This window comes from Penicillium solitum (genome assembly GCF_028829755.1).
Source record: "Penicillium solitum strain IBT 25940 chromosome Unknown utg000003l_segment0_segment0, whole genome shotgun sequence".
NCBI lineage: Eukaryota > Fungi > Ascomycota > Eurotiomycetes > Eurotiales > Aspergillaceae > Penicillium > Penicillium solitum.
The window spans coordinates 1,273,008-2,222,263 of record NW_027072123.1 but is presented as its reverse complement, the minus strand read 5'-3'; the positions used below and the strand labels follow the sequence as shown (position 1 = coordinate 2,222,263).

Genomic DNA, 949,256 nt, shown 5'->3' with positions numbered 1-949,256 from the left:
GGTTGGCTAGGAATTAGGGCTTAGGGGGTAGTGTCTTGATTAGGAATTCAAGTTCTGAAGTCTATAAAAGAGGTCTTGATAATAGTAAAGAGCTGTATAATAATCTCCAATTTCCGGCGTCTTCTAGTTTCTCAACCGGTAAGTGTTCAGTTCCTATTTACTGCTTCTATACTATAAAACTGTAAAGAGTAGGTTTCCCGGCTCCATTTCACCGCACAATAAATAAGCGCCATCCGATGGATTACCCAGACATCATTGTACTATGGAGGTAATGACGATCCCCTTCGGTTAGTTGTTTTAGCCCCTTGTATATTGTTCATCAATATGGTCCTGTGATGCTAGTGAGTTTGGCCCCCATACGCCACCGCAGCGGGTTTAACGGCACGGAGATTCCTGGAGCACAAGCATTCCCCGCCGAGCAAATCATTTGAGAAAGATGCAATAAGCGAACGGATGGGGCGTAAGCCTCGAGAATGACGTCGCTTTGTAGAGGTGAGCACAACGGTTGCAGGTGGATGGATGCCCTCGGCCCCGGCAGATGGAGTTATCTAATAAATACTACTCCGTACATTATTATACAATATACAATGATAACCCCGGGGCCACCAAGGGGTACGGACTCTCAATCAAGTTATGAGGTGGAGATTCCGGGATCAGTGTTGGTTTTGGTGCTGGGGTTCTTGGGCTCATGGAATGTTTTTCTAGCTGAATACGTCGCGAGATGCGCAATCAAATGGGGACCCTAGGGGAATTTCGGACAGAGAGGGAAGAGAGGGTCTGAAGTGGATGGATTTATATCCTGACTGGCCCCCTTTGAGTGTGGAGTTTACCAAGACTTATTGGCCGAACCGTTCATGGCTTGAGTTGCTTGATAGATTTAAGAATAGCGTCTAAGAGTGAAATTATAAATCTATTCCCCCAGCCCTGCTGGCTCGCCCAAAAGCATCATCGTAGGAGAAATCTATGAGCACTCTTCAACGATTCAAATGACTTACAAAAGTAGGTGAGTACCCCCATCCCTCACATTTCGGTCCTGAAACTCATGTGCATTCAGCAACGCCCCCGGTCAGAAATCTGTTGGTCTCCTGGTGATCTAATTGGTCTTGCATGGGTTACCCTTGTCTACGCACGCACCCTCTTCCCCATACACACCAGGACTTTACCGGATAAGGACAAATAGGCTGTGCTTGTCACTTTTAGTTTTACGGATACGCACTTGAAGTGAGAATCAATGCAAATCATACTAGTTGAGAATGGAATTGTTCGTAAGGGACAGTAAGCAGCAAAAAGCAAAAAGTAGAAAAAAAAAGGGAAACGCGCTATGAAATGCAGATGGTAGCATTTACGTAGTCAAAACCCCCCTAGTCCCCTCCACATCATTCTGATTCATATCGAAAAGTACTCTGCATTGATTATTTGTTGACCCATGTCAGGCTAGTTCCATTTTTGGTTAATTTCCGGTCCATTTGGGGCTATTTCCATTCGAGTTCTTTCTCCGTACGGAGGATGTTATAGGTCGGGTTTCGTTTTTTCCCGAATAAAACATCCGATGGATCAGACTAGCTCCAGGTAGGGCTGCGCTCGGCCCCTGGTTCCATAGGGATGAAAATGGAGATTGAAGTCTTGGACTTTGCGTATATTGTAGTTCGGTTCGCTTCGACCGATGTCACGTTTACTCGCATGTAGGCATCCTTTGAATCCTTTGATCTCCATGCGAGTCAGGACCTATCTATTATGGTGGGTCCAGGCGTCCTTTGACTCGAAAACGCCATTGTGATCGGCAATGTAGCGTTAGCGTGGAACCCATCCCGGCGAGGGCTGAAGGGGGGGGGGGGGGGCCGCTAAGAGGGGGCCGTCCTGTCCCCGCGGGGAGTCCCCGGGAAGGGCGATTGGCCCACGAACATCCGAAGATGTGGGCCACGTTGTATGGAAGTGTAACCTATCCGGCCGACGGCATCGGAGCCAGCGTCAAACAGGGCCTCGGTTAGGACGGAGAGGATGAAGGGGGTAACTAAGGCGAGTTTCATGAGTGATATTCAATATGATTTGACGGCCCCAAAGGTCGATTCATTTATGGTCTTACAATGGGGGATAGGGCACGCTCAGTGGCTCACCTAGGACAAAGGAGAGAAAGACCCTAGGGCCACCAGCCTCTCCCCATTTCCCCCCGTTTTCCCCCATGGAGAGTATGGAGGGTCGGGCGAGATTCCTCTTGTGGCGGCCAAAGAAGTGATCTACCTCCGCGAGGCCATACCAGCCTAGGATGAGACAATAATCCCAGTCAGTAATTTAGTATTCCATTAGATTAATTTAATCCATGTCATTATTGCGTTAGTTCAATTAATTCCAATTAGAATGATTTCTTTGATCCCATGTACAACATACAAACAGAATAAACCTAACTTAACCATCTACTTCAAAATCTTCCCCCAAATATCCAACCTTAACTCTACCATCTAGATGAACGGGTGGTCCATTATCCTTGGCGGGAGCTTCTTTGCCCTTGGCAACGGGCCAATCCTCGGCCGCGAGAACCGAAAAGTCTTAAGCCTCTGCCATGACTCCGTTCACATGAATGGGGCGCTTGGCCTTCTTGGCGACCCGCGAGACTTGCCCCTCCCCATGTCCTTCGTCCACTCACAATCCTGGCAAGCCCTCAGCCCCCAAGGCGCGTCGCGACACTTGCCTACGGTCTCCAAGCCGCCGCCGTCATCTTTAAACTTCCCTCCCCATGGCGGGACCAACCGATGGAGAGCAGTGGAGCCTGGGGCCCCTGATGTCCACAGACACAGAAATGCAGACGCATACATCTGAAAAAAGATACAAAAGCGTCACCCATCCCCCCCCCCCGGAGTCTGTTCCTGTTCTTTCTTTGTCGTTTCAGTACCTCCTTATCCTCCCTAGTTTAGTTAGGTAGAGGCAAAGCAGCATCGCAATATGTGGACAACCAACTCCGGCCTCCGGGGCAAGAAGCTCCACTGGGCCATCACCCTCACCTCCGTCGTCGGTTTCTCCCTGTTCGGTTATGATCAGGGTCTGATGTCCGGTATTCTGCAAGGTACATCTTTCATCGGCGAGTTCCCTGTCCTCGATAAAAACGTTCCCGGCAACAGTTCCGAGCATGTCTCCGTCCTACAGGGTGCCGTCAACTCCTGCTACGAACTGGGCTGTTTCTTCGGCGCGATATTCACTCTCTGCTTCGGCCAGCGCACCGGCCGTACCCCATTGCTGGTCGCCGGCGGTACTCTCATGGTGATCGGTACTGTCCTCTCCACAGCTTCCTATGGCCATTCCTGGGGCCTGGGTCAATTTGTGATCGGTCGTGTAATCTCCGGTCTTGGAAACGGTATGGATACCGCCACTATCCCTGTCTGGCAGTCAGAGTGCTCTAGGGCCCACAACCGTGGTTTCCTCGTCTGTTTCGAGGGTGCCATTATTGCTGTTGGCACCTTTATTGCCTACTGGATCGATTTCGGCCTCTCCTACACCGATTCCTCTGTCCAGTGGCGATTCCCCGTCGCCTTCCAGATCCTATTCGCCGTCGGCGTTATTGTCGGTGCTATTATGCTACCCGAGTCTCCTCGTTGGTTCATTATGCAGGGCAAAGATAAGGAGGCTCTCCAAGTCATGGCTCAGCTCAATGATAGTACCGAGGACGCCGATGACGTCCTTCGCGACTTTAACCTAATCAAGGCTGATATGAGGGCTGTTGAGGCCCAGCAGTCTACCAGCTGGAAGACCCTCTTTACCTTTGGAAAAACCCAAGAGTTCCAGCGTATGATGATAGGTTGCTCCGGCCAGTTCTTCCAGCAATTCACCGGTTGCAACGCAGCTATCTACTACTCTACCCTCCTTTTCGAGAACAACCTTCATATGGATCATAAGTTGGCTATGATTATTGGCGGTGTTTTCTCCACTGTCTACGCTCTCGCTACTATCCCCTCATTCTTCATGATTGAGAGAGTCGGACGCCGTAACTTGTTCTTTATCGGTTTCCTCGGCCAGGGTCTTAGTTTTATAATCACTATGGGTTGCCTAATCGACGAGACAGCCCAAAATGCCAAGGGTGCCGCCGTCGGTATCTTCCTCTTCATCTGCTTCTTCGCCTTTACTACACTACCTCTCCCTTGGATCTACCCTCCCGAGATCAATCCTCTTCGCACCCGTACCATGGCTGCGTCCGCTTCCACTTGCACCAACTGGATTAACAACTTCGCTGTTGTCATGTTTACCCCCGTTTTCTCAAACCAGAGTTCCTGGGGTCTCTACCTGTTCTTCGCCCTGGTCAATTTCACTGCCATTCCCTTCGCCTACTTCTTCTACGTTGAGACCGCCGGTCGTGATTTGGAAGAAATTGATGTCATCTTCGCTAAGGCTCACGTTGACAAGAAGTGGCCCTTCCAAATCGCCCAGGAGCTGCCTAAGCTCACCGTTGAGCAGATCGGCCAGATGCAGATCGACCTTGGCTTGGCCACCACCGACCACCATGCCGCTGAGTCGGAGAAGGTTGAGGTTGCTACTAGCAGCGGCGAGAGCGAGAATAAGCGTGAACTGTAAAGCAAAGGAGTGTGAGAAGGGAGCGTTGGAAATAGCGTGGTAAATAGCCATCGCCATGTCATATAGTTGTCCTGGGTATTAGTACCCTGTCGGCAAATCGGGCTTCACTGCCTGATAAAGCCATGAATTGAAATTTATTTACTTCCTAAAATCACTGTCTCGTTGATAAGTTTTGAGGTGCTTCCACGGACTTGAAAATGGTGTTTTTGTAGAGTGTAACCGGCAGAATCAAGCATCGAGAGTATGTAATCGTAGAATAAAAGCTTCTATGTTGACCGCGAAGGGAGTAATATGGCAAAGATAGGATTTCCACCCATCATCAAACTTGCAATTAAATGGCTCATCGCGTCTGAACTGTTATTCTGACTTGATTTGACTGTGAGAACCCTTTTTCTATCAACTCCCCCAGAAGACGTCTACTTCTTTTCTTCCACCCCTGCGGTTTCAAGCGGTGTTAGGCGCCGTCTGGTAATCGTCGAATCCGATATTAGTTTGACAATCATGAAGCTTGTGATCCATTTCCTCGTGGTTTGAGGTCCCGAGGTTCAAAAAAGTGCACCTGGGCACCTCGGAAGTAAACAAAGAAAGATCCTTGGAAGCAAACAAATGATCTCGAAGCATGTGACAGGGCAAACATGCAATTGTGACATCGGAGGCTTTTCTGAGGCTCTTCTGAGGCAGGGGTACATAAATAAAAAAGGTAAATGTTAAATGGGATTTTTAGTTGCTAGAGCATCACATTTCACATGGTGAAACTGTTCTTCTCTGCCTTTGTTTCCAGGCTGCAAAAGTGATGTTGAAGTTAACTAACTAGTTAATCACTGTCCATACCTTGAGCGTTCACTGAGACCCCGGGGCATGGTGATTGTATACTCCCAAGATGCGGATCGCGAAGATGATTAACAACCAAGCGAGCCGTCTCTGAAGGGCAGGTGTAACTAACTCATTAATAGTACTGTCTGATAGGAATCGAGGAACTGCGAGCGCTGTCATTTATGATATTTCTGAAGTTCATGAAATACATAGACTCGGCCTGAGTTCTTGGCCAGTCGAAAGTCGTTCAATTCATAGTCTAAGGGCATCTACCCTTTAGTTCATCTTGAGGAACCCACGGCCCGGTTGAATATGAACATCTTAAAGAATGTTGCCACATTTAGTATATATTTGATCAGTTATGAATATTCAACAAGTCATTAAGATAATTTGATGCCATATAACATATAACATGGGGCCTGGAGTAAATGCGGGCAAAGGAGAACCTTGGGAAAGCTGCCCCGCCGATAAGATCCTCAAATGATTTCCGGAGAATTTCTTTCCCAACTTTCTCTTGCAATTCATCTCTCTGCATTTCTACATTTACAATATCCACCAATACAAATTACACCTTTAACAATGGGACCACCTCGCCGAAAGATGCTGGCTACAGCAGAAGGAACCTTGACCCCTCCAGACGAGCTCTCCGACACTCAGCAGATCGTGCGAGCAATCAAAGCCACAGGAAACAACATCTACTTGGTCGAACAGACAGACAAGAAGCAGATGCTCGTCGAATTACCTGCACGATTCCGCTCCGCTATCTGGATCAAGCGCAGCTCGTACGTCGTGGTCGATACCAAGGGCCAGGAGGAGCGGGACAATAAAATTCGTGGAGAGATTGTCAATATCGTCAGAGACGAGAAAGCCTGGAGAAAGGCTCCCTTCTGGTATGTGTTTTTGATTAAGATTAGCCATACACTCATTCGCTAATTGGCATTGCTTTTCCCCACAGGCCTAAGGAATTCGTGAAACAGCCCGTTGTATTGGCTGCTGACTCTGACGACGAAGAGGAAGAGTCTCGTGTGGGCCGAATGCCTTCCTCGGACGAGTCAGACTGAATGATCGATCGCCTTTCAAAGGCACCAAGCGTTTGTTCAATGGCAGTCGCTACGGTACACAGGGATTCTGGGCTATCAACAATGATTCTCGAAATATGCACGTCTCAGTATGAATTGGGGTTGGGGTATCTCTCATTTTTGGACAGTCGTCTTGTCGCGACTGCTTCCCTTGTCACTCTTCTTATCTACCTCGCTCGAGCCATTGAACAACACGCCAAAGACCTGGACCGCGAGCGACAACACCACAACCGCCGAGCTTGCGTTTGTGCTGGGGAAAACGTTCCAAGCCCACTCTTGCAGCGCCCATACGGCGTATATAAGAACCGGGTGGATACCTGCGCGCCAGAGAAGGAAGGGGGTCGCCCACGCGAGATACGCGAAAAACTGGTAATGCAAGGACCTGGCGCAAAGCAAGCCGATGGCCAGTGAGCTCAACATGACAGTCATAGTGAAGGATTTTGAGAGTGGAACTGTCTTTTGGCGTCCCTGGAGAGTGTCCTGGAGGAAGCGAACCATGTTCGCGCCTGAAGGTTTTACCCAGTTTCCGAGGAAGATAGCCAACAAGGATATATGCAGCACTATCAGACCCACAGAGAACTCCCTTGTGAGAAACGTTTCTTCTCCTACAAACCGCCAGTTCACTGTCCATTTGAACATGAATTGGCGGGATAGCTCAAATGCCCGAGAGAGGTAGCCTGTAGTGTTAGTCTGGAGAAAGGGAACCGCAAGTAGGACCTGTAGTTTTTTTACGTTAGCCGACTCCCCAATACTCAATTGACCTTCCAAGTACCCACCTGGATAAGAACAGCCATAATCCCAAGGGAAATGCTTCGCAGCAACCCCAAACTGAGAAGGGTGATGACCGCAATAGCAGGCACAAGCAACACGAGTGTCATTTTAATCGCAACCCCGAAAGACCACACCGCAATCCCCGCCGTCCAATTGCGTCTCAGACACAGATATATAGCAAGCCACATAGCGAAAGTCGCGACGCCATCATTGAACATGCGCAAGACGAATATGCTGTGTAGCCGTTTAGACAGAGCAAGGAGCGGGAAAAGGTATGGAGGTGCCCCCGTTTGTCTGTAGCAGGCAACTACCACAGCCAGTGTAGCCAGGTAGAGTCCGGCGAAGAGTACCTGCCCGAGGAGAATATCACGGCCTTCATCGGTGAGGTGGTAGAGGAGAGTGTAGATGTATACGTGGGCGGCGGGGTAGACGAGTGGACCGGTTGAGCCTTTGATCAGGGGGTAGTCGCGTTCGCCGGAGATATATAGAGAGACCTGTTGCATGTATGTCGACCAGTCAATCTCAGTGTCTGTGGTTGTTGCTTGGTTAGCTGGGGTTGGTTCAGTACGCGACACCTGGACGCGGTCTTACAAGCGATCTTCCATATAACGAGGGCGCAGAGTAGCGCGTCGCCTAGAATGAGGAGAGGTGCAATCCATCTTGTATGTTTCTTATTAGTGAGCACGTCGTAGACGAAGCTCTTGGCTGTCAATGCCATGGCGAGATACCGATGGTTGACAGGGAGAATAGTCGAGGTGGCCGGAGCTGGCTCCGCCTACTACGTAAGTGTCTACAATTGCATTTAAGTTGGAGACAAACATATTTTGGCCAAGGCAATTATATACATGTAACTTTTGACTATGTCTAGTCTTAATATAATTGGTATTTGTTTTATACATCTCAGTGTACATAGGGAATACATATGTTGTAGCTCTAGCTCGCATTGGGACCCCGATCATGGTCTTTCTTCTGAACATCCACTGGTACACCCAACCCTTATAGTCAAAATCCATGGTATCATTAAACAGTCGAGAAAACAAAATGCAAAAGAATCGAAGGAGAGAGTGTCGATGTGCGCGCATTATCGGTCTCCTTCTGACAGGGCGGTTTGCTGGTGCTGGGCATTCGCTTGGATGTCCCGGAAGCCCAGCAACTCCCCCAAAACACCCTTGGGTTTGGGAACGGGGCATTCTCGATTGATGTGGGAGAGATTCTCTGCTTCCGCCTCCATTTGAAGGAATGTTGAGACCTCCTCGTCCACGACAGCTGGCATGGGCTGATCCGGCTGACTGCCCTCTGGGCCCACTTCGAGATCCTTACGCCGTCTGCGTCGGAAGCGTGGTACTTGTTGTCCATCGGCTGTCATGGTCATCTCCGAATCGGCAAAGGTGCGACGTGGGGCCGGACAGGGGAAGACGTGCGGCATTCCGACAACTAGGAGAGATGCGAGGAGGGTGCCAGCGAATAGGCCGGTAGTTGACCGCGACCGGGGATGTAGATGTGGTGGCATTGTGTACAAAGTGAGAGAGAATGATTATTGATGTTCAATTGAGACGAGGTGGGCGTGGCCGACTGTTTCTGGAATTTTTCAGGCCATCGGAGGGCTTCGGAGTGGGCTGACTGGTGTAGTTGGACAGAAAGGGAAGAAATAGCGGGCAAAAGGAGGTCAATTGAATGTTCAGTGAGAATTGTTCAAATTGACAAGCTTCTGAACCTCCGACAGCAAATGTGAAGGGAGTTCTCAAAGGAAATCGTGGGGAGAGAAGACAGCGAAAGGCTTTGGGTGCATCTAATCTTATCTGGCTCCCGCGTGATTGGATGTTCCGCTTTCTCTCAAGTCTCTGCGTCGCGCATCATAGCTTCGCGAAGATGAGACTGTATTTTTCGGAGAACTGAGCCATCTGATTTCTTTTTGGGGATTTCTCGACTTCGATACAGTCCCCCCCCTTCCCTTCCCCCTCCCTCTTTCGACAATATGAGTGACCTAGACCGGTATGGCAGCAACCCCTCAACGCTCTAGACTCTCCATCGTTCACCGTCAAACTAATGTTTTGTGTAATAGGGCGATCGAGCAGCTGCGGGCCTGCCGCCTGATCCCCGAAAGTCAGGTCCGCGAGCTGTGCTACAAGGCGCGTGAACTCCTGATAGAAGAAGGCAATGTCGTGTCCGTCGACGCTCCCGTGACCATCTGCGGCGATATCCACGGCCAATTCCACGATTTGATGGAACTATTCCGCGTCGGCGGCGACGTTCCCGACACCAACTACCTTTTCATGGGCGATTTCGTCGACCGTGGTTTCTACTCCCTTGAATCCTTCCTTCTCCTCCTTTGTTTGAAAGTCCGATACCCCGATCGCATCACCCTGATCCGCGGCAACCACGAATCACGCCAAATCACAACAGTATATGGATTTTACGACGAATGCATCCGCAAATACGGCAGCGCCAACGTATGGCGGTATTGCTGCGAAGTATTCGACTACCTGGCCCTGGGCGCGATCGTGCTCGGCGCGAGCTCAGAGCTAGAACCCTCCTCCAACACAGCACTATCAAGCATGCCGATCGATGACAGCGAGCTGGAAACAGAAGTACTGAATTCCAGAGGCGAAGTCACGATGAGTACGTATCGCGCGCGACAACGTTCGTCTTCCGATGCATCCACAGACTCTAGAAATATCTCCCCGCCACGAGACATCTCCGCCGCCCCAGGCCAGGCTGCCGCGCCCTCACGATCGGGTGCACCGGGGACAGGTGCGAGCGGCGATGGCAACGGTAGCGCCACAACTAGCCGGACTGGTGCGGTGCTCTGTGTACACGGTGGATTGTCACCGCTCATTGACTCTGTCGATAAAATTCGGCTGATTGACCGCAAGCAAGAGGTGCCACACGAAGGTGCCATGTGCGATCTGCTCTGGTCAGATCCGGATGAGATCGAAGGCTGGGGATTGAGTCCTCGTGGAGCTGGGTTCCTCTTCGGCGGAGATATCGTCAAACAGTTCAACCATCTCAACGGCTTGTCTCTTGTCGCGCGTGCCCACCAGCTTGTTATGGAGGGATACAAAGAGATGTTTGATGGCGGTATCGTCACTGTCTGGTCTGCTCCAAACTACTGCTACCGCTGCGGCAATGTTGCCGCTATCCTTGAGCTGGGTGAAGACTCAAGTGGCGGTGGCACTGTTGCTCGCAGTAACGGCGAATATGGTCGGAGCAACGGCATCGTTACAGATAATAGAGTTGTCAGTCCTGGAAGGAGATATCGTGTCTTTGAGGCTGCGGCGCAGGATACAAGGGGCATGCCTGCGAAGAAGCCTGTCGCTGATTATTTCTTGGTAAGGTCTTCTTTCTTTTCCGTTGTGACTGATATTATTTTACTAACATCCATGCCATGTAGTGATACCATCCCACGCACCTTTTTTTTTTCCTTTTCTTTTTATATGGTTCTCTTGGAAGTAGCATTTTGCGCCTTGGTGTTGGTTTTTGAGAACTAATGATCATCTATGACAAATCTTTTGATACTTGCACCTCTAAATGTCCTTGTTTGTAAATTGATCGTAAGATTTTCAACAGAAACAAAATTGTAGATGACATATCCATAAACGCCCGCACAAGACAAAAACCCCCTAAAGTGGTATCAAAAATCGAATGAGATATGTTCCCATGAATCAAAAATCACGACGTCCATGCGTTATTTCCACCTATCCTATCTCCATACCCAGTCTTGTCATCGGGTGACCCAACTGCCGATACTCCCCGGGGTGCTTGGGGCTGCTCATCGCCAGGACTAGAAGGATGAGCAACAGACATGAGATTACCATCCTGGTATTGAATGAGAGAAGGCTGGTTTGGGGGAGGAGTATTCCAGGTACCACTGCCACTCCAACCATCCATCCCGATGCCGTACGCGTTAGCATTTCTGGACCACCAGTCCTGGCTCTCTTCAACCAGGTTCTCGGTGCCGTCATACCCAGACACGGGCGATGCAACCGATGTTGGCGTTGCGTTTTGAGGTGAGATATGAGCCCCAGAGCCATCGTACCACTTGTTCGAATGGGGAGAAGAGGGAGCTGGAACGGATCTTTGGAGGGGGGTGAATTGGTAAGCCATTTGGGGCCGGAGATATGTTGGTTCGGGAGGGGCAAACTCGGCCCGCTGGGCTTGGTGTGGATGCATTCCTTGCATGGAGGGGAACGATATTGGGGCAGCGGCAAGGGGTCCATATTGAGGGCCCATTGGTGGATCAACCATGGCGATGGGTTCGGTGTGAGAATGTGGGAATGGGAGCGCAGATGGTGAGAATTGGCTTGAGCTTGGAGGGGGTTGTAACATAGTTGCGATAGGAGAGTCGTCGGATGTTGAGGGGGAGCTCGCTTGGTCCCAAGAGCCCCAGGATCCCCATTTGTTATGTGTTCGTTCAAAGATGGAGATTGCTTCGGGTGGTAACTCTACTTGCCATTTATTTGCGGATATGTCGAGGATGCGGAGGGTACGTCGAGCACAGAGCCAGCCCTCTGCCATTTCTTCGAGATTCTTGAGGCCGTGTATCACGTCTCTTTGGGCATTTTTGTCAGGGAGGTTGAGAAGATGGACGGTGCATGCAGTGTGGGCAATGTAGACGGCGATGTTGCAGATCTGTTTCAGTCCATATCCTCGTTTGTATATGCGCAGCAGCTTGGAAACAGTTGCGGCAGCCTGCGTGCATATCTTGCGAGGTGAGACATGGGAAGGAAGTGGGGTATTGGCCTTGGTGTACTTCAGGAATGGTCGGTACAAATGGATTATCTGGAGCTGATACAGCATACTGAGATAAGAGTTAGCTGAGGCGACACCATGTGCATAGGTGTTAGGTGTGTGTCAACTTACTGCATGACGAGCACTTGTGGTAGCTGTCCTTCTTTTGCCATCAGTTCCCTGGGCAATTTGTTTTTCCACGCCTCAAGTCGGGTGTGAACATCGCTCAGTTTCTTCAGCTCCGACTGTTTAGGCTGGGAACTTTCAAGTTCGGTTGGGTGGTAGAAGAACACAAGTACATCGCTGCTGATCTCACACAGTTTGGATATTTGGAGCGCGACAGCCCTGGTTCGTGAAGCTTGCGTGTGCTCATGACCAACTCCAGAATCAGTGTAGGGCGACCATAGCTCTATTTCTTCTTGTGGCAACACATCAAACTTGGGCACGTTGGCGTTGATTGAGGTCAACTGGGGTTGACGACCAAGGTAATTTGACCAACATCTGTAGAGTGTTAGAGGGGCATTAGAGATAACTAAGGCAATGGAGACTGACTTATCAATGAGATAGCAACCCCAAAAGGTGATCCGCCGAGCATCAATCTCTTCGTCGCTAAGACTGTGCGCCCCAAGATTTGCCGAATCAAGATTTAACCCTAGATCAAAAGCCATGCGGAAACTGAGTCCACTATAGACCCAACCCTTTCCTTCACGGCCACATCCCGCCTCTCGGACAGACATAAGTGCGAATGCCTGGACAGTGCATAGCTTTGCATTCTCATGTTCGTCATTTTCCAAAACTAGTCGCTTCGCCTCTCTGAAGAAATGATTTCCGGCTGTTGCAAGATTCTGGGGATCATCAAAGGCACCTTGCCATGAGCTGAAATGGCAGCCCAGAGCTAGGATAGCATTGACGAGTAATGCGGAGCAATATGAACTGGAAACACCGCGGATGTAATCCCGATAGAACATATTCTTGGACAACGTAGTGAAGAAGGGATAGTGCCATGTAAAGTACATGGTCATCAGATGGCTGATTAGGGAGTCGTCGTCTGTCACTTCAGTCCACCGGCTCACAGCGTGTGTTTGATTATCGGTATCGAGGAGGTTGTTTTGAATCGAAGCAGACTCGTGCAGCTCGGATCCTGGCGGCAAGAAGATGAGGTTCGAGGTACCTCCAATAAATTTGCGAGAACCATCAAGCATGAGCTCACTCATCTTGCCAGCGAGCTCTGACTCGAATTGATCTATCTCAGCTATATTCTCATTGCTGGCTGACTCCTTTGCTGCTTGGTCCGTAGACATAAGCCCCTTCTCCTGGGCGATCACCGAAGTGGCTACATCTTCAAGATCGTCGCAAGAGCGAATCTGACGTACTAATTCGAAAGCATCCGACTCTTCGTAGTTTAATATTGCCTGGATCAATGTCTGTAGGGTGGTGTTTCGGGTCCGCAATGTATCGGCGTCTTTCTTGTAAACACCTTTGCGACGGTGGTCCGAGTTTGGATCATATACACCTATGAAAGGGTTAGCAATGATGGTATTGCTCTTTTGTAAAAGAGATGTACATACAAGGTGTATGATATACTGAGGAGCAGGCTGCACAGCTGGGCAGGTTCCCATCACACTACACGCAGATATTATCAGTAATCTGACATCTCGATACCTAGGTACCAGAATGTGAAAGTCCAACCTTTGACTTCCTTTTGCGGCAGGCGACACAGGCTGTGCTGACGCATCGTCTTTTGGACGGTTGGGCGCTCATAATTTCAAATATTTTGATAGGTGCAATTCAAGAAGTGAGTATGACGGTTTCTCCGCGGGTTCTCTTCGCATGCCTAGTGGTCGTGTTTGCCGGTGACTGGTCCAAACCTCGACATGGGATGTCCATCTTTTAGAGTACAGAGCTCGTTAATAAAACATGATGGCTTGCTAGATCGAGGGTGCACACGGTGGCTATGTCGGCATGTTAGTCTCCCGGACCATCCATGGCAATCCGGTCCGTCTAGCCAGGCGCTAGGATCGGAGATTGCGCCTTACAACGAGGAAATATCAACGCACCAGCTACGCTTGAAGATCTACACAGGCCTGGTGGCAATTGTAGAAGGAATGTAATACCCCACGATTGCAATGACCCGCAGTGGAGATGGGGACGAGCTCAGTGCAAAATTTGGTGAGATTGGAGATTGGTGACGCCCTCGAAATGATTGGATGCAAGCAGGACGACGCAAGATGTGGTTATCGCCGGCCTCTGGATGGCTGTGCAGGTGTTGGGATGTCCATTTTCGATAAGCGGCTGACTAATGTCTTCACGTGGGGCATCTACCCGTTCACGGGTGGACAAAACATATGATTATATTGTTGTAATTGTTATAGAAAATGGAAATCTATTTAGATGCGTGCCAAGTAATTCCCAGGATATTATCTCCGATCCATGTTACGGATTCCACTTGAAGGATTCAAGCCTTCGGTGGGTTACATAGAGGGATTGAGGTTACATGTCTATCGTACTTCCCCCCCCAGTGGGGGTTTTCTTATTTGAGCTGCCGCTTTAAGGAGGGCGGACCAAAGTTTTCAGAGTAGATATCAGCACGGACTCGGTCACGTGTATGGCAATGGATTCTACCATGTTCAAAAGTTATACCTTTTTTACCGCCTTTATATACACCTAAAAAGATATGTAAAAGGACCATCTAAAAGACCATCTAAAAAGACTACACCACTAGTCTTCCGCACGACGAGGAGGGGAAGCCTCTGGATAAATACCGCGTCGATAGAATGTTAGCCACGCTCAAGACCCATGCCGACGCTCGGCGCTACGATCAAGCAGAGAAGATCGCTACCGATTTCAAGGAGTTGGCGACGAAGGGGTACACTGCCGCGTACACGGATCCCATAGAGAGGCCGCCAGTGCCGGATTACAGGAAAATTGACGCGGACCAGACCATCAGCGATAACGAGGACGCAGCGGGGTTTAACGAGGGGATGGAGCAGTGGATGAGGAAATATGTCGCCGTGTCCAATGCGGCGAGACAATCACCAAGCCATATCCAGGTTATTTACAAGGCGGACGATGTACATAAACATATTGTTGAGGCTTGCAGCGCGTGACGCACTCTTGTGTTATTTTTTAAAAAAGAATCTGCATTGGTATTTACTATTATTTATTCAAACGCAAAGCCTTTGGGAAGTCTCTCCTTTATGTAACACTGATTAGTACAATATCGCACCATGATCCGCAGTCGCAGCTTGGGTGCAGTGTGTCTAGCATGTTTCACCCACGGGTGCTGCTCATTGGGCAAATACTGGTCCATATAGATATACTCTTGCTCCGACGGTTGAGGCAGTCAAGCGGAGCCCGGGTTGGTCCCAAGAATGTCGAGATTTCTGTCTCGAGCCGACTGCCACATGTATGCGAGGATAGTCCATTCAGCTTTGCTTTTCCATATTTCCACGGCCATTTTGAATAGAGAACTGGTAAATGTTTCGAAAAGCGGTTGCACGACTGGTTTCTTTCCCAATGCGTGTTTCCGGTATAGTGCTTGGAATTCCCTCAACCGAGCCTCATCGTCAACAATCGACCATCTGAACAGGCGCATCGCCCAGCAGCCCGAATAGACCAGACCTCAGAGCAACTTCCTTGGTGATATGCAGAGAAACCCCCGCCATGGCTATGTCTAGCCTGCTGCGTTGACCTTTCGCCCAAGGTAGGATATCGACCATTTCGCGCACGTCATCAGCTCCTTCTCCTCTACAGTGATAAAAGATTTTCGCGATGTCCGATATGCCGAAATGAAAAGGGTTATGGGTGCCAAGCGCATTAGCATCGCCAGCGCAATCCAACACTGCCTTCAAGCTAAAAACGTGAATAAGATCTGCCGCGATAGAAGGCCGCATCCCAAGATCCTTCGCTTGCAATAGAAACTCGTCGACCCAGCCTGGAGCGTCGGAATCAACTCCCCAGGAAGCATAGGTCAATCGCGTCCAGTTAAGATGCAGCACATCTCGATGCGGCTGCACCCATAGCGACTCCATGATTCTCACATCAGCCGGCTCCAATAGGCGTCCTTGCCCCAATGCAACTTGCCGAGACTCGCTGTTGATGTATGCAATGGCCGGCAGCTGCGCGTTTTGGAGTGTCATGCGTCGGTTCCAGCAGACGTGTTTGGATTGGTAGCCGTCGAAAAAGCTGTCAGGGGTATCTTCTTCTGCTATTCGATACGGTAGACAGTGCATCCAGATCATACGGCGTAGCTCTAGAGGCAGCTTGGAAAAGTAGTGGAATACGTCGTTGCTCATCTTATGCGCTCGCTCATTTGTTAGCCACTATCATACTAGGTGCGAGTATCAAGAAATTAGATAGAAGACAGATCAAGCGGCAATGTTACCGTCAACATTATTACCTAAAAAGACCATCTAAAAAGACATTTAAAAAGACATGACAAGGCCGCATAAGCGGCCGACTATTCTTGTCTCATGTCTCCAGCTCCTCATGTTTGACTTGTTTGCATTATTACTCCTTACAGTGACGATAAATGGACTCGTGACCTTGAATGTAAGATGCTGTACGGAGTACGGAAAACAAATATTATGACAGGGATATCAATACTCCTAATCTAGTCCTAATATGGTATAGTATGTTTTGGCATTAGGGTTCGAAAAACAATCGAAGAGAGTACATGATGACGCCAGTCCTTTAGGATAGACTTTCCCATATACATATTACACTGTGCTTGTTACAGTTACGAGACAAAAGAAGCTTAATGTATTCAAGATTTGATTTGAGTTGAATAGATATCTTAGGTAGTGATCGAAAGATCGATCCGAAAAGAAAAAAAGCAGCCATAGAAAAAGCATAGCGCTGTCAAGGCAGAAATGGGGGTATGTAACAAGAGAGAAAATATCTGCGCCGAGCAGGAAACCGTCCTAATCCAACGCCGCGCTTGCAGAGGATAACCAAAGATAAAAGCAAAAAAAAAACAAAGATGTATGTACTGAAGTGAAGTGACTAAAAAGGGAGATGTATCGTGCCATACATATCTTGCGCTCTGCGCTAAGACAGGCATCCATCAAAACCTTTATTTCACTGGGCTGAGACGCCCACCCACCGGGACGGAATGGCGTTGTCGTCTCCGTCATCGTATTGTCCCGATAAGTGGTAATTTGTCTTGCGCGCTGGCAGCCAGATGCGTGCACGGGCGGGGATGTCGTCGCGGAGTTTGCCACTACGTCGCATGTTCATTTCAAGAACGACCACGCGCAGGAAATCGCTGTTCTCGCGAATTTCGCGCTGGCGTGACATGGACGGGAGTTCCGGGTCGAAAGTTATGTATTTCTGGTCCTTGCTCGCGATGTGGAAATGGTCTCGCCGGTTCCCACGGCCGCCGGCTCGACGATATGTCTGCATTTGGATTGAAACAGGACACGTATTGGAGGTTTGTGGCTTGTCATGGGGATGATCATGATAGACATACATCTCTGCCGGTGACATCGGGGTTGGGTTCATGGGAGATGGATTCAAGTAGCGTCGGAGTGCTGGAGAAGGCGTTTCTTGCATCGGCAAAGGACGGCGATCATCGGTCATCTCTGGTGTGATGGTAAAGAGAGACCGGGTGAGGAAATCCTCGGGTTGAACGGAAGGTGTCGCAAATGTCGAGACTGACTGGGCAGCGGATTTGATGGCCCGTAAAGATGCTGTGAGGTTGGACTTGAAAGTAGATCCGAGGCGCCCGAATGATGCAGCTCGCTTTGCGGGTACTGTGTCGGGTGTGGCGGGCTCATTGTCGTCCTTGATTTCGATGAATTCACATTCATCGAGTTCGGTTACAAGTAGAGGATGGTCCAAGGCACACTCCTCGCAATTCGAATACCGAGGCTGTCGTCTCTCCACCGGACTTCGGTGGCTAGAAGGGGTTGGCGGCGAGAGAACACTGGAGGGCGATGCGAGGCTATGGTCTAATGACGGCATCGAATCACTTGATGTTGACCTCACTGAAAGTGGTGATTCGTGCTCGGAATCATTGCAAGGCAGGTGTTTCTCGTTATCGTTATCGGGTGGGCTGAGAAGGATGTCGAGAGGCGAGTAGGCGGTCCCATCCAGGAAACCATCTTCTTTCGACTTGATATCTTCCTGTAACATGCGCCTAAAGTCTTCTTCATGATTTCCGCGAGGTAGTTTCCGAGGTCTGCGGGTAGACCAGTTTCGTCGCGGGACAGGAATGGCTGTTGCATCTAACATCGAGGTGAATGACGTAGGGACCGGGCGCTCATTGGACGAGCTGGAGGACCGGCGAGAGGATTCTGAGGTTTTCGATAAGGTACGTGGACGAGTATCTCGACGTGCCGATAGAGTCCGCGAGCCACGCTTTGGGGGAATTACCACTGGGATAGTGTTCATCGGTTCGCGGGTCTCAGTGGAAGTGGGGAGACGAAGGCCAGAACGATCCTCTGGGGTGAATGGCTCCATGCCATGAGACTGAAATGGTTTCGGCGGCGGTGCCGAGCTGAATAGAAATGCTCTTGGGACCATCATTTTGACGGTTGTTTCACCACACGAGCACAGTTGCTATCGAGGGCTTGACCGGATGAAGCGCTCTGGTCGAGTGTCTGAGCGAGATACATGGATGAAGGAGAAAATTGTGGGAAGGGAGATGCTCCCAGAAAGTCAGATGAGAGAGGACCGGCAACCAATCCGAGAGTGTATGTGTTGGCCCAAAGAGATGTAAGGGAAGCGGATAGGGCCGTGAGACAAGGGTATGCAGGCACACACGCGAGCGGATAAGGTGACAGAGAAGGGCGATAAGGTAGAAAATTTGGGAGGAGGATGGATAGGGCGTAGACGGATATTAAATGATCAGGAAGGAGGATAATAACAAGAAATAGAGAAAGAGAGGTAGAAGTTAATTAAGATAGAGAGAGAGAGAGAGAGAGATAATGGGGGGAGAAAGTGGTGATCTCAGATAGATAAGCCGTATTGGGCAGGTAAACGCATGTAAAGATCACGGGAGGCGTAGGACAGTAATTTATTTTACGGTGTGAGTGATTGGTTGTGCGGGGGACAATGCCGGGATCCGGATTGTGTCCGGCGATTGAAACGGTATTTCTATAATTTTTCAATACAATTACCATTACTCATGGAACATTCCGCCGGTGGAGTCCGGAAGGGAAGGAAAGATTTTTTGATATTTTTAGTGATTTTAGTGATTTTAGTGATTTTATTATTCTTTTATGATAGATAGTATATAACCGCTTACAATATATACTCTACAACGTATGATTAGCTCAATGCAGTAAGACATACATATGTATCCCGTATACATATATAATCATGTAGTATTATAGATAGATGTATATGAAAACGAATCACACCCATCCCAACATTTCAGATCAGTGTTGAATAAGATGTGTGGGCCGTTTAAGGTTGCTTTTAGTGCGGTGCGGGCAGATGCACACCGTTCTCCCCAGAATCAAGACCAAAAAAAAAGGGAAGATCGATTTTCACACTTTGATCATTTGGACTGATCTTTTTAAATTGCTTATTTTACGGGATAAGAAATGATAAACATAATCATATATTTGAGTCACTTTGATAGATCGACAGGAGCTCCGAGGCTCCCTCCGGCTCTTTCAGATTTTAAGGGGAAAAATATTTAAAAAAAAAAAATATTAAAAAGGAGCGGGTGGCTGCAGTGTCCCAAAACGTCAAGTCGAAGAGACCCTACGTGGCTAGTGGACCGCCTTTAGCGAAAAGAATTGCATTAATAATTGCGGTGAACCCCCCTATTTTCCGGGTTATTTTCTTTCCCTATTTTCTTCCTTATATTGGTGGCTTGTACGGAGTAATCGTGGCTTAATAATGATATTTCGCACTTCCCGGTTTGGATCGTTGCTTCCGAAGCACTCCGTAAACAATTGCCTATTTAAATAATAATATTCCATGTCAACTGTGTTATACATGCAAACATCAAGATAGGCCTTGAAAATCAAAACAACCTTGAGACCCACCTACGTTGTTACCTAAACATCCTTATTTGACCCGTTCGAGGAAATTTCAATAGATCGGAATTACAAAGTACAAACACACATGAAAAATGTCCACAATCCCAAAAAGCAAAGTTAAGACGTGGCTGGTGGAGCGCCTTTAGCGAGGGTAATTGCGGTGAACCCTTATACGAGGTATAGATGTATACCGTGTCTTTTTTTCCGTCTTATTGTGAGGTTAGGCAGTCATACATGGATGGTTTAATTGTGATTTGACCTTATCTATTCGGTCTGTTTTGCTTGCGGCTATACAAGGTGCGGAGTACGGAGTAATATACCGGATAATGCATCTCCCTTCCATTTCAGTGCTCACCTCTTGTCGCCTTTTAATTTTGGACTAAAAGAGTAAATTGTGCACCCTATTATCCTATTACAACATTAAAAAGGACGCGCTTTGTTATCGTGACCGTTCTAAATAATATCTGCCTACGGAGTATATATCCGTGGACCGGCTTTTTTTTCATAACCATGAACGACACTTTCCAGCAGTCAATCTCCATCCTGACCAAGGGCCATTGCTTTTTGAATTGCAGTTTTGATTTTCAGAAATATCATCCTGGTTGTTAGTCCGCTACAGCACTGATGTTGAGGGCTTCTACAATATGTAGGCCAAGAAGTGGGGAGGGAGAGAGTTGATTGCTATGGAAGAATCTACCAGCTACCTTTACCCATTGAGGGGTTGATGCCTGAGACATCATCTGTGTGGCCTCAGGCCACCACAACAACTGACCGTAACTTATCCGAAGATAATGGGCAGACTGTGGTCTACGGTCCACGTTATGGATCACGGCCGATCATAAACATACCTCATCTGGTTGGTTAGGCACCCGCCTGGGCGTGAGTGATTATGGGTCCATGACCACCGAGCGCCTCTTCATCCCTTTGCCCCACACTTCCATTGTTATAATTCAAACCTCATCCAACAGCACTATGAAGCCCGCAGATAGACTCATGTTATACTGGAGTGAGCTCAAAGCGCGAACGCATAGATAGTAGAAGAAAAGCAATTTAAGCAAGATGTAGATGTAGATGTAAAATGCCTAGAGATCGGGTAAATCGGGCCCCATTTTACAGAGTTCTGAAATTGATGGAAACTTATGGACCGTCGCTGCAATAACCTAGTCGGGTTCCAAGGGTTTGAGCTTTGTCCCGCGCTTTGTCAGGGTCTGTGTATAGCAAACCTTCCCCCACCAAACTTGTGTCGTCGCTTCTCAATATACTCAAAAATGACGGTCCCTGCCAGTCTTGGCCATGTTGACTCCCTATTTCCTCATATTGAGAAGGATTGGTGGAAAAAAGCTTACAATGAGATGTACCTCTACACCGACGGCGACTGTGTCGAAGTTCCCGCTATCACAGAAACCGAATGCGACGAGCTCGTCGGAATCCCTTGTGTGCAACAGCTATTACAAACTCAAGGGTCTCAGATCAAGGTGTTAGATCTATGCTGTGGCCAAGGCCGACATAGCATCAACCTTGCCAAACGCTTCCAATCGGTGAACTTTCGCGGCGTCGACCAAAGCAGCTACCTTCTTGGCCTTGCTCGAGAACGAGCGATAGCAGAAGATGTGCAGGGCAACACCAGGTTTCAGGAAGGAGACCTTCGTCAGATTCCTGAAGCGGATTGCTCCTTTGATCTGGTTATGCTTCTGGGAAACTCTTTTGGGCACTGCAATGATGAAGGAGACCTAGAATCCCTCCGCGAGGTCTCTCGGGTCCTAAAGCCAGGGGGCATCTTCATCATTGACTACGTGGATGGATCTTGGATTAGATCCAACTTCAGTTCAAGTGGATGGGAATGGCTTGAGGGCAAAAAGACACTCATGGCCTGTCGGGAACGAGAGCTTTCTCCAAATAAAACCCGTCTCGCCAGCCGAGAAATTGTGATTGATTTGGAAGGCCCTACAGTCCTCCAGGATCTTTTCTATTCCGTCAGGCTTTACGATATGGAGGAAATGGACAATCTTTTGCAGAAAGTGGGGTTAAGTCTTCAAGCAGAAGATGGGTTGCAGCTGATAACGTCTACGCGAGAAGGTACCATTGACATGGGCATGATGGAGCGAAGGCAGTTAGTCGTTGCGCAGAAGCCAGCCGAGTCCAAACCTGCCAATGCTCTTGATAGAGACGCGGATGTCTATGTGCATCCCAATTTGGTACAATACTACAATAGCCACAAAGGAAGATCCCTACAGGTCTCTGCACCTGTGCCAGCAGGAACCACAATCCTCGCGGATGTACCATATGCTTTGATCCCGTCTCTGGATCCATCTCAACCCGACGACCTAATTTGCAGTAACCTGAAATGCCGCCAACGGGTGACACAATACAAAGCGAGCGTTCGTTGCCAAAGCAATTGTATCCGAGATGTGGCTTGGTGTAACATTGATTGCCGAACTGCAGATCAGGCTCGGCATAATTTTGAATGCGCTTGGTTGAAAAACCAAGGAGAGAATCTTCGTCAAAACGAGGGTCAGTATACTTTTGCTATGATTTGGATAGTCCTTCGTCTTTTGGCGGGAAGATACCTTGAGCTCCAGACAGGATCTAAGTCATCAAAGCTTTATTCCTGGGAAGATCGGTTCAAGCGGGGATGGGAATCCGTTGATCTACTTCACAGTAACCGGGAGCATTGGCCCCAGACGCAAATTCAGCACTGGAAAAGGCTTGCAGAGTTATACCTGACTCATGATATTCAGTCAGACCTCACTTTCGATGACATGGTGGACCTCATCTGCAAAGAAGAGTCTAACTCGTTCGGACTATACCCACGGGAGACTGGGATATTTCCCATTCCGGACCCCCCACTTGACCGAGGCTTGGATTACGGGTTGGGTATCTATCCAAGAGCCACAATCATAAACCATTCCTGCATTCCAAATGTAAGTTATCCCGTGAAAACACTGTCAAAATCCAAATTCTCACAAATATCCTAGATCACCTGGAAAACAGACAGCAATGGTCGAATGGTTTTCACTACTTCGCGGAAACTTGCTGCAGGTGAAGAATGTCTCATTTGCTATTTTGATTTACCCAAGTATGTAGACGTCAAAGCACGGCGAAGCTTGCTGCAAGAATACTTCCTATTTCCTTGCGCCTGTGAGCGATGCACCCAGGAACTAGCCGAGGAACTATAGTACATTAGAGAAGCTAGGTCTACTGTCTTAAATTCTGACTCTAATATCATATTATGAATGTGTCACGAAACATTGGAGAAACTTCCATTCTGTTGTCTCAAAACTGAGAAAAAAACATTCTATATTTTGTCAAACAAGCTTCGCAAAAGGCAATGTCAGGAATGTCTAAAACCACCTACAACGCAAAAGAGTACCCAAAAGACTATCCAAAAGACTACCTAAAAGAGTATCTAAAAGACCATCCAAAAGACCACTCAAAAGACATAACAAGGCCGCATAAGCGGCCGACTATTTTTGTAGCTACTAGAGACGAAACCTAGTGTGAACAAATCAGAATAACCCGAACTATTCCACCTCCTCCGTAGTAGGACCGTCCCATTTCCCATCGTTAGTATCAGCAGGACCGACTGGATACTTCTCGTCCCCCATCTGTGCACCCAACCCAGTACAAGCATATCTATTAAACCTCCACACCGGAACCTGTGCCTGGAACATCTCATCGATATCCTCCAGCGACCTTCCCTTTGTCTCAGGCACAAAAAACCACACGAAACCCAGCGCCGCAACTGAGAACGCCCCATAGATAAACGTCACACGGCCGCCGATACTAGCCTGCACATAGGGGTTGACAAAGTTGATCGGAACGGACGTCAAGAAGCTACCCATAGAAGCAAGGAAGATGGTACGCTCACGCAACTGACCCGTTCCTACTTCGCCGGTGACGATCCAGCATCCCGGTCCCCAAGTAAAGCCGTAAATGCAGTACCAAAGAATCAAAAGGGCTGCACAAGCATTCTTGGCTTGTATGGATAGGTTGGCTACAATGCTGCTTGATTCGATGGCACCACCTGTTGATATCATTGTCGCTGCTAGTCCAATCGAGCCGAGAATCAGTGACCAGCGACGACCTAGTTGGTCGAAGGTTATGAATGTGATGATGTGGCTGGCGAACGAGCGTCCGGTGACTAGGACGTTTGTTCGGAGGGGATCCGGGAAGCCGAGTTGTTGCATGAAAGTCACGATGAAGTTTTGGATAAATGAGACACCTTGGGCTTGTTGTAGGATCTGAACGCCCATGCAGGCGATTGTTCGGGGAAGGTTAGTCCCTTTGAAACAGTCTAGCAGGGAGGTGGCTTTGTGAAGTTCTCTTTGTTCTTCGATTTGGAGTTTGAGTATTTCGACTTCTTGTGCGATGTTGTCCTTTTTGTAGAGTCTTCTCATTACCTCTTCTGCTTCTTGATATCTTTGCTTGTAAATGAGGAACCGCGGTGATTCGGGGAGGAATGGTAACTCTATGAGGTATCCGAGTGGGACGAATAATTGACAACAGATGACGATACTATCTACTATTTTAGCTATATGTAGGCAGACAAAGGATGGAAGATAAGGGTCCTTACAGATATTGCCATTGATCAGTGAAATTCCGCGACAGGTACACCACCAACGTGGCAACGAACACCCCGAGCGAAGTGAAGAAAGAGTAGAGCGCAAGGAATGCTCCTAGAAAAACAAAAACGGGTTAGATATGGCCACAACAAAGGTCAATGGCAGCAAGGCATGACAAACCTCGAACACGTGGTGGCGAGCACTCAGATAGATAAGTTGGGACAACATTTGAAGCGAGTCCAATGCCAGAATAAACAATAATTCTACCAACAACAATCTGCCAAAAAGAAGTCACAGCGCTGGCTTCCAGCACAACGCCAAGCGTGATGAGTAGCGACAGGACCAGGAACCCAGCCTTGCGACCATATTTCGAGGTAATAATTGGAGCAATTATGCAGCCAATAATGATACCAGCTGAACCAGTGCCAGTTCCAACATACAGCCTTTCCGATGGGATGCTCCATTCATCCAATGTCGGATTGTATGAGCCATATTTGCGCTTGAACTCGGAGAGTCCTAGAGCGCTACCCCACCATCCATTGTCATAGCCAAACCCAAGGGCACCGAGGGAGGAAGTGAATCCAACGAATGCTAGACCCCAATTCAAGTCTTCGTATATGGGGAGATTTCTCAGGGCAGCTAACATATTGGGCGGATGGAGTAATTGCAACTGGTGAGCCGAGGGATGATTGATAACAAGTTGCTTTTATATACATTTGAACTCCGTGCTTTCTTTGGACTCTTGCAATTTACCTAGGTAGATCTAGCTTTCAAACCTAAGTCTAGTGACCTCCGGGAAATTCGCGGGGAAATAGGTGGAAACTATAAACGCGGGGTTCCCAATGAGGCAATGGGAACCACACCTTCCTGTCCTGATCTAGTTGGGAACTAAAGAGGATATACAAGGCGATGATAGATCTTTGTCCTTTTTACAATATCTGATTTAAGTAACGCACCGCATTTTGGGAATGGTATCAAATTATCTTCATCACCTCAAGCAAAACCATGCCATCCCTCGTCACCATCATCGCTCAATCTGCTACCCTCAAAGCATTCGCCAACATCACTGCTCAAATACTACAACAGTTGCAATCACCAACGCCGATTTCACTCGACTGGAACCGAGTCCTTGAATTCGCGGTGTTTGGAATTGTATCCGCCCCCCTCATCTCATTGTGGCAGCGATCTCTGGACGAGACCTTTCCCACTCAAGTCGCAGTCCAGTCTCAGAAACGAAATGAGAAGAATTCCCGAATAGATTGGCCCAATGTCCTCTTCAAGCTGCTACTGGATCAAACTATCGGATTGTTTGTGGCGAATGTTGTCTTCATCATATGTACTACAGGGGCAAGACTTCAAAGTGGCACTTTGATTCTGCAAGAGGTACAGGCTCGGATATTTCGGATCTTGTTGGCGGCGTGGAAGATTTGGCCTGCTGTGTCTCTTGTCAATTTCCTCTGGGTGCCGTGGCATTCACGAGTTGTGGTTACTTCACTGGTTGGCTTTGGTTGGAATATTATTCTCAGTGTATTGTCTAGTGCGTGATAGAATTAGAGCAATTCAGGAAATTTGTTCACATTTCGCTAGTTCATCCTCTTCATACATTCGTTTTCGTATCACGTCTGCCATGTAAATATTGTTCAATTGCAAAATAAGCCACCTACGCAGTGAAATTGCATTGGTATACTTCCCCACGCTAGCCTCCCCCCACGTTCACCCCCCTCGGAATTCCGGCCGATGAGAGAATGCAAGTAGCCGTTGCGTGCTTCCAGACTAAATCCCAAAACGGCATCTTTAACCACCGACTAAATAGAGGTTGAGGATGGCCTCAAACCAAGTATTTAGGAACTGTAAATTGAGCACATTCTCATTCCTCTCTTCGTTCGATAATTGATGTCTTCAATAGCCAGCCAAAATGCTCCGCGTTGCACGTTGGCTGTGTCTAGGCGCACTTTTGGCAACCCTCACACTCTGCGCTCAACCAACCCCAAAGCCACGTCTATTCCTTTTGAGCGACATCGCCAATGAGCCAGATGACGCACAATCGCTCGTGCGACTCCTCCTTTATTCAAACGAGTTACAGATTGAAGGCCTCGTCGCTACAACAAGCTTTTGGCTTAATGATACCACCCGTCCTGACCAGATGCGAGATATTGTGCAGGGGTACAAGGAGTCGCTAGAAAATTTGAAGACTCACGCTTCGGGATGGCCGGAGCCAGAGGACCTTTTGTCGCTCATTGCCTCGGGATCGACAGTCTACGGCATGGATGGAGTAGGAAATGGCCAGGACAGTGAGGGCTCGGAGATGCTAGTCAATGCAGTCGATGCATCTGATGAACCTTTATGGGTTCCTCTGTGGGGTGGAGCAAATACTCTCGCCCAGGCACTGTGGCATGTGAAGGCGACGAGACCGGCAGACATTAACTTGTTCGTTTCCAAATTGCGAGTGTATTCCATCTCCGATCAAGATAATGCCGGCCCGTGGATTCGGCGAAATTGGCCTAATCTGTTCTATATCTCCAGCGTGCATGCCTTCAATCGGTATGGCAATGCTGCTTGGGGAGGTATGCCTGGCGATGACTATTATCACTTCCCCAACAATGCAAACAAAGAAGTCATTTCGCCTTCTTGGATTAGGGATAATATCCAAATTGGACCATTGGGTGCGAAGTATCCAAATAGTGAATTTATCATGGAAGGTACATATTTATATATTCTCCGCGGGTGTTGAATTTGACCTAGGTCCAATGTTAACCTCAAACTACAGGGGACAGCCCTTCTCTGTTATATCTTATCCCCAACGGGCTATCAGATCCCGAACACCCCGAATGGGGCTCATGAGGAGGCCGGTACGGCCCCGTTGCATGGGGCGAAGGTCACTTTGCTGACAGCATTGATACCATTGTTGACGACAACGGCAAAACAATGATGGGCTCTCAAGTAACAGTCTGGCGCTGGAGAGAGGCCTTCCAAAATGATTTTAAATCCCGGATGCAGTGGACTATCAGACCACACTTTGAACAAGCCAGTCATGCGCCTATTGCAATTGTGAACGGCAGTGCTAGTCGCGAGGTACTCCAATATGTTGTGCTTCCAGAGCAAAATGTGGTCCTTGATGCATCCAAGTCATGTAATCCTGATGATCATGGTGCACTTTCGTTCAAGTGGTGGCAATATCTGGAGCCCAGTTCGAACCTGAACACACCAAAGCGAGATGTTACCGCTCTAAACCTGCAGCAGAGCAATACAGCCACGGTGACGATCGAGATTCCATCGGCTGAGACTCTGATGAGGGCTGGTAGGGGTATTCATGCCGAAGCAGACAAGCACTTACATATCATTCTGGAGGTGTCGAATGGAGGGCAAATCGCTTATCGCCGAGTGATTCTCACGATAAAGGGTAACACTTCGAGCGAGAAAACTGAAGAGAGAGAACAAAAGGGTCATGATGAACTTTGAATAGCAAAAATGGATACTAGGTATAATTAGTATAATTATTCTTTTCGCGACCGTATCAATTTGGTTATGGTAGGAAGGGATAAGTTATCTTCGTTATATGGAACAAGAATAGTCGGCCGCTTATGCGTAGCCAAGCGATAATCTGGTGCCTATGTATGTACTCTGAATTAACTATATCAGATAGCACGAATAATGACTTACACTTGGGCGATACACCTGGGAATACCTTGCTTGCTTATATATTCGTGGACCTGCTCATCATCACATTCGGCTTGTCAGCCTACCAGCCCCAGCTTTTTCTTAGTCTGAGCTAACGTGTATTGGCTAGAACAATCCGTATTATACTGGGCTGTGCACAGGTGCGTATCGCGGACACGTCGGAGATCAACATGTACCAGTATGCAGATACTGAAACCCGAAAAGTGCCTGGAAGTATGGCATCGAGAAGAGTGCGGCGAAAAGAAATGCATCGTTAAGCGCGCTTTGGAAATTGCGCACTAGATACTCTTGGCAGCACCCAGCCGACACTTTTCAGCCCCATGTCTTATTAAGACATGGCTGGATGAGCCCTTGATATTTTATAGCCTAGCGGTGTCGATCTGTCTAAGACCTTGTCGTGCACTTACTGAGATGTCCGCATCCTCGTGCGCATTCACTCAAAGGCCCGTATAGGCCCGTATATATTCTTTTCACGATTCTCGTCGCGCGCATCTCCTGAGATGTCCGCACGAACTCTTCTCGCGATCCTTGTCATTCTTCCACTTGTTCGCGCAGATGGCTGGGACGACTTCTCGAATAATCTCGCAACCGATCTCGCGCCATTTCTATCCCTCTTCGGTGAACAAATAACGAAGCAGTACCTCAGCGAGAGCATTACTGCAATTGATTATTTCATTTTCGCAATGGCCCCAATGGGCATTCTCACAGCGGTAGTTTCTGCAATTCGTGTGTGTGGGACCCCATCGCTACGTGCCTTCATCGGCAGAGCTCAAGAAGGAGCGGGAAACGCAGAGGCCGAACTGTGCTCCTCTACGAGTCGGGACGTGTGTGAGCTCTACAATAGTGGTGGCATTGCCCGCGTCTTTGGCCGTCCAAAGATTCTAGAGGTTGTTCACGATCCTGATCACGACTTCAGTGATTCGAACGATGTCACAGCGGGAATACACACGTTCCAAGATTACGTTCTTGGAAAAGGCAAGGACCTGTGGAAAGAGGAAAAGCCAAAGATTAAGCCAAAGATCAAGCCAAACGACGCCGAGTCAGCCCTCAGATCGGATCCTCTCTGCGAACCGGATGCTGCCTATACGTCGTTTGCTCCGAATATCTCTTTGAACATCGGAATCAAGAAACAATCGACCGCTGTTTCCCTCGCAATTGCTGTAGTTGGCTTGCTTCTGCAAGTCGGTGTTTTGATTTTCGCTGGCGTTGCGACATACTACCTGAAATGGGATAAGGATGGTAGTCCACCAGAATCCTACGCATGTCCACTTGTGATTACCGGGACTGTTCTTGTCTGCGGTGGGATGTTTCATTGCGCATTTCTTGTGGGCCAGAGCACTAAGGAAGATGTCTGGCATCGGGAAGAGAACCAGACTGCCAACCCATCTATGTATTGGATACAGCCTGGAGGTCAAATCATTGGAGATCAAACCTTTGATGCCTTCTCTTACACCGACCATGAGAACAAATTGAAGAAGTATACGACTTCAAGGAAAGACGGGTCCAAGGAATCGAGATTTGAAGTCTGGGCAGCTATTGGAACCACTATCTCTGGCTTTGTCTTACAGTTTACCGGCCTTCGGGGTATACACTCAGCAGTCTCAATAGCCCAGCTGGGAGTCATTATGGTCATGAGCATGGCAAGAGCTGCACTCCGCATGCAGCGATTGGAACCTGATGACAACTGCTTTGCTAGGTTTCCTGATCAGGTTCTGGGCCACGAACTAGACTGGCTTGCCTTGCGTATTGGCCGAAACGATATTGAAAAGGACGTCAAAAAGCACACGGATCACCCGTCACCAAGGTCGTCATCTTCTCCTAGCCAGTCACTCACATCATCATTTGTCTCGTCTTCTTCCGATGCTGATCTTCAATGCCGTTACTTCTGGAGACTCCGCGGTGCACCTGAGACGAACAAAATCAGCCGCGAGAATCCATCTGCCCACGAGCCTAAGAAGGCTGCTGCCAAATTATTAGCGTATCGAACCCGTCTCGCATCACTTACTATTTCATCTACCGCTCCCGCGAGCAATTTCAAGATTGAAATGGTCGAGGTTCGAAGCGAGAGTCAGCAGCTGGCTGTTTTGATTGAGGCCACCGCGAACACGATTTTCTCAAAGGCCGAAATCAAGAAAGAATGGAAGGATGCCACATCAATGTTTTGGGGCATTGATTGCACTCTCTATAAACAAAATAAAGACCTTCCAAATTCTTGGAAGAACCACACAGTTTACCTGGAATTCACTCAAGACCCAGACAATCCAGGAAACCCATGGATGCTCAAAAGCAAGCTGGAACTAGAAGGGATACTAGGACTGTGGGTTTGGTCGCTGAAGTCTGATCCAGCAGTAGAAACCGAAGACGCGGTGACCGGTCTCAAGAGATCCACGGCTGATGATATCCAGGCACGGCGGATCGTCCCAACTGACCAGGCGAGGAAACCAGACCTAGGAATATGGCTCGGTGATGAAATCAACATCATAACCGAATACAATCTTCACCATACACCCGTTGACATTGGAGACGCTGAAATTGGAGATGCAAGTACTGTGTGGACAAAGACGGGCGAAAAGGATGTGAAGTACATCAAGATTCCGTCAGCTGCGCAGCCGGGCAGCCCACCACGGGTTCGCTTTTTTGGTTGGAAAGGTGCGCAGTTGTCGCAGAGTCCAGACCCTACGACATCCAGCCTTTGGTCCGCTCCGATAAAAGGTTCGCTTGTGTCAACGTGTGCTCAAGAAGTATTTGCGTCATTTATCACGAGTATGCTTGACATCGTGAATGGCGTTGGACCCGTTGATGTTCAAGAAGTCGAACCTTTTCGACTCGAGAATAGCCTCGTGACTGATATTGTTGGACTGTTCACGGAGATGGGATTGGGCTCAAGACAGGAGGCTCTATTTTGCGTTATACCTTTGATGTTACCTCATCTCAAGATGCCTCCTACAGAAAGCACCTTGGTGGTAGCACGAAAAAGCGCAACCCAGCAACGACGACGCAAGGAGTGGAAGAAGGCAGAAAAAATGCTACGATGGGCATGGAGCACCTGCACTCAATCCCAATCTACTTGTACAAACCCGGCTTTGGAAGACGGAATTGCCGAGCAAGCGACAATCGCTCTGGGCGAGTTATACCGATGGGCTTTAGTGGATGAGACCGAAAAGTCATTCGGCAAGGATGGAATCTCCTGGCTCGAGCAGCAAAAGTCTGGCCAATCGGTATCCACGTGCGAAGTTATCGATCGCTACGTTGATATTGCGAATCGATTTGCACAATATGAAGCTAGTGACGCTGACCTTCTCACTGCGATGGAAAAGGGCTGCTTGACTTCATCACTACTGCTTCTCACTCATCCAGCATCCAAGATGCCGAACAAACAGAAAAGGAAGACACTTTTCTTGGCGGCGAAGTACGGATGGGCTGAGGTGATACTTGTGTTGCTCGAATTAAGAAGCGAACCAGATGTTAAAGACGCGGCAGGCAGAACGCCATTGTCATACGCGGCAGAGAAGGGGAACGTCGGCGTCGTGAGAGAATTAGTAGATTCGGGAAGTTTCCCAAACTCGGAGGACAACGAACATAGGACACCTTTGTCATATGCGTCAGAAGCAGGGTCTTACATGGTGACTGAGCTATTACTCAGAGACAACCGTGTTTCTCCGGACAATAGAGACATCAAGGGGCGGACGCCGCTATCGTGGGCGGCGGAGAACGGATACGACACCGTCGTGAAACAACTCCTCGAGACCGATGTCGATGTAGACGCGAAAGGGGATTCTGGACGGACGCCACTATCGTGGGCGGCGAAGAACGGACATAGCGCCGTTGTCAAACATCTCCTTAAGGCTGGCGTCGACGGGGAATCGGAAGACGATTCTGGACGGACGGCACTATCGTGGGCGGCGGAGAACGGATATGGCGCCATTGTTAAACAGCTCCTCGAGGCTGACGTTGACGTGAGCCCGAAAGATGATTCTGGACGGACGCCGCTATCGTGGGCGGCATATCGCGGACATGCCGCCGTTGTTAAACTACTCCTCGTGACTGGCAGAATCGACCTAGAGGCAACGGATAAGTATAGACAGACGCCACTATCGTTAGCGGCAGCTCACGGACATGCCGCCGTTGTTAAACTGCTCCTCGAGACCGATATCGATGTAGACGCGAAAGGGGATTCTGAACGGACGCCGCTATCGTTAGCGGCAGCTCGCGGACATGCCGCCGTTGTTAAACTACTCCTCGAGACCGGTAGGGTCGACCCGCACGCGGAAGACGATGACGGACGGACGCCGCTATCGTTAGCGGCAGCTCGCGGACATGCCGCCGTTGTTGAACTACTCCTTGAGACCGATGTCGATGTAAACGCGAAAGGGGATTCTGGACGGACGCCACTATCGTTAGCGGTAGATCACGGACATGCCGCCATTGTCAAACTACTCCTCGAGACCGGTAGGGTCGACCCGCACGCGGAAGACAATGACGGACGGACGCCGCTATGGTGGGCGACACTTCGAAAACATGAAGCTGTTTTCAAACTGCTACAACCCTCCACTTAACTTCTACGACCACCTACTACATGCATGTTTGATATTTTATCCATATGTATTAAATGGAGTGCTAGGAAGCCAATAGTTAATCTAATTACTTTTACTGATCATATCAAGCCACGAGGTAGAGAATGGTCACACCGGGTTGCCAGATGTGGGCGATGCTTTGATGCCGCCGAACGTTCGTATATTTGAAGAGATTCCTAGGGTAGTACGCTTGCTACAGCGAGCTAGCTACCGATGTCATCTGCGACATAGTAAGATATCCATGCACATAATGTATCAAGTTACAAGTGAATACACCCATCTGTCCTGGGTAAGAACAATACAGGTCCTACGATACATAACATGTATGTATTATGTACTACGGAGAAACCTCATTATAGACTAGTGCGTCTTGGCAATTAGGGTTCGAGAAAGTATGAGTGCAACTTGTCAGCCCTGGAGTTTCGAGACTTATGTTAGTCATTGATCAAAGTCGCGCTGTTTTATGTAGGCCATGCTTGCTTCGTGTAGTTATTGTTTGCCGGGCTGGCTATAAGATTAGAATAGGCCAAAAAGGCTATCTAGGAACGTTAGAGATGATATCAGAGACCGCCTACTAGCTTGGCTATACTTTCTTTGTCAAAGGTTATAGTATATAGAAAAGTCTCTTACATAGAATATGTTTTTTTTTACCGCCTTCGTATGCATCTCAAAAAGACATCTAAAGCGAACATCTAAAGAGACCACTAAAAAGACACAAGGCCGCATAAGCGGCCGACTATTCTTGTACATACCTAAGTACGGAGTACGGAGTAGTAAACTCTTATTTAGGCAATCTCAGATTAACTTTGGACATTCCGTATTGTGACATCATCATGCATCCCACGTGGCCATGACATGAGATCACCCCGCGTGGTCTGACGAGCCTCGGTGGTTTAATATTGGGCTCTTTGGCCATCGTAATAGCCACAGGGTTCAAATGATACGGTATTTCTACTCAGAATATGGTTTATTGGTTTAACGGGTAGGTGATTTCGGCTACTCCCGTATTTCTCCAATTTATTATAACTTCGCTGGTTGGCTCAAGCCAAGTCAGATGATCCATAGAACGTGACTTGTTGTACTCCGTGGTTGCTTTCGACTCGCTCACTTTGAAGACATGGACATGTCCAGCGACCAAAAGAGGAAATTGGAAAATGAAAGAAATGCGTAATGCATCACGCGATTGAACTCAGCTCTCACGGTTCATCGCGGAGCTGGGAATCCTGCCACCAGAGCACATGTTAGAACGACCCAAAATACCAAAATTACGGAAATCATGTTACAACTTACTCTCTTCGTCTAGCAAAGTGCCATTTTTCCAGCATTCTTCCACCCAGCCCATACTGACAAGATGCGGCATTTTTACACCCGGTTTCTCGGCCAGAGACTTCCGGAGAGATGATATGTCCGCCGAAGACAAAGCCTCTGGGTCGACTATCACATGTGTGGTGCCCGAGCTCTTCAACGAGCTGGCAGTCTCGGCGCCTGCAAACCGGGCTGTGTTGCGAGCAAAGTGGAGGCGTTGGTCCTCCTTCCTCAGTTCTCGGGAGGCGGGTTCATCTAGCTGATCTTTATTTGAGTAGAAGTAGAACTTCAAGCCTCGGAAGAGCCATCCACAGGGTACTGTGTAACCAGCGTTTACCTTTTCCTGGATGCGAGCCTCGACCCTCTGGATAGTTTCTGGGTCCGGGGTGTGGTCAGGCCGCTCTTGGTTTTGTTCCATTTGATTGAATATCTGCAAGATTGAATAAACGTTAGCCAAAATCATGGTTGTTTCCCGGTATTTCTCTGGGGGTGTCATACATCCTTGAGCTCGTCCGCGGTTGTATCACGGGCATAACTATCCATGAATTTGTCAACGTTTGCTGCAACCTCTTCCTCTTTGTCCTCTGTCATGAAAAACATGTGTCTATAAAAGTCGATGGGTGTTAGCCCCGTATATATATGCATTTCTTTTAGCTGTCAAAACTTACCGTGGCTCGAACGGGAGAAGAAGATCCGGCAGTCCTGCATCTATTTCATTCTGTTTGACGCAGTCGATAAGCCAAGATGGTCGAATGATGTTTTGCTCTCCACTCTTTTGTAATGAAGCTACTTTGACCGTTCCTGTCAAAACATTAGCTTGGGGTTATTTGATATGTGTAAAATGGGGCTCACTCCGCTCGGCAATACAGAGCGTGTCTACCGCAGCTGTCTTGGTTTGATAGATCTTGCCACCATTAGCCTTCACGAGTTGTTCCAGTTGAGGTTTTGTTTTCTTTTCTGGGATGGTCGACTCGGTCATTATGACTAGAAGGCCATTGGATTAGTATTATGCATGATAGGAAGGGAACACGATCAAGCCACATACAGAAGTTAAGCTCATCGAAGACATGCCCAGAAGGTCCAAGATACTGGACATTGACATTATCGTCATATCCAGCAACTGTGAGTGGCTTCTTAGTGGTCCTCTTTACTCGCTTCTTTCGAGAGTTATCAACAGAGAACTCCTTCTCCCGGTGTTCTTGCTCTGCGTTGGACTTTAGGTCAAGGAACTCCTGAACCGAGAGCGCACTTTTCCAGTCTTTGTCCTTGCGCAATTTCTTGAAACGAGGAAAACGCACCGTCAATCCCATGCGGAATTGATCACTGATTGCGACAGACGCAGCTTTCACACACAGAACAATCGAGTCGGATGGTTTAATCCACATATCTGGACGTTCATTCTGGGCGTCTCCACCCGCAAGTTCGATAAAGGTAGTCGGTGGCTTTTTTGCATCCCACGCCTTCCACTTGCCATCTGTATGGTGGCGGACCTCCTGGTAGTCAGCAGCAGTAAACCCGCCACCGACCTTACAAAAGGACCAGCATTTCTCTGCTGCTTGTGTGCTGTCGTCAACACGTAGTCCACATAGAAAACTGGACAACGCGCCACCTCGATGACCCGAGCCATAGTATCCACCAATCACAACGACATCAAGAGACTCTCCAAATTCGGTCATATAGTCTGGTTTGACTTTCATCCAGTCATCGTGGCGTTCGTTCAGTCGATATGGAGAGCGCGGGTTCTTCAACACAAGGCCTTCTGATGCCTCAGCGACGACCTTCCGCAGAGCCGCTTCAACTTCTGTGGTCGTAGTGGCTTCCTCGTAAGAGTGGATTTCAAAGCGGCGATGCACAGGTCGGACAGTTTTCTCCAGGGCATTGCGACGATCACGAAGGGTATACTTCGTTAGATCGCGCCCATTCAGATGTAAGATATCGAACACGCGGAACAAGGGCCGCGGGCCATTTGAGAAAGGATTCCGTTGTTCCGCCAGCGCCGCGGTTTTGAGCGTGCCAAAGGGAACCATGGCGTCCTGTTCAGGATCCCAGGTGATCATTTCGCCGTCGAGAATAATACTCTGTACTCCATCCACAAAAGCATCTTGTAGATGCCTTGTCAGAGCACCGTTCTCATCATAAATTCCATTTCCATACAGATAGGTATATTCCTTCGCTTTGCGCGACCAGAAACCAAATTTCCGACCGCCTTTGGTTGAATCGTCAGGCGCCATGTGGAGTTGCATACGCTCACCATCCATTTTCTCCTCAATCCAAAACACATTGTCATCTTCTGTTGGTTTCATACGAGCAATGATTTTCTCGAATGAATGCATCTGGAATTGGGCTAGCTGCGGCTGGAAGCATTGCATCAACGCGATGCCGCGCTCCTCTCCCTCAAGCCGGATATTGGGATCATGCAGCTCCCAGCAAACACGCCGCAGACTACTAGAGATGCTGTAAAGATTTTCGGCATCGGGGTGCCAAACATCAAAGAGTGTTCGTTCGGTAGCACCAACCTTCATCTGCCGAAGTATAATGCGGATGAGCCACAGAAGCTCTTCGGGGTTCATCCGCCGGTAGAACTCCGTCAAGATTGGCAGCTGCTCATCCTCCTTTGAGGCAGCCGATAGCTTATCCAGCTTCTCATTGACCTCGTCGATGGTCATATCACCCGGCTCGGTCCGCATAGGCCGCTTCGAGAGAACGTCAAAGCATCTTCCAGCAAAGTCACCTGCCATACGTGTTGTAACACCCTGGCCTGGAAGCTTCCAATTCAGAAGATTGTATCCATCTTCTGATTCTTTGTTGATCTTCATGATCTTGACAAGCATCTTCCCGATGGCCTTCTCCTTGATCCCGTACATAGGTCGATCGCGGTCTTTGTCGGGAAGAATCAGTCGAAGGGCGGGGTAAATGTCGTCGCCGACATCCTTGCGCCATCGCGAAATGAAGCGCACAATCACATCGCGCCGGCGCTCGAACGGGTTAAGACTCGTAGCACCTTTTCCGTGAGGGCCAGCTTTTCGTCGAGCTGGAGCAGGCCCTGACGGCTTCTTCTTGAGCTCACTTAGTGGATTGAATAGGTTGAGGTACAGATCGTGGAATGGCAATGTCGGGGCCCGGTTGTGAGGTCTGTTGGGGTATCTGCCAACTACTATCAGTGTCTACCCAAAATATCATTGTCATTAGTCATGGGCTCACTTTTCGTCCAGATCGTCTTCTTTCTCTGGCTTCAGCAGATCCTGCCCTAGAATCTCGTCGGAATCCATGTTTGGAGAAGTTAAGAAACAAAAGTTGGAACTTGAACTACCCCAGATGATTCTAGGCTGCACTGCTGATAAGATAAGGGATAGCCCCACCCATTTTCCCTCGAACTATACGGGCAACTATACCAGACTATGGATACATTTATATCACATATCACTTCATGTCTTACGCCAAATTTATATCCACATGTATCCTACCCTTCAAAATTTGTTCAATTATATGATGCCCGTTACGAACCGCGTAACTGATTGGAGTTCGGCGGTAAGGATCTTGACGATCTGGAGCTCCACCCTGCTCTACCAGGAATGTCACCATTTTTGCTGAACCAGACCGAACGGCGTAATGGAGTGGACTGCCGAGCCCACTTCTTTCATTCATATCTATGTACTAAGAACCTATTAGTTTATTAATAAAAACACATACCCAATTGTGGAATCTTGCCATAGAGCAGACCTCCATCCTGAGGTATCTACATTTCCCTTCTATATCTCGGGCATGCATCTCGTCAATTCTCACTTTTTAGGCGAGGATAACGTTTACGTTATCCGTCTTCATCCGTTTGTCCAGCTCACTGATATTTCCAGTATTCTTTAGGCTAGCACAGCTGAGAGACGTCGCTTCGATTGATTTTAATAACACTAGGTACATTTCTTAGACCTCCGTGCCCATATCACCTGGGCAGTATAATTGCCAAGCTGCTTTATAACAAGCCCTAACGGTGGCTTAGCAGGCAGCCAGTTGTGTACTTAGATTGACAGAAGTGGCAGGTTGCGATCAAGTCCTCTAGTCAAAAGCCGATCATGAATTCTGTCCCGTAGCCTCCTGACCTCTGTCTGCTGGAGCGATATATAAGAGGTGGCTATTGTAGGAAGTTGAGGAGATTCGAGATTCTCAGCATGTTGGAGAAGGGGTGGGGGTGGTCGAGGGATTGTGGTAAAGCTTAATGGCTTCTCGAAATAATTTCAATTTTTTGGTTTGGGAAAGGAACTGCTGGCTCTCAGCGATGTTCCCAGTTCTCGATGGTAATCTTACCACGAGGACAGAAAGTGTGAAGGCTTTCTCCACTTGGCCGTTCGATTCACGGAGCCAGAATTGAACATCTGTTCAAGTTTGTGCCTTGTTTCAGAGCATCTCGCTTCCACGATCACAATTGTGGGTCACTTGCGGCTTCTGTGGCTGCACATGTGGGCAATTCGTTGGGTGCTTAAAATCGGGTCTCTTTTTTATAGTGTCCCCTCTGACTTGCATGGTCCCTCTTGGTATAAGAAGGAAAGCCTTTCTGTCTTCTGCACCAAACATCGAAAATCGTGGTAAAAGGTTCGAATGGACACCTAGTGGGTGACGAAGTCCATTCTAAGCAGAATTTAGGAGTGTATAAGGTTATAAGTCCAGAAGGTAAGGTCGGAGAGGTTGTTAGGAGTTCACGAAACACTCGGGGAAGGAACCTTCCAAGGTTGGAAGGCACGTCCACAGTTGAAATACCTAAATACATATATGTACGATATGATGCATTTTGGGGTTAATTATTCTAAATATTTATGTAAAAACAAATTAGTTATATGGAAATAACATCTTTGTGAACCCTATGTCCAATTTATATATTACAAGAATAGCCCGCCGTTATGCGGCCTTATCGATTTATTTTTTAGATGTCTTATGTCTTTTATTGTCTTTTTAGGTGTATACGAAGACCATAAAAAAGCCATACTCTATGCAAGAGACCTTTCTATGTATAACCTTTGAAGTAGACAAAGAGACCAACACAGACACTAATATACAGAATAAGAAACGTGTTTATTTGCCGTAGACCTCACTAAAATCAGACATGCTCAGCAGCATCATGTCGATGATTCTGTTCCCAAGAGGAATGATACGAGCTCAAATCCGCTAGCCGCGTCAAAATAGCCACGAACTTTTTCGAAACACTCCACGCCGTCAGGCCCGAAAGAATCTCACATCCAACCCGCAAGACCCTCTCCGGACCCTCAGCCCCACATATATCACCAACACCAGTAATGTTCCCTCTCATAGCATGACCCTCCCTCACAAAAAGCTGCACAAGCTCATCATCACACGGCCGGTCAAGATGAATGAAACTTGGTTCATGGAGCGGCTCTGCACGCGGACTGGACTCATGGGACGTATGCGGGTGACATGATCCGTACGCCCACAGCGTCAGCACAGCGATGAACGCCACGACAGGCTCGTGGAAAGCATTCGTCGAGTAGCGACGGATATGCCAGAGAGTGACACCGGCGTGGATGATTGAAAGTCGGGCTTTGTATTGGTCGTGTTTCATCCAGCGCCAGATGTGCTGCCACTCGAGGGACTGATGTCGTTTGCTCCAGCGCTGCTCTTCTGTTGCTAGGGAGGTTGCGAGGGAACGCATTTCGCGGAACGGGGCGAGGAGGAATAGTCGGGCGGTGTGGAGGTGGAGGATGGTTGGGTGCTCGAGGCCGGCGGCTTTGGCTACGGTGCTGTTGGCGGTCCAGTGGAGGATATCGAGGCAGTCGCATGCGCTGTTGCGCCATTTTGAGTATGAAGGGATCCCTGGGAGCCAGACTGAGCCTGTGGGAATGGCGGTCTCGCATGATTGCTTCTTCGCTGTCGGGTTCCAGAAGGATAGTGGGCGGCGGAAGTAGTCTCCCACTTCCCACATTCGGTGGTAGAGAGCGTGGATGAGTAAGATGTGACTGAATTCTCCTATCCCAGGTACTACTCTCTTCTCAATGTAGAGGATATGGACTGCGTCATATAAGGATTCGTTGGCTGTAGAAGTTAGAGATTGGTCGGTTTTGGGGTCTGAATATGAGTTACCAAATGATTTCGCCCACAGCGGCTTCCATGCTTCTGCGGATGTTGCTTGCCATAGCTTCTCGTGTGCGGGCAACGCAGCTTGTCCGTCATCTAGGGAGAGCAGAGGCCGATCATCAAAGTAATATGCAAGAGTACAATCGACAAGCTATCATCGTCAGTAAAGTAAAGGCTCCATTTTTCCACAAAGCTTACCCATATACAATAGCCGGTGCGTCTCCTGAGCTCATCTTGAATCCAAGATGCCCAAGCTGCATCTTGTGACCCCTCATTGAATTTTGTTCGCATCGGTGTCAACAACCGGGAGGTTTTCATGAGTGTCACCAAGTCACTAAAGGTGCTCAAGGCCGAGACCTTTTCTCGCTCGCTCTTACCATGGAGAAGTCCAATGCAGTTGAACAACATGGCTTGCAATATCTCGAGAGAAGCATGGCTAGGGCGACTCTTTTCTTTCTGGCAGTGCAAAACAATTAGTTGGAAACGAATGCATGGGGGTGCGAAGGCCTTTCTCACCTCAAGATAGATACCCCGCCGAATCAGCTCGTGGAAAGCAGTTGCACACTGCTCCATCTTGGACATGTGGGACACATGGCAGCCAAGTGCTACTATTGACAAAGTCAAGAGCCAATGGCTTGTATTAGGATCAAATCTATGAAGATGTAATATTGGATAAACGGCCTGGAATGAATCGAAGAAGAAGACGATGAACTGGTTGCATTCATCCACGGTGGGGAATCTTTCCGATTCGAACACCTCAAAAAAGGGAGTTTCATTGCAGCATAGTTGAACAAAGTGCCGATAAATCCCATCGTAGGTGGAGGTTTCAATCCGTTGTGCGAACCGGGTTATATCTTCCGATATTTGATCTGTGTGCAGTTCGGAAATTATAGGGAAGTTGAACCGGTGCTCTCCATCTTCAATGAGCAGTTGCCTGCCAGTATCCACCGGCTCTACAGATTCGCTGGGCCAGGGTGTGTGTTTCTTTCCGTACTTTGGGAGTCTGGATGGCGCACCATCGACATAGTAGTCTGCCGATCCCCTAGCGGAACCCACTGACTCGGTATGAGGAGAAGGCTCGCTCATCCCGTGGGAATATTGATTGGGGCTTCTCATGTTGTTTCCTAGAGAAACATGCACAGAGGGTGTCTGGTAGACCCGCTCTGGTTGCAAAGAACTGGGTTGTCCAGGGTTGACCGGTGGTTGCCACGTTGTACGAGAGAAGTAGGCACTTGGGCTGAGAGATTGGCTGTATTGCGAGGAAACACCAGTGGACTGTGGGTGGCAATTAGGAGCACCGGAAAGCAACTCACTAGGGAGCCAATTGATGGTTGAAAGCATAGATTGGTCAAAGAACGCGGGATCAAACTCTAGTGGTACCCCCAGATTATTTGCCATGGTCATCTCAATGTCACCTGCTGGATTGGTCATTCCCGGCTGGATATCCCTCATCTCAGAGTCTAAGTTGTTGGTTGAATCAACTGGAAAGCCTTTGGGGTTGTCGGAGCTCGAGTTATATGCCTGGTTGATGTCTCTAGAGTAAACCCCTGGTGGCACTGTTTTAGACGGCCCTTGTGCCCCGTTCGGGAGATAGAAACGATGATTAGAGGCGTCTGCAATGGTGTGTGCATTTTGTGGTATTCGTTTTGTGATATCACTGCCGGGCGTAGACGACGCATTGAGCGATGCCGGCCCATTTTGTAGGTGTATAGAAAACTGGCTCTGACGAGAAGCTGAATTCAACTCTTGGTGCATGGGGTTGAGGTTGTCGCTTTGCAGATAGGCTTCCTGCTCTGAATCTCTTCTGTCTTTTGCTTTAGACCGCCTTTGTGTGGGGTATTGACATTCGAGCGAGCGAGTGTCGCACCGTCCACATGGTGTGCCACCGCTACATCTTACTCTTGCCGTTGCACAACTAAAGCACGCCCGGAATGTTTTGACGGTAATCCGATGCGTGCGATCTTTCCCTCCTGTACCTGGTGCATGGTGGCTCAATTCATGTCGATGGAGGGTGTCACTGGGGGTTGATTAGCATATGACTCTCGACGCAAGGATAGCTATAATCCAAGCGCGCATACGTTCTTGAAAAATGCCGGCCGCACTGGGCACACTCAAACGGCTTCTCCTTGGTGTGACTCCGCAGATGTCGTTTCAGATGCTCTGGTCGTCGGAAGGTACTGCTACACACTGAGCATTGAATGTGGCCAGCAACCAGTTCGTCTTGATTCTGATCTGTATCTCGAACTTCGGATCTCCGTTCTGTTCCAACATGATAATCCTCGGGATTATCTTTACCCGACATGGCTCCGATTGTGCTTCAGAGAAGCAGATAGCATTTCCCCCAGCTAAGCTGATATGTAAGTCACATTGCAGATGCAGTTGGAGAGGGGGGAAGCAAAGCGGAGAACGGGTGAATAAATGGCGGCTCGGTTAATTAAAGTCTGGGGTAAATAGTGCGGAGTTGACGAAGTACATTCGAATTGTTAAAAATCTATAAAATAGAGTGAAACCATCCAGATAGAACATCTGGAAAAAATTTTAATCCTGATATTCGATTTCATATGTGTGCTCCGTAAGATGTACACACATATAGTTGCGTAGAAGAAACGTGTACGGTCGCGTGCACGGCCATTTTCCGTCGATATTTCCCCCTAAACATCTCAGGGAAAACAAATCAAATCATATGAAGGATCATCCTAGTCATCTTGATCATCTTGATCATCTTCATATAATCCTTGTTTCAACTCGCATCACCCGTATACTTACCGAACTTTGCGGGGAATCGATTCCATGAATGGCGAGGCCGCTTCCGCGAACCAGCGGTTGGGTGTGGCCCGGAATGACGCTCTACAAGGCGCCACGCTCGCATTCCAGCACTCCAGGGACGCCTCACCCAATGTGAGGGCTACCAATGTGAGGGCTAGTTCTTCTGCTGCAATGGCAAGTGATCATCGTCCTCTGAGTCGCCAGAGGACTGGATCCGATGCCCCCGAAGTGGGCTCCGTAAAGGATAAGATTGGGAGATTGGCCAGACCACTTTCACCTCCAGCCAGTACATCATCAAGTGTGAGAGGACGACCCTCAGCCGCCTCTCTCTCCTCGGCATCCCAAATTGCGGCACGGCTCGCTGCGTCAAGGTCCCCTGGGCGGGACACCAGTGTTCCGTCGACAACCGCCAGACTTGGCGCAGGTGCAGTACGAAGTGCGAGTCGTGTGCCACCCTCACCAGAAAAGCGACAGCTACCAGCACCAACCCCGCTTCGCTCGATCCAAGGGAGAGATGGTCCCTTCGATCGCATGCTGCACGAAAATGGCTTAAAGTCCGACTCAGATCTACCTATTTACAGGCGCTCTCCATCCCAACAATCCAGGGCAACTCTAAATTATCAAGATGGTCGAGAACCGAGCCCCCATCCCTCCTTTGAATCTCGGAATTCTTCTGTACCGCCAGATGAGCTGAAACCAAGGCTTCCTCCACGTCTGCCTCCATCACGAGGGTCTATGAGAAACCATGGAGCTGTCACTTCGACCCCGAGCGAGGTATCTATATCAAGCCAGTCACATACGACAACAAGTACCTCCAGCATAATAGATGACTCGATTGGCATGAGCGAGGAATCCCTCTCCAATGCTATTATCGCCTCATCCCTGGCATCAGCACGAGCATCCCCATCTATCAAGGCTCCCCCGCCGCTTCCTCCGCAGCGACGAGGGGCACGATCCATTTTACATTTGACACACCAATCCAAGAGTGATCTATCAAGGACACCCAGTCCACCGAAGAGCATGCCGATGACACTCCGCGGCATGCCGAAACCCACCCATGCCGACCACCGAAAACACAGAAACCCCCTGCACAAACACCCCCACAAACACAAGGAGGGCGACCGTAAGCGCTGGCGACGCGAGGTCACCGAGAAAGAACGCAAACGGTACGAAGGTGTTTGGGCTTCTAATAAAGGGCTTCTCATCCCCCCCGATCCCGATGGAACCGGGCCATGGCCACCTAATGCCTCGGATATGGTTCTCAATCTGGTGGTCCGGGAAATCTGGTCCCGCAGTCGCTTGCCAGAAGCGATTTTGGAGCAAGTGTGGGATTTAGTCGATCACCAACATATCGGACTTTTAGTGCGTGAGGAATTCGTGGTCGGAATGTGGTTGATCGACCAGTTCTTGAAGGGACACAAACTCCCTGTGAAAGTTCGGGACAGTGTCTGGGATAGTGTGCGGCATATTGCGGGTATTAAGCTACCCCTTGGAAAAGGTAAGGCCCATGCTTAAGTCTAATGACGAATCGGATTATGCACATCCCTGTGGATAGTTTGACATCGATCGACAATGCCTAGCATGAAAATGTATTCCAAATCATCTACTCCATAATCATTGTAGCCTATATCGTGAGTTGCTTAGTGATTGGTTAAAGATCCACTCTATTAAAGAATGATTTAAATGACCTCTCCGAATTATGTCCGAATCTTCTGTTTGGTTGGAAAAGATCACCGGGGGCCCTTTGATCGACAGATCATGTTAAATCTCAAAGCCTTCAGCCTTCACGATAAAGTACATAGACTAAGTCTTCAATATTAAATGGCTACATCATCGCGCTTCTATGGCGCAGAAACGGTGGATCCACGTGATCGACTGTTTCAAATGAGTAAAATTACATGTCTCTCCCACACCACAGTGGTTAATACGGGTATTTATCGTATCGGTACGTTCACACCCGAACTTTGAAATCCCTGGAATATCAGAATTCCCTCTTTCTTTCTCTCTGTGTGTCTCTCTTTTCATTTCCAAGACCGCATGTGTCGAAGAAAAAAAAAAGACTATAAAATGAAAAGCATCATTTTCGATTATCCTGCATATATACTGCATTCTGACACCATCTCTCCAATTTGGGGTTGAACTTGATCCCTCTTTGCTTAGTTGCGAAAAGCAAATCCCGAACCTCCCCACGGCTCGGGATTTGCGAAGATCAAGCAATCACACGGAAGTCTCTATATCAGCGCCCTTTCGGACTTGCGATTTTTATTCAGCCGCAGAATGCCCCATTTCAACTAGTACTTGGTTGCAAAGACACCCAGGAGGTGCAGTTTCAAATTAATGGTTTTGTAGTTTATTTGACCCCATATTAAGTATCACCATGGTCGATACTTTGCACGACTATAACGGACTGGCCTCGACAGCGCCTCGATCGGTTCGCAAGAAGTTTGCTAAACCGCCAGTTAAGGTAGCATGTCTGCCTTGGTGAGCAAATCCCGTGGGAAAAAAAAAAGAGGGAACTTCTCCACTAACCTTATTCTAGTCGGGCTTCGAGAACACGGTGTGGCGGCCAGATGCCATGCGCGAATGTACGTTTGCTTTGTTCTTTGAATGCTTTGGGGAGCTTATTTATTGTGGATCTGAGTTGATCCATGTTCATTGTATGGAACTGACATTTACTTTAGTGTGTTAGCAAAGACAGAGAATGCTCTTATCTACCCAGCAAACGAGGTGGGCCACGCAAAAAGAAGGAGAAGTCCTCCCTGTCACCAGAACAAGAATCGAGGCAAGATGATGCTCTGTATAATGCTGTCCCTTCACCCCCGGAGTTTGAAGAAGGTATGTCATTGTCCTCATGTCCGAAAAAAAAAGCGACATGCTAATCAAATTTTAGCACCGGGGATGTTCAACCAAATCGATGAACTCTCTCTGCCTGGCGCAGGTTTGAGGCATCTAGATTTCCACTCTGAAATTCCCTCCATGTTCCAGAGCTTCTTCACTGGCGATGGCAGTCAGTCGCACATGCAAGTGCCCCTGATATCACCACCCTTGAATAGCTCTCAGCCATTCGTAAGGACCTATGGAAGCGAGCCCGAAATGTAAGTGTCCGTCCGCAGTAAGTTCCATATATGGTCTAATATCCCCAGATTGAATGCCTATTATGACTTCATTCATAACTATTTCCCCATTCTTCCTCCACGGGCATCACCACCGTGCCGAGATCGACCATTGAACTGCTCTGTTCCATGTTCGAGTACATCTGAACCGACAATGATGTATCGACCCCGTTCGCCTCTAAGTCTTGCCCTGTCTGCGGTCTTGGCTTTGATCCCGCACCCAAGTGATCTTGAGCCGTCGTCTGCAGCGTCTGTGTTCCAGCGCAGACAATACGCGCATACGTTTGCCCAACTCGCTCATTCAACAGTCGAAACAGAGTGTGATCTTGATCTCTCCGCGACTGATCCCGGACAGGCATTGTCTGCCGCACGACCTTTTGTCGGACGGGAAAGATTCCACTCGCAAACTCCGGTGGACTATGAGAGCCTCCTGGCTCTCCTGGTGCTTTCAGTTTATGAATACTCCCAACGCGGTAACTTGCTCAAGATGCGATATCGTGCTGGCCAAGCTCTTGCAATTGCTTTGGACAAGTCACTCCATGCTCAGATGGGGAATGATGAATTTTCAGAAGCTCGACGGAGAGCCTGGTGGATGACGGTTTGTATCCTTCTTTTATTTCCTGGTTCTTAAACTGATTGTGGTTTAGTATTATTGTGTGATGCAAGGATCTATTGTTAGCACAACGGTGAGTAATACAGCTCTGCAAACTTGATCTGGAGCTAATAAAGAACTAGATGCCTGCTATTGTTATCAATGACCCGCAGTTCACGACTCCATATCCATCATTTTCATCGGATACCGAGGTTTGCACTCCAAGACCTCTTGATCATCTTCCATCTGCTAACCCGTCTTCAGGGCTGGAGTATTTTTATACAAGCTCAACAAGTGCTTGTATCGGCAACCCAGTTTATTGGTGATCTGAACAAATGCATTGCATCCCAATCCGGGATGTACTATATGTTCGAACGAATGCAGCAACTTGATGCCTGGACCCAATCTGTGATTGCACAGGCGGAGCTACTCCCTCTTCTACCCCAAACATCAGATTTCGGCGATCACAACGAATCTATTACAGCCCAGAGCATACGCGCAATATCCCGAATCAAACTATCCAGGTTCGAGCCAATCAACCTCTCATACCTAGATCAGACTAACAAAGACCCCAGTGCACAAATCAAAACGCACCGCTTCCGAGCTTTCTCAGACATCCCTCTCTTCATCAAAAGACATTGCGACCTGACAGCAGCAAACCCTAACAATGCCCCCACAACCGTCAGCACCAAACCCGCCGGCCTCCACAACGTCACCTGCTCCTGCTCAAACCTAAGCTCCTTCGAACGAGCAGCCTCAACAGAATACATGACCCCATCCGATTCCTCCACTTCATCCGACATCCACACCGAAATCAACTCATACGCACCTCAGTACTCGCAATATCCATTCGCAGCCGGATTCCCCTACAGCACGCAGCAGTCCGCAAAAATCTGTCTCCAAGCCTCACTGGTCATCTCCCGCATGTTCCACAGTCTGCCAGTCCCACAGCCTCTCTTGGACCCACAGCAGCAGCAGGGTCGTCCGTTGCCTAGGACCATGCCCTCCTTCGCATGCTGTCTGATGCAAAGTAGCTATGCGATGTTCATGATCTACTACAAGGCGCGCGTGGCAAAGCAGCTTGCGCCTGACAGTCCGCATAATGAAAATGGCGGTGATTCAACTGGCCAGCTCATTGAGGAACTACGGCAGGGTTTAGAGCGGATTATCGGGGCTGTGTCGAATTATTCGCTTGCTTTTGAAGCGTTGGATGGGATGAGAGGTTGGTTTTCTGTTTTTTTTTTTTTTCTGCTATGCAGTCCTCATGCTAACATTATTCTAGATGAAATCGAAGGTGCATATAAAACGGCGTTCCCACTAGCATCTGTTTAATTGAGGGGGGGGGGTTCTTTTTTTTTCTTCGGCCGTTCTAGGCTTTTTCTTTTTGGCACTGCCATTTGCATTTTTTATAATGATCCCCTCCTCTCTTTCACGATTGGATTCTCCACTATTCTTATTCCGTGCTCAATCAACAGAATCGGGGCGTTTTTTTTTTTGGGATATCTCAGGCATAATACAAATATGATTACCTTCGTTGGTAGACTGGTTAATATGATAGAAGTTGTATTTCGTATGCATATTAACCTGTCTACCATCACAGTTTGGTCAAGACCAAGAAGGGGATGTGTGCACTACGAATGTCGTAATTAAATTTCTATGCAGACCGGCAGCAAGTACTTAAAAGAGAACATGTATTTCCATCCAATAAACCGCTAATATCAAATCCCCATCCAAGCAGGATACATACTTTCTAATTCTTGACTACCAAGCCTAGCTAGAGCTTCGACCGGATACCTTCTAGTCTAAACTTCACATCTTTCAGAACCTTACTAGAAGGTTTCCAGTCATCAAATTGCCTGAGCAATTCCATAGTTTCGTCGTGCAGCTCTTGGCGCACATATTCCTCCTCCAGCAGACCGCGCATAGCGAAGGGGAGAATGTATGGGTTTGGCGTGGCGGAGCTGCTGGCTCGCTTGACGCTGAGCGCAGAGTCTGGGACGGAAGACGTCTCGAGTGCGAATTCTATGGCCATGCTGGAAGATGATGTCAGTTTTGGACGTGGGTAAGGATTCATGACTGGTACATACAAGTACACGGCTTCATCGTCGTACAGCCGAGAATGTCCCTCTCCTGAGTACAGACTTCCTGCTAGCGGGGTGCTCAGTTCGCGGATTAGACCATGGTCTGGGACACCAAGGTTGCGAAGCTTGAGGGCGAAGCCAACTAGATGAGAGAGGCTGTGTTTTCATATTAGCATTGTTGATATGGGATAGGTGTGGGGGTGCTTACAAGCTTGGGGCGTGGACTCTGCCATCCACGAAGACAGCGCGGTAGACGTAAGGGTGGGCTATGGGGGTGAAGAGGGAGGACTGACGGGGCCAGTTAGTAATTTGATAGATACTTGAATATCAAGATATGTACTCACCTCCAGTGAAACGAGTTGGTCGTCGATACTTCCAATGTAAGATATGCGAACACCGAAATTAAGAGCACATTTAAGAGCAGCTTCGTACTCTTTCGAGACCTTGCTGAAAGGCAGTGCAAACTCGAATAGCTCTCCAGCCGACCCGCTGATCCATCGAGAGCGATAATCCGGGAATGGGCCGAGGTTCACACCTGCCATAGCGCAGATGCCGACTCTTTTGGCGTCAAGACAGCCAAACTGTATCAACTTTGCAACTAGCATAATTGTGACTGGCACACCTTGACTGTGACATGCGAACATGACGAAATCAGCCTTGCGGATCTCCTCCATCCAATTCAGAAGCAGCTTCCACAGGAGATCCACTCGCTCCGTAATGCGGCCTTCTCCTTCCAATGCGATCTTTTCAATATCACACGAGTAGCCATGACTCTGGGTGTACTTCCGGATGGCTTCTGCTGCCATATTGGAGAACCGGATAGAGGTCCCTGTGGGCTGTCCAAGTAAATTCCGAATGAAAGGAGCGGGGAAATACCCATGGACACCAATAGCCAAAGCACGTCTCACATGCAGCGGATCTCTGACCCGGCTGACGTGCCTAACCTCTGGTCCTTTCCCATAATGCAGGATTCGACCGAGGCTTTGCAAGATGGAGGGGGATTGCTCAAACGGATAGGTTTCTTCGAACTTTGGCAGTACTTGGTTGGGAAGAATTTGCTGTAATTGTTTTGAGGCGGCGGTGTCAGCAGGTCGAGGTTCAACAGGCGGCATAGATGTAGGAGTCCCTTCAATGGTGGACCCAAATACATCTTTGAGGCGGTTGTCTTTCTGAGATTTGATTTTGATACTGCCTTTCTGGGTTATCTTGGCATTTGAATCTGTATTTGGTTCAGGTGCTGCATGCTTTGATGGTGAGTTCGGTCCCATTGACACCTCAATGGCTTCACCTTCCTGTGGTTTGTCGGAGGGTCCATCTTTGTTTGGATCTTTGGACCAGAATGACCAGCCAGATGATCTCGTAGTCCCGACTGGAGTCTGTGATCCGCCAGCTGGTTCTGTTGGCTCATCAGGGGGATCTTGTGGTGCCATGTTTGCGTCGACAGCCTCAATAGAATTATGATTCGTTGAAGGGGAGATCGTGGATTCTGTAGATGGTGGGTCTTCTTGCTTGCTCGGTGGGTTTGTACCATACCACATCTGAAGCCACGATCGCTTCTGGGATGCGGGGATAACTTCAACAGCACCAACAGCGTCTTTTGTCTGCTCCGATTCGGGTTCCGGTTCTTCTTCCCGTGCCGTATAGTCTTTCACGGTAGGTTGATCACCCTGCTCTGCCATTTGGTTTTCAGCTGACGGATGTTCCACGGCTTGTGTAGATTCTGGGACATTTGCAACAACTTCAGGCGTAGCCGATGGTCCATAAATCCATGAGAGCCAACCACTAGATTGTTCAGTGCCCTCTGCAGATCCCGCATGCAATATGCTGGGATCGGCGTTAGGGGTGGCCTTCTGTTCCTTGGCTGGTTCCTCTGGCGGTTTGATATCACTATCGTCGTGTGTCTCTTTATCGGATGTTGCCGGTTTTACAGCTCCGGATTCTTCGGTCTCGTCGGCAGCCGTAGTGGAAGCCGAACCATCCGATGCAATGTTGACTCGAGTGGTGGTAGCGTCAGCGGGCAGAGACCTAGTTGAGGCACCCACTTTTCGCGTAAGTTGAATGGAGGAATGTCGATTCTTTGTTGGGGTATCAAGAAGAGAAGTCGATGAGTTCGTGATGTTCGATGCTATAGCTTTGGCCGCTGAAATGCTCTCACAGGCAACCTCGGTAACTGGGGCAGCTTTAGACACTCTCGCAATGGAAGACCAGGACCCAGGGTACCATCTCTATACGAAAGATAGGTGATCAGTAAATATGACAAAGGGACTGGCTATTCTGGTCACAAAGAGCTTACGGCATTGTACCCCCGTGACTGGGAGTCTGAGCGGTCTCGGCCATCACCGCTCAGTCCAGCGGGTGAGTCCACGCCGGAGGGGCTGGTCTTCACTCTCTTGCGAGATCCCTTGGGTGTCATGGAGGTAGGGTAAAAACATCAGGTCTATAGTTTAGACGGTCAAACAGAAGTGACCAAGCATCTACAAAGCGCCACAGGTGACTGGGGGGGATGCCTGAGTGATATCACGTCACATGTCTGGCACTTACTTTGGCCTCAGGCAACAAACCGGAGAACAAGTTCAAAGGCGGTGAGCGATAAGTATTGCAACTTTTTTTTTCTCGGATCCTCTTCCATAGAGAAAGTATACATTCGTTCTATTTCCCCGGTCATTTTAAAAGGATTTTCTGGTCTATTGAGATCAGCTATCCTTCAAAATGGCGATCCAGAAAAAGGTGTGCTCGGTTTTATCTCAGCTTGCATTACTTCATGTACTGACTATTTGCAGCATGGAAAAGGTCGTTTGGATAAATGGTATCGACTTGCCAAAGAGAAGGGTTACAGAGCTCGTGCCGCGTTCAAGTTGATCCAATTGAACCAGAAGTATGGATTCTTGGAGAAAAGCAGAGTTTGTATCGATCTTTGCGCTGCGCCTGGTGTGAGTATCCGCAAATTCCACCTTCTATCCAAAAAGTCTTTCTCTAACACCCAAGTAGTCATGGTGTCAAGTTGCTGCAGAGTACATGCCTGCGCAGAGTCTTATCATTGGTGTCGATCTCTCCCCCATCAAACCAATTCCTCGAGCCATTACTTTCCAAAGCGATATCACAACGGACAAGTGTCGCGCAACGATCCGATCCCACATCAAGCACTGGAAAGCAGATGTCGTGCTTCACGATGGTGCTCCCAACGTTGGTGCCGCCTGGGTTCAGGATGCTTTCTCTCAGGCAGAACTAGTTTTGGAGTCCCTGCGACTGGCTACTGATTTCTTGGGCGAGGGCGGAACCTTCGTTACCAAGGTCTTCCGGTCCAAGGATTACAACCCCCTCCTGTGGGTTTTCAAGCAGCTGTTCAATTCCGTCGAGGCAACCAAGCCTCCTTCGTCCCGAAATGTCTCCGCCGAAATTTTCGTCGTTTGCCGCGGCTTCAAGGCCCCCAAGCGCATTGACCCGAAGTTCCTCGACCCGAAGCACGTCTTCGCTGAACTTACCGCTCCCACTCCCAACTACGAAGCGAAGGTTTTCAACCCGGAAAAGAAGAAGCGCAAGCGTGAGGGTTACGAAGAAGGAGACTACACCCAACACAAGGAGCTTCCCGTGACGGATTTCATCAACACTACGGATCCTATCTCTATCTTGGGTGGCTACAACAAACTCAGCTTCCAACAACCACCAGGTGGAGATCTTGCGTTGTCCACACTAGACCGTTTGGAGGAAACAACAGATGAGATTCGAACTTGCTGTGAGGATTTGAAGATCCTAGGTAAGAAAGAGTTCCGCAACTTGCTCAGATGGCGTATCAAGTGTCGTGAGAAGTTCGGACTTGTCATCAAAAAGAAGCCTACCCAAGAAGGCGAGGCAGAAGAAGTGGCCGAGGTGGCCCCTATGGACGAAGAACTGCAGATCCAGGAAGACTTGATCCGCATGCGAGAGGCGCAGACCACCAAGGGCAAGAAGGAAAGGCGCAAGGAGAATGAAAAGAAGCGCAAGGATATCATTCGAATGCAGATGAACATGACCACCCCCATGGAAATTGGTATGGAGCAGCTTGGTATGGGAGGCGACGACTCCACGTTCACTTTGAGACGTGTCGACCGGGAGAATGCCAGAGATGCAGTTGTCAATGCTCGTGATCTTCCCGCCGAGAGCGGAAGTGAAAACGAATATGAGTCTGAAACCGAAGAGAGCGACGACGAGGAGGACCGCCTCGAACGGGAGCTCGACCACATGTACGAACAGTACACTGGCCGCATGGAAGACAAAGATTCGAAGCTGCGTGCTAAAAAGACACGCAAGCAATACGAGGTTGACGAGTGGGAGGGCTTTTCCGACAGAGAGAAAGGCAGCGATGATGAAGAAGAAGAAGAAGAGGAGGAGGATTCCGATGAAGAAACCGCCACTACAGCTCAAGCACGTGAGGCTAAGAAACTCTCAAACAATGCCTCCATGTTCTTCGATCAAGATATTTTCGAGGGGCTAGAAGAGGCCGAGGAGGAGGAAGAAGAGGCCGAGGAAGACAAGGCCGAGGAGGAAGAGGAGGAAGAAAGCGACAACATCTTTGCGATGGATGAAGATGAGGAGGAAGAGGAGAAGACCCCTGCCCCCAAGCAAAAGAACAACAAGGACGCAAAGAAGAACGGAAAGAAGACCTCTGAGTGGGTCGATGAGTCCGATGAGAGCGAGGCAGAAGAGGCCGAAGGAAAAGACCCACTAAAAGCGAATGGCCAGCTGGGTAAGTTGTTGCAACGATGCCAAAGATGAATAAAGTCCTGACTAACATTTGTTCCTCCCCTACAGACATCGACATCATTACCGCAGAAGCCATGGCCCTTGCGCAGTCAATGGCTACTGGAGAAAAGAGGTCGACTGACATTGTTGACGATGGCTTCAACCGATTTGCCTTCCGCGACGTGGACGGCCTTCCCGAGTGGTTCCTCGATGATGAAGGCCAGCACAGCAAACCAGTCCGGCCCATCACTAAGGCTGCCGCGGCTGCTATCAGAGAAAAGATGCGTGCCATCAATGCACGCCCGATCAAGAAGGTGATGGAGGCCCAGGGTCGCAAGAAGTACAAGGCGGCTCAAAGACTGGAGAAACTGCGCAAGAAGTCAGCGCTTCTGGCAGAGGACGATGCTCTCAGCGAGCGGGACAAGGCTGGCGCCATCGCAAGACTGATGAGCAGGGCAACCAAGAAGAAGCCCAAGCAAGAAGTCAAGCTCGTGGTTGCCAAGGGTCCCAATCGTGGTATCTCTGGTCGTCCTAAGGGTGTCAAGGGCAAGTACAAGATTGTCGATGCTCGTATGAAGAAGGATGTTCGTGCGGAGAAGAGACTGGCAAAGAAGAAGTCTAAGAAATAGAGAGAGTGTGTTCATAGTTCAAATGTTTGAATCAGACAATTTACATAGCAAAAATAATTATGATACCCCAGGGTTCATTCTTCCACAGGTACAATCTCAAAATACATGTCAAACTTTCAGAATTTCACGATTTTCTTTTTGGCGATATGAATGTAACAGCATGCAGAGCCATATAGTTAACTAACTAGACGCCTATAGAAGACATAAATGAGGCTGTATACACAAGCGCTAAGGAGTGCCAAGGAACGCGGGATCGCGTGGTTTCCCCGAGTGGCGCCTTAATCGATAAGCCCTTTTCTTTTCTTTTCGATTCTCCCACCTCCTCCATCTTACTTACATTATACTTCTTATATTCTTTGACTTGTTTTTATTGCATACTTTGCGTACGTTATTTCCTTTCTGCATTAGTTTGTTTATATCTATTCCTATCCATATGGGCTTTTTCGACCACCTTCAGAAAGGAGGGGCCGGGGCCTTCTCTCTACAACCAAAGAAAGCGCAAATTCGCAAGGTCGTGCAGACTCGACCTTCAGCTCCTACGCGATCGGTCACACAACCCTCGGATACTCGGTCACCTCGAGTCCAGCCCTCGACGGAGCGGAACCGGAAGGCGCAGGCGTTGAAATCTCGATCGGTCTCCAGTGATTTAGAAGCACGCCCGGCAAAACGACTCAGTGCTTCCTCGCGCATTCGGAAAAGGCCGACGCCCGAACAACGACTCTCGAGTGATGATGACGTGAGCGATAGCGAGGCCTCATTTGAAGTGCACAAACGTGCGAGGACCAGCGCTAGCGCTGAACCCGACCCGGAGCGGCGTCTCCGCTCGGTGAAAGCGTTTTCGGAAGAAGGATCTCGCCCGTTTAAAATGATACATGCCGCGGATATAACGTCGGGTCAGAAGGCCGGCAAGTTCAAGCCCGCCTTCGGCGCCGAGGGCAAGCCCAAACAGATTCTCCTGCAATACCCCAGTGCTTCACAGCAGGAGAGGTACGTTACTTAGTTGGACAGTTGATTTCTGGGTACTGATGTGCTAATCTATTGCTCTACCAGATATGACTCTGTGGTTCCCCGCGAAAATGACGAATTTCGACCTGTCGACGACATTGTTCAGGTCATCGAGACGGTCTCCGATAATTACATCCCCAGTGAGGAGGCGGATCAGTTTAACGATGAGACGACCGGGATCAAGCGTCGATTGCGCCGGGCTCTGGCTGTAACATCCGAGACGCAATTTCGGGAAGCTGTCGATGATTACAATAAAGCTATCCAGCGGTTAAGGACCAACGGCAGTCTTGCGAAACATTTAGATGCAACACAAGGCCTTGGTCTACCTTGGGTGGAAAGAATTCTCACTCAAATTTATTCGCGCACGGTATCCCCTCAAGTGGAGTCCCTCCGACAATACGAGAATGGCACGGACAACGTCTACGGAGAGCTTCTCCCTCGCTTTATCAGCACAATCTTCAAAGAAACCAAGCTCAAATCGCGGCAGGTCTTTGTAGACCTTGGCTCCGGGGTAGGTAATGTCGTTCTTCAGGCGGCACTTGAGGTTGGCTGTGAGAGTTGGGGTTGCGAGATGATGTCAAACGCATGCGATTTGGCAGATTTGCAGCAATCCGAGTTCAAGGCCCGATGCCGACTGTGGGGAATTGCGCCAGGCAAAACTCATCTTGTTCGAGGTGACTTCCTTGAGCAGGAGAGTATTACCAGCGTCTTGAAGCGGGCTGATGTGGTGCTTATCAATAACCAAGCTTTCACCCCACAATTGAACAATGAGCTGATCAACCACTTTTTGGATATGAAAGAAGGCTGCAAAATTGTCTCACTCAAGTCTTTTGTGCCCGCTGGTCACAAAATCCAGTCTCGCAACCTGAACTCTCCGATCAATCTCCTCAAGGTCGAGCAAAAGAATTACTGGTCCAACAATGTGAGCTGGACCGACGTTGGCGGTACATATTTCATTGCCACCAAAGACAGCTCTCGGCTGAAAGCTTTCATTGAGAATACGCCATAGTCTTCAATGGATGCTTGGCTTGATATCTTGGCATGGCACATAGATCTTTCGTTTTTGTTACTTTTGTACATTACATTGTCCGTTCTTGGATATACTTTCCCTGTTGAGTTTTTGTACGATACCATTTTCCGACAATCTGACCTGTACAAAACGGATTGTCTCTTCAAGTTCAGGCCCTTATAGTAAGAAGTTCGAGCCTTCCTACCCCTCGATATTCGATCGGAAGTACGGAGTATAAACATTCAATTTGGCGTGTCATGAACCGCATGCGGGCTTGGTACAGCGTTTGCTGTTTGGGCATTTAGTGGAAGGATTAGCAAGCCTCGGTGTAGGCCGGATGATCACGTATCTAGCGCTTTCACATTCCATCTAAATAGCTAGCTATCACGATCCAGTATCCAAATGCCAGAAGCTATGCTCCGGGCTCTTCTAGCAACGTTGCCTTGTCAGCTGCTCGGTGCATTGAGGTGAATCAGGAATACTTTGATTCATCATTCATGGCCTCAGCTTCTTGTCCCATTCTGGCCATCCAACGATCAACCAAGTCTTGGTTCTCATTTTTAAGTCGAGTTGATCGTTCTTCGGCCATATTGAGTTGAAGGTTCAGTGTCGCCAGTTCATCTTGGAAATCCTGCAGAAATGCACATAATTCATGTTAGCCACTTTCCCTCGCCCACCCCTGCGTGATTGGAAAGCCTAAGTAAACATCAAAACAGCCTACCTCTAGCAGCTTGGCCTTCCCTTTCAGCTCCGAATCTCTGTCTTTCAATCGTAGCTTTAGTTGTGCCCTCTCGCTTTCCAAGGCGTTAATTCGTCGACCCTCTTGCGAGCTCTTCTTACGAAGTGTTTCCACTTCTGTATTCACTCGATTCAAGCGATCTTGTAATTCTGAGCGAAATCGCTGTGCCTCGGACAGGTCTGCACGAGTGGTATTGAGAAGGTCAGTCGGGGTAGAATCCGGCCCAGTCGATCGTTGCTTTCTGGATGGTGGAACTATAGGAGATGGAACATTGGGTAGAGCTTCACTCTGTGCTGTTGCGGGACTGCCGCATTTTGCTGCTGTTGCTAGTTTGCTAGTACGATCTGCAAGCTGGACATCTAAATTTGGTAAATGATGTCAGTCGCAATCGCTCAACACAGAGCATAATAGACTGACAGGCATCGTAAAGGGTAGCGTTTGCTTTCTCTCGTTGGTCTCGTACTGTCAGGGCAGCCAAGTATTCCTCCCTCCAGTGGGCCATAAGCCTTCCCAAGCAAGGGGATGTGTATGAATGTGATGAAGTGGAGTTGATTGCCGCCTCGGGCGCGAGATGCGGTGCTAATCGTTATCAATTGCCCACCGCCTGCTCCACCGCCCAGGCCTCATGCATCATCGAATCCGGCTGCAACCCGACCCCAACTCTCCTGACTTGTCCTTATCTGTTCTATAAAGACTTAGTAAAGACTGATCATAAGTCTTTGCTTCATATTGAATTACGTGTTTATCCCTCACACATTTACACTCGGTCACTTGGCCGATTCCCAACCATGGCGTCAAGGAAGAAGGTCCTCCTCAAGGTACAATCTCCGCACCTGCTCCGTGTGACGGACACCAAATGCTTCAAATGGGGGTATTTTTGCTGACCGATGTCTTTTTGAAAATCTAGGTTATCATCCTTGGTGATAGTGGCGTCGGAAAAACAAGTTTGATGAACCAATATGTCCGTCCAACCTCGCCCCCAACTAGCACTCTGCGGCCGTACCGCGGTCAGTCGAAGACCTATAACCGCTAACATGCAACTTTCCGAGATAAATAGGTCAATAAGAAGTTCAGTGGAAGCTACAAAGCCACTATTGGAGCCGATTTCCTCACAAAGGAAGTTCTCGTCGACGACCGACTGGTGACAATGCAGGTGCGTGGGAGACTACACAATCGTGATGAGGGGCAATAACTGACTCGGATGTGTTAGATCTGGGATACTGCAGGCCAAGAACGGTTCCAGTCATTGGGAGTCGCCTTCTACCGTGGAGCCGATTGCTGCGTCCTGGTCTACGATGTGAACAACTCCAAGAGTTTCGAAGCTCTCGACAGCTGGCGTGATGAGTTCCTGATTCAGGCAAGCCCGAGAGATCCAGAGAGTTTCCCCTTCGTAAGTGGTGTTCCCGCATTCCTTTTCCTTATCTCGTGCGCCGCAATAGCTGGCAAGAATGATATGTTGGTCCGTGCTGACGGTCATGTGCAGGTTGTCATCGGTAACAAGATCGATGTAGAGGAGAACAAGCGTATGATCTCCTCAAAACGGGCCATGACTTTCTGCCAGTCGAAGGGTAACATCCCCTACTTCGAGACCAGTGCCAAGGAAGCTGTCAACGTCGAGCAGGCGTTTGAAGGTGAGTGAAATTCAACCACCTAGCTGTTTTTCTCAAAAAACTGTTCTCTTACAAGGTTGCTAATCAATATTTAGTCATCGCGCGCAGTGCACTTGCCCAGGAAGAGGCTGAGGAATTCAGCGGTGAATTCAGCGACCCAATCAACATCCATCTAGACAATGACCGTGATGGATGTGCCTGTTGATATACCCCTGAAATTCCCATGTTCCAGCGACCTATTTCCTTTGTCTTTCCTTTTTCATACTACTATTTGGTTGGTCTCCGGTCTTGAGTCTGTAGAGAAGACCACGGGGTTTTGATTTGGATAACCTTGCTCTTCCCCTGGTGTCTTGTAGATGTCTTATTTCGAAGTATGGAATTCACCTGAGAGAGAAACATCCTACTCAAACCTTTCTCGCTTCAGCCTGATACAGAGAATGTCTTTGCTGGGCTTAACGCAATACCATCTTCATTTTTCCGTAATAGGCAGTTGGTCGCGCATATCAAAATTCACCTGGGCAGTACCATCAGATGACCCATCATCATCAGGACAAATTCCTCCTAATAAAAGCCAATGGACATGTGTACTTATCACATGTGGCTCATGGTAATTTCTACCATAAATTGTACAGGGTAAATGACAGCGTCAAATAACATCGGCCGCGACTACATTTCTCCCCACCCGGGACCCTTATCTCGCCAATGCTTGGCATCTAGCCCCGTGTTCTCTTCAACCCGCATATCTTTAGGCAGGAAGTCTCGTGACAATCATTTGTCTCTGCTGGACATCTATTGCTCGTTGCGCTTTAGATGACAGCAGTCCGACCGATACCCCGTCCAACTCGGCATCCTCGGCTGCAAACGTAGCGATTGCGACATCGGCGACACGAGGTTCCTGACCAACACTACACCCTGACGAGTCGCGCAAATCAACCTCCTCTCACAAACAACTATAATCACCATGACCTCGACCACACCCGAGGGACCCGGCAAGATGCCACTGGGGATAGCGCGACGAACATTAGGAATCATCCTGCTCCTAGTGGTGGTTGTGCTATGGACAACCTCGAATTTCCTTGGAAGTGTATGCGCGCCCTCTTCTTGAAAAAAACTTTAAAAACATTAACCCAAAGGGCATATATGGATTTGCAAACATTTGGCTAATAACATATCGAATGTCATACAGACCATCTTCGCCGACAAAACCTACCCGAAACCTTTCTTCGTAACTTATACGAATACCTCGATGTTTATGATGCCCCTCCTTTTAATCGTCGCTCGTCGAACATGGGGTCTTTGGCGTCTCGGGAAACTCTCTCAGATCACTTCGGTAAAGAGCTTTTTGAATCATTTGGATTCGCATGACCCCAAGGATGAGGAGGAGAGCATGCTGCGCAGCGGCTCCGATGAAGAAGACGGTGGACGATTCCCGCGGGAGAGACAGGATGCTCCAAGCGGAAAGCTAGGGCTCAAGGCAACAGCTAAACTCAGTATTCAGTTCTGTCTTCTTTGGGTAAGCACACAACTTTGAGGCTTCGATAGTATGATCAGCTGGCTAACCTACCATAGTTTACTGTATGTCGTACACCTCACGATGTGTAGCTTATGTGTTGGAAGTGAACTAACCAAAGCTTTTTTTTTGGACAGGCAAATTACTTCGCCATGGGGTGCCTTCAATTCACAACAGTTGGAAGCACAACCATTCTGACTTCCACCAGTGGTAAGGATTCCCCTATTTAGATATGTTCAAATTTCAGTTCTCACACTCATTCTTCTAGGTGTATGGACCATGGTCTTCGGCGCCCTGCTCCGAGTTGAGAAATTTACTATGCGCAAATTCATGGGTGTCATGGCTTCTCTGATTGGCATTATCCTGATTTCGCGCGTCGATCTCTCCAAGCCAGACACAGGCGATGCTACAGATGGCGGTGAGGGTTCATTCCCACACAAATCATCAGGGGAGATTGCCCTCGGTGATGCCATGGCGGCGTTCAGTGCCATCCTGTACGGTCTTTACACCGTCGTGATGAAGAAACAGGTCGGGGACGAGTCCCGGGTCAACATGCCTCTGTTTTTCGGACTAGTTGGATTTTTCAACATTATCTTCCTGTGGCCTGGTTTCTTCATCATGCACTGGACTGGACTGGAGCCCTTCTCTTTGCCCGAAACGTCGCGAGTGTGGTCAATTATTCTGGTATGACTCCAAGCCCTGTTGTTCACCTTTTATTATTATTTAGCTAACCTCACGCTCATCAGACTAACGCGTTTGCATCATTCGTCTCTGACATTGCTTGGGCTTACGCTATGCTTCTCACCACGCCGCTTATTGTGACGGTTGGACTCAGCATGACCATCCCGCTCTCCCTAATTGGACAGATGGTCCTACAGTCCCAATACTCCAGCCCTGTGTACTGGGTTGGAGCAGCCATCGTGTTCTTGTCGTTCTTGGTTGTGCAGCACGAAAGCAAGCCCCAGGACGACCTCACCACTACTGATGGAGCAGGCGGGTCCTTCTCTGCTGAGTATAACAGCATTCCCGTTGAAGAAGAGGAAATGCGTTAGTCTGAGTTCTGGGAGGTTTTTTGTATTTATCGCTACACACTTATTGTAGCTTGTTCACATAACAGTTTCGGTATCTTGTCCAGCAACCCTTGGCTACCTAGCGAAAGGGCTGGTATCCCCAATATAGATTATAGAATTATTCAACAACATTCTCATTAATTATACTTCCGCCCATGCATTTCGGTCGACCTCTCCGCAAAATTTGTCATCCAATTGTAGATGGATGATTTGCCGAGTCCTAGTGAACCTCAGAAAGAGTCACAGATGGGATCTCTCACACTCGAGATTAGAGGGTTTCAGCCAAGACCAGCCAAAAGCTTGGTTTGATCAAGACAAACCTTGTGATATATAGTCACACCTTGAAGTTATATATATATATGTGTAACATGCGAAGAGATATCTAGAATAATTACAAATCTAAGCTTCTAAGGTTGAATAGTGATTTATTTTATTTTATAATGAGTTAAATATATATATCTACATACACACTGGATCTTATCGCGCCACGTTTGTTTACAGCATGAATAGCAAATCATACATAACCAAGATTGCACATCTCAGGTTTGTCCCCCGAACAGGAATACCACAACAGGAAAGCATTCACACCACGAGGGTCGAATATCTTCCCATCGAGGCGCTTGAAATAGCCAGAAATAGCTCTGAAGAGGTTCGGGCGCAGACCATACTCTAAAGCAAAGAAATCGTAAAAGATTGTATGCCTCAAATAGTCAGATACAACGATAGTGCGAATGTTGTTGCCATGACACCGTGTGGTGCGTCGGAAATCCCCCCGATGCTTTGCATTTATTGGGCCTTTGGAGGAAGGGAAACCTATGCGAAGAGGAAAGAGAACCGCTTGCAGAAATGTTTATCATTGCGATCAAGCTAGCTTGCATGTAACCACCTAGGTACTCGGATGATTGTTCCTGCTCTCTGAAGTATCGGCCATCAAGACCCTTCTTGAATGGGAAACTGGATTGGTACTAAGTAATCTTTGTATGCCTTGAACCCCCTTTGGCGTGGGATACCAGTTACCCCATGCCCAAGAGGAGATTGGCATTTATTGTTCTGTTTTCTGCGATTGGCGTGGAAGATTGAGAAATGGGAACCATTCGGTTTCCCCATCTCCTATTTCAGACGTTCCTGTCCAATGGATAACTGGTCGCTTGTATATGCCTATTAGGGCACCCACCAAAGTTCTCGCGAGAGCTTGCGCCACTGCGCTAGTCTTCGTTCATTGGAATCCTGCATTGCATAGTCCCGAGTCATTAGATAAGTCAAATGCATGGTGAGGGCGTGTCGTCGAATGAGCTATATCATGTGAACAGGATGTACTCCGTACATCTGGTAGCATTGAATATGATTATCTCGCTGAAAAGGGGCTGGACGTAATGTTTCTCATCTGTATTATATATTATGCACTAAAGTATTACGGCTTGAGGCAATATGATACATAATAGGTGCTCAATATAGACACTGGAACGGAAGAAGACAGACGACGGATAAGGGAGAATGTCAGACTCGACGGTGAGAAGCATGAATGCAATGAGAATGCATCGCCTCGATGAATGAAATCAACAGAGAAGGGCTTTGGAGAAATGGAAAGCAGGAAAAAAGCTGGGTAGCTTCGTGATGAAAAAAGAAAAAATCCCCTCGCCCACCGAAGGTGCACGAAGGTACTAACGCCAATCGTTTCTTGAAGACCCGAAGCTCACCACGAGACGAGTGGTCAAAATGAAATCATCAATCTGGGTATATTGAAAGAAAAAAAGGTAAAGGTAAGAAATGAAGAAAGGGGATCGCTGAGGTGTAGGGAATATGGAGTGAAGGGAATAGGAACAGGCAGAGTAATGAAACAGGCTAAATCTACTCCGTAGCGCGAGAGGCGTTATACAGAAGTGCCCAGACCGGGATCTAATCTTCTGCGCGCAGCGAGAATGCTTTTCAAAGAGCCCAGCCAGCGCGCGAGGGACTCTTCCTCTGGAGCGCAAAGTCGATAGGTCTTTTCTTCGGCGATGATCTGCATGCAGAACGTCTTTGATCTCGACAAAGGGTCCACTTCTGCGGCATCAAATACTTGAGACATAGGGAGGATCTTGATAGCAGCGTACTCCGATTCATCCTTGTAGAAGGCCAGACTCTTGGGTCGAAGCACAACCCAGTGTCGTTTCCACTGGCGCACGGTCCCTTGGATGCGCAGCCCCTGCAGGTACCCCTGACAGATGACCCGCTCTGGGTCACGCAGGATGCCCAGGTCTGTTTGTTTGTTGGTGTCTCGGGGTAGAGATGCCGACGGCCGGGGTCCTGTTTTATCCTCTGTTGCTGAAACGGACAATGAATGGATGGAGGGCATAGATCGTAGGTTACTGTTGCGTGTTGGTGCAGGTCCATCGGAGAACTCAGAAAATGAAGTCATTTCGTTGCCGGAGTAATCCTGGATGTAAGGGAGTCTCTGGGCATTTTTGCTGCGTGGGGATAATGCATGGCGTGGCTCGGGAGAGCTGGCGCGGCCAGTGTGATCGAAATCGGAGTGATCGGTTGTCTCGTCAACGAGCTGTTTGTGGATGGCGGGGGGTTCGCGCTTTTTGCTCAAAGCCAGGAAAGCTTGCTCGTCCTCGTCGCCCGGGGTCTCGGCGCGAATGCGATCGATCCAGTCCTCCGCATCGCGTGCACTCAGGGCTTCGAAGCGGTAATTCGTAGATGGGGTAAAGACACCGAAAACATGGCGCCGGGTCGATCGCGGAGACTTGACGGGCGCGACGGCGGTCACTTCAGATAGGGAAATGGAGACTCGAAGGCGGGTGGTTTCTTCGTCTTTGTATACGGAAAGGAGGTTCGGTCGGAGGACGAGGTAGGCTGGTTTCCATGAGGCGCGAAAGACGTGTTTGTGCTTGACTCGGCGACAGACTCTCCCTGTCTTCAAGACTCGATCGAATTCGAAGCTTCCATTTTCGTTGACTGGCGAAAAAGGATCCAAATTTCCACTGTTGTGAGGGCCTCGGAAATGAGATGAGGGGCCAGGTTCCGGAACTTTGATCGCGGTTCTGCCCTCGGAGAATGAGGGCCTTGTCAGCACTGTATTCATGTTGCCCAGGTGAGGTTTAGTAGAAGGGAAGAAAAGAAAAAAAGGGGGAACCCCACGGTGGTGACTCCATATAGTTTATTGTCATGCGGAGTTGTGATGATGGGGGGATGACGGGGGATGATCTTGGCTGGAACCAAGCCTTTTGACCCTTCGGCTTTTCAACTGGCAAGTTAGGATCTACAATGTGCATGGGAAATTAGATGACTTTGATATGCAAGTAGTGATATATTGTAACTAGAATATATTTTGGCTCTTGGAAGTCTGTTTTCCCTAGGGGTAACCACGCACACGGGCAAAGAAACTTTGAATATGTAGTCCTATGTAGGTACTATGTACACCGGTATATATGTACGGTCCTGCATGAGTGGTAGGTAAAATATAGGGGAAGTAGGTGAAGTGATATATAGGAGGTGATATAGAACATATAGGAGAGATAACAACATTATACTCCGTACGGAGTATATGTGTTCAATATGAAAACTTGAGCCGTGGCCTGGGTCCAGACCCTAGTTGGAACCCCATCGACGATAATGAAATTTGCAATTTGCAATTTGCAAATTTACAAATTTAATTGAAAAGCGAATTACATAAAATACAATACCGTATTTACATCACGTGTATGTAGATCTTATGTATGAGATTGGAAGGACCCTGAATGGGGGATGACACGTAGTATGTACCCAATACCTGTGTAGACGCTCCAACTAATATGAAATATCATGTATCAGGTACTTAGACGACTCAATAATAGGCACATATAAGAGGCTGAATGCGAACAGATAACAGGGTCAGCCGTCCCCAAGAATCATCACAGACACTACTTTCGGATCTAACGGCCAGAGAAAGTTTGGGCCCTCGATCGACATGCGCTAATTCTACAGATTGTATTGGCTACATAGAGACAAGTGAGACAAGTCATCCTAGGAGGGCTCTGATTGAGGTTATCCGGGTCAATTTTGGAATGAGGACCATTTTAACCAACTGATACATTCTAGAAAAGCCAAGCATCCATGCCCGTACTCATCGCCTATAGTGTATATTATATGTGACATTGCCCCGTAGGGCCGAACAATGGTGGATCAAGTGGGCTAGGTACAATAAGCCGTACCATCAGATATTCTTTGGGGATCCAGGTACAAGAGTTTGTACACATTGTAAAGTACACGAGCACAAGCATAGTCCCAGCAGATGGGATCAAAATGATCGCACAGAAGCTTTCTTGGTTAGCTTGGGGGGCTAATACAAGTGGCACTACCGTTTAAAATCACCTGGCCCCCTTAGGTAGACCACGCCATGAGAAGCCAATCACGGTTCCGGTAAAAGAACAAAGGGGACAAGAGCATCAAGTCCACGTAAGCCCCACATGTAGAGGATATACCCGTGGGCAACACTTGAAAAAAAAAGAAGTAAAGGAGGTAAATATTTGAAGGATACAACAATATATCTTTGAAATGTCAAAGAGGCCAGAAGCACTGGGCCCAGTACGCACAAAAAGGAAAAATGATTACAATGCAATACCATACAATACTGGTTATAGCGCCACTCAATAGTAACTAGGGGTAAAATAACCGTCTTAGGGTGACCATCGAGAGGCCACCGGACTTCGCCAAGACCAGGGAGGCGCAAGCAACCTTTGGAACCCATCCCATCTTCCAATTCCCCATCCCGTCTTCTCTCTCCCATCATCCTCATCCTGTTTTGATGTCCCCGATCTCTCCTCTGTGTACCTTGCTGTTCACAGTTGCCCGCGTTACTCCCGACGCTCTCCCCATTTATTTACCGTGGGACTGAGAAAGTTGGGGGACGAAAGGAGGCATTCCTCCGGCCACTCGTTTTGCTGTCATTTTCTCCATTGTCACTTCTCGAGATCTCTTGACTTTCCGATCTTCCTGTGAGCCATACGATCCGAATTCCGTTTGATCGTGTGCTCACCTCTTTTTTTCCCCGTCCAGGACGCAGTTCTCTTCTGATCACACCTCCGACACAATTTCTCCGCTATCTCCCTAACGACCGCGTGCTGTCGCTTGGGCTTGACAGCTGACCTCTACCATTATTCGGGTGATCTCACCACAATCGCACTCATGAGCTTCATCCAACGCATCACGAAACGGCTGCCCAGTGCGCCGAGTCTGCCGTTGGAAGATGCTCCCAGCGAGAAAGGCCGCCTCCATCCTAGATTCGCCTTTTTCCGGCGGAGGATTCGCCTAAAGGGCAACTCATCTATTTCTATACCCCTGGGTCTTGTTTTACTATTTCCATGCCTTGTAATTGTGCTTATTCTGCTTCTCTTTGTCCGACACCCTGCCTCTCCTGGGGGGATCTTAATTCCAGCGGGCACTCCGCCTTCTATCCGGTTCGTATCGCCCTCTCAACCAGTGGTGTGTGTGTGATGACTAACCTCCTGCGCTTTATAGAAAAATCAGCGAAAAGCATGACAAAGTCTTTGCTACGGGCTGTATGCCTATTGAGCCCGATCAAATCGCAAAGGCTCCCCGCGCCAATGCCGCCTTCGTCGTCCTTGCTAGAAATAAGGAGTTGGATGGCGTGATCCAGTCTCTCAAGTCGATTGAGAGACACTTCAACCGGTGGTGGCACTACCCCTATGTTTTCCTCAACGATGGTGACTTCGACGAGGAATTCAAGGCAACGGTGAAGAACTACACCAGCGCGGAGGTTGAATTCGGCAAGATTGACAACAGCATGTGGGGATTCCCCGATTGGGTTGACCATGAGGTTGCCAAGGAGGGAATCAAGAAGCAGGGTGATGCTGCCATCATGTACGGTGGAATGGAAAGCTACCACCACATGTGCCGATTCTACTCAGGGTCAGTCGTCAATGTCAGATTTAGGAGACGTGGTTACAAAGCTAACTCTGTGATAGACACTTCTACAAGCACCCTCTCCTGATGAAGTACGAGTGGTACTGGCGTTTGGAGCCCGAGATCAAGTACTTCTGCGACATCACTTAGTAAGATACCTACTGTGGCATGTCTTTCTGGTCAATTTGCTGACTTTGACTTTTAGTGATCCATTCCTCAAGATGGCCGAGGCAAACAAGACCTACGGCTTCACAATTGCAGTGAAAGAGCTTCGCGAGACTGTCCCCAACATCTTCCGTTATGCGGCTGCTTACAAGCGCAAGAACAACCTCAAGTCTAAGGGTCTGTGGGAGATGTTCCTAGAGCAGCCAGAGCAACCAGAGACTCCCGAGGAGAACAAGCAGGATAAACTGCCAGATGAGATTCTGCAGACCGACCCCGGTGACAACAATCTGAAGGACGTGGACCCAGAGGCCATGGAAGGCGAGAGCTACAACATGTGCCACTTCTGGAGCAACTTCGAGATTGCCCGTCTTGATTGGTTCCGCAGCAAGGAGTATGAGGACTTCTTCACCATGATGGACAGAAGTGGAGGATTTTGGAATGAGCGGGTATGTTATATGTCTTCAAACTTTGCCAGGGAATCTGTGCTGACTGTACTAGTGGGGTGATGCTCCTATTCACTCTCTCGCCGCCGGTGCTCTCCTCGCGCCTAGCGATATTCATTACTTCCGTGACTTTGGCTACCGACACACCACCATTCAGCATTGCCCGGCCAACGCTCCGGCCCGCCAACTCACCCGTATCCCCTACCTCGAGAAGACTACCGATGACGAGAAGAAACGGATCGAGGAAGACGAGTACTGGGCGAACCCTGACCAAGTCAAGGAGAACGGTGTCGGTTGCCGATGCCGCTGCGATACTGACATTGTCGATGTCGAGGGCAAGCAAGGCAGCTGTCTGAACGAATGGGTGGATGTGGCTGGTGGCTGGGCCTCGCCATAGATCTTGACTCTGATGCCATAGTGATCAGTGCTCGCCACATATTCCTGCGTCTCCTTTTCCCCTGTCTATTTATTCGGCTGTGTGCATCTCTTGGGCCCGCCCTTGGGAGGTTACAGCCGGAGCCTGCATGTTAAGTTGGTCATGGGGTTTTCTTTCTGGGCGGCGTTCAACGGATCTGAGCTTTTTTTTATTATCGGAAGATGGTGTCACCATTTCCATCATCACTGTTGACACATTCATCAAGCATGCTGTGCCACTGGGACTGGCTGTTGTGATTTATCTCTTGGTTGCATTGGAAGAAAACGTGTGCGTCGTCGGCAGTGGAACATTGGTCCCGTACCTTGTGGGATCCCCGAGGCTATCTTGAATGGCCTCGGACAACCTTTATATCCAATGTTTTCTTTAGATTTCATTGTTATATCCTCTGTTCTACCAAGAGCACATCTTCATCTCCGCGGTAGGAGACCATTGATTCGGGGGCCGGGAGTAACGCCCAAAGCAACTCCCGCCGTTTACTTTGACGCCTCTTCGCCTCTTTTCTTTTGCTTCCTCTCGGCCACTTCTCCCCCAGCTGCTTTTCCCCTTTCCCAACCCCGTGTGCGCAGTTTTGTGGTTTGTCTTCCAGCATGCATTCATGAAATGTACATACCTTTCCTCTCTCCCTACCCGTCCTTGAATCCGTGGCATACATCCACGGATTGTTTTCTCGCATTGCCCACCCTTGACCCTCGCAAATACCAGATCGAGCATGGTTGTCTATAGAGTATGGAATAATCACCAGGTCAGTTACGTGAAGAATGATATCAGTATAATGCACTTTATTTCTTCGGATTTTACTGTGGCTTGGATTTTCCATTTAGAATAGAGGAGTTGTGATTTCCAGCTGTGCTACTCGCAACTTGAAGTGAATTGTATAATTACCTCGAGAGGCATGTCAGGATCTTGTGCTTAAAATTTCGGGTGACCGGAGGAGCCCTAGAGTGCTCCTTTCTCCGCTCAAAGCTCGTAACGTCTCGACACTTCTTATTAAGATGGGCACCACATCTACACTGCCAATCTACATAGCCTTTTGCCCTCACAGAACATAGGATGGTAGCATAACCAAGTTGGACTATCTTTAAACCTCAAGTCCCCCCGTTTCAAATTACAACCAAAAGAACACATAGGACGATACTCATCTGCCGCCGAATCCAAGTTCCTTCTGGTCGGATTGTTCATATAACTATTCAACACAATATATTTATATCCTATAGCTCCATTTCTGTTGGAAATAGACGTCGGAGTGAATAATAGATGTGAAGGATGCAGCAAAGCTCCCACGCGCCAGGACAATGCCCCAAAGCCACTTATTCGGTAACCCACTGCCACGCATTTGTCTTAATATAATTCATCATACCCTCGACCTGTGCAGATCCATTCGCCTTCTCCAAATCAAACGTATCCTGGTGAAGCTGAGCCAATCTTTGATCTGGATGTGATTTCCCATCAAATCGATAGAACCTCACTTTCTTGCCAATAGCATGAGCGCCAAACAGTCTTTCCGTTCCCGAAGAGTTCGAGTTTAGCGAGAGGTGATGAAGGAAATGGTTCTGCATGGTATCATCCCAATCTAACAGAGTGTCGCTGTCGCTAGATGGACGCTTGCATAATACTACTGTATGAAGATTGGGTGTTCGATCCACTCAAATGTGACTGCAGGTATCTGGACCACCTGAATAACTTGGATGACGGTACCATCGGGCATGTTATTATTGGCTAATATTGGAACTTTGATACCCCATTTGTAACCATCGGAAGGAGCGGACCATTTGAGATACAATTGTCTGCCAGACCGCTTGGACTGCTTCTCCTGGGCTGTTTGGCTTCATCAATAGCATTGTGTGGAGGAAGGCGATGTTGTTCTTTAGTGACGGGGTAGAGGTCGCCATGGCTATGATGGGGACGTTGAATAGGGATGCTGGTTTAAATAATTTAGATATAGCTAGTCGTCTTTAAGTGATGTCTATTGAGGAAATCCAAGATGGAGCGGTGGTGTTGGATGGAACCCCGTTGCTTTGTTTTGCCACGATGTTTACGGGTATATACATCGTGTAGACCGCCATTTACTGCCTCTGATGTACCAAATCTGTCAACACCTTGAGATAGCAATTACCAGCCTGTGGAAGTTAGGGTAGAGGATAAGTTTGTTCTCACCAAAGGTCATACTAAAGGCATCTGAGAAAGACATCTAAAAGAACACCTAAGTACCGCCAAAAGACTATCAGAAAGACCACAAAAAAGACGACAAGGCCATAAGCGGCCGACTATTCTTCTACTTTATGCTAAAGGTTTAATGGACAAGTCGAAAGATAGCCGGGAGTAAGGAAGTGAGTAATCCATCAGGTTCACCTCTAACTTCTATAAAGATCCTATAAAGATATGTGTAAACTCATTTCCCAGCAAGCACTACCAAGTGACTTGCTACTCTATTCAACGTGCCCACAATATATTCAAGCCGACTTTGTTCAGAATATGTGAAACCAGCGTCTTCAAAGGTTCCAAGGATTATCGCAACAAGCTCTTTTACTTCAGTCAACCGACTCAAGTCTTTCCGCAGCGTGTCTAGCGCCATTCTATAGTCCAAGAAACGGGCTGCAGTGCCCGGGCCTGTTCCTGGGGAAAGAAGACCGACCATTCGTGCACGAGTGGCACTAAGGTCAAGCTTCACGTCCAGCACCGCGACACTCTCGAGTAGGACATCCAGAAGGATCGCCAATGCCGGCACATGCTCGTCCTGAAGTCTATTCTTTGCATCAAGCAGATGTCGTGCTTTCTTAGGCGTGAGAACCCCTGGCTTATCCAGAATGGTGAGTTTCCCATCCAACAACTGGAAATTCCTCCGATGCACGTTTTCCATTTCAGCTGCCTTTTGACCAAGTTCAACGGCGGCCAGGTAAACCTCTTTTGTTTGGGAAGAAGTAAATTTCGGCTTTTCTAGTGTCCCTATCCGATAGGTTTCCAGTTTATTGCGAATCGAAGAGTTTGTCAAATGACCGACTGCCTTCAAGCTGTCGGTAATGTCTTGCCCGCTGCACAACGCAATAACAGTATCCCCTCCCGGATGATTTTGCATAAATGTGCTTGCGTCGTATACACTACCCTTGGCCGAGAACCAATAACCAGATTCATCCAAGTTATGTTTGATGAGCTCGGATACAAAGACTTTGTTCGAGCTGGGTTCAGTATCCGGATTGAGTTCATCTGGGTCGAGACAACTGCGTTCCAGACGCGCCTTTTCCAATTCTTGATCAACCTCATGCCATGGCTCTGCCCTGCGCTTGTGACCCAGACCATTGATCGTTGTGCTTCGTCCAATTCTGAACGAGACAGCGAGAAATCCGAACACCTTTCGCCGATGGAATCCTAGTAAACCGTCATTGCCGTGATATGAGGATGTAAAGGTTCTCCAGAGGCCCATTAACTCTCTATCCTTGGACACAGCAACGTATTCCGAGACTGACACTTCCATCATGGCCTTGAGAAACTGCCGCCAATGAATTGGATATGTCGCTCGAACAATTTGCGCTTCTTGGCCGATACCAGTGAGATATTCAAATCGTCCGGTAAATTCATCCATCATGTGAAAGAATGGATGTGCTGTACCTGCTGCTCCAACCATGCCTTTCACCCAAGGGATTCCTAAATTCCCTACGGTGAGCGTCCACAAGACGGGATCGATATGGGTCTTGTAGGCTCGGCTCGCATTGAGCTTACTGAGAATCCGGGTGATTTGTCTGATGAGTGAATGGAGACTTCGTATTGCGTGTTTGAGCGAGGAGGGATCGTTCGCCAAGACAGATCTCTGGGCTTCGATAATTTGATGGAGAATCGGTATCGTCTTGGCATTTATTTCAATCATTATGCCAATGAATGTGTGCTCTTCTTTGGTACCGAGAGTTGGAACGAGTAACTCCAAGTTCTCAAGTGTCACACCACCGTGTGATGAACTGGCTGATGTGAAATTGGCCACCACCCCGTCCACATAGGTGAGAGCCGGGGCTGGTCGTCCAAGACGTCTGCACACTACCGTCCACGGGATCTCAAGAGATGGTGGCAGGATATCGCTATGGCCGTTGTATTTTAATGTGAGAGGCTCGCTTCCTTCCATGCGGACAAACACGTGGGCTGTCATCCCGAGGATGGTGGCGGCCCGTTGGAGGTAAATGTCGGGTAAAGTTTCGGGGGATGCATCAAGTAGTGGAATCTTGGTGACAGCATCTCGGACGGTCTGGGTTTGGATCAGGTGAGGTAGGTCGGCAACAAGTTGGTCCCATGCTGCATGGGAAGGCGGAAGTTCCTTCATTGTTCGGAGAGGTGAAAATCCTGCCTCTTTGGATAGGAAGCCGGCGTTTTCATGTCCATTGTGACGGTTTGTCCGTTCTGCCTCTTCGATTATTCTCTCGCAGGGTGGTGAGGTAGACTGTGTCTATAGAATGTGAGCACACGAATCTTCATACATTATTGCAATATGGTGCATACGTACCTTCGATATCACTAATCGTAGGCAAACAAAGAAAATAACCGCGAGAGTCAAGTTAACCGTGTAGGACGACGACGAATCATCTTGAGAGTTCTTGAAGATTGTACTAGAGTTGCCGTATAGTATCGTGGATATTTCACTGACAGGAAACATCATAACTTGCTGTGCAATATGGGAATAGCATCGAGTTTGCAATCAATTCGACACAGTCCATGCTACCTTAGCTCAGCATAGTTCATATTCTTTTAACTGAGACGAAACCAAGCACCATCTTGGGCATCAAAATATTCCTTCGCACCTTGGCATGTCGCCACATCGCGCTGCTAGTGGCCAACGGCCAATAGAGTGGCTGCAGATATGGTGAAGAAAGCAATATGAGCTAGGACTACGAATGCACTGATCAGGAATATGGACCATGCAGTAGTGCTTACCGGTTCCTCACATGTGCATGATACAAAACCGCCTACTCCGCACTCCGTACGGAGTGCGGAGTACTATATTAAAGCTTTCCTAGCGCCGAGCTAGGATTATAGCGCTAAGTCAGGGTAAAAGTGGAGGGAAAAAGACGTGTCACGTTAGTATCAGTACATGTAACTCCGTACATACCGGGGTACGTATGTCACTTGAGACAACCACACGTAATACGCCGATATTAGTCCGCTTGGATAGGGGTTATATTCCATCACGAAAGTACGGAGTATTGTGATGTTATTCTAGCTAACTAGTTATTATCTTCCAAGGTTATCATGTAAGTTAAAGGTTCACAGTGGAATATTGGCACTGTTAGCGTAGATGTTTTGTACATATTGTAGTTCGCCATATTCAAATTGTCCCAAATTGCTCAATATGTTGCCCCTTCATAGATAATCGTACAAAGTACACTTGTGTATAATGAGAGAGTGAGACATGGAACAGGGGTCCACTACAGCTTAGATAACTCCGCCCCAATTTGGTTAAGCATGGCCAGATGATCCTTGCTATAAGTGTCACCATTTTTGGTGATCACCTCACGCACCCAAGGCCCACGCGGATTAAACGAAGCCTTGAAAGGCAGGGCCCGCATAACGAGACCGTAGGTGCATGCAAGTGGGTCAACGACGATCGGCTCGCCGGTTTCCTCAGACAAGCCAGCCTTGATGTCAAATGACCATAGCAGCTGTGCGACGACGATCCAGATAACATTGCGGGCAAAATACCGTCCAGGACAGGCCCGCCTTCCATAGCCGAAGGCAGCAGCAGGAAGATCCTTGAGGGTTTTGCCGTCCTCACCGAGCCAACGATCCGGTATGAAATCATCGGGATCCGCCCCGAACACGGCCTCTTCTCGGGAAATTGTCCAAACGTTGGGTATAATAACAGATCCTTTGGGAATGGTGTATCCATTGTAAGTGGACTCTTCCTTGTTCAAGTGAGGGACGCCCTCGGGGCCAGCGGGTCGCCAACGGAATATCTCTTCGACAATCGCGGTGATGTACGGCAGGTTGGGTTTATCATCTGGGCCTGGGAGTCGGTCGTGCCTGACGACAGCATCCAGCTCCTTGCGTGCCTTAGCGACAAAGCCTTGATCTTGGGTGATGCAAGCCACCACAAACCAGATCAAGCTGTCCGTCGTGCCGTCCAGCGCGGCGTCGATCATGGTACCAAGCTCAAAGGCTAGCTCGTTCAATGGCATATCGAGGTTATCCTTTTCGACGGTCTTTTTGAGATGCTTTGATATATTCCATGCATCTGACTCCTGGCCCCGCCGGAAGTTCTCGTCGCGCAGATCATACTTGGTCGTGTAGTGGTTCTCAGCCTTTGCCTGCCATGGAGCTAAAAAGCTGGGCAGATTATTAAGAACAGGGAACTGGTCAACAATGTGTGCGCCAACCTGGATAAACTCAGAGAACTCCTCGTTGAGTTTAACAACGGTGCGAAGTACTGGGTCGTTGGGGTCTTTGACGCGGAAGCCATACAGCAACGTATGGATGATGCTAGCGACAGCGCGCTGGAAATGTCCTTGAACCTCAGCACTAGCACCGCCCGCGTTCTCTAGGAGGTCTTGCATCAATTGCTGTGATTCCAGAGTCTGGAAGGGGAGATAGGCGGCTGCCGGCGTCGCGTTTAACACCGAGACCTGTAGCCTCTGATGTTGTCGGAATTGATCGGTGTAATTCATCATGAGGATATTGAGTCCTTTCAAGGCCAACTCCGTTGCTAACTGCAATTTCATATTAGCTCATTGTTGCACATCCAAGTCGAGGTGAGTGGGGCCTTACAAAAAGACGAGGTCTGTCTGAAAATATCGCTCCACGCTTCGCTAGCAGTTGATGAGCTACTTCAGATGTAGACAAAATAATGACGGGCTGTCCAAGCATGTTGACATGAACAATGGGTCCATACTGTTTACTCCATTCGCGATATGTCTGCCAGCCGTGGGACTTGGGAGCTTGGTGGACATTGCCAATTATCGGCAATGGCTTGGGACCTGGCGGAAGGGGCAAAGATGATGTTGATTTACGTCGTGTGACAATATAAACGCCTACTAGCAGCCCGACGAGGGCTATGAATGTCGCTAGATGCATGGTTGAAATTGGAAGACTGAATAACCAGATCTAGAGTGTCGGCGACAGAGGTAGGTTTAACTACCCTGAATGGGTTGTGGAGAGAAGAGAAAACAAAGGTAATCAGGTAATCAGACAATCAGACAATCATGGCTCCAGTGCCTATTTTTGTGAGCGTTTTAGAATCCTAGTAAGTACGTAGTTTGACATTGTATAGGGAAATTGGCGCAATTGATTGTTGAAAACTCATACAGGGGTTCAGTGCAAGACGCCACGTAATCCTTTCATCTCCGTACAGTCCGGGGTATTTTGAATAGCTTAAGGTCATCAGGATATTCATTGGATGAGGATGTGCGTAAAAGACCGTTGGAATATCGGGCAAGTGGGGGATGTAGATAAACCACATGGGCACTACCCGTCTTCCCGGACCACCTTCCAAATTCAGAGACACTCCGGTGAACCTGGGAACTACAACATACAAAGTACCTAACTAGTTAGTTACCTACATAGGTATGTTGTAGGTACCTAAGTGGTGCCTGTTATCTGCCAAATTGTTGGGGATACGAATGTTGCCCGGTCTTTTTGCACACTAATTTTAATACACCTCTACTAGTAGTATCATCCTTGTCTTAAACAGTGGGCATACTAAGCTTTACCGCAGGCGTGAAATACTGTGCTGATTAAGGTTTAATTTTAATTAGAAGGAACTAGCTACATCAATGTCTCTCCTATTCTGTACGGAGTAATATGTAACCTTACCAACTAGTTGTTGTAGCTGAGGACATTGAAGACGCCCCACCCCAAATGATCAATGTAATAGTCCACGTGGTTTTCCATTGGGCTATTCGATGCCAGATGTAAAAGAAGTCTCATTAATTGGGTGGAGCGGAAATTATTGATTAGCGGTTCAAAGCTCAAAGGATCCGAGGGCGTTGAAACAGTGGGTAAAGGAAAGCGGGTCGTGCATCGTCGATCGTCACATGTGGAGGATCGTAGCTAAACATCGATTGTCGGATCCGGACCTGCTGGGTTTCTGTAATACTTGACATGTACATTGTAGATCGCGTTGTTTCTATACTGAAGAGAGGTAAGACAGTACGACAGCCAGTCCCCCCTTAGAACAAGATGATCTAACACTAAACTAAACACACTAGACGTTTCAAAATACATAATATCTTACACGTATTGTTGGACCCTCAATACTTTACGCTCGTCCGGTGGCTTCCCCATATCCGCCAACTCGTCTAGTTCAACGTATTCATGTGCGCGGACCTGTGTGTGATCCGAGTTTGAGGTACTGGTTCCTCCCAGATTAGTTGTGGATTCCGAAAGCTTGGACTTGGTGTGTGATGAGGTTAGCAGTCCAAAGCGGCTGCGCAAAAATCCTGCATGCTTGGTCCAGAATACATGAATGGCAGGCGTGCAGCTGACCATGAGGACGACAGCGCTTTCAATTACACTAGTTGTGGGATTGTCAGTGAGAGGCTCGCAGGGGGTTGGGGTTGGGGCCGGGGGCGGTGATGAGGTTGACAAACTTACGTGACAAGCAAAGCATTGGCAAAGTTGGTAGAAGATTCCGTGGACTGTGCTTCCTGAAAATACAACCCCAATGCGCTAGCTGCAATGGCGTTATTGCAGGATTGCGGTCAGAAAATTCGCTCGAGTCAATAGGGAAGAAATAGCCGAGCTTACAGAAGGCCCGTGGCAAAGGCAAATGCCACTCCAATCTTCCTACGAAGTGGCATATTAAGATTCACGATAACTGGAATCGGGAGGATGAATGCAATAACATCGATGGCCAGCGATATAGACCCACGGGCAATGGTCGCGTCTGTGAGGGCGCTGATGCATGAGAACAAGAATGGCGGGGTTGGCTCGTGAAGATCCGGGCTGCAGGAGATGCCAGCATACAACAGTGTGATCACGCCGCCCAGAGTCCCAACGACGATAAGAAATATACAGGTCCAGCGCAACCAATGCTTGACTCCAAAGATTCGGATGAGCATGAAAAGCAGAGGCAACTTCGCACTGTAAATTGAACTGTTGCCCGAGGTGATTCCAACCGCAACAAGCTGCGAGGGGAATATTAGCAAACAGCGCCTGATGAAAGGGGATAACCTGTATAGAAGTTATCGTGGCCATACCCTTGTAAGGTGTTCAATTGTTACATCGTCAGGGTTCGAGTTCAAGACTATTTTGAACTTGGTCAGTTCCTTCATGTGTGGGCTCACATCAAGATAGATAAAACACGTACCATCAAACAGTAGGGAGAAGGTGACAGAATTCCATATCAGGAACAAAAGCGCGAGAACGCTTAAGTCTGCCAAGGTAAGCTTGGCTAGCCATGGACACTTCCACTGGAACCAGAAAGGCTATACGTACAGTCATCAATATAGAGCTTTCGAAGGTGGTTGAAATTGGTCCAAAGCCGGATTGCAATGAGGCTGCCAGAAAGTGCACATAGAGCGCTCGCCAATCCCACGAAGACAGGGGGCTTCAAGGCGGTTGGCTGTACAATGGCCGCAACAGGGTTCATGCCTTCCATTGTATTGATTTAGCCACGATGTCAAACATATACACATAAATCACTGGCCGTTGGAAGATTGCAATGGATGGTCTCTTGGAAGAGGGCCGAATTGGACAAGAAAAGGGATTAATTAGTCCCAGATCTAAAGCGTAATTCTCAATATCGACATAATGAGTGGTTATCTAAGATTGGTACTTACGACCTACTAAGAGGGGGGGTTTCATATTCTTTTCGCTACTACCCTGATTCCGAGCTAGGCAAGTTTTAGTAAGGGTATGTCATTTTGATACAGTAGATGGTTTGACATTTGCATGTAAATAACCACATAAGCACTACTCCGTGCTCTGTATACTATTTTTTAATATATAACATGCATATACTCCGCATACGTGCAGATTACACCCAACTACTTATGTACTCCACAGTCCGTAATTTATTCTTTCCCCTGCATATGTAGTATCAAAATGACGATTCGTCACCTTAAAACGGTAAAGCAATATACCAATCTGGCCTTCTGCATGTCGCAGTGATGGAATGGGCCGAGGTCCCGCCATATTCCTAATCAGAACGTCCTACGTACTAGTGCTAGCTTAGGGGCGAAAGATTAGGCACTAAAGGAACACTAGGATGTAAATCAATGTAAAATATTGCGCAATCACATTGTTGAATTTTCATATAAATTACATTTTTATCTTGTTCCGCCAATGGTCTGCTAGTGGGGTTGATATTATGATTCTCCGCAACGTACCTATTGCCCTTTAGGGTCTTCCACGTGGTACAACAGGTGAATGTGTCCTTTGTATCGGATTAGTAGAATAATTGGCTATGTAGTAAAGATTTCCTGTATTTTTATGCTAACGGCGGCAGTCTTATATGCACCTGGCAAGCGCTTATCTCATTCCTTGAAACTCTATATACTTGGAAGTTCTCTGCTAACGGCCTGAAGAGGATTTCAGAGTTACAGGTAGTTTGAAATCACAAGTCATATGTCTACACCGCATTTCAGAATAAGTTCAGAGAGCAGTCCAACCTTATATGAGCCCCACCTTCAGCAAAATATATACTTTGGGTATATACCGCCTATCCTAGAGGACAAGAACATTAACAGTCACAACTTTGCACCAGATATGGCTCTCCTAGACCAGAACAAGCCAGACGCCTGGCCGTACCTGCAAAGTCACCAATTGACCCACCAACACCAATACACGACAACTGCAATCAAGCCTACCACGTCTATGGCTTCTGCTCCTGCTCCAGCTCCCATAAACCAAGCGATCAGAGACAACTATATTAGCGAGGCCAATCGGCAAATTACACGTCTTTCTAAAGCCATTGGACAAGACGATGTCACGCGAGAGAAGCTGTTGCACGCCTTGAGGTTTTCCGGGGGTGAATGGTGTCAAAATGTCATCCCACAGAAGTTGAACACATCAGCCTGGGTTTCCGACGTGAGCAATGACCACTCACCTTTTGAGTATTCATTGGCTCTATCCCAAGCGACTGGAGCATCTGAGCTGCGATTCTTAATTGAAGCTCAGCCCGAGGAAAGCAGCCTAGCTGCCCTGCAAGAGAGAACCTCACGCTTGACCGACGACATCGCGACAGAGTACGGCCCCACAAAGGTATCCCTGGACCGCCTGAACCTCGTTCGAGATCTGTTTCTCCCCTCAGCCGCCGAGGGTAACCTAGCCTCATGGCACAGCTTCGCTACCTCAAATACGCTGGAGAAGTGGAAGATATACCTGAATCCACTAGCCACCGGGCGTCAAAACGCTTTCAATGTCACCCGAGAGGCTCTGGAGCGCTTGGGACTGGCCAACTCGTGGAAATTATTGGAGAACATCATGACTGGCGACGACTATCCCATCTACTTCTCGCTTGGCCTGTCGCCGAACCCAGAAGACGCCGAAGTCAAGGTATACGTTGCACACCGTGGCGCCTCTGCAACGCAAATCGCGCAAAAGCATGTCAAAATGGATCCCAATTCCAGCATCCATGCTATCGAGCTCTTCTACTCAATTATGGCGGGTGGATCGCTTGGGCCGTACCTGGGGAAACCGGGACTATCCTGTTTCCATTTCAAGAACAAAGATCCATCCAGGCCGGCGGCCCGTACGGTCCTCTATCCAATGGACAGCTACACTGCAAATGACGCTGAAGCGCAGCAACGCATCGAAACGTATATGGATGCTATTTCTGCGCCTCGGCTCTACCGAGAGAGGTATAGAAACGCTATCAGCGCTGTGCAGCGCCGGACGTTGGAGGCTGGTCGTGGCATCCATAGCTGGGTGAGTATGAAGGAGAAGTTGGATGGTACGCGGTCCAATACGTTTTATCTCTCAGCCGAGCTGTACGGGTGTCTTGGGGAGGACGGCCCATCGAATGGTGGCCGCTGAAAGGCATTTTCAGGTTGTAGAGTTGGTTTGGGTGGTTTACGAAATCTACGAAATAGCCAGGATGATAGACAATGAAATGCGCATATTATTTTTTCTTTGGTTGGCCTTTTTGCAAGTTTGGTTCAAGAGCATGTAGAGATATATACGTGGCATTGGAGACCTTTTCCCTTCTATTTTAGTGCTCAATACGGGGCGATGGAATTTTTTTGGGGGACTTGTTGCGTGGTCGGAATTGCAAAGGGATCCATGGATAACGCATTGGCTCACAAACTGCGCTTCGACCGCGGCATGTGTTTTTGAATCGAGTATAATGCTACACAGATTGATGAGGGGCGGAACGATGATTGTTTAAATTGTGGCTGCATTTACTGGCACACGTAGACATTGATCAAACATGTCACTTGTGTCCGATGAAAGGGCCTGTAGCCCTTTGTTCTGGTCCTCCAGGATGTTGAGTATTGTTTCGGATTCAGTTAGTCGATCATCGGATTCAAGTATGCCTCCTGCTTCCAGCTCACTGCAGTACATCCGAGAATTGTAGGTCACACTTGATGTTGACTGGCCTGACTTGGCTGAGCCGGGTGATTTTGCACGAGGGACATTTGCAAATCTGCCCGTCTGGTGTTCCGAGGTGGTGGAAGTGGATTTAGACAGTTTGAGAGTGGATTTCTTGGGATTGGGGGTTTCAGGATCGGGTACTGAGTACTCCAACATGATGAACGAGTTTTCTGCGGCTGGAATCTCGGTACTGCTCAGGTAGCGGGTGAGAACAAAGTTATCTCCAACCTCACTGGAACTTGACGGGTATGCCGTCATGGGAAGGATGGAGTGCGAGAGGGAAAGAGGTAAGGGAGGAAAGGAGTATGGGGAAAGAGCGACCGGGCCGCTCCGTAGGGTATAGTTAATGGGTGGAGTTTCAACGTCCTATATCCATTACATCCATGGATGTACATATCTATGGATGTATCTCTCACATTGAGGTACGGCTATAGATCTACCTGCTTACGGGCGACTACCTAGGTAAGACCCGTGAAATAACTCCCTTATTGGATAATGGATATTGCCAGGCAGTAATTTATGCAGTTATCCTTCCTCGCGTATTTTTTATGAAAAGTCATGTCTAAGTTTCACCTATAGAAAGGAATCGAATGGCACAGTTACTGAGTATCACACTACGACTCATGTGATAACCCGCTCCTTCAGCTCAATGCTAAATTTATTTTTTAGTTTGTCCCGCAACAGCCTGGCAATTTCCGCACTCGACCAAGGCGCCACCATACCCGTCGCCGGAATGCGTCCCTCCAACACAGCCAGAACCCCTACGGCACAGGGAAGTCCCACAAGTTTCGCCATCGCACTACGAGACCCCGGACCAAGAGGCTCCCCATATTCTACTAGAGTACTCGATCTCTTTTCCACTGAGCCATCCGCATGTTCGATATCAAAGATGTGCTGCAACACAATCATATCTCGTTCTCCAGGCTGGTAGGCCATTCGGGTCTCCAGCACAGCACAAAGCGCGTCAAGAGGTGCACCATATCCACTAACAGGAGTGGGATCAAAGAGACCAATCCACCGTAGACCTGACAATACACGATCGACATCGTCTTTGTCCGTGACGAACGCCTCAATTTTCTGCCTAACTACATTTTCAACCTCCTTCGGCGACGAGGACTCCGAAAGTCCAAGTAGGGAAATAGTCAATTGCACCCAAGTTGTACCCAACCTCTCCAGCACAGCCACTCGCTCCTGCGAGAAGTACCCGATGGCCACCAACGCGCGAATTATCTCAGGGAACCCGGCATATCGTAGGGTTCCCCGAAAGACGGTGTGTGCTTCGGGGATGTTATAAAAATCGCGGAACCCGACTGAGTCTCGGCTGGGGTATCCAACCAGGTTGAAACCCGGGAAAATGCGCTGTGGTGAGGCAGCAGCCATCAGATTCTTCCCGTCCACGGTTGCGATGTCGTTATCGCGGTACCATTGTGCGGAGTTGAGAAGGGCATTGAGACCTCCTCGAGGACTCCAGGAGAACTTGTAGCCCAGCGGGTTGTCGGAGTTCTCTGGAGCAGGGATAGCACCACAGTAGCTCGTGAAGGCTTTCACTTGTCCGCCTGCTTTGTGGATGTCGTCAATTGTCTTTACGGCGTAAAGGTGGTCGATGCCAGGGTCGAGACCGATCTCGTTGAGGACTGTTATGCCTGCGGCCTTGGCTTGGTCGTCGAGTGCCCAGAGGGCGGGCGAGATGTAGCTCGTTGTCACGACTGGTTTGCTGTATTTGATGGCGGCTGAGACAACTAGGGCGTGGTGGACGTAGGGGATGAGGGAGATGACGATATCTGTTTGGGAGATGGCCGCGCTGAGGTTCTCCGGCTCGTTGACTACATCGAGGGCTATAGCTGCGGTAGACTTGTAGTTTGCGGTGAGGGCCTGGGCGGCACCTAGAGTGCGGCAGGCTACGGTGACCTTGACGCCCGCTTCGGAGAGCGCTTGGACGGCGGGCTCACAGACAAAGCCTGCACCCAGAAAAAGGGCTTTCTTCCCGATTGCAGAAGGCATTGCAATGATACTTTTTGGGCTTGAATCGTGCTGAGTCACTGTTACTGTATGAGAAGCACTGGATAAGTTTAAACCCCACCGAAGTTTACAGTCACGCCGACGATGGGACTATGTGTAGAATGATCATTGCATTGGTAAATGTGGCCCTTGAGACACTTCAAACGAACTCCGTAAAGTTAAGGCTATTTTCCAATGTATTCAATCAAAACTGACGGATTTATTGTCTGTATGTATACCCTTAGAAACATCAACAATAATGTCCTTGTCCAACTTCCGAAACATCAACCAAAAGCCAGCCGTAATAGCAAGTTGTACACATGTCAAACACCCGTAGAAAATAGTCATATTAGGATCTTTTGCAGTCGGCGAGATCGCAATGCCCAATGCATAGCTGATCGAAGCCGTTCCCACAAATAATGCCTGCACGATAGATTTCATGCTCCTTGGGGCTCGCAAATAGCAGAACTCTGACCCAGTAGTCACTCAGAAGATCTCCCCGATAGCCATAAGGACGTAACACGGCACTTGCAGAAACACATTGATATGCTGCGGGATGGTGCCGTTTTTCGAATCCGGACAGGCCAGGGGATACTTAGGGGTTGACCATTCAGCGCTGGAGCCCTGGAGATCGGCGGGGCTGACGGAATTACCCGAGCCAGGACCTGCTGCCAAGCCTTTTGTATTCAAACCACCCTGCTCTATCCCGTCCGCGATCCCATCGCTATCCCATCGCTATCCCACATCTTCACTGTCGGGATTCAGCCTAGTGTATATCGCCATATCTTACATTCTGGAGTATACTATCGTCAATATTCCAACATTTAGGCTTAAACAACCTCCCGTACATTCTGTTCAGCTCCATTTGTGATTCCGATGACAGCACAACAACCCCCTTTCCAATGCCACTTTCCCGGGTGTGGCCTAAGCTATCGACGGAAAGAACATCTGACCCGACATGCTAAAACCCACTTTCAAACAGATCATTTCGAATGCTCCTTCTGTGATCGCGTCTTTTCCAGGAATGACACGCTACGGCAGCATGTCCGCACTCATCACAAAACCAAAGAGCTACAATACTCCCGGGCAATTCAAGCGTGTACCTATTGTCGCTCACGGCGGTCAAAATGCGACGGACAGTCTCCCTGCGGCGCGTGCTTCCAGCGAGGAATTCAATGTTTATATACCCGAAACTCACGAGGCCGGCCATTGGAACAAAATCGGCCTCCAAATCCCCGCACAAGCTCCATACCTTCGGTAGAATCGGACGATGAATTTTATTCCCCTCCGACAGAATCCGCAGGCCCTATCCAACGTTCAGAAACGATTGAAAATAGCCCATGTAGAGTTGCGCCATATGTCCAGGCTTATTTCGATGAGTTTCACCCAAAATGGCCATTCTTGCACCCAGCGACGTTCGATCCCGACAATGAGCTACCTTTTCTTGCTCAATCAGTAGTGATGATGGGCTCGTGGGCAATGATGGAAAGCAATGCACAACAGACCGCAAAGGACCTACATAAAAGACTGACCTTGTCGATATACGAGCAAAGAGTCAGTTTAGTCCTTCCTTCTATCTCTCTACATTTCCGTTTTTGTTACTAAAGAGCTAGTTAGAGAAAATGGGACATATCGAATTACCATAATGAGCCACACTCGCAACACCATGGAATATCCCCATCTAGTCCCACACCCTGGCCGATGGCAACATACCAAGGAATCCTGTTACACCTCATCTTCTCCCTCCTCCTCAACCACGACAAGTTAGATCTGGAATTGACTCAAGTGCTCCCCGAGATTCCCTCCCAGCTTCTCATTTCCCTCGTGCGCACCTGTTTGAATCAGCGCATGTTCTTCTATCCCTCAATGTTGGCCCAATTCAAACCAGGAGTTGACCCCGATGTTTTCATTTGGCTTGGTATCGAGGAAGTCAAGCGTTTTGACTTGTCATTGTACAGAGTATGCAGGCATGCCCGGATATGCGACACCAAACTCTTGGATGACGCGCCGGATTTTAGCCATCGACGTGGACCTCGATCACCGGGTGGAAACCTTCTTTCTCTGACAGACCTGCAATTTGCGGTGCCGGACAGTGATGAGCTCTGGCATGCTACTTCGGATTTGGCCGCGAAAATCACAGGAAACGAAGCTGCATATACCAATGAGAATATTGAAAACAATTGGATTTCTCAGACTGCACGAGTTTTGCAGCCTCGTGATCAACAATTTCAGTGGATATAATAATGTTTTAATGAAAAGGACGTTGCCGTCTATTTATATACATATTTCACTTGTCAAACTGAATGTGGAGGTCTTTAGTGATAGTGGGTATATGTCATGGTGCTGTAGCTCCGTGTTTGTCGCATTGGACGTTGTTTCCAACTCCGGGATAGCGGTAGCCCTAGTGGGATACCGTGCATTGTTCAGATATCCCGTCGCTATCCCATCGGTATCCCATCGGTATCCCATCAGAGCTGCGGGTTCGGCATTCGGCAGCCCATTGCTATCCCATTGGAATCCTGTTGGGGGCGGTATCCCATCGTGATCCCAGATTGTATACATCCTAGGTCTACTTTCATCCCATCTAGATTATTTACCCATAGATTTAGTCATGGCGTTAATTTACCTAGGTAATAGATCGCTTTCAGGTCAATAGAATTTCTTATAAAATGGTAGCGCATCCAATAATTCAAAGAACCTCCATATCTCTCGCTATATTTCTTTCTCTGCAGAGTAGCATCAATTAAATTGCATAATTCTGTACGACCAATTGCAATGACTGAACATCTCAAAGGAGATGGTGGTGAGTCGGGGACTCACCCCGTTCTGGCAGAGGCCCACACCCCCAGCTCTATCATGTCCCAGCTCAGTACGAAGCACGCCGGGTCTTCTGATATGGAGGAGAAAGAGGAAGTGCGAGCCATCACCGGATTCAAGGTTTGTAAAATTTATCCGGGTTGGCCTTCTCATAATTAATTTTGGAAACATCAGTGGATTTTGGTTGTCATTGCTATCTTGTCCAGCCATATGCTCTTCGCTCTCGACAATACCATTGTGGCTAATATTCAACCGGTCAGTACTTTGGCGTCATGTTAACGAGCAAGTAACGCTAACTTCCCCTGGATTATCAGGCCATTGTAGCGCAATTCAATGAAGCTGATCAGATTTCATGGCTCTCTGTCGGGTAGGACTCCTATCATATCCGGGTTAACTTGTATAATATTTCTCACAGATCGATTCTCTTTGCAGATTTACTCTTTGCTCGTCTGCAACCGTACTTCCTTGGTCTAAGGTCTACGCGACTTACAATGCTAAGTGGCTTTATATCGGGGTAAGTCGATGAGGCCCGATTATCCCATCCGAGATAGAACATCTCTGATCATTATTTAGTGCGTCGTCCTGTTTATGGCAGGTTCCGCTTTGTGTGGAGGTGCACCAAATATGAATGCTATGATTGTTGGTAGAGCAATGGCTGGCGCTGGAGTGAGTTAATGTTGCATTAGTTAGATCCTGCAACCCTAAATACTAACAAAATTCTCAGGGAAGTGGCATGTACTTCGGCGTCTTGACGCAATTGTCCGTCAATACGACAGTATCTGAACGTCCCTTCTATATTGGATTGACGTACGTGACCCACGAGTTGGCTCTCTATATATGCTAATCAACTTCCTTTTCGATAGTGCTGTCTCGTGGGGTATTGGAACAGTCACTGGTCCGGCCATTGGAGGCGCATTCGCTGAAAGTGCCGCCACTTGGCGTTGGGTAGGTTCTCAGCGATTTTAGGATATAAAACCATATTGTACTAACCATGCCTAGGCCTTCTACATCAATCTTGTGATTGGAGCAGCCTTCGCTCCGGTGTATTTCCTTCTCCTGCCTTCATTCGAGCCCCTCCCAAATGCCACCTCTAAGGAAAAGGCAATGAATATCGACTGGGTCGGTAGCGTTCTTTTTATTGGCGCCTTAACAACCTTGATCATGGGCATTGACTTTGGAGGTGTGGAATGGAAATGGGGCAGCGGTCAGTCAATTGCGCTCTTCGTGGCGTCCGGGGTGCTCTTCATCATGTTTGGGGTACAGCAGACCTTCTTCATCTTTTGCAATGAGAAAACCCGACTGTTCCCAATTCACTTTCTCAAGAGACGCTCCCTACTGCTTTTATTTATTCTCAACAGTGAGTCAGCCCCTCTATGAATTAATTGCCTTTGTGGTACTCCGCTAATTCATATCCTTTATCCAGCAAGTGCCAGCAGTGGCCTATTTATTGCGGTTTACTATATCCCATTATTTTTCCAGTTTACACAGGTCAGGATAGCCACTTTGATCTTCATATATAAGGTATAGGAGCTAACATTATTACAGGGAGATACGGCTGTCCACACGTCATTACGTCTTCTGCCTTTCGTATTAGTTCTTATCTTCACGATTATTGCCAACGGCCACATGATGTCCAAGTTCGGTTACTATATCCCATGGTACTTCTTTGGTGCCGCTTTTGAGCTTATCGCCGCTGTTTTGATGTGTATGTTGCCTGGAAATCCACCCTTATTCTCATTGGGACGTATAGACTTGATACTTACCAAGAGTCAAATTTAGATCGCGTCAAGGCCGATACCTCTGCTAGCGCAATCTACGGATACACAGCTCTGATGGCGTTGGGCGTGGGTGCCTACAATCAGGCAGGTTATAGTGTGGTGCAGGCAAAGGTACCGAAAGCTGAGATACCATGGGCCTTGGGCTTCATGATGGTTTGTAAGTGCACCTCGATTCATATGTTCATTCTTTGTCTTAACTAATATTCAATAAACCAGCCCAACTGGGAGGCATTGTCTTAGCCTTGGGTATGGCGGGTGCTATCTTCGTCAACAAGACAACAAAGGGCCTTCTACAGCTGCTCCCAGATGCCAATCCTGCCGATGTCAAAAATTCCATCGCGGGAACGTCTAGTGGATTCTTCAACACCCTGACGAGGGCGCAGCAGACCGCAGCTCTTGGTATTATTGTTTCAGCCATCGATGATGTGTAGGTCTCTCTTCTTTGCAAAACAACTTATTCGTCGGCAGTGCTTAGTGATCTGCTCAATTGCTAATCTTTGCTTCCTAGATATGTTCTTTTAATCGTTGCCGGTGCGCTCGGGGTCCTCCTCTCTCTCTTCTTGAAGGTGGGCTTTCTCTACCATGATTCATTACCACGCCACTGACCTCTTTTCTATCTAGCGTGAAAGATTGTTCATGGAAGCGGCAGCCGGTGGTGCCTAGGATTTATATTTCAAGGCTCAAGTGAGAGGTTTATTTGCTGCCATAGCTCAATGATTGTCTGCTCCCGGTAGAGTGTACCCACCATAGAGTAACTAGAATCCATGATTCCATTTTAATTCTTAGATATTTTGTTGGTCTTTCAACAATGGCGTTCGTGGTTTGCGGCGGGAACTATTTTCTTATTTATCCCACCTGACCCAAATGTTGAGTTTACAGATAATGATTTATATAGTACATGCGATGGCTTCTACGAATCTTATTGGCTCTAATAGGCCTAAAGGACTATATCTTCTATGTTATAGCATTTCAAGGTATATAGGTATGGATCACCCGATTCAGTGAAGCAGATTTATTGTGCCAAAGCCGTACGGTCTCTACGCAATATATGCTGCGGCTAAGGGCTGTTTCTAAATAAGCCAGATTCATCTCCGAATTTTGCCTGGCACCCTTAGCATTCCATACGGTTCAAATTGACATTGCTTGGTGGTAGGTTTAGATCGATACAAGATCGTTTCACTCTGCCTCGGCGAGACGACCAACCACCTTGAAACTCTGAAATCTCCCTCTCAATAGGTTATGGATTCATCTCGGGTGCAGCCAAATTTATGGACGCCACATTCTCCAACGCACGAGAAGTTAAGAATTGGCATTCTCTTACCGTTCAGGTCTTCCTGGCCCTTTGAAGTCTTGACCAGCCTTGACTTTGGTGGCCCAAGAGGCCTACTTCTCACGTCCTTGACAAGGCTTACGTTTTATATGGCATCTGAGCCTTACCTATTTATCAGTATAGAGGTATCATATTATGACGGGAGGTCCGTACTTTTCGGATCTAGCGGTGGCTGTGGTCTTTCCTTTTTTTTTTTTGTCGACGGATCGAAGGGGGAGCGTATCAATCGAATTGGGGTGCCATCAATTCCGGGATCCCATCCGGAAGTGATCCTTGGTGGCTTGCAGGTAATTCATACGTTGACCTAGGCATATATTCATGTAACATTCTAACTTCGTTTCAGGTGTCAACAAACTATGGACGAACTGCGACTTTCACTCCTATTCGCCATCGGCTCAGTGCAGCTGTTGACCCCATACCAATTTCGCCGCCCAGCAACACCATCACTGGACTGGTTGCCTTTGAGATGGAATTCATAAAGCAGGTCCAGACAGTAGCTATTCAGTCCCAGGAGTGTGGCAAACAACCTAACATACCAGATATTCTGGATCGTGAATGCCATCAAGTACCTGACGATCAGCTGCGATACGACGAAAATTTCTCTCATTTCATATACAATAAAAGTTCCGCTAACTATCAAACCTATGCGTCGCTGAAGAATGTCCGGAAAATCCAGACATCCACGGGCATACAAGGTCAACCCAGGTCTCGAAGCCGCATATCCGGTTTGAAGCTTGAGTATCATAACCATCCAAGTCCTGGCATTGTCGGGCAATGGATGCATCAACTCGATGATGGGTTTGAACTGTCCCAAGACGAGGACATCCAATCCTTGACTATCTGGCTGATTCCGACGAGGTTCTCTTCTCAGTCTCCGGGGATGGAAATAGGTCAAGTTGCAGCCATATAAATTGAGACGACACGTTCTCTCTGGACTTCAAGTCCACCTCATCCCAACCGCTGCAACACCACCAGTATCAAGGTGACTCCGAGGAGAAACTCACAGCTATCTCTTGGATATTGAATCTATCCTCTGAACGCGTCCGAGCTGTCATTTCTACGAATGGAAGCCGTCGAAAAGTCCTAATATTGGTCCCCGAACAAGTACATCCTTTTGACCAGCTTCGGAAACTCTACTTTGAGAGAAAAGATGATGATGACTGTAGAGAGACCATAATCACAGCCGAGGTCTACTTCAAAAACGGGGCAATAGTTGGACTAGTCTTCGTCTATACGTCAGGTAAAACAGCGAGCACAGGTGAGCTCGATACCGAGGCCCATCAAACCGTTCATTTTACACTGGATGTTCGGATTGTTGGCTTGTCGATTGTGGCCACAGATCACAAGCTTATGGGAATCGAGTTCGAGATTGAACGGAATGAGCAGCCTCGGTACGAGAAGCTTAGGCTTTCTGCCACTCTGCCCAATGACCTGGCCCATACCGTTGGTTATAACCGGCAGGAGGTGTGGTGCAAGGATGATGCCTCTGCGAAAGGCTGCCAGCGGCTGTTAGAGTGTGACAGAGTATACAAGCCCCCAAGTGGGTCGAGGCTTGTCGGTATCTACATGTGCTGTCAGGAGTTCTACCGTGTTGGGGCATTATACGAGCCTGATGTTTCTCAAGAGACATAAAAAGAGCTCCAAAAAGAGCTCTCAAGTCAATCCTTGGATACGTTCTACATCAGGATCAGGATAAACCGCCATCGATAATAACATTCTCGCCCATGGTGCCGACTTTTCTACCAGACCCCATAGCGATCAGCAGATCCAGGGCTCTAGTTGGAGATGACCGCAATACTCCGACGGCGGTTAACCTGGGCCTTATTACTTGACACATTCGCATTCGGGCACTCAATGAAGACAATGTTCGCCTCCTCTTGAAACTTGGTGCCGATCCTGAAACACTGTACACGGGCTGTGTCTGGTGTGTAACCATATCACTACACAGGTGTCCACGGGTGTCATGACGCTGCTGTCTATATCTTGCATAAGACGCGGGTGGATCCTGCGTGCAGGGATTCCTCGGTCATATGCCGATGGACCCTGCGGAGCGAGGTGGGTTTCAGGATAACGAAACGATGCTTTTATATGGTTAAATACCTCATATCGAGTAAGTGAAGCGAGGTCAATCCTAGATAGGCTTTTGTCAGTTGCGCTTCATTTCCATGTAGACTTTTGAATGTATGTATGGACGATGTAAATATTCGGCGATCATGGTGGGGCATAGTGGAGCTGTATCTGATCAAGTATAGAACAAGTATAAGAATAGTTTCTTTACGGGAATAATGAAATATGATAGGTTCCAGAGGTCGGTCCTTTCTTTAATTTGGAGTGCAGTTGGAGTTGTACATCGAAGAGGGGCAGACAAAGGACCTTGCAGTTAGGTATCAATGTTGTGACTGGTACCTAGTACTTCCATCACCGCAGGGTTCACCATACAACACCCAGGTACCCTGTACTACCCCGCCATTACTGTCACTTTGGGTCATCCATTCCAACTGTTCTTATCGCAACACATCCTCTACATCCCCTACATCCCCTTCATCAGCTTCCACTTCTACGTTTCAGTTCTCTTTTTATGCTCTTTATCTTCATTACTGTGTTTCTTTGCCCTTCCAACATTCTCACACCTTTTACCTTAGTCCGCCCTTACTTCCAGTCACGCACCTGACCCATCCTGACCCATCCGGCTCCCCGCAGACCCACCTTATCACTCTATTTGGGCTTTCTGAGTCTCTGCCTAGGACTCTCTGCCTAAGACTCCCAGTATCTTCCGACCCTCCCTTTTCTTTTTTATTTACCTGCTCTATATCTCCGTCTCTGCTTCTAACTCTGCTCTTTTTTTTTGACCTTCTCCCTACGGCTTGGGCTATCCCTAAGCTCCTGTTTCCGCCGCACCCGTGTGCTCTATGAAGTTTACATCGACGAAATGACTGACGATCCAGACTCGCCTCACAGGCGTTTCCTCCGTGCACAGACTGCTTCGAGTCTACAATATCCGACTCTTCCACCCCTGACAGCTTCTGTCGAGGAGTGGTTGTCCCGTTCACGGCCTACCAATATGACGTCAGATCAACTTTCTGACCATTCACCCAAGACCCTGAGTGATAGCTGGGCAACTCTGAGTGTGTCTGATATACGCTCAGAGGATGGCAGTCACTCCGAACAAACCGATACAGGCTCGTTGATCGACCAGGCCATCCCTGACGACGTTGCAAGCCTCGACGAACGCTACAGCGGTAGCGAGGCCGAGGCCGAGGCACAGGATGAAGGCAACCAAGAGGATGATGGGATAATCAGAGATGAAGTGCAGTGCACTGAATCAGTCTCCCAGGAGCTGCCTGCCCTCTTTGCCGCCAGACGAACCACTATTGATGACAGCACCACAACCACGAAGCCCTCCTTCCCCCACACCAGTGATTCGATCGAATTTGTGGAACCCGAGAAGTGGCCTGAGATCGAAAGAGTGGAGCTCAAGCATACTATCCGCATCTTCGAAGGTGCTGCAGCCTCAGAATTAAAGAGTCGGCTGCCCTACAATTCAACCGACTCCATCCTCATGGCTACGGTTCAACAGACCATGACGAAGCAGAGCCTCGACCTGGATAAACCTTTCCGCGTGCTCTATGTCGGACAACCAGGATTCCGAAACATTATTCTTGACAAGATCGGCGATGTTCTGGTATCAAGCTCGTGTACTAGTTCAGAGACCAGCTCGGCCGAATCTTCCCGATATCATGTCGTACCAACCTCATTTGGCGCCGGGGCTGTCCCCAACTTTGCGGAACTTCTACCGATTCATGTTCAGCTGGTGGTTGACGAATGTCTGGAAGCCACGGCCGATCCCCACGCGGATCGACCCAATACACTTCACCTGAAGTTCAAGAATCGACCTGTCTGCACCTCGGCTTGGAATGGGTCTGACTACCATGTAACATCTGCAACAGATTGGACTCTACCAGATGTGGCAATTCTCTTTGTCTCCGGCCTCGATGATGCAGCAGCCGTCAAGACCCAGCGCCTTGCCCATATGTTCCTAGAACGGCATGGAGTCCCGGCGATGGTGATTTCAGAGGAGCCACTGTGGAAAATGGCCGGCGAGGTGATCCCTCTTAACCACAACAGTCTGCACACATGTTTGGAATCCCGCCATCCAGTTTCCGGCGAGACCGCAGTCCTCCGACGGTATCCTATCGATTTGAAGACTTTTGAGAGCATCACGCCTGGTCAGTTGAATCGAAACCTGGCTTCTCTCGTTGGCTTGTATCCAAGGAAAGCACATAAAGTCACTGCCGATACTCCCAGGCCTCTTCAGAGGCACATATTTGCGGATCTCGAGAAGTATCCTGGTAATTGGCTCCCGCCTTCGTATGCCACACGGGCCCGAGAGCTGGCCCCCACGCTACGTCTGGTTACTTTGACTCTCATTTCGGCCATTGCCCTATCTATTGGGTATGCGGCTGTTAGAGTCTTGGTCGTCTTTCTAGTGCAATGCTTTGCCGGATCGGCTTTGTCCAATGCGTCCTTGCCAGTGGCTTCCCATATCTCCCCCACCTCTGTTCTGACTCTGAATCGAGTGGTACAAACCTCAATCTCCACACGGCCGTCAGCTCCTATGCGGGTATCATACGTGCCCTCTTGGGGAAATTCAATCCCCGAAGGTGTCAACGTGCCAACTATTTCTACCGCTAAATCATTGGGAGCGACGAACGAGTTTGAGATTCAGGTTGTTGGAGACTGCCATGTTATCATCAAACCCCCACATAAGTTTGCGACGTCCAAGAAACAGCCACAATTCAATGTTAGCATTCACAGAGAGAACAATCCCCTTACATACGAGCTGTCTCAGCTGTTTGATGGAGTCTATACACTGAAGTTGAACCGCGAGGATGCGTACGGGTTAATCAACTTGACGATCACAACCAAGTCAAAACAGCCAATCAGCCAAACCATGGCTGTTGACTTCGGAACTCCGTGGCTGAAGATCGCAAACTGGAAACGGGCAGCACAGGGAATTTCTTCGCAATTTGCGAAGGAGATGCATACGGCTCAGACTGGTTTGACTGAGGTGTGCGGCCGCCTCTCCACTGACTTACAGGTGATCGTGGGAGATGTGGTGAAGAGAACCCATCTCTTGCGCCACGATGCCGAAAATCTACGCCGTGAAAGTCTGAATGCACGCGATGCTGTTTTATCACGGTCGAAGCAAATTTCAGAAGTCTTGACTCGCAATACTATCCAGCGGTTCCGAAGTGTTTCTTCTGTGCTGCAAATGCGGTCTAGTCGCGTGAACAAGGAAACCAAGGGCCTTGTTCATGATGCATGGAGCCGAATTGGGAAGTCAGCGACGAAGATTGACCTTCGCAGTATGATGGATCGAGTGCGCAACGTTAGGAAATGCAATGCGCTGGATCGGGCTCAGTCGCGTGCTCGACATGTTATGGGATTACGGCCCGGCAAACCCGAGGATTGCTCAACCCGTGGCTCGAAATGATAAACGAACTTCCTTTACGACTTTGTATTTGCTTTTTTTTTTTCTCTCTCTATTAATGAGTTGGCTGAGGACTGGTTTTTGTTTATGGCGATCAGGATTGGTGGGTGGCAACTGTACTGGAAATGGGGTTTCACGCGAACTATTCAGTCGGCGCAATGGTATCTCTTATTTAAACCGTACTCCAACTTTGGCTTTATCTGATAGCACCCACTGAAATAGAATATTTATTTCTTTTCTTTTCTTTGATGTGTGTTTCTGTTTCATGTAGTTCACATTTATATGGAGTACACTATATTGGCAGACGAGAGCGGTGGCGGGTTCTGCCAGATATGGGACCCAAACTAAGTATTAATTTTTCCCCCCTCATCGCCGCTTTCTCTGATCAACAAACACTATCTCTTACTGAAATTCCACTCTATCTCCCGTGGATATCTGCCATCTCTCTTTTTATCCTTTTAAAACAGTCCTCTTGAACTCCTCGCCATCATGTCTGACATCACCGAGACTAAGCCCGACCCCGCCATCTCTGCCTCCGAGACCAAGCCTGAGGAGACCACCCCCGCCACCGGCGAGGGTGAGCAGTCTACCACTGAGGCCGTTGCCGAGACTGCTACTGAGACCGCTGAGAAGGCTGTCGACACCGCCAAGGATGCCGCTGTGAAGACCTCTGACAGCATGTTCTCCATGTTTGGTGGCGGTCCCAAGAAGGAGAAGAAGGAGGAGGCCGAGGAGCCTACTGATGAGCCCTCCGGTTCTTCCAAGGCCCAGAAGGCCACCGACGAGGTGAGTTTAATGCATCTGATGCTGGTGACATGGGTGGTTGTTGTTGGACGTGTCTACGATGGGGGGCGGGGTGTTGTGCCCCTTTCTCCCGATAGTGGGGTCGTCGCAACTAAGCCAACCTATGCATACTATGCCAGTCCCCGTGGATATTTTCGCTCCGCGCATATACTGACGATGATATTTCAACGCAGGAGGAAGTCGAGGAGTCCGCCGATGTCCACTTCGAGCCCGTCATTCACCTGACCGAGAAGGTTGAGACCAAGACCAACGAGGAGCTTGAGGAGCAGTCCTTCAAGATGCGCGCCAAGCTCTTCAAGTTCGACCGCGAGTCTAAGGAATGGAAGGAGCGTGGTACCGGTGACGTCCGCCTGTTGAAGCACAAGGAGAACCAGAAGACCCGCCTCGTCATGCGCCGCGATAAGACCCTCAAGGTCTGCGCCAACCACTACAGTAAGATTACTGCCCGGTCATATTTTCCGAAGAAAGTCCAGTGCTAATATGTATTTTCAGTCGTCCCCGACATGAAGCTGAGCGCCAACGTCGGCAGTGACCGCAGCTGGGTCTGGAACGCCGCCGCCGATGTCTCCGAGGGTGAGCCCGAGGCTCAGACCCTGGCCATCCGTTTCGCCAACAGCGAGAGTGAGTGGTTTTTATCCCAACTTGATGTCGATCTTTTTACTAACCATAGTTTTAGACGCCAATGCTTTCAAGGATGCTTTCGAGACCGCCCAGGTTGAGAACGAGAAGCTCTTCAGCGCTGAAGAGTAAACAACTCTTCTTCTCTCCCCTTGCTAACTCTTCGAGGATGAGGGTCCCCCATCACCATGCACTTGGCATTCCAAGGCATTTGGGTGCATCATCCCGGAACTTGCTCTTGCAAAATCACCACAATTTTCGCCCGTTTCACACCGTTACACCCAATCATCACCCCCAAATTCATCCCATTCCCACCCCATCCCCTACGACGCGACGAGCGAGGCAGCAGTTATGAAGATGCTCCTCGCATAGCTATTGCGAGCCATGCAGTCTACGAAATGGAGGGCAGTTCCCTAACGTCGGTGGTTCGGAAGTAGATAGACATTCCCCATCCAATATACCTGCACATCACCCCATACCCTGAAGATATCCGAAGAAAAGAAAAAAACAAAGAATAAAAGTAATGATGAGTATGCCTTAAAAACAAGTGTATGCCTAAAGCAATAAAAAGATTTTACATTTTTCAAATCAAAAAAAGCAGAAAAATCCTGTAGCCCATATTTTCCTTTTGACTTCTCAAAGGCATGATGATTGCAGATAACAGAGGAACAATGCTAGGACTTATTGTAAATTTGTTTATAGCTGTGTCTCTCATTTGATCTCAACAGTCTCGAATCTCTGTATAAAATGTATATATATATAAAGAAGTAAATCACGTAGAAAGTGAAAGTGTGTCAAGGTCAAGTGAACATAGTGGGCAACCCTGAAGATATAGCCCACTCTCTGACCTTGAGCTTAATTCACCGCTTCATCGAATTACCTTGAGAATATATCCCAAGACCCAACACTATATACGAGTTCTCGCTGCCTAGTTACATTGAGGTATTGAGGTATTGTCTACACATGTGTGTAGTTATGATTTCCCATGCTCACACCCCCGATAGACCGCGCAAACTTGTCTCCGAGACGCCCACCTCTCCGCACGTCAACGTCCCCTTTCGGCCTCAAAACCTTAGAACCTCACGATTCTCTCAAGTGACGACTCGAAGTCACTAATAAAATAATCATGCCTGACGTGAGTTTACTGTCCCCTCATCAACTATCGCGAACTTGCATCTATGCTCTAGCACTGTGGGTTTGTCGCTGTGGCCGGCACAGCCCAAACCTGGTCTTTTCTCTGTTTCCAGCGCAATTAAGCTTGCATACACTAACACTTCTCCTCAATAGGTCAAGCGCACTGTCCGTCTCATCACTGAGCAGAACATTATGTATGCGCACCCCCTCTGTCTACCTCTACATCCAGCTTCCCTTCCTTCGCAAACCCCGGTCTGAGAAGAGGCGCCTGGAGCTACTGTCTCCTCCCACAATCTCCTTTCAACGCTATTCGCCACTTCGGTCCTGTGGCTTGCAGGACACGAGGTTGATAATGCGCTCAAGGATGAAGGGAGGCGCGATTTGCAGGCCACTCTTCTCTTCGGACCCCACACCCATCTCTACACATACACACAAAACACGCTACATTAGACACATTGGCTGACTTGGACTTTCTTCCCACACTGCAGAGATAAGCCATCGGAGGTCGAAGGTTTCCCGCAACGATCTTGGCATATTGAGGTCTGGCTCGTGAACGAGAAGGGCGCTTTGGTCCCCGCGAACATCTTCGACAAGGTCACCTACCACCTGCACCCCAGTTTCGGCGAACGCGCCACGCAGAGTATGTTTTGGTCCCTATTGGTTGTTTTTGAATTTAGTCTTGGCGACGCCTGGGTTCTCTGTTTCCAGAATCCCACGGCCAGCAAGATTTGGTCGCACAGTGCTCTCTGTGTACTGGTTTTCCGGATTGGAAGCTAACGTGGGATAATTTCGAATAGTCTTCAAGCAGCCGCCGTTCCGCATTCAGGAGGAAGGATGGGGTGAATTCGATATGTCCATCGAGCTGACGGCCGACAAGTCGTACACCATTCAACATGACCTGAACTTCGCCCAAACCCGTTATGAATCTAAGCATGTGCTCGTGAGTTTTGATTTTGAAATCCCCCCGTTCGAGAGAAAGTATGGTGTGCTGATCAATGGCGCGTTTTCTTTTTGCCCGTACAGACTTTCAAGAACCCCAAGCCTGCTTTGATGGCCGCGTTGCGCGAGTCCGGTCCCGTCCCCGGTGATGAGAATGGTATCAAGCACAAGCGCCCTGCTGGTGGCGAGGAGAGCGCCAAGAAGAAGAAGCGCACAGATAAGAATGTGAGCTGTTTCTGTGATATGGGATTTGAGATTGGCATTGCAGGACTAACGTACTCTCAAGGTCGACATGGACAAGCTTGCCGACGGGCTGCAGAAGCTGAACGAAGATGACCTTCTGCAGGTTGTGCAGATGGTTCATGACAACAAGGCGGCGGACTCATACACAAAGAACGATGTTGAGCGTAAGTTCCTCTCTATCCCCGGGGTATCTCGGGGGGATAAAAGGAAATCATGGCTTTTGCTTGACATTTACTCTGAACAAAACGCTAACTTATCCTCTTTTTTCTACAGTCGGAGAATTCCACGTGGACTTGTACACTCTCCCAGACGCGTTGATCAAAATGCTCTGGGATTTCACGGCGGACCGCGGAGCCCTGTAAAGGACAATCGAGCAAGCGGAAGGGGGGAGAGAAACCAGGGCGTGGGAGTGTCTATTCTGTTTCTCATTTTCTTTTCTTTTCTCGAGTCTTCACTTCTTTCTCTCTACTGCTGTGTATCCTCGGTCTCTCCACGACCATACGTCTAGTTACTTTCTCATGTTTTTTTCTGTCTTTGACACGGGGAGTTAGCGGACTACCGAAGGAAATTGGATGGCTCTTTTTTCACTTCTTTTGTGCTTTTGCTGGTTCTAAAAATGCGTATTCTTTTCTCTTGCTCGGGGAAGGATATGATGGATTTGATACTTTTCACTCATCTCTTGCTTGAGGAAGACCGATGGGATTTGAGGGAACCTCGTAAATGGGTTTCCTTTTGATTGATGCTTTGCACTGGATACTACGGATCCTATACCAATATCCAAACTCATTTCACTTGGGGGTTGTCTCATTGCTCTTTGTCTCGGTCTACAGACAAGACATATCCCCAGTACAGACAGAGACCTTGCATATGAGACCGTGGGACTACAGATGTCTACATTCCAGCTTCCTCGACTAGTAATGACTCTAGTGTAGACATCAGTCTTAAAGCTACGCGTCTAAAACTTGGAATGTATCAAGTCACTATCTAGGTAGAGGGGTGTGTTCCGTGGGATCCGCCAGTGACTATGGAGCCCAAATCCTCAGCCATGACTTTATCAAAAGACTCGCACGAGAACTGGTATTCAATGTTGATGGGCATCGAGTATATGGTATGACTTTCAGCAACTGGGTAATGCCGATGTCCCTCCATAAGTGTGCACGCACCATGTGCTACGGGACCCTCCGCCTGCGCTGTCTCGTGGGTGGTTACGGTGAGATGGCGGTCGATAGGGTTGGGGAGAGGAAGAAGAGAAAAGAAGAAGAAAGGTGGGAAGGGGGTGGGAGGCCTTTTATATGTTCACATCCCAGGTACCTTCCCAAAATGGACGGCTGTTTGCTCCTTCCCTTTTTTACTTCTCAGGGTTATTGGTTATAGCAAGTGACCATGCGGGACCCTAGTTTACATGTTTTCTCGCGAATGCAAGACTTACTAGAGTCTAAGGGGATTATCAATGAGAAAGAAGATATAGCAGTAAAAAGTAATAACAGCATGGGATATCTCGAGTAAATCAACATCAAGCCCGGTCCCAGCCGGGTTGGAAATAGTAGGGATATAATCAGACAAGGAGAGAAGAGAATCGCAACGTGTCCCATTGACTTGTCCAATGGGACATGGCAAGATAGTAACCAGACTATCGATCAACCGAGTCCAAATCCATCCACCCCATTCTAGTGAGCAACGCCGTTTCAAGATATGTTCTTGGTTTTCCATGCAGTAATGCATCCATCAAAGATATCAGAGACAAAGAGATATTGTAGGAGAGTGTTTGAGAGAGTAAAAGAAAAAGGAGAGACAGGTCAAATCAAATAATGCAGAGATCACGAGGGAACAACCAAGACGCCTTGCTGCTATGCCAGTAAATGTGGACGGCTGAAAACATAATAGCAGAGAAAGTATCATAGCACACGGTGTCTGTAATCATCAAAAATTAGCATACGGTCCAGTAGAAAATGAACAAGAGCTCGGGGATACACACAGCTTCAACAAGTCCTCAAGACTGTCGGCACTGCAGCTACGGCCACGAGGAATGTTGCGCAAGACATCGACGATAGTAGCAAAGACATCGCCGCCACGGTATGCCAGCAAAGCGGGAGCCGTGATGTGATCCATCTCCGCGATATCCTGGTGCATCTTAACGAAGCGGACAGTTGGTTGTCGACGAGCGATAGTAACAAGACATTCTTCGACGATAGCACTGTCATCAAACTATAAAACCAACCAAGTTAGCAACTCCAACCCCCGCAATTACACAGGAGACCAATTCCACACATACCTCGTGATCATAGATACAGACAACAACAACGGTGTCAGACGTCACTTTCTCAATAGCATCGAGGTACCCCACCGCATCAACGGTCTCAACTGATCCAAACAGTCTACCCCGCGGACTGGGACGACGATTATTCCGGCCCTGCAGCTCATGCATACGCGACTGACGCCATTTTCGCAGGAAGCGGGCTTCGTCGTCATCCTCGCTAGCGGAGGACTGGTCGCCGGGTGCGAGGGGTGCGTCATCACGAGTGGACTTTGAACTGAAGGAGGGGCTGTTGGAGTCTAGCCCCGCGACGCTAAGGAGAGTGCGACGGAAGGACTTCTTTCTTGCGCGTTCGAAAGCCTGGGCGTCGGCGATGACGCCCTTGGGACCTGTGTTGGCTTCGTAGACGGTGTTTGGGACGTGGTAGTTTGCATTTGCGGTGCGGGAGGAGACCATGTCTGCGTCGTCTTCTTCGTCGGAGGAGTCGAGTGTTTGGCGGGAGCGGAGGCGGGAGGAGGGTTCGTCGTCGGAGAAGTGGGGGTCTGAGTCGAGGTCGTGATCTTCGGGGTGGGAGGTGAAGCGTGAACGGTTACTGTTCACCAGCTGGTTGAATTCTTCTTGGGCGGACATATTGAAGGAGAGGGCAATGGGGCGGGTTTTAGGTGAAAGGGGGGGGCGGTTTAAGTTGGGAGATCTGTCGGGCACTGGTATGTTTCGGGATTGACTAGGATCAAGGATCGAGGATATCCAGAGATTCGAAGATTGCCCCTGAAGTTGAAACGGAGGTGAGGCTGAGGTTGGAAAGAGATCGTCGTGAAAGGCCGTGGAAGTCATGAAACGGTGAATCCCCCCCCCTTTTTTCGTGTTTCAGGCTCCACATTCGAACATCCGAGCCCTGGAGATTGTCAAGGTCAATGCAAATTGTTGGGATTGTTCTTTACTTTGTCTATTCGAAAATAAATGTATTCCTCTGTGTAGCATATTGGATATGTTGTGCATATATCATATATCTTATATCACGAAGCCTATATCAATCATATCACATATAAAGAAAAGCAAAAAAAGAAGAAAAAAAAGGCACGAGGCTATACTTAGCATACTTAGCACATTGAATAGCCTTAAATAGCCTTCCATCGGTCAATCGCATTTATCCCTGTCTTTTCTGAAACGAACCTCTACTAATGGCATTCAGCACAACTCCCGAAACTATGTGACGTGTCTACGGCGAAGTGTCTACTTTAAGGTAGCCCCATTCGACTATGTAGATCTTTCTGTCTCCACCGAGGAATATTCCAAGTCTAGATGTTTCTATTTTCTTTTCTTTTTTTTTCCAAGACGCAGTATCTTCGTATTCCCAATTTAGTTTGATATGTAAGGGTGAAACTTGCCTCTGTAGATAGCGTGGATGCTTATTATAAGGATAACCACAGGGCTGATCCTGTTTGTATCCTTATTTCGAGTATCGGAGTACCCTCTAACTCCAAGTTTCTCCTTTAATTATCGAGTGGGTAACTCTCTCCAGGATCAGTGGTTGATTCTCCTACCCGTCGGTCTGTCTTCCGTTGTTTCATGTTTCACTTCAGACGTTCCAAGGCTGTCATGTCCCAGGTTCGGTGAGCTACATGTTAGGCATCAATGTCCACTTGGGAGAGAATGAGGCCGGAGTGACTGATTTAGACTGACATGCGGACATGCGTGGCGTGGCTGTCTTATTCGTGGCCCGATATATATGGAGCCGAAGGTCGGACATCTGTACACTACCTCCTCCCTCCCCCCAACTGGGTACCCGGAGACTACCCGCTCGATGTTGACCCCGGAGACACGGCACGTTCTACTCTACGGCTGGACCGAGGTCCAAGGCCGTGTACGCATGCCCTGTGTCTGATACTCGCCACGCTCACATGTTGCAGAGAACCAAGCCAGGCAAGAAACAGCATGCTACCCGAGACTATCACCTTGAGTGGGTACAGAAAACCAAAGATGGATCGAGTTTGAAAAAAAGTTCACAAATGGAAATTGGAGCTGCTCGAACCATTATCAAAATCCGACACCAAAAGAATCCCAGAGCAAGAGATTCCAACGCAAAGACAGTTAAGTACAACAGACTATTTCTTTAGAGGAGACACAAATAAGGGGGGAGATAGGAGAGAAGAAAGGATAAATGGGAAGAGAGAATAATAAGGTAACGCAGAGGTATACATTGGCGAAAGAAATCCTGGCCAGAATCCGGCAACCAGGTCCTTCTTTCGGACTTCGCCAACAAAATACATGTCGAGACCAATGTGGAGGAAACCCAGAATGAAATGGTAAACAGAAGGGGGGATAAAGAAATTCAAGAAAGAAAAAAAAAAAAGAAGGGGAAAAGGGCGTCATCGAGAAGTCAAAGGGGAAATCAAGGGACCAGAGAAGAGGGCGACGGTGGAATTGTCAGATGGATCGACTCGTTCCAGCATTTCCTTCCGCTGGCAGTCACTGTACATCCATCGACAACCCAGGAACTAGTCGTGCTCTCATCATGTCCAAACAAGTATTGTGTCATCGCTATCGTTTGTTCGCCGGGAGAGTATCCCAGAGCGCTCACCTCCACCTCCATCACCTTCCGTATCGCATGCGGCGACGATGTCTGCGCCGCGGGTAGTGTATTATCGTGAGAACCCAAGGGATTCCCCGGTAATTGATTATTATCGTACAATGGCGGAGATTCGAACCATCGAGCCTAAAAAATTTCGAAGAAGAGCATTGCAGAATGATCGACAAGGGGTATCTTGCGTTTTGTTTTTGTTGGTTTACCAGGCCCAGACCTTGAGCTGTATGAGAGAAGATCGGAGGTTAGTAGATGCATTTGAATGAATTGCAGGGGAGAAAACTTACAAGGGAATCCCAAGATCCAGTGCACAGACTGATGCCATCATTGCTGACACCGAGGCAGCTCACGCGGTTCTCGTGGCCGCTCAACGAACCAACCTTGTCGCCACGCAGAACATCCCATACCTAAATGATGGATTAGCATTTAATCATATTGTTAGAAAAAAAAAGGTTCTGCGTACCTTGCACTCGAAATCGTCGTAACCTGCGAACAATAACCGGCCAGAGACTGAGAATGCAACGGAAGTGATACCACACAGAACTTGGTCGCTCTAGAATAAAAAATCCAAATGTCAGTTTCCGTTAATCAGATCGGTGTCTCGAGTAAAAGATAATTACCTGGTAGGTGTTAAGCTCGCGGTCGGCACGGATGTCGAACAAACGGCAGGAAGTGTCATCGGAACCAGTACCGAAGGCGTTGCCATCAGGGAAGAACTGAACGGCGTTGATATCGGACTCGTGGCCGGCGAATGTCTGGACGGACTTGCCGGTGCGGATATCCCACAGCTTGGCGAAAGCGTCGCATGCACCGGAAACAAAGATGTTCTGGTTGGTCGGGTTGATGCTGATCGACATCACGTCACCCAGGTGGTCGGCGAATTCGGTGACCTTAGTTCCAGACTCGATATCCCACAGCATACAGGTCATGTCGCCGGAGGAGGTAATGATACGGCGGTCGTTGATGAAGCGACAGCAGGAGAGATATCCCGAGTGTCCGGAGAGCTCGCGCGCAACACGAGTTGGGCCTTCGCGCGACGAGAGGTTATAAATCGAACAAATATTGTCGAGACCACCGCAAGCAACGTAGTTTCCACTTGGGGCATAGGCACAGGTCATGACCCAAGATGAGCGCAAGGGAATCGCATGGACCTTATTTGTGGTGTAGGCATCCCAGATGATGAGCTTTCCGTCCTGCGAAGCCGAAACGAGATGGCGCCGGTCGGTGGACCAGTGCATGGCATAAATCTTGGCGAGGTGACCTTTCAGTGTACGTCGGGGCTTCATTCCAATTCGTGGTAGGGCATCGGTCTGATTCTGCGCGACTTGACGGACTAGACGGGAAGGGGAAAAGTCAGCAGGGCAATTCAAATCCCCCAGAACAATGCAGCTGACAACATTCTAGGAGAAAAAAAGAGAGAAACCCTCAAAACATAACAATGGGTGATGGGGGAGTCGCACGGGAGGTATCGGCCAGCTCATCCTTTCTGCGCTTGATCTTGTCCTTCAACCCCTCGGCTTCGCGCCTGGCCGCAGTGATCTTGGCCTGCATCTGTTCGCCGCTCATATCGGCCATTTTGTCAAAACGGTACCCCGGAGAAAAACAATTTTGATCGGAAAGATTGGTTGAGGGGAAGGGTAGAGAGGGGGCTGAATGGGAGTGGAGTGAAGCAGAAAGAGAATCGAAAGGCGGAAGTTAAAGCGCCTTAGGCTTGGATCATAATATGAGTTAACCAAAAGTAAAGAAGAAAAAAGGGAGGGGGAAAAGAGCCAACGGGAACAAAAAGAACAGACCAAGAAGAGAGAGAAGGAGAGGGAGAGGAACAGGGGGTGAAGACCGAGGAGGGAGAGGGAGGTCAGTGTATTACTAGTGGTAATGACCTTGAAATAAGAAGGGTACCTCGATTTGCTATCAATTTATATGAGGCCAGAAGTACCTTCTTTTTTTTTTTTTTAATATTGCCAATAAAATCATTGTAGTGCTCGATACATTACTATGTATATGTATGTTGTTTGTATTTTGTATAACTCCGTAGTCCATCTTCAAATGATTTTCAATCCTCCAAGTTCTTTGTTTCCCCAACTCCCCATAAGTGGAGTTGGGCTTCCTGTATCTTCTGGTTGGCTACAATACACCCTCAATACACGTATATATCGCTCTCTCCCGGTACCTGATGCCGGTTTCTTTTCTTTTATTGATATTCGAGCCAAAGCTGACGTACATGCGCATACCTAACTAGGTACAAGAGTACTCGCTAGGTACTTATGTACTTGGATTCAAGTCAAAAAAAAAATAACCTCCTGAACCCTCATCTCAGGAGGAGATGAGAAATTGTGGCGTTGAGGATCGGCTAGGTGCTAGGACCACTAGCCCCAAGACCTGAAGACACAATTGTAAATCCAATTAGTTATAGTTATATAGCGGCAAATTTGATTTGAAGGGTTGAGATTTAACCGCCGGCGGCTCTTGAAAACAACTTGTATGATGACTCTGATATATCTAGTGCAGTACGCCATACATTCTTCACGAGCTAAATCGACTCCCTTGCGTCCCCCTTTCCGTTTACATCGAAGATGATTTTTAGGGAACTAACGGAGATTGGACTATCCTGCATGTCCATTCTAGGTAAGATGGAAGTGTATTACTCTGTTAAACTCTCTATATGAAGAAAACTACACTATATTCCATACATGAGTCTAAATACTTACATTGAAACTAATATATCTACTTCGTATTGATTCCCCTGATCTCCCTTCGATCCCAAACTCCCAATCTATGCATGCTTAAACAATAATATACCTACAGGTCCAAGCTTCACACCTGGTGCGTTCGTTCAAGCGCACGGCCCTGTGGCTGACCCATTGTCTTGGTCTGCAATACTCCGTACCTCCGGATCTATTGGCTATTCCAGTGATCCAAATCACTCTTTATTGGATATCATTCTAGAGATATATATAAATGGCGTCTACTGGCGTCAACTAGCGAAGTATACACAGCATTAGCCCTACTCGAGAGCGTGCCGTTCGGCTTCAATGCCCGTTCTGGCGGGTCCAACCGTTTCCAGTTCATTGGTAAGCGGATTTCATCTAAATGAAATAATTGGAGAGCAGGGTTTTTTTTTCCCTCCAAAACTATCCGGCACCTGCCCACCTGGACTGTCTGGGCCCCCTTTTCTTTTTACTCCGGCCCGGGAGAATCTTTTGGCTTACTCTTGGCCTCGTCGATCATTATTTGCAATACTGCAAAGTCAATTTCAGAAAATCGGCTCGATATACCGAGTAATTTTCTCTGCATTGCATATACGTTAGTCATCTACGTCGTATACATCCATCTATAGGGACAAGATGCCCTTGTCAATGAATCTCTATGTGCTTTACACTCCCCAGACATACATCACAAGTCCTGCCAAGACCCCCACTCAGGATCTTCAATATGGCGTCTGTCATGCAATGCTCATCGGAGATTTGCAACGAGATTACTCCGGAATTACAACATAAATATATATATTAAAGCACGAATGGGCAATTGAGCCAGTATAGTGGGATCCCGAACCTCCTCTCTTGGTAAAAATCTATTGGTCTTAAAGCCATGATTACCTGTCGGCCTAGCATGGGTTAATATGTACGTACAGTCATGATCCAAATAATCGACTAGAGGGGTGACCTCGTCTTAGCTCGGGGCTGCAAGGCATATGCCAACGCCGAGATGATCGAGATGATCAAAGTCTAATAGATTATTTGAGTCATGACGGGTACTAGGATTGGAGTCTGGAACAGGTCTCAACGTACGGCGTTGATATTTCAGCAGCTATATTCTGACTCATATCCTCAGTAAGCAACCCATACAACAGTATACAAAAATATACAACATTATAAGCAAGCACCCATTGGCAAAGAAAGCAAATGAATTCGAGTATGAAAGGCCGCCAATATGTGTGTCACAGTTCCTATGCCGTCAGCTTCAGGGATGAGCTTCAGCCCAATTCAAGCAGAACCAGTTATAGTTTGTGTCATATCACACGATACAACCGAATCCCTGCACTGAATATTCCGATTCGAGAACGACATGGTGGTGATTATCTCAGAAACGGTTCCGAGCCAACCATGGGGCTCTGCTGATGAGGACCAGTTTCTGGCCTGAGTACATAGATGACCACCAGGTTCCGACCTTTTCTTGTTTCTTAAGGAGGGGATGATGCATGTCAATATCACGTGCATTGTATATCGCCTTAGATCGACTCCTGAGTAAATGGCGTCTTTCTAGTTACTCAAATGGCAGGCGATCGGAAGTCGATGTATGACGAGTGTGTATATGTTTCAAAGGGCACGTTGTCGGTATCGGTACGAGACTGTGTGCGCAGGTTCAATTCGCAGTTTTAACTCCTTACACAGAAGTGTACCAATGGTCTGATAAAATTATGTCTCAAAGGTAGTTGTACTCGCCAACTATGAAATAAGGAATTTTCATATCAACGAATGTTGGAAGACATGTTACAAAGGACTCCGGACTGTGCATTGTATCCCAAGGGGGAATTGAAAGCCTAATGCAGGCCACTCGTCGAGATTGGAAACTTCCTAAGATTATTTTGCATGAGCATATTTTTGCTATGCCGTAGGGAGAATGCCTTTCATGCATTTGCATAGTTTACACTTTTTACCACCTTCATATACACCTAAAAAGATATCTCAAAAGATATGATAACGCTGTATATATATCATTAGTATTTTGGGATATATATTTTTGAGCTGCTCCTCTACAACAAACCTGTCTTTATCCTTGTTCCTGTACTTCGCAATCAAGCTCGGCATATTTGTAGAGTTTATACGATGGATCGAGCTGTCCCCTTTCTATAAGCAAAACAGCCAGAACGAAGATGAATGTACGGAGTATGCATAAGGCACAAGTGGGCCTCGCTAGTACTACTCCGTAGAATAATCCCCATAGTGCATACAAGCACTTTTAAGTCGAACCTTCCAAGACCACTGCCGATGGTAGACCGACCACCCGTTCCATAGTTAGATTACTTATCCTGAAATTTGTTAATGTGGGGCTGGGCTTAGGGCAGATATCTACAACGTGTTATTCCTACCCTAACCAATGGACGTAGCCACTATTTGTTTGCTAGTTTTCTCCAAGCACTCCTAGGATGAAGCGAACCAACTTGAAACCCCAGAAAAGGTTCGAGGTCCAAACAGGCGGATATGGATTTCCGGCAGTTCGCAGGTGTTCTAATCTTAGTTCGTCCGTGCGCACAGTTGCAAGCGCGTGTAAACCCTGTCAAGATGTGATAGAGGCACCTGGGGGCCAATGCTATCACTTGTGCGGGGATATTCGATTGGTCCTCGACAAGTTGCTGACAATTGTCTGTTGCTAAGTTTAAACACATTCTCAAAATAAACTACCCTGTTGAGGGCTGATGAAACGGCGCCAGGAAGTATCAAAAAGGTCCACTCGCATATATTACACATTATAGGGTGTAGGCATCAGGGGTCAGAAGGTCCAGGCCATACGGAATATTTTGAAGACTGTGTTTCACGGGCCGTTTCTACGAAACCCATTTAGACTATTCCAAATGGTCCATTTATATATGTTGTAGGATCAATAGTGACGGAACGTATATCATACTTTGAGGGTGTGCAATGAACAGCTTCAACATACAATAGGAATTGAAATTCCCTCTTTGATTTTAAGACTCAGCCATTTAGTCATTTTAGGCTGTTGACATTGACGAAATTTAGTTGTAACACAACTCATTTCTGGTGTCGAATCACACTTGTTAGGAGAATCCAAGGGATAGCAACTATAACCGGTCTGCTTCATCTGTGGGGAATTCGGTCTGAACTTCTTCGAGTTAGGACAAAAGACCGAAGCTATTCAAATAGTTCATCGGAGTTATTGGTGGATTGCGATGGTCACTGCTCAAGATCTACAGCCTCCGCTTGTGGTGCCGTCTGTCATATCAGGCGGCATAATCTAGAGGGTTTGGCAACGATCGTCTCTCGAGGCATACGTATAATATATGTTGCACATATTTTGACCTGACAGAAATCAACCGATCCTGTGGCAAGGATGTAATGGTATGTGAAGCAGATTTTGATCTTTGTCGAGTGGCAACTCCGAGGTCGGTACCCAATGTGACAGAGGGGGGTCGAGGATAGATGAAGATGAAGAGATTTGTAGAATATAGCAAATGCGATAAAATAAGAGAAAAAAACAAAGAAAGAATATAATTGTGCAAAAATACAGATCAATCACTAAAAACAATAAGGAGAGTAAAAAAGGGAGAAGAAAGGGTACCAACCCCCAAGGTGGCGCCAAAATACTTGTCGGGTACAACCCATATTTGGTAATATTAAGGAGGCACCTGACGCTCTCTCCGCTTTTGCCTTCGCAAAAGCCTTCCTCTTCTCTTCCCCCCTCCATCGACAATTCTCATCATATCTATCGAATACTGCCATAGACGCATCTATCGTCTTGCATATTGCATTTGGTCTCTCTTTCATTTCTCCGTTCCTTAAAAAAGTCTCACCCTCTGAGTCTGTCTGAGTCTGAGTCTGACTTTTGGTTACCCTTTCGCCCCCTTCTGGTCATTGGGGATTTCTTCTCTCCGACATCCCAAAACCCCCTATCACCTCTTCATTCACCCGATGTCTTTGGATTGATTCCTCTCAGCGCGAGTTACTAATCCGCAGTGGGCATCATCCTTTCTGGGCTGAATTCTACAATATCGTCAAGGTCCTCATCTTTTTGCATTTGATTCATTCCTGGATGACATCTTGCATCGATCGATACTACATTTAACCTCTCGCTCTTCATCACATTCCCGTTGTCATTCATTCATCATGCGGGAAGTCAATTTTAGTATTCCCAATGTGAATAAGGCCTCGGTCAATATCACCACCACCCTCTATGACCGTCGGGCCCTTGATTGCACATCGACTTTGCCGCTCATAAACTCTCTCAACCATCTTGCATACCTCACAACCTCGTCTGCTCGGATTCGAGATATCCTCACCGTCGATGGCGGCATCGAGCGACTGATATGCATCCTCAAAGAAGGCCGGAGCAATGATCTATTGGAAATGTGGAAATGGAGCCTCGCCTTCCAATGCGTTGTCAATATCGGCGTTCGGGGCTCTGAGAGTGTGAGGACAAGAGTGGTGGAAGCCGACATGGTCCCCGTCATTGCCACCTTTCTGAACAATTACATCAAAGTGGTGGACAAGGTGCGATCGCGCAACGATCTGGAATCCGAGAAGCAGGCGTCTTCTAGGCAGTCAAAGCCTAGCGGCAGCCGAGATATCCCTATGGATGCAGATACCCAGACCGAGTCACACCCACAGGTCGAGTTGCACCAACCGCGTCGACAAGCCCCTCCGCCGAGTATCGAAATCCCCCAGCCTTTCTACCAAGACAGCCAACCCACCGACTCCGATGCCATGGATATCACATCTCCTCCTCGTGTCCCTATGACATCCCCCCCGGAGCGCAGTACATTTGGCCAAGAAGCCCATAACCACCGGTTGAACGATGGGCGGCTCCCACGTGCTAGCAATCGCCTGCGGTCAATGCAACCTCTTGCCACAGCAGTTCCCTCAATGGACACCACGGATGGATTCGGATTACGTCCTGTGCGTGACGCCGAGCGTCTTCCTAGCATGCTCCCCGGTCTGCAGACTGGGATCGTCTCGCAACCCGATTCTCCGACTACCCCCAGTGGCCCCCTCCACTCACAACCTCGCACCCTCCCCCAAACTATTGCCGCCCGTCAACGTCCTTTGATCCGCCAGCAGCAGTCGGCGTCCGGTGAATCGGATGATGCCAACGGCGAAGATTCGACCATGGGAGATGATAGCGCCATGGGACAGCCCGCTGAAACCATCGTTGGACTCCCGAACCGGATGGAACTTGACAGTGTCGACGAGCGGGGAACAACGATGCTAGAAGGTGTCTCTAACACCCATGATCTGACCGTCACTGATCCCTCTGAGGAAGACGGCCCGGAGGTGGAGACTTTCAACATCACTCATCGTTCGACTGTCGACGGTAGCATCATTAATAACGGCAACACACAGGCCAACGGCGGACTCGGTCTCTCTCCTACCCAAGCCACCAACAATCCTAATTCTCCTACTCTCCCTGCGAGCCCCTACGCCATGTACCTTCGTGACCGTCCCGCGGCCCAGGGGGTCTTGACAACCATGCCTCGTGACGAGGATGTCCTGATGTCCCTTCAGCTACTAGCATATGTCTCCAAATACTGCTACCTCCGATCATACTTCCAGTCATCCCACCTTGTCCCCAAGTTGAATATTGATCGCGAACTCCATCTTTTGGATGAGAACGCCGAACCCTCCTCGCCAATTGATACGTGTGAGGAGGAAGACGAGTACTTGATTCCCGACGATTTCAACATCTTTCCCCTGGTGGAGAAGTTTACTGTTCGGCATCACACCAAAGACATGCAATACTGGGCATGCGTGGTCATGAGAAACCTCTGCCGTAAGGATGAGGCGAGAGGTGGCATCCGCCAATGCGCCTACTACAAGTGTGGCAAGTGGGAAGAGTTCCAGCGTCAGTTCGCCAAGTGTCGGCGTTGCCGTCGCACCAAGTACTGCAGCAAAGATTGCCAGAAATCCGCCTGGGTATACCACCGGCACTGGTGCCATACGACCCCTTGATACGACCCGATGACCCCAAAGGGGTTCCATTTTGATTTCCATGCATACCGACTCGCATAGCGTCATATCCGTCTTGCGTCTCCCTTCCATTCAGTTCCAAGGTTTCTCTCACGCATGGCATTTGAGAATCTGGCGGCGTTTCCATTTCGACCCGAAGATACCTTTTACATGTCTAGCCTTTTCATATTCCCTTTTTCGCACAGCTTGCCTTCATCTTGGTTCATTGACGTGGGGTCGTCATTTGCAAGCCCTTTTTTCATTGCTCATATCCACATTTGACCATTTATCATGACTGTATATCTGATTCTAACCACCTCATCAGGGGCAATACTCCCTTTTGCCTTTTGTTTATTTTTTTTGGGCCATTATGTTTTCTCTCATAACTAATTGCGCTGTCACGAGTTTCCTATGTCAGTAGATGGGCATCATTGCCGACAACTTGGGCCGTGTTATGGTCATCTGGAGCATTTCATTCTGGTGCACATCCCATCTATGATTCTCATTTATGTCCGGAGGACCTGTTTTCCTGTGTTTGCACTATGCCACAACGGCACCGGCGTTTTACAATATATTCCCAGTCTCACGAATGACTCTGTTACATCTACTCAATGATCCGTAAGCTATACGTAGTCGGTAATCCAGACTTAGCAGGGCGCCAAATATTGAAGTTCTCCGATCCTATCCTAACCTTCACTTCTCTTTAGTAAATCCATACGTAGCCTCCAATCTTGACATTAGATGTTCATGCGCCGTCAGAGGCCTCTTCCCAGGCACCAAATGACCCGCCCCACCCCCAAACCCAACCTTCCCATCAGCAGCAACACCCCCGGTCCGCTCCCGATGCGCAGCAACAATCGCACTAGGAACAGGCACCAACTCCGTCTCATCAATAGGATGACAGAAATAAACTAGCGTATACCGATCCTGCGGATTCGGGCTCCGCTGCTCAGCAAGCGGGAAAACAACACGGTGCACAGTCGACTTCAGCAGTCCATCCGTCCAGTAACTCAACAAGTCGCCGATATTCACCAGGATCGGTGGGAACGGATACCCCTCCGCCTCGGCTGCGGTGCCGGGCACGATGGGAACGGGCGCCCAGCTGCCTTCTGGAGTTAGGATCTCTAGGCCTGGCTGGCCGGGCCGCTGGAAGAGAAGCGTGATGCTGCCGTAGTCAGAGTGCGCGCCGGCTCGCACGTCCTTGTCGTGCTTGTAGGATGCGGTTTCTGATGAGAAGATTGATGGGTACCACAGGTACCGTAGGATACTTCCTGTCGAGCCTATGCTTGGGTCGTGGCGGGTTGTGAAGAAGTCCTCTTGCATCTGGGTTGGGTGGTTAGTATACATTATGCATTTATGTAAACATGGCACTGGTGGTGGATATATAGATCTGGATGGACGGGTTACGCACCTCTAGACCTAGGGCTAGTAGAGCCAGGATTCGGGTGCAGGTTTTGTTGCAGATTTCGGCAAAGCCATTGATCTCTGCTTCGTGGGGGATTAGTGACGGTGGCAGAGGCTGTTGAGCTTTGCCGTCTTTGAAGTCGCCGAAGTTCATGGCTCTGGTTGGGTGGTTAGTTCATTGTTGTAAGCATTTCAAGGCTTGTAGATATGGGTAATTCATACTCTTTGAAGTCCCCAGTCTATTTACCATATCCAGCGTTAGTCTTCGTACTCGATGCCAGGGAATTGGTGAGTCAGAGCCATTACTTACCCGCTGATGCTCGGGGTCGAGGGTTTCTGTATGCATTCCGGACCAGCCATGGTTCTATAGATGTTGGCGTTAGATTAAATGTGCTTGTTCATCTCTTAAGTCTTGTTACGGACATTAGGCTGAATCCGACATATCTCTTTCTCCTCTGCGGGAGATGAAAAGAACTTCTTTGACTATAGGGATGGTCAGATGCTGTACATATGGGTATCAATCAATTGAAATGTATGTCTTACCAATCCGAACCCACGGTCCACATCCTCCACGGTGAAGTCGGTGCCTTTGCTGTTGACATATAGGAAGCCATACTTTGCAGCGGCATCCAGCATGGCCTTCCCCACGGCGGGGTCATGGGGATTAGAGATGTCAATGACAGGAAGCTCAATTGGGACTGTGGTCTCTGCCATTTTGGAGAGTAGATATGTAATATGTAAGAATGGGTTATTCAGCAGTTAGGGTTTAAAGGTTGGAGTGAATATATAGTTGAGGATGGGGTTGAAATTACTGTTAGTGCCCATGTGATTGGGCCTATCGTGTATTCCAATACGCGTATCCATCCATGGATATCAATATCGCGATAATCAAATCGGGTTCAACCAATCTAATTAGTCGTTTAATAGCCGGCCCCAGTCAGTGCTTTTTGGGTTAGTTCTGGACTCAGGCGATATCCGACTTGTGGACTTGAGACTTCCAAGGTTGGAGACCCTGTGTCATTCCCCCCCCCCCCCCCCCTTATACATCTGCTCAGGTGGGCTTTGGGTGACCTCGGGAGTTTTGATATAAATAATTAGCAAGAAGATAACCACGTACATACCTAGGTACCTAGGTATAGCTATAAAGGTTCGGAACATTTATTATAGACTCCATAATACATTGTGGATTTGTGGATTTGTGGGACTGTTTTGTTTCTATTTAAACACATATTGGAGATGACTTCATTATAAGCTGTACATTCTTCTATAGAACACAGATAAACAGGTACCTGAGTTCAGGTAGAGCTGAGCATAGAATAACCAAGTCAAATACAAATCAAACAAAGTACTAAAAACCCCCAAATTCCAAACAGAAGTGGTTGAAACAAGCGAAGAACAAACTGATGTGATATGCATTAAAGGCAAAAAAACAGAAGTCCAACTCCAACTCCGCCTTCCCCCCCTCGTGATCTCCCTCTCCCCCATTCCAAAAACCCAAACAATCCCAGCTCCGATTCATCATATTCCTAACGGAGCTTTTGATCTGCTCTTATCTTAGATTTAACCTCTCGTTCCCCACCTTCGGGCTTTGATGCCCGGCGTTGCCGTGCTTTCAGCCCGTGACAGACAGCTCCAGAACCATGCCGAGTACGCCATACCAAAGCTCCACAATCCGCAATCGCATCAGCTAACATTCTATCTCCATGACTAGTCCGTCCTCTCGATGAATGGGTCATCGGCCGCACCCAGTCCCTGCCCCTCTCCGCGTTGAAGGGCGCCGTTGTCGGCATCGATGCGTCCCACTACATCAACCAACACCTCGTGAACCAGTCAACCCGGGAAGCGCTGCTAGGCGCACTAGGCGGATTCCCGTTCGCCTTGAGGACCAACATCGAGAAGGAATTGCAGACTTTCAAGAACCTGGGAGTCGGTACCATCTTCGTCTTCAATGGATTGGATTTCGGCAAGAAAGAGCACCGCACTCAGCCCGCAGCGTCGCGTTCATTCGAACAAGCTTGGGAACTTTACGACCAGCAACAAGCAGACCAGGTGGTTGATGCCTTCAGCAGTGCTGGTATGATATCCCACTATGTTTATTACGAACTCTCCCCAGTCACGGACCCGTCGAGCCCTTATCGTTACTATTTCGCACAGCGAAGCTTCTCATTACCCGCTGACACAACCAAACCCTCAGGAACCCCGCCCCCGGAGACCCTATTCAAGTTCCTGCAACGGATTCTGGCCCAGAACGGAGTGGAATTCATCGTAGCGCCATACAGCGCCGCGGCTCAGGTGAGTGCCTACCCTATGCGCCATGGTTGGATTGTTCAGTGCTAACCAACTTCTCCGAACAGCTCTCCTACCTCGCCCGTGGTAGCAACCCTGTGGTCGACGCTGTTTTTGCCCCCTCAGAAGCCCTCTTGTTTGACCTTGACAAGCTGGTCACCCGTATCGACACCGAGCCCGCGCAATTCTTCTGGATCACGAAGCAAACCTGCCAGGAGGAGCTGGGTCGGCTTTCCAATGAACAATTCTTGGACTTCTGTTTACTACTGGGATCCCCTTTCCTTCGTTCCCTCCCACTTTTCGAGAACCCTGCTTACCCCGGCAAAAGCCCCACCATCCGTGATGCGTTGCCGATGTTCAACGCAGCTGGACGCAGTGCATTGACACTTTGTGCCCAATTTGAAGAGGATCGCCGTATGCAGGAGCTTCAATACGCGGATCTGTATAAGCGAGCGTATATGATTGTGAAGCACCATGTCTACATTGACGTGGAAGGTCGAGTCGGTCCCATGGATCCAGAGAACACCTCGTCAGATATGCATGAGCTTATTGGGCAGCGCCTCCCGGAGGAGCTGTACTTTTATCTTTCTAAAGGTATCATTGGAGCTGACGTACCCAACTTCCTCACAACTGGCGAAGTTCGCATCTCGCTACCGTTGGGTACCGAAGACACCGAGATTTACCGCCAGCTCGTGGGTGAAATTTTGACACCCGTCCGCACTCAGTCAATTTGCCTTCTGGCAAACTCGCTTCATCGATTCTACCAAACTAAAGTCATTCGGATCCGCCCGTGGTTCGATGAGAACTCGGAGCGGTCGATCAACCTTAAGGGTATCCCATCAGTCAAAGACACCATCCATCCCTGGAAGATCCACGGAGAACAATTCCCCGAAAGTATCAAGAAGCTCCAGGCGCCGCGTGGATCCTTTAAGTTTGCCGTCCAGAGCTTAACCGACTCCGACTTTGTGTCCAAGTCATTTGCTAATAAAGAAACACCTGTAAGTTTTGCCCATAGATCTGACGTTGCTTTCGATAACTAACAGATTCCGAAGGTCCTTTCATCGCAAGAGGATATCTTATCTAATGTTACGTGGCGCTTCCTGCAACTACGTGGATACGTCGACGACAAGCACAGGCTCACCCCTTGGGGCCAGTGTTTAGTCCAGGCATTATCAGCTATCGATCCTGCGGACAACCTCGAGGAATCTATATTCATTGCCATTGAGATGATTCGTTTGGGCCTGCTCAACACCAAGAACTGGTTTTCACATGTATCTGGCGGTCCCATGAGAGGGTCCGAAGACGACAAGACCTTCAATATGTTGGTTTCGCGTGTTGCCTGCGTTGCCAAGCTTCAGCACAAGAGCATTGGATATTCTGGACCTCTTAGCCGTCAGCTTCTTTCCTACCGCTCTTTGATTTCCGAGGTGCGCTCTGCACTGAGAAATCTGATTGAGGTGGTACTGGCTGGTCTGCTGCTCAGTGGTGACGCTGATCGGGACCGCAACGACTGGACTGAGATGGCTATCAAGTATGTTCCTTCTAGACTAGCTATACTGTATCTGGATTGTTGTTCTAACCTATTCTCTTAGGCTTCCCTTTATTGATGATAACGACTGTGGACTTGGAATTGCGGTTCGGACCTACCTCGACGACCTACCCCTACAGGCAAATCCGACCTCGCCTGAGGCTCGATCGGATGTGAAGGCGAAGGGCAAGGAATGGTTCCAACACAGCGAGAGCTTTATTGGAAACTTGGATTTGGCATTCAAGCTGTGGGATGCGGTTCGTATCGCCCGATGTTGAATCTTTACCTTGACCAAAAGCTGATTATCAAGATAGGTTTACGCAGGCACACAGAGTACGGGCAAGGAGTTCAAGGAAGCAAAGTTCTGGGAAGACGCAAACAAATGGCTGGCAGAGAGACGATGAGATGGGAAAACTTTGCCAACGACACCAATCAACAACCGCGGGGATTCTGGGTTAACAAGCGCAGCTTGCAATTGAAGTTTATGCCAACAGTTCCAATATTCCCCAAGGAAATGCGATACTGGGGGCAATTATCCAGTGTATTACTAACTACCCAGGTAGCAACAGAGACAAAACAAATCAAGAAAACGAACAAGAAACCCGATATTACCCAAAAGGAGAATAATTAGAAACACAGCATAACGGAAGAACCTATAGTATTATCCATGGATGTCGTATGATAGATGTCAGCCTTGGAAGTAGATGGATCTGCGGAGCTGTGGAGTCACCAAGTGGCCTCTTCGGCTTTGTTTGTCATCGCCTCCCCGAGCTCCAACTCCGTCATCCAATTTCTTTTGTGAACTCATACTTTCCCCGAAAGTATACTCACACATAAATCCATATACACAATGGCACGCTTGAGCTTCTTGCTCCTCGGAGCCCTCTCTACCCTCAGCGGCTTCGCCACTGCAAGCAACTCCGCAGTGAAAGACCTAATCCCCACCAACTTCGACGAAGTCGTCCTGGCCGGCAAGCCCGCGCTGGTCGAATTCTTCGCCCCCTGGTGTGGCCACTGCAAGACCCTCGCCCCAGTTTACGAGGAGCTTGCGCAGACCTTCGCCTTCGCTGAAGACAAGGTCACCATCGCCAAGGTTGACGCCGATGAGAACCGCTCGCTGGGCAAGCGCTTCGGTATCCAGGGCTTCCCTACTGTCAAGTGGTTCGACGGAAAGAGCGACAAGCCCGAGGAGTACAATGGCGGCCGTGATCTCGAGAGCCTGACCGCATTCGTCACCGAGAAGACCGGCATCAAGCCTCGTAGCGCTAGCGCGCAGAAGGTGGTCAGCAACGTTGAGATGCTGAACGATGCTTCTTTCAAGACTGTTGTTGGTGGAGATAAGCATGTGCTGGTTGCTTTCACTGCGCCGTGGTGTGGACGTGAGTTGATTTTCTCCAATTGAACTGCCTCTGGTCTGTTTTGCTAATTGTTCGTCCTTAATTTAGACTGCAAGACCCTCGCTCCTACCTGGGAAACCCTCGCCAACGACTTCGCCCTCGAGTCCAACGTCGTTATCGCTAAGGTTGACGCCGAAGCTGAGAACTCCCGTGCCTTGAGCAAGGAGCAGGGTGTCACCGGATTCCCTACCATTAAGTTCTTCCCCAAGGGCTCCACCGAGGCCGTGCCTTACTCCGGCGCCCGCTCCGAGGAGGCCTTTGTCAAGTTCATCAACGAGAAGGCTGGTACCCACCGTGCCGTCGGTGGTGGTCTTGACAACTTGGCCGGAACCATCGCCGCTCTGGACGAGATTGTTACTGAGAACGTTGCTGCGCAGAAGTTCGACAAGCTCGTGACTGAGGTTAAGAAGGCCGCCAAGGGTCTGCCCGACAAGTACGCTGAGTACTATGTCAAGGCTGCTGATAAGCTGAGCAAGAACGAGGGCTATGCTGTCAAGGAGCTCACTCGTCTCCGCAAGATCCTGGCCAAGGGTGGCTCTGCCCCCGAGAAGTTGGATGATATCCTCTCTCGCAGCAACATCCTCCAGCGCTTTGTTGGCCAGGATAAGCGCGATGAGCTTTAAGCGCTTCTTATTTCTGGATGTTTGTATTGTTCCTCTTGGATTATTGGCTTAAGGCTGTAGTCACTGTGATTCTACACGGAGGACGGGGACTGCTACAAACCATGGATTCAATGGAAATGTATTGAATTGTATACGAAAATATCGGCTTGATGCCTGTATATTGTACGAATTGAGTACCAACTTCGAGGCTTACGCTTTCAAAAATGTCTATGTGATATATGAACTAGATCCACGCCACTGAATAAAGAAATATGGTTCTTCTGTATGAGTATCCTCGTTTGATTGTAGGGTATCTATGAAATCGTAAAAGCATAAGTATCAGAACCAGACACAGGCCAGTTACATGGCCGTTCAATGCAGAAAGCATCATGTATGCCATAAGTAAAGTATGTGTTGGGTTATTGGTACAGGGGTTCAGCAGAGCTGGACAGTCCAAAAATGCAGCGCTCATTGCTCTCCCGCCAAAAACGCCACGTGAAAAAAGAATGCAGAATGCAAAAAGTCGGAGTATGGGTAGAAAGCGTGCGTATTTATTTTGCCTGACTCGGGGCGCCGGCACCAGAAGATGCAGCTAGAGACGCCTCTAGCTCATCAAGCCGCTTGGTCATGTCATCCACTGCGTATAAACATAGGTTAGTATGTCGTCGCAGGTATGTGATAGCGGAGGATAATTGTGGCGACTCACGTTTCCCGAACATCTCCGTAGAAACATTGTCGAATTTGCTCTGGAGTTCATTGAGCAGATCGTCCACGGCTGCGGTAAGCTGGCCTTGGGCATCGGAGTTCTGGGGATATTTAGTTGGTGAGGGCGATAAGTGGGGGTTGAAGATTGTGGAGGGTAAATACCGGTTGGGATAGGAGAGACTCCCCCTCTGGTAGGGGAGACAGCTTGTCTGGAGAAGGGGATTTGGAATCGTCAACCATTGTGAGACTATGCAATCGCTGTACAGACTGTATGGGACATCTAGAGACAGAAAGACAGTTGACAGGGCGGTGGACTCGATAAGGGATCGGGTCATGTGTATTTCCGGGATATTGCTATGTGTGGACTAGCGTGGTCTTATCGGCGGCGCTAGCCTGATCAGGACTGGTGCAATTTCAAAAAAATCCCGTGGATTCTCTGATGCGGGTTTGATAGCAAGTTGCTTTCCTCTTTTTCAATCCCTTTCACATTACACAAAATACAAATTTCTCTTTGTATTTTAACACAAAGCAACAATGGGCAAGCGCAGCAAGTTACTCCAGGCTCTCGATGCCCACAAGGGCCGCGACTTTGACGCCGAGAAGCAGAAGAAATTGATCAAGACCGCGGAAAAAAAGAAGGCGAAGAAGACTACTGCCGCCCCCGAGGACAAGGTTGTGGAGGAGGAGAAGGAGAAGGAGGAAGAGAAGGCCGCCAGCTCTGACGCCGAAGAGGAAGAAGAGGAAGAGGTCGACCAGGACGAGGAGATGGAAGATGAGGAGGAAGAGGAAGAAGACATCCCGCTCTCCGACCTTGAAGAAGACGAGCGTGAAGATGTCGTTCCCCACCAACGTTTGACAATCAACAACTCTGCCGCTATCCTTTCCGCCCTCAAGCGCATTTCCTTCATTGGCCCCAACACCCCATTCTCAGAGCACAACTCCATAGTCTCGAAAGAGCCGATCGAGGTCGAAGACGCCAATGACGATCTGAACCGTGAATTGGCCTTCTACAAGGTCTGCCAGGCTGCTGCTACCCAGGCCCGTGGTCTGCTGAAGAAGGATGGCATTCCCTTCACACGGCCGGGCGATTACTTCGCGGAGATGGTGAAGAACGATGAGCACATGAGCTTGATCAAGAAGAAGCTTTACGAGGAGGCTGCTGGCAAGAAGGCTTCTGCTGAGGCGCGTCGCCAGCGTGATCTTAAGAAGTTCGGAAAGCAAGTCCAGAACTCCAAGTTGCAGCAGAGGCACAAGGAGAAGCGCGATATGTTGGAGAAGATCAACACCCTCAAGAAGAGTATGTTTCCACTTTGTTTTACTTTTGATATCTTTCTATGAGTTTCGCAGTCGCTAACCTGATTTTTCCACACAGAGCGCAAGGCTGACGGCTCTGCCCCTACCGATGACGCCAATGATATGTTCGACATTGCTATTGATGAGGCTACCCAGCCCGAGAAGAAGCGTAGCCGTGGTGATGGCCCCGGTGGCTCGAAGCGCCAGAAGAAGGACGCCAAGTTCGGATTCGGAGGCAAGAAGCGTCATGCTAAGAGCGGTGATGCCGCGTCCAGTGGTGATCTGAGCAACTTCTCCGCTAAGAAGATGAAGGCTGGCGCAAAGCGACCCGGCAAGAGCAAGAGAGTCCAAGCCAAGGGACGCAACTAATCGTTTTAACTTGATGGGTTATGTTGTGACATTGCATTTGTATCGTGCATCATGTAATTATTTTTTCTCGCTTGGGTCTGGATAACCAAAAAATGGCAGTTTTGATTTATTATCTCTATGACTTGCGAATGTGAGACTTTGTAGCTATAGCTGAACTATGAAAGCGACACGAGGTGAGCTCCAAAAATGAATGGTTTCGGGTTGTAGATATTATACGCTAACTACCTAGGTACATACCTAGGTGTTACATATAATGCAAGATATAATACATAGTACATTGAATTGGGTTGATATTACAGATAGCACGTCTATATACAAATGCTATATCATTTTAGCGACACTGTAGTCTATTGAGCTGCTTCAGCTTCAGCCTTGGCAGCTCTCTTCTCCTCCCACTCTGTCAGGAACTTCTCCACCTTCGGTCCCCAGACCTCTTCGCCAGCGTCAAGGTCCTTGTACTCCAGAACCTGATCGGGGGAGAGTTCATAGTCACCTTGACGACTGCGCACTAGCTCGCTCATCAGAGCACAGCTACCAACAGCTTTACCCAGATCATGTGCCAGCGAGCGGACATAGAAGCCCGATGTAACAGTCATCTTGATCTTCACCGCCGGAGGCTGGGGCTTAGGCTCCTCTGCAGGAACAACAGGGACCTCTGTGGTAGCAGGTTCGGGGGCAGTAGGCTCAGGTGCAGCAGCAGCAGCAGCAGGTGCCGCCTCGGTCTCGGACACCTTTTGCTTCTTAGTAGCCTCCGCACTATCATCCTTCACCTCATCCGCCGGGGGTGGCGACTTCCGCTTGGTAGAAGAAGCTTCGGGAACTTGGCTCGTAGCGTCACCCTCGGCCGCTGGCTCAGGTGCGGAAGCTTCCTGATCAAGAAGCTTCTCAGCAACAGCCTTCTCATCACCAGTCATCTCCTCCTCGGGCCATTTGTACTCATGTGTGCCAGGCTCGTACCACTCCATAATCTCCATGTTCAAAACCTCAACAGGCCGGTGCTTAATCTCAATCGGCGGGACCTTGCCCTCGCGCGCATACTCGTACAGCTTCTTTCCATTAACCCGCAAAGCAGAGAAAATGGGCGGCTTCTGCATGATATTACCACGGAACTGTTCGAGCGCCTTCTCGACTGCCTCGCGCGTGATATGTTCGTAGGGCGCGCGACGCACGATTTTTCCAAGGCGGTCGTAGGTATCCGTCTCGGCGCCGAAGGTCACAATGGTCTCGTAGCTCTTGGTGCAGGCCAGGAAATCCTGGAGGGACTTTGTGCCCTTTCCAATTCCGGTGATGAGCACGCCTGTCGCGAGCGGGTCTAGGGTTCCGCCGTGGCCGATCTTCACGTCGAGGCGTTGGTGGCGACGGCGTTTGCGCTGGAATTGGCTCTCACGGTCGCGGCGGGCGCGTTCCTCTTCTAGCCATGGTCTGAATGTGTTGGAGGGGTTGAAGTGTTTTTGCAAAGTGCGGATCACGTCGGCGGAGGTTACGCCTTGCGGCTTGTGGACGGCTGTTGAAGTTAGATCGAGGTCTTTGCTTTAGGAGGAGTCAGGCTCACCGAATACGCCTTCGAGGATCTTCTCGCCAGACATTGTGTTGCGAAAAAGGCGAAAACCTGGAGGGAATGGCATCTGGAGAGATGGGAGTCGAACCAAAATGGAAAAAATGTTATTTTGGTAGAGATCTGGCTCCCGCCTTTACGGCAGTTCTTTAGGACAAGGTGATTGCCCTTTGATTGTGATATGATTGATATATAGGGGTTCAGATCATCAATGGGAATATCTATAGATATTACAGTACTATACACAGGAAAAGACCTCAGTATCATGTATTTTAATGTCCTTCGAAATGCCATTTTTCATATTATTTTTTTTGCCTTAAGAGCAGATGGAGGATAATCGACCTACGACATAAGAGTGAAAGCCAAGATTATAATTAAATTCCCATTTAATAATTAAGGCAATTCAGGACACCATTGTCGCGATGGTCTTCTCTGTACTATGCTAACTACATATGTATAGGATAGTAATTGATACTTCTTACAGCTATGAACTAGTTTGATTCTATACAGTTGGACCTGGAAGGTTGAATCCCATATTACGTAATCCTGAATTCCCGGTAAATCAGGCAGAAGCCTGTAATTAATTGCGGGTAACTCATTGTATCTGTAATTTACTGGTCGATGACTTCGACTGTTGACAACTACAAGATTCCATACCAGGTCACCTTCTTCTTGCTTTCATATCCTCAGTGACTTAACCTCACCTACCTTTTACCACCTCTACATACATTATCCTCAACACCCACCATGCCAATTCCACCATGACGTCCCGCGAAGAAACCGTCCTAGCTCCCACCGATCCCTCTATTACCGATGAGAACGATTGGTGGGAGTTCGGCCTGACCGATGTGAAGGTCCTAAAGCCTGGGAAGATGCTATATGCAAATCTACTGGATGCCACCGAGCAGAACCCAGTGCAAGTTATCGGCTGCTTAGAGCCACTTCGTGAGGATCAGGAACACTTAGGTGTGTATCGATGCAATTACAAGCCCGTTATCAATGCACGTTTATCAAGCAGCTTGCTGACCAGTCACTCGCTCACTAGTACTCAACCCGGACAACCCTCCTAAGCGCATTATTATTGACGAAGTTACACACTATGCCTACGGCCAAACCGAAGATAAGAGCATTGAGCTCTGGGTTGCTGGTAAAGCGGGCTGGTACGACATCATTTCGCCCGCCAAGGGTTTCACACCTACCTACAATCGCATGGTTCAGGCCATCGATATGCTGTATTTCCTAGTCGATAAGCATCAGCAGGGGAAAAGACAGATCAATCCCTCTTTTAGGAGTCTCTGTGAACAAGTGAGTCTTTCGATTGTGGGGTACATGCTATACAAACTGAGTCCTAATATGCATCCACTCTTAGTACACTTACCACACATATGGCTCATGTGAGACTCGAGAACAGTCCGCTGAGGTCTTTGCGACACACGCTACCTTCTTGCTTCGGTGCATGATTCAAGAGGATGCAGATGTGGAATGGAAGAAGACGAACGTCTTCGTCCACCTGCGTCGCCAATTTCATGTAAGCAAAGAAGCACCTTCATTTACAATAGCCTATAGGAATACATGTACTGATAATAAGCCTAGGATGATTATAATAGGCTGATGGAAGAACTTTCGCCCTCTGAGGAAAGCGAAAGCGAACCCCAAGAACCAGAAGTGGCAACTCCTCGACACCAGCCTGTAGCAATCTCAAAATCACAAGCCGATGCCATTTACCAGTTGCTTAAGGACCTCAGAGAAGAAGGTCACTTGGCAAAGCGTCGCCTGCATATTGACCTCCTAGGAGAACGTTTGGCAGAACGATTCTCTTTCAGCAACGAAGATGCCCAGAAAATCATTGCCATCAGGGCAAGCGCCGTGCTGGAAATGATGGACGAAGAAGAATTTAGATGGCCTCGCTATGTCATTCATAGGGAACTCACACATGCATCCACGAAATCCGCTCCTCTGCCAGCCTCACTCCTAACACCCCTGGATTCGCAGGAGGAATCCAGCGACGATGAACGGTACGGCCGGACCCAGAAATCCGTGCTTCGTCCAAAGGTCCACACAGTCTCCAACAAAGTGACCGGCAAGCGAAACCGCAATGCCTCCACAAACCAGCAGACAGTCGAATCCAACGACGAGGAGGACCAAGAGGACGCCGATGAAATCGACGATATCGAGGAAATCGAAACACCCAGCAAAACCCGTGGCCATGAATTAATCCGAGATCCATTCTCGGCCACAAAGCCTCGGACTCGCTCGTTCTTGTCAGCCTCGAACGGCGCCGGCTCCTCTCTTATGAAGAGCCTGTTCAAGGACAATAACAAAAAAGACAAACTCCAGACTCCCCCCGTATCTTCATCGCCATTACACCAAAGTCCTCAGACCCCAGAGCGGGATCCAACCCCAGATACGCCACAGGAAATTGAAGAATCCACCGACGAGACATCTGATACCTGGACCTGTCGCATGCCCGGATGCGAGAAGGTGATTTCGATGACCGACAAAATCGAGCGCAAGAAGCTTGTTGGCGACCATGCCGGAGAGCACGAGTGGGAGATGCAGATGAAGGTCGAATTGATGGAATCTGAGAAACGCATGCATTCTTCCTTCCCCGTCAGCAACCTCATGCAATATGTCGTTGATGCGCATGTGTTGCAAATGCGGGCTGCATTCCCGGAGTTCTATTCTACTAAAGAGAATAGCACGGCTCAAAATGGCGAACATCCCCTAGATGGAGAGACATCTATTCCAGGGGCCGAGGGATTAGAGGAGGAGAATGACGAGGATGAAGAGGATGATGAAGATCAGGAGCTCGAGGACCTTGCGAACGGTTATACCTGATCTGATCATCCTGAAATTAACGATCGTTATGTGCCACGACGTTCATCGGAAATCGAAAACACGGGTGAACAATCAAGACCTCACATTGCTGGACTTTGATGATTACAAAAATCGACAGAGCCAGTGGATGAACACAGCGCTACACTTGGAAAGCCCTCCTCCCAAGTATGTTATCAAATTGCTTCTTATTTGCAGCTTTCAGGAATACTGTCTAACGATTTTCTTTGCGGACAGAGATACCCACAAATTTCAAGCTTTACCCGACGCTGGTTGAAATAAGGCGGTTGGCGTCAGAAGGGACCGAACGGAGAGAATTTTTCCTGCAGAATGAATTTGCTAGACATGCGCAGCCCTAGGGGTTTGTTTGATGGACACTTTGATTTGCTGATTCTTTCGGATTGGGCTTTTTATTTCTTCTACTTGATACCCCCGCCCAAAGTAGGACAGAGCTTGAAATAGCACAAATGAGACAAGTTTGGATGTCTTTATAAGTGTATACGAAGGCAGTAAAAAGGCATACTCTGTGCAAGAGACTTTTCTATGTATAGCCGTCGATATATATTCTCTCCTTTTTGTTTCATCGTCTGGTTAGGGAAGAATATGGTAGTATCTTGCGTCTACTTGTCTCCTCCGAAACCGATCGCACTACCCCGAAATCCAATGTATTACTAGCAGTCAGCACAAGTCTTGAACATGTGTCAAATACACATTCCAACTTTAGTATGCACCGAGATAGCAAGCAGAAAACATATTAGAATAAAAGGTTCTAGAAGTAAGCCAAGAGAAGAAGAAGAGGAAGAGAACACAGTGTATTGAATAGAACACCAACATTCTATGCAAAGACATAGAATGTGTATGCAAGAGCAAAAAGCCAATTAAGAAAAGTGATCAAAAAGGAGGGGCAAAAAAAAAAAATACTGTCTGTCTGTACATGGCGAAGAACAGTAGATTTGTATTGAGAGAAGTGGGAAAAAAAGAAAAGAGAAAGAGAAACTCTTTTGACTCGGAGGGGTATACCAAGAACACGCCACATATATCACAACACATGCACACCGGATTGAGAGATAAGAGAGAGAGAGTAAAGATATAGAGATACAGAGAGGATTGTAAGAAGAGAGATAAGAAATAGATGTCGGAGGTTTAGCAAGATGCGTGTGTGTAGTTGGGAAAGGAAAAGGAAAAAAAAAGGGTGGGCGACGAAGGCCCGAAGAGAATGAAAGTATGGAAGACAGGATTATCGGCGTGAGGAGTCCTGTCCTTTGACCAATTGGGAGGATTATTGCTGGTGGGCACTGTGAGCCTCGATGAGAGCTGTATAGATGATTAGTTATTTATTTCTTGGAATTTGGAAGAAAATGCGATCGCTTACTCTGAAGAGCGGAAGCTTGTCCCTGTCTGGATTCACAAGCACACTGAAGCGTATTTCCATCTAGGAAGTCGAGCAAGATGGTGTTGGGCAATTCCTGCATGTCTTCATCAGGAAGACAAGGAGTGCGGAACTCAGTGAGATGGTAACGTTTAGTCATGTTACGAGTGGTGGCATCGTTGGTGCCGGGCGTGAGAACAACGTATCCCTGTTCATCGATGCGCATGACCCGACGCTTCCACAGAAGAGTTTCTGGGAACTGGACGTTTACTTCGCCAATGTCAATGGGTTCTGAAGTACGCGAGCTAGTAGACCCTGGAGCCTTAATAGACCCATTTGTGGAGGCGGGAACATGCTCCTCTTCCTTGACTGGCGAACTGAGGGCTCCGATAATGCTGCGGCGAGAGTTGGATGTGATCGATGACATACGGCGCATGAGTCGCGAGGTGCGAGACATCTTCTTATCCTCGGATGTGGAAGAGGCGGATTGGACGCTGTCATCAGTCCTAGAGCGCGAGGGGAGAGAGGGGCGACTTCCGGGACGGCTGTCCGGACGGCTGCCGGGGCGAGACGTCGTTTGGCGACTAGATGTAGTAGATGAAATTGACGGGCTTCGGTCCTGGGGAAGGCTGGCAGGCTCGATGGGCGAGACCTGAGGGAGTGGCGCCTCTGCTGTCTCATGCTCCACAGTCAAAGGACTAGCCTGAAGCTTGACAACATCGGACTCCGAGGGCTCAAGTCCGGAAGACCCGGGAGAGATATCTGCATCGCGCACGATACGGGCTTTCACAGAAACAGAGCTAGTTGGGCGCGTAACGTCCACAGACACCTGACGGCTGTGTCGACTCAGGCTCGGCGCACGCGTAAAGTGGTCAGGGACGTGAGCAGAATGCATTGTGCTTGGTGGAGTGCTTTCTTGGTTCCCACTGGGCAACGAGATGGATGCGCGTTTGCGAAGGTTCTCGAAAGACGAGGAGGCTGATGGCCCACCTACCGCCGGACTCGCACCCAAGGGAGTGCCTTCGCGGCTCGAGAACTTTTCAAGAGCCTTGATACGACTAGAAATTCCAGAGGAGACGTTGATCTTCTTGGCCATGAGTACCGGCGTAGACGGGCCATTTTCAGAGTGAGAGCTAGAAATGGACCGCCCCACTGCGAGAGCTTGCATACCCGACGATGAACCCATTGAGAATGGGCTAGAGACCGCGCGTGAATTCCTCCAGGCGTGATCGACACCGTTGGGAGATTTCACAGATACTGGTCTGGCCTCCTGAACAGTAGCCGAGGTTAATTCCTCCATGAATGAATCGTCGGAAAGGAGGTTGTCGTCGTCCGAGAACTCTAGAGTGGGCACTTGAATAGGCTCCAGGTGGACCCTGCGCCTCTGATCCAGGGTAAGAGGCTCGGCTTTCTCGGAAATTGGGTGATCAGGGGTTGGCTCATCCGCCTCGATTGAGACAAAAACGGGGGCGGTTGGGGTTTCCGTGCCAGTGCTTTCTGGAGGGGTAATGGAGGGGGGAGAGGAAGGAGGAACCGCCTCGAGGACCTCTGATGAGATAACCACCTCAGAAGGCTCGTCAGTTGGCACATCTGCAACTGGCGAAATTTCGAGAGGGGTTTCGGGGACGTCCCCTGAATCAGGTCGTTGGGCACCCGAAGGCTCATTTTGGAGGGGAACACCAAGATTAAAGGTAGGTGGGGCGAGACCAGGGATTGCGGAGACCTCGTGCTCAGTGCGTGTTTCATCCTCAGGGGGTGTCTGCAGCGTTTCTGCCTTAACAGTATCTAAAGGTGTGGCAGCGCAATCTGCTGTGATAGGACTGTCGGCACCTACGCCCATATGCAAGGACCCATCATCGGCGTTAGCAGGAGGTAGATCAGCGATCGGTCCTGATTCAGCCTCAAGAGGCTCCGAGGGCTGCTCTAGTTCAGGCGTCATAGCAGACTCAACAGTTTGTTCGGCGGCTGGTTCGAGGACAGCCTCGGAATTCGAGTCAACGGTCTTAGGGGCAATATCAGAAAGGGGCTCAGCAAATGCCTCGACAGGCTCGGGAGCGGATTCAACAATGGCCTCGGAGACGGGTTCGCGGGAAAGTTCAAGACTGTAATCATCAACAGGCTCGAATGCGGGCGCGAGGACAGCCTCGGGCGTTGGGCTAACAGACCCAGGAGCAGGTTCGGGAATGCGCTCAGCAACTGCCTCGACAGGCCCAGGAGCGGATTCAACAATGGTCTCAGGAACAGACGCGGAGACAATTTCAAGAGTGGAGTCATGAACAGGCTCGAAGGCGGTTTCAAGAATAGATTCGGGAACAAGCTCAGGGGCGACCTCAAGAGGTACGGGTGACGTGGCCGAATGAAGCTCCTGTTGATCTTGTTGAATTGTCTCCGGCTCCGACAGCAGCATTTCAGAATCAGGATAGTGAATCTGAATGAGATTTTCTTTATCGTCATCCAGATCCTTGGCAATATCCTTCACTGGTTTGAGCTCTCCTTGCTCCGAGATTTGCTTCTTCTTCGTTTCCTCCGCACGCTTGGCCATATTTTTTTTCCTTTGTTGCAAAGCCTTCATCAAACGTTCTTTCTCAGGGGTCAATCCCGAGGAGGTCGACAACGCACCAAGAGATTTTGCGCCAGGGGAAAGTTGAGGTCTCGAAATAGGAATGGAGGGGGGTGGAACCAGCAAAGGTGGGACTGGCGGGACACGACTGGTGGGCTTAGTTGCGAAAGTGCTCCCCTGAGATCGAGGGCGGGGTGCATCACCATTTTGCTTCCGCACAGAAGAAGTGCGCATATTTGTCGGCAGGGAGGCCACGGGGCGCTGGTCTACATTTCGAGAACTGCCTGCTGTGCGGGGTCTTCCACTGCTATCCACGGACGGTCGGGGTCCCAACTTAACCTTGGGGGTGTATCCCGCGGCCCGTTCCAAATCTCGGAGTGAGGGCCGGCTGGATTGGGTGGACAACCGGGCCTCTTCCGAGGGACGAGGGAATTCATCCAAGATCGTTCGGTACCTGGAACTGGAGCGAGAGCGATCTGATTTTATGGATTTGGGGGACATTGTTGCTGATTGTGGTTCGATGGGACTTCCTCGGGAGATTGTGGCTCTGGAGCTCGCCCGGGATGGAGGTGGCATGAGATCGACTGATGCCTTTTCGCTTTCTGGTGATATCGGGGGTAGTTCTGGTTCCACGGGGACCGGGGGTTCAATGGGCGACGGCACGAGGGTAGCTTCCGACTTAACGCTCCTTGGTCTGTGTCGGGCCTCCGACTGGGGAGGTGGGATTGGTTTCGGTGCTTCATCTTTTGTGCCATTTTCCTCGGCATCTTCCGTGATTTCCATCAGCCGACGGCGGCGAAGAGAGCTCGAAGAAGAGGTAATTGAGGTCGAAGCGGTATGGAGGAGACAAGCGGAGGACAAGGCGCTTTCGGTGAGATCGGAGGCTTTGGATAGAGGCAGTACGGTGTCGTTTGGGGTGAACTTGTCGGTGACGGACTGGAATTGGACATTGCTTCGGGCTGGAACAGATTAGACCAATTTCTATGGGGAAAAACCCCTCCGGGGTTGGATGGGCATACCTAGTATGAGCCGGGATAACCCCTCCGGCATGTAGCGGATGATCACTTTTCTGCGCCGGTATTGAAGGAAGCCATAGAGCGGCGAGCATTCCTCGTAGCCCTCAATGGCATTCCGGATCTCGGGCACCCCGCCGGTGCCTCGTTCGTGAAGGGCAACCTCATCTCTTGCGATGTAGTGTAGTAGAAACCTTAAACATAGGGGTGTCAGTGACGGGAGTTCATGTAAGTGTCGCAAGTTGAAACACCGGGGAAAGGGGGTACTCACCACCCGCCCGCGTCGGCCAAGGCACTTTGGTAGGCTTCAAGGACGGGGGCAGTATCGAGCCCATTCAAAGACATGGCGTGGACCGCATGGATGCCAGAAGAGGCGCAATGCCGAAGGTAATGGATGTGAAGAAGAGAGAATAGGAGGGAAATGTGGCCCCAGAAAGCGGGTAAAGACACTAAAAGTTGACTTGGGATCGGATCTTAAAGATCGCGATGTGCCCAATCAAGGCCGCAGTGCCAGATTTGGCTTGTTTCATGAAAACAAAGTTGGTTTAGGCGAACTCTTCTCAGGGGGGGGGAACATGTTCACATTTGGCTCCACCTTTTGATTATCCCAATTTAAAATATCCGAGTCTTCATTTAGACCAAAGTACATATCCATGGATGTACTCCGTAGCTAGAGGTCGTACATAATGTACATTTTGTCATGGAATGCATGAACTTGTTGACATCGTACATATGTATCCAAGAGGAAATAAGTCAATGTTGGATGTTGTTAAACTAGATATGAAATAACTACATGATAAATATATAGTTATAGTTAACTAATAATAGTATAACTAGTTAGTATAATATATACAAAGTAATAGTACAATATATAATAGAACTTAGAAAACCATAGAATACAATTCCCGCTGTTCTCCGCCTCGGCGTCCTCCGAAAGCGGAACTGAGATATCGATCTACTTTATACAAAGTACTTAATTGCAATACATGCCCTTTACAAAGTATATTCAATAAACTACAATAAACTACACTATGGCAGACCTTCCCCCACTATCGACGATCCCTTCCCTACCCCAAGAGACCCAGCTTCGGGTGCTCGATACCCTCTTCGAATCCTCCCCAGAGCTCCACCGACTGATGATCCCTGTGCTGGCCAACCAGACCTTCTCTTCATATACCAGTCTCATCGATGCTGTAGGGGGTCGCATGTCTGCACTCTCAGCCCCGAATTCTCCTACTGATCGGGACGTGCTCTTTGGTATTCTGGGATCGCATCCGCGTCTTGGCCGAGCCCCAGCCAACCCAGAACATCTCAGCGAGCTGAGTAAGAAGGAACAGGCCCAATTGAATGAAGGTGCAGAGGAACAGGCGGAGAAATTACGAGCACTGAATGCAGAATACGAGGAGAAGTTTCCAGGGTTGCGGTTTGTGTAGGTCCACGTCTCTTGCGCCGTTGTGTATACACATATTGACCTGAGATATTATAGCACATTTGTCAATGGGCGCAGTCGCGACGTGATTATGGTCGAAATGCGCCAGCGCATTGACCGGGCCGATGCGGAGAAAGAGATTGAAGAGACCATTCAGGTAATGTTCTCTTATCGTCGAGTGGTTTGCTATATATTATATATACTGACTTTGTGTACTTTCGATAGGGGATGTGTGATATTGCAAAGGACCGAGCGAGAAAGCTTCAATCACACATTTAACGTAATTTTATACCATTTTATACATTTATACGTTCATACTTATACTAGTATTAATATCCTTATAGTCCTTATAGTCCTTACAGTCTTATATAGTTCTCATAAAATAAGCACTCGAAGGGTCCAAAGTCTCCACCCCCATCGCCCCCATTTGATGTCATCTATTCATCTATCCGGTCTTTGCCGCTTTACTTCGCTTTTTCTTTCTTTTCTTTCTGATTCAAGTCTTTTGTCAATAGTGTACATTTACATTTTGTATATTACCTCCCCTTCATTCCACCCCCCATGCGACTGACTACATGGCGGAGGGAAATAATCTCCAACTACGAGTCGCGACGACCCCCGCGATAACCGATTTGACCCCCCTCGGAACCTCGACATTGCCCGGTAAGTTCAATATTGGACTTCGGGTTTTCTGGATTTTGAGTCTGGAATATTACAATAAGAATTTCCAAGCTTGAAATTCGAAATTCGAAATTGATCTGGCCTGGAAAACTCCAATGCGCCACTGCCACTGCCCACTGGCTCTCGGCGGTCCCCTTTGTCACGCACCAAAAAAAAGAACAAAAGAAAAACTTGTTAATGGAAGATGCTGACGGAACCCTCAGGCTCGGCAACATCGGATGTCCCCTCAGGCTCGACCCATAGTCTCCAAGATGCCCGAAATCCCAGACGCTCGGTCATTGGTAGCTCTCTACGAGATTCGACCTCGCATACTCCTCTCGAGAAGACCGAGTCAAGCGCCATAGATCCGTTATCGCAGGTAAGCCCCCAGAAGGAGACCTGCACCGAATGGGCCGACACTCCTCTCGGTCCGATCATGTGCTTGTTTGCCTTGTCCGACCCGCATCTGAGATGCAGATGCGGAGATGCAGGAGCCAAGCTGACAGGAGGGCCGTGCTCTGTCGCTATTGTAGCACATTATCCAACGCACCAATACCCAAAAATCAATTCCCCTGAAGTTACTGGGAAGAGCATCATACGAAGCAGAAGCCGTGGGCTCCGAGTACGGCCAACCAGAGCCAAGCCCAACACGGGGAGATGCATTGCCTACAAAACCTCCCAAAGAGAAGAAGTGAGTTTTTAGACCTTGTCAGCCTGCATTAGGAACTACAGTCACGCAGACAGTTTGTGTGTCGCCGACACTTGTATGCCGGAAGTTTCTTTGCGCCCCCCCGCATGTTCCCTTTGAGAGGAATTATCCCCAGGACTCTCGCAACAATATACATTATATCATCAGCGACTGACCCGTGGTTTGCTCTTCTTCAACTATAGAAAAGGTGTCTCCTTTCTCAGCCGATTCATTGGAAACAAAAAAAAAGAACACTTGTCGGAGGCGGAAGATGAGACCTCGGAATCCGAAGCACACCGCATGTCCGTTGACACTTCGCATCCAGTTGGATTTATACCTCGACACCTTGCTCCGTCCAAATACTTAAAGGTGCGAGCCCATTACAAAAAGGATAAGACGTTCAACCGCGTGTTTCTGGCCCAGGAACTGGAGGGCAGCGGCCCACCGCCCAAACCCGCAGATAGACGGATATCTACGTCCTCGGCATTGCAGAATGGCGATCACACCGGGAAGGCCGTCTGGGCACTCATGTTTTCCAAAGATGGTAAATATCTCGCCGCCGCTGGCCAGGACCGGAAGGTCCGAGTATGGACTGTTATCGCTACACCGGAGGAGCGGGAGGATGCCAATGGGGACGAAGAGGCAACGCCCGTAGACGCACAAGATAATTCCGGATTGAGGGCGCCTGTGTTCCATCCGGAGCCCATTCAGGTTTACGAGGGACACACGGGAAGTATATTAGACCTGAGCTGGAGCAAAGTATGCATGCCCAGAACATTTAGCACGGTGGGAAATGGCTATGCTGACGTATGACCCAGAACAACTTCCTTCTTTCCTCGTCAATGGACAAAACAGTGCGACTATGGCATATCTCTCGATCGGAATGTCTTTGCTGTTTCAAGCACAGTGATTTTGTGACTTCGATCCAATTCCACCCGCGTGACGACCGCTTTTTCCTTGCTGGATCGCTCGATACTAAATTGCGACTCTGGAGTATCCCGGATAAGAGCGTGGCTTTTGTGACTGCTGTGCCCGATATGATTACTGCAGTGGCGTTCACTCCAGATGGTCGATACTCCATTGCCGGATGTTTGAATGGTATGCTTAGCATTTATGACACCGAGGGCCTGAAAGTATCAGCCCAGATTCATGTCCGATCGGCGCGTGGGCGCAACGCCAAGGGTAGCAAAATCACTGGAATCGATACGATGGTGACTCCCAAGGACGATGCTAAGGATGGTACCGAGGGTGATATCAAGTTACTGGTTACTAGCAACGACTCCCGCATCAGGCTGTACGACTTCAATGATCGATCGTTGGAGGCTAAATTCCGCGGTAACGAGAACACCTGCAGCCAAATTAGAGCTACATTCACCAATGATGGCAAGTACATCATATGCGGAAGTGAGGATCGCCGGGCATACGTGTGGCCAATTGGGTCTGTGCAACGAGATTCCGAAAAGCAGGCGGTGGAGGTATTCGAGACACAGTCTGCTATGGTAACAGCTGCAATCATGGCACCGACTCAAACCAAGAAGGTCCTGGCGCTATCAGAAGACCCAATCTACGACATCTGCAACCCACCTCCGGTAGCCCTGATGGGTCCGGAATCAACAGACACTTCAAGGAAAACAAGCCCAGGCAAAGAAAATGGAAACCCCCATAAGCGCTCTGCATCAACACCCCGCCTATCCATCGTCAGCAAAATGGCCCACGAATCACCCTCGTACCTGGCTCGATCCAGGCATCCAGGCGGAGAGATAATCGTGATCGCCGACTACTCCGGGAAGATCAAAGTCCTTCGACAAGACTGCGCGTATCAAAAAAGACGCTACGAGAACTGGGACGCCAACTCCACCATCTCACGCCGGATCCTCAAACGCTCCAACTCCGCACGCCGCAGCATCGCCTCCTCCGGAAAGGATTCCTCCCACAAAACCCCCTCCGAGCGCATCGTCTCATGGCGCAACTCCGTCGTCCGCCACGGCCGCTCCAGCACAGAAGGCACGCGCGCCGGCTTCAGAACCCGCACCCCATCCCCGCAGCACCGCCCAGCGATTTCCAGACTAGCCTCGTCCCGCCCCTCAAGTCTCGGTCCGAACGAATCACTATCCGTCTTCACTACATCACCACCGCCATCACCACCACGCCGACCCCGCTTCGATAGCAACCGCACAAGCGAAGACATGAGCCGGGCAAATGGAAACAATAACGGTCGTGTAAACGCCTCGAACTCCAAAGCCCAAGCTCCCCGAAAAGTCGCCTCGTCCGCAGCAGACCTTCTAGCCGCCAATAACTCACAAGAAAACCCGCTCTGGCTACAGGGTGATCACAGCTACGCGTACTGGAACAAGATCACGCATGATGCGATGGCTATCCAGTCCCGGAATTCGAATGACTTGCTCAGTCCGGATAGGATCCCGTCACGCGAGCGCAAGTTGAGTACTTCAGTCGGTAGTGTGCTGAGCAGTGACTATACGTCTTCGATTGGTGATGCAGAGGAAGATGTGCTTAAGTGTGATAACTGTCGTGGGACGAGTTTCCGCAGTGTTAAGGGAAGGGATGGGAAGCATAAGCTTATTTGTTCGGAGTGTCATCGGCCTGTTTCCTGAGTCCTTTGTTCATTTACGGCTGTCTGTGGATGCATATATGATCTACGATCTACGATCTATGATTTCCGGGATGTACGATAGTTTTTGGCGTTTTGTTTTAGCATTTCGGATACATATTGGAGGAGGGGTAGGATGGGTAGGATGGATATGTTGGATGTTTACTTATGTAGTTATGATGTTGATATGTTTGTTTAATGTGTACATTTCGGGGGCCTTGATAGCAGGCCATGTATTAGTATCAGACACTGAGAGAGACGAGACCAGGTACATTGTATAGTAGTCCAAGATTCGAAATTTGGAATATTCTTTCCTAACCATGCTTTCCCATTCTCCCGCGCCGCATTTCCAACCTAGACTTCGAACTAAGCCCTAAGAAAAGTACTATAGACACAGCGATCCCCACTATCTAGGACATCTTGGTCTCCTCAACAACCATAACCTTCATCCTCTCCTGATCCCAAAACCCCGCCTCATCAGCCTCAATCATCGCCTTAGCCTCCGGCGTATTCAACGCAAGACAGAACCTGCCAAAGGCCGCCTCATCCTCAAACGACATGGTCACAACGGCATCGTAGGTCTCATTGACGCTTCCCGCTAGCAACATCGGGGTAGATTCCGCGTCGTGCTTTAGATACGACCGTGTGTGTGAGAGCGGTGCTGCATCGCCGCAGATTTCCGCTACCATGCGCATGTGCTGCTCGTAGCGGGCTTTGAATTCCTCGTGGGTGATGGTGGATTTGCGTGAGGCGAAGACTATTATGCGGTATACCATGGTGTTGGATGTGGGTATGGTATTTGCGAGTGTTGATTGTGGGGGATTGCGAGGAGTGGTTATGATGTTAGTTGGAAGTATGGTCAAATAAGGCATCTCCCACCGGAAACGGAAGTGGTTATATACATAACAACGCCCTGTGTGGAAAATCCGGGAACATTCTTGTGGTCTCTAACTGTTACTTGGATCTTCTAGAGTGTTCTTGATTATTTCGAGCGACTTCTTGCATCTTCTAGGAGGTTCCTGGATAGGCTGCCATGTAAGCCCTAACTATATGGATGCATCTAGGGGGCCGTGTGCATCAGCTTCCATAACCGGTAATAATGAACGTAGATAACCAACCTATCGACTTCATGTATAACTACTGATATTTGTTTGATTTGTGTTTGTAGTACTGCTTTTATGAATTACCTGAGCGAGTACACCGATTTAGGCGATCTCGTGAAAGAAGCCAAAATATGTGATTTAGTCCTCTCACTAAAGATACAGTTCAAATTATATACCTATATTATTAAACATTCCCTCCTTTATTTCTAGTTTTACGTGGTACAAGAATAGTCGGCCGCTTATGTGGTCTGGTCATGTCTTTCTAGATGTCTTTCTAGACGTCTTCTTGGGTATATACGAAAGCAGTAAAAAAAAGCAATTTTCTATGTATAACATTTGATATTCAAATCACACCTTGGAATACTTTCAACACAGTAAATTTAGTAGAGAAAGATCGTGAATTATATATCTCAAGACTAGCATTCGGGCGTCACTCCCGCTATTATCTTGGATATACTCGTTTCGCACATCGCGCACCACTCGAACCCGCTAGGAAAATGAGTCATCTGGACACTGCCCCGGCCAATGCTAATTTCCAGTTGATATTTGATAATCTGAATCGCTGAATCTATCATTCTCTGTAGGTTTATCCAGAAGAGACCGATCACGCGACTCTCGTTTGTTTGTCACCAGAGCAGAAAGACCTACTGGTACTCGACAGTGCCAGTTAGAAAGGCGCATGAAAGGGATAGTCAACTTGTAATCATGGGGTAGCTCGCTAGAATAGTTGATAGTCTTCGGCGATTTTCCTTCCAATAGGCTTACACGCACTGTAGGAGTAACCGGTGCAGCTTTCAATATATCGACGAGTCGGTCAGCTTTCTCTCTGAGCAGCCGTATGGTTTGATCAGGATCTTTGTAAGATAGCAAAACGTTGAGGAATATCTCTTTTCCTTCGATTCTTTCATGAGGAAAGGTTTGAAGGTGTTTTCGGACGGCTTTAATGTTCTTTAGTCCCCGCCATTTGACGGACATTCGGTTAGAGATCAAACGGACATATAGCCACTTTAGGCAGTCGTCAGGACCTGAAATTCGAATTTCATGTCTCATTCCTTTGTAAAGGTGGTCGGATATCTCTTGGTATAGGTAGCGGTTGCATCGTAGAATGGATAAGACGCGGGGAGCTGTGTGGATGTCATAGAAGAGGTACTCCCATATCAACAAGCGGATTTCAAGTGGTAGCTTTGCAAAATTTCCTAGTTGGGTAGAGCCGGGGACTTGACGATGTTGGTATTCGTTGCTATGATCCATGGCGTTTTGTTGATCTTGTCGTTGATAAACAGTATGGCGACTGTTGATGAAATGTGATATATTGTTGATGAGCAGCCTTGGAAAAAGCCCAGCGTTCTACCTAGGTAGATGTCACCAATTGTTAACCTATTAGCTTGGAATGGTCTAGTCAAGCTGTGAGTTCCGAGTACTCGAAATGGTTGCGGCCCTCTAAACCTTGTGAGGTATGAGCTTTTATCTTTGGGGCATACGTTATGCATGTACCTAAGAGCTCCGTCATGGGTGTGCTACATGGCTTGTAGAAAATCTTTGAGGAACTTTCGATTATCATCTTCTTTGTGTAGTATGTTCAGATTGAGCCAATAAGTAGATGCAGTTGATGGTGGACTTAGCCCTCGCTCTCTCATTTAGGGCCAATGATCATATTCAATTAGACCTCAAGTAATGGAATTAGCGTAGGAGAACAGATGAATATTATTTGTATTCCTCTTAATCGTGAAATATCTCATTCAATGAAGACCATCTCGAAGTGTACATGTATAAATTGCGGAGTGAACCCATATTGATGCCAAGACATGGAAAAAGCCGCCAGCACACTGATAACACCTCCACACTCTCTCTCCATCCACCAACTCTCCCACCAATTCCTCTTCCAAGCCTTGAATCTCAGCGGATATTTCCCGTCGATCCGCGACATTTCATTCTGAGAATTCCCCGCGACACCGAGACACCCACCAACCTGCGCATCCCACCCTCTCAACCCCAAAACCGCGAGCTCTACAGACGCTCACCACCACTCCAAAATGCCTTACCTACCCACCTCCCAGGCCTACCTGGAACAGTCAGCGCAGTTATTACAAGCGTACCCAGACACAGTAAGCCACCCGAACCTACCTCCCATGTCCAACCAACCCGTCATCCAATCTTCCACACCGCGTCCCCCCACAGCGGGCAACAATGAAACACCCCCAATCCCAAATCCAAATCCAAATACACCAAACTAACAACAAATCCCAGACCCGCATAGTAACAAAATACTCATTCCCCACAAACCGACGAGGAAACATAATCCGCGCCCACAAATCTCAAGTCCGAAAAGACGCCGCCAAAGCCACCGATGCTCCATCCACCACACCCGCACAACCACCCACCGCAATCGCAACCCTCACGCTGAAAACATTCAACCCAACCACCGGAATCTGTCTGCACTACCGCACAAACAAGGCGCAGGAAGTCAGTCGCCTGATTACGAGTCTGGGAAAACTGGCTGCCGGTGCTGATGTAGCGGGGTTGGGGTTATCGGCGGCGGTACCTGCTGGCGGCGATGTGGAGATGGTTGATGCTCCTGCTCCTGTTGAGGAGGTGACGCCGGCTGCTGGTAAAGCGCAGGGTCAGAGTCAGGGACAGAGTGCGAAGGGGAAGAAGAAGGGTGGGAAGGGGAAGCGGTAAATTAATTTGGGTTCTTTTTGAATGAAACTCATTTGCTATCTTATGCTTCTTTCGCTTGTTACTTTTTATGATGCATTCATAGATGTGGGAAATCCATGGACGGTCTTGTGGATTAAATGGAGTTTCAAGAGTTCGAAGTAGGGATCAGACTGGACAATTGACAACGTGTATTTAAGAAGGCCATTGGCGTTATCTAGTATATCCACAAACATATTCAGACATATTGGAGAAGTGATTCGAAGATTTAGATACAGAGAATCCGCCCTTCATCCATGGACACCCGAGTCCAGGACAGACCAAGAAAAAAGAAAAACAAGAAAAAAAAACGCCATTCCCATGCGAGCCTTCAAACAGAAATTGCGTCAATCAATAAAATAACAGAATAAGAAAAGCATAATATCACGTGAAAGGGGAGAGGGTATAAAACAACACAAGGGGAAGGGAGAAAGACGTCGTCTAGAAGTCCTCATCGAAGTTAAGACCGTCGCTTACGACCTTCTCGCCCTCAGCGTTGACCTCCTGCTTGGTGCTGGCCATGACACCAGCCTTCTGGTAGTCACCGACACGCTTCTCGAAGAAGTTGGTCTTGCCAGCCAGGGAGATGGACTCCATGAAGTCGAAGGGGTTGGTAGCGTTGTAGTACTTCTTGTTGCCGAGGGCCACCAGCAGGCGGTCAGCGACGAACTCAATGTACTCGCACATCAGCTTGGAGTTCATGCCAAGCAGACCACAGGGAAGAGCGTCAGTCAGGAACTCCTGCTCGATGCCGACGGCCTCGACAATGATAGCCTCAACCATCTTGGGGTCAGGGCGGTGGTTCATGTGGGAGAACAGCAGACAGGCGAAATCAGTGTGGAGACCCTCGTCACGAGAGATCAGCTCGTTGGAGAAAGTGAGACCGGGCATAAGGCCACGCTTCTTCAGCCAGAAGATGGAGGCGAATGAGCCAGAGAAGAAGATACCCTCGACAGCGGCGAAGGCAACCAGACGCGAAGCGAAGGTTGACTCGCGGTCGTTGATCCACTTGAGGGCCCAGTTGGCCTTCTTGGCAATGCAGGGAACTAAATCTCAAGTTAGACAATTGAACGACATAAAAGGTTAATGGAAGTAGAACTTACTAGTATCAATGGCATCGAAGAGGTAGGTACGCTGCTTGGGCTCCTTGATGTAGGTGTCGATAAGCAGGGAGTAGGTCTCGGAGTGGATGTTCTCCATCATGATCTGGAAGCCGTAGAAGCAACGGGCCTCGGGGATCTGGACCTCGGAACTGAAACGCTCGACAAGGTTCTCGTTGACAATGCCGTCGGAGGCGGCGAAGAAAGCCAGGACGTGGGAGATGAAGTAACGCTCATCGTCGTTCAGGCGGTTGTGCCAGTCGTGGAGATCCTTAGAGAGATCAATCTCCTCGGCAGTCCAGAAAGAGGCTTCGGCCTTCTTGTACATTTGCCAGATCTGTTGAATTGAGGGACATGGTTAGCTTCAATGTTCATGGTGGCAGGACATCCTTGACGATATCCACTTTACGCGTGAAACGCGTCGACGACGTGACTTACCTCGTGGTACTTGATAGGGAACATGACGAAACGGTGGGGGTTCTCTTGGAGGAGGGGCTCTGTGGCTTCAATCTCCTTGATGGTGAGAGGCTTGGACGCGAGAGCCTTCTCGGTGGGCTTCTCAATGGAGGCGTCGACAGCCTTGAGAGGCGCAGACGCGTCCTCCTTGCCAGCCGACTGGAAGTCGAGCTTCTTGATAGGTGAATCGCTCATCTTGAGGTTCTCGAGGGAGGAAGCAGCCTAAGAAAGAGGAAATATTAGCTCAAACGAACTTCACGACGCGTCTGACGCGAAGAGGCAAGAGGCAAGAAGCGTGACATCACGTACCTGCTTGGAGGGAGTGACTTGAGCGGCCATTGGAACAAGTATGTGAGGAATGTAATATCACAGAACAATTCTTGAGAACAAAGACAGCAAGTAAGAATGAGACAGAAGCTTGGAGAGTGGGATGGGAAATTTGGAGTTGGGCGAGGGAAGAGAAACTTGATTAAGTACTGCCGATTTCTCTTTAGCGCGACGTGCTAAGTCACGTCGCACGTGACTGCGCGCAGCACTTAGGTAATATACGGCGCGTCCATCGGCCTTTTTTTCCCAGCCCTTCTTTCCTATTTGGGCGATTCTTTTCTCATGCCACTTGGATCCCAGCAACATCCGAAAGGATAGTCCTTGGCCGTGCTCCATTCCAGCTCCATTCTTGTGCATCCTAATATGGATTTTCGTACTTTGGATGTAGGTTTGATAGATTTAGTAGATTCCGATCTTATCTGTTCTGTACATCTGTATATCACTACTTCTCGAAAGAATGCTTTTCACACTTTATTCTGATAATAGTGAATATCCAATATCGCAATATAGCAATTGCCACGCCACTACCTCTAGAAGCCAACAACCTAAGACATCAATAACTCCCACGCGTCCCCAATTTTTTCCAGTCCCCACTATTGATCACGATCAGATAAGCCAGAGAATCCACAAAAACGCGCGACGCGACTAGGAAAACAATCCGGATTTACGGATCTAATTGGTTTTGTTATTGGTCTAGATCGAGGCTTTAGCATCTCATTCGCCAATTTAGAGCTCATTTTCCATGGCATGGCGTAAGGGTGTGCTCAGCTCCCCACACACGCGTTCCATCTGCTGTACTCCGTACCTATTCTAGCATGCTCCAAGGGTTATTCTCGTCCATTGATCTCGACATGATACATAGGTACATAGTTTGTAGCATTTCAAACAAGGCTAATAACATGTGGCAGCTCCTGTCAAGTCCCAGGAATGAAGGATCTTTTGACCCCTTACCCCATAGGGAAGTTTCTGGGAGTGGATCCGCGAAAGAAAAAAAGAACGCGCCGATCATCTTAGCTGCGTCAGTCTAGGCAGCCAGCATGTTAAGGTTAGGGGTCTTTGTTTGACCATTATTTACGTATTCAAGTTGTATTGGGTTATATCTACGGAATACAGAGTACAAGGACCCAGGTCGTCTCTATTGTACGGTATATTGACACTATTCCCAAGGGTTGAATGCAATGTGGCGAGTAGTCCCTTGCAAGTGCCCATCAAAACATCTCCACCTGCCAGGTTTGAGCTCTTGGTGCACCGGCAACCCCCACATACTTTTAGTCTAGTAGACTAGTGGGAGTAGCAGGGGAGTGCCTTGCATCACCACGTGCTAGCGCGTTCTCGTGTTTCGTGATTTATGCCAGGGAAACCAACTGTCAGGGGAATCAAATAATGCCAAAGCACATATCCAAAATATTTCCCAAGGCTTATATGTGAATAACAATATGTACAGACTCAAAAGGTTACTCTACCAAACGCCATATATATGCCCAGTCAGAAGCAATTGTGCGGCACAGAACATTCGAAAAGAAACCCCAGCCAGGCAATGCAGATACTGGTAATCAAAATGTATCTCATACGTTGCTTAGATTCCCTCACGGAAAGAGTCGGGCAGGATCCGGTCTTCGACGCGGCGCATCAGCTTGTTAGTCTGCTCGGCCAGACTCAGAGTCAAGATCTAGAGGCCGGGTTAGTTTATGAATGACAAAGCAAGGCTCAACTTCAGTCACTTACAGTGTGGGGAAGGATGCGGGCAAGATGGGCGAAGAAGCCCTTGTAAATGGCAAGGGGACCCTCGGTGCGGATAGTCTTGAGCAAGCAATCAAATACACCACCGTACAGGTTACCTGTCTGGTTGTACATACGAGCCATGATCGTGTCTAGAAGAAAGTCAGCGAAGAACTTATACCCCACGTTTGAGATGACATACCAGGGGGGTGCATGAAGCAGCACACAACGAAGCCAGAAGCTGCGCTACTGGCCAGGTGCAAAGCAGGACCCTCCTCCATACCCAGGTGGCGGGTCAGACGGCGCTTGGCAAAGAAGTATGTGGGGAGCTGCACGGCACTGCCGAAACTAGTGCGGATCATAGCAGCGCCGACACCACGGTAGATACCCTTGATACCCTCGCCCTTGTAGATCTTGCTAAGGCCATCGAAAGAGTTCTTATAGTTGTGCTGGGTGCCGACAGGGAGGAATGGCGAGTAGGACTGAAGACGGGTCTTGACAAGGAAGAAAGGCGATCCCGCGGCGGCACCAATGACACCTGAAGCAGCTCCAGCAACGACATTGGCAGCGAGGGATTGGACCTTGGGGTCACTGTATATAGCAGTTGTGAGGTTCGAGCGGATAGGTTCGTAGAAGCCCAGACGGCAGCCGTTAAGCAAGACCTGGTAGATATACTATATGACCTGGATGTTAGCTTGGTGCACCTTTATATGTAATTGCGAGAGGTTATCACATACGGCAGATCCAATACCCCGGAACAGACCCCGAGGTCCTTCATTCTGCAAAATGACCTTGATGCCGTGCAACGGGCCCTTGTACATCTTCACTGCCTGATTTTTGGTCTGCAATTCACCCTGCAGCTGAAGCCTTGTAACCAGTCAGTATCATGGCAGCATATTCAGGGTATTAGGAAACCAACCGGATCTTCACTGTCTCGAAACTATGGGTGACAGTGACTGCACCGCATGCTGCAATGCCACCTGCAATGAACGCACTATTCCCCCACAATTGCTGTTAGCGCACGCTCTGTACATCTCCCCCGCATAGACATAACATACCCTCCAGTAGTAGACATAGCGCCTTATATGTGATCCTTTGACCGTGTGATGATATACTCAGGTTTGTCGGTTAGCGGAGGAAGATCGGACCCGCAGGATGAAATAAATGCGGCCAGTAGCGGGAATTCCGCGGGATATGTGCAAATTATCGAGGTGGTATAGCCAAGTCAAAATTTGAAGTGTGAGGGAGAAATATAAATGAATGCACAATAATTCCACTCAGGGCCAGATATTGAACAAAGTTGAGTCAACACGCGCCCTGAGATAACCGTGGACATAAAAGCTTACATGCGGCGAATTGAAACTCGGCTAAACGCTCATTGGTCAATTGACCCAGGGCCCTCCGGCGTCGGACCCCGGAGTTTTTATGTCAGCCGAGGCGGTGAGGCGCGCAGAAAAGCCCAGTCGCGGAGCTTCATCTCGGAGCTTGCGATTTCTATGTGGGTAGCTCTTTCCTCTTCCACACATTCTCTTCACTTTATTATTGTTTGCAAGTTGCAATCCCTTCCCTATAAATATATTCTCAGTAACCTCTCACTTCTTCGCTTCATCGTTTACCCACACCGCCATGACAGAAGGCCAATCAACGCCGCAGCAGGGTCCGCCCGCCGCCCTAGCCCAAGCTCCCCTCAAGTCGCAGAAAATCACGGATATTATTGACACTTTCCGCCCATCCAAGGTAGGTTCAAGTTAAGATTGAAGCTATGGTGCTATTCTCATACGCCTGTTCGATAGGGATTCCACCCTTGTAAAAAAGACCCATCCAAATACGTGACTTCTTTGGATTTTGACGACCAGGGTGATGTCCTGATCGGCGCCGGTAACGATGACAGTATGCATGTTTACGACGTGAAAGAGGGCAAATTCAACAAATCTGTTGCTAGCAAGAAATACGGTGTTCATCTTGCGAGATTCACGCATCACTCCCGCCAGGTTCTCCACGCGAGTACTAAGATTGATAGTATGTGACTGAATGGTCTTGCTTTTGGCTACCTAGCTCATCATTCACAGATAATTTGCGGTTACTCGACCTGCATAACGAGGGATACATACGATATTTCACCGGCAATAATGACCAAGTAACTTGCCTAGCTCAGTCCCCCGCCAGCGACGCCTTCATGTCCTGCTCCAAGGATGATACCGTGACATTGTGGGACCTGAATTCGAGGAATCCGCAGGGCAAGCTCAACCTTGCAACACCATACCTTGCTGCCTTTGATCCTTCGGGTTCAGTTATCGCAATCGCCTCTCAATCCACAGCTACAGTGCTTCTTTACGATTTCCGCAACTTTGACAAGTCGCCCTTCTCCACCTTCGACCTTGCGCCATACGAGGAGAGATTTACACCGTCAACACGGGGGCGCGCATGGACTAGATTGGAGTTCTCCAACGACGGGAAATATTTGATGCTTGGAACAGACTACCACGGTCACTATGTTCTAGATGCCTTTGATGGTACACTCAAGGCCTTCCTGGCTGGCAAGAGTGGAGTTTCTGGTCGTGCGGCACCAGTGTCTACGACTGGCAAGCCTCTCGGACAAGGCGATGCTTGTTTTAGTCCCGACGGTCGATACGTTATTGGAGGAAATGGTGATCAGCACGGTATGCTCGTGTGGGACTTGGGACAGATCGGCGGTGGAGACATCACACTGCAGCCCTCGACTAGGTTGTCTGGTCCAAGCTGTGCCGCTATGGTGGAATACAACCCGCGTTACAACATGATCGCTAGCGCCGACAAGGAAATTATCTTCTACGTCCCCGACGACCACGGGAAATCTTCGGAGAAGTAAATCAAATTTGATGGCGCGATGGAAAGGACCAGGTCTCCGATTTTCTCTCAAACTCTCAGCAAATCACCGTCTACAAACACACTGGATGACTGGATGTCCCGTAGAACAGTGGCACCGTGTGAAGAAAGTATCAAGGTCATAAAAAGCACTTTCTATTCCCACCGGTCTAGCAGATGAACCTCTATGCTTATGCTTTCCGATCTTTGTCTTTGCCCACCAAACTCCTTGCCGTGTCACAGATCCAAACGTCAGGGCCTTCTAGGCCATCATCACCTTTTCGGTTGTCCTCAACGGTGGCCTCGATTTGCTTGTCGATTGTGCGATTGCTGGAAATGGTCGTCAAACCGGTGACCCAACCGTACAAAAACACGCTATGGTTTATATCCGATAGTTCTTTCCCAACTTCATGTACCACTGGGTGAAGGTTACCCTGTGTCTTGGCCGCATCAATCGCTTGCTGGGATTCAACCACCTTGATGGGGAGTTTCCAATGTGCGGGGACCTGATAATCAGACAATTCTTGAAACTTCTGGAGAAGAGCCTCACAATCGAGTTGTTCGTATGGTGGATCTCCCAGCAACATGCGAGTCCGGCTCTTCTCTGTCTCTGTCCCAATGGTCTCGACAATTTCCCGGAAGCGCACTGCAGCCTCTGTGGTGGATAGGAGCTCACGACCATCCATCGCCGGCCAGAGCTCGGAAGTGAGCAGTGGTTTTTCCCGCTCAACTTCGATTTGTCGAACGATGGCTCTATGGAAATGGGGTGATAGCGGGATGTCCTTGACGTGAGACAAGTCAGACACCAATGCAAGGAGCAAAGTGCAGTCGACATTCAGAGTCGAAGTGAAGTTTTTGAACGGTTGAGGCAGGAGATGGGCTAGCCCGGTGCGAGTCTCTGCTAGCAGACTGCCCTGACAGTCAACCCGAATACCATAGCTCCGCATCTCGTTTAAGACAGCGTCAATTTCAGGAACACTTCCCTCTTCAATCTTAGGTATAACAACCCGTAGCCGAGGATGTCTATATCTAACGCGCGTAGCATCAGATGCCTTCCTTAGATCCTGGGCCAACTTAATGAGCTCCAGCTCATCATCATCGTCGTCCCCATCATCATCTTCATCAAAGTTCTGCAAAATAGTCCGCCCTTTACCCCCATCAGACCATTCATCCTCATCACTATCACCCTCCCAGCCCTTCTTCGCCATCTCGAACAAAAGACGGCTTTCCGACATAGTAGACACCTTCACCCACTCCTCCCCATCATCAGCAACAATATCCACAAACACACTCTTGCGCTTATCTTTGTTGGGTTTCTTCTCCGCACCCCCGGCCTTCCCTTTCCTCTCCATCGCCTTCGTCTCCCCACCCCAGTAAAACCTCTTCCCTAGCGCAACCAACCCAGAACAAGACCCACTCGCAATTCTCCAGACAGCCTGGTAGAACGGCAAATTGGACGAGCGAAGCGCATGCACCAATCGCATTTCTAGATCAGGGTCACGCGACTCTTTCGGAAGTGGCTGTGTTGTCACCCCATCTTCCGTTTGACTTGTTTCTGGTCCTGCACTTGGCTCTCCAATTGCCTCTTCAATCTGCTTTCCTAGCTTCTCCAGCATCCTCAGCTCGGAGACAACGCTGGAGCGGAATTGGCGCACCTCGACGAGCTGTGGATTCCGCAGTGTGGACGCGAGGAGGGATTGGTAGCTGTCGATCTGGGAGAGTAGGTCGTTACATTCTTGGTTTAGCTGGGCTGAGAGGGCCGTGCTAGTTCTGGAGCTTGATTCTGCTGATTGAGGTTCTGGCTTCGCGGTGGCTGTGCTTGTGTTGTCATTGACGCTTTCTTTGTCGGAAGTGGAGGAGGGAGGTGCGGGGACGTGGGGATGTGTATCTGGTGTCATTGTGGATGCCTAGACATCGGTTGCGTGCATGTGATGTTTGGAGATTGTGATACTGGCTCGCATATGCAGGTGAGATGTTTGCTAGGGTTGTTGGTTGTTTGTGTTTGAGAGTTGGAGCTGTTGTTTTGCGGGTTTGCGGAGCAGGAGCGATAAGATTTCTTTTATCGGTTGGTAGAACCTTGGAAGTATAGAATCAACACATTTGAAGGGTACCCTTCAGCTTGGAAATATTAACTGCAATATTGGAATGAGTCAATTTATAGCTTGTGAGAGGAGGAAGTACACTAGGGCTCCACATGAGGCTCTGAATGACTCAAATGCAAGGTTTCTATCACCTTCTAGCTCGGGAGAAAGACACCTAAAAGACATCAATTGATGCCAGAAAAAACACACTCAAAAAGGTTCTCAATAGTTATAATGTCTTGAGACTCATCTAGGCTCTCATCTAGGCCAAATTTATCAGGTTGTTGGGAAATATTTATCTGACCTGCTACTACAGTTGTTACTTTAAAGATTCTAAACTGTTATGGGATATGGATATAGTAGATGTATTCGAACATTCCCTATTTTAGTGGCCTGGGGATATGTATTTGGGAATGGCTGTAGCTAGGAAACACATATAAGCCAATAATATAACTAAAAAGCGAGCTAGGAGAACTAAGTATTTGACATAATTGTGAAGGAAAGACCAACGCCATGACATGCTTGCATCCTTGCCCTAAACGCAGGTTGTACATTGAGTGAAATGACAACCCCATCAATTTACCAGATGTCTGTTCGGTGATTAGACCTTACACTAACCAGGAACAACAACCCAAATAAAAAAAGATGAGTCAATCTTCAATCTAATCCTTGTCTTTGCCGGTGAGTCTCTGTCTCTCGCTTGAATTGCGAGGCGACTCTTCATCATCGGACCACCTCTCAGCATCCTCTTCACCGACTGCGAATATTGTCTCTTCGTCGAGTGACTCACGATGACGGGGTGCTGAAGAGAAGGGCTTGGGAGGAACTGGGGAGAGATCGCGATGGCCGGCGGCGGCTGAGCTGCCAGGATAATCCGGGGGAGCATCATAGGCATCTTCTTCATCCAAACCACTGCCGAATGATCGGATCTCGAATCCATCGTCGTCTTGAGCAAGCTATAAGAAATATTAGTACTCTGATTTTGCTCTTGGTTATTTAGGGAAGAGCTCCATACCTCGTCACTCATGGCGAAGCGACGGTTGTTGACAGTTGGTCGCCACAGATAAGCCACAAATGCGATATCGAACAAGTAAACCAGGTTGAGCCAGCCATCAAGAACGAACCATCTCGCCTTCCAGTGCTCGGGCACAAAGCTGGCGTCACTGGTTCCAGCGAAAGCGAACGAGTTGATAAAGAAGAAACCGAAGATCACAATGATGCTGCCGAGGATACACCACCACAGCTTCTTGTACATCATCGCCTTAGTCTTTTGCTTTCTGTCGATAAGGTCCTTCATCGTCGCGTTCAGGGAATTCAAGGTCCAGACGTAGAAGGCTGTCAAGGTTCCGGCAAGGGGTAGGACGATCAGAAGCACCAGAGGACCGGCGCTATCAGGGGTGATCGAAAGACTGGCAACCGAGTAGACGACCGCGAACACGAAGTGAGCAATGGCCAGGATGCGAACATAGATCATGGTTCGGCCTAATGAATGCTTGACCACGCCGTAGCCCATGCAGACAATCAGGAGGAGGAAGAAAGAGAAAGCATTTCTGCCCGCGTTGAGCACTGCTACAATGACCATGAGCGCCTTTGCGCCGCCATTTAGGCCATGGCGGTTTTGGTATTCTAGAAAGATCAGATGGAGTCAAGCAAGGTATCGATTGGTGTCTCTTACCATAGAATCCCCACGTCATAAGCTGCTCGACAATCAAGAATACCACAATGGCAGTGATATAGTTTTGGACGGGCACTATCCAGTGTTAGCATAGCTCGAATAGCCACAGGGAACCAAACACAACATACAGATGTCATAACGGTTCTGCACATAAAGGAAGGCCCAGAATCTAAAATTATGCGTAAGCATCTACTCGAAAACTTATCGAGTCCATGGGTTCTGCAAGTGACATACGCTCCAATAACAGCGTACACGATGGTCAAGGCCCCATAAAATGGAAGCTTTGCGATTTGTGCAGCGGGAAGCTCGCCGTATGAGTTTCGGAAGGTAACCACTGCCTTGTAGTCCTGCCCGGAGTACGCATACGTGCTCACACAGTAAAATCCGGTCTTCCTGACGGGGTATTTCACGGCGTCGGGGTTGTTTAGGTGGATTGCTTTCGAGATGATAGGGCTTTTGGAGACGTCGGTGGCATTGCTGGTGAGAACAAAGGAGCCCAGCTGTTCTTGAGTGCAGATCTTTGCTTCGACGTTGGAGGCATCGCAAATTGTTTCCTTGACCTAAACCCAATAATTAGCCGCGTCGGTTGTTCCAACGGAGTTGACAGACATACCTCAGCATCTTCGGACCGGTACTGGCCAATCAATCCCTCATCTGACCATTCAAAAATCACCAAACTAGCCAAAGGATCACTTTCCTGAGCTTCAGACTTGGTAAATTTAACCAAAATGAAGGGGTCAACATCTCCTCCCCAAGCTTTGCGACTGTACATCCCTGAGCATCGTTGTCGGTGCGCATCGTCGGATTTCTGCAGAACAACGTTAGCCCCCGACATTTACCGATCGAATGAAGTGAGGGAATGAGGGGACATACTAGTTCAGCATCATTAGCAAGTGCATGGCTTGCCAATAGGGCTGTCAAGCCCAAGGTCTGAAGCCAGCCCTTCATGGCGACTGTAGAGTTAAAGCGAGACTATGCTCCTGGATTCGAGATGAGGTCTTTAAGACCACACAGCATCAAAAGAATGATACGAGCAAGAATATAGCAGGCCGAATATGGTTGTTGTTTGTTATTCCGTTGAGAAAATTGTAAGGCTAAGGTGTTCTTGTTAACCCGATGGCCCCAAACCGGGGAAGCCGCGCGTGGCCATTATCTAAGCGGGCACCGCCACTATTTTTTAGTTTGCAACTTTGGTCGACTTTTTTTCGATGTCCACTCCAGAGCCCAGGTTTAATCGTCAATACCTTTACAGCAGTCATTATGCCAGCAAAGGAACTGAACAAGTCATGCATGGAATGCAAGGATGCAGAATTTGAGCTCACTGTCCGCAAGAGGCAGCTTTGCAGGTATGCGACAAGTCGACAATCTACAACCCCTCCAGCTCATAGTTTCTAACTTTTTCTTTTCTTTCTAGCTTGTGCTTTAAGCGCTTTATAGCACATAAGGTTCAATCGCGCCTGAGCGTCTACAGAGCTTTTGGTCTAGACGGCCCCAAAACCCAGTTGCTTCTCCCTGTGTCTTTCGGTGTTTCCTCCTCGGTTTTGTTGCACATATTGAACACCGATCGGCAACATCGCCTGGACAATGGACGCCCTCTGGGGTACGACTTTAAGATCTTGGTCATCGAACCTTCAACAGTTGCGGCTACAGGTAATCCCTTCGATCAAAACTACGACGCTCTGGAAAAGAATTTCCCGATGCACACTATTAGTCGGATACCTTTTCATAGCATCTTCAACTATGTCCCGGAGATGGAAGAGATCATGCGGGAATATGCAGGCTCAAGATTCATAGACGACAGCACTCGGTCGAACGAAGAGCGCCTAGCAGCATTTCGTGCATCTATTTCCACCCCCACTTCCAGGACGGACGTCGACACGGTTTTGCTGACCAGACTGATCGTTGAATTTGCGAAGAAGTCTGGATGTGAGTCTGTGATTTGGGGTGACTCGGACAGCCGTCTCGCTGCGAAAGCGCTTGCGGGTGTCGCCAAGGGACGTGGGGCTTCCCTCACCTGGCAGGTATCTGACGGCATGTCTCCTTGGGGTGTGAGGTTCGAGTATCCGCTCCGTGATCTGTATAAGGCCGAGTTGCTCCAATATGAGAGTGTCTGTGCCGAGCTCTCTGATATCGTCATACCCGATCAACCGCCCTCCGACAATGTCCTCACCAAGAACCTTTCCATTGACGAGTTGATGCTGCGATATGTCCAGAACCAAGGCGCAAAGTATCCAGGTGTCATGGCGAATGTGGCTAGAACCGCAAACAAGCTCAACCCATCCACCTCTGATAATGCGCCAACGTGTGCTCTTTGTGCTGGTCTAGTGGGAAATGTGAAGGGCAATTCCGGAGTTACTGTTGCAAATCAGGCAGAGGATAATCACAGCTCTCAATTCTGCTATGGATGTATGCGGTCTCGACCTGAGGAGCTTTGCTGAAGAAAAACACTCTTGATTCATGACAAAATTAAATGAACTAACGGCACATCCCAACATTACCTGAAATTATCGACATACAATCATGGGGTATCTGAAATTACGATCTCAATGTCTTCATGCACCACGCGTTACCTCGCACCACCTCGCTCCAAATCGTCTTCTGGATGACCTGCTCCGCCAAACCATCTGCCCAATGACTTATTCCGGGACTGTTTGGCCGGCTGGGGCCTGGTTGGACCCTGGGTAGCAGTGCCGTTCCTTCCTCCATGGCCTGATGGTCGCGCGTCCTCATAGGCCGGTGGACGGTCGCCAACAACTCCCTCTTCTTGTCTGTCAAATGCATCGGGGAGACTGTGGTCGACTTCGACTATCGGCTCCTGCCTTCTTCTGCTCTGCTGCGAGGCCGCCTTGGCTCCCTTTTGGCGCAGATGAGTTTCGAGAATGACGGCATTTCGGGTATTCGCTTTGTACACTGCATCGGCAAGATCACCAATGAAAGGGACGAGGCCAATGACGAAGTCGAGTATCACATTGATCAACATCTTGATGCGCAAAGCAGGAGGGAGTCCACCCTCAATCCCTTCGCAAGATCTCACTACCATCATTGCAAGTGCAGCATCGCCAACATCGCCGATGCTGCGGTTCATTTGTTAGCATTGGTCTCCCGGTGCTAGTGTAATAGATCCCGGTGAAACTCACAATGGAATAATTCCAATCACACTTCCCCAGCCAAAGCGGATCCCGCACAAGCTGAAAAGAGCATAGTCCAGCTGGTATGCCCTGCGTTTGACCTTGGTCAGGACTTTGGCATCATGCTCAGAGAGGCCCGGCGGGATCGCTTTGCGACGCTTTTGGGTCTTTTTTCCAAATGTACGACCGAGGCGTGAAGCAGGAACTTCTTCGAAGTAGGGGTCCTAGGTAGATAGGAAAGATTGGGTCAGCCTGATTTCTCTTCACAAAACCAAATGAATGTTGGCCGTTCAAGTAAACTCACCTCAGTACCAAAATGATTCTTCGCGGTTTCACCAAGCACCTTTTTGCCAATCAGAGACACCAGGACATTCGACATATTTGTTTTGGATCACAGTACTTCACTGGAAGCAAAAGTAGTTGTAGAAATTGAAATCTTCCCGGGAGAAGTGCTGAAGAAATAGACGAATGTCGAGCAAGGGCAAAATAGACTATGTATAGCCTTTGATCCTTTCAGGCCCTAAACCCTTCCTGGTTGGATGGACAGTGGTTTCGGTAGGCGCTCGTTTCACTTATTTTTAGCGAGGACAAAGGGCGCGTAGAGGTGGTTGAAGAAGGTGCTTGATTTTTAGAACCAGGTGGATTGATCTAGCAATCCCAAAGAATTTAAGGGATCCAGGGAGATCAACGCTTTCGCGCGACAAGGACGTCATAATCCCGAGAATCTTGGAACCCGTGGCACAGCCACATTAACATGTGGCGCATTATTTTGGATTTGGATTGACACCGCCACATATTACCTTAGTCACCCGATCACCACCTTGGGCAGCTCCGATCATTGCTCTGTTTCCCAACGCCTTCATTCAACTCTTTTCTCTGACTTGATTGGAACCTTGACTATCTTCGCATACTGCACATCCTGCTGAGATTAGTCTCTGCCCCATTCCATTCACCGTATCCACACAGCCCTGGGTTGGTCTGCCCTCCCTAGAAGCTGCTCCCTCCACTATCTCGCTTGCTTGTTTCGACCGTTTGCGCTGTCGGATTGAGTGAGCCGTTATTTCTCAACCACCAAGGTTTTGAAATGCCAGAGCCTACCTACCGATATGACCGAAACAAATATGCGGTTAGAAGATTGTGAGTGCCTGGTTGCTGATGGATCGGAGTGACGACAGGCTGCTGACCGAGGCCGGTGGGCCGTTGCTAACAGGGCTGGATGATCTTTGTGTCCGTTTCATTATCAACCTTCCGCGCGAGGAGCTTGAGTCAGTCGAACGGATATGCTTCCAAGTCGAAGAAGCACAATGGTTCTACGAAGACTTCATTCGTCCGCTTGACCCTGCGCTACCGTCAATGAACCTGAAGACATTTGCTATGCGCATTTTCCAACATTGCCCGCTTATGTCTTCATGGTCTCATTACCATCATGTGGCTGCCTTCCAGGAATTCCTTGATTACAAGACACGCGTGCCGGTCCGTGGTGCGATCATGTTGAACCAAGATATGGATGAAGTCGTTCTGGTTAAAGGTTGGAAGAAGGGTGCCAACTGGAGTTTTCCCCGTGGTAAAATCAACAAGGGAGAAAAGGATCTTGATTGTGCTATTCGTGAGGTCTACGAAGAGACTGGGTTCGATGTTCGGGCCGCCAACTTGGTTAAAAACGACGACGATGTCAAATACATTGAAATTACTATGAGAGAGCAACACATGCGACTCTACGTCTTTCGAGGTGTGCTCCGTGATACTTACTTTGAGCCGCGCACCCGGAAGGAAATCAGCAAGATTGAGTGGTACAAGCTTTCCGAGCTGCCAACGTTGAAGAAGAATAAACAGCATGATGAAGGACTCGCAGTCGCGAATGCGAACAAGTTCTACATGGTTGCCCCATTTCTCAGCCCACTCAAGAAGTGGATAGCGCAGCAGAAGAAGCTTGATGCAAGAGCCCAGCCTGGTACAAATCAAGTCTCACAGGCCGAGGGATATGCTTCTATGGATGAAAATGGCCATACCAATGGTACGCCAGGCATATCCCTCGCAAAAATGGCCATTCCAAGTGATCTTCCTGAGGTGACCTCAGCGCAAGATGCTTCAGATCACCTCAAGCGCCTTTTGAAGATCGGCGCCGCACCGGTGCAAGGTCATACACCAGGCCTCGAGTCAGTTCGAGCTTCTGCCGTTGACCCGTCTAAGGCGAATGGTCTCCTTGCCTTGTTGCAGCGTGGACGTCAAGAGACATTCACTCAGGACTCCCACAGTAATCCGATGGCGTCACCTAATACATCTCAGTCCAACGTCCAATCTGCAGAACAGCGGCCTCATTTGGGCCCGAATTTCTTCCCTGGCTTTCCTCAGCAGCAACAGAATATGGGTCCATCTCCTTTCATGCGGCAGAACTCGACACCATTCCACACTATTCCATCCCAACCCCATATCCAGCACTCCCAGAATGGCCCACAGGTTCTTCCTGGCAATGCATTCCCGACTCCTGCGCATAATTGGTATCCGAAACCCCACGCGATACCGCAATTCCCTCAAACCACCATGTCTCAATATCAGCACCATAACCAGCCTCCTATGGCCCCTGGCGTTCTGAACCCAAGCAATATGCCCGCGCCGTTTCAACGAACAGGAGACCCTGAGTTCTCTGAATCCGCTCAGTTATCTCAAACTCGGGGCCCAGTCGTCCCGCCTGCGAGCAAATTGCCTCCCCCGAAGCTCACAAGCCATTCCCTGGCACTCTTGGAAGTCTTCAAAGTCAAGACCCCCAAGGGTCCGGGTCCAGCGATGTTGGCGGCTCCCATCCAGGGTTCTTCCCACGTCCGTAAGACGTCTCAGCATCAGGATAGTCTTTTGGGTTTGCTCAAAGGTCCCCAAACTGCCCATGTTTCCGAACCAGCGGAATTGTTAGGCAATCCTGTTGTGCCCTCTGCGGCGCCTTCGGAGAAGCAGATTCTTCAGCGTCCTCGCGATCACCACAACCAGCCCACGCACCAGGCTGGTGCAGGTCAAACATCAGCTACTGTGTCTGGGCCGTTGAATACGCCACAATTTGATACATTTGCCAAATCGCACAAGTCAAACGCTGCAGCTCACCGAAAGAACCATGCGAACAGGCGAGAGCACCCCCAGCCACAGCAGCTATCCTCGCCCATTACCATTCTATCGCGACCTCATTCTGCCAAACGCGAGGTATCCTCGTCGAGACCCGCTGCACAAGCAACCCAGGTTCTGCCTGCGAAGATGCCCGAAGCGCCTGAGCCCATCAAGAATTTCCAGCCGCAGATTTTACGTCGATCCGAAAAACCCGGATACGAAGCATTGATGGCGACGGCTCCTCAGGCAGAAGCTATTGAACGCAAATTGAGTTTGCCGGGAGTTGATGCCCAGGGCCTGGCCCCACAGGGCAACTTCGACCGTCGACCGAGTCAAACTGCTGAGCAGAAAGCCTCACTTTTGTCACTCTTTAGCAAGGCACCTGTCTCTCCGTCGCCCGTTTTTGCGAGCCCCTTCGACCCCCGAACTGTCAACCAGCAGCCGGCAGCATACTCAGGCTTTGTCAGCCCGATGTCGTCCCGAAATCGTCCGAGCAGCGGGGATTCTATCTCTCGTCACGGCACGCCCTCTGATGGTGATGCACATGCTAGCGGTCAAAATGTCTCCTCGCCGAGCAACAAGGCGTTTTTGCTTGGGTTCTTGGAGGGAGTGGCCAAGGGCAATAAGTAGGCCCGTGATCGGCTGATTACGAGGTTGCCCAGGTGTCTTTTCAGTGGCCCCTAACTAGGTGGTCGTGGCATACATAGCAATAGTGTAATATTGGAACCAATTATTCTTACGTTTCAAGCGGATCGTACAATGGAAAGTTACAAAGCAGCACCTGGAATTGCAATAGTAGGTTGCACATAGTTTCTTTATTTCTGCCCCAGTTCACCGCCCAACGTCATCGGACGCTTTGTAAAGAAATAGATCAACTCACATTGGCTCCGCTACACCAACTCAACCATGATGCGCCCGAGCCCCTCGGTCTGTAGCCGCTGCCTGGTCCGCCGCAGGCTATTCTCTACCACAGCGCAGCGTACCGAACAGAGCCAAAATGCCCCCTTCCCGCCGACGGCAGGGTACAGCCGACTCACGAACCGCGGACTGATCTCCATCACCGGTATCGACAGCACAACCTTCCTCCAGGGCCTGATGACCCAGAACATGCTAGTCGCCAACGACCCGAACCGAAGCATTCGACGCACAGGCGCATATACGGCATTCCTCAATTCGCAAGGCCGAGTCCTGAACGATGCCTTCATCTACCCGCTCCCCGGCGCAGAGGCCCAGGGTGTCGACTCAGGCTGGCTAGTGGAGGTAGACAAGGACCAGGTCCCGATTCTGCTGAAGCATCTCAAGAAACACAAGCTGCGTGCGAAGCTCAAGCTCCGGGCCCTGGAAGAAGGCGAGCGCACAATCTGGTCCTCCTGGAAGAACCACGCCGAGCCGCAACGGTGGGCTGCATACAGTCTAGAGTCGGAATCGCCGTCGCCCTTCTCACCTACCTCTGAAATTGCCGGGTGCATTGACACGCGTGCTCCGGGCTTTGGGTCCCGCATTATCACGCCCGGCTCGGACGGTCTGCGCACTTACTTCCCGGATGAGGCGCAGGTCGCTGGGCCCGAGGTCCAGCTAGACTCGTATACCGTCCGTCGCTTTCTACACGGTGTTGCGGAGGGCCAGGCGGAGGTTATTAGTGGATCGGCTTTGCCTTTGCAGTGTAATATGGATATGGCTCATGGTATCGATTTTCGCAAGGGCTGTTATGTCGGCCAGGAATTGACGATTCGTACCCATCACCGTGGAGTTACGCGGAAGCGTCTTTTGCCCGTTCAACTTTATGATTTGGGTCAGGATGGACAAAGTGCCCCTGATACCCTCACATATGATCCGTCTTTCCAATTGAGTGTACCTTCTGGTGAAGCGGATATTGTTAAGGCTGGTGTCACTACTCGCCGAAACCGCAGTGCGGGGACGTTCCTTCATGGCATTGGCAATATTGGACTTGCGCTGTGTCGTCTTGAAGTTATGACCGATGTTGCGCTCATGGGTGAGGCTCCTGCTCGTCCTCATGAACATCACTTCAAGCTATCCTGGGCTCCGGAAGTCGAACAGCCTAATGAGGTTGGAGTACGTGCTTTTGTTCCGCCTTGGCTTAGAGATTTCATCTCCGGTGGCAAAGAGGAGAAGCCCGCTTCCCGTAATCCTGAAGCAGAGGGTGAACGGGCACGGGAGTTTGTAGAGCAATTAGAGGAAGAGGAAGAGGAAGCGGAAGCACGCCGAGACTAGACGTCGAAGTGTCTAATCTAATCACTACTCCTGTATAATATAACACAACACAAAATGATATGATGTAAATAGCTCATCTATCTCTATTCAACTCAACATTGCAAATACAACGTGTTCTAGGGTATCTCTTAAATCTAAATACAGTGGCAAAATTTGGCTGGACCTATTCGAAAATGCAGAACGAAGCTAGCTTCCTTGAAGCGCGAGAATTAGGTGCCTTTCGCTGCCGCTGCTTCTGCTGCGTCTGCGGCCTCGTCTTCTCGTGTCAGTTGTTCTTCGAGGGCTTTGCGCTCCTTATCACGCTGCGCGTTCTTCAACCGCATCATCATCACTTCCTGTAGACTAGGCGCGGCTGGAGCCTTATTGGATGCATTGAATGACGTTGCACTCGGGGCAGCTGCCGCGGCAGATGCAGAAGCGAACGAGCCAAATGAGGGCGCTTTGTCGGATGGGGGTGCTGTTTTCAAGCTCTGGAAGTTGAATGATGGTGTAGGAGGCCTGCTGGAAGTGTCGGTAGAGGGCGCTGGTGGTGCAGGTGCGGGCTCAGCCTGAACAGGCTTGAATGATACATCCGGACCTAGATCAGGTTGGCTGCCGGAGGCCCAGAAGACAGACTCGATGAAGCCCCATTCGCCATCCTGACCGGCATGTTGACGAAGCTTCTTCTCGCTATCGAGAACGGCAGTGTGAGCGCTCACAATAGATGTGAAAACCACCACACCCGTGGCAACAGTCTTCTTCTCTTTGTTATCCCCGATCCGTTGACGTTTATCCTTGAGCGCAAAGGTATTCTCAATCTTCCCGAAAGGCTTGAATAGCACCGCAAGCTGCTCAATGTCAAGTTCCAGCCCCCGACCCTCCCGAACCCAGCGTACTTTCACCGCACGCTCGAGCTCAGGGACCTGCGCGCCACCACCCTCCTTCGAGCGGTCCACGCGTTGACTACTCCGGTCTGCCGCCATTCGATCCTCCTCTTCCTGCTGCTGAATCTTCTTATTTTCCTCCTCAAGCTCCTTTTTGAACTTATCCTCAGCCTCGCGTCGTCTCCGCCGACCATCCTCCGCAATCCTGTCAATCTCCCGCTGCAGCTTCTCTTCCGCATCCTCGTCCCCATCTGCCGCCCACGATCTCTTCACGCCCTGTTTAGCACCGGCGCCACCCATTTCAGCCGCGCCTGCCCTCTCCCGCGCTTCTAGGTCTTCGCGCATCTTTCGTTTCGCCGCTCCCATCATGTCCCGCTCGCGCTGTTTGCGCTGTCGCGCATCCCGCGCATTGTCGTACAGCTGTCGCACTGATGTGTCGGAGAGAACATCGTAGGCAATCTGGAGGAAATGGAATTTGTCGATGTCTGCTGCGGTGGGGTTTTTGATCTTATCTGGGTGATACTTTAGTGCAGTGCGTCGGTATGCGCGGCGGATCTCGGTTTCGGTGGCTGCCGGTTGGATATCTAGCAGAGCGTAGAAATCTTGGTTTGAGGCGGCGTGCGCCTTGAGATCGTCGTTTGGCATCTTGATGGTTTATGCGACTGGATGTCGCCTGAGAGGTTTGCGGAGATAAAGTGGAGCGTTTGATGTTGCTGGTTTCCACTCTGTGGTTGTTGGATAATGGCGTAGGGTAATACAGAGCACAGTGATGGTCCCGAGGGGGAAATAACCCTAGATTCGAGCTCTTGAAAGTGAGGTTGTTGTTGAGATGGAAATTTGTAGGTTCAAGTTCGGAGCTTGGGCGGTGGATCTGTTTCGCCTCAGGCCGCCAACTGGTATACTATAAGATCGCAATTGCAAAATTATAAGGAAAGCTATTATTTGCTGTAATAAATTGGCCAAATAAACCGTTCAGTACATAGTTTAGGTTGGCTTTTGTCTCATTCTTTTTTTTAAAATTGTTATTGTGGCCAAGATTGGAAGATTGAGGCAGATATATATAATCAGGGCACGTGTATATCCTGTGAGTTTCTGCTGTCGATCAGTAGATGGCAACCTTTTTATCCCAAGCCATGACCCATTCGAGTCCATTGACAAGATGACGACTACTTCGCTTTTTAAATCTGGTGTTACACCCCCAACCAAGCTTCAATTAGCCCTAGCATTGGCTGTTGTCAAAGGAAAACCACCAGGCCAAAGCGTGAAAGGTGAGGCGAACATGCAGTTTCTACACAGCCAGACCATTTTATTATTGACTATATATTCTAGAATATAATTTGCAGATTCGACAGTTCATTAAAAAGACCAAAGATTTAGACCAAGGTGTTACAACAGACAAGTTCTTCGACAGCGTCTCCTTCTGGCAACAAGCATACGAACGGTCCGAGGCAGGACAAAGCAAGCTACAAGATCAAGTCCATGAGCTTAACCAGCGTATTGAGGGCCTTCTTGCCAAACTGCATACCAAAGTCACTGGAAATGCCAATGGGGCCTTGCCGGCGAACAAACGAAAGGCACCTGCTGTTGGCAAGAATGCGAATAGTTCGAATATGGCTAGGAAACGCACAAAGCTACCAAAGAACATGCAGAAAAGCATTCCATTGATAGATGAGGATGACAACTCGGGGGAAGAACATGGTACTTAGTTCCCCTTTCACAAACCAGTCATCTCATAATTAATGTCATTGCAGTCTTATGCCTCAACAGACAGCTGCATACCGTCCAGAAAGCCCTCCAAAGAAAGGCAAACAACAGTTCTGAGACCAATTCCCTGGCCGTGGATGCAGTCATCCTCTGCAAATCTGCAGAGCAGAGACTAATCCAAACCATCCAGAATGAGACCAATATGGCGGAACAGAAGCATTCCCAGACCGAGCAGGCCAATACGCCGGATACAGATACAGTTATGAACGGTGTGAGAGTTGCTTTCCATCTCACGCACAAAGCGTTGCACAAGATAGCCGGAGCCGAGAATGGCATGCAGCACCAAGGTCAGACCATCTACTACCTAGTAGGTCTGTTTGAATCAACCATGACAGCACTCACTCGGCATTGCACTGCAATATCCAAGCAAAAAGCAGTCACCAAAACCAAAACCAAATCGACCAGAGACCCAAAGCCAGTCACCGGAACCAATGAACAAAACAAACATACAAAAGAGAAGAGCTTACCTACCAAGGATGAGATAGCCTCACACCTCGCAGACCTGCTCTGCACGATGGCACTCTCCCTCAATCAAACTCGTCCTGAAGACCAAGAAGTAATGGAAGGATTTCTCTTCCTTGTCCTCGATCGCATGGGAAAAATGCTAGCTCTCCACGTTTTCCATGACCTGCGACTGCCAATGGGCCTCTGCCCCGGGATGACATTCCCAGATGGACTGGAAGCAATGACCGACGAGGGTCTTATGCCAAATGAGGCACAACTCGAAGCCAAGTATCTCGTTCGGCTGCTGGATAGAATGCTTAATGCCAAATCCTTTCAATCGTCCCTCGAGGCATCGGCTACTCGTCAATTCGTCGTAAATGCCAAAGATCGCCTGCAAAAGACTCTCCTCCGGGCTGTATTCGGACCTGATGATCGTTTGTTTCGGGACGGTCTGCGGCGTCCGCATACTCCGCTTCCTCAGGTACTTGATGGTCAATATATGGATCAGGAGAAGTTTTCGGATTGGCTTACACAGGAGCTGTGGCAGATTGTTGGTTGGGATGTGTTGAGGACTGTGCTTGCTCCAACCTAAAGCCCCGGATCATGGAATTTGTGCTCATGGTACTATATTATTTTATACTTGTTCCCCTTTATTGTCTTATACCCCAGTTGTTATTGATGTGATTATATCTGCAGACCAGTATAACGATATTTATGCTAGATAGTATATGTGCTTATTCGAGTTTCAAAATACGAGCAGCATTGCCACCCAAAACAGCAGCCACAGCCTCTGTTTCGCCCTCAAAAGTCGCATCAATAGCCTTATAGTTGGTCGTCACACTGAGCCATTCCTTCTCACCCTCATTCAGAGGCGGGAAGAATGGATGATCGGTACCTGTGGAATATATTAGCTTGACGCAGTCCCAACAATACCAACAATAGAACTAGAAAACGTACCAAACATAAGACGATCAGTACCCCCACCAGCAGCAACAGCAGCCTTAAGCCCAGCAGTACCATAAACAACAGCATCAAGGAAGATATTCGTCTTCAAAACCTCCCAAATACTCCTCTGCGGACCAGGAACATCACCACCATTCTCCACAAACTTCCGTTCATGCATAATACAACTCTCGATGCGCCCCGCCAAAAACGGCAAAGTGCCACCCGAATGCGCCAACAAGATCTGCAGCCGCGGGAACCTGTCAAAGACACGAGACAGTAGCATGCGGGTAACCGCAATAGTCGTCTCAAGCGGGAACCCAAGAGCCAAGGGGAGGACATGACCGTAACGCTTTGTCACCTCAGCACCACCAAACGCCTCATCAGGAAGACCATAATGAGGATGTAAGAAGAGAAGGAACTGCGTTTCCTCTAACGCAGCCCAAACAGGACCGAGCTGTTCATCATCGAGACCATTTCCTAACCCGGAAGTCCCCATAATCACACCACGGATATGAGGCAGGGTCTTAAGTCTCTTGATTTCATTAACGATGATATCCGCACTGGGAGCGCTCAGCGGCAACGTCGCAAATGCAAATAAAGTCGACCTCCCCTGCAGAGGGAGATTGTTATCTGGATTAGAGGATTTATTGTTCTGGGCACAGGTTTCCTCTAGATCGTTGTTGATGCGCTCGGCCCATTGTTGGGCTTCGGCGGGATCGAGGAAGTCTAGCCAGGGGTTTGCGAGAGAGATTACGCTGCAGTCAATGCCGTGCTGTTGCATGAAGGTTAGTTTGACATTGATGTCGGAGTAGGATGTGTCGACGGGACGGCCGCGCTCGTCGATTGGAATTGATGGGTCATCGTCTGATGAGAGGATTATCAGGCGCGGTTCTCCGCTCGCTGGATCGTGGATGTAGGGGACTGTTTTGCGAGCACGGAGCATCGCCATGTATGATGGAGGGTAGACATGGGTGTGGACGTCGACTACTAAGGGACGAGACATATTTGGGATATGCAGATGGAATAGAATTAATTGCAAGAGAAAAGGAAGAAGAAAGGAATAGTCGAGACAGGGGTTATAGCCAAGTGAGGGGATAATTAATTTGTACTCCGTACGGAGTACATGCAACATAGATAAGACCTGTGAAGCGGGGATGCCCCTCTCCACCTGACGAAGGATTCCCCAAGCGATGTTACAATTTCTTTATCTCAGATAAGTCTGCTTGTCTTTTGATGTTACGTATTTTTCGTTAAGGATTGCAATTTGAAAGAGATATACACAGTTTCTCATTAGAAATGCCAAGTCCCTTCCAGTTTCGGCCGTTATAATCCAAATCTCATTGATTCATTGGTAACATGCATTGAATAGTCGCTGTACATCAATTTCAGCACCCAAACACTCATCAGCATAAAATTGCACATACACTCTCGACGACCGATCACAGCTGAGAACCAGCCAAAGTGACAGGCTTCACGTTGGTGAAGTTGGGGATATCGGCAAACACCCCCGCAGTGCCAGGGTTCTGCAGAGCAGCCTGCACGCTCTCCTGGCTCTCCCACTCGAGGGTGGCCATGATCAAAAACTGAGATGGGGAGCCATCGAGCGCGGTGGGGAACTTGGTGACACGCCAGCTGACCAGGCCGTGGCTCTTCCAGACGCTTTCGACAAGTGGCATGTGAGTTTTGATGTAGTAGGACTCATCGAACTTGATGTCGGCCTCGTTGGGGTACATCACAATGGCAGTGTAAGTCATTTTGGCGGTTGGGAAATGTATTCAAGGAAAAAGGAAGAGATGATGTATATTCGAAATGAAGTTGAAGGAAGAGAAATAGAAATGCAATGGAATGGAATGTTTTGGAGCTGTGACTCTCCAATCGAGCTTATTAATAGGTTGAGGTGGACCTCCCTAGGTCTGGAAGCTTGGAATCTTCGTGTGGGCCACTGCGTCGCCCATACACCCATGAGATTATTTGTATAAATGGGCTGAATGCTAAGGAATCGTCACTTAAATCTTTATTTCATTTACCACTAAACATAGTATAGAATGCCTTCTTTTTATATGTAAACGGTGGACCTGTGAATTGCCTTTTCAAGTTAGCTTTACCGTTTTGGGTTTAGCGCCCAATACGCCGTCACATAACCTCCCTTCAGCATAGATATTAGGATGATTCGTGGACACTTTAGATTTACAAGCAATCTAAATATTATTCTACGAGTTCTAACGAGAGGCTGGTGGCTGAGTTGCTTGCAGATGACATAATAGTTTACGTACTCCTGTAGAGCCCGACTTTCTAGTTTGGGCCTGCTACCTAATTGATACAATTGCCTTTTTGGGACTAGTGGAATTCCCAATCTGTACAGCTGAGTATAAACTAATCATAGAATAAGAAAATGATGTGAAAGGTCTATTTTGAGATGAGAATACTCCAAGAACACGTTCCCATATTTATTTCTGACTATTCCGAGACTACCATCCAACAGTGTTGAATGATCATATTACCTACCTTGCCCTGATTAATACCACAACGATCAAATATATCACTACTATACGGAGTTGGACATCTTTGGGGAGCCTCCTCCTCGCGCCAGGAGAGCTTGTCGCGTGCCATTACCCCTAACATGATGCTACACCCGGATTGTTCGCGGCGACAGATTGCATCGAAAGCAGATGGCTCTACAGTCGACCTTGGAAACGTACCGATCACATTAGACGAGCTCGACATTGATTTGTACCCGGTATCTGGCTCCCATACAGAAGGTCAGTATGCACGTGCTCTCAAACTTGTGAACTGAGATCAATCCACTCATCATGACAAACAGGCCCATGCTTCGCTCAAGAGAGCGTGATTGTCACGTGGGATGGAGAAGATGACCCCAAAGATCCATACAATTGGTCCATTTGGAAGAAATGGCAGGTCACGGGCATTGGTTTGCTGGCGAGCTTTGTCTGCTCGATGAATGGGACCATCCTAACGGTGGCTCATACGGCCATTGGGGAAGAGTTTCACGTTTCCGATGCGACCTTCCCCAATTCCTACTGGCTAACCACATCCTGGGCCATCAGAGCAGCGCTGTGTCCGCTCCTTCTGTTTCCTGTGATGGAGGATTTTGGTGTCCGACCTGTCCTTCTCGCCACCTATTTTTGCTTTATTTGTTTTTTGATTCCTGTAGGGCTGGCACCGAACTTTGCCACCCTGATTGTGGTTCGATTCTTCAGCGGAGGGTGTGTCCCGCCGATAAGCGATGCTGTTGCCGGTATTACATCAAATGTCTTTCACGGCGATCGAGCCCGGAGTGTCCCAATTTGTCTGTATGTGACCATTTATCTGGCGGCGACAAGCCTGGGCCCGGTTGTTGGCTCTTCCATCCTGCAATTCCTGTCATGGCGCTGGATTGGCTACATCGAACTGATATGGACTGCTGCCCTATTTCCGATCCTGATCTTCGGTCTGCCAGAGAGCCGCGGACCGGCCATCCTGCGCGTTAGGGCCAAACGACTGCGCAGCGAGGGGAAGAACGCCTACACGACCGAGAAGACCGATCGGGTAGCCTTGTCTCAGCTTATCCTGCAGAGCGTTCAACGGCCTCTGTACATGCTATTTACGGAAGGGGTCGTGTTCGTTGCGACGGTGTGGGCTGCCTTCAGCTTGGGAACGATCTATCTTTTTACGCAGTCGGTCGAGCAGGTATACAAGGAGCTCAATGGGTGGGATCCCGTCCAGTGCGGGTATATCCAAATTGCGATTGTGATCGGGGAACTCCTGGGCGGTGGATTTTGCATCTTAACTAATCCCTGGTACTATGCATCTGCTACCCGCAATACCGAGGCACCCGGCACGCCGATCCCGGAGGCTCGGCTACATGCATCGATCATTGGTGGATTCTTTGGTGTCACGGGCGGCATGTTCGTGTATGGGTGGACATTGTACACTTCTATACACTGGATGGCACCCACGGTTGGCCTGGCGATGGTGGGGTTTGGAACGACAACGGTTATCGTTGGAAATGCTAACTATCTCGTCGACGCGTATAGCAAGTATGCTGCGAGCGCTCTCGGGGCGGTGGGTTTTGTCGAGAACATCTCCATCGCTTTTCTCCCGCTGGCCGCAGCAGCTATGTACACGAATCTTGGATTTCAGTGGGCCAGCTCGCTGCTTGCATTTGTGTCTTTGGCCCTGGTGGCGACTCCTTTCGTGGTCCTCCAATGGGGCAAAGAGATCAGATCTTACAGCCCATTCATGCAAGAGGCCACTATAGAGCGGCGGCGAGACAGTGCCGCGGCTGCAGGTGTATAAGACCCAGACCGTACTCGGGCCGTCGCACCCCATGTCTCCCCTTCGATCGTTACGGACTTTACTTCGAAGTCATCGCCAATATGCCCAAAAGCTTTAAGGGTTCGTATAGAAAACCCGGGCGAGGACATAGAACCATGAATGTTCCTTTTCCCGTGTTTTGATAGTTAGACAAATCTACATTTTTACATTGCATTAAATTATTCATACCTCCCAGATCCACCATTATCAAAAGCTGACCGTGGATGCTAGATGACCCGAGACATTTGATAAGTTCCCATCTCGCTTCAGCTCGTTTCACTGTGATGCAAGGATGAGAAAGTCGTCGGAATACTGAGATATCTTAAACTGCGTGAGTCCCAAGGTCTGACTTGGTTGTCATCTTCGACAGCTGGCAGATAAACAATTCAATCAAGACCTTCAATAAATGCGCATTGGCTACATATGCTAGAGCGATCGCTGCACAACGAGATTTATTTGTGTTTTTATTTGGATCATCCAAAGCAAAGCCGCATTTGTAACGGATAACAAGACGCGGTGTGTTTTCGATCCACGACGTGACCCCACCACACGTTCTCAAAGCCCTTCGCCTCTTGCTCCGCCCATACCTCTTCAAGCAACGGGATGGTGCTCCCGAACATCTGATAACGCGTCCGGTCATTCCACACCGAGCAGAACTGCACGATCTTCTGCCGTACCGATAGATCGCGCTGTTCGCAGCCCGCGAAGAAGAGCGGCAGCAACGCCTGCCGGGCGACCATGCTCTCATCTCGACACGCGACCACATGGTCCACAATGACCCGGGACAAACGGACAACGTGCATTGGAATCGGGCTTCCCGGCTTCCATCGGAACACGCGGTAGATATAGAGCAGCAGGCCGTGTCTCCACGCCTCCGAGCAGTGCATACAATCTTGGTCTTGTTGGATATCCTCTTCGCTACCGAAGGCAAGCGCGGCAGGGGAGATGTGATACCAGGACTCGAGCGCTTGCTCGATTTGGGCAATCACTGTGATGTCGAAGGTCACGTAACGCATGGACAATGATTGGCGTTTTTCGGCACTCAGACGCACAACTTGCATGACCAACGCAACCACACTGTGTGGGCACCCGCAGAGATCAAAGAAATTCCACTCCCGATTATCGGTATTCGATAGGATGGCTTCGACGTATGCGTACGGGAACACGCAGTCTTCCCGGGACAAGAGACTGGTGATGGCATCCCACCTAAATAGTTTAGCTGGAAGCACCGGGCCGATTTTGCGTAACATAGGGTGGGGTTATATACCATAACAGCAATCCTATTTGAGCGTCTGCCCGAGCGGACGTGGTCCATGCTTCGATTCCCCCGCACGCTTCAATAAGGCCATAGGCTCCCTTTAGATGTGTACTCCAGTATCCAAGGGTGGATTGAGTTTCCTAACTTTCATTATCAACTTGGATTAGGTCCGAGCAATATGAATGTGCAAACTGACGTCGAAGGAAAATAAGATCATAATCGCATCAAGCATAGAGGAGCCATCTTCCACATTGCCGGATGCGTTGAGGCTCTCGCGGAGGAGTTTTAATGCTGTGTAGCGATGGTCATCGGTTGATGGACTCTTAACATGATGACCCGCTAAAGCCATCACTGCATGGACCAGAAACATAGGTTCCGGGACGATAGTTCTGCGGTATCGAAACGGATTCATCCGTAGGTCGGACGTTAATGGGATTGTGCAGAATTCCATATTGTCTATGACTTGTTAGTCGGCATTGATGTGAGCGGCTGGGAGCAGAATAAACGAACATCTCTTAAGGATAGGCCCAAACCGCTGGTAAATACTATTATATAGTACACTCGGTGGCATAGATGTAGTAGTGTTGGGGAGGTCTGAAGCTGCCACGGGACTTGGCTCTGGCTCTATAGTAGTGACTTGACTCGACCATTCATAGAAGTCGTCTCCCTCAGCTAATTGTAGCTGTCTGTCGTCTGTCGAAGTAGATGAATATGGAGATTGGCCTTGGTCTTCGCTGTTATAGTGGTGTAGTTTTAATTCAGCCGTCCTGGAATCGCTCTCGGGGTCGGGGGAATCAGCAGCCCTGGTCGGCAATGCATCACCCGAGATCCCAAATGGCATCTCTACGGATGGGCTGGCTTCCTCGGAAACGTTGACTTGAGAATGAGTTTCAGGTTAGCCCACAACCGTAGATTATTACTATTAGTCTTGGGAAATCAGACAAAGCATAGGTCAATACCACCAGGTTCTGAGCCTTTTTGCCTCGTAATTAGTGATTGGTTCAACGGGCGCTCCGGAGGGCGGATAAATGATGGCTGGTGGAAAGTGTATGGTCTTATGATCTCTCATAGGGTGCTCTGCAATAAACACAAATTGCTGAGGTCCATCTGCGATTCCCAAACGACCCCTATTGGTCCTACGGGCTGTTGACCTTCTTACGGGCCTATTGGAGAGAGAATATCCTGGCTTCCAGGATAGCTGCATTTTAAGCGTTCCGTGGATACCGAGTAGGGTATTGCCCGATCGGTCGCAATGTTCGCATTGAGCATGGACGCATACCTTGTGAAAAGGGGTATTCTATGAGGGGCGGTTGCGAGCAGGGATCAGGTGAAGTCGCCGTCCATGGCCCCGTGTGTAAAATTGGTAGGCTGAGTCATATGATTTCCTGGCAAAATACCCTATAAATACATGTATTCAAGTATTATTAGCCCCGCCTAAATAGGGTACGAATCTTCCTCAGACACCTTCACAATGACTCGAATCCTCAGCCCGCGAGCTGGGATATGGGCTCTGATTGTGCTCGTCATTGGCATCTTGTACAAAGCTTACGTGCACAACATCATTTTCCTCACAATTGGCATTGGCCGAGAGATCCAATCAATTGACGATTTCCCATGGACCTGCACTCGCCTCCAGCATCCTCTCTTAGAAGGATGTGAGGATATGTGGTTAGACGACCAAGAGCGAAAACTATACGCAGCATGCAATACTGTAGACTCCAGACAGGGATGGAGTCCCGGTGGCAGCAAACTCAACATCTCCGCGAGATCCCGCACGGATCATATCGCAGTGTTGAATATTGACCAACCCGGCGCGGACGGGCTGTATGGCCTCCACAAGCTCAAAGTCGGTGGTTATCTCGGCGATCTGGATCTGCATGGATTCGACGTGCGCAGTATTGAAGGCAGACTTCGATTCTGGCTGATCAACCATAGACCCCCAGTCGATCCTACAACAGGGGAGTTCCTTGATGCTCGAGTTGTTGGAGCGAATTCCACAATTGAGATATTTGATTTGGATGGTGCCTCAGAGACACTTGAGTATGTCAAAACCATCGCCAGCCACGCGATAATCTCGCCTAACAACTTGGCCGTTGATAAGGATGGTCTGGGGTTCGTGGTTACCAATGACCGCAACGCCAAGGTTGGCACTTTCGCAGAGTTGGATATGTTGATTGGCGGAGGAAGTCTCACCTATTGTCACTCTGACACAGGAAAGTGCAATGTCGCTGCCAGCAAAGGGTTTTCCTTTGCCAACGGGATCGTCCAAGAGAACGGGCTTTATTATGTGGCTCATTCAGTGACTGGAATCGTGACTGTCCACAAATTAGTTGGCGACAAGCTGATTCAAGTTGACAAAATCTCCACGGGATATCCAATCGATAATCTGTCGCTCGACGCAGATGGGAATCTCCTGGCTGCTGCATTTCCGGACTCCATTGCATTTGTGAAGTCTATGGAGGACCCATACAAGGTTGTTGCTCCTGCTACCGTGCTCGCTATCAATAGAATAGCCACTCAGCTGAGAACTCGCAGCGGAAAGGATTGTAAGGTCTCAAAGCTTGTGGAGGACAGAAATGCCAAATGGCTTCCTAGTTCGACTGTTGTGATGCAAGATGTGAAATCGCACCGGTTGTTCCTTGGGGGAGTCTTATCGCCATTCATCACCATATGTGAGCAGCATATTTAGTTTTGGTACTTTTTTGCTTGCTCTTTAGAGTGACATGAGCGGAGTGAGCGCTATTTTTGGCTTTGAGCTCACGGTCCGAGGATTGGTCAGGGCATACACCGTGCTGACAATGCAGGGCCATTGTGGAGGGGTGGGGGAAGGTGTGGATTGATCTGCGCTGTCAGTCCAGGTCAAGTCCAAATATAGCAATCAAACGAAAAGTTTGTCTGATAGCAGCTAATTGAATAAACGTCAATACATACAGTCAAATCTAATGTAGATGTCACCTTTCAACGCTTATCTGATGGCTTATCTGCCCACATGTGCTTATCTTTTTGATGTATGCAGCTGACCTATAATCTTCCCTTTCCCCGACTTTCCCCTCTTCTTTAGATCTTCCCTTTGCATTCGGACAGAAACCCACTTAACAGGCTTTTATCCTTGTCTCAGTTTCCTTCTGACGATCCATACCAATTCCCAGGAGCCGTGCAAGCAATGGCCTCCAACACGTCCTCTGAAAGTGCTGCGTCTGCTGCGGTAGATAAGGATGATCTGATGATACCTGTATGCTTTGTCTTCATGTTATCTCAAGCTACGACTAATAGAATCTGTTCTAGCTGATCGACTTCGGCCCATTCTTCACAGGGACCCCATCCGATAAGCATAAAGTCGCTCTCTCCATAACAAAAGCCTTCAAAACATCCGGCTTCCTCTACCTAAAGGCACATGGAATTCCGCCGTCCATTGTGTCCGGGGTATTTGCGTCATCTGCCCGTTTCTTCGCCCGTCCCCAGAGTGAGAAGGATTCGTTGGGTTGGACAACCCCGCAGTCCAACCGTGGTTACGTCGCTATTGGGCGGGAGAAATTGACCACCGTCGACGAGACAACTGGAGTCGAGACTCTGCGTGCGTCCGCACCGGACATCAAGGAGACCATGGAACTTGGTCGTGAGGGAGTCGAGGGCCTGCCCAATCGCTGGCCCGATCACCTCGACGACGAAGGAAAACATTTCAAAGAAACCATGCAGTCATTCTTCGAAATGGGAAAGACTCTACATAAGCACATCATGCAGGCCATTGCATTGGGAATGAATTTGCCAGAGCACTTCTTCGACGACTCTGTCAATGCCGGTGACAATAATCTCCGTCTGTTGCATTATCCTCCCGTTAACAAAGAAATCTTCAACAATAACCCTAACCAAGTCCGTGCCGGCGAGCACAGCGATTACGGTTCAATCACTCTGCTTTTCCAGGATCGACACGGTGGGCTGCAAGTGCGCAGTCCCAAAGGGACATTTGTTGATGCGACTCCCATTGCTGATACCATTGTTGTCAATGCCGGGGATCTGCTTGCTCGATGGTCCAATGACACTATCAAGAGTACCCGTCATCGGGTAATTCAGCCACCCGTGCCCGAGGGCTCTGAGGACGACGCTTCGGATTATCCTGCTCGGTACAGCATAGCGTATTTCTGCAACCCCAACAGCGATAAACTTATTGAAGCACTCCCGGGAACATTTGGGGACGAAATGCAAACGGAGAAGAAATACTCGGCGATTACTTCAGGCGATTATCTGGTCCAGCGATTGACGGCGACTTACTAAATAGCCGGACCATGGATTTGAGATTGGCCCGACGAAGATCATTTTCGTCTGCTGCGTTTTATTTGCCTTGCACTCATGAGCGATTGAATATCGATATCTGCGAATCTAGCAATCTATATATTTCTATCTTCATTGAAGTTCAAATCGGTACAGTCTATGTATACCCAAACTGCACTTAGCCCGATCGAAACACCCCTCAGTAGACAGCAGGCGAAACAGAAATTCGGCCACCATCAGTAACCAAGATATTACCATTGATATAACCACCCGAGTTACTAGCCAGCCAAACAATCAAACCCGCAATATCCTCCTCACTACCACCACGAGTAGCAGGAATCATCTCCTTGGGGAACGAGCCATCCGAAATAGCCCGACCCTGAATACCCGAAGCCTGGAAGATATGGTTGGCCATATCCGAGTAGTAAAGACCAGGCGAGAGGCCATTGACCCGAATACCGTAATGAGCAAACGAAGTCGAAAGCAACTTAATCAGATGCGTCGTAGCAGCCTTGGAGGAGTTATACGCAAAGCTAAACGGCACTTTGCGAATAAACCCAGCAATCGAGCTAGTGATAATAACCTGTGCAGTCGGGGCAGCAAGAACATCCTCCTGCGGTGCAGGACGTCTCTTATTCGCTGCCTCAAGCAGAGGCAAGAACGCCAACACCGTATAATATGACCCGGTAACATTGACATTCATCACTTTATTAAACTCCTCCATGGGGATATTGAAGAGTTCATCGCGGACTTGTGATAGAGGCGGGAGGGTGCCGTCTTCTGCGGGCTGTGGGGGTTTCATGAGCGGACCCATTATGCCGCTGTTGGCGATTAAGAGATCGACGTGTGTTGTTTGAGCCGCGACGGCTTTGTAGGCTGCCTCGAGAGATTCTTTTGAGGTGATGTCGCATAGGATCGGGATGACGGTGCCGTTTATGGCTTGTGAGGCGGTTTCTTGGAGTGCGTCCTCGCGTCGGCCTAGGATGAAGATCTTGGAGACTTCGTTGGCGTCCAGGGCTTTGGTCATGATACGTCCGAGGCCTTTGTTTCTATTAGATTTTATGTACATTGTTTGTATCTTTGGGGTGTGATGGGTTGGTTCTTACCACTTCCGCCTCCGGTGATCACGACCACCCGGTCTTTGACTGAGAAGAGATTCGATGCTTGGAGATGGGCCATGGCTGTTAGTTTGGTAATGTAAGGGGGTTGGATAGAGAGAAAGACAATTGAAATTGATGTTATCTATACCAATCCCCCTGTGATACCGTCATTCTGGAGTTTCCCCTCTTTGGATCGGCGATGTTGCCGAGAATACCTTACATCGGACCAACGCCGACTTTCTATTTATTTCCGCATATGAACAATGTGCCTTTTTTGGGATGCATGGTTTTTGCGGACAGTTAGTTATATTGAATATTGAAATTGTCAGTATTATTGCATACATCTAGGGAAGATCCATACTTTCGCCTTTGAGTAGGGTATACATGCCTATGTAGGCTTCTTATTCACAACAAGGAATTGTGATTTTTCGATATTCTGATACTCCGTACATAACAGCGGTGACGCAGATCGTGACTGGGCCCAGGCCACTTCGGATGCTTGCCTAAATGCCCAAGGCCAACTGTCTGCAGGCATATGTAGTTTTTCATAGGTCACCCCCAAAGCCTCTTGGGCGCAATGCATGGGCGTTGTTAACTTGATATAAGGCTACTTATGATCTACGCGGATAAACTCCCCCGAAGAAGAAGAACATACATACACCAAGTGAAGATGTATGCCCCACTATTTCCTTAGGTCTATATTAGCCCACTTGCTTATATACACCTATAATATGCCTAGGTAAATCGTTAGTATAATTCATTTCCCAGTTTTTCATATCACCATCAGTCTGCTCAACTTGTTAGAGGCTTCTAGTCGATTACACGGACCTATGCGAGCCGTCTAGCCTGCATGGTAGAATGGCTGCAGTATCTACCCAATACGGTTCTCTACATGATTTATTGAATATTGCACAACGCACCCAGTAGCTAGATGATAGTACCCCCAGGCCTACCTACGTGATAGTGCTAAGCATAGAACATGTACTCCGTACATAAAGCCCTATTGAAATGCGGAGCGGAGACTATTTGCGGGAACACTTGCCGATCCACTTTGCACCGGATAGAGCTTGTGAGGGGTCATATTCCTGTAAAGTCAAGGTGCTAGGCTCTTCGTGCTTCTAGACACGGGATTAATAGTTTGATGTGATTTGCTCTTACGCTCGGTTAAAGAGTCCACTCTTTTCAACTTAACCTTTCGGTAATGCTCGTATATAACATAGACTAACAAGCTGCATAAGCGCTGCCACACAACGAGAAAACCAGAACGAGCGGTGAAGAAACGAAGTTGAAGCTGTGGTGGAACATCCATTTATGGTATAGCTGGATATACACGAATATAGCGGTAAATGAGGCATCCACGGCTTGGCTACACGGCAAATCCCTCATCTTTGCTTCTTCTGAATAGATACGTAAATGTCACACAAAAGAAGCAAATCCTCCCCAACTTCTTTCCCCACTTCCTCCTTTTCACAGCTCTCAAGGTTCCCTAAAAATCCAGTAAGTACCTGTCTCTAGAAAGATTGCCGACCTGCCCACTGACCATCTAGTCATGCCTCAATGGATCGGATCCCTAACTAGTCAGAATGGCAATTCTCTGGCTGGTGTATTCATGATTAATGGTGAGCCATGGGTATTTGAAAAGAATTCTCGAGGTCAACCAGCGGCTCCATTTCAACGGGCCCCTGCAGTCGTGAATATCCCTTGGAAGGAGCTCGACAGTATCCGCCAGTCACTGCAAAGTTGTGAGCCTTTCACGGCGACTATTATGGGCTCTACTATGGAGATTGTTTGGTCTAATGGTGTGAGAATCACTGCCAATGTGCCCCATTGTGACACCTATGGTTACTTTTCGGGAGAGGGTGGCTGGCGGACGCAGTGAAGTCGGGTGCTTATAGGGTTAAGTTGATGAACTACTCGGGTATTTTGCACTCTGATATTGCGGTTTCGGGACTATCTATATGGGGAAAGACCCCATCTCCTTGGATTCCATCGGCTGAGCAATTTTATTTCTACTCGACCACTTTTCATTCTTATATATTTAATATGCTGATAATTTACCTGAGTTTCGTATAGCCTTTCCCCTTGTTCCTTGAAAAGCCATCCGGCAGCGTCCGGCCGGATTCGATTTCCACCCCGACAGATATCTCAAATTGTACTTTAGTCTGTTCAGGTCCATGGAATGTTGGCAGGGGAAGCTTACTCCGACGTCATCTGTTGCCGAAGCATCCCGGGGTTGTTGTCTAAGAGCGAATTGCAGTGTCTTGCAATTATTCAACCAGCCTAGTGTACAGAGAACGGCCCCTCCGAGAAGAATAAATTGCCATTAAAATTACACCAAAGAACCTTAACATTACCATGTGGCAATTTTGCCAGTCGGAATTCATCCCCGTTCAAAGCTACCCACATTTTAGTCCTGAAGATGGTGTCCTCACTACTGTGCGACTTTCTTACATCAAAACCAAGGACCCCAGACTTTGGATTGCCTTGGCCGGTGATTATTTATATGCTGATATTGGCTGAACTATATGCACTCTACACAAGGTCCGTACCTATCCGACGGCTTTTACACACTACAACTAACTCGATGCTTTGATGACCAGCGATAAGAAGCATTTCCCTGTCTTGAATTGAATTCCAACGTTCAACAAAGATGGCGTGGAAGAGTGTCATTCTATTGAGCCTATTGTACTCAATGCCTTTCACGGCTGCTTCTCCAAGGAAACACCAACAAGATCCAAAAACAACCCTTGACCCGCCACTGCCGTCTGCAAATTTATCGGCTTCAGCGCCGCCACTTCGAATCTACAATAGCTCCAGACTGTATACACCTTTTACTGGAACTCCGACAACTACAGGTGCCCTGACGGCTTCTTCAGTCGGAACGGGCATCTCGCGTGGAGGCGTTGCACCCGCAGCAACAACATATTCCGCTGATGGAAATCTTCATCATTCCGAGCCTGCTCCATATGTCCCAGCAGGTGGTGTCGGGACCAATGGAAGCACACCTGTCTACAATACGAAGAGTGATTTTGACTACGAGTCTTTGGTATGTATTCACACTAAATCTAAATAGCCGTCTTGTGAGCCGGAAGCTAACCTACAATCTACAGGCCCTTGCTCTATACCAAGAATGGATTGAGCTCGATCTATTCCTAGACGGACTCCGTCGGTTCAACGATTCAGCCTTCCGAGCCGCCGGATTGACCGCTTCAGACCGCGAGTTGATCGCATTCATGGCGCAGCAAGAGATAGGCCATGCCACTATGCTCAGCAACATTCTTGGGGCCCGTGCCCCACAGCAATGCAACTATATCTACCCATACACGAATGTCAAGGAATTTATCGACTTCTGTCAGAAGCTCACTCGCTGGGGCGAAGCTGGCGTGTATGGGTTTTTGGCTCATCTTGACTCGCGTGAGGCAGCCACTCTTTTGACCCAGTCTATCACCACAGAAGCAAGACAGCAATTGATCTTCCGCCAGTTTGAGGGTCTCTTCTCGATGGTTGAGTGGTTTGAAGTTGGCATACCACAGTCCTGGGCTTGGACGCTGCTGGCACCTTTCATCAGCTCTTGTCCTGAAAATCAGACTCGCTTGATTTGGCAGAATTTCCCGACGTTGATGGTGGTTAATCAGCCTGATCCGTGGACTTCGGGGACTGCTCGCAACTCTTCGTCGGGTAATAACAGAACAAATGGGCATAATTCCTCCGGATACGATTCTACTGGGTATGATCCCACTGCGTACCTTTTGAATGGGAATAATTCCACTGGGCACAATTCCACTGGGTTCAACTCTACTAGGTACAATTTTACCACAAGTGCCGATCAAATTTCAAGGCTCAACATGACTTCCGGGTTCAATCAGAGTGCAGGATTCATCTTCAATGAGACCACCGGAATCAAAAACACTGTCGGACCAGGCGTCAGCATCCCCAAGTCACCCAAAGGCTCCGGAAGATTCAACTCGTCTACTTCAGCTAATAGCTGCGGCGCCTCTGTTAGCAAGATTCGCCCAATACCTCTCACGGCCGCCGGTCGTCTGGTACTGTTGCAGTGGGATCTTCCTGGGAAGAAAGTTGGCCCCAACAACAGCTACGTCACCACAACGGAGACAAAAGCTGGCAGTGCACAGTATGTCCTTTGGGTGTCGCAACTGAACATTACCTACACCCCTCTGCATGTTGTCAGCGGAAGCACTGGTACCACCGCCAATACCACCAATGGCACCAATGGCAGCAACAGTACGAATAGTACCACTGATACCATTCGAGGATATACTACCCAGCCCGACTTGGAAACGTACCAAAGTAACCCGGCTTTCAATGGTACCATTTTTATTGCTATCACAGACAGCGCTCCATATGTAAGCCCGTTCAATCTGAGCTTGATTAACCCGCATGTGGTTGCCGGCCCAGCTTTGTACCAGGCTGGTTGAGTGGGTGATCCGTGTATTTACTGGGTGTGTGTCGAAGGGTCCAGAGAATTAGCAGGAATCAATTTATAAAAGTTTGTTTTCACATTATTATCCTAAGCCTGAGAAATAGAAATATACATTTAAATGTAAGTCAAACGTAGAGCTGGGAGCCAACTGGCAATCACCTTAACCCCGGTGGATGGAGCTTATCGCCGAGCCTCAACCTCATTTCTCCACGTCAGTGTTAACTTTTTTTTGCCCGCCACTCATCGTCTCTCCACACCAACACACCTGAACGAGATGGAGACCCCCAGGAATCGCAAACAGCGCCGTGCGGCAGCTGGATCCTCTACTAGAAAAGATGAACCCGAAATCGCCATGGCCCATCCCCAACGCGATGATCCGACCAAAAACAAAGCAACCGTCGAGCGCACACTTTATGACATCATCGCAGAGCGACAAAACGGACTGCATCAAAAGAAGGGAGCAATTCCAGCTTCAGTTGAAGCACAGGGCATACCATCGCAGTCAGGGGGAACGCGATTCGTGACGGTCGACGCGTCCGGGGAATTGGTCGACACCGACGGCGACATCAGCAGCCATCTCTCAAATCCCTCGCAAAAGAATACCAAGAACAAGAATACTCAAAAGGGTACAAATGGCACAACTCTCAAGCAATCGGACTCTGAATCCGAACCCGACAAACCCCTCCCGCCATTTCTCGACACTATCCTCCTTTCCCTGCCTCTCACAACCCTCCACCTCACCCTGGGCTACCTGGCAGCCCACCAATACGCTGAAAGCATCGACTTGCCAAAGCTCTTCAAAGAATCCGTGACAATCGCGTTTCCTCTCCTTACTTTCTTCGTCCACCTAGCACACGGTCATATCATCTCCTTCAAGAAGCGCAATTCAAAGGCGGAGCCTACTTCTCTTTATTTGTTCCCATTGACAAGGGACAAATTAACCTTTTCATTCCTACGAAGGCTGGTTTTCCCGCCTACACTGAAGACCCTGGTCTTTCTCCCTCTTTCTGCGTTGTTGGGCGCACATCTTATCGCTATCACGAATGGAGAGCCGTATTATGCGGTTATGAAGAAGGCGCCTGCTGTTGGGACTATTTGGATTTGGTGTATTCTGGAATTGTCATTCGGGGCGGCTGTGCTTGGGGCGTTGGGACCTTTGATCTGGGGGGTTTGGTGGATGGGTTATGGTATCATTTGAGACTGGGGATGGAGAGTATGCATTTACCATTTAGAATGGTTGTGGGGATAGTACGGAGTAGTTGCATTGGGGAGGAATTTCGACCGTTTTGATGAAGATTGGAAATGAAATCTCAAGATAGGTTTATCAATCCATCCTAATTTGTAAAATAGCAAAACATATATTAAGACATCAACATATCCAACTTTGAAACATAAGCCACATCCAACGCAGACATACTGAAACAACCACGACAAAGACATCGTACAATGGCAGCAGAATAAACAACGCCCCTTGTCCAAAATATCAATTGATATCAAATAAGTAATCAAGCCGTTCGAAGAGCAGTAAAATCCTCTACAAATCTTCCCACCAAATCCAAATAACCGAACGCCACCATGATCGCCTTCTTTACAACTCACCTCTCAATACGACCCTGGACAAGAAATCGTCGACACTATTTTCGGTATACGAAGACTCGGCTTAATTGTCATTACCCCTGCACAACCTCGTCGTGCTGGCAATCCTCTAGCCTTGGCGTTCATCTTCGTCAAATCTTTTCTCACCGACTGTGACAGCCATGACATCCAGTGGGGCCTCTTCGTAAAGGTACACCCAGGCGACAAACCTCGATCCAGATATATATCGACACGTATCCAAGCGGTTGTGCCTAAGAAAGACAGGGGTATCCCCAGGAAGGGCATCAAGACTTCGTATTTCCTATGTATGTGCTCCACTCAGAATCCTGGTGAGAGGAATTGGGAGTTGGATCGACATATCACTACGGAGTAGAGCTACTAATAATCCCCGAGGACTGATTGAGGAGTTTACAGGGTTATCTTTCATGAGCGTGGGTTCGACGTGTTCTAGATGCATGGACAGGACGAATTCAGTCAATTTTAATTTGTGCCTAGAATTTGATTTTTCTCAGTACTTTGGGTAATTTGAGTACTTTGGGCACTTTACGTACTTTGTTCTCGACACCCATGTTGAGAGCGTGGATTTGACATGTCGTAGATATTAGGGCCGAGCTTCTCCAGCGCACAGGTCAAGCTCAACAAATGCAAATGCACCTACACCTACACCTACACATGACTAGAAAAACAAATATTGTAATTCCTCGGCAGAGGAAACTGGCCTCGTGATTCGGAAGATATTTACATGTGTTAAACTTGACACATTTCCGCATTTCTATTCCCGATGACATGTTCCTCTGAGTCACATGTATCAGTTTCCCAGAGGGGTGGGAATCCTCAGAATCCTTGTCTTCGCCTCATGCAAGGTGCGATATGATATTCCTCCTCATACCCTCGGAAGGGCAAGACATAACCCCCGAGAAAAGCAAGGACAATGATGCAAACCCGTAGACTTGGTAAAAAAAACAACAACCTGACGTGCAAGACTTGACGTGCAAGACCTGACGTGCCAAAATCCCAATCGGGCCGATGTAACATCCCGGAACTTTGTCAAAGCGGATGAAACCCGACAATAGCGGGCCGCGGGAACACTTCTCCGTCTGCTCCGGAAATAGCAAGAGTGCAAAGCCACAGCACCAAAAAGAAAAACACCGGAAATAGTAAGAGCAACTCCAGCTGGAACAGGACCCGCTGAACGGAGTACTCCGTACCTTGAATATTGAAAAATAGTGTAGTTACCTATATAGTGAACTTAAACCAAAAGAAAAAAAAAAAAAACCTAACCAAGACAGTTAATGCAACCTAATCGGGGTCCATCAATAATTAACCTATTTAGCTCCGTCGATCCCCGCTCCGGTACCAAGGACACGACCCTTGCAGGGAACCTTGGAACCTTGGAAACGGAACGTCGACGGTGTTCCAAGGTTCAAGGTTCCCACTCGACATGCATATATTGGCGCGGATGCACTTCATCGTGGGATTTTCCCATCGGTCTCGGATTCGGATTCCGTACGACACCCCAGCCCCACGTACTTTTTACATTGGGACCTCGCATGTGCATGATGCGAACTGGATCGACGTGGGGCCGTAAAAAATATATAATATTTTAGTTTGCTTTTTTTTGTACTTTTCGTCTGGTGTTATACATCATATTTCTTCCGTGCAGCGGGTTTTGCGGATGCAAGCCGAGATCCGAGATCGAAAACCGAGGCCTTGGGCTGGGACAGGGAAGTGGGACTGGAAATGCGGTGTGGGATGTTCTAGAGTCTCACTGCATGATGCAGAGGTCGTGGTTCGGAGGTTGGGGACCAGTAGATGGGTCTAGGTTGTTAGGTTGTTTACTTTGACAACTTGATATGTATACTAGGCTGATGGTTGTGAACGGGGATTTGGTGTTATTTGTAATTTTTAAATACAAATAAAGTAGGACTATGTACGGAGTAGAGAATCTATTATTATCTAGGTAAAATTCTGGTGTGAATGAATAATAAATGTCATTTGATTTGGAAACTATCGTGAGAATATTGAATCTAAGTCATGAGAATAAGGATGAGAACCACCCGAAAAGAAAAAAAATGAAAAATAAATGCAAAAACCCCAAAGGTCCGAAAACGCCGTGTTCTAACCCAAACGCCATCCCCTGTGCCATTCACCGTACCACTTCACCGCCGAATGAGTGAGATACAACTCATATGCGATGTAGATAGTGCAAAGATACCATGCCCCGCTTTCTTAATTTAGACTGCAACCCGTCCTTCAGGGATGAGTCCCACATGCGACATCTCAGCCGCAGCGGGTAATCCACGTCGAGCCGCGGTGGCTGCAGCAGAACTGTCACCGTCGAATCGGGATAGAAGGGACGCCACCATCTCACGATAGGAGTTCATCTGCGACAGTCTGAAGCGCTGGATCTTTCCACTTGCAGTGCGCGGGATCTCTTCCACGAATACGACACCTCCATCGAGAGATTTGTATGTAGCCAGTTGCTGGCGTGCGTAGGTGTAAACTTGCTCGGCGGTTACGCGGCGCACGGATGGGTCGCGAGAGCGAACGATGAAGGCGCGTGGAACCTCGCCGACACCATCTTTGTTGACGCCGATCACGGCGGCATCAAGAATTCCCGGGTGTTGGAGGAGGATGCTTTCGACTTCAGCTGGGGCTACTTGCCATCTGTAGAATGGTTAGTATGTTTGTTGAGTTGATGAAGAAAATAGGGCTTGATGATAAACTTACCCTCGTACTTTGATAAGCTCCTTTGTCCGTCCGACAATGTAATATTGGCCCTGCTTGGCGTACGCCACATCTCCTGTTCGGAACCACCCGTGTGGCTCCAATGCGTCCGTGCGGCCCTTGTATGCACTGAGCAGACCCGGTCCACGGACGTACAATTCACCAGAGCAACAATCGCCCTGCACGATTTTGCCATCGGCTTCCACCAACCGGGCCTCGTACCCGGCAATACAGGTACCGATACTTCCAGGGTCGCCCTGCTGGCCCCAGCGAGTCTGGAATGTCACACCCACTTCAGTCATTCCCCAGATCTGGCAAGCGTATCCCATAGGGTTGATATGGCCGCGGAACTGCTGCATGGAGTGACCATCAATAGGAGCGCCCGCAACACCAACATAGCGCAGTGAAGACAACATATCACCGATGGGTACAGATGACTGGTTGATAGCGTGAATGATAGCAGGGACGAGGTAAGTCTCTGAGATCTGGTACTTGTGGACAGCAGCCAGGAACTCATTGACCTCGAAGCGCGGCATGACGAACAGCGGGTGTCCATAGCGAACAGGGAATAAATGTGTCCAAAGGGCACCAAACAGATGGAACATGGGCAGCGAGATGAGTCGACTGACTGGATGTGGCACGTCGTAGTAAATGGTGCGGTGTTGTGAGACAAGCGCATAGTGGGACAGGATTGCCGCTTTGGGAAGTCCACCTGTACCGCTGGTCGGGTACATGGCTGCAGGTGTGGCTTGTGCGACGACAGGGTCGGCGAATTTCAGCCAGTCACTTTCGCCGTAGCAGAGTAAATTTACGAAATGGTTGTGACGCGCGTCGCCATTCATTGCGCAGAATTGTCCTGCCGATGAATATCCTAGTTCGTACCACAGGAATAGTTGTGCGCAGTGGTCGATGGCTCGCTCATCCACGAGACAGACCTGTGCTGGGTGGATGCCCCGGGCTACAGAGACATCAAGGACGGAGGGGAGGGCATCGCGAGTTGTGAGGATCAATTTGGGCTCGGCGAGGCTGAGGATGTGGTCGAGTTCTTGGGGGGGCTGCGGGGGTTTGATCCCATATAGACACCACCGGCGCCAATTATACCGAAGAACAGTGCGGGATATAGTATCTGTTGCATATGACAGGCCCGAGTCAGCGATGGTTCTTTATTTTCCGAGAACAATCATAATCCAATATTGGATTTGGATGATTTGAATGATTGATTCTCTTTTCTTTTCTTTTTGTTTTTGAATTTTTCTTTCACTCACGCTATTTCCTAAGTGTAGCAATACACAATCTCCTGGCTGGACATTGTGGGCTTTCAAACCAGCGATCAAAGTCCGAACTAGTTGTCGGAATTGGACACCTGTAAATGATCGAGAAGGATCCTCTGCATCAATGAACAGTGGTTGGTTTTGGTTGTACGGCTTTGGGCCATCGAATGTGAAACTCAACAAGTCAGAGTAAGCCTCCTGGGAGTGCATATTGTTTGAAGACATAGTTGTATTCCAACCCATAGTGTGTGAGAGATGTAGAAAGAGAGAAGGGTAAGAAGGGTGAGGAAGATAGGTGTAATTTATTTCGAGTACTAAAGCCTGAAACCGTGAAGTTCGGGGGATTATATAGGTAAAATGCAAATGTATATTCCATTTTGTCCCTTTGATTTGATTTTACCTTGACATGCCCCCCCGGGGTCTGTTCCACCTGTTCCAGGATTTGGAATACATGCTTATGTAATGTCCGCTAGTGCTCCATTGGGAGTAAGGTGGATTCTCCATATACTATAACTAGTTATACTACAATCTACAAATTAGAATTCAAGAAATCAAGAAATAAAATCAATAGACACACAAGGAGCTGAAAGCACATGAACTCAAACTTCCAGAGTAAGGGAAAAAAAAAAAAAAAAAAAAAAAAAAAGAAAAAAGGACTCAGGACTATGTCATAGAATGGAATTACAACACTATGGCACTATGGAGTATCTCCACCAAACACCTAACATGTTCGACACTAAAAGCTCTTAGCGCCATCCATTGTGGCGGGTTTCAAAAATCCAATAAATAGATTAAATTTAAAATTAAATTAAAACCAATCCGGTTGTTACTAATTCACTAGCCTTTTTGAAGAGCTGAGCCACACACGATTAGATCGGCTTTTGATCGGTGTCCCCGTGACTCCCGAAGGTTTCTCTTTGCCTTGCGTGAGATATAGTTTAGAAAATGGGTTCGTAGGATCGACCGGATCGTGAGATATGCTCCAAACTTTAATCGGATGAACTCACATTCCCTTTTTAAGGAAATTCAAAATGTCATTTTCGTCAAGGGCTCCCACGAGCGTAGGTAGGGAGTGCCTATATCCCGTGTTCCGCCGATATGGGCTTATTCGTCTAGAATCCTTCCACGGGGTAATTTTACCCCTGCCAAATCTCCCCGCTGTCATTCACCTCTGACGTCCCCCATGTCAGGAAGGGATGCACTCTCCTTTCACTTGCCACTGGTGGTGATGGGGCCCAATATCCCCCAATAGATACCCAAAACCTGCAGCTGAGATTCAGTGGAGACCATCTCCTCTTTGCTTTCCCCCTGTGGAGTCATGTTAGTCTGAATCTCAGAGCGGCTTCTCCTCCCCGGAACCAGATCCAGATCGAACTATGTAAACATCGGCTAACGAAACCGTGCTCCACTTCCCAGGTTATGTACTGCACCCGTGCATGCTTGCCCACTACCTCGGTGCTGGGTGGGGGATTTAGCGTCAGAACTTCACCTTGCCAGATAAGAGAGGGGCGGGAATTGGACATAGCGCGAGAATCATCCTTCAGCTGCATCTTGATGATCGACCGCGCGTTGAAAAAAACAAAAAACAAAAAAAAAAGACAAAAGTCGGAAAAAAAAGCAAAAAAATCCCAACAAACATGAACTGCTCTATCATCCGGCGGCTTATTGCATTAACTCATGGCACGATTCCGCCACACCTCCCATAGATCCACATTGGCATTGTTGATGGCGCCTCGAGTGCGCATCCGGTCGAAGGGGACTTGTGGTCCGTCAAACGCCATCCCTAGGCTGCAGATCGGCTGTTTTTTATTGAAGGCTTTCTTGACCGTATGATCAGGTGCACTGGCCCATCAGATCCGGCGCTTGCATCCCATCAGGGCTAGTCAAGTCGGACCCTGGTCAGGTTGCACTTGGCCCGTGATAGTGATTCAGTGCAGTCCTCACCTTGACTGGTCCTCGGTTGGTTATTTGTGGAGATGTCGAGGATAATTAGGTTGCAATCAAACTTCAATGAGCACATTCTTTGATCTCCCTTTCCGGTTGATCCCCGAAAGGAGGTTCCACTCCCCTTTGGATGGACGACCAGACAAAGTTTTGACAGGCTACAGCGTGGGTCGAGGTTGCGTCAAGACACTTCCCCGAGGTGTATCTGAAGAACCAGAAGCAGCTGAAAGCAAGGGAGTAGGATGGTTCTTTGATTGCTGATTGGCAAGAACCACTTGCAATAGTGTGAAGGTCTCGGCCCCGGAGGTGATAGTGTCATACATCATCCACCTAGAAGGGTCAAAGGAAAAAAATAATGGACCAAATTATAGGATCATATGCAATGCATTCCTGATTTTCAGAACCAAACTCAAAGGGAGAAAAACAAAGGCGCTAGATTGGACGAATAGAATGGAGAAAATGGAAAAAGGGCGTCACCGTTCGCGGTGATGCCCGGTGACGCCCAAAAGGGACAGAGGAAACTCGATTGGGAAAAGAAGGATGCGAAGGCAGGAGCCATGCAGAAGGGGAGACATGCGAGGCTGATCGTTTGGTGGAGTTTGGAGAAGAAAAAAAAAAAAACAAAAGAAAAAAGAAAAGAAAAAAAAGAAAAGAAAACAAAAGATAGAGACTTGGGGTTTAAACATGCTTCACTTCAAAAATGGAAGACTCGCCCTGGTTGGATTGTCAACTATTTCTTTCTTTCCGAGGAATCCCTGTCTTCATTAGTTCATTCATCTCCGGTCATCTTTTGAACCTTTTTATATGGCCGTGAGAGAACCCATCATAGTTATGTCAGAGAAAAGCCCCATCACTATGCCTCCAAAGGTAGTCGTTGCGCGACACACGCCAACTGTGAGTGAGGCCACTCTCACCAATGGAGACAAAATCAACGAGAAGTCCGAATCCAAAGAAACCGAATCTTTACACCTCGACCTCTCAAAGGAGATCGATGTGGAAGCACAGACCCAACAGAGCACCCAACGCAAACCCAAGGTGTTTGCATCTACCCGATATGCCATTCTCACACTATACCGGCGTCTTTTTACGCTAGTCTTCTGCGCCAACGTTGCAGTCTTCGTGTACGTCATGAGCACGGAACAAAAACTGTTGGCCCTGGTCAATGCCACAGCTGCCAATTTGCTCGCTTGCGGTTTGGCCCGCCAGCCACTGGTGGTCAATGCTATCTTTGTGGTAGTATGCTCAATGCCGCGCTCAGCGCCGCTTCTCCTCCGTCGGATCGCCGCGAAGGTTTACCACTATGGTGGTGTTCATAGCGGCTGTGGAGTCGCTTCCCTCGTGTGGTACGTGGGATTTGTCGGCGTGTTATCCCACCAGTATTGGAAACCATCCATGGATGGTCCGGAAATCGGAATTTCAGCAGCGCCAGTTGCATTAGCTTATGTCATCTTGGTGTTGTTGTTGGCGATAATCGTGGTGGCCCACCCCGCCTTCCGGATGAAACGGCATGATTATTTCGAACTCACCCACCGTTTTTCGGGGTGGCTTGTCGTGGCCTTGTTTGTCGCCTTATTGCTCGTATTCTCACGAGGCGCTAGTCAGTCCATGGGCCAACCACTTGGAACATTCCTCGTCGAACTCCCCGCATTCTGGTTCTTGATGTTCACGGTTGCGGCCATCATCCAGCCTTGGCTATTCCTCCGAAAGGTCGCGGTGCGGGCCGAGCCACTATCGACCCACGCCACCCGACTGCATTTCGACCATGCTGTTACCACTTTTGGAAAGGGCATCCAATTAGCCAAGCATCCGCTTCGCGACTGGCATGGTTTTGCCACTTTCCCAGACGCTGCTCCCGCAGGTGTCCATGGCAACCCAAGTTTCTCTTCCTTGGTGTCCAAAGCTGGTGACTGGACCGCAGAAACTATCCAGAACCCGCCTACCCATCTTTGGAAGCGCGGTGTGTTGATCTATGGCTTCGCATATGCCATGCGGGTTTTCAAGCGAGTGGTAGTTGTCACGACCGGATCGGGCATCGGGCCCTGTCTCTCATTCCTCGGTGATGATAACCGACCCGCCCTCCGTGTCCTCTGGCAAACTCGTGCGCCTCGAAGGACCTACGGTGACGGGGTGATGCATATGGTCCACAAGATGGATTCAACACCCATCATCCTTGACACCGACAAGTGTGGGCGTATGGACATGGTGCCCATTATCCTGCAGCAGGTCAAGCACTTCAACGCCGAAGCGGTGTGCGTGATCAGTAACCCTGTGCTGACGGCGCGAATCGTCTATGAGCTTGAATGTCGAGGGACCCCGGCCTTTGGCCCGATTTTTGATTCCTAATTCATAGTATTGTTATTTCTTCGTCTTTGAACCGTATATACCTGTTTTTGCACTTCTTTGTTTTCTTTGGCCCCTTTTTTGTTTTTTTGTTTTTCTGATTTAGGAGTTTGTATCTTTCGAGCATCGTGCCATATATCCCCTCCGGCTCGCGGCGTTTATTGGCGGTATACTGTTTGTTTTTCTTTTAATTCGATATTTTCGAAGGGATGTTGAGTTGCAAGACTCCTATTCAGGGGGGGCCTGTTTGTGTACATATGTCAGTGCTTCCCAGGGGAATTTGGAATCCGGCGCTATGACCCTGCTGGTATCCGTTAGACAACTTCTCCTTGAACAACCTATAAAATGCAACCATGACAAACTTGACCCCTATGAAAGACAATGTTCATGTATGTGATAGCCGTACAATTCCAAATACATACGAACCTACTCCACCCGATGGTTTGGGGGCCAATTATAGTGGCTGTGATAGTGATATGGGCTTAAGTTTACATCAAGTAGATTCTTTGTTTAATTTTGTATCTGTTTTTAGTCTATCTTCGTCTGTCAATATCGATATTTCATGTAATCTAATTGAAGTTGGATTTCGTGCATGTTCTCGCATACAGAGACAAATCCCTTCCTATATCTTGTGGTTGTATAGTCAGTTGTGGTCGAGGATATATATTTATGATCTTGGCGGCAGCATTACCCAATCAGGAAATACCCACGGAGTCCGTATCTAAACTATGAAGTATACGAAGCCAGATATATATTTCCCTTCAAAGACTATCTAAAAATAAACAAAATCAAATACTCAATATCCAAATTCTAAACCCAAACCCAAATCCAAATCCTACAAACCAAAGAAAAAAATCCATCCCTGACCTCAAACGTTACACCGAACCCACCGCAATGTCCGAACCACGCAAGGTAAGCACAGCCCAAACCAGCACATACATTCACACCCATGTCTAAATTCCCCTCGAAAAACCACATCCCCACCCACGCACATTAGCGTGTCCCGGGGTTTAGTAATGGACGACACAAAGCACATGAGCAGATTGGTACGTGCATTATGAAGATGACTGCCAATGCAAAAAAAAGCAAACCCCGCTAAGAAACCCCGCCATAGATGCACTAATAATCAGCACTAGACTAGCCGGTCTGGCAACGGCGCTGCACCTGCTCAAGCAAAAAACAATCTCACTGGCGTGATGTTATGTAAGAGCTGCGTACCGAGATGACGACTCGATGGCGAAATTGGAATCGTGTCTAACGGCTTACGGTTGTCGGGGTGTGTATCACGACCTCCGAGCCTTTGGGTGTGGTGGGATGCAGCTGATGCTGCTAGGGTACCTAATTGTTGGGCTGAGATAGGGATATGATTGGTCGTGGTGAATTCCTTCAAAGGTAGCACAGCGAATTAGAATGACGTTGTGTGGGGTTTGCGCGGGAGCGTGCCTTATCGGGGTCTGGGGATAGCCGTGATGGGTGGGAGGAGATTCGCAAGGGCGAGATTGAGTGGTGAAAGGATTATGTGCTAGAGATCATTGAGAAAGTTTGCCGTTAGTGGGGTGGTGTCAAGGATCATGTTGAAAGAATAATAGTCCGTGTGGATTGTGGATCAAGGAGACAGCACTTGGGGTGTATACGAGTGTTTCTAGAGCTTTGGTCCTGGATAAATGGAAAATTGGACACTGGAATTTCGTCTATGATATTAATGAGGTGGAACTTGATTGTATATTTCGTTAGTTAAGGATGAGCTTTATAGAGCTGTTCGTTTTCTTGCTCCTGGGGCTTATGCTATGGTATCACGAGAAGGCTAACGCTGAATGCGAATTTTCAAACAGCCTTCCAAAAATCGTCAGAGGGAACAGTTGTGGTCATAAGATGGTGGTATCTGATTAGAGTGTGGGTTCCATAAGCTTCTTCAGCTTACGGAGAGAGAGAGGTTTGACTAAATAGTCGTCGATACCTGCGGTCAATGCCGCTTGTTGCATGGTATCCGAGGCGACACCTGTAACAGCCATGATGCGGGAGGGTTGGAGACCATGGTCCTTTTCGTGTTGTCGGATCTTACTGGTTGAAACCAGCCCGTCCATTATAGGCATTGATAAATCTAGAATTGACAACCACACAGTTAGCAATTTCGGAATGAGGGGTGTTCAGCACACTCGTAGACTAACCCATCAATATCAAGTCATATCTTCGACTTGAATTTTCAACCTGTTCCAATGCAATCCGTCCATTAGAAGCCGTGTCGTAGCTACAGCCCAGCTTTCGCATGAACGTAGCCAGGATCTGTTTCATGGTATAAGTCAGATCACCAGGGATATATTTAGGGGGATTATGCCCGAGGAAGCGATGACAACCTTTGCGTAACCGAGTTTGCAGTGAGCCAACTTACTTGGAGGTTGATGTCATTGTCGTCTACTATGAGAATATGCATATCGTTCATTTGACCATTCGACCAGATCGGCAAGCTCCCGATAATAGGACCCCGGGAGACCAATTCAACTGGAGGTAGTTGTGAAATGTCTTTTGATATTTCCACCAGGCTCGATGGCGTAGGTGTTGACGGAAGAATTTCATGGTTTGTTGGTAAAACGGGAATTGGAGCTTCAAGACCGCCGGTTTGAGCTTGTGACTTGTGCAGATACATGATTCTTTGAGCGGTTTCGCAGATCTTCTGAGGTCCATATCTGCATAGAAAGTTAGCTCAATTATTTACGAAAATGGTGAACTCTGGACGTACGGCTGTGACAACAGGATAGCGTTCAGAGGAAGAGGGTGAGCTCGTGAGGATGTCGCGCTGGCCAAGACAATGAAGAATTTGAAATGATGGCCGGCACTTATAGTTGAGGGTGATTGGTTATTCAACATAGCGTTGAATTTCGCCTCCTCAATGACCGCGATGTCACCCTCTCCCTTCTCAAGTGACTCTGCCAGTATGATGTGCCATCCTAGTTGTACCTTGAAGACATTGGCGAGAGTGCTTTGAATAGAAAGCCTTCGTTTCGCATCGGAGCTCAGGATACCAGTGGGCGTTTCCATCAAATCGGGATAGCCATTGAACCCAATGAGACATGCCTTCAGACTGTCCTTGTGTCTTTGAATTCCTAGCAAGGAAAGATCGTCGAATAACTTAGCGGGAACATGGTCCTTAGGACGCTGTGCGGGAATATACACATCGACCTGGGTACCAACTCCGATTTCGCTCTTTATTTTGAGATCACCACCCAGGAAAGTCACTAGCTTGTGCACGATGCTGAGTCCAAGCCCGACACCCTCTGACAGGGCGTCTTCCTGGGCGAATGGAGAGAACGCCGAGTTTCTAAGAAAGTCTTGTGATATTCCTTGGCCCGTGTCTGTAACGCGAAGATGGACAAGGTGGGTGTCTGCTTGAGTCTGAGCTGCGGCTTGCGACAATGACACCTCAATGAGGCCGGTCTGCGTCCATTTCATTGCGTTACTGAGGATATTCATGACGATTCTCCTCCAGGCACCAGCGACAGATCGGATATTCCAAGAGCTGGACTGCTCAATGTTCACTATCACTGACAATTCATCCTCATTTCGAGTAAGACGAGGGGTGGGTTCAAAGGCTGACGTTGCAATAGCTGTTTCGCTCGCAAGAGAGGAGATAGGCCCAGGTACCTTTCGGCCAGTATGGAGGATAACAGCGACTTCTTCAACCAAGGAATCGAGGTTGAAGTCGGAGACAAGGGTTGTTCCAGAATCTTCAGTGTTGGTCACGCTGACACTCTGCGTGGTTGCCAAGTTGTTGATTTTACAGTAATCCAGTCTGGCGCAATTGTCAGTAAAAGGTCCCTTTGAACGGACCGGGAATATAACCTACAGGTGATCTATTGTGTCTAGTAAGGTCAGTCCTGATGTTGAGATCATGTTCACCATGTCACGCTGCGCAGTCTGAAGCGGAATATCACGCAGCAACTCCGCGCTCGCGAGAATTCCGTGTAGTGGGGAGCGAAGCTCGTGACTGATGGAAGTTACAAAGTCGAATTTTGAGTTTTCACTGGCGGTCCAGTGTATCCGAGATACTTCGGAAATTATAGAATCTCCAAAAGCTTTAAAGTAATGCAGGTCTTCGGTGTTCAGGGGACGATGGTTTCCGTTAACCCAAACCAGTGTGCCTGCAAGCCATCGGGATTTGTTCCAATCCCACAAAGGATAGAAAAGCACACACTTAGCTTCAGGGAGCCGATGAGCGAGACGATGAGAGATTTCCCGAATGATTTCGGTATTGGGAGCAGAGATATCCGAATTGCTACTTTCGGAGTCCACGGGGCTGACCAGATTACTCCTGTCTATGTTGAAGATGTGACCATCTGGAAAGTGTGTGATCAAGGAATGCAGTAACTCTTCGTTGACTTTGAGTTGGGGTTTCGAGCCATTGCTCCTGTCTGACCGACGGCTTGTAGCCTGGCCTAATGAGCTACAGTAGCTTTCTGCATCTTTAGGCGAATGTGCATTAGGAAGATCCCAAGACTTGGCGCGTGAAGCAATGAGAGAATCTGGGCCAGAATTCGAAAAGGCATCCCAATCATCATGGCGCCCAGAAGATTCGCTAAAATGGAGTTAGAAAATGACAATTATCCAAAGAAAGAGTGACTAACAATTGCGGGTCATTTCGGTGGGCATCAAGAAAGACCACACCGTCCAGATCCAGAGATTCTTTCAGTAGAAGACTGGCGCGGGCAAAAATCGCAGCTATGCGTTCAGTGATAGGCACATTTTCTAGCACTAATGATTCCGGGGGTCCTTCTACGGAAGAGGGAAGCGGCTCAGCTCGGTCCGAGGTTCGAGAAAGCGATGACTGTAGTGTATAGTTTGACGCGACATGTATGTTTCGAGAAAATACTGACGCTTCCTTTCCGTTCAGAGTTGTGGAGGACCTTTGATCAAGGGGTGAATAAACACCAATATCCTTTTCTGTGGACAAAGAATCTAGCGTTCCATCCACCTCCCCTGGGGTGGATATTAGCTCCAAATCTGTATAATTGAGCTTCTTCGCAGATGCCTCAATCTGACTTTGAGTGGAGGAGCTAGTGGGGTCAAATTTCGAATGACTTTTGACGAAGTTTGTCAACCCTTTGACCAAGTTATCTGAACGACGATGGTATTGCACGATCCGTGCATTTTCAAGGTGGTTTGAAATCGAGTGGGCAATATCCTGAAGAGCAGCCACATCCTCGTCTCCAAATTTCGTTCGTGGCTTGTCGTCCACCACACAATACGAACCTAGTACGAACCCGGAAGGGCTGTACAATGGCACCTCGGCGTAGAATCGAAAGAAAGGCCAGTCAAGCACATACGGGCGATCTTTGTAGAAATCCTCCTTGGTAAAATCGCGAATGATGTTGCGTGTCTGGTTGGCCGTTATATTTTCCGTGTCTAGTATCCGGGAGGGATCTTGTCCAGTGAAAAGTCGAATGGCGTGGGGACACACCCCCCATTCCAAGTCAAGTGTATTTACACCCAGGAAGATGCCATCATCTGGGCGATGAAGATCTGTGTTTCGAAGAGAGATTGAGGCGGTTGCCTCTGAAATGACATGCTGACTTTCTCCATCGATGATTGAAACAAAAGACCGATTGCATCCAAAGCGATAGACACCCAGTTGTGTTAGGGCGGTCAAGGTGATATCATTTGAAAGACGAGGGGAGGGTATATCCTGTGGGACGTCATGCAGTTCGTGGTCTGAGCTTGTAGAGACTTGCTCAAAAGTACAATAATATCTGTTGAGATCGGGGGATGCGTTAGTGGGGATTGCAATCACCGGGCGGGGGAATCAACAAACTTTGATAAATCCCGGATTCTCTCTTGCTCGTCATCCACCGACTGACCCATATTAGATGGGTCAGCTAGGCTATAGCTTGTTCACTTCCACATAGGAAGTTAAGAGGTTCTCGAAATATGATATGTTGTTAAAATAAGAGAGATAAAAAAACGGGTTAAACCTGTTTTTGGGGAAACCCATGTCTGGTGGGGCTTAGTGCCTCGGTAAGAGCTTGACCTTAGCCAGACATGGGCTGGTCTAGACTTTAGCCCCATATTCATCCTATACCTATAGCTTCAAGATGGAAGAATAAAAAGGGACAAAACAGGTTGCGTTTCCCAATAGATACTTCTTCTCTCCTTAACGCACTTAATATTTCCAGGTCTCACTTCCAAAAGGTCTCACTTCTAGCAGGTCTCCCAGGGTATCGCCTCAAGGGTGCACGCAATCCCGCTACCCTGCGCAATTATGGGATTTCTAGATCTCCCGTTGCAGATTATGTATCTGGCGCTAATGTGAATGGTAGAGATTGGGGAGGTGCCCCTGCTCTTGTTGCGGCTATGTCATTTCCGCCAATACTTGACATGCTCCTATCTCGAGGAGCAGATTGCCAAGTAGTTTTCATGCTCCCTAAGCGCAATCCAATCGAGTGGGCCATTGAGAGTGGAAATGTTGCTTTGGTTTAAAAACTGCTCGACCCCGGTGTTCCATTGGAAGTACCCCCAGAAGCGGCCAACGTGAGAACGGTATTTGGTATATCCGGACCGACCACGACGAGAACGATACTTACCCCAGAAGCTACAGGAGGAGCCTCGATGCTTCAATTCCTGTATCCATACGGTGTGATACCTATTCCCGGTCATAAATGAGATCTGCTGTGAGAAGGGGGGACTCACAAACCACAGAATATCTCCTCAATCAAGGGTTTGACCCGAATCACAGGGCTTTTGAACGTGGGGCTTGGTACGCAAACAGCTACGACTATGACGACTGCCCCAGACCATACCTGGTAGATGCTGTAGAAGCCGACGATGCTGAAGCAGCAGCAGCGACTGTTGATGTACTTCTGCGTCATGGTACGGATATAAGAAAAGTGGATTTACCTCCTCGTTGTTAGTCAAGCCAAGAGCCAAGTAATACTCACTCTAGTCCTCTTCCCAGCGACACGTTTGGCTCATCAATGCTGGCACAGGCAGCAGAAAAGAATCACAAAAGGGTCATTGAGTTGTTGCTATCCTATGTCGACAAACACGCCCTTTCCCTCGATGATCTGCGTCGAAATCTGCTCTTGGTCGAGGAACTATCGAAGCAATGGGAGAAAGACGGTTTTGAGGGAAGGTGGTATACCATCAGACTCTGGAGGCAACTTTATTGGCGGAAGAGGTATCCTGTACCCACATGAGGACTGCATACACCAGCTCACCAAATAAATTTGACTAAATCTATCAATAATGAAGCATGTTAGAATCCATATCGCCGGTGGTTATACGTAGAAAGGTCCTTTGTGCGCTTTATGCCTTTTGTCAACATCGTATATTGTCGCAGAGCCTACACTGTGCTATCATTCCGATTCCTAGTTGTACCTTTATAGGTTATTATCATCTTTCTACCTATAACACCGCGAAGAAAGAGTATGTAATAAACAGGACGTAAAAAGACATCCGAGTGGTATCTTACATACTTACATCCTTTGAACCATATAAATAATCCTTATTTCTTCTATTAGGTCATACTGCACCTACGTCGGATATTCTGCTTTCAAGATAACCTGCAGACTAGTGTTAGATTGCAATCCACGTACAGTGCATTTCCCATATTCAAGGGCAAAAGAAAAAGAACGAAGACAGTGCCGAGACTAACACTTCTTCGCATCTGCCTCCTCAACGCTGAACTCCTCCCACGCAGCCCGATCAAATCCGTTCGGACGACTTGACCGCACAAACTGATTATCCACTCCGCCAATAACTGCAACTGACTTCACAACTTCGATATCCGCACCATACGCGCGCGACGACCATAGCTCTGTCAATGGCTTGCGGCCTTCCGACTCAGAACCGGCAGGCTTGTACAAGTGCGGGAACCGCTCCTGCATGCCTTTCAACACAGTCGACGAGATACGGTCAACGCTGTCGCAGTGACGCAACTTAAAGAACTCGGGCGGCTGCACCTTGCGAAGCTCCTCTTGCACATCAGCGGGGTATTGGCCCATTGCAAAAAGGAGAAGGTCGTAGTGCATCAGCGAGGCTTTGCCGTGGTACGAGCCGCCGGTCTTTGCGCGATGATAGAGACCAGTCAGCGCGGCGATAGCGCCCATGCAGCCTGTGCCGTAGTCGGAGATGGGGAAGGGGGGTACAACGGGGTTTGAGAGGCCCATGAACTGGCCTTGGGCCCAGGCGATTCCAGTAACCTGTAGTTGAAGTCAGTATTGATCTGAATTCTCTGAAGATTTGATCTAATAACTTACGCAGTCTGCGATCTGCTGCCACCCAGCGCGGCCAGCCCATTCGCCTTCGTATCCGAAGCAGTTCTCATTCACGTAAACGATGCCTTTGCCACGCTTCTTGGCCAACGCAGCCATAGCCTCTGCTCCGTAGCCAAGCTTATCTAGTGCTCCGGGGCGGTAGCCATCCACGATAACGTCCACATCATCTAGGAGTTTCTCAAACTCCTTTCGTCCAGTCTCAGTCTTCAAATCAAGATCTGCTGCAAGCTTGCCCATGTTACCATCGACTTGGAAGAACGGCACGTCGGAAAGGTTTGGGCTGGTTATCTTCAAAACATCGGCACCATACTCGGCTAGAATACGGGTAACAGTTGGGCCTGCGATGATACGGCACATCTCCAATACCTTGACGCCCTCAAGGATCCTCTTGCTGCCGTTGCGTCTAGCTGGAAAAGGAGTTGGAGGAAGATCACCGGGCAATTTGCTGACTTTCCATGCAGGTTCCTCGACGTTGAGTTTTCCCTATCAAAGGATTAGCTTGCTTGCTGCAGTCGGATACAGCACTGTGCAAAACTTACATGGGGGGTCTTGATGAAGTCCTCATGCTTGTAAGCAGTTACACCGGCCTGGCGTCTCTCCTTGTTCATCTCTTCAAGCTCTGCAACTGTGTATTGCTGTACCCTGTTCTCAATAACCTTGATGATTTCTTCATAGTCAGTCAAGTCTGGTCGTTGGCCCTCCAGCCCAATCATGTTTAAGGTCGTCGTAGCCTCCAGTGAGCCATGAATATGGAAGTATTCGCCTGGGTTCTTAGTCTTGTAAAGGTTTGCCGACATACGTCGGTAGCCGTTGGATTGGGCAGCCAGCAAATCCGTATCTGTTACAGTCAATATTGTTTTGTCGTTTCATGAATCAGTGCACACCAAAGTACATACTCTTAAGCTTGGATTTCACAGCCGGGTCCAACTTCGACAGACCATCAACCTTTGCCATATACGCTTGACATCCGAAGGCAGTGGCAGCTTCGAGATTGACTTGAATGCCCCGAGGTCCCGCGCCAGCACCAAAGCGCAGGTCAGCAATGGCAGCGGCCACAGAACCTTCGATGCCCTTCAGGGCAGCGAGAGTCTCGGTCTCTTTAAAAGGAATGGGGAAGTAGATTTCATTATGACTGGTAGAGAATGAGACGAGGTCTTTGTTTGCAAGCACCTCGGGTGGTAAGTCGAAGCGTTCCGACTGCTCGCACAGTTCAGAGAAGATGCGACTGGTCTCAAGGACCGGAGAGTACATGCTGCCTGCCATGTTGTTTCTTTCGCGCTGCGTAGATACTTGCACTTGGATGGTTCACGGTGATTTCTTCGATTTCAGATCAACGCGAATCTTGACTATTGCCACGTGAGAGTACGTAATTAGAAAGCACGAGATGTGCAGAATGTTTGTGGGGAAGTGAAGTAAGAGTAGGGCGGCTATATAAGGGTCCATGACGACTTCTGATAATCGGGTCCCAAGAGTTTGGCCGTCGGGTGGCCACACCCGCGACATTACCCGTCGGCTTATATCTATGTTGGGATTTACCTAGGTACCACTACTTGGCGGGAACTATAAAAAATATATGCTGATTTTGTTCCGAATATCTCTCCCCACTACTTTTAACTTTGAATTATCTCAATAGATGGCGGATAAAAAGCACATCTCGAACAATCAAGCTGCACCCCGCACGATGCAGATCCGAAAAAGAGCGCTATCCGGCCCCGGGATCGGATGCGATAAGATCGGAACAGTCACGTGGGGAATTCAGGTTCTTCAATGTTCGAGAGAATGTATGTATCTGTTTAAGAGATGATGGATATCAAAATTCAGATCATTTTGCGACTTGCTTATTGATGTTGTTTGACTGATTCAACAATGGGATGAGGCAGAAAAATGGGACCTTTGGTCAGGGCACATGATATATATGTGTATAGGTAGACCAGTCCTGATTATATCACCCGTAGTTTGACAGCCATTCCAAAATCACTTCGTTCGTGGTCTTGCACCAGATTTACCTGTATTTTTAGCAGTTCCTGGATCTCCCTGGGGCAATATAACCCCTGCATCTAGAATCGTTCCATGCGGTCACGTGACCTCAAAAATGTTAACCCCGAATCTCCAATCTCCGCACAGTTGCGACTTTTCCAGTAGACGACGATGCTACTACTCCGAACCAAATTGCGGCCGAAGGTGCTGCAACTTACAGCTTATCGCCCGACCCGTTTCAAGTCCGAAATCCCGTTCATTCGCATTCAAGATGGAACTTTTTACAAGAAGTATCCAACCGCCGAAGACCCGTCCAATCCACCTCTCTTCCCAAACCTGAACTTCACTCTACCCGCTATTCGCGCTCCCGGCTCGGCCAAGGCGGCAAATTTGCAACACTGGGCTATCATCGGCCCATCTGACCGAACCGACTTCCTCAATACCCTCCGCGGCGAACACATCTGTATCCCGCCCAACGCACGTTCATATCCATACCTCCTCACAGACGAGATCGCCGCCAAGGACCCACGGTTACGTGTCGTGGAAAATGCCGTCCAATATGTTGGATTCAGTGGCGAGGGCTCAGGGGCTATTGGGGGAGTCCGTGGCGCATACCTCAGTGCTCGCTATGAGAGTTATCGGGAGGAAACCGACTGGACCCTGCTGCAATACTTGCGTGGCCAGACCTCCTTGAACCCAATGGAGGGCGAGGAAGAAGGCACGCTACATGATGAGGATTTCCTTCAGCGCACCGTTCGCAGTCTTGAACTAGGAAATCTGCTCACCTTGCCAGTCTCGAGTCTGAGCAATGGTCAAACCCGCCGAGCGCGAATTGCAAAGGCGATTCTTAGCAAACCGGAGCTATTACTTCTTGACGAGCCATTCAGTGGGTGTTCCGAGTTCATATTTTATGGCTGTGAGATTCTAACCTCTACTTAGTGGGATTGGACCCAGTGGCAGTGAGAAAGATCTCTAAACTTCTTCATGAGCTAGCGAAGAAAAGCGCCCCACGGCTCGTTCTGGCCCAGCGCCCTCAGGATAAGGTGCCGGACTGGATCACACACATTATGGTTGTGGGCAATTCCCACAAGGTTCTCCTGCAAGGGCCAAGACTGGCTATCGAGGACACGCTCAATGTCTGGAGCTACGTTGCAAATAAGTCTAAGCCGGACTCTCTACCCGAAGAGCAAACAAAAATATTGAAGAAATGTAAAGCAGACTTGAAGGCTGGTGTCTTAGACCAAGAACTGCTTACGGATTTGGTGGCGCATACGAATTCTATAAAGTCCTCAGAAGTCCAGGCGCCATTGGGCGGAGAGCCAGTCATTGATATGGAAGGTGTTCATGTCCAGTATGGGGACAAGGTCGTACTCGGTGATTGGCAGCAGAATGTGAATGGGGAAATAAAGGATGGGCTACACTGGCGAGTTCGTCGGGGGCAACGCTGGGCTATCCTCGGTCCCAATGGGTCAGGCAAGACGACCTTACTATCAATGATCACATCCGACCATCCGCAGGCGTATGGGCAGCCCGTCAAGCATTTCGGACGATCCAGGCTTGCGGAACCTGGCAAACCAGGAATTTCAATATTTGAACTGCAGTCCCGCATTGGACACTCATCGCCGGAGATCCATGCGTTCTTCCCGCGTCAATTATCAATCCGCGAAGCGCTTGAGACTGCTTTCGCTGAGACTTTCTTGTCAAAGCCGAAGCTGAACATTGAAAGAGATCAAGACATATCTGCAGCCCTGCATTTCTTCAAACCCCAGCTCGATCCAAATTACACCACGAGCGAGGTGCCAAAAATATCGACTGCTGGCCTACCGACCATGACGAAACGGACTCACGTCAGGCTAGAAACATATGCACTAATGGATCACGTTGTTGGGTACGCGGATGAAATTCTCTTTAGTGAGCTCACTACCGCGCAACAACGTATTGTGCTTTTCCTCCGGGCAATCGTCGCCAAGCCGGACATTGTTATCCTCGACGAAGCTTTCTCGGGTCTATCTGCAGCACAGCGTAACAGGTGCTTGCAATTCTTGGAAATTGGCGAGAGACCTAAACGCCGTGCCCTTAATGCCCAACCCCGTTCTCTGATGGAGTCGAAATTCCGGTGGACTGGTCTCTCGGAGGATCAAGCCTTGATCATGACTAGTCATGTGGCTGAGGAGATTCCTGACAGCGTCCGCTACTACATGCGACTGCCGTCTCCTGCAGGCACCGTCGATGCACTTGATTTCCGCTTTGGCATTCTACAATCGAAAACTACTCTGAGACAACCTCAGACCTGGGAGGCAGCCTGGTCTCCTCCAGAGGAGTTCACCAAACATGCTCGCAGGACGTGGCGCCGCAAGCAACATACTTTGCCGGTACAGGATATGACTGAATTCGAATGGTGGTCGATTTAGAGGTATAAACATTTAGATTTCATCTAGCATTCTTGGCGTCTGTATTATAGAGCTTCTTGTACATTTAATTAAAATCCCAATTCATCTGCACTTTTCATAGCCTTCAAAAAATATAAAAGAGATCAAACTATCCACTCGTGCACAACCAGACTCGCTAAACTGCAACTACCTCCGTATCACCGTGCCTGTGCCTCTTACAAATCCGTCATCACCTAGTACCGCCTAGGGAATTCCTCCAGCAAAACTCGACTCGGCGTCAGCCAGTTCCTGCCGAGAACTCTTATCACTCCTAGGCTCATCTTCCCGTCCATCTTGCCACGTTGAGCAATGGCGACAGCGAAGCGCCTTCGAGCAATTAGCCGAGGCAAAGCACACATAGGCGATCAAACCACTTACCGATTCACCGATATACTGCTTGCAGTATGGACACCGGACAGTAGGCTTGATGATCTTGTCGTGAGAAATCCACATGTACAAATTTCCGACCGCGTACAGAGTAAGGCTGACACCCAGGAAGTTGAGAACTGTCTCAATAAACACTCTGCATGTATATGTGTCAAAACTGACCGATAGAATACCTTCAGTTTGTAGCTAAGGTAGGTAACTATACATACCCATAAGCCAGAACCAGTGCTCCATCTTCTCTGGCTTGGCGGAGAGTATTATACCCATACTCCTGGTCGAAACTCGGACCCTTGGATAGGACGGCAAATTTCTGATCCATGTTTCGGTTCAGAAATGGCAGTAGAGAGACAATTGGCAGAACCATGTCTGATACGAAAGACGTGACGACTTTCGTGAACGCATTAGCTATGCTTTAAGTCGAATCTATATGTTAGCAGGGTGGTTAGGTTATTATGCAAGAGGGATAACTAACATTAAACCCAACGCAACCTCGAGAACATTGTCCCGCGCCGCGAAATTGATAAATCCATCCCAAGCATGTCGCACTTGCTCCTGGGCCTTCTGGCCAGTACGTAAAAGAACGTCGGTACTTTCGTCAAGACCGCGCATGTTGATTTATGGTGCAGCTTATATATGCTGTAAATTTTTGTAAAGCTCAAAAGAGCATATTCAGGGAAAAAGCCAAAAGAAGGAGAAAACGCCTCTGAAGGGGCGCCTTTATCGGAGCTTTGGCGTCCATGCGGGTCATGTGGGTTAGGGCGCGGGGATACAATTAGGCTATCTTGGCGCTTCCTCCATAGATGCAGTAAGTACTCCGTACATGTGGATCATGTAGTTTACTATTAAGAGTTCAAGTGCACTGTAACCACGCCGGTGTGGAAAATAAAAATCCATATCTAGGCGTGAAGGCGTTGCCTGGGCCTCAAAATGCTGGGTTTATGCTTTGGTATACTTTAAGTACCCGGTACCTAGTAATACGCGTCTTATTATGCATTGTGGTAAGTACCTAGTACCTTGTCTGGGATTAGTGCAGATCACCAAATAGAAGTGTAACAAGGGATAACCGCATTGACATTTGCCTCTGTTACTACAATGCTATATGGCTCTTTAAATATAGCCCATTCTGTTTGTAGGGAGAGATCAGAGCCCAGTATAACGAAATTGCGATTCCTTTCTCATCACTAGAGCGATATAGCATCCATACATGAACCCCGGATGAGCACCTCTTGGGCCAATCTTCCATGATGTGAGCAGATAATCATAACTTCCCCACGCTTTATGGTCACGGCAATATTTTCGGGCAGCACGAACGAATTTCTCGAATTTCTTTTCAACCAATGTCGTTGAAATGATGTGGTCGAAAAGAGCCCAGCAGTGGGCATGGACAACGAATCCGACATTTTTGCCTTTGAAACAACTCGGTTGTCTTTTGATGCTTGCTGCATAGAACTGAGCGAAGGTACCATCGTCGTATTGGAGGTTTCGTTTTCTCCCACCGATTCGCACTATGCTGCGGTCTTTTGGGATGAAGTAAGGATGCTCGGTTTGAACTCCGATTACAGTGGTTCCACTCAGAAAGTACTTGGTATTAGGCCCTTTGATTACTGACTCAGTTAGAACGGACTAGACTTAGAACGCTTTGATAAGACTCACTAGCTCGACAAAGGCATGACCACATGCTGGGGAACTTCGCGAAATCTACCTCTTCGACCTCCTTTGATGGGACCATCACATGCCCCAGTTCGCCTTTCTTGTGATGTTTCCACTTGCTTCTTCTGAGCAAGATATCGCAAGGCGTTGGATTTACGTTTGGGGAGTAACTCGTCCTGGAAACCCCCAACCCGCATAGAAGGCAATTTGGGTACGGGTTGACACCCGAAACATAGACCATGGATAGTGTTTAGTTGATATAATTATAATCATGAATAGTTCTATCGAAGTTGGTGCGATATTTGGAATATATACAAAGATAGAAACCCTATCTAGTGATGTAACAATGAAGGCTTGAATTTAGAGTATGCTTTTCAGAACCAGGGTCAAGTGAACATCCAACAATGGTATGAGCTTGATATATTAGGTTGGTTCGACCTATTCTATTCAATATAATATAGCACTTAGCTCTACTAAGCACTTAGATAGTATAGATATATAAATGTCCACACTGAAATTGTTGCCTTGTATTTGCTTCGATGAGGCTATAAGTACGAATACGAGAGAATGACTAGAACCAGTAAGGCGGGGTCCACTTATTACACTTCTAAGGTCTAAATACATATCAATCTCGTTATAATGCTGCCTATCTTCTATTTTTGTCTGCCACTGTTCAAAAACCATCTTTATAACCCCATCTGCTGCGTCCCTGGACGAAAACTAAATCTCAACCCCAATTATCGCAATCTCAACTTACGCCGAAATTTCCAGCATACATCCCATACAGTCTATTGTTGCCGGATGCTGATGTGTAACTTTGTCTAATTCATCGAGTATTCTCTGCCGTGTGACAATATGGTTCATTATTGGGAAGACACGAAGCACTACTCAAAATTGGGCTTCGATAAAGCATGGGACACTCTTGACAAGCTGGGCCCTCCCGTGAATCGTCTCTCCAACAGACTAGGTGCCGAGGCCTTCTGGCCAATGTCCATCGACAAAGAGAGCGAGAAAGCTGCGCGGATAATTCGCAGTTTCTGCAAAGATGGCTTCTACGCCCCCGAATCCCAGAATACTACCGATGAAAATGGCGAGATCAATCAGCCCAAAAGCAAACAACGTGTTATCAAAAAGATACCGCAGCATGTTATCAAGAATGCAAAGGGATTGGCTATCTTCACCACCATGCGCACTGGTCTGTGGTTTAGTGGCGCCGGAGGGAGTGGAGTGTTGCTGGGACGCATTCCCGGAACTAATGAGTGGAGTCCACCGTCTGGTATCCTCCTACATACCGCTGGCATTGGCTTCTTGGCTGGTGTGGACATTTACGATTGCATCATGGTCATAAATACATACGAGGCGCTGGAGGCGTTTACGAAAGTCCGTTGTACTATCGGTGGTGAATTGAGCGCTGCCGCCGGCCCGGTCGGCATGGGAGGAATGGTAGAGAGCGAGGTTCATAAGCGACAAGCGCCCATTTTGACATACATGAAGAGCAAAGGTCTCTATGCCGGTGTCGCATTGGACGGTACGATTATCGTTGAGCGCTTTGACGAGAACGAGAAATTCTATGGGGAGCGCATTTCAGCCCAAGAGATTTTAAGAGGCAACGTCAGGCACCCGCCTAGATCTGTTTCCAACTTAATACAAACAGTCCATGCAGCTCAGGGAGATATCGCAGACTTCGTACGTCTTGTTTCCTCGCCTGGCGATACCCCCCAACTTAGCACCGCTAAGTGATCTTGACTATAATGCATCGAGCCTCCGACCGCTGACGTCTGACAAAAACACAGGGAGAAAACGTTGCATTCTGAGGATCTCTTCACACGCAAGACCGGCAAGGCAATCAAGATTTCAACAATTCAACAAACCCCAAGAAAGGCCAGCTCCCCCACAAGTGACTTGGGGATAAATCATGTACAATCCTGCTTTTTCTGCTCCTTCCTATGACGATGAACAGCACCTCCAGACAAATTAGTCTCCCCCTAATATATATTAGCAGGGAAGTTGAAAGGGCATTTACCCGTGTAACCCAATGCTTGCGGAATTCCTGGTGGAAACCTAGAATCGGACTTCGCTTCAATGGCAATAGCATTGACGGAACTTTCTTCTTCATCGCCGTACCAAATAGAATAATCTGGCCGCCCATTTAAGCTGCATAGCTCATGCTTCCATCGAACAGGTTTATAACTCTATATACGTTTGGGCTGCACGTAGATGGGTTGCTCTTGGTGGAGCGAGATTTGTGGGAGTGGTCATATCCGTAAAAGGTCAACTCATTCAGCGTGAATCGATTATGAGCTTCGCTATTTGGGGTGTTACCAACAACGTGTTCGATTTGTAAGAGATGTTTTCCTAGCGTAAGTTAGTTAACTCTCACTTAGGATCTCAAGTTTACTTACGTAGTTCAGGAGGTAATGAGATTGGTTTAAGATCTTTCAGTTCACTCTCTCATTTGTTTTAAACCGAGGCTTTTTTTCTTTGGATGTCATTGCTTCCGAACGAAGAAATTGGTAGACTCGGGTAGCTTTGCTGACAAGTACAATTTCTGGTTTGGAAAGCTCGATGGAAACTCACAGGTAAGCTTATTCAAATCATGTTATTTAAATCGCTGGTCATATGCTAACACTACCAGTGGACCCAACGAGTTGCAATGACTTATAAATCCGAGTACGGGATTCACATGATGAATAAAGCAACTACTATCTCTCGCCTTCCCATTCGAAACTTCCCTCCAGTCAGATGTCCCACGAGAGTTCGAGAGAATCCCGAAAATCGAAGAATGAAAGAAATAGCCAAAGGGAGACCAGAATTGATAATAATCCTAAATCACATTACTCATATAAGAATTTGAAGTTGTCGCCTCTGTTCTTGATGACGCAGAATTTAATATTCTGATCTATGTGGCTCACGATGATATAGGGGAAGTTAGATGTAAGATAACACTCTGATATTCTTTTCAGCTGTCCATTTTATATATTCTTTCTTATATAAGAACCTGTAGTTTGTTAAGTATCTTCTTTCCTCTCTCTCTCCTCCTTTCTCTCTCTGTCCACTCCGCTCCATAGGAACCATACACAGTTCGTCTTTCTCTGCATAGAGATCCCTCGTGTTGTGGTCTCTACATTTACTGACGCACTGCTCCCATTATCCTGCAGGTAAACAAAATTGCGATAAATCTATTTCATGCCAGCTAACTCTCGTTAGTTTTTTGAAATCCATGCCATCCAAATGGAGATGGATCGCAGGGTTGGCCCAAATACGTTTCCTATGGTGTGTGGAATGCAATATTGTGCTAATAACTGCCTCAAGAGAAGCACACCTCGCAAACAGGGAATATGCCAATCTACATACCTTTCACCATCGAAACGGCAAGGAAAAGGCCACCAAGTTCTTGATCGCTCGGTGCAAGAGGACGGGCCTGGAAGGCAGGGAATCTGTCTGGAAAGAAGAGGCTCGGCAGTTGCGCCATTGATGGTATTACTACCGTGGGGAAATTCATGCGGGTATTAAGTACTCGGATGTAAAAAAGGATGTTGTTGACTTGGCTCCGCGTGGTGTTAAAAAGGGAGCTTGTCTCGATATTCAAAACAAAAAGGATCGGCGTAAAATCGCGAGAATCTTTGATCATATCAGGGACCACCATTGAGCCCTAAAGGTGTCATTGTGGCTAAATCCATATTACGAATTTACACATACACATTCTAACACAATATCTCAATTCCATTGATACATCTATACACGGAATTGGTCCTGGATACGCAAAGACGTAGACTCAAGAAATCCAGCAACCCAAAGATTCTCTATCTCGCAGCGTTGAACCTTTTGCATCAGTCCCTCTAGACGGGCCTCTATATCATCGCATTCATCTTCAAATTCTGTCTGATCTGCGAGATCCCGGATGAACCAATAGCTGCGTTTTTTGAGAACGAGAGAGCATCTTGGGGTCTCTGCGACCATATCAAGTCCTGTGTCTTTTACTCGTGCTATTCGCCACAATAGACTTACAAGCCCTTTGTAAACCCCGCTGTTAGGCTCGAATTCATGGTTGTTTGGGTGCTTCCTGGCGTGGTCAGCCGTGGCCTCTGCCCTTTTTACAAAGGCGCGACACTCCTTTTGGAAGGTTCTCTGGTATGGTGAGCGCAATTGCTCGCGGTGAGACATTATTTTGCTAGGTAAGTAGCTCGGGTTAAAATTGGACTTACCTAGTTTTTGTTGTTAGTGATTTGGAATCTATCGAACTGAAAGAGATAGAAAGGGCGGACCTTGTTCTTGGAAATTTGGATGTGAGTTGCTTGATTGATCTACTCGGGAAATTGCTGGAACATAAGCTACTTATGATTTCCGGTTAGTTACTACCTAAGCTATGCATTGAAGGTCTCTTAGTAGAGAAAGAAAGATACCAAAAGCTACAAAAGCCTTTGTTTTGCTGTGATCCATTTCTCTTCAGGCGGCTGGTTATTCAATTGATTCTTTCATGTCTTTGGTATTCCCGGTTGTACCGACTTAACGGCTTTGTCGATTGGCTGGTCATGGTTTAGACAAAATATGATAGCATTTTTTGGATTCTTTGTGCTCTTTTCCTCCTGATTAACACGTAGAAGGTGCTCACAAAACGATCGTGGCTTCCTTGTATGTAAAGAATGACGAGGGCAAAAATGAATGAAATAGTACCTCCTCCGTTCATAGAATGACAAAAGAAAAACTCCTATCCGTATAGGTGTATATAGTTTTAGCCCCTGTCTTACACAGCAGACTGGTTTTGAGTGGGCGACTGGTCCAAATCCCCACTAGCACTGGGAGAAATACCTCCTTCGCCGGTTGGGCTAGGGGTCTTTCGCGGCCAGTCACCCTTCTCATTGATCTGCGAATCGCTTGTATTGCTCGTGTTGGTGGCATATCGGCTAGAAAGCCTAGACCAGACCTTGGTGTGCATGACCTTAAATAAAGGCCGCATATTTGACAGACAGGCTGCGACAATTCCGACAGCGGGCTCGATGCATGTCCATACACTTGCTGGGACTTCGTTATCTGTTTGAGTGTTAGTGGGAACTTCTCATAGATGTGATTTGAGAGGGAATTATGCGTACAGGTAATGTCGTCACCCTTAGTAGAAAGCTCGATCAGAACGACCAGCCGAATAATATCGAAAATTAGAGTCCTGCATTATGTTAGGGAAATGCTTAGCATAGAAACAGCAGGTAAATCTTACAAGAATCCCAAAATAAAAATCCCAGAAAGACCCAACTTCTGAGCCTTGGAGATGGGGAGGTTCCACACAATGTGCATGGGCATCAGGAGGATGATTGCGTCCGTCGCGATGTTGGGGATCTGAAGACCGTAGTAGAACTTTGAGAGATTCATGCAACCACCTTCTATCATGGGGTGCCATAGCTTCTCTGTTGGGATGCAAGTGAAACAGCCTGCGAGAATACCGCAGGCAGCCCACAGGATCACAATCAGAGATACAATATTGACGGCGTATTTCATGGTCTTGACGGGGAAGAGTCTGCGGTACAACATCAGGATGGATAGCTTGATACTTGCAATGCAGCCGGTATAGAGGATCGAGCCTGTGAACAATGTCTGTGGGTCTATCAGTACATGATCTACGCATGCGATGCACATCGATGGGAATGCAATGTCATACCTTCAGGTAGACAATGATCTGCTCTGGGGAGAGCTCCACGATATGGGTTCCGAGTCCATTGTATAGTACTGTGATCTGTTAGGTTTGGCTGGTTTAGGTGTGAATCATCTCAACGTACACACAACTCCTGCGATTGATATACCGTATTCGAAGATCTGTTTGAAGAGGTTAGCGCTAACATATAAACGTTCGATGCGTGCTTCTTACCAGTGCCAGAATAATTAGCCAGTCATCCAAAAAAAGACCGCTTCCATTAATCGCCCGAGAGATGATGCGGAAGCCGACTGCGGTAGTAGACAAGATGAAAGCAAAGCAAGTCGAAGTGATAACCACATGGCGCAAGTTATCATGGTCATAGCCATGGACGTTCTGAGCCACTGAATCTGCCATATTGCACGTATCGACGAAGTATAGAGAGTGACTTCTCAAATGAGCGGAAGCACTGACATCAGCGCGATACAGGAATCCCAGATCCAATATATACACAGAAGCGAACCAAACAAAACTCCAAAAGGAAATGAACAGGTTTCATATTATCTAACTCTAATATTTTGATATAATCTCGTAACCTTAGAAGAATGACTTCTCTTCCGCAGCAGTGGCTACCAGGTCGATATATATTCCATCCTTGCATAGTAGCCGATCAACGCCCATGATCTACAACTAGTCAAACCCTACTCTAGGAACAACATAAGCTCTGCCAATGAATCTTTTCCGGAGAAGACATTTCCACACATACAGCAGCCTCTAGGAACCATCCCGAGTTAGGTATCGTGGACTTGCGACGTGGATATATCTACGGTCCACATGCGCATCTTCAGTACATCGCCTTGCATATTGCCGTGGCTAACTTGACAACTGAAGGTATGAAATCGGTAATTATGTACTCCGTACAAAGTACTGCATGCTTTCAGACTCTTCAGCGAACTAGTGAGCCACTTGGTGGATCATCGTGGCGTATTGATCCATCCCCTTGGTGAGATCTGGGTTGGCAAACCCGCCAATGTGGTTTGCCCGATCGTGGGATCGTGTGATCTCTCTTGGGTTTATTGATATGATACATACATCCCCGGGGTAGCGATTACTACTTCGCCTTTCAGTTTAGACTTGGGAGGTTCGGTTGGGTGGCCCGCTGTCATCGCTTGGAGTCTCCCGTATACCTGCGGGTCTTGCCTTAATGTTTGGTGGGTGAAACTCTCGATGTTATTATGTAAAGGTTTAATGATTTCATGCTTGTCTGGGAGACATATGCAGTAAATCGAAAGGGTTGGACTATTGGGTATAGAACTTTGACGTTGGGTGGATCTGGCGATGGGGTTAAATGTTGTGGAGGTAAAATAGGCGCTTAGAGATGAACAGATGGATTTTCTCGTTGATTCCGCTGGAAATAATCAATTCTTACTCTGCTTTTGTTCTGTGTTCTCTGTGTGTCTCAACTAGGCCAACCAACCTGCAGTCACCCCTCACCATACCCTATTTACAACGTAGTTGGGAATGTGATAAATCACATTTGAAGTGTCACCAGCATACAATTATCAGCAACATTAACTAAACAAACCTTGGAACCTTGGAAAGTAATAGATTTACGTAATAACCAGCCTTTGATCTTCAAGGTGAATATATCGCTCTCGCTCTCGCTCTCGTACCTATACATAATAGATTGGCAAAGCTGACAAGCTACGGAATACTCCGTAGTACAAACTCGAGACACATCAAATAACAAACGCTATTACATCACAATGCATAGACTATATACACAAGACTCCATGCCATCGAACTCTGCTCCCTGGCTAGACATAGCGCATCACTTTGGTGGTGGGCCATATGACATTGGTCCAGGAGTAGTATACGGCGAGAGCATAGTCGCACTCCGTTCCCTAGCCGCACGGGATCGATACTCCTCACGCTTCTGGATCTCCTTCTCGTCCTGAATCAATGTGCAGCATGTACAACAGGTCGCCCGCACGCAGTCCGATGCGATACTACCTTGGATGCCATATGCCTTTCTCGTTCTGGTGTGTTGGACTGTGGCCAATAACCCTGTTGTGCTGTTAGATGGATACTCTCTTTTGCGGGTTGCTCGGTCGCGATGTTTTAGATCTCACTCAAGCTTGAAACGGCACTTGAACTTACATTGACATCCGCATAGCACTCCCATTCCCGTGCATGACCCGTTGCAAGTCTCGTATCCGAGCATATTGGTCGGGTCCTCCTTCTTCGATTTCATCGAGAGTCGGTGTTGTGTCCTCCCATACAAAATGCACGGACATAGTAGTCCCAGACAGCAGATTCCGAAATTCGAAAATTCACACAGTCCGTTGCTCCATCCTCCTCCCTTGATCTCCTGATTTGGATGGGTGGTTTGGCCAGGCTGGTGGTATGCGCTCAGGTCATCGGGTTGGGCAGCGTGCGATGTGGTCGCTCTGGTGGGTGGGGGGAAATACGGCGACTTAGGCGACTGTAGGGGATTTTCGTCCGGAACAATGGGCATGGTTTCGCTCCGTGGTGGCGCTTCGGGGTTTACTTTCAGGGGCAGTGGCCCTGGTGAGTTCGGGGGTGGCGAACTGGGAGGTTCGGTATACGAGGCATATTTCTGGGTGGGTATTTCGATGCCGCGCGGTTGTTCCTGGAGGTGGGTGTACGATTGCATTGCATATGGATGGCTCGCATATGAGTGGGGAGATATCGGGGCGCTGTACTGTGGTTGTACGGGCACGTTCGCATACTGAGGGGATATGGTCATGCCGATCTGTTGATGCCATTGGTGCTGCTGTTGCTCTGGTATGTTTGTATACGACTGAGTCGCATATTTCTGAGCAGACGTGGTGTGACTTTGTTGTTCGGTTATGTTTGTATATGACTGGCTGGTATAGGATTGGGTATAATCTTGAGCGGCGTGCTGCTGGTGCTCGGGCGCAACTTCGTACGACTGAGGAGACATTGAAGAGTTATGTTGTTGCTGTTGTTGCTGCTGCTGATTATGCACCAAAGGCGCATAATTGGCCGGGTGCTGCTCGATGGGCGGACAGTTTGCATAATCCGGGATTATTCCTTGATGCTGAAATTGCTCTTTCTCACTCGGCGCATATGACCACGCTCGTTGGTGCTCTTTCGGAGTTTCTTCCACTGCGGGATGGGGCGGGGGCGCACTCTGGTCCGCCGGCGGAGGTGAGGCTAGGTCCCGTTGGTAAGATGATGGGTGCATTTCGAGTGGTGTTTCCATAAACGAATATCTCTGGTGGTTTCCTCCTACTGTAGTGTCCACGTTCAAGCGACTCATTTTGAAGTCAAGACAGTAGGTTTTTCCCGTGAACTGGTTATCAAATAAATAGATATAACTCTGATCGAGATTCCTCCAGAGTGAAATAGTAGATTTAGTTGATCGCAAGGTAGATAACTGAAAGTGGGAAACTGTATGACACGCGACTCAACGGCTTTCTCACGGGGATCAACATGGGTATTAGGAAAAGAAGCACTTGCTAAGGAGCATGCGATCGATAGTGGAAAATGGGATGTATAAGGTCCCAGTGGCTATAAGGCCTCAAATGTGAATGAAGGCGCATGGTGGAAGGAAGCCGGCATCGAACTAAGGAGTGGAAGACCATAGGAGCCTTGTAAGCGGGGAGTACAAAAGTCAGAGGTCTGCGGGGATCTGCTCTCTTTTTCTTCTACGACGAAGCTGGTTCGTTGAAAAAACCATCCTGGTTGGTGGTTGGCCCCTAATGCATCTTCTTCACCTCGCTGAGGATTCTGGTTGGATTACGACCCGCTCGGCTCCCAATCACTTTTATCCCATCACAATCACACTTAGGCGCTGTTGGTTTTTGACTAGGAACGGCATAGTTCGAGCTTGGATTACCTAGGTATGTATTTATGTATTTATTATTACTAAATATCTATTATTTATGTTCAAGCTTTTGTGAAATATAAGACTATGATCTTATCCAACATTCTATCCAATACTATATATATTATGTGTATACTCTGAATAATTTACAAACATATACTCCGTACTAAGAGTACACCATAGATGATATTGTACCGAGTCGATAACATGATACTAAACAGGCAGCAGCTTTGAGGATTTTAATTCCCAAAGTATACCGCTTCGTCTTGGCCATGTACTACCAGTTGACATCTCTTTTCCCCGAGATAAGGTCATTTTCGTGGCTTGTCAAAGTGGGGGCAATTAATTTGAGACGGCTTTTTAGTTCGTTTAGTTCGTTTAGTTCCTTTATCAAGGACATATAAGCCTTGGTCCTTTTAGTCATTTTAGTCTGTGAGCTTAACGGGTATTAAGATATTAAGATGCTACTAGTACCTAGGTAAGATGTTAAAATGTTATGTTACCGAGGTCATTAGAGGTGAATCAAGGACACCTATTAGCGATCGACATGGCTGCACACTATGCATTGAGACCGGTGATTGGTAGATCATACAAGATAGGAATCAAAATAAGGATACTGAGAAATGCCAGGGAAAATATTTAGGCTTGAAGCGCAAGGTATAAATCTTATGAAGCCTACGGAGTACAATATATTGTTATAACCCCAGTATATCATTTCGAGATCTCTAATACGCAACATATGTTATATATATCTTTATCTCAACACCCTAGGAACCCTAGCCAAAAGATCCAACTAGTTAGAATAGAAGCTCTGTAAGACGTTGCACAATAGACCGAGTACTTCCGTACTGGTAGTCTTGTAGTACTTATAGGAAGCTGCCCAGGTGTATATTCTTCACATAAAGTGAGAAAGTGAAAGAGGCAAACTCCCCGCTCAGATTTCTTTTTTTTTATAACTTCATCATTCTTCCGTATTCTTTTCCTTTCTCTCTTTTTCTAATTCCAAGATCAATATCTTCATCTTTATCTTTTTATCTTTTTATCTTTTTTTTAATCTTTTTTCTTTTTTCTTTTTTTCCTTAATCGGATCCACTCAAGGGCGGTGACGATCAAAGACTGTGTCTCTCAAACTTCCCCATCTCCCTTTCCCTTTAACTCCTTGAACTCTTCATCCCCCCGGCATTTTGACCGATTTGCGGCTTTTCACTAGCCTGTAAGATCTCTCTCTGCCTAAACGTGCCCCCCCATAACTCCTTCCCCCCACCCCCTTGAATGCAAAATAGTTGGAAATTCTTTCTGACGCCAATCTTTCTTCCTCAAGTTCTAGGCATCTATCTTAGTCTTAAATCCTTCCTTTTTTTTTTCTTTACGCCTAAACCACTCCGGTTTCCGCTTCCATACCATCCCGTCCTGTACTTGACCAATGTCCTCCCCATGTCAAACTCGCCGTCCGTTCCCGAAGATACCTTCCCTAGTCCCCTGGTGACACCTGCTACGCCTGCCCAACATGATTGCTCCAATATCCAGGGTACCCCACGTCACCACTTGGGGCCCCAGCATCTGTCCCAGGGGAGGGAGGTATTGTCACCATCGCGCGCTGAATCCCCCACCCCTTCCTGGTCTCAGCCCGCATCCCGTTTATACCCTCTAAAAAGAACCGCGACCACGCCTCCGGAGAATACCGCGCACCCGGATATTGTCTACAGGCCTCAGCTGTCAGAACGTGACAGCATTTTCGCTACTCATTACCTTCCCTCAGATAGTGCCGCAAATACCCCACAATTACCCCCCGAAAAGGCCTTGGGCAATGAACGCCAGGTCAACTTGATCCCTAGCCTGGACGATGCATCCGTGTCTCCAAGTGCATTCTCCAAGGTCTCTCCCCATCGTTTTAACGTCGACCCTTCCCGCATGGAAGTTGACGTCCACAGAAACTCTCCATTGCGTTCCTCTACTCTCTTCTCAACCGATCTCCCTCGTTTGTCTCTCCTGCGCGCATCCACCTCGCCGACTGATCACTCAAAGAAAACCGAGGTAGAGACGGGCGTGCAGGCTCAGTTGGGCGGATCTCAGCGGTACAAGGTGCCATTGGATAACACAGGTACGAAAACCAGTCGGTTTCAAGGCACTTTACCTGAACGGAATCTCTTCCCGTCCACACTAGATGATGTCCCTCGTACCTCTCATTCTTTGACCATCCCATCCTCTGGCCAGGGCTCTCAGGTCAGTCGGGATCCCTTATCCTACAGCCCGAAAGAGGAAACCCCCCAGACCCCTGTGGCGGTCGAACGAAGCCCCAGCAGAGGTCGTCGTGGTCGAGTTGACAGCTCAATTGAAGCCAATCTGACCAACGCGGAGCCGGCTTCTAATGTGCGCAGCCGTAAATCCAGTCACTACCTGGGCCTTTTCAAAGAAAACACCGCTTCTTCACCGGATCGCAAACGACGGGAGGATCGCGGCCGACCACAAGATGAGACGGAGTTGAGGGATCGCATCATGGATTATGAACAAGAACCACATCATTCAGAGCAGGAAACTTCGCTTCGTAAAAGCACATCACTCTCCGCACTTGATGATACTACATCTTTCCAACCTCCATCTCAGGCTGAGTTGCCCCACACCATACACGACCGTGAGCCCTCCAAGCGTCACCCTACATCGTTGCCTCGCAACTTACTGGAGGAGATCCGAAACTTTCATCTCACGCCTGGCGGTCGCCATGGATCTTCTTTCTCGAAAAGCATTCCAACTCAATATTCAGAGCGCAGCCGGGACTACTTCAAGAAGGATCTTCATGTCGAGGTATCTCCGTCTGACTCTTTCGAGGAAGAGGACCGAGGATCAGGACAATTTGGGGTTGAGGAGGAGGAAAATGAGCAGATCTCCTCTGCCGTTTACTTCCCTCACGAACGTACAGTGCCTGATGGGGTTGATGGCCTACAACAATTTCCCGATGGCCCTCTCGATGTGCAGCCGGGTCAGGTGTCGGCTGCAGAGAAAGGTCATGAGCTGATGTTAGTACCCCAAGAGCGTAGCGATTCTCCCGAAAAAGAAATCAGCCATGTGGATATATCCTTTCGATCTAAGAATGAAAGTAAGATCCTTTATGGGGATATCCATTCTCCACGAGACAATTTGCCACAAAAGCCTTTGAGTACCATCTCTGAATCCGGTGATTCAATCTACGATTCCGAAATCGAACTCCCATCAGCAGATGAAAGTATACAATCTGTTGACGAGGTGGAAACCCCGACTGCCACACCGACCCAGCGTTCCCAACTTCTTTCTCGTCCCCAACCCCCGCCTCCGGGGCCTCTTGGTGCCGTGGAGTTGAAACCCTATCGCCATCAGGTTGGCGGGCACACAACTGTTTTCCGCTTTTCCCGACGCGCTGTATGCAAGCAGCTGAACAACCGAGAGAATGAGTTCTATGAACGCATTGAACGGAGGCACCCAGATATGCTTGTATTTCTCCCAAAGTACGTAAAATCAATTCCACAGAAAGCAGACGGTTATAAGCGTATCAAATACTAATATTCTTGTCAGATACATCGGAGTGCTGAACGTTACCTTCTCCAAGACATCTAAACGAAAAGATCAGGTTGATTCTGCCGATGGAATAATTCCAGAGACGACACCTGCCAATGGAACTTCAGCGCTCAGCTCTCAGCTTCTCGAGTCAGCAGAATCACAGGAGCCACAGCGAATTGTTAGCCAGTCCCAAGTCACAGGGGTCATTCCCAAGGTCATTCTTGAGAACAATCGCCACATCATTCCTGCCGACCTTTTTACCCACCAGCAGCGACCGCGGACAGCAGACGCTTCGATAAACCGCGCACGATCCGTTGACGGCCTCAAGGGTATGTCAGCGGAGTCTGATACATCGGCTCTGAGCAAGCGGGCCAAGATTTGGGGCGCCACGACCGTCAATCTCAAGCTTCAAGAGCAGGTTCTCCGCGAAGTATTCAGCCCTCCTGCCATTCACCATCATCGACGACATGCTCGAGGTCATGTCCATCTGCCAAGAGCTAATTCCGACATGCCCGCCACTGCCCACCGCCGAGAGAACCTATCAGAAGACCGCACAGCTAGCGATCGACGACCAGTCCCTGGGCCAATCGCAGCTCTCAAGACAGAAGCGATTGACATAAAAGCACCCCCTAGTGAAGGTCCTGCTCTTTCATCGTCAGCTTCCACTGCCCTAGATGCCAACCAAGACCGTCTAGAGAAGATCCGGACCGAAGAAGAGCCTAACCGAGCAAGCTCGGTCTCTCGGGCTCCTCACAGACGGCGGCATTCCGGGAGTGGCCTCCGGAGACGTGGCAGCATAAACTCCCGCAATAATGGAGAGCTTATGTTCTTTGATGACGATGATTATGGTGGTGACAAGGAGGATGAGATCTTCTCCATGGAAGCCGATGCTTCAATGTCGAATGCTTCTTCCACCGCGAAGCGGTCAACTTCGCCAGTGTCAGAAGGTAACTCGACCAATGGTTACCACGCCACCGAAGCTTTTGCCTCTGGTAGAACTTCTGATCCATCCCGCTTCAGACCACAAGAACCTATCAACTCGATCTTGCCCAGCAACCCTAAAGAGGCACAGCTGAGAAAGGATGAAAGAGTGCAGTTCTTCCTTCTCCTTGAGGATCTAACAGCTGGTATGAATAAACCATGTGTGCTAGATTTGAAGATGGGCACTCGACAGTATGGTATAGAGGCGAATGAGAAGAAGAAGAAGTCGCAGCGACGGAAATGTCAGTCCACTACCTCGCAGCAGCTGGGTGTGCGACTTTGTGGTATGCAGTCCTGGAACGTCAAGAAGCAGGAGTACATCTTTGAAGACAAGTATTTCGGACGCGATTTGAAATCCGGTCGTGAGTTCCAGGATGCCCTCACTCGGTTCCTTTACGACGGAGTCAACTATGCCAGCGTAGCCAAAAAGATCCCTGTCATTCTGGAGAAATTAGCTTTGTTGGAGCACATGATTCGACAGCTGGGTAGCTACCGACTCTATGCTAGCAGCCTCTTGATTCTTTATGACGGAGAACCACAATCTCCACCTGATCAAGAACCGCCTCGCTCTGGTGAACGCACGTCACTCAAACATGGAACCCCCAAAGACGGCCAGAGCAAACTGAACGTTCAATTGAAGATTGTAGATTTCGCTAATTGCGTCACTGGCGAGGACGAACTTCCTTCAGATACACCATGTCCGCCTCACTCCCCACACGACATTGATCGTGGATATCTGCGTGGACTGCGCACACTCCGGATGTATTTCCAGAGGATCATGAAAGAGGTCAGTCTGGATGAATTTGTGGAACGTGGTGAAGGTGAAGCTATCGCGCTGGGCTCTCAACCTGCGGCTCGTGAGAGACCCTCTGCTCAGTATTGGGATGAGACCATGATGGAAACCGACGCGGGCGAAGTCAGTTTCTAGTTTGTTTGTTTGTTCTTTCTTTCTTTTCGCCTTTTCGCCTTTTCGCTCTTTTTGCTTTTTTTTATCTTCTCGGCCCACTGCCGATACGTGGCGTTCGGAGGATAGACCCTTCCACATGGGAACGCCAGCATTCATATGCACCAGTGCCTGATCTCGCCTGATCGACACTACGAAATAACGACCCGGCCCTTCATTGGGTGTTTCTATGATCCCCGTCAACGCTTGGATGCATTTAGAGTCGTTTTGAGGTTTTTTTGCTCTTTTGTTTCACAGAAGCCTTCTGTTTTTTTCTCGGGCGTGTATCAGTTTTCTCGGTCTTGTTTTATTGATATTGATAATACCCCCCAATGTCTCCAAATCCTTTTTTTTTTCGGTTTCCTTCATGGGTTGATACTATGATCTTACTTTATTTGTACATGAGTATCCTTTTCTTTATTTTTAGATGGCCAATTTCCCTTCATTTCCACTATTTCACAATATCCATTTCAAATTGACATGATCGGACCACTCTTGAAGCTTTTCCTTCGACCAAGGTTGTCTCGTCAACTTGAGAATCTCCCATAGATGCGCCCAAATATTTAATGGGCTCTAATACCCACTTACTGTGTACCTCCGTAAGCTAGATACGTACATAGTAGTTTTGTGGTTGAATCTAATAGTTACATAACTTGACCGTCGCAATCGAACCCAGCTCCCCTATAAAAGAATTTCTGTTCTAAGAAAAAGCAGTACTTCAACTCACTAACAAATTTATAGACCTCCCTCCCTCAATACGTTGCGTTGCATTGGATGCCAATGTCATGTGATCTTATGGGGTAAAATACCTTGTATGATGGATGTATTCAATATTCACTTTTGATATCTACATACATACCTGAAGTATGTATACGTGAGTACATGTACCTCATTAAGGCACTTCCTAAATAGAATTACTAGGTATTCTGAGAGTTGACAACCTTTGGATCACATTTATTACTTTATAGCTTCAAAGCTGTACTCCAATGACGTAGAAAGCATTGAACAGCACAACATCCCGGGATCCACCCAGCCGACACCGCTCCCCGCCCTTGAAGCTCAATCACACGGACAATCGTGCTCGGCATTCCATCGTCCATGCCAGATACTTCCCATCTTTAAACGCCTTCTCGTCTCCCATTGCCCATTTACACCTACCTCTCCTATCTTACCCTTCCCCTCAGCAAAGGGTCGGTTACACCGCCTAGCACAACCGGTGCGGAGAAGCACGATGACGATCGATAAGCGCGATTTCGACGCAAATCGTGCGCTCCTCCAGGATATCGATACAGAACAAGATACAACCGACCGAAGCGCAGAGCCATCGCGAAGGCATTCATGGAGCCCCGCTAATCACGAACTTGGTCAGAGTGATGATGGGCTATTGAGCGATGTCGTTGGGGAGATTGTCGAGCGAGACAGACGGAAGATGCAGAAGGAGGTTATCCGAGTACTTAGCTTTGGCTGGGGTGTTGTTACTTGGTATGGAAAACCTTTCTCCTTGCTGTTATATCTACGAGAAGATCTTGATTGGGGCCCTGGAAGCTGACCCTTATATTCGTGTCTTGTAGCTTGGGAGCCGGCAGTATCACTGCGTTCTCTCTGTATGGCCATCTACTCCTCACCCGACTCCATTACTCGCAGCTCCAGGTCAATGCCGTTTCTATCGCTGCGGAAATCGCAATGTACCTCCCCGTCCCCTTGTTCGGCTACTTGTGTGATCGGTACAGCCCGTCGCCACTAGCCATGTTCTCGGGGCTGGTCTTTGGCGTCGGGTATCTCCTCGCTGCGTTCACGTATCAGAGCGGCCCGCCTGCTGATGCGGGTGGTTCGGGATGGCCGTTCTGGGTGATGATCGTGGCGTTTATCGCCATTGGTATGGGGACTAGCTGCATGTATCTAGCGGCTGTTGCGACATGTGCCAAGAACTTCGGCAGGGGAAAGCACAAGGGTATTATGCTTGCTGTTCCTATTGCGGCGTTCGGTCTCAGTGGTATGTGGCAAAGTCAACTCGGGACGTATCTGTTCTACGAACGTCTCGAGGATGGGAGTCACGGTGATCTCGACGTTTTCCAATACTTCGTCTTTCTGGCGCTGCTATTGCTGGGAATTGGGATCATCGGTACCTTTGCATTGCGCATCGTGGAAGACGATGATAAGTATATTGATGAGACGGTTGAAGAATTAGAACGCAGTGGACTACTGGAGGAGAGTGATTTCTTCCAGCCGCGGAATGAAATCAGACAAGCGGTTGAGTACGGCACATTCTCTGATGCATTGGATGAGGAGCAGTCAACCCTGTCCGATGAAGAGCGCGAGCAGCAAAGACTAGAGAAGGAACGCGAGGAAGAAGAGCGCCGGAAAAAGAACTGGCTGCTCAACTATGAAACCCGTGTCTTCTTACAAGATAACACCATGTGGTGGTTGGCCGCCGGCTTCTTCTTGGTCACCGGCCCCGGCGAATCGTACATCAACAACGTGAGTTTGTCTAAAGTCTTACCCTCCTCCTCCACACCATTAAGCTAACTTATTATCCAAACCAGTTGGGCACAATTATCCCAACCCTCACACCTCAATCCTATCCCACAGGCGCATCACCCCCAGCCGGATCCCCCTCAACCCACGTCACAACCATAGCCCTAACCTCGACCATCGCCCGTCTCCTAACAGGCTCACTTTCCGACTTCTTCGCACCCCCAGCAGCACACCTCTTCCCTTCAATTCCCGAAGGTTCCCGAAACACATCCCCTGCATCCTCACGCCTCACTCTCTCCCGCATGACCTTCCTCATCCCCTCAGCTTTCCTCCTCTCCATGGGCTACCTCCTCCTCGCCTCCCCCCTCCCATTAGCCCACCCAGGAATTTTCAACCTGACAACCGCACTAATCGGATTCGGGTACGGCAGCGCCTTCTCCCTCGCGCCCATCATCATCTCCGTCGTCTGGGGCGTCGAGAACTTCGCCACGAACTGGGGTATCGTTGCCATGATGCCTGCGGCTGGCGCCGCGCTCTGGGGTATTGTCTACTCCGCTGCTTATCAGAATGCTATGGATCGCGGCGACGGCGATGGCTTGTCTGATGGCCAGTGTCATGGATGGCGATGCTATGGGTTCTGGGCTGTTGGCTGCACGGTTAGTGTTTGGGTTGCTGTTTTGGCTTGGTTGGCTGCTTGGAGGGGGTGGAAGAGGAGGGGGGTTGTTGTGTAGTTGTTTATGTAGTAAGGAAAGGGTTGGTTTTGTGGTTTGTCTTTAAGATGTCTAATCTGTTTGATATCTGCGTTTTATATCGGCGTTGATAATGGGTTCTACACATGGATTTGGTTTCGCATTTGCATATAGCTAGGCAGCTTTTTATTATTTCGGCGCTTTCTAGCATCTTATATTGATGTTCAAATATAATATTTGCATGGGAAAGAAAAACAATGGCTGCATTTGTAGGTGGTGTACTACTCGGACTACCCTATACCAACTGGCACTCCGTCGATAGCAATATCCCCCATAAACCAACCGGACATCTACTTCATTTGGAGGACAATATCCAATTTGCCAGTCAGAAGGGAAGAGAGGCGGGGGGTATTAGAAGCCCAAGTAGCAATTAACCAAGAGATAATCCGACGTGCCAATTGGATGCAATATCCAGAATGCAAGAGGCATGCTCTGCAGTAGCTCAAGCTAAAAATGGCAATCATAACCAAAATTAAGCATGAAGACAAAAACAAACCTAAATATCCGTGGAACTCGGATCAAGTCCAGTGAACACTTTGTACAGCCGCCTACTAGCAGCGGGTCCAATGCGCGCGTTCGTCAAGGAGCCGTTTTTGTTCGCGGATTTCTACAGCAGTCAGCAAGAGATTCCAGTAGAAAAATAAAAAGTCAATCTAGATACTAAACAAAAGCCAGTATAGAGATTGAAATAAAAAAAACCTACCTTGATATCCTCCAACATCATAGCACCATGCATCCGCATTCCACGAGTCAAGTCCGCAACACAGGGATACTGTCCCGCAATCCCATAAGCCATAGGAGCCGTTACGCGATTGACCTCCTGAATCATCTTGATAAAAGTATCCTGCTTATCAACGCCCGTCTTCACCTGTCCGGTATCCATACAGAAAGCAGCATTGTTTGCTTCCTGTCGTTCACGACGGTATGGCACTGTCGAGATGTGCTCGGTGAAGTTCTTAATCCATTCTGCGGAATCGGCTAGCGCGGTCGTGTGGTGAATGAGACATGAATGCGTGACCTGCAATTCGAGGAGAGCGTCTTCGACAGTCTCGTCGTCGACGAGGGGCGCCGTGTCGGGTTTTTTCTTTGGTTTTCGAGCTCTGCGCGTTGTCGTTTGTTCTTGTTCTTCTGGTGCGGTTGTTTCGGCTAGTTGGCGTAGGACTTCGGCTTGGAAGGCTCTGTTGCGTGCGTTTGTGTTTTTGCGCATTAGGGCGGTTAGCCCTTCGATTAGGTAGATGGGTTTGCAGTCTGGGTAGGCGCTTTTTATTCGGAGGACGTGGATTTCTAGGGTTTCTCTTTCTTCGTCGTCTGGTGGTGGGGTTATCATGTTGATGAACTCTTGCGCTGGCAGCAAACACAGCACATGGTCTTCTTTTTGGATGAAGGATGGACAGGGTTCCCAGTGGCGTAAGGTTCTGTTGTACGTGGCGTTCATTTTGCGACGCCATTTGACTACGTTGGGAATTGCGCTTGTGAAGAATGTATGTTGGACGCCGAGTCGTTTCATGAACTCGACGGTTTGAGTGCCGACGCTGCTGTCTTCAAGAGATGTGGCCATGTCGACGATCATCTCTGGTGTAGAGTCCTTTTTGTTCACTTTTAGCTTGTTGACGCTCGCGATATCGGCTGCCCGTTGTTTCTCTTTTGCTTTCTCCTCTTTGAGCTTTAGCTTCCGCTCTTTCTCGAGCTCGCGGTCTCGTTCTCGCTGTAGCTTTGTCTCTTCGCGTGCTTTGGCCTTTGCTTCCTTTTCAGCTGTAGTAACTTTGCTTGTCTTCTTTGCTGTTTTCCGGGGTGCTACTGGTTCGTCAAGGTCATCTTCGGAGAGGATCTCCACAGCCGTAGATTTCAAGCTGGTGTCTTTCTGTTTTCGAGCACCAGACTTTGCTTTAGGGCCTGAAGTCTGTTCATCGCCAAGGCGAGATAATAGGCGAGCAGTTGACTCGGAGAAGATAGGATTCGAGGCAGTCGGTTTTTTCAGTAGGTCAGAAAACTCTGGCAGAGCAAACGGATCGCTGAATTCATCAATATCACTACGCCCTCGGAAACTCGAGGGCGGAGGCTTCATGGGGTCTGACAATACGTCATCGTCAGCAAGCGCAAGAATATCCCGGGTTGAAAGATTCGTCTTCCGCGATGGTTGCTTTGGCAAAGGAACGGGGGCCGAAGAGGTAAAGACAATTGGATCCGACTCTTCAACACGCGACTGGGATGGTTTGTTCTGCGCGGCGGGGTTTACTGGCGGCAGGTCAAAATCATCATCGGAGATTGAGAACCAAGGCTCCGCGGCAGAAGCTGGAGCTCGAGGTTCATTTGGCGTGATGCTTTGTCGCGGAGAAGAGGTGTCTTGATCGCTCACTCGCCGTTTCTTGGTGGGCTTGTCGAAGACATCTTCGTAGTCGAACAGGGATGTATTGAACGGGTCTGACGAAATCGGATTGAGCTGGTGGGATGGACGTCGCGACGGAAGCTCGGCTGGCTGTCGCGGTTTTGGTGGCTGGGGCTTTGCTGGAGTAGGGGGATCGGAGGATAGGAGGTTTATTACTTCGGGCATGTTGAGAGACCCCAATGCCACTAGGGCCGGCAATTAAGGATAATGATCAATTGATGGAGGGACGCGACGTCACCGCGAACAAAACACGAGGTCATGTGACTGATATGTGAGAGTGGTTATGTGAAGTTGGGGGTGAACAATGTTAGGTACGGGAGATGGGCGAACTGGTTTAATTTGAGAAAAGGTTTAATTTGAGAAAAAGTAGATTAATATAAAGTACACGGATTTAAATGCATGAACTATGGATTATATCGCTCGAAGTAAAATCGCAGCCATCACTGCGAGAACAGCCCCAACCAATGCGAGAATGGCAAACACCTGCTGCCACCCATTGAATGGTCTTCTTTCAGATTTGAGCATGGTGGAGATCTCTTCTTCTAGCCTATCACCCATAGCAGTGAGCGAGAATTCCTGCTGCGCCCTGTTCTTGCCAGCAAGAGCCATGCGCTGAAGATCCTCCCGACTCAGTCCGTAAAGTGCCTTGTCCATCACAGCAGTCCACTCTTCATCTGCGTGAGCGTCGCGGAGCCAGCCCGTTTCACCCTCGACAATCGTCTCCAATGGACCGCCAGTATTAGATGCTAGTACTGGGAGGCCAACACGCATTGCTTCAACGGGTACAATTCCAAAGTGTTCGTTGATCGGTGTATAGAGAAGGAGCTTAGATTGCGCCAACAGGGTATCTTTGAATGCAGTGGGAACAGAAAGAAGGAAGAGGACATCAATGTTGTCGGGGATTGAAAGCGCAGATACGACTGTCTTGGAGGTTGCGGTCTTCAACCCGAGACTGGTCGCGAGCTCATCCAGCTCTTGGTGGTAGTGAACATTCTCGTGGACACGATTATCGTAACCGCCTGCAAAATACCACGTTAGAATTCATACAAATCAAAAATCCATGCAGAAGTTCTTACCAGCAATCACCAGCCGCGTCCCTTTCCTCTTCTCCGCTCCGAGTCCATTATAAGCGCGAATCGCCAATGCCATATCCTTCTTGCGCTCGAAGCGATTGATGCTGAGCAAGATCTTCTTCCCACCCCAGAGGGGGTCTTCCTCCACTTTCTCAGGCACTGACACCGGGGAGTCCATATCGACACATGGATAAACCACCTCCACGTCACCCAACTTATCCGAGCCAAAGACGTCACGCACGACCCCACGGGAGAAGCTAGAGTTCGCAACAACCCGATCCGACGCGCTCATCGCCCATCCTTCAAACCAATCAAACGGAAACCGGTACAGGACCTTCGCTAAGCGAAGAAGCGAGCCACCCTCATCTCGGCGCGCGAGCAATTGATCTGGGAAATGACAATAGAAGAGAATGCGTTGGCGTCGGGACTGGCGCGGGCGGCCAAAAGACTTCAAAAATGGCACGCAAGCTGGCAACTGGTCCACAATGAAGATATCATCGCCGTCCTCCTCATCGTTGGTGGTTGTGGTAGTTGTCTCCGGTGTCCCCCTTGTCCCAAGCTCGCTGAGTAGTGACACGGTAAGATGTAGCTGGCGCAGCGCAGCCATGAGGATGTGAAGTCGGCCGCAGATATGGGCAGGGAAGATGGTATTTCCGCGCACGCGGACGTCCAGCGTGCCATCGCGCGCTTCGTCGAAGCAGTGCGCCTTATCGCGGTGGGAGGTGTAAATCGTTACGCGGTGGCCTCGGTTCTGAAGAGCTAGGGCGACGTCGATTATTAGCCGCTCGGCTCCTCCGATACCCAGATCCGGGTGGATTATTGTCACATTAGACCGTTGGAGGCCCATGATGAATTGTTTTTGGAACTTGGAGATCGGAGCTGTTGCGACAAGCTTAAAGACACGTGGGGTATACGCGTCATGTGATGCAAATATGCTACGACTTCGATGGCACTATTAGAGATAAGTTATTTATTAAGAATTATGGATTTGGGAAGCAAAGATTGAATTTAAAAGTGTAGAAATTTACTATGATCAGTGTTAAAATTATTCTTCATGGCTATATCTCTCATTCTACCTAGTTACATACATATATGTACATGTACTTCGTACCTATGTTGTACGGTAATTCAGTCGAGATAGACCGCTGCGCTTTCCTTGGCCAATTGCATGGGGCCTTGCTCAGCCTCAACAGAAATCATTTCCCAAGGTGTATGATTTCACTTCTTTATCTCACTCCTAACAGATGAAACTGCAGAATCCGAACCATGTCAGGCTTGGAAGCTCTGGGGATTGCTGCTAGCATCATTCAGGTTGCTGACCTTGGTACCAAATTGTCGGTCAAGCTATTTTCTTTCTATCGGGAGCTTAAAGGTGCCAATGAATCCATCCAAAATCTATCTAGCGATGTCGCAATTACCTCCGCCACTCTACGCGAGCTAGGAGAGAGCTTGAAGAACTGGCTGGTAACATATACCTATAGATAGCCTTAAGCGCTTCTAAAGTAAAGGTAATATCTCTTTAGAGAGATAATTGGAATAAGAGATATTAGTTATCTAATCTATAAAACAGAGGCTGTTTGAAAAAGAGTACGGAAATAAGAGAATTGAAGCCAATAGAAGGCTTTAAAATAAAGGAATTGATAGGTCTTAAAAGCTATAAAAATAAAGGGTATATCGAATACTAAGTCTAAATACATAGTAGAAACCAGATATTATATACGAAGTTAGGTAATTTGGAGTACTCGGTTTACCATACAAAAGTATATATTATAGTTAGTCATCGTTACCGCACAGATTGTTGAAATTGCGGGTTTTGTCATTTTAGTTAGAGTTCTTCATATAACTAGTTATGCCATCTTACCCATAACTACATTGCAATACAGACAGATTTCTATCAAGATACGCTAACCACATTTAACATCCCAGTTCTTCAGCTCATACTTTGTCTGCGTGGTTCTTTACCATGGCTGGATTCCACAAATTCTATAACTGAGATGAAGCCGAAGGTTGCATTATCTATCAAACCAAGTTTTAATCCTAGGACCTATCCGCACAATAGGAAAAATGTCGAGGGAAACAAGCAGACATTCACGTCGATAATTCGTTCGTTGTATACAGTACTAGTGAACCACAGGAGAGAAGTGTTACGGATATGCTAGTCACCAATCAATTGTGCAGACCGCAACTACTAATGGGCCACAGTAGTGACGGTATCTGAATCCTAATCTATGGCCAATAACAACTACCAGACGAGTAGTAAGGGTTGTAGCCTGCTATTGACCCGTACCATAGTTCTCAAGCACAAAGTCAACATCTTTGTCACCACGCCCCGAAAGATTGACCAGTATCCGTTCTGATGAAGGGCGCTGCGATGCCAATCGGATCGCGAACGCCACCGCATGCGCGCTTTCCAAAGCCGGGATTATTCCCTCGACTTTTGCCATTCGGAAAAAGGCACCGATTACCTCCTCATCAGAAATCGCTGCGACGGAAAGCCGACCAGTTTCATGAAGCATCGCAATCTCCGGCCCGATGCCCGGGTAGACGAGCCCCGATGCCACGGACGAGACGTTTGCAGTCGTACCGTCAGCTTGCTGCAGCACAATCGATCGAGCACCATGCAACGTCCCCGGTCTGCCGTAGGACAACGTCGCCGCGTGTTGGCCCAGTTCATCGGATTTGCCCAGCGGCTCTACTGCGTGCAAAATAACACCTGGGTCGTCAAGAAAGCCTGAATATATACCCATTGCATTGGAGCCACCAGCAACGCAGGCAACAACATGCTCGGGCAAGCTACCATTCGTGATGAAAAGAAATTGTTCGCGGGCCTCTTGGCCAATGATACCCTGGAAGTCCCGAACAATCAGGGGGAAGGGGTGTGGGCCAATAGCAGATCCGATAGCATAGAGAGCATACTCATGCTGCTCTACGTACGCGTTGAAAGCCGAGTCGCTAGCCTCCTTCAGGGCAGACTGGCCAGTGGTCGCTGGCACTACGCGTGCACCGAGCAACTGCATGCGCCCAACGTTCGATCTCTGTTTACTGATATCGATCTCGCCCATGTGGATCTCGCATTCAAGACCAAAATAAGCAGCTGCAGTTGCGAGTGCGACGCCATGTTGGCCAGCGCCGGTCTCGGCAATCAGCTTCGTCTTGCCCAATTTCTTGGCGAGAAGTGCGAAGCCAACACAATGGTTGATTTTGTGCGCACCTGTGTGATTTAGGTCTTCTCGTTTGATGAAGATCTGAGCGCCTCCGACCTCCTTCGAGAGATTTTCGAGATAATGGATCGGTGTTGGCCGCCCTTGAAGCCCGGTGCGCACCTTCTTGAGATCGCGCTGGAATTCTGGGGATTGACACAGTTCCTGGTAAGTGGTGGCCAATTCTTCTAGGGCTGGCCGAACCCCAGGTGGATAGTGATTGCCACCAAACTGGCCGAAATAACCTTCGGAATCAGGGTAGCTTTGGGAATGGGAATCCTTGACGCTCGACATTGTAACTAGTCCTCTGGGAAGAAGAGCAGCGATGATGATTATTACGGTTGGTCGCTATCGAGACAGATCACTAACTCAGCATCTAACTGAGCCTGATGACCATCGCGACAAAGAAACTGGACCTAGGGGAACGACACGTGTTCTGGACAAGACGATTAGGGGATGGCCCAATCAACATGCGAGCCCTGAGAGGAGGTGTGTCGGTCGTGACTCGCGCGACGCTAGAGCGGCGCTTATGATACCACCCCGATTTTTTTTTTTTTTTTTTTTTTTTTTTTGTTTTCTCTGCTCCTGTACTAGGCTCTTGGGAAATGAGCACTGAACAAAAAGCCCAGTCTCAGAGCTAAACGAAACCAACAAAGGAGCTGCAGAGTGAACATGTGGTCGACAAGCCCGCTTAAATTGTCCGATCGCGGTGGGGCTGGGAAGCCGAGCCTCAATCAGTCTAGGGCTTATGCTTTATGACAGAAATCGACGTGTACGACAATGTATGTCAAATTGACATATGTAAAAATCTCTAACTAAATTTGACAAAGTCCGCTATTTTCTAATCTATATAGACATCGCTGATTAAGCAATGTATGTACTTTTGTATGGTACCGTTATGATAACCGTCCATTGATTTTCCGAGCTGTATTGACACGGTAATTTCTACCATGCATCATGCATAGTACTCGACATTCTTGGCAATATTTCTCTTAGTGCCGGAACTGGGCCGCATTACGTGGGGCTTTACCCGCCCTTGAAGCCCAGTCCCACATCATTCTGCCTTCAAGTAAGAGAATTTCGGGTTATGTATAGTAGAAAGAGTCCGGATATTTAACGCACTGAACTCCTTTACAAAATGTATGTAATTTTCTTCGGCTCCCAAATAGATACTGTAATTATGCCTGTGTACCTTTGTCAAGCACTGAACGAGACTCAAGAGCCACTACCCACAGCAAAATTAGATATTTAGGTGATTATCAGGCCAATTTACCAAATATTGTAAAATGAAATATGCAAAGCTGTAGCAATAGCCAAGGGAATCATTACTCGAGAGTGACTGTGGGAGAGAGAGAGATGTCTTGCCCAATTCCACCTTTGGTATAGCAAGCTGGCCTCCCTTACACACCAGATCCATTCAGCCATCCAGGATGAAAGAACGGGAAACAGGGAGCTTCCAGTAGGGAAGCCACGGCGTATTATTTGTTACATTGTACCCTTCAAATGAGAAATGATCAGTCGCTCGGAGCAGACCCAGTCTGTAAGTACAGCGAAATTTCGGATCAATTGTGTGGTAAGGGGTCCGAGATATAGATAAGTTCCCTCTACATACGTATAGGGAGTCAACACAAATGGTCAATATGATTAGGTAGCCACAAATGATGTCGTTATTGTAGTAGATCAAGGTTATGCAAAGCAAAAGCATGTTAGGTTGTGCAGGTATCTCCACAGGGGGTAGCCAACGCCGAGCTTAGTTGGAGGTATAAAGTGTGACATGATCAATTAGAGGGTCTTGACTGAAGCTTTGGAGGACTGGATCTGTTATAAAGGGACTGGAAAGCAAATTAGGAAAATATCCAATGAAGCGTTATAGTAGACAGAACACATACGTGAATCCTCTAGCGATTATACCTGGAAATCTGTTGATTACAGTTCCACCTTCTCCGTTAATCTGTTTAATGTAGGTATTGACCTGCTCAGTGATGACCGAGTCTTGAAAGGTTACATGTCTTAGTGGGGATCGTAAGAGGCGAAGGAAGTTACGTTACAATATAATTCGTAGACATTTTGTCTTTTGTCAGGTATGTGTAGATAGCGTGGACTTTTGGCTGAATGGAAGAATTAAGGCTCAGAGGTTGCAGATTATTTCCCGACGGTAATCAGACTGCGTATCTTACTAAACTTCACTCAGGCTGGAACCGGGAAATCAGAACGATGTTATCGCAGAGGGAACCTTGCTATGGGTGCGAGACTATATGTGACCAATGAAACCTACAAAACTTTAAACAAATCCAGCTTTTTCTTGGTACTCACCGCGGCGTCGATATATATGATTCTGTGGCGAGGTTTTATACAGACACATTGTATCTGACAATACGCTAGAGCAAAAACTCAATAATCAGGAAACTGAGTTGCGCATATTTTGACTCCGTAGTTGCAGTTGACGTCACGGAAACTTGTATGATGATTTTGCCGTCTCGTTAAAGACTAACTAGCGACCATAATGGACTGTACAGTAAAGCAGGTTCTTAATCCGGTGCCCGGGCTACACTAGATGCTTAAATGAAACGGAAGTCTGAGCATCGGCGAAGCGAAATGGAGGAGGGTTGGTGGACTTGCTCTTTGGTTCTCTTCTCACATTCAGTTCATTAAAGTAATGTTGTAGTCATATCGACATTTTCCAAGCTTAGAAAATACCGCTCCTGACATAAATGTCCTAATACTATCCGAAAACGGCTTTATATAAGAACAACGTAGGAATATAGTCCGTGTTGAAACTGGTGTCACCACTTACACTATATGATTACTTCTCCAACCGTAATTGCCAAGATCCACCAGTCAGTGTATATTATTAAAGGGTATGTATTTCTTCGTCTATACATATGTAGTAACCAGATCATTCATCTCAGTCCTCGGGTTACTGTTTTTAGGCGTTCCGTAATAAATGACTGACGTCATAATCAGTGCTGGAATCGTGACTCTGGGGTTGTTTTCAAGGTTAGTGTGGTCAATCATGTTCGAAGGAACCCATCATTCCTGTTATTGTCATTCTGCCAAGGCGGCTCTCCAGTCCATGGTCTCATTCTGTAAGATATGTAATGCTTTTTGTGAGTGGAGGATATCTAAGCACATACGTTCTAAAATTAACATCTCCAATTACTTGTCTTTCCTAATAAGCATTGCCGAGATCCCGTCATCGTCGATGTTTGCCATCGGCGGTTTGTTACCTATGTAGTATATATCTAGAAGGGCATGGCTCAGAACACGCCATGTTTGAAGTTCGTATAGACATTGCTTGAACCCAAACCATTTTGTCACTACAGATTTATATGAAGTGTTTCATGTTACGCCAAGAGCAAGGCTACGATGTTGGCAGCCCAATTCTACGGACGCAATGATATTCGCCTCGACAAGGTCGAAGAGCCGCCATGTAGTAAAGGGCAAATCAAGGTATTGATTGGGCCTTATCGCATATTGATATCTCTAAATCCATCCTATGAAACTTGCTGATTGTGTATTCTGCAGATGAGGCCAGCCTATGTCGGAATTTGTGGTAGTGGTAAGCACGCATTCCCCAGACCGTGAAGCATCTCGGCTGTCTATTAATATCTATTAATATAAGAAGACCTCCACGAGTTCACAGCTGGTCCTGTTCTTATCCCGAAAACCCCACATCCTATCACAGGTTCCAAATACCCCGTTACTATGGGTCATGAATTCAGCGGCATTGTTGTCGAAGTTGGCGACGATATACAACACATCTCCGCGGGCCAGCGAGTAGTCGTCCGACCGACTATTTTTGACAAAACCTGTTCTTCCTGCACAGGTGGGAACCGACATTGCTGCGATAATATTGGGTTCATCGGTCTAAGTGGTAAGTGTGTCGTATTTTTGATCACGGGCGAGGGCAAATCTAATTTGGGTAATTAAAGGCTATGGTGGTGGTTTGGCCGAGTATATCGTCGCCCCTGCTGAACACTTTTACCCTATTCCAGACAATGTCTCCTTGCAGTCAGCGGCCTTGGTAGAGCCACTCGCAGTGGCTTGGCATGGGGTCAACATATCCCCTTTCAAATCTGGTAACAGCGTTCTAGTCGTGGGCGGAGGTCCTATTGGAATTGGTATCGTACAAGTCCTTAAGGTGCATGGCGCCAAAGAAATCATGGTGGTCGAGCCTATGGAAAGTCGCAGACGACTAAGTAAAGACTTCGGCGCAACGCATTTGCTAGATCCCCACAACGTGAATGTTCCTGAGACGGTGCTTCGACTGACCGATAACATTGGTGTCGACGTTCTCTTCGACACCGCCGGTGTGGAGGTAGCACTAAATGGGGCAATACCAGCATGTCGCACCCACGGAACAATAGTCAACGTTGCGGTCTGGGAGAAAAGACCCGCCATCCGCGTGAATGATTTGATGTATAAGGAAGTGAAGTATATGGGGGCGGCCCTCTATGATAATGCATCCTTTGAAGATGTGATCAAAGCAATAAGCTATGGTAAGTCCTATTTCTCGGTCAACAGACATTGTTTTGAGACACTAATAGATCTTCAGGCCAATTGAACCCCGATAAGATGGTCACTTCGAAGATAATGCTGAGCGAGGTGGTGGAAAAGGGATTCCAATCTTTGCTTAAGAACCGGGACGAGCATTGTAAGATCTTGGTGGATATGCGAGTCTCAAGAGATGCGGAGCGATAAGATGCTTAATAGAACTGCCTTGATATAAAGCTCGTCTAACCTGATCTGTGCACATAGAAGCCGTTCAGTGGGTATAATATGCACTTATTAAAGATGTATCATGGTAATGGGCCTATTAGATTTCATAGTCTCCAGATCTTAGCCTCTACAACCACTCAATGCATATCTCACATTACACCATGCACTTTGACGTAGTCCTCCCTTGACAGGCCCACTTTCTCCGATCGCTCGGAAAGGAGTGAAGTTGACGAGGCTTCTATTCTCTTTGGATCTGGAGGTGAAATTAAGGTCCATTGTCGTCGTATATGGATAACATTGATAAAAAGGACCAAACCCCAAATCCGAGACTGGGACGCTTGCCACTTGGCGATTACCCAGCAGCCGCTAAGATGCTACAGTATAGTAGCCACATAAAATTCCTGGATAGCGTTACCTCCACGGAGTATGTTTATGGTAGAGCGTGCGGTACTATGTTTGAAATTTGACTTAAATCACCTTTGGACAATGATTGAGATATTGGCTGGTAAATGCTTCACGACTTTTAGAACGTATTCTAGATCATTCAGATTTGGCGCGAGGTCGATCAAGCTGTGCCAACTCGCATCATTCAATTAGTATGCTAGTTTATGACAAAACGAAGGCTGATTGGTACATGAGTTCAGGCCTGTACCTTGAATCATCCTGTCATCCTGTCATCCTGTCATCCTGTCATCCTGTCCCTTTGTAATCCGGGTACAGGTTGCGACTGGCGTTTTCTTGAATTATTCCGATTAATTGACTACTTGGAAATGATATGCTGATCTTTGTGCATGACATATGCCAAGATTTACAGCGCGCTGGCTCTTAAACAGACTTGATGTCATCCGCATTATCAGTTCAATCAAGCTCGCTGAGACAATGATTTCACCTCTTGTCACCGACTCGGAATCTTTTTTTTCTATTGCACTCAACGAATACAAATTCACATAGGGGTTCAGGAAACGGAAAGAAACTTAGTAAAATCTTGATCGAAAGTGAAAACAATGGCGCCCTATGCTCAAAACCAGCGGAGACCTATAATTGCCTCGAACCGCCTTCCACTTTCTGTTAAGCCTAAGAACGGCACTTTCGAGGCAATCCCATCCAGCGGCGGATTAGTGACCGCTCTAAAGGGATTGAGCTTTTCTGACTATCTGTGGCTAGGCTGGCCTGGGGTCGATATCAATAGACGGGACAGAGAAAGTGTTGATAAAGCCTTAGCCAAAAAAATTGCCGCTGCAGTATACCTGGATGGGGATTTGGCCCAGAGTCATTACAATGGATTCTCCAGTACGTGACCTATATTCTCGGTTTTATTCACCACATCGCTGACCAGGAATATTTAGATGGTGTTTTGTGGCCCACGTTACATTATCAGTCGGGAGTGTCCTTCGACAACGAGACGTGGGACGCGTACCAGCGTGTTAATAAGATCTTCGCTGATCGAATCAGTGAGGCGGCGGATGGTGACCTAATATGGGTGCACGATTACCACCTGCTCCTGCTGCCACGTCTACTGCGTGAGCTCTTACGTGTACAAAATAAAAGATGTGCTATTGGATATTTTCTTCACACTCCTTTCCCAGCAGATGATTTTTGGAGAGGTCTTCCTGTTCAGAAACAGTTGCTTGATGGTGTCCTTGGTAGCGACCTCATTGGCTTCCATACCGATGAGTATAAGGCGAACTTCGCTAGCGCCTGCGGTTCTTACATGTAAGACCCGAGGAGTAGCAACTAAATGATAAGTGACTAACTCATTTATCAGTGGTGGTCACATATGAACATGAGATATATTATTGCTGCGTCGAGAGTTTAGCACTGCTCGTTCTAGAAATTCCTTATGACTTACGAACCTTGGAAGCAAACGTTGAAACACAACGTGCGGTATAGAGGTGCCCAGGTGTGGGTCAGATATTACCTACATTTACTCATAGCAAGCCATGCAACAGCGAGATATATTACTAACTACGATGTTACCAAAAGGAACTACAGAATTACTAAATCAATAGTAGAAACTAAATCAATCATAACCTATCAAATGTTTACTCTACAGTCTGAGCGAGATAGAAAATAAGTCGACATTGTAAACTTCATTGACAAGAATGTACGAAACAAGCAACTCAATATGAACGAGCGAGCATCCATATGAAATTCAAGCAGAGAGAAAAAGCGACTGAGGGCTGATAAGATCCCCCAGATTGCGACACAAAGATTGAAAGCCGACGGAATGTACAATATCGAGGTTATTCAGCGTAGGGACAATGAAAAGATCAATGAAAAGATCTACCACCTGGTCATGAGGGATTCATGAGTGCGAGTAGAAAAAAAAAGGAATACGTGAAGAACGGAGATAAGATAGAAACAGGGTGTGTTAGGGGCTATAGGACAAGGTATTGACGGAATCGACGGGGGAAAGTGACAAAAACGTGAAAGCTCATAATACAGGGAAATGGGTGAGAAATTGATTGGAATCGAATAAAAAAAAAAGGGGGTATGAAACAAGGGCCGAAGAAAGATAAAAAAAAGATGAGAAGAAGAGTAACAAAGAAGGTAAAAAAAGGTGTACAAGCAGAGAAAGAAACGATAAAGACAGATGATAATGCGATTGCTTTTGATGCTGGGCAAGCTCAAGCTCGAGCAATGTCAAAGTCAAAACCGCCTAGAAGCAGTTGAGGGTGCTCTTCTTCTTTTTCTTGTTGAGGGCGAGCATGCGCTCTTCGAGTTGAGCGCGCGCAGCCTCGGCTTCACGGCGGGCACTGCGCTCCTCTTCGACGGCCTGGAGGGACAGACGGGCAGAGCTGCGTTCCTTGCGGAGGGAGGTGAGTTCATCTTCGAATCCCCAGGCCTTCTTCTTCCAGGCCTCGCAGTCGCTCTTAACCTTGGTGCTCTGGGCTTCAAGGTCGCCGAGGGCCTCTTCCAGGGTGGCGGTCAGCTGCTTCTCGGCGTACAGGTGCTTCTCGATTGTTCGAATTCGAGCTTCCTGGTCCTCAACCATTTGGACGTTGGACAACTCTTTGCTGGCATGTCGAGAGCTGGGCGGGGACACACTACCGTTGGTGTGAGAGGCGATGGTAGGGAGGGGAGGGAGAGGGATCGCCGGTGGAGGCGAGGGAAGAGAAGCAGCGGAAGAGCTCTTGCGGAGATTGGATGTGAGAGAGCTGCTGCGATCGTGGGAGCCGTCGGAGTTTCCGGTGTTCTTGATTTGAAGCTCAAGCTGCTCGATCCTCACTTGGTAGGTCTCGATATCGCCTTCGTAGATAACAATCTTGGCCTTGGCGTCTTCCAGGGCCTGATCACGCTCCTGCTGAATGACGGACAAACGGTTGTGGTGTTGATCGAAGCTGTTGGTGATTTGTTCCTCTAGCTCCTCCACGAGACGAACGCTCTTCTGCTTTTCGATTGTGATCTCCTCAACCAGGGCTTCCTTCTTCTTGACCTGTTCGTCCTTCTGGCGAAGAGTATCCTCCAGCGTAGCCACTAAGAGAGCCAGCTCATTAACCTTGGAGTCCTGGACATCGTTCTTCTTGGTTATCTCGTCCAGGCGGCTCTCGGCGTCCGCATTGGCCTCCAGCTGCTTGCGAAGGTCTTCATTGGTGCCCATGAGCTCAGCATACTTGTCTGAGAAGTGCTGTTTCTGGCTCAAAACGTCTTGGATTTGATCCGTCAAGTTCTCGGCTGAGACCTCGGAGTTGAGAAGAGTCGACACAGCCTTGAGCAGCTTTACCAGCTCGTCACGAGACTCGGCAATATCTTTCTGCAAAGTTGCCATGGATTGCTCATGCTCGGCATCCTTCTCGAGGAGACGAGCATCGTACTCGGCCTGGGCAGCAGCCTTAGTCCGCTCCTCCAACTCGATCAGTTCACGCTTGTGAGATTCCTGGAGGGTATCCAGCTTATTATTGTGAGAATCGACAACCGATTTATGGGTAGAGATTTCCTGCTCAAGCTCGGCCATGCGAGAAGACAGACCCAAGTCAACAGCGCCGGCATTGGTTCCTTCTTCGACAGTGGTCTGCGAAGCCAGTTGATCCCGGGCATTAGAGTGAGACTTTTCCAAAGTGGCGATTGTAGCAAGCTGGGTAGCAATAGTAGACTTGTGATCCTCGATGTTCTTCATCAGGCTATCCACAAGCTCCTGCTGTTCGGCGCGGCCACCCTCAAGCTCTCGAGCAGCGCCTTCCTTCTCAGTAGAGTCAGTATCGGCAGCAGCACGCTCAGAGCGCATGGCAGCGACCGAAGCCAAAGCACCCTCCAGCTCAGAGAGAGTAGTAGTGAGCTGCGATTCCGAGGACTGGAGGGACTCCAAAGCACTCTTGTGCTTATCTTGCCACTCTGTGAGTTCTCCCTCCAGAGCACCGATCTTCCTGTCTTGCTCTTCAGCGCCAGCGTCCATTGCCCGGGTAGCGCTTTCCTGGGACTTCAAAAGACTCTTCAGAGAATCAATCTCGGTCAACAGCTCCTTTTGGCGGGATTCATGGGCGTCGCGAAGGTGATTGATCTGTCTTTCTTGGGAGACAACCTGATCGCGCAGTTGCGACACCAGAGCCATGTCCACAGGCGAGGCACCCTGCAAACTCGACCGTTCTCTGGTCAGGCCAGAGATAATAGTCGCTTTCATTTCCATTTCTTTCTTAACGCCTTGGTTCTCAGCTTCAAGGGATTGGAGGCGCTCCATACGGCTTTGCAACTCGTGCATGGTTTGGTCCAAATGGTAGTCGAAGTTGTGCATAGCGTCCGGCTTGCCAGCAAACTCCTCGGACGCAAGGAGCCGGAGACCGGTAATGGCTCGGGTTGCACGGTCAACCCCTGACAGAAGGTTCTGGCTAGTCATGCGGCGGATCATTTTGAAACCGGGGGTTGCAGGGGGTGAGCTCGACTTGGCGCGTTGAGCCTCGGCCTTCAGCTTTTCGACCAGTCCAAGAATCTCTTCATGCTCGTTTTGCAACTCAGTATATTTCTGAGTCATGAGCTCAGCACTCTCCTGATGCTCGGCGAGCATCTTGCGCATGCTTTCGGACTCTTCGGAGTCCACCTCACGGGTCGACAGCACCTGCGGGGTTGAGGGCGCGGACGAAATTGCCTTCGATCCGTCCTCATAGGATGCGCGCAAAGTGGATTGCTCCCCGACCGAGGATAATTCCGAAGAGAGTGATTGCGAGGATGAGTGTTGTGGTCCAGCATTCGAGGTCGGAGTGCCTCCATTTCCTAAAAAAGTCACCGGGCGCGGCGAAAGTTCGTTTTGGGCGTCGGGTGCCGGGTGACGGGCTTCGTCAATTTTATCCTGGCGAAGCTCCTCAAGGGCCTTGAGGACCTGCTCGTACTTGGATTCGAGATTCTCAAAGTCACCAATGGTGTTCTCATGCTGTAGGCGCAGGTCGAAAAGCTCCTGGGTGACAGTCTCAAGCTTGTCGGCAACGAACTTGGACTGGGCGGGACTTGCGAGGGGTTCCTCACGAAGAGCCTCCGAGCGACGTGCCTCCAGCTTGCTGGTCATGGTTTCCAAGACCTTCAAGTCCTCACCCGTCTCATGCTCGGATTCTCCAATGGATTCAAGCTCGGCCTCGATAGTTGGCTCAACAAGATCCTCGTCTGATTCCGGAATGGCTGTCTCAACTGCTTCGCTGAGAACGTCGAGAGAGGGCGTGTGTCTATGAGAGGCCTGAACACTCCTGGGCTGGTGATAGTGTTGGTAGTCAATGCCGTTGGCACTGTCGTGTCTATCCCCACCATCTTGTTGGTCCAACTCGCCGAGTAGGCGGTCTAGCTGCCCGAGGCCTCGCTGGCGCTCAATGACATGTTCTAAACGCATCACCTCGCGCTGCATAAGTTCCATGTCCTGGTCACCCTCCGCAAGTCGTTCTTCAAGCGTCGAGATGTATTCCTCGCAGCTGGCTTCGCTGTCGCGAGCCCGGCTCAATTCTTTGCGCAATTCAGCAACAATAGCAGCGTGTTTCTCTTCGCCTGTAGAGTGGCCATCAAGCTTAGACTCCAATTCGTGGAGGTAGTTCTCAGTGTTGAGTTCCCGGTCCGTCAGCTTCTGGACACGGGTCTGAAGCTGTTCTTTGACAGTCTCGATATAGGCGCACTTAGTCTCACGCTCGAGTAAATCACTCTCCGTGATAGAGAGGGAGGCGCGTGTCTCAGAGAGCGAAGACTCCAAGCTTTGGATGGTCTTTTCGTACTCCAGAACCATCTGCTCCACAGACTCGGCAAAGGACTTGGACCGCTGCATTCTCTCAACGGAGTTCTTCCCAATTTCGGAGGATGCATCGTCCATTTCGCCGTTGGGATGCGACTCCGAATCATTGGCCATATTCGAAATCAGCTTGGCGTGGCGCTGGCTGAGAGAATTGTAGCTTTCTTGGATGTCCAACAACTGATTTTGCAAGTGCTTTTCACGTTCGTTCTTGCGTTCGCTTCGTTCGGAGGATCCTCCTTCACGTCGCTCGGATCCTTCGGAGTTGCGGATCTGTAGGCGCAAGAAAGATATCTCGGACTTGAGTCGCTCAATCAAAGCCTGCTTGTCGCCGTCGTCTGCAATTTGTTGAATGTGGGGTTTGCTCTGAATAGCTCGGGCTCGCTGAGCATATGAAATTGTGTTCAAAGTCTCGCTGAGGTGGAACTCGGCAGGAGTGACACAAGCAATCATGTACGTGTAAGCGCTTCCACCGAGTGAATCCTGGAGTAATCGGGTAAGCTTTGAGTCACGATAGGAGACGTGAGAGCCCTGTTGACGTGACGAGAGTTGCGAGATGACTTTTCCGAGTGCAGCCAAACCCGCGTTAATAGAGATACCCTCCCTCGCGCGTTCTCCGGAGGCACCAGTGTTCTTCAGCCGTTCGCTTCCCGCCAAATCCACGAAGTGCAGTTTGCTATCAACAGTTATTGATTCCCCGGCGTGGAACGTGTCGACTGGCATCGACATGCGCTTCTCCTTTATGGGGCTCGGGGTCGCGTGATTTGGTGAAGACTTGCGCTGCACAAGGTTCAAGCTGAAGACGGCATGCGACCGAGATGATTTGGCGTTGATTGCGGTGGAGTCCGTCTGACGGATGGTCGAGCCAAAGTTCAGGGCACCGATCAAATCGTCAAATGAGTTAATATTGACTTGGTGCAACCCAGTCAGAATAATGCGGCCCTTGGTATCTTCACGAATCGTCACGTTGCTGCGATCGTTTGCGGCGGTCGATTCGGGAAGGAGCAAATCTCTCAGGTGCTCGTTATAGATCTGTGGAACAATAGTCAGAACAACGCCGCGCGAGCAGTTTCCTAAAACAAAAAATAAAAGCGCACCTCCACATATGTAGCCTTCAGCTGCCAGGTCTTATCTTTCTCCTGATTCAACTTCCCAAAGCTTGCAGCGGAAGTCATTGAATATCGTTGGGGTGTTCGGAGGCCAGTAGTCGAGTGCGACCCAGTCCGATTATGTTTTGAGGGGCCTTCTAATTTATCGAACAAGACCTGCGCAGCACGTGGGATGATACCTAAATCAGGATGAACACGCACGGTTAGTCCCTGGGTTGATTGGTAAACCAGCATCTTTCAAACTCACCCATATCCTGCATGTTATTCTGGTCAATGGGACCCGAGGTACCCATTGTGAAGGACTTTCCCGCACCGGACTGGCCATATGCCATAATCGAGACATTGTATCCCTGAACAAATGAGTCGACACTATCACTGACATATTCCCAGACACCCTCCTGTTCAGTAGTTTCGGGGAAAACCCGATCAAACACAAACAGTTTGCGCCCAGCGGACACATCGACGGCCAGACTAGTTGGGGCGGTGACTTGGACTGTGGACTTCTGGAATCGCTGAGGAATCAAGTCATACCCAGGATCGGTTGGTTTCAGTGGTGGTCGCACACGGACAGCTGCGGTCGGTCAGTGATGAATTTAGTTGCTGGCTGGGTGTTGTGTTTTCTTTGATTGCAGGTATCGGGTAACCATGGAATTGGAGGGCGATCAGGGGAAGTATCCCAAAGAATCCACATACCGACTTTAACTGCAGTCTTGCCATCCTCATCAGATGCACGACTTCCACCTTGCCTGCTGCTCATACTTAAACGACTGGTACTACGCGGAGTGCGCATGACGGCACTGATAGGACGCGGGGCTGCGCCAGTGGGCGATCCTGGCGGTGAGACGGTCATTTCTCTCCCTAATATCCCCAAGAGGACCACACCAGGTGGAATAGAAATAAAAGGAATTCGAAGTGTTAATCGATAGGCGTAGTCATGAGGCGCAGAATAAGGAGATGTCTGGAATGTGGAGAGGGAAGTGTCAGTCTCTCCCTTAATTTTTCTCTCTCGTATCGATAAGAACACAACACAACACAACGCGTACCTGTTAGTCCCCAGTCCCCTTCTGTAAATTGTGCAGGAGAAAGTAGGGAGGTAGAATATGACCAGATAACAAAATAACAAAATAACAAAATATGGAAAGATGCTGGAGTGATTGACCACCGTGCACCAGCTTAGAATAGTTTAGCGTTTTAATTTAAGATGAAGGACGATTTTATCTTTTCCCAAGGGGGAAGTTGTCTTTTTTTTGGTTCAGGGGTTGACATCGGGAGTTGCTATCCAATGAAATGTACTACTCCGTACTTGTCTACCAAGGTTGAACTGGTTTATTTCTTTATTTGTACCTACAACATATGGTGTACGTTAGGGGGGTTACCCATAACACCCATATTAACCATATTAACCAGGGAAATATCTCCTTTTCAGTAAATACTCCGGGCACATGGTTCAATAGTCTCATGCCTTACATCGGGTCTTCCGATGCGAACTAGCAAAAATATGCCTTATGCCTTTCAAAGCTCTTATCTCCACTGAAAATAAATTAAATTAAATAAAAAAAAGGCCGAGTGTCTCGAAGCTCCACGTTGTGTCCGTTCGTTTCAAGTTTGCTTTTTAGCTTCAACAGGGTACATGTTGGGGGGAAAGGAACCATCCAGGCTCGATTTTCCCTTCAGTCCTCCCAATCGTCCATCTTCATGGGTCTCTGGGTGCCGATCGCTGCGCGTTCACTTCCAGATGGAGCCTAATCGTGTCAGAGACGGGCCAGCCAAACCAATCCAGTAGTTCGTTGGCACCCGGGATCCACTCCAATTGACCGCGATGCGGAGTCGGAGGTTCATCGCTTGATGTCCACCGTCCACAATGTGAAACGGGGTTGACTCCGTCTATGTACTCCGGACCAAGTAGAATGCCTTTAAGCTTGAACCATTCAGCTAGGAACCTATAATTGGCCCTAATTCATCCCGAACCCGAGATATTTACTCTTCCATTTTTGTCATCCACGTGGAAATTGCGCTGAAACAAGGGGTACACAAATGTCATATTTGGGACTTTTTTTGACTTTGGTTCCTGGATTGATTTTGAAAAGAGGTCCACTATCATCAGAGAAACCGTTGAAGGATCGCCGAGGGCTTTTTTTCGATTTCTGGGCTAATAAAACCCGTTGCATTGCATTGCATATGCCAGAACCCGAACCCTAACTAACACCTGTCCACAGAGCACCATAACAAACAAATTTCTTTGTTCACAACCTGACATGGGGTGTTTTAAATCCTTCAATGTCCGTCCATTCTTAAATTCCTTTCTACCATTATCTGCAAATACAAGACTTCTCGACAATAGACAATGCACCCTTCTCCGCCATAATGATAAGTACCTCATACAAAGCATGTGCGACAGCTCTACAAAGAAGAATGAGTCGGCCTGTTCGACCCAGTTTTTGAAAGGCGTATACAAAGCACGACAAAGAAAGCATGTACATCGTCGACAACTCCGCATTGGTATCGTAGGTCGGTGCTACCTCGATGATATCTACACCAATCAAGTTGAGCCCATCAAGACCACAGATGATCGTCCTCAGTTCACGATCCAGTCTCAGGGGTACCAGTGACCGGAGCGACTAAGGTAATCAGGTACTGAGTATTGGACTAGCCCTCTTCCAGAAATAACACTTACAAGCAGGATCCAAGGGATCGATATCAATTCAAAGATATACCGGGTTGTCGGTTCAGAGGCGATCACGGATATTCTTGATGGCAGCGACATCACTATGAGAGCCGCTAAAGGCCTTGGGCTTCCACGAATCCCTAGTATTTACCAGTCATCCAACCTGCTTTGTTGAGCGACGATCATCCATTGATTTCTCACAACTGGCTATCAAGATGAATAACCGCCACAAGATAGGCCCACGAGCCCTATTGATCTTCCGCAATAGGGGTAGCATGATACTATGACCACCGCCAAGGGTGATGACAGGAGGAAGAGTCTTTCCAACCCGCGAAAGACCGTGTTTATCGAACCGATAAAGGGCTTGCGCATCAGTCTAATGTTGTGCCCTTCCTCAATTTGCTTGGTATCCCAGGTATCATCGCATTGATAGTCAGCTTTTCGCTCTTTGTTCTGAAGATATTTTTCGTGTTCAAGAGTCAAGGTTCAGCAACATATAACATGGCCGGAACATCACTACACCTCAAGATCCCCATCTTTCAATCAAAAGGGGGTTCGATGACCGAAAGTCGAGATTGCAGGAAAGGCCAAGTCGGCCGTTGATTTTCAGTCTTAAAGTACATTTCAGACATGTAGGTAGTGTTCTCACTAGTGTACCGCCATCGCCCGGCAGTGCGTCTTACCAGAGCTATTGGTATGGACCAGCGAGCTGGGCCCCGGGGACTGACTGTGATTACGTACCATGTGCTGTAGCCAGAACAGAGAGGGCAGGCCAACCCACCACCCAAGTGATCATTGCATTGCCGTCAAAGTGATAAAATAAGATACCAGTGGCTAAGATATGTTCAGTGTGGATGTAAGCTGTTGGTAAGCTGTTGATCATCACAGCTTGGTTCAATCAGCAGCTCACTGGGCGCTCCCAAGGGCATGAGCTGGTCTGGATTTTCAGGATCACCAATCCAGAGTACTGCTCCTAAAACTGGACTGAACTGACCATTGCCAAACCCTTGAACTTCTGAGGGCGGGATGGCGATCGAGCACTCAGATAGGCCGTGGGCAGCAATTAAGTAGACAATCTCCAAAACACGTAGTAAATGCGATAGAGTACAGCTTCATGTTTCAACCACGATAACTTAATTCAATTTCCTCTATTGGTAGATAGCTATTAATAAACATTTGTAGCAGCATATATCAATTTTGAAGAAATTGAACACTTAGATTAATTGTTGTCATATTACATCGTTGGAATCTAAATATATATATATGTCTCAATCAACAAATCATTCAATTTCTCGAAGCTCCCTAAAGTGACCAGATATCACATGGAAACCATTAGGCTAAACAGAACAGTTCCAATAAACCACCGTTGTTGAGATATCAAGTTTTAATTTATCACATTTACTATGTGTTTTGGCGATGGTAACTCATTATGAAATGCATCACGACATAAAGTTAACTCAGCCAACATGTTTGTACTTGATGTCGCTAACTTCCCTCTCGTTGCCTAGATCTAGAATCAATCGTTAAGACACCTCCATCTTTAGCCCCTAGGCACAATTTTGGAATCGATATTGGAGACACCGTGAGGGGTTCTTGGTTACAGCCAGATGTCTCCTCCCCTCTTCTCCAGTAACCTTCCCTTTAGGAAATATATACTAAAATTCTAGTTTATTGTTGAAGCATTAGAGAATACAGGCTTGGTTAGAGGTACATTGTACAAGACGTGATTTACCTCAACCTAAGCCGGGAAACCGGGGAGAAGGAATGGAAGACAGAAATTAGAGTTGAGAGAAGACAGGGAAGAACACTGTAGATTTTATTATATGGGGCCGGGATTAACAACCGCTGCTCATTAGCCAAGCTTGATCTATGAAATCCTCGTCGGTTGATGTATTGTCCGGCATCGAATGTATAACGGGATTAAAGCGTTGTATTCTTGTTTGGCATGAACATTTTGAGCATAATGGCAACATTGTATCTAACATGACACAGATTACAGTATTGGAAAATAACTAGTAATCAATATATGTATTCACAATGGGCTTTTTATGTTCCACATGCCGCAAGAGTTCACAACCAGCAGATAAATTTCAAGGAGAATGCAAATTTATATCCGCTTAAGCGAGATAAATATATAAATTAAAGTACACCAAAAACCCAAAAGGAACTCACAATCCCTCACGCTCGGTAACCACAGCAGTTTCCTCCTTCGATGTTTGGATGCCTGAGATACCGTAGACGGTGATGAACGCCATACCAAGGAAAGCGGACACACAAGAGAAAACCATTGCGACAATTCCCTTCGCCGTGAATCCGGCAGGTAGCCACGGAAGCTGCTTGTTTTCACCGGTTAGATCGAGCAGATCTTCCGTGTTAGCGGCAGCATTTCCCTCGTAGGACATGTTGGCAGCTTTGCAGATGTTAATTTCGCTCTCTGTCAGCGACAATTGCTGTTGGAGCTGCTTCGGGGCTTCGATGAATGACATCGCCAAGCCCTGTGACATATGCCAATCGATGTGGCAGTGGAACAACCAAACACCTGGGTTATCGGCGACGAACCGGACAACAAAGTTACCCTGGGGTGGTGCGACGAAGGTATCTCGGCGAGCAGGGTATTTCGGGAAGCTACTGGAGGGATTCTCGGTGGCATTGTAAGGGAGTGGGTCACCGTCGGCGTAGTCATTGAAAGAAGGACCATATGACGGAGTGCGACTGACGAGTTGGAAGTTGTGCCCGTGCAAGTGGAAGGGGTGCGAACCGCCGTCCAGGTTATTGAGGACGACCTCAATGACAGCGTTGTGCTCAAAAATGAACGGATGTGTGTATTCTCCGTAGACCGCCGGGTTTGTGGCGTATTCCCCGGATGTGAGGACGGTGTACAATGTCGGGACCTTAGGCCTCGTGTAGGAGATATTGTTGAAGAATGCATAACCTGCACCGTCGTTCAGGTTGTCCATAATAACATCGACCTGAACGATCATATCAGGGTCTGGGAGAAGCTCCATCCGATCGTGAGCAACAAGCTTCATGTCATCGTATGGAACAAGATCGGAGGCAACATCCACCGTCATCACAGCTTGCGGGTGCGCCGCACTGCTATTGTACTCGAGCCAGTTGGTTTGATTGAGCTGAAGAGAAGGCTCGATTACATCTAGTAAAAGCGAGTCGGCAACCGTCACGATCGGATAGTTTTTATCCGTAGAATTTTTCATGGTGACCAAGATGGCATAACGTTGCGCAACGGCGATATAAAGTGTATCGGTCTCTTGTGCGTCAACGTATACTCCATCGATTTCAACAATGCGGAAAGTATGATCTTCGATGTAGAAATACTGCGCCACAAATGCACCAATATTGATCAATCGCATTAGATAGGTCTTTCCGGCTTCGACAGGAATGTTTGTGTTCAAAGTGTCATTGAAGAGAAAAGAATCCGGAACAGGCTCAGCTCCCGTCGGGTTTTCAACGCGAATGAACGGAATATCCTCAACAAGCTCATGGTACCAATCACTCATCGTAACAGTAACTTCATGATCATACATGTCGTTGAAATATGCGTCCTCGTCGTGCACAATCAGAGCCTGTCGATAGCCGTCGGGGTAGCAGGCGTCGGTATGACAGTGGTACCAATAAGTACCATTTTGGGGGATCGTGAAGTTGTAGGTAATGGAGGAACCAGGAGCGACTGGGCATTGGGTAACCATCGACGGACCATCCATGTTATTGGTACCATTTTGGAACATGCCGTGCCAATGGATGGAGGTCTCCTTGTCCCCAAGCCCGTTATACATATTGACAATCAGGCGATCGCCCTTGTCCACCTCAATGACAGGTAGCGGCCACTGGCCGTTGATCCCCACCACCTTGCGCTCATGGAGGCCATCGGGGTTTGCATTGACCCAGGTGACATTGAAATCCAGATTCACCGTCTTCGCTTGACAGTACTGCACAAGAAGTAGTACTGTCGTAAGGCGAATCAGCATTCCATGAAAAATAGCCATGCTTTGAGATTTCGCCTGGTTGCGCCAGGGAGGAAGTAGGAGAAGAATTTCCGGATTCCGGACGAAAAGAGAGGGCGAACAAAAAAGACTAGGTAGCTTTGGAACGGAAGCTTGTAACAATGCTAGCGCAGTACAAGATTGATAAGTGGAAAGCTAATCCTTCCCGAATATCTTAATCAATCTTCTTCCGACCGTGCCCAGGTGGGAACCTTTGAACCCTGGAAGGAATTTTCATCCTAATCAGATGTAACCCGGAAGTCTATTGTATATCCACGTGGGTGGTTGTCAATTTTGTATTGGTTTATTTCCTGGTATACCCTGGTGGAGGAGAGTCATAAAGCGGAATGGGGTCTGCTTTATCAATCGTAGGCGAATCAAAGAGTCACAAACCTCTGCTCACCTGCCAAATTGGGAGAACATGGTATGATCGTTATCTCTTCTGGCGGGGTATATTTGCGAGTCAAGAACTCAGGTGGCTGAATCCTCGAACATGTGATGGTACAAGTTTTAAGACATATCCACTGCCGCCAATCATAACGCTAAACGCTTAAGAAAAGCTTCCTATACGGATACGGGTGAGCTTACAAGAAGCCAAGCTCAACCGGATAAATACAGAGTGGGTCGTCAAACGCTTGTTCAAAAGACCTTGGGAGGTCATAGCCCATGTAATTTTGAATTTTGAAATTCCAACAATACAGAGAATATGTTTCGGTAACCGGGTTACAAGCGGCCTTATCCAGGTGCTCCTTGACTTTCTTTCTAGTGACTTAAGATTCTTTGAATCTCTTCTCCTTCAAAGTCATACATATCGAGCATCATGGGTAGCAACAAGGTTTTTGCTGTCACCGGTATAGTTCATGCACTGCTTTTTGGAAAACACAATTGCTTATCAACTCGATTCAGTGTTTTTTATTTGTTTTCGAGAATGTCTCGAGACGACGGTGGTTGTGTCAGTTCTACTGGCTTTCTTGAAGCAGTCGCTCTACGAGAGTGATCGCCCAACATATAAAAGACTGGTGAAACAAGTATGTGTGACCGACTCTCCCAATGCCATTGAAGTTCATAAGCTAAAAGGAAATAGGTTTGGCTGGGATGCGGCTTAGGACTATTTATTTGTCTTGCAGTCGGCGCAGGCATGATCGGTGGTTTTTACGGCCTCGGAACAGATACCTTCTCCAGCACTGAGGATATTTGGGAAGGTGTTCTGGGAATCATCGCATCGATCATTATCACGATTATGGGTGCCGCCCTGCTGCGCGTGTCTAAACTTCAAGACAAATGGCGTGTCAAGCTCGCCAAGGCACTCCAAACAGAGCATGATCCTAATGAGACAAAGAAGGGTCGCGTCAAGAGATGGTTGGAGAAATATGCTATGTTTATCCTGCCATTTATCACCGTTCTCCGTGAGGGTCTCGAGGCCGTTGTCTATGTCGGTGGTGTTGGATTAGGGCTTCCTGCCACCTCCTTCCCCTTGGCCGTCGTCTGCGGCCTTTTGGCCGGTATCGCAGTGGGCTATGTTATCTACCGGTATGTGGATTCAATTGCGTTTGAGAAAGATACAGGGCTAACACGCCGATAGAGGTGGACGACAGACTTCGATGCAGATATTCTTGATTATCTCCACTTGCTTCCTCTACCTCGTTGCCGCCGGTCTTTTCTCGCGTGGTGTCTGGTACTTGGAAAACAATGCCTGGAACAATATTATCGGAGGCGACGCGTCGGAGACTGGCTCTGGTGCCGGATCCTACGACATCCGTCAAAGTGTCTGGCACGTGAACTGCTGCAACCCTGAGCTAGGAGGTGGCGGCGGTTGGGGTATCTTCAACGCGCTTCTTGGTTGGACCAACTCCGCCGACTATGGCTCCGTGATTGCGTACAACTTATACTGGATCTGTGTCATAATCGGCTACGGGCTGATGTTCTACCGTGAGAAGCGCGGAGCTATTCCTGTCATCGACCCAGCTATGAACAGAGCCGCAAGAGCCAAGGCCAGAGCCAGAGCCTTTATTCTGCGCCGTCCCTATGAAGATCCGACAGCACCCGTGGAGACAACCGCACCCGTTGATACGACCGTCCCCGTTTCGGAGAAACGTGCAGAGACTGGTGTTTCAGCTCTTTAGATTTAATCAGTCGAGACGGATAGATCAGTTCCAATATCGGAGGGGGTTATATGGGCGAGAGGAGAGACTTCAGCGGGGCCACTGGGCGAACGCAGGGTCATTGGGCGAAAGGGCCGGAGGAAACGAAAACGAGGAGCTTTTTTAAGGTTTAATTTTCGTAAATTAGAAAAACTTGAATTATTTCGAATTACATATTTTGAAGTATTTTCAGATATTGAACTAGTAATTTATACCGTTTCTGCCAAGCGGCACTAAGCTTTCATGCAGGGTCTCCCGAAGTCTTGGTGTCTCGGTGGACAGAGCGTGTACTTCCCCACCGGAGCAGCCAAATCCATACCTACCTACCTATGTATGTTCCATGGGTCAAAACGTAGTCGAAATGCTTTCTCTAATTTATTTAATACAAGGCTTCTTGGGAGCAGATGGTCTCACTAAATGCGCTCTGAAGACATGAATTTTTCTCACGACTTGACCAGCCAAGTGAAGGATCCGAAACATCAACCCATAGGGTTACTTCCCACAGGGATCCTACCTACATTGTGGAATTTTCTGCCCCGCACTAGTACAAGACATGTGGACTCCAGGGCTATTAGTATTTAACTGATTGATAATCTTATCATAATACGGTGGCTTTACGTACGTCCCCGCTCAACCCATTCGGAAACGAAGGAAAAAATTTGTCTATCGGACCCTGTAATTTAAAGCCCCGGTTTAACCTGTACACATCGAGCTTTCATCAACTGCATAGGGTACCATGCGTCAATTCCCTAGTTTGTATCTCAGGGAAATCATCCCGACTAGTTATTCTACAGTTTGTGACTTTACCACTGCCAGCCAGGAGGTTTATATGGCCTTCTGCGTGAAAATGATATACTACTCTGCCATGCCAAGGGTTATGATGCACACTGCTGACACCTTTATCTCCGTGTTCCACAATTAACGCCACCGAAACTTCTATGGAAAGATAGGAAACTAGGTAAATCGTCGGCAGCAATTTTAATCAGATGCCAGAAAGCGTTTTATCTGATTGATTAGATAAATTTAAAATTTGAGTTTTCATACCCATGGACGCCCCCACCCTTTATAGCATCTAGGCACACGATAAAAAATTTTCACGGCTTTTACAGCCAATGTGACTCGCAATTCACTTCATATTAGCCAGGTAGTTTCTTAGCTAGCGAGAACGCACGAAATGCCAAGACTTGATGCTGCCCAATGACCGAAGCGTACATATCTTTCATTCCGGCCCTATCAGAACGTGAGAAGAGTAACTACACATTTTACGGAAGAAAATGGTTATAGAAAACATTTGGACAACCACTGAATATATAGCAATTATTCATTAGCCGTTTGTTCTGTGCAGGCCTACCGACAACAAATTTACAGCTGGACGACCGCCAAAGCACCGCTAAACGTCCGCTAAATATCCGCTGAGCAACCGCTGAAGGACCGTCGATGAACCGTTGAAGAACCGTAGAATAACCGGCAGTGAATGGTTTTATTTGTTTGAGATTGGGGGAAAAAAAACCAATGCTCCTTCAACCGTTTTCGGTATCCCCGTTCTACCTTTCAACTGGCGTTTGTACGCTGCATATGATATTCTAGTTATATTTCCTAACTAGGAATAAGAACGGTCCTCGGGACATGACGATATAGGCAATGCTCCGCTTGACGTAGTCTTTAACCTATGAAACACGGAAGTAGGCCGAGTACGTATACTGAGCAGTAGTGGAGCCTTGTTCGTCCTCGTGCTCTTGGCACAAATTTCTCCGGTGTAGTTCCAATGAGAGGAAGTAAGATTAATAATTGACCTCCCGGTCAGGTTGTGTTGATACTGGAGATTTTCCTTTCAAGCTTCCACGTTGAGTCTGTCTGCAATCGTTAGGATGAGTGAGCCCAAAGCCGAAAAGGCTGCGAAGGCTGCTGCAAAGGCTGCCGACAAGGCATTGCGCCTGTCTAACAATGTGTGGAGTGATAAGTATCTCGCCATCTCTATTGGTGTAATCATGGTTCTTTTTGCCGTATACCACTGGTCAAGTGTGATTCACTTTCATTATGGCCGAAGGAAGAATCATCCCACGTTGACTCGGAAGTTTAGGTATGTTCATTGCTACTATGGGCTAAGAATAACGCTGATTATCTGAATCGAACAGACAAGTCAGATGCTTTCTTTCTAGTTCAACGATGGGATTAAGGACAGACCGTTCTATTCTGTATATCATCTACTGGGCTATCAACTTGATTCTCACTTTGACAAATATTGACGTTGCAAATATCACCTATGTGAGCTGACCTCGTTCATTCCCTGGCCTTGGTATATGCTTTTACTGACAAATCCCTAGGTTGCCAAACGACTTGGCTGGTATGTGTTCCAGATACATTCTACTCCTGCGGTATAGAAACTGACAAGTATCAATAAACAGGATTTCAGTTGCAAACTTGGTGCTTTTGGTCTTCTTGGCCTTGAAGAATACGCCCGTCGCGCCCTTGACAGCCACATCCTATGAAAAACTCCGCCCGCTACACAAGGTTGCCGGTTACACTTGCATCTTCACCAGTGTCATACATGCTACCGTGTACCTATCTGCCTGGTCACAGAGTGGGAGCTTGTCCAAAATGGAAGAAGTAGACAATTTCGCCGGTGCAATTGCAGGTTTTGCTATGGTCATCATTGGCTTTTCAACTATCACATACTTCATGCGAGGGTATTATGAGTGTGGGTCATTCCTTCATATCCTACTATAATTTCCACTTCTAACATCTACAGTCTTCTATATGCTGCACATAATCATGTTCATTTTGATTATGATCACAGTCGGAATGCATCGTCCGAAATTCTCAACCCACTCAGTGATTATCGTCATTTTCACTGCCTGTCTTTGGGTCATGGACCGCATCATCCGCAGCGCAAAAATACTCTGGAACTTCTTCGGAAATTCTCTCACTGTCACGGCTTTGCCCAACAATGCTATTCGGGTGAAACTCAGCCGTCGCATGCACTCCACTCCAGGTTCTCATGCATTCTTGTGGGTTCCTGCCATCCGCTGGGTTGAAAGCCATCCGTTCACTCTGTTGTCTTCGAACCCATCCGAGTTCGTGATTCGAGTGTACGATGGCTTTACGCGGGATTTATATAAAGCCGCCCAGGCTTCCCCTGGGAAATCTCTACGCTGTTCCGTCGACGGTGCATATGGTCAAGTCCCCAACTTCAAAGTGTTTGACAAAGTTGTTCTTGTTGCCGGTGGCAGTGGTGCTAGCTTCACATTTGCTATTGCACTAGACCTGATCGAGGCATCTAAGAAGGCAGTGAAGTCGATCGACTTTATTTGGATAGTGAGACACCAAGGTACGCTAAAGGCTGACAAGGAAACAATGTTTATATACTCGCCAACTAACCCTGTCCCACAGAGAGTCTCGAATGGTTCGCCCAAGAGCTCAAACAACTTCAGTCCCACCCAGAAGTGAATGTGCAAATTTACGTCACCCGCCAGACTGACCTGTCCGGCGCATCGTCACCCACATCCCCAGACTCTTTGTCAGAAAAGGTATCTGTAAAGGATAATGTAGTCGTCCCAGCACAACCCTCTCTGGTCTTTTCAACGAATGACCCTGAGAAAGGCGTTGAGCAACAGCCCACAGACAATATTTCTTCTTCGGTCAACCAGATGTTGCCAGGGCGCCCAAATATGGGCAACTTGATCGCGGCTGCTGCCACTGGAAGCGGAAACTTAGATGACCGCGTCATTGTTGGTGCTTGTGGTCCTAGCGAACTTATGAGTACAACACGGGAGGCTGTTAACAATGAGTTGCTCAATGGCGGACCATCCATAACACTCTACACTGAGGTAAGCTAATGATAATCCCATTAGGGAGAAACTTGACTAAAATTACAACGCAGGAATTCGAGTGGTGATATCCATTATTCCAAGGATACAATGGCGCCAATTCATTGGAGCTTGATGAAAAGGGTTGGTCTGGAGTACGGTATCTGATAGAAGAGAATAAGGATGAGAGATGCTGATGTTGGGATTGGAAATATAGACGGCGACTGCATCTAGCTATTCCTGTTTATTTTTAGCGTTATGCCACAATGATCTACTTTTGCGTTCCAACTGGTTCTGGTCAATAAAATCATTAGGATGTTTTCACGTAAGACAAATCGCTCGCTCCAAGGCCTTTTTCTTCGCACGTTGTCTATATAACTTTCGGTGATTTGCTCAACTCCGGTGCCTTGGTGCGTGCATGGGTCGTCTTGGCTCGGATTTTGTTGCTGGGCTATGATTTCGACATTTACTACTCCTTACATAGCCTCAACTTAGGTATGGGCCTCACTAATATCAATCACTATTTTTCTATCTTCTCTCCAAAGCGATCTAGATTGGCGTGTATGTGAGTCGGAAACAAGGAAGGCTGAAAAAAAAAAAGATTAGGTACTATAATTAATTCGGTACTCTATCGCTTGAGTATTGACAGGTATTGACATGTCTATAAACAGGTGGCTCGAAACAGAGCGGTATATGTAAAAGAATCCAACAGTAAATCACCCCAGCGCTGTGAGAAAATGCCGGCTATTGACCAATAGAAAAGAAAAAATGGCGACCAAAATGACGAGTATACCAATATAGGCGCAAAATGATATGCTGTCCCCTTCAAGCCTGTTCGCTGGCCTTGGCCTCAACCTGAGTCTGAGACAGGCTAGGAACGTTCTCGCCCTTCAGGTAGTTCTCAAACTCGCCGACCTGCTTACCACCCTGAACCCAGCGTTCACGGTAAGCCTCACGTCGCTGGTCAGCCAGCTGGTTCAAAGTAGGCCAGTAGGATGCATGGTCGTAGCGGAATTCGACATCACCACCCACAGCCTTCATCAGTTGGCTAGGTGGGACGTGTTGACGGAGGTCCTCATTGAACTTAAGCTTCTGTCGAGTATTGGGGTCAATCAAGGGTGTGATCAACTTGAAGAATCCCCAGATGACGAAGGGCACTATGGTAGGAAATTAGTAACTTGTCATAAGATAGTCTGGAATATGAAATCACTAACCGTTGATCACCAGTGCCCGACCGAGTCTCTCAGGGTAGTGGTTTTGCAGGAAGCCGAGCGTCTGCTTGGCCTGACCCAGACTTGCGTTCTGGCCAGATTTTGTCTCTTTGAAGTTGACAATTAGAGCAAGAGTATCTTGGCCAGGTCCCGTGAGATCAATGGCCCGCTCCAGCATGAAGACAAGATGCTCGAGCTGGCGGTCACTCTTCTCCGTGTTCTGGTTGGAGGGCAGGAGATACAGACATGGGCGTCCGTGGATATCATAGCCCAAAATGACCTGCTTGCCCGTTTCATTCTCAATTGAAATATACTCAGGTGTCAATTTCTTCAGGTCGTACTCGCGGCGCCATGTGAGGGTGCTCTGGAGCCGTGTCTCCGCCTCGGAGACATCCCACTTGGTCGCGCGTAGGTAGCGCAGAAGACAGTCGCGGGTCAACCACATCTTCTCATCCTCGGTTATGGGAGACGTCGGGGCATTCTTCTCGGCCTTGGTAGCGACTGTGGTCCATGATGAAGCAGACTTCAACACAGCCTCGTACTTGGATTGTTGTTCCGGAGTAAGCTCCGCGGGTGGTGTTGGCTTGGCTGTGTCCAGCGGCTTACCGAAAGGCTTCTGGATGAGACCGTCTGCAGCGGAGGTCGGTAGCTCGAGGTCAATTGGTTTCGCGGTTGAAGTAGGCTCGCCCTGAGCGTTCACGGGGGCTGATTCGACCGGTGTCTGTATGTTCGTATCGGACACAGTATCGCCATTGGTGGGCGCATGCGCAGCAGCGCCTTGTTCAGAGTTGGACATGATCTTGAATGATATCTAAATTTATAGACTATACAATGACACGTGGAAATCTAGAGAATGAAGAATAAATTTAGGGGCAATCAATTGACCAATTCCTGCGATCGACAGGTCCACTCCCGTCAAATGCTCGAATAATATTACTCCTTTAGGCCGCTTAGGTCAGCGACACGGTCTCACGCGTCTTGCGCGTATCTGCACTTTCAATGTCCATTGCCCTTCCACGATACACATCCCGCCACAATGGACGCTGAGGGAGAGCTCAATGAGATTTTTGCGGGCTCATTCCCCGATGGGATCCCCAAAGATATCCTTGCCGAGCTCCTCTCCATGCTACGGGTGCATTCGATCCCCGCGGAGGAGCTCTTCTACAAATGGGAATCATACAGCATGAAGATGGGCGAGGGGGTGACCTTAACCATGCAAACAGTTCGAGGCTTTAAGCAAGATGTCCAAGAAGCTTTGGAGCGTGAAAGTCGTGACAAGGCTGGCCGCCACACCGAAAAACGAAGCGCAAACACGGCAACTCCGCGGGGCGCGGCCGCAGCTGGCGGCGATATGTTTGGGATGTTCGATCAATTGACACCAACTGCCTCGAATGGTCGAACTGGGAATGGATTTGGATCCGCAAAGCGCAAGGCCGAATTCACCTCTCCCGCTACACCAAGAGTCAGCAAGTTCGAGAAGTTTGGATCACAAGCCGGCACAAAAACGCCCACTGGAACGCCTGGCGATGGAATGCAGTATGTGTTTCTCGGGAGTATAGGATGTGTTAAAGATGCTGACATCAGGAACAGAGCAATTTCCTTCTCCGATCGACCCAACCCTGGCCAGACGGTGGAAACCCTCAATGCGCACCTATCCTTGCCAGAAACCCCAATGGCGCCATTTTCCGAGCCACGCATTAAGCCCACCGCGAATACGGACCTCAAAAAGTTTGGCTACAAGCCCATGGGCATGAAATTGTCAGAAGCATCGGAGATTCTGGATGATCGTATCGACGAGTTCGCGACTATATTCCAGGCGGAATTCAATTCAGACGAAATTACATTCGGGAGTGCAGCCATACAGAGCACAAGCGAGATTATTGCTGTTGGACGCATCGCTTCTGACAGTCTCGAGGGGAAATTGAACCCAGCTTCCCTCGTACTCGAGACTTCGCGCCGCACCGGAGCCGGCAGACGAGTCCCCTTGAAGGTGGATTCCGTACCCTCGGTGAACTTCTTCCCGGGCCAAATCGTGGCTCTCCGAGGAATCAACCCTTCTGGTGAATATTTCACTGTCAAGGAAGTACTCCCAATTCCTCTATTGCCACCAGCCGCATCTTCAGCTGTAGCGCTAGACAACATCAACGAGCGACTTGACGGAGATGCAAACCCACCGCTGAATATCATTGTTGCAGCCGGGCCATATACAGCGGACGACAACCTAGACTTCGAGCCATTGCAGGAACTATGCCAGAAGGCAGCCGAAAGCTACGCCGATAGTCTGGTGCTGATGGGACCGTTCCTGGACATTGAGCACCCTCTTCTTGCATCGGGCGACTTTGATCTCCCAGATATCAAGGGCCTCGACCCGGACACAGCTACACTGTCCATAATGTTCCGGCACTGTATTTCGGTGCCACTGGCACGACTTGCAGCCGCCGTCCCAAGCATCACGATCGTGATGGTTCCGTCTGTGCGCGATGCACTCAGCCGACACGTCTCCTGGCCCCAGGAGCAGCTTCCCAAAAAGGACCTTGGTCTGCCCAAGCAGGTTCGCATTGTCTCGAATCCCGTCACATTATCGTTCAACGAATGCGTTATTGGAATGTGCTCACACGATGTGCTCTCCGAGCTTCGCCGCGAAGAGGTCTTGAATGGTCGGCCCGCAGAGGGCAACTTGCTCACCCGTCTACCCAAATATCTCGTCGAGCAACGCCATTTCTTCCCCTTGTTCCCTCCGACCGCGCGGTCAAATCTTCCCAAGCCCGGGTCCGAAGGTAGCCTGGCTACAGGCGCTATGGTGGACCTGCCCTACATGAAACTGGGAGAGTGGTGGAATGTCCGTCCTGATATTTTAATTGTGCCTAGTATGCTGCCGCCTTTCGTAAAGGTATGTTACCCCTAGCCCAGTCTTTTTGTTCCCAACTACCGTCAACAGTTCTAACCTTGATATTTATACAGGTTGTCGACAGTGTGCTAGTCATCAACCCAGGCACCCTATCAAAGCGTCGCGCCGCAGGGTCATATGCCAAAATGGGCGTCCACCCCCGACTGGTGGCAGAGGACGAGCGCGAACAGAAACAGCTGGGCCACAAGCTGTACGAGCGGGCTCGGGTCGACATCAATCGTATCTAGGGGAACGTATAATCATATCGCATTACGCGCGGCGTTAAAGCTCAGACTCAACTAGGTCTGCAGCCATTTGATATTGGCGATTATTGGAACAAAATCGCAAATGGAAACGAATCAATGATCTTCAGGATATATAAGGATACATCCAACGTGGGTATCATAACGAGGCTATCCAGCCCCCTCCAAAAAAAAGCTCCAGTAAAAGAAAAATGCAAGTAACACAAGACACCCATTTACCTGCCCATACAGGTACATAGGTAGAAAGCTCGCGGCACCAACCCTAGTGAAAGGCAACCCCGCAAAAGTTTCAGTAAACCTTGATATCCATTACCGCAACCCAATAACCCTGCGCCCACCCATCCTTCGCCCAGAATCCTTGACCCTAATAACAGGCGCCCCGGCCACCGCCGCACCACCCCCACTACCCCGCAGCGTAGCTCCAGGCCCAGAGGTCGCAGCCCCGGCAGCACCAGCACCTCCAGGACCAGTCAAAGGGCCAGCATCAGGGCCATGCCCTTCACCATTAACGAGCGCCTCAAGACCAAGATCGCGCCACACAGTATCCCGTCTCCGCTCCATAGCGCGGGTAATGCCGAACGCCGCATGCTGATCTGGTACGACATCGTCCTCGTCTTCAGGGTTCGGGGGCTGGTATTGCGGCGCCACGTAGATGTCTTCGATTGGTAGGTATGAGGGGATTGTGGAGGGAGAGGTCGAGCCGTATGGTATGGCGTTTGCGGCCGTGCTTGCTGCTTCGCGGTTTGCGGCGGAGGCGCTGTTGGCGTTGTGGGGGTCTGTTGTTGAGTTGGTGGCTGTTGAGGTGTGTGGGCGTGTAAATTCTTCGAAGAGGTCTGCTAGCCGTGGTTGGTGCATGTGTAGATATGAGGCGGAGGAGTCTTTGCTCTGGTGGTGTGGTGTTAGGTTTGTGGCCTGAAATTCTGGAGGTTATGGTTGTGTATTTACCATTTTGAGGGACTTTTGATCCTCTTATCGAGATCTTGAGGGATGTGAGAATATTCTGTCAAGGGACTTGTTCGAGGAAGCTCACCAGTTATGGCTTATCGGCATGGTTGTTGATGGCAGAATAACCATTGTATACACCGCCAGGATCACGTGGGTTGTAGATGATATAATCATAGGCCAAGTCCATCCATGGTTATCAAGAGATCTCTGTGGACTATGAGGCTGGGCTGATCGTTATGGAGTCTGAAGGTAACTACTTTTACAACTGCTACAAAATGAGATTTAAATATGTAGATATGTAGAGGGAGGGATGAAAAGCAACTATCTATAGAAAAACAAAGACGATTATATACATAACCACATATGCTCTTCCCACTGTGAGAAGGCGATCTAGTATTGAGAAAACATCACATGAGAAAATCAACCAAAAACCATGAAATCTTCCATTTACATGGCAAATATGTCTTTCATTAGTATTCTGTATCGATACATACACATAATCCATCCCTTAAACAGGCCCAAGAGCGTTGCCAAACTACATGCAGCCATCTTTGTAGTAGCATTCTTCACGAAGACAACTAGTTATACCATCAATCATTTCATACCCAAGGCGATGGAATTGAATGGGAGTATTCCTTGTGGTCACATGGAATTAGGGGGGTTGAAGCCAGTTCAATAGCAACACTATTGCTTGAGTAGATGGAAACTGGCTTCTCGAGAAGACCACCAATGGCAAGTTCAATCAGCAGCTGGCCCTTGGTAGTCGATAAAGTAACCCAAGGCTGCCTGTTCGATGTCGAGGAAAGGTACAAACCCGTCAGCTTCCTCAAGCCTTGTGCAGGAGTCGTCTCGTTCCTCTTTGAACATCCATCGGATATGCTTAACACCGACGGCATCCAGATGCACAGAGAGTGAAGAATGGAAACTGCCATTCTTGTGGCTGTGCCGAAACACCGAGAAGACAGAGGGGGAAATGGCCAGACGATCTGTGGAAGATAAATGCAAAGGCACACGCGGGCGGCCAGAGATGAGACACTCGACTGATATGAAATAGGAAATTGAGGTGTTGCGGGTCTTTGCGAACGATCACGGGTAAATGGAAGCAGAGGGCGAAGCCATGGTTAAATCTGTTATGAAAAGGGGTCCTATCAGCGACTGCATAATTATCGAGAGGATAAGCCTTCACTGATGAGGCCAAAGGGCTTATTTCGAGAGTTTGAGATCGGGATAACAAGGTCGAGGCGATCGGGGTGATCGAGGTGATCAAGGTCGTGGGAAAGCTCATTGAGGTTGAAATTGTCACAAGACGAGCACACGCCAAGAGGCTGTAGATGTAGACACGACGGAAACGGGGTTATACTATGCAGAGACTCAGGGGTGGTTTGTGCACGCGATGCGGGCCAGTTCTGTTCTAACAAGGTACCGACAGAGAACGCGTTGCTATTATACGACAGTACAAACAACTCTTCTCCAAGCGCCCGGACAAGCCGAACAGTTGATGAAAAGGTGGTCGCGCCCTTTGGGGTCAGTGTAAGCCCAATGGCACAGTGCAGCTCAAGCCACCTGGGGGTAGTGTAAGCCCAGCGGGACAGCCCTTGCGACCCAAGCCACGAGAGACAAAAATTGGTGTTAAAGTCAAAAGCCCTCGATCCCTCTATAGCATACTACATTCTAATGAGACTGGGGAAGAAAGGGAAGAAAGAAAAAGTGGGCCTGCGATCTACTAGTGGGGCTTTTTTATACCCCCACGACTCGGATTATATATAATCCGAGTTGGATGGTTTATCCGGAAAAGAGGCTCCTGACATAAGGTAACCTGGAAATATCAATAACTCATACCACTACATACTATATTATTTAATTTTGAAGTGTCCAGGAAGACAAAGAAACTCAGAATCACAGCTGCTTTGTTGTATTTATATTATTCTCTCGCGAGGTTCATTCCTGGCAAATTTAGCGGCTCCTTTCAGTTTGTATAGGGAACCTTGGAAATGTCTTCATCCACTCCAATATCTTCATGCATGCACATATATTGTCAATTTACATGCATATAGATTGTATTGTACTCCATAGAGACTAGGGTGAACTTGAAATCTTACCGAACAGATATATTAATGGCAAGAGGGAAGACATGCAAATCTTTATACTCCCCACGGTGTTTGATTGGCAGTATACAAATAGCCTGGCACTGTTAGGTAGTAGTATATACATAGTACGTTTACAAGCAAGCGAAGATAGCAACCACTATCTGCAAACCATAATACGTAAAAGAGAATCTATTGCCTATTTATTCCTGTTCCGACAAACATCACCACATGTCGGGATGGGCAAATGCATTCCAACCCACAATCCGTCGATAAAACAACACTGGAATATAAAAAAATGCGAAAATATCCTAGTAACACCTGCATGGTTAGATAAACTAGGACAAATGTCATTCAGAAGGGACCCATAAGAAGAGAAGGATAAGAAAGAGAAAAGAAAAAAAAAAGACCTGGAAATCACGACGCGTGGGCAGTCGGAACCATTTTCATTGCTTTTAATTTAGATTACAGGTTGCATACGCTCCAGATTCATGACCATGTTGCAGAGTAAAAGCGAAGAAGTTAACACATCACAGGTTTGTCACCATACGGTGGACAATCGGAACAGCACTAGGAGGTAGACTGCCCATCTCAGTAATAACCATGTCAACATATTCCGCAGGCGTAACATCGTACATAATGTTCAGCAGCTGCAAATTGGGAGTGTTGTGCCAGTTCGCAAGAGGCGACGAAGAGTTCTTGTGGGGGGTAACAGGAGGCTCGGGAGCCGGGGTGCGGTTTCCACCCTTCTTATTCTCAGGCGGAGGGGGCACATAGGCATCTGCCGGGTCGGGGACGACGAGGGAGACGGGGCTGCTCATGGGTAGCAGCTCGTTGGCATCGGCGATCTCGTTAACGACGATGCTGTCGAGGGCGACGCGGTCGGTGAACTTGATTGTCTCACAGCAGACAATGACAGGGATTTCGACGCCACTGGCGCGCTCCTTGGCGGACATGGCGACAAGGGCGGTGCCGACACGGGAGTACAAGCCACCGTTACTGGTCATAGCGTGGGCGCCGAGGAAGACCTTTGTGGCATCCTTGATTGCGTGGGTAATGGCGTGGACGAGGGAGTATTGGACGTCGAGCCCGCTCTTGGCGAGATCGCGGGCGAGGCTTTTGCCTTCGAAGAGGGGCCGTGAGTCGATGATTGAGACGCGGAATCGCTTGCCTTGGTTGTGTGCTAACAAAAGGGTCTGCTTAACGATGCTGCTGCCGGCAAATGTCACGATCACGTCGCCGTCTTGGACCTTCTGTGCTGCACTGTCTGCAATCACTTGATCGGCGACGGTAATCTTCTCACGGATAAAGCTGTCGATGTACTCGCAGAGTGAAATCTTGGCGCTCGCCTCGGGGGTAGAGGGATCAATGCCAGCGATGAAGAGCTTCAAAGCACGGATGGCATTTCCCTGGCTGATGGAGAGGGGTCGACATGTCGAGAGGTAGGTGATTTGGTACGAGAGGTGTGTGGTCAGGTGGCGAGCCAGCGAGGTGCCCATAGGGGTTGTGTAAGATTCAATGACCTTTAGAAAGTGAATTGTCAGCATACATAATCACGGTGGTGTCTTGTTGACATGAAACAAGAGAACAACATACTCGTTTGAAAGCAATCAACGTGGCGACGCAGCGCGCACTGCTGCCACAGATAGTGTAATCCATCAACTGCATACCCAAAGCCAGGATGGCAGGGTGCACTTCCTTTGTAGCACCAGCGACAGTGACGCGGCGCTGTTGTCCGTACAAATGTCCAAAGACGGCAACCTTCTTATCATCTTTCTTTTTCTTTTGCTCCACAAGAACAGACCCAGTTTGCGCGATGGGACCTGAGCCACGGCGCGGGGGCGGCGCTCGCGGTCCCTTCTGTGCAGAGCCAGGGCCAGCAGCATCCTTCTTCGGTGTAGTTGGTGGACGAGCCTGGGCTCCGGCACCAGGAGTGGGAGTGGTACTGCCGACGGGACCTCCTTCTTTCTCAAGTTTCTCTCGGATGCGCCGGGCAGCCTTATCGGCCTTGGCTTTCTTCTTCAGCTCGGCTGGGCTAAGCGGCTTGTCTGCGGCGCCGTCTGTGGACGCGGGCGCATCTCCGGTGGGTTGGGTGGGTTTTGAGTCGCGGATCGGGAGAGTTTGCGGAGTGTTTTCGGTCGCGGGTTGAGCTTGCTCCGGTGCCGATGAGGCAGGAGTCGAGACTGGCGCGGTGGGCGCTGGATCAGAGGGTCCCGCCATCTTGTCTGTGAATTAATTCTCGTGTGAGAGTGGATCTACGAAGATGGTGGGGAGAGGGAGGGAGGGTTGACTCACGGAAAAAGAAATGATGCCATAAGCGGCCCACTGAGCGGCGCAGCCCTAACTCGTGGTTCATCGCGCGTTATAAACAATGTGTATAATTGTTGAATTGTTTTTGAGTAACGCTGAGCTTCTATTCAGTTGGGTACTTGATTCAGACGGCAATAATTTTCTACTCCCAATTAAATGACATGACCTCCATATAAGAGTGCAGCCTGAAAGAAACTCGTGATACCCAATGAGGGTAGTTGACATTGAAACATGCATAACATCAAGTGTCTCATTATTCATCGCAGGGGCTCGCTAGAACAGAAATAAGTACATAGGCCAAAACTAGTCTGGTCCAAATTCAAACAACGAAGTCCGAACAAAGACTTCAAACATTCCAAAGGGCACCGCAAAAGAGCAGACAAAGAGATCGCCACCAACACCATTCAATCCCTGTACACCCAAAAGATAAAAATAAAATAATATCCACATATTAACGATTGCTGACAATGGTTCCCAAGGCACGTCGCTTCCGAGTCGTATGCTCCTCGATCGGACGAAACCGTTCATGGTCCGTGGCCAGCTTTCTCTTGAAGACACTCAGGTCGCCGAGAAGTTCATGCATGTGATTTTGCATTTGTTCGGCTTCTTGCTCGGTGACATCATCGGTGATAGTATCGTCATCTTCCCAAACATCCATGTCAGATTCGGCATCTGATACCAAAGGAGAGCCCTCGCGGTCTTCTGGATCGTGATTGGGCAGCTGGTTCTCATCTTGCAGGGACGTAAAGCTAGGCTTTCGTTGCTCGAAGGTGATGGGTGGGATTGGGTTCTTGAGACTCTCAACCGCTAGCTTCAGATGCATGCGCAAAGCGTCGTTTTCTGTTTGCAGTTGTCGAATCTTGCATTCACTGACCATCTTATTCTCCTCCATGAGGCGTTGCATTTTCTCGACTTTCTGCTGATACTCTTCGAGCCTTTCATCGGAGGCCTCGCTTGCCCGCTGGTTGACTGCTGCTTGGCTCACGCTGAGTTGGAGGGTGCGAATGGTTTCTGTCATCTCCGCAATCTGTTGGTCACGCTCAGCGGCGGACATTTGATCTTGGTTGACTCGTGCCCGTGTCCGAATATTCTTGGCCTGGTCCGCATAACGAAGAGTCGAAAGCGTCTCTTCATAGTCCGCAGGTGCGATACAGGCGATCATCGCAGTCTTGGAGTTGCCGCCGAGACTGTCCTTCAATAGCCATGTGAGGATCGAGTCACGGTATGGTACTTGTTCTTTGCCCTTTCGTGGACCCCGGAGTTTCTTGGGATCTGCGAGCGCTGCAATGACACGTCCTAAGGTAGTCAAAGACTTGTTGATATTTGCACCCTCGCGAAGTCTAGCACCAGTTGCTTCGGTAGATTTGGCACGCTCAGAACCTGCCAGATCGACCAATCGAATCCGAGCAGTGCGCTCAGTCGTTTCGTCTGTTGACAAGTCGTGATGGATCTGTTTTAAAGTGATGGTAAACACTGCATGAGATCGAGACGAAGTGTCGTTCATCTTTGTGCTAGCTGTAGTTCGTGAGACATCGCCCTTTCGCATAAACTTCATCAATTCAGTGTAGTTCCTTGCGGTGACCTCTGTCAAATCCTTGACGTATGGACCTTCTGACGGCGATTCACGAATGCGGAGATAGTGCGGGGGATCCGTTCGCGGGACCAAAAGATCGCGAACATGCTCGTTGTATACTTCGAAATAAGACACTCGGACGTTGTAGCTGATATCGGGAGAAGGTGAGTTTTCAATGCGCTGGAACAGATCCTCGCAAGTTCGAGGAATCAAGCCGGGCCGATCTGGTGTTCCCATCATGGTGTAACTCTTCCCCGAACCCGTCTGTCCGTATGCGAAGATACACGTGTGGTATCCTTCGAAGTTGTGATCCAAAAACTCCTCGCCGAGAGAGTTGTAGACATCCTCCTGGTGTGCGTAATGCTCATCCTCCTCATTGTGAGACCAAAAGGAGTTATCGAATGTAAAAGATTTATCTTCCAAGATCTTGCCGCGAGCCTGTGACTTTGGTTTTCCTTGATCGCCGGGTTTCGGTTTCGGTGCCTGAAGGCAGGTCATCTGCGTGCGCGGGTCCATCGCAATCAGACATTCTGCCTTGCGATCGATTTCTGTAAGATGAGGTCAGAATATGCCCTCCACTTGCGGGTTCTCGCGCCTCCCCGCGTCCTTCCCAGATAACACCTACCTCGAGGTAAGAACTTCCGGACTCGTACGACGACGCGCACATTTCCCCCTGGTGTTGGACTAGCCATCCCATCTCTGGTACGAGATATTGCGAACCCCTCTCGCGCGCGGAAGGAAGGACTGGAAGCTGTGGACCGGAGAGTGGCGGCGGAAGCGGAGGTGGAGATAATACTGGGGGAGGTGATTCCTGTGGCGGCTGATATGTCGGATGAAGCGGCTGAAGATATCGAGCCTGGGCCCGGATGGCCGATGTGGTGATAGAAGCGCGGATCGAGCGCCATGTCCCTACTGCTGTCGCTTAATAGCTGCACACAAGCGGTGACGGCCTCGCGTCGTCGATCAAGAAGAGAGTGGTACATGCAAAATTGATTACATGGAATAGGATTGACAAAGGGGAAAATAAGAAATAGATTTGGAGAGGGAATATGTAGACTGGAATGAGTGAAAGGGGGGGGGGTCGGTACTGTTGCGCGTTGTTTCCTTGGGAAGTTCAGTTCATTGTAAAACACAATGAGTCTAGAGCATATTTGATGGAAAGAATGTATGATATATAAAAAAAAAATAAAGAAAGAGCGAGATTGAAATTCAAATTGAAATTGGGAATATGATAATAATAGTAAAAGGTGATGATTTCCCAAGGTTCTACAACATCAAAGTGTCACCGTCTATAAGGGCTGTTGCCATAGCAATGACCCGCTTAAACTCCACTATATATACATGCCCTCTCTGCTTTGGACTGAAACCTACATATATGTGTTGAAACATATTGAAACCTGCAGTAGATTGCTTTCAAATGTAGTTAATTCTCTTCTTAATGTGTACTAGTATGTAATTATTTCATTTTCGGACCAACCCCTTCCCCCATATCAAATCAATCTCGCTCAATCTTGCTCATGCTCAAATTCTTCAGTCTCCGCATTCATCGCCTCAAACAAATCGGCATCCTCATCAGACTGTTTTGTTGGGCCCCAACTTGGATCGTGTACTGGGTTGCCAGAAGAGTCCATGTGTTCACTCAAAAGTTCAGCAGGGCCCATCTCGCTGTGGGAGGCCTTTTGCGTAGCGTGGGTCTTGGCTCTGACAGAACCAGCTTCCTGGCCCTTATTTTCACCTTTCTCCTTAGGCATGATGTCTTGACAATGTTAGCGAGAGTTCCTCTAGAGCATCGCATCCTCCCCACCGTCAACTCCCGATGCTCTTCTCATGATGTACAAGGGCTGAATTGGGCTCCATACCAAGAGTTGTTTGTGATTATATGTAGTGTTCGTTGAGTGTGTGTGATACGTCCTCTTAACATCTGGAGAAAGCAGTTCGTATTTATGTGTTTATAGAAGGTGGCGGCAATGACTAGACCATGACGATGACATTCACCACCACTTTGGGTCCTTCTCCGCACTTGCCATTCAGATGCATCTATTTGTGCCACCGATTCTATTATGTTCTGAGATCTGATTTACTATGGGCCAGTCAATTGGGGGCTGGTTGTGAGCCGTGGTTGTTCTGAGGTAATTCATGGATGCTGGATGTTTGGATATGCTGTCATAGCGCTTTTGCCACAGAGCTCTGTTTGTTATGATTTTTGGTGCCCCACGGATAGTACCTTCCTTAACCATCTGTCTGGTGGCAATCAAAATGCATTTATTCAATTGGCCTAATGACTACCCTGGTTGGGGGTGTTTCACAGGCCTGCAATCCGGTCATGTGTAGGTGGAAGTGAATGATGGAGTACATGACGCCGAGATATCACTTCAAATGTTCTTTGTGATCTAGATCCCCGATACCTAAGGAATGAGCCTGAATGGAGAATAATTCACAAAAGTGTTACTTTTATAGTTATATTACAAGAAACCACTAGAATGCATTGAGGTTGTCGGTAACTATACGGATATGTTCAGACCAGTCACGTGCATAATGATCAATGTAGAGTGAGTGCCCATTAGATGCTCACTACGTTTCGCTTTTGCCAAAGAGGTTATGTTTGTTATCAGCCGTCATAAATAGGGAGGATCTGCATGTGGATTTCGGGGGACATATGCATTTACTCGAGAATCTTTTACACCTCTTACATCGATATCAGACAGCTCATAGAACAACCGGGCCGCTGCATATCATTCTTTGTCAGCATGCAGGATGTCCTACAAAACTGTTAATTTCATAGTTGCAGAGAGCTTGTTTTGATATTGCCTTCCTAGTTGGTTTCCAACATTTATTTGGCTTTCCACCTCTGTCCTTGAAACTATGAAACATCTACATATTGTTTTTGCTTCAAAGCGGGCAATTAGGAGAGCCTAACCGGAATTCGACCGACTCTGAAGTCGAGAATCCAGGGCAGAATATATTGAAGTTATGTTTGACATCATAGTATGGATAGTTGAAAATCTGGGGCACCGAATGTCCTCCTAGAGCCACTATGCATATATATATACTCGGCTCAACGTCTGTCAATCCCCATCTGAACTCGAGCTTGCATGATTTCTTACTTCATAGCCAGAGAAGGCTAAAATTGAACTCGGAATATATGAGATGTATATATCGATCTATGCACATAGAAAATCCATAAGGTTCGTGATAAAATGCGCAAAAAAACAACACTGCGCAGGTAGGCGTTGGTGGGCTTAGCACGATTGGTGATATCGGCAAAACTCCGAGTGAGTTTGGGAAGCCTTCACCAAGGCACAGTTCGACCAAGGTAATCAAGGTATTCAAGTCCGGGTCGTTCTTGCTTTGCAAGAAGTACATTCACTAAACTGGGAATGCTTTCTTCGATAGTAAGCCGAGCATCGGGACCTCCCAACTCAGTTTTGACCCACCCGGGAGCCATCACCACCATTGGATGCGATACGTCCTGACGAGACGCAAAGCTTCGCATGAACATGTTCAGCGCGGCTTTAGTACCCCGATACACCTCTCGCAGACCCGTTTCATTGTTGCTGATGCTTCCCTGTCCCGATGACATCACCCCGATAAGACCCTTTGGAGTCACATGATGTGCCAGGGTTTCTACGACACGCATCGGGCTGAGCGAATTTGTGACCATGACATGGATGAAATCTTCCGTTGATACATCGCCAATGTTTTGGGTTGGGTCGCGATTTGTTGTTCCGGCGTTCACAAACAGGACGTCAAATGTCTTGCCCGATACTGATAAGCGATTATCGAGCGCCTTGATTTGATCGGGTTCGCAAATGTCCAAGGTCAAAATGTCAACCCGGCCTGTGTACTTATCTGCTAGGTCGTGGAGTAATGTTCGTGACCCTCCGCGGACTGTGCCGACGACGTTCCATCCCTTTTCTAGGAATTCTGCTGCCATGGCATGGCCGAGGCCACGCGAAGCGCCGATGAGAAGGATTGTGGGTGAAGCGGACATCTTGCTACGTTTTTTGAGAGTTGATTAATGTAATTGAGGGGATTGGGGGGCTTTTAAATCCAACAGAGTCGGCTCGGCATTTTCTAGTCCCAGGTTATCTCCGGGTCGGATTTCCCTTGGGGGGAGCCGCCGCAGTCTCGTATCAGGAAACAATCCCTAGCTGCATACTTATAACGTATTGGATGCCAGCGAGTCATGGAATACTGCAAATACAGCATTTTGGCTGATAGGCAACCCCACCAAGTTCACAGTAGCGGGGCCCGCGCCGCTAAAATCTGCCCCAATTGGCCATTCGGTATTATCTCCGTATAGTATGGATATCACGTTGAAATTTTTTAAAAGGTTTCATTCTTTGTTGCCATATACTTGCATTACATTACTGAATATAGGCATTTAGTCAATCTTTTGTTGGATTGGGAGAAAGACAATTTATTGTGGGACTTACTACCATACTTGCTAGAGTTTTTAGTCAGGTAGATTGTCTGTCTTTCTAGACTGAGCATAGTGAAATATTATGACACGAATAACGTAATATAAACTTGTGAAAACCCTTGAAACTAGTAGCTTACGGAAGATCGATTTTGACAATGAGACCTCCGGTAGCAGTGCTATTCTTGGTGAGTGTAGGGTCGAGAATTTCTGCAGACGAAATGTACAAACAATCTCGATCGAGTCTTGCCCTTCCAAACGAAACCGCGGAGGATGATGCTACATAGCTCGAATCAACCACGACCCTAGCAGTCTTCCCAGGTACATCGACCTCAACCAAACTGTGCTGTCCATTCATAGCAATCCACGCCTTTCTGCCATCCTTCGACATTGTGAAATTATCACCAGCTGTATTATTGGCAATCATCTCTGTGGGACCAATCGCTGTACCGTTGTGTAATGCCATTGGAAACTTGGCAAAAATCCCTTGATTTAAGTTGGTGAAGTATAAGTCGGATCCGTGAACATGGATGCCATTGATAGCAACCTGTAATCCGGCCGCTAAAGGTTTCATTGATATCTCATCGATGATGGTTTCATAGGCGCCAGTTTCGACATCGAGCTTCACAACATTGCCTGCAGCAGAATCGGCGATGAGCAGCATTGAGTTGTTGTTCGGTTCCAAACGGCACATGCCGTCGAGCAATTGAGCACTGGTAATGTTGGCGACTAATGAGGCCGTTGCCAACAAACAAGAGGCTCTATTCCGTGCGGAGCATGGCCGAGATCCACGAAGGTCTACCCTCCAGATGGAATTTGAACCAGGAGTAGCGCTGACTGTGCTGACATTTGCTGCTACAACATAGAAAAAATCCTGTTCCAGTTCGGCAATACCAAGCAATCCAGTTGTCCCAGGTATATTGGCAATTGCAACTGTTTCATCTTCTTCAACTGGGGATACTTGGTAGAGTATCGAAGACGTGACAGAAGTGAGGATGAGGTGGCCATTGTGACGGGTCGCAATATTCTCGAAAGTGCGCGGAATAATGAATTTATCGACAACCGTAAGAGGGTAGGTGGTTGTTTGGGGAAAGGATGACACGACAGATGCTTGCAAGAGGAGTGTTACTACTCCTATCGCTGAAAGGGTCTGTTTGGGGCTTCTACAATATGTAGGCCAAGAAGTGGGGAGGGAGAGAGTTGATTGCCATGGAAGAATCTACCAGCTACCAGCTACCTATAACTACCCATTGAGGGGTTTATGCCTGAGACACCATCTGTGTGGCCTCAGGCCACTACAACAGGGTCGGTGCTGTAACGAACATGTCAAAAGTTGGGAAGAATGATTTAAGGCGGAAAACTCGAATGACCAATTTTGCTCTTTATAGTTGAAGCACTAGTGGAACTGTGTGCAATTAGATTGACTCTCGCTTTGAGGAGTTGGCGGACATAACTAGTTCTACTATATAGTCTCTCGGAACTTCGCCGAACTATCGGGAGAACTTCGGGCAACATTCCCTAGTGATTCTTCTTCATGCCCCCGTGGCCTGATATATTTACCTAAATAGGTGCGGCGACCTCGGGAATGGCCCCGGGGATCCACACTCACCATTTTTTTTTTTTCAATTTAACCTTGGACCCTTTGCCGTCTCTGTTAACTCCGAGAATTACATCAGATAACGCCAAGCCTGCTAGTAGCCGTGAACAGCTTGAGACAAATCTCGTGGAGTTAGAAAAGGGACCACTACCAGAGGAGGTTGTACATTCTCTAGATGATAGATGGATGCAAGTCCGAGCCGGTGTTTTCAAGTACTGGCATTAAAGGGAGATAACTTATAATGAACCGAGGATACCACATAGATAGTACCTAAGTAGTATAAGCATAAAAAGCAAGTGAAGGCTCCACGGTTACTTTCAAAGTGACGTCATTTACCTGTAATCAACAACTTGGAGATGGAGATAACTGGAGATAATAACGGGTCTAAGGAAGATATCTCCTGTATTCCAACTTATTACCAAATTGTTCAAGGATTTAAATGTCAAGTATTACCCTGGAAGACATAACCCCAATATTCCTTATTATTGACATTCAACCACAATTTCGTTTCGACACAAAGCCGTTACAGTAGCTTCTTTTCCAACTGCCAACATGGGATTCCCACCCTTCACCCTAAAACATCACACTGCTCCCTACCCAGGGATTGATCCCAGCCTACCAGCTGTGAGTGCCGCCGGCAAGACAATTCTCATCACTGGCGGCGGATCAGGAATTGGGCCTCGCATTGCCGAAGCATTTGCAGTTGCAGGAAGTACACAGATTGCTCTTCTCGGACGGACCCAATCAACCCTTGAAAAGACCAAATCAACCCTGGAATCCTCACATAGCGGATTAAAGGTCCTCACCTTCGTGGCGGACATCACCGATGCCTCGGCTGTCAATGCTGCCTTCCAGGACACGAAAGCAAAGTTCGGACCCATTGACATATTTATCTCAAACGCGGCATTCCTACCGGAGACGGTGCCAATCAAGGATACGGTCGTTTCCGATTTCGCCCAGGGACTGACCACTAATGTTGTGGGGAACCTTGTCACTACACAGGCCTTCCTTGCGACCGCCGCCCCGTCCAATGCCGTCCTTATCCACGTCACTAGCGGCGCCGTTCATATGCCCTCAATGCCCAACTATTCAGGTTACCAGACGAGCAAGACTGCGGCGCTGAAATTCTTCGAGGCGGTACAGGCGGAAACCCCGGACCTGCGCGTCATGAATGTGCATCCGGGCTATTTAGCTACGGATATGAATGTCAAGTCTGCCAAGGGGGGGCTAGGCAGTGACAACTCCATTCCATTTGATCACATCGACTTGGCAGGACATTTCATGGTCTGGGCTGCTAGTCCAGAGGGGGCCTTTTTAAAGGGGAAGGTCATTTGGAGTAACTGGGACGTGGAAGAGCTGAAGCAGCGGAAGGAGGAGCTCCAAGGTGGGGAAAAGTTGACCATGGTGTTGAATGGATGGCCACGGAGTGATTGAATATCCTTTTTCCTTTTACTAGGAACGCTTGTATCCTTATTTCTTGGTTCAATTAACTCATCGCATCAAGATCGTTTCAATGGAATGTAATTATGGGATCAGTTGAACCGTTTGCTATATGCCTACATAGGACCCATGTTCGCTTATAGCGATCTGCATAATTGGGAATTGGCCTGATCACTGGTCATCCATTTCTACGCTAAGTGACAGTACTTACTACTAAGGAAATGGTCTGGAATCGCACACCTTAGCCCCCATTTTGTAGGCCTTGATTGCACGGGCTTTCTGGCTTGTCTCTGTATATCATGACGCCACTAAGACGTCGGCGGGTGGTCCAAAGCTACCGCTGGTTATGAAAGAGTGACAAGGCCATAGAAGTGGACGACTATTCTTGTTGCAATTTTAGGGAAAATAAAGATACGCGCACAAGTTCAATTCAACTATCCACTAGATGTACGGAATCTAACTACAGGCGATGTATCACATCTATAGCACAAGTAGTCTTCCCAGCTACAGAGACGGCAGAGAGAAGGGATGGTCTTCCCTACTCTCAAAAAGAAGATCCAAAGTGTTCTGGATAGCCTGCGACAACTTCTCAACCTGCTCTGGGGACAGAACTGACGTCCAATAAGACACGGAGATGGAAATTCCATCATCACTGTCAACGACGTAAACTGAAATTGCATACTATCGTAGTAGAAAAGAGATTAGATCTCGTACTTTGTTAGGAAATTGAAAATGGACATTGACTTACCTCGTCTGTCATATATCCTCGAACTTCGTCAAATTGGATACTGCTCTGGGAGTAGGGAGCCTGGGCGGTCACGCGCTGCATGTTGAGGAAGGTGTTGAAGAGAGGCTGCTCCGCCTTCACTGCGTGATGTATTTTCTCCAATGAGCAGTTTTGATTCTAAGGAGGAACAAAGTAATATCAGTATTTGTAAAAAGAGCTTATATGAAGATGCCTGGGTTCTTACCATCAAGATCCCAGCGAGATTTGTCTGTAATTCAAGGAACAGGCTTTCAAGCTTGGCTCCCTGGCTAATCTTCACTCGACATGGCATGAGGTTCATGAGTGGGCCGGCGATGGCATCCACTAAAGGGATGGGAGCATCCCGACCGGAGAGCATGAATCCAAAGCAGACATCATCCAAACCGGTATACTGGCGCAGGACCAGAGCCCAGACTGCCTGGAACAAATTGGCTGTGGTGATTGCGTACCTTTTCCACAATGCCCGGACTTCATCTGTCTTCTGGAAGGGGACTGTAGCACTGGTGAAAGACCCGGAAATCTCGGCTGCTGAATAGCGATTTTCTTATGGTCTGGCTGATTGATAATTTTGAGGACACTATCGTTGCCGTGGCCATCCCGGGAAGTCGCCAGCTCTTGCAAAGATAGGACAGCCACGAGACGGTCGCGCAATTGAGGCGACGAGCGTGGAAGGCGGGCCGCAGCATGTTCGATACATGGGATGCGAGCCATGTTCAGGTCGATATCCCCAAGCTCAATCCGATGTCCATTGACTTTGACTTGAGTGTCTTTGCGTCCCTGGATGCAAAGAGATCCATCTGCGTTGTACCGTGCCAGGTCTCTGGGCTTGTAAAATGCTTGGTGGCTTCCAGTGTTATTATCCGCCCATGCTGGGTCACGGATGAATGCTGCATTCGTTTTCACATGATCATGAAGATATCCTCTTTCCAACGTTGGCCCACCAATGACGATTTCACCCCTAGCACCGGTTGGAAGAAGTCGATCGTGGTTGCGAGGATCAACAATCCACAGAGAACAGCCGAGTCTACCTCCAATGTTGGATGTGTCTGCTGTCGTCTGTACGCCGATGTTTGCATTCGTCCAAATGGCACATTCTGCAGGGCCGTAACTGTTGATGAGACAAACACCAGATCCTCTACCCCATGTAGCCAGGTTGTTCTCAGTTGCATGTTCTCCTCCTAGAACAAGGGGTTTGACCGTGGGCACTTGCTCTGGCCGTACAAGAGCAGCGACAGTTGGAGTGAGGGACATCCAGTCAACTTGCATTGCGTTAATCGCATCGGCAAGGCGGTTCAGCCTTTCAAATTCTGAAGGAACACATATACAGGCACCCACCATGAGAGTGGTAAATGTCTCAGCGATGCTCAAGTCGTAAGTGTATTAGGCGAACTGTAGGACTCGAGATCCCCGCTGGATACGTAGAGGTGTGGCGTGAGAGCGCGCACTCGAGCAAAATGCGCCGTGCTCCACCACAATACCTTTGAGAGTACCAGTGCTGCCTGAGGTAAAAATGACGAAGGCAGGATTGCCGTGATGGACTGCTTGCGCTAATGGAGAGACACCTTGGTCTGGAAATTCGGCCGAAGGGATGAACATATCTTCGTTGACTGGCAGCACATGGGAAACCAGATCGATGAATTTGGATGCGTGTGAGGGTGCCGTCAAAATAACTGTCGCCTCTGAGTCACGTATGATACTCTGTAGCCTCTGGATGGGATGGGATGGATCCAAGGCCACACAAGCTCCACCAGCTTTGAGGATGGCAATCATGACGATAGGTGTCAGAGGAGATTTATCCATGCAGAAGGGGACAAGTGATTCCGGACCAACGCCCAGATTGGTCAGAGTCTTTGCCAGTGTATCCGCCATCTCGTTGAATTGTCGATAGTTGAGTGACATTGACGGTTCTGTCGAATATACCGCTGGCGCCTCTGGGTTGGTCAGTGCCTGTTGCTCAATGGTGTGATGTATGCATTTATGGATGGATTCAGGGATTTTTGCGTTCCAAGATTGGAACTGCTGCATTTGTTCTTTGCCCACCATTGAAACAGCCGATATCAACTGGTTCGGATTCTCAAGAACGGAGGTAATTGCAGTGCGAACGGTAAAAGGGATTGGGCTTGCGGCTCAGATAGGCAGCGAGCCCAGTAGCCCAGAGAAAGCCAAATTTCACTTCCATCTTTAATATTCATGGCAATTTCATACTAAAAACATGCAAGTCAGCAATGGTCATAATCGAAGAACACTGAAAAGCATGATGTGGGAGATTGTTTACCTCGCTGGGGTCATGGCCCATTTCTGGGACAAAGAAAATATCACCAGCTGCTGCCGTATCTCCAACGGTGGATCTCTGGACATTGACAATTGTGTTGAACAGGGGAATTGCCTTGAGGCCCAAAGCATGGTGGATCTCTCTGTGTTGGTGCGGCCAACTACGGGCGAACTCATCTTGCATAGTTTCCATTAGGCCAAGAACGGTCTTCTTAGACTCAACTTCAGCCTGCCGAGTGATCATAGTAATCATGAGGCCAAGGATTTCGTGTGCACCCTCAATCGGAACATCCCGGCCAGAGGCCAAGTATCCAAAGGCGACGCGATTGCAATCGGTGCCTACGAAGCAGGACAACACCAATGCCCAGATAGTTGACATAAAGTTAGCTAGGGTGGTGTCATGCTGTCGGCAGAAATCGTGTAATTGGTTGCTCTGGCCATCTGGTAGTTCCACTTCAACTGTTTTGAACGCCTGCGAGTCCGCAGACTCTCGCTCGTTAAGAAGAGGGAAGTGACACGGGCTTGTCTCCTTTAGCATCTCTGTCCAGAAGGTGACGGCCTCATTTTGAGATAGAGTTTGCAGGTGAGCGATGAAGTCGCTGTATTTGGGTCCAATGGGAGACAGTTGGTTATTGTATGCAAGGCCAAGATCTCTGATCAACAGGGCAGTCGATGTACCGTCGATCAGGGCATGGTTGATATCCAGGCGCAAGTAGACATCATTGTTTGGAACCTGACAGATAGTAAACAGGTATGGGAGGCCGGGGGCCTTGCCACTAGCTTCCTCGTGCGCAGTGACTTGCTTGAGATCCTCAAGTGTGTTGAAGTCAACCAGTTGTACACCGGAAGTAACATGTTTTAGAACAAGCTGGAGGAAGGATGTGCCATCACGATGCGATTCGGCAAAATATCTGCGTAGAATGTCATGACGAGAGATCACTCGCTGAGCCGCCAGTTTTAGCTGATTCACGTCAACTGCTGATTCAGACGAGTTTATAGCCACTTTCCAAACACCTTGCACATCGTAGACTCCAGATGTTCGTGATTGACTCAGTAGAATACCTTCTTGCATGAGTGAGCAGGAGTGAATGGACTCAATCTCAGCCCAGCCGCTGCAGCTAAGCTCGATATCCTCGCCCAACAAGGATGCAGGTGCGATATGGTGAGATGTGACATAATCTCAATTACTGCTGTGAAGGAATTGGGTTCTCACATCACCAAGAAAGGTTGCGACGTCCGCGGAGTGATCCAATGCGCCATGGTTCTTGCAGACTCTCCCCTGGAGACAATGACAGCGGATAAATGGGCTACTGCGGCCGCACCCAAAATCCAAGGCTTATGGAACCTCCACGAAGTTGTGGGCCAGAAACTTGATTTCTTTGTTCTCCTATTCTCCATTTCCGGCATCATCGGCAACAGTGCACAAGCCAACTATAGCGTCGGAAACACGTTCGAAGACGCACTGGCGGCTCACCGACGCAGTCTTGGGCTTCCAGCCATAAGTCTTTACCTTGGTCTCGTCACCGACTCCCGGACCGCAAATAATGTCGGGGGAACCAATGACGCCGATGACTTCCTCCATAAATTCCCACACCTCGCACCTGCCGTGGTCAGCATGCGCGAGGTGCAGGCAGCACTTGGGGCCGCCATCCGAGGTCAAGGCTTGAATGGCGTCATACTGCCGCCTCAGATAGTCGTTGGTATCTCCGATCGACTGCACCAGGCAGGGTCAGATGATGATTTGCAGAGGCGCTGGCAGTTTGATCCAAAGATCGACCACCGCGTTGATAAACAAGCTTCAACTACTGCCGCAAAACAGGACAAGATTGACCATGCAGCCGCAATCCGTGGAGCCAAAACAACTGAGGATGCTAGGATGGTTGTCGAGAATGCACTTTGGACGAACGTTGCTAGCGCAATATCCACTGATGCCGATAACGTCGACGTAGAAAATCCCATCACTTCTTACGGAAGTAAGTTAATTTTCCATTCCAGGATTCACATATACATTCTTTACTAATCCATGCACCTTAGTTGATTCACTCAAGGCAACCGAGGTTCGCAATTGGGTGTTGAAGGAATTCCACAGTCAATTGTCCATTTTTGATATTTTGAGCCCTATGCCCATCTCACGTTTGGCTATGGCTATTTTGAAGAAATCTTCTTTGGGGGAGTCGGCTATGGACATTAGTGAATAAGATATCCTCAAGGCGGATGCACCCATGCAGGAATTCGGTTAGGGTTTAGTGCGCCATACATAAACCAATCTACTTCTATAAGATGATCCCATAATTTTCAAAGTTCTATAAACTATCGCAAGGTTATCATCTTTTGAGATGTCATACTTCAACCTCTTCGTGTGGTTTTGATCCCTTGAATATAGTTTCTTTGCTATGGGTCCTATCTATACTCCCCCCGGATTGTATCTATTGTGACAGAACGTGGGTGCAGGAGTCTGTATAGAACCCAGAAAGGAACCAGCGAAAGATATCTGAAATTGAGGCTAAGCATTGACTGTGAAATTTCTCCTGTAGCTCCACCCGAGACCTGACTGTATGTTGTAGTACTCGGTACACTGGTTCTGAATATATTCATTCACATAACACCTGTACTCATAAGTTCCCAGAGTCATGAAGTGTCTTAAATCGTGAATCCGTTGACATAAGTGCCCCAGGCGAGTCAAATTCCATCAGAGTACCGTTGTCTAAAAGAGCAATACGGTCATAATGATTGATAAACCTCAGCCGATGCACAACCGCCAAGACGGTGTGAGTCGAAAATTCAGTGTTGATGATTTCCTGCATGAAATTCTCGGTTTCGTTATCAACGCTGTGGAAATGCATTGTTAGTGTTAATCCGAAAGATTTGGTTGAATGGCAAAACACACATACCTGCTCGTCGCTTCATCAAGGATCAGTACTTTTCCTTTTCGAACCATTGCACGGGCGAGACAGAGGAGTTGCTTCTGTCCCTGAGACCAAGTAGTGACTTTCATCGCCATATCAAGCCCACCCTCTTTTTCAATCTTCCCCCATAGTCGCACTTTCTGTAGAGCGCTAATAATCTCATCATCTGATGCCTCCTCGAAGGGATCGACGTTGAACCGGACCGTGCCAGCGACCAAGAACGGGTCTTGTGTAATGACATTAAGTTTGGTTCTAGCTTCAGCTCTGGAGTAATCCGACAAGTCGAGCCCGTCAATACAAATAGTGCCTTTCTCGAATTGAATCATGCCAAGCAGGGCGAGGATAAGTGTTGTCTTCCCGCTACCAGATGGGCCGCAAATGGCGATCTTTTCTCCTGCTCGGATGGACATGGAAATACCTTTCAGAGAGGGGGGAAGTTTGGCCCTGATAAATGTAAGCATTCAACCTTCCTTCCTATGGGAGTATGTAACTCACGAGTTTCTTGCGACAACGCTTGAGAACTCGATGGCCCCGGCAGTTGGCCACTGAGTGGGCAAAGACGGCGTTGAATCAAGTGCGCTTTCCTCCAACTCGGTCGTGGTGGCATATACCTTCACTCGAGACACAGCCCCAATGGATGTCTCCATATTCGTCTAATCTTTGATAAGCTGCATCAAAACACTATTGAAGGTCATAACCATCACCAGGGCGACACCAACTTCACCGGGATCAAATTTATCGCGGAGGAACACGACTGTAGCCACTAGGATAACAGCCAGTACAGCTACCAGCATATCCAGGAAGAAGCCTAGACATTGTTGAACGCAGTACATCAAGTACACTGGACGCTGAGAGAGATTGAGTAGAGTGATACAGGCTTTATCGAAGCTTTCTTGCCATTTATAGGCGCGGACCGTTGCTGCTCCACTAACCAGCTCAAGGAAGTGAGTGTATAATGGAGCCTTGGCTTCAATATCCAAGAAACGTAATTGACGGAATGTGCGCAGATAAAACTTTTGTGTCATGTAGACAAGGGCAGCGGCGAAAGGAATGACGATAGCCAGGTACTTGGCAACGACGGCCAAGATGATCAATTTCACAAGACACGTACATCCCCTCTAAATCTTTTGTCAGATGTATTTAATAAATGGCCGTTCATGCGGCACTTACAGGCGATAACGTTGAAGACCTCAATAGGTAGGCTCATGTCGATGAGATCCATATCTTGACTGAATCTATTATGTAGAGAATTGGGGTTAGCTTTTTCCAAGGGCAATCTTGATTTCCAACTTTGTCCAATTGGAATAGACCACGAATTTATCGTACCTGTTCGTGATGCTGCCAATTTCGACATTGTGGAAGAATTGAAATGGGGCTCTAGTGAAGCGAAAATTAAATGTCCTGTACATATGAAGATATCCAAACATGAACTAATAGAACTCACCTGAATGTGCTGGTCAAAACATTTTCATGGAGCTGAAGTGCTGAAGATGATACAACATTGACAATCAAAAGCCCAAATGGATTAGCATCAAATGTTATCCATAGAAAGGATATCCAAAGAGACATGACAAGGCCGCATTAAGCGACCGACTGACTATTCTTGTTGAATGTAATCAGAAAAGATGGGAATATCCGCTTACCAGGACACGATGATCATGAATATAATACTGGCAACCCCAAGAGCAATGTATACTCCGAGATACATGGCAATGTGAGAATTACCACTCTTCGCATTGGCCGCTGTCCACATGCCCAGCCACACAGCTATGTGGCCATCAGCATAAATTCAGCTTTTGCTTCGCAAAGAAAGTCTTACTCGTGAATTCACGGCAGAATGCCCAGAACAACGCGAAGATCAAACATGAAATAAATGTAAGTCGTCCAGATGCAGAAGCATAGTAGGAGTAAACAGAAAAGTCTCCCTCTTGGCGATTCAAGTCATCGTATGAGCCTTGATTATCCAGCTCGTCCTCGGCAAAGTCTTCATCCTTCTTATCGGGAAGCAAAGATGGTTCCACTTTGTCACTAGGGCTGATGCCACTGCTGTTGACAGAAGAGGTTGCTGATGCGGTTTTCAACTCTTGAATGTAGGAATTGGGAGTTTTGAGGCTATCTAAACTCCCAGTTTCCAGAATGTGCCCATCTTCCAGGACGATGACATTATCCGCGTATTGGAGAAGGAACACTGTTATTAGACCTTGTTAGCCGCCATATGAGCAATGGTTGGATTCCAGACTTGTCTTACTGGAATAGGTGGCAAACACTACTGTAGTTCGCATTTTCCGGAGTAGCCCTGTTTTACTGAAAATATCACGAGCAATAGCCTCCGTGGCACTAGAGTCGATACCACTGAACACATCATCTAGCAGAACAAGCCTGCTTCGAGAGTAGAGAGCTCTCGCCAATGCCTAGAGTTACAAATCAGAGTCAGAACCAGTATTCCAAGGTTGTTTGCATTAACCAAATCATTTTCACTTACAATTCGCTGTTTCTGTCCACCACTGAGTGTCATTCCGTTACCGGCAACGGGTGTTTGGTCCCCCTGACGAAGTCGAGTAATATCCCTCTCAAGCCCACAACTGGAGATCACCGTTTGATACCAGACTTTGTCCATTGGTCGGTCTCTAATAATGTTCTCGCGGATTGTTCGACTCTGAATCCATGGGATCTGAGCGCAGTAGGCCACAGATGATAGGTTTGTGCCAGACCGATCCCCAGCGGTAAGAGTATCCCCGAGTATGCTCTCTATCAGAGTGGACTTTCCGCAGCCGATAGGCCCCACAATCATAGTTATGAGACCATCTGGGATTTTCAGACGAACATTGTGCAGAACAGGGGATGCATTCTTATCCCATCCAAAGTCTTGGCCCTTGAACTCAATCACTGAACCATCGGGACGTAACTTGTCCATTTTGAAAGAACCCGGAGATTCGTCTTGAAGATTTTCTCCGGCATCGGGGTTCTCGGAGTTGTCTTGGGCATGCTGTTTACTACAATACTTCTGTATCCTGTCGAAACATCCCACACCTTGTATAACCGCGGGAATCGCCTGGATAAACGTCAAGACTGGTGTGGTTACCAAGGAGATCAGGGACATGGAGGTGAACGCCTTGGCAGCAAGAATTGATTGATCGTGTTTCTTCAAGGCAATGATCGTGTAGACAACAAATGTTGCGATGGGAGCCAAGTCGGTAGGAGAGTTGGCTTTTGAGTAGAATGTAGTCAGTTCACTGTTGACAGACATTGAATTGGCTCAACTCACAAATAACAACCCTGACAATCAAAAGCTTGCGGAACACTGCCGATGTAGCTACCTCGGCCTGTCGAAGCACCCGGATGATGGAGGAAATCTTTTCAGATAGGCCCAGCATTTTGACCTCTTTGATCTTTTCGAGGGCAAGTGAGGTCATACGTAATCGATCCTCAACTTTTTCAACCCAGGACCGCTGCGAGGTGCTGCTAGCAGCTGCTAGCTTCATTGTAGCGGCTACAAAGACTATCAAATTGCAATTGTTAATATAATATTGCAAATCACAAGGCGTGCATGCTTACCGATAACGATCACTGCTGGAACTAGACAAGCCACTCCAAGCTGTCTTTCCAGCAAGAATATTGCTACTGCTATATCAACGAAGCCCACATTTCGTGGATTGACCGGAAGCCACTCGCAATCCGTTCGACGCCAGTTCCCATCAGAGTAATTGCAGTAATTTCACTTAGATCAACCGCTCGGGCTCGAACAGTCTGCGTATGGATGAGCGAAATCAGGCCACCTCGAAGCCGAATCGTGAACCGGAAAGTGTGATATCCATATAAAGCAGTGAAAAACCTGTAAACCCATAGGTTAACATGTGCTATCAGCCACTTCAAAGATCAATGTCGACCCACAGCCATTCCACTATAGGTAAGAGCATACGCTCCAATCAGGGCTTTGCCAGAATCCATGGCAGCGTCTGAATTTCCAACCCATGATACGGTGGCATTAATGAGAAATGGCTGGCAAAAGGTAAATCCCGATAGAAATAGGCGTGGAATGACCGCAGAGGTGAATGGAGCATGGTAGGCACGGAAGCAAGCGACAAGCAATGCGTAATTTTTGGACTTGTTTTCTGCATATCATAACCGGCGAATATGAGAACTGGAAGCTTGTCACATGCATCGTAGAAGCGCGCATTACCTTGTTTTGACCAAACACTCTGTAGCCTATGAGCAACAACCTCGGTGTCTAACCGTGGATCAAGATCGGGAAGGTCGTCAACGGAAATGACTTTGGAATAGCCCAGACGAAATGTTCCGGCAAGCCAAGCGAAACTGGCTTGCTTCCAGAAGCCACTGAATGGTTCTGGAGTGGCAGGCTTTTCTGTTTCTGGGATGACGATGGACTCTTTCTCAGAAGATTTGAATACCAAAGAAATCAAGGTGAAAATGAAACCAATCGTAAAGACAATAGCCTTGGTTGTTTCATCTGGGATGAGCCATAGGGTTCTCACACGCGCGATACCAACAAGGGACCGAGCAGAAAGGAAGAGAGTGAGTAGAGTCGACGGTCGAATCGAACGGCAATGGTGGATGTATGACAGCACTATGGCGCTGGAGATAGCCACTACTTCGAGAACGTCTGCTGCCAGCGAGGCGTTGGTTTGGATAACAGTAGATCCCAAGCGACGTAAAACTAGAAAGGCAAGTTGGCAGGCAAAAAGGGTCACGAGAGCTGCCTATAGACTTTGTTGGCCGTGATTCTTGGGAGAAAAATTCATATAATAGGTTCAATGGATGAACAAATGACATGACCTACTATCTTACAAAGCAGTCGCGTAGACCGCTTGATACGACGGGGCTCGTTCCACAACAGCCACAGGCAGGCAGGGAGACCTAATAAGAATAACGCAGTTGGCAGACAAACGAAGAATAAATCTTCGAAGTAGACCGTGAAATCAAAGTTTCGACAGGCGACATTGACACGGGGCCCAAGTGCGGCATCGGCCACACTCAAACAAACCGCTCAGGCCGTCGAGACCATAGTAGCGGCTAGCGCAGGTAGAGAAAAGGTCTTGGTCTCTCCGAGCAGACAGAGTCACGAATAGGAAAGAGAGAAAAGCAGGCAGGGAAGAAGAAGGGATGACAGAGCAAGAGAGAGACCGTGGTGCTGTCACGTGGATAAGTGTTCCTAACGGAGAACTGGGCAGCAACAGAGGTCACTCAAGTAACACTCTAAATCTCGACGGTCAATTCCCATTCGAATACTAAGCTCTGCGGGGACGATCGTGGTGATACCTAGGTAGTCCGGTGTCCGGACGCTTGTTACGGCCAATCATCGTACATAACAGGACTTCGAATTAGCGTCCAAGGTATACCCAATGATATGAACCGAATGAAACAAAGTGTAAGACATGCACTGACTCACCAAGTCAATCAGTTCCTAGGTCTAGATGAGAAAGGTTTAAAAAGACTGTAGTAGACTCCCTATATAAAAATCTATATTAGAACAATTGGACTTGGACCAATGTATACCTCTTTGCAACTCAATTCATACCTTAGGCACCTTTGCTTTAGATTCCTCTCATAGTCATAGTCATATCTGTAGTTGTAACACCAAACATCCAAGGAATACCTGAATCGGAAATTATTAACATTGATTGATATATGCAAATCTAACTATAAATCGTAATCTACTCAACCTCTACAACACCAGAACATGGTAACCCACATCACCGAATAGCCGAACGAATCTATTTCGCCGGCGCAGCCTTCCAGAACAACCACCCAATGGCAGCAATAAACTTCAAACCAGCAGCCATCCACAAAGCAGACTGCATACCACCACTGCTACGACTCAGCCACCCACCGACGATAGCACCGATAAGCAGACACACAACACCACCGACACGACGGTTGCGCTTAACGTTCGTATTCGGCTTATCGGTGATCTTCGGATCCGACGCAATGTCAAAGTAAACACTGGTCAAAACCACGGTCGGGATTTCATTGTAGCCCAGCGCACGACTGCAGGTCATTCCACCGGCGGACTGGAAAGCCAGCAGACCGATCGGGATCAACTCGAGGAACAGCGGGCCGCCGGTTAGGGTGGCGTCGGAGGAGGTGTGGGGGATGAGATCGGCTTCGATTAAGGCGACGGCGATGATGATGAGTATGGTCTGCACGAAAAATGAGACGAACAGGGTTCCGCGACGGAGGGAGCCGACGCTGCGCATTGCGATTGAGAAGATCATTGAGCCGAAGAAGAATGACGCGATCGAGACGAGGGACTTGAGCCAGCCCCATGGCTTGTTGTTTGGTTGGTTTGAGGCGCCGAGACCGAGGAAGATGGTGTTTCCTATTTTAGAGGAGAGATTGTTAGTTTTCTGTGTTTCGCGGGGGATGTTTGTTGGTGGTTTTTGGCTTTGCGCCCCCCCCTTTGCGGGAGAGCGATGGCTATGACTCGTACCTGTTTGCATTCCCAGGAAGCAGGACCACGCATTGTAGGCGCTGCTATCGCATAGACCGGTGAGGAAGGTGAGGAGCAAACAGACCAAGTCTGCGTGAGTGGGCGACAGGTTCTGCTTCCATCGTTGAGCGACACTGGACTGTTTTGCGGGGAGGTCTGGGGCTTCGAGATCGGGGGTGACCGGGGCCTCTGTCTTCTCCATTTTGACCGAATGTGAGAGTGTGAAGATGTACTCTGTACAGGGTAATAAATAGATGTCACCGGGAAAAGCCCGAGTTGTACAGAATTTTCTCGTTCCTGAACGGCACGAGGCGATTTCCGAGGGGAAAAGTTAAATTTTATCGTTGGGGTCTCTTGGGGTCTTAGGGTCCGATTACGGTCTTTTTTTTTTCACGTCAACCCATTTGGTCTTCTTCAGGCTATAGAATAATACATAATATATATAAAATATATAATAACAAATTCCAATTATTCCAACTAAACCCCTTTCGAATTGTGCTGCCTGGAAGCTCGGCACGCAATAGTGGAGAGTTCTGATGTGGTCTCGGATAGGGCTGAATTAAGGTCAGAGATACACAGCCAACCACGTCCTCTCTATATTACCCATTTTTGGTCACTGTTGGGACATAAGTACAACTGTCATTTATATCCTAGGTATTACTGGTTACACCAGAATGATACATATAAAGGGGGGGTTGATATTCCAAGGTTATAATTATGGCTTACACCCGCCTAACCTACGGAGTACATCATTTCTCTATCAATTTTCTCCATCCATTTCTTTAGCAAGTAATTATCAATTCTATTACCAATTCTATTGATATACCAGGCCTCCTTAGGTCTGAGTTATCTGCTATCAGACTCAAATTCGTAAGGTTATTACCGAGTCCCTATCCGGGTATTTTACCCGAGCCCATACCCGAGTCCCTATCCGCTATACCAACCCGTGCCGTCGATATAGGCCCTACTACACTCATTGAGCGTCAATCGCATATGCCAATATGCAAGAGTTGACCTGGAATATGGAAGCGATGACCAGAATAGGTTCAAGGCCGACGCTACGCGAAGGGATGCAGTGCAGGGTTACAACAAACTGTCGAATCACCCGGAAAATGTAAGCCCAAACTACTGTTCGTATTCACATGCTTGTAATATATAAGGAGCGGGGGATCGCAGTTTCCGCAAGGAGGATTCCTGTCTTACCTACGGAGTAGAATATGCATAATCCTAGTAAGTATCCCGCATCTAATGCAGCCACAGTTTGAACTAAGAAATAGCTGCAGCTTCCACCATCTTCAACCTCTTTATCTCAGCTTCATTATCTTCATATACCTCCATATATTTTGGTATAAAATACATACTCCACCCCAGGAACCACTGATAATTATAGCGTAATCTTCTTCAGCTCTGGGGTAAATATACAAGGGCAATCCCGGGGCGCCATGATCTGCAGCCGGATACCAAGGCGCTAGGCATGACTCACCGTAAGCTAAAAGGAGTGCCCAGGTCAGCAATTGAGATGTACTCCAAGGAGTGCCAGGTCCTTGGCAAATGTGAGTATTTCGGGCTTGCGGATGTTTTCATTATCTTCCGTGAAACCGAGGAGATCTAGCCTATGCGTTATGACCAGTCGTCTCGAGGTGTGCACAGTGAAGGGCCTACACGTTCCTCGGTATACGGAGGCAACTTTTCTTTTTGTCTTGTGAGACGGCTTTTTTCTTGCTATCAGAATATGTACCCTGGGACTTGTTTGCCTTTTAGCCTTTGTCTACCAGTGTTGAGGCACCCTTTACGCCTAAGACGGATAGCACCTCTGCTCCTTCCTTCGTGTTAGATAATTCCATACATGTCTGCTTGTTTGTTGGCAGACTAACCAATTTGTTTGCTAAGCTGGGGGTATAAATACCCTGCTCCTGATAGATTGAATAGATCGTGATTCTTCCTTCTCTCTCTCTCCCCCCCCCCCCCCCCGCGGCAGTTGCATGTAGTCATAACAGTCTCTATCGCTCAACAAATACCGCTCAACAAGCAGGCAGAGGTTGCAAAGGTGCCCGCAGTCATGACGGAAGTCGTGCTAACAACAACAACAATAACAACAAAGGCAAGAAAAAGATGAAGACGTGGCTTCTTACCATACCTCCAGCAAAGACATTGAGGAATATACGCGCGAGAAGCACATCGGTAACCAAGAACAAACCCAATCAAAGGATCTGTTGCAGATATCCCAAGTACCCCCAAAGAAGTACCCTACCATGACCCGATCCTTGTCCGCTGAGGAGATGAAATCGAGATGTTGACATTTGTTACGCCACCGAAGAATGCAGAAGTCAAGTTCTTTGCTTCCTCGCCTCATTCCATGCTCACCTCACTTACTGTTCATTTTCCGTATTTACGACCTCGTGTGTCAGTTCCAACCCGACAACAGAGCGTGTAAATCCGCTCGCACTTCTAAAAAGCTTAGGAAGACCCCCGCTAATGCCGCACAGGGTCTGTCCGAGATAAAGAACAACGAAGCGCGTGGGACCTACTAGACCTCCTACTCAGATTATTCTGAACGGATTCCAATACCGACAGAAAAGCTATTATAACTATACCTTTTGCATATCTATCCATTTCTAGGATACCTTCCCTCATCGGCACAGAATTTGTCAAACATCTACCTTCCTCAAAATATCTCTGAGGGGCATCAGGGAGCCAAAGGAAGGGGGGAATCAATCGAGTTCTTACCCGCCACAATGCGTTTAGTTTTTTCCGATTCTCTAACGACCCAGGCCGAAGCGATCAGTCGCAACTTAAAGATATTACACGCCTGAAAAGTCCACATCTCGGATGTTTCAAAGGGAGTATCTGTTCACTCAAAGAGTACTTCCTGGACATATTTTGAAACCACAAGATGATACATGCAAAATATTTCTTCGGTGACTGGACATGAGCATGACACCCTGATAGGGGAGCGGAATATTCAGCTCAGGATCTCGCCGAAGCAGCCGCAATCCGTAGGTCCAATACGCTTCATCAGCTCTAACTATCGTAATTATTCTACTTAACTAACTCCAATTTTATATAGTGTCCACCTGGCCTGTGGGATAGCCTTGCGCGGCCACGCTGAGGATGGCCGGTATCCATATTTATATGTACGAGTTATACCTCGATCATGCATGTCCTGCTGGGAAAATGGCAGATAGGACAAGCATTTGAGAAATAAACGAGACAGGAAAGACTGTTGGCACTGTCATAAGACAGCAGTCTGCAAAATTCCTAGAGAAAATCTGGAGGACGCAGCGATATTGGCATCCAACACTGAAGAAATGGATACGCAGAGTTGGGCCACCGACTTGGCGGTTTCCCAACCTCATGGGAGACGAAGTCGTTCATCTTGTACACTTCGAATCCCTCAGGCTCTGATCAGTTCTTTTTTATTTTCTCGGGTTTTCCAGAACCCCTGGGACTGGGTATGCAAGCTGTTCAGGGGAGATTCCACTGACTCTCCTGACCATTGTGATGCCCCGCCTCCAACCACTGAACCCCAGGATGGGGAATTCGAAGAAGGGAGATTCCATCCACAGCAGAGGAGCGTTGGACGTGCTCATCAGCTTGCCGCTGCTTATTCATCTCAGCCCCATCCTGTGGTTTCAGTGGAATTTTCGAGTAGAACAGGAACCTTATATAGACAATCGACTGCCTCGTTATCCGTTGGACGCAACATCCTTGGTCACTCAAGCAAATTTCTCAAGACTGTAGACTAAATACATCTCCTGATATCATCAAATAGAATAGCCTTCCCGATGTCATTCTGTATTCCTTCAGTTCAGATACGTACTCGGTTGCTTGTGGTGTTCCTAGCTTGCAACCTTGGAGATTTTAAGTCCGGTTAAGTCCAGAGTATTCATCTTAACTCCGTTAAAACCAGGGCTTCTATTCCAATATCAGATATATATTGACATTTAATTCTCTCTCTTCCGATCAATATCGACTATTACATTGCAATATCATTCATCCTTCCCAACTTAAACATCCCCGCCATGGCCGCCATAACTAAACCCTTGATTTTGATAACCGGTGCAAACCAGGGCTTAGGATTCGCAACTGCGCAACGGCTGGCCAGCACCGGCCAATATAATCTCCTTATTGGCGCCCGCTCCCAAGAAAAAGCCGAAGGAGCAACCAAGAAACTACAAGAGTCTAGCATCGATATCTCTTTGACACCTATCATCATCGATCTAGACCAAGACGAATCTATCACAACTGCAGCCAAGTTCGTCCAAGACCGTTTCGGATCACTGGACATCCTCATCAACAACGCCGGCATTAACAGAGCATCCGATCCAAACGCTACCCTGCGCGAAACCTACTGGGAGGTGTTTGAGACCAATGTATTCGGCGTGGCAGTGATGACTGCCACTTTTCTACCACTACTACGCGCCTCAAAGTACCATGACCGGCGTATCGTTAATGTAACGAGTGGCCTGGGTCAGATTGGTATTGCATACTCGCCTACTTCAGAGTACAGTGCTAAGATATGGGAGCTGCCTGTCTACCGCAGTAGCAAGTCGGCGATCAATATGATCAGTGCCGTTGATGCTGTTAGTCTCGAAAAGGAGAACATCCTTTGTGTTCTGGCTGCCCCGGGATACTGTCGCACCAATTTCGGGGGCGGCCAAGGTGTCAAATCGGCAGAGGAGGGGGCTCAGCCTATTGTGCGGGCTGCTATTGAGGGTAACCCAAAGGGGCTGTTTGGAAAGCTTGTTGATGATGAGAATACGTTGGTTGAGTTTGGTTGGTAGAATTGCATCGTGGGGTTGATTTAGCGATAGGATATGAGGACTTGACAAAGGTTGCTGATATTTGAGCGAATGACACTTATCATTCATTAGAGCAACACCCTTAGTTACTCAAGCGAAGTGGTTAACACTACCTATAGGTATATACTAAATATAACAATCACCTCGTCAAATAGAAGTAGACTTTCCCCTGCCACTCTTTACTCTCAATACACCCGGCCACCATATTATGTTTCACAGCTCGATAATGGACCATCATTGGTCGCTTATCGTAGACCAAAGTCGTAGAGACGACTCCATGGTATTTGATTTCACGTAGCTGTCCAGAAATGAAATGTCAGCTCTCATATCCGGTGCCAAATAAACACAAAATCCAAAGCCACATGTGCATATAGCTATGCACTATGTGCCACTAGAGATGTATCACAAAATAAAGGAAAAGGACTCACAGATGCACGCCCCCAATCCTCAAAGGGCACCCGCTCCCCGTTCCGCGCAATAGTCAGCGGCGCCACGTCGTCGGTGGAATAAAATGTATTGCCGAACCAATTGAGCGTGTCCAGCTCCTCTTCAAATGGATGACCCGTGTTAAGGATATATCCGTCCCATTCGCCGATCAAGTCGTCTGGCCGAAGGGGCTTGAGCTCGTGAAAGACGGTGTTGATTTTCCCATCAGTTACCCGGGGGTTCTTGGTGAGAGAGACGAATCTCTTGGCTGGACTTGGCTGGAAATAGTCGAATGACATGTTTGGGAATTGGATTGTCATCTTGTGTGTGTTGTTGGCTTAGGTACAGCCTGAGGGTCTTGAAATGCGAGGTCGAGTCTGTGGTTTCTGGCCAGTGGATATATGTGTTTCCTCCATCTTTGTGTGTGCGTGGACCTCCTGTACTAAATATGATATGTGAGTGAAAGGTTCCTACAGAATGTAATTTCTATAAGAGTGGAAAACAGGCGCTTCCAGCGGTTAAGGCAAAAATCCCCAAGTATGTTACGAACTTTGATCTAGAAGACACTACTACCTATTTGAGGGCTTTGTTGACTCGTTGTTTTATCTGATTTGTTCGAAGCGAACCATCATATCCTGTCAGGAAGGGATCCTCGCATGGGAAATGCTGCTAATACCCCAGGCCGCGAGTACCCGCACCCGAAAGTATATCAGATCTTTCTGGCACTGGGTTGCATACCACGAAAAGAATACAACTTATTAATGAACGGGTAAAATATGAGATATGAAGATTTTCTTGCCTGGTTGCCACATTCCAAGGGTGGATTCGCCCCGCTCCGTGCCTGTTTTGCCTGCGTTGATCAATGATTGATAAAGAATGGACTGTTATGGACCGTTATGATAGAGAGGTGGAATCCTCGCTAGAACCTCCTTTTTGGCGGGTAAATTATTGAAGACTACGGTGTTCAATAGTGGCCAAGGAAAGGAAGTATCAAAAGACATGCATCCCTATATGGGAATGGCGTGATATTCCGAATACTCTACTATTTATTAATGGCCACTGAGACATGGGAATGTACGACTAAACTCAATACCCGCCACATTTTGACAGCAAGGCAAAACCGCGACGATTCAGGCATCTCTGAACACTCCCATAACCTGAAGCAAAACACGGCCACATTCTTCGCGCTCGAACCCCCTAATAAGCTCTAACCGCAAAAACATGCTCTAATGTAGAGAGATATCGATAGCCAACCTTGGCCCGAAGTGAAGGAATGGCAGTGACTATGAAGGTTAGCGAGGTAGACTGCTACAAAGAGAACGCGGACATACCGAAGAACTGGTTCTCAATCTACCAAAAGTGCTGGGCATTGCAGATTGTCTCACAGTACGCGTTTTGAATACTGTGCCCGTTTAGAATACCACTGCTGCAGTTCCCAATACTACGCGTGATTTCAACCCATAGCAACCTCAACCAGCAAAACACACCCACGACGACAATTCACAGCGCCCAAGTCCTCACGATCTCACGAGAATCCTTTTCAATATCATTCCACCCCAGACTACTCCACCTCGCAGGCCTCTCGATAGCATCAACAAACTGCCTCAACGCAAGCACCGTTTGCACCGCCCAACGCTCCTTACTAACCTTCCCAACCCCAACAGCCAAAGGCGTCATAAGAATCTTCTCAATCTTCCCCTCCCCCTGCGCAGCACGATTATGTCCCTCGACCTGACACAACAAGCTCCAAACACACTCATAGACAACCTCCTTGTCCCAGCGGACATCCTCAGGCTCACGCATCGTCGGACAAATAGCCACCCATCCACAGCCGTATTTATTCTGCTTTAGATCATCTGGGAACTCGACAAGCGTGCACGAGCCTGGGGGCGCAAAACCGCGCCATTTCTCATACAGCACTGTTTGCGCTGCGCGCGTCAGAGCATGGTAATCCTGTCGTGGGCTGAAGGTCATTGAGATGGCGTGGTCAAAGGCTCCGTCGAGACGGGCGTATGAGTTTGCTGGTGAGACGATTAGGTCGAAGGTTGTTCCTTCTGGGAGGGAGTTTAGACGCTCGTGTATTGGGGTGATCTTTAGTTTTGCTGGGTCGTGGTCTGGCCAGGTCTTTTCGAGGGCATCGTTGAAGGCTGTTAGGAAGATTTTGTCCATACAGAGCAGGACGATCTCGGGGATGTTGGTTGTCATCTTTCGTTTGGTGGGGCTTTTGATGAAGGGGGGTTTATTGTGTATTTGATGTAAGTTGGCAGATGTAGGACCTAGGTAAGGTTAAATAGACAGCCTCAACCTTGGAAGGCATCAGCGATTTACACAGCCCCGCTCCACTACGCCTGGTGATGACTGTGGCTTTGGCTATTAAAGAGGTACAGATGTCAATCTCTTAGAGGATGAATCTATGTATTATATACTAGCTGTACTTCAGGGCAGGCTACTAGGTACCTGTGGCACCTTCTGGAACTACAGGGTGTGGCCATGATCTGCAGGCAGAAATAAATATTCAGGCACCAACCTGTGACGTGGACCCACCTTCTTCTTTCGGAAGCATATGTTCTCACTGCCAAGGGTAATTCATACAAGCTATGTGTACCCGCAGACAACAAAAGACATTCATTCATCTATTCCAATATCCCTCTCTTTCCTGAGGGTTGGCTCCTCCGCCAAATCGGCATCACCTCTCACAGTCCGACTGTCCTCTTGAGTTGACACGTACCGAATCAAGCTTTCACACAACCGATCCAGAACCCACTCAGGCTCTGTCTGTTTTGCCAACATGGGACTGTTCTCTCCAATCCAGTCCCAATTGAGAAGTCCATATTCATCTTCATCAGTAGGGATGCCTTCCTCGCTGGCCGGCTGGTTTCTCTGTGATGATGGTGGCCGAGCTCGCGGATCGGTGAACTGAATGAGCCGGGTGAACTCGACCCATTCTTCGTAGGAGTATCTTGTTCGTTTGCCTTCTCGCGCCTGTTTTGAGGTGCGGCGAATAGCAAAGGCAAGTTGCTGGGCAAGCTCGAGTGGGGTCGGATCGCGGACAAGTTCCTCCAGTGATCGGTGTGGATGAGACTCGGCGGGGTCGTCACTTCGAATATTAGATTGACCAGACTCCTCGGGGTCCGCTGTTTCCCCATTCTCGGATTCATCAGCTCCCTCAAGTGGGAAACCGCGCTTTAGTCGCATTTTCTCTTCGCGAGAGAGTACGAAATGGGAAACCCCGGGAATCCGACCCAAGCATGTCTTGTAGACACGAGATTGGGGAAGCACGAAATAATCGGCGAATACTTCAGTGGCGCGCTTGAAACTGGCGACAACTGTATCGCTCATCTCGGAAATGAGCATGGTCATAGTTGGGATGGCGATTAGAGACCATACCACAAAGAAAGGCTTCCCTGGGTTCGATTCCGGTGTGAAATCACCATAGCCGATGGTTAGCAGAGAAGTGAAGCAAAAGTAGAGTGATTCAAAGTAGGTCATGGCTTCTAATTTCCAGAACACCACTGCTCCGCAGGACCACACTATTCCGAATGCAACGATGCTGATGATTAGATTGTTCCAACGACGGAAACGCATGGTATCGTGCTGGATACGGCGCATGGCGTTGAACCGATCTTTTTCTTCACGCAGAATAAGGATTCTGGGTCGGCGAGCCGTGGCAATGGCGTTGATGGTGTTGCGAATTGGCCGATGATGCAGATGGCGATTAGGCTCGGATTTTTGGCGAGCAAGACTCGGAGGAGTGATAACTTCTCCATTATTCAGGTGTTTCTCTTGAGAAGGTTCGAGCTCGCCAAAAGCGATTGATCGCTCGAAAGTGGATTGCCGCTTCTGTTCAATGTGTTTCCGAACGACGTTGTCGTAGTGAACCTCGCGAGCAAATTTAAAGATGCTTTGCACCACCAGTCCCAAAATGATAATCCCAATGACTGCATATGGCCAAATAAGTCCTCGACCAACGGCAGTGGTAGCAACTATGTTGCCATACCCTAATGTGAGAACGGTGACATCGGAGAAGTACAATGCATCGCCGAAAGAGATCCCGAGCACTCGCTGAAACATAGCAGCACCGATCAACAGCCAAATCACCAATGCAGTCATTTGTAGGATCAGGGTCCGTTGCTCGTCGGTCAGCGCAAAGTGTTGCGGGTATTTACCCAGGAAATAGCCTAGCATGTTGATCATCAAGATAATGCTCAAGACAAAGTAGAGGATTGCCGCAATGACGGCACTCCAATAACCCTGCGAGTAAACCCTATCAATGCCTACCGGGGGAGCATAAACGTGTGTTGCTATTGTGATCCCAGAGAGCTACAACCAAGCGTTAGGTCTGGGACATACAAAACCAGTGCGGATACTCACGATTCCCGCGGCTATGAACCACAAAATAATCGTCACGGGCAAAGCTATAATATAGCGTACGATCTGAGTAAAATTGAACAGTAAAAATGCATTTCCCACAATCCCGCAGACAAGCGAAACGGCGTTTAGGACAGTGTCCCTATTCGTGGTGTTAGAGAGACCTGATTCAGGGTAACACCCTCTTGCTTTCTACTCACCAATGAGGATCTGCATATCCTTCTTGAATGGAGGTTCCAGCAGCGGTGTGTTCATTTGAAATAATTTTGCTTCGCCATGGCATAACCAGCGCAACGATTGACGTGACATTGGCGAGTGGTCCCGTTGTAGCGGCAACCAGGGGAATGGCCGTCGATGCAATCCACCACGACTGGGGCTCGTCATCTTCAGACGGTCTCATGTGAAAATGACCCCGGATCCATTCCCATGGTGACAACCTATCGGAATTTTCGTCGGGCATCTCAACTGTCGTAGATCCATGTTGCATCGTTCATTCAGCATGACCATGTGCCCATATCGGAGGCAGCCGCAAGTCGAATGATCCTTGTAGGTCTGAAGCTAAGGCTTTCAGATACCTTGGAACACCAGTTCACTTGCAAGAGCTAGATGTTTGGAGAGGGATTTGAATAATCGCATCCTCATCTGTTCTTGGTATGGTGAGATTGCATCAGGAGACCAGAGAAGACGGGTAGGAGTCTTGGTAGTTGTTGACTCCCAAGCAGGTCTCTAAATAATATGTATCGACTCGAATGATATCTCAACTAATCATCTTAATTCGAGGGTTCAAGCACTAGGTAAAGCAGCGCAGATCAAATGATGTCAACGATCAGCGCTGACAGCTCGCGGTCCCGTGACCGTTCCACGTGCGTCATCCCTGGGTCATTCCTAGGTTATTCTTCAAAGTCAACAACACAAAACAGTTGAACTACAAAGTATAGAAGTTATTGAATATGAGAATTCTGAACGAAGCAAATATGTTCTAAGGAACCCCCAAAATAGGTCTGACGGGGCAAATAAGGTTGCATGACCACATGAACTTGCAATCCACCTCCCAGGGCTGGCCACTGTTGGTAATCGTATGGCCTCTGGCCTGAGCAATTACATATGCATATTATTTTATCTCAAGGTCAGACTGCCATGAGCTTTCCATCTCATGTCTCCCCAAGAGTGTCCACAACATGTTCAGAAATGGCCGGCTCTTTTCTCCGGCTCAACCTTCTGAGCCAACGTCTCACAAGTTCGGTATGACTCCAAATCAAGAAAGAGATTCATAAACCAATCTTGGAAGTCTGCGCTAATATATAAGCTAATAACTGGCTCATAATCTATTTAAGTTACTTATCATATACCCAGCAAAAGGAAAGAGTATCACTTCCCCCAAAGCTTCGACCTATATCAAATCAAACATCTTAATATCAACCACCATAACTATATTTAATAGCCATCACCATGCGTTAAAAATAATCCCTCAAACCCAGGATCACCATGCAACCCAAGACAAATATGCACGCAACCCCCCACACCCCTGCCCCTCATCTGTGATAGGGTCGCCACGTCCTCGGGTGCCCCCAACCAACGTGCATGCAGCATTTGAATTTCGAAACATAGACCAATAGCAGCTCCGATCACCTGCATGAGAAAAAAAACGCAAGTTGATCCCACGCTGGGACCTACACTTATATGAAATGTGACATCAGCTGCCATCATCGGAGTCATAGTACCTGCTTTGGAGGGCGTACAGCCAGTAAACGATCAAGTAGCTATGTATTTAATAGGACTGAGCAACGACTTCGAAGCGATTCTATGGGCTTTCGATGGTTCTACGGGGCGGGGTAGTGATCCACAGCTGTACGATGTAGGTACTTGCATGGCGCAGGCGCTGGGATGAGGGGTAGCTCTAGGGCTATCACATCGATTTGGGTTTTTTAGGTGGATTTGGACTACGTGGAAATAGTATTTGATTTTACATTACATTTGGAGTTGGTCTTGGGTAGTAAAGAAAGTATAGAATGAGAAAAAGTATTAACGAGCGTTAGGGTTGGTCTATCAGACGTTTGGGTCGTGTTGGTTCTATATACAACCCGGTTCCTCCGACCCAACATCAAATCAAGCAACAGGGGAAAAATAGCAGACAGTTGTAATGCGAGTGACAAAGGAAATAAAAGACGGAGGTTAAAAAAAAAAAGCAAACAAGCACGTATATAAGAAATCGCAAGATGGTATCATCGAAGCAGAGTGACACGGACTTCAACGGCAAGACAGAACGGACTTGACGGCCAGAAATGAAAAGATTAAACAAGGACGCCAGAAATGGAATAGAATGGATCAAAAAGGGCGCCGTCCTATGAAGGAAACGATATCAAACGCAAGGCGCCGGCACCAGAAAAGAAAAAAGCAAAACAAAACAATAACGATGATCTTTTGTGTCGAACCCTGGGCAACATCTGCCGATGGAGATCGAAAAAAAAACAGACAGTAAATGCGACGAGCAAAGCCAGCCGAAGCCAAAGCAACACGCTCCAAATGCGATTCAACAAATGTCAAATGCTCCAAGTGTAGATAAGAAAAGCAATAGTAAGAAAGTCTCTGTCTCTTTTGGGGGGGTATCGCTCCCTTGGCAGTCTGTAGAAAAAAAAATATAAAGATAACATCCTATGCAGCCGCCGGTCGGCGCAGGATGTCTTCGCAGTTGGCGTCGAATCGCATATTCCAAAGACGAATACTATTCATGAGCTTCTCTGTGTTTTCAAGCTCACGGTCGCGACCGAAAATCGATTCGACAAATTCGCAACCTGCATTGCGACCCATTGATACGGGTCCTTTGCCACCTTCTCGCTTGGCGGCCTTCCACATGTAAAGTTCGCAGCCCTTGAGGAGCTTCTTGAAACGGGACCAGAGGCGCTCGCCACTTTCCAGGAAATCTTCGACGACTTCCTGCGCATCCACGCTTTGGATGCGAGGGAGACATTCATCGGCCCTCTTTACTTTGCCCGCCAGCTTGATCAACAATAGCCACAAGTCGCCCGCGACGTCGGCCATGGGTGTCGATGCCCCATGATGAAAGACGGTCCAGTCGTAGATCCACTTTCCGAGAGAGTTCGCATCAAACACACTACCAAGCAAGATGATCGGTGCCTCGGTTGGGTCCCAGTTTTTGATTGAATAGCCTGCCGGGATCCCTGCGGCCTCGGCGTCATCTTCGGTGGCGACGGGTGGTGGTTTGGCAGTAGCAGGAGGTGGTTTTGGTTTGTTGGGAGTGCGAGTTGATGTGGATTGGCGCCTTGTGCGGGAGCGTCTGGCCGCTTCGATATCCTCGTTGTTAGGAGCCTGAGTGAAGTAAAAGTGAGAATCAGCTGGATTTGATTTGCGGTAAGAGGTCGAGGTGGTGCGACGATGTTGGCCTGGGCCATCTCGAGTAGGGTTCGAGGCCGGGGGATGGCCTGGGCGACCGGTACGGGGCTCGCGGGCGTTGGTGCGCGGGACATCGAATGCTTCGTCGACCACATCTACGAAGATGGGTCGAGTCTGCGATTGCGACGGGTGGTATCCGTTGCGGAGGCCATCCCCCGCAGGGTGACCGGTCGAGGAATATCGGTGTTTGGGCTTTCCCGCAAAAGAAGCACTTACATGATCGTGCTTTCGCGATGGAATCCCATAGTCTGGGGTTGCTTCATAGTACCCTTGAGGGTAGCCCGATGAATACCATGGTGTTTCTTTGGTGGCCGTGTAGCTGGCTTTGCGGTTGTGTCGTCGCGAGGTGCCCCGGGGTGAAGCGTAGGAGTTGGCGAACTGAGAGGCGTAGTAGGCGTATTGAGGTGAGGTGGGAGGTGATTGGGTGTAGTCGTAGGTGGACCACCCGGGCGGTGGACTGGAGTAATGATACATTATCGCACGAGCATATGGAGAAGTCGATCAGATAAATGTAAATGGGAGGCGACAAGCCGGAAATGCAAACAATCCAAAGGCAGTTAAATGAAATCAGCAAAAAAAAAAGAACACCGAGTATATTATACAGGATATCGTGCACCCAAACAGAAATCGACGCCGACTTTAGAACTGCAGGTCAGATAGGATTTTTTTTTTAATAGTAAGACCGTCACCGTGGTACGGTTTCTGATCGAAGAGAGGAGGGTTGAAACTGAATGTGCTGAGAGAGCATTTGAACGTTCTTCGGTCAATCCGAGGAAAAGAGAGAGAGTGCGTTTAGGGGATCCTAGGACCCAATATCTCCTATTGATAAAAGGAGATTGAGGAAAACAAAGAGCAGAGAGACCCTCCGCTCCAAAAGATGTAATGGCTTTGAATTCAGTGGAGATAGGTGGAGAGAGAAAAATTTCAACCCGATGAAAGGGAAAAGGAAGATGGATCCCAATGTCAGCGCGCCGGCGATATTGGCGCAGGCCAATCAGTGCATCCGCTAGTGACCGGCGCGTGTGAGTTGGCGTTGTGGGCTGTGGCGTTTGGATTCTTTCTTACGTGTATTGAAATTCGACGAATTTCAAGGTATTCTATTCATTTCTGAATTTCAGGTTATTTAAATTTAGTATATAGTATTCCTTCTTCTGGATGATAATCCATCTATTTTATACCTTGCGCTCGAGGTCAGATAGTACATATTATGACTCAACTTCAGGTGCCAACCTTGCAAATACACTCTAGTCATCATTCTGGTAGAAACTGGTACTTGCTATTTGCCTCCTTAGACTACCATAACCAAAGTACCATCAAGTCTTGATGTCGCTACCCCTCAAGCTAGTCCAGATGGAGACGCTTCCATTGGACGCTATATGGCAAACCGCTTGGCTGATGGCCCCTCAGGTGAATCGGGCAGCGGACAACTGCATTTTCCTCGGTGTTTTTGACTTTTATGGTCTCAGGGCAACTAGATAGCGAGACTTTTCTGGCTTTTGTAGACTGACTCACTCTGAGTAAAACAAACAAAAAAAAACCAGGCGTGAATGTCGCCACTAAGACGTAGTGTGATTCCATAGACATCTTACTGGCTGCCTTACAGATGTCCAGCGATGGAACTAATTTAGGTCACCCCTCCATCAGCTGGCGTGTCATGGTTGGGTTGGATGAGCGCAACGCCATGTGCTCGACTTCCAGAACTAGGCTTACATTTTCCATGCCTCGTACAGTTCATCTGCATGAACGCCATCATTAGTTGCAGCAACACGGAGAATACTATATACAGCAAAATGGTACTTTATATCGATCATATGAAAATTTATCCTCTACTAGTAGTAATTCCCGATGTAGGTACTCGCTATAGGCAGCGCTCGATGTATGCAGTGCTCGATCCAGCAAACTAAAGCCGGTTCCATGGTTGGACCGACGGCATCCCAGATTTCATGACGGCCCATCCCGTCTCGTCCAGTGGTTCAGACCCCACTAAACCCCCCAGACAATTCGGACATTATTCCAAGGTTACTTTAATACTATCTTGTAACATATACGAACACGTTGCCATGGCAAGAGAAACTAATGAGCCCCATCGGTATATCTTTTACACACACATCCACTTCGCACTGCCATCTTGGGCGACATCACGGGCCATGCATGGGCTTTACCGCTGCGTCGCTGGGCAGCAACCGCCATTTTGGGCAAAAATATAGAGAATTCACAGACCGCAACTTGCTTCTTGGGTCTGACCATCAATATCTTGAGTGGGCTGAAAAGTCTTCCGAGTAGTAAAAATAGTATAACTTATTATCAAGTATGAAATCAAGGGATGCGCAGCGGTTGTGTACAACGCGTTAGGATCGAAGCCGCATAATGGGGGGCAGTGTCCTTCAACCATACATAAAATGAAGTCATATCTAGATCACCAAACTGTTATGTATCCATTTTTGACATTTTGGCTGCCGATAGTTCATTGTTTCAACGTGGGGCGACGAACAATAGGCGACTCGCTATCGTTGCGATCGCATACAACTTCAAGCCCTAGTCTGCCTTTTCGGGACTGGTCTGACACCAACCAGCGCTATCAGATATGCAGTGTGCGTCATGACCGGCAGAGCTATATAGACTACACACTAACATTACAACGGCCTCGATAACAACTATTCTCTATTCTATGAAACAAAGCACATGCCTCTGTATGTTCAACGTAAAGAACAGGACCACCGCAACTTTGCGCAGCCACCAATACCACCAATACCAACATAGTTTTTATGCTCACGCACCAAGTAAAGGGATGAAAGACGGAATTTTCAGCGCGTCCTTGCTGCCCACACAAAAGAATCCCAGGTCCACCCCTGATTCGAGGGTTTTGTTTTTCTTGAATGACTCAACCCTTCGAGAATCCCCCCTGTCTTAGCCAACCAGCCAAACAGAAGGCAAAAAGCCGTCCTGCACCGCCGATCATCTAGGGTTGCACATGGCTTATTTTTTATTTATTTTTTCGAAAAATGAAATAATCAGTCACCCGCCTAACACGTCTTTTTGATCGTATCTGCATGATAGATCTCACATGCAGGCAACAGATTAAAAAAAAACAAAAACAAAAGAAATATAGACGTATCTGCTCACCATAGATAATCCAGCGTCTAACAGATCTTACTCGACAACACCCCCCTATTTCCTCTTCCTTTGCCACCCAAACCGAGCTGATTTCAGCCAGCAACAAAAAAAATAAACCGATATAATATTAAATTTGATTAGTGCGGAACGCCGACTCGCCTAAGACTCATGGAATTTCTGGAACAAGGTTTAAAGCCCAAAAACCCACACCAAGCCCGCTAACAAGGCTGCAGGGGGGGGCCAACGGGCTGGAAGCCGGGACGCATAATCCCTCGGCTGTAGGAACATAACCTTGAACAGGCGCACGGGGACACGCACACAAATGTTTGTACACCGTCCCCCCCCGAGCGAAATAATTGGCTCTATCTAATTTATATCCCGTGCTTCTCGTGCGACATGCGACTCACACAGTAGGTAAGCTTAGTATGGCCTACAGCTAATGTATCATCTAATATTCACACCCCCAAAGCGCGGCGGTTTAAACGGCTCAATATCCTTGCGAGACAATCAGGTTTTGGATATAGGGGTTTGTGGACGCCTACATAGATTACCGTGTGGATACTGCGTACTTCCGTTCTCCGTGCGGATTACTCCGTACAGAACCCTGGTAGAATGCGGATTTCAATGTGGGTTTGATTGGTAAAATTTGCTTTTTGATATCAAGCCCGCCAAGTCTGGAAGCACAGGGGAGTTGGTACTCCGTACTCCGTAATGATAACAGCCTTTCACCTACACTTGCAAAGCACCTACCTCCTCACCCCCTAGATATCTAATTAAACAAACATGCACGCACGCTCTGGACAAGATCCATAAAATTATATCACATGAAGAGTATTTCCGACAGAATCCTATCTATCTGCCACCCCCTTGCACGGACGGACGTCGGCTGTGCCGGCGGAGAATCAAAACAAAACCTTGAACCCATTTTAGTGTTTGTTATTGGTATTCTAGGCCCCGTTGGAATACTAGCGGTCGGGAAGATCCTCGAGGGTAATTCGTACTTGTATTGTTCATATCAGGCTTGTGTATTGAGCTTTTCAAGTTTTCATTGTGCGTGCTGATCATATAGGGTTTGCATAGCTGCCCTTGCCCTGTGCCCTATAAAAGATGTGCTCCGTAGGCGCCTATAGATCTAGGTTTGGGCTAGGTGTTGGCTGGTACTTTTGTCGTTGCGCCATTAGATTTGTGATAGGGGCTGGGGGGCTTGCGTTGGGTTGTTATGTGGTGGTCATGTTGCGCCTTTTTTTCCCCTACTTTTTGCGCATACTTCGACTCGGTGTGGTTATCTCCGAGTGGCTTGGGCCAGCCCCTATCTGGACTTTGGGCCTTGGTGGTGTAGGATGTAGATTATATTCCGTACGTATTACGAAGAACTTTTGTTAAGGTGGAGCAGATGATTGAGAACCCCTTGTGAATAATGGGCGAGCGGTGAACCTGTTGCTTCATGGGTTCATTCCATGGACAGGGTTATATGACATGGTTTATATTTAGGTAGTTATCCTGATTTTGTAGGTATATGTACAGGCATGCATGAAATTCTATTTAAGCTCCTAACAAACCCAGAAAAAGAAAAGCCAGTGTATACAACGTAGATAGTATCGGCTAGAGGCAATATTGCTGCATATAGAATGAATGGTATCATGTTTGTCAAAACCCAACACGCGAATCGCTGATCCTCGAACAAAGAAAAATCCAATGAGTCCTCCCACCAGAATGCTGTAAAGCTGCAAACCACAAGCATATATCTTGGGCGAAAATTAAAAAAAAAAAAAAATAAAGAGAGATATAAGATAAACGGTCTATGCAACCATGTACTCGCCGTCGCCCCGCTTAGCCTGCATAACTCGGGACCAACGGAAGGCCTGCGATGAAGCTGGTGCCCTGCCGCCAGCCAGTGGAGGCGGGGGACCGAACCCGCTAGGATAAATTGGAAATGAAGATTCTTCGGAATTCTCAGCCCAGATCCGCTCCAGAAGCTCTAGACAGGAAAGGTTGTTGATGAAGCCAGAGTCCTTGGAGATATCCTTGCAGCGATTGCGGATGATCGACCGGTGATCGTCCTGGACACACTCCGAACCGACAATGAATAGTGGCCAGAGAAGATATACGTCTGATTGCACGGTAATGATGCAGTGCATGGCAAGCTGGACAAGATGCTGGATACGGCCATGAGATGATGGAAGGGTCGGCTCGGCTAGACGTTCGCAGTAGAGAAGGGCAGCATGACGGAAACACTCCGAGATCTGGTAGACGTCCTGGAGATTCTCGGGTGCCACTTGGTATGCTGATGAGGAAGTCTGCGGCGTCACGTAGGTAGTAGAGTTCCAGGTCATTGTAGATGCAGATAAGGGCGGAGAGGGAAAAGCGGCCTGAGCAGGTGGGTCGAATCGCCAGGATTCGAGTCGCTGCCTGAGCGAATACCACTCTGTCCAGAATGCTGGAGAGGAAGGACGACGGCATGAGTCACTACTTTGCGGTGGCGTGAGAAGAGAGAATCCGTATTCAGGTGCGGAGCCCATTCCAGTGTTGGGCACTGTTTCCCATCCCGGGAACAGCATATTAGGAGGGAGGGACGCGGTGGAGATAGCAGCGTCACTTGGGCGCGATAGGTTGGGCTCTTGATCCTGACTCAGAAGATTCAAACGTCCAAGCTGAGAAATCAGCTTGAACAGACGACCATCACAGCCGGCCAAGTTCTCCAGCCCCCATTCTCCATCGGTTATGGAGCTGATCTCCAAACATGTTCCGCGGAGTTGCACATCACGGTCATTTGTAGTTGCCGTCAATGTGTCAAACCACGAGAACATGCGGATGAACCATTTGAGGTCATCCGTTACAACACGGGAATGGCGCATTCGGATCGCCAGTAGTCTTGTTACTCCAGCAAATTGTGCACGGAATCCGGCAACGCCAGTATCACAGCCGTGGAAAAGACAGAGAATTAACAAAGTTGCCAATACGGAGTCTGACAATCTGCGACGAGGGTCGGCCAAATCAGCATTTAAAGCCTTGACGGCCATCCCTCGATGATGATTTTCTTCTCTCATATACCCTTCCACCATTGAGATACCATATCGATCTTGGAAATCTTCGTCGGTGAGAGCGCGGTGAGCCATTGATGACATACGTGCCGGCAAAGTTCGTTCCGTAGAGAGGTGATTGTGCTCTCGCCTCTGGCGCAAGTTGCTCGTAGCCAACGTTGCAATCGCCTCCTGCAGAGCCTCACTCTCCATCGCCAATTGTATAACGTGAGTTCGGAATGGATTTGTCGGGGTATCAAAGGCAACAATCATAGGGGCAATAACTTCGGCGTAGTAACTGATGAGATAACGAATACGCGGGGTTCGTCCCACGGATCGTGCCAGGAGGAGCTGAGAGAGTGATGGAGAATGGGCGGCGTTCCAAAGCACATGGTAATTAGGATCGTGTTTGACATCCTCCTCATCTGTGTCTTGTGACGCTAGGGGACTAACGGCCTGGGATGAGAATGCAACTGCAGTCGGCGAAACCAGAGATCCAGAATTAGCCGTCGGGCTTGGAATGGGAGCATATAGCAATGGCGACTCCGGGGTCATATTCTGGCTCGTATTATTTGGAATCATTGGCCGACTGGGTAATGGAAGCCCTGAAATCGCAGGCGGGGCGGCAAGCGTGCTCGACCACGATTGTGGATCTGGCATGTCCATTGTCCAAGCCATATTTGAAGACATGTCAAAGGCAGCTGGCATCATGGGCGGACTATCTTCCAGTTTCACACTCGGCGTGCTGCCACCAAACGATGTCATTGTAGGGCCGGTGGACGGAGGCATCGGGGCCGCAGCATGGGCGGGTACCCGCGAAGAAGGCGGGTCGCCGCTGCTTGAGGCCTTTAGTTGTGATTTCGCAGCATTCTCCGTCGATTTCTCTTCCGACTCCATCACCGGAAGCTTCTGGCCCCGGAGTTTCCCTCGACTTGCGACTCCAACACCCCATGTTAACGTCGTCTTGTATCCGGAACAATCGCGGCCGAGGTCGAGGCACTGGGAGCAATATGGTCGGCGCCGGTCACACCGCGCTCCTCGCTTGGAGCAGGCGAAGCAGTCATCGGGGGCTCCGCTGACCACCGTTCTCTTGCGGCGTTTCCGGACCGGAGCGTTTGGGTCGGTTTTGCGGGATTTTCCCTTTGGCGCGGGGTCTTTCGCGGGACGATCTGCTTTATCGGAGGCAGGGGCCATCTTGGACGGGCGTGGGCAATGCCCGCACGGAGTCCATCCGTTTAGACCCTGAATGACTTGTTTGATTGGAGTAATAGATGTTCACGGGGGCGTAGCCCTTAAGGTCACCTCGGGGGGTTTGAAGATTTGTAATGGGGGCGAAAATGTTGAATGCCACGAGATCGGCGAATTCTAACAGGGGTTTGGGGGGAAGGGGTATTTAAATATATATATTAAATATAAAAAAAAAAAAAAGTCAACTCTCTGAGTTCTGCAGACTGGAAAAGAAGGAATAATATGACGGAGAAGGGTTGGGGGGTGGATATACGATCTTCCCCAGTGGAGGCTGATCCGCGCTTTAGTGGTTTAGCAAGAACTGGGTGGATTGGGGCGCCTTTTCGAAAAGGCAAATGGTCCAAGGATGATCTTGAATCAAATATCCCTCAAGTGTCTCACATGTGTTCTAATTCCATCCATAGGTTTTTCTTGAAGTTGGCTTGATAATGTTTTGGTTAACAGGCCTCGGCTTTCAGGTACGGAGTGCATTTCACGGTGTTCCCATACCTTATATCCGAGATTGAACATTTGAAATCCTTCAAATGAGCCAGTATCAATTCTGTAGATATAGATATAACAAGAATAACAAGAACAAACATAGACAATGCTCATCCCAAGTGGTGTACGATGGAAATATGTCGTACTCTTATTGCGTTGGCGTGCCAAGCCCAGTGGGCTAATCTGCTTTCCGCCCTCGGACAATGCGCCACAATTCTACAACAACTCGGCCATCGCGCTCGGTGAATCGATATATAAACCTTTTCCCCTCCTTGACTTGGTGGAATCCGATCGGCGTGGCCGTGCGCCGCTCCCTAACCCCCTGAATCAAAGCGCTGTTGCCCGAACTATCTAGCAATAATGAGTGCTTTTCGAACTGGGAGAGCGAAAGCGCTCATACTGGCGATGCTCGCTCTGATTCTAGTGTGCAGCGTCTACTTTTACCGATCCCCGATTACCGCGTCCTCTGCCGTCCCCTTAGTCCCAAACACAGCGTTCGAGGTTCCCCTCCCGCAACGCCAGAAAGACTTCTGGAAAGTCCTGCGACCCATAATTGAACGCCACAAACCGAGTTGCCCTTCCCCGGAAAAGCGCGGCGATGTCGCAGCTCTACACTTTGACCCCACAAAAGAACAGTCGCGACCTGACCTGACGGGCATGAGCGAGGGAGATGTACACAAGATGGAAGAAGCCCATGCGGCCTTCATCGAGGATATCAAGAAATCCGATAAGGAGCTGAAGCCGATTCATACCCCAGGCAAGCGAGGACTGGTATCGACAGCTGGTTCTACGTACCTCCCGGTTTTTGTCTCATCGCTGCGCATGCTCCGCCGCGCGGGGTCAACGTTGCCGGTTGAACTCTACATGAAGGATGCCACCGAGCACGAGAAGCAGGTTTGCAACGAAGTGCTTCCCAAACTCGATGCGCGGTGCTTGGTTCTGGCGGACGTAGTGGGTAAAAACATCATTGAACATTATCAACTCAAGATCTTCGCAGTTCTTTTCTCGTCCTTTGAAGAGATTGTCTGGATGGATGCCGACTGCTTCCCTCTTGGCAAGCCTGAGGAACTACTCGACTCGGAGCCATTCAAAACCAACGGTCTTGTCACATGGCCCGACTTCTGGGCCTCCTCCGCATCTCCACTGTACTACAGAATTTCACGCCAACAGGCACCATCTATGGCTGCCAGACAGTCGTCAGAAACTGGCGCGTTCTTAGTCTCTAAGAAAACCCATTCTCTAGCTCTCTTGCTGGCGGCGTATTATAACTTTTATGGCCCCTCGCATTATTTCCGCTTGTTAAGTCAAGGAGGACCTGGCGAGGGAGACAAGGAAACCTTTATCCAGGCTGCCTCTGCTGTAGGCGCGCCTTTCTACACTGTCAGTGAGAGGGTGCAAGCCATCGGACACGCAAATGCGGATGGGCTGTCTGGGTCAGCTATGGCACAGTCAGATCCACGCGAGGACTTTGCCTTGGTCCAGCAAGATAAGTGGCGTGTAAAGGACGAGGCTGTCGCCCCCGCACCGCACATTTTCTTCATCCACGCCAACTATCCCAAGTTCAACCCTGGTGACCGGATCTTCGGCTTGGGATGGGAAACAACACCTACCTTGAAGGAGGACGGCTCACCTGGACGCGCCTGGACCGCACCCCCAGATACTATCAAGCGATTTGGCTACGATGTCGAAAAGGCTTACTGGGAGGAGATCAAATGGGTGAGCTGCGAGCTTGAAACGGCGTTCAAAACGTGGGAGAACAAAGTGGACCTGTGCAAGAAAGTCGAGGAATACTGGGGCCATGTCTTTGCTGGTCCGCATGACGATGATCCCAAGTTTACTTTGGATGGTTGATCTCAGGTCTCACCGGCATATTTTGTCCATTGGGCCGCTCCTCCGCTTGCCCAGCCTCCCCTCCCCTCTCCTCCGCCTCCCGATCTGGATTCCGGTGTTTGGCTGACCTCCAAATGCACGCCGGATATATGCCCCCATTGTCTCGGTATCTGTGGCGATAGCAGTGGAGGTCTTCGATCACTCAAGCCGTTTTCTTCTGGCTAACACGCCAATCAGACTCTTGGAACGGTTTCAGGTATCTGACGCCTGTTACTTTGGCTTTGTATAGGCTTGTACAACAATAGCTGGGCCCTTGAAATCTCGGGTCTCGTACATATCACATATTTGTGTTTATAAAGCGATCTCATGACATATGTTCTATTTATTCCTACGTTTTACAATGGCATACCTGAATTTGGTCAACATTTTACTGTTTCATGTATACTGCTACTATAGAGGTTCTGGCTTGTACGTTGGAAGTGTAAATGATATATGACGCCACTTTCTGTGCCCCGGGCAAGTGGAAGTCGCATCAGACATCTGGCACGGAGGCCATTCCGAGTGAACACAAAGTCATTGGATATATAACTGCTTACAGGTAGGTAGGTACTTGCTACAATATTTCTTCTAAGTTACTGTATACAAACGACACATGTGTACACATTTCCAACACCCATCTGTATTATCTTCAATGTAGGTATTCATTCAGCGGCCCGTTACTCATTCAAGAGAACGTTAGACCAGATATCATTATTATCGTACATCATGTTCTACCACCAACCCCTCCATTCCCGACTATATTCAATTCCAATCAGGAGACATGAAGGGGGGGTATTTTGTTTTGTGTAACATCAAAAACCAGCATTAACGAATTTAGTGCTTAATACCCTTGTCTTGCAGACGCTGCTCATCCTCAGCCTTGAGCTCGGCATCAATCTTAGCACCCTTGGATGGAGCGTTGCCATGCGACCTAGCCTATATAGAAACCAAAGTTAGCAAGTGTATCTCGATCAAGGCTTTCATGCGAGCCGATGTTTTATGTAACAACTTACAGGCTTGGTAGGATCTTGCTTGCTCAACTCAGCCTCGGCGTCATACTCGTTGCGGTGCTTGGAGGGGTCGGACTTGTTCTCCTGTGAGGCAAGCTTGTTGGCAATGGAGCGGCCGTCCTTGGAATCAAGGTTCTTGTGGCTATGGGGCATGCCCTCGGCGTAACGGGCGCGCTCTTGAAGCTCGGACACAGGGGCATTACGCTGATCACCTGCTTCATAGATACTGGGGTTTCCAACGCTGGAATGACCCGAGCCGGACAGGTTTGACATGTTGTGTAGATGTAGAGTGGATTTGGGAATTGCTGAGAGTTTTGAGATGCTGAGAATAGAAGGAGTTTGTTTGAATGGAGGAGGAGTTTGATTTCAATTTTGCCATTGCAAAAGCTCGATCTTATACTTGCCTTTATGCTTGTGATGTCATGCTGGAGTCACTGAAATCATAGTGGGGCTGAGTCCGGTTTAGGGGCAATGACAACAGATTCTTGTTCGTTTCTGATCGCGCGTGCTCTGGACCCTTCTTTGGGGTTCTGATTTGGAAAAGAAATCGTTGCAATCAAGGCAGAGCATTGCTTGATGACATTGCTGATGCTTTAGGGTTCCGCTGGTTAGTGTCCGCCCCACTTTATATTTCGTGTAGAACGTTGGTAACTTGCTTATACTTTGTAATACCTAATGTGTAAATTAGCTGGGTTATTTTCGTTATTCATAGTATGACTTAGTGTGGATATCTTTGTACCTATTGGCTTCTTCTTGTATATTGTTTTCGTGGATGTGTGACCTATCCAGCAATCGATGTATCTTTCCGATGTAGGAATTCGCAAATGAAATGCAGTACCTGGTATTTTTTGCGATATTTCCTCTTAAATTCAATAGCTCTCCATCCTTTACCTCTCTAGAAAGAAAATAAAAGAAAAATTCGAGGTTTTATACATTGGATATCATACTCCGTACTGCCTTGATCTGCAGCGACCCACTTCAGCCGTCGGAGTGCACTGCGATTGATGGAGAGATCACCAACTTTACGTTGTATTGAACACTGTAATTGTACGCTCTACGCCATGTTCTCTCGATTACCAATCCGAGCCAGTAAGCTGCAGCTGCAGCCCAAAATCTTTTCAATCCTTCTCCCATACCAACCGCCAAGAACAACCATGAGTTTTTCCACCGCAACACCGGAGGTCCAGCCCCGCTACCGCCAACTTTTCACCGAGCTAGAGAACCGCTTCAAGACCACCAATCTAGGCAACGATAAATGGTACATCCTAGCCATTTCCACTCTAGCCGCCGGCCCAGACCCAGAGCGAGCAGACCAGCTCTATCTCCACCTCACCCAGCAAGCAGACTATGCGACCTCAGCTGCCCGGCAGGCCCTGATTCGCCGGCTGCGCGAGGCGCTCGTCAAATCCGTACCTATAGTCGGAGTATGCAAGCCCATTGAGGCAATTCTGGCCATTAGCGAGGTTGAGCGCGACGAGGATAAGGATTTCACCTTCACCCGCGAGGGATGGCAGTGCGACGAGGCAAACCACGAGCGCGGCACGGGGTGGATGCAGAAGCTGTACGCGCGTAACACGACAGGCACGCTGGATTTGTTCAGTGCGCATAAGGACTTTTCTTGGCTCTCCAAGGAGATTACTTACGGCTTGTTTTTGTCCGATCGTCAAGTCTTGAATGACCTTGATACACAACTTGTTGTGCTGCCGGGTATCATGAGTCAGAATCTGCCTAAGGAGACCCATTGGCATATTCGTGGTACGAGGCGCATTGGTGTTCCAAAGGAGGAGGTTCAGGTTATTTGGGATTGTGTGCAGCTTGTCGCTCAGTTCTTTGATATTAAGCTTCATAAAGTTCCGACTGTTGAAGCGGTGGAGTACGACGTTTAGACTTGAATGCTTGATTTCGAAAAGCAATGGTTTTCGGGGTTTGATATATTATAATTGCATAGTATCTGAATGCATATTTGCATATTCTTACGAAGCTTCTAACGCTCTAATTGTTCAGACTTTGGTTGTGTATTCAAATGTTATTTATTTAATCCATATATATTTTATGTGCAAGTATGGCCATTGCACCCTTAGACAGCTTGTCAACGAAACCCATAGACTAAAAAGGCTTTTCCCAAGTCTTTTGAAGACTCCTAAATACATCTATAATATATAGCATATTATTATAGAACACGCGAATCAATTGATGGCCCCTGGGACCTGGGCAGCAATGACCTACATCCGCGATAACAACCGATAAGGAAAAAAGTTCGAAAGCGGCCGAGCGCGGGGCCAAGATCAACCTTTGAACTTCAATTCTACCCAATCCCAGACAAAAAGCACCTCAATTAGCACAATATGGTTAAGCGGAAAGAACTCGGTGATGTCACCATGGGCGGCACCAAGCCAGAGGAGTCCGACTCCGACGAGGTTAGACTTGTACCCCGGACTGTGTGCCGTCGGATTGCTAACAATAATGACGACTGTAGGACATGGACATGGTCAATGTCGAATTTGAATGGTTCGACCCTCAGCCTATCGATTTCCACGGCCTGAAGAACCTCTTGCGTCAGCTATTTGACAATGATGCTCAGATCTTCGACATGTCCGCGCTGGCTGATTTGATTCTCTCTCAGCCAACACTGGGATCAACAGTGAAGGTTGATGGACATGAATCGGATCCCTATGCGTTTTTGTCAATTCTCAATCTGCAGGAACACAAGGTTCGTGATTTCCCGATCTTCGTACCTTCGTCGCACTAACACTCTGCTCCTAGGACAAACCTGTCGTCCAGGACCTGATCAACTACCTCAAGACCAAATCCGCCTCCAACCCGTCCCTCTCCGCCGCTTCCCAGCTCCTTTCCCAAACCCCGATCCCTCCCATCGGTCTCATTTTGACCGAGCGGTTGATCAACATGCCCTCCGAGATTGTCCCTCCCATGTACAACATGCTGCAGGAAGAGATTGCCTGGGCTGTTGAGGACAAGGAGCCCTACACCTTCTCTCACTACCTGGTTCTCTCTAAGAACTACGAGGAAGTCGAGTCCAAGCTCGACCAGGAAGAGTCCCGGCCTCAGAAGAAAAAGAAGAAGGGTGGTGAGCAGGAGCGCTTCTTCTTCCACCCCGAAGACGAGGTTATCGAGCGCCATGCGCTGTGTGCTGGCTCAATTGATTACACCCACAAGTCCGACGAAGGTCACTCAGACTCCAAGCGTGCGTTCCAGGAGCTGGGTATCCGGACGAAAGGCAGTTTGATTTTGATTGAGGCGGCCAAGTTCGAGCCTATGGTTAAGGTTCTTACCCAATATATGTCGTAGTTAATGTTAAGACTTTGTAGTCTGATGCATCTCATGCCCAGTTTACGACAAAAATATATTCAATTCTAGCTTGTTTTGCTTCTGACTTTTGTCTTCTGTGTATCACCGGGACAGTGTTGCGTCGGCCACATAATTCTCATAATGGTTGCTCATAAATGTTGACATCTGAAGGTTTGATCATACCGTAACCATACATACGTTAAGATGCATATGTTAAGATGCTGTTTATTCCCATTGTGTGCCCTTGAGTCTTTGCATGAGGTACTCGACCTCAACAATCTTGGTCAGTGGGATGACACATTCCTATTAGAGTAGCACAAGTCAGCGATCATACACCCGAAACCAAAACCCCAAAATGTCTCTTCTCACCTTGTACATAGCAACGACAGCATCAATGTTAATCTTGGGACCATTCTCATCAGGCAAAGCAGGATCAGTGCCATAAGTCTTGGCCTTGAGACCCAAGCGCTCAAGAACCTTGAGCTCAACCGCGGAATTGGTAATAGCAGCATCGATACCCGCCCGATCCTCAGCCTTAATCAAACGCACAAAAGTCTCAGGATCCTTCTGGAACTTTGACTCAGCAACGAACTTTCCGAAATGAATGCGGCGCGACAGCGCCTGCAAAACAGCAACATCACAGGTCGCCGCGGAGCCGTAGTTCTCCTGTGTTTCGCCACGGTCCTCCCGGCCAAACTTGGGGCACACTGCCGGCAGGACCTCGCTGATGTACCGTTCCTTGATTACGTCGTTGACGCAGACATCGTTCTCGTGCAGGATGCGCGGGTATTCCAGCGGTTGCAGAATGGGCTCTTCGAGCACGTCCGGGAAGAAGGGGTACTCGTCGGGCGACTGGTAGCGGCGTACTCGTGACTGAATGCGCTCTTGCTCGCGGAGCAGGTAGTCTAGCAGACTGAGCTCGCTGTTGGGGATCTTCACGCCGCCGGGGGCGTAGACGGTCTTGTTCAGCGGGAATTGAACCCGTTCGATCAGGTGGAAGGTAATTGTGTCTTCTAGTCGACTGAGGGCCTGGAATGTCAGTTACCAGCTCTCATTGTGGTGGGGGGTTGGAGGTTCAATAGAAATGCAGTGTTTCGGGGGTATAGTGTGTATTGAAGGTTGTGGCGGGGGTGGGGGAAAGAGTTGGGCAGTCTTTTGGGAGGAGGAAATGTGAGAGCTCACATCAACTGGAAACGAATATTAGCAAGGTCCAATGCCTTGAGGGCATCGGAGAGGTCAATGGCGGTATCCATGGCTTGTATGTGGTGATGTGTAGATGGAGAGAGTCTGCGGGACTGTAAAGTTGTTTCTGAATGCCTCAAGTCCACTCCGCTCGTGCTCCCATTTATATATCGCAGAAGAGGGGGGAAAAGAAGGGATATATGCTGTGTCAGAACGCCTACATAGTTTCTCATATGCAGAGTTCAACAATTACGAATAGAAAAAAAACGGTGAATAAACATGATCAGGCTCCCCATAATCTGGCGCATTTGGTACTTTGGACCATATGCGACCGAGGCACTTGCAGAAACACCACAATCGAGCTAAAACCAACACACTTGAACATCCTTGCACTTTGATCAAATATCGATCGAAATCCACATTCCGACAGTCGAAAGCGAAAGAACCTGTGCTGGTTTCAGCTCGTAAAAGTACGATACGGCAGTACCCGGGGAACGCGGTAAATCCGCGTGGGACACCAAGTCTCCTACTTCAACCTACCGCAAGCTTCCAACTTTCATCTCCTCGTATCGCATGGGTTTCGGTTGAGCCCAAGTTACTCTCCGTCTCATGGAGAACCAGCGCCGCGACGACTCCCCGTCGGGTCTGTCAGATATTGTCGAGGGCGATGGCCTTCTGGGCACCGGCTTAACGGTAGGCTTTTTCCCACCTCCGATGGCGCACCCCCCACCAAACTGCAGGCTGACTGGATTTCATCTGCGGTGATTACAGACTCGTCACCTTGAGGCATTCGGACGAAAAGTCACAACGACCGCAGGACACCTGATGGGACCGGGCGAACAGAACAGCGCCCACTTACACAATGCTATGACCGACATCCACCGCGAGCTCCGGCGACCGACCACGCAGCGCAAGGTGTTCTCTCTAACGCAAACAACACCGACCGACCTCGTCCGCTCGAAGCTTTCGACTACCGAGATCCAGTCGCGTGCGCTTTCATCCCTCCCGGATGATCTTCTCGCCAACATTCCCGAAGACAACAGCTCCTACTCCCTTTTCCAAGGCTTCCAGGCCTCCGTTCCCGAAGAAGAGCACGAGAAGAAGCGACACCGAAGGCGGAACTCCAAGGGGAAGCTTTTGAAGGATGTTGAGAGAGGTGGCACCTTGACTGCTGGCCCGGCCGGGTTAAAGGGCCAGCGGAAATCGCTGAGTCGCAAATTGGAGTTGATGGGAATCAGGAAGAACATGTGCAGCGCGGAGATCCATGAAATCGATAACAAGGTCGCCAACTTGCATAAAATGCGCAAGATTGTTCTCGATCGATTGGCCGGCTTGGAAATGGACGAAGCGGGATTGGAGCAAGAACGTGGGTCAACATGTCGACACAAACGAAATCATGGGAGAAAACTGATTAACGTGGAACAGTGACGGATCTCGATAATAAATTGGAAGATTTCCCAGAAGAGGAGGAATCACAGGACACACCAGTTGCGACGCCACGGTCAGACGGACAGGATGGTTCTATCGCATCGTCGGGAGATCCAGCGATGGACGCTTCGTTCATGTCAGAATCGATTTATGAGAAGATCCCCTCACCTTCATCAAAAAGTCTACGACATAAATCTAATCGTATGAGATCCTCCGGTCTGGTATGCGTATCACAACTGACAACAGATTAGGGAAACGGTCGATGCCAATTCTACATGAACACTTCGCCCCGGGGTCTCTGATCAAGGAAATAGAAGCGCACACCGACATGGTCACAGCCATCGACTTTGACTATCCATTTGGTACTATGGTCAGCGCTGCACTAGATGATACTGTGAGAGTTTGGGACATGAATGTCGGCCGATGCTCCGGTTTCTTGGAGGGACACAATGCCTCGGTTCGATGCCTGCAGGTCGAGGATAACATCGTGGCCACGGGATCTATGGATGCATCTGTCAAGCTGTGGGACCTGAGCCGTGCTCGGCCCGCGACCCGGGATGGACGCCTCAACAAACACGAGCGGGACCAAGAAGAGGGAGCCTCAGAGCACAACTTCCCACCACCGCCATCCTCCAACCTTGAAGACTGTAATGTATTCTCGCTAGAGGCACACGTTGATGAGGTGACAGCGCTTCATTTCAAGGGTGACACCCTTGTCTCAGGTTCTGCAGACAAGACACTCAGACAATGGGATCTAGTCAAAGGCCGCTGTGTCCAAACTCTGGACGTTCTGTGGGCGTCCGCCCAGGCATCGTCGTCCATGATGGGAGATTCCGACTGGCGACCATCGGGTCGCATGCCCGATGCTTCGGCCGACTTTATTGGTGCAGTGCAGTGCTTTGACGCTGCGCTGGCATGCGGTACAGCAGATGGTATGGTCCGTCTCTGGGATTTGCGCAGTGGTCATGTCCACCGGAGTCTTGTAGGACACACGGGACCGGTCACATGTCTTCAATTTGATGATGTGCATCTGGTCACGGGTAGTCTCGATCGCAGTATTCGGGTAAGCACTCCATCCCCCCCCCCCCCCCCCTCTCTCGCTTGACCATTGTTTCTAATTCTTCGTAGATTTGGGATCTACGTATGGGCTCTATATACGACGCTTATGCCTACGAGAAGCCGATCACCGACATGATGTTCGATGCCAAACGAATCGTGGCCGCTGCCGGAGAGGGTGTGGTTAAGGTCTACGACAAGGCCGATGGCAACCACTGGGACTGCGGTCCAGGTGTTGGGCTTGACGACGATGGGCCATTCCCTGCGACCATCGAGCGGGTTCGTCTTAAGGACGGCTACCTTGTGGAAGGTCGTAAAGACGGCACCATGGCTGCCTGGACCTGTTAGACATATAAGATTTTCTTTTAGGAGGTGCATACTTGGGGGGAGGTTCACTTCTTGCTTTCACCTCAGCCTTTTTGCGACCGTTGTATAGTATTCAATCTATGTCTTAGTAGCGACCGGGCGAATCAGGAGCAGGACCACGTTGGTTATTCTGTACACATGAACAAAGTCCTTCAGACAGGGGAGTAAGATGAAACAAAAATAGCAAGATTGTAGCAGTCCGAGGCGCAAGAGTTGACAAAGAGACCTAAGCAACAAAGACTATGGAAGTGAGACTGTACATATGTAGTCTATAAAGAACAGCAGAAATATAAAGAACATGTCAAATTCCAAAGTCCGATGTTGTACATATATATACTCCATATACTCCAAAAGTCGAGAGTTGAGATTCTTCAGTGATCTTCAACATTTGCGCCTCCACCCTTTTTCCCCTACTTTTCACTCACTTCATCCCTAACCTTCTGACTTCTCCCCCGGATTCCTGGCAACTCAAACCCATAGTGTTTGCTATTCTTGGAACAAAGTGAACACCTTTTGATCTCTCTCGGGCGCATCACCTTCGGAAGCTGCTGGTACATAGCTACAAGTCACGTTCCCGTCGCGTCTGCGCGTCTCTCCGGGGTCGCGATCTACAGGCTTCGGGCATCTACACACGGCCTTTCGGAGTCTGCATTTTTAATCCGTTCGGTGGTAAGTCTGAAGTCATTGTCGCTCTATTTTTTTTTCTAGCTTAATACTGGTGGCAACCAATGGCCTTGGTCCGCCATACTTGTACATGTTCCATCCTCGTGAAACCATTTCCAGTTTATGTCGCATTATGTCTTGATACACGAATGTGTGGATATTCCGTTTCAATCATTGCTTGGTATTTCCAAGGTTTCAATTTACACATTGACTATGCCCCCTTGTCTGGGTTTGATTTGCTTTACTTGTCCAGTCCAAAGCTGATATCGAAACTAGATACAAAACAAGAACAACATATCGTCATCTTTAGAATCCATTCTACAGGTTAAAGGTACAGATGCCGCCTAAACGTGCTACGCGCCGGGCTGGCGCGACTCCTCAGCGGCCACATCCGGCGCCCGAGTTTGAGTCCATCCTCGACCTTGTGCAAGGGCCTGTTTTGCCCAGTGTTCCAGTCCAAGCATCGTTCAACTATGGCGCTACTACCACCACAGCATTACCCAAGCGCATGTCGATGCGGCCCAATGTTGGGATTGACCAGGCAGTTGGAACAGTCGATGCCCATCTTGAAGTTGCTCGGAAGCGAACAGCCGCTACAAAGAAGCAGCAAGGCCCCCAAGCACGCCAGTCAAAGCGTGAGCCAACACCCGACGAGGCTCAGCTTCAGCAGTCGCTGCATAATGCAGCAGACGAACATTCCGATCAAACTCCTTCGCCTCCTGTTCCACATTCGGTATCTACGGACTCTAGTCCGGACGCTCAACCCCCATTACAACGCCCCTTGTCGAACTCTCCCCTGTATCCATCACCGCTTCAACGAACGGGATCTCCTCGCATTCACAGTCCTCTGGGTAGCAGCTCGCCATTCCGCCACAGCTCTGTTGATAATGCTTCTGTGGCATCTTGGAATCTGGAGCGTGATATTAACGAAGATGACCTTCAAAGAACGCGACCAAGCAAACATGGACGCAACATCACAGCGCCCCCTCGACGAATTTCTGGCCTGGCTAATGTTCTCGAGGAGGAGGATGAAGAAGAAGAGGATGTCAAGTTTGAATCGGCAATATATCACGATTTAGAGCCCGACGTCCCCAAGGAAAGCTTTTTGCGTCGATGGCTAGGATCAGTGCGACCCCAAAATCAGGAGCCCCAGAGTAACAATGAAGCCCCCAGCGAGGTACGCCGAAAATCCTGGATGCAGACGTTCGGGGCAGTAATGGAAGGCCCCTATCAAAACTGGATTCGGGGTGGCTTCTACTTGCTTTTGTTCTTGAGTTTCATTTTCATGCCCCTGATTGCCGCAAAGCTTCGCGTTTATCTAGATCATGGTGTTCTGGATTGGGACTTGTCTTCGAACGTAAACATATCGAAACCGGAAGTTTTCCATAGCCTTCGGAGCGAGGTATCAAAAATGGACGTTCAGATGTCATCCCTGTCGAAAGAGATAAGCTCTGTTCGATCAGAAAAGTCCATTCATGATTCGAAACCCACAGATGCAAGCCTCCATCGGAACCCGGTTTATAAGGTGAATTTCCTTTCAGTGGCATTGGGGGCAATCATTGACCCAGCGAAAACATCACCGACTTTGGGTCCCAAGCAGAGCGCTTCCCTCCGAGCACTCCTCTGGGCGACTTCGTTTGCAACAAGACGAGCCCTCCGAGCACCGCAATCCCCCCTGTCTGCCCTTAGCACGTGGGAAGAGGTAGGCGACTGCTGGTGCAGCGCCCCTCGCAATGGAGTAACCCAACTATCCGTCCTTCTCGGCCGCGACATCGTGGCAGAAGAGTTGGTCGTTGAGCACATTCCCGTGGGCGCTTCTCTCGAACCAGAAGCGGCACCCCGAACAATCGAGCTGTGGGCTCGCTTCAAAGTGAACCCCCACAAAACACCAGTCAAAGCCAAACCAACACCCGAGGCTCGACCTGGCCGTGGCTTCCTGAAACTCTTCGGAGATGCCACAGTGTCACCAGCACCACCCTCAACTCAGGCCCCTTCGTCCCGCGAAACAGGACTTGGAGGATTCCTAATCCCTGGAATCGGTTCACTTCACGGGTTAGTGATGGATCTATTGCGTCGGAGCAACCCCTTCGAACCTCCAAGCGCTTACTCAGACGACCCAATTCTCGGCCCTAACTTCTACCGCATCGGAAAGCTCGAATATGATCTCCACAGCCCGGACTACGCGCAGGCATTCAAGCTCAACACCATCGTCGACGTTTCAATGATTCGTGTGGACAAGGTTGTCTTCCGAGTGACTTCGAATTGGGGTGCCAACCATACTTGCATCTACCGATTCAAGCTACACGGGCACCTCTAGGCCCGGCTACAGATATTCAGTCATTGAGCTTCGTTGAGCTTTGATCCGTCTCCTACACCTCTCTCATGTATTTAACTCCCAAGGAATCAGGTTCTGGCTGGTTCTAGAATTTGGACAAAATGTGCTTTGCGATGATACCTTGCATGGCTTCGGCGGCGTTACTTGGTTTTCCTTTTGGGTTAGTTTTTTTTTTTTTTTTTGCCTCGAGATATTTATCCTTTAGAGTCATATCATATTATAGCCATGATTCCGTTCGGGTCTGCTTCTTCTTCTCTACAGGCGCTTTGTTCTGTCAACAGCACGTTCCCGTGCTTCTCTTGTCCTTCCTAGTAGTTTCATGTTTTCTCGTCACACACAACTTGCTTGCAACGAGAGCCTAATACGTTGTAGGTTGCTTTGTGTTACTCAGGCGTCGATGGCCATGTATATATGGCTTTGGATATAGGTTCATATAAGTCGAGAGAACAACGGGTGGCTCTTACCAACTCACTGAGAGTCGTCCCTTCCTACTTTTTCATTCACAATCGCCGATTCCTTCAGTACCACGGTTGCTATATCTCTTGTACTATACCCCTGGGTGCGTGGCACATGGTACACGGCGACCCCCGAGTCCCCCTGCTCTCTAATCCTTCTAGTATAGGGCAAAGAGTGCTGTCTGCCAGGCTGCGACGGGAGTATTCAGGTAGTTGGGAACTTTGAGTGATGTTTTGTTTTACTTATATTTACTTGTAGGTCCTCAGTCTAAGCGCGTACTCCCGTTAACACGTTTGTTCCCAAGTCATCTCTCAAAGGATGTTATCCAACCAACACCGGGAGCAGGAGTTACTGAAACAGTTGGGTATAGAATACTCGCCAACTAGATGCTAACTTTCTACGTAAATGTGATAGACGATGTGATGCACTGAATACTGCTATCTGTTAACGGCATGAGCTTTCTGAACAATGTCCCCCGAAGTGTATATTATGTCGATCCCTTTGCAATCTATAACTATATAACTATGTATGTTTTATCCAGTAGACGTACCCCGCACACATGTGATATGTCAGTGCGAGTGTGATGGATGCGCTGGCTTAGGCGCCAGCCGCAACAATACTGGTTATATTATATAAGTACTGCCCCAAAATAAATTACTCCTTTGCCACCCAAATATTCACAGTCACATCGTCAACATGGGCGACATAAAGAATTCAGAGCCCGTGGCAGAAAGGATCTCGCGGTTAGACCTTGACTACAAAATCGGACATTGTCGCTTGGCCGAACCTGGGGAGGTGCCAACCCAGGAGGAGGTGAAGGCAATTATCGACAGACTCTACGAATCCGGTGTGCCCTTTTTCACCAAGGAATTAATTCAAGGCATGTGGGATCAGATCAAGCAAGACCCAGTCCAGGGAGACAAAATACTTACCAAAGACATAACCGGCGCGGTTGTTGAGTGTGATGTCGAGACAGGGAAGGTTCGGCAATTGCGCGTGGATAATATGGAATTGGAATATGTGTGGTGAGTACGTGCGGTTAATATTAATATTTGTATTATGGTGAGAGCTAATATTCTCCAGCAAGGAACTGGTCCTCAGTTATCAGTGCCGAGCATCTCTCAGAAGGGAGCTTGAATGGAAAGATTACACGTTCCAGCACTGGGAGCCCTGCTCAGTCAATATTATGCATCAGACACATGAATGGGATAGCAAATCGGAGAAAACCATCCCTCGGCGTGGCCCCCTGGGCCGTGTCACAAAAACCTTCCAAGACAAGACCCAAGAATGGAAAGAGAGCCCAGCTTGCGAAAAGCTCAAGACAATTCTCTCATCTTCAGCAAAATATCATGAAATCGACAAGGTCATCGGTTTTGCTCTTGGCACGATGTCGCGCGAATGTGTCAATGAGGATGGCACTCTAGATACTAGGAGTGCGTGGCGATCTGCGTCTCAGCACGCGCTTCTCGTTACCATGACGGAATGGCTACAAGAAAGAGATCATAAAGAGAAAGTCTTATGTTACTCACAGGATCCGGATTATAGCGAGGTGGACAAGAAGATTCTGGACGAGGCGGGCATCGAGGTGATTGAAGATCCGCGTGGTTGGCTCGAGGTGGACGAGAACTCGATCGTACTCTCGATAGCACCGAATGTGCCTGTCAAGGAGATTATTACGGACATTGCTCGACCCGCGGTTATTATTTGGTGTCAAGTGAAGTTCGATGATGGGCTTGTTCGGGGTTTGTGTGTATCATGTCGTCTTCTACCTTCTTTTCAATCTGCTAACATCCTCCTTAGAACCGATCCTGACTCTTCGCGGGTTAGAGCAATGATGGAAGGTTATGAGCTGCATGAGCTTGGCCCTGATGAAGAGCTGTTCTCGGATATTGCGCTCTATATCCGGAAGTCGGTGTCTGCCCCAGCTCCTAGTTCCGACGGAAGATTTTCCTAGATGAGAGTTCATACCTGGGCTTTTATATAAATTTATGCCCGAGGAACTAGGTGTCAAGTCCGGGTGTGTTACGGCAGGTTTTAAGATGCCATCGCGCTTGCCAGGCAGAAAATTAAAAGGTTACATATAGAAAGGTCTCTTGCGCAGAATATGCTTATGCTTTTTAATGCCTTCGTATTCACCTAAAAAGAGCATCCAAAAGATATCATAAGTCCGTATAAGCGGCGGACTATTCTTGTAAATAATAAACTAACAATCTATACTCATAGTATGGATTTCACTTGTACTAAGATCATGACTATCTAGAGAAGGGGATAGAACATGTCTGCCTTTTACTCCTTGGGGCATCTTATTCTTCCTAGAAAAGAAGCGTCCTTCCATATCCTTTAATATTACCGATCTCAATCTCTTCAGTAATGGCTTTTTAGATGGACAAACCGAGCAATCATATGGGTTGGCGCGATGGCATCTAAAGCGTGGGGTATATATCCATGTCGTATACATATGTACATCGTTGAACAAGGATCATTCGAATGTTCCCGTACGCGTACTTGCATCCCATTGGAAATAATTAAATATTATAATCTGATATGAAAAGAAGGAAAAAGAAAATAACACATGTAAATTAAATTAATTAAATCTCCTATTAGTATCCCCTTTTTCCAATCGATTTCAATCTGGTTGCGTAGGATCCCTCTCCCCCACATATCGAAAGGCGGAAGATCCTCGACTCGGGACCTCCCATCTCTGGTCACGCGCCTTTCGTGCAGCCTATCCTCGTACCTACGCCCCCAATGGCTTCCGAGCGAGCGATCGATCGGGAAGAGCGACAAGGCCTTGTAAGTCTCCCTTTTTGCTTTTTCAAAAGAGGGAAAAGAGGGGGAGGGAACCCCTCTTTATACCTGACGTTGGACACTGTGGGGGATCGGACATTGTGAACGTGTTTCGGGGCATGGGTTCACCAGTCACCAGATCACCTGGGGTCATATCTAGATCTTGACTAACGCAAACAGCGTGCCATTCGCGATTTCCTCAAGGCCCGAAACTCCTACGATGTCCTACCGCTCAGCTTCCGACTCATCATCTTCGATACGTCGCTTTCCGTCAAGGAGAGTCTGAACATTCTGATTCAAAACGGTACGTTTTTCGCGATCCCTTCACATCCTTTTCTACAAAATTGCCGAACTCCAGCTGACTATGAACCGGGGAATCGGGAGGTACAGGCATCGTTTCAGCTCCGTTGTGGGACTCCAAAGCCTCCAAATTCGCAGGTCTTCTGACCACCTCCGACTACATCAATGTCATCCAATACTATTTCCAGAACCCCGCCGCACTGGACCAGATCGATCAATTCCGCCTGGACAGTTTGCGAGGTGCGTTGGGCCCTCCCCCGTGCCGCCGCATTTCCTGGAGGTACACCCGGCTAATGGGAATATACAGAAGTTGAAAAGGCGCTAGGTGTGGCGCCGCCGGAGACCGTCTCCATCGATCCAGAGCGCCCTCTCTATGATGCCTGTCGGCGCATGCTGGAATCGCGCGCTCGCCGTATCCCCCTCGTCACCAGCGATAGCCAGACCGAGCGGCCCCACGTTCTCAGCGTCATCACCCAATACCGTATCTTGAAATTCGTCGCCGTCAATGTCCCCGATACGCAGCAGCTGCGGCGTCCACTGGGGGAGCTCTTGCTTGGATCGTATGATAACGTTGCTACGGCTTCAATGGATACCCCGGTTATTGATGTCATCCATATTTTGGTCGAGCGCAGCATATCCAGTGTCCCAATTGTGAACTCGGAAGGCGTGGTGTACAACGTATTCGAGTCGGTCGATGTCATTACTTTGATCAAGGGTGGTTTCTATGATGATTTGAGTCTCACGGTTGGGGAAGCGTTGAAGAAACGTTCTCCGGTATGTGACCCTCCGTCCCTGATGATATCAGTTTGATACTTACCTATGTACTTTCTCCGCAGGGTTTCCCGGGTATCTACACATGTTCATTGAATGATGGACTGGACACTATCTTTGATACTATCCGCAAATCACGGGTGCACCGTCTCGTTGTCGTGGATGAACACTTCAAGCTCAAGGGCGTTCTGACTCTGAGTGATATCCTGCACTATATTCTTCTCGAGGGAGAGAACGAGGAAGCCTGATCGGCTTCGAGTTTGAAAGTGACTTTTCCCATAGATATTCCGTTTTGCATGGTTCCGGCGTTTTGATCTGCCCTGTTCTGGCTCTTCGAGTGAACCCTCGAAAGATGAAGATAACATATGAATTGCCTGGGAGCACATGGGCCCGGCGAGGCCATGCTTGTTCTTGGCTATTATTTTTGATTTTGGGCTTTACGAATGTACAGAGGTAATGATATGGATTCCAAAACTTTTGTTTTTTTTTTATTGCTCAGAAATAGACTTGGAAGACCTGGAATGTTTGAAGCATTATCTTATATTATCTTATATTGTTGGTTGAACCTTGACCTTACATCTGTAATGTTGTTAAGACGTACCTTCCTGTATCTCAGCTCCTTCCTCAAGGACAAGACCTTGGCCAAGTCAACCCGTGGACATCCCCGGGCCCCCATCCTAGTTCTTACTTGATCCCCATCTCTTCCTCTCGTATACATTATCCAAACGTAATCATGCGGCGTCTTAAAAATGCGTTCCGGTCCAGATCTGAGACACCTGACCCTGCTACATCTCGTGGTGTCTGGCCACGACGGCGCCAGCCATCTGAAGGAGATCCATTGAAGCCTCAGCCAGAAGCTGCTTCAAATGAACTAGGCGATGAGCCAACAACCGAAGCCGGACCCAGCGCAAACAAGCCATCTGGCTCGGCCGCAGTAGCCCCCGTTGACAATACTGACAACACCGAAACTGGGTCGAATGCCCAACACACTCAAGACACTAGCGAACTCCCCCCTCGGTCCAAGAATGGCACCAGACGTCTGAAGAAAATGGTTGCTCGTTTGCGTGGCAGCTTATCCCACGAAGATGATCCTATCACAGACACACAGCCTGAAACTGCGCAGGAGAGTTCCCGCAAAGAGAGACCGAGCTCTATACCTTTGTCCTCCAATCCAGTTGAGCTGGATACCACTGCCGGGGAGTCGTCTACGGCCGCTGGCAAGTCTGTCAGGTTCGATGACCCAAAGTCGGGGCGGAAGGTCAGCGCTCAGACGACTCATTCTCAGGAGTCCAGCCAGACTGAGGAAACTGTTTGCCGAGACCCTGCCCGACAAATCGCGATGCCTATCCAGGAACCTTTGGAGGAGTGGGGATGGCCGGGACTCATGCTGTATTACCCTGGTAGTAGCAGCAACCCCAAGACTCATACCAAGGAGGCTTCGGACCCGTTCTCAGATGGGAAAGCCGCCGACGTCAGACAAGCAAAGCCAGGACCTTCAAGGCATAGTGCAGGCACGAGCCGAGAGGAATCATCCAGGGCTTCTGAAGGGACACTGGAGCCTATCGCCGAGACTGATTTTGACAGAATCGAACCTGTCATCGAACCAGCCGAGCCTGAAGGTCAAGATGCTCAGAGGGCAAGTTCAGCCAACAGCCAAACAAGTCGAGTTAGTTGGACTAGCACACTTGACTCACCCAAGGCGATATCGGCCTTCAATCGCATGGCATCTCAGTTTGGCATTCCGATTTCCATTCCAGGTGATGAGACTCCAAGTCCACGTAGGTTGTGTATTTTCTTATGCATGGATTGTCACTGACTGGATTCTAGCAGCCGAGGGCAGTCCCGCCGAGGAGGAGGGCACGAGTCGTGGATTCGGATTGTTGGGTAAAGTTCGCAAGGTGCGATCCAGTTTGGATGCCAACACCACCCCTTTAGCGCCACCTCCTAAGCTGCGACGAATGAAAACATTCGCGAATCTGCGCCGTCCGACTCCAATGACTTCGTTGCAAGGAAAATCGATCGAGACATTGGCCCGTCTGGGAGGATATGGCTATCTTATGCTGACGGACCTGGCCCCTTGTCCCGTGCAGCTGCCCGCATACGTTGTGGCAACGCTGATGTTTCTGCACAAATATGGTTGGTGGCTGTTTCTTCTACGTCATGACTTGACTGACCCCGGGTTCCTGCAGGTGTTGACACTCCCGAGATCTTCCTCCAGCCCGGCGATCTGAAAGCCGCCACTCGGTTGTATGACCACTTTGCTAGCCAGGTGCTTGAGGCAGAGAAAGATGAGTCGAAGATTTCCCTTACCATGCGTGTGGTTTCCATGCCGCAGCTCCGTGAAGACTTGGCGCCCGTGTTGGGTGTGGCCTGGGCCTTCAAGGCCGTGCTGGCGGGGCTTCCAAACGGGATCCTCGGGAGTGTCCGGCTCTACCAGGTTTTGAGGGCGATGTACTATCACTCCATCCCCGATCAATCCCATCACCTCCGTGTGCCAGATTGTATCGCTGAGGCGAGCCCAACGACTGCCGCCCGAGTTCAGCTGATGTGTCTTGCGCTGATTGCCCTTGCTCCTGAGATGCAGCGCGACCTTATCTGTGCGGTATTTGGGCTACTTTCCTTGTTGGTGAGTGCGGAGACCAACGTCCAAGAGCAACCCGGGATGGAGCTCCGTGATCCAGAGGCGAGTCCGAACTTCCACGAGTTGGTGCGGGTGTTTGGACCGCTACTCCTTGGGCCCAGGGGGCAAGAGAACTCAGAAGGGGCCTCGACAGAAGTTCAAAAGGAGGTTGATGATCAACGGGTGGCGGGTCTGTTGCTCAATAATTGGCATTTTGTGCATCGACAGTTGCGACACTGGACAAGTGGACGGTACTTGGTGGGCAGGGAATAAATAATTGGACAAAGCCCTGTTTCATATTGAGAAACCAGGTTGGGTTCTCTGATTGGATTTCTAGAAAAACCTGTATACTTCTCTCTCTCTCCACCCGCCCAACCCTGTTTTTTTTTTTTTTTTTTTCCCCTTTCGGCTTTGAATCCTGTTGGATACCATTCTTTTTGTTGTTTTTTGTTTTTCTATCTCTTACCATTATCTGTTATGGTCTTTATAGTCTAGAGAAAGTCTGGACTTGGATAAGTCTAGGTCTCTACAGGGTTATGAAGGGAGGGGGGTCTTAAAAAAGATAAAAATACATTCCTTTCCACTTTGATTTCTGTTTTCCCTTTGGAACATTCCCATGGTGACACCAAACACAATCCCCCCCCCCAATATCCCAATTCTGTGCCCATTCGCCCGGATCTTCTGGACCGCAGGAAGTCTTGTCCGACCGTGGCTCCAACCAGGTCGACCGCAACCTGGACTCTGCTCTTCTTCAGGCACCGACCAAACCCTCGTGAATGAATCAGTGAATCAGAGTGAATCAGAAACACAGAAACACAGAAAAAAAAGGACAGTGAGACTTTTATTTTTCTCTCTCTGTTTAGGGTTATTAGGGCAAGAGAGTCTGTCTTAGCTTCCTTAGTGTGCTCTCTTGGTTTCTCTCTCCATGTTTTTAGAAGGAACATAACTTTCTTCTCGAAAGCTTCTCTCTCTCTCTCTCTCTCTCTCTCTCTCTTTGACATGTCTGCCAACCTCAAATCTACAATGCCATCAGGTCTACCATCAGGGTTACCTCCAGGCCTGGCAAATATCAACATCGATCCATCACCATTCACATCTTCCTTTTCAGGTGATTTCCTAGGTCTTCCCATTCCAGACGACGACCAACTCTGGGGTCTGAGCCCCGTCTCACCAATGGCCACAGCCTGGGATAAACCCGACTCGGCAGCATTTGCCAATTCCGCACTTGAGCGGGACCTCAAAAACGCCCAAGTCCGAAATGGCCAACCAACCCCGCCTCCATATGACGATCAAGGCCGCGACCTCTCCCTCGACATGCTGGAAGGCGCAAGCAAACGACGGCGGGTACGAGAATACAAAACCGCCGCTGCAAGCCTCAGTCCAGATCTCGACGACGCCCCACACGAACGCGCCAAGCGTGCCAAGTTCCTAGAGCGAAATCGTCTTGCAGCAAGCAAGTGTCGCCAGAAGAAGAAGGAGCATACCCAGAAGCTGGAATGCGACTTCAAGGAACAGTCCAAGAAGAAAGAGCAGCTTATCGCGGAGATTGCACGGCTACGATCGGAGATCCTCGGATTGAAGAATGAGGTCCTGAAACATGCTCAGTGTGGAGATGAACCCATTAAACTTCATCTCGCGCAGATGGTAAAGAAGATTACCGATAAAGATGGTGCCCCACCTGCGACCTTGCCGGATTCGCCCGTCAGAATCTCAGATAACAATCCCTCTGTTTCCCCGCTCGAACCCACCCCGGCTCCGGTGACCGCTGCGGTGTCTGTGTCTGCTCCGGCCCCGGCCATGTCGTTTGGCTTTGATGATCCCCTCCAGCTTGAGCCGGCGGCGGCCGCCGCCGCGGAGGCGTTTGAGCAGCAGATGCGTCGTGAGTCGGAGGCTTCGCTGGTCTCGGAGGGGTCTTATTCTTTCTCGGCGGAGGATACATTTGATGATTTGATCAATGTGTGAGTGTGAACAGGAGTGCTTATGTGATAACGAACTTTTTATGTGGAGGTAATGAGGGGCAGCAGGTCTGTCTGGCGTTGTGGATTTTTTTTGCAAACCTTTGAATTGCGATCCAGTGGAACTGGAGGGTGTCTGGCGTTTTGATTCCGATTTGAGTAAACGGAAGCTTTTGATATTCGGTACTGTGTTTGTCAATTCTAGCTGCCTTGAGGGTGATTAGCTAGGGGGTGGATTATTGCTGTGGGCAATAGCCTGGTTACCTGGGATGTATCTTACAATAACATGGCAGATGGAAATGAATTTGTTTCTATCAGTATATACATGGTAGATAAAAGAGAACTGACCATATAACAAGTCAGGACCGTCCAGCGGTTGACTCGACATGCGCAGTCTGATGCTTGGAATGCACTGATTTGGCATCAATCTGCGCATCTTGATGTCTTTCAGCAGGTACATGCGATGCAGCATCATCATTCAGACCCTTCCACCCATGCTCAGTATCCGGACCAACCCGATCGAACAACCCATTAATCTCCTCGAGGGACTTGCCAGCGGTCTCCTTTAGACAGAAGTAGGTAAAGCCCACAATCACCACATCCAGCAATCCAAAGAGCAAGAATGTCCCCCATCCCAGACTCTGCTGAATATATGGTGTCGAGAAACTCCAAACAAAATTAAACAACCATTGCGACCCAACACCGAACGCAACACCGGGCTCACGAATGCGCGTCGGGAAGATCTCACTCGCACACGGCCACGGCAACGGACCCCAACTGAAGTTGTAAGCGATGATATCGAGGTATATCAAAGCAACCGTAGCAATCCCCGAAGAAGTAACCGTCCCATCTCCAGGCTGGGGACAAGTCTTGACAACCACCGCAGTGGCAATCATACAAACCGCCATAAATGCCGCACCACCACCCAACAGCGGCCGTCTCCCAAACCGATCGGACAAAAACACCACAAAAACCAAACAAGCAACGACCTTGATCGCGCCAAATATCCCCGTCAATAAAAGTGTCTTATCACCAGCTCCAACAAGCAACTCGAAAAACTGCGGCCCGAAATACGCCAACGCCGTCGACCCCGTCGACTGTTGCGCAAGAAACAACCCACCAGCAATCCCCATCCTCTTCAAATTCCCCCTTTCAACCAACTCCCAAACCCTAAACCCATCAGTAACCTCCCTCTCCTCTTCCAATCCCCGTTTCATATCCTCAAACTCCATTCTAACCCCCACCCCCTCGCCACCCCTCACCCAAAGAAGACTCTCCCACGCCTCCACCCCCCTCCCAACCGCAAGTAACCACCTAACACTCTCCTTAACCCCCAACATCCCAACCCCCATCAAAACCCCCGGCACAAGCTGTAGTCCAACAGGAACCTGCCACTGCCGCGCACCCATCTCCTCCCCCATCATCTTAACCCCATAATCAACCCAATACGAAACAAGGATCCCAACCGTATACGTGAGCTGATAACAACTCCCCAATCTCCCACGGATCTCCTTCGGACTCATCTCGGACATGTAGATCGGGATCACGGTTGCAGAGCCGCCGACGCCTAGTCCGCAGATTACGCGGCCGAGGTAGAATACGGACAGGGAATGGGAGTCGATTATTTCGAGGATCACGCCTAGACTGAAGATTGCGGAGCAGAGACCCATTGCGACTCGTCGGCCGTAGTGGTTAGTTATTGGCCAGATGAGGAAACAGCCCGTGAAGGCGCCGGCTTGTTGGATTCCTACGGCGATGGCGCTTGTGTGGGTTTTGTTGGAGGCCGGGATTAAGAAGGAGGTTTGGAAGGTTTGGAAGGTTAGGACTCCGCCTTCGTGATATTAGTGTGAATTTGGAATTTATTGGAATGTTGGGATGGGTAGGATTGGTAGGTAGAGAGGTTGGAGGGAGTGTAGGTGTAGTGTAGTGTTACTCACCAATTACGCCCGAGTCATAGCCGAACAAGGCGCCGCCGGAGCAGAGTACGAGCGCGAACCAGTATATGCGCCAGTGGGCTTTTGGTGGTTGGGTTGTTTCTGTTTCCATTGTAGGAGCTAGGTCTGGAAGGTTCAATTGTGGTGTTTGGGGGAGCTGTGAGTAGGAGGTGGCCGGTGTTGAGGTCCACCAGGTATGGGGGGTTTTATACCATTTTGAGAATGAGGAGGGAGATATAGGGTTTACATTTGACATGGTCTAGATAGAAATTGAATCAAAGGTGTCATAGTATGTCCGAAAGAAGGAAAGTAGGGTTGTATGTGGTAGATCGGGGGGTCGATGGATTATGTCACTACTGTGATTGCGTGACATTCTTCCCAGGTACCTGATGTCTACAACATATACTTCTTAACTTCTTAACTTCTTATACTATTATACTTCAGATATTGCGTGATTACAATGTCATTGGCCCAATTCTCCCTTTTCTCCTCTTTCATAGTCCACATCTAACTAATGTGGAGACTAAATCCCCGCATTTCTTGCCGATGGCCGATGGCCGATTGGCGATCATTTACATGCGTATGATGCTTGTTAGGGTCGGGTCTGCTAGATCCGATATAAATATTGACTTACCACTGAAACCCCCTCACCTTCTCTATTCAAATGTTTCTTTTAAACAATGGCAGCTAAACGCCCCAATTTCCTCGTCATAGTCGCCGATGACCTAGGTTTCTCCGATGTAGGCTGTTTCGGCGGAGAGATCCGCACGCCCAACATCGACCAAATCGCCAAAGAAGGACTCCGGTTTACCGATTTCCACGCAGCAGCAGCATGCTCGTAAGTCCTCCCTACTTGGACTATTAGCTCTCAATAAAGCTCACAATCCCCAGTCCCACCCGCGCCATGATCATGACCGGCACAGACCACCACATCGCCGGTCTAGGAAACCTAATCGAATGGACCAACATCTCCGGCCAGAACGGACCTAAAGGTTCAGCCATGAGCACGGCGCCGCAGCGCGGCATGCCCGGGTACGAAGGATACCTCAACGAGCGGGTCGTCGCACTCCCCGAGGTCCTACGCGATGGGGGATATCACACAGTGATGTCAGGCAAGTGGCACTTGGGTCTAACACCAGAGCGATCACCACACAAGCGAGGCTTTGAGCGCTCATTCGCGCACTTACCTGCCTGTTCAAACCACTATGCCTTTGAGCCGGAGCTGAAAGACAAGGATAAGCTCCCAACTTTCATCGAGGCGAGCTATATTGCCCTGCACATGGAGGATGGGGAGTATGTGCGCCGTCTCCCAGAGGACTGGTACTCATCTGACGGGTATGGAAATAAGATGGTGGATTATCTGAAAGAATGGAAAGCTAGTGGTGGGAGTGAAGGTCCCGATGGACAGGGAGACCGTCCATTCTTCGCATACCTCCCCTTCACAGCACCACATTGGCCGCTGCAAGCTCCGCGCAAGTACATCGACCACTACCGTGGAGTATATGACGAAGGCCCCGACGTGCTCCGCGAGAAGCGACTACAGCGTTTGAAGGAGTTGGGGATGGTGCGGGATGATGTTGAGCCACATCCCGTGCAAGCGGAGGAAGTTAAGGAGTGGGAGGAGTACAGCGCGGAGGAGAAGAAAAAATCCTCAGTTGCGATGGAGGTATTCGCAGGGATGGTGGAGTGCATTGATTCGAACGTCGGGAAAGTAGTCGAGTACCTCCGATCAATCGACGAACTGGATAACACATTCGTGTGTTTCATGTCAGATAACGGAGCCGAAGGCGCCGCCTACGAAGCCTACCCAATGGTGAAGAGCGGCGTCATGCCTCATCTGCAGAAATACTACGACAACAGTCTAGAGAATCTCGGAAACGGGAACTCGTTCATCTGGTACGGTCCGCGCTGGGCGCAGGCTGCTACCGCGCCGTCGCGTCTGTATAAGGCGTATACCACCGAGGGCGGCGTGCGCGTCCCATTCACATGTCGCTTCCCTGCGAACTTCAATATCAACCCTGCAGATGTTGCGGTCGGTAAGGGCGGGATCACGGATCAGTTCGCCACGGTTATGGACCTCGCCCCGTCGATCCTGGATATGGCGGGGATCAAGCACCCGGCGCCGACATACCAGGGTCGTGAGATTGTCGAGATGCGTGGACGGAGCTTCCACCCCTGGGCTGTAGGTCAGGCGGAGCGGATCCACCCGGTTGAGTTTATTCAGGGTTGGGAGACGTGTGGACGGGCTGCGTTGCGTTGTGCGGATTGGAAGATCGTTTTTATTCCTAAGCCTAAAGGGCCTGAGAAGTGGCAGTTGTATAATCTTGTGCAGGATCCCGGTGAGATTCACGATCTCGCAGATGTCGAGCCGAAGAAGTTGAAGCAGTTGCTTAAGCTCTGGGATCAGTATGTGCTTGAGACGGGTGTTGTTCCACTCTGTCCGGATCTTGGGGAATTTTTGGAGGCGACTGAGGCCCAGATGCCTGAGAATGCATGGATGGAATTTGATTATTGGAAAGATGGAGCGAGAGATGAGCCGGAGAAGTTCACTCGTCAGCCGCCGAGGTTTCAGCGGACTGTGAAGCCTTTCTGAGGGAGTAGTAGAAGAATCCCTGAATCATTCAAACAGACCAAACAAATAGAAATGACTTACAAGTCTGACGCCTTTGTTTCAGAACATGCAACTTGCCGATACCTCCTGAGTAACCGCGGGGTAAAAGGACTTCACCAGGATACATAGACATCTATCATAGGCACAATAATACCCCCTGAACGCCAGCACTCCCCATTCCAAGAACACCATGAATCCCAAGATGTCACCAATCATGAAAGGCAAACTAATGTACTTCGACGAAGTAGCCTGGGACAAAAGCGACGAGGAACTATCAACCTGGAAAACAACCCTCCTGACCTCAGACTCCATGAAAAGAATAACGACGTTAATCAAGACCCACCGAAAAGGCATAGCAGACCAACTCTTCACCCCGCAAAAAGGCTCCTTCAACATGATAATCCGTCTCCGCTTCATCGACGGCGCCTCAGCCATAATCCGCTTCCCAATCTCAGGCTACTCAATCTTCCCAGACGAAAAGCTCCACCACGAAGTCTCCGTGATGCGTTTTCTCGAGCGTAACACAGAAACCCGCATCCCGCACATCTTTCACCATGGCAGCAGGGCCGAAAGTCCGCTTGGTCTCGGCCCGTTCATTATCATGGAGTATATCGACCATAACGCTGATCTGGTCGATGCACTGAATACACCCGGAATACCGGATGAAGAGCGGCCTGTTCTCGATCCTGATATTGATGAGGATAGACTGCGCTCGGTGTATAATCAGATGGCGGGGTTGTTGCTGCAGGTTGCCAAACATTCGTTCCCGCGTATTGGATGTATATCTAATTCTGCGGAAGACGGGTTCGACGATGAGTGGGTTGTTGAGCACAGGCCGTTGAGTATCAATATGAATGAGCTTGTGCAGGTTGGTGGTGTTCGTACTGAGGATCTACCGGAGATGACGGAAACATTTGCAAGTGGTGCGGAGTATTTACTTACTCTTGCGGAATTGCATATGACGCATCTTTCCTTGCAGCGGAATGACGCTATTGACGATGCGGAGGATTGTAGGACGAAGTATATTGCGCGGTGTTTGTTCCGGAAGCTTGCTAGGGAGGGACGGCTTTGTTGGACTAGGGAAGAGGGGGTGTTTAAACTATTCTGTGATGATTTACGGCCGGCGAATGTGCTTGCCAACTCGGGCTTTGGGTATAAGATATCCGGGGCTATTGATTGGGAATTTACTTATGCGGCCCCGTTGGAGTTTGTGTATAGTCCGCCGTGTTGGTTACTGCTTGAAAGGCCGGAGTACTGGGAAGACGGGCTTGATGACTGGGAGCGGGTGTATGAGGCCCGGCTGGAGGTTTTCTTGCAGGAGCTGCGGGTGCGAGAGGATGTTGATATTCGGTGTGGGGTTATTGAGGAGGAGAATCGGCTTTCTGGTCGTATGCGGGAGAGTTGGGATAATAGCGGGTTCTGGGTTAGTTATGTCGCGAGGAGGAGTTGGGCTTTTGATGTTATCTACTGGGCGAGGATTGATCGGAGGTTCTTTGGGGAGGGGAGCTTGGAGGATCGGATTGAGTTGTTGACTGTTGAGGAGAGGGATGGGATGGAGGAGTTTGTGCGGAGGAAGTTGGCTGAGAAGGAGGAGGGGGGTTTAGGGAGTTGATATTGCAATTCTATATCTCTTTCAGATGTATATAAAGGTTGGAATAGGGTTATTCGGTATGAATACTAAGCTGTCTGTCCGATCAACATACTACATTCTTCATTCAGATCATTCTATCTGTAGTTGGTTCTACTCGGAATCGACAGGGTTTTCCTTTCTGATGTATTTTCTACTTTGAGGTCGCAATGGCTCTTCAATGTGCGGTTTGGCCTATATTTTGCAGCTGCTTGCACCTTTCTATGTCCTCGACATAATTTTTAGCTGGAAATGTGGCTTATTACGTAGATCATGTATCCTTTAGGCATGAAAATGCAAGTATATATATATCATATTTTGTAGTACTTTGTACATCAATAGTCCCTAAAGTGGCGCAGTTCTGTGTAGATCACCAGTCATAGGGAGTTGTGTATATTAGCAATGTCCTAAGGATCTTCTAGAACCTCTACAACTTCCCAATCTACTCCGTAAATTCATTTCATTGTCAATCTCATTTGGAATATTCTCAATTCAATCTGATGACCATCCGAGCTCGTCATCGTATCCGCGAGAACGTGATTGCGGGGAAACCAGCCACGTCGAATTTCTTTGCGACGACTCCGTACTTTGTATCTTGTACGGAGTATGCGTTATTTAGGTTCCACCCGGGCTTGATCCATCATGGAGGTAATTTGAATATTCCTCACCTTGTTCCTGACCAAAACTGACCCGTGAACTCTTATCCACAGGTGCCAAAAGCCCGGGGAGCTGGCAGGTCTGGCCCGCGTCGACGGACAGGGTGCCTGACATGCAGGGCCCGTAAGGTCCGGTGCGACGAAGGGAAACCAAACTGCTCCAGTTGCGATCGACTGCGTCTACGATGCCTTTACAAACCACCTATCGCCCCCAGCGTGGGGTGGGGCTCATCATCAACTCGTCCATCAAACATTACAACTACATCGCCGAGTAACACAGCGGACCGAGGAAGTTCAGGCTCCTCCGCTGCAGCCGCGTCTGTATCCCGCTCCCCCGACGTCAATTTCTTCAGTACCGTTCTCCGCGCAGATGGCCACCACGCAATCCCAGCGCCGACAAACACACTTCGGCAGCTCCCTACAGACCAGGAATCCTACCCATCCGAGTTTGATATGCTTGGATTTATGGGCGGGATCACTTCTGAGCTGGAACAGAAACACCTGGACTTGACAACCGGACTCCCGATGACTTTCACCGCTAATCCGGCGTCGCAGTCGCTACCCGCGACACTCACACCAGGCGTGGATGAAGGGGACTTTTCAGCAGACCGTCGTAGTCCACTTACTCCAGATACCCCGTCTGTACCTATTGGTAGGACCTCAATTGGAAGCGGTTCGGACGTGTCAACTAAGCGGCGGAGCTTATCCGACGCAGGCAGTACTTCGTATGAGGATCAGCTGCTACAGCACTTTCTGACCATTGGCCCGCCGGCTGCTCTTTTTGCACCGATAAACATCGAGTGGAAGTATATGCGGCCAGCGCTGCTGGCTCATGCGCGAGATTCTAGTCCACTTTTAAATGCTGTCTACTGCTATGCAGATGTCCATAAAGCGATGATGGAAGGGAAAAGATGGCGCTGGGCGCCTGCTTTTTATAGAGTGTCCAGTTCGGAGATCCAAGCTTGTATTCATGGCGAGGTGACCGATTCCACACTCATCAAAATTTTGGGTGCTGTTTTTCTCTTAATGCTATCCGAGGTATGTTCTGCTTGGTCTCGAGATCGAGCGGACTTGGCTCATATTGTCCCAGATTCTCTCATCTCCCGAAATATGTACCGGAACGTCTTATATTCACTCCGGGTACCTTATCCTACAACGATTCCATGACCGTACCCGACATTGGACCGGTCTCGGTCATCTCCTGGTGTCATGGGTTTCGCTGCTAGATGTCAAGTCCCTGATTGCAGGCCGAGATGGCGATCCTCTCGCTGAGCTCGGCAACATCCCAGAGCATAGCATACCATTGAAACCACTAGATACACAAACTTCCCAAACTCGCCACATAACAGCGCCAACAGACACAAAAGAAGAAGACAGCATAGAAGACCCATTCCTCAGCCCCAACTATCTCGTCTACGAAGCAATCGTAGGCCCAGCATTCCGATTCTTCGCGCAAGCCCAACAAGTCGTCAGACGAATAGTCTGCATCGACCTCCACCACCGCAGCCGTGGAACCCTCACCGACGAATTTGAAGTCCTCCAATTCGCCCACAAAATCGGCGCAGACCTTGAAACACTCTGGCACCGACGTCCCTCCGTAATAGACGTCTACGGACGACCAGAAGCTCTAACAGATATCTTGAGCGCACCTGTGGCATCGGAAATCTGTCGCACATTCCGGCAATACATGGCCAACTTCTTAGCAAATTTTATTTACTTGCACCGCGTTGCATTTGCAATCTATCCTCGCACAGACCGTGTCAACGGTGCCGTCGATCAAATCATTCAACTGGCTACCGTTGACTCTACCGGGCCAAACCATCTGCCTGTCAGTTTCCTGTGGCCGCTGTTTGTTGCTGGCCTCGAGGGTACGGAAGACCAGCGCAAGTGGATTCTTCATGAGATTCAGCGTATGGCTGCTGCCCACGAAGCTGACGCGGCATCTTCCGTCACTCGTCACCCAACTGCTGATAGGGTCCTCGTGCTTGTGGAGGAGATGACGAGGCGACAGGACGTGTCACGCACATGGGCGGACTCGAAATGTGTGAGGCGGGAATTGTTTTCGGACTTTTTCATTGTCATTTAGACTCCATGTTCGAGACGAGATGTATAAGACTTTTTCTAATGGCTCGGCGCTCATGTAACCAGCGAGCTTGCTTTTCTGGATGACTTTTGTGACGATTTTGTTCATACACATAGACATTTTCTCATGAATTATGATACAAGAACTTACGTAGAACCACTTCAAATGTTCTAAACCGAACCAGATTCAACCGCTCGATATAACACTTTATCCCCACCCATACACCGTGATCGATGCAGTAGATGACCTCGTTCCTTGCGCACATACGCCGCGAAACAAACAGCAGCGACCGCCACAGCCCCAGAACTGATCATCACGGGATACCCGAACTGCGCCGGCAGCGGGAAAGCAATCGTCGAAGCAAAAGAAAGCATCTCGAAAACATTCTGCAGAGCCATTTCCGTCGCAGAGAAGCGAGCACGAGCATGTTCCTGGATATTCTATATAATACCGTTCGTTTAGTACACGCAACGCACAATCCAATAGGTGAATGTTAGAGAAGCCACTTACCTCCTGAACAAGGAACTGAACCGATAAATCAAATCCCCAAAGCCCAACCCGACTCAAAGCAACGCCCGCAATCAGCGTACCCGCCACGAGCCGCGAGCTCGAGTCCCAAGCAACAAAGGCCACAGCAGCACCTGCCACGCAGACAAATTGCCAGTTGAGGAACCACAGTCCGGACCGAATGGGTCCGATCCGGTTCATGATCATAGGCGCTGTCCATGTGCCGGATATCTCGGCGGCCACGGCGCCGATGCGCATGCAGCTAACCTGTAACGAGGTGAAGCCCGTGTCCAGCAGGTATGTGGTCATTGTTGCGCCGAAGGATAGGACTGTTAGGTAGAGCAGGCTCAGGGCGAAGGATGCTAGGAAGACGGGGCTGGCTATGTATTCCTTCCAGGGTACTAGTGTCTCTGGTAGGGAGTTGAGGATCTTGCGAGATGTATTCTGGTGGGGTTCAGAGGTAGTCTCGCTGTTTATATCATCTGCTTGTGTTGTAGGAGATTGTGTCTTTTTCAAGGCTGGGACGGATTGGTAGACCTGGGCAATGGCCATATATTCGACTAGCATAGATGCGGTGTTCAGAGTGAATACTGTCCAAATTGCGTATTGGGTTGATATGCTGTCAATCAAAGAGATGAATACTGGTGCTAGGAGTTTGCAGAAGAGATCGATTCGTCTCATTGAGGCGTTCAAGTCTGCCGTTCGATCGAAGTTAGATATTGTAGAGCTGCAGGTTACTTCAACTTCCTCACCTTGTCGGGGGACATTAATACTATCCGAGATCACAATTGCCTAGTGTCAAATTATCAGCGATGTCTCTAGAACAAAAATGTATAATGGATGTATCGAAGAAATTAGAAAATCCAAATACGATTCCCAGTACATACCCAGTCCCGTTCCACAGCCACCGTATTAGCCGTAGCGGCCAATTTCTCCATACAAGCCAGCAAGCCCTGCACAACGAACAAGGCAATCGTAACCGCCCAAGAGACCATGGACACGGTTGCCACAAAGCACAAGCACGACACCGCGACGGGGACTCTTTGCCACACTACTCGTTTGATCAGCCATTGGCCCTGAATGGTAACACGGCGAAACATAACACAATGCAATACTCAAATCAACATCGACCTACCAATAGAATGTCTCACAGCCACAAGCCGATCCGAACGATCAACCTGCGCACCCAACCAGGACGACAGCGCGACGGCGGCAAACGCCCGCACTAGAGCGTATATCGAAGCATACAGTAGTGTCCCCGGAAATATCGAAGCTAGGAATAGCACAGCGCCGAATTCGAACATGCGTGAGTTCCATGCTGAGAGTGTGTGTGAGATGTATAGGCGTGTTAGTACTGAGCGGGCTTCTGGTGCTGGAATATCATTTGGGGGTCGTGAAGCATCATCATCATCCGCCGATGTCGGTAACAAATTGCTGCAGGCATTGGTGGTGCTGATGCTTTCTGATGAGCGCCGGCTAGGCTCTAGGGGCCTTTCGAAATTCATCTAAAAGCGCTGCTGGTAATTTACAGCAGGTGTGCAGGGGTCTAGTCGGATGTTTATGGGGAGAGCCCTGGAGATTAAGTTGGGTGACGGATCAGCAATGCCGCGGGTGGGCTGAGGACCTTTGGAAAACTTTCAGATGGGGTGGAATTGCGTGCTATCTGTACGGTTTATGTTTTATATATAACAAAATATATCGAGGTCTCTATATTTGGGTAGATCAGTTGAATACTATATCTTTTCTAGAGAAGACGATCAATAATTGCAGATCCAGGAAATGCAATAAATGGTATGTGGTATATGGGCCCAATTCCCAATAAATTCTAATACACAACAATAAAAATTACAAGCTATAGACGGTATCCCTCTCTTTATTGCACCCACTTGAGTCCTTCGGGAGATGATGTCGTCGTCCGTCGGGCAATCACCTCGACGACCTTTCGGCGCACACCCTCGCGGTGAGCGTATTTTTCGAGGAAGTAGTCGACCACAGGTCTCCGCGATGCGTGGCCTTGGCGCACAACCTCCTCAATCTCTCTCTCAGAGGGAAGAGTGAAGCGGGCATGAGGGTAGTATTTGTAATCTCCCTCGCTCAGAAGCGTAAGGCGGGATTGCTTGTTAGGGATCTCGAAGAAGTTTTTCACGGTTTCATCTGAGACCTCTTCGAGGGTAGCGGGCTGCCACTCGGCCTGGCGGGCAGGCTTGGACATCAGACGGGCCTTGACACCCTCAACAAAATCAGGGTGGCGCATGAACTTGGCAGCAACCTCGTGCTCGCGCTGGAAGGTCTCTGAGATGGACCACTTCTTGCCAAGACGCATCTGGCGCAGGGTCACCTTCAGAGAGGTCGGGGAGCGGCCTGACAGAGTCTCCAATGTCTTTTGTGCCCACTCCTTGTGCTCGGTTTCCTTCTCTAAGGCCTGGATAATCTCCTCCACAGTGTTGAATCCGAAGCAGCGGTCAATGGCAGTGCGCAGGCTACCAGCCATGAGCATAGGCTCCTCCTCAAGCGGGGGGAGGCCAAGGGAGAACTCGGACATGGTCTTGTTGACAATGTCCAAACGCTCAGGAAGCTCGACGTGGTCGGGGAAAGTCAGCTCGGAAAGACGCTGTGCCACACTGCTCAGAACACTCGAGTGCAGGTAGTGTGTGGCAATGCCTGCATACAGAGCCTGGACACCCTTCAGGCGCTCTGAGGTCAAAGCCAGGTATGTGCCGGTCTCACCATCGAGACGCGGGAGGAAGAATGAGCCGCCAACGTCGGGGAAGAAGCCAATGGTGGTTTCGGGCATAGCAAAAACGGTGCGCTCGGTCGCAATTCGGAAGGGGGCGTGCATGCTGAGGCCGACACCACCACCCATGGTGATTCCATCCATAAATGAGATAACAGGCTTCGAGTATGTAGCGATCAAGTGGTCGAGGCGGTATTCGAGTCCGAAGAATTCTGTCGATGCTTGTTGTCCTTCCGCTCCACTCTCATTCTGCTGCGCCAGGATAGCAACGTCGCCTCCTGCGCAGAGAGCCTTGGTGCCCGCTCCGGAGATGAGGATCATGTTTGCAAGGTGAGATTTCTCCCACTCCTATTCATCCAACGCTTAGTATTGTATGTTTCTGAAGTTCCGGGTGTTCATTCTAACCTTCAACCGAGGGAGAATCTTGCGAGCCATCGAGCCGTTGAGGGAGTTGAGCTTCTTGGGTCGGTTGAGCTCAACGCTGCGGATTCCGTAGATCGAGTTAAACAGAACATCATCGCGCTCATCGCCGGGGAGCTCTTTGGGAATATCAGGAGTAGTCGACATCTAACAATAGTAAGCAAGTAAACACTGGATATCGGGATTCTCTCCGAACAGGGTGCGTACCATAGCTGTTGCCCGAAAGGCAGGGTTGGTCACCTTGGCGCGTAGAGGCATTGCTGAAGGAACGCGCGAGATCCAGCTCGGCGAGGAGACGCGATTGAATTGTCGAAGTAACATTAGAACTGGAATATGACGAGAACCAGAGAAGGGGGTTATGTGGTGACAATCAGGTGTTTCTCCGCTTTCCTTGACCTCGGGAGTTTTTCGCTGGATTTTCTTTCCGCTCCGAGGATCAACTCTCCGCCCATAACCGACAAGCTCGGAGGTACATTTCGGCGACATCACCGCAAATTGATGTCATTCTTTTATATACTCCAAATAGAAACACATAGTATGACTGTGATATAATACAAAAAGCCAGCTAATTACTGCATATGTTGTAGCCACCAGGCTGACTCGGAGAAGTGATAACGTTCGAAGTATAGATGATCTATTTGTACACAGCTAGATAATGCCAAAAAAAAACAAGTAACAGAGAATAATACAATTAAACGTTCTTCCATGTAGCCTTCATCCGGCTAAAGTCCAGCGGATACACCTTCTCACCGTTTGCTGAAGGCGAAAAGAGAGTGTCCACCTTGGCCAAGTCCGTCGAATGCGAAAGCAGGATCTTGTGCAGTGCATTCTTCTCAATAACCAATCTTGCTGTCTCCAAGACATTCTTCACATCCAAATCCTCGACGCTGATGGTTCGTGCGTGGTTGCCGAACTTTTCGACGGCATCAGAGAACATCTCATTCGGCTTCAGTGTAACGAATGTAGACCGGCCCTTCTGATACCAGCCATGAGCTTTGACGAGATTTCTGATGAAGAATGGACTGGCGGCTTCATCGATACCGATGCTGTTATCAACAACAATCAATTCGCCGCGTGAAAGTCGGTGGCTAAGGGCAATGCGCCAGGCTTGGTCGTAGATCTTCCGGGGCAGATCGGTCGAGAAATCACGAGGGTGAGGTCCGAAAGCGACACCACCACCTCGTCGAACTGGCGACATTTTATCACCCGCACGCGCACGACCGGAGCCCTTCTGCGCGTACAGCTTTCTGTGACTACCGTGCACATCGTCCCTCCACTTGGTGCTGGCTGAACCTTGTCGGGTGCTATCACCCTCGTAGATGACTGCGCGGTGGAGAATATCGTGACGAGTAGGCATCTGAAGTAGCCTCCGGGAGTAGTGGACCAGACGCTGGGGTTCCAAGTCGGGCCACCGGTAGGTCATGACTTGAACAGGGGTTTGGCCCCCTGGCCGTTGAGCCTGTTCGGCCTGGACTGCATCTGTAGTTGCCACTGGGGGTTGTGTTGTGGCTTCGGTTGCCATTGAGCGTGTGAGGCATCGTTGCTGTATGATTCGACGCGCTGTCAGTAAATGCGTCCTTGAACCGGACCGAGAAGAATTCATGGAGTGCACTAACCGTCACCTGCTTCGGGCCTGACATGAGTCCGCCAGAGCTGCGTGATAACAGTCTCAGCGACCGCATAACATCGTTACCTGGCATTGTGAAATTCGCTGGGTGATCGACGTATATGTTGGTGGTGTCCGGAGTCTTGAATGGAGCAAAAGTTGATCCCGGGCGGTGGGTGCTAGCAGAACCGTCGCGCTACAAAGTATAGGATTCAACTACTAGTCCAATTTAGGTGACAACCTCATTAATTCTGGCGTCATTGCTAGCTATTTCTAATGTCGGTCTTCATCATCTTCGTTATCTTTTTCTTATTCAAAACCACAATAATCACAACCACTTATCACAGCCTCAAAGACAACTTCAGAAACACAACTCAATAACACAATGACTAACAACCTATTCGATGATACCGAAGAAGCTGATATCGAAGTAGCAGATACCTCCACGCTACATACTATCGGACAAGGATTTTGCGGCACCGTGTGGGCATCTGAGACCAGTCCTGCATTCAAAAGGGAGGATGGTGGGCCTCATCGATCTTTGATAAACGACTTTGAAATGCACAACCGAGTTACCCAAAGCTTACAAAAGATCCTAACCTTAAAACTCCAAATCCAAATCCAAATCCCAACCTGCTATGGTTTTATAAAGGCAACGGACCAGAAATGGTGGTCCGTAAACTATCGAACATTCTCACCAGGCTATACGACACCATGCAATATGATCCAATCTCAACGTATACCGCCTTTCCCCGATACTACAAGACGACTTCTTATCAAGAACTACTGTCCGCCAAACCTTGTCTAAGAAATCATCGCTAGCGGTCCTAATAAAGACTGCTTGGTAAGGCCATACCTCGGCCGAAGACGAACACAAAAGTCTCATACTGCGTCGCGATTCACAGCCTTTTCTCTATGGAATTTCCCACTTCATATCGATCAATTAGAAGAATTCGGCATAACAACGAATGACATAAATCAGTACGCATGAGTTATGGCTGAAACACTCGCCATGATGCACTGGATTGGTGAGATTGATGGGAATGATATTGAGTTTGTTCTTGCACCGCCTTCTAAGGGTTCCCCTCTTAAAGCGGAGTCCAACGTCCTCGGAGACCATTCGATGTGGGTTCTTGACTTTGATTTATGTAGGAGGATGGCAATGGATTCAAAAGGAGTCGAACAAGCCGCCGCTACTTTTTGGAGAAATGATCGGTATTATCCCCGACCAGGCCTTGAAACTGATATCTTATTATGGATTGTGTTTCGCGAACATTACCTCCGGATTAGTGAAATGTGTATCGGCATTGTCAATGAGCCATACGAGGCAGAGAGACGATGCGTCCTATCAAGGCAGTTCATTGATTTGGTGGAACAGAAAGGGAAGACGAGCAAGGAAAAAGAGCAAGACCCGGATATGAATTGATCGCACTATTTTCAAGCTTGAAAGGTTCCAGGTTGACGTTGACTAAGTCCTTCATAATGTAGAACTATAAATCTAACCTCGGGAGTTCATTTGGCTCAGCTCACGTCAAGACACTTCGATGTGTTTTTGGATATTCTTTTTGGATATCTTTTTAAGTGCATACAAAGACAGTAATCATAAACCATACAAGAGAGCTCTATATATAACTACATAGAGATGTATAATTTCCTACATGATGTATCCCAGGTACCACTAAGAGGGTCACGTGATGTGCTAGGTCCGAACAGAAAAAGTTCCCCGGGTAGACAACAACATCGGATCCTCAAGGCCAAGCCCATCATAACCCCCAATTCCTCGAATCATGGCCCACTGCGAGCGGGCTTCGAAGCCTCTGCTCCAATGCCTTCGCAATACCTACTCTAGAGGCGTGGCTGGAGTTCAGCTACAAACGCGAGCCTTCCAGTCGACCGCGAACGTTCGAGAGCCCGAAGCTGAAACTCCGAGCCAACCTTTCCACAAGGCACCCGATCCCTCTCTTGTGACGAGTCCCCGTCTTGAACGACGGTTGCTCCGACAGGGAACCACCCCCATTGGATCTCGTCGTCGCCGTGCCGCGCTCCAAGATTCCGAGAACCTTCCTTTCGAACAGCTGCCCTACCAATGTTTCCAAGAAGCCCGGAAGATTTTGCTTGCGGACCGCGAAGAAAAGTTGAAGGAGATTGAGACGATGAGACAGCGCCTTGCCAGACAGGAGGCTTTGTCTGTCGAGGAGGCCGGAGGAGAAAAGGCGAAGAAGTCTCGTGTTACTGCGATGCAATTACACTTGGAGCGCCTCAAGGTTCTGGCCGATATTAACGACCCCCTCGTCAAGCGAAAGTTTGAAGATAATGAAGGTAATCACCTCTGGATCAACTAATCAAATTGGGCTGAGGCTAATGGTTTGTTTTCTATCGATTCAGGTGACATGTCCAAGCCCATCTACCGCTTTTTGGCCGACCGCAAATGGCGCGAATACCGCCGCAAGGTTCAGGTCCAGCGTATCACCCAGATGAACGTCATTCCCGATGTCCTGCCTCACTGTGACCCCGTCGTCGAAACAAAGTTGTACTTCGGCAAGCGACAAGTCCAAGCCGGTGAATTCGTCGAAGCGAAACTCAGCACAAGCGCGCCTAAACTCGATGTGCAAATGTTCGAGGGTGGTGAAAAGTTGGTCACCATTGCAGTTGTTGACCCTGATGTCCCCAACATCGAGAACGACAACTTCGATTATAAGACACACTTCCTGGCCGTCAACGTCCCCATCTCGGCCACCGCTACCAAGGTCGATCTTGCGCAGCTTTTGGAAGATTCCCAGGTCGTTCTCCCATGGCTACCACCTGTTGCCCAGAAGGGAAGTCCCTACCACCGTCTTTCTCTCTTCATCATGGAGCAGAAGGATTCCCAGCCTCTCGACTTTGCCGTCGTGAAGGCCAAGGAGAGCAGCCGCGACAACACTCTGCTTCGCACTCTCCAGTCCCGTTACCACCTCAAGGCCATCGGTGCTCACCTGTTCCGTACCCAATGGGACGACACGACCCTGGAGGTTATGAAGGAGATTGGATTCGACGGTGCCAATGTGGAGCTGCGCCGCAAGAGAGTCGAGCCTCTGCCATATAAGAGACGTAACCCCTCTTCGTTCCGCTGATCTTGTTTGTCTTCAAGCCTTTGTATTGTACAATTTGATATATGTATGAATATGCACACTGTTTTAATCCTTTCCAACCAAACTCCATGCGTATGCTTAAACAAAATGGGCCCGAGTGCCACACGTCGGCAACCCGTAATCCACCTGTCTGGTATAATGTACATCGTATAATCCTCAAATGTTCTGGGAATCCAGTTGCGCCGGTTTCAACGGATTGGTCACCCACTCCGCCTTCGACAAAGGCCATACCCTGGCAATTATCTTTCCATTAATGAGACCCATGGGCACTGGACCGTAATTCCTCGAATCCCTAGACCAGGGAAGATTGTCGCCGGCTAGAAAGACATGACCTTCGGGGATCTACACAAAACATCACAAGTCAGCAATTGAACCCAACCAGAACCAAAACACATAACCCACCTGAATCATATTCCCCTCCTTGCCAATACTCGTACTGAGCGGTTTATCTTGACAGACAAAATCCCCAGGCATTCCCACTACCCGCTTGGCCACATGGACGCCTTGAAAGTTTGGGTGACCGTAGCGCACAACATCTCCGACCTCGATTCCTTTCCCGTTGCGGTGGACGCGCGATATCAGGAGCCAATCACCTCGTACGTCGAAAGTAGGGTACATCGACGGGCCCTCGCTGAGCTGGACAGTTATCAGGTGCTCCCAGATCAGCGCGCAAGCGCAGAACGTGCTGGTGCCATTGAGCGCAAGCCGACCAATGGTGCGCAGATTGGTAGCCTGTATTGCTGACCGGATTAAGTGCTCCATCTGTGGTGAATTGGAAACATGGAATCTTGCTCAGATCGAGCTGCATCAACTGTTCCGCGGTCGGAATCAGTCATGTGACCGCAATGAGCATTTAAATTCCATTTTTTTGCTCCGCTTTTTCCTCTTCTCCCATCATCAGTCAATCTAGCCTGTGTCTTGAACCAGCAATTGACAGGATATTGCCGTTGCAGTGGATTTTGATATCCAGGAGCCTTCCAGTTATATCAGCTGCCCATTAATGTTTGGGTGCTGGGCTGAGAAGGACCTGGATTTTCATTCATTCCTCGATGATAATTTTGAGCACCTCTTACAATCACTAGAGATGCTTAAACAGTCGATATCCTTTACATATACACCCCATACCCATTACCCCTACCCCCCAATCCCTTTCGGGATGTTCGCTTCTCCAAATGCTAGAGCTTGCCGTCGCCGAAATACATAACCAGGACGAGCACGTGTGGAATATGAAGCAAGATGAACACAACCAGCCTATCTTGTTAGATAGACTGTCCCCCAGTGTGCCTCACTTTGACCCCATTTCATTATGGGACTGGGCTCGTGAGGCATGCACAGTGGGGAGACATCTCTCAATTAGACAATTTATTATCAATTTCGATTTCTCATGCTCCCTTAGGTTCTTTTGTAGCATCCTTGAACAATATTAATTGACATTTATCCATTTGTCAAATCAAGTTCGCTTTTTGAACCACGAATCAGCATCTAACAATAATGTCAGCCCAAGTCCAAGCAAAGCCAATTAACAAGCACAATACATACCGGGATGCTTCTCGACCGCCTCAATGCCCTCCCTCTTCTTCGCCTTCTGGCGATGATCCACCCCATACCTCTTATTCCGATCCTCCAACAACGAATCCAGCCCCGCAGGATGAGCTACCTTCACGCTCTCATTCGATACAAAACTGCCCATCAACTGCGGCTGGCCTAGAGGGACAGGGTCTCCACGATCAATCTGCCAGAAATGATAAGTCTTGCCATAGATAGGCGCAACGTCCTGCATCTCCGCCGTCTCGGCCGCTTCCCATACAGCATCGGGCACACCAGCCGGTGCTGGCATGACCAGCATACCACTCTTGACCTCGAACTCGTGCGTGTGCCAGAGCTTACGCTCTTCGGTGGGAAGACTCGTGAAAATGCGCGGCGAGATCATGTATTCCACGCCGATGAGGCGGGCGTTTGCATTGGACGAGTCGTAGATCAGGCATTGGCGGACATCTAGGTGAGATATTAATGTCAAGTACTTAGGTCATTCGGTGCTTCTTGATCTATAAACATGACTGTTGTTACATACCCTCTGTTAAATGAGTGCAATAGTGATTGGCTTCGACGCATCGGGTTGGATCGTTGGCGTAAACGTGGAATGCATTGAGATGTGCGCAGATTTGTTTTACTGGCGTGAAGTCTTGGATCATTGCAGCTCCGCTTTCGAGGACTCGACTCTTCATTGTTCGTGGATCGCCTGGGAGTTCGTTTCCATCGGCGCAACAGCTCTTTCCGGGGGTTGACATTTTGCCGTGTGTACGTTGAGTTCGAAGGTTGTATTCGCGAATTGTGATGAGTGTTTGCTAATGGAGTCTTCAAACGACACAAGCTAGAATTAGTACTTGAATAATATAAATCCGTGAGGCAAGATACTTGAATTATTTCCATTGCATTGACGTCACGATGATTGTTGATTTCCCATTTGGGACTATTTTACTATTACAGCTGCCCGGGTATTTAGAAGTGGCTACGGAATATATAATTGGTGGAAATACGAAAGTGATGATATCTACTGTAGGTAAGTTGTACTTCAAGCCGTTAACAGTAAAGTTATATATATTCACATTGAATTCCAAGATGAAGTGTTGTACGAAGTATATTTTATGTTATTCATGGCATGGAATACGTGCATATACCAGAAACCACCTCTCCTTCATAGGGCAACACCTTATTGGAACGGCTGCGTCAATTGCGCTTCTGATATATTCGACTTAATCTGCCTCGATAGCTCAAGCGATAATCTCCTTTTTCTCCAACAAGTCATAAGTTGGAGCCTTTCTCATATCAAAATCCCCCCGACCATCAAAACGGTGCTGATCTCTCTTCCGTTGGCAATAAGCCATTGCTTCATTGCGCACTGTGCTCCACTCAAGTATGCTCGTGCCTAAAGCCTTGTGATCGGCCTTGAGCGTTTCCAAAGCCTCCTTTACCCACGCAACACAATTCCACCCTGGTCGACCCTGTCGGACAGGCGTATTGCGCATAATTTCGGCTACATGATATCCATCCAATACCTTCCCAATCATGATACGAACAAGTAACATGCTAGTAGCGCTAAGGGAACACTCGATCTCTTCGAAGTGCCACTCAGAGCCTCCTCCCAACTTTGGACTCTCGTTCGCGTGGTAACAGAAACCCGTGCTATTCTCTCTTTCAAATTTGGGCCCTACAATCAGGGACCAATGGTACCTAGTCAAGATATGGTATTAACCTTGCTGGCTGCTTGAAGCTAAACAACATCATGGATGGTGATCTCACGTGTCTTCCTTGCCTGGCATGGTTGATCTGCCTCCTCGTGCATGGAGAACAACATATATCCGGTCTTTGTTAGAGGGCATTGCAAGTAACCTTAACCGAGATGGCTAAATATTCTGCTAATTCGGCCGATTATTGCTGAAAGATTGGTCGCAATGGGGTTCTTCTTTAAATCTAGTCTATACCGGGCTCTATGGAAGTCTTTATATTTTCGTGGCTCAATAGTTGCTCGAAGCTTTACCTAAAGCTATAGCCGCTTTTGAATACGATGTGATTGTGATTCGGGTTGCAGTAGATCTTCCGATAGCTCCTCTTAAAATAGAAGCGAATTGGGCACTTTGCTCGGATATGTGCCTCGTACGTTGAACCAACAAAAAAAGGGACCAATTGCATTTCCAGAAATTCCAACCAAACAAAAAGCCCCTGCGAACAGGACTAGGCGCAGCATAAAAATAGAAATTTAGAACAACAGGCAATTAGCGGCTTCGCTAGCGTCGAATCGGCTATTAGCGTCGTGCCAGTGCATCCAGTGTTCACTGGGCAGATGCGTAAGGTGTACCTTAGGGGATACGTACATATACGGACTACATATGTACGTACACGGGTATACATAAATGTTGTAGCCTATATGTTGGCCTTTGAGGTGGGAATCGGGGGTAAATCAATAACTCACACGCATAGATACGTAGTGCTGTAGAGTACCGACCAGCATCTGCTGGCTCTTTTACCTAGGTATCTAGGTATGGAGCGATACATCAAATTCTAAAGTCATAATGGAAAACCAACGTTGCTCATAGTCTGCAATTATTCAAATCACCAAATCACAGGAATCATTCATAATAAAAGTGCGGTCAGACCCGACCCTTCTTGGTGATCAAGTACTCCCCATCAAAACCATCCCAGCCAAATTCAAGCTCTGCACCATAACAAGCACCGCTAATCCGCTAATAGCAATCTCTTCCTTCAATGTATCTGATAAATTCCCGACCATCTCAAACGACCCAACCTCCTCAACAGTCCAGAGCCTATTCCTAAATCGAGAGAGTACCTGACCACTGTCCTGATCCACAAGCTTAAAATCGCCTGTCAAAGCGCCATCAGCTTCCCAGTGTAGGGTACTTCCTTGAAGCGCAATGCTTTCAAACCCATAGGTGCGTGTGAAAGCGCTTAGACGTTGAAGATGGACTTCATGGCCATGCAGAGAGAGTTTGACGTCCATGCTGAGCATCTTGAAGGATGCAGTACAGAAACCGGCATTGCCATGCGCAGAATCTGGTGACCTGTTGAGTCGGACTAGTTGCATTTGAGGTGTTTCCCGGCACACTTTCACGGTGTAGAGAGATGTTTTGTTGTCCGAGTCCAGTAGTAAGAGGGACTTGGTTTTGTAGTGGATGTGAATCATCTGGATTGGGGTTGACATGTCGATAGGTATGAGCTCTGACCAGCCACAAAGTCTTGGTATAAATGCGGCAAAAGTTGAGAATCGGTGTCGTTTTGGCTTATATCGGTTGGAATTGCGTGTCCTTTTATAGACCACGACCGAGGATTCTACGTACTACACACAACCGCTACAGAGCCAATCCTCTTCTGGGAATACTTCCATCCTAATAGGGACTTCATCCAGCTGATATACTTTATACATAAGCATGATTGGCCGTCGAGTATTCATTAGCGAGCAGACCAATGAGATGGCGTAGTCTGTTGGCCCCCAAATTTCTCTTGGCTGCAGCCCACCAAATAATCAGATATTGCGTCATAGTCATGACCATAATTTGAATATTTATCCGTTTATCTTTGGCTGCTTTGCGTGAATATCATCGTGGGGGATACTGTATGCACAATCCCTCCCGCCCCCAATGGGCAACTGAACATGCCAGTGACAACAAAGAGATCCCGAGGCCGAACAGGCTGTCGGACGTGCAGGTAAGTATCTTGATATATTGCTATACTCTATATTCAAACGTGGTAATAGAATCCGGAAAGTTAAATGTGACGAGGCGCGGCCTTCCTGCGAACGCTGTACTTCCACGGGACGAGCCTGTGACGGGTATGAGCTACCCAGTTCTGATGTCCGCAGAGAAGCCTTAGAAAGAAAGGGCAAAAGACCCCTTTATCCGCATGGGGGACAGAGCTATATAACTGGAACCCAACTATTTGGCTCTATTCAGTCTTTCCCAAGTCTCTCTCGCATTGAATACCAAAGCTTCACCTTCTTCCAACGTTACACAGCAAACGAAATACCAGGATGTTTCAGCTCTCAACTGTGGAATCAGACGATCTTGCAGTTTAGTCAGTCTGAACCCTGTATTCTTCACGCTGCCGTTGCAGTGGGTGCCTTGCATCGCTTCATGAGAGGCCGGTGTCCCTCGCTTCAGGTTAGTATATTACTCGAGCCGGGAATGCCATTCGCTATAAGACAATACATCATATCCATGGATCTACTCCGAAGACGACTTGACCAGGCACGAGACTCCTGTGGCCAGGTTGCTTTAATATCTTGTCTATTGTTTATCTGTTTGGAAATGTTACAAGGGAATAGAGTCGGTGCTATTGCGCATCTAAGGACGGGGCTTCGCGTTCTTTTGATGCTAAAAATGGGCCGACAGACAGATATGTTGTGCTTCGCGTCGACTTCACCCGTTGACGAGGTAGAAAGCATATTCACCCGACTGGACTACGAATCAACCATGTTCGGGGAGCCAAGTCCAGTTCTGAGCCTCGCGTCTTTTAACAGCCCGCTGCCAAATCTGATTGCGCTAACGGGCTTCTCTTGCGTGACGGAAGCCCGGAACTCTCTGGGCTTTCTATACAATGCTGCCCTTCGCTTTCGAGGGGAGCTGATCCGTCTCGCTGCTGTGGGGATGGAAGACCATAACTTGGATTTGGCAGCTCGGCATTGTATACACCATGCACGCACGAAAACAGTCGACTTAACATTCCGGCCTGATTTGATAGGGCGACAAGCTGGTTTGCGGTTTGAGTTAGAGAGGTGGATTTCCCTTTTCAAAGAACTTTCTCAAAATTCATCATCCGCCTACGCGCAGTCGGTCATGCTCCTTGAGATCCAACACTTCTATGTATACTTTATTGTATGCACCTGTCGGAACACCCATGAAGTAGCTTGTGATGAGTTCAACGACCTCTTCCGTCGCATTGTCTACCTATCAAAGCTATTCATTCATGGAGCCAGCACCACACCCTTATTGCAATCACCCGTAACGTTCACACTGGAATCAGGCGCAGTCCCTTCCCTCTACCTCATCGCAATGAAATGCCGCGACCCAGCCACCCGACGCGATGCTATCTCGCTCCTCGAACAAACCAATTGCCAGGAAGGAATGTGGGAAGGCCAACTGATCGCGAGATTCGTCACCGAAATTGCAGACTTAGAAGAGGAAACAATAGGCATCACGCCACTCCGCTCCACTGAAATACCCGAGAATAGCCGCTTTGATAGCATCGTTATGGCCACCGACATACCCGGACATGGCCGGTTAGTGTGTACGCGATATCAGCATGAGTTAGCGGGATCGCTACAGATGACGGAAAGAAGGTTCCGACTGTAAAATGCACAAGTCTATGACGATCGCGTTGGGGAAGAAAATCCTGGAAATTCTACAATGGAATGTGCGCGACTTAGAAATTCGAAGACAGCCTTTTTTGCTCATCCATCCAGTCCAACCGAAGCTCCCCGGGGCTTCTCGGTTTGATCACGTAACCCGACCGGTACACCGCTCTCTACAAACCACGTGGCAGCTACAAGATATCATCCTTTTCTTCCCCCTTTGCTTCCAGCATAATAACTGGTAATATGTCGCGGTTACACTGGATACACCAGTAATCTAGAGCGATAATCTGACTTAGTTTTGCTTTTTCCTACTTTAGTTTTACACCCGGTACTATCGGTCCCCAGTGCTATGGGATGTGCACATCAACATCAACAAACCTTGGTAGCGCCGTATCAAGCGCTATAGGGACAATCCTGCAAGTAGCACCGGTATCTAGTGCTGCAAGACGGCTCCATCAGTATCAATAAACCCTGCAACGCTGGCGTCTCCTGCCGGAGTAATTTCCCAACCCTGTCACACCAACCATCATTGCAGCCACCCAGAGTTTTAGCGGCCGATACCACCCACTACCAATGCCGACATGAACACTATAGTGAACTGAATAGCGGGTAACCGCTTCGACGGATCCATCCAAATAACCAGGGTGTGTCTATCCACCTATGTAGGCAGGCCAGACACTAACACCACACCTATCGATAACACCCTACCCCGGAAAATCAGTGTATCCGGTTTTCTAAGCTATGACTCCAGCACACACCGTCTTGTGAACAATGTCTTCGTGATCTTCATTCCTTTTTTCTTTATTCCACTACGGAGTAGATGTTTCCATCCCGGCCGGCGCGGCCCGCTTGTCGGTCACGGTATAGTGGGTTGTAAGGATGCTTATCTGCCGCATTGAGTGGTAGACCCGGCACGTGCGCGGGAAAAGAAGAAGAGTGAAATTGGTCCTATGATAAGCAAGATGCGCTTATTTGTTTTCAATCCAATTGATCTTTGTAGATAAGGGGCAATATCAAAATTATCCAGGTATGTTCTCACTCGGTTACTAGCGGCCCCGAAACTTGGCAAGAAGCGGTATGAATAGATTTGCGTGTTTCCTAGTGTAGTCCACAAGATTGGGCTAGCGGCCCGTTGAGACTCGTAAGACGCTCGGCGAGACCTGAAACATTTTAAGCCCAGAGCGACCTGGAATTAACATCCTTGAGTGAAAAACTAGAGTCGCTAAACCCTAAATTGGTGATCCTTATAGGACCTTAATGAATATGTCTTAAATGAAGCGCCCTAATAGAGAATAGATCGCTGCAGAGGTAATATAAAACAAGCGTTTTCTTCCTGAGTGGCTTGGCCTTGTTCCTAATTGGGTTACTCGAACTTTACAATTCTCCTTCAACGTTTTACAAGTCTCCACGAGCTGGAACCCACACAAAATCCCGCGAAGAGATCTTGCAATTAGCTGTATTCATTCATGATGCCGCAATTGTGCGTTTTGCTGATAGGATATTCGGATAATTTTCGGCTCTACACGGGTGAAATTGTGCTTCCCGTGGTCGGATCTTTTACTGCCTTTGGAAGACACTGCTTGTATAGTTCTACTATACTATACGTCTGGGTTTGTAGTGTGGATCTTATATTAAGGAGGGGCACAACTGATCCTCCTCTTATTGTGAAGATAGGCAGAAGGATCATATGTGAAAATTCCGCATTTCCCGCGGTATTCACTTCACGTACTTGGCTATAAATAATGTAAAATGACAGTCTGATAAGGAAACAAATATTCTAAAAAAGAGAAGAAGGTACCACTTCTCTTCCTGCCATTTATTCCTCCTTGTCCTGTTGCTGGATGATTCTTTCCCGACTCCACCTGCCATCTAGAAAGTGGTGATCAAAAAAAGCAAACTCCACTAGCTCGCCACAATAACAATGGCCAAGGAAGTTACCCTCGCGGAATATCTTTTCCTCAGACTACACCAGCTTGGAGTACGCAGTGTACACGGTGTTCCTGGGGACTACAACTTAGTTGCTCTAGACTATGTTGAACCTTCAGGATTACACTGGGTTGGTAATGCCAACGAACTCAATGCTGGATATGCAGCCGATGGCTACGCCAGAATCAAAGGGTTATCAGCATTGATAACCGCATTTGGAGTTGGAGAATTGTCTGCCCTAAATGCGGTTGGTGGAGCATATGCAGAGAAGGCCCCGGTGGTTCATATTGTCGGTGTCCCGTCGACCGCATCCCAAGACCAGGGCCTTTGCCTACACCATTCATTTGGCGATGGAAATTTCCGCCTGAATGCAGACGTCTACGCCAAGTTCACATGTGCCCAGGCAAATCTGAGAGATAAAGAGGCTGCGCCTGCTTTGATCGACGAGACTCTGCGCCAATGCTTGCGCCAAAGCAGACCTGTCTACATTGAACTACCTACGGACCTAGTCAAGGCTCGGATTCCAGCTGCCAAGCTTGAACAAACAATTGATCTGTCTGTTTCTCCGAACGATGCAGTTATCGAAAATGCTGCCATTAAAGATATCCTCAAGCGACTGTATGCTGCGAAACAGCCCTTTATTATTGTCGACGGCTTTGCCCCTCGGTATGGAATAAGCTCTGAGGCAGATGAGCTCGTTCGTGTTACCGGATTCCCAACCTCAACTACGCCATTTGGAAAAGGAATCATCAACGAGACATATCCGAACTTCCATGGCATCTACGCAGGGGCTGCAGGCAAAGAGGAATATGTGCCTTGGGTGAACTCCTGTGACCTCGTTGTCCGCATTGCACCGTTAAACGCAGACACCAATACATACAGCTTCACTACATTGACGAAACGCAACTTGACCATTGAGGTGCACCAAAACGGGGTCGAGGTCTGTGGGGCGTACTATCGTGGTCTGAACACCAAAACCCTCTTGCGGAAACTCCTGGACCGATTGGATACATCAAAGCTGCCGCGACTCAGCCCATACCCGGACCTCGGGAATCCTAAAAAACAGCTCGATAACTTAGCAAAACCGGCCCGCGATGCAATCATTGACCACGATACTTTCTGGCAGCGCATTTCAAACTTCTTCCGCTCTGGCGACATTCTCATGACCGAGACCGGCACCTCGTCTTCCGGTGGACGAGACTTCGTCTTGCCACCACAAACAACAGTGATTAACTCCGCTCTCTGGCTTTCGATTGGATATATGCTTGCCGCATGCAGCGGTGCGTCCCTCGCTCAACGCGAGATGATCTCAGAAAAGAGCCGTCCGGCCGGTCGAACGATTCTGTTTGAAGGCGACGGCAGTCTCCAAATGAGTGTGCAGGCTATTGGAGATATCATTCGCAACCGCTTGGATATAACTATCTTTGTGATCAACAACAATGGGTACACCATTGAACGCTATATCAACGGCATGCACGCAGGATATAACTGGGTCCAGCCCTGGCGGTATCTGGAGTCCGCGCGCTACTTTGGTGCTCCCGAGAACGATCCCGAGTACCCGGTGTTCAATAAGCGAGTCGAAAACTGGGGCGAGTTGTTGGATGTCATGCAAGATGAGCAGCTGAAAGCTGGCAAGGGTTTCAATATGGTGGAAGTTATCATGCACGAAGAAGACGCGCCGACTTCATTGAAGAACCTTGTGCGAATGGCGGCGAAGAGAAATGAGGGAGGTGCTGAGATCCCAGCGGCGCGTCAAGAGTCAAAGAAGTTAAAGAAGAGGACGGCCAGAGATGATGATGTCGTGGTTGATTCTACTACACGCAAAGTGAATAAGAAAAGAAGGAATCAGAATTGACTGGTTTAAACCTTTTATCCCAAACAGCAAGTACCATTTCTTAAGTAATGTCATAGACTTGCCTCTTTCCAGACCTTTCGAGAAGTCTATATACCCATGAGACCTTGATTGTATACCTTTCCCTTCTCTGGTGGTATCACAATACCATATGTAAAAGTCGTATGTCCAATCCCATTATGACCTTCTGACGGCGCGAGAACCTCGCCCCATTTCAGATTTTGGTATGCCAGCCCCGGAGGGAATTTTTCCTGCACAATCGAGGAATTGTCCGGCTTTTATAGGGGCTGACAAGCAGCAACGCTGGCAGTACAACATCCAGCTAGAGGCATGCCGCCGGCAAACCTTTTGAATACAGCGAACGATGCTAAAACAACACAAACCCCTCCAGTGACTGATATGTGATAGAAAATAGTTTGCACTCAGCAGAAGCCACAAACACAGTTTGGGCTGGGAGATATGATGTAGGTTGTGAATACTCGGAGTGCTAATGTTAGCCCAACGGTGCCTCGCATGAGCCAAATACACTTCACGTCTAATGGGCGAATTCAAGCATCGCATAGCAAAGTTGCCGGAAGCTGCCTGGTCTCCCAGGTTGCTTATAACTACGTTGTATCTAGTTAGACTTATTTCTACGGTGCCAATTTCCAGCCAGGGCTAGAACTAGAATCTGATTTTTGGGTCAATACCCTATATTTAATCACGTATGTAAGCATGATATTCGACAGTCTAGCCTACCTATGAGAGCCATCAATATGCGTGGAATTTGGCCTCGATGGACTATGATGCTTATCAGCCCATTCGCTCACAGCCTTTGAATTCTTGCACTGATGATGAGAAATCCCCGATCCTTCCACCTGGAACTGCCGTCCATCTTTCTGAACCCTTGGACGCTCCATGGTTAGATCGGCATTTTACATGATGCTCTGCACCAATTATACAGAGTATTGATGTGGATGGTGGTTATAGGTCTGTTCACGAACCATTTCCTGCCGAGCATCTTAGCGCCAGCTATTACTAACGGCGTTAACTAGGTAGATTATAATCCCAGGCTGCCAGCAACCCCTGTTCCTATCACCTGACCAAAGAAATAACCCCTCATATATCTTTGCATCTCGTGAATCTTTCTCCTTTATTTTTCTCTCATCACTCTTTCCTCTGTTGACCAACAGCAACATTCTGCTAGTCCATCAGCTGCATCTACCATCATGGGTTTATTCCGCTCTGATTGTCTGGAATACCGTAGTTTCAACTCTCCTGAGGATGACGACTTCTTCCATTCCATCCAGAGTGATCCGGTTTCCTTCACAAACTCCTGTGCATCACTCATACGACCTGTGGACCGCCAATTCACCGAGAACATCAAAAAGCACCTCATTGAGAACTCGCTGTTGTTTGTGGTCATCTGCAAAACTACCGATAATTCAGACAGCCAGATTGAACCTGAGCGTATCGGCATACTTTTCTTAAAATCTCCAAGTCCAGATATGGCTCACCACCGTTGCTCAGAATTCGGTATCGATATAAAAACAGAATATCAAGCCCAGGGATATGGCGGCGAGGCAATAGACTGGATGCTTGATTGGGCATTCAAAAATGCTGGTTTGCATCGCGTGGAATGCAATGTTCTCGGTTGGAACACTCGTGCACATAAGGTTTATCGGAGATTTGGTTTCAAGGAGGAGGGTCGCAGAAGGGAGTGCTTGTTCAAGGATGATAAATGGTGGGACGAAGTGCATTTGGGGATTCTCAAGAATGAGTGGCAGGGAATCAGACAGTTCCAGGTCACCACATCAATATTTGCCTAGTACCCTTACTGCGGAGATTCACCTGGAAGCCAAAATCATCTTAAATAGAGGGACCAATGTAGTCATTCATTCAGCACTCTTGACCGCTGTACACTCAGTGAAAGACTAGCGTCATCATCAATGTGGTGATCCGCACATGGCAAATTTGCCCCTTAATGTCTGCTGTGTGATGTCTTTTGGCTCCTGGGATCTTGGTCCTGATACACCTTATCTATCACCTACAGAAGCCTTTACTTGACCAAAGACCACACTAGCTCAATAGATGTTATTTGCTATCTACTGATCTCAGTCCAAGGGTCACAGGCACAAAAGCAGCCCCATCAAGAAAGGCATCTATCCATCCAAGTTCTTCAAGTACCGGTATACCTCGACAAAACTGACGAGCCATTCTTTCTCCATCTGATTGTGAGGATCCCAAAAAAGTGATACTGGCCGACAGTACCCATTGTTATCACCAAATTTGAACGCAGTGAAATAGGGCCCTTCTAAAGATACCTGTTCATTTCCACCAAACGGTTCGGACCACGGAGTATTCGCCGTTCGAAGAAGATCGCCGTCTTTGTTGGCTGTAGGCCTCCACGCAAAATTGGCTCGTTGCTCTGCCGTCTCCGGAGGCGAGATATAAAATCTTGGCATTCCATCAATAATGGTTTGCACCGAATCGATGATAGAAGATGGGTGCGAAGTGCCATCAGTCAAGCTGGCTGTGTTGCTCGCCACAATCTTATCACCTGCTATCAGACCGTGCTTTTGCATCATGTGCAATAGTAGTTCCAAGGCCGAGTCGAACGGAATGATTCCCAGGAAGTCATAACGGAAATGCTCGGAAAAGACGAACCTCTCGATCGGAGACCGCATGATTGCATCGGCACTATGCCGCAACCGCGACACGATGTGTGCGGTATTTGGCCGAACCTCCTGTGTTGGGTCCAGTGTGCGCTTTAGGATATCCGAATTTGCTTCCAACATATCAGCGGTCCAGCGAAGCTCCGAAGCCCTCAACTGGAATAAATTGGCTTTTGCTTTTTGTATGTCATGCCAACATTGTTTCTGCTCTTCGAAAGAATGGAATGTCTCGAGATTTCGATCCTCAATAACGTTGGAGTAATCAGGAGCACCGAACCGAGTCAGGTCTGTTTTGCACCAATGAATATTGAGTTCATCATGAATGCGGTACTTCATATAGTTCCAGATATGATTCTCTCCATATTTATGAGGCCCGACGCAGTGAATATTTGTGCCAAGATAGTTAACTCCACGCCAGTGATCTTGTACCAGTCCCTTTCCCACTGCCACGAATATGTCTTTGTAGAGGTGGGCAGCGAATTTCCACTTGGCGAGAGTTTCTGGGTCGGCACCGAACATGTTGCCGCAGATTGGATGGGACATGATGCAGGCGTCCACTCGATCATTGTTGTAGCATAGCAGCTTGAGGACGTCCCATACTCGCAGGTCATCGATGATTTGATGAGCGAGCTCGGTCGGTATCGCCGCTATATTGCTGACTATGGAACTGGTTGGCGTTTTTTGATAACTCATTTTGTCACGGCCGTTGTCTTTGAAAAATGTCATGACAAGAAAGACAAAGGAAAGATCGCAAAAGATCACAAAAGAATGTTGTGGAGCCTCATGCGATGGGGCTACGTAGTGGGGGCTGGGAACACTAACCTGAGTCATTTGCATTTAGTCATCCCAGGCTTCTACCTACCTATTCATCTATGCCTTTCTATCCTGTTCGGTATTTTGTCCTGGGAAAAGTTCAAACAACAAGATGAAGGAAGGGGTCCCAGAATTGCATCTGTCAGACGCAGAGACAATCGCACAGCGCTTGCGACAAGACCAGCAAGCCTGCAGAGAGAGAAAAGTGCCTAGTAATCTCGCAATCCAACTATCTTCTGTTACGGAAGATATCTTTGATGAAGTAGCCTGGCATCTCACTCCACAAAGCGAAGTCTCCAAAGCGTTGCGATCGACTAGATGCAGGAGCATTATCAAAGGAATCAAGACCTACCTAGGCCAATTGGAACCAATGACCAAATCTGAGGAACACATTTCCATGGATAGTATGCATGTCCCAACATCAGAGGAGTTGGAAACGGCACTCAAAGTGCTAGACTACCTTCAAAAGCATAAAGTTGTTGCTCCAACAGAGCCTTTGTCTGAGGTTCTTCTAGCCGTCCGAGCCCAGCTCTCCATGGATGACAACACCCGATACACACAACATGAACGATTTCAGAGAGCCGACCCACCAAAAGCCTCCGATGTGAAGAAAAGATGCTACATCTGTCGGTACCGCTTCTCGCCCACTGAGTCTCACGAACTATACCCGTCACTATGTCGCCAATGCGGCATGTTTAATGTCGGCTGCTCGAATCTCTCCCTACCAGAAAAGCTAGACCTCACTGGTAAAATTGCGCTCGTTACTGGCGGGAGAATAAACCTGGGTTATTCCACTGCATTGAGACTCCTCCGCTGTGGAGCCAAAGTCATCGTATCCTCTCGGTATCCAGCGGACGCTGCAGTCCGATATTCCACCGAGCCAGACTTCGCTCAGTGGGAGGTAAGACTGAAGGTAGTTGGTGCAGACTTTAGAACAGCAAATGATGCGTTCCGGCTGGTACATATTGTCAAACAATTACTCCATGCTTGGGATGGCGAGACTCCATCTGATACGCCACAACCCCTGGACATACTTATCAACAACGCCGCGCAAACCCTCACCGATCCAATCAAAGGGGAAATGAGAGCTATTTCCAGAGAGGATTATCTAAAAGACCATCCACAGACCATGGCTCTACTTGCGGAATCCGAGAACGACAGATACACACCCCGCGTAAGAGGAGGACAACAAGCAACCTGGATCCCACACATTACGAACAACAAACCCCAGCCTCAAATTGAAGGTGCAAGCAGTACCCAACCTACAAACCAAATAGCCACAAAAGGCCTCCGAACAACGGAAAATGAAGATGAAGAGCCCTCAAAATCATCCTGGGTCCAGTCTCTCCACGAAATCCCTTACTCGGATCTAATAAGTGCCCACTCGGTCAACGCCTTTGTGCCTCTAATCCTTTGCCGTGAACTCCTCCCAGTGATGGGCACTTCACCTTCGCCCTCCCCTCCTTCCCCCTCGGCCCCATCCACACCGGCGGGGTACATAATAAACGTCTCATCTCGCGAGGGAATACTAGAAGATACGCCCCAGTCAAGCAGCAAAGCTGGACACCACGTGCACACGAATATGTCAAAAGCAGCGATCAACATGATAACAGAGACAGAAGCACATGCTGCATGGAAGGGACGACGTGTTGCTATGAATTCTGTTGATCCGGGATATATGAGTGCTGCGCCGGAGTGCCGGACTGACGAGGGGTGTCCGATTGGATTTGAGGATGGTGCTGGGAGGGTTTTGTGGCCTATTGCTGTTGGGGAAGTTGAGGGAAAGGCTGTTTGGGGGAGGTTTATGAAGCATTTTCGGGTGGGAGTTGCCATTACGCGGAGGGGGTAAATAGAGTAGATACATATCGATAGCTGCAAGTAAGATACATCACAAAGTATCAAAATCACGGAAGATTTCTGTTCAGATGATCCCATCTCCCGTTGTTTGCTGACAGTCCGAACCCTTCTTTGTTAGATTCAGGGTATCAATACCCTGCTCTTCCTAGATTAAATGCACAAGCATTCTTCTTCTTCTGCTTCTTCCTTTGCCTTAGTAGCTAGAAGCTACGATAATCTCTCATCCACGGCACCTGAGGTGATTTTGACGTTCAGATATTCTTTAGCGCCAGGCTAATCCCCACAGCTCGAGAAGCACTTAATCGTCCTCTTTCCTCATCAAACTCCACTTGCTTCCCCTTCCTTCATTCATATTAAACTACGACAAAAATTGCTCTATCACTCCTCCCAGCTAAATTACTCATATCCATCACCGACCACCTCTCATCTCCATAAGACCTGAATTGCCTAGCTCAAACATCTCGCCTCTACCAAATAACCAACCCCATTCTCTACAAAAGTCAGATCCTCCACAATGAAAGCTCAGCCTTACTATGGGCTGCCGAACGCGGCAAACTAGCCCCATGCAGTCGGCTCTTGAGCGAGGGCGCCAATCCCAACATCACAGGCTCATTTAAAAGAACTCCCCTGTCATGGGCATCCGGAAACGGACACGCAGATGTTGTTTCGATCCTTCTTTCCAGGGCACTGACGGACCCTAATCCGTGCGACACGTATTTCCAACCCCCACTTTTCTGGGCGGCTGGGAACGGCCTACGTTCTAGTGCCCACCTCCTTTGGCGTCGCCCCGAGCCCTCATATGCCAGGGAATCTGCGACAGCGGGTTACCTGGTCATCGTGAAGTCGCTGCTGTCTACCAGAAACATCCAGCCCGATCTCCGGAACCACCACGGGGAAACACCCTTGTCAGTTGCGGCCGACGAGGGGGAAGAGAGCATAGTAGAGGGGTTACTGCGCATGGGGAACATAGATCCGAATTCCAAGAATCGATTTGGGGAAGTGCCGCTGATGGCAGCAGCTAGAAATAGGCATCTGGGAATTGTCAAGCGCCTCATCGGTATTGAGGGCTTGGAAGCTGACGCCAGATCCCTCGATGGAGTCAGTGCTTTGACAGGCGCTGCGTGGAATTGACATGCGGAGATTGTGAAACTTCTTCTTACTGTGCCTACCGTGGACCCAAACCAACAAACTGGGAGTGGATACTCGGCTCTTAGAGGTGTTGTTGCTGAGGGACACGTGGATGCCGTGAATGTGCTTCTTGCTAACGAGAAGGTCGATCCTAATATGCCGAGTGGCGGAATTACGGCGCTTGCGGTAGCTGCGAATCACGGACAGAACGGTATCATGCGGTCGCTTATTGCTAGTGGGGTGGAACCAGATGTGAAAGACATTGGTGGGAAAACGCCTCTTATGATCGCTGTTCATAAGGGGAATGTGGAGGCGGTTGGGATTTTGCTTTCTACGGGGCGAGTTGTGGCTGATTCTGATTTGACGATGTTGGGTGTGTCATTTTCTTGTGAGTCGAGGTTGAATGAGGCCATAGTTATGCTTCTAGATAAGTATAATAGGCGAGGCCGCGGTGCCTCTGAGTCGAATATGAAGACTTGCTGGATTTCGTTCATTTCTAGAAGAATCAAACAAAGCCCTGGACTACATAGAATGAATAAATATCGACCCCTGATCATCCACGTCAATAGCAGCGTCTATCGGTATTTCAAGAGACAGGGAACCAGTCAAGATGAAGGCAAAGAAAGGACAAGTAATGATCCTTTCCACATTAATCGAATTCACCAAAGGTGAAACGAACCCCAAATGCTTGCTCGCTCCACTGTCTGCATATCTATATACCATCATCCTCCTGCTCAGCCGAACTCTCCGTGACATATGCATCCCACGCCTCACAAGTAGAATTTAAAGTATCATAATCAATCAACTTCCGCGCCTCCGAATACCTCTCCAAGAACTGAATAGCAAATCCCTCCTCAGTATGCCATCCAATATGGCAATGCATCAGCCAAGCGCCGGGATTATCAGTCTTGAACCCAACAACAAGGTACCCAGATGCAGGGAGCATAGCCACATCCCGACGGGGCGGATTCGTCAAACTCGTGATATCAGAGGAGCTGTACGTCCCCGTTCCCTGCGCGAGAATAAAGAAGTCATGGCCGTGCAAGTGGATAGGATGCGGGACAGCCAGGGTAGTTTCGATGACAACGTAAGACCACGCATTTGCGCGCGGGAGCACGACCACGCCGCTTTCGGTGGTGAATGATGTGTCGTTGTTCCAGACTTGGAGTAGTGTCGGGTTATCCCAGTATACTTGCATCGATGTGCCGTTCATCTTCCAGCGGAAGAGACTCTCGGAATTCGTGCCTAGTGTGACTGGCTCGCTGGAGTTGTAGTATGGTGCCGATGCGCTTTGGGACAGGTACGGGACGAGATCGGAGACATCCTCGTCATTACAATCATCGGTGTATGTGTATGCGGTCGTGGAGGGTGTGGAGGCTGTGCTGCCGTAATAAACAATTCCTTTGATGTTGTCTGTGCTGTCGTTGTCGGAGCAGGCGGCTTGGGGGATTGCGCGCATCCAGAAACTGTCGCTTCCGGTGGATTGATCGGCGTTGACTACAATATCGTACCGCTGGCCTGGATGGGAATAATGGTTAGTAAGATTTTTTGTAGCTGGTAATTGGTAGGTAAATGGTCCCTTACCCATCCCGATGCTCAAGACAGTGGTGTTGAATGGCTCGATTGGTACCAAGTCCATAGCCATGACCGTCAGAGTATGATTGTCAATTGAGAACTTGAAGTGGGTGTCAACCGCAGCGTTGAGGAGACGTAGACGATAAGAAGTGCCTGCAGTGAATGATGTGTTGAAACGATAGCCTGTTTGGCTGGTTGAATCGTCATCTCCATACACATTGGTGCCGTTGATGAGGCCATTGTCCAATGTAGGTGGGCCACTGGCCTGGGCAGTGGCATAGAGCTCATCAACAGTCTGGTGACTCCAATCGTTGAGGAATAAAACTCCTTTGTCCACATCATAGTTCTCAGTGGCAGGTCCGTTGATCACGATCCCACCGAAGACACCTTCATAGGCTTGCAACCCGATGTGAGAATGGTACCATGATGTGCCATATTGTGTGGCTCTCCACTTATAGGTCGTTGTCTGTCCTGGAGCAGTAGGACATTGGGTGATGGAGACAACGCCATCGTTCTGATTGGTATAGTTCTGGCGGATGCCGTGGAAATGGATGCTAGACCCATTCACTGAGGTCAGACTGTTGGTGACGTGAACGATAACATTGTCACCCCAGTTGGCCTCAATGGTAGGGCCTGGAATTGACCCGTTGATTGCCATTGCTGCACGAGAGTAGCCATCGGGAGCAACTGTAACATCTTCGATGTTGAGGTAATACTCTTTGGTCACGCCCGTAGTGGGAACAACATCATAGTAATTGGTGCTCACGTCGTAATTGCACCAGCTCTGTCTATCACTGGCAGTGTTTCCAGAGCAAAGATCCCGTCGAAGCCTGGTGTGTCTGTTGTGATGGATCGAGGTTGCCGAGGCTACTCCCGCGATGACCAAAAGAGCGGTCCAAATCTTCATGATCGCTTGAGGCCGGTTAAGAATGCTAGCAATCGGAACTGTAGCAAACAAAAAGAGAATAAATGTATAGAATAATGGAAAACAAAAAAGAAAAACGGGAATAACAACGAATGTGATATTGTTGGAAACGACTGTCGGATGATTTGTAGGGTATTGTAGCTACAAACCACCTTTTATCAACATATAGAATTTCCCCGGTGCTGTACCATTGCAATGCCTCGTAAGGAAAATTGGAACTCGTCTCGATCCTCCAGAGGATCAACAACCTAGCAAAATCCAAGACATCTGATTGGACTCGGCTTGGATGAACGTATAAGGGTGCGTAAGCTCAGAGCTAGAGTGACCGGTCCGTGCCGGTCCATAACGATCCAGAGCTTGCCTATTTGCGAGGTTATTTTTAACTAGTGTGAACTGCACGCGACCATCGATCTAGATGTAGGCCTGCATGATTGGAGATCAGGCCCTAATGCAGGCCACCGTCACGAGATACGCGGCGTAGAAGATCTAAGATAGAGCAGAGATACAGGATAATTTCCAACCCTCATGAGAACATCTCAATTGGAAGAACGGTTCGTTAAAACTGTGACTATCGCTGTACGTTGGGTGCCCTCCCCCAATTGGGGATTAATAGACTACATATGTACCTACAACTCAACCAGGGAATGCTATTGTAGTGTATTTCCTCTTATTTAAAGAAATTGCGACATAGTCCGAAGACTGCAAGACAGCTCTAGACAAATTCCCCGCGCATTCTGCCAAGCTAATTCACATCGTGCAGGTACCAGGTTCCAGGTACCACGCGGACCACCCGCAGCACTAACGTCAGCCAACGCGCGGCCGGGGCTCGTCCACACCCAATTTTGACAACTTCCTACAGATCTATATTTTGTGATAAGCCATAAAGAATTCTAAACGGCGATTGGGTACTACATATTCACCTGAAACTTTCACTAAGCGGAGCACTGCCTCCCGAGGCCGCGACATGCAAAAGGACTATCTATATAGAGAATGAGAACAAATAGACAAGTTCCTGCAAAATCTTATGCAAAGTCAAACAACAAACATCAATCAACTTTCTGATTATCTACTATCAACCATGTTGCGTTTCTTAGTCTCCTGCACCATGCTGTGCCTGGGAGCATCCGCGTACGCTCCTGCAGTCGCGCGGAGAGCCCCCAGCACGGGTGAGCAGTTCGGACTTTATGCGTACGGAGAGGCGGTCGGTGGTCTCTCTCTGTTCTACGCAGATGGTGAGCCTTAGCATTCACCGACATACTATACGGAACCATATTGACAAGGTGCTAGGCCAGGCTCATATTGGCGACCCAGCCAACTCGACTGCTTCGGAAGTCTCAAGTGTATACTGTTAGTGAAATCCTCCACCTTACAGTCATGATTATACGTTAATACGGGACATACTAGTCGAGTCCTCGGATAGCACTTGGGTCGGCAACCCGAACGGAACCACCAGTGGAAACGACAGCTGGTCCGATCAGATGCTTTACATCCCCGATTCATCGTCTTCGAGTCACCAAATGGGTTTCACGTCGAAGAATATGTCTAATGTTACTACTACGGGTTTCATCTTCTATGGAAATTGGGTGATGGTGAAATCGGATTCTGGCGAGATCTCTTCCAGCTTCTATGTTAGAGAGAACTCCAAGGGCGAGGGCATTTATTCCTTGCTGTGGAATGTGTCTGATGAAGCAACTGCTATCCCAGTGTCCTTGCGTTCTACGAAGCCTTCTAACGCTTGAGATACTGGTTGCGAGGAGAAACGGCGATGCACTTAGACATCTACGTAGCAAGCTATCAAGGTCGCAAGGCCTGCTTGCAGTTAGATAGATCTCTCTCTTGGTTCCCATGGAGCATATGAGGGGCTCCATGCCAGTAGGTAGATTGTCATCAGCGTTCACTTCTGTCAATCACCTTCTGGCTTCCACATTGTAAAGATATAGCTGAGTATGTCCATCAAACGGGGGTTTGCTGCAGAATGAGATCGGACCTGTGCGCAGCGTGGATAGAATGACTGATAAATGGAAGAAGATGCGCGCTGTAATGGTACAAGATGAAGGGCCACTTACATTCAGGGAAAACTAACTCCCTGCATGTGGTATATAAATGAAGATAGAATGCACGAGTTATTGAGTGAAGCTGTAGGCGGTACATTAAGCCCTCGTAGAATACGCAATGTATAAAAAGATAGGTATATAGATCCAGTCGGTAGTAGCAGTCCTAGATAGCTGACGGTGAGTCTTGTGTATATCGTGATGTGAAGCTGTGGGATTCGATCTACAACATAGAAGATGGGAAGAGGATCAAATATATGGTGCTAAACCCAAATGGTAAAACTAACCGGATATATCCATAACCCCAAACGCCAAGTACCGCCAAGACCACTAACTGTTTTATAATTTCTCCTAAAATCCTTGATTTTAATGAGGTGTGACCGTAGATGCTTTATATATTCTGCCGCTTGAGCCATCTGCGGGGTAATTAGTGATTTACTCGATATCATACCATGAATTATTTTAAGCTTTTAGAGAGGGAAGCTACGGTGGGAAACCGCCGAGGTGTGATGGAAAAAAAATCCCGTCTACGCATCCTCGCTTAACTCTCTATTGTTATTCAACGAGCAGATGAAATTAATTTGTATCAAAATGAAAGGTCTGAGCCATGCTGGGTATTGGGAAATTCTCTTCACTTGGCGATCCTCTAGTTTCTAACCCGGCCCCCATTCCCTAGATGGTTTCAGGTCGCATTGACCACCGTCAGCGGCAAGAGCGAATTCGCTATTAGTCCACATCACTATATGTGTTAAAACAATTTTTGTATCAATTCTGTTTATTTATTTCGCAGTGCGCTTATGAACACTCCTCTCCTCTTCTGGGCATCAATATACCGGAGAAACTGGAGAGACCGACGATAATGATAATATGTGCTACGACAGGTGCGAACAAGGAATTCAATGTACATAGATCTATATCTTTAGGGCTGAGCAGTGTAACCTCAAATAGAGACTGAGGGGGCAATTAGGAAATTGTCTATTACGGATAAGTGTTCCGCGGTGCTTACTGTGTAAGCTATGTGCTCCGTACTCCGTACAAAGGTAGATAATTACCTATATAGGAAATGATCAATGGCCTTGGCATTGTTTAAGTGTTTACATACTGTCGAACTAGGAATACGGCCCGGCTCTAAACAGGAACCGAGGTTTTTGTTATGGTCTAGTGGTAAATTGGCTGTATTATTTCCCGCCCCAAATTAGCACTTTTCAAAGACCATTAACAATGAAGTTAAGCGAGATAAAAAAGAGAAAGCAAAAAGGATGCGTGACAAAATCCTCACCAATGAGCGAATCTAGACAGTTTCATAGCAGAACCCTTACCACTTTCTTAGAACGGCACCACAGGACTTAAGGGAAGGACTGTATTATCACCCAAGGGTTTCTGCTTCCAAACGAACCGACCATGTTGTATATTCCAACCTTGGAAGTTGCCGCCAGTGCTGACTAAAATTACATTCGCGACCACCTGGGTACAACATACATATAGGTCCAGATCGGTATTTTCATAAAATGAAAGGGGCAGTGCATGAGGCTGAAGACGAGAAAGAAAACCTTGGAAAGGCAATAAGTGGGGCCGAGAGTCAACCTTGGAACCTCAGAACCTTAGAAGGTCCCTGACGGCCCCAGGGCAAACCCTTGAAGACAAAACTAACCAGAAAAGGAAGTGAGTAGGTCCCAAGTCGGTGTATTCAGATTACATACTCTCTCTCACTCTCTCTCTCTCAAATACCAACTACTCACACAGTACCTTCCGGGCCATAGACCTTGCCTTGCGTCTATTCGGATGGCTTCAGGGCCTCTAGCTTCAATATGGTAGCTCAAGAATGCTCTCCTGAACGGTTGGGCAACTATGCCTCTGTTGCAAAAGAGGAAAATGAGAACGGAGGTCATCGAAAACTGTGGGCACCGTTCTTTCTACGCCGTCCGATCATGATCGTATTTTTGTTCAGTTTCCTGTCACTCTTCGGCACACTAATTGCGCTTTATGTGTACACCCAACGCCAGGGTCGAAGTTTGGGAATTAAGACTGATGGTGATCGATACTATTATTTATGGACATATGGGCCGACCGCAGGTATGTAGGCCTATGACTTGACTACAAAAAAAGATGATCTAATGTTGGTTTAGTATTTACGATCCTCACAGCCGGCTGGATGCAGGCTGAATACCGTGCCGCACAGCTCATGCCGTGGATTTTGATGCACCGGGGTCTAACACCAGCTTCGCAGAGTATCTTCCTCGACTACATGTCGAAATGGAACGTTGTATCGCTATATCAATCCCTCAAGCAAAAGCACTTTCTGGTATCTCTCTGTGTGGCAGGCTCGCTGCTCCTTAACGGCGTGACGGTTTTTTCAACGGGTCTCTTTGAACTCGATTCAGTACCCATCACTCGTTCCTCGAGCCTGACCGTTCCCAGAGCGTTTAGCGGGGCCAATTATACGGCGACTCTTTATGACTCCCGGTCATATGCCGCCTGTTCTGCATTTGCTGCCCGTAATTTAACGCGTCCTTTCGGTCTCCATGAACCCTACATCTACACGCCTTTTCAACCTGACAGCTCATATGCGACCGGAAACAATACCATCCCAATAGGCCCGAAATATCAGGCGGATATAGAAGTCATTGAGCCTTCCCTTGATTGTCAGAACGGGACTGTGACTTGGGGGTCCGGCCTCATACTGTCACCAAACTGGAATGGTACAGGCGACCGAACATACGTGGAAAGAAACACCACAATATGGTCAGGCCCGGACGGATGTACTTATAAGATTCCCGCCAGCAGCATCGAATCGATACTGAACAAGGAGAATATCAGTATTGAGATGCATCTAACCGCATGTGGAGGTGAAAGCGCCAACGCCTACGCTGTCGGGAAGAATTTGCTTGTCGACTGGACCGTTGATTGGCGAGTTTGGGCGGCTGTCGTCAATACAGTTGGCGTTAAGCTCCCGAAAAATCAAACTCTGCAATCGGCATGGAATGTCCCTCCCATTCACCTGGTTGTCTGCAAGCCTAGGTATAATGCGTATCGCGGCCCAGTCAGAATCTGGCGTGAGCCTGGACAGAGTGCCATATCAGCGGACATCCAACCGCAGCACTTGAAGGTCACAGAGGGAATTGCGAATGTGTCACCAGCAAAGATTTTACATAGCAGCTTCCGCTCCTTGAGTCTTAGCGAGGCCGATGGGAGTGCTGTTATTTCGGAGGAGGAATTTCACTTTACCGGACACAAGAGCACTCCACAAGAGGTGTATTGGAATGATATGCCAGCGTTTACGGATGCCATGCAAAATGAGTTCTCATGTCTTATGCGGCAGGTCATGCAGTATGAGCTGCTTCAATCTGACCCGCGCAATGTTGAGGGAACGGAGCAGTTTATTGAGGAGCGTCTATTTGTGCGTCAGTTGTCATTCTGGCTGATGGCAGCTCTACTGGTTTGTTTGATTGCCATTGCCACCACCATCCTTTGTTTCTTTGTCCCAGTTGCTGTGTGCCCACGTGACACAGGATCCATTGGGGGAATGACGGCTGTCTTTGCCCAGAGCCCAGAGTTTATGACCTCATTCAAAGGATCACAGCTCAAGACAGAATCGCAAATGGCAGATACTAGGCTGGGCCAGACACTTTATACCTCAAGTCACACGGATGAAACGTTCAGGCTACTTCCACAGAATAGATCAACGGATGAACCGACGCCTGAAGGCGTCAAACCTAGTGAACTTGAGACCTCTTCGCCAACGTGGTGGTATCCATTTTCGACCACATGGCTCATAAAGATTTCTGTGTTTTCCCTTCCCATCGCCGTGATTATAGGCCTCGAGGTTGTCTACCATATCTCCGCCAGTACACATGGTATCACCCTGGTCGACGGAAAGTCACCTTATATCCACTATATCTGGACCTATATCCCGGCATTGGTCATGTTTACCATCCGTGTCGTGTTTGCATCCGTCGAGTTTGGCGCACGAATCGTCCAACCCTACACTCTCCTCCGCGAAGGCTCTGCTCCACCACAGACAACCATATTCGAGAACCAGCTTCGCAAAATCGCCCTCTACGGCGTATTTGACAACCTTCAAAAGAAGCAATGGGCCCTCGCCGCAGCCACAACGTCTCTCCTTCTGGCAGCAATAAACCCAATTGTGGTATCCGGTCTTTATACCGCGGAAGCCTCGTGGCCCACATCCCCTATGCATATCACGCAAACCACCCGCTGGAATCTAGGAGACCCCACTCGTGGCGACAAGTTAAAATATAATAAAGTGGTGGACTTTGATACAGACAAAACGGCCGGCCTTATCATCAACCTCAATCTATCCGAGCCCCAATGGACATACAACAATCTTGCCTTCCCGCAATTCGCCCTCTTCGACACCACGCTCCCCTCAGGCGCAGGTTACATCGACGCCCGCATCCCCGCCCTCCGCAGCCAGCTCACTTGTGCAAAAACCCCAGTAAACTGTTCCGTTGCAAGCACTGGATACTTTTGCGCCTCTGATGATCCCTGCTATAAGCATAAGAGGGGAGGAAACCCGTTGGACGACACGACATACTTCCTTCGAGGTACTTACCTCCTCCCGGCCGAAAATGCAACCTCAAACTGCTCCACTGACAACATACTATACGGCGTATATGCCGACAAAGTTTTGTCGACCAAATACTATTTGCTCAACTGCAATGCGACAATAGAAGAAGTAGACGTCGACACAAGACTTCAGCTCCCTTCCTTCTCCATCGACGCCGAAATCCACCCCCGGGTTGTCCCAAACACAAACAGAACAGTCTTTAACACGACCATTGACTCCTTTCCTCCACTAAGCACAATCGAGAATTACCTCTTCAAAACAGACCCTAGCATCAGAAATATACTCCTCAGCGCTCTAACCGATGGCATCCACGGCGTCCCTGCCGAAGAACTCCTCGACCCGACTGTCCTAGCAGCGCGTCTCAATACAGTCTGGGGCATCATCATGGCGCAATTATTCAATTCTAATGGGCGGGAATCTTTCGATGACCCGCTGAACACTACTTGGTTCGTGGAGCCTGCTACAAGCCACGCACCTATTTATGAAGGCGTCTTCCATGATGGCCGGAAGTATCTCGTGCAGAGTGAAATCTCCACGCGCATCTTGGATGGCGTATTGGCCGGGATGGTGATTTGTGCACTTGCTGTGCTTTGTGTGATGCGGACGAAGGAGGTTCTGCCTAAGAGTCCGTGTAGTATTGCTTCAGTTGCGAGTCTCGTTGCTGAGTCAAGGTTATTGGAACTTTTGAGGGGTACGGAGTATTCTGATGCGGAGTTGAGAAAAAGAGGGTTGTTTGAGGGCACGTTTTCAATGGGGTGGTGGGAGGTTGAAAAAGAGACGAGTCAGTCTAATGCTTCGGTTTCGAGTGGTTCGAGCGTGTCTAGTGTTCGGGATGAAACCCAAGATGAAGGGCGTACCTCGGCGGTGGAGAGTAGTGATGTTAATGAACGGACTGTTGATAGACGCACGAGATTTGGGATTGATATCGATGGGAACACGCCGTTGTTGCGTGATGTTTCATGAGGCTTTTCGAGGATTTTATGTTATATACGATACCCATATGAAGGCCATGCAGTATGGCGACGAAATCCAAGTCCTTTCGTCATCTTGGAAAAAAATCAGACTTGAATCATTGACCTTTCACATTATTCCCATGGAGGCTTCTAAGTCCGAGGGAAGCGGCCTTGGAAATATAGTTTGCTTACCAATAACAGGTCACTAACATTCGTACTATCTAGAGCTAGCATATACATCCATACATATGGACCAGATTACAGATGTAGGTAGCTTTCCTTTTCCATTTTAGTGCTCACCTCTTGTCGCATTTTGCTCACCGAGTAAAGGCGAGCACGCCTTAGCACGCCTTAGGACTCACAAAGCATTATATGTACTATGTGTGAGGGAGTAATACATTGGAAAGGCGTCATCATGCGCGATAGTTGCCAATTTCCCCCGCAAGAGAAACAGACCTGGCGATTGGCTCTGGCTAATCTTCGGCATCAGCTTAAAGATATAAGCATTTGTGAATTTGGTGGATGTAAAAGTAAACATTCAACCAAACTTTGAAAAAAAGCTCTACTCAGCAGTTGAGGTTGAATATTAGATCCTAGGAACGATACAAAGATAGAACAGTGAAGCGCCTAGCATATATTGTTCCTTTTTAATACATCTCGAAATTTCGATGCTTGAGAGTTGCTCGGAGCTCATACTAGATTGATACACAAAATCATATTTAGTATTTAGGAGCGTGATACTAGTAGATATGGCACCATCAAGCCGACCACTCTCTAACATCAGCCAGGATTCTATCAGGATTAAATATAAAAGGCCGTCGGCAACTAAATGGCAGTTTGAATGAATACTGGAAAACCGGGCATGATGAGCGACATTGCTAAAACCCCGGTTGTTGAGACAACTGCTGAGAACCGGGAGGAGTTCTTGGCTAGCTTCAGTTCACAAGAGGAGAAACATATCCGACGCAAGGTTGACAAGCGTTTCCTTTTGTTAATTGGTTTGATGTACATGGTTAAGCAGGTATGTCTTATCTTACTATCCCCAGAGTTGATCCAAAATACTAAGAGTCAGATTGACGTGAACAACGTCTCCAGCATCAAAGTCCTGCAGGTTGGGGAGAAGTCCAATATTCTCAATGAGTTGAATATGTCTGCTGACCAGTATAACTGGGTGTCTTCGATATACACGGTATGTCTCTTACTCCATACCCGAGAATAATTCTAACAGGATAGATTGGGTATATCATCTTCGAGACACCGAGCAATCTGCTGTTAAAGAAGATGACTCCGAGGCTGTGGCAGACACGAATTTTCTTCACATGGGGGATTGTTCTAGCTTGTCAGGCAGCTGTACAAAACCGTCAGGGCTTGCTCGCCCTACGCTTCCTACTGGCAGTCCTGGAGACCGGCTCCTATCCAGGAATCTTAACACAGCTCAACTCGTGGTATCCTAGCGACGAAATGGCTACTCCCGTTATGTGGCTGCTAGGCATCTCCCAATGTTCATCGATTGTGGGCTCGCTGCTCTGTTATGGTATAAGCTACATGGATGGCATACGGGGTCTGAGTGCATGGCGATGGTATGTATCTCCCTTCGGCACTTTGGCTCTTACGTGTGATATCAAGCTAACGGAGAACGGTATAGGGTATTCATCATTGAGGGTATCATCACCGTTCTCTTCTCGGGTGTTATATTTCTCGTGCTCCCCGATTACCCCAAATCTCCGAGGAGTAACAAATGGCTCAGCCCACGCGAACAAGAATTTATTGAGGCTCGGCTGGGTGACCGTGCTCCTAAGACAGCCGATCCGGCCTTCAGCAAAAAGGAGATCCTCGCTGCTCTCCGATCGCCCCTTCAATGGTCTTTTACATTCTCCCAAATGCTCATTAACCTCGGAATGTACGCGCTTCAGTGGTATCTCCCAACCCTTACCACGAGTTTCGGCTTTACAAAGCTGCCAGCCAACCAGTTGCTCAACATCCCACCAGCTGCCACAGGCATCATTGGCGTAGTACTGGGCTCGTTGATCCTGCGATACGCTAGAATTTCGAAACCAATCCAGCTAATGTATGTCATTTCCTTGTGTCATGGGAGCATTACTAACTTCCCAGGGTGTATAATGTGGGAATGATCATCGCCTTCATCCTTTTCTTCGCCGTTTCTGCTACACCCGGTCTATACGTTGCATGCATGTTAGGTACCTTCTTCGTCAATATTTATTACATTCCCTTCATCTCGTGGCGCTCGGCTACTATGAGAGGGGCCACGGGAACGGCCTTCGCTTGGGGTTTACAGAACTCCATCGGTCAGCTTGGTGGTGTTATTGGACCGCAGCTGTTCCAGTCTAAGTGGGCGTATAACAGATATAAAAACAGTTTTGCCATTGCTCTAGCGGGGGTCATTTCTGCCATAGGAACCAATCTTGCCTGTTGGTGGTGGACCAACAAGCAGGAAAAAGAGGAGTTAGAGGCTTCATCTCAACCGTGATAACGCTGGTCCCATTGATGTTCTATAAATATGGCCCTACAGACATTCAGTTCGAGAGGAAAACACGAAGAGGCAGCTACAAAAAGAGTCTCCGTTTAGCTTCGCCCGGGTGTGCTTTCTAAAAAACGCATCAGATCAAGTATAATCATTGTGACCACAATAGAAACAATGGTTCCCCTAAGACAAAATTTCTCAAAACATTCTATTCAAGCTGTATCAGATTTGTTTTTCTTCTAAAACATTGGGCCACATCATGACGGAGCCCAATCAAACATCGTTCAAGGTTGCAGCGAAGTCATCGAAAAGAGCCTGCAGCCGTTGGCCCTCTTCATCCGCAACTTGGCTGTGGGTTTTGGCACTTCCGATTGGATGGTAGGGGAATGGTCTAAAAGGTTAGCAGTGATCCCGCAGTCGGGAAATTATAGAGTACTAACCCATATTCTGGCACAAAAACAATCCTTTCTGTTGCTCCATCCTTGACGCGCGAACGGATGACATCCTTCCAAATCCTCTCAAAGCAATCCTTTTCTTCTCTGAAGACGAGGTTCGTAGGTTCCGGGCATTGTGATGCTTGTGTTGTTCCAATTCTTGCGTGAATATGGTAAACCTAGGCCAGTGTTAAAATCACAGCCTGCGCTTGGGTGGGTGTCCCTTACATGCGGTATTATTGCGTCCATCATGACTTTATCGCCTTCGCTGAGGTCCAGAACTCTTTCACATCCAACCATCCAATGGGAAAAATCGGCCGTAATCCGAAGCCTAGGGTAATGTCAGCACTCGTTCAATGGTCGAATAATGTAAGGCAAAGTTTTTTCCTACTCGGGAACAGCCTCTAGAATGCGTCGTGTGGCATATGGCGTGAAAAGTGATCGGTTTCTGTGAGTCTCGTGGTAGACACGACCAGATATCCCAAGCTCGCTGTCGATCTGGATAGTCCCTTTGTAGAATTTAATTGACTCTTCGACGTCCCAAAGGTCTCTTTAATTAAATGTCAGATAAAATATCCAATGATCAGGCCATAGAATTATCACTTACTCGCCTGATTGGAAGTTCATAGTCGATGGCTTCAATTTCTGCACTGATTTAAGCAGGCTTCGATAATTTTGCAAATGGTGGTCTGCTTTGGTACCAGCTGGGCGGGGTCCGAGATACTGAAACCAAGACGAATGTATCCTGTTACACAAATTAGCAAGCTACATTGTTTTTCATCCTAGAATGCTCAATCACTAACATTAACCCAAGCTCTAGGCCAGTCTGGTTGCATAGTTCCCTCAGACGAGGGAAGTCAGTACTTGGCTCCAGCGGATGAATATCCACTTCCACACCATCTACCAAGATGATGTCAACAAATTATTCAAGCGTGGGGGGATGTGCACATACTGTAACCTTGAGCTTTTAGTTCTGGAAACCATTGAGCCCAATTGTCCATGTTCGGACCAGGAGCAATTCCCCAGGCAGATCGGAAACGGTCGATTTTCATGGTGTAGGATAAAAGGCGGATTGTGTGTATTGGAGAAGTTTCAATTGAACTGGAGAAACGAATTCATTTATGTTTTTATGAAAGCTCAATGTATACTTCTCCTCATCGAAAGTTCGTGTGCTTAATAGGTAAAGTTCCCCGCGTTAGTTCTAAGGTTAGGCATTCGAGCCAACACTGTCATTGGCTCCTTCCATTTTAGAGTGACCCCACTGCCAAGGCTCGATTGGCCCGAATTGGGTCACTTTGCGGGGGAAAATGCCATTTTAAGGACGAGACTCCCTGGAGTGATGTCAGACAATGCGGGACATATTCGTAGCGTTGGTCAAGGCAATACAAAATCATTGCGTGATGAGGTTTCTTCTTGGGAGGAACGTGGTTTACATTTCGTATCTCTCCACTAGGCTGTGATTTAAGAAACAAAATTCCTTCATGCTCAAAACTGAAGATGAAATGAGTACAACCGACACGATAATAGATGCAAGGATACAGACCTTTCTAAACAATAGGTGCACGCCTGAAGCTACGATTATTCGCCTTGTGACATGATTTCCTGAAAGGATTTTTTGGGCTACATATTGACGGTGCTGATCATGGTACAAATTTCGATCGAACGCGTGGGAATCATCTAATTCTCCCACAGAATTGAACCCCGACCCCAAAGACCTGCCTATGGTAAGGTCGAGGGCTCCAGAAAAGGCAACATTCCCCGCGTCAAACCAGTGCGGGGATACTGCAGCTCCCCCTCATATCACTGTTTATAGCAATGCAAATAATGAAGAAAAGCTCCGCATTAATCATTAGGTACGCATTGGCTGAACTGTGAGCTACTGCCGTGATAATTTCCTACAAATATTCAAACACCCCCGCCGAGTGTGCGCCTCAGCTCCTCACGATTTAATTACCCCGACGAAACACAATCACGATGGCTACAACAACTATGAAAGCGCTTAACTACCTCGGACCTTACAAGGTTCGGGTTGAAGATGTCGAAAAGCCGAAGATGGAACATCCTGATGATATAATTGTAAAGGTGACTACGGTGAGTGATGTGAAGACACTGATAACTTGATAATTAAAAGCAAACTAATCGGGTATGAAGGCTGCCATTTGCGGTTCGGACTTGCAGTGAGTTTTCCTTCATCATGCCCAAAGCGCTTTTTTCTTCGATACTGACTGTGATACAGTATGTACGAAGGAAGAACAGCTGCCGAGCCCGGGATTACATTCGGTATTACTTCCTCGCCTGAAAGATTCGAAAATTGTTAAAAGCGCTAACCCAAGCGCAGGTCACGAGAATATGGGAATCGTGGAAGAATTGGGAGAGGGAGTTACATTGTTGAAAAAAGGAGATCGTGTCGTTATGCCCTTCAACGTTGCGGATGGTCGGTGTCGAAACTGTGAGGAGGGAAGAACTGCATTCTGCACCGGTGTCAACCCTGGTTTTGCTGGTGGTGCCTATGGTAAGACCCCAAACTGGGGCTCCAATTACGTTGGGTTAACGAGACCTAGGATACGTCGCAATGGGTCCCTACCGTGGAGGTAAATTTTCCAGGAAAGATTCAATTCTGATACAAAGACCCCTAACAGTGAATGCAGGCCAGGCACAGTACATTCGTGTCCCATACGCCGACTTTAATGCTCTTAAGTTGCCCCCGGGTAAAGAGCATGAAGCAGACTTCGTTCTTCTAGCTGGTGAGTTTGATAATTTGACGTTCGTCTCTTCGCGATTCCCCATACTAACGCATGTTTTGTTAGATATTTTCCCAACCGGTACTATCAACCCTTTTATCCCTACGATTGAAGCACATCTCTGATTCTCATGATATGTCTATAGGCTGGCACGGCGTGGAAATTTCTGGTTTCCAAGCAGGTGAAAGTATTGCAGTATTCGGTGCTGGTCCCGTGGGACTGATGGCCGCGTACTCCGCTGCTCTACGAGGAGCATCTAACATTTACGTTGTTGATCGCGTTGCCGAGCGACTCGATGCCGCCAAGAAGATTGGCGCTATTCCTATAGACTTCACAAAGGGAGATGCCGTCGATGAGATAATCAGTCACAACGGGGATATGGTTGATCGCTCGGTAGATGCTGTTGGATACCAGGCTGTCGATTCGAATGGTTCTGCTGAAAAGGCGAATATTGTGCTCGAGAATATGATTCGGGTGACACGGGCTTGTGGTGGGATGGGAATCCCTGGATTATACGTTCCTAGGTATGTGAACTAAAATATTCTATTCCCGAGAACTTATCTAACGATTCTATAGCGACCCTGGTGCATCTGACGCTGCCACCGCAAATGGAATGATCAGCCTTAGCTTCGGAAAGTTGTTTGAAAAGGTAATGTCCTCTCTACTGTTTCATTAGACCTACCTAACCTTTTGTAGGGTCTTTCCCTTGGTACTGGACAGTGTAATGTCAAGTCTTATAACCGATACCTCCGAGACATGATTATTGCTGGCAAAGCAAAGCCCAGTTTCGTGATCTCCCATGCGATTGCACTTGCAGATGCCGAGACTGCTTATGAGAAATTTGACAAAAGGGAGGATGGGTACACAAAAGTGATCATCCACCCAAATGGTGGGTTTTGAGAAATTGCCTTCTGATTGAAACTCTGTCAAATAGCTAGAATACACCAGATTTATTGATATACAATGACACTAAAGCTCTTGTCCATCTGTGCCAGAATACATCTGCTTGAATAAACCTTCTCTGGGAAGAAGATTTTGTGGAGTATCGAACTCAACAAGACATTCAGCATCCAATACTGCAATTCTATCGAAATCTATGATTGTGTCAAGCTTTTCAACAATTAGTTTGCGTTTAGGTAACAGATGGGACAGGGAAAATACTCTATGAGCGATGCTGAACACAGTGCAGTCATGGAAAGCCTCTCTCATGACTTTCTGCACTCGTCGGTCTGTTTGGGTATCAAGACTGCTCGTGGCTTCATCCAGGATTAGCACCTAACATCCACCATTACTGGTTTGTCTTTTAAGAATTGCCCGTGCCAGACAGAAGAGTTGCTGCTCTCCTTGCGACAGTGGATGGTCCTCCAGGAATGCGTCCAGGCCCCCGCGGCTTTCAATTGCTGCCCAAACGCCAATCTGCTTTAGCACAGATATAATCTGGCTATCACTGGAGAGTCCCATAATATCTGCATTATAGCGGATGGTTCCCAAAAACGTGAACGGATCCTGCGGCACGGCCATCAGCCTCTCTCGAATTGATGCCGGGGCGATCTTGGAAATGTAACACCAAATAGTAAGAAGCGATGCTGCCAGTGCCAAAACTGCGTAAACAGATAAATAGAGAGGAAGCTGTCCACATCCTGCTGTGCTCCATTTGCTCAGCCACACTTGGGGAAAGTTCTCGGCGAATGCTGAGAAAACTTGCCCAACAAGAAACACGGCGGAAAGAATGGGGCCAACTGTTCGCACGTAGTAATAATATATTGATAGATCTCCGATTTGCCGAGTCCGATCCATATTTTCGATATCACTGCCTGTCATTTGAAGGTCAACTCGACCATCTGAAGTGAGCGAAACCACGCTATCTGCGATTCCAAGGAGTCAGGCTATAATCGAAAATATTGCCAGTCAGCACTCCCTAGCCGCAAAGGTTCAAAGAGAAGCATACAGTTGTGAGTGGTCAAAACTACGGTTGTGCCCAGCTGGCGAAATATTCCATCACGAGAGAGAAGTCGTTGGATGATCATTTCTTGTGTTTGCGCATCCAACGCGCTCATAACATCGTCGAGCAAGGCTATACCATGGCGGCTATACACCGAACGAGCCAGGGCCTGCAGAGGAGCATTAGCATTATCCAAGATGACACAGGTCCTGGAATCGTTGCATACCACTCTCTGTTTTTGACCTCCCGAAAGGGCAAGACCCTTACTTCCAATCTCACTTTGGTCACCGTCAGGCCAACGACGAATATCCTTATCCAAGCAGCATGAATATATGACAGTTTTGTACCATTTATCGTCGACCTCGTGGTCCGAGATACCAGTTACGCTTTTCTTGATTGTTGTATTAAGCAACCATGGATTCTGGCTGCAATGGGATACTTTTCTCGAACTGATAGACACAGTGCCCGACAGGCAACTAAGCTCCCCTAGGATGGTCTTTAGCAGTGTAGTTTTACCCGACCCAAAAGGGCTAATAACAATCACCAGGCTGCCACTGGTGACTTTGAAAGACACATCAGTAAGGGCGATACGTGCAGTCTTTTGTGAAGGTAAGATGGTGATGTTATCCAAGGCGATGGCAACCTCTGGGTCTGTCTTGTCCGAAGTAAACGGTAGAAATTCTTTCTTGCCAACTCAGCTATCCTTCACCGGGTCAGATACCATACATTCGTGGATCCGCTGGAAACATCCCATAGCAGCGGCTATCTGGGGTAAGACGGCGAGTAGTCTTTCCGCGGGCGTGGTGACGGGGTGATAATACTCAGAGCAGTGAAAGCTTTCACGGTCGTTAAGGAGTCGTCACCCCTGATTTGTGCCTGTACAGCGTACACAATGAAGGTAATCACAGGCGACCATATCCTAGGCAGACTTGCTGGTTGATATCAGCGGAGGAACAACACACGAAGACATGTTGACTAACGTAGGCCATTTAGCCACATGATCCCCTTAAAGAATGCGCGAGACACAAAGAGTTCTCGTTCGCGGTGTCCCTGGAGGGCCCGTCCTCGTCGTAATCCGGTCTGGTGTCATCGCCTTCTTCGCTATGGATATCATGAACGTCTCCATTCAAGCCGTTTTTGACAAACCTCCCTACAACTTCACTATCCTAGAGGTGGGTCTTGTGTACCTGGCCCCGACGATCGGTTACGCCATTTCGTCTGTTTTCGGAGGTCGCTGGATAGACCATATTATGGTTCGCGGGGCGACGAAAGCCAATCGATACGATGAGAGCGGAAATCTCAAGTTCTTCCCCGAGGACCGTATGAGAGAGAATATCTGACTGGCTTTGACACTGTACCCGGCCTTGTTAATTTGGTACGGCTGGTCCGTCGAAAAGGGTGTCCAGTGGGCGGTCCCCTGTGCCGCATCTATCTTCTTCGGGCTAGGCATGATGCTCGTCATGGGCACTGTGCAAACCGCTCTGACGGAGTTCACTCCCAAGAAAGCATCTAGCGGTATTGCTGTGGCAAAATTTGTGCGAAATCTCCTCGCGTGTACGGGTGCCGTCGTCACTCAACCCATGCTCGATGGTATCGGCAACGGATGGATGTGCACTTTGATTGGTCTGGTCGCGTTTGTCACAGGTATTTCGGCCATTCTTTCTCTCCGTATTTGGGGGCCCCAGTGGCGGGTGCTGATGGACCGAAAGTTGAATGCATTGAAGCCGTAAATATGTATGCCTAGTGCTTGGTGGGAGGCCAATCTCTGTTATTCTCGGGTCGGATGTTAATTTCATCTATATAGCTTCTCATAGATTAGCGTACCAACAGTTATATTTACTCGACTCAAAACGACAGCGGTCTAGATAGTAGCTATCAAATTAAGTATTAATTATCGTTTTGCAAAATATCGACTTTATAAAAGGCTGATCCTCTTTTAGCGAGAAATATATATGAACTTACTATTCGAGGTCGAAGCATTGGCCGTAATTTACTACCCTTGCCCTGCACAGGCCTCAGGACTAGACCCCTCGATAGGAGGTGCCCGAGATCTCATTGCCAACTGTAGCTTACTAGCGCTCTGACGGTAGTGCTTCGCATTATACAAGCACGAGAGGCTTGTCTCTGTTCCACTCCTAGCAAAGTTGATGCGGACGCTGGTGACATAATAGGTGGTGTCGACGAAGCTCAAAGGGTGAGTTAAATGCACCTCTCCTACAAAGCTATACCTTATCTCGCACATCTAGACCCGAATCAGATATTGGCTTGGTCAGGAACTCGAAGCCTAACTACCTTGGACAGTATTCTGCCCGAATACATACTCATATCTCCTGTCGAGCACAATATTTCACTCATTGTATGTGTCAAATCCTATCATGTTGTAGACACTGTACAATATCCTGCACCTGAGCAGGCTGAGGAGAAACCCCATGATCAAGTCATTGATTGGGGCTGTGGTATAATCAGATTGGAGCTGGTTCTAGGCATCCGAGACCAATTGAGTCGAGGATCGTGCCCGGCCGCTTTGGCCTCACCCATTATCAGGAGGTTCTTGAGGATTTACAACAAAATTCACCGTTAGCCAGATGTTCCCGAAACATGCTCAAAGAGGCCCCCCGGGTTCACGTATGACGGCTGCTGATGCTTTGGTCTGCTTTACAACCCCACAACCAAGCAGGGAATCAAAATCAAACAAGAGGAAGAAGTCGACACTATGCTAGATGATTCATATGATTGAATTTTGACCTTGTCAGTTCAGGTTGAACAGCTGGCTAGTCTCTTCTGTTTCCGGATATACATATCCACTGATTCCACTAGCTTCTGTGGCACATCGATGAACACGGATAATTGCGCCAAGGAAACCCAAGAATAAGATTTAAGGAAATTAAACTCAGTCGCACGCTCCCCTAATTGGGAAATTGTCCTACGTAGGTCGCAATTGAAGACCGACTTGGCTATATCCATTCCAAGAGAAATAGCTTCGTCCGCGTTCTTGCAAACAAAAGATTCAAGCGGTCGCAGATCCCAAACCTACAACGTAGTATACACGCACATCCAACCCAAAAAAATATATTTCTCAAAACAGCCACAGCGCAACACCGCAATACCGTAAGCCCGCTACAGTTAACTAATGCGCTCCATTCACCAAGACTCTGTACTCCACACTTGACCCGTGATCTACGAGTTTACACTCAGGTAAAGTGTAAAAAAATCCAGTCTACTGCAATGGCTCGTGCCCGAAATCAATAATGCGCTCATGGCTCTGCGTAGCACACCTATTTTGTATCCACTGTGTCGCTGTTGGAACGGGAAAGAAACGGGAGAGGGACTCCGTTGGAGCATTTGTCCGATATGGAAATGATACTCGGGTTAGGTGGGGGGCAAGTTGGGTAAACTGGGGCTTTTCGGGGTGGGTTATTTCCACTGATAATGTAGTTTTTTTTTTTTCTTCAGATCTTTTTTTGGGTGGTTTTTAGAGTGGGATCAACTATGGAGTTTGTACTCCGTATACACGGAATATCACTTAATTAGTGTAGTGTTGGTGTGTTGGAGGTGCATATGTAGGGGGAGAGTTGGAATGACAAGGTGAAGTAATGTGGACTCGGTGCATATTATGGAGTACATGTAGTAAGTAGATGGGCGCATCGGTATACAACATACAACATACGTTGTACACACAACACTGAAGATGCAGACTTCCTGTGTGTGTGTGGAGAGGTACATAGCGGAAGCATTGTATATCACATCTGAGTGTGCCTCGGCATACTGAGCTTGTGGAACGATAAAATTGCAGGCTCGATGGAGAACGCGGTGAAGAGGAAAGCGGGTGTATATATCCCAGGTACGAGAGTCGAATCGGAGCTCGGGGTGATAGGCAAGATTCTGATGTCTCAAAATCCTTAACGCGAGTCCGGGCAATTACATTTCCTCATTTAGACTAGTCGATTAAATTTATTATGGAGAGCGCGGGAGATGACTCCAGGGCTTGAGCCCCTCTCATTTTCTAAGCAGAAAAGAAAAAAAGCCATGGGAAAAGATAGAATTACATTGTGGATATGATTTCTTTTGCCGTTTAAGCACTAAATGGCATTTTGAAGCACCTCTAATCTCAGGTAGAATATTGCTTACTCCATACGGAGTACAGTAAATTGCTGTGGTCCAGAAGGGCAAATCTCTATCACAGACACATGATAACTGCCGAGAATCAAGGTCGGGATCATAGCCAGTGATAGGATTGTGTTCCCCCGATACCCTAGAAATGGTGTGTCATCTCACTGCAGCTGTTCGTTGCATATACCCCTGCCATTAGCTGCACCGGGCTTATTCTAGCGACACCTGTATGTCAAGGTATGTATAAGCTAGACATGTCGACTGTTGGACTATGATCGTAAATAGTAATAACATACGGAGTACTCCGTACGGAGTATACTCCATAGTAAATAGTCAGTCAATATGGAGCAACGTAGTATACGAGGGGCAGCCCCTCAGGATCAGCCCCTGCATGTGTACGGAGTACAGGGGATCCCCAACTCATTGATCTTTTTGACTTTCCCTTATTTGGAACAAGATCAGCGTACTAAGGAGATCAGCACCTGAGTTATGAAAAGGGCGAGTGCATAGACCAAGAATGTGGAACTTGTGACGGTTGAGTACCGAGGAGAAACGGGAAAAAAAGCTGGTTGCAAGTAAATTGATAAATTGGGTAGCTGAAGTGGGATTTTCGAAGGTTTTGGAGTAATTTCGATCGATTTCGGGCCAAGGAGTGTGATTGGCCCAACCTCTCTGAGGAGAACCACGTTGGCTTGACCGCTAGGCGCCGTCATTGTCTCTCTTTGACTCAAACCATTTCCCCCCCTCATCAACAACATCCACACACACAACCTGGGTTTTCTGCTCCGCCACCAGTCACACGTTTGACTTCAGACGGATAAGGAATGTCTCTCCCTCCCCCCCCCCCCCTGCTGGACCTGGACCTTGCGTGGCGTCAGGACCCAACATATCCGAGGATGGCAGCCTGCATTTATGAATTGCGCCCGATACACATCTTTGACTTTTGGGGATCTGATTATGGTTCGTAGAGTTAAAGAGTCGATGACGAAGGATAACCGTGAGGCTGCAGCCTTCATCGTGCATCGTGCATTAGACCTTACGTGTCTGTCCAGGTGTATATCCCAGCGGTGTCACACGGCCCCCCGAAGGTCTAGACTAGGATTGAAACAGCTTGTTGGAAATCGCCCAGTTCTGAAGCACCAGCTGATTCCAACATAACCTATCGGGAGACGGCAGGGCCCTCACAAAGTTTCAACCTTGAAGACATTTTGGGTATCGGAACGATAATCCCAACGATCGCCGAGTCCTAAGATGAGCCCCGCCAATAATGCTGACCAACATCTGATTTTGGGGGATAGCGACCGAGACGATAGAACATAATAATTATTATTTTTTTCTTTGTACTTTTGTATGTTGTAGTTTTTATTATTATTATCTATATACAAGTACTTCATATCCCTGTTTAATCCCATCACATTTCCCAAAACAAGAAACAAAGAAACGCACGGGGACCAGGGTGACCAGGACATGTGCATCCGATGCTACACCGTAAGGAGCTGATGACATGGCGCTAAAGCAAGCCAAATTGACCTGACCCGCAGCTCCCGCTGCATTCTTTGGGGCTAAGAAGGGGAACCGGGCAATCATAATTCCCGACTTAGAGACTTGGAACGTCTGGAAGGATGAAGGAAGCTGGGATCGGCTCCGCCTTGTGTTGCCCCAATAGTGGAGAGAGGTGGATTCGGTAAAATGGGAAGTTCGTTAGTTGATTATAGAATTGTCCCTTAGTGGATATACAATACACGCCCTTTCGGAAGTTACTATTAAAGCGAAAAAGAAAAAAGAAATAAAAAAAAGATGCAGATTTGTGATCTAGCGCCTGGTCTCGGACTGATTGCTTGATAATGTTCCATATGTACTAGTACTAGTTCACTATAGCAAAGTAGATTATATTGAAAACACAAACATGGTACTGGGCCTCGGATCTTACCCGGCATGCAGGGTGGGAATCTCGTATTTGTTAAATACTGAGGCCTAAACGGAGGACGGAGTAGTCCGTACAACATAAGCTGAATCCTGTGAAGATGCCTCTTTGTACTCCATATGTTCAAGGGGTGATCAGACCAGGACTTTCCTTAAAAAAGAAATCCCAATGTGCCGCTGTTACGGTGTGCTCAGCCATTCCAGAGATCGGCATTTTTCAGATGTCAGCGGTTCCACTAGAGAACTCTGAACAAGACAAATCGGACACATCTGGCCTTCTGGAAAATTGTCTCCAATTATTTCCGCTTTTTCCTTTCCCTTTTTTATGGGTGCATGAAGTGGGTCTGAAAATGCGTTCCAGTGCAGGCTTGGATGCCGCGTGATGGGCATTGATGTGTTTTGCATCGAGATCGGCTCTTATTTCATAGATTAGTGACTTAGTCTTATATATTGAACTGAAACAATGTTTTTTAATATGTGTTCCTTGATTCTCTCTTTCGTAAGAGATGTAATATTTCAATTTAAATTGTTATCTCCCCAATCCTGCCAATATAGATAGATTAGGGAGAAAAAAGAAGAAAACGCCCCTGACCAAAAAGGTCCGGGCTTTCGCCGGGTATTGGTTTGGTTGGGCGTTGGCAGAGCCCTAAGCACGATCAGATCCACCTGGCCACGTTGTGAATGGCTCCAGCTAACTCCTTTTTCTGACGGGTTGGGTTTTCTTTTTTATCGTATGTGGTTCCATTCATTTTAGTTCTACGTTAGTCCATGCCAAGTTTTTAGCAATTGGCGCCAATCTTAGGGGACTTGGAACTGTCTGTTCGACTTTCAATCTGCAACCTGCCTATATTAGTACGGGGTACATTGTAAAGCTGCAGGTGATATGAGATAGTTATGAAGACTCATCACATTCTAAATACATCTTCAAACGTCATTGAAAAAAAAAAAAAAAAACTCCGCTTAATCAGAACTCAAAATTCAAGTTCAACGGGGGTTCAACCGCTTGGGATAGCCGAGCTTCCCGCTCAGAGCCCATTTAATTTTTACTAGGCTTTATACTAGGCTGCTTTCGAGATTGTCTACCATGTTGTATTCTCATCTTCTTATTTGGTGGCGTCTGTGATGGGTTTCTGTGCCACGCCCCCGATAAAACAGGCCCACAAACGTTGAGGCAATCGATACGCTACTACGTATTTAGCTATAATTTTAGTTAGCGCCCCTCTTTTCTTTTCTTTTTCTCAGGTGATACTAGAGAATGACCTCAAATGTTGATCCTGCAAAAATGCAGGTAGCCTAAAACCTCGCAAGGTCCAAGTTGCCGTTTTCGATTCAGCCAAGCCGACCTAGACGATTGGCTGTGAACCTGTGACGAAAGCCGAGTCGAGCAGTCTATTTCTGGGCTCGGAACATTTAAATGAGGGAAAAAAGTCAAAAAAAAAGAGTCAGAGTAAATGAATGAATACATCAACAAAGATCATGGTGGCAATGTTGCATCTCCTGCATCATGTACTCCGTACTCCGGGTGGTAAAAGAAGAGGAAGTCATGCAGAGAGAATAGCAACCTCACATGCGGGTATGCACGGTACAAAGGGAGGGACGACAAGTTCTTTAATCTAGACTTTAGGAAGGGCAATGACGATAATTATCTTAAACTCCACTTACACCCCTGTCGAAATCCAAAAGGGCAGTGCGTAGTCGATCTCTACAAGCCCATCACATTGTAACCCTTGCGTAACGAGCTCGGTAACGCTGTAATTGGGAAAAGGGAAGGACAAGGGAAGGACAAGGTGTCCTGTACGGAGTAGATTAATGCACATCTAGCCGCATTCTTACTATCAGAAGAAAGAAAATAGAGACAGACTCAGCCTTGGAAGTGTTGGCCGCAGATCGGGCCGGATCGCGGGTCCAATAGGTACATAATGAGCATTCCCAGCGGCTAAAGGGTCAAGGATCCTTGGGGAATTTTGATTTTTCGTCATTTGGCTTTTCTTACCCAAAAGGGGAGAAACGTATAAAAAAAAAAGGAAAAGAAAGAAAGAAAATAAAACCCAAGAAAAACGGGAGCCCCAGTCTAAGGGTGCGTATGAGACTATCCATTGGACTAGTTGAACTTTTAGCATAATATACCATACAACACTATATCCACTATACACCCTATACACCCTATACATTATATTATACTTATTATACTTACACCTATTTAATTTAATTAATCTATTTCTTCCCCATGTTCGCCTCAAAAAGCATGTTCCATGTTCCCACAGGTCCGATCCCACCCCACTCTGCTATTTGCTGCACTCCGGAGTATTCCCTATGGGCCCTGGTCGAAACGGTGGAACTGCCCTGATTCATGGATTCGGTTCCAGGTTGCCCTTTTGTTTTATTTCTGTTTTATTTCTTTTTTGTCTAGGCTCCTTTAGTGTCAACGTCGTGTCATCTTAGCATGTGCGGTGGCATCGTAGATCCAGGGCTCCCTGGATTCCCTTATAAGCCTGCCTTGCCTAGTAACGGGATCTTCACTGGAATTAAATACTCTCACCCGTTCCTGAACGGGAGCATCGGCTCTTTTTTTAAAAATCACATCCACTCTTTATTCAACTCCACACTACGTAAGCTATTTGCTGTCTACCACAGTTGATTATATACTGACTTGATTCCCCTTTAGTCAACTTCCTCTCTTCAAGCTTTTACTTTTTTACAGTTTCTTATATGGCCAATTATTCCTGGCAACCTCAGGCCCCTTCAACAGGCTCTCAATGGCTTCAAGATCATGCTTCTTATAGCCAGCCCAGCATGCAAGATCTAACTCATGCTTTCCCTCGACCGAGGCACAGTCGCGTCATGAAGCCTCGTAGTGCAGGCAACAGTCCTTCATCAGCAACTAGGAGACGGTCAACAGTGAATCAAAATGTGATGCATGGACTGCCAACTCAATATCAGTCAACCCTGGAAGAAGCCCTTCTCACCTCAGCCGCCCGGAACTCACGTCCGATGAGCTGGCATCCTTCATCAGCAAGAACTCGCGGTCTTTCCAACCCGTACATCTCAGATTTCCCTTCGGATAGCTACGCCGGTATGGGAGCTATGCCTGATCAGTACCTCAGCTCAGACATCTACTGCGACGACAACTCCATCTCATATCCCATGACCGCGGACCCTTCGTTCTCCCCCAACTACCTCCCCGTCTATTCAACCATGCAAGAGGACTTGCCACTTCCACAGCACACGCCAGCGCTCATGACACATATCGACCCGATGGGATGGGAGGCCGCCGCCATGTCCACTGATATGTCAATGATGTCGCACCCAGCCTCCGACAACTGGAACCTCGACATGCTATCAATGGGCACCAACATCCCCCCACCAGAGACAACATGTCCAAGCTACGTCAGCGTCCCTTCCCCAGGTGAACTGAGTGGCCCATCAACACCGGACTTTCTCCCTATTCAACAATTTGAGAATCCCTTCCAGGTTACCGCTGAGCCTAAGAAGACCGGAAAGGGCGAAGAAGAACTGGTCGGCATGGGCCTCTACAGTCAACCCAACGGAACACTGGCACGAGCCCCGCAGAGCAAATCAGGCGAGGGCTTGAAGCTCGAAGAAACATTCACCCCATCCGACGAAGACAAGGACGACGAAACGGATGAGGTGGAGATCATTGGACAACGCGAGGTTCCTCAGCAACCAACCTACCATGAATCCGCGCCTACCATTCGCCAGTCGAACTTCACTTCCAAGCAGCAGCCCAGACAGGCTCTGAACTTACTCCAGCGGTCTTTCTTCTTCGACAACGATGATACGGACCAGCAGCAGATGACTGCTGCACAGCCTTTTGCTGGTTTCAATCAGCCTTGCATGAACTATGGATATGGGTGGATCTGAGAGGATCGCCTAACGGAGGGGGGGGGGTTTTTTTTTCTGCCTTTTTTTTCCTTCGCATTTCTTACTGTACCAGCGGCATAGCGTGGAGTTTTTCTTTCATCATTTTTATTTTTTTGGGAGTCGGATACACGGAAAGGATACCCTGCGACGAGACGGCTCGCGACTCGCATCTAGCTACATTTACTTTAGGTGTACTCTCGTACACGATCTGATACACAATCTATCTCAATATTTGCTACCCATCATTATCTCCACTTTCAGTTGAAGTTAGAACCACAGTATTGAATCATTGTCGCATTTCATGTTCTCTCGAAGTATACAAATTAGCCCTCTGATTGGCTGCGGAAAAATTAAGCTTCGGCAAAACTTTCCCAAAGGAACAACAATCCCCCGAAAATATTTCGCAGGCTATCAACGAAAAGTCAAGCAAGCAAAAGGTCACTCATCCGGTGTCGAATTTAATTTCTAATTTGTCATTTCAAACTCAGTGCCGAGAATGGCAAAGGTCATTTTCACCGCTTGGAAAACCAAGTCTCAGTTGCTGGAAGTGCGGGACGAGTTTTATCCTCCGTCTGCGTACGCTGGACCCGATTTGCGTTCCCATGGCTGTGCAGTGGTATGTTACATATGCATGGACAGAATGAGTGTGATGTCCAGCTGTGTATGTAGTTTGCTAACGATGTCCGAAATTAAAGGTCGAAGCTTGGAAACTACGCGGCAATGTACCGCACCATGTTGAAGCCACAGCCTTGTTGACAGATGCCATTCTCCATGATGATGCGCAGAGGAATTCCATCTTCTCAATTCGTGCTACATATTCCGCAGCTTTCTGTCGGTGAGTGTTGAGCCTACCTGATTCTCGTTTTTTTACATTTATGGGAGAAAAAAACCCCCACTCTGAATCCCTTGAAGATGATGTCTCGAATTCAAACTCCCCATTTCACAAAGCACATCCCGTTTTCAAACTAACACCAGTTTAGCTTCGTAACCGGTCTCGTGGACACCAAGATCCACGGCGTTCGCCGAACAATGTTCCAGCGCGCCACAGACCTAGGCCTCCCAGCCTCCTTCGTGGAACTCCGCCACGAAGCAACCCACCGCGAGCCGCCGTCGCTTGTCGTACTGCGTAAAGCTGCACAGCGCTCGCTCGAATGGCTGTGGGACAATTACTGGGCCGGTGTTGCTGATGACTCCGGTGCGTCTGCATCAACCCATGACAACAGTGCGTCTGTCAGGGCCACCTTGTGTGACGCTCTGCGGCCTCTATCCGGTGGATCGATGGATCCTGTGCCCAAGAAGCGGAAGCGGGATCAGGCTGTTTCGGTCGCTATGCGGCTTGTCTCGGTTTGTAATATCTCGGCGTCTGGGGTCAGGCTTTTGTCTTCTGTTTTGCTCGAGCGGGGATTCTTGGTGCCTAATGGGCGGGAGTGAGTTTTCCCTTCCCCCCTCCTTTTTGCGTTTGTCTCGGCTGTGTCGTCAGGGGTGCAGCTGTTTTCGGGGAGTGCATGCTGACTGTGACATTTTTTCTGCCTAGACTTGGGGATTCGCTGAATGATACATTCAAGGAATGGAACCCGGTGCTGCAAAAGGTTGCAGAGAGTCATCCTGCGTTTTTGAGGCATTTGACCGAAGATCTCGTGAATGATCTGGCTTTTAAGAATACAACCGATATATCGGCAGATGCTTCTTCCGAGGCACTGTATCTGTGGATCGCGCATATCTTGACATCTCCTGCCTGGGAGTTCCACAGGCAATCATGTCCGCAGAGCTATGTTCTTCGAGCTTGTGATGAAAGTCCACACCACTGGACAAAGATGTTGGGAGATCAGTTAAGGAAGCACGCTAGTAAGCCCAAATCAGCTCTTGCGGCTCGACCTGCTTCCAAGAACCGAGTCTCGAAACCCAAACACGTTAGAAATGACTCGCAATACGCTCCAACTCAGCTCTCGGATAAGTTGCTGGAACATGGATGGGGGTTCTTGGAGAAATGGGACAGTCGGCCATTGGGCGTGGTATCAAGTAATTAGACAAGCTTATCTTCAATTCAAAAATTCTTACGCTGCTGGCAGCGTAGAACCCCAAAGTCAATATCTCTTATACAACCTTGGAATATACACAGCTGCGTAGTAACGAGCAACCAATCAAAAGCGATGGCATTACTAAAAGCCGTCAAGCTAAAAGGGGAAATAGTTCTTCCGGATGACGTTTGTAATCCGAGAGATCCACAGGTGTACCTCTTTCAAGAGCTCCCCGCACTGTTTTGATTCATTGTTGGTGATGAACTTTCTAAGGACACAATTATTCGGAACTAGCTCGCGTCTATTCAAGTCACAAGTCAGAGCCATGCATATCCAATCGATTCCTATGTGTATGTTGATCTTCAGATCCCGTCATATAGATTACCAATCAACAGCGGCAACCTTGGGATATCGCAAGAAGAATATTTGCTTATTCTAGGTAAATTCTACAGGGACGGGGAAGGGCAACAACTACGCCTACCTTGTGACGGACGAATCGACTAAGAAGTCGGTTATTATTGACCCGGCCAATCCTCCGGAGTGAGTTGAATCTTTAGATCGTGTTGGATCTACTGGATGAGCTGGAACTGATTCTATGGAATTGCAGGGTTGCGCCGGAACTCAAGTCTCAGATTGATTCTGGCAAGATTGAACTGACGGCCATTGTTAACACTCACCAGTATGTGGATTGAACTTTCATGGGCAGGTAAAAAGAGGACAAAAATATAGGTTTTCTGACATTTTCTGAAGCCACTGGGATCATGCTGGCGGTAATAATGACATTGTATGCATGCTTTCTCGGGATATTGTTACCTCGATCTAACATTTTGCACCAGTTGAAACAATTCAAGGGTCTTCAGGTCATTGGTGGCAAGGACTGCGCATCTGTCACGAAGACTCCCGCGCATGGCGAGGAATTCAAGATCGGAGATCGTATCTCAGTGAAGGCATTGCACACTCCCTGTCATACGCAGGACAGTGTCTGCTACTATATGCAAGATGGAGACCAGCGTGTTGTCTTCACCGGCGATACTCTCTTTATTGGCGGTATGTGTATCATTTTCAAGCCTCCTACCACGTCCATGTAGTGCCGTGAATTAATTTTGATATCAGGATGTGGTCGATTCTTCGAAGGAAATGCAAAGGAGATGCACAAGGCCTTGAACGAGACCCTCGCGGCTCTGCCCGGTGACACCAAGGTTTATGTATGGTTGTCTTTTCGTATTGGTGCAGGGCTTATACTGACTCCTTCTAGCCCGGCCACGAGTATACCAAGGCCAATGTCAAGTTCTGCATTGCAGTGTCACAGTCAGAGCCTATCAAGAAGCTCCAGGCATTTGCGGAGAAGAACAAGGAGACACAAGGGAAATTCACCATCGGCGACGAGAAGGTAAGAACTAGACTCAAGTGATATTTCTCGTCGAGACTGACAGACATTTAGCTCCACAATGTGTTCATGCGCGTCAATGTAAGTTCCTTGTCCTTTGCTCCTGTATCTGCCGTTGCTGATCTAGAATACATAGGACCCCGAGATCCAAAAGGTAACTGGCAAGACTAACCCTGTGGATGTGATGGCAGCATTGAGAGAGATGAAGAATGCTATGTAAAGTACTGGAGTCAAGTTAGCGAGCAAATTTACTACATGACATGTTCCGATATATATCCATGGAAAGCGTGCTTTCTTGAAAACAGGGTATTCCAACTAGACTAAATTGCCGAGATAGAAAAGTGTATAGAACCCATATAAACAAGATCTCCCGCAAATCAAGTCATTCAAGAGATTCACCCCGGAAAATTTGGCATGTGTTCTAGAAGTTGTCTTCTCAATGACCTGGGGAGGAAACGTGTACGTCATACTCATGCCAAGCCCACCGTTCCCCAAAAACGTAGAAATTAGGTATCTTTTGTATGTCTTTCTCATACAAAAGATACTTCTTATGCACAAGATAGACATAACAAGAAATTTCTTGTCCATAACCTAGTTGAGGCTAGATGAAGTCTATTCTAGTATTCTTTAGTACGAGGGTGGAAAAAAATTGAAGTTATGTATATGTATCTTTTATATGAGAAGGCCATACAAAAGATACCTCTTTTTGTTTGCGGCGCACCAAGCACCGGTGGTGGGGCACCAGCTACCCAGCTACCCAGCTACCCACTTTCTTTCACCCCGGAGCTCGGACAACTCAACCATGACAGAGTGACCAACAGGGAAACTCCAGTACTTTTGCGTGATGGATAAGGCAGTTAAGGATGATGTAAGTGCTAATAGACTGCCCAGGTGGACCTACCTCGGGGGTTATTACAGTGACTAATGCCATCATAGAACAATGGAGGGGCGAGCGATACGGAGGCTCAGAATCACCTGGAGGTAAGCAGTTTTGACTCCATGATAGTTCCATACTAAGCACATGTTGCTACCCAGGTCGTGTTCTATCCCGACTCGAACCACCGTCGCAAGTCCTCCCTTGTTAAGATGGACAAGCCGAGGGTCCAGCCTCACCCAGCTCAGGATGACAGGATGACCGCCTGCTACGTCCACAACCTCATTTCGAGCGAGTGGACCTCACCCCCTAAACACCTTAAAGATACGGAAGACACAGAAGATGTGATACGGACATTGAGAGAGGACGAGAGTCAACCCGTGACAAATACCAAAGGTATCGAGCCAGAGGAACTGGTCACAGTGGTCGACCCTGACAACAAACCGATACCCACAATCATCGAATCCCGGCATCTCACAAAGAGACAGCTATCAGATATGGCTTGGAACGTGCGCAAGCTATCCAAGAAGCTGGGCAGTATCAAGCTCAAGCTCACCGTGAAGAATATCTTCATAGTAAGCAAGGCGCAGGACCAGTCGCTGGTAAGTCTGACTCGAAAGGTTACAAGGTGGCTACTATCCACGGACCGGGACTCTCTATACGTGGTCTACGTCGAGCGGCGCCTCGAGACGCATCCGGACTTCGGTGCGTCACAACTAGTACAAGACGAGCCCTCCGCCGAAAGCCGGCTCAAGTACTGGGATCCCAAGCTTGCCCAAGAACAACCGCATTTGTTTGACTTTGTGATCACGCTCGGCGGAGACGGAACCGTTCTATACACGAGCTGGTTGTTCCAGCGCATCGTGCCGCCCGTACTCTCTTTTGCGCTGGGCTCACTGGGCTTCTTGACCAATTTCGACTTTGCGGATTATCAGAAGAGCCTCGATAATGCATTCCGGGATGGCGTTTTTGTCAGCCTACGGCTACGATTCGAATGTACCATTATGCGCAGTAAAGCGCGGATAAGAGACCCGCATGCGCGCTCTCTATCAGACCGTGACCTGGTAGAGGAACTGATCGGAGAAGAAGGGGAGGACACATTGACGCATACCCCAGATAAGGTGTATGAGATTCTCAACGACGTAGTCCTCGACCGGGGGCCAAACCCAAGTATGCCTTCCGATTTCTGACTCCCCTCAGTGTTATGTGTCAGGTTTCACGACAGAAACAGACTCACAGCTAACCAATCTTCGCTAGCCATGTCTCAAATTGAACTCTTCGGGGACGACGAGCACTTCACAACCCTACTTGCTGACGGAATATGCATTGCTACCCCAACCGGGTCGACTGCTTACAACCTCGCTGCTGGCGGCTCTCTTTCGCACCCGGAAAACCCCGTTATACTTGTCACCGCCATCTGCGCCCACACGCTATCCTTCCGGCCGATTATTCTACCAGACACCATTGTCTTGCGCATGGGTGTGCCGTACGACGCGCGCACGAGCTCATGGGCTAGCTTTGATGGACGTGAAAGGTGAGTTTGTTATATTCGTTGCATCTGCCGTGTCACGATTGGTTTGGCGCTTGGATTTGTTGTCTGACTGACAAACCCCAGAATCGAGTTACATCCCGGTGACTACGTTACTGTGTCGGCTTCGAGATATCCCTTTGCCAATGTCTTGCCTCCCGGTGGACAGGGTGAGGGCTGGGTGCATAGCATCTCCAAGACTTTGAATTGGAATTCGCGACAAAAGCAGAAGAGCTTCAAGTAGCTGAAGTGGAGAAAACGCTTCTTCAGCATGACCTCTAGCTCTCTCTGCCTCTTTTTCTTCCTCTTCTATGAGCATATTTGGTGTCTATTTGGTTTGATTGCTTAGGTTATAGCCAGTGGTTGGTTCATATATGGGCGTATAGGCTTTTTTTATATCAGAATATACGAAAATGATATGACCTGGGATTAGTTAAAATAAAAACAAAAACACTTTGAATTATTTTAGCTAATACTAATTAGCTATAATTAATTCCCAGCCATTTGTTTTTTTTTTTTTTCTTCTTTTCTTTTTTTCCAAGTGGACACTCTTTTCTTTTTCGCTTGAAGCTGCGGCTCCGCTCGACCCTATAAAAGGCCATCGCCCGGCCTGAAAATTCTTCTTCTTCATCTTCCTCAACCAACTTGGTTTCAAGGTCTTAATGTTGGCTTTGAAACTCCCCGTTGAGCCCGACAATTTCACAAGGAGTATATGTGAATAGAATCACATATACTCTTCTTAACTGACTTGGTAAGTTATTGCAACTTTTTTTTTCCTCTTGCATTGCATTCCCCCCCAGCCAACGGCCTCGCGCCGTTCGATGATGAAAATCTTCCTACATTCGCAGTTTCCACGCTAGCCGTCGCTTGAACCCAATCAAGGCGGCATTGAGCGGAATATCTTCCTTGGATGTCTGAGAAATATTTGGCTGTTCCTTAATGAATTCTTTTCATGTCATTGCAGTCGAGACGGTTGCTAATTGTCTCAGAAATAGGATCTCTTTTTGGTTACATTCGATCTTCGATATCATACGGAATATCATCGCTTTGCAGTGTCTACTGTCTGGCTCTATAGCTAGTTGCGTTGTTGATGGTCGCTGCTTTGTTCGACTGGACGGGCTCGACAGGATACCTTGACGTGTGCCGTGTCGGAGGAGTGGCAGTTCAACAGTTAGGACTTTTAGTATATCAGTATCAAATGAATGACAGTTTTTGTCCACAAATCTCTTCCAATCAGATCTTCTAGTATTATTGTATAGTCCACCTCGTAGATTCTCGTCTCAGCGCAAAAAGTAAAATCTCGCAGGATTGCACCCGAGGGAGTTGTGCTCCGCCGTACCGCATCCACTACCCCATAGCCAACGCTAGCCAACACTTCATAGATACCTCAACTTGACCAGATCCTCAAGCTCCCAAGTCAACATTTCCCGGTTCTGAGCTCAAATTACAATACAACGCCATTCCCATGGCGGCACCACCCCGACATGCCACGATGCAATCCATCAGCAATGGCAGCACAGCGCAAGTGACCGACAGACCACAGACACAGCAAACACAGCAAGCCCAGCTATCACAACAGTCCCCTGGGCTACGTGTACCTTCCAATCGCAAGACTATTTACGACCGACACCTGAATCGAAGTCGTAATGCAGAACTCAGCCGGGCAAGCTTCGCCTTTCTATTCGGGGAGATGGTCACATATGCTCAACGACGAGTAACAGGTATCCAAGATCTGGAGAAACGGTAAGAGACAACCCCTGGTTCAAAAACTGGAATCCTCTCCCTCCCCAGCCCTCTCAGAAAACAATCATCACCATGTAGCTGCCGAACAACCCGTGGCTAACAACCCCTCCATCCAGGTTAAACGAACAAGGCTACCCCCTCGGCCTCCGCCTCCTCGACCTCCTCTTCTACCGCTCAACCTCAACCTCCTCCTCCGCCCTCTCAAGTTCCTCCACCTCCTCTTCACCCCCAAACCGACCCCTCCGCATCATAACCCTGCTGCACCTGATCCACGGCCCCCTCTGGCGCCTCCTCTTCAACCGCGCCGCAGATGCCCTCGAGCACTCTGTGTCCCCGGACACCCCCAACGAATACATGATCACCGATAACGACCCAATGGTCAACACATATATCAGTGCGCCCCGCGATATGAGCATGCTCAACTGCGCTGCCTATGTTGCCGGCATCATCGAGGGTGTCTGTGATGGGTGTGGCTTTGAGACGAAGGTCTCGGCGCATAATCAGCCTACGGAACTCTGGCCTAGTCGGACGGTGTTCTTGGTTCGATTTGGGGATCCGGTTATGGAGAGGGAGAAGGTGCTTGAGAGGGCGGGTGTTAAATAATGAATGAGCTTGCTTTCGGGGTGTTTGACAGGCTGCAGGCTGATCGATATGTGCTTGTTAGCGCGATAGATCTACGGCGTTTGAGATGTGATAGGGTGGTTATGAAGCTCTTATTTCGCGGCTCTTTGGTTCTTCGGTTCCGGCACCGACATTCCCTTCACGAAGTCATGCAAGTACAAATCTGGACGGTCGATATGAGGAACTTGTCAGCGGTTTGTTAGCAGTGCTTGGAATCTGCTATGGATCTGTACGCAAAAGTCCTTGATTGTCGGCCAGCAGATATCACACAATACAATTCCTCCAGGAGAGGATATGCTATGTTACGTACATGTACATACAGAAAGGTATTGGCACATTGGTTGCTCGAAATTCAGATATCAAGAAGCAGATCCCACCATGCACCTTGTGATAGACTGGCGCCCCAACGCCAGCAGCAAAGTAGGATATCAACAGCGCGCGCTTGACCAATGAAACCAATCATGAACTGTCCACCCGCCGACGTTTCTCACGATCATCGTAAGGCGACGGACTGCGCTTCCGCCTCTCCCTAGACCGACTCCTCTCAACCCGACCAGAATCTCTATCATCACGCCTGTCCCGTCGAGGCGAACGCGACCTCGACCTGCGCCGAGGTTTAACAACACTAGCATTCGCACCCGTGGGTCCACGATCCCCATCATCACCACCGCGACGATCAGGCATAAACCGCTCATCCGTAACACCCTGAGGCGGCCCATCCCTCCTCTTCCTATTCTCCAACCCATCCCCAAACCTCCCCGTATCCTCAGACTTAAGATCCCTATAACGCGTGCGACCCTTCTTCCCAAGCTTCGTCATATCCCGAACCTGCATGTACTGCGGCAACGTATCACGATTGACATCATCCTCGAAACGCGCACCCATAAGCGCACGCCGATCAAGACCCTCAGCTTCAAGATCATCACGGAAGAAAGCACCCTTATGATAATACTTCTGCATAAAGCCTGTCTGACCGCGCGCAGCATCGCGGTCTTCCTTCTGCTGCGCAATGAACTCGCTATCTTCGCGCTCCCGTTCTTCAGCAGTGAGGTTCCGCCGACGCTCGATCTCTTCGATCTCTTTCTCGTGGGCTTCGATCGCTTCGCGGGATCGTTGAACGCGTTTCAGTTCACGCAGTTTCCATGCTGCATACTCGGCTTCCGGGTCTAGACCGTCTGTGTCGTCGATGGCTTCTTCGTCTTCGGCTTCAACGAGCTCGTCGTCGTCCCAGGCGCGATTCGCGCTTGATCGTGCTATCGCTTCTTTCTCCAGTTGGTCGCGGATTAGTTGGTCGGCTTTTTCTTGGCGTTGTGCGGCGCGTTGGGTTTCGGCTTCGGCGGCTCGAGCTGCGTCCGCTTGCGCTTGTGTTTGTCCTGCTGCTGAGGCGGCGGTGTTGCGCTTGTCTTTTTTGATGAATGTTGGTCGGATGAGCATGCGTCGGGGTACTTCGTCTTCGGAACTGCTTTCTTCTTCGGAGCTTTCTTCCTCTTCTTCTTCCTCCTCCTCTTCCTCTTCTTCTTCGTCGCTCTCCGCGGCAGTTGTGGATACAGTAGGTTTTAAATCGTCGTTAGGATGCGGTACTGCTTTCGGTGCGGGTGCGGGTGCGGGCTTGTCATCTTCTTCGTCTTCGGTGACGAACCCTTCCTCGTCGTCATCCTCCTCAACCTTTTGGCCTGCTACGGCAGAGGCTGGGAATGAGCTTGCTTTGGGCGCTTTTGCTCGGCGCAGTGCCTCGGCTCGTCTGCGCCGCTCTTGTTCTCGTCGCGCCTCCCGTTCCTCTCCGTCATCTTCTTCCTCTTCCTCTTCCTCTTCCTCGGATGAGGGCTCCTCTGCGATAGCCTTTCCAGGGCGGTAACGAGCAGGCCTGACAGGGTTTTTAGTCATTCCCCGGTGGGAAGAGGGGAACGGAGGAGGCATTGTGGTATGATGTGTGTAGAAGGAAGGTGGGTGTAGGTTGTGTAGAGAGATATAGAGCTCCGTTGCCTAGCTTGCAGTTCAAAGCCAGAAAATTGCGCCCGGTCTGCTCTGTAGTATGGTGTGGTGTGGACTCGTTGAATTGACGTATCGGGCTGAAGCTTTTGCTGGAGATTGATATGTGATCACGTGATGATATCGAAAAGCTGCAGGATGGCAGAAGTGGTAATTGACTGCGTCAACTCAGTTGTTGAGATAGTGCACCTGTGTGGCTTTTCTCTCAGCGCAACCCAGAACGCAATTCCCAGTTAGAGATGTTTTTACATAGTATTGCCAGATATCCAAACCAAAAAGTCCACTTAGCCAGTTCATACTAATTAATCACCACGTGACCACGCGTTTCCGCGCCTCGCGTCGATCAACCTGACTTATTCCCCGCCGTTTTCCAGCATCAAACTAGGACAACGAAAACCCATCACCTCAACACTGTCAAATCTTGAAATCCCAGACAGTCGAGAAACCTTCCAATATTCAAAAATGTCAATCCAAACTCCCCGCATCCTCCCCTCCCACCTCCACGCCTTCCACCCCTCCAGCACTAGCTCGAACACCGTCCGCGTACTGGGCACCATCACCGCGCTCCACGGGAACACCGGCACACTCACCTGCGGCAACAATGGCGATATCACTCTGATCTTGAAGCCCGACGGGCGTCTGCAAGTCGGGAAGTTGGTTGAGATTGTGGGGAAGGTTGCTGATCTAGAGGATGGACAGGTATGTTTAACATTTATTCTGGAGGGATATGGACTTGATATCCTGAAATTGGGATTTCATGGCTATCGAGAGTTAATGCTAATGATTTTCTTGCAGGGATACGGAATCCGTGTACTTGGCTCGACGGAGTGGGGTGACCCAGCCGATTGCGGTATGTGTTGAATGCTTTTCCCTCGGTGAATTGGACTAGAGACTGACTGCTGTGTGTTGGGATTATAGATTATAAGATCTATGAGAATGTTGTCAATGCGACGCATAAAGTCAAGACTATCTTCTACGACTGATGGGTCATGAGTTTGAGGGATTTGAATATATGGCCATTTTTCTGAGGGATATGTCCCGGGTCTGATATGAGCCTGGTTATTGTGACATTGTTAGCGCCCTCCACTAGAACCTATGGGACATATGCCTGTTTGACCGGACCTGGGATGCTGATGCTGATGCTGTCACTGTGATTCTCCCTTTGTGATTCCCCGGCTTTTGCGTTTTACATATGAGGTTATGATCGAAGCTTCTCCAAATCAAGAATTTACATTGAGCTAAACTTATCAAGTACTGAGAGTAGATCTGGATAATGGATTCGGGTGACTAGCTGTACAGAGAATGGGATCATTTGGGTGATTAGCTCTACAATGAAAGAAGATGTGATTAAACACCCCTAATGTATTCCGTGGGACTTGTAAGTGGCTATAGTGCCCAAACGCTTAGCCACTTGTCAAAGAACACACACGAGAAAGCCCCGTTTAATTTGGGTGTGGATCTGCATGGGCCTCAACATTCTTGATGTCTCATGCATAGGCACCCGGGTTGCTACGGGGCCTCCCCCCTATGCTGTCTCATAAGGGCTACGGTGAGATGGTGGTCGAGAGGGAGAAGGCTGGAGGAAGAAGAGAGAAGAAGAGAAGAGGAGGAAGGATGGGGTCCTTTTATATGGTCACATCCCAGGTACCTTCCCAAGATGGATGGCCCTTCGCTCTTGCCTTTTTTACCTCAGGCAGGGTCACTAGTTTCCTATGTATAACTAGGTTTGGTTTTTATACATACTAATTAATAGAGTCTACGGCAAGCTAGGATATAGTTATTGTGATTTTTGTTTTTATTTAGTATTTCGTGCTATCATAAAAGCTACATAGGAAGGGTATTATCCCAGACAAGCACCGCCGCTTCCACTTCAGGGGAATGCAGCGAATGCAGTTTTGGAGTTCTTTCAAGATACTCCAGGTCATCAGTTTGAACAAATAATAAAGGCCATGAATTTCAAGGTGGAAGCCAGGCTCCGTTGGCAATCAACCCATAAACCGAACGCCGTCGCTAAAAGAACAGCAAAAAAAAAATAAAAAATTAAATAAAGCAAAGATAATTGAGTGGACATGTAGGAAGCACATCCATGGAGTCGCTCCCGGTCTTAGACAAGAGAGATAGCCTACTGGCGTTCAGGTTCTTCACCAGCGGGTTGACTCTTGGGTGCGTCGGTGGTGAGCGCATCCGAACTGAAGAACCCGGAGTCAGGAATGACAACATCATTGAAGTTGAAAGGGAGGAGGTCGGGGTTGAAGTTGTCTTTCTCATTGGGGTTGTCCGAGAAAAGAGCGCCGAGCAGCTCGTTGGCAGGAGTTTCGCAAGATCCAGCAGGGGAGACATAGTCCGCCGGAAGCCACTCGGCCCAGTTTTCACCAGTGAACTTGCTGTTCTCCATTTCGAAGAAAGCATCGGCCTTGTCGGCGTCATCGAAAATGTCAAGCATCATGCCATCAAAGGACTCGAAGGATTCCGGAAGACTGTCGTTGGCAGGCTGTGGTGCCAAAGACTGTTGCTTAGCCGGGGACTTCTGCTGCCGTGGAGATGACTGAGGACTTCCGTGAATTGATTGGATACGCTGCAGGCGCTCTGCGGACAGCCGAGCTGGAGACATAACCGAGCCTAGATCCTTGCGTTTGTTGAGGCTTGGGGAGTTTGCGGGGAAAGAGAGACGCTTGTCAATCGCATTAATACGCGGGTTTCGTCGGCGAGGAGTAGGGCTTGCTGAATCAAATCCAATTGACGGACTTTCGAACAGATCATCGAGGTCATCACGCGGAGTGGGTACCATGTTCTCCTTCTGTTGATTTGGCTTGTCATCTTTTGTGGAGGCAATGCGAGGACTGCGACGTGGGGAGCAGTTGTTCACCATAGAAGAATCAAGCTCCTTTAGAGGCCCGTCATTCTGGGAATTCTGGAAAAGTGACCTTCTCAAAGGCCTGGGGGTGAGACTATTGGCATCTGTCATTTGAGCAGAGCGGGCGTGCATACGGCTCACTGGACTAGACTTAGTGGCGCGTGCCAGTACCTCTCTGGCGTCCTCCTTGGACCATCGGCGTCCTGGGGTGTCAAACGTCCCTTCCAACTCGGCACTGGTGGCCCGAGGAGACTCGTTGGGAGAATAATCCGCTTCGCCGTCGTGATCATCGTCATCGTCATGGTCCATTTGGGGAGTCTCCCCATCGGGATGGACAGAAGAGGCTTCAGTGGGTGCTGGAGAGGAAGCCGAAGGTTTCTTTGGTGCGGCCTTGCTTCGAGTTCTGGCAGCAGGGCAGGACTTGGCCTGACCCTCTCGGCTCCTTGAAGGACGCTTTTTGTTGTTTTTCTTAGCCGGTTTCGCTGCTCCTGGCTTGGTCCATTTGTCTTCTGGGCGCATTTGCTTAAATTTGTGGAGCCACAGACCACATGGATTGCAGAAGGTCATCTGATCCCAATCATGGTCGTCCTGCTCGAGAGCCTTTTTGTAGATCTTGAAACATTCCACTTCACCCTTATCGTTTCGGTCAACGGCCTCCCAATAGAGCATGGGGGAAGACTTCATCATCTCTTCTGCAAGGCTCTCGCCACCCTTAACTGTTTTCACCCACGCTCGGCGCCAGCTGGCGGTTTCGATGGAGCCGCAATTCTCGCAATACGGCGGAATTAACCCGTTGAGAATAGCATTGTCTAAGCGTGCCTTTATGTTCTTCGGCACCGGCTTGGACCCTTGCTTTGTCGATGACTTTGACTTCGAAGGTTGCTTCGACTGCTTGGAATTGGAACTAGCTGTCTCACACGGCATGAAAGTGACATCCACAGGCGCAACAGAGCGAGCAGGAATAATGGGATCACTAGCGGGGATTGCGCGGAACATTTGGGGAACTTCATTGTGGTAGATGTGTGGCGCCGGTGCGAGGGGCTTGGGTGCCAAGCGTTGTGTGCCAGAGCTCGAAGAAGGTCTCGAGGTAGTAGCTGTGGGCGGACGGGATGTGGGACGGGATTGAGCAGGGCGAGAAGGGGGAGCATGAGACATCGGAGGCGGCGGCTGTTTTGAAACCTGATCCGTTGGATTATCATCAACGGGGAGAGGATCATTGTTGGTTCCCTGCGCAGCACTGACAATGCTGGCTGGGGAGTTTGCCTGCACGGTAGTGCGGACAGAGCACTTGTCTCGGGTTATTCCACGAGAGACTGCCATTCTGGGGTCATCCAAGGGGATAACGGTTTCATCATCCATGAGTTCGTCCGGTCCAGCGCTCATGAAGCCGGAGTCATTGTCCAGAGACATGGTAGGCAAGACGGGGCTTGATCTACTTGGTAACCGGCTGTCGAAAACTGGAGGTGAGGATGGCATGTTGAAAGATGGCTCGAAGAGACCCTGGTAGCGAGTGTCCTCAGGAGAGGGACCGGCGGCGTCTGTGGTAGGAATGTCGTCGCTCATACAGTATGGAGAATTGTACGAAGCAGGACACGAGGCAATGCTCATGCTCGACGACTCCCGCAATAAGCTACCCGTGGGTCGGCTTCGACGGGCGAAATCGGATGGTCGAGATATAGGGGTGGGTGGACGGACGGGCTCTTCGTGGGCATGCTCAACCGCGAGAGCAGGGTTTACGGGAGTTGGGCGGTGGATTCGTACAGAGGCCGCCGTGCTGGCTGCAACTCGAAGCGAGCTTGGCTGTCTTTCGATGTTCATACCTGACTTTCCGGGCCAGTTTGCTTGATACACCTTGGCTCTCTTCCGGGCTGGGGCCTCTGTTGATTCTTCATCACCACTACCGTATCCTGACTGAATGGACCCTCTTCGAAGGTTGTTCTGTGAGACGTGTGAAAGCTGGGTCTGATTGTCGCAGTCCCGCATAGAGGCACTTGAGGACGGGCGAATCATATCACTATGGGGAATGCTCTGTTTGGTGTAGGATTGATGATAAGCTGGTGTTCGACATCCACCAGGTGTTGACACTCGACTGCCAGCGTATGAGTGTGAAGGCGATACCGAGCGGACCGATCCATTGTTGTGGAATGTAGGAAACTCTCGTGGCGTTGAGCCTTCGCTTAAGAGCTGGTGGAATCTCTCAATACCAGATTGATGTATCGGAGATCCGGCGTTGTCGTTGTGACTCTGGCTTCTCGAGGACTCTAGGAGGGCGGGGCTTTGGCGAACAAAATTGGTCCATGACTGGGTGTCAAAGTCGCCTGAATTGTCATTTGTCAACGTCTGATGCTGCTGCATGCTAGTGAAGTACTCACTCTGAGTGACGGTCGGGACAGGCACCAGCCGTAGTTTGACCTCCAACGTCTCCTGGGCACCTTTGGAGAAGAGACCACTGAGAGGGCTCTTGCAAACTCGCCCAGTAATCATAGTCTTCGACTGGCTGTTGGGTGTCTCGGGTGTCGATGAGAAGGTGGCCAGCACCCCAGAAAGCATGCCTTGTCCGACAAGAGGGGTCTCGAATTCGGAGTAGTCATAGGCGTAAACAGTATAATCCTTCCCTAATTGACCGACAAGCTCCGGGCTGAACAAGGAACTGGGTAAGTATGCTGTTTTGGTCATCCGAGGGTAAGGAAGTCAAACCTAGCAGAGACGATTGCCTGGATGCATGTTTTCAACTCGATCACTCCAACGGGAGTGTTCTCGTCTAGAAAGGCCGTTTGGATGTCAAGCACGTGTGGCCACCGAGCAAGGCAATTGGTCTTATTTTCGTTGTCGAACGTGTAAAGCACTTTCACTGTAGGATAACCATGTTTAGTTGCCACTCAATTAACCTCATTAGAACGGTAGTGGAAAACATACGCCTCATAGGGCGGACATCAATACCGTCCTGAGATTCCATCTCATCAGACTTTGTTGCCCACCATGCAAGACAGTAGATCAAATTCTGGGGTTGAAATGAAGGATAGCGAGCGAAGAGTATTCAAGTATGGGGAAAGGTATGAGGGTCGAGGTCCGAAAAAAATATTGACAGGTAGAAAGAGGGGGAGAGAGCGGAGCGAAATTGTCGATTAAAGAAAGCCCTTTCACTCAGGACCGGGGATGCACCAGAAGGTATTAGCGAGCCAGCCGATCAGCAGTGCATTATCTAGGATCTCGTCGACCGGGAGAATGGACAGGTTATGCAGGAGTATGTAGTGGAGGGGTCTTTTTTTCTGCAGGCCTGGAATGTTAGCAATTGATTTGCATGTCCTCGCAGAGGGAAAGCATAGGCACTAGAAAAGGGAAAAAGAAGAAAAAAGTCAATTCATACCAATTAAACAGAAAAGAGCAGCAATAGTCTCTCCACTAGCTCTGCATGAGCAGACAAAAGTGGAAGAGAGAAAAGTGAGGAAGGGATGAAGTTAAGAAGCCTTACATGCGCGGGTCAAAGCTATCTCGAAAGATCTCCAAACAAGCGTGACGCGACGTGACGGCAACCAATCGCGACTTCGGGAAATGGCTGGGAGTTGGTGCCTGAAGTATAAGGTGTTGAAATTTTCCTCAGGTGTTTGCCAGAATTTTCACGTGACTTGAGCTCTCCGCCAACTTCAACTGTCACACTGCTGCATCAACGGCATCTCTTGACTTCAACGACCTTTTTATGCCCACCATGTCGACCGCTCCCGAACCCCAGATCCAGTATGTTACTCTATCAATGACTCATAGCTCTGTCGAAGACCAATCAGCTAACAATCCGAACAGGGACCTTCTCAACAAGCCGAAGAGCGAGCTCACGTATGTACACCCGTTACATTGGATTTACCCCCCTCCCTTCCTATGCGGTTTTCCTCATTATGAGTAATCAATTGTTCCTTGACCTCGGGAGTTTCTGCCTGATTCTCGGACTCGCGGGGTTTGCGTACCACGCCCGCATCTCGGAAACTTTGCGACCGACATCGTCACATTCTTCTGCAAGCTGCGCAAAGCACATATAGCCGGGAAAAAAAAAACTAATCTTGCATCTTGCATCTCAACAGCGAATATGAGGTCGCTCTCGTCGAGGAGCACGAGCTCACCGCCGGTCCCTTGTCCCTCCTCCAGACCGCTACCCGCACACACACTCAGGTCCTGATTTCCTGCCGAAACAACCGCAAGTTGTTGGCCCGTGTCAAGGCTTTTGACCGACACTGCAACATGGTCCTCGAGAATGTCAAGGAGATGTGGACCGAGAAGCCCAAGGGTGCCAAGGGCAAGGGCGTGAACAAGGACCGTTTCATCAGCAAGATGTTTGTGCAAACCGTGGACGGATATTCGTCCCTACTCCCTATCTTTGAAACACTCATTAACTTTACTTTCTTATCTTCAGGTTCCTTCGCGGCGACTCCGTCATCCTCGTCCTGCTCAGCTGAGCGATTCGTCACACTTTCCTCGCACACTTCGATTCCCACGTTGACATGATCTTGATATCTTCGATCTACGGGATGATCGATGTCCAGCTATTTGCACAGCATCTCGAACCCATAACCATTTTTCGTGGGCGAGTTATCATGTAATCGATCTCGATACCCTTTTTTTTCTTTCCTTTCCCCTCACATCCCGCTTTTCCTCCCTTGCTTCTGGTCCCCGCCAGAACACTGTTGACCGATCCAACCACAGTCTTGATTGGTATGGTTACTTGTCCCAAAGTAACCATTGCATGTACAAGACTGTTCTGGTTGATCTTGTCTTGTTTTTTTGCTCTTCCAAGGGAGTGGACTAAAAAAAACCTGTTGGCGTTCAGATCTTTGCGCGGGCTGCTAGACCCGTTGTTTTTTTGTAGAGGGAATCCTCGGGCGGCGTCAACCTGGGCAGAGCTGGTTAGCAATGAATGTTATAGAAAGATTTCATCAGACATCAGTAGATGTTCGTAAGCTAGTAAGTTACCATAGGTCTTGTGATCCATATTCCCTCTGCGAGCTCGTCATTCGTGACTTGTCTCACTCTTGCGAGTTAGGGTTCATCCAGCCCCAGCCCCGGCCTTAGAGATGTAGATTATTGTAGCTTATTCCGCCATACTGGGCACTGCGTACACACAAGTTAGGGTTCGTCTACCAGTCCCAAGCCCAAGGGAGGTATATATTATTATAGCTCATTCTTCGCCATCTAATATCAACCAAATAAGAATATCATTATCATCAAATGATCATATCAAGCTATATCAAGACACAACCATGAGCAACAAAAGAGAAAAATAAAAGGGCCAGGTATGTCGCTATGTATACAATCACCCCCGAAAACCCGCAACCCGCAACCCGCAACACCAAAAACACAACCCTAAACACCCTCCGCAAGCCCCGTCAAAAACTCCGACAACCCAAAAGCCCCGGGATCAGGAATCTTCCCAATCCACTCCTCCTCCCCACCAACATAAACAGTCCTCCCAAGACTCGCCTTCATAGCCTTCGTAGACTCAGTCCCCTGCTGCGCCGCCGCCGCAGCAACCCTAACATCCCCCGTCTCAAGCAAAGTATCCACAAACGGCGCAAGCGCATCAATAAGCGTGCGATCACCAGGCTTAGCAGGCGTGTATTTCCCCAATGCCGCGAACGAAGACTTCAACGCCTTCGCCCACGTCTCTGTCGTGATCGTCGAAGGCGAAGATGTGTTCTGCGCTAGTAAACCGTGTGCTAGGGCGTTCAGGAAGATCGCGTAGATCGCGCCGGAGGTTCCATCCATTACGTTCTCGACGACTGTCACGATTCGCGCGACGGTGCTGACCACGTCGTTTGTTAGGGGTGGGGTTGCGTTGGTTAGGAGGGATTGGATTGCTTCGGCGCCGCGCTTTAGGCCGATGCCGCAGTCGCCGTCGCCGACGATTGTGTCGTAGCGGGTTACTTCGGCTTCGGCTTTGATCACGCGCTCGAGGCCGGCGCTTAGGGCTTTTTGGAGGACGGTTGGGTCGACTATGGTTGGGTTAGTTTTTGGTTATTGGAGAAGAGATGGTGGGATGAGATGGGATGGGATGGGAAAGGAAACTTACGTTGAAGGTTGCTGTGGATGTCTTCCGTCAGATTAGATGTCTTCAGATCGGCGGTGTCTGCATTAAGGTTCTTTTCCCAGGTAGAAGTATTGACCGGGGCAGACCATCCAACCGCCTCGGCGGGTGCATCGAGAAGCTCAAGCATGGTAGCTTTCACGCCCAGACCCGGGTCGACCAGCTTCATCAGCGAGATACTGAATCCGAGACCGTTCAGACTGGTAAGGAAAGTTCCCTGGATCACGCGGACCATGTTGACCTGGTAATCACGCTGGAGCTGGCGGTAGACTTCGTCTGTGATACCGGCGATCTCGAGCGGGCTAACGCCGCCAAGATTGTTAATCAGCAGCACGAACTGATCGTCCGGCTTACGGGTGACGTAGCAGCGGTCTGGGTCATTGTGGTCGAGTAGCTGTAGAAGCATTCCCTGGACCAGCTCGACGAGATCGAATTTCACGCGGTGAGAGCCAGGCTCGTTGTGAATTCCCATTCCGACTTCGACCTCGCCGTGCGGGATCGTGTCTTCGGGTACACCGCGACCTGGTACGTGAACGTGTTCCAGTGATGATCCTAGTGAGACCAGGTTTGCGTTTGCTAGCTGAGCTAGAGCGTAGACGTCGTCCAGAGAGCCGCTGTGGGAGGGATGTTAGTATTGATTCGATTGTGAGAAAAGAGGTATAACATGTAAACATGCGATATGCAATGCAATATCAAACTCACCCAGCTTCAGCCAAAGCACCAACCATCTTCAAAATCAATACACCACCACCAATACCACGACGACCGACCTTCCCACCCTTCTCACGACCAACACCGACATCATCATTGATAGCAAAGAATTCCGTCTTGATACCAGCAACACGGGACTTCTCCGTAGCCATACCGAAATTCAGTACATCACCGGTATAGTTCATAGGAAGGATCAACACGCCGTTTTCAGTGGGGACGCGATCGATCACCGCTCTCCGGATCTGCTCGGCAGACGGCGAGGCAAAGATTGTGCCTGCGACCGAGGCATCGCATAGTCCGTGGCCGACGAAGCCTGCAAATGCGGGTTCGTGGCCGGAACCGCCGCCGGTCACGATGGAGACTTTGTTTGCTCTGCGGGGCACATCTGGGCGGCGGAAAATGATCTTGTTCTGGCGGTCCAGGGCCAAAGATGGGTTTGTGAGTGTAAGCGAGTTAAGCGCGGTGAGGACCAGGTGGTTTGGGTCGGTGAAGAAATGTTTGGCTGGGAAATGGTCAGATTTGTGGGGAAGATCTGGGGGGATCAGAGGGTGTGGAGAGCGTACTCTGCATTGTTGATCAAAAGTGGACAGTTGGGACTAGTGGATATATTGGAAGAGATCACTGGTTTTTGATCGGGTTTTCGAGTGGCTTTAAATGTTTCTCCAAATAATCCAAATAAAGGGGACTGTTCGCTTTCGCCAATGAGGATATAGAGGCTTCCCAAGATTCCAAGATTTTCGAACTTAGTCGACGCCAGCGAGAAGCTCTCGGATTGGATTTGAGGGTGTTTGAAGGCGGGGAAAAAGTGGGTTTCTCTGGGGATATGATGTTAGTGTACTTGTATTCCTTGTATAGTTATATAGCCTGGACAAGTATATTGTTGGGACTCACGTTGTACGGATAGTCGATAGTCGGGGGAGAGGATGTGGGAGTACAAGGTACGTGTTCAACTGTAGAGGGCACCCTCTCCCTCTTTAAGGAATCCAAGTACGTACATCGTGTACATCGTACAATGAAGTACGTACTCTTCTTCTTTTCTTTTTCCTTTTTTTTCCGCTCACATGAACATTCAAGGCCTGGATCTGCGGTTCGGCTTACCCTCTAGGGATATCCCGCCAGGCACCGCATTCCAGAAAGGTGTCTTCTATCGTCCGAATGGGCGTTTTCACCGCCAGAGAACATTCCTGGAACGTAAGATTCGATGCATCCAGAGCTTTACAATGTACTCTGGTCCACTCCTGGTCCACTCTCGTCCGAGTGGACTTTTGTTCGAACCTCAACTGGGTAGGTGTGCCGGCATTCCTGGTGCACCTACCACCTCTTACTTGCTATATACCCATGGACGTTTATGTTGTATATAGATTGATGTATTCCAGGGATAGCTATCCCATCTTATAGGATTAGTCTCAGCTTCTATCGAGATACGCTCTCGCCATAGTATCTACAATATGGTACCTCAATGCCAATGCCAATTGCCAGGGCAAATACAAACACTGGGATACCGCAAGTCTCAAGTGGAGACATCATGAGACCTCGAAAAAAAAAAGGATCTACAAAAAAAAATGAAAGGAGCATCCAGCCTCGGATCTGCTGTCAGATCCAGGGGTGTTGTGGGGTCAATATATGTATAGTTCTAGGTCATGGGGTGTTCCTTGAATGTCGTTGATCTCATAGGGTCATGTCTCTCCAATGAGGTTCGAATGGGTGATGACTGTGGGGATCAGGTGCATCCGGCTGTTATTCCGTACTTTGTACTTTGTAGTTACTTTATAATGATATCCATGATATTCATGATTCATAATATTATCCTCACGTGTTCCATTATATCCAATATCATCCGTATGTCTAACGACTATCCTAAGTATGTACAACGGTGGCACGGATTTCCTCTTTGGTCTACCCCTCTACCTGATCTCGTATTCTAGTGGCTTTGACTTTTGGTTTAATTAACCATCGGCGCTGGCCGAGGGTCAAGTGCTACTTTAAGTGGCTAGGTGGGACCGGAGCTACTCCGTTATTTTCTCCAAGGGTATAATCAATTGCCGAATACATGTTAAATAGTTCACGCACTCCAAAGAATCAAACATAAACCAAATAATCTGTGCATTCAGTGAAATAAAGTACCTACTTGCAACTCTCAACATGTAAAAATCATGCCTCATGACACGTAGTTGTATTGATTAGTTCCTTCTTTGCGCTCAATGTATTCCTTCTCAATCAACCTAGAGGGAAAACAATGTTAGACACTCGTGAACGATAACCGGATACGACAGGTACTAGCGAGGACACATACTTCTCAATCTCTCCCTTAATCTCCGCAGGTTGAAGAACACCCCGGCTCTTAGTAGCATTGATAACCTCTGCGATCAGCTCGGCATGGCTGAGAGCTTTGCGACTCTTCATAATGCGCACGATGGCAGCTTGCGTCTCGAAATGGCGATCGGCCGCAACCCGCTCGTGCGTCGTCTTGGTCTCCTCTTTGGTCTCCTTCAGCTGGATCTGGTTGATCTTGATGCGCATTTGCTTGTCGCTGAAACTCGTGTTGTACGAGAATTGGTCGCTAGAGTTCACATCCTTGCCTTTGGGGGTCTTGGATAAGACTCGGTACTTGGCGCACGCCAGCGACTGGAGTGTTCGCTTCAATTCTGGGTCCGCTGTGTGTTATATTAGGGATTGTTCGACTCTTGGGGGGGTGGTAGATGGTCCACTTACACAATCCGGTCGCTTCTTGGATCTGGGGGTACTGCATGCTCTCACCATCGGGGATATCGTTAAATAGCAGCAATACGATCGCTTGGAAGGAGCTGACTACTAGGTTCTTCTTGCCAAGGGGGAAGTTGGCTGTCAGCTGACAATGCGCCAGTTGATGTTTCCAGGTGAGCTTGCGGCCTGTATGTTTGTTGTGGTAGAACGTCTCGAATTTGTTGATGGAACGTGCAATATTTGCGGGAATCCGTACGGGGACATCGGGATATGTCGGCCAGGAGGCGGCAGAGAGCACGTTGACTTCGAATTCGAACCGGCCCTTCCGCTCCTCCTGTTGCGACCGTCTGAAGGCCGTCATTTCATCGTTAGCAGTGTCCATGTCGTTGAACATGGACTCGAGGTTATGAGTGAAGTTTGACCCGCATTCTGACCAGACATTAGCCAAGGCGCATGAATGTAGGATCTTCGATGCGACAAACCGTTCTTCAGACGAGCTAACATGCTCTTTTCCGCATCGTTGCTCGCGCTTCGTTTCATCAAGAGACGCCGGGCAAGGTCGTTCTTGTAAAAGGCTTCAAAGACGGCCTTGCCATGTACGAACCGGAAGAGGTCGAGAACTTGATCAAGCTGCCGGTCAAGCTCTGCATCGTCGGACATTAGGCTTACTTCCTCTGGATTACGACCAGGTGGCAGCTTGTAACCGCCCTTGAGCAGCCTATCCACATATTTGGCGATCATTTCACCCGACTTGGGGTTGTCAGTGCCACCTGTAGAGTCCATCTTCTTTCCGCGGTTCATAAAGGTACCAAAGGCTTCGCGGACCGTGTGACCCAATTCGTCGTTCGAGTCGAAGGCATTGGCGCAAATATCATCGACCTTTTGCTTAAATTGGAGCAGGTGAATGACCATGTCAGCCTCCCTTTCTTGATCAAACACGATGCCCTCACCCTCCTCGATGATGTACTTCCTAAATGCAGGCTTCAATTCGAGACTTAGATCTCGCCGGTCAAGCAACCCGTATAGTTGTTTCAAGGCGGTCTTGTTTCCGGCTCGCATCAAACTAAGAACTTCACTTTCGCTGGTCAACACGTCCGTTTGTTGTGTAACTAGAGTCTCATCCAGGAGCTCGGACAGTTTGAGCTTCGTGCTTCGATTGAAAGAGAACAGCCCGCACCGTTCAACTTCACGTTCGATCAACTGGTGAGCATTCTCGACGTATGCGGCCAGGGTTCCAGCTGCTTGTTGTTGAGACCACTCCTTCACAAACTCCTCGGACTTGGCCATGAATAAAGGCTCAAAGTCACTCCCATACACATCGAGGCTGTGGAAAAGCTCCATGGCTTCTCTTAGCAGAGACGCATCCGCCAATGCCTTTGTAAATCCGCCTCGATCCGCCTCGATCAAATCATATGCTCCTTTCAAAATCTTTGGCTTCAAACTGGCGTCGGAGAAGATGTATGACCGGAATTGAATCAATCCCATTTCACGTATCACCGGTTGTTCTTTGGAATGCAAGAGGAATGACTGGTCGAGATAATAGAAGATCCAACGAACAGTAACCTGGGGGAGCGGAAAAGTTAGCTGTGAACCTCCATTCGAGGGTATTTCCTTGCCACATACCAGCCTCGAGTGCCAGGCGGACCATGCTTCAATCACAGTCCGTAATGTACCAACATCAGTGCTACCTCCAGCTCTGGTAACAAGATTCGTGCGCATTTTCCCATTGACAAACTCTCTGCATCGATCCTGAAGCTTCTTAGCCAACAAGGCCGCCCGCTCCTGGCGGCACACGTTCTCCCCGCCTTTATATAGCTCTTCCAGCGAGCTCTCGGGTTTCCTGCCATCAAAAATAGCGGTTAAAGCCGCATCCAACTGCGACCACACCTTATCGAAATATGATTCCTGGTTTAGCCGTGGTCCGGTACGGAGGTTCTTGACGACGAGCTTTTTCGCGCCGGTGTGAGGAGAAAAGTTGTTTTGGCGGGTATTAGCGTTCAAGCCTTGGGATCTGATAGAACCATTTGGCCCAGACAGTCCCCGACCAGGCGCGCCATTCTTAGGCGGGGAGCCGGAAATCGGATACATCTTATGTGGGACCGTTTGTGTGGAGGAGGGGCGTGACGGAGACAGCGACAGGCGAGAACGTTTACTTATTTGCGAATCGAGGCTCTGGTCGGGTGAGTATCGTTGGGAGAGGAGCTCGGAGATGGTCTGTTGTGCCGGCTGCGACGGCTCTCCTTGATCAGAAAGCTTCCTCTTGCCGATCGATTGGCGCTTACCGCTCTGCTCGGTGTCGCCTCTCGAGTTCTGCGGCATCTACCCGGTTCAGCCCGACTGGGATTTTTGGGTCACTCTCAATATGTTGGAGATGATGGAGAAAAGTGGATTCGAAAGACGAGGGGAATTGACGTTGCGCGCTTGGGCTTTGGCTCCGCACGGCGATAAGATACGGAGCTACCAGCCCTGGTGAACTGGAGGTGAACTGGACTCTTATGAGGACTTTGATAAAATAACTGACTTCTACTTGTTTTTATTCACATTTCTTGACTCCTCATGTCTTATTAGGTATGTACATATATCAACTTGCACATTTGCCTCCCAACGACATCCATAACCTTACAAACAGTACATTGATTGCAGTCTAGTGGTATATCTGATATATAGGAGGAATTCAATTTCTAGTACGAGGGATCCTTGGTTCTGGGTATTTACAGCTTACATGTATAGTGTAAACGGCGGACAGCTTGTGACTGGCAACTTTTGTCAAATTTACTGGGCCATAGTAAATCAGCCGCCCAAGCTATGTGCTCGATCTGTATATGATTGATGGACTGAATCCGGAAGGCAAGAGACACATAATAGCCAAAATGACCCCTATTTCCGATCGAAAATAAAAGCAAATAAAAACAAAAGGCCGCCGACTCAGGTCGGTGTGATAGAAAGCAACTAAGGGACGTCTGTTGGCGCCAAAGTGCGTGTCTCGTAGATCATCTCGCGTGGAAATTCCCGACTGATCTTCCTCCCTGAATCTTCACTCAATTTCCGTATGGAGAAGCATCGTAACCGAGTATTCCTAGTTCCCTCGTTTACAGCGAAGGGATGTGAAAAGAAGAGAAGACAAGCGACGGACTATCCGGGAAGAACAGAAATTGGCGCAACGTATCCGGTCGAAGCATCAGATAAAGAACCATCCCTGCACGCTTTCTCACGGATATTCCCAATATGGCGAATAGCCAGTGCGCTGTGCTGAAAATACTTTCGGGTCGCAGTAACCCAATTCGATTACTCAATACTTGAACCCAGCTTGTCTCTGTGGTGGCCGCAGAGTATGTCCTGAGCTTCCCATCGATATACCGCAGTTACAACCAATCTCGCACCCGCCATCACATTTGCTTTGATGCACCCGCGAAATGGAAAAGCCCACTATCTCATCAAGCAAACCGCTACCGGACTCAACGAGTCCAGCACCCGCGTCGCAACCAGAGAAAAATGCCGACACACCACCCAACCTAACGGACGACGACCTCCTCGTCACCTGGGACAGTCAAACGGACCCCTCCTGTCCATTCAACTGGTCCCTCACCCGGTGGTGGGCCATAACCCTCCTCTGCTCAACGGGGGGAATGGTGACGCTAATGAGCGCGTCAATGCTCGCCCCAGCACTAGGCTCCATAAGCACCGACCTCTCAATCACCGAAAGCGAAGCAAATATGGTCGTTTCAATCTTCGTCCTAGCATTTGCCTTCGGCCCTATGGCTCTCGCGCCCCTTGCCAAAGTCTTCGGCCGTCGCTGGGTCTGGATCCTCTCGTCGACCTGGTATATCCCGTGGAATACCGTCTGCGGCTTCTCCCACACGCGGGGTCAACTCCTCGCTGGCCGGATTCTGAGTGGGATTGGTGCCAGCGCTGAATATGCCATAACCACGCCTGTGCTGGCAGATTGCTGGCGGGCAGAGCAAAGGGGTCAGTCGTTTGCGATTGCGACGTTTGTGCCATTGCTAGGTCCGGCGATTGGGCCGATTCTCGGCGGGATTATTACGGAGAAGATTGGGTGGCGGTGGCTTTTTTAGGTGTTGTCGATTTTTGATGCGGTGCTAGGCTAAGAGATAGAGGAAAGCAAAGAGCGAAATGGAAGGTCTTTTTAGCCTAGATTCAATGTCTGATGATAGATATCACTACTACCCGCGATGATCGCCGCGAAGGTGGGTGCAGAGGTAGAAGTTCCATCCACGAGCCTCGTTCCATTCCACACAGTAACATATCGATATCCTTGAGTGGCGACATCAGGAAAGGAATGACCAGAACGGTCGAATCTTCCTTCGTGCAGAGCTCCAATTGCATCCAGGTATCTTCCCACGCTGTTCTGGTTCTGAAAAGAAGGTCGCGGGAAATAGCTACTAAACCCACCACCAGAAACAAAGCCATTGTTTGATGGAATATCCAAGTATTGAGATGGAGAAAACTGCGGTCATTTCCCATTTTCCTTTCGATGATCATGAGGAAAATGCGTGATATCTTTTCATGATTCAGATCTCGATCTTGATAAGTGCCGTCCCAGGATGGTTCGAGCCCCTGGTCCCTGGTGAGATCATGTATTTATAGAAAGTTCCTACGGACGTGATTAAGAATTTGTTTCCTATATCTAGTTGTCCTCACTTCAGAGGGGCATTTGACCTTTGGCTGCTCTGCTCCTTCGCACACCATAGTCATACATTACAAAACAGATTCGGCTACTTATTGAATGACCAATGACCGAATTCAAAGATCTAATCAGGCTTCAAACAGTGAGTCCATCAAGCAGGTTGATGAAAATAGAGAGAAGTTTATTAGTAGAAATAAAACCTACTTTGAAGGTTATTATGTAGTTCATGATATGTATTCAAGTAATGCAACGCTGGTAAGTACACGATCGTCAATGTAATATCCATATGTTTTTGATGAAGCTTTGTCTTCTGAAGAGGAGTCTGAAAGTGTGCAAGGGAACCATAAAGAAGGCGTAAACTCATAAAAAAATAAGCAAAGGAAATACCAATCAATCAACACGCGGAGGACTCCTCGATTTCTTCCCCATAGGACTGGCGCTTGTTCTGAAAAGAAATTCCGATATTAGCATCTTGCTTCTGTTCCCCCTACTGCACCGTGCAGCTAGGTTGATCACGGGTGACATACGATCGTCGGCGCTCGCCTTCTTTCCGGAACCCTTCAATGATCTTCGCCATCTCTTTGCGAGAAGCATTGGAATCGACCTTCCGCCCTCCGAGACTCATACTCACTTTCTCGTGTGCGCTCGCCATCAGCAACCGCTTCATGAGAAGATGTCGCATGTTCATACACACGTAGACGCCGCAGTCGCTGCCGCCGTCTTGCTGGGGTGAGTCATTCAGATGTAGGAACCTAATGGGCATGTTTAGGAGGTATCCAAATTTGCGAGTCACCGTGTCTGCCTCCCAGACGTTTCCTTGGTATAGCGAGTCGTAGTGGAATGCGATGCGGTCGACGACCGAGATCAACAAGAGGGACCAGTGTGTACCTCCTTCTGCCTGGGAGACATTGCGACAGTCGTTGATGGGGAGGAAGACGTGGGTGGCCCGACTGAAATCCGGGAGTGCTTCGCGGAGGGTGCGTGGATCAGGGGTTTGGAGGATCATGAATGACATGCTAGGGCGGAGAAGGATGATATTGGAGGATTGGTATCGTGAAATAAATTCACGTTCGAGATATCTAGAGCAAGAAAGTCGGAGATCAGTGCGACGTTCGGTACTGTGAAGTATGTTGGACCGGCTCTAGGGACTTACTCCTCCCAGAATGAAATGATCTATGACAAATTAGCTCATATGCCCCAGCTGGAAGGATTGTCTCGCCATTCAAACCCACGTTATCTGTGAGCCAGTCGTTCTTAAGAGTTTGCATATCCTCTCTTGTCACTGCGGTGTTCGTTAGCCCACTAACCCTTTCTTGCTTCGGGGATTAATTCCATACATCGCACGTCGTAATCTAAGAGCACCCAAGGACGACTTGTAAGTAAACCGTACGCGATCAGTAAGGTGACAGATTCTGTTCTCGAGACTTACAACTCAAAAAGGCATCATCTGGGTTCAACTGCGCAAGTCAGTATTCGTGTCGCTAATGCCGAATCGCGCCAAACTCACCTTATCGCCAAACCGCCCGCGCACCTTGCGCAACATGATGGCGATATGATATGTCGACGTTAATCACAAACCCACTAGAATATGAACACCGTGAAAGGTAGTGGCAAGCTATACACTGCGCCACAATGGAGAACGCGCAATATGTGCTAGGTTCCCTAAGTTCCTCAGACAGCCAAGCCAGACCCCACAATTCGCGGTTGAGATAAACGGGGCAGATCTTTGTGCAGAACTTGAGAGCTTGGGGTGCCCCCGCGCACAATGTAAATGGGATGTAATCTGCAACCTCGTTTCAGTGGCAAGAGGCGAAAGAGACGGCAATATCCCGAGTGAGAGGCTCGAATGTGTCCCCCCGTTTCTGCACTGGCGGAATGGAAGTGGGACCGGTCGGGACCTCGGGATTGGGCGCTTCGGAGGGGGGAGGCCGTCAGCCTTATAGGTGGCGGAGAAGGGAGGAGGATGGATTGAATGCTTGAATGCCGCTATTTTCAATTGCACTTCATGGACAATGAGGAGTTATGCGAAAGGTTAAGAGTAAGTAGATTATAACATTGGCAGTGGTGGAAGATCACCCGAGTTGGGGAGGTTAGGCCGAGGCCGCATACACATCAACCTCAACCCCTGCCAGATCCCTCAACTTCATCATAATCACAAGTCCTAGGCCATTTGACATGGCACAGCTAAACACGGCAGATTATAAAATCTTTGATGTGTTCTATGGGGTAAAACCACCGACTAACATCCGCCAGCACGAGTTGGGCCACGACATCGACGCCAATATAGCCCTACAAATTTAGTAAATATATAGAAATATGTATAGGATTCCCAACACTTGGACTAACACCTATTAGCATCACGGGCAAGGGTAGATCATAATTTTATAAGCTATTCGTAACTAACCCGGTCTAGGGAAGGAACGTAGGTGAACCCTATATACCCCGGTGTAGGGATCAGTTAAATAATATTGGACACGCTATCTGGCTTTCTTTAGAGAATAGTATGCACATTAAAAGGAAAGCGGCGAATCTGGTATTGTTGGTAAAGATTCAATCGTACTTATGATTTGGTATAAAACTGCAGGGATTTTAGGATTTTATTAAAGAATTTAATTCATAAGAAAGAGGGGGTATCTAAACGTGCCTCCCAGAGCTCCAGTAGAAGAAGAAGAGGTTCAGACGATGCAGTGAGATGGGAGGAAAGGAACGGAGGTCGGGCGAAATGGACAGAGAGATCAGATAAAAAACAAACGGGGAGAGGAAAAGCAACTGAAATGAACAGAAACAAGAAGAAAAAAAGTCCATAAATCATCAGCATGAGATGACGCCGAATGAAGCCAAAGCAGATCAAAGCAACAAAGCAGCAACTAGTGTAGTCACTTTTGTTTTGCCCTGGGTCTTCAGGGGGTATTATTTTGAAGAAATATGAAAACAGATCATGCGAAAAAAAAAATAAAAAAAAAGATTCAGGTAAAAGAAACATGGAATATCATCCTGTAATATCCTGTAGTTAGTATGGAACCTTTTGTGTTTTGTCGTGTTCGTGCAGATTTTTGAAAAGACATTGGGCGAATACATCGAGAACATGGCGTGAGGTTTTCTGATTTAGGTGCCGAGTCGGGCAAAATGTTTGTTCCAAATCCACCCAACTGTTCTGGTGGCATCGTCCTGATTGCGGGCAAGCCAGAGCTCGCCCTTCTCGCCTATGACGTCGAAAATATCCCCGGAGGCGTAGGTCAGATAGGGATATCCGCCCTCGGTGCGAGTGTCGATGTTAAAGTCATAAACACTCGCCGCACAGAACAACGCCGCAGGGCCCATGGGAGGGGGGCTGCGTTCAAAGTGCCCATCCACGACAGTATCACTTGGGACATCCGACATGGGCATGGCGGACGAGAAGAATCCCGAGTATCGATCAGTTGGGGAAGTCGGCGCATTGCTCGAGTGCGAGGAGCTGTTGATCACATCCTCGAGGAAAGGTGTGTCTAGACTGAGTCTCGGCAGGCTTGGGAAAGGCTCGACGTCGCTGGTCCTGACAGGGGCGGGGGAGCTGGTGACTTGTTGCAGCAGTTGGCTGGGAGTGTCTGGGATCATTCGGCCAGATAGAATGGAATCAGCCCGGTAACGGCTGCTGCGGCTCGAGTGGCTTTCCATCTGGGGAGACTGGAATGGCTGGCTACCGACGCTGAAATCCCGGGACATGTTTGGTGAATCATCGGTCATAGACCCAGGTCGCGCATTTGAACTGTTCACTGTAGAAGGACGGCGAGGCGACATGGGGTTTTGCTGCTCACTCGGTGAAAGGGGGACCAAATTGAGCGAATGGGCCATCATCGACCCGTTGCAGGAGCTTAGCTCCCCCATTCGTGCCTCCATCAGAGTGTGGTCACTATTGAAGTCGCTAATGAGCCTATCAAGGTCATTGGGGAACAATTCCACATGAGCACCAATCTTTTTCTGTAGAACACTGTACCACACAGTTTGAATTTCGATAAAGTTCTTCAGACACGCTGCCATCAGTTTGGAAGTCAACGAATATAGTTTAGGCAATTCATCCTTCAAAGTATCGTTCAAAGCTAGGAACTGCTCGCCCTGCTCGGTGGTCTTCTTATCAGGTTTGTCGCCACGGTCTTTGATGGCTTTGTAGCGAGCATATTCCGGGAGTCGCTTGTCGCGCTTCCGCATGACTCGCTGGGGTGCATTGTAAAGTCCTAGTAATTCAACCATCGGATCGATGACCGTTTTGCGGACGACGGCAAGCTGCAATAAACGTTAGTATTCTGTTCAAAGTATAAACACGATACAACATACATGTTCTGGGAGAGCAGTCGACACAAGTTCCTGCACTGTCATCTTGAACTGATGCCATTTGCTCTCCAACTGTGGATATGGAGAAGGCGACATGCCAATAATCTCTTCGATCGAATCGGCATACTCGTTGAACTGGTTCACATAGAGTTGCACATCCCGGGAGTAACTCTCAGCGTCACGCATAACAACCTGCAACTGGAAATAGCCGTCGCTAAGTTTCTGCGCTAGAGAATCGTAGGTTTTGTCTTCAAACAAATCGGAGAGGCCAACTTGCTGTCTGAACTTCTCCGTGCGGCGACCAAAGGCTTTAGAAAGACCGGTACGCACATCTGACTGGTTGCGCTTTCGACCGACAGCTTGACCAACAAGGTCTACTCGTTTTTTCAGTTCATTGATACGATGAGAAACATTTGTCACCTCTTCCAGGGCATTGGCAATTGCCGCTCGGTCCGGGTGGTCGTTTGGCGTTGATTCCAATAAGTCGCGGAGAATAAGGGGATACTTCAGGATTCTTTGTACCGGTTTAACGAGCAAAGAGTCCAAATCCCAGGCGGTCGTGAGATCCATAGCACCCTTCTGACATTCGCTCAGCCAAAAGCCCACTTTTGGACTACGCTGCACGACCTGAAGTTTCTTGTTTGCGGCATCATGGTTCTTCAAGTAGTCGGTGTACACCTTTTCCATCTGCGTCATGTGGGTGACAAAAATCTGACCAACAGATGTCGCACGATCCTTTTCAAGCTCAGACATTCCTGCAAGCTCGGCTACTTCATCGGATTCTGGAGTTGTGGACTCGGCAGGCTGATTATTGCGCTTTCGCTTGCTGGTCCATCGCAGAGCCTTTGGTATGACGTAGATGCTTTGAGCTGCCTGCTTGAGATCATACAAGAACTTGTCGGAGAAGGCCGCGACCTGATCGGAGTTGCCGAAGAGAACCTTGACATCATCGGGATCCAATACCGTGAGCGAGGTCCTCTTGTAGATGTCCTCGATGATTATCATATCATGACCAAAGGTATGTTCCGTATCAACAAGTTCTTTGATGATGTGGCGCCGCTTCTTGAGACGTCGTTGTTCTGGAGAAGGCGAATCCTTCGGCTCAACACGAAAGGTTTGCTCGGTGGACGGAACAAGGGAAGTAGCGGAGGAGTCAGCGGCCACAGTAGATTGAATAGACTCCAAATTTCGGAAAGAGGAGTCCTGGCTGCTGCCCGGGCTGTGTCCCAGACCTCTAGGAGCAGCCTGTGTACTGCGATTGAGTCCAATGTAGCCCGAGGGCTGACTTCCAAGAGGCTCATTATCGGCTGAGTGCGTTGTTGAGGGCGGGACGAATGCCGATGAAGAATAAACATGAGACTGAGCCTGCTCGTTGGAAGCTTGGATATCAACCGAGACTCCAAGGCCGTTATTCGTACTCGATGCACCAGCGTCGTGGTGTGCTGAAGGCACCAGACGGGGTGTGAGCACCCCTTCGGTACGCATGCCATCGGTTTCGGTATTAGGAGTCAAGACCTCATCTTCAGCCGCAACCTGCATCCAGTCCATGATAGAGGGAGATGCATGTTCCCAATCATCACGCCCAACCAAACTAGCCGGCTGTGAGAGTCTTTCTGATGTTTGGAAATCCTTGAATCCTGGCACGACAACTGGGTCGTCAGTCAGACTATCCGGACGCCCATTTGTACGTGTATCGGTGGGATGAGATCGAGGCTCGGATGAGGGCTGGATTGATGAGCCAGGGTGGTGGCTCCTGCCTCGCGTCAACTCCTCCAGGTAGAGCTGAGTGACACGCTTCGAATCCCATCTGCCCAATCTAGCCAAGCTTGGTGGAGTAGAGAAGGCATTGGATCGGAACTGCTCAGATGTCTGCAGTGTATTCGGTCCCATTACACCGTGGTCCTGAATTGGAGCGGGTAGTTCATCGTCCGCTATGGAAGCTGGCCTTGTTGAGACAGCTGAGCAAGTTTCAGTTGGTGGTTCTGTTTCACAGCCTTGTAGGAGAGAATCATCTCCACTCTCGTCACACTGCTCGTCACAGGTGGAATGTTGGTTTTGTCCAGAGGACCATGAACTCATGCTCCACCGGTTGTGAAGATGGGTTCTATTTTGAGCCTGGTGTATTGATACACGCTCAGGCTCTTGGGTATTGGTGCTACTAGATGAGTTGTAGTAGGTCGTATCTCCAAGCATAATCCGGATGGACTCCCTGTCGTCGTTCTCTGAAAGACTGCAATCAGGTTCGTCGCATGAGTCGTCACTCGGGCTGGACCCGCGGATTTGCATTATTTGTTCCAGAATGGTTCGATGAGAAACGCTGGGATCGCCCTGGAGCAGCCCGGACTGCGGCTCTGGATCAAAAGTAGTGACATGGGTACCGTCGGAGTCCGATGTGGCACCCGAGTGTGTCGTGTCTTCATTGGCAGGCTGCCCCTCACCTGAAGTCGCTGGATTCACACCCTGTGGGAGGCCAAGGGTGGGAGAGTCCATTGTGGTGTGGGGCGCTGCCATATCTGAAGCCGGCAAGGCAGTGTTGAGATGCAGCCTAGGAATGGCTTGAGCCTCATTTTCCTTGTAATCAACCGAGCCGGTCGACTCTTTGATCATCGTAGCCATCTCATCGGATGTCAGGGCGTTGGTCACAGGTGGGTTAGGGGTAATTGTATGTTCATCCATCAATTGCTTGGAATCTATATGCGTCTCCTGCTCTCGCACCAGAGCGTGACGTCGAAGCTTTGCAGCAGCTGGTCTGTCCGGTCCTCTGTCATTCTGGTTCACTTCAACGCCTGGGTTGCTTGAATGTCGGTTGATTGCCTGTTGAATGTGCCGGCGACGAGCGTCAAAATCAACCTTACCCAATTCGGGTAATTTGCGGTCAGGACGAGAGCGCGAGTTGCTGTGGGTGGCGTGTTTTTGTAAATTCAAAACTCTATCTCCGATTTTGGATCGTGGAGAGACCGCGGCACCATGTGAGACCGGTTGTCGGGGTCGTGAACTGCGCAACGGGGGCGACTTTTTAGCCGGTGGCTCAGCGATGTAGGCCTGAAGTCGCCGACTGGATTCGGACAATTGATTGCGGGTTCGGCCGATTGTTAGATCCCGCCTACCACGTGAGGTTGTCGCGAACGAAGCGGGATCATCTGCTGGCATGCGGGGAGGACTTTGCTTAGGTGACGGAATAGGAAGGCGGCTACTGCCCTTGGGCGGCGAGGTAATGGCGGCGGATCGGCTGCTGAAGGTTGGATTGGAGGATGGTGATAAGCTTTCGGGACCGGAAGCAGTAATGAGACGGTGCGAGGAGACAGGAATGCGAGACTTGGAATTTGGACTGCCCGGGGGCGATCCATGATCGGGCTTGGTCCGCAGCAAGGGCGCGGGTACCGCCATTTCAGGATTCCACGGTTCTGCAAGGGGTTCTCTTATTTTATCCAAGTCACTTTGAACCCGGCGATGTTTGCCTGTGGTATTTATCCCGGCGTGGACTGCCTCCAAAGAAGTTGTGTGTCCAAGGTACCATGCAGTGGGTGTGAGTGGCGTTTTTGTGGGATATTGATCGCGATTGTCAAGGAAGGCTGGGTTTGGGCTTGGAATACTTCCATCCGACCCGCGGCGTTGTTGTAGACGCGATATGACTCCGTTGTTCAATTGTGTGTTGATCGGTAACAGTTCACCAAACAATGGCCGACGAGAATGCGACTCTGTGGTCCGTTGAAACAGAGGCGGCGGATAAACACTCTTTGTGTCTAGGGGCGGACCGAATCTATCTGTCTCTGGCGACGATGGGGTTGAATCAACCAGCGCTCGAGGATTGCTGGTGATTGACTCTGGTAGAGAATCACGATGCTGGCGACGACGTGGCAACACCCGATTTCGCTCTGCGTCAACACTTCCGGAAGGGCTCGGTGCCCTTGAGGCTGGACGAGAAATAGAGGGCAAAGGGAGGATCTGATCAGAGGTTTTGTTGAACTTGTTGACAAGATCTTTGAATGAGGCCTGCCGTGACCTTGTGTTTGCGTGTAATGGAGGTATGTTGGCCGAGGGAGCTCCTAATGTTGGAGAATCCGATGTTGAACGATATGGTTGACGTCTAACGCGCGATGACTCCAACATGTTTGTTGGCAGGGGTGACACTTTGTCACCGACTGCAGGATAATCGGCCGCAGCCATGCCCGTTCTTACATCGCCGAACCCCTCTCTTACATTGGATGAAGTTCCTGGCAGGGATCCACGCTGGCGATAATAGTCAGCAGGGTCTGGAGACTCCCCTCTACGATCTTCCAATTGATCGCCCGACAAATGGTCCGTGGAAGTGGAGGGATTGTGGGGTCGAATGAAGCCCGACGATAGTGGAGAATACGTGGTCGATGATTGTGCCTGGGGGGAGAAAGAGACGGTCGGCGAGTCACCTAAAGAGGTGGTAGTGTGACCATTGACAGATTGACCAAATACCGGAGCCGACGATTGTCGCCCAAACGGAGGCGGATCGCGATACCGGACATCAAAACCCTGCTCGTCACCGCCAGACATTTTGCATGCTTCAGGCCGACAGGTCGACGTGGACTGGTCGCGGCCTTTCGGTTCTGGGCGGGTTGAGCTGGTGCGTTGTTCCGGGATGGTCGCCCAACGGGAATGTCGCAGGTGAGTCGATTCAGGCTACAAAGCAATCCTCTCGGGTGGCGCACACCCATTCAGCATTCATATTTGAGACACTCGCAAAACAAAAAAAAAAAAAAAATCCTGCGATATCGAGGGGATATGTCCCCCGTCGAAGCTAAATCGAAAAGGTTTGAATGGAGTTCGGATCGGAGGGATCGGAGGAGGGTAAAGTGGTGAGATCGATGATCGGCCAGTTGCCGAAATTACACTGTAGCGAGGGGAAGGACAAATAGGAGGGTCGAGCTCAGGACTGACGTTTTGTCTAGCAGCAGCGGACGCTGATAGGTGATGGGACCTGGGTAGTTGAGGGGGGTTTGAAAGCGAATCCTAGCGGTGGGCCGGTTTGTTAGCTCTCCGGGCCAATCCGTTTTGACGGGCTGACATACACTAGTGACAATGTGAAGTTACAGTGTCGATCTATTTTTGACTTGTGTTGGATAAATGAAATTGACGAGTTCGAAAAAAAGAAAGAGAAGAGATGAGAAGAAAGAAATTTGGGGGGGTGGATAATATGTTTTAAGGTGAAACTGGATTTGGGAAGTGGATTTTCGTGGATGTCGTGGACGTCGTGGATATCGTGGATTTGGATTTCTTTGTCTTTTGTTCATTGTTGTACTTTGTAGGGCTGTACTGTATGTACAATATGGGTAATTGTATGCATATATTTTCTGGTATGTATTCCTGTTTATATTGTAACTAATGAAATACTTCCACCAGGTATCTATAACACCTACAATACTGTAACTAAATGTATGTTGTACCTGTACCTAGGTAGTGTACCTCTTCAGGAACGTGATTAATTGACCCATGGATGATGCAGTGGAGACGCAATGGCCAGGTATCTAGACCGCCCGTTCCATGGTTCACTCCGATGTTTAATTGGTAGCCTTGATTGGTTTCTCCAGGGCTGTCCGGTTCCTGTTTCACGTGAAAGCTTTTATTGTATATGTATTATACCTAGGTACTTCTATGTATGTTGTATACTTCAGACACCTTCAACAGTTGACGTTTCATGTGTAGAAACTACTAACTGGGAAGGTGCCCGAATTTGAGAAAGGGAGGATTCGCACAGCTGAACTTCCTGTTTGCTGCGGAACCTTGACGCGTCGCGCGCCAGGGAACTCGTCGCCTAAATCTATCGACACGCAATGGAGTAAAATCAACCTTGGGAACCACAGGGATCTGAACAGAAATTACTTTGTACACCTCAAATCGCCTAACATGGGCAAAAAGCGGAAAAGACCCATGAAGGACGGGCCCACGTCCTCGTCTCACATGAGTATCACCACATCTCCCCGCCGTTTCAGAAACCCCCACGCGCCAATTTCCCTGGGAACAGAAACAAGCCACCCCGTTATCTCCCTGTACTACCAACATGTCGTACCCTTGCGGGAGTACCTGCTCCAGCAACTTCCCGTGACCTCCAAGTCGCGTCGACGTCGCATCCTAACATTGGGCTCGCGTGAAGACCAAGACCCCAATGCACAATCTCAAACATCCCATACATTGGTGCAGCTGCTAGACTCCACCCTGGTGGGTGTGCTGAAGGAATCTTCTCCGACCCTCAATTCGGAGCGACAAAAGCAATACTCATCTTTTAATGCGTCTCAATTGCGGTCGAGTCTCGTCAGCACCGATACGGGGCCGACCTGTCCGCAGTCTGAGGTGCGCCCATGACGTGCGAATTATTTCTAGGTATCCGACTGCTAACCCTTGTTGCAGGTGGTTGATTTTGTGATCTGGAAACTCTTCAGTCAGAGCAATGGGTCCTACCAAAGGCCCGAGCATTTGCTGACGCATGGCTTCCATCGCCCGTATAATGGGCAAAATGCTCAACAATTCCCGAATCTGAATGTGCGGGTTCTCAAAGAGGGTGCATGGGCGAAGGTCCTCGGCTTACTCGGTAGCAATGGCGAGGAAATTATGATGCAACTCCTTTTCGATTGCGGAGTTTTTGCCCCTATTGACGCTCAAAAGGGAATATACTACCAACTCAGTGGTATGGTTTTGTCAAGGCGTGGAGAGGGACTTGAGCCTAATTAGCTGATCTTTCTTTAGGTCTGCCACTCTCGGTACTCGAGCCTTTGAGCGATGCGTCCTTGGGAGCCAATGGGTCTGCGGCTACAACACAAGACCCAATGCCTACCACTGATCAGAAACATCCCAAAGAGAAAGCCGATCGCAAACGGAACCCCGATAAAACACTCCAAAGTCCGAACAGCATTGTGTTTCTACGACGGCGTATTCTCTATGGGCGCGTCGAGTCCAAAAAGAAAGTACCCTCTGGACTAGGACAGACACGTACGTGCTTCGCCGTTTGAACATCGAATTCTAGATCTAGGCTAATTTCCACTCTAGATGTTCTTAGCCGCTTCTCATCGCTTGATTCAATGGCGCAAACAGTCCATGTAATGAAGTACATCTTTCCCCGGCAATTTGGCCTGCGGAATGTGTTTAAGTTGGACTCGGATAGCCGCAATATCATGGATGACTCGAAGACTTTCATGTTTCGTGAGAGTGAGATATCTCGTTTGGAAGAAGAGAAACAACGCCAGCGGCCTCAGTCCAACAATGAATTCGCAGATGCAGATTATGCCGGCGTGAGAAGTTTCAAGGTACCTAAGAGGCTTCGTGGAATTACTATAGAGCTTGTCCGGAAGCTCCGGAACCGCAATGCACAATGCTCCTACGGAGAGTTGCTGCGATACTATTGTCCAACCGAAGTGAGACACTTTTGTTTACAATAGCTAGGATTGTGTAGCTGACCTTTGGCAGCAAACCGGACCTAGGAGACTTGGCGCGTTTGCCTCCACACCTGATGCCAAAAAAAGCGAGCCTATCTCCTCTCTCCGGTCAAATTTAGTAACACAGGTGCAAATTAACCACCCGTCGTCAAGTGATATTTCGGCGCAAACCTCAGGTGATGTCTCGAGGTTAGAGCCACATATGGCCGTCGACGCATCTTGTAAAATAGATGCCGAGAAACCAGTGACTCGAAAACCTCAAGTCAGTCTAACTGATTATGCGACTCCGGCGTCTTCCGTCTCAGCTTTTTGTCGAACGGTGATCCAGAAATTGATCCCCCGACAATTTTGGGGGGTTGGTCCGGATGGTATTTCGAACTTAAAGCTTGTTCTCAGACATGTTGACCGGTTTATCAAATTGCGCCGATTCGAAAGTCTAAGTCTCCACGAAGTATGCAAAGGTATCAAGGTTGGTCATCGTTTGTACTGGACTGATCGTCTGAGACAAAGCCGTACTGATCGACACGCTAGATAACAAGCGTTCCTTGGCTAGAGCCACCCCAGGTCCAGACTACTTCATCATCTGAGACAAGATCGAAGATCGCCTTGTCTGACTTCCACAAACGCACCGAACTATTTCATGAATTCATGTTTTGGATTTTTGATTCAATTCTTATCCCTCTCATTCGTTCGCACTTCTATGTCACCGAGTCTCAAACGCACCGAAACCGCCTTTTCTATTTCCGCCATGATATGTGGCAGCAGTTGACCCAGCAACCTTTCGGGGAGTTGAAGGCAACGATATTCGAGGAGCTCGAACCAGATCAAGCTCAACGTGTGCTGGCACGTCGATCTCTTGGGTTCGGTGCTCTCCGTTTGCTTCCCAAATCTACAGGCCTCCGGCCCATCTTGAATCTTCGCAAACGGGCTTTGAAGCAATCGTCATGGGGGAAACGGCCCATGTACCTTGCCGCCAGCATCAATACAAGTATTACACCTATCTATAACATGCTGACCTACGAGCGACAGCAAGCTCCTGCCAAATTGGGTTCGTCGATGCTCTCCATTGGAGACATGCACCGCCGATTGAAGGCGTACAAAGAACAATTGTCCAAACGACTGTCCTCAGTTTCTAAATCTTCGAAACCCAAGCTCCCACAGATGTACTTTGTCAAACTTGACATCAAATCTTGTTTTGATACCATTCCCCAGAAAAAGTTGCTTGATCTGATCGAAGAGCTGGTCTCTGAAGAGAGCTACCGCATCTCAAAGCACATCGAATTCCAACCACCCGCCCCAACTACGCAAAAAGGGAAGCCCACACGAAGATTTATGGGCCGTGCTGCGCCTGCGACGAGACCGCAACACCTACCGGATTACGTCAACAGCGGAGGCACGGCGCGAAAGGCTAATACCGTTTTTGTTGACTCTATGGCTCAGAAAAATCATGATACTGATAATCTTCTGGCCCTCCTCGATGAACATGTTCGACACAACCTCGTGAAGATAGGCAAGAAATATTTCCGCCAACGCAACGGCATCCCCCAAGGCTCCGTGCTATCCAGTATCCTTTGCAATTTCTTCTACGCTGAGTTAGAGCGAAAGGTACTGGGTTTTATCAAACCCGAGGATTCTCTACTCCTGCGACTCGTGGACGACTTCCTCCTGATCACACCAAATGCAGCCGTGGCCATGCAATTCCTGGAAGTAATGATCCGGGGCCAACCAGCGTACGGCGTACAAGTCAATCCAGCCAAAAGCATGGCCAATTTCAGCGCAACAGTTGACGGGATTTTACTCCCCAGACTAGAAGGGAGCCCTTTATTCCCGTATTGTGGTAGTCTCATCGATACCCACACGCTAGAATTCCACCGCGATCGAGATCGCATCCTAGAGGGCGGCGAGTCGGCTGCTGCTACTCTCTCCAACACCTTAACCGTTGAAGCCACCCGCCTCCCCGGCCGCACCTTTCACCGTAAAGTGCTCTCCTCATTCCGTCTGCAGCTACATGCCATGTACATCGATGACGGGCACAACTCGCGCGGAGTTGTGCTAGCCAACCTCTACTCCAGCTTCATCACTTCTGCCATGAAGATGTACCGCTACATGAAGTCACTTCGGGGCCGTGCGCATCCCGGCCCCGCGATCATAACACAGACTATCCACGATCTAATTTCGCAGACGAATGGCACGATCCAGGCCCGGCGTGCTGGTAATTCGGAGTCTTCATTCTCGTGTTTCATCCAGCGATCCCATCTGCAGTATCTAGCCTCTGCGGCGTTTCGGTTTGTTTTGAAGCGCAAGCAAACGCGGTATGTGATGGTGCTCCGCTGGCTCGACGCGCTGATCAAAGATGCTCGACCCACATCAGATTCCGAGGCTTTAAGGATGACGCAGGTTGTGAAGAAGGGAAATGCAATGTTTGAGGAATGGCGGTTCTAGAATAATCCTGGAGTGTTGGACTGTGGAATGTAATGTCGGCAGATCCAAAAAACCAGTGTAATTGTACGATCAATTGCCTCTCAACTTGTACAATGTACACTTATCTCCTAGGGCCAATTAAACACTGTAATGGTATGTGTACATACTGTGCCACGTCTATTCAGGCCATCTTGGGCGTAAATCCGACAGAATCCGACTAAAAGTGATCATGGTTCAGGGGTTCAGATCCATATATCTGTGTTCAGAGTCTTTCAAGGCTGTGTAAGTCTATCCCTTCCCATCTAGGCAGAGATCGGTTTATCTCCAGAAATGTATTGAATACTTAATCGGTACTTTCTCATCCCCCTTTTGTACTAGTGTCGTGAAGTATCGCCGAGGTACCCCCCTGTTCTCGGCCAGACCGAGTGCGGCCCTGCCTGAGGCTCTCCGCTTGCAGTCTTGAGCATCACGGTTTCTTCTTTTTCACTTTCTTTGGAATTTCTTGTCTTCGTCTCTCGTTTGAATCTTTTACTTCTTTTCTACTTACTTTCAAACCTTCACACTCATTTCTCACCTTTTTTGTTTACACTCCAAACCCCCTGGCCCCCAATGGTCACCCCGTAATCTTCTCTCCTGATCCCTCTTTACAACGATTACACCTGATCTGGATTTCATCAGGCTGCGGCTGTGCCTGCAATTCGCTTCTACATTAATCGACCTCTATTGCGGTGTTATTGTTTCCTGTCTGAAACCCCTCGACCACTCTCATCCAAAACCCCCGATCTTCACGTTCGTTGTTGACCCCTTCCGACCATCCCGTTGATTTCCTCCCGCCCTGTGTTTTTTTCCTGGGTAGATCAGAATTGTGGGGGATCAATACGTCTGAATAATTACATGAGATCATGACCACCGTTTTACCGACACCCAATTCTCCCCCCGAGCTCTCCGGGTCCAAATCCTCCAAATCCTCCTCGTTTCATTCCTCCTCCCACCTGGACGGTCCGGACAGTATCTTTACCGACATCTCGAATTTCGAAGACATTGGCTTGGAAGATGACGCCGACTTGTCATACGCAGATCCAACAGGCTCCTACGGCCGGTCTGGGGTAATGTCACGGTCGCCTGCCCCCAGAATGTCAAGCAAAGTCCCTGCGACCTCGACTCGCGACTTGACCGCGACGCCAAAGCCTCGCAAGCGATCCCCCCTGCCCCCGGTTCACAGTGGATCGGCCAATGCTTCGGCAGGCTCCCTCACGGCGAGAGCAGCAAACCGGACACATTCGAGCAACACACTGCAGTCACCCGGTTTGACACCAGCGCAAGCTCGCCGTTCACGGTCTGTCTCACCACTACGGCCGACATCCAGTCGCTCCACCTCGAGCACCAGCCTAGGTCTGTCTCCGGTATCCGCACGAGTACCCATCCAGAAACAAACCTGGCAACCCAATCGCAAGTCCCTCAAAGACCTGGAGGAAGAATACCATGATTCGGACGATGAACTACCGGACGATGCAAGTCTTTGGAACATTCCTATCTCTCCGCGGCCAGCCCAAGAACGGGCTCCATCACGGTCTACCAGTCCAAATGGTCGCAGCCCCGGGCGGCGACCTCTGCCTATCCAGCACACCGTAGCGGGAAGCGATAAGCCAGCGTCACCCGAAAACACGGCTAAGGCATCCCGCATGAAGCGTATACAGCGATCTAGCTCCGCAGGACCGGAGCGTGGACAACTCTCGCCACGCAACCCTCGCACCTACTCGTATAACAGTTTTCTATCTGACTTATCCGAGGAAGCAAAGATAATCACTGAAGCTCTGGAGCTGCATGCTGATGATAGGGATCGCAAGCGGGAGGAGCATGTTCAAACTGGTGCTTCGGGGAAGTCCAGCGAGGACTCGCATCGCGCATCTCATGATGCTGTCGCTTTACCACCTCTGCAGAAATCAAATATCATGATCGATCCGCTGCCAATTAGCAAGGAGAAAGAAAAGGTCCTATCGCGGACACGCCCAAGTTGGCTTCCGCCTAAAGACCAGAAGGAGGAGAAAAAGCACCTGAAGCAGTATCAGCAAATGATGGCCCAGTCTCGGGAACTCGGTATGTGCTCAGACAAGATCCCTGAAGTATTGTCGGCGTTCTAACCGGTATTTCAGAGAAACGCAAAGCTGCCAAGGTTGCAAATGCGCAGTGTGAAAAGGACAACACTCGAGCAACACTACAGAACATATGGGATGAATACGTGTATCCGAATTGGGAGCTCGCTCTCCGCGAGCCCCGAATTCGCGAATTATGGTGGCGGGGAATTCCGCCTCGCAATCGGGGCACTATATGGGAGCGAGCTATTGGCAATGAACTAGGATTAACCGAGGAAACCTTTACCAAAGCGCTTCAACGAGCAAAGGATCTCCAAAGCAAGAAGGATGGAGAAAGCGAGAACAACAAGCGACTACTAGACTGCTTTGAGGCAATCGCAACAGACGTGCCCAAAGCCTTCCCAGATCTGAACATCTTTCAAGAAGGCGGTCCACTACGGGAAACCCTCATTGACGTCCTGAAGGCATATTGCATGTACCGCAGCGACGTAGGCTACATCCACGGCCTGCACACCATCGCCGCCCTCCTCCTTTTACAATTCCCCACTCCCGCTTCTGCCTTCCTTGCCATGGCCAACGTGCTCAACCGTCCTTTACCCGTCGCTTTCCTCACTTGGGACCGTGGCGCCATGGCTCGCTCCTACACATTGGCCTCAGACACCTTGCGCTACAAGTTCCCTCGTCTGCACACTCATCTGACGGAAACCCTCCACTTCTCCGAGGCAGAGATCTGGGAGCCGATCTTCCGCTCGCTCCTTACAAACGGCCTGGACCTCGAGCGCATCTCCCGCGTCTGGGACTGCTGGGTCTTCGAGGGCGACCGCATCATGATCCGCTCTGCCGTCGCCGTTCTGGGCTGTCTCCAGGCCCAGCTGTTCTCCTTCCACCAGACCGATGATCAGTCCCGCCTTGCTGTGCGCGACGTGCTGGGCTGGGGTCCCCGCAATCATGGAGTAAACACCCAGAAACCCAAGGAGCGGCACAGCGCCCCGGCTGCAGCTGGCTTTGGCGGTGGACAGATTGAGAACCCCGGCGTTGGTGATTATTGGGTTCTTACTGCTGCAGGCAACGAGGATGGGTTTATGAGAGCCGTCCGAGAGGCTGGGAAGGTGCGCCAGCCAACTCAGCCAACTGAGCCAACTGAGCAAGCTTAATAGGCCAGCTGGGTATGACACACGCTGTGTTTGGATACGCCTTCACATTAATACCAACCTTGTGTTCTTTATTTTTCCTCCTTGCCATACCCCCACCCCCCACGGTGCTTCATCAATCTTGATATCCGCTCGCTATCCCAGAGGATGCATAGCACGACATCAGAGCCTAGCCAACACATATGCTTGTCTTACTATCTATTCTCTACCCCATATACACACATGTCACTCGCTGCATAGCCGCTTTGTCTATTCTCTATATCATGGACTGCATGAGAACCATTCGTTTCTGTCTTCTCATTATATTATCTTCTTTTTTTTTCCCCATCCAGAAACCCCAATATTCTTAGCTCATTGATTGGTCTTTTCTCTCTTCCTGCTTTTCCTACCTCTCCATCTTGTATTTTTAGCCATCCTGACTTTCATGCCCTGATGCAATCATTGTTTTTCATCGTTGGTACGTACTTGTTTAGTGGTATTACAAGCAATCCAGGTCTTTTTTCAATCTTTGCATCATTTTCATTGGCGATATATATATATATATATATTACACCTCATACCTCGGGAGGTAGTGTTGGTATATTCCAAGGCTGGGTGAGACTGATACACATCTATGCCAGTTTTCCAAATTGTGCATTCAAAAGAAACCCAATTGTGTCAATCCTAAAAGGAGGGACTAAAATATATATATACGCACTTCTACCAAGGAACAAACATATAACAACGGCTGCATGATTCGAATGCGCCCGCGAACGGAATTGATAATAAGGTGTTGATTCTAAGAAATATGTCAAGAACGTTCTAATCAATCGCCTTATTGATGTCTTTGTTTTCCACACTGCGCCTCGTGAAGGGGGAAAAAAAAACCCACACCTTTATACTTGATTTCCTCTGCCACTTGGCGTTCTCTTTCCATTTTAGTGCTTAGTTAGGCCTTGGCTTGCATTAGTGCATTAGAGGACAGTGCAACAGTGTATTACTACAAAGTAGACTGATTAAATAAAAATAAAAATCAATCAATGAAGAGTTTGATAAAAACAAAAAGATGAAAAAAAGAAACGATGGTTCCAGAGGGGGTCGAACCCTCGACTTTGACGTTATTAGCATCACACTCTAACCAACTGAGTTATGGAACCTGCTGATATGTTTTGAGGATGAAAATTTACATCTATCAATCTTCTCTCAGATACTTCGGTATAAGGCCTTGTTATTATGCTAATGTTAACACCCTACCAGTAACGATTTCAAAGCAAAGATGAAGAGATTGAACCATCTCGAGAGAGATTGCAACAGGAATCTTAATGAGGAGACCACGGGCCTCTGGCTCACTCAGAGCGAGCTAGAGGGCTTGCCTGATGCTATCTTAGCTCGACTCAAAGAAGGCGAATGCATCCAAACTGGCCAACTGTGGCTCCCCACCAAAGTCCCTTTCAGCGCCCCGGCCATGATGAACGTGAAGAAGGAGTCGACGAGGAAGAAGATTTATTATACCGTCGAAAACAGGATGGCAGGTAACGTCCCTCTCTTCCGAGAACTTGTTCTTCTCCGCGATGAGACAGCCAGGATGCTTGGGCATCCGAACCATTTCGCGCGGAAAACGAGCGACAAGATGGTTCAAGGTCCTCAAGTGGTGGTTGATCTGCTATCAGAGATTCGGGAGGCGGTGGTTCCTCTAACTACGAGCGATGCAGAGGAGCTTCTCGTGCTCAAACAGCAGGAAGCAGCCGCGTTCGTGGAAACCGCAAACAGGCTATTTTACTGGGACATCCCGTACTTCACGCTACGGCGCATTGAACGGACTGAGACGCGGGAGACGACCGTGTCCGAATACTTCGAACTCCATATGACGCTTCAAAAACTACTTCAGAGGTTTCAACATCTCCTCGGAGTAGAAGTCCGAAGAATTGATACTGCGCACTGTGAGGGTCTCATCTGGCACGAAAGCCTGGAAAGTTGATGGCGAGACGGATGAATTCCTCGGTTACGCCTATCTGGATCTTTTCCCTCGACATGGGAAGTATAGCCATTCCGGACACTATCCATTGCAATTTGTACGCATTTCATCACAGGCAACAATTCCGAGCGCTGCTCAATTGCCAATTTTCTTTGCATCTTGGAGAGATTTAATTAAAACAAAGGACTGATTACTACAATAGGGCTACCAGCGACCTGACGGAGATCGTTTCTATCCATCCTCGGCCTTAATCATGAACTACGTCAAACCGCTACCCGATCAACCCACTCTTCTTAGCTTGGACGATGTTCGAAAATTGTTTCACGAACTCGGACACTTATTCCATGCCCTGTTCACAAGGATTAAATACGCAGGGCTCTGCCCAGTCGATCGCGACTTTGTTGAAGCCTCAAGCAAGATGTTGGAGCAATTTTTCTGGGTTGAGAGTCATATCAAAGACATCTCCTATCATTATTCATACATTAGTTCATCAATGATGTCTGCTTGGATGACTAGTAATGGAAAATTAGAGGAACAAACTTTGAAGCCACCGCCCGTTCAACTCGATGATAACCAAGCGGCAGCTCTATCCCGAAGAAACAAAAACGGAAATGTCCGAGCACAGCTTAATAACTTATTCTTCGCCACATACGATTTGCTTATCCATAGCCCTGCTTCGAGGGAAGAGTTGCTGCGGACTAATCTCACGGAGCTGTTCAACAAGACGCGCTCGAGTATCTCTGGGATTCATGGAGGGGAGATACTAGGGGAGGGAGGGATGGGAATGGGGCCATGGGCAGACAACTTTCCGAAATGTGATTAACAGATATGATGCTGGATACTACAGCTATTTATTGTAAGTAATCTACTGCGTGGTCTTTTTCCCGGCCTGTTTTAACTTCAGAAAACTGACGACATACTCAGAGGCACGGTACTTGCTTTTGATATTTTCGAGACTGGATTTCGCCAGGATACAATGAGCAAAGAGGCCGGACGGCGATATCGTGACATGATTCTCCGCGTAGGTGGGAGCCAGTCTGAGATGAAGACTTTGAGAGATTATCTCGGCCGTGAGCCGACTACTAGACCCTATCTTGAGTGGCTAGGAGCTAGACCTCGGCACACATAATACAGCTACATAGGTATATAAACAAAGCAAAGCCCATAAGAGGATATACTACATCTAGGAAAGGGAGAAGTGTCAAATGTGATATTTTTTGATAGGTAGTTAGTTGTGTTCATTAAATCTATGGGCAACACGCTCAATTGGCATCTTTCACATTTTCTTTCGGTAAAGCCATGAATCATCGTGACAACGAACTATCAAAGTTGGCGTATTGCTTGTGATTACAAATGATAAAAAAAACACACATAAAGTACCCCGAGGTAGGGGGGACCAGGCAATGAAGCAATCTAATATGCTCCATGATAAGTGTATGTATAATGTGACCAATTTCCTGGTTTGGATTTGCAGCCATCTTGGTTTTCTTTGGCGGTTTTTCATTTTTCATGAACAATCATTTTCATAGACCCGATTACCACGAGGCCCAGGCCACAGGTCCCTTGGGGAACATCCGGACCAAGACCTTTCGCAGTTCATCCATACAGAGGACACCCAGTGCAAGACCAAGCGGGATGCACCAGAACTCGATTGGGACCGAGGCCGTGCTGAAGAGATTCTGGAGGCCGGGGACTTCAGTGACGAAGATAGCGATGATGAACGAAACGAGCATCGCCAGAGGCAGCCATGGGTTGCGACGGGCTGGACGGATCGGATCGGCTTGGAGGATGGACATGCGCTTGCTGCGGACAGACAAGACGTTGCCCCATTGCATGATGACCAGAGTCACGAAGTAAACACACTGGCCTACGCTGACGAAGTGGTTCAATTCGTCTGCGGTATATCCGTGGAATCCTTCGGCGTAGCCCTCGAATGCAAAGATCAGGTCGGAGAAGGGGATACCGGCGTGACGCCACATATATAGGAAGAACATGGCGTGCGCGCTGAAGGCTTCCATGACTCCGACGAATAGGTACGACTGGCCATAGATGCGGAGGTTGATGAGATGGTCCTTGGTTGGACGGCGTGGGGGAAGGCTGAGGAGGTCGAATTCTTCTTTCTCCATGATAAGTGAAAGAGATAGGAACAGATCAGTGAAGACACAGACGATGATCATGAGGAAGGTGCTGAGTGGAGAAGGGCAACCGAAGAAGACGTTCATGATCACGGGCCAGATCTCTGACCAACTACCTGCTGGGAGTAGGTAGGCGATGACCTTCTGCAGGTTCTGGAAGACCAACCGACCAAGGCGAATGGCCTCAATGATAGAGTCGAACTTGTCCAGGAGTACGAGATCAGCTGCCTCAATTGCCACATCGCTGCCGGATCCGACTGCAATACCCACGTCTGCTGCGCGCAGGGCTGGGGCATCATTGACACCATCACCTGTCACAGCAACCACGGAACCGCGAGCTTGAAGTTCTGTCACAATGCGAAGCTTTTGCTCAGGGGTGGTACGAGCAAAGACAATCTCATCGTAACCGCAGACTATTTCCCAGTCCTCTGAAGCCAACGCCGACAAATTGGGTCCTTCAAGAAGCAAGCTGTGTCGTGACTTGGGAACTTTGACTTCCATTGATGGGTCGAGGCCATCCCTCAACTCTGCGATGGTATCTGGCTCAGCTTGTCCATCATATATTCCAATCTCGCGAGCGATGGCAGCCGCGGTCAATCCAAAGTCACCGGTCACCATGAAGAAACGGATACCCGCCTTGCGGCAAGCTGCGACGGTCGAGGCCGTCTCCGGACGTGGTGGATCGACAATTCCGAAGATACCGAGGATTGTGAGATCCTGCACACCATGGTCTAGTATCTCGTTACTGAAATCGTTAGAGCCAGGGACAGAGTGTGGGATGTAACGACGTTGGCAGATGACAATCACCCGCTCTGCGCGACGTGATAGTTTAGCCTGGAAGTTGGAGAACTTTTCCCGCGCCTCGGCATCTAGTGGACGCACTGAATTGTGAACGGCAGACCAATAAGTGGCGCAACGATCCAACAGCACATCTGGTGCTCCCTTAACGTAGAGAATAAACTCCTTGGTAGATTTGGGATCACGATGCAGGGTAAGCATCCATTTGTTCTTTGAGTTGAATGGAATCTGATGCACACGTTCATATGGCTCCAGGGCAGTCGGGGAGGTTAATCCAACACTGTCACCCAATCTCAAAACTGCTGCATCTGTAGCATTGCCATTGACGGCACGTTCATTAACGGGTAGATTCATCGTGGTCGGGTCGAACATGGCGTCATTGCACAGAACAGATGCTCGCAGCATATTTTGTAGGCCTTGGGGAAGATTAACAGTGTCGAACTCGCCAGGAGCTAAATCCTCTAGGCTGTATTCCCAATCAACCATTCCAAGCGACTTGACAAACATGCGGTTTTGAGTGAGAGTGCCAGTCTTGTCGGAGCAGAGTACATTCACACAGCCCAGAGTCTCAACGGTGGAAAGTCCCTTGGGCAAAATGTTGGTATGCTTCATCCGTTTGGCAATCATCATAAGGGTCAATGCGACGGCGACAGGCATTCCCTCGGGGATGAAGGCAACAACACACCCCATGACATTATTCAACATGGCTACAACACTCATGTAAGAAGGGTGATCCTTGCGCAGCCATCCCAGCCAGGTGAACAGGATCAGTAAAGCCAAGAACACTGTAAGAATGACAATAATCGTGACGAAGCGATTGATCTCGCGTTGGATCAAGGTTGTCTTCTGCTTGACACCAGCTGTCATGGACGCAATACGGCCCATCACGGAGCGAGAGCCCGTCAAAACGACAATTCCAATAGCATTGCCATTCGTGACACCGGTTCCCATGAGGGCAATATTGCGAGTTTCCAAAAAGTTGGTCTCGGTGCAATCAACGGCGCCTTCAACCTCATCCGACTCGCCTGTCAGAATGGCACGGTCAAAGCGAACATCGCCCGAGCTGGACAAAATACGCATGTCAGCTGGGACCTTGTTTCCAATTCCAATGTGAACAATGTCACCAGCGACCAGTTCTGTGGCAGGGAGATGAATGAGTTTCTCATCCCGCATCACCATGGCTTCTGCGGGGAGGAGATCTAATATCGAGTTCATGACACGCTTCGTGGACCAATCCTGGAAAGCCGAGAAGCTTGCCTGCAAGGCAATGACGATCAGAATGAGGACAGCCAGGGAAAGGTTTTGAGCCGAGGGAGGGTTGCTGAGAGGCTTCCAGCAAATGAAGAAGATGACGACTCCGACCCAAAGAACAGAGCAGAATCCACCAAAGACGTAGAAGAAGATCTTCTTAAGATAGTTCTCCCCATGATGGGCAATGACGTTCTTGCCGTCTCTCTGCAAACGTGTGGCTGCCGAGGCCGAGCTCAGTCCAGTACGCTGATCGACATTGAATTCTCGACACAGGCTGTCGGTGGATATAATATGGAAGTCCAAGCTCTCGAAGTAGTCTTGGTGGGGCTGCTTCTCCTTTGTTTGGACAATAGCCTCCTTGGGGGCGTTCTGGGATTCCGAAATCTGGATGGAGATGGTTCGGAACTCAATTGGCAGTTCGGGCATTCCCTGGACGCTGCTTCTGGTGCTATGGATGGTATCGCGACTTATCGAACGGGTCCGATTGATCTGAGTCGGCTGGTAGATAGACCGAGCCCCCTCTGCGGAGGTAGATCCCTCGAAGGTGATCTGCCTGGAACGTCCAGTGCGCTCATCATCTTTGAGAATACCACCTACTGACTCGACGTCGATGTCGGTCTTGCTGTTATCTGAACTCATGGGCGCCATGGATTGAACCTGAGGGTGTGTAGGAGAGGATGGAGGGAAGAGGGTGAGAAGAGTAAAAAAGAGAAAGGTAGGAAAAGCAGATACTAAATCAAGCACTGCAAGAGTGACGATAGCACTGGAGGGAAAGCAGACTAAATAAGTACACCGATGAAGAGTATTTGAAGGGTCAAGGGAAAAAACAGTGTGCGACCCCCTCAGCCTTTTATATAGGCACCAGGGTGTGTGTAGGTAGGAGGCTCCGATATGTCTAGACCCAAGCTGGTTAAGCTCAGGTATGAATTGGGAAGGTTCTCCCTGACGCAAGAGATGTTGTATCACGCAGCCACGCGAGTCCACGAGGGACCTGCCGGTTCTGGTTGAGGGAATAAAGGGAAGATCCCATCCATACATGTAGGGGCCCACAAGGTACATGGTCAACTGCAGAGGTTTGCATATTAAAGCCAGGTACCACCAACAGACGGTACCTTATATATATCGAGACACCCATCAGCTGTCATCGTGCTATATCCATATATTACATATATATACAAGATTTATCGTAATATTACCATAAAAAAGGCCCCATGGCCAATCATTAACCAGTAAATATGAACATTGACAATACAAAACACAGCCCTAACTTTTCTCTCAGCCACAAGTTCAAGTTTCCCTGGATATGAAACAGAAGAGATCTCTTGCTTTCTAAAGGTTGGAGTAAAAAAGATAAGAACAAATGCCGCAGATTTCCTAAAACAGGTAAAGTAGAACAAAAAAGAAAAAAGAAAGTACACAGCCACCAAAGTGCGGTGTTAATCCCCGGCCATGAGGGACCATGAGGGATTTTTCCTCTCCACAGATTTCAGTGCAGACTCAATTCTGACCTCACACTACTCACCGGAATTATACTATGCCCTTCCGCAGTCGAATTTTTTCCTCTTCAATTTCGCTAAGAGCGGGTTCGAAGGATTCGAAAAATTTAAATCGCTCTTTAGCTGAGCAGTTTGTCCTGTCCAATCGCAGAATATCCCAATTGACTCGAATTGAATCTGGTCTATGGATGATGTAGGCATTGGAGTTGAACATTCTTCCCCCTCCCTGTGCTACCCTTATTGTTCCTCCTAGATCTGTAAGGGGGGAACTCACTCATTTACCTTAATCCTACTCTATAAAAGGGCATTGACTTGATGCCTCGTTGAAAATATGATGTTTTTCTCTGTTCAATATTTTGGAGTTCTCCTACGCGGTAACCACCTTGGCCACATACAGGAAGGGACATGACCACACTTGTCCAATAATTGCCATGCGTCCTCCAGCCCAGACCGTCGATCACCACCACACCTTGATACGAGGGAAGCTCTCAGCTGGACACTACCTGTCCAATGGTAGCGCTATCAAAAACAACAATCTACCCCTGTTAGAAGCCATCCCAACAGAGGAGCAACCCTTGTTAAGGCAAGACTCAACGCCATCAATATCTACCCAATCACAATCAAAATTCCCATCGCCAAACCTCCCCTTCATAGACAAATACGGCCGTTATCGCCATATGGTACACTATGGCTGTAACAGCACAACACGTCTACATGAAAGCAAAACAAATAAAGCAAGCGATAACCAACTTGTCGCAATCAAAGTATACCGACGATCCATCCTCAGAGGTCCCCCAAGCTCTTCCCACTCAACATCCCTGCACCCAAGCCACCCAAACATCCTGCCGATCCTAGATATCCTCCACAACGAACGCGCCGAGCTCTGTCTGGTCATGCCATACTGCGCCGGTGGCGATCTAAACACCCTTCTATCCCGCAAAGGTCCCCTTCCAATCCAAGAAGCGGACTGTATAATAACCCAGATCCTATGCGCGCTTGCCTTCCTACACGACCACGACACGGCACACCGCGACGTCCGCCTTGAGACAATTCTACTCACTGCCAACGGAGCTGTGAAGCTGGCCGGGTTTGGCGACGGACATGTCCGGCGGATATGGGAGGAGTCTGCTAAGGTCCGGGGAGGAGGAATGCTTCCCCCGCAACCACAGCCACCTACACACAGCGCATGGTCGTTTGTGCTACCGTGGCCGCTGAATTCATTATGTCGTCAAAATTCTGAGTCTTCTTCTGGCAATGACAGTCAGGCCGTCATTGCGAACTCACCCACTGCTTCATTTGTGGGTATGAGGCTGCCGTATATTCCCCCAGAGGAATTCAAGCTTCATTTTCAATCACGTTGTCATGATGAACATGGTAATAGTGGTGAGTCTGATTCTCGCCCCGCTGATGTGTGGGCCACTGCTATGGTTTACATGGCGCTTGTCACCGACCGGATGTTGTGGCGTAGCGCGCGCCCTGATCAGGAAGACGCGCGGTATCTGGAGTATCTTCATTCTCGTAGCGAGGAGGATGGATACCCGCCAATTGAGACTCTGGCGCAGGTATGTTATAGTGTTTTTTGGGGGGGGCTCCGGCGCAGAAGACAAGTAACTAATATCTAGTCTCTAGAAACGACGCAACGCTATATATGCAATGTTACACCCCTGTTATTGGAAGCGTATCACAACTATGAAGCTGTTGCGATCAGAATGGATACACGGTGTGGTGGTTTGCGAAGCAGGAGCAAAAGGATATTGAACAAGGCCGCAATTTGATACCCCTTTACAATGCGTACTTGGTGGTTTGAAGATGCGTCCTTTGACATGTTCCTAGCTTTCCTTCAGATACCCACAAACAAAGAGCAAATTTGTTATACACCACTCCTACCATCCAACTTCCAATCACACAGACCCAGCAGCAAGAACATACCCCCCATCAACAACAACACTCTGCCCATTCAAGTACTGATTACAAACTGCAAAAATCACAGCACTGCCCATATCCTCATCCCTCCCAGGTCTAGCAGCAGGAACCTTCTCCCGATACCTCTCAGTCGGAATATAACTCTTCTGCATATAATCACTCTCCCCAGCAGTCATCTCACTAGGAAAAACCCCCGGCGCAATATGATTAACCCTAACCCGCAGCTTCGACGAACTAACCTCATGCGCAAGCATCTTCGTCAAATGAATCGCCGCCGCCTTGGAAGCATTATACGCAAAATGATGCTGCGAGACCTTCACAATCCCCGAGATAGAAGTCGTATTTATCACGGTGCTGGACCAACCATGTTCGATCTCCGAGCCGCGCTGCAGCAACGGCAGGAATGCCGTTGTCATGAAGAAGATCTGTGAGACGTTCGTGCGGAACACATCATCCCATTCGTCGAATGTCGCAGACGGGTCATCGAAGAGGGACTCACGGAGCTCGGATGCGTCCTCCGCCTCGGTCTTTTGCGTTTGGTTGGATATTCCGGCGTTGTTAATTAGGATTGAGAGGTGGCCTTCGCGTGTGGAGATCTCCGAGACTAGTTTCCTGATCTCGTCTTGTTTGGTCACGTCGGCTGGGAGCGGGATTATTTTGCCGCTTATCTCGTCGTTGTCGTAGAGTGTGGATACTCGATCGAGTTTCTTTTCTGTGCGCCCGGTTATGTATACTTTGGCGCCGTTCACGGCTAACGCTTGCGCGGCCATTAGGCCTATTCCTGAGCCGCCACCTGTGATGAGGGCCACTGGTGTTGTTAGGATATGGTACACTGGAGTGATTATATATTGCTCACCTTTGTTCTTCACATTGAACAGATTTTCCAACTTGAAGCTTTGGTTGCTTTCACTGACTGCCATTTTGATGTCGTCTGAAACGGGAGCTTTTCTGGTGGGGATTACTCCGAATTGACGACAATGTAGGAGAGGGGAGAGTTTGGATATTCGGATTGATGGAATTGATGCTAGAACTGTCTGGTTCTTGCTGAGAGCTGGTTTGTAGAATCGCGACATGACGAATGGCTGTATATATATATATATATATATAGACGATTTAAAATGGGGATAAGTCGTGTATGACAAAAGCTCAAACCTGTTCTAGTCATATTTTGCCTGTTGGGTCCATGAATCACTTGTAGGTCATCTGTTACTCCAATCAGTTGCTTGAATATCTTTCAATTCCTGCTAAATCTTGAATATCAAGGTAGACCAACGTGGTAAACCGGGCTCGATATATCAGAATGATGTCACTTCAACTGTATACTCAAAACGGAGCAGAAAAACTCAAGCTATCTACAGGTACCTGCTATAACTATGTATGTAGCTAACTATTATCTTTATCTAAGTTCTTTAGATTCTTTCTTGAAAGGGATGAATTAAGCTAGTTATAGAATAAATACTAGTATTACATACTATCCTAAATATTCGATGACCCGGTAAGAGAGACTAAACTATGATGGGATTTAAAATTCCAAAAAACAAAAAAGAAATCAAGTTGGTTCCAGAGGGGGTCGAACCCTCGACTTTGACGTTATTAGCATCACACTCTAACCAACTGAGTTATGGAACCGATTATGACTATTGATCGATTTTAACCATTATGTTCGAAAGTCAAGTTTTATCTACCGAAATCAAAAAATATATCTAACCTATAACGACGAAGTAGACAGAAAACAGAGAACAAGAAGAAAAAGAAGAGGAAAAAAAAGAAGCTGTTGGGATATATTTTCCTGCTTAATATTAAGCTGACTTCGATTATAATTTTTTGAGATTTACTCAAGCTGGAAATAGATTTAGTACCTAGCTAATAGACAAATACGCGCTATCCATAGATATACTCAGAGCTTCGCCTTTGGAGCCAATTCCTCGCTGATCGGTGCCACCTCAACCATCATCTTACCGGTGTTAGCACCAGCATAGAGGTCAATAAGACCCTGAGGCGCCGCTTCCAAGCCACCAGACACGATATGCTCTTTGCGCTTGAGCTTACCCTCAGCCAACCAAGAGCCGAGCTCCTTGAGCGCAGCAGGGTATTGCTTCGCGAAATCGAAGACAATGAAACCCTTCAAGGTGATCCGTTGCGACTGTCATCAATTAGCCCGAGGTCCCCAAAAACATAACACTCCCAAACCCAAGAAGAACTCACAATGACACTCATAAAACTACCCGGACCTTGCGGCTTAGCAGCATTATACTGACTGATAGCACCGCAGATAGCAAAGCGCGAGTTCTGAGCCGCTCTCGCCAAGCAAGCATCAAGGATATCACCACCGGTATTATCAAAGAAGACATCAATGTACTCAGGCGTAGCAAGCTTAAGCTGCTTCTTCCAATCCGGATCCTTATAATTGACCGCCGCATCAAAGCCCAATTCCTTGACCAAGAAATCACACTTGTCCTTACTCCCCGCCAACCCCACAACACGCTTAGCGCCCTTAATGCGCGCAATCTGGCCAGCCACCATGCCCGTGGCACCCGCAGCACCAGAAACAACAACCGTATCACCCTTCTTCACCTGCGCGATCTCCACCATGCCGAAGTAGGCCGTCAGCCCGGTCATGCCAAGCACGGACATCGCATCCGTGGGCCGTCCGCCAGCCGGCACGGTTATCTTTTGTGCTTCTTTCGCGCTGACCACCGCGTACTCCTGCCAGCCGGAGCCGGCGACGACCCAGTCGCCCTTGGTGTACTTGGATGTCAGATCGCTGCCTACGGCGAGGACTTGGGCGATGCTCTGGCCGCGCATTACAGCGCCTTGCTCGACGGGGGCGATGTAGGAGCGCTTGGCGGTGAGCCATTGGCGCATGGCTGGGTCGAGGGAGAGGTAGTGTACGCGTACGAGGAGCTGGTCTGTGGGGACATCCTTGGGGATGGGGATGGTGTTTAGGCGGAAGGTGCCATTGCTGAGAGAGGGGTCGATGGCCGGGGCCGGAGGGGTGGTGTAGATGATTTGTTTGTTGGACATTTTGGAGGATGTTTTGGGGAATTAGCAGTTTAGAGAGAAGCTGTGTTGTAAAGAAGGGAGAAAAGGCGGAGATATAAAAATATCTATGTAGCATCGGAGACGCTCCATATTAGGAAAACTGCTCCTTGGACCTCGGCTTTACCCCGGCTCAAAGAAGAAGTTGTTGAATAATCAGTTTCTTGGAGATGCATTATTTGCGTTTATTAGAACATAAAAGGGATATATGCATACATAGATATGTATCCAGCTAGGTGATATCTTCAGCGCTAACAAACCGATTTATACAATCTGTATGCCCTCATCATGACGTCATTGCCCAGGAAGTATGAACCGAAGAACTACGAGAACACTCAACTACATTTCCCCTAATAACACCAGACCAACAAATAATCATATATTTATCTACAATCATGTCACGAACCTACCAAAGCTACGAACACCCCGATCCGACCCAAACTTACCAAAGCTACGAACATGTCGATCCGACCCAAACCTCCCGCGGCGCAGTGGGTGGCGGCTCCTCAACGGGCGCCCCAGGCCTCCCAACAGGCCTGCACGATACACGATCCCAGTATGACGCAACCAAGGGCTACAATCCGGCTACAGGAGCTAGTTACTCGCGGTCATCAGCGGGTGGACCAACTCAGACCCGCCAGCGACCGCTCTCACCGTCGCCGTCTCGCAGCGATGATCGGATTGTAGGGGATGCACCGCTCCCGCACACAGCCAGTACGGCGCAGCGGGCGGAAATGGAGGATTCTAGAGCTGCCCGGGCTGGTGAGGGGTTCGGAAATAAAGTGAAGGGCGTTGCAGCGTCCGTTCATGTAAGTTGATATATTTTTGATCTTGGGGAAATGGGGTTCTGATGGTGGTATAGGGTGCTGGAGAGTCATTGCGTGGGGCATTGAATACGACTGTTGATCGGGCTTTTGGGTCTAATGAGGGTGCTGAGAGGAATCAGGAGATTGCGAATAAGGGTGCGGAGGAGATTCGGACTGGTCGGTTTGGGAGGGAATAGATAGTTGTATACGAATACGAGTGCAGAGCTATTCCAAGTAGGTAACGTGTTGGCTTATTAAACAGACTCTATCTCATTCTCACATGCAAAAGACAAGACACCAAAATTTAGGACATCCCCCGGATTCAATAGGAATGTCGATCATGCATGTACATAGTTGAAAGAGATAGGTTCATACATAAATCCATGTACCTTGTTAGGCCAAGCATTTGGTATTTTGCTTAATTCTTGACAATTTTTTAGACATCCAATACTCACTAAGACTAACTAAGCAAAAACCGGGATATCATAAACTTCCAAGGTTTTTTGTCACCATCCGACCGACCCGAGAAGGCTGTGCTGGTGGAACCTACCTGTTTCCGGCCTTTATGAATGCATCTCTTCGAAAAATAAAACATTGAACACTCTTCTTCCAAATATACCTTGTACAATATACATCAGGGCCAAGCTCTTTAAATTCTTGCTCCACGTGCGGCCCACATTGGTGCACCATCCAGCCAATGCCAAGTGTTGGGATAGTTACACACTCGTACGACCTCATGCTTTGAACTGGGTTCAGAGCTTTTCTCTTTTCTCGGCATAAATCGCCATGGCTTCAATCCCCGCCAACCGACCCTATCCTCCACGTCTGGCCCCGGAAACCGCTGCGGCGGCGGTTGCCTCAACACACCCGCAGAACCAGACATTGTACTCATCGGAGACATCCTCGAATCTGGTCGTCTCAGACTCCCCCTCCCATTATTCATCCTTCTCCAGCTCCGATAGCGACGAACCAATCCCACACTCGATCGAGGTCACCGATGAAGATGCCGCCGGCGACGTGGTGGGGGTTAGCATTGGGCGCGAGCAGAGCCGCATGAAGGCCCGAGCGACCCCCGTGGCAGAGAAGAACCGCGTGCTGGAACATCAGGGGTCATACTTCACCACCATACCGGATAATATTGGCGAGGATGGCCTATTTGCATCGGAAATCACGACCGAGCCGGAGTCAGTGGAGCCCAAGCTCGAAACAGCACCAGCACCACCACCAGCACCATCACCATCACCGCACGAACGGAAGTCCGGACACAAGCCTCGGGCATCATACCCCTCTCCGCAGTACAGACAACCCGAACCAGGCCTCGCGCATGGCCCTCGAAGCGATCTTTTTGCCACGGCCCCTGAAAAGGCTGGGTCGAAAGATTCAGCCGTGAGCCAGCGGTCTGGCTTTGTCGGGGCCTTATTGAAGAACACATTGCCTCGTCGACCACGCGCCTGGTCCGGCGAGCTGAAGAAATTTCTCCCTGATCTGACCTCCTTGAGGAAACGGCCTTCTCTCTCGTTCCGTGCGCCCAATGGCCAAAACCGAATCCGCAGCCAGACGGTAGCGCCCGCAGTTAAAAAGAACTCGGGAGTGCCGAAAAGAACTTCATCGCTGGTCCTGCGCTCGCCGCCGTCACCTCTTGCACCAAGCAGCTCTAGCGTTGATGATGACGGAGAAGCCGCTCAGCCGATCCCTGAGCTGCGCTCGCCGGATGGAACCTCAGCCGCAAAACATTCCTTCATACGGAGGCCTAGTTCAGCGATGCCCGGTCGACCACCAAGTCTGCGGAGGTCCTCATCGGATCAATCGCTGTATCTACGTGCGTCGTCCACGGCATCGTCCCTAGAGCAGCGACCATTGTACGAGAATGTGCATACTCAGGTGAACAGCCGGTTCAAGGCAATCAAGGATAGTCTCCAAGACTCGAGTAGCAGGCTGCTCAGCATGCCGAATCTCCATTTACAGGATATCCGCAATGATTGGGGCTCTCGTCCGTTCCTGTCAGATCTTGGAAACAGTTCATCAAGTAACAGCAACGGTGTTAATGGTACTGCCAAAGGAGAACAACCACCGAGGGCTGCAACCCCACCGCTAACTCCGCGGAACAATCCTAACATAACACATCCAGTCTTGGAAGAAGCAATGGCAGATCTCACGGGCGATGTTGTGATTCTAGGAGGCTACCGAGGATCAATCCTGCGGTCTGCTAAGCCACCCCATCGTCAACTTTGGGTGCCGATGAAGGTTGGTCTGAATCTACGGAAAGTAGATTTGGAGGTCGGTCTGCACCCGGAGGACGAGGAACGCATGGAAGAGACCATCATTCCATCTGGGGTTCTCTCCCACGTTGGCCCGGTGGACGTCTGTCGACGATTGATGAAGCGTTTGCGCAAGAGCGAAAATGCCCTGCGTGGCGACATGCGTGTCCACGATTACGGATACGACTGGCGCCTAAGCCCCGAGCTGCTCTCACGCAGACTCATCGCCTTTTTAGAGAGCCTACCATGCAACCAGGAGCCTGCACCGGGTGAATCCCGACGCGGCGCTACAGTCATCGCACACAGCCTGGGCGGTCTGATAACCCGACACGCGGTCAACGAACGACCCGATCTCTTCGCTGGAGTCGTGTACGCAGGCGTACCCCAGCACTGCGTGAACATCCTCGGACCCCTCCGCAGCGGCGACGACGTCCTCCTTAGCTCCCGCGTTCTAACAGCACAAGTAAACTTCACCTTCCGAACGAGCTTCGCCCTCCTCCCAGAAGACGGGCACTGCTTCATCGACAAACAAAGCAAAAAAGAATTCCGTATCGACTTCTTCAACCCCCAAACCTGGGAAGACCACCGTCTCTCCCCTTGCACAGGCCCAGCCCTCCCCGCACCACCAACACCAACAACCCTCGGCTTCAAAGACATCCCCATAATCGGAAAGCGCTTCTCCATGGGTCCGCGCGAGGACTCGGACGAATTCCTCTCCCAAGACCTACACAACCACCCGCATGACGAACAAGCCCTCACGGGAACAGAAAAGGACATCTACGCCCGCAATAACAACACACCGCATAACCCAGCCTCGTACGCTGCATACGCAGCCGAAAAAGCACAAAACCCGGCGGACGGGTTAGTCGGACCAGGCGCACACCCGCGCAGCAGCGCCGCAACCAACAAAATTGCCACGACGAGCACTATCCCGCTCCCCGCGGCGAGGGAGTATCTGCAGCGCGCGCTGGCGGATACCAAACGGTTCAAGGAGAACCTTGCGTTCCGGCCGACACACCATTCCGAGAACAGATACCCGCCTGCGGCAGTGCTGTACGGGAAGACGTTGCCGACTGTGTATGGTGCGCGGGTTGTCTCGCGTGAGAGTATCAAGCAGGTTGATGCGTATGATGATCTTGCGTTTGCTGCTGGGGATGGAGTCTGTCTTGCTTCGGCTGCTATGTTGCCACCTGGATATAGGATTATTAAGGATGGATTGGTGAAGAGTGATCGTGGGCATGTTGGGTTGCTTGGGGATCTTGAGGGGGTTGGACAGTGTCTTAGGGCTATTCATCGGGGGAGGAAGGAGGGGGTTGGATTGGGGGAGAAGGAATTGTGATGGGGGTTTTCTTTTGTTTCTGGCGTTGGCCTTTTCTTGATGATTTTTGATGATACCATTGCCATATGTTTGATGATTTTTGATTGGTTATGTGGTTTTCGGCAGGGTTTTTGGATATGGCATTAGGGGTTTAGCTGTATCATACTGGCATTGAATCTGGTATATTCTCATTTTTGTAGCAGGGGAGGATGAGGCTATTTATATAGAAATACATAGAAAGATAGACATCAAAGCTAGAGCAGAGCTCAATATACGAACATGGATATATCTCCTTGCACACACGCTATGTAATCCTATCCCATTCCATGTTTGTGCTTTTTTGTCCAATACCCATTGGAATAGCGAGACAGTCTCTATCAAAACCAAACAGAAGAAAAGGAACCAGTATCCCGGAAAAGTCCATCACAGTATATAAAGTTAAAAAAAAAGATCATGAGAAGAAGGATGCTATAAAAACCCCAAAAAGAAAACAAATATCATCATCAAATCTTTAATCCGTGCGCGAGTTGGCAATGTTCATAACCAAAATATCACTCGCGCCAACCTTAATCAGCTCATCCATTACCGTAGCAATGCGCTTCTTCTCCACCATCGAGCTGACAGCAACCCATCCCTCCTCCTCGAGCGCGGTGATAGTAGGCGCGCGCTTACCAGGGGTAATCTTAGATGCGACGGGCAGCTGATCACGCGGGATGTTGTATTGGCACAGGACGAACTTCTGGGCGGTGATGACACCACGCAGACGGGAGGTGAGGAGGGTGAGGATGTCGCTGTTGGACTGGCGGGACTTGACCAGCACGGCGGTGCTGGAGACGACGGTGTCAATTGCCTTCAGACCGGCGGCCTTCATAGTCTCACCAGACTCTGAAAAGAAGATTGAATGTTAGCGACGGATTCCAGTATTTCAGTTTGACTAGCGCTTATCACAACATACCAACAAGATCAACGATACCATCCGCGACGCCGAGGGCGCAAGCAGCCTCAACACTACCGCCGACATACTTGATCTTCGTGGTGAGCTTCTGGCCAGCTTCGGCGCCTTCCAGGTTACGGAAGAAAGCCTCGGTGAGGGCAGTGAAACTGGTCACGACGTTGCGGCCAACGAGGTCCTTGGCCTCCTTGAGCTCACCCTTCTCCGGGACCTGCACCTGCAGCTTGCAGGCGCCGAAGCCTAGGTCGAGGATTTCCTCGACGCCGGAGACCTCGCCGGCGGGCAGGGTAGCATCGTGCTCGGCGACTTGGTCGCGGCCAGTGATTCCGAGATCGACGCGGCCTTCGCCGACGAAGGTCGGGATGTCGGCGGCGGGCAGGAAGATCAGCGCGATGGGTAGGTTCTTGACCAGCGCGATGTCGAGGCGGGTTTCGCGGCGGAACTGGACGTCACAGCCGGCGAGGAGATCGAGGGTTGCTTGTTGCAGACGTCCTTCTGTATAGTGGGTTTGCGTCGTCAGTGCTGAGTTCTTTATCTTTGTTTCTTGGTTCTTGTTCGTGTGGGTATCGCTGCTCGCAGAGGTCTGAGTCACGATTTGGGGGGGAACTTGCTTTTGGGGACGGCGAAGAGGAGACGGCCTTCCAGGCTATTTAGAATAGGTGTGTTAGCAGGGATCTCAATGCGGTTTGTAATTCAGGTCGACTCACTGGTTGACGAGATCCATGGCGATAGAGCGGTGCGGCGCGGGGTTTTCAAGGGTTTTTGGCGGGGGAATAAGCTGATCGGGGATCAATTGACAAAGAGGTCAAGTCAATTGAAATTCTGAGACGGTAAATATATCTCGGAGAGGAGGTAGAACAATTGATATAGGCCGGAGGAGTCAGAGGGAGAGAGAGACCGGGGCTTCTTGCGGCAGAAATTGGAGGGGCAGATTACTCCGGTAAACTAGTGACGGGACCAGAGGAGTATGTACCGTGTTCGCTGGACAGTATGAGCCCACGTGATATAATTCTGTGGTATATGGCTATTTGGATTGTCTACAGGATATGCTTGGTAGTCTTCAATAAGTTTTTTTAATTCGTTTTATAGGATAATTGGCTGTGGAAGCCACAATTGTCTAAAGGTGACGCTGAACGATATCGGAGTTCAGCGAAAATATGTTCTGCCTGAATTTGCCTTATTCTGCCTGATGGCCCAGGTGTCAACTTTTTTATCCGCTGACTCATATGCTGCCTGACGGCTCAGGTGTCCAGCCCTGAGCCCTCGCGTAATTTGCACGAACCCACACAGGCCAAATTCCACTTCAACACTCATTTACCTTCAGTCCAACCAACTCCAACCCTCGAGCTCAACGCCCTCTCCAGACCTCCAAGATGGATTCCAGCAAGCAGCCCGTTAAGCTCGTCAAGGTGACCCGTGTCCTCGGCCGCACCGGTATGTGCCTTCCCAGCTTTTTGAAGCTCCAAAACCCACAATTCGATATTCGATATTCGCGGGGTGCACCCATTGCGCCCCGGATCGCCCGAAACAAACCGATGAAAACCAGACACTTGGAGGAATAGCAATGGCTAATTTGTGGTCTATTCATTTAGGATCCCGTGGTGGTGTCACCCAGGTCCGCGTCGAGTTCATGGACGACACCTCGCGTTCCATCATCCGTAACGTCAAGGGCCCAGGTATGCGACATTGATTTCCTTGAATCCGTTCGTCTTTTGGGATCACAAGAGGAGGAAGCACACGGGGGTCTATATTCATCATACAATGAAAAGAGGCCCCCATGTTGAAATATGGAATTTTCGAAAATCGACCCAAAAGACGAAAACTTTACCGAACCACATCACTAACATATATTCCTCCGCACCAGTCCGCGTTGACGACATCCTCTGCCTGCTCGAGTCCGAGCGCGAGGCCCGCCGTCTCCGTTAAAATCCACCAAAACGAAATTTCGCTCGCGTCGTCTATTTTGTCTCTCTTCTTCTCTCGCATATCCCTTACGACCGGTTTTTCATGATTACTCTTCGGCCAAAATCGAGTCCCCCGCTTTTCTTTCTTGCCGTACCATCAACCTCCTATCTTCCTCAGCCCTAAACCGCCGCGCTGCTCAACCCATTGCCGCCTGCCGACTCGCGGCCGTTTCTACGATTTCCGACGTTTCGACTGGAGGTGATGGTTTGTGTGGATTGACTTTTTGGTTTTTATAACGCCGAAAGTCCCGGAAGGTCGATTATGGAGAAACGATCGTGAGAGAGAGGAGCAGAGAGCGCAAAAAAGATAATAGAAAGCCTTTTTTTTTATTGATACGAGAAAACGAAATCAGGTTCTTGCGCGAGGGCTGGTTAGTGGACTTGTGGTACGGTCTGGTCTGGTTTCGATCTTGGTGTTTTACTACATACACACACGTCAATCTAGGCGTGCTTGCATGGGCTCAATGCGACAAACGAGGTTGTGATGTTGTTTCCTCTCTTTTCTTCCTCGTACCAGATTCCCCCCATTACTGGTACTTAGAAAAGACAAACGCCGATTCGAACCGGACCCCGATCGACAAAAAGAACAATGGAATCCAAAAAAAGTTTGAAAACTTAATCTTCCAGTTCAGCCTTGTCGAGGTCGAGGTTTTGAAAGCGTTCGTAGAACATCTGGCCAGCGTAGTCTATGTGGGTTTCTAGATCAGATAGATATTCCGGGGTTTGACTGCTGTCTGGGGTTCCCAAGGCATGTCTGCCAAGTACATGAATGTAGACGGTAACTGTGCCATGTGCTTTGGTATAAATTGGAACCTCTGTACGTCTTACGCGCCTGTTCGTCTTTCTTCCTATAAAACTGAGAAAGTCAAAGGGACATTTAAAAAGATGTCGTGTTTATATTATGTATAATGTCCAGAGACATGGATCAAAGTAAGAAAAGAATGACCAGCATTGAGAACCACATCAAAACCCTAGCTAGCTCTTCATTCAAATACCAAGCCAGGAATCGAGCTCATCCTTGATTCCGTCTTCAATATCGCATATGCTCCCAAACTCAATACCACCGTGACATTCAAGGTCTTCTCCATCGTTTGCCCAATACACATCGACATATTGGCGATTCTGATCAATGTGCCCAAAACTTCCAAGGGAATCTGAAAATATCTTGTTCGCGATCTCATACGCAGGTGCCCTGGCACCGAAAGTTCGGGCGATGCCTCCTAGCCAACGACCGGCGTCGTAAACGTCTGACAATATTGCGCTCATTATCACCTTCCGGAATTCTTCCAGAGTGCTTGGAAAAGAGCCTTCTTCATCGAGGAGCATCCCGTCGCTTCGTCCACGTTTGAATACCTCTTTGAGCGATACGCTGTGCTCCAGGTAGCTCCTCGGGATTTCCCGTTCGAACAAATACTCGTATTCAAAAGCATTTGCGTCTTCGCTGTCCATGAGCTGCTGTGCAAGTTTGCGAGCATGGTGAAGCTTCGTATTGGCGTCATCCGGCACGAATATTATCGCGATCCATATCTCTTCTGGGTCCTCCGGGTCTTGCTGCGAAGCGTATCATTTTTCCAAGGCGCGATATAGCGCTTCAACGGGACGGAGAATCATGTGGTTGCTGAATTCACGAAGCAGCTGCCCCTGGGATAGCATTCTAGGGACGTGGGGGTATTTCCCACATCTTAGTGCACCGGCACTGGTTGAAGAATAGCAACGATAAAAGTATCGACCCTTGGGCGAAGGCTCCACGCTGAAAGTAAGGCCTTCACTATTTGGGACTACAGATTATGTTATAGCTTCTGCTATACAGATCGGGAAAGAGAGGGGGAGAGGAAGCAGAGTACATATTTATACCCTGAATCTGGCAAACAAGCCATCACCCCGCAAGCAAACAAGCCTACACAACCAGGCATCAATGGAATGACCCAATACATTCTCAGTCATTTCCCAAATACGTATGTGCATACATACATAAAGGTCACTGGTATTGGATTCCGTGGCTTTCCCCAAACTCACAATTCTCTTACGCAAGCATCAGCTTCAACAACGACGCTTCCTAGGAATATTTCAGGGTAATGCGGGCCCATAGAGTTCATAGGGTGGATCAGTCGACTAACCGATAGGGGTCCAATGTTTTTTTTTATGTCTACATGTATGTACATAGGCTACAGCTCAAGTCAGATTGCTAGGAGCTAGGCAGGAAGAATATTTCCCGATGGAGCCGCCACTTTATAAAGGCGCTCAGGGTCCTACTCACTAAGTATTTCATAGCATAGGGTGATCACTTGGTGAGTATCTAGGTACTTAGACTATACTTAGTAACTAGGCATACGGACATTGTGGCCTAAAATAAAAGCCTACAACGGCCCAACTATGTACGGAGTACGTGAGGTGGGATTAGCCCACCTCCACTTATATATTTTAGCGTATAAATTAGCGTAGTATTTAATATGGTATTTTACAGATGCGTATTACGGAGTACAACATAGGGCAACATAATCATGTGATATGTGGATCATATATCAGCCATCTATTCTGTGATAGTAGTCTACTCGAAGGCGAAGTAATAGCAGCAGAATTTGCTTGGTGCTGTAGTGCTTGTCAAGGCCTAAGTAGTATAAGAATGTATATTCGCTTGGATGATAAGTATCTTTACGGGTCAACACTAGCATAATGAGGCCCAATATACCCCAAACATATAGCAAAATATTGATATATGCAAATTCTCGGCATCATCACATAATCCGGTTCCATAACTCAGTTGGTTAGAGTGTGATGCTAATAACGTCAAAGTCGAGGGTTCGACCCCCTCTGGAACCAGCTTATTTTTTATCTTTTTTTTAAAAAAGATTCCATCATAATCTCTCTAACCGAGTCATCAAATATTTATAACGGTGCCAAGCGCCCAACACACCCCTGTGTATTGGTACGCCCAGTAGATAACCATTTTTCATCAGATAACCAATCTACAATTTAATGCCTTTCTTATACAGATGGTTCTTTTATACCTTATAGACACTATGCAAAATTTCTCAACTTTCGAACTAGTTAGGGAAGATATAAGCAGAGATATATAGTTTAAAGGAAGTCTATTTCATTTAATAATAGGTTGGTAAGGAATATCAAGTAGACTCAAAGAAAAAAAGCACGTAGTATAATCTCTCTATATAACTTCATAACGTAGTGTCGTTTTTTAAATATTATTCTTTAATATAGTGTCTACATAGTACAAGGTATATAAGTATCGTTTGTATAAGAAAGGCATACAAAAGATACTTAAATTGTAGATTGGTTATCAGGTGAAAATGGTTATCTACTGGGGCGTATCAATACACAGTGTGACAGGGGTGTGCGTTGGGCGCTTGGCACGGTTATAGCCTCACCCATCCTCGTTTAAGAAGGGGAAAAAAGATCAAGAATTTTAGATAAAGGTGGTACTATAATAGCTGGTTATAGGCAGGTAGATGTTATAGATTAGATGCCTATTTTGGTGCCTATTTTGATAAGCACTAGATAAAAATGTGGTTTTCGAACATAATGGTCAAAATCCACAATTGAACATAATCCGGTTCCATAACTCAGTTGGTTAGAGTGTGATGCTAATAACGTCAAAGTCGAGGGTTCGACCCCCTCTGGAACCAACTTGATTTCTTTTTTGTCATTTCTTTCTTTTTTTTGACCCTACCTACTAGGGAGCGTACGTTGACAAACGTCATCGAGAAGAGTCTGAACACCAGATGAAGACCGAATGGGGGAGAGAAGCACATTAGCAAGCAAATTTAACCTTCGACAGTCAAGCATTTGCCTTCTTATCCACTAACCAGTATATGAATCCCAACCCGGTACCACTTGACAAACGGTGGGTGGTAGATACCGGCGGCGCCCAAGTCCACATTTGTAGCAATAGAGAGCTGTTTGTGTAGGAAATACCGAAACCTGGGTTGTAGGGAGAGACACTTTAGTGATCTATGGTCAGACCTACCACAAGCAAGCTAGTAGAAATGGAACTGTACGATATCAAGTACTCACCTCAATTCTATAGTAATCTGATATCCTATGGATTGATGATAAAGAGCGGGGGTATTCGCAAATGCCAGGAAGAACCAACTTGAGACTATTGATAGTTAGTATATAGCATATAAGACATACTAGGATCAGAAGCTTCTTTGGCTTATACAGCCGGATATAAAGCTTCTGATGGTAGTAAAGAGAAACTGGCTAAATGTTAAGATCCATGTATTCACTATAACAACGAGCGGAGCGCTGGGAACGAGGTTGAATTCATGAGCGAAAATGAAGATTGTACTATAGAGTATGCTTCACCTGGTTTACTAGGGATGAACGTGCCGCGGAGAGATCGGGAGGAATTATCGTCCGTACCGATCAAGCACTAAAATCCGACACTAAGCTTCCGAACGAATTGTGGCTAGAAGCTACATATGCTGCTGTATATATGCCAAATCGGACTCATACGAAGGTAAATGGTTAGTGGATTATACAATAAAAGGAGTTGATACGCCCCTAACGGAGTCAAAGATGAGATCGTTAACCTGTCAAATCTGACTATATGGATTCTTAGTATAGTCGAGGATCATCAAGCGGGTGCAGCCAGACAGGAAGGATGTCACCGGGTGTAGAGATCGAATATCTGGTTAGATACGTATCCAAAAACCTGTATAAAGTATAATTCCCACACAAGAAGGCACAAGATGCTGTATTTAACTAAAGTCGTCGATATGGACCGGATCTAGACCTGTAAGAAGGTCCAGCGATTAGTAGTCTGATCAATGATGAAAATCCCACAGTTCTCACTTTGGGTGAAGCACAAAGTAAAATCTCAGCCATACTAGATACACCAATGTGAGTAGGAAGGATAGCTTTTCAAGATGAAACTGAGCATACTAAGCAAGGTGAAGCTCCAGATGCAAATGCAGATCTGGATCTGCATCTGGGTATTTGGGGGGGTAGAGATGCTAGAGAGAGGGAGATTACCCCAGTAGCAAGCTCTTTGAAATCTGCATATTGGTTGCCATTGACACCGGAATCCGAGGTCAGACCGACACAAACACAGTGGCAAACATGGCCTCAAGGTAGCCTCCCAGAGAGCCTCCCTATATATATATATTCACCTACCTCTCCACCACCACGCTCCACACCACAGGATTCGGATTCGTCAAGATTCACCTCGATTCCTCCGATTCCGTCAATATCATCGATTCCACCGAATCATACACCCCGAAAAACCCTAGTCTCGGTGCTGCAGGGCTTCTCTTTCCTTTCTTCTCCGTTTCTAGCTTTCTTTACAATCAATACGTACATATTTTTTTCTACTTCTCATTGAAACAACTCCATACCACGCTCGCAACACAACTAATGTGACTGCCTAAGCATCTCACAGGGATATAATGGATACCCCTAGTGATGAAGCCGTGCAGGCTTACATGGAATATTTTCAGAGAAACACAAGTACCTGTCGCTTTCTACCGTTTCTAAAAGACATGGTCTACTTCCTTGTTGATGATTTTGATATTAAGATTGATGCAAATGCTCTACCCACTTCTGCGATCGAAGAGACAATTTCTGAAGAGACAGTCCGTATTCAGGTTGTGGGGCGATTGCTTGACGAGTTCAAGGACAACTTTGACGACCCTCTCGGTGAGCCTTTTGGTATGGAAGAAGAAGGTCCTGAAGGATATGCGTACGTGAAGACTATCGATGTTTTCTACTTCTGCTTGAACCGAACACAGCGGCAGCCCTCCAACTTGAACCGAGGCCCTTCCGTTAAAACAGCCAAGGAGCAGAGAGACGAAGATTGGAAGGTTCATATCGAGGAGCGGAGCTACATCGGCAAGGAAAGCGTGGTGTCCATGAATCCACCTCTCGGGCACAGAAAACATCTCCATTCACTATGTTGAGACGGAATTCATGGTTTGAAACAGCAGATAGAATGGAGAACGACAGCGGTGTTTCAGCAGCCATTGAAGCTAACTCACGGCCCAAGAGTCCAGTGCGACAGACACAGATGGTCTTGGAACGAAATACCGGTGGCTTTGATGTGCGGATAGAAGCGAGGCTTCCACGTCCCTTGGACCTCATACCGGTTGATCGACAGAATTATTCCGAACATCTACTCCTGAAAGTCAATGAGCTCCATTCCAACCGTTACAGAGAGGTCCTGGAGCGGCATTCAACTGTGGACATATGCGCAGAGCTTGAGAATAACCTCGCGCCTGGTGTGAGACTTGTTAGCGATGGGGGGCTGTTCTCCCTGGATGGGTAAGTGGATGTCTTGAGATTCACGGGATTTGCCCGCAGATTCTAATAAGCTCTTGGCTAGATTGCGGTCGATTGGTGGGGATATCAAAACAACTGCCGCTGGCATTTACATGCATATTCTCTGGCCCCCGAATGATCCCCAGCATTTTTGCCTGTACGTTGGCCAAGCAAAAAACTTGGGAAACAGGATAGCAGATCACAATGATAGGCTATATCGCAGAAAACATCCCAGCCTTCAGTATCACGTTTGGGATTCGCAAGAAGACATGTGTTCTGAGTTCGTTATACTTGCGGTATTTAGCGGTGAAGCCGAAGGACAGAATCTATCTAGGTATGAACAATGCCTACTGAACTTGCTAGAGATGTGGATGGCCTGTTTGTTCAGAACCCTCACTGCCAAGGACCTCGACACATATTTGCCTCCATCTGCGGACCGTTCATCCGCTGACCGCCATCTCAACGTCGTACCGCCCATATGGCAGAGGTTTCATGACGAGAATTTGCCGGCAAGAAAAGAAGTTTTTGACCGAGCAGGGTTCGAAGCACTGATACGGTCGGATGACCCTGCCGTTCGATCATGGGCGCGGCAAGCTACAGCTTCGTATAACGATCTCAGGAACTCTCCCGACCCGCGGCTACGCCGCTATTGGTTTGAGAACAATCAGAGGCAGCTCCAGCAGGCTTGGGATATCAACGAAAAGAGAGCCATTGATAGGATGAAAGTCTATCAGGTCGAGGGCAAAGAGAGAACTATACGTTGTGCTCCAGGCCGTGATCGTGGTTATTTCACATGTGGGAAATTTAATATTCCTCTACCTCAATCACTTAGCATGTCACCTGATAGTAAAATTTTTGTCCAATTTCATCTCTATGAGATAGCGGTTTCTCACCGCTACGCGTCTGAAGCAATGCCCTGCGATCCAGCGAGTCGACTTGCAATATCGATCAAAGGCTACAATTCTTCCGGTAATGAAGTCGATGAATGGATTCAAAGCTCTGGGAGCAAGGCCGCTATGAAAATAAACACGCTAGTTGACATGCTAGAGGGTATCACTCTCACCGAGACTCGCTCGTTTTGTCGCCGTTGGGATGTGAGTCGCACTGAAAAAGGAGCACCGCGGAAGACCAACTACACGAACGAGTAGCGCTAGTGGTGTGAAGGCAGACAACCAGCAATCACATACGCACGACTAAAGTGAGCTGTATGGAATGGCCACATTATGCCGATGATTTTATTTAAGAGGTTAACAAAGTCGTCAGCGGAAGGAGAATGCTTTTGTTGCACTTAGCACGTTAGCCAGATGACTAGTTGACCACCAGTGGCTAGCGGGTCACCTAACCCACTAAGCCAGGGTCCATATCAGTAGCTAGTAACCCCAAGGAATATCACCATTATCTTCGGCATTAGAGAACCCTCCATTGTGTAACAGCTTTCAATCGTCGAAGCCGAGGTTTTGAAAATATACAACCTTAAACGGGAAGATTTACCTAGTTATAGCTATATATATACATTATGTCCTACTAGCATCAAAATCGAATCACTGGCCCAATATAATATAGAGCCTTAGCCTATACCCTGCCTTCCTCTACTACTTTACTAACTAGGAGATAAAGTACCCACCGTCCATTAGATATGTGAGGATTTGAGAATAGTCGTGCCAAGCGCCTAATATACCTACCAGGTATTGGTGCCCCAGGTAGGGGGATACGTATATCAATTCCCTCTGTTAAAGGCATGATTTACACTATTTTAACTCCATACTATGTGGGGATTATACCGTTATCTAAATTAAAAGTACAGCACAGTATTATAAAATAGATTGATGATCGGTCCATCTCTCAGAGGGCCATGTAGGGAACCCTAAATTCAATGAAAATTTCGATATAACGAATATTTACCCGTAAAGGCAGAATGCCAATATATATATGGGCTATGAACACTCAGAGCTTGTCCGAAGCCGCGTCCTCCAATGCCCCATGGATTAAGCTACGTAATAAATACTATTATATATCCTAAATATAATCTTCCTACTTAATCTAATTTTATAGCAGTATAAATATTCGATGACCCGGTGAGAGAGACTAGACTATGATGGGATTTAAAATTCCAAAAAACAAAAAAGAAATCAAGTTGGTTCCAGAGGGGGTCGAACCCTCGACTTTGACGTTATTAGCATCACACTCTAACCAACTGAGTTATGGAACCCGATTATGTGAATTTCCGGGAATATTATGCATCATAAGCCTAAATCATTCAAACCAGACATAATCACAATTTATATATCGATTAGCAAGCCACCTAACTTCAATTTGAACAAAATTAGGGCTATCTTGAAAGGAATCCCCTTGAACTGTTAGTCGAACCCATTCTCCACTCCCCTAAACCTATTGAGCCTCTTATAGTAATTGTATTTCCAATAAATTATCCCGGTAACAATACATCAGTCCTTCACAGCGTTAGCGGCTAGGAACGATAACTACGTACTTCTATTACTATGTAACCCCCTAGCCCCCTAGCAAAGTGAAGTCACTAATGTTTCCCGCTAGCCTCACCAGTCTACTCAGTGGGGAAAAAGCGGTACAGGGTGAGCACTGAAGCGGAAAATGAAAGCCATCTCGGCCTAAAACCCGGTGTATATGTAACTGTAACTGTACAACCGAAAATTCCTAATGCCCGCATGATGTAAAACTACAGTTGCTCCGCACTAGTCATAAGCCTATTAAGAAGGCTATCAGCACCAGCAGATTCTCCATCGAGACCACTCTTATCATCAAGCACCCGACCAACCGCCCCCACAAGCCCAGCCAAGCGCTTCCGCCGGATAGACTCTTCCAGCTCAGCACTCTTCTGACGGGCGACGTCAATAACAGTCGAGGGCAAGTTCGCCAGCCGCGCAACGTTCAACCCGTAACTACGATGCGCAACTCCCTCAGTAACCTCGTAGAGGAACGTAATCTCCCCCTCCCCTTCCTTGTCCTTGTTACCCGTCTCCGTGAACCGCATATGGACATTACGGAGAGCTTGATCCGGGAAGGAATGCACCATCCGCGAGAGATGCTGGTAATGCGTAATGAAAAGGGTCAGAGATTGGATCGACCGAACCATATAATCCAGCACGGCCTGCGCAATAGCGACACCGTCATGCGTCGATGTACCGCGGCCCAGCTCGTCGAGAATAACCAAGGATCGAGGCGTGGCTTGTTTGAGGATATCTGCTGTTTCGGAGAGTTCGACCATGAAGGTTGATTCGCCGGCGAGCATGTTGTCGAAGGCTCCCATGCGCGTGAAGACGGCATCTAGAAGACCGAGTCGGGCGGAAGCTGCTGGGACGTAGGATCCGATCTGGCCCATGATTGCGATTAGTGCTACCTGTCGCACGTAGCTGGATTTACCGCCCATGTTGGGTCCGGTGACGAGGAGGGCGCGCGTCCCGGCGTGTTGGAGATTCGTGTCGTTGGGTACGTATGTGTCTGTGAGGAGTTGCTCGACCATTGGGTGTCGGCCTTGCTCGATGTGGAGGCCTGCTTCTTCTGTGTATTCCGGCTTGACATATCCCGGTTGCTGGGCTATGTCTGCGAGAGATAATAGGCAGTCGAGGGTTGCGAGGGATTGGATGCAATCCCGGAAGGACTGGTACTGCGCTGCAATATCAGCTAGGAGGGTTTTGTATGCTTGGTCGCAGGCTGCTGCTAGGGCTTCTTTGTACTGATCACGCTCGCGGATAAGCTGGATGACTTCTGGCGTGTGGAAGCGGGACACTCTTTTTGTGCCGCTGACTTTGACCCACGATGCTGGCACGCGCTTGAGTGCTGGGGAGTTGTTTTCGATCTCGATCAAATACTCAATCCCAGAGACTGTCGAGTATTCGACTTTGCCTCTCCCGATTGTGGATGCTGCCTCTTTGCGGTGTTCCAAGAACCCATGTTCAGTGTTTCCAATTTGCAACTTGAGTTCACCGATCTCCTCTGTCTCCTCCGCTTCGCGAAAGAAGGTATATTTGTCATTGGTTCGCGCAGCATGCATGTTGATCTTATCCAAAAACTTGACGACAGACGCTCGAATCGTGGGCAGGGAGGCGATGGCATCGCTCACTAGCGATGATTGAAAGCCCGTCTGGGCAGGTGATTTGATATCTGCAAATTCCATTGCAATCATCTGCATAGCTTGTAGAACAGTGAGGAGTTCGGGTCGTTCGCACTTGGATCAAAATCAGTACAGGTGTGGTCATCGCAGAAGTATTACCTACCTTTCCATAGTAAATGCGGATCAAACTCTTTTCAAGATCACTCTTGACTTTGTGTAGCAACCCTCGCACTCTCTCCACCGGAACCGCTCGCGCAGGATCAATAAGCTCTTCCACGGCATTCGTCCGCTCCTCGAGGCGCACTTTGTCCAGCAAAGGCCTGCCCACCCATTGCCGTAACATGCGTTGTCCGAATCGCGTGTGCGTCCGATCTAAGGTCCAGAATAAACTACCCTTTGTCGAATGATCTGTCTGATTCTGGTAGATCTCTAGACTGACCAGCGTGTTTCCGTTCAGAAGCATATGCGAACGAGCCGAGAAGGGTTGGAAATACTTTGTGAGATCAAACACATGTTCCAACCCATATTCGGTCATATGTTCGATCATAGCAGACAAACAGATAGTCACCTGTTCCGGGAGGCCAAGGACGTTTTGAAGCAACTTCGCAGCTTGCGTATCCTCCTCGGTACTGGTAGCCCTCATTTTTCCTGCATAAAATCCCGACACATGGCTGTGTGCCTCAGCGGCGGAGGTTTTCTTCTTCTGGGCGCGTTCGAGGCGCACGGCGTCCCCAAAGACATTCATCTTGCTTCCAGATAAATGCTGCACGAGCTTTTCGCTAGCTCGAGACATTTCCCCAACAATCAAAATCTCACAGGGAGCGATATGCAATAGTCGTGTCTCGATCTCGCTCCGCATGAAACCATCCTCAAAGTCATCGTAGATAACGTCACCTGTGGCCGGCTGGACAGCGACAATCCCGACATGGACTCGCTCGTCATTCCCGGGGCCCTTGGCATTGGTCTCCGTCATACAGAGCATGTACCCGGTGGCAGGGGAGGCACCTCCCGCCGCCGGCGCAGGACCCTGCAGACCTTCCGCGTCATCGATATAGGTTCCTTTCGTGTAGAGGTTGGTTAATTTGCGAACAAATGGCGCATTGCGATTATCACCCGCAGCCTTGAGCGCAGCCGTCTCGATCTGTCGCACCACGCCGACCTTGTGGCCGGCTGTAACGAGTCGCTTCACATGTACGTGTAATCGGTGCACGGGGATACTGGCCGAAGCAAATCGGCCGATGTGCGCCTCGGATGGATCTGCGGTAGGTCATGGCATTAGTATGTTTTCGGCATGGCATGCAAGAGGTACTCACGTTCGTCGAATCTGAATTTCCCTGGGATACACACGATTCCCAACTCCTTGGCCGCAATGCGCGCATCCTCTCCGAAGAACCGGAACTTGTATCCCACTTCAATAACTAAGACCGTATTCACATTCTGGCGCTTGATCTCAATGACCTGCTTCTCCATGGGTGTGAGCTTGCTCGTGGTCTTCTTCGCACCCTTGCCTTTAGTCGGGGGTGGTGGTGCAGGCTCATCATCTTCCTCGGCCTCTGCAGCGTCGGCCTCCGCGCTGGCTGCATCGCTCACTGCGATTCTCCCAATCCCAACCTGACAGTCTGACCCACCGAGCTTTCGGACGAACTGCTGGTGGAGTTTCTCTTTCTCTTTTTTCCGTTGTTCCTGCTCTGGATCTTCCTCCTCTGTGGGGACTGGCGCAACAGCAGGGGAGCTCTGGAACTTGAAGATATCGGTGCGTTGGCTGCTGCTTGCCTGGGAGGTGTGCTCAAAGTGTACGCTGGTCGCAACTCGGATTGGCTCCTCCGCGTCTGTGCCAGTGGTCTTAGCTCGCTTTGGCGCTGGTGCTACAATATCCTCGTCATCATCGTCATCGTCATCTGCCAGGGTGGTATCGTCTTGCTTCGGCTCGATCTTGTTGACTGGCGACGCTTGTCTTTTCTTGGGCGCCTTGGCCGGGGTCGGTGCGGAGTCTTTTGGCGTGGCCGAGGATGCGGGTTTCTGGGTGAAGAAGCTGGAGATGCTTGCTTGCTTTCGTTTCAACGATGGAGAGGGTGCGGAGGACTGCGAGGAATGAGGTGCCATCTTGACGAAGGATAATTCCAACTGCTCCCACCGCAAGTATGCGAAGTGGAAGTGGCGTTGGACGTAGGGGTTCTGGGTTTGGTTGGGGGAGATGGGCTTCAATGGAATTCAATACATGGATATTTCATCTCAGCTTGATCTCAGGCTAAGAAGGCTTCCAATCGAGTTCCATGTGAGTTCTCCGCATTTTACTCGGAGCTCGACGCGTACGGAACGCGCTGGGGCGTTAATTGGTTGCTGACTCAGCACTAGTATGGACCTGTCCCTCGGGAGGGCGTTCCCAGATCATCATGCTTGATCTTCCAGGTTATCAGATATCAGACAGAAATGTGCTAGGAATAAGATAATATCCACAACTTGAAGCATTGACTTGAGCATCAAAGGCTGTTTCTATGACAGTCCCATCGAATATGCCCAAGGGGTCCATCCTATCTCTAGCTCATCTGTACCCCTAGTTCACAGTGGGAATAGTTATTTGCATTAACTAAGAACGACTTGAGTCAAAGTTGTATTACAAGAGAAAAGGTATATGTCCACAGGTCCATGTACAAGGAGTGAGGATCGATATGATTAAGATTTACATGAGTGAATGTGTATTGTTACTGTTGAGCGTAAACATCTACGACCCTCGAAAGAGAGAGGGGGGTGGGGGCAGGGGGGCAAGAGTTAATGATAGCTTGACATGAATGAGAGAACTGCCATGAAGCCATCTGTATAGCTTTATGGGAACAAATAAACAAAGACCACAAAGCATCAAGTACTGAGTGCAACGGTCATCAGGCATGAAGCACATATGTATTCAGAGGCAAGAGACACAAAGTATAGTCATGAAGGGACCATGAAAGAAGGAACCTTCAAGAGAAGAGAATGCCCTCGGAGAATTCCTCGGACAACAGAGCGCTGTCTCTGTACGATAAGTTCCAAAAATTTGCCCGTGCTCAAAGAGCACAGAATTCAGCTCACAGGAAGTGGAGACCCCAGGAAAGTACGGTCTGTATCCACAGAGGTCGTGGGGGGAACGAGTCCGGGCCACGAACGACATGCTTCGTGCCATTAGACTAGAGCCGAAGCCCCAATCTACTGTCAGACTAACCTGGACCGCGGCACTTACCCGGCGTCGGGATAGTGGGGGACCACGATGTGCAATGTGGACCCGGGGTGTTGAAGAAGGAAGAAGAAAGAGGAAAGAGAAATGGGGGGAGGGGGTATTTATACCTTCCTAGTGGCTGAAGGCGATGGGGGAACTGCAGGTGGGGTGACGACTTGTCCGTCGCCCAAAAAGGGAAGAAACCTGACCAGGTATCTACGTGACTACTAGGCAGCTTTAGGCAATACATATGTACGTATGAGTTCTTTCTATTCGTCTTGTAGGGCATCTATCCACTGATATTTACTCTAGATACGTATGATCATGGAGAATTCTATTCATCGTGTCTCCTCTAGGCACAAGACTCGTCATCACCACATCCTCCTTCCCCTACCGATGATACTCTAGCCTTGGAATTGACTTGCCTGGATGATTTTATCTTCCACTGACCTTTGTAGTTTCCCTAAAATAGCTTAGTACAACTTAAACTTCTGGCAGCTCAGCCGCCTTCCTATGGGGTTATAATATGAGTAGATCATGCGGGTACAGTTCAGATGGGTGCAAATGACGCCTTGGTGAGGTACGACCAGACAATAATCAGTCAATCAGCTCAGCTCTGCTTACGGTGGGATGTATGCTTTCCAGTGATTTTAGCAACCTGTAATCAGTCATAATATTAGGTAAATGCTAGTTTCCCGTATCCTATGAGCTAAATCTACTGTGTGATTCATTATTTGATTGAAATGTGGGTAGTAGCTGGTTATATATTTATATGGATGTGTAGTGCATACTGTGTCCATACTCTCACTCTCGTGGTTGGAGAATACGGGACCAAATCAGTACATAAAAAAAAAAAAAACCAAGGATAGCACTTGATATGGAACAGCATCTATATCTCGCTGTCTGAAGCCATCAAAACCAGCAATAAGCGTGGTTTTGTCTGGTGCGCCTCATTGTTCATGACGAGCGGTTATCTTCAAATACAAGGGGTGCATTATTGCCATAATTGTTACATTGGTTATTCACGATCCCGTAGCTGTAAATACCTTAAGACGAGACACGAGAAATCGGGAGAGGTCATAGCATAGCTTATTTGCTCTTTGAAAGGGGGGGGTTTCACCTGGTGAGGAACTTCGGCGACATTCCCAGGACGTAAATCTTTAAGGAATTCGCTCATACTGAGCTCGAGTACAGACTGCATCATCGTTATAAACAACGTCGAAGAACGGTTATAGATGATATTCGTCGAGGGCCAAGGAGCATTGAGTTGAAGTCAGAACACAGACTCAAACGTCTCCAACCAAGTTGAGTCGTAGTCAATGATTGACTGTCGACCATAACCCATGAAGCCTATATTTTGGTCAGTGAAGGTTCTGTGGGTATTATCATTACAGGAAGTACGTGATTGAAGGTGCATATCCGCTCAATGGTCGGTGCCATATGATGATTATGGGTTGGGACACCGAGAGAACAGTTGTTTGATTCTCCCTGCAGAGGTGGGACTTAGCAAGTGTATGTCATATATTTATATATGGGGTTAGCTTGTGCTTGTGCGGCATTTCGAGATATCCTCGGTATGTATTTCTTTGACTTAGTATGAAATTAGGGTGCTTGTACATACAGGGACTACAAGAGAAAAACCAGGGTAAAAAGGTCCGAAACAGCCTTGGAGCTGTACAAGACAAGAGGACCTCTAAGATGAATGGTTTACAATGCCAACTTTTTGAAATGTATCATAGTCTCTCTAACCAAGTCACCGGATGTTTATACCGCTATAAATTTTCTTTAAAAACATATCTAATCTATATATATATCCACGGCCGATGTATAACCAGTTATTACAGTACCACCTTTATCTAAAGTTCTTTAAATTCTTTCTTAAAAGAGGATGGATTAAGGCATATAATAAATACTACTAATAAAAAACTTGGTTTTGGAATATAATGTCAGAACTCAACAATCAAACATAATCCGGTTCCATAACTCAGTTGGTTAGAGTGTGATGCTAATAACGTCAAAGTCGAGGGTTCGACCCCCTCTGGAACCAGCTTATTTATTTTTTTCCTAATTTTTCTCTTTTCATAGATTCTTGTGCTTTTCGAACATAAGCGTAAAAATCAACAATCAGACATACTCGGTTCCATAACTCAGTTGGTTAGAGTGTGATGCTAATAACGTCAAAGTCGAGGGTTCGACCCCCTCTGGAACCAGCTTGTTTCTTTTTTTCTTTCTCCCTATTAAGGCACGGGAAACATTTAAAGCACATTCCTTTTTTTCTCTTCTACATTAGGGCACGGAAAACATTCATAATGCACATTCTTCATATTGATACTGGCTAATCATGATATTGTACAGCATATCAAACAACCCAACAAGGATGAGAAATACAAATGGACACCCCCATGGATAATCACAATTGATGAAAGATAGCAATCAGCCTGGGTGTGAACAAGGTACGGTCGTCGGGTGAGGGCAAATCATGGTAAAGCTACCACTGTCACTGTCTGGGTTTTCGGTTCTGGATATCCATAACACCTTCTGTCATTTCGGGAAACATCACGTAGTATTGCTGTGTCGCAGGGTTGACCAGCAGATTCATCTGGGGTTGATCAACAGGTTGGTGAGGTTTAGTTCGCATCAGTAGTCAAGTAGTAGGCATGAAACATGTGGTCGTCTTCCGGGATGGTTCCTTCGGATGGAACCGTCTGCTCCATTGAAAGCCAGCCATTATGGGCTGCAGTGCTTTCATGCTCCTCTTCGTAGTGGCTGTCATAGAAAGGATGCTTCGAGGGGACTTGCAGAGGGTTGAATCGATACCCAGCCTTGTCAAAGTTGTCGTATGGATTGTATGAATCGCCAAGATCGGGAAGGTATGGAGGGCCGTATCCAAAGTCGTCAGGGTTAGTGCGATTGGCAAATGGGGACTGCCAATCGTGGGGGCCAATTCGGCCTTGGGGGTTCAGAATAGGTTCCATGTTTTCCTTGTCAACGGGTTTGTGCCCAATTCTCGAGGCATGAATGCCGGTGTTCGTCTTTCCGTTCAAAACAAGGCGAGTGGGGGTCAATGTGTCAAACTGCGTTCGGTACCCCGGTTCCTGATAAGCTGCTTTAACCTCTTCTTCTTTTTCCTCGTCAACAAAAACGTCGAAGCCACCCCTCGGCCGCTTGCCAAAGGTATTAACAGTGAAACCAAACTCGTCATCGTCGCCAGCATAAGAGTGAGTACGGTCTGCTGCGCGGCGCGAGCGGCGGGGAGACCTTTGTTCTTCCTTGACCTTCTCTTCTTCTTCCGTGTTCTTGCGGTCTTTGTCGGCTTTCTGTCGCTTTCTGTCCACAGCTCGGGGCACGTTGGGGTCGGCTTTAGTCAAACGAGTACTCCTGGTACGAGTGAGGCCTCGCCTGGGAACTGGAGTCTCTCCTTTCAGTGGACTGTATTCCTCCACATTACCCGTGATTACACGCTCCTTCAACAAAGTTCCGTGTGGGGAAAAGACCAGTTCGGTTGGCTCCACGAGCGAAGAAGTAATTTCCATGTTCTTCAACACGGCACTATCCTTCTTCTGGTTGCGCCGACGACGCATCTGCACCGTAGCGGAATCAAAAATATCCATGCCTGGCCACAGAACTCCCTTCAGTCTTGCGATTTCTTCAGCCCGAGTCTTGTCCGTCTCGGGATCACCCGATGCCTGAGTCTGATCACCGGAGTCGATAAAAGGATCAGGGGTATCTCTGGCGGAAGTCCAGGTTCTTTCCAAGGGGTCCGGTTTACGTCGGCGCTGTATCGGTGTCACAGGCAAAGCCAATGGTCTGCTTTCATTGCCGAGTCCAGAAGCATCCACTGGTTGCAATCCGTTTGAATTTGTGCCATTGGACGATCGCATTGAGCGGAGGACAGGGCCCGATCGAGATTTCGCATTGTTGTTCGTTGCAGCCAATTGGTTTGGCGTAGTTGGTGTGACGGTTGTATCCGCATGCTGCTGTTTGTCATTGTTGGACTCGGCCAGGCGGGGATCGAGGCAATCAGGGATTGGGGTGGTTGGAACTGAGACAGTGCTAGATCCCTCAGGCTCGAAATTGGATGCTTGGCTTCTTGTGCGTTTGGCAGTCTGTGAAGTCAATGCTTCATCCGACTTTCTCTTCTTCCGAATCTCTTTGCTGGCCATGCGAGCAGCCAGCTGCTTCGCAAAGCCATTGGCGTCAAACCAGTCGTCGTACTGTTTGAGAAGCTCGATTGCGTTAGGATCGTCGGTGCGGAGCTTGAGCTTGAAGTGGCTGGCTAGATGAGCCTTGGAGGCAGCATGGGTCAACAGGTGGGAAACATCGCTGAACTGGGGTTGCCCAGGACAGATGCTGCATAGGAGGACAGAGTCATCCATGATGCAAGCCCCGCAGGAAGCAGCAAAGTAATAGAATGAGATGTAAATGGAAAGGGCAAAACAACCAAAGTGTCAAATGCCAAGAAGGTGGGTGTGAATGAAGCTGGTGAAGGAGCGATGGAGGAGGATGGGCGTTATAAACACGTCAACAAGGCGGACGGTTCTGACTGCTTTCGTTATCAATCAGCTATTGACATCCGAGGAAGGAGCGTCCACGGGTCGGTCACGGGATGTCATTGAGCTCAAACAACTTTTCATTCATCTTCATCATTATCTTTAGGTGCACAATCTGTATACAATGTGTATGTCCCACGATTTCTTAACAGCTCTTTGGCCATTGTAGGGGGATATGAAGCGGAATAAGTCAACGTGGTGATTATTCTCCTCCCGCATTGTATCCCATAGTCTATAGAGAAGAACGATGGGTTATTAGATTGCGGGAGGGTTCATTATGGATGGATTGATCATTGATCCATCCATTAATCAACTGATCAATTACCCTGCAAGGCATTTGGTAGTGATTGATTTAGGCATGCAACTATTCATTCAAGTTAGCAAATCACCCAATAGCTAGAAAGAACATAGCTCACTAAACAGCATCTATTTCTTGGAGACCATTGAACTTCAATAAACTCAGTCCTGCAAGGCTGAAGTGAGTGTGATACACATCCACCATATTTCCGGGTCGATCAGCAAAGCCACCAGCATCCGGGTCCTAAAAAAGGGTTAGCAACAGATTCCACCATACACAATAGACAATCAACTGACCTGGCATTGTAGAACAAATGCGGCGAGCTTTTCACCATCGATCCAGTGCAGACGGTCAATCATGGCAAGGCTTGATCCAACCCACCAGCTGTAGCACGCATCTGCAAGTTTTTCTGGTCGGCCATTGAAACCACCGCTTTCAATCTGGCGCTCGCTGAGCCAAGCTCCGAGTCGATCCTTGTTTACCAAGTCCAAGCGACCAGCGATGGCCAACGCACCAATGCAAGTAAACACCTGGCCAGCGTGGGACTCGGCACCGGGGCGAATACCATAAGCTCCATCCAGGTTTTCACAACTTTGAATGTGAGAAACGGCTTTGGGGACATCGACCAGGTCCATCAGACGCAATAGCGACAATGCATTTAGGGCACCATATAAGAACCGGGTATCTGTTTCGCCCCACTGGTCTCCCATGAAGGAGCCGTCTGCATTCTGTAATTTTGCAATGACTGATGGTTTAGTAAACAATTATTGATATTAGTGAACGTGAGGGAGTACGTACAAGACCCAACTTTCTCCTTGCCACCTCGGCCCCGCTTCTCGAGTTCATCGACAGCATCAATAGTTATGAGGATCTGAACGGCAGAGACGGTGTACAACATGTGAGCATCATGACCTGGGGCAGCACCGAAGCCTCCATTATCATTTTGGCACGAAAGGACGAATTCGATGGTCTGATCTCGAGGTAACGTATCCGGATGACCTAGAATATGGAGGGCTGTGAGACCCCAGTAGACACCATTTAGTCGTAGGTGCTCGGTCAGCCAATATTCCAGCTCATCTTTCCTCTATGTTGGTCAATTATCACCATTCACCCAACATTTTCTTTCAAGGAGCACGCACAGTGTCCAGGTTCTTGATGTAAGTGACATGCTTTGAGGTGTGTAGTTCAGAGTCTGCGGGGCTAACCCCAGCTCTACCAGGGCCCGATACTAGGGCCATGTCTTGGAACGATGGGGGTAGATGATTAGAAGACGAGCACTGATTGGATAGGGATGTACAGGTTAGTAGATCGAAGATCTGAGAGCCCGTGAAACTATTGTTTTGGCACAAGGCGGTGAAGCTGCAAGCTAGATCATTTATGCACCACTGATGCCTGCCATGCACAAATTGTGGCTTAACCTAAGAATACGGTTATGGGGTTTCCCGGACAACCCACCGGATAATCTATAGTCCATACACTCTCACGTGAGCATAGCGATAGCACGTGCTTCGGCTAATTCCAAGCCCTGGAGTTTATTTTATCAATTTGATAATACATCCACCCTAGACAGGCGCTAAAGGTTCTGTTACATTCTGTACTATTGTACTCAATATTTGATTGGTAGAGACTCAATGATATCCACTCAACTGTCCCGTGCACCACGCCAAAAGCACTGTCGTCCCCGAGGCGCTAGTTTGACATCTCCAGCCATGTTTCAGATTGGATGGAACCTCAAGTGGAAAGATGCGAAAACGAGGGCGGTGTGCAAAAGAACCTTGGAAGAGCTGTGTCAAGCAGAAAAGTGTGCTAGAAATAGTACATACAACATAAATAGACATGTTCGCTATAGGACTTTAGTTTACACCACAATTTAAGCCGTTATAGTTACAGTATCTATATTTATCCTCTCTATAGGATAGTGCCCCGGAGTATTGTCAGTGTTGTAGCTCCGAGTCTTCCCATGTTATACAAGGTTTTTTTTTGGTTTTTTTTTTTGGTCAACAATGCACACCGTATCACAATCGTAGGCAATGGAAACTTTCTAAAATTGTCTCTAAAACAGGAATTCTCCACATGAGGTAGTTATCCATGGTGTGAGGTCTTTATCCGTAAGCGGGAATATGGGTTCCAAGGTTGGATCCGAGACCAGGCTAAATTAATTTATAAAAAAAGTGGACGCGACAACTTCGGACACGGACATGTTTGTGCATTTATTTAGCTCTTACCCCTGATATACATATGAATAGGTTTCTGTTAAATACATGGATAAAACCATTGTTGCTTATTGCCTTGAGTACTTACTCCGTCTAGATCATGGACTATTACATATCTATAACTACGGAGTAGAGACATACTATATCTAGGTGCATATGCGACCTGGGCATAAACAACCACAAATACAACCATGGATCTTCCGGCAATGGAAATCAGGTACTGGTTTATTGTACTGTCACTGGTTCCCTGATCAACCAATGACAGACCACATCGACTGCAACGTAAGGCAACACATTTCGTGGCTCTGACCTACAAAAGTGGAGAGCTCCGATCATTCGTGTACTCCGTACGGAGTACAGCCCACTATAATCGTATCAAGTACCTTTGGACGCGAATAGAATCTAATCCCGCAAAGCTCCAGTGTCCGAGAGTTTTTTTTGGGGGTGATGCGAGCCAATGCCAATTGAGTAAGCCTAAATTGTTATCGGAAGTTGATGATGATGAACGTTTATGACCATTTACGGATATTCATGATGCTCCTCTACCGTCACACTCGGATCATCCACAGGTGTTCCCTGGGTCTACCAAAGTGACGTTTCGGCCTTCAGGGGGGATCAGATATGGATATTTTTTTTTAGAAAAAAGGATATTCCACTCTTTTTTGTGGTCTGTACCCATAGAAATCATAGAAATTATAGAATTATTTAGGTGCCTAAGTAGGAAAAAGATAATACAGAATGTGGAACGGTTTCAAGTTCTCTCAAGACCCCCAAAAACAATAAAACAATATATATGATTTTTGATATTTTGATATTTTTGATATGATCTAATAATTATGACTTCTATAATACTGGCGTGGCTTGTCTGATAGTCTCTACTCGGACTAGTGTACCGCTAAGTCTATTAGGAGACACTTGGACTTTGGCGACATTTTTTTTTGTTTACAATTTCAATTCTTCACCTTTCATAACCCTGACCCCTACGGAGTACATCATACACCATACATCATACCTTCTTCCAAATTGAATTATTTCATCGGTTTACCTTGATCCACCGCGACTCCTATCTCGCCCCCCCTTCCGCCCTGCCGATCCCCGAACTTCGAAGCGCCTAAAAAGAGGGGGGAAAGTGAACTTGTACTAAGCAAGTCCCGATCTCACAAACCTGGAGACGTCGGTGGAAACAAATTGAAACCCCAGAACATGAGGAATTTGGTGAGTGATCAGCTGAATCAAGGAAACCCGTTCATTGTTTCTGCGATTCGTTCCTGGCCTTGTCTGTCAACAAAGAGTCGAGGTGTGGCTTCTTTTAACTCGGGGGGTCGCCTGCATATGTCACCTGCGGTCTCACCTCTTGTCTTGTCTTTTTTTTTTGGTTCTTCTGCTTCTCCTTTCACATGTCTCTGATTTCGCGCTGACCCTATAACTGGCGCTTCAGATCCCACGTCCTCGATACTTCATTTGATCCATACTACTTTCGTCATTACACTTGACGTTTAGGTAGACAACATTACCTATCTCCCAGTACTACTCGGCTTTGAAAGTCGCTTCGCCCCCCACTACACGGTCAGACCTCGAGCATTGATACCCGTACGAGCCTCTCAGCCGCATACGTGACTTGGCTTTCAGCGCTGACCAAGTACATATCTAGCAGCCCAAGGGCCAATTCATATTCATCTGAAGCTGTGACGGGGCATAGAACCCACAAAATTTTAACCCCCGATCCTTCACATTAATACTGGACTGGGTCCAATTGCCGCCCAACATGTCAAACCGAACTTCAACAGTGCCCAACCTCGATCTGAGCTCGTGCAAGACTGAGTCGAAGAAAGAGAAGGGTTCATCGCCTGTGACGCCAGGTGACCACAGTTCAGACGGACCGACCCCCTTAACACCCCGTTCGCCCAAGTCTGCATCAAGCTCTCCACTCTTCAAAGGCGCAACGATTCGCCCTGTCATGCAAGACTCCGACAGCAAGGCAACCAGCCCTACTCTTCCACTTTCTCCTGCCACAGGCTCCGCCGAGCCTACGACACCCGGTCTCACAGCCATCCCTCAACATTTCCCTTCTCCCAAAGACTCAAGGCATACGCGCGATGCCTCGAAGTCATTCTTTGGCAACCTCAAAGCACCGAAATCATCACACAAGTCACAACGTTCAGATAGCTCGGAGAACTCCACCGAACATCCCAAGAGCAGAGGCAGCTCTAGGGAACGGAAGACACCAATGGCTTCAAAACAATACGAGTCAACGCCTGACCTTCTAGGGGAACTTGCCCGTACGGATGGAAGCGAAAGGACTAGTGAGTTCCCCTTGCGATATATATGGACCCTATCTAACAGAATAACCTACAGATGGACTCTCAGGCAACAATAGTTCGCAGCAAACGAGCACCAAGAAAGTCGCTACAGATCTAGAGTCCGCTGCACCGAAGAAAAACAAACAACGATTTGCAAACCTTTTGACCCGATCTCGCTCTATTCGAGTTGACGACTCGTCCGGACCCAGACCACCACGCCGACGCCCCTCTACTGGTCTGGCGAAACTTGAAGAGTTCAACCAAGGCGCAACAACGACCACGAATCCACCCCGTTGTGCGACCGCGACTGCGACCACGACTGCGCGACCCGAACGCACCGTCCGGGGAGGGTTGCAGCCTCCTGAGCGCCAAGCTGATACCATGTCTTTGCGAAAAGAGCGTAGCCACGGTAACATTGTTGCATCGGGTTCGCTGAGTCAAGTTTCTGGTGCCGGGGCTACCATCTTCAACAATCTGAAGTCTTCATCAAGCGGCACTGCAGATCGTATTGGCAAGGCCGGGAAAGGATTCTTTAGCAAGATCACTCGCAGCGGCAGCACCAACGAGAGAGAAATGATCACTGATGATTCGTACACGTGTTCGGTGATCAACCTTCCGCTCATTGAGCAGGCGAGAAAGACCCGCATTGCGAAGAAGCTCGAAGACTGCCGAGACAAGACCGAGTTCTGGATGCCTGCCTTGCCATACCGCTCAATTGATTATCTCAACTTTAAGGGTTGTGAGGAAGAGGGCCTTTACCGTGTACCCGGCAGTGGCAGGGAGGTCAAGCACTGGCAACGACGATTTGACACAGAACTTGACATCGATCTCTTCGAAATCCCTGATCTTTACGACATTAATACGGTTGGATCCCTCTTCAAAGCTTGGCTTCGTGAGCTTCCGGATGAGCTTTTCCCCAAGGCAACGCAAACGATGATTGCTATGAAGTGCGAAGGCGCCACGACCGCACCGCAGCTACTCAAAGACGAGCTCTCCAAGTTACCACCATACCATTACTACCTCCTTTTCGCCATCACATGTCACCTCAACCTCCTTCACTCATACGTGGACCAGAACAAAATGGACTACCGCAACTTGTGCATTTGCTTCCAGCCCTGCATGAAGATCGACGCATTCTGCTTCCAATTCTTGGTATGTGACTGGAAGAACTGCTGGCAGGGATGCTGGACCGAGAAGGAATACCTTGAGATTGAGAAAAAGATGGACGAGCGCGACCTGCGGGTCTCAGTAGAGCAAGAGGCCGCCAAGGCAAAGGAACGAGCCTCTGCCAGCCATGAACGCGCTATCTCGTCTTCCAGCAGCAGCGCTGGGGAAGAACGTCGGCAGCCTGCTCGTGAGCCAGCTCGCCCGGCGACCTCGACCTCACGTCCAGCAACCACTCACCTAGAACCAGCTCGCCCAGCAACCGCTCGCACCCGAAAGGCTCCGCCGAAGAATATTGAGACGACACACAACCGGAGCATCTCCCAGCTTCCCGAGCTTGGCCCACCGCTATCTCCTATCAAAATCTAAATCCGACAAACGTCTTTCCTCACACAGAATTGTCCCGGATGAAAACAGCTTCACGTCGTTATCCACCTTTTATGACCTGCTTCCAGTCTGGCTGGCCCGATTTCCGTTCTATCTGCAGGACCGGATAGGACTGGACAAGTTGTTCCAGAATGGCATTCCCTTCCTCCATCACGACCACTTTCTCCTCTCCCCATACCTCTGATACGATACGATACGTCCATCGCCCGCTAGCCGTATGATTGTCGATATCCCCATTGTCATTTGGTCTCAACCACATATTGAGATCAGATGCCCCATCAATATTCCTCTTCCATGTGTACATCCTTTGCTCTCCTGGCATCTACTCTGAAATTGGCGAATGGCGGGCCGTTTCGTTTACTCGCGCCATTTGGCTTACCTTGCATTATTATTCTCTCTTTTCGCTGCCTCTTGTCTATTCGGAAGCGCAACAAATCTCATTCCATGCTTTGCTTGATATTGCGATCTCTCCAGATTCCCCTCTGCAGTTGACATTGATTTCCATCATCGCTATTTGCTTCATGCGTGTTTGCACCGTTTTGCAACGGGGGTTTACATTTACATTTTCACCTTTTTTTTTGTTTGAAGTATTTATCTGGCGTTTCCTTTCGAGGATTGTACAATAAAGAAAGTGAGAAAGGCACTTTTCGGTTCGAGCAAGATCATTTCTGCTACAATAATCCCCGTAGCCTCACACAGATAAACCAAGGCCATCGAGCTATCGAGTAGAGGCCATCGATAGATGCAATAAGAGTGCTTTTAGTGAATCACGGTATGTCCACAATACATGAAGAATCCCATTCGACTCCCAACCCCAACGCCAGAGATGTAAAAAGAATCAAGACAGGAAGAGGCCAGAGGCCATAACATAAACGTGACAAGAAAAGAAAAGAGCACGAAAGAACCCGATAAAAACAAGCTCAATTAACGACCGCCTCTCATTTCGCACGAGCAGGGTTCGACCGCTTCTCGTTCGAGCGTTGCTTACGCTCATTACGCTTAATGCGATCCTTGCGCTCAGTCCGCGAGATACCACGAATGTTACCACCCTCAGCATTGGCCTCAGCCTCCTTCTTCCACTTCTTCTCATCAACCTCAACAAGCCATTGGTTCTCGTCGTCCTTGTTCTTGCCCTTGTAACCCCAGCGCGGCACCCACTCGCCAGAAGCCTCGTCGTAGGTAAGCTTCTTGCGGCGCTCCTTGTCCTGGCCGGCAGCACCGGGCTTCTGGCTGAACTTGCCGATACCCTTCTTGCGGGCGAACAGCTCCCATTTCGTGGGGGCCTTGGGGACGGGAAGCGGCTTGTGGCGCGGGAGGTGGATGTTAGGCGCTGGCAGGGTGAGAAGCACACCGTCAGAGACGGAAGTCTTAATCTCGCAGGTTGTCAGGAGCTGGTTGAGGAGGACCTGGACGCCATCACGGGCTGTGGCTTTCAGCGAGTCGTTCAGTTTCTGGTCCGCGGGGAGCTCCAGGGGGTTGGGGTCGTTGACGAGCAGGTGGCCCAGGTCGAATGTGTAGGGAGTGGGCTTTGAGACGGTGATAGGTCTGGATTGGGATGTTAGTTTCTATATTTTTCTTCGTTTTCTTTTTTTTTTGGTCGTGTATGCGGTTCGGGAAGACGGTTTCTTACAGTCTCTCGGTCTTGGAACCAGCCGCAGGCGCGGAGTTAGCCATCTCGGTATCAGACATAGCGATACTAGTAAGTATTGGTAGACTGTTGATGTTCAAAAGTTGGTATCAGCCCGAAGAAAAAAAAAGTTGGTTATCAGATACAGCCGCTTTTACTTTTCTGCCATGACTAAGGCATCCCGACCGCCTTTCCTTTCTCAGGGCGGGCGGATTTCGCATCAAATTATTGACCGAAGTGTTAACTGCTGTTGTTTTCTCAACTCAATTCCCACCCACCTCTCCATCTCAGCACCGGTTGTCCCCTCACTGGCCGCGCCGGTGTTTCTGACAACAATGGCCTCCTCGTGGTGCTGGAATTGCCTCTCGAGGCTTCGCCCGACACCGCGAGCACTACTCCCGCCGTCCGCAACGCCCCGGATTTCGAGCGCCCCCTTCCACTCCACCGCCGTGCACTATGCCCAGCCGGCCAAGAAGAAGGGAAACAGCTTGACGGTAGTGAAGCACAGACAGTCAACCAGCTTGAGAAGGAAGAAGAAGAAGGTTGCTGATCGCGGCGGCCGTCCCCCGGCCGTGGGTGAGCGTAAGGCTTTGCGGAAACGCATTGTCCTTAGCAATCCTAATGCCCTTGAGATTGAGGGTATGGCGGAACTGTCTCCGGAGACTATGGTGGACTCGCGTCTCCGTGGTACCGTTCTGGGATTGCCTGTGCCGATGATCGATCAATTGAGAGCAGTGCAAGCCTTCAAGCCCAAGCAGGGCTGGTCGATATTCCGCCGACCTGGAACAGTCCTCCGACGCGATACCATTGAGATGGGTCGTTTGTTTGAGCAGATCTCTGGGGAGGGCGATGCGGCCCAGAAGGGCAAGGTTGTCAAGAAAATTGTTACGGGTATGAAGGGGTCTGGCAAGACCGTGCACCTGCTGCAGGCCATGGCCATGGGCTTCTTGAAGAAGTGGGCTGTGGTCACTATTCCCGATGGTAAGTAGGAATATCTGCTGGTGTATATTACAATCTTGCAGCTACTAACTTGTCGATCTTGCAGCCCGAGACCTTGTATCCGGTGACACCGCCTACGCCGCCATCGAAGGTAGTAACCCCGTGCAGTATGTCCAGTCTAGTGCGACCTCAGCTCTGTTGACTCGCACCGTCGAGGCCAACCGGGAGCTTCTCGCTAGCCTGAAGGTCTCCCAGAAGCACCCGGATCTGAAGATGCTGAAGCCTTCCTCCACCCTCGAAGACCTCGCCAAGCTTGGCTTCAATGATCCTGCTGTCTCCTGGCGCGTCTTCCAGGCTCTCTGGACCGAGCTTACTGCTACTGCCCCCGCCGCAGGATTGGAGAAGGACTTCAAGCCCCGTCCTCCTATGCTTGTTGCCGTGGACGGTCTGGCCCACTGGATGACCGAGAGTGCCTACCGCTCCGCTGAATACAAGCCGATTCACGCCCACGACCTCGCCTTCGTCCACCACTTCCTCTCATTGCTGAAGGAAAGCGATTCCCTGAAGAACGGCGGTCTCATCCTTTACGCCACCTCATTCTCGAACAACCCCAACCCCACGGCTCTCAAAATTGCCCTGGACCGCCTGGCCGCCCACCAGGCCGGTATCAGCGCCTCCTCGCCGGAATACCCCCAGGTACCAGCCTACAGCGATGCTGATCCTCGCGTCCTAGAGCTGCTCCAGCCCGCAGAGAAGGCTGTCAGCCCACTCGAGTTGCAGACGCTGGGCGGTCTCACTCGCGACGAGGCTCGTGGTTTCATGGAGTACTTTGCTCGCAGCGGCTTGCTGCGTGAGATCATCAATGACCAGTGGGTGAGCGAGAAGTGGAGCTTGTCTGGCGGCGGTATCATCGGCGAGCTGGAGAAGTTCGGCCGTCGTGTTCGCGCCACCGCTTCCGTCTCGAAATAAGGGTTCTATCTTGTATTTCTTTCTCTTGTCTTATCTCCTCCGGCTTTCAAATTTGTCTTTCACGTTTACTACTGTATATCGGATCCTGGGGTTTTCCTTGTGTGTTCTTTGCCCATGTATTTTACAAATCTCACTTGGTCCGCTTGTGTCTGTATGCATATAATGGATTTGTTTTTTGGAAAAGTCTTATATCGTTTGATTTGGTACTTCATGATTGTGTCATTGGGTTAGTCTCTTCCACAACTAATAAAATACTAATCCAAACAGCATCATTCAAAGCTTAACGTTGAATCCAATGCCCTCAAGCATCCAACTTCTTCGGCCTAGGCCCACGCACCAAATCGGGATAATCAAACTTACCCCCAATATTCAAAAACGAATTCCCCGGATGCGCCTCCTTAACCACATCATCCCCCCGGAATAAAAAGTTCATCGGGAACCCAATATCAAACTCATAAGCCGCTTCAATCTCCTTCAGATCCTCATCCGACAAATCAACCCCAAGCCCCTCAATATTACTCAACAAATGCTCAACCTTTCGCCCACCCACAATCGGCACCACATACGGCGCTTTGCGCATCACATACGCCAACGCAACGCTGGTCAACGCAGTCCCATGTCGCTCCGCAACAACCTCCAACACCTTCGACACAGCAATATCCCGCTCCGTCGCAGGATTCTGTCGTCCGGGATTCCCGCTCTGCGCAATCTCTTCCCGTTGCGCGGTGGTTTTGAATGCGCCGCTCCCGAGTGAGCCCCAGGGTGCGAGGCCCATGCCTTCGGATGCGGCCATGGGAATTATGTCGCGCTCGAAATCGCGTGTTGCCGCGTTCCATTTGCCTTGGTACACAGAGAAGGGGCGGAGACCGTGATCGCGTGCGTCTGTGGGTTTGGTTAATGACTTGAATGGGGGGTAATGGTGTGGTATAGCTAGCTGTAAAAGTAAAACTTACATTGGTTCGCCTTGGTTACGATCCACGCTGGTGTGTCACTGATACCCAAGTACAGAACCTTTCCGGATAAGACTAGCTGGTTGAGTGAGGTCATTACCTCCTCGATGGAAGTGCTGAAATCCCACCAGTGGACGTAGAGCTGTTTATCCGGAGGGTATTTGTTAGCAAGTATATCCGGAGAAGTAAGCCCAAAGAAGTAAGCCCAAAGAAGTGGGCAGGTGCAGCCACGTACCAGATCAATATAATCCGTCCTCAATTTCTTCAAACTCGCGTCGACAGACAGCTTCAAGCTCTTGGCATTATTGCCGATGAAGTTGGCTTGGATCTCAGACTGGTTGTGTATACGGTAGGGCGAGGTATACTTTGTCGCGAGGACGATTTGGTCACGCACGCCGCGGACTTCCATCCACTCGCCGAGCCATTTTTCGGATTCTTCCGCTTGGTAGTTATTTGCTCTTTGGTGTTTTGTTAGTGATTAGATTCATTGGGGGATATTCCAAGGCTGATTGATTGGGGCTATGCATACGTATCGATGAAATTGCCTCCATTCCCGTAGTATGTATCCAGGATCTGGAAAGAGGTCTCTTTGTTGCATTCGCCAAGACGGTCTTTCCTGTTTTGGTGTTAATTGCTATACAATTGACATTTGGGATATCCATAAATATGTATAAGTAGGTATTCCACGTACCAGCCATCACCGAAGTTCATCGCACCTAGGCATAGTGGGCTCACCTTGACGCCGGCAGTGGGTGCTAACAGGCGGTAGCGGCCGAGGTAGGATTTGGGAGTGGGAGCACTGGAAAACATGGTGTGAATTGAGGATTGAAGTTGATTTGGAGTGGAAATGAGGATTGGGGGGATCTGGAAGGGTCGGGGGCTTTTATAGCACACCATATGCGGGGCTAAATGCGTTAATAACCTATGTAGGATGGATGTCCTCAAGGTGTGCTGTATCGTTAGTATAACTATGTTGTAAAGGTAGTATGACCTCTTTAACTCCTAAGTCCGGCTAAATCTGGTTTGTAGGGGAGTTTAGGGCTAACTCCGTTGGGATACAGTATATGCTAGTACAGTATATACTACATTTTTACTTATTCATATGTCCAAGTCAACAGAATCATTCGTTCTTGTTATATTAAAGCTCAGAACCCGCAGGACTTCGATTGGCCACCCGGATATACAGGGCCAGGGCCATCCCCAGCCCCATCTTCAGCCTTAACGCCCTCGGCCTCATTAACGTTAGCCTCCTCACCGCCATCATGCTCCCCCTCGTCCTCGTCCTCATCGTCATCCTGGGATTCCGTGTCATCGAGATCGTAATATTGGTCGTATATATCATCCACAATATCCCGATACTCTTTCATATATTCATCAAGCTCAGAATTGTCCTCTCCAAGAACACCACCCCAAGTTTCCTGCTTTGGGGGAATCTTCACAGGTCCTGGTGTCCAATCAACGGCCCCATCGTCTTGGATGGCATCACTACCGGACACGGATTTGGCCTTTCCATTATCAACAGGAGGAACAAGCCCTCTGCCTTGGCACCTGGGACACTCGCAATTCTTTCCAAACAACTGCACGGCGTGCATATTGAGATCGATGCCTTCGCCGACAGGATCAGCGACCCTATAACGTTGATACGGAATCCTAATCTCTTCTCCAGCCTTGATATCCTTGTTCGCCCAGATGACTATTCGGTTGGGAACCTTGTCGTCGTATCCCCACAGTGCGTTTTCAAAAGGGCGACAGGAATGATTGAACATGCTTAATCCAGGGAAGAGGTAGAAGTTTCTGAATGATGGCTCCATTGCCGAGAGATCTTCGATTCTCTCTTTCATTCTAGACTGCAGGGTTGGGTGTAGCACAGGCTTGGGACCATCCCGGTCATTGAATGTTGGGTTCGCACCTCGCCGTTCATGTTCCCAGGGAACAGCATTGACCAGCAACTTTCGCAGCACGGTCTGAATAACCCAAGTGTCGAACGAGAGGTCGCTGAAGATGTCCACTCCAAGATGGAAGAGGATATCGAAAGGTATCTGGATATTACCAGCCAGAGTGAAAGGGAACCAGCTGTCTCTCCACGGCTCGTTCGTGTCAGTACCTGCCTCGAGAACGAGGAGTTCGTTAATTTCATGCGCAAGAAGATTAGGGTCCTCTTGGCGGCGGTGGAGCGTGAGTTCGAGCACGCTCTTCAAGAGTAGACTTAAAACAGTCCCGTGGCGTTCATTGGTGTGAGTGAAATACTGCGATCCACCCCATGTCACTTTATTAGGTCGCATGGCATCGTGCAACCAGCCCCAATTGAGGCCACAGAATTCTTGGAAATGGTACGTCTCGCGTGCAATGGCTAAGCAATGGGGAGCAACGCCGTCTGATATTGCATCGTTGGAAGAACAGAATAGCAGAGCGCCCCTTGTAGCTCTGAAATATCCTACATCCGCACTTTTACACATCATGTCAAGACACGCGCAAGTAGGCGGGTGTCCCCATCCTGGGCGGGACGCCGGATTGCGAATGGAGTCCCAGTTGTTCTCGATATGCCGAACCTCGTCTGGGTCAATCACCGCTTGACAGTTGTCGCATCGTGGAGCATGGAGGGGATCTTCGCTTTCATCATCAAGCAGCCTGTTGGGTATGAGATTTCCGCGAATAACGGGTTCCTCATAGTGAATTAGGGTTCCTGCTTTGATGTTTCCCGTAGCAAATACTCCCAAGCCATTGAAGGAATCGTCCTTTTTGAGTGTTGGTTGCACCTGACATGTTTGTTTGGGAGACTTCCCGGGACAGGCATTAGCTGTGAAAAGATTTGCATTAAGTGCATTGATGAAATGTGGTGCTTCGCGTCTCACGTCCGCTTGGTCGTATGGATATTTATCGGCGCCTGAAATCCATCCTTGGCTCCATTCGTGCCCATAAAGGGATGGATGAAGCGCGGAGGGATTCTCTCTCCTGTGCTCGATCTCTGCTCTCACGGAAGCGCTCACTGTCATGCGCTTTTTGGGGACTGATACGTCGCGGTATGGCAGTGGCCTTTGGAGTTGACTCTGCATATGGTCTTCGAAATCATCCCAACAATTCAGTGCTGCGAGGCTGAGACTGGTTATACTGTGAAGGGAATTTCTCAGAGTTGGAATGAAATAGTTGATACCATTTGCCTTCCGCATTTGCAGAACTTCCCTTGTCATTGGGAGTCCCTTGATCTTCAATTCTACCATTAGGTGCTGCTGAATGGCGTCCCAAACTCTGGTATACATCCCAGGGCGCTTGTTCCTTTGCGTTGCTGTCGTCAACACTTCACATAGAAGTTCTCCGCGATAGGCGTCTCCAATAGCGAGATCAAAATGGCCCAGCAGATAATGACAATATGCACGGCTGTTCCAGTAAGTTGGGCTGTACGGGCTCAGTTTAATGGCCGCGGTGTACATTTCAAGTGCAGACATATCTGTTCTCGTAACAGGGCTCATTACAGGCCTTGGTTCACGATGGATACCCCAGTGACTCAGGTTGCTTTGTCTCGAGACCCCAAAGCGCTCATCACATTCGTATTCCCATAGACGACGTTGAAGGTCTATTTTCCTCCCGTATGTGCTTAAACCCCTTGATGTCAGTTCGTCTGTGAGTGCATCTTTCGTCCAAAGGTCCGGGTCTCTGACGTTGAGGCCGTGGACGAACACTTTTTGTTCCATAGCGTCTAGCCCCTGCACGCCATTATACGTCTCGTCCAAGCCCTCCGCCGTGAATCTGGCTCGTGCATCCTCGCGAGAAATAGGCAGAAGTGGATTGCTCATCAGGTGCTCATAGACATTGTGAGCCAATGCATGCATTACCGATTGTTTTTCTTCGGTTGCTCGTGTATAAGGGCGGTTCACATGCGTCTTCCATGCACGTCCGAGGGATTCATCGGGCTGCTGCCAAAATCGACGTGCAAGAAATGCGTCGTCTTCAGTCAACGCTGGAGCTAGAGGCGCTCGATTGAAGACATCCGGACGCTTTGGAAACGGGGGTGGGTGGACAATATCTCCACCTGGGTAGACTTCGTGTAGTCGCTGCCTCGGATCCATCTTGATATCTTGGTGTATCAAGCAATAGAAAACAGTTGTAAGGATGACTATATGAAGGAAAGAGTATGGTAGGTCTCAGGATTTCGGTTTCCTTAGATCGCATGAGACTGTGAGGCCGACACAGACCCATGGAGTTGCCATGAGAGTATAAATGTTAGAGTAGTTCTCACACCTCTCGTAGGTTACGACTGAAAGAAATCCGCATATCAAAGATTCCCGGAGGACAAAGAAAGGATAAGATCATGGTGGTTTATTTTTGGAGGTCAACGCAGTTGACTTGAGTATAGTTCAACAAAGAACAGCGAAAACATGCGTTCTTTTGAAATGAACTTGCTTCTACGACAATGAAAGCCAGCAGATCCAACACCAATATGCAATGAGCAGAGAGATCGGGATCCTCGGAGGTTCTTAAAATCCACTCCACCTTTTAGTGGGAAACAGCCTTGGGGTATAGAGGAATGGTAAAACAAAGGATGAAACGCCAACCATGCATGGCCTATGGAATTTTTTCGAAGGCTTGTAATCCTAAGCCATGGGTCAGCCTTGGATGCATCAGTCCCAATAGATATAATATACACATATATGCCCAACGGGTAGTACGTTGTAGTTGGGAGGTTGCACTGGGAGTCTCGTGGAGGGGGGTGAACCGTGCTGACCCAACCCCCAACACAGCCTTGGAGCCTGGAGGAATCCTTCGACACTTTTGAACTGGACTTTTAAAAGGTTCCCATGTCTTTCTAAAGTGCATAAAGTGCTCCGATTCATCTTACCATGCACGGACAGTCGAATCATCCCGATCCTCCCTCACAGCCAGAATGGCGACTTCCTCCGCGTCTCCCCGCGCAGCCGTCGCAGCCAGGGCCTCCTCCTCCCCCTCCTCCCCCGCGCCCCCCAGTTGCTCAATATTCACCAGCTGCTCCATATTCCCCGGCCACCTATGGGCCAATTTCCAATCCACAGAGACTGCCGTCACCGAGTGGTGCGGATACAACCACGTGGGGAGTCCGGTTCAACCAGACCTCCGGTCCCCCGTTGCCGGCAAGTCCAACGTTGGAATGTTAAATATAAACAACTAACAGTCGCATAGCCCCGACCTTCAAGTACCAATGAGCAACGATATGCCTATGGGCAATCTCAGCCGCATCCACCTGTCACAACTCCTTTCCACGGCACCCAAAGCCCTCCACCCCCACCTCCATATACACCAACACCACCTGGTGTTCCACAACCACCCCCAAAGATCCCACAAGGCATACAACATGTACCAACCCTACAAAGCGATCAGCCCGGGCGCCCTCCACTGCTCGCACAGGGCGCAGGACCGGCTGCGATGACTGGATCTTACGAATTCCGCCCTACGCCTATCAATACAAATACTACATCTGCCGGCGCATCGGCTCTGGGCCTTGGAACACCATCGGATTGGGAACACCTTGGACCGACCCCTGGACACTTTGATGATGCAGCGTGGTTCCCACCTCGCAGGACGCCCCCTCTGCATCACGAAGGGTTTCAGCCACCACCAAGTCTCCCGGTCGATATTCCCAACATGTTTGTGGGAAGCGAGTCTGACATGGTCGCTCGCCCGAGAACAGATACAAACGAGACGCTTTCAAGTACTATCTCTGGGGCGACACAGTCGGGACGCGGTAACTCAAATTCACCCGTCAGTCCATGCACGACACATGGAATACCAACACCGCCCCCACTGGTTCGCGTGGAGACCACCGACTCTGCCTTATCTACGGGTGGACGCCCAGAAAGCATTGATAATGTAATAGACGCATGGGTCCGTCCATTATCGCCCGCGCATAAACCAGTTCAACCGGAACATCAGGGCCAGCCCGGCGCATTCTATCATAATAGCCCAGTAGAGCGCTCACAGTCAGCGCAAACCAGCTCGTCATACTTCGACCACTTGCGATCGACCTCAAATAGTTCTGCACGAATGGTCGAAGGACCCAGAAGGGCGGCTACGCCGAAAAACCAAGACCCCTTCGAAGATCTGGACCCCTGGTCCAAATCATCGTTGGAAAGATACGTCGCCATGCTACGTAAGGAGGCAGTGGCTGACTTGGATGAAGAGCGATATAAGATTTTCACGGCTTTCATGGCTAAAGAGACCAAGCTCCGGGAGATTCTTTATAATATTGAGCATGAGCCTGAAAGTAAACCGCTGGCTCCGCGAGCTCCGGACCCTGCTCCACCACAACCACTATCTATTCCCAGCAAAAGCGAACCACCTGTTGAGTCGGGGCTGATACCCGTTGCGTCAGAAGAAACCCCGCCTCCCTCGGCGGCAACAGCGACAGAGGATGAAGATCTCGATGATGTTCGCAGTGAGTACAGTTCAGGCGGTCGGCCTCTGCTCGCTAAACAAGCGCAACGAGCCTCGCAATTCGTTCCTAGTTTATCTACTGTGCCCTCGGGCACAGAGTCCAGTCTGTCAAGACCCTTATCGCTCATGTCGGCAGATACGCATAAGCAAGTCTTGGAGCCCCTCACTACGAACCCCCCGCGACCTATATACACGCCATTCCAATATACAGAGGGTCCTCAGCGAGGCTCAGACAACCTCACCTTCGCTCGCCCGGCCTATCAAGCCTACTCTGATCTGCGGCAAGCTGCTGTCAGCGGGCGAGTCATGTCAAACGCACCGGGACATACATCTCGATCGAGGTCAAACACTGCACTTGCTGCTCCGGCTCAGAACGAAACTGACGAGACCTTCCTGGGCCTAATCCGTCACAAGAGCGTCGCTTATTCTAAACCGGCTGAGCGAAGATCTCCGCCGCTTCCATTGCTGCCAGAAACTCTTCGCCAAGGCCGGCCGAGGGGCCTCGTGGAAGAATTACGCACCATAGTATGGACACCCTTGGGCAAACACTCTGAAAGCTCCTGGCACATCACCACTCGGGAAGAGCTCGAAAAATTCCCTGATGATTTGTCATACATCGGACGGACCGTTGGTCAACGGGAAGAAACAGCGAAAGCCAGACGGCAAAAGCTGGAACAGGAGCGCGTGGCTCGTCAGGATGAATCTGAGCAGCACATCGATGATCTTTTCAATGGGAAAGAGATTGGGTATGCAGACATCAATACCTTGGAAGAAGACTTTCGGCAAACCGAAGCTCGGGTCCAATTAGAGGAGGAACGACACGAAGTAGATGATTTTGTGACACATGTCTTCAACCCCTTAGACGAAGGCCTGAAAAATGAAATTTCGGCGCTTCGCAAGTCCTACGACTCTGCTCTCAGTCAACTCGACCGTGATCAACAGGGCAAAGGCTCACCAAGCGGGCGAGGCAGCCCATCTGTGACCATGAAAATGGTTAACGACATTCATAACAAGCTTGAGATTCGATTCCAGAAACGGCTTGAGATGGCCCTTGATTGTGAGCGACGACGGAAGAGGGCTGAGCGGCGACCACTTGTGGTCATGGGTGATATAGCTGGTCTGCAAAAGCTAGACGGAGAATTTGACCAGATGGAACGGCGAAACATTCTAGAAGCGTGCAAGGATCGTGATGACCGAGCCAACCGACTCATGGATTCATTCGACGACGCAATCCTGAACGGGCTAGGTATAAATCAGACCCTCCTAGACGAGGTTGCCTCGAAAGCAGCCCGGCTAGATACCGCCACCCTCCGAGCCTCCGGTCTACCAGATTCCGAGATTGAGCAGATTCTCAAATCTGCAGCAACCTCTGCTGCGTCCCTTAGAGCCGATTCGGAGGCCATCATCCGCAGCGCTGGGGTTGCAGATATGGCCCTAAACGACGCCGACTATGGAGTCTCCGTGGCCGAAGCGCGATATGCCAACTCAGATCCGGATATTTTCCTGCGGCTGGGGGATGAGAAAAAAAAAGAGGATGAGAAAATCCAGGATGAGCTGAATTCAAAGTTGCAGAGCATTCAAAAGGGGCCTGTGCAGATTGAGGCCACAATTCAACGCCTCCTCCTTGGCTTACACAATGACCCACAAGCCGCTGCCCCGGTATCTCCAGTCCAAGGCCCTTTCCCAACGAGCCCATCTGATGAAGTGCCTCCTCTACCTCTAAGTCTTCGTCCTTCGACTACTGGCCCAGGTCCATCTGCTAGCCCAGCGCCCATGAGCCAAAGCACGGATGATGACTTAGAACATAAACAGAGGCTTCTCAGAGCGCTAGAGGCAGCCAAGCAGCGCAACGCTGCCAGGAGCCACCATTGAGCGGGTTGGAAGCGTGCCGAATGGAACATTGATACAATACGTGTAAGTTCATAGAGAAAGCACTGTATGTATTCTGGTGGACGAAGAGGAGAAAGAGAGGACGAGAGAGCAGGCAAACTATCTGGGTTCTATTTACATGTGATGCCTTAGGCATCCGGGCATCCAACATCCCCCTCATAGAATCCTGCATGCACTCCCTATCAAGATCTCCAGTTCCGGCATACATAGTAAAACTCTGCAAATTTCTTGTGGATTTAGCACATGCCAATTAGCTCGGTAAAGATCTTGAATTGATCCTTTGCAAGAGCCTTGGTAAATCCATCTGCGGCATTTCGCTTGGTGTTCACTCGATGAATCTCAACATGTCCTTGCGCCACTGCATCTTTGACAAAGAAGTAACGAAGATTAAGCCATCTGTTCGCCGATTTGCCTCCTTTCTTCGAGAGAAGCAATTGTGAGTTGATGTTGTCAGTGTAGATCTCTGTAGGACGCTGCTCTGGGAGCATAAATGATCGTGCGATCTTGTTCAACCACATTGCATCACGACTAGGTTGATCCAGTGCACACCACTCAGCAACTGTCGTCGAATTGGCCGTGATCGTCTGCTTCTTCGTAGACCACATAATAGGTGATCCGGCAAGGTACCAGACGCTTCCTTCTGTCGATTTGCTATCTTCCCAGTCTGTATGTGAAGCATCTGTGTGTGCATAGAAGCGAAGTTCACCGGTTCGACCGAGGATAATTCCGATGTCAGGTTTTCGTCTCAGATACTTTACAACATGTTGCATTGCTTTGTAGTCAGAAAGGGTGGGATTTGCTAGTCGATGCTGTAAGCGTGTCACTGCGAAGCGAATGTCTGGTCGTGTCTTGACTGCCAACCAGTTTAACATCCCCACGATAGACTGATATTGATCAAAAGCATCGTCATCTAGTGCATTGGTCGCATCGGCTGGTGTCTCTCTCCATGCAGCTGGCAATGGCGTGTCTTTCCAGCCAGAGGTTTTAGCCATACGTAGCACCTTTTGCACGTACGCTTTCTGTGACATAGTGATTGTCCCGTTGGCGTAGTCTCTGTCGAGCGCACAGTTCAAATACTGCTTTGGCTCACCGAGGTCCTTCAAGTCGTAGTACTGACGAAGTTCGCTGACAACTTGCTCAATGTCATCGTCGGATGGTGCAGCAATGATGAAATCGTCAACATGGATCATCATAATAGTCAAATTCATGCCTTTGCCTTTGATATAAACGCAAGGATCATCATCCAGCGGACGAAAGCCAATCTGACGTAGTTTGCAGTCCATCTCTTCGTTCCATAGGAAAGCAGAGTCTCGCAATCCGAAGAGCGCTTGATTGAGTGTACACACCCAGTGTTTCTTGTCTCCTTGTGCATCTGCGTACTCAAAACCTGTAGGTTGTCTCATATAGACTGTCTCCACATCTTCACGTGAAGCATTGAGATATGCAGCAGTGAAGTCAACTTGCCTCCATTTTAGACCATACACTGCAATCAGTGTGAGAACGATTTTGATCATACATTCGGCGACGACAGGGGCATATGTTTCTCCATCATTTTTGTCTTGGAAGTTGCCACATACCACCCATCGTGCTTTGAAATCGTAGACTTCATCTCTGGTGTTGGATTTGACAGTGAATCTCCATTGTCCTGGCAGTACCTTAGCTTTTGACGGCTTAAGGATCAAGCTCCATGTGCCTTTAGCCTCGAGATCACTAAGTTGTCTTTGCATAGCCTCTTGCCATTGAGGCCAGAAAGGGCTCTTTTGCGCTTGCTTGTACGTAGATGGCAAGTCAACGTCCTTTGCGCATAGCGGCTTTCCATTGTAGAGAAATGGTTCGTCAATATCGACTTTGTCCATTGTCACATCAGCTGTTGCAGACATCGCACTAGGTCCCGCAGACCCCTGTCCATCACCCTCCGTCACGTTGTTACCGCCCGAGTCCTTCGCCTTTGCCCTTGTGGCAGCTCGTTGAATATCTCGGTCTCGTTTCTCGTACTCGACAGCGAGGTGTTTCTGCTTTGGATCGTGGTATCGGTCAGGTGCAATCCCGATATTCGCTCGTCTCGATCGGCGGGGTAGGGTGGGAGCCGGTGTAGCTGGGTCCTGAGAGATAGGATCTGGCGATGACTCAATTGAGATGATCTCACGGCTTGGTGACATCTCTGATCTCGCAGTAACCGGTGTGTTCTCAGTGCTTGTCGTTGTCTCCGTTGTATCGATAGCCTGTGTGATCTCACGACTTGGTGACACACTGATTTGTCGAGCGGGTGTAGCCTGTGTGGTCTCACGACTTGGTGACACACTGGCTTGAGGAACTGGTGGAGCTTGTGTGATCTCACGACTTGGTGACACACTAGCTTGTTGAACGGGAGAAGCTTGTTGAGTGGGAGATGAGAAAGGGTATTGGTAATCTGTTCTCTGTCGCTCTGGAGAAGGAGTCATATCTTCTGATTCCTCGGTGACAGCTCTCTCAATGTTGTCGGTATCTCGACGAATATCGTCCATACTTTCAGCAAGTTGAGACACTTGGGTTGACAGTTGTTGAAGTCTTCTTCCGAGATCTTCTTTCTTCCGCTCAATGTCCAAAACCTGTGAGACGCTCTCAGTGGTAGGATCCGTGATCTCAGTGATTCTCGCGCCTGTCATCATGGGCTCCTCTCCCACAGTTGGGAGAAAACTTTGAAAGAGTTTGCGCTGTTTTATTGGCGGAATGATTGTTCTCTGCGGTGGTGCCTTCTGTGGTGTCTCAGGCATTGTAGATGCACTGCCATGAATTGTTGGAAGATGAATTGTAGACGGCGTAACAGGTGCTTGTACAGCTAATCGTGTAGGGGTTTGTACCTGTAGTGTACGTACTACTTGCTGCTGCTTCTTTTCTGGCTTCGAGATCTCGTCTTCTTGCGACAGTGAGACAGGCATGAATCCGACGACATCATCATCATCATCAGGATCCTTGGGATCGGTGGGTGCTTTGCTAGCTGGTGTTGGTCCCATACCATCGTCATCTCCAGGTTGCGGAAAACCAACATCACGAGACACTACCAGTTTCCTCGTGACTGGATCCCACACTTTGTAAACATGACCACCGTTCCCCTCATAGCCAACAAGCATACCTTTCCACGCTCTGGGTGCTGCTTTCCTAGCCTGTGTCCTCTTAGGCTTCGGAATGTGGACGTATGCAGCTGATCCCCATGGTCTAAGGTGCTTCAAGGAAGGCTCTGGGTTTGCAATTTCAAGTTCTTGACGCCAATGTGTGAGCGGCGAGATCTTAGTCTTTGGATTGACTAGTCTGTTGTAGATGTAGATGGCTGTGTCTGTCGCATACGGCCACATCTCTTCCGGCATCTTCGCATCGATGATCATCGTTCTCTGTATGTCATTGATATGTCCACCGAAACGTTCCACCGTACCATTTGGCTCTGCGGTGTAAGGTGGTGTGGTCTCAAAAGTCATACCATGCTTCTCACCCCATTTGATGAACTCTTTAAACTCTGTACCGCCATCCATTCGCCAGATGCCTGGGTATCTGCCGGTGAGTAATTTGATCTTCTCACAGAACGCAGTAAGCTTATGGTAAGCATCACTTTTGTTCTTTAGCATGATTCCCTCAATTAATCGAGTAGCATCATCAACGACTGGTAGCCAGTAGTTCTCTCCGTTTGGCCCAGTGGGTTTCATTGGCTGTGTATCAACGTGGAATTTCCATGCTACATCTTGTACCCTCGCCTGTTGTTGACGGGATATCTTGAGCTTTGACTTGCCTTGAAAACAGGCGTCACAATCGAAGTGTTCCGTGCCGTACTGCTCATCATCACCTAGTTGTTCAGCATGTTGTAGTGTGGAAGCAATGCGAGCTTTTCCAGCATGTCCGAGACGTCTGTGGATCTCGTACGCAGTCACTTTGTTCACAAATCCAATCTCATCGTCATCGTCGGAATCTGTGTCCGATTTGATCTCATTGGGGTCATCATCGTCCTTCGGACTGACAAGGTACGGGACACCTGTTGACGTGTCTGCATACCCTAGGATGTCTCCCCTTCCATTTGTGAGATTCTTAGTGCGTGTGTCGTAAGAGATATCTTGTTCTTCAAGAAGCTTTTGCATGCCAAATAGCTTGCTGTGTCCCCTAGGAGTGTAGTAACCAGTTGTCATGAACGAGTACGTCTTTCCATCTAAACCTGGTAGGGCAGCCCTTACAATGACTTCACCGTGGCCTAGCGTGACGACTCTATTACCAGAGTAATCCTTGTACGCATAAGCTGTGTCAGGGTGATCCAGTTGGTATGTGTGGAAGTCCTCGAGATCGTGTGTCAATGTCTTGTCAGAACCAGTGTCTAGCAACCAATCATTCTTCCTGTCAACAGAATTGGCAGCTGCAACAACCATATTGTTCTGTCCATCTTGACGTTGAGTTCTCTGGATAGCCTTTGAATAGGCCCACAAGTTGCCGGACGGTTCCCACGAGGCTGGTGGGTTGTCACTGAGATAGGCACATCTCTTTGCAGTGTGCGGTCCAAAGCCGCAGAATGAACACATGTTATTGTCATCCTTTTGTGTGCCATTACGCATCTCTTTTGCGTAGTCATGAATGTCTTTGCCGTCGGCAGGCTGCTTGCGAAGACCTCTCTTCTTCTTCTTTTTAGCAGTGGCTACGTCTTCGTCGATAGCATTGATGTCTTTGCTGGATTGGGTGTTATCGTCTTTGTTGTGACCGTTGTTGTGACCACCTCGGCCACCACGGTTTCCTCCACGACCACCTCTTCCATTGCCTCGGCCACGGCCGGCATTGTTATTGTAGACAGCATTGGTGACACCTTCCATGTCAGCAGCTGCTTGGAGTGCTCTCCAGTACTCCTCCACCTTGTCGAGATTGAGTTTCTTGGGTTCGAGACTTGCGACTTCTTCCCTAATAAACTGGACCTTTTTGACTTCCAATTCAAGGTTTTGAAGGACTTGTGATAGGCCGTGTGCTGGGTGCGGTGCTGCCTTGAATCGAGCAAGCACATGGTACTGTCGCTGGTACTCCTCAATGTACTCGCTTGCTGAGTTGTAATCCGATCGTTTCATCTTATCGAACTTCCTCATCTCAAGGAATGCAGTTTGCATCCGGTCACTGCCTTGTGTCATAGCCATAAGCTCATCGTACAATTGATCAGCGTACTTAGGCATCTTTGACAAATTGCGCAGCTTGTTCTGTAGTGTGACATCGATTTGATTGTACATCCAGCTTGCAACTAAGCGAGACCAGTACTTCCATCTTTCAAACGAAGCATGCGACTTGGGAGGTCGGGGAATGTCGCTTTCTAGCAGCCATTCCAAAGCGTATGGGATCAACTGGTAAGCCAGTGCCTGTTTCCAACCACTTGGATCAGTGTCATTGTGCTCCAGTGTCCTCACTTTCTGAATTTTGGTCATTGCAATCGTTGGCAGACCATGTCCCTGATGGGACGGCTTGTTATCCTCATCCTCGCTGTCACTGGCATCCTGCGCAAATTGGATCGGATCGTTCAAGGACGGGACTTCATTGGGATCAATCGTGTTAGGCGGTACGCCGGGAGGGGGGGTTTGTGGGTTGGTGTCCCCCACATTTCCGGTCGCGACGTCTGCCATGATTGGATTGTAAAGCTAAACGGAGCTTTTGCCGGCGGGGCTCGAAGGATTTCCTGGATGTTATTGGCTGGATCCGAATCCGTGTAGTGTACCACGCACAAAGGTGGATCCACTGTGGGGTCAGATCGTCAAAAGTCTCCAGATGAAAATAGCTTCAGAGAAAAGAGTTGCTAGTGGTCCAACTAGCAAAAGAGGCTCATAACCTGATACAATACGTGTAAGTTCATAGAGAAAGCACTGTATGTATTCTGGTGGACGAAGAGGAGAAAGAGAGGACGAGAGAGCAGGCAAACTATCTGGGTTCTATTTACATGTGATGCCTTAGGCATCCGGGCATCCAACAAACATCCATGACGCGACGAATTGCAACGAATTTACTTGTGCTTCAATAATATACCCTTTTCTCTTTTGTCCTGTGCAATGTTCCGCTGGTTTGTGTTTCTGCTACTACGTATTTTCCAAGTTGATACCCACTTTATGCAATCTACTAGTTAAATCAAGACTAGGCTAATTTGCCTATTTTGATCATTTTGTCTCGCACACTTAGATTAAAGCCAATTCTTACTATGTGGGCCTTTACTCTTGTCCGATTTCTTCACAGTGGTCTGGTTTGTAAAAAAAATCCTAAACAAGATTATATGGATATTGAAGTTATATGCCAAGTTCGAATCAACCAAAATTTGACGGAGTCTTTTTCCCGATGTTACACGAAGATTCTTTTCTCTTAGCATTCTGATCTTCCAAGGTTGTCTTGTTGGCTATAAACACCAGCACCATAGCATTCTGTCTTAACTACTTCCAGAGTTCACAGGACGACTTTGATGATAGACCTGATGCTTGAAATCGTACATTTTTTCCCTCCCCAGAAGACCCGTAAGGCTCCGCTGCATTTTGAGGGTATGCTGATGTTGTTTCTCCTTCGCGCCACTGTGGCTGCGTCATAGACAGGGGCCAAATTCAGTCAAGTGATGCAACGTGCAGGAAGGGGGGGGGGGGGGGGGAAACAGCGCACAGACGATATCTTCGAACCCTAAAGAACCATGCTTAAGAAAGTAGGCCATCACCTACGTCTTGTGTGAAACTGACCGCAGTGCAGAGCCGGGCACAATTTTTTAGGCGCCGAGGGATGGCGATTGGCAGGCGATAGCCAAGCCAGTGAGCTAAACGCCAATTGCTGCCGATCAACGGTGTTGCGCAGTCAAAAGTGCCTGCCGCAGCTCAACAGGCCCTGTCTCGAGCTGCCCCCGGTGCTTGGGCCGCATCAAATTGCAGGGATAGACGATTACCTCCAAACCCAATACCCAATATGGCGGGTCTTGCTGTGCCGCACAGTTCCCTGTGTACCGCGCTCGGATTCGCTGCGCCCTCGCACTATACGATGGAGATCGATCCCCGGACAACTTGCGGCCGAAAGAACGCCCCAGGCAACATAGTCTCCTGCGCAGGACTTTTGAACCACTTGACATGTCGTCTTGTTCGGTTACACTTCGGTGATCCACTTTCCAATGATTGATGGTTTCTCTGCGCGATATGCAAGGCAGACCCTTGCTATCACCAACACATCTTTGATGATCCTGGAGACATCATATGGCGCCAGAGAAATAAGGATAGTTCAGCGTATACCTCTTGCCTATGCTCGGCTGCGCTCGCCATTATTGGGGGATTGGAGCATCGGAATTCTCATCGGGGTTCCCGCCGTGTCCGCCAAGAAGTCCTCATTTGGAATAGTCTGTCACATTCAACCCACGTTGATGAACAGGGGGTTTAGTGCGCTTTCTTTGTTTTCCTTTTTGAGGCATGGTTGTCGCGTGGACTGGCTGTGTGGCGCCTGGACAAAAAAGAGCCTCGGGTGCCCGACCTACCCGAGAGCCATGGCATCCTAGTAATTCTCCACTACGGAAAATACAAGAGTGCAATCATAGTCAAGGAAAGGGAACTTATCCGAGTGGCGGGTCCGAGTCATGCTGTTCTGGAGCTTCGAAACAATTTCCAATTTGCTTTCGGTTGCTCGGGCGGCGATCACAGCTTGCGCCTCTACGTTGTGAGGTATGGGCTGGGCTTTATCTTGTACTGTATTGGGAGTACAGTGTGTCCCTATCCTCGTTATCTCCCCAGCTTCGGCGGCATCGTCCATGCGCATTTTCCCTGCATCGGGGTCAATATCGAACTCGCCAACAGCGTCTACGCATGCGAATACGATATGCGAGCTTTGCGTTGACCAATTGTAGAATCAGCCACCTTGTGACTCTCGGGGATCTACATACACATACCAGGATTTTAACTTTCTATCGATCTAGTTACATTCTTTCCAGTCGCATGCATTGCTCTCAGACAAAAACAGCGCAGCATCTTTACGAGACATGGCCCTGTGTCCCCGGAGACCGCCGTAGCCATCCTTGGGGCCACAATCTGTTCCCGGTTGCCAGCCACTAAGCCCCAGATCTTTCCACAAGATCCCCCATTAGTGGATGTCTGTGCGTTGCGCGATGATGCTGATCCCATGAGATGGTGCCAGGTAGGATTAAACGGCGCAGCCTTGTTGAGACATCACCCCTTCCTTCTCTCCTGCGGCACCTCCAATTGAGCCTCCAAATTTCCCCCTCTTTGCTACCTGAGCACTCACCTTTCACTACGCGCTGTTGGGGGGGGGCAAAAAAAAAAACCCCCTGCAAAAATCCAAAGACCGAACCCCGCCACCCGTGAAAGTTGCAATTATTTTGCGCAGGTGAAATGAGGACAAAAGCATGAAAAGCATAGTGTGTGTCTTCAATGGCCCCTGATTATTTAAAGCGGGCGCCAGGGAAGCCCGTTCCATGGTTCAGTGTACCCGCTTCCGTCCATGGGTCGGGAGAACTCTGTGAGTCTACGAAAGTCCACCGTGTGGGAAAATACGTCTGTTCTTCGCAATCTGTAGCCCCTCTTTGATTTCCTTAAGGGAAGCTTGTCTTCTCCCTTTTCTTTTCGCCATGTCCGCTCCAACAGGGCAATTTCACAGGCTGTCTATTGGTCAAAACATGCCAGATACAGTCCTGCCTGCTAGAGCGGCCCGCGCGGGGCGGTCGGACACTTCCAACGACAGTGATCGTGGAGAAGACGATAGCTCTTCAGAGGAAAGCTCCACTGATGGAGAAGAGGAGGATGACGATGAAGAAAGCAGCGATGTCGAACAGTCCGAATCGAATAGCGCCTCCGTCCTCGCAACGTCCGGCATCACCTATGACCTCAGCCAACTAGATTCCGAGTCTGAAGCCAGGGCTATTGTGGGTTTGACCGGCCATTTTGATGTCGTCAACTGTCGCTCTACTCCCGCTGGCTATGATTTTCAGCTGTCGGATCGGCCACAGGTGCACATTGGCGCGGACTCGTCTACCTGCACTTGTGCCGTCTTCCAGGATCGACCGGACGGGGCGTGCCAGCACATCTTTGTGAGTATGGCCTTTTGGGAAAGGAAGCTTGAAAGCTGAAAGGTTTGAACCGACAATACTAACCCCTCATCCCCTGAACAGTGGCTCGTCGACCAACTACACGGCTGCTTCCTCCCGACGCCTCTATCGACGGAGGTGTCACTGACTCCAGACGGACGTCCGGACCGCCTCCCTCGCATTGAGGAACTCCTAAAGGGTAATCTAATTTCAATCGCAACGCAGCTTAAGTGGCAGTACCTACGAGAGGAGGAGGATGGGATGACGCGGACAGAAAAAGTCCGGGACATCTTCTCTGCGTTCAACCGGACTCTCCCAGAAGACACCCGCCGGGACTTGACGGAGAGCACTGAGCAAGCGCGAACGGCAGAGGAGTGCGTGGTCCAGGGAGATTTCGAAGCGACGATGTTCCGGCTTGCAATGCACGACGACGGGGTTTTCAACAGTCTCTGCAAGGCGATGCCCGCAGGCGCGTGTGCGGCCATCTACTTTGACAAAGTACAAGAACAGTCACGCCGACTGCTCAACGACTTTGACCAATACTGCGCAACCGGCGAGTTACCCGCGGACCCCGTGAGCCCAGGACTGGGCGTAGAAGTCAACGACGTCGTCACACAGCTCCAGCGTTCTGTGTCCCGGATTGAAGTCAACATCGCAGCGCGTGCCCCGCACGGCTCGGAAGGCGCCGCCGAAGCCCTCGTGTCTCTCCTAGAGTCAGTCGTGGCTCGCAATAATGATCCCCTCGAAGGCAATCCCCTGGGTCGGCAGTCCTTCCACGGTGAAGACGAGGACCAGCGCAATCTATACCACTTGCTCATCGGGTCGGTCGAAACAGACTCCGAAACAGACGCGCGGCACTTTGTCCTTCACGCGCTTGATGCCCTGCCGCCGGTGGACCTCCACCAGTGCGCCAACCGGCTGCGCGACATCCTCCGCAAGATCGAAGTCAACCGTGCCCCGAAGCCATATCTTCTCCATCTAGGATCGTTGATCCGTACCGCTGAATCTGCCGCTGCCATTGCTATGGGATCGGGACAAAAGCGACCGGCGGCTGGGAATGGCAATTCCGCGGGATACTCTAAACGAACCCGTTGAATTGTGTTCTCGATCTTTTTTTATACATATGTTTGTTATCTTGTTCTGGGAGGCCATCGTGTTCATTCATTGCAATACCCCGCTGCATCGTGTCTTTACGTTTCATCAGCGACGAATCGCTCCAGTTCTATTTTGCTTCACAGTCATGTCATACCATTCGTTTACTATTTACGATCATAAGAGCTGTTAGTATTTGCCATAGTCATTTTCATATACAATCACTATCACAGGCAGCACGAACAAAGTTTTCAAATCCACTGGAACCATCAACATCTATGACCACGTCAAAAGCAAAATCCAAGTCCCATGATTAACATGTCGTCATTCCCAAACCCAACACTACGGCCTTGGGTTTCCACGTCCATGGTACGGCCCTGTAAGCCGGGTGTCAACCGCCCATGTGGACAGAGATGAGCTAGCCCAATTTACGACGTTGAACCATGGAACGGATATTCGGTAGGCTGTGGGTCACCCACACTTTGGAAATGTCTCGTTGATTTTCGTGGTTTTCGTCGCCCAACAAATACACGAATCAGCAAGACCAAAATATAATGCCAAGATCAAGACCGGGGGGTCATCCATGGATACATAATTCCAAATCTAGATCTTGAGTTCCAGATCCGTCCGATCGCTTTGCTTCGCACATCCGATGATCTATGTATTGACGGAGTACTCCGTCCTAACATTTTGGATACGGATACACATAACTATCGGGGCCACACGGCATCTTAATTTAAAATCTGCCCCTCAATCCACGCCCAATGCACAAGTTAAGTTCAATAACGCTCGCCAATAACGCGCCGGCGAAATGCGGTGTGCCAATCGTAAGATCAGGCATAAATTCTACATACTGTACTGTATATTACACTATGGGAGTTTATCAAGACAAAGGATTCCACGTGCACAATCAAAAGTGGATATTTTCATGCTACATTTCTGCCCAGGTATGTGATTAGAATTATGTACATATTATTATTCGAATTCAAGCCGAGTTTAGGCCGTGAGAGTCAATATTGGGCCGTGCACACGGCTGTGACCCTGGATCCTTTGGATCCTTTGGGGGCTAGTTTGATTAGTGCCGTGTTTAGCTTATAGGGTGGCCTTGTTCCGGTGTATGTAGGTGGACACCTGCGGCAAGGGTGTTGTGTATATTGACAATGGCATTGTATGCAGGGATCTGTCTAAGTAGTGTCAAAGGAAAGAAGGCGAAGGTGCAAGGGTGCGATAGGTGTATGTCAACCGTGAGAAAGAACTATATCATTCGAGTTCTGCTAGCAGCAACTGGCCAATTTATAATGTTGCCTGTCTGTGACAGGACACCGGCTTAGCCATAAAACGAGCAAGGATTATATGGTAAAAGTCTATTTATATTAACGGGCCAGACTAATTATGTAGTTCATGTCTGTCCACAGGTATAAAAGAGCCCTGCAGCTTTGCAATATATAGTCACCATGCTCCGAAATAATGAACTATTGATCTAACTTCTATCTACAACACCAATAATGGGTGATAACATCCAAAAAAAGGATATCGTAGTGTTATCGTAACTATAATTTCCGTTATATCATCTTAAGTGAAATCAGATTAGTATTAAATTACATAGTCAAGGAAAGAGCCCCATAAATGGCCGACTATTCTTGTTATGAATAGTATATTAAGAAAAAAGGAACATTAGAGAGAACGGCGAGGTTTACTCCCAAGGTTTGGACTGACGTATTAAACCTGGATCTATGGATGACCTCCGACACCTATTTCGGTAATTCACTCACAATTAGACACCACTCCACTCCAGTGCACCCTGTTTACTTTTCTAACATCTACAAACCAACCACAAAAAGTTAACCCATCATCAAAGGAATATTCAAGCAAAAAATGAACATGCGGCGAGATCCAGAGGAAGGCCCCGAGATACTCACCCGCAGCAACTGGAAATCATGGAAGAATGAGATCGAGAAACACGCCCGGAAAGAAGGGGTCTGGAAGTACTGCAACCCCGACGCCCCAGGTGAATACTACGCCGAGCTCCACGAACCCGAGAAACCACACATTTCCACGGTCCGACCCGAAGCAAAATCCATCGTTGACCTTGGAGAGGATGACTTCATCGAGCTGTCCTCGATTGTGGACCAATACTGGAAGCAGATGCGCGCATACGAAAACATTCAAACAAAACTGCAGGTCATCTTTGAACTTATCGAAAACCATGTCGATTATGAACACTTCAGTCTCATTAAACACGCGGAAACGCCGCTGGAGCAGATGGCTGTGCTATCTGTTAAGTTCAAGAAATCTCGCTTAGAAGATCTGCAGCCAAGATGGGAGCGTATACAGGAACTGGCTAATAAGCCGGATGTACAAGCGCTATTCAAACTATGGAATTCCCTGTTTACGGACTGTGATGGGTATCTTTCTGGTTCTGCTCGAAGGCGGGATGTCTTCTGGGACTGTGTGGAAAGAGCGGGAGATATCTCCTGGAACTGGCTACCTCTTACTTCCGAACACTGGATTCAAAACCCCGAGCATGAGTCGAAGAACTATGGGGATGTATACCCTCAATCTCATTCGCCGGCTAGACGTGATTCTATCACTTCCCAGCACTGGATTGAACACTCCGACCACGTTGAGCCGAGGAATGAAGATGATTGCACTCAGCCTCGTTCACCAGCTAGACGGGAGTCTACCACTTCCCTGGGATAGGTTAAGACCCCCAAACATTATGAGTCGAGAAACTGTAGGGATGTATACGTTCAACCTCGGTCACCAGCTATGCTGGAGCCGGAGGCTGCCACCTTCCTAAAGTGGATTAGAGCCCCTGACAATTTCGAGTCGAGAAGCTATATGGATGGTTGCGATCAGCCTCGTTCACCGAACTCTATCACTTCACAGGTCTGCATTAAGACCCCCGATCATTCTAAGTCGAGGAACTATGGTGACGATTGCGCTCAACTTCGTTCACGGGCTAGACGAGGGTCTATCGTTTCTCGGTACCGGCTTGGCTACTACGAGCCTGTAGTGTCGACTGAAAGCGCGTCTATCGCTTCTCAGCACTGTACTAATGACTACGAGCCTACCGTATCGACTGAGCGCACTTCTATGAGTCCTCAGCCTGGTTCTGTGGCAGCTCAGAGTGATCAGCGTGAAGAGGTCTTTAGGGACGATTTGGAGATAACGGGTCTTATACGATCGTTGAAGCTGCCTGGGATGGAAGAAAGCGAAACCTAACTGCAATAATCTGCATGAATGGTAAACAATAATTGCTATGGTGCATTTTATCTGGGTGGATTTGGTGCTTCGAGGTGGAACATTTGTGTCTTTTCTCTTTGACCGAAACTCAGCTCTTAGAAGTTTATATAGCACTTTGCTCCTGGCTTGCTGTTACCATTGCTTGATGGGGCCTTGATGTTACACAAAATCAAAATCAAAACTATACTCTATTTTTATTTGTTTCTTAAATTTTCCAAGATCATTGAATAGTCGTTGATGGTCTATGTTATGTAGTAAAACAGAAATCAACAACGTGTTTCTATTCGATCAGCTCTTCTTCTCTTGTCAGCTGCTCTCTCCGCCATTCTTCAACGGTATTCCTTTTTATTTGATCCAGTATCATTCTTAACAACAGGTTTTGCCTATGGCGCACCATGATCGAGTCGTCTCACTCCCAGCGTAACTCTCGTTTTCCACGGAGCATGATAATGGATGAGAGAGAAGGAGTAATCTGTTATTCTCTACAATAAATTCAGGCGGGCTAAATAACTAGCCTCTGGGAGCCTGAGAAGGATCCGCCTCAACATTTCGCATAAAAAAGAGACATCTAAAAGGACTTTAGCGTATCATCTTATATATGACCTCCCTCATATTATCGTCAGGCAGATAAATCAGATTATTAAAGGCTAACTACTCTTTTTTGAAGATTGTGTTTTCTTTGATTCCGTATAACTTAGGGTAAGGGCAATATGCTCAGGTATTTGTTTTTGGTTTATAATGCACATTTTGTGAAACTTTCACAATAACAAGGCCGGCTGGCCCAATGGCAAGGCGCTTGACTACGAATCAAGAGATTGCAGGTTCGATCCCTGCGTCGGTCACTTCTTTTTTTGTTCGTTTTTTAATTCTCAAATAAAAAATGTATTTTTAACCTGATTTTTTTGCATTTTCTTGGTCGAAAAAACACTTGACGGAATGGAAATTGTTCTCAGTGTTTTCGATTAGAACAACCTATACAATTAGTCCGAAATATCGAATGTGGCACTTAGCCAAAGGAGATATATATACCCCAATCGTAATATCACACCCCACCCTGGTCAACCAGTTATAGAATTTTTCACCAAATAAACGAAAGGTTCATGGTCGCAAACAAGATAAAGTTAGATTTAATGTCCTACATACACAGCGTTCATTCAGAAAGATCTAACACAACCCGACCCTGCAGCTTCCCCTCCTCAATCTCCTTGAACACCCCGGTCAAAGCATCCATCTTCTCAGTCCGATAATGCACTTTAATAACACCCCTCGCAGCAAACTCCATAGTCTCAATAGCCTCCTTCCGACTCCCAACCGCCGACCCCGTAATAGTCCACTGCTTGCCAACCATCGCAATCGGGAACGCCGTCGCAATAGCCTGCGGGTCATTTTCCGGCATGCCCACGCAGACAAGCGTACCATTGAAACGTAGCAGCGGCAGCGCCTGTGCATACGCCGCATTCACAGCCGTACAGACAATCGCCGCGTGAGCACCCAGCCCATCCGCCAGCGAATGGACATGCTTGGTCAGCGCAGCGCCATTATCGTCCCTCGGGAACTGCGTGATGTCCACGAAATGCTCCGCCCCGGATTCCTTAACTAGTCCCTCTTTGCTGCCGTGGTCGATACCGATTACCCGCAGGCCCATTCCCCGGCTCGCGAGCTGCACTGCGAGGTGGCCTAGGCCGCCGCCGGCGCCGGAGATTACCACCCATTGTCCGGGCCGCGCGTTGCTGCGCTTCAGTGCGGAATATACGGTTACGCCGGCGCAGAGGAGTGGTGCCGCTGCGGCGGAGTCGAGTCCGTCTGGGATGGGGGTTACGTAGTTTGCTGGTCCTAGTGTGTATTGCTGGAATGTTCCTGGGGTGTAGTAGCCGGAGACTTTCTGGTTGAAGCATAGTCCGTCGGCGCTGGCTTGGCAGGGTTCTGGATGGGGATGATGTTAGGCTTGAGGTCTTGGTTGTTGAGGAGAGTAGAGCGTGTACGTACGGCAGTGCCCGCATGCGCTGGAAACCCATTTCACGCCTACCCGATCGCCGATCTTCAGGTTTGAGGATTCGGTGCCTGCACCGAGCTTGACTACCTTACCAACACCTTCGTGGCCGCCGACTTGGCCTGGCTGAGTTGGGTTTGGGAACGCACTCCACTGGCAGGTATTAGTTAGTGTTCGGCACATTAAGAGAATAGGATGTGTGCATACTTTGTTGGTCATAATACTGAAGTCCGAATGACACACGCCCGAATGTGTTCTAGCATTGTCAGTAGTATTCTAGGATCAACCTCGCGATAAATAAGGCGTACAGATTAATCAACACCTCGCCGGTACCAGGCTCTGGGACGTCTAATTCCACAACCTTTGTCGAAACCGTCCCAGGCTGGTCGTAGATGACGGCCTTCTGCTTGGCGGGGATTTCAGGAGCGGCCATATTGACTGATTGCTGGTGATAGATAGAAAAGAGGTCGGATATTGAATTGTGAAATTAACTTCAATTGGGGGTTCCAGTAGAGATATATCTGCAGAGCGAACGCTTAATCGAACAATGGCATGATTCTTAAGTAGATTATTCCTTATCGCGCCAAGTACATAAAAGAGGAGAACTAGATCAACGAATTGCGGGGTTTGGGGCCTTCGGATCGACGGATCATTTGCACACGCTGGTTAATGCAGCTTGTATCCGGATGCACGCTGTGCATGCCGAGGAAGCTGGCTATTCATCCATGCATTATCATAATGTGGTTCTTTGTGTCCGAATGAATTGAGGGGAAAGATGCGGAGTCATGGAAGGACCTCGGTTCCATTCAACTGAATACATCCATTATTAACTGCATCCATTGCTGAAATAAACACTAGAGTTAGAGGAGAATATTGTAGAGGAAAAATAGAGAAATGGAAAGGGCTTTATATACATCGGAGAACCACTAAGGTCCTCTCATTGATGATCACATAGATTTTATAAGATAATCCCCCCTTCCGGTTTGGGACTCATCCCTTGCCGCTTTGTTACATGAATCCATCCATGGCTGAGATCCTGTAGGTCCATGGATAAAGTTTGAAGGTTAACCAATGTTAGAACATGATTGAAACAGCTTCTGCTCACGCTATTCCTATTTGGGAATACTTTAGGTGCCTATATACATACATATATGTATGCATACGATGTACCCTGTGTGCATATTTAATTAGGGCGGTGTGCTCTGAAATAAACAGCAACCTTTGAATGAAACCCACCTGGGCAGCTTTGTTTATTTACATTATGTCATCCACAACATAACCTTATTCTTTGCGTTAAACTTCTACAGCCTCATCCATTTCTATCTTCACAATGGATGACTCGAAGCAAAAAATTCGCCAGCGTATCATCTGTCATATCCCAGATGTTATACAGTGTTTCCTTCAAACCGTTGATTCAACGCCAATTCGAATCCTTGGCGATACCCCCAACAGCCTTCTCGACCCTGGGGATTATCTGGGGTCGATACGTCCATTTGTGTCAAACCTCGAGGATTCCATTCATGAATCTCACCCAGACAGTCAAACTCGCTTCCTAGCAGTGAAAATATACCCCGGAAAGCATTCATATTTCGTGGTAGACCTCAATAATGATGACTATGCCTATGAGACTGCCCATAAAGATATGGCTCTTATCCCTACCTACATCCTCCGACTATCGAAGAGACCTACGATTTTCCGAAAACAAACCCTAGATAAGACACTTGCTGAGACACTGGCAGAGCTACACAATGGACATGGCCAGGAGCCTCTACCTTTTTTCGAGGATTACAACCAGCTTGTTCAATACGCAAACCCACGCAGCCTTCAGCGTTAATGTTTGACGTCTTTCGATGTGCTCTCTCTGCTTGCTCCTGGGATCTCGGTTATTCTATAAATGCTTTGTCATTGTTATAGGCCAATTTTTATGGTCATCCAGGGATATAACAACTGTTATCTATCACGTAGTCCAATTTTTAGTTTCTTAAGATGATTATGGTAAGGAACAGAGGGATCTAGAGACTAGGTACTATTAACGCAAGGAGGCTCTAGAAAACCCTCCCTATGTGCATGATGAGATGTAGAGAAGACAAACTATGTACAGAGGGAACCGAGAGTGAGAATGCCTAGCGACTGAGATAAATAAACATTAGTTGTGTAGAAATACGAGCTCTGTGAATCTCCGATATCAAGATGACCCACATAAGTTGTGGGCTCGAGATGATGGACCGGTTAATACATAAATGCTAAAATGGCTTTTATACTGTAGGAGTATGACCCTGACCCGTAAATGTACGATTGTATAAGCATTCTAGACACACTTGGAATACTATTGCGAATATCAGGCCACTACATTGGTAAGAATATTAGATTCGTTGGCTGATGGGGCCGTATAACCGTATATCGTACACGGGATATGGGATACGAGATACGGATCTATCGTATCCCATCCATCGTACTCTGTCCATCGTACTTCGTATTGGATAAATCGAGCTTGCAAGGTATTAGAAATGCGGTATCGATGTCACCCACCCAATGGTTGTATAAGAGTCTTCCGGAAGAGCTCTTAACGACGAACAGACCAAAGCCATTATTCCAAAGCGCGCAATAATATACAGGCCAACCCCAGCCTGTTTTATGTACATATGTGTGTCAAATATCCTTTGCCAATGGGTATCCTCAATTAAAAACTCCATAAAAGAGGGCAGCCTTTTGGCAAGCTTTAAATGTAGCAAGGCCAGGTATGCGATATTAACCGTGCTAAAGATACATACGGCGCCTACAGCCACGAAGCAGAAGACAATCCAAGATATCCATTCCGCTCGGGTTGGGAACGTGTAGTTCCAACTATAATGGTAGCAGTTAGCCAATCTATCTAAATGTATCTTGTACCTCTCTCGACGAAAGAAACTCACGCAGCAATATGGATACCACAATATGACAAGCTGGTAAGACCGAACAGTATGACCGCTATATGGATAATCCATGATGGTGTCTCTATAGGTCTTTCTTTCAGTAGCTCAACGTCTCCTGCATTGTCTGACAGAAAAGGTGTCTTCATGGCATCCCAGGCTATAATTAGGATGTGTTCTTCCTTGAGAGGTGCGAGACGGTGCGTCCATCCAGTGGAATGCATAGCATCGTGCAGGTCCCCTGGTATATTGTCGCGATCATAGTGTAGAGGCACTATAATCGGTGCACCCATGTCTTTTGGTTTGAACCACCAAAAGCCATATATGACGATCCCCAAAAGGCAATAGGCGACGGTAGCCAACTCGAATGGTGATACTGATACATGGGATGCCCATCTTGTGATTATGTTGCAGATAAACCAAGAGACTTGGAGCAAGGTAAAGAGCTTGCCCAGCCAATCTTGTTTGGCATGTTCTTGAATATCTCGCTCCCGGAGATCCAATGGAGAAACCATGCCAGATTGGATAAGCAATACCATTTCATCCTCACAGGTGACAGTGTAGATCCAGTCATCTTGTGTCTGCAAAGCCAATCCTCCTGCATTGATGCAGAAAGTCTGAGCGAAAGTCCATTTCGCAGCGTTTGGATTTTCAAGGACTCCATCAAATGGTTCATTCCGTAATCCTCCATGTGATATTGATCTTGCTTGTCTTCTGATTTTTGCCTCTGCTTGGACCACGTTGTATTTAGCCCTGGAGTTTATTACGTTGAACAACTCTAGAAAGGCAAAGCCCAGAATCAACTCCGGGACCAAGAGGGCTATAAGCCACGTGCGTACGCACATGAGTTGTTGTCGTGCCTCAGAAACCTGTCGACCAGGTACATCTGAATGGATGATCGTCCAGGTGCAGGCAAAAATGGTAGAGGAACAACTCCAAACAATGTCCCATGTGGAGCGGTTGTTTGTATCGAGCTGCCAGCTAAGTAGTCCGCTGGATGCAGAGACACGATGCTCCACCGGAAGGAGAAACAGCAAACACAGCAAAGTCAGCATTAGGCACTCTGTACACGAAGCTTTTATGAAGAGGTTCGATCGCAGCTTACAGATTCAGCTGAGGTGGGATATTTCCTCACGTGAGAGCTTGCAGGGTGTTAGAACTAGTCCAAATAAGGCACCTTGATGCTGCCGATCGTTGCTTATATTTAACCCGAAATTCCCTGGAAGTATGACTTTGTCAAAAGTGTCCAGGTTGATATAGGTAAGTAATTGCATAATCATTGTTGGCTAATCTCTTACAGTTATTTCTGCTAAGGCTCGACATGATGGTTTCCCATATAAATTGTTGTAGGAAATTCAAATTTGATGGCAAGTGCCGAGTACGAGAAGCTCCACTGTATGCTCATGCTCAGGGATGATCACCATCTTGACATTTATACCCTCAGGATCAAGAGTGGACAATATTATAGTACTCTCAATACTATACCCGGTGTACTCCGTATATCATGTTCTTCATGTTCTTTTGCTTAATTTGTGGTAAAGGGCAAAAGCCACTGGAGAAGATCCCCGAATACGAATTAGTTTAAAAATTAGCAAGATCTTGCCCCACCATTGGTTACTTATACGAGAAAGAGGCTGGTACGGTGCATAGTTTGCTTGTGCTAGAAGATCTAAATATTGAGAATAACCCACAGGAAAAGTTAGACTCAACCACCTATTCTTCATGTATCATTTATTAGGACTACCCACCGAAGTTATTCTGTGGGTTTTCGAGAGCTTCGATAGTGTCAGAGACGCGCTTCACCTGTCTCAATGTTGCAAAGTTTTGAACGGATTATTCAACCACCCAAGATATCAAGCAAAGATATTAGAATCGATCGTGATAGGTGTAATTTCAAAGCACCAATCTGCACACGAGATCTCGCTAACTTTGCCAGAACGAATTACCTTTTCCGAAAACCCCTGACGCCAGTTGGCTTGAAGCCCACTTCGGGGCCGGCTCGCTCTGGAAACCCACTGAATCGGAGCTCCCCGCCAGGCTCACAGATGCAGCCACGCGAAGATTTCTCACAACCGTTGGGTTTCCATTAGTCCAGTGTACTGGTATTCAATGGGACCCGAGTGGATTGAAGAAGAGTGTAGATGCCGGTGTTGAGCTATATGCATACGATGCCGATGAAATATTTGGCCGTCGGTGGGCGGATGACGATTCTCCGCCAGTCAACTTCTGTTATAACTTCGGTTGTGTTGGAGGTGATGTTGTGGTGATGGTAGATGCCGAGGATGGTCTTATCATTCACTACGACCTAGGCGGTTACGGTGACCAGGCCGATAGAGGTTTGATTGCGGGTTCCCTGCCTTCGCTGTTGGTGCTATTAGGGACGATAAATATGGTCATAAAGCGAATAGGGGAGGCACCGCAGGGGTTGAGCTGCGAAGCATTTGAAAATCTTCGGCGCACGATCTTTTGTCAAGTATACAAGATAATGGCGGATTATGATGACTGTTTTGAAGGTGACTCTCGCTTTTGGAATGGGTTACTCGAATAGAGCGCAAGCACAGTCGACTTGGATTATACACCCTTAACAAATTCTACTATTATGATGGTACTGTACATGAGCCGAATCTTGGCCCAAAGTAGTTCCCATCTTCCATCTAGTAAGGCTAGCTGTATGTAAGACTAGTGAGACTATCCATGTTCTCGCACTCGGTGATCGATGTGGATATAACATTCTGCTAGGTAAGAAGACCCGACTGATATTTGAACAAAAGCATGTGCTACCCATGTGGTCTTGTCCTGCATAACACACGTCCTGGTTGGCAGATCAAGGGATACTGGTTTGCTGTGGCATGATTCGTTTTGATACAGGGTCATTTCGTCGATTTGTGGCATCTACTTTGTTATTCCGCTGTACGACTGTTACACAGAAAGGTGGAATGTATTTGATGATAGTGATAATATTCTCCTATCCTAGGAACTAGCCAACAGTGATAGAAGGAGGGGACCGTGATTTCTGGTGGAGTTATGCTAGTTGGTGACAACGACTCTTGCCTCAATGCCTCAATGGGGAATTAATATCAGCGTTGGAAAGCGCCTTCGGTCTTGGTTATACCGAATCCGTCAAGTAGGTCGGTACGTCAGGTGGAGTAGAACGCAACTCCAGTATTTTGGATGTCGTTCTGGACGGCCTAGGCTAATAATTGCTTGCCTATGTCCCTCTTATACTTGGAGATAATATGTCCATTGATCTATGTCTTGCTAACCCTGATTCGCTTATATGCACATGTAAAAATCCCGAAAGATATCAATACTATCGCAACAAAACTCACACAAAATGCCACAAAGCTCATGCATAAGATGCCCAGCCTATTGAAAGTTAGTAAAGTGGCCGATGATCAAATATGGAAAAAGAAACATACCGCAGTACAACAATGCAAGATTCTTTTCATCGCATGCCTGCTGCACCAATTCATTGACAGTAGCAGTGACACTGAGCGTTTTGCTCAGTTTTTTCGCCACGACAGTTAACGCACGATCAGCTTCACTAGGTTCGTTTTCATTTTCACTCTTTGAGACAAGAGGATCAGCTGCACCGGGCAGGGCTGGAGGTCCATCACCGGCTTGGTTGTCTTGCATTTGCATTTTCTTAACCCGAAGCGGGGAGACAGTCCAACTATACAACGGATCATAACGTAACACGTCAAGGATCGTCATTATGCTGTACGATTCTTGGCGAAGGGCTTCCAGGGTAAATTCGCAACAGCGCCGGAAAACGCCTTCGGTTTTGGTGATGCCAAATCCATCGACCAGATCACGCGTCAACCGGAACGGTACCACCTCAGGAACAGGTAGTACACGACCTTGTTCAAAGGCCACACCGAGGTCAATGTGCACCACTTCTCCGGTCTTCTCGTCTAGGAGAATATTATGTCCATGTCGGTCGCCGAGGCCGAGGACATGACCGAGGATAGAGATCGCAGCGGTACTTCGTGTGTAGGCTAACCGTTTGCTAAACCAGTCATCGGGGTTGTTGAACTTCTCCATGAAGAAATACTTCATCACTGGATGGAAATGCTCGGTTACCTGTCGGTAAGTTCTGACGCGTTGCTCAAATGATTTGGTCTGCACATCGGCGATGTGTTTCCGACAAGAGTTGGGTTTCATGTCTTTCGGGAAGTATTTTTGATGTGCGGGCATCAGGTAGTCATGCAGGGGAATTGTGTTTGGAACGAACTCAATAATTCCTGCGCTTGGTGTCAATGGGAGAACCTTGTATGTCCGGATGCCTAGGCTCCGCTGGCGTGTGGGTTGGTGGTCCTTTAGAAGACTGCTAACTTGCTCAAACACTTGCTCCATGATGGCATCTTGTCGCAGGTCGTCATTTCCTCCCTTGTACTGTTGTTTTGTTAGTTTTTGGTTGAGAACATTCGTTGGCGGACTTCAAATAAAGATAAAACTTACCAATTGCTTGTAGCGCTCGCCGTTGGATGCAACGGCGGTCACAATTTTCGGGGCACTGACGCCGGAAGCAATTGTGAACTCGGGTTGGAACTTCGTGACCGTAGGAACGTGACTGTAGTCGCAATCTGCACGGAGGTCGATTTTCATTGTCGGTGGTGGTAGTTTATAGGTGATGGCATCTTGTCCAAGGCGCTGACCCGTAGCCAAGTTTTTCAGTGGAACTTTAGCACCGCTTTTGTATTTGCTGTCTGGTTTGTCGATTGCAAATCGAACATAGCTGATGTTCACATTGTGGACAGCAATCCAAGTCTGACCGATGTGACTATCGTTCTTCAGACGATCCACAAGCTGATTCGCAGCACGGAAACGTGAGTGAGATGACTGATCTTTTCCTCCTTTGGACTTGCTGCTGGCGAAAATTTGGTACATGCCATGGAAAGGATGCTCAACACATATTCTGAATACCAATTGAGTGAGCAATTTCTGGAAGTCATCAGAGACATCGAGCAGACGAGAGGATAGCTGGTTCATTAGTGGTGCAAATTTCCGGCTGGGTACCTCGTTGAGATACCGAGAGACAGCTGAATTTGCAGTCTCACTGTCTGATTTGTCAAGCCAGAGTGCACAGAAACGTAGAGCATCGTTGTTGTAAGTGTCGCTTTCCCTCAAACTGAGAAGGTAATTTTCGAGGCACTGCTGCAGGAAAGCCTCCCGACTTCGCAACAAACGTTGATATTCGCGGTCGTCAAGGTCGAACCATTGCTTCGCTTTGGCTCGATAGTTCTTCAAGTATTCTCTCTCTTTGCCTGTGGCATTCTTCATCAAGTCTTCCAGGCCAAGGACTTCTTTCTCCTTGCGATCACGTAGCTGTTCCACTCGCTTGAAATCTTCAAGTCCATCGGGGTTCAGTAGCTGCTGATCACAAAATGTTGCAAACCCGTGATAGACCCGTCCGGCCTCTTCTCCGTCAGAGCTTCCTTTCAATTCCTTGACTGCAGGATATAGGTACTCTTGAAGAATCGAGTCGGGCTTTTCTAAGCGCGCTTCAGCAACGTGGTGACCCTAAACTTGATATTAGCATTTTGGACGGAAAATCTTTTGGGGTTCCTTTCAGCCGCTGCTGAAAGGACATCGGACTTACCAAAGTCACGAGAAGTTCAGCCCGACTGAGGGAGATTGCCTGCTTATGAAGGTCATTCTGGCCCTTCAGTTGCTGGAGCATGCGAATGGACGCGGTCATCTCTCCTTGATCCCACAGAACATTGGCAAGATCGAATTTTGCAGCTCCGTCAATGTTCATTCCCAACTCTGCGCACGGTTCGGCAAGCTTCGAAAGGCTCATTGCAGATTTGAGCGATGCTTGGGAGATACCATGAGTTCTTGTGATTTCCAAGGATTGTCGAATGACTTTCGCTTCTAGAAGTCGTGAATCCCCGAGACTCAGCTTTGCCCGTGATTTGAGGATGTCATTTTTCCTGATCGATGAGAACAACGCCTCATGCCACGACAGAATTTCCCCAACTTCATGATAACTGCTCTAGTCAGTATGTACTCTATAGACAGGCTTGGAAAGGGAAACACGCACCTCTCGGTTTTCAACCAGCTGCTCCTCGCCATAATATTCTGCCACCCTTCCTCCATATCTTCAGAACATGCGGAGTGCAAAGTGTCGCTGATCTCAGTCATAATTCCCAACGTGCGCATCGAGCTTCTCAACTGAATAGCGGATCCACTGGTTTTGAGAAGAGAGCCCAATGTTGTCAACAGACCGCTTTCGATTGAGCCAGTGACCTCGAGTAGAGAGCCTGAGGTATTGAGACTTTGGAATGTACGGAATACAGTGGCAGATGGCGATGCATCCAGAGGTGATACCGGGATATCCCATTTCTGAAGACTAGTTGCAGCCTGCAACATGCTGTCAAAGGCAACAGGGGCATCGTTTGCACTGCTGGAGGCGGAGAGCATCGTATTGGCAATGCCTTGAAGGTTGGTAGCATTCAAAGCCTTCAACACTCCGTACGATTCTGCATTGTCGGACATTTGTATTTCACTGTCGTATTTTGCACTCTGGAACAGGAGATTTTTGAAGCCCGAGCTTTCATACTCCAGCCGTTCCATGACGCTGTTCAAAGATGAGCTCTGCTGAATGCCATAAAACAAATCTGGGTCATCAATGTTTTTGAAAACATCATGCAGTAAAGCAGGCGGTGGCTCGTATTTAACGACAGATGACCGACGAGATGTCGCAACAACTCGGGATGTTTGTATTTCCAGGAAAAGAAGCGAAGTTTTATGCAAACCGCAGCGATGTGCAGCCAAAGATGCCGTTCCAAAGTCAATATCAAGCCATTTATCGCGTTGGACTATAGTTGATTCATCTGGCACAGGTTGATTGCGAAGGTATAGAATGCAGTTGATCACAAGCTGAGCGTGAGGTAGTGTTTCTTCGCCAGCCTCAGACAACACCTGTTGGAAAGCAGCAGAGATATCTTCTCGGACCTCTCCCCTTTCGCCTTTATCGTCCCTTTCTGAGAGCAAAACATCATGAACCACGTATGGCAACAGCTGCACTGCTAAGCCAGGAGTCACGTTGAGAACTTTGCGAAGGGAGCCAATGACTGGGTCTTCTAAAGCAGCATTCGATAAGAACAGAGAAACACTGCGAGCCCAGTCAGCAACTGACAGCCCGGAGGCGCTGGTTGCTGCATTTTCGCATCTCTCCTGCTCTGAGTTTGAAAGTAAAACGGCAGGACATGTGTATGGATTCCAGATAAGGGCTTTCATCAGAGATTCGGGAATCACCTCGCTGCAACCTTGGAAATCCGGATAATGCGCGATATTGCTGACGATCAGCTGCAAAGTACGCTCAACCAGGCCGGCTTCAAAATGACTTTGCACGTGTAGCATATCGCAAAGCACCCGAAGAATTCTGGCTTTAGAATGGCAGAAAATATCAGACGAAAGAGAAGACTCGGGGAACTGAAACAGTGAGAGATCCTGTTCTCGCAGGAGCAATTGATCGATTTTCCCAGTGGCAGCGAAGGATCTTCCAATGACCCGAGCGGCCCAAAGTCGATACTGAGGTCCTCCATTGGATGTTTGAAGTGTGTGCCACAGAGACACAACATGGGAAGCAGAATCCACATCTTCAGTCGAGACCCAATTACCAGTGTCGGATGTCTGCTCGAATTCGGGACATAAGAGCGACAGAACAAGATCTGCCACAGGCTTACTCAACAGCGAATTGACAGAATCCCTGTCTTTGAGAACTTCGAAGACCAAATTTTTCCCAAGCTGTCCGCCTGAAGAGTCCTCAGATGTTGAGAATTTCTCGGCTAGTGAAACAAGCCGATCAAATGATATTTTCGTCTCTGCATCCCAATCGGAAGAACGGAGCTCTCCAAGGAGCTCGACCAGCCATTGGTAGAATTTTTTTGCATTTGACTGCACTGTTCTGAACTGACTTTCCTGAGTCGTGTTTTCAGGTAATGACGAAAATATTCTACGGAGAGTGACCAGTGTCGAGACAGCAATGCCTGCAGTGAATCCTGGTGCGACCTGGAGATATGGTTTCCCTGCCCCGAGTAGATACCAGAAAACTCCAAGAGCATCCTCAGAACAATGAATGTCGCCCAGGAAAGGCCGCAAAGAGCTGAGTGTCATCTCTAGAGGGTAGTCTTGAAGTATGATGGGACCAGCCACACAGGCTAGAATTCTTATTTTGCGGATGACAGAACAGGCATGAAGCGAGCCAAGGGCGGGATGTATGGATTCAAGCAGCGAACGGCACACAAAAGACACCAGTGATGGGGTCCAGATTGACTCAAATTCAAACCCAGTGCGTCTGCAAAGAAACTCAATCTCATCCAGGAGATAGCGTGCTCGAAAGGAGGGCTGTTGATTTGCTGGCAGTGAATTTTGAGAGGTGCTTTTGTTGATTATTTGCGCCTGAATGTCGAGCGCATAACCGAAGTTTTGACGCTTTGAGAATGCTCGTTCGATCTGGTCATAGTAGTCGAGGGATTTGAAAAATGTCGCGATAATCAGTGGGAACTGGCTCTCGATTTGCGTCACGAACTGGTCTGTCCCCAGAAGTTTCCGCAGACGGATCTCAACACCCTTGGGCTGACTACCCTGCCCCGGAGGGGTACTGATATCTCGTGCAATGCTGTATGCCTCGGCCTTGTGAAAAGAGGTTGCCAAGAGCTCGAGATGTGGAATCTTGAGGTGTTTCGCAAGCTCAATTGTCTCTTGTTCCTTGGCACGCATCATCATTTGCCCAACGATTTCATCTTTGACATCCACTAGCATGCTTCGAAGGCTGTCATATCCAAATATGCTAAATGGCATAGACATGATACTTTGTGTCTCGGTCCATGTGTAAAGAATTTGAGACGAGAAAAGTCGAAATAGTTCTTTAGCGTCTTCTAGACCGAGAGTCCGAGAAACAGACATCATACATCTCTCGGCGTACCATAGTGATAGCGGGACTTGAGCTGGGGTTTCAAATAAATGGTAGATGCTTCTTCGCAGCAAAGTGTGCCATCGAGAAGCCAACTGCGAAAGCACAAAAAGGCGGACTGCAATTCCCTCGATCCATTCCGGGTCTCGCGGGAGGCTTTCTAATACATCATCGAAGATGGCATCGTGGTCTTTGAGAAGAAACCGCTCAAATAAAGCAGGGATGAATTTTGCAACGCTGAATTTGACCTGAACACCACCTTCTCGGAGGATTGTGAATAAACTTGTTCGTGGCGACGGAAGAGACTGCTGATTGCCGTATGAGGGGCAAGTGCCAATCACCCCCTGGATGAGCTCGGCTAAGGCAATGTAAACTTTCGGCGCAGCTCTTTTCCGAGTCAGCAGCACTTCCATAAACCAATTATACAAGTCCATAGCCGACTCTTTCAAGGTATCGTCAGGCCCGTTTGTCCAGGAGTCGACAAAGCTAGTCATCATGCGGATGCAAACGCAATGTGAAGCCTCACATCGCTCCATTTCATAAGACTGTAGACACTTTTCACCCAAATCTTCCAGGATGGAGAGCAGTTCTGAGGGCTCCGATTTCGAGCAGAGCTGGAAAATTTCAGGTAAAATAGCTTGGGCTGCCAGGATATCGGCTTCATCCAAGCCTGTCAGGTATTCAACAACAGATGACGAGTGGGAATCTGCTTGGGTTCTAAGAAATATCGAGAGTTGGATGGTTACACAGCGTTGATATGCGACAGGGTCAAGGAAGACAGACAGAGAATTCCGGTTCAAGGCAAGAATAGTCTCATCAGTCGCTACTGGGGTTTCGGCCATGAATCGGTCGTCCAGATCCATAGGATCTTCGGCTGTAGATGGACTATTTGAGCTCTGGCGGAAATGCTCTAGTGTTTTTGAGAGTGGAGCAACAAGCTCTTTAAGACTAGTCTGGATGGCAGGCGGGGTGTCTGAACTCGTTAAAGAACCGAGGAGCGGAGACAGCAAGTCTAAGAAAGATTGCACGAAAGCAGGCTCTTGAGTATGAGCTGCCAAAAAATCGCATATAGCGTTCCACAGACTCTGACAGTTCTGATGCAGATCTTGTGATCGGGATTGAGATTGCGATGATCGAGGAAGACATGCCATGAAGAGGGAAACCACAACACAAAAGGACGCCATGATCTGTAAGTTATCCGGAGTGATATGTGATTTTTCTTCATTCATAGCGTGCCATGCGTGTAAAAACGACTCAGATCTCACTCGAAGTAGATCCAAGATCACTATGTCATCAGGGTCTTGCCTAGAGAAAAGCTCCAAGGACCATGTTTCCTGCAGACCCCAGGGGTTTACTGCGGCAGAATTCGTATGAAAGCCATAATCCAACAATTCGCGGTTCTCGTGTAGAAAGAACCAAGTGCGGGCTATATGCCCTATTGGTCCTGTGACCTGGTAACGAGGAATGGCAAAGGATCGGTTAGTGCACGACAAAAAAAGGTCTAGCAAGTCCAACGGACGGGCATATGCAGCTACTCGAGCTGTCTGGATTCGATCGGTCACCGAACCTGCGGAATTTGTCAGAGCTAGAAATCATAAAATAACCATTTTGGGGTGTCATACCAGCCCAGACTTCTCTTAGCCAGCCGCATATCTGTATCGATGCCTGCTGGGCCGACCCAGGATCAAGTTGTGTCTTCATTCGTGCAATTGAGGCCAACAGCCTTAAAGACGAGTCTGAGATAGCAGATGGTCCATTGGCAGAAGTCAAGAGTGATCGCGTTGTCTCCATAGCTATTGAGTAATCCAATAAGTCTGACTGCAAAACCATACTCAATAGGTTACATGCAGCTCTCGATGTCACTGGAGATGAGAATGCACGCGTAGCAAATTCGACTACTCGTGGCCAGTGAGCCCTAATTACAGGCGATTTGGCAGTAGCCCCGTTCGCAATACTGTTATTATGTTCAAGTTAGGGCGTTTCTTCTTGAGCTTTTGGTAAGGTACCTCTGGGTGTATTTCCAGAGTCCTTCCAGGTATTCTTTCCAGTCATGATTTATTTACGTACCTCGTCAGAGCAACCATTGTCCAGGATGACATGGCGCCATTGCCGTCAGGAATGTTCAGAACAAGCTGCTTGAAGAAGGGCTCCTTCGTCTCAATGTCAATCTCGGATTCGAGGAATGGGATGAGTTGTAATGCGCATATTCTCCTTGTACCTGTAGCCGAGACCGCGTCTCGAAATACATCCTGGATCTCAGAACTGAAGCGCTGCCTTTTGCTTGAGCCGTCGCGTGCTGAGCCAGACTTGATTCGAGTATGTATACCGTCTGAGAGCTTCAACAACTCTGCAGTCAACCAGAGGTCTGTCCAGTTATGCTCTGATCTAGCAGTTCCGAGGCGAGGTCCATACACTGGTCTGCTCTGGCATACCTCATTTTGATAGAGTGCTGTTTCATCGATTTGTAGGATTTCCTTTTCTGACCGTTTGGCATACTCTGAATGAAGTGTACTGGCCAATCCTTCGATGTCATGTGCCAGAGATTCAGATGGGTCTTTTCGAGCAGTGTCCACGAGGACGATCATGGACAGCATCAAAGTGGCAAGTAACTCCTCTTTGAGAATCTGTAACTTAGTGGCCCATAGGCGTCGAATTACTGGGATCAGGCCCAAGAGAACAGAACGGACAAGCTCGGATTGATCAAACATGACTTTTGTAACGACTGCATTGATGCTATTGAAGGCGAGCTGGTGTGCATTTCCAGCCACAGATGACTCGACAAACTCCGAAAGCCCGTGAAGTATGTTTTGGGCTGTAGTTTGAAGAGGAGGGTTCGGACTCGTTGTCAAGAGTTGAATACAGTTTACAACTTCTTCAATGACATTTCTATTGCCGTTGTGCCTTTCCCTGCTGACTGGGATGGCGGCGGTTACCCTTGAAGGAGTAGAACGGCTATCGCTGACATCTTGATCTTCGGGAACGGATCGATAGCCGCTTCGAATACTCAATTGGCTTTCTTCGTTCTCCCGGAGGCTAATACTGGCAAGGCAAAAGCTTATGAGGTTTTCCCAGTCTTCCCCGTCAAGATGCTCAGTGTGAGGACGGTAGCGTAGAAGCGAAGACAGACATTTGATATAGTCCAGGCTCAAGGGTTCCCACAGACCTTCCCCAGGGACTGGTATGGTTTCAGTAATGTGATCAACGATAGCGCGGACCGTCTTGATTCTCAAATTCCTCAGAAAGAGGTCAACGGCCATTCGGAGTACGGAAGCACATGTCGAGAGCCGCGATGCAGAAGGGGTGTTTGTGGATTTCTGGGCTCGATTATATATTGACCTTTCTGCTGCGACGAAACGGAATAGTGATTCGAAGATCTTGTGGCAAGCTTTGTCATTGAGTGTTTGTCTAGGTAATTGGAAGCTTGGTTAGTCTTTGATAGCTTGCATGGTTCCTTTGGGGGTAGTTGACTACGTACAGCTTGGAGCTCTTCTTATTCTGCTGGAAGATGTGCTTTAAGTCTGCCAAGTGAGTTAGCACCGGCATTTTTGCAATGAGATGATATAGAAAGTATCAAACCTGCCAAACCATCCGAGCGCGCCTTCTGCTTGTCTGACGAGAGCAGGCTAATCGTCTTGTCAAGAAAGACCTCCCCCATCGCGTCTTCTTGGGGGGGGGGGGGGTTGTGGTATTATTTGGGTTGGTTGCTCGTATCTTTTCTCGTATTTTTCTTCGGCGTGAAACAAGCCTCAAAACATTGAGCGTCAACAATTCTGCTGGCACTTAGTAGAAAAAGACATCTCAAATCAACCAGTCTGCGCAGCTAATAATTGAGTCGATAAGCGCGAGGTGATTGTAGTGGAAAGTGGAGTGGCAGTACTTGGGAAAGCTGTCTACCGCCCGATTTTTGTCGCGTTCCGCCTTCCTGGACTCTGGAACAAACAGAGAGCTCGAGCTTCACTTCCCAACTTCACCCCGCCGTCATGGCAGAGCTCCAGGACACTCGCAATGGCCTGCGTGGCCTGTATCAGGATCTCTCTGCCCTTTCGAACTCTCAACTCCCCAACGTCGATCGCTTGTGTTTCGAATTGGAGATCCATATTCAAGACTTCCGCAAACTCCTAGACAAGCCCGCAAAGAACAATGCTAGCCGTCAAGCTGTTCTCTCGGGTAAGTGGTCACTTGATGTCTTGGTTATCCCAAGAAGCTCTGTTGGTCCATCTTGACAACCTACTAACGTCAAATGCGATATCCTAGGGAAGATCACCGTTGCCGACGTTGAATACTCGGTGAATCAGGATTTCCAACAAGGCGCACTGCAACTTGCAGATGCGCTTGACATCGATGAAATGGAAGCAGCAGTTATGTTTCTGGCCGCCCAGGAAAATTCACAAGCGCTGGACAGGCCCCCGCTGATCGCTGCGATAATAAGCTTCCACGAACGCCGCCTTTTTACCCTCGAATGTCTACGTCTCATTTTCCGAGAATCGCGCGAAATTGAACATGAAACGACCCACCCTATCATGCACGAAACACTGGCCCACGTTCTGGAAATTAAAAACGGCCCTCTGCGGAATGCCTCCCTCTTCGCGCGAAAAGCCTTGAGTTCCATGGCCGACATCCAGAAATGGCTCTCGCTTCTTGGAGATCAGGTTCAAAAAGCCTCGGTTGTTGGGCAGGAAAATGACCGCGATATAATGGAGGCCATTGAGTTCCAACGTACGAGTCTGCAACAGCAGCATGAGTCACTCGGAGCGATCCTATTCTACATGTTTAAGGGGACATACACAAGCTCCGAAGATTTCCGCATACTCGTGAACCAGTTGAAGAACATTGATCGCTTTGATGGACTCTTGTTCCACTACATCCCAGTCACAATTGTGTCTTTTGTACAGCATGGTTCTCCAGAGGGATCTGGATCCGAGAAGGAGGCACGAGACCTGCACAAATTAGTCACTACATCCAAAGATGGCCAAGGCTGGAAGCTGTCAAATTTCCACGCCGCCCTTGTTGCTTTGTGGCTCTCGGTCTACAGTGGATGGTACTTCGATGGTCTTTCATCCCCATCAGTCGACGCGGAGAAGGAATCCGAAGAGCGTACGAAGATGTTTATGTCTTCTCTCGACGATGGCGCCCTTGATTTCATGCTTGCGATCTGCTCCAGCGTCAACACCGAGGAATGGGCGGACCCCGCGCGGAGCGAATTAGTGACATTACTACTCAGAGAAAGTGTCGTATCATTGCCTGACCCCGAGCCATGCTCTGGATTTATGAAGGAGCTTTTGATGGAAAACCTCGAGGTCTTTGTGGAATCATGCGTTGCAAATATGCCTGACGCGGTCCGACAACTGAAATCGGAAGAGGACTCACAACGACTGGACCAGATCACGGCACTCAGAGATGGCCTCACTTCTAACCTCCACCGTGGTTTGGTAGAGGTGCGGACTCACCTTGAGTCCCTTCTTATGATAATCTCATTCGCTTTTGAGCACCGGCAAGAAGCCGCCCAAGAATTCTGGGCTGACCCTGATGGGAATCTTTATGGATTCCTTCAGTGGGCGTCCAAACGGCAAACTGTTCCTCGGGTGAGCGCTTTTTGCGAAATGTTGTGTTCGATATCCGAAGGCGAAGAAAATGCAGCCGCGGCGCATCGATTCCTGTCGGAGGAAGACAAATTTATGGCCTCCAAATTTAAACGATCCACAACAATGAATTGGTCGCAAATGTTCGCTGAATTAAAGCTTTACGCATCTCGGGTCACTGAGAAGCCTTCCACTACAACAAGCCCCCAAGGGCCGCAAGGGATCTTTCGTCCACGGAAACCAGAGCCCGTGGAGATGAATGAGCCTGAGAGCCCAGTGATGCTGACATGCTACCTTCGGCTGATAGGCCACCTGTGCAAGCAGAGCCGACCTATCCGAGACTGGATGCTGCAAAACGAATCCTTCAATGTAGTTAGCACGCTGCTAGACCTTTGCAGTGGGCCGATTCCATCGCACCTTCGGGCGACTACGTTTTCAACTCTCTCGGCATTGATGACTGACAAAGTCTCCACCGTTGGAAACGAAACGTGGGCCCGTCTCGATGGGTGGCTATCGGGAGGAACTGGTGCGTCCGGCATTGGCAAAGTGCCTTTGGTGTCCAACCCTGCCGTCTGGCACCAGCAACAAGCCTTGCAGAAGATTGGAGAGAGCTTTGACCAGACGAATGCATTTGTTGTTCTTATCAATGCACTTACTGCTCCCTCCTCCGACGCAATTGACGACCCAATGTCGCTTCCTTTCCCGGAGACCCTAGGTGGAACTTATCGCATGTCCGGGATTGAACCTTACATCGATTTCATCTTGGGGCATGCCTTTTCACGGAAGATTCAAGATCTTAACGAGTATCAATCCCGCATGTTGACCTTCAACTGCCTGGACTTCGTTGTAGCAAGCTTGAAATCCTTCAATGAAGACCTAGTGTTACTTCTGAGCCAGCCATCCGTGTCCGATTCTCCGACGCAAACTTCATCGCTGCTCACCTACGTTCGCTCGCACCCGTTCGCCCGCGTGGTGGACTGGCTTTTCAACGAAGATGTACTCAAATCTCTGTTTGCAACCTCTAAGCAAGACGTTTCGGACGTTGCTACCGCATCACCTGACTCTGTTTTGGTTCTGACCTTGCACCGGAGTCTGGAGGTTATGAACTTGCTCGTGGACCTGCAATCGACATACTTTAACATTGTCAAGCCTTTGGTACACTCTCAGCCCGTACCATCCCGGACCATCGTCGCAAACTCATCGCTTGCTTCATTTGAGGACACCGTGCTGAACAATCTGACACTCATCCCGTCACTCTGTCTCTATTGTGGCACGGCGCATGAACAACTCACCGTCATTTCTATGGCTTTATTGGAAAAGCTTACTAGTTCCAGAAAGCTCAACAAGATGACTTCGCCGGAACTCGTCAAGTGGCAATCCTCGAACAAGATTGTGGAGGTACTTGCATCTGAGGTCGATGTGGACAGCATATCCCGGCCTCTTGTGCTACAAATGGAACCTGATGTGAGAGAACTTGATTTCGGGCCGAATGCCGCTGGCTATGTCATCCGGGAGAGCCTTCTTGCTCTTTTGAACAGCTGCCTAGGAACGATCACAGATCGCCCGACGGTAGCTCATCTGCTGCTGGGCTTCGACTGCGTGGGCAATATTCTTGATGTGTCATCGGAAGGGCTATTTGCAAATCAAAGTTCCTTGCTACATGCCATCGTGAATTTCCTAAAGTCTTATCCGGAGATCCTCGACGGTGGCATTGTATCATGGGTAGTTCACCTCAAACGTATGGCTTTTGAAGTGCTAAAGCATTTGTGGTCATCGAAGCTGGCAAGCTACTACACCCTTGGTGAAATGCGTGCTCAGGCATTCCTGCGCGAGATGTTTGCCTACCAACCGATCATTGGCCCGAGTACGGCCTGGAATGGATTCCCTATCGACTCAGAGGAATTTTGGCTTACAGACGCTGCCACTGCCTTAGCAGAATTCCTGCTTTACCGAAGTCACCTCTTCACATATGCCGCAACCGAGGTTCGATCGACAGCAAAGGCTAGATCACCGGCTCTACATGCCCAAATTCTTTCGGTTTTGCTCGGAAATACGCTTACGGATAATGGTGAACCAATCTCCAGTCCCTCCGTGTTTGATCTTTTCGATTTCGCCGATCTTGATGTCGGACGCGAGTTCAACATGCCCCAGCTTTACTTGCTCGGTGATGTTGCTCTTCATTTAGAAAGCAAGCGGGAGGATGGCGTGTACAGCATGGAAGGGGTAGAGGAGATGATACAAATGCGGAAAGCAGAACTCACGACCAATGGACCGCTTCGCCCGCATGATGAGGAGCAGTTGCTAGCTGAAGCCAATGATCTGAAGTTGTTCATTCTTGCAACAAAGCAGAACAACCTGATTCAAATTAATCGCTATCACGCTCTCCGTTCCTGGGTAGAGCTCGTTGCTACGATGATCACTTGCTCTGCTATCGATGAAGGAAGCAGACCGGCTTTCATTCTCCATTCAATCCAATTGATTCTCCCCAAGCTCACAACGGCAATCGAGGCAGATCTTCCCGAGGCACTTGAACTGGCACGGTTGGCTGAATTGTTGATCGGTAGACTTGCGTCGGAGCCATCGGCAACAGATGCGTCTCGAAGTGGAGATGTCATTGACGAAAAGCTCCACCAGCTCTTCCAACTCTGCATCCGAGGTACGAACCTGGCAACAGGAAATGTGTTATTGAGGGAAACACTTTACAGTATTTGTTCCCACTACATAATACGCATCACATCGTCGAACAAGGGCCACGAAAACCTACGACGTCTTAGCCAACATGTCATCAAAGCGGCCGGTTCTAGCCTGATTGAGACCATGTGCGATGACGCCTATACTGGCCAAGAGTCGTGCCGTGCATCTGCTCTTGTGCTATTGAACAGTTTAGCTGTTCTAGATCGCCAAACTGATTGTGTTTTGGCCGAGTTAATCTCGAGGTCAAACTATTTGAGTCTGTTCCTAGATGCCTTGCGGTCTCTTCCCGTCGAACTTCACAACGCCCAGGCAAGCGGTCAGTCATTTCCCCTTCTAAAACAGCCACGTTATTATAACTAATCCAAACTTCAGATACCACGGCACTACTGGCATACTACGAGTCGCTTTTGTCATTACTTCAGCGGCTGTCTCAAACCAAGGTCGGAGCAAATTGTGTGCTCAACTCTGGTCTCTTCCAAGCTGTGCACGAATCACGACTTTTCGCTGCTGATCCAGACATCGGCATTGGTCAGTCAATCGTATCCAACTCTAATTATACCTTGCTGACCTCCTCAGACATTGAGAATCCCGATGCCCTTCAGAGGTATTACGATCTTCTCCTTTCGGTCCTTCAGGTCATTGTATATGCGGTGTTCTCCCGAGGTATCCACAACGAACAGCTTAAGGAGCAAACCCGGATATTTTTGGCCGAAAACCGGCCATGCATGGTGGGAATCTTCAAACGATCAGCGAAGATTGGAAATACATCAACCGCCCACCACGAGACTTTATGTGAACTAGTCAAGACATTCATGGCTCTTGTTACTGCCACGGATTTCATGGAGGTACGTTTTTCTTTTCTTGCAATCTATTGAGCCGAATTGATGTTCGTGTGACTAACTGAGTGTAGTTCGAGGAGCAGGAAGTCCAACATATCGCCCGCCCAGCGATGTTCTCATGAGTCTTTGTCCACTGATGCTCACTGGAAAAATTGAGAAGAAATGCATGTATCATTATGACCCGGTGGAGTGCAGGCGGTTCCCAGGTTGAGCGATTTTACTTTGAATTTATTTGCATCACATTCAATCTGTCGTGTGTAAGACGCCCGTCCACTTCGACCGTTCGGGCCTTGCTGTGGCTATATGTTGTAGAAATGGGTGCTATGCTTGCTCTTGTCGAAGTAACAACGTCAACAATTAAGTTCCTAGGTCGAGCAGCTATAATTTTTTGATGGATATAACTGCATACCCAGAAAATGCCCGAACCTCGCATTGAAGCTTTCAGCGCATCGTCCTTAATATACTTGGTAGGGGCATTAGTCATGTATCTTTTTCGATGTCTTTTTTGATGTCTTTCGTGTTATCTTGTTAGATATCATGTTTGCTGGCTGTTTTCGTCTTCTAGCCAGCACAGCAAAAAGAAAAGACATAAAGCAGCCTTAGAAAGAAGAGTATAGTTTTCCATTGAAAGGAGGGTGCTTCGGTCCCATATATAATCTAGCCCAAACTTCCATCAATTTGATTGTCCCGAGTTGACTGTACATATGGATCATCTTGGAGTATATCCCCAAGTCCATACATGCAGTATGCAGTAGTATATAGTATGGATATAGTAGTGATGCCATGGATGTTCCTGCCTTTGGTGAGGTCGTAGTTCCTTTGCCCTAACTGGTTTCCATAGCCACCACCCATCGTTCCTTCCTGTATAGCTTCATCATATTCTGTTTACCCATCTCATCGTACCTTCCTGTTGCCGTTGCCCATTGCCCGTTGCCATAGAATATCTCAACTTGTTATTTATTCCCCCCAGTCCTCTTCTCCTCTTTTCTTTTTCTTCTCTCTTCTCTCCCCATGCCGCTGGCTATTTTTCAATTGCTCTTGCTTTTGACTACCAAAACCATTTCTTATTGCTTTCAAAGCTTTCATCATGCACCCTTCTTCTTCTTCTTCTTCTTCTTCTTCTTCTTCTTCTTCTTCTTCTCCTCCTCCTTCTTCTCCTTCTTTTGGCAGAAGGCTTCATCCTTCTCGCCTCCGACTCCTTTCTAAACACCGCCCTGCCCCTCTGAAGTCATGCCTCGCTGCCTCTGACCGGGACTCCGCCCCCTCTCAAGAGCCTCACGTCCGGAAGACTGTACACTTCCCCGAGGACAAGCTCTTCCTTGAGCGGGTCAAGACAATCCCGGCTCGCAAGGATCGGGACAATAAGACCATCTTCAAAAAAGGCCAAATCGCGGAGACGAAGTCGTTCCTTCTGTACACTTCAAATCCGTCGGGTTCGAACCAGCGGTTCCTCTCCAAGCTTCCTGGAAGCGATGGACCTCAGTACGAACGCCATTCCCAGTGGATGAGTGTTGTCCGTGCTCGCCAACTCGCCGCTGCGTATTCGTCTCAGCCCCATGCTCCGCGATCCGCACCTTCCTCCGATGAATCTACCTTCGACATGGCTTCCCTGAAGGACGCCCTACCTGAGCCTGCCTCCGGTAGCTCACCACATGGGTCTGACTTCGACATGTCCTCCCTGACCGATGCCTTGCCGGACCCGAATGACACCTTCGACATGCGCTCGCTGATGGATGCCCTGCCTGAGCCTGATGGTTCACCACGTGGGCTTGCCTCCGACATGTCCTCCCTGAAGCGTGCACTTCCCGACCCTGATACTCCCTCTGAAGTATCATCATCCCTTGCACTTGCGCCTAGGTCTGTGGTTGCTCCCCACTCCGGCGATATACCTGCAGAGGTCCATATACGTGCGATTCACACCCACGTGCAGGTTGGCCCCTTCTCTGCCACCTGCTTCTACAACCTCTGTGGGCTCTGCCTTGTGTTGGGGTTCTGCTTCCCATGCCTTGCACCAGCATTTTATGCTGCGCTTGTGCTCCTGTTCTTTTATGGGATGTACTTCCTCTCATGCTGCCGCTGACGGTCCATCTTCAGTGTCCTCGCTCCTTCTTGACTGACTGGCTTCCTCTTTTTTCCTCCTTCCTCCTTTCCTCATGTTGTTCTTGTTGCTTTTTGGGTCTGCTTTTTTCGACGTTTTGTTTTGTTCTGTTGAGGCTTTTGCCGTTTGCTTTTGTGAAGACAAAAAACCCCAAAAAAATTCCTTTCTGTGTTGGTTATTGGCGTTTTGTTCTGTTCTGCTGAGGCTTTTGCCGTTTGCTTTTGTGAAAACAAAAAACCCAAAAAAATTTGCTTTTTGTGTTTCTTGTTGGCGTTTGGCGTTTGGCGTTTTGCGTTTTGTTTTTGTTTGGTTTGGGGGATATGGTAAGTACTTTGGGGGCATGGGGACAACGTCTCTGTCTGTGAACATGCGGAAGGCAGCAGAGCGTGTGGTGGCTCAATTGGATGGCGACGAGGGTAAGTCTTCTCAAGCATCTGATGGCTTCAGGCCCAAGAGCTAACATGACGATCAATTCTAGGTGGCTGGCGGGCATCGAACCGACCGAATGAAACGTCCCTGTCTGTGAACATGCGGAAGGCAGCGGGACGTGTGGTGGCTGCACTCTTTTCTCCTTCAAGGTAAATATCATTCCACCCCCGTCTTTTTTGGCTTGCTTCATACTAACCGCATGTCTCCCGGGGAAGCGGTTTGGGGACGTCTCTGTCTGTGAACGCGCGGAAGGCAGCAGAGCGTGTGGTGGCTCGATTGGAGTGGTGACGGGGGTAAGTATACTCCAGGCCTCTGATGGTTCTATGAGCTAACATCCATAGTTGGTTGGTGGGTATCGTCGCCACGAATCGAACCGATCGAACGGAACGTCTCTGTCTGTGATCGCGAGGAAGGCAGCAGAGCGTGTGGTGGCTTCATCTTTTGGCTTCCAGGGTAAAATATCATCACGCCCTTTTTGCTTTTTGGTTATCACATCCTGACCGAGCATCTCTTCTAGGGAAGGGTTGGCGAACGTCTCTGTCTGTGAACGTGCGGAAGGCAGCAGGACGTGTGGTGGCTCGCCTTTTTGGCAAAGGGAGTACGTTCATGCCTTTGCCTCTGGATTTCTGTGGCTGCGCTAACTGACTTTGGTATCCTCCTACCTTCTTTCTTTTCTTCTTTTTTCATCATGTGTTCTCGCAGTGCGAGGGGTATGAAGAAGAAAGGATGAAGTTGAAGCCGAGTATAGTATTTGAGTGGTCTGTGCTTGTCTCAAGTATAACCCTGAAATGGCCGACCACCGAATACGAAACTAGGCTTACTATTGCTTGTGTATAAGCAACTGTCCAGACCATCATACGATGTCTATCCAGACATCAGGTATAGATGGTCTGGTCCTAGCAATTCCCGTCGTCGCGGTCGGCGCTGGGTAATTACCTCTGCATTACCTATAGGGTTCCGGTGCCTCTGTTGATCCCGGTGTCACTGTGCGTGAGCGTGTTGGTCATGTCAGGCACTGTGGCAGTTGAGACACCAGTGTTCTCGATTGCCGTCAGGAATCGCGAATGGAGCAGGATCACCTCCCGTCGAGGACACCGTTGAAACATCCCTGTTTGTACCTGTGGTGTCTGTATTCATTGTAATGCACGCGCTGTTTGTCCCAGTGACGGAGATGGAGATGGAGATATCTGGAGATGGTGCTGGTGCTGGTACTGGTGCTGGTGATGGTGATGGTGATAGTGATGGTGATGGTGACGGTGACGGTCGAGGTGAGATGAGCAGGACTGAGTGATCCTCGTCAGTATTTGGCCTACTGTTCTTGGGGGTATTTCCAGACTCACCAATCAATAAGAATCAGTATTGTGTTAACATTGTTGCCTGTAGATTTGTGGCTGAGGTGGCAGCCTTCGCCAGGGAAAAAGGCAATGGGAGTTGATTGTCGATGATCCCGTTTCCTCGCGCTGTTAAGTTCAAGCACAGTTATTGGACACAGCATGGAAAAAAAAATACTTATACGGCTGGCGGTCCTGTACGAGAAGGAATTGAGATTAAATTCTGATCATGTGTCGTCTCAAAAAGTAGAAAACAAGAGTGATAATCGAGGAGAGAATGGATTAGTACCTTTTTTTGTCTACACCGTCACAGCATCTTCGAACAGCCAATAAACCATAGAAGTGTAATCGGACTCTGTTCAGTCTGGAGCCAAAGCTACATCATGTATCATGTCTTCCATGTGTGATATAAATATGTATGATGGGTATTTCAGGGAAGCTTGTCACTTAGGGCTAATTGTAACAAAGCCCGATGCCGAGACCCGAAGCCTGCCCTGTAGTGTTTGCCTTGCCTAATTTTACGTAGAATTAGCTTAGTTTCTATTGTCGGGATGAAGCCTGGGATTCTGGTATCAATATCAATCACTGCTTGATGGTCCTCCCTATAACATGCAGGACTCGAAACTCGAAGGTCGAGGATTGATATACTCGGACCACTCCACGAATCCACGAGACTACAACTACAATAAAAATACAGCAGGAATGAAAGCAAAGCATATTAGGAGGATATTCGAGACTACCCCCAAAGGACGACACGTTAATCTGTAAACAAACTCGTGATGCAAGAAAAGCGCCAGCATAACACCAACCCATGAAAAAGATAAAAGACAGCATAAACTCACAAGACCAGTAACAAGACCAAGTAGATGTTTATGTATGTTGCAAGAAGGGGGAATAGTTGTAAAGAGACAACCCGCAAAGCCCGGCCTGAGAACCAAAACTCTATACAAGTCGTGACGTGTAAATGCGCTGAAACAGATCCAGAGAGGTGTAAAGGGTGTGTGAGTATGAGGTGACGGGGGGAGAAGGGTATGAGACGCCAGAAACCGGAATGGATACAAGGTTGAGTGCGAGATATGAGATAAGCAAACGCTCAACGGGTCGAGGATAGCAAAAGAAATATGGGGAAAGATAAGATGGGTGGATCATGGACCGGGGAAAGAAAGGAAATATGCCATGTGGAAATGACAAACTCAGGTATCCGATGAACGCACTACGGTGGTGTCGGAGTTTGTCCGAACTCGGCGTGGTCGCGAGGCTTATCGCGGGATCGCATGTACATGGCATCAGAGTATGTGTCGGCTGGGGGATCAATCGCGCGGGGAAGATTTCTGTGCTGTTGCTGCTGTTGGGTCACAACCTCTCGTGCGTAGAACTCTACGAGCATGGTCCCGTACGACTCTAGTTCTTCGACAGTGATGGCGAGGCGGAAGTCGTTCAGAAGGAGGAACTGTAGTTCCAAGTGGTTGAGCTCCACTAGTGGAAGGCCGCCAACCTGTATATCATGATTAGTGGTGATCCACGAGTCAGATCAGGATTCACATACCTTTGCATAACGCGAATTGGTATAGAAAACATCAGAGAAGAACTTGCTCGCACAGGTCACGGCAGCAATGACCAGTCGGTGGATATTAAAGCTATCGACGACGAAGAAATGTGAAAGTGCCTCAGCATCCGACTGAGGTGAAAGGCCGGGTGAAATGGAAGTATTCGACCCCTGCGAGTCCTGCGCAGTAAAGCCTGTGGAGGGGGGAGGTGTTGCCATTAGAGAATCCTGCATCTGGTGGTCTCCCGGAGACTCGGTAGATGCGGACGAAGATCCGGATTCCTCGGCAGAGTCCCAACGTTGGTGCCTGTGGTCGAGCTGATCGCGGTTGACCAGCTCAGTCATACGATCGAAGTAGACCAGCAAGCTTAGGAAGACCTCGTAGGTTGTAGGGCAATATTTGTGAATGCGAGTCAAGTAACTCAGGATGGTGATGGTCGGGACATTCTTTCCGTGGAATGCGAGTACGCTGGTAGCCTGAGGGCTAAGGTTGGAGGTGCCCTCGGGTGGCGGGATGTGGCGATGTACATGTTCGTGATGCATATCATTTGTAGTTGTGATCTTGGTCAAAAGCCCAGCGACCATCTCGATGATCTCCGTGACCGGCATGGAGCTAATCTCATACTGTCGTTGCTGTGACCCCGTTCCGGGAGTGTGGGAGCTCCGCGATCCCACCAGATCCTCACTGGCGAGACTCTGAATATGGGACAAGCTTTGGACGCGAATGCGACTTGGTGAACTGGCTTCGGAGCCTGGCACAGACTGCATGGACTGGTATGTGGGTTGGAGGCGCGGTGAATCCGGCGCTGACTGATTAGAAGAGTATGGGTTGCTCCCGCTCTGGGTTGGTGGGGTATGTGTTGAGGAGTAAGGATCCGGAGGAAAGGCATGGTTGGGATGAGACGTCATCGAGGGCGGTCGTGGGGTGAAGTTGGGAGTATCGGAAGAAGCACGGGAAGCTTGAGGTGTGTATGAGTTGATGTAAGCCGGTACATCATTCGCATGCACAGGAAGCCGAGCAGAGCCTACGGACGGTGGGGCAGTAGAGGTGGGGGTATTTGAGGAAGTCGAGTGAGTGTCCATTGGCTGGGCGAACGAGTAAACTGAATCTGAATTGATTGCGCCTCCCAACATGTCGTTATGATCCGACGGCACGTGGTTGACGACAACGGAGCCCATGTCAAGGCTATCGTGGTCTGTTTTTCTGCGGGAACACGGGTCAGCAAGGCGGTCGCAGCTCGGCCATTAAACCAGACACAAGGTAGAGAAAGAGAATAGAGATAATAGAGAGAATAGAAATGATAGAAGATAGAAATAATAGAAATGATATACGCAATACAACGGAAAAGGGAGAGGGGTTTACATACACTTTTGGATTACCACAAGGGCTAGACCACAGAATCAGGGAAAATCCCCGGTCTAAAAAGGAGAGGCGAAGGATCAACAACTGTGGATCGAATCCATTGAAAAGGAAGATAATAGAACAGAAGAACAGAAGAACAGAAGAACAGATGAACAGATGAACAGATGGGCAGGATAAGGGGGAAAAGGACAAGTAATATGGAAAGATATGGAGAGAGATATGGGGAGTTGGGGAAGGGGAGTTTGGGTCAAAGTGAGGTCAGTGAGGTCAGAGTGTATGGCCCCGAGATGAAACAGGATTCAATTAATTAAACAACATTGAACATTCAACTTGGAACTTTTATAGGGATGATTTTGGTAATTCTTGTTTGGACTAATATAAAGGGAAATGTATAAAAAAAAAAGGGAACATACACCCCTTCAAAGAGATTATCTACCTGTCATCTTAATAAAAAGTTGATATAAAAGACGGTGTAGAGGGTCTATAGCTCAGGATATATTGACGAATGATAGAACGATCTGCGAGCCCGTGTCATGGATGATGATTCGGACATTGTCCTAGCGTTATTTACTTTTGTACCCTCAGGGGATGGGATATTTAGGTTGTAGTCTGGGGATGAATGAATATTAGAATGCTAATGTGGATATTTCCCGAAATATAGAACCATGCATTCCCCTTCCATATAAACTTGCATTAAAGAATAATAATGGAGAGCATGGCAGTTCATATGCTGCATGCGGGATGTGACATGTTCTTTGCCTATCTAACCTTAGAAAGTCTAGGCAGTACTCCGTATTAATGGAAACTGCAGATCTAGTGTTCTGTTTCTGTGTTCTACAAAGTACTACAGTATCAAGTCCCTCATACCATATTGTCATAGACCAGGGTATCTAGATCGGGTGTTTTCCCCAGTTCAAAGTATATCACTCGGCAGTTATGGGCCAATAACCAGTTGGCCGAACACTTCCGATCTAGTGCTTCTTGAACTGCTCGGTCCCTTTCGCCCTACATAGCCCGATGATAAAGGTGGGGGGATATGGCAGCACCCGTGGACTAGTGCCGGACTTGTCATATATTCGCGCTCAGACACTGTATATCCCCGGTGGGGGGCGGATAACAAAATGCGAAGACCGGAGAACTGGGATCATGAAACCATTTCATTTGGAGATTGACGCAATATTAGAACACTTATTAATTCGTCACTCCCGGCCCGGTGTAGCCGTTGTCTGGCAGGTAGAGGTGTCTCACGGCACCGGCCTTGGTCAGGACCACGAGACGAATGACACCACCGGAGCTGCCGTCCCACTTAATCGCCTCCTGCAAAGCACTCCGCACGAAATCAATGCCTTCTTCCTCTGTCATCTGTTCCCGCCAGTGGGCATCGGTATAACCGTAGATGTAGGTTGAGCCCGAACCGCCGATAGCGAACGACTGCTTGTGAAGGGATCCTCCCAAAGGTATCGAGTACACCTGACCTCCGTGACGTGCATCCCATCCGGCAAGGATGATACCCGCACTATTCTTCAGTTAGCGTGGATTTTGAAACCAACAACCGACGATGCCAAAGGCTCGGGTACAGACCTCAACGCATCCTTGTTCTCATAACACAATTCCTGGAAGAGTGATGCAGCAACTTGTGTGGTAGGGGCCTCGGTGTTCGTTACACCGTACATGTTGAGATGGTAGGAGACAATGTCAGCCACAGCCTGGGTGTCTGCGGCGGAACCCGATCGGCAGCACCAGATGGTGTCGTGCACCTGTGTCAATTTGTCGGTGACTCGGTTGGCAATGTAGGCACCGGTGGTTGTTCGACTATCTGCACCCAGAATGACTCCGTCTTTGAAGTTGATGGCCATGCTGTTGGAATGTTAATGGTGATGTTTCGAGATGGTAAGGTTCGAGAGCTCCAGCTCAACTCACATCGAGGTTCCCAAGCTGAAGGAAGAACGAGAGGTTAGTACATGTTATATAGCTCCACGGCAGATAATACCATCATAGGATTAGCTTACTTGACCTCACCAGACTTCAGGTGGTTCATGTCGACGTGAATGCCATCTGGAGAGATGTTAGCTGGTTGCTGCCGGCGGATGACGATAGCTCTGCTAACCTTCACCAAGCATTCCTGATGTTCCATGGGGGGCGACCATTTTGTGCTGTGTTCAAGAGAAAATAGGGAAAGTATAAAGATGACTTCAATAGACCAGATAGAAACGGCAAGGAGAAGAAGGAGGTTAAGGGAAGAAGTAGAGGTGATGCTATCATGAACACAGGCAGAAGCTCACAACGCGGCAGCTCGGGCGGTGAGGCCCCAGCCCCTGCGATCGACTTATTATCTTCTCCCCCGCGACACTCCTGAAGCTCAATTGCCCTTTTCTTCTGTGGCTGTTCCTATTAACCTACTGTATCCATCTCTGGTCGCATTGGCCATATCTGCTAGTCGATAATTTTGCAATACCAGAATCTCCCAGACCTCCTTTTGTCGCGTTCTCTATCTGGTCCCCACTCTTAAAGTGCCAACTTGAGCGCCATGTCCGACTCCCCTCCACCTCCAGCTTGGAGCATCAGCAGCATGGCCAACAGTGCTGCGCAGTTCATGCGGCTACCTGTTCTTGCGTCATCTGGTCTGGCTGTTGTTGCAAGTGGGCTCCTCTACTTCAAGCAAAAGTACGGTATTGGCATCTAGGCCATTTGTTTACAAAGCTAACCACTTTGCCCAGTGAACTAATCTACCCCCGCAATGTCCCAGTGGATGCGCGCACAAATGTCCCCAGTCCTCGCCAATTTGGCATCAGCGACTTTGAAGACCTCCAGATCCCCACGCCCGACGGAGAGTCTTTGCACGCCCTTTTTCTCCGGCAACGACCAGGTCGCTTCTCTCGCAACCTGACAGTCCTGATGTTCCACGGAAATGCAGGTAACATCGGTCACCGTGTCCCTATCGCCAAAGCTTTGCAGGATACGCTTCAGTGCAATGTTTTTCTGCTGGAATACCGCGGATATGGGATGTCTACAGGCACACCGGATGAAGCCGGTATCAAGATCGATGCTCAAACCGGCCTTGATTACCTACGACAGCGCCCGGAGACAAGGGACACCGAGATTGTTGTTTACGGACAAAGTTTAGGTGGCGCGGTGGCTATCAATCTAGTTGCCACCAACGAAGAGCAAGGTGATATCGCAGGACTGATCTTGGAGAACACTTTCCTGAGCATTCGGAAGTTGATTCCAAAGTATGTTTTCGAATTATCAGCAAGATTCCCGGGCGAGTAAAACTAACTTAAACCCAGTGTCTTCCCGCCAGCACGGTATCTGGCACGTTTCTGCCACCAATATTGGACCAGTGAAGATGTGCTGCCTAATATCACCAAAACTCCAGTTCTTTTCCTAAGTGGACTCAAGGACGAGCTTGTTCCGTAAGTTCGTCTACTCCAAGTGCGGCGTTCTCATTGCTAACCTCCCTTAGTCCGTCCAATATGACCCAATTATTTGCCGTTTGCCAGTCCGAATGCAAGATCTGGCGCACACTCCCGAACGGCGGTCATAATGACTCTGTTGCTGAGCCAGGCTACTTCGAGCACATTCTTTCCTTCATTACGGAAGAAGTGCTATCTAATAAACAGTAAACCGATGTGACTTATTCCTCTTGCTTGGGGTTTTCGAATCCCATCTGGCGAACCCTTTGCCTAAGACCTCCCCTCTCAGGTCTGCCTTTCCGCCAAGAAGTGTAAATACTTCAAGCTTTGCTCCAATGCTTGGCTTTCAAACCCCTTTTCGACGGCCAATCTAAACGTCTGGTTTCGGTCCCTACAACACAAGAATCAATTAACAGTTCCTGTTAATTATGACCATGATACCCCTGCCACGCAACCAAGACACGAATTTTCCTTTGCATCCGTTCAAATGATCACGGCCTGCCTCTTATGGCCCATATATGGCCCTGACGACTTCTTTTATTGACCCCCCAAGCCCTCGGGATGAAGGGCCATACCTCCCATTTGATTGAGAATGGCTCCTTTCTTCTTTCTAACTCTTCTTGTCCAATCTACGTTTGATTCTTTTTTACTTGTTTCCTCCTTGCTCACTGATATCATACTCGCGGTGTTTACAATATTGGCTCAAGATCGAGCGTTGGGCGTGTTTCTTTTCCCTGCTTATTTTTCTACGGACCTTTGCCTTTCGCCTTGCTTATCAGCTCCGGCAAGTTTCCTTCTGTGCAAATACTAAACGGAGAACCCTTTGCAATCCGTACGAGTGTAATAATTTGATTCATGAATATTTCGCTGCGCAGTCCTGAATACCCATCAACAACAGATCTTATGTTGACATTATCCGATGGTCCCCAAATTCCCAAGGTGGAGGCCTTGCACACTCGAGAACCACCAATTACTTGCTTAGGTTGCTTCGGTGCCCGGATTGTCAGAAAAGGGGCATAGTAGGCAGCAGCCACGTCCCCGGAGCCACCCTCCTGCTTATCCGTATGTCAAGGAACCTTTGAAGATACCCCAAGGGCCTAGAGAAACATAGAGCCGGAAGGGAGTACTATATAATATAGGGTGTCACTTGCTCTACACTCAATGCTATATACACTTTGCTATATATATATATATAAATTGTCACATAACACTCCTCACCCACTACTTTACACGATCTCAACACAATTAACCCTTAACCCTAGCTGTACTCTTTCTAGTTAATTTCCCAGAAATCTTCTACTTGTTCCTCGCACCATTCCAAGTACAAAATGGAAACTTCAAGTGAACAACCAACCATCATAACCCCAGCATGCAATACAATCGAATGGTATCGGCCAACCCTAGAACAGCTCCCTGCACCAACCGTAGAACTGCTCCTACAAAACACAGGCCTGAAATCTGAAGACGAGGTCAAAGATCACATACAAAATTCGCGACAAAGCATGGCAGATGTAAACAAGACACTCTTGAAAACACCCCAGAATTGGCCACCATGCTTTCTAGCAAAGGCAACGCTAATATCAAAGTCCCCATAGCCATCCATACCCCTGCATCGGACTCTTCCGTTTCTTAAACTTCAGCATAAGCCTCTCCCCAATCTACGCACAGGTAGTAGACCGCGTACGCAGGGGACAGACCCTACTCGATCTAGGCTGCTGTTTCAGGCAAGACTTACGCAAGCTAGCATTTGATGCCGGGCTGTCTTCAGCCACGAATCTGATCGGAGCTGATATCGAGGGGGATTTTATTCAATTGGGGTATGAACTATTCCGAGATGAAGGTTCCTTCGGGGCGCAATTTGTCACTGGGAATGTCTTTGACGAGGACTTCATGGCTGATCGTTGTGACTCTATTGATATGATTTGTGGAACTTTTTGCATCTTTTTGGCTTTGAGAAGCAGCGGGTTATTGTTGCTCGCCTTGGGAGGCTTCTTGCTCCCAGAGCTAGTTCTATGGATTTTGGACGCAATATTAGTGCAGAGCAGGGAGGGCCATTTATTATAGGGAGTCTTAGATGGGATATGTAGCGGCATATGGATCAGACGATCGAGGAGCTTTGGAGCACTGTGGATGTTGGGTTGTGGGAAGTGTATAGCCAATTGTCCGGGTATGAAACTGCGACGAGTTTGGGGGAGAGGTCTGGGGATTCGCAGGGTGGTGATACTAAACATATTAAAAGAAAGATGATTGCCATTGAGTACACTGTTACAGTTCGAGACAAGTTGAGGTAGAATAAGTTTTGATATCCCGCAGCAAGATATATACTATACTAGTTATATCTACTAATTCGATTTCAGTTTGAACAAATTCATCAATAAGGAGTTGATAATGCATACAAATCCGCAACAACATTTGTGCCACTTGTTTATATATCAGAATACCAAGGGATTGGAAAACAATTTCATTTTTCATTTTTTACATCCGTTCCATGCGCAATAGCCAATTCCCTGGAGACATCTGTGTCTATTATTGAAACCACAAGAGCGCAAGTCCCAAAGATCTATAAAAACATCACACAAAATGGAATGGGGTGATACATATAATACAAGCCACAAGGTTTAGTACAACAGAAACAAACTACTGAAGTTTCTCGGCTTCATCTACCAATTCCTCAACCTTGAAGTTCTCAACATCACCCCGGGTGAACATGCGAACAAGCTCACTCTTCCGACCAGAAGCCTGTCCCTCAAAGTCATAGAAGCGTTGCACACAGCTAACAAGCCAAGTGGCCTCGGGTGCCGAAACACCGCCATCAGGAATAATCTGACCGTGCATAAGAACCAAACCCTTCTCATCAGCCAGATCAAGGTGGTGAGTAATGGTAGTGTGAGGCTGAGCAAAAGCGCCGTGCATCTTATAAACACCCAGATTCGTGAAGATCACAGTCGAGGTGTGGTTATTAGAAGGCGACAGAGTGGACCCCTCAGCAGGGGGGTGGAAAGCCCATTGGAGGAAGTGAATGTCGGCAACGGTGCCAGCTCCCTCGGGCGCTTCCGCTGCCTCTTCGGGGGTCTGCGGACGCGGAAGGGGCAGGATGAACTGCGGGTTCTCGCGTGCGGCCTGCATAATGCGTTTGTATGTGTCGAGGGGAATAGCAGCGGTGATGGCGTGCGAGTTCTCCGCGAAGCGGAGACGCCAGAGCGCCTCGATCTCCTTGGCTGGGAGCTCGCGGATCTTCTCGACGTCCAGGTAGCTGCTGAGGGGCTTGACGGGGCTGGAGTCGCTGGAGACGGCGCGTGCGGCTTTGGCGGTGCGCGATTCCTGTGGGGGAGGGGGCACTTGGAATGCTGGGGGTGTGCCTGGGACGGCGGTGGTGGATGTAGGAGTGCCGGGCTCTGGGGTAGCTACAGTAGATGCTTTGCGGCGGAGCTCTTGGATTTTTTCGTCGTAGGCTTTCTTCAAGGACTCGACGGACTCATGTCCCTCTCTGAATAAAATAGTTAGCATTGAAGCAGAGAAATAATTGTTGAGGAAGGTTTGCTCACTCCTTGGCCTTCTGGTCCAGCTTGGACCGATACTTGTCCAAGACATACTTGGGATCGTGGTGTGAGGCGAGGAAGCGGACGTCGTGGACCTGCGCCCACCGGCGCTGCTGATGACGCAGCAGGTGGGAGTTGCCACGGATCACCGATTGAAATCCCTGCAGTCGGAATGATGGCATTTTGAGTATGTAGAGTAAATAAAATGAATATCCGAATCTCCAGATAAGAGAAATGCCGGGCCGGACTATCAGATGACATAATTACTGACATAAGCATATTATTTAGTGCCAGAAATATGAGGCATAAAATAAAATCATCAGGCATCAACATTGCCTAATTAGGAAAGATATGGGTCCATTATATTTCACTGTAGGGTAAATATTTCTGAATCCTCATGGGTAGACCAACCGTTAGCCGCTATTCTTTCTGCGAGCTTAGGGCGGGGTGAGCAGACTGCCATATTGGGCCGGACCGGCGAGACCGATGCACACGTTCAACACTGCGTCCGAGGATTCATTCCTTTTTTAACCCTTTGGACTTTAGAGTAGATGCCTACCACACAAATCAAAGGACCACCAAATACTATACTATTATACAACCAAAGAAGCCGAAGTAAGGAAGGTCTAGCTTTCTAGCATGGTCTCACTCCATCAAATCCCCGCGTTGAGATTTGCAAGCTACACCTATCGATCCCTTCATCTGGGGATTGTAGCCACAAGGCCATCTTTTCAATCTTTTGATTTTCAGCATTCGACCTGAAATGGAGACTCAAAAAGCAAAAATACATACCATCAACATATCATCGTACAATAGCCCGAACATGCCATTTCTGTTTCTCCATAGGATGTTTCCTGGTTGGTGCATTCATAGGAATTAATCTATTTCCAATAAACAAGATAAATACCAGTTAATCATTTGCATAAGTCTTTTCTAATATTTTGCATCTCCATACATCCATATTCATATCAAAGTGGATCCATCCATATTAATTAGTCATCATTCCACTGCCCAACCATGGTTGCCCATGTGGACTGGGCCCCTGAAGTATAACCTTAAAGGCACCGTCCGCCTTGGTCGCTCTTCAGAAACAACCCCCTCATCTCCCAATATTCCTCATTTCCGAATATTCCCCATCTTGCCACGTCCCCATCTCCCTTATCCCATGAAAAGGAAACCAAGAATAACCCAACAAAAATGCCAATCCATCAGAAAGAATTCTCTACCCCACCACCCCATCCACCAGTGGGTACACCCAAGGACTCCCCATCCGCACTGCCCTGGTACTCCATCGCGCCGGGGGTATGGGAGTTCCTGCTAAACGGCGACGGAGAACACAAAGCTGTGTTGCAGTGGTGGGAGCCAAATACCGTCTCTGCACAGACAGAGCCAATAACACATACCTACATCGAAGAGGTCTGCACGCTGCGCGGCGGGCTGGAGGATCTTTCGCTCGGACAGTCGTGGGGTATTGGTGCTTATGCATACCGAGAACCTGGAATGGAGCATGGACCGTATCGAGCGACGAAGGAGGGGTGTCTGCAGTTTGTTAAGGTCGTCCCGGTGAAGAAGTAGGGGTCTGGCTTTCGAGTTTTGAGTGTGTAGCTGGGATCTATGGAGACTAATAGCCTACGTCTTTTGGCTATTTGGGATCTGCGTATTGATAATTTGGCCTTTTTTTGAGGGGTGGTTTTCGAGTTTTCTAGCTAGATTTTGGGTTTTTTTATTCTTCTTTTTGCTTAGCTATGCCAAAATATGATGCATGATGCGTGTGACGCTTTCGACATGCGATATTGAATCGTATCGTGTACGATAAACTCCAAACTCCAAGATGAATGCAAGTGGCTCCGCAAAAAAATGAGAAATGGCCACCAATGTTGAAACACATTTCATGTTGTTTCTCAGGTCATCAATCATCAAATCCTGTCCAAAAGTTTAGACCGGCACATCATCTGTAACAGATGCTTCAGCCTGAGTTTCTTCGACCTGAGTTGCTTCACCCTGAGTTGCTTCACCCTGAGTGGGGCGATCGTCCACAGGAGTCTCCGTCTCGGGGGCAAGTTCAGGCTTTCCCTCAGGGTCCTCACGGACAGATATTTCCTGGTCCTGGTTCTGGTCCTGGTTCTGTTCCTCCGCTTCCTCTTTCTCTTCCTTCTCCTCAGCCTCTTCCCAATCATCAACAACCTCAGGCGCAGGTGTCTTCGCACGCAAAGACTTGCCGACCCCAACACCAGATCTAAGAACCAAACGCTCCTTCTTCGCCCCATCACCATCAAGAGCAGCATAGATAGACTTGCTTACCCACGGGTTCTGAACCGGAGTTCCAGTCCTCGAACTAGCCCCGCTACCACCCCTACTCTTCGAAGCAACCTGAGCCCATCCACCATCTCCAGTACTAGCCTGTGCCTTAGCGGCCTCACGGGTGGCTTTAGCCTCGAGAGCGGCGACACGACGCGCTTCTTGTTCTTTACTGCGCTCGCGCTCGCGGAGCTTGACACACTCGCGCACGCTCATACCGCCGATGCCGATGGTCGAGCCGCTGCCCATGCCGAAACGGGGAGGTGTCCAGGCAACCGGTTTCAAGACGAAAACGTGGCGGTGGGGTTCTGGGTCATGGCTTTCTGTCACGAAGCCCCAGTCTGCGGCGAGGGAGTGCGCGAATGCGCGGAGAGTAGATTTCGCCGGTTGGAAGCGGAATGAGCGGGTGGGTTTGTCTGCCGCTGCTAGGGCATGGAGATTGGATTCGTAGGTTTGGAGGGTTGATAGAGGGACCGAGCATGCGAGCTGGACGTATTGGTTTAAAGTCTCTTCCGAATAGGGGAGGTTCTCTGCTGTGATGGTTTGAAGCGTGGTTGTCTGGTTGATGTCGATGCCGAGAGCGCCCGCCAGAGAGCGGTTCCGCTCCAGACGCGTGCATTCGTCGTCGCAGGTCAACGGGGTCAATTCTGGGTGGCGCTGGGGCGACTGCACTTGGCCCTTGGAGGTTACGGCCTTAGCGGCGTTGCAGCGTCTTTCTTGTCGCAGTCGTCCACAGCTACATGTCACTGCGATCTTGGAGGAACATGGTGTCTTCTCGGGACACGCGTACGGCGCATGGCATTGCTCTGTGCAAGGATGGCCGCACATGGTCTTGTTCTTTCCACAGGGTTGGCTGCAAGGTTTGGTTGCGTCTTCGCAATCCTCCGGACGATGACAGTCCTTCCGGCAGTAATGAGAGCCACACTTGAGCATCTGCCCGCATACTTGACCGCAACGCGCATCTGCCAGCCAGCAGGGCACGTTTTTCAATACCTTCTTTCCACACAGACACGCCTTCTCGGTCAAGAATGGACACTTCGGACAGCTCTCCTCGTCCGTGTGGCAGGTATGTGAGGCTTGAGGGTGACCGCATCGCTTTGGACGCTCACAGGGGAAGTTACAAGCAGGTGGCTTTGCGCCACACGGCTGCGGGGGATACAGAACAGATCTTCCGCAATTACACGGAATCTCTTCAAATATTGCCTCCCTGCAGGTATTGCAAGCACCCTTGTGGCAAAGCTCCGGACATGTGTGCCTTCCGCATTTCAGCGTCCGGCCACATACGCGAGTGCAGATATGTTCCGCTTCAATGTCCTCATCAGCAGGCCGGAGATGGGGCCTGAGTTTACGACGTGCAGCCTGGCGCTCGTTGGCTCTTTGCTCTCCCGGACAACACCTTTCAGTGCATGTGTGTCGACCACAGTGAAGAGTCGCCTTGCATGTGCGTGGGCACTGGGGAGGCTCATTCTGGCCTTGGTGACAGATTGTGAGGTTATTAGTACGACCGCAGTTGCACTTGATGTGAACATTGCGCAAACAAGCGCCACAAGATCCAATATGACAGAGCTTCTCGCAAGGATGACCACATGGCAGTGTCTTTCCGCAAGGCTTGGAACAATTCAAGATAGGGTCTTCGCAGGAGGTACGAGGTGTATATCCCGGGATCTCAGACAACGGTGTCTTGCCACAGGCGCAATCGACAATGACGTCCGGTGACTGTGGACAGTGTGCAGGATGAGGATCTTGCGGGTGGCAGTTCTTCTGGCATGAATGTTTGCCACAATCAAATGGACGGTTACAAGACTCTCCACAACCGAAGCAGCCGGTCCACTCATCTTCTGAGCCGTCATCGCGGACGATTCGACTGTCCTCCTCATCATCCTTAGACTTACATAGCATCTCCGTCTGCAGTTTTCCACAATAGCAACGGGCATCAATGCTAACCTCGCAGCCACCACACAATCCCTCATGACAGGGAAGCGGACATGTATGTTCCCCGCATGGCAGCAACTCACCACAGATTTCTCCACAGCTCCATCCATTCTCATAATTGGTATCCTGACAACGCTTCTGCGACGAATTAAGGCCACAGAAACAATCTTGCATCGGGCCCATCGCAGTACAAGGCGTACACGGACCAGCATGACAAGTCGTATCGCAAGGATGGGGACAATTTTTGCGAGGCCGTGAACAAGTCTGACCACACGAGTGCGGAGGCAAACCAGGAAGCGGTCTAGGATCGACTTCTTTCTCACACCAGCAAGAGTAGCTCGTGGGGAAGTTTTGCTGAGAAAGATTGCAACCTGGACAACGCCAAGCGCGAGGAGTGGAGCTTCCCTGCCCGTCTTCTTGAGCAGAAGCCCTCTGTGCAGCTGCACCTTCATTCGTGGACCATTTCTTGACGCAGCTCAGATGGAAAACAGTCCAACAGAGCTCACAAGACCACACCTTGGACCTGCGACCCAGCTCGCTGCAGCAAATAGGGCATTCGTATAGGTTATGCGAAATATCTTCATGGATGCGAGTGGCTAGGTCGTCGGCTGTGGACTTCGCCGTGACTTTAGGTGGTGGCGGTGCCCTAGGCTGTCTGGCCTTCCCTTTCCCCTTTGAAGATGGCGCCGATTCAGCAGGTTGTCGTTGTTGAGATGACGACACGCCCGGTACAAAATCCGGCACATCTGCTCTTAGTGAGTGGTCATGTAAGTGCCCCGCACCGTCCAAAGTGGCATTTTCGGCCTGGTCTGGTCTTGTCAACTGAGCTTCAAAGCCACGCGCTCTCATTCCACGGGTTCGCGCCTCTGGTCGTGCCTCTTGGCTTTCAGCTCCTCCATTCTGATTCTGTCCATGCCGGGGAGGGTTCCTTTGTCTCCGGCCTCTTCCTTCTCTATTCCCCCCTCTCCGCGAGCTGGACGGTGCATCCTGTTGACTAGGTTGGGGTGCTGTATTCGGCTGTGGTTGAGACTGTGTAGGCTGTGCTTGCGGTGCAGCTTGATTTTGGGCTTCGCCCGCAGGTGTTTGTTGTTGACCATCACGCTTCGCAGAGCCCCGCCCTCTGCGTCTAGATGGTCTGGCAGAACGTGGGGGTCGTGGCCCGGCTGGAATTGAAGTATCTGGCTGTGGTGTTGCCATGGCTGAGAATGCGGCGGAGGTCTGACTGGAGACTCCTGGCGTACTCATATGCTTCCGGTGGATTTTCTCACTGGCGCTTGTTTTGAAGATAGTACCTGGTGGTTGGCTGAGTGCGTTGGTCTATGTAGGTTGAAAAGATACGGCAAAGTGAAATGAGCGTAAGCTAGACACTAAATAATGCAACGAGGGAAAAACCAAAGGCAAAAGCCTGCTTATCGAATGAAGAGAGAAAATTGGTGGCACAATGAATTATCTAGGCGGCGATAAAAGCTCGCATGGCAGAATTGGGCGGTGCAGTAGGCGGTGACACAGTGGCAAGCGCCTCAGGTGTGAGTCAGCCCTGAAGAAATTACACAACATGAGTCATTGTGCCCAGATAATGTGGGTCGGCGATCTATGAATTCGAGCCATGCTCGTATCACTGAGAGATAGCATGAACTGATGCAATTCATTGGTCTTGGCTGATGCATGTAATCACAAAGTGAGGGTCCACGGGTGTTTGACTCCACTTTATGCCAAGACATCAAACAAAGACCCAGTGCAGGAGGCTTATATCTAAAACACCACCTTGCAGCATATTCAAAGCGCAATCGGACTTCGGGAATATGCTCGATCTTAACTGAAACACGGTAATTTTCATCGATTCCATGCGTGTTACAAAGGAAGAACATCGGAAAAGACAGCCGAAACACATTATCAATGCAATTTAGTCCCAATCCTGAATTAATATAGACAAAAATGTATCGAAGCCAGCGCATCAAAAGAAACATGGCGCTATGCAAAAAAAACCAGCCCATTCACCTCGTAACAAAGAACTAAACAACACACTGCCATCCTATCGTTTGATTGAAATCATACACACCGAGTCCATGCTTTAAATGAACACAACGATCTCACCACGGTCATTGCGTCTGAGCCTCAGCGCACGGAAAAGATCCTTCTCATCATCAACTCTGCGTTCCCGGTCCGCCCGGCTGCGCCCATTATCACGACCACGATCGGCATCATACTCATCTGAGAGATCACGGTGGAAGCGCTTAAGCGCCTTGTTAACGGAGCAACCGCGCTCGCTATGGCTGGCAACCAGCGAAAGGAAGTGATGACCCAGCTCGCGCTGAAGATCCTCGTCCGTGCGCGCCGGCGGCCGCGACTGTTTGTAGACAGTGACCTGGTGACCGTGGGAGGAGTCGACGGAACCACGACGCTCGTCGATTTGCTTAAGACGGCGGGAAGGTCTGTCGCCGTCCATGGGGTTTGAGCTCTTGCGCTTGGACTTGCGGGAGTCATCTTCGTCTGCGCGTGAGCGGTGCGACTTCTTGCTCTTGCGGACTTCGAGCTGGCCGTCGCCGCTGGAGGAGCTGCCGCGGCGGGCGTGGGCAACAGCCTTGGAACCAGCCTCTGAGCCGTTGGTGCTAGAGACGGCGGAGCCGCCGAACATAGAGGAGACGAGGCGGCCGGCGCGGTTCTTCATTGAGATGCCGAGACCTGGGTCGCCGTTGCCGTTGGCTTCTTTTCCGTTGCGGCGGCTGCGCTTGATCGGGGATGAGGTGTCTTGGTAGGCGCGACGGCTGGTTTCTGGGCTGTCGTCGCCATCGGGGGATGCGGAGCGCATCATCCGGTTCAGGCCGCCGGTCAGGCCGGAGTGGTTCAGCATGGGTGTGCCGGCGTTGTTGATGATGCTGGAGGGGGCATCCATCATTGGGGTGTCGACTGCTTCGCCTGGGGTGCTGAGCACCTCTGCTTGACCGCGCTTGCGCTTCTTCTCGCTGACGGTGCCGGGGGTCTTGCGGTCCTTCTTTTTCTTAGGTGCGGGTGTGACGAACTCTGTTGTTGACGCGTTCGGGGGCGAGGCAGAGTGCGGGATGTGGCCGGCGCCGTATGAAAAGCCATTTTCCTGGTATGCGACATCGTAATTTTTACCCTCGTCATCAGTGTTGGGGTTGGTCTCGACACGAGTGAGGGACTCGCTGGGCTCGAAAACTGATTTGGCATTGGGGTTCATCTTCATCTGTTCCTTGGGCGGCTCCACAAGAGCGACCTTGGATACGTTCGGGGTCTCATCGGCGACGAGGTAGTCGAACACATTGACAGGCTTGTCGTTGTTGGCCGGGGCAGGAGCAAGAGCTCTCACCTCACCGGCAGGCGGGGGTGTAGGGGCAGGGGGAGGAGGAGCGTCCTCCACACGGGCTTGTTGGCGGCCGTTGGGGGTTTGGTTCGGATTCTGCTTGTTGTTTTGTCCTTTCTTTCCTTTCTGGGGCTTCTCTTTATACAGAGCACCCTGATACTTTTGCGCCTCGGTCATGCATGACTGTAGTGACCAGGCTCGTTAGCGCATGTCTCCCTTGGTGATCAAGAGTTGGGACTCTAGTAAAGTAGGTCCACGACCAGTATGCGAAAATGCTACGCGGATCCGACGTACCGTATGAGCTCTATACTCCAATCCGTAGAAATGCACCATGCAATCGATACAGGTGAAGGAGGCGCCGCGACATTGGCCGCGATGGGGATCGAGCTTTTTCTTAGTGAGAACATCACCACATGCCTAGGCTGACTGTTAGCAGCGATTCAAGCGCAAGGCATAGACCTTAGACAGCAGATAGGACTTACCTCGCAAGAGAAGGAGACCATTGTTGACACTAAAGATCACCCTATCAGGTGGGCGAACAAGTGTTTGAAGAGAGTTTTTCAAGAGGGGGGTTGTATCCCTTGAGAGAGTATGCCAGTAGAAATCGTCCAAGCGGGGGAATTCGCTTTGATACGAAATTCGATATCTCGGCTTTTCTGCTCTTTTTTTTTTCTTTTTCTTTTCGCGTCGAAATTTGGCGCGCAGATTCACACTAGTCTAAATTGAGAACTGCACTAGGCTAGTTCGGGTAATATGGATGGGCTGGGCGCGTCGAGGGAGCTGAAACTGTACTCTTCCCAACTACTTGGGGAACATTTTATCGCATAAAATAATCAAAAAGCAAGCGCGAAACTCCATATTTATCATCCCTCAACTTCGTATATGTTTCAGGGTAAAAAGGCGCAGATGCCACGCGGACATGGATAGCAGGCTTGTCAGGAGACCCCATGCTTTCATTTGTCGCTTCTTCCTAGTTGAACGGGCAGACGCGGGGAGGATCCGAGCAGTCAGACTGGCCAACTGGCCCCTAAAACACACCATATCGAAGGCCTTACTGCTATTTTTGGCCCAAACTCAAACACTCCTTCCCGGTTATCCCTTCATCTATACTAAGATCCGTGATATATCGCCGTTTGAGGGTTCCGTCATGCCACATGAAACTAGTTGATCTGATGGAGGGTTGGTATCACGAGGGTGCAACCTGACAACATCATCGCTGTTGCTCGAACAAGACAAAGTTTAATCGGGGTTTTCTGATAAGACAATCGAGCTTGGTACGACGGAATGCGCCTTTTAGTCTGCTTTGCCGTCCAGGGATATACTGGCCAGGCCTCTTTGGTCATGCGCACCATCTTTCACGCTTGATCACCAGATAGGATGATCTTTGCGCGTAGAATGCTAGGGTCATGCACTTTGGCGATCGGCAATCTAGAGGATGCGGGACTTGTACACCTACTAGTCGTTGACCATCTTGTATCTTGTTATCATTCACATTTTGTTTCTAGGAATAGGGCAAGCTCTTGAAGTATCTGTGTTCTCTGACACGAGGGAATGTTATTGAGCATATGCCCCAATACATGTCCTTGGAAGAGAGAGCTAGAAACCAAGATGGGCCCAAGGGTATCTACAATATCAGTACAATGCGAGCATCAGAGGCAGATACCTTGAGATACACCCCTCTTTGTACCAAAAGCCACATGCAGAAAACAACAAGGGTATATTGATATATTGATTGATATTGACATAGTCAACTGACATTTTATTATTGTACAAGGGAGACCAGCTCCATAAGTATGAGCAACAAGGTGTCTAAGCACCCAATCGCTGGGCACAAACCAGATAGAATGAGGCCCATGGAGTCGAAAGTATAGTCGAAGATTGTCCTGTCAACCGCGGGTCGTCCTAATTCAGACATTAGCAACCAAACGGCCATAATCATTGCGCCACAACGGGAATAACTAACTCTTCCTTCGATATCTCCACAGCAGGGCCATCATGCTGCCCCGTAGCCACCTTCCCAGCAGCAGACCGAGAAGCAGCTGCCCCCTCCTTGCCCTTACCCTCCTCCTCGTCCCCACCGCAACCACAATCATAGAATTCCCCTAGATTGGTGCAGTCAAATTCTGGCTTATCAAGCATGGCATTGACCTCATTATGAACGAAGCAAGCCCAGCCAGAAGCCGCATTGCGCGACGAAACCTGAGGCGGATACTTGCTCAAATGTTGCATAAAATGCTCAGCACATTCTCCACTGATGTCATCAACCGTTAGCCTCCGATCTGACAAGGAGCACATAGGAAAGGAATCTCATTACCAAGGATATAACCGAGCAAATAGGTAGATATAAGAGCGCAGCGCCTCCTTCTGATCTTCTGTGGGTGTCTCGGGGAACCGCGCCATGACAGTATGGAAGTACTTCCAAGTCGCACGACCTAATTCAGCCCTGCAAAAGCCAGCAATTCCGCAATCAGCAATTTGTCCCACATCGCTCGTGTATTTCCCATTGTGTCCTCCCCCAGAGCGCCTTACTTGACCGTCTCGTTGCCTAGTTTCGGCATCACCACGTCGCCCTTCAGCGTGCTATCTTGGATGGTTATCCCCGGCGCGGATGCCGGAGCCGTGTGGTCGATATGGCCTGGGGCGCGGACAGCGGGGCTCGGTGGCCCCTGCGGTCGAATGAAGAGGAAGAATATGAGGCATAGTGCGATCGATGCGCTGGTGACAATGCGCCGTGTGATTTGTCGGCTTGCCATGTTCGGGGGCGGGTGGTGGTGATGAATGGGGAAAAGTAATGTCGCCAAGGGTCCGGTCGCGGGAGCACCTGGGACTTGTGAGCAGGGAATATTCCCGCGCGGAATACGAGGTAGATGATTTCAGCTGAGGATTCGAGAAATGATTGCCAAAGGGAGATTTCTACAAAGCGGATTCTACGTTGCCTACTTGGGCCGGGGCACGATGTGGCTTAGTCATGGATTCGCCGGGCCGCGAATATAGTAACCCTGGAAGAGTGCTGAAGTGTCTATCATACGATTGATCAGTATGGGACAACACACGATTTAGAGAATCTATATCCTTGCCAGATGAGCATTCCTCTACGCTGGCCATACTCCGGCTCTTCGAATCATACTTTGTAGACTCAGCCCATTTAGACCCACATCGGATGTGGTCCGGCGGTTTACTTCTGATGTGGCAGGGTGTAGCCTGGCTGCATAGAAGGGTTGCTAGACCGCCACAAAGCATTCTTAATTATTGGGATTGACATCTCCAACTAGTACATTATTGCGTTGAAGTCCAAACTTGTCTACATCCCATCGTGATCTCCAACTGCAGCAACCGAGTCGCTCAGACTCGGAGGTAAGTCCTCCTTGCGTGTACCCCAGTCGCTCTCCTTGTCCCCAAGTGTCAGCTCCAGCGTCATACCCCGAGCAAAGAACTCGTGTCCAATCCAGCTCTTGGTATAAGACTTCCCATTGAGCTTAGCACTCTGAATATAGATCTTCTTGTAGGTTTTGTCGAAGTTAACATTTCGAATGGTAGCAGTTTGATTAGTTTCAGGATGAGTGATTGCGACGGCCTCAAAGAACGGAGGAATAATCAAGTACACGTTCTGCCCGGGATTCGGGAAGAGGCCCATCAAGCTCCATGCTAGGAATGATCCCATGGCCCCCGAGTCATCGTTGCCAGGTAGCCCGTTGTGCGTAGCGTTGAACGAAGATGGGATGTAAGCATGGGCCCGACTGGCGGACAGACCAGGGCGTCCGGCGTAGTGATAATCGTACACGGTCAAGAAGACAGGTTCATTGCCCATGTCTGCCAAGCCAGAGGTGTGGAAATAGTCCAGCCGAGACACGAAGGACTTCGGCCCGCCGACCATCTTGATCAACTTTGCCATGTCATGGGGGACGAAACTATATATGATTAGCTTTGGAGGGTTATTCGGGAGAAAGATATACGCACAATAGGTACTCCCAGATGCTGGATTCGAATGTCTCTGAAGGGTTCGAGGTAAGAGAGCACCACGACGCCAGAACACTGCAGGCAATAGGATCCTGATAGCCCCAAGTTCCGTTGATGTACTTTGGCTGAAAGAACCCAGTAAAGCCAGTATCTGTTCCATTCCCTAGTAGCGATTTCTGGTCTTCTTTGTATAAGTTTTGCCAGTTGCCAGACCGAGACAAATAAGTGGTGTAATCCTTTTTTCCGAGGCCCTTGGCGACCACTGATAGGGCATAGTCATTGTATGCGTACTCCAGCGTTCGCGAGATACTCCGTGAATTGGTTCCAAAGCCAATATAGTCGAAGTCCAGATATGGGATGTAGTTGAGGTGTTTCCAGCTCTGCAGACCACCACGCCCTTCCTGTGACCATTCGAGTGGCTCGTTCTCTGCATCGTTGACCATAGCTTTATAAGCAAGCTCCCAGTCGATACCAGTCAGGTTCTTCACGTAAGCATCTGCGAGAACAATATCGGCATTAGAACCTCCCTGTGTCCATCCTTTGCAGAGACTCATGCGGCAATCCGGCAGCCATCCTTCGTGTTTGAAAGTGTCTAGCAAGCTGCGGACCATCTTTGATTGTGCCTTTGGGTCGATGATTGTAAGGAATGGATGCTGCGCCCGGAACGCGTCCCACAGGCAGTAGAAAGAGTCAAAGTATGGCTCATCACTTTTCCAAAGTGGATTCTCCCCAGTCAGATCTTGAGGAGATAGCATGGTTCGGTAGATACCACTCCAGAAACTGCTGATCATGTCTTCACTAGCACCGCCTGGCGTGACCTTGATAGGACTGAGCTTCTCCTTCCATGCGGCCTCTGCACTTTTACGCAGCTGATCAAAGGAATCTTCCGGTTGAGGCACTTCTGCTTCGGCATTTTTGCAGGCTTGATCCGAGCTAATAAAGCTGACGCCCACCCTCACAGTCACGACTCCATTCTTTGGACGATCAACGGCCATATAGCCTCCGGCTTGAAGGTAAAAGTTATTGAAGCCGCGAGTGACAAACAACTCCTGCACTGATCCAGCTCGGTCATTGACCCATATCCCGCTGTCATCGACCTCAGCATCGCCGAAATCAGCACAGAAATATGATTTGTAAGAGCCAGCCCCGAAGCTCGGCAAGAAAGTACCGTTGCCTTTGATTCGACCTTTATCAGCGTCAAGGCTAATGGAAGCATTCTGCCGACTATCCCACAGGTCAGTTAGATCCACTGAGATCAAAGGATTCAGGTCATCTCCATCCGCCGTCTGCCCCTTTGGGAAAGTGAATCGGTATACCGCCGTGCGCCGGGCCGCAGTCATCTCAGCCTTGATGCCATTCTCGAGGGTCAAGGCAAAGTACTCAGGCCGCGCAACGACTGAGTCATTCTTGTAGCGAGTTGCGCGAGCAGCTTTAGGGAATTTGCAATTATCCACGATATTGTCTTTGCAGTACTGCGGGAACAGGGGGAAATTCCCCATAGACGGGTTCCCGCCTGTGCCACTGTCATGCATATGCGAGAAGCCGGTGACGTTGCTCCCATCAGTCGAGAAACCTCCAGTATTCTGGCCATCGACGTCTGCGACAGGTTTTGCCATGCCATAGGGAAGGCTTGCGCCTGCGAAGACATTGCCGCCATTGGTTGACCCGATCAAGGGATTGACGTAGCGGAGGTCATCCTGAGTTGCTACTGTACTCAGGGCACATTGGAGAAGTAGGAAGCTGTACAGTGTATTCTTCTGTAAAATCGCCATGGCACTCTGGAATGTGAGGGTCAACACACGCGTAATGACGCGTCGGGTTTGTGGATCTGGGCTGTGAGCAATACGATGGATGCAGAAGGCGGGAAGAAGGAGCGAGTACCTCCCCTGCAAGGAGGGTGTTTTTCATATCACCGTGTTGTAACGTCGCATGCTTGTGCGATCGACGACCTAAATAGTGTTAGTGTTGAATGTCAGAGAGACCTTTGGGTGCGGGGTTAAAGTTCCGCGTTGTATGAACAGCCAAGAAGGTCAGATCATGTTAAGATATTATTAAATAGCGTTACGTTATAGTTGACCTAGGTAGGTACTTGAATAAGAATTAATTATAAGTACACTCTCTGAAAAGTACACAGTACTACCGAGTTTGGTATGTAGGACCTGAACATCACCTTGATCCTCTCATTGTATACAATGCCTCAATTCTTCATAAACAAAGAGTTTAAACTGTAGTGCAACAGGAAAGCTTTCTCAAATGTGAATACACGCTGAGTTTGACTAAAGTAAGTAATGGAATAAATATTATGGCTCAACGAGCCTGGCAGCGTGAAGCCTTGGGCTACGTTGCTTTTAGAATATCTTTGGCAGATACTAGACCTTCCGAAAAGCTGGCCTAGACTACTAATAACTTATCTAATTCACATCATAAGTTTGGTTTTATCTGTATCACATGCGGCCGAGCAACTAATGTATTAACCTGAAGGCACACAACTGGGAGAATAGCGATAAATCCGAGTAAGCTTGAGGTCTATGCAATTCCAAATTTCGGGAATACCATTCTGTAAGTTAGTGGGTTTCATGGGAAGAGGATATTTAGACCACTTGCTCTGAACCGTGAATAGGGGGAACGCAGCTGTAAGCCCGTGCCTTTAGGCTGTTGGCACTCGGGGCACTTGCCATTGTTAAGCCATGGTAAGTGTCGACAACATACTAGGCTGTACTATCTAATGAAGAGGTAAATATTCCCTAAGCGAGCAATATAATCGTACTCCGTAGTCATATGAATTATCCATGGAGTGTCAAACCAGCAAAGGCTGATTGGTAGCCCCGCAGTGCCAATTAAAGATGGAACTCACCGTTCATAGCTCACTGTCTTGGATAGAGACATATATATATATATATATATATATATATAACAACACGGTTATGGCACGAAACAAACAATCGACGGACAGAAAAGTATGACCGGAATCCTTCCAAAGCCGTAGATACCTTGAGAGACCCAGGGGAAAAAGCAAAGAATGAGAAGAGTGCGAATCTAATGTTTCCGTTATCAGTGGCCGCTTGACTACCAGGAACTCCGCTTGGTGGCGTTGGTCAGGTGGGTCTTTTTGGCAGAGTCTTTCGGGATAACTCTGGAGACAAGAAATGCTTGGGAAATGCTTGGATTAGCTTAAGCGAAATAGGATTAGGACTTGGCAAAAGCTTATGTTCAGATTTCTGGAACCTCCAAGGTTCGGTATAGCATAGAAATTGAAACAATTGCCCTTTCATGGCTTAGTTATCTCCACCCAGACAAATACTATTTGGAATCAGGTTTGTCATGATGGTGATTGAGAAAAGACGCGGACAAAGTCACGGACTCCGCCGGTGCAGCGTCCTCTGATTGTGTTGGTTTTAGCCACTTCAAGCTCTCCATCATTCAAGTAGGATGGCTCTTGGTCAAAGCGCAGATAAGCCGGCCAATGAATCCCACGGTCTAATCTTGTGGAGTGTGTGGCAAGGTTCAAGTCCTACAAATTCGTTTGCAGATAGGCTAGCGTGGAATCCACTTATTGTCTTATCCAAGAAAATGGATGAATGAGACGCCACACTAATTTCTGATGAGAGACCTACTTCTTCATGGGGTTCAAAGCGGTGAATCTGGCTTTGAACATTTGAATGCTACTCTACGGCGCCCCGTCGGCGATACTGAATCCAGATGGGTACCTCAATCTAAAACGTGCAGTGACCTCGTCTTCTAGGGAGGTGTGATTGGTCTCTCTTATCGTGTAACAAGCTGGGTTCTGTAGTTAATGGAAACCTGAGTGTCAAGTGCGGTGAAACCAGGTGTTAGAATGGCAATGCCACTTCTTGCGTGACTTAATCATCCGTGATATATCAGAAGACCTGGCCCGACAACTTTTATTGACCCTGGCTTGAATATATCTCATTTTTGACCCCTGGGGCATCACAGAATTTGTCAGTTCCTCGACATGGAGGTGACGCCAACCAAAACAGATAGCCTGGTTGATCGTGAACCCTCAACGGGGGCGAACAGCGAAAATCTTGGGGAAAAGGGCGGAGATATGAATAAGGTCGCTTCTATTCAGGAAGTGCCTCTTCAGTATTACGATGACGCTGAAGCCCTCTCTAAAGAGAATGCAGCTCCCCTTACAACCGCGGAGGAGATAGTCACTCATGTCATTCATGTTGACGATGACCCAACACTTAATCCATGGACCTTTCGCATGTTCTTTATCGGTGAGCTCCTTTCATTGTGGTGTCTCTTTCTTGTAATAATCGAGCATGTCCGCTTACCATAAATCAGGTCTTGGATTGTCCGCATTCGGAGCGGTCCTACAAGAAATCATGTACTTCAAGCCCCAGGTTGTTTACGTGTCGGTAATGTTCTTGACTGTCCTTGCTCAAACTCTGGGTACGGCTATGTCTACCTTCATCCCACGAAGAGGTGTCATTGGTCGTTTTCTTAACCCTTTTCCATGGAACCGAAAGGAACACACTGCAGCAGTCCTCATGTCATCGGCGGCAGCCGTCTCGGCCTTGTCAACAGAAGCTTTAGCTGTACAAAAGCTCTGGTACGGAGGATATCCTAACCAAGCTGCGGGAATCTTCATTACTCTTTCTTCACAACTCATTGGGTATGGCGTTGCAGGTATGATGCGAAGTGTTTTGGTGAACCCCACCTCAATGCTGTACCCCATCAATCTACCCATTACGACTGTCATGGAAACCTTGCACAAACCCAAAGCGGAGACCAAGCAGAGATTCAAGATATTCTGGATCGTATTTGCGGCAATCTTTTGCTGGGAGTGGTTCCCCGAGGTACGTTCGCTCAACCACATTGATCCACGTTACAGGCTCTGATAATATCCAGTATATCTTCCCACTTTTGTCTGCGGTTTCCATTTTCTGCTTGGCCGACCAAAGCAACCTCGTCTTCACAAACCTCTTCGGAGGCTCCCAGGGTAATGAAGGCATGGGATTGCTGTCAGTTTGCTTTGACTGGAATTATATCGCTGGATTCGGATCACCACTCTGGATGCCGCTTCAAACCTTGGTCAACAGCTTCATCGGTTATCTCGGAGGGATTGCCCTCTCCATGGCACTGTACTACGGAAACGTCTGGAGAGCCAAGGATTTCCCTTTCATGTCTCAGCTTCTCTATGACCAGACCTCAAACACGACCACTTATGTCCAATACGATGAGACTGCAATTATGAACCCAGACTTCACTGTGAACAGCACTATGATAGATCAGGCCGGAGCACCTTATCTCACCGCGACATACGTGAACTATCTCATCACATCCAACGCTGGGCTCACTGCCACTATCGTTCACATGTTGCTCTGGAATTACGCCGAAGTCAGTCTTGGATGGGCTTGGATAACACTGAGCAACTTGAAGAAGGTCTTGGATCCTTCCGTTTATATGTTCTGGCGGCACACTGGTGTTCGAACTGAGGAAGAGAAGGAGCGAATTCGTCAGGACCCTTCTATTGACCCTCATTATAAGTTGATGGTTGACTATGATGAAGTCCCAGGCAGCTGGTATTTCTTAGTGTTTGCTGTCAGCTGGATCGTTGGTCTTGTATGCTTATACGTGATGAAGTCCACCCTTCCGTGGTGGGGCTTCATTATCGCGACCATCTTTCTTATCGTCTTTACAGTCTTCTTTGGGGCGCAGTATGCCATTACGGGCTTCGCATTCAACTTGCAGCCGATTTTCCAAATGCTTGCTGGTTACATGATGCCCGGACGTCCCTTGGGTATATTCTCCACTGTGCTGAAAACGTTTGATACTTTTCCACTGACAAAATTTCAGCTAACATGTATTTCACCACCTATACCTACAATGGAATCTCGCAAGGACAGTTGCTTCTTCGTGATCTGAAACTGGCTCAACAGAACAAACTGTCACCAAAAGCTACGTTTGTCACTCAAATCATCGGTTGTGTCATGGGCGCCCTTCTCAACTATGTCATGATGATAAGGTAAGTCACAACCCTTGTGAGATTGCCACCTAGTCTAATTTGTCTTCAGCATTGTCGAAAATCAAGCAACTATCCTCGAGTCCGCCGAAGGAACGAACATTTGGTCCGGATCTCAAATCCAGCAGTTCAATACCCTCGCCATTGCTTGGTCTATTGCCCCCAAGATGTTTTCTATTGGTGCTCGCTACGAATGGGTCACGGCAGCTTTCTTAGTCGGCTTCCTTGCTCCATTGCCTTTCTATATCATGCACCGTTGCTTCCCGCACCAGCGAATTTGGTCATACCTCAACTCGGGCATTATTCTGTGGTATCTTGGAGAACTTTTTGTTGGTCTGAATGCCTCTCTCACCAGCTACTACATTCTGGGAGCTTTCGGTCAATTCTATCTGCGACGTTACCGTCCGCAATGGTTTGTGAAGTGGAATTACCTTTTGTCCGCTGCACTAGACGGTGGCACACAAGTTATGGTGTTCATAGCCACATTTGCAGTTTTCGGTGGTTCTGGAAACTCGGTTGCTTTCCCCACGTGGGCAGGTAATCGTGCAGACAATTTCGACTATTGCGCATACAATGCCCAAAGTTGAATGTTCTTTGAGCCTATCCGTTGCGTTTCCGTGTTTTTACTCATATCGTGGCATAATTATATGTTCTTCCTAGACAAGCCTAGAATAGGACGAACTGGTTATACCGTTAAACACAGATCACTCATTTGGCAATATCGGTCTTGGATTATGGTCTTTACCTCCACGGCTGACATAAATCAAAGGCGTCCTACCAAGGTTGCTCCAATTCCATCCAATTCCACCCTCTTGAACTCTAGATTCGTTCTAATTACCGTTGGAAAAATATTTAAGGGCGTCTTCTCCATCTGCCAGGTCTGAGCACTAAAAAGGAAGGGGAATGCCAAGAAGTGGTAGACTCTCTATCAAAGCTTAACTGTTTGATCTTATGATCACTGCGTCACAACATTGTATTCTCATTTGACACCAAATCCCCGAAAACAGAGCCTACAATCCAGCGTGTGATTAATTTTGCCATCTACCCAGGAATACACCAAATCTCAGTGATCACCAGACTACAACATACATATGGGTCCGATTTGAGTCGAGTGGAGTACCACCCCACCAAGCTTTCACGGATGAACACTTCAAAATGGACCAAAAAAAAAGACAAAAATACTACCTGATCTCCCCCTCGAGCTGTGGATCATGATATCCGACCACTTGTCCTCTGTCGATATTGCGTGCCTCGCGTTGTGCAACCGCCGATTGTTGTTTTCCTTGGGATCTGCATGCGACGACCTCCCAAAGAGCTGCACTGGGGGGCTTGAGGACGGGCCGCGGGTTGACTTTTTGACACGATTTTCTCGTGACTTGCCACAATACTATCTCTGTCACGTCTGCCTACGACTCCATCTTTGGCACAAAGTGGCTCTACCAGGTCCCAAATTCTAAGTCCCAGCCTGCGTAGACTCCCTAGATCACGGCGTTCATCGCCTCAACAGCCTATTTATATTATCCATTACCCGAGCCACGCATATTACAAGTTCCATTTTGTTCATCTTCAACTTGTCATGCGAAGGATTTACTACGGAGCTCAATTTGGAATCCCCGTTCAGTCCTTGCTCTATATAGAGGTGGGAACCAATCCCATCACAAGTAAAGCGCTGAACTCCACGAAACCGCACGACGAAGAGGACTTTCAGTGCAGTCATATGACAACTCTCTTGTCTGTTGATGCTCGAATCTGCTCGAACCCTCCGAGCCTTTACTTACGAACCCAAGAGCTTGCGGTAGTGAGGAAACACAATCTATCATTGTTATTCCCATATCCCGAAAACGATGCTATGCATATTTGTATGCATATTAACCATATCTTTAACTTGAATTCTGTCGTTCACAGTCTAGTCAACAAATATCGCTCTGATACGACAACAAAACCCCGAGACAAAGGGCGTTGCGATGAATGCAATACATCGTGGCAAATTGAGATACGGAATATGGGGCTGAAAGATGTGTGCCTTGTTCTTACCCGGTGGCTTGACTTGGGACCAGGATTAAGCCCAGATGATGATCGGTGGAGGTGTCACAATGACCACGAATTTGAAGTCAACTTGGCAGAGCATGAAAAGGCTGATTCCCGACAGCGGTTTGAAAACGATTCCATACAAGACAATTCCTCAGATGCGCTGTCAGAAGAGGAAATGTATTATCGGAACATCCAACTTATTCAAGACCAGACATATCGAAAGCTGATGACTCGGTTTGGGGTAGTCAGTTGGTGCTTACACGGAGAAAAAAAGCTAGATCGATCTTCTCGATGTGTTATTAGTTGTGAGAACTCAATAGAGACAAGTGCCACGAAGCTGGTCATATCTGCCATTTGTGACCTGACTGCCTCACCGGTATTGGGATATTTGAGCAACATAATCTCTTTTATGTTCCTGGAAAATTTGACCTAAAGTCATACATACATACATATGAAAGGTGACGTATCATAACAGCTTACCATAGTACATCGTTATGTAGCCAATTGACTGGGCAGTATTGATCGTCTACAATATAAATTGTATCATGCATTATGTAGGCCTCGGCGCTAATGCATCCTGCTGACAAGCCCCACCTGGCCGATGGGTTGATGCTAGTTCACCACCCTGGAAGGCTGACAGTGCCTTGCATCATTACTTGGCCCAAAGCATTCAAGTTGCAAGTAGAATCCATCCAATTAGGCATATGTAATTGCCATATCATATATCGGCAAGTATTGCTGCACTCAACGAGTATCATCCATACGGCATGATGTCATTGTGGTTTCGGTGTTTAGTGGGGTTGATGACACCCCACCTATAGAATGTTCGGAGTTAGGCATTGGTACATCCGTTACTGATGACGATCACCAGGAGAGATTCGTACGTCCGTCTATTTCTCTTTGTGATTGGATTGAAATGCCCATCTCATTTTACATTTCACGTATGACATGGTAGAAAATAGCCATTGGAACTTGATTGGAGCAAGCGGAGTTAAGGCTCATCAGGAAAACCAGGACGACCCACTTGAAGGCTTAATTCCGGGGACTATGCGTATTATGTATATAAATCTAAGCTCAGTGCCACATCCTGCCAATTCTAAAGCAACAGAAATTAAGAACCACCCATCAAATTATTCAGCCCAGTCAGCATGGTCAAGACACTCCCCTTCGGTGACATTCAGATCCCAACACCGGGCTTCGGTGCCATGGGCTTGAGCTTCGGCTTGGGTAGTAACCTAAGTCTCGAGCAAGCCGAACCAGTCTTGCTGAAGGCAATTGAATTGGGATGCACATTCTGGGATACTGCTGTTGTCTACCAAGCTGGCGTGAACGAAAAGCTTTTGGGAGACTTCATCAGGAAGCACAACGTCCGCGACAAGGTTTTCAGTAAGACGTCGCGCCACAAGAATAATTTAATTGAAACTAACTACTGTCGCTGATAGTTGCGTCCAAGTGTGGGTTCGACGTTATGGGAGGGAATGGCGCCGTCACCAACTCCGCCTCGCATATCAAGGAGTACATCGAAGGAACTATTGAGAGACTTGGATTTACGCCTGATTTGTACTATCTGCACCGGATGGACCCCAGTGAGTCGAATACATACGTGGCCATTTTCCAACCTCAAATTGCTAATTTCAATAGACACACCCTTGACTGAGTCTATTCCTGCCCTTGATGAAATTCGCAAGGCAGGCAAGACCAAGTATATTGGACTTTCCGAATGTTCAGCTGCCACACTACGCAAGGCAAACTCAAGTGCGTTTCTATCCAGCCAAATTGCGAATATTTTACTAACCGTCAATAGTTGCCAAGATTGATGCTATCCAAGCTGAATACTCAGCCTTTGAGACACTCCACGAGACAGACGGCTTGATCGAGACAGCAAAGGAGCTGGGCATCGCTTACGTCGCGTACAGTCCACTGGGACACGGTTGGCTCGTCGATAACTTCGATTACAAGTCCCCGGATGACTTTGCCCCTGACGATTTCCGCCGAAACTGTAATATATACCCAATCACAAGCATCCTAATCATAGGCTGAACAGACTCGCTAACACTATCCTTTTCGACAGCTCCCAAATTCCAAGGCGAGAACTTCTACAAGAACCTGGCCATCGTCGAGGAAATAAAGAAACTAGCTACCCGCAAGGGATGCAAGATTAGCCAAATCGCGCTTGCTTGGGTTGCCTCCCAGGGACTGATCCCCATCCCGGGAACAACCAAGGCGGCCCGTCTGGAGGAGAACTGGGCGTCTCGGGATATTGAATTGACCGAGGAGGAAAAGCAACAAATGCGCAAAATTATCGATGCTGCTAAGCCACACGGCAGCCGATATGGTCCTGTGCACCAAGCTATGGTTGGACATTAAGCCGAGGGAAATTTAATTGGGAACAAGTTGGGCTTCCTCGCATCATCCACTTCGGTATGGCTACCAATAAACTCAGATATTCCATTGGATTAGAGGCGTAGAGCACAATTGAATTTGTTTCACAACCCTTCGCCGCATTTAGACCAAAGACGGTCTGTAGAAAATTGCACAAACTAATGGACAGGATCCTTACAGGTTCCATTCAAGGCAAATTGAACGGGAATTCGGACAGGATTGTGGTAGCGGTAGGCTCCACATAGTGGCAAGGGATGTCAACATCATCCGCAATGGAGGGCATCATCAATAGGAGTATTGAGGGAAATTAGTGGATTAGACAAATTGAAGATCAGATTAGATGAAATGAGGCGATTGATTTGATTGATTAATCTAAATTCGCGCAGACTAAAATGATTGTTGGTTCGTTCAAGAGTTTCCTGCGTCACAGCGGATACAAAAGTCTTACTCTGATTCGTGCGGTCGCACGCGCTCATTGGAGGGTGTCAACGACTGAGTGAATGGGCCGTTCGTACCTGCGAAGCGCCTCGGGCGGTTGGGGAAAATAGGATCCAGCCCCACGAGGAGTTGGACCACCTTGCTAGTCCGAGCATCCCGAAGGCAGAATCTGCCTTGGGAGGCTTGGCTTTTTGGGAAAGCCAAGGGAACACTTAAGAAGCTTAGGTTAACAGCGTCATTAATTTTGGTTGTGCATATCTGATCGATCAGATAAATCAGAAATCAGATAAGAGGGCGTAAAAGTCAAATTGCGCCATGCACCCATGGACCGAGGAGCCGAAGGCGAACTGTTCCATGAAGTTCAACCGAGTTGATATGGTGACCTTGTAAATAAGATGATTCATACACGAAGTCAATTTGCTTGTTTCTTTGGGCACATATTGGGGGCTGAAAAGATCCTGAACTCTTTATGTATTTTAAGCTTCTCATCTGGCAACCTTGCGCTGTACATCGCGTGGATACGCAAGGGACAAACAGGGCGGGTAGCGTTTTGTGTTCGAGGGTAGTAAGGGGAAAAAGAAAAGAGTGAGACAGATGATGGCATGACTCGCATACAACAAATATTGGATAATGTCCCTTTGGGCGGTTGAGACGCAAACGGGTTGCCGCATCAAGCAGGTAGCCCTGAAAAGAGAGAACTGTGACCCTGGAAACTTTAGAGCGAGAGGCACACTAGTCTAAAATAGGAGGCGAAGTTCAATGTTGGCCAATCAGGGATATTACCTCCACACCGTCTAGGGGCGAATGAGCGATGATCGCCCGCCACTACAACCCCTCATTGGGTCAATTATCAGCTTGACCCACATGAGTAATCCGCTTACCCCGAGATTATCTGATCCTCTCGTCGCATCGGAGCCTCCGGTCGAGAGCGAAGGAAAGTAAAAAAAAAAAAAAAAAAAATGGAGACGGTGCTCTGGACCACTCAGGACTTTTTCGTCTGGAACCTCCCGGGTATCTGTCCCTCCAGATTATAGAAAACAGTGCCTCGCCAGCATCGCAGATCTTTCGTCTCTTCTTTCCACCCCCCTATTGCGCCCAATACTCAATTTCTGTCTATCCTTATATAGCCTCCCCGGAAACAATTGAGGATCTGGCATCCGGATTGGGCCTCCTGTGAGCGGACGAAGGGGATATACAGCGATGGGTCTCCCGGCGACCGCTGAAGGTCGCGATGACAGCAAAAATATCGATCGGGCTATACTTGGAAAAGAATCATATAACTCGCAAAATGTGAAATCGGAGGCAAACGGTGCCAACGGCGATAGGTCCTCACAATATGATCCCGAATCACCGCCCGAATCGGACGGTTCTCATGCGGGCGATACGTTTGACGACGAGAAGGAATTGGCACAACACCCCGATAGTGTCACAGAGGGCGCTCAGTTGGGTCAGCAGAAGGCGGAAGCAGCGGCGCTCGCATGGAGCTGGCCAGCTTTGGTTGGGATATATGCTTGGTAAGTAGATCTCACCCCCATTCGTTCCTGTGCCCTTGCGATGGAACCTTTTCTGACAATGATTGAACTTGCAGGATCTGGATTTGCACATTCATGTTGGCATTTCACTCGAATATAAGCGGTTTCCTCATCAACTATATCCAGGGAGGGTTCAAGACCGCACCGCAGGTCTCAACGTCCTATATCCTCGCGAACATTGTGGGCGGCGTTCTTAAGCTGCCGCTTGGTAAGACCTTGAACTTGTGGGGTCGTGCTGAGGCCCTGGTGGTCTCGACCAGCATCTACCTTCTTGGTATGATCATCCTCACCGCATGTGATGGTCCCAATGGATACGCGGCAGGCTATGTGCTATACTGGATCGGGTACTACTGCCTATACTTGATCTTGAATGTTTTCGTCGCCGATACCTCGGGGCTAAGAAACCGAGCGTTCGCTTTTGGCTTTATGCAAACTCCGTTTATCTGTACTGCCTTCACAGGCAGTATTGCAGCAAACTCGATATATGCTAATTTCGGGTGGCGCTGGGGTTATGGCATCTTCTGCATCGTGATGCCGTTTGTGTTCTTGCCACTCGCCATGGCTTTCAAGTATTTCGAGAAGAAGTCAGAAAAGCGAGGCATATTCCGCCGACAGCCTAGTGGTCGCACTACTGTACAGTCTATCATCCACTATGTCCATGAATTCGATGGTAAGAATACCCCAAACGAATATCGGGAGACTGACACTAACGTTCCATTACTAGTTATTGGTGCCTTCTTGCTCATGGCTGGTTGGGTGATGTTCCTCCTGCCATTCAGTTTGGCACAATATGGCCGCTCTACGTATTCAAGCGCAAAGTTCATTGCTCTCCTCATCCTTGGAGTCTTCATGCTGGGTGTATTTGCAGCATGGGAGAAATGGGGTGCACGAACCCACTTTATCCGCTACGAGTTGATCAAGCGTCCGACCATTCTAGGCGCATGCATCCTAGCTGCCGTGCTGTTTTTCAGCTTCGAACTCTGGGATCAGTACTTCTACAACTATATCCTGATCTCCTACGATATTACCCCAGTCCATGCAAATTACATGATCCAGATTTACAACGTCGGGTCTTGCTTCTTTTCTCCCGTCATCGGAGCCGTCATCTGGGCCACTGCGCGCTTCAAGTACATCTGCCTGTTCTTCGGAGCCCCACTCATGATCCTCGGCTCTGGGTTGATGATCTACTTCCGTGGCGCAGACCACGGCATTGGCTACGTTGTCATGTGTCAGATCTTCATTGCCTTCGCCGGCGGTACCCTCGTCATTGGCGAAGACATGGCTGTTATGGCTGCAGGTGGCCGTGAGGGCACTCCGATGATGCTGGCCCTCATCGGATTGTTCTCGAATATCGGCGGTGCCATTGGCCTGGCTGTTGGCGCTGCTATTTACAACAATGTCTTTGTCGATACCCTCACGACACAATTGCCGGACAACCTGAAGGCCAATGCCACCCAGATCTACCTCGGCGGTATCACTGTGCAGTCAACTTACCCTTGGGGAACCCCTCTCCGTGAAGCTGTCGCGTACACGTGGGGCTATGCTCAGCGCCTGAACTGCATTGCTTCTACTGCTATCTTGGCGTTGACTATTCCTTGCATCCTAGTCTGGAAGAACTACGACGTTAACCTGAAGCAGAACAAGGGTAAGATGATCTTCTAAGAAGACTTTCCGTTGCACAGTATACCCGCTTATGATGCACGGGTTGGGAAGCCTTGTTCATGTTTCGCGTTATTTCTGGTGTGCTGTATTATCTGCTGTGTGGAGCACAAGCCACTGCTTTAGTGTACATTTGTTGTAATTATCTTGGTGAGCGTGAAGGAAATCAATATATATATATTTCATTGTGCTACCGCCAAAATGGTCGTTCATTCTCGCAAGTATTTAAACCGAATATTTTATTCATTCATTTCCTTTGTCTCCGTGGTCCAATTCGAGATATTATAGTTACCTTGAATCCCCCCTTATACTTCTAGAATTCATTACGAAAACGAGGCAACGGCAAGAAGACCGTGGTGGGGCTTGACCCGAACCCCCGATTGGTGCAAGACTCATACATCCAAAGGTCGACTTTCATTTCACCCTCCCTTCCTTGTAACCATTGACTACACCCTCAAGGAGAGATATCGAATTGTTTTCACCATGCCCCAGTCCGCAGCAATGAATCTGCGCAATTCCTTTGGCGATCGGAAGATCCCCGATATTTCACGCAAGATCACTGCATGTGTGTTGTGTCGCAAACTCAAGGTGAGGACCACACGGTGTTCCAAAACGAGTACCACGCACTAATACCGTGGCACATAAAATGCCATATGAATGATAATAACCCTCCTTGCAATCGGTGCAAAGTACGTGGGCTTGCATGTTCGGTCAATAAGAGCCTCCAGATGCTCTTGGAGAATGATGCTTCGTATGTTGTCTCCATGGCTTCAGGCACAACTTTTGGTTTCAATAATCTAATGAAGAGGGTTAGATGGAAGGAACAGGTGGAGGACCGAATTAGCAGACTTGAACAGTCTATCAAACAAAACACAACTCAGCCATCTAGGATTGCCTGGGGAAATGCTCCTCCGGCACAGCCATTTAGCTACAACAGTAGTGAAACTGACACGCCTACCATGTTACCTAATCCTTTACATCCCGAGCCTTCTGCTATAGTCACCTTGAATCTCTCATGCAGTCTTGGCGCATTTCCAGCATCGTCAATGATCAATCTTACGTTGGGTGATATTGGAACAACCCCAGGACGAAATCCTGACCCAGTGTCATGCGGAATCATCCCACAACGAATAGCGGAGATACTCTTCGTGTTCTATAAGCAAAACCTGGATCCCTGCATTCATAATATCCTCGCCGATAACGACACTTTCCCTGCAATCTGTACACGCTCTCCTCTCCTCACTACTGCAATATGCACAGTATCTGCTTTTTGTAGTGGTTCCGAGAGCTACGGCGCCCTACTCAAACATTTCACTACCCAAGTCTCGGGGAAAGTATTTTCGAGCAACCACACATTCGACGATGTCCGCGCTCTGTGTATTGGGGCTTTATGGCTAAACGAAGTTTCCACCGCGCTGAACAGTTTAGGTGAGAGATAGTGAAACCAATGATCTCCAACTTTGCCTCTCAGTATACTAACAAACGACAAGCCGTTCGCATTTCTACAGAGCTAGATCTGCACAGATGCATCACCAAAATGCCCCACACCAAACGAGCCTGCTACGACCGCACTCGGCTATACTGGCTGGTATACCTCTGCGACCACCACTGCTCTCTCATCCACGGAAGACCTCCGCTTACACGAGACTTCCACTCATTAAGAAGACCAAGGGACTTTCTGCAGAGTTATTTTACCATTCCTTCTGACTTGAGTCTCATCAGCCAAGTTGAGTTGTGGTCTATCAGCAGTCGTGTCTTCGACATTTTTGGCGCTGATATTGAATGCAAGGCCGCTAGCCAACGGTCGGATAAGCTGATGCAGCTCAGTGCTAACTATGACGGATGGTTGGAGGAATGGATTGCCATGCTTTCTTTCACCGACGCGCCGGCCACATTTTCACGTCGTGTCTTTGATCTTTACTTCCATTCAGCGAAGTTGTATCTTTTCTCGCATATCTTCCGAGGCTCGTCGCAGGATACAAAACTTCCGAAAGCTGGATTTGAATGTGGATCTGATACTGGTACGGAGGAGTTCGCACATGGCGCGGTGAGAAGTGCGTTGGCAATTATCAAATGCATTGTCGATGATAACGAATCATCCTCATGGCTGGGAAAGCTACCAACCTATATTGGAACCATGGTGGCATTCGCCTGTGTCTGCCTGGTGAAGGTATCCGTCCAGCAAGGACCATGGGCTCCTGACTTGCAAGGCGAGGGTATTCCCAGCTACCTTCAGCGACTAGTCCAGGTCCTCCTCTCGTCCCCAGTCATCAATCATCCCACGCATCCGTTGTTGAGCATTGCCAGGAGCTTAGAGACTGCCACTGCGGTCGCTGGAGGTGTGAATTGTGTAAATGGTCAAGACTCTCTTGCCTCAATCGATATGCGGGATTTGGACCTTGATTTGGGATTTTTTGATATGTTTACCAGCGACGCGTCAAATGGATGTCCTGATAGCCACAGTGCATTTCCTGGGATGTGAGATCAATAATACAGATAAGCTGTTTGATGCAGTTGATTTCTTCAATCACACCGCATATTGCAAATCGAATCACAAAATGAGGCGAGATCCCTGCAGCTAAAATATATGATCTTCTCTCATTACTCCGTAGGTCAAACCTTAGAATGCCCGGCTCGGCTCGCTTCTGCGTTTCTTGGCATTCTGAGCATTTCAAGAACTTTTCCGAGCATTTGAACTCCCCTAAATTCCAAGCAATGCTCCTGAAAGACACGTAATTCATTTACCGAGCTAACTACAGCTAGCAGCTGGAATATGCTCTAGATCTGCTATTTCTTAAAATAAAGCATACAGAGCAATAATTACAATTGAAAAGAATAGTATTTACCTTATTTAGCTCGATTAAGATCATTTTAGGTATGTATTACTTCTCTACATATTCCACATTGGGCTCTTTAAAATGATATGTATTGACGATACATAGTAAGGTATTAAGCGAGCCGAGTCGAGCATCTGACCTTTAGCTAAGTAGGTCTATTATAGTTAGGTAGCATAGAAACTGAGAAACAAAACCAATCACAACGCATGGCTGCCCTAACGTAAGATTTTAGGCGCATCACATAATCACATAATTGCAGGGCCAAGGAATCGAGACCTGAAGCTTTCCCGGTGCACAACTTTTATGTACATTGGCCAGTCCCGCCGTAGAAGTGGAATCTGGTGGACCTTTTCTTTTTGCGGGGAACAAAGCTTGGATTGCTAAATGCCAGTACATATTCCAAGTACATTCAGAATTCCCCCGACTCCAAGGTTATGTATTCGCTGTTATGGGATTATGTGTTGCATCCCATTTTATTTTATTCGGCATAATTAACTATCCGACCATTAAGGACTAGATATCTCCGGTCAAATTAATGAGTTTACCCGGGTATTGGGGATTGGCTGCAAGATGTACCCCCCTTGTAATGCAGAATAAGAAAATTATGCCCGCGGGTGTTCAAAGGTAGTTCCGAAGGTGGCCCTCGTTTATAACAGGTAGGTTCCCGTTGGCGTTTGGGGTATTGCTATTATCGCGCTCATCCCCTCTCCTTTGTCTTTTATTATTTTGACTGAGAGGATCGTCCACAAGCCTATTACTATTCTTCGAGTGCCCTCAATTTCCGACCTATATTAATCCTGGAACGAGAACAAATCCAACCTCCAACGAGTTGTGACGCGGGCGTGCGACTTTGTATTCTTTTTATATTGGTGACATATCTCCCAAAATGAAAGACGGCTCAGGTAAGGATTTCACTATTTCTTTACTTTCCGTACCCGAAAATGATCTTCACCACATAACATGAGCGAAGAGCGCAATATCTAAAGTGTTCATGCAGAAACCCCTTCCGTCGATGGATCGACAATAAGCACGAGCAACCGGGAAAAACTCGGAGCAGACCTCGAAATCGGCCCCCTCGATCTGAAGGATGTCGCAAAAGAGGAAAAAACAAGAGATCCAAACATCGTTGATTGGGACGGACCAGATGATCCCGAAAATCCTCTCAACTGGACCTCGGGAAAGAAGATTACAGCGACATGTTCTATTGCGCTGATCACGTTTCTGACGTATGGACGGTCCTTTCCAATGTCATTAAGATAGTAAAAAGCTAACTTCTGAAAACCAATAGCCCTCTGGGATCATCCATGTTCGCCCCCGGCGTAGGTCAACTAGTCAAAGACTTCAATGTCACCAGCACCGAGCTGGCATCGTTCGTGGTATCGGTATACCTGCTGGGATACTGTTTCGGTCCCCTGCTCATCGCTCCTCTATCGGAGTTGTACGGTCGACAGTACGTCTACCACGTATGCAATATCCTCTACGTGATCTGGACCATTGCCTGTGCCTTTGCGCCCGAGATGGGTAGTCTTGTTGTCTTTCGATTCCTCGCTGGCTTTGCCGGTAGCTGTCCGCTGACTATTGGCGCTGGCACGATTGCGGATATGTTCGTACAAGAGCAGAGAGGCGGTGCGATGGCAGCTTGGGCTCTTGGTCCCTTGATTGGTCCAGTCGTTGGTCCTGTTGGTACGTTAATTTCCCTCATGTTTCCTTGAGTTGACAACTCGAGTGCTAACTCTGCATAGCGGGTGCATATCTGGCACAGGCAAAGGGTTGGCGATGGAGTTTCTATGTGCTGGCGATGGCTGTAAGTCGAGACTGTGACACCCAAAGGTAGATGATATACTAATAGAACCGACAGGGTGGTGCTATCACCGCTAGCTCCATCATAACCATCCGCGAATCCTACGCCCCGACTATCCTGGCTCGGAAGACCAAAAAGCTCCAGAAGGAAACCGGGAACATAAACTTGCGCTCTGCACTCGACACAGGCCGTACACCGAAGGAACTATTCCTATACTCCATTGTGCGACCGACGAAGATGCTCTTCCTCTCCCCGATCGTCTTCCTTCTTTCGCTTTACGTCGGCGTCATCTACGGATACCTGTATCTGCTTTTTACAACCATCACCTCCGTATTCGAAGAGCAGTATAATTTCTCCCAGGGATCAGTTGGACTCACTTATCTGGGTTTGGGCGTTGGCTCTTTGGTCGGGTTGTTCATTCTCGGAGCAACATCCGACAGACTACTCAACTATCTATCCGTCAAAAATGGCCAGAAAAAACCCGAGTATCGTCTCCCGCCTATGATCCCCGGAGCCGTCTTCGTCCCTATCTCGCTGTTCATGTATGGATGGACTGCCTATTACAAAACCCACTGGATTGTGCCTATCATCGGTACCTCCTTCCTCGGTGCTGGCATGATGATCACATTCGTAAGTTCCTTTCCTCCTATCCGTGATTCCTTTTTGCTGCAAATTGACCAGCTGACACTTGGACTTGTTGTTTAGATGTGTGTAAGCACATACTTAGTAGATGCCTTCACAGATTACGCCGCTTCCGCCATGGCAGCCAACACGGTGTTCCGTTCACTGGCCGGTGCCATGCTTCCACTTGCCGGCCCGAAGATGTATGAGGCTCTTGGACTTGGTTGGGGTAACTCGCTGCTTGGGTTCATTGCTTTAGCATTTTGCGTATTGCCCGTGATCTTTTGGATTTATGGCGAACGCATAAGGACAAGTCCAAAGTTCCAGGTGAACTTCTGATCGGGTGGCAGTACTTGCTTCGAGTACTGTTGGATTGTCGCGTCTATTTTATTTTTCTCCATTACAGTTCGGACTTATAGACGCGAGAGAAGTTGAATATAGATATTATTTAAGGGTGTGAGTTGGTGCCATGGATGTAATAAACGTGGGAGACGTTGAAGACGAATATCATTCGAGGTGGGTTGGTGCCATGGGGGTTAGAGCAATAAAGAATCAGCCGATTTATTGACAACTTTGAGAGTTAGCTCTGTAGACTGGATGACAGCTGGTCCATTCAACGAAGTCGATCGATAACGGGCTGTTTTCCTCCCGCCCTGACCGCGTTTCCTGGCTGGCTGATTGGCCCACGTAATTTCCCTGCGTCTGAAGGTAACCAACCTAACCAATCCGAGGGCGTTGTGATCAAATCAGGTTCCAAGGTTGCACCACTGTGAAGTCGGCTATGGAGGTATGGCGGGGAGTGGCATAAGGAGACCTCGTACCACGTTGCGCATGGTTAATCCAACCTAGCTTTCCTCGTGAACGCTGGGTGCGTAGAACTGGGGTTGTCTCCACTGGCAGACCGAAGATATCGTGACAGCGTAGGAATGCTGGAGGATTTCCAGAGCTTCTGATGCGCTGAACATGCAGGCGACAGAGATGGTTACAACCTAACTAATCTCACATCATTATGCACTGCCTCGGCATGTATTCTTTACACTCTTCCGACGATGCCATGCTTTCAAAGACTAGAAAGAGAAGTTAGCCAAAGGACAAAATTCCAGTAATTGTTACAAGGATTCGACAGTAACAGATATCAAGTTAACTCACATTCCCTTTTAGCTTGCTTACTCTCGGCCGTGTCGTGCCACAGCCTCAACAGCCATGTAGCGACCAGTGCATCCCTCGAATCCTGCGACATACTGCTCGTGACGGATAATTTATATCTGTCATCTTCTTTTTCTTCAACGGCGACCTGTCTGCCATTGGAATCGCTCCACTTGTAGCAAGTTCGACCGACTTTCCAGTTTGGTTGGATATCAAACAATAGGAGTTGTTGCGTACCCTCGTAGAATAATGGCCTATCCGAGGCGGTCTTTTTCGCACTTAACATCGCCTTAAAGGACGTCTTTTGAAACCGTGCCTCAGAACTCTCGAGGCGAATATTGCCCACCGTCTCGGGCACCGCAGATGTGATGTAGTACTTAGCGGGTATATCGGTTCGGTATTGCGCATTCACAGGATGTGCGAGATAGAAAAGATGTCGCTTGTGTCGCGTGCCAGGAGTGACACTCTCGATCTCCGTCTCGGAATCAGGTATATCTTGCTCGACTCTTTCGAATGCCACAGATGAGTCCTTATTCGAGGTTGATCTGATGTCACTGTTCAATTGGTAAAGTGGGATTGAAGTTGCAGAATCCGCACAGACAGATTGACCTGACAAAAAGAGGACGGCAGGCTGAAGGATTTCCGTCGAGGTGTTTCCACCGGTTTTCTCGTACAATTCAGAGCCAGAATCCATTGCCTTGGGCACCAGGTTCAGTCCGTATCTGTCAATATTCCAAGAAATATAATACGTGATTATCTGGTAACGAATGGTGCAAAATATCTTCAACAATGGATATAGAAGGTGGTAAGCAGTATGGTTTGGGGGTTCAGTTGGAACGTACGGAGTACTGGGGCACAAATAGAGGGCGGGACAAAGGTTACCCCGGTTTCCCACGTGGGGCAGCCCCCCAGGGCCGGGCAATAACATGACGTACATCAGTCTTGGCCTCCACCTGGGCGGGGCTATCCTGTGCGTACAGTTACATATACATAACAGATTTGGTATTATTTTCCTGAAGTCTTCTTTCCCATATCAACGACAAACCTGCTCGTTTTCCCCTTTACGTGCAATGTATAGAGCCTGATTGCAGTGACGATAACCATAAGAGTCCAGCGCCCTCCCAACGCGCCCGACTGACAGTCTACCACCTCAAGAGTGAACGCATGTGTCAGACTGGGCCAGGCCATGACCCATCCAAGAAAGGCGACAATCTCACCATCTTTGCCTGCTAATGGATATGATGACGAACATGGTTTTTGGCCACTGCTGCTGCCGCTCGGCTGGGATGATTGTTGGCTAGATGAGAGTCGAACCAACTTGAACCCATTTCTCTTGGCTTGATCTTCCCCCTTCTTGACCTTCCTCCATGCAAACTCCTCCCTCTGCTCTTTGTCGCCTACTTCAATAGAAAAGTGGAAGGCGATATCATTGTTTGTACCAGGTTCGGCCCGTAGCAGTTCTGTATCCATGCGATCGGACTTTGAGACCGGATCAAGTGGCGGTAAGAAGACAATGCCGTCGGGATTGAACGCATGAAGCCCGCGCGACTCATCGCCAGCGACAGCAAGAAGTGGATCCTTCGTGCTCATCCCATTTCGAAGGAGAAACCCTGTTCTCATCCCAAGCGGAGCTTTGCCACTATAGCCAGTTTGCATCTCAATCAAACACAGACGATCCTTGGCATTCGAACCACCACAGAGATTCATAGATTTCCATTTTGTCCACTGGCCATGTACGCTCATAGTTGACGGAAGCGGACCATAACGAGATAATGTTGCGGGGCAGCTCAATGCCTCATGATAGGCGGGCGGGGCTTCATTTTCTTGAATACTTCTTTCGTCTTGGGTGCCCATGTTGGTATAATCGAGAAAGAAGATAAATATAGGACCCTGGTCAATATCATTGACTCTGGCTCATGGGCATTGATTTTACGCGCTTTACATAATGTCCTCCGTCTCATATCCATAGTTACTCCGCCACTGTAGACTATTAATGTTTTAGTGGGCCAGGTACCAAGTTGAATCATCGATTGGCCTTGATTGGTTCTCCCGAAATTAGGAAGATATGCGGATCGCTGTTCCTGGGGGCCAAATGCACTACCTTTGTATCTTGGCTCAATAATTCAATCTACTCGATATTAAATCAAAGACTTTGCAACAACTTTTCCGAAAAGGTAAGTTTCAAACACAGTCAGTCTATTTACAATATAAGCCGCTTATGCAGGTGACCCATGTCCCCCCAGGGCCTACCTGTCCCTCTTTGGCCCCCACGGCAGATTGACAAGAAACCCCCACCCATGAAAATTTTGTGAACATTAGAATATTATGGACTGGTTTGAACTTACCAAATTTATTTGTATGAAGAGAAGAATAGTTGGCTGTTTATGTGGAATCTATCCTTGACGAAGTTGAACTAATAATCTAATATATTTGGCTTAAGGTGGGTGATATTAGAAACTTTGTACGGAGTATTTAAGATGACACGAAGAACAATCCCGCTACGAAGAACTTGATTTGAATTTCAGCGCCTTTTCCGCCTTCTTATGCTTGAAGAGAGTTATAATATCATCAACAGCTGTCGGTGAAGTAATCTGACGAAGACAGATCGATCTTTAGGAATGGGATACAACCCTCAATCTGCAGCCAAGCTGGAGGTGAATGGCGATTAGTTGGCTATGGTGAGGGACTTCCCCCTTGGAAAGATTTATCTGGGCATACCTATGTAGGTAGGTTGTTGAGTATTCAGATTATATAGCCCTACGGGTTACGTTTGTCAATTGAGGGCCTAAGGTGTAAATATTTGATACCTAAAATGCCCGGCGTCTTCTATGGTTTTCTCGAAAGTCTGAATATTGGCAAATTGCTGTGTTATGTGAGGCTTTACCAGTATCCATCAAGACCATGATTACATAGTTGAAGAGATCGACGCTAAGTCGCTTCTTGAAATACATACAACCTTCCCTTAATAATATGATTAAGCGATATCTCGCCTGAGCATATTTCTGATCCATACTTTATCTCATTACCACTAACCGAATGCCCGAATACACAAGTACAAATTGGGCCAATCTCAAAGCGGGGCCCGCTCGCATTTTTATAGCCTGATATCATGCTAAGCTGGGTTCGAATTTCAACTTTGTTAACCATAATTCAACTCAGATCAGACTATCAGCAGGTGGAAACTCGTTTCCCACAGTATCCAATGCTTTCTGTAAACTAGTTTGTCTGTTTAATTTATCTGGCATCCTTCAACATTGAATTGAAAGTCGAAGCAGAACAGTGAAGATGCCGAACAACTCTTCTACATTTTGCACCAATAAGGGATAATAAATTAGATATATAACTTTCCATTACATACACAGAAAGTTATTTTTGAAAGTATGGTTTTTTTTATCAGATACGAAAATCCTGCAATGGGTGTTTTATAGCATGTGATAGCAAAAGTTCAATATGGACCGGTGATCCCGTGTCGGCAATTTGTTACTCTGAAGTCTCGACTCGAAACTGCTTAGCCACCAGCACTGCTGTCATTGGTATCTACTTCGTACAAGGGGTGCCTCTCTATATCCAAGGGTTATTTCCTTACTAGAACCCCCGAAGTTCCCCCCGCCCTTCTGCCCACGGGTCGAAGTGATGATTATATAAGCCACAATGAGGCGGGCCCCGGGGACCTCGGGAACCCCTTAGGGGCCCCAGGGTCCCGGCCCGGTGCTCCTTCAGGCACCGTTTCTGCCAATCACGCGGTGTCATATGCAGATCCCCCAGAAAGAACCGAGGTCGGGGCCACTGATCTAATTTCAGAGATATGAAGCGAAACTGAGGCTTGCTGTTTTTCTTTTCGTTTTCTTTGCTGATATCGGATCACTTTGATTCCTTTCCTGAATGGCAACCATCAATGCCATCGCGTCGTAGTCACACGAAGTCTCGAAAGGGGTGTTTGGAGTGTAAAAGGAGACATGTAAAGGTTAGTGTCAGCAAGTTTGCTCCCCTGAACCCGTCGGGCGTGTTGGATGTGGCTCAGGCGGCCTTTCTGGACGGCAGTAACCCACCAGCGAATACTCATATTCTGACACAACGGTCAGTGTGATGAGAGCATCCCAAAATGTACTCTGTGCAGAAAGCGAAAATTAGACTGCAAATATCCTCCCCCAAACGAAGACGAGGACAGCCCCGGGGCATCATCCAGCGCCCATGATGAAACAGATAGTGGCATTGTGACCCCATCAAGGGATTTCCCACAGGCAACACGCTTGCTTGAGACGAGATTATTCCACCAGTATATGACTTCAACGTACCACACTCTGTCACAGGATGGACTATCAGCATACCATCTCTCCATGACGATTCCTCGCATGGCCGCATCTTGTCCGTACCTGCTTGACAGCATCCACGCGTTTTCAGCCTTACACTTGGCCTCGGTTGAAACTGATAATCGGACTTCATGGCTGAATCATGCCGTGCAATATCAGAGCCAGGCATGCGCTGGATTGAGCAAGGTTCTGCCGGAAATCTCACCACCGGATTACGAACCAGCATTTGTCTCGTCCATCATCATAATGCTCTTTGCTATGGGATCTCGAGTATTATCCCTTGAAACGCGGCCTCTGGACCCGCTTTCGGTGGTTCTTGAGGCTCGCACATTGATGTCTGGCCCCGCCATGCTTCTTTCCCGGATACTTGAAGCCGGGGTTGGCTCGCAGCTGGATGGATGGCTGTGCGCTCCTGACACACAAGAAAATCTCGAAGCTGGGAAACATGATCAGTATGGAACTTCTTCCCTCTGATTCATTGGCGAGGGCTGGATGATAACACGAAACAGTGGCAGCTACCCAGTCGAGAGCACACACGTATTATTCACCCTCCACAAGTATGTTCCAGTGACGTATGGAATAACGGTGTAGGGCTTGCCAAGCTGATCATCAATACAGAGACATAGTGACGTCGCTGGTTCGACTTCATTCGATTATTGACACAAGAAAAGAATCGGACCAACCGATCTACCTAGCCACATGGCAGCAGCTTCATGAGGCCATCGAACCGTGGCCAAAAATCGGACCGCATGGCGGCCCCCTTGCATGGCCCTTATTCCTCTCCGACAAGTTTTCCTCACTACTCAAACATGGCGACTGGATTGCCCGAATTCTGTTTTTACATTTTGGCATCTCTATGCGTCTCTTGTGCCATCGATGGTACGTGCGCGACTGGGGTCGTCGGTTAGTATTAGCCACGCTGGAAGCACTGGACAAGGTTCCTCAGGAGTGGGAGGAAACTGTTTCTTGGATAAGACGAGCCGCGGCGAGGGAGGACTAGCCGCGGCATTGATACCATGGTGAACGTGCGGGGTATAAAGTACTTGGGTTATAGATTTGGGGTATCTTACATAACAAAAGATAGGTCAACTGATGACCGAATCATATCGAAGGGAGATAAGATGCTATAGATGGAGTATGGCGTGTGATCCTGTTGACCCCGAAAAACTTCCGACCCATAACATTTGCCCCCGACAGCTGCCCGACAGCTTATCAGCGGGGTCGGGGGTTTTAGAACACTCCGCTACGCAGTAAATTAAACGTCTTGGAAGATAATCTTCTAATCCTTCGAAATGTTCCATCTGTCATTTCCTTTCCTCATTTCTTATCTCTCGGTGCTGGCTGTATTCGCCAAGCAACCTGGAGCGCGCTGATCCTATACAAAAGTGTCGGGAACCAAGACGACTCCAATCGTGATATGCGACACCCCTGTCAGATCAGCCAAGATGTGGAGAAGGTAAAGCTATCTTTTCCCTCTCCGTTACTACCTCATTTGCGCCCGGGCTGAGAATATTAATATCGGATGCCGTAACAGCTTGGGGTCTTGCCAGCCTCTTCTTCTCCGGGATCTACTCCTGCGCAACATTCCATACCGCGGAGAAATTGGAGGCAGACTCTTGTCAACATGTCGCAACCGATGAAACTCGGATTTTTGGCGATTTTGTCACTGCTATTGATCGCAATTCATCTGCCTAGTGCAAATACCTCCCCCTTGGAGTTCTCCGAGCGAGCCCCGAATGCCGACCTCGGGTCGCATGGTGGAATTAGCCCTGGAAAGCTGGGCGCTGTTGCTAGCGAAAGCTCAGTCTGCTCCCGTCATGGATCTGATATTTTGAAGAAGGGCGGAAATGCTGCTGATGCTGTGAGTATATCCATCCAGGTGGGCTTTGGGGTGAATCTCGGTGCTGACAATGGCATAGTTGGTTGCAACCGAGTTTTGTATTGGTGTCATAGGTGAGGCTACATTCATTCGGTTAATAATTGTATCCCAGCATAGCTAACGGATATTAGGGATGTACCACAGTGGGATCGGTGGAGGTGGCTTCATGCTCGTGAGATCAGCAAAGGGTGATTATGAGTTTATTGATTTCCGAGAGACGGCGCCGGCTGCGGCATTCGAGGACATGTACAAAAACAACGAAGATGCTTCCGTATATGGCGGACTGGCAAGGTAAGACAAATACGCGGAGCTGATGGGAGCCAAGCTAACAGCTATACAAGTGGAGTGCCGGGCGAAGTACGAGGTCTTGAGTACCTTCACAAGAAATACGGCTCGCTTCCATGGTCGACTGTTGTCGAGCCCGCTGTCCGCACTGCCCGTGACGGATTCCCTGTCACAGAAGACCTTGTCAAATACATGAAATCTGCCGTTGGCAGCGGAGAGGACTTCTTATCTAAGAATCCCACATGGGCAATTGACTTTGCTCCGAATGGAACCAGGCTTGGGCTGGGCGACACCATTACCCGACGCCGGTATGCGGATACCCTCGAGGCTATTGGGCAGCGTGGCGCGGATGCATTCTACTCGGGCCCTATCGCAGAGACTATGATCAACGCGCTCCAGCGCGAAAACGGCACAATGACACTCGAAGATCTTAAAAATTACACTGTGGCTATTCGGGATGTCTCTCAGATAGACTACCGTGGCTATAAGATCACGAGCACGTCGGCCCCCTCGAGTGGCAGTATCGCCCTGAGTATTCTGAAGATTCTCGGGACATACAAGGATTTCTTCTCGACTGAAAAATCTGTGAATTTGAGCACCCATCGGTTGGACGAGGCGATGCGATTTGGATATGGCGAGGTATGAATGACCGACTGTTATCTCACCCGTGGACTCTGGTCAATGGTCGCTTACATGAAACGCAGAGATCTAATTTTGGCGATCCCCTATTTGTTGACGGCTTGGCCGACTATGAGAAGCTGATTTTGGATCAATCTACGATTGATGACATTCGATCCAAGATCTCGGATGTGCGGACTCAAAACGTATCTGCTTATGATCCAGCTGGGCTGGAAAGCCTGGACACGTAGGTCCTACTTGATGCATCATTTTTTGACATTATGCTAACGGCGCATCAGCCCTGGAACTTCCCATATCGCAACAGCTGACCACACTGGCCTTGCAATCTCGGTAATTACCACAGTCAACCTATTATTCGGTAGCCAGGTCATGGTCCCAGAAACCGGTATCATCATGAACAACGAGATGAACGGTATGTTGAAAAAGCCAGTCCTAGGTCACGGAGTCAACTAACATCTTCACAGATTTCTCTATTCCTGGATCGTCAAACTCATTTGGTTACATCCCCTCTCCATCCAACTACATTCGCCCTGGAAAACGCCCTCTCTCCTCCATCACCCCCGCGATAGTTGAACGATCCAATGGTACGCTGTTTTTGATTGCGGGATCCGCAGGAGGAAGCCGCATCATCACTGCCACCGTCCAGAGTATCATTCACTCCATTGATCAGGGACTCTCCGCTGCTAAAGCATTGGCAAAGCCCCGTCTTCATGATCAGCTGGTGCCAAACCAGGTCACCTTCGAATACACTTATGACAACGCAACTGTTGCCTCCATGAAGGCACGCGGCCACAATGTTACTTGGGTTGCTCCGGGACAGAGTACTGCCCATTTGATTCGGGTCTTGCCTAATGGAACATTCGATGCTGCTGGAGAGCCGAGGCAGCTCAACTCGGCCGGGTATTCTGTATAGAGTGGGATACGTTGGCACTGTGGATGCCAAAGTACATACATTGTCAAATGCGTACATACCAAGGTACAAAAGCATTACTATAAATAAACAATCCATCTAACAAGTTCAACTCTTTCGCAAATGCAGCCCTTTGTTGTAGATTCTTTGACAGTGGGTAGATTGGCGTTTCTTTATCGGATGGTCTGTGCTTTCAATATTCACTTTTTTGATGTAGAGAGCTCCAACTCACTTGACCTTTTCTTCTCCTTTAAAAGTCTAGACTGACGCGAAAAGTTGATCTAAACTTGTCCATTCCTTAGTTTTGTTTTAGTGGTTTCATTGACACGACATCGCGTCACCTTATCAAACTTACACGTGAATCGACCTCCCCGCGTCACAGGGAGCTAGGAAGCTTTACTCGCGATTTCCCCGAGACCAGGACGCATTACACTCACATAAGATACTCGCCGGTAATTTCTCTTCCTCTTTGTTTTTCTTTGTGCTTGTATTAACCAGACGGCTTTTCATCCAGACAGTTCACACTTAATCCAACCGCTACCGCGATATGTCTACGAACCCTTCGAGCTTCACCAACTTCCTACCTTAGAGAACCTACCATCTACTGTGGTATCAGGAATACAATGGCTCGACTCAGCAAGGTCTCCGTTGTTGTTCCCCTTCCATCATTCGACATCGACCCCCTCAAGACCTTTGACGAAGGGTTCTTTGACCGTGCTGTTGACAACATTTTGTCAGAGGAGGCGAGCTTCGAAGAATCCCGGGACGAGGTGATGGACGGTAACACTGGCATGTCGAGTCCATTTGGGTATGACGGTGCGTCTGACTCCTCGAGGCTCAACGTCCGTCGTAGCCAAAGGACCGGAGCCAACTCGGCGCATTTTTCTACAACATCGACCTCATCACCTACAACCACCTCGGCAAAAAAGCCCAAGTCGAGAAGGTCTTCCAGAATACGGAAGAGTATTACAATGGAGGATGTCAATGATCGTGTTGAAGCCCCTATGAGCCTCGCAGACACCACACAACCTCGGCGTGAGGGCGAAGTCCTACAAGTTAAACCTTATCCCAGTCACGAGGCTAGTGATCGCCCCTCTACAGTTCCTGAAATCACGGAGTCCGCGGCAATGCCCACTGGTGACAACGAAATGACGGCGGAAGAGAAGATCTTTGCTTCGGTGGACTCCGAAAAGCAGATGGAGGTGTTGAAGTTCGTTGTATCACACTCTTTCATGACAGAACAAGTTCAACCTGTTCGACGTTCGGCCCGGCGAGAATTCACTGGTCAAGTCCGAGGCGTCGCCGCAGAGGCTGGAATGAACGACACCGCCATCGATGCCTTGGTTGACCACGTTCGAAAGACCTATCTTGAGGACCGTGGAATTGCGGTAGCCGATGATGCCGACTCTGCATTTGGTGATGAAGTGGGCATCGAGGAAGAAACACACACCAAGAGCTCGCACCGGAAACGGCGCAAGAGCAGCTCGGACCAGCCTGAGGACAAAGAGCATAAGAAAAGCAAGAAACGACACTCGGATAAGGCAAGACGGCACAGCCATGATGCTACACAGCATGATGAGCCAACCAAGGCTGTGGAGGCTTATGTCCCCCCCGGTGTTCTTCCTAGGGGCCAGGACAATGGCTACGTTGAGCCGGAGGAACTGAAACATAAGGACAACACGCCGGATCTTCCCAAAATGCCTACGAACATCATTCGGGCTAGCTCCAGTACACCCATCAACCTGACCAACTCTGCCCCTTATCACGAGTTCGCCCGTGAAGCTGATGTGGCTCCACCTCAAACCCAAAAACCTGAAGTCATCCGGGAGATCAAGCATCTTCAGGACAGCAGCAAAAAGGTTACAACGCCTCACTTGTCACTTGACGCCCCGACGAAGATGATTCAGAGTCCATTGCCTGAACAAGTGGTTCGACAAAAGCAGTTGAAACGTCGTGAGCCAGGCAAAGCATCACAGAGAGACAAAAACAAGCGCAAGCGCGAACGGAGGAAGGAGCGCAACAAACATCGAATGACGTCGGGTGGACAGCAGCACCCTCAAGGCGACTCCGTCGATCGAGCAGATGAAGACTCAATTCCGCCTTCCATTCCGCAAGAAACCCCTTCCGATAGCCCAAATGGAGGCAGACGGAGCTCCAGTCAGCTCCCGCTACCCGCCGATCCATCCGAGTGGACGGTGGATTTTTGAATACCAGTGATTTGCCAGGTGTGACTCCAAGTGATGAGGTTAAGTCTAAGTATTTTTTAGGAGCCGGCAACCCCAATGTTGGCTCGAAAAACAAGCGGGAAATGGCTTCTTCGCTGTACGATTTGTCTATCCCACCCCAAACCCGACAGCTGTTGAAAGATTTGAATCTACCTCCGGATTTCTTGTCAGATTCTTCCTTGAGTGATGCACCCAGTGATTTTGATTCCGATCGGGACGCTTTAGATGATCCCCCGTCGCATGTTCAGATCCAGTTATCGTCTCCGAAAAGCCCCTGTCTTGTCCCCCAATTCACAACCCCTGACCCTCAAACTCCGGTGAAATCCACCTCTTTCATTAACCCAGAACCCATCAAAACCCCCCAGGCCAAACCCTTGAAGCATTCTCCTTATTTCCCACGTGTGCCAGTTGATCCTGAATCATGTCTCCCCTTTCCCCCCATCGACGCATCGTCTTTCGGACTTATTCAGGAGCAGCTTGCACATGACCCCTTTCGTTTACTCATTGCAACCATTTTTCTCAATCGAACCCGCGGGGGTGTTGCCCTGCCGGTTTTGTTCCAAGTGTTTGAACGATACCCTACGATTAAGGCAATGGCCGAGGCAAACCCACCGGAACTTGTATCGATGATAAACTGTCTGGGCTTTCAAAATCAACGCGCAAAGAAATGCATCGCATTGGCACAAACATGGCTATCAGACCCCCCGAATAAAAGCAAAAGATATCGCAAGCTCCACTACCCACGAAAGCTTGATGGTCGAAATGTCGGTCGTGAAGAGTGCATTGACGAAGAAGATTTGCGAGTGGCATGGGAGATCGCACATCTACCCGGAGTTGGAGCATATTCCCTTGATAGCTGGAGGATCTTCTGTCGCGACGAATTACGGGGGAAAGCCTCTGACTGGAAAGGAACGGATGCGACAGAGATCGGATTTGTGCCTGAATGGAAGTGCGTTCTGCCACACGACAAGGAACTACGTGCTTATCTTACATGGATGTGGCTGAAAGAAGGATGGATTTGGGATTACAACACGGGTGATCTGACACTTGCGAGTGACAAGATGATGAGAGCTGCGCAGAGTGGAGGAGTTGCTCGTGAAGAAGAGGGGAATTGGGTACTAGAGACCTCCCCTGTCAAGGCTGTGAATGGATTACATGAATCAGATTGATTCCAAGTGTTGATGTACATGAAACGCTGAATCTCAAGTTTTCAAATCCACATACTTGTATATGTAGATGCCTCAGGCAGTAGAAATCTGTGTTCCCTCAGAAGGGTTTCAGCTGAGAGGGCTATGTAGTCTTTATATATAGATATATATCTCCCTCCCCCAGGACCCGATTTCAGGCTTCCATGCAGCAAAACCACGTCAGTTAAAAAGAGCGGGGCCCAGATTGCTCACCGCATAATCGCATAGTGTGCTTCTTTCCACTTCCAACCATTTCATGCGTCGTACCTGAATGAGGTTATTCTTTTCTTTTTTTTTTTCCAACTCATATCCCTTTCTTTTCCCCAGACCCCAGACACACGGAATGCCGGATTGGTTCCCGCACATTGCGACGTTAAGCGACCAGTCACAACCAGTCACGACCAGTCACGGCCCGAACTAAGCGCCAGGACAATTGGAGACAAAAATAGGATCACATTCCCCTCAGTGGCGGTGCGAGCCTAGACAGGTAACGACGACTCTTTCGCGCGGTCCTCAACACGATACGGATTTCGCCATGTTTCCTGTTAGACTAAACCGCGACGATAGGAAGTCGAAGACCGTCAAGGCCAAGACAAACAAAACAAACAGAAAGACCTCAACCAAGGACCCAGAGGATCCTACCACGGCTCGCTCATCAACTTCCCAACGCAGGTCCTCCATGCCTGGACTCGAGAGATCGGAGGCCTCGTTCCTTGAATCGAGAACTAGTCTACCGTACCCTACTTTCTCCAAAGCTCACAGCAAGGAAGGCGTCCGAGCCAGCATCCCTACACCCGACCCGACCGATTTGACACATGACGACGGGAAGAACGGTCACCGCGAGAATCACCATGCGCCTCCTAGTCCGCCCCTGACTGGTCTCGACCAGGAGTCGAGGAAGGGCAGTATCGTCAACGAGGATGAGAAGGAGGCAGACAAACCCAAGAAGAAAACAAATATAAAAATCAGAGCCTCCGAGGTCAACAGGTCCTCATCGAGTCTCCGGTCGAAACGCGATGATAGCACCAAGTCCAAGTCCAGCAAGACGTCGCGAACAGAGACCCCTACAAAGTCAAGACCTAAGGATGAGACTGAAGCTTCGCCTCGGTCATCAAGCCACAAGACCAAGACAAAGGTCTCTGATGATAGGAAACTACCCAAACGGTCGAGTCGCTCGACGATGTCTGCCTCACAGTCGAACGTTACGCTTCGTGATATCGGCGCAGAGTCAGTCAACGGGTCCGATGCGACGTCTATTGCGCCCAACCAGCAGCACTCGGTGCCACGAAAACCTTTGACCCCACCTACGAAGCCTCCCTCTCGAACCCAGAACCGATCGGCCATGTCCCATCGTCACACTGCAAGTGACGAATCCATCGATTTTGTGAAACCAGTGAATCCGAATTCGTTTGGCGCACCCCCGCCTCCCCCACCTCCGCCCGAAATGCCTGCTACTATTCCCCGAGTCGATTACTTGCTGAAAAATGGTGGTCTGGAAAATAAGGTCTCGAGGGCGCTCCTGGCTAGCCTCGGGCAGAAGGATCCCTTTTCGCAAGGACAACCTCAGTCCCGGGCTATCGCCGGCAAAATCTTCGATCCGTATAACCGTTTACTAGACGACTACCAAAAGGTCATGAGTAAGAATGGATCCCTCGCTGTTGCAACAGGCTACCGGTCTGTCGCCCGCCGTTTATTGGATCGTCTCGAAGCAGTTTTCGCGCGCGATATCTCATCCGAGCCATGTAGCTGCCAGATATGCGACCAAACGGAGACAGATGATCAACCAGATGGAGTGAGCTGGGGCGAGGTTTTGGAGCTCGTGTCTGGCCGCAGGGAACTTCCCATGTGGCCGCCCTTCACAATGGCACCAAACACCGTGGATACTGGTGCGCCAGGCGATGAGCATGTTCCAATGCAGAAGCTTGACGTTGACGTTCCTGAAGAATACCGCGAACACTTCATTCGGCAATCTCGTAAGACGAAGGTAGCTGTCGACAAATGGCTTTACGAGCAGAATGATCCAGGCACCAGCGCTCCTAACGAGGTTGACGATGAGACGTTGACCTTTGCCATGCTCACTCATCTCGAACCCCACCAGCGCTCATTGTTCTGCTCTTTGCTTGGCATCAATTCTTCTACTCCTGTCCCGCGATCTGACGACGAAAAGCCCCGACCGAAACCTTCCGCGCTTGTCTCGTCCGCCTCTGCTATCCAGCGTCTTTACCGACTATCCTCCCTCCCTCGCGACCCAGAAACTGCTATGTACATGCTGAATAACCCTACCCTCCACCATGTCCTCGCCACCCTCTCCGCTATCAGCGATGACGAGTGGGAGATCCTCATCTCTGGCCGCTTCGACGGATTCCTCCGTAGTGGCGCAGAAGACACAGGTCCCACCGCGAATGCCGCCGGGGCTCGTTGGAACGGCAGTCGCTCCAACACACCCTTGGGCGGCGGTATTTCCCGAGGACCGACACCCAATTACATGGACGGCAGCTTCCGACCCTCAAGCCAAGTCAACGGCGCACCTTCATCCCCCGCCTCATTCGGCGGCCCGATCGCCCTCGACGAGGAAACCGAAATCGCCGCATTAGCAGAAGTCGAGCGCGACATTTTCCTCGGAATGGAAGCCCTCGAAGACGCCTTCGAAGCCCTCCACTGCAAGGCCGAAGTCGTGCGGCGCGCACTACGCGAACGTGGCGCCGGCCTCTCCGTAGCAAACCAAAGCCGCCGGGGCTCGTTTGTCGAAGCGCGTCTCGGCACGCCCTTCTCGGGCGTCGGTACGTGGGAAAGCGGCGGCGAAGACGACTTCCTCGACGACGAGCGCTCTCTTGCACCCGATGACTCGGCCAGTAATATCAGCTCGAACCGCCGTCGCCGGCCTAAGAGACGCACTGAGCGACGCACACCTGCGCCTGTCGAGGAGGAAGACGAGGAAGATGATGGTCTTGGTCGTCGGGATACGCGAAACTCGAGGCGGAGATAGATCGGTACCGGGATGGAATGGGAATAATTCTTTTCGATTTACGATCTACGTGCAGCGTTGGAATCATTCGAGGACTGTTTGCTGGATAGCATGGGATATGGATATAACTGTTGCTGTCGCAATGGGCTTGACGAACTCATGATACCCCCCCTTAACTTTCTTGTCCTGGGTGTTTTTACTATGTTTCGAGCTTGTTCTTTTTGCATCGCTTTTTTTCGCGTTTGGGCTACTGCCTACCCCCCTTTTTATATTTTGCTCTTTTGATGATTTATGAATGCCATGAGCTTCCTTCCCACGACCAATGCCTGGCTGTGCGTTTAGGCTATGATACAAGTTTTATTTAGCATCTCCCACCGGTTGGATTCTTAGTATTGTGCAATATAAGCGAACTGGATGTAGGTATTACAATGATCTATAGGAGATTACAGACAAGTCCAAACAAGGGTAACCCCGAAATAAGGATCCATAGCAGCCTATGTCCACGGCTCTAAGTCCAGCTGAGCTCCAAGTCCGTTAACGCGACGGTTAACTCTCATGGAAATCCCGATCATGCCACCACGGTTAACCCTTGGCATGGGGAGGCGCTGCTAGTAGGGATGTACTGTAACCTCGCTCTACTACATACTACAGGGGTAGTAGTATGATTTACGTACCCCGCCTAAGCCTCAAGTGAATGCGCCTACTAAGTACAGACTGTTAAAAAAGCTAGAAAGATCCTCGACTACTACAATTGTAGGCTTTTTGGTCGAATGGGAAACTCCAACACAGATATGTATCGAGATCGTGTGGATATATTTCGTACGACTGCGCCGTGGTATAGCACTATGTATATACTCCATGCCACTCAACTCGATATTCAACACGGAAAAGACCGAGTCTCAGTCTTTGACACTTGCCGTGGACAGAATTGGCCAAATGGGCCACAGTCATGCGCTTTCCTACCACAACAACCCAGGCGTTCAGCGCCGGGCTGGCTAGCGGGAGTCCGTCCAGGAAGCTCGCATCTCCTAAACCAGCACCCCCATTCCACCACTTGTCATCAGCTACATCTTACGACATCATCACACCGAATGGACCTCATTTACTAGGCGTACACTACATGGGTGTCGTGTTGTAAATTACCGATAGTAAGTCTGTGCAAGTGTGCGGCATGGGCGCCAGTCTCGGCGACAAGCTTCTATCCGATGAACAGGTGATTTATGGCTATCTTCAGGTTCTCTTTGCTGATAGGTTGGTTGGGGGATGAAATTGGATGGAGGGGGATGATGCTATTCGAGAGGACCTCACGCAGCACATAACAGACGATGTCCGTGACTTACTATTGTCCTTGCGGTGGATTCTTCTTTGTGCCAGAAACATACAATTGACATCATGCGACGACTCTTTACATCCCTAAGATGAATAGCAAGATGTCAACGCACCGATGTTCAATGCCCTTCAAGCCCATTCCAGCCCACTCGCATCGACACTAAACGAGTATAGGCCAGGTGGTAAATCATCAAGTTAAAGATATGATAGAGGAAGACAGATAGAGAGCAATACGGGAAATAGAACGAATGGACGAAATAAGTAGAGTGGGCACTCTATCAAAGAACAATTGATACTATAGAAGGGTGATTTTCCAGAATCAGGAATTGCACATTAGGTCACAACTAACCATGATCCTACCTAGGTACGAGTTTCAATGAAAGCGGAGAAAGCAATCATCCACAGAGGTGAAACCGAAACAGAGAGGATGAGGGAGGTCTTCCACAACCCAATATACAAGGTGAAACCGTAAAACTAACGGCAAAAGGCAACTGACAGGGTCCTGTTATGTACCTACATTGCGCAGAGTATAAACCATGTCTGACATGAAGCCTTTTGTGGGTTTAGCCCGCTGTGGGACTTGATTGGAAATCCTTCTTCGCCCCGTCGCGGACCTCGGCATCTCTTTATAACCTCCCTCCCACTCTATCCCCTGTCGATGGGGCAAGGTGCATAAGTGAGTTCCACTACTACCCACTGCGGTTTATGGTATTCCTCACCGACACGTACTCCGTACTTTGCACAAAAATGAGAGACGGGGATTAATCTGCTTATGGCCATTCACACCCCTCCTACTGTTAAGTTGGTGGAGACAATGCATTGCTGGTGCGCCCGGAAGTATCCATAGGATTTTCCTTTTCTGCAAGTATTGATGTACTTTTAGCCTTTTGTGCAAGTAGATCTGTCGATGCTATGTATTTCGGCCTACGGAGTACATAATGAGCATACGCTACCCCGTATTCCTTATGCACAACAGCAATAATCGCTTTCGAAGGATGACTATTGGCGATCACATGGCACATGGGCCAGGAGCGGAAGTACTGGCAGGGTCGTTATGATTAGAGAGGATCTACCCAATAGTCTCTATTCGCTACTTATCGCCACGATGTACGGAGTAAAAGCTCCGTATATACGGGGTACAGGAGATGTTAATGTCGATCACCAGTGTTCCGAGTCGCAGAATTCGGAGATCCCGGAGATGATCATACGCTATTGATTACCGAAGTCTCAGGGTATGATTTGAGTGGGTTTGGGTTGGAGGAATTACATGTTTTTGATGTACGCTAATGATCGATAGGCTAAGGCTATAAGGTTATTATGTTGTTGTCTTCAGCAAAATAGGAAATTTGGCCCCTTAGTCGAAGCTTTAAATATGACAGGCTTGTGTGTGTGCATGTACACGGCTCGGAACAAAGCGCTAGGGCGATTATATACTTTCCACAAGATTGAAATTGAATTATTAATACGGAGTAGATTGATTGGCGTATGTCTTAGACTTGTTTGGGTTGTTATTGCACGATGTGCTCGATCTTGATATGGATATCTTGTATGTGAAGCAGCGTGGAGTTAATATGTATGTTTCAGGAACCATATATCATATATTGCAAGCTGCTCCAACCTGAGCGGGGAGCTCGGGATGCCGTTCCCGCGTCAAGTAACCGGATACTCTGTACTCCGCAGTGGAGGCTATAATATTTCGGCGAGTCAGTTGATTCCGAGGAGAAGGTTAAGTGGCAAAACAAGGTTAAGGGGGTTTACCCCAAATTCTACCGGTAGAAGCTAATAGAACAACAGCCGGTGAACAGAGTTTTCCTTGTTTTTAAGGAACCATTTAAGCTTTCATCTCATTCTAGTACAGACATACAGACATGCAAATTATTTCCAAAACCGGGCCTTGGCCTATACACACAATGTGGTCGGTGCTGCGCTGGAATTTGGATCGGCAATGAGCGGGGCGAGGACTGCCGTGGGAAGAAATCCGTTTGGAATGAGACATGGCGTTAAGGGTGTTTTAACCCCGGGAGGGTTTCAAAATATCCGAGGAAGTATGTGCCGCACATTCTGTATGTTGTATGCCGTCGAGGATATCAGGGTATTGTTTTACGTTTGGGTACCTGACATCCTGAGAGCTCAAGCTGTCAACCAGAATTGGGTGCATATATAAATTCGGATGCTTCCGATTACCCCTTGAGGCATACCTGAGACACTTCCAAAATGTGCGCATTACCTTGTGGACTTCCCGCTCGAACTCGGGGCCAAGATTCCTTCCTTGGCGGGCCACTATTGCCAACTCCACGATCGCTGCGGCTCTAAACCAGACCGTGGTGCGTAATCATCCTTTCGGCGATTCTACCTTGTTGATCCCATCCACTAGGGGAGCAAGTCTCCACTAGTCCGTCCTAGCCGTACTACCCAGTTGGAATCATACTGAACACGAACAGTCTCCTTTAGCCAGTCTAACCAGTTTCTCGGCATAAACAAATCTTGGTTAAATTAAACCGCCAATAGGGGACCAAACAAAGGCCTGCCACCCGCGTGACCTCCACAACCGACATTCTCTTATGCGGACAACATGAGAAAACCTTGCGTTCAGTCCTGTCGACTCCATTAAAAACCGGTGATTTTCACTTGTGGTTGGAGAATCAAGAGGCGGATCGAAGCTTAACCTGGTCCAATCGCATGGCCAAGAGGTTTAAGTGTCCACAAGTGTCCTCTATTTCTAAATAATCCTTTGTTTTTTGGACGTTTAACTCTTTCTCCCGTATCCGCATCCGGCTTATTGTGTGCGGGGTGGATTACACATAAAATCATTTCTTCCTACTTGCTGGGGTCACCCCCCGGTCACCCCCCTGGTCGCCCATATTGTGCTTTGTATTCTTTTTCTTTGTTGATTTGATGATATTGAATGTGATATATCCCCGGTAGATCAACTTTATATTGTAAATGCCTCTGAGCGGTTCGGACAGAGTTTGCTGGTGACTTTTATAGAAAACCCTGGGGGTGTTTTTCAACATGAAGTAAAAATAATAAACTTGCCCTAATTGACCCCCGCTAGTGTTCCAGAAGCCTCGCCCCTGCAGCGAACATAGTGTACTAGCGATCTGAGCCCCCTGTCAATGGCCCAATGTGCGCTTTGGCCTTGAGACGGAGAACACGGAGCTCGTGGGATCTGAATGGATTTTGCGCCTTCTTAGTGGTTCTAAAAATTGGAGGTTTCTTTTTCCATGCAGTAACGTTTCTAAACGGCGAATGCCCTTCTTTGGTATGTACTTTTGTATGCAACTAGACAGTTCGCCTTGTCTATCGAGTGGACTGGTACGGAGTAGACTAACTAAGCTAAGGTTTGTGGCCGATTTATTCGGCATCTTGTGCGAAACATGCGTCCTTTTATCCACCTGAGCGTCACATCTGGCCTAAAGGTAGGCTAAATAGGGTAAGTGGAGCACAATATACGTTGTTATACAGGGATTCACGGCTCTGGACCGTGAACTATTATGGAGATCGCACTCTCTCTCCCAATTGTCCATATTTCCCGCAAACAATTCCACTCTTCACTCAAACTTGTCGTGGATCACCCTGCTATTGACCAACAAAGAGGCCAAATGGGTTTAAGTCTCATTCTATTGTGTTTGCCTATCAAATTTTGAGTTTAATCAGTCCCAGTAGTTTGGGGTGCTGTTTCTTGTTTCTTTCTCTCTCATTGCCTCCAGCTTTCAACTTTTATGCCTGTGGCCTTTCCTCCTCCCCGAGATATTGTTTATCTTCCATTGCGGGCGGTTCACGGGGTAGGTAGTGTTTAGCATATTCAGCTTGTCATTCCTTGGCACTCGTGTCGGCCTTATATATCGCTTTTTGTTGCCCGGCGTCGATCAGATTCTGGACCTCAGGAACGTCATCTTGCAGCCTTTGATTCTACCATTCAACCAGGCAATGATAGCAGACCCTGGAAACTGAAACAAACCGACAAGATACTCCACCATGTCAGCACTCATTCTCATGGGCTTGATGCCTAGGAACAATGAGCACTCACTGGCAGCTCGATTGACGAGCTCCGTCGAACTTGATATCGACCCTCTTCCAGAATCGCACCGACGAGGTTTAATAGCGATCGCAGCTATGGCCTTCCTGTCTCTCATTGCAACATCAGTGCTCCTCGGTTTCATCACATATCGACTTTTTTTCTGGCGCGGCAGCTATACACGTTACATCGGTTACAACCAGTACATCATTCTTATTTACAACCTTGTTCTGGCGGATTTCCAACAGTCGCTTGCATTTATTATTTGTTTACGATGGATTCTGAAAGATAAAATCGAATCTGGTTCAGCCGGATGCTTTCTCCAAGGGCTATGGCTGCAAATTGGAGACCCCGGCAGTGGACTTTTCGTGCTTGCCATCGCCTTTCACACATTCCTTTTGGTCGTCTGGGGACGCAAAATGTCCTACAAGTTCTTTGTCTGTTTTGTCGTTGGCGTCTGGGGCTTCGTGGCTTTAATGGTAGTAATCCCATTAGCAATGCATGGTGCCGACGTCTTCGTGCCTTCCGGCGCCTGGTGCTGGATCAGCGATGAATTCGAGACTACCCGTTTATGGACACACTACATTTGGATTTTCCTTGCCGAATTCGGCACAGTCATTCTCTACGCCGTGATGTACTTCCAACTGCGCCGGCAGATCGCCGCCTCCGCCATCCTTGGCAACAGCCAGCTGGAGAGCCTCAAGCGCCTGCGCCGCGTTGTAGGCTACATGACCATCTACCCAATCGTCTACATCATCCTATCGTTACCGCTCGCCGCAGGCCGCATGGCCACAGCTGACGGCGACGCACCGAGTATCATATTCTTCTGTTGTTCCGGCGCCATCATCACCAGCTCCGGGCTGGTCGATGTCGTTCTATATACCCTCACCCGGCGCAACCTGATCATCGATTCTGAACCCAGCCAGGACCACTCCTACAACAAATTCACCGGCAGCAAGGGCAGGCGAGGCGCCGAGACCAACTTAACCACCATCACGGCCGATCCCAACCGCAAAATGGGCGGCACTTTCAACGATGACCTTGACCGCGACGGGTCAACGGATAATATCGTTTCACCCAGCGCACACGGCCACAACGGCCATGATCATGAAATGACCCCGATCGGAAAGGTGTACCAAGAAACCACCATTGAGATCACGCACGAGCCTGCTTATCCTAACGATCTGTCCAGTGAGCGCTCTAGCAAGGAGGACTTCTCCTCACCTAGACCGCCGCCTCATGCAGGATGGCGGAGATGAATGTTTCTCATGAACCTTCACATTTCTTTTATTCTCGAGTCATTTAAATCGTTACCATTTGTATTTCCCCGGGGTGTGATGCCCTCGATACCCCTTTTCTGTCACTATAACATGTATTCCTTCCCTCGCAGCCTTATCCCTACGGTTTCATGTCTCATTTTCATCCCCTTCTTCTTTCTCCCTTTTCTTCCTCTTTTATGTCTCTCTATACTCCCACCATCCACTTCTATAACGGAGCCTTCTATGTATATATTCTTGGAAAAGGACCGACACGTTCCTCATGCGAACCATGGCGATTCGCATGTGCTACTTAATGTTTTTTGAATTTGAAGACCCATGACTTGGTTTCGACTGGAAGAATTTCCCCGTAAGTTGTCGCATCAGAACGTGTTGAGCGTAAATTCATCCAGGGCACCACTAGTGGGCATGATTGATCTGAGTCTAAGTCCCTCCCCCAAAATGCTAATGAACTTCATTAGTGGTAGGAAATCCTCACTAACGAAGCTTCTTATAGAAATATACACGTTCAAACCCATCCTCCATTCTTCGATCCGTTTCCACAAACCCGAGTTTTGCATAGAACCCGAGATTCTCAAACATCTTCACATTGGTGAATAACGTTACGCTGGACAGCCCCTTATTTTGAGCTTCCACTTCCGCATACTTGATCATATGATACCCGTAACCTCGACCCTGCTCTCCCGGATTGACTACCACGTTATTGATTTTGAGTGAGGTGGTCTGCTCATCCTCACGGAGGGTGATAGAGCCCACGATCTGCTCGTTGTCTCTCAGAACGAGAATTTCATGTGTGCGGATCACTTGGTCCCAGTCTTGTGTCATAGGAGCTGGTGGCTTGCCAATGCGTTCAATATATCTTGAATAGGCGGCATTGACCATGGACTGAATGGCGGGTATGTCTTCGATTGTAGCTTTGTCAAGTTTGAGCTTGCTTCGCGGTGGGGACGTTGAGCCGAGAATTGTCGCCATGATGATAGAAGGACAGATGATAAAGACTATTGAATGTCTTTCAAGGAGACCGTTTGGTAATGTGGGATGTAGGGGCCTTTTGAGGAGAATATCGTCGCTCGTCTATATTGTGAGTCAGAACTACCCCGCTGAACGACAACTATACACGCCTTTTTCCCCCTTGTGATAATATAGTTTTCAAAATGAAAGAAATTCGACATAAGCTTAGATCACAATCAGTTCGACACGTATACTTCGATGGAACCGAATACGAATGTGTCACAGTTGAGAATCACGCAGGAGGAAGCGCAAGCTTCCCAGACGACCAACGTCCCTGAGTCCACACATACTCCGTAATTGCGGAGATTTCGTGACCGGCCTGGAAGTACACGCGAACATCTGGGCGCGAGCCATTCATCCAGCTGATGCAAGCAATCTGGGTCCCGGGTATACAATCCGCATGGAAATGTCCTTCCGTCCAGGACATGCCGTCGTAAACCATTTCAAGCACCATATTCGCAGCATTGAAGAAGACCCGAATTCCTACAGTTTCTGAGCTAGTCATGTAACTAGTACAAGCTATGGAGGTTCGGGGTTGGACTTTTGGGAACTTGGCGGCTCCGTCATACTAGCCGTGCTTGCTGTCGTAGCACTTTTCTATGATGCCGTGCTCCATGTGCTGGAAGTAGACACTATCAATACTTTTAGTATTTTGTGACACAAATTTCGACGACATTACTTACCGGATCTTTGGTTCCGAAGTCTTGAGTACGGTGCATGCTATGTCCGTGCCGGGCATTGCTGAACCCAGATTTGACATTTTCTCCCAGTTTCCATCATCTGTATTCTCCTATGAGTGACGACAAAGCTATCATGGAATAAGGACTTACCCTTTACTCCATACTCCTGAATCGTGTTGTCTGCCATCTGACAATACACCCTGATGGTCATACCGGGTCCCTTGAGGCGACAAGCGGCCAGCTTTGAATATGGCGCGGTCATCAAGCGCTTCTTTCCAAGGTTACCCTCATGCCAACCTTTTGGTTTATCATATCCAGCCACTCCGACAGACCTATGATATATATCATGTGTCATGGAGTCCAAGCGATATACAGGCTACCATTTTTCAAAAAGCCAATCTCGTATCCTCATGAGTCGTTTATTTCGCGATTTCGATAACGACTTTGCCGATTTGTTGCCCACCCTCGAGTCTTTTGTACGCCTCGCGGAATTCCGTGAAGGGATAAACGCGATCGATTATAGGTCTGACTTGGTGCCGTTCCATAGCCTGAAGCATAGCTTCGAACTCGACCCGCGAACCAACAGTGGATCCAGTTACTGTGAGGGATCGAACGAGGATATCAATTGGCGGAAGGCCGCCACCGAAACCGCTTGCGAATCCAATCAGGATGACGACGCCAGTGATCTTGGTTGATGCTGCGGACTTCACGATAGTCTTCTCTCCGGCAATATCCAGCACCTTGTCAACACCTTTGCCACCCGTCAGAGCAAGGATCTCCTGATCCCAATCAGGGGTGGTACTGTAATTCACAACGGCATCGGCTCCAAGTTCTTTAAGCTTAACGGCCTTCTCATCCGAGGATGTGATTGCCAGGACACGAGCACCGAAAATCTTCGCAAATTGTAACGCAAAGAGCGAAACACCACCAGTGCCTTGGATCAGCACGGTCTGGCCCGGCTGGAGCGGCTCAACTTTGTTAAGGGCCGTCCAGGCGGTAACAGCCGCACAAGGAAGGGAGGCAGCCTCGACGTAGGACATATAACGAGGGATGCAGACGAGTGCGTCTTCGTTAAAAGTCACATATTCAGCCAACAGCCCGTCGACAGTGAAACCAACACTACTTGAACGATATTCCGGGGTGTATGGGCCAGCAATCCAATTTGCAGTGCAGCCGACTGCGACGCGGTCGCCCTTTGCGATCCGTGCGATATCTGTTCCGACTGCAATAACCTCTCCAGCACCGTCAGAAACAGGAATACCGTTTTCCTTAGTCGGCGCACGATATTCACCCCTCAACAGAGCCGTGTCGCGGTAGTTCAGTGAAGCAGCGTGGACCTTGATCAGGACATCGCGCGGACCTGGAATCGGCAGAGATTCGTCACGAAGTTCGGCGGTAATTTTGTCGCCGGCTTTGGCAATGCGAACAGCTTTCATTTGTGTCATGTTTAGGTTTTTGGTTTTGGCTTTCAATTGATGAAAAGATTTCGAGAAATTTAGAGTCTCTTCACATTTAGCATAATGAGGGGAGTTGCCGAGCTAAATATCTTTTTGAGGTGTTAGGAAGCGTTCGGTTAGGGCAAAAATAATGACGTTGCCGTCTCCTAAATTCCAAGTGAATTAGTGATGAGATTACGATAGCACCGTTGGAGCTGACAATTTCTCTTCGGCTCCCACCGGCATCCCACCAAATCTCAAATAATATTGAACAGTGCTGATGGAGATACAGAATATGTCATTAGCTGTTCCAAATTTTCTCTTTAGAGATTCATGTTAGTATTGGTTACGTCATTTGTAGCGTCCGTTCTTTTTTCGAGAGCCATATCGGCTGGAAACAAGAGATGTCAAATGTGAAGCGTGATTAATATCAAGAAAGAAATAAAGAGACTCAAGGCTTTAGCTTGCACAATTGTACCTAGACAAATATGACATCCATAAAGAGATACGAATTCACACAAAAGGGGTACCATCTGATTACCAAGGATTATGTGGGCGATGTAGGACAAAAGAGGGTTCCTATCATGCCCGAAGCGGAAATCGAATTTTCGGATGATTCAACCATTAATATTTAGCTAGTTACCCTGAACCGATTTATCAGCCTATGATACTGTCATTAGTTGGTCACAGTATTCTGTAGATTATATAAATATCACAGTAGCCATGCTGGTCTTATACATTAGACCCTATTCCCAAAACTATTTGCGTTTTGTCTCATAGTCGAGCCCCCCACCTGAAAGCGTACGAAGGAACCTCGGCTATCTCATCATGAAGGAAGCGATTGTTAGGAAGGACACATCAGTCGATATCGTCGATTCACCCATCCCAAAGCCGGAACCTGGCCATGTGTTGATCAAGGTTATCGTCGCCGGTAAGTACTAGATTTTAGAGGACCTGCAGTGGTCAATATGTGCCACTAGACCATTCGTCTCTGCATGGACGGCGTATATGCGTCACGGCCCCAGTTGTTTGATCGGCAGCTAACGCGAATTATTGAAAGGTTCCAACCCGAAGGATTGGAAGCTCCCCATCATTCGCGGTACTGATATGAACACTGGTGACGATATCGCCGGTACCGTGGAAGCCGTGGGAGATGATGTCGTCGGATTCAACAAAGGGGACCGCGTGGCCGCGTTCCACGAGATGATGACCTCGCATGGGGCCTTCGCCGAGTACGCCATTGCACCCTACTACACTACCTTCCACATTCCCGACTCAACAACCTTCGAGGAGGCTGCCACGATTCCTCTGGCCGCCTACACATCCGTCTGCGCACTCTTTCAGGAGCTCGAGTTACCGGAGCCCTGGTCGCCACTCTCCAAGGCCGCGGGCAAGGAAGGCACTAAGCGTCCTCTCTTAATTTATGGAGCCAGTACTGCCACAGGAGCTTTCGCTATCAAGCTTGCAGCGGCCGCCAATATCCACCCTATCATTACGGTTGGCAGCAAGCGGAGCGAATTTATCAAGCCCTTCCTCGATGAAAGCAAGGGAGACGTCCTCGTCGACTACACCGCTTATCCCACTGAGGAGGAGCTGATAAAAGCAATCCAGGAGGCTGTCAAGAAGGGAGGTGCTCCAGACGGCCGCTGCTGGAAGGCCTTTGATACCGTTTCCGAAGATGACACGGTCAGGCTCATCACTAAGGTCATTGCTGGCCCGCCGGACGCTGCTGGTCGGAGGCCAAAGGTGACTAACATCTTTATGAAAACTGAGGTCGAGGGCTCTGACCCGAGTGTTGATACCGTCTTCTCCATGGTCGGTCAGGTTCACTACGAGGATGAGAACGACAAGCTCATTGGCGTGGCATGGGGCGCAGCGTTTGCCCGGGGTCTGCGCGAGGGTTGGCTCACAGGCCATCCTTACACTATAGGCAAAAACGGTCTCGAGGGATTGTCTGAAGGCCTAAAGGGTCTTAAAGACGGAAAAATCCGCGCGCAAAAGTTCTTGACGCGCCCCAGCGAGACACCAGGTGCAAGCGATTGAGCCAAGCAAAGCGAGCTAACAACGCCCGCCAGGCGGGAGACGTGGTATGGTTGCATGTCAGGGACAGGTTTGTAAATGACAACCTTGTATTAGACATAATGTATAAAGTGTTTCATGTGTCATATTTACGTTCTATTCCGATGCTAGATGACCTAACTAAACGTTGACATTTTCCAAGTAGCTGTACCTTTAGGTAAAAGGAAATCAGATTTATGTATAAGATCTTAATGACTATAGAGCGCCTGGACATATTACGATTACTCTTCAACTCCAATCGTATTGCGTCACCCAACGGGCAATATCGCTAACAAACCGCCGGGCTCCTGCTTTCACATCGCGGGCTTTCTAAATATTTTCCCTTAAGGTCCCACTACGCGTGACTGATACCAGGTAGCATATTTTTTTGACGGCTATGTCGAGAAGTCCAGGAATAGCAATGAGGATTGATTTCATTGGCTTATCAGCTTCCTGTGGGAGCGGGTCTCTGCAGTGGCTTTCATTGGGCGACAATATAACAGCGCTGCGGACGCTGCACCGTGACTGAAAGCAGAGCCATCTCCTTTCTTAGGACAAATAGCTGCCACCCCGCCCTGTCGCACTACCACCCTCGATCTCGATTGTTAGGCCAAGTATACGAAAGCCGGTGACCAACGTATCGAACACTTTCTTTCAGAGCCTCGCACATTAATACTTTCCCATTGAATTTTGGCCCCGACGCGGCCGGTCCCAATACACCGCCACACAGCTACCGAGAATCCGTTTTGAGATGAGTACTCTATCGCAAAGAAAAGTGCGACAACATAACACATATTGTGGCAGGGTAGCAGCGATGCACGAAGCAAATTATCTAAGGGAACAGATAGCTGCGCTGTGCTGACATCTTTAACCTAATTGGTCGGACTAAAGCGTGGTTACAGATCACCTGGGCATACGCCTGGGTGACCGGCGATATCTCCAAAGTCCGAACTCATGCTAATATGAGCCTAGATTACCCTAAACCGGTAGTGACCGTAGGATACCCGCATTGTGATGACAGTGATGATTTAAGTTACTCATCTTCGCATGCTAGTTTGAGATACTACCCTCGCATTGTAATCATTATTTCTCCTGCGATCTTCTCCCATTTCCCTTTAAAGATGTCATCTCGCCCAGGACTCACTTCGACAGGAATTGACGTATGTACGTACCTAAAGTTATCAAATTTAGGTTCTTCGGGGGCCACTTTTTGCGATCGGATAGCTCTCCGGGAGTGTGAACTTGATCGGCCATCCCATGGGACGGTGATGACAGAACTGCTCTCATTGGCGGAACCACGACGAGTATAATAGGGTGGCACATAATCCACACTATCGTTACAATAATATTCAATTGGGATGAGTGGAGCTTTCAAGAAAATGATGGCCGAGGTGAGGTGTAGGTGTTAATACACTTGCAATAGCCAACTACTCTGCTTTCGGGTTATTCGATAAATAGCACACCGAGTTACGTTGTTTCTAGTACGCATGATTCTACCTCATGAATCTTCTATATGATATTGTGGCCAGACCCAAATCTAGCCGATTGTTATTTGTGGACCGCGTACACGGAGACTAATGCAGCTTGATGACAGTGGGCCCGCCATATGCTTTCCAAGGTTATGAGACAATAGATTTGTTCTCAGTAACCCCAATTACTGGAAATAAAACAGGAAAAACACATTGGTAGTGACATCATGAGGTTGTCAGAAAATGTGTATATACTTGACTTTCGCAAACCTAAGTTCGAGTTGCCTCAACCCGAATTTTCATTCATCTTTTCTCTTCTCTTTCCCCAGTGCCCTATAATTGACTTATCATGGCGGATATTTGGGCCCCAGCTCCGGAACCAACTACCGAGTTGGGACGTTACCGGGTTCTCTCCTCTACGGCTGGAATTCGTGTCTCCCCTCTGCAGCTCGGAGCCATGTCCATTGGCGATGCGTGGTCGGAAGCAATGGGTTCCATGAGCAAGGAAGAGTCCTTTAAACTTCTCGACGCATTCCATGGAGCCGGCGGAAATTTTATTGATACGGCAAACAACTACCAGGACGAGCAATCCGAGACCTGGATTGGGGAAATGGATCGCCGAACGCAAGAACCGCGATCAATTGGTGATTGCGACCAAGTTCACCACAGACTTTCGGTCGTATAAGCTCGGCAAGGGAAATGCCCCGAACCATTGCGGCAACCACAAGCGAAGCCTCCACATGAGTGTTCGGGATTCACTGAAGAAGCTGCAAACTGATTGGATTGATATCCTATATCTCCACTGGTGGGATCAGACCACCTCAATCGAAGAGGTTATGGACAGTCTTCATATCCTTGTGGAACAAGGGAAGGTACTCTACCTGGGTATCTCGGATACGCCGGCGTGGGTTGTGTCTGCAGCAAACTTGTATGCCCGATCGCACGGAAAAACACCTTTCAGCATCTACCAAGGCAGATGGAATGTCATGCTCCGTGATTTCGAACGAGAAATCATTCCCATGGCGCGCTATTTTGGAATGGCACTTGCGCCCTGGGATGTTATGGGCGGAGGAAAATTCAAAACAAAGGAGGAAATTGAACAACGGAAAGCTCAGGGACAGGGCCTCCGTAGCATATTGGGTGCGGAGCAAACCGAAGAGGAAGCCGCAATGAGTCTTGCACTTTCCAAGGTAGCCAAGGAGCACGGTATCAAATCCCTCACTGCAGTTGCTCTGGCATACGTGATGGCGAAAGCACCAAATGTGTTCCCTCTTGTTGGCGGCCGCAAAGTTGAACATCTCAAGGATAACATCGAGGCTCTCAAGATCCGATTGACAACGGAGCAAATTGAATATCTTGAGAGCCAAAAGCCATTCGACGTTGGCTTCCCAGGCAACTTTATCGGCCCGGACCCCAAAGTGACTGGAAAACCGTCCTTCCTTCTGGCTGCGAACGCCCCGTACTCCTTTGTGCACGCACCCAAGTCTATCACCAGCCCAGAATAGAGTAGGTGATACTGGTCAACAGCCATTCGTGTGTGTATTATGCATCGGTTAAAAACAAAATATGAGGGAAAAATAACATCAAAGTTATCCGGATGATAATTCCTACCTTATTTATAGCGCACAGCCTCCAGTTAGCACACAACCGCTTATGCTCCATATGTACCATTCTCTCCCATACGTAACCTGATACATACCATCATAAGGTCTGGAAAGCGGGATTCCTGTTCGCCCCGCCTTACTAATTCATGTACCCAAAGGATGGAGGTTAAGCTTCCACTTCTCAACCCACTCCCCTGGGATCACCCGAACACGATCTTCCTCTGGATACCCCCCTGCGTAGCACTTTGTCTATATAGATACTGTAAAATCATGGAAGCAACTATATTGAATTCGCCTCCGGTAGGGGCCACGAGATCACATTAGAAGCGCAGTCAATTTCCAACTTCTGTACTACATCCCTCGCCTATCGTGAAGGGGGGCTTTGACTCCAGATGAGACTCGCTCGGCTAAAGACTAAAAATATATAACATAAGCTAAAATCACAACCTTGGAAGCTAATGCTAAGCCTAGCCAAGCAGCGGGCGGCGCCAACGGGGATCAACCAGCCGTGTGCAACTAGGTAGGACTAGCACAATGACCGTGCTCTGCCGAGCCCCGTCTTTGCCCTGATCAATTCAACGTTCTGTACTAATGTTTGTTTCTCTTAGAAATTAGAATAGATAACTACTGGATATTGCTAAGCTTTCCTATTACCAAACTGTTGGCTGAAATTAGGTATCAGCTTAAAGTAACCAATGGGGAATAAAGTTATCTTTAAAGACATCCACTGAGTCTAATATTATTAACATTATATGTAGGAAAATCCTTAGGCCTATTCCAATCAACTACCTATACCTGCTTAGGTGTGATACAGACTCAGACACCCCAAGTATAGATTGTGAGATCAACAGGGACCACAACTAAATACTCAGCACGGCCCCAATTAAAGCCCAAATCACGAATACGAGTTCGGGATCGTATTCGGCTGATGACCAATCCTGCCGATTAAGGAGAAAGGGTTTCACCCAAAATTGTGTCATTCCTCTGTCCGAAACCTTTTAGGCTTCCATATAAATTTAACTTAGGCTCCAATCGAGCCAAGATTACACCGTGGCCGGATTAATAGTGCGTAGTAAGGCTAGGCCGGTTGTCTGAATGCTAGACCGGAAACCAGACCGAGATGCAAGAAATTGCATTCGTACGCTGTTAACACGAGAACAGTTATATACGCGTCGGATAGATAATGTAGAATGTTTTGGAACCAGACATGGGGGAAACTCAGCTTTCGTCGGAACTTCGCGAGCCAATATATGGGCAAGTATGTGAGCCTACCCAGGTGAGGCTGTTCTTCTCTTTTAGATATTCGGATGCCTCTGTGGAAGAGATTATAGATTATAGAGTAGGCATCATTATGGTTAAAGTATGATTACGTCTTTTTAAGTCCCTAAAAAAAGGAAACGAAAAGAAAGCATTGCTAAGGCGACTGCAAAGAACGTTGTCGAAATTTTGTATAATGATTCTTGTTTATTCAAAATTAAAATGTCTCGATTCAGATAACCAACTTTTACCGCAAGAGTATTGACAATTTCGACCCTAAACACAACCAAATTGAGATCCGTAATGTACACACTATCTTCTCTACTCCATCTTGCCACTAGGCGCGGAAGAATGAGACCGGCGAGATCCGAGAGATAACCCATCACTATCGCGAGTCTGAGTTGTACTCCGACGTATACCCGAAGCTGTGATTGCGCGTGTATAAGCATCATCTCGGCCCAAAGAAGTGATATCGATCTCTGTAACAACATATAAATCGTCAGAAATGGTATGTTTCACGCTTCGCAAGTGTAACACGTTACCTTCATCGAATACCCGAGAATCCTTCACATTGGACGTTTGTTCCACGTCTTGATCGTGACTTTTGTGTTCCTGGCGATCCAGCCCCTGCAGGGCCCGCACTCCGTATGATGCCGTTTCGCTCATATACCATACAGCTGAATCCCGCGTCAGTACCTAGGTGGTGGATACCGAATATAGCAGTCCACAAAGACCGAGAGAAATCTGGAAGTTGAGCAACTCACTCTTGAACGGCAGTACGGCAATCTTCCCACAAGCAACCGCAGACCCAAAGCCCACATTCTTCGCCAATTTCATAGCCGTCCCCGTTCGGGTTTTATATTTCTCGACCTTCTGGTCCGTCGGAACGGGTACATCATTCTGAGTCTGGACGATAATGAACAGTCTGGTTAGCTGTGGGTGCACTGATGGATAAATGCCATTTGGTTAGGCCAAGTTTGGACGCTTTACCTCCCGTTTTTTGTGTGCATCTGCGATATGCGACACGGTAGGTTTGATGATGGCTTTCATCAGGCTTTTGGATACGCCTTTTGCATCCACAAGGAAGGTGGTGTGACCTTTTTCTTCGCTGAGCTCGGGTGATTTATCTCGTCTTGTGTGGATTGGGTACTCATCCCTGTTTATCGTGGTTAGTTGCAATCCTTAAGTTCGAACCGGATCAACCAAGAGGAAAAAAACACCTACGGTTCCACGGGGGACCCGCCTCCCCTTGTCGAAATTACTCCCCCATGAGTCTCGACCCTGCTCCTAACTGATGATTTCAATTGCATACGGTAGACCACAGGCTCCGTGTTGATATCACTGCATCGAACCTTCTCCCATTGTAGATGGCGATAGAACGATTGAACGGCGTTTGCAGTGCCGTTCTCCTCTAGGATCCTTTCGCCTATCCTCGAAGCAACTTGTTTTACATCTCGTCGTAAACAATACTGGAATGCCTCGACAAGAGTCTCGCTGCTGAGCGCTTTCTCGCGAAGTGGAGATGGACCGAGGCCTGCGTTATAAATGGTTGTTGCCCAGAAGGGTTGGCTAAAAAGTCTCATTGTTAGGGCTCGGACTCTGGGGCACACAGATAAGCCGGAGTAATTTGAAAGTAGCGACTTACTCGCAAAGAAGTGGTAGTGAGAGCATCGGTTTCCCGTTTTGAACACCTTGCTTTATCGTTGGAATGTCTCCACTTGTTAACAACATGGAAACTCTGGGGATGAGCCATTCTTTAACTTTGTTGAAATTTTCAGTTAGGTTCATCATTGCGATAGCGTATCTTTTATTTAGAAATGAATGGACTCACCATTTGGGTCATTCTCTAGTATGAAAATCTTAGGCGCTTCGGAAATATCAATTGCTTCTCGGAACCCGCTCGGTAGAAGAAGATAAACTCCGTGTTTTTGAGAAGCTTCCACAACATATTGAACGAATAACTCCGGACTGTTCAATTGGGTGATATCCAGTGCAACAAATACAGGTTCGATTGCGGACTGGAGAAAGTTTTCCAGGGCCTTTGAAGGGATGTAAGGAGATGGGCTTTTGATATTGGGGTAGCCGGAAATATCTAAAGATTTGTGTCAGAAACAATCTCGGTTAAGTCCGAAATTGCATGTGCGCATACCAATGGTGTCATCCCAGTCCTCCGGTTTAGGGAGAAATCCGGAGGACCACAGATAAGTATGAGGAATCTTGAACTCTCTCAAAATCCCGGCTCCGGTGGACAGAGATAGCTTTTCTAGACCTAGAACCGCTTTTCGAAAATGATCGACGACACTGTAGACTCTAGAACTCTGTCAATGACCATATTTCTACGGGTAGATCATTCGTGGGTCAAGATGATACTTACTCTTGCCACACAGATTCTCCAACCAGTAAATGAGACAGATAATTCTGCAACTGATAATCAATCTCACTTCCTGTCTCGATCTGTGCTAGTGGATGTACGAATCGTCTCGTCGGTGTCCAGGGGCTGTTAGACATGATATGAAGCGGGATGGACAATCTCTCCGCACAATGGATATGAGCATGTGCAAGAGGCGTTGCAATAATGGCGTCCGCGATAAAAGGTTTATCTTCGTGCGAGCCGGGATGGGTGCACGCTGTCCAACATTCTTTTAGTGTGCTGAGCAAAACCTTTTTGTTTTTTAGGACCTGATGCTTGTCAAGACCACTTGAATCAGGCATGAGGGCTGAATCTTTTGCCTGTTACTCATGAGTTTTTTGTTTAATCCAAAGGTGATAAGGGGATAAATGGGGATTTACCGCGATGGGATGCTCTGGGTCGTTACTGATGGAGAAGAATTCCAGTCCGGCCCTATGAACGAGTGATTGGAAGATTGAATGTGCAGCGACTCGAACTCGGTGGCCATGTTGGTGGAGTTCCTGGCCGATTAGTATAATTGATTTGGTCTCCTCTGTGTAGTGACCCTGTATTAGCGGTGCATGCGTAAGAGTGCCCTTGGCGATGTTCTTACCTCTGCTTCCCACAAGCATCAGAACAATATCTAGTGGGATTTCATGAGTTCCAAGTGCATCTTTGACATCATCGGTGCTTTTGGCAGGTGAAGTTGACCTGGAATTGTTGGCTCGAATTTCTATAACCTGGGGTCGTTGGGCAGGTGATGAAAATTCTTGGATTAGCGTAGATGTGCGAGTTCCCGCGCTTAAATCTATGCTAAAACGGCCGATATCTAGGTAAATTAGGTTCTTTTAGCAAACGGACTTTCAAATATAGCCTCTTCCTGCATATTTCATACCTGCGATTAGGATCGATTCGCGCCTTTCATCCGTGGTGGTTGGCGATGAAAGTAGTAAGTCTTCGGAGAAGAGAGAGCTGTATGTAGGTGGCAGCTCGTCAGTGAGTGAATCTTCACCCATTTCGTTGTTCTCGAATATGTCCTCTTCCAGTTGTCTCAGCTCGTGTTTGGACGACATTTTGCTGAATCTTGAAGTTTAGCAGTGAAAACACCTTCGTATTATAAAGATGCGCCAGTGGCGTATGGTCCCTTAGGCAGCCTCTTTTATTTGCTTATCCCGAAGGCAGCTGTGAAGGATTTTGATCCTTGGGGAACCTTCTAACACGAACCCACAGGCATTCTAGAACATAACCATTCGTTCGGATCAAATACGAAACCCGAATCCGAGGCCCACATCTGGTTAAGGTTAAAGTGGAGCCTTTGCGTTCGTATTCGGCTTCGGATATCAATCGCAATAATAAGCACCACTAGATGTACTAAGATTAGCACAGATAACCTTAGATTTTAGGTGTTGGTGCTTTCTAGTAGATAGCATACAAGCTTTTTCTGCATCGCCATGGTTCATCGACCCTTGGAACATTGGAATCTATGTTGCCTGAAAAATATATTGAAATCTTGGGCGTCCGGAAATAATGGCCTATATATTTCACATCAACCCAGGTCTTTTATTGTCAACAAGATCAAAAGTTTCCAGTATCGATACCAACCGTACTTTCGACTTTGTTATTACGATTCTCTTCGCAAATATGGCAAGCTCTACCTACGTCCTTTACAATTACACGCCCAGTCTGGTGGGCTCAGTAATCTTTGCTGCGCTTTTCCTTTTAACGACTACTTTCCACCTCTACCAACGGATAAGAAGTCATGCAAAATACTTCAATCCGTTCATCGCTGGAGGGTTATGTTAGTTTATGCCATCTTTATCAAGGTCGCTTCAATAGCTCATAAATATGTCCATCGCAGTCCAAATCATAGGTTATATCGCTCGTGCCGCCGCTCATTACAACCAAACATCAACCGTTCTTTATGCAATTCAGCAACTCTTGATTTTGCTGGCACCGATTCTTTACGCAGCTTCCATTTACATGGTTCTCGGAAGAATCATCACCTTCCTCCAAGGCGAACATCTGAGCTATGTACCTGTCCGTCTTATGACGAAGATCTTTGTGGGTGGAGATATTCTTTCCTTTATCCTCCAAGGCGCAGGTAAGCAATCAATAGAAGGGACGTTCGATTTAAGATTTTTAAACTGACTTACTCTCTTAGGTGGCGGTGTTATGAGCAGTGGATCTGAAAAGTCCTTAATTATTGGCCAGTGGGTCATCATCGCGGGTCTCGGTGTCCAACTTCTTTTCTTCGGTACTTTTATTATATCCTCCGGTCTCTTCCATATGAGAATTCTCCAGTCACCCACACAACAGTCGGAACGGACAATGCAACTCCGGAGATCTATCTTGCCCAGAAATTGGCCCAGCCTTCTCTTTGCATGCTATGCTGTTAGTCTGTTGATTGTCGTTCGATCCGCCTATCGTCTCATCGAATTTGCGCAAGGAAACAATGGCTACGTTATCAGCCACGAGGTTTTCTTGTATATTTTTGATGCTGCCATGATGTTCTTGGTTATGGTGATCATGAACGTGTTCCACCCCTCTGAGGTTTTGCAGAACGACCGACCTGCCAACTCTAGTCCAACCGAGAGTTCCGTTGATCGGCCGAAGGAGCAGGTCTAGGAGGTAAAAGGTTTATGATTCAACGAATATTCAGGAGTACAATTGTCAGCATCAGTTCGGTATATTTTATTCTCTCTTTTCCAATGCCGAGTTCCCTCTTTAGACACATTCGTATTTGCTTTAGATGCATATATAAACATACAAGATGACATTTCTTTTCGAATTTGTATCATATCACTCAAGTTACACCCTACGTGAAGGCATACTATTGATGAGTGGACCGTAGGCAACGCGTCATGTAAAAAACAACGTGGAATAATACAGATTACTTCTTGCTTGCTAACTGTTTACTATGTTAGCTTTTCATCAATGTGACGTTGCTTCATTTCTATGATTCTAACCATGCGTTTCTTCTTTCTTTTCAAAAGGAGGTTTCGGGATACTTGTATAGATGGTGAGTGTGGGGATCCAACTTAAGGTAAGCTAATTAATATTTATCAATGAATACGAGGCAGATACATTGCTTAAAATGGGTTGTGAAAGTTTAGTGAAATCAGCTAAAATATGAAATAAAACATTGAATGCAGACCAGGCTATTTTAGTTCTGCTTCTATTCTAGATCCAGTTATGCCATATCCCCACGCATGAGCTCCATATCGTCAAGTTTACGATGTCCCTCAGAAATGATTTGACTTGGGTGAAAGACTAGGAAAATGATGGTGACCAAAAGCATGAGCGCAGCATCGAAGATGTACGCAAAGTACTCATGACTTTGCAGAAAGCCAGTCGATCCTTGAATATACTCGATAACTCGGTAGAGACAACGGATCATAATCAAAGCGCTTGCAAAATACAGTACAAGCATGTACCGGTGCCAGTCCACCGACGTAGCCATTGCTGCGGAAGTGGGATCGCCCGCCATCCGCTTATGAAAGATGACCGAGACGGCAATGAAGAAGCCGAAGAAAATTATTTGGACAATCAAACCGACAATGATGACATCCTCGCCGAGTTTCAAGCTGCTGGCTGATTTGGCACTAGACATAATTCCGCCTCCTGTGTATGAAAGTTAATAAGTAATCCATAGTGTGGGGAGGAGCTACCACTTCTTACCTCCACTCTGCATGAAAAATGCTAGCACATCGCCCAGGACGAAGATCTTGGTCAACCTTGTTGCACGAATAAGAGATTTGGAATCACCATCCAGCAGACGTATGATCCGGCCAAGGATCATATAAATTGATGCCGCAAACAGGGAAGGAGCGAGTAAAACAAAGAGACTCTGTAAGGCGTATGGCATTGTCGAGTAATTTGGGGCTTCGTGGGCGTTGAGTGCTCGTGCTCCATATCCAACAGTTTCAAATAAACCACCGATGATGAAGGTGATGAAGAATTTTGTCTTGTGCTTCCAAACAAAAAAGATGTGCCCAATCGTGATCGCGTTAAAAAGAATCAAGAAAATGATTGCGGCTGCCAGCGAGGGTATATAGTTGTAGAGAACGTAATCAGACATGGTGAATAAAAAAGACGAAAGTGCGATGATTCGAATAAGGAAAAGCAACGAGCGACTTGAGAAATAGGTCCAATAGTTGAAATGATGGATTTGGGAATGGAATGCTTTTATATTGGGAGGAAGATGGCCAGATCCGAAGTACATTACGAAGTTATTTATGGACCAGACTCAAACACTGCTTCTTGATCCGTTTTTGCGATAAATAATTTCCACGTCAGGCAGCCAGAATGAAGTGCTAATTATGGAGTTACAAAGCTTTTTTCAACAAGCATTTGGTATATAGTTCAGCAGATAGAATTGGCTCGGAAAAAGCCGAATACGAAACCGACGGTCCACTTTCCTTTCCACGACACTCCATAGGCGCTTGTAATTCGAAAAGGTGGGGTTGTTTTGTTGCTCCTCTATTTAGCTGAATCAAACTAGAACTTGAGCCGCATCACAAACAAGGGAGCATACTGATGCCACCAGCCAAGATAGTGGTATGGTCCTGAGCTGGTTGAGTGTATGCCGCCTTACGCGGATGGGATAGGAACGCGACAATTGCAAGGTCATTAGAAATAATTCGCATCCACTTCTGTGACGTTAAGGGTAGTCCGGGCTAGCATAAAAACCTTGGAAACCCTCTGAGTAATTTTTAGGCATCCATATTATGTTTGAAGACGACCACAATAGTTTCAGTGAAAAGCCACTGAAAGAAATACACTGCACGTTTCTTGATTTATGGACGTTTTTTTTTTCTTTTTCGTGACTACTTAAGAGGCTTTAGAGCCATTCAGATCAGGCCTCAAGTCATCTTTCAAAAATTAATTTCAATATATGCACAATGGTCAGCAATTCTGTTATCATAATTATCGTGCTCGCTTGTGCCCTCACGTCCGTCTCACTCGCGGCGGGCATATTTACGGTCGTCAATCCTGACCAAGAAATATTATGGACGCCGAGTCTAAACCAACAAAAGTACATGCGAGAGGTCAGAATTCGGCACTTTCGTCTTCTACTAGGAGAAAGAACTGTCAGAAGTGACAATTTCTCAAGGTAAGCGCTAGCCTCTGCTACACTCTTGTCCTCTTACTCTGACAATTTAGCAGAGCAACAGTGGACATTGAAGACTATGCAGGCTCGGAAAATATAAACAAGGGATGAATCAGGAACTGTTTTGTTTTGAACTGAAAAAGCAAAGGATATTGATAACGGGGTCAGCGACAATATATTGCACCAAGGGACAATCTCGATGGAGGTCGGAAAGGACGCGGTCTTCGAGACTTGTGAAGAAACAAATCCTCGGATGGAGTGGTCTTTTCCAAGGTACTCTACCATACCATCTATCACCATCCGGGCAAAAGAACTAGGAGAGCCTTTCACAAGAGTGTGACGACTTCACTGTTTTCAAATCTATTTCATATTCTGGGAGCGACTCGGATGTGGAGAGTTAGATAGTTGAAAATGTGACTCCTGTTGATAGGTCTCGACCTAATATCATACTTTATGTCAAGTATCCAAGAGCAGTTGATAGTTTCAGGAAAACCGAGAAGGATACAGATAATGAATTTGACGAGACTCGGCCGTCAAATATCACGCAGTGGTGGAATGACAAGCGCGATGTACGCCAGTGGTATCCGTTTTGGGTCGCCATCTCTTTGACCGTCTTATTTGGTCTGGTGCAGAGCATCGAGGTTGACTTGCAGTTTTAAACGGCGTAGAATCGTTATATTTGGGAAAATGCATTTAATGATGCATTCAAAATCATCATTTGTCTGTTTTGGTCTGGTTTAATCGTTGTGTTTGCAATCGATAGACAAATGGAAGGTGTAATATTGAGACAGGTAGACAATTTCTCTTTTGCTCTCCCAAAGGCGATAGACCTATACTGAAATCCGTGGATTGCCCATCTTAGAAGTCTCGAAAGGTTCGGTTTTTAGAGCGTGGTATCCTAATTATCAGAACAACTCTGATAGAGGCGTACTACACGGTAGCTGGAAAAGGTTGTATGTAATAAACAGGCAGTCTATCACCACCAGTATTACAGACTAAATGTTAGAACCGACCTGTGGAATTCGTGCGAGAATTGTTCGACCTGATCACGGGGTTTGCGAAATAGGGGTTGCTTGTCAGAAGCAAACAATGTAAGCGTCGAAGTGGCTTGTTGCCCTTGATGATCCAAGCGTTACAAGGTTTCCAACATCCCAAGTGAAAGCCGTCGACACCCCATATAAGGCCCAGCGATAGTGTAGAGTCAATAATGCTGAGGAATAATTAATAGATTTAAAAATATGGAGTGAACATGGTGATGTACAGGCAAAGCAGTCAATCAAGGAGGCTTAACCATTCGGCGCGTCGATGCTGCGGACCAATGATGCTTCTTGAGCAACCATGAGTCATGTTGATTCATGTACACTAATCCGAAAGTGGGTTGCGCGACCGGGGGAGTGGGCCATCCATCAATTAGAGTTCACAGACTATATAAGGTTGTTGTCTCCATTTGTTCAACTCTTCCAATTCGAACCACCTCGTTATTTCAACTGCCGCAGCAAATGGCTGAGAAGCCTCCCATCGAGGATCTATGCGCCCCCGAGGCAAACAGCCTGTCGGCTACCGACAGCGGCTCTTCTCGAACAGATGTTGCGAGCGACTACGAGCTGACTGGGATTCCACTAGTCCTGGTCATCACTGGACTTTCTCTTTCTATATTTCTCATGTCGCTAGACTCCTCCATCATTTCCACGGCTATTCCTCGGATCACGTCAGAATTCAACAGCACCGGTGATATTGGCTGGTATGGAAGTGCATACTCGTTTGCGATGTGCGCTTTGCAGCCTATCGCAGGTAAACTGTTTGGAAGCTTTCCTATGAAGGTGAACTTATCTAAAACTCCTGGTTGGAAAAAAAAAAAAGTCCTAACAGTATCAGGTCATTTTCCTCGGAAGTCTTGCTATCTTTGAGCTTGGCTCATTGCTCTGCGCCCTTGCTGTCAACAGTCCCATGCTTATCGTCGGCCGTGCTATAGCCGGAATTGGAGCGGCAGGATGCTTTACAGGAGCCTTCTGTATTGTTGCGGTTTCTAGTCCGCTCGTCAAGCGACCCTTCTATATCGGAATCCTTCAGTCAACCTTTGGCATTGCTACCATCATCGGACCGGTACTAGGTGGTGCATTCACAGAGCATGCGACCTGGCGCTGGTGTTTCTGGATCAATCTCCCTATCGGTGCGGTTACCATCCTCTCACTACTCTTCTTCTTCAAGCCGCCTATGCGCGACTCGATCAAGGGTCCGTCCGTTCTTCGCAGACTGCAAAATTTGGACTTGCTGGGCGCTATTCTTTTCGCTCCCGCCATCATCATGGTCTTTTTGGCTCTTCAATGGGGAGGCACTGAATACCCTTGGAAGAGTGCTACCATCATTGGGCTCTTTATTGGAGGCGCCGGTGTCGGTGTTGTCTTTGCTCTCTGGCAAATACGAAAGGGTGACGATGCTATGATTCCGCCGCGTCTGATCTGTGAGCGCACGATGTTCTTCTCCTGTTTCAGCGAGTTCTTCGCCATGGGCGCTGTCTACATTTCGATCTACTACCTTCCCGAGTGGTTCCAGGTCATCAAAGGTGCCTCGCCAACGAAATCTGGACTCATGTACCTCCCTCTCGCGCTGTCCGATGTCCTCTCTGCGACCCTGACAGGCGCCTCACTCAAGTATCTCGGATATCCTAATCCCTATATGCTCCTCGGCACAAGCCTGATGAGTATAGCAACGGGACTCTTCTCCACCTTCTCTCTAACCACTCCACACCAGCACTGGATACCATTCCAAGTCCTTCAGGGTCTCGGAGTAGGAATGACCCTCTCAATGCCCTATGTTGCGACACAAACAGTCCTGAAGCCCGAAGATATCCCTGTCGGTACCTCATTACTGCAATGTTTCCAATTCTTCGGAGCTTCCGTGAACCTCGCCATCGCGGAGGCCCTCTTTGATAACAAACTTAACTCGCGACTGGCCAGCTGGGGATTTGACACCGACGAGGTGAGGAAGATTATCAGCGCAGGCTCTGCCGAAGCAAGGAACGTGGTTTCTGCAGCAGACCTTCCAGGCGTGTTAGATTCATACAACCACGCAATCACCACGACGTTCTACGTCGCAACCAGTGTTGCCGCCGTTGCATTTCTCCTTTCCCTTGGCATCCGTTGGAGGAGTGTCAAGCCAAAACCTCAGCCTGTTATTCCCGATGAGGAAGCTAAGTCGTCAAGTCAATAGCATTCAGTGTTTAAGATTAGTCCAAACAAAACACGGAAGATGGATGTCTGGAATGTGAGGCCTTGGGGTATGGACATAGTCAGGTCTTGCAACTCGAGTTATTATTTAGAGAATTTAGAATAATGATGTATATTTAATTGTTTCATGCAAAATATGAACACGATCGTCCCAGTGCGGCGGTCGTACGACTTGATACTCGCCCAATTATCTCACCTACATTTTATCATTTTCTCTCACGCCTAGCCTGATACGTACGAGCATATGGTGTGCAAAATAGGACACCCCGCCCCCTACACCTTCCTTGGGCCACGGGCCAAATGCCAGCTTGAGTAATTATTTCAGCTTAGTGGTGAAGAAACAGTCGATTGCGGGTTCTCGATCATGCGACTCTCAAAGCCAACCTTCCATTAGAATGGTTCATGCACGTATGTGGGATTCAGGACGTCTTAGAACTGTAAGCAGGGTTTTTAACTGATATTCCTCAACTCTAGGTTTCAGCTTAAATTTCAACATCATCTAATATATCCCATTGCCGTTGTAGAGACTGGTAAGCTTTTTTCATGGGCCAGGCATGTATTTCCATGGTTTGGTTCATGATACCAAGGAGGGCGTCTCTCTCCTCTTGATCGGTGAAATATTCACCGTACAGTGTAATTGCCATAACCGCATTAACTAGAGCAGGCTGACATCGGGGATGGTTTGATGCGATGCCGCAAAGACATAGGACAATAGTCCGAACTTGTGCCTCCGTTTTGCGATGCAATGCACCCCTTGCGTTCCTAAAGATTGATGACGTGTTAGATATAACGAATCTTTAATAGTGCAAGATTATCTAGCTTGACTTACTCGAGATAGGGGCTTTCGGCAATTAAAATCATTTCAGCCAATTTCAAATGTTGGATCGCCGTCACCTGCGCATCAAATGAGTACCATATAGTAGGAAAGATGTTCCCTCTGGCTCGATCGGCATCTTGCTCCAAAAGTGGTTCCAATTCGGGCAGATAATCCTGGTGAAGCTGATGCTGTTTTGCCTTGAGCTTCTCTAGTGCGACGAGGTATGTTAGTCATTTGATACCGCCACCTTTGATTATTCATGCCAAAGTTAAAGGCTTACCCCATTCCCGGGGCTGTTTCAGCCCCCAGCGCCACTTGGCAACTTCACTAGCGAATACAATCATTGTATTGGCAACAGAGGTGTTTCGAGGGCCCTCCAAGTCAAAACGAACCTGCGGAGCCCGTTGTCTAGTCAAAGCATAATATACCTCCTGTCGGATGGCAATCCAGTAGGCCGCAGTGGCGAGGGAATGATCAAGCGGGGTGGAGATCATGGTGTCAATGATTGTTTGGGTGATGGCCAGGAAATTGACTCCCTCATATACATGGTTTCCAATCACCCCTTCCTCCATCTCCTCTTCCATTTCCTCATATTGTCGTAGAATGACGGTGGCCGCCATAATATTTTCCTGGTGTATTGCATCCTGGATTTCGGGGAATTGGGTCAATTCCGGAATACATTTCAACATGTACTCAACCGACGTCGACTTTGTTAAGCCAGGCAAAGCCTGCCCGCGGTAAACAGTTCCTCGGGATGTTGTGTACTGTGGCAAACGGCAAAGATGCCGGGATGATACCGCAAATACCGCATTTCGTAGAGCAAGGCAGTTTTTAGCTCGACGAGGGACGACTAGTTGAAAGTGACGTCGCTCATCGCAATGATCAAACTATAGAACGTTATTTTCAAAAAGACCCAGAATAAATGATTTGACGCACCCATGGAGACAGCTCTTCGATGAAATACCGCAGTAAGCAAGATTCTTGAACATTCCTATAGCCCTCTGCCCAATCTTGATGGTCAAGATAAGATGTGTTGACAGATCTCAATGTGGCTGTATGGCAACCCAGTTCGGCGTTTCGGGGATTGTCATCGCTATTCGTCAGACACAATTGTTTCCTTTGTAATCCATTGCCAAGGCGTGGCGATATCAAAGAATTCGACAAATTGGTTGATGGGCCGGGAGAGCAAATTGCCGGCCTTCCACCATCTACACTAAACGAGCCCGCATGTGAGGACTCATTCTGAATATTTTCGATTGCCTCAACGGATCCAAAATTTATCGCACTCAGGTAACTGTCAGCTTGCCTTTGATGCTCATTTGACAGGCCGCCCAATGTGAGTGAGCTCTCGTGATGATCTTCGTTTGACACGGACGTGCTAGACCTAGATTGGGATAACCGAGCTGAACGTGTGAGGGGTCTCCAGTGTCTAGGCCTGCTATTCACCCATGTTTGGTATTCCGTAAAGTTTGCATCCAGATTGGCCGTGGAGCCGTGTCGAAAGACAGTCTTTCGTTGCGCAGGTCTACAATCGAGACCTTTGATCTCACATCTCAGGCAAATCGGTTGCTTCCGATCGCCTGCAGAGGGGAGAATTAGCACACATGAAGATAAGGGGCACTACAGTGTTTTTCTGTCTGGGTATCGTACATTTCTGATGCCTAGCTGTACCACATATTAGCGAAGATTAGGACCATAATAACCACAGGGATTATTACCGCGGCAACTCGAGCAAGGTGTCTTGGCCAATGAACTGCGCGTTGACATATCTCACGAAATCTCTTAGGTCCAGAAAAGGGTTACAGCGAATATTCGAGTAAATTGGAGGTTCAGACCGTTAGAAGATATGGCGGCGCCACCTTCCTTATACAGTTAGGCTTGATTACCCCACATGTAAATTCCCGTGTTGGGTATCCACGCCCGCCGATGCAGCGTTTATGTCCACATTGGCATGTGGTACTTTGCGTCATCTTTAATAGAAGGAATTGAAAAGAAAGTATTTGCTCATTCTGTCTGAGGCCTTCAAATTTGCACCCTGCAGTTCAATTATAATACCTAACCCCTCACGCGGCCAATTCCTAAAGTTGAACCCCCGAAAATATACAGTCACGTGATTTCCAAGACCAGTTTTGTACAATATCACACCCGATTCGAATCATGTTCATACGCTATATTACTATATCTTATGGTATGCATAGTACATAAAGCTTCCTATTGTATTTATTTGTTATAAGTAGTGAGAAACGCACAAGGTTGCGGTTGGTACTCATGATATATATCTTCGTATGAAAGAGATATATAATCTATAAATGATCACGTTCGAATGTCAACTTGTTTGTACCAATCCAAAAGAATGAGGTATGCAATGGTCAATCAATGAAGTAATATATACACCTTACAACCTACCGACAAGCAAATTGAATATCGGCTCATCCTGTTGAGCTGACATCAAAGGTTATACATACAAAAACCTCTTGCGCAAAGTATGTTTTTTTACCGTCGTCATATACACATAAAAAGGAATCAAAAAATAGCATCTAAGAGAGCACCTAAAAAAACGTGACAAGGCCGCATAAGCGGCCGACTGTTCTTGTGCAATTTAAAAACAAAAGTTCGCGGTGGCAAATCTCTGATGCCGTCAACTACCATTTCCGTTTCTAATTCACCTTGATAAATAAGTCGAAAAAATTACAGAGAGTGTGTGACAGCAAGTGTTTGTTTCCAAGTACTTTGTTTTACTAGACGAAAACTTATCCACACCGCTATATACCAGAATATCCTAGTTCAATATTTCCCCGCTCTCATTGAATCTTGTAACTTCCCCAGTCAACAGGGCTTTCTGCAGGGCCTGTCCAATCTTCATAACAGTGATTCCAGTTTCAAGCTTAAGAGGGAGCTCCTTGTTTTTGACAATAGCTTCGACAAACTCATTGGCCTCCAACGCAAACGCATCCTCGAATCGTTGCCAATACTCCAGCTGAACCTCGTGTCTCATGCCAAGCTTGTCGGCAAGGACAACATTATTTTGCTGCGGAACGACATTGACCATCAACTTTCCGTGGGTTCCGGTGATCTCGGTGCACACATCATGCCCATGGGCCTGGGTGCGCGAGCAATAAAAATATGGCATCTAGCAATTTCCCACATGCGAAATACGAATCTATGCAAATCGGGAAACAGACCGCAGCGTTTTACCTATAGCGAAGTATAACTTATTGTTTTAGAACAATACTCTCGAATTTCTCAACCCCTCCCCAGAGCAGCGATGGACCACAAATGTAGAGCGCACGTTGAAAAATAAAACTGAACAAGTAAGCCAGCTCTTGTTGGAATAAGACGTGTAGTTCCGGAATTCCTAACGGAGGGGGGGGGATCGGGCAGATGTCTGGCCAATTCATTCGAATAGTCTCTGACGATGGCATATTCGATGAAAAATGCGCATGCTTAGCACGTATTATCTTCAACCAATGAGTATTTCATGTTCTTGGGCATCTCTCTATTTTTATATTTTGCTTAGCATTAAATCGGCGTGGGGAAAAGTTGGAGAAATCAAATTAACCTCGGGGTGAAGTTCCACAAGTGTCGGACAATTGGCTAGGATCGAGTGCCCAGCCAGCCAGCCGAAATAACCGAAATAACCGTAGCTAGTAGCATCCCCTCGGCTCATTTGGGAGTTGGTATTAGCTATTTAACGTAAGAAGTGAATTTATAACCGAGTATAAGACTAGTCAAGTTACCATTTGACAAGTAACCATACAAATCCAATTTTTGTTAAGATTCAATACGCTCACAAGGCACACGCGCGACACTATGGCACCGAAATCTATCCAATACCCCATTGTTGACGTGTGGGCGAACCTTCCTGGAGTAAGTATAACTTGCCTCACCATTGTATAGTTGCATCACTGACATAGAATTTAGCTGGGAGCGGCAATCCCTGAAGTTGCTCGTCTCTTCGCGTACAGTCACTCCGACCCAGAGGTCGCTGACAAGAAGCGATCGCCCGAAGAGGTCATCGCGTTGATGGACGAAGCGGGAGTTTCCCATATTTGTTTATCCGCATGGAGTCGCCCGGGGAAGATGATATTTTCCAATGAAGAGGTCGCCCAGTACACTCGCGCCTACCCGAAGCGAATCTTTGGTCTAGCTGCTGTTGATCTCCACAATCCCGTCGAGGCTGTCAAAGAACTAGAACATTACGTTCGAACCGAGGGGTTTGTCGGGTTGAGGGTGGTGCCTTGGCTATGGAACCTACCCCCAACTGACCCGCACTATTGGCCTCTTTTCGTCAAGTGCATCGAGCTTGACGTTCCGTTTCTGACCCAAGTCGGCCATACCGCACCTGCCTGTCCAAGTGAGGTCGGGCGTCCGATCCCGTACATCGATACTATTGCGCTGAAATTCCCGGACTTGAAGATCATCATGGGCCATATCGGATATCCTTGGGCCGCGGAGACTACGGCAGTTGCTTGGAAGCACAAAAATGTCTATATAGACACGAGCGCATGGTCCCCAAAATATTACGCCCCGGAGTTTATCACGTTCGCCAACACCACGGGCAAGGACAAAGTGATGTTTGGAACAAACTTTCCGCAGTTGGGATGGAAGGGCTGCGTTGATAAAGTCAATACCCACCTAGTGGGGACCAAGGGTGGCTTCAGAGACAGTGTGGTGAAAGGCTTTATGGGTGGAAATGCACTCCGAGTTTTGAAACTGCCGGAGACACACCTGGAAGGACCCCGATCGAATCTTTGATCACTATTCGGATGGGTATTTGGTACTATGTAGCAAATCAGGGGAAAACCGGAATAGCTAGTAAACATATACTTCGGGGAGTTTGTCTCCTTCATAATACAACTGTCAGAACATTCAATGCCTTCTTTGTATGTATGTAAAGCTGTGTCCTGCGTATTTTCTCTCCCCCGCAAGGAGTTCATTCGGAGATTTTGCCATCCGTTTCCTCTAGACCCAAAAACACACTATAATGTTTCTACATATTTATCTAGAGCTAGCAAATATGTATGCCTGTTGAAGTTGTGTGAAGTTGCGGGCCATTTGGGAACTGACTTGGGCTTTTCGTGGAACTTTTACTTAAAGCGCTAGGAACTTTGTGAAAAGACCTTGCTGGGGAGAACTGACCGCCTAAACCGAGCTACCAGCCACAAATCAAGATACTATCTCCTTTGGCATCGAATCAAAAAATGGGTTCAAGGTCTAAGAAGTCAGCGGCTGCCCTCGGCATACCAATCGCCCCCACGGCGGACCGATCGTCGTTGATCGGAGTGATGTGGATACGCTTTACAGAATCCTCCATCTAGAATGTTTATTATAGTTCACCTGCTAGTCATCTCCTCTTTTATAATACAATAACCAGTGCCTTTTTCAACAATATCATCAAAGTTCATTTTGCTATACATTACAATATACGTTTGATATTCGTGCAAACTGTGCGCATATCCTTTTAGAGTAAGTGCAACAAAGTATCTTAAGCATTGTGATTTAGCCTAACACACTACACTTTCGCAGCACCCCAATGGATCTAGGAGAGTATTTGTTTCGAAGGCTTGTCCAACTGGGCGTTAGCTCTATTCATGGCGTTCCTGGCGACTACAACCTTACTGTCTTGGATTACCTCGAGCCGGCAGGTCTCCACTGGGTTGGTAATGCCAATGAGTTGTGTGCTGGATACGCTGCAGATGGCTACGCCCGAATCAAAGGGATTGGCGCCTTGATCACCTCCTTTGGTGTTGGAGAGCTTTCAGCTATCAACGCTATTGGCGCAGCCTATTCTGAAAAAGCGCCCGTGGTGCATATCGTTGGTACACCGCCGCGAGCTGCCCAGGAATCAGGCGCCTGTTTGCACCACAGTCTGGGGGATGGCAACTTCAGGGTTTTTGCGGATATGTATAAAGGTGTCACATGTGCGCAAGCCAATCTTGTGGATGCCGCGACCGCTCCCCAGCTGATTGATGCCACGCTGAAGGAATGTCTCCAACAAAGTCGCCCGGTATACATCGAAATACCTACCGATATGGTCCGGGCTAAGGTGCCAGTGCCACAGTTCCCAATTGACCTTTCGATCTCTGCGTATGATGAAGCTTTCGAAGACAAAATCGTCGACTCTCTTGTTTCTCGTATCCAAAGCTGCAAGCGGCCTTTAATCCTGGTCGACGGATTTACCGCTAGGTTTGGTGTCAGAGACCATATCAACGCCTTGGTCAAGCTCACAGGCTTTCCTACTCTCACGACGCCATTCGGCAAGAGCATCGTTGATGAAAACGTACCCAACTTCCACGGAGTCTATCTCGGATCGGCGGGTGGGGCGGTCTATCAGTCATGGGTTCAAGGATGCGATCTGGTTCTCCGCTTCGGAGTGCTTGGATCTGAGGTCAACACATTTGGCTTCACTGCTCAGCCACAGCCTGGAGCGACGGTGACATTCGACAAGTACTCAGTATCCTTAGACACCACAGGCTCGGTGACTGTCAATGCCCGCCTGGTCTCCATCAATACCGTACTCTCGAAATTATTGCGTTGCCTGAACGGCCTGGACCTCCCTACCACAGAGCCGTATCCCGAAGACCCCTTTCTCCCACGTGAGATGCTGAAGAGCTTTCCCGAAGCTCTTGATACTGCATTGATAGACCAGTATTCCCTTTGGCTTCGTATGTCTCGGTTCATTCAACCAGGAGACATTGTCATGACCGAGACTGGTACTGCATCATATGGCGGTCAGAGCTTCGATCTTCCGGAGGGAACGACATTGATTAACTCTTCAATTTGGTTATCGATTGGATATATGCTTGGTGCCTGCCAAGGAGCTGCTCTAGCACAGAGAGAAATGGTTAAGGGTGGCACACGCCCCCCCGGCCGAACGATCCTGTTTGAAGGCGATGGAAGCCTTCAGATGACCGCTCAGGCTATCAGCGACATTATCAGGAATAAGCTTGATGTGGTAATGTTTGTGCTAAACAACAATGGCTACACAATCGAACGAATCATCCATGGCTTCTCAGAAAGCTACAATGATGTTCAACCGTGGAGGAATCTCCAAGCACCTTGCTATTTTGGGGCTCTCAATGATGATGCCGCATACCCTATCCGAACTGAATCCGCTCAGAACTGGGGCGAGCTGCAGACTATCCTACAGCGACCTGATATCAAGGAAGGGAAGGGGCTAACCATTGTGGAGATATCGTTAAGCATGGATGATTCACCAGAATCTCTGAGCAAATTCGTTGAGTACCTGAAGAAACGAAATAGTGGGCAGCTATAGGTTACTCTTTTTGCTCTGGTCTTGTCGCCACAAAACGGGTTGACAACTTGATTTGCCCAAGGATAAGTTGCAGATAACAATTTTTATGAATTGAATGAGTGTGGGAATAGGTTAGAATTTTACCATTGAAGTAAATATTGCCCCATTTACGGATTGTCCGTTATACTTGGTAAAGGTAGAACAAAATGAAATACTATATGTGCAATTGTTTGGACATTGACACGATCTTGCTTAGAGTAACCCGAGAAGGGAAATAAGATAAAAAGGTGTTAAGGGAGGTGATTAATTTACCAAGAGAGAAGTGCTGTGCATGCCTGCTGTTACTGTCCTTGTAATAGTACATAGACGTTCAATGAATTGGCACTCTCCGATAACAAGAGGCTAGTATTTTCTCCAGCTGACTTGCCTTCGAGCTAGGTTAACCGGTTAATCGCCTACTTCATATCGACTAGGTCGGACTCCTCCCCGGTCAAAGTAGCTCCACACCACGGAGCCGGCTCCATTGTACTCCGTAGGTGCACCAAAGATACTCCTGGGCCGAAAAGCGGAAAGATGTGTTTGCACGCAATCTCCAGCGTCTTCCTTTTGTAACCGCTATGAACTTCGTACCGACAGTGTCGGAGCCTTGTGGGGCATCCACGTTGATCGGCCCCACTCAAGTCCGATCGGTATGCTAGACCCACCTAATGCCGACGCGCACTCCGATATCCCGTACATTGATACTTGCTACAATCTACATATGCACATTTCATGAGTGGTATCTTATATATGGTAAGCATTGTCAAGTGATATTTCTGCAAGGAAAATCTGATCGGCTTATTTTCGACCCCTACAGCCAAGTTTGCACTGCTCGGCCCAAGCCGACTTTCAAAATGTCTACCCGCCAAGCATCTAGCGAAGTTGACGAACTCCTGAACCTTCAACCGAAGCGCAAGGCGGTCGATCCCTCACAATGGGCAGTGGCAGCTCCCTGCACTAGCGAACAATTCAAGACCAGAAGGCAGCAGGACAAGCCTACTGCTCGAGAATGGAATCGTGAGTGACCTCCCCTTCCTTCCTAGTGCTGTCGATACTTCACCCGGGACAGAATGCGACGATTTTTATGTAAGTTGCTGAGAGACCTATGCAGATTATCTTAGTTCGGAGTCTACGAGTCGGACGGGATCGACCCTTAAAAACGCCTTCAAACACCTCAAAACCCCCGGTATGATCTCCTTGGGAGGGGGCCTCCCTCTGAGTGATTACTTCCCATTCGAAAGCCTATCTTTGACCGTCTCTTCACCCGGAAAGCAAAATTCAAAGACCGTTGATTTGAACGGCGCAAATGCTCCCTTGAACGCTTCCAAGGGTGATATCACCCAAGGTCGTAGCATTTACGACCTTTCTGTGGCCTTGAATTACAGCCAAGGAAGCGGGTCAGCCCAGTTTCTACGATGGATTACAGAGCACTCGGAGATAGTACACGACCCGCCTTACGCTGATTGGCAGTGTACAATGACGGTCGGGAACACATCGGCCTTGGATATGGCCTTGCGAATGTTTACTCAGCCTGGAGACTACGTTTTGTCGGACGAGTACACCTTCGCGTCAGCGATAGAAACGGCAAAACCGATGGGTGTCAAGTTTACAGGCGTGAAAATGGACAATGAAGGCATGCTACCGGACAGCCTCTCTCAGATACTTGAGGAATGGGATCCGAAGGCGCACGGAAATTCCCGGAAACCTTTCCTACTATACTCAATCCCCACGGGCCAGAATCCGACGGGCGCAACACAGAGCCTGGAACGTCGCCGAGACATTTACCGCATTGCCCAAGAACACGACCTCATCATTTTGGAAGATGACCCATACTACTTTCTGCAGATGAATGCTTACTCGCCGGCAAAAACCCAAGGCCCAACGGGACTAGGTCCCCAGTCACCAGCAGAGCTGCTTAAGGTCCTCGTACCGTCGTATCTTTCCATGGATACCGATGGGCGGGTGGTTCGCATGGACTCCTTTAGCAAGGTAGTCAGCCCAGGAGTCCGGTTGGGATGGCTCACCGCGCCGCAGCAGGTCATTGAGCAATACAAAAACCACGCCGACGTTTCAACTCAAGGCCCTGGTGGCTTGAGTCAGCTGGCGCTGTTCAAACTTCTAGATGAGCACTGGGGACACGCCGGATATTTGGAATGGCTTACGCACATTCGCAACGAATACACATATCGGCGAGATTTCATGATACGGGCTTGCGAGCGCTATCTACCGCGTACAATTACCAGTTGGGAGCCTGCTCAGGCTGGCATGTTTGTAAGCTCACCATCTCTCTTTCCTGATTCACCGAGTATACTAATATTCTCTGGTAGCAATGGCTGGCAGTAGATTGGACAAAACACCCCAATGCAAAAATTAAATCTGCCCGGCAGATCGAGGAGGATATTTGGCTCAAAGCCATCTCAAATGGAGCGCTCGTTGCCTGTGGCAGTTGGTTTTGGGCGACAGGAGACTCCACTTGCAATGAAGTCTTTTATAGGACAACGTTCGCAGCAGCATCATTAGAACAAATTGAGCAGGCTGTGATGCGCTTTGGGGAAGCTTTGAAAATATGTTTCCGCCTGTTGGATACAGTCGAATGAATAACTTTGCACCGAATCCGCCGACAACGGGATGAGGTGTATCAACGCCAAGGTTGTAGTATGAAGAGGAATGTACATATCTAGGTATATAAATACAATCTCCACGATTCCTCACCGAAGCTTTCTCTCTTAAAATATATTTGTTCCAAAATCGAATTGCACTAGCATATGGTATCCACCCCAGAGGCCCGGCCCCGAGGGTGCCCTCGTCTACCCGCCCGCCCCGGGGCCGTCCCCAAACATGACTAATCCAACGACATCGGGCGCCCGCGCGCCCACGCGCCCACGCCCTCACACTCGCACCATGAGCTTCCGCTGTATCGAGGAGCCGGGTAAAGAGTTTCCCCCTTTTTTTATTACCCCGGCTTTTCGTAGATTGAACGTGTGTGTGCCTTGAAGATGACTGTTAGATCCGTCGCGTGCGATCCATGTCGGCGGGCAAAGTTGGCCTGTGACCATCAGCGGCCTACATGCTCCCGGTGCCAGCATCGGGGGCAAAATGACTTATGCATATACAGAGCCCGCCCATTCCGGAGAAGAAACAAGATCAACAGAGGCGATGGGTCAGTGTGAGTCGTACTAGTCTGACACGTATGGCGGTACCTCAGCGCTAAAATCCATCTTTTAGGGAGGCACTATCAGAAAATATGGCTGGGTCACTACCAGTCAGCTCCCCAGACGAAGAAAATTCAAACGCTTCATCCCTGCCGCGTCACTATCCGAACCCTGGTTATCTTGGAATGTCAAGTCATTCCACTATTTTCAACCAGGTCTTTTCATCAACGACAGCGCATGCCGCGGCACCTCAGCATGATGTGCAGCAACCTGCCCCGTCTATTTCCCCTGTTCTAACCGATTCCATCCAGGACTTGACCCTCTTGGAGAAGGGTTTGTTCGCATTAAGTCACTTGGATCAGCTGGACATACCTAAACTTTCATCTTTGGTACGATCTTGGCTTGATAGGGGTGTCAATCTCCCCTTGGCTGCGCCATTCGTACCCCAATCTCTAAAGGCTGTCGCAGATTGGAGCAACCACCCAAGACCTCCGTGGAATATCTCAGATTATAGAATTGATGCCCGTCAGCGGGTAAGACTTCTCTTGGAAAGCACGCAGAAGCCAGTTGTCGTACAGCAGGACTCAAGCTTTGAGTTATTTCTGAGTCAGATTCTCGGGGAGAATTTACGACTGGAGGCCCTGGGAATTTTCCTTACAGCTGCAGCACGAGCCACTTTGGACACTTGCTCTTTTCCGGCACTATTCGCAACTGATCGGCAGCGTCGCGAGCTTACCAAAACCTTATCTCTTATTGGAGACTTTTGTTTGGAGACCTGTCTTGCCCTCGATTGCTTGAACGATCTACAACTTGTTCTGCAGTACGAAAACTTTATAGTGCACTCCCAAGTCGATGGAGATCAGAGTCAGTTACTCCACGCTTTATATGTTGCAAGTTCACGTTCGGGAGAGCTAAAATTTAGACCAAGGCTACCACTCATGGCGAAGGATGGGAGACGTCGCGAGCTCCCTCTTTGCCCTAGGATACCATGAGAAAATCGATGAGGGTATGCATAACATTCCCATCTTCCTCGCCGAGTTGCGGAGGGCGTGTTTCGCGCGTATTTACGCCGCCGATAAAAGTTTGGCAATATTTCTTGGACGACCGCCACGAATCGTCAAGGAATATTGTTTCTTCCAGCTCCCGACCCACCTAGAGGCACGAAATGACGAATATACCGCGGGCTTTAACAACCTGACTCAATCATCCCTTTCGAATGTCAACTGGGGGACCAGCAGCAGAACTCAAGACAACCCCGAACCTATCAACTACACTGCAGATACACGTTGCTCGGCCTTGTTTGCGTCGCTGAAGGAGGAAGTATTGTTGATGTTCCGTAAGCGCCACCTCAATGAAACAGAAAGGATAAGGTCAGCAAATCGATTCTTTGCAAACTCTACTCTACCCATTATGCTGATTTGAAAGTGAACTTCGATCACGTGTTGTTACCCAATGGCAGGAGCTTCCAGCTCACTTTCGTCTCGCTACCAGCCTGAAGGATTGTGATTGGAGCCCGTTTGAACGGGACTTCCTTGCCGGAACTAGGCTCGATTATTTACACATTCTCCTTCTACATGGGCTAGTCTCACAAAAGAGAGCATCGGAACTAGACCAGTTTCTTCTTGAGGTTGCAGGCGAGATGCTTTCCATAACAGTGGAAGTAATCATTCTCCGTGATCGTTTGGTAAATTCCGGAACATCTCTGATTTGGAAAGTGAGTGTATCACACGCAATCTCTGTTGGCTTCACCTTCTTATCAGATAATAGGTTGCACAATACGGCCTTCCTGCCGCAGGAATTGTTTCATTGGCCCTTTTGCATCCGATAAGTGCTGGTTGTACACCATTTCCACGGTCGAAGATGTTACAAGATTTAAGTACACTTGTTGCAGAGATCTCTATAGGCGCATGGATACAAGCGGGGGAGCCAAACTTTGCCCTTTTTACTCGCGCTACTCAAACTATTCGGAGCTTGCTGGATTCTCTGACTGCATGGAAACCACATACCGAACTCTGCAGTTCACATCAGAACGAGAACACTGATCTTACGGAAGACTGGAATGCATTCATTGACTCACAGCCTTGGGAATTCGAGATGGACTTTTGGGCTAATTTGGCAGAACATCCAACTTTAACTGGTTGATCGTTAACCAGGCAGATGAAAGTTGCACCGGATTGACCGTTAAACCATTTGTGCCCTGGGGCACTGCCGCGTCACTGTTTGGCAACCGAGTCTCATTTCGAGTTCTGTAAACGTGTCTTATTAGTCCCAATATAGCCATTGTTTTTGGTTAAAAGGAAAGTCTTAGGCTACTACCGCTACAATGCACTGCCATTCCGCCTGATGCCTCGGATTTGACTGGGCGGATACTCACTAAAGATTGCGGCAAACTTGGACCTGATGCCAAGAAAACCGCTAGAATGCTAGAACCAAATTCCTTTTGTGATAATCGGTCTGTATATTTGTGAACAGGATAGTCTATATTTACCCTGCTAGGGTGGCCTAGTCTCGTGACCAACAGTATTTGCCGAGGGTCAAAATAGACTTCGTTAGTCCCCGCAGCCCCAGAGCGTTCGTCACCAACCCCGCATTTCCCCAATACTTTGACCTCCTTTGATCCTTGATTCACATCCTATGCATCGGCAGACATTTCATATCGCCGACGTGGGTCAAAATCGATTGAATAAAGTCCACCAATAAGCACGCTACATCCAACCAATTCCCATGAACCCTGTCAAGATATCAAATCCTGGGCTAGATTCTAATTCCATGCCACCCCCAACCAGGATCCGCAAGAGAGCACGCAAGGCGTGTCAATCCTGTCACGTACGCAAGGTGCGGTGCGATGTTTCAATTCGGGGCTCTCCGTGTATGAATTGCTCTCTTGATGGTGCGACATGTATTGTCAACGCCCGCCCATCGAAACTGTAAGCTGGAGACGTACTCGGATGCTATCAACCCGCGCTCATATAACAGTGTCCGAGTTGAACCCAATACACGTGATGTTGATGTGTATTCACCGACCCCTGGCTTACCGGGCATGCCACGTGTCCCTGACACGGACGCGGTTGAACAAGACTGGGAATGGATGGCGCGAGATCGGCCGGACTCCACGTAAGAAACATCTTTATCCTCAATGAATGAGACTAACTGAACGAGCAGGGAAAATCATGACAGCTTTGAATGGATAAAGGATATCCTTGATGGCCATGTTAGTGGTATGTTCCGTATCCCTCCCTAGGATACTGTGCCTGGTTGGTTGATATTATATGAAAATATATCCCCTCATGTGATGGCAAGCAGTCGGCTAATTACCTTGATATAGGACCAAATAAACGCCCGAGCTCTGAAAACCTCACCACACCTGGCCATCCGTCCAGTTGCGTTGATAATGTCCGGATCCATGCCAGGAATCCTACACATTCCCCTGATATTCTCTACTTCCACTACCCATTCCTCGTTATTAACAATATTCGCAACATTCCCCCACACGACCTCAACTTTCTGGAGCTTCAAGGCTGCCTGCGGGTTCCCACGCGAGATCTGTTGTACGAGTTGGTCCAACAATACTTTCTTCATGTACACCCAATTCTGCCGCTTATGAATGAAGGCGATTTCTGGGACGTTTATTTTCATTCTGCCGATGATCCACCCACAAAGCCGATTTCATTATTGGTGTTCCAGGCTATGTTATTTGCATCGTGCAACTTTCTATCTGCATCTACGGTTCACTCGCTTGGCTTTCCCAGCATACGGGTTATGAGAGCTGCATATTATCGTCATGCTAAGCTTTTGTATGACCTCGGGTCCGAATCCTGTCCAGTTTCAACTGCCCAGGCAAGCCTTCTCCTCAGCTTCGCATGCCTTTCCGCTTCCAGAAAGCCTAACATATCGTGGCTCAGTATCGCCATCGAAAACGCCAAAATTGCTGAGGCGCACCTTTACGCATCAATCCCCGCAACGTCCATTCCACCTGAACAGCGAAACATATTGAAAAGAGTATGGTGGTGCTGTATCATCCGGGATCGTTCTACAGGACTTCTCATGAAGCGCCCGATTCAAATCACAAAACTTCACTTCGACTTTGCTTCCCATTATCTATGCGCTGCAGACCTTGCGGAAGAGTTTGAACGGTCGAGGGTGTATGACTCTGCAACCAAGAGGGGACTAGCCGATGTTTTAGCTCAGTGGATGCAACTCAATATCACGCTCACAGATATTCTTACACTTGCTTTCCCGTTGAACGAGGGGCAAGCCGTGAGCCATGATAAGACGCTTTCCAACACCAGTCAACTTTGGGAGTGCAAGTCGGCATTAGAGCGATGGTACAAATCTGCCGTCCCTCGGCTTCCCTTGCCATTCCCCGCACCCAACACCCATTCATCAATTCGTCCGGAACCCGACACAGACAAATATCATTCATCTCTCATCCTCTATACCAACCTTATGCTCATGTATTACCACACATCACGTGTTGTGTTGAGCCATTACGAGGTGCTCCACGTGGACATGTTGCAAAGGCATTCTCATGTGAACGCAGCACTTTGCCAAAACCTCTCAACCATCGTGAAGTCTCGACAGGAGTTGGAAGATGCCGCCTTCTGCCTGACTCAGTGCCACAAAGAACTCGTTAGCCGGGGACTTGACCGGTGGCTACCTGTCTCGGCTATTGGTTGCACAGCCCTCCCACTTATTCTTCATATACTAGACACCAACCTAGCCCCTCGGGTCGACCGTGTGCCAGCGAACACCAATATACCATCTGGTGAAAAGCAGGACCAGCTCAATGTTCTCGTCCAGGTCATGAAGACATACCAGTCCCAGTACGATGGAGTGGACTGGGTGACTGACATTCTCCGTCACATCGTGAATCTCGCTCAGCTTGATGAGCCAAGTCTGAGAACCGATGGAACCGGCATCCATTGGACTGATATTCTCGTCTTTCAGCCAAGCTCATATCTCCGTTTGACGTTGGTACTGGACCTCAGTCTCCGAAAGGGGAGGTTAGCCGAGGATGGAGACTTCCCTGCTAGCCTCAGAGGTTTGTTCGCTGCCGAGCTTCGTCCCCTGAAAGGCCTGGCTGAGGCCAACATGACAAACCGTATCGAACAAGCCCGTAATGACTATATTTTGTCCCCCAGAACACTGGATCCTTCTACGCTTTTGTTCAATGACGAAGGGCCTGAACCGAAAGAGCAGTATCATGACACGGGTGCTCAAGATAATACTCTAGAAGGTCTAGAAGAACAGATTTATTTGCATTTGGCTGGCGGGATGGCAGACAAAGACATATCCTTCTCACACGATTCTAACATTTTCTACGCCTGATCCGAAGAATTTTGCTACCACCAAATGTGACTTAAATTAGGTCGTCCATCTTTGAAGGTCGATGAGGCTATTGTGGGTGCCCGAGTGGTTTACATTGCGTACTCGCAAGAGATTTTTAACCGGGAGAGAGAAAATATACTGTCGCAAGGTAGTGATTACATAAAATCGAACACCTATTCTGCTCGTAAGAAAGAGGACCATATTTGATTTGCTAGGATTCGCGCGGCAGAAGCGTGACATCCAACTCCGTGCTGCCTAGAGACCACTGCGGTATGAAGCTAATGTTTCTTCGCTGTCACCCAAATGCTTTCCGCGCTGGTTAAAATCTTATCGTCACTGTTGACAATCTCAGCCTTTGTAACCCACTTTCTACCCTCTCGCCTAAGCAGCTTTGATCGAATGAGGAAGATACCTGGCGTATTCACAGGAGCCACATAAGATATGTTCATGTTGACAGTGAAGTGGAGGTCCCTCGGCCCAGGTTCACATATATTATTGTTATGTAGCAAGATCAAGTTCCTCATTATTTCGTCAAATATTACCGCCTGAAAGCCTCCATGAACAATGGAGGGATGTGAGTCAAGGCCCTTGCCAAGCGACATCAGACAAATAAGTTCATGTGGGGTAGTCCGATCCGGGGCAAGTTTTAATGAGTGACGTCCGGAATGTGAAATCAATTGAGGACTGTCGAGGTCTTGGAGTTGGAGTGCCAGAAGATGGGATATGGTGGTGTTGCTGTTGACAGTTTCAGCGAAGAAGCGATTTTCCCCCGTGTGCTCGTTGAGATGACGCGAGAAAAATGGGATGGCTTTATAGGCTTCATCTTCGATGAATTTTCGTGTCCAAAGGAAGGAGCTGAAGTAATCAATGGTGCTCGGAGAGGCTCTCTGGTCTTTCATGAAAATCTCCAAGAAACCCGATCGTTCCACGACATTCTTGAGCGTGGCAGTAGTGGAAAGGTGATAGCAGCCAATCGATGCTCTGTGTGCAAACAGCGGACGGGTGGAAATGCGCCAAGCCATTGTTCATGAAATGAACATTTTCTGAAATTGAGGAAGGAGTTCGACATACATTGTCTATGAGGTTGTTCACCTGACGGGGGGTTTTCTCCCCCCCCCCCCCCCCCCCGGCAATATTCATCGATTTGTCTCCAGCCATCCAGCCAAGAGAAAGCAGAGCGTATGTCGAACTTGTGTCGCCTGCTGTGGAGTTAGCCTGCGCTCTAACCTTCCCTAACCTCGGACCGAACGGATAATTCGGGAGTGGCGGCTATTGGGGAATTTCCACAATCCCCAGAGAAGAAGTGTCTCTTGGCGGTGATTGCTGTTTTGGGAAACGATGGACATGACATAATATCAATACTACAATATATCCTCAAATCCCTGGTTATATATAGGAAATTATTTTGTAACATATGTGTTTCTGGTCGCCTTCGTATATCATAATAAGGTCTACTGTGTATTATTATCCATTCTATTTTAACAAGCTTAAAAAGCCGAGAAGACAAGAAATCCCGAGAAAGGTTCAAAGAACATTAAAAAAGAGACCCAAAAAGACATCCAAAAGGAACGTTAGATTGCTTTCTGACATATAAGGTTCATTAAGTGATCTTGAACAACGTACTAGTTCTAGGAAAGTGAGAGTATTAAAGTCGTACATCGTGAAGGACAAACGTAGTATACGCGGTGTCTCAGGTCCCACATTATCTTGCGTTTGCTTGAATGGCATTGCTTTCTATTCAAAGAGAGGTAAATTTCAAAGCTTATGGTGGTCGTCTTCGAGTCCGCACCATAAATATATAACTGTGCGTTTCACTCCGTAGTTTGCGTAAACATGCAGCGTGGTCAAGGGCACATACGTGGATTGACGAGTCGAACACAGTTTGATAGACATACATGCAACGTACCATTTGTTTACCGACGTCCCTTGAGACCTTGCCCCCTCGGCCCTCGGGTGATTGAAAGTGTGCAGTGTGAGAGATGATATATTGTTTGGACTTTCCGTCGTAGCTCTCTCTGCCAAATATTCTCCGAGGTATTTACAGTATCTTGGAGCTTCTCTATTTTTATTAGCATACGCTCGCGCGAGATTCTTTCCATTATCAATTCGAGAACATTATGTTCATCCAGTCGCAATATGAGCCAGTCAAGATTCCTGAAGTGGACCTCTGGGATTTCATTTTCGAGAATGAAAGACAATTTCTAGGGGAGAAGCGTGAGTCCTCCGCACTCAAGAGAAAACTACATAACGAACCTTCTTGCAGCGATATACATAAGCGCCCTCGTTGACCTCATGGATGGGCTGGAATGGTCCTCCCTGGCGGGCTTTGTGTATTATGGCCGCGTACCGATAGCAGCTGAGCTCGTTGACTGCTCTCATCCTTTTGGGTAGAATCTCAACGTGTGACACCAGGCCCGGAAGCCGAACCCTCAACGCAGTGAAAAATGCAGGGTCGACAAGAAGTTCTTCCTCTTCTCGTTCTATGGTTGCCATTTTCTGCCGGAGTTCATCATGTGTTGATCTACCACCGGTAGTGTACAGTGCCTTTGTCACTTGAAATTCTCGATATAAGGCGTATGATCGCAGATCACCGAAGAACAGACGCTCGATACTGTCCAACCGAAGGATATCCTCTACCACTCGTAACAGATACTCAGGAGTAGGGAAATATTGTGATGTTGAATTCACCACAGCTAGCTCGGGTGTATTAAGGTTTTCCATGCTAGTAAGGTCCGTGACGGTGCCAGTAAGTACCTCGACCTTGCCTCGCAATGGTGGCACTGAATGAGCCGCCTTGTTGGCGAAAGTTGCAGCCTTCTCCGCGAGTTCAAAGCCAATATAGCCTTAAGTTGAACAGAATCATTCCACTACCAGTTCCTACTTTCCAGACATTGCGGGGCTCGTTGCCATCGAGAAGTGCCGTTAAAGTGTCGTCCAGCCACTCTTCCATCTCCTTCTTGTCGATTTCACTTCCATCATACATGGACGTCCATCCGACAAAGTCTCTTCCTAGACTTTTGGGATCCATATCGTCGATATCTGCACACGCAGTGACATCGAAATGACCCCTCCACGTGTCGACCTGTCCTTGCTCGCCGGTGTCATCCGCCTCCCCCCACTCGGAGAGACCTTGTCTGTCCGAAATGGTGATGAAGCTTATCAACTCCGCATCCTGCTCAACGCCGTCCCGCACTACCGTCACAGCTTCACCGACGGACTCAAAAGTGAGCAATGCATGCTCCACTTCCGGTAGCTCAACACGGTGTCCTCGTATTTTTACCTCGTAGTCCATGCGACCAAAGAACTCCAGTTGACCATCACTTGGCCTGTATCGCACACAATCGCCCGTCCGATAGGCCCGCACCGATTCTCCGTCAATGACCACCTGTACAAATCGATATTGATCCCGCTCCGGATCGGTGTACCCCCTGGCGACGCCATCTCCCGTGACGACGAGCTCACCTAGGACTCCGATGGGAACAAGATGCTGCTGTGGGTCCATGACATATGCGCCGGAATTATCCACCGCCCGTCCAATGGGCACACCATTTACAAACATTTCATTTGGCGGGCAATAGTTTGGGGTGACCGCAAAGGAGTGCATCTTCTGTTGCAGTCCCACTGGTAGCGTGATAGCCATGCAGACGCTTCTACAAATTGAAGATAGGATCTGCGAGAAGCATGATTCTTTACCCAAATAGGAAATAGAGGTTGATTTGAGACCCCTAATATGGTATCGCCAAGGCAACACAAGTCAACACAGTCGTCGCATGTGCCGCTTACTAGCTGCTTCTCCACTAAACAAGGATCTCACGCACCCACAAGGGACTTTGACCGGTCCGTTCCGTGATCCCCAGCTATACAGCTCGATCACTCAAGCCGGGTGGACTTATTTCAAACAGTCGCCTGTATTGAGGCAATAATCAATAGTTAATCGACCTCAAATGGCTCTGCGGGCTCTGAATAATCGCCTAACGGCTCAATTTGTGGTGTAAGTCAAGCACCTTGGATACTTGAACACCTCGCTTTGGTACATACCCCTAGTCCTTGCTAAAATCCAACTGACCCACCGATGTACATGTCCAAACACCTCTATGGGCGGGTTTAGACGTCCTCAGGGTGTCCGATAGGTGGACGGGAGGCCCCCTCGACTCGCCCATTTGGAAACGGACAAAAGCGGAGATACTGTAACATGCAGGGTTCATATTAATACTAGGTAACCATGCCAACCACCTGCTATTGGTGCCCTCTAGCCAACGATAACTCCCTCTAAACAATAAATTTTAACAGTACGTACATCTTGTATGGCGTCCCTATACAAAAGGTACATCTATTTTTCTCAGCCCTTTATAAATATATATCTGTATTTATTGTTTAAAAGTGCTTCAATTAATCTGCAACTAATATAGGTAAGACATATATATCAAAGAAACAGAATACACAAATTCCACATGAAATCTTGTGGTCCTTTGGAATATGTCAAACTTTATATTAATTTTGATATTAGTGCTAGAGCTACCTAATCTTATACCATATCTTAGTAGTCTTATTTATCTTTTAGCAAGTTAGATTGTTGATAAAAACAGAGATTATGAGTTTAGTATCCTAGGTACCTTTTGTATGGGGACGCCGTACAGAATGTACCTGATTTCATTATGAAATATATAACCATTTCTCTCACGAGAGTAGTGTCAATTTACGAGAAACCCCACATCACGCCACTCACATGTCAAATAATCACGAACAAGAGAGAAAATAAGTATTCTCTTTAGGATAAATGACATCCCTGACGCTGGGGTCTTGGATCCGCGAGTCTCTTAGCATATGCCCATCAATAAAATGCCTGTTACGCGCTGGCTAGACCGATAAGAACCCCATTTTTCACGCTTGAAACGACCAGGTTCTCAGCCAAACATAGGTACGATACATCAGAGTGGCGGCATCCCATTGGTGCAGCTGTATCTAATACCGATAAGCCGTAATCGAAGTATCGGGCGTGTTAAAAACATGACAATTGGGGCCAGTATCGTGACAGTCGCGTGACCGTTGGGGGACTTATACTGAAGCCAGAGTATTAAGTATATTCTTAGACAAATATCAAGGTATCATAACGTATTCTCGGTCACCTGAGCAAGGAGATGGGGGATTGGGGATGAGGGAAATGGAACGTAAACACGTTTTGTGACGGGACTCGCAGGGATCTGTCCCCCTTTTAGATAAATATTAACCTGGATACTACCTCAGAAAATGCGGAGATCACTCCATATTTAGGTATCTGCCTGGTTTCCTCGTTTTCTTGGCGAATGCTGGGCCCGACGGCTCCCCCGTGAAATACCATATCAATGTCAAGGCTCATTTACTATTCATATCACGTCAACATTGACTACAATTGCTAAAGCACCTGTCTGAATCATGGAACGCTCAAGGAAACGTTTACGTGCTGCATGCAATGAGTGTCACGGATCAAATGTGCTTATTTCATTCCCGCTCATGTTCACCCGAGGGTTTCGCTAACAACCCATTAGATAGGTTAAATGCAGTGGCGAAAAGAAAGGCTGCAAGAGATGTCTCAGTGCTGGTTAGTGATATGTGTTGTTGCATACTCATTGCACCCTCTCACCTACCACTTCTAGGACACGCCTGTCAGTTTGAAGTCTCCATGGTTGGAAGATGCTCCAAGGGCCCCAGACGCCGCAAGGCACCCACAAACACAGAAATCACGGATGTCACCAGCCGTGACTCAAATTCAGACTCCACGGTACTGAACTTGGTAAGAGGTAGCAGCCAGGAAGAGTCCAATAGACCTTTGCCGGCTTCGGTGTTCTCCTCTACTGGCTCGAACGGCGCCCAACTAGATTTAGATTTGTCTGAAATTCTCAATTGGAACCCTTCTTCTGCACCGGACCCTGCTGAATCACGTTCCACTGGCAATAGTAATGTGTTGTTCGCGGATCCTGTTGTGTCACCGACGGACGAATTTCGATATGCGATTTCCCAGCTTGATATTCCACTTCCAACTGATAAACACACCTCTCGGTTGGAAACCGGGCAGGATATGGGGTTTGTCCCATCCTCCACTATGAATCCTGTCTCTACAGCGCTTCCACCCACGCCTGATGAAATTGCGGTGGGACCGGGAATCGCCTGCACTTCCGACAGCCTGCAGCACCAGACCTCTAGTTTACTGGGAAGTGTGGATAGCAAGCCGGAGATCTGCACACTATTTCATATCATGTCGAATCTGGAGGCTGAACTTGGAAATTCTGGCTCAAGCATTGACAGGATCATGCATACGGTAAAAGCGAGCACGAAAGAGATCCAACAAGTAATACAGTCCACACAGTGGCATCTTGTTGTGATAGGTCCAATGCTAGCACTTGTTGCCATTGAAGTCGCCCTGATTCTAATCGAAAGCATCGTCTCTAGTTGGTGGGGGGGGGGGGGGGGGGGGGGGGGGGGGGGTTTGCAAAAGCTCAAGCCTTGATCTTTCCACTGGAGATTCGCAAAATCTAGATCCCCTCACACTTGGTCATTATAGGGCTGAAAGCGAGGAGGCCGTCCTCATTTGGAGACAGGTTGTATTAGCCGAGCTCCAGCATTTACGCAATTTGATTGAACTCCTTGGTGATGGCCTTGAAGATCCGAGTGGCCGTCAGAATGGTCGCCGACTGGTAGATCGTCTCAGGAACTCTTACATCTATCAAGAGCGAAAGGCGGCATCGCTAGTTGCTACTTTACAGGGAGAAGACTTGACCAGGTAGCCGAAGGAATCTGTTCATTGCCTGCTAGTCAAATAAAAGTGTATCTAACGGCCTCCCGAACTTCCTTGGCAATGTTTAACGCCTCTTCGTGACTCTTCCGTGAGAATACATTAAAGTAGGCTAGGAACGTGTTACGACCAGTGCTTGGGTGCGGAATGCGTTGACCTGTCTTGACAAGACAACCACACCTACTGATGAACTCTCCCAGGTCAGATCTCCGTGAGAGTAGATCCTTGCAGATGTCATCTGAATCAAAGATGCCTTCGCAGGATGTGGAAAAGTCAGCTGGGATAAAGACCATCACACTGGTGTATTGCGGTCCGTTGGAGTATGGGCTTGCAAGAGCACGCACACGAGTCTTATCATCCACGGCTATGAGTAATGCAAGGCCCCAATAATCGATTCCGTAGGTGGATTCAACAATTTGGGAGCCTGTCATTCCTAGAGGGCGCGGGTTAATCTCGATTAGCCATGCCTTCGGTGGAGTATCACCATCCTTGACTCGCTGAGAGAGCACTGAGACTCCATCCCTTGTCATGTACTGGACGGTGGAGTTCTCTATGCGTCCTTCCAGGTGCATCACACCGCTCCTCAGGCCAAGTGATAGCAGCACATCCAGGAAAGATTTGCGCAACAGTTCAATCTCCCCCTCGGGTAAGTTCGAGGGGTAGACACTGCACAGCTCATGGAAATTGTTCAAAGCACCAACAGTTGGTCCGTTAACGTCTGCTGATTTTGGTAAATCATCACAGACCTCAAAAAACAGCAACTCTCCATCCAGAAGAACGAGATTGACATCCACCTCGGGTCCATCGCAATAAGGCTCAATGACGAACTCGGGTCCGTGGCGGGAAGCGAGAATTGCGCTTGCGGCGTCCAAAAGCGCGTCACGCGAATCAACGCGATACACCCCTTCAGAACTCCACCCCCCACAGGGCTTAACAATCAAAGGGTAGGGCAAGTCGGGCTCTTGGGATATCGAGATGGCTTGATTGAGACTTGAGGCATGATAAGCTTGATGACCGGCGAATACACTCGTATGGTACTTGTTTGTAGCAATATTGAAGGCTTCTGGAGACGCAGTTGGCAGGCTAAGAACATTAGCGGCTTCGGCTACGTATGGCCAATATGTATCCGCAAAGGTGATTATGCCATCCACGGGTTTGCCGTAGGCCCGTAAAGAGTCGAGGATATGATCTTTCATTTCCTTTGCTGGGGGGTTTGTCAACCGGGTTGGAATAAATGCATCGCATGACTTCACGTGGTGGGGGCTTTCAAGCCAATGTCCAGCATTATCCAAGACGACCAACTTGATCCCCAACGCCTCCGCCGCGGTATAAAGACCTAGTCCATCTTCTGGGTGTGAGCTGTTGGCCTCTACCAATGCCAGTGTCCTCTGACATGCTGGTTCTGGAATAATCCACTGGAAAGAGAGACGATTCCCAAGCTCTCTGTTCAAATCCGATGATACAGTCTCCAGATCGGCCAAGGGTGTCGGTTGCACGACTATAATGGCTGCCGATGCAGAAAGTATTGCTGGCAAGGGGATGTCGTCCTTGTGGAGAAGCAAACTAGGATTCGAATGCCCTTCATAGCTTTGCAGTGGATTTGTAAAAGATCTCGTCTGATCAACAAGCGGACAGTCTTGAAGTCGTAAAGTGATGATATCTGATCGCACTATGTATCCCTTTGCCAGTGGGACAATCAACTTGATCAACCGCTCTTGACCCTGGGCCACCGGTGCTAAGAGAGTCTGTAGCAAGAAGTGGTGGAGTTCTGGGGTGTCAAAGGCCGTTTCCTGTAATGTCGCCGGTTCCCTGTGGGAGGTGAGGATGCGTAGAGCCTTGAAATCTGTATCGAGTTCGCCCCTTTCAGTCAAACATCCACCAGTGACATTGGCAAATGCGATGTCAACAGATTGCCATTGGTAGTCCTGGTATGAGCTTCGTAAAAATCGCCAGTTATGTTCGCTGACCATGTCTGCTCTCAGTCAGTTCTGCTTAGCTCAGAAGACTCGTGAGACGAAGTCTTACCATTTTGGTTCCAGATCTGGACTGTTTGAGAGGGTGCCATTATGTGAAAATTTATCGAGAAGACCTGCCGGAGCTGTTGTAGGGGGGGGGGGGACTAAGCGGGGGACTCCAACCCAAGTTCTTTGTTTGTCTTTCGGAGTCCGAACGCGATTGTGATTCGGCGCTTTGCGGAGCGCCGATCGCAAACCATCAACGGTCCCCGGACCATCTACTCTCTCTACGAACACGAACTATATACTTCCACAGTACTCCGTACACCAGACAGACTCAGAATGTATACCGCAGCCCAATCTACCGACAACGTTCTGTCAAACAAAAACCAACAAAACCGCCCACTTATTCCACGAGGGTTCAAAGAAACAACACCGTCATTTTGATATCGCTATGACATGAAAACAATTGCAGGCAATTTGCCCACGATAGGGCCATCAGAAGACTCAAAGGTCCTTTTGACACGACTTTCAAAATTGCCCCACTCCCTACCATCAGTTCACTCAGCAGCTTCGGCCGTGGAACGGCGGGATGGTGTGCTCAGGACCTGGGCTATGCTGCTCCATATGTATCTCGTATCAGATACAGTGGCGTTCGCTGTGTTTAACACGGGCAATGAGTAGCTAGCAGTATCACACTGCTCGATATCTATTTCTCAAAGCCCAACGTCAAAGCCTATCCCTGAATTGACGTTCACTCCTTTTGAGGCTGACAACCACCGCAATCAAGTGAATACTGCCGTCTCTTTCAATGATGTTGACAACGGGGATAACAAATTTAGTTATATATTGCAATCAGCTGAGAGATTGAACCACGACTTACGCTTGTACACTCAACATGCCCGCGTTCCACGCAAGTTTGCATCTGCTTTATGGAATAGTCTCCTGAAGATTCATTCCGACTCGGCCTCAGGTCCTCACAACTCAAATGGACTTTCAATTAGTGATGCGGATCAAGAGATGCTTCGCTCTTTCCTACCTCATTTATCGTACGAGTCGACAGTCTCCGTTCTTGACCTCTGGCGTAAATCAGTCCGAAGGGCCCCTTTTGCTACAGCACTGGAGTCATGGGATGGTGCATTGAACTATTTGGAGCTGGATGGACTGACCGACAAGCTCACACATCAACTGCTTCTCAGGGAGCTACAGCCTCTGGGCTGCGACCTGCGACAACGGTTCGGGCGAAAACTGTAATAGATGCACGCAGCCAGTAATAAACACGATAACCGGGTCGTCGAACTGCGGCCACCGCCTTCGCGGTGTCCGGGTTCCCGGGTCTAATTGCGTCCCGGGTCTAATTGCATTTTTTCCCAACCACCTATTTTTAAAAATTCACTACACCCTCAATTCTTCATATTATGTCTCCAGATTTGGAAGATCGTATTACCAATGCCTTAATAGCTTTCTATGCTAAAACGAAGCCAAACATCAAGGCCATCGCTGAGGAATTCGGTATTAGCTACGGCATATTAAGAGGACGGCTTAAAGGTCGGAAGTCTCGAAACGACCGTACCTCACCCAACGAAGCATTGGAAACCGAGTAAGAAAAGGCATTAATTCTATGGATCGATACCTTAGATTAGGCTTATTCTCTACCATCTGCTGCTCAAATTCAATGTACTACGCTACAAATTATCCGGCGTCATAACCCCTCTCGGACACTCGGTAAAAACTGGGCTTACGACTTTATCGCTCGTCTACTACCACGCTTTGAGTATCTTACCTAAAAACTAATAGAGAAAGTGCGGTTTTAGGCTGCAGAACCTGGCTATATTGTCACTTAGTACGATCGTCTGCAAATTACGCTCAAAAGCTACAATATTAGCCCGAGAAATCTATATAATTTCGACGAAACCGGGTTTCGAATTGGCGAAGGGAAGGCTTAAAAGGTTATTTTAGCCCGGGGCAATTTATACAATAGTACCGGTAGTTAAGCCGAATCGCTTACCGGTATTGAATGTGTCTTAGCTACGGGTTAGGTTATACCGCGATAGTTTTTAGTGAAGGGACAATTCTATATAGAAAGTTGGTTTATCGACACCAATTTACCAGATAACTACACAATTTGTCCAACCCTAAATAGCTGGACTAATAAAATCATTAGTTTTGTATGGCTCTAGGTATTCGATAAATTTATATTATTGCGTATTAAAAAGGGGGAATATCGTCTTCTTTTAATCGATAATTATAGTTTATATTTAACCTATAATTTTATTGAATTTTGTTAGACAAAACGTATTATTCCTTACTACTTTATTCTATATACAACATATAGTTGCCAACCTCTCGATAATACACCTTTCTCGGTCTTAAAGTATTACTATAAACAATATAATAACGAGACTGCTTTTTAGGGTAGTAATACGAAATATAAAGCCAATTTCTTCGCGGGTATTTATAATATACGCACACGATTATTAACCGAGCGGACAATTCGACACGGGTTCCGAGAAACTGGAATTTGGCCTATCAATTCAGATAAAGGTCTTAAAAAATTGAAGTTGACAGATAATGATCTTCCCGAAATACCGGGGTTTATAGTTTATGATATTATATCTAGAACGACACCACCCCTACTATCAAGTTCACTGCCAAATTCACTACCTATAACCGTTCAAAAACTCCGAAAAGCGAGTAGTAAGGTCGTAAAGTATATACAAAACGATACTACAATTTCTCCGAAGGTACGGGATAGTCTTTCTCGCATTTTAGAAGGTGGACTCGCTCTTGCCGAGGTTAGTGCTCAATTCGCGGAGGACAATGTTCGCATTTTATAACGGAAAAAGCAGTCCAATACTGCTAAAACAAAGCGTAGGCTGCCTGAACTAGGCCCTCGTTTAGTAAAGGACTGCAAAAAACATATCTCCGACCGTGCCGACCGAGAAAGACTACAGATATTCAACAGATCTAAGAAAGCCTGGCGGGAAGCAGCTATTTTGAAAGCGATTGACGACGGCGACATTGAAAACCCGGGTGATATTGAGGATGATGATGGTGCAGAAATGGCCCGGGAATGGATAGATGATCTTTATTGTGTTGATTTAGAAGGTGATGCTATTTAAATTCAATTAATTAGTTGGTGTTGGTGGACAAAAATGCAATTAGACCCGGGATGCAATTAGACCCGGGAACCCGGACACCGCGAAGGCGGTAGCCGCAGTTCGACGACCCGGTTATTCATTTAAATTCATACAACTAAATAAATATAGAATATGCTACAAACTACGTCCAGGGAATGGATTAATACTAATTATTGATATTAGCAGGCCTTACCCTAAAATAGGCTAGTATATGCATATGCGTAAGCATAGTTCTCGCCTGAGATGTCGCGTCACGATATTCGGCGTCCCGATCCGGGCAAGTTCTGTCAGCATTTCGAGCCGCATGTGATCCTATGATTTCTACTTCTAAGCTTCTTAAATCAGTTAGCAGCCTCACTTTTTCCGCCATCAATTCCCTTCTTGCAACATGTCGTGTCCTGAATGTTTCAACGGCCATATCCATCAAGGTACTCCACGAGGTGAAGTCACCACCTTACATGGATTAAAGGCCTGCACCACCAAGCCTTCCGACGATGCAGCCCACCGAGGAATTATCGTTATAGTTCCCGACGCCTTCGGATGGGAATTCGTGAATAACCGTATCCTGGCCGATAACTATGCCGATAAGGGAAAGTACCTCGTCTACCTTCCCGACTTCATGAATGGTAAGTATGAGCATCGTCAAATATACCTCGAAGAAATCACCCGCTGAGACATTTATCCCAATTTCAGGGCATGCGGCACCGGTCAGCATGTTGTATAATACCAGAGAGTTACTCAGAACAGATGGACTAGCAACTTGGCTCATGAAGCCGTAAGTCACAATAACATAATACGATCCACGGATATAATACCGGGATGCGTTAAGAGAACCATCGCTAAATCGAGAAATAGCTATTATGTGGCCTCTGTGATGACTCAAATCATCCCCTTTAAATACCACAATTCTTTCGAGACCGCGTGGCCTATTGTGAGAGACTTCTTCAAGTCCGTGCGAGAAAACGAGGGCTCCGAGCTTCCTATCTATGCAGCTGGGTTCTGCTGGGGAGGAAAGCATACGGTAAATCTGGGCTTCGGGGACGACACCGCTTCCAACGGAAAGCCTCTTCTTAATGCTGGGTTCACCGGTCATCCCAGTAACCTCGAGATCCCCAGTGATATCGAGAAGATTGTCATTCCTATTAGCTTTGCCCTTGGCGATAAGGACATGGTTATGAAGCCTCCACAGATAAAGCAGATTCAACAGGTTTTTGAGAAGGAAGCTAAATCGACAAAAGGAGAGGTGAAGGTCTATGAAGGGGCCGGTCATGGATTCTGTGTGCGAGCCAGTGTTACTATAGGCGGTGCAAGCAACCAGGCTGATGAGGCGGAGGATCAAGCACTAGCTTGGTTCGAGAGACATTGAAGCATTGTTTCAATGGACATTTTGTACCTAATGCTTATATCTGACGCTTGATTTGGCCAAAAGAGGAGCTTAGTGACTTGCCCGTTATAGAACTAACCGGCTAGGTCACCAAGTCATTACCTTGACAATAATCAGCATTTAGAGCCCATATAAACATCATCGCGAACGTCTCATTCAAACCAGTGCTAGTCACTATACTAACCCATGATTTTCATTAGCGTCTAAATCTGTCAGCCTTTTTATTTCTATCCCTCAGGTCGCCTCGCCTCATCTCCGCCGTCCCTCATGTCTTTCCTAGCCATCAAACCCCTAAGGAGGGTGGCCTTATGCCTTTGACTACACCACACTTCTTGGGGGAGCGTGGTTCCTTTTTCTCCTCAATTTTGGGTCAAACCTACGGCAGGTTTTCGACGCCATCGCGCCAACCCATATAATTTGTTTACCGCCTATTTTACCATACTCATTTCTAGAGACCTATATGATCTCTCCCATCTAAGATATCATTACCAAGGAGATTGAGATCGGTAATATTGAAGGATATAGAAGGACTCTTCTTTTCTAAGAATACTAAGAAAGATGCACTAAGGAGTAAAAGCGGACATATGCTATCCCCTTCTCTAGATATGATCTTAGTACGAGTGAAATTTGTACTACCTAGGTATGGGTATAGATTATTAATTTATTATTAACAAGAATAGTCGGCCGCTAATGCGGCCTCGTCATGTTTTTTAGATGCTCTTTTTAGATGCTCTTTTTAGATGCTCTTTTGTAAATTCGTCATGGAATCACAGCAACCACGGCTAGCTTTCATATTCTTCCTTGGCTTCATTATCCGCATGAGGTACACTCCCGACCTTACTCGATGCCATACGGAGTGAATTCAAGACGCCAATTTAGTAGTCTGGCTGCTTGCTCACCTCAATTTCAACCACCAGTACTATTATGTCTGTCCGCAACGAGAGCACCCGCCTTTGTCTTGTCCAAAGACTCGACAAAGGATCCATGAGAGATACGGCGTTTGTTCCTTTGTTGCTTACAATGAAAAAGCCTTTTGTCCAATGAACCCAGTCAACATCAATCACGAATGCATAAATACATGGGATTCTCCATCTTTTCGAGCTAATCTTCCCATCATCCACAAAAACAAAACATTCTAGGTGAGCAGACCTACACAAATCCACCCTGCTAATCTGTCCTCCAGTCTATTTCTCACCACAGATAATCAACATGCCTTTGAATAAATACCCAAATAACGAAGAGATCGACAACATGAACTACGAGAAGCGATTCCTCATCGCATGCGCCTGCTTCAAGTCCTGTCTCTACGAGGAACTTCGATTCCTGAGTCTCGGAGACGGTCTCCGCTCCGAGATCATTCCAACCCTCTACAAGCTAGTGAAGCTGCTGAAAGCTATTTTTGTACTGGGTGAGCAGATGGCTCGCACATGTCCGGATTGTCGCACTGTCCGTAAGAGGCCTACGGACCATTTCTTGGCCCAGTTCGAGCGTCTGTGTAGCGACCGCATTATGGCCCCTTTGACACGGGCCATTGCTGAGCTTGAGGCAGATCAGTTGTTTCCAGAGCCGAAGGCGAGCGTTGACTTTTATGTATCTTCGGATTTGGATGATTGCCGCGCGGATACAAGTGCTTTGCTCTCTAGTGATAAGCTGCCTTTGGAGATGACTGGCGGCGTTCCGTTTCAGAGCATTTCTCGCGCGTGAGCTTCTTTGGGGTTTTCTACTTGTTGGGTTGTTATAGAAGTCTCTTGCACAGAATATGCTTTTTTTCATGGCCTTCGTATACATCTAAAAAGAGCATCCAAAAGACCAATAAAAATACATGGCAAGGCCGCATAAGCGGCCGACTATTCTTATTTAGTTGTTATTGAATAAACCAGGTGTATCTCAGATGTTTGACTTTACTTTCCATCGTAACCCTCCAACGTAGGATTAAGTCTTAATGGGCGTAGTTTTTAAATTTTCTATCTCTAATATCTCCCAGCCAAAAACTATACGGAGTAGATAGACTAATTTAGAGTTGAGAATAAATAGGGAGGTTGTAATCTCATGTCCCTTGCATGTTACGCAAAATCTGATCTCAAATCCGATTCGTGCCCATCTTCTTCCCTGTGTCCTAATAATTCGCCTAAATTTTGTTTAATTACGTCTCTTTCCTTTTTATTTCCTTCGAAAAATATACATCACATCCCATACCCTGACATAATCACCAAAAAATAAATCGGACCCCTAAGGGGCCAAAAACCGCCCGATGCTGCACGGGCCCCTCCAGATGAGCCCCCCAATCACTTGGATGTCATCAGCACTCCAGCTCTAGTCGCATTGCTTATCCCAAAGCCCAACACCATGTCTCTACAATCGGCGGCAGGTAGCCACCCACCATGCCACCAAACAACCGCAATCCGACTACTAGCCGACTCCCTGTATGAGTCAACGCGCGGGTCAACCAGCCTAACGAACCAGGCCCAAAACGAACTTGGTCTACTGCTGGCCGTGCTAAGCGCAACCGAGACGTATACATCGTCTCTAGGCGCAGAATGCGTCCACTTTGCAGTCCTAAAAAAAAGATTGCACAGCTGCCATGTCATTCTGCTGGAACTGCAGAAGTTGTTGTTACATCCAGATACGCTCGGGGCTCAGAGTCTGGTTTCTGATATTCGCGCGCGTCTCTCGTCGGTTATTTTTGGGATTACCGAGGTGAATTTGAATATGATGATGTGTGTTCGCTATGTTCTGTGTGTGCGTTGGTCTGAGTTTTAACATTCATACAGATCATCGCAGAAGATTATTGAGCACGCGCTGAGGTGTTTTGTCAATGACGTTTCTGCTGGCAATAGGGACGCTTTGGTTGTCTCTGATGTTTTGAATGATTCTTCGAAGCTTGAGGAAGATGGTGTCTGGGCCCGGCTACAGGGGGAGTTTGTCGCTACTGGTATTTCCTCGGATTTGTTGATGTTGAACCGGAACTTCGTGATATCGACTCTTCGAAAGATAGCACATGACTTACTATCTACGAACGAGGACACGACTCCAAGGAGAGTCACTGAGTCTACAGTACCAGAACCAGCCCTGAAATTGGGACGCCAGAGAAGCCTGGACGACAAGGACTGGCTAGCAGACGAACTACCTGGTCTTCCATTCCTCCCACTCCCGCCAAAAGGGTTCTCATTTTCGGACAAGCACAGCTCATATTCAATCCCAGAGCAGCCCTATCCAGAAAAAGAGACTATACGAGAAGAAAACTTCCCAATACCAGTGACATTGGACATGCAAGACTGCACAGATACACAGAAACAAGCGCTACCAGTCGAGAACTTCCCCATCCCAGTTCTCACAGAACAGCCCCCTTCACAAAAGGACGACGGCACAAACCTCCCAATACCAGTGAAAGTACCTACCTCGCCCAAGCCACCAAAACTCTCACTAGACCTGGACTCCTTCAAAGTATCCAGAAACTCAAAAAAGCCCCACCGCATGAGCCGCATCCTCTGGGAAATAACCAGCTCCAAAGCACCCTTCATAGCCGCCATAAAAGCCAACCACGACGAAACCGTACAAACCCTCCTCTCCAAAGGCGCCGATGCCAACTCCCAAAAAGACGACGGCACAACAGCCCTAATGGCCGCTGTCTCCTACGGCCACGAAGCCCCAACCCGACTACTCCTAGAATACGGCGCAGACCTAAACGCCCAGGCCCTAACAGGCGAGACGGCCCTCAGCATCGCCGCAACACGCGGGTTCGACCGCATCGTACGGATACTGATTGCCTCGGGCGCGAATGTGAATTCGGGGAAGGGGATTGGCAAGACGGCGCTCTCGCAAGCTGCCGCGTACGGACAGGACCGGATTGTGGAGCTTTTTCTAGATTGCGGGGCGGATATCAATGCTGTTAATAGTACGGGGGATACGGCGTTGGCGGTGGCGGCTTTGAATGGGAATATGAGGGTTGCGAGATTGTTGCTTGATCGCAGGGCGAAGGTTGATCTTATGCGGTATCCTTGGCAGACGCCGTTATATAAGGCTGTTCAGTCGAATGTGGTGGGGATGGTTAGGCTTTTGATGGAGCGTGGGGCGGATCCGTTTGTTAAGGGAGGGGTTCGCAGGACGGAGACAGTTATGGCTTTTGCAGGGAGAATGCAGAGGAGGGAGATTTTGGAGGTTTTTGCGCAGTATGGGTATTATCCTGGGGGAGGGGGGCCGGTGAGGTATCAGTATTTCTGATGGGTTTATGATTTATGGAGTATGCGTATAATATCTATGTAGCATCTAGCGTGAAGCGATTTTGATTCTTTTTCGGTTTGGCTCTCTTGATTTTTAGCAGGCCATGTTTTGGAGTTGCGAGTTGGGATCATGATTTTATCTCTATATTGTTTCAAATGTGCGAATGAGATGTCTATAGGTACCATTGCTACCAGAGGCTAAAAAGATAGGCATAGTAACACAATAACACCAGATGATCGCAATCAAAATACATCATATTCCGAATAGTATTTGGGGGCCAAATATCCCGAAGCCCCACGAGTATCTACATGATTGAAGCATTTGCGCCTAAGCCTACGACTCAGCCTTGAAAGGCTCACGGACGGGCGCCCAAACAGGCATTGATCGGCTATGGAGCTGCCCGTGGCCATGTGATTGGGTTGGCGTTCACGATATTGCCCACATCGGGTGTAATAATGCCAGGGGTCCAAATGGGCGGGATTTGGATTTCGATCGGGGTTGTCTGGAGTGTAGAAGAACAATTATGATAGTTATATGTAGAATTAACTGCGATATACTAAGCTCAACAGACTTGTATTGCACTATATGGATTTGCACTATCTGTAGGGCTTCTGCGACCTCTAGCATGTTATACAAAACACAGGACAGTATCTCACCTTCATGTGGACCTGATACAAACAGAAATCGGTCGCAAAATGAGCCGCATTCCTGTCAACAGCCTTTTACAATACTCCGTACTATATACATCTTTTAGACGATTCCTGTATTTCATGTATCCTAAATCTCGTCAATTCAGGATACGAGTATAGAGTCGCGTCAATAGTATCTGAGGTCCTAAAGTCTTCTGGCTACAATTTCCGTCCGTAGTACTTCAACCCTCATTCAAAACATCAATGTGCAAGGTACAAAGCTGTGGCTTAGACTTGGCATCTCCCAAACTCGTTGAAGGCAGTGCTCTCATGTGGAATTCCCCCGGTATCCACTATAATACGAGCTGTACTTTACATATTAGCCCTTGACTTGACGATCATATCTCTATTTTTATCATTTATCTTATTATCTGGAAATTCTGCCATATTTCACTTAAAAACCTTCCCACCCCCATTACACAAGTGAAACATCACGGCATCACCACGAAACTACCTCTCCCCAATACCCCAGACTCAAAAGTCAACAGCAACAATGCCAGAACACATCCAACACCCCGAGCCAACACCTAGTACGCAATCAACCCCCTCACATCCCCATACAGTACCCAATAACTAACAACCCCTAGCACCGGCCCCAACATATAGCGAAGCCCCAGAAGTCGTCACCCCAGACCATCAAACCCAAGGCCCAATTAGCCCAAGCTCCACCGGACAATCCCTCCCGTCCACCCTACACACAAGCTACACGCCAACCCCAATAAACGGCCCCTCAGAAAAACAATACCCTCACCAACCTGACTCTATCGGCCAAGCACCAGCCTACGACGCGCCGACATCAATGGCTACTCCCCCCGAGAAGACGTACCCGGGCCAGCCCCTGCCTCAGTATTCACAGGCACAAGCGCAAGCGCAAGCACAACTCCAGGGTCACCCGCAGCAGTACTACACGCCTTCTGGCCATCCCAGTGGATATGCCACCGTTGTACCGCTGCACTGTGTACAGTCTGCGCCGTGCCCGGTTGATTGTCCTGTTTGTGGAGAACGGGAGATGACTAGCGTCGAGGCTGTTAGTGGTGGGACTACGCAGTAAGTTTGATTTCCTAAACAGTTGAAATATCGGATTTTGTGGTTGACCTTTTTTTTTTCGTTACAGTGGCTGGGCTGCTATTCTTTGCTTCTGTTGCTGTCTCGGATGTGTCCCTTACTTGATGTCCTCGCTTAAGGATGTCGAGCATTCTTGTGGGAAGTGTGGTGCTAAGCTTGCCAAATGGCATAATAGTGGACGTGTAAATGTTTTGCAGAATGGGGCGCGGAGGTGAGGATTTACATACATATCTACTTCGCGTTTGATTTGTTTTCTTCTGTTCCAGAATTGATACCACTTTGTATTTGACGTCATCGTTTTCGGGGTTGGAGTTGACGTTGCGCAACTTGTGAACTTATTTCCATTTCGGTGTTATGATCGCATATTTGACTGACTTACGGTTTAACAAGCTGAATTTATGAGAAATATTTCAATTGGCAGATATGATGATAAACGTAGGAAACAGATGAACGCGCCAAGCCAACCTCGTATCCGATGATGCGGATCACTTGACATCCATTTTTCTCAATACGAAATCACGAAACCCCAAAGACCTCGATTGTAGACATTTTACAACCTCAGACAAAAGCAAAATGATCCGTTTCATCTTCACAGCAACGGCAATAATAACCAGCTCCTCGGCAATCTACTTCTACATCTTCCATGAGCGCCTATCAAAACGCATAGCGCACAAATCGCACCTTGGAACCCTCTCCACAGCCACAAAACAACCAAGTATAGAATCAATTCCAGAAACCGTCTTCTGCGATGAGTACTTTACGCTCTATGACTACGCCTCAAAGTCTGTGCCACGAGCCTGTCTCCCCGAAAGCGAGACCACAGATGTGCTCTTCACAAAACTCGTGCGCCGCAACATGAGGGTTTTCTCGCGGTTCCCGCAGGCGCTTATGCTTGCCATGGCCAGTAAAACTCCGGAGCAGAAGCAGAGTTTCGAGGCGGGGTATCTTGCCGCGTTGGACTTTGAGGTTGGGGATTTGGTTTGTGGGGTTTATCGCGTTGTGGCACGGAAGAGGAACCGGGTTGAGTTTGAGATTACTATGGAGACGGTGGATTTTGTGCAGGGGAGGTTGGCGATTAGTTATGAGGAAAGTAGTAGTCTGGAGGGAGAGGGAGAGGGGGAGGTTGTGTTTTGTAGTGGTCTGGAGGGGGAGGGAGAGGGAGAGGTTGTGTTTTGTAGTGAGACGGTTATGTGGAAGAGAGCGGATGAGGTTAGGAAGATGCCGTTGGAGAGGCCTGTTTTGAAGTGGATGCATGAGACAGCTGCTTGGTGGTTGATGGACTCTGGGGTTAGGTGTTTGACGGATTTGGAGGGTTGAGTGACTTGTTCTAGTTGTTCTGGCTGGTTTTACCTGGAGTTAGATCTGGATGTCTTCGAGATGATACTTTTGTGTTGGAAATACTGGTATTACGGCAATGGGAGGACTTGCTTGCGAAATGAGTTATAATTGTAATATATTTTATGATGTGCTATAGACAGACTTGTAAGAAAGCAACATTTAAACACTTCCAGAGTCCTTACTGAAAACCGTATATTCTTTTTATGTAATAAAAAGAAAAAAAAATACAAAAAGATTGAGCACGACGGCTGCATGATTCGAACATGCGCCCGCGAACGGAATTGATTTCTAGCTGTGGAGATTGTTAGTGAATGTTTTTGTGGATCAATTTGTTGAAGAGAAACGTACTCAATCGCCTTAGACCACTCGGCCAAACCGCCGCTTAATAATCATACGTTCAGAGAAACGACATGTCAGTGGATGGATTTAACATATCCAACGCACAGTTTGGTTCATGCGGTATATTGTCGTCGGGGTGAATCGAACAGTTAGGCAGCCTGGATTCCCGCCATTTCTATAGAACGTCCCCGAAATCTCGTCCGGGTAATTGTATTGAGGCCGCTTTGGTCAGTGCCTCCGTCCTCTCGGCTTGGAACTTGTCCTACTCGACCAGGAAGTTAATATTCCTGGCTCTTTTGGTTGACATAGTTGACATAGTTGGGTCACCTTCTCCACGAACTTGGTCTGTCTCTTCGGAGTAGTGCTATTCAAGTTAGCGAGGAGGTGTCACGATCTGCATGTTATGCATGCATTACGCTCGCTTACATTATTTCCTTTGTCACATGCTTGCTTGTTTGCACATCACATTCGTTTGCTCTCTTTCCTTTGTTCTACAGATTGCTATTATGCCTAATCGGGTGATAGCTACTAAGCCTAATTAGGAAAGAGGGATGTTTGATTGTTTGCTAGCATGGGGGAGCGCTCTACTATTTAAACCCCATGCTCTGCCAGCTCTCTCTCTCTCTCTCTCTCTCTCTCTCTCTCCTTACTAGCTTTGTTATTCTCGTTGGAATGCACTCTTTCTTCATTGATCGATCTGGCACGTAACAGGAGCATGGAAAGGTTATGGCGGTGTACTTACCAGATATCGATTCCCATCTTCGATCTCGTAAATAATCACATAAATGGGGTTGAGAATGCTCTGTCCCCCTTTTCACTTAGTCCTGTCACACAATCCTGTCCTCCCCTTCTTTATTGGTCCCAGACCCAACAGAGGATGTAACTAATATGAGTCAATATTAATTTCCAGAACAGAAGCAGATATCGAGCACTCACCTGTATGTTATTGTTTAGTGATAATTGGCGCATTCCTTTGGTCAACCTGGCGCATGGATGAAGTAGAGCTTGAAAGGAGCATCCTTCTTCTTGAGTCCATACTCGCTTCCTCTAGCAGGCCGCCCAATATACTAGATGTACGCAGCCTCAAATCCGGCAATAGGCCCTCCAATCTCCTCATTGAATGCTTCCGATGTCCACAGGTGTCCTTCCCGAAGCACTGGTTTCCGGTAGACGACCATCACTGAAAACAGTTGGACCGGAACCAACATAGGATTTAGTTGATATCACTGCCATCTTCGACGTAGGTGCTTCAAATGGCCAGTGTCCGTTCCACAGCTTGTAGTGATCATAGTGAAAGTCAAAGTGTAGGAAAGTTGCGAACGGTAAGATCTGGACGAGCTTTGCATCCAAGCAACAGGGTTTTGGCGATAGGTAATAGCACCAGGCAGTAAGCCAGCTTGAAGATGTACATGTCGACTAAACTCTGCGCAACAGTAGCCATAGTGTTCCCCTAGAATCTGCGTCAGGGATGTCTGGCCTCCAGGTAAGAAAGTGGTTTCGGCAGAATTTCGAGCCTTCCCACACAGGGCTGAAGCAGGTCTTACAGCGCCACGTTGTCTGGTTGGCATCTGCCTCCAGGAAATGACGCCTCAAAAACTCACTAAGCCGGAACCGCCCATTGCAGGGTGGGCGGCGTCGGGTTATGATCCCAATATGCTGTCTCGAACGGTAAAAAACACCTGTCTCGAACGAGATGATTGTGCTATTTGGGCACAGTCACTTTCAGCCATGGGCGAAGGGTACTGGAAGAAGCTTCTATCCCAGAAGTTGACTCCCATCATGATTCATCGTCCACATGCTAGTATATATATGGTCGATGATGCTGTAGGTTCGAAAGGCATGGTTGTGATAGTTGGTGGAAAGGTGGCGTGATGGGGACTTATAAAGATATGAGAAATAGAAGCAATACAGCTTGCAGGTTAAGCACCTAAGCTGGGGGTTTATATGTATAGAGAAGGCAGGTGAGAAAGAGAAAGAGAGACGGGGCTGGGGGGGAGGGAGACAGAGAGGGAGAGAGAGGGAGGGGAAGGGAGGAAGGATAATGGTGAGCAGAGGTCACGTCCGCCTGAGGCAGGAAGGCATGACATATCAAAAAAAAAGAACGGATATTGGAGTGCATTTGTATCTTTCCACACCTTCTGTTTATAATTTCGATTGGATCAGGGTGACTGGACCTATAAGAAACCATTCCAGCATCCAGTCAACATAGATATGTCTTGCAGTGTGCGTCATCGGAGTTGGATACAATGGGTATTGTCAGGCGGCTTGGATACAATGGGGATGACTCTTTGAGGATAGCTGGAACAAAACGACTAAAAGGCCAAAGATCCTTGGCGATATGTTCTACACCCAAACAATTTCACAGACAGTGATGAACAAAGAGTTTCACCATAACACCGAAACAATGCCTTTAACCCTATCTTTGTTATATCGCATACCTTTCTTTGTCCATCGACTCGGCTTTGTACTCGCTCATCGGAGACTCCCTCGCCCCCAGACCAAGTTATATATAAGCTGCGACCCTCGCACAGATCTAATGTGGCAACAGAGCACTCCTCTCATCTTATCTCATCTCATCTCATATATTCTCTACTTCCAACCCATCTATTCCATTCCCCCATTACTTGAGAATGTGCAAACACACCTACCACCACTATCCCGGCTGCGGACACATCTCCAACTGGAGTATGACCAGCTGCCAAGAATACACCAACAAGCTCCGCCTGGCCGGTCCAGAGCGCAGCCCATCCTGCACCCAGATCATACTCTCCCACGATATCCTCTTCTCCGCCCAGCCCAGCATGTGCGTGCAGTGCGAGAGCGAGTGGGTTGAGAACTTCGCCTCTCATAGAGACGACCAGATCCAATCCTCCAACTCTTACCGGTTAGTTGAGGCTATGGATGATAGCCAAATTATCGAAGTTAACGCGCGCATGGTGAGTAATCCTACTCACGACAACAGGGACACAAGCAGTACTGACCACAGCGACAATGGTCAGGTCTTCTTGGGTGCTGCCGTTGATGATTCGGGCAATGGGGACGCGGACGGTGCTGGCCACAGCGACAATGGTCAGATCTGCTCGCGTGCTGTTGTCGGCGAATCGGAGGAGGATTGCGGAAGCTTGGCGCGTTCTGATAAGTCGTCTAGAACGGCTTTTAAGTTTTCTCGTACTAATCCTAATTCAACGGTTGTGGCTGGAGATCTTGGTTCTGTTTTGGCTCCAATTGTTAGGACCAATCCGGATGATCTCTCACACAGCGGACATGAAAAGGACAATGTTGAGACTGAATCTCCAGATATCGAGGACGCTGTATGTGAATCTCCCAGCGATACAAGCAGCTGTAACACAGACAGTTCTGGCTCGTCGCTTTGTGGATCCTCTTTGATAAGGTATAATATACTTAAACTGAGAATTGACGAATATCTTGAGAAGCGACAGCGACAGCGGGAGGTAGACACTGATCACGAACAGCACGACGTTAAGACCTCCGATGTGGACGTGAACACTTACCTTGCTGACGTAGTTGACCCCCATGTTGCTGTGAAAGACACGCCTTCTGCAGAAGCAGTTGATAACCCTGGAGCTGACCATCACTCATGCGACGGGTCCGCTCTTGACATTGACCTTGTGCAGCAGCGTATCGAAGCGACCGTCCTGAAGCGCATTGAAGAAAACAACAAAAAAGAAGCCCGACAGGAAGCCATCTCCAAGCTCCTCGACACCGCACTTCTACAAAAGGACCGAGGCGATCGGCGCGAGCGGAACGCCGAGCTGGGCATCGAAGAGGACCCTCATCTGTGGGACACAGAGTCCCTCGACCAAATGTGGCAAGCAAAAGATTCTACTACTGCAACCACCGCTGACACCGGCATCCCCACCTCCCCACGGACCTGCACATCCCCCAAGACCGAACATACCTCACCAACCCCAGACCCAGACACCGAGCCGCAGAAGCACCTGTACATGGGCAGTATGTTTGCCAACGAAGAACAAGCCTATCAACGAGGACTTCGAGAAGTCCGACCCTACGGTAATTACGCCGGTGAGTCTGAAGGGTTCATGCTCGCACTCTCGGAAGACGACGCGAACCGACAGGGCCTACTAGACCCAATGCACGTGCGAGGGTGCTGCGCGGAGCGACGCGCCGACTTCCACCTCTACTACGGGGCAATGCAAGCACCGTCGGAGGTCGAAGCAGAAAAACGTTGGCTGGAGGATATCCGACGGATCCCCGGTGAAAACGGGAAGTTCTATGGGTTGTTGCGGGCGGATGATCTGCAGCACGCCCGGGCAATGGGATTAACTGATATCAGCCATCCGTGGGGGTGTTGCAAGGAGGGGCTTTTTACGATGCCGGAGCGTGTGCGTCATCGATACACTGGGTTCATGTGTGCGGTCTCCCTGGAGGCAGTTGGACGTATGGGACTGTGTGATGCGGAGCCAGTTCCTGGGGAGTGTGGTGATTACTACGGTGGGACTTATTATGGGTATATTGAGGCATATTCTGAATTGGATGCGTTTCAGATGGGATTGAAGGAGCCTGAACATGATGAGGATTGTTGTGTGGAGGCCGAGGTTGCCGATGTGTCGATCACTGAGGCGGGGCAGTACACGTATTACGGTTATATGTATGCGGGTTCTGAAGAAGAGGTTGTGAATAGGGGCCTTGAGGATGTTCTGCTTGTTCCTGGATTTGATATTAAGTATTCTGGGAATTTACGGGCGGACTCCGAGGAGGAGGCGAAGGCTTTGGGTCTTTTTGAGCCTTCACGTATTAAGTGATGTGCGATACAGAATTTCCTTTTTGGGGGGAATATTTTCTTTGCACTCCTTTCCTTTCTTTTCAATCTTATTTTTCTTTTGTATATGGAGTATTGAGGCATAAAATATATCCTTTTTCCCTTTTTCCCGTTTCCTTTGTCTTAGAACGAGAGCGAGAATAGAATCTCAAATTTGATCGCGATTGATTTTATAAAACGATAGTCTGCTGGGGTTTTATATGCTAGTCTAAATTTGGATGCTGCTACATCCTGACTGTTTTTTTTAACCAAATCCAACTCCACTAGGCTATTATCTTGCATCCCATGTGATTCTGAACTAAGGATTCCACCAATAGTAGAAGATGTCTTTAATTGGACATAGGAAGGTTGCGTCTGAAACGTTAGGATTTTGCGGGAATTAACGATAACAGGGTGAAGAGGTGGTTATGAATGGAGTGGTTATTATTATAGTTATTATTCTACTGTAAGTGCACGATTAAAACGTCATAGTCATGATGTAGAGGCCTGCCTTTTGGGGCTACGATCGACTTCCTTCACGGCACACAGTTTTTGAGAAAATCAATAGTGTCCAGGGCGGGTTCAATAAAAAAAGGGGAGACTTCGGTGCCAAGAGATCTTGATCTCGAATTTCATCTTATTTGTCTTATCCAACCAATCATAACTTGTCTTCAATTGACAAATAGCAAGAGTGGATATTCTCCATTCGTGGACGGGACCTAGACGAGCCACCGCAGTGATGGAGTAACCAAACTCAACTGAGACCCTAACTGAGCAGTTATTGACCTCAATCGACTCAAGGTCTCCACAACGTAATATTGTTCAGCAGAACTATGGAGTGAAATGGTCATCCCAGCCATAATGATCGACAACCCGACGCTGAAAAAATCTGGTTAGGGGCCCACTTCCTCGTGCAAGTCCTTACCCCGTGGCTCCAGTTCCCGTCGATGCACGATGTTGTACATAAGGACATGAAGACCCGACATTCTGGACACTAAGCGCTACCTAACTTCACTCACATTCCTTAAGCACTTGCATTTTTTGTTCGATATGGGGTCCGAATACGGTGCCACGGCTGAGTCCAAGGTCCAAATTGATCTCGGCCCCGTCACCATCTGGTGGGCTGTTTGGGCATGCGTGTGGACGTCCGCCCTCGTGGCCGGTATGGCCTATCTGATCGCTAACCGCGATATGCCGACACTTCGCATTCGAGGCCTTGCTCTATCGTTAACCTCTATCGCTATTCTTCATTTATACTGGATCCCGACCCAGTTCGCTACTATGATCGGTACTATCCTGCCGGGTGATTGCGGCTATTGGCTTATGGGAACTCTGTTGCCCTGTGGCATGGCGCTTTTCCATGGCTCTAACACTCGTTTCCAACATGTCGCTAAACTCCAGAGGAAATATGCTCTGGATGGACACCGTTTTACTGAATCGCCTGCCTTGGAAAACAAGGATGGGTTGATCAACCGTTTCCGTGCTCTGGGATATACTACCAAGATTCTTATTTACGTCGCTATCGCAATGTTTGCTCAGGTATGGTTACCCCGCCTTCTCATATATATGGCAACTCTTATCTAACTCGCCTTCTCATGCAGGTGTTCCTCACTGTCCTCATGTGGGTAATCTCTCGCAAGTACCACAGCTCATGGGGTATTCCCGGCACCGGAGTCCATGGTACCCCCGCAGAGGTGCTCGCGGCACAAGGTGCAGGATGGGAATGGTGGCCCGGTGTGGTCTCGCAGTTCTTCTGGTCTTGGATCGTTGCCCCCGTCGTCCTCTGGAAATCCCGCAACATCCACGATACCCACGGCTGGCGAGTCCAGACCATTGGCTGTGCTATTTCCAACCTTCACGCTACCCCGATGTGGCTCATCGGCCTCTACGTCCCTGCCATGGCCCCAGTCAACAAGGTCTTCGTTCCTCCTCAATGGTAAGTTCTAAACCAACATAACCACAAAGACCTAACTCTAATGCAACTATTCTATAGGATCTGCGTATCCATCATGTTCATCGAAATCTTCACAGTCTTCCTCCCTTGCTGGGAAGTCATGCGCCACCAATCCCTCCGACAAGAAACTCTCGAGTCGATCGCACGCTGGGAACTTAAGGTCAAATCCGCAAGCTCCGAAGAAAAGTCCCTCCACTCCGACATGACAATGGTCTCATCCATCATGTCAGGCTGGAAATCGAACAGCTCGACAAGCACATTCAACTCGCGCGACAGCATCCTCACAATGGGCGCCCTCGAACACGTCCTCGAGCGCAACCCAGCCCCACTCCAAGAATTCTCTGCTCTACGCGAATTCTCCGGCGAGAACATCGTCTTCCTCACCAGCGTCGCAGAATGGCGCAGCCGACTACCACAGTGTATCAAGGACGGCAGCGCATTGCAAGAAAAGAACAAGCGCGACATCGTTCGCGAAGGCTTCAACCGCGCGCTGCACATCTATGCCGAGTTTATCAGTGTCCGTCATGCCGAGTTCCCCGTCAACATCTCGCACCAGGAACTGCGGAAGCTAGAAGACGTTTTTGAGAAACCGACACGTCTTTTGTACGGCGAGGAACGCGACTGCGATCCCACTAGTCCCTTTGATAAATTCACTTTTGATCTTCCGTCGCCGGCTTCTGTCGACTCTGGGAAGACTATGGCCGGTGAGATGGCGGGGTCGATTAAGGACCGCGTTCAGTACTGGGGTGATATTCCTTTGGACTTTGATGCTTCGATCTTTGATGCTGCTGAGGCTAGTATTAAGTACCTTGTGCTTACGAATACTTGGCCTAAGTTTATTAAGGATCGGAGGACTTCGCTTGGTTCGATCGAGACTCTCAAGATTGAGGTTTAGATGTTTTACTGTGTGCGGCATGCGAAATGAGTTTAAGTCGTTTTAAGATTTGGGTCGGTATTTTTGGATTTTTGGTATACTTGATGTCTTTCTTTCTTTTTTTTTTTTTTTCTTCTCTGGCTTTTGGATATCCCTACACTTGTTGGGGGTCTCCTGGGCCGTACATACTAATTGGTTCTCATGGTTGGATATAATATTCTGGATACCCACACACAATGTATTTATTATTGATAATATTATCAAACACATTCTTTTATCAGACTAAAAAGGACGTGGCTGTAAGTAGTAGTCCTTCTACCCAGTAAGGCTAACATCTCGAAGTAGCATGTCGTCAAACTATAGCTGGCCGCGCTTACAGCGGGAAAAAAGCAATTAAATGACGCTTCAAGACAGGATTTGCACTGTGCATAAAATTGATATTTGGAATATAAACTTTCGTATCTCATCACCATCAGGAATTACACTAATGTTCAAAAGCCTTTACCACACTGGCACTCCCCTCAGCCCCTAACCCAGACTTCTTCGCCATGAACAGCACACTCAAAGCAGCATTGCCAAGATTCAAAGGACAGTGTAGATCGCGCGCCTTCTGCACAGCCTTCTCTAGACGAGAAGTAGCACCATCAACAGTCTCCCCATTCGCACTCTGTCCAAGCCCCTCAATAATCTCCAAACCCTTCGTCATAAACTGCCGACTAGCACCAGCAGCATCGCCAACCAAAGTATAAAACTGCTTCAAATCGACCTTGAGATAGCGCGCAAACGAAATAGCCTCCGCAGCCGCAACGAGGTTAGTCACCTCCATCAGATCCAACACCAACTGCAACGCCTCCGCCGTCTCCTCCTCAGATTTAGTAGAAGAGACCTTGGTAATCGGCTCAGCAAAGTACTGCCGCACCATAGACGAGTCATCAACAGGTCCATAACCCTGCAACAAAGCCGACAAATAAACTTGCTCAGCAGTGGAGCACAGCGGAGTCGGGAATTGACTTTGTCGGGCAGAGGTCGTGATAATCCCCTGATCGGAAACTCAATTAGCAAATTAATTTCGCCCCTAAACCCGAACCCACTCCAAAAATAAAATAAACAAAGATCGAAATATCCTTACCACATCCTTCAGAATAATAGTCAAAGCACTAGCACCAGGATGCCAATCCTCATCCAACATCCTCTGCAACCGATTCTCATGCATCCAACTCCAAGCCGGACTGGATTTAATCGCCTCAGCGGTCTTCACAGCATCTAACCCCAGTCGCGCCGCGAAGCCCTGAGCTTCACCGGCACCAAGGATATGGATACCTGCCAGAACCTGGTGCACCATCTTCATATTACTACCTGCGCCAATCCCGCCAGGGACAAGGTATAGCTTATTAGCGTCTGACATCTCCTGTAGCAGGAACCGGCCTTTCTCGAGCGCGGCATCTGGTGCACCGGCCATGATTGACAATGTACCAGCTGCGGCGCGAAGCGCGCCACCGGATACGGGTGCGTCGATGAAAGATATGTCGGTTCTGCCGAGGGAAGCGAGCTCTGCAGCGACGGATTGGGCGTAGGATGCTGGGACGGTGGAGCAGAGAAGGAGGGTTGCATTTTGGGGGAGGGCTTTGGATCATATGAGTTAATTTCTTGTTTCATGTTTCAAATGTATCTTTTTGGATTTTATATTTCTGGTTTGAGGGGGTTGGAGTGGGGGTGGTGTTTACCTGCAACTATACCATCATCACCGAAAAGAACACTCTGCACCTGCGGCGCTGAAGCTACCATGCAAACATAGAAATCCTTTTCGTTTGCCGAGTCCTGTAGTGACGATGCTGGTATTCCGCCTGCCGCCTTGAAGCGCTCTACTGAGGCTGGGAACACGTCGAAGCCGTGTACTGGGTAACCTTCTTTCACGAGATGTGTGGCCATTCCGAAGCCCATGGCGCCTAGGCCGACGAAGCCGATTGACGGTTTGGACATTGTTGTTGGTTGTTGAGACGAGGAATTAATGTATAGAATTGAATTGAATAGAATAGTCACTGGAGAATATTTCCTGGGGAAATGTCGATTGTTAATGTATAAAACAAAATAAACTGGCTCGAGCTGCGTGGGGGTTTTATGAGGGGAAGATGCTGGGGGAAACGCGGGATGGTTCGGTGGAAGTCCGAGGGGTTTACCTTGGCTTTTTCCAGGACTGATGGCTTTGCCAGGGTCCAATTCTGGAATTTGATTGTTTCTTGATTGCCGGTTAATTGATTTGAGTCTGGTGATTTTTGTTGTGCTTGTTGGAAGTGGTACTTGATGGAAGTTCGGAGGTTGGCCGACATCTCAGGCCAAACATCACTTTTGTATTATTTTGAATGGCTAATCAAGGGTCCTTCGGTTTGATTTGACGGAGCAGTGATATTTATGCTTAACATTTACAACAAAACCTAATAAGAAATACTGCTCCCATCTATGCACTTTCCATATTAGCGGGGGTATAAGTGCAGAAGGGCCTGTTGTTGCCTCATTCCAATGTTAGTAACAACAATGAACTCATTTATTCAAGACGACTAGTTTAATTTAACCGTCTGGGAATTAAAAGCACTACCATCATCTTTTCAGGGCTAATATGAAAGTAAATTCCGCCGGCCCTGGCGAATATCTCAAAGTGACGTAGCTTCCGGAGCAACTCCGACACTCGGATGTGAAGCGACCAACTCGGACAACACAACGAGACTATATAACACCGCGGACTCCGGTTTACAGTAAATCTCGAAACTACAAACCCCTCATTTCCCACGAAACCATCTCCTCGCCCTCCCACTCACACCCACCCAAACCAAAAATGACCCTCCAAGAAAACCGCGCCCTGCGCATCCTAGACCACGCCTCCGAAAACCACTATGGCATCCCCGCAATGTGCTGCTACAACGTGGAAGGCATTCTGGCGACCGTCCGCGCCGCCGAAGCCAAACGCTCCGCAGCAATGATCCTCCTCTTCCCATGGGCCATCCACTACGCAGACGGCCTCCTCGTCCACGCCGCCGCCGAAGCCGCGCGCAAAGCCAGCGTGCCCGTGACCGTGCACATGGACCACGCGCAAACACCAGAGATAATCCGGTATGCGGCTGATCTGGGCGGATTTGATAGCATTATGGTCGACATGTCCCACTACGAGAAAGCGGAAAACCTTTCCCTGACGCGCGAGCTGGTGGAGTACTGCCATGCGCGGGGGATCGCGACAGAGGCGGAGCCTGGTCGGATTGAAGGTGGTGAGGATGGTGTTGCTGATACGGCTGATCTTGAGGGATTGCTTACGACGCCGGAGGAGAGTCGGGAGTTTGTTGATACCGGAATTGATTGGCTTGCGCCTGCGTTCGGGAATGTTCATGGGGAGTATGGTCCCAGAGGGATTCAGTTGGAGTATGAGAGGTTGAAGTCGATTAATGAGGCTGTTGGTCGGGAGGTGAGGCTTGTGCTTCATGGGGCGGATCCGTTTACTGAGGAGATCTTTAAGAAGTGTATTGATTGTGGGGTTAGCAAGGTGAATATTAATAAGGTGTTGAATAATGAGTATGTGAGGGTTCAGGCGGAGATGGCTGGGAAAGTGCCTTTGACGACGTTGTTGGAGGAGGCGACCAATGCTATGCAGAAGGCTGTTGAGGGGTGCATTGATCGGTTGGGGTCTGGGGGGAAATACCCGTCGAGTTAGAGATGAGGTTGGAGGGGTTTTAAATTTTATTTGTTGAGACAAATTCTGTGTGATAATCTTATAGATTCAGGATTGTATGGAGAGCCAAAACGGTTCCTATAAATTAACGCAATTGGATATATGAAAGATTTCATGAGAAAGAAAAAGTAAAAAGCGCCCCAATCGATTGTCAAAGAGGTACGGAAGTACAAAAGGAGCGGAAGCGGAAGTGACCAGCATCAACATTCGATACATAAATATTCCACACCGCACTGAGATCATAGCGAAACAATAATCTTAACGGCGGAGACCGAGGCCAGCCAGGGGACCGCCAACGAGACCTCCGACAACGGGAAGGTTCTCAACAAGGCCGCCAAGGGGGCCAGGAGCAGCGGATGCGGCAGGAGTGGGAATTGCGCTAGAAGGAGAAGCAGAGCTGCCCTTGGCGGGGGTGGGAATAGCGCCGTGGGAAGGAGTGGGGAAGGCGGTAGGGGCAGCCTTCTGCGAGCTGCTAGGCGAGGGGTGAGGGAGATGCGAGGCCTGGGAGATGGCAGGATTCGGGAAATTCGCGACTCCATGGGCGGAAGTTGGCTTGGCTAGCACGGCGTGGGTGGTGGATGAGTGCGCAGCGGCCTCAGCGGACTTCTGCTTCTCAGCCAAGGCCTGGTGCATTGCGTCCAGGGCGGAGGGGAAGTCGTCAAATCCATCACTGTTGTCTTCAATGCTGGAAGAGCCTGTTGGGTTGAAAGGGAAGCCGCCAGTGACGTCTCCGAAGTCGTTGCTGGGCTTGGCAGCAGCGGGACCAGAGGGAGCGGCGGGGGCGGCGATAGCACCGATGGCGAAGAGCGCCAGAGAGATGTATGAGACGTGCATTTTTATTGGTATAGTGACCTTGGTCTTGGGAATAAATGAGGGTATAGATGGTCAGAGAGGCAAATGAAGGAATGGCTAATCATCGATGGAAGGGTTATAATGGTCTTTATGTAGGCAATATAAGGCTCTGGATGGACTGTTATGATTGCTGTTTTGCATCTCCCATGCCTCGCGCTCTTATTGATAGGGATCAACATCGCTGGGATGACGTCCACATAGCAGGGAGCCTATGCCTATCGGAAGGTTGCAAAGGGTTCCATATGCCGCGTATGCTGGCTTCCCGTGGAATGATCGCCTAGAGACCTGCCCAGGGAAAAGAAAAGCTTGTCATATTCGGGAGATCAAATCCCACGATCAACATTTTATGCGCGGAGGAGCCAAAACGTGCAAACTTAACGGCTAGATTATATCGGAGGTAATGTGACATGGTGGCGCACATGAAGCCCTTTCAGTTCCCTCGTGGATGCGAGTCAAGAATATGTAGGTTTTACAATCTAGGGCAATAAATGTGACTGCTTTTCCCAACTGTTACCCAAGTCTATCTTAGGCTGATGGTCCCCAGAAACAGTAAACTACGTTGTATAAACGTACTACTATAACAAGTATAGCAGAAACCCTTTGGGGATATTCTTGCCCGAACACACAAAGTGATCAGACCTTAACAAAACTTCCTTCAAAGGGAGATGAATGTGTAGGGGATATTCTGGCACGCAGGAGGTATCCCCTAGCAACACTAACTACCCCTTGCAGCGCCGGCCAATCAGTCCATGATATATACGAGCTTACTTTGCATAGAGACTGCTTACATGTACTTTTCTTATTTCTGCATTGTAGTCACATATTCGCAGGATCGCGTCAGAACTGATCAGTGTCTTTAGATTTGATCGTGTATGCAGTGTTGTGATCTGTGTGTGGGGTTACATCGAGCATGATCCCGCTCCTATCCCTAACTTGATGGCTTGCTTAATATGGGCAGAACCTAGTTTTGGTACATCTTGAATCTACTGTTCAATTCATTAAATGCTCGGTTGCGGGGTGGGGTTTTACCGCAATAGGTCATCTGGAGCCAATTTTAATAAAGACCGCAGTAGCAACATTCCAATGTTGGATGAAGTACGTACTTCGTATGTATACCGCTGTAGGCACTACGAGTTAATAAACTAATATTCTTTAATATATTCTTTATGATAGGCTAAAATTAATATCAAAAATGGGTGGATATAATGAATGCATTGTGTTTCCTGGGATCGGTTCGACCACTGGGCTCTTCATCGTGCCTGGCTAAAATATTGCACTACGGTGTACATCATATAAGGAATATTTCTGTATCTGTATAAGAAGACCTACATATATTAGAGGAGGGATAGAAGTCAACCGTTCGATAACTATACTATCCAACACCTAACAAGAGTTATATCTTTAACAACTCGGTAATATATATAATGCCTTTTTATTTAACATAAATTTTGAAAATAGCCCAAAAAAGCGGTGGACATAAGATAAATTTTGAACAAACAGCTAATATAATATAACGATATAATCTTACTATAAATAAACCGTTTAATAACGGTCGCTAGTACAATCACACCTTATTAATTTGTACCTCGTTCTTCCACTTCTTAATTTTTGTATGGGGTGCCCGGATAATCATGTTTACATAATGGATCACGACGCCAAGCATTCTCAGTTAGGACTAGTCCCTCGGTTTTGCAACTTTTCAGGTTCCCCTGGAATATCCCTCACTATTTCACTATTTAGTAAATCGTTCTAATTTTATGATTTAGAAGAATCAGACCTCCCATGATTCTTCCGAATTAAAGAGATGTACCTGATCTTTTCCAAGGTAGGTAAAACCTCCGGTTTACTTCTACCCGTTCTGGTCAGTGGTACTATGCACTGGTTTATCTTCCCCCCGTTCTAGCCAGTGGTATTATGCTGTACAGCTAGTTTCCCTTTCACCCGTTCTAGACAGTGGTATCAGATCCAACTAGTTTAGAGATATCAATATCAAGATAAAAATCATATATAAAGGACACCCTGAGCATGCCAATTCAATTGTTTATCATTCATCTCTTCTGAATCATCTACATTCGCCCTCTGATTTGGTCTTCACTTCAAGATGCGATTCTTCGAACTTCAGGTTGTCGCTTTGGCTCATCTTGTCATCTCGGTGAACGGTCTTGCTGTTGCAGAGCGCGAGAGCAGCTCACTCATGGCTCGCGTACCCCGGTTGCTTCTCCTGTGGCATCTATTTCGCCTTCGCCTTCACCTTCCCCTACTGGAGATACCCAGGAGGCACCGGAATGCACCGGATACATAAGTTACTCACCGAGTGAATGGCAGGCCCGGTTAGGGCATCAACTCGATGATAACCTACCGGAGGGAACCTGTCTCGCTGAATACCCTGGTAGCGGTAAGGGTACCGATATTGTAAGTTTTCCGAAAAGGCCTTTTATTACTTCTATCTACGACTAATGTAGATGATATATAGCATGTCAAGCACGGCTGCATTCTGGTCAACGAATCCAAGCACTGCGAGAACTGGGATCCAACCTCGAGTAAGAAGTCGCATTCTTTTGTCATCTTTTATCGAGAAGCTAAGCTAACCCAGATCTAGACGTCCCGGATGATATTGATAATCAGTGGCACAATGATAACGGTGCTCACATCAGCAGCGTTTTCATATACGCCATGTTTGACGGTGATGATACCCATAACACCACTGTGGTTCCTGGTTGCATGCTCTACACAAGCTGGCCTAGCGCCTGGTCTGATCTGGACTTCACCGCCGATAACTGTCTCACGGATCGCACGGGAGACTTTAGGCAGTGCTGCAGCGACTCCACGACTACTACTGAGACCGTCTTGAACCCATATTCCTGATGGGGCAGCGGGTTGATATGTGGATGGGTCCTCCGGGATTGTGGTCTAGTTGGAATTCATTCAATTTCGCCACTCTTTTAGTTATGTATTTATGTGCCGAACGTCCTTATTGTGATCATTGTTAGGTTTATACATGACTTTCTTTGATAGCTGATACAGTCGTATTTTATTTCTTTCTTGCTCCATCTTTAGACATACACAATAGATATCATCGGAAGTGCATTCATTAGATCGCAATTGAAGAATTCAATAACTACCAGAATGAAACATCCGTCATCACCCAGCCATGTAGTACTTAGAGTACACATAAAGTGAAACATACCCCACAACGTGGTTACCTGCATATGCAATACGCACGTTAAAAAGCACCGCAAAAGACCCTTGAAATAGACAAAAGTACAAGCTCCAGTCTCATACATCATCATACTCATCTTCCTCACAGAGAAAACTTACACAACGTGTAGTAAAAACCCTACTCCTCCACAAGACCCTCCACCGTAGCCTTAACACCAAACAAACCGACCTCCGGACATCCAATGCCCATATCACGGTAAACACAGATATTATCGGTAGTAGTCTCGTACAGCGCAAAGTTGACGCGACGAGCGATATGTGCCAGAGATAAGTATATCTCCGCATAGGCAAGGCTAGATGAAGTCAGTATATGAAATCCTGCGTGATACATAGCAACACTCACTTCATTCCCAGACATTGTCTGCTTCCCTTGGTAAACGAGACAATATAACGACTCAGATACTCTCCCTTATCTGCAGCGCGGATCCAACGCTCCGGGTCGAATTTCTCTGGCTCGGGGAAGAGCGTGGGGTCCATGTGGACGAAGTAGTTCGACTGACTGACCGGAGTCTGCGATGTAACACATATCAGAAACTTCCTCTAGGAAAGGGGGGACCGAACCGGAATGCTACAGCCAGTAAGCCATAATAATTTACTTACCCCTGCAGGGATAGCCCAGTCCTTGTAGAGCATGGGTTCGGTCGGTGAAACACGAGCCAGTCGGGCTGTCATGCCGTGGCTGAGACGCAGACCTTCATTGACAACACCCGTCTAATTCAATGAACAACAAAATCAGCAATCCACAATAGAAGTAAGAAATGACCTAGAAACAATAACCCACCAAGTATGGCAATTTCTCCAAATCCACCCACGAAGCCTTGGACAAGGGTGTCGCCAACACAGTCTTCAACTCCGCGCGCAGTTTCGCCATAATCTCCTTGTTGTGGATGAGATAAAACATCGCAACAGTAATAGACCTAGCCGTAGTCTCCGTACCAGCACCAAGCAACAACGCAGACTCATCCTCCAACCGATCAAGCGTCGTCTCATTCTCAGGCAACTCCAAACTCGTCAACGCATCAAATATAGTCGACCTCGCCTCGGAATCAACCTTCTGCAGACCTTGTTTCTGTAAAGTATCATCTGCCTGCTGTCTAAGCCTAGCCTTCAAATCAAACAAATCCGCCATCTGCGGCTGCAGCCAGCGTAGTAGGTTAGGCGGCGCGCTCCTAAAAACGGAAATAAGGAACGGGAAGAACCGGTTAATGTGGAACATAACCATCAGCCCATTTACCGCGTCGACGAGGTCATTGCTCCGCGACCCCTTCTCGCCGTCCAGGTAGCCATAGCTCCAGCCGTAACAGTAATCGGTAATGACATCTGCAGTCAGCGCAGCGAAGTCTAGTTGCAGGTGTAGCACGTCGTTGGTTTGGTGGGCTTGCTCGAAGCGCGCGATTAGCTTGTCGACTTTGTCGTGGATGGACGGGCCAAGGTCTACCACCGAGCGCTTGGAGAAGTAGTTACTCAACAGGCCGCGACGAAAGCGGTGGTGGTCGTGGGTTATTGTTCCTACGAGGGAGTTTGGCGCGCCGAAGGCGATGGCATATTTAGGGTCTTTTGAGCGTTTGCGCGAGGCGCCGGCGTGGATTTCGTCATAGTAGCTTGAGTCTTTGATGTGTATTTCTCGTGGATTGATGCGCACGATTGGGCCTAGTTTATTAGTCACTTTTGCATTTCTGTGTGTTTTTGCTGGCTTGGATAGTTGATGTTGATCTTGTATCTATATAACTTACCATATTTTTTGTGCATGCGCTCAATTTCCCAGATGTACATGCCGCTCTTGACCACATCGTAATAGAACTCGTAGAGAAAGGTCACAGCAGCGAGTTTTGGACCGGGGAAGCTGGACAACGGGTGGAAATACAAATGGTACACAGTGCGCAAGACCAGCAGTCCCAACGGCAACGCCAACGCAGACACGTATAGTGTCAGAGAATCCATTATAGACAAACCTGCTTTCTGATAGCCAGGAAGAGTAGCGGTGGGCGGCCATGTTTTATATAGGAGGGGCCAGGACAAGGATTCAGAATTTAAAACGAAAAAAAAAAAACAGAGCCGACCCCACGAGGTTCGTAGTGCATAGATAGTGCATAATACAAAGTTAATGTACAAATCAACTCTTTCCTGATTCAACACGCTTATTTAGACAATACAACCATATTTGGATAATATGACGCCCGGGGGCCCGCTAGGGTACTATATGTAGCTATCATTCGTCGAGTACTATCCGAATTCGCCCACCGTGCAGATGCAGACGCATCTAACGCTAGGGTCGGGTCGAACACAATCCAGCTTGTCTATGAGCCTGGGAACAATGGGCCCCCCTGGTTTGAAAGTATGTGATATGTAGATGACGAGGTACAGCTGCACGGCCGATAACTGGGCTGATATACCCACCTCCGTGCGAGCCGGCCGCTGGAACGACCCAATGAATCCCGGTGTTTCGGTGTTGGGTTTCATAGCCTGGTTTTACCTGCAGCCCAACGAGAGGACAAAGCAAATAAAACCAAGAAAAATGTAGTGAATTGAACCAAAAAAAAGAAAGACAAAGTGGACTATCTGGTAATCGAAACCAGGACCTCCCGCACGCTCGCAATAATGCGAAGCGGGCGCACTACCAACTGTGCTAACAGCCCAGTTGAGTATCGCTCAAGACCCTAGTACGATTTGTGGAGGCAGTGTCCAGGTGGCCTTTTTTAACGTGCTAGTGGTCTTAGCCGAATGAGCTTAGCCCAGACAGGGATAGGTGTATTGGGATTCGCTTAGCATGTGTTAGGGAAATATGCTGTTGACCATAGATTGCAGATATATATGGATACATATGGATATAGATGGGAATATCAGACATTTAGATTGAGAGATACAATACAAAGGTATAGGTTGCGCTATCATCATGCAGCCGAATGGACTACCAGTGCATTCCTGTAAGAAACAAAGGTCCACAATTTACACCTATAGAAACATGCGTGAAGTAGTCGGGAAAAAAAGTAAAAGAAAATAGGAAATAGAGAAACAGAGGAAAGGCGACTGGAAAGGCATTGGACAGAAAAAGAAAATTCCGCGGTACTCCGTTTTATATCCACATATCTAGACAGCCAACATCTTCTTGATCTCGGCAATTGCGCGACCTGGGTTAAGACCCTTGGGGCAAGTCCGTGTGCAGTTGAGAATGGTGTGGCAACGGTACACGCTCATGCTGTTGTCGAGAGCGGCCTTGCGCTCAGCGGTCTTCTCGTCACGGGAATCGGCCAACCAACGGAAGGACTGGAGCAGGATGGCGGGTCCGAGGTACTCCTCACTGTTCCACCAGTAGGATGGGCAGGAGGTTGAGCAGCAGGCGCAGAGAATACATTCGTAGAGACCGTCGAGCTTCTTGCGATCCTCGGGGGATTGACGGAATTCAAGACCCTGGCAATTGTTAGTTTTTGTAGGTGATGTTGGTCATGTAAGAGAACTCACGTCTTCGGTGGGAGTGTCGCGCTGGAGATATGGCTTGATGGACTTGTATTGCTTGTAGAAGTGGGTCATATCAGGGACAAGATCCTTGACGACGTAGGTGTGAGGCAAAGGGTAGATGCGAGACTCGGACTTGGTATCGGTGGGAATGCGGCCTATACGGATAAAGAATTAGCTTTCATTCGGGAGCTGTCGGATGCTTCGAGATTGCGCGTGTGCGGGTCCGGGTACATACACAAGCAGGCGAGAGTGTTAACACCGTCGATGTTCATGGCGCAAGAACCGCAAATACCCTCACGGCAAGATCTGCGGAAAGTGAGGGTAGGGTCGAGTTCGTTCTTTATCCGGATGAGCGCATCGAGCATCATAGGTCCGGTCTTGTTCAGGTCGAGGTCGTAGGACTGCATCTGGGGCTTCTCGCTGGGCTGGTCCGGGTTCCAACGGTAGACCTTGAAAGTCTTCATCTTGGGCTGCTCGGAGGGAGTAGGCTCGACGGTCGCGTAGGTGCGAGCGAAGGCAGGGCGGAACATCGGCCGCGATGCCGCGAACAATCGCGAAGTGGTACGGAGGGAGGCCATGGCGGGTGATCGGAAATGTGAGAAAAACACCGAGGTGGAAAGGAAAGAGAGGATGGAGAGTGTGGAGAGAAAGAGGTCGAGACCAGAAAGACAAAATAAGAGGGGAGAGTTTTCAAAATGTGAAGGTAGCGACGACGAAGTCGAGTTTCACAAACCAACAAAGATCCTCAGCAACGAAATGAAGTCCAAGGAGTCTCTTCGCTAGTAACCTCGGGTTTGACGGGTCGGGTGTGTAGATGCTGACATCAGCGGGTCTCAACCAATCAGATCCAAGGTGTTTACAAGCCTCGGGCGGACACGGCGTCAAAGGAGATTCAGGGAATTGTCTACTGCCGATACTACACTCCGACATGATCATATATAGGTCTTGAATACGGGTCAATTGGAAATCTCAATGGGATGTGATTGATAAAATATATCAATCTTCTCATCTTATCTACTCCAAGCCTCCATTGATCAGTGATTTCCCCAGTCAAAACCCACAAAATCGGGTGCCTCAGGCTATAAGGCCACTCCCGGGTTAGTTACCGAGACGGCATAACGGCTACTCCGGTCGACTCACATGTCATCCATTGAAAACTGCTACATTGTCACATTACCACTTCAATATATTCAACCATTACAGTCAACCACTAACTATCGAACTAATCGCGATTAACATAGTTCTGATGCCATTCATAGTCCCGATTTTCCGTCAAAAATGCCCGAATAGCCTCACGCGGCGGCACGGGTTGACGGCCCAGCACCTCCGCCATGAGCGGATCAATCGTGCACGTCTCCCCCTTTGAAATACTCTCGTACCACGACAACAGCGCCTGGAAGAACCCTTCCGACTTCCCACCCTCGTCATCGGCCGCTTTCAACCGCACAAACTCATCCGGCGAGACAAGCTTGAACTGAACGTCTCGGCCGGTCGTCTCGTTGATCAGATCCACGATCTCAGAGAATGTGATAGTCTGCTGCGCAGTGAGCAACACGATCTCTCGGTCGTGCTCACCCTGAATCATCAATCGCGCATTCGCCTCGCCTAGCTCCGACCGCAGTGTAAAGGCAATCGGCCCGTCGGAGGGGAGGTAGACGGTTGATGTGTTTGGATACCAGCCCATGAAAACCGGGAAGGCGTCTGTGTATAAACCCTCACGGATGGATGTGAAGTTGATATCGGCCCTGGCTAGTGTCAGTAAGGCTAGATGGATTATCACGGTCGGGGCTTGGCTTACTGTTTCATCATCTCCTCTGTCATCAGATGGCCTTGTTGGACAGCCGCCTTGGAGTCGGCAGTGTACCCACCGAATGCGAGAGATGTATACCATACCTGCGGCTTTGATGTTAGCTGGGTTGGGCTTGTGGGGAGTTTGATGACTTGCGTGTTTCACGTTCATCTTCTTCGCTGCAATTACAAAATTTTCATGTTGCTTGCGCCGCTTCTCGATGTCGAAGGTGTTGGTACTAACGAAGAAGAGGTTCTCCACGTCTTCGAATGCGGTTTCTAATGTCTCGGGGTTGTCATAGCTCGCTACTCGGAATGCGATCCCTCGGTCTTCGAATTGTTTGCGATTCTCCTCTCTCGAGGACGCTGCAGCATACTCTGATGCCGGGACATTCGCAGCAAGGTAGGATAGGACTCCTGCGCCGAGGCCGCCAGTCGCTCCTGTAATGAGGTATTTGAGGGTCATTCTGAATAATCGTAGAGATCAGACGGTTTTGGCCAAGGATCAGCGGGGAAGATCAATGTTGTAAGTGGAGTTGATAGTTTATTCTCTAGAGCATCAAGTGTACTTGTTCTTTTATACATCAAATGTTCATCGTATGACAAATTCAGTGATCGTCAACAGCTTCGCATTATAAACATCTCGACTATTTATGAGGTTGGTAAGCACCGAAATCGATTATTCAACAGCGTGAACTACACCCTAAAGAGGTTGGGTCATGCATCTTGGCAGATTACAACGTTGCACTTGGGGCCAACTCCTGGGGCCAGGAATTGTAGTCATGACGTGGCCTCGTGTTTTGTTCAACCGAAGGGCCGCCACCCGTTTTATATTCAGATGTGAAGCTAACCTGACAACATCATGAGATACAAAACTTAGCTTCGGAACTGTGGGATCATTCGGGAATTATCTTTCTTAATTGTGGATCTATTTGAAATACATAGAGAGGGCAGGCAAAGACCGACAAAGCTTCATCCTTCCGCATTCTTCCTTCTAACCAATTATACATTCACATATGGAGTACTCCGTCCATACAGTGACCTCCACAATTACTGAAACCATGACAGTACGGAGTATAAGCGCCAAATTACAATACCACTCGGACAAGAAAAGAAACCCCATTATATGTCTCACTAAACAAACTAAGCGCGGCACTATTCAACGCCGGCGCCCAAAAGGAAATTACCAACGCCACCTATTTACCGAAACCAAGCCGCCCGAAAACCCCCTTTAGTTTATCACGTCTTTTCTTTACTTTTTGCACAACACCAGCACCGGAGATTGTTTCACCATAGGGGGTTTTTGGCGGCTTGTCACGCTGCGCATAGCAACTTCGCGGATTGGAGAGACCGGGATCCACGAGCTCGTCGCTTAATCCGACAAACTCCCCGAACCTGCAGCGCATGCTTTCAATATCGATTGGGTCTCTCAGCCACATCCTCCCCTCGTAATTGTACGTGAGCCATGGCTCCACAGCTGTAGGATACCGTCTAGTTTCTGTGGTTTGGGGGAGGATTTGGTGAAAAAACACGATTAGACTGTCTAGTTTCGTCGAGTATAGATCGTAGTACTGTCTGAGAGTTTTTGGGAAGTGGATGTGGCTTTCTCCATAGCAAGACAGTAGTTCAGGTATGGGTGTATCGAGGCCTACCTTGAGACGCTGGCGTGGTGTATCAGGTAAAAGTGCTTGGTTGGTGGGATCGTCTCTTGAAGCCATGGTACCGTCAACAAGATAGATATTGATAACTTGAAGTGACCCCAGATGAGCATAGATGAGATAGATGGTGATATGGGTAATTGTCGAGATAGATCACTCTATTTATATGGTTTTAGACACTGCTGTTCCAACTGATATTGTCTCTATCGCATTGCCATTATTGAAACGACCCAAAAACAGCGCTTAGCTGTTGGACAGCGGCGAGCGAGTCATCGTGAGTTCTCAAACATCAAGATATCGATGTCTCTTTTCAACTAAGGAAAACCCGAGCTTTATCTATAACGCTTCAATTATTGGTTTCATGTATAACGCTCTAATGTCACGCCGACAAAGGACTGGGTGATCAGCTTGTTCATATGACCTATCTGCCACTATATGTTGATATATAAAGGGTTTCACAAAAGAAACGAAAAGACATAGTCAATGCCATATATGGAGGGCGCGTAGGATACCTTAAGAAAGACCTTTGACATGATATAAGTAGTCAAATATATATATCGATCTATTGAAATAAACAAAGAGAAAAACACCTCTAACTCTCCCTAGACCCGGGCTTGCCAACCCCAACACCACTGTCATGCGCACGATTAATAGTAACCTCATTCGTAACCCGAATCCCAGGACTCCTCGCACCCCTATCCACATCCCCACTGTGATCACTCGCCCTCGACGCACCTCTAATATCCCCCGAAACCGATATCTCAGAAGGCATCATCTCATAATCATCCTTCCCAATCTTCGACCAATTAATGAGACGCTTGCTATCCCGATTGCTGGATACCGCACCACTTCCAACAGTCTTCGAATGACCGAGACTGGGCATTTTTGTCGAGCGCGAGCGCGTGTGGCTGGACGTGTACTCCGTCAAGTGCGCGAACAAGTTTCCGAAGACGGGTTTCAGCGCCGGTACGGAGAGCGCGACTAGAGTTGCCGCGATCTCGGCGTTCTCGACACACATCATCGGATTGTAGGCCCAGCTGCCGTCGGGGTCCCATTGGCCCCGTGCTACGAGCCAGACGCGGACGGCGGAGATTATGATTACGCTGTGTGGTATTAGCTTCGTGCGACTTGTTTGACAAGCTGGGAGGTGGGGATTACTCACAGAATACCGGGGAACATCACGATGGATAGCTTGATCTTCTTTTCTAAAGAAACGTGCAGTCCCTTGATGAGTGCCGCTGGGATGGCGAACATCAACATGTCACAGGCGAGCGATAGGCCCGAGTTGACCGAGTACACGAGTCCCCATGTGAGACAGTTGTATGTCTTTGGCTCGACTTGCCACGCGTAGGGCCAGAGTCCTGTGACCGGTCTGCAGTGGAAGATCAGGAGGAAGATCTGAGGTAGGTAGGCGGCGAAAAGGAGCGGGACGGCGATGATGATGCTCATGTGTAGTTTTGTTGAGCGGGCTGTGAGTCGGAAGTAGAAGGCGAGACCGGACAGACGACATAGGAATAGAGCTGTTGTGTAAATAATGTGAGCGACGAAGTCTAGGACTTCGGTTTCGCGGACTGTGGGTAGTGATAGCACATATTGGATGTATTCGATGTGGCGACCGCTTCCCAGGTTGATTAGGATGATTGAGAGGATAACGAAGGAAATATAGAGCATCTGCGATTGGGAGTTATTGTTAGTTTTTGTGGTTATATATTTTTTTGTAACTATTCATAGCCCATTCTATGTGTATAACCATGCATATATAGTGCAGTGTAGATCTGGGGCGAAAAGTGGAGGATCATACCAATGTCATAACGGCCAATGCATCATCTAAACCAATCTTCTTCACAATGCATGCTCGAGCATATAAACGTATAATCATCAACAGGCCGGTGAAGCATATCATGAAAATGATTCCCGCAATGGCGGAGCTATCGCGGGACTCTGCTAGGTATTCGAGCGTGACCCCACTGGGGATTCTCCCTGCAGCGTTTGCCGCAAGGATATCATCGGGGATGGCCATTGCAATTTCAAATGGGTGACATGATAAACAGGAAAGATGTAGTAAAGGTATAGATCGAGAGGGGTTTACCCATCATGTCCGGAATGTCTGATATATTACCCAAACACCCGAAGGCAAATGATATGATATTTCTTTGTTCTCTTAATTCTCTTAATTCTCTCAAAGGAAAGTGGGCGCGGCGGGGTCTTTTTTTTTTTTTTTTTCAATAATTCCAAGGTACCCCTACCCTCATTGACCAACCAAAGTGCCGTACCAAACATTGGAGTCTTGGAAACCATGAATTTGATCACATTTCGAAGTTTATGGGGAAGTTTGATCAAAGGGAATTCATTGTTGATCATATTTTGAGAACTACATATGTATATATAACCCAGTACAATATATATTGGTAGATAGATGTCATATATCACCTGTCAGAATATAGAGATGTGAATTAGAACTAAATGAAGAGCCCTAAGGCTGAACTAATGCGATCTACTTTTTCCACGTGGGCGAAAAACTCGACTAGCACGCAAGTTAGCGCTAGGAGGCTTACTTTTCCATAGTATTCTGCACGTTCTGGACGTTCTAGATATTCGCGATATTCCGAGACTTCATAGGCCTGGTCACCATCCATGTTACATTTTCTATCAATCAATATCCACCGCGCAATGGCCGAGCTAAGCCGAGCTGCTCATACGATCTTTGGCACCAAAAGGACACATCGTGCAAGACAGCCAATCAAAGTACCCTAAAAGTGGATTGGAATCGATCGAGCGGAGCGCGACTCGGTTCCGATGGTCTTCGATGGGGCCGGCAGATTTTTTGGATCTAGTTACTTGCAGTTTTAGGCAGGTCGTCTCGGTTCTATAGCCGACTTCCAAGATTTTTCTGGAATATAGATGAATTAATCTGCAAGGTACTTAGATTATAGATTAAAAAATAAAAAATGTTATTTCGTCATTTTGAATATTTTGAATATTTTTAACATTTTTTTCACATTTTTTGCTGAACAAACGCCACTAATTCCAATGGTTTGGCGGATATAGTGGATGGAATGAGATTTAGAGCGAATAAAATAGCTATTCTCAAGCAGTTGTAATTAAAAAAAAAAGGCAGCCTAAAGGAAGTGAGAAATATTCGTGAAAAATGTCTGAAAATGTCTTGGGAATGCGGCGGGGGCGGATTTATCGGTATTAGTCATGTACCAAAGTTATCTTCTGGGAAGTATAACACCGCGAACTCCCCCAAAATATTGGCATTCTGCCACATGGTTTTTCGGGGCTTTTTAATCTAATTCCCATCATGGCACCTTTAATCCAAACATTAGTGAGCGGTCTCGCCTTGCTGAGCTCTGTTGTTGCTCAGGAGTCCGACTGTTTGATCGACTCCCAGATCCTTACTGATCCCTACCTCTATGACTTCCCTCGCCTGGGTGGCGATGGTGCTGCCCAGTTCCCTATGCGCACCTGTCACGGCTTCAAGCTGGAGGAGGCTACCATTGATCAGATCCAGGCCGAGCTGACAATCGGTACTTTCACCGCCGTCCAATTGCTGGACTGCTACATGGACCGTGTTTACCAGACCCAGCCTTACTTGAAGTATGTTATGTTGAAATCACTGGCATAGAATTGTGGACTAACAGCCTTATTAGTGCTATTTTGCAAGTGAACCCGGATGCTTACACCATTGCCAAGTTGCTCGATACTGAACGTGCCGAAGGCAAGGTCCGTGGTCCTCTCCACGGTATCCCTTTCATTGTCAAGGACAACATCGCAACAAAGGACCGTTTGGAGACCACTGCCGGCAGCTGGGCTCTTCTCGGCAACGTCGTGCCCCGTGATTCTCACGTCGTCAACGGCATGCGCAAGGCCGGTGCTCTGCTTCTCGGCAAGGCCGCTCTGAGCGAGTGGGCCGACATGCGCTCTAATAACTACTCCGAAGGCTTCAGTGGCCGTGGCGGCCAGTGCCGCAGTGCTTACAACTTCACCGTGAACCCCGGTGGCAGCAGCACTGGCTCTGGTGTCGCCGTCGGCGCCAACCTGGTCCCCATTGCTCTGGGAACCGAGACCGATGGCTCCGTCATTAACCCCGCCCAGCGCAACTCCATTGTTGGCATCAAGCCCACTGTTGGTCTGACCTCCCGTGCCGGTGTCATCCCAGAGTCAACCCACCAGGACACCGTCGGAACCTTCGGTAAGACCGTCCGTGATGCCGTCTACGCCCTCGATGCTATCTACGGAATTGACCCCCGCGACAACTACACCTCTGCCCAGGAGGGTCTCACCCCCGTTGGTGGATACACCCAGTTCCTGTCCAACCAGACTGCTCTTAAGGGCGCAGTCTTCGGTATCCCCTGGGATTCATTCTGGGCCCTCGGCGACGCCGACCAGATCGCACAACTCCTCGAGCTGGTCGAGCTGATCGAGTCCGCTGGTGCCACTGTTATCAACGGCACTGAGCTGCCCCACTACAAGGAGATTGTCTCCCCCGACGGCTGGAACTGGGACTATGGTACCACCCGCGGCTACTCCAACGAGTCCTCATACTCCTACATCAAGGTCGACTTCTACAACAACCTGCGCACCTACCTGTCCGAGGTCGAGAACACCAACGTCCGCTCCGTCGAGGACCTCGTCCAGTACAACATCGATAACTACGGCTCCGAGGGTGGTCTGCCCGGTATCCACCCTGCCTTCGGTTCCGGCCAGGACGGTCTCATCGCTTCCCTCGAGAGCAAGGGTGTCATGGACGAGACCTACTTCCAGGCTTTGGAGTTCTGTCAGCGCACTACTCGCGAGGAGGGTATCGATGCTGCTCTGAAGCACGGCAATGTTACTCTCGACGGTCTTCTTGTGCCCCCCGATGTCGCTCAGAGCGTTGAGATCGCCGCTCAGGCTGGATACCCTGTCATCACTCTGCCTGCTGGCGTCAGCGATGTCTCGGGCATGCCCTTTGGCCTTGCTCTGGTGAACACCGCTTTCTCTGAGGCCACCTTGATCAAGTACGCCAGTGCTATCGAGGACCTGAAGAAGAACCAAGGCGCCAAGTGGGACCGTCCACTTCCTAAGTGGCGTGGCTACCTGGAGCGTCCTCTGCCCGTCGCTTTCTAGAAGCTGTTGGGTTAGAGTGAATGCTGTTTGGAGATGGTTATAGCTGATCATTTGTGCTTTTTGTTATATACCACACATCATTACATAGACTACACATGTTTAATGAATAGAAATTTAGAATTCATTCGGAAATTTTCATCACCTTTCTTTTTTTCCTCCTATGGCCTCTAGATGAAACGCGCCAACCACTAGTAGTAATATCTATGTACCTAATGTTTCTCCACCGAATCCCCGAAATTATTTCAATCAAAATAACTTCGAGTGGATCTGATAGCTCTGGTGGGTAATATTAGGCTCATGGGCAGGTTCCGGATCTTCACATCTTTACGGAGTACAATAATTTAGACTACGACTATCATTGCTGCAATAATAGTGTGCTTAAAGATCGACAGAGGAAAATCCCTATGTTCGCCAAGACGGACAAATTCCCCCCAAACCCCTCCCTCCCACTTGACCACCATGCCTAACATAGGAGAAATCAAAAATACCGAACACAAATCATGGATCTTGCAAAAAAAGGAGAGAAACTCAGAACAAACCTCGGAGACCATTCTCATCCGAGTAAAGAGTCCGGCCATAAAGCTGACAAGCTTACTCCATGCAGTGACCGATGTGGGGAACATCCCCCAAGTGAAACATCTTCATGCACCGGACCCAATTCTTCAATGCTGGTCTGATTTACGACTAGGATTACTCAACTTTAACTCCTGAGTTTCCATCGCATATTGCATTTGCGCCACAGGATACTCTTGTATACGGATATCCAAATATATCCACTATCCAACTGCCCTCCTTATTGGTGTACTATCATGTCCCATAACACGGGTCTACAATTCTTCCGCATCCCTCTCATCTCCTCTGTACCCCTGCATAGCATGGCCATATATTTCTCCGCCAAATTGTGGATTATGCACAACATTAATACATTCCCAGACTTGGTCCCACGTGTATGCCCAGCCCCAGGCGCCTAGGGCTTCGGTCGCCATTCGCCGGAACAACATCGGCTTACCATAACGGAGATTACCCGGGTGGAGAGACATGATTCTCAAACATGCTTGTGTCTTAGCCCGGATTAGCTCGGAGAGCTATCTACATTGGACTGCTTGTTGATCCTATATAAGATCACGTCCATCGCGCCCGAAATGTCTCCCTCAGCTCTTCATCCCAACCATTCCATTCTTTTAAACCGGTAGAAACTACCAACTCTCAACATGAAGATCACTGCTATCTTTGCAGCACTCGCTGTGCGAGCTGCCGCCGTCGGTGTCACCGGCGCCGCAGAGGGTTTCGCCAAGGGCGTCACTGGTGGTGGCTCTGCCACCCCTGTCTACCCCAGCACCACAGCCGAGCTGGTCTCGTACCTGGGTGACTCTTCCCCACGCGTCATCATTCTCTCCAAGACTTTCGACTTCACCGGCACCGAGGGAACTACCACCGCCACTGGCTGCGCTCCTTGGGGTACTGCCTCTGCTTGTCAGGTTGCCATCAACCAGAACAACTGGTGCCAGAACTACGAGCCGGATGCTCCCTCCGCCTCTGTCAAATAGTACGCACCTCCAGACCCCCCAAACGATTTCTTTCAATCAATCCCCAGAAGTCCATACTAACTGACCGCTCAGCGACAACGCCGGTACCCTCGGCATAACCGTCAAGTCCAACAAGTCCATCGTTGGCTCCGGCAGCGCCGGTGTCATCAAGGGCAAGGGTCTCCGTATCGTCAGCGGCGCAAACAACGTTATCATCCAGTAAGTGAAATCCCTCAGATAGCATTACCTGCTGCAAAAATGGCTATACAAAAATAGCCCAAATCAAAACCGATAACTAACCCATCCACCCAGGAACGTCGCCATCACCGACATCAACCCCAAGTACGTCTGGGGCGGTGACGCCATCACCATCAACAACGCCGACATGGTCTGGATCGACCACGTCACCACCGCCCGCATCTCTCGCCAGCACATCGTGCTCGGCACCGAGGCCTCCAAGCGCGTCACTATCTCCAACAGCTTCATCAACGGTGCCAGCGACTACTCCGCCACCTGCAACGGATACCACTACTGGGGTGTCTACCTTGATGGATCCAGCGATCTCGTTACCATGAAGGGTAACTACATCTACCACACCAGTGGACGTGCTCCCAAGGTTCAGGGTAACACCCTTCTGCACGCTGTAAGTCAAACAAACACCCGACAAACAGTCATCTTTAATTTTGAGATGACAAACCTTCTCGGGATTACCCCAAATCCTCTTTTTGGTAAATATAAATATAACTAACACATACACTAGGTCAACAACTACTGGTTCGAGAACTCCGGCCACGCCTTCGAGATCGGCGCTGGCGGTTACGTCCTCGCTGAGGGTAACGTGTTCCAGAACATTGTTGCTTCTGTTGAGACTCCTATCGCTGGACAGTTGTTCTCCTCACCTGATAGCAACACCAACGCTGTCTGCAGCTCTAACCTCGGCCGTGCTTGCCAGCTCAATGGATACGGATCTTCCGGAAACCTCGGTGGCCGCGCTGATACTGGATTCTTGGCCAACTTTGCTGGAAAGAACATTGCTTCTGCTGCCGCTTACACTTCCGTTGTTGCCAGTGTTAATGCTAACGCTGGTCAGGGTAAGCTTTGAAGTGGAGTTGAGTGTGATATACTCCTGGGGAGGGAAGTTGTGAGGTGACCAGTGGGGTTGGGAGAGGTAGTCGGGGATTGTCTGTGTATAATTTAATCAATTAGATCTTTATGTGATCTACTAGCATTAATAGGAAATCATTTGATTTATTGAAAAGAGTAACAAGACTAGAACTAGTTCGAGTTGGCGAGATGGACAACTTGTGCTCAAGTCATAGGGCTAATGATAGTGATACGTGTATGCAGTGATCTGCCAGAGGCAGCTGAGGATGCAGTTCAACTACTTGATGATGAAAAGACCAGGACCGGCCACAGTTTCATTCGCCACACCGAATGCATTTGCGAACGGTCCCTCGGATGTGGTCACCGCAGCGATGGTCAACCCGTTCATTTGATGTGCCTCATAGGGGAATAAAGCCTTTGCAGTAATTGTGTGGTTCTCCTTCGCGATGATGTGGAGAGGCTCCACGATCGGCTGATTCTGCTGATTGATGTAGGTGAGCCACAGCGTGTCTCGATCAATCTTGTCTCGATCCTCGACGGAAAAGGAAACCTTGATGCCCCTGGTCTCTGCGGTCGGGGGTATGGTGACATTGAGAGGTGCGAAGGTTTTAAGTGGGATGGAGTCAATGTTGGGGCAAGTTCCAGGCACGATGAAGCTCTGAATGGCAGTGAAGGCAAAGTTGAGATCACTGGTCGTCAAGAAGGGCAGTTCACTAGGGACCTTGCCCTGCATAACGCGGAACCATCCCTGCTGCTCTCCCTCCTGGCCGATAATTGAAGCAATCTCGCGTGTCAGCACAAAATCACCACCGAGAGCAAATCTCTCCACGACGTCCTGTAGAGTACCCAGAACCACATCTGTGAAGGTGGTGGCGAGAACAAGGGCAGAATCAAAGTCCTGGACGGGGAAGGAATATTGGCAAGGCTCAATTGGGTCAATGCCAACATGGGCCAAGGCGTTGTTGGCGTCCAGGGCATGGAGTTCCTCTTGCTACATCCAATTAGTAAATATCATCGAGTGGCACGGGAGCATCATGTCATACAGCCAGAATCACCTGCAAGCCGTTCAAAACAAAATCATAATCCTCTTCATCAGTGAAGCGATAGCCCGAGACCTTGTCGGTGATGTTTGTGATCAGTTGATGGAAAAAGGCAATTTCAAAGAGTTCGTTGAAGGCGATGAGCTTGAGGTTGACGATTCCCCCTTCGCTGATACCAGGGGGAGGAGGACCGTTTGGCAGAGTTCCATGGGAATTCAGTTCAATCGTCTCCAGTTCACTGGGGCTTGGATTAGGCATTCCATCCGGAAGAGGGTGAGTCGACACATTCGAAAACGGAGCGGCAAAGGCCAAGTAGGCCACGCCCAGAAGGATGGCAATGTGGAAACGCATATTCGTGTTAAGAAGAGTATTTGGAATGAGAGACGCTGGTATCAATGTATGATAACAGAGTGGATTATGTATGAAAGAGTGGAAGATGAAGTTATGAAGTTGCGAAGTTGGGGGAAGTCGAGGGAAGCTGAGGCAAGTGGCAACGACAAAAAAGGAAGGGGCTCATGGGTTTGTATACTTCCATTTCCTATTTGAACCTTTGTCCTTCTACACACTCGAATGGAATGAATCTCTACTCTTCCATTCTCCCTTTCCATGCGGGTCTACAAATAATTCTTTGGATGTCACTCATGAGAACTGGTTTTTCTCTTCCTATTCACAGCTAGTGCTGGCTCTTGATCAAAACAAGCCCATTCAAAATGAAGGTTAACGTATAACATGCTTTTGGTAAGTAAACACCTTTCATCGCGAGGGACATGAAAGAGCCACATTCAACATATGAGGACCAAAGCTGACTAGAAAGCATAGCTCAACATCATCATATTGTTGCTCTTTTAATTCGAGACTCGGTTAATCAGCATGAGAAAAACAATTTCAGACCTATCGCGCTGCGTGACACGTGCATTCGACGAATCCTAAGGACGGGTCTCGAAAGGCAGGATTCCTTTCCTGCAAGATGGTCTCCCATGTGGCGTCCGGACGGGCATGGGCTTACTGTCCCTTCTGGAATCTATACACTGTGACATTCACACACGTGGCTGCCTCGACCGTTATCTCATGTCTCCTTTGATTGGAGAGGACCATACAGAGACATACCCATGGGGAAAAGATAATACTCATGGACCAGGGGAGACTTAAGATAGCCAGTGTCGTCGCCCGTCCCCCCAAGCCGGTTTACGAACTTCTTCCAATGAACATAGCATTACATCTTCATTTGCCTTTCTATAGTCCAACTTTTCGACGGAAAGCCGTCTGGGATGATTCGGATTTTCTTTGCTATTCTTTTATCATGGTCAAACCTTTCTACGACATGAACGTCGTACGGAATGAGGTTCGACCTTCGTTGAATATCCTTGCCTTGCTTGTTATGGCCGCAACCTTTCGGCGGATTGCCGTCTGGGAGGACAGTCCAGGACTTTCTTGCCTTTGCTTCCCACTACTTGATCCCGTTCCATCGCACTATGTACGGTGTGGCCCTTTCGTCGGATCACCGTCTGGGATTTTTCCTTTTTCTTTCTTTTGCCTTTGCTTTCGCACTATGTACACCGACCGAGGACGGCCGGCATTTCGAGGTGTAGGCAGATCATCTTCCCCCAAGCTTTCAGTGCTCACAACTGGTAGCATGTCAACCACTCCGCAATTTTATTAAAATAATGCCAGGAGGCAGCATGAACAATACCATCGAAGGGTTGGATGAGCATTGCGGTATATCTCGGCCTGGTGAAGCATATTACAACCGGACCGAACTGGAACGATGTTGGACTGGCTGGATTTGGACTATTGGACGTGGTACATATGTACTTACTTTCCATCACAACAAAGTGACATCCAAAACGGCTCTATAGAAAGGTCCTCATTATAACGTCTTTAATAATATTCTACCAATTTCAAATAGACCCTAGTATAACACAATGTAGTAGGAGCGCTGAACGGTAGACAGCAGTACGATGTACACCCTCCTCGTCTGTAGAAACCATGGAACAACCAATAGAAGCATTATCAAATTAATTCATCAGTAACAAGCAAATATATTATTGTCTGACGACAATCGGCACCAAAGTATGCCTATGGCTATCTTTTCATAACGACACACAATCAAGCATGTTCCCTATACTCAGTTGACTCTTTCTCCGTGATTTGAATCTCCTTCTCAACCTGTTGGAGATCGACATGCGCCACCTGGGCATCATCACCATCGAAGATCTTAGCCAGCTCCTCGAGAGTGGGACCCCGGGTCTCAACGTAGAAGAAGTAGACGAAGCAGAGCTCGATGAAGATCCAAACCGTATAGATGAGAGACAGGTTCCAGTGGTGAGGAAGGTTCTCCCACGCAATTGGGTTGGTATAACTAGTATGGTCAGTTTTATCCAAAAGGGCCGGTACATATATTTTTCTAAAAGAACTTACTTTCCGAGAACCAGAGATGCCTGTACCGTCAAGTTCATAATCATGACACCCTTGGCGCGCAGGCGGTAGGGCAAGATCTCAAGCGCGTAGGCGACGAGAAGCCCCGACCAGGCAATGGCGTAGAATACAGAGAAGAGCCAGACAAAGACGACTTGTGGGTAGCCGGTAGTCTTGACATCCTGGGTTCTTTCAAAGACGGAGGAAACGACAGTCCAGGCGAGGAACATGAGAACCATGCCTGAGAGGAGAAAGTTAGTGACTCAGCAAAATTACCGCGGAGAATGCTGGCACGTACCAACTGTGGAAACCAGGAAAAGTGGTCGTCGTCCGACTCGGTCAACGAAGAACGCACTCGAAACACTGACAACCAGACTGAGTAGGGTTTGTCCACCATTGAGCTATGGAATGTCAGCGAGGGTCATTTGACAGACGAGAAGGGGAAAACGAACAGGAATCTTCTTGGTTTGTTCAGTGATACCCATGCTGTTGTAGATCAAATTGGTGTAGTTACTGAACAAGGCATTGCCACTGTATTGGGAAATGATTCCCAGAGAAATCAAAAGTGCCAAACGGTAACGGTTACCCTTAGTCTTCATGAAGTCCAAGTAGCTGCTGTTCTTCTGGAACCTCATCTCCAAGCTGATAGTCTCTTTAATCTCACGATACTCGAATTGAACGGTGGCGTTGTTCTTATCTCCATTTCCATGGTAGTAGGCAAGTGTGTCCAATGCTTCCTCATACCGCTCCTTGGAGACGAGCCAACGGGGAGATTCCGGGACCCCTAAGAATGATCAGCCACCTTGCATTCAATCGAGTGAAAGAAGGAAAGTGAAACTTACACCAGATGAAGACGATCTGAATGACAGCGGGGAAGATTTGGAGAATGGTCAAACTACGCCATGACCAATCGTTGGGGATATACATCGTTCCCCATGCAATCCATGCAACAACTAAACCCAGTCAGCATACAACCTCCAAAGACTGGTCCGAAGGATACGTACCTAGTGCACCCAAATTCCACAAACAGTTGTAAATAGTGGTGACCTTTCCGCGGTGTTGGGGGTGGCAGATCTCAGTGAGTAGGACTGGGGATGCCATCTGGGCAAGACTGTTGCCGAAACCGAGGAGCAATCGACCGGCAACATACACTAAATAAGATTAGTAAATTTAATGATCCCAGTGTATAGAATGGTGAAGCTTACTTCCATAGTTTGTGCAGAATGCACCGAGCAAGCCACCAAGAATCATCAAGACACACCCAATCATGATGGGAACCTTGCGGCCCCATCGATCAGCGATGAAGGGGCTATTCGAGTCAGCGCGGTTCCATTGTGTTTAGTGCAGGAGAACTTACACAAAGGGGAAACTGGCAAGACTACCAATCTGGTAAATTGCATTCATCAATCCCAGCTTGGCGCCACTGGGTGCGTCGAAATACGCCTGCCATGTATCCAAATTCTGGGAGGTGTTAAGCATCATTCTGCACGATGTGGCGTCAGCTCTGTACATATCCAATCGCATAGCTATGATGCTTACCCATCGTATCCAGTAGTAGCAGAAGCAACACAAAGCACAGCAGCCCAGAAATAGAGCTTGCGCAGACCAGGCTCTTGCCACCAGTTAACCTTCTCCAACTCAGGCTTTGCGGCTTGAGTCGCGTCCAAATCGGACTGCAGAGTTGAAGCTCCGACAGCAATGCCCATGTTGTCTGTATAGTCTGCTCAGACGAACGCTGTGTAGGAAGGATATAGATAGAAAGTTGAGATGCCTGCCGAGCCTGTAACACAACAAAGCAGAGTAATGTGGAGATAGGGGGGCACCCCCAGAGATTTTAAGCAATTCAGATTTGCCATCATAGGATAATAAGCTGTGAGATTAACCGGTGAATGAGAGCTGATGTCTTGGCTGATTTGCTCGAGTCGGCAGCTCTCCCCAGTTTTCGCGATCTAAACACGTATTGGGAAAAATGGAAACAAAGAAATCCGAGTATTCCCAAGACACTAGGACAGATTTCGTGCAGTGCAGGGACTAGAAATGCCTAATCATGAGCAGACTAGCCGGATTGGTGGAACATCAAACTAGCCTTGCCGTATCGGGGACGTAAGTAGGGCAAAAACATGTCTCCGGGTTTTAGGGCCACGGGGTATCAGGCCCAGGCTAAACCCATGGCTTCTAAACTTTGATGCAGAGATGTAATTGGCGCTGTCAAATGGGCTATAACAGCCGAGTCACATGGTCACAATTAGCCTGGCGTATTTGGGTACATAGCTATGTGCCGCGGGTTTAGGTACAAGACGAATGTTATTCTTCCCCATAATCGTGCAGATTGAGCGGCCCGAGGCCCACAAATAAATAAATATGGAGAAGGCAAAGCGTATACTATTGGCATTCCTCCGTGTTCATTTGAGGTATGAGCTAGGTCAGCTGTGTTGACATTGGGTCTGTTTTTGCTCAAGGTTTGGGGTGATTCGTGTTGGAAATTTCGCTCTATTCCAGACGGGTTCAGGCTCTGAATGACAAGCCCCGTGCCGGATTCAGTAACCACATTAGCCTGGACGCCACGGGAAGACAAATGAAATGGGGTGATATGAGTGGTGATGCCAAGAAACCCGGGGGGAAGTTTGGGGGATTTCTCATTTGCGGGGAACATGCACTAGGCCATGCTTGACTGTTTAGCCGGAATTCTATCTTGGCAACGCCATTATATTAGGCGGTTAATGGCACGAGAAATCTTGTTCAGATCCAAGCAAACGCCATATTTTGAAGAAGAGGAAAGCGAATATCAAATAATAGGGGAACGTGTACACCCTAGTTCACCGCTTCCTTCTTTCAGTCTTATTTCGGTGACCGCCTCGAATACAAGAGCTCAGGAGTAGGCTCTCATTGGTGCGATCTGAATTACCGGCAGAATAAGGACCCAGTCCCGTAACATCAAGGCACCTTCCCCAAGTAAGTAACTGCCATCAGTGCACGACTCCATATTTCTCATATTCTTAAAATGTGGGCTCACGCTGTAGCTCCACCTGAGAGGACCCCGACACAATGCCAGCCAACCCCAAATACAAGCTCTCACAAGAGCAAATCGATCACTTCATGAGATATGGGTACGTGCGTCTACCAGACTGTTTTTCGCGGGAGAAAGCAGCCGAATGGGCAGGCGATGTATGGACTAGACTCGGTGTGTCACCAACAGACAAATCAACATGGACGACCGAAATTACCCACATGGGAGACAACAAGGAAGAGCCGGTCAGAACTTTTGCCCCCAAGGCATGGGCGGCCATCTGCGAGCTTCTCGGGGGCGAAGACCGCGTAGCCCCGGAATCGGCCGTTTGGAACGATGCCTTGATCGTCAATCTCGGCTCACCAGAGTCCGAGGGCACATGGCCCCATCCTGCTGATCTGCCCGGGTGGCATGTGGATGGTGACTTTTTTACCCATTTTCTCGATTCGCCTGAGCAAGCCCTGCTCGTTATACCCCTATTTACCGATATCCAGGATCGTGCAGGTGGCACTATGATCTGCCCCGAGGCGACGGAATATGTTGCCCAGCATCTGGTAGGTGGTCAAGCTTCTTATTCCACTTTTACACCTTTCTGACCCGTATGTTTCTAGTATAATCATCCTGAGGGCGTGACACCGTATATGTATCCTCGTGGCCAAGAGCCTGTTTGCAATCCTGGGGACACCCCCTTTTACTCAGATATTGTTAAGAACTGTACCGACTTCCACCAGATGACTGGTAAGGTGGGCGATGTCGTTCTTCTCCATCCTTTGATGTGTCACTCGATTTCTGTCAACAGCTTGAGACACCCACGGGTTATCACCAACCCGCCAGTGTCCTTGAAACAACCGTTCAGCTTTGACCGGGACGATCCCTCTAAATACAGTCTCGTTGAGAAGAAGACGCTACAGATGCTTGGCAAAGACAGACTGTCTGGTTGGAAAATCAAGGGGAAGCGAGAGTTTGTTGTACCGGAGAGGCTGAAGGATACAAGCGGATCGAGTGAGAGCTAGAAAGACTAGCCGACATCACGGGACAACCCATTTCAGCCTGATTGCCACGACCTTTACCTTAGCCGAGACAATGACTTTTATTCTTACGTGAAATTAGCCTTCAGCATGAAATCCAAGTTATTCTTACCCGTTCAATGAATGCGTTCGCTTCTTGCCCTTACATTGCCTGTCATGACTTCATACTCGAACAGACTAGCTACCTGTGTTACTTTGGGACGTTCGTTTTGCGACGAATGCAGTAATTACCAATGCTTTTTAATTCTGGCACGTTTACTATTCACATTCATTTCTTTCGCCACAGGAAACCGGACGAAATCCCTCCAAGGATAGCCACACCCGTGATGAGACCCCATACTGCTTGAAAGCCCGCGACCGAAACAACTGTAACAGCTTCTCTCTGTTTACTTGACATGCTCACGTCCTTCATCAGAATGAGATATCCGTTGGCAGAGTTTACTATGTCTCGATTCAACCCAACACTTGCAAATCCATTGCCGAAGCAGTTCAACAACACGACTCCCCCGACAGGGACCGCGACTGCCATACCCCACGCTCGCATGTAGTATGACATGGTTGTTGGCAGAGTTGACATGGATCCATCCCCATCTATGGGTAAGTTCTGGACTCGAACATTGTAACTTGAAAGCAACAAACCGTGTCCAAGGCCTGCAGTGAACAACAAAAACACCCACGCTACGGTCGGCGTGGAGTTATCCAAGAGTATAGAGCACCCACTCACAAGGGCAGTCAACACCCAACCCCCAGAGATAATCCACTGGGTACATCTCAACTCCTTCGCAAGAATGACACCAACCACCGTAGCCGGCGCAATCGCAAACCCAACCATCGCTAGCAAGGTGGTTCCAGACAAAGTGGCGGACATATAATGAGTAGAAATGAAATACAGTGGGAAGAATTGCAAGTGAGCAAAGACCTAGACTAGTATGTTAGACACCATGAAGGAGATGTAAAGAGAATGTTGACTAACCACAAAGCCATGCAAAAGGCACCCTAGATGTGTCATAGCCATCATCCTCGAGCGAAATACTCTCCTCCCAAAATGTGGATGCACAGCCCACTTGGACTCATAGAAGACAAGCGCAAGAAGAACCACAGCGCCCACCACAAGAGGCACAATCGTCTGCCAGTCGCCCCAATGATACGAGCTCCCACCACAAGAAAGACCAACCAGAATAGTCCCAAGCCCGAAAAAGGCCAAAGAAGTACCCGTCCAATCCAAACCGCGCAATTTGTGCATCGGGATATATTTCAATGCGCGAAGATCCACAGCGAACGGAATAGCCAGCAGACCAAGCGCGCAGAAAAGGAAGTTGAAATAAAACACCCACCTCCAGTCCGCATTATCCACAAACAATCCTCCGATAACGGGACCCAGGATGCCGCCACACATGCGCGTCAACAGGATATAGCACGAATACCGTGAATGCATCGATTCAGGCGCTGTCTCGGTCATTATCACGAAGCAAAGACTCATTGCGCCGCCGCCGCCGATACCCTGAATCATGCGGCCGATGATCAGTTCTGCGAGACTCATGGAGCCGCAGCAGATCCCTGTGCCGATTGTTGCGAGGACCACGGCAATGATCCATACGGGTCCGTGGTTGAAGACTTCGCTCATCATTGTGAAATAGAGTTGGCTGGTTGCGCCGAAAAGGAGGTATACCGTGTTGACCCAAAATGTGCTTGCTAGTGGCTTTGCGAATGCGTTTGCCACGTCCTAGATTGAGTCCCTGGTCAGTTCCGGTATGTATATCAGATCACACTCGGGGTATTGCATGTGGCATACAGGTAAAGCTGGGATCAAAATGGTCGCATTGAACGAATCCATCATTGCCAGAATAACGATACAGATAAAGACCAGCCATTCTTGCACTTCGATTCGTCTTTTTTGTTCTTCGGTTGAAGGGTCGCTCTCGAATAGTTGAATTGAGCTCCCCAGTGCTGGGTTGTGTGTGGTCATCCCGTCCACACTTCGGACGCTGTCCGGTACGCCGAAGTTGATTTTAGACTCATCATCGTAAATTTCTTCGGCTATTGAACGTCGGCCCATTTGCGTTGAGTCTGGTTGTCGAAAGGCCTTATGATGTTTATATACTAGTCGTTCAGTTGTCGTTCGTCACGGGAATTGGGGTACTGTGGTATCTGAGGTCGATCGCGGCATCGATCGAAACTGAACAGTGATTCCTGGAAGAAATATCATAGCTAGCATTACAAGGTTACCCACACTAACGTGGGATGGAAGAGATGTGTAATAGGAGCTCCCCCTCCACCCCTTCGTCGTCGGGAAACCTGCAAAGGAGACGTTTAGGTGGATTCCACGAAAGAAGGGATACATAGTAACTGCATTGCTATTGGCCCGGAGTTTGATATATTCTTATTTGAACCTTCTATCGCGGGGAATATTAGAGCCAAATCCCTGGGAATGATGGGTTAAAGGGTGCCAGGGTCTTAGCACCGTTAGCATTCCAGTCCCATCCCTTGTTGGCTGTAATGATGTAGGTGCATCGAGCATTCCGTGCATGATGTAAGGGGGTTTAATCATGAAATTGACGTAACTTATCTTGTGGTAGTATCTTCAAGTTGTATCCCGGATTTTATATATAAAAGTGTTGGTGAATGGATGAAAATGTACAGAGTATATAAGCTACATATATTCTCAGGGAAACGCCAAGCCATACCTTTGACTTTGAAATTCTTATATTAAAACTATAGGGAGAGATCTCTAAACACACCTAATAGTTCAATTATAATTTCATTAGTTCTATAGTAATAAACAGAGAAGTGAAACCTCTTTGAATGTCTCCTTAGCGTCACGTGTCTAGATGCCCACGACCTACTGTGCCCACTTCCCACCCTGTCTCGCGTTGGCGTGGTTCAAAGCCGGTCCACCGGATGTAGTCTACCAAAAAATTGCATATCTTGGGACGGGAGTTCGCAATACAAACTTGTTGCGATAGATTCCTTTTGAAGGGGGGGGGGGGGGTAGCTCACAAGTACGTCGTGAAGGTTTATCAGCCGGCAAGACTGACCATTTTGAGTAACCTTCTACGGACAAATGATTATTTCTGGCGCACTCTGTAGCCTCGGTGGATTCAGGGATTGAAGGGGTTTTGTTAAGGAGAATCTTCACATTGCTGCAAGAATAAGGTAAGCTGGTTGCGGGATGAGACGAGGATAGCAAGGCATGCCATGTTGTCCGAGAATGGGTCAAAGTCTCGGATGAAAGGAGGATGTCAGGGCGCTGTAAGTCATGGTTGGGATCCATAAGGCCTTGAAACCGATCACAGAATGAACAGGTGGCAGGACTGTGCCCCTAGTGGTGTTTCAAATACATAAAATATCCCGAGAAAAGATAAACACACCGAATGAGAATACTCAAATGATAAAAGAGGGGGGTTTTTAGAACAGGGATGCTTCGTCCTGGAGACGGTGAGGATACGATGTTAATCTCACGTGGAGTAACTCGCACGGCCACGACCTCAACTTTCACGCAGGACCAGCCTTTTGCTCTAGGTCCTTGCTATGTAAATAATAAATTGTGCTACTCATAAAATCCATATCCGAGACCAGAAAATACCCCACTAAAGAATATCGTATAATAGACGTTCCGTGCAGGAGGCGGGGAGAGGTTTCGGATTAGCCATAACTCAGGCCGGCGAGATGATGGCTTAGAAACTCGCAGTAGAAAGTCCGTAGTCCTGCCACTATGAACTACGCTGCATGCTTTTCGTACTCGCGTTTCACGGTAGGTTTGTTGAATACCACCCGTCCTAAGCATAGTACAAGGCCTGTTCTCTTGACAATTGGAACATATATACTTATCAGTGTCAGAAGACACATTCAAGGACAGCTCAGTACATTCCATATGTGACCAGGCATAGCAGACCGAGCAGTATACCCCATGGGCGTCCGAAGTATTTCGCTTGCCGCAACATGGCATTGAGAGGGCGAAACTTTGTAGGCCGATGCCACAGATCTGGGGAATGGAAGAGTAATACCATTTCTCAACCAAAAAGGACGCCTGCGCCATTGAGACCAAATCCCTCGGCGCGGATGCCTTCAGGATTATGCCGAAAATCTCTGTGGGTACTGTGACTCCCCATGACTCTCCGGACTTCCCCGAAAGTCCCTCCCAGTGATTTGAAGTGAATATATAAGCCAAGATCTTGAATCCGGGAGAGCAAGACATTGCTGAAGTATTGGTAACAAGGGGAATAGGGGGAGACTGAAGTATATCTCCATTGCGGATCTCAAAAAGCGCGATATGCCGTATGGAAATGGCTATCCCGTGAACAGTACTTGCGTGGGTTTTGCTGCAGGATACAAAGTCCCTTGCTTTTGTGGCCAGAGTAGTGCCGATTTGATCCGTGTTGCAGCACACGATCAGATATTTGTGGAACCAGAATATATCGTCAGCAGGCGCCTTCCATTGCGGAAGGGAGGAAAATATGATCGGTAGTTCCTCAGTATCCGTATTCCTAACCTCAAAATCCCATGCTGCAATGCGTAATAGTCCAATAGCAAGGGCTGCGAACATGGGAAACGAGCTTCCCCACGTAGAAGTGTCATCGAAATAGAACCGCCACGTAAAAACAAAGTCTGCAAAGAGCTGAAATTGTAGCTCGTTTAGCTGCGCGGGAATGGTGGGCTTGATTTGGAACGATTCCAATAGATATTGCACATTTGTTTCGTCATTTAAGCCACTCGGGGAGTAATCATTGGGCTCAGAGACTCCAACAACATCATCAAGAAGTGTGTCTATTGTACTGAGCGGTGTCTCTCGGATACTGGCCAATGTCGCCCGTCGGACTCTTGGGTATATAGCCCCATCCATGCCTTTCCAATGGGTGACTGTAAAATGACCAGCATCTTCATCAATCGTATAGATATAATCGAGTTGAAAATGGAGCGGGGTCGGAAATGAGACGGTTTCCCATTTGAATTTATCGGATCTGGAAAGAATTTCGTGGATAGTTTTCAGTGTTGTTGGCGAGTCTGGGGATGAAGATTGCCCACGGGGAGGGTAAAACCAACGATACCATTTCCCTACAACGATGTTAGTAACCTTTAGGACAGTGTGTGGCCCGGTGAAGTTCATACCATCGACATGCAAGTTCCAAAGTCCTCTAGTCACCATCGCGAGTCAAAAAATATGGAGCAAAGGAGACGCAGTAACCCCTTAACAGACCTATGGAGCACGTAATCTCAGGTACCCGCCAAGTGCTCCAGATCGGCATTCTCCCGAGATCGGCTCGGCTCGTTTCGCTTTCGAGTGGATCAAGACATCAAGTACATACGGAGTAGTCATAGGACGAGAATTGAAAGCTCTCTTATCGGTATTGGGTAGGTGTTGGCGACGAAACTGTGCCTCCTTCTAATACTTCTTAGGCAAAACATATCCGCCAATACTAACAAAGAACCGCATAGCCTGACCCATAAACTCCGTAAAATCCGCCCCTAACCACGAAGGCAAGAGCTTGGCCCTAGGCTCTTCAAGCTCGCGAAGATACTTACCAGCGACCTAACGAAACCAAAAGAGAATTAGCTCCATATCTACCTGTTGCTCCTTGCAATGGATCTGTCTCACCAAAACACAATTCCCCTCCCGCTCTTCATCCAAGGCCACAACCGCAATAGCTTCCGCAACTCGATCCGGAGTATTCTTCTCAAGACCCGCTTCATCCCACTTGTGCGCAAAGCCCGCCGTGATATGAGTCGGTGTCAAAAATGGCGCGACAGCATTAACCCGGACGCCGTGTGAGCGCGCAACATCCTGACACGCCCGTAGGAGTCCTAGAACGCCGTGCTTCGACGCGATGTAGGCAGCTACACCTGTTCCACCAAAATAACTCGATGTGGATGCGACTAGTAAGATTGACTTTGTCCGTTGGGGGTCTGTAGTGGTTGATGTGGGGGATTTCGTATAGTGTAATCCTAAGCGGAGAGCTGTTTTATATAGATGGATAGGGACATTGTCAGTATACTAGCGAGCCGAGATGGGCATTTCACCGGATATTGAAGATTGAAAATGATGGGAAAATTCACTGTTCAATGTTCCTTTGAGATTGACATCAATAACCCTCCCCGCTTCCAGACTCTCGAGAAGACGCCCGTTCGCATCCACGTTGTTTATATCGAGGACGGACTCGGACTCCATAATACCCGCGTTGGCTATGACAATGTCGACCTTGCTGAATGTGGCGATCGCCTCTTCGAAGCACGATGTTAGCTCTGCCCAGTTGACAATGTCGGTAGATACGAATATTGCGCTCTCTGAGAATTTCATCTGTTTTTGGATGACTTCCTCGGCGCTGTTTCGCAATTGGGCGAGGTCGGCGAGAATGACATTGGCACCGTGGGAGTTGAATAGGATCGCGGTTGCAGCTCCGATACCGGGCGCAGCACCGGTTATCAAGACTGTTTTACCCGCGGATTGGGAGAAGAGAGCTTGGTCGACTTTCACTTCGGTCATTCTGGTTGGTTTACACCGGGTAGATGCGAATGGAGAGGGAAGAAGTAAGATTGGGGGTTGGTTGCTGAGTCTGGTGACGCGGATGGATTAATCGCAGAAAGCTATATTGCGGGGTATTGTCGATTGCGAGATCTACCGCAGTAATTTGTACAACTCATCCTATGCACCGATGAAGGCAATGATAGAATGATGCCAGTCATCTGATTATGTACAGGCCACATCAAAATATGTACGGAAAAACTAGCAACCACGAACATACCACAAGGAAAGACAATAAATCAATCGTTCTTGTGCCGATCACCACGTTGCGATGATGCATACTCGCTCAGATCCGCCCTTGATCCCGCCCGAGAGGGCATTCGCGACTCGGCCATGGACTCTCCTGTGCTTACAGCGTGGAAAGAGAAGTCTAATTCGCCGACTAAACCTTTGACAAGCCTAGAATGAACAGCCAAATTAGCAAATCAGGCCATATCTAACAACAAAGTTTCTATTAGAAACCTACCGAAGTAACCTGTCCATATCACCGACAATGCAGCGGGTCGAGATCTGCAGAACCGCAAATGCCGCGAATCCCGGCTCAGCAATGTGTCGTATGCTGAGAAGCTCACTGTCAAGTTCCATAAGGCGTTTCGTGAAGCTGTACGGACGGGGTGCCTTGAGATACGGCGGCAGAGGTTGGCGGTTCGTAATACTAGCAGAGAGAAGGCAGAGCAAAGATGTGACCTCGTGAGTTGTCACTTTGGCAGTATTGAGCAGCCGTCGGAAATCGGTCATCCAGGCGGTATCTGCAGGATCTTCGTCGCCGAGGTACATAAGTGTATCAGATGCGTAGCCCAGCAAGCTGAGGTAGTTCACGATGCTAAAAGACAAGCACTGTTAGTACCGGAAAGGGATGTGGGAGGGCATGACATACTTTTCTACACAGAGAATAATCGAATCGTACTGCTTCTTGGGGAATCGACCTCCAACCGGAACCTCCCAGTGAAGAAACCCAGAATATGTCCGTAAACCGGCTAGCATAAGCATCTGCTTTGAGAATACTTTGTGTCGCGCTTTCTCGAGTCTGCGACCGGAAGAGGTGTTGAGTAGGTATCCACCCTCGTCACCACGCATGCGGCCGGAGATCGTCTCGTGGATGATCGAGTAGTAGTTTGCCAGAAGATACAAAGATGCCCCAAGACTTTGACGGAGGACAGAATGCTCGGAGATTGGATATGGGAAGAATGTCCAAATAAATGCGACAGCAATACCGCCAGCCACAACAGCTAGGCGATAAGGTGCCAAGAGGTAAATAGGGTAGAAGGGCTGCCCATTGGATGTCGCGACTGCCTCACCGACTCGGCGAACTTGGAGCTCATATCCAATGATCATGCTTGTAGTGATGATGCTGATGATCCCGACAGCTCGGAAGCGGAACATCTTGATGGGGATGTAGAAGGCGATAGATACAAAGATAAACAGGAAGACGATAATACCTGGTGTATGTTTACCTGGAATATACCAGATCAGAAGACTTGCTACCATTGCAAGGAATGTACCCAAAATCCGCAACACGAAACTGAAAATGCTCTGTCCTGATGTGGGAGACATGCTGAGATTGATCATGATCAAGGCCCACACTAATCTTTGCGCAGTGAAGAAGGTCTGGGTATCGCGTAGGAACCCGATTACTGCAATAGTCATGGTGGCACAGGCAACACGGAATCCGTAGGTCGACTCAAACGAGCGAAGGAACCCCGGGATAACTCGAATTCTGTCTCCAATCCTCTCAAAAAGAGTAGTCGGTGGTAAGTGCTCGGGGTCTTTGCGCAGTTTATACGCCTCGCCAAGCTGAAGGATGTTGTTTTGTGTATGAATGTCACCCATATTATCATCTTCATGATCCTGAGCACTCAAAAAGGACTTGGCCCACTTCCACACTCGCTTACCACCAGGAATGACAAGTCGAGTTTTTGATAGCTTCCCTTTCGCCTCAACATGATTGGCATAGCGGACAAAGTCGAGCACCGTTTGACCGGTCGAGTACAGCAATTGCTCCATCTGAGTTTACGTTAGCTTTCATCATGTTGACTGACTGGTAGAGAAAGGCTTACATAGAGAAATAGATACAGCTGTCGTCGGCTTCGCTCTTTTTGTGAAGCCGAGGTATCCAAAAAATCGGTATCCAATGTTTTAGGCGAAGTAGGGTGATCGAAAAAGTCGGGCGGGAGCGTGACACCCTTCTCCTCAGCCCATGTTTGCAAAGCAAGGCGTTTCGCGCTTCGAAATTCGCCAAGTTTCTTTTCAAAATGCTGGGTAAATGCTTTTTCTCCAGGAGCAGTGCCTTCGGCTGTGGCCTCGACATCTTCGCCTCCCTCTGTTGAATTCTCACTTGAGGATTTGGCTGTAGCCTTGCGTTTGGGTGGCTTTGTTAGCCCGAAAACATAGGACGTATGTAGCAATCCCTCATCAATAGTTTGGATCATCACTGCGAAAGGATCGTGTACCGCCCTCATGATGTCATTCCACTCGCGCACAACGCGCTCTCGGATATCCTCTGGGACTACCGGCTCATTTAGATCAATGGGCTGATTCCATCTGTTATAGTCTGACAGTCGCTGAAAGATATCCACCACGAAGCTCAACCCCACAACCGGGATCATAATCTGGCGAAGATGGCGGAATATGGCCTGAAGGTCATCAGGTCCCAATTTTCCTAATGCAACCTCACGCTTCGCAAATGTGAGATCACCATGGAGTTTGGCGTGGATATCTGTGATCTGTCGCACCGCACCGCGGATGGCTTCTGCCTCGGGACTGTAGATCTTTCCCTTCTTGCCAAACTTCTCACGGGCGTCATCATATGTCTCCGTGCGCCCGAACATGTCATCTCTTTCCAGTGATTGAAAGTATAGAGCATGGGCATTCAAAGCCGAGCGAAGCCCGCCAATGTAGCCTGCCATTTGTTTGAAGACTACCTGCCGTGACGTCATCGGAAGGATGAATAGTGACGTTGCTGTTGAAATGCCGAGGCCAGTAAGGCATGATTTAAGCAATTGGCCCACCATGGCAAACGCAGCTGTCATGTTCTTCATTTGCGGGGCGTATATCGAAGAAATATTCGCGAAGATTGCGTAAATAATAACAGGGAATTGCAACTGCGGGTATTTGGCGCGGAAGGTGTGAACCATCCAGATTTGGATGAACAGCCACAAACCACTGACCGCAGATGCAGACGAATTGTATGCATCAGTGGTGTTATTAGCGGTGTGTTGACGCGCCCTGACACTGCAAAACATAGTCAACAGAGCCAAACAGGCTGCTATGCAGACAGCCAAAACGTCAAAAATCATCATCTGGATAAACTTTGCGCGGGGCATGATCGCAAAGCCCAGAATAGAGACGATAGCCACGAGATAGCCCAAGGTTGTGTACTCGTTGGCAACAGGCTTGGATTGGTAGCTAGACTAAAGGTCAGGGTGATTCTGATAAACCGAAAACTTCTGAGGGTGATAACTCACATCGAAACTGCTATTGTGGGTGGGACGCCGCCTCTGGAGTAGCCGTTAGAGATCCCTTACCGTGGAACATTGGATGGAAGCTTGATCCTAAACTCACTTCATCATCAAGAGGATGGTGGGTCTGTCCAATCCCGTTTTCTGCCATGTCTTTTTGACAAAACCGAACAGTGATTTTTTCTCCTTGTTAGGGTCATCCGGCGCATCTGGCGATGGCGACGACCCGAAGGATGAGCCCGACTGATGGGATCGAACGTGCGCCATATTCACACAGGGGTCACACAGAGATGCGCCTCGGCCCAGCCACAAAAGATCCGAATCTTCAGAAACGCGGCATGACCCACGTGACCTTCAAATGAGGGGGATCTGCAAGTCGGGCAAGAACGATAGATTTAGACAAGCCTCCAAAGCTGGTGAAATACTTTGAAAGAGCAAAGACGTCGGATTAAAGTCCCGATCATGTCGTGGATGTTTGCAGTACACCCGCCCTCAAGTGATTGGCTATCACATGTGGGGAGGAATGCTCTCCGCATATAAAATTCGGATGTTGATGCCTGATCTGTGAGGCAAAGTACTCAGGATTCTTCACGATACAATTCCTTCATCTGGTTGACTCAATAATAAAATTGCTATATTTATTTACTTTTCAAGCACTTGACCTATGAGGCTAACTGACAGGACCCCCTAGAATTATGCCAATCAGTTCGATCACTCTACCATCTGATAGTCGATTGATCAGCAATGTTCGTGGTATTCCTCATGGGAGAAAGAACCCTCGATTCTGAATAGAGGCAACAATTTTAAAGCAGCAATCTAATGGGCGTTGTTACGGACATGGAAAAAGATGGAAACCCAGTACTCTGGGTGGACACGGTTTGGGATCCTGAAAATGTTTCAGGCACATGACTTGCATAGTATGAGATACTACTAACACAAAAGTCAAGTATAGTGAACCAATTGTATGCTACCTAGATAAATCCCATAGCATTATTAAAGTATATCATTTCGCGCAACCTCTTGTTCATTGAGAAGGCGTCCAGCCTTTCCCTAAATCCGGCTATTTTGTCCAAAGCAGCATATGGAAAGTCCGAGCCTTGATGAAACCCATAAGCATTTTCCCATTTTGTTATAAACCTTGAACTTACCATAGGTTATATGGTCATGGGGAACAAGCTCCAGCAGAAGCTTCATCACAGCAGGGGAGCTCGACAAAGCAACGTCGTAATGGAAAGATCGGAGATCATCCATGATATCAGCATATGTCTTCCCATATGTCATTTTAGTATCCTCGGTTTCCTGTGATGTAACAGCAATACGGGAAACTAGAAATGGAAGTGTTCCGCCAGCATGGGACAGGATTTTGACACAACTTGGGAATCGCTGCGTCACGTTGGTGATGATCATATCGACAGCTGCCCTTGTTGTTTCCTGTGGATAGTCTATAGATGGCTGTGGAAGGAGTGGATTGACTCGCGCAAGGTCTACCGGGTGGGTAGGATGGATAAAGGTCACTGCTTTACGCTTATCGAGCTCCGCCCAAATGGGCGTAAACACCGAATGGCCCAAATAGTTATTGCCATCACCGTATCTCGTGAACAGTGTGACACCGTCAGCATTCAAAATATCCATCGCATAATGAATTTCGGTTAATGCGCCCTCTATGTCCATCAATGAGGGCAAAGACGCGAAAAATCCAAACTTGTCAGGATGTCTGTCACGCAGGCCCGCAGCATATTCATTAGCCTTGCGGGCCAGATGTCGACCTTCCTGGTCGGTTGCGGCAATTGTTGCACCCGGGGCAGTCAATGAAAGAATGGCTTTTTGTATCCCATTTTCTTTCATGTTGTCGAAAGATAGCTGGGGGCTCCATTCGGGAGTAGGCCAGCCGGACGGATCGCCGCCAGATTCTTCCAGGGCTACTTATTTTGTTAGTTGTCCAACAGAATAGCTAAATTGGATATAGTAACCGCTTGCCTTTGACATAGAAGTCAGGTACGAAATGGTGATGGGTATCTATCTTAGGTGGCTTGTGGGTTAGGGCGGTTGTTGGTTTTGCAAAGTTTACGAACCCCAAAGGACATAGGAAAAGAAAAAATAGACAAGGGGAAGAATGTGCGGAAACTAAAAGGAGGCTCAGCAGGGTTATGAATAAAGTCATGGCTGCACTCGTGAATGGAATGAGTTCAGGATGGAAGCAAGGACGGCGGATTCGAAATGCACTTATATATAGCTTTTTATATAGCTACTCGGTGAACACAGAACTACAACTACATCCTACCGGACCCAGTTCCGAAGGTCCTCTATGCGTAAAGGATCGAGATACGTATCATGCAAATCTATTCCACGGGCTTCAATTGGAGCTTGCTGTGGGAGATGAACCCAAATTTTAAAAAGTGCCGTATGCTGATCGTAGTCCGAGGTTATTATGCTCAATTCATAGCTAGCCACTTTTGCATGCCTCTCGCCAAGGGTGTTAGCCGAAATATACATAAAAAGGTGATACTAATTACCAGCTTCCCCGCAAACCCCGGGGCTACTTCCGCCATCTCCCCGGAATTATTTTGGTGGAGGTCTGACAGATCAGAACCAAGACCACTCATAGTGGCTAGACACGCAGGATTTTAGGAGACGAAAAGGACATACTTGATTGTCAATGAAGCGTTTCGGCCAGCGGATCTAATCACGGACACCATATACTCGAACTCTTGCGAAAGCTGGCAAGCTATAAACCGGGTTATGTTATTTTAGGCCACCCCTCGCACCTTCCCACCCGCAATATTGCAATTAGTTCTATAAGAATCATTGCGAGTCGAATAGGGCAGAGAGAAGGATCAAAAATCATACTTTCGGGTCTCATCCCGGGTCGTAGTATGTATCACTACTCGTTTCGGGGTGATTTCCGGGGTAAAGCGGGGGTCCTTGCCCTCGAAGCAATGGGTGTTCAAAAGAGAGCCTCGTAGAATAAGGGGTGGTTTGTGGGTTGAATTATACGTCCTCTTGGACGTCCATCGCCTCCCGCAATTTGAACCGAGGTGAAATTGGGAAGAGAACCGACTGCCTTCAAGCTATCTATATAACTTGATTCATCAAGGACTTAAAAGCACAAAAAGGAGAATCCCATCAAACGCCATGAGATTGCAGGAAATCATTATCGGATGTTCACCGGCGCAACTCCAAGAGTTTGGAGGGACAAGCTGCGAGTTACCCAAGATGACTTCGTTGCGGGATCTTTTGGAGGAAAAGAATTGTGTCTTTCTGGATAAGGAGATATCAATACAACCGGAGTTATATTTGTTGTGTGCTTTTAGACCATTGCAACCTTTCTGGACGACTTCTCTCTTCTTGAATCGAAAAGGCACCCAATTCGATATCCGTTACAAAAAATATATAACAACCCAACTCTATGGTGTTGAATTTACACAAATACACACTAAAAGCGCAAAACGAGTCGCTGAAATGGAATCGAGACATAAACCACCCATCACCTGTGGAAATTCACTACAAGTTGTCCTGTATAAAATGTGGTCTACACCGAATGAAGTGCGGAGTGTATCCTTCCTTTTAGGGTTATATTGCTTCCTCCGATCTTCCGATTTTTCGTACATTGTAAACTCAACAGGGCCCCGAGGTCTGCGCTATACTTTCCCCAAGAGATTCTAACGTAAGATTGCGCCAAGGTATGTGTATGGTTGAATAAACGACAATGTCCAAAATGAGTGCTGTTCCGTTCCTGTCCTTCCCAATAAACAGACAAAAACAACCCAACAATTGTATCAAAACGTTCCATTCACTCCGGTTATTTCAGATACTCCGGTTTAGTTCTTTACTTGCCTCTGATACTCCGCGGAATTTACATGCGTCGTTAAAGTACAAAATGTCTTGACGGAAACAAGATATAAACAGCGAGGGTATCCCCCAACTTTGACCTGAAATTGAGAACCAGAACCACTGCCTTTGCTGAAAAGCAAGAAGGAGAAGGCCTGACAATGATTTGCAACGCAATCTTCAAGTGCAAGGCCATCGCCACGATGGCATTCCTCTTCACGGGATTAACTGTGGGGGCTCCTTTGGATCCTCATGAAGACACCACTTCCCATCCTCTCAGCAGGTAAGTAAATTGATGCAAACTTGTCTGTTATTTTCATCCCTGCTTGTTCCTAGATCTACGCTTATCGAGGGCCATGCTAACTCTGCCTCCAGTCCCAGCCGGTGGAACAACACACACAGTCCCGGCGCAGAACACGCCCTCGGTGGCGATCTGACTTGGTATGAAACCGGGGTTGGAGCATGCGGCTGGTGGAATAACGCATGGGACCACGTGTGCGCTGTGTCTCATATTGTCTATGACCGTGCGAATGTAGACGGAAACCCCAACCACAATCCACTTTGTGGCCGATTGATCCACATCCAACGGGGGGATAGGGGTGTAGATGTCACCCTGGTGGATCGTTGCGAGGGATGTGGGGAGTTTGACATCGACGTCAGCCGTGGTGCTTTTGAGGTACTCGGTAACCTCAATGAGGGCCGGGTTCACACTGAGTGGTGGTGGATATAGATAGAGCCATGTTTTTGTAACCACCCCTGACAGTATCATTGACTGTGGTGTGGGCACTAGAGGCTGGTTGGTGGGTAAAAACAGGAAAACGAAGGGATATAGTTCGGACAGTCATTTCATGTGAGGATCTAGCGGCATCATTGATTTAGTATTCGGGCCACGAGGGATCCACTTGTTCTTTCCATGATCGTAATCCACCACGAATGTCACCAATGAATCTCTTTCCATGCTGATCTAGTCCAAGCTCTTTCATTTTCTTCACGGCGATCTGCGAGTCATTTCCTAGGCGGCAGACGACGTAGATTGGGTTGGTAGACTCAGACGAGGCAACCTCGGACGGTAACCAAGAAGGTACTTTTGCAGCTTGTTGCCCATTATCGGTCTCTTGTAACCCAGAGGTATAACCAGAGGAAAGGATATTTGAGATAGGAATGTTGATGCTATTCTCCAGACTGCAGATCCCAAATTGAGCTTCGTCTCGGACGTCAATTATCGTACGGAGCTGTGACGAATCCGAGGGGTGTCTCTCGTTGTATTCTCGAGCAGAGATACGTTCCTCGGGACCAAGTAGCGAGGGCAAGTTTGTAGATCCACAAAAGAACACATAGTCCATTGATCCTGATTTTATTGTGTCCAGTGTCACAGTTGCCTCAGCAGAGCAGACGGCACAATTGGCGCGGCGCGAACGAAGACGGATTGTGCGGACCAGAGGAGATGAGTAGGCAGAGAAGATATGCAAAGACGGGGGATCCCGTGGACGAGCCCCGTCAATCTCAGGGGCAGTGATGACCTTGATTGCCTCCAGGGCTTGCAAGACACCCATTGTGCCAACAACCGGCCCCAGTATACCTCCGTCCGCACAACTGACCACACTATCAGCCGGTGGTGGTTTAGGGAACACACACCGATAGCACGGTCCTCCAGTCTTGTCGCCCGGCGCGCGGGGCGGGTTGTTCAACACCATCAGCTGTCCTTCGGTGCGCAGGGCGGACGCAGAGACCAATGGTTTTCCAAGAAGCACTGCAGTATCCGAGATCAGATAACGAGTCGCCGGGTTATCAGTGCAGTCGAGAATAAGATCATAGTCTTGGAAGACCGCTGGTGCTGCCTCAGGCGTGAGGTGTGTTCGATGGGCAATATACGTGGGATGCGGATTCAGTCTAGCGAATGTCACAAGAAATCGTCAGCGCGTCGCTCAATACTCCTATACAGATCCACTCACTCTTTCAAGGACTCAATTGCGCTGTCAACCTTGTACTTCCTCACATTCTTCGTCCGGTGTAGGACCTGGCGATGGAGGTTCGACACCTCGACTGTATCTCCATCGATGAGCCCGATAGTCCCAATGCCAGCACCGGCGAGATACTGCGCAGCTGGACACCCCAGTCCCCCGGCTCCAACGAGCAAAACCCTAGCCGATCGGAGTTTCAGTTGACCTGTGGATTGATTGAAATATTAGTCACACTGTTCAAGGCGAGTAATTCTCAAATTTCCACCCAAACGAAGCCGTGGCTTACCTTCCAAACCAACTTGCGAAACAATCATTTGCCGCCCATATCGTTTGTATTCCTCCTGGAGCAACGGCCACCGTCTTCCTTCGCCATTCTGATCCTTATGCTGGATTTCTGCAGTCGGTGCGGTCTCCGATTGCGCCGCTTGTTCGGCGTTTGCAAGGTCGCGTTTCAGCCCAGCAAGCTGTGCTTCTGTCGCGATAATTTGGGCGCGCAAAGAAGCGCATGTTTCGTCGAGAGATCCCATCGAGATTGTTGGCGTCAACGCGTGTGGGAAAAAGAAAGTGACGCGTGAGGGGGAAATCTCGAAGTTCCCCGCGGTATTTATTGTGGGGCTCGGTGATGAGGTATGATGGGTAGAAGTATACGAGTTTATCTTGTATTCCAACGTCAAAATTACTGTCAAATGGTCATATATATTGTTCATTTTGATATATTCATATATAATGTAACATTCGTGGATCCACGTATAGCTTAATACGGGGGATCTATGATCCATCATTCACTTCACTCCTTGCGCTCTGTAGTTTCCGTAGTCTTCGTAGTCTCTGTCGTGTCTGCATGCTCTTCATGCATAATTTGAGTCTTTTGCAAGGTGTGTTCGACATCAGCGCGTCTCTGCTGCTCATCAACAGCACCGAAAATGAGGTCCATCTCCTCCAGGGTCCGGCCCTTGGTCTCTTTGAAGAACACGATGACGAAGACACCCATGGCAAAGCAGAAGATGCCAAACATGAGGAAGGTCTTCCAGCCAATCTTATTGATAGCGCGAGGGGTAATCTCAGTGATGACGAAGTTGAATAGCCATTGCGTGGCGGCTCCGAAACCAACACCGTAGGCGCGAAGACGAGTTGGGAAAATCTGTCAGAACAAACATTGTTAGTCAACTGCAATGGGCAAGGATGTATATAATGAGCAACTCACCTCGCCAAGATATACCCAAGGAACTGGTCCCCACGATGCTGAGTATCCGATGACATATAGATAAATCATCGCAACCATGGCGGTAGACGCCGATGAGACGGATTTAGCTTTTGTATCGGGGGGATTGGTAGCCAAGACTGCTCCAATGATGAACATCATGCTAGCCATCCAAGCGGCACCACCAATCAAACTCTTCTTTCGGCCCCAGCGATCGATACCGACGACTAGGAAGATGGCAGTTGCAACCACCTTGACTGTTCCGTAGATACCAGTGGCAAACAAGGAGGAGTCCGTTTTGCTCAATCCGACCTGAAATCATGGAAAAGGTTAGATTTTTGATAATCCAGAATATGGGAGAGGATGTTGTGGTATGAACATAGTGTGGTGTACTTACACTTGCAAAGATCTGAGGAGCATAATATCCAATGCTGTTTGTTCCGGAAAACTGCTGCCAGAACATCAGGACGAATGCCAGGAAGAAGCGGTATCGGTTGCTTGGCTTCAGGCATTCCCTCCATGTGAGACCCTCGGTAGCCTGAGATTCTTCGTGGATGGCAGCTGAGATTTCAGCAAACTCGAGTTGAACTGCCTCGCTGGTTTCAGACTCGTTACGAATGTAAGCGAGGGACTTAAGTGCGTCGTCCCGGCGGCCCTTCGTCAGCAACCAACGAGGAGACTCTTTGAGGAAGAATAATCCAATGAGCATCAGACCACCTGGGACAAGCTGGATGGCAACCGGGATACGCCATTGGCTTGTGCCTTCGGGAACATGAAGCGAGACTCCATAGTTCAGCCAGTAGGCGAAGGTACTACCAATTACCAGGAACTCCTGGAAGAGACCGGCAACACGGCCACGGGTTGCCGGAGGGCAGTTCTCACTGACAAACACAGGGGTGATACTGGACATACCACCGATACCAAAACCGGCGATGACACGTCCGCCATAGATCATGCCAATCTCATGGTGAGCTCCAACTTGGACGGCTGCTCCGACCAGGAAGATCACGGCGAAGATCATCAGTGAGTACCTCCGGCCCAATCTGTCGTTCATGTAAGCAGCGAAGATGGATCCGAAGAAACATCCTGCTGTGAGTAACGACACCACATTGGAGGAAATCTGAGCGTTCTTCTCGTCGCTGAATCCGGATGACTCAACGGGCAGGCCGAAGTCTTTTTTGAAACTGGAAAGGGCCAGGACTGACCCCATAACACCCGTGTCATAACCTAGGCAGAATGTGTCAGTAACATTCTATGATCGCGTTGACCAGATCCACTAACCAAAGAGCAGGGAGCCCAGATAGGCCACCGAGGTCAGGATATAGACCCGATAGTTTTTGAAATTGACGAATCCCATCTTCAATTGGATTGGATAATCTCCTCAGACAATCTATCACCAGAGTAAAGATTGACTTCGGAATAAGTCTTCTGTAACACAAAAGGGAGAAAGAAAAAGGAAAAGCGCCATTGAGTTGGGCTGGGATCCGATTTATATTTGACCGAGAGCTCAATCGGCATAATACCGAGTGGCAATCTAAGCAATAAACACAATTAACTACCCCAGCGTCATCTCCCTATATTGATAGCCCTCCACAAGTGCCGACTTTGATAGTCCGGGGCTACGGATGTGGAGACTGGGGAACGAATTGGGGAAATTGATGGCGGGGAGGGTGCGGGGTCCCACTGGATGGAAATATCGCCTGACATTTTCTCCATCCATTCAGCAATCGCTTCAATGTAGTATATATGGCCTGAGGTCTTGATCGCAAGGAAAGCCGGTCGGCATTGGCTGGACGGCATGGCTTTTCGTGGCGCCCCGAGGATTATCAAAGTGTGGGGGATTGGTGATTGGTGGAAGAATTATATCCGTGTCCTTCCCTTTATTCTCCACAAGATGGGCTTATAGTGCTCATCAAATTTGGCAACCGGAATATCCCGTCAACGGATTTTGTCATATTCCATTTGCTACCTAGGTAGGAGTATTCCCAAATTGCAAAAGTACCATTTGGACCTACGAGACGGGACGATTGTTAAGACTTCCGTGCCCCGTACGATATAATTGCTATCATCGGAGCTAATGGACTAACATATACTAATATATAGGAGAAGATCATCACATAGGCGGTCCTTTGAGTATATATTCCGAGTCTGCATGGGTGGATTTCATGATCTGTCGAATCGGGAAAAGAAAAAACAGCGGAAGAAAACGACGGAAACGCAGAAAAATCCAAAGTTAACCCTAGTACTTCTGTTGAAGGTTCCTTGATAAAAGCCACTCCTAAGACGTTGAGGTGGGGTGGGCATAGAACGGTGATATTCAATAGACCGGTGGCAGTTCAGTCGTTTCATAGATTTCCCCATTCCGATAATCATGAACATCAACAAGCACTCGAATCACGAAATTCGAGTTAGCCGGGTCTGAAAAAATCCCATGCAATACTTTCCACTGGGACCGGAACGCGTCGATCTGATAATAACAATTATCTGTCTCCGATCGATACGACAAGTTCATATCATACAAGTTTAATCCATAACCACCACAGGACATCATATGTCGAATCATGTCCCGGAATGATGCAGCCGTTCTGCATAGTCGAGGGTCCTGTGTCATCATCTGATCCGTTGGAGGGAGCGATTTCCCCTCGTGCACGATGGCTGTGAGGACGCGGCACAGATCTGTGTTCCTATGTGTGTTTTCGTTTCTGTCCCAGGTTACCTTAACCTGGATTGGGGAAATGGCTTTGGGTCTTCCTTCGGGCGATGAAGAGGAGCATTGTTGAGCTAGCCTAAGGTGGTTGGGTCTTGGCCTTGTCGCTGTCGGCATCCCGCTGTTATATGTGATGGCCTTATTTTCTGAGGAGATGAAGAACCCGAGGGCCTTTTCCCAGGACTTCATATAGGGAATCCATGAGACGTACCCCAAGATTGACCAGCAGCGATCACATCTGTCGTTCAGCTCGTTTCTCCAAGATATCAGCTGCGGACGGGGATGGAAAATGTTGTCCAGCGGGATATCGAGCTCCAACATTGCGCTTAACTCGCCCCGATATCTCCTTGTGCGATGAAAGTTATCTAGGTCGCTGAACCTGATGTACTCCTCTATATCCTTAGACATCTGCACCAGATGCCATGCCATAATATGTGTAAGTCTCAAAGAAGTGTGCTCCTCCGACTCCCAGGAACGTTGCGGCCAAATTTCGTAAGGGTCTTCGATACAGGGTAATTCTTTGCCATCCTGGATGAGATGGTTTATCTCAACTTTCAGTGAGTGGGTCTGCTTATGCGGTGCCCTAATCCAGGTCTTGATGACAGGCCAGGACAAGGCAAAATGTCTGAGGTCGTGTTTGTTCTGAAGGCCAACATACACGGCAAGCTCTGCCTCATCACAGGAGTCTCGTACGAACATTCTGAAGTTTCCAAGGTCGCCGAGTGTGTTATCAGAATCACTCGCCGAGCCAGGTCTGGTGGGCCACGGTGACTTTCCTCTCCGGAATTAGCCATTGTCAAGACGGACAGTCTCTACGTTTTCTCACCGCAAAATGAGGCTCCTCAGGGACCTGTTGATACTGAGATGAATTTTCCTTGGGGAATTTGTCAACAAGATTTAGCCCATGGGTTCTTTCCTGTTTCTTGGAGGTGAATATGCGGTATTCTGGCAGGAGGAACTCATCTTACCTTCTGCAATTCAGCCTTAGCCGACTGCCTCTGGGGGTTTTTCATATCCTTGGACTATGGAATTGTGAGTCAGTGACATGGTCTCAAACATAAGTGCAGAAAATTAACCTTCCTAGACGTCGGCTCTTGAGACGGTGACTCGGGCCGTTTCCTCTTTCCTTTGTGATCAGTTGGACAAATACTGGACGGGCCTGCTTGTGAGCTCATGATTCCACTATAATAATCCAGAAACGATGGCTCCGGGGGATAGACGTACGGTGATTATCTGTAGAGGATCGGCAGAAAAGGAAAATTCTCTGGCATATAGGGGAGATTTCTCTGGGACCGTAAGAAAAAGAATTGACCGACACCATGAGAGGCTAATTCTGGTTCTGTACAAGGTGCAGGTGCATAAAGGAACCAGAGAAATGGTTGAGAGAATTTTCATAACTGTTTCTCACATAATCTCCCATAATGATGTTAGCTAAGTGGCTCACTGGACTTTTTTTTCCTTCTTCAATCCTTTTGTCTATCGCAGTGAAGTAATACTTTAAGCCTAGGGAGATAATATACATTACGGTCGCTTTAGAAGGGTTGTATACACAAATGTTGACTATATGTCAGCACTAAAAGCTTGGGGGAAGATAATGGTGATATTTTGTGAACTAGCTACCGAAGGCTAATCTACCTAGTTAATGGCTTTATTTACTTGCCTATATATCTCAACATAAAGCAATCGTTTCGTGCAATGTCCACCACCACGTAGCTTTCCCTTTCGCGTAGCGCTGTTGCGGCGACACCTGCCCATCCCTTGAATAGTGACAGCAGCTAAGCAATACTGTCCAAAAGCTTTCGGCGCAGACTCTTTCAGGCCTGTTAAAATCACTGTTTTTTCGGTCTCATAATCTATTTCAACATCCTCAAATTCCTTAGAATCGGCACGGAATTTCTATAAATAGAGAATACTATCGGAGTACCCTATCAAGCATGTGTGTTTATGGGTACAGACTAAGACACAAATGTGATTGTGTGTTGGTAATCTGCTTTCGAATTCTGTTGTTATTATCCGGGGCGTTTCGGCAAGTATGGTCTGCTCAATGTCAGAACTTGTAATTACAGTAACTTTGCTGATCCCACCAAAAGTACTCCGTGTGTACTCCGTACATCAAGAAAAGAGGGGGACTTTGCCTAACCGAATCAATTTTAGCGCAATCAGAGTGGGGCGCTGGGAAAGAACGCGGGTGTGTCCATCGCCCTACTCAGGCGTACAAAGCTGATTTCCGTAAGATTTGTCAGGTGATTTTAAAAAATCATCTATATCTTACTTGTCCTCGAGGAACCAGAGTCTGGCCTCTTCGTTCAGCACGGAATTCGATTTGGGATTGCTCGCCGTTTCTAAGTGGCGTAATGAGATCAAATGGATTGATTTGATTGCTGAATAGACTCCCAACTAGAGCTCCGCAAAGCCCATAAAGCCCATAGCCCAGCCCAACCCAACCCGCAAATGGGCCGGGCTTTGGTGGGCACTACCTTCGGGCCCACCGGTAGGCTATGGGCCTAAGGAGAAGCCCAATGCGGGTTAACAGGCAAGCCGATTTACCGCTTACGCTAATAAAAGTTGCTATATTTACGGTGAAACTATAATGTTGCAAGGATTGTGGCTACTTTCTTCGTTATCGTTGGTGGTGGATTATTCTTAGATCCTACAGCTGAACCAGACAATGCATGAAGATGCCGACGTTGCTTGGTTTGTTAAGGGGAAGAGGATCTAGCTATGAGAGATGGCGGATAGATGAAGTTAGAGCATTTTCCGTCGTCATCGTGAGAAGCAAGCTGCGATGAATGCTAAAGGATCACAACCAATTTTTGTTCGAAAACCACACTTGGCTTGTCCGCTTGATCAATACTCTGCCAACTGCTTCGCATATGTGTTCTCACACGTTGTCCACGTGTGATACAGTTGCCTTCCGCTCATTCGGCTGGAAAAGAAACATTTAGTTCCTGCGGATATACAGGCAACGCAACATAGGTCTTACCTAAACAGGTCTCAGATGCATTTCGCATGTACCCAGCAAGTGTTGTATCCCATAGTTCAGGATTCGAAAGATATTTCACCCTGTTCGCACAACCACTTCCCAAAAACATCGGAAGGACGCGACCAGGGTTGGAAATAGTCTCAGTCCAAAAATTGCTCTTGATACATTTTGTCAGACCTGCGAGTCTGGATGGATCCCGACAAACGTCTTCGTCCGGATTCTGCTCATCCATGCAGTTCTCGTATGTTTTGTCCATTATGTGCTCCACCCAGGATACCCACGATGAGCTCAGTTCCGACTCGCCCATGTTTGCCGATTCGGTCTCAATTACAGAACGAGAAATGGCTCGCAGCTGGTGTTCATAGTCGGATTTCCGAAGTTTACATCCACGGCTGCAGTATTCGGACTGAAAAAGGCCCGCGATGTTGTCGACAGGGATGTTGTCAAGCACTTGTTTAAGCTTGAGGCATTCGAAGGCTGAACTAAAGGGAACCGAGGAAGCTGCACCCACGACGTTGCTGGAAAGGCCGAGTACTGTCGTAGCAAAAGCCAGAAGCTTCATAATGTCGGGATTAAGAAAAATGACCAAACGTCGCACCCGAAGAAGATAGTAGCTAGAAGGCATTTTATACTGCCAATATTTGTTTTTGTCCAGGAAGGGTCACAGCACCATTCTGCAAGATTTATTCCTACGCTAGAGCTCCCCTTGCATATTTCTCTGTGTACGTGGACAGCATGGGGTTTACCGGCAATGTAGAGCCAGGACGTGAGATCACTGTTCCCTGTATGTATGTACCTATATTTTTCGATAGTTTCTTGACTAGCGAGAGTAGAGATCTACATATATTGTTCTTCATAGCACCTAAAAACTTATTGATTGGTAAGATATATCTCGGTGTCTCACTATCCGATCAAGATCCATGGCGATCTACCGACACACACCTCGATTCACAGATTGCATCAATGCCACTCATACGGTGCGCACACCAAGGACTCGGTTACAATCGAATAATGGGTCTCTGAGATCGTTCCACCACACAAGGTAATGGTATTAGCATTGATGTGCTATGTGACATGTGATATGTAGAGTATCCGAGTAGTTACAGTAATCGGGAAAATTGCCTCTTGTTCCGAAACCCACCGTGAGAAACATTTGCGCGTATATATTTTATTTCCGCAGTAAGCGTTATAAATCTCGCAATGGATCTTCCATTTTCTTTATCGCATGTATGGATTGCAAAGTATATATTCTGTGAGATGTATCTTACAGTAGGCACTGCCCTTTAATGCAACAATAAGGGGTCTACCTGTGGTTCCCACAGGTCTGTGCACAATTGCAAATAAACATGAGGGTTATAAATGCGTTGGCTTCTGTCTGAACCCGATTCGGATTTTTATTGCAAAGTCGACCTCATGCCGTTCTCCCAATTCATCAAATGGCTGGCGGAGCCTGTCATAACATATATCAGAGGCTTTCTGCTTAATATCGTACGCCAAGGTCCTATTCCAAAACATGTGGCATTTATCATGGATGGAAACCGAAGATATGCGAGAGAACGCGATTTACCTATTGTGGACGGACACAAGTGCGGAATCGAATCGCTGATGAAAGTGAGTTTTTTACGTCCGATTTCTACAGAATATCGAAGTGACGAGTGTGAGAAGATGCTAGATGAAGGCTTCGAATGTGGCATAGAAGTAATAACGATCTACGCTTTCAGCATCGAGAACTTCCACCGACCCAAAGAACAGGTTCATGACTTGATGGTCTTACTCAAGGGTTTTGTCTCACAATTCGCCCCACAGAGTCCATTTGTGAAGAAGTTTGATCTTAGACTACGAATAGTAGGTCGTGCGGAATTGTTAGAGGAGGACTTTCGGAAGATTGTCCAAGAGACCGCGGACAGGCTGAAGAACAACCGGGGCAAGATTTTAAATGTCTATCTAGCGTATACAGCCAGAGATGAAATCACAACGGCTATAAGCAAGGTTGTTACTTGTTGTGTTTCGACTGGCAAAATTACACCAAAAGCTTTGTCAGACAATATGTTCATCGGTCCCCCAACCCCAGACCTTTTGATACGCACCTCGGGTGTCCACCGTTTGAGTGATTTTCTGCTCTGGCAATGTCACCAAAATACAGAGATAGAGATCGTGGATGCGAAATGGCCAGAGTTCGGAATGCGGGATATGGGTTTGATTTTATTGAAGTGGCAAAGACGGAGAAAGTCTTGAATTTTACCAGAGGCCCAATACAACTACAAGCGGTAATCATGTCTTACAACATATAACATTGGACTTATCTTAAAGCATCGGATGCCAACAATGATTGTCTTGTGGAATTTTGCTGTACGAGTTGTTCAAGTAATTTCGGTGGATTATTTGTTTCTTCGCTGATAACTCATGCGGATACGCAGTTCCAAGCAACTTCCCACAACGTTGACAGCTTGAAAAGTCCTGACTGGCAATGCAGATTTTGGACACTAGCAAACAGGCGACTGCGCAATAGTGGATGAGGCGAATGGTTAAGTTCCGGCCTACGTGCAATAGTCCAGCTGGCTGTGTACTAGATTGTCGGTCACAATCGGTATGATTTCGTGTGTTGTATATTACGTCGCCAACATTGATACTTGCACACATATGGTCAACCTGTTCATTGCCTACACCGAGCGCGACGAGATTACAGGGTCGTTTATTCCACTGTAGTGAAGGATTCACAGGAAGAGATCAATGGATGTAGAGGCATATGCTTTCGATTGGCAATGCCGGTTCGTATTCTATCAACAAAAAGGCTTTTGTGCTGGAACAGCATCACCGGACACGGATTCAATGGGTTAGAACTGGTTCCGGTCAGGAGTTCCTGTGTAGTAGCTCTGCCAGGTGGTGATATCATTACAACAGAGGAGGAAAGCCATGGGTAGGAATTGGGTGAAATGTGTTGAACATGCAGGTGTCTATATTTGACAGACTGAGCAGTCTTCGGATGGAATTTGATGGAGAGGGTATTTAAACCCCGATTTACTAGTTTGACAATTAACAACTTCTTCTACTACTTCTACCCCACGTAGTACTCCACTACAACAAAATCAAATACGCAAACATTCACCAACTATTTTCTGACCATATAGTCTCCCCCGGCCAAAGCCTTCCATGCCCCGTACCATCCGGCAAATGGCCTGATGCTCCACAGCCACTGTGACCAGCAAGGCGATATGTCGTCTATCTGCATTCGAACCTTCTCGTACAAAGACGGTAGGCTTGTCGCTTGATATTTCTCTCGAAGGAAGTCGTATCGCTTACGATCGTAGATCGTCCAGAATTCATCCTCAGTATAGTAGGTGTGTGCGTAGAGCCATTTTCTTCCTCCGAGGGAGTCGACCTTGTGCTCCAACTTGCGGTTAATGTCGATGAATTGACGTCGATCCGTCGGCCCAGGCCCCCAGATACCAAAGTTGAGCAGGAATTCCTGCTTGATATCGTCGTTTGTGACTGTATTTGCGATGGGATGTGTTGCAGTCAGTAGCCCACCTCCCTCATTCGAGGCGTTCATCCGGAGTGGACAGAGCCAAAGAGGATAATGGCCAAAGTTCTTGTCGTCATCGAGCCAATGCCCAAATTCCTCTGCCTTCTCGAATGGGACTCCCACATCTTGGACAATGTACTGGTTTGAAAGCCCACTTTCGTGCAGCGCGTGATACATAACGCGAGTGCCCATGCAGTTGTCGAGTAGCCAGCGAGTCCATCGTGTGAACGGGACAAAGAAATACTCGAAGGAATACTTTCCTCCCCAAAATGCGCCCCTGTCATATCGGAAAAGATAATCCTCGATTGGGATGTAGTCAACGGGGATTGTTCGAGACAGTTTCGCTTCATTCATCCGCTTCTGTGCATGGATATAAAACCATTCATCCTCTGGACGTGCAAATCGTTGGACGGGCTGCGTGTTGAGAACTGGGTGTTGTTTGATGCGACCCTTGCAGATGACAATTTCATTCTTGCTGAATACAATCCCATCGAGGAATTCCGAGCCCGGGTCAGATATAGCGTGTCGCATCGTCGCAAGTGCCGCTTTCATGCTGTGGGCGAACAAATACTCTAGCTCTAGATGAGGGTTCGGCCCAACATCGCGCAGCTGGATCTCCAGAAGTGTAACAACACCCATCGTACCAAAGCTACTAGCGGCACTCCAGAAGAGATCGGACCGTTCAGTACGGGAGGCACTCACTCGCTCCCCGTTGCCGAGAATTATCTCGATGGAATTGACAATTCGGTCGAAAAAGCCATTTTTGAAGGAGCTCGACTCGCCTGAGGTCCCTGAGAACCCTCCACCGGCTGTAATTCCACGAAACTCCATGACAACCAGTGGGATGAGATTGTATGCCAGGGTGTGCTTTGCTAGGGCGTCCATCGGAACGTTGGGCTCAACGAGAACAGTCTTTCGGGATTGGTCGACGGAAAGGACATGGTTGAGACCAGAGATATCAACGGTGTTTGATGAGCTACTATGACGTTGGCGCGTACTGCTTGTTGAGCCATGGTAGATCCGGAATGGGGTTTTGGAGTCGTGAAAACCGCGAATCACGGCTGCGATACTCGCAATTGCTGCCGAGTGAGAATCCACTGCTGAGGCCATAGTAAGGTATAAGGTGCTGAATTGATTCTTCACCACACTTCTTCAGGCTTGCGGAAGGGTTGAAGTCAATTATCACGATGTGACAGGGGCAATGCTGCACGAGTTGTGATACATCTCAATTCTGACTGGTATAACCAAGCCCTTGCGTCTCGTTCTACTCATTGTGCATATAGGGGCGACCACTCAACTAATATTGAGAGCAGAAAACTCCGAAATAGTCAGTTAGGTTTGTTCTTAGAGACTACACCATCCGGAGGGGGCTTCAATTGCTTCATCGATTTTATGAAATTGCGTAGAAAATTCATGAACGTATACTTCCTAAGCTGCTGGGGAAAATGTCACGTCACACTCTCCTAACGGAGGTTCGATTACATAATTTAAATTACGAAATACCTAGGTAGGGAATTGATAGTAACAGCACAGTTTTTGTTAGCTTAATTCCCGTTTACCTAGGTAGCGTTGGAAGGTCATATAATCCCAAATTAGAAAAAAAAGCAGACGCATGTCCCAACGCTACCGCAATCCATACTATATAGTCTGAAGAATGGGTATTTATTTCTTCGCATTTTTGACCCAGTGATGAGCAAGGTTTGACAAAGGTAAAATTCCGAAGACTTTAAGAGAAGTTACGAAACGACTAGAGTGAAGACGACGTTGCTTTATACATGTTCGCCAGAATAATCAAAATTAGGAAGGGGTTGAAATCGTTCTATTCATTCCTTTTTTCCACGCAAGGGCTTTTATCAGGGATATAGAGGAAACGACTACGGAATGTTGCATAGACACAAGGAACATTTGAAAAATGATATGCCATGGAATATCAACAAAAATTGGTATAGTTGACTATCATATATATCCTCGGGATTGATGGGAATCAGACCCAACCAATACAACGCACTACTTTCTTTCTATCAAGTGCCAGCAGCAACCCGTTGTGAGAAATCGCAAGTATAAAATGGAAGGAGCTATAGCTGTTACAGTAAGGTAGTTCCCGCCCTTGATACGAATTTACGTCACAATTGATAGTGTCCAAAAAGGTAGTCTGTTTCCCTATATGGCCACGGGGCAAGGAAGATCCTAAACCTCTCGATTTTCCACGTTCCCCCAACCTGCTTTTTATGTTTTGGGGGTAAGACATGAGACTGTGCATCCCATTGCATGAAGTAAGGCAACGTGTACGGACCAGACAAATCCAACATTTGGACCTATGAAGAGAATAACAGGGTAAGGTTGGTCCATCTACCCAAACGTTAGATGTTGCACTAAGACGCTTGCTGCCTGCTCGGACTTTGTCGGACCTCTCTTTGGGTCTTTATGGGAACCTTGTTTGGCTTTCTCTAATGCGCTTTCCTTTGGGGGCAATTACATGTTTTCCTTCGGCTCCGTGAACCGACACAGCTAGTTTCACCAGAGCATTGCCTCAAGGATTAGCTAACAATCAAATTGATGATAAATGACATGTCATGGCGGAATCTCTTCAGGGTGGTGGCATGGCAGGAAGCCAGATGGTGTCTGAACTCTTGAGGCATTTTTCCTACAGTCCATCACCATTTCCATTCTCCAAAAAGCAACTGGGATTTCTGAATCTACTGATTATCTGGGGCCTGTTTGGGCGATCTAGAGCGAACATTAGTCCAAAACAATATCTTGATCGAGCTCGTTATGAAACGCATTGCCCAAAAAAGCAACGACAGAAAATCGCTGCAAGCCAAACCAAGATTCGTATTATTGATTACTATTGATCTTTAACATCGAGATCATGTTCTTCACACCTGGACATTATTGATGATATGCTCACAGAAACTGCCCATCTCGCTTAAAGTTGCATAATGGGAATTCGTGAGAGCCAAACACCAAGTCAAAACATCAACATGCAGGCACAAACGTATATCCCACCCACTCTGAGCAGCCCAACTTGACAGCCCAAATCCAAGACGCACCTCCCGATCATAGCGAGGCCATCCGTCTTCGATTTCGACTACATGGCAATGCGGGTGCCGAGGGTGCAGATTACGGGATGAGTTAATCACTCGTCGTCTCATAGGACTCCTTGTTGGCCTTCCGTTGCAACATTCGCCGGTACGCAAATAGTGCCATGATTCCAACCACGACGAGAAAGACGATGCAGAAGACAAGCACCACCCCGCGGTTCCTGTTCGCCCAGTTGCCCTTGTGCCCCGATCGTTCGATAATCGGATGGAGAGACAGGGATGCGGACTTGGCGTGATAGATTATTTTGACCGCTGCCATACTGTCGGAATGGCGGTAAGTTAACAGTGTATTTCTGTTTCATAAGTCAGTCGCCGGCCTGATAAAGGACTCATCGGCTGCCTCATTCAAGACGAGGGGCCAAGGGCCCTCGATTGAAGGATGTATTCTCACTGGATATTGCGGCTTTGAACGATATCGATCGATCACTCGGCTATATAGAATATATTTCAGCAATCGGTCAGATTTCATTGTATCATAACTATATCAACGCAAACACCAATTATAACTTCCGACGGAAGCAACGATCGAATGAAACCTCTCAATGGCGCAGGGAAAGACACCTACTGTCACAACGATAACACGACAATTGCAGCAGAAGAACTCAGACCACAGTGGAATTCAGGCTGACTGGGAAATTAGAATCGATGGGCAAGGATTGATCTGGCAGACGACGGCGATTCTTTCGAGGGGATGTTGACACAAGTGCTCAAGCTCACAACGTAGCTTTCATTCATCAGGGGAACCTCCGGCACGCGACGGACAAAATCCATTGCCAATCGATGATGCTCACTTCCCTGGTACCTTGCATCGTGCTTAGTTGACCTTTTAAGCTGAGACAGGGCCCTAGTTTGATTGGAGCCCGGCAATTCTTTACCGTGGCTATCGCGTTTGGAAGGCCAAAGATACAGCTACTTTCGAAATTGGCTTCCATGCTTTCCGAAAGGATATTGTCTCTGGAACCCTAAACCAAGACACGCTAGGCCAAATACGGATAGTAAGGATGCAGGGGCGATTACGTCATACTTACAGAGTTCGGTTATTTGAAAACATCAATACAGCCAAAGTACTTGACTTATAGTTATAGGAACCAATGGATTGTCAAATGCGTGGTTGCTACGTAGACCCCCAGTGAATCATAAACAAAATGAACTTATCCAAATACAGTATAGCGAGGCGAACTCAACATGAGACAAAACATATTAAGGATAACTGGATCATGCCTTGATAGCAAGATGCGCAGGTTCCCATTCCAGCAGCGTGTTGTCATTAGAGATAGTGTCAGGATGAGTGGGGCCTAGAACTCGTCGCTGCTTGATCACGCAGGTTCGAAGCAAGTTGATTGCTTTCGCATGTTGACTGGTAGATTCCCAGGTGAAAGCTAGATTGGCCATGCTAGTTAGCGTGTCGGGATGGTCCACGCCGAGCTTCGTCTTGCGAGTCTCCATAACCTGCACCTCAAGCTGCTCCGCCTCTTCCCATCGGCCCTGGTTCCAATACGTCGACGCTAGGTTGGCCATGCTAGTCAGCGTGTCGGGATGGTCCACGCCGAGCTTCGTCTTGCGAGTCTCCATGACCTGTACGCCGAGCTGTTCCGCCTCTTCCCATCGGCCCTGATTTCTATACGTCGACGCTAGGTTGGCCATGCTAGTCAGCGTGGAGGGATGGTCCACGCCGAGCTTCGTCTTGCGAGTCTCCATGACCTGCACCTCGAGCTGCTCCGCCTCTTCCCATCGGCCCTGGTTCCAATACGTCGACGCTAGGTTGGCCATGCTAATCAGCGTGTCGGGATGGTCTACGCCGAGCTTCGTCTTGCTCGTCTCCATGACCTGCACGTCGAGCTGCTCCGCCTCTTCCCATCGGCCCTGGTTCCAATACGTCGACGCTAGGTTGGCCATGCTAGTCAGCGTGGAGGGATGGTCCACACCGAGCTTCGTCTTGCGAGTCTCCATGACCTGTACGCCGAGCTGCTCCGCCTCTTCCCATCGGCCCTGGTTCCAATACGTCGACGCTAGGTTGGCCATGCTAATCAGCGTGTCGGGATGGTCTACGCCGAGCTTCGTCTTGCTCGTCTCCATGACCTGCACGTCGAGCTGCTCCGCCTCTTCCCATCGGCCCTGATTTCTATACGTCGACGCTAGGTTGGCCATGCTAGTCAGCGTGGAGGGATGGTCCACGCCGAGCTTCGTCTTGCGAGTCTCCATGACCTGCACCTCGAGCTGCTCCGCCTCTTCCCATCGGCCCTCTATTCGGTAGGCTTGTGCTAACATTGCAGTGCTATTAAGGGTGTCTTCATCCTCGGCGCCACCAATCTTCATTCTTTGTTTCCTTGACATAGCTGCCATATCCTCTGCAACCGAAATACTGCCACATTCTATCGCATACCACGCCCCTCTGTAGAGTAGCGCAGCCCAACTTCGGAGTGAGTCTTGCGATTCCGGCCGATGTAAAACGGCTGACCTAAGATGTGGAAACAGGGACCGGCATCTCTCCCAATTTTCATATTTTCCTGTCGGGAATTCAGCATTTAGATTGCTGATGAACCGTTCCTTCCTTTCCCCGTACTGGCCATGGGTTTTCAACCACGTCCATAAAGTAAGCTGCACTAGCCGATGCATCGTAAACACCATACTATTTTCACAGGGAGCAATGAAGGAATAGTCTCTGAGAGTCGCAATGTCGTTCTCAAAACCATCTTCTAGGTCGTCTTCAGACAAACTGTCTGTATCTTCTTCACTCGAGCTGTTCCCTATTTCCCCTAGAGAACTCGAGCTTCTATGGTTTTTCCCCTTACCCTGAACCCGTAGAAGATCCTCCGGAATACCCTGGCGGTCGAAAAAGCTCATGAGAGACAGCAAATCAGCCGCAGACTGCCTTGTTCGTCGGATATGGTCGAACGATATTTGCCATGTCAATAAGATGGAGTTCTTTGCTTCCCAGTCTCGGTGCGTGTGATATCCCTCGTGATGAAGAAGCTTAATGGCTTGACAATCACTGTGCCGAAGCTTCTCTAGGTATTGCGATACTGAGCAACGGGGTGAACGGTGGGTGATGTAGCTAGCCGCTTGCACAATTGCGAGTGGCATAAACTCAAGCTCCTCCACTAGCTGAACCAAGTCCGCTCTTTCTATACCAGAATCTAACTTCTTCTGTATCAGAACTAGCGCCTCGTCTATGATCATTGGTTGCACATCGATCAGGTGTTTCATATAGCCGGCGATTTCTAATGCTACCCCTTTGTTCCGGCTTGTGGTGATAATAGAGCCTTTCGAGCTTTCGAGAAGGTACTTGAGCGGTGGCTGCGTCAAGTTATGGTTCTGGGCATTTGCATTATCATCCGTACTGGTTGCCAATGGTTTGCGAAGAAGCTCGTCATCATCCAAATTATCAAGCACAAGAATCCACTCTCCGATCTTTCCATCTTGCAACCAGTTCCCGAAGAGTTGGAATATATTAGCGTTGCGGTTCCTGCGCCCGGGAATCTTAGTGCGTTCGGCAATATTGCGGAGACTTTCCTCGCAGCGGGCCGCATTACTCGCATGAACCCAGAAAACCCAGGTGTGAGGCGATTTCTGTCGGACTTGGTGGCAGTATTCGACGGCAAGCCGAGTTTTCCTATAGTACAGTTAGCCTTGAACTCATTCCCCTTATGTCTGGGATGCCTTACCCCACGCCACCGAGACCAACGAGAACTATTCTGGACCCTGGGACCGACGATTGCTTGTGAATTCGATTAAGGAGGTCATCACGACTCACAAAGTCTGGGTCGTGTGGAACTGGTACAGTCGATAGAGGGTCACAGCGAAATTCCAGTGGCTCTAGTAGAAGATGACGCTGTCAGTAGATCTGACATAAGACCCATCGCCAATGCTGTAGCGGACTTACCCGCGCCAAGATTTATCACCCCATTGTTGATGCCCACCTGAGAACCTGAATTTCTTTCGCCAAAATTTATAGTATTCATAATCAACACACGATATACACAGCTAATGCCGGGTAGAACAAACATGAAAGAGGGGTTTTTTTCTGATAATATGCCCCTCCTCAGCCTCACTATCAGGTGACTTCACGGGCGCTAAGAGTTCTCGCCTTATTGGCCAAATACCCTCATAGAAGCAGTGTTCAAATTTTATATTTTTTTTTGAGCTGACAGGAACCAAAATTTCGTTGGTTGAATTAGTTGACTAAAATTAGAATCGCTCGCAGCTTACTAAGGTGATGATGGAATTCAACCTGTGTCCAGATCCCGGCGCTTAGGGAGGTAGTCTGTTTTTTTTGGGGGGGGGGGTTTCTAGAAATCAAAGTCGCATCATAGATGAGTTCTCGATAAGATCCGACCAGAAGCCATTTTTGGCCCCAAATGGCCGTCTTTTGGTAGAATTTTGGATTGATAACTATGGGTTGCAACCGCTTAGGCTCAGGTGGGCGACATGGATGGACTGCAGTTGATAGACGCGTACTGTAATGGTTTTGTCAAATATTTTACCTGCCTATTCTGACGGGTGGGTATGATTTCCGGCTTAGCTAATTATGGCCTAGTCCGTTTCAGCCCTAGCTTGGCATTAGGGTTTGAGACAGTTTCTCTGTGTAAAATATGGAAGCCAATTTCGAATACAGCTGTACCACAAGGCAAGCTCCGCCGAGCTCCGATATGGAAGCACAAGCTTTAACCACCTTTACGAGCCCGTGTCAAGCTGCACGCTCTATGTAATTTCATCGGTCGCTATTTACGCAGTTTGCGAATGAAATAAGCTTGGTATCAAGTGTGCTGGAATAACTGCATGTGGTCCACCGACTACTACCAACAAACTAGGAAGTTGGGACACATCGGTGGCCGGTACCGTTGCGTCACCCATCAATTATATTCTAAGACTGGCTCGTCGGGTGCCTAGTGACAGCCCGGTTTACTGTGACCGGCCTTTCTGGAAAACGGGGGCCACAATGTCTATCATTTGTAACTATACACAGGGGTGAGTAGGTATTTGATCTCGCAGTAGACCGGAATCAAAACGTTCTTTGAGAACCATGATAATCAACTATATCCTCTCTAGCAAGAACTTTGTGCGCATCATATCTTTAAGAAATTGTGTTTTGACGTCATATCCGGTAGCATGAACTGTTCGACTTGTTAACAATCTTTCAAGGCCACCAGCGCAATTATTTGATTATCGCCAAGGAAGGTGTGAAAATTCACATACAATCACATGTTGATGTTGATTCCATCCACGTCCGTGCACACTAGACAACAGTCTATAAACCATTATGCGCGAGGCGTCCAAGATTTCCGCTTCATCAAGGAAGAAAACGAACGCACATCCACAGATACATAATAGTGAAAGATTTCGATTTTGGTCCACTGCTGTCATGTTCCATCGCAATAGGGTCCCCGGAAGGACCCTAATATGGGCCCGTACTGATCGTCTACTCACTGCTACTAGAATAGATTTTATTTGCTATAATCATGATTGCCGAGGAAAAGTCCTGGGAAACTAAGTGGAAATTAAACCTAAACCCCTGTCAGAACTCCAACTCCCCGATGCCACCAAGCATTCTTGTGCCGCAACTCTTGGCAGTGCCATACTTTTTTTTCTCTCTACACAATGGTGATCCGTGAAAGGCCAAAGAGAGCAGCAAACTGCTTATATACTACCTTACAGATTTTAACATCCATTTAGCTTTGTCTTCCTCCACAATGTAACAGATAATACGATGGTGTGCCGTTTAGAGTTTTTTTTTTGCATGCTCATCACCTCGTATTCGGCCCATGGGGCACCAATCACCATGCTCCACAAACACAATAGCTGCAAGCCGAGACTCCAATTTGCAGTTTTCGCAGCATGTTGACGGAAATAGCTAGAGTACTCCGTACTCTGATTTAGACTATGATTCTGACAGGGATGGTATGAAGTAAGAGCACCCCGTATTCTCGGAAATCGTCAGCCACCAGGGGCCAGATGCTGACTGGCATAGTATATTCACGACATACAGCTGCCGCACAAAGGTTATTAGCACACCTCGAGATTGGAATCAGGTTCAGACTGTGACAGTTTTAGGCCATGAATACGTGATGAAGCAGTTTGATTCTCCCACGACCAACGCGACTAATTCATACTGGCACGATCTTCCATCCTGGAGATGCACTAGAGACCGTGTTAATCTGCATTATAAATTAGCTCCTTGGTCTTCACTCGTCTTTTTCCCCACCCGGTATAGATCGACTGCTGTAGTCATCTTAGGGTCCAAAACCGGGAGCTTTAACTGGCTCCGGGAATAGGCTAGAGAATACCTACCCACCACGGACACGGACGAGGCTCATTTCAATACGAAGGTTATTCTCTGCAAACTCAATAAGTGATCAGGATCCCTGCGCCCCCTCACACATTTAATAAACTGAAAGTCTAATCCCGACGATTTTGTTCTTCATTCTACTTCGATTCACCTTTCAAAATACCCACGTCGCCATGATACTACCACTATACGCACTGTTGCTAATTCCACTGGTCAATGCATGGACCTTCAGCTATACCAACGCAACCGATGCCACTGAAATCGCCCGTGGCGATGAGGCGCAGAACTGCACAAATTCCCCCATCGGAAAAGAAAAACCTTTCACGTGGGATCCTGAGGGATCAGATCTATGCGTCTCTATATACCGCGACACCAAGTGTGATTCCAGGGCGGGATACTCGTGCAGTGTATGGAGGAAGAATGCCAGTGAAGCTTTTGCGGCTTTCGATGTGCTACTTGAGCGGGAGATTGATGCCAAACACCAAACTTCTACGTCCGCTTTGACATCTACGTCTACATCGGCCACGACATCTGCATCTACATCTACATCTACGTCCGAGGTTTCATCTTCATCCGTGTCCCCGACATCCGCATCCGCAACCACAACCCCCACCGAGTCCGCAGTCTCTGCCGGCAATGTCAACGGCGGCTCCTCCTCTAGTCCATCACTATCCGGCGGTGCTATTGCAGGGGTCGTCGTTGGCGTTGTAGCTGCTCTCTCCATTATTGTCGTCCTCGTTGTCATTTTCATGAGAAAGAAGAACAAAAAGAATGCAGCCGTTGCTAACCAGCATGGTGGTTACGGGCCCCATGAGGCGGATGCTACTGGATCATCCATCAGCGGTACTACGGCAATTGCAGAGAAGGAAGCAGACTCAGCTGCACGACCATTCAGACCTCCGCCTGGATCCCGGTTTGTTGAGTTGGCTGGTGATGCAGGGAGTGCCGAGCTGGGCAGCAGTCCAATCAGTGAGATGGATGGTAACAGCACCAAACGAGATTTTAATCGGTTCTGAAATCTCATGTGTGGATATTTTGGCTTCTGTAAGTTGAAGTGGTTGCCTGTATCGAAGTGTGATAGGTTTAGTTCTTTTAGTAGCGAGCGATTTTCGGGGGCTTTTTTCTTCCATGCGACTTGACGTCGATACATGGGCTGTTTGTTTAGTATAACTCAAACATATGTAACTATTAATCGATGTGTCTGTTATTTCTAAATCCATGGATGGCAGTATGAAGAGGTGCGGTAAGGGTAGTATGTTTGTTCATGGCATATATAATACCCTTCCGAAAGATATCACAAGCCATATATCCACCTACATAAAAGAATGATTGTTGGATATAAGCACTGGTTGCTTGCACACCCCACAGGGAATAATTATTCTATCCCAAACATGGTGCACATTAATGACCCGTGAGGGTCCCATTCTCAATCACCTACAGAATTTAAATCTATTGTTTATCTCAATGATACAGTCTTCCCTTTATCGCACCAGGAGGAACGTCTTGTGCCACAGTGGTTAAGGCAAGACACCCAACATCAGCTTCAGGCCGAACATCCCCAAGCCATATTTTCGTGTCTCGCATATTCTTCGACCATTCATCTGAAGACCATGTAGAAGACCCAACAATTCCTTCGGTCTTATTTTGCAACAGGGCGACGGAGATAGATCCTAACAGATCGGGAGCGATCGTTATGATATGGAGATAGGCGCCCACTAATGCAAAGGAGAAGATAACCACCGATGAAACAATAAGGACAGCGAGCCATGGGCGATTACACCTGACAATATCTTTCAGATGGGTATTTTCGGCAGTCAATTTGAACGGGGTATCCTTGATTGTGCTTGCTTCCCTTGTGATTTGCGTTATGTTGACAGAGCCCGTGAATGCCGATGGGCTGATTCCAAGATAGAGCACAGAATTGAAGAGCTGCGACAGACGCGTTTCAAATACCTTCACAGTTGTGGTCGCAGGCGACATAAGATTCTCGCCGAAAAAGTTCCCGACAGCGTGAAAAGGGTCGATAAAATATCCAATTAAGGGTTGTAGACCGCCGTTCTGGTCCATGTGTGGAAACATGGTAGCGAGGAGCTGAAAGAGTCCATTGTTATAGCCTTTTGGCAGCTTGAGATCTCCAGGAAAATTGACATCGAAGATAGTCCAATTCTTGTGGAAATGCGATGTATCTACCGACCGACGAGCGGAGCGTAGGTTGCAAGTGTTTGCAGACTGATTCTGGTCTAAGCTCTCGCATGTCACGTTGGCATCGACGTATGTTGTAGTAATGTCGCATATGGCTCGCGTGATGGGGGATCGATGCTGTCTAGGGCCGGCATAACCACGATCCCATGATTCCCATATCAACTTGCGGGCGTTTCGAGTCCTCGTCATTGATGCATTGAGTGAGTTCGAACATGGCTCCGAGAGGGCGATCAAGAACTGATGTCCACCCCATGCGCTTGTCCAGCTGCAATCATCCCCATTACCAGGGGAAGGAGCATCTGGTCCGGTGAAATTGGTGAAATTCATAGTGTGTATTGTGTCGAAGACTGGACAGGAGATGGATAAATACGACCCTGGGAGAGTAAAAGATGTGTTGCCGGAGCTGGGTAAGTCAATCACCGGGACGCCGACAAGAGACGCGTACGTCAAGTTGTCGTTTTTGGGTACATTCATCCAGCCTGTACTGTTTTTCTCGAGGTTCTCGATCACAGGAAACCGGATGTTGCCCCACAGATCTTGGTTTCGGGTTGCAAGTAGCGAGGCGGCGGAAATGGAAGCAGTCATGGGGTTAGCAACTGATGTTATGGCCTCAGTTGCCGCTTGGTTGTAGCCGTACTGATACGGGGTGAACGTGTTCAAACTGGTCAACTCGACCGATTTACCTGGGTAACTCGGGACGATGGAAATTACCCGGAGAGATGCCTGACTGCCCAACGGGGACAAGCACCACAGCAGGACGGTAAAGACGGCAACAAAATTGACAGCACGCAGTCTGATCTGGGTGAGAAAGGCTCCTGTGATGGTCTGGCTGCCGAGACATTGCTCTACTAGCCCGATGGTCGCTCCTCCAGTGGTCTGGATGCGCCATGATGCAATGCTTTTGATGCTGCTACCGGCAATGGCAGCGAAAAGGACGGGGAATACAGTGGGCGCCTTTAAGAGAAAATATGGTGTCAGCTAGGTTTGTTTGACGAGAACGAGGACGAGTGCAGGATCAGGGCAGCTAACGTATTGAGAGGTCTCAAATAGTTTTGAGCCTATGGATTCTGGACCTGCCGGTTTTCCATCGATACAAGCAACCCATATACCAAATACTGTGAAGAGGGAGGCTATAATAGCAAGAACCAAGTCCCATAGCAGACGAGTAATTCTGTCGAACTGAGAGAGCCTGAGGGGCTGCGGTTGAGGCTTCTGCTCGTCGACCTCCGGAAGTTCGATTGTTGTATAATATTGAAATTCTGACGATGACCTTCCATTTGAGTGATTTTCCTCTACTGGAACAGCCCCGTACGGGGGTCGCTTTAAGTCCCTCATCTCGTGGGGTTTCTTGGTCCACAATTTTCGTAACAGCGACATGGCGGGGATCTCCTTGATTTAAGAGGTCTCAGGGTACACACTCCGTCTTCATGCAGGAGAAATAAGCGTTATTTATAACGCCGGCGTTAATCTGGACCTTGGTACGAAGTAGTCAGCACGACTCAACGCATTAAATGGTTCGCAATTGGGCTCTAGGGAATCCTCTCGGGCTCGTGCGACGCTAAGCATGCCAAATGCCCATCATTCCCATTTACTAGTGCTAGTCCGGCGCTTAAATCAAGTTGATTGGGTATGAGCCGCATAACCAGCCCCCTTAAACCGGGGCGCCCACTGCCCCGATACGTCCATCCATTCAGCCTTTGTCGCACCACAGCTACCCTGCCTTGGCGAGGGGTAAATCATCTGTTTTGGGTATCCCGCAGGACATTAGACATGGAAGAAACTGGTTTGTGTATTGAGAAGCTGAATGGAGATCTAACAATATTCTTCTAAGCACGTTGAAACCCAAATTTTTATTTATAGCCACCTTTTTATGTTGACTGATATTTGCACTCAAATTAATCATTTGCCCAGGTCAAACAAACTAGTGGCTTCCAGTGAAAGGATCGACTACTTCGCACCCACTCCAACCCTGGTGGCAGTGAAAATGATAATTTTTATCGAACACAATCCAATGTTATTTTAGAAATTTTGCGTTGTCTCATGTTGTCTTATTATTCCTATGATTGCTTTTTCAGGGCACCTATTTGGAAGGAATTTTGCCTGCCGCGGGAGATCACCATCTGTTCCCCATATCCGACGATACTCTATTACAATTAAGCGTTGAGACCCTTTTAATGAAAGTTAGGGCACGAAGTATGCGATAGAAAATGCCCGCCATGAGAAGTTAGAAACTCCCATCACTATTTATGCCCCCGCCTCAAGCATTAATAGCTTACATCCCGTTCATTCTGTGCTTTTAGTCTGCAAGGCTCCCATTTTCCTCCAATATGTTGGAAGATATATCGATGCATGCTCAAAGCTCGAACACTAGCAATGGCCAAATGTGGCAAAAAAACTTTTGAATAGCCAAACTCTTATAATCGGCATTTTTATTGTTGACTGCTCGTTGATACTATAGTTTGTACTCCGTACTAACCGCTGGGGCGCTGCCGGGATTTTCTTCGGCATATCATGAGGCTTACACTATCACAGCCCATTTCCAATAGTAGTTATGTAGATTTATGATGGATATTATTGGGATATACAATCTAGAGTGCCCTTCATAACGGTTAAATAAACTTCATATGTCTCCTCGGGTCAAACCATGGTTTTGCGACCGGGATCCGGGGAGTATTACCCTTTGGGGTCATCGCGGCAGTCTATAGCGGCACTGGTTCGATAGACTCCCGCAGCACTTTGAACGGATCAACCGGGGAAATCAACACTCCATGACGACATGAGCTACCATCAAGGTGATGCAAAATGGCCGCTCGATCCTTAGGAAGCAAATTTTCCAAACGATTAGGTTTGTTTTTGACTTGTATATATATTGGTTGCTCCCTAGATTAAATCAATGTTTTAAAGCCAAGTGCATAACATATTATATCATTTATCGGAATGTCTCACAGCCCACATCATACTAGCTCCAATGAAAATGATGACCTCAGTACTATCGAGACGAGGCCCGATCGTCGACTGTCGGAAATTGGGTCCATGCGCTCAAAGACCAACAATCGCCGTCAAAGCAACCTGAACGAAGTCGAGCTAGAGCGAATCAACACTTATCGACTCCAACATCGCTCAACTGTCGGCTCCGGCATAGGAATAACACCGCCCGACCAGTGGCTCCCCCTCGGAGCTGGGAAGCCTCACCCCCCAACTCTCCCAGACCCGGAACAATATATCGTCGAATTCAACGATGCGAACGATCCTCTACACCCCCAGAACTGGTCTCTCAAACGCAAAATCGGTATATCGGTGACTCTAGCATATACAACCTTCGTTTCGTCTTTCGCCAGCGCCATCTATTCCTCTGCGGTCGGACAGATCAGTGCTCACTTTCACATCAGCACCGAAGTCGCTATCCTTGGTGTGACCCTGTATGTTCTGGGATTTGCTTCAGGTCCGACGATATGGGCACCGGCAAGTGAGCTCATTGGGAGAAGATGGCCAATCTGCATTGGCATGTTCGGGTACTCCATCTTTGCCGTCGCAGCAGCGACCAGCAAGGACGTCCAGACCTTGATGTTGACGAGGTTCTTCGCTGGCTTTTTCTCTGCTTCCCCGATCGCTATTGTTCCGGCCGTGTTTGCCGATATTTGGAATAACCAGACGCGGGGTGTGGCTATCGCGATGTTCGCCATGGCTGTATTCGTCGGGCCTTTCGCGTCGCCGTTCACTGGTGGCTTCATCACAATGTCGTATCTGGGGTGGAGGTGGACCATGTACATCGCGTCCATCATGGGATGGCTGGCCACTGGTCTTTGCCTTCTTTTCTTGAAAGAGACCTATGCACCCGCCGTCCTTGTGGAAAAAGCGGCCATCCTGCGGCGACAGACTCACAATTGGGGAATCCGCGCCAGACAAGAAGAGATCGAGCTTGATTGGGCCGAGCTGATCACGAATAATTTCAGTCGGCCATTCCGCATGCTTTTCACCGAGCCAATTGTTTTCCTGGTATGTGATTTGTGAGCGTTTCGAACTGGTTCATGCTAACCTTCCTTCAGATCTCTCTCTGGATGAGTTTTGTTTATGGCCTGATGTACGCACTTCTCAGTGCCTATCCAGTTGTATTCCAAGGAATCCATGGAATGAACCTCGGTGTTGGAAGTCTTCCATTCATTGGATTGATTATTGGCGAGGTTCTAGCTGGTGGCTATATCCTTTGGGATCAGCGAGCATATTCCAAAAAGTTAGCCGCGAACAATAACATTCCGATTCCGGAATGGAGACTTCCTCCCGCTATCCTCGGAGGTATTTGCTTCTGTGTCGGACTCTTCTGGTACGGCTGGACTGGATGGACAAAGTCAATCCACTGGATGGCCCCCACTGCTAGTGGAGTCGTCACTGGATTCGGCATCTATGTCATCTTCCTGCAATGCTTCAATTACTTGATTGACTCATACTTGACATTGTAAGCATCTTGATTCCCGTTTTAGCTTTACCGTGGCGCCATATACTGACTTTGAGATCTAGTGCCGCATCTGTGTTTGCTGCAAATACCATTATTCGATCAGCGGTGGGAGCTGCATTCCCCCTGTTCTCGAAGCAGATGTTTCAAAACTTGGGTGTGCAATGGGCCGGTACACTTCTTGGATGTCTCGCTCTCATCATGATCCCAATTCCCTTGGTGTTCATCAAATGGGGACCTGCGTTGCGCAAGAAGTCTAAGTTCGCTCCCGTCTTCGAGCCTGCTCTTGTGGCAAATTCTAAGAAAGGGGAGGAGGCGGTTTAGGCTGGCTTGACGTGACTTTTGTCTTTTACATATCTATAAATATAATTTACCTATTATAATCATCGAATCCATATACTTAAAATTATCAATTTCAATCAGAGACTATCTCCTATGTGTGAGCCATTCATTCAAAAATGGATGAAGTACAAGGTTGGTCATAGCTGTGATCTTGGGGGGGCTTTTGTACCAAAGGACATTATCCATATCATAGATAGCACAAGTTCATGCTTAGAAGGGGCATGGGTCGGCACCATCCTGATTATTACTCTCCCAACACGTGCGTGCGTTATACTGCCACAAAGAGCGGTGAATACAACGCTACGCGTAAACACAACACATGGTCACTCTGTCGGTGATGGGCATTGTTTCGGTATACTCCGCACATATACAAGAAATGGATACGAGGTGACCAGATTGACTTTTTGATGCCTCGGAGTTTTTCTCGATGTCTTCATCTGTCGCATATCCACGTGGCATAGCGCCTCGATAACTTCACGTTAGCCCCTTCTTTCTCCCATGGGCAGAGCATGCGCATGCCGCCAATTGGAGTAAGCAGCCCCTCAATGGACGAAGGCTTGATTCATGTCAGACCGAGCAAATCCGATATCTGCGGGTGAGATTCATTGATGGCCCACGTTCGGATATGGCCGCCCCAGATATCACAGAGCTATGAGACTGGGGATATTTGGGTGCAACATTTCTCCATACCACTTATGTCATCGGGTTCCTCCGTTATCGACAACCCTACACATTTCCAAGCACACGACACACAAATGATAAGATAAAGAGCTCACGAGGGCTGAGCGCACCGGTGTCTTGGCATTCCAGGGTCTTGGCATTGCAGGGGTGTTCATCTGCACGGAATTTTTGCAACCATCGTGCTATGAACATTCTAGGTGGTTTCAAATCCTTTTTATGCGCAAGTAATGTCCGTCAACTTTTTTTCCGTCGCCGGCTTGCCGAGTCGTGACCCGCGGACAACCCTGAACAAATCCTGTCGGCAAACATACAGCCAATGAGGGCATCTACGCGGCATCTCGCGGGTGAAACGAGACCCCACCACCGCCGCCAAGAGTCCAACGAGCCGGAGGTAGCTCAAATTGGAGGCGATTTTTTTTTTTTTTTGGGTTCTTATCAGCAGGATGTGGTTGGCCGAGGGAAACCATTGAGATTTGCCCATTTCTTTCTTGAAACCTATATTCTACACCTACCTCTACTGGAACATCTTTAAATACTGCGTCTCAACGACGACAGCGTCTCCGGAATTCGCTGTATCCACCGCACACGACCGTGATACTCTCTCGCAATGGGCTTAAGTAACTGGGTCCACGATACGAACGTGCGGGTTGCCCGCAGTCCCGTGGGGAAATGGTTTCGTCTGGAGGGCTCCGGTCATGTAAGTGACACTGCATTATATGCGACGTGTGATCGTATCGTCAATACCAATGCAATGTGAGACTAAACCATGTCACACATAGCCTCTCGAGAGGAAGGGCAGCTACTTCTTCACTGAAATCCGCGCCGGTCTCGCCACCTTCTTCGCCATGGCATACATCATATCCGTCAACAGCAACATCACCTCTGCGACCGGTGGAACCTGCGTGTGCCCCGAGGAAGATATGCAAGACTTCTGTGCAACCAATGCCGAGTACGCTATGTGCACGCAGGAAATCAAACGCGATATCGTCACCGCCACTGCCGCCATCGCCGCTCTCTCGACTTTCTGCATGGGTTTGTTCGCCAACCTCCCTATCGCGCTTGCACCTGGAATGGGACTGAACGCATACTTCGCCTACACCGTTGTTGGAGTCCGTGGTAATGGCATGGTCCCGTACTCGACTGCTCTCACGGCTGTATTCGTCGAAGGATGGGTATTCTTGGGTTTGACGTGGATCGGTATGCGGCAGTGGCTGGCTCGTGCGCTGCCAAAGTCTATCAAACTCGCAACTGGTGTCGGAATCGGTCTGTACCTCGCATTGATCGGCTTGACATACAGTGCTGGTATTGGATTGGTTCAGGGTGCCTCTGATACTCCCATTGAGCTGGCTGGATGTGTGGCTAGCGCCTTCGACGAAACGACGGGCCTGTGTACGAGCGCATCCAAGATGCGCAGTCCTACTATGTGGATTGGTATCTTCTGTGGTGGTATTCTGACGGTTATGCTCATGATGTACCGCATCAAGGGTGCGATCATTATCGGCATTTTGTTGGTTTCTATTATCTCTTGGCCGCGCACTACACCCGTCACCTACTTCCCCTACACCGAGCTCGGAACCAGCCAGTTTGATTTCTTCAAGCAAGTGGTCACTTTCCATCCTATCAAGCATACCCTGCTCGCTCAGGATTGGAACCTGGCTGGCAAGGGTGGCCAGTTTGGACTGGCTTTCATCACATTTTTGGTATGTCGCAAACTTTCTATACAGCGAGAAGTTCAAGACTAACATTTCCACAGTATGTCGATATTCTGGACACCACGGGCACAATGTACTCTATGGCTCGATTTGCCGGCGCAATCAACGAGGAGACCCAAGATTTCGAGGGTAGCGCCATGGCCTACATGGTTGACGCGATTTCCATCTCGATCGGATCCCTTTTCGGCACTCCCCCCGTCACAGCCTTCGTCGAGTCCGGTGCCGGCATTTCCGAAGGTGGTAAAACTGGCCTAACATCATGTGTCACCGGAATTGCATTCTTCATCGCGGTATTCTTTGCCCCGATTTTCGCTTCCATTCCACCTTGGGCCACGGGTTGCACCCTCGTGATTGTCGGTGCGATGATGGCCAAGGCTGCTGCCGATATCAACTGGCGGTACTACGGTGATTCAATTCCCGCATTCCTTACCATTGCCGTCATGCCCTTCACATACAGTATTGCCTACGGTCTGATCGCCGGTATTACCAGCTACATCACCCTTAACGGCATTGCTTGGTGTCTTGAGAAGATCAGCGGTGGCCGTATCGTCCCGCCTAACAAGGAGGAGTCTGATCCTTGGTCTTGGAAGCTCCAGGGCGGTTTCCTCCCACCCTGGGTTAAGCGTGCTGCTCATGGAAAGAAGGACTTCTGGAAATCCGATGAGGAGTATGCCGAGCCGCGTATTGCATCTGGTGAGGCTGTGTCTTCCTCTTCCTCGTCGGTGGAACGGGTGGCTCTTGAGAAAGGTCATGAGCCTACCGCTGCGCCAATGAAGTCGCAGTAAAGTCATGTAAATATTTGGAGGATGAAGGTTGGGGGTTATGATATGGTTGTAATTTTTATTTGCATGGCATTATAGCGGATGTGTTCATTTTGTATTCTTTCTTTTATGTATTTATTGACTTACTATTCACACCTGTTGTCTTTTCAGAGGTGTTGTACATGCCATGGAATGAACATATTGTATTAATACCACAAAAGTTCTCTATGTAGTTGAATACGTGGTATGAAGTACAGCGATTTCGGCCCCCGGGGCAGAGTTTCCGCTGATGCCGTATGTTTTAGCTTTCGTCGATCACCCAGACGCTACCCTCTAAACGGGTCATGGAGTAGCGATAGCGTTGCCATTTATAGATTTCTCCAGAGAGGCGCCTTCCGTGTATCTAGTGGAGACTACACTTATCTCTGATGATGTTTAAAGCCCTTGGGTGTATCCTACAATGGAAAAGGCCCTTAATGATGCATTCCGCTTATCCAGAATCAATTACTCGTGTGCCTGACGGCTCTGATTAAAGATATGTAATCGGAGAATATTGTTACAGCGCCTTTGGGTGATATTGCGGCTGATATAAGAAAGAAGCGAGACTGACGCCCTCTCGGAGTAGTATGGCTAAACTAGACTGTTGAGTACAACAGAACCAACTTTTCTCATTTTAATATATATCATGCAATTCAACCCCCGTCCTATAATTATCATTTTCATACTCCCAACCCATAGGTGGCTAATACTATGACCACGCCTCCTAGGAACGACTAAGAGTGTGCCTCGGAAGGCACGCTCCTGCGATCAAGAGCGGGATCTGGAATAGGTAAAGAGGTGATTATGGAAGGAAAACCAGGGAGTTGGGACGTTGGGACACCGTTTTCACAAAGGGGTGATCTCAATAGATGATAAAATGCTACAGTTAGTTGGAGTAGAGGTGTCGTTATTTACCCTTTGGCATCCACCAACCTAGCTTAATAAGGCTCATATCGCGTGAATCTGGAGGCCAATTTGCAAGACATACCTCTCCCTGTTCAAATCAATCCTGAGAAACATGGCAAAGGCAGATTTTGGTGTCATCGTGCTGAACCTATTTAGTTGACATCCAAATTATTAAATATAGGTAACAAGAAGTAACACAGGCTGGTTTAAACGTCGGATTTGCACTGCGTGGGGGGATGGACCTCATCAGACCATAATTTACAGTTGAGATCTATTCGTACCTGGAAGATTTCTCGTTTTGGGAGAAGCAGGGGATTAATATACCGGGTACTGATTTCTTTTTGTGAATTGGCGTATTTTGCATGCATTAAACTTAATTATGCACACATTGAACAGACATAGACTAGTGGTATGGATATATGTAACCGGAAATCGTGTGATATATCTGATAGGCTGTGCGTAATCTCCGCTAACCGGATGATTCAACTTCATCCACATAGACTACCTATTATGGTAATGGATTCGGGTGTTTCTTTCATCTTGAGAATGGGACTAGCTCATTGGGTTACGATGCAATCCAGGATCCCCGCAGTAGACAATAACATACCGAGGTCACCTAGAAGATCTTCGAGGACCGGCTATAAATATGCAGGCACCAGCCTTCAACTACTATATTGATTGTTCTCAGTTATCCAAACCCTCGGAAGGAAGCCTCGAATATCTATATTCAACATATACCAGGAACTCAAGCGACAAATTTTGCAATGGCTGCCACACAAGGTCTCTGTGACCCCGCATTCAATCGGGTGCGTGATATTTTCGAACAAAGACTTGCCTCGGGAGAAGAACTCGGTGCCTCAATTTGCGTGAACATCGACGGAAAGAATGCCCTCGATATCTGGGGCGGTCATGCAGACGCCGCCAAGACGCGCTCGTGGGAAGAAGACACCCTGATCGTCGTCTTCTCATGTAGTAAGGTAGTCACTGCCCTGGCTGCACTGATCCTCATTGATCGTGGCCTGCTCGACGTCGAGGAGAAAGTGTCAAAGTACTGGTCGGAGTTCGCAGCTAACGGTAAAGAAGACACAAAGGTGTGGCACATCCTCAGCCACTCCTCTGGTGTGCCCCATTGGGAGTGGCGGATCCCTCTGGAGTCCATTTACGACATAAAAACATCGACTGAGATGCTCGCCGCGCAGGCTCCTTGGTACAAGGCCGGCGAGGCATCCGCCTACCAGATGGTAAACCATGGACACTTAGTCGGCGAGCTGGTCCAACGCATTAGCGGGAAGTCGTTGAAGCAGTTCATTACAGATGAGATTGCGGGTCCATTGGGCGCGGACTTTGGTCTCGGTGTGGCCGAGAAGGACTGGCCACGTACGGCGGATATCATTCCCGATGTGCCTACAGCCTTTCCACCGCTCGACCCCGAAAGTGTTGCGGGTAAAGCCTTGCCCAATCTCATAATGAACGCTGAGGATGCCCAGACGCCCGGGTTCAGGGGCGCCGGGGTCGGTGCCGCGAATGGCTTTTCAAATGCGCGTGCGCTGGCTCGGATTGGTTCAATTGTGTCCTTGCAGGGGACGGTCGATGGGAAGCAGTATCTTGGGCTTAAGACTATCGATCAGATGCTCCAGGAACGGGTTAGCGGTGTCGATCAGATGTTGATGTTCTACATTAGATTCGGCCTTGGAGTTGGCCTGCCGGTCCCAGAATCAATCACCTTTATCCCCGAAGGAAAAATTTGCTTCTGGGGAGGTTGGGGTGGATCTATGGTGGTCATGGATCTAGATCGCCGCATGACTATTGCGTATACCATGAACAAAATGGGATCAGGTATCGTGGGCAATGACAACGCAAAGGCTTACATCGAAGCCATTTATGAAATAATGTTAGACAAAAGGCTGTCCGTGTCTATCTGATGTGAGGATATATTCCTTTTGTTTCCTTGAACAAATTGCGCGGGTGATTTTGCATGTGGAATGAAACGAACTCCCTCTACATATACAAGATCACTTTATAAATCGACAAATATTTCATCGGCATTGATGCCCCGAAACATAAATTCCATCATTGCTCAAGTAATATCCCGTCAGGTGGACTTCTTGGCCTTAGAAACCTGCTGCTTACTACCACCAGTCTCGGTAAACACCAGCTCATCTCTTTCCCAGATCAACTCCACCGCAGCACCTGCGGGTCCAGCAAAAGCCGTCAACAGAGCAATCTTCAGTAGCAGGCTAGGCCAAGAGACATTGTTCAGCAGGTGTTTGTGAGCAACTGTGTACAGTGAGGTAGCCCAAATCAAAACGCCCGCAGAACCAATCATATAGTCCCATTGGAGGAAAACATGGACACCGTCACCGACATTATCAACAGTCAGCCCAGACCAAGGAAGATGAACCGCGAAAACATTGGCCGGGTGAAGGGAGTTTAGGGAGTGTTGTTCAAACAGAACCGGCACTACAACAGTCGCCAGAGAGACGACCCATGACACAATGTGTGACAACGACGCATTGGCAAACGCAAATGCGTAGACCCAGCGCAAGCTAGACATGGATGCTCGGTGATTGTTTGAGAAGAAAGGAGACAGAGTGAAGTAGGCGGCTGTTGTCATAATTGACACGTATGCCGGCCAGGGGTGCCAGATGGCAATAGCGATTTGCTTTAAGTCCACAGAAATCACAGAGGGAGCAGGTAACGTCATCGCCACGGTCGGCACAACGTATCCGACAACATAGATCACCGGTAGAGCTGCGAGAACTGCTCGCGGGATGCTGATATTATCTGCATGAGGGCGGCGCGCAGTGATCGAGCTGCCCAGTTGAAGACCACATGTCAATGGGATCCCAAAGGCAAACGTGAATACTTGAGCGATGAGGCCAAATATAGTCGGGCTAAATGCATTAGTCAGTTTTATCTAACATCGAGATACTAGTTACCTAGTGAGTGGGTGTAACGTACTAAGCGGCTATTGTCCCAGCATTGCCGTTTCTCCACGATTCCAAGACGATCAGAGTCCAGGTTGCGCCGAATGTACCACTAAATCCAACACCATGAAGCAGCAGACCAGGATTGTTCCCATCGAGTGCTGGGTAGAAAAATGTGGTCAACATAGCCAGCACACGGTCGACTGCATCGATTCCCGTGTAGACCCTGCGCAAAGGCGCATCAATGGTCGGAAGTTTGCCGGATTCAATGGATTTGCGGGCTAGTGCATCGAGGCCATTGATAGAGGCAAAATAGAATATGGCATAGAACACCAGGGCGCTCAAGGAAAAGAGTACGTATCTCATTATGAAAGTTGTAATAGCTAGCGCGGAATTAATCTAAATCTGGGGAAATGGGGGCACTCGGACTTATAAAACATGGGGCGAATGATCTTCGCCAAGCCCCAAGGGGTGTGTGAGACCGAGGCCTGTGTACATACTCCGTAGCGAGCCGAAGGTTGTGTAACCGCTCCCGCACCCAATCTTTCATCCTTTCCATTCACATGTCGGATGACACTCAAATGCGGTACGCGCGAACGTAGAACGCGCGCAGATGGGGCTGAATACCAAGTAGGTGACATCCTGCAGGGTTGTCTCCCCAACATCTTGCATCCCCGAATTGGTTTAGCGTTCATCTTCATCCCTCTCGCCTGAGGTCTCAGGCATCAAATACAAGTTGTCTTGGCTCTATTGATCAACGTCCACTTCATTCGCCATGGCTGCAACATTGCCGCTTGAAACGCTTCGCCAGATATTCTCCTACCTTGAAGGTGATCTCGCACCATATGCTTGTGTCTGCGGGCAATGGCAGCTCGCCGCTGAGCAACTCACCTTCGCCAATCTGCATCTCAATTCGGTAGACCTTGAGGATTTCCGGCAGATTGCTTTTTCCTCCCATTCCGTCAATCGATGTTTTCATCTGAGGCGTGTCTATTTCGAGATTGCTATCCCTGAATATAGTATCGCCGCCCGGGGCCACTATGAAAACCAAAATGATCGCGACGGCAACAGCAAAGTCTTCACACAGGCTATAACATCTCTCTTTGAGATTTTGAGCTTATGGCCTGATGCTGATCGCCACCAGATGTCACTGCAGATTTATGCCATGTCTCCCAGTGATTTGGAAGCGGAGATGGACCGGACTGTACGACGTATCCGGCTACAACGATGCTATGCTTTCCCGAAGGAGGAGCTGCTACACCGGCGGTACGAACGTTCCTATCTGCAGCTGACGGAGATACCTCTACCCAACGTCAGGTGTATTACCTCATTGAACGTGTTGGGTTATGGCAGATTCCGCAATATTTCACCAGGATCTGTATCTGAGATGGTAGCTCATCTTCCACGACTGGATACTATCATTGCTGAGATCCGCGACAGACCGAGAAGAGGTGCCGCAGCGTCTGGAAGTCTTGGTGGTAAGTTATGCAGACTTTCTCTATTCAATTCTTTCAAATTTTCCGCAGGTTCTGACAGTGTGAATAGATTTCCCTAGTGCCACTTGGCCTTCGTCCCTACGGCATTTACGACTAGAGTGTGAGACAAGCCAACGCTATGGTGTGAACTTCTCCCCACTATCAAATCCAGCCCCGAAATCCATGTGCCTTGCTTTGCACCGATTGACCCAGCAGTTAAAAACGGTTGACTTGTCACAAATAATGATCGACCCTGAATTCTTCTGGCCGGTCAATGCCAACGGCACCACCCCATCCTGGCCAAATCTTACCGAAATTAAGATAAGGTACAGGTATGCACAAAATTTGCTCTGTGCTCTTGAAAACTTTGCGCGAGATTCCTCTAGAGTTTCACGGAATGGCTCGGTGGGGCCACGCGATGACCGACAAGAAACTTCGTCCCGTAGACTGCTGAGCAAACAACTGGATGAGTTGTACCTCGCTGCTGGACGCGCCGCACAGTACATGCCTCGGCTAAACTCCATGGTTCTTGATATTAGTATATCCTACCCGTTCGGAAGTCACTATTATTTCAGATACGATGCAACTTCGGGCACAGCAACATGGGCGAGGTCCTCGGATTACCGCCCGTCGGATGAAGCTCAAGAAGCATGGGATTTCGCGGCAAGGTGTCATGGAAATGCTCAGGTGTCTGTCGAGTTTCATTCTACCCAGGATTCTGCCAGTGGGTCAAGTGCCCTGTGAATATGGAAATCAGAAACGAAATCCAAAGGAAAGCAACAGTATTGAATGAAAGGCAAAGTTGACTAACAATTAATCATACAATACAAGTAAAGATAGAAGTATATCTAGTGCGAAGGGTGAACTTGCATCATGAAATATCCACACCCTTCACCTAAACATGCAACAAACCAACATATCAGTGATTCAGTCCCACTATATCTACTATGGCCTGCCAGGCATTCCTAGTGACATCAAGGGCCTCGTGGCCATTTTCGTGGGAGCCAATGGCATTTCCGACAATAATCAGGTAAAAGTCGTTTGTGAAACCCCTCGTCGGTAACAGAAGATCTACATTCTGTCAAGAAGCGGCCGGATGATTTGTGGCCCGATCATGTCGAACCTATAGGGTCGATATATTACAGTCACCGGAAGCTATTGCAGTAGAGTTAGCTAGGATGGGAGTTGGTGCAGTGTACATCTCTTTCTTGGGGTATGCCCAACCGACTCACCCCCAAGGATGGAGAAGGGGGTTGGGGTACAGACGAGCTAGTTGTTGCAAACAGTAACTGGCCATCGAGATAGCATGGTTGAAATCTGTGGCCAGCTAGAAATCAACTAGAAAGGCTGCTTGGCAACTTTCTCGAGGGCCTGCAATTGAACGATACAATCCCCAGGCGTGTATTATTACAGCTGGCGCCAGGCATTACGGTCTACATCGCAGTCCTACGAGAAGCCCACAGGTGGAATCAGATTCGCGCATCTTGTCCAGGTCCGACTTCTACTACGACCAGGAGGACTATTTGCAAGCCATCGCGAAAAAGCACCAAATCGGCTGGAACACAACCCGACCGTCGCACATTCCCGGGGTAGTCCCAGATGACGCCATGAGCTTCTGGTACCCATTGGCGATGTATGCCATGGTCCGGAAATATCTCAAACTATCTCTGGAATACGCAAAGTGATATCGAGGCTTGGGAGGGAAATGTGTCCACCTCAAGCGCGCGGGCTAACGTTTACCTCACAGGGTGCATCGTACCCGACTGGGCCAAAAGCGAGACCTTCAATGCCTCCGATGACTCCCTATTCACATGGGGCAAGTTCTGGCCTAAGCTCGCTGAGCATTTCCAGATGCCTTGAACGGGCCCCGATGCGAGCGACGAGGCCTCCTACGAAACCATGACTATTCCTCATAATCAGCCCCGTGGTTATGGCCTGCCAGGTGGGCTCCGGTTTATCATTAGACTCGCGAGAGATGGGCGAAGAGGCCGGAGGTTCAGAAGGCGTGGGCGGAGATTGCGGAGAAGGGAGGGTTGCGCGAGAAGGGGTTTCAAATATGGACCGCATCTTTGGCTTCACTGACTTGTCCATCGCGATGAATTTTCCGATTCGTTTGAGGTAAATGGGAGACCTAGCTTGAATGTTAATATAGCATAGGCTAAGTAGGAGTCAACTCAACACACGACCAAAGCCAAGAAGGTGGGGTATTTTGGGCTTGTTGATTCGATCGGGGAATTTGTGGGTCTGCGGATGATTCCGCCGCTGCCTCGATCTTGATTGGTCAATGTTGTATGTAATTAGTGTGTGGCTCTCGAAATGAGCGCCTACCTAATGTAGGAATATATAACCTGTTAGTAAGATATTCCAGCAAGTTTAGTAGGTTGGCTAGGAGTTGTGTAGGCAAAACAGTTGGAAGCTAAAGCATTAGCTCTCTAGATAACTGACAAAGGAACAGAGGACGGGTCCTTGTGCACAAGACGGTAATTGGGAGATTCTTGGTGATTCACTGTGATATACACAGCTGGTGTTAGATATGTACAATTCATCCCGTGTTACCTGGGAAGCTCAGACTAAGTAGTTTGAACTTAAAAGGGGCTAGCTAAACCAGAAAGCATATTCTCCACACGCAGCTCGTCCCTGTAGCCCTCAAATACTTGATCAACAACACCAGCCAGCCACCTAATCAAGCTGCGAACCGTGTAATGCATCTTGGTGTGCTCCCAGTACTCCGGAAAAAAGCCCGCATTCTCCCAATCTACAATGCCGGTAATCTTCCCGTTTTCGGCGAGAATGTTCCTAGGGTTTAGATCCCCATGCGTAAAGACGATAGCATGTGGAATGGCATGCGACTTGGCCGCGTGCCTGCGAGTATCATGCGTCATCATTTCAGTAAGATAGTTGTGAAAGTCAGTCTCTGTTTGGAAGCGCAATTTCTCTGACTGGCTGTCAGGGATGCGCTAGTCCAGGATCCCGCCACCTTCAGAATTACAGATTTGAAACTTGCTGGCTTCGTTGGGAATCGATCGCAGCTCGGCGACATACCATTTAAGGTCTGTTGCAGCGTTTTCCACTTGCTCATCCGTCATCGCATTCAGCAGCTGGCCTATTGGACGGCCTGGGACTTGGGTCATGAGCAAGTACGAAGCATCGGGGGTTTCCAAGACATCAATTGCCCTCGGGGCGGGCATTTTGGTGAATTTCTCCACCAGTTCAAGAGTACGAGACTCTACCCGATATTGACCTACCCCTTGGGGTTGTCCCTTCCGTAGGTATAGCCCAAAGGGCAGCACCTGTACTCTTGGGGAAAGGGATCGTCCATAGAGGTAGGAACTAGTCGAGAGGAGCTTTTGATAGGCTGTGGCTCGAAAGAAGTATGGTAGAGTGGTCCATATTCGTCTGATTGTGCGAAATATCAGTGTGGGCAGCAATGGAAACCGAACCCTTTGTGTGCCTAGGAGCTATTAGAAATGATTCACGAAAAGCGAGGCTCAAACCTACTAGGATGATCCTATTGTTCTATCATGTATCTCCGCGCCTCCATCCAAGCCAGTGACTTGGAAAACATGGCATGTGACTCAAAAAGGTCCTTGTGGGGAATTGGGGTTTGACTGGTGGTCTTATCTTCAAGAAGTGCCATATTTGCCGATGAAGCAATGGGAATTTCACTCCGAGATTTGTACCTGTACAGGTTGGTGTTGATGCTATACTTCAATCGTAATCAGTGTGGACTTGTAGAAATGGTTTCATGGTGACCTACACTCTGTCTGTAGGGTGAATTGTGCTGGTCCCAGCTTCGGACTTTAAGTGAGATCTCGCCAGCCTCTACAAGCTCGAACGCAGAGACGGATGACAGCCAGAGATTATCAAGTCTCTGTATTGGCTGTGAGACCGAAGAAAGAATCACCCGAAAGGATTCCATGGAAGCCTTGGACAGAAAGGCATAGAGCATCTCAGATAGTCTACCCTTGTGCGTGGCGCTGTCAGCAAACACTATGATATGGGATGAACATACTCACCCTTTCGAAAAGATCCGAATTCATCAATAACAGTGGCGGAACTATGTGTACAAAGCGCAGGTCAGGGTCCTCTGGCGACTTGAAATGTGTTTGTGTGAGGCAACAGCACCCGCCATCTCTTTCATACACTATCCGCTGGGTCTCAGCAGACAGCTCTGTTGCTATAATAGGCCGAAATATGCGCTCACGTTAGGAAATAAGACGAGACAGACTTGATTGGATTTAGTTATGGTGTCCTTACACATGCTAACCAAATATTTCCAATCTGAGAGGAACTCCCAAATTGTCCTTGTTGGGACCGATTGCGAGGTGCCATTGATTGTCGTCTCTCGCAAAAGGTACCGGGCTGCTGCCTGGGGATTCTGCGAATCTATGAGGAACGGGACTAGAATAGAACGGTCTGGATGCGGCAGCTCAGTGATAGCTAGCAGGGCTTGGTACTGAGGAGATTGGTGGTCCTGATAAAAGAGCTGGGAAGCCGAACCCCGGATATTGCATGGAACTGCCATGGTAAGAGAAGCGGTGTTTTCTCTTGGACTTGGATGATTAAGTGCTGGTAGGTGGTCACATGAATCCAAAAAGAGGGGATTAGAGAAATAGGTACAAATGACAGAGAGCAATGAGATGTAAGCAGAAGGTGCCAACTTTGGTCTCAAGAGATTGACAGCGGGTCACATAATGATGTATATGTCATGTCCTTGATGTTTTGCCTGTTGGTCTGAAGTCTCCTTGGATATTTGTATTTTGGGGTTTCCTCTACTTCTGGTTCATGTTTCTTTTTCTTGTCTCTGTGCTCAAATTGACGATGAAAGTACTTTCCCGTAGGCAACCAGTATCCTCCCCTTTATTGTTCACCGCTTTTAAATGAGTCCCCTTCATTTTCGAATAAGCATGCAGGCAAACTTTCCCAATCACTTTCTTTTCATCGATTGAGTGCGAGATCTTAACTGGAGGATAGTATTGAATTCGTTGTGCCATCACCAAGATGAACAGATAAAGATACAGTGACTGCCATGGCATGGCCCTGCCCGCAATTTTAGGATACGACATTTGAATATGCCCTTCATCTGCTAAAGCGTGATCCTAGTACAACTAATGGACCCTTTTAAGTAGGACTAAATAATGGATTTGAAGTCAAGCGAACCATTCCGCATCAGTGAAAGAAGATGCTATACTATGTATAAACCCATCACCTACGGTATTTCTTAGGAACTATCACACGAGACATCAAACAGACCTTGGGAATGCACTTAAACGAAGCATTCAAGATGTCGGTGAGAGCCCAGCAAATTTGAGAGTATATTTTATTGTATGCATTTAACACCCAGCTGCAACTAGCCACAGCAGAAGCAATAAAGTGATTTCTCATCTTACCTACCATTGTCGTATCTTGGGCCAGGCTTCCTAGTTTGAGCAGGGCAATGTTGAAGGTCTTCTTCAAGTAAACCCCTTCACCTGCCCGCATCCCAGGAGAACTGCAACGCCCCAACATAGTATTGTACGGCGAAGAGGAATGTACTTTTAGGAACAGGGCTTGACATTGACGATTGTCCTAAATCAATAGGTCCTGTTGTTCTCTGCTACTTGAACATGACGATGGGTTGGAGTTTGTTTGTAACAAACGGAGTAACCTTGGAAGTGTTTCAAATATGGGAGCTACTGCATTCCATGTACCTACAGCAGCCTGTGGAACACCACAATATAGGAAACCACGCTGCTTCAGACAATTAGTCCTGCCATGAAACAGCACAGCGTTACTACTGCATCGGTAAGCTATCCCACAAAGCATATTCGGGAAAACAACTACTGCCCATAGCATGGTACGGTTTTTAGAGTTTGTTTGAATAGTTAGTTAATCACTAGGAACACTGAGGTTCAAACATGCAAGGTTCCATGACAGAGGCGACATGAAGTAGCTGCTCGCCTACCAATGCTCAGATATATCGTATGTGATAAACATATGCACTTTTTGGTAGAAAAACAATGCCTATGCTAATATTTGAAACCCCAGCCGTGTTCTCAAACTAGGAACGCCTCAAAATAGGAATGGCAATGGTGAGTGGATATGTCGGATAGGAGTGAGACCACTCGGTCGAACAAACGGGTCGCGTTTACGCTAATCCACTTTTGGCATTTTTACGGGGAATGTGGCACGTGACACGCCTCGCGTTTCGCACTCTACGTGAGGGGTCACCTGATGCCTAACGGCCATTGACCGCCCAACGAGCCAAACAGACAAACATTTCCCCACCATAGCTCTTCATCTCACCTCACAGCCTGGAAAATAAAATTCCTTCTTCTCAATTCCCATTCGAATGCTGGCAGCTTGCTTTGAATCAACTTGGTTTATGGGACTGGCACATGCCGTCCCGGTACCTCCGACAAGATGCTGAGGGATTCTGATATAGATTCCTTGAACGGGCATCTAGCGTCCTTATCGCGAGAGCAACAGAAGCAACATAACAATCTGCAGGACTTGCTCGGCCAGTTTAAGAGTCTGTTAGACGACTACAGCTCGCTCAAGAGCGACTACGAAGAGGTTAAAGAAGGCCGAGAGAAATACAAAAGACAGGCCAGAGGCCAGGTACGAGTTGACCAACTTGCAGAAAGCCCGAGAGTGAAAAATAAAGAATGAAAATGAACTGACATTCAACCAGGACCGTAACCCCTTTGTCCTTGTACTTGTAGACGGAGACGGATATCTGGTGAGACTGTCTTACTTCCCTCGGTATCCACTCAGTTGACTAATGCAGCTGTTCAGTTCAAAGAGCATTTCCTCAAGCATGGAAGTGAGGGTGGCATTAATGCAGCCCGCGAACTGAGCGACTCTGTTAAAGAGCTTATGCATTCGACAATGGGAATGCAGGCTGAACAGTGTCGGATCATGGTTCGTGTCTATGCAAACGTTCTCGGTTTGTCAAAGGCGCTAGCTCGAGCTGGACTTATGGGCCACGAGGCTCGATCCATGTCGCCATTTACTTCGTCATTTACCCGCGCCCAGGAACTTTTTGATTATGTCGATGCTGCAGAGAAGAAGGAAGGCAGTGATTTCAAGATCAGAGGTAATGAAAAATTTGGCATGAAGAGTCTTGTTACTGTACTGATATTTGCTGCCAAATCAAGAAATGTTCCGTCTCTTCGTGGATCTCAACCAGTGCCGCCATATCTATTTTGCCGGCTGCCACGACACTGGATACGGCTCCCTTCTGACGCCCTATAGAGGCAGAAGTGACCGTATCACACTCATCAAAGCTGCCGGTTTCCATCGTGAATTCGAGGCCTTGGATCTCCCTATCATAGAGTTGCCTTCGGTATTCATGTCTACTCCTCTACTTAACAGCAAGCCACCCATAGGCCCAGCAGCATCTACAATTGTGGGCAAGTTCAACAGTGGAAACGGTGCACACCACGTTTCTAACGGCTCAAATGGTACCAATGGTGCAAATACCACCAAACCAATCTGCAAGCACTTCCAGAAGGTATTTATTCCCAAGCAGACGATGAGATCGCGACTAAGTCGTTAACTCACATCATCGACCTAGGGTATCTGCAAGTTCGGCAACAGCTGCAATAAACAACATGTCATGCCGAACCAGTCATTGAATCATCAACCGTCGCCTAAACACTCAAGTGCCAGTGATTCACCTAAACTGTTGTGGTCTTCCCCTACGGTTGTCGGTCGCTCCGAAGATTTCCTCAGATCCAAGCTTCCTTTGCCAAGCATCAAGACGGAAGAATTTATTCCAGTCAACAAGGATGGGGACCGTATCGACCCATACTATCCGCACCCGTCGCCTGAAGCGTTCGATGAATACCACGCTCGGGCCAAGGAACACAAAGTCTGCAATAGCTACCATCTGTCGGGAGAATGCGGTGACATGAGCTGCACTTACGACCACAGCGATGTGTCTAATGTGATCATTGAGGTTTTGCGATACATGCTCCTCCAACACCCCTGCACTCGGGCTGGGGCTTGTCGATCAATCAAATGCTACATGGGCCACCTATGCCAGAAGCCTGGATGCAAGGCCGTGAAGAGCTGGCAGTGTCGATTCAACCAAACCGCTCACACCCTTGATCTTGAAACCGCTCGGTGGGACGTGCCAAGTGACCAGAGCGAAATTGATCAATGGTCTGTCAGTGACGGTTCTATCGGAGAGCCAATGGGGTTTGCTTTCTAATCAATCACAATCCCCGCCAAGAAGAAATTTCGAATCCATACCTGCGGACAATCTCTCTTACCTGGGATGTCTTTGTATGTGTGAAAAGTCTACAACTGCAAGGACAGTTGCTTGACAAAACAATGGGTCGATGGCTAGCACTAAACAGACAGATTTAAGGAAGACATTTCAATGGGCTAGAAAGAAAGTCGAAGAGATCATTTCAATGTTTACAGATGAAGTTGCACTGCCTAGGTAACCACAACTATTTGCTGGTCTATTTCAATAACCGGTAATTCATCTGGTAGATAGCTTAGAGAGCACCAAGCTCTTATTCTCACTGTCTTTACTATTAATCTACTGAATTTGATGATCTTCGCATAATTCCTATCCGTGACCAACCTAATAGATCTACAGGAAGGTGAATCATTTCGAGGTGTGTGATGTGTGTTGCACTGGGAAGGAGCAAGGCAGGTGTCCATTTTGGGAAGGTACCTAGGATGTGACCATATAAAAGGACCCCTCTCACCTTTCTCCCTCTTCTCTTCTCTTCTTCCTCCAGCCTTCTCCCTCTCGACCACCATCTCACCGTAGCCCCAATGAGACAGCATAAGGGGAGGGTTCCGTAGCAACCCGGGTGCCTATGCATGAGACATCAACATTGTTGAGGCCCATGCAGGTTCACATCCAAATCAAACGGGGCTTTCTCGTGTGCGTTATTTAACAAGTGGCTAAGCATTTGGGTATCATAGTCACTTGACAAGTCCCACGGAATACATTGGGGGTGTTTAATCACATCCTCTTCTTATCGTATAGCGAGTTACTAGATAGTCGTCGAGTATATCATCTAAGAGGTGCGGGTTGAGTTATATGTGGGGGATGGATTAAGAAGCCGTGTATACTAGTTACCCTGCTGGGTGGCACTAATGATCTATAAATACGTAATTCCACCCAGCTAAGCTTAGCACACTCTAGGTGACACAACTTTAAAAGTATATCTCTTTCCCAAGAAAGTTATTCCTTCAATTGATATTCGTCATGGCCAACAACATGGAACCAAGAGTCCACCCATTCTTCGAGTTCAAGACTTGTTCTTGGCAGTATGTGGTAGCTTGTCCTGAAAGAAAAGAGGCGGCCATCATCGACCCAGTGGTGGATTATAATCCCGAGAACTTCCTCATCACCTCCGAATCTGCAGATGAACTCGTCGAATGTGTTCTCAAGAACGGATACACAGTCACCCTTTTGTTAGCGACACATGCCCACGGAGACCACCTCTCAGCAGCATACTATATTCAACAAACTCTCTGGTCCCGCGGTCAACCTCACGCACAGATCTGCATTGGCGAGAACGTCAGAGTTGTCCAAAGTCACTTCGCACAAAAATATCAAATCCCAAGACAAGAAATCGAGAACGCATTCGACCACCTGTTCCAGCCCTACGAAGTATTCAACATTGGCAATGTGACCAGCATCGCCCTCCACCTCCCTGGACATACACCGGACCATGGAGGCTACAAAATAGGGAACAATATATTCACGGGAGACAGTCTGTTCAATCCAGATGTTGGCAGTGGCAGATGTGATTTCCCAGGTGGCGATGCTCGGGAACTTTTCCGCTCGATGAAACGCCTCCTTGCTTTCCCGCCAAAAACGAGACTATACACGGGTCATGATTATCTTCCTTCGAATGAGTACACGGCACGGGACCCATTGCCGTATGTTATGGTCGGCGAGCAGGAGAAGAAAAACAAGCACATCAAGAATGACTCGTCAGAAGAGGATTTTGTGAAGTGGAGGCCTCAGCGAGACAAGGAGATGCCTGAGCCTAAGCTTGTGCACCAGGCTATGCAGGTCAACGTGCGTGGGGGGAGGATGCCAGGCAAGTCGCATAACGGAAAGGCATATCTGCTATATCTCATCAATGTCCCGAAGGTTCTGGTGACTGGAAAGCAATAATAGGCAGCTCTCGGAAGATCAGAATCTGATATTTTGGATATGTTCGTGGCTGAATATGTAATGGATTGAGTGAAAGAATGAGATACAGCATTATATATATTATCCAACGGATTGTACAAGATTTGTAGAATCTGATTTTTGATTTGTCCTAAACTCTCCGTATGGATAACAATTTCTGGTTCTCATCCAAGTATTTCCCTAGTATGATCTCAATTCGCATTGTGCAAATTTACTTTTTACCTTGAATCTTGATGTACGCCTCCTGGACTTCCTCCCGTGTCGCCATGAGCCCCAGCCACTTCTTGATCATAGGGTAGTTGTCAAGCGAGAGGCCAGCGAAAGAGTACAAACGAACCCAAGGCTCGAAATGGTAATCAACAGCAGTGACGCGAGTGGGCAAAATGCTCTCACCTCCAGTCTTCTGCAACTGTCCCTCGAGGACGTCATAGCAGCGATAGGTTTGTGCCGTGTATCGCTGGAGCGCATCCTCATTCTTCTGGGGGTGAAAGTTTCTGCAAGAAATACACAGTCAGTATTATGCTGGAATTTCTTCCGAATTGACACCGAACCTGAACCAATTTGCCTGTCCGGTCATGGGACCAAGCGTCGACAACAGGAAATACTCCCACTTTTCGAAATCTACCAAATCTTGCGCCGAGTCGCCCGACGGACCGATAGTATTACCCATGTCATACACACGACGGATGTAGTTCATGCATGCTCCGGATTCCCACGAGACGACGCCGGTGTTTGGATCTTCGATGGCAGGAAGGCGCCCGTTCTCATTGATTTTGAGGTACTCTGCGCCCTTGACACCCTTCTTGGGGTCGTCACCGAACTCCCACTGCTTCGCTGTGTATGGGATGTGGAGCGCCTCGAGCGCCATGGCGATCTTGACTGGGTTCGGGCCCGTCGCGTGGGCGTGGAGGATGAGCGGCTTAATATGTGCGGCCATTATCTGATCGGTAGTTTGGAATTTGATGCTGCTGAAAGGTGGCGAAGAGAAACTTCATCTCGAGTGAGTTGAAATAAGAGAAGTATACCTAGATGGTGAGATGATATCACCGTGATGTAATTTTCCCGGTAAAACCTGGGGTAATCGACCGACGTGATTTAGCCTGATTTTCGGTTAACGTCAGGAATACAGGGGGGGAAAGGTCTTGTATTTGAAGTTGTCGAGTTTATCGCTGCTGAAAGTATCGTTAGGTTGTAGTTTTGCCGATGCGCCGGGTAATTGGGGAGATCTTCCTTCAATGAGATCAAAGTTGGCAGCCGGCTTGCTGCTTGGGGTATGCGGAGTCGGCTTTGTTAATGCGGGGGAAATATATGCAAAGTTCAAACTACAAAACCAGATAAAATGCTACCTTTCGAGATTTCTGTTTGTGTTCTTGTCACGCTTGATTACCTTGCGAAGTGCGCTTCGGCAACGCCTCCAGCCCATAGTTTATACAGTGATTCTAGTAATCACCACTGAAAGATGTTTTGGAAGACTTCAAGATTATTTACCCTGCTTTCTATAGTTTCCAGTTTGGTTTTAGCCTCTAGCAACAGCCATATAGAACCCGCAAGCAATCGGCTACAGGATCTAGTGAGCCTACCACCACCCTGAGAGCAGTATTGTACTAACGCACCACGGATAGGTGACATGGGACCAGCATTCCATTATCGTACGGGGGGAGCGGCTCATGATATTTTCTGGAGAATTTCATCCATTCCGCCTCCCAGTCCCTGGTCTTTGGCTCGACGTGTTCCAAAAAATAAAGAGCATGGGCTTCACCGGTGTCTCATTCTACGTGGACTGGAGCCTCGTTGAAGGAAACTCAGGACATGTTATCACCGACGGTATATGGAGCTTGGATGAATTCTTCGACGCGGCAAGCCAGGCTGGATTATATCTCATCGCTCGGCCGGGTCCGTACATCAATGCAGAAACAACTGCTGGTGGGATACCAGGGTGGGTTCAACGAAACCAAGCAGTTATTCGGTCTGATGACCCTGAATACTTGAATGCGACAGCAAATTACCTGTCCACACTGGGTCAGATCATTGAAAGAGCGCAGATCACACATGGTGGCCCGGTGATCATGGTTCAGCCAGAGAACGAATACTCGACGTGGCCTGGAGTGACTGATTTCCCCAATGAAATGAATCAGAATTATATGGCGCACGTTAAAGAACAGCTACTGGACGAAGGTATTACGGTTCCTTCAATCGTGAATGATAACTTGGTTATGGGATACTTCGCACCGGGCTCGGGGAAAGGGGCAGTCGATATCTACGCTATCGATGCATACCCCATGCGCTATGATTGTCAGTTGATCTCTAAAGGCTATCGGTTCTACGCGTGCTTCAAGGCTAACGCGTTTTATCCCTTAGGCGCCAATCCCACTGTTTGGCCTACATACAGGTTTCCATATGATTGGCAAGTCACGCACCAATGGCAGAGTCCAACGACACCCTTTGCTATTGCCGAGTTTCAAGGGGGTTCTGGCGAGGGATGGTAAGCCAATTCCTTTACTCTTACCAATTGAGCGGATCTAACATTATTCCAGGGGAGGCCTGGTTCAGGAGATGTGCGGCCAGTTGGTGAACGAAGAGGCCGCCAGAGTTGTGTACAAGAACAACTACAGCTTTGGGGTAAAGATCTTCAATATTTACATGGTGTGTATACAACCTTTTGATTTCATTTTGCAATACTTAGTATTGATTCTTATCAGACTTTCGGCGGCACCAACTGGGGTAATCTCGGTTATATGGGCGGGCACACATCATACGATTATGGTGCAGCGATCACTGAAGAAAGGGCCATCTGGCGCGAGAAATACAGTGAACAGAAACTAGAAGCTAACTTCCTCAAAGTTTCCCCTGCTTATCTGACCGCAACTGCTCATCTTGGATTGAATGGTACTTACGGCGCACCGTCCTCGATAGCTGTTACTGCCCTCCTTGGGAATGGGACGCGCACAAATTTCTATGTTGTCAGACATGCCAACTTCACTTCAACTGAGAACACCCAGTATACCCTCGCACTGTTGACAAGTATTGGAGACATCGAAATTCCTCAGCTGGGAGGTCACCTCACGCTAAATGGACGTGATTCTAAATTCCACGTCACAGATTATGATGTCGGCGGTATCAACTTGATCTACTCATCCGCAGAGATATTTACATGGGCTCGGGGGCCAGGGTCAACACGTGTATTAATTCTCTACGGAGGGACCGGAGAAACACATGAGTTTGCTCTGTCTAGTCATCTTGGAAAGCCAACTGTCCTCGAAGGGGAGGGCATCAAAATACAACAACGCGGATCCGCTTGGGTTGTACAGTGGCATGTTACACCAGCCCGAGGAATCATCCGGGTAGCGGATCTTGAGGTATACCTGCTCTGGCGGAACGAGGCATACAACTACTGGGTGATGGAGTTGCCTGTATCAAGTCCGATTGGAAACTACTCATCGCCATCAAAGAGCCTGGTAGTTGTCAAGGCCGGATACCTTATCCGCACCGCTGATCTGATAAACATGCAGCTTCGACTAACGGGTGATGTGAATGCGACAACAGAGATTGAGGTCATATCTACTCCGGCGACAACCCTGAAAGGCATCACCTTCAATGGACAAATCTTACACACTTCAAAAACGTCCAATGGGAACCTTCAGGGAACTGTCAGATACGACCCTCCCATGTTGGACATTCCCGATTTGTCCAACCTGAAATGGAAGTTTATTGATTCTCTCCCTGAGATTCAGGCCTCGTACGACGACTCAGCTTGGACACCCTGCATACGAACCTCAACATACAATCCACGGCATCTGGATACCCCAACCAGTCTGTATTCCATGGACTACGGATATCACACAGGGTCTCTGTTATACCGTGGTCATTTTAATGCCAATGGCCAAGAATCCAATGTTTGGTTGAATGTATCTGGCGGCCTAGGATTCGGACATTCCGTGTGGTTGAATAACACATTCCTTGGCTCATGGGTCGGATCGAGTGCCAACACCTCGGTAGTCCACAACATGTCGCTGCCATCCGTCTTGTCGCAACGAAGCCCGTATGTCATCTCGGTTCTGATTGATCACATGGGCCAAGATGAGGAGGCTCCGGGTACTGATGCAATTAAGTTCCCAAGAGGAATTTTGAACTATGGCATTTCAGGTCACGCGCAATCCGACGTTTTATGGAAGTTGACGGGTAACCTTGGAGGAGAGCAGTATCAAGACCTCGCCCGTGGCCCTCTCAACGAGGGAGGCATGTATGCCGAGCGACAAGGATACCATTACCCCAATCCACCAAGCTCGACATGGGACTTGTCAAACCCAGTCACAGATGGTTTATCGCACGCAGGCGTCGGATTCTTCACTGCGTCCTTCCGGCTAAGCATCCCCAGCGGATGGGATGTCCCAATGAGTGTGGTGTTTAACAACTCAACCCAGCATAGTACCAAGGATAATACACGAGGCAACAATTACAGATGTCAGCTATTTGTCAACGGATATCAATTTGGAAAATACAGTATGTGTTCCTTCCAATGTTTGGTTCAGAGAAATGGTTCCATGGCTCCAGCGCGGAATCTACCAACTCTAATCTTTTTTTAATTTAGTCAACAATCTCGGCCCCCAAACAGCTTTCCCTATTCCAGAGGGAATTCTTAACCACGAGGGAGATAACCATATAGACTTGACAGTGTGGGCACAGGATAAAGAGGGCGCAGCACTGGGAAAGTTGGAATTAGTTCCCACATCGGTCATTCGGTCCGGCTATAACAGACCACAGGCTGCTCCACAGCCTCTCTGGACGAAGCGAGCACAGTCATACTAGACTGTGAGAAATGACGGAGATTGAACAATAAATGTTGGAGTGATAAATAACATATATGCAGAACGAAAAGTATATACATGAAATCTGTCGGAACGTGTGAACATTAATAGCCGAAATAATATGAAATGGCTCTGAATCTCATCACTAGGCTCCCAATGCAGCAACTGCTGCGACCAATGCATCGAAGGCCGAGCTATGTGTTGACGCATCCACCACTGCCTGGATAGGACCAGCCCAGTTGACGCCGAAGTGTCCACTTTCATTCCGATTATTATTCCAGATGCTGGTCGCACAGCTGCTTATCACCTTTCGGTAGATATCATGAGGGGATGCTTTCTGCAACATCCGCAGGTTGCGAATAAAAATTCCCTTGAACTGTGTGCCATCTGGAAGGCATTGCGGCTCACAGAATTCATGGATGACATTGTTCGAGTCGGCCAATGTCGCAATAGCCGCCTTTGCAATCTTGTTGGCTGCGGGTAGGTATGTATCATTGGGTGCCGCTCTGTTCAATTCAACTAGTCCGCCAAGGACAACTCCTTGATTATACGACCATCTGCCGAAGGTTAGCCAAAAGAAAGATACTCGGAAAGCGAAATGCTTACACAGTAGCTCCGTTGTTCTGGCAATTGTCTAAAAGACCATCATTGATGGTGCCGTTTGCACCGATGAAGGCCTGTGCTGCGAACCAGTCCCACTCCTTCTGAGCCCAGCGGACATAATATTGTTTTCTATCGGGGACTCTGTTTGCAAGGTGCGCTGAGACGGAGAGAAATAGCTCGTTTGTGATTGCATTGACGTATGTGCTGGTCGGGTTCCAAGGAAGACCACCACCACCACAGTTGGTGCCCCATGCGTTTGCCTAGAAAAGATTAGTACACATCAAAATACCTATAGACCCAAGGTGATACATACCAAGCTCTCAAAAATTCCCTCAGCCAGTTCCAGGTATGTCGCCTGTTTCGTGACGTCGTAGGCAGCAATCCAGGCAAGGGCCCACCATCCATCATCGTCATAAGCCTGATCGAGCCACTGGCTAACATTGACGGAAGTTGATGGTTGATTGTCGCGAGTATACACAGTTTTATGCTCCGGTCCGGGATTGGGATTGGACACTGGCCCCACGTGGAATGTGTTGTTGAAGACATATGTGGCCGTATCAATCACCTCGGGATCAAGAGCAGCTAAATCTGCGACTGTATTCATGCAGCTCGCACCATCCCACCAACCACAGGTGTCCCAAATGCCACTGTTGGGGTTATACCAGCCGTGAAGAGTCTGGAGCGCGTCGCGCGCTCTTGTTCTTGCATCACCCGCGATCGCGTTTCCTGCCAGAAGAAGCGAAATAACTGCAGGGGTCAGAAGACCGTGGCGAGAGAACAACATGGTTGGGGGATATCAAAGGAAGTGCGACCTATTCAAGCGGAGGTTACGAATGGCAGCGCGTGTTCGGTTTAAATAAGATAGCTGCGATATTCAGAGTCAGCTCCCAGACACATTACGGCATATCCTAACCAAATATTCGTTGTACATTCTTGCGGCTGTAGTGCCTTGATTGGCGATCGAAATCAATCTGGTCCACTATAGCGGATCGCTAGGCCCCTGATCTGCAATGATCGCCTCGTTGTGAGACTGAAACTCGTCCAAAACCACGAATATGTATGCAGATGAACGGCAATTTAAGGAACCAGCCTTGCAGACAGACTGGTCCGATCTCAGTCAATTTGTCAATCTTCCTATTTCTCTTCATCAAGGGGGCTGTCGATTCATCAGGTTGGCGCTGTACTCCGTAGAAGCGTTGTCATTAGCCCCCATCCCTTGCAATGTGATCCCCGCTCTTTTTTTTCGTTCAATTAGATTCAGTTGAACAATAAAAATGGAGATATTCATTGTGTCATTGTGAACAACTCATCGCTCTGTCGGACCCGCTATGAGTTCATTTTTTTATCAGAATCGACTACCCTATGTATCGTCCCCAGGAGCCCACTCAAGCGCTGTTGACAGGCTGTCGATTAAGTCATGTAGTTGTTCGTTGGATGTGATTTGTCAATTAAAGTGGTCGTTGATCATCAAATCAATAAATCAATTGAGTTTTAATGACTCGCGACCGAGCTTACTTGAACCTGTCCGCAATGCAATATGCATTTGGGGCTGCATGAGTTTCGGCCAATTGGTTCTATTGCGCTTGGGCGCAATTAACCTCGAGGGTAGCTATATGAGACACACAATGTCTGACCTGCATGGCATTTAAATCGGACTATTGCTGCACTGACGTCAGCTGCAGCTCCATTCCAAGGTTGTCATCCCCGTGGGAGACAGGTCTCTTGGCATATTCTCCCGTGTGTCTGCAGCCAACAGTCGACGAAAGGGAGAATTAAGTATTCTCATAATCGATTCCACGTTTGCAAGGCAGTGGATCGTAGGGGAGAATTAGAAGGGGAGAAGTCTCTTTTCCTCTCAATAAGAATATCTCGAGGTCGGGTTAGCACTGTTTGCTAAGGCTGAGACACACACGTACCACAGGTCAACAACAAGGCACATTGTAATGTGTAATGTTCACTTGGACATAGTCATATTATGTACCCGGCATTTTTGAACTGCATCCGCAATGCATAATGAGAACATAGAGCGACACACGTTGTAGAACATAGGAGGTAGCCAAGTAAACCAAGGGACTCGGCACCCCTTCTTTCACTTCTTTGAGAAACTCGATAGAAAGATGCTTCGCCGATTGATGCATCAATTGCTCACGTGAATAAAATCCACATGAACAAACAGACAGCCAAAACAGAAACATTTGTCCATTATGCCTTGCGCGAGATTCTGAAGATCCACAATTATATATATTCATGCACATTAAAACCTAATGTTAGCGAAAGATCGCCCGAAGCAGTCAAAGGAACGTCCACGACGCGGAAACAGTGTGGATAGATGTTGGGTTCATCTGGATGGAAGCGGCACGGTAGGAATCTGCTCCTCGGTGACGACGATGCGACAGATTTTATGTTAGCCAACAAGACCAATTCTACTCAAAAGTCGACAAACTGCGCGATATGTGCGAAATTATTTTATTCGAAGTAAGCAGCAACGAGATAATTCCTGTTGTTAACTCCCGCCTAGTATGGTAGCCGTGGTCGGAGGGCAAACTTGACAACCAAAGAGCAGAGCTCTCCTAGCTTGGTGGCCGGGAAATACTCATGGATCGCCCCAGGCCTGCAATGCGGTCAAGGCCTCTGATAATTAGGCAGACACGATAGGAGCTAGGGGGGGCGAGAAAAGAAAGTTGATTGTGTGAAGAGAAGAGAATGCTTCTTGGAGCTGACCAACTAACTGTCCGATGTCCATACACCTGTATCAATAACATCCTGCTTCCTTCCGCTTCCTTCTCATCCCCTCCTCCCCTTATCTCCATCCTGACCATGATAAATACTCCCTGAGTCCTTATTAAAATCATTCATGTAGTCGGATTCCCCCCTAGCATAACTACAAGCAGGCAAAGAAATCAACTGGGAGGAAAGGAATTCTCGATAACTGGGAAGTCTTTCATAAATTGAATAGCAAATGATGGCGAAAAATCGATGAAAGAGTAGCTATTGATAATTTCCAAAGAAGGAGAGAAATATATCTTTATACATCCCCTGTAGAGCAAATAGTTGGTAAGGCCGGTATACTCCTCACTAGCGGTAGGGAGAGAACATTTTTATAACCTGCCCATTAGACACCAACCAGACCCTGCTCTCACCAATAATAGCGATACTTCCGCCCATTGCGCTCTATGTGTGTGACCTCCGATTCTAGCTCTGGGTCGTCCACTAACTTCTTTGCGAAAGCCCGGTTGGCCCACTGAAAGCCGAATGTCTGAGTGATTATTCCGGCGAGCCACACTGCGCCTAGGGATATACAAGCAATCCATGCGGTATGATAGAGAGGGGCATCGCTCTGCATTCAGTATCAGTTCCACGTTCTCCAGTGAACCGAGGTCTAAGACTAATAGGAGCTTTACGTACCGCTCTGAATACTTGGTTGCCGTATGTTCCCCCTAGGTTAGAACATCCAACTGTGGTACCATTTGTAAGTACTAATCCTTTCTCAAAATAACCAAGAATAATGGTTGCTCACTGTATACCGCATACGCAACGGCACGCTTTTGGGGGGTCTTGAAGTTTAAGGACAACCAGGTGACATTAATTGGCTGCCAGTTACTACAGGGTGCTGGTTAGTTAAACCGTCCAAGTTTAAGCATCAAATATCACTTACGGGGCAGATTGGGTGACCAGATACGCCGCATAAAAGGACCACGAAGCCTTGGACGTGACCGGGAGAGACTGCGATAAGAACGTCAGTAGCCAGATAATGCACAGCAAATGAAGGAGTATCAGGCTTACATAAAGTGCAATCAGTCCTGCGAGGGTCCACACAGCCGAAAGGGCGATTGCATACCCGAACCGACTGTACCTGTCCACAAATGCCGACAGCACAATGCCAAAGATTGCACCCAGCAGACTTCCGGGGGCATTAAGCAAGTTAGCTCGAATTGCGCTGAAGTTGAGCGACTTGATGATGGTTGCGCCCCAGGTGCTCAGCCCATTCGTGGATTGTAGGCCGGTTAGGCACACAATGAGGTACGGCCAGGTAGCCCAATGGAAAAAGACATCAGTTCTGTGAACAGCCACATATTAGTCGAAGTTTTGGTAGCTATTGAGCAAGAGGAGCACACACATATCTTTCCAGCTAATTTTCAGAGTCGACCCGGCTCCCTGCTCGTCTTCCTTTTTGGCTTTTCGTGCAACGAGAATGTCAGCTTCGTGCTCGTTGAGCCAGCCCCGTACACGGATAAGACCACCGAATAGGTGACCTGTATGGTACGGGGACTTGGGCACAATGGCAAAAGCCAAGACCCCTGCGGCTGAATCGGGCCTGCTGTTAGCTAGGCAGGCAACATGGGATGTCGGTATATCCATACTTATCGTAGAGACGCCACATATGACAAATATCCTACACAATTTACCGCCATGTTAACAGAAATCACTTCAGCACGAAGCACGAAAATAAAAACTAACCATTGCCATCCACTTAGCCCTCCCTGTAGATGTAATGTCAAAGCCCCCGCCGAAATCAGCGACCCAAAAGCCCCAGCCAACGCGGGCCCCAAGAAAAATATTGCAGTGCGCTGTGTGAGCTCGTTGGGTGCATACCATGTCGATAAGATGTATAGGCCACCGGGGATGAACCCGCTCTCTGCAAGTCCTAGGAATAACCGTGCGACGTACCACCCACCGGCATTAGTCACAAACAGTTGCAATACCTCGATCAAGCCCCAGACGACAACCTGGGCCGGAATCCAGCAGTGCGGACCCACTCGGTGGAGGATGATCTGTTTGGTGAGTTAGACGCGAGCTTCCTATTCTGAAACAAAGGGAGGAGTGGAAAATACGTTTGAGGGGATCTCGAGCAAGACAATGCCCAGCCAGAGTAGGGAGACACCTGTGTTCGCCTGATCCCGGGTCATAGATGTGTCAGACAGGAAGGTGGAAGTCAGCACACTCGAGACATTGGTCCGATCGATGGCCATCCAGGTAAACATTAGCTGAGGGAGGTGTTTAGCAGGGAATTAAAACAAGAGATATCAGGATGGTGGGGAGGCTAACCGAGAACATGGGGAGGAAAAGAAAATCCAGTTTGCGAACGATGACAGATTCTTCATCTAGTGTCCAGGTGACGAGGACTTGGTGTCCATTTTTGAGGATAGAGTGAGAGACCGTGCCTTGTTGGGCTTCTGGGTCTGGGTTGTCGCTTTCCAAAGGAGAGGTAGTGTCATTATAAACCTGGTGCACGTGCAGATCAACCGGTGTTTCTTTCTCGTCGAAGGGTTCCTTTGCAGGCAAATGCGGTTTGTCCTCTACCATGTTGTAGTGTTGCCGATCCAGCCAGTTCTGCTGGTAATCCGACTGCCAATACTGGAGTAGGAACCATCCGTAACAGGGCTAATATATGAATTAAATTTGGACTCTCACACCATGAGGCGTGGACGTCAAACAGTGGATAGGATATCTGAGCTGAGTGTCAATTCTTCTCCTGGGATGATGTTGTCCAGTCCAAGATTATCATTGATTCTATGTACACGGTAGTCGTGGTGCATTTTATACGCTCGAAAGTTTGCGTATGATGTCGTCTTGGATAGAATTATGTCGTAACTTGCGCTAGGTTCAAACACCCCATAGCCGAATTTGAAGGTCTCTTTTTTGTACGTCTAGGCCTTGCCATATGGAACTCAAACTTCGAAGTGAATGCTTTTGGCGATTGCCAATTTCGGTAACCGAGCTACCTAAATAGGCGTAGGGTGCGACTATCGAACTCATGAGAAAAATGTAGTAACTTATCTCCGACTCCTAACTATGGAAAATGTCAAGACTTATGTATGATGCTGCACATCTCTCTACATTGGGCGTAACTGGTACGTATATTTGACCTTATCAGTATTCATTAGCACTCGGAATTTATTGATTGGTGCCATTTATCGGCGATGTCTCCCTGCTTGAATCTCTTTGCTGACGCCATATAGAGTTAATACACGGCATTCCGGGGCTATAAAGCTCGTGCTTCCACCCCGGGTATGCGGAACGTTACAAAGAACAGTAATATAGAGGAATTTCCCGCTCTTCCTGTACCGCATTGCATTTATTTTCGTGTAGCCGTTGACGCCATACACAGCCAAGTACGCGCCATCCTACGATTCTGGGACTCACGTTGGCATCTTGGGTAAGCGGCATACCCCGAAGAGGTAGTTATAATACATCGGCTTCTTCCGCACCGTATTTAAGTTCCGCGTCTCGCTTCGGCTGCGGTCGTTGACCCGCATGGAATCATGTAAATACATGCACAGCTAATTTCGCGCCATACTATGATTATATAATTAGTGTCTGAGGCTCGGTTACATAGCACTTGGTATGATACATAGTAAATATATAATAAGCAGGGTTGGTCTGGACTTAATATTATTTTCCCTCGGAGCCTTTAACAGCGCACCACAACATACCCTTGCAGCATTACCCCTTTGATTTACAATGCCTTCTACCACCGAGGCTACCCAATCTCTCCCAACCTATTTCATTGGCCATGCCGGTGTGGGACTTCTCTTTGATGATCGACCTCGAAATGAAATTGTCCAGGCGAACTTGAGGACCATTGGAGAAGAGATCCTATCTCTGTCACCACGTCCCAAAGCAGTTGTTGTATTCAGCGGTCACTTTGAAGCGGGCGAAATCCATGGACCCGGAGTAATCGAAGGTAAGCTTACGTGATAACACGAGTGTTAACCCACGGAGAAATTGAAAGTCGGGCTAATATACATATAGTGAATGTAAAACGTGGGACATACATTCAAGTGAGCAAATATATTAACTGTGTTCTAATTAATAGGATGATGTGAAATAAAAACAATACTGATCATCCATCAAGCACGACTTTGTCAACGACTTCCATGACTCTAAGCCATTCGTCTATGAATACGACTGGCCGCATCAAGACGCGCCTGAGCTAGCGACAAAACTGTGGGAACATCTACGTAAGGCAGGACTCAAGGCCAAACGAGTGGAACGGGGAGTGGATCATGGTGTCTGGGTGCCATTCAAGGTCATGTTTTCGAATGAGAAACCGTTGGACATACCCGTAATCCAAATCTCTACATTCCACGGCACCGACCTCGAGAGCCAGATCCGTCTGGGCCAGGCCTTGCAGTCGCTACGGTAAGTCTGACACTGAATCATTTATGAATAACGCCCATAAGCTAACTGACGACTAACAAATATTTAGACATGAAGGGTATCTCATTGTAGGTTCGGGCATGGCTGTTCACTCGTTCGCCTCGATCGAGGAGATCATAGATGCCCCAACAGAGGAGGAGAGGGAAGCCACCCGGGCCAAGGTCCTTACCGAGTCGCGAGTGTTTGATACCCATCTAAGAGCAGCAGTTACAAAAAGGGATGCAAAAGAGAGAAACCAAGCCCTGCTGAAGCTAGAGACCCTGTATGAGTTCAAGCGTTCCCATCCGACTGTTGAGGTACGTTCCATTAAATCTTATAGAACTCACTCAATAGGTCCTCTAACACTTGTTCGACTTGCGTATTAGCATTTTACACCACTTCTGGTTGCTGCAGCCGCGGCTGGAGATGCAGATGTGGAAGCCCTAGGTGTGGACTTGGTCGACCCAGGCTTCTCTTATCTCAATCTACGTTTTGCTTAGGAAGAGGGAAGGGCCGGGAATCACCTGATATTCTTCACTTCATAATGTTAAATAAGTCACAATCTTCAAATTCAATCTCAACGGCTCACCTTCCACATTTGCTCTTTGCTTGTGGTGTCGATCCCGTCGATCGGAATTCCCCACCCTAGTGGACCTGGCAAAATCCGATTATAATTTGGACAATTGCTGCGAGCTATGCATTTGTTAGTCCAGAGGCCAGAAGCTCAAGCATTGTGAGCTTACAATGGGGTGAAGAGTACTGTACCACGAGTGCCCCAAATGCGTAATCATCTCGCTGTAGTCTATTCCCTACGGTACGAAGAGAAGGTGTGCGCTGCGAGAGAAAGCAAAACCAGACACAAGTTGACCGCGGTGATGACCATAACCAGTCCGCTATGGTTATGGTCATTGTCCGTCGTAAGTGGTCGAAGTGGCCGACATGACAAGCTAAAAAAGCTGTGTAAACACCGACGGAAAAAAATGACATCAGAAATTTTCACATTTGAAACATGATAGGGAAGGTTAAAGGCATTTTCAATGATTGAATCACTCGGAAATACAGATCCTCGAATGAGAAGTTGTTGGACCGAATGGTCAAAAAAAAGAAACTCCTACGGGAATCAACCCTTGTTCCCTACAAATGCCGGATTTATTCAGTCGACGATACGACGGCTCCTGGTGCGCCACAATAACACCAAACATGACCGGGGGTAGAGAAACAGCCGGGTGGCATTGTTTACAGGGATTGTAATCCTTGTCTAGCTATCTCAAGATTGCGAATGTGCTTTTATGCGCACGGGACATGGAAAAGACTTATCTACCCAATACACCGGCTTGGCACAAGTCAAGCTAATGAGCATGTGGTCCCCGGTGGAGAACATCACTCCACGACATTGGATAGCCCCATAATAGTGCCTTGGCGCATTTTGGTACTTGACAATCTTCCAAACGAACATTAGTACGTTGTGACCAATGTATATTCCCCACTTAGTAAAGCCTCGCAGGAATTTATTCATGCAACCCTGGTCTAGCGGCAAAAAAAATTGCTCTCTCTGAAACCAATGCCGCTCTAGGCCCCGATAAGAGATTCAAATTATGTCGGCCAACGAAATAGTTATTAGCCGAAATAAAAGGCTTCAAATGCTTCGGCTGTTTTTCCCATTCCCCTCGGTGGGGCAGCACAGGGCAGCACAGGGCAGCACGAGGCACAGGGGTATACTGTAAGGGATCCATTGTTCCACGCGTATTCCAGCCCTCCATGCGAGGCGAAATTTAATACTTTAATCCCACGGCCCCCTTGATCCCTGTGAACCCAATTCTATCTCTGTCACTCTTTTGTCCGGATTGGTATTAATCGCATCATGGAAACCTCAATCAAAGCGACCGCGATGGAGACGCTAGATATGGGTATAGATAATAGGAATCCAGAGGCCTCCGAAAAGGGCGGGACAACACTGGACGATGATGAAATGCATCGCATGGGAAAAGTTCAAGAGTTCAAGGTTTGTTTACTCGCTTCTGCGCGTATCACATCCATAGCTAATGTTCTGCGGCTTCGATTTAGAGAAATATGCGACCTTTTGCTGCATTGAGCTTTGCATCAGTCTTGCAAGCCACTTGGGAATATCTGATCATGTGAGCCAATTGAAATATTCTTTCTCTAAGTGACAGAAATACAGGAAAAATGAATTAACTCCTCCCAGTTCGGACTACCAGGGATTGGAGAATGGAGGCCTAGCAGGCATGTTCTGGTCATACATTTGGACATTTATCGGATTCGGGTTCATTATTGTGTCGTTGTCGGAAATGGCTTCGATCGCACCTACTGATGGAGGCCAATACCATTGGGTATCAGAGTTTTGCTCGCCTCGATACCAAAAGTTCCTCAGCTACGTCACTGGCTGGATGTCCGTATTAGCATGGCAAGCCGGAACAGCGTCTGGATCCTTCCTTACCGGTACCATTATCCAGGGATTGATCAGTGTTCGCAATCCGGATTATGATCCTAAAGGCTGGCAAGGCACTCTACTTGTATTCTCAATGGTTCTGGTGTCATACATCTTCAATGTGTATGCGTCAGACCTGATGCCAATGCTGAGTAACATATTGATGATTCTCCACGTTCTTTGCTGGGCAGTGATCTTGATCGTCCTGTGGGCTATGTCCCCTCATCGATCTGCTGAAGATGTTTTCGTCACAGATTGGAAGAATCTAGGAGGGTTACCTACAATGGGAGTGAGTGTGATGGTTGGACAAATCTCAGCTATCTATGGCTGTCTTAGTAAGTTTCACTTGTGTTATTCACACAGATAGAATCCTATCGAAAAGAGATTAACTACCCCTTAGGTTCTGATGCGTGTGCGCATATGTCAGAAGAGATCAAGGACGCTGGCCGGAACGTACCACGGGCTATGGCCTGGGGATATTTCTCTAATGGAATTATGGCAGCCATCTTGCTAGTTGCCTACCTTTTTGCTACTCCGTCTGTCGAGGATTCCCTTAACGACGTAACCGGATTCCCATTCCTCTACGTGTTCAAACAGGCTACCGATACGGCAGGTGTCAACGGGTTAACAGCTATCATCTTGTTACCTGTCATTTTCAGCAACATCATGTTCAATGCCTCCACCTCTCGCCAAACTTGGGCTTTTGCTCGTGACAAGGGTCTTCCCTGTTCTGGATGGATTTCCAAAATTGACCCTAAGCGCAAGATCCCCGTCAATGCTATTGCCCTCTCTTGCATTTTCAGCTGCCTGCTTTCTCTGATTAATATCGGCTCCGATACTGCATTCAATGCCATCATATCTCTCAACACCGCTGCCTTGATGTACACCTACGTGATCTCAATCACCTGTATGATCTGGCGAAAGATCTGGCATCCGGATACCCTGCCAGTTGGTCGGTGGGATATGGGCCGGACCTGGGGGCTGGCTATAAACATCATTGGTCTGTGTTACTCCATTTTCGCGATGTTTTGGTCATTCTGGCCAGGTGAGCTACCAGTCACTGCTGAAAATTTCAACTGGAGTGTCGTCATCTTTGGGGCAGTTTTCATTCTTAGTCTGATCATGTATCTCATCAAGGGGCGGAAAGAGTACTCTGGCCCAGCCGTGAATGTCAAACGTGAGGACTAGGTGGGCGTGAAGGGAGAGAAATATTACAGAGGATAATGAATTCAACAGCTACTAGTGGATATAGACGATAAATATTATATATTTTATTCGTATCCTAAGGTGTTATTTATTTAATATGTCAAAGCTATAAGAGAATTTCTTAAAACATAGACGAAGGTGTGTTGACTGAGTGGTTTGGTGGAAGGGTAATTGCGCTATATATACAATCAAAATAATGATCATTCCAAGTCTCTAAGATCCAGTTAGGTGGATTTTAATTGAATTAGGAATACTCACGGAAGTGCATAACGTGATGCAGGATTTACTCAAGCATGTGATCACTAGACTGTAGCAAAGAATTGACAATTAACATTGTGCACTTTGGAATTTTGTGTTGTCGTTGGTTCTCTGCATGTGGTCAGGTTTCGGCTGGACTCTACTGCGATAGTGAACACAGATATTGTTGTTAAAGACATTCAACTTCCTAATCAAGTCGAAGAATCAGTAAAATAATATGCGGACCGGTGGTTACAGGCTGAAGTACCCAGTGGACATCCGTTGCTTATCCAACTTCCTATTATGGAAATCTCGCACCCGAAAGCCATTTGAAACATTCGACTACATTGAGGTATCCCCAGTACGGGATTTATTACCCTACAAAGTTTGCATATCAGCAGCTCGTGAGCACGAAAAAAAGCAAAATCACATTCAAAAGCGCCGAATGAGAAGCAGTTCAATCTATAGTTTTGCTGCGGTAGTTTGATCACTTGACCTTCTATTTTCATTGAGACGTGCCCGAAACATTCGTCGTAGGATCTTTCCAGAAGGATTTCTCGGGATTTCATCAACGAAACAAACACCACCCCTGAGTCGTTTGTGTGGCGCCACTCGCTTCTCGAGCCATAAGCCAATTTCTTGTGCTTCATTCTGTGTCTTGCCCACCCCGTGGGCTAGAACGACATACGCACGAGGCAATTCACTGACATGCTCTTTTGAATAAATGCCAACGACAGCGGCATCCATGATATTTGCGTGATCGAGAAGGATACCTTCGAGCTCCGCCGGGGCCACCTGAAAACCGTTGTACTTGATGAGTTCTTTGGCGCGATCTGTAATAAAAAAGTTTCCGCTCTGATCCACATGACCTATATCGCCTGTTCTGAACCAACCGCTCTCATCCAGGCATGCTGATGTTCCTGTGCGGTTATTTAGATAGCCTAGGAATACATTAGGCCCTTTTAGGTACAACTCTCCTGTTTGCCCTGGTGCAATCTCGATTCCCTCCTCGTCGCAGAACTTGGAAGTCATGTTGGGAAGAAGGGTACCAACAGACCCTGGCTTATCGCGACAATTATGCCAGCGCTTTATATCTTCAGCGAAATTTGAAGGATACGGGTGAGATGGTGATCACTGACCTGAACCAGAGCGACGGGGCTTGTTTCACTGAGACCATATACTTGACGCACGGGTAGTTTGTGCTTTTGGTAAAGCTCCTCTATCAGCTCCCGCGTCAGGGGTGCGGCACCACACATGACCATTTTCAAGGAACTGATATCATATGCGTCGACAAGAGGGGACTTTGCAAGTTGCAAGATAATTGGAGGTACTAGTGCAGCATATGTAGGGCAGAAGGATTGTACTGCCTCAAGAAATCCTTTCTGGTCGTACTTGCTCATGACAACAGTAGTGAGTCCTCTGTATGCCGGCGTCAAAATCAGGAAGGAGAAACCTTGCAGTCGTCAGTGTAGCTCTTGACAGCAAGGAACGGGCGTATATACCGTAAACATGAAAATAGGGAACTGTTGCCAGAATTTTATCTCCTTGGTCATCGTCACCTCCGGTGGGTTTCAGATTTCCTTCATCAGTAGCTTGTACCTGCAATAGATTTGCAACAAGGTTTTTGTGTGACAACATCACAGCCTTCGGGCGACCAGTAGTCCCAGAGGAATAAGCAAGCAGGGCAAGATCCCTTTTGGGATCGATAGTAGGCTTCTGGCACTGGGTAACTTCGAAGCGCATATTGTTGCGCAGAGAAAAGTGCTTGAACTGGTCCGTTGTGTCTAAGTCATCCCCGATCAAGATGATCCGGTCTTTGGGGATTCCAGCGATCTGGGCTGCCTTTGTAGCCACATCGAGACAGGCCAACTGCGTCACCAAGGCCTCGGCGCGGGAGTCCTTAAGCTGAAAGGCGAGTTCATCCACAGTGTAAGCCGGATTGGCGGCAGATATTGTTCCCCCTGACCAAAGAGTACCAAATACGATGGCTGGAGAGTCGATGCAATTTGGCGAAAACAACCCCAGCACATCTCCCTTCTTCCAGTCCCATAGTCTGTGAAGAGTTGCGCCGAAGTTCAAAGCTGCAGCTTTCGTTTCTGACCATGTATAATGCCGTTTGGTTTGGGCCAGTGGATTAATTTTGTGTCTGACCAGCTGGACAGACAGTCGCTTTTGCGACGTCTGGAAGGTTTTCCTGTTACGGATGTTGTAGCAGTCAGCAAAATCCCGTACAGCAATACTATATTTAAGCGATGTGTGTTGGAGTTGCTAAACGAGGCTCAGGACCAGGGAATCGAGGGGACTGACTGGCTTGCAGCTTGCCATCAAGCGGCAAGGAAGAGGCCAGCACTCTCCGTTGTTGACCTGCACGAAATAGCCGATCTTGCTGGGTGTCGTGTGAGTGTCAGCTGGGCGCGACAGTCCTCCCATAATGGCGGCTTGGATGCTGTGTTCCACCGTTATCAGCCTGAAGATTCTGAAGGCAGGGTCTTGTTTCGCTTTCCTACTGACCACCTTGGACGCAATTTCGATGGGTTGACCAACCGGCCGCTCTGGCAACGACTGAAAAGGAAAATTGAAGAGGAGGTACGCAATAAGCTTAAGTCGAAGCTGCCATCTTACATGATTCCCTTCTGTATTCGTGTCCTGGATAAGATGCCTATCAACGATAATGGCAAAGTCGACCGCAGGGCCCTCGTAAAGAGTGCTCAATTTGTCAAGGCCAACAGATCTTTGGCAGCCCGTCAGCTGCCGCGGAACCATATAGAGCGCGTCCTTTGTCGGGAGTTTGCAAGTGTTCTGGGGGAGGAAGTTGGGATCACAGACTGCTTTTACGATCTCGGTGGTCACTCTCTACAGGCAGCCAGACTGGTTACCCGAATCAACATCTACTGGGGTGTAAACTTTACATTTTTGATATTCTAAACAACTCTACTCCAGCTGCGTTAGGAGAAGTCGTCTCTACAAAAATCGTAGAAGAAGACACCAATGAGTCCCCTTGGAGCTCTGAAATTGTTCGACAGCCACACTCTCGGCTCACATTCGTGCTGATCCATGGGCTTTGGGGACAGGGTAGCATATATACACCCTTGATTCCACTGCTAGACGATTCATTCGACGTATTGTTACTTCATGATCCTTTCTTCGGCAAATCAGCGGGCCCAGAGACTATACGTCAATGGGCGGAGCTTTACCTCAATCATGTAGAGAAGCGGGTTTCTCCAGGACATGTATTCATTTTCGGGGGCTACTCTCTGGGTGGATTGATCGCGTACGAGATGGCTTCATTGTGGCGACTCCGCCACGGCCAATACCCAGCCCTTCTTGTTTTGCTCGATGCGGGAACTTACGCGTGAACCACGACATCTGCACATGAAAAGGAAAACGAGAAGGAGATCAACTATGGCCTGACACTGTTCGGAGAAAGCCAGAAGCAATTGATTCTTGATCATTTCAACAAGATTGCACCGCTAGCACGCGAGCCCTCACATCTCCCGATATATCAGGGCGAATGTTTGTGTCTAACAACATCCAAATCAGTGGCAGTTGGAGCGTTGCAGTGGTGGACAGCCCGTTGCCCAGGGTTTCATTCACAGAATCTTACTTGCTCGCATCACGCCCTCTTGGGTGAGCCCATGATCAAATTAGTTGGGCGACTTGTGAACGAATATTGTTGCCGGGTTGCTAGAAAGATGGAACCTCTTGGACCTTAGGTATCGATCTAAATATACAGGTCCTGTTGCCTCAACTTTCATAATATGACCTGATATGACGTAAGGTTCAAGGCAATCAATTTTCTGTAATATAAAACAAACATAGAGGCGTGTCTTGCTCTAGTCAAGGCAAGAAATATCCTCTCCCTCTTCTTCTCCCTCTCTTACTTCCAAGTACCGCGATTATCTCCTCACCCCCGACCGCCATGTCTCTTCTGTGAAACTTGCTTCATTTTCTTGTTCGCCATACTCCCCTAATCGACCCACCCCGTCCATTATATCCTTCCTAGTCATCAACCCCTACACGAGCCTTCGAGAAGGGGAGGTCTAGCAGCCTCCAATACACAATTCGCCGGGATAAAGAGATGCCAAATGAGTTTGACGATACCCCTTTCACTAACGCCAGGCGCCGTGCTACACATCTCAACCCTTCGAGCACGCTATAAAATGAACACACGTAGGAAACCCAAGACCCTACCAGTGACCTTATGTCCACTGGTGGCCACTCCGATTCTGAGCTTTCTAGACTCAAAAGTCAACACCAATTATCTCCTGATATGGCTCTGGTGGATCCGGAGGCTTCATGGGCCACATTGATGAGTGAACATATCTACTCTCACAAATTGGTTGACTCGGCCTTTATTTCTCTCACATATTCAAACTAGACTCTGAATAGTCATGGTACAGGTTTTGGATACCAAATACTCTGCGACAGCGATGTCCTTTCCGGATTCCTTGCCGTAGCCAGACTGCTTCATTCCTCCAAATGGACTCTCCGCAGCAGAAGAGTTTCCAGTGTTAATTCCAATCATTCCAGCTTCCAAATTTTCCATCATACGCCATGACCGATGAACATCATTGGTGAAAACATAACTGGCAAGACCCATCTCGGTATCATTTGCCAACTGTACCACCTCATCTTCAGTTTTGAAGTTGTAAATGGCGGCAATCGGAGCAAAGCTCTCTTCGTTTGTAATGAGCATAGATGAGTCCACATCTCTGAGGATAGTAGGTTCAAAGAAGTACCCTTGTTCAAGGTCAGAGCTAGAAGGTGACTTGCCTCCATGGGCGACTGTCGCACCGCGCTTCACTGCATCTTCGACCTGCCGGCGAGCTTTATCCACGCCTCTGGAAGTGGTCAAAGATCCCATTGTGACAGAGGGCTTACTCCCATGGCCTATACTAATAGTCTTGGCATATGTCACCAGTTTGGCGACGATCTCTTCGTAGATGCCTTCTTGGACATAGATGCGATTCGCTGTGACACACGCCTGGCCAGCATGACGCCATTTGAGCGACGTAAGTTGCTCAATAGCATGATCCTGGCTTGCATCCTCAAATATGATGAAAGGGCAGTTTCCACCAAGTTCGAGGGTCACTTTCTTCAAACCAACGGCACAATGCCCAGCAATAATGCTCCCAACATGGGTAGAGCCAGTGAACGACACTTTCTGCACCAAAGGGTGCTTACAGAGAGTCTCCGACAGCCTGGGGGTATTTTTGTTCGAGGTTGTTATCACGTTGAACACACCCTTTGCGAAGCCTGCCTTGTTGGCCAGATATGCCAAGGTAAGTGTCGTCAAGGGTGTCTCAGGAGACGGCTTGGCAATCATTGTGCACCCAGCAGCGAGAGCAGCTCCAACCTTGCGAAGAATCATCCTGTCCACTTTCTGTCAGCGTCAAGCAAGTCCCAGAGACAATAAATGGACTTACGCAATTGGAAAATTCCATGGCACTAGTGCAGCGCAAACTCCAATTGGTTGTTTGACGACCACCACGCGGCGATTAGGCGCAGACGGGGTGCTGACATCCCCACGAATGCGTTCAGCTTCACCGGCAAACCACCACGTGAATCCAGTCGCATAGTCGATTTCACCGTATGCCTCACTCAGTGGCTTGCCGGTTTCATATGTCAAAATAGTTGCCAGGTCATCACGAGCATCTCGGATGAGCTGGTGCCACTTGAGCAGCATTTCGGCACGCGTTCTTGGGTTCACAACCCGATAAGAGCGAAAGGCCTCTTGTGAAGACTGTACGATGGTATCTACATCGTCACTTGCAAGATCAGGACAAGATGTGAGCACCTTCCCGGACCCCGGATCTGAATTCACAAGTTAGCTATCAAATATCCACGAAACGAAATGTAATCATGGTTGGTACCTTCGACATCAAAGCGATCTCCTGAGGTTGCTTCAATCCATTCACCATGGCAAAACGCTAGGTTGCGGAAAAGAGACTGATCTTTCAGCTGTATCAAAGGCCATGTTAGTTCCTCGGGGATCTTTCGACCAAAAAGGAAATATATTCTATCACATACCGCGAAAGGTAAAGAAGACATCTTGAACGCTTTCTTGTGGGTATAGAATTAAATTGCAGATCAAAATCCTCGGGACTCTACTAGAAAATAATTCGAACTGCTTCAGACTGACTAATTTCCTTAATTACCTTTTGTAGTATAAATTATATATATCCCCCAAAACCGGTTATCTAATTACCCAAGAAATACTTTAATTCCAACCAATTTTACACATATTCTGTATTGCAGTGTATTGGGGTATCGGGGTATTGGGGGAAATGAGGGGAATGAGGGGAGTTGTAGAGTTTGGGGAAATACTCCCCAATTAGGAAATTGTGTGGCTTGGGGGAGCGATACTTGTCCAGCTTGGTCATTGCATACGACTTATTTAATTGCCAATCATCCAAGAAGAATACTGCAATACCCCTATTCTCTCCAAAAAAAAAAATATCTTGAAACGAATTATCACACATCACTATACTATGTCTGGCAAACCGGAACTCAAAGCGCTCCACGAGGACCTCTTCGAAGAGGGCTTGAAGGTACGCAGAGCTGTTGTTGGAAATGCCTATGTGGACCGATCCCTAGCAAACGGATCCAGTGATTTCTCTCGTCCTGGCCAGGAGCTTGTCACTGAATGGTGTTGGGGACATATTTGGACCAGACCCGGCTTGGAGCGAAAACAACGAAGTCTCTTGAGTAAGTTGAGAGCAAAATTCGTCAAGAGATTAATTATTGACTCTATTTCCTAGACTTGGGCATGCTCATTGCCTTGAAATCCTGGCCCGAGTTGGCCATTCACACTCGTGGAGCCATTAACAATGGACTTACGGAGATAGAGATCCGCGAGGCGGTGCTGCAGGCTACCATTTATTGTGGTGTTCCTGCTGGTATCGAGGCAACTAAGATCACCGAGAAGACAATTAATGAGATGGTTGAGAACGGCGAGTTCAAGCGAGCATGAGGGGGGGGGTGGGATGATCATGTATATATTTCAGAAGACTACCAAATATATCATACTGCCTGCAAACGTGGGAAGAGGAGAACAAATTAGTGTGAATACATACAACAGTGACGACATTAGGGACTCCAAACTTCGCTGTTCTACCAAAGCTAATATGTGTAGTTTTCCACTTGGGCTTTCGTATCCCCCGAGGTTTTCCAATCTGATCTTCTATACTCCACGGTGAGGGGGATTGGGGAGACGAGGAAGTGGGGGAATTAGAGCTTCTGAGATCACTAATTAAATAGTCTTTCATCGGTAACAGTTGTAATCTTTCCAGTTGCCCTCATTCTTATTTGATATTCATCCAAATAGAAAAAGAAAATGGCTGAGAGTACCGTATCGGTCCACGCTCTGCGGGCTGGTTACCTGACTATTCCAGAAAGTCAGTTCATATCGCCACTCGATGATATGAACCACAGGAAGATTGTTCCGTCGTTATCATTCTTGATTCAACATCAGTCTCAATCAGGAGTTGTTACACGTTTGGTCTTTGACCTGGGAATACGCCGAGATCCCGAGCTTTACCAACCAAATATTCGTCAACATCTTACCACAAGACAACCTCTTGAAGTATTTCCAGATGTGACAGAGTCTCTCGCGATGGGAGGCCTTTCTCCCTACGATATCGACTTCGTCGTTCTTTCGCATGTTCACTGGGATCACGTTGGCATGCCATCCGACTTTCCACAGTCCAAGTTTGTCGTCGGCAATGGCTCACAGGATCTTCTAAGTGGAAAGCGATCCATGTCTAATGGGGGGCACAGTCATTTTGAGCCCGATTTGCTTCCAAAGGACCGAACCTTTGAACTACCACCAACCGGGCCACCCGGTTCCCATGTGACAAAATGGAATTTTCCCTCGACACTGTTGCATCAACTACCTCCCTTTGGCGATCTTGCCTGGAGGCCCTACAGCCGGCTGCCAGATACCATTGACATTTTCTCCGATGGAAGTGTGTTGATTGTTGATGCACCCGGTCACATCCCGGGACATATCAATCTACTTTGTCGCGTCAGTGTTGATCCGAGGCGATACGTTTACCTCGCCGGGGATGCCTGTCATGATCGGCGCATCTTCACTGGAGAAAAGAACATCGCGGAGTGGTCAAGCCCAGACTTCCCTCATCAAATATGTTGTATTCATGCTGATCGTGACCGGGCTTTGAAAACAATACAAATGATCAGAGAGCTCGAGGAAGGCAAAACCTCGCTAGGTAAAGTCGAAGTTGTTCTGGCCCATGACTCACAATGGGCGATTGTTGCGAATGAACAACGCCGATACTTCCCAGGCGCCCTCTAAAGTTATACCAACAATATACAATATTCCATTTACTGTGTCAATAAATTCCTGGCTACATAATTTACAGGTGTGGTATGTTGATTGAGCCTGACAATATATATACGGGAAATCCGGGGTCAGAAAACGAAAATTATAAACTCTCCCGTTTTTGCGTAATTACATGTATTTTATCGTATCTTGCCTGTATCTTACTGGTATTTTATTGGACGCCTCGCTCGCATCAACCTGCCTATCTCCATATCTCCAGAGCTAGACGTTCCAACCTTCCCCACAAACCTGACTGAATACGTGCCACCCCCGGAAAACGTGACACATACATATCACTTAGAGTAATTGACCATTTTTATCTTGGGTTCTCTCTTTGTTTTCAATCAAGGGCTTGTGGACGTCCCGAACCTTTTTTTCCGGTGCCATGAGCTCGCCCAATCCAACCACTGAAGATTCAGCAAATCAACCAAGAAAGTTCAAATGTGATACGTGCCAACGCCTATTCAACCGTCGTGAGCATCTGCAGCGACATGAAAGCACACGTTTGTCGATCATTTCATATTCTCGGATTGCCAGACATTCCCAGCTGATTGCGTTCTAGACAACAACGTCAAGCCATTTCACTGCACTCTTTGCAGATACTCTTGTCGTAGGAGGTAATTTGTTCCTTCTCGCAATTAGCTTATCCCTTCTATGACTGAATTATTGACGTTCACCAAGGGACCTGCTCAACCGTCATATCAAACTTTCGCATTTAAGGCGGGCTGCAAATGATCGTAACTGTAGACGCGGCTCGTCTGAGATTGTTGAGAATAATGCGGATGGTAAGTCATTAAAACCATCATGCTGCCAAATCCCGAGTTCCAGCTTACAATGAATTAGTTCTAATATCGCAGGGATCAGTCCCTCCGTATGATGCAACTACCGCTGCGATTAATACAACGCAAGATATATTCAGCGATGCAGATTCAATGCCCGTACCACCAGTGCTGCATAATGCCGGTGAAATAGAGCCACTCTCCTTATATAACACCGGGGCTGAAGATACGTCGGCTATCTTAGCCTCAGATGCACCTCCGTTCTTGGGCATTGAAGGTGATCCTGAGCCTTTTGCCTTCAACTATCTGGACAATGTATGCCTTCCTCCTTTCTATGACCAGGCTACAATGTATCCGAATTTGTCTTTGGCAGACCCCTTCACCTCTCCTACAGTGGACATTGGCCCGTTCCCACCTGACCAAATAGACCGCACTGGACACGCCGCAGAAAGCAGTCCCCGAGTCGTCTCACAGTTGATAGCTCACAACGAAAGTGATCGCAACGGGCACGCCGCTTCGTTTGTTCGGGTCTCGCAAGAAGATTGGCAATGGCTATCAGGGCAAATGTCTCAATTTCCAACTGTGATCCCAGCAGACTACCAAATGCCTTCCCGACATGCCATTTCCCGTTATCTGCATGGCTTCCTGGCGGGCTTTCATCCTCATTTCCCCATAATTCACCCACAAACTCTCTCATTTAGGGACATGGCACCCGAGCTTATTCTAGCGTTGGTTGCTGTTGGAAGCCACTATTGTCTGGAATCACACCAGGGCCTGAAATTGTTTTCCATCGCGAGGGGGATCGCATTGGAACAGTTGCGCCGGCGAGATATCGAAATGGATAGTCGCACTAACGCACTGTCACTCGATCCATCATGGCCCCTTCTACAATCACCAAAATCGTTGCCTAGTTTAAATCATCGTGAGCGCAACGAAAATGAAACGCATGCTTTCCCTGATTACCAAGGGAACCATGCCGACCTAGAAACAATGCAGGCGTTGTTTTTCTTAATGGCAATGGCTACATGGGGCGGGGAACATCGCTCGCTCGTGAGACAGGCCATTGCCACCCAAAGTATCCTCGCGATGCTTGTCCGTCAACACGGCCTTTCAGAGCACTCTATTACCCCTCGAGGATGGGAGGATTGGGCCCGTCAAGAGAGTGCCCGGCGTACAAAACTGATTATATTCTGCTTTTTCAATCTTCATACGATGGTTTTCAATCTTCCTTCGCCAATCCTAGTTGGCGATGTCCAGCTGAGGATTCCTTGCTCGGAATGGGAATGGAAAATGCAAGATTCCGCTAGCTGGATGGCTGCGCACCAACAATCGACTCAACCACCCCTCTTTCAGGATTGCTTCACAGCTTTACTTCAGGAGACTAACAATACCCCTACCTATTCCTCTCTTGGTGGTCATATTCTGATCCACGCCATGCTTCAACGTATTATTTCGATTCGAAATTCGACGCGATTGGAGGGAATGGAAAACGAGATGTTTCCAGGACTTACGGAACCATTGCGACGAGCTTTGAAGAAATGGCAAAGTGGATGGGAACAAAATCCTGAATCTTCTTACAGTCCGCTTGATAAACACGGTCCTATTGCCTTCAACTCAAGGGTGAGCCTTTTTCATATATTTTACAAAGCATCATCTTACCAGAAGCCCTCATGTAGGCTCTTTATCAACTGGCACATATCCGTTTTGCAGTGGACATTGGATCATCTCGGTCGCTTTTAGAACAAAGTCCTACCCAAATCGCCAAACGATTACTGGGGGGGCCCAGGTTACAAAGAGGCCCCCGTCTCCTTGTTGCCGCTAGACATTCGGTATGTCCATATTCCCCGCTCGCTGGTCCACTGGCGGCCTTCTTTCTTTCCACTTCATAGCGTTTCAAAGATTAGCTAATCTGATCCGTCTGAAGGCTGCTGCGCTTTGCTCGCCTGTGCAAATGGGGGTGCACTTCGTTGGACGTGCACCTAGTTGGTCTGTCATGCATGCCGTTTGCTCGCTGGAATATGCGTACACTCTCAATCAATTCCTGCAAGCAACAATGCCTGAACTGCTCGAATATCCATTGGACGAGGAGGAAAAGGCTCTACTCGCGACCGTCAAGGAGACCTTGCTAGAGGTAGAAACATCGACCCCAAGAGGGAATCCTAAGAGCATTGAGTCCGAACCACGATTGCTTGGGCCAAAGGTGGTAAGAGCGTGGGGGATAGTTCTGGATGGCATGCGAACCTGGAATGCTGTGTGTGTTATAACCAAGGTACTGTTCCTTTACGCAGATTTACTGGAGCAAAATCTGTGATTTAAAGAGCGCCAGAAACATGAACATACCTAAATGATTAATGACACTTTATACTCGTTGGTATAATTTCTCAAAATAACGCCTCCATGTCTCAATACTTCAGTAAAAACATGGAAAATGTTGATATGGCTATAGTACAAGATTAAATAACTGGGGAGACTTGGACTCCCGCCAGATGAAGACGAAAATATATATACTAAGGGATGTTTGGAGAATGCGCAGGACCTCCATCTCCCCTTTGGGTAACTTCGACCCCAACTCAATCTCCGTAGGCCAAATGAGAAATGTTTGAACGATAAGAGTCTATACTATTTTTATATATAGTTAAATGCACGGTACATCTTAGGCAGTTGGAGAACGATATCAATAAAGCAAAATGAAGCCTTCAATAACTTGCACTAGATCAAGGGTGAATCATGAATGCGACACACCGAAAAGTCTATAGACTAGTCAATTTCTTCACGGCGGCTGTACCCTTCTTTCTTTTTCGCCGCTACCTTGATTGCTCACCTTTGTCTCACCCAGGACACCCTATGGAAGGAAAAATGCATATCTATCAAAATGGCGCCCCTTGGGGGTCGTTTTGGAGTACGTCAATGTACATGGCTCAGACGCGAGCATTCTAGATCTCCCATACATCTTACTGGCGTTATACTGCTGGTGACTATGGGGCTATTTTTCTGATTACATGGTAGAGATAGGGTCAAACGGCGATGAATACTAGCAGTTTTGGGTCTGGTACTTCTCTGGAGAATATATGGTACTATGGACGCGGGACTACTCCGTACATACACAGTTTTACACACAAAATAGCAAAACCGGATTTATTTGATATCTATTAATTTCTATCGGACCTTGTAAGAAACAAACCAGTGGACATGTACCTTTTATATTTGAATCCCGAACAAAAGGTACATTTGGCGAGCCAGTTCGGACTCTACGGACTTGGCTCTCTTGGCATGGGCCGGATTTGCATTATCCTTTTAATATATCGGGTATTGTTGGCCATACAAGAAAAGATCCATCTTTTTTTTAAGTGGATGCAAACCTTACTACCCCAATTATCTTATCTTCCCAATATTTCCCCAAAATATCCTATCCACCATAGCACCTCGGTGATGTTAGACTCCCTTCAAGTTTGGTTCATGGCTCCAAACCATAGTGTACGGAGTAGCCTTTCGCCAATTGTTCAGCAAAGAATATCTGGCTTTTGACTCATTTCAATATTAATTCCTTTCCCTATCGAAGGAAAGTCGTGGAGAACTACCAAGTTTCTTTTCTTTTGGTAAATATTTCTAAGAGTCTATGAACCCGGATACATCGTTTTGTAAATTTATATACAATGCAGCATCGTTTCCGGCCAGGAGTCAGGGGAAAAGGTATATACAAAATAATGCAAATATAGACGCGGACGTGCCTCCATAATATCATGTAGAGATTGAACTTAACAAAGTCCAAATGGCTCTCTCCAAGTGTAATAGGCCAGCCACAAATATAGGGTTTCCCCGCGTTACCCCAAGTAATTACGAGATATAGTATCTCCAGGATAAGTTCCTTCAAATGAGATATCTAAGCAACTAATCGAGTATTCTAGAGTGTGAATCCCCGGTTTTAGCAAACATTTTATCTTCGTGTTATCCCCCGTGATTCTCTCCTCGTCAGACTTCTCATTTCATCTTCATCAAAATGTACGAACATCCATGGCATAGTCTCCCACTCCAGCTCGGCGCCTCTTTAGAGAAGTTTAACGAAGCTATCGCCCACGACGCCCAATTTCTCGCTTTTGCAAACACCGAGTACATCAGTAAGCCGATTTGCTTCGCTATCAAATCGGTTGGCAGCGATGATGCAATTCTGTTCACAATCAAACAAGGCTCCGGACATGCACGTGCTGGCTTGTTCACCGATGCAATCTTCTCTCTTGCCGCCCTGCCCAATCAATGGGAACAAGTCTTCCAGAAGAACCCTGCGGCACCTTACCAAAGCTTCTGGGGTTTGTATGGACAGAACATACGCCAGGAAGGTGTAGAGGCTCTTGGCGACCAGTTGGCCTTTGTCAACTACGCCCACATCTGGAGAGCAGTATTGGATGTCCTTCATGATGTCTACTGTGGTCCGAATGATGTTTCTCCGCAACCGGAACAAGAAGAAGACTTCTTGGTCGGGCGGTATATTATCACCGACACGAAGGAATGGGGCAAGTGTAAGATCTTCTATGAACAGAGCGGCACCGGCCCGCAAGAAATCGTCTTCCTGCACACAGCTGGCTCGGATAGTCGTCAATATCATGGGGTCATGAATGATGCCAGGATGAGAGAAAGATGTACGATGATTGCTTTCGATCTGCCTTCCCATGGGCGCAGCTTCCCGAGCCCTGCTTATGCGGTCGGTGGGCATTCTAGCTCTGAGGATGCTTATTTGCATTGCATTGCGGCTGTGATCAAATCACTCAAGCTTAAGTCACCCATCCTCTGTGGAGCTTCTATGGCTGGTCAAGCTTGTATCGCTGCGGCTATTCGTGCAGAAGAGATTGGGGTCTGCGGTACAATCCCACTTCAGGGGTAAGTAACCACATACGCAATTACTTCTGTCGATCTATTCTTTTTTTTTTTTTTTCTAATCTCATTTACAGGTGCGAGAGAGTTGAGATGCATCGAGAGTGGCATGATAAATCTCCCGTTATCGACAGCGCTACCTTCAACCCAGAGTGGGTTTACGGCGTATGTGTCCATACAGATAGATCCCATTTATACCTGATTTGTGTTAACTTGATATTCTACAGATGATGTGTCCAACAGTGCCACTCGTGAACCGAAAGCTTCTTTGGCACACGTACAGTTCCCAGGCCTACGGTATCTATCACGGTGATCTGGATTTCTATTTTAACGGATGGGATGGCCGTGGAAGAGTGGAAACAATCGACTCCAAGCGGTGCCCTATATTCTTCCTCACTGGTGATTATGATTGGAGCAACACCCCTAAGATGTCGGAAGAAACTGCACAGAAGATTCCTGGGGCAAAGTACAAGACTATGCCCAATCTCGGTCATTTCCCTGCCACGGAGAACCCTCAGATATTTGTACCTTATTTGCTAGAGGCTATTGATCATATTGCCTCTACACTGACATTTTCTGGATAACTATGAGAGATAGCGTACAAAATAAAACCAAGTCTCGTGAATTTACGTTTCTGGGCCGATATCAGCAGTAAATTGGTAGGATCAAATCCGAGGTCGTGGAACTACAGATGAATTGGTATCTTCGGGTGCAACAAATTGAGTACAAAGAAGAAAAGAAGTTCACTAGGTATAGTCGTGTAGATAGCTTGATTTCCAGATGTATAGGTCATTGTTTTTGCCTCGATGAACACTCGACAACACCTCGAAGATATCATTCCTCAAGTGCATACATTAAAATTTTCGAACTGTTCAGGATTTCTGTCTATTTCCCCCTTATTGGCAAATTCTACAGCAGTAGTCATGGCGTGCTCAACCCGGCATGGAGTAACAAATGATTCCTCTGCTGTTCATTTTGGGTATTTCCCCGAATTTCCCCAACCTCCAGTGGGTCTGGTTTATTTCCCCAAAATCTCAGCAAGTCTCCATCATTTCACCCCCCAATCGAGAATAATACACCATAGATGCCAAAGAAATCCATACAAAATACACTAGAGTGACTACTCACTAACATGTTGGGGGGATCCCCACATTCCTAAAATGAGATGCGACTTGTTCACATATTAATATGAGTCCGTGCAAGGTAAACAGGGTTATTATTTCCCCGATCCAGAGATTCTGCGTCTTTCGCCTTTTTGAATTCAAGCTAAGACTTTCAAATTATCATTCTTATTCGGAATATCTTTTTTCATCAAAAAGACAGTCATCAAAATGAGATTCACCAATGTAGGCTTTATTGGCCTTGGGGCTATGGGCAAACACATGGCGGAACAACTTGCGACAAAATTACCTGAGGCTGCGAAGATCTTTGTGTTCGACGTGGCAAAGCCTGCTGTTGAAGAACTGGCAGCGAAATATCCCGGTAAAATCATCGAATGCACGTCACCTAAGCACGTAGCAGAAAATTCGGTATGTATTCTGGCACTTGCAACCCGTTAAAGGGCATTCCAATAACTAAGATAAAAAAACGGACAAGCTGCTGATATATAAAACAGGAGGTTATCCTTTCTATGGTTCCAGAAGGTGCGCATGTGAGATCTGTCTACCTCGATGAAACCAACGGCGTGGCAGCTATCGATCTCGAGAAACGTATTCTCATCGATTGCTCCACCATCGACCTCGCCACAAACCTCGCAGTCAAGCAACATCTCACCGAGCATCACCCATCCGCATCATTCTACGACGCTCCTGTCAGTGGCGGCACACTTGGAGCAGCCAAGGGAACTATTGCTTTCTTCCTTGGTTGTGTCGAAAGTGACCCGCTATTTAACACTCTCACAGAACTTCTCAGTCTAATGGGCTCGAAAGTCATTGCCTGTGGGGGCCCGTCACTTGGGCTGTCAGCCAAGTTGTGCAATAACTATCTTTCCGGTCTGATCGCAATTGCTAGCGCTGAATCTCTCAATATGGGTATCAAGGCAGGACTGGATCCCCGGGTTTTGTCGAATGTCTTTGCAGCAGGCACGGCTCAGAATAGTATCTGTGATCGCTTCAATCCTTGTCCCGGCATTGTTCCAGATGCTCCCTCGAGCAATGGGTACCAAGGTGGTTTTAAGGTTCAGTTGATGAAGAAGGATTTCTCGCTTGCGGTGGATTTGGCTGGTAGTGTGGGTGCTACGCTCGCCTTGGGACAACGAGGGCTCGAAACATATCAGGCTGCGTCTAATGATCCTGAATGTGTTGACCGTGATTCGCGTGTGGTTTTCCGGTATATCGGGGGTGATGAGAACTGGGCACAGAAGTTCCAGCGATGAAGCTTTGAAGTTGTTGTATATGGCTACTTCTCTAAAGAAACAGCTGTTGGTTCCTTTTACTGTTAGATATATTTCCTGGATCCACTATCCACCCCAAATGTACCCTCTTGAATCTTGTCCAAGGGTCTTACACGGCAGAAGCAGGTGTCGAGGCAAACATGGTACTCGATTAGAAATTGATGCCTTAAGTTCGGGCGTGATCAAACATTTCTTTTTTCAACTTCCCTGCATTTATGGACACCTCGAGGAATCCGCAGGCGATGATGTTCCATTCCGACAACTTCAGTCCTACTTCTTGATTGCGCATCTTTCGTTCCTGAAGTTTTCGTGACACGGATCTCGCCATGTTGCCAGACTTTTTGACGGAGTCAGTATCTTCAATACAAAACAGATACTGAAATCGTAGCCACATGGCTAGCAAGTACTGCAAAGCGGTGTGGGCTTGATGTGGTCCAGGACAATCAAGGGCTTGTGAAAAAGGCAGCAAAACCGTCGGGAGGTCGACTCAAAGGGAAAGCCAGAAAGGCTGCTAAAGCTCCACCCCAGCCCACCCCAGCCAATGAGAACAACAAAATTCCAAAGAAGCCAAAGTACACCATCACCGTCAAGCAATTCACGAGCTTTGCGGAACATATCGCCGGATACGACAAACCCCCTGTTGGGCCTGTGGAGGTTTCCCGAGGCTTCAGTCTTGCCCTCGACCGTGCCATTTCTGCACGCCGCGAATTCGCAAAGCATGGAACTGAGGAGGTGAACGAGGCTACCGAGGGCCATGGATTCTTCGTGGACGTCCTTGAGCGGGTCCGTGAAATCCTGCGCCCACTAATGCCCAAGAGGCAATCGGATACTCCAGGAGTCGAAAAAGATGAGAAGCCACTGTCCAATAGATTCGAGCATCTCGAATTGGAAGAACAACCGGAAGCCTCGCTCAATGCGCCTGATGCTCCTAAGCCAGCGGCACCAGAGAAATCTACAGGTCCTTCAGCTCCCGATGTCAAAGCGGAAGCCGACCTCGAAGCCAAGGTTGTTCTTGACTATCGTGAAAACATTTTCATGTTCCACCTCTTGATCCAGGATGCAAACGCCTTCATGGATGTTATCGAAAATACATGGAGGGGATACAAGATTGGCGTTGTGGAACTTTGTGCCGGCTGCTATGACTACCAACACCGCTATCGATCTGCTCCGGCGCATGGAAGAGGAAATGAAGCCTTCCCTCGATAAGGTTGGTGGTGTTGGAAAACTCCTTGAGGCGTATTACGCTTCCCGCTGTTTCCATCTTGGGGAACAATCCGACTACAAAGAAAGGCCCGGTGATGGCCTTAACTTCAAAGTTTACGGTCAGACGCAAGACCTTTTCATCACAGCCTGGCAGCTTCTACGAGCTTTCACGGCAATATGCACCCCACACTACGTTCCAGTTTATAAACCGGGCATTTGTGGAACCTATGACCCTAACAGCGACCGCGAATCGAAGCCAGCAAGGGAGAAGTTCGATGAAGATACGCAAATCTTAATGGAGGCATTTCCCGAATTTTACCTCCTCGGATTCCATGCTAGGGAGAACTTTGCCGAAGATGAGCTATCGCGTGGTCTCAAGGCGGCTTTCACTTCTAAAGAACATCCATTCTGGCTGGTGTTTGCCATGCAAATCTTCCTAACCATCCATCATGTCCTACGTGATGAGGTTTCTCGGGCATTCTTCGAGCTGCAGCGAAGCGCTCTGGCTATGAGCAATTCTATCAAGTCGATTTTTAAGATGCACGACAAGCTCCGCGTTGAAACCTGGCCTCCGAAAAATGATAAAATACTGCGAGAAATCCAAGCGGATATGGTTTATTGGTGCGCAACAGATCCATTGCAGGTCGAAAGGAGACGCCTAGGTCAACCTACTGGGGAAGAATTCCGTCTTTTCCAATGGCATCCTTTGTTCTGTGGCATGTTACTCTACAGCTTCAAAATGTTGTATCAAGAGGCAGGGATTGTTTTTGTCGGGGCCTGGGGTTCCGTGTTGTACTCGCTTCATTTGTACAACGCTCTACAACAGGAGAATCTGTTGGCAGCGCAATGGCTGATCTGGACATGTTGCAAGCGATACACCCAGAAAGCTGGGTCGGCGGGCCTCCACGAACCCCGGATGAGTACATCAAACGATTTTGCCTCACTATGGGATACTCCGCTGTCCAGCCCTCGAAGAACGGACCCAAAGGCCTGACAGAGCAGGGATCCGTTTCTCTCATGTTTAAGCAACGCTTTTGCTATGGCTCCAAACAGATCGACATGACACGGCAGATCTACAAACCATTGTGGACAAACCCCAGTGGGGAGCAGATACTGATGGGGACAGCACCTATGACATTATGAAAGACGTTACCCGGGCTCTTGTTAGGAGCCCCTCCCAAAAGAGTCAGGGCCATCAATCCCATGAATACATGTCCGCAGAGACATTGCTTCTCAAACTCCGGCTCGCCTTGCAATTCGAAGAGCCGGAAATTACATTCGACTATTTCCTAACCCACCGGACCTGTTGGCTGCTTCTGACTAATATCAAGAAGGCTTGTGCAGACCAGCTTCGTAAACTCTTCGGGACAGGTTGTATTGAGCACGAGAACCAATTGTCCTGGATGGTTGGGTATATTTTCTGTGCGGCAAGTGGTGTCGACCATGTAGCGAATCTGGCTCCCAAGAAGCTGTCTGGCCAGGTGACATCCAGGCTGATGGTCACCGCTGCTGCAGTTCTTGATTCCATGTTGACATCCGGAATGGGAGCTCTGACGTGTAGAAGTTTGCGTGAGTCCCATGGTATCCACATCAGCGATGACTCTGATTTGGAATGAAACGCGGAAACTGGGTGAGAGAGGGCTGAGTTGAGTCGCCCATACTACGATGGTGATGATGGGACAACTCAAACTAGCTGTGTTGATCAAGTTCGATAGTTCTTAGCAGTCGATGAGTATGATCCATGCATGTTTGAAGGAAAAGGCAATATCATAGTCCAACTATTTTACTATCAGTGAATTGAATACTCGTATTCCCAGAGCCTCTGTCTAGTGACCTGGCTTACAAGCCGCTCGAGTCTATATTCCAAATTCGACGTAAAATCATTATGAAGGTAGCGGGGGCAGCTCCTTTTCAAGAGCCGAGCCCTTGGAGGGTGGCACCACTGGGGATTTTGATGTGGGATATCCGTCCTTTGATACCTGAGACGGAAACGACTGGGAGGCATCAAGCTCATAAACTTTGGAGTCAACATCCCCAGAATCCAACTCGAAAATTTGATGACCAGGTCCCGCATCCAACTCGGCAAACTTTGAGGGCTCTTCGGCGCCTAGTTCAAATGGCTCCTTGTGCAGATCAGGTACTTGAGCAGGCAGCTCGGCAACCTCTTGATGATTATCGTCAGCAGGATAATCAGCTATAGAGGCCACTGGTGACACATCACCCTCATCCCCAAACTTAAACCTATCCGAATTCAGGAGTTGCATGAGAGGCTCTGCATCAGGCGGCGGGACAACCTTCCCACTAAGAAGCTCCTTGGCCGTCAACGTAACGCCATACATCTTCTTATTCATCTCGGGCCGTTCCCCGATCATCCCTCCCTCGAAGGACTTCCCGCCAAAGATGCCCCGTGACTTCGAGTACGCGAACATGCCCACCATTCCTTTCGAACAGATCGCACCACCCAGCTCCGCGCTTCGTCCATACGGACCCAATGCAACGGAAACATTCTTACCGAGTGTGACGGATCCTGATTGGGTGAATGTTTTGACAGCTTGCTCACTGTTCAACACGAAGACGAAATCCGTCATTTCAAAGCCTAGCTGCGTGCCGAGACCGATGCCGCCCATTGCCATGGCTGACGGGGCGGACCAGGTGCTGTCCGGAAGTCGCGCGACGATGAGGCCCGATCCGAAGCGCATTGAAGCTACAGCGCCTGCTTTCACGGCTGTGAAAATGACTAGGGCCTGTTGGATATGAAAATATTAGATATGGTTATGTTTTCATTCTTAAAGACCATTTGCAAACCTTTGCACCAGAGAGAATTGCGCGGGGGATGCCTAGCTCTGGCTCCTCTAACTTCGATTTCGATTTGCTCCATCTTTTGGGCTTTACGAATGAGCTTAGAATCTTCTCTGCTTTTTTGCACTCGTCTGAGCCAAATGGATTATTTATTAGTCTTAACCGGCAACCATATGAAGTGGGATACCTACTGCACAGCGAGGAAGACATTGGGTTATTAAACTGTTTCTGCATGGTCTATTTGCTCCCCACTATATTTGGAATCTTGGCGGGGAAGATTTAGACGTTTTTCACTGCGCGGCGATTGGCTGTTTCCCCTGACGGCGCTTGCTTAGGAAGCTTAACTGATTAACGACGATAATCTAGTGATGGCAGAAATTTGAGGTAATCATTTGCATCGAGAGAGCCGTGCGTGGGGAGAGGTTGAATCGGGCCAGTTTGAGGCCGTGGATGGATAGGGGATGATGGGGGCGGATTTTTATAGGCAAGGCTGCTGCCGATCTTGAGTTAGCGTAAGCGATGACTTCGTGGCGGTTTATCTAATACATAGATTATCGTGTTTATGGCCAAAATCACACAAGATTATTCCGTAGAGATCAGTATGAGTTTCGGCCGTTAAATTCTAGTTGATGGTTAAGCTTGCCACGCTACGTCTTATATCTAGAGTCGACTATAGCTTTCCTTGACGTTGATTATTCATCTAGGGCGTACTGTTCACAGCTACGTATACGTGAGATCCTCACAGTTCATAACTATATTTCTCTGGTATTCCTAGGATACTTCAATTCCCACGATCACGGTGTAAAAAGAGGGGTAGAGATTATAACTAGTGACTACCGTCATCCTCAACCCCACTAACAATCTCTCAATCTCTCAACTATCACTCCACTCAACAAAAAGGTGATACAAAACGTTCCAAAAGAATGGCTCTTTTCCCATTTTCCCACTTCTTTCTTGACAACAGCGGTCGATTGTCAGACAACAATCACTGGTTCAAAATGGTAACCCAGAAATAGAGGTACTTCAGCAGAAGGTAGGATTGTCTAGCTTCAGCTGCTCACCACTATAGGTGCAGTAGCCATCTTCACTAACAAGTCAAGTGATTGAAAGGATCCAGCAGTGGCGTTGGCTTATTGTTGCCATCAAGTAGATAAGAGTTGCACACATTGTTGTCTACATGGCTGGTGATCTGATTGCCAGTGTTCCAAAAGATTTTGTGAATCCATTCGGTTGACTGTCCCCAGGCGTAGATTTCTTGCATGAACTTGGTGGTTTTGTCCCAGGGCGGCGGATTCGGGCAAGTTGTCGTTCTATTTCCCGGTCCAATCTCGGTAATCCACAAAGGCTTATCGTTGAACTTGTTGTGGAAAGTGTTTATCTCGGCTTTGGCGTCCTCGACATTTCCTCGATAGATATGAACATTGTATGCAGCGAAGGAGTCTTTGCATTGGCATTCTTTGAAGAACTCATCAAGCCAGGAGCTCATTTGGGCGGCTGGCACCGGTGCGATAAATTTCGTGTGCTTTCCAGCTGACTTCAACAACGGTTTGATAAGAACAGAGGCGTTGTGGGGAGTCAAAACCACTTTCCCGGTGTGATAATCATGGTCGGGCTCGTTGAATGTGAGCAGGTAGTCTGGCGGGTTTGGGCCGTTGACCGCATCGATGGCCTTCTGGACGGACTCCTTGTTGTTTCCCAGCATTGGGATCTGCTTAGGCTCGGTTCCAAATTTGAACGTGAGCCAGTTGGAAGCGCCAGGCATCTTGGAGAACTTCTCAGGGAACTGGGCCGAGTTCTAGGGCCCGTTGAAGACAACGTTCACAAGTCCATTCGAGCAGGCTGCCGCTGCCCCTTCAATGGTTGACATGGCCTGTATCGCCATGGGCAGGACTAACGACATTCGCGAAGTGAAACGCATCTTGAATTTCTTTCGGCAATGGTATCTGATAGGCACTTTCGTATTGGATTTTAAAATTCGATGATTGATTCTTCTCGGTTTTGTACGATGGATAATGCAGACTTTATACTTGATTCAAGAGGTAACTTGGATAATTCAGGCCACCCTGGTGAATCATCCCCCTATACATCGATAGGTAATATTTGAGAATATCCTTTCTTCTTCCAGATCCCGCTTCATCTGAAATGCCCAGAGTCCCCTGTCACTCAGCCCATAGCTTGCTTGAGTCAGGACGCCTAGGGCCGTCTATTAGCAGGATGCCTAAGGCCCTCTATCACCCTTGCCACTGCAAGGTACCATTCTTTGTCCTCTAGACTGATAGATCATCGATGACTACTCGAGCTAGCCAATCATATTAGGTGCATCGCCGTCCCGCCTACTTATTTAAGAATGAACCGGGACGCCTAAGCAGCTAAGGTTACCTTAGACTCAATTTTATGCGCATTTCCTAATACCCAGGCAACCCCCAAGTCTGTCCCCGCACGTAGTTGTCCTGAAACGAGACAGAAAGGCGAGCACGTGAGGGGATAGGTACCAGACCAATGAGAAAGGCTTAGGGCGAAATTTGGCTATGTCTCTCGTAGCCTCAACTCAGCCTTTAAAGACTCATGCATATTCCCTGTTATGTCATATTCCCCAGGCCTAAGATCCAAGTGCCCTTCTTGCTTGTTGGCTTATATTAGCCACGGCGATACTTAAGGTGCTTATCACATGCACTTCACTGTCCCTGGCCGTGTGGTATGGATCCTTGCATCAGATTATGGGGCTGTCTTGGTGCTAGAATTGGCTCGTACTGTAGATAGTGTCGTACTAGAAATTGTGAGACCAAAATCAATATCTTGCTAAAAGAAAAGGGAAAAAGAACGGGCAGTTGACCGAATTTTCTATAGCAGATAAATATTCTATTGGCCTCCAAAATCCGAAAATTCCCTTTCATTATTTTAACACTGGAAAATTCAATAGTTAATCTCAACTGCTTAGAGAATTCTAGTCGTTCGGTTTTAACCAGAAGATAGGGCAGTGCTTGGCGTCGGCTTAACGCCTACAAGCTTCCTACGGCGTAATTTATACTTCTTACCTCTCACTGGCAATACTAACCTTCGACTAACTTCCTACTATGAACTACTAGAAGCAACTGGTGAATTACCAACTGACAATTTGACAATCTGACAACCTAATAATCTAACGACTACCGCGCCAAAAGTGGTCGTTTTCGGCGTCATTTTCACGGGTCCTCATATTCTAGTTGTAATGCAAACCAATCGAATCTAAAACTCCCTCGTAAACGCCTGCCAAACTTGATCCAAGCTATCTCTATTTAGATTTGTAATATTCCTGAGCTGATCCAGTCTTGCCATCTCCCTGTATTTCGTATGGGTGACTCTGATAGTATGGCGGAGGGTTCTCTGTAGTTCTTGTATAGCCCATCGACTGCTGCTGAATCGACCGGGGCTGTGCTTGTGGGGAAGGCTCGTACACGTCGCTGCGATGGTTTGAGCGAGGCCCATGTATAGGGTACGATGGTTGAAAATGAGGGTTGTTTATTTGGTTTCCATCCATATGGCCCATTTGCGGATTGTGATTAGGATAGGACTGTTGCTGGGAAGTATTTTGGTGGTTTTGCTTCTTGTCTTCGTGCTCAGCAGCAGCCCTAATGGAAGGATATGTGAGTATGAGAGCGGAAAGCATAGAATATTTGAAGAACGCACTTGGATGCAGCTTTAATGAGGCCATAGGCACCAGCCAAGGCAAAACCAGTCTTGATAAGACCCATGCTTTAAATGGAAGGAGGAAAGGGTTTCAGTAGAAGCTAGATGATTGAAAATGCGATGATTCGAAGACCAGGAAACCGAGCGGTATTTATTATTGTCACTAGAAGCTGTGTGGCTCATTCTAAAAATCAGAGTTGGCCCCCACACGCTACTTTGTAACTAACTTCCAATGACTCCGCCACGACATAAATATCTGTGATCTTCGCTTTTGTTGCCTAAAACTGTCGGGGGAAGTGATATGATCGCCAATCTCGCTGCCTTGGCACGCATACAACACCGGGGCCCAACCCTGGCGTACTCTGTGTAAGGCTGTGATATAGTAATTCTATGCTCAGCCCCAAGCATGCCTAACCCAAAACAGAAGGTTCTAAGGCTTAGCTATCACGTCGCCGTAAATATCTGCATAGGGGAAACTAGGAGTGAATCCTTCTAGTAAATCCTTCTAGTAAATCCTTCTGATAAATCCTTCTTGTATAGACTTGGGTTGGGCTTAAAAGGTTGGAAAGCACCCACCTCCCTCTCCTAATAACTCCAGAATTGCATTGGCTCTCACCTCAAGCAATCAACCTCCTACGGCACAAATTGCCGCGGAAACTACTATTCACATCATGACAAACTCAACCGAAGGCCTGGCGCTGGCCGAGATAATCTTTTATGCTATTGCAACTATTCCTGCCTTTTATTGCTTCGCTAAACACGGTAAACATGGATTACTCGGCTGGCTCTATGTGATTTTAATGTGCGCACTGCGCTTGGTCGGAAACAGCATGGCTTACCATGCCATGTCTACAACCGGACAGCCCAATGTGGCTGCCTCCATCATCAATGGAATCGGTCTCTCGCCGCTTTTGATGGCAAGCCTAGGCCTCCTTAGTGAATCGTATGTCCTGACTGCAGCACTGTTTTATGAAAAATGAAAATGAAAGCTGATTTGTTATAGGAACTATTCTATCCAGCGAACACTTCCCCCGTTCCTCGGGGGTTTCGGCCTCTTGATCCCTCATCTGGTTATTGGCGCTGGAATTGGACTTGCGGCTGCTAGCAGCAACCATTCAATCTTGCTTGAAGTCGGCCTGGTGATCTTTGCCATCGGGTGGCTCATCGTGGTAGCGTTTACCTTGATTTCTTGGAAAGTAAATTCCGCTTCTCTCCGATCTGGTGACGAGAAAAAGGTATGGCACTGATGGAAATAACCCCTTCCTATAAAAGTATTTTGGCTGATAATAATGATAAAAGATACTCCTTAGTGTCATAATTGCTATGCCTCTTATTGGTGTTCGAGTTATCTATGCCGTTGCCAGTGCGTTTGCCCATCACTCGGCCTCCGGAGGCAGCTTTCCAGTGCGCGTCATCCTCGGCACTCTGCCCGAGTTCCTGGTGATGGTCAACTATTTAACAGCCGGAGTGGTCACCCGGAACTTACCTCGCAACCGCGTGGAACAGAGACCTGAGCCGGCGTACGACGCGGCCTACACCTCTGTATGAGGCTTACTTGAACGCCTCTTCTTTTTTATGATGGCCGTCTTTAGCGTGATTGTTTTATAATATATGGTTTATAAGAAAAGTCTAGATCTTTATTCCCCTCATTTCTTTGAGAAACCCACAAAAAGGAAGTTGTGCCAAAATCTAGCTCGAGCACGGCAGCTTTATTGTGTCCAGGATTTGGCTAGATATCAAGAATATAAATAACACACTAAATATTCAATCCCATTAAATCATTCAATATATTTCCTTGAGACAAGAGTATCAAATGGTGAAGCTGGTTTTGCCCTTTCCCATGTAACTATAGCTTGGCTCAGGGGCGTGCTCAGTTGTACTGAGCCAAAAGCGGCAAGGTCTGAGCACTAAAACGGAAATCCATAGGGGCCTAGGAGCCTTGGAACATTCTAATAATGTTACTAACTAGTTAGTTACTACCTTTCATAAACTTCTGTAGAGAAGCTGTTAGTTTATCAGCACTATAGTATACAGCGTCCTACTTTCATCCTAATTATTTCCCTTGGATTATATCCGGTCTTACAACTAGCTTATCTACGGGTTTCTTACCCTAGATCCCGATGGAGAAAATCACAGCTCTCTAGCCCAAGGTTGTCCAGCATACTTTTTTAAGGAAACTAGACCCGGTGTACCTGAACGGGTACCTGCACAATATTGTGTAACTTTTGAGATAATAGTAGTAGTACTCACCCGGTGAGAAAATACGATAAACGGGAAAGTGTCCTCCGAGTATATATGTAACCTAGATATATATTGCTTCCGAGTTCAAAATTTGCAACGTCATGAACCTTGTAGCACAAAATCCTCCGAAACACCTATTTAAAAGATTTGAAGATGTCCGAATCAATTCTCTAATATGTTAAAAATGAGAAATACAATCTGTTATAGTCTATCATAGAGATAGACGTAGTCTGTTATAGTCTGAAAACAGCTGTACCTGCGGATCCGTTCCCGTCTCCACATCCCCACTGCAGCTTGAAGTCCAAAGGCCAATGCTACAATGTAGTCTATGCATTTATTAAGACTGAAATACCAAAAGAATCAAAGCGTAAAACCCACTTTTAAAAAAACAGGTCAAAAAACCCGAAGGACAAAGCGTTGAGGGGTTGATGTCACATGTTGAGAGGTCCCCGCGCTGGATTTCCTTGATCTGGACCATCTTCTCTCCACTCCCCAGCTCTCCCCCAGCTCTCCCCACCAGATATGTCTTCTACCATTGACAGCTCCAACATTCCCACAGATGGCACAGGTAAGCTTGAAATTACTCACATTGTCAAATATAATTCCAATTCTAACCAAAAAAAAAAATTAGGTGTTATCCAGCTGGATCCTTGGCTGGAACCCCATCGCGATGTCTTGAAGCACAGATACCAGGTAGTCGAGGAATGGGCCAAGGCCATCAATGAAACAGAGGGTGGCTTGGACAAGTTCAGCAAGGTGAATGACATCCCCATTGATTGCTATCCTCTAAACTAATGCACTTATCAGGGCTACGAAACCTTCGGATTACATGCACAACCCAACGGGGAAATCAAATACCAAGAATGGGCACCAAACGCAACGGAGGCTTCTTTGGTCGGCGAATTCAGTACGTTGTGTACGAGCTATATTTAAGGAGCTTGACTGAGACTCGCAGACAACTGGGACGCCAATGCCAACCCCATGACGAAGAACAGCTTCGGCATCTGGAATGTAACGGTACCAGCGAAGGACGGCGCAGCCGCTATTCCCCACGACAGCAAGATCAAGGTAAGCATATCACCCCTACACATCAATAGAGCATCCCGCTAATACTCCCACAGATCACAATGGTTCTCCCCAGCGGCGAGCGCATCTACAGAATCCCCGCTTGGATCAAGCGCGTAGTCCAAGACCTGACCGTGTCGCCTGCATACGATGCCGTTTTCTGGAACCCGCCCGCGGAAGAGGTATACAAGTTCCAGCACCCGCGGCCCAAGAAGCCTGAGAGTCTGCGCATCTACGAGGCCCATGTCGGCATCTCGTCGCCGGAGACTAGGGTCGCTACATACAAGGAGTTCACGAAGAACATGCTCCCCCGCATTAAGTATCTGGGATACAATGCAATCCAGCTAATGGCCATCATGGAGCATGCGTACTATGCTAGCTTCGGGTACCAGGTAAACAACTTCTTCGCGGCGAGCAGTCGCTACGGATCCCCAGAGGACCTAAAGGAGCTTGTTGATACAGCCCACAGCTTGGGGTTGGTTGTGCTGCTTGATGTGGTTCACAGTCATGCCTCTAAGAACGTCATTGATGGAATCAATGAGTTCGATGGAACGGATCACCTCTACTTCCATGCCGGCGCCAAGGGCCGTCATGAGCTGTGGGATAGTCGTCTGTTCAACTATGGAAGCCATGAGGTTCTGCGTTTCCTTTTGAGTAACCTACGCTTCTGGATGGAAGAGTATGGATTCGATGGATACCGCTTCGATGGTGTGACCAGCATGCTCTATTCGCACCACGGTATCGGAACGTACGTGCATCCTCCTACTATATTTTAGAAGAACCTGCTAACTAAAAGAAACAGTGGTTTCTCCGGTGGGTACCACGAGTACTTCGGACCATCCGTCGACGAGGAGGGCGTAACATACCTCACCCTCGCAAACGAGATGTTGCACGAACTCTACCCAGACTGCATCACAGTCGCAGAAGACGTTTCCGGCATGCCTGCACTGTGTCTACCCCACAAACTAGGCGGTACGGGCTTCGACTACCGTCTCGCAATGGCCATCCCAGACATGTGGATCAAGCTCATAAAGGAAAGCACAGACGATGAGTGGGACATTTCCAACATCTCCTTCACGCTCACCAACCGACGCCACGGCGAGAAGACCATTGCCTACGCCGAGAGCCACGACCAAGCGTAAGTCCAAACCCCGAGCACCTCCAACCCCCCATCCATCCAACCAACCAACTAACATAAACCCCCACAGCCTCGTCGGCGACAAGACCCTAATGATGTGGCTCTGCGACAAAGAGATGTACACGCACATGTCGACTCTAACCGAATTCACCCCAGTAATCGAGCGCGGCATGGCCTTACACAAAATGATCCGCCTCGTAACCCACGCCCTGGGCGGCGAGGGCTATCTAAACTTCGAAGGCAACGAATTCGGACACCCCGAATGGCTGGACTTCCCACGCGCCGGAAACGACAATTCCTTCTGGTACGCTCGCCGCCAACTAAACCTAACCGAAGACCCTCTTCTACGGTACAAGTTCCTGAACGAGTTCGATCGCGGGATGCAGCTGGCCGAGCAGAAGTACGGATGGCTTTCTGCGGCGCAGGCGTATATCAGTTTGAAGAATGAGAGTGACAAGGTCCTTGTCTTTGAAAGGGCTGGGTTGCTTTGGATCTTCAATTTCAATGCTAAGAAGAGCTTTACGGATTATCGTGTTGGGGTTGATGTCCCTGGTACGTATCGCATTGTGCTTGATACTGATGAGAAGGATTTCGGTGGGCTTGGGAGGAATGTTAAGGAGACGAGGTTCTTTACTACTGATATGAGTTGGAATGGGAGGGGGAATTTTGTGCAGGTTTATATTCCTACTCGGACTGCTTTGGTATGTTGTCTTCTCCTTTTTTTTTTTTTCGTCTGTCTTTCTGTGTTTGGTTTGCTGACTTTATGTGTTTACAGGTCCTGGCTCTGGAAGATACTCTGTAATGTGAACGTGAACGCCAGTCCATGTCTGTGTCTTGCACGCGGCCGACTCGGAGAGTCAATATCTTGGGCTGGCTGATGCTGGTTCTGGGTGTTGTTCTTTGATAGTGTGCTTGACACGATTTTTTCGTTGTGTAATGTCCTGCATTTTGTTTCTAATCACAGCTATCTATGTCTAGCAGTCTCATATCATATACACTGTTTTGTTTAACGCATTTGCCATTGTAGACTAGACAGAGAGAGCTTTGAGGAAGATACTGTATTGCACGCTTCTCTATAGGTAGGATAGAAAGATCATCTCAATGTTTCATTTGAAATAGACCAGATCATATAACCTGGACAAGTAGACTGATGAGAACAAACTACGACCGAGCTAATACAGACAAGCCAGCTAGCTGGATAGGGAAATGCACGTCCATACATATATCGCAAACCACCCTTAAAACTACACCTACACCTAAAACTGCTACATCTACATCTACATCTACACAGTCTACAAAAACCCAGGGCACAATCACAAAGGAAATGTCGAGAATCAGGTTTTGAACTCTAAATACACAAAATAATGAAACACGCCGGTCGAGGGGGGGGGTTTGTGTAAGGTATCTCCAATCCGGGACCGGCTTCAAAATCCCATCAACTCGCTAAGATAGACGAACGCATATCAACCTCCCCCAAAACCATCAACAAGTAATCCCCACAACTCCTCATCCCCAAATCCCCAACACCACGATTCAGCCTTCAGTCCATCACCAGCCATTTCATATTCCCTTGCTCGGGTTCCTTTCGGATCGAGTCTAGAAAGAACGAAACAAGGGGATTCCAACGTTGAGCGACGACGATGCAGGGCAAAATGGAAGTGAAATCAAATCCCTTTCTTCGTTGCATTTTGTTTTTCTCTTAGATCGGGTAATGTACATTGTAATATACACGCCTCGAAAAAGGGAAAATGATGTTGTCGCGTACAACGTTGGAACATTTTGAGTGTTCTGACAAAGGGAATTAAAATGAAAACTGGGAGAACCAATAGAGAATAGGTGAGGGATAAGAGGAAAAAGAAAAGAGAGAGAAGGACCTTGAAAATGGAAGGGGGAAGTTAAGACCGCGCTAGCTAGCAAATGACAAAATTACATTTAGGCCTTGTTCTCAAGCTCAGCGAGAATCTTCTCACCCTTGGCGCGAGCGGCGTTGATGTCACCAACCATGTAGAAGGCGGCCTCGGGGAGGTCGTCACCCTCACCAGCAATGATGGCCTTGAAGGAGGAGATGGTGTCCTTCAAGTCAACAAGGGTACCCTCGATACCAGTGAAAACCTGGGCGACGGCGAAGGGCTGGGACAGGAAACGCTGGAGCTTACGGGCACGCTCGACGGTGAGCTTATCAGCCTCAGACAACTCATCCATACCGAGAATGGCAATGATATCCTGGAGGGACTTGTACTCCTGGAGCATCTGCTGGACACGGGTGGCGGTGTTGTAGTGCTCGTCACCGATGATACGGGGGTCGAGCATACGGGACTTGGAGTCGAGAGGGTCGACAGCGGGGTAGATACCCAACTCGGAGATACCACGGGACAACACAGTGGTGGCGTCCAAGTGAGCGAAGGTGGTGGCGGGGGCAGGATCAGTCAGATCGTCAGCGGGCACGTAAACGGCCTGGACGGAGGTGATAGAACCCTTCTGGGTGGTGGTGATACGCTCCTGCATGACACCCATGTCAACAGCCAGGGTAGGCTGGTAACCGACGGCAGAGGGGATACGACCCAGAAGGGCAGACACCTCGGAACCGGCCTGGGTGAAACGGAAAATGTTGTCAATGAAGAGCAGCACGTCCTGACCCTCCTCGTCACGGAAGTACTCGGCAATGGTCAGACCGGTCAGGGCAACACGGGCACGGGCACCGGGGGGCTCGTTCATCTGACCGAACACAAGGGCGACCTTGGAGTCACCATCAAGCTGGATGACACCGGTCTCCTGCATCTCGTGGTACAGATCGTTACCCTCACGGGTACGCTCACCGACACCACAGAACACGGAGTAACCACCGTGGGCCTTGGCGATGTTGTTCTAAAAAAGGGCAAAGTATAAGCCATTTTATCCAAGTTTTCAACGCAAGAAAGAGAAGAGGGAAATTCTTACAATCAGCTCCTGAATGAACACGGTCTTACCGACACCGGCACCACCGAAGAGACCAATCTTACCACCACGGGCGTAAGGGGCGAGCAAGTCGACAACCTTGATACCGGTGACAAGAATCTCGGCAGAGGTGGACTGGTCGACGAACGAAGGGGGATCGGCGTGAATGGGAGCGAACTTGGTGGCCTTGACGGGACCACGCTCGTCAATGGGGTCACCAGTGACGTTGATGATACGGCCGAGAGTGGCGGGACCGACGGGGATGGTGATGGGGGCACCAGTGTCCTCGGCGAGGACACCACGGGAGAGACCCTCAGTACCTTTAGATGACGTTAGTTGAAGCTCTCATATAACAGTAGGGCCACCACTCAGTGGGTCCCCCGATTGGGTAGGGAACGACACGGTGGCCCGAGAAAGGGGTGAGGAAGGGGGTGTGAAGCTTACCGTCCATGGCAATAGTACGGACGACATTCTCACCCAAGTGTTGCTAGAAGGTGATTGTTAGCTTGTGTTGCAGAGTTGAAATCAAGGTTCAGCCAATCAGATCACGTACAGCAACCTCCAGAACGAGCTTCTGGCCGTTGTTGGTGGTGGTAATGGCGTTGTAAATGGCAGGGAGCTTCTCTCCGCTGAACTTCACTGTAATATGGCGAAGAGAAAGTCAGATACGGTTTTGTTGATGATTTTGGGGTTGATTGCGATGGTTTCGGTGATGGATTGGGTCCAGGGAAAAGATTTTCGCGTGGTCCCCATTTCCGTCAGGAGTCGACAACACGTACCGTCAACGACGGCACCAATGACCTGGTGAACCTTTCCAGTCAAAGAAGCATCGGAGCTAGCGAAACGGGCAGTGAGAGCCGGGAGAGCATTGGAGCGGATAGGCTGGAAAGCGCGGGCGACGGGGGTCGTCCGGGCAAAAGCAGCCCTCCCAAAGGACCGGGCGAGACCGCTAGAGAGAATAAAAAAAATTAGTTTCGAAATGAAAAGGAGAAGAGGATTGAATTGATGATCAAATCATACCTCTTGAACATAATGACGGTGTTGAAGAGCGAGATGTGATGAAAGGAAGAGGTGAGGTTGGAACGGGAAAAGAGGGAAGAAGAGGAAGGGAAGAGGTTGGTGGATGGGGACTGGTCGCCCTTAGCCTTTCCGGGGCGGTTTTGCCGACGATCCCGTGATGAACCGAGCACCAACTTGAGCTTTCTACAGGTAAAAGAGCTTAATTTTCTAATTTAGAATGGTTTTTTAGATACGAATCTTCCTCTCTATGAATTTTAAATATCCATTGAGATTAATCTTGTATGGTGAGGTGGTGACCGAGGAAGAGCTCAGCCCGTTGCCCTGGAATTCGCGCACACACACCGGGGCTTGGCGGCCGGGTGCAGGGGGAGCCACAGCGTATTATATTTCTTTTTGCTAAATGACATCGGTTCCCCGGGAGAAACCTTGGAAATATTCATGATATGGAAGGGAAGTAAGCTAATAATTAAGGTGTTTCAAAAGGTATACAACATTAAGTATATCATGAAAGTCAATGGCCCTTTGGTCCGAATATCGGAAAAACTCTGACGTGTTGGGGGGTCAACCAGTTCCGAGTCGAAAATATAGAACTGGCCTACCTACTTGGTAGTTAGTAGTTAACTAGTACTAGTTATATAATTATATTTAAAAGCTAAATATGTTCATTAGATTCATTATAATTTATGTTGATTCATATTTATATTATTTTCGACCTAATCTCCAAACAATGGAACTACCTAGGTAACCCTTATGATATTCTTCTGTTACCCTCGAAACCCGTGTTCCCGCAGGGATTCTCCGCAGTTACGTTGGCTTCCGATTCACTCCGTAGACCACGCCATGTCGGAGCAAGGGGAAACTATTACACGTAATTTTTTATATATATCTTATACTCATCAAAAGCTCATGCTCTATGGCTACAAAAGAGATACATTGATTATAGCACAGTACGGGATACACGCATTTTCCAATGCTTGCCAAAAAAGATAGAATGGGGGAACAGTCGACAGCCGCGCGCACGGGCGGAGATCCATCCTCCGATACAAAGACATGTCGAACATGGCTATAGAAAGAGTAGCTGGCAATAAAATCGACTTCTAGGTCGTGCGATGGATATCGCCGTCCGTGCGTAGATATCAAATCATTCCCGGTCGGGCAACAAGTACACCTATGACTTCTCGGCAGGGGGGCTCTGGACGAAGCCCTTGCCTTCGTAACCCTCTTTGCTGATGCCGTGGATGGGGTTGATCTTCTCTTTCTGTAGTCGGATAGGTTAGCATCGTCCAAGTTGGCTGGGGCAGAGACTTCTCCCGACTGCGATCGGAAAGGAGGGGAAGGGATATGTACCAGAGCATATTCGTTGGAGGCCTCCTGCCACTCCTTGGACATGGTGCCGGGCTGCTTGCCGGCAAAGGCGTGAATGGCGTAGAAGACAGCAACGGAGACGGCAGTGAGCTGGAGAACCTTGGCGAACACGCGCAAGCCCTCACCCTTGGGGGCCTGGGCGCGGGGACCGTGGGCACCGAAGGCAATGTAGTAAGCTGTAGCAAAAAAAGAATTGAGGTCAGCGAAAGATGACTACTTATAAAGACAATTGTGGATGTTCGAGGGGTCAAGCCATCCCGAGACCAATAACCTCGGAAGGCTCAGGGTAGTCGAAGCGAAAGGCTGCCTTTCAAGCCCACCTCTTCTAGGGATATCACATACCGGCCTTCTTCTCCTGGAGGGTCAACGAGTGCCAGTCGACCTTCATGCGGTCACGGAGCTGCATCCAGAGCTCGGCCTGCTCCTGAGGGGGCATGCCCTCCCAGCGCTTCTCGATGTTGGCGAGGGTAGGGTTGGGGATGGCATGGTCCGAAGCAGCGCGGGTCTGCAGGGCGTTCACAGAGGCAGTCGGGGCAGCACGGATGGCCGCGGTGCTGCGAGGGACAGCGCGAGAGATGGTGCGAAGAAACATTGTGCGGCAGGCGGGAGGTGGCAGCACCACGTCGAAATCGGGTTCAATTGAGGTAATTAGAGGGAGGTCGAGAGGTTGAAAGCCAGAGAGCACGCCAGGGCACGGCTTAGGAGAGAGTGGAGGAGGATCGTGGATGGGGAATGACTTGAAGACGTTTCTTGTGGTTTGAGGTGGAAAGGCGAGGATCCGGTCGGGACTAGCGCAGTTTTGGTTTGGCTGCCTCCTCATTGGTTCATCGCCCAAACCGGCTCTCTCTGCTAGTGAGCATCATCATCATTTTCAAATATGGCATGATGTTGATATCTTTTGGCTGATGCACTTTTGGTTTTTTAATTTCGACCGTCATTATTCCTCTATTCGCAAATTTCCCCAGTTTCAGTCAGTCGCTCAAGTCTTTTGACCATCGTCGGAATCTTTAGCCGCCTTTATCACCTTGCCCCAGTCAAGCAATAACTTCGCAGGAAGAGCCAGGAGTTGTCCGGTTTGCTTTTTCACTATTCTACAATTCAACCAGCATCCCGAGGTTCTCGTCACCCACCATGTGCAAAATAAACCAACAGGCTGCAAGATTCGGTGCCCGGTTACCCAAATACCCTCAAACCTGAGGTAAAAAAATCATTCAGAACAATTGGAACAAGCTGGAAGTGAAATCAAGACTCTTTCAGGCCTCTCGCGAAATGAAAACAAACACGGGCCAAGTCGTAACGGTCTTGCATTGCAACTAAGAAGAAAGTGGGAGAACGATGTGCAGAGAAGGATATGAATTGATCGTTCCGCGGCGCCGTCAAGGGCGCACCCCTATCAGTCGCGCAGCCCGGATCCAGCCGGCGCTATCATCTATGCCTTGCCACCACTGGCCTCCTTCAGGACTGTCTTCCACTCGATATCGGACTTGTCATCGGCGTGGATGGAAGTGACAACGTTGAGGGCGTTCTTGAGAACCTCGCGGGTGCTGGCGTAGATCATGGACCACTGAAAATGAAATTAGTTATTGCGTTTGAGCCTGGGGCTGAGCCTGGGTCTGGTGGGAATCTTACGAGAGTGGGGGTCTCGCTAGGCACCCAGGAGATGAAGATAATCTTGGAGCTGTGAGAACAATCAAGTCAGCGGGGGGGTTGTCTAAGAAACAATTGCGAAGATGGGAGTGCGCACCGCTTGCCCTCGCCGGCAATCTCGTACTCGACATCGTAGACGGCGTAACGGGGAGAGGCGCGGCCCTGGCTGTCCTTGGCATCGGCGAGCTCGTTGCGGAAGACCTCGTAGTCCTGGTCCTTGCCGACTGAGTCTACGACAACCGACTTCTTGTCGTCGGCGATCTTGTAGATGATGTACTTGGTCTTTCCGTGGCTGCGGCTGAAGTCTTGGAAGGTAGTGATGCAGTCATCCTGGATCTGGACACTGTAGGGGGGCGAATGTCAATAAATGGTGAAAGTGAGGGGAAATAGGTCGCGAGCGCGGGAACCGACGACGACTTACCCGGATGCGAGCTGCGCAATATCATAGTCAGTACTGGATGTTGTATGCCATGAGTTTGGGGAGGTCAATACTAACCGACATGATGGCTTATGTAGATGGGGGAGACAGAAAAGGACGGGGCTGTCTAGTGTTATGTCAGTGGCTGAGATGGCCAAACTCAGGGGGTCCCTCGAGCTTCTTGGTTTGACATGAGAAGTCAAAGTAGCATGCCCTCCAATGACTTACAGGGATTGAAGGAGGCGGAGATCGAGCAACGGAGACGGATGAGACGGGGAAGATGGAGTTTGAGGGGTGAATTGTTTCCCAGGTGTTGCCATGGCCATAGTGGGGGTGGCTGCACGTGATATCAGACTTTTGATAAATTCAAGTGCTCGGTACCTGTTTACAAGTTGAATAGCGTGTAGATAATTGATCTTATAAGGGTTGTTTTTAGGATTTTTAGAATTTCCGAGGCTGTTAGGGGGTTTGACTTGGAAAATGGGGGAAATGACATATAGTGACTGGTGTACGAGCTGATATGGAACAATATTTGTGTCCTCATGAGTTTTTTCCTTTTGCAGTCTTGAAGTACCAGGTACTCCGGACATTATGTACACCAGGGTTTGAAATCACATCATCTTAGGCTGTAGCTGCATAACATGTACTACGTACATACCTACAACATATGTAGATGTTCGAGGTGAGCCTCCAATGTGGGTGTCTGCGGGCTAAAATTGGCCGGGTCAACCATGGGACACGTCAGTGGCTATTTTTGTCCTGGCCCACCATGTACTTTGTGGTTGATGCATACAGCAAGTGGTTTTTACTATGCCTACTATTTTACTGTCTAATCGTAGATATTCAATATAAACATATAACTCGGCAAGGGTAAGAATGTAACTTCATAACCAAAATATATATCCTCACATACAACCCGAAAAGTGTATATATATAACTTCATATCGAACTGATATATATATTTGAACAAAAATCCCAAAAAAACATAAATATCACATCTGACAAATTCATTTCTCATTCCTAAATCCATAAACAACATTAAACGGACCTTAGTATGTAGCTATGCGCCACTCCCAATCCCAACCCCAACCCCTAGGACCTAGATACATACAAACACAACCAAAGCCTAAACCTTCGCCGCCGGCGCAAACTTAGCCCTCATCTTATCCGCCACCAACTTCTCATCATAAATGAAATTAACACTCTCATGCGCAGCAGTCGCCTCCGCCCAACGCTTGAACCTAGGAGCCTGCTCGAGCAAAGTCGACAACTTAGCAGAAACAAGACCATGCTCGGGCTTCGCAAAGCTCAAAATCCTCAACAAGAACGATCCCGACTGAACCTCCGCCAGGGTCAATTTCTCACTACCACCAAAGAACGGACCCTTGCCCTCTGTGTCTGCCAGAAGGGGCTCAACCTCCTTCACGACGGCAGCGACAAGCTGCTCGGCGGCGGCATCGCGCTCGGTCTCATCGGCAGCACGGATACTGGCGAAGAGGGATGGGAGGACTTTGCTGAAGAAGGCGTCGACGAAGAAGCTGAGACGGGCGCGGTAGAGGGCGTTTTCGGTTGGGGAGGACGGGGGGAGGAGGTGAGTTTGGTGGGCGTCTGCGAGGAATTGGGCCACGATGCCGGATTCGGTTACGATGGTTCCATCGTAGGTGATGGTGGGGACGAGGCCGCGCTGTTGGTGAGGTTAGTATATGGGTTATAGTGTATGAGGCGTGGTATGTAGTGTAGGTGGTGTGTAGATAAAAAGAGTGGGGTGTTGGGGGAAGAGGGCTCGTCACTTACTGGGTTGATCTCCAGATACCACGGCTCGCGCGGTGTGTTCAGGTCGATTATGACTTCTTCATACTCGAGGCCGATTTCCTTGAGGGCGATGTGTGCGCGGTGAGCCCAAGGGCACAGGTGGTTGGTGTAGAGGACGATCTTTGGGGAGGACATGATGGATTGATGTGTGGTAATTGTATAGAAGTACCTAAGAGTTAGGGAGGGAAGTTATATAGAAGAAGACACGCCATTATAAATGACATTGCGAAATGAGGGGTTGGATTAGTAAAATGCAATTGTTAATCAATCGCGAAATCGAGCTTAACTCCGTTGCCGTTCCCCGTTCCGCGTTTCGCGGCTAAGGAGCAGATGTGGGGGAAAGGGGGGGGGGGGGGCTGAAGAAAACCTTGGAATGATCCTTTGATTATATATCAAAGGTAATAGAGGCAATAGAGAAATTATTGTACCTTAATTAAGGTCCTTGGATAAAATTGGTCTAATTATGTACATACATTAAAGCGTGCACTATATGTGTCCGATATCTTCTGATCAACCTTCAGCGGCGCTCATCCATCGGGGTATAGAAGTAGTCTCAAGTGGCAAACCGAGGTGTAGTACGTAAAAAGACCGGAAATGTGCTCTAGGAGCAAAGAGCACATTGACCGAGCCCGATGCGCCAGCGACCGGTTCCACACGGATCAAGTGGAAGAAGATAATGGGGAAAAAAAGTGTCAAAATAAGGAAAAGACGAGATGACCGTCATAAAATGGGGGGTATATCGAATACGAGTATAAAATGAGCATTGAGTCGATTGTTGAGATCGTTTGGGGGGATGGCCAGCCGGGGCGTAAAAAGCACAGGACGGAAGAGAAGGATCAACGCGCTGTCGTCAAGACGTAATTTGGCATGAAAACTGAGAATTGAGAACTGTGCTCAAACTTCCTCGTCTTCCTGGCCGCCATCGATGATCTTGTGCCAGTGCTGCGGTAGACAGATGCAGACCAAGGGGAAGGCCTTGATCTCGCCTGACGGCATGGGCGACGGAGGATGCATCCGTGAGCCATTCGAGACACCACTGTCGCGTTGTTCACGGTAGTGCATGTCTTGGTCCTCGGCGCGCTCGGGGAGTCGCACACCCGTCGCCCAGCCATCGTCCCAGATGCCAATTACCCTCAACATCTCACCTCGGTCGAGTTCGAATTCGTCACCTGCGCGTGGCGAGTACGCCCAAAGGACGGCAACCTTGTCGCCAGCGTGAATCTCATCTTGAGAGTAGTAGTCGCGGAAATAAGACAGCTGCTCAGATCGACCACTGGTGACTGCTTCGGGGGAAGAGTATTGGTTTGTCGGGCCGGAGCGAGGCGAGCTGTCGCTTTCTAGTCCAGCCAGAACCGAGTTGCTCGAGAGTGAGCCATGACGTTTGCCGGTTACTGGTGGGATTCTCTTGGACATAGCTCCTGGACTGGCGCCCGTGCCTTCTGAGTCTGACGTGTCGCTATACTTGGCTCCACTGCCGTACATTGCCGCGGAAGTGCGCGAATAGGCGGGCGATGATTGACTGGGCATTTCGCGAAGGGCAGACATCCGTGTGACTCGACCTCCTGGCACCATGTTGTACGACGTTGGGCTTGGGGGCTGCTGCATTGATGGCGATCCGCCCTTTCTTTGTGGGTTTGGTTGGTTGAGTGCAGCTTCGTTTTGGGTCCCACGACGACGGCGGCGGCGCATGAAAATGCAAAGGAAGGCGAGGAGAGCAGCTAGAATGGCAGCTCCTGCAACGGCGCCAATTACGATCCCGGCAATTGCGCCGCCCGACAAACCATGGCTAGGACTTCCAGTGGCGGAGGGCGATGGCGTGAGAGGTGGTAGAGTAACAGTCGGTACTGCGACACCGTCACAGCGACTCGTGGCGTTGGATTTCGTGCAGCAGCTATCGGTTCCGTTGGCACAAAAAGTGCAGAGACCAATGGTATTTGTCGCAAAGCCGCAGTTGTCCGGCTCATTCGCAGCTCCCTTGATACAATCCCCAGAAAGGGCGTTGGATGGCTTTTCGCAGATGGTCAATTCGGCGTAGATTAGGTCCGTGTAGTTCTTGTCGCTGCTGGTGCATAACTCTGTATTTGCCATGGTCTCCTGCTCACTCCGGGCCCAAAGTGCGCATGTATCGACGCAAATTGGTACCGATTCAGCCGTGGAAAGTTTGCAGTCGGATATGGAGCTTTGCACGACACTGCTGCACAAAACACTGGTTGTATACTGGGCATAGTAGTTGGTGGGCGCGCTCGAATTCATGCCTTGGCATCCCAGTAAGTCATCATACCTGGGCCTGTTAGTGACTCTTCTCCCGATCCATTGGTGCTAACACATACTTTGTCGAAATATATGATCCATTGATGTAGTTCTTTAATGAATTATCGAAATCCGTCAGATTCGATACGCTTTTAAGGAAAGGGCTAGCAGTGCATTGTCAGCAATTGTTTTTCCTTTCCCATGCCTAATCGGGCACGTTTTGACTCACAAGTCGGCATATAGACTAGAACTGGTTGAAATGGACGAGCTACCCCAGGCCGGGCAGGCACTTGACCCCTTGAGGGAAATGCAGTTTGGCATGCCGGGCAATATTGGGGGTCTGGCCTTGTAAATGGCCCCCCTTTGGGTTATATCGGCGCGGAATGTGTCAGGCTGCGATCGAGAATGTTTCCAGGCGTGATGCGAATCGGATATTCGAATAGGAGAATCGGATAGAATGTGTCGACCCCAGGTCGAAACTCAAGCTCGAAAAGAAGAAAAACGCGTGAAAGGCAGGTAAACGAGTGACTCGGGGTTCTCAATGCCCGGAAGGAAAGGTCAACCGAGCCCCGTAGGCCTGAATTCGAAAAACGGAGAAAGAGATGACAAGACGAAGTTCTAAGACTGGAAAAGACAAGATTAGACCTTCGAGATGGTCTGGGCTTGTGGGTAACAGGGGGGCTAGGGAGATGAACTGCTGGGAAAAAAGGGCAATTATGAAACACGGGAAATAGGCATAATCGGCTGTACAGAATCAGACACGCTAAGGTCAATCTTGTTATATTATTCCACCCGGAGTAGATGGAACTTGAAGAAAGACAATAACTAATATCATAAAAAAAGGGGGGGGGGGAGAGAAGTAGGTCCGCGTTGTTTACCTTTTTTTTCTTCTCTCTCTTTATTCTCCGGACTCTTTGGGTATCCAAATTCAATTGGGACTGAATTTCTACCTGGTACATAGATTGTACTATAAAATACAACATACGACAATGACAACGGTTATCGAAGTGAATTATGATTGGCGTCTATTGTCAGATTCTGATTCTGTTCATCACCAGCCTCGCTAGTGACCCGTTAGCGGCTAAGGGAGACGATCGTTATCACCCTTTGCCGTCTGGAAAAACTCGAAAACTTGGGGAAACTACCAGTCTCTGGAGCTTAACAGTAATTTCCCGAATTCCCCTTGCTTCCTGCACAGAATTTGGCAAATAGGTGTAGCACATTTCAACGTATGTGAGCTATCGGATGAGAATGCGAGGGACATATGCACTTGGGACGGCATGCGGAGTACAGGGTACCTGGTCGCAAGCAGCAGGTACCCGGTAGCCGCATGTACCAGGTACTTACAAAACTTAGTACGTGTTAGTCGTAACTCCCCCCCACTTGGGCAGATATCTGATAAGTCTGATTTCGACTTGTATAGATCAGTAAATGTACTTACACCTTACTTTGAAATAGATAGAAAGTGTATAGAAAGTTATACAATATGCTAATTAACTAACTACATGTATGTATGATGTACAATGTAGGGCTCTGGCGAATTATAGATCGGTCATGTGACCATTGACATCATCTGATCTGGACCAGGCTGCCGTCAGACAATCTGCGACTCGTCCAAACGGTGGAAAACCTCTCTAACCATTGCCACAAATCTCCAGTGTGCTTGATACGACTCACATTTTTCTATCAGATCTCAGAGATACCGTGAGCCATGTGCAGCTCCGACATTTTCCTAGCGGTCCTCGCTGTCTTCTTCCCACCTATCGCAGGTAAGTCCCAACCCGCAAACCCACCTACACTCGGTAGTCACAATGCTAACCAAACCCTTGCATCAACAGTCTGGGTCAAGACTGGGTTCTGCACTGCAGACTCGATTATCAACATAACCCTCACTCTGCTCTGCTTCTTCCCGGGTCTCATTCACGCATGGTACATCATCCTCAAGTATCCGGAACCAAACGATGATGATGTAGCCTACGAGCCCATCCCCGGTGGCGGGAGTCGACGTCGCGATCTGGAGAACGGCAATGTTACCTATTACTATGTCTCTCACCAGCCTGTCCAACACCCCTCCCAGCGCGGATATGGCACAGTCAACCCTCAAGGCCAGCAGGCGCCTGCTCCGGCGAATAAATCACACAACCAGACTGAAGATAGTGGGAATGCGGGGAGCAGCAGCGCGCCCCCGCCACCCACTTATGCTGAGGCTGTGAAGGGTGACAACAAGGTGCAGAGTCAGGAATGAGCATGAAGCTCGACTCGTTGGCTGTGCTTGTGGGTGGCGTCCTCGGCTTGCCATTGTCTCATCGGCTACTTTTCTACCCGGTTGTACTATCCATACCCCTCCGCTTTGCTGTTCTTGTACACGCACTTCCTAAGAACTGCATCGTTATGTTATGACTTGACGAAGGAATGTGCTATGTAATTCTGAATTTTTGATTTTGTTCACTGATTGTGGATGTTCTTCGATTGTATGTTCTTTATAGGGCTTTGGACGCGTGATACTATACCAATACTTTTTTTATTCTAGCCTTGGCGGCTTCAGCACTAACTAGGCCCTTGGGTTGACAAGCCCTAGATATAAATCACTACTAAAGCCCCACTTAAATAATTTCCACGTTGAAAAGTGGTTATCTTTTTTTTGAATTCTTGTGGCGTAGAATTCAGTGAAGAGTAAAGGGTAGTAGTATATTGATCCTGACAATCGATATATCACCTTTACTAGAACCGAAAATCTAGTGTTCTCACATGGCTCGGAGCACAAGGTGTGTATTAAGAAACTAGAAAGTTGCTTGGTACCCAAGAGTTTAGGCATCAGTTACTTCTCGCTCTAACTAACCAACTCTCGGAGTTATGCCTTGCTAGATACGCAGTTCTAGTGTTTTAAATACACACTGAAGGATAATGTATTGATTAAATGCCATTCGCGTGTGTATTTCTCCGCATATTGCGGGAAATACTAATAAAGCCTCAGGTTTCAGCCTCCTACGTCGGCACTACCTAGGGCCGATGTTTATTTAGCCTCACATGTGCCAATGTAAGGCGGGTTAAGAATTGCGATGCCTAGCATTCGCTAATCTGAGATCGCCATCGAGACTACGGAGTAGAACTGACGCCAAAAAACTAGTGTCGGCCTAGCTTCCACCGCATTCCTTCTCTTTTATAGTACTATGACTGACCGGGAGTTCGTATTTAAGAAAATCGACAGACTGATCCTACGTGAATGGGCCTGTCTTTTGACTCGTGAGAAAAGTACACGAACTAGCAATACGGCCTCCGGTAGGATCACCGGGCTGCGACTAAGCCCAAACAATCAATTTGAACATAACAGGAAACGCCGACAGCGCCAACGGCGCCATGTCTTACTATCCTTGTCAATTCGTAGTCAATTCGTAATCACGTCCTTAGCCATACACTAGGCATCGAGAAACAGTACTATGATAATCTACCTAGTGGAATAAACTACCCTCCGCAAATACCAACAACCCACCAAATTCCAGACATCTAGTTCGGTACGGAGTACATCTTCCCCAGCGTGAGATGTTCTTTGACTAGGCTTCTCTTAGTAGGGTAACATCATAGCAAATTCTCAGGGATATACGCACTGTTTTTAGGGGTATTTATTTTGTTATCTTCCACGAATCATCACGGGTTTGCACCAAAGCGCGAGTCAACTGTCAACACAGAACAGGCAACAAGGGGAATCTTATTTAACTCATCGTATTGACCTCAAAGTGTTAGGATTTATATACAACATATCAATTTCTGTTCCTGAATCCACTCTCTTCGGGCCACAGAGCCTCAATTCAACCCGATCCTGTGCCTGGCATGGAATTGTCAAGATGCATGAACGACGTTTCCTTTGGTCCTGCAGTCGAAGGTTGCCGCGGAAACTTTGACTTTACGCTGAAGTTCGAAAAAATCATCCTCTCGATACTGCCGTCCGCTATTTTCATTGCATTGTCGGTCCCTCGAGGCAATTACCTCGCTCGCAGACCGATAATAGTGGGTGGCACAACCTTCCGATTTACCAAGATCGTTTGTTTTCATTCGGCCCCTACTGAACATTGGAACAGCTTGACTAATATACTTTGGAATCTATGAAGGCAGCAGGGGCAATCTACGCAGTCTTACAGCTTGCTCTCTTCATTATTGGCAGCATTGAACCATCCGAACTGCGCGGATTGTCCATCGCAGCCGACGTGCTAAGCTTTGTTGTGGCGATAGCCATATCCGTCCTGATTTCTCTAGAGCATTCCCGCTCACCCCGACCCTCTATCTTGCTCAGCGCCTTTCTCTCCCTGACTATCCTCTTTGATATCGCGCAAGTGCGATCCCTCTGGCTGCTGGCCCAGAGCCATAATGAGATTACCTATGTGAGGATTTTCACGGCGGCCATCGTCTGGAAGGCTGTTCTGGTCTTGTTACAATCACTACATCTCCAGAGCTGGTTATCCTGGGACCGGAAAACGCATAGTCCCGAAGAAACCACTGGGCTGTATGGACTAGGCAGCTTCTTCTGGCTCAACCCCCTCTTCCTGTCAGGATACAAAACGGTTCTGAATTTGTCAGATCTCTTTCCACTTGACAATAGTGTCTCTGTGGAGACCCTTCAAGCATCCTTTGGCCAGTATATAAAGCGCGTCGGTTTTAACGGAGACAAAAATGGCTTGACGAAAACACTTTTTCGCGCATTGGCAGTCCCAATCTTGCTGCCAATGGCTCCCCGTATTGCCCTGATTGGATTTACATTATGTCAACCTTTGCTTATCGAGGCCGTCTTGAACTCGCTCGAGGAACCTCAAAACTACTTGACTACCAATAAGGGCTACGGTTTGATTGGTGCTACGATACTAGTCTACATAGGAATGCCACTGGCTACTGCCCTTTATTGGTATCTGCATGAACGAGCCTTATTCATGTCACGAGCACTTTTGGTCTCTGCTATATACGACAAGACGATCAACGCACAGACTTCGGCCGCGGACGACTCGGCGGCTGTTACGCTTATGAGCAGTGATGTCGAAAGGATCAGGATGGGTCTCATGCAGCTTCACGAGTTCTGGGCAAATCCTATCCAGGTAGCTATTGTGTGCTGGTTACTTCAGCGTCAGCTTGGCACGGCATTTGTGGCTCCTGTGGTGGTCGTCCTTATTTGCATCGTCGCCTCGACTGTCCTAATGCGTTTTATTGGCCCGAGGCAAATGGCTTGGATGAAAGGCATCCAGAGGCGGGTCGGTCATACAGCGAATGTCATTGGTAATATGAAACACTTGAAGATATCTGGGCTCACCGCACCTGTTGAAGAGTCAATTCAAAGGCTGCGTCTTGAAGAGTTGAAGGCTGGAGGCCACTTCCGTGCTTTTCTCGTCGGTTCTGTGGGAATTGGATTCACGCCAGTTCTCTTGGGCCCTATCTTTGCATTCGCTCTCTCATCTCGCGAACTGAATGTTACGACTATCTTCACGTCACTGTCATATCTCCAGCTTCTCTCAGGGCCATTGTCATTGCTATTCCAAGTTCTTCCTCAGTTGCTTGCGGCATTTTCATGTCTATCACGAATTCAGCTGTTCCTTGAGAAAGAGCCTAGGGAGGACTTCCGTCAGATTTTGGGAACAAACGCATTGTCTGAGAAAGAGCATTCGAGTGAAAAATTGCCATCGAGCGTGGAGATCAAGAACGCAGACTTTGGCTGGGAAAAGGATGTCTCGACTCTGAAGAACATCAATGTTTCCATGTCCCAGGGATTGAATATGGTTATTGGTCCCGTTGCCTCTGGGAAGTCGACGTTATGCAAAGCTTTGCTCGGAGAAACTCCCATTGCATCTGGAGAAGTCCTCATACGAACCAAATATCGCAGGATCGGATACTGCGATCAAGTTTCCTTCCTCCCCAACGAAAGTATTAGGGACACCATCATAGGCTTCTCAATTTTTGATGAGGAAAGATATGCCAATGTCATTGAAGCAACAATGCTCTCACAGGACCTGCCTCTTCTCTCCAAAGGAGACCAAACCAAGATCGGCAGTGACGGACTCGCTCTCAGTGGTGGACAGAAACAGCGAATCTCACTTGCAAGAGCATTGTATCGGCAATGTGACGTGCTTATTCTTGACGATGCCCTTGGTGGACTAGACTCCAACACAGAAGAACACATTTTCCATAATGTTTTTGGACCTTCAGGAATCCTCAAGGCAAGAGAGGCGGTTGTGATACTTTGTACAAACGCCATCCGACACCTCCCATCAGCCGATTATATCGTTGCACTGGGAACTGACGGTACCGTTGTGGAACAAGGTCGTTTCCCTGATCTTGTTGCGAATCGCCAATACGTCCATAGCCTTGGAGTCCAGGCTGACACGAACGGTATATCTCATCCGACAACAACAACAACACCCAAGATACCACAGTCTGGGATTGAGATTCAAACGAAGTCAGCTCAGGCAAGCACTACCGACGATGAAGCATCCGTTGCCGAAACCGATGGCAAGAAATCGAGCAGAAAACTGGGTGACCTTTCCATCTTCGCACACTACTGCCGGAGCATTGGTACTTTCTGGCTCATCAGCTTCTTCTCGATTGGTCTTCTTTGCGGATTCTTTTACAACTTCCCTACGATCTGGTTAAGCTACTGGAGCACGGATTCTTTCACTCGACCGAAGTCTTTCTACATTGGCATATATGCCCTTTTCCAATGTCTGGCCTTGACTACAGTCATCAGCGAGGCAGCCATCGGCATGCTATTAATCATTCGCAATGCTGGGTCACGTCTACACGAGGCCGCTCTGCGAACAGTTATTTCCGCCCCGCTGCGTTTCTTATCTCAGACAGACACGGGCATCGTCACAAATCTGTTTTCCCAGGATATGACGCTTCTCGATGGTGAGCTTCCACAGGCTTTGATCAATACGTCCCTACAAACCTGGATCGCGGTAGGCGGGGCGGCAGTGGTTGCAACATCATCTCCCTATATTCTCGTCACTTATCCCTTCATTGTGGCGATTCTTTACGGCGTTCAGAGATTCTATCTCCGCACATCTCGCCAGCTTCGGCTCTTGGATCTAGAGGCAAAGAGCCCGCTTTAGTATGTTTCTCTTGCTACTGTATTGTGGTATCCTTTACTAACCTTTAATGTCTCTAGCACACACTTCTTGGATACGATCAAAGGCGCAGCCACCCTGCGAGCTTTTGGTTGGATAGAGGACTCCGTCTCTGTAAACAATGCTCTCCTAGACACCTCGCAACGCCCTGCTTATCAGTTGAGCATGATACAGCGATGGCTATCCTTTGTGCTCGACATGGTCGTGGCGATTATTGCATTGTTAGTGGTCACTCTTACTACTCAGCTTCGGCCCAACACAGGCTTCACCGGTGCAAGTTTGGTGTCAATCATGACCCTTGGGAAAACTTTGGCTACTCTGGTGCAAATGTATACGTTGCTGGAGACTTCAATTGGGGCCGTCTACCGGTTAAAGTCTTATAGCGACAACACTGTTCCGGAAGATCTACCTGGCGAGGATGGCATTCCCCCAGCTGCATGGCCAGTGAAAGGTAGGATCGAAGTCAAAAATATGTCTGCATCATACAGCGGTGCCGAATCAACCGAGAAGTCGGAAGGCTCGGACAAGCTTGCACTTCGAGATCTCACATTCACAATTGAAGGGGGACAGAAAGTAGCTATTTGCGGAAGAACAGGAAGGTGAGTCTTAAAAAATGATCTTTAAACAGATCTATCGGTATGCATTAGTGCTTAAATGCTTAAAACTGACGATTACTTTCAACAGTGGTAAATCCTCCATCATCCTCCTCCTGCTACGCCTCTTAGACCCACTTCTTCCATGCACTGGCGAACTCACCATCGACGATGTCTCACTCCTGACAATCGACCGCTCCACGTTGCGCCGCCGGATTATTGCAGTGCCACAGGATTCAACATTCTTCCCCGACGGCACTTCCTTCCTTAAAAATCTCGACCCATTCAACGTCGCGAACGAGGAGGAGTGCCAGGCGGTGCTCGAGATGACAGGGTTATGGGCCCTGGTATCTGAGCGTGGGGGGCTCACGGCCGGACTGAGTGCCGACGGGCTTAGCCATGGCCAGAAACAGCTGTTCAACCTGGCAAGGGCGGTCCTGCGTCGGCGTGTTCATGCTCGGCATCTAGATGCCGAGATTGGGGATGCTTATATCAAGTCACGCACTTCCGCGGCTGAGGCTCCGGGTGATACTGGTGTCCTTATCCTGGACGAGGTCAACCGTGGTGTTGATATGGCGACACAGAAGACTATGCAGGATATTATACGGCGTGAGTTTGCAGGATACACTGTTGTTATGGTCAGCCATGGGCTCGACATGGTTATGGATTTCGATAAGGTTTTTGTTATGGATGAAGGTAGGCTCGTGGAAGAGGGCAAGCCGATGCAATTGGTTGATGAGGTGGATAGTCGGTTTAGAGAGCTGTGGATGGTTGGAAAGCATTGAAGTTCTCTCGGCAACTGAGTAGTTTGATCAGACCTATGATCTTTGTTCTCAGTCTGTCTCTGCTCTTGTTACATAGTTTCTTTCCCTTTGCTACATATATTTTCCTAGTGTTTCAATATTTTTGCTGCTTGTTGTCTTTCTTGGCATGTGTTCTGTAGCCGGAGCTATGGATGTCGGAAGTGGGATAACCTAGGAAACCCCATTTCACTAATATATCGGAACAGTAAATGAAATTAGCCAAATATGTGTATACTACACAATAGAAAATTTCAAGATTATATTCATAGAAACGTGCGAAACTTGCTACACTAACAGCAATCTGATAAGGCTATCCGAGGCCAAGTCCCGTCCCGAGATGATCCTCGTTCTCTTTAGCACCACCACCACCTCCTGCCACAAGCCTGTGGCCCTCGTTTTGGCCATGCAGTCTATGCCACAGCTGCTTAGGCAATCTTTCCGGTCAAGCCTCCAACTCACAAGCACTTCCTCCTCCCCAGTGCGGTCGCACTTCCGCCCTGCATTCTCCGTCACCAGATCGACTCCGCGGAGCTTCTCCGCCTGCGTACAATGCCAATTCCGCCGACAGCCAGGCATATATTCGGCCTTCAATGACCGAGAGAAGTTCTCCGCTGATACGGAGAGGTTAATCAGGGAAAAGGAGAAGGAACTGGCCGATCTGGAGCTCGCCGCGCGCGACCCGGCCCCGATCCCGGGTGTGGAGGCGGGCAGTTCCCTCGATTCAGTACCTCCTGTGACAGAAACCGATGAGACCACCGCACAACCACAGACAAAGGAGAATGAAAAGGAGCAGTCAGCTTCGGCTGAGGAAGATGCTAGTTCCGCTGGTACAAAGAGCGGGGGCCTGCCCTCGTACTTGGAAAGCCGTCGGTCAAAATGGTCCAAGCAGTTCAGCACAGTGATGGACAATGTGCAATCCAACGTTTTTGTAGCGGGTCAGCGTTTAAATGACCTGACTGGATATTCCAGCATCGAAGCTCTGAAGAACGATATCCAGTTCCACGGTATGTAGCATAGGACCACCGCCAAAAACCCAACCCGCTCAATCCCAGATACTAATCCCGCTCAACCATCCAGAGAGCCGACTCCGGACCGCCCGATTGAAGGTCAAGCAAGCCAAGGAAGAGTACGCTGCAGCAATTAACCGCCGCTCAACCTCCCAACGCGAAGTGAACGAGCTCCTCCAACGCAAGCATGCCTGGTCCTCAACAGACCTGGAACGATTCACCCTCCTCTACCGCAACGACCACACAAACGAGGTCGCCGAGACCGAAACCTCGCAAGCTCTATCAGCTGCAGAGCGCGAAGCCGAGGAGGCAGCCGGACAACTGAGCAAGAGCATCCTTTCCCGATACCACGAGGAGCAAGTCTGGTCTGACAAGATCCGCCGCATGTCGACATGGGGAACATGGGGTTTGATGGGCGTGAACGTCCTACTATTCCTTGTCTTCCAGATCCTCGTGGAGCCGTGGCGTCGGAAGCGACTCGTCAAGGGATTCGAGGATAAGGTTGTTGAAGCATTGGAGAAAGAGAAGGTCCTGAATCGCGCTATGTTTGCCGAGAGCGCTGTTTCGATCTCGGCGTTGCCGAATACCACCATCCTCCCCGAAGTTATTGATTCTACCGATGAGAACTTAGTCGAGACCGCTCCTTCTCTTTTGATTGAGCCGAAGCTTGCTGTGCCGGGGACAGATGCGGCTACTACGGGGTCTGTTATCTCGGTGACTGATGCTAATGCATCCCAGTCTCTCCAGACTCGTCTCGCGAACATTACTTCGCCGGTTCTGTCGCTCGAGTACTGGAAGCAGGTGGTTGGCGAGTTCTTCAGTGATCGCAGCATTGCTGCCTCCCAATACGATCTCACTGCTGTGGCTCTTCAGAGTGCGGCAGCTGGTGCAGCTGTGACGGGCCTACTCTTCGCCCTGATCCGATCTCGGTAAAACAATCATTTCCTTTGAGCATGTTATATTGCATTACCAGCGAGAACTCAATATCTGGTTCATGTTTGGTATTTTTTTGATAATAACTTGCCCTTTTGCTTGGGGTGGTTATACTTGTACATAGAATTGAGAAAAATAGATAAGCAGTTGGATATAAGCTTGGAATTGAATTTAGTGTACGACTACTTGAGCATTATTTGGATATATACCAAAACACCGAAGCATTGGCGTTAATTTTGGCTATTACAAAAGAACCAAAGAAGCGTTGATCTAGAACAAAAGAAATAACATGACTAGGTGATACACTAAATAAAGAACATATGTACTTAAGGAGACCATAGGATATCCTCTGAACTCCACAGCTCGTGTGTTTGCCATGGAGAAAGATCAAGATCCAGGAAGATAGGAACAAAGGAAGAAAGAGGCTCATTTTTTTGTCCATATTAAAACACAGGTCTCTTAATCTTGACAAGACACACGGCCGCTCTGTCTAAAAAAGGGGAAAAACAACACACACAAGCACAAGCACATACACAGATAGGTAGGACACATAATCCATCCATCTTTATCTCATCGACACTTCTAATGAGACAAGCCGCCCGTTGGCGGCGATCAAAAAAAGGGTGTATTCGAAATTCGCTTAACCGATAACCAGGGTCTCATCCTCGGGGAAGTTGTAGGCGGGAACCTCCAAGTTCAGAGGGGCAGGGCCCCTGCGAATACGACCGGAGATATCGTAGTGGGAACCGTGGCAGGGGCAGAACCAGCCGCCGTAGTCACCGGCCTCACCGATGGGGACACAACCCAAGTGGGTGCAGACACCTGTAGAGGGAGAAGGAGAGTTAGAATGTTGCAGCTTTGCGAATCGCAGGTTTACTTACCGAGCATGACGAGCCACTCGGGACGTTGGACGCGGTCCTCATCGGGCTGGGGGTCACGGAGACCCTCCCACTTAGCCTCACGGGCCTCATCGATCTCGCCCTGGGTGCGGTGACGGATGAAGACGGGCTTACCACGCCACTTGATGATGACCTGTTGGAAAGGGTGTTAGATAGGGATACTGGATACTGGCATGTGTCGAATGAGGTGGCGAATGGAAACACGTACGTTCTTGCCCTCGGGGATGGCACCGAGAGAGATCTCGACCTTGGCCTGGGCCAGGACATCGGCGGAGGCGGACATGTTGACCAGGAAATCTGGAGAGAAAGAAATAACATCAGTCGTGAGTTCAAAGTCGCTCGAATTTCCCCGATGATTCAATAATCTTGTTCAATCCCTTGTATTCCATGCCAATGTTGTTTCCCATCTCTTTCTGATTCGAGGAGTTCGCAAAAACCTACCCTGGACAGTAGCCTTGGCACCGACAGCGGTCGCCAGACCGAGGGAGCCGGCCATGAAGTAGGAGAAGACCTGGTTGGAGCGGGGCGAGTTGTTGGACTTGTACTTGCTGAAGTTGGGGATCTTCAGGGTCGAGCCACGCTCGTTAGCGCTGGCGAAGGGAGATTCGAAGGACGACTTCGCATCGGCAACTCCCCTCCGCTGCTGGCAGGAGGTGACGGCGGCGCGGGAAGTGGGCAGCTGCTGCCGAGCGACGGTGCGCAGCAGAGTGCTGGAAGCGGAGGAGAGCGACATTGTGAGGGCAATTGACCACGGAGGGAATTGAGCCGCGAGTTGTGGAGAGCGAGGTGAGGATAGAGGGTGGATGAAGTCGGAAGTTGAAGTTGGAGCCAGAGCTTTCGCTAGCGATCGGAATCACGGGGCCTGTCATTGGCTGATCAGTTCCCGTTCACTCCCTAACAAGAAAAACATTCTACATTTATACTATTTTGTATATAAGTTACATTAACTTATTTCTATTAATGATATTGTTGAATTATTGATGCTTATGTTTAAAACTGACTCGTCAATTGTATACTATCTCATTTTCTTTTCTGGCTAATATCTAACCCGACCCAATGCGACCATACAAATCCCAAAACCAATGCGCAGGGAAACCCATCAGAAAACTCCTATGCAAATAACAAGATTCAAGAAAACCAAAGGGACACTATGGAGCAATCAATCTTGCATTTCCACATCATGGTCATGGGTGGTCACGGGCTCGACTGTTCGGTCCGCAATCAACGCGCTTACAGGGACCATAGGCCGAGGAACCGACGGAGATGTTGCCTTTGAATCTTCTCTTTGTGGGGTGGCATCTCCCGTACCTGTGCCATTTTCTGGTGCCGGAGGTGCACCAGTACCGTTGAGAGTACGCTGGCCCTTCTCCATGGCGCCTTGATTCGCCGCATCCTTCGCCTTCTTCTCCTTGAATTGTTTGTAGGTCGTAGTCTTAGGGATCACGTCGGAAAGGAACTCGAGATTGTCGGTGTGTGATACCGCCGAAGCTATTGCACATTAGCATGCTGTTTGACTCTTGCCAACTATAGACATGATAGGCATAACCAACCGAGATCTTTGTACTGGACGGTCTTGCGTGGTTTTCGCTCAGATTTGACCACGTTGTGCCCTTGCTCAGCAAGGTATTGGATGAACATCTCCTAAATCTAGTATTAGCCGGTGTGCGAGGCATGGAGGTAGAGGGTTTGACGCACGGTAGCCATTGCGATAACGAAGGTTGCGTTGTTCGAACATTGTACGATATCCTCGTCCAACTGGATAATCTTCTTGATTCGAGCAACTATAGAAACGTGTTAGTATGTCACTCCAAAGTAATAGTAGTGTCTGGGACTTACTCGGAAGTGCGCTCTGTCCGGTGATCTCATCCGGCTCTCCCACGGTCTTTGGAGCCATGGTGTTTAATTCTGGTGCGATAAAGTATTGGCCAAACAAAAGGTTACAATTTGCAGCGCTAGTCCAGTATTCCCGTTGTAGACGTAAGTGGGTGCGATCGTGGAGTCGAGGAAGAGTAAAACGCGTGGCCGCGTTATCTCAGGAGGCTCCGTTATCGATCCATGGATACTTGGCGACTTCGCTTTGTCACATCATCTACTTTCAAGACCTCTATTTACCTCTTCTGAATTGTCGCTCATAAAGGTGTTGAACAGAATCACCTCAGGGAGATCTGACTTCAAATCCGGCGAGTTCGTCCTCTCGCAGCGAATTGCGACGTCCATCGCGGACACAAGAACAGATCATCGAGTCAACCTTAAATCGACTATGCTGACCCTACCTCGATCAATGTTATGACCTCTCCACGCCTCTCCCCCGCCTTTGATAGGTCCCTTTTAGTTTCACGAGAGCGGCGCAGCTCACGAAGGCCATCTGGTCGTTCTATTCCCCCCATCGACCCACAAGCCGATTCCGACAACCAAGAAGCACCCGCCATTTCAGAAGAGATCAGTGGGATCAAGCGCTATGAAGATTTCACCACAATAGACTGGGTTCAAGATGCTGTCTATGAGCAGTCACGGCGGCGCGCGAAACGGCGCAGTGGCATTAGATTCTGGGATCAGGAAGGCATCTTTGGCTGGAGACGGAAAATGTACGAGTCGTACGATGCAGGCCAGGCATGGCTTGTTGTTACGCTTGTGGGAATGGCAATTGGATTAAACTCGGCCGTACTCAATATCATCACGGAATGGCTCTCTGATATTAAGCTGGGCCATTGTACTACCGCATTCTATCTCAACGAGTCTTTCTGCTGCTGGGGCGCTGAGAATGGTACGTTCAGTAGGTTGTACAGCGAGATCCTTATAAACTAACCTTTTTCCTTGATAGGCTGCCCCGAGTGGAAACATTGGACTTCATTTTGGCTGTTAAATTATGTTTTTTATTTCTTTGGCGCGGTAAGACCTATGCCCGACTAATACTTGAGAAATTATGAATCCATAGGCTAATTTGCGAGATAGTTGCTACTTTCATCCATCGCCGCAGTCCTGGTCAAATCATTTGCGCCGTACGCCGCTGGCTCTGGTATCTCAGAGATCAAATGCATTATTGCTGGCTTCGTCATGAAGGGTTTCCTAGGTGCCTGGACTCTTCTAATCAAGTCAATTGCCCTTCCACTAGCTATTGCGTCCGGCTTGTCTGTTGGAAAAGAGGGCCCTAGTGTGCATTTTGCTGTGTGTACCGGAAACGTGATATCACGGTTCTTTGGTAAATACAAACAAAATGCATCGAAGACGAGAGAAATCTTGACTGCCTCAGCGGCAGCTGGTGTGGCTGTCGCTTTTGGCAGTCCAATTGGAGGCGTGCTGTTCTCCTTGGAGGTGAGTTTAATGGCGCGCTACCTGGTGGGATGAAGGCTGACTGTTATTAGGAAATGGCAAACTATTTCCCCCTCAAGACTCTTTGGCGCAGCTATTTCTGTGCCTTGGTGGCAACCAGTGTGCTGGCAGTACGTTCCCCGTATTTTCAATTGACTTTGAACCATATCTGATCCATTCTAGGCTGTCAATCCTTTCAGGACCGGTCAATTGGTCATGTTTCAAGTGGAGTATGATCGCACATGGCACTTTTTCGAGTTCATCTTCTTTATTGCCCTCGGTGTCTTCGGTGGACTTTACGGTGCATTCGTAATGAAGTGGAACCTCCGAGTGGCCGCATTTCGCAAGAAATACCTCTCACAGTGGCCCATAACCGAGTCAGTTGTTCTCGCGGGGCTTACTGCGATACTGTGCTATCCCAACATGTTTCTGAAGATCAACATGACCGCAATGATGGAGATCTTATTCCGCGAATGTGAGGGTGGCCATGACTATCAAGGACTATGCGAGTACGAACATACCCCTCCATATGCATGGGAGGACACTACTAACTTATTGCAGATCCAAGAACCGATGGTCGATGGTCTTCTCACTAGCTATTGCGACTGTTCTTCGCACTGGCCTGGTAATTATTTCCTACGGCTGCAAGGTGCCAGCCGGTATCTTCGTGCCTTCGATGGCCGTCGGGGCTTCATTCGGACGCATGGTTGGAATCATGGTACAGGCATTATATGAAACATTCCCGCAATCGGCATTCTTTGCTTCGTGTGATCCAGACGTTCCTTGCATTACACCGGGAACATATGCGTTCCTGGGAGCTGGAGCAGCCCTCAGTGGAATCATGCATCTAACCATCTCTGTAACGGTCATCATGTTCGAGCTTACTGGCGCACTGACCTACATTCTACCGACCATGGTAAGTCTTCATTCCAAGTGGCATTGTTTCATTTGACCATGCTGACTTTCCTTGTACAGATCGTGGTAGGCGTCACCAAAGCCGTTGGCGATCGATTCGGCAGCGGCGGTATCGCCGATCGAATGATTTGGTTCAACGGGTTCCCATTCCTAGACAACAAAGAAGACCACGTCTTCAACGTACCTGTATCCCACGCAATGACCACAGGCCCGCTCTCGCTGCCAGCATCGGATTTCCCCGTACGCGAAGCAGAACATCTCCTAAACGACAACAAATTCCAAGGCTTCCCCGTCGTGGAGGACCGCACTTCCAAAACCCTAGTCGGATACATCGGCCGAACCGAACTCCGATACGCCATCGACCGCGCCCGCAACCAGGGCATGATCGCGCCAAATGCTCGGTGTGTATTCACCAAAGACGCAGCCGATGCAGCTGTTGCGCGCAGGGCATCCGTCTCGCGTAACGCCCGGTCATCAGATACATTCGATGCAATCGAGCGGAGCGCAGGAGCATCTTTCGTCGATTTCTCACGATATGTCGACCACACACCGCTGACTGTTCACCCGCGCCATCCTCTCGAAACGGTCATGGAGATTTTCAAGAAGATGGGTCCGCGAGTTATTCTCGTCGAACACCGCGGCAAACTCACCGGCTTGGTTACTGTCAAGGACTGCTTGAAGTATCAGTTCAAGGTCGAAGCCGAGGAACATACACTGGCCGCAACCAGTTCTTCTGAATTTGGTGCGCTTGGCGGACATCTGAATACCCCTGCTCCTGAAACACTGGAAGACCGCTTGTGGCAGCTCATTCAGAATGTCGCTGGGTTTGTGTCTGGTAAGGTCTCTCGCCGGCCGGTCCGGCCGCGTGACCGCACTGTACCTAGGCAATCGGAGCCGGTGGATATCATAGAAGGGAGGGATGATGATGCGGCGGTAGAATTGGAGGATAGAGAGGATCGGCCGATGATCCCATGAAAAGCGGGTTCGCTATGTTGCCATGTTTATACGTTACGTTGATAGAGAGATGTTTGTTACATACCAAGCGTTGCTCGTCCATCTATTTTCCCATTGCAAGCTCCAATGTGTTCAAGCTGACGGAGGCAAGAATTGGAGTTCCTTATATCTCGGAGTAAAAGGCGACCAATAAATCTACACTAACTAGCCCTATCACACCTTGCTCCCGTTTAACTTTATACGGAGGTTACTGTGACCAGGATCGTTTAACCGAACTATGAAACAATTCCTAGGAACGAAATATTATGTTTGCCAAACTGGGTATGGTTTTTTTTTTGGATGTCCAAGGCAGAAGTTGCTGCGTAGTTCGATGAGAGAGTAAGAACAGATGATAAAATATATTCGTCCCAAAGCAGATGAGATACATGATATTATCCTCTTCTTTAAGCCATATCTCCACGAATGCCTCGCTTGGATCGCGCTTGTCAAGGCAATTCCGGCGAATGTATCCACGCCCTGTGCACCGGAAACCAACTATGGTCCAAATCTTTCCAGCTCAAAGTTGGGATTGGCAAACCCGTGATAGCCACCGCGCCTAGGAAGACAGCAGAAAACATGCCAACTATATATTCGTGCTGTAGGCTCGACATGATCCTAAGTAGTATATTGTGATCGTCGACGGTGAGTCGCACGCCGCCCATCCTTTTATTCAGAAGGTAGTCACGTAGGGCATCGCTCAAGTTTGTAATCAAAAGGTATTGAGTTGTCTCCCTATTTGTGCCGATCTTCCTTACGATCTCCTCAATCCTCCTGGTTAGAGTCAAGCGGTTAATCTCCCTTTGGATCTGTTCAACCTTTTTTGGTTGTTCGTCGCCGCGTTCGGAGAGCCAAATGTTCAGCGTCATCGGGAATATGGAAGTCCGATTCTGGAGATGGAAGACTGATGTGGGAATCACGCTCAGAGAAATCGCGAGGTGGTTCGGATGTTGAAGTTTCGCAATGTGAAGTTCGTAGCAGGCGGACAGCTAAGAGGTCACAGGCGGGTGAAGTAGATGGGGGTGACATGATCGCGGTATGCTTGTGGTAGATCTCCCTTCGCGATTAGAGAAAGCTGTTACAGCTTCCCTCGGTGATGTACCGAGTCTTCCGTGGCCTCCATTAACATTCAGGCCATGTTGATAAGAATGTTCCGAAATCTCCAAGCACAATACGGCTAGCGTGCTTGGGTGTGTTACGGGCCATATTCCCGCATTTAGTTATGGATGGATCGGATGTTCGTGAGTGGTGCGGGTTGTGGATTCTCCCTATGCTGGGTATATTGCCATTCACTTCCGTAGAATCGTGCAAATGGTCCATTCTAGGCTCCATACTTGACTGGCTGGATTGTCCAACAACCAGCAAATTATTTCATCCTGACATAACCGAGGATATGACTCGGAGACACCGACTTCAAGGGATAGGGGGGATCTCTCTTCAGCCTCGATGCCAGACATCTGTTAGGCTCCTTGCCCCCAAATCCCGTTGACCTTTTGGTGACGGGCGGGCTATGAACGCAGGCCATGTCATTTCCGGTACGTCCAGCAACCCATAAACATGGTATGCCAGGAGCCTTGCCCTAGATGGCTATGGAGGAGAGTAAGAAGGTGACTATAAGCACAAGAAGTAAGAAAATGGTACAATAGACACCCGTGGCTTCACTCACTCGATGACCTGTTTTATCCTTTGGCCCGAATAGGGTATATCAGGTATGAGGATGAGCCTTGAGATGGCCCTTTCAAAAAGGGCGGGAGCTCCGACTTGAGGAGAAAGTGAAAAGTAAGAAATTAAGAGGGAAAAGGAAAACATCGACCTTAAACCGCCCAAAAGTGGCAAAAGTGGCCAAATCAGGAAAGTGCATTTCTCCAATCCTCGTGACCAGACATAGTCCAGTCCAATATACCACCCAATAACTTACCTTCTCATTATCCTCATCACCTTTAACTGTGCCTCATCCCAGCCTATTTCTGGGTTCTTTATACCCGCAGGCCAGGATGAGTGGCACGAGCTACTATCCGCTGCGAAGCTCACTCATCCAACGATAAAAAGGATACTTGCCATGCTCTTCGGATCAGCAAAATAAACACCAACAAGGCTCTTATCACCTAAACAGTGAGCAAGGAAAGGCCACACGGAAAGGAGCGTGATATCGGAGGGGCTCGGATACAAAGGTCAACAACCTGATACACCATCGAGACACCACCAATATATTCGCCATTAGCTGGGTCCACAATCAGTGCATCCAGGCAACGAAAAACTAAACAAACCTTGCTATACCCGGGCAGAGTTGGAGATCGTCCATTATGGACGTGAGTTTCTTGTGGAGACTCTTCATGATTCTCGTTGCATTTCTACACACTACCAAACCTCCATTGGGGGGTTTGGTCTTTACCACACAATCTACCGAAGCATCATGGGAATATATCCAATTTCCTCGTGCCTCCCTGCGTCTGAATCTCGTTAGAGAGCTAGCGTTCTCCTAATAACACCTGATCCTCATGGGAGCAACTTCAGAGATGTTGTTGAAACCCTCACTGTGCTACGCACACTTGCCAAATCCATGGACATACCAAGGATAGACAGCAAGCCAAGCTAGGCCCATTTGTCTCTTGTGTTCCCATGATTTCGTTGGTGGGATGAAACGATGCCAGCTTGTGCAAATTGTCACTGAAGCAGACTGGGGAGCATGATGCCCAGGCTTTATTCATCTGAATGACGAAGGTCCTTATGAATATGTTTCTCTGCGGGGCCAGTATATTGAAATCAATCTTGGGTACGAACCGAAACCGCCATATTCATGAACATTTACTAATATGTGTACATCAGAATGTCTTTCCTAGTCATCTTTGACCCTGGCTTCATTCTACGTGGAGCCCGAACCGTCAAATGTGAGGAGATAAATGGTCTAGCCCCATCTTCTTCCGATCACTTCAGCCAAGTGTGCAACCCGGAAATGGAAGGCTCTGCTACCATGTCTCCTTTTCCCTTGCCTAGAAAGAAATCAAGCATGAGTGACTATCAGACAAGCAGAAGAGTGACGACCCAGAGGCTTCTGAAAAGCTTAGAAAACCACCATGATCAGATTCCAAGTGAAATAACCGCCTGATGCAATTCGAAAAGTTGAACAGCGGCTAAAGCCACGGTCAACAAGGTTCAGAGGCCTGGCGACTTCAAACGCTCTGAACACCAGTATCAGGATGTCCCGGTCGTTATTGGATTGTGCACCAACGTCGAACGCCAAGTAAAGTTGGTAGGGAACTCAAAGTCCCTTGGGATCCTGGGTTGTTCGATGAGCCGCGTATATGTACATAGCTTCTGTTGTCGATACCAAGCGCCTCAAACACCATGATGCACTGTCACTCAACTGTCATCCGGATAATCATAGTCGCCCTCATATCCCACATCGCCTCCACATCAAGCCGATGCCTGTTGATCTGGTATCTCCCTTGGATGAAGATCACGAGCCGAACCCAAGACCCACAAGTGACAAGTGCCGTCACCGACGGCCCTGTCCAAAAGCTTCTCCAACCCGGTGGAGAAGAGTTCATCAGATGCTTCATCGATGACATACCGAGGCTGCGCCCCCGGTGATCGAATTCCCGTGCTTCACGTTGGAAGTGAAAGGAGACTCAGTGGCGATATCCATACCCAAAACCGCAATAATGCCGCGAACATGCTCCGTCTCCTCCGCAAGCTATCATCCGAGGCTACTATCCTAGGCAAGGGATGGAAGTACACGCGACAGTCGTTGGTGTCTCATTCTAGTAGTAGTTCCTTCTCTTCTTCCTCTTATTTTCCCCGAGTGAGTCCTGTCGATAGGTACAAATGCAGTCATGTTGATCTATCTCCTGTTCGCCTCCAAGGAGGTGCGAAGCGTTAAAACTTGATGTTGGCGCGAGGGCTTCGGCAGAAATCTATTCGATCCTACTTTTCCTCTTTCTCTTATTGTCCCCGAGCCCTGTTGATATTCATATATAATATACAGTTATTTTGATTCCTATCCTGCTTTCCTCCACTACTTTTTGATATCATGGTCCGTTTGTATGTGTTATTGCTTTTGTAGACTCATCATCCCCCGTATCACTTCCTTCTCTCCTTGTGAAAAGTGAGAGCGGAATACTATCTCTGCGGTAGCGACGTGGAGTACTTTGACTTCGACTACCGGAAGGATAAACTCGGTGACTGGCAGAGAGTGATTCGCCAGTGCTGCTAGAAACCAGTTTTGGAAATAGCTTGTTCATGATCGGTTTGGTTGCCGGGATACTGGCCGCAATGATAGCGACAGCTATTTCAATTCCTGACCAAACAGAAATCCCAAAGGTATCCCAGGAAGGATCTGAGCTTTGATATAATTTCACAATATAGACCATCCGCACGATGCTGGCTATACATGCACTGTTTTATCCAGTTAGCATTAACGTATATATCAAATAAACAGCACGCTTTGCACATACAAAGATCCCAATGATAGCAACCCGGCAATGACGAATCTTTTCCTAGTTCTAAGATGAAGTCCTAGAACTGTTTTTAGTGGCAAGAGAAGAATCCAAATATCCGTCACCAGAGACAGCGCGGCGGTCGCATACCAGAACGGAATAGATGCGAAGCAGGTGTAATGTTTATATTTCTGTTCGTCGTAGACAGCATCGACCGGGGAGCACTGAAAGATGGTTGCGAGGATAATTGCGACACTCATGGCTGTGACGAATGCGATTGTTGCAAGGCAGATTATTCGGATGTTAGGGAACACGCGTAGGTATAGCAGACAGATTGATACCTTGATCAGACCGCTGATTAGGGTATAAATGATGTGAGTCACGTATCGAACCTATATTGCGAACATCGGTTAGCCTTCTTCTTATGATTGATGTTCCCATTTCCCCTATACCTTCGCTGTAGGCACAACATCTGCTTTGGTGAGATCCCATTTGTGTCTCCCTGTCCCATACTTGACTCCTATTTATAGCATGTTAGAGATGGGATGACCATATAAGGGACAGAAGGCGTACCAAGTCCCGCGATCACCACATTCAAAATTGCGAATATCGTCGCGGCCACCATTATCCAGTCGTCCACACCCAACATTTTCACGATGAAGACCCTTGAAACCACGCGAAGGCCCACAATGAGCGTCGCGACGCCTGTTATCGTGCCATTGATGATCAGCAATATGGGCCCACGATTCTCAACCTAGATGGATACAGAGTTAGGAGAAAACCCCATGGAGAGGATGTTTTGCCTTTGGGTGGGACCTCGACTTACTTCGGATCGCGGCAGAAAGAATGTCTCCATAATACATCGATGTCCGACTCAGAGTGAGGAGAAGGGACATGAATTAAACCGCCATAAAAGCCCCATATTAAATGATCTCTATGCCAGGAAAATTTTAAGGGATTTTTTCCAGCTGCCCGGATAAATAGTATATTAGCGGCGACTGGGGGTGCAATCGCTGACATGACTCTGTCAATGACGTTGCGGAAGTCCGTTCTCATTACGGAGTACTCATTACGGAGTACTCATTATAGAAATATTTGGAATATTCCGGTCCCAAATCTTCCAGAAACCTAAAATTAACTTCCATATATACCACTATAACTATGTTGTATTCCATGGTTGCTTGTCGTAACTCTTTAGGGTATTGCAATTTAACTATACTAAAGGAGGGGCCCCATGTGATATGAATGCACCCAGATATAGCTACAGTCTTGTATTCAATGCATTGGCTCGAATGGATCTGCAGAGGGTACGGAGTACTCCGTATGTAGGGGTGAAATGCAGTCTAGGGCCTATACAGCCCCGAAGTGAGACAATTGGTATTGCCAAGACAGAATACCTTCTGGCCCCCAAACATGTCGCGATTACTCCGTAACTTATTTATTATTGCAATTTCCGTACGGAGTATCTTGCTTTCACCTACGGAGCACCGATCGGACTAGGTATCAACGAAGGCTTTGTCAGCGGGTGTTGAGACATACCTAGGAGATCCGGCGTTTTACCTCGGTGGAGAAGCGCATTGTAAGGAGCGAATGGCGTTGTGAAGGGCTTTAAAAAAAAGGCGGAACTATGACTAGTCGATCATAGTCGATAATAGTTCTGGCCTGGCCTTTTAACCTGTGCCCCGGATAATATGTAGTTACCCTGTACTCCATGCGAACTATATCTACAGGAACATGCTAGCGATAGACGTCTAATCCATATTGGTTATAGGCACCTAGAATCAAGCGGTGAAACTCCACCTTCCACGCGTCTTTCAAAATAGTTGACTGGGATGTTTAGTCCTTTTGGAAATTAATGCTCCTATTAACTACCTTAGTACCTTGAACCTTGAATTGCTTTCTTTTTTTGTTTTGTTTTACACACCCCTCGGCCTGGCAAGTACATCCTGATGCCTTCTATTTTGCAGAAACTCCTGTTGGGAATTCCCCTGGCATGCCTAGCAACCGGCCATACCCTCACTGATTCCGTCAGCTCGAATTATAAGATCGATGTTCATTCCCATGTCGTTCCATCCATTTGGAGGGAAGAATTGATCTCTGCAGGCTACCCAGTCAAGAATGGCACTTTGTATACAGATGGCTTCCCTGTCTCAGATTGGACACTGGATTCCCATATTACCACCATGAACAGCCTTGGGGTAAATTATTCGACAATCAGTGTCAGCGCCCCCGGCGTCTTTTTCCTAAAAGAGGCCAAAAAGGCCAAATCTTTAGCCCGCAGAGTCAACCTCCTGCTTCATAACTACACTCAAACTTACCCAACTCGACTTGGAGCCCTCTGCCTTCTCCCTCTCCCTTACGTTGACGAGGCCGTCGAGGAGTTGAAGGTACCCTTCCACCCCTAGTAGATCATATCAACCTGGTCAAATCTAACTTTAAAATCGTAGTTTTGCCTAGATACCCTCGGGTTTGTCGGCGTGGGACTGTACACCAACGCCAATGGCACGTATTTGGGTGACAAATCCCTCGACCCCGTTTTCTCGGCCTTGGATAAACGCAATGCCAGCGTGTTTGTCCACCCAGCCTCTCCGGAATGCACATCTGTCGCCAATGGCTGGCCCATCCCGATGACCGAGTATCCTTTCGACACCGTGCGTGCCATTGAGAACATGCTGCTGACGGGTCAACGTGCGCAATATCCGGATATCAAGATGATCTTTGCTCACGGTGGTGGCGCAATCCCCTTCTTGGCTACCCGAATCGCTGGCATGGCCTCCCTTCCCTGGTTAGGTGGGCTGCCAGTCCCCGAATCCCTGGCGCAACTCGCCGGATATTATTTTGATACCGCGGCTTCGACTTCTGCTATTCAGCTCGCAGCTTTGAAGAGCTTCATTGGCACGGATCAGATCGTGGTTGGAACTGATTGTAAGTGGACAGTGCTAGGAACGTCCCCCGAGACGTGCAGATGCGGTATACTAACGCGTGCAGATCCGTATGTTCCTGCCTCGCAGGCATCGGCGGGATTATCCGCGATCCAGGGTAATGGTAACTTTACCACGGTGGAAATGGGTCAGATCAATAATCTGAATGCTTTGACAATCTTCCCGCGGATTGTCAAGGCTTTAAAGCTCCACTGAGAGATGTATATTAGACATGGCTTGTAGATGGATAATTATTAACATAGAACACAAAAAGAGCTCGGGGCTCTTTTAATTACTGCATTCTTGATTAGCGAGCTATTTTCATATCTATAATCCATAATCCATAATCCATTTTTCGTCTCCTGACTCCCATTTCAAGTATTCATGCAAAGGTATAGGAGAGCAGACTTGATTATGCACTAGGTCTTCGCTTGTGGAGCAGAAGCCTATGAGGGCCCAACAATTCCTCCTCCAATTATCTCCAATGATCTCTTTGCTAAAGTGCACCTAACCAGGGGTGCCGCAAGAGGTCCTCAGCCGAAACCCGATCATCGGGATTAATTTTCATCGTCGCATACAAAAACGAAGCGAACTCATCCCTGACGTCTTGTCTAAGGCCTGGCATGAATGCTTCCGATGCCAGCCCCGGCCGATCCATTGGCGGCGAGTCCTTGATCCGACCATCGTCATCAAAGATATCTTGGACAATTTCTTTATTTCCTCTCTCCAAAAGCTCCTTTGGAAACGGCCCAAACAGGTCCACAATCTCTCTCAGGTGTTTCTTGAGCTCGTAATGACCGTCTGGCGGGACCAATCCGCTGAACATGCGGACCGCCCGGAAAAGTTCGAGCACGACACAACCGAGGTTCCAATAGTCGGTGCTCGCGTTCCACGGCGCCTGAATCAGGACTTCAGGAGAGCGCAGTGCCACGGGCTGGATCGTCTCGCTGAGATGTCGGTCTATCCAGCTGGAGACGCCCCAGTCTCCAAGGGTGATATCGAATTCATCGACGCGCTTACTGTCGGCGTCGTCGAAGTAATAGCGGCGTAGGGGTGTTGAGGGGATGACCGAGTACTTTTCCTCGGACCGATCCTGTTCGGGAATCGGTACGTTGGTCAGGTAACCAGATTCTATGAGGGAAAAGTCCCTGAACTTGACGAAGATGTTATCCGGTTTGATATCTGATGGTAAAAAAGAAGAGATTAGCATAGAATAGCCATGAACTGCCCAAAAGAATGGGGGAGAGAGAGCATATTATACCCGTATGAATAACATTATGTTCGTGGGCAAAATCAAGCACCAGTAAGAGTTGAATGGTGAACCTCCGCATTACAGAGTTCGGAAGTCTGTTTTCGATAAACCAAGCACCAAAGCTCCGTAATGTCTCGCCCATCAGCTCAAACACCAGGCAGACATGAGTTCCGTTGGGTCCGCTATGCTCAAAGTCATCCACCATATGGCAAACGTGGTCGTAACCCATCTGCTCTTGGTCCCCATTCCGGAGATGAGTCAAGATCTCTCGCTCGAAGATTGGGGCTTGCGTGCCATCATAGCACTCGGCGCTTAGCACTTTCAGAGCTCGGAACTCATTTTCAAGACCAGGCCTGTTTGGCTGTGTTACCTCTTATTTATTCCCTTTTTCTACAAAGGAATTCACTCACTCTGTCGGCTGTAGGTCTCTGACAAGCCAGACGGTCGAATAGACACCGTATCCAATCTTATTGAGGACTTTGTATCGGTCTTTAAACACATCGCCAATATAGACAGGGTGAAACCCTCCTGGTCGGTATGCCTGCGTGCCTTCTTCGATATCGCTATTGGTGTTATCAGACATTTTGGAGGATGGGGCCCAATGAGGATAACTCGACGTTGGTGAGAGTCGAAGGGTCAATGCTGAGCAAAAATCACAACATCAGCGGCATACAGTAGTGTAAAGTGTAAATTCAGTAGACTTGGCTATGACAACTCATCCATGTCGTCTGAAGGGGGGAGAGAGTGGACTCCGAAGGAGGCTAGCGTGGGTTTCCCCGGGCGGTAAAGTCAGCCCAATCAGCCTCACGTACGGCAGCCCAAATGGGGCCAGGCCATATATACAAAGTAGTGATCGCCGTGAATAGAACCATTACGATGGGAATACGTCTGCCTTGAGCACTAATCTCATATTCGTGGTAAGTACTGAGAATGAACTGCAATCCTAGAGAAGGGGTTTATATCTCTGCATCTTTCTATTTGTGCTATTCTATTCTCTGGGTTTCCCAGGTATTTTTTGCTTATTAAAACGTGGCCCAAAACGACGAAAAGCAAGGACTCGGTGAATCGGATGCCCATTCGGGTTATATATAGGCCCCCAATGGTGGGATCCTAGCCATAACCATCCACCAGATGATAGCATGACAGCATGACAGCATCTCTAAACACGCCCCACACAAATTAGCCAGGATCAATATCAGAGGGCATAGCATCTCTCGGCAATATCCGTGCCCCGGGGGCCAGGTGATGCGTGGACTAATCAAAAACCGAATAGAGCCGCCTAACTATGTAGCTAGTGAAAAACGATCAAAAGTCGAAGAAAATCGACGAATAAGCAAAATCTTTATTGGTATTAAACCCTGTTCCTAAGCCCAGGTGGCTTTCATCTCCATGTCAGACAAAAGGCTAGGCTCGGTTCCCGCGGCAGACGATGAGAAAGAGAGATATATATATGTCTCTTGTTCATCCTGTCTCTGTGATGGAATCATAAAACATCTTCACAGGCTTTCCCATACCAGCCGTTTGACATCCAATCATTTATACTATACAATACTTGTCTGAGCCATGGTGATCAAAAAGTCTGGTGACGTTACCTACACGAATCCTCTCAAACGGACCGACTCGGTGGACAAAGCAGTGACGGACTATAGCAAGCAAGACACCAGAGATATAGTTTCCGGACAGGTCAAATGTACTCCGGAGTCTCAGTAAGTTCATGCTCACCCCCCCCCCCCCCCCCCCCCCCACCTCCTAGGCTTATAACTTACAACCCAAAAGAGGAGGGCTAACCTGGCACCTGGGTGGTACCGACCCCAATGCACCATTGCATGTCACGGTCGTATATTATGATGCTTGGGGCAATCACATCACCACTTTACACATTGGTAGAAGCGGGACGCGAGTTTAATTTACGATGACTGTCGTGATATCGAGTTGGATATTATTTGATCAAGGGGGAGAAGTTGTATATTCCAACGAAATATTAGGTGGACTATATTTGGTTACAAACATAAAGCAAGGTGCTCAAACTATCCACACCACTAATAGCTGTTTATTAAATGCTGGGCTTTCTGCAGTCAGAGCCTTGACAGGGGGGGTTGCCACGTCACAGAGAGGCTGAGAAGCCCAGGCGTAGCGCTTTCTATTTAACGACCAGGGAAAGGAATACTAGTTTGGCTTCCAAATAATCGTGACAAACTGGCAAACAACTCGTCAAGGTTGGAAATGCGATTGCGAGTTTTTTGAAGTCTTACCCTATCTTTGGAGAACTAAGGTGCCAAATATTGGGTCTCCCGAATCGACAGGTATCGCACCGGCAACTTCTACATGGGGGACGCGAATCTTACATACATATAGGTGTACTCAAAACGATGGGCTTAGTGGCTTCTCCACCCATGATGCCTCTTATCGGGCCACATTATATACCTTAGTATACGTCTCTGTGATGGTCAATAGGGAACAGATCGCTCAACTCGTGTCACACGAAGCTTTATCCATATTTGCAAGCTACCTGGGATCAAGCAAGATTTCAGAAAGCCGTTTATACTACAGCAGCTAATAGACACCTACTATTATGCGCATAAGGTAACTCTGTTGGGTCGGACATTGTGATTGAAATTATAAGTGGGCGCACGAAGATCAGGATAGGCTACTCTTGAATGGGACAGGATATAGACTACTTCACACATATATATGCCAAGGGAGTACATTTGGTATTTTCAGCCTTCAAGATTTTGACTTGTGAGGTGAGGTGGAGTTTCTAGTTCAGATATCTCTTACAATGATGCGCTGAAATGAAGTGAATTTGATATTGATATTGGTTACATTCATATCAGACCAAAGCAGAAAAACAGACAGACACACAGAATAACTTCCATCCGAATCATATTAGCGTATCTCTGCAAGCGCAGCCACTCTCTGTAAAACCTGTTGTAAAGCCGGACCAGAGTAGCTGAAGCCCTTATTCTTCGGATCAACAAAGCAGAATTGGAACGGACGACATAGCTTTTTGTCCAGGGACTCCTTCTCGAGTGGGTATTCTGGGATCTTCTGAAAGCTCAGAAATTTGTCCTGCTCTATTACGCTGTGCAGAACCAAACTGTCCAGCTGGTACGCACCTCCACCCAATTCGCGGAGAATGGACCGCCAGCCTCCAAACTCCAGGTGCACAAAAGAGAAAGTTGCACGGCGAAGAGAACCTGTAACACTGTAAAGAAAGATTGCCAAAGCAGCCGAAGATTGGAATGACATCCGAGAGAAAGTCAACTCTTGTAGTTCCGGCAAGCATCCAACCGATGAAATCTGGGCGAGAAGTGGAGCTGCTTCGCACTTCCAGCTGAAAAGGATCGCAAGTTTTCGGAGAGATTTGGCACATTGGATCATGCTCGCCATCCAATCAAGAGTCTCGCGCTCGGCATCCGGGAGCGCAAGGCTCAGTTCTTTGAGGTGGGCGAAGGCCGGGATCCCAAAATTGGTGATAGGAAATAGGGTTAGGTTATCGTTATCCTCGTGGGCCCTTCTTCTGTTTTTAATTATGTCTATCGAGAAAGACTCCATTCGAACGTGCTCAGTAGCTATGGCTTCGAGGACAACGCCAGTGGCCTCGTCAAGCGTGATGCCGTCGCAGCCGAGATGTGCGGTTGTATAGATTGAATTTCGCAGCTCAAAGGATTGGCAGTTGAAGAAGCGCTTAACCACGTCTCGCCACGCTTGAATATATGTTCCTTCTGATGCGGTATGAGGGGATAATGGTCCCAGGCAACCTTGTGAATTCCTGACGATCTCCAACTTGCGGACGGAGGGGCAAAAGATGGCATCGTTGGCTGCTTCCTCAATCCGGGCAAGTGATTTTGGTGAAAGATCGGTCTTTAATGTGTGTACGAAAGTTTGTACGAAGTGGTGAAGGCTGCTCTGGTACATCGCTCGACAAGCGAGCCGAAAAGCGCATAGTTCGGGAGACTTGGCAAACTTGGAGATTTCCGCCAGTATTTCAACTGGGAGACTATGCATACCTGATGTACGTCTTATTTGGGTGCCCATATTGAACTGGGGAGTAGGAAACTTGATAAGATGAATTTGGATGCAAGAAAGATCGTGAGTTGGAGGGAGAAGAAGAATAGTTGAACAGTCGAAGATAAACAACAAAATCGTAGGGGACTTGATGATAAAGGAAGTATTCGGGAAAAAAGAGAATAACAGTGAGTTGGAAGAAGAAAAGGAAGAAGAACAGTTGGACAGTCGAAGAAAAATAACGAGGTCGAAGCTCCGGTCCTGTTTTGGGAACTATAAGGTTTATCGATAAAGACAGTATAAACTGGTCACATCAAGGCCGCTCCTCTTTTGGTCCATAGGTTATCGGAGTCACATGCATTGCATTGTATATAGTTTTGTTACCAAACCATGACATAGGGGAACAATGGCATATAACGGCAAATATATAAGAGGGAGTGAAGGCATAAACTGAAGTTATATTAAGCCATATATAATTAGGGCGATATGACTGAAGGCCTGTGTTGCCAGGCAGATGCGCAGGCGGAAATATATATCAAGCTCGATAAACATAACCCTTTCCCGTCATGATTTGATGCCAACATGGTAATACAAAATGATGAAAGGAAATTGGACAGTTTTTTGCCCACTGTGAAAGGTCCAGTTGGTAAGATCAAGATCTGGCTGATCCAGTAGTTGCCAGGTTTCCTTCGCGGTGCGGGTTCGGAGACAGGATATAAGCCCATCAATAAAGATAGTTAGAGGCGCCACGGGTAGAATGAATGTAAAAAAGAGATGGACTAGTGAATCGCAGTACCAAACAAGAGTTACAAAGAAAGTCCAGAAGAAGACTAAAGGCGAGCATAGACAAGTCCAAAGATCGCGGGATGTGATCTCGAATATGCTGGAGGGAATTGAATTAGCTAATGCAATAAACGACATCAATGCGATAATAACTTGCATAAACGAGTCAGCGGTCTCAACTGCACTCTTCAGAATTCCCGCTGCATCTTCATCTCCAAAGTGGTGGAAACAGATATTGAAGATCCGACACTCTTTTTTTGAACTTGCTGCAAATCGAGGAACAGCTCGAGCATCCACCGGGCTCTCAATATAGGTAACGTTCTGCTGCTTCTTCGAAATTCGCTCCCACTCTTCAACATGGGGGTAAAGGTCGCTTAAAACAAACTGAACAGGGCCCTTGCCTTCGGACTCGAGCTCTTTGTTCAGCTCTGATTCGAGGACTGGGGTAGGCCCACCGGCACCGGCGCAGATGTCCAGAACTGTGTATGAGGAAAGATCTTTCAGATGCTCTTTGAAAACCGCACATGCCTGTTTGGCAAGACTTCCATGGCTCCACCCGGGAGTTCGAAGATTCCACAGTTGGGTGAGAACCAGTTGCTCATGTTGGTGAAGCCATGCGGGGCACCAGGTTTGATCGCCAATCTCTAGAAGATGCGATCGAGGCCAAGAGAATAGTTGCATCGTGTGTGTTTCCAGATACTGGTGAGAAGAGTTGTCTAGTGAAAGAACGCGAGATAGGCTGCTAGCAGGGAAATCGCCCAGTCACGTGCTGCCACACAGACTCTGGTGTTACTTTTCAAATAAAAACACAGCGACAACAGAATACACGTTCCGTTGATTGCTTGATGTCTCTGGAAGTTTGTGCTCCCTTAGATATTACCTGTGGCTGTATCTAGGGCGACCTCGGGATATTTCCCTCCCCACAACTCCTTCAGAATATATAGCTTTTGTCTCCGGGCTGACAAGCGAGTCTTAAGACACAGCATATTGATCTCATCTCCCATGGACTAAGCCTAAAATCTTACATCTCCGTCGATATATTGCCTGCATACGAAGTGCACGGTGCGGTGGGCTTGATTGAAATTCCCACTAGTCCTAATTCGGAACCCAACGCAGTCCAGTGAACATCACTTTGACATCAACGGAGAACATGAAGGTTGTTATTGTCGGCGGAGGTCCAGGTGGCCTAGCCTGTGCAATTTCCTGTCGCCGTGAAGGTATTGACGTGGAAATTCTCGAGCGGTCCCCCGAAGTCCACGAAGTTGGAGCAGGCATCCAAATCCCACCAAATGGCGGTAGGATAATGCGCGACTTTGGCCTACTTCCCCAACTACTTGAGAAAGGAAGTCAGGTGCAACAAGTAGATTTCCGAAGGTACAAAGATGGCCGTCTTCTGCGATCAATGCCATTTGGGGATGATATCACGGAGGAGTTCGGGGTGCCGTGGATGTACGTGACTGGCCTGAGCCTGATGTTTAGATACACTCTTAACCACTTTGCAGAATTATCCATCGGGTGGATTACCATCGCATTCTTCTTGATGAAGCAATCCGACTTGGCGCGGTTCTTCAACTCGGGGCAGAAGTAGAGGATATTTACACCGAGCAGCCAGCCGTTCTCCTCGCTGACGGGAGATGCATGTCGGCAGATGTTGTGATTGGCGCTGACGGTAAGTTGATAGTTCCTTTGCCGGTTATATCTTTGTCTATCTCTGACAAGGAAAGGCCAAATGTCTACGGCCAGAAAGGCTGTTCTTGGATCTCCTCATTCTCCAGTCCCTACGGGCGACATGGCCTATCGAGCAACCTTTTCACGAGAGCAGCTGGAGGCTTTGGGTGATGGAAAAGTAAATGAACTGTGTCAAAAAATCGCGGTTACAAGCTGGCTGGGGCCGGAGAAGCATACCATTTTCTACCCTCTCCGTGGTGGAAAGGAGTTCAATCTTGTTCTCATACGGCCGGATAATTTATCATCGGACTCTCGCAGGGAGCAGGGGGATATTCACGAGATGCGAGAGAGCTATGCCGACTGGGATGAAACGTAAGGACTCCTGGAATAGTCGACTCTGGTTCCCCACTAATATGCTTATCGCTTTTCTAGATTGCAAAAGCTGGTTTCTTGTGTGCCGTCGGTATATAAATGGAAACTGACACATCTCTCCGAGCTGGAATCTTGGACGAAGGTCGGTACATCACCATGTCCTTCCAATCACGAACTTGCTAATTGGGACTCACTAGGGATCTGTTGCTTTACTTGGTGATGCCTGTCACCCCACTCTGCCATATCAGGCACAAGGGGCTGCGATGGCCGTCGAAGACGGAGCAGTCATTGGCAAGCTTCTTGGTCTATTGCGGGCTCATTATCTGGACCCTCAAAACTTCGGAAGCGACCCTTCAATATCAACGCGATCTTCGGCTCAAGATCTCACAGCTGCTGTGCTAACCCTCTACGAAAAATGCCGGAAAGCACGCACAAGCCGAAATGTTCAAGGAGCAATCATGAATCGGAAGCTTTTCCACATATCAGATGGCGTTTTGCAAATGATTCGGGATTTTCTGCTGGGGTATGCAGGGGTTACCCAGAAGAGCGATTGGACATGGCTGTCTTCATTCCGACAGGGGCAGACCCTCGGTCTAGATGTGCTGGCGGACTGTGAAAAGGTCTTTGAGGAGTGGAGATTGACACACTAATTGCACATCGTATGATAATAGATACCGGCTATACGGATGAAACCGCGTATCGTCGTAGCTTGAACCGTTTCCAGTCCGGTAGATTGTATGTATACAATTAAGCTAATCTCAATTCCATCTGAATTTTCATTGTCCTGCTCTCCGTTTGACATGAATAGTCCAAACATGCCCACTGGGCTCCGAGATTAACCTGAGGTAGGAGCTTCCGCAGCTCCACCTATCTGGCTTTACTTGACACCACGTCAAGTCTCACCTTATCACAAGACTCCCTGGGTATTTCCGGCGGTTTCTCTCTCTTCCCTTTGAAAGAAAGTTACCTTTGAAGTCTACGACACTTTTTTTTTTCGATGGCTATTGCCACCAACATAGGTAGCTCGGTAGCAGCGGCTCCGGCAAGTTCAATATCTCCAAACTAAGAATTATACTCGTGATCTCTGGAACAAGGTAAATTAGCTCGTCGTTTGAGCCTGAAAATCACCCAAAATCAGTCTACCAGGACTAGTGTTACCCCAGGGATACCCCATTAGGAACTGGGCACCTTCCAAGCCACTATCGAGACCAGAGCCTCATGTGTAGTGGCTGTGGTAGATGCTCGGCCACACGTGTAAGATCCGTGAGATTTTAATAGTTCGAAGAAGTCCGATTTTGGGCATTTTCAGACCCAAACAATGAGGCAATTCACCTCGATCTGGGGTCGACTTATGTCGACTATCGTTGAATCAAAGACGACCATAAACCCGATATGTGTGGGAAAGTGACAGGGTGCACAAACCCCCTGTACAAGACCAAAGCGAAAAAAGAAAAATCTCCGGGTTGGGTTGCAGGATTACAAATCAAATGCGAGGCCAGATCACTGACTCACCGCCTGTATACATTTATTCTGCCGGGTTTCTCACAGGTTCTCCGTTAAATCCGATCGGCCAGTCGGGACCCCGAATTCCCGTACTATCGCCGGGGAAGATGAAGAAGTTCCGAAAAAAGGAAATCCAAAGAAAAAGAACCGGAAGAAAAACGTGACTCACTTCCAGGGACCCCCCTTTTTCCAAGATTTCAAGGGAATGGCTTGATGCTGATTGGTGTCTCTCTACTACGTCTTACTTTTTCAGCCACCTGACCTGTTTGACGTTTAAAACCCTCATTGTGGATTCGGCTTATTGTGCACGGCACTACGGAGTAGAGTACCACAGTACTGGATACTTGTTCTCGATGTATCTTCGAGATGACCCGTCGGGAAACCCCCGCGCTCTAGGGAAGATCTGATATGCCCGATACAATGCATCGATGTACTAGTACAATCATCTCGTAAAGAGTGAGATACATAGTAAAAATCGGAGGAATGAGGCGGAGCAGTCACAAAATGTTACGTAGGTTGTAGATTGTAGATTCCACAATCCGAAGTATCAAGAGGATTCTCCGGAGAAGATCGGCCCTAAGGAAGTGGTCCACCTGTGAGACTCCATCTCCTTCCAGAAAGTCCACGGGTAAACTAATATTATGACTTGCTCTCCCCCCCCCTTCGTTTCTTTTTCAGGCTACCACTATTCTCTCTTTTCACACAATTTTCGGGCCCTGATCAACAGGTCCTTTTTAATCCTATTCTCTTAATCTTGCATTTGCGCGTTCATTGGCGACAGACAGTCGTCAAATGAACCTGCACTTTCGATATTATCTTGAGTGCAAGGTAAGAAAAAAAAAAAATGGCACGTGAGAGTTATTGACAATAACACTAACTTGGATTCACAGCATCGCCTCTTTGTTCTAAAGAGGTCGCCCATCAGATAAATGGTTTTCAAACCATTCACCCACCTCGCGCGCCAGAGTTTCACCAAAGCCTTTACTCACGGCTATGCTCAATCCGTAGTCGCCGCGTCGCAGTCCTACGCGTCGACAACCCCCTTTAACCCCCTCGCCCAACCCGCCAAATTCAACCGCACAACCCAATTACAGAATGCTTTCTCCAATGCGTCCAGTTCGTCCGGCGCTGGCGCCAAGACAAGCCAGGGAGGATCAGGAAATGGAGACCTCGGTCTAGCGGCCTATTATGCCGCATGGCAGAACGCCCAACAGACCGGGGATGATAGCGACTGGACCCAGTTCGAGTTCAAGCGCCGGATTGGCTGGAAGCCAACCGAGGAAGCAGACAACGTGAACGAAGACCGGGCTGCATCCGATTTATCTCCCCCTCATCCTACCAAGGCTGCCGTGAACGAGGATGTTAGTGCGCAAGTGGAGGAGGCCGTGGCTCGTGAGATTCAGATTCAGGAGGAACAGGCACAGGCCGAGGAGGCTGCGCTGGGGGCAGAAGCGAGTGTTGAACTGGCTGTGGAGGATGTCGCCGTTTCGGAAGTGTCTGAAGCCAACCACATTGCTTCGGATCGCATTGTGCAACTGGCCAACTCCAACAAATTTGCAGAAATCCCCGCTGCGTTCGAAACTCTGCTCCGAGAGGGATATACTCCGACTGTCGTGGCATATAATGCCCTGCTGGTCGCTGCCATCCGTCTTCACCCTGATGCTGCTCAGGCCATCCCCAAGGCCCTCGATGTCTACTCCGACATGCTTCGTCGTAGGGTAATTCCCGATGAAGATACCTATGAGACTCTTGTTCAGCTTCTGGTCACCCGGGCTCATGATATCATCAAGGCCAAGGAGGCATTGGAGCAGGAACGCGTTCGATTCGGTGGCATGGAAGAGCCTGGCAAGTTCATGCTTCAGTCAAGTGAATTGGAGCGGGATCTTCTTGCTGAGGATACTTCCCTGTCCATCGCTGTCAAGCTCTTTGATACCGCCACTGCGCGACACAACCGACTTGTGTTCCCGAGCGATATGTACCGTCATCTTATCATTGCCTGTGCCAAGGAAGGCAAGGTGGAGGAGATGATCCGGATTTACGCCCACATGGAATCGCAGAAGATGACTCCGCATGCCACTATCTTCCCCTCCATGATCACCGCATTTGCTTCCACTGGTGATCTGCGGAGTGCCGTTGAATGTTATAATGAGTACCGAGGCCTCGCAGTCTCCGATGACAGCGGTGTCTTCAGTATCGTTCAGCGCCAGGATGGCCAGGTCTATGCTGCTTTGATCCGTGCTTACCTGTCCTGCGGTAAAGAGGAGGGTGCCACGCAGTTCCTTGATCGGATTCGTTCTTCGTTCGACGAGGTAACCGAAGGTCGTCAAGACCGATGGTCTGCAGTGGAAGCTGTGATTGTCGAGGATGCACTTGTGCAACACTTGCTCAACACGGGCGACCACAGCAAGGCATTGGAACAGGCCAAGAATGAGTTGCATGATGGAGCCCGGAATCAGGCCATTTCCCGCATCTGTATTGCTGCAGCCGATGCGGGCGATCTCCCCACCGCATCTGCGGCCTACGATAGTCTGCCCACTGCACCTGACGTACGACAGAACCCAGCTATTTCCCTGCTGGCCCTTCAAGTCCGCCGGGGCAATGTTTCCGCTGCCCGGTCCTTGTGGATCATGCTAAACACAGTGGGTCAGGCAACCCCGGATCTGGTCCAGCCGACAGCTATGTATGCCGTCGCTCTCCTCAAGAGCGGAAATGTTGAGGAAGGTCTTCACCAGGCCCGCCACATGTTTAAGCGTATCCGCAACGCCACCCAAGATCAACACGCTGCCGTCGCCAGAGAACAGATTACCGAGTCACTTCATCTCTTCGGTCGCGTCCTTATGCAGTCGGCTGTGATTCTTTCCCCTCAATCGTCTATGACCCTGTTGTGGTCCATGCTAGAGAACGGTGGTCTAGTGTCTCCTCTCGCTGAGCACGCTGTCGCCAACCTTGGTCCCATCGGTATCTCCCAGCTCAAGGCTGCCGACCTCACCCTGGCGCTTCAAGTCCAGGCTGGCATGCTGGTCAGCAGCGGTTCCATGCTGTTCGACGTCGCTCATCCCGTTCGCTTTGCCCACATGCTCGACGTCGCTCTGTCTTCTGCCCTCCCTCTGGATCTCTACACCACTGGCCTCGTCGACCAGGCTGTTGGCAAGCTCTTTGTCAGTCGCCCTGATGTCGTCAAGAAGTGGCAAGATTATCTGGAGGCTGGCTCCCAGGCCTCCGTTTCACCTTCGCAGATGTTCCTTTCGTCTGATCGTCAAAGCCCCGTCTCCATGGCGGAGACCTCGATCACTACTCCGTCTGTGGCTCCTGAATCATTTGATCCTTATGCTCACGCGACCGATTTCCGCGGATCCGCCATCATCGCAGAGGAACTTGAGAAGACCAGCGGGCGTACCGAGACTCACCTCAACGAGGCTCTGACTCGTCTGAACAACATGCGCCGTATTGGTCGTCACCCGCGCTACATCACCTATGCTAAGCTGATTACTGCCGCGGCCAAGGCTGGCCGCATGACTCTGGCTCACGACATCCATAACATGGCACGGGCTGATGTTCCCCTCGATATGAACTTCAGTGTTGTCAAATACGGTTGGGTCTCCATTCTTGATGCCATGGTTGCTGCTTGCCTCACCCTTGGCGACCGTCAGCTTGCTGCTCAATACCACCAGGAGCTTCTCACTCTCGGTTCCGCACCCTCGGCTAACACTTTCGGCTTGTACATCACCACCCTCAAGGAGTCTACCAAGACCTTTGACGAGGCCACTGAGGCCCTCAAGGTCTTCCACCGTGCCGTCGCTGAAGGCGTGGAGCCTACCTCCTTCCTGTACAACGCGCTGATCGGCAAGCTGGGCAAGGCTCGTCGCATTGACGACTGCCTTGCGTACTTCGCCGAGATGCGTGCCAACAATGTGCGCCCGACCAGTGTTACCTACGGAACCATTGTGAATGCTCTCTGCCGTGTCAGCGACGAGCGCTTTGCCGAGGAGATGTTCGAAGAGATGGAATCCATGCCTAACTACAAGCCGCGTCCCGCGCCTTACAACTCCATGATCCAGTACTTCCTCAACACCAAGCGCGACATCAGCAAGGTCCTAGCCTACTACGAGCGCATGCAGACCCGCAACATCCAGCCCACCCTCCACACCTACAAGCTTCTCATCGACGCACACGCCTCCCTGGAGCCAGTGAACATGGCCGCCGCCGAAGCCGTGCTGGAATCCATGAAAGCCGCAGGCCATCAGCCGGATGCCGTGCACTACGCCTCGCTCGTGCACGCCAAGGGCTGCGTCCTACACGACCTCGCCGGCGCACGCAAAGTCTTCGACGCTGTCGTCTCCGACCGCCGTGTTCGTCTCCAGCCATGCCTCTACCAAGCCCTCTTCGAGTCAATGGTCGCCAACCACCGCGTTGCCGACACCGAAGAAGTCGTCCAGAACATGTTCGCACGCAAGGTCGAGATGACCGCTTACATTGCCAACACTCTGATCCATGGCTGGGCCGCCGAGGGTAACGTGTCCAAGGCCAAGGCCATCTATGACAGCATCGGTATTCAGAAGCGAGAGCCCAGCACCTACGAAGCGATGACCCGTGCGTTCCTGAGCGCCGAGGATCGCACCAGTGCCGCCACCATCGTCCAGGAGATGATGTCGCGCGGATACCCTTCTGCGGTGGCCGGCAAGATCGTTGATCTCATCGGTGGAGCTTCCGCCTCTCTTTAAATTCTCTTGCCTATTATTTGTGACCAGGTGATACCCATTTAATGTTTTGCACCCTTACAATCTCTCTGCCAGGGCTGGATCCCTGTGTTGGGATATTTCCGGTTCGGCGTTTGCAGGGCGGCAGTTGGATATACCTGGTGGGATATCTATTTGTTTTTCTTCCCTGATTTATATATTTTGGCATCCAGCGAAGGTTCGGCGTTTATTCTGGTGATCAAAAAGGGCGTGCATTGAAGCACTGTATACCATTGTGTTTTTTCTTTTTATCCATAGACACATCTCAACTCTCCCACCGCGTTATAGACGCAAATATCAAAATGAAAAAAATTGAATGAGTCAAAAATATGTTTCCTATCTTCGATAACTATAGATACCTTGCTAGGTATACATCGTAGTATTTTCCGAAGAAATGGCATGACGTCTCGGAAGGTTCCGGTGAGACCCAAGCATCCACACTTCATAGGATTCCTAATGCGGAACTCACAGCTTCCTGGAACTTGGCTTGACTTCTGCTAATCCCTGGCAATTGAGGCATTGCACTTATTCTGTTCCATTTCCATTTTAATGCAGACCCGGTTACGCTTCACTTTCCGTTCAACCGTTGACTCATTCCTCCGCACCGTTCCCCGCCAACCCCGCCAACTTCGATATTCCACAACCAACCAACTCAGCAATCGCAAACCAGCAATGGATCAAAACGAACACCATACAGACGCCCATCGGCGCCCGAAGAAGCTAATCTGTAAGTCTACTCTACACACCAAGCCAATCCCTCAACACAAAGATCCCCCCTCATCCTCCTCCCCCCATACATACAAACCTCAAGCTAACCCTCCAAACCCCAGTCGCACCAGGGGACATTGCACCAACCTCCAATGAACCAACTCCAGAACCACAACCCCAAGCAATCCCCGCCCCAACAACCACCCTAGAAGCCCTCCGCACGTCAACCTCAACCCCAAACTCCACAACGGAAACCGAAGTCCTCTCGCACGCCGCGCGCGCCCACCAATTCGGCACAAACCCACCATTAACAATCTCCCAAATCCACGGCACAAACCCACTACACCAATTCAACACCTGGTTCCGCGACCCCCGCCTCCCAGCCTCCTCCGCCCCAGAAACATGCACTCTATCAACAGCCTCGCTCCCCTCGGGCCGCGTCAGCGCGCGCGTAGTGTACCTCAAAGAACTCGATGAGCGCGGCTGGGTCGTCTACAGTAACTGGGGTAGTCGGGAAGGCAAAGGCGGACAAGTTTTCGGAGGCGAGAGCGGTGATACGTTAGAGGCCATGCCGGAACCGGACTCGGAACAAGCTACTATCACGGCGGAGGTCGGGTCTGGGAATAAATGGGGCGCGTTGACGTTTAGCTGGGCGAGTGTTGAGCGGCAGGTGAGGGTTGAGGGGTTGCTTGAGCCGCTGAGGAGGGAAGAGAGTGAGTTGTATTGGCGGACGCGTGAGCGGGGGAGTCGCATTGGGGGATGGGCGAGTTGGCAGAGTCGGGTTTTGTGGGCTGCGGAGCCGGAGCAGATGGAGGTGAATCAGAGGAGGAAGAGTGTGGTTAGCTTGCAGGGGGATGGGGATCGGGTTGTTCCGCTGGATATTGAGCTGACGGATGTTGAGGATGGGAGGGCGTTGTTGGAGGCTAAGGTTAAGGAGATGGAGGAGAGGTTTGCGGGTGTTGAGGATATTCCCTTGCCGCCGTTTTGGGGTGGTGTGAGGCTTGTGCCGGAGTCTGTGGAGTTCTGGCAGGGACGTCGGAGTCGCTTGCATGATCGGTTCCGGTATGTGCGTGTTGAGGGCCAGGGGGAGGATGCTAAGTGGCGGGTTCAGAGGTTGTCGCCGTAGGGGTGGATGGAGATTAGTTGCATTTCTACTGGTATTGTACTTAGCCTTTTAAATTAAACAAGTGTTGTTCGAGTCACGATGGATGTCTGATGTTTCGCGTCGATCATCCATATCAGCTTATCTCAATCCTTATCGATTATCAGTCTTGGCACGCGAACTCCTTCAACGTCACTCTAAAACATCTAGCCCTTGAGTCCTACGCTACTTGGATATAGTCTGCAATCCTATAAAAAACAGTCCGATATACCACTGGATATACAGTTATATCTCCACCGCAACCATGTCAACCTCAACGCCTCCGTCAATCCCTCAATCCTCCACATCCCCCTGGATCATCCTCGCAATCACGAGCGGCGCCTTCGCTGCATTGAACGGTGTTTTCGCGAAATTGTATGTGGATAATTCGCCCTATAGCTCAGAATCAGAGAGCAATACTCTATAAGCTATAAGCATATACGCTATAAGCTATACGATCCGTGTAACCCTGAAGTTAACCTTGAAACGTTCCACAGAACCACGGACGACCACACAACGGCCTTCGCACAATCCCTCGCCCACCTCTTCGGTCTAGAGTCATCGCCTGTGATTGAGATGCTTACTCGAGGTGTATGTTTACACCTTTCTCTTTATATCCGGATTATCCTGGGCATCATCAAGTCCAAAGATTATCCATTTATTTACCACAACATATATGTATAACTATATGTTATATATAATCCTGTTCCCCATTATACTAATCAATATATATCCAACAGGCCTGCCTCGGCCTAAACGTCCTCTGCAACATAATAATGTGGGCACTCTTCACACGCGCGCTAACAGCCGGTCCATCGACTGTTAAAGTCTCCATCACGAACACGGCGTCGAATTTCTTGGCCACGGCGGTGTTTGGCATGATTGTTTTTCAGGAGGCTGTTGGCGGGCTTTGGTGGTTGGGGGCTGCGATGATGGGGGCTGGGTGTATTTTGGTTGGGATGCGGGAGGGGGCTTAAATTTTGGATTGGGTTGAGATTTAGGTGTTATATAGGAATTTTTTGGATCTATAGTATAATCTATCTAGAGATTTTGGATATGTTGATGGGCTTTGAGGTTTGGGTTTAGCTTTGATGGTAGTTGTACGGAAGTTGAGGATGGGATTGTAGATGGATTCATAGATTTAGGTGTTTGTGATATTTGCTCTTTTTTGTGAGCGTCTTGTAATAAGGTAAGATTTGACGTGGTGTGAAGTAAAGAGAGGTAAAGCTATTGAGGCTCCTGCCTTGAGCTACCTCTGCTCCTGGGGTCTAGCCTCTTTTTTTCTTCTCTCCCCTTCTCTATTCGTTGTGTTCTTTGAAAATGACCACTGCTCACGACCGTTGATGCAATTCGAGATCACCCGAAAGATTTGAGTGATTTCAGCTCTGATTATGTCGATAAGGCAGCGAAACTTCTTTCAACACCCAGAAAATATACGACAGTTAAATCTGCTCGACTCCACCCCATCGCCTATCATTGCCCTCTTCACTGTCAGCGTTAGCTGGGTATATCGAGGTTAGTAAAACCATCCCTATATATCATTTCTCTAATTGAGCTGTATAAACACCCTGCACATGTATGACACCTTGTCTTCATCCTTGGCACCTAGGTACTAACCATGAAAATAGTCGACACTGGGGCTGATGGCCTAACCTTCGGCTAGCCTCTCCGCTTCTAAATCATTTATATCATGTCAGAATACGTCGCCAGGTGTTATAATTAATCCCCGACATATCAGACCATCCCGGTCAAAAGCCTCTTCTGTTGTCGCTCATCTATTCTTAGGGAGAAAGACGTTGAGTTCTCACGAGGACAACTGGAGGAAATCGCAGGGACGATTTGGGAAGCTCAGCCACTACCTAGGGAGCCTAAAACGTGCAATTGGTAAAAGCACGAGGAAGGTAGAATCTGCGCTTCGCTATGTCATCGGTGATCGTTCGGACCTGCCGTGTGCACGCGGCTAATTGGCCCATTCCCACACTATATACGGATGTCAGGTTCCCATCTATGACAGCGTGCGACAACTGCTATTGGAATTGGGATGGTGTCCGCTGCAAGGAACACTACGTCTCCTCTAAGTCCATTATCTTCGTGTTCCTCTCTCCTTTACTCTCCTCCCCATACCATCAAGCCCCATAACCGAAGAGTGTCTTCGTCAATTAATCTCTGTCTTTTTAATATGGCTTTACAAAAGCGCTCGAACAAGAGCCCTTCGAGAACTTCGTCGACCTTTTGCACTTGCGTCAATGGAAACTTTGCCTAACCAACTGGTGAAGATTTTCAAAAAGAAAAAACAAAAACAAACAACATTTTTCGACTCGAACGGAGGACGCTCTGGGATTTTTCAGGGTCTGAAGGGGGATGTCGGGATCACGTCTCGGAAGTAGATAGTAGATTAATATCTAATGTAGTTTCGTTCGGACTGGGGTTTATGGCAAAGTACTCCGCTACCAGATACTGTATGCGTTTAAGTCTGGGGTCGGCAGTCTTTACCTACTACGGCCTATTAGCCCCGCTGCTAGAGGTAGTCGAGCTTCTAGGGGCAGATGAGGAAGGGGAGGGAGGGACCTATCATAAAGACAGCCATTTTACGTTATATAATATCAAGGGTAGCCCGAGGCGAGGTTGGTAACTTGTCTCCCACTCATCATTTTCGGCAGCGAAGTAGATCTGCTGTGAATTACCGACTGTGTCCATCCCCTTTATGCAGCCATATACTGACTTTGAAAATTCAATGTAAGTAGGATGTTCGGTCCTCTGCTTTCTCTCCTCCTTAATAGTAGTCCCCTAAGAAAAGTAAAAGCAGTGAGACGAGAGTGAGGAGAAAGTGAGGTGAGAATGAGATGGAAGTCAGATGAGAGTGAGGTGAAAGGCAAGGAAAGAAGCAAGGTAAAAGTGAAGCAAATCCGCTGAGATGTCAGATATATTGAAAAGTAAATGTATGCCGTACCGGAGGTTCTGTCATAGCTCATTATGTCAACGCAAGAAGGTATGGCGGACACCTTGGTCTAGCGGTTTGATAGTTTGCAGTGTATCTCTTATCCCTCAAATCGCTTTCCAGGGTGTCTGCCCGCTTTACATGTCGTCTATACCCGGTGCCGTGTTGACCGCCGGTCAATCCAGGTGATGACTTTTTATTTCTTTTTAATCTTCGACACTCCACCCTCTCATCTATAGCATCCATATAGCCATAAATAGACTGCTTTCTCCGATCTTTGTTCTCGTAGATCTCTCCTCTTATACATCTTGAATCTTTCCCTAGAGGCCACTGGGTCACTTAGCTCTGATATAATTGCCGTGTGTTCTACTCACACCTGAAGGTATAATACATGTTAAAGATGAGTAAGAAAATACAAGAAAGCATGCATTTGTCTTGTTGTACCCAATACTGCCACAAATCTTCAACCAAATCACGCTATATAATATATATCCAGAGCTTCGGGTTCCCTGAGGAAGACATCCGAAGGCACATCCAACATACCGGCAGCGCCGGGCTTCTATCATCGAATCTAATATTCCAGCCTAGACTTCCCGGCATATCCATCGATGTTTAGAATGCCAGCATCCTAAACCGCCTCCAGGTTCAACTTCAGCGAGTCGGCAAGGGAAGTCCAGCCTGGTCTTCCCAAAGCCTGAAGCAAAGCCAGACCACGTCCGTTAGATATTTCGGAAATATCCTTCTTGCTTGGGTCCGTGAAATCATCTACCCATTGGTGGTTCGGTCGTAGTTCACGAAGATGCTTCATCACGTCACTGTCTAGGGGTTAGCTCTGTTCATGTTAATGAAAAAGAGTAGTCAAACGTACTTCCAAGTGAAATGCTCGCTATATGCGATGATACGTTCATTTTTGACCTCAGGATTTGTTAAAGCCGCCACGTGCAGACGTGCGGAATCTTGCACGTCTACGAACCATTCTGTGAAGATAATTAGCAAGGCATACCTCCCGTCAAGCCAGCGATATAAAGCATAAGGCTAATAACACAGAAGTAAAATCGTCCATGCGGACTATTCACCACGGCTATGGAGAAAACTCACGATAGTCGAGCGTTTTGGCCCATTCGGTGTTTCCATTGAAGATCTGCTTCACAAAGTCTCCAGAACTGGATGGAATAGAAGGATCCAGGACTTTACCAAAATTGACGCCCAGGACAATAGAGCTCACGACAAAAGACGCTTTTTTCTCAGTCGCGTACTTGAAAACAGCTTGCTCGGCCTGTGTTTTGCTCGCCCCATAAACTGACATTGCACGATCCATTGTGTAAGGCGGAGGAGCCCACGCCTTCTCAACGGCCTCCTCATTGTAGGAAGTTTCATCTAGCTTTTGGGCAACATTGAACACCGCAGGTGCAAGAGCACTTGTCGATGCAGTGTAGACGAAACTCTTGACGGACGGCGATTGCATCGCCGAATCAAGGATGGAGTGCGCAGAGGAGATAACCTCTGTGATGACAATGTTGGGATCAGGGTTGAAGCTCACATTGCTGGCAACATGAGCTATACCAGAGACGCCTAGAAGTTTACGTTAGCGGGTGCGGTAGAAAGCAGAGTACGTTTTTTCTTAAACCAACCTTTGACGGCCTCATCAAAAGCCCCAGGCTCGGAGATGTTTTGGACAACCACCAACTCTACTTGCCCTGCGCCAAACTTGCTCTCCCATTGATTAAGCAAACCTGCAGCCTTTTCGACATTTCGCACAGTTCCACGAACTTTGAAGCCCGCCTGGAGCAATTGGTCGGCAACGTGAGAGCCGATGTAGCCAGTAATGCCGGTAACCAGCACGGTCGAACCCGAAGGTATAGTGGAAGCCATTGTGAATATCTGGATCAAATTGTAGAGTGTTTGCAATGTGTTCAAAGAGAGTTATAGAGATTGTACTGAGCTTCAAACGGGAGACTTTAGATTTAACTGCCACGAGAAAACCCCCTGACGAACCTTAATAAATTAGGGTATGAGCTTGCTGCTTTGTAATGTTAATCTTATATCTAATTATATATTTGATTAGAAATAAATTAGAAATGATCGCCAATGATTGGAAATACTTGATTAGAAATACTTGGCTTGGCACTTTACTCTCTGATAAATACGTGGTGATAGTGAGGTCAAAATAGAGTCTGAATGTATAATGTCCCATTAGTCGGTAATGCCGGACATTGTATTAGCCTGCAGAGAAAGTAACAAGGCATCCGAAAGTGACAATGAAAGGGGGAAATAACTCTTCTTGGACTGTGAGCAGCCCTACCGTACTTACCAAGTCCGATGCTCCCATTCCTACACCTGGTCCGAATCAGATCCTTGTTCACGTGAATGCCATCTCACTTAACCATCGTGACCATACCGTTCTTCACCACACCTACCCTCTGCCAACGAAAGCGAGTCTTGTCCCATGTAGTGATGGCGCAGGTACCGTGGTTAGCGCAGGACCAGGTTCCTCCTGGGAGACCCGCTGTGGAGAGGTAGTTATCTTGCATCCAAACACATGGCTGCAAGGAGATCTGAGCAATTTTGATGTGGAGAGCGTGTTAGGGGGTGGTGATGCACATGGCACTTTGACCAAGTACATCGTGCTGGATGATGTGCAAGTTCTGGAGTCGCCGACCAATTTGACTGTGGAGGAGGCTTCTACGTTGCCAACGGCTGCCTTGACAGCTTGGAATGCGCTTTTCATGGGGCCTATCCCATGTCAACCTGGCATTTCAATTTTGACTCAAGGGACTGGTGGTGTTAGCTCTTTCGCAATACAGGTATGGATAGAATTACCTCTCGTACTTTTGAAATCCCCCTGTTTCACGTTATGTCCCCACATTATTATGAGGGCTTTCCTTTCCTCTGCTGACCGTGTGCTGTTTTGAAATAGTTGGCTGCCGCTGCAGGAGCCAGTATAATCGCGACATCCTCCTCTGATGAGAAACTCAAAGCTGCTAAGCAGCTAGGTGCCACCCACTTGATAAATTACCGCAAGACACCGAGTTGGTCGGAAGAGGTCCTTCGCATTACGAATGGCCGCGGGGTTGATCATGTAGTGAATGTCGCTGGCTCAAGCACCATTGAGGAATCACTGCTCAGCGTACGGCAGGGCGGGGTTGTGTCAGTCCTGGGTATGCTTTCAGAGTCGAAGAAAACGGATCTGGTGCCGATGCTTATGATGGGAGGGAAAACCCGTGAGTGGAGCTAGTGAATAGGCTCCTTGGGAACCCAACTTAGCTAACAAATGAATAGTCAGAGGCGTTCTTGGAGCAGGAAGCAAGGAGATGCATGAACAGCTGGTGAAGTTTATCCAACATCATGATATACATCCTACTATTGCGCGAGTTTTTGAATTTGACCAGGCTGTTGATGGATTTGCATATATGGAAAAGCACAGCGAAGTCGGAAAGATCATCATTAGAGCCTAGAGACTTATAGCTATCACCAGGGACCCGTGGACCCTGTATAAGTTACATGATCGGGATCAAGCAGGCTAGTTACTCTCTTGAGGCATTCAGACAGTTAGAATCAATGGCTGGAGATGTACATATATGGCGCTGAGAGTTTACGGATGGGTGATGCGTGCGGCGAGACTATAATGGAACCTCCTAGTTCAGTGCAGGATTTTGTTTAGGCTGTATACTGCAATATGGTCCTGCCTGGTAACATAAATGCAGCTCTTATGATGTATGATAATGAAATTTCCATCTCGCATCCTTCCGGAAACGATGTCTACAACTTGAATAATGAAGATTGCATGTGGGTTCCAAAACAAATCCAGTCAACTAGTAGCTAACAAGCAGGATGCACTGTATTTTGTATTCTAGTATTCCCAAGGCCTATCCCAGTATGGGGATGGTCCTGCTCCCGCCGCGATGTATTAGGTATTTTGTTCCCGGAAATGCGGGGGTGGATAGCAGCTCTGATTGTGTCAATCTTTGATGCCTTACGCGGAAGGAATTGAGCCTCATCTAGTTAGTTATATATAGATTGCTGCTGGCCCACCACTGATTCTTGTCCAATTGACAGATCATGCTACTAGATAACTGTTTCTAAGAAAGTACTGATCATGGAGCTTACACGGTGCACAACTCATACACGACTTTGAGATGTTGACCACAACATTGGATCTTAACATAGCCAACGGAAGAGACGATATCTTGTACAGGCTTTCTCGGACTACCATTATACTTTATATCCAATCACCAGGTCATGTCTGGAAGAATGTAGCCCACCGAGTCCTCTGCGGTTCTGGAAGAACACGCATACACCAAGCTGACAGCCCACCCGCAAACGCAAAATCCGCGGTCTCCCATTTCTCTGCAAGCCTGTCCTTCCATTCTTCTATCCAGATAATCTGTTTCTCGCCATCAGAGGAAATAAAGGGCACCATGCCTTTAGGCACGCGTTCAGAAGGCCGAAGAAGCCGGCCGGTATAAAAGAATTTGTGCTCAGGGTTGCAGACATCCGGGATTTTGGATAGATCACCCGACTCACACTGGCGGTAACATTGTCGACAAATTGTCGAGAACGCACAAGAGCGGCAGAAATACCAGTGTTGCATAGTCCCAGTTCCCCGCTTGCAGCCCGAACAGTCGGTGCAACGGTCGTATACGGTGTCAGCATATAAGTTTAAGGCATCGTCTATATTATCATCATCCTCATCACCAGTCCCAGCATCCAGACACTGATCCTCGTCATCGGTCAATTGCACATTTTGGAGTGCGTCGGAGACTTCAAGCTGCACATCATCATCTGATAATTTGGTTGCACCTATCCTGTTGCGAGCCACGCTCGTTCGTGGCTCTGTTTCTTGCTTGATCAAGTACAAAGCTGCCTCAAGATCTTCATCGCTATCTGTAACAGCAAGGAATACCCCAAAAAGTCGTATATAGGCATCTATGTCATTTGAAGGATCATCGTCTGATAGCAACGAGATACACTCTTTGACACACCACCGGAGAGCATCTCTGGCGTTTGCTGTATCCCCTCGGTCCCGGAGCCAACTCGACAGGACCAGACAAATGTCGTCGAGTTCACTGTTTTCCTTCAGAATCAATGGAGGCCGTTCACAGGAAGGGATATCAGCATCGTCTAGGCACAAGGCAGCTAGTTTGCTCATTGCCCGCATGCGAGGACCCTTGTCCCACATTTCGGAGGAGACCGAGAGAGAGACAACCTCATACCAACCCTGTACGGCTGCATCTCGTTGCCCTTTCTCAAATAAGACTGTCGCGAGGCGGTATTTGATTTCCACGGGGTAATCAGATTCAGTATCGACTTTCTTCAGGACTCTGGCGATAACATCAAGATAATTGTGATCGTTGCGGGTTAGGGCATAATGAATGACCCTATACATCATGAAGGGTCCTAAAATGCAACATCTGAGAATGAGGCGCTCAAAATCCATAGACATGCCCCTACTACTGCCGGCTGTCTTCTCGAAATGAATGAAAGCAAGATCAAACACGGACCGCAGACGGTGCGGTTGGTTCAGTACCAAGAAGGTCGTGAAGAAGGGCAAAAATTCATTATCGCGGTTCTCGCTTCTATGTTCCAGAAACAGATTCCACGCTTCCTCTGCGGTTGCAATTGCATCATCTGTCAAATTCGCACGATGTTTCATTTCCGCCTTATTTAGCAAGCGATTGATATCACCATCGGCGTCAGGATCCTCATCACCCACGAAGGTGCTCCACAGGGACTCTGATAATTCAAGATGCTTCAATGCCTCTTCGTGCATCCCAACCTCGGTATATGCACGAGCCATATCTCTGTGGATGACGAACAAGGACTCGTCACTGAATGTCGAAGTGGTCTGGTTTCTGTCAAGTGAAATTTGAAAGTGCTCAAGCGCTTGTACATGGCAATGTTTCATAAGCGACTGAGCGACTCGCGCATGCCACATAGGTGTCTGCTGAAGATTTTGTGACTGGGCAGGAACCAAGACGCTGGAAGGCTCTCTGTGATCCCACAATACGTCTGATACCTTTGGTATTATACCGTCTGCACCAGACTCCTTTATTCCTCTTTTCATCGCATTGTATACTGTCAAAATGGCAGGGACGATGTCAGGCAATGCATCATTATGCTTGATTTCCTCTGGTTCTAGCCAGAGTTTGCTCCAGCGCGTTACCAGGAATGACAGGAGAACTGTGAATGGACATGCATCACTTGCAACTGCTGATTCTCGGGCGTGATCCACAAAGTTCTGTTTTTGACCTGGAAGAAGCCAATGGAGTACAATCTCGGCCCTCTTATTTGCAGTATCTTGATCTTGAGTATCCAGCCAGTATGAACCGAGCTCTGATGGCTCGCCGATTAAGTAGGGTAAGTATGCGGTAACCCCCCTAACAGATATTGCATCAAGAAACCACTCCTTATCTTTCCTATTCCTGAAGCTGAACAGACTCGCAAGCAAGGTGGAAATATCTCCTCGTAGATTTCCCGCCTTTTCGGGATTCGCACGGGTGAGATGTGATGGCAGGAAATTCCTAGCATATCCCCAGAGGTCTCCCATGAATTTCTCGGAATATGGCGTGTACCACTCGTTGATGGCATAGAGGGAAACATATAGGAAGTTCGCTTCCGCATGATCGACGTTGACATGGATTAATCCAGACTCCACAGACGTCCGGAAAAATTCATAAAAGGAGCTATGCCGAAGTGTCACAACGCCACCGTCTTCGTCAGGGTCATCTTCGCCATCGTTGGCTCTGATATAAAACAGAGAGGAGTAAATCGTACGAATATCATCTTGAAGATTCATGAACTCCTCCTTCAGGGTGAGCTCGAGAATAATTTCAAGCTGGTGTACGGTCAGTGGCTTTTGAGCCAAAGCGACAAAGGAGAGCAAGATGTTCAACTGTGCAATCTGTGATGCAGGCTCTTCTCGCTCTGATGTCTCATCATCGGACAACCCCTCCCACTCGGACAGTTCTTTACTCAGACGCTGCATTTCCTCACGAAGCATAGCGCTGATGCCTCTTGGCATTGTCCTGATCACTTTTCGGATCTGCTCTTTGGTTCGACAGCGTAAAACAGATTTTATGACGAGATTGGCCCATTCCCACATGCCCTCGGCTTCCTGGCTGATCTCGGTGATAGTTTCTTCGAGTAAATCAGGATGTCCACGAAACAACTTGGTCTTCTGTAGTTTCTGCGAAACGTATTCGTGGAGATCGTCCTTATTCTCGTGATTACCGACTTCAATCTCCGGGATCCAGTCCAACGAATGCTCGTCGAGCATGGCGCGCACCGAATCCCTACTAAGAAGCACGATTCGTAAAGGGAAGGTTCGGCTGATATCGTCTTCCGCTAAAAAGCCTTTCTCCAGCAGACTGAAAAGGACTTCTTGTTCCTCTGCGTCAGCCTCATCAATACCGTCAATCACCAAACATGCAGTGGTGGCTGATGGCACCTCAGTAAAGTAATTTAGGAAGAGTTTCTCCCAAAGTACGTAGTTGTTCCCCGGGTCTTCTTTCATGCAGAATTCCTCGGCATGCACCGCAAAGCTGGATTGTTGTGTGGCCAACTGCCATGCTATGGTTCTCAGGGCTTTGTTGAGGGAGCGTAAATCGACATCGTTGTTCTTGTAAAAGAAAGAGGCAACCATGGGTGCCGGGGTCACGGATGACTCGTTTGAAAGCTCGGTGATAATTTTGGATGCTAGATGTGATTTGCCTACTCCAGGGCCACCGTGAAGCCAAAGGAGCGGTTGAGATCCTTGCCACCAGGACCTAAGCCTATCTTCAACCCAGCTGCCGGATCCCGGTATGCGATTCTGGGTGATGGAAGAGAAGACCTGGCCCGATGCGGAAACTGGGTCTAATGCAGCTTTTACCATTTCCAGCCTCTCGCGATCCTTTCTATCATCATCTCTATTGAGCAATTCCTCAGTATTTCTCAGAGCTTGGTGGGTGAGATTCAGCCCATGGGCAGAAACCATCATATGCTCCTGGCTTGTCAGCTCCTCTATCTCACCTAGCAAAAAGCTAATTGACGTATCGTTAACAAATATATTCTTTGCCCACTTTGAAAGTCTCGCCTTGAGTGAACCTTGGCTCAAGAGCTTTTGTGACGCTGCGCAAACTCTCAGGGAATTAACCAGCACTTTCACGATGATTGTTTTCATTCCCTCACTGAGGGTGATCCCCTTGTATGAGTCCAGACGCAGAGCGAAGTTGCCCAGCTTATGAAATAGGTCGAGAATCCCGTTGAATGCGTCACTAACTCTGCGCGCCGCCCGGACCAAAAGGAGCATCGCGCCCATGATCGATGATGCTGGAGGGAAAGCTGCAGCCACAGCACCAGCGATCAGGTCACCCCAACTTTCAAAGGGCGCCATAACCATCTGCATTGCATGTAAAAGGGGTCGTTTTTTCATTCGAAAATCTTCAAAGTTATCCTTTTCGGATTCTAGCTGGCGAGACAGGTCCTCGGGTCCCTGTACTTTGGGGAAACGCGTCTCCGTTAACGAAATTCCGGTTTCCCTGCCATAGTCCTCGCAGGCGTTATGCCAGAGGGACGGCAGATTGTTATCGGAAGGCTCCCTTGAAATTACAACCATGGTGAGCGGGTGATTCAATTCTAGGGAAATGGGAAAATAGGGAGTTGCACACATATGTGGTGCATGAAAATGAAATCTCATGAATTCAGTCTTACTATCCCCCGCAATAGTGGGGGCTGATATTTCACGTTGCCAAGGTTCCTTATTAGGAATAGTTAGATGCAGTAAGCCCTCCAGAGCTGAGTCTCTCGTATACAACATAAGCTGTTGTTGTCAGACCTCATAATAATTATCACATGTAGAAGCCATTTCTGCTAGGAAGCAATGTTCTGGTGTCTGGGGCCCTCTATAGGTGGGTGTAAACTATATAGCGACCTCTAAACAACCTCTCAATACAAAGTAACCATCAATTAACCGTTTATTTTTATAGGCCTACGAGCAACCTATTTGAAACTATATAACTAGTCAATTTTAACATCCTTAGAACATGCATATTATAGTGGAGAACCAGGTACGGGCGACTAAGTATGCCATCGAAACTTAACTCTCTCATTGGATAATATTGCCAGCAGTATCTAGTCATCTACCGTCATTTGCAGGGTATAGGGTCAACCTGCCTACCATTTAATTGCCAATATATAAGTATACAAGAATAATCGGCCGCTTATGCGGCCTTGTGATATCTTTCTAGTGGTCTTTTTAGCGGTCTTTTGGATGCTCTTTCTAGGTCTTTCTAGGCATATACGAAGGTAATAAGAAAAGGTTTTTCTATATATAACCTTTGATACTTTATAATAGAAATTGGAATTGGAATTGGAATTAGTATACTCCGTATAGGCTTCGAGGTAGCGGTGAAACGGGCGGTGATATATTATCCAATGAGAGGGTTAAGTTCCGATGGCATACTTAGTTGCCCGTAACCAGGTCCTCACTAACTACTGTACTAGGTAACTACGTATTAGGCCCTGCACGATTTATTATGTAATCGTTGATGTACCTAGCAGATGGTTATTGAGAACACACGCTCCTACACCTCTCTCATTTCACGTCTTGGGCTGATCGTCCGAATTCTTTTGTATGCAAGGTTGAGTATGAAGTTGAATTGCGAGTGTTGAATCGACCCGTATACTATAGAGCATGCAGCCTTGGGCGTTCCCCTCTTCAATATGTACATATTTGTAGATACATAGAACGGAAAACCCCGAGAGACTCCCCGGTAAACGCCCAGACCGCTCGACCCATCTAGAGCGGGGCCTAAAGCGACCCACAAGGAAACAGATTCAAGAATTAACCAGTTGAATCGTGCATGGCCAACGTCTACGAACATTGGCCTCTCAGCCTTATCATACATAGAAACCTGACGTGTGTACCAGCAGCCTAAGCACGGTTAAATCGTAAAAGAATTACCCCACCATAGCCTTTCCTTTCCCCAACACCTCCGGATATCAAGAATGAACTAAGTCTTTTTTACCGGACACAACAAAAGGTGTGAACTTGTTGTATCTACTATGATATTGGATCTTAAAGAGTGTATGATTGTTTAAGAGGAGCGAAAAGAAGGAACACATGAAGCAATCGATGATCTTGAGGGGTGTGCTGAGGGACAAACTTGATATATATATATCAATCAATATCAACAATATATTTTACTACACTGTTCCCCAAAAGTAGGTGCGGACCATGATGATCTTTCTTGCGGTAAGACGTAAAACCACCTCAGCGCGTGACTGCAACTGACGTAGCTAGATTATAAGAGTACAGACTTTGTGAATGGCGAGAGTGTATGTATTGAGTGGATGGCCGATCAAATGTGTAATCTCCATAATTGACAGCAGGTCACACAGTAACCACGGGAAGTAGTGGGGTAGTAAAGACCCCTCCCTCGTCACTGGCACCCGTTTATTTTTCTTCTGCATCAATCATACTATGTTGTTTATACACTTGGAGTAAGCTGAAGTCCAAGCCCAGGCACCGTGCGCGTGCGCTAATCACCGCTTTGGCCAAAAAAGGCAGCTCGGACCAACAGGAACATCGTATAGTAAAAAATGCTATTTCTCCAAATCTCCTTCGGAAACCTGAAATGCTTGTTTGATCTACATACGTATCTTTCAACTCCTCACTTTTTTTTATTTATTGTAATCCAGCCTTTTCCCCCACTTGGTACTTGTATCTGCTGGTAACTACATACATACAACAGTACTCCGTACTTTGTTATCCACTAATGCATGGCTGAAACTATGACGTGAGAATAATTATAAATGATATTCATTATGACTCACACCATAGACTTGCACAAGTGCATATTCGAATCTACTTACCCTTATACTCCCTCAGTTCTACATAAAGATACCCCCCTATATTTCGGCTGGGCCGGAGATAGAAGCAATGCCAAGTGTATTCTTTATACGGAGTAGGAGCATAATACTCCATCTGGACTCCACGTGACCGGAGGAAATACGGGAATACGGGAACAGGGTCTCTCGGACTCGGAGCTCGGGAGCTCTTGAGTTTTCGCCGGGACGATCTATGTGGGTCTCCAATATCAAGTACCTCATACTTCGTTCAATCACATTTACAGTCGGTTTAGGGCTTATTTCTTTTATTTTGGCTTTTGGTTGGTAATCAAAGCAAAAAAAAAAAAGCTTCTCGAAGGTTTGATATTGTTGAATATTCGTTTTCAGAACCTTGGAAGTTCTGGAACACTTCGAACGTTGTGTGACACGGGAGAAAGTTCCGGGAGCCATGGGTGTTTCAACGGCTAAACGGAAGGTCATGGATATAGTCTTTGGTCAGGGTTATACTTTTATATATTGTAGATTTCATATCAGAAATCCCACATTGGGGGATCGGCGTGTACACCGATATTGACTCACCGATTATCATGTATCAAGATATACCCATGTAGAATACAGTACTTTGTATTCAAACTATATAAGTGGGCCTAGATCGCCGCTCCAATGACGGTGGTAATTTCCTTTAAGGAACCCGCGTCATCCGCACCTGGACATGTCGTAGTCGCATACATACAACGACGCCGTATCTTCCCCGCCACAGCTGGATCTCGGAATTCGGAGAAAGAACGGAAGGCCCTAGACAAAGGATAGCAAAAGGTGAAGCAATTGGGAAATATAGTTCTTGGTTATCCGAATGGAAAATTTTCATTCTCCGGATCTCTGCCGTCTTAAACCGATCAACCCATCATTGCCGGGATAACCGGTCAGAGCTTCCATGTCTGGTGACGAAACCCACTATTTGGCTACGGAACCATACATCTGTCTTGGCAAATGGCTTTTCGTATTGATCCTGGACAAGAGATTGACCGTGCTTATAAATCGCGCCATATCCCCTACAGGGCTGGAGCCACTGGTTACTACACATCCTCCTTTCCCCCTAGGCAACGATACCTAGTATATACCTTTTTTTTTTATATTGTTAATAGCTTGTACAAAGCTCGTCCACCATGGCACAAACACTCTCGGAAACACCACACCTTCCCGGACGCAGCGGACGAGGCTCGGAAAGTGATAGCTCGCTCGACGAGATCGCACAGGAGAAGCAGAATGCGCTGGTGACAACACTCGGTCATCATGGGAAGGACCTTGACAATTCAGCATCCCCAAAGCGGTGGAAGAGTTTCTGGACGGCATTCCGACACCTCGCGCACCTGACCCCGAAACAAGTTGACGATTTCATGGCGTCATACGTCATCTATAACCTTGACTGGTCCGATGAAAAACAAATGACCGAGTCTCTGGGCCCCAACTACCAAGAGAAAGTTGGCGATTGCTTGAAATCCTATTACGGAGTCCTGAACCATCTGTGCGCACTGGGCGATGTCGAAAAAATGTACATCCCACCCTGGATGAGCCCCAAGTCCAACGTCCTGGAGAACCAGATCCTGTACGAGCGCTCAATCGCACAAGATATCGGCTTAGGAACAGGGAAGAAGGTGCTGGATCTGGGTTGTGGCCGCGGGCGCGTCGCAGCCCACATGGCGCAACACACCGGTGCCCAGGTAACGGGTCTCAACATTGACCCGAACCAGGTCGAGCAGGCGACGACCTTCAACAAGGAGCGCGGACTCCAAAATAACTTCGTCACGCAAGATTTCAACGACCTCCCCCTGCCCTTCGCCGACGAGAGCTTCGATGCATTCTACCAGATCCAAGCACTGAGTCTGTGCAAGGATCTTCCCGCGCTGTTCCGCGAGATCTTCCGTGTCGTCAAGCCGGGCTCGAAGATCTCCCTGTTGGACTGGATTAGCTTGCCGGCTTACGACGCTAGTAATCCGGAACACGCGGAGCTCATGCGCCGCGTCAAGCCGCTCATTGGTGCTGTTGGTACACCCACGCAGGAAAGTCTTGAGGCGGCGTTGAAGGAAGCTGGGTTTGAGGTTGTGCGGTCGGAGAACGCTAGTATCGATGGTCTCCAGGCCCCGCTTATCGATACCGTCGATGTATACTTCCGCACCCTGCGCCAAGCAATCCTTGCACTGGTCAAGGTGCATGTGCTGCCACGACACTTCAAGACCTTGATTAACCGTCTTTGTTTGGATGGTCAGGCTTTTGTTAAAATGGATCGCATGCGTCTAGCTACGACGAGTTATAGCATCATTGCGCAGAAGCCTAAGGCTTAGGCTTGGCACAAGGTTCCTCGGCGGGGCGGGACACGTGGGACACGTGAGGCAGTTGGACGGAATTGCATAATTTCCTGCTCTGCGGACATCAAAAGTCGGATCAAAATCCAGAGCCACACCCTCTTTCCACCTCCACGCGATCGCCCCTCACGAATCGATTGGGCATCTCGACACAATACACACCCTGTACATTTATAATCAACGGATTAGAAGGTTGTCGGATTTGACGAATGGGGGAGTTTCGGTTATTTATTTTGTTTATTTCTTTCTTTCTTTATAGTGGTTTCTTGAGCAATAAGGAGTTCCATGAAGGGAGTTCAACTGCATATACATCGATCTGATTCACAATACATAATTTATTCCAATATATCTTGTTCTGAATGACTATCTAATAAAAAAGCAAATTAAATAAATAAATCAACTCCCAGAAAGCATGAAATGAAGTTAGAGAGTCCCAGAAAAAAAGAAAAAAGAAAAAAGAAAAAAAGAAGAGGTCGTGCCCGGGATCGAACCGGGATTGCTGGTATCAGAAACCAGAGTGATGACCATTACACTACACAACCAATGTTTTCGATGTAAGGCAATCCTTATATCGTTACAAGAGACACAAGAAACTCTTCTCAATATTCTACTTGTACTCTGTTTACTACAGGTCCTGCAACATCCCCACTAGTCCCTATTAGGATAATTCCATACACCCTTGTACCCCCCCTCTAGAGTCTGGGAAATGTTCAAGTCTGCTTTGAGCTGCATCTGTATGACAGCGTAAGCTCAGCACATCTTATCTGCACTGTTCCAGCCTACTTCAGCCTACTCCTTCCCCCCCAACCACCCCCGTGACCGCGGGGCAGTCCCTCCATAATCTTCAAGCGCCCCGTAGATCCCATCCCGGCTTTTTTCTCCCCCACAACAATCATATCTTCAATCTACCAGTACTTCATGTCTCCTTTACCGTCTTCCGTCACAGCGCTGTCTGCGCCGGGTAAGGTTCTTTTAACCGGTGGCTATCTTGTTCTAGATCGCGGGTACACGGGTACCGTGTTTGCGCTCGATGCCCGCATCCATGTTATTGTCCAGCAGCTGAGGAGGGGTCATCGTCGCGGGGCATCAGGATCTGGGCCCGCTGTTGGTGCCGAGGCACCGTCTAATTCGGGCGCGGAGGACCAGGATGGCCAGGATACCGTTGTTGTGCGTTCCCCGCAGTTCCTCAATGCGGTGTGGGAATATGGTGTGCAGCGATGTGGGAATGGTGGGGGTGTCAAGGTCATCCAGAAGGGAGATGGGTATGCTTGGCTGTGGCTATCTCTTTTCGCGAACACAATTGACTAATATCACCTTGCTTTTCTTTAGACCGCGCAACCCCTTTGTCGAGACCTCTCTCAGCTATGCATTGACGTATATCAGCTACGTTGCCGATTCTAAGGACTTCGGGTCCCTGTCTGTCACCATCATGGCTGACAGCGACTACTACTCCGAAACCGCTGCCTCCAGGGGCCCGGCGTCGCAAGGACGTGGTGGGCGCTTTGTCAACTTCGGCGTTCCTCTGTTCGAAGCCCACAAGACGGGATTGGGTTCCTCAGCTGCTCTCGTTACTGCGCTTGTCTCCGCCTTGGTCATTCACCGCACCATGCAGCCGGAGGACCTCGGTGCTGGTCGGGATAAACTCCACAACCTCGCTCAAGCGGCCCACTGCGCAGCCCAGGGTAAGGTCGGATCTGGATTCGACGTTGCTAGCGCTGTCTACGGTTCGTGCCTCTACCGACGATTCTCGCCGTCAATTCTGGAGTCTCTCGGCGATGTAGGCTCGGCTGGTTTCGAGGAGCGCCTCTTCCCCATTGTGGAGGACTCCGATCCCGAGCATCCATGGGACACCGAGTGTGTTGACTTTGGCATGCAGCTCCCCCGTGGGATGCAGCTGGTTCTGTGCGACGTGGACTGTGGTTCCCAGACACCCTCGATGGTCAAGAAGGTTCTCGAATGGCGAAATAACAACCGCAAGGAAGCCGATATTCTCTGGGCTAGCCTCCAGAATAACAACGAGCGACTGCGTCAAGAGCTCAAGCGCCAGGCTCAACACCCGGATGCCAACCCCGAAGGCGACTTTTCTGACATTCGCACCCTTATTCAGCGAACACGCCAACATATTCGCACATTGACCCGCCGGACGGGCGTCCCCATTGAACCAAGTGTGCAGACCGAGCTGTTAGACAGTGTTTCAGAGATCGAAGGTGTCATTGGCGGTGTCGTCCCAGGTGCTGGAGGATACGATGCCATCGCGCTCCTGATCCAGGATGATCCCACTGTAATTGCGCGCCTGAGAGAGCATCTTACGAACTGGACGAGCTCGACCGAGGATGACTTTGGAGGCAAGATCGGCAACGTACGCCTGCTAGGCGTGCAGCATGGATCTGAAGGTGCGAAAAACGAAATGCTGGAGCAATATGCCGGTTGGGTCTAAGTTGCTCTCTGGTTTTAAAACAAGGCAACCGGTGTCCCAGCCCACCATGACTTATCAACAACGTGTTTCGGCTACCAGCTTAGCCTCCCCTATTGCATCCTGGGCTGGACCCTCCAGAAAATACACCGGCCTGTAGGATAATTAATTGCATAAATTATGGGCTGAAACATCGACTTTGACTCGGATGTGTTTTCTATCTTTTACCTCCCCCTACTCGTGCGCTCGATCAGTACCCACCTATCTGCATCTCTATCTTCAGACTTAGCCCCCCTGCATATGCACCACAAGTCCTATGCTTGGTCGAGGGTTGCCCATTCCTTTTTTCCCGACGTCCCCCTGTGTGCGACCATGGCCTGTTTGCCAGGTGTTTCAATATGGACTGGACTACTCTCAAGGGAACGAACTGCGCACGTTGATATTCTTCCGCTTCATGATACCTAGCATATGAGATATTGAATACACATAGAATTCACTTGCATTTCATGACAGTGAAACCATGAAACAATGACAACTGCATGTTTACTCCGTATTATAGTCATGAGATCCCAATAGTCGTACGGAGTACAGAGAGCACAGAGCTACACATGTGGAGAAAGTGACCTGTCTGTATGCAACTATCCCGAGATGTCCAGATCTACATAGTAATTAACGATGTAGCATACAAACAAGACTTCTCTTGGCCTAACTAATTTCCCCGGATCTTCAATTAATATTCCTCATCGATATTTATAATAATTACAATAGTGTTAAATATTAAAGTACTGAATTATTAACAAGTTTTTTTTTTTTCTTTGACTCAAAAATAGGGGAAAATAAGGAAAAATAAATTGGCAGTTTCAAGGTCGTTCAACCAGGGTCAAGAAGTGTCTGTTAGGCTTGCAGATCCCCTTTTGCCTTCTTCCCTCTTCAACCTATTCAAATACAATCGAAGATCTATTTGGGAGGGAAGTACATATATGTACAGCCATTCCAGTCCATCCATTCCATCCATTCCATCCACACTAGTTGAGGTATTATCCTGCGCCTCCCGCTTAGTCTTGTCTTGACTCCTCACATTTACATTTCTCCCTCTATCTCCTCCCATTCCAACTCTCACGGAATACCCTTCCTTTCCAAATCCCCGTTGACAGCCCCTTTCCAACGGGGAAAAGTCAATCGTCACCTGCCATCGGGGCATCTCAAAATGTCTACAACGCTTCACCCGGAGTCGGAGCCAACCTCCAACAGAGATATCAACCAAGCCCCAATCACAGCATCTCCGCAGGATCAACAGACCACGGCCCCAACCACAGAGCTCCAACCCCAATCAGATCTCGTCGCTGATACGTCCATCCCATCTGTCCATGATCAAACACCCGCGACCCAGGCCCAGAACCACCCCGCAACTGGCTCAAGTGGCGAAACTGAATCCGCCCCCGTGACAACATCGCCTACAACCACCACTCCTCAAACCGACAACGCACCCGCTGTCATGCTGGCACACACTACTACACCGCCTTCAATGGATACCGAAGAACCAAAGACTGTGCCCGAGACCTCAACGGAGCACTCCGATGACGGCTCTGGGAAGGAACTCGAGGAGGATGCTGATGTTGGTCCGTCGCTGGTGATTACGCTGCTGTTGACGACGGGGTCGCGACACCCTTTCACTATCGATGGGAAATATCTAAAGAAGCGATCGGTGAATGTTGAGAACTACGATCCGTTCTTGATGAGCGTTTACACCCTTAAGGAGTTGATCTGGCGCGAATGGAGATCTGGTAAGATTTCACCCCCCGACCTAGACCTCTACAAGGGGATCGGATGGGCAGAATACATCTTGATGTGTGATGTCATGGAATGAGAATAGTTAACCTAACACTGTTGTCGGTGCAGATTGGGAAACCCGTCCTTCATCACCGAGCTCTATCCGCCTTATTTCGTTCGGGAAGTTGTTGGATGACAAGTCGCCTGTTTCTGGTATGTTTTTGTCACAAATGAATGGGTTTATATGGTTATAGACTTTGATACTAACGACTCGGCTAGACTCCAAGTTCAGCAAGGAACATCCAAACGTCGTCCATATGACTGTCAAGCCGCAGGAAGTCGTCGACGAGGAAGACGCAAAGGGAGCAAAGGCACAGTACAGCCGGGAGCGCGAAGCCAGTGAGCGCAGCCCTGGATGCCGATGCGTGATTCTATAATCTCGCTGCCCTAGCTACGGGTCTCAAGTGTGAACGGCCTGCTCCCGGCAATGATTTTGTCGGTTGCGTACATACTTCCACCATGATACCTAACCTTTCCTCCCTTGTCCGTCTTCTGCCAACCCTTCATTCTCTTATCTATCTGCTATTGCAGCGATACGCCTAATTCTGCCTGGACGCAGGATCAACATCCTTGTTTTGCCGAGTCAACATGGGCGCTCTGGAAGCGGAGTTTAGACATTTCTTTCCTCTGAATGGACCTACAATCCTGGGACTATGGGTTTCGACTTATTCCTCTTATTTCTGTGCCATGTCTGGGCCGTCCTCTTGTTCTGTCATCGCCATATCGTCTGCATGCGGGCCTCATTCATCTATCCATGGATCTTCTCTACTGGAGTGCTTCGGGTTTTCTTTTCGACTGTGTCTTCCGAGGGCTCGATCTGAGATTCATTCTTTGCTTTTCGCATTGCTGTCACCATTATTCTTACCCCGATTTCTCGATATATACCCCCTCCAATCCGACTTTCCTTTTCTTTGTTCTCTATCATTTCCCCTGTATGCTTCCTTTCCTCATGGACTTTTGTGTACTTACGACTTTGACCCGTTGCTCCTTCTTTCCTCTATCCTTTCTTTTCCTTGCGTTTCATTGCTTTTGCTTGCTTTTATAACGGCCTAGGGTGATTACTAGTAGTGTACAGGGTGTTTTTGGACAAGGCCCAACGGTTGATATATTTCTTTGTCATATATTAAATAACTTCTAAAGCGCCTATATATTCCCGCGGTCTTGATTAGAATTGGTAGTTAGACACTTTGAGGTTGACGAACAATCTGGAGTAGCACGCTATTCATTCAAACTTTAAGAAACCTCTAATATATATTACGGCTAGTGGTGGATTTTGCAGTACTGCTTGGTAGAAATAGACCATGGATTGATTCAATATATCGAGAGTACCGCACTGTCTTAATAACAGACAGACAGACACATCGGAAATGCATCAAGCCCAGTGATCTATCATTCTATTTGACGACATAAAAGGTAGGAGTATGACGAGGGACGTAAGAGGAGAATAGTAGAACACATCGACATTGAAAAAGCAGAGAAACAAAAGAACACCATATCATCAAAGCCATTAGAAATCCATCTTGAGCCTCTTCTCCATCTCATCATGGAAAGCAGGCGGCTCACGGAGGTCATCACCTGAAGAGCAACCAAGTTAGCCAAAAACACATCCAACCCCCAAACATAAGAAACGCAACATACCATGGTAAATATCCTCCCACTGAACCTCACTATCCCGACCTCCAATAACAAGAATATCCTCATGAACATTCCCACCCCGCACACCGCCAAGAACAGCAGGTCGGAAAGTCCCATCCCGAACGATCTTCAGCTCCATCCCGCGACGAACGGGCTCCGCAATTCCATACGCCCGACGCAGTCCCTCCATCTTCATGGCGTCCTGTGTAGCCCGCCACGCGAGGAGTCGGGCCTCGAGAGGGTGCGTAGATGATGGGACCTCGCCGCTGGAGTTCGTGGACGACGCGTGCGCGGTGGCGGTCTGCGTGAGCTTGTTGCGGAGAGTATCCGGGAGTCCGGGGGCGGAGGGAGCACCCTTGGATGGGCGGGGTGCTTGGAGGCCGGCTTGTTGGCGGGTTGTGAGGTTGCTCGTTTGTGTTGCGTTGCCGCTTGGGGGGGCGATGCGGAGGGACTGGAGTTTTTGTTAGTTTATGTGGTTTGAAATTGGGTTTGAGGTGAATCGGGGATTTCAAGGACGGGAGTTTAGGGGTGATGGTGGTTCTAGATGCTTTGCTTATGGACTGGATTCCAGGGTGAGGTCCCGGGGTCCGTAGCTTGATAACGTACCATGATGACGGATGGATAATGCTAGGATTTCAAGATCAAGGGTCGAAATCACAGATTGGATAATTCTGGACGTGTATTCAAAGCTCCGAAAGATAGAAAAAGTAGGAACAAGAGCCAAAGGGAGGGATGCAAGATGACAAGCACCGATGATGCTTCAGGCAGAGAGAAGCAGCGCGGCCAGCTCATACGACAGACGAGAGAAACCAACAACGCAACCACTACCAACGACCATCGAAATCACGTGCCCTCCACTTCCGCCGGGCCAACTCAATTCTATCGCGAGATTCTTCAGTGAAAGGGGACCCAATTCGCACATCTCACACCACCCACAATGACCCAATTATTCTCCCCAATAGCCCTCCGGGCTCTACGGACTCTTATCCCCCGTCCTGCGGTCTCATCGCCCCTCTGCCGCACAATCACCACATCACCCGCTATCTCCTTCGCCGCGAAACAATCCCCCATCACCTCCCGCCTCAACTTCCACCCCGTCTTCCGCACAGCTGCTGCCGGCTTCGCTGCCGTGCCGAAGCGGCAATTCTCTAGCTCGCCGATCATCCGCGCTACGTACAACCAGGTCCGTCGCGGTATTCGGACTGGACAGCGGGCTCGTCGTGGTGGATCGCCTGCGCTGAAGGGTACACCTGGGTTGAAGGGTGTTTGTCTTAAGACTGGTGTTACCAAGCCTAAGAAGCCTAACTCCGGTGAGAGGAAGGTTGCAAGAGTGCGGTTGAGTTCTGGGAAGGTTATTACTGCTTATATTCCTGGTGAAGGTAAGATCTACTTGCAATTGGATTGGTGTTGGGAAGAGGATTCTGTGGATTCTGTTTCCGGTGCAGGTCTTTTTTTACCGGGATTTTGGCTAACTTTCTTGTACAGGCCACAATATCCAGCAGCATAGTGTTGTCCAGGTCCGTGGTGGACGTGCTCAGGATTGTCCTGGTGTGAAATATACCCTTGTTCGTGGTGCGATGGATTTGGTAAGTCCTCTTGCTTGTGTTTCTATATACCCACTTTTGGGGTGTCTTGCTGGATCTTTTACTGATTGTATATTACTAGGGTGGTGTTGGAAGCCGTATGACTAGTCGCTCGAAGTACGGTGCGAAGAAGCCGAAGACCAACTAAGAAGGATTCGGAGATACAGGTTGATTGTGATTGACCTGCTGTGAGATTATACAATTTTGGCCTTGTTTGAGCAGCTGCTGTATAAGAGATAGCCTCATGGGGCTACTTGGATTTTGCTTTTTGTGCTCCTCGCTGAGCAACTTCTGTTCATATTTGCATGTAACACTACGGATTGCGACTGTTTATTATCATATTATCTCTTTCGATATTCAAGCTCTTTAAAGTCAACTGTGTTGATATCTTTGAAATTTTGGAGGCATAGAAAATGGTTCCGGGAATATCACCTTACTCCGGACCCAACAGAAAAGACCGCAAAGAAGGACGAACGCTCGAAAATCAATAGTAACACATGTCAGGCATCGAAGTAAAACCTCTTGAAGGTAACGCGATAACGGGAATCAAAATGAAACAGCTGAAAGGGAAATGTGCAGCATTTTGCCCAAGCGTGGTAAAATCAATAGCATATGGCTTCATCCAGGTGGTATACCCACCACAGGCAGAGCAGCGGGCAAAGTGCACCGGATTCTACCGAGGTTTTGTAGTTGCTGCGCAAATGGGTGACACTGTGTCAGCCTCCAAAAATGCGCAGCGCTTCGTATCTAGACGAGACAACCGACCCGCGCATTGTCGGCAATAAGGAAACGATTGGGCCATCTTTGAATGGACCCAGAGGGACCATGAACAAGATGAGTAAATTAGTCGTATTTCGTGTCCCATCCGTTCGGCTTCTCCGTCTTGGTGATATCGAACCAATGCTTGGTGCCTATATCACAATTAGTTTTGTACTAGAGGTATAGATCGGTGGGGTATAGACATACAAGAGTAATCCTTCCAGTCGAAGTTATCCTTCGGTTGGCAGGAACATCTCAAGTCGAGGCGTTTCTTTTCATCCGAGGGGCAATGTGTGAATGGGACATGGTAGTAGGCGATGTCATCCCAGAAGTGGATTTCCTCTTTCTTTAACATCATAGAAGCGGCAATGGAGTGGACCGGTGCGTCGCCCCATCGTTCATAGAAGAAACCACCGTCCTTGTCCAAAGTAGTGAAATAGTCAATATAAGCGTCGGATCGCAGCCACTCCAAGCTGCCAATTTCAAAGTTGGACCACTAACAGAAAGGTTAGAGAGGTTGAAGTTTAACCCAGTTTGAAATACTTACGAAGTGGCAGTTGTTGTAGGTCTCTCCGCCGTCATTGCTGATGAATTCCATGGCATTTCCCTCGGAGATATGCTCAGGGTGACTACCTGTGAACTTCTTCACGCTATCCCACAGGGTAGGAATGGTCGCCGCATACTCATACAGACTGATGACAAAGCTGTACTTCTTGTTGTTCTCCTTCATGAAGCGGAACGGATCAGAGTCGACATCACAGTAGAGCTCAATGCTAGGCTCAACGCGCCAGTAGTACTCAAAGTTCATCATGAGCGGGTGGCGGAAGAAGAACCCGGATTCATAACGGCACATATGGCGGTAACTCTCCGAGCCGCCATAAATAATCTTCTTGCGGTCCATTTCCTGTCGCGCTTCTTTGGCCTTGTCCTGGTCGATCCACTCTGGGTATGACCAGTGTTCTTCGGGGATGACACCATAATGAGTTTTGCCGGAGACCAGTGCGGTGGTCAATTTCTTGAACTCGTCATCGAACTCTTCGTCGTTCAGGAATACCCAATCATAGTTGTAGTTGTGGTTGAAGCGGTCTTCGACTGTTCGAATGGACTTGACCATATCCCAAAGGTCGGAATTGCGCGCGAGGGTGACAAAGGTGGCATTTACACGTTGGCCACTGTGTGAACCGATAACTTGCGGTTTTTGCGACTTGACTGAGTCGTATGTGGGGGCCTTGGGTGTAGGAGTGGTTAACCCGGTGGTAGGCATCGGGATGGAGGATTTTGAGACGAAGAAGAAGAGCGCCAGTGCCTATTCATCGTTAGCAATGGTCATTCGTGAGTATGGAAGAGAGACTCACCACGACGGCAAAGACTAGATAGCGCGCATATCGAATAGTGATAGACATGGCGATGTGGGGGAGGAGGAACAATGATGATTCCCCGTTAAGTGGCAAGGCAACAACAGAGGTCAGATCGGTGCAGTTGGAACCAATCTAAATTAAAAAGTGAGCGACATCAATGGAGAATGAGACGGAATTAAAATTGAGGAGCAGTCAGTGGAAATCTCGAAGGTATTTTAGGGGGCGGAGGGGAGATTAAAGGTGGAAAAGGTCAAAGGCCGCGCAAGACAATGACAACCGCTTTCAGCCACTTGGGGTGTCACCCAATTTGAGACATTCTAGTGCCCAGGGGATATTATTAGGGTACCGGGGTGGGTTAGTGAGATCTATGTTCATTCGATATTCGATCTTGGAGATAATGATGTCAAATCCACTTTAGAAAAAAGAGATAAAGGGGAAATGATTCTCGTTATACAAGTCCAAGAGAGTGTCTTATCAACTTGGTTATTGTTACTATCCGAGTGTGTGTACGGAGTACATTATGGAGATATGTAGTTATATAGAGCAGCAAAATCATCAGATAGACTCGAAAGTCTTAAATAACCCTATAATATCTTATCTCCTCTTAATCTAAGACAATTCTGTACATATCCAAAGCTGTAAAGCTGCACATCAGAAGTGAAGATCGACAACTGTGGCTTGGCAAAAAGAACCCATTTCTGCCTGAGGCATCCGCACTCCAGAACTTCCCGTCCATCGATCGCACCTTTCCCTCAACCTCCCCCCCCACTAAGCTATTCACCTCCCCACCTCTTTCCCATCCTTTCTCATCCAGAGGATGGCTTTCTTTGGATTTGATACAACCCTACCTAGGGACCGTGATGGTCCCGGGGCCAAGGGGTTCTTCGAGAACCCAGATCCCTTCGCCGATATTGCTCGAGCTAATGCGCTGGGAGATGACGACGTGTGAGCTTATCTTTTTTTAATGGCTTAGAATGGGCCATTATACTTATCATCATCTAGGATTGATTTCGAGGATACCTACGATGGTCTCGGAGACCAGCTTCCCGACGATCAGGACGAGTTCAACGATGACACGTTTGGCGGAGCCGGGCCCGATACATCTGTTGGCAGAGACTTTGATTTCTTTGGAAAGACTGCTCAGGTTTCCGACGCCATTGGCGAGGAGCAGGTTCGCTTTAGTCTACAAAATCCCAATGCAGGTCGAGTTGCGGCTCAGCCCGCCCAAGTTCCTGTTCAGCAGGCCGCCCCCCAGCAGACCACTAAGCGCTCAGGCTATGAGAAGTACTCGGATCCTGGCTATATTCCAGACTTGCAAGCCAAATCTAGTGTGTGGGGTGTGTCGCAGAAGAAAGCCGAACCCGCTGCTGCTGCTGCTGCCCCGAGCCGGAAGATGATGAGCTTGGAAGAGGTCGAAGCACAGATGCGTTATCATGGCCATACTTCCGCGACCCCAGCCGCAGAAGCCTTTCTGCGATCCATGGTGGAGCAGCCTCAGTACCCGCCTCAGCTCCAGCACCTTCAGACACTTCCTGATGGGTTCCCTCCGGTGCCTCCCGAGTTCATCCAAGCACAGATGAAACAGGGCCACCTACCCCCGCAAATGCCACACCCACCGCCTGGTATGCCAGAGCTCTACGGTGGCCCTGGACATATGCCACCCGGTGGGCCGTTGCATATGATGCAGAACGCCAACCTCCCCCCGCAAAACATGCCGCCTCCTGGCCCGCGCCATGGTGGGCCTCCCCAGGTCCAGGCCCAGCGCCCTCAGCAACCCCAGCCGCAGCAACCTCTTCAACATCAGCAAGGGCCGCCTCCTAGCCGGGGATCCAACAATGGAATGCCGGTGATCACTAACCCGCAGCAACTCATGCATCTCACAGAAGAGCAGCGTAACACTTATTTGGTGGAGGATGCCAAGCGGGCAAAGCGCAATCACAAGATTTTCCTCCTGTCCCGCGGCAATGGTCTGATGACCCCGCAGGACAAGAATTTCATCACCCGTATCCAGTTGCAACAGCTGGTCGCGGCTGCTGGAAATGTCGCGGATTCGGACCCTGAGGCCGTGCTGGCGGAGGACTTCTACTACCAGGTCTACAGCCAGATTCGTGGCGCACCGCGCCAACACCCCCACCAACCCCTTGGTCACTTCGCCCAGACCTATCTGCTTCAGACAGGTAACCGGCTCGGTGGGCATCGTCGGGGCAATTTCCAGAGTGCCGATAACCACATGCAGCGAATGCAGCAGCAGGTCCAGCGTGCCGTAGAGGCAGCAAAGGCCAAGCCCAAGAATAAGCAACTCATCATTGAGGGCAGCTTGGGCAAGATCTCATTTAGCAATGCCAAGGCCCCCAAGCCGATGCTGAACATTAAGCGCCCTGATAGCTCAGAGGGACCTAAGCCCAAGAAGCAGTCGGATCTGAGTCTCAGTGATCGCAAGTCCATCCTTACGAATCTCGAAGGTGTTTACAGTGCATTGATGGCGATGGAAGACATGGAGCGCACGATGCCGCCACCCCCCGAAGAAGGCGACGCCGAGGCAATCCAAGAGCACATGGAATGGAGACAGAGACTTCACTCGCTCAACCAGAAATTGTGGCGGTCATTGAAGGTGATGGAACCTATTGTGCCTAACTCGACGACACCACACCCCTTTATCGCATTCTTGTCATACCCCAAGGGCAAGAAGGCCATTCCCCGCATCTTCCGTCACATTGACCAGGAACAACGTGTCACTATTCTCACCATGATTGTCGTCCATCTGGATAGCCTGGATGTGGTCCGTCTTGCTCAGCCCGTGCCCGGCGAGGCTCAGCCCTCGCTCGGTGTGCGCGAAGCCATCGACCTGTTCTCGCTGGCCGTCATGCCCTGCCTTTTGGGATATGTGAACGAGGCGCCATTCAACATTATTATTGGTCTTTTGGGATTGGTCATCAACCAAACACATGTGCAGACCGTAGCTCGCACCAAGGTTGGCTTGGGCATTTTGACCATGTTGCTCAGTCGTGCCGAGATCGTCAAGGAGGCCGGTCAGGCGTCCGAGCACGATTGGCAGCAGTGGGTTGAGAAGTTCAACGTGCTGTTTGATACTTTGGAACTCGGCTTGAATGACATTTTCCCCGGATCGATCAGCTCCGGCGATGATATGTATGTCTGGCAGTTCCTTGCTGCCGTGGGCATTGGTGCCAGTCCTGAGCAGCAGCAGCGTCTGGTTATTGCCGTTAAGTGAGTGTTTCCGTTTCGATCTAACACAGAGAAACAATGCTAATTAATTTCTTACAGGGACCGAGTCATGGAAACCGTGGGATACAGCAAGACCCTTCCTGCCGACATGGGCAGTCAGCGTCTGAACAACGTCAACCTTTTCATGCGAGCCATTGGTCTGGACGTTGAGCTCCTCGGCTAAATACCTCGGTTAATTAGGCTATTCTAATTTTGAGCCTCCTTGGGTATCTACCCTTGGCATGTTAACCACTTCTGTCCAAGCTCTTCCAGGCTTGTATGAATGAGAATGAGAATGAGCTCGGAGGCCTTGAATACTCCATGGGCTCATGGCAATGCTGAAATGCTGAAATGCTGAAATGCAACACTATCTACCACATCTACAGGGAATACGGGACCCCAAAATCAAGTACTATTGTACTCCGTACCTGAACCCGGTCTTATTTTCCTTTTTTTTTTCCAATACCAATTTCACTTCTACGTTCTATATTCAAACAGTAAATAATATGTGGAAAATTCTCCGAGAACGGGGTTGGACCCCCTTGCATATGTTCCTATTCGGCATGGAAATGACGTTTTCAGGAAATTTCGGATTCTCAGGGGATTTGGGAGAATTCGAGGGAATTGAGTGGTTTGGTTTCTCTTTGCATATCGCATGCACATCCCTGCCTATCTTTGCCCGTTTTGAGAAAAAAAGGCTGTTTTCACTTCCCCGGTCAGAACACATCGAGTATATAATGTCCGCATCAATAATCAACCAGGGTCTAATAACCACAAATAGGAGCAGAAAAGGAAATTAGAGGTACAAATGCGTAGATCCATGGATATTTGGAAATTAATTCCAAACCAAAAATAACAATCAAAAAGCACCCAACATCAAACCACTTGGCCGCATCATCGCATATCCACGTGGGGAGACGGCCCAGGTCCCCCCCACCTCCAATTTCCCCTTAAAAAGCTGCCCCCTCGTCCGCTTTTTACTCGGGACTCTCCGTATTTTCCAAATTTCCTATTGATTATTACCCGGAATTTAAATCATGTCTGCTGGTTCAGTTCTTGTTGCTGGGTAAGTGGTCGAATGCCCTATTTACCTATTTAGCTTGTATTGGAAACTAACGCCCCGCTAGTGGCACGGGCTACATTGGCTCGTTCACCACCCTCGCCCTTCTCGAGGCTGGTTACAAGGTCGTCGTTGTTGACAACCTGTACAACTCTTCCCGTGAGGCTCTCAACCGCATTGAGCTTATCTGTGGCACGAAGCCCGAGTTCTACGAGCTCGATGTCACCGTCGAGAACAGCTTCGACCAGGTGTTTGAGGCCCACCCCGACATCGACAGCGTTATCCACTTCGCTGCCCTGAAGGTATGTATCCGATGAGATGAGGGGAAAAAATAAACCGTATCATATGACCCAATGGCTAATCCAATTGTCCTAATCTAGGCTGTTGGTGAGTCCGGCGAGAAGCCCCTGGACTACTACCTGGTCAACGTCTACGGCACCATCAACCTCCTGCGCTCCATGGTCAAGAACAATGTCACCAACATTGTCTTCTCCAGCTCCGCCACCGTCTACGGTGATGCCACCCGTTTCCCCAACATGATCCCCATCCCCGAGGACTGCCCTCTGGGCCCTACCAACCCCTACGGCAACACCAAGTTCGCCGTCGAGACCGCCATCACCGACCTGATCAATGCCCAGCGCAACAACGCCATCAAGGCCGGCAACGAGACCGAGGCCAAGAAGTGGAACGGTGCTCTGCTCCGCTACTTCAACCCCGCCGGTGCCCACCCCAGCGGTATTATGGGCGAGGACCCCCAGGGTGTCCCCTACAACCTTCTCCCTCTTCTTGCCCAGGTTGCCACTGGCAAGCGCGAGAAGTTGATGGTCTTCGGTGATGGTATGCCATCCCCCCCCCCCCCCCCCACCTGCATCCTCCCCATTAGCAAAGGGCCCCAATCTAACATTTTCCCTTAGACTACGCTTCCCACGACGGAACCGCCATCCGCGATTACATCCACATTCTGGATCTCGCAGACGGCCACCTCAAGGCCCTGAAATACCTCCGCGCCAACAACCCCGGTGTCCGCGCCTGGAACTTGGGTACCGGAAAGGGCAGCACCGTCTACGAGATGGTCCGCGCCTTCTCCACCGCCGTCGGAAAGGACCAGCCTTACGAGGTTGCCCCCCGTCGTGCTGGCGATGTCCTCAACCTCACTGCCAACCCCACCCGCGCTAACACCGAGCTCGGATGGAAGGCTGAGCGTACCCTCGAGCAGGCTTGCGAGGATCTCTGGCTCTGGACTAAGAACAACCCCCAGGGTTACCGCCAGGAGCCCCCTGCTGAGCTGCTCGCTCAGCTCAAGAAGTAAATTTACTTCGAGTGATGTGGTCTTGTTTGTGGCTTGTAATGGACCTTGCCTTTGTTGATATAGAAATCCTGAAACCCTGGATTTAGTTGGTAGAATACATGAAACGAATTTCCTTTTTCTGTGATGCTTGGTCTATAATTTTGAGCTTGTTTTCTCTTTTATCGCAGTAGAGTTATAGCCCTCAACTCCATCTATATAATCATATCATGCCCATACCTACATACAAAAAAAATAGATATACACATACACATATCTTCACTTATTTCTGACCCTTCCGACTCCTCCTCGATCCATCAGTCTTCTTCCCCTTCTTCTCGGCTGTCTCCTTCTTAACCTTCTCATCCTCAACCTTCTGCTTCTCAATCTTAACCTCCTTCTTCTCCAAAGCCCTCATAACAGCACTCTCCTTCTCCGCCTCCTCAACCATCTTCCCACTAAACTCCCAAAGCTTCTTCCCAACCTCATCATTCCGCACATCAGTCCGCGCATAATCCATCTCCCGACACTCCTTAATCAACCACCCACCCCCACCCCGTCCATACTGCTGCTCCATAGCCGCATACAGAATACTCTGCGCACCCTGCGTAGGCGACTTAAACACCAACCACCAAATAGGCCAGGTGATCAAGTACAACACAAGACCCCACAACGACCCGCCAGTCAACCACCGTCTCATCCCCGGAGTCCGCGTCAGACCGGGATCAACAACGATAACCCGCGTGCAAGGCGGCAGACTATCCGGCCTCTCGTAGGAATTCAAATGCCGCTGGAACGAGTGCGCAAAGATAGTCAATGCAAGCTTGCTGAGCGCGTACACGCCCTTCGGCTGTGCGTACAGAGCCGGGGAAGTCTTCGTCCGTTTCGTGACAACCTTTTGTTTCCCGCGCGCCACGGCCTCCAGATTGCTGAAGTTGCCGCCGATATAGCTAGAGCATGTTGCGAAGATCACGCGTACGTCACGGTGTGCGGGCTGGGCGCGCAGTGCTGGGCTGAGGATGCTGAGGAGGTGGAAGTTGGCCAGGTAGTTTGTTTGCCATTCTTGGTCGATGCCGTCGATTGTTAGCGTGCGCGGTGCGGAGGGCTCGGCTATGCCGCCGGCGAGGATTATACCGTCTAGTCGACGCGGTGGGATGTTGTCGATCCATTTTGTTGCGAAGGTGCGGATGGAGTGTAGGGAGGAGAGGTCGACTTGTTCGGCGTAGATGAGGGGGTTTTTCGTGCTGGTGCGTAGGTCGTCGATGTATTCGGAGAGGAAGAGGTCGGAGGGTGGTTGGCGGGTTAGGAGGATTACTTGGGCGCCGCGAGTTGCGAGCTCGCGGGCGACTTCTGCGCCTATTCCGGACGTTCCGCCCTGATGGTTTTGATGTTTGTTAGATTTAGGTAATTGGATGGTTGGGCGGTGCTGGATAGGTGTCTTACCGTCACCATTATCACTTTTGATCGCATCATTCGCTCGGAGCCGTTGCGGGCTCCTTCGAAATAGTATTTCAGTGCCGCCAGGGCTAGCACCCATGGTGCTATGCGGAGGATTGTCCAGGCATACGGGATAGACGAGACGCCATCCCGGAGACCCTGGGCAATGATGGGGATTGGCATATTTTAAGATGCGAAGATGGAAAGAGAAAGGACAGGTTGTGTGTCCAAAGGGATTTCTCCAACGTACACGTCCACATCTCCGCTTATCTCTTATCGCCACCATTTAATTCCGCTCCGCCCCCAATCTTCTTTCCCTCTGCTTCCTTTTCTCGCCTTCAGAGCTCTACAATTCTCAACCATGGCCTCCGAGGACGAAGATTATTTCCTCCCACCGGAGCAACAACGCCCCTTCAGCTCCGGCATCCGCCGAAAACGCGTGCAGTTTGTGCGCTCTTCCGATCTAGACACTACAACAACAACCCCAACTCCCTCTTCCTCCGGCACCAGCATCGCAGACAAATACCTCTCTATTGTGATGGGCCAAACAACCACAAGTACATCACCAAGCACACCGACCCAGCGCGCACCCTCACCACCAATCCGCACACACTCCGCGCCACCAACTCAAGACATAATCCCCCCGCCTCCACTCACAGAGCCCGCACCCGCGCCCGCCCCTGCGACAGAGTACTGCGAAGTGTGCAAACTACCTGTCCCCAAAGCCACAGAAAATGAAACAGACAAAGAACTACGTCCCCACGAAGCCTCTCTCGCGCACCAGATCTGTCTCACTCACTCACACCCGCCATCGCACCTCGACCGAACGCGCTCAGGTCTCCGATACCTCTCTACCTACGGCTGGGATCCTGATAGCAGACTTGGGCTCGGCGCATCGGGCCGTGAGGGAATTCGTGAACCTATCAAACCCCGTGCCAAGCATGGTACGGCTGGACTGGGGACGGGCCTTGATCGGGATGGAGATCCGTTGCCGCCTAGACCTGCGCCGGTGAAGGTGCAGAAGCTTAATGCTAAACAGGCGCGGAATAAGATTGCGGAGGATAAGAAGAGAGCGGAGAGGATAAGGAAAACTTTTTATCAGAATGATGAGGTTTTGAAGTATCTTGGGGAGGGGGCTTAGGTGGTTTTTATGGATGGATGGTGGATGGATGGATATGCTGCTTTTTTTGTCTTGTTTTTGTGTTCGATGATACCCCTATTTGTTGTTTTATTTGTTCCAAGAATACATACCTAGTCGGTTGCTTATGTGGCCTTGTCATGTCTTTTGGTTGCTCTTTTAGATGCTCTTTTTAGATGTACACGAAGGTGGTAGGAAAAGCTTATTCGGTGCAAGAGACTTTTCTATATATAACCTTTGAAAAGAAATTACTCTAAGCCTATAAAAATGCTTTTATAACTATCTAACTATTTCATACATATGTAGCTTTAGGGGGTAAGTTTGATCTAGTAGGGATATAATCCCAAGAAGTATATAGGCTTATATACCTTCGGAGCCTTAGCCGGCATACCTAAAGAAGCGAGAGAGCTCCTCAATGGACGAGTTGGATATACACAAGCTATGCAAAGGTTCTTCGTGATTCTCCATGGCTATAATACGAGGTGTCCTTGTGATATGAGGCTGGTGCAGACCAGGAACCAAGCCATCCAAGGGAATTAATCCCGCAATATCTCTATACGAAATACCAAGTTGATTGGAAATCGGCTTCCTCTTCTCGTATATAGCCTCGTATTTCCCTCTGAATAATACAATCTATATCTCCAAGGTCCTTCATAATTATCTGTAGCGGATATCATATTACCTATCTATTATTCTCAAACTAATTTATTCGAACCATTTTCAAGTGAGCTATCTGACTTTGTCCCCGAGTTTGCAGCTTTTCGTGCGGCAATCTGCCTTTTCAGCTCTGCCTCTCTGTCTGCCAACACTTGCATTTTTTGCAAACGTTCTCTTTCTTCCGCTATACGGGCCATCTCAGCCTCAAGCTGCGCTAATTGCGCATCAGGGACTTCCACACCTGACGATGGCGGTTCAGTACCCTCCTGAGTCTTCACTTGTGTATTCGGCGACAGTGCAGCAGAATCAGCCAGGGCATAAATTGAAGCATCTAAACCCCCACTTGGGGTCATCCCAGAGACAGGCGTAGAAGTAGAAGAGTGATGCCCTAGCGAGGTCCTGTGCTTCTGCGTAGCCGTGCCGAAAGATGCCGCGGGAGGATATCTGACGGCAGAATTGCCACTCAACTCGTAAACACCTGGATTCTGCGTACTGACAGCCAGGGACGGTGATTCAAATACAGGACTGCTGTCCGGTTCATGAAGAGCGGTACTATCTGCTTCAGCAGGGAGGCTTTTTGACTCTGGTAAGGCTTTCTCTGGCCATGGTTGTTGACTAATTTCAGGAATATTGTCGCCGGCACCATTTCTGCTGTTCGCTCTTCGCTTGCGAAAGAACAATAATAGAGATATCGCTATTATTATGGCAACTAGTGGAATTGCCACTCCGATGCCAGCCTTTGCTCCAGTTGAGAGACCTGAGGAGGATGAAGATACAGTGTCTGTAGACGTGCTTCCCGTAGTAGTTGACGTTGGTGACGTTATCGTTTCACTGCTAGTTGAAGCTGTCGCTGTCGCCGAAGTTTGTGTATACGATGTTGCAGTTGCAGTTGCAGGGAGCGGCACATTATCATAACTGGTGGTGGAATAGTAACTGTCATCACTATAACTGGCCCAATCATCATAACTGGCGGTGGAATAGTAATCTCCATCACTATAACTGACTTGATCATCTTGTCGTCGATGCAACCCCGCGAACTGAGCCATATATTCTGGCAGTTGAACATCTTCGCCGACCAGCCCGCAAAAGTCAAGAATACGCGATGGAGTCCCTTCAACAAAATAGAAATTAGAAATGGTGAGATACGAAAGGAGTAAAAGGTACTAACAGCGTTGATCCGGGTTCACTGGGCATGAGTTCATGCAAGCTTCGATGTCTTCGTCTGCTGCGATCACTTGAATCGATCTGCATATGCAATTGAAGTCGGAGTAATAACAACCGCAACTCAAAGCTGGTGGATACAAGCATTGGAACTATTGATTTCGAAAATTTCAAGTTGCAACGTCAGTATTCATGTTCAAGTGTCGGCTTTGGCTAGCCATAATCGAGCAGAAGCGAACGTACAGAACAGCGTGGGATTTCCGAGAACCATTTCACTTTTAGTCGGTCTTTTCCATCGTCTGCATGTGTGCTGTCCAAGTCTTGCTCTTTCACATCCGTTTCCTCCTCTTTATCCCCCTGAGAGGAGAGAATTCCTAAACCTTGAAAGGCCCTTTTTATCGCAGCCATTACAGCCTGTCTGTTCCCCGACCGGGGCAACTTCGCCTGCCGATAGCCAGATATCGAGGAAGATTCGAGGTATGCAAACCTATGTCCGGTTGAAAGGTGTGAAAGGAGGGGGCTACATCTCGTGGCTTGCATCAATGGGCTCGTGAGCTTGTTACTAGTTAGTTTACTAAAAAAATAACCCCCAACGAGGTTGAATCCACCAGTAACCTCCTATAGCCTATTAAGTACTCTCTATCAATGTAATCTATACCTCTCTCGGCACCCTTGTCCCTTCTCGGTGGAAATTAGAGCCTTAGGGCCGTTTTCTCCTCGTCGCCGATACAGCATAATTCTTCGCATAGGAAAAGTTAAGCAGACTTCCTACCATAATGCTTCTTCATTATATATCGAGCCCTTATATAGATAGAGCTTTATGCATTCTCTCCAAAACAAACTCCCCTCCCCCCCCCCCCCCCATCCTCTGAATCGTAACGAACACCAATCAATCGAGACCCTACTACTGCATTTTCTGCTGCATTAGTGCGTGACTGGTGGGCAGGGGTAGAGCTCGAAAAGGGTATGACCCCCGAGGGTACCTAGGTAGGATTAGTTTGGATGGGTAAATGCCTCCAATTGGCAGACAAGACAGGGGTAAATTTGGCTGAGGTTATCTCTGTCGGGGAAGACTCACAATTTATTTTCTTTCCATAGGCTGGCAGACACATCGAGCTTAGACCTAGGCGCTGGTGACTTCAGCTCACGGGTCTAGGGCACTTCACTACCTGAATGAACTGACGAGGGTTTCTTCTCGCACCGAGGCATACAGCTTGGCTTTTGCATGAACAAAGTATAGCCACACTCAAATCCAGTCCTCAGATGCTGTGGTCGTTCAAATTGACGGTGAGTGGCATTTTACAGTGACCATGCCGAAGAACTCTTTGCCCAGTGCTATAAAGGAAAGACGTGGATCCATTCCATTGGAAAGCCGGTTGAAGCTTCCAAATACGCTTTACGAGTCTGTTAGGATCGCACGGTTTTTTATTATATTGTAGTAGATACTAGTTAGCTATATACGTATAGACTTAATTATATCATCCGCTAAGCTTTCGCTTAGTCTAATATAACCCTCTACTTCTTATACGCTCACCAAGCGTCCTAAGCGCCGGCTTAATCTAATACTAAGGCTTACTTACAGCGCGGTTCTAAGATTCGTCTTGGATTCTAGTCTTAAATAAAATTCAAGTTATGTGGATATCAGTTTCAAATGGAGATACGGCATTTGTTTCTGCTTGAGTGCTTAATTTAAATATTTACCGTAGGCATTGTAAGTTGAAACTGGTGTCCAGATTCTACCTAACATAAATTGTAGTACAATGAACACATTCCCATGACATGAGTCCGTATAGGACTCATCTTGGGAAATAAAAATAAAAAATAAAAAACCGCTGACAATAGCGCCTTGAATGCTAGGGACCAGACCAGACCAACAGAAAGACAAGGAAAAGAATGGTATCACAAAAGCGCTGGACGGGGACAGCAGGACACAGAAAACAGGGTGGGATCAAGAGAAATAGAAATGGCGAATGTTACTTGAAGAAACGGTACTTTTTCTCCTTCTTGTCCTTCTTGTCCTTGTCTTTCTTATCCTTATCTTTCTTGTCCTTCTTGTCGTGCTTTCCGCTGCCAGATGAGGCAGGGCTGCTTCCGCTTCCGTTTCCGTTTATTGACATACCAGCCATCAGTGCCTCTGGCGGAGCTGGCGGGTTGAGGTGTGCTGTTGAGACGGGCTTCTTCTGTGGTGGCGGAGTGGGAGCTGGAGGGGCCTCGCGCTCGAAGAGATGGGCCGGGGCAGTAGGTTTGGGGCGCTCGTATGGGAGGTCGAGACGACGCCGGTCAACACCAAGGTCCCTTACCTGGCGGAGGAAGAGACCCGGGGTCAACATGTGAGTTGTGGCAAGGTAGACGTCCCGGTTGTATGCCGCTGAGATTTCGTAACAGGCTCGTGACTCGCCGTAGGTGGCACCACCGGCCATAAAGACGATTATGCGCTGTCGAGGCTGGTCGACGGATCTTGTGCGTGCCCAGGTCGGTTTTGCGCTGCGCAAAGAGGCTTGCTGTGACTGCATTTCTTGGGCAACTATAGCACCGTCCGTCTCGGTGTGCGGACGTGTGAAGGGGAAAGTAGTCGGGTCCAGATTGCCCTGAAGCTGGTCTTCGAGCATCTGCTTGATAGCTAGCTCGTACCGGTTTAGGCTGAGCTCCTCTGATTCGGGTGGTGGGTTTCGTCGGTTGAAAAGAGGTTGCACTGGTGGCTTCTCATCCTTTAGAGGCTTCTCGACACGAACTCCAAGGAGTTCGAGGTTGGCAATCACCCCGCCGTCTTGTGGTGGGAGTCCAGCGTGCGCCATGAGTTTGCGAATGTCACCACCTAGCAATCCACCACGATACATGATGTACAGAAGTATGAGTCGAAGCCGATCTGGTTGTACGACTGAATCGTCATCGAGGAGCTGTACAAGTTGCGCTGCGAGGTTCTTTGCCTTTTTGTAGTTCTCATCCAGACCTGTAGCGAATGACTGCTCGGTGGAGCTCACTTCCAAGAGTTTCCGGGACTGGAAGTAGTTCATACACTCTTGTGCCATATTGAGATGCAGCGTGTATGCATCCTTACCTTGTTGGAATTCTGTCAGTCCGCCCAACATATCCTTGATGGTGTTCACGTTGGATTTGTCGTTACTGAAAAAAATGACCAAGTTAGTATTCCGACTCTGGTATGGGGATGGCCCATTGAAACTCACTCGTCTGCAAACTGAGGGTTTGCTGCTCGGAATTTGGCAAAGTCCTCGCCCAGTTTTCCAAGCACATCCTTCATATGCATATGGCGGTAGTCCACCCAGACTCGGTCATTCTCGCCAATCTCCATCTCCTTGACCTCCTCATTTTTGTTCCCCTGGTTTAAAACTGTCTTGTAGGTGACCTTGTCTCCATCTGTGACAGGAAGAAGATCATGGACCATGGCCTGGTATGTAAACTCGTGAATGAGGGGCGCGAACAAGTCCATGGAACGGTCTACTACGAGTAGTACGCCTCGGGGGCGGTTTGTTTGGGGTGGGAAGTCACGCTGGTACTGCGCAAACTGATCCAATTCATTTTGAATGAAACGCGCCAAGTGAGAGCACATAACTCCGGCTTCGTGAGTCGGAGACCGGGGCCGATAGTACCGAATCACAGGGTATTCGCCCAGGGAAGCGCAAAGAGAGACGACCTTGATTCAACGTCAGCAAGCCCAATCGGCATGCTCGGAGGGCACATCTTACCTTCTGGGCCAATTCTTCTAAATGACGCCGAATCAAGTTGTTGCAACCAGGGTGGAAGAGCACCGGGAAGCTCCACGGGTCCCGGAATGTGATCAAGCGGGATTCTCTGGGGTAGAAATTGATGTTCATAGTGTAAAAGTCTGCAATGCGATCGCGCGCCATTTGGGACCGGTCAAGTCGAGATCGCAGCTGGGGGTCGAGGGCTATAAGCTGTGTGAGAAAAATGACGTCGCGATGGCTTCGGGTTCACCAGCCCACTAACATGATGTCCACACCAAGAATGCCTTTCTGTATCGGCCCACCTCGAAATCTGCCATCAGACAGTCGACCACGTACGCTTCCGGGGACAATATGTACAACGCATCCATATCGGGATTGGACGGTCGTCGATGTTCGATCTGCTCGACGTCTGGGGTGTGGTGGTGATTAGTGAGATCGCTTGAGTCGCAAAGAACAAGACGAGCTCACTGGAAACATTGAGATTGAGGATTTCTTCCTCCTTCACAGCGCCGTCGACCAATTTCTTGCTGGTCTCATCGACCACCAGAACTTTCCACTATTAGGGGGAGGGTTGCCGTCAGTATCCGCGGTAGAGGGGTTGATCGGAGGGGTCGGGCTCACCTCATGGCCACCGGTATTGCGGATTGTGTTCAGTATAACTATTCCATACAGCATCAGGTCAGCCAGGGGTTCTTGCAAGAGGTAGTAGAAGCAGCCACCCACAGTCGCGTTGAATGTTAATTATCGAGGAGCCCATGATGGCGGGCAGCCCACAACCTGGGGCTTCAGGGTGAAGACTGGAACAGAAAAGTAAGAGTACAGGAAAAAAAAGCAGACAGAGAGTAAGAAGATCGAATAGATGTTCAGTTCAAGGAGGAGGAGAGGTGGCCGTCTGAGGTATATGAAGGGAAGATGGTTTTCCCCACCATTGGAGCTTTAAAGTGGATCAGGTCGATAAGGGAACTTTTTGGTTTCTCTCCTTATGTCCCTTGTTCTTTAGTCTACCCTTTCTCTTTGTTACGGACTTTCTTTGTTCTCGAATTGTTCCTCTCTACGGGATTGGAGCCCCCGTCGTCTAGGAATGCAGCCATGGACTGGCGTTAGTCGCTCCCTCACTTTGCGACCCTTGGCTCGTTTCGCTGTACGACCCTTCACCACAACCTCGATTCTGCAACGATCGAGAAAGGCCAAACCCGAGATCTCCACAGACAGGAAAGACACAAAAAAAGGCAAATCACATGGAGGAGGTTCGGCCGCAAGGTCCGCCCGACAGGATATTGCGGCCGCACGAGATTTCAATGAACTGGTGGATGCGACCCTGCGCGATGTATACAGCAAGTTGAATAAATCAGGCGACTCACTAGAAGGATGGACCCAATTCGAGCGCCAAATCAAAAACGCCTGCAAATCAGATGATAAGAAGGCATCTGCACAATGGGGACCTCTTCGGCAAACAAAGGTAGCGCTGCAAAAGGCCTACCTCGCCTCCGGACTTCAGGGCCTGCGGGAGGAGGTGGAATACATGCAGTATTCGGAAAATATCACCGCGAGGTTCTCAGCACCCATCTTGGAAGCACAGCAAGAAGTGACCGACCTTCGATGGCCAGCCGAGTGGTATCCGCGCGCACGATCGATGCAGCGAACAATCCATCTCCATGTCGGGCCGACGAATTCCGGAAAAACCTACCATGCACTACAACGGCTGGCGAAAAGCAAGAATGGGTTTTACGCAGGTCCCCTGAGATTGCTCGCGCAAGAAGTATATCATCGATTCAAGGCAGACGGGGTTCCATGCAGTCTCGTCACTGGTGACGATGTCAAATTTCCCGACGATGATCAGGTGCCGCGTATTACCAGCAATACCGTGGAAATGGTTAGCCTGGGGCAGGAATACGATGTTGGCGTGATCGATGAGATCCAAATGATTGCTAACTCGTCAAGAGGATGGGCATGGACTCGAGCTTTCCTTGGTGCCCAGGTAGCCGAACTGCACCTGTGCGGTGAAACCCGCGCCATACCATTGATTCGGGAGCTATGTGCACTCACGGGAGATAATTTGGAGGTCCACCGCTACGAACGTCTGAACGCCTTGGAAGTGATGCCGCACAGTTTAAAGGGTAATCTCAATAGCCTTGAAAAGGGTGACTGTATAGTCGTCTTTTCCCGGAAAGGTATACACGCCATGAAGGCAGACATTGAGAAGACCACCGGTAGACGCGCAGCCATCGTTTATGGTGGTCTGCCGGCAGAGATTCGGACCCAACAAGCGAATCTGTTCAATGACCCAGATAACGACTATGACTTCCTCGTGGCGAGTGACGCGATTGGCATGGGTCTTAACCTGTGAGTTTTACGTTCCCTTGTTATATTTACGCTTCCATACTAACCAACAATAGGAGCTGCAAACGTGTTATCTTTGACACCCTCGTCAAGCGTGTCCCGACTGGACTTCAACGGCTTACTGTCCCCGAGATTAAACAAATTGGTGGACGTGCTGGCCGATATCGTCCAGCCAATGCCACGGAAAACACAAATGAGGAGCCTAACGTGGGGCTGATCTCCTGTCTCGAAGAAGTTGACCTTCCGTATATTCAGCAAGCTCTGAAGTTGGAGCCCCCGCCGCTGAGTGCGGCGGGCATCTTCCCCCCAGAATCTGTTTTCCGGAAATTTGCCGCCTACTTCCCACCTGGTGTACCTTTCGAATATCTGATCAAGCGGGTCTTGGACATTGCCAAGGTCAACCCTTTGTTCTTCTTGTGTGACCCTAGCAGTCAGTTGGAAAACGCCGAAATTATCGACACTGTCAAAGGACTGCCATTTGAGGACCAGCTAAAGTTCATGGTTTCTCCAATGGACCGTAAAAGTTCAGGTGCGCGTGATGTTACTGGTGCTATGGCGGACTGTGTAGCCGAACATCATGAAGGGCGACTGTTGGACATCGCCTATCTCAACCTGGAAGTCATCGAGCAGCCCGTTTCTGGCAGCAACGACTATTTGCATGATCTGGAGAGCCTTCATAGGGCAGTTATCTTGTACCTGTGGCTCAGTTTCCGATTCGGTGGTGTCTTCACTGACCGAACTCTGGCAAGTCATGTCAAGGAACTTGTTGAGGAGCGGATGGTTCGGGCATTGACTGAATTCTCCGCTAACAAGAGGCTGCGGAAGGGTGCTTCTCTGAAGCGCCAGATTGCTCTGCAGAAACAGCTGTTGGAGCAGGAACGCATGGGAGTTGCTGGAGACTGGATGCAACCATCTGGTGAAGGAGAGCAGATGGAAATCAATCTCTCCGAAGAGGCCGCTTCGGAGGTTGGGGAGGCTGCAGAGGGTGAATCGTCCGACGCTGATCTCTCATTATATGAGCCATCACCGGAAGCCGAGGGCGAGGAAGAGGGTGCATCCCCCGACTTGGACGACTCGGAGTCTGACTCAAAAGAGTCGTACTATAACACAGAAGTCCCCAAAGAGTGATGAATATGTACAACAAAAAATATGTATATTAGATGTATAAAACCGATCTCCAATACTCAATACCTAATACCTTTAGACTTATTTACTATTACTTTTTGCTCTGTTGTGCGTCTCTTTCGGCTTACATTCACATTTTGATCGAACATGTTTGAAGATCTCCGACATTTACTATATTATATTGTCACCATAAATCGATCAAGTCTCTCACTTAACTGTTTCCCAGGTGCTAAAAAAAGTGCATACCGCCTTATCTTATCGGTGGCAACTTCGGCTGCACTAATTTTCCGCCTTCAAGATCCCGAACTGCGAGGGAAGAGCTACAGGGTAGCAGTGTTTTGCGCGCTCGCCAAATTAAACGTCACTTCTCCAGCTTTGCTGGCTCTATCTTCTATTTGGTCGGATATCCTTAGTCCCACCACCCATCATGGATGACCTCGAGTCTCTGGAGCTGTTCTCGCTCGTCTCGCGCGTGACGAACGAGTTCGAGAATCACCTGGGAATCGCCGACAAGACCCTCGCAGAGTTCGTGATCGATCAGCACCTCAAATGCAACGGCAAGTTTTCCGATTTCAAGAAATTTTTCGACGACATGGGCGGCGAATTCCCCCAAAGTCTCTTGGAGAGTGTCGACCGCATGGTGCTCACGATGCACCCCAAGTACAAGGGAAAGAAAGTAGAGAACGACAAGGGAACTTCTGATGCCAACGACGATATGGCTTTGCTTGATGCTCTAGAGCAAAAGTCTCGCGTGTTCAAGGGCCTTGCGGTCCCCGATACGGAGAAGCGCTGGGCGGAAGAAGACTACACAGATCGCCAAGCGGCAGACGAGGCCGACGCACAAGCAGGTGCGATGGACGACACTTTTGCTATGCTAGAGGGGCTGGCAGGAAAACCGAAGGAGGACAAACCACATGCATCGAGAAACGATCGTGGAACGAGGAAGCGGAGCCGCAGCCCCGAGCACAACGATTACGACCGTGGACGGCGCAGAGACAAATACCGCTCGCGATCAAGGTCTCGAAGTGCCCAGCGTTATAACAAAAACGATGATCTCGTGGACGAGTTCGGTAGATCGATTGGAAAATACAACAACCGGGAAGACAGCCGTCGCAATGGCCATAGTGACCGTCGGAGACACCGTGATCGTGACGAGGATGATGATTTCCGCCGTCCTCCGCCTGTCGAGCTGGATGACCACCCCGTTTTGTTCAAGATTTATGATGGAACCGTCACGGGTGTGAAAGATTTCGGTGCTTTTGTGAACCTAAAGGGCGTCAAGGGGAAGGTGGATGGTCTTGTTCACGTTTCAGCAATGCAGGAAGGAGCACGAGTCAATCACCCCTCAGATTTGGTCTCGCGGGGACAACCAGTCAAAGTCAAAGTCGCTAGTATTGAAGGTACTCGCATCGGACTGTCCATGAAGGAGGTGGATCAAGCGACAGGCATGGATCTTGTTCCCCAGAAGCGCCTTGCTTCTGGTGCAAATATGGAACGTCTCGATGGTGGACTCGCAGATGATAGGTACGGCAGCCTCGGCTCCGATGTGCCCGTTATTGAAGGATCCGGAGGCCGGCCAATGAGGAACCGAAAGCGCATGACTTCGCCAGAGCGGTGGGAGATCAGACAATTGATTGCCTCCGGTGTTGCCTCTGCAGCAGACTATCCCGATATCGACGAAGAATATAACGCAACGCTCACCGGCGAAGGCACTTTCGAAGAGGAGGAGGATATCGACATTGAGGTCAAAGACGAGGAGCCTCCTTTCTTGGCTGGCCAGACGAAACAATCCCTCGAACTTTCTCCTATTCGTGTTGTCAAGGCTCCCGATGGTTCAATGAACCGTTCTGCTATGGCAGGCACCAACCTTGCCAAGGAGAGACGCGAATTGAAGCAGCAGGAAGCACAGGACAAGGCGGCCGAAAAGGCGGCCGATGTTGATCTGAATGCCCAATGGCAGGATCCCATGGTTGCACCGGAAGAACGAAAGTTTGCCGCTGATCTTCGGAGTGCGCAGCCCAAGCAGGACGAGGCTGTACCAGAGTGGAAGAGAGTGACGATGGGCAAGAACGCATCTTTTGGAAAGCGGACGACCATGTCCATGAAACAACAACGCGAGAGTCTGCCCGTCTACAAGTTCCGGAAGCAATTGCTGGATGCAGTGAAGGACAATCAAATGATGATTGTCGTTGGAGATACGGGTTCTGGAAAGACCACGCAGTTGACGCAATACCTGGCCGAGGGCGGATATGGAAACAATGGAATGATTGGTTGCACCCAGCCTCGCCGTGTTGCTGCCATGTCAGTGGCTAAACGTGTGGCCGAGGAAGTTGGCTGCAAGCTCGGAGCAGAGGTTGGATATACCATCCGTTTCGAGGATTGTACCAGCCCAGACACGAAGATCAAGTACATGACCGATGGAATGCTCCAGAGAGAAATTCTTCTGGATCCGGACCTTAAGAGATACTCCGTTATCATGCTTGACGAAGCGCACGAGCGGACAATCGCAACTGATATCCTCTTCGGATTGTTGAAAAAGACAGTCAAACGACGACCTGATCTCAGATTGATTATCACCTCCGCCACACTTGACGCTGAAAAGTTCTCCGAATATTTCCACGGTTGTCCCATTTTCTCTATTCCCGGCCGAACTTTCCCTGTCGAAGTCATGTACTCTAAAGAGCCCGAATCCGATTATCTGGATGCTGCACTTATCACTGTCATGCAAATTCATTTGACAGAACCGCAAGGTGATATTCTGGTCTTCTTAACGGGCCAAGAAGAGATTGATACAGCATGTGAGATTTTATTCGAGCGGATGAAAGCTTTGGGACCTACTGTCCCTGAGCTGGTCGTCTTACCTGTCTATTCTGCACTACCCAGTGAGATGCAGAGTAGGATTTTCGATCCGGCACCCCCAGGTGGACGTAAAGTCGTCATTGCAACGAATATTGCAGAGACCTCGATCACAATTGATCAGATTTACTACGTCATTGATCCCGGTTTCGTGAAGCAGAACGCCTATGATCCGAAGCTCGGCATGGATTCCCTTGTGGTGACTCCCATTTCCCAAGCGCAAGCTAAGCAAAGAGCTGGCCGTGCCGGAAGAACAGGACCTGGAAAGTGTTTCCGATTGTACACGGAGGCTGCCTACCAGTCTGAAATGCTTCCAACAACCATTCCCGAAATTCAGCGCCAGAATCTCTCACATACTATTCTCATGCTCAAGGCCATGGGTATCAACGACCTCCTCCACTTCGATTTCATGGACCCACCGCCTACCAACACAATGTTGACAGCACTTGAAGAACTATATGCCTTGTCAGCGCTTGACGATGAAGGTCTTCTGACTCGCCTCGGACGAAAGATGGCCGATTTCCCCATGGAGCCTGCGCTTGCCAAGGTGCTCATTGCATCTGTGGATTCAGGCTGCTCCGATGAAATGCTTAGCATTGTCGCCATGCTGTCCATCCAGTCTGTCTTCTACCGCCCTAAAGAAAAGCAGCAACAAGCAGACCAGAAGAAGTCCAAATTCCACGATCCGCACGGCGATCATCTGACCCTCCTCAATGTATACAATGGGTGGAAGAACGCAGGCTTCAACAACTCCTGGTGTTTCGAGAACTTCATCCAAGCACGACAGATCAAGCGCGCCCAAGATGTGCGCCAACAGCTGATGGGCATCATGAACCGCTACAAGCACCGCATCGTCTCTTGCGGCCGGGATACCATGAAAGTGCGACAGTCCCTGTGCACCGGCTTCTTCCGCAACGCAGCGCGTAAAGACCCCCAGGAGGGATACAAGACCCTGGTGGAAGGAACGCCCGTGTACATGCACCCCAGTTCCGCGATGTTCGGTAAACCGGCTGAACACGTCATCTACCACACCTTGGTCCTCACGACTAAGGAGTACATGCACTGTACCACTGCTATTGAGCCGAAATGGCTCGTGGAGGCGGCGCCCACTTTCTTCAAGGTTGCACCTACGGATCGATTGTCGAAGCGTAAGAAGGCGGAGCGCATCCAGCCCCTGCACAACCGCTTTGCTGGCGAAGACGATTGGCGTATTTCTGCCCAGCGGCGCCAGGGCAGAGGTGGTGGTGGTGGAACCTGGGGTTGATTTTTGTTATCTTTCCAATATACCAACCATGGTTGCGATCGTGAGTTTTTTATTTCTTGCGTCTTATATCTCTTTACCATTGTGCTTTTGCATGAATCACTTAGCTTAAAATATGGGAGTTACTTGTTTTGGATCTAGTTCTTGTATGATATCTAGATGGGAATATTATTGGTTGTTCCATTCACCACTAAGCATCCTGCTAGCAAAAGGCCTTCGTCGTAAGTCAAGCCTTCCTTCCTATCTAGTCCAGTTTATAGTCATATCGAGAATATATATCAAAAAGGCGTTTATTTGGAATTATGTCTTTCACCCCATTGTATAGTTTGCGACTGATTGCCCTAAAATGGCATATAGGAAAGACATACATAGTAGGGGAATCGTAAGCATAACGTCTGTTAATATTGCCATAAAACAGCTTGGTATTCAGATCACTCCCTATCTTGTCGGGTATACAAGCCACATAATCATCTGTCTCACTATAAATATATAGAAACTTCTTATCAGGCCGAGGTAAATGTTGTTTTGGTCCCTCCCTAAGCCAGTCAGAGCTAATGTACGATAGTTTGTTTTACGGGGAGATTAAATGATAACCATCAAAACCTAGTGAAATTGGATCATAAGAGAGATGGACACTCGGTCAATGCGTCCTGGTAGATGAGTCCGTATTATCCTTCGCAACAAAAGCCCGGCCATGCCAATCCATCTGGTCATGTCAGTAGGTTCCACAGAGTAGTAAGGATGCTAAATGGTCTTCTAGCTTACAGATTCTTCATTTGCGTGTGGTGCCAGCAATGCCAGAAATGGAGGGTTTGGTCTTGGTATCACTCGCGTCAATCATAGCCCATGACTTTCATAATTTCGTGAAGCTGGCGAGCCAGAGTCTTTTTGGGGTGGACGTCCATTGTATCAATCTTGCGCTGAGTGTCTTCCTTGAGAGTCTTGACCTGGAAGGTCTTTCCCAACATTTCCAGGCACAATTCAATCCGGTTATGAGGAACCGCGCTATTCAACTGCGTATTGAGGGCCGCGACCTCCTTCATGAGGTCCTTCAACTCAGCCATTTGGCTTTTGATGACATCTCTGGTGTGATCCATGACTGGAAGAACGACGTGATAGGTAAATCAATGGTCTTGATGGGAGGATAGCTAGAAGAAGTAGAAGAAGATGAGGTGGTAAAGAAGTTGGGATGGAAAGGAAGGGGTCGAAGAATCAGACGGTACAAATAGCCCACTGAAGCCGTTTGCTAGTTGTCAGGCTGGGATGAAATGTGAGAGTCGAAATATAAATATAGGGTCATCATTATCAAATATTATGTTGTATATATATTGAAAAATGCGTTTTGCGACGTTCATACATATATAACAGACATTTGGAAAGTCATTTAAAAAGATATCTACAAAGGCATCTGAAAAGACAGTATAAGGCTGAGGAAAGAGCCTGTTAGCTTTGCTAACACTGCAGGACCCCGATAAGCCCGTTGTATGTATCCGGGCCATTCATATCCCCGTCAATAGAGGATTAAGTACCATTCCCATACAGGGACCTTGCTAATAGGCTGTATAAGCCATCATTTTGAAGATATCGTGTAAAGGATGGACAGAAATCGACAACCAGACATGTACGGAGTACAAAAGTAAAGGATGGAGATGATGTTGTCTCCACTTATCGGGGGCTAATGGCACACCGCCCTGATATAAATCGGGCAGAGGTAGGCGGTGTATCCACACTTTTGTACCGGGCGGGGAGCCCTTAACCAATCAACGAGCTGGAAATGTCGATGGTATCGGAACATCGATAAAAAAAAATAAGTTAGAACACCAACCCGTCAAATCATGTCGCACATCACAGAGCATCCCTCGCGGGCGAAGAGAAGAAAGATCGATGATCCTAAGCCGGAGAAACTGGCTGTCACGTCCAATATCAAGTCTGCTGCTTCATTGCGTGAACTGCTGGCTGTCCAGCAAAATGCCCCGTTGGCAAAGCAAGGTGAGGCAGATCGCAAGCCACCCAAAGCTACACCAAAACTGACTAGAAGATAGGTATAATCAAGTTTAAAGAGTTTCTGCTGTCAATTGCACAGACAGAAAAAGAGAGCGACAAAGCAGAGAAATTGCGTGTCCTCAAGGAGTATTGCGATAAGCAAATCACCAACTCCGGGAAGGAGGATGAAACCTCAGTGTGCTTTGCGGACATCATCCAATCTTGGTCATTTGGCGATAGCAATAACAATGAGCCTTTATTGACTAGTGTCCCTTCTGTTCTTGCGATTTTCCTTAAGACGATTTCGTCAGAACTGGAGTTCCGGGAATTCGGAATCGCGCTATGCAAGCATCTGCTGCAGAAAGATCAGCTGAGATTGTTCAACCGCGGTCTGACAGCAACCAAGTCTAAAGAGCACTTGATCTCACCATGTCTCCGTTTGCTTACGGAGATCGTGACTTTTGACGGAGGAGCAGTGGCACGACAACTGTACCTTCGCCGGTACATTACCTTTAAGCGACTGGAGGTCTTCTTGACCCCTAACAAAGCACAGGAGATCTCAGAGGATGAGTCCAACAAGTCGACCCTCAGACGCAACGCTCAGCGATACCTGCTAGCAAACCTGAGAGTCCAGCATGCCTCCGAGAAGAATGATATCATTGAACAGCACAAGATCACCAGGTCTTTCCTCGAATACATCCGGAAAGATCCGCGGGACACTGTACTAGAAATTATCAAGGCTATTGAGAGGGACGTGGTACAAGATTCCGCTTTGTCTCGCAAATCGAAGAGCAAGTTTTTCAACAGACACAATCTCGAACGACTGGTCACGCTTTATGGCTATGATCGCGAGTCAGACGAACCTAATGCTGGCGGTGTTATCATCGCCAATGAGATCCACCGAGTCATGATGAATGTGTGCAAAACTGCCGGACTCGGCGTTCTCCTCCCCGAGACCGGCTGGTATCCCGTCGGAACCGATCCAGAGACCTTAGCTGTTGATGATGATGCATGCATTGAACTAGGCCTGGATTCCCCCATCTATGTCGACAAATACCGAGATTCTGTCCCCGTGCGCAATGGTTCCCTTTCATTCCTTATTCAGTGCCTTCGGCCTGATGTGGATAGTCTGCAGATTGAACTGCTGGTATCAATCTTCAGAGTGGCACCGGAGCTCGTTGCCGATTACTTCTCGAGGAAAACTATGTTTATTTCAGACCCCAAGGCCACCCCCTCGTGGATGGCCGAGTCTGCTTTCCTTTTCTCAACTGTGCAGTTACCTGTACCTGCAAACTGTGGCTGGAAGGATAAGCAGCCTATCCTGCCACCGCCGGTTTCTATCGTTATTGAAAATATTCTCCCTCGTCCCCTTGGCCAGAAGATTATGACCCGCTGTCTCAACCAGAATGCGGAGATTATCACTCTATTCGCCGTCCGAATCTTGACTCTCGCGTTCACTAAGCTGCGGGCTGTTCTCAAAATCTTCCAGGCGGATCACGGTCAAGGTCAGCTATTCTGGAACCAGGCTTCTGCTAAGTTGCTGGCAGAGTTCTCCCGCCGTTGCCCTGCTGTCAAAGATGTCGTTGTGCTCTTCCGCAGAACAGAAAAGGAGGACCTGACTCAGCAGGAAGCCGTTGCAGAGCTTTTGACCTGTTACTATGAAGTGATGCCGGACATTGCTCTGGAGGAAAACTTTGACGTCTCACTAGTCTTGGTTGATGTTCTCAAGCGCCTGGAAGCCCCAGACGTTAGCGCAGATGATTCCGAATCGCTTTTGGGCCAACTTCAGAGCATCCTCCAGATCGCACAACAGTCTGCTTCTTTGCGTTGGTGGCAAAAGCCAGCATCCATGCAATACTCACCCTTCACCTCGATCCTCAAGGTTCTCATGGATACTTCAGACAAGGACTCTTCGCGTCGTATTTCTACCCTGCTCAAGACTGTTCTGGTTGATAACTCCGTTCTGCAAAGCTCCTCACACGCATTTGCCTCTGTCTTGTCCAGTCTTGAGAATTCCGAGGCTGATGTTTTGCATCAACAGCTGGTCTTCTTTGATAACTGTGTCTCCCGTGTTGCCAAGAAGCCCGTTCACTACTTGGATTTGCTACAGTCATTATCCGAGGATGCGTCTAGAACTACTAGCGCGCTTGTTGCTGCTATTGTTGAGCAATGGCCCTTTGTCGTCAAGAGCGGAGATGCATCCACGGAAGCTGCCGTTGGAGCCTGGATCGCAAGTCTTCTGGGTAATCTGAAGCAGGCGGGCGAGAACACCCAGGTGCTCAAAGCTGCTCGGGATGCATTGGTTGAAGCAACTGAGACTAAGAAAATCAAGTCTCTTCTTAAGAAGTCCCTGAAGGAGGCTGATGATGTCGATAATGAGGATAAGATGGACATTGACTCTGGCTCTGGCTCTAATGTGCCTAGTTCATCCAACAAAGCCTCCACCGTTGACCTTGATGAAATCTTTGGATCCCTGCCCACCGAAGGCACAACCCACAATGCCCTGAACAAATGGGAAAGAGAGGACATCACAGAAGCAGTAGACCAGGGTCACGTCGCCGAGCTGATGCTCTGCCTCTGTTCCCAGCACGAAGAAGTCCGAAGACAGGCCTTCGCCAATATCATTCGCTTCATGGCCAAACTCAAGGAATCCACCTACGCTGAATGGCGCACAGTGTTTACTCTGGCTGGTGAGCTCCTCGAGACAGTCAACAACATTGGCATGGAGAAGCCCGTTCCTTGGATTGTTGGCGAGTGCGCTGCAAACTGCCTGGAGGTTCTCATAGACCCCCTCCACAAGGTCTACGGCAAAGTCAACAAGTTCCTGCAGAAGGCACCATCTTGGGAAGTCGAGAAGATCCCAACGTACTGGGTTGACAAAATCCTCCTACACGAGCCTGAGTTGGATGATGGGTATTTCGAGGAGATCGACTGGCTCCTCAACCTGTTTATCAAGGCACTCCGCACCGAGGCTGTAAGTTTCTACCTTTTCAGTTCTACGCCCCAAAGCCACAATTGCTAACACATTGAATGTAGGATATGGAGGTTTACCGACGAGCCAATGTCTTTGAGCGCATTCTTTCTCTCTACCAGTCCCCAACCCTTGTTCCCGCAGCTCGCCGAAAGATCCTGCAAATTGTGTACCGCGCCGCCCAGGTCGGTGGCAGTACCACCCTAATCACCCGTTCTGGTGTCATCAGTTGGATCCAGATCCAAGCTGCAGAGGCTGATCCCAAGGAGGCTGCTCAGCTTGCGGCACTTGCACGTGCTTTGTATGAGAAGTGTGATCGTGAGCGAGTTGATGGCTGGAGTAATGGGACTCTTGGACGGGTCGTTGATGAGATTCAGGTGCAAGTTTGAGGCATTGGAATTTGTATAATAGCAGATTGGATCATTGGTGTTCTTGCCTTTCTGGTCATATGTACACGTAGTTAGGTGAAATTAACCGTGTCACATATCCATCTATCTTCTACAATACTATCACGCATATCCTTTTTAAGGTGCTACTGGTTTTGAAGTCCAGGGTCAGGATCTTCACATAATGTACTGCGATTCTGTAGTTACCCATTGACTACGACTCCCCCATTCGGATGCAAGCTTTGGCCAGAGATAAAGCTACTATCCTGACTTGCAAGGAAGACGAAACATGTTGCAACCTCACTGGGCTGTCCCGGGCGGCCCATTGGTGTACCGCTAAACTGTTCCTTGGCGGAGGTAGTCATGGTTGCTGGAATTAGAGGGGTCCAGACTAGATATATGCGTATTAGTTTTTATATATTTGGATTCAGTTTCGGCCTGTTGAACTTACTTGGTCCAGGACACACACAGTTCACCCGGATTCCATTCTTGACTTGCTGGTTAGATAACCCCCTGGTAAAGGCAACGATGGCTCCCTTTGTAGATGTATAATCAAGCAGATCAGGGCGACCAATATAGTGGTTGACCGAAGCGCAGTTGATTATCGTGGAGCCATTCTTCAAGTGAGGAATCGTGTACTTGGAGAGATAGAAGATGGGATGGATATTAGTGTCGAATGTGCTTTCCCATTGAGACCTATAGAAACGTGTTAATTCCATATTCCGGCAGAAAAGAAACAAGAATAGAAGATACATACTCTTCCAAATCTTTGATATCGTCAATCATCGTTTGAGTCCCAGCATTATTGACGAGGATATCAATTCCGCCCAAGCTTTTAAGGGCTGTGTCAACCACCTTTTGGCAGTTCTTTTTATCCCGGATATCGGTTGCAAAGCAATGACAGCTTTGTCCGGTTTCTTCCACTCGTCGCTTGGTCTCCTGCGCATCTGCTTCCTCTTCGGGAAGATACGTGATGAGGCTAGATGCCCCTTCCATGGCAAATAGAATAGCAACTGCGCGACCGATTCCTGAATCACCGCCAGTGATGATGGCCTTCTTCCCAGAAAGTTTTCCCGCGGCTTTATAGGTCTGGTACCCATTATCCTCCGTTGGGAGTTTGCTTGAGGTGGGCTTGGGATCTTCCATTTCAGCCTGTAAGCCGGGCTTTTTGTGATGCTCGACAGGGACTTGATGGCCTGTAGTACGTATTAACAAGAGCAGAATTCCCATTTAATAAGATATTAACTTACCCTGTTCAAATTGGGATTGAGGTCCCCGTGAGGGCTTTTCTACTTCCTGTTGCATGATGATTTCGGACTGTTGCAGTAATGGAAATGAAATACTATAAATTTTAATGAGATGTTCAGATAATATGTTTATATATGCAGTTTAATACAAGAGAGATATATATATATATATCAATATCTATATGTATTACTTTTTTACAATCGATCGCGTCAGTATGACGCTTATTCATGCCACAACCTGTTCATGTTCCCAAATCCTGCTTCAGCATCTTGCTCTCTTGGCTGTCTGATTGTAGATCCTAAATTATCCACTTGTTTTCTCTTTTTCTTTTTCTGCTTGTTTTGCGTACTGTAGACACAGTGACATTGGCCAAAAGTGGGCGCACAAGGCCTCAACATCTTCGGGCTAATATAGTCCACTTCGTATACGTAATGGTTGGATTCTCGACATCTACGTTCTCTATACTCCAACTTTCTATAATATTGTTTTTATATACTTTAAATTCCTACCCTTTATTCAAATCGCATGTTATCAGAGTTAATATCCTAGATTTTATGGCTCATACTAATAAAAGGGTGATAAGACCGTCTAGGATTTTCGCACTGTTCATTACATGTACTTGTACGCGATTAAAATATTTATACGTGTGTAATGCCTGAGCCCACAACTGATTCCTCGGCAATTAAAACCCCCAACAAGTTTCTACACCTGCGTAGAAGGGCTATACAAGCTTGTCCCTTGGACCCACGCAGCGAACCGTCGCATCAACGCCTCCACCCTTGTAGAGAAATATACTCCTCTATTCCTATGGCATCTGTTATGGTGTCAGTCAATTGATCCATCACTTCAACCGATATTAATATATATGCCTACCACCAATCGCCTTTATTGTTGGTTCGACTTTTCAACAATTCGTTGAAACACCGCCGACGGCTCTAGGAAGGTCTCTGCCCGGTAGCACTTCACATTCCCGGCATCGTCCTTCCGGACAGAGAACACGGCAAAACCAGGAATGGTGATTTCATCGGTGTCCAGGCTGTCTCCTTTGACAAGATACCGGATGGTCGCGGCTTGATAGATACGAGGGGCGACATAGTCGAAGTAGCGGATATCGTGAACCATCATGTCCAGTTGGCCGAGAACGGTCTTGAACATCTGTCGCACCTCGCTACCCTTGATCACGGGGTTATTTGCATATTGCATCTCCACATCGTCGGTCATGAATTCGTCCAGCCATTGATCGGCGTTGAGGGTAGCACTTGCCCGGTGGAACTAATCGATATAAGTTGGTTGTCTTGTTTTGTTAGAAGAAAAACAGCCTTACCGCTTCTAGCCAGTCCAACACGGCGGCGTTATCAAGCTCGGGACCGGCTGACATTATGAGAATAAAATGAGGGTTTGGTGTATGGGATATTTTGGATGCAGAGTAAAATGGGCTTTTAAAGTAGCAGTTGATTCTACTAGGTTTATAGAAATATGTTATATCTTATATATAGACGGAAGAAATCGGTTAGGCGCTGGGGAGTAATGGCGTTCGGAGAAGAATGGATTCGGAGATGAATGGCTCGGAGAGAAATGGCTCGGGAACAAAACGATATAGCTGAGATTAGACTAACGGCCTTTATGAATAATTCGAGAGATAGATATTGTTCAAACAACTACATGCAATGATATTATATTATCCTCGTCCCATTATACTTCCAAATTTACTCCCAAAGCTGATAATCCGGGAAATACTTGTCATGAATCCTCCGAGCATACTCCACCAACGCCGGGTAACTGTTCACAATCTGCTTGGTTTCCGGAGCCCTTCCTAAAAGTCAGCATTTATCATCAGGTGTCTGCCATAAGGCATAACATGGAAAAGTGTACTTACGCTCCACAGACCAAACCCGACACCACAAAGCCAAACAACACAGCATCAGCCTCGGTGGGTACATCACCGCCCCACACCCAGAACGGCCCCTCCCGATCCCGATGCTGGGCATACGCAGCTGATACAAGCCCATCAACAGATTCCCAGATTTCCTGCCTGAATGCGGCGATTTCCTCGCCCGAAAATAGGCCGGTTCCTTGGCCCTGCATATTACGGACGTTCTTATTGTATATTATGTTGCCAACAATCACCTGTACAGGCCAGGGGACACTGGCCAGGATCTTGGAGCGCATGGGGTAATAGTTTACCACCCACCGCTCGTGGCCCTGGTAGAAATAGAGCTTATCCTCTAATAGGGCCTTGAGGGAAAGATCCTGGGCTTTCTCCACGGGGGAGAGTCGGCGATTGAGATCTTCCAGATATCCAGACTCAATGAATGACTTTGCAATTAGGGTGGAGTCGGAGATCGATTGAGACTGCCCATCGCGCTCGAGGGTGATGTAGGGTACCTTGCCCCTAGGGCCTTTCGGGGGTGAGCCTGCTTCGACGTTGTAGTTGATATTGCCAAAGCGCAAGCGGGCCTCGAGCTTAGTGACAAATGGCGACCAGGTGTAGCAGCCTTTTTCAGGGAAGCCCCGGAAAATGGTGATGGCGGGGGCTGACTTGAGGGACGTGGCCATGATGAGCGAATATCGATGGGTGAGAGGGTTGAGGGGGGACTGTGGTAGTATTTGGAGAGTTTACTCTTGGATAGTGGAAGCAACAAGAAGGCGGGACTTTAAAGCTAGAGGCAGAGAAAGACTTAGGAAATACAAAACGACTAGACGTAGCCGCATCGGAGCCTAAATAAAGAACGTAAAGCGCGACGGTCTAGAACCAATGACTATAGAACTATGCTTCTAGCGTAACGAATAAGAATAATCTATAGGCTAAAACGGTAGGTTGGCGATATATTTTAGTCCTCGGTTTTTGGCAGCCCGAACCTCAGCACGGCCCGGCGTCTGCGGCTTTTGGCCCTGCGCCCTCAAATTAAACATACTTTCACTTTTTGGCAAACGGAACCCCAGAAGAAAGGAAGGATATAATAGTATATTATAATATTGTAGAAGATTGACGGCAGTCTCTAACCACTAGTACGCCATATCGGCATATATTTTGACTGCCTAGCCCACTGTTCTTCATTTGCTTACAGGTTACCAATTCTGTACAAACCATTTAGATTAGATCTTTAAGATTTCGTTTTTATAACTAATTTTACTAGATAAATACTCTAATTTAGATAATAAACTACACCTTCCGCTGTATTGCTATACGGATATCAGAATAATAGAAAATCTGGCGTTAACACCTTAAAGATTGAATTCAAGTATAAAGAACCTAACGCATAGAGAATAAGACAAAAGTCGGCCGATTATACAGCCTTATTATTATTCTCAGTAGTCTTTTCAGTAGTCTTCTTAAATTGTATTTAGATAGCTTTTAGACCTTTCCTCGATCTTGGTTTATAGCTAGAAGGGAGGGAAAGGGGTAAAGGCTCAAAATGCGTGGAGGACTCTTTGGTATATAACCTTCAATTTAAAGCATAGAAAATTCAATGTTGAATTAAAGGTTGGCGAGATGAGAGAAACGCTCGAGCAAGCCAAGAAGGCAGCCGCCGCGCGGCGCGACTACAAACTACCTGAAGCAACCATGACCTGACCCTGGAGGAAGTCGAGACCATTTTGCGTCATAAAAAGTTGATGCCGTAAAACGAGCACGAAAAACGAGCAGCCAGGCGATAAGTGGGACGTCGAGCCCTATGAGGCCACCATATCCCGAAGACTTCCCTAAATCCATTACCTCTCTCAGTGAGTGCCCGCTTCTTGTACAAAAAGGTTGTTTACTCATTTACCAAACTAGAGAGAGCTCTCGAGTACCTATGACTCGCCCATTATGGCTCCACTAAAACCGAAGCGCAAGTCCGCGCACATCACAAGGCCGACACGGGAGAACATGGTTTCTGTAGGCCTTCCATCTAGCCTGGTGTTATTATGACGACCATCATGCCTTTCACCTTATTTTACTTCCACTTCGCTTTACATTCCCTCTGGCAACACTTGAGACTCTGACACAGGCTGTGCAAGATCTCCAGGAAAGGGCTGAGGCCCGAGGGGAAGAGGTATAATTGTTACAGCCTTTGCTATACCTAGGTAGAGATCGGGTACAGAGAGGAAGAGGAATCATTATCCATTCAATATATGAAGAGAAGGGTATTTATATCCTGAATCTGACAAACAAAGTGTTGAACATGTGGGACATGCATACATATTTGTTTGCAGACTGAGCGAATTTGGGATAATTTTTAGTCAGGGTACATAACCCTGAATTGTTAGTTTTACAATCAACAGCTTCTTCTTCTACTTTTACCTCCCGTTGTACTTTACTACAACATAAACCACCCAGCCTGCACAATCAGGTATCAATGCGATGATCAAACAGCAATATGATATGAACACAAACTTCCAAGGTTGGAATGAATGAAATTTTCGGTGCCTGATCCACGAGGCTGAGGACTCAACAAAGTCATTGTTACACCTTCACCTTCACCTTCACCTCATTTTCATTTTCTTTTTTCTTCACTCTACTCATAAACTTTCATCTCTGACCAGTTCTTCCTCTTTCTTTTTGCACTCTCATCATCAAATCTCCACACCAACATGTCTATCATGGGATATTCAGATCTTTGCTTAGGCACACAAGTGACCTTCACACTCCCTCGCCCCAGAAGTGGGTTCTCGAGGAGAAGCTCACCGAGGATTTCCAAAGAATGACCGACCGTCAACTTGAGCTGGGTAGTGGACCTTCCTTCGCCGTTTTCAAGTACCTCTGCTACAGTGCAACAGACAGTAGCAAGAAGGCATTTATGAGAATTTACTTTCAGATTCCTAACCCCAGAACTGAGTTCCAGCTCCCTCGGCTTCGACAACAACAGGAAGCTCCACCCCGTAAGCATTTGGAGCTACAAGCTTTGAAGGATCTCAGAGAACAACACTGTACTGTGGTCCCAGCTCTCCTCGCCTATAAAGAAGGAAGGCAAGGCAAGGACGGCCTGGTTCCAGACGGCTATATGACACATATTGTGTGGGAAATGGTCCCCGGGAAGCCACTTGATACGGATCACTTCTGGAAGCCTGAATCGGCGCGGTTACGCGAGGCCGTCCGTACAAAGTTTCGCTATGTTTGGGAGTATGTTTACAGAATCCCCTTTAGCGTGTTGAGAGTGAAACTGACAAACCTAAGACAGTTGAAGCGTCATGGGTGGCAGCCAGGACTCCCTCTTTTACAGAAGATTATCTACGACGAGTCAACCGGTGATATGTATGTGATGCGCTATACACTTACAAAACAGAATATACTAACTATCTTTAGGCACATTGCAGGTTTCCGAGGCCCCGACCGCTTCGACCCCGACGAGAAATTTTCCGACATGACCTTTGTCCTCTGGCGTTTAGCTAGGCCACCCAGAAAGTCCGGATGGGAGAAGGACCCTACCAAGTGGGCCTGGTAATCATCATGGATGTACGTTTCCCTAGCTCAAATGCGCTACGCCAATGAATCGAATATTTGCCGCAATTACAGGAATCGAAGTTAATATCATTGATTATTCTTTCGGGTATTTCATTGATATCGAATGACACCCCGAGACTTCCAATTTGTTAATTAAGAGTTTGTCCGCGTTATCGAGCCGACCGCATAGTAGTTGCTCTCAATACCAATACATTAAGAGTAAACAAATCTGACGCCATGCATTCTTTATCAAAGTGACCCCATTCAGGCATTTTTCGAAGGAGAATGCAAAATAGAAACCAAAACCGCCGGATCACACTAATTTCCCATCTGTTTGATCCAGCCACAGTTTGCGATCGAATCGCTGTCCTAACAAAGTATTTACATCCCCGGTATACGCGAATGTTTTTTTTTTCTTGACGCTTCGGTAGGCTCTTCCTTGTCAACAAAATACATCAAACAGTGTGCTTCCTTGTAGCAATTTATTTCATAATACGCAAGCTTCTGGGCTTCTTCTTCGGTCTGCACGATGTATGTGTAACCAGGAATCTCCTGGCGTACGCAACGGTATAGGCGCCAGCTGCCAAAACCCTGTTTCCGGTAAATGCTGAGGCCTTGATGCTTAGTTTTGGCCTGACGGCCTGAATTAAGACCGACAGAAGAATTAAAATAACTAACTAGTTAGTTAACTACCTGAATTACTATGACACTTCCCTTAGTAATCAAAGTAGCCTGATTTTGCTGGCGTTTACAGCTCTCAAAAATGAAGCTTTTCATTCCGTACAAATGGAGATATTTCGATATTACCCTGTCGGATCTCTTAGCCTCTTTCTTAGCTTCGGTAGCTTATCTTCAACAATCTATCAATCCCACATTGCACCATGCACTTCGACGTGCACCACGTAGTCCTTCCTCCTAGCATATTATGAGCCCCTGGAAAGCTTCATTCAACCTTCCTCATCGTCGTCAACTTCATCCTCTATCGGCTCCTCCATCGACGCCACCACCATCACTACCATCATCCTCACCATCGACATCACTGGCTAGGCTATCCCACTACAAAAACCGACAAACGGTATCACCGACCTCCATACACACGATCTCAAGATTCCCTTACTGAGAGCTTCTCGAGCACAGAGTTTTCATCCCACATAAGTGCCTTTCCTACGACCCATCATATCATATAATTCGCTAACTAAGTGGCCAACAAGGCGCTAGCCACACTGTCAGTACCTATCCTACAACGTACAACGTTAAGTACCTCTCTATTCGACGCACCTTACCTTTCAAAATATTTTCGACCACCAGCTTCGCGGAACCAAAGCTCTCAGAGCTCGTTCCCACCCTCTATTATAGAGTAGCTTTGACAATCCCGTCACTTTCTTTCATACCTTGACGCTATAGTTCATGCTTCTCTTAACCCTTATATCAATACCGCTCCAAATGCCCCGCCGCGTACCAGAATCTTTACAAGATCTTCGCCGTCCACACCAAAAATACAAGTTTCGACAATTTCCACTCGTGGACTACCCTTAAGTACGACAACGTTAAGCCAGCTAACGCGGTTAACACTCCGGCTTCAACTACATCCACTACCACCAACAAGCTGACTACAGCCAACGCTCTTCTTAGCAACCCCGTTGTACACTACAACAACCTTTTCACCAACTAGGTTTACTTCTGCCTGGGGGGACACACACAGGTCCATGGTTTTATGTTCGTGGGGGTGACGGATTTCTTAGTCTCTTTCTTAGCTTATGTGGCTTAACTTATTCAAATGCATTCGACGTGCACCACGTAGCCCTTCCTCCTACCAAACCCCTACTGTCAATGAGGTAGCCAATAATGAGGCCTCGCCCATGTTCTAGGTTGTCTAAAGCACGAGTTGGATCGTTGTATGTTTGGCGGAGGAGAGAGTATGCTGGACAGCTATGCTTGACATTTTCCGAATGGCATACTGCTGGTCCTCCCGGGAGATTTAACGGCTGCATACGAGAGGTAGGAGATCGAGCGCTCTTCCAGCTAGCAATTGAGATATATCAAAGCCACCATCCGGAACAAGGAGGTCGATCGCTCGACGGGCAGTTCCGATGCGATGTCGTGAGGTTACATTGTAGAAAATAAGGGCTTGCGAGAAGTGTCTCAAAGCCGTGGCTTTACCATTATGCTGATGTGTATCTTAATATTGGATTGAAAGGTGGATCGCTAGAATTTAACCAGGATGCTAGATCGGGATGATCTTCTGGGGTATTGCCGACACCCCTTTGAGCAACTGGGGTTGCCTCCTGTAAATCACCAAAATTCCCAGTTCGAGTGCATTGTTCTGACATGTAAACAGCTAGATTGTTCAACCAATGTGGTCAGTCGGTGTAGTGTTGATAGCTCTCTGGGCAACACTTATTTCGCTAAATAGTGACTACACTTCAATAAAATATTTTCTACTGTATACTACCCTTCCTTCCCCTTCCCTTTTCTCTTTCCCTTCTCTTCCCTTCTCTTCCCTTCCCTTCCCTTTCCTTTCCCTGTGACCCGACCTCAACTCCGAGTTCTTACGAGTTTCCTTTGCCAACAGTTGAAAGGTAAGTCACATTCCAGACCAACTCATTATAAGAACAGGATCTTATACTGACCTAAAGCGTTGTTGACAGATTCTCCCTACCCTCTATGCCAAAAATGAATAGACTGAGTTCGATGACACCTGCTGATTCAGCGGTAGTGCGGCTCCAGGGCCGAGGCTCCGGGCTTGGTCCACCACGTCGGGACATCACATCGCCGGGTTTTGGGAGATTCAACCCCATTAGTATTAACAATGAGATATACATGGGGTTCTAATAAAGTTGTCTGAGAGGGCATTCCTTATGCAGAAATTGCGGAACCTTCTGCCATATCATATTGGCGGGTTTTGGCGCAGCCGCTAAACCCGATATCCGTATTGTCGGTGTCTGACGCAATGATTCAATCCGAGCTCCCAACCTTTTCTTCCACCGTATAAAGTCCGAAGCGACTCAAATTGAATATTTTGTAACAATTCACAAGGGAAGTTCTTACACCATCAACATGAACTCGGATATCTTAACAAAAGTCGTTGCAATTTCGTCATCCTTTTGGCTGTCAGGTATGTATCTATCTATCTCCAATAAAGAAAGGGCAGGATACTAAATATGTCAATAACACAGGCGAAATATTCACCTACTCTTGGGGTGCAGTGCCCGCAGTCTTGGTCGCCGCTCCAACCTCCCAGCATTTAGCTGCAAAGCAGTGGGCCGCATTCTACCACAGGGGTCATTCATTGGGGCCTCCATTCGCCATTCTAGGAGCAGGGGGCTTTATTTGGTTGGCCTTGAAGTCGCATTCCTGGTTGTACTGGGGGGCTGCAATCCTCAATATTGGTATCGTGCCATGGACACTTCTCTTCATGTTACAAACAAACTCGAGCATATTCGAGGTTGCGAATATGAAAGATTCGTCGAAAACCCCCGTCCGGGATGAAACACAATTGGCTCCCCTACTGAACAGGTGGGCGAGTCTCAACACCATTCGCTCGTTTTTCCCGTTTGCGGGTGGTGTTTTGGGATTGCTAGCAGCTTTGAGCTAATCCCCATACTGCCTATGCCGAATGGAGCAACCGAGTCTTGTTACAACCTGGGCGTGAAGTGCTTTAGCTCGATAGTCTATTGCTGCTCGCTATTTTATCCGACTGGCATCTGCTTGCGTGCCGCTCCGACACCGGCGTCGAGGTGTGCGACCTGCTGACAGGGCGGCGCCAGGGCGTTGCGACATGGAAGGGCGGCGAGTTTCAGCGGTGGCACTGGCATGACGCTGGCTGTCGGAATGTTTAACGACGGAGTCACGGTGTATAAAAGTGCTTGACGAAGAAGAGCCCCGCGCGGAACTGGAGGGCCACGAGTAGCCGGCGGATGTTTAAGCGGAGGTCCGACCGTTCGAGATGTCAAGGTTGACGAGGCCGATGCAAACGAAGATTGAGGCTGTGAGAAGGTCATAGCAGTATCATACAATGGCTGGATTTTGCTGTTAGTTGTGCAGACATCACTTTTGGATACTGCACGTATTTGTGGTGGTTTTGGACTTTTGTCTGCCTTAGGATTATAGAAAATTCAATGAAAAGAACTAGGAAATTATATAAAATCTGGATGAAAGTAACTAATTCCTTGATAAACAAAGTAGTAGCTACCTACGTACCATTAGACCTGCAAGTACCTTGAAATTGATCAGCGAAATGTCTTGGCATGTGCTTATATAAGCCCAGCCCCTCCGAAATCGTCAGGTCCCAACCGATTCGGAATATCTGCTGACTGCTCTCTGTGAGACGACCAGAACCTCGAACCGCTATTCACATCTGCAAACCCTTTGCACAGCTGACAAGATGCCCCCCAAACCCAACATCCAGCGCTATCTCAAGCAGTCGCTCGACCACATCTTCCAGAACAACAAGAAATGGGTTTCGTCGAAGAAAGAGACAGATGCCACCTTTTTTGACAAGCTTTCTGCTGGACAATCGCCCGACTATTTGTAAGTAACATAGACATGACCTCGTGCTCGTCAAAATTGTTCGTATTGGAACACGTCTAACGACCAATCAGGTACATAGGTTGTAGCGATAGCCGTGTCCCCGCCAACGAGATCATGGGTCTGGAGGCGGGCGAGGTCTTCGTTCACCGTAATATCGCCAACCTAGTGCCCAATGTCGACCTCAACGTCATGTCCGTGATCAACTATGCTGTGCGACACTTGAAGGTCAAGCACATCATTGTGTGCGGCCACTACAACTGTGGTGGGGTCAAGGCCGCCTTGACACCTGCTGACCTGGGTCTCCTCAACCCATGGCTCCGAAACATCCGCGACGTGTATCGCTTGCACGAGAAGGAACTCGACGAGATCCCCGAGGAGCACGCGAGATACAATCGTTTGATTGAACTCAACGTGATGGAATCCTGTAGGAACATCATCAAGACCGCGGCTGTCCAGCAGAGCTACCAAGAGAATCAGTACCCCATCGTTCACGGTTGGGTCTTCGATCTCGGCGACGGACTGCTGAAGGACCTCAAGGTTGACTTCGAGGCTGAGTTGGCGGATGTGCAGAAAATATACTGTCTGTCCCCGGGTTCCAGCTCAGAACATTGAATGGTCGCAATCACAATTGTCAACTGCCAGTCGCGACTTTGAGCGTTCGGTTTGTTGTTGCTCGGCCTGTATCTTTTGGACTTGTCTTTTGATGTGTTTCGCCCTCTCTTCATGGAGCCGTGCATATGTCTTCGTGGCAGTGAGTGATCTGTCATAGTCAGCTTTTCCTGTTCATCGATCAGTTCTGCTTCTTGTTTCTTGTTTCTTCCTCTCTCCGCGCAGTAGATACCACGCATATCAACCATGCGGAATTGAAGAATCTCCATCCAGTTGTAGAAAAGGTAAATGGAAACGAAAGCCATGGGATGAAATGAGCGGTTCATTGATAGAGAGAGAAAGGGTGCCTCGGCATCTGTAATGGCCGCAAACGACGATGTGTTTCACCTCGACCAGGTAAGACAAACGAACCAGCACTAGATTTGGCATCAAGGCCAACGCGAAGGTCAGCGATGGCAAGTTTCGCAGGACAGGTCGTCATCCATGATCATATTGCCAAAGTTGCTGAGCACGAGCAGGTAGTGGAGACATTCAGGACGGTGCAATCTTTGGCATGACTATCGGAGCATCCAATCCATAGAACCGGGGTTTCCTGTTGAAGCGTAGGTATATAGTTTCCAAGGTTGCCTTGAGAGGCTAGTCGGCATTTGAAGTCGCGTTTCGCTCATGCTACCTTGGAAGGGTGAGTAAGTAGTGTTGTGGGATGCTGCCTCTGGGCAAGGTATCGCGGGGAACAAGAAATGTCAAGTTGCAAGGGGATTTCGGCAAAGAACTGTTCACTGCGGAGTAGTCAGGGCCTTGCCGATCGTTATTCCAATAGGTGCGTATGTGTCTCATAGCAGTCCAACTGCCGGGGCCGATGGTCGGTTCCGAGATATGGCCGATTCGGCCGAAAGGTCCACGTTTAAGGCTAACCTTGGAACCCGTTTCACTTCCAGAAAGGGAAATATCCCGTCTTCAGTGAAAATTTGGGAAGGCACAATACAATGTACCGAGTACTCCGTACTCCATACTCCGAGTAAATATGTTGTAACAGGGGTTGGATTCATTGTGGCACACTTACCTACTGTACATATGTCCCTGTATGTACCAGATTTTAGGCCGCGGATACGAATTTCCCGATCGGGGTGCCGCCGCTTTATGAGGGCGCTCAGAGTCCTGCTCACTGAGTATTTCATAGTACAGGGTGATTGCTGAGCGCTCCGGGTATGCTCAGTCAGCACTCAGGTCTTACTAAGTTAGCGCACGACATCCTCATCTGTCGGAGCATATTGATCGGCATACCGGAGGATTAATTAATGACAGAAACTCGACGTGTACGACAATGTATGTAAAATTCACAAATGTAAAAATCTCTAACTAACTAAATTGACAAGGTCCGTTGTTTTTCCAATCTGCCAGAGGGGTAACTACTACATGTATATTCAATGTTGTATATATAAAATCGGCCCGTTCCCGTATTACCATAGACAGGGCGCACCGATGGATTACCACCGTCCCTAATTAGGCAAAGTGAGGCCAAATTGATGGAACCTAGTTCCATGGTTTTATCGATTTCGGGACCTTTTTTTCTGGCGTCGGACGTTCGAATTAGCATCACCCCCATCACCACTGCCGTTATTATTTCACATCTGCCAGGCCGCGATCGGTTCATCTTCCTTGGACCGAAGCTTGTCCGGTCACTTGGACTTCATCTCGATCTGCGAGAGCTGAACATCCCCAAAATGCAGTCGCTCCTTGATATTTGCCGGCCAGTGATCCCTCGGCTATCGAGACCGTGGACCGCGATCCCCAATATGAATACGCTAGCTGGTCTCCCGGTCGAGCTATTATTATCAATAACCGACTTCCTCCCTCTGGATGATTGGATTTGTATATCACTCTGCAGTCGCCGACTCTTCGCCATATTCAACCGTCGATATAGTTCCGCCCCGCCGCTAGGAAAGATGAAACTGCCTGTTTTGCGCCGACTGAACCGAGATCTACCGAAATATTTCATCTGCCATGTTTGCTTTATCCTTCACAAGTATGACGGCTCGGAGTGCTTTGGTTTATCTGGACCACTGATCTGGGACAAGTGTCCTCTCTGGTGTATCCCATCTTGGATGGACAACTACGGTGGATTAGAACTCCGCAAAGAACTAATCTTCTCGACCTATGTGTACCGCAGATTCCTTTTCCTACATCTTCAGCTTGCTATGCGGAGGTTCTATCTAGGGGACAAGTTTGGAATCAGCACTAAAGCATTATCTTATACCCAAGTCCGGATTCACCCCGAAGAATCACTATGCCCCGAAATCACCTGTCTCTTTTCGTCCGACGCACAGATCTGTTCAGAGACACCGGGGCTTTGTTTAAGAATGCAGTATGTGATGTTTGTTCACAGTAGTAGATCGGAACTACTGATATGTCGACCTAATATCGGTGGGAAACCTCCAACGGTTATGTTTATTTGCTCGCACGTTGAGTATGTACAGAGAGCCGAACTAATAAACCCCGTGGTGTTCGCCTATCTGGATGGAGAGAAAGATCCCTGTTCCACTTATACTTGTAACCAATGCAATACAGACACCTGCATTGAAGTCTGTGAATATGGTTCTCATTTGGCCCTGGTCCTTACAACGTGGATGAATCTTGGGCCTGGTTTGACGCCAGATGACCCTCGATGGAGAATCCATAGTCGTGGTTATGAAAATCGGGGTGTGACACTTGATCCAAATGATCGCACAGGTAGTCCACGGGTCTCCTTTGAGAATGTGTCGCCTCTGTCGTTGGGGGCATTGCTGTCAAGAAACCTTTCATACCTCAAGGACCAGCGATACAGGAAGGTTATGCGCCCAGTTTATGGATATTACGAACGTGAGGGCCTCTGGTACTTACCAAATTTACCAAGTGACAATATTCCTGAGTGTCCATGTCCTGAGGAGTTGTGGTCGAGGGCTGGCTGCTGGAAACTGCTTCTTTGGCTCTTGTCTAGTTCCACTCCGAGGGCTCCTTCCCCCAGATGACTGCCAGAGACATCCACGTAATCCTGAAGACTCCCAGAAGCATTCATCTAATCCTTTAGTCCTACTTTAGTCAAATTCTCCAATCAAAACAACTATATCAAAATGTCGTCTCTGTTAATCTCATCCTCTTTAGCCGCTGCTAGTTTTGCTATGGCCTTTCTCGTCACCGAATCCGTTTTAATCCTGATCCGCAAGGGCAAGCTGGCAACACCCTCTCCGCCTTTCTTAGCTTGGAAGATTACTCTTGGGGTCTCGTTTGTCGCTGTCCTATCTGTCCTTGTAAGTCACATCTACATCCTACGTGTCTTAGCAAGATGCTAAGTGTACATAGTTCTTTTTCCAGTTGCTGTCCCTACTCTTTTCCGGTAGCTCATCGGCCTCTGCTGGTATGTCATAAATCCCAAGACAGGAAAACACCTTCATATAGTAACAATGAAACTTTAGCATTAAACAAACGCGGAGAAAGTAGTTCGGGGTCATCCCCGCACTGGAGTACACACCTTTATGGTGTATGCGAAATTGTGTGGGGCTTCCATGGCGCCGTAATGCAGCAAGCTGCACACTGGCTAAACACCTCCAAGTGGGAGGCAGAGAAGAGGGAGAAGGCCGCGAAGGCTAACGAAGAGCGGTCACTCCAAACACAAGTGCAAGAATTGCGGCAACAAGTCTTGGCCCTTACGAGCAGGATATTAGCTGTTGAAAGGACAAATGCCGAGCTTGAGCGTGATATCACTATGCTCCAAAAGGTCGCTCTCGATAAGGATAGCAAGTCTTAAAGGCAGAATATCAGATAGTGGAGATCCGTGGTTTAAGTAATTATATAATATAGCTAAAAAGAGAGAGAGGGCATTAGCTCAATTTGACCGCAGAGACATATATATCCTCTTTTAGAAGATAAAACGCTTATCTAGCACTCTTCAGCCTGATAGCTGAAGCCTACGCACTGGCAAGGAAGACTCTCAACCAAGAAGAAGAGGGAAAGAGAGCTATCTAAAGATGAGAGAAAAAAACAACCATAAAGAAAGCTCAAATTGTAGGGATCTGAGATTAAATCGTAGGGGTTAAAGCTACCATGATTTAATAAGAAAGCTTACTTGTATTTATAAAGTGAGAGAAAAGTGAGCCATATAAAGCTTCTTAATAAAGTGTTGATGGGTACGATATAGATCTAGATACTACCTAGGTAGCAATAGGGAAAATCAGGAAGAAACTAATAATCAATCTATCAAAAGCAGGCTCTCTATAAAGGCTGCACTAATAAAGAAAAGACAAACCAGCAAAGGCTCAGTCTGCATAAAGAGACCACCCAATCTATGTCTCTAATATAGAGTATAGCAATCGACAAAGAGATGGTACAAAGGCTCACCTTATAGACTAAAAGTGAGAGATCTCGAGCTTAGCAAGATGCTATAAGTAAGACATAAATACAAGACCATAGTCTTAATAATGAGAAGCTGTTCTTGACAAAAAAAATAGGCCCGGCAAGGCCTTATAATCCGATAGTTCACTTATAGACCGGACAAAAGGACTATGAAGTGAGAGATACTTAAAAGCTAGACAAAGCTTCTTAAAGTATAGTACACCGAGAATAAGACTGCGAGCGTAGCACTAAATGCTATAAAAGGGGAGATAGAGCTAACTTGACAATAGGAGAAAACAGCTCTAAAGTGAAAGATATCTCTAACAAAGAGCAAAGTATAGCTTAATGAGAAGCTATCCTTAATAGAAAGGCAGGCCGATAAGGCGTTGTAAAGACTAGAGGTTACTCTAGAGACTGGAGGTTTGCTCTAGGGGAAAGAGGATAGTACTAAAGACAGTACTATAAAGGGAGGCTCATAATCTGATAGAGTCTATACAAAGACTACAATGGATAGGAATAATGTGATCAGGATCAGAAATAGAAGTTGATGATGATCTAACTAGCTGCCATAGAGCTGCGTCTATGTAGCTCCATGGGTCAAAATAATCAAAGACATGAATGCTAGTAAGACGAACGCTCTATAAGCAAAGGAAGATCGGTCACTCACTACACACAGGTAGAAGGCATAAGCTACGCAATCGATGTATCACTTCTTCAAAATGTAACCAGAGCAGCAGCTAGCCAGCTCAGCCTTATAGGCTGGAGAGCTAGGAGAGCTAGGCTTCTTCCCGGCTGAGATTCCGCCGATAAATAAGGCATCTTTAGTAAGGATGCCAGCGATTATCGAAGACGATCATGATCCGAATACTTGTAATCCAATCTAAAATAGATGGCTTATTGACACCGAAACGTAAGCCCACGTGTGTAACGACCGGAAGTTATTTATCACCTTTGACGGAGAGCTCGATTCGGGTGCGACATATAGAGACGATGGTAAGCGGAATCGTAACTGTCTAAATCTATGATATTAGGCCTAGGGATAAGACACCGAAAAAGCTGCTTTTGTTTAATATTAAATACTCACCTGGGTTCTATACGAACCTTATCTACTATGGGTTGATGTTTAAGAAGACTGAAGCCTTCTTGGATTTTGAAAAGGACTGGATTCAAAAAGGCGGAGCCCCGCTGTATGCTGCTTATCAGGATCAAAGTCTACCCTAGTTGAGGCAACCGGACATGCGTATAGTCCCAACATTGAACCAAGCTTAGTCTGAACTGAGCACGCAGACGCGTACGCCGTCATCTATAGCCCGCATCGCGCTGCATGATGACGCAGAGCATACCCAGCAAGGCCAGGATCCGCAGGAGATAATCTGCAAGATGCAGAGATGTACGGTAATGAGGAAAGAGATATTCAAAGTAAGAGAATTGGCAGGCAGCACAAAACCATCTGATAATAAGCCAATTACCCCGGCATCGGTCAGGTCGAGCCTTAGAGGCAAACAAGCATGACAAACATGCACTATATGCTAGCGTCACCTCACCAGCGAGCGTCACCTGCCTTACCGCCAGCATCACATACAAGCCCAAATCTGCCAATTTTATCAAAACGGATCCCGTTTTCAACATCTCCGGGTCCACAAACCACCGTTTCCGTCATCTCCCGCACCAATTACCCCGGAATCAGCCTCACAACCCCAGAGAACTGAGCATGCAGGTGATGCCGGAGAGAGACCCCATGGCAGCAACTGAGCCAGCAAGTGAGGCCAAAGTGAGAGATAACTCACTATCATTGCCAGCCCCGACCTCCGCTATACCGTCGATCGAGACTAGGGGAGTGGACTACAAAGATGAGACCTTAGAGAGCGGGATGTAGCTCTAGCAAGAGCTCACACAAACCCCGGATTTGCATACAGAGCCTCTGCACACACAGAGACAGAGATTGGATGGTATCAGCACCGCTAATATCATTTCAGGACCCGTATCTCAGTCAAGGCTGGACCCCGATATGCAACACATCTCACTATGGAAGAAGATGAACCCCCAGGTCTAGTCCATGCATTTGGGGCCGGTATAAACGAGAGATTCGAATCAGGTCGTGCTCAGTGAGCAAGTCGGAATACTTAGGTCACGCTCAGTGAGCGAGTTCATCCGGTTTATGTAATATCACCCGATGCTCAGTGAATAGTTAACTAACCAAGGTTGGAAGTTTAATGATTATGTAATACTCAGGGGCGTGCTCAGTTTTACTCAGTGAGCAAAAAGCGGCTAGGGGTGAGCACTAAAGCGGAAAGGGAAAGCCATGTCGCGCGGCCTAAAATCCGGTGTATATGTACGGAGTACCTAGGTAGTTATGTAGTACACAGTCGCTTATGCATTTAAAGTTTGAACTCCCGAGGTCCTTACGACCTTCCAAGGTTGGCAACCCCGCAGAGGAGGCACCGGGGGAAGTACTAAATTAGGTCAATCATTGCATCCGTACTCCGTATATATAATTGGTATAACGACATATTCCTTTAGAAAAAAAGAAACCATTGATCTCGAATTCACCAAATTTCGCGGAGTGTTTTAGTCGGACTTGAGTTGTAATTTAGGATTAGGGGTTCGATATGTTCAATTAGCAAAAGGAAAGCGAGCTAGATGATTTGCCGACTATCCGGATAGGGCGTAGGTAGTATCTTTTATCTAGTAGCAAAAAACTTCATTTCATCCGGTTCAGCGCAGCTCCTTCCATTTGAAGGGCTGATCCTCTTGTGTGGAAGTGTATAATCGCTCGTGCAACCTCGTCTCTTCGCATTCACTCTGTTCCACGCAATTGCTCTGCACCTCTTGGTGCCTTCGGGCATATAGTGCCGCACCACGAGCCGCAGCGAAAGTTGGATCCATGACGAGTTTGATATTGACAACGCCAGGCGATAGTTCAGATATCGAATCCCTCAAGGTAGCCAGGCAGCGAGGGTGCGTTACGCTCTCGCCTGCTAAAAGGAGATGCGTAATAGGATGTTCGAACTCCCGCGGCACGATCTGGAGTTGTGAACGAAGGCGGTCCCATAATGCGGCTTCCTCTTTCTCGAGAAGACGGTCTAGTCCAAGCTCGTAATCTACGAGCTGCGCCTCAACACGAGTAATCCGACTAAAAGCCTCACTGGTAACACCTTCCATAATGCTAGTATATACGAGATTGCGGTTATAGGAAACAAAAAGCACGGTAAGATCGGGTGACTCTGCAAATTCGTCACTGCAATAGAACATATCTAGGTAATCGGTGTATAGTCTATAACCATTCGCCGCATAAACGGTATCTGCTTCCACTATCCGATTTGCGTAATAAATGCTGTCGCTTACCTATATACGCAAATATAATATTCGACACTGGTTTAAGCGACGGGAAGCCGGGATCCGTAACGGCAACTCTATCGAGAGGCTGGGATATTGATTTTTCGGTTGAGACTTTCAATTGCTGGAGTAAATCACTAATGATTCCGACCTCATCTAGTTTGACCGGTCGACCGACTTTCGTGTTCAGCCAACGCCACGAGTCTCTCCACGGTGACGATATCTCCGGGAGATTCTCCACTAATCGTAATGAACCCCCACTTGTAAAACCGAGGGCTGGGTTAGGAGACGCCTTAGATGTGGTAGCCAGACGTTCTATGGGTTCAAGGTACTCTGGACTCCCTAGAACCTTGGCAACCTCGACAACAGTTCCATTATAGTATTGTACCACGGCTGTGCTAGATTCCAAATATTAGTTAGATTTCCAGGTAATCAAAGAAGGCTATTTAAGATAATCACCCGTATAAGGGGGTTAGATCAAAGCCAACCCCAGGTGCATCGTGAACCTTTGCAGGAAGACATGTATCGCACCACTCAACGATACAGCTGTACCCGTACCCAACATTGACAAAAGACACAAAGTATGCCAGAGAAGAAATCCACCAAAAAGTTCTCATTCTCATGAGAATTGGATTGATGTACGTATATTTTGCAGAAATCGGTGTTGTGATTTAAGCGTCCCGAAGGTCGAAAAGCCAGATCATAAAACGTGACGGGGTAGGCGAGGGATCCGCCATAAGTGGACTGACTCTCTCTCTCTCGGCTCGCTCCGCACCTTAATGACACCTACAAAGTCTCATTCACAACATCACTAACAAAAGCCAAAAAAAAAGAAAACATACAACAGTGAGGATTCGCTGGTGGTCACCCACCCAACTACTAACTCACCGGCGTGTGGCTTAAGTACGGCTGAGCGGACGGGAAGCCCTGTTTTCCACACCCTATGGTCGTATGTATCAGGTTAATATGTATCAGGTTACATGTAAAGATAAATTAGATAGTGCAATGACGAAGGAATAGGCATCGTGGGTTGTAACCCTGGAATAGGGGACCAATTGCTAGATGATTGGGCCTGCCTGGACCTGGCCCCCAACTACTATGCGACTGCATCCCCCTGCTCAGGTGGATAATACGTAAGCAAGTTAATGAAATTAGTGCTTTAGAGGTTCCAAGTAGTTAGTAGTTTACAGATTGACAATACACACTCCTACACCTCTCTAATTTGACTCCTTGGTTTGCTGTCCCGGTTGCCTTTGCAAGGCTATGGAAGGTAGGAAGCTAAATTACGGCTGCTGAATCGACCCGTATGCCAGAGAGCATACTGCCTTGAGCGTTCCCCTCTTCAATATGTAAACTTCTATCGAGCAAAACGTTACACTACTTGGAAAGTGGGGATGTAAATTACTCCCTGGCAATATAAAAAAACCAATGGGTTATGTACCAGTGGTCTCATTGGGTTCAATGCCCTGTACTCCGTATTTCACCGCGGTATTCAACATTGATATTCGACAGAACTAATACAATTAAACGAGAATATTACGCCTTCCATCTTAAGCAACCTCCTGCCCGCTGATGATGATGGGGAGAACACCATCGGTGCTCTTGAGCTCCACCTCTGTGGTAATTACAGTCCCATTGGTGACGTTCGCGACATCAATGGTATCATGAGTGCCATTGACACCGTTTACACCGTTGACCTCATGAGCGCTGTCAACACCGTTGGTCTTCAATTCCTCCGTTTCTTCGGAGTTATTGTCGGCAGCAGGGGTTGGCATATTGTCACTGCCGTGATTTTGCTTGCCCTCGGGATCAAGCCGAGTCAGCAGCTCCTGGGGAAGCTTCTGCGCCACAAATTCCACCAAATCCGTGATCGAGACGCCACCCAGGATTTTCATCACTGGAACGTCTACTGTGAGCTCTTTCAAGAACCACGATCTCACCTCCACTGCAACCAGACTGTCGACGCCCATATCCACCAGAGGCGTGGTGTCATACAGGCTGTCAGAATCCGAAAGGAATTTCAATGCTTGCAACTTTGATTTGAAAGCACCTGAACGGAATTGTCAGTGACCATGTTCAATTGGTTAGTAGAGAAGTCTTGAAACGTGATTTTACGTACCTGAAAGAACCTTCACCGCGTCTTGCATGTTCTTAGCCGCTTCCAACAGTTGTCGGACTGGGACAGCGTTGCCTATTTCTCCCCCCTGAGTGCCGCCCTTTCCCACCTCCCGGATTAACAGCGACAATCTGGTATTGGTCTTCCAGTATGCGTCCTTGGACTGCTCGGCAGAGATGGGTGCCAGACCAGTAATGATCTCCGGGTCGAGACCCAGGTCATGCCGTCCGGACAAGATGGCCTCGGCAAATAACTGATGCAGATCATTCTCGCTCATCGCGATGGTGCCAGATCGCGTGGTTAGTCGCTCCTGGTGCTCCTTGGTTAGGCGGCCGTGGCTCTCACGCTCGATGAAGCCTAGTCCCACTAATCGAGTGATATCAATTGATGATCCAGCCAGACCTTGCTGACGGCGCCGGTTGATAAGTGCCTTGATAAAACAGTTTCCGGCAGTGTACGCCGATTGACCAGGGTTACCGACCGTTGCCGCGATCGAACTAAATCCGATAAACCAGTCGAGTGGCTGGCTGGGATCAGAGAAGAGTCGGTCAAGGTTAATTGTGCCTTGGATTTTGGGACGTAGGACTGCTTGGAAATCTTCGAAGCTCATCTTCATCAAAGAACTGTCTCGTAGAACCATGGCACCATTCGCAACACCCCCAATGGGCGGCATGGACTCTCTGATGGTATCAAAGATCTTCTTCATGGATTCGAAGCTGGTGATGTCACTAAGCACGGAATCTGGTTAGCAGTCCTCTTTCAAGTGGTCCATTCCGTTAAATAATCCGTTACTTGCCCTGTGAAATAATTTACTGTCGCACCTCTTGACTCGTGCCATTGGACCCAGTCTATGTCGGGATTAGGTGTACGGCTGCTGAGCACAATATTGCGAGCATTGTGGGCGATCATGAAGTCAGCCAGGGATCGTCCAGTGTCCCCGGCAAGACCAGCTAGCCAGTAGGTGCGATCGGGACGGAACAAGTCACCACGTTGGAAAATAGGTTCAATAGAGACCGGTACGTATCGATCCTCTTGCCAGTAAACCAGTGAGCTAGGATTTAGAGAAACAAAGTTTGCAACCACTCGTTTCAATGGTAGGATGTCAAGCGGTGCGCCCTCGGGAGTTGCTTGTGCGGATAACAGCGAGGAGGCGAAGGAAGCAGCACCACGGAGCAGATCTGTGATGGCTTCGGGGGCATCGTGCGGAAGAACGGACGCTTCCGATGCAGTCAGGCTGGACATATTGACCTTGTTACAGACGGATGACAGGGAGGTAGCAATCTTGGATCCAAGTCTTTGAGATTCAGGCTCGGCTCCGGAGGCGTCGACGTACAAGGTAACGTCAGATGGTAAGAGAGCAGTGATGGCTCTCTTGGTACTATTAGGGTGAACATACACCCAGTTTCGGCCAGACATTTCAGGACTAGACGTCATGAAAATTGCCTTTTTACCAAGTCTGCTCAACTGTTGAGATAGCAGAGATGCTGCAACTGGATCTGGCTCGTATGCCAACACTGTACCTGTAGGTGGCAGCATTTGCAATACCCATTGGACTGTGAGGTCGGCAATAACAAAGGACATGAATTGTCCGTCAACCTCGATCTCATCAATGGATACGGTCCAAGACTTGGGGACTTTCACAATAGACTCGTTGCGGTTAGAGAAGCAGAGTGTCTTCTCTCCTGCCTTGACATCTTCTCCAAGACTGACAAATACGTATCCTACTGGAGTCTTAATTGAGGACAAGAAAGAGCAAGACACCTTCACGGTAACAAGGCCATGTGAGGATTTCTCAATGGTGTGTCGTTCCCGTAGCATGTACGAGTTGTCGACGAAATCCAGCGCCAGAGGTGTCGTCTGGGTGTCCACCTCGTGAATTATAGACCGTTTGGATGAATTGTATCTATTGTTCTGGCCATCATGTGGACGGACTCTTGGGACATGGAGCTGGCCGTCCTTAAGGACCAGTTCTGGTTCGAACTCCCAATGTATCTTATCCGACTCGCCACGTCTGGAAATTTCCGATTGGAGCCTGAGCTGGCACATTGACTTCGCAATGACTGAACAACCGTTCATATCGAGGGAAGCAATGTCCAGAGTCTGGAACAGGGTTCCGGGAGCTTCGTAGAACAGTGTCCGGAAGAGACCGAGGGTAGTTCCAGCATGGGGGTTGTTTGACCGACGACCCTGGAGCAACCAGAGTACACTGACCGCAGAACCTATAATTGTCTTCAGGTTCGAGAAAATAGATTCCTTCATGTCCTCGAACAAGTTCGCATCGCACTCAGCGAGGCACAGAACGTGGTAGCTCTCAGGGAGTGCTGGCAGATTATCGAAATTCTCCAACTTGATGACATCTGAAAACTGGGGCCTCAGCGTGAGGCAGATTTGGTCCCTGCATGGTGTGACAGACTGACTGCTGCCGCCAATAACCAACAAGGGGATTTTATCCGGACTCGGAGCTGAGCTGAGCGGCATGCTCAATTGGCTGATAACATCATTTTGTGCTCGAGAAACGATAATGGATCCGGGCACACCCACTGGGTCGCGCATGGGCGAATTGGTTTCGATGCCACTGAAGCCAGTTTCTCGAAGAATAAGGTCCCACTCCTCAAGAGTAATACTAGGACCCCATTGACGACCATCATTCTCGCCGATCCACCAACCGGGGAGTCCGCCCATCACGAGACCATGGCGCATCACGTCGTTGCGGATGATCTCAACCATCACAAGGTAACCACCCGGTCGCAAGAGTTTTCGGGTATTCTCAAGTGCGGTACGCAATGACTCAGTTGCGTGCAAAACATTAGAGGCAACGACAACATCATAGGTCTGGGGGATGTAGTCCTGTCCAGTGGGATCCTTTGTGATATCCAGAGTCTTAAAAATCATCTTGTTGACATGAGAAGGGAAGTGTTCCGCAGCATGACCGAAGAAAGCACTCGAAATATCAGTATATGTATACGACGCAAAGGAGTGTCCGATCTTCTCTAAGATTGCCTTGGTTGCACCACCAGTTCCAGCGCCCACCTCAAGGAAGTTCATTCGAGGAGATTTCAAGCAAAGCTGCCCCATAACACCGGCAATCAGGAAGTTGAGGAGCTGGAATCCAATAGCATCCACATAGTACTGCTCAAGGTAGTTATCCTTTGTCATGTACTGCAGGATGTTGGTATCTCCATTCAGTACCGAAGGAAGAAGCATATTTTCTCCGACAGCTTTAGTCAGGTTGAAATCGGCATCTGTCGTGGGATAGCTATAAAAGCGTTAATAGAAGTTCTGAATCAAGTGTGCAACGAAGCACAATCTACTTGCCTGTCGATCATCTTGAAAATATCCTCTCTGGTGTCGTTCACCCAAGATGGCGGGGCAAACGGATGCTTCCCGTCATTGACAATATGGAAGAGCCGCTCGGCATCTTCAGTAGAGCTTGTCGATACCACGGAAGGGTCTCCCGTTGTGATAGAGTGACCGAGAGATGGAAGGTCTTGAGGTTGTAGAATGCCGCCCGCTCAGCGTCAAGAGCCTTTACGCTCTCCTGCCGAGTCGCCTTTCTGTCACCAAAAATAACATAGGCATCTGGCTTATCAAGGCACAGGAATGATTCCTGGAAAAGGTATCGATCATTATCCACAGTTGCTCCTGCGAACGGGGAAAAGGTGAGCCCCTCAACTTCGATAATCTTGTCCTTGAAATGCTTCGAGAAGACCTCCACATCTCCAGTGACGTAAGTATCTCGAGGATCAGTAATAGTGCAGTCGATCTCAACATTGTCTTCCATTTTGGTGCCGCAGAGCCCAGGGATAATCGAAACGCGGCGACAGAAAGTCGGCGCCACGATGGTCCAGAGACGGCCATCTCCGGGGGCACTGTGGGCAGCATTCAGGCCCTGCAAGGCACTGTCCAGCATCCCAGGGTGGAAGAGCAGAGGAGTTTCGGAATCATCGAAACCCTCGCATCGAATTGTTCCCGTCGCAAAGCCAGACTTACGAGTCACATTCGTGAGGGCACGGAAGGGTCCCTCGTATCCGAATCCGAAGTCGTCTCGGAGAATCTTGTAAAAGCTATCCACGTCCACTGCGGTCAGCTTCCCGAGGGGAGACTGTCTAGGCGAGAAGTGGAATTCCGAGTCCTCTCCCAGAAGCACACGAACACGACCGCAGCAGTTGAGTGCCAAGTTGGCGGAGTCTTTGCTGATTGTGGAGTAGGCCGCGAAGTCAGCAGTGATTTCCTTCGACTCGGCGTCGGGTTTAGAGATCTTGGTCATAGAAATGAGAAGCTCGGTTCCAGTGGACTCGTGGATGGCTATAGCTTTGCGGATTTCAAGATCCAGGAGATCGATCGACATGACTGATATTCCCTGGGCAAGCTGCAGCGCTGCTTCCATGGCAAGACAGATGTACGCCGTGGCGGGGAACACAACCTGACCTTGTAGCGAGTGTCCCGAGAGCCATTTGAGTTCGTTTATTTTTAGGATGTTTCGCCATCTCCATTCATCTGTCGTTCCATCGGCAGTTTGGATGCCCAGCAAGTCATGAAAGTGAGCCGGGTGGCTGTGAAAGGTCTTCATGAGTCTTGATTCAACAAAGTAACCCTTGTCATGGGTCCATGGGTACGTTGGGAGACCATGGATCACTGTATATGGAGTATCCGGGCAACATGTCTGCTGAAAAGCTCCGAGTGTCACAGGAGTAGGTCCAAAGTGACTCCAGAGGAATCCAAGTGTATTGGCGAATGCTGCCATACTGTCATTTCCACGCTTCAAGGTACCGGTATATGTGATCTCCCGATAGCCTCCGGCAGGAATGGAATCTTTGGTAGGGCCTTGCAAAGCAGGATGCGGCCCGACTTCTAAGGCACAGTTGATTGATTTGCCCAAAGATGTCATGCATGTTTGAACGGCTGGGCAGAACAGGACGGGCTGGACCATGTTATCGACCCAATATTGGCCATTTAAACCCCCCAGGCTAGTGATGATCTCACCCTTTCGGACGCTGCTGAACCACTGCGGTGCGTCGAGCCCGGGCTGTCGGACTTCAATATTGCAATTTGTTAATGCTATGAGGTAGGATGCAGAACATTTGAGCATGTGGACCGAGTGGTATGCAGTATCGACCTTCAAAACTCTGGCAAACTTTTCCTCCTCTTCCAAAACTCCCTGTGCTTGGGTGATAGCCGTGATATCACCCGACAGAGTCACGCTGGTTGGAGAGTTGTGGGCAGCGACACAGATCTTCTCAGCAAAGTCGTCAAGCTGACAAAGCTCACTGGCATCCTCGATGGATGTTCCAACGGCCAGCATCGCTCCCTTCTCCCCGGAAGGGCCGGCAGCCATTTTGGCATAGAATCCCCTGTAGTATGCAATGCGGATGGCATCGTGCGCAGTGATGAAGCCTGCAGCATAGGCCGCAGCAATCTCACCAGAAGAATGACCAACAACTGCTTGGAACTTAACCCCGGCAGCGTAAAGAAGGTCAATCAGAATTACCTGTACAGCTGTGCAGAGAGGCTGAGAAAGTGAGGCCTCGCCAACGGGCGCATTGCTGTCAGTGAGCACTTCAGCTAGAGTCCAGGCTGGGCGGTGGTAAGAGGGCAAGCTTGCCAAAGATGCATCCAGCTCTTGCACTGTCTTTCGAGCCAGCAAAATTGACGAGATAAGCTGCGATCCCATACCTTGCCACTGAGCACCCTGGCCAGTGAAAACTCCCAGCAATGAAGCTGTGCCAGGCAAAGCTAAAATGGAAGGTGAAGTGGGTTCTTTCTCTGAGGCCGCTTCAATAGTAGACTGAATCTTCTCACGAAGCTCTTCGATCGATCCAGCAGACATGGCGAGTCTTCGCTGAAGCGCAGATCGCTTGGTGCTCAAATTGTATGCCAGTTCAGATAGATCGATAGTTGCGTTCTTGTCCAAGAATTCAAAGGTGGACTTCAAGAGTGCAATAAGCGAGGTATCAGATGCCGCAGAGAATACGGCTGGAATACAGCATGGCCTCGATTTGGCTGCCTTCATCTCAAGGGTTGGGCCACTGGCCGTTGGTAAATATGTTTCAAGGATACAGTGAGAGTTGGTACCCCCAAAACCAAAGCTGTTGACACTGTATTGTGGAAAAAGTCAGTATGGAGTAATAAATTATTAATGTTCGAGTTCACTCTTCAACTAACCTAGCTCTCCGTGGTTTACCATCCGGTACTTGAGGCCAAGCTTGATTTGTCGTAGGAACATGAAGATTCCTAATAAAGGGCTCAAGCTCGGGATTCAAGCGATTGAATAGTAGATTTGGGGGCACAGTTGCATTTTGAAGAGCCAAACAAGCCTTCATAAGACCTGCCAGTCCCGCAGTACCCTCGGTGTGACCGACAACGGTCTTGATAGAACCGACGAAGAGTTCGCCTTCAGAATCAGCCTCTGGGAAGAATGCCTTCATGATGGCCTCAGCCTCTTGAGGATCGCTGAAAGAACATATATTAGATTAAATGAAACGATGCGCAGAAGGTTTCAACTCACCCGGCCTTGGTTCCTGTGCCATGAGCTTCAAAGTACTGGCACCGGTCCTCCTCCTTTGTCGGATCCAGCCCAGCGCGGGCATATGTGTCTCGAATTAGGGATGCCTGGGCTGTAGCACTGGGCATAGTTAACCCCTTTGTCCGGCCGTCGTGGTTGATTCCCACTTCTCGGATCAGACATTCGATGTGATCTCCATCTTCAATAGCAGCGCTCAGAGTCTTCAAAATGACGCAAGCAACACCCTCACCTCTGGCGTAGCCGTCCGCGTCGACATCCCACATGTGACATCTAGAGGTCGGTGACAACATGCTAAGCTTGCTAAGTGTAATAAATGTGAAGGCCGATAAACACAGGTTTGTTCCACAAGCAACAGCAACACGGCTGGTGCCTGTTCGAAGGGACTGCACGGCTTCGTTCACAGCGACCATGCTAGATGAACAGGCGGTATCAATCGTCATGGACGGTCCATGCCAGTTAAAGAAGTAGGATAACCGACTCGAGGCGTTACTAGCAGCAGTGCCAGATGCAGCGTAGGTGGGAACCGAATTCACATCCTGGCCGTTTAGCGCAAAGTAGTCCTGGGACATGAGGCCGACAAATACACCAGTGTCGGAACCGGACAGATCGCTGAGAGTATGACCCGAAGTTTCGAGGGCCTCATATGCCACTTCGAGGAGAATTCGCTGTTGGGGATCGATAGCTTCTGCCTCGCCTGGGGGGACGGAGAAGAACTTGGCATCGAACTCACGAACATCCTCGGACAGAAGGTAGGCCTGGCGAATGTTTGTGGTCCCGTGATGACTACCGACTTTATGGTAGAAACGGTCTACGTTGAATCGTGAAGAGGGAATGTCTTGGGCGATCTCGGTTGGGTTGTTCAGGAGATCCCACAGCTTGGAGGGCGAGCTTGCACCTCCTGGGAAGCGGCATCCCATGCCCACAATGGCAATGGGTTCGTTTCTGGCGTGAGACATTGTAGAAAGGGGTGGTTTCAATGGCAAGGAGAACAGACTTGAGAGTTGATTCAAGTATGAGAAGATGCTTCAAGACTCTAGAGTTGATCGAGAAAATTGGATTTGTCTCCAGCATCCTGATTTCAAACCAGTTCACCAACCATCATCTATATATACAATGACTACATGAATCCTACGATATTTTGTAGCTACGCTATGATTAGAAAATTCCAAACTCTCTGTCTCACGAGGGCCGATGGGACCATAACGCGGGCAAAATGTGGCTAAACGCCGGTGGGCCGGACCCTGGGGATGAACGCCGGTTGGATGTCACTTTAAGAACCGGCAACTTAACCTCACATTTGAACATTTCCGGATCCTATCTAGCCTATTCTGATCTGAACTAGCAGATCTGTTCACCCGGAGTGGGGGCATTTATTTTGAGTCCTTGCCACACCAAAACGTCCATATCTATTCGATCGCTTTACATTCAACATCGTGAACTTTCATCAACAATTTCGCCCTTTGCTTGTTACGCGCAATGCCTGGACTACCTTCCACTCAGACTGCCATTGTTGCCCTTAACGATGGCACTCTCGGCCTACGCGATGATATCCAGATTCCCGCCTTGGAGGAAGACATGATCCTGGTGAAGAATGCGTTCGTTGCGCTAAACCCAATTGACACCAAAATGGTTGGCAAGCTGGCATATCCTGGCGCAATCTGTGGTATGGACTTTGCGGGTGAAGTCATATCAATTGGGCCCAAGGTTCGAACTGCCGTGCCCATCAAACCCGGAGACCGAATTTGCGGCGCAGTTCCAGGAATGCATTGTCTCACCCCTACGGTTGGCGCATTTGCACAGATTGTCGGCGCAACAGATCTTACTACGATCAAGGTCCCAGATCACATGTCACTTGAACAAGCGGCAACGCTGGGAAGTGGAATTGGTACCATCGGTCTCGCACTCTTCAAATCTCTGGATGTTCCTGGTTCTCCCAAGTCGCCAGCCAGCAAGCCAATAGAGGTGCTGGTATACGGTGGCAGTACTGCCACTGGTACCCTCGCCATCCAATTGCTGAAACTGTAAGTTTATTATCACCTGTGCTTCATGAAGTTTGGAACCCTCCTCACCCATCTGTCTAGGTCGGGACTAAGCCCCATAGCGACTTGTTCACCAAACAACTTTGAGCTTGTGAAATCATCCGGGGCCACTGCAGTATTCGACTACCGTGAGAAAACATGTGCGGAGGATATTCGCAAACATACGCGTAATTCCCTCAAGTTTGTCCTTGACTGCATTTCGGAGCCAGAAACAATGCGATTTTGCTACAAATGTATCGGCAGATCTGGAGGTAAATACACCGCACTGGAACCCTTCCCTGAGTTCCTCCATACCCGGCCGAATACGGTTGTTCCGGACTGGGTTTTGGGTCCAACACTCCTTGGTAAAAGGCTGGGTTGGCCAGAGCCATTTAATACAGAAGGAAATGAAGAGTATAGGAAGTTTGGTTTCGAGTGGTTTGCACTGGCGCAAGAGCTACTGGATGATGGCAAGCTGAAGACTCATCCCCACAAATTAGTAGGCGAGAGACTTGGCGAAATATTGATTGGTCTTAAGCTTCTTAAGGACAAGAAGGTATCTGGCCACAAGCTCATCTGCTGCGTCTGATGATGTCGATCGGATTTTCGGGGTCTATCGGTGGTGCAGGAGATAGAATCACTAGTTAGCTTGTATCTATTCTTTAGGTTCCACAGAAATCAAAATCCTCAGTGGAAACACATCAGCCAGAGAATTTTACTATTTGATTCTATTAATAGTAAGGAATGAATCCTTTATGAACAAAAGCGCAGATTTAGTTTCCGGGCGAACCTTTGGGTCACTCTCAGGGCAGTGGGATTTGAAATGTAGGTGCTGATTTATAAATCGTATCAGAACCTGCACTAGTAATCTTGCTTAATCTTTGAATAACTTAGTAGAAGTCGCCGGTCCATAGTCTTGGCACTGTAGGAGCGCATACCAATGTGCCGACGGTGCACTAAAATATCGGGCAACTAGCATACCCTTTCAGAAAACGAGAAAGGCTTATATCCAGTCTCAGTTTCGATTGACATCCGCTTTCACAAGTATGTCAAGATAAACGGTTACCATACCATATCCATTGAAACATAACTCACGCAACAAATTACCACGAGGTCTCTCTGATTCAGTATAACTTTCAGGATGAGATCGTTTCTCGAGATATGGCTGTGTATGCTTACACTGACTGTGGTGGGAATCTTCCACCAGGCTTTCGTCGATGGAAATTATACAGTATTGCTGTTCAAAGTATTAGGCGCTGAAATGTGTGCTTTTGTTGGCTTTTGGGTTTATTGGATGATTCTCTATCCTCACTATTTCACTCCTTTCTGGGATCTCCCAACCCCTTCGGTATGCATAGTCATCTTGCTTGCATTACATCGAAGACAACCTAACAATGAAGTAGCATCGAACGATTTTGACGGGAAACTACCCCGTCCTCTTCCCGGATAATGCATGGGTGCCACTGCGGAAGATTGTCGAGGATACTCCTAACGAAGGTCTTCTCCGAATATACTCAGCTTTGAATGGGGAGGTCATTCTAGCGACAAGTCCAGCGGCAATCAGAGATATGCTCACAGTCAATGCCTTCGACTACGCTCACCAAAATCTGGTCAAGATTGCCATCAAAAGATTCACGGGTAGCAACCTTGGCTTTCTTAGCAACAATGACTTTAAAGTATGTCAATGACAGAATCAGGCCCCTCACCTAGAAGTCACAGCTGACAAGGACACGCAGTTACACCGCAAGAGCATGATGCCGGCTTTCACCGTGCCCCATGTTCGCAATCTTACTGATATCTTCTGGCGAAAGGCCCAGGAAATGGTCCAATGCATGGGGGATGAGTTGCGCGCAAACCCTGACGCACCAATCAACTTTCGCGAATACGTTTCCCGCGCTACATTAGATAACATTGGGCTCGCCGGTATGGGACACGACTTTCAGACGTTGCAGCAGCCCGATAATGACCTCCGAAACCATTACAGAAAATTGATTCTGGACCCTACCCGGGTGTTCAGTTGGGTCGGGTTGCTCAGCCGATACTTCGATATGCGCCTTTTGATGAAGGTGCCTTTGAAGAAGCTCATTGAGATCTCCAACTCGGCGGATTACCTCCGTGGAATCACGGGTGGGGTCATCCGACAGAGAAAGGAAAAGCTTGTGGCAGGCGAGGACCTGAGCAAAAAGGATATTGTCACTGTCGCTCTGGCAAGCGGTGTTATTGAAGAACACCATCTGATTGACCATGTCATGACCTTCCTCACTGCCGGCCACGAGTCCACCGCCACAGCCTTTGAATGGACCATGTATGAGCTTGGAAGGCGGCCAGAGATGCAGCAACGTTTGAGAGCCGAGGTGCACGATGCCTTAGGAACCGACCTCGCAGTGACAGAATATGGCCCTCGCGGTCAGAATGTTCCCTACTTGAATGCCTTTTGCAACGAAGTCCTGCGGTGCTATCCCTTCTCTCCCATTATTATCAAAGTCGCCAAACAAGATACTTTGATGATCGGCCACCGAATTCCGAAAGGCACCATTGTGATATACTCGGCCGAGGTGACGAACCGCGATAAGGCGCTCTGGGGACCAGATGCTGACGTTTTCAATCCGGACCGATGGATTGGCGAAGGAAAAGCCAACTCGGGAGGCGCATCTAGTAATTATGCTATGTTGACATTTGGAGCTGGGCCACGAAACTGCATTGGAGCCAATTTCGCGAGAGCGACTCTAGAATGTCTCGTCGCGGCTGTATTGTCCACGTTCGAGATCGAACTTGTCAACCCCGACACGGCTGGCAGGCTGAAGTTCGGTCAAACAAATAAGTCCGCAGAGGGAATTTTCGGTCGACTTAAGTTTGTCCGGCCGGCAAATGCGTAAGTGATACTATACACATGCTGGTGGGCTTGAAATTTGTTCTTGGCATACAACATTTGAGTTTAGTTATGGAAGCATTATCAACCTAGTATTCATTTTCTAAATTAGATCCGAGATCCTGAGACCACGTCTGTGTGTACCAGTGGATTACTGCTGTAAGATATTAGTTATAGGAATTGATTGAGCCCGATCCTTTCAACTGCCTGTAGTACGCAAATGCCGTGCAAGGCCAAAAAGTCGCCGGTCAAGCGGCGCAGCACTCACATGAGAGGTTTTAGATACGACCTAAGTCTGTAAGTTCTGTAATAGCCGTCTACAAGTTCGCTGTCAAAAAGAAATACAATCGACGCTTGACATTCTCCAACGGCTCTAAACCTCGTGAGATTTTATAAGGACCTGCAATGAATCTCTGGAAGCTGTCCGTTGGTATTCTGGCAGCGGTCAAGTCGGTCTGGAACCGCGGAAGCCCGTTCGCCGCACTCACAGCGCTGTGGCCGACGAATGAAGACGGAAAATATATTATTCAAGCAGAAGGCATTCGCTTGGCTTTCACCAACCATGGCGCTGCCCTTACAAACCTTTGGTTGAACAACACTCATGGGGAAGAGCTTGACATTGTCTTGGGCATGGATGATGCTCTGGATTACCCTCAGCAAACGTCGAATCCGTACTTGAACGGAGTCATAGGTATGTGATCTCTCTTTATCATAGACCAACAGTCGAGAATGAATCTGCATCTCTCAGTAGATCTTCCCCTCATTAATCCAATCTGCATTTGCAATCCTTCGTTACCCCACTCCGCCTAGAACATTACTAATATTCCAAACCCAGGACGATACGCTGGGTTCTTGAGCGGCGCGAGCTACAAGGTGGATGAAACGCTCTATAATGTCACGGCCAACGCACACAACGGAACCTCGTTATACAATGGCGGCGAGAAGGGGTGGGGTCGCCAAACTTGGGATATCGCAGTGCACATCAATAACAGCATCACATTCGTCCTGTTCGATAATCGGTGGAATGGCTTCCCGGGTATCTTTGCCTCCTGTGTGACACATACCGTTACGCCGTATGAATGGCGGATCGCTTTTGGGGTGACTCCGTTGCTGAAGGCTGGACCGATCAACTTAAGCCAACAAGTGTTCTTTAATCTTGATGGTTTCAGGCCAAATGCCAGCGATACAGTGCTTAATCACAAACTTCATCTCCCGGTGGCGGGTATGCGATTTGATGTTAATGATCGTGGTATTCCGACTGGAGATATTCGAAGTAACAGGGAGGGGGAAGAATTTGACTTCTGGTCAACGCCAAAATCTATTGGCAAAGAGCTTCAGACACAGGAATCATTATTTGATGTGACTTATGTGCTGTCCCATAAGCCGTTGGGTGACAAGGAGGATGACCCTGTCGCGATACTCTCCTCACATCTATCGGGTATCACCATGGAACTTTACACTGACCAGGACGCTCTCCATGTCCATACCTGGGATGGTAAAATGGGTAAGAAAACCTCCCTCTGCGGGTTAGAGTGAAAGCTGATAGTTTTTGTAGATGGGTTGAAGTTGAAGAAAGATCAAGGCGAAGGCAAGGTACCTCAGCACGGCGCGATATCGTTGGAGATGCAAGACTGGCCGGATGCCGTCCACCACCCGGAATGGAGACACCGAAAGACAATTTGGGGAATGGATGGACTGTTCACGAGATTTGCGACCTACAAGTTCTTGGTCAATGGGCAATAGAGGACTACGGTCCACATACAGGTAAGTTGAATTCATAGTCGCAACTAGATATATATATAAGCTATGGAAAAATAAAATCCTGGTTGCAAATCAGAAATCACGAGTTCATTGTTGAAGTTCTGTCATCATGACCTCCTTCTCGCTATACAGATACCATAGCTGGCGCAGCTGGCACAGAGTCACAATCATATTCGACCATAATCTTACAAGCAATATTATCCACATCCTGCGACTTGGCCGGAATCTCATGACCCCCCTTGAACCTCACAACACTCAGAAGTTTCTGATTGAAATACTCCTTTGACAGCCTTGTCCCCTTAGACGCCCAAGGGTCGGTACTCCCCTGAACATGAACGGACACAATATCCAACGTCCGCGACAAAGGTTCAGCAGTTAGCGGCAACGAAGGACAAACCCCACAGATCATAATAGCGAACTTGATATCCACTCCAAGCTCCGGGTCAAGACATAAAGCAGTCGCCACACGCGTACCCTGACTAAAAGCCATGACGCCGACGACTCCCGGGCCGTTCTGGCGCTCACGCTCTATCACGTCGGCCAGGTTGTCCCGTACCAAGCGTCTTTCGCGGTCAATATCTTCGGGTGTGACGTCGAACAAGCCGATTGTGTTTGCATCTTGGTGCCAGCGTCTATAGGGCTTGATTTTCGCGAAGTAAGGCTGGACTCCTACACCGGGCTGGGGGGTTCTGATGGGGGAATCGATGAAGAGGAAGCGGAAGCGGGTCCCGAGAACTTGGGTGATTTTGCGGGATTGATATTGAAAGATTGCTGCGTTGCTTCCGTGGCCGTGAAGGCAGATTATGGCGGGTCGCATTTCTGGGAGCATCGTGCCGGATTGTTGGGGTGACTGTGTTTGGAGATGGATTGCTTAGTCGACTCCTGGAAAGAAAGACTTCCTTTCCCAAGAAATGTGTCTTTAATAAAACACCGTGTGTATTAGAGCCCCCGGCCAGGTTAGGGCATTCAGTGGACCTATTTTACTAGTGCTCCAAAACTTGCCGGTGACCGGCGACTTCTGCCATCGAAGGCTGGGGTAGAAGGTGGCCATTGGAGACTACTTGGTTGGGCTCTGCCTTCGAACAGCTGACGTTCAGAGATTCGAGCATCCGGTCATCATGACGCATTGGAAGACAAAGATATAGATACTACTTAAAGGCTTCCACTAACCCTGACTATGGACTGTTCATGTGAAGACCCTACTGTGTAGGGTCTTAGATGTATCGATCAGAGTGACAAAGGTTATGTAAATACTACTACGAAGGTAATATAACTAGTACTGCGTATATTTAAACTAAACTCTAAGCCTCTAAACTTGCTCTGAGTTCTACTAGTATAGTTTTGTGTAGGTAAGCGAGATCATATCACTCTCTATCTATGTATATACCTCCGATGGTCGTATAGATCTACTTCGAGTCCTACGATCCTCACTGGGGGTGTGGGACAGGACAGTTCATAACTTGTGACAACTTCTCGAGTAACGATCTCTCCATCTCATGGACCATATACACGGCAGCTTGTATCGAATTCGTTGTAGTGGCTACTTGCAACACGCCTGTAGGTGATACATGGGGTGACGGCATTCCCCTGTGTTCAGGCGTCAGCAGGCTGATGGCGTCGCGCAGTTGATGAACCATGTTGAAGACCATGTAAGCCCCCACGGAGGTGCTCATTGCCGGTTGTGACTCAAGATTGAAAATGCCCAGGCTGACGAGCGCCAAGTTCACAGCTTGGGGCTTGAGATTATCAACTGCGAGATCCAGCAGCTGTAGCGCATATGCATAAGACGTAGCTACCTGCAATACAGCAATGTAGTTTATCCTCAGTGGGTCTAATGTGGCGTGACAAGAATTGTCCTGAGGACGCCCGGGAGTGGATGGCCCACTGCAGTCCGATTGGCGACCTGGGAGCAACTCTAAAAGATCTTTACATGCCACCATCACTTCATCCAGGGCCGGCTGGTGGGGTGTGGCTGATTCACTCGCGCCTGTCAACAGATCGTTCAAATGGCACTGCAACCGCAGAAGTTCATCCATGCCAATCTTCACTGGGATTGCCTTTTCCGACATCCCCATTGCAGAATTGGGTTGATCTGAAACCCCCCCTTTGTATCCGTGTCGGGGGTCCACTGGATTATATGATTGGGCATGCCCAACTGTTGCGTCGCCGTTGGGGGGATTGGTGAAGTCGGAAGAATATGATTGTAAATACCAGTCCATATTTTCGCTGGGTATGGCTGACCAGGGCTTAGTTTGCACCACCTGCCACTCCCTGAGTGCGGGCTCATTGCGTGCGTATGTACCCTGAGGGAGAAGAGAAGGGTCCAGAAGGCCGAGAATAGGTTCGGGATTCTCGGGAGTTTCACTAGATGTCGGATCAACATGATCAACATGTTCAACGGGCGTTAAGTTGGTGTTGGCGGTAGGCTGTTGTCCCGACCGAACGGCCCGTCGTTTAGCTATGTGCCTCGCATGACTGTCGCCGGCACCAGCTGAGGTGGTTTTATGAGCGGGCCGAAAGACTCTCGGGCGACCCATCTGGGCACTGGTATTGTACACGCAGTCTATATCAAGTCTCTCACACCGATCGCACCGACTCTCTGATCCACCCGTTCGTGTACACCGATTTTTGAGTTCGTGGCATCGGTCACACGCCGCTCGGAGCTTCCCTTGGCCGTTGGATTCTACACGCATCATCCCGCCGTGCTTGTTATATAACAAGAGATAAAGTAGAACGATGTTGACATGTGTGTATGTATTACAAAGGTGGGCTCAGAAAGGCCCGGGCCGGCGAGTCTCTTTAATTCCTGTTTGTTGGACGATACCTTGCATAAACCATACCTTTTGCAGTTAGCTTCCCACCAATATCAGCCCTAGAGGGCACTAAATCGTACATCCCGCCCGTGCTCTCCGTGATTGCCCCACCATAAAAGGCAACGAGTATAGGCTGTGAACGAGCCGAGAGTCCGGTAGCTAGTAGATCAAAATTGGTGGTCGCGTTCTCAACTGCCTACTCTCGAGGGGCCACGGAGCAAGATAGACGCAACGTATTCCCGCACATTTTGGCCCCCAGCCATTCGGCCGATCGAGTGTACGTATGGCTATAACCCCGCTCGGGATACTGACTTTTTGTGACCAGGTTCTGTAGGCGCCAGGGCTTTCATGCCAACCAGGGGTGGACTACCAGGGGGCCAATTTTTCAGCTCGGGCAATTTGAGATCCGGCGTAGTTTCCGTCCGACTTTGTCAACCATTCGGCAAGAGAATCCGACTTCAGCACGTTAATTGTTGCGGGGTTTTAATCCCCCCTGAGAATTTTGCAGGCTCCGATATCCACCAAATAGTATCGGAGGATGAAACCCGTAGGCACTCGGTTCGGAGGGGGGGTAAAGATTGGATGAAACGTACCAATCAATGAGGTACGGAGTACATATGTATGATCCACTTTAGTTCATTTTTTCTTTTTTCAAGTCCATGCCTGACGCGAGATCCGGAAATTACAACCAATGTATGATATATTAAATATTGAAGAGGGGAACACCCACGGCTGTATGCTCTCTGGTATACGGGTCGATTCAGCACTCGCTGTCAGGCTTTCTCCCCAACTATGCATATAAAGGAACCTAGGACGCTAGCTAAGAAGGGAATTCGGACAGGTGTAGGAGTGTATCTATTTAATCTAACGAACTACTATAACTATTTAACTACTGCCCTAAGCTTACATGACAAGACCATACATTCCAATAATTAACTTTGAATAAATAATAATTTCTTCCTTCGCCGCCTGCTTTTGACCAACTCATGCACCAACTGAGTTACTGTATTAGTGCTTCATAGCACTCCCAGTTAATAGTACTTCCTACTAAACGAATCCTAACTTAGGTCGTAAAATAGTGGGTTCTGTTGAAGAATATACTACAGAGTAATACACTAAACAGCATGTAATAACGGAGTCTGGAATCTTTCACAAAGGTGTAAAATAAATTGTAAGAATGTCTGATCTCTTCATACATGGAAAGGAGGGCACATTCATGTCTTTCCCTTCCTCCTGTAGAATCATCTATTCCTTTCCATGAAGTTTACCCTTTTGTGATGAGAATCAGAAAGAATTTGTAGGCAATGAGCGGTGTCATTCCTATGGGCTGTATTCTCCATGGCTCCATGGTTCGCACATGGATTAATGAAGGCGACGATGCATGAGACACAGTCCGAATTGCAATGATTCTAGGGTCCTCGAATTTGTATGGTGGAATAGGTGATAGAGGCGTCAAACTGCATCAACGCCGCTAGTCTCGATTCCGTAGGAGTCCTGAATTCTTGGCATGCAATAACTGTCATGCAACAATTGACATGTTGCAAAAGAAGCAACGTATGCATGAATTCAATTACAACATACAGTTTAGCGTTGAACAACTCCAAATACATGTCAATTATGATGAATTAACTTGGATTTTCAACAGGTTCTTACCTTACTTCTACAGTGGGATCTCCAAAATGGGCTCCAGAATATTGGATATTGGGCGAAATTTTGATCTCATCTCCCTATAGAAGCCGATTTCTAAGGGTATTGAAACGCCGCCTAATATTTCGGAGGATCCACTTCACTTGCCGTCCAACGCTTAGCCCGTGGGCTTTCTGCTAAGCACTAACCTTGCACATCTCCCAACGCCTCATATTTACTGGCCGGCCGGGACACGGAGACTTTCACACATACCAATAACCACCGTTCAGTCAAGAAATTCGCCGGGTGCACAACCAACGATCTAAATCCGAAATTGGGTGGTCAGAAGTATCAAAATGCTCCCTCCAGGCCCTATACAATGTCACTACCCAACTCATACCCTCGACAGTAAATAAGTAACCACATTTCAGAAGACCAACTCGTCCTACTGGCCAAAATGCCTGTTTCAAGTTCGTCCATCCCATGGCCGTGTGCGGACACACGCTAACAAAGACTCCCCAATAGCGTCCCCGGAAGATTGGAGAAAGAAAGCGGCAAGCTACAAAGATATGACAGGCGGTTTGAATGTGGAGCCGATCACCGTCATGCTCGAGTGCTTGAACTCTCGCTTCCCACTTTCAACCGCCACAGGCATCTTGGATGATGGCTGCGGTCCAGGCCCAATTATGTCGCGCATCATTGACGAGTTTGGCTCCAGCCTCCCTCAGTCATGCATTCTGATTTGCTCGGATTTTGCGCCGGCCATGGTGGAACAAGTTGAGGAAGTGAAGAACCGCAAGATCAGCGACGATTCGGATTCGTTGTGGAATCGGGTAGGTACTCAAGTCCTCGATTCCATGGATTTGCATACCATCGACGATGATTCACTGAGCCACGTTGCGGCGGGATGGGTAAGTGGGCGAACCCTGTCTGTTTGATTGACTACGATTGTTGTTCGTATGCTCATTTTGGTTCACTTGGATGGCAGTCTTTTTTCAACGCCAAAAGTCCCCCAAAGGCTTTGAGTGAGGCCAGGCGTGTGTTGCAGCCAGGTGGCGTGCTGGCGGCTTCGTCATGGGCGGAGACGGATTGGCTCAAGATCTTGAGAGCAATCACCAAGATTGACCCAACCCGCAGTCCCCCATCTATCCCAGATGATTGGGCCAAGGCACCTAATCTTAAGGTGCAGCTGAAGACGGCGGGGTATCGCGACGTTGAGGTACATGAGGTGCCAGTCGACATACCGTTCCGGTCGTATGAATCGTTTATCGGCGTAATGATGACACGTGTCACGCAGATGATGAATGCGAGCCAAGATCTCTCAGAGGAACAGATGGCGAAGTTGAAGATTTTGATGACGGAGGAGATGCGGAGCCTGTGTCCCACGGAGCCAGGGGTTTTGAAGGCAGTTTCACTCCTGGCGGTTGGGGTAAAATAACTGCGATTTCCGATCATGGACTTTGTATTCCGCAAGACTCCTATATTATGAATTGTTTTGGGTAACTTGATAAAGTGAGCAGTAATTCTTGCCTGGGCCGCTGAGGTTTTATTGAAAGATTCACCCCCAATACCCAAAAACCCAGGTTATTCCTGGTGGTATTCACTATCCTTTGGTGAAGGAAAGAGAGTGGAGAGGGAAGATGAAGGGATGTCCGAATAACCTAGGGCACGCAGTACTAGAAGCTCCTGGAGCAGAATCCTACGTATACTCAGTCCAAAGTGTATGTATGAATCATAAATTATGCGTGTTCCCGCAATTATTAGGCTTGAACGTTTCAAATGCACATGTGGCCTTCGATTTATCATGTAAATCTTTTGAAGAATACATAATCTTTTTTACATTCATCTTTTGAATGGTCAAATGTTCTATGCTATCGGAAAACTCCCTTCTAGAATTTATATGCCAGAGACCTATAGCTAAATACGTAGCGTAGTAGATAGCTTAGTATTTCTCCCTGCTTCATCAATCTCAACATCGATCACTTGAGACTCGTAAAACAGGCTTGCCGGAGTCCTACTTCTGTTCAGCCTCTTCCGCTTCGGGATCAGTACTCTTTACCGCATCGATTCTCGTCCACTTAACACCAAAAGCAAAACAGAATGCGGCGGATGTCGTACCAACTGCAACGAACTATAGATGTCCATCAGTCAGCTAAAATCCATCTACACCCTCGCCTCGGGAAGGGCCACTCACAAATGTGGAAGTAATAGCTTTGTTATAAGACTCCAAAACTTGATGCAACAGTCTGGGGAAGTTCGAATTGGTGATTTCACGGATATTGGCAGTCCCAGCGGCAGATAATAACGCTATCTGTGCAGCACTCAGACCATGGTCGTCCAATGTTTTGCCCAGAATTGAACGGAACACGATCCCTCCGATAACTTGTGTGACTGTGGCACCCAGATATTGGAAGAATAGGTTGAGAGAGACGGCAGCGGGCATAAGCTCCGCTTTATCATGGACTGCTAGTTGGACGATGAGAGAGGGCATTTGCTGAGCCATACCAACCCCGAGACCCTGGATGACTTGGAAACCGATCCAATGGCTGGATGGTGTATTAAAAGGCTTGAACTGGGTGTACAACGCTGCGGCCGTGCACATAAAGAGAGGTCCAGCGAAGAGCCATGGGTTATAGAAGTTGAGTTTCCGCGCTATTTAGTTTTAGCCTCTGAGACCTTTCAGGTGAAATGCGAGTATTAGGCTTACCCAGAATACCGGAAGATAGTGTTCCCACGATCTGAGCGAGAACGGAAGCTAGAACCCGCGTACCACTTTCTAGTGGACTTACGCCTTCCACGGCTTGGAACCACTCTGGAAGGTAGTAGTTCAGGATGCCAAGAGACCCGAAATGACAGAAGGAAAAGAAGACACTAAAGGCGACGGTTCGTCTGGTAATGAGATTCCCCGGTATCATAGCGTCATCGCCCTTAAAGTGCTCCCAGCTAACAAACAGTATGAGAGTCACACCCGACCCCACAAAGAGACCGATGATTGTTGCCGATCCCCAAGGCTTTTCCGTGCCACCCCACATCATAGCGAGAAGCAGCATAAAGATAGCGGGAATAAAGATTGCACATCCAATAAGATCTAGATTCTTAATCCGCTGGAGAGCTGTCCGATCGCGCTGGATAGATGGGGGTGTGAAGAACAAAAACATTGCGACTAATGTGACAGCACCTGGAGGAAGGTTGATCCAAAAACACCACCGCCAAGTTGCCTTTTGTGTGAAAGCACCTCCTATAACGGGTGCAAGGATTAGACCCATAGCAAAGCAACTGCTACATATACCCATGAGGAGCGGTTTCGCTTTATCCGAAGCGACCGTAAGAACAATAATAAACCCACCACTCGCGACGCCGGACGCCCCGATTCCTGCGACTGCACGACCCACAATAAAGCTGTTGCTATTCGGAGCAAAGCCGCAGATAAGGCTTCCGATCATAAAGATGGAAAAGAATATAATGTAGATCCAGCGTAGGGGAAAGGTTACGCTTAGCTTTCCTGCCAGCGGAGTCAATGCGCATGTCGTGAGTGAATAGGCGGCCGGATACCAGGCCAGCTGCGACGTATCCTTGAAGTCGGACGTGATGGATGGAATGGCCTATCCATGGTGTCAGATGATCTGGTTTTCTGGGACAGGAAGGGGGTGATAATAGTACTGTTGCGATAACGAAGATATCCAAGGACATCAAGAAAGCACCGAAGCATATACCAATGAAAATAGCCCAGAGCTTGAAACCGTGCATCGCCGTTGGGCTTCCCTCTGGTTCCTCGGTACTGTTCTCATGTTGGGGTTGGGCAGTACTGCCAGCATCTTCTGACTTGGTAGCTCCGTTCTCATCTGGAGACAAAGACATATTCCCGATCTAATTGTGTAAATCGCGTTGAAGCGCGTGGTGTAGAAATCCTCTGGTAATAGGCAAATGCATGGATTGCAAAATGCGTCGGACCGGCGACATACAAACAAAGAAAATAAAGTCGCCGGTTCCGAATTGTGCATCCCTACCCTCGGGAATCCCCTAGCCGTTCATAAAAGACCAACGAGGAAAGAAAGAGGATCTGCGGGGCATAAGGGTAACCATTCTCGATATTCATCAGGTATAGGGTATAGGGTCGAAGGGGTAAGTCTTAGAATCGTGACTCTGGTGTAGCCGTGCCAAGCGCCTAATATACCTACCGGATATTGGAGCGCCCCAGCAAACACAAAATCTAGAAATTAGGTATCTTTTATATGACTTACCCATACAAAGGATACTTAGGCGCCATAAAAATTTATCTCGACTGTCGAACTAGTTGGGGAAGATATAAGCAGATATATATTACAAAGGAAGTCTATATTATTTAACCAAACTTTGGCAAGGAATATTAAGTATGCTAAAATAAGGATAGTATCTATATTTCTCCGCATAACCTTTTGACATAGTGTCATTTCTAAATTATTAGTTATTCTTCTTCTATATTAGATAATAAGAATTATTACTACTATGTTATGTCTAAGGGGTGCCTAAATATTTTTTAAGTCATAATAGATACCTAACTTCTAGATTTTTGGGAAATTTACGTTTGCTGGGACGCACCAATATCCGGTAAGTATATTTATTATTGGGCGCTTGGTACGGCTACCTCCCTGAACATTTCTTGGGGGCGGATGTTGTCATATGGAAGACGAGACCAGATCAAGGACCTGGTCGGCTAGAAATCATTGCATGGAAATTTTAATAGCGTTATGGAGGGTTTTCTTGTTGATTAGAGCTCTTCGTCAGACTATTATACTTCGTATTTTCTTCCGATACAACATAGACTATGTCGATTCTGTCCGCCTTGGGTAGAAGTGTCCGCTGGGTCTGTTCGGCTCGATCTAGAGATAACTTCTTAGCAGTTCAGCCAATTAAGTACATATGATTGGTACAGCCAACCTGCGTATTGCTTGCTGGTATGATGCTTCCGGTTCTGATTATGTGCAGATGCCTGGATGCCGAGCGTTTCGGATTATTCAGCTGAAGGGACCATCTACTTGGATTATTCTCGCCCAGCTTCTTCTCCCCCTGTCTATAGCATACCCACTCCTACGACCCCAGCCGCGCTATGCCAGATTGACAAGTGATTCCAAATCGGTTACGATCTATAATCCTTTCCCACACGTAACCTAATACATACGACCATAGGGTGTGGAAAACAGGGCTTCCCGTCCGCTCAGCCGTACTTAAGCCACACGCCGGTGAGTTAGTAGTTGGGTGGGTGACCACCAGCGAATCCTCACTGTTGTATGTTTCTGTTTTTTGTTTTTGTTCGTGCCTTTGTGATTGAGACTTTCTTTGTAGGTGTCATTAAGGTGCGGAGTGAGCTGAGAGGGAGAGTCAGTCAACTTACGGCGGATTCCTCGGCTACGTTTGGGCTATTAAACGCTCTATACATACATGCCCAGGTGTATGTAGTGGAGTGTACTCGCCGGTGAGTGATTCGGAGTTCTGTGCTCGTAAATTCAATCTTTATGTACGGGATAACAAAACGTTTGAACAAGTTCACATCTAGCTACGGGACCAATAAGAAGCCTGATACCTAGAAAAATGACTACCCGAAAATGACGTCATACGCCGCATAATCGGCCGACTATACTTGTATAGCATATGTCGCTACGCCCAAGATGACCCCTCCCGGCATGTTTGGCAACGGTCGATTAATGCCAAATCCGGAAATAGGCAGTGTTCTAAGGTTGATAAGCCAGTGCTAGGCCCGCAGAACTTACCTCTTGGCATGTTTGAAAACACAGCAGACGAATGGGAGAACGGGAAATAGGGTCCACTCGAGGAGTTGCGCGTGATAAACATCTATACAATTGTTTGAGCAGTTTCATGAGTTTGCATTAGGTCCAGAGTAGCACTGTGTTGGCGATATTTAAACCCGGTATGTGCCCCCAATATCTGCGAAAATTGTGGACATATCGAGATATCGACCTGTGGAGTTACTTCGACCATTGTGACCAAGTCTATTTCGAGATGACATTCAATCGCATTGCAGTTTATGGCCACCGAGGATGGGCTAGTTCCGAGATCGTTCAAGCTCTCGCTAGTTCAGGTGCTGCTATTCGGATCCTCCATCGCCCTGAATCCGACATTTCAAGCTTCCCAGCCAATGTTGAAATCGTTGAAGTCGACCTAACTGATCAGGCATCATTAGTTCAGAATCTTAAGGATATCGATATCGTTATGTGAGTTGGTAGATTATGAAAAAAATAAGAAGTATCCCCAGAACAGCCTGCTTACACGCCCCTCTCTACCCAGCTGCCTTGTTGGACATGATGGTGTGACCCTTCAGCATCACTTTGTTGAGGCCATCCCGAAAACACAAGTGCAGCTATTTGTTCCCTCTGATCTAGCGGCAAGGTACGACGACCAAGGTAACCAAATTCCGGTAAACAGGAACAAGGTCGAGGTCGAGAAAGCAGCTCGTCAAGCCGCAATCCCCACCACAGTTGTTCTTCCTGGAAACTTCGCAGAATTCGCCCTAGGCACGCCGTGAGTACCATGCCTGATCGTCTAAAAGTGGATTTACAATTTTCTGACTGCGGAGTTGAACCTTTCAGAGCACTGGGTGTCGACTATGAAAGCAATAAAATTCAATTCATCGGCAACAGTTCCTCAGAGCCTCTGAATCTTTGGTATGCCTCGCACAAGCCAAAAGAGAATAAAAACTTCTATTCGATATCTCTGACAAATGACTAGCACTCGATCTTACGTGGCAGCAGCTTACGCAAGTATCTTCGCTTCCACTCCAATCAGTCAACTGAAAGATCGAGACCTAGCATTGTGTGAACTGAGCCCGACTGGTACCGAAATTGCCGAATCCCTCACACAAAGGTTCGGGGCGGCTCCGCTGAGCAAGAGTGAAAGTGAAGAGCACATTGTTCAGGCTTTGAACGAGGCGGTTGAAACAACCAATCCGTTTGCACTGGCGCTATATTGTCGAAAGATTTGGGCAACTGGAGAGCAGGCCAAAATGATTGGTAACGATGTCTGGGATGTTAAGAATTACTCTAAGGCTACCGTTTCTAGCTTGATTGCCGAGAGCAAACTGAAGCCATACCGAGCGATGCCTGCAGAAGTGAGGGGTTTCTTCACAATACTATTCGACCAGTGTGAATAAATTGGCAGTGTCATCGTCATCGGCTTCCATTTTGAACACATAATTTGGCCACTCTTGATTTGCAATCAGAAATGTATCCAGTGGGACTTTTTTTTCTTGAGCCTCCGGTCATGCAAGTATAGTGGAGTATGTTATCTAACCGCGGCTATATGAATCAGAGGGATCCATATCATGCCGTAATCCGTTTTCGACAAGCCCTTTAATATCGGCATAGCTTAAGCTAGATATTTAAAGGTATATCTATACTTGTCAATTCATGTTAAGCGATGAATTATCGAAGAAAGGTACTATGTAGGCCCTCGGCCCTTTATAATAACCACTTGTAGGGACTGCCAATCCTTGTGTAGCATATAGATTTAGACCCTGTTATTCTTTTTCATTTATTGAAAGAGCAAAAAAAAGAAAATCTATAATAATTTGGATCGCATTGAAACTTTTCAAAATGAATTGAGATAGATACAAACGTTGGCGGCTGAGAAACACTGAATAAGCAACGCCCACATTACGAAGCCACCGTCTTGGAATAGCCACTAAACTCTCCGGTCTCCTCCATGATGGTTGGTATTTCTTCCTCCGCCAATGAAGCAAACATTCTCTTTTCCTGAGGTTTCCAGCCTAATTTCCGAAGCCGGTTCGCACGGTTCCGGGCGTTCGAACCTCCCACAACCGCAGTATACTCTCCAAACACATCGTTGTAGTTTTCACGGGGAATAGTCTTGGGCTCGGCTTCACTTATGCGACCTTCCTGTTGCAGAATGTGTCCAATTTCGGCCGAACACTCGCCCCAACAGAGCTCATTGCCGTTTTCACAGAAGAAATACGGGTTTTGCACGACCTGATCAGCAGGTGTCTGCTCTAACCAGTGTAGTATGGTCATGTATCCCCGCGCTAGATCCTTCACATGGATCTGACTCCAAACCGAGAGTCCCTTCCCGACCTGGCCCGCGTAACCATGCTTAAGAGAATAGCGGGCAATGGTAGGTAGTTGAATCGACAGACAGCTTTTCTTGGCTGTTGACACCGTAAATGATTGGAGGGATCACAATCGCCAATTTTGAATTGAGCAACTCTTTCCGCGCATGCACAATGGCTAGATCAATTTTACGATGAGGTGCAGAGTCAGGGAGAGCGTCAATTTGGGCAGGGTTTTCGTCGTCGAAGACCGTGTCACTGTTGTAATTGCCTTCGGATTCGTTACCGAGCAGACTACCCCCGCTCGTATGAATGTAAATAGTTTGCAGGCCTTGCTTCTCTCGTTGTCTGATGCCATCGGGAATAGCTAGAACTGAGGGTAGGTGGTCGACAGTCGCCGTATGAATGACAATGTCACTGACTGTGACCTGCTTCGTGATGATTTCATCATCGACTGTACCGATGAGAGTCTTCACGCCAAGATTTTCGAAATCAGCGACCGCCGATTGACGACGAACCAGTGTGGTTACAGAATACTTTTCTTTGAGGAGGGAGATGATCGAGAATCTCCCCGCCAATGAAACCAGGGCCGATCAGAAAGACGGAAGACATGAAATAATTGGATGAGATTTTTGTTTGATCGAGTGAGGTAGAGTGAAATAAAGTGAGATAAATTGAGATCCATTGAGGTCAATGGGTCTTCCCTTTTAAAGTCTTCGAAGTTCAAGTTATGATGCAATGGCTCGCTCGGTAATATGGAGAGGCATAACCCTGGAAAACTTGAGAGACATATAAGGTCGGTTTGTAAGCTTCACTTTATATCTCTCCGACTACATATGTAATTAGTATCTAGGTACCATGATTCAAGATACTAACCCTTGAGTAATTTGATTTAATTTTGTTCGCAGGCTAACGTCACACATTTGTCGTCGAGGAGTTTGCATCTATGGTAGATAGAGATTACTATGAATTGAAGAACCCCGGGCATCTAGTATACCCTGCCACTATAGGCAGCATTGTTGGCAAAGTGAACATAGCTAACGTTGAAATCGTTGTCTTCAAAACATCAAGGTGGAGGGAAAAGCAGAAACCAATAATCATCCAATACCAGACTTATCTTTTTCACCGGTTGAAACTCTCCTTTCTAAAGCATTGTTGGCTTTCCTGTCGCTGAATATTGCGCAAACCCCAATATCATTCTCGAACTATCAAATTAACACATCTAATATACATTCAAAGTGAAGAAGTATAGTATGGATCTGTACATCGATCTGACAAACACATCTGGAGCTCACCACCAACGGTATTTACTCTGAGCACACGGCGGTACGCCACAGAACATTGAATGGTTCCCAGTCTAGCGACTACCATAGTACGAATGCACCGGGCTAGGTCCTTGGGCACTCCCGATAGAAGTCTCAAACTGCAGTCTCCACCACTCGACTAACTCACGGTTTTCCATGAAAGTTGCAAATTGAGTGAGAGCCGTGAATTCATCATCCCATACGCTTGCAGACTTAGAAGACAAGTCCTTCCGTACCACGTAGCTTCCACTACCCTGTTGGCGCTCGTCGCTAAGCAACCAGCTCATAAACAATTTAGCACTTTCAGGGCGAGGAGTAGAAGCAAAAATAGCACCAGTCTGTGGCCAGAGCAAAGCAGCGTCTTCGGGAGTTTTGCTAGCCAGGTTTTTCGCACCGTTCAAGTTGGTGGTGAAAGACAACGAGCGAGTTGAATTGGTCTCGGCAATGTAGTTGGCAGGTTCGCCAGTTCCCCGAACCCACTGAACGTCCTGCTCGACGAGTGATTCAAACCATTCCCAACCATATTTGTCGATGATGACAGAGAAAAGGTAAGTGATAGCATCGTCGTCATTGGGATATGTCAAGGTCAATTTGCTTTTCCACTCCGGGCGGACAAAGTCTCCATAGGAGGATGGAACATTAGACTCGTTCAAGAGTCCGGTGTTGTAAATAAGATCTCCGAATTGATCTAATTGACGTAGAATAGAGCCAGTTAGCTTGGGAAACGATTTATGAAGTGGGAAGACATGATCATTTTGCTCACATATAAATGCTCCTACAAAGGCACCGTGAGGATCCTTGACAGCGGTATAAATCTCCTCCCATTTCAACGGCTTGTAAGGCAGCAGCCGTCCCTCCCTCTTCCAGCGGCCGAAATCGTGGAGCGTCTGCAACACTGCAATGTCTGCGCCGTCGGTTCCATTGCGTTGGAACTGACGATTGACCCGGCTGTCATGATATTTTGAAACATCGACAGTCAGGTTGAGCTTGATTTCGGGGAATCTTGCTTGCCATGCTTCGATGGTCGATACACCCTGGCTTACAGCTTTTCAACAGTGTGAGTAAGAGTTCGTCTGCAATTTAAGAAAGGTGAAATTATTACCATCGCCTCCCCAAAGAACAATTAGGTCACCCGTCTCCTTTTTAGCAGCTGCGTAGATTTCGTCCAAAGTGCGATTCTCAATAGCAGGATCATGGCTGGGATAGGAGTTCCAATTGGGCAGCACGCTGCAGCGAGCAAGGTCGACCAGGCCCAACAGGCCAAGGATAAGTGATTGTCCAGCGATCTTCATAGCAGCTTCAACCGTGGGGTTGAGTCCAAATGTCAAAGAAACTAGGTGAACATGTGTTGTGATGGCTAATAAGGACTCTCACAGACATTATATATAACCACGCATGTATGTACAATTGATCTGTAGACGGAATTATTCCGCGGTTTTGTGAAATCAGGGCATTCGAAGATTATCTATGTTATTATAAAGCAGATAATAGGATGGCAAAATTAAAGAAAACCAGGAGGAAATGAGAATAGGGGTAAGCCAAAGTACGATGTCGTGATGGTCGTTGCTCGGGTGGAGTTTTGAGCCAAGCAACTTGATTTAAAATCTGAGACATTTCAACCTCGTCGTTTTCCGCAGTCTCCAGATTTCTCAGTAAGGTAGCCACATAGATTGATAACTACGGAGTACCCCGTACTCCGTAGTGCATGATGACTTGTGAATATCCCTACCTAGTTAGAACAAACCCCTTAATTGAAAATAGCCCAGACTTAGGAATGTCTGTCGATTTAATCCACCATACATATTTCGTTATCAATAGTTAGCTACACCCTACCTAGGTAAGAGCAGCAAGCTTACAAAGCATTAGTTAGGAAAAGTCCTGGAATTGAATCATAATCGTATTGTCAGGTCGCTGGATCTCAACGCCACTCTTGCATACTACGTACAATTTTCCAAGCCCCAGAACTTCCTTGTGAAGGAAATTAAACTGTCATCCGGCAGATCCTGCCAGTAAGATAACAAAAATATGGGTCCGGTTATTCGTTGTGGATACATGTCATTTCGGGAATCTCTTCATCTTACTGTGCAGATTCTGGATTGAGAGCATGCGTCGTTGTATTCAATCCCGAAAAAAGGTATCCGTGAGTATGCTCACTCATTTGAACTTGCAGTCGAATATACTTTTATAGAGCTAGCTGCCTAAGAAAACGTGATCAATTTCTCCCAGTCGTCAAATGCGCAACCATCCCAACCAATGGCGCGTTGTTGTCCCATGATGGTTGGTACTTTCTGGATTGTTGGTATATTTCACAAGCAAGTTTCACTTACTTGGAGAAAGAATTGGTTGAAACGATTGCTACCAGGGAAGCGGGAATCAAGAGCGCAGAGAGAATACAGAGAGGGAGCACGCTAGCTAATGTGGACGCAGGCCTGCATCCGAGGGCGGCCTCTGCATGCCTTCCATTTTGGGCAAAGCTCGGTAATAATCCTAGAGATACAATTTCACCTTTCGCAAACCTCACAGGTGTATTTTTATTCTCGACAAAAACCACAAAATCACCCATGGTCAATAAAAATGGACCAGTAGGAGTCATTGCGGTCTCACAAGTTCATTTAGAATGTTCAGTTTATTATCAGCGTCGATGTAAATAATACATGTACCATGAAACTTGTCAATGTAAGATCCATACACGTACACAGCATGTGACTCGTGGCATTTCTATGGATCAATGGACTACACAGGATAAAATACTGCCGATTAGTTCACACAACCTTGGGAGCCGCGCTCACGCGTGGCCCAGGATGAACTTTAGTAGCTTGAAAGAAATAAAGATATAAGAAAGGTGTTGGAGTCGGGGCTTGTAACCTGTCAGAGGAGCAGAGGAAGGAAAATCAATATGTTGTCTTACATTCAGTGGCGTGAAGGAGAGAAGAAGCTATAGAGAGCTAGGGAAGAGAGAGATAGGCGAAAGCCCCAAGAGGGAAGCATGTGACCACTATCCTGCGGACCTGTCTGACAAAAGGATAAGAATTGACTCGGTAAAGCCGGACGTTTAGAGCTCTAGAGGGTGAGGTAATAGCTGGCCTCGAGCCTAAGTTAGCTATCCCTCGGAAGCTTATAAATGCGCGGAACTGAATGTCTATAAATCTCTCCTTTATATAGCTATAATATTTCCAAGATTATATATAAATACATGGAAGATTCTTATCAGATAAGACTAATGTGTTTAAAATTAGTGTGCTATTATTATGACCATGTCCACATGTAGTCCTAAATAGAGACGCATCAATATAATGCCAGGTCATGTTCTATCCAGGACACGTCTGTGCTAGCCCATGGTTTGATTTCGTAGTACATGTGTAGAATTACAATTCTGATATAATCTTAATTAATGGAACTGTATATTACT

General features: G+C 48.4%; 389 protein-coding genes across 389 annotated transcripts; 203 read left to right on the top strand and 186 right to left on the bottom strand.

Annotated features, from left to right (window-relative positions):
• Positions 1–2,460: 2,460 nt before the first annotated feature.
• N7455_004753 (uncharacterized protein) lies at positions 2,461–2,814 on the top strand (the record flags this gene model as incomplete). Its single annotated transcript, XM_040956254.2, has 1 exon — positions 2,461–2,814. One exon carries the CDS (start codon positions 2,461–2,463, stop codon positions 2,812–2,814), a length of 354 nt encoding a protein of 117 aa, XP_040813236.2.
• Positions 2,815–2,937: 123 nt separating this feature from the next.
• Positions 2,938–4,557, top strand: N7455_004752 (sugar porter family MFS transporter; the record flags this gene model as incomplete). Its single annotated transcript, XM_040956188.2, has 1 exon — positions 2,938–4,557. The coding sequence occupies one exon, from the start codon at positions 2,938–2,940 to the stop codon at positions 4,555–4,557; it is 1,620 nt and encodes a 539-aa protein (XP_040813363.2).
• Positions 4,558–5,889: 1,332 nt separating this feature from the next.
• Positions 5,890–6,556, top strand: N7455_004751 (putative eukaryotic translation initiation factor eIF1a-like protein). Its single transcript, XM_040956181.2, has 2 exons — positions 5,890–6,260; positions 6,326–6,556. Exons 1-2 carry the CDS (start codon positions 5,950–5,952, stop codon positions 6,429–6,431), a joined length of 417 nt encoding a protein of 138 aa, XP_040813266.1. The 5' UTR covers positions 5,890–5,949; the 3' UTR covers positions 6,432–6,556.
• Positions 6,557–6,563: 7 nt separating this feature from the next.
• alg3 (dolichyl-P-Man:Man(5)GlcNAc(2)-PP-dolichol alpha-1,3-mannosyltransferase) lies at positions 6,564–7,938 on the bottom strand (the record flags this gene model as incomplete). The annotated part of the gene is made up of 3 exons (XM_040956246.2): positions 6,564–7,166; positions 7,226–7,749; positions 7,812–7,938. 3 exons carry the CDS (start codon positions 7,936–7,938, stop codon positions 6,564–6,566), a joined length of 1,254 nt encoding a protein of 417 aa, XP_040813385.1.
• A 363-nt stretch (positions 7,939–8,301) lies between these two features.
• Positions 8,302–8,730, bottom strand: N7455_004749 (uncharacterized protein; the record flags this gene model as incomplete). Its single annotated transcript, XM_040956184.1, has 1 exon — positions 8,302–8,730. The coding sequence occupies one exon, from the start codon at positions 8,728–8,730 to the stop codon at positions 8,302–8,304; it is 429 nt and encodes a 142-aa protein (XP_040813380.1).
• Positions 8,731–9,195: 465 nt separating this feature from the next.
• On the top strand, positions 9,196–10,614 carry N7455_004748 (serine/threonine-protein phosphatase; the record flags this gene model as incomplete). The annotated part of the gene is made up of 3 exons (XM_065604877.1): positions 9,196–9,212; positions 9,283–10,549; positions 10,612–10,614. The coding sequence occupies 3 exons, from the start codon at positions 9,196–9,198 to the stop codon at positions 10,612–10,614; spliced, it is 1,287 nt and encodes a 428-aa protein (XP_065461777.1).
• Positions 10,615–10,889: 275 nt separating this feature from the next.
• On the bottom strand, positions 10,890–13,709 carry N7455_004747 (putative C6 transcription factor (NirA); the record flags this gene model as incomplete). Its single annotated transcript, XM_040956242.2, has 5 exons — positions 10,890–12,018; positions 12,081–12,449; positions 12,501–13,461; positions 13,517–13,571; positions 13,638–13,709. 5 exons carry the CDS (start codon positions 13,707–13,709, stop codon positions 10,890–10,892), a joined length of 2,586 nt encoding a protein of 861 aa, XP_040813226.2.
• Positions 13,710–14,090: 381 nt separating this feature from the next.
• N7455_004746 (uncharacterized protein) lies at positions 14,091–14,297 on the top strand (the record flags this gene model as incomplete). Its single annotated transcript, XM_065604876.1, has 1 exon — positions 14,091–14,297. The coding sequence occupies one exon, from the start codon at positions 14,091–14,093 to the stop codon at positions 14,295–14,297; it is 207 nt and encodes a 68-aa protein (XP_065461776.1).
• A 425-nt stretch (positions 14,298–14,722) lies between these two features.
• On the top strand, positions 14,723–15,055 carry N7455_004745 (uncharacterized protein; the record flags this gene model as incomplete). The annotated part of the gene is made up of 1 exon (XM_040956210.2): positions 14,723–15,055. One exon carries the CDS (start codon positions 14,723–14,725, stop codon positions 15,053–15,055), a length of 333 nt encoding a protein of 110 aa, XP_040813284.2.
• A 459-nt stretch (positions 15,056–15,514) lies between these two features.
• N7455_004744 (2EXR domain-containing protein) lies at positions 15,515–16,243 on the bottom strand (the record flags this gene model as incomplete). The annotated part of the gene is made up of 1 exon (XM_065604875.1): positions 15,515–16,243. One exon carries the CDS (start codon positions 16,241–16,243, stop codon positions 15,515–15,517), a length of 729 nt encoding a protein of 242 aa, XP_065461775.1.
• Positions 16,244–17,027: 784 nt separating this feature from the next.
• N7455_004743 (uncharacterized protein) lies at positions 17,028–18,476 on the bottom strand (the record flags this gene model as incomplete). Its single annotated transcript, XM_040956316.2, has 1 exon — positions 17,028–18,476. One exon carries the CDS (start codon positions 18,474–18,476, stop codon positions 17,028–17,030), a length of 1,449 nt encoding a protein of 482 aa, XP_040813344.2.
• A 2,734-nt stretch (positions 18,477–21,210) lies between these two features.
• Positions 21,211–23,118, top strand: N7455_004742 (uncharacterized protein; the record flags this gene model as incomplete). The annotated part of the gene is made up of 2 exons (XM_040956289.2): positions 21,211–22,863; positions 22,918–23,118. 2 exons carry the CDS (start codon positions 21,211–21,213, stop codon positions 23,116–23,118), a joined length of 1,854 nt encoding a protein of 617 aa, XP_040813337.2.
• Positions 23,101–25,150, bottom strand: N7455_004741 (uncharacterized protein; the record flags this gene model as incomplete). Its single annotated transcript, XM_040956236.2, has 4 exons — positions 23,101–23,112; positions 23,473–24,457; positions 24,516–24,618; positions 24,685–25,150. The coding sequence occupies 4 exons, from the start codon at positions 25,148–25,150 to the stop codon at positions 23,101–23,103; spliced, it is 1,566 nt and encodes a 521-aa protein (XP_040813297.2).
• A 359-nt stretch (positions 25,151–25,509) lies between these two features.
• Positions 25,510–26,049, top strand: N7455_004740 (Mpv17/PMP22 family protein; the record flags this gene model as incomplete). The annotated part of the gene is made up of 1 exon (XM_040956290.2): positions 25,510–26,049. One exon carries the CDS (start codon positions 25,510–25,512, stop codon positions 26,047–26,049), a length of 540 nt encoding a protein of 179 aa, XP_040813227.2.
• Positions 26,050–26,419: 370 nt separating this feature from the next.
• N7455_004739 (DUF1593 domain-containing protein) lies at positions 26,420–27,963 on the top strand (the record flags this gene model as incomplete). The annotated part of the gene is made up of 2 exons (XM_065604874.1): positions 26,420–27,203; positions 27,347–27,963. 2 exons carry the CDS (start codon positions 26,420–26,422, stop codon positions 27,961–27,963), a joined length of 1,401 nt encoding a protein of 466 aa, XP_065461774.1.
• A 719-nt stretch (positions 27,964–28,682) lies between these two features.
• N7455_004738 (ankyrin repeat domain-containing protein) lies at positions 28,683–32,738 on the top strand (the record flags this gene model as incomplete). The annotated part of the gene is made up of 1 exon (XM_040956177.2): positions 28,683–32,738. One exon carries the CDS (start codon positions 28,683–28,685, stop codon positions 32,736–32,738), a length of 4,056 nt encoding a protein of 1,351 aa, XP_040813256.2.
• A 1,221-nt stretch (positions 32,739–33,959) lies between these two features.
• On the bottom strand, positions 33,960–37,330 carry N7455_004737 (DNA ligase (ATP) DNL4; the record flags this gene model as incomplete). The annotated part of the gene is made up of 7 exons (XM_040956295.2): positions 33,960–33,979; positions 34,047–34,491; positions 34,560–34,665; positions 34,730–34,862; positions 34,914–35,045; positions 35,107–37,205; positions 37,263–37,330. 7 exons carry the CDS (start codon positions 37,328–37,330, stop codon positions 33,960–33,962), a joined length of 3,003 nt encoding a protein of 1,000 aa, XP_040813339.2.
• A 1,817-nt stretch (positions 37,331–39,147) lies between these two features.
• N7455_004736 (uncharacterized protein) lies at positions 39,148–42,441 on the bottom strand (the record flags this gene model as incomplete). The annotated part of the gene is made up of 5 exons (XM_065604873.1): positions 39,148–40,097; positions 40,146–40,290; positions 40,338–40,595; positions 40,656–42,156; positions 42,218–42,441. The coding sequence occupies 5 exons, from the start codon at positions 42,439–42,441 to the stop codon at positions 39,148–39,150; spliced, it is 3,078 nt and encodes a 1,025-aa protein (XP_065461773.1).
• A 488-nt stretch (positions 42,442–42,929) lies between these two features.
• irs4 lies at positions 42,930–44,420 on the top strand (the record flags this gene model as incomplete). Its single annotated transcript, XM_040956282.2, has 1 exon — positions 42,930–44,420. The coding sequence occupies one exon, from the start codon at positions 42,930–42,932 to the stop codon at positions 44,418–44,420; it is 1,491 nt and encodes a 496-aa protein (XP_040813408.2).
• An 862-nt stretch (positions 44,421–45,282) lies between these two features.
• On the top strand, positions 45,283–47,942 carry N7455_004734 (uncharacterized protein; the record flags this gene model as incomplete). The annotated part of the gene is made up of 9 exons (XM_065604872.1): positions 45,283–45,386; positions 45,445–45,490; positions 45,587–45,740; positions 45,796–46,000; positions 46,049–46,616; positions 46,666–46,704; positions 46,754–46,822; positions 46,875–47,832; positions 47,893–47,942. 9 exons carry the CDS (start codon positions 45,283–45,285, stop codon positions 47,940–47,942), a joined length of 2,193 nt encoding a protein of 730 aa, XP_065461772.1.
• Positions 47,943–48,384: 442 nt separating this feature from the next.
• N7455_004733 (uncharacterized protein) lies at positions 48,385–51,104 on the bottom strand (the record flags this gene model as incomplete). The annotated part of the gene is made up of 5 exons (XM_040956185.2): positions 48,385–48,643; positions 48,698–48,847; positions 48,900–48,979; positions 49,036–50,916; positions 50,985–51,104. The coding sequence occupies 5 exons, from the start codon at positions 51,102–51,104 to the stop codon at positions 48,385–48,387; spliced, it is 2,490 nt and encodes an 829-aa protein (XP_040813244.2).
• A 229-nt stretch (positions 51,105–51,333) lies between these two features.
• spb1 (rRNA methyltransferase spb1) lies at positions 51,334–54,088 on the top strand. Its single transcript, XM_040956194.2, has 4 exons — positions 51,334–51,418; positions 51,472–51,621; positions 51,680–53,414; positions 53,480–54,088. Exons 1-4 carry the CDS (start codon positions 51,401–51,403, stop codon positions 54,037–54,039), a joined length of 2,463 nt encoding a protein of 820 aa, XP_040813310.1. The 5' UTR covers positions 51,334–51,400; the 3' UTR covers positions 54,040–54,088.
• Positions 54,089–54,472: 384 nt separating this feature from the next.
• On the top strand, positions 54,473–56,053 carry dot1 (histone methyltransferase DOT1; the record flags this gene model as incomplete). The annotated part of the gene is made up of 2 exons (XM_040956296.2): positions 54,473–55,026; positions 55,090–56,053. 2 exons carry the CDS (start codon positions 54,473–54,475, stop codon positions 56,051–56,053), a joined length of 1,518 nt encoding a protein of 505 aa, XP_040813272.2.
• A 472-nt stretch (positions 56,054–56,525) lies between these two features.
• Positions 56,526–57,294, bottom strand: N7455_004730 (ATG16 family protein; the record flags this gene model as incomplete). Its single annotated transcript, XM_040956262.2, has 3 exons — positions 56,526–56,684; positions 56,775–57,151; positions 57,210–57,294. 3 exons carry the CDS (start codon positions 57,292–57,294, stop codon positions 56,526–56,528), a joined length of 621 nt encoding a protein of 206 aa, XP_040813315.2.
• Positions 57,295–57,580: 286 nt separating this feature from the next.
• rab7 (Rab family GTPase YPT7) lies at positions 57,581–58,607 on the top strand (the record flags this gene model as incomplete). Its single annotated transcript, XM_065604871.1, has 6 exons — positions 57,581–57,610; positions 57,700–57,753; positions 57,850–57,945; positions 58,003–58,182; positions 58,276–58,423; positions 58,498–58,607. The coding sequence occupies 6 exons, from the start codon at positions 57,581–57,583 to the stop codon at positions 58,605–58,607; spliced, it is 618 nt and encodes a 205-aa protein (XP_065461771.1).
• A 756-nt stretch (positions 58,608–59,363) lies between these two features.
• N7455_004728 (DMT family transporter) lies at positions 59,364–60,964 on the top strand (the record flags this gene model as incomplete). Its single annotated transcript, XM_040956222.2, has 6 exons — positions 59,364–59,486; positions 59,589–59,915; positions 59,972–59,977; positions 60,050–60,122; positions 60,181–60,596; positions 60,659–60,964. 6 exons carry the CDS (start codon positions 59,364–59,366, stop codon positions 60,962–60,964), a joined length of 1,251 nt encoding a protein of 416 aa, XP_040813372.2.
• Positions 60,965–62,852: 1,888 nt separating this feature from the next.
• Positions 62,853–64,049, bottom strand: N7455_004727 (PH domain-containing protein; the record flags this gene model as incomplete). The annotated part of the gene is made up of 1 exon (XM_040956280.2): positions 62,853–64,049. One exon carries the CDS (start codon positions 64,047–64,049, stop codon positions 62,853–62,855), a length of 1,197 nt encoding a protein of 398 aa, XP_040813319.2.
• Positions 64,050–66,130: 2,081 nt separating this feature from the next.
• N7455_004726 (glycosyltransferase family 15 protein) lies at positions 66,131–67,873 on the top strand (the record flags this gene model as incomplete). The annotated part of the gene is made up of 5 exons (XM_040956261.2): positions 66,131–66,402; positions 66,464–66,874; positions 66,931–67,017; positions 67,074–67,479; positions 67,532–67,873. The coding sequence occupies 5 exons, from the start codon at positions 66,131–66,133 to the stop codon at positions 67,871–67,873; spliced, it is 1,518 nt and encodes a 505-aa protein (XP_040813364.1).
• A 1,346-nt stretch (positions 67,874–69,219) lies between these two features.
• Positions 69,220–69,801, bottom strand: N7455_004725 (uncharacterized protein; the record flags this gene model as incomplete). The annotated part of the gene is made up of 2 exons (XM_065604870.1): positions 69,220–69,502; positions 69,650–69,801. 2 exons carry the CDS (start codon positions 69,799–69,801, stop codon positions 69,220–69,222), a joined length of 435 nt encoding a protein of 144 aa, XP_065461770.1.
• A 500-nt stretch (positions 69,802–70,301) lies between these two features.
• On the bottom strand, positions 70,302–72,548 carry N7455_004724 (uncharacterized protein; the record flags this gene model as incomplete). Its single annotated transcript, XM_040956187.2, has 2 exons — positions 70,302–72,338; positions 72,396–72,548. The coding sequence occupies 2 exons, from the start codon at positions 72,546–72,548 to the stop codon at positions 70,302–70,304; spliced, it is 2,190 nt and encodes a 729-aa protein (XP_040813238.2).
• Positions 72,549–73,314: 766 nt separating this feature from the next.
• Positions 73,315–74,956, bottom strand: N7455_004723 (cytochrome P450; the record flags this gene model as incomplete). Its single annotated transcript, XM_040956249.2, has 2 exons — positions 73,315–74,592; positions 74,651–74,956. 2 exons carry the CDS (start codon positions 74,954–74,956, stop codon positions 73,315–73,317), a joined length of 1,584 nt encoding a protein of 527 aa, XP_040813255.2.
• A 1,155-nt stretch (positions 74,957–76,111) lies between these two features.
• Positions 76,112–77,480, bottom strand: N7455_004722 (uncharacterized protein; the record flags this gene model as incomplete). Its single annotated transcript, XM_065604869.1, has 6 exons — positions 76,112–76,394; positions 76,475–76,549; positions 76,628–77,007; positions 77,080–77,126; positions 77,190–77,255; positions 77,318–77,480. The coding sequence occupies 6 exons, from the start codon at positions 77,478–77,480 to the stop codon at positions 76,112–76,114; spliced, it is 1,014 nt and encodes a 337-aa protein (XP_065461769.1).
• Positions 77,481–78,589: 1,109 nt separating this feature from the next.
• On the top strand, positions 78,590–79,858 carry N7455_004721 (uncharacterized protein; the record flags this gene model as incomplete). The annotated part of the gene is made up of 1 exon (XM_040956229.2): positions 78,590–79,858. One exon carries the CDS (start codon positions 78,590–78,592, stop codon positions 79,856–79,858), a length of 1,269 nt encoding a protein of 422 aa, XP_040813327.2.
• A 348-nt stretch (positions 79,859–80,206) lies between these two features.
• On the bottom strand, positions 80,207–80,674 carry N7455_004720 (uncharacterized protein; the record flags this gene model as incomplete). The annotated part of the gene is made up of 1 exon (XM_040956315.2): positions 80,207–80,674. One exon carries the CDS (start codon positions 80,672–80,674, stop codon positions 80,207–80,209), a length of 468 nt encoding a protein of 155 aa, XP_040813360.2.
• A 363-nt stretch (positions 80,675–81,037) lies between these two features.
• On the bottom strand, positions 81,038–82,417 carry N7455_004719 (uncharacterized protein; the record flags this gene model as incomplete). Its single annotated transcript, XM_040956237.2, has 1 exon — positions 81,038–82,417. The coding sequence occupies one exon, from the start codon at positions 82,415–82,417 to the stop codon at positions 81,038–81,040; it is 1,380 nt and encodes a 459-aa protein (XP_040813334.2).
• Positions 82,418–83,290: 873 nt separating this feature from the next.
• On the top strand, positions 83,291–84,655 carry N7455_004718 (uncharacterized protein; the record flags this gene model as incomplete). The annotated part of the gene is made up of 2 exons (XM_040956208.2): positions 83,291–83,968; positions 84,032–84,655. 2 exons carry the CDS (start codon positions 83,291–83,293, stop codon positions 84,653–84,655), a joined length of 1,302 nt encoding a protein of 433 aa, XP_040813391.2.
• Positions 84,656–85,189: 534 nt separating this feature from the next.
• N7455_004717 (uncharacterized protein) lies at positions 85,190–87,672 on the top strand (the record flags this gene model as incomplete). The annotated part of the gene is made up of 14 exons (XM_065604868.1): positions 85,190–85,351; positions 85,406–85,486; positions 85,546–85,598; positions 85,664–85,745; positions 85,805–85,897; positions 85,956–86,038; positions 86,095–86,176; positions 86,231–86,588; positions 86,655–86,719; positions 86,777–86,936; positions 87,011–87,166; positions 87,226–87,436; positions 87,518–87,575; positions 87,631–87,672. The coding sequence occupies 14 exons, from the start codon at positions 85,190–85,192 to the stop codon at positions 87,670–87,672; spliced, it is 1,686 nt and encodes a 561-aa protein (XP_065461768.1).
• A 756-nt stretch (positions 87,673–88,428) lies between these two features.
• Positions 88,429–89,971, top strand: N7455_004716 (uncharacterized protein; the record flags this gene model as incomplete). Its single annotated transcript, XM_065604867.1, has 3 exons — positions 88,429–88,626; positions 88,683–89,229; positions 89,256–89,971. 3 exons carry the CDS (start codon positions 88,429–88,431, stop codon positions 89,969–89,971), a joined length of 1,461 nt encoding a protein of 486 aa, XP_065461767.1.
• A 1,297-nt stretch (positions 89,972–91,268) lies between these two features.
• Positions 91,269–93,833, top strand: N7455_004715 (uncharacterized protein; the record flags this gene model as incomplete). Its single annotated transcript, XM_040956165.2, has 1 exon — positions 91,269–93,833. One exon carries the CDS (start codon positions 91,269–91,271, stop codon positions 93,831–93,833), a length of 2,565 nt encoding a protein of 854 aa, XP_040813234.2.
• A 486-nt stretch (positions 93,834–94,319) lies between these two features.
• N7455_004714 (Ran GTPase-binding protein YRB1) lies at positions 94,320–95,384 on the top strand (the record flags this gene model as incomplete). Its single annotated transcript, XM_040956241.2, has 4 exons — positions 94,320–94,616; positions 94,808–95,066; positions 95,127–95,255; positions 95,311–95,384. The coding sequence occupies 4 exons, from the start codon at positions 94,320–94,322 to the stop codon at positions 95,382–95,384; spliced, it is 759 nt and encodes a 252-aa protein (XP_040813221.2).
• A 741-nt stretch (positions 95,385–96,125) lies between these two features.
• N7455_004713 (putative transcription initiation factor subunit (TAF30)) lies at positions 96,126–98,274 on the top strand. Its single transcript, XM_040956317.2, has 8 exons — positions 96,126–96,202; positions 96,257–96,387; positions 96,540–96,580; positions 96,875–97,026; positions 97,184–97,326; positions 97,410–97,550; positions 97,612–97,732; positions 97,842–98,274. The coding sequence occupies exons 2-8, from the start codon at positions 96,379–96,381 to the stop codon at positions 97,928–97,930; spliced, it is 696 nt and encodes a 231-aa protein (XP_040813329.1). The 5' UTR covers positions 96,126–96,202; positions 96,257–96,378; the 3' UTR covers positions 97,931–98,274.
• Positions 98,275–99,463: 1,189 nt separating this feature from the next.
• On the bottom strand, positions 99,464–100,452 carry N7455_004712 (phosducin family protein; the record flags this gene model as incomplete). The annotated part of the gene is made up of 3 exons (XM_040956308.1): positions 99,464–99,479; positions 99,544–99,773; positions 99,841–100,452. 3 exons carry the CDS (start codon positions 100,450–100,452, stop codon positions 99,464–99,466), a joined length of 858 nt encoding a protein of 285 aa, XP_040813306.1.
• Positions 100,453–102,608: 2,156 nt separating this feature from the next.
• On the bottom strand, positions 102,609–103,981 carry N7455_004711 (WD40 repeat domain-containing protein; the record flags this gene model as incomplete). The annotated part of the gene is made up of 5 exons (XM_040956259.2): positions 102,609–102,629; positions 102,694–102,813; positions 102,870–102,959; positions 103,027–103,739; positions 103,867–103,981. 5 exons carry the CDS (start codon positions 103,979–103,981, stop codon positions 102,609–102,611), a joined length of 1,059 nt encoding a protein of 352 aa, XP_040813277.1.
• A 5,267-nt stretch (positions 103,982–109,248) lies between these two features.
• On the top strand, positions 109,249–111,087 carry samB (MYND-type zinc finger protein MUB1; the record flags this gene model as incomplete). Its single annotated transcript, XM_040956336.2, has 1 exon — positions 109,249–111,087. The coding sequence occupies one exon, from the start codon at positions 109,249–109,251 to the stop codon at positions 111,085–111,087; it is 1,839 nt and encodes a 612-aa protein (XP_040813261.1).
• Positions 111,088–111,777: 690 nt separating this feature from the next.
• On the bottom strand, positions 111,778–113,202 carry N7455_004709 (uncharacterized protein; the record flags this gene model as incomplete). Its single annotated transcript, XM_040956218.2, has 6 exons — positions 111,778–112,407; positions 112,496–112,646; positions 112,711–112,727; positions 112,799–112,852; positions 112,912–112,971; positions 113,032–113,202. The coding sequence occupies 6 exons, from the start codon at positions 113,200–113,202 to the stop codon at positions 111,778–111,780; spliced, it is 1,083 nt and encodes a 360-aa protein (XP_040813400.2).
• Positions 113,203–114,128: 926 nt separating this feature from the next.
• On the top strand, positions 114,129–116,706 carry N7455_004708 (MKT1 family protein; the record flags this gene model as incomplete). Its single annotated transcript, XM_065604866.1, has 7 exons — positions 114,129–114,135; positions 114,200–114,562; positions 114,683–114,780; positions 114,843–115,772; positions 115,827–116,305; positions 116,367–116,559; positions 116,617–116,706. 7 exons carry the CDS (start codon positions 114,129–114,131, stop codon positions 116,704–116,706), a joined length of 2,160 nt encoding a protein of 719 aa, XP_065461766.1.
• Positions 116,707–117,081: 375 nt separating this feature from the next.
• N7455_004707 (protein disulfide isomerase family protein) lies at positions 117,082–118,555 on the top strand. Its single transcript, XM_040956161.2, has 2 exons — positions 117,082–117,681; positions 117,748–118,555. The coding sequence occupies exons 1-2, from the start codon at positions 117,153–117,155 to the stop codon at positions 118,320–118,322; spliced, it is 1,104 nt and encodes a 367-aa protein (XP_040813280.2). The 5' UTR covers positions 117,082–117,152; the 3' UTR covers positions 118,323–118,555.
• Positions 118,556–118,852: 297 nt separating this feature from the next.
• Positions 118,853–119,246, bottom strand: N7455_004706 (heat shock factor-binding 1 family protein; the record flags this gene model as incomplete). Its single annotated transcript, XM_040956325.2, has 3 exons — positions 118,853–118,938; positions 119,008–119,107; positions 119,169–119,246. The coding sequence occupies 3 exons, from the start codon at positions 119,244–119,246 to the stop codon at positions 118,853–118,855; spliced, it is 264 nt and encodes an 87-aa protein (XP_040813335.1).
• Positions 119,247–119,474: 228 nt separating this feature from the next.
• Positions 119,475–120,777, top strand: N7455_004705 (EBP2 family rRNA-processing protein). Its single transcript, XM_040956281.2, has 2 exons — positions 119,475–120,303; positions 120,379–120,777. The coding sequence occupies exons 1-2, from the start codon at positions 119,541–119,543 to the stop codon at positions 120,666–120,668; spliced, it is 1,053 nt and encodes a 350-aa protein (XP_040813349.1). The 5' UTR covers positions 119,475–119,540; the 3' UTR covers positions 120,669–120,777.
• A 238-nt stretch (positions 120,778–121,015) lies between these two features.
• Positions 121,016–122,422, bottom strand: N7455_004704 (pseudouridine synthase PUS4; the record flags this gene model as incomplete). The annotated part of the gene is made up of 2 exons (XM_040956211.2): positions 122,221–122,422; positions 121,016–122,172 (listed from the first exon to the last, which is right to left on the bottom strand). Exons 1-2 carry the CDS (start codon positions 122,291–122,293, stop codon positions 121,016–121,018), a joined length of 1,230 nt encoding a protein of 409 aa, XP_040813355.2. The 5' UTR covers positions 122,294–122,422.
• Positions 122,423–122,984: 562 nt separating this feature from the next.
• N7455_004703 (uncharacterized protein) lies at positions 122,985–125,061 on the top strand (the record flags this gene model as incomplete). The annotated part of the gene is made up of 4 exons (XM_040956207.2): positions 122,985–123,189; positions 123,269–123,528; positions 123,593–123,751; positions 123,817–125,061. The coding sequence occupies 4 exons, from the start codon at positions 122,985–122,987 to the stop codon at positions 125,059–125,061; spliced, it is 1,869 nt and encodes a 622-aa protein (XP_040813318.2).
• A 1,276-nt stretch (positions 125,062–126,337) lies between these two features.
• N7455_004702 (uncharacterized protein) lies at positions 126,338–130,345 on the bottom strand (the record flags this gene model as incomplete). Its single annotated transcript, XM_040956175.2, has 4 exons — positions 126,338–126,372; positions 126,431–129,946; positions 130,007–130,194; positions 130,272–130,345. 4 exons carry the CDS (start codon positions 130,343–130,345, stop codon positions 126,338–126,340), a joined length of 3,813 nt encoding a protein of 1,270 aa, XP_040813353.2.
• A 686-nt stretch (positions 130,346–131,031) lies between these two features.
• N7455_004701 (2-oxo-4-hydroxy-4-carboxy-5-ureidoimidazoline decarboxylase) lies at positions 131,032–131,708 on the top strand (the record flags this gene model as incomplete). The annotated part of the gene is made up of 3 exons (XM_040956294.2): positions 131,032–131,429; positions 131,487–131,586; positions 131,655–131,708. The coding sequence occupies 3 exons, from the start codon at positions 131,032–131,034 to the stop codon at positions 131,706–131,708; spliced, it is 552 nt and encodes a 183-aa protein (XP_040813356.2).
• A 296-nt stretch (positions 131,709–132,004) lies between these two features.
• On the top strand, positions 132,005–135,389 carry N7455_004700 (WD40 repeat domain-containing protein; the record flags this gene model as incomplete). The annotated part of the gene is made up of 5 exons (XM_040956238.2): positions 132,005–132,092; positions 132,314–132,468; positions 132,623–132,780; positions 132,981–133,536; positions 133,596–135,389. 5 exons carry the CDS (start codon positions 132,005–132,007, stop codon positions 135,387–135,389), a joined length of 2,751 nt encoding a protein of 916 aa, XP_040813338.2.
• A 406-nt stretch (positions 135,390–135,795) lies between these two features.
• Positions 135,796–136,161, bottom strand: N7455_004699 (EthD domain-containing protein; the record flags this gene model as incomplete). The annotated part of the gene is made up of 1 exon (XM_040956265.2): positions 135,796–136,161. The coding sequence occupies one exon, from the start codon at positions 136,159–136,161 to the stop codon at positions 135,796–135,798; it is 366 nt and encodes a 121-aa protein (XP_040813262.2).
• A 2,360-nt stretch (positions 136,162–138,521) lies between these two features.
• Positions 138,522–139,167, top strand: N7455_004698 (SRP9/SRP21 family protein; the record flags this gene model as incomplete). Its single annotated transcript, XM_040956331.2, has 2 exons — positions 138,522–138,593; positions 138,736–139,167. 2 exons carry the CDS (start codon positions 138,522–138,524, stop codon positions 139,165–139,167), a joined length of 504 nt encoding a protein of 167 aa, XP_040813367.2.
• A 456-nt stretch (positions 139,168–139,623) lies between these two features.
• On the bottom strand, positions 139,624–141,077 carry N7455_004697 (ribonucleotide-diphosphate reductase subunit RNR2; the record flags this gene model as incomplete). The annotated part of the gene is made up of 4 exons (XM_040956183.1): positions 139,624–140,228; positions 140,286–140,619; positions 140,721–140,960; positions 141,048–141,077. 4 exons carry the CDS (start codon positions 141,075–141,077, stop codon positions 139,624–139,626), a joined length of 1,209 nt encoding a protein of 402 aa, XP_040813322.1.
• Positions 141,078–142,470: 1,393 nt separating this feature from the next.
• N7455_004696 (putative mitochondrial oxaloacetate transporter (Oac)) lies at positions 142,471–144,039 on the bottom strand. The gene is made up of 6 exons (XM_040956253.2): positions 143,843–144,039; positions 143,704–143,778; positions 143,522–143,651; positions 142,987–143,458; positions 142,791–142,936; positions 142,471–142,734 (listed from the first exon to the last, which is right to left on the bottom strand). The coding sequence occupies exons 1-6, from the start codon at positions 143,857–143,859 to the stop codon at positions 142,642–142,644; spliced, it is 933 nt and encodes a 310-aa protein (XP_040813253.1). The 5' UTR covers positions 143,860–144,039; the 3' UTR covers positions 142,471–142,641.
• A 371-nt stretch (positions 144,040–144,410) lies between these two features.
• Positions 144,411–145,632, top strand: N7455_004695 (WD-repeat containing protein SWD2; the record flags this gene model as incomplete). Its single annotated transcript, XM_040956228.2, has 3 exons — positions 144,411–144,521; positions 144,578–144,803; positions 144,854–145,632. 3 exons carry the CDS (start codon positions 144,411–144,413, stop codon positions 145,630–145,632), a joined length of 1,116 nt encoding a protein of 371 aa, XP_040813340.2.
• Positions 145,633–145,819: 187 nt separating this feature from the next.
• N7455_004694 (uncharacterized protein) lies at positions 145,820–147,526 on the bottom strand (the record flags this gene model as incomplete). The annotated part of the gene is made up of 1 exon (XM_040956215.2): positions 145,820–147,526. The coding sequence occupies one exon, from the start codon at positions 147,524–147,526 to the stop codon at positions 145,820–145,822; it is 1,707 nt and encodes a 568-aa protein (XP_040813292.2).
• An 845-nt stretch (positions 147,527–148,371) lies between these two features.
• Positions 148,372–150,332, bottom strand: N7455_004693 (uncharacterized protein; the record flags this gene model as incomplete). Its single annotated transcript, XM_040956327.2, has 7 exons — positions 148,372–148,665; positions 148,725–149,335; positions 149,385–149,459; positions 149,513–149,553; positions 149,619–149,944; positions 149,998–150,192; positions 150,258–150,332. 7 exons carry the CDS (start codon positions 150,330–150,332, stop codon positions 148,372–148,374), a joined length of 1,617 nt encoding a protein of 538 aa, XP_040813374.1.
• A 312-nt stretch (positions 150,333–150,644) lies between these two features.
• Positions 150,645–151,822, top strand: N7455_004692 (uncharacterized protein; the record flags this gene model as incomplete). Its single annotated transcript, XM_040956163.2, has 2 exons — positions 150,645–150,730; positions 150,799–151,822. 2 exons carry the CDS (start codon positions 150,645–150,647, stop codon positions 151,820–151,822), a joined length of 1,110 nt encoding a protein of 369 aa, XP_040813362.2.
• A 128-nt stretch (positions 151,823–151,950) lies between these two features.
• Positions 151,951–152,891, bottom strand: N7455_004691 (DUF4112 domain-containing protein; the record flags this gene model as incomplete). The annotated part of the gene is made up of 3 exons (XM_040956230.2): positions 151,951–152,458; positions 152,522–152,736; positions 152,817–152,891. 3 exons carry the CDS (start codon positions 152,889–152,891, stop codon positions 151,951–151,953), a joined length of 798 nt encoding a protein of 265 aa, XP_040813314.2.
• A 727-nt stretch (positions 152,892–153,618) lies between these two features.
• Positions 153,619–156,235, top strand: N7455_004690 (decapping enzyme complex catalytic subunit DCP2; the record flags this gene model as incomplete). Its single annotated transcript, XM_040956221.2, has 2 exons — positions 153,619–153,649; positions 153,723–156,235. The coding sequence occupies 2 exons, from the start codon at positions 153,619–153,621 to the stop codon at positions 156,233–156,235; spliced, it is 2,544 nt and encodes an 847-aa protein (XP_040813371.2).
• Positions 156,236–156,511: 276 nt separating this feature from the next.
• N7455_004689 (YgfZ/GcvT domain-containing protein) lies at positions 156,512–157,837 on the top strand (the record flags this gene model as incomplete). Its single annotated transcript, XM_040956192.2, has 1 exon — positions 156,512–157,837. One exon carries the CDS (start codon positions 156,512–156,514, stop codon positions 157,835–157,837), a length of 1,326 nt encoding a protein of 441 aa, XP_040813243.2.
• Positions 157,838–158,046: 209 nt separating this feature from the next.
• On the bottom strand, positions 158,047–159,345 carry N7455_004688 (putative cell cycle control protein (Cwf23); the record flags this gene model as incomplete). The annotated part of the gene is made up of 1 exon (XM_040956195.2): positions 158,047–159,345. The coding sequence occupies one exon, from the start codon at positions 159,343–159,345 to the stop codon at positions 158,047–158,049; it is 1,299 nt and encodes a 432-aa protein (XP_040813222.2).
• Positions 159,346–159,859: 514 nt separating this feature from the next.
• N7455_004687 (uncharacterized protein) lies at positions 159,860–161,500 on the top strand (the record flags this gene model as incomplete). Its single annotated transcript, XM_040956300.2, has 3 exons — positions 159,860–159,968; positions 160,030–160,398; positions 160,452–161,500. 3 exons carry the CDS (start codon positions 159,860–159,862, stop codon positions 161,498–161,500), a joined length of 1,527 nt encoding a protein of 508 aa, XP_040813293.2.
• A 142-nt stretch (positions 161,501–161,642) lies between these two features.
• Positions 161,643–162,856, bottom strand: N7455_004686 (amidohydrolase family protein; the record flags this gene model as incomplete). Its single annotated transcript, XM_040956306.2, has 2 exons — positions 161,643–161,803; positions 161,866–162,856. The coding sequence occupies 2 exons, from the start codon at positions 162,854–162,856 to the stop codon at positions 161,643–161,645; spliced, it is 1,152 nt and encodes a 383-aa protein (XP_040813296.2).
• A 436-nt stretch (positions 162,857–163,292) lies between these two features.
• N7455_004685 (uncharacterized protein) lies at positions 163,293–163,607 on the bottom strand (the record flags this gene model as incomplete). Its single annotated transcript, XM_040956285.2, has 1 exon — positions 163,293–163,607. One exon carries the CDS (start codon positions 163,605–163,607, stop codon positions 163,293–163,295), a length of 315 nt encoding a protein of 104 aa, XP_040813393.2.
• An 866-nt stretch (positions 163,608–164,473) lies between these two features.
• Positions 164,474–166,149, top strand: N7455_004684 (uncharacterized protein; the record flags this gene model as incomplete). The annotated part of the gene is made up of 2 exons (XM_040956235.2): positions 164,474–164,612; positions 164,675–166,149. 2 exons carry the CDS (start codon positions 164,474–164,476, stop codon positions 166,147–166,149), a joined length of 1,614 nt encoding a protein of 537 aa, XP_040813247.2.
• Positions 166,150–166,640: 491 nt separating this feature from the next.
• N7455_004683 (fungal specific transcription factor domain-containing protein) lies at positions 166,641–167,876 on the bottom strand (the record flags this gene model as incomplete). The annotated part of the gene is made up of 3 exons (XM_065604865.1): positions 166,641–167,373; positions 167,435–167,565; positions 167,622–167,876. The coding sequence occupies 3 exons, from the start codon at positions 167,874–167,876 to the stop codon at positions 166,641–166,643; spliced, it is 1,119 nt and encodes a 372-aa protein (XP_065461765.1).
• A 1,020-nt stretch (positions 167,877–168,896) lies between these two features.
• N7455_004682 (uncharacterized protein) lies at positions 168,897–170,114 on the top strand (the record flags this gene model as incomplete). Its single annotated transcript, XM_040956320.2, has 1 exon — positions 168,897–170,114. The coding sequence occupies one exon, from the start codon at positions 168,897–168,899 to the stop codon at positions 170,112–170,114; it is 1,218 nt and encodes a 405-aa protein (XP_040813294.2).
• Positions 170,115–170,588: 474 nt separating this feature from the next.
• Positions 170,589–171,697, top strand: N7455_004681 (isopenicillin N synthase family dioxygenase; the record flags this gene model as incomplete). Its single annotated transcript, XM_040956258.2, has 2 exons — positions 170,589–170,657; positions 170,711–171,697. 2 exons carry the CDS (start codon positions 170,589–170,591, stop codon positions 171,695–171,697), a joined length of 1,056 nt encoding a protein of 351 aa, XP_040813388.2.
• Positions 171,698–171,893: 196 nt separating this feature from the next.
• N7455_004680 (SDR family NAD(P)-dependent oxidoreductase) lies at positions 171,894–172,873 on the bottom strand (the record flags this gene model as incomplete). Its single annotated transcript, XM_040956162.2, has 2 exons — positions 171,894–172,735; positions 172,801–172,873. The coding sequence occupies 2 exons, from the start codon at positions 172,871–172,873 to the stop codon at positions 171,894–171,896; spliced, it is 915 nt and encodes a 304-aa protein (XP_040813303.2).
• A 1,165-nt stretch (positions 172,874–174,038) lies between these two features.
• On the top strand, positions 174,039–174,767 carry N7455_004679 (uncharacterized protein). The gene is made up of 3 exons (XM_040956176.2): positions 174,039–174,136; positions 174,200–174,291; positions 174,344–174,767. The coding sequence occupies exons 2-3, from the start codon at positions 174,208–174,210 to the stop codon at positions 174,671–174,673; spliced, it is 414 nt and encodes a 137-aa protein (XP_040813231.2). The 5' UTR covers positions 174,039–174,136; positions 174,200–174,207; the 3' UTR covers positions 174,674–174,767.
• A 677-nt stretch (positions 174,768–175,444) lies between these two features.
• Positions 175,445–177,230, top strand: N7455_004678 (ferritin-like domain-containing protein; the record flags this gene model as incomplete). The annotated part of the gene is made up of 2 exons (XM_040956276.2): positions 175,445–175,840; positions 175,905–177,230. 2 exons carry the CDS (start codon positions 175,445–175,447, stop codon positions 177,228–177,230), a joined length of 1,722 nt encoding a protein of 573 aa, XP_040813404.2.
• A 279-nt stretch (positions 177,231–177,509) lies between these two features.
• N7455_004677 (uncharacterized protein) lies at positions 177,510–178,433 on the top strand (the record flags this gene model as incomplete). Its single annotated transcript, XM_040956203.2, has 1 exon — positions 177,510–178,433. The coding sequence occupies one exon, from the start codon at positions 177,510–177,512 to the stop codon at positions 178,431–178,433; it is 924 nt and encodes a 307-aa protein (XP_040813347.2).
• A 2,632-nt stretch (positions 178,434–181,065) lies between these two features.
• afeA (adenylate-forming enzyme AfeA) lies at positions 181,066–183,072 on the bottom strand (the record flags this gene model as incomplete). Its single annotated transcript, XM_065604864.1, has 3 exons — positions 181,066–181,498; positions 181,562–182,684; positions 182,883–183,072. 3 exons carry the CDS (start codon positions 183,070–183,072, stop codon positions 181,066–181,068), a joined length of 1,746 nt encoding a protein of 581 aa, XP_065461764.1.
• A 966-nt stretch (positions 183,073–184,038) lies between these two features.
• On the bottom strand, positions 184,039–184,379 carry N7455_004675 (uncharacterized protein; the record flags this gene model as incomplete). Its single annotated transcript, XM_065604863.1, has 2 exons — positions 184,039–184,203; positions 184,224–184,379. The coding sequence occupies 2 exons, from the start codon at positions 184,377–184,379 to the stop codon at positions 184,039–184,041; spliced, it is 321 nt and encodes a 106-aa protein (XP_065461763.1).
• A 1,249-nt stretch (positions 184,380–185,628) lies between these two features.
• N7455_004674 (integral membrane protein TmpA) lies at positions 185,629–187,116 on the top strand (the record flags this gene model as incomplete). The annotated part of the gene is made up of 1 exon (XM_040956275.2): positions 185,629–187,116. One exon carries the CDS (start codon positions 185,629–185,631, stop codon positions 187,114–187,116), a length of 1,488 nt encoding a protein of 495 aa, XP_040813290.2.
• Positions 187,117–188,999: 1,883 nt separating this feature from the next.
• On the bottom strand, positions 189,000–192,966 carry N7455_004673 (hybrid sensor histidine kinase/response regulator; the record flags this gene model as incomplete). The annotated part of the gene is made up of 7 exons (XM_040956314.2): positions 189,000–189,214; positions 189,282–189,396; positions 189,503–189,797; positions 189,851–190,900; positions 190,955–191,683; positions 191,733–192,854; positions 192,917–192,966. The coding sequence occupies 7 exons, from the start codon at positions 192,964–192,966 to the stop codon at positions 189,000–189,002; spliced, it is 3,576 nt and encodes a 1,191-aa protein (XP_040813233.2).
• A 1,784-nt stretch (positions 192,967–194,750) lies between these two features.
• Positions 194,751–196,640, bottom strand: N7455_004672 (CAIB/BAIF family enzyme; the record flags this gene model as incomplete). Its single annotated transcript, XM_040956206.2, has 4 exons — positions 194,751–195,302; positions 195,360–195,860; positions 195,917–196,215; positions 196,274–196,640. 4 exons carry the CDS (start codon positions 196,638–196,640, stop codon positions 194,751–194,753), a joined length of 1,719 nt encoding a protein of 572 aa, XP_040813249.2.
• Positions 196,641–197,525: 885 nt separating this feature from the next.
• On the top strand, positions 197,526–199,765 carry N7455_004671 (putative ABC transporter; the record flags this gene model as incomplete). The annotated part of the gene is made up of 2 exons (XM_040956223.2): positions 197,526–198,240; positions 198,294–199,765. 2 exons carry the CDS (start codon positions 197,526–197,528, stop codon positions 199,763–199,765), a joined length of 2,187 nt encoding a protein of 728 aa, XP_040813258.2.
• A 222-nt stretch (positions 199,766–199,987) lies between these two features.
• N7455_004670 (uncharacterized protein) lies at positions 199,988–200,779 on the bottom strand (the record flags this gene model as incomplete). The annotated part of the gene is made up of 4 exons (XM_040956311.2): positions 199,988–200,110; positions 200,162–200,306; positions 200,380–200,580; positions 200,643–200,779. The coding sequence occupies 4 exons, from the start codon at positions 200,777–200,779 to the stop codon at positions 199,988–199,990; spliced, it is 606 nt and encodes a 201-aa protein (XP_040813252.1).
• Positions 200,780–201,310: 531 nt separating this feature from the next.
• N7455_004669 (uncharacterized protein) lies at positions 201,311–202,061 on the bottom strand (the record flags this gene model as incomplete). The annotated part of the gene is made up of 2 exons (XM_065604862.1): positions 201,311–201,774; positions 201,824–202,061. 2 exons carry the CDS (start codon positions 202,059–202,061, stop codon positions 201,311–201,313), a joined length of 702 nt encoding a protein of 233 aa, XP_065461762.1.
• Positions 202,062–202,675: 614 nt separating this feature from the next.
• Positions 202,676–203,560, top strand: N7455_004668 (lipid-binding SYLF domain-containing protein; the record flags this gene model as incomplete). The annotated part of the gene is made up of 1 exon (XM_040956321.2): positions 202,676–203,560. One exon carries the CDS (start codon positions 202,676–202,678, stop codon positions 203,558–203,560), a length of 885 nt encoding a protein of 294 aa, XP_040813397.2.
• A 1,995-nt stretch (positions 203,561–205,555) lies between these two features.
• N7455_004667 (uncharacterized protein) lies at positions 205,556–205,984 on the bottom strand (the record flags this gene model as incomplete). The annotated part of the gene is made up of 1 exon (XM_065604861.1): positions 205,556–205,984. One exon carries the CDS (start codon positions 205,982–205,984, stop codon positions 205,556–205,558), a length of 429 nt encoding a protein of 142 aa, XP_065461761.1.
• Positions 205,985–206,564: 580 nt separating this feature from the next.
• N7455_004666 (uncharacterized protein) lies at positions 206,565–207,860 on the bottom strand (the record flags this gene model as incomplete). The annotated part of the gene is made up of 6 exons (XM_040956310.2): positions 206,565–206,851; positions 206,911–206,981; positions 207,033–207,406; positions 207,471–207,538; positions 207,589–207,625; positions 207,678–207,860. 6 exons carry the CDS (start codon positions 207,858–207,860, stop codon positions 206,565–206,567), a joined length of 1,020 nt encoding a protein of 339 aa, XP_040813251.2.
• Positions 207,861–208,397: 537 nt separating this feature from the next.
• N7455_004665 (uncharacterized protein) lies at positions 208,398–208,609 on the bottom strand (the record flags this gene model as incomplete). Its single annotated transcript, XM_065604860.1, has 2 exons — positions 208,398–208,509; positions 208,536–208,609. 2 exons carry the CDS (start codon positions 208,607–208,609, stop codon positions 208,398–208,400), a joined length of 186 nt encoding a protein of 61 aa, XP_065461760.1.
• Positions 208,610–209,274: 665 nt separating this feature from the next.
• On the bottom strand, positions 209,275–210,750 carry N7455_004664 (DUF614 domain protein; the record flags this gene model as incomplete). The annotated part of the gene is made up of 2 exons (XM_040956271.2): positions 209,275–209,510; positions 209,604–210,750. 2 exons carry the CDS (start codon positions 210,748–210,750, stop codon positions 209,275–209,277), a joined length of 1,383 nt encoding a protein of 460 aa, XP_040813368.2.
• Positions 210,751–212,751: 2,001 nt separating this feature from the next.
• Positions 212,752–216,757, top strand: N7455_004663 (inositol polyphosphate kinase KCS1; the record flags this gene model as incomplete). Its single annotated transcript, XM_040956240.2, has 2 exons — positions 212,752–214,796; positions 214,864–216,757. 2 exons carry the CDS (start codon positions 212,752–212,754, stop codon positions 216,755–216,757), a joined length of 3,939 nt encoding a protein of 1,312 aa, XP_040813317.1.
• Positions 216,758–217,925: 1,168 nt separating this feature from the next.
• On the top strand, positions 217,926–219,978 carry N7455_004662 (MFS transporter; the record flags this gene model as incomplete). Its single annotated transcript, XM_040956334.2, has 3 exons — positions 217,926–218,254; positions 218,344–219,250; positions 219,316–219,978. Exons 1-3 carry the CDS (start codon positions 218,004–218,006, stop codon positions 219,976–219,978), a joined length of 1,821 nt encoding a protein of 606 aa, XP_040813264.2. The 5' UTR covers positions 217,926–218,003.
• A 363-nt stretch (positions 219,979–220,341) lies between these two features.
• On the bottom strand, positions 220,342–222,547 carry N7455_004661 (uncharacterized protein; the record flags this gene model as incomplete). The annotated part of the gene is made up of 2 exons (XM_040956186.2): positions 220,342–220,603; positions 220,700–222,547. 2 exons carry the CDS (start codon positions 222,545–222,547, stop codon positions 220,493–220,495), a joined length of 1,959 nt encoding a protein of 652 aa, XP_040813390.2. The 3' UTR covers positions 220,342–220,492.
• A 246-nt stretch (positions 222,548–222,793) lies between these two features.
• On the bottom strand, positions 222,794–224,302 carry N7455_004660 (GDP-Man:Man(1)GlcNAc(2)-PP-dolichol alpha-1,3-mannosyltransferase; the record flags this gene model as incomplete). The annotated part of the gene is made up of 2 exons (XM_040956326.2): positions 222,794–223,401; positions 223,459–224,302. 2 exons carry the CDS (start codon positions 224,300–224,302, stop codon positions 222,794–222,796), a joined length of 1,452 nt encoding a protein of 483 aa, XP_040813237.2.
• Positions 224,303–225,728: 1,426 nt separating this feature from the next.
• On the bottom strand, positions 225,729–226,949 carry N7455_004659 (tryptophan synthase subunit beta; the record flags this gene model as incomplete). The annotated part of the gene is made up of 1 exon (XM_040956159.2): positions 225,729–226,949. The coding sequence occupies one exon, from the start codon at positions 226,947–226,949 to the stop codon at positions 225,729–225,731; it is 1,221 nt and encodes a 406-aa protein (XP_040813343.2).
• Positions 226,950–230,021: 3,072 nt separating this feature from the next.
• N7455_004658 (2,3-butanediol dehydrogenase) lies at positions 230,022–231,356 on the top strand (the record flags this gene model as incomplete). Its single annotated transcript, XM_040956167.2, has 5 exons — positions 230,022–230,105; positions 230,181–230,214; positions 230,278–230,529; positions 230,588–231,154; positions 231,211–231,356. 5 exons carry the CDS (start codon positions 230,022–230,024, stop codon positions 231,354–231,356), a joined length of 1,083 nt encoding a protein of 360 aa, XP_040813274.2.
• Positions 231,357–232,378: 1,022 nt separating this feature from the next.
• Positions 232,379–233,091, top strand: N7455_004657 (uncharacterized protein; the record flags this gene model as incomplete). The annotated part of the gene is made up of 2 exons (XM_065604859.1): positions 232,379–232,664; positions 232,721–233,091. 2 exons carry the CDS (start codon positions 232,379–232,381, stop codon positions 233,089–233,091), a joined length of 657 nt encoding a protein of 218 aa, XP_065461759.1.
• A 942-nt stretch (positions 233,092–234,033) lies between these two features.
• Positions 234,034–239,529, bottom strand: N7455_004656 (uncharacterized protein; the record flags this gene model as incomplete). Its single annotated transcript, XM_040956209.2, has 4 exons — positions 234,034–238,602; positions 238,668–238,858; positions 238,927–239,250; positions 239,373–239,529. The coding sequence occupies 4 exons, from the start codon at positions 239,527–239,529 to the stop codon at positions 234,034–234,036; spliced, it is 5,241 nt and encodes a 1,746-aa protein (XP_040813381.2).
• A 1,459-nt stretch (positions 239,530–240,988) lies between these two features.
• Positions 240,989–241,443, bottom strand: N7455_004655 (arginase family protein; the record flags this gene model as incomplete). The annotated part of the gene is made up of 2 exons (XM_065604858.1): positions 240,989–241,297; positions 241,354–241,443. The coding sequence occupies 2 exons, from the start codon at positions 241,441–241,443 to the stop codon at positions 240,989–240,991; spliced, it is 399 nt and encodes a 132-aa protein (XP_065461758.1).
• A 55-nt stretch (positions 241,444–241,498) lies between these two features.
• Positions 241,499–242,205, bottom strand: N7455_004654 (uncharacterized protein; the record flags this gene model as incomplete). The annotated part of the gene is given in 4 exon segments (XM_065604857.1): positions 241,499–241,663; positions 241,684–241,797; positions 241,908–242,071; positions 242,086–242,205. 4 exon segments carry the CDS (start codon positions 242,138–242,140, stop codon positions 241,499–241,501), a joined length of 498 nt encoding a protein of 165 aa, XP_065461757.1. The 5' UTR covers positions 242,141–242,205.
• Positions 242,206–243,512: 1,307 nt separating this feature from the next.
• fetC (putative ferrooxidoreductase Fet3) lies at positions 243,513–245,345 on the bottom strand (the record flags this gene model as incomplete). The annotated part of the gene is made up of 1 exon (XM_040956264.2): positions 243,513–245,345. One exon carries the CDS (start codon positions 245,343–245,345, stop codon positions 243,513–243,515), a length of 1,833 nt encoding a protein of 610 aa, XP_040813250.2.
• An 817-nt stretch (positions 245,346–246,162) lies between these two features.
• Positions 246,163–247,465, top strand: N7455_004652 (FTR1 family protein; the record flags this gene model as incomplete). The annotated part of the gene is made up of 4 exons (XM_040956231.2): positions 246,163–246,193; positions 246,249–246,370; positions 246,427–246,872; positions 246,925–247,465. The coding sequence occupies 4 exons, from the start codon at positions 246,163–246,165 to the stop codon at positions 247,463–247,465; spliced, it is 1,140 nt and encodes a 379-aa protein (XP_040813289.2).
• Positions 247,466–249,351: 1,886 nt separating this feature from the next.
• N7455_004651 (uncharacterized protein) lies at positions 249,352–251,378 on the top strand (the record flags this gene model as incomplete). The annotated part of the gene is made up of 7 exons (XM_040956313.2): positions 249,352–249,563; positions 249,619–249,748; positions 249,808–249,827; positions 249,889–250,181; positions 250,233–250,811; positions 250,874–251,310; positions 251,364–251,378. The coding sequence occupies 7 exons, from the start codon at positions 249,352–249,354 to the stop codon at positions 251,376–251,378; spliced, it is 1,686 nt and encodes a 561-aa protein (XP_040813281.2).
• Positions 251,379–252,114: 736 nt separating this feature from the next.
• On the bottom strand, positions 252,115–253,296 carry N7455_004650 (CRAL/TRIO domain protein; the record flags this gene model as incomplete). Its single annotated transcript, XM_040956270.2, has 2 exons — positions 252,115–252,446; positions 252,504–253,296. The coding sequence occupies 2 exons, from the start codon at positions 253,294–253,296 to the stop codon at positions 252,115–252,117; spliced, it is 1,125 nt and encodes a 374-aa protein (XP_040813259.1).
• Positions 253,297–253,536: 240 nt separating this feature from the next.
• Positions 253,537–255,739, top strand: N7455_004649 (DNA-directed DNA polymerase alpha subunit POL12; the record flags this gene model as incomplete). The annotated part of the gene is made up of 3 exons (XM_040956335.2): positions 253,537–254,036; positions 254,091–255,390; positions 255,462–255,739. The coding sequence occupies 3 exons, from the start codon at positions 253,537–253,539 to the stop codon at positions 255,633–255,635; spliced, it is 1,974 nt and encodes a 657-aa protein (XP_040813265.2). The 3' UTR covers positions 255,636–255,739.
• A 51-nt stretch (positions 255,740–255,790) lies between these two features.
• On the bottom strand, positions 255,791–256,669 carry N7455_004648 (uncharacterized protein). The gene is made up of 2 exons (XM_065604856.1): positions 256,596–256,669; positions 255,791–256,535 (listed from the first exon to the last, which is right to left on the bottom strand). Exons 1-2 carry the CDS (start codon positions 256,596–256,598, stop codon positions 255,960–255,962), a joined length of 579 nt encoding a protein of 192 aa, XP_065461756.1. The 5' UTR covers positions 256,599–256,669; the 3' UTR covers positions 255,791–255,959.
• A 655-nt stretch (positions 256,670–257,324) lies between these two features.
• N7455_004647 (uncharacterized protein) lies at positions 257,325–257,510 on the top strand (the record flags this gene model as incomplete). Its single annotated transcript, XM_065604855.1, has 1 exon — positions 257,325–257,510. The coding sequence occupies one exon, from the start codon at positions 257,325–257,327 to the stop codon at positions 257,508–257,510; it is 186 nt and encodes a 61-aa protein (XP_065461755.1).
• A 1,568-nt stretch (positions 257,511–259,078) lies between these two features.
• On the bottom strand, positions 259,079–261,035 carry N7455_004646 (translation initiation factor eIF2B subunit delta; the record flags this gene model as incomplete). The annotated part of the gene is made up of 3 exons (XM_040956250.2): positions 259,079–260,202; positions 260,276–260,904; positions 260,975–261,035. The coding sequence occupies 3 exons, from the start codon at positions 261,033–261,035 to the stop codon at positions 259,210–259,212; spliced, it is 1,683 nt and encodes a 560-aa protein (XP_040813224.2). The 3' UTR covers positions 259,079–259,209.
• Positions 261,036–261,440: 405 nt separating this feature from the next.
• Positions 261,441–263,545, bottom strand: N7455_004645 (kinesin-3 family protein uncB; the record flags this gene model as incomplete). The annotated part of the gene is made up of 2 exons (XM_040956166.2): positions 261,441–263,110; positions 263,188–263,545. 2 exons carry the CDS (start codon positions 263,543–263,545, stop codon positions 261,441–261,443), a joined length of 2,028 nt encoding a protein of 675 aa, XP_040813257.1.
• Positions 263,546–264,067: 522 nt separating this feature from the next.
• Positions 264,068–264,313, bottom strand: N7455_004644 (uncharacterized protein; the record flags this gene model as incomplete). The annotated part of the gene is made up of 1 exon (XM_040956312.2): positions 264,068–264,313. One exon carries the CDS (start codon positions 264,311–264,313, stop codon positions 264,068–264,070), a length of 246 nt encoding a protein of 81 aa, XP_040813276.2.
• Positions 264,314–265,851: 1,538 nt separating this feature from the next.
• Positions 265,852–266,553, bottom strand: N7455_004643 (uncharacterized protein; the record flags this gene model as incomplete). Its single annotated transcript, XM_040956239.2, has 1 exon — positions 265,852–266,553. The coding sequence occupies one exon, from the start codon at positions 266,551–266,553 to the stop codon at positions 265,852–265,854; it is 702 nt and encodes a 233-aa protein (XP_040813228.2).
• Positions 266,554–267,118: 565 nt separating this feature from the next.
• Positions 267,119–268,233, bottom strand: N7455_004642 (uncharacterized protein; the record flags this gene model as incomplete). The annotated part of the gene is made up of 2 exons (XM_065604854.1): positions 267,119–268,145; positions 268,220–268,233. The coding sequence occupies 2 exons, from the start codon at positions 268,231–268,233 to the stop codon at positions 267,119–267,121; spliced, it is 1,041 nt and encodes a 346-aa protein (XP_065461754.1).
• An 898-nt stretch (positions 268,234–269,131) lies between these two features.
• N7455_004641 (SDR family NAD(P)-dependent oxidoreductase) lies at positions 269,132–270,013 on the top strand (the record flags this gene model as incomplete). The annotated part of the gene is made up of 1 exon (XM_040956156.2): positions 269,132–270,013. The coding sequence occupies one exon, from the start codon at positions 269,132–269,134 to the stop codon at positions 270,011–270,013; it is 882 nt and encodes a 293-aa protein (XP_040813342.2).
• A 510-nt stretch (positions 270,014–270,523) lies between these two features.
• Positions 270,524–272,051, bottom strand: N7455_004640 (uncharacterized protein; the record flags this gene model as incomplete). The annotated part of the gene is made up of 4 exons (XM_065604853.1): positions 270,524–270,700; positions 270,768–270,923; positions 270,991–271,313; positions 271,364–272,051. 4 exons carry the CDS (start codon positions 272,049–272,051, stop codon positions 270,524–270,526), a joined length of 1,344 nt encoding a protein of 447 aa, XP_065461753.1.
• Positions 272,052–272,165: 114 nt separating this feature from the next.
• N7455_004639 (uncharacterized protein) lies at positions 272,166–272,828 on the bottom strand (the record flags this gene model as incomplete). The annotated part of the gene is made up of 1 exon (XM_065604852.1): positions 272,166–272,828. The coding sequence occupies one exon, from the start codon at positions 272,826–272,828 to the stop codon at positions 272,166–272,168; it is 663 nt and encodes a 220-aa protein (XP_065461752.1).
• Positions 272,829–272,842: 14 nt separating this feature from the next.
• N7455_004638 (AMP-dependent synthetase/ligase) lies at positions 272,843–274,128 on the bottom strand (the record flags this gene model as incomplete). The annotated part of the gene is made up of 2 exons (XM_065604851.1): positions 272,843–272,989; positions 273,061–274,128. 2 exons carry the CDS (start codon positions 274,126–274,128, stop codon positions 272,843–272,845), a joined length of 1,215 nt encoding a protein of 404 aa, XP_065461751.1.
• Positions 274,129–274,314: 186 nt separating this feature from the next.
• Positions 274,315–275,254, top strand: N7455_004637 (beta-ketoacyl reductase; the record flags this gene model as incomplete). Its single annotated transcript, XM_065604850.1, has 2 exons — positions 274,315–275,029; positions 275,091–275,254. The coding sequence occupies 2 exons, from the start codon at positions 274,315–274,317 to the stop codon at positions 275,252–275,254; spliced, it is 879 nt and encodes a 292-aa protein (XP_065461750.1).
• A 414-nt stretch (positions 275,255–275,668) lies between these two features.
• On the bottom strand, positions 275,669–279,444 carry N7455_004636 (ABC transporter integral membrane type 1; the record flags this gene model as incomplete). The annotated part of the gene is made up of 12 exons (XM_065604849.1): positions 275,669–275,885; positions 275,948–276,406; positions 276,458–276,615; positions 276,667–277,080; positions 277,143–277,197; positions 277,289–277,339; positions 277,407–277,446; positions 277,688–277,729; positions 277,782–278,150; positions 278,211–278,373; positions 278,445–279,169; positions 279,228–279,444. The coding sequence occupies 12 exons, from the start codon at positions 279,442–279,444 to the stop codon at positions 275,669–275,671; spliced, it is 2,910 nt and encodes a 969-aa protein (XP_065461749.1).
• A 444-nt stretch (positions 279,445–279,888) lies between these two features.
• N7455_004635 (uncharacterized protein) lies at positions 279,889–280,921 on the bottom strand (the record flags this gene model as incomplete). Its single annotated transcript, XM_065604848.1, is given in 3 exon segments — positions 279,889–280,637; positions 280,769–280,837; positions 280,852–280,921. The coding sequence occupies 3 exon segments, from the start codon at positions 280,919–280,921 to the stop codon at positions 279,889–279,891; spliced, it is 888 nt and encodes a 295-aa protein (XP_065461748.1).
• Positions 280,922–281,694: 773 nt separating this feature from the next.
• On the bottom strand, positions 281,695–282,612 carry N7455_004634 (YoaK family protein; the record flags this gene model as incomplete). The annotated part of the gene is made up of 2 exons (XM_065604847.1): positions 281,695–282,299; positions 282,411–282,612. 2 exons carry the CDS (start codon positions 282,610–282,612, stop codon positions 281,695–281,697), a joined length of 807 nt encoding a protein of 268 aa, XP_065461747.1.
• A 3,820-nt stretch (positions 282,613–286,432) lies between these two features.
• N7455_004633 (uncharacterized protein) lies at positions 286,433–287,194 on the top strand (the record flags this gene model as incomplete). Its single annotated transcript, XM_040956759.2, has 1 exon — positions 286,433–287,194. The coding sequence occupies one exon, from the start codon at positions 286,433–286,435 to the stop codon at positions 287,192–287,194; it is 762 nt and encodes a 253-aa protein (XP_040812780.2).
• Positions 287,195–287,351: 157 nt separating this feature from the next.
• N7455_004632 (uncharacterized protein) lies at positions 287,352–287,958 on the bottom strand (the record flags this gene model as incomplete). Its single annotated transcript, XM_040956751.2, has 2 exons — positions 287,352–287,510; positions 287,641–287,958. 2 exons carry the CDS (start codon positions 287,956–287,958, stop codon positions 287,352–287,354), a joined length of 477 nt encoding a protein of 158 aa, XP_040812818.2.
• A 1,180-nt stretch (positions 287,959–289,138) lies between these two features.
• Positions 289,139–289,843, bottom strand: N7455_004631 (uncharacterized protein; the record flags this gene model as incomplete). Its single annotated transcript, XM_040956828.2, has 1 exon — positions 289,139–289,843. The coding sequence occupies one exon, from the start codon at positions 289,841–289,843 to the stop codon at positions 289,139–289,141; it is 705 nt and encodes a 234-aa protein (XP_040812717.2).
• Positions 289,844–290,263: 420 nt separating this feature from the next.
• N7455_004630 (uncharacterized protein) lies at positions 290,264–292,493 on the bottom strand (the record flags this gene model as incomplete). Its single annotated transcript, XM_040956730.2, has 3 exons — positions 290,264–291,958; positions 292,010–292,148; positions 292,207–292,493. The coding sequence occupies 3 exons, from the start codon at positions 292,491–292,493 to the stop codon at positions 290,264–290,266; spliced, it is 2,121 nt and encodes a 706-aa protein (XP_040812811.2).
• Positions 292,494–294,658: 2,165 nt separating this feature from the next.
• Positions 294,659–295,891, bottom strand: N7455_004629 (uncharacterized protein; the record flags this gene model as incomplete). The annotated part of the gene is made up of 1 exon (XM_040956807.2): positions 294,659–295,891. One exon carries the CDS (start codon positions 295,889–295,891, stop codon positions 294,659–294,661), a length of 1,233 nt encoding a protein of 410 aa, XP_040812847.2.
• A 4,439-nt stretch (positions 295,892–300,330) lies between these two features.
• N7455_004628 (Zn(II)2Cys6 transcription factor) lies at positions 300,331–302,745 on the bottom strand (the record flags this gene model as incomplete). The annotated part of the gene is made up of 1 exon (XM_040956709.2): positions 300,331–302,745. One exon carries the CDS (start codon positions 302,743–302,745, stop codon positions 300,331–300,333), a length of 2,415 nt encoding a protein of 804 aa, XP_040812733.2.
• An 894-nt stretch (positions 302,746–303,639) lies between these two features.
• Positions 303,640–305,130, top strand: N7455_004627 (alpha-mannosyltransferase; the record flags this gene model as incomplete). The annotated part of the gene is made up of 1 exon (XM_040956716.2): positions 303,640–305,130. The coding sequence occupies one exon, from the start codon at positions 303,640–303,642 to the stop codon at positions 305,128–305,130; it is 1,491 nt and encodes a 496-aa protein (XP_040812757.2).
• A 581-nt stretch (positions 305,131–305,711) lies between these two features.
• N7455_004626 (uncharacterized protein) lies at positions 305,712–306,496 on the bottom strand. The gene is made up of 2 exons (XM_040956867.2): positions 306,162–306,496; positions 305,712–306,084 (listed from the first exon to the last, which is right to left on the bottom strand). The coding sequence occupies exons 1-2, from the start codon at positions 306,429–306,431 to the stop codon at positions 305,983–305,985; spliced, it is 372 nt and encodes a 123-aa protein (XP_040812747.1). The 5' UTR covers positions 306,432–306,496; the 3' UTR covers positions 305,712–305,982.
• An 816-nt stretch (positions 306,497–307,312) lies between these two features.
• N7455_004625 (uncharacterized protein) lies at positions 307,313–308,044 on the top strand (the record flags this gene model as incomplete). The annotated part of the gene is made up of 1 exon (XM_040956791.2): positions 307,313–308,044. One exon carries the CDS (start codon positions 307,313–307,315, stop codon positions 308,042–308,044), a length of 732 nt encoding a protein of 243 aa, XP_040812697.1.
• A 459-nt stretch (positions 308,045–308,503) lies between these two features.
• On the top strand, positions 308,504–309,464 carry N7455_004624 (protein-transporting protein BCP1; the record flags this gene model as incomplete). The annotated part of the gene is made up of 3 exons (XM_040956725.2): positions 308,504–308,575; positions 308,635–308,868; positions 308,922–309,464. 3 exons carry the CDS (start codon positions 308,504–308,506, stop codon positions 309,462–309,464), a joined length of 849 nt encoding a protein of 282 aa, XP_040812842.1.
• Positions 309,465–309,689: 225 nt separating this feature from the next.
• On the bottom strand, positions 309,690–310,717 carry N7455_004623 (chorismate mutase ARO7; the record flags this gene model as incomplete). Its single annotated transcript, XM_040956768.2, has 3 exons — positions 309,690–309,767; positions 309,834–310,485; positions 310,647–310,717. 3 exons carry the CDS (start codon positions 310,715–310,717, stop codon positions 309,690–309,692), a joined length of 801 nt encoding a protein of 266 aa, XP_040812692.1.
• A 538-nt stretch (positions 310,718–311,255) lies between these two features.
• mdv1 (uncharacterized protein) lies at positions 311,256–313,478 on the top strand (the record flags this gene model as incomplete). The annotated part of the gene is made up of 5 exons (XM_040956852.2): positions 311,256–311,339; positions 311,418–312,012; positions 312,072–312,275; positions 312,326–313,137; positions 313,203–313,478. The coding sequence occupies 5 exons, from the start codon at positions 311,256–311,258 to the stop codon at positions 313,476–313,478; spliced, it is 1,971 nt and encodes a 656-aa protein (XP_040812774.1).
• A 1,018-nt stretch (positions 313,479–314,496) lies between these two features.
• N7455_004621 (uncharacterized protein) lies at positions 314,497–316,476 on the top strand (the record flags this gene model as incomplete). Its single annotated transcript, XM_040956753.2, has 1 exon — positions 314,497–316,476. The coding sequence occupies one exon, from the start codon at positions 314,497–314,499 to the stop codon at positions 316,474–316,476; it is 1,980 nt and encodes a 659-aa protein (XP_040812713.2).
• Positions 316,477–317,646: 1,170 nt separating this feature from the next.
• Positions 317,647–318,904, top strand: N7455_004620 (SRR1 family protein; the record flags this gene model as incomplete). Its single annotated transcript, XM_040956850.2, has 3 exons — positions 317,647–317,975; positions 318,034–318,696; positions 318,751–318,904. 3 exons carry the CDS (start codon positions 317,647–317,649, stop codon positions 318,902–318,904), a joined length of 1,146 nt encoding a protein of 381 aa, XP_040812827.2.
• A 794-nt stretch (positions 318,905–319,698) lies between these two features.
• On the top strand, positions 319,699–321,056 carry snf4 (AMP-activated serine/threonine-protein kinase regulatory subunit SNF4; the record flags this gene model as incomplete). The annotated part of the gene is made up of 5 exons (XM_040956789.2): positions 319,699–319,743; positions 319,918–320,041; positions 320,128–320,277; positions 320,345–320,811; positions 320,874–321,056. The coding sequence occupies 5 exons, from the start codon at positions 319,699–319,701 to the stop codon at positions 321,054–321,056; spliced, it is 969 nt and encodes a 322-aa protein (XP_040812819.1).
• A 485-nt stretch (positions 321,057–321,541) lies between these two features.
• N7455_004618 (uncharacterized protein) lies at positions 321,542–323,701 on the top strand (the record flags this gene model as incomplete). Its single annotated transcript, XM_040956737.2, has 3 exons — positions 321,542–322,586; positions 322,636–322,944; positions 322,998–323,701. 3 exons carry the CDS (start codon positions 321,542–321,544, stop codon positions 323,699–323,701), a joined length of 2,058 nt encoding a protein of 685 aa, XP_040812794.2.
• A 726-nt stretch (positions 323,702–324,427) lies between these two features.
• atfB (bZIP transcription factor atfB) lies at positions 324,428–325,390 on the top strand (the record flags this gene model as incomplete). Its single annotated transcript, XM_040956774.2, has 1 exon — positions 324,428–325,390. One exon carries the CDS (start codon positions 324,428–324,430, stop codon positions 325,388–325,390), a length of 963 nt encoding a protein of 320 aa, XP_040812785.2.
• Positions 325,391–325,742: 352 nt separating this feature from the next.
• N7455_004616 (sugar porter family MFS transporter) lies at positions 325,743–327,573 on the bottom strand (the record flags this gene model as incomplete). The annotated part of the gene is made up of 2 exons (XM_040956839.2): positions 325,743–327,214; positions 327,321–327,573. The coding sequence occupies 2 exons, from the start codon at positions 327,571–327,573 to the stop codon at positions 325,743–325,745; spliced, it is 1,725 nt and encodes a 574-aa protein (XP_040812768.2).
• A 424-nt stretch (positions 327,574–327,997) lies between these two features.
• On the top strand, positions 327,998–329,910 carry N7455_004615 (arylsulfatase; the record flags this gene model as incomplete). Its single annotated transcript, XM_040956723.2, has 2 exons — positions 327,998–328,155; positions 328,209–329,910. The coding sequence occupies 2 exons, from the start codon at positions 327,998–328,000 to the stop codon at positions 329,908–329,910; spliced, it is 1,860 nt and encodes a 619-aa protein (XP_040812784.2).
• A 208-nt stretch (positions 329,911–330,118) lies between these two features.
• On the top strand, positions 330,119–331,540 carry N7455_004614 (uncharacterized protein; the record flags this gene model as incomplete). Its single annotated transcript, XM_040956830.2, has 1 exon — positions 330,119–331,540. One exon carries the CDS (start codon positions 330,119–330,121, stop codon positions 331,538–331,540), a length of 1,422 nt encoding a protein of 473 aa, XP_040812693.2.
• Positions 331,541–332,197: 657 nt separating this feature from the next.
• N7455_004613 (Zn(II)2Cys6 transcription factor) lies at positions 332,198–334,297 on the top strand (the record flags this gene model as incomplete). The annotated part of the gene is made up of 3 exons (XM_040956778.2): positions 332,198–332,203; positions 332,266–333,249; positions 333,302–334,297. The coding sequence occupies 3 exons, from the start codon at positions 332,198–332,200 to the stop codon at positions 334,295–334,297; spliced, it is 1,986 nt and encodes a 661-aa protein (XP_040812707.2).
• Positions 334,298–334,464: 167 nt separating this feature from the next.
• On the bottom strand, positions 334,465–336,306 carry N7455_004612 (putative iron-regulated transporter; the record flags this gene model as incomplete). Its single annotated transcript, XM_040956773.2, has 5 exons — positions 334,465–334,734; positions 334,805–335,496; positions 335,554–335,593; positions 335,689–335,852; positions 335,937–336,306. 5 exons carry the CDS (start codon positions 336,304–336,306, stop codon positions 334,465–334,467), a joined length of 1,536 nt encoding a protein of 511 aa, XP_040812770.2.
• Positions 336,307–336,506: 200 nt separating this feature from the next.
• On the bottom strand, positions 336,507–338,441 carry N7455_004611 (mitochondrial 37S ribosomal protein mS47; the record flags this gene model as incomplete). Its single annotated transcript, XM_040956851.2, has 3 exons — positions 336,507–337,883; positions 337,941–338,102; positions 338,163–338,441. The coding sequence occupies 3 exons, from the start codon at positions 338,439–338,441 to the stop codon at positions 336,675–336,677; spliced, it is 1,650 nt and encodes a 549-aa protein (XP_040812731.2). The 3' UTR covers positions 336,507–336,674.
• A 122-nt stretch (positions 338,442–338,563) lies between these two features.
• On the bottom strand, positions 338,564–339,691 carry N7455_004610 (mitochondrial 54S ribosomal protein uL4m). Its single transcript, XM_040956747.2, has 2 exons — positions 339,572–339,691; positions 338,564–339,498 (listed from the first exon to the last, which is right to left on the bottom strand). Exons 1-2 carry the CDS (start codon positions 339,653–339,655, stop codon positions 338,647–338,649), a joined length of 936 nt encoding a protein of 311 aa, XP_040812848.1. The 5' UTR covers positions 339,656–339,691; the 3' UTR covers positions 338,564–338,646.
• An 864-nt stretch (positions 339,692–340,555) lies between these two features.
• N7455_004609 (zinc finger protein) lies at positions 340,556–340,987 on the top strand (the record flags this gene model as incomplete). The annotated part of the gene is made up of 1 exon (XM_040956826.2): positions 340,556–340,987. The coding sequence occupies one exon, from the start codon at positions 340,556–340,558 to the stop codon at positions 340,985–340,987; it is 432 nt and encodes a 143-aa protein (XP_040812742.2).
• Positions 340,988–341,311: 324 nt separating this feature from the next.
• N7455_004608 (mitochondrial 54S ribosomal protein mL38) lies at positions 341,312–342,739 on the top strand. Its single transcript, XM_040956710.2, has 2 exons — positions 341,312–341,880; positions 341,947–342,739. Exons 1-2 carry the CDS (start codon positions 341,349–341,351, stop codon positions 342,669–342,671), a joined length of 1,257 nt encoding a protein of 418 aa, XP_040812826.2. The 5' UTR covers positions 341,312–341,348; the 3' UTR covers positions 342,672–342,739.
• A 106-nt stretch (positions 342,740–342,845) lies between these two features.
• Positions 342,846–343,451, bottom strand: N7455_004607 (putative mitochondrial inner membrane protease subunit 1; the record flags this gene model as incomplete). Its single annotated transcript, XM_040956821.2, has 2 exons — positions 342,846–343,031; positions 343,092–343,451. 2 exons carry the CDS (start codon positions 343,449–343,451, stop codon positions 342,846–342,848), a joined length of 546 nt encoding a protein of 181 aa, XP_040812754.1.
• A 688-nt stretch (positions 343,452–344,139) lies between these two features.
• On the bottom strand, positions 344,140–344,977 carry N7455_004606 (OBAP family protein; the record flags this gene model as incomplete). The annotated part of the gene is made up of 3 exons (XM_040956727.2): positions 344,140–344,171; positions 344,229–344,684; positions 344,761–344,977. The coding sequence occupies 3 exons, from the start codon at positions 344,975–344,977 to the stop codon at positions 344,140–344,142; spliced, it is 705 nt and encodes a 234-aa protein (XP_040812799.2).
• A 336-nt stretch (positions 344,978–345,313) lies between these two features.
• On the bottom strand, positions 345,314–346,147 carry N7455_004605 (uncharacterized protein). The gene is made up of 2 exons (XM_065604846.1): positions 345,990–346,147; positions 345,314–345,920 (listed from the first exon to the last, which is right to left on the bottom strand). The coding sequence occupies exons 1-2, from the start codon at positions 346,067–346,069 to the stop codon at positions 345,461–345,463; spliced, it is 540 nt and encodes a 179-aa protein (XP_065461746.1). The 5' UTR covers positions 346,070–346,147; the 3' UTR covers positions 345,314–345,460.
• Positions 346,148–346,860: 713 nt separating this feature from the next.
• Positions 346,861–347,406, bottom strand: N7455_004604 (uncharacterized protein; the record flags this gene model as incomplete). The annotated part of the gene is made up of 1 exon (XM_040956804.2): positions 346,861–347,406. One exon carries the CDS (start codon positions 347,404–347,406, stop codon positions 346,861–346,863), a length of 546 nt encoding a protein of 181 aa, XP_040812696.2.
• Positions 347,407–348,580: 1,174 nt separating this feature from the next.
• N7455_004603 (uncharacterized protein) lies at positions 348,581–349,552 on the top strand (the record flags this gene model as incomplete). The annotated part of the gene is made up of 1 exon (XM_040956764.2): positions 348,581–349,552. The coding sequence occupies one exon, from the start codon at positions 348,581–348,583 to the stop codon at positions 349,550–349,552; it is 972 nt and encodes a 323-aa protein (XP_040812850.2).
• A 1,923-nt stretch (positions 349,553–351,475) lies between these two features.
• Positions 351,476–353,335, top strand: N7455_004602 (alpha-keto acid decarboxylase family protein; the record flags this gene model as incomplete). The annotated part of the gene is made up of 1 exon (XM_040956732.2): positions 351,476–353,335. The coding sequence occupies one exon, from the start codon at positions 351,476–351,478 to the stop codon at positions 353,333–353,335; it is 1,860 nt and encodes a 619-aa protein (XP_040812796.2).
• Positions 353,336–354,540: 1,205 nt separating this feature from the next.
• N7455_004601 (GNAT family N-acetyltransferase) lies at positions 354,541–355,140 on the top strand (the record flags this gene model as incomplete). Its single annotated transcript, XM_040956775.2, has 1 exon — positions 354,541–355,140. The coding sequence occupies one exon, from the start codon at positions 354,541–354,543 to the stop codon at positions 355,138–355,140; it is 600 nt and encodes a 199-aa protein (XP_040812773.2).
• Positions 355,141–355,473: 333 nt separating this feature from the next.
• N7455_004600 (uncharacterized protein) lies at positions 355,474–356,679 on the bottom strand (the record flags this gene model as incomplete). The annotated part of the gene is made up of 1 exon (XM_040956713.2): positions 355,474–356,679. One exon carries the CDS (start codon positions 356,677–356,679, stop codon positions 355,474–355,476), a length of 1,206 nt encoding a protein of 401 aa, XP_040812806.2.
• Positions 356,680–356,911: 232 nt separating this feature from the next.
• Positions 356,912–358,648, top strand: N7455_004599 (uncharacterized protein; the record flags this gene model as incomplete). Its single annotated transcript, XM_040956866.2, has 1 exon — positions 356,912–358,648. The coding sequence occupies one exon, from the start codon at positions 356,912–356,914 to the stop codon at positions 358,646–358,648; it is 1,737 nt and encodes a 578-aa protein (XP_040812810.2).
• A 1,292-nt stretch (positions 358,649–359,940) lies between these two features.
• Positions 359,941–360,256, top strand: N7455_004598 (uncharacterized protein; the record flags this gene model as incomplete). The annotated part of the gene is made up of 2 exons (XM_065604845.1): positions 359,941–360,157; positions 360,225–360,256. The coding sequence occupies 2 exons, from the start codon at positions 359,941–359,943 to the stop codon at positions 360,254–360,256; spliced, it is 249 nt and encodes an 82-aa protein (XP_065461745.1).
• Positions 360,257–360,496: 240 nt separating this feature from the next.
• On the bottom strand, positions 360,497–362,266 carry N7455_004597 (uncharacterized protein; the record flags this gene model as incomplete). Its single annotated transcript, XM_040956817.2, has 2 exons — positions 360,497–361,302; positions 361,369–362,266. 2 exons carry the CDS (start codon positions 362,264–362,266, stop codon positions 360,497–360,499), a joined length of 1,704 nt encoding a protein of 567 aa, XP_040812687.2.
• Positions 362,267–363,362: 1,096 nt separating this feature from the next.
• N7455_004596 (uncharacterized protein) lies at positions 363,363–364,023 on the top strand (the record flags this gene model as incomplete). Its single annotated transcript, XM_040956703.2, has 3 exons — positions 363,363–363,516; positions 363,572–363,631; positions 363,689–364,023. 3 exons carry the CDS (start codon positions 363,363–363,365, stop codon positions 364,021–364,023), a joined length of 549 nt encoding a protein of 182 aa, XP_040812790.2.
• Positions 364,024–366,143: 2,120 nt separating this feature from the next.
• N7455_004595 (DUF3433 domain-containing protein) lies at positions 366,144–369,886 on the top strand (the record flags this gene model as incomplete). The annotated part of the gene is made up of 2 exons (XM_040956800.2): positions 366,144–366,408; positions 366,462–369,886. The coding sequence occupies 2 exons, from the start codon at positions 366,144–366,146 to the stop codon at positions 369,884–369,886; spliced, it is 3,690 nt and encodes a 1,229-aa protein (XP_040812704.2).
• An 849-nt stretch (positions 369,887–370,735) lies between these two features.
• Positions 370,736–372,364, top strand: N7455_004594 (uncharacterized protein; the record flags this gene model as incomplete). The annotated part of the gene is made up of 5 exons (XM_040956736.2): positions 370,736–370,897; positions 370,949–371,065; positions 371,110–371,456; positions 371,522–371,944; positions 371,989–372,364. Exons 1-5 carry the CDS (start codon positions 370,739–370,741, stop codon positions 372,362–372,364), a joined length of 1,422 nt encoding a protein of 473 aa, XP_040812823.2. The 5' UTR covers positions 370,736–370,738.
• A 267-nt stretch (positions 372,365–372,631) lies between these two features.
• N7455_004593 (sugar phosphate isomerase/epimerase family protein) lies at positions 372,632–373,844 on the bottom strand (the record flags this gene model as incomplete). The annotated part of the gene is made up of 7 exons (XM_040956719.2): positions 372,632–372,749; positions 372,799–372,971; positions 373,021–373,123; positions 373,184–373,342; positions 373,400–373,537; positions 373,596–373,692; positions 373,745–373,844. 7 exons carry the CDS (start codon positions 373,842–373,844, stop codon positions 372,632–372,634), a joined length of 888 nt encoding a protein of 295 aa, XP_040812719.2.
• A 512-nt stretch (positions 373,845–374,356) lies between these two features.
• On the top strand, positions 374,357–376,478 carry N7455_004592 (glutathione-independent formaldehyde dehydrogenase). Its single transcript, XM_040956810.2, has 11 exons — positions 374,357–374,437; positions 374,485–374,883; positions 374,944–374,969; positions 375,029–375,072; positions 375,131–375,304; positions 375,354–375,383; positions 375,441–375,536; positions 375,600–375,614; positions 375,679–376,057; positions 376,110–376,182; positions 376,230–376,478. The coding sequence occupies exons 2-11, from the start codon at positions 374,767–374,769 to the stop codon at positions 376,431–376,433; spliced, it is 1,158 nt and encodes a 385-aa protein (XP_040812803.2). The 5' UTR covers positions 374,357–374,437; positions 374,485–374,766; the 3' UTR covers positions 376,434–376,478.
• Positions 376,479–376,502: 24 nt separating this feature from the next.
• On the bottom strand, positions 376,503–378,229 carry N7455_004591 (uncharacterized protein; the record flags this gene model as incomplete). The annotated part of the gene is made up of 4 exons (XM_065604844.1): positions 376,503–376,789; positions 376,814–377,398; positions 377,482–378,168; positions 378,202–378,229. 4 exons carry the CDS (start codon positions 378,227–378,229, stop codon positions 376,503–376,505), a joined length of 1,587 nt encoding a protein of 528 aa, XP_065461744.1.
• Positions 378,230–378,237: 8 nt separating this feature from the next.
• Positions 378,238–378,445, bottom strand: N7455_004590 (ABC transporter integral membrane type 1; the record flags this gene model as incomplete). The annotated part of the gene is given in 2 exon segments (XM_065604843.1): positions 378,238–378,394; positions 378,405–378,445. 2 exon segments carry the CDS (start codon positions 378,443–378,445, stop codon positions 378,238–378,240), a joined length of 198 nt encoding a protein of 65 aa, XP_065461743.1.
• A 43-nt stretch (positions 378,446–378,488) lies between these two features.
• N7455_004589 (uncharacterized protein) lies at positions 378,489–379,205 on the top strand (the record flags this gene model as incomplete). Its single annotated transcript, XM_040956731.2, has 2 exons — positions 378,489–378,795; positions 378,922–379,205. The coding sequence occupies 2 exons, from the start codon at positions 378,489–378,491 to the stop codon at positions 379,203–379,205; spliced, it is 591 nt and encodes a 196-aa protein (XP_040812838.2).
• A 6,746-nt stretch (positions 379,206–385,951) lies between these two features.
• N7455_004588 (uncharacterized protein) lies at positions 385,952–387,390 on the top strand (the record flags this gene model as incomplete). The annotated part of the gene is made up of 2 exons (XM_040956746.2): positions 385,952–386,117; positions 386,174–387,390. The coding sequence occupies 2 exons, from the start codon at positions 385,952–385,954 to the stop codon at positions 387,388–387,390; spliced, it is 1,383 nt and encodes a 460-aa protein (XP_040812764.2).
• Positions 387,391–387,846: 456 nt separating this feature from the next.
• On the top strand, positions 387,847–389,501 carry N7455_004587 (rRNA-processing protein LAS1). Its single transcript, XM_040956831.2, has 4 exons — positions 387,847–388,006; positions 388,086–388,225; positions 388,371–388,817; positions 388,925–389,501. The coding sequence occupies exons 1-4, from the start codon at positions 387,887–387,889 to the stop codon at positions 389,415–389,417; spliced, it is 1,200 nt and encodes a 399-aa protein (XP_040812787.2). The 5' UTR covers positions 387,847–387,886; the 3' UTR covers positions 389,418–389,501.
• A 232-nt stretch (positions 389,502–389,733) lies between these two features.
• On the top strand, positions 389,734–391,015 carry N7455_004586 (uncharacterized protein; the record flags this gene model as incomplete). The annotated part of the gene is made up of 9 exons (XM_040956756.2): positions 389,734–389,758; positions 389,861–389,948; positions 390,016–390,087; positions 390,159–390,192; positions 390,245–390,455; positions 390,522–390,613; positions 390,664–390,798; positions 390,850–390,876; positions 390,932–391,015. 9 exons carry the CDS (start codon positions 389,734–389,736, stop codon positions 391,013–391,015), a joined length of 768 nt encoding a protein of 255 aa, XP_040812828.2.
• Positions 391,016–391,639: 624 nt separating this feature from the next.
• Positions 391,640–393,441, top strand: N7455_004585 (putative NAD+ kinase; the record flags this gene model as incomplete). Its single annotated transcript, XM_040956854.2, has 5 exons — positions 391,640–391,663; positions 391,732–391,776; positions 391,831–392,839; positions 392,927–393,203; positions 393,285–393,441. 5 exons carry the CDS (start codon positions 391,640–391,642, stop codon positions 393,439–393,441), a joined length of 1,512 nt encoding a protein of 503 aa, XP_040812839.2.
• A 1,221-nt stretch (positions 393,442–394,662) lies between these two features.
• On the top strand, positions 394,663–395,543 carry N7455_004584 (trafficking protein particle complex subunit 5; the record flags this gene model as incomplete). The annotated part of the gene is made up of 2 exons (XM_040956782.2): positions 394,663–394,940; positions 395,057–395,543. The coding sequence occupies 2 exons, from the start codon at positions 394,663–394,665 to the stop codon at positions 395,541–395,543; spliced, it is 765 nt and encodes a 254-aa protein (XP_040812777.2).
• A 477-nt stretch (positions 395,544–396,020) lies between these two features.
• On the bottom strand, positions 396,021–397,478 carry N7455_004583 (microfibrillar-associated 1 family protein; the record flags this gene model as incomplete). The annotated part of the gene is made up of 1 exon (XM_040956765.2): positions 396,021–397,478. The coding sequence occupies one exon, from the start codon at positions 397,476–397,478 to the stop codon at positions 396,021–396,023; it is 1,458 nt and encodes a 485-aa protein (XP_040812700.2).
• A 534-nt stretch (positions 397,479–398,012) lies between these two features.
• N7455_004582 (putative ssDNA binding protein Ssb3) lies at positions 398,013–398,533 on the top strand (the record flags this gene model as incomplete). The annotated part of the gene is made up of 3 exons (XM_040956742.1): positions 398,013–398,249; positions 398,346–398,400; positions 398,469–398,533. The coding sequence occupies 3 exons, from the start codon at positions 398,013–398,015 to the stop codon at positions 398,531–398,533; spliced, it is 357 nt and encodes a 118-aa protein (XP_040812856.1).
• Positions 398,534–399,672: 1,139 nt separating this feature from the next.
• On the bottom strand, positions 399,673–403,360 carry N7455_004581 (putative GATA transcription factor (Ams2); the record flags this gene model as incomplete). Its single annotated transcript, XM_065604842.1, has 4 exons — positions 399,673–402,722; positions 402,777–403,042; positions 403,102–403,255; positions 403,321–403,360. 4 exons carry the CDS (start codon positions 403,358–403,360, stop codon positions 399,673–399,675), a joined length of 3,510 nt encoding a protein of 1,169 aa, XP_065461742.1.
• Positions 403,361–404,080: 720 nt separating this feature from the next.
• Positions 404,081–405,320, top strand: N7455_004580 (mRNA splicing protein SMD2). Its single transcript, XM_065604841.1, has 5 exons — positions 404,081–404,139; positions 404,203–404,235; positions 404,478–404,726; positions 404,807–405,072; positions 405,127–405,320. Exons 1-4 carry the CDS (start codon positions 404,102–404,104, stop codon positions 404,847–404,849), a joined length of 363 nt encoding a protein of 120 aa, XP_065461741.1. The 5' UTR covers positions 404,081–404,101; the 3' UTR covers positions 404,850–405,072; positions 405,127–405,320.
• A 401-nt stretch (positions 405,321–405,721) lies between these two features.
• Positions 405,722–407,798, bottom strand: N7455_004579 (uncharacterized protein). The gene is made up of 4 exons (XM_040956708.2): positions 407,749–407,798; positions 407,177–407,687; positions 406,460–407,088; positions 405,722–406,382 (listed from the first exon to the last, which is right to left on the bottom strand). Exons 1-4 carry the CDS (start codon positions 407,753–407,755, stop codon positions 405,754–405,756), a joined length of 1,776 nt encoding a protein of 591 aa, XP_040812840.2. The 5' UTR covers positions 407,756–407,798; the 3' UTR covers positions 405,722–405,753.
• Positions 407,799–409,343: 1,545 nt separating this feature from the next.
• On the bottom strand, positions 409,344–412,207 carry N7455_004578 (cullin family protein; the record flags this gene model as incomplete). The annotated part of the gene is made up of 5 exons (XM_040956808.2): positions 409,344–409,407; positions 409,479–409,839; positions 409,898–410,317; positions 410,371–411,451; positions 411,512–412,207. 5 exons carry the CDS (start codon positions 412,205–412,207, stop codon positions 409,344–409,346), a joined length of 2,622 nt encoding a protein of 873 aa, XP_040812798.2.
• A 1,094-nt stretch (positions 412,208–413,301) lies between these two features.
• On the top strand, positions 413,302–413,961 carry N7455_004577 (Major facilitator superfamily domain general substrate transporter; the record flags this gene model as incomplete). The annotated part of the gene is made up of 1 exon (XM_065604840.1): positions 413,302–413,961. The coding sequence occupies one exon, from the start codon at positions 413,302–413,304 to the stop codon at positions 413,959–413,961; it is 660 nt and encodes a 219-aa protein (XP_065461740.1).
• A 957-nt stretch (positions 413,962–414,918) lies between these two features.
• Positions 414,919–416,112, bottom strand: N7455_004576 (Ulp1 protease family protein). Its single transcript, XM_040956706.2, has 6 exons — positions 416,041–416,112; positions 415,963–415,990; positions 415,871–415,885; positions 415,766–415,815; positions 415,687–415,706; positions 414,919–415,612 (listed from the first exon to the last, which is right to left on the bottom strand). Exons 1-6 carry the CDS (start codon positions 416,074–416,076, stop codon positions 415,021–415,023), a joined length of 741 nt encoding a protein of 246 aa, XP_040812778.1. The 5' UTR covers positions 416,077–416,112; the 3' UTR covers positions 414,919–415,020.
• A 1,526-nt stretch (positions 416,113–417,638) lies between these two features.
• N7455_004575 (putative Rho guanyl nucleotide exchange factor) lies at positions 417,639–423,368 on the bottom strand (the record flags this gene model as incomplete). The annotated part of the gene is made up of 2 exons (XM_040956806.2): positions 417,639–418,793; positions 418,845–423,368. The coding sequence occupies 2 exons, from the start codon at positions 423,366–423,368 to the stop codon at positions 417,639–417,641; spliced, it is 5,679 nt and encodes a 1,892-aa protein (XP_040812725.2).
• A 1,350-nt stretch (positions 423,369–424,718) lies between these two features.
• Positions 424,719–428,683, top strand: N7455_004574 (telomerase reverse transcriptase; the record flags this gene model as incomplete). Its single annotated transcript, XM_040956790.2, has 6 exons — positions 424,719–425,162; positions 425,220–425,496; positions 425,556–425,798; positions 425,856–426,220; positions 426,273–426,710; positions 426,773–428,683. 6 exons carry the CDS (start codon positions 424,719–424,721, stop codon positions 428,681–428,683), a joined length of 3,678 nt encoding a protein of 1,225 aa, XP_040812789.2.
• Positions 428,684–429,493: 810 nt separating this feature from the next.
• On the top strand, positions 429,494–431,962 carry N7455_004573 (putative TBC domain protein). The gene is made up of 2 exons (XM_040956755.2): positions 429,494–430,759; positions 430,816–431,962. The coding sequence occupies exons 1-2, from the start codon at positions 429,565–429,567 to the stop codon at positions 431,907–431,909; spliced, it is 2,289 nt and encodes a 762-aa protein (XP_040812829.1). The 5' UTR covers positions 429,494–429,564; the 3' UTR covers positions 431,910–431,962.
• Positions 431,963–433,161: 1,199 nt separating this feature from the next.
• Positions 433,162–433,863, top strand: N7455_004572 (uncharacterized protein; the record flags this gene model as incomplete). Its single annotated transcript, XM_040956845.2, has 1 exon — positions 433,162–433,863. One exon carries the CDS (start codon positions 433,162–433,164, stop codon positions 433,861–433,863), a length of 702 nt encoding a protein of 233 aa, XP_040812705.2.
• Positions 433,864–434,356: 493 nt separating this feature from the next.
• On the top strand, positions 434,357–434,683 carry N7455_004571 (Neurolysin/Thimet oligopeptidase N-terminal; the record flags this gene model as incomplete). Its single annotated transcript, XM_065604839.1, has 1 exon — positions 434,357–434,683. The coding sequence occupies one exon, from the start codon at positions 434,357–434,359 to the stop codon at positions 434,681–434,683; it is 327 nt and encodes a 108-aa protein (XP_065461739.1).
• Positions 434,684–435,395: 712 nt separating this feature from the next.
• Positions 435,396–438,692, bottom strand: N7455_004570 (cation-translocating P-type ATPase; the record flags this gene model as incomplete). Its single annotated transcript, XM_040956865.2, has 1 exon — positions 435,396–438,692. One exon carries the CDS (start codon positions 438,690–438,692, stop codon positions 435,396–435,398), a length of 3,297 nt encoding a protein of 1,098 aa, XP_040812763.2.
• Positions 438,693–439,971: 1,279 nt separating this feature from the next.
• On the top strand, positions 439,972–441,298 carry N7455_004569 (uncharacterized protein; the record flags this gene model as incomplete). Its single annotated transcript, XM_040956827.2, has 2 exons — positions 439,972–441,102; positions 441,170–441,298. 2 exons carry the CDS (start codon positions 439,972–439,974, stop codon positions 441,296–441,298), a joined length of 1,260 nt encoding a protein of 419 aa, XP_040812716.2.
• A 143-nt stretch (positions 441,299–441,441) lies between these two features.
• Positions 441,442–442,383, bottom strand: N7455_004568 (SDR family NAD(P)-dependent oxidoreductase; the record flags this gene model as incomplete). The annotated part of the gene is made up of 2 exons (XM_040956748.2): positions 441,442–442,271; positions 442,320–442,383. 2 exons carry the CDS (start codon positions 442,381–442,383, stop codon positions 441,442–441,444), a joined length of 894 nt encoding a protein of 297 aa, XP_040812762.2.
• A 977-nt stretch (positions 442,384–443,360) lies between these two features.
• N7455_004567 (MDR family NADP-dependent oxidoreductase) lies at positions 443,361–444,487 on the bottom strand (the record flags this gene model as incomplete). Its single annotated transcript, XM_040956721.2, has 2 exons — positions 443,361–443,606; positions 443,669–444,487. 2 exons carry the CDS (start codon positions 444,485–444,487, stop codon positions 443,361–443,363), a joined length of 1,065 nt encoding a protein of 354 aa, XP_040812760.1.
• Positions 444,488–444,897: 410 nt separating this feature from the next.
• dprC lies at positions 444,898–445,505 on the top strand (the record flags this gene model as incomplete). Its single annotated transcript, XM_040956780.2, has 2 exons — positions 444,898–445,311; positions 445,365–445,505. 2 exons carry the CDS (start codon positions 444,898–444,900, stop codon positions 445,503–445,505), a joined length of 555 nt encoding a protein of 184 aa, XP_040812816.1.
• Positions 445,506–446,094: 589 nt separating this feature from the next.
• N7455_004565 (uncharacterized protein) lies at positions 446,095–448,905 on the top strand (the record flags this gene model as incomplete). Its single annotated transcript, XM_040956842.2, has 1 exon — positions 446,095–448,905. The coding sequence occupies one exon, from the start codon at positions 446,095–446,097 to the stop codon at positions 448,903–448,905; it is 2,811 nt and encodes a 936-aa protein (XP_040812748.2).
• Positions 448,906–449,395: 490 nt separating this feature from the next.
• N7455_004564 (ATP phosphoribosyltransferase) lies at positions 449,396–450,560 on the bottom strand (the record flags this gene model as incomplete). The annotated part of the gene is made up of 4 exons (XM_065604838.1): positions 449,396–449,769; positions 449,840–450,331; positions 450,448–450,482; positions 450,544–450,560. 4 exons carry the CDS (start codon positions 450,558–450,560, stop codon positions 449,396–449,398), a joined length of 918 nt encoding a protein of 305 aa, XP_065461738.1.
• A 502-nt stretch (positions 450,561–451,062) lies between these two features.
• On the top strand, positions 451,063–451,762 carry N7455_004563 (40S ribosomal protein eS28; the record flags this gene model as incomplete). The annotated part of the gene is made up of 4 exons (XM_040956811.2): positions 451,063–451,081; positions 451,127–451,270; positions 451,429–451,512; positions 451,701–451,762. 4 exons carry the CDS (start codon positions 451,063–451,065, stop codon positions 451,760–451,762), a joined length of 309 nt encoding a protein of 102 aa, XP_040812845.2.
• A 653-nt stretch (positions 451,763–452,415) lies between these two features.
• On the bottom strand, positions 452,416–453,411 carry N7455_004562 (uncharacterized protein; the record flags this gene model as incomplete). The annotated part of the gene is made up of 3 exons (XM_040956734.2): positions 452,416–452,486; positions 452,796–453,347; positions 453,402–453,411. 3 exons carry the CDS (start codon positions 453,409–453,411, stop codon positions 452,416–452,418), a joined length of 633 nt encoding a protein of 210 aa, XP_040812807.2.
• A 3,887-nt stretch (positions 453,412–457,298) lies between these two features.
• Positions 457,299–459,221, top strand: N7455_004561 (GIY-YIG nuclease family protein; the record flags this gene model as incomplete). Its single annotated transcript, XM_065604837.1, has 3 exons — positions 457,299–457,663; positions 457,747–458,076; positions 458,138–459,221. 3 exons carry the CDS (start codon positions 457,299–457,301, stop codon positions 459,219–459,221), a joined length of 1,779 nt encoding a protein of 592 aa, XP_065461737.1.
• A 1,544-nt stretch (positions 459,222–460,765) lies between these two features.
• msh3 (mismatch repair protein MSH3) lies at positions 460,766–464,263 on the bottom strand (the record flags this gene model as incomplete). Its single annotated transcript, XM_040956833.2, has 3 exons — positions 460,766–462,274; positions 462,324–463,417; positions 463,474–464,263. The coding sequence occupies 3 exons, from the start codon at positions 464,261–464,263 to the stop codon at positions 460,766–460,768; spliced, it is 3,393 nt and encodes a 1,130-aa protein (XP_040812814.2).
• A 3,714-nt stretch (positions 464,264–467,977) lies between these two features.
• Positions 467,978–469,726, bottom strand: N7455_004559 (uncharacterized protein; the record flags this gene model as incomplete). Its single annotated transcript, XM_040956752.2, has 1 exon — positions 467,978–469,726. One exon carries the CDS (start codon positions 469,724–469,726, stop codon positions 467,978–467,980), a length of 1,749 nt encoding a protein of 582 aa, XP_040812701.2.
• Positions 469,727–470,221: 495 nt separating this feature from the next.
• On the bottom strand, positions 470,222–471,436 carry N7455_004558 (Rab geranylgeranyltransferase subunit beta BET2; the record flags this gene model as incomplete). The annotated part of the gene is made up of 5 exons (XM_040956847.2): positions 470,222–470,264; positions 470,317–470,441; positions 470,495–470,943; positions 470,997–471,282; positions 471,338–471,436. The coding sequence occupies 5 exons, from the start codon at positions 471,434–471,436 to the stop codon at positions 470,222–470,224; spliced, it is 1,002 nt and encodes a 333-aa protein (XP_040812722.2).
• Positions 471,437–474,176: 2,740 nt separating this feature from the next.
• Positions 474,177–476,244, top strand: N7455_004557 (uncharacterized protein; the record flags this gene model as incomplete). Its single annotated transcript, XM_040956869.2, has 2 exons — positions 474,177–474,714; positions 474,767–476,244. 2 exons carry the CDS (start codon positions 474,177–474,179, stop codon positions 476,242–476,244), a joined length of 2,016 nt encoding a protein of 671 aa, XP_040812830.2.
• A 651-nt stretch (positions 476,245–476,895) lies between these two features.
• N7455_004556 (ribosome biogenesis protein RRS1) lies at positions 476,896–477,999 on the bottom strand. The gene is made up of 2 exons (XM_040956771.2): positions 477,893–477,999; positions 476,896–477,807 (listed from the first exon to the last, which is right to left on the bottom strand). Exons 1-2 carry the CDS (start codon positions 477,949–477,951, stop codon positions 477,201–477,203), a joined length of 666 nt encoding a protein of 221 aa, XP_040812801.1. The 5' UTR covers positions 477,952–477,999; the 3' UTR covers positions 476,896–477,200.
• A 225-nt stretch (positions 478,000–478,224) lies between these two features.
• N7455_004555 (mitochondrial 37S ribosomal protein mS29) lies at positions 478,225–479,797 on the top strand (the record flags this gene model as incomplete). The annotated part of the gene is made up of 2 exons (XM_040956779.2): positions 478,225–478,870; positions 478,935–479,797. 2 exons carry the CDS (start codon positions 478,225–478,227, stop codon positions 479,795–479,797), a joined length of 1,509 nt encoding a protein of 502 aa, XP_040812694.2.
• Positions 479,798–480,098: 301 nt separating this feature from the next.
• N7455_004554 (aldo/keto reductase) lies at positions 480,099–481,557 on the bottom strand (the record flags this gene model as incomplete). Its single annotated transcript, XM_040956860.2, has 5 exons — positions 480,099–480,679; positions 480,751–480,889; positions 480,983–481,205; positions 481,277–481,363; positions 481,439–481,557. The coding sequence occupies 5 exons, from the start codon at positions 481,555–481,557 to the stop codon at positions 480,099–480,101; spliced, it is 1,149 nt and encodes a 382-aa protein (XP_040812728.2).
• A 335-nt stretch (positions 481,558–481,892) lies between these two features.
• N7455_004553 (uncharacterized protein) lies at positions 481,893–484,811 on the bottom strand (the record flags this gene model as incomplete). Its single annotated transcript, XM_040956832.2, has 1 exon — positions 481,893–484,811. One exon carries the CDS (start codon positions 484,809–484,811, stop codon positions 481,893–481,895), a length of 2,919 nt encoding a protein of 972 aa, XP_040812833.2.
• A 771-nt stretch (positions 484,812–485,582) lies between these two features.
• N7455_004552 (uncharacterized protein) lies at positions 485,583–489,021 on the top strand (the record flags this gene model as incomplete). Its single annotated transcript, XM_065604836.1, has 2 exons — positions 485,583–485,849; positions 485,899–489,021. The coding sequence occupies 2 exons, from the start codon at positions 485,583–485,585 to the stop codon at positions 489,019–489,021; spliced, it is 3,390 nt and encodes a 1,129-aa protein (XP_065461736.1).
• A 6,933-nt stretch (positions 489,022–495,954) lies between these two features.
• On the top strand, positions 495,955–496,161 carry N7455_004551 (uncharacterized protein; the record flags this gene model as incomplete). Its single annotated transcript, XM_065604835.1, has 1 exon — positions 495,955–496,161. One exon carries the CDS (start codon positions 495,955–495,957, stop codon positions 496,159–496,161), a length of 207 nt encoding a protein of 68 aa, XP_065461735.1.
• Positions 496,162–496,527: 366 nt separating this feature from the next.
• N7455_004550 (uncharacterized protein) lies at positions 496,528–497,010 on the bottom strand (the record flags this gene model as incomplete). Its single annotated transcript, XM_065604834.1, has 2 exons — positions 496,528–496,829; positions 496,950–497,010. 2 exons carry the CDS (start codon positions 497,008–497,010, stop codon positions 496,528–496,530), a joined length of 363 nt encoding a protein of 120 aa, XP_065461734.1.
• Positions 497,011–497,662: 652 nt separating this feature from the next.
• N7455_004549 (uncharacterized protein) lies at positions 497,663–499,165 on the top strand (the record flags this gene model as incomplete). Its single annotated transcript, XM_040956840.2, has 2 exons — positions 497,663–498,073; positions 498,155–499,165. The coding sequence occupies 2 exons, from the start codon at positions 497,663–497,665 to the stop codon at positions 499,163–499,165; spliced, it is 1,422 nt and encodes a 473-aa protein (XP_040812751.2).
• A 1,872-nt stretch (positions 499,166–501,037) lies between these two features.
• On the top strand, positions 501,038–501,862 carry N7455_004548 (uncharacterized protein; the record flags this gene model as incomplete). The annotated part of the gene is made up of 1 exon (XM_040956744.2): positions 501,038–501,862. The coding sequence occupies one exon, from the start codon at positions 501,038–501,040 to the stop codon at positions 501,860–501,862; it is 825 nt and encodes a 274-aa protein (XP_040812831.2).
• A 69-nt stretch (positions 501,863–501,931) lies between these two features.
• N7455_004547 (uncharacterized protein) lies at positions 501,932–502,387 on the top strand (the record flags this gene model as incomplete). The annotated part of the gene is made up of 1 exon (XM_065604833.1): positions 501,932–502,387. The coding sequence occupies one exon, from the start codon at positions 501,932–501,934 to the stop codon at positions 502,385–502,387; it is 456 nt and encodes a 151-aa protein (XP_065461733.1).
• Positions 502,388–503,558: 1,171 nt separating this feature from the next.
• N7455_004546 (zinc-dependent alcohol dehydrogenase) lies at positions 503,559–504,831 on the bottom strand (the record flags this gene model as incomplete). The annotated part of the gene is made up of 4 exons (XM_040956758.2): positions 503,559–504,331; positions 504,395–504,551; positions 504,606–504,654; positions 504,707–504,831. 4 exons carry the CDS (start codon positions 504,829–504,831, stop codon positions 503,559–503,561), a joined length of 1,104 nt encoding a protein of 367 aa, XP_040812756.1.
• An 897-nt stretch (positions 504,832–505,728) lies between these two features.
• On the top strand, positions 505,729–506,232 carry N7455_004545 (uncharacterized protein; the record flags this gene model as incomplete). Its single annotated transcript, XM_040956815.2, has 1 exon — positions 505,729–506,232. One exon carries the CDS (start codon positions 505,729–505,731, stop codon positions 506,230–506,232), a length of 504 nt encoding a protein of 167 aa, XP_040812822.2.
• A 1,074-nt stretch (positions 506,233–507,306) lies between these two features.
• N7455_004544 (uncharacterized protein) lies at positions 507,307–508,152 on the bottom strand (the record flags this gene model as incomplete). Its single annotated transcript, XM_040956813.2, has 1 exon — positions 507,307–508,152. The coding sequence occupies one exon, from the start codon at positions 508,150–508,152 to the stop codon at positions 507,307–507,309; it is 846 nt and encodes a 281-aa protein (XP_040812832.2).
• Positions 508,153–509,118: 966 nt separating this feature from the next.
• N7455_004543 (uncharacterized protein) lies at positions 509,119–509,855 on the top strand (the record flags this gene model as incomplete). Its single annotated transcript, XM_065604832.1, has 2 exons — positions 509,119–509,192; positions 509,279–509,855. 2 exons carry the CDS (start codon positions 509,119–509,121, stop codon positions 509,853–509,855), a joined length of 651 nt encoding a protein of 216 aa, XP_065461732.1.
• A 798-nt stretch (positions 509,856–510,653) lies between these two features.
• On the bottom strand, positions 510,654–519,885 carry atmA (DNA-binding protein kinase TEL1; the record flags this gene model as incomplete). Its single annotated transcript, XM_065604831.1, has 9 exons — positions 510,654–510,673; positions 510,727–511,702; positions 511,769–512,830; positions 512,910–513,300; positions 513,354–517,797; positions 517,853–518,184; positions 518,298–519,635; positions 519,706–519,748; positions 519,807–519,885. 9 exons carry the CDS (start codon positions 519,883–519,885, stop codon positions 510,654–510,656), a joined length of 8,685 nt encoding a protein of 2,894 aa, XP_065461731.1.
• Positions 519,886–520,210: 325 nt separating this feature from the next.
• On the top strand, positions 520,211–525,464 carry N7455_004541 (nuclear pore complex Nup192/Nup205 family protein; the record flags this gene model as incomplete). The annotated part of the gene is made up of 5 exons (XM_040956802.2): positions 520,211–520,397; positions 520,485–524,819; positions 524,876–525,031; positions 525,080–525,348; positions 525,414–525,464. 5 exons carry the CDS (start codon positions 520,211–520,213, stop codon positions 525,462–525,464), a joined length of 4,998 nt encoding a protein of 1,665 aa, XP_040812771.2.
• Positions 525,465–526,429: 965 nt separating this feature from the next.
• N7455_004540 (uncharacterized protein) lies at positions 526,430–527,422 on the top strand (the record flags this gene model as incomplete). The annotated part of the gene is made up of 1 exon (XM_040956835.2): positions 526,430–527,422. The coding sequence occupies one exon, from the start codon at positions 526,430–526,432 to the stop codon at positions 527,420–527,422; it is 993 nt and encodes a 330-aa protein (XP_040812755.2).
• Positions 527,423–527,807: 385 nt separating this feature from the next.
• Positions 527,808–528,326, top strand: N7455_004539 (uncharacterized protein; the record flags this gene model as incomplete). Its single annotated transcript, XM_065604830.1, has 4 exons — positions 527,808–527,856; positions 527,919–528,018; positions 528,122–528,162; positions 528,211–528,326. The coding sequence occupies 4 exons, from the start codon at positions 527,808–527,810 to the stop codon at positions 528,324–528,326; spliced, it is 306 nt and encodes a 101-aa protein (XP_065461730.1).
• Positions 528,327–528,816: 490 nt separating this feature from the next.
• N7455_004538 (uncharacterized protein) lies at positions 528,817–529,364 on the bottom strand (the record flags this gene model as incomplete). Its single annotated transcript, XM_065604829.1, has 3 exons — positions 528,817–528,987; positions 529,017–529,152; positions 529,210–529,364. The coding sequence occupies 3 exons, from the start codon at positions 529,362–529,364 to the stop codon at positions 528,817–528,819; spliced, it is 462 nt and encodes a 153-aa protein (XP_065461729.1).
• A 550-nt stretch (positions 529,365–529,914) lies between these two features.
• N7455_004537 (putative cyclin-dependent protein kinase complex component) lies at positions 529,915–532,176 on the bottom strand. Its single transcript, XM_040956795.2, has 3 exons — positions 532,114–532,176; positions 530,747–531,942; positions 529,915–530,695 (listed from the first exon to the last, which is right to left on the bottom strand). Exons 2-3 carry the CDS (start codon positions 531,923–531,925, stop codon positions 530,414–530,416), a joined length of 1,461 nt encoding a protein of 486 aa, XP_040812753.2. The 5' UTR covers positions 531,926–531,942; positions 532,114–532,176; the 3' UTR covers positions 529,915–530,413.
• A 1,124-nt stretch (positions 532,177–533,300) lies between these two features.
• pre3 (proteasome core particle subunit beta 1) lies at positions 533,301–534,256 on the bottom strand (the record flags this gene model as incomplete). The annotated part of the gene is made up of 5 exons (XM_040956720.2): positions 533,301–533,625; positions 533,691–533,966; positions 534,030–534,044; positions 534,119–534,164; positions 534,217–534,256. 5 exons carry the CDS (start codon positions 534,254–534,256, stop codon positions 533,301–533,303), a joined length of 702 nt encoding a protein of 233 aa, XP_040812759.1.
• A 380-nt stretch (positions 534,257–534,636) lies between these two features.
• Positions 534,637–535,732, top strand: N7455_004535 (alpha/beta hydrolase; the record flags this gene model as incomplete). Its single annotated transcript, XM_040956797.2, has 4 exons — positions 534,637–534,773; positions 534,827–535,339; positions 535,397–535,522; positions 535,573–535,732. The coding sequence occupies 4 exons, from the start codon at positions 534,637–534,639 to the stop codon at positions 535,730–535,732; spliced, it is 936 nt and encodes a 311-aa protein (XP_040812843.1).
• A 2,427-nt stretch (positions 535,733–538,159) lies between these two features.
• N7455_004534 (ATP11 family protein) lies at positions 538,160–539,243 on the bottom strand (the record flags this gene model as incomplete). The annotated part of the gene is made up of 2 exons (XM_040956741.2): positions 538,160–539,009; positions 539,068–539,243. 2 exons carry the CDS (start codon positions 539,241–539,243, stop codon positions 538,160–538,162), a joined length of 1,026 nt encoding a protein of 341 aa, XP_040812732.2.
• Positions 539,244–540,258: 1,015 nt separating this feature from the next.
• N7455_004533 (uncharacterized protein) lies at positions 540,259–540,636 on the top strand (the record flags this gene model as incomplete). Its single annotated transcript, XM_040956818.1, has 1 exon — positions 540,259–540,636. One exon carries the CDS (start codon positions 540,259–540,261, stop codon positions 540,634–540,636), a length of 378 nt encoding a protein of 125 aa, XP_040812783.1.
• Positions 540,637–540,996: 360 nt separating this feature from the next.
• Positions 540,997–544,488, bottom strand: N7455_004532 (putative NF-X1 finger transcription factor; the record flags this gene model as incomplete). The annotated part of the gene is made up of 1 exon (XM_065604828.1): positions 540,997–544,488. The coding sequence occupies one exon, from the start codon at positions 544,486–544,488 to the stop codon at positions 540,997–540,999; it is 3,492 nt and encodes a 1,163-aa protein (XP_065461728.1).
• Positions 544,489–545,362: 874 nt separating this feature from the next.
• Positions 545,363–547,116, bottom strand: N7455_004531 (LYAR-type C2HC zinc finger protein; the record flags this gene model as incomplete). Its single annotated transcript, XM_040956717.2, has 3 exons — positions 545,363–546,796; positions 546,908–547,030; positions 547,096–547,116. The coding sequence occupies 3 exons, from the start codon at positions 547,114–547,116 to the stop codon at positions 545,363–545,365; spliced, it is 1,578 nt and encodes a 525-aa protein (XP_040812766.2).
• Positions 547,117–548,499: 1,383 nt separating this feature from the next.
• Positions 548,500–549,366, bottom strand: N7455_004530 (flavin-linked sulfhydryl oxidase ERV2; the record flags this gene model as incomplete). The annotated part of the gene is made up of 4 exons (XM_040956838.2): positions 548,500–548,515; positions 548,577–548,864; positions 548,928–549,056; positions 549,143–549,366. The coding sequence occupies 4 exons, from the start codon at positions 549,364–549,366 to the stop codon at positions 548,500–548,502; spliced, it is 657 nt and encodes a 218-aa protein (XP_040812800.2).
• A 548-nt stretch (positions 549,367–549,914) lies between these two features.
• Positions 549,915–552,342, bottom strand: N7455_004529 (uncharacterized protein; the record flags this gene model as incomplete). The annotated part of the gene is made up of 2 exons (XM_040956784.2): positions 549,915–550,521; positions 550,571–552,342. The coding sequence occupies 2 exons, from the start codon at positions 552,340–552,342 to the stop codon at positions 549,915–549,917; spliced, it is 2,379 nt and encodes a 792-aa protein (XP_040812691.2).
• Positions 552,343–554,543: 2,201 nt separating this feature from the next.
• On the top strand, positions 554,544–557,146 carry N7455_004528 (OPT family oligopeptide transporter; the record flags this gene model as incomplete). Its single annotated transcript, XM_040956785.2, has 5 exons — positions 554,544–554,811; positions 554,879–555,393; positions 555,446–556,337; positions 556,394–556,562; positions 556,612–557,146. The coding sequence occupies 5 exons, from the start codon at positions 554,544–554,546 to the stop codon at positions 557,144–557,146; spliced, it is 2,379 nt and encodes a 792-aa protein (XP_040812821.2).
• Positions 557,147–559,738: 2,592 nt separating this feature from the next.
• On the top strand, positions 559,739–560,957 carry N7455_004527 (uncharacterized protein; the record flags this gene model as incomplete). The annotated part of the gene is made up of 5 exons (XM_040956856.2): positions 559,739–559,976; positions 560,033–560,176; positions 560,232–560,345; positions 560,395–560,589; positions 560,662–560,957. 5 exons carry the CDS (start codon positions 559,739–559,741, stop codon positions 560,955–560,957), a joined length of 987 nt encoding a protein of 328 aa, XP_040812708.1.
• A 1,083-nt stretch (positions 560,958–562,040) lies between these two features.
• Positions 562,041–562,352, top strand: N7455_004526 (uncharacterized protein; the record flags this gene model as incomplete). The annotated part of the gene is made up of 2 exons (XM_065604827.1): positions 562,041–562,145; positions 562,209–562,352. 2 exons carry the CDS (start codon positions 562,041–562,043, stop codon positions 562,350–562,352), a joined length of 249 nt encoding a protein of 82 aa, XP_065461727.1.
• Positions 562,353–562,369: 17 nt separating this feature from the next.
• Positions 562,370–562,587, top strand: N7455_004525 (uncharacterized protein; the record flags this gene model as incomplete). Its single annotated transcript, XM_065604826.1, has 2 exons — positions 562,370–562,421; positions 562,445–562,587. The coding sequence occupies 2 exons, from the start codon at positions 562,370–562,372 to the stop codon at positions 562,585–562,587; spliced, it is 195 nt and encodes a 64-aa protein (XP_065461726.1).
• Positions 562,588–562,610: 23 nt separating this feature from the next.
• Positions 562,611–564,604, top strand: sit2 (putative siderochrome-iron transporter; the record flags this gene model as incomplete). The annotated part of the gene is made up of 3 exons (XM_040956715.2): positions 562,611–562,924; positions 562,999–563,612; positions 563,667–564,604. The coding sequence occupies 3 exons, from the start codon at positions 562,611–562,613 to the stop codon at positions 564,602–564,604; spliced, it is 1,866 nt and encodes a 621-aa protein (XP_040812855.2).
• Positions 564,605–565,084: 480 nt separating this feature from the next.
• N7455_004523 (fungal specific transcription factor domain-containing protein) lies at positions 565,085–567,083 on the top strand (the record flags this gene model as incomplete). The annotated part of the gene is made up of 4 exons (XM_065604825.1): positions 565,085–565,189; positions 565,330–565,352; positions 565,416–566,029; positions 566,092–567,083. The coding sequence occupies 4 exons, from the start codon at positions 565,085–565,087 to the stop codon at positions 567,081–567,083; spliced, it is 1,734 nt and encodes a 577-aa protein (XP_065461725.1).
• A 1,241-nt stretch (positions 567,084–568,324) lies between these two features.
• N7455_004522 (MFS transporter) lies at positions 568,325–570,199 on the top strand (the record flags this gene model as incomplete). Its single annotated transcript, XM_040956769.2, has 6 exons — positions 568,325–568,340; positions 568,436–568,664; positions 568,727–569,121; positions 569,181–569,242; positions 569,297–569,869; positions 569,945–570,199. 6 exons carry the CDS (start codon positions 568,325–568,327, stop codon positions 570,197–570,199), a joined length of 1,530 nt encoding a protein of 509 aa, XP_040812846.1.
• A 660-nt stretch (positions 570,200–570,859) lies between these two features.
• N7455_004521 (uncharacterized protein) lies at positions 570,860–572,860 on the bottom strand (the record flags this gene model as incomplete). Its single annotated transcript, XM_065604824.1, has 3 exons — positions 570,860–570,927; positions 571,010–571,728; positions 572,052–572,860. 3 exons carry the CDS (start codon positions 572,858–572,860, stop codon positions 570,860–570,862), a joined length of 1,596 nt encoding a protein of 531 aa, XP_065461724.1.
• Positions 572,861–574,901: 2,041 nt separating this feature from the next.
• On the top strand, positions 574,902–576,316 carry N7455_004520 (uncharacterized protein; the record flags this gene model as incomplete). Its single annotated transcript, XM_040956705.2, has 4 exons — positions 574,902–575,083; positions 575,124–575,768; positions 575,826–575,873; positions 575,935–576,316. 4 exons carry the CDS (start codon positions 574,902–574,904, stop codon positions 576,314–576,316), a joined length of 1,257 nt encoding a protein of 418 aa, XP_040812788.2.
• A 624-nt stretch (positions 576,317–576,940) lies between these two features.
• Positions 576,941–579,032, top strand: N7455_004519 (gamma-glutamyltransferase; the record flags this gene model as incomplete). Its single annotated transcript, XM_040956809.2, has 7 exons — positions 576,941–577,177; positions 577,236–577,269; positions 577,327–577,486; positions 577,537–578,119; positions 578,185–578,345; positions 578,398–578,531; positions 578,584–579,032. The coding sequence occupies 7 exons, from the start codon at positions 576,941–576,943 to the stop codon at positions 579,030–579,032; spliced, it is 1,758 nt and encodes a 585-aa protein (XP_040812723.2).
• A 620-nt stretch (positions 579,033–579,652) lies between these two features.
• N7455_004518 (uncharacterized protein) lies at positions 579,653–581,236 on the top strand (the record flags this gene model as incomplete). Its single annotated transcript, XM_040956740.2, has 1 exon — positions 579,653–581,236. The coding sequence occupies one exon, from the start codon at positions 579,653–579,655 to the stop codon at positions 581,234–581,236; it is 1,584 nt and encodes a 527-aa protein (XP_040812841.2).
• A 101-nt stretch (positions 581,237–581,337) lies between these two features.
• On the top strand, positions 581,338–582,423 carry N7455_004517 (putative pre-mRNA splicing factor; the record flags this gene model as incomplete). The annotated part of the gene is made up of 1 exon (XM_040956816.2): positions 581,338–582,423. The coding sequence occupies one exon, from the start codon at positions 581,338–581,340 to the stop codon at positions 582,421–582,423; it is 1,086 nt and encodes a 361-aa protein (XP_040812743.2).
• A 553-nt stretch (positions 582,424–582,976) lies between these two features.
• On the top strand, positions 582,977–585,427 carry N7455_004516 (uncharacterized protein; the record flags this gene model as incomplete). The annotated part of the gene is made up of 1 exon (XM_040956707.2): positions 582,977–585,427. The coding sequence occupies one exon, from the start codon at positions 582,977–582,979 to the stop codon at positions 585,425–585,427; it is 2,451 nt and encodes an 816-aa protein (XP_040812761.2).
• A 5,286-nt stretch (positions 585,428–590,713) lies between these two features.
• On the top strand, positions 590,714–592,012 carry gprC (the record flags this gene model as incomplete). The annotated part of the gene is made up of 1 exon (XM_040956786.2): positions 590,714–592,012. The coding sequence occupies one exon, from the start codon at positions 590,714–590,716 to the stop codon at positions 592,010–592,012; it is 1,299 nt and encodes a 432-aa protein (XP_040812706.1).
• A 495-nt stretch (positions 592,013–592,507) lies between these two features.
• N7455_004514 (GNAT family N-acetyltransferase) lies at positions 592,508–593,002 on the bottom strand (the record flags this gene model as incomplete). Its single annotated transcript, XM_040956853.2, has 1 exon — positions 592,508–593,002. The coding sequence occupies one exon, from the start codon at positions 593,000–593,002 to the stop codon at positions 592,508–592,510; it is 495 nt and encodes a 164-aa protein (XP_040812792.2).
• Positions 593,003–593,273: 271 nt separating this feature from the next.
• fleA (fucose-specific lectin FleA) lies at positions 593,274–593,780 on the bottom strand (the record flags this gene model as incomplete). Its single annotated transcript, XM_065604823.1, has 3 exons — positions 593,274–593,538; positions 593,611–593,673; positions 593,725–593,780. The coding sequence occupies 3 exons, from the start codon at positions 593,778–593,780 to the stop codon at positions 593,274–593,276; spliced, it is 384 nt and encodes a 127-aa protein (XP_065461723.1).
• Positions 593,781–594,140: 360 nt separating this feature from the next.
• N7455_004512 (zinc-dependent alcohol dehydrogenase family protein) lies at positions 594,141–595,166 on the bottom strand (the record flags this gene model as incomplete). The annotated part of the gene is made up of 1 exon (XM_040956855.2): positions 594,141–595,166. One exon carries the CDS (start codon positions 595,164–595,166, stop codon positions 594,141–594,143), a length of 1,026 nt encoding a protein of 341 aa, XP_040812765.2.
• Positions 595,167–595,985: 819 nt separating this feature from the next.
• Positions 595,986–597,200, top strand: N7455_004511 (zinc-binding alcohol dehydrogenase family protein; the record flags this gene model as incomplete). The annotated part of the gene is made up of 2 exons (XM_040956735.2): positions 595,986–596,088; positions 596,218–597,200. 2 exons carry the CDS (start codon positions 595,986–595,988, stop codon positions 597,198–597,200), a joined length of 1,086 nt encoding a protein of 361 aa, XP_040812740.2.
• A 1,833-nt stretch (positions 597,201–599,033) lies between these two features.
• Positions 599,034–600,189, top strand: N7455_004510 (uncharacterized protein; the record flags this gene model as incomplete). The annotated part of the gene is made up of 2 exons (XM_065604822.1): positions 599,034–599,328; positions 599,354–600,189. 2 exons carry the CDS (start codon positions 599,034–599,036, stop codon positions 600,187–600,189), a joined length of 1,131 nt encoding a protein of 376 aa, XP_065461722.1.
• A 1,677-nt stretch (positions 600,190–601,866) lies between these two features.
• Positions 601,867–605,007, bottom strand: N7455_004509 (uncharacterized protein; the record flags this gene model as incomplete). The annotated part of the gene is given in 9 exon segments (XM_065604821.1): positions 601,867–602,241; positions 602,257–602,451; positions 602,536–602,701; positions 602,770–603,079; positions 603,377–603,637; positions 603,695–603,855; positions 603,920–604,275; positions 604,336–604,763; positions 604,830–605,007. 9 exon segments carry the CDS (start codon positions 605,005–605,007, stop codon positions 601,867–601,869), a joined length of 2,430 nt encoding a protein of 809 aa, XP_065461721.1.
• A 568-nt stretch (positions 605,008–605,575) lies between these two features.
• Positions 605,576–606,559, top strand: N7455_004508 (RTA1 domain-containing protein; the record flags this gene model as incomplete). Its single annotated transcript, XM_040956843.2, has 3 exons — positions 605,576–605,732; positions 605,793–606,035; positions 606,096–606,559. 3 exons carry the CDS (start codon positions 605,576–605,578, stop codon positions 606,557–606,559), a joined length of 864 nt encoding a protein of 287 aa, XP_040812741.2.
• A 565-nt stretch (positions 606,560–607,124) lies between these two features.
• N7455_004507 (RTA1 domain-containing protein) lies at positions 607,125–608,012 on the bottom strand (the record flags this gene model as incomplete). Its single annotated transcript, XM_040956803.2, has 2 exons — positions 607,125–607,555; positions 607,613–608,012. The coding sequence occupies 2 exons, from the start codon at positions 608,010–608,012 to the stop codon at positions 607,125–607,127; spliced, it is 831 nt and encodes a 276-aa protein (XP_040812837.2).
• Positions 608,013–610,543: 2,531 nt separating this feature from the next.
• Positions 610,544–612,254, top strand: N7455_004506 (MDR family MFS transporter; the record flags this gene model as incomplete). Its single annotated transcript, XM_040956749.2, has 2 exons — positions 610,544–610,864; positions 610,920–612,254. 2 exons carry the CDS (start codon positions 610,544–610,546, stop codon positions 612,252–612,254), a joined length of 1,656 nt encoding a protein of 551 aa, XP_040812797.2.
• Positions 612,255–612,753: 499 nt separating this feature from the next.
• N7455_004505 (uncharacterized protein) lies at positions 612,754–613,708 on the bottom strand (the record flags this gene model as incomplete). The annotated part of the gene is made up of 3 exons (XM_040956704.2): positions 612,754–613,033; positions 613,101–613,296; positions 613,369–613,708. 3 exons carry the CDS (start codon positions 613,706–613,708, stop codon positions 612,754–612,756), a joined length of 816 nt encoding a protein of 271 aa, XP_040812720.2.
• A 2,159-nt stretch (positions 613,709–615,867) lies between these two features.
• N7455_004504 (uncharacterized protein) lies at positions 615,868–616,218 on the bottom strand (the record flags this gene model as incomplete). The annotated part of the gene is made up of 1 exon (XM_065604820.1): positions 615,868–616,218. One exon carries the CDS (start codon positions 616,216–616,218, stop codon positions 615,868–615,870), a length of 351 nt encoding a protein of 116 aa, XP_065461720.1.
• Positions 616,219–616,898: 680 nt separating this feature from the next.
• On the top strand, positions 616,899–617,843 carry N7455_004503 (amidohydrolase family protein; the record flags this gene model as incomplete). The annotated part of the gene is made up of 2 exons (XM_040956862.2): positions 616,899–616,955; positions 617,010–617,843. 2 exons carry the CDS (start codon positions 616,899–616,901, stop codon positions 617,841–617,843), a joined length of 891 nt encoding a protein of 296 aa, XP_040812804.2.
• A 778-nt stretch (positions 617,844–618,621) lies between these two features.
• N7455_004502 (alpha-keto acid decarboxylase family protein) lies at positions 618,622–620,364 on the top strand (the record flags this gene model as incomplete). Its single annotated transcript, XM_040956772.2, has 1 exon — positions 618,622–620,364. One exon carries the CDS (start codon positions 618,622–618,624, stop codon positions 620,362–620,364), a length of 1,743 nt encoding a protein of 580 aa, XP_040812825.2.
• Positions 620,365–621,236: 872 nt separating this feature from the next.
• On the top strand, positions 621,237–622,979 carry N7455_004501 (aminotransferase-like domain-containing protein; the record flags this gene model as incomplete). Its single annotated transcript, XM_040956801.2, has 3 exons — positions 621,237–621,399; positions 621,494–622,653; positions 622,710–622,979. 3 exons carry the CDS (start codon positions 621,237–621,239, stop codon positions 622,977–622,979), a joined length of 1,593 nt encoding a protein of 530 aa, XP_040812729.2.
• A 399-nt stretch (positions 622,980–623,378) lies between these two features.
• Positions 623,379–625,767, top strand: N7455_004500 (uncharacterized protein; the record flags this gene model as incomplete). Its single annotated transcript, XM_065604819.1, has 5 exons — positions 623,379–623,548; positions 623,608–624,398; positions 624,463–624,904; positions 624,960–625,248; positions 625,302–625,767. The coding sequence occupies 5 exons, from the start codon at positions 623,379–623,381 to the stop codon at positions 625,674–625,676; spliced, it is 2,067 nt and encodes a 688-aa protein (XP_065461719.1). The 3' UTR covers positions 625,677–625,767.
• A 491-nt stretch (positions 625,768–626,258) lies between these two features.
• Positions 626,259–628,862, top strand: N7455_004499 (Zn(II)2Cys6 transcription factor; the record flags this gene model as incomplete). Its single annotated transcript, XM_040956728.2, has 4 exons — positions 626,259–626,461; positions 626,511–626,648; positions 626,697–626,752; positions 626,860–628,862. The coding sequence occupies 4 exons, from the start codon at positions 626,259–626,261 to the stop codon at positions 628,860–628,862; spliced, it is 2,400 nt and encodes a 799-aa protein (XP_040812739.2).
• A 278-nt stretch (positions 628,863–629,140) lies between these two features.
• On the bottom strand, positions 629,141–629,884 carry N7455_004498 (PaaI family thioesterase; the record flags this gene model as incomplete). The annotated part of the gene is made up of 1 exon (XM_040956733.2): positions 629,141–629,884. The coding sequence occupies one exon, from the start codon at positions 629,882–629,884 to the stop codon at positions 629,141–629,143; it is 744 nt and encodes a 247-aa protein (XP_040812808.2).
• A 1,207-nt stretch (positions 629,885–631,091) lies between these two features.
• N7455_004497 (uncharacterized protein) lies at positions 631,092–632,364 on the bottom strand (the record flags this gene model as incomplete). Its single annotated transcript, XM_065604818.1, has 2 exons — positions 631,092–631,679; positions 631,744–632,364. 2 exons carry the CDS (start codon positions 632,362–632,364, stop codon positions 631,092–631,094), a joined length of 1,209 nt encoding a protein of 402 aa, XP_065461718.1.
• Positions 632,365–634,521: 2,157 nt separating this feature from the next.
• Positions 634,522–635,623, top strand: N7455_004496 (uncharacterized protein; the record flags this gene model as incomplete). The annotated part of the gene is made up of 2 exons (XM_065604817.1): positions 634,522–635,224; positions 635,289–635,623. The coding sequence occupies 2 exons, from the start codon at positions 634,522–634,524 to the stop codon at positions 635,621–635,623; spliced, it is 1,038 nt and encodes a 345-aa protein (XP_065461717.1).
• A 28-nt stretch (positions 635,624–635,651) lies between these two features.
• fmpC (ATP-grasp enzyme fsqD) lies at positions 635,652–637,696 on the bottom strand (the record flags this gene model as incomplete). The annotated part of the gene is made up of 2 exons (XM_040958151.2): positions 635,652–637,603; positions 637,657–637,696. The coding sequence occupies 2 exons, from the start codon at positions 637,694–637,696 to the stop codon at positions 635,652–635,654; spliced, it is 1,992 nt and encodes a 663-aa protein (XP_040811399.2).
• Positions 637,697–638,045: 349 nt separating this feature from the next.
• N7455_004494 (uncharacterized protein) lies at positions 638,046–638,840 on the top strand (the record flags this gene model as incomplete). The annotated part of the gene is made up of 2 exons (XM_065604816.1): positions 638,046–638,215; positions 638,309–638,840. The coding sequence occupies 2 exons, from the start codon at positions 638,046–638,048 to the stop codon at positions 638,838–638,840; spliced, it is 702 nt and encodes a 233-aa protein (XP_065461716.1).
• Positions 638,841–641,092: 2,252 nt separating this feature from the next.
• On the top strand, positions 641,093–642,219 carry N7455_004493 (dienelactone hydrolase family protein). Its single transcript, XM_040958235.2, has 3 exons — positions 641,093–641,352; positions 641,420–641,501; positions 641,582–642,219. Exons 1-3 carry the CDS (start codon positions 641,115–641,117, stop codon positions 642,090–642,092), a joined length of 831 nt encoding a protein of 276 aa, XP_040811431.2. The 5' UTR covers positions 641,093–641,114; the 3' UTR covers positions 642,093–642,219.
• Positions 642,220–643,319: 1,100 nt separating this feature from the next.
• N7455_004492 (ankyrin repeat domain-containing protein) lies at positions 643,320–646,331 on the top strand (the record flags this gene model as incomplete). The annotated part of the gene is made up of 3 exons (XM_040958252.2): positions 643,320–643,560; positions 644,524–644,827; positions 644,882–646,331. 3 exons carry the CDS (start codon positions 643,320–643,322, stop codon positions 646,329–646,331), a joined length of 1,995 nt encoding a protein of 664 aa, XP_040811360.2.
• A 1,131-nt stretch (positions 646,332–647,462) lies between these two features.
• On the top strand, positions 647,463–648,385 carry N7455_004491 (LITAF-like zinc ribbon domain-containing protein). The gene is made up of 3 exons (XM_040958186.2): positions 647,463–647,550; positions 647,608–648,067; positions 648,135–648,385. The coding sequence occupies exons 1-3, from the start codon at positions 647,514–647,516 to the stop codon at positions 648,298–648,300; spliced, it is 663 nt and encodes a 220-aa protein (XP_040811405.2). The 5' UTR covers positions 647,463–647,513; the 3' UTR covers positions 648,301–648,385.
• Positions 648,386–648,658: 273 nt separating this feature from the next.
• N7455_004490 (uncharacterized protein) lies at positions 648,659–649,402 on the top strand (the record flags this gene model as incomplete). The annotated part of the gene is made up of 1 exon (XM_040958125.2): positions 648,659–649,402. One exon carries the CDS (start codon positions 648,659–648,661, stop codon positions 649,400–649,402), a length of 744 nt encoding a protein of 247 aa, XP_040811413.2.
• Positions 649,403–651,343: 1,941 nt separating this feature from the next.
• N7455_004489 (uncharacterized protein) lies at positions 651,344–651,634 on the top strand (the record flags this gene model as incomplete). The annotated part of the gene is made up of 1 exon (XM_065604815.1): positions 651,344–651,634. One exon carries the CDS (start codon positions 651,344–651,346, stop codon positions 651,632–651,634), a length of 291 nt encoding a protein of 96 aa, XP_065461715.1.
• A 758-nt stretch (positions 651,635–652,392) lies between these two features.
• On the top strand, positions 652,393–654,546 carry N7455_004488 (uncharacterized protein; the record flags this gene model as incomplete). The annotated part of the gene is made up of 1 exon (XM_040958218.2): positions 652,393–654,546. The coding sequence occupies one exon, from the start codon at positions 652,393–652,395 to the stop codon at positions 654,544–654,546; it is 2,154 nt and encodes a 717-aa protein (XP_040811327.2).
• Positions 654,547–655,592: 1,046 nt separating this feature from the next.
• Positions 655,593–657,391, top strand: N7455_004487 (uncharacterized protein; the record flags this gene model as incomplete). Its single annotated transcript, XM_040958250.2, has 3 exons — positions 655,593–656,081; positions 656,144–656,478; positions 656,536–657,391. 3 exons carry the CDS (start codon positions 655,593–655,595, stop codon positions 657,389–657,391), a joined length of 1,680 nt encoding a protein of 559 aa, XP_040811312.2.
• A 463-nt stretch (positions 657,392–657,854) lies between these two features.
• Positions 657,855–659,350, bottom strand: N7455_004486 (uncharacterized protein; the record flags this gene model as incomplete). The annotated part of the gene is made up of 3 exons (XM_040958142.2): positions 657,855–658,409; positions 658,500–658,993; positions 659,095–659,350. 3 exons carry the CDS (start codon positions 659,348–659,350, stop codon positions 657,855–657,857), a joined length of 1,305 nt encoding a protein of 434 aa, XP_040811369.2.
• An 850-nt stretch (positions 659,351–660,200) lies between these two features.
• Positions 660,201–661,067, top strand: N7455_004485 (class II fructose-bisphosphate aldolase; the record flags this gene model as incomplete). The annotated part of the gene is made up of 1 exon (XM_040958161.2): positions 660,201–661,067. The coding sequence occupies one exon, from the start codon at positions 660,201–660,203 to the stop codon at positions 661,065–661,067; it is 867 nt and encodes a 288-aa protein (XP_040811342.1).
• Positions 661,068–661,343: 276 nt separating this feature from the next.
• N7455_004484 (uncharacterized protein) lies at positions 661,344–661,919 on the bottom strand (the record flags this gene model as incomplete). The annotated part of the gene is made up of 1 exon (XM_040958183.2): positions 661,344–661,919. One exon carries the CDS (start codon positions 661,917–661,919, stop codon positions 661,344–661,346), a length of 576 nt encoding a protein of 191 aa, XP_040811351.1.
• Positions 661,920–664,038: 2,119 nt separating this feature from the next.
• On the top strand, positions 664,039–664,802 carry N7455_004483 (uncharacterized protein; the record flags this gene model as incomplete). The annotated part of the gene is made up of 4 exons (XM_065604814.1): positions 664,039–664,140; positions 664,212–664,349; positions 664,411–664,477; positions 664,537–664,802. The coding sequence occupies 4 exons, from the start codon at positions 664,039–664,041 to the stop codon at positions 664,800–664,802; spliced, it is 573 nt and encodes a 190-aa protein (XP_065461714.1).
• A 472-nt stretch (positions 664,803–665,274) lies between these two features.
• N7455_004482 (cytochrome P450) lies at positions 665,275–667,097 on the bottom strand (the record flags this gene model as incomplete). The annotated part of the gene is made up of 5 exons (XM_040956823.2): positions 665,275–665,449; positions 665,500–665,666; positions 665,757–665,867; positions 665,938–666,806; positions 666,890–667,097. 5 exons carry the CDS (start codon positions 667,095–667,097, stop codon positions 665,275–665,277), a joined length of 1,530 nt encoding a protein of 509 aa, XP_040812786.2.
• A 1,146-nt stretch (positions 667,098–668,243) lies between these two features.
• Positions 668,244–669,190, bottom strand: sdh2 (succinate dehydrogenase iron-sulfur protein subunit SDH2; the record flags this gene model as incomplete). Its single annotated transcript, XM_040956834.1, has 3 exons — positions 668,244–668,564; positions 668,616–668,767; positions 668,848–669,190. The coding sequence occupies 3 exons, from the start codon at positions 669,188–669,190 to the stop codon at positions 668,244–668,246; spliced, it is 816 nt and encodes a 271-aa protein (XP_040812738.1).
• A 644-nt stretch (positions 669,191–669,834) lies between these two features.
• On the bottom strand, positions 669,835–670,866 carry N7455_004480 (uncharacterized protein; the record flags this gene model as incomplete). The annotated part of the gene is made up of 3 exons (XM_065604813.1): positions 669,835–670,357; positions 670,411–670,505; positions 670,558–670,866. 3 exons carry the CDS (start codon positions 670,864–670,866, stop codon positions 669,835–669,837), a joined length of 927 nt encoding a protein of 308 aa, XP_065461713.1.
• Positions 670,867–671,596: 730 nt separating this feature from the next.
• N7455_004479 (uncharacterized protein) lies at positions 671,597–672,118 on the bottom strand (the record flags this gene model as incomplete). The annotated part of the gene is made up of 1 exon (XM_040956812.2): positions 671,597–672,118. The coding sequence occupies one exon, from the start codon at positions 672,116–672,118 to the stop codon at positions 671,597–671,599; it is 522 nt and encodes a 173-aa protein (XP_040812782.2).
• A 532-nt stretch (positions 672,119–672,650) lies between these two features.
• Positions 672,651–674,078, bottom strand: N7455_004478 (uncharacterized protein; the record flags this gene model as incomplete). Its single annotated transcript, XM_040956777.2, has 3 exons — positions 672,651–673,161; positions 673,221–673,729; positions 673,860–674,078. The coding sequence occupies 3 exons, from the start codon at positions 674,076–674,078 to the stop codon at positions 672,651–672,653; spliced, it is 1,239 nt and encodes a 412-aa protein (XP_040812698.2).
• Positions 674,079–675,362: 1,284 nt separating this feature from the next.
• N7455_004477 (amidase family protein) lies at positions 675,363–677,170 on the top strand (the record flags this gene model as incomplete). The annotated part of the gene is made up of 2 exons (XM_040956762.2): positions 675,363–675,658; positions 675,712–677,170. 2 exons carry the CDS (start codon positions 675,363–675,365, stop codon positions 677,168–677,170), a joined length of 1,755 nt encoding a protein of 584 aa, XP_040812836.1.
• Positions 677,171–677,997: 827 nt separating this feature from the next.
• Positions 677,998–678,210, bottom strand: N7455_004476 (uncharacterized protein; the record flags this gene model as incomplete). Its single annotated transcript, XM_065604812.1, has 1 exon — positions 677,998–678,210. One exon carries the CDS (start codon positions 678,208–678,210, stop codon positions 677,998–678,000), a length of 213 nt encoding a protein of 70 aa, XP_065461712.1.
• A 171-nt stretch (positions 678,211–678,381) lies between these two features.
• N7455_004475 (polysaccharide lyase family 1 protein) lies at positions 678,382–679,798 on the top strand (the record flags this gene model as incomplete). Its single annotated transcript, XM_040956841.2, has 4 exons — positions 678,382–678,716; positions 678,790–678,915; positions 679,009–679,339; positions 679,457–679,798. 4 exons carry the CDS (start codon positions 678,382–678,384, stop codon positions 679,796–679,798), a joined length of 1,134 nt encoding a protein of 377 aa, XP_040812749.1.
• Positions 679,799–680,077: 279 nt separating this feature from the next.
• N7455_004474 (putative sexual development protein (LsdA)) lies at positions 680,078–681,191 on the bottom strand (the record flags this gene model as incomplete). The annotated part of the gene is made up of 2 exons (XM_040956870.2): positions 680,078–680,791; positions 680,844–681,191. 2 exons carry the CDS (start codon positions 681,189–681,191, stop codon positions 680,078–680,080), a joined length of 1,062 nt encoding a protein of 353 aa, XP_040812853.2.
• A 1,755-nt stretch (positions 681,192–682,946) lies between these two features.
• On the bottom strand, positions 682,947–684,961 carry N7455_004473 (putative MFS hexose transporter; the record flags this gene model as incomplete). The annotated part of the gene is made up of 9 exons (XM_040956858.2): positions 682,947–683,199; positions 683,259–683,496; positions 683,554–683,656; positions 683,708–684,039; positions 684,098–684,208; positions 684,260–684,406; positions 684,461–684,564; positions 684,613–684,738; positions 684,795–684,961. 9 exons carry the CDS (start codon positions 684,959–684,961, stop codon positions 682,947–682,949), a joined length of 1,581 nt encoding a protein of 526 aa, XP_040812815.1.
• A 655-nt stretch (positions 684,962–685,616) lies between these two features.
• N7455_004472 (uncharacterized protein) lies at positions 685,617–685,926 on the top strand (the record flags this gene model as incomplete). The annotated part of the gene is made up of 2 exons (XM_065604811.1): positions 685,617–685,666; positions 685,755–685,926. The coding sequence occupies 2 exons, from the start codon at positions 685,617–685,619 to the stop codon at positions 685,924–685,926; spliced, it is 222 nt and encodes a 73-aa protein (XP_065461711.1).
• Positions 685,927–686,300: 374 nt separating this feature from the next.
• Positions 686,301–687,275, top strand: N7455_004471 (uncharacterized protein; the record flags this gene model as incomplete). Its single annotated transcript, XM_040956783.2, has 2 exons — positions 686,301–686,816; positions 686,874–687,275. The coding sequence occupies 2 exons, from the start codon at positions 686,301–686,303 to the stop codon at positions 687,273–687,275; spliced, it is 918 nt and encodes a 305-aa protein (XP_040812690.2).
• A 283-nt stretch (positions 687,276–687,558) lies between these two features.
• On the bottom strand, positions 687,559–689,346 carry N7455_004470 (uncharacterized protein; the record flags this gene model as incomplete). The annotated part of the gene is made up of 3 exons (XM_040956781.2): positions 687,559–688,209; positions 688,264–689,013; positions 689,083–689,346. The coding sequence occupies 3 exons, from the start codon at positions 689,344–689,346 to the stop codon at positions 687,559–687,561; spliced, it is 1,665 nt and encodes a 554-aa protein (XP_040812812.2).
• Positions 689,347–692,670: 3,324 nt separating this feature from the next.
• N7455_004469 (uncharacterized protein) lies at positions 692,671–693,768 on the bottom strand (the record flags this gene model as incomplete). Its single annotated transcript, XM_065604810.1, has 3 exons — positions 692,671–692,817; positions 692,884–693,191; positions 693,342–693,768. The coding sequence occupies 3 exons, from the start codon at positions 693,766–693,768 to the stop codon at positions 692,671–692,673; spliced, it is 882 nt and encodes a 293-aa protein (XP_065461710.1).
• Positions 693,769–694,046: 278 nt separating this feature from the next.
• On the bottom strand, positions 694,047–697,532 carry N7455_004468 (uncharacterized protein; the record flags this gene model as incomplete). Its single annotated transcript, XM_040956796.2, has 6 exons — positions 694,047–694,206; positions 694,274–694,630; positions 694,685–695,811; positions 695,865–697,212; positions 697,272–697,304; positions 697,369–697,532. 6 exons carry the CDS (start codon positions 697,530–697,532, stop codon positions 694,047–694,049), a joined length of 3,189 nt encoding a protein of 1,062 aa, XP_040812735.2.
• A 704-nt stretch (positions 697,533–698,236) lies between these two features.
• Positions 698,237–699,251, bottom strand: N7455_004467 (amidohydrolase family protein; the record flags this gene model as incomplete). Its single annotated transcript, XM_065604809.1, has 3 exons — positions 698,237–698,361; positions 698,414–699,184; positions 699,236–699,251. The coding sequence occupies 3 exons, from the start codon at positions 699,249–699,251 to the stop codon at positions 698,237–698,239; spliced, it is 912 nt and encodes a 303-aa protein (XP_065461709.1).
• A 2,003-nt stretch (positions 699,252–701,254) lies between these two features.
• On the top strand, positions 701,255–701,823 carry N7455_004466 (RlpA-like double-psi beta-barrel domain-containing protein; the record flags this gene model as incomplete). The annotated part of the gene is made up of 2 exons (XM_040956868.2): positions 701,255–701,376; positions 701,469–701,823. 2 exons carry the CDS (start codon positions 701,255–701,257, stop codon positions 701,821–701,823), a joined length of 477 nt encoding a protein of 158 aa, XP_040812805.2.
• Positions 701,824–701,968: 145 nt separating this feature from the next.
• N7455_004465 (HesA/MoeB/ThiF family protein) lies at positions 701,969–703,581 on the bottom strand (the record flags this gene model as incomplete). Its single annotated transcript, XM_040956814.2, has 3 exons — positions 701,969–702,983; positions 703,046–703,259; positions 703,341–703,581. 3 exons carry the CDS (start codon positions 703,579–703,581, stop codon positions 701,969–701,971), a joined length of 1,470 nt encoding a protein of 489 aa, XP_040812745.2.
• Positions 703,582–703,841: 260 nt separating this feature from the next.
• Positions 703,842–705,612, bottom strand: N7455_004464 (sugar porter family MFS transporter; the record flags this gene model as incomplete). The annotated part of the gene is made up of 4 exons (XM_040956738.2): positions 703,842–704,195; positions 704,259–704,567; positions 704,653–705,482; positions 705,537–705,612. The coding sequence occupies 4 exons, from the start codon at positions 705,610–705,612 to the stop codon at positions 703,842–703,844; spliced, it is 1,569 nt and encodes a 522-aa protein (XP_040812752.2).
• Positions 705,613–706,572: 960 nt separating this feature from the next.
• N7455_004463 (uncharacterized protein) lies at positions 706,573–708,137 on the bottom strand (the record flags this gene model as incomplete). Its single annotated transcript, XM_065604808.1, has 4 exons — positions 706,573–707,733; positions 707,789–707,878; positions 707,931–707,984; positions 708,039–708,137. 4 exons carry the CDS (start codon positions 708,135–708,137, stop codon positions 706,573–706,575), a joined length of 1,404 nt encoding a protein of 467 aa, XP_065461708.1.
• Positions 708,138–709,647: 1,510 nt separating this feature from the next.
• Positions 709,648–710,619, bottom strand: N7455_004462 (uncharacterized protein). The gene is made up of 2 exons (XM_040956825.2): positions 709,946–710,619; positions 709,648–709,888 (listed from the first exon to the last, which is right to left on the bottom strand). The coding sequence occupies exons 1-2, from the start codon at positions 710,568–710,570 to the stop codon at positions 709,881–709,883; spliced, it is 633 nt and encodes a 210-aa protein (XP_040812772.2). The 5' UTR covers positions 710,571–710,619; the 3' UTR covers positions 709,648–709,880.
• Positions 710,620–711,472: 853 nt separating this feature from the next.
• Positions 711,473–712,180, top strand: N7455_004461 (undecaprenyl diphosphate synthase family protein; the record flags this gene model as incomplete). Its single annotated transcript, XM_065604807.1, has 2 exons — positions 711,473–711,556; positions 711,611–712,180. 2 exons carry the CDS (start codon positions 711,473–711,475, stop codon positions 712,178–712,180), a joined length of 654 nt encoding a protein of 217 aa, XP_065461707.1.
• An 874-nt stretch (positions 712,181–713,054) lies between these two features.
• On the bottom strand, positions 713,055–714,578 carry N7455_004460 (FAD-binding oxidoreductase; the record flags this gene model as incomplete). Its single annotated transcript, XM_040956750.2, has 1 exon — positions 713,055–714,578. One exon carries the CDS (start codon positions 714,576–714,578, stop codon positions 713,055–713,057), a length of 1,524 nt encoding a protein of 507 aa, XP_040812854.2.
• A 2,022-nt stretch (positions 714,579–716,600) lies between these two features.
• N7455_004459 (uncharacterized protein) lies at positions 716,601–716,828 on the bottom strand (the record flags this gene model as incomplete). The annotated part of the gene is made up of 1 exon (XM_065604806.1): positions 716,601–716,828. One exon carries the CDS (start codon positions 716,826–716,828, stop codon positions 716,601–716,603), a length of 228 nt encoding a protein of 75 aa, XP_065461706.1.
• A 956-nt stretch (positions 716,829–717,784) lies between these two features.
• N7455_004458 (uncharacterized protein) lies at positions 717,785–720,531 on the bottom strand (the record flags this gene model as incomplete). The annotated part of the gene is made up of 3 exons (XM_065604805.1): positions 717,785–720,182; positions 720,235–720,385; positions 720,453–720,531. 3 exons carry the CDS (start codon positions 720,529–720,531, stop codon positions 717,785–717,787), a joined length of 2,628 nt encoding a protein of 875 aa, XP_065461705.1.
• Positions 720,532–723,028: 2,497 nt separating this feature from the next.
• N7455_004457 (uncharacterized protein) lies at positions 723,029–723,871 on the top strand (the record flags this gene model as incomplete). Its single annotated transcript, XM_040956776.2, has 1 exon — positions 723,029–723,871. The coding sequence occupies one exon, from the start codon at positions 723,029–723,031 to the stop codon at positions 723,869–723,871; it is 843 nt and encodes a 280-aa protein (XP_040812688.2).
• A 445-nt stretch (positions 723,872–724,316) lies between these two features.
• N7455_004456 (uncharacterized protein) lies at positions 724,317–726,527 on the bottom strand (the record flags this gene model as incomplete). Its single annotated transcript, XM_040956822.2, has 2 exons — positions 726,087–726,527; positions 724,317–726,011 (listed from the first exon to the last, which is right to left on the bottom strand). Exons 1-2 carry the CDS (start codon positions 726,432–726,434, stop codon positions 724,317–724,319), a joined length of 2,043 nt encoding a protein of 680 aa, XP_040812775.2. The 5' UTR covers positions 726,435–726,527.
• Positions 726,528–727,994: 1,467 nt separating this feature from the next.
• On the top strand, positions 727,995–729,831 carry N7455_004455 (MFS transporter; the record flags this gene model as incomplete). Its single annotated transcript, XM_040956714.2, has 3 exons — positions 727,995–729,053; positions 729,104–729,510; positions 729,573–729,831. 3 exons carry the CDS (start codon positions 727,995–727,997, stop codon positions 729,829–729,831), a joined length of 1,725 nt encoding a protein of 574 aa, XP_040812835.2.
• A 1,306-nt stretch (positions 729,832–731,137) lies between these two features.
• N7455_004454 (NCS2 family permease) lies at positions 731,138–733,027 on the top strand (the record flags this gene model as incomplete). Its single annotated transcript, XM_040956787.2, has 3 exons — positions 731,138–731,227; positions 731,310–732,230; positions 732,284–733,027. 3 exons carry the CDS (start codon positions 731,138–731,140, stop codon positions 733,025–733,027), a joined length of 1,755 nt encoding a protein of 584 aa, XP_040812820.2.
• Positions 733,028–734,712: 1,685 nt separating this feature from the next.
• Positions 734,713–735,870, top strand: N7455_004453 (serine hydrolase domain-containing protein; the record flags this gene model as incomplete). The annotated part of the gene is made up of 1 exon (XM_040956760.2): positions 734,713–735,870. One exon carries the CDS (start codon positions 734,713–734,715, stop codon positions 735,868–735,870), a length of 1,158 nt encoding a protein of 385 aa, XP_040812710.2.
• A 170-nt stretch (positions 735,871–736,040) lies between these two features.
• N7455_004452 (uncharacterized protein) lies at positions 736,041–737,259 on the bottom strand (the record flags this gene model as incomplete). Its single annotated transcript, XM_040956726.2, has 2 exons — positions 736,910–737,259; positions 736,041–736,842 (listed from the first exon to the last, which is right to left on the bottom strand). Exons 1-2 carry the CDS (start codon positions 737,239–737,241, stop codon positions 736,041–736,043), a joined length of 1,134 nt encoding a protein of 377 aa, XP_040812712.2. The 5' UTR covers positions 737,242–737,259.
• A 391-nt stretch (positions 737,260–737,650) lies between these two features.
• On the top strand, positions 737,651–739,094 carry N7455_004451 (uncharacterized protein; the record flags this gene model as incomplete). Its single annotated transcript, XM_040956836.2, has 2 exons — positions 737,651–738,353; positions 738,421–739,094. The coding sequence occupies 2 exons, from the start codon at positions 737,651–737,653 to the stop codon at positions 739,092–739,094; spliced, it is 1,377 nt and encodes a 458-aa protein (XP_040812824.2).
• Positions 739,095–739,985: 891 nt separating this feature from the next.
• On the top strand, positions 739,986–740,210 carry N7455_004450 (uncharacterized protein; the record flags this gene model as incomplete). The annotated part of the gene is made up of 1 exon (XM_065604804.1): positions 739,986–740,210. The coding sequence occupies one exon, from the start codon at positions 739,986–739,988 to the stop codon at positions 740,208–740,210; it is 225 nt and encodes a 74-aa protein (XP_065461704.1).
• Positions 740,211–740,935: 725 nt separating this feature from the next.
• Positions 740,936–741,538, bottom strand: N7455_004449 (uncharacterized protein; the record flags this gene model as incomplete). Its single annotated transcript, XM_065604803.1, has 2 exons — positions 740,936–741,293; positions 741,351–741,538. The coding sequence occupies 2 exons, from the start codon at positions 741,536–741,538 to the stop codon at positions 740,936–740,938; spliced, it is 546 nt and encodes a 181-aa protein (XP_065461703.1).
• Positions 741,539–742,309: 771 nt separating this feature from the next.
• Positions 742,310–742,875, bottom strand: N7455_004448 (uncharacterized protein; the record flags this gene model as incomplete). The annotated part of the gene is made up of 3 exons (XM_065604802.1): positions 742,310–742,327; positions 742,367–742,527; positions 742,608–742,875. 3 exons carry the CDS (start codon positions 742,873–742,875, stop codon positions 742,310–742,312), a joined length of 447 nt encoding a protein of 148 aa, XP_065461702.1.
• A 1,877-nt stretch (positions 742,876–744,752) lies between these two features.
• N7455_004447 (zinc finger CCCH domain-containing protein) lies at positions 744,753–746,547 on the top strand (the record flags this gene model as incomplete). Its single annotated transcript, XM_040956711.2, has 5 exons — positions 744,753–744,950; positions 745,024–745,071; positions 745,128–745,428; positions 745,490–745,845; positions 745,909–746,547. 5 exons carry the CDS (start codon positions 744,753–744,755, stop codon positions 746,545–746,547), a joined length of 1,542 nt encoding a protein of 513 aa, XP_040812730.2.
• Positions 746,548–747,564: 1,017 nt separating this feature from the next.
• Positions 747,565–748,485, top strand: N7455_004446 (MBL fold metallo-hydrolase; the record flags this gene model as incomplete). Its single annotated transcript, XM_040956763.2, has 1 exon — positions 747,565–748,485. The coding sequence occupies one exon, from the start codon at positions 747,565–747,567 to the stop codon at positions 748,483–748,485; it is 921 nt and encodes a 306-aa protein (XP_040812849.2).
• Positions 748,486–748,615: 130 nt separating this feature from the next.
• N7455_004445 (glutathione S-transferase family protein) lies at positions 748,616–749,472 on the bottom strand. Its single transcript, XM_040956844.2, has 2 exons — positions 749,055–749,472; positions 748,616–748,997 (listed from the first exon to the last, which is right to left on the bottom strand). Exons 1-2 carry the CDS (start codon positions 749,438–749,440, stop codon positions 748,715–748,717), a joined length of 669 nt encoding a protein of 222 aa, XP_040812813.1. The 5' UTR covers positions 749,441–749,472; the 3' UTR covers positions 748,616–748,714.
• A 779-nt stretch (positions 749,473–750,251) lies between these two features.
• Positions 750,252–753,309, top strand: N7455_004444 (glycoside hydrolase family 35 protein; the record flags this gene model as incomplete). Its single annotated transcript, XM_040956857.2, has 5 exons — positions 750,252–750,795; positions 750,862–750,985; positions 751,038–751,146; positions 751,203–753,003; positions 753,092–753,309. The coding sequence occupies 5 exons, from the start codon at positions 750,252–750,254 to the stop codon at positions 753,307–753,309; spliced, it is 2,796 nt and encodes a 931-aa protein (XP_040812695.2).
• Positions 753,310–753,453: 144 nt separating this feature from the next.
• N7455_004443 (putative glycosyl hydrolase) lies at positions 753,454–754,695 on the bottom strand (the record flags this gene model as incomplete). Its single annotated transcript, XM_040956819.2, has 3 exons — positions 753,454–753,865; positions 753,915–754,171; positions 754,225–754,695. 3 exons carry the CDS (start codon positions 754,693–754,695, stop codon positions 753,454–753,456), a joined length of 1,140 nt encoding a protein of 379 aa, XP_040812703.2.
• A 2,352-nt stretch (positions 754,696–757,047) lies between these two features.
• N7455_004442 (uncharacterized protein) lies at positions 757,048–759,215 on the bottom strand (the record flags this gene model as incomplete). The annotated part of the gene is made up of 9 exons (XM_065604801.1): positions 757,048–757,248; positions 757,317–757,366; positions 757,429–757,511; positions 757,567–757,634; positions 757,695–757,968; positions 758,029–758,304; positions 758,370–758,683; positions 758,744–758,896; positions 758,958–759,215. The coding sequence occupies 9 exons, from the start codon at positions 759,213–759,215 to the stop codon at positions 757,048–757,050; spliced, it is 1,677 nt and encodes a 558-aa protein (XP_065461701.1).
• Positions 759,216–760,373: 1,158 nt separating this feature from the next.
• Positions 760,374–761,551, top strand: N7455_004441 (DODA-type extradiol aromatic ring-opening family dioxygenase; the record flags this gene model as incomplete). The annotated part of the gene is made up of 5 exons (XM_040956846.2): positions 760,374–760,596; positions 760,665–760,693; positions 760,768–761,054; positions 761,122–761,368; positions 761,438–761,551. The coding sequence occupies 5 exons, from the start codon at positions 760,374–760,376 to the stop codon at positions 761,549–761,551; spliced, it is 900 nt and encodes a 299-aa protein (XP_040812744.2).
• A 1,361-nt stretch (positions 761,552–762,912) lies between these two features.
• On the top strand, positions 762,913–764,685 carry N7455_004440 (uncharacterized protein; the record flags this gene model as incomplete). Its single annotated transcript, XM_040956766.2, has 4 exons — positions 762,913–763,053; positions 763,116–763,186; positions 763,255–763,832; positions 763,898–764,685. 4 exons carry the CDS (start codon positions 762,913–762,915, stop codon positions 764,683–764,685), a joined length of 1,578 nt encoding a protein of 525 aa, XP_040812699.2.
• A 717-nt stretch (positions 764,686–765,402) lies between these two features.
• N7455_004439 (acyl--CoA ligase) lies at positions 765,403–767,703 on the bottom strand (the record flags this gene model as incomplete). Its single annotated transcript, XM_065604800.1, has 4 exons — positions 765,403–766,026; positions 766,080–766,393; positions 766,443–767,121; positions 767,248–767,703. The coding sequence occupies 4 exons, from the start codon at positions 767,701–767,703 to the stop codon at positions 765,403–765,405; spliced, it is 2,073 nt and encodes a 690-aa protein (XP_065461700.1).
• A 1,606-nt stretch (positions 767,704–769,309) lies between these two features.
• N7455_004438 (NAD-dependent succinate-semialdehyde dehydrogenase) lies at positions 769,310–770,991 on the bottom strand (the record flags this gene model as incomplete). The annotated part of the gene is made up of 4 exons (XM_040958141.2): positions 769,310–770,312; positions 770,367–770,754; positions 770,814–770,901; positions 770,971–770,991. The coding sequence occupies 4 exons, from the start codon at positions 770,989–770,991 to the stop codon at positions 769,310–769,312; spliced, it is 1,500 nt and encodes a 499-aa protein (XP_040811329.2).
• A 440-nt stretch (positions 770,992–771,431) lies between these two features.
• On the top strand, positions 771,432–771,913 carry N7455_004437 (uncharacterized protein; the record flags this gene model as incomplete). Its single annotated transcript, XM_040958189.2, has 2 exons — positions 771,432–771,648; positions 771,702–771,913. 2 exons carry the CDS (start codon positions 771,432–771,434, stop codon positions 771,911–771,913), a joined length of 429 nt encoding a protein of 142 aa, XP_040811377.1.
• A 363-nt stretch (positions 771,914–772,276) lies between these two features.
• Positions 772,277–773,254, top strand: N7455_004436 (MBL fold metallo-hydrolase; the record flags this gene model as incomplete). The annotated part of the gene is made up of 1 exon (XM_040958258.2): positions 772,277–773,254. One exon carries the CDS (start codon positions 772,277–772,279, stop codon positions 773,252–773,254), a length of 978 nt encoding a protein of 325 aa, XP_040811430.2.
• A 959-nt stretch (positions 773,255–774,213) lies between these two features.
• On the top strand, positions 774,214–776,371 carry N7455_004435 (fungal specific transcription factor domain-containing protein; the record flags this gene model as incomplete). Its single annotated transcript, XM_065604799.1, has 2 exons — positions 774,214–775,680; positions 775,985–776,371. 2 exons carry the CDS (start codon positions 774,214–774,216, stop codon positions 776,369–776,371), a joined length of 1,854 nt encoding a protein of 617 aa, XP_065461699.1.
• A 1,686-nt stretch (positions 776,372–778,057) lies between these two features.
• On the top strand, positions 778,058–779,510 carry N7455_004434 (alpha/beta fold hydrolase; the record flags this gene model as incomplete). The annotated part of the gene is made up of 3 exons (XM_040958124.2): positions 778,058–778,932; positions 779,004–779,091; positions 779,154–779,510. 3 exons carry the CDS (start codon positions 778,058–778,060, stop codon positions 779,508–779,510), a joined length of 1,320 nt encoding a protein of 439 aa, XP_040811367.2.
• A 747-nt stretch (positions 779,511–780,257) lies between these two features.
• Positions 780,258–781,300, top strand: N7455_004433 (uncharacterized protein; the record flags this gene model as incomplete). Its single annotated transcript, XM_040958225.2, has 2 exons — positions 780,258–780,455; positions 780,542–781,300. The coding sequence occupies 2 exons, from the start codon at positions 780,258–780,260 to the stop codon at positions 781,298–781,300; spliced, it is 957 nt and encodes a 318-aa protein (XP_040811356.2).
• A 344-nt stretch (positions 781,301–781,644) lies between these two features.
• On the top strand, positions 781,645–783,515 carry N7455_004432 (uncharacterized protein; the record flags this gene model as incomplete). Its single annotated transcript, XM_065604798.1, has 3 exons — positions 781,645–781,667; positions 781,723–782,355; positions 782,426–783,515. 3 exons carry the CDS (start codon positions 781,645–781,647, stop codon positions 783,513–783,515), a joined length of 1,746 nt encoding a protein of 581 aa, XP_065461698.1.
• Positions 783,516–783,660: 145 nt separating this feature from the next.
• N7455_004431 (uncharacterized protein) lies at positions 783,661–784,137 on the top strand (the record flags this gene model as incomplete). The annotated part of the gene is made up of 1 exon (XM_040958247.2): positions 783,661–784,137. One exon carries the CDS (start codon positions 783,661–783,663, stop codon positions 784,135–784,137), a length of 477 nt encoding a protein of 158 aa, XP_040811314.2.
• A 267-nt stretch (positions 784,138–784,404) lies between these two features.
• N7455_004430 (lipid-binding SYLF domain-containing protein) lies at positions 784,405–785,530 on the bottom strand (the record flags this gene model as incomplete). The annotated part of the gene is made up of 3 exons (XM_040958193.2): positions 784,405–785,265; positions 785,327–785,451; positions 785,512–785,530. 3 exons carry the CDS (start codon positions 785,528–785,530, stop codon positions 784,405–784,407), a joined length of 1,005 nt encoding a protein of 334 aa, XP_040811336.2.
• Positions 785,531–786,407: 877 nt separating this feature from the next.
• On the bottom strand, positions 786,408–787,082 carry N7455_004429 (uncharacterized protein; the record flags this gene model as incomplete). The annotated part of the gene is made up of 1 exon (XM_040958156.2): positions 786,408–787,082. One exon carries the CDS (start codon positions 787,080–787,082, stop codon positions 786,408–786,410), a length of 675 nt encoding a protein of 224 aa, XP_040811389.2.
• A 1,212-nt stretch (positions 787,083–788,294) lies between these two features.
• Positions 788,295–788,549, top strand: N7455_004428 (uncharacterized protein; the record flags this gene model as incomplete). Its single annotated transcript, XM_065604797.1, has 2 exons — positions 788,295–788,415; positions 788,482–788,549. Coding segments are annotated over 2 exons (189 nt in total), but the record flags the coding sequence as incomplete, so codon positions are not given.
• Positions 788,550–788,591: 42 nt separating this feature from the next.
• On the bottom strand, positions 788,592–789,051 carry N7455_004427 (uncharacterized protein; the record flags this gene model as incomplete). Its single annotated transcript, XM_040958261.2, has 2 exons — positions 788,592–788,928; positions 788,987–789,051. The coding sequence occupies 2 exons, from the start codon at positions 789,049–789,051 to the stop codon at positions 788,592–788,594; spliced, it is 402 nt and encodes a 133-aa protein (XP_040811418.2).
• A 606-nt stretch (positions 789,052–789,657) lies between these two features.
• Positions 789,658–790,534, top strand: N7455_004426 (uncharacterized protein; the record flags this gene model as incomplete). Its single annotated transcript, XM_040958159.2, has 3 exons — positions 789,658–789,929; positions 789,990–790,221; positions 790,286–790,534. 3 exons carry the CDS (start codon positions 789,658–789,660, stop codon positions 790,532–790,534), a joined length of 753 nt encoding a protein of 250 aa, XP_040811366.2.
• A 1,215-nt stretch (positions 790,535–791,749) lies between these two features.
• N7455_004425 (1,4-alpha-glucan branching enzyme GLC3) lies at positions 791,750–794,232 on the top strand (the record flags this gene model as incomplete). The annotated part of the gene is made up of 8 exons (XM_040958263.2): positions 791,750–791,795; positions 791,859–791,983; positions 792,035–792,134; positions 792,183–792,295; positions 792,349–793,040; positions 793,095–793,430; positions 793,501–794,131; positions 794,206–794,232. 8 exons carry the CDS (start codon positions 791,750–791,752, stop codon positions 794,230–794,232), a joined length of 2,070 nt encoding a protein of 689 aa, XP_040811392.1.
• Positions 794,233–795,362: 1,130 nt separating this feature from the next.
• Positions 795,363–797,791, bottom strand: N7455_004424 (F1F0 ATP synthase subunit beta; the record flags this gene model as incomplete). The annotated part of the gene is made up of 7 exons (XM_040958180.2): positions 795,363–796,295; positions 796,368–796,684; positions 796,809–796,851; positions 796,918–797,003; positions 797,144–797,313; positions 797,385–797,567; positions 797,727–797,791. 7 exons carry the CDS (start codon positions 797,789–797,791, stop codon positions 795,363–795,365), a joined length of 1,797 nt encoding a protein of 598 aa, XP_040811409.2.
• Positions 797,792–798,552: 761 nt separating this feature from the next.
• Positions 798,553–799,569, bottom strand: N7455_004423 (cytochrome c oxidase subunit IV family protein; the record flags this gene model as incomplete). The annotated part of the gene is made up of 3 exons (XM_040958249.2): positions 798,553–798,642; positions 798,732–798,925; positions 799,092–799,569. The coding sequence occupies 3 exons, from the start codon at positions 799,567–799,569 to the stop codon at positions 798,553–798,555; spliced, it is 762 nt and encodes a 253-aa protein (XP_040811380.2).
• Positions 799,570–800,178: 609 nt separating this feature from the next.
• N7455_004422 (actin-binding ADF family protein) lies at positions 800,179–801,135 on the bottom strand (the record flags this gene model as incomplete). The annotated part of the gene is made up of 6 exons (XM_040958158.2): positions 801,043–801,135; positions 800,893–800,941; positions 800,818–800,828; positions 800,494–800,739; positions 800,379–800,427; positions 800,179–800,313 (listed from the first exon to the last, which is right to left on the bottom strand). Exons 2-6 carry the CDS (start codon positions 800,896–800,898, stop codon positions 800,179–800,181), a joined length of 447 nt encoding a protein of 148 aa, XP_040811428.1. The 5' UTR covers positions 800,899–800,941; positions 801,043–801,135.
• A 669-nt stretch (positions 801,136–801,804) lies between these two features.
• On the bottom strand, positions 801,805–802,826 carry N7455_004421 (glutathione S-transferase family protein). The gene is made up of 2 exons (XM_040958267.2): positions 802,609–802,826; positions 801,805–802,498 (listed from the first exon to the last, which is right to left on the bottom strand). The coding sequence occupies exons 1-2, from the start codon at positions 802,759–802,761 to the stop codon at positions 801,941–801,943; spliced, it is 711 nt and encodes a 236-aa protein (XP_040811393.2). The 5' UTR covers positions 802,762–802,826; the 3' UTR covers positions 801,805–801,940.
• Positions 802,827–803,520: 694 nt separating this feature from the next.
• On the bottom strand, positions 803,521–805,197 carry N7455_004420 (SH3 domain protein; the record flags this gene model as incomplete). The annotated part of the gene is made up of 3 exons (XM_040958175.2): positions 803,521–804,907; positions 804,957–805,040; positions 805,106–805,197. 3 exons carry the CDS (start codon positions 805,195–805,197, stop codon positions 803,521–803,523), a joined length of 1,563 nt encoding a protein of 520 aa, XP_040811396.2.
• Positions 805,198–806,587: 1,390 nt separating this feature from the next.
• On the top strand, positions 806,588–807,121 carry N7455_004419 (putative stress response RCI peptide; the record flags this gene model as incomplete). Its single annotated transcript, XM_040958172.2, has 2 exons — positions 806,588–806,645; positions 806,715–807,121. The coding sequence occupies 2 exons, from the start codon at positions 806,588–806,590 to the stop codon at positions 807,119–807,121; spliced, it is 465 nt and encodes a 154-aa protein (XP_040811388.2).
• A 1,855-nt stretch (positions 807,122–808,976) lies between these two features.
• On the top strand, positions 808,977–813,354 carry N7455_004418 (uncharacterized protein; the record flags this gene model as incomplete). The annotated part of the gene is made up of 3 exons (XM_040958245.2): positions 808,977–811,960; positions 812,018–812,575; positions 812,661–813,354. The coding sequence occupies 3 exons, from the start codon at positions 808,977–808,979 to the stop codon at positions 813,352–813,354; spliced, it is 4,236 nt and encodes a 1,411-aa protein (XP_040811287.2).
• A 355-nt stretch (positions 813,355–813,709) lies between these two features.
• Positions 813,710–815,312, top strand: she9 (putative mitochondrion biogenesis protein (She9); the record flags this gene model as incomplete). The annotated part of the gene is made up of 2 exons (XM_065604796.1): positions 813,710–814,376; positions 814,450–815,312. 2 exons carry the CDS (start codon positions 813,710–813,712, stop codon positions 815,310–815,312), a joined length of 1,530 nt encoding a protein of 509 aa, XP_065461696.1.
• Positions 815,313–815,952: 640 nt separating this feature from the next.
• On the bottom strand, positions 815,953–816,944 carry rip1 (ubiquinol--cytochrome-c reductase catalytic subunit RIP1; the record flags this gene model as incomplete). The annotated part of the gene is made up of 4 exons (XM_040958209.2): positions 815,953–816,134; positions 816,194–816,344; positions 816,420–816,508; positions 816,653–816,944. The coding sequence occupies 4 exons, from the start codon at positions 816,942–816,944 to the stop codon at positions 815,953–815,955; spliced, it is 714 nt and encodes a 237-aa protein (XP_040811382.1).
• A 426-nt stretch (positions 816,945–817,370) lies between these two features.
• Positions 817,371–818,105, bottom strand: N7455_004415 (histone-fold domain-containing protein; the record flags this gene model as incomplete). The annotated part of the gene is made up of 4 exons (XM_040958134.2): positions 817,371–817,699; positions 817,762–817,852; positions 817,907–817,992; positions 818,048–818,105. 4 exons carry the CDS (start codon positions 818,103–818,105, stop codon positions 817,371–817,373), a joined length of 564 nt encoding a protein of 187 aa, XP_040811372.1.
• Positions 818,106–818,497: 392 nt separating this feature from the next.
• On the top strand, positions 818,498–821,410 carry N7455_004414 (chloride channel protein; the record flags this gene model as incomplete). The annotated part of the gene is made up of 7 exons (XM_040958160.2): positions 818,498–818,975; positions 819,033–819,100; positions 819,164–819,523; positions 819,574–819,651; positions 819,704–820,029; positions 820,082–820,436; positions 820,496–821,410. The coding sequence occupies 7 exons, from the start codon at positions 818,498–818,500 to the stop codon at positions 821,408–821,410; spliced, it is 2,580 nt and encodes an 859-aa protein (XP_040811378.2).
• A 4,517-nt stretch (positions 821,411–825,927) lies between these two features.
• Positions 825,928–826,717, bottom strand: N7455_004413 (uncharacterized protein; the record flags this gene model as incomplete). Its single annotated transcript, XM_065604795.1, has 5 exons — positions 825,928–825,940; positions 826,012–826,253; positions 826,314–826,381; positions 826,435–826,615; positions 826,688–826,717. 5 exons carry the CDS (start codon positions 826,715–826,717, stop codon positions 825,928–825,930), a joined length of 534 nt encoding a protein of 177 aa, XP_065461695.1.
• Positions 826,718–827,810: 1,093 nt separating this feature from the next.
• On the top strand, positions 827,811–828,998 carry N7455_004412 (amidohydrolase family protein; the record flags this gene model as incomplete). Its single annotated transcript, XM_040958207.2, has 3 exons — positions 827,811–828,248; positions 828,309–828,786; positions 828,850–828,998. The coding sequence occupies 3 exons, from the start codon at positions 827,811–827,813 to the stop codon at positions 828,996–828,998; spliced, it is 1,065 nt and encodes a 354-aa protein (XP_040811415.2).
• Positions 828,999–829,278: 280 nt separating this feature from the next.
• N7455_004411 (uncharacterized protein) lies at positions 829,279–830,617 on the bottom strand (the record flags this gene model as incomplete). Its single annotated transcript, XM_040958166.2, has 3 exons — positions 829,279–829,964; positions 830,044–830,387; positions 830,445–830,617. 3 exons carry the CDS (start codon positions 830,615–830,617, stop codon positions 829,279–829,281), a joined length of 1,203 nt encoding a protein of 400 aa, XP_040811370.1.
• A 980-nt stretch (positions 830,618–831,597) lies between these two features.
• On the top strand, positions 831,598–831,940 carry N7455_004410 (uncharacterized protein; the record flags this gene model as incomplete). Its single annotated transcript, XM_065604794.1, has 2 exons — positions 831,598–831,740; positions 831,811–831,940. The coding sequence occupies 2 exons, from the start codon at positions 831,598–831,600 to the stop codon at positions 831,938–831,940; spliced, it is 273 nt and encodes a 90-aa protein (XP_065461694.1).
• Positions 831,941–832,920: 980 nt separating this feature from the next.
• Positions 832,921–833,952, bottom strand: N7455_004409 (uncharacterized protein; the record flags this gene model as incomplete). Its single annotated transcript, XM_040958269.2, has 1 exon — positions 832,921–833,952. One exon carries the CDS (start codon positions 833,950–833,952, stop codon positions 832,921–832,923), a length of 1,032 nt encoding a protein of 343 aa, XP_040811374.2.
• Positions 833,953–834,606: 654 nt separating this feature from the next.
• Positions 834,607–835,506, bottom strand: N7455_004408 (uncharacterized protein; the record flags this gene model as incomplete). The annotated part of the gene is made up of 1 exon (XM_040958201.2): positions 834,607–835,506. One exon carries the CDS (start codon positions 835,504–835,506, stop codon positions 834,607–834,609), a length of 900 nt encoding a protein of 299 aa, XP_040811292.2.
• Positions 835,507–835,975: 469 nt separating this feature from the next.
• On the top strand, positions 835,976–837,515 carry N7455_004407 (putative salicylate hydroxylase; the record flags this gene model as incomplete). The annotated part of the gene is made up of 5 exons (XM_040958133.2): positions 835,976–836,274; positions 836,328–836,494; positions 836,550–836,865; positions 836,926–837,007; positions 837,063–837,515. 5 exons carry the CDS (start codon positions 835,976–835,978, stop codon positions 837,513–837,515), a joined length of 1,317 nt encoding a protein of 438 aa, XP_040811349.2.
• Positions 837,516–839,297: 1,782 nt separating this feature from the next.
• Positions 839,298–843,089, top strand: N7455_004406 (pentatricopeptide repeat protein; the record flags this gene model as incomplete). The annotated part of the gene is made up of 1 exon (XM_040958176.2): positions 839,298–843,089. The coding sequence occupies one exon, from the start codon at positions 839,298–839,300 to the stop codon at positions 843,087–843,089; it is 3,792 nt and encodes a 1,263-aa protein (XP_040811319.2).
• Positions 843,090–843,653: 564 nt separating this feature from the next.
• Positions 843,654–844,938, top strand: N7455_004405 (pyridoxamine-phosphate oxidase PDX3; the record flags this gene model as incomplete). The annotated part of the gene is made up of 2 exons (XM_040958266.2): positions 843,654–843,831; positions 843,935–844,938. 2 exons carry the CDS (start codon positions 843,654–843,656, stop codon positions 844,936–844,938), a joined length of 1,182 nt encoding a protein of 393 aa, XP_040811384.2.
• Positions 844,939–845,218: 280 nt separating this feature from the next.
• N7455_004404 (uncharacterized protein) lies at positions 845,219–845,930 on the top strand (the record flags this gene model as incomplete). Its single annotated transcript, XM_040958127.2, has 3 exons — positions 845,219–845,328; positions 845,451–845,544; positions 845,694–845,930. 3 exons carry the CDS (start codon positions 845,219–845,221, stop codon positions 845,928–845,930), a joined length of 441 nt encoding a protein of 146 aa, XP_040811419.1.
• A 2,545-nt stretch (positions 845,931–848,475) lies between these two features.
• On the bottom strand, positions 848,476–849,837 carry N7455_004403 (uncharacterized protein). The gene is made up of 4 exons (XM_040958126.2): positions 849,523–849,837; positions 848,990–849,463; positions 848,760–848,868; positions 848,476–848,706 (listed from the first exon to the last, which is right to left on the bottom strand). Exons 1-4 carry the CDS (start codon positions 849,761–849,763, stop codon positions 848,520–848,522), a joined length of 1,011 nt encoding a protein of 336 aa, XP_040811340.2. The 5' UTR covers positions 849,764–849,837; the 3' UTR covers positions 848,476–848,519.
• A 312-nt stretch (positions 849,838–850,149) lies between these two features.
• N7455_004402 (zinc-dependent alcohol dehydrogenase family protein) lies at positions 850,150–851,346 on the top strand (the record flags this gene model as incomplete). Its single annotated transcript, XM_040958213.2, has 3 exons — positions 850,150–850,695; positions 850,809–851,112; positions 851,171–851,346. 3 exons carry the CDS (start codon positions 850,150–850,152, stop codon positions 851,344–851,346), a joined length of 1,026 nt encoding a protein of 341 aa, XP_040811335.2.
• A 782-nt stretch (positions 851,347–852,128) lies between these two features.
• On the bottom strand, positions 852,129–856,487 carry N7455_004401 (NACHT domain protein; the record flags this gene model as incomplete). The annotated part of the gene is made up of 1 exon (XM_040958224.2): positions 852,129–856,487. One exon carries the CDS (start codon positions 856,485–856,487, stop codon positions 852,129–852,131), a length of 4,359 nt encoding a protein of 1,452 aa, XP_040811328.2.
• A 3,400-nt stretch (positions 856,488–859,887) lies between these two features.
• On the top strand, positions 859,888–861,063 carry N7455_004400 (class I SAM-dependent methyltransferase; the record flags this gene model as incomplete). The annotated part of the gene is made up of 1 exon (XM_040958144.2): positions 859,888–861,063. One exon carries the CDS (start codon positions 859,888–859,890, stop codon positions 861,061–861,063), a length of 1,176 nt encoding a protein of 391 aa, XP_040811353.1.
• A 939-nt stretch (positions 861,064–862,002) lies between these two features.
• erg8 (phosphomevalonate kinase) lies at positions 862,003–863,521 on the top strand (the record flags this gene model as incomplete). Its single annotated transcript, XM_040958155.2, has 2 exons — positions 862,003–862,346; positions 862,414–863,521. 2 exons carry the CDS (start codon positions 862,003–862,005, stop codon positions 863,519–863,521), a joined length of 1,452 nt encoding a protein of 483 aa, XP_040811375.2.
• A 1,183-nt stretch (positions 863,522–864,704) lies between these two features.
• Positions 864,705–866,485, top strand: N7455_004398 (uncharacterized protein; the record flags this gene model as incomplete). Its single annotated transcript, XM_040958239.2, has 3 exons — positions 864,705–865,281; positions 865,397–865,480; positions 865,547–866,485. 3 exons carry the CDS (start codon positions 864,705–864,707, stop codon positions 865,702–865,704), a joined length of 819 nt encoding a protein of 272 aa, XP_040811345.2. The 3' UTR covers positions 865,705–866,485.
• A 126-nt stretch (positions 866,486–866,611) lies between these two features.
• N7455_004397 (proteasome maturation protein) lies at positions 866,612–867,730 on the bottom strand. Its single transcript, XM_065604793.1, has 3 exons — positions 867,569–867,730; positions 866,966–867,413; positions 866,612–866,902 (listed from the first exon to the last, which is right to left on the bottom strand). The coding sequence occupies exons 1-3, from the start codon at positions 867,569–867,571 to the stop codon at positions 866,835–866,837; spliced, it is 519 nt and encodes a 172-aa protein (XP_065461693.1). The 5' UTR covers positions 867,572–867,730; the 3' UTR covers positions 866,612–866,834.
• A 169-nt stretch (positions 867,731–867,899) lies between these two features.
• On the top strand, positions 867,900–868,693 carry N7455_004396 (mitochondrial 37S ribosomal protein uS12m; the record flags this gene model as incomplete). The annotated part of the gene is made up of 3 exons (XM_040958178.2): positions 867,900–868,341; positions 868,448–868,548; positions 868,628–868,693. 3 exons carry the CDS (start codon positions 867,900–867,902, stop codon positions 868,691–868,693), a joined length of 609 nt encoding a protein of 202 aa, XP_040811306.2.
• A 214-nt stretch (positions 868,694–868,907) lies between these two features.
• N7455_004395 (glycosyltransferase family 15 protein) lies at positions 868,908–870,724 on the bottom strand. The gene is made up of 4 exons (XM_040958234.2): positions 870,660–870,724; positions 869,852–870,610; positions 869,512–869,800; positions 868,908–869,456 (listed from the first exon to the last, which is right to left on the bottom strand). Exons 1-4 carry the CDS (start codon positions 870,705–870,707, stop codon positions 869,389–869,391), a joined length of 1,164 nt encoding a protein of 387 aa, XP_040811333.1. The 5' UTR covers positions 870,708–870,724; the 3' UTR covers positions 868,908–869,388.
• A 705-nt stretch (positions 870,725–871,429) lies between these two features.
• Positions 871,430–874,357, top strand: N7455_004394 (deadenylation-dependent mRNA-decapping factor PAT1). The gene is made up of 3 exons (XM_040958260.2): positions 871,430–871,607; positions 871,665–873,887; positions 873,945–874,357. The coding sequence occupies exons 1-3, from the start codon at positions 871,480–871,482 to the stop codon at positions 874,066–874,068; spliced, it is 2,475 nt and encodes an 824-aa protein (XP_040811386.2). The 5' UTR covers positions 871,430–871,479; the 3' UTR covers positions 874,069–874,357.
• A 518-nt stretch (positions 874,358–874,875) lies between these two features.
• On the top strand, positions 874,876–876,377 carry N7455_004393 (NAD-dependent epimerase/dehydratase family protein). Its single transcript, XM_040958128.2, has 4 exons — positions 874,876–874,950; positions 875,012–875,246; positions 875,325–875,781; positions 875,859–876,377. Exons 1-4 carry the CDS (start codon positions 874,922–874,924, stop codon positions 876,251–876,253), a joined length of 1,116 nt encoding a protein of 371 aa, XP_040811338.1. The 5' UTR covers positions 874,876–874,921; the 3' UTR covers positions 876,254–876,377.
• A 135-nt stretch (positions 876,378–876,512) lies between these two features.
• On the bottom strand, positions 876,513–877,849 carry N7455_004392 (putative oxidoreductase; the record flags this gene model as incomplete). The annotated part of the gene is made up of 2 exons (XM_040958163.2): positions 876,513–877,604; positions 877,673–877,849. The coding sequence occupies 2 exons, from the start codon at positions 877,847–877,849 to the stop codon at positions 876,513–876,515; spliced, it is 1,269 nt and encodes a 422-aa protein (XP_040811423.2).
• A 178-nt stretch (positions 877,850–878,027) lies between these two features.
• On the top strand, positions 878,028–878,807 carry N7455_004391 (putative G-patch domain protein; the record flags this gene model as incomplete). The annotated part of the gene is made up of 1 exon (XM_040958268.2): positions 878,028–878,807. The coding sequence occupies one exon, from the start codon at positions 878,028–878,030 to the stop codon at positions 878,805–878,807; it is 780 nt and encodes a 259-aa protein (XP_040811350.2).
• Positions 878,808–879,499: 692 nt separating this feature from the next.
• N7455_004390 (uncharacterized protein) lies at positions 879,500–880,507 on the bottom strand (the record flags this gene model as incomplete). The annotated part of the gene is made up of 1 exon (XM_040958253.2): positions 879,500–880,507. One exon carries the CDS (start codon positions 880,505–880,507, stop codon positions 879,500–879,502), a length of 1,008 nt encoding a protein of 335 aa, XP_040811402.2.
• Positions 880,508–882,595: 2,088 nt separating this feature from the next.
• On the bottom strand, positions 882,596–885,083 carry N7455_004389 (Sec1 family protein; the record flags this gene model as incomplete). The annotated part of the gene is made up of 7 exons (XM_040958206.2): positions 882,596–883,745; positions 883,808–884,274; positions 884,327–884,529; positions 884,589–884,735; positions 884,795–884,882; positions 884,948–884,985; positions 885,050–885,083. The coding sequence occupies 7 exons, from the start codon at positions 885,081–885,083 to the stop codon at positions 882,596–882,598; spliced, it is 2,127 nt and encodes a 708-aa protein (XP_040811387.2).
• A 324-nt stretch (positions 885,084–885,407) lies between these two features.
• Positions 885,408–887,794, top strand: N7455_004388 (ATP-dependent RNA helicase SUV3; the record flags this gene model as incomplete). The annotated part of the gene is made up of 2 exons (XM_040958162.2): positions 885,408–886,669; positions 886,723–887,794. 2 exons carry the CDS (start codon positions 885,408–885,410, stop codon positions 887,792–887,794), a joined length of 2,334 nt encoding a protein of 777 aa, XP_040811434.1.
• Positions 887,795–888,218: 424 nt separating this feature from the next.
• Positions 888,219–891,911, top strand: N7455_004387 (uncharacterized protein; the record flags this gene model as incomplete). The annotated part of the gene is made up of 1 exon (XM_040958246.2): positions 888,219–891,911. One exon carries the CDS (start codon positions 888,219–888,221, stop codon positions 891,909–891,911), a length of 3,693 nt encoding a protein of 1,230 aa, XP_040811313.2.
• Positions 891,912–892,741: 830 nt separating this feature from the next.
• On the bottom strand, positions 892,742–893,005 carry N7455_004386 (uncharacterized protein; the record flags this gene model as incomplete). Its single annotated transcript, XM_040958174.2, has 1 exon — positions 892,742–893,005. One exon carries the CDS (start codon positions 893,003–893,005, stop codon positions 892,742–892,744), a length of 264 nt encoding a protein of 87 aa, XP_040811361.2.
• A 738-nt stretch (positions 893,006–893,743) lies between these two features.
• Positions 893,744–897,284, top strand: N7455_004385 (NPA1/URB1 family protein; the record flags this gene model as incomplete). Its single annotated transcript, XM_040958227.2, has 3 exons — positions 893,744–893,897; positions 893,951–896,865; positions 896,928–897,284. 3 exons carry the CDS (start codon positions 893,744–893,746, stop codon positions 897,249–897,251), a joined length of 3,393 nt encoding a protein of 1,130 aa, XP_040811330.2. The 3' UTR covers positions 897,252–897,284.
• Positions 897,285–897,451: 167 nt separating this feature from the next.
• Positions 897,452–898,553, bottom strand: N7455_004384 (uncharacterized protein; the record flags this gene model as incomplete). Its single annotated transcript, XM_040958135.2, has 4 exons — positions 897,452–897,639; positions 897,700–897,944; positions 898,006–898,444; positions 898,499–898,553. 4 exons carry the CDS (start codon positions 898,551–898,553, stop codon positions 897,452–897,454), a joined length of 927 nt encoding a protein of 308 aa, XP_040811315.2.
• An 828-nt stretch (positions 898,554–899,381) lies between these two features.
• On the bottom strand, positions 899,382–899,874 carry N7455_004383 (uncharacterized protein; the record flags this gene model as incomplete). The annotated part of the gene is made up of 2 exons (XM_040958229.1): positions 899,382–899,768; positions 899,821–899,874. 2 exons carry the CDS (start codon positions 899,872–899,874, stop codon positions 899,382–899,384), a joined length of 441 nt encoding a protein of 146 aa, XP_040811416.1.
• Positions 899,875–900,202: 328 nt separating this feature from the next.
• Positions 900,203–901,052, bottom strand: N7455_004382 (glutathione S-transferase family protein; the record flags this gene model as incomplete). Its single annotated transcript, XM_040958254.2, has 2 exons — positions 900,203–900,305; positions 900,373–901,052. 2 exons carry the CDS (start codon positions 901,050–901,052, stop codon positions 900,203–900,205), a joined length of 783 nt encoding a protein of 260 aa, XP_040811414.2.
• Positions 901,053–903,178: 2,126 nt separating this feature from the next.
• On the top strand, positions 903,179–903,919 carry N7455_004381 (uncharacterized protein; the record flags this gene model as incomplete). The annotated part of the gene is made up of 4 exons (XM_065604792.1): positions 903,179–903,356; positions 903,420–903,597; positions 903,652–903,729; positions 903,781–903,919. 4 exons carry the CDS (start codon positions 903,179–903,181, stop codon positions 903,917–903,919), a joined length of 573 nt encoding a protein of 190 aa, XP_065461692.1.
• Positions 903,920–906,975: 3,056 nt separating this feature from the next.
• N7455_004380 (anthrone oxygenase family protein) lies at positions 906,976–907,513 on the top strand (the record flags this gene model as incomplete). The annotated part of the gene is made up of 2 exons (XM_040958259.1): positions 906,976–907,033; positions 907,095–907,513. The coding sequence occupies 2 exons, from the start codon at positions 906,976–906,978 to the stop codon at positions 907,511–907,513; spliced, it is 477 nt and encodes a 158-aa protein (XP_040811295.1).
• A 14-nt stretch (positions 907,514–907,527) lies between these two features.
• On the top strand, positions 907,528–907,757 carry N7455_004379 (uncharacterized protein; the record flags this gene model as incomplete). Its single annotated transcript, XM_065604791.1, is given in 2 exon segments — positions 907,528–907,571; positions 907,589–907,757. 2 exon segments carry the CDS (start codon positions 907,528–907,530, stop codon positions 907,755–907,757), a joined length of 213 nt encoding a protein of 70 aa, XP_065461691.1.
• Positions 907,758–908,302: 545 nt separating this feature from the next.
• N7455_004378 (carbonic anhydrase) lies at positions 908,303–909,060 on the top strand (the record flags this gene model as incomplete). Its single annotated transcript, XM_040958195.2, has 2 exons — positions 908,303–908,448; positions 908,520–909,060. The coding sequence occupies 2 exons, from the start codon at positions 908,303–908,305 to the stop codon at positions 909,058–909,060; spliced, it is 687 nt and encodes a 228-aa protein (XP_040811347.1).
• Positions 909,061–912,167: 3,107 nt separating this feature from the next.
• Positions 912,168–912,841, top strand: N7455_004377 (uncharacterized protein; the record flags this gene model as incomplete). The annotated part of the gene is made up of 3 exons (XM_065604790.1): positions 912,168–912,344; positions 912,397–912,451; positions 912,510–912,841. 3 exons carry the CDS (start codon positions 912,168–912,170, stop codon positions 912,839–912,841), a joined length of 564 nt encoding a protein of 187 aa, XP_065461690.1.
• Positions 912,842–916,140: 3,299 nt separating this feature from the next.
• N7455_004376 (uncharacterized protein) lies at positions 916,141–917,378 on the bottom strand (the record flags this gene model as incomplete). Its single annotated transcript, XM_065604789.1, has 3 exons — positions 916,141–916,736; positions 916,771–917,159; positions 917,221–917,378. 3 exons carry the CDS (start codon positions 917,376–917,378, stop codon positions 916,141–916,143), a joined length of 1,143 nt encoding a protein of 380 aa, XP_065461689.1.
• A 933-nt stretch (positions 917,379–918,311) lies between these two features.
• On the bottom strand, positions 918,312–926,356 carry N7455_004375 (putative polyketide synthase; the record flags this gene model as incomplete). The annotated part of the gene is made up of 6 exons (XM_065604788.1): positions 918,312–918,811; positions 918,881–919,605; positions 919,674–922,133; positions 922,234–924,972; positions 925,040–925,327; positions 925,383–926,356. 6 exons carry the CDS (start codon positions 926,354–926,356, stop codon positions 918,312–918,314), a joined length of 7,686 nt encoding a protein of 2,561 aa, XP_065461688.1.
• Positions 926,357–926,876: 520 nt separating this feature from the next.
• N7455_004374 (zinc-binding alcohol dehydrogenase family protein) lies at positions 926,877–928,007 on the top strand (the record flags this gene model as incomplete). Its single annotated transcript, XM_065604787.1, has 2 exons — positions 926,877–927,421; positions 927,482–928,007. The coding sequence occupies 2 exons, from the start codon at positions 926,877–926,879 to the stop codon at positions 928,005–928,007; spliced, it is 1,071 nt and encodes a 356-aa protein (XP_065461687.1).
• A 552-nt stretch (positions 928,008–928,559) lies between these two features.
• Positions 928,560–930,304, top strand: N7455_004373 (cytochrome P450; the record flags this gene model as incomplete). The annotated part of the gene is made up of 3 exons (XM_040958190.2): positions 928,560–928,766; positions 928,822–929,094; positions 929,155–930,304. 3 exons carry the CDS (start codon positions 928,560–928,562, stop codon positions 930,292–930,294), a joined length of 1,620 nt encoding a protein of 539 aa, XP_040811395.2. The 3' UTR covers positions 930,295–930,304.
• A 388-nt stretch (positions 930,305–930,692) lies between these two features.
• Positions 930,693–932,030, top strand: N7455_004372 (putative aldose 1-epimerase family protein; the record flags this gene model as incomplete). The annotated part of the gene is made up of 3 exons (XM_040958215.2): positions 930,693–930,978; positions 931,123–931,791; positions 931,843–932,030. The coding sequence occupies 3 exons, from the start codon at positions 930,693–930,695 to the stop codon at positions 932,028–932,030; spliced, it is 1,143 nt and encodes a 380-aa protein (XP_040811298.2).
• Positions 932,031–932,172: 142 nt separating this feature from the next.
• N7455_004371 (putative oxidoreductase) lies at positions 932,173–932,877 on the bottom strand (the record flags this gene model as incomplete). The annotated part of the gene is made up of 1 exon (XM_040958196.2): positions 932,173–932,877. One exon carries the CDS (start codon positions 932,875–932,877, stop codon positions 932,173–932,175), a length of 705 nt encoding a protein of 234 aa, XP_040811357.2.
• A 598-nt stretch (positions 932,878–933,475) lies between these two features.
• On the bottom strand, positions 933,476–934,585 carry N7455_004370 (uncharacterized protein; the record flags this gene model as incomplete). Its single annotated transcript, XM_040958211.2, has 1 exon — positions 933,476–934,585. One exon carries the CDS (start codon positions 934,583–934,585, stop codon positions 933,476–933,478), a length of 1,110 nt encoding a protein of 369 aa, XP_040811294.2.
• A 2,359-nt stretch (positions 934,586–936,944) lies between these two features.
• On the top strand, positions 936,945–937,925 carry N7455_004369 (class I SAM-dependent methyltransferase; the record flags this gene model as incomplete). The annotated part of the gene is made up of 3 exons (XM_040958194.2): positions 936,945–936,957; positions 937,013–937,398; positions 937,476–937,925. 3 exons carry the CDS (start codon positions 936,945–936,947, stop codon positions 937,923–937,925), a joined length of 849 nt encoding a protein of 282 aa, XP_040811303.2.
• Positions 937,926–938,501: 576 nt separating this feature from the next.
• N7455_004368 (MDR family MFS transporter) lies at positions 938,502–940,436 on the bottom strand (the record flags this gene model as incomplete). Its single annotated transcript, XM_040958264.2, has 4 exons — positions 940,148–940,436; positions 939,195–940,089; positions 938,682–939,139; positions 938,502–938,618 (listed from the first exon to the last, which is right to left on the bottom strand). The coding sequence occupies exons 1-4, from the start codon at positions 940,343–940,345 to the stop codon at positions 938,502–938,504; spliced, it is 1,668 nt and encodes a 555-aa protein (XP_040811422.2). The 5' UTR covers positions 940,346–940,436.
• A 1,907-nt stretch (positions 940,437–942,343) lies between these two features.
• Positions 942,344–943,631, top strand: N7455_004367 (uncharacterized protein; the record flags this gene model as incomplete). The annotated part of the gene is made up of 4 exons (XM_040958170.2): positions 942,344–942,696; positions 942,770–943,003; positions 943,072–943,146; positions 943,211–943,631. Exons 1-4 carry the CDS (start codon positions 942,395–942,397, stop codon positions 943,629–943,631), a joined length of 1,032 nt encoding a protein of 343 aa, XP_040811429.2. The 5' UTR covers positions 942,344–942,394.
• Positions 943,632–944,133: 502 nt separating this feature from the next.
• N7455_004366 (uncharacterized protein) lies at positions 944,134–945,079 on the bottom strand (the record flags this gene model as incomplete). Its single annotated transcript, XM_065604786.1, is given in 2 exon segments — positions 944,134–944,642; positions 944,653–945,079. Coding segments are annotated over 2 exon segments (936 nt in total), but the record flags the coding sequence as incomplete, so codon positions are not given.
• Positions 945,080–945,900: 821 nt separating this feature from the next.
• Positions 945,901–947,139, bottom strand: N7455_004365 (ABC transporter substrate-binding protein; the record flags this gene model as incomplete). Its single annotated transcript, XM_040958191.2, has 3 exons — positions 945,901–946,535; positions 946,611–946,892; positions 946,950–947,139. 3 exons carry the CDS (start codon positions 947,137–947,139, stop codon positions 945,901–945,903), a joined length of 1,107 nt encoding a protein of 368 aa, XP_040811379.2.
• Positions 947,140–949,256: the final 2,117 nt, after the last annotated feature.

Bases quoted from the DNA above. Each gene is read 5' to 3' on its own strand.
- N7455_004393 (XM_040958128.2), top strand. From the start codon at position 874,922: ATGTCTGCTGGTTCAGTTCTTGTTGCTGG. The intron at 875,247-875,324 runs GTATGTATCCGA...GTCCTAATCTAG, and splicing joins TCCACTTCGCTGCCCTGAAG to GCTGTTGGTGAGTCCGGCGA. The intron at 875,782-875,858 runs GTATGCCATCCC...ATTTTCCCTTAG, and splicing joins GTTGATGGTCTTCGGTGATG to ACTACGCTTCCCACGACGGA.
- N7455_004395 (XM_040958234.2), bottom strand. From the start codon at position 870,707: ATGTCTATCACTATTCGATATGCGCGCTATCTAGTCTTTGCCGTCGTG. The intron at 870,611-870,659 runs GTGAGTCTCTCT...AACGATGAATAG, and splicing joins ATCTAGTCTTTGCCGTCGTG to GCACTGGCGCTCTTCTTCTT. The intron at 869,801-869,851 runs GTAAGTATTTCA...CCTTTCTGTTAG, and splicing joins CCTACAACAACTGCCACTTC to TGGTCCAACTTTGAAATTGG.
- N7455_004713 (XM_040956317.2), top strand. The intron at 97,327-97,409 runs GTGAGTTTTGAT...TTGCCCGTACAG, and splicing joins ATGAATCTAAGCATGTGCTC to ACTTTCAAGAACCCCAAGCC. The intron at 97,733-97,841 runs GTAAGTTCCTCT...TTTTTTCTACAG, and splicing joins CACAAAGAACGATGTTGAGC to TCGGAGAATTCCACGTGGAC.
- N7455_004696 (XM_040956253.2), bottom strand. The intron at 142,937-142,986 runs GTATGTCATCTC...ACTTTCTTCTAG, and splicing joins CTGCTTCATGCACCCCCCTG to ACACGATCATGGCTCGTATG. The intron at 142,735-142,790 runs GTAAGTGACTGA...CCCGGCCTCTAG, and splicing joins CCCGCATCCTTCCCCACACT to ATCTTGACTCTGAGTCTGGC.
- N7455_004421 (XM_040958267.2), bottom strand. From the start codon at position 802,761: ATGTCCTCCCCAAAGATCGTCCTCTACACCAACCACCTGTGCCCTTGG. The intron at 802,499-802,608 runs GTAAGTGACGAG...CCTCACCAACAG, and splicing joins GGTATCTGGAGATCAACCCA to CGCGGCCTCGTCCCCACCAT.
- N7455_004579 (XM_040956708.2), bottom strand. The intron at 407,089-407,176 runs GTGAGTTTGATA...TCCCTCCCACAG, and splicing joins GGTGCTTTGGCTGAAGCTGG to CGGCTCTCTGGACGACGTCT. The intron at 406,383-406,459 runs GTAAGTTTCCTT...ACCCAACCATAG, and splicing joins CATCCACAGCAACCTTCAAC to TCGACCCAACCGTCCTCCAA.
- N7455_004576 (XM_040956706.2), bottom strand. From the start codon at position 416,076: ATGTTGCGCAAGGTGCGCGGGCGGTTTGGCGATAAG. The intron at 415,707-415,765 runs GTGGGTTTGAAT...AATTTGTCATAG, and splicing joins ACGACTGGCTCACAGATAAC to ATCATTTCATTCTGGGAGGA. The intron at 415,613-415,686 runs GTAAGTCCCTAG...TTCTTGCTCTAG, and splicing joins ATCATTTCATTCTGGGAGGA to ATATCTCGAACGTGAATTTA.
- N7455_004491 (XM_040958186.2), top strand. From the start codon at position 647,514: ATGCCAGAACACATCCAACACCCCGAGCCAACACCTA. The intron at 647,551-647,607 runs GTACGCAATCAA...AACAACCCCTAG, and splicing joins ACACCCCGAGCCAACACCTA to CACCGGCCCCAACATATAGC. The intron at 648,068-648,134 runs GTAAGTTTGATT...TTTTCGTTACAG, and splicing joins GTTAGTGGTGGGACTACGCA to TGGCTGGGCTGCTATTCTTT.
- N7455_004587 (XM_040956831.2), top strand. From the start codon at position 387,887: ATGGCAAAGGTCATTTTCACCGCTTGGAAAACCAAGTCTCAGTTGCTG. The intron at 388,007-388,085 runs GTATGTTACATA...CCGAAATTAAAG, and splicing joins GTTCCCATGGCTGTGCAGTG to GTCGAAGCTTGGAAACTACG. The intron at 388,818-388,924 runs GTGAGTTTTCCC...TTTTCTGCCTAG, and splicing joins TTGGTGCCTAATGGGCGGGA to ACTTGGGGATTCGCTGAATG.
- N7455_004679 (XM_040956176.2), top strand. From the start codon at position 174,208: ATGTCACACAAAAGAAGCAAATCCTCCCCAACTTCTTTCCCCACTTCC. The intron at 174,292-174,343 runs GTAAGTACCTGT...GACCATCTAGTC, and splicing joins CAAGGTTCCCTAAAAATCCA to ATGCCTCAATGGATCGGATC.
- N7455_004605 (XM_065604846.1), bottom strand. From the start codon at position 346,069: ATGCCCTCTAACAAAGACCGGATATATGTTGTTCTCCATGCACGAGGA. The intron at 345,921-345,989 runs GTGAGATCACCA...TATCTTGACTAG, and splicing joins ATGCCAGGCAAGGAAGACAC to GTACCATTGGTCCCTGATTG.
- N7455_004592 (XM_040956810.2), top strand. From the start codon at position 374,767: ATGGCTACAACAACTATGAAAGCGCTTAACTACCTCGGACCTTACAAG. The intron at 375,384-375,440 runs GTAAATTTTCCA...CAGTGAATGCAG, and splicing joins AATGGGTCCCTACCGTGGAG to GCCAGGCACAGTACATTCGT. The intron at 376,058-376,109 runs GTATGTGAACTA...ACGATTCTATAG, and splicing joins CCTGGATTATACGTTCCTAG to CGACCCTGGTGCATCTGACG.
- N7455_004707 (XM_040956161.2), top strand. From the start codon at position 117,153: ATGGCACGCTTGAGCTTCTTGCTCCTCGGAGCCCTCTCTACCCTCAGC. The intron at 117,682-117,747 runs GTGAGTTGATTT...TCCTTAATTTAG, and splicing joins CACTGCGCCGTGGTGTGGAC to ACTGCAAGACCCTCGCTCCT.
- N7455_004394 (XM_040958260.2), top strand. From the start codon at position 871,480: ATGGCTTTCTTTGGATTTGATACAACCCTACCTAGGGACCGTGATGGT. The intron at 871,608-871,664 runs GTGAGCTTATCT...ATCATCATCTAG, and splicing joins GCGCTGGGAGATGACGACGT to GATTGATTTCGAGGATACCT. The intron at 873,888-873,944 runs GTGAGTGTTTCC...AATTTCTTACAG, and splicing joins CGTCTGGTTATTGCCGTTAA to GGACCGAGTCATGGAAACCG.
- N7455_004751 (XM_040956181.2), top strand. From the start codon at position 5,950: ATGGGACCACCTCGCCGAAAGATGCTGGCTACAGCAGAAGGAACCTTG. The intron at 6,261-6,325 runs GTATGTGTTTTT...TTTTCCCCACAG, and splicing joins TGGAGAAAGGCTCCCTTCTG to GCCTAAGGAATTCGTGAAAC.
- N7455_004445 (XM_040956844.2), bottom strand. From the start codon at position 749,440: ATGGCCGCACATATTAAGCCGCTCATCCTCCACGCCCACGCGACGGGC. The intron at 748,998-749,054 runs GTTCGGTGTCAA...TATTTCTTGCAG, and splicing joins GGACAGGCAAATTGGTTCAG to AAACTTTCACCCCCAGAAGA.
- N7455_004403 (XM_040958126.2), bottom strand. From the start codon at position 849,763: ATGGCTTCCACTATACCTTCGGGTTCGACCGTGCTGGTTACCGGCATT. The intron at 848,869-848,989 runs GTGAGTTTTCTC...TTATCTTCACAG, and splicing joins GGCCAAAACGCTCGACTATC to AATGGTTCGTAGACGTGCAA. The intron at 848,707-848,759 runs GTACGTTTGACT...ACCCCTAGACAG, and splicing joins AGCGAGCATTTCACTTGGAA to TGACGTGATGAAGCATCTTC.
- N7455_004397 (XM_065604793.1), bottom strand. The intron at 866,903-866,965 runs GTATGTTGCGTT...GTTGCTCTTCAG, and splicing joins GTGGGAGGATATTTACCATG to GTGATGACCTCCGTGAGCCG.
- N7455_004462 (XM_040956825.2), bottom strand. From the start codon at position 710,570: ATGCCTTCTAGCTACTATCTTCTTCGGGTGCGACGTTTGGTCATTTTT.
- N7455_004705 (XM_040956281.2), top strand. From the start codon at position 119,541: ATGGGCAAGCGCAGCAAGTTACTCCAGGCTCTCGATGCCCACAAGGGC. The intron at 120,304-120,378 runs GTATGTTTCCAC...TTTTCCACACAG, and splicing joins GATCAACACCCTCAAGAAGA to AGCGCAAGGCTGACGGCTCT.
- N7455_004537 (XM_040956795.2), bottom strand. From the start codon at position 531,925: ATGGGCTCCGTTGTCGTCAACCACGTGCCGTCGGATCATAACGACATG. The intron at 530,696-530,746 runs GTATGTGAATCC...CATGATATACAG, and splicing joins CCAATTCGCGTTATGCAAAG to GTTGGCGGCCTTCCACTAGT.
- N7455_004608 (XM_040956710.2), top strand. From the start codon at position 341,349: ATGGCCCACTGCGAGCGGGCTTCGAAGCCTCTGCTCCAATGCCTTCGC. The intron at 341,881-341,946 runs GTAATCACCTCT...CTATCGATTCAG, and splicing joins AAAGTTTGAAGATAATGAAG to GTGACATGTCCAAGCCCATC.
- N7455_004573 (XM_040956755.2), top strand. From the start codon at position 429,565: ATGACCACCGTTTTACCGACACCCAATTCTCCCCCCGAGCTCTCCGGG. The intron at 430,760-430,815 runs GTATGTGCTCAG...CCGGTATTTCAG, and splicing joins GGCCCAGTCTCGGGAACTCG to AGAAACGCAAAGCTGCCAAG.
- N7455_004556 (XM_040956771.2), bottom strand. From the start codon at position 477,951: ATGTCTGATACCGAGATGGCTAACTCCGCGCCTGCGGCTGGTTCCAAG. The intron at 477,808-477,892 runs GTAAGAAACCGT...ATCCCAATCCAG, and splicing joins GGTTCCAAGACCGAGAGACT to ACCTATCACCGTCTCAAAGC.
- spb1 (XM_040956194.2), top strand. The intron at 51,622-51,679 runs GTGAGTATCCGC...ACACCCAAGTAG, and splicing joins ATCTTTGCGCTGCGCCTGGT to TCATGGTGTCAAGTTGCTGC. The intron at 53,415-53,479 runs GTAAGTTGTTGC...CCTCCCCTACAG, and splicing joins AAAAGCGAATGGCCAGCTGG to ACATCGACATCATTACCGCA.
- N7455_004626 (XM_040956867.2), bottom strand. From the start codon at position 306,431: ATGTCAAACCTGTCCGGCTCGGGTCATTCCAGCGTTGGAAACCCCAGT. The intron at 306,085-306,161 runs GTAAGTTGTTAC...GTTTCTATATAG, and splicing joins AGCAAGATCCTACCAAGCCT to GCTAGGTCGCATGGCAACGC.
- N7455_004610 (XM_040956747.2), bottom strand. From the start codon at position 339,655: ATGCCAGGTAACGATGTTATGCGGTCGCTGAGACTGTTATCACGCAGC. The intron at 339,499-339,571 runs GTTAGTGCACTC...CGAATCATACAG, and splicing joins CAGGCCCGAAGCAGGTGACG to CAACGATGCCTCACACGCTC.
- N7455_004580 (XM_065604841.1), top strand. From the start codon at position 404,102: ATGCCCACCATGTCGACCGCTCCCGAACCCCAGATCCA. The intron at 404,140-404,202 runs GTATGTTACTCT...CAATCCGAACAG, and splicing joins GCTCCCGAACCCCAGATCCA to GGACCTTCTCAACAAGCCGA. The intron at 404,236-404,477 runs GTATGTACACCC...GCATCTCAACAG, and splicing joins AAGCCGAAGAGCGAGCTCAC to CGAATATGAGGTCGCTCTCG.
- N7455_004493 (XM_040958235.2), top strand. From the start codon at position 641,115: ATGTCGTGTCCTGAATGTTTCAACGGCCATATCCATCAAGGTACTCCA. The intron at 641,353-641,419 runs GTAAGTATGAGC...TCCCAATTTCAG, and splicing joins CCTTCCCGACTTCATGAATG to GGCATGCGGCACCGGTCAGC. The intron at 641,502-641,581 runs GTAAGTCACAAT...ATCGAGAAATAG, and splicing joins GCAACTTGGCTCATGAAGCC to CTATTATGTGGCCTCTGTGA.